Source organism: Macaca thibetana, chromosome 2 (genome assembly GCF_024542745.1).
Source record: "Macaca thibetana thibetana isolate TM-01 chromosome 2, ASM2454274v1, whole genome shotgun sequence".
NCBI classification, from domain to species: Eukaryota; Metazoa; Chordata; class Mammalia; order Primates; family Cercopithecidae; genus Macaca; species Macaca thibetana.
Window position 1 is genome coordinate 173,753,069 of NC_065579.1, and position 1,153,433 is coordinate 174,906,501.

The following is a 1,153,433-nucleotide window of genomic DNA, read 5'->3' on the forward strand; positions in this document are numbered from 1 at the left end:
AGCTCACTGCAAGCTCCGCCCCCCAGCTGAAGCAATTCTAATGCCTCAGTCATCTGAGTAGCTGGGACTACAGGCATGCACCACCATGCCCAGCAACTTTTGTATTTTTTAGTAAAGACAGGGTTTTGCCATGTTGGCCAGGCTGGCTTCGAACTCCTGGCCTCCTGTGATCCACCCACCTCAGCCTCTCAAAGTGCTGGGATTACAGGTGTGAGCTACCCGTGCCCAGCCTTAAGCCAGTAGACTTTGAGTAAAGTGAATTACCCTCCGTAACGTGGGTGGGCCTCATCTGTATTGGGCCATTTTTGTGTTGCTATAAAGGAATATCTGAGGCTGGGTAACTGATAAAGAAAAGAGGTTTAATTGGCTCATGGTTCTGCAGGCTGTACAAGAAGCATGGTGCCAACATCTGCTCAGCTTCCGGTGAGGGCTCAGGAAGCTCACGATCATGACAGAAGACGCCAGGGAGCCAGCATGGCACATGGTGATAGCAGGAGCTAGAGAGACAGCAGGAGAGGTGATACCCTCTGAAACGAGATCTCACGCACTCAGAGAACTCACTATCACCAAGGGGATGGTGCTAAGCCATTCATGAGGGATCTGCTCCATGATCCAATACCTCCCTGTAGGCCCACTTCCAACTCTGGGCATCACATTTCAACATGAGATGTGAAGGGGTCACACATCTAAACCATATCATTATACAATCAGTTAAACGCCTTTTTTTTTTCTTTTTTTTCCCAGACAGGTTATCACTCAGTCACCCAGGCTGGAGTGCAGTGACACAATCATATCTCGTTACAGCTTCAATCGCCCAGGCTCAAGCAACCCTCCTGCCTTATAGCTGAGACTACAGGCACTGGCTAATTTTATTTATTTATTTATTTATTTTTATTTATTTATTTAGATACAGGCTGTCTATATTGCCGGGCTGGTCTCAAATTCCTGAGCTCAAGCAGTCCTTCCTTTTTACCTCTCAAAGTGTTGGGATTACAGGCGTGAGCCACCATGCCCAGCCCAGTTGAAGGCCTAAATAAAAAAGACTAACCTTTCATGAAGAAGAAGGAATTCCTTTGGAATTGAAATGTAACGTTAACTCTTCCCAGTCTGCTGTCTCAAATACATGCCTTATTTTGAATTCTAAAACACAAAGCTTAAAACTAATGTTAAAGTAATAAGCTTGTATTAGTTTGCTAAGGCTGCTGTAAGAAAGTAGCACAGGTCTGGAACTTGTCAAGCCTCCACAACCACTTATGCCGATTCCTTAAAATCCTCCTCCCAACCCTACATTTGTATATTGGTTCTGTTTCTCTGGAGAACTAATACAGGGGCCATTCTGCAATAAGCACCATGCATTTTACAGGATATGAAGGCCCATAATCCCCAGAAAGCTTAATAATAATGTACGATATTCAAGGATACTCAAGGAGTTTGCGATCTAGTTAGCAAGCGTATAAAACATTAGAAGACACCAAAGACAACGACGCAGAAGTCACTAGTTGATAAATGATTTACAAGTATAAACACTGCCTCCCAGAGGAATGTTGGAATGACAAAAATACTGGTTAAGGAAACTTGCCAGCCTGGTGAGCCCATAAAATAGTATAAATGTATAACTAAGCCAAGTTGTCAGTAAGCTTCTCAACAAAGATAATGCATTTTATGGCTGGTAATAAAACTTGGGGTAGATAATATCTTCATCCCTGGCATTCGCCGTATTGCCCTCAGTGTACCATTTTCCATGTTTTATTCTGAAGTCCAAAAACATTAAGCTTAAAACTAATGTAAAGTAACGGGGTTGTATGAGTTTGCTAAGGCTGCTATAAGAAAGTATCACAAATGGAGTAGCTTAAACAACAGAAGTTTGTCTCCCAGTTCTGGAGGCTAGAAATTCCAGATCAAGGCATTGTCAGGGCCATGCTCCCTTTGAAGGTGTTAGAGAGGGATCTGTTCCACGCCTCCCTCCTAGTTAGCTTCTCGTAGTTTGCTGCCAAACTTTGGCATTCCTTGACTTGCAGACACGTCACTCCAATCTCTGCCTTTATGTTCATATGGTGTTTTCCGTGTGTGTGTGTGTCCAAATTTCTATTTTTTTTTTTTTTTTTTTTTTTTTTTTTTTTGAGACGGAGTCTCGCTCTGTCGCCCAGGCTGGAGTGCAGTGGCCGGATCTCGGCTCACTGCAAGCTCTGCCTCCCGGGTTTACGCCATTCTCCTGCCTCAGCCTCCCGAGTAGCTGGGACTACAGGCGCCCGCCACCTCGCCCGGCTAGTTTTTTGTATTTTTTAGTAGAGACGGGGTTTCACCGTGTTAGCCAGGATGGTCTCGATCTCCTGACCTAGTGATCCACCCGTCTCGGCCTCCCAAAGTGCTGGGATTACAGGCTTGAGCCACCGCGCCCGGCCCAAATTTCTATTTTTTATAAAGACATAAGACCTATTAAATTGGAACCTACCCTACTTCAGTATGTCCTCATCTTAACTAATTTCATCTGGAATGATCATATTTCCATAGAAGATCACCTTCTAAGGTACTAGGGGTTAGGACTTCAACATATGAATTTTGTGGGGGACAGACACAATTTCACCCATAACAATGGATTAAAGTACTGATAAATTAAAACCTAAGATTTTTAAAAATAACTCAAATTCTATCTCTAACTATTTTTGTGGTCTGACTTGTTTGGGTTAAGGAAGCTTCTTTGAGGATGTGAACTTGGTGTTTGCTTATAAGTTGTGTTTCTACACTCTGCCACTAGAGGACAGCCTCATCGCTCTTGTTTTTTCCACTGTTCAGCCTATTCTGCAATATCTTCAGTCCTCAATCATCCTGCGTACTACATACACAATAGATACGGAATATATTTTAGACACATATCTTGAGGAGTGGGAAGTGGGGAAGGCATCTTATCCTGGGGAGACTCGTGTGCCCTGGCCATCACTGTCCTGGTGGTGATCCTCCCTTTCCTGAATCTCTGACCAGAATCAAACACCAGAGATATTTGAACAGAAACTGGCATCTCTTCTCTGAATAGGACACAGGAAGAGGGGTGGGGGTATGAAGACAGATGGTCCTTAGAATAAGGCAGGTCCATCTGAGAAGGAACTGAGCCATTCTCTATGCAATAGTCTAACCGCTAAAGTGGAAAGAGCCCTCATATCTGGTGCCTGGAGACTTACCTCTGATGATGGGCTTGGCCACTAACTGTGTACTCTTGGACAAGTCACTAACTCTCCAGTCTCAGGGTCTTCATCTACAGACAACATCTTAGGACATATTGATAATATCTTCCTTAGACTTTCTCTCTTCTTTCTGCACCTAGAGCTCCCTATTCAATACTACATGTTAAGAAAGATTCCTTAGGTGCTATAATAGAGACCAAAGAAACATGATTCTCTTTAGGGAATTATAATGCAGTGAGAAGAATTTATGGATAGGGATAATTAGAGGACTAAACAGCATATGATCCAATAATTCCCCAGGCTCTCCGCTATAGGAATTTATAGACAGAAGAGAGCAGTATGAAGTAGTAGGAGGGAAAGGTTTGGAATTTGGCCATAAAGAATCTTCAGAATTAAGCTGATAGGTTGAAGGACGAGAGGGTGTTTAATTCAACATAGATATGGGAATTGAAATAAAATTTTTGGGAGAACAGAAAACAAGTCAGCCTGATTGGTAAAAGCCTTACGTTGAGAACATAAGATGAGCACATAACTATACATTGAATCACATGCAATTGACATTATTTGATTTGATTTGATACCCAAATAGTCTAAGCTTTGAGAATAATGTTAATTAATTTAGACTTGGTATCAGAGGCAAAAGGAAGCTGCGTCAATTTCTGAGCAGATGAAAGAGGGTTGTTCCATTCTAAATTGCTAAGCCCCTTGATTACGTGGGTGAGCTTATTCCTGTATGTTTTAGAGGCTGTATGTATTTGGGCTTCAGGCACAGATCAACAAATCAGGTGTTATTCGGGCTACCCTTTCAGCTTTTTACTCGAAATCTTTAATCCTCCCTTAAGAAGATGTGAAAATAGGCAGAACAGCCCAAGATCATGAGAGGACTCAGATAAGGAGCACTTTTTCACCTCCAGTTGAACATTTCCTTAACCATCATAATTCTTCCCACAACTCATACAAGCAGTCAAGAAACATAGGCATCCCAGCTTTAAGGAATTAAAGGTTAAAGGCATTTAAAAATACTGTGTCCAATCTCAGAGCTGTTGGCTAAATTACTTTTGAAAGAGAACTAATCGAGACACAGAGCAGAATGATGGTTACCAGAGGCTGGAAAGGGTAGTAAGGTTGTGGGGTAGGATGAAGTGGGGATGGTTAATGAGTACAAAATACAAGTAGATAGAAGGAGTAAGATCTAGTGTTTGGTGGCACAATAGGGTAACTATAGTTAACAATAATTTATAGTATATTTTAAAATATCTAAAAGAGTGGAATTGGAATATTCCCAAAACAAAGAAATCATAAAAGTTTGAGGTGATGGATACCCCAGTTACCCAGATTTGATCATTATATATTATATGCCAGTATCAAAACATCACATGCACCCCATAAGTATGTGCAACTATTCTGCACTCGTAATAATTAAAAATTTTAAAAGCTTTAAAATTCTTAGCATAGGATTAAATTAGTATTATGATAATAATACTTAAGCATGTAAACATAATAGTTACGAAATTCTTATAGATTTCTAGAGCCATAAAAATAAAGTAATATATTATTTTACACATTGTATAAATCAAACACAAATAAAAGTAAAAGATATAAAAATTCTAGAATAAAATAATTAAAATAAAAGAGGGCGACCTAGAATTCGTTAGGTTATCGTCCTTAATAGCTATAAAAATTAAGTAGTCCTATGAGATAGGCAGCATATTTGGAAAAAGTGCAGGATTGCATCACATTCAGAAGGCTTTAGACTTAGAATAAAATCTGTTTAAATTTCTTAAAAGCTAAAGAATTGCAAAATATCTCATCAAGTGACATGACATCCTGGGTGGGAGTTGCAGATTTTCCGGAGTAGGCAGCAAAGACAGGTAATTATAACTCCAACTCAGGAAGGTGCACACCCTGTATATAGAAGGCTAGAACACAACCTATGCAAAGGGTTTGCTATGTGACTGTAATGAGATTCAGATGTGCCATGATGGTCACTGTCAAGAATCCTATCCCATTCAGTACCCCTGGGTCTAATACCTCACCAGCTGCCTAGGTATTCCCCAACAGTACCTGCCATAAACCAATCACTTTCTTAAAGCAAGGCTGTTTTAACAGAGAAAGACTTAGAATTAAATACAGATATGTTTAAGAGAATCAAGACCACAATGTTGATATTTTCTATTAAGGAATTGTGTATGTCTAGCATTTTAGGTATTTGTAATTTTCAAAATGATTTTTTTCTATTCAGATTAGTTTTATAAACCCAATTTATCAATGTGCAATTCAGTAACAAACTTAGGCCTGTGATTTTATAAAATCTCATTAAGTTTTTACACAGTATTTGAATATTTAAGAAAACCTAAGTTTCATCACACTTGTTTATAAGTTTAATAAATTAACTTTTAAGTTTAATAAATTACATTTCTAAGAATAACATAAGAACTTGGGAGGATTCATGAGTCAATTGAAGTACTTAAGAAGAATGTTAGAATATTTAATTCGTAAATACAATTTAAAATGCTTAAAGTGGAGACTGATTTGATAAATAAAACTCCGGTCTCCTGCACAGAGGGCTCTGTGTGAATTACTCTTTCTCTATTGCAATTACCCTGTCTTGATAAATCAGCTCTGTCTAGGCAGCAGGCAAGGTGAACCCACTGGGCAGTTACAAATTTGGGGGCTAGTCCGGCATTGCCCTTGTGGCAACCTGCCCATGGTTCAGTAGTCTGCCTCCTGCAATGGATCCAGAGGCCTCCTAGTTCTCTTGAACTAGGAACTGACTCTGATACTGTCTCTACTGGAGGGGTGCTGCTGACCCAAATGTGCATGGATTTAATTGCAATAGAGAAAGAGTCCTGGGGAAATATCCTGTAACTGTAGCTCTATCACAGGGTGTCTGCCTGTAGCTCCATGGTGGGGTGTCTGTAACTGTAGCCCTATTATAGGGTGTCCGTCTGTAGCTTGGTCATGGAGTATCTATAGCTATAGCCCCATTACAGGGTGTCTGAATTGGTAGATATCCTAGGTGCTGCCAACACCTCTTTCCTTCTCCCAGTTGGTTTGGCTCCTTCAAGGGTTTCAGTTTTTCTGTAGCCCCATAGTGGGATGTCTGTCTCTAGGTCCCTTGCTGGGTGTCTGTCTCGGTTCAGCTCCTTCAGGGTTCCTGGTTTGTCTGTAGCCCCATTGCAGGGTGTCTGTCTTTGTTCAGCTTCTGAGGAGTCTTAGTTAGCTCTCCCTAATTATTAGGAAGAGTCTTGGTTCAGGAGACTTCTTCTCAATCAGGAAGATTTTGGGGAGAGTTCTCAGATGGTGAATAGGAGGATAGTTTGGAAGGGATACTCCTGAAATTCTTGGTTAGGGATCTTGGTTTGGAAGACCTCTCTGTATTTTCTTTGCTGTGTGTTTGTTTGTATATATGGATGGGATCTCTGAAGGAATTGCTGATGAAAGTTCAGCACTTGGAAAGTCTGGTCACATTTAGTGAGTCCTGAAGAAAGTTCAACAGGCCTGACTTGGGGAGACTGTCCACCCTTTGTCTTGCCCAGAGACCACCCACTGAATTATGGTCAGAGGCCCTCTCCACCTGGAATGGATCAAAGACAACAGGGACCAATGGGAAAAAGTTTCAGCCTCGTCAGGTGGATATTGAGTGCTGAAAGAGGTGATTAGTGTCTGTTTTGCTGTGTGTATTTTGCTTCAGCTGGGATGGGAAATGTTAATTCAGTTTCTCATGCAGCCCATTGGGCAGCATTTTACAAAAGTAAGAAGATTTTGCCTGTGGTTCCATAAGAGATTTTTTAAAAATAATTTTTTTAAGGAACTTTATATGGTTTGGCTGTGTCCCCACCCAAATCTCATCTTGAATTCCCACAGGTTGTGGGAGGGATCTGGTGGGAGATAATTGAATCATGGGGGCAGTTTTCCCCATACTGTTCTTGTGGTAGTGAATAAATCTCGAGAGATCTGATGGTTTTATAGGAGGTTTCCACTCTCACTTCTCTCTCATTCTTTCTCTGCCTGCTACCATCCATGTAAGACAGGACTTGCTCCTCCTTGCCTTCCGCCGTGATTGTGAGGCCTCCCCAACCATGCAGAACTATAAGTCTGTTAAACCTGTTTCTTTTGTAAATTGCCCAATCTCTGGTATGTCTTTATCAGCAGTGTGAAAAGGAACTAATACAGAGCTCTGTGGGTAAAATCAGCTCATTAAAAGTGAATATCCAAGCTAAAAATATATTTAAAAGACGTTTATGATTTTTTCTCTTCTTGGATCTTATTTTTCTTCACAGCTGACTGAATTGTTTTTCTCCATTTTGTCTTCTTACCACTCTTGATGCCCACCTGAGAGAACCTAAGATAAATTCTAACAGCCTAGGACTGTTGAGGAAAAACAGAGGAGATGCCACAGACTCCATTCTGGGAAAAACTTGTTTTCCTCATGGAATCCCAGGAATTGAAAGAGAATAAATCCCTCTCAAAATCTAAGGCTCTGTTCTGTTTTACACTACATCACCTAACATTTTCTATTTTTTTGGGGGGGGGGGGGTGTCAAAAATTACACTGCATTATGGGAGAGCTTTTAGCCTTGGTGTGTAATAACCAGGTAGGAAATATACTTAAAGGGATAGCTAATAGCAGTTAGAAGGGATGCTTGGTTCTTTGATGTTTGTATTAGAGAAGCATGCTCTTGGCCACCTGGAAGGTATGAAAATATCTCCACCCTACACTAAGAGATGAGATTCCCATGGGGGATGGGCTGATTACAAAGTGGGCTTTGGGTTGCTTTGCAATGAAATGCACAGTAGAAGCATTGCACTATCTTCTCCTGTAGTATTTCCCTCTTTTGGGGGGATCCAGGATGTAGCATTAAAATGACACCCTTAATTTAGGGGATATATTTTTGCCTTCCATCTGTGCCTACTTATTAGGCCCTAAAAGCTGTGTGCTTTCCTGGCCTGTTCCTCCAAGGGCTCCACTTTGAAGCTAGTAATCCAACTAAGAAACTGGAAAATGAAAAATCTTACAACTACTGGATCTTCTGTCTGTCTGTCCGTGAATTTGTATATATAGGGTGTGTGATGTTTAAATAAAAGAGCTCTGACTAATTGGTTTAGAAAAATAAGCACTTAAATCAAATATTTTGTCAGAAAAAATAGAAACTTTTTAATGCCTTCTTCTTCACGTGACTTTGGTAATCTTTCAGAAATAAGGACAGTTTTAAATATTTTTGGTAAAATAAAAGTGTCTTCAAAATTTAAACATTTGGTCTAAATTAGGTCAGATATCAGGTTTGCTAAATACTTTAAGTTCATAAACGCTTCTTTGACTTTTGCAAATTGTTCAACTTATCTACTTTGGAGCCATTGGAGATTCTAGATAAGGCCTGGGGACATGTGGAATTAGCCATGCTCCCTAGCTATGCTGGGAAGAGTCGGGCCTTATCTGCACTTCTGTCTGATGTCCTAGGCTCCACATTTAGTACATAACTAAAACCGCTTACTTATCAGGTTTCATAAAAAATAAAAGTTGCTAGGAGTTAACATAGTTGAGATTACTGGAGAAACAGTTTTATGTAAAGGTAGGTAAGGAAAGTAGAAAGTATTTTTGGTAAAAGATAAAAGAAGACATGGGAATATGGTTTTTGTTAAAGGGAATGTAATTTTGTCTAGTTCAGAGGGTTTTAAAGATTGTCTTAACCTGTAAGAGTAACAGGACAAAACTGAAGGCTTAAGCAAGTTGAAAAGGGTTTATGATGGGTTGATCTTTTGCAGAAAGTTCTGTAGGCATGAGCAAGTTGGCTAGGATTTGAAGGGGATTATTTAATTTTTTTTCTGTAGGTTGAACATTAAAATAAAATACAGGGCCAGAGTTTGGGTCATGTGTCTGAATAGCAGGGTTTGTTTAGAAAATTAATCTGCTGTTTAACAGAAAATTATAAAGGGTTCTAAAAAGTTTATGAAAATCTTACTTTATGGTCAAACTAATTAAAACTGGATAGATTTATAAAATTTTATTTAAAGCCTAGCTTAAGCATTAAAGATGCACTAATGCAAACATGAAATGTGGTTTCCTCTTTTGAAAAATTTTTATATAGTATTGAGAGAAAATGAAAGATTTTTGTTTGCCTTTGGAGTAAACTACAAAAAAAAAAAAAGGGAGGGGAGAGAGAAGAGACAGATTCAGTTGGCTTCATGCTGTCTTCATTGGGTCTTGTTGTTTGGAAAGCTAAATCTCCTATCACAGTAAAGGTTTTTATTTTTAAAAATTTTGGAGTTACCATTTCAGTTAATGAATGACTTATGGTGACCTGGGATTCTATTTTGTGATATCCAGTGTTTCAAACCTTTGATATTTGACAAACTTTCCAAAACCAAATTATAAAGTATATCTTGTTCTGACATAATTAATCTTTTAGATATTATGTCTTTTAGATATTATGTGATATATTTGGCTTATTTGGTATAAAAATAATATAGTAGGCCGGGCACGGTGGCTCACGCCTGTAATCCCAGCACTTTGGGAGGCTGAGGCGGGCGGATCACGAGGTCAGGAGATCGAGACCATCCTGGCTAACACGGTGAAACCCTGTCTCTACTAAAAGTACAAAAAAATGCCAGGCGTGGTGGCGGGCGCCTGTAGTCTCAGCTACGTGGGAGGCTGAGGCAGGAGAATGGCGTGAACCCAGGAGGCGGAGGTTGCAGTGAGCCAAGATCGCGCCACTGCACTCCAGCCTGGGTGACAGAGTAAGACTCCACCTCAAAAAATAATAATAATAATAATAATACAGTAAGCATTGCCAAATAAGAAATGGTGTTTGGTTTTCTTTGGGTTATGTTTATGTAAATGTATTATTGGTATATGTTCCAAAATTATGTGAAACTCCTATAATTCTGATATGACTTAGTATATATTATCAGTAATAATTATAAGTGTTATATATATTATGTTAAATTATTGTGTGCCACAGAGGTAACACGTTTCCTTGTCAATTGTGTCTTTGACTGTGGCTACCCTAAGACTTTTTGTCATCTATAGACAACTATTATTTTGTTTTGTTCCTCTTTAAATGGTGATTTTATAATCAGCAATAAAGCTCTAACACCTGCTCTTAAATGCAGGTTTCTGATAACTTTGGAGATTGTGACATTAGGATAGAGGCAAAATTTTCAGAACTCTTATGGAGAGCTGAAATGTTCATGAATATGAAGCACAACAGAAGTTAACTGCATGGACTGAACTAATAGAAGACTGAAGTAATCTTTTTTGACTATTTGCTAAAAACATTGCTGATCCTTTTTGTTTCTCAGAGCCAAGAAAACTTTTCTTTTAAGCTATTTACAGCTTTTAACAATCGAGTAAAGTATACTCCTGTAAACAAAATTTGGAGCATATGTGTTTCTCTCTACCTGCTTTCTCTAGAATTTAGAAACTATTTGTGAGTATTCTTAACTTATGGCAATATAGTTATTTGCGTAAGTGCAGTAAGAATGTTTTCTTTTGCAACAGAATACCATGAGAAAAACTGGTTAGTTTACCAAAGCTTTGGCTGGAATGGTATGCTTTCTTTAAGGAATCAAATCTGACTTGTAGAGCCAATACAAGCCCCTTGGGAAAGCTGTCCTCATACCCTGTCTATGCAGCCCCTGTACAGGGTTTCTGACCTGTGGTAAGTAAAGAACATCACTTTCTAACAGACTCAAAACCCCCAAGTTATCTTAGGATCTCAAGAGGAGAGGAATTTATCCAACTAGTAAGTATTTGAGGATACAAATCCATGGCTAGGCTCAGCTTTAAAAAAGTCTTATCTGATAGTCCTTATGGAACAGAGTTCCATCAAAACCAATTTTAAAAGCCTATGTGGAAAATAAGTATTCTTGCTGCACTTCATGCAAATAATCAGGTCAAGTATAATAAGACTAAAGTTTATTTCATAAACACGTCAGTCCTATCATGATTTGTTTTTGTGTGTTTCTTGGTTTTTGGTTTTTGGTTTTATTTGAGACAGAGTCTCGCTCTGTCACCCAGGCTGGAGTGCAGTGATGCAATCTCAGCTCACTGCAACCTCCGCCTCCTGGGTTCAAGCGATTCTCCTGCCTCAGCCTGCCAAGTAGCTGGGATTACAGGTGTGTGCCACCATGCCTGGCTAATTTTTGTGTTTTTAGTAGAGATGGGGTTTCGCCATGTTGGCCAGGGTGGTCTTGAATTCCTGACCTCAGGTGATCTGCCCACCTCGGTCTCCCAAAGTGCTAGGATTATAGGCATGAGTCACTGCACCTAGCCCATGATTTGTTTTTAATAAAAACAGGGACTGGAGAGAGAAAACTTATGTTTCAAAAAACTATAGTACACCTGATGTTAGCTGTGCTTGACTTTTTCCAGCAGTTTGGCCTAAATTCTAAACTGTTGACAGGCTACAAGTTCCCAAACTAACGCTTTCAAATCTTTACTTTTAAAACTGGGAATTGCATTCCTTATTCTGGTACTCATTATTTACCTTATAGTATGCTGTTCTCTTAAATGTGGTACTAAAACTATAGTTGACAATAATAACACCTTTATCATGCAAGCCTTGTAATCTCAGCCAGGCCTGCATGAGTATGCTCTGACAGTTGCAAAGTGGTTCCACTCCTTTCACCTTGGGGTCAACACCTACCCCCACATGCCCCTGGTCAACAGGAAGAAGTTAGAATGGTCTTTGCCCTTTTTCTATCTTCATTAGCCAACACCTGAAGATGAGGCACTATAAAACCCAAAGGGTTTTTTGGGATTGAAATTGCCATTGCAAAATTATAACTGAGACAGTGAAAGAGAGCTGACATAACCAATTCCAACTTGCTTCTAACCTCCAAGCTGTCCTTGTTCATTCCTGGGTGCAGGCCCAACTAACTTTGGGAGGAACTTATAGTTTATAGGTTGAAACAAAGATGATAACAGCCCTTTCCCAAAACAGATCCCCTTCTTGCCTGGGGACTAGACTGATTTTATAGGACTAAGAAATTAGCCACAAAAGTATAAATCATGTTTTAGGAACCATGTAGCTAGAGGCTACAAAATTCTGACCCTCCCCGAATTGCTCCTGGGGGTAAAATCACTATTGTAAAGCCTAAGACCAGTGCTTGAGATATTTTGCAGACCCTGCACTTGATGGATCAGCTGGTACCACCCACATTGATAAACTGGCTCATCTGATCTTGTGGCCCCCAATCTGGGAACTGACTCAGCACAAGAAGACAGTTTCAACTCCCTATGATTTCACCTCTGACCTGACCAATCAGCACTCCTTGGTGGCTTCTCCTTGCCCACCAAGTTGTCTTTAAAAACTCTGATACCTGAATACTCAGGGAGACTGATATGAGTAATAATAAAACTCCAGTCTCCCACAAAATAAAATAAAATAAAATGCTTAAAGGGAAATCTAATTATTTAAGATTATGTTCAAACATTAAAGACTCCTTTAAAATGAGTGTTAAAATTTGCTAGACTTAGAATAACAAATTCACAAATTGAACCTAAAAATATAAGACAGGATTAAGCTTTTAAATTTTTATTACCAGAAATCCACTCTATCCACTGCAAATCTCTCGAAACACCCTTCCAAGCTTAAAGCAAACATCTCTCTTCCTTGCCATTAAGGGATATTCTCTTGTATTATTTCATGCCTATCCTCTATTCTCTCAATTTTCTCTACCTGGAATGCATATGAAACAGAATATAGAATTTCTAGATGTATTCTTCATGTGTATTAACTTTTCTTTCATACTTTTAATCTATCGTTTTCTTGTATTTTGGGAGAATTTCCCACTTCTCAGTGTTTATTTTTATTGTTCCCATAGCATACATTGACTTTTGCTTCACCTTATCAATCCACATCCAAGATACAATTAATACATCCTTTATTAGTGAGCTTCTCTAGAAACAAAATGATGAGGAGTGTACCACGACCAAGCCTCCCATTTCAACAATAAGCTGGAAGTTAGTGCAATCAGAGGTTGCAGCTTCCCAAGCAAAGGAGATTGGAGAATTACAGAAATCACTAAGGAGTTGGTATCACATCAATAGCCAAAGTTGATATTGCTTAATAATCAGTCCCCACCCTTCACTTGTCTGTGTATACAGCCGCAGAGGCTTTCCATCCACAGGGTTTTGTGTGCTTTATAAAACGTCCTTCAGTCTTTCCTACATTAACACCTGCACTAGAAATCAAACACTGATTTATGTAAAGGTTTTCTCCACTTTGGTTATGACAAATGAAGCACAGGATACTCCAAGAAAGTTTGGCAAAAGCTCAGGAATTGAGATCCTAGGTTTTTGGAAGAATGGAGACAAAATACAAATATAAAGTAAGGGAGTAAACCTCCATCCCCATCTCTTCTTTGATAAGGTTTTCCTTTCAGAGCTAAAGGCTTTGGAAATATATAAACACTATAATGCCTGATAATGATAGAGAGGGATGTGCAGACGGTCAGGGGCTATTTTCCCCAGGGCAGTCAGAGGAGCACCTCTGGGAAAGGACCACCCTCAGGAGAGTGGTGCTTTCCCCCATCTGTCTTAGCCTGTTGCGTTGCTATAAAGGAATACACGAGGCTGGGTAATTTATAAGAAAAGATGTTTATTTGGCTCACTGTTCAGCAGGCTGTATAGGAAGCATGGCACCAGCATCAGCTTCTGGTGAGGAGCTCCAGCTGCTTCTACTCACAGTGGAAGGGGAAGGGGGGCTGGCATGTGCAGAGATCACATGGTGAGACAGGAAGCAAGAGAGGAAAGGGAGGTGCCCAGTCCTTTTCAACACCAGCTCTCAGGAAAACTCTCTGGGGAACTGAAAGAGTGCAAACTAAGAGGATGGCACCATGCCATTCATGAGGATCCACCCCCATGGCCTAAACGCCTCCCACTAGGCCCCACCTCTAACACTGATGACCAAATTTCAACATGAGACTTGAAGGAGACAAACAAATCATACGTAAGCCACAAAAGCACCCCGCCATTCTTTATTCTCCTTCCCAGCTTTATTTTTCTTCATATAACTTGTTATTGCCTCAAATTATAAAACTTATTTGTTGACTTTGTTATTGACTGTCAATTACATCCCATGGGAATGTAAGCTTGATGAAGACTGGGACTTTGGCTTAAGTATTGCTATAGAGTACCACTGTATTCCCAGTTTATTGAACACTGCTTGGCACATGGTAATTGCTTAATAAATATTCACTGGATGGTTGATTCCATTAGTACCCAGGGGTTAAGTGTAGCCTGAAACTAATTTTTCTCATCCCATGATCTAGAGCTGAAAACCTTTCATATTTTTGTTATAAAATATTTTTCACGGTTTCAGAACATTTACTGAAACATACTTTTTTATAAACCAAAACCTTTACAAATTGTACTTATTGATCTAAGGCTTCCTAGCACGAGTGAAGAAAATATGACTGTCTCATTTTGGCTCAAGTTCACAGTTTGCTAATTTTTCATGTCATTCCATAAAAATGTGAGTCATAAACTACAAATCCAATAATGTAGCTATAAAGTTGTCATGATAGTGTTCCAATGTATGCTCATTAGAGGCAGATAGCCCTAGAGTATGGACGTAGCCCTGAACCAAATATTCCTCCTTTGAGAACTCGCTGAGTTGATTTTACTTGTAATCTCTGTGTGCAGACTACAGGAGTGGAAATTTCTGCTCTCTCACAAAGACTGTAGACTATTTGCACTTATAAGTTTTCAAATTTCCAGGCTTAATCTGGTTCATGTTAATTATTCCTGGTGTTTCTGCTCAGGCCTAGATACCAGTGATGCCAGCTTCACGTAACTGCTGCTGATCACTCGCTCACTCACGCCTTTGAAACCCAAGCTTGTCAAAATCATAGAATCTTGTGGGTCTAGCAAACAGCCCTGAGAGATAAGACATATATGGGACATAATGCCATGACTCCCAAGGACTGTGGCATGTGGGCGTTTTCATATGCCAGAAACATCCTAAGGTTCATGGCATTATTCAAGACAAACCTTTAGACACTCACATCTGCTCTTTTCAAACTTAAGTGACAAAATGAATGTGTCCAGTTCTGGGGCCTGAAGAATCTGCTCACCTGACTCTTCAATGTCACTGGGACACGTATGAGACTAGGCAGCCTTCTGGACTTGCCAGCGCTTCTGGGAAGCTAGGGAGACTTCAGAACTTAGTTGACCACACTTCAGCTCCAGCTGTGCACAAGGCTGCCTCCTTTCCTCCAGGTTTGGGTCATCCCTCAAGGATTCGTGCAATCCTCCTTCCTTTTCTCTCACAGCAAATATAGGTCTTTGTAACGAACATTGTACTAAATTATTAGGTTGACATTGAAGAAAAGACATTGCTTTTCAATGGCAATAACCACAATTACTTTTGCACCAACCTAACAGCTTTCCACATGTTTCCATTTCTAGATTCATAAAGTGTGACGACCAGAAGAGCTCCATGGTTCATTCAATTCAATTCCTTACTTTAGAGAAAAGTACATGGTGATTGCCAGAGATCTAAAGCCTGGTTAATGGTAGAGCCAGAATCAGAAACAAGATTTCTTGACTCTCCACTGGGGGGCTACTTAGGTCACAGACTAGGTAAGGGGTTCTGACTTTTTACCCAAGCATTCCATAAAGGCTTTTCCTTGTTTTAACCTTTCATCTATTGTAACAGAGGGGATGGCATGGTGGCCACGCTATGGTGCATGATGACTTTTTCCTCTTATGGACAACACCCCAGTCCTCCTTTCCCAGTCTCTCATGGCTTTGCAACCATGTGTCCTAGAGATCATGCCTTTTATCTTCTCTAAAAGATCACACACCCCAGGAAGACTTCTGGCCTACATTCCCTGTGGAGGACTTAGGTGCTATAGTGATATCTCACGAAAAAGAATTTCTGTGTCCTGCAGCTTCTTCTGCATGATATAAAGGAGGAGTATAGTAAATAACAAAAACAAAGATTTCAGGTGTCTGCACCAAAATACGTACATTCATTTATTTCTCATCGCAGCAACAAGATAAACAAGTATAATTCCATGGTCAAGGAGTTACAAATAGTAGTAAGCTCAGTAACCTTGAGCATATCTATAAGGCAAATAAAACAAAATTTTTTTTTTCATAGTGTGGGCATCCAACTTTAGATAATCTGGAAAAAAGTCACTCTAGCCCCTGAATACCATGATATGCATGATGTGCAAAATGAAAGTATCACCCAAAACATTTTCAAAGCTAAAAATAAAATATTTAAATTCAAATACTTCAACCAAATTGGAAATACAAACAGTACACTGAGAGTCATCCTTAGCCAGCTGTTCTCCAACTAAAAGATCAAGAAACAAAACCAAGAACAAAGACAATGTAAAAAAAGAAAAGGTTTCTCTAGAAAAACTGGAAGCTCATCAAAGTCACATTTCTTCTTCTGATTCTTGTTCTCGTTCAGCATTTTTCAGAAGTCCAACTTCTGAGGAGCAGAGCCTCTTAAGTCTAGATTTAACCAACCTGAGGAGAAAGAAAAGCATCTCAAGTGAGACAGTGTTTAAAATAGAAAGCCAGAGCAATATGCACCTATATACCACAATGTCTAGATTATTTGGGCAACTGGGGAAGGCAACCCAAAAAGGAAAATTACTTTTATTTGGCTTTGGAGTTGCCTGAACATTTTTGTAGATTAAAGCAGGGTATAAGTAAACAGATACAATGTGGCTTTCCAGTGTATTGCATCATTGTTTAATTAGGCATCAGAAGACAACTTTGATTATTCTTTTTCATTTTTTCTTTTTCTTTTCTTTTTTTTTTTTTTTTTTTTTTTTTTTAATGAGACAGAGTCTTGCTCTGTCATCCAGGCTGGAGGGCAGTGGCACAATCTTGGCTCACTGCAACCTCCGCCTCCCGGGTTCAAGCAATCCTCCTACCTCAGCCTCCTCAGTAGCTGGAATTAGAGGCATGTACCACCACACCCAGCTAATTTTTTTTTTTTTTTTGAGACAGATTTTTGTTGTGTCGCCCAGGCTGGAGGCTAGAGTGCAGTGGTGCGATCTCAGCTCACTGCAACCTCTCCCTCCCGGGTTCAAGCAATTCTCTGCCTCATAGTCTGATTAGCTGGGATTACAGGCACTCACCACCACGGCCAGCTAATTTTTTTTTTTTTTTTGTATTTTTAATAGATATGGGGTTTCACCATCTTGACCAGGCTGATCTTGAACTCCTGACCTCGTGATCCACCTGCCTTGGGCTCCCAAAGTGCTGGGATTACAGGCATGAGCCACCACGCCCGGCCAATTTTTTTATATTTTTAGTAGACAAGAGGTTTCACCATGTTGGTCAGGCTGGTCTCAAACTCCTGAACTCAAGTGATCTGCCTGCCTCAGCCTCCCAAAGTGCTCGGATCATAGGCATGAGCCACTGTGCCCAGCCAACTTTGATAATTTCTAAAACAATTAAGAGAATCGCTGGGCTGTGGCAACCCGGATGAAACCAAGCTCAGTTGAGTTTCTCCATTAAAGCCACATCTTACTGTGTGTTGCAAACAGGTGCTATATCATATAAAGGAAGTGCATGAAGCCCTCCTCTAGGGTTGGCAGCCCAAGTCAAGGCCCATGTCAAGTCTGGGCTAAATTTAGCCCCTACTTCCTACTACTGGCCCCTTCCAGGGGAATCTTTTGCGCAGGGGACAAGCTGTTCAGCTGCACATGATGCCTCTGCCGTGATGAATTAAGAAGCTCAAAGAAGTACCCTCCATCATGGTGACTGTTTTCATAGTTTAAGAGAATCTGGGCTGGGTGTGGTGGCTCACGCCTATAATCCCAGCACTTTGGGAGGCAAGGCGGACAGATCGCCTGAGGCCAAGAGTTTGAGAACAGCCTGGCCAACATGGCAAAACTCCATCTCTACTAAAAATACAAAATTAGCTGGCCATGGTGGCACATGCTTGTAATCCCAGCTACTCAGGAGGTTGAGGCAGGAGAATCTCCTGAGTCTGGGTGATGGAGGTGGCAGTGAGCTGAGATCATGCCACTGCACTCCAGTCTAGGCGACAGAGAGAGACTCCATCTCAAAAAAAAAATTAAAAAACAAAACAAAACAAAGAGAATCCATAGGCCTGGGGGAAGCAGGGATTATAATTTTTGACACTGGAAGATGTGACACTGATTAGCAGCTGAAGCTCAGCAGGCTCTCCACTTGTCTGATGTGAGAAAGAGTATGTCATAAGAACTAGGCAAAGCTTTTCCTATGCATCATTGTTATAAAGGCATTGTGCTGTGACCATATCAATAAAGCATAGTTAACTCCCAGAAATACATAGGAATATGCAAACACATTTGATAAGCCAAATCATCAATATCATTCTTCACAAATGAAAAACTTCACCAGTCTACCTGCATCTTTACCCTTGTTTTTTGCCACAGTTTTTCTGATGAAGGTCTGGCCTGCCTGTATCAATATGTAATGGCTTTTCTTGTGCTCTGAGAGGGATTTTTGAAATACTTCTGTGGAACTAACTTAAGCTATTGCTTAAGTTTTTATCAAAATATATCAGAAAATTTAACCCTTGGTCTTATCTTTTCAAGAGCAATATGAGAACAAAACTGAAAAGCATATAAAACATGATTTCAAAAAAAATGAAGCCTGTATTTAAATAGCTCTACAACATAGATCTATTACCTATTAAACAGCAAACAAGGGTTTACTGAGACTCTACTATGCGTTTGGCAGTGTGCCAGGAGGTGTGGGCACTACGGAAAGGGTCTCATACTCCAGGAGACACAATCTAGCCAGTAGATAAGACTAACCCACATGAGCTAATGGTGAACATCACAAGAGAGATCCCAATTGTTAAAATGCATGGTGGAGATGACGGGCTGTAAAAACTCTTCAGGGGAGATGAGCAAGAGCTAGAGTCATCACAGAAGGTTTCACAGAAGAGACGCGCATTTAATGTGAACATGCCAGGTGGAGGGAACTGCGTGGTCAGAAAGATTAGGATAATATGTGTTGGGGGTAGAGGGGAAGGTTGGAAAGTAAAAAATGGAGTGTCCGGTTTCCAGAGTACTATAAGTGGATAAGAGGCCCATTAGGGGTCTGAAGGTTTTTGAAACAGGAAGAGACAGTAGTCTTCTTTTGGCTCTGGAGGGGAGCTGACATGAGGAAGAGCATTTCCTTGGATGCTGGCACTGATCTTGAAGGCTTTCCAGCCCCTAAGGAGATGAGGCCCAGCAGTCAGCCTAGAACAACAGGGGAGAAGCCACGTTTCACTCAATGGCAGAGCCAGCCTTGACAAGGAGCACATGCACATGCTTTGGAGGAACTGAATGGGACTAATGAATGAGAAGGTGGAATTTCCTAGTACCCAAAGCACTTAGACCTCTAGAAGGAAGCAACTATAGATCAAAGTGGGCTGACCTGCAGCTGACCAGAGACAGCTGAGAGCTAGACAAAGGAATCATTTCTTCACTCAGTGCCTCAGCACGAGAGCTGCTTCGGCAATGACGCACAAAGAAGCACAGAGCAGGAGGGGTGACTTGGGGCCCATGTCTAAAGAGAAGAGTGGAAAGTTGGTTCTAACTGGGACCTCACTGGGCCTAGCAGTAGCTACTGCATTTTAGGAATCAGAGAACCTGCTAGATGTGTAGTGTCCAATACGGTAGCCACTATCCACACATAGATGGATATTTAAATTAATAAAATTAATGTGGCACGAGCCACATTTTAAGTGCTCAATAGCTAGTGACTACCATATTAGACATTGTAGATACAGAACATTTCAATCAGCACTGAAGTCTGAAGGATTAGGTGCTGGAGCCTTCATGCCTGGTCATTGAGATCAGCCAAACCAATTGTGGTTCGGCATTAACTACCTTAGAGAAAGGAACTGTGATCACCCCTTTCTATTCCTGCTCATTCTTCAAGCTGCAGCTTCACTGTCAATTGTAAAGAGGCCTCCCCTGAATTCCAAGAGTGCTTTGTTCTTCTACTACTTCTGTTTATTGCACTGTATTTTCGTTGTGCATCTCCCTAATTTAGTCCTAATTATAAGACTAAAAATTCCTCATGGGTAGGGTCCATATCACATTCATTTTTTTTTATACCAAAGAGGAATAAAGAAGAGGAGAAGGAGGAGAAGAATAACAAGAGAAAGAACAACAACACAATAATATTTATTGAGCTCTTATTATGTCCTAAGCTTAAATACTCGATCTCATTTAGGTCTTATTATTTCCCCATTTTACAAACAATAAAACTAGTACTTAATGTGGTTAAGTAATTGGCCCAAAGTCATACAGTTGATAAATAGTGGAGCTAAAAATATGTGTTCTTATAACTCTGTTCTACTGCTCCTTGCCCACTTACGAAACAGTATACTGGGGTTCTTATAAAAAATGTATTCAACTGAATCTGACTTTTAGAAATATTAGTCAATGTCAAATTAGGCAGACACCTACATTTAATGGAACAGACACAAGTTGGTCAAAAAAGGACTCGAAACTTAAGAAGTGCTATAATTGAAGTATCTACACATGGGTAAATGGAGGACTCACTATAGGCAGTGCAGGGTGAGGGAGACCATTCAGAAGAGAGAAGAGGAAATAGCATACATGGAGACATGGAGGCACAGAGGAGTGTGATGAAGGGTAATGCGAGCATCAGACGCACAGCCGAGGCACTATTGAGTGACTCCAACTTCAAACCAGCATTTATTCTTTTTACTGAGAATTTTTGTGTTTGCAGATAATATTCTGCTATGCTACCCTGTCTTATGGGATGATAAGGAATGAAATCCCCTTTTGAATTTTCAATTCAATACCACTGAGTCTTGATAATCACATACCAAGGAACAGAACTTCCATGAACAGAAATCGCTAACTTACCAGGTGATGAAAGCATAATTCATTCCAACGATGACAATGGTTATTGCATAATGCCAACAAAAGCATATGGTAAGAAACAAAATATTTTCATGATCCACCAGATCCCATGCAGGACCTCCACTGGGGGGATACAGGACAAATCCAATCTGTAATTTAGAACAAAAAGCACATATTAAAATAACCAACCACATTCCCAAAAATGGTGCATTTCAAAATGCTTGCTTCCAAGGTAAATAACTAAGTTAACTCCAATTATCTAAGATGTAATCGATAAAACATCAGGTTTTGCTACCTGTTTTAGTAATATAGAGAGTCTCTAATATGTCATATTTTCATAAAAATTTTAAAAGGACATTTAATGATCAGTTTTCAAAATATAAACAGTCATCTCGCTAGGAATGTCTGAACTTTAAGAGAATGTTTTCGGTTTCTACGTGGTGCAGTTTCATTCTGTTATTTCAAAATTGGGAGTACAAAAAGGTTCTAAAATAAATAAATGCCCACAGTTAACATTATATTTAATGCTAAAAGACTGAAATCTTTCCCCCTAATATCAGGAACGAGACGTTGATGTCTGCTTTCACACTTCTATTCAATGTTGTACTGAAAATCTAGCTAGAGCAACTAAGCTAAGATTTAGCTAGAGCAATTAAGCCATGAAGAAAAATAAAAGGCATCCACACTAGAAAGAAAGAGGCAAAAATATCTACATTCACAGATGACATGATCTTATATAGAGAAATTCCTAAAGAATCCACAAAAAAACTATTAGGGCTAATAAATGAGTTCAGCATAATAGCAGGATACAAAATCAGTATACAAAACAGTTGTATTTCTACACAAAAGCAATGAACTCAAAAATAAAATTAAGAACAGTTCTGGCCAGGCGTGGTGGCTCACGCCTGTAATTCCAGCACTTTGGGAGGCCGAGGTGAGCGGATCACGAGGTCAGGAGATCCAGACCATCCTGGCTAACACAGTGAAACCCCGTCTCCACTAAAAATACAACAAAAAATTAGCCAGGCTTGGTGGCGGGCGCCTGTAGTCCCAGCTACTCGGGAGGCTGAGGCAGAGGAATGGCGTGAACCCGGGAGGCGGAGCTTGCAGTGAGCTGAGATAGAGCACTGCACTCCAGCCTGGGTGACAGAGTGAGACTCCATCTAAAAAAGAAAGAAAGAAAACAGTTCCACCTACAATAGCATTAAAAAGAATAAAACACTTTAAGAATAAATTTGATCAAGGAGGTTTAAGACTTGTACACCAAAATCTGCATAACATTGTTGAAAGAAATCAAAGAAGACCCAAATAAATAGAAAGCTATCTCATATTCATAGACTGAAAGCTTAATATTTTTGAGATGGCAATACCACCCAAAGCAATCTACAGATTCAATGCAATTGCCATCAAAATTCCAATGTTCTTCTTCTTTTTTTTTTTTTTTTTTTGCAGAAATGGGAAAAGCTGATCCCATAATTCATATGGAATTGCAAGGGATCCAGAATAACCAAAACAACCTTAAAAAAGAAAGCTGGAGGACTTCAATACTACAGAACTACAGTAATCAAAACAACAGTGTGGTACTGGCATAGTGATAAACATTTAGATCAATGAAATAAAATTGAGAGTCCAGAAATAAACTCATATGCCTATGGTCAACTGGTTTTTGACAAGAGTGCCAAAGCCATTCAATGGGGAAAGAACAGTCTCTTCAACAAATGGTGCTGAGATAACTGGGTATTATATGCAAAAGAATGAATTTGGACCCTTACCTCATATATAAAATTAACTCATATATAAAATTAACTCAAAATGGGTTAAAGACCTAAATATGAGAGCTAAAACCACAAAATTCCTAGAAGAAAACAGGGAGAAAGCTTTATCACTTGCAATTTGTTGATTTTTTAAAGCTATGACACCAAAAGCACCATCAACCAAAGAAAAAACAGAAAAATTGGACTTCATCAAAATTAACTTTTGTGTTTCAAAGGACACTATTAAGAAAATGAAAAGACGACTCAGAATGAGAGAAAATATTTGCAAATCATATATCTGATAAGAGATTATATCAAGAATATAAAAAGAATTCCTAAAACTCAACAAAAAAAATTTTAAAGGGCAAAGGACTTCAAGAAACATTTCCCCAAAGAAAATATACGAATGATCAATAAGCACATGAATAGATTATTGATATCATTGTTTATCAGGGGAATGCAAATCAAAACCACAATGAGATACCATTTTTTATTCATTAGGCTGGCAATAATAATAATAATAACAAATATTGGTGAGGATATGGAGAAATTGAAATCCTTATATATTGCTGATGGAATATAAAATGGATAATCCTGATTATCTGGATAATGAGGATAATAAGACATTAAAATGAGGATAATAATATATCCTCAAAAAGGGCCATTGCAAGGAAATGCCTAAGCACTGTAACTGACACATAGCCAGTATATGGCAGACATTTGTAGGATTATCCATGATATTATCTTAGTTTTGAATTTCATGTAGTTTTAGAAACCTGAAATACATTCATCCATTTATCTATCTATCTAATTTTTCATTGGGATAAAATTCTGCAGCTACTGTGGTAACAGTTTTGCACTTCCTCAGGAAGTTAAATACAGAATTCCATATGACCTGTCAATTCCACTTCTACCCAAAAGAATTGAAAATAGGTATCCAAACAAAACTTGTATACGAATGTTCATAGCAGAACTATTAATAATAGTCAAAAGATGAAAACAACCCAAATATTCAAAAACTGATGATGGATAAGCAAAATGCGGTATACTCATACAATGCACTATCAATCAACCATAAAAGGAATGAAGTATAGGCAACAACATGGATGAAACTTGAAAAAAATTATACTAAGTAAAAAGAAGGCAGACACAAAAGTTCACATGTATTATGATTCTGATTACATAAAATATCTAGACTATCTACTGTCTGATAGATGGTGGTACCGCCATGTGCTTGTCATTTTATCCTCACTCATGTACATAAATGTCACAATAATTCTTAGTCCTTGAAACAACCTCAAGAAGAAGACATCATCATCCTTGTATGTCATAGGAAAAGATTGGAACTCAAGGACTTCAATAACTTCCCCCAGTATTATGAAATGGCTGAATGACTACGGTAGGGATCCAAACCAGTAGTTTCTGGCTCCAAAAACTCCATGTTCCTTCTCCCACTCCATACTCTTTTCACCATATAGCCTTTCCATATGGGGCAATATGAAGGACAGTGGCCTGGATAACAAGACCAGTTTGAGTCATCTCTGCAGTTCTGATATGGTTTGAACAATCAGTACTGAGATGGAAGGTGGTTCCATGAGGACATGGCACTATATTACCATTAAAACATAAATGACAGACCGTTGACCCTTGAGCTACATCTCTAATTCCCAGACACGCTTTGTCTGGCCTGCATATTTAAAACAATAATTTGTGGCCGGGTGTGGTGGCTCATGCCGGTAATCCCAGCACTTTGGGAGGCTAAGGCAGGTGGATCACCTAAAGTCAAGAGTTTGAGACCAGCCTGGGCAACACAGTGAAACCCTATTTCTACTAAGAATACAAAAAATTAGCTAGGCCTGGTGGCACATGCCTATAATCCCAGCCCTTGGGAGACTGAGGCAGGAGAATCGCTTGAACTTGGGAGGCGGAGGCAGCAGTGAGCTGAGATCACGCCACTGCACTCCTAGCCCACAGCCTGGGCCACAGAGTGAGAATTCGTCTCAATAATAATAATAATAATAATAATTTGCTTTAGTTCCCAATTAGGAAACATTACACAAAAGTTTGCATTCTCAGCATTTTTTTGTAAAAATAGATCTGGCAACATTAGGCCTGTATTCCTAAATGGCAAACATGAGTGGAAGCATGTAGTCTCCATTGATGTGTCATTCAGTTTACCTTCCTGACCAAGTGGAGCGATCCAACCAAGGTTTTCTATTTTTGTCCTGGCCCAATGCATTTCATTTGTCAACCAATGTCAGAGTCATACATTTTCCCAAAATATCTTATTAGTTGAAATTAGCAAGGTACTTTACAATAATTTCCTCTTTCCCTTCTTTATATCCCGGGAGACAGAATGCATTTATTGTCTATTTTATAGATAGGAAAATTAAGTAATGCACGCCCCTGCCCCTCCATCCCCAAACAGCTGCAAAAACGTTTGCGTCACTGCCTCTGTGCCTCACCCACCAAGGGCTGGGGCGTCTGCATTAGAACATGGATATATTCTAAAGGCAAGAGGTGTCAACATCTGTGGCAGAAGATACATCAGTCATTAAGTTAGAGGTATGAGCTCACAGTACTCAGAAACTGCAGGTGGAAAATGCCACCCTGCTGGTTGGACTGTTGCTTTGGACAGATCAGTGTTTTGCAATACCCCTTTTATATACTGCTAGGAAAGCTCACTGTGGGAGCCAAAGTGACCAGAGCCCAGGTCCCTGAAGCCCCTGGAAGAAAGCAAGAATTTCTAGGTCCTCTATGCTCACTGTTTGGAATGACAAGAGAAAAAAATCAAGTCACATGGTCAACTCCCAGTTCAAAGGCCCAGTTATCTAAACTGGGGTCTCATGCCTTCCTCTTATAACGAATTCATGGAAATTGAGAGAAAAATTCTGTGCAGAAAGGGGAATTTTAGGGAAGGTGAGTGTTAAGAGCTATGGACTAGCCCTCCAGATCCCACCCACAGTCCTGCCAACATTCCTCCAAGGCCATCCACATGAGCTGCCCACCCCAGGTTGGGAAGTGACCTGCTCCAGCTCCCAGAGAAAAGGGTCAGCATTTGTAGTGGGTTAAATTGTGTCCTCCAATATGTTGAAGTCCTAACTCCCAGTATCTCTGAACGTGATTGTATTTGGACACAGAGTCTTTGCAGATGTGATCTAGTTAAGGTGAAGTCATACTGGATTAGAGTTGGCTCTAAACCCAAAGACTGGCATCCTTATAAGAAGGCCATGTGAAGACATAGGAAAACAAAGAAATACAGGAAGAATATCTTGTGATAATAAAGGCAGAGAATGAAGTCTTGCTGCCACAAGCCAAGGAATGCCAAGGATGGCTGGCAGTTGGCTAGGAGATCAGCATGGGACTGATTCTCCCTCTGGACCCCAAGAGAAAACCAACTCTGCCAACACCTTAATTTCAGATTTCTGTTCTCCAGAAGAGTAAAAGAATAAATTTCTCTTATAAGTCACCCAATTTCTAGGGATCTGTTATTACAGCTCTAGGAAACTAATACAGCGGTTGACTTCAAATAAGCAAAAATATTACTTGCCCTAAACCTTAAGCCTAGACACATTGGTGACTCACTTCCATCTTTCATCTTCTTCTGGAAGCTTCCTCTGCTCCCCTTCCTCTGGAATTAGCAGTCCTCTCCTCAGGGCAGCATGCATTGTCAAGTTATAACATATATTTTTCCCAATAACCCCATGAGATATTATTAATATTTCCATTAATACAGAAACGGCACGGAACATATTATCTATGGTGATTCATGTAATTAGTGTGGTAAAGCTAGCATTCAGATTCAGGTTGGTCTAAACTGCGGGCCCAGGGACTTGTCACTACATGCGATATTCGTAATTGCTTTTTGGAGCTTCCAAAATAAAATCTCAAGTCACCTCCATTAGGCATCATTAATTCTACCAAACTTTTGGCTGTTTACATCAGGAGAAGAGAAACTTGGAGCCCCTCTCATCGCCAATCTCTTTAGCACCCTCAGAGCCTAATGCTGAAAGCTAAAGATTTGACTGAAGCCACTCAACAGAGTTAACTGATGTGACTACAGTGAAAGCCATAGAAACATCCCATAGTCATTCGAGGCCAAACACAAATAAATTAGGAAAGCCGAAACCCCAAACTAAAGCTAGAAACTGCCACAACTCATTAAATCCTCCTTTAAATACAGAAACTTCACTTTTATTTGTCGTCTTGTTTCCTTATATAAAATTCCAAAAAAACCTCAACCTGCAAAAAAAAGTTTTTCTTGCTACAACTTGTATGCCATTCCTGAACATCTGGTTTCGACTAGTTTAGACTAGTTTAAGCTTCATTGGTATCACATTTCAAGTGTAAATAATTATCTTCTCTAATAGGCAATAAGCCTGGGGCTGATTTCCTACAGCGAAGTCTGAATTTCCTGTTGTTATCTGATTATCCAATCATTTCTTTCAACACTAAAAGCCTAAGCAAATGTTTGATCTGCTGCCGCATCAGACCTCAAACCATTACTGCTTAGTTGGGCCTTTTTGTCATTTAAAAATGAACTTTTGTCCTTCATAAAGGCAAAACAAAGGCTGAGCTTTCATTTGGGCTCAGGATCTGTGCAGTCACGGGAGGAATCCCTGGGGGGATCAATGGAGCTGGGAGATGCAGTGGAAGCAACTGTCCAAAATAAGAAGAAGCAGGAGCACCTTCCTCATTCCCTGATTGTCCCCGCACCTGGGCGGTGAGGATGACTGGAGGGAGCTTGGGAATGAGAAGGTGCAAAACGAGCTTTTGAAATATTCTCCCACACAGACACACAGGGAAAACATGATTCATGGAATAAAGGGGCTTGCAGGACTTTTTTCTTTTTTCTTTTTTCTTTTTTAAAGTGCATGATGTGGCTAGGTTATTGAGAAAACATTTTTGACTGTGATGTGGTTCAGGAAAGAAAACGTTGCTAATAAGTTGGAAGGGAAATTCCCTCTCCATTTACGTATTACCCAATCATTTATATGTGTGTGATAAAAAAGTGGCCAGTCTGAGTATTTGTTTCCTTCAGTTCACATCTCCATACTTATGGTTCCAAGAGTCTAGGTGGGTGTTTTATCTAATCCCTCTATACACAGTTCATGCACGAGTATTAACATATTAACCATACATTAAGAAGTAGTGAGAAAAAAATATGGCAATATGGTGAAAAGCAAGTCATGACATAATATTGTTAGCTTAAGACAGCATTTTGCCGTAAACATTCATATACCACACTTATCAACTGGAAGCATAATAAATTCACCTAAGTTTCTAGACATTTTTGTTTCAGAGGAGTACAGTAGTGGGAGGGTCACTATGGCTAAACCTTCATTTCCTGCCAGTGTGTGTGTTTGCATTGGTATTAAATGTTCATTTTTCTTTAAGGCTGCAGACATTATTCAGGCTGACCACCAGGAAAAAAGGAAACAGTCTAGTCTAGACATATTGGTAGATGAAAAATTTTCTAAATAATCGTGGATTTATGCCCAAAGGCATTAATCTCTTCCTTAGAAAAGCTTTTGGGGGAAATATGAAAACATTTATCTGCCAAAAGGGGCAACACTAAGCCAACCTATTCCCAGTTGAGGTATAACCCACAGCTTCCTCCTTCAGATCCTAGACAGTAGTCATTATTAACTGAACACTAATTAATTTCATTCATTCTGCTCTTATGTTTATAATTCTGTTCTCTTTGGGTTTCCCCTCTTGTCCTGCCTTTCTTTATTTGAATGTTTAGCCTTTTAACAAACTTGATCTAGTAAATATATGAGGACTCCTAAACCAAACAAAGAGGATATACTTTCCTTTTGACTACCTGGATCATTTACAACCACTGACATCGGGCCATGTTCCAAAGGAAGTCTCAACACATTACAAAGAGAACACATTCCCTGACCATAAAACAATTACATTAGAAATAAATAATAAGAAAAAAAGAATATTTTTGGAACCTTAAAAGTATACTCCTAAATAACTCATAAATTAAAGAGAGAAGCACATGGAAATAACATTCAAAATTACCCAACAGTGAAAACTACATCAACACATTGAAAAACTACAAACTAACACATCAAATTTTACGGAAGGCAGCTCTAGCAGCGTGCAAATGTATTTGTTTAAATGCATTTATTTTAAACCAAGAAAGATCGAAAATAAATGAGATCAGCATCTAACTCAAAAAAAGACTAAAAAAAAAAGAGAGAGAGAAGCAGAAAACAGCCTTACAACAAAGCAAAAAATTAACATAAGAAGAAATGGACAAATCCAGACCTGTAATATAAAACTTCAACAGACTTCTATTAGAAAGTGAGAGATCAATCAGATGAAAAACCACTGGGAATATAGAATATATAAAAAACGCAATCAAAGAGTCCCAAAAGCCTGGTTTCATCCTCCACCTTGAAAGGAGTCCTTTTACTTTCTCTTAGTTTCACTGGAGCCAAAAAAACCAACCGTCACCGTGTGCTCTGGGCCTGCGGGCTCAGCTTGACTCTTGCTCTGCATCCAGCGCACAAGTTTCTTTGGCCTCTTTTTGTTTGTTTTGCTTCATTGCAGTTAGTGTTTTCTACTTTATTGTTTAAATTTCTTTTTAACATTTTCTTTCCAATTTTCTATTTTTTCTATTTCTATTTCTATTATTTTATTTATTTTATTTTACTTTATCTGTCATTGTTATGTGTCAGGAGCAGACAAGATACACAAGACACAGCAAGATATATAAAGTGTTTTATATAACATTTTACATAATTAAATTCACCAATTATCAGCTTCTTCACATTATAGAGTATTTGTTAGTTTTTTCTATGAAGTTTTCCATTAAAATAACCATTGGATCTAGTCCCTCTTTACTGGCCTTTGCTCCAACAGCCTCTCCACTTTCTTACATGCTTAAATAGTACATCTTTTCTATCCCATTTGACGACGATGTTTCTCTCCCGCTCCCCTACCAATGCTTTTTATCACTCCTCATGTGCAATACAAATCTCTAAAATAACCTTATTATCCCAAATCTCTGCTCCCTGGTGACTAAAAATCTCTTCTAAGAAGTCTCCCCTGATTAAATCAAAATTCATCTTCCATCCTAGACTTTATTTACAGATATGTATGCATGTTGGATTATGATTCCTCAGTCTCTATAAAATGTATGTTCACTGATTGGAATTCATGCTTTCAACAACACATCAAGGTTAAAGAGTTAACAGCTTAAAATGGAAAAAGCCTGGGGCCTCGGGTCAGACGAATCCAAATTTAGATCCTAGCTCCATTATTGTATGAGACTTGGTCTCTCTGAGTCTTCCTATCTGTAAATTGGTGATGATAATGCCTGAATTCCAGGCTGTTGCAAGGAAAAAATAAAACAATGTATATATAAAAGTTTGGTACTAACCAACATATAGTTATTTCTCAATAAATAATAGTTTGCTCTCTTTTCTGCCTTCTATATATTTCTTAAGCTTATTACACTATAAGCTGCTTTAGTGTCAGGAACTGCTTCTAACTAAAAGCATCAGCTCAGAGTTCCTACATAATGGATGTCCAGGTATGTGATGAAGATGTGCACGCACCACTTCCCAGCTGCTCTGACAATTCTCCCATCAAGGCTATTGGGACAGTCAAACATTACTTCTCAGAGGCCCATGATCTTACTGCAGGCTGTATGTTGGAGGGAAGTCTCTGGGGTCTAGAGCAAACTGCCTCATCAAATAAACAGAGAAGTTACAAGCAAAGGGTCCAGGTACATTAACTAGAGACCCCAACTCACCTGAAAGAACCAGCTCCCCTGAAGCAGAATGAGGCTTGACCGCAGTAGCTCTAGAAGTACATTGTTCCGAACAAGGAACTCTAGAAAGGCAACGAGGCCTGTCAGAAAGATGACCAAAACCAGCAGCTGGTGCACAAAGATGTCCAGTATTTCCCGGCCATGAGTGTGGTTGTAGAAGATAAAAGCTGATGGGGAAAAAACAGATTGTCTTCTTCAGTGGAACCAAGGGTCACCCACTGTTTCTCTCTCGCCCTCTCTCTGTAAACAGAATTTTACGCATACACACATTTGTCCAAAAGAGCAGGTGCCCACTGATTCCCACAGTACTGCATTTTTGGAGACATTACCACTTCATTAGAATAGAATCTTTGAAATCTACCCTCTTTTTGTTTTCCCTGACCTTTATTCTCTAACATATTGTGACATTTTCAATGAATGGATTCTCATTATCTCAGGGTGTTAACCATATTTTTGAATGAATATCTTTTCCTCTTTATCCAAACGAAAAGTATTAAGATGATGCTGGAATCTCCGTAAGATGAAAATATTTCAAAGCATCTTCTAAGCAGGACAAAGAACAGTAAGCACGGCAAGTGCAATAATTCAGATGAGCACCCAGATGAATAAATCAAAGCATTGCCTTAAGCAATTCAGTCCACTGGAGGAGGCAAATATATATAAATCATATGGGTGGATTTTGACAGGTATAACAACAGGCTCTGGAAGCTCCCAAGAAGTAGTAAATAACTGCATTTCTTCATCCTATGGACAGGTTTCAGCTTCATCTTTTTCATGAAGACAAAGAGAAAAGATGTTCGTTCAAAATATGGTAACACCCTGAGATAATGAGAACTGGGCTATTAGTTGTTGACATCCATCTTTTGTCCAGCCCTTGTTCCCAAGAGGTATGGGCAAAAGTTCTTATCTTCAGATGCCAGAGGTAAGGTGAGTAGGAAGTGACTGCCTCCTGATCAATTTGTGGTTATCTATTTCCATAATCAATCTATTTCTTACCTGTGTAATACATGAAAACAAATCATTAAATGCTTGTTTTCTTTTTTCTCCCTACAGTAACTGGGAGACCAGCTGAACAAAAAATATTGTTTTAATTAACTTTCCAAACTTAGGACCCCATATTTTTTATGTGACTGCATTTTTTGGACCCTACTTGTCATGAAATGGCAGAGTATTACTGTATCAATATGAAAAAGCCTATTAGTAGATAGTGAAAGCTGTTCTGCTGTGCGTGGCTGCCTCATTTCAGTGTATTCATGCTTTATTACTCTGGGATCAGTTTTCATTTGTTAAAAGTAAAAAAAAAAAAAAAAATGATAATCTTCAGAACAACCCAGAGAGGAGTAACCTTCATAAGTGGTCCTTTGAGACAGATGTGAAATGTGAACATAGCAATTGAACAATTGTGTTTGCCCAGTTCTACTAAATGAGTCAGTACAGCACGTAGATCTTTGGCACTCTGTCTAGGACACCCAAATATTTCATTATGGCCCAAATATATGGCCCTATCAATCAAGGCTGCAACAAGATGCCAGAGGTATATTAATATGAAGGGCTACACAAATGCCCACTAATAGAGAAAGGTACATGAAAATACTCATTAATACTTACCCTCCACAAATAAGGCATTTGACAACACTAACTTGGTTAAGGAAACAGGAAGTGAACTGATGGTGAAACATAATATGTTTGCCACACCAAACAGCCCAAAGAAGAAATACATGGTGAAATGATGCCAGCCTAGGAGTTGGTTCCAGTGGCCCTGTTTATAGTCATATAACATCAGATTGGGCCCTCCAGGAACAAACTGCTCCCCAGCCATGCCTGCAAAGAAACATATCACAGTTTTAGCAACTCTGCTTTACCTAGAATTCAAGAAGATGCAGGAGGATTAGCCCATTGCTTATTCCAATCTAATGTTCTCTTGTGACATTGATTCTTCTCTCTGAGGTGTTCCCTAACAGCTGAGTACTGGCACTTAAGGCTTGTTTTGGAGGTTCAGATGCTGGTTCAAATAAATAGTTTTAGTCAAAGATAGCCAATTGAATTAAACAGCTATTTCAGATCTTCAATGCCAATGATCTTAGTTCCACTGCCCATTCCAATCTAATGACTAAGATACATCCTGAATTATTTGGAGATTTGAATTTGGGAGACAACTCCTATGGAGATTGATTATTTCCTTCTTAAATACTACATCTTTCAGTAGCTGCCATAAAGTAGGGGGTTGTGCTTGGTACCAGATAAAAATGCTAAAGAGTTCAGCTTTTCTCGAATTATGATAACTGAGAAAGCCCAGACAGGACTGAGCACAGTGGCTCACACCTGTAATCCCAACACTTCCGGAGGCCGAGGCAGGCAGATCACTGGAGGTCAGGAGTTCGCACCCAGCCTGGCCAACATGGTGAAACCCCATCTCTACTAAACATACAAAAATTAGCCGGGTGTGGTGGCAGGTGCTTGTAATCCTACCTACTTGAGAGCTGAGGCACAATTGCTTGAACCCAAGAGGCAGAGGTTACAGTGAGCCAAGATAATGCCACTGCACTCCAGCCTGGCTGATAGACCAAGACTCCATCTCAAAAAAAAAGGAAAAAAGAAGCCCAGACAGATACAGCAGATGCAAACAGTTAAACTTTCTTACAGATACTGCCTTATTTGTTAATCTATAGAATTTGGCAAGGAAATTTCCCTCTTTGGAAATGTTACTGTGTAACTTGATGCCATAGCAAAGACCTGTTGCCATGAATAAAGCATGAAGAAATCTAATGGGAAAATCAGAAAATTTATCTTTTATAACAGAGAGGCTAGAGTGGAACTCTCAAGAACACAGAACATTTTCATTGAATCTTGAGATGGAAGATTCAGTGGAAAGGCCTTAGAAGTCATCTGGCCTAATCTCTTTCTCCAACTTAGGAACCAAGAAAAAAAGATGTGTGCAGAAAGCTAAAGTCTTCTACAGCCTATCAGAAATGATGTATTACTGAAGCCTTTCCATAATAACTTGATTAATTTCACATCATTTGCAAAATGGTTTTTGATAGGGTTTGTTCTTTCAGAGATCAGAACAATTGATATAAAATTATGTTAGGGCCGGGCACGGTGGCTCAAGCCTGTAATCCCAGCACTTTGGGAGGCCGAGACGGGTGGATCACGAGGTCAGAAGATCAAGACCATCCTGGCGAACATGGTGAAACCCCGTCTCTACTAAAAAATACAAAAAAACTAGCCGGGCGAGGTGGCGGCGCCTGTAGTCCCAGCTACTCGGGAGGCTGAGGCAGGAGAATGGCGTGAACCCGGGAGGCGGAGCTTGCAGTGAGCTGAGATCTGGCCACTGCAGTCCAGCCCGGGAGACAGAGCAAGACTCCGTCTCAAAAAAAAAAAAAAAAAAAAAAAATTATTTCAGAAGCTCCAACCAATTCTTTAAAAGAAACTCACTTTGACTGGGTAGGCAAGTTAACTACTATGACTAATTCATTAAGAAATAGCTTTTTGTATAAGTGTAAATTATTACCTTCCCAATGAATTGTATCTGATAGAAATTACAATTAGAATATGTGTTGAGATATTTTTTAATAAAAATTCCTTTTAGCAATTTCATGATTTTATATTGTTTCATATTTTACATATGAAAACACCCACAAGGTAAAAACAGAAAACAGATGGTCCACTCACCAGTTAAAGCCATGCCAACTATTGTAATTCCCTCCAAAATTTCCAATCGACAGAATAATGTTTTGGAACCAAGGTAGCAGGTTCGCTTTTGCTTTTTGAAGATATACTTCAGAGTACTCATTGTACACCACCAAAGACCCATAATAAAAAAGAAGGTTCCAGGGAGGGCATGACCTCTGAAATTCCCCATGATCTACAAATATAAGAATACACAGAAAATAAAAGACATTTTATTGCCAGAATCTGGACAAAACATCACTTGTTTCCATAAAGTACACTGTCTTCTGATTATGGATATATAGCACTGAGGATGATTCTGAGGATCCTACATTACTGTGCATAGTAGTAAATGCCACTACAGTATCAATAATATCAATAAAAACAAAATAAAAACTCACATTTGTTGAATACTTACCATGTACTCTGCACTGTGTCAAGTGTTTTATGTTCAGTCTTCAACCTAATTTATGCAGCATACCCCTGAATGAAGCACTGTTACCCCTTTTTCTTTAGGGATACTCATTTAGAGAAGTTAGACTACTTGCCCAAATCTCACAAACATTAAGCAAAAGTTCCATTATTTTTAACACAGAAATCAAAAGAATTTCTTTGCATCAACAGTATATACTTCTCCATACAGTGGCCCTTCAAGCCCCTCTGAAGGAAAGTGATATGAAACTTTTATCTTTATGTTTAAAACTTGAAATGATGTGAAATTGCCTACACATTTTTTTAGGTTGATAATTTCAAAATATCAAGCATTAAGTGTATGGAAAAAACAATTAGTGTTCATCAAATATCTGTGTGCTGCTCCCACTCTTTCCCAGCCTCTCCCTCCAGTTAGATTGGACCCATGTTTTTAGTTCTGGCTACTACACTGTAAGCTGAACTTGCACATGTCACTTTCCAAGCTGGGTCAGTTAGCAGTCTACATGACTCCTTTACCTCTCTCTTCTCCTGCCTGGGCAACCTTGGTGTAGCATACCTGCAACCCAGAAGGTGAACAACCAGCCTACTTCAGATTTTGTAAGAAACAATCCCTTATTGTGCTAAGGCAATGAAACTTTGAGATTTATTGTTAAAACACCTTAGCCCCACCTAGCCAGATATCAAGCCAAATCAAATTGCAAATTTTGTTTACATTATTGCCACATGGTGGAGTCGCTTCTGGTTAATAAACAGAAATACCCAGCCAGGCTAGGTGGCTCACATCTATAATCCCAGCACTTTGGGAGGCTAAGGCGGGCAGATCACAAGGTCAGGAGATTGAGACCATCCTGGCTAAAACGGTGAAACCCCGCCTCTACAAAAAATACAAAAACTTAGCCAGGCATGGGGGCGGGTGCCTGTAGTCCCAGCTACATAGGAGGCTGAGGCAGGAGAATGGCGTGAACCCAGGAGGCGGAGTTTGCAGTGAGCCGAGATCGCACCACTGCACTCCAGCCTGGGCGATAGAGCAAGACTCCATCTCAAAAATAAATAGATAAATAAAATAAAAAATAAATAAAGACAGAAATACCCTCCATTTTTGGTCACTGCTATTAAAAAAAAAAAAAACAGTCTTGAATTATGTGAGTTTTTAATTATGTGAGTAGCCCTTTGTTGACACATATCATAGCATCAACAGAATAATGAAAAGAGAGTCCAGAATCACCCTCGTGGATCTGACACTAGGCCAGGTCAAAGTAAACTCATGAAAGGAGATCTCAGGATTTCCCCTGGCCCAGCAGACTTTATCTCTAGGTGATAATGGGCTTCTCAGTTCAGGACAGACCCCTTTGGGTTACTTCCACCCCTCTGATACAACTGTGAAACTCGGGGAAACTTGGAAGCTAACCCAAACACTAAAAGTCTCTTATATCTCAGCGGCGACCCCAGGCAGTCATTTCAGGACACCCTGGAATCGTCCAAACCATCCAAGAGTCTCAGGCTCAATATAGCACATAGTGCTGTGTGCAGGTCCTTGTCCTAACTATGCCTGTAATGGCATGTTTGGGTCATGTTTCCTAACCTTTCTAAGCCTTGGTTCTTAATGAATAAAAGAAGGAGGAAGGCCTAGATGAAACCTGGAGTTCTTTCCTGCCCTAACAGTCTCTGATTTATTATCCTAACCACCACCTTTATCACAGTGTTGCTGAGTTCTGTTTCGGTTTAGGCAGTCATATGGGATTGAGAAAACTTCTATATGGGATTGAAAAGCATATACAGACTGCAAATTTTTTGAACTTTTCTGAAAATGAGTTGTATTTGGCTTAAGAAGTCTTAAACATTTTATATTTCTTAGTACAGGAAGCCCACTTGCAGGGATTTATCTGGAAAATATAAATGGAAATACAGGCACTAGGCGAATGTTAAATAAATTACGCAGCCACTGAAAATAAGGTTTTCAAATAACTTAAATGATAGGGGATATATTTCGTTAAAAAATAGGATTAAAAATTAGGGGAAGGGGCTTTGATTTTGGATTATCTAAGTCCAAATACCAACTTTATAATTTGTTAGTTACATAACTTTGGGAAAGTTACTTAACCCCTCAGTGCTACAGTTTTCTCTTCTGTAAAATGGGACAAATAACAGTACCTACATCATAAATTTAAAATTAATTACTCCAAAGCAAATAACCCATGGTACTGTTAAATAAGATCATGCTATTTTCAACCTACCTCTAACTACTAGAGTGAAACAAAAGTAAAACCAAATGCACGATTTTACTTAGATACTAAGATGGATATAGAAAATCAAGAAACATTGATACAATTCATTTGGCAATCACTGTTGTACCGCCCAAGACATTTCTCTTGCTGTTGTCTTAGAGGGTTACTGGGATAATCTGTGGTTACTGAACTCCTTGACTGCAATTAGAGAATAAACTCCTTGAAAGCAGAGGCCATATATCCATTCTTCTTTCAATTCCCCACTGGACTATCCACTGCCTTACATACTATGAGGTTCTGAATTTACAAGGAGTTACTAAGCTCTTCTTATAACACAAGATTATATATTTGCAAAACATCTCTACTCTGATGTCTCAAAAGCCTCTCACACTCAACATACCCAACACTGAACTAATCATCTTATCAACCCATCTACTGCCAGAAAATAGTTTTAGTTACCCTAAAAGAATCCCTGGTTACCTAGTTTGGTTAACAACACTGCCAATTCACCCCTTTGCCCAAACCCAAATTATGAGCATCATCCTTAGAGTTTGGCTCTTTCCTTAAAAAACAATTGGTAATTGAGATTTATCACCTCTGCTGCCTAACATTGATTCCCTCTAGGGGAAAGGGAAGAGGCCCCTTCAATTTCACCTGCTTGGAGAAATCCTTCCTGATGGCCCAAATAGGGGAGGGTCCCTATTACACCCTTTCAAGGCACCCAGTTCTCACATTAGTGACTTCTTTGCATGATTAGTTATTGAAGGTCTGTCCTCCTCAATAGCCTCTATGACCATTACCATGGTATGAAAGCCTGTGCAACTGACTATGGGGGCCCCTCAGAGTGTAGGTGCCTGGGCCTTCTCTCTTTTTTTTTTTTTTTTTTTTTTAGGCTCCTAGTATACTAAAAAAGAAAGAAAATGCCAAAACAGAGTCACAAGAAATTTGGTTGCTTTTAAATATTTAGAATTACCTAGTAAATACTTTTAATATACAAGCAAACATATTGCCTATGTCATAGATACAATGAAATTTTAAAAAGCAGGCCTTCCCTGAATGTACAGCTCTAGGCCAAATAGCCCTCTTGACCCACCCCCATGACAAGCTAAGAGGCTCCTGCTGCCTGCAAAGCTGAGAGGATCAATATATCTCAGCACACCCATCAGGATGTAATAAGGAGGTAATGGGGAATAGTGGAGGGTTTGTGAAGAAGAATATGAGCTGATCAAAGAAGGGAAAGAAAGGAGTCCTCCTTCCTACTTCAGTTATACAACTCCTGTGTCTTCAGCCTTTCAATCTGAAACAATCTGATTGTTCCAATCTTTCTGTTTAAAGATCCAGACAAAATGAAGTCAAAGTATAAGGGTTGTTATGTTTGCCTGGCTAAGGAACTCAACAGATGCAGTTACTCCTGGCAATAAAAACATAATTCATCTTACTTCACTTTCACTGTGAAGGAAAACATTGTCCATATCCTCAAACATCACTTCACTCTTATCTCCTAGAAACCATTATCTGTAAATCTCTTTTGTTCCCTGCTTTACTGTTGCCTTCAGGTACAACTTATTCCTTGTAAAAGCCGAGTAAAGTAGCACAGAGTTTGATCAGATTTAAACACAAAAGCAGACCTTCTCCTTTGAAGGAGAGCACGGGGCTTTCCTTGGCCACAAAAGAGAAGATGCAAACAGCCAGCAGAAACCCCCAGGAAAATCCCACGCAGGAAACATGAAGGCCCTTCCTCCGGACCTTCCTACCTGATCCCACCACTTACAACCTCCTAAGAAATGCAGTTCGGCTGGGCGCGGTGGCTCACGCCTGTAATCCCAGCACTTTGGGAGGGCGAGGCGTACGGATCACGAGGTCAGGAGATCAAGACCATCCTGGCTAACACAGTGAAACCCCGTCTCTACTAAAAATACAAAAAAGTCTCCAGGCGTGGTGGCGGGCGCCTGTAGTCCCAGCTACTCGGGAGGCTGAGGCAGGAGCCGAGATCAGGCCACTGCACTCCAGCCTGGGGGACAGAGTGAGGCTCCATCTCAAGAAAGAAAATAAAATAAAATAAAAGAGAAAAGCAGTTCACCCAGGCCTAAAAAAGCGAACTGCAAGATTTCATCATTGGCTTCTGTTAGGCAGGAATCTAGACCCAACATGGCGGTATCACGGGCATGGCAGGCCCTTTGTTAGGTCTTCCCGCCCTTCACTTCCTGCTAAGACTGTCAGCGGGCAGAAAAAGCCCGCGCCTGCCAAAGAACCCTGCGCTCTGCACAAGCTTCTGGACACATCATTCCCCAGAAATCGAAACCTAACTCAGGAAAACCGAGACCTACAAACCCCACCTACCTCCCCCTATAAAAGGCCCCCCATACCCGCCCCAAGCGCGACTTCCTCGGCCCTCCGACTAGAGGACCGTGAACCTCGCCTGCGAGCCCAATAAAGGCTACCTTTGTTCTCATCTGCCTCGTGTCTTCTTGCTCAGCTCCCCGTTTACATTACAGCTTCCAGTGTGATTCATCCTAAAAATTCTTCCTCCTCCCCCATCCAAAGAAGCCCTCCACTTCTAAGGATACCAAGCATTACCTCCTGGCATCCCCATTACCCTACTTTTTGCTGACCACCCCCTGGCATACACACAGACTCACTCACCACACAAAAGGGAAACATTTTAAAACTCTATCCCTTAAGAGATAATATTGGGCAGAGCCCAAGATCTAACTCAGGTGTGGGGAAAAGAAAGTGAGATCAGACTGTTACTGTGTCTATGTAGAAAGAAGTAGACATAAGAGACTCCATTTTGTTCTGTACTAAGAAAAATTCTTCTGCCTTGAGATGCCCTTAATCTGTAACCCTAGCCCCAACCCTGTCCTTGCAGAGATATGTGCTGTGTTTACTCAAGGTTTAATGGATTTAGGGCTATGCAGGAAGTGCTTCATAAAACAAGCGCTTGAAGGCAGTATGCTTGTTAAAAGCCATCACCATTCTCTAATCTCAAGTACCCAGGGACACAATACACTGTGGAAGGCCGCAGGGACCTCTGCCTAGGAAAGCCAGGTATTGTCCAAGGTTTCTCCCCATGTGATAGTCTGAGATAAGGCCTCGTGGGAAGGGAAAGACCTGACCGTTCCCCAGCCCGACACCTGTAAAGGGTCTGTGCTGAGGAGGGTTAGGAAAAGAGGAAGGCCTCTTTGCAGTTGAGATAAGAGGAAGGCATCTGTCTCCTGCTCCTCCCTGGGCAATGGAATGTCTCGGTGTAAAACCCGATTGCATGTTCTATTTAGTGAGATAGGAGAAAAGCGCCTTAGGGCTGGAGGTGAGTCGTGCTAGCAGCAATGCTGCTCTTTAATGCATGGAGATGTTCATGTATGTGCACATCAAAGCACAGCACCTTTTTCTTAATCTTGTTTATGACACAGAGACATTTGTTCACATGTTTTCCTGCTGACCCTCTCCCCACTATTACCCTATTGTCCTGCCACATCCCCCTCTCCGAGGTGGTAAAGATAACGATCAATAAATACTGAGGGAACTCAGAGACCGAGCCGGCGCAGGTCCTCTGTATGCTGAGCACTGGTCCCCTGGGCCCACTTTTCTTTCTCTATACTTTGTGTCTCTTTCTTTTCTCAAGTCTCTCATTCCACCTGATGAGAAACACCCACAGGTGTGGAGGGGCTGGCTCCCTTCACTCAGGTGCTAGGTGTTAATTCCCAGGTGTTAACAGCCACAAAAACCACAGACCAGGTCTATACACAGAAAGGGAAAACAACTCAAAATAACCCAGAAAAAGAGATGCAATGGTTTCATTGGTGGAATTCTAATCAAATAGCTAAATTCAGTATAAAATGAATATCATTATGAGAAAAAACTTAAAATTTCATCTTGCACCACCACCAAAATGAAGTATTCCTAAGTCTTCATTAGCGACTCATATTTCAAGATACATTTGTAAATTCCAATACACTAAACAAATCTGAACAGCTTTGCTCTATTTGCCTTAATTCTCAAATTATATCCACATACTATGTGGATACAAAAATATGTAGCTTTAAAATTTCATTCTCCATCATTCTGTACCAGCACTTTCTCCTCCAAATTTCATTTATTTTGAATGAGTCTTCTTAAAGTATCCTTACCTTCACAGTTTCCTCAATGTCAAGTCCAAATCAGTTCTTTTCTCTCAAGGATTTATAATGGCTCCAGACTCAAGACGGAAAAGCAGATGCTCAGTGGCCCTGAATCTAAAACTCCCGACTCTTCCTCCTTTGAGATTAAACCAATGTGCTCCTATCTTTCTAGCATGAGCAGATAAACCTTCAGACTAGGTTACAATGCACTTAAACCCAAAGAACACACCCTTTGGAACCTCCTGCCTCCCTGTCCAAACATTGTGCCAGAGGGCAGTTCTAGTTGCAACTCACCTTGCCATCCTACCTACCAGGCCACTAGCCTCAGTCGTGTGCCACCTGCTCTGAGAACCAAGGCCAGTGAAAGATATTGCCATCTTGCAGGCCATGGAGACAGAACACAAAGGGAATGGTTAGAGCAGCAATAACATAATAGATCGTGTTCTGTAAGGCCTAAGAACCCATTTTCGTTTTGGTTCTTTTCGTTTGTTTTTTGGATTTTTTGTTTGTTTGTTTGTTTGTGACAGGATCTCACTCTGTTGCCCAGACTGGAGTACAGTGGGGCCATCTCAGCTCACTGCAACCTCCACCTCCCGGGTTGAAGCGATTCTCCTGCCTCAGCCTCCTGAGTGGCTGGGATTACAGGCGCATGCCACCATACCTGGCTAATTTTTGTATTTTTAGTAGAGATGGGGTTTTACCATGTTGACCAGGCTGGTCTCGAACTCCTGACCTCAGGTGATCTGCCCACCTCGGCCTCCCAAAGTGCTGGGATTATAGGCATGAACCACCATGTCCGGCTGAAGATAACCCATTTTCTAACATGCAGTGCCTCAAGCAAGAGATCGCCACATGGTTGAAGTCATGGCCAAAACCAAAGTTATAGGAATAAGAAAAATGATGAAAGAAAACTGCTGTAGGTCAACAATGCAGTGCAAAGCATTTGGGATGCTCTTCTAATCATCACCTGCATCATACAGGGACACTTCAGGCGCTTGAGGCACCCACTGCAGAACAGACACAGGCCCTCCTCACAATAGAAAGCTTATAATACACTGAAGAAACCACAAAAGACAGAAATGCTAAAATATGTCCCTAAGGAACAAACTAATTACAAGTTCTATGGAGTTGTTAAGATGACTGGCATGCCTAAGATGGGGAGAGGACTCTGTCTAAGAAGATGCCTGGTGGAGGAGGTCATTCTAAAGCAGTGTTGTACAGGAGGAGCCCGCAGTGACCAGGGGACAGTGGTAAGGAAGCTTCTCAACAGGGGAGAGCAGTTAGGTGAAATCAAGAAAGAAGTGAGAGCTCTGGTCTGCAAGAGTGCTTCTCATTCACTCTCAGCCCAGCAAGCCCAGCCTTCCAAATAAGACGATGAGTGTCTCTTCTTTTTGCAAATGATAGTGCCAAGACACAGGAATGCTATTTGAATGAGCATGTGGAGACAAGTAGAGTAGCATCAAGATACTGAGATTTAAATCTGACTTCCCCATCTCTGTGCCCCAGAGGCCATTTGTCTCTTGTCAGTGTCATAAGCCCGGACGTGCTCACTCATATTAGGCTTAGCATGTGACCAGAGATGAGTGGCTCAGCAGCTGCTCCCAAAGCCAGAATGATAATAAAGCTCTGTCAGAAGAAAATAACCACTCTAGAGTGCTATGACCTTATTTATTTTATCTTATTTTGATCTCCTCCGTACCTCTGCCTATAGTTCCCACTACCAACCCCTCTCAATGTTTAAATAACTAAAACCATCCACTACACATCAGCTATTCTTAACCAAACATCTAAAATGACAAGAACCCTAAACTTGAAAATATAAGAAAGGATTAGGCAATCCAAAAACATATGTCTTTAAAAATAAAACCTAAAAACAAAAATTAAGAACAAACGTCATATGGCATCACCTGCTTGTAACCAACTCTTCAAAGTAAATAGAAGTCTGGAATTGTCTGTCAGTGGTGATGCACCTGTGACGGGAAGGAAGGCATTCATTGAACGCCTATTGTATACTAATAACTTTACATACATACATCTGTTTATTTTATCATTAAGACAACTCAAGGAAATACAGTTGACCCATGAACATATGGGCTTGAACTGGGTTGGTTCACTTACACATGGGTTTTCTTCTGCCTCTGCCACCCCCGAGACAGCAAGAAAGACCAACCCCTCCTTTTCCTCCTCCTCCTCAGCCTATTCAACATAAAGATGACAAGGATGAAGACCTTTATGATGATCCACTTCACTTAATGAATAGTAAATATATTGTATCTTCCCTATGATTTTCTTCATAACATTTTCTTTTCTTTAGCTTACTTTATTGTAAGAATACAGTACATAGGCCAGGTGTGGTGTCTCACATCTGTAATCCCAGCACTTTGGGAGGCCAAGGCAAGTGGATCACAAGGTCAGGAGTTTGAGACCAGTCTGACCAACATGCTGAAACCCCATCTCTACTAAAAATACAAAAATTAGCCCAGCGTGGTGACACGCACCCGTAATCCCAGCTACTCAGGAGGCTGAGACAGGAAAATCACTTGAACCTGGGAGGCAAAGGTTGCAGTGAGCCAAGATCATGCCACTTTACTCCAGCCTGAGAAACAGAGCAAGACTCTGTCTCAAAAAAAAAAAAAAAGAAGAATACAGTATGTAATGAAGCTGCATTTCATAACATATGAAACATGTGTTAACTGACTGTTTATAAAAGGCTTCCAGTCAAGTTTGGGGGAAGTAAAAATCTATACTTGGATTTTTTTACTGCAAGGGGTGGCCAGCACCCCAACCCCTGCATTGTTCAAGGGTCAACTGTATTATTATCTCTACCATAGGTATAAGAAAACCAAGGCTCCAAGGTATTTAGTAACCTACTCTACATCACAGAGTTAGCAAAGACCAGAGCCAGGATTTCAAAGTCCATGTATGTCTGACTCCAAATCCCTTACCTAAGAACAAAGACTAGAAAAGACTTTTCAATGGCCCCATCAAAGGGTCTCAGTCAAGTACCTTTGAGTAGGTTAAATACCACAGGGAAAAGGCATCTCCTTCTGTTCCTTTCTACCACTGAGCTGCCAGCACATGTTAAGGAGGTAAAGCTTTGCACAGAGCCAAGAGTGTTTATTTACCACCACTGTAGTCAAAGTCAGAGGGCGTTGGACTGCTAACAATAAGGAAAGATGGGCTTTGTCATTCATTCGTCATGGATTGACAAAGGTCTAGATGCTAGTGATAAGCATCAGACTGATCATCAGTGATGTAGTAACGTAAAGTTGCCATTCTGTAGTTCCAAGCTACATGTTGCTTCACAATTCAACTCAGTGAACAATGATTTATCACTTTGTATCTAAGGATCTGCTTCAAGTTACAGGGGACTCTATGGTGAGCAAATACATCAGTTTTCTATTGCTGCTGTAACAAATTACTACACAGTTAGTACATTGAAAGTACACACATTTATTATATTACCTTTCTATGGGTCAGAAATTCAACACTGATCTCACTGGGCTATCAAGGTGTCAGCAAAGCTGCCCCTACATGCCTATCACTAAAACCAAGGTGCCACCAAAGGGGCTGCTATGTCCCATTGAAGAGGCTGTAAGGGAGAATACATATCTTTCCCTTTTCCAGATCCTAGAAGCCACCTCTATTCCTTGGCTCATAGCCCCCCTCCCTCCATTTTCAAAACCACTAATGTTCCATCTCAGACCACTTCCTAACCATGGATTCCTCTGACTCTGAGTTTATCTGGTAAAGGTTCTAATTTTAAGAACTCATGTGATTAGACTGAGTCTACCAGCATAATCCAGGATAATCTCTTCACTGTATGTCATTAATTTAATCACATATGCAAAGTCCCTTTTGCCAAGTAAGGTAATATATTCACAAGTTCCAGGAATTAGGACATAGGCAGGTAGGAACACTGTTCTGCCTACCACAAAAACACGAAAGGGCTTACAGCCTGGCAGGACAAAGAAGACAGACACAGAAGTGACTATGATTCCAAAAAGATGGGCTAAGATTTTAGTAAAGGAATAAAATGCTATACGTGTGCCGAGCCCCTTCATTTAATTCAAGGGAGGGAGAGAGGCATATGACTGGATTTGGGAAGAACTTTAAAGGTCATCTGAGCTAGACCTTGAACAATGAATGGATTTCAAAAGGTGGAACTAAAAGGAGTCACCCTCGACATAAGGAAGAGCATGAATAAACTCACATTGGAAGGAACATAGAGGAGACATTGTAGTCACTGGGATAGGAGACAATGAAAAATACAGCTAGAAACTATACACATATGAGAAGCTGGTGAGTGATAGAAATGACAATATAAATTACCAATCCATGGAAAAATTATTAATGTTACTAGAACTGAGTTTCTATTCATGGATAAAAATTAAACTAGATTCCCTACTTACATCAGATTAAAAAATAAATTCTAGGTGTATTAAAGACCTAGTTATGAAATCCCAACTTTAAAACTTTTTAGAAGAAAATATTTGAAGACATCCTTATGACTTTGGGATAAGAAAAAAAAATTTAAACAAGATACATAAAGCAAAACAGTGAAGAAAATGACTGAGAGAGCTGACCATATCAAAACTTAAAACTTCTATATACAAATGGCAAACATGAAAAGATGTTCAAGATTGTTAGTCATTTGGGATATGCTAACTAAAATAATAAATACCAATACACACTCACTAGAATGGCTAAATTTTAAAAGACTGACAATTCCAAGTGTTGGTATGGATGTGGACCAGCTAGAACTCTTATACACTGCAGGTGGAAACACAAAAAGAATAGCCCCATGGGAAAGCAGCTTGTCACTTTTTATAACATTAAACATACACTTACCATTCGACCCAGCAATTTCACACTAGGTATTTACCCAAGAGAAATGAAAACGATGTCCACACAAAGACTTGTACATGGATCCTCACAGTAGCTTTATTTGTAATAACCCAAACCTGGAAATGACCCATTGACATGTGAATGAATGAAGAAACTATGATACATCTCCACAATAAAAAGGGACAAATTACTGATACATGCAAAAATCTGAATTAGTCTCAAAAGCATTATGCTACATGAAACAAAACAGACACCAAAGGGTACTTACTGCATAGTTCCATTTATATGAAATTCTAATATAGACAAAACTGTAGTGATAGAAAGCAGATCAGTGGTTGCCTCAGGGTAAAGGGAACAGAATTGACTGCAAAGGGCATTAGGGAACTTTTCAAGGTGATGGGAATATTCTATATATTGATCGTGACAATAATTACACAACTGTATAAATTTGCCCAAACTCATCAAATTATACTCTTAAAAGATGTGAACTTTATCGCATGTAAATTACACTTCAATAAAGCTGATTGAAAAGAGTGGAAGAAATATCACTTCTGCCCTTCTTTCTCTTGAAGGCTGGAACAGGATTATGCTGGTTAATGCTTTGGCAGTTATCTCAGATTATGCAGATAAGGCTCACATCTAGGGGAGAGGAGCAGTGCACCTAAAAGAGGCTTATTCCTGAAGACTGTGGATCCACCATTCCATCCCTGCATATCTTATTTTATGTGAGATGGAATCAAACTTTTATCATGTACAAAAGCAAAAAAATTAAATCTACCTTGTATAATAGCAAAAAAACTTCTATATGTCCCAACATTAGCTAGCAGTTATTGACTGCTTTCTGTGTACCACTTTTCATTTATGTAACTGCTCTTCATCTTAACTCCTTTAATCTTCAAAACAAACCCCATACTATCATCCCCATTTTCCAGATGAAGAAACTGAGATGCAGTTAGAGATTAACTAACATATCCAAGGTTGTGCTGGTGATAAGTAATGGAACCGGGATTCATACACATCCTTGGGCCTATGCCTCTCCCACAATGGCACCATAAATAAAGTTTTAAAATACATGACAGACAGAAAAAATATTTGAAATAAATGTCAATGACGAAGGACGAGTACTAGTGAATGTAATTTTTTAATTAGAAATCAATTTGAAAAAGAAAAACTGCTCCCCCATGGGTAAAAAATAAGAATAGACAATTCAACCCAAGGCAAAACCCTAATTGTCCAATAATCTTAAGAAAGGATCCTTGATTCACTAGAAAGCAAAGAAAACCAAATTAAAAACAGGTATTTTTCATCTATTTTACTGCAAAAATTTTTTTTTTTTTTTTTTTTTTTTTTTTGAGACGGAGTCTCGCTGTGTCGCCCAGGCTGGAGTGCAGTGGCCGGATCTCAGCTCACTGCAAGCTCTGCCTCCCGGGTTTTTACGCCATTCTCCTGCCTCAGCCTCCCGAGTAGCCGGGACTACAGGCGCCCGCCACCTCGCCCGGCTAGTTTTTTGTATTTTTTAGTAGAGACGGGGTTTCACCGTGTTAGCCAGGATGGTCTCGAACTCCTGACCTCGTGATCCGCCCGTCTCGGCCTCCCAAAGTGCTGGGATTACAGGCTTGAGCCACCGCGCCCGGCCTGCAAAATTTTTAAAAATCTATTATATCAAGTGTTGGTGAGGGCATGAGGAAACAAGAACACTCATACACTACTAAAAGTGCAAACTGGCATTACTATTACACTTTGCCAAGAATTTGGCAGTAGCTAGGAGAGCTGAAAATGCACATATGACACAATCCAGCCATTCAATGTGTAGTGTGTAATCCCCCAAAATTCCTATACACGCTCTCTTGTATATGTCAAAAAAAGTTTATTACCACAATTTGTTGTAGTAACATAAAATTGGAATAACACCAAAATGTGAACATCCATCAATAGAGAAAAGAATAAATAATATGACGTAATATGTATACAACACAATATAATACTACCAGTAAAAGATTTTTGAATAAAAGAAGTATATCTATATTTATAAACAGAAATTAATTTTGAAAGCATTGAGTGAGAAACGCAAATCGCAAAACAGTGGTAAACGTTAATGCAATGTATGTATTGTTTTTATTTTTCCATTTTTATTTTAGTGGATATATGATTCAGTGGATACATGTGGAGGTTTATTACCTGAGTATATTGCATCATGCTGAGGTGTGGGGTATGAATTATTCTATCACCCATGTACTAAGCATAGTACCCAACAGTAAGTTTTTCAACCCTTGTCCCCTCCCTCCCTTCCTCCTCTAGTAGTCCCCAGTGCCTATTATTGTCATCTGTATGCCCATGTATGCCTAATGTTTAGATCCCACTTATAAGTGACAACATGTGGTATTTGATTTATTGTACCTGTGTTAATTCACCTAGGATAATGGCTCCAGCTGCAACTATGTTGCTGCAAAGAACATGATTTTCATTCCCTTTTATGGTCGCACAGTATTCCATGATGTAAATGTACCACAAATTCTTTATCCAATCCAGTGAGCACCTCAGTGGGTTCCATGTCTCTGCTATTGTGAATGGTGCTGCAATGAACATGTGAGTGCATGTGTCTTTTCAGAGAACAATTTATTTTCTTTTGGATATAATACCCAGTAATGGGATTGCTGGGTCAAATGGTAGTTCAGAGTTCTTTGGGAAATCTCCAAATGCTTTCCACAAGAACTGAACTAATTTACATTCCCACCAACAGTGTACAAATGTTCCCTTTTCTATAAAGCCTTACCAGCATCAGTTTCTTTTTAGATTTTTCAGTAATAGCCCCTCTGACTGGTGTGAGATGGTGTCTCATTGTGGCTTTGATTTGGATGTCTGATGATTAGTGATGTGGAGCATTTTTTCATGTCTGTTGGCTACTTGTATGTCTTCTTTTGAGAAGTGTCTGTTCACTTCTTAATGGGTTTTTTTTTTTTTTCTCATTCAATTAAGTTCCTTGTAGATTCTGAGTGTTAGACCTTTGTTGACTGAATAGTTTGTGAAAATTTGCTCCCATTCTGTAGGTTGCCTGTTTACTCTGTTGATAGTTTATTTTGCTTTGCAGGAGATCTTTAGTTTAATTAGGTCCCACTTACTGATTTTTGTTTTTATTGAATTTCTTTTAGGGACTTAGTCATAAATCCTTTCCCAAGGCCAGTGTCCAGAATCGTGTTTTCTTCTACGATTCTTCTAGTATTCATATGTCTATGAAATCACGGATGACACAAACAAATGGAAAGACATTCCATGTTCGTAGATTGGAAGAATCAATATCATTAAAATGGCTATACTGCCCAAAGCAATCTATAGATTCAGTGCTATTCCTATCAAGCTACCAAGGTCATTTTTTACAGAATTAGAAAATACTATTCTGAAATTCATATGGAATCAAAAAAGAGCCCCAATAGCCAAAGCAATCCTAAGCAAAAAGAACAAAGCCAGAGGCATCACATTATCTGACTAACTTCGAACTTTACTATAAGGCTACAGTAACCAAAACAGCATGTGTTGGTATATATAAAAAAAGACATATAGACTAATGGAACAGAATAGAGAACACAGAAATAAAATCATGCATGTACAGGCATCTAATCTTGACAAAGTCAACGAAGATAAGCTAAGGGGAAAGGACTCCCAGTTCGACAAAGGTGCCAGGATAGCTGGCTAGCCATATGCAGAAGAATGAACCATGACCCCTACCTTTCACCATATACAAAAATTAACTCCACTTTGGGAGTCCTAGTGGGCAGATTGCTCGAGCCCAGGAGTTCAAGACCAGCCGGGGCAACATGGCAAAACTCCGTCTCTACTAAAAATATAAAAAGTTAGCTGGGCATGGTGGCACATGCCTATAGTCCCAGCTACCCAGGAAGCTGAAGTGGGAGGATCACCTGATCCTGGGAAGCTGAGGCTGCAGTGAGCCATGATCGTGCCATCACACTCCAGCCTGGGTGACAGGAGTGAGACCCTGTCTCAAAAAAAAAAAAAAAAAAAAAAAAGAAAAGAAAAAGAAGATGAAAACAACTCAAGATGGATTAAAGATTTAAATGTAAGACCTTAAACTATAAGAATCCTAGAAGAAAACCTAGGAAACACCATTCTGGACATTGGCCTTCATAAAGGATTTATGACTAAGTCCCCAAAAACAATGGCAACAAAAACAAAAATCAACGAGTGGGACCTAATTAAACTAAAGAGCTCCTACAGAGCAAAATAAACTATCAACAGAGTAAACAGGCAACCTACAGAATGGGAGCAAATTTTCACAAACTATTCAGTCAACAAAGGTCTAACACCCAGAATCTACAAAGAACTTAAACAATTGAATGAGCAAAAAGCAAATAATCCCATTAAAAAGTGGGCAAAAGACAAGAACAGACACTTCTCAAAAGAAGACATACAAGAGGCCAACATACATATGAAAAAATGCTCCACATCACTAATCATCAGAGATATCCATATCAAAACCATAATGAGATACCATTTCATACCAGTCAGAGGGGCTATTATTAAAAAGTCAAATAAACAACAGATGCTGGAAAGGCTTTGTAGAAAAGGGAATATTTGTACACTGTTGGTGGGAATGCAAATTAGTTCAGTTCTTATGGAAAGCATTTGGAGATTTCCTGAAGAACTTAGAACTACCATTTGACCCAGCAATCCCATTACTGGGTATATATCCAAAAGAAAATAAATTGTTCTCCAAAAAGACATATGGAAGGACATCTTTGTGCATCGTTGACAATTGTGAGTAAAGCTGCTATTCATATTTATGTGCAGGTTTTTATATGGACATTAGTTATCAAGTCATGAGTAAATATTAGGAGCACAATAGCACAATTCTGAATTGTATGGTGATATGTTTATCTTTGCAAGACACTGCCAAACTGTCTTCCAAACAAGTTGTACCATGTTGCATTTCCACTAGCAATGAATGAGCGTTCTTGTTTCTCCACAGTCTTATCAACATTTTGTGGTGTCAGTATTTTGGATTTTAGCATCCCTGATAGGTGTGTAGTAGTATCTCATTGTTGTTTTAATCTGCAATTCCCTGATGACATACGATGATGGGCATCTTTTAATATGCTGATTTACCATCTGTATGCCTTCTTTGATAAGATGTCTGTTCAGATCACTTTTTAATTGAGTTGTTTTCATGTCGTTGGATTTCAAGAGCTATTTATACTGTTTAGATACATGTCTTTTATCAGATTTATGTTTTGCAAATATATTCCCCAGTCTGTGGTTTGTCTTTTCATTCTCTTAATAATGTCTTTCACCATTAATATTCAAAAAATGAATCTAGACATAGACCTTTCTTTTTTCATAAAAATTAGCTCAAAATGGTGAAAGACACCATTAAGACAATGAAAAAACAGAAGTTTTAAATTTTAATGAAATCTAACTTTTATATTTTTTGTTTCATGGATTGTCCTCTTAATATATTATTTTAAAACCCTTTTCCACACCCAAGAGCAACTAGATTTTCCTCTGTTATCTTCTAGATGTTTTACAGTTTTGCATTTTACATTTAGGTATTTAATACATTTTGAGTTAATGTTTATGAAAAAGGTAAGGTCTATGTCTGATTCATTTTTTTGCATGTACATTTGGTGGTTAATTTTATGTGTCAATTTGACTGGGCTAAGAAATGCAGAGACAGCAGGTAAAACATTATTTCTGAGTGTGTCTGAGAGGGCATTTCCAGAAGAGATTGGCATTTGAATTGGTAGACTAAGTAAAGACGATTGCCTAGGTGGGCATCATTCAACCCATGGAGGGCCTGAATAGAACGAAAAGGTAGAATAAGGGTGAATTCACTGTCTGTTCTTGAGCTGAGGCATCCATCTTCTCCTTCCCTTGAACATAGGAGTGAGCCCCTGGTCCTCAGGGCTTTGGACTCTGCGGCTTACACCAGCGGACCTCCCAGTTCTCAGGCCTTCAGACTTAGGCCTCCATAATTGTGTGAGTTCATTCCCATAATGGATTCCCACATATACATATACATATACATATACATATACATATACATATACATATACATATCCTATTGGGTTCTGTTTCTCTGGAAAACCCTAACACAGTGGGTATACAGTTGTTCCAGCTCCATCTGTTAAAAAGACTATTTTTTCACTACTGAATTGGTCTTTGCCCCTTTGTCAAAAATCAGCCGATTATATTATGTGGGTAAATTTCTGGGCTATCTATTCTGTTCTCGTCACCTATTTGTCTATTCTTCCACCAACACCATGCTTTCTTGATCACTGCAGCTTTAAAATAAGTTTTGAAGTCAGGTAGTATCAGTACTACGATTCTGTTCTTCTCTTTCAATATCGTGTTGGCCTATTCTGGGTCCTTTGCCTGTCCATATAAATGTTAGAATTGGTTTAATATCCACAAAATAACTTGCTGGGATTTTGATTGGGATTGCATTGAATCTATAGATCAAGTTGGAAAGAAATGACATCTTAACAATATTGGGCCTTCCTCTTCATAAACAGAATAGAATATTTCTCCATTTATTTAGATCTTTGATTTTTTGCATAAGAGGTTTATGGTTTTCCTCATATAGATCTCATATACATTTTGTTAAATTTATATCTAAATCTTTTCTTTTTTGGTGCTAATGCAAATGATGTTGTATTTTTAATTTTGAATTCCAGTTGTTCATTGTTGGCATAAAGGAAAACATTTAACTTTTATATTTTTAAAATTTTATTTATTTGTGTTAACTTTTATATATTAATCTTGTCTCCTAAAACCTTGTTAAAATGACTTAGTTCCAGGAAGGGTTTTGCTGCTGTTGTTGATTCTTTGGAATTTTCTACATGAACAATTATGCCATCTGTGAACAAAGAGAGTTTTCTTTCTTCCTTCCCAGTCTGTATACTTTTTATTCCCTTTTATCATATTACTGCATTAGCTAAGACATCCAATAGGAAGTGGCATAGGAGTGATGACATGGGACATTTTGTGTTGTTCCCAATCTTAAGGGGAAAACACCTAGTCTCTCAGCACTAAAGTATGAAGTTGGCTGTAGGTTTTGTGTAGATATTCTGTATCAAGTTAAGAAAGTTCTCTATTCCTAGTTTGCTACTGTTTGTTTTGTTTTGTGTTTAACTTATCTTTTAAAAAAGAAAGACCTAGGAAAGGTTTAGAGCCAAATAACAGAAGACCCTGAATGCCAAGTTCAGAAATTTAAACTTTAACCTATGAACAATAAGAAGCAACAGAATATTTTTGAGCAAAGATGGGATATGACAGGGATATACATCTCTCTGCCTCCGAGAGCCCTTAAACCATCCCATAATGCAGGAATCTAGTTTCTATTTAAAGACATCCAGAAAGGCAAATTCCTCCAAGTGCTTTAGTAACCCATTCTGATGACAAACAAATCTCACTCTCTGTTGACCTTGCCTTATAGCCAACCTGAATCCCTTATAGGTCCCAGGAAAGATGCAGAACATTCTTCAGTGTTGATAAACTGCTTCAAAGACAGGACTCCCAAACCCAGTATTACTCTACCGGCTCCCAACCCAGAAGAGAAAGCTGTTCCTCTTTGGTTCAGGGCAGAGTCACAGGCACCCAGTGGGCCCGATGAGTTTACAAAACAATGTACAGTCAAAATGCAGTGACCACACCTGGATCAGCAGTGCTGACACATTCATTTGCATCACAGCTTCTAAAGGAGAGAGTTGCTATTGTCAAGAGCTGTGTGACAATAACACCTGGGTGAACGTTTGGCTATCTCCTGGGCCAATCTACAGAGAATGCCCTGTGGCCCTGTTCTCATGGCCTCACCTTCCTTGTCTCTTCTTTACTCCTCTTACTGCCATCCTGCTCTTCTCTCCCCTTTCTGTCTTCTGCCCAACACAACCAATTCTCAGGAGGACACTAGAGCACATTTTGGGTTCTGAGCAAATTCTCTGCAAGAGCACAGGGACCACCTTGGGAAGGAAAGCCACTCCTAGATAGGATTCCAAAGTCTGGCTTTGTTTGGATTTCCTTGTGTGCGGAAGGTGGAAGACAAGGGCAGTCAATGGAGGCCCAGAGAGCCAAAACAAGGAAAGGATTTGCCAACTGAGGTTAATAGATCTCTGAGTTCCCAAAGCTCACAGGTATACAAACGACACCAGCATCTGGTTCTCCCTGATGCCCACTAGAAGACGTCTTTTCCGCAGAGGCTACACCATGAAATTCATTCTAACCTGTTTTTCCTTCAAAAAGCTATTCTGGCCGGGCGTGATGGCTCACGCCTGTAATCCCAGCACTTTGGGAGGCCAAAGTGGACGCACCACAGGAGGTCAGGAGTTTGAGTCCAACCAAGCCAACGTGGTGAAACCCTGTACTAAAAATACAAAAATTAGCCAGGCATGGATGTGGGGTGCCCATAATTCCAGCTACTGAGGAGGCTGAGGCAGGAGAATCGCTTGATCCTGGGAGGCGGAGGTTGCAGTGAGCCGAGATCGCACCATTGCACTCCGGCCTGAACCACAACAGCAAAACTCCATCTCAAAGAAAATCCCCACTTCCTCCTTCCCCCTACTGCCAAAATACAAACAAATATGATTTCATCTAGGCCTTTCACCCTGGGACAGGCTGGGGTGTGGGGCCAGGGTTTGGGTCTCGCGTTTTTCCCACTAGTATCTGCCCAACCATCTATCCAGTGGACCTGCATCAGAAGGGACAGTGTGAGACATCAGAGAAAGGAGACCATTTTTAACCTGAGGAAGACTGCCATGCTCTGGGCAAAGCTTATGGCAAATTTCTGGCTTTGTTGACAGGAAATTCAGGTTTCTTAAAAGAATTAGTGCCTCTAAGGTTCTTCAGAGATATGTGTGGGAATAAGCAGTGCTTTTGCCTGTCTGCTTATTTATTCATTTTTTAATTCCTCCATGGATCCATTCATGCTTTTGACAAGTGTTTATTAAACAACTGTGATATGCCAGGTACAGTTCTAGCCACTGGGACAGGACATAGACGAGGTCTTTGCTCTTATGGAATGTATCTTTTGGTGTAAGAAGACAGATAAGAAACAAGAATTCTAGGACATTTAAACTCAAAGTGTGGTGCTCACACCAGCAGTGGCTGCACCAAGTGGGAGCTGGTTGGAAATACAGACGCTCACGTGCCACCTAGACCCACCAAATCACAGTCTTTTTTAACCAGATCCCCAAGTGACTCATATGCATATTAAAGTTTGAGAAACACTGATCCAGGACAGAATTTCTCAACAATGGCACTATTGACATCTAAGATAGGATAATTCTTTCTTTCTTTGGTGCAGGGGCAGGGTGAGGGGTTCTATACATTGTAGGATATTTAGTAGCGTCCTTGGCTTCTACCTACGATATGCTGGCAGTACCTTCCCCCTAGGTGTGACAACCAAAAATATCTATGGATATTGATAAATGTCCCCTGGGGGGCAAATTCACACTCCTTTCACTAATTAAGAAACATTGGTCTAGAAAATCCTTGATCAAATCCCCTTAACGTCAAGACTTTTTTTCCCCTTTTCTCTTAGGAAAAAGAATGCAACAAACTTAGCTGTTAACTGTTTTATCAACGTAAGTACAACCAAGATCATGTGCACTTTTTTCAAACGATAAGGTACAGCAACTAATAGAACAAACAGAACATCATTTGGAAAAAATGAAGTTTGCACAGCTCCCATGAGAAAACTTTCACACAAAAGTCATTCAAGTTTGCGGTTTAATATTACTACTACGGATAAAGAGACTTAGTATTAAATGTGCATATATGAGGCCAAGGACCTATGATTGGATGTCATCACTACCAATTAATTATATTTGCACTAGGTACAGTCATACAAAGGTCTAGAATATCTTCCCTTTTTGAAAGAGCTGGCCAATTAGACATAATGCCCCATGTCCACCCTCAAATACTGGAAGTAGGGCAGGGAGAAGTTTGTGAAAAGCAAATAAATCACATAAGCAGAGTCTGAAGCCAATGAGGTGATATCAAAACATTGTGCAATTTTGACTGGAGGAGAGGGGGGAAGCCAACAGAATAACTCTGGTCTTTCAGTCTCTTGGTGTTGGGAAATTTATAGTTCATTGTTTATTTTTAAATAATTTCTTTAAAAAATAGGCCCAGCCATTCAAGACCAGCCTGGCCAACATGGTAAAACACCGTCTCCACTGAAAATACAAAAATTAGCCAGTTGTGGTAGCTGTAATCCCAGCTACTCAGGAGGCTGAGACAGGAGAATCCTTTGAACCCGGGAAGCAGACGTTGCAGTGAACTGAGATTGTACCTCTGTGCTTCAGCCTGGGTGACAGAGTGAGACTCCATCTCAAAAAAAAAAAAAAAAAAAGACCCAGCCAAGGAAAAAGCGCCTGTGACAAGTTAACACACAAGATAATTTCAGCCAGTGATAGAATAACCCAGGGCAATGTGATAGAGAGCTCAGGCTCAGTTTGAGGGAGCAGGAACAGTGGTTCCTATTGGGAAGCGCAGAGCTGAGCTGAGCGGAAGAATCAAGGCTATGGCAGGGAGTGCATCTGTGAGGCGTGTGAGTTCATCAGCCCAGTCCTGCCCTCAAGGACATCTGGTTTCTTGGCTCTAATTCCCAGAAGAAACAGCTTATCTGAAAGACATCTGGTGGCTTGCCAGGGTTATTCACAGCCAGTGAATGGTAGAGTGCAGAAATGGCATCCAGTTCTCTGGGGTACTAGAGGACAGTGCACTTTCTACAGCACCAAATACCCCTGGTTTAATTTCCCACTGCTGGTCTAACAAATGACCACTAATTACAACTCCAGTTTATTATCTTACAGTTCTGGAGGTCAGAAGTCTGCAGTGGGTCTCACAGACGGAGAATCAAGGTGCTGGCAGGGCCACGTTCCTTCTCGGGGCTACAGGGGAGAATCCCTTTCCTTGCCTTTTCCAGCTTCTAGATGCCTCCTGAATTCCTGGGTTCCAGGCCTCTTCCTCCATCTTCAAGGCCAGCAGCATGGCATCTTCAAATCTCTCTCACTGACTCTGACCCCCTTCTCCTGTTGCCACAGTGCCTTCTTCTGAGTCTGATCCTCCTGCCTCCCTCCTTATGAGAACCATGGGGCCTACCTGAATAATCCAGGGTAATCTCCCCAGCCCCCAATCCTGAACTTTAATCATGTCTGTGAAATCCTTCTGACTATGTCAGGTAACATATTCTCCGTTTCCAGAAAATAAAATATGGACATCTCTGAAGGCCATCATTCAGCTTTTCACAACCTATTAGGAATGCCAGTCAGACCGAGGATCTCTAACAAGCATGAAAACAAAAAAATTTTTAAATCACCAACAGAAAAGGGGAAGAAGAGAACAGGAATAAAAGGAATCTCTATAGACTCAGGCTCCAAGTCAGCCTGGGAGACAGCAGAGCAAAATGTCCTCCAGGTCTCACATCTGGCTTAAACAGCTCATAAAAAATACCAGTATATAGGGCCCAATCTCTAGACATTCTCCTTCGATTAGTCTGAGTGGACCCAGATATCATCACTTTTTTAAGACCCCAGATTCCAGAATCAGACTACTCTAATACAAAGACCACTGTGCCCTTGACTTGGGCCATGTTATTTAACTTTGCCTCAATTTCTTCTATAAAATGAGAATGACAATAATCAATAAAACTACTTTATAAAGCTGAGGATAAGCAGACATAATACAAGTAAAGTTCTTGCCACACAGTAGGCACTGCCTCATGTCATAGGTTAGTTTCTCCTTCAAATGCCTCAGAGCTCTCCAGAGGGGTGTCTCCTTCTTCCTTGGGCAGGAGCCCAGAGGGATTTCTGTGTGTCTCCGTGTGAAGGGTGGGGCCGGGAGGCGTGCTGAGCTCTGGCTCCCCTGCCCTGCCTGGCTGTGATAGGTTCCAGAAGTGCTCACCCCGATGTACCAAGGGAAGGGCAGAGTTGCAGCCTCCTCATGGGAGTGCACAAAAACAGGAATGTGTAGGAAGAAACAATCAGAAAGGCGGGAGCTGGGAGTGGAAAAGTTGTGGTGTGGTGTGCTGTGCAGACGTGAGGAATGCTAAGAGCCATCTGATAGTGATCAAGGCTTAGCTTTCTACTAGAGCTGTGATTCTCAGCCCGGATGCCTATGCAAAATATCTGGGAGAACCATAAAAAATATGCACGGTATCTGATCCCCAACCCAGACCCTATTAAATCAGAGTCTCTTGGGGTGAGGCCTGGGAATCATTCTTTTTCTTTTGTAAGATTTCCAGATTATTCTAGTCAACTGAAATTGAAACCACGGGTCTCCTATCTCAAAGCTGTGCCTAAGCTTGGTTGACCTCACCAACTGCATCACTAAATGAAGGAAGGGAGGGAGAGAGAGGCCAGTAATGACTGGGCTCCCATTATGTACCAAGACATTTTACATGCACCCATTAATTTAATCATCATAATTATTATCCCCACTTTAAAGATAATGAGAAAGAGCTGCATTTCATAGGGATTATAATGCAATTCACAATAATGTCACAGAACCAAGATTGAGCCCCAAATCTATGTCCAAAAGGAACAAAGGAAGAAAAATGGCATTTATCAAATACCCATCTCTCTAGGAGCTGCATAGCATCCTCTTGATTTCATGAGGTAGTATTTTTCTCCCCATTTAACATTTGACAAGAAAGAGACTTAGAAAGCCTGAAAAACTTGCCCAGGTCAAACAGCTTATAAATGGCAAAGCTGGGATCTTAATTCAGGCCTGTCCATCTCTATACTCCCATCTTCTTTTTCATCATTTCCACCCATCTCCATGCCTCAAAAACTCACCGTAACAACCATAACAAGAACAATGAAAAATTATCAAATGCTGGCTCTGTATCAAACACTGTACTGACAGCTTTCTATGTATTATCCTAGGAAAATAAAATGATCGTGGCATAAAGACAAAGCAGTTGGTTGTTTAGACTCAGGTTACTCAATGAATGGCATATGGGCCAGCAGCATCACCTGAGAGAGTCAAAGCTCAGAATCTGCATTTCAAAAGACCCCTTAAGTACATTGAAGTTGGAAAAGCTTGCTGTAGATGACTTTTGTTCTGGTTTTTATCTTTCCAAAAAGTTGTTTTTGTAATGTGTAGGTATGACCTAAGACTCTCCAGTTATCAGGCCTTACAAGGAACCAGCAAAAGATACAGAAGGAGCCAAGTGCTTCTGTTCTCTGGTTTGAGATGATGTTGGGGAGGGCAGGAGGCACCAAAATACCCTTTCATAAATACAGCTCTTTTTCTCTGAGTGTTCCAGGGTGTTGATCTCTAGGCACACACCATTTGACTCCAAGTACTCTAAGCAGAGATCACTCCTTAACAGGACAAATTATGCTGAATGTGAGACTTGCTAATAGTCCTATGAAAGCAAGAATGGGATAAAGCAACACTTCTCAAACTTGAGTAATGTGAAGATCTTCTAAAAAGGAAAAAAATCATTCTTTCAAAGCCAGTATGTTGGCCCAAATCACTTATATTATAAACTTTCTTAAATAGTAGAAATATTTACATGGACAATTGTAAAAATGAAACAAATTTACAAATTCAACAAAACTACAAACCCAGCAAAAATCAAATAAACTAATGCATCTCAAATATGAAAAAAATGATTCTTGCTAAAATAAATCACCAGCATCATTATGGTACTGACAGCTACAACGTATCATCTTTCTGGTACAGAATATGTAATTACTGTACGCCCCAAATTGGGGCATAAATCTCTATTCAATTCTCTATTCAAGCTAATAGCTACTGAAAAGTTATTTGGTATATTAAGCCCATCTTCTTTCTTCCTTAATCCTTGATAATTAAAGCAGTGCTGCTTACTACCATCATGATAGCAATTCAATTGCTCTAGTTGATTCTGTATTCAAGCCAATAGCTACTGAAAAGTGACTTGGCATATTAAGCCCATCTTCTTTCTTCCTTAACCCTTGATAATTAAAGCAGTGCTGCTTACTACCATCATGATCCTAAATACAAATGCAAACTCCAGCCCTGAGTTCATTGATTTAACTTCAATAGATGATCATCTAGGTGATACAGATATACTTATAATGTTTCTCAATCATTATTGAGATAAAAATGCTGAGTCATATTATTATAATAGAAAGCTTGCAGACCATGCACACACACACACGCGCGCACACACACACTCACGCAGACACACACACACAAGAATATGTCAGCACATTTCCAGGAGTTTATCAATCCCAATTAGGGAAACGCTGAGATAAATAATTAGGAAAAACTGTACTGAAATAATTAATTAGGGCAAATTACTCTTTACAGAAATATTTCAACTAAAAAATGCAAGAAGAAATGGCAGAATTTAGAATTTTACATACCCTAATAAATTAATAGAGTCAAACAATGTTAATCAAAGACTGCTGACATCCAAAAGAGAGACAGCTCAACAAGATACACCCAATGGACTCTTGCAGGAAAAAAAAGCCTGGGTGTGATGTACACTATTTATATAATTACTAATTTATGGGACATACAGGGCCAAAGGAACATTTAAATTATATCATGGGAATGCAATCAGTAAAATCTAGATGATGCAAAATTCTACAGGACAAAATAGTTTCTGCAACAGATGAACTTAAAGAAAAACAAAAAAGAGATAAAGAACAAACCCACAGATCAAAAGAGACTTCTGAGTCATATCTGTAATTGCAATGTATAGGCTTTATTTGGATCCTAATTCAAACAAAAATAATTCAGGATGTTTAATTTCATATGGGTCCTAATAGTATTGCATATACATTTTTAAAGAATCTTTATTTTGTAAAGATATATACTAAAATATTATGGATCCAATAATGTGATGAGTCGGATTCGCTTCAAAATTGTGATGGTTAATTTTACGTGTCAATTTGGTTAAAACTCAGTTTTGGGTGAAAAACCAATCTAGATGTTACTGTGAATATATTTTTAGATATTATTAACATTTAAATCAGTAGACTTTAAGTAAAGCAGATTACCCTCTATACTGGTGAATGGAGGTTGGAGGGGCAGGAGTCATTCAATCAGTTGAAAGTCTTAAAAGACTGAGGTCTTCTCTAGGATGAATGAATTCTCCCAAGAAACTGCCTTTGGTTTTGAAATTGCAACATCAACTCCCCGCTGGGTTCCCACCTCCAGCCCAGCAGATTTCAGACTTGCCAGCCCCTGAAAATTGTATGAGCCAATTCCTAAATCTCCCTCTCCACATCCCACACACAACCTTTTGGTTATGTCTCTCTAGGGAACCCTAACTTATACAAATATTATCTGGGGGATGGGAGAAATGGATGGAAGAATAGATAAAGCAAAGTTGGCATGAGTTAGTAATTGTTGTTGAAACTGGGTAATCGGCATGTTATACTATTCTATTTTTATATATACTTGAAATTTTCCATTTAAAAAGTTGGGAAGGATAAAAAGAGATGGAAGAGCCAAGGAGCAGAGACACGATCTTTCTGTACAGGGTCTGTACAGGTAGACATGTTGTTCTGATAGAACAAAATATCAGAAATCAAGGTTAGCCTAGTGCGGTGGCTCACGCCCATAACCCCCAGCACTTTGGGAGGCCGAGGCAGGTGGATCACTTGAGCCCAGGAGTTCAAGACCAGCCTGGGCGACATAATGAAATCCCATATTTACAAAAAAAAAAAATACAAAAGTTAGCTAGGCATAATGGCACGTGCCTGTAGTCCCAGCTACTCAGGAGGCTGAGGTGGGAGAATCGCTTGAGCCTGGGAGGCAAAGGTTGCAGTGAGCTGAGATCACTCCACTGCACTCCATCCTGGGCGACAGAGTGAGACACTATCACAAAAATAAAAGTAAAAATAAAGACTGGCCTGAGAAATCTGAGGTTCTGACTCCAAGACTCACACGGGAGTGGTTACAACCAAAAGATCTAGTCTTGGAAGTGATTCTTCTCTTGATCTTGAACTTCCAGTCTGATTTAGGCTGTTCCCACTATGCCCCCACAGCACTTGCACGTCCCCTCGCTGCAGCATGGCCTCCCACACCATGCTGAGATGACCTCTTTGAGTCTCCATCTCTTCCCACTACCCAGGAGCTCCTTATTTATTCAAGCACCAAGCTTGCACTTTAAAATGTTAAATGACTGAATCAAAGCTATGCTGAGTGTGGGACTAGCTAATGCCCAGTGAAAGAAAGAATGAGGTAAAGCAGTGTTTCTCAAACTCATATGCTACTGCCTTCTAGCCCCTGGTTTTTTTCTGTTAATTGTTAAAGCCTACAACTAATTGCTGCATTTTTAATTTCTTCATGTTCTCTGATTTTAAATCCCCCTGCACAACCAAACACTTGAGGTCTTATGGGGGAAATGAGTGTTCGTGTGGAAACAATGGCATTCACCACCATACAACTTTATAAAATGAACTTTTAAAATTATTGTCCTTGGTAGAAGAGAAAAAGCCCATCCAACAAATAGGAGCTTCATTTGCAGTGCTTTCTTTCCAATCTCCTCTAAAACAAAAACTATCTGACCCTTAAGGCCTCTTATGAAAGTCACTTTTACATTGCTCTGCCCTTATGGGAACAGAATTTTAATGTGAATGTTCATTAAAATAAGCTGTTTATTTGGCTTTGTGATAGTATTCTGCATGCTTTTGGAATAAATTCATTGATTCTACAATCAGAATATAAAATCCTAGGATACCTCGTTTATAAATTAAATAAATGATTTAAAAAACTGTGCATTGCCAGCTTTTCTTTTAAACTTAGCTTATAGAGGGAGAAGGAAACTGCGTTAAAAAAAAGAGAGAGAGAGAGAAAGAGAGACAGAGCCGAGCATCTAAATTTCAGTCTCCTTTAAATTCAAATTTAGACAAGAAAAGGTGGAGAGTTTCTAGTCTGCCATGCTTTGTGGAAAATGTTCTAACTCCTGTACAGAAAAAAACAAGGGGTCCAAGTGAGTTGAAGTCTCCTTCCATCCTGCCTCCTCCTCTGTCCCTTGATTTCACCCTTAAAGTCATTACTTCAGCCCCAAGAAATCCCCACCTTCGATTCTGCCCTCACTTCACAAAAGGTCAGGTATACAAATTCATGACAAAACCTCAAAGTAAATGAAAAGGAACCAAGAGAATAAATCACACGTCCTCCTGGACTGCCACTGCCCAAGTTGGGTTGCACAACCCTGAGGGAGAGCAAGGATCCCTGAGAAAACCAAATACAGAGCCTTACAGCCTTAGAGATGCGAAAGGTTCCCAGAAAATGCATCAGTAATCTATGTTGACAGTCATGCTGGAATATAACCCATGTTTTTAGTTCCTGTCCTTCAACCCTTGGCACCACAGTGGATATCTGAAGGTAAAGTGACCAAGCTTAGCAACAACAAAAGCACAGAACACCCAGTGAAATTTAAATTTCACATGAACAACAAGTAGTTTTTGAGCACAAGTATGTTCCATATAGTGCATGTGTTGTTTATTCAAAATTCAAATTTCACTAAGCTTTCTGCATTTTATGTGGTGATCTGTGAAGGGATTTCCATTGGGTAATGAACATTGCAACAGTTCAGGGTGAAGCTTTCTCAAGTAACACCAGTCTTATATGGTGTCCTGAGTTGTCTTGGTTGTGACTTCCGGATATTTTCAAATCTCTATTTGAACATCCTATGCTTTTCTGAATTATACCCGGGCTATTCCTAAACCAAAAGTGGTCCTGTGCCTCATTAATACAATTAGAAATTTGGTCTAAAATGTTGGTGGTTCCATCTAGTGAACTGAAGATTCCTCGGCCAAAGTTGCACTGCAAGAGGTCATTATGAATTGGTATATCTTTCTTCTCTATCAACAGATACTAAAACTACACCCACAATAAAATGGCAGGACAGGATGGAGAGATATCTGGAAATCTTCAGATGTTAAAAATAGGTCTATTTCATGTTTCATAAGGTTGGAACCCCTGGTCAAGGAAGATTTCCAACGTTTCTCCCAACCTCTTCACAATTCCCAGAATTCTGTAACTACAGTCACTGAATCATTAGTTTTTTACTGGTTCTGAGCAAATAGAAAAAAAGGCCAAAGTCTTAGGCCCAAAGTAAGAAGCACTATCATGAGGGTAGCTGAGAATGATGGCACTATACTAACCTTGTTCCTCTGAACAGATTTTTAAAATATAGTATACAAGACATTTGAATTATTGTTGGAGTTTTCTTTTCTTGTCATCAAATACTGCAGTAATCTACAGACATTTCAGTCACCATAAAGGAGTTTTTGAAATACTTTTTTTATTGACCCTCATTTATTCTCACTTTACAAATATCTATTGTGCACTAACTCTGGACCAGGTGTCATAGTCCTCTATTGTTGACTAACTGCTACACACTAGATCTTCCAAAGAAATCAATAGAAAGAAAGGCGGTCTCTTGCTCAGTGATTCCTGATGTAGGTGGTGTCCCAAAAAGCATATATATTATAATTTAAAATTACATTTATGCATTTTAAATACCTATTTTAAAATACTGACATAAATAGAGGATATAAGATTTTTATGTCTTGGTCAAAAAATTCAGAAACATGATGATAGCCACATGGACTCACTTTTTGCCTGTGACTGCAAATATAAAAGCCAACCTTGAACTAGATTCTTCCTTCCACTTAAAGCTTCCTAATTTGCAAAGGACCTTGCTTAATTACTTAGGGGATTCTAAAACAGTCTGTCCTTTGTAGCTTGATTTGTTGGAGTCGTGACCAGTCTGTTGCAATCCAAAACTAATGGATTTCAAAAGAGAAAAGAAAATCTAGAATTTTTTTGGCAGATAATTTTTTTTTCATTTAAAATAACAAAGTTCTTTATGGCTAACTTGCCTTAAGTCTATCTGCAGTACTATCGAAAGAACCCAACCGCAAGGGGTACAAATTACTTTTAGCCTCATGGTGTCAACTGATGAGAAAACTAAGGCTTAGAAAAGATAAATGACTTCTTGAAAAGGTTCCCACAGCTAGCTTAATGGCAGAACTGGGATTTGAAGCTAGTTTGATGGACGCCAGAACCTGAGCTCTTGTTAATGCAGTGGACCTTAGCATTTAAAGAATGATGACTCAAGTATGCCTGGCCCAGAAGAAAATGCAAGGCAGGAGTAGAAATATGGGAAGATGGCTGAAGACGAGACTTTAAGAGCTCCTCAAGTTAAAGACACTGGCAGTAGAACATGCTTCTCTGCAAACAGCGTCATTGCCCATAGAAGGAAAAAGTAAAGGTGAAAAGTGAGAGACGTACAGAAGCACCCAGCACACTGCTCCTCTGCCAGCAGCAGCAGGGTGCTATCAGGGAAGTTACATGGGCTAAATGGTATTTCAGGAAGATTAATTTGGCAGCCTCACACAGAGTATATGAAAGGGAGAAAGAGGCTGGAGGCAAGGAAACTAGCTGAGTGGCTGCTACAGACGCTCATTTCCCAGATGATGAGTCTGAGTCAGAGCTGGGAACAGGGAATAAAGGGACAAACGTGAGTGTTATTCACTACCCACCACGAAGGAAGAACAGACCAACCCCGGGACCTCCAAGGTCAGGTCTGTGGTCAGTGATGCTTCTGAGGCAGAGAGAAGAAAGGAAGGAAAAGTGCTTCCAGAGCCAGTACTACTTGTCGCATCCCTGCAGCCTAGAGTACATGCCTGTCCTGCCTGTCTCCCCGTACCACAAGTGCTGAAAAGCCAGGGGACCCTTCATGGGTCTGTTTCTCCCCAATGCTGACTGCAAGTGTCTGGGAGTCTCAATAAATACTCAGCGGCAGGCTTTTTTCCTCTACCTGGAATGCTCTGTCTCCACTTTTGGCTGAAAACTGTGTAGGAAGAGCCTCCCTCAAGGCACAGCATGAATGTGCCTTCCTCAGAGAGGCCTCCCATGGGCCAGCTGAATGAAGTCAGGTCTTCTCATTTTCCTTTCCATAGAAACTTGTCTTCACAGTCCGCCTCACAAGGTGTAATTCTGTATTTGTTGTTTCTTAAATTTATTTTTAACATATCTTTCTGTTGCTGTTGTTGCTTTTCCACCTTCCCCCCACCAGTCATAAGCTCCACAAAGTGCTGCTCGCCAGAAACACAGTGCAAGACACATATGTAATTTTAATTTTTCAGTAGCCACATTTTTTAAAGTAAAAAGAAACCAGTGAAATGAAACTTAATAATATATTTTATTAACCAAATATATCCAAAATGTTGTCATTTAAATATGTGCTCAATAGAAAAAACTTATTAATAAGATCGTTGGCTTTCCTTTTTTTTTTTTTTTTTTCTTTTTCTTTTTTGTAGAGACAAGATCTCGCTTTGTTGCCCAGGTTGGAGAGCAGTGGCTCTCAAACTACTGAACTCAAGTGATCCTCCTGCCTCAGTCTCCTAAACAGCTAGGACTGCAGGCACACATCACCACACCCAGCTAACTTTTTTTATTTTTTAAAAGACAAGGTCTCACTATGTTGCCCAGACTGGTCTCCAACTCCTGGCCACAGCAATCCTCCTGCCTCTGCCTCCCAAAGTGCTGGGATTACAGGTGTGAGCCACAATGCCTAGCCTTTTTTTCTTTTGTGCTAAGTCAACATTTCCAGACTTGTGTGGAAATCAAGACCACATACTAGGAATTTAAAAGCAAGACTGTCATTTATAAAAATGTCATTGCAGGAAGGAAGGCAAGCTTACTGGTCAGCAATTGAAGACTACTTCAGAAACCCATCAAAGACTGGCTTCTTATAGGAAAAGCCTCCACAGGCTCAAAAAGCCTCTAGTCTCCTGCCCATAGGAAAGCATGCTCTGGAAATGGTGTGGGGACAAGGCAGAGTGTTAACTACCCCAACTTCTGTGTGTATTTCACACTTACGACACATCTCAGTTGGGACTAGTTACATTTCGATTGTTCAATAGCCACATGTGGCTCGTGGCTACCGTATTGGACAATGCAAATCTTGCAGGATGCCTGAAAAATATTACTTACCTAATAAAGACCTGATGTATGAAGGCAGGGGAAAGGGAAAAGAGAAGGAAAAGAGGAAGAGAAAAAAGATGGGAAGGAAAGAGAAACTAACATCTGTTGAGTAGTTACTATGTTAGATTCTTTCATACAACAATAAATGATGTCATTTAATTCTCATATCAACCCTGGTGAGAGAGGTATTATTAGAACCACCTTTATAAATGAGGACACTGGTTTGGAGATGTCATGTCACTTGCCCAAGATCATGCTGTCTTTTGAATGAAAGAAGTAGGACAGAGAATGCAGTCTCCCCTGCCATCCTCCCGCACTCACAGAAGTCATACATAACAAGTCTCTTCAAGCCAGCTTGCCATCTAGATTTCTTTCTCCTTCAATGGAAACTTTCCAGGGTTTCTATGAGTGAATCCCACAGACATTCTCCTTCCAAAAGTATGATCTGACCATTGCAGGCTGTTGTAAAGGTCTCCTCTCCCTCCTTAAGTGATCCTTATTTCATTAGCTGCTGTTGCCCATTAGAATTCTACTATGACCAAACAAAATTGTGGCACTTGAAGTACCACTCTCTAGCTCTATGCCATTCCCTTCCTTCCTTCATTCAATTAGCACACATCCCAGATAACTCTGTTTAAAGAGGAATAAGAAGGAGAAAGAGAAGAAAGAAAAAGAAGGAGAAGGAGGAGGAGGAGGAGAAGGAGGAGAAAGGAGGAGGAGGAGAAGGAGGAGAAAGGAGGAGGAGGAGGAGGGGGAGAAGGAGAAGGAGGAGAATGGAGGAGGAGGAGGAGAGGAGGAGAAGGAGGAAGAGAAGAAAAAATTCAAGCTAAAAGTTATCTCATCTCAGTCAGGGAACCTCCTCTGACCACTCTCCAAGTGCAAGAATCTTCCCCCTCTTCTGTGTTCCCATGGAACCCAGTGGAATTTCTCATGCATATCATCATTGTTTACTTCTTGGATCTCCCTCACTGCACTGTGAGCTCCTGAAAGGCAGAGACTATGACTTTAATCGTTATATTCCCAGTAGCCAGCATTTATTGAATAGAGTTGCTAAATGAGTAAATAAATGAATGAATGGATGGATGAGCCCATAGCTCTGTTTAAATGTAAGAACCACCACCTGGTACCACACAGTCATAAGGGCTAAAAGAGGACTAGTATGTACTCTTGCAGTAGCTGAATTCCACCCAGACCAGTTATCCAGGTGTGGTTCACGGCAACACAAACAGACAACATCAGCAGAACATCTATGACACCTCCAACCATTGCATAAGAAGTGATGTTCTAAGCTATGCAGAATATGTAGCAAAGCCGGGAGGTCAGGAACCTGTGGAAGTCATGTGAAATACCCCCAGAACGCAGTAGGATGGAAAGAAGCAGTGCTAAGCATTAGAGTTTGGCCACAGAGCCAAGGATCCTAGTCATGCTGGCCTGGAGGGGACAGGGAACATGCAGTGTTGGCATCCTTCTACCCTTCCTTCTAGAAGGACAAGTGGTGGCAGACTGCACCAAGCAATGGGTGCAACCACAGGAACTCAGTTCTCCCAAACTTACAATATCCTGGGAAAGTATGTGCACCCTCTAGGATCATCTTCAAAGATGTTTATGGACGAAACACTTTGTTGCAACTTGAGACTGTGGTCTATGCTAGGTCTTGGGCCAGAACTTCTAACCTTAGCTGTAGCATACTTGTGTGCCCCCAATGGGAACAGGTGTGCCAGAGGGAAACACAAATCACCTAAGCCCCAGGAACAGCCAGGTGAGGGTGAGGGGTCAAGGACTACAGTAGCCAGACCCCGATGGCCTACTGCCTAGGAATGAGCTCTCCCATCTACATAAATCATATCATGTCCATGTATACTGTGATGTGAAAAAAGGTTGGGAAGCACTGATTAGACTATAGCCCAGCACCAGAGAGTTGGGACTTTTAAGAAGAACTTCATTTTGACAGGCCAAGTAGATTGAAGTCTCTCAAATGTGAGTCCAAGCCAAGGCCAGTCTATTTGTGTGGATGTTTCTGTGAATTCAGAAGGAGGATGGAACACTGGGGCCTTGCACCATTGAAAATAAATAACAAAATGCACAAGAGTAAGTTCCAGACTGTCAACAAAGGTGCAATCCGGAAAAACAAACAAATCAAGGAAGTGATACTGCATCTCCCACACAGCTGTGACACACAGGTCAAGGGCCAGCGTCAGGCCCCAAACCACTGCCTGGCACCTCCACACCTCGCTTCCCAACAGGGTATGGTCCAGGGAAGAATTACTACTTAGAGTAGCTTCACAGACAACAAAGGAGGGGCGGCGAGGGGATTGTTATTGTCAGTGCAGCTGGGCCCACTATCCCCACCCCCAACATTTACTCTCCTGTTACTGTTCGTGTCTGTCTTTTCAGGTATAGATTGGAACTCAATATTGGACAGAGCTGGGCAGGTATATAACTGGAGAACCATAATGCTGCCTAAGAAGGACTTGGAGTGTTAGGAAATCCTGGCTTCTACAGAACTCTTATCACCTGAAACAACAAGCAAACGTATAAAAATAAATACTTCTCCTCATTACTACTAAGCGGGGCAGAAATACACTTCACAGTCATGGAGAGTGGCCCAGAGCTGTACTGGGGCCAGCCTAGAGGACGTGCGCAGGAGCTGAATGTGGCAAGGAGGCTCTGGCCACCTGAACAGACATCAGAACAGCCCCACCTGCCACAGCAGCTCTGGCTGACATCACTGTCTCTCTAGATCCTCAGTGAACAGAAAAAGGCCAACACAACTGGCACAGAATGATGTGGGGTGGATAGCTCCAGGGTGTGTGCGTACGTGCTGCAGCTGGCATGGCAATGCTATATTCCTAGCCAAGGAGAAGCCACCTCAGAGAGCCATATCAGAAAGGGGAAATGAGGCCAGGCGTGGTGGCTCACTCCTGTAATCCCAGCACTTTGGAAGGCCGAGGCAGGCAGATCACCTGAGGTTGGGAGTTCAAGACCAGCCTGACAAACATGGAGAAACCCCATCTCTACTAAAAATACAAAATTAGCCAGGAATGGTGGTACATGCCTGTAATCCCAGCTACTTGGGAGCTGAGGCAGGAGAATTGCTTGAACTCAGGAGGCAGAGGTTGTGGTGTGCCAAGATTATGCCATTGCACTCCAGCCTGGGCAATAAGAGCAAAACTTGGTAGAAAGAAAAAGAAGGAAAGAAGGAAGGAAGGAAGGAAGGAAGGAAGGAAGGAAGGAAGGAAGGAAGGAAGGAAGGAAGGAAGGAAGGAAGGAAGGGAGGGAGGGAGGGGGGAGGGAGGGAGGGAGGGAGGGAGGGAGGGAGGGAAAGAAGGAAGGAAGGAAGGAAAGAAGGAAAGAAAGAAAGAAAGAAAGAAAGAAAGAAAGAAAGAAAGAAAGAAAGAAAGAAAGAAAGAAAGAAAGAAAGAAAGAAAGAAAGAAAGAAAGAAGGAAGGAAGGAAGGAAGGAAGGAAGGAAGGAAGGAAGGAAGGAAGGAAGGAAGGAAGGAAGGAAGGAAGGAAGGAAAGAAAGAGAAAGAAAGAGAAATGAAAGCTAAACCCTACCATATCTCATCTCAGCTGGAAGTGCAGATGTTGCCCAGCCCACATCCATTCACATTGCCTTTGGGAAACTTAGGATGTATCAGAGGGAATTTAAGTTCTACTAAATCCCAAATTAAAAGGCATCCATGGCCTTCACAGAGCTTCACACACTAAACTTTGCTCCTAGCTTCTAAAGGGGTTCTTTAACATTTTGAAAACTACCAGAAAGCAGATATCACCTTTTATGAAAGCTAATGAACATTCACTGACTCGTGATCCATCATGGGCCAAAGAAGAATGGGTATCTTCTTGATGTGGATCCCATCCTCATACTGCAAAGGTTGTTCCGGGTCCCAGTGACACCATGATATGATTGGCTTATTTGCTCCTCTTTGTTCCCCTACCTCCTGGACCAAGACAGAGAAAGTGAGAGCCTTTTCTTGATGATGAGACACTCTCCTTTCACAATGTTGGGACAGGAAATGGTGAAGGCAGAGGTTGCTATTGTACAAAAGCATGAAGTTAGGTTGGCAATCCATGCCTGCTTGCTCCAAGAAACTAGAAGCAGAGGCCCAGCCCTACAAGGAGCCATACTTAGCTGCATAATCAGAGGTTTGTGTGGGGCGTACAAGAGGGACTAGAGAGGTTATGCAAAAAAAAAGCTCTGCAGGTAGGTACGCAATGTATAAGGAACCCAGGAAGGGCAGAAAAGAGGGCCCCACCAATGTATCCTTTAACTAGCATCTACTAACACCATAGCCCTAAAGGAAAACCCAAAAGTCATATTCTGTGCTCTCAAACAATTATTTTTTTTCATGGACCAAAAATGGTGAGGCCTCAGTGAATAAACAAGAGGAAGACAAGGCAATGAGCACTGGTGGCTGGTAATAACAAGAAGGCACTGTGTGTTCAGAGCTCTGCAGGGGAGCTCTTTCTCAATGAGACCTGCTCTCATCACCTTATTTAAAATTGCCTCAATACCCTACCCTCTTTTCCTGCTTTATTTTCCCTGTAACACATTCCCTTTTAATATACCCATAATTTACTGAATTATTTTGTTTATTGCATTCCTCCCTCACTAGAATGAAAGCTGCATGTATATAGGATTTTTTTTCTATGTTTCTTCACTGCTTAATCCTTAGCTGTTAGAACTATGCCTGGCATATAGTAAACAGTTTGGTACCTAAGTGTTGATAAATGGATGGATGGAAAGGACGGATAAAAAGAGTACCTGGTAGACCTAACGCTTCAGCTGCCAGATTCCTGAAGTTCCCAGAGGAAGAAAATGCTACAGAAATCAAGAGAAGCATTTAAGGCACATATCTTCAACATCAACTCTTCCTATCCAACCACAATGCTAGATCCCGACGTAAAATGAAATAAAATTTCCACAGAATCAGCACTAGGCTAGTATTAACTTTGCCTTGATCAGCTACAACCCACAAAAAGTTACTTGCACAATGTCATAAATACACAGTACAGTCAGATTCAAACAAGGTCTTTATAAATCAAAAGCTCTTGCTCTTTTCACTTTATCACACCAAAGGTTACTGCAGAAATGCCAAACTAACCTTTGGGTGTTTAAATCCCATTTTGCCTTCTGAGTCATTGATCATCCTCGGTCTCAGTAGATCAAGCACGTTAGAACTGTGGCAGAAGGGATAAGAATGAAGCAGCCAAAATTGAGCCTTTGTTTCTTAGGTAATGCTGAAAAGTTTCTGGAATAAAAAAATCAATAGGCTGAAACGTGACATCTTACAGTCAGTTTTACACACACGTACACACACACATACACACACAAACCTGTATGCATGTCAAAAGCAACTAGTAAGAAAACACAGTATTAAAACTTACCACACTTTTACCTCTGCCCAAGTTCCCCACAAATCATGAGTACTGAAGACGTGCCACTCAGTAACTAACAATCCTGGGAGATGCTGCTTAATGCTCAAGTCGATTTCACCAGCATACACATTGCAACAGCTCCAGAAAGCTCTCTCTTTTCTTCCTCCCACTCACATGCTTCCCCCTGGGCGTTGTACTCACTGCCAGTGGCCACCTCCACCCAACTTACAGAAACCTGGCCCATAGCACCCTGCAATTAATGTCATCAGACATGCAAATCTGATTGTCAACCCATGGAACATGCTCACAGCTCACCAGAAGATACTGTCCTTTACAATCAGGGAGGCACTACTGAGTCACCATTAGCAGATTTTTCTTTAATGGCTATATAGTAACTACACTCATTTATTCACATTTTTACCAAGTCTGCCTCTTGATTATTTGAGCAGCCAGCTTAGATGTTCAGTGTGTAAGCATGGAAAAGTAAAGCCTCCCACAGGGAACAGGGCCACCGATGACTTTGCTTCTCTCACCTGGGCCAACCTGCCAAGCCAACCATCTCACGCTCATCTAAACCCACAAAAGGGGAATAGACGAACACTCCAGTCTGCACCCCTCACCTGAGTCTGAACACAAATACAGCTCAGGAATGAATATTCACAGTCGTTAGTGCTAGTTTCAGCACTTGCACCTGCCAACCAATAAGGCTATTTCTCGTCTCCTGCTTAAGAAATAAGGCCTGCTGGAGTGAATGTAGAGTGCACGTATGAATTAAATAAGAAGGTGTATTGTCTTGTTACCATAAAACGAAGTAAACCAAGATTTTTTAAATGACTTCTTTTCAAAGGACAGAAGTATCACATACTGCCAAGACCTGAATCACCCTTTTAACTACAGACTGCAAGTTGTACTAGAAGAAGAAAAGAGACCTCTGTAAACTTTCTGTTAAAGGAAATTAAACATTAAATCAATTAAGACAAGGGTATGGACAGCAATTTCATACGGTGCACATGTGGATACAGAGACTTGGAAGAAAGTGATGAAATGGGCCCTTGATTCTCATTTCTCACTCCTGTTACACTTGAGCGACCTGAAAGCATAGAGGCAGAACCAGCTATGCAATCTGTGGGGCACAGAGCAAAATGAATCTTTCAGCAGACTTCCAACAAAATGTTTGAGAAGACTGGCTTCCTTTTTTCTCTTTCTGCTTCTTAACTAGCCTTCCACTTCATATTGTTCAGGGTCTCAGTGGAACTAACCAGCAGACCCTCCTAAACCCCATAACCACACCTAAGCAAAACCCACTTATCTCCTGTATCAAACAGTTCCTCTAATAAATTAATTTCAGGAACGTGGCTAACGATGGTGGATGGCTTGGGGGTGGAGGTAAGCCCAAAAGTGAGGCCCGTAGACAAGCCCGTTTAAACCACAGTCTTTCCTAAAAGGATGCCACTCAAGAACAGCTTTTTCCAATCACGACCATCACCGCCCTTTCAATAGGAGGAAGATGCTCAGCTAATCAAGCTAACTTGCTCATCATTTTTCCAGCTGCACAGAGAACACCAGACACAATATTCACTCACATTTATCCTCACTTTTTTATTCACCACAGACTCAGAGTTGCCCTCCAAGAATTGTTTCCCAAATCACACCCACAGTAATAAAGAATATCAGCTTAGATGCTCAAATATTTCTTTGACAATTAAGGAAAAATATGAAAGGCTGATCTTTGGCATGCAGACAGTGGGAAAGAGGGTATTTCTAAACGTCACTTGTTACCTAACTCACGGAAAAGGAAAGTAACGATGTGCCAAACCGTGAAGGAAAGATGATACACTTCAAGCCTGTGGCTTTTCCTGAAAATCTACTTTTTCAGACCTTGTCAAGTTCCTCGTTAGGAATATTTCATTCCTGGCCAGGTGTGGCTCATGCCTATAATCCCAGCACTTTGGGAGGCCAAGGCGGGTAGATCACCTGAGGTCAGGAGTTCAAGACCAGCCTGGCCAACATGGTGAAACCCCATCTCTACCAAAAATACAAAAAATTAGTCTGGTGTGTTGGCACATGCCTGTAATCCCAGCTACTTACGAGACTGAGGCAGAAGAATCGCTTCAGCCAAGGAGGCAGAGGTTGCAATGATCCCAGATCGTGCCACTGCACTCCAGCCTGGGTGACAGGGCAAACTCTGCCTTAAAAAAAAAGAAAAAAAATTTATTCCCACATCTAGCAAAATGCCTCATGATTCAACACTATCAATGATTGAGAATATATGCAAAGGAAAATTCAAAGGCTTAACCCAGCTCAATGTGAGAGCAGATGCTGTTCTCCATAAAATGTGGGCCCGGAGCTCTCTGGGAGCAGGGATGGGTGCGTTTCCAAAGATAGCCCCCATCTTTTCACTTCACAAGGACTCATCTCATGCCAGAGAGAGGATCCCTCAAAGTAAAAATCTCCTCTCAGTTGATCTCTTGCCATTCCCAACTTTTCAAAAACTATTTCCTTCAACACATTATGAAAAAAAAAAATGGGTTCTATTAATTTCAGAAAAATTGAAGAAGGATCCCCTATGGTAGTATATAAATTATATTTCCAGTCCAAATGTAAGATTCACAGAAACAAGGAGGAAAAATATCCCATCATAGTCTTTTCTGAATCTTTACAATTTCTGTGTTAATGAGAACCTGGAGAGAGTTGCTGACAGAAAGGAAATCATGAGTTTGGGGAGAAAAGGAAGGAGAATAAAGGGAAGAGAAAAAAGTGAGGACGTGGGAATAAGACTGCAATGGAGGCAAAGTAAACTTCTCTTGACTTTGCCTTCAGTGGTTTCACATTGGTAAGCTAATTCTCTTCCTGTAGAAAAATCAACTCCCATCTGAGAACCAATCAGAACACAGTCACTTATCAGGGCACAGAAGCAGTTTCATCAACTCACCCCACCTCTTTTACTCATTACCACCACAAAACATAAGTCATTATGCATGAAGCCAAAAGTAAAACCAACAACACTTATCACAATTAACATCAATTAGATTATATCCAGTTTCCAGTGCATTTCTCTCCAGGAGGCATAATCTGGCCCTTGATTGAGACTTCCTAGTATCATGTCCAGGAGTATGGAAGGCAATCCGGAGCTCATTAGATAAAAGCAGAGAGTTCTCACCTATGCTCTCTCTTTTTAACTTTCTTTATTGATGCATAATCATTTTACATATTTACAGAGCTCATATGCTATTTGAATACATGCATATAATGTGTAACGATCAAGTTAGAGTGTCTGGGATATATATCACCCTTGAAACATTTATCATTTCTTTGTACTGGGAGCATTTCAAACCTTCTCTTCCAGCTATTTTGAAATATATAATGTATTGTTATTAATGATAGTCATCCTACTGTGCTATCAAACACTAGAACTTACTCTTCTATATGAATGTATATTTGTACCCATTAACCAACCTCTCTTCATCCTCCTCCCACACCGTTCCCAGCCTCTGGTAACCACCATTCTACTCTCTACTTTCCTGACATCAACTTTTTTAGCTCTCACATATTAGTAAGAACATGTGATATTTGTCTTTCTGTGCCTGGCATGTTTCGCTTAACATAATGACCTGAAGTTCCATCCCTGTTGCTGCAAATGACAGGATTTCATTCTTTTTGTGGCTCAGTATTTCATTGTATATCTGTATACCACATTTTCTTTACCCATTCATTCATTGATAGACACTTACGTTCATTCCATACCTTGGCTATTGTGAACAGTGCTGCAATAAACATGGGGGTGCAGGTATCCCCTTGATATACTGATTTATTTCCCTTTGGATAAATATCCAGTAGTGAAATTTCTGGACTATATGGTAGTTCTACATTTATTTTTTTGAGAAACCCCCATATTGTTTTCCATAATGGCTTTACTAATTTACATTCCCACCAACGAGGTATATGAGTTCTCTTTTCTCCACATCCTTGCCAGCATTTATTACTTTTGGTCCTTTTCATAACAGCCGTTCTAACTGGGGTGAGATAATATCTCATTGTGGTTTTGATTTGCATTTCTTTAATGGTTAGTGATATTCAGCAGTTTTTCATATGCCTGTTGGTCATTTGTATGTCATCTTTTGAGAAATATCTGATGGGATTTTTTTTTTCTGTTAAGTTGATGGAGTTCCTTGTATATTCTGGATATTAGTCCCTTGTCGAATGAATAGTTGAAAAATACTTTCTTCCATTCGAAGTTTGTCTCTTCATTCTGTTGATTCCCTTGCTATACAGAAGCTTTCTAGTTTAATATAACCCCACTTGTTCTATTTTTGTTTTTGTTGTGTGTGCTTTTGAGGTCTTAATCATAATATCATTGCCTAGACCAATGTCCTGAAGTGTTTCCCCTATGTTGTCTTCCAATAGTTTTACAGTTTCAGGTCTTAAAACTTTTAATCCATTATGAACTGATTTTTTTTTAATATAGTGAGAGACAGCAGTCTATTCATTCAGATAGTTTCATTCTTCTGCACATGAATATCCAGTTTTCCCAGCATCACTTATTGAACAGGGTGTCCTTTCCCCAATATACGTTTTTGATGCCTTTGTTGAAAATCAGTTGACTATAAATATGTGGATTTATTTCTGAATTCTCTGTTCTGTTCCACTTCTGTACGTGTCTGTTTTTATACCAATGCCATGTTGTTTTGGTTACTATAGGTCTGTGGTATATTTTGAAGCCATGTAGTAGATGCCTCCAGCTTTGTTCTTTTTACTCACTATTGATTTGGCTATTTGGGTCCTTTTTTGGTTCCATACAATTTTTAGCATTGTTTTTTCTATTTCTGTGAAGAATGTCATTGGTATTTTGCAACCATCTATCTGAGTAGATGTAAGGGGATGTCAGTGGGGCTCCAGGGATATGGAGATTCATGGGCTATTGGTCTCCAGGGCAAGATGCAGTCTTGTCGGGCCTGAGCTCTCAAAAGGGCACCATGCTGCAGTTGCTTCAGTCTTGGGCTATATGTGTGACCCATGGCGAAATCCCTCTCTGAGACAATGCCATCATGTGGGCTCCAGGAAGTTTCTTATATTAGTCTCAGGGTCTGTGAGAGCCAAAGGGCACTCTGTAGCCAGGATTGCAGTAGTCCATTGCGGAAATGTGGAACGCATGGCTCTCTCCCTTCCCTTTTCCTTCACTGAGGAATCTCTCCTGGCTCCGATCTCAGCTGGGCCAGCTGCTTTGCTTTCCTCTCCTTCCATGCCTGAGAGGTTTCCTGTCACTTTCCTACTGAGTTCCTGTGTTCTCTCTGAAATACTCTCTTTGATGTCATGCTTATCTAGTTGCTGTTTTGGTCCTCCTTTGTGGAGGAGGTGAATAACAGGTGTCTCTAGTCAAACATCTTGAAGCCCCCTCCTATGCTCTCTTAATCTCTTCTGTATCTATTTCTCTCTCATTGGAACACACAGAGAGGGCAGAAGCTCCTCTAATCCATACTGATCTGAAAGAAACTAAAGTATAAACTTACTCCTTCTACTTTCTAGTGTTGTTGTTGTTGTCTTTGTCATTATTAAAAACTGTAAGTGAATTGTTCTGGCCATCCAGACCATCATGGTGGTCATGACAATAATGACTAGCATCCATTCTTCATCTCTACACCCCAACTCTAGTAATGGAATCCATGGTACAATAGCCATTGGGAGTGAAAATAAAGAGCTCCAATAACATTTATTAAAAATGCTTTCTAGGTGAAAACGTGATTTTAAGACCCCCCTCCTTTAAAAGACCAACTCAATTCCACTCTTCCCAAAGACTGATCCTTGAGTCCCATTCTCATCTCCCAGAGCAGGTGAAATTTCTATCAAATAACAGTTTTGTCACCATCTTCAAGTAGGAGCTTTCCCACAAATTCATTGGGCTATGATATTTTAAGAAACTTAGCATTTTCCAGCAGCCAAAAGGTTTGTAAGTTGTATGCAGAAAAGCCACATTTCTGTATAGGCAGAGTGGGAAAGAATGTCCAGGTACCAGCCAATCTGAAGAAAACGTGTCTGTTCTGGCAGCCAAGTGTCTAACTAGGGACATCCTAATGACAGAGTGTCAGGCTGAATTTGGGGGATGGGAGGGAATCAGAGAATAGGCCTGGAAACCAAATTTAAAACCTTTCAAATCTCAGAGGAAGAATATACATCCCAGGCTCAAATAGTGGCTCTCAATTATGAACCTCTAGAGCAGTAACTCCATGCATGATCCCAGAACACTCCTCTCTGACCCAGTCCCCAACCTCTGCCAATGAACAAGCTCTGATTCTTTAGCCTTGACCAAATCCTAATGAGACTTTACTCACTTCACTCTCCGTATGTTCCTGTGGGGGTTCTGGAACTTGGCTGAGCGAGCCCCCTCAGACCTGTCCAAGATCTTGGCCTGCCTGGTTTGGTCCTTACTGCTCTCTAAGGCTTTGAATCTAAGTCATACATTGACCTCAGAAAACTTGTCCCATCTCACCCACCCACCACCATTACCTACGACTCCTTACTCCAACCCCTTAGGATGCACAATGTAATTGGCCGATATCTCAGCTGAGTCCACCTTACCATAATCCAATGGCAAGGTTGAAGGCATCAAACACAGAAAAAATATTTTTTAAAACAGTCATAGACATGAAAGAGGAAGTGCTATCTCAGAAGCCAAGATAAATATCAACACAGACATGGTTTGGCAGTCTCTAGCTTGTTATGTATAAAATGTTACACTGAAAGCTTAAACTGCTGGGCTCTTTAAGGGTACAAAAATGTGCATGGAAGTTCACCTCCAGGACAATCAGGGAGAGTGGTGTGTTTCCATTTTAAACTATGTTACTATTTTGGGTTGTCAGACATTGTGAATTTTACCTTATTTGGCACTGGATATTTTTTTATTCCCATAAATTATCTTTTTGTTTGTTTTTTTGTTTATTGTACTTTATGTTCCAGGGTACATGTGCACAACTTGCAGGTTTGTTACATATGTATACATGTGCCATGTTGGTGTGCTGCACCCATTAACTTGTCATTTACATTAGGTATATCTCCTAATACTATCCCTCCCTCCTCCCCCGACCCCACAACAGGCCCCAGTGTGTGATGTTCCCCACCCTGTGTCCAAGTGCTCTCTTTGTTCAATTCCCACCTATGAGTGAGAAGATGTGGTGTTTGGTTTTCTGTTCTTGCGATAGTTTGCTGAGAATGATGGTTTCCAGCTGCAACTACGTCCCTACAAAGGACATGAACTCATCCTTTTTTTATGGCCGCATAGTATTCCATGGTGTATATGTGCCACATTTTCTTAATCCAGTCTATCATTCATGGGCATTTGGGTTGGTTCCAAGTCTTTGCTATTGTGAATAGTGCCACAATAAACATACGTGTGCATGTGTCTTTATAGCAGCATGATTTATAATCCTTTGGGTGTATACCCAGTAAATATTCCCATAAATATTCTTGAACTCTGTTCTAGAATGAGCCTAAGTAACTTAGATGCAGTTTAATACTTTTGCGAATTGCTTTTTCATGATTTATTAGGCAAATATGGAGCAGTGCTCTAGACTGCTAATTATTCTCCACTACTGAGGCAGGGCTCTCCTGACTGTTCTACCAGTACTCTGTGAATTATGGATTTTCCAGTCTGACTGGAAGGAACAGGCAATATTCCCAGCCTTTGGTGAGAGCCAGGCTCTGTTCTCTTCCCCCAACAAGCTTGGCCCCCAGTCCCCGGTAGTTTCCCCACATGCAGGTGCTGATCAGTACAATGCTGAATCCTTGAGGGCCCCTCTGCAGTTATTGGGGTCCTCTCTCTCCATGCATCTCTCTCGTTCCTGGTACTCTGTTCTACGAACTCTAACAGCCTTGGCTTCCCCAGCATCTTCACACCTTCTCCTCAAATCAGGAGTCTGAATTGCACATGCCTTCCTTTCCCTGCGTCTCAGCCTGGAAATTCTCTCCACTCAGTAAGCTGGAGCAGCCTGAGCATACACCTTTGTGTCTCCTATTTCTTAGAGATCACTGCTCTTCATCACCTGATGACTGGTGTTTCGAAAATCATTATTTCATGTATTTTATCTGACATTTTTGGTTGCGTCAGGCAAAAGGGTAAATCTGGCCCTGTTACTCCACCTTGGGCAGAAACAGAACTTCTTTAAAACACTTTGCACTCAATACCAGTATCATTACACAGAACAGACACTCCTAAAACCAGTGTTTTTCAAAGTAAGGTCCTTGGACCAGCTGTCGGAATCACCTGGGACGCTTGGCAAAGACGCACTTTGCTACATCACACTCTCAGATCTATTAAATATAAATTTCCTGCCACTAAAATGTGAGAATCGTTGCCGTTGCCATGGCAATTAATTAGCAAAAGACAATGAAATCTTCTTCTGAAAGTCCAAAAATCACTGGAATAGGCAATGGACTAAAAAGTCACTGGGAGTTGGGGGGATGTTAGGGAGAACGCTGGGAAGTCAGTTTCCTAGAAACCACGGCTCTCTGTTGCTAAATGAACTATTTTCCATGTAGCTGCTTCCTTCTCATTCATTGCCATGGGACAGCACATGGTGAGATGGGTGCCTCTCCTGGCTGCCTCCACACAAGAGGCTCTCTGGGCAGCAAGCACTAAACCAACCAGGAAATTGTTAAACCAAGATGTGTGTTTCCCCCTCAGTCATTAAATAACCAATACAGCAATAGTAGCCATGCTCCCCAGCAATGAGTTCACAATAGTAACAACAATCACACGGTCAACCTTTTGTTCTCCAATCCCAGGAGCATTTGGAATGACCCCTCCGTCATCTTGACTCACCACAGACCCATTTTCTGGGGGAGGAAACAAAGAGTCTAAAAAGCAGGTATGAGATTTCAACAGAATACAGGCATCTTCAGGCTGAGTCCACCAGAGAGGCAACAGGCTACACTACATAAGCACAATTGTGCACAAATCTTTTCTGAGACTTGGTTTTGATCATCTTGTTCATTCAGAAACTAGTGGCATGGCTCTCGCTGCTGGAGAGAAAGTGATAGAAGCACTCGTCCATGCTTGATCCAGTAGAGGAAAGGACAAAACAGAGTGTATCTCACATCCCAGATTATTCTGTGTTCCCTATTTGAACCAACTTTTACCCAAACCTACCTATGCTTCACTAGCGTTGGAGATATCCAGTGGGCAAGGAAGGAGATGAAAGCAGGTGGATACAGGCAGGGTCAGATTATCCAGGGACTTTTGGGCCGTTGGTAAATATCTGGATTTTATTTTAAATGCAATAGGAAGCTACTGGAGGGTGTAACCAGGGAAATGATGTGACTTCTAGTTGTATTTTCCAAGAACCACTCTGGCTGCTTTGTGGTGCATGGGTTACAGAGGGCAGGAGTCAAAGCCAGGAGACCCTTGCAGCAGTGCTATTCCAACCACACCCTGTGGACCAGAGATAGTCTGCAAGCTGTTACCATCTACAAGGACAGGAACTGAGATGAAGTGTTTAGAGGCTTTTAAATATCTTGAAGTAGTTTAACATTGTGGCAATATCCAAGCAAGATTTTTTTTTTTTTTTTTTTTTTTTTACAAAAATATAAGGCTACAGTGGACTCGGGGGCTGGGGTGGGAAGTGGTCCTTCACCACAGGTAATTTGAGAGCCCTTTGCAGTAATTCAGCGAAAGGGTGCTGGATGCTTGAACAAGAGGGGATCAGGCACAGAGAGACAGTGTTTCAGTCTCCCAGAATCACAAATGGACAGTAAGAGGAAGCTGGAAGTTCAGGATATGGAGGCTAGAGCACCCAGTGACACCTCCGCCTCTGCCCACCTGCATTAAACCTCAGCACTTGCCAATTCTCTGAAGAGGGGCAACCAATAACCTTGTTTCATTCCTGAAAATAATATTACACATGGCATACGTGTTAACAGTTCAGACACAAGGCCGGGCGCGGTGGCTCAAGCCTGTAATCCCAGCACTTTGGGAGGCCGAGGCGGGCGGATCACAAGGTCAGGAGATCGAGACCACAGTGAAACCCCGTCTCTACTAAAAATACAAAAAATTAGCCGGGCGCGGTGGCGGGCGCCTGTAGTCCCAGCTACTCAGGAGGCTGAGGCAGGAGAATGGCGGGAACCCGGGAGGCGGAGCTTGCAGTGAGCCCAGATCGCGCCACTGCACTCCAGCCTGGGCAACAGCGTGAGACTCCGTCTCAAAAAATAAATAAATAAATAAATAAATAAATAAATAAAATAAAATAAAATAAAATGTGAGGGTAGTTATATAAAATGTAGGCCTATTTGGATATGAAGAATGTATTCTGAATTTTGTGAAAGTAGTTAATAATCCCAACAGTTTGGTATTTTTTTGGAGGAATCTTTAAGGAACTAATATGTCTTGTTTTAAGAGATATTTGTCTGAAGTTCAGAAATTCCTTAAATTTCACTTTGGCTTCTTTTTCTTCTGTGAAATTTAAGATAAATTAAAAGTAATATTTTTTACTGAAATGTAATTAGTGGTCAACTCTGGGTCCGAGATAGACACAGTCTCTACTAAGAATTGGATCTATTTGGCAACCCTAGTTGTTGATTCAAGTAAGGAAATGGACTAATTATACGTTCAGGTCATTGAGAGGGAATTCAGATGTCTCCTAAACACCTATGTTACTACCACGAAATAACTGCGGCACTGAGGGAAGTTTGGCTCCCAAAAAAGTGAAGTTAATAGCAGCTCTACAAAAATTGGCGAGAAAGATTCCACCTTTCAGTTTAGTTAGATCCCAAAAAAGTGAAGTTAATAGCAGCTCTACAAAAATTGGCGAGAAAGATTCCACCTTTCAGTTTAGTTAGATAAGTGAGTTTTCATGGGAATGAGGCAACAGGATAAAAAAGTAACCTATGTAAACATCCCAAGAAGAAGGAGTTTCCATCCAATTTATTTGTTTTTAATTAGGACCTTAGGTAGAGCTTTCCTCCAACTGTGACTGCTTGAGGCCAGTTCTAAGCGTCATCAGGAATGAAGGACACCAGCCCACCTGTGAGGGTTTGGAACTTTAGCTGGGAAACTCCTCCCACTAGATCCATGGTTCTCAACCCAGGCCAACCATCAGATCTCTGGGGAGCTTTTCATAGATGCCTTGGCCTCACTCCACACCTTCTGAGAGAGGATCTCCAGGGGCAGGACAAGCATGGGTGTATGTTTTAAATATTCCACAGGCAATTCAGCTGCACATTGGTTAAGTACCACAGGACTAGTCTGTAGAATTCTCAAGGGCAACGTGCTGTCTTTTGGAGGCAATGGGAATGTTCAGTGAAAAGAGAACTAAAATCAGGGAAATTTTCATATTCTTTGCTTGCTATACAAGTAGTACAGTTTACCTTTCTAAACATCAATTTCCTTAAGCATATCATGTTTTTTAAAAATCAATTTTCTCATCTACTAAAAAGAATGTAATAAAATATTGTGTAGGTGTTTTTAAGCCTGTGGAATTTTACAAGTAGCACAGTTTACCTTTCTAAACATCAATTTCCTTAAGCATATCATATTTTTTAAAAATCTATTTTCTCATCCACTAAAAAGAATTTAATAAAATATTGTGTATGTGTTTTTAAGTCTGTGGTATTTCAGGAATTCTGGAGAAAGGTGCAGGCGTACCACCCGCTTCCTTGCCATGGAAAGCACCATCTTGCTGGTCACTTTTTTTTAATTTCTCTTGAAGGAGAAATAAACTAAGCCACAGAGTATAGCAATCTTTGCACAAAACAGCAGGAAGGAAGGAGGCATTTGCCTCTGGATCTGTTGCCACTTCAGGATTGTTGATGGCACCAGAGGGGCCCAAGCTGCTCAGAAGTGGTGATGGGTGGATGTGGGAAAGGATTTGTTGTCTTCCAAGCTTTCACTGAGACAGCCAAATGTGAGAGTCCTTGGCAAGGGCATTGAAAGTCATCCAGCCAACAGTCTATCTGATGGCTCACAGAGAGGAGCCAAGAGAGAGGGAACAGTGCAAACAGACCTGTTCAACAAATGAAACCCAATACCACTGTTACGTCTTATAGAAAAGGAACATTCTTTCACTTGAGTGCCATTGTCTGTTCTCCAGGATACAGTATGTTCATGAGATCTCTGGGTCTCAGAGGACAGATTGAGATGTGTGTATTTTTTACTGCTGAGACTTTTTTAAAAACAAGGTCAGAACAATGTATAAAATATGGTCCCATGTATATTTTAAAATAATATTTATGTTTAGATCTATATCTGTGAATGGACTCTTGGGGAAGGTCTAGAAAAATGTAGACCAGACTATTAATAAAGGTTAAATGTGGGGAGAGTAGTGGAAGGGAAGAAAATATGTAAATAGAAGGGGAACAATTACTTTTGACTCTGTACAATCTATTTCAATTTTTTTCAGCATGGGGATGTTGGTTTTTAAATTCTAAACACCACAAAAAGGTAAAAATAGTTAAAAAAAAAAAATAGCTATCAGCCACCAATGCCATTTGACCACAAGAATACTTTTTCTTCATTGGAAATACTAAAAGCTACAAAGTGTAGGGGTTTGTTTGTTTGTTTGTTTGTCTCATTCCACTACCCAGGCTGGAGTGGCAGTGGCGTAATCTCGGCTCACTGCAGCCTCTGCCTCCCAGGCTCAAACGATTCTCCTGCCTCAGATCCTAAGTAGCTGGGATTATGGGCACATGCCACCACATCCAGTTAATTTTTGTGTTTTTACTAGAGATGGGGTTTCACTATGTTGCTTAGGCTGGTCTCGAACTCCTGGCCTCAAGTGATCCACCCACCTCAGCCTCCCAAAGTGCTGGGATTACAAGCGTGAGCCACTGCACCTGATCCAAGTACAGAATTTTTGAGTAATTCTATAAGAAAAAATCAGTACTTTAGACATAATTAGAAAAATGATGTCAAGAATGAATTAATATTTTTATACTATGTCTATGCTAATGGTATCTACATAGAGACAAACATTATAATGGTTGATAAAAATTATTAATGAATTGCTTAACTATCCACATGCAAAAGAATGAAGGTGAACACTTACTACCTTAGGCCAGTTACAATATTAACTCAAAATGGAACAAAGACTTATACATATGAGCTAAAACTATAAAATTCTCAGAAGAAGACATATGGAAAAAGCTTCAGGACATTGAATTTAGCAATCGTATCTTAGATATGACACCAAAAGTGCAGGCAAAAGAGAAAAAAATAAAGAAATTAGACCGTCAACATTTTAAACTGTTATGCTCAAAAGACACTACCAACTCAGTGGAAAGGTAACCCAAAGAATGCAAGAAAATATCCACAAATAATATATCTGATAGAGAATTAATATCCAGAATATATAAAGAACTCCTACAACACACACACACACAAGTCCCTAATTTTAAAATGGGCAAAAGGTTTACAAATGGCCAATAAGCACATGAAATTATCTTCAACATCACTAATCATTAGAGAAATGCAAATCAAAACCACAAGATGCTTCACACACATTAGGATGTCTATCTTTTTTTTTTTTTTTTTTTTTTTTTTGAGACGGAGTCTGGCTCTGTCGCCAAGGCTGGGGTGCAGTAGCCAGATCTCAGCTCACTGCAAGCTCCTCCTCCCGGGTTTACGCCATTCTCCTGCCTCAGCCTCCCGAGTAGCCGGAACTACAGGCGCCCGCCACCTCGCCCGGCTAGTTTTTTGTATTTTTTAGTAGAGACGAGGTTTCACCGTGTTAGTCAGAATGGTCTCGATCTCCTGACCTCGTGATCCGCCCGTCTCGGCCTCCCAAAGTGCTGGGATTACAGGCTTGAGCCACCGCGCCCGGCGATGTCTATCATTTTTTAAATTAAATACAGAAAATAACAAGTGTTGGTAAGAATGTGGAGAAATTGGGACCCTTGTGTATTGCTGTGGGAATGTAAAATAAAATGGTGCAGCTGCTGTGAAAAAACAGTAGGATGGTTCTTCAGAATATTAAAAATATAATTACCATATGATCCAACAATTCCACTTCTGGTTGTATACCCAAAATAATTGAAAGCATGAACTTAAATAGATATTTGTACACCAATGTTTATAGCAGCATTATTCCCAGTAGCCAAAAGATGGTGTATTAATTACGGGCCTGGGTTCTGCCAAAAGATGGTGTATTAATTAGGGGCCTGGGTTCTCCAGAGAAACAAAACCAACAGGACGTACACACACACAAAAACACACATACACAGTAAGATTTATTTTGAGAATTGGGTCACACAGTTGTGGAGGCTAGCAAGTCCAAAACCTGCAGGGTAGGCTAGCAGACTGAAGGTGCAGGGAAGACTTGCTGTAGTCTCAAGTTCAAAGGCAGTCTGGAGGCAGAATTCTCTCTTCTTGAGTGGAATTCAGTCTTTTTCATTTGAGGCCTTCAATTGATCAGATGAAGCCTACCAACATTATGGCGGCCATGTTCAAAGTCTACTAATTTAAATGTTAACCTCATCTGTATTAGTCCATTTTCACACTGCTATAAAGAAATACCGGAGACTGGGTAATTCATAAAAGGAAGAGGTTTAATTGACTTACAATTCCACATGGCTGGGGAGGCCTCAGGAAACTTACAATCATGGCAGAAGGCAAAGGGGAAGCAAGGACCTTCTTCGCATGGTGGCAGGAAACCGAGAAAGCAAGAGGGGAAGATCCCCTTATAAAACCATCAGATCTCATGAGAACTCATTCAGTATCACGAGAACAGCATGGGGGAAACCCTCCCCATGACCCAATCACCTCCCACCAGGTCTCTCCCTCTCCAAGTGGGGATTATGGGGATTACAATTCAAGATGAGATTTGGGTGGGGACACAAAGCCAAACCATATCATCATCTAAAAAATACCTTCAAAGAAACATTTAGAATAATGTTTGGCCAAATAGCTCAGTACTGTGGCCTAGACAAGTTGATGCATAATTAACCGTCACAGGTGAAAACAACCTAAGTCCCTCTACCAACGAATAAATGGATAAACACAAGATGGTATATACATACAATGAAGTATTATTCCACCTTAAAAAGGAAGGATATTCTGGCACATACGACAACATGGATGATACTTGAAGACATTTTGCTAAATGAAATAAGCTAAACATAAAAGAATAAATATGATATAATTCCACTTATATGAGGTACCTAGAATAGTCAAATTCATAAAAATAGAAAGTAGAATATTGGTTCCAGAGGCTGATAAAGTAAGGGGTACAGAGATTTATTGTTTAATAAGTATGAAGTTTCAGTTTGGGAAGATGAAAAATGTCTGGAGATGGATGGTGGTGAGAGTTAAACAACAATGTGAATGTACTTAATGCCATTGAACTGTACACTTAAAAATGGTTAAGATGGTAAATTTTATGTTATTAAATATTTTACCACCATAAAAAAAGAATCGCTTACATGTACAGGCTTTACTGTGAGCCAGACAATATACTGAATGCTCTCCATGGATTTTCTCATGTAATGCGTACGCGTATCCCCATTTTACAGGTAATAAAACCGTCTAGAGGAAAGTGACTTGCCCGAGGCCACATTGGTAAGAATCAGATCTGGAATTCAAACCCTCACAGTCTGACTTCAAAGCCTGTGTGCTTAGTCACTATGCCATACTGAAAAGAGCAGCTACCTTAGATAAAGAGCAAACTAAAACATTTTTAGAATATTTTAAAGTTGATTCAATACACAAAATATTTGAGGAATGAATTCCCAAAAAGATAGATGCCAAATCCAGAATGGGTATGATTAATAACTATACACCTAAAATAGCCCTTCATTGATATTCACCATGAGAAGTTCTTAGCTCAAAACCACAGCATCTCCAGAAATAAAAAGAGAAAGGGGGAGGCCCCAAAAGCAGGAGTAGAATGTTTACCTGGCGTCTGCCTCATGTTCCCATGAGTCTTGAGAGACTGCATAGTTTCTCTATTTATTTTTTTAAATAAAAATAGTGCGGTCACAACTTCCTTTTTCAAAGGGGACAGTTATTCAACTGACATGTACTGAGCGTCTACTATACAACCAGGTGCTATGTGGGTTTTGTTCAAACAAGGTGAAAAGACAGAGTGCATGTCTGCAATGAGATCCAAATGTCTCCTGTTTCCATGTGGAGCACATTTCATAGACAAGATTCATGCTGATATTCTGGCCCCACCAGGCAAATTTTATCAACTAAGTATCTCCAAATATGCCCTTTCTCCAATGATCTTCCTACCATGTACTTCTGAACTATCACCACCACAAACAAGAAGAGCAGTCATAGCTGTATTATACCTAAGGTAGTATAGCCCATTGGTTAAGATTTGGGCTCCAAAGTTAGACTGGGTCTACACCTGCCACTTGTTCACTATGTAATCTTGGGCAAATTTCTTAAACTTCCTTTGCTCCTGTCTCCCCAACTAGAAAAACAGGATACAAATAGGTACCAACCCTCACAGGAGACTGTGAGGAGGACATGACCATTATTGGAACGTCCACCATGTATTAAGTGATCAGAAAATATTAGTCATAGATGTGTGAAATAGCCATATGTGAATAATGGACTGTTCCAGGGATCAGGGGAGAAGAATAAATGATCAACCGAGAGAAAAAGGGCCTTTAGAGATCATTTCACAGATGATGGCAAGGAGGACCACAAGGGTTCAATGTCTTGCCTGAGGTCACACTGGTGGTCAACAGCAGCGCCAGGCATACCTCTCTACCACAGAACAATGCTCTCAGGGAAGAGAAAGCAAGGGAACTCCAAGCTGATCCTTCACTTAGGTGCATATTACAGTTTTTATCTACTTCAATAGTGGTAAATTATGAAGTTATATGTGTTAAAATATGAGTAGATGATTCTATCAGCAGGATGAGAAAGAGCTACTCGGCACACACTATGGGTGTGTATGTGGATGGGGAGGGTTCCAACAACCACATCCATGTCAAAGACTTTAGGGCATGGCCTGTTAACAAAAAGCAGCCTGGGTAACTGCCCTGAGCACCAGACCACTTAAGCGGAGCTCCAAGACAGCCACCATGGAATGAGTCCAAAACGTAGGGCCCAGACTCACTGCCCAACCCTGCCCGCCCAACCTGCAGGACCTGGATGGATGCAGTGGAGCAGATGGGAACGGAATGCTGGGCAAGAGAGGAGACGGGACCCCAGAGATGGATTATTCCAGAAACATCTCTTCTATGTAACTGCTGACAGTTCGGCTTGCCATCTCCCCACCAATCTACCTCCCAAGCCTCTCTGTCCTTATCAGGTAATTCACGCCATCCCTTCCCACCTCTCCCACCTTTCCAAACTTTCCTCCAACTAACCTCCCACAGATTATCCCAATGTCCCAACATCCACAGGATAGCTCCTCACTTTCCAGTCATAGTGCCTTTGCCCCTGCAAAGGGTCTCCTTCCTCCTAAAATGTTCCTGCTCCTCTATAATCCCTTCCCTTCCTCCCATTCCCAAACCAAAACTGTTTGTCAAAACCCATTCCCAGAAACACAAGTCCTTCCGTGAAGCCATCTTACAACAGATGGCCTTTTCCTATCCCCTGCACTTCCAGAACCTTCTAGATCTTCCTAAGATCAATTCTACCTCACTCCTCATTCAAGACTCTCCTTATAGCCTCATACAATGCTGACTAGCAAGTGGTCAGCACTCAGTTAATACCCGTTGCTATAGCAGAAGTCAGAACGGCAGCTGGGGAAACTGATGTGCAACATCACAGGCTGGGAAGGAAGGTAACAAAGAGTGAGTACAACAGCAAAGACATACTGTGGGACTATGGGCCAGAACTATTCCAAGTATTTAATATATGCTAACTCAGTCCTCAGACAACCCCATGATGTAGGTGCCATTATTATTAGCACATTACAGAGGACGGAACTGAGAAGGAAACTCACCAGAGAAGAGGAAACTCTCCATGTTACAGAGGAGGAAGCTGAGGCACAGGGGGGCTGAGTAACTCACCCTAGGTAACTTACTGTGGGACTGTGAATTGAACCAGGCCGGCTGGCTCTTTACATTGCTTCTCTGCAACCCTGTTCCTTCTAAGCCTGCTTCCCTGCAAATCATTTGAGCTGTTCCATCCACTTTGTATGCATTGCCTTTCTGAATCAAAAACACACTCAGATTTGTTTTTTTTGTTTTTTGTTTTTTATTTTTTTTGAGACGGAGTCTCACTCTGTCACCAGAGCTGGAGATGGCTGGAGTGCAGTGGCGTGATCTTGGCTCACTGCAATCTCTGCCTCTTGGGTTCAAGTGATTCTCTTGCCTCAGCCTCCTGAGTTGCTGGGACTACAGGCATGCACCACCACACCCAGCTAATTTTTGTATTTTTAGCAGAGACAGTGTTTCACCATGTTGGCCAGGATGGTCTGGATCTCCTGACCTCATGATCAACCTGCCTTGGCCTTCCAAAGTGCTGGGATTACAGGCATGAGCCACCTCACCCAGCCTGCAACTTTTAATTATCGTACTAAATTCCCATCTACTGCTTTCTGAGCCAAAAATTAAAGATCCATTCTATCCAGCTCTCCCGTGACAGTAAATAACATAAGACAAAAGTCTCAAATCCAAAACATTGCTTAAACAGAGGGGATTATAGATGTTTCAGATGGAGTAGGTCTCAGGCTACTCACCTAACTCAATATTTTTCATCATTCTCTTTCTAAATCCTGAAATGTATACCAGAGCTATCTGCAAGCATGTACGTATAACAATTGCATATTATTTTAATAGAGTTATTGTTTTAATATACAATTATAAGGTCGAGTACAGTGGTTCACATCTGTAATCCCAGCACTTTGGGAGGCCAAGGCAGGCACATAACCTGAGATCAGGAGTTCAAGACCAGCCTGGCCAACATGGCGAAACCCCGTCTTTACTAAAAATACAAAAATTAGCTGGGCACAGTGGCGGGCATCTGTAACCCCAGCTATTTGGGAGGCTGAGTCAGGAGAATCGCTTGAACCCGGGAGGCAGAGGTTCCAGTGAGCCGAGATCGCGCCATTGCACTCCAGCCTTGGCGACAAGAGCAAGACTCTGTCTCAAAAACAAACAATAACAACAACAAAAAAAGTAGCATATATACAGTATATATACTATATCGCATACATAGTATAAATGTAGTATATATACTATACTATATAGTGTGTATATATACTATATAACATATATACGATTATAAGTTTATGAACACACAGGTGGTCTGTCACATGTTTGTTTGTTTTTTAACTTTTATAAAGGAATTCAGGTATCCCACTATGGATGGGAGAATACGGAAAATACACATATTTGACTTGCAACTACCTCCAGATTTAAGTGAAAAATCCAGCAACTACTTGCATAATCCAGGTTTTACATAATTTATATTAAACACCCTATTAACAGAAGCAAACGTGTTAATTCTGAATAGATCAGATGATTTTCTCAATCTCCCATCAAAACAGTCCCAGAGTCAGGGATAGAAAACGATTTTGGCTTTACAAATGTCCACAGTATTTTCACAGAAAGAAAATAGAGAAATAAATTTATCAATAGATTAAATTTTGGAGTTAGAGGTTTACAACAGGATATCAATCAAATTTCTGTTCCCAGTATATTTAAAACTAACGCACACACACACAAAAAAAATGAATAGCAAACCAAAAAAATTAAATTAGAATGTTAGTGAAACGGAAGAGAAGGGAGAGAAGGGTCCAGTTTGTCAGAGCAAGTGTTACTTTTCTCCCCTTGATAAAGAGAAAGCTGGTGAGAACAGCAAAAGACACAGGATAGAGATCACAGTAAGAGAAATATGATATCCAGCACGTATCCAAAACTTACCCAACTTGGTCTGTTTACTCAACGCTTTATTTTTCCCACTTTGCCAGTTTAAAGTCAGACAGCGGCTAGGCTTTTGTTGTTGCTGTTTCTGTTCTTTTGATCCCAGAGCCCCATGAAAATTGAACCGTGTGTTGGATGGGATCTGGCCACGTCTCGCATTAGGGATGGAAAAAGTTTTAAACTTGGGTTGCTTCTTTGGGAAAACGAATAAATAATAAGTGGCGAGAAGGAGAGGACGTGGGGGACGTGCTCGGCTGACGTCGGCCCGCAAGGGGGCCGCACAGCTTCTCAGCACAGCTGTCCAGATGTGCTTCATCTGTTCCGCCCGCGGGGCACGAGCCTCGGCGGCCGCGGCTGGCATAAGCCCCAGCTCATTGGTGGCCGCGGCTCCTCACTTGCCGCGGATTGGCCAGGCGACCCGCCACTCCTGAGGGCCTCGGGCGCGCCCCTCCCGCAGGCCCGCTGGTTGCATCCTAAGGGAACGTGGAAGTGCAGCGCCGTCGCTGATGTGGCACTCGGCGGCTGCACGCCCGGGACGGCTCGGGGCCGAGAGGGAGGTTGCCTACTCCCAGGTCTTTCCCCTGCCCCGAACCTGTTACGCCCCTCCTTTTAGACAGACCGCTTTGTTTAAACAGGATGATTTGTAGCCGTTTGGGGGCTGAAAACAAGGCGGATGATTTGTAGCCATTTGGGGGCTGTAAATAAGACGCGCCTGGTGCTTGGAGTGGAAGCGGCTGGGGCTCCGGGCTGCCCACGCCCCCAAAGGGCGTTCAGGCCACGCCTTGGGATTCCTCTCCCGTCACTTTCTCCAGGGAGCAAATAATAGGGCCCAATACCCTGGGGACGGTATTCTTTCTTTCGGTGGAGGGAAAACCTTAATGAACGCTTCATTGAAGTCCTTACTAACCAGAATTGAAGTTGTTCCTGCGGACATGACCAGGGCTGAGTATGAGAGTGGTTCGGCAGACCTGCTTGGTTTTTTGTGTTGAGTGATGGTCGTTGTAGGGAACCGAGAAATGCTGCTTTGTTATGTGAGAATTGAGAAAGGACTGCGCCAAACGTTGCTTTCAACTTGGGAAAGTTAGTTGGAGAGTTAACCAGTTTTTTGATTAGTAGGTCAGGAGGAGAGGAGGAAAGAAGAGATCTGCAAATCAATTGCCATTATAATTTGTGCATATTGACAGAAACGTGACCTCGTTGAAATATTAAGTTGGCAAGAGCCACACTCACTGGGCTGCATGCCAGGGAAGGCGCCAGACCCTGCATTAAACAGCTTTTACCTGCATTATCACATTTAATTCTTACAACTACCTTATAAAGTAGATATTAAAATAATCTCCAAGACCCAGCACCTATCCCAGCATGCCACAGATTTCTCCAAATATATGTTTGCAGTACTCTATCATGGTACATAAACTCATCTGCAATTTGCCATCCCTGCAGGGGTCAGAATTTATTATGAGTGTCTAAAGCTTTCACTACAATGATAATGTCTTGTTTGTTGGTGTATTTTTAATCTATTGCTGTGCAACAAATTACCACACACTTAGTGCTTTGCACAACACATGTATATCACTGCACAGTTTCTGAAGGTTAGAAGTCCAGGCATGGCCTAACTAGATCCTCTGCTTATGCTCTCATAAGCATGCAATCAAAGTGTCAGCCGGGCTGCATTGTCATCTGCAGTCTCTACTGGGGAAGAATCGTTTCCAAACTTTCTCAGGTCATTGACAGAATTCATTTCTTTGCAGCTCTAGGACTGACTCCCCAGTTTCTTTCTAGATGTGAGCTAGAGGCTGCCCTTGGCTCCAAAAGATGGCTCTTAGGCTCCCAATGGCCATCCACAGTTCTGAAAAGTCAGGAGGTAGAGATCACAGGGGCCACCTACAAGTGTGTCTGCCACAATTGGATAGTCAGACACCTCAATTTCAATGGATCTGACTGCAATGTTATCGTAACTCTGTAAGACCCCCAAAATGCAGGAGCCTGCTCACCAAATAAAGTGGCACTACATGAGTGGAACCACAACACTCCAATCCTTCTGGCAGTCAAGGAAACCCACAAAGGAGCAACCTTTGAATGTAGCCCTTGAAAGTAACGTGTCGTGTGTTCGCCTTTCTGAAGCATTTGTAATCTCACAATGCTGCACTTTTTATCACAGAAGCCACTCAACAATGGGCTGATAGTCAAGGTATTGATCAATCCTCCACACTCATTACCATCAACAGGCATCTGATATTGACCAAAAATCTACTAAAAAAAAAAAAAAAAGAATCCTCCTGCTTTTAGGAAGATAGAGTAGACATCAGTATTCCATTTCTCCTGCTAAGCACAACAAAAAATCCTGGACTTTATATATTTTCCAACATAAGAAACTCCAAGAGGTTGAGAGAAGAAGACAGATGAGAACCCAAGGAACGACATGATGCTGAGTTCCCTGGGCTTTCTTTCTGTTGTTTATTTGTCCCAAACTTGGAGCTGAAGAAGCCAGTAACCCAAAAATGACAATAGGCACAGACAGAAAAGTCTCAACGAACCCTGCTCTCTCTAGTCAAGGACCAGGAAATGAGAAGCCTAGAAAGACAAAAAAACCTTTTAGGCAGTAATGGCTCTACTTCAGCCAAACACCACAGGAGAAACCCTGGCCCCACTCACTCCTACATGGACAGAGGCTGAGTAGAAATCCTAGACTCCCGCCTTTTCCAGGCTGTAACAAGGTGAAGAAGCAGGAATCTTTAACAATGTATTGCCAAACAGAATTCAGCAGTATAGAAAAATAATTATACACCACAACACAGTGGAGGTTTTTCCAGCGATGCAAAATCAAAATTATAAAATCAATCAACCCAGGCGTGGTGCCTCATGCCTATAATCCCAGCACGTTGGGAGGCCGAGTCCAGTGAATCCTTTGAGCCCAGAAGTTTGAGACCAGCCTGGGCAACATGACACAACCCCATCTCTACGCAAAATATGAAAATTATCCCAGCATGGTGTCATGACCCTGTAGTCCCAGGTATAGGTGGGACTGAGGTGGGAAGATCACCTGAGCCTGGGAAGTTGGGGCTGCAGTTGCCACTGCACTCCAGCTGGGGCAACAGAGTGAAACCCTGTCTCACCAAAAAAAAAAAAAAAAAAAAAAAAAAAAAAAAAAAAAAGTCAATCAATGCAATTCCCGATATGAACAACTGAAAGAAAAGGAAAATCACATGAATATATCAATCAATGTAGAATAAGCCCTTGACAAAATTGAGCACCATAAAAAGACTCAGAAAAAGAAGAATAGAAGGGAATTTCCACACTTGGTAAAGAACACCTACCAAAGTACCTACAGCTGGCCTTATACTGAGTGTGAAAGACTGGATGCTTTCCATACATACTTTGTAATTCTATTTATGCAACATCCTTCAAGTTACAAAATTATACAAATGAAGAACAGATAAGTGGTTGCCAGGTATTAAGGCGATGGTAGAGTAGGAGGGACGTAGGCTTGGCTATGAAAGAACAACATGAGGGATCTTTGTGGTGATGGAAATGTTTATTAATAGCTTGGCTGTATCCATGAGATATTGTTGAGATATTGAGATATTGTAATTCTGCAGAATGTTACCACTGGAGGAAACTGGATAATGAGTACACAGGCTTTCTCTGTATTATTTCTTACAACTGGCATGTGCATCTACAATTAACTCAAAACCAAAAGTTTAATTAAAAAAAAAACATTTCTGACTCTATCTGCCTCATCTCCTCCTGACCCCCACAATTTACTAATGCAGTTTGGTCACTGGATGCAGCTCTCTCCAGAAAGGAATCATCTTGCTCAGCTGATTCCTGGGTCATGTTCTAGATCAAAAGAGCAGAGGGTTAGGAAAATTTGGGATCCTGACCTGACCATTCTTGGGCATGATGTTTCATTCTTTCTCTTAATGGTAACACTAGGCCAGCTGGGTTGGTGTACCCTTCAGAGTTAGGCTGGATAAAAGGCTAGGGGATTCAAACTTAATTCTGGTTCAGCCACCTGCAATCTCTTGTTGGACTGACCTTGTCTTAGATCATAAAGGTAATGAACACTTAAGAGTTGAGTTGAGTACACTGTTCACTGAGTCCTCCTATAGTATCCTGTGTGGGCCCAAGCAGTGAACATAAGGGATCTCCATAAACTTTATCAAAATGTACTATCATTCCTGTGCCTGACCCTCTGGACAGAAGGGCTTGGTATGAGTAGAGGATGACCGGGGTGAAAGGAAAGCAACAAGCCTGGCACGTGAGGAAGATACACCTTAGACCCTGTGATATACAGAGGAGAGAGGGAAATTAATGATACTTTGTCTTTCAGAACTGCCTTACAGCCTTCCTCCCCAGAGAAAATGCCTTAATGACACTCTCCCAAACTGTTGCAAGCACCTTAAATTTATGCCACCCTCTGTCAGATAATTCTCACCACAATTTGATAACCATTCCCTTAACCTTACCAAAAAGACTGTTGGCAACATCAAAGGATGACCCCAACTCCTACACTTCCCACACCAAGCACCTGTCAACACCTCTGAATGTCTCCATCACTCCCATTCTCAGTCACTCTGGGGGGTAAACAAACGCCACTCAGCCAGTGGCATGGACAGACAGGACAGATAGGATGGGTTCCCCTCACACAGTCTTTCCAAAAACAACTAGCTTCAATATTTCTAACTTAACTAAGAACCCCAAGACTTACCAACTAGCCAGGAAGCCACATTGAAAGAACTGCCATTTGTGCTCCTTCCCCCAACCCCACTGATGTGGGTTCCCCTGAGGGTCCCAGCAATTGTTGACAGTCCTGGTCTTTCTATGGGAACCATGTGCATCCCCAATACCATCCTTCTTGAGAAGCCTGGCATTAACTTGCCTCCCTCCCGGAAACATAGTGGGCCAGGCCTGGTGGCTCATGCCTATAATCCCTGCACTTTGGGGGGCTGAGGAGGGAGAATTGCTTGAAGCTAGGAGTTCAAAACCAGCCTGGGCAACATAACAAGATCCCATCCCTACAAAAAATTAAAAATTAGCCTGGCATGGTGGCATTCACCTATAGTCCCAACTCTTCCAGAGGCTGAGGCAGAAGGGTTGCTTGAGCCCAGGAGGTTAAGGCTACAGTGAGCTATGACAGCACCACTGCACTCCAGCTTGGGCAACAGAGTGAGACCCTGTCTGTTAAAACAACAACAACAAAAACCATAGTGAGTTGCATCTTAGGAGTTGTCAGAAGAGACCTACTAGCATTTAAACAAACACTAACATCAGATTATACAACTTTCAGATCACCAAGGAGATCTCTTTAAAAAATGAGACTACCCCAAGGCAGGAGAATCGCTTGAACCTGGGAGGCGAAGGTTGCAGTGAGCCGCGATCGCGCCACTGCACTCCAGCCTGGGCAACAGAGTAAGACACCATCTCAATAATAATAATAATAATAATAATAATAATAATAATAATAATAATAATAAAGTGAGACTATCTTGGTCACTTGGAGAAGCTTCCCAGAGGGCAAATAATGCATTACTTATGCACACCCTCCTGGGTATTGTATACAATGGAAGTTGTATAATTAGAAATGATGGGCCAGGTACAGTGGCTCTGGTCTGCAATTCCAGCACTTTGGGAGACTGCGGCAGGCAGATGGCTTGAGCTCAGGAGTTTGAGACCAGCCTGGGCAACATGGCAAAGCCCCATCTCTACAAAAAAAATACAAAAAGTTATCCAAGCATGGTGGCACACACCTGTAGTCTCAGCTACTTGGGAGGCTGAAGTGAGAGCCCAGGAAGCAGAAGTTGCAGTGAGCTGAGATCACCCGACTCTGCACTCCAGCCTGGGCAACAGAATAAGACACTGTTTCAAAAAAAAAGATGTAAGACTTACTCCTTACTTTAAATGATGTCATCAATGACACCACTTTGGTCCTTAACGGCATTCAGCTCAGTCTCAACTCACTAGTCAGGATTGTTATAGATGATAGACTTTCTCTTTACACACCAAGTCAGAGTCTGTAACATCACTCATACATCCTGCTGAATCTAGATTAATGCTTTTGTGGGCCAGGTGGAAACGTCAACACAGAAACCTAAAGAAAAAGCCATTTGGCTTTCAAAGATAGATTCTGATGGTTTGTGGCATTTGGTCAGCTGGTTTAATCCAGGAGCCTGGGCAGTAAGGGAGGTAGATTTGAAGCCAATGCTCTGGGACTCCTGATATTTAAAGTCCTGTTGATGGTAGCCTTAATTAAATGCTGTATGGGACAAATTAAAGAGATTTGGTCCCAGCCCCTATTGGTCAGGTAAATCAGATTGGCTGATGGAGTGGCATATTCATAGGAAAATTTGCCCTAAGTGAAGATAGTATTATAAAAACAAGGGTCAATATGGTTAGGAGACAATTCAATGATACTTCAGGTTTCTACATATCTTATGAACAGAGACACAGAGAACCTTTCTTTTAGACCATCAGCTCAAGAAGGTAGAGCAAACAGCCTTGGAAAATAAAGATAATGCCTCCTTCCAGAGGAGAGGGCATTTTTAAAAAAAATAAAGACAACGTCTTATTTCAGGGCAGAAGTTGGAAAGGTTTGCTTGCAAGCATTATAAAATATTGAAAGTTTCTAAGCTCAGAAATCTGCTGCATGTTTAGGCATCAACAGGCCCTCACCATGTCATCCTGTAGGATTTGGTGTTCTGGGAACCCGCGCAAATGCTGATAATCTGGCTACTGCTATGACTATGAATAATAAACCTCCTTTTGTCCCTGATGCAAGAGTCTCATGTCCTTTGTCATCATCCACAACACTGTGGTAGACTAGTCTGTTAGCTTCCATGTGGGGGAAAATCTCAGAACCTTCACAGTTCTTAACAGAAACACCATGGTCTATTAGCCATCACCACAGATCCCGGACAGCCAAGGCACTAAGGCTGGTACTCTGACCCTGCATCCCATTAAATAATTAAGTCCAGCTTATCCCCACCTGCACTCTCATATTCTGAAATCTTATCATTGCTTTTAGGGAGCCCAGCACTATGGCAGTATCTCCTACCATACCTTGGCCTATAGTGGATGGTCCCCAGTGCTCAAAAACACCAAGTGCGTTACCCCTTTACTAATGAATTTCTTATTATTACAATGGATTCAGTTTACTCTGGGTTCTCTTGGGCAACATAATCAAGGGATGAGGTCTCTAGTCTCATATAATAAATCTACATCCCCCAAGCCCTCTGATCCTCCCTCCCTCAATAATCTGCCAAGGCAGATCTGGCATTTCCACCTTTTTTTCCTTTGTATTTTTTTAGAGACAGGGTATTGCTCTGCCACCCAGGCTAGAGCACAGTGACACAATAACAGTGGCTCACAGCAGCATCGAACTCCTGGGCTCAAGTGATCCTCCCACCTCAGCCTCTCGAGTAGCTGGGACTACAAGTGCATACCACCTTGCCCAACTAAATTTTTTAAATTTTCTTGTAGATATGGAGTCTCATTATACTTTTCAGGCTGGTCTCAAACTCTTGACCTCAAGTAATCCTCCCAAAGTACTTGGATTGCAGGCATAAGCCACCACACCACCTCTTTTATTGTAAATCCTTATCATGCCCAAGCTTCAAGAAGTCATTCCAGCAGGCTTCTAGTACAGACCCCAAATGTCCTTTCCAGGTTACTAAATTCGGAGTCAGAAGAGAGTGCTACCATGTTGATAAATTCTTCCTTGTCTGGTCTTATATTTCACCACAAATACTCCAATATTCATATATGTTCTCCTGGTTCCTGCTGATTCATATTTGCTGGGTCCTCAAATTCTTTTGGAAAGCAAGATTTTTGATCTTGGTGAAGACTGTATTTCTCCTCTTAAGCTGTTGGTCTGTAGGCAGTGAGATATAGCATGAGCTAATCTCAAGAAGGGGGAACATCGCTCTGTGAAGCAGCCACCTGAGGGAGTTTTTCATGGTTACCAGGAAAATGAGACTAGTCTCCTCCAGAAGAGGGAAAGCAACTGCTTCTGCCAACCTTGAAGGGTTAGGGCACTTGCTCCTTTTGCCATCAGAGAAGTCCCTGGGGCTGAAAGTGAAAAATACATATAGAGTGTTGGAAATGAGACGCTGTTCACCTAAGGTAAAGCTGCCCTCAGAAGGAGCTGTCTACTACAGTCGCAGCAGAAATCTGAAGTAGAACAAGAGGATATGACGCAAGGTGTCAGCTACAGCCACCAAGCTAATAAAAGGGGGAAATGGAGTAGGCAAAAATACTACATTTAAAAGAAATTAATAAAGGAGAGAAAAGGGAACATATAACAAGTGAAGCAAATAGAAAGTACATAGTAATATGGTAAACTTAAACAACAATGTAGTAGTAATTACATTAAATGTAAATAAACCAAACACTTCAAATAAAAGACAGATTGTCAGAGTAGATAAAACACACACACATGCACACAAATGCATATACAGCTCTATGCTGTTTACCATAAAGGCACCTAAAATATGAAGATAAAGAAAGATTGTGTGTAAGTGGATGGAAAAATAAACACCATATGAACAGTAATCAGCAGAAGGCTAATATGGTTATATTTTAATACTAAACAAGATAGACTTTAATGCCAAAAACATTAATAGAAATAGAAATATTTCATAATGATTAAAAAGTTCAATGCACTAGGAAGATATGACAGCTCTAAGTTATATACACCTAATAAGTTATATACGTCTCAAACTATATGAAGCAAAAGTAGGCAGAAATACAAGAATAGCCAGGAGTGGTGGCTCAGGCCTGTAATCCCAGCACTTTGGGCAGCTGAGGTGGGCAGATCCCTTGAAGCCATGAATTTGAGACCAGCCTGGGCAACATGGGGGAAACCTTGTCTCTACAAAAAAAATACACAATTAGCCAGGCGTAGTGGCCCGCGTCTATGGTCCCAGCTACTCCGGAGGCTGAGGTGAGATGATCGCTTGAACCGGGGAGGTACAGGTTGCCATGAACCAAGACCGTGCCTCTGCACTTCAGCCTCAGGAACAGAGTGAGACCCTGCCTCAAAAAAGAAAGAGAAGAAAGAAAAAGAAGAAAGAAGAAAGAGAGAAAGAAAAAGAGAGAAAAAAGAAAGAAGAAGAAGGAAGGAAGGAAGGAAGGAAGGAAGGAAGGAAGGAAGGAAGGAAGGAAGGAAGGAAGGAAAGAAAGAAAGAAAGAAAGAAAGAAAGAAAGAAAGAAAGAAAGAAAGAAAGAAAGAAAGAAAGAAAGAAAGAAAGAGAAAGAAAGAAAATAAATTAATACAGTGACAGAAAGTAGATCAGTGGTTGTCTAGAGCAGGATGGGAGGAAGGAGCAAAAGGGAACGTTTCCAAAGGGTACATATGTCAAAATTTATCAAGTTGGTAAATTTTATGTTCTGTGTATTTAGCCACAATAAAAAAGAAAATTATCAAATTGTCACTTTAAATATGTGCAGTTTATTGTATACCAGTTATACCTTAATAAAGCAGTTCAGAATGGTGTATTTAAGTAAAATAATGTAAATGACACCATTACACAAAAATCTTTGATCCCACAATTATTATTTCTTAAGAATGGATTCCTATAAGGAAATGTACTGGGTGAAATAGTAATAATATTTGTAATATTCTTGAGATACAACTTACATTCAAGAAAGATTGAACAAATCTCATCTCACTCTCCCAAGTACTGAGAATTATAGGTTAAAAACATTTACCAATTTATCATTTTTAATGACCTCTTGTTTTCATTTACATTTTTATTAGTATGGACACCATATTTTAAAGAGAACATTTATGAGCTAGAGGGGTTAAAAGGAAGCCATTTAGGGCAATGTGGCTGTGGAACTTAGGTTTTCTAAAGAATGATGGATGATGCAGGGATGTTCACCTGAGGAGACTCCATGGGACCAGAGAAGTAGAGAAAGGCATGAGAGCTCTTAAAGGAATTGTAGTGACATTATTCAGGAGAGGATTAAGACTTTGCTTTGGGATACCAGAGGGAAATAAAAAGACCAAGTTCCATGTGGATGGAATCCTTCAAAGAAAATTTCAGCACAGGGTGAAAAAGGATGTTTGGGGGTCAAAGAGTGGAGAGGATTATAAAAATACCCACTACTGGAGCTTTAATGCAGTTAAATAATTAATAATAGCTATATTATTATTATACTATGAAGGTTAATATGCTTTCCTAGCCCTTAAACTAATCAAGAAAAGCTGGGGCAACTTGGCAGACACATTGCAGAGGGAGTGCCTGCCTCAAGTGGGAGTTTGAGCTAGATAGTCTTGAATCATGATCTTTAAAAGACCTCTGATTTGTTGTTCTCATTACCCCTCTTTCACTTTTTTTTCTATTTGCTCCTGTACTTCTCTGGGAATAGTGACTTATCCATCTCACTATGTTTGCAAATTGAAGGGTGAGAAATATAGCCACTTGTTTATAAGAACATACTGAGCAGACTTTAAACACAAATTCACTAATCACGGATGATGGAATTATTTCAGATATGACAAGAGAGATTCCTGGCAGAGTACCTGGTTGGCTCCTTAATCCTGTTAAAGTGGTTTATGACAAGTACAACAATATTATTACCCTGTTAATGAATGACTAGCCAGTGCCCATCCCAGCTGATGAGTCTAAACAGACACAATAGTCATTATGAAGATTTAATTTGTTTGCACCTATCACTCCACCAAAACACTTGAAGGCAGTTTACACAATAGCAATGAAAACATGTGCTATGAAGAAAGATACTGTATACAGTACACAGAACAATGAGAAGGGAGGAGAGCTGGAAGAAAGTAAGAGTTTGAAACAATGTCTTCCTTAATGGTTGAAAACCTGCTAGAATGGGTATTTGATGCCTTGCCCAAGGCTTTTTTGTTTACTTTTGTGAACAATAAGTAGCCAGTCAAGGTCTTCAAACTAGCAAGTGACACAATCTTTTTTTTTTTTTTAATGAGTTATCTTGGTGGAAATGATGTGTAGGGTGAAAGGAGGTAGGAAAAAAAAAACTAATGGTGGGAAGACAAGCTAGGAGACTGTTGAAATAATTGAGATAAGAAACAATGTTAACTAATCCGGTGGTTGTAACAATTGCCAAAATGCTTTGAAACTGCAAATTTAAATCATTTCACATTTGTTAGCGCAGGTCCCCAAGGTCCCTAATCTTCCCTTAAAACCTTTCCCTCCCACATTATCCTGGCCCACACTCCTCTTTTCTTATTTAAGGTTATGTAGAAAGATGAGGAAATTGCATTTACCAGAACTTCTCTTGGGGGATAAGATGTCATATGAATTTAAAAGAAATGCTTTAATAACTCACTTGATAGAGGGAGTGAAATCCCAAAGATTGTAACAATAGAAACTCACCAATTCCTTCCATTCCCTCATTATTTCCACAACTAAAGATTGACTGACTGCTGGGGGCCAGATACTGGAAATACAAAGATGGATAAGAAACACAAAGCTCCTAATTTACATTAACTTAAATTAGAATATCTATTATGGAAAACAGTACAGAAGTGCCTCCAAAAATTAAAAATACAATACCATATGATCCAGCAATCTCATTGCTGGCTATGTAGCCAAAGGAAATGAAATCAGTATGTCAAAAAGCACACCCATGTTCACTGCAGCTTTATTCACAACAGCCGAGATTTGGAATCAATCTAAGTGTCCATCAACGAATGAATAAGGAAAATGTGATATATACACACAAAATGGAATATTATTTATCCATAAAAAAGAAGGAAATCCTGTCATTTGGGAAGACATAGACATAGATGAACCTGGAGGACGTTGTGCTATGTGAAATAAGCCAGGAACAGAAAGACAAATACCACATGATCTCACTTATTTGTGGAACATGAAAGATTTGAATTCTTAGAAGTAGAAGTTACATGGTGACTATCAGGAGCTTGGTGAGGTGGTGGGTAGGGCACAGGGTCAGAAGGTTGGGGAGATGTTGGTCCAAGGATATGAGATTTCAGTTAGATAGAAGGAATAAATTAAAGGGATATATTGTATGGTGATTATGGTTAATTAGAATGTATTGTATTCAAAATTGCTAAGAGAGTAGATTTTAAGTGTTCTCACCACAGAAAATAATGATAAATATGTGAAGTAATGCATACATTAATTCACTCAATTTAACCATTCCACATGTATATATATTTCATAAGATAATATACATAATTATACATAATTTTAATTTATCAATTAAAAATAATGCTTTAAAAGAAGAAATACAGATTGAGAGTTGCTTCCAAGATGGTCAAATAGGAACAGCTCCAGTCTGCAGCTTCCAGCATGATCAATGCAGAAGATGGGTGATTTTTGCCTTTCCAACTGAGGTACCTGGTTCATCCCACTGGGACTGGTTGGACAGTGGGTGCAGCCCACGGAGGGTGAGCCAAAGCAGGGCAGGGCATTGCCTCACCCAGAAAGTGCAAGAGGTTGGGGTATTTCCCTTTCCTAGCCAAGGGAAGTTGTGACAGACTGTACCTGGAGGAACGGTACACTGTGCTTTTCCCATGGTCTTAGCAACCAGCAGACCAGGAGATTCCCCCCAGTGTCTGGCTCAGCAGGTCCCATATCCACAGAGCCTTGCTCACTGCAAGCGAAGCAGTCTGAGATCAATTTGTGATGCTCCAGCCTGGTGGGGGAGGGGCGTCCGCCATTGCTGAGGCTTGAGTAGGTAAACAAAGTGGCCGGTAAGTGCGAACTGGACAGAGCCCACCACAGCTTGGCAAGACCTACTGCCTCTTCTCTAGACTCCAACTCTGTGGGCAGGGCATAGCTGAACAAAATGCAGCAGATAACTCCTGCAGACTTAAACATCCCTGTCTGACAGCTCTGAAGAGAGCAGTGGTTCTCCCACCATGGCGTTTGACCTCTGAGAACTGACAGACTGCCTCCTCAAGTGGGTCCCTGAACCCTGTGTAGCCTGACTGGGAGACACCTCCCAGTAGGGGCCAAGAGACACCTCATACAGGCAGGTGCCTCTCTGGGAGGAAGCTTCCAGAGGAAGGATCACGCAGTTATATTTGCTATTCTACAATATTTGCTGTTCTGCAGTCTCTGCTGGTGATACTCAGGCAAACAGGGTCTGGAGTGGACCTCCAGCAAACTCCAACAGATCTGCAGCTGAGGGACCTGACTATTAGAAGGGAAAACTAGCAAACAGAAAGGAATAGCATCAACATCAACAAAAAGGTCATCTACACCAAAACCCCATCTGTAGGTCACCAACAGCAAAGACCAAAGGTAGATTAAAACCACAAAGATGGGGAGAAACCGAAGCAGAAAAGCTGAAAATTCTAAAAACCAGAGCGCCTCTTCTTCTCCAAAGGATTGCAGCTCTTCACCAGCAATGGAACAAAGCTGGATGGAGAATGACTTTGACGAGTTGGCAGAAGTAGGCTTCAGAAGATCGGTAATAACAAACTTCTCCAAGCTAAAGGAGCATGTTCTAACCCATCGCAAGGAAGTTAAAAACCTTGAAAAAAGGTTAGATGAATGACTAACTAGAATAAACAGTGTAGAGAAGATCTTAAATGACCTGATGGAGCTGAAAACTATGGCATGAGAACTTCCTAATGCATGCACAAGCTTCAATAGCCAATTCGATCAAGTAGAAGAAAACATATCAGTGATTGAAGATGAAATTAATGCAATAAAGTGAGAAGACAAGATTAGAGAAAAAAGAGTAAAAGGAAATAAACAAAGCCTCCAAGAAATATGGGACTATATGAAAAGACCAAATCTATGTTTCATTGGTGTACCTGAAAGTGATGGGGAGAATGGAACCAAGTTGGAAAAGACTCTTCAGCATATTATCCAGGAGAACTTCCCCAACCTAGCAAGGCAGGCCAACATTCAAATTCAGGAAATACAGAGAACACCACAAAGATACTCCTCAAGAAGAGTAACCCCACGACACATAATTGTCAGATTCACCAAGGTTGAAATGAAGGAAAAAAATATTAAGAACAGCCAGAGAGAAAGGTCGGGCTACCCACAAAGGGAAGCCCATCGTACTAACAGCGAATCTCTTGGCAGAAACCCTACAAGCCAGAAGAGAGCAAGGGCCAATATTCAACATTCTTAAAGAAAAGAATTTTCAACCAGAATTTCATATCCAGCCAAACTAAGCTTCATAAGTGAAGGAGAAATAAAATCCTTTACAAACAAGCAAACGCTAAGAGATATTGTCACCGCCAGGCCTGCCTTACAAGAGCTCCTGATGGAAGCACTAAACATGGAAAGGAACAACCAATACCAGCCACTGAAAATACATGCCAAATTGTAAAGACCATTGATGCTATGAAGAAACTACATCAATTAATGGGGAAAATAACCAGCTAACATCATAATGGCAGGATCCAATTCACATATAACAATGTTAACCTTAAATGTAAATAGACTAAATGCCCCAATTAAAAGACACAGACTGGCAAATTGGATAAAGAGTGAAGACCCATGAGTGTGCTCTATTCAAGAGACCCATGTCACGTGCAGAGACACACATAGGCTCAAAATAAAGGGATGGATGAAGATCTACCAAGAAAATGGAAAGAAAAAAAAAAAAAAAGCAGGGGTTGCAATCCTAGTCTCTGATAAAACAGACTTTAAACCAACGAAGATCAAAAGAAACAAAGAAGGTGATTACATAATGGTAAAGGGATCAATTCAACAAGAAGAGCTAACTGTCCTAAATATATATGCACCCAATACAGGAACACCCAGATTCATAAAGCAAGCCCTTCAAGACCTACAAAGAGACTTAGACTCCCACACAATAATAATGGGAGACTTTAACACCCTACTGTCAATATTAGATCAATGAGAGAGAAGATTAACAAGGATATCCAGGACTAGAACTCAGCTTGGCACCAAGCAGACTTAATAGACATCTACAGAACTCTCCACCCCAAATCAACAGAATATACATTCTTCTCGGCACTGTATCACATTTATTCTAAAATTCACACATAATTGGAGGTAAAGCACTCCTCAGCTAATGTAAAAGAACAGAAATCACAACAAACTGTCTCTCAGACCACAGTGCAATCAAATTAGAACTCAGGATTAAGAAACTCACTCAAAAATCACACACCTACATGCAAACTGAGCAACCTGCTCTTGAATGACTACTGGGTAAATAAGGAAATGAAGGCAGAGATAAAGATGTTCTTTGAAACCAATGAGAACAAAGACACAATGTGCCAGAATCTCTGGGACACATTTAAAGTAGTGTATAGAGGGAAATATATAGCACCAAATGCCCACAACAGAAAGCAGGAAAGACCTAAAATTGACACTCTAACATCACAATTAAAAGAACAGAGAAGCAAGAGCAAACACATTCAAAAGCTAGCAAAAGGCAAGAAATCACTAAGATCAGAGCAGAGCTGAAGGAAACAGAGACACAAAAAAACCTTCAAAAAATCAATGAATCCAGGAGGTGGTTTCTTTGAAAACATCAACAAAATAGATAGACCGCTAGCAAGACAAATAAAGAAGAAAAGAGAGAAGAATCAAACAGACACGATAAAAAAATCATAAAGGAGATATCACCACCAATCCCACAGAAATACAAACTACCATCAAATAATACTATAAACACCTCTATGCAAATAAACTAGAAAATACAGAAGAAATGGATAAATTCCTGGACACATACACCCTCCCAAGACTAAACCAGGAAGAAGATGAATCTCTGAATAGACCAAAAACAGGTTCTGAAATTGAGGCAATAATTAATAGCCTACCCCCCAAAAAAAGTCCAGGATCAGATGGATTCACAGCCGAATTCTACTGGAGGTACAAAGAAGAGCTGGTACCATTCCTTCTGAAACTATTCCAATCAATAGAAAAAGACAGAATCCTCCATAACTCATTTTATGAGGCCAGCATCATCCTGATACCAAAGCCTGGCAGAGACACAACAGAAAAAGGGAATTCTAGACCAATATCCCTGATGAACATCAATGCAAAAATCCTCAATAAAATACTGGCAAACCGAATCCAGCAGCACATCAAAAAGCTTATCCACCACGATCAAGTCGGCTTCATCCCTGGGATGCAAGGCTGGTTCAACATATGCAAATCAATAAACGTAATCCATCACATAAACAGAAGCAATGACAAAAACCACATGATTATCTCAATAGATGCAGAAACGGCCTTCAACAAAATTCAACAGTCCTTCATGCTAAAAACTGTCAATAAACTAGGTATTGATGGAACGTATCTCAAAACAATAAGAGCAATTTATGACAAACCCACAGCCAATATCATACTGAATGGGCAAAAACTGGAAGCATTCTCTTTGCAAACTGGCACAAGACAAGGATGCCCTCTCTCACCACTCCTATTCAACACCGTATTAGTTGGCCAGGGCAATCAGGCAAGAGAAAAAAATGAAGGGTATTCCAATATGAAGAGAGGAAGTCAAATTGTCCCTGTTTGCAGACAACAGGATTGTATATTTAGAAAATTCCATCGTCTCAGCCCAAAATCTCCTTTAGCTAATAAGTAACTTCAGCAAAGTCTCAGGATACAAAATCAATGTGCAAAAATCACAAGCATTCCTTATTCCAATAACAGACAAACAGAGAGCCAAATCATGAGTGAACTCCCATTCACAATTGCTACAAAAAGAATAAAATACCTAGGAATACAACTTAAAAGGGATGTGAAGGACCTCTTCAAGGAAAACTACAAAGCACTGCTCAAGAAAATAAAAGAGGACACAAACAAATGGAAGAATATTCCATGCTCATGGATAGGAAGAATCAATATCGTGAAAATGGCCATACTGCCCAAAGTAACTTGTAGATTCAATGCCATTCCCATCAAGCTACCAATGAGTTTCTCCACAGAATTGGAAAAAACTACTTTAATGTTCATATGGAACCAAAAAAGAGCCCACATAGCCAAGACAAACCTAAGCCAAAAGAACAAAGCTGGAGGCATCACGCTACCTGACTTCAAACTATACTACAAGGCTACAGTAACCAAATCACCATGGTACTGGTACAAAAACAGATATAAAGACCAATGGAACAGAACAGAGCCCTCAGAAATAATACCACACATCTACAACCATCTGATCTTTGACAAACCTGACAAAAACAAGAAATAGGGAAAGGATTCCCTATTTAATAAATGGTCCTTGGAAAACTGGCTAACCATATGTAGAAAGCTGAAACTGGATCCCTTCCTGACACCTTATACAAAAATTAATTGAAGGTGGATTAAAGACATAAATGTAAGACCTAAAACCATAAAAACCCTAGAAGAAAACCTAGGCAATACCATTCAGGACACAGGCATGGGCAAGGACTTCATGACTAAAACACCGAAAGCAATGGCAACAAAAGCCAAATTAGACAAACGGGATCTAATTAAACCAAAGAGCTTCTGCACAGCAAAAGAAACTATCATCAGAGTGAACAGGCAATGTAGAGATTGGGAGAAAATTTTTGCAACCTACCCATTTGACAAAGGGCTAATATCCAGAATCTACAAATAACTTAAACAGATTTACAAGAAAAAATCAAACAACCCCATCAAAAAGTGGGCAAAGGATATGAACAGACATTTCTCAAAAGAAGACATTTATGCAGCCAACAGACACATGAGAAAATGCTCGTCATCACTGGTCATCAGAGAAATGCGAATCAAAACCACAATGAGATACCATCTCACTCCAGTTAAAATGGCAATCATTAAAAAGTCAGGAAACAACACATGCTGGAGAGGATGTGGAGAAATAGGAACGCTTTTACACTGTTGGTGGAAATGTAAGTTAGTTCAAACCTTGTGGAAGACAGTGTGGCGATTCCTCAAGGATCTAGGACGAGAAGTACCATTTGACCCAGCATTCCCATTACTGGGTATATACCCAAAGGATTATAAATCATGCTACTATAAAGACACATGCACATGTATGTTTATTGCAGCACTATTTACAATAGCAAAGACTTGGAACCAACCCAAATGCCCATCAATGGTAGACTGGATTAAGAAAATGTGGCACATATACACCATGGAATACTATGCAGCCATAAAAAAGGATGAGTTCATGGCCTTTGCAGGGACATGGATGAAGCTGGAAACCATCATTCTCAGCAAACTATCACAAGGACAGAAAACCATACAGCACATATTCTCACTCATAGGTGGGAGTTGAACAATGAGAACACATGGACACAGGGCAGGGAACATCACACACTGGGGCCTGTCAGGGGGTGGAGGCTGGGGGTAGGGATAGCATTAAGAGAAATACCTAATGTAAATGTCGAATTGATGGGTACAGCAAACCAACATGGCACATGTATACCTATGTAACAAACCTGCACGTTGTGCACATGTATGCTAGAACTGAAAGTATAAAAAAAAGAGGGAAAGAAAGAAATACAAAGTTCCTGTTGACATGGATTATGCATTACAACCCTGTTTGTTTCAGGATCTTTTATTTTGCTGAGCGCTAAGATTAATAGAGTAAGCACGTATGAGGAGACAGAGAAATTGCCTTAAATAACACAAGAAAAGGAAATCAAGGTGGTAGATTGCTGTACAGAGAAAGACTAAAAAATGTATGTACATGAGCAGAATATATATGGAAAATAAAAACAAACTAAAAATGGTTTGGAGGTGAAGTGGGAACTTAGTAACCTATATGGGAAAAAGGATTGGTAGGGAAGTCATGTCAAATGGGATTTTCTTTAAAGTATAGTTCACTTAAAGGGAAAGTGATTAAAACTATCTTTTCTCTTGTCTCCATAAATTATTCAGTAATAGCTTTGCATTCACTAGTGCTTTGGTGCATGATTGAAATAGAAGAGATGCCAATTTTGCTCCTAGGTTAGCCCTGAAGAAAGCAAGATACAGACACAGAGGATGTTGGTAGAGGATGACGTGACATCTGACCTCAAGGTTTTTGTCCATAATAATGGTGATCTGCAACTTTAGCCATTTGTTAACACTGTCTTTATCCATTTGTCAACAGACAATTTTGTGCTACCATTTGAAGAATCCTGCAATTAACATAGGAATTCAAATGTCTTTCCAAGGTAGTGATTTCATTTTCTTTGAGTAGATACCCTGAAGAGAGATTGCTGGGTCATATGATAATTCTATTTTAAATTTCTTTAGGACCTCCATACTGTTTTCCACCATGGCTGCATCCATCTGCATTCCCACCAACAGTGTAAAGAGTTCCCTTTTCTCCAACCACTAATGTCTTTTGACTTTTGAATAATAGCTGTCCTAACAGGTGTGAGGTAATATCTCATAATAGTTTTGGTTTGCATTTTCCTAGAGATTAATGATGTTGAGTGCCTTTTCATATAATTGTTGGTCATTTTTATGTCTTTTTTGGAGAAATGTCTATTCAGGTCCTTTGCCCATTTTTTAGTTGGCTTCTTCATTTGTTTTTCTGCTGTTGAGTTGTATGAGAGCTTTATAAACTTTGAATATTAACCTCTTTTTTCAGTTTTTAAAATTATTTTATTTTCTTTTGTTTTGAGACAGGGTTTCCCTCTGTCACACAGGCTGGAGTGCAATGGCACAAGGATGGTTAACTGCAGCCTCAACCTCCTGGGTTCAAGTAATCCTCCCACCTCAGTCTCCTCAGTAGCTGGAACTACAGGTGCACACAACCACGCCTGGCTGTTTTTTAAAAAAATTTTGTACAGTGGGGGGGTCTCACTATGTTGCCAGACTGGTCTCAAATTCCTCAAGCGATCCTCTCACCTCAGCCTCCCAAAGTTCTGGAATTACAAGTATGAGTCACTGAATCCAGTCTTTTCTTTCAGTTTTAAACCACACACGTGTATTAGCTCACAAGTTCTGTGGTTCACAAATCCTGGCTTGCCTTAACTGGGTCCTCTGCTTCAATGTCTCTCACAATGATGCCAGATTTTTTGCTCCTTAGCTCAACTAGGTCTGAGTTCTTGTCTCACAACCAGGAAGAAGTGGAGACACTTGAAAAGTGAACAAGGGGGGAAGTTTTATTGAGTGATGAAACAGCTTTTAGTGGGGAGGGGACATGGGGGTGGTCCCCCTACCCAAAGGCAGGAGAGTTCTCAATATGGCTAAGCCTGTTACTTTTTATGGGCTCAGAATAGGGACTGTCTGCTGATTGGTTTGTGAATATGCAAAAAAGATTAAAACAAAGACACCACTCAAAGCTGGGCATGATAGTGTGGAAAAAAAATTAGGAAAGGATAGGTATATGTAAAATAGGTGATGGCTGGGATTCAATCAGAGGAAAGCATACCAAATGGAAAGGCGGGTTCTCAGTCCAGTTCAAGGATTTACCCAGGAATGTTTCTGACTCGAATGTTGGATTTCACCAGGTACCCACCTCTATCTGCTTAAACATTTGTCTGCCTCCTGCCTCTATCATTTCCCTCTCTGAAGAGGTGCCTCTAAATGCAGTTAGAATGGGCAGGAAGAGCAATCTTAACTGCTTCCTGTTGACAGGGTATGCTGTTTTGGGAAGATAGCAGTCAGATCTCCCTCAGAGGCCTATCTAAGGGTCCACAGTAAAAGGGAGCCATCATTCAAGACTCTGTTTCCACAACCATTTGGAGTTTGAAGGCCTAAAGGAGAGAAGAGACAAACTGGGTTGTTAGAAGATATATATCAAAGTAAAACAAGCAGTAAGGACAGCTAAAAAAATCTTGAGGCTGCTGACACACCCAGATAACTGGTGGCTATAGTTATGCCTACTAAGATTTGGGTGCATGGGGCTTGGCTTTGGTTAGCTTCCTTGGTCTTATTTTCTCAAAGAAACTTCTGGGTTATGGGCACCCTATGCCTTTGGCAGAATTTACAGGATAATTGCCTAGAACTATAATATTGTTCCAGATTTTTATATTACCCATCCCTTCTTGTTTCTTCTGAGCTGCAGCCAGAAATCAGTAGTTGATTCACAGAAATAAACAGGGTTAGTCTAAAATATAGGCCAAAAAAACTTAAAAACAACTAATAAGACTAGAATTTAATGACAAATGTGTAAGTTTTGAAACATAATTTATCTCTCTCCAGTCCTCATTTTTGTTAAAAACAAATTATGATAGGACTGAGTTGTTTGCAAAATAAACTCAGTCTTATACTTGGCTTGATTATTTGCATAAAGTGCAGCAAGAATAATTATTTTTCACATAGGCTTTTAAATTGGCTTTGATGAAACACTCTTCCACAAGGAATCTCAGATAAGACTTTTTAAAGCTGAGCGCAACCATGGGTTTGTACCCTTAAATACCTATGAGTTGGGTGAATTCCTCTCTTCTTGTGGTCCCAAGAATATGGGGTTTCTGGGCCTGTTAGAAAGTGGCATTCTTTACTTACCACAGGTTGGGAACCCTTATCTACACAGGGACTGACAGGGACTGTGTAGATAAGGTATGAGGCCAGTTTTTCCAAGGGGCTTTTTTTATTGGCTCTGCAAGTCAAGCTTGATTCCTTAAAGAGAAGCATACCCTTCCAGTCAAAGCCTTGGTAAAACACCCAGTTTCTCCAATTGCGTCCTGTTGCAAAAGAAAATGTATTCTTACTGTGCTGATGAAAATAACTATGTTGCCATAAGTGAGGAATACTCACAAATAGTTTCCAAATTCTGGAGAAGCCAGACAGAGAAAAACAAATATGCTCCAAATTTTGTTCACAGGAGTATACCTTCCTGAATTACTAAAGAATACAAATAGCTCAAAATAAAAGTTTCCTTGACTCTGAAAAACAAAACAAAGATCAGCAAAGTTTTAAGCAAAAAGGTTAAAAAGATTAGTTCAGTTTTATCTTAGTTCAGTCCATTCTGTTAACTCTTGTTCTGCTTGATATTCATGAACGTTTTAGCTCTTTGTTTACATTTTTCCTTTATTCCCATGTCACAGTCTCCAATGTTATCAGAAACCTGCACTTTATGCACCTGTCAAAGTCCTATAGCTGATTATAAACCATCTTTTGAAAAGGATCAAAGCAAGACAATTGTCGGTAAATGACAAAATATCCAGGGTAGTTACAGTCAGACACAATTAACAAAGAAATTTTGTTATCTCTGTGGTTTACAATAACTTAACATAAGAATCTTAATTATGATTGATAGCATACACTCAGACATTAGAGTTTTAGAAATCCTCTACAATTTTGGAACATGACCTAAAGATTGAACATCACTTTGGCAATCCCAAGTAACTAAACATGTTAAATAATCCTGTTTCCAAATAATCCAGGGGCCCTCTGTAGCGTCCAAAAGCTAGAGGTCAGGAAAGATTATTTTTGAAGCTGAAGTTTGATTTTGGGAAGCCTGTTTAATATGTTAGAGGTTCAAAGCACTTGATAATGATGAAATAGAATTCCAGATTACCATAAGCTATTTACCCAAAATGAGGACTCAAAAAATATTTTTTAAAGGCAAACAAGCTTTCATTATTCTTTACTATTACATGAAAATCTTATTCAAGAGAGAAAGCCAAATTTTACCCTTACATTAGTCTACTGTTAATGTCAACCCCATTTTCTAATGAAACCTTATAGACAATTCTATCCAATTTTACCAGTTTGACCATGAGGTGAGATTCTTATAAACCTCTAATAATTCTTTACAAACTTTACTAGAGAGCAGATTTGTGCCTTAAGAGAACTTTGTTGTGCTTTTATTTCAATGCACAATTTATGGAAAAACCATACAATACCCTTTTAAATTTATTTCACGCACAAAATTTATGTTCATGCACAAAATTTCTTTTGCAAGATTAATTTTTTAAAATCCTTCCACAACTTGTTTAAACCTTCAGCTCTATCTCATCTAATTCAAAACAATTCTTTAACCCTAGGCAAAAACTTACTTTCCAAGCCTTCTTATAATATTTTACTAAAAACACATTTTTTACTGTTCTTACACACCTTGTTTGTAAATCCATTTTCAGTTGTCTCAAATACATGTTATAATGGTAACTCTTAGCAATTTTTAACTTTAATGTAAAAACTGATAAGTTACTTTAATTATGCACTAGACACCAATTAACTCTGACTCCTTCCAGCATAATTAAGAGCACAGTTAATTTCATATGTCCCTAGGCCTTACCAAGTTGTAAAGCAGGCTAGTCGAACAATTCTCAAAGGCCAAAGAAGCAGTTTACAACCTTAAAACATTTAGCAAACCTAGCTAAAACCTGACCTGACCTACATGATTCAGCCCACATATTTACATTTTTATGACATTTGCTTTTTACTAATTACCTTCAAATTGCCTCTATTTCTCAAAGATTAAAGTCACATGAACTAAAAGGCATTACAGCTTTTAGTTTTCCTTCAAAAAATATTTGACCTAAAAACTTATTTTTCTTTAAACAAATTAATTAGAGCTCTTTTTTATATAAACATCACACATACAACACATATATGATTACACAGACAGACAGAAGAAGATCCAGTAGTTGTAACATTTTTCATCTGCCAATCTCCTAATCTGATTATTGGCTTCAGGGTGGAGCCCTTCAAGAAACAGAATAATCAGAATAATATGGTTTGGCTCTATGTCCCCACTCAAATCTCATCTTGTAGCTCCCATAAGTCTCATGTGTTGTGGAAGGGACCTAGTGGGAGATGATTGAATCATGGGTGTGGGTCTTTCCTACACTGTTTTCAGACAGTAAATTAGTCTCACAAGATCTGATGGTTTTTAAAACAGGAGTTTCCCTGTACAAGCTCTCCTTTGCCACCACCATGTAAGAAATGCCACTCGCCTTCTGCCATGATTGTAAGGCCTCCCCAGCCATGTGGAACTGTAAGTTCTTAAACCTCTTTTTCTTTATAATTTACTCAGTCTCAGGTATGTCTTTATCAGCAGCGTGGAACATGACTAATACAGTAAATTGGTACCAGTAGAGTGGGGTACTGCTGAAAAGATTCCGAAAAGTGTGGAAGCAACTTTGGAACTGGGTAATAGGCAGAGGTTGGAACAGTTTGGAGGGCTCAGAAGAAGACAGGAAAATGTGGGAAAGTTTGGAACTCCCTAGAGACTTGTTGAACGGCTTTGGTCAAAATGCTAATAGTGATGTGGACAATGAAATCCAGGCTGAGGTGGTCTCAGATAGAGATGGGTAATTTGTTGGGAACTGGAGCAAAGGTGACTCTTGCTATATTTTAGCAAAGATACTAGGGGCATTTTGCCTCTGCACTAGAGATGTGTGGAACTTTGAACTTAAGGGAGATGATTTAGGGTATCTGGTGGAAGAAATTTCTAAGCAGCAAAGCATTCAAGATGTGACTTGGGTGTTGTTAATGGCATTCAGTTTTAAAAGGAAAATAGAGCATAGAAGTTCAGAAAATTTGCAGCCCAATGATGTGATACAAAATAAAAACCCATTTTCTCAGGAGAAATTCAAACCAGTTACAGAAATTTGTGTAAGTAACAAGGAGCCAAATGTTAATCACCAAAATAATGGGGAAAATGTCTCCAGGGCATGTGAGAGATGTTTGTGGCAATTCCTCCCATCATAGGCCCAGAGTTGGAGGCATTGGAGGAAAATATGGTTTCATAGGCCAGGCCCAGGGTCCCCATGCTCTGTGCAGGATTGGACGTAGTGCTCTGCGTCCCAACTGCTCCAATCACAGCTGAAAGGGGCTGACATAGAGCTCAGGCCATGGCTTCAGAGGATGGAAGCCTCAAGCCTTGGCAGCTTCCACACGGTGTTGAGCCTGCGAGTGCATGGAAGTCAAGAATTAAGATTTGGGAACCTCTGCCTAGATTTCAAAAGATGTATGGAAATGCCTGGATGCCCAGGCAGAAGCTTGCTGCTGGAGCGGTGCTCTCATGGAGAACCTCTACTAGGGCAGTGAGGATGGGAAATGTGGGGTCGGAGCCCCTACACAGAGTCCCTATTGGGGCACCACCTAGTGGAGCTGTGAGAAGATGGCCGCCAGTCCAGATCCCTGAATGGTAGATTCACTGACAGCTTGCACTGTGTGCCTGGAAAAGCTGCAGACACTCAACACCAGCCTGTGAAAGCAGTTGGGAGGGAAGCTGTACCCTGAAAAGCCACAGGGGCAGAGCTGCCCAAAACCATGGAAACCCACCTGTTGCATCAGCGTGACCTGGACATGAGACATGGAGTCAAAGGAAGATCATTTTGGAGCTTTAAGATTTGACTGCCCTGCTGGATTTTGGACTTGCATGGGCCCTGTAGCCCTTTGTATTGGCCAACTTCTCCCATTTAGAATGGCTGAATTTACCCAATGCCTGTACCCATGTTGCATCTAAAATGCAACTAACTTGCTTCTGATTTTATAGGCTCATTGTTGGAAGGGACTTGCCTTGTTTCAGAGGAGATGTTGGACTGTGGACTTTCGAGTTAATGCTGAAATGAGTTGAGACTTTGAGGGACTGTTGGGAAGGCATGATTGGTTTTGAAATGTGAAAACATGAGATTTGGAAGGGACCAGAATAACATAGTTTGGCCCTTTGTCCCTGCCCAAATCTCATATTGTAGCTCCCATAATTCTCAAGTGTTGTGTGAGGGACCTGGTGGGAGATAATTGAATCATGGGGGTGGGTCTTTCCTGTTCTGTTCTCATGGCAGTGAATTAGTCTCATGAGATCTGATGGTTTTTTAAATGGAAATTTCTCTGTGCAAGCTCTCTCTCTTGCCACCACCATGTAAGAAATGCCTTTCACCTTCCACCATGATTATGAGGCTTCCCCAATCATGTGAAACTGTAAGTCCTTAAACGTCTTTTTCTTTATAATTTTCCCAGTCTTGGGTATGTCTTTAACAGCAGTGTAAAAACTGACTAATACACAGGGCTAGGAAAGCATGCAGTTTCTAGGGCCCAATAAACAGGCATAGCTGGAAGACAAAAACAGATTTTAAGAGGGATCTATCCACTTTCAATTCCTGGGGTTCTATGAGGAAAACAGAGGTTTCTTCCCAAAATGAGGTCAGTGGCACACTCTCTGTTTTTCCCAAGGAGTCTCATGTGCCCAGAAGTTATCTTAGGGCCTCTCATGTGTGCATTAAGAGTGGCAAGACAAAATGGAGAAAAGTAATTCAGTCAACTGAGAAAAAACCTTTTCCAGAAAAACAAGATCCAAGAAGAGAAAAACATAAAGGTCTCTTAAATATACCTATAGCTTCGATATCCACTTTTAATTAAGCTGAGCATTCTTTAAGAAAATCCTTTTAAATCCCTTGTTACCCAACCTTAGCCATGTGAAGCCACCAACATTTCTGGCTTTTGAACTTTACCAAAAGTAACCTCAAAGGTGAAACCAACAAGCTTCAATCAAGGTTATGACTTAACTGAATGTGCAAGGTATATTTTCAAAAAGGTGGGAAGCAGTTTTTACAAAATCTAGAACCTCTAAAGGTAACTCAGAGAATGGAAGCTAGAAGTTGTTCATGGGCGGGAAGAGAATCAGCAAATGGTAGAAGTCACAGAGCTGTTTACTTGAAAGTACTCATTCCCCAAGCCAGGATTGAATCCAGGTCACCATTGTAAAATGTCAGAGACTAAAATTAAGTACTGCCACGTGATTACATTTCAAGCTCCCAAGGACATAAAACAATATGGTGGCCTGCAGTAAAGTTTGTTACTGACCATTTGTTGGGCTAACTTGAACAGTGCACTTATGGGGTCCTAGGCCAAATTTCTATCCTAAGGTTCTTTCTGACAGAACTGTACAGAAAAACACACAAAGTACACCAGATTGACTACAGCTTAAGACAAACTTCATAAATCATTTTTAATTAATCAAAACTTTACAGATAATATAAGCAGTAAACCTTACCATTTTTTGTTATCAGTTTGCACAGGGAGAGAGGCCAAAAGACTTGGCCTAACATGGCCAAAAGTCTGACCGGTTAAAAAAAAACTTTTACCCTTTTGCTGGCAGGTCAGGCTTCTGGGTTCCCTTCCGCTGAGCTCAATTCTAAGCCAAGCAGTTTAAGGTTTGGTAAATTAGCTTTTCCTAGTTTAGAGGATGCATCTGAGAGGAGTGTCCTATGGTATGGGAATGCAATTACCCATCCATAAAGAGAGGACAGAGGAGGAAAGAGGAAAAAGAAGGCTTTTTTACCAAGGTACCCCCCTAGGACTCAGGATGCATTCAAGGGAGGTACGAACTAAAGATGAATGGTTCCCCATTCATGAATGGTTCTTTAGACAAAAGAACTGCCTCAGCAAGTGCATGGACTAAAACAGAGAGAGTGCCACTGACCCCATTTGGGGAAGATGAATGGTTACCCAACTGGGAAGAGGGGATAAGCCATCCCCAATTCCTTTTACTTCCCAGTGAATACCCAGGGTACATGAGGGAGAGAAAGAGTAGGCATCCCTTTTCTTTCTTATGTCCTTATATCCCTGAGTCCCAGCAACCTTGACAGGGTGCCACCCATGGGTGCCAATGTGGCTTTCATTCATATTAACAGAGCAGCCAAGGGGGTAGGAATATTTGCACACACCCACAGATGCCCTGCCCCTGCTTGTTGTCATAACCTTTGTGTTCCCTAGACCTCATTTATGCCATAGATACAGGCATGACCTCTATCCATGAAACAGGAGGCTTGGTTTAGTTGGCAAGAATTAGCCATGGTCACCAATGCTGTGCATTTTAACTTCCACTGTTGTCTGCCTCTGGACCCCTCATATTCAATTTTCTATCCTAAGTCTTCAACCCTAAGCTTGGAATTGAGTTTGAGACAAAAGAACTGCCTCAGCAGGTACATGGAATCATCAAGTCCCAGGTGTCTCTCGCCAGATTGCAGCCAGCAGCCAGGGGGACTGCTCTTCTGCGGCCTCCTTTCCATAAGCCAAATGCTAAGGTAAAGCTGAGGAGCTGGGTCCTCCTCAAACAAGGGTGCAAAAAAGGGTGTCCTGTGGCCTAACAAGATGCCTTCCAAAAGGAGAAAAAAACTCTTGCATAGAAAAGCTCCCTATATCGGCCAGGCACGGTGGCTCATGCCTGTAATCCCAGCACTTCGGGAGGCCGAGGCAGGCGGATCACGAGGTCAGGAGATCGAGACCATCCTGGCTAACATGGTGAAACCCTGTCTCTACTGAAAATACACACACACACACAAAATTAACTGGGTGTGGTGACAGGCACCTGTAGTCCCAGCCACTCGGGAGGCTGAGGCAGGAGAATGGTGTGAACTCGGGAGGCAGAGCTTGCAGTGAGCCGAAATCGTGCCACTGCACTCCAGCCTGGGCAACAGAGCGAGACTCCGTCTCAAAAAAAAAAAAAAAAAAAAAAAAAAAAAAGAAAAGGAAAGAAAAGAAAAGCTCCCTATATCTACAGGGCTGTGCTAACTGTTGACGGGGTGGAGAAAAGGAAGAAAAAAAAAAAAAAGCTTAAGTTCAGGGCTGGGAAGATGCCAGGGGTAGAAACCTCCTATTTATTCTTATGCAAGTGGGTTTCTTCAACAGGGAAAGAAACTTTTAATTGCTATCTCCTCCTTCTTGGCTCAGCAAGGGGAGGAAAGACTTCTTGGGCACCTAGCAGGAGGGGAGGGCAAGTGAGAACCGCTGGCCAGCCAGCCATGTGGGACCCCTGTGCTCTGTGCCCCAGCCAGGAGGGGAGCAGGGCAGGGAGCTTGACCATCTGTATGCCTGTGGCCATTGGGGTAGGGGTGGAACACTCCCACTATTGTAAAAGAAAAGATAGATGCCATTACAGTCCTGAAAAAAGAAGGAAAATGCCATAGAAAAGACTGGGTTGGACCAAGTCCAACATTCCTGACCCCTGAGAGCAACGTGGGGGCGAGGGGTGTGGGTTGCAGTATCCCCTGTCTTCAGAAAAAGTCTGAGGATGAGAAAGCTCAGAAACAAAAGTGAAAGAGATTGTTGGGTCCACATTTTACTCAATCTTCTGACAAATGCCAGACAAGCCTCCAAAATGATGCAGAATTTTTTGCTCCTTAGTTCAGCTTGGTCTGGGTTCTTGTCTCACAGCCAGGAAGAAGTAGATACGTGGACACTGGAAGAGTGAGCAAGGCAGGAAGTTTTATTGAGTGATGAAACAGCTTTTAGTGAGGAGGTTACACAGGGGTGGTTGCCCTGCCTGAAGGTAGGAGAGTTTCCAATATGGCTGAACCTAGGGCTTTTTATGGACTCAGAATAGGGAGTGTATGCTGATTGCTTGTGAGTATGCAAAAAAGCTTAAAGCAAAGACACCACTTAAAAATGGACACGATAGTGTAGGAAACCAATTAGGAAAGGGTAGGTATATGTAAAATAGGTGAAGGCTGAGGATCAATCAGAGGAAAGCACACCAAACGGGAGGGTGGGTTCTCAATCCAGTTCAAGGATTTACTCAAGACTATTTCTGGCTTGAAGGTTGAATTTAACCAGGGACCTGGCCGTATCTGCCTAGGTATTTATCAACAAGGCTGCAATCAAGTTGTCAGTCATGTGAAGCTCGATTAAAGAAGGATCCATTTCCAAGTTCATATGGCTGTTAGCAGGATTCAGTTCTTTGCAGGTTTTTGGAATGAGGGCCTCATTTCCTTGACAACTACTGGCAAGAGGTCACCCTCAATTCCTTCCCCATGGGCCTCTTCATATGGCAGCTTAAACCCCCTTATACATACATAGTTTGCAAATATTTCTTCCCAATCTGTAGGCTGCCATTCCTTTGCTATGCAGAAGCTTTTTAGTTTGATATAGTCCCATCTATTTATTTTTGCTTTTATAGCCTGAGCTTTTGGTATGATATCCAAAAAATTATTGCCACTGCCAGTGTTGAGAAACTTTTTCCCTTTGTTCTCTTTTAGGGAATTTATAGTTTCAGGTTTACATTTAGGTCTTTTATCCATTTTGCAAAACTCCTAGTTTTGGTACATAGCATCTATTACACTCAGTCCTCTGTATCTGTGGGTTCCACATCCATGGATTCAACCAACCATGAAAAAAATATTTGAGAAAAGATAAAATGGTTATGTCTGTCCTGAACATTCACAAACTTTTTTTCCTTTTTATTTTCTCCTAAATGATACAGTATAACAACTAGTTATATAGCATTTACATTGTATAAGGTATTATAAGCAACCTAGAAATGATTAAAAGTACAGTTATTCCTTGTTATATGTGGGGAATGTGTTCCAGGATGCCCAAGTACACCAAATGCCATACATACTCCGGGTCTTGAAGTCAGCCCTTTGGAACCCACATATAAGAAGAGTTGGTGCTCCATATACACTGGTTTGACATTCCTCAATAATGTATTTTCCATCTGTGTTTGGTTGAAACAATCTGCTTATAAGTGGACCTGCACGTTCAAGCTCTCATTGTTCAAAAGTCAACTGTATACAGAAGGATATGCATAGGTTACATGTCAATGCTGCACCATTTTATGTAAGAAACTTAATCATCCACAGATTTTGGTATCCACAGGGGGTCCTGCAATCAATCCCCTGTGGATATTGAAGGACAACTATGTATCTTGATGCCTCAGTCAAAATCTCAACATAAGCATTCTGTTTTGTATACATGTCTATTTTTCCAACTAAAATTGAAGTTCCTTGAAGGCAAGAACTGTGTCTCACTCACCTTGGTGTGCCCCACCTATTACACTGCAGTACATGCAGCCCTTAGTAAATATCGATGAATTAGCAAAGCAGAGAGGAAACTGTTTCAAGATGTTTATAATACTTAAGAAATGGCTTTGCTGGCTGGGCACAGTGGCTCATACATGTAATCCCAGAATTTTGGGAGGACAAGTTGGGCTGATCACTTGAGGCCAGGAGTTCGAGACCAGCCTGGACAACATGGCAAAACCCCATCTCTACCAAAAATAGAAAAATTAGCCAGGCATGGTGGGGCGTGCCTGTAATCCCAGCTACGAGGGTGGCTGAGGCAGGAGAATCACTTGAACCCGGAAGCAGAAGTTGTAGTGAGGAGTTTGTACCACTGCACTTCAGCCTAGATGACAGAGTAAGACTGTCTCAAAAAAAAAATGCCTTCACTGTTGTTTCATTCATTATTTCTTTCACTCATTCAACAAACCTATTCATGCACCGTGCTGTTTGCCAAGAGGATATTCTCAACTTAGAAGGAAAGTACCATAATTTTTTTCCCACTTCAAGAAACTCTTCCTTGTCTTCTAGCCACAGAGCTAACAATGACTAATGATGGAACTTTGGGGAAGCAGCATGGTAATGTATCTGAAGTGGCATAGCAATGTTGCCTCTGAGATGTATCCCTCCCTGAAATTGTCACACCATGTGATTCACTGAAAACCTTCCAGTAGCTTCCCACGACACTTAGAATAACAACTAGCTAGGTAACAGATTATCCACCCTTTGCATTTTCCAGCTTTGTTTTCCATTACGCACCTGTCATGCATTCCTTTCCAGGAATATCTTGCTATTTTTTAAAAAAGCCAAGCAAGCTCTTACCTTAGTGCCTTTACACTGATGTGCTGCTGCCTGAGACCCTTTTCCCTCATTTCGTTCATACCTGAGCTCAAATACCACCTCCTCAGACAGGCTTTTTTGGAAATACACTTAAAAAGCATTTCCATTGTCTCTATTTCCTAACTGTTTTTGATTCTTCATGACATTATGCTATATTTTTCTTTGATTTTTGTTTACCATTTGACATGGTTTGGCTCTGAATCCCCACTCAAATCTCATCTCAAATTGTAATCCCCACGTGTTGAGGGAGGGAACTGGTGGGAGGTGATTGGATCATGGGGGCAGTTTCCCCCATATTTTCTTGTGATAGTGAAGAAGTTCTCAAGAGATTTGATGCTTACACCCGTAATTCCAGCCCCTCAGGAAGCTGAGTGGGGGGATCCTTTGAGCCCAGGAGCTTGAGGCTGCAGTGAGCTATGATCACACCACTGTACTCCAGGCTGGGCGACAGAATCTAAAAAAAAAAAAAAAAAAAAAGTAACAGTAGTGATTTTCTCATTGGCCAAACACTGAGGCTTGGGTCCTGCACTACCTGTCCAAATGCTGGTTCAAGTCTGCCCCCTAGAGTGGAGTAACCAGAATGTCTTGACAGTAATAAAGAGCTGTGTTAAGGTCGTAATGACACTTGGCTTTTCCGGGAGGCTGTCATATTGTTTTCTGCGTTATTAGAAAATGTGTCAGCTATTACTTTTATAAGCAAAAAAAGGTTTCCATTTTATCAGGGAAAATATTAACTACAAATACAATTTTTCATTGTAAGAGAGTAATCTGTGACAGTGTTTTGCCTACAATAGGCAGAATTAATTCAAGTTTTAGGGTTCTGCTTGTTTAGATAGAGTCACACCCTCAAACTGCATATGGTTGTCCCTCAGGATACACAGGAGGTTGGTCTCAGGATCCTCACAGATACCAAAATCCGATGATGCTCAGGTCTCTTATATAAAATGACATAGTATTTGCATATAACCTATTCACATCCTCCTACATACTTTAAATCATCTCTAGATTACTTATAATACCTAACACAATGTAAATGCTATGCAAAAAGTTGCTATACTGTATTGTTTTTATTTGGATAGTTTTTTATTGTATTATTATTATTATTATTGGTTTTATTTTTGAATATTTTTGATCTGTGACTGGTCGAATCTGTTGATGTAGAACCTGTGCATATGGAAGGCCAGCTATATATTGAGATGCTACTATGTGATAGGTGCCTACTGAGTTTTGGGAATGGAAAGATGATTAAGATATGGTTTCTCTCACTAAGAGTTCACAGGCTAGAGAGGAAGACAGACATGTAAGGAAATAATTCCATTACATAGTGAAACCTACATGAGGTATACTATAGCACAAGAAAGAATATGAATAGACAGGGCACTTTTATTTGGAAAGGAAAGATGGAAAGAAGGAAGAATGGAAGAAAGACAGTTTAGGTATAACGAAATTTACTTAAACTGTTGTAACTAGTATTAGGCCAATTAACCCAAAATATCACCTTGGATTAATTAAATTTCAACACACTTTAAGCTCAGTTAAACTTAAAAATTAAAATTTTAGTAATATAAAAAGAGGCTTGAAAGTTAGCCAAGGTATAGATCAGTGCTATCTAATAGAAGTATAATATGAGACATATACGTAATTTTTAATTTTCTAGTAACCACATTTATATAAGGGAAAAAAGATAAAAATTAATGTTTGCAATATATCTGATTTAACCAAATATATCTGAAATATTATTATTTCTATTGTAAGAAACAAAGCAAGATATAAAGGGCCTGAAATCAGGTAGTAGCAATGAGAATGGAGGGAATTGGGTAGATCCAAGTGATATTCAGAGGCAAAATAGGCACAAGTTGATGATTAATTAGATGGAGAATGGGAGAAGTGGAGGAGTACAAGTGGCTTCAAACCCAGGCAAGTTCTTCTACGAGCAACTGTTAAATGATGCTACCAGTCACTGAGATAGGTAACACAGAAAGAGGGGCAGGAGAACACACAGGGCAAGAAAGAACAGTTTACTTTCAAAAGATGAGTTGAGATGTCTGTGAAACCTATAACTAATATGTCAAAGGGATGCTTTTATGTATAAGTGTGCTGCTCAGGAGAGAGTCTGCACCACAGGGACAGATTTGGGAGCCATCAGCACATAGGTGGCAGATACCCTGGACATGTTTGAGATTGCCCAGGGAAGATAAGGTGACTGAGACAAGTGCTTAGGCAGAGCGCTGAAGAAAATCCGTATTTAAGGTGTATAGATCTCTCACCAAAGCACCAAAGACAACCAGGAGTGATGGGAGAGGTACAAGGAAAACCACAAGAATATAAGTCTCAACAGCCAGCCAGAGAGGGGGCTTCAAGAGGGGGGGAGTAATCAGCAATGTCTGATGCTGCTAGAAAGTCAAGCAAAGTCGAGAGACGTTTTCACGGAATTTGACAGTAAAGGGCTCAAGGGTGACTTTGAAGAGAATGGTTTCCATAAAGGGTAAGGATAGAAGTCACATTGCAGCAGACTGAAAACTGAGGGAAAATGTAGATAACTCTTCAAGAAATTTTTTGTGAAAAGGAAGATAGCTAAGTTGGTTACTATTGGCTATCAAGAATGGTATCTCTTGGTATGTTATGAGGGAAAGTTTTTATGATAGACGTGACAGCTGGGCGCGGTGGCTTACGCCTGTAATCCCAGCACTTAGAGAGGCTGAGGTGGGCGTATGACGAGGTCAGGAGATCGAGAGCATCCTGGCTAACACAGCGAAACCCCGTCTCTACTAAAAAAGTCTAAAGAAATTAGCCGGGCGTGGTGGCGGGCGCCTATAGTCCCAGCTACTCCAGAGGCTGAGGCAGGCGAATGGCGTGAACCCAGGAGGCGGAGCTTGCAGTGAGCTGAGATCGCACCACTGCACTCCAGCCTGGGTGACAGAATGAAACTCCGTCTCAAAAAAAAAAAAAAAAAAAAAGTGACTTGACTCCACTTAAAGACTATTTAAAATTATGTAATAAACAATTTTATTGATTAAAGAGATGTTAATGATATATTCTTAACTGAAGATTATGACTGAAAAAGTGTTTAATGCGCACTTCTGTTCATGTACACATGTACACGTAAATAGCATTCTGGAAGTATATACACCAAGATATTAACCATATTTATCTCCAAGAAGGTAAACAAACATGTTTAAAATTTTTATTCTGTCAGGCTTGGGGGCTCACACCTGTAATCCCAGCACTTTGGAGAGGCCAAAGCAGGAAGATCTCTTGAGCCCAGGAGTTTCAGAACAACCTGGGCAACATGGGGAAACCTCTCCGCAACCCTTACAAGTAATTTTTTTAAAATTAGCTGGCTGTGGCAGTGTGTGCCTGTGGTCCCAGCTACTAGGGCAGCTAGGGTGGGAGGATCACGTGAGCCTGGGAGGTTGAGGCTGCAGTGAGCAGTGTTTGCATGCAGAAGATGATTGGATCATGGGAGAAGTTTTCCCCAGTGCTGTTCTCATGATAGTGAATGAGTTCTCACAAGATTTGATGGTTTTATAGAGCAATTTTCCCTGCTTTTGCAAGCGCTCTCTTTCCTGCCGCCATGTGAAGAAGGTCCTTGCTTCCCCTTGAGCTTCTGCCATGATTGTAAGTTTCTTGAACCCTCCCCAGCCATGTGGAACTGTGAGTTGATTAAACCTCTTTTCTATGTAAATTACCAAGTCTTAGGCAGTTCTTTTTTTTTTTTTTTTTTTTTTTTTTTTCCAGTGGAATCTTGCTCTGTCTCCCAGGCTGAAGTGCAGTGGTGCAATCTCAGCCCACTGCAACCTCCACCTCCCAGGTATAAGCAATTATCCTGACTCAGCCTCTCGAATAGCTGGGACTACAGCACCCACCACCATGCCTGGCTAATTTTTTGTATTTTTATTAGAGATGGAGTTTCACCTTGTTGGCCAGGCTGGTCTCAAACTCCTGACTTCAGGTGATCCACCTGCCTTGGCCTCCCAAAGTGCTGGGATTACAGGCATGAGCCACTGCATCTGGCCTCAGGCAGCTCTTTATAGCAGTGTGAGAATGAACGAATACAGGAAACTGGTACTGCAGAGTGGGGTACTGCGATACAGGTACCAGAAAATGTGGAAGTGACTTTGAAACTGGGTAACTGGCAGAGGTTGGAACAGTTTGGAGGGCTCAGAAGAAGACAGGAAAATGTGGGAAAGTTTGGAACTTAATAGAAACTTGTCAGATGGTTTTGACCAAAATGCTGTTAGTAATGTAGACAATGAAGTCCAGGCTGAGATGGTCTCAGAAGGAGATGCAGAACTTCTTGGAAATTGGAGCAAAGGTCACTTTTGCTATGCTTTAGCAGAGCAACTGGTGGCATTTTGCCCCTGCCCTAGACATCTGTGGAACTTTGAACTTGAGAGAGAGTATCTGAAATTGGAACTTATGTTTAAAAGGGAAGTAGAGCATAAACGTTTGGAAAATATGTAGCCTGACGATATGATAAAAAAGAAAAATCCATTTCCTGGGGAGAAATTCAAGTTGGCTAGAGAAATTTGCAAAAGTAACAAGGAACAGAATGTTAATTACCAAGACGATGGGGAAAACGTCTCCAAGGCATGTCAGAGACTTTCACAGCAGACCCTCCCATCACAGACCCAGAGGCCTAGGAGGGAAAAATGGTTTCCTGGGCCAGGTCCAGGGCTCCCCTGATGTGTGCAGCCTTGGATTCGGTGCCCTGTGTCCCGGCCGCTCCAGTCGTGGCTAAAAGGGACCAAGGTACAGCTCAGGCTGTTGCTTCAGAAGGTGCAAGCCCCAACTCTGGGCAGCTTCCATGTGGGATTGGTACTGCGGGTGCACAGAAGACAAGAATTGAGGTTTGGGAACCTCTGCCTAGATTTCAGAAGATGTATGGAAACACCTGGATGTGCAGGCAGAGGTGTGCTGTAGGGGTGAAGCCCTCATGGAGAACCTCTGCTAGGGCAGTGCAGAAGGGAAATGTGGGGTTGGAGCTGTTCTTATGATAATGAGTTCTCTTGCAATCTGATGGTTTTATAACGCAGTTTTTCCTGTTCCTGCTAGCTCTCTCCTTCCTAATACCATGTGAGGAAAGGTCTTTGCTTCCCCTTCACCTTCTGTCATGATTGTAAGTTTTCTGAGGCCTTCCCAGCCATGCAGAACTGTGAGTCAAACCTCTTTTCTTTATAAGTTACCCAGTCTTGGGCAGTTCTTCATAGCAGTATGAGAACGAACTAACACACCCCTTTTCCTTTTTATTTCTACTAAGTCAAAGTCAGTGCTTGCACAAGCAATCAATTACAGATTAGTTATGAGTAGTACTTTTGGGGGATTTTCCTCTTCACAAAACGGAGTATGTAGCTGCCCTTGGGCATTTGAAGGTCTAAGACAGATGAGGAATAAACAGAGAGAGCATTAGAGAACTCCAGTATCTTTGCTTTCAGGGGAAAACAATTACTCATAGAGTATGGTTCCACAAAGTTAAAACCCAGTGCATAAATCTGACCTCAGAGAATCAGTCTTCACCCAAGTAATCAAAACTGCAACCTACCCCGCTCCTGCTGTTCTTGCTCACATCCACTCATTCACATGCACATCACACACAGACTGTCTCAGAACCTGCTACTAGAGGAAAATGAACATCCTGCCTCACGTGAGAACCATAAGCTCTGGCATCAGAATGAACTCGTCTCTGGCCCTAACTCTGCCACCTAACTCTGCCAGCAAGCTACAGAACTCTCTAAAATTTGTTTCCTCATCTAGAAAGTGAAGAAAAAAATAGGTCTATGATGGTTAATGTTAGGTGCCAGCTTGACTTGATTAAGGGGCACCCAGACAGCTGGCAAAGCACTATTTCTTTCTGCACAGATATGTCTGTTAAAGTGATTCTGGAAAAGATGGGCATTTGAATCAGTGGACTGAATAAAGGAAGATCCTCCTCACCCAATGTGGGCAGGCACCATCCAATTGGTTGAAGACCTGGATAGACAAAAAAGGCAGAGGAAAGGAGAATTGTCTCTCTCTCTCTCTCCTCTCTCTCCCTCAAAGCTAGGATGCCCTTTTTTCCTGCCTTGGATATTAGAACTACAGGTTCTGTGTGGCCTTTGGAGTCAGGGACTTGCACCAGTGACTCTCCCCTACCCTACCTTCAATCTAGGACTGAAAGTGATATCATCAGCTTCCCTGGTTCTGAGGCTTTCAAACTTGGACTAAGCCACCCTACTGGCTTCCCCGGTTCTGAGGCTTTTGAACTTGAACTGAGCCACACTACTGGCTTCCTTGGTTCTCCAGCTTGGAGACAGTTTATGTTGGGATTTCTCTGCCTCCATAATCATGTAAGCCAATTCCCCTAATAAATCCCCTCTCATATATCTCTATTCCTATTTATCTCTACCTCTATCTCTATCTATCATCTCTCTATCTATATATCTATCCATCTATCTATCTATCTTTATCTCTATCCTATTGGTTCTTTCTCTCTGGAGAATCCTGACTAATACAAGGTCCCACCTCAGAGTAGTGAAGCTTATTTTACATAATGCATTAAAGCATCCAGCATAGTACTTGGCAGGTTAATTACCAGTTCTCCTTAAATGATGGCCATTAGACATACTTACATAATTACTTCTGACAAGAAAGTAAACTCAAGAGTCATACCAATGACTTTTATTTAAGATGATTTGTGAGTTGATGTGTAAGAAGGGTTGGTAAAGCTACGTGGGTGGCTCTTTAAATACCTTGTATTACGTTTTCAAATTTTTCTTTATTCTATTAAAATACCTTTTATTCTCTTTATTCCCATAAAAAGGCAACCAAGCAGAATATACTCTCAACTAAGATGCCAGCAGTAATTGGGGTATGATGCAAGTCATCTTGGAGCAGCTACCTACCCTGCCCACTGCAGTCACTCAGCATCTGCAGTTGCTTTTTATAGCTGTTTTTACCCCCAACCCCGCCCCCGTCCACATCCTGAAATGGTGAATTAGGGCTCAAAGAAAAAAACCAAAACTAGCATCTGATGTCATGAGGCGGAAGCAGAGTATTATTCAGGCCCTTTTTCAAACAGGGGAGCCATGTGTGCTTCTCCATGTTCTTCTTTCCTAGAGCTCCTTTCTTCCTCTACTTTCTTTCGGGATTTTATCTCCATCCTCAGGCATTCTCTTTCATTTCTCTCCTTTCTGCTTTCAGGTCCCTGAAAGGGAAAGAGCAGAAACAGGTAAAAATGCACAAACAGCTGACAACACTCCACATTTCTCTTAATAATCAGACACAGAGAAAGCCCTGATGGTTTAGCAGACTTCCACCTCTTGGTTTCCAGAAATACATTAGCATAAACCTAAGGATGTTGCTAAAGGTTTTGGTCACAAAGAAAAGAATAGAGGGGATTGGGCATCAGCAGATGGTCTGGGAAGGAAGTACAACCCGCACACACCTGTGACTCTTTGTCTCTGAACATACTGAGGGGCATGATTTCATGGCACGATGAAATTAACAATCCCCTGGTGCTTTTTGAAAAGGAAAGTGTCAAGTGAGATCACACATGGAATGATTCTTAGCGCTCTGTGTTCAGTCCCTTAAATTATATTAATAGTAGAGTTTTCACTAAATTTTAATGTGAGGACTATGGGAAGAATGAAGTGTTAAGGAATGACACCCAACCAGATTAACAACCCCCAACATGTGTCCCCAGGATTCCACATTATTCACTGATTAATTGAACATATACTGTTGTTGTCGGATCAGGAGATATAACACTAAATAGACCTACTTCCTAGATATTACACCTAGGTGGAGGGATACAGACAGTCATCAATAAGCCTAAAAGGAAGTGAAAAAATAATCCACAGTGATAAGTGCAATGATAACTGTAAACAGAGTGATAGGGACCTACTGGAGGGTGGGGGGTTGCTTCTTTAGTTTGTATGGCCAGAGGGTGCCTTTCAAGGAATTATCAAAACGATGGCATTAATAAATGTGGCCACGGTATCTATTTATGCTTCTATTTTAAAAAATAAACAAGCAAAACCATTACTCCTCTCCTATTCAAACTAGAAATGTTGGGAAACCCCTTAGTGTTTATCAGGTGAAGTTAAGCAGTGGTGAGTGGCGGTCACATGAGCAAGGTCATGCGTGCTCAGCCGTGCTGGCTGAGAGTTATTGAGGCATCTATCTGTTTAACACAGTGGTGTCAGCCACTCTACAGTGTTAATGCAGTCATTAAGGTCTCTTACCAAAATGGTATAAGAAAGAGAAAATACAGTGATGATTAAAGACCATCTGAGAAATGCTTGTAAATAACGCTCGGAAATACATTTTATCACACCACTTAGATGCTAAATTGTGAAAATTATCAAAATAAGCCGACTGAATTTTTAAATATCAAAATGAAAGAATTTAACATTGTTGGTCATGATCAGGACACAGAAACAGTTTCTGGTTCTTTTTGATGTCAAACTATGTAAAATTTAAATCTAGGTATTAGTATATATTTGGTCCCCAAACAAAAGACGATATAAATCATTTTTAAATTTGCTGAAAAATAACACTTTTTAATGTAGTTAGCCTTAGGAAAGCGTGTAGATTATCAAATAGGGAAAAGTTGAAGTGTATCTGTATATGTTCTGAATTTCTAATTTTGCATTAAGATTTTATAAAGTAATCTTTAAAAACTGATATAAAATAAAATATTTAAATTAAAATTAGTTATATAATGTACAAATTTTAAAAATTTTATAAATTCCTAACAGGTTTCTAGTTATTATATATAACCATGAAAAAGAGTTTCGATTTTAAAAAGTAGAAAATGCTTCCCTAAGTATCTTGGAACTCAAAAGGAAGAACGTGGAAAATGAATGCAACAAGCATATTTTATATTTTAGAGATAATACGATGAGGATCTTTTTAAGCAAAATGACTTTATACACTTCTAGGGATTATAATAATAATATTAGCTAATGTCATGAAAGACAAGGAAAGACTGAGAAAGTGCTCCAGGGTAAAATAGACCACAGAAACATGAACATCAGAAGCAACACATGATTTCAAATTTCACTATAAAGAATATTATTGGGACAACTGGCAAAAAATATAAATAAGGTTTATGAATTAGAGATAATAGTGTTATATCAGTATTAATTTCCTGAGTTTAATTATTGTATTGTGTTTATGTCAGAGAAAGTTCTTGTGCCTGTGTTTGGAGATGGGAAGAGGAGAGAGAGTGCAGGCAAATATGGACATGTTAACATTTGGAGGTAATCTAGGTGAAGGGTGTATGGGAATTCTTTGTCCTATTCTTGCAACATTTCTCTAAGCCTGAGACAATATGAAAACAAACAGTATTTTTTTAAAAAAGCAAAACAGCAATTCTTTTTTTTTTTTTCCTTGAGAGTCTTGCTCTGTTGCCTAGGCTGGAGTACAATGGCTCCAATCACAGCTGACTGCAGTCTCAAACTTGGGCACAAGGGATCCTCCCATCTCAGCCTCCCAAGCAGTCAGGAATACAGGTACAGGCCACCATGGCTGGCAGTTTTGTTGTTTTTTTTAATTTTCATAGAGACAGGATTTCACTATGTTGCCCAGGCTGGTCTCAAATTCCTGGCCTCAACCTTCCAAAGTGCTGGGATTATAAGAATTCTTAATAATAAGGTTTAGATACAGTAAAACGACAGCTGTCCACTATTCTCCCTTCCTTGTTCCTCTTCTGATCAGGTGGAGAAAGCAGCCTACAGAAGGGAAACCATATGGATACAGGGTCACTCTGAGCAAAAGTAAGGTGTCACCTGTAAGGCAAAGATGCACAGTGAGTCTCAACAGTTAATCTGCTAGATAGACAGCACCGTGCTCAGATGGACAATGAAACACAAAGCACTCAAGTATCTTCACCAGTGGACTCAGAGTCTAGCTCCAGAACCAGGAGTCATTACGCTTAGGTTCAGTTATTTGTTTTGTCTACTACACGGCAGCAACCTATTATTATTCCGGTTTTGCAAAATGAAACAAAAAACCAAAGACCTACAAAAAAGAAGCATTTTGCTCAAGGCCAGTCAGTGAGCATGCTGCAGAGTTGAAACATTAATTGATCTTTAGTTTATTACTTTATTTGATCTTTAGTTTATTACTTTATTTATCAAGTTTAGCATCATGAGTGGAGTTTCTATATTTCTATACTTCCCCCCATTTCATGTCTGTCTCTTCCTTTTACTTTACTGAGACTCCCATGACGTCACCGTGAGCACCTAGCCCACTCCTATTCCTGGATACTTACTAGACAGTGTTTGGTCGTTCTTGTGTTTTTTAACTATAGGAGAACAAAACACCATCATGGACTATTTGCTAGAGGATTAAATACGAAAGGAGAGAAGCCACGGGGGCAGTTTTTTTCCCCCAAATTGTAAAAGGAGAATGAGTTACAATTATTTATAATAAGGTTGATGAAAGTAGGCTCAAGAAACTAGGGGGCTGAGTGTGGTGACTCACACCTGGAATCCTAGCACTTTGGGAGGCTGAGGCAGGAGCACTGCTTGAGCCCAAAAGTTTGAAACCAGCCTGGGCAACATAACAAGACCCTGTCTCTAGAAAAAAAAAGTTTAAAATTTCGTCAGTCATGGTGGCACATGCCTGTAGTCCCAGCTACTCAAGAGGCTGAGGTGGGAGGAACACTTGAGACCAGGAATTCGAGGCTGCAGTGAGCCATGATCAGGCCACTGCACTCCAGCCTGGGCAACAGAGTGAGACCCTATCTCGAAAAAAAAAAAAAAGAAAAACTAGAAGACTTTGGTAAGAAAAATGTTTCGGGAACTCTTCCTATGCCAGATGTCTTCAATTATAAATAATAATTTTCAAAAATTCAATCTGGGTTGTGTTAAACTGAATGTCATTTTTCAAAGATCTTATTACTAAGCTGTAAATGAAGAAGTTACATTTGTTCCCCTCAATGTTAAAGAGGACAAAACCTTTGGGTTTCCTTTTCTAAAGTGGCTTAAATATTCAGTAGCTCTGCTACATACCAAAGAGGCAGAACGTTTGGTTCTAAAGCACAGCTGTCGTTCAAAGGACTCCGAAAATTTCTCAATTTTGGAATGGGATCTGCCTTTTGATTCCAGTGGCTCCTTGAATGACCCGTCCTCTGAGTATTCTCCGTAATCCCGCACGTGGCTACGGCATCGAAATTCTTGGTCCTCATGAGAATGCCTTCTAGGAAGACGGTCAGATGATCGGCATCGGAATTCCTGGTCCTCATGAGAATGCCTTCTAGGATGGCGGTCAGATGATGGAATTCTGGGAAGCACAGGAAGCTGAGAATACAGAATGAAAAAATTTACAATATAAAAGGACTGTGCAATGTTAGCACAGAGGCAGAATGTTTATAAACTACTAACTAAATGAATCTCACGTTGAATTGATATGTTTTCTTTGTGAAAGGAAAATAAAACTTGGGGCCCCCAAATCACTAAGCTAAAGGGAAAAGTCAAGCTGGGAACTGCTTAGGGCCAACCTGTCTCCTATTCTTTCAAAGTCACCCCTCTGCTCACTGAGATAAACGCATATCTGATTGCCTCCTTTGGAGAGGCTAATCCGAAACTCAAAAGAATGCAACCATTTGTCTCTTAACTACCCATGACCTAGAAGCCCCCTGCCCACTTTGGGTTTTCCCGAAACCCTTTGCTTTGAGTTGTCCTGCCTTTTCAAATCGAACCAATGTTCATCTTGCATATGTTGATTGATGTCTCATGTCTCCTTGAATGTATAAAACTAAACTGTGCTCTTACCACCTTCGGCACACGTCGTCAGGACCTCCTGAGGCTGTGTCATGGGCATGAATCCTCAGCCTTAGCAAAATAAACTTTCTAGATTAACTGAGACCTGCCTCAGATTTTGGGGGTTCACATTTTGGCAACCATGAAGGGATTCTGAGCGGAGATGCCCTTGACCTTTGACAAATCTCCTATTGGTGCTTGGTACCAGCATGAGCTAACTCTATGGCTCAAACCAATAGGACAATTTGCTGAGGTCTGAGAGCACCCCCTCCAGAGAGTCCCTGATCTCCCAAAATTTGGTCTCGATCTAAAGTTTATTTTGCTGTACAACTCCTCTCTCTCTCTCTCCTTTTTTTATTTTTATTTTTTTTTTTTTTTTTGGAGTTTAGTTTTACTTGCTTCCAACAAGGAAGGCAAGATTTCCTGTTTCCATGATGATGGAAGGCAGGTAACTTTTATGGAGTTTGAGCTTGCTTCCAACAGGGAAGATGAGGTGTTTGCTTTTTTCTTTTCCTGCTTGTTAGGATGGTAGAGAGCAGTCCACAGCCTGAGACCCATCCCTAGGTAAGGAACTGAATTAGCATTTGTCTTGGCTAAAGTTAAGATTGACATCCAGGCCAGGCATAGTGGCTCATGCCTGTAATCCCAGCACTTTGGGAGGCCAAGGCAGAGGGATCATCTGAAGTCAGGGGTTCGAGACCAGCCTGGACAACATGGTGAAACCCTGTCTCTACTAAAAAATAGCAAAAGATTAGCTGGGCGTGGTGGTGTGTGCCTATAGTCCCAGCCGGAAGGCTGAGGCAGGAGAATAGCTTGAACCCGGGAGGCAGAGGTTGCAGTGAGCTGAGATCGCGCTATTGCACTCCAGCCTGGGCAAGAAGTGCGAAACTACGTCTCAAAAAAAAAAAAAAAAATTAATACACAGTTCCAGCTGGCATTAATTTATCTTTGCCATTAGAGCACTCAGTGACCATATAAGTTGTGCCATCATTTGTTTTGTTTAACTGTTTTTTTATTGTTGTTTCTGTTTTTGTTATTGTTTCAGTCTTTTTCCCATTGGGTTTGATCAACTCTACCTGACTTGATCAAATCAAAAGGAAATTTCCAAAACTATGGGGAATAAGGCCTCTGAAGTGGCTATGTTCCCACCAAAAAAGTGGTATGGTAGGGGGAGAAAAACAGCCAGCAAAAGGAAAAATAAAAAAAGGAAAGATTTTTTTACTTTGACTACTTAAGAGTCTTTATTTACATAACAAGGCCATCTTTTTGCTATCCAGGCCAAACTGAAAGCAATGGCTGTCACCCCACACTGCAGTTTGATAGCTAAGGTCCTGCCTTCTTTTTTCCACCATGACAGCCTGGGTTTTGTTTCTTAAATAAAGCCCTTTCTGGTTTGATACTTGGTACTTCTGAAATAATTGTAATTTGTCCTAGCTAAAATATGGTAATAAGATTTAAAAAGTTTTTTTTTAAGGAGCTCAATGATTAAAGTAAGCTTAATTAAAAGCTAACATTGAAGATGTATGTGTATATGTGTATGTGTGTGTGTTTGTATTTAAAAGGCCTTCATGTTTTTGGTTGTTTTTTTGTTTTTCTTTTTGTATGTTTGTTTGTTTGTTTTGTCTCCTAGGACCTTGTCCTTTTTTAAGCAGAAGTTTTTTTCTTCACGGTTGACTGAATCCTGTTTTCTTCATTTACTTCTGCTGTCTCTCCTTTCTCTTGCACCCTCTGCTGCATGAAAGACCTAAAATAGTATATAATAGCCCAGGGTTCTTTAACGAAAACAGAGAAGGTGCCAGACTCCCTTTGGGGGAGAAACCTGTTTTTCCTTATGGAACCACAAGAGTGTAAACAGACAAGTTTGTCTCAGCTTTTAAACTGCTTGCTTTTGTATTCTGTCACCTGATTTATTGTCTAAAATAATTACTGCAACAGAGAATGCTCTTGGGTTTGTAAAGAAGAATGTATTTAGACACTTAGAAATGTCTTTATTGAAAAAAAAAAATTAAGTGCACTGTAAAAACATCACATGGGCTAGCCTCAGGATAATTCTCCATTTTTGGAAAGCCAAGATTCAGTGTGGGCTCTGCCCAAAGCTCAGACATCCAGTTGAAAGATAGGTAGTCCCTATGTAAATAAAATTAGTCTCCTTATACAATCCTATAATAGATTTTTATAATTTTATGTTTTATTTGACATCCATTGTTAATCTTCCTCTAGCATACCAGACTTTTATTCTCCATACCTTACAATGTAAGTTTTGCTACTAGATTTTTCACCTGAGTTGCTTCCTTTAATATGTAAACTTAAAGCTATTTAGCTGATAACTGCCTAGGGTTGTGAAACAGGTTATCAAGAATCTGAATGTCTAAGATAGGAAAAAAAAAACAACGGTTTTTATGAATCTATAAGATGTACTTCTTTCAGCATCCCTAATACCTCTATGTATTTATGTGTTGTGGACACAGTGTTTCACTACTGAAAATATATAAAAGAGCTCTAATTAATTGGTTTAAAGAAAAATAAAAGCACTTGAATCAATACTTTATCAGGACAAAAGAAAAGACTAGTCAAATGTGTTTTCAACTTTATGTAACTTAAGTAAAACCTTTAATAAGTAAGCTAACTTTAAAATTATTGGTAAAATAATACTAGAAATGTTTTAAGAATTGCCAGCATACATATTTGTTTGCATTTATTAATCAAGTAATTTTATGCTTATCCCTACCAAATACTATAAGGTGACAAAATTTGACATAGGGGTTACAGAACTATAAACCCAGCCAAAAACAGAATGATCTTTACTTGTGTAATATTTAATAATTTGACAATGATATTGGTTTAATAAAAACAGCTACATTGTGAATTTAGTAAGATTACCATAACTTCTCATCTTGTGACTTTAGGCAGTCTAGTCCACAGGCAGTGAGGTTTGTTTTGGCAAAGGACTGTTATTGTCTTTGTTTCAAAGCTAAATGATAAACTAAGTTCCTCCCAAAGTTAGTTCAGCCTATGCCCAGGAATAAACAAGGACAAACTTAAAAGGAGGTTAAAAGCAAGATGGAGTCAGTGAAGTTCAATCTTTTTCACTGTCTCAGCTATAATCTTACAATGGTGGTTCCATAACTTTAAATGATGATTATTACAGTTTTCATAAATAATCCAGGTAAACAATTAAAATAAAATGATTAGGTAAATGTAATGGGATAAATACTTGTAGACAAACCTGTCATAATTTAGAATCTAAAGTTAAATTAAACAATAGATATTTCATTATTTGGGTATTTTCCAACAAAAATATATTTGTAGGAAAACATTCTTTCTTAAAGAAAAGGTGTGTTATTTTAAAAGAGAAGAACAATTTTTGTCTAATTCAAAGCTTATTTAAAGGTCATATATAAAACAAGGTAACAGGAAACAAGAGAGATGTAAAAAAAAAGTTATAAAAATAAAGAGGGAGTTTCTTTGTAAGAAAGCTTGAAGAGAAATAATTTCATAGGAGAAAGACTCTTGTATGGTAAATTTAGTCCTAGAGTAAAATGACTGATTGTTTAAGAAAGAAGGATGCTCAGATCAAACCAGAAAATCCAAGCATGTCATGAATGGTCTGTGTAAGACATAACAAAAGGATTTTATTTTATTTTAATTATACTTTAAGTTCTAGGGTACATGTGCACAATGTGTAGGTTTGATACATAGGTATACATGTGTCATGTTGGTTTGTTGCACCCATCAACTCATCATTTACATTAGGTATTTCTCCTAATGCTATCCCTCCCCCAGGCCCCCATGCTCCATCAGGCCTCTGTGTGTGATGTTCCCCACCCTCTGTCCAAGTGATCTCATTGTTCAATTCCCACCTATGAGTGAGAGCATGCGGTGTTTGGTTTTCTGTCCTTGTGATAGTTTGCTGAGAATGACGGTTTCCAGCTTCATCTATGTCCCTGCAAAGGACACAAACTCATCCTTTTTTATGGCTGCATAGCATTCCATGGTGTATATGTGTTGCATTTTCTTAATCCAGTCTATCATTGATGGACATTTGAGTTGGTTCCAAGTCTTTGCTATTGTGAATACTGCCACGATAAATGTATGTGTCCATGTGTCTTTATAGTAGCATGATTTATAATCCTTCAGGTATATATACAATAAATATATGTGTGCATGTGTCTTATAGTAGCATGATTTATAATCCTTCGGGTATATGCCCAGTAATGGGATTGCTGGGTCAAATGGTATTTCTAGTTCTAGATCCTTGAGGAATCACCACAGTGTCTTCCACAATGGCTGAACTAATTTACACTCCCACCAACTGTGTAAAAGTGTTCCTATTTCCCCACATCCTCTCCAGCACCTGTTGTTTCCTGACTTTTTAATGATCACCATTCCAACTGACGCAAGATGGTATCTCATTGTGGTTTTGATTTGTATTTCTCTGATGACCAGTGATGATGAGCATTTTTTCATGTGTCTGTTGGCTGCACAGATGTCTTCTTTAGCGAAGTGTCTGTTCATATCCTTTGCCCACTTTTTGATGGGGTTGTTTGTTTTTTTCTTGTAAATTTGTTTGAGTTATTTGTAGATTCTGGGTAATAGCCCTTTGTCAGATGACTAGACTGCAAAAATTTTCTCCCATTCTGTAGGTTGCCTGTTCACTCTGATGGTAGTTTCTTTTGCTGTGCGGAAGCTCTTTAGTTTAATTAGATCCCATTTGTCTACTTTGGCTTTTGTTGCCATTGCTTTTGCTGTTTTAGTCATGAAATCCTTTCCCATTCCTATGTCCTGAATGGTATTGCCTAGGTTTTCTTCTAGAGTTTTTATGGTTTTAGGTCTAACATTTATGTCTTTAATCCATCTTGAATTAATTTTTGTATAAGGTGTCAGGAAGGGATCCAGTTTCAGCTTTCTACATGCAGCTAGCCAGTTTTTCCAGCACCATTTATTAAATAGGGAATCCTTTCCCTGTTGCTTGTTTTTGTCAGGTTTGTCAAAGATCAGATGGTTGCAGATGTGTGGTGTTGTTTCTGAGGCCTCTGTTCTGTTCCATTGGTCTATATATCTGTTTTGGTACCCGTACCATGCTGATTTGGTTACTGTAGCCTTGTAGTATAGTTTGAAGTCAGGTAGCGTGATGCCTCCAGCTTTGTTCTTTTGGTTTTGGATTGTCTTGGCAATGTGGACTCTTTTTTGGTTCCATATGAGCTTTAAAGTAGTTTTTTCCAATTCTGTGAAGAAAGTTATTGGTAACTTGATGGGGATGGCATTGAATCTATAAATCACTTTGAGCAGTATGGCCATTTTCACGATATTGATTCTTCCTAGTCATGAGCATGGAATATTCTTCCATTTGTTTGTGTCCTCTTTTATTTAATTGAGCAGTGGTTTGTAGTTCTCCTTGAAGAGGTCCTTCACATCCCTTGTAAGTTGGATTCCTAGGTATTTTATTCTCTTTGTAGCAATTGTGAATGGGAGTTCACCCATGATTTGGCTCTCTGTCTGTTAATGGCGTATAGCAATGCTTGTGATTTTTGCACACAGATTTTGTATCCTGAGACTTTGCTGAAGTTGCTTATCAGCTTAAGGAGATTTTGGGCTGAGATGATGGGGTTTTCTAAATATATTTTTTAAAATACCAAAAACTTTTATACGATCAAGTTGTCATAATATTATTAGGTTTTGGTTTGCTAAAAAAGAACTGAGATTAAAAATGTTTTTTATTTAAGGTTCTTAACATCGTGTATCTCTGTTTATGCACTTTTAAAGTACTTGTGTCACTGAGTTACAGGCTTTGACTCCTGGGTCTAAAAAGGAAACCAAGTCCTGTTAAATGTTAAACGCTGACAGCAACTAAAGCCCTATCTTCAGGCCCTGTAGAAAATGCCAATCAAAATAAACTGCATTCCTGAGACCCAGGGCCAGAAATTAAAGCTATTCAACTCCTCAAGGCCTGGGGACTATCAAGGAAGAGGTGGGTGTGTGAGATTGTAAGGGACAATTTTGAGAGAGAAAATAAGTTCAGTTTCTCTATAATTTTTTTTGAGAGAAAGTCTCGCTCTGTCTACCAGGCTGGAGTGCAGTGGTGCAAGCTCAGCCCACTGCAACCTCCGCTGCCTGGGCTCAAGCAATTCTCCTGCCTCAGCCTCTCAAGTAGCTGAGATTACAAGTGTCCACCACCATGCCTGGCTCATTTTTGTGTTTTAGTAGAGATGGGGTTTCACCATGTTGGTGAGGCTGGTCTCAAACTCCTGACCTCAAATGATCTGCCCACCTCGGCCTCCCAAAGTGCTGGGATTACAGGCATGAGCCACTGCACCTGGCCAGTTTCTCTATAAGTCAATAATCAGTGTCAAAGGCACACTGATGCAAGGCCAGCTTATGGGCCCCTATGTCAAATTAAAAGGATTTCTTGAAGCATTAGCCAACTCCTTAATGAAGGTTATAAAGGTTTTAAAAGGCTTATGGAAGTTATATCTTACAGTCAGGATTAAAATTTTATAGATTGTTTATAACATTTTGAAAAACAAATGTAATTGGCTTGATGCAGTTTTTATTAGGGCTTATTGTTTGGAAAATTAAGTCTCCTATTTCAAAGAATGAAGATTTCACTTTTTAAAAAAAATCCTTTATCACTTTAGTTAAATGAAATGACTTATTTTATAATGACCTGCGATCCTATTTTGTGATATCAAGTGTTTTAAACCTTTGATATTTGACGAACTTTCCAAATCAAATAATAAATTATGTCTTTTTCTGACCCAATCAGTCCTTTAAGATAATAGGTTCCCTAAAGTCCAAAAATGACATAATTGGCTCAGCTGGCATAACAATTATACAGGAAGCACTGTCAAATATAAAATGGTGTTTGGTTTTCTTAGGGCTGTATTTCTATAAATATGTTATTGGTATGTGTTCCAAAATTATGGGAAACTCCTATAATTCCAATATGACTTAATGGACATTATCAGTAATAATTATAATTGTTAGGTTAAATTATTGTGTGCCACAGAAGTAACAAATTTCCTTGTCAATTGTGTCTTTAACTATGGCTGCCCTAAAAGTTTTTTGTCATCCATGGACAATTGTTGTCTTGTTTTGGTCCTCTTTAGAAGGTGGTTTTATAATCAGCTATAAAACTCTAACAGGTGCTCTTGAATGCAGGTTTCTGATAACTTTGGAGACTGTGACATCAGAATAGAAGAAAGACGTCAGGACTCATGGAGAGCTGAAATGTGTATGACTATCAAGCAGACCAGGAATTAACTGCTAATAATAGAAGTCTGAAGTAATCTTTTTAACTTTTTTAACTTTTTGCTTAAAACTTTGCTGAGCCTTTGTTTTGTTTTTCAGAGTCAAGAAAACTTTTAAGCTATTTACAATAGGTTTTAATAATTGAGTTAAGTATACTCCCATGAACAAAATGTAGGGCATATTTGTTTTCTCTCTACCTGATTTCTCCGGAGTTTGGAAACTGTGAGTATTCTTAACTTACGGCAATACAGTTATTTGCCTAAGTGCAATAAGAATCTGTTTTCATTTATAGCAGGACACAGTTGGAGAAACTTGTTATTTTACCAAGGCTTTGACTGGAATGGTGTGCTTTCCTTTAGGGAATCAAACTTGACTTACAAAGCCAGTAAAAGTCCCTGGGGAAAACTGCCCTCAAACTTGTCTACACAATTCCTGTACAGGGTTCCTGACCTGTGGTAAGTAAAGAATGTAACCTTCTTACAGGCCTAAGAGCCCCAGGTTTTATCTTAGAACCTCAAGAGGAGAGGATCAACCAACTCAGCTCACCTTTAAAAAAAGTCTTATCTGAGATTCCTTCTATAGAACAAAGTTCCATCAAAGCCAACTTAAAAGCCTATGTAAAAAATAATTACTCTTGTTGAACTGTACACAAATGATTAGGCCAAGTATAATAAAGCAAAGCAGTCCTACCATGATTTGTCTTTGGTAAAAATGGGAAACTGGAGAGAGAAAAATTGTTTCAAAAACTATAGCATACCTGTTGTTAGATTTTAGACTTGCCTAATGTTTTCCAATTTTTGTTCTTTTCTACATTTTGGACCAAATTCTAAATTTTCTTGGCTACAAGTCTTCAAAACAATGTTTTCCATTTTTCCCTTCTTTTTTTTTCCATGTTTTTCTCATTTGGAGTCACCAAAATCCAGGCCATGCTTTCATAAAGCCCTGCAAGCCAAAGCTAGACAACTTAAACTTCAGAAGAAAATAACAGCAACCTATTTACATATATAAGCCACTTTCATACCTTCCTACTGATGTATGGACTTCAGAGTAATGTGACCAATATTGATATTCCAGAATTGTTCTTTTGTTTGTTGTTGTTTTTCTTCCTTCCTCCTCCTATTTTCTCTTCACAGGACATGAGACTTCACAACTTGCTAAGAATGAGCCTGCCTAACAACTTGGAACCTACCTGTCTAGGAATAAACCATTCTATCCATGAGAGAGCAGTGGAACCTACCTGTCTAGGAATAAACCATTCTATCCATGAGAGAGCAGTGGAACCTACCTGTCTAGGAATAAACCATTCTATCCATGAGACAGCAGTGGAACCTACCTGTCTAGGAATAAACCATTCTATCCATGAGAGAGCAGTGGAACCTACCTGTCTAGGAATAAACCATTCTATCCATGAGAGAGCAGTGGAACCTACCTGTCTAGGAATAAACAACCATTCTATCCATGAGAGAGCAGATGAAACCTGAGACCAGAGACTCATTTCCTTCTAAAATACTTATTCCAAAAAATTGTATTTAAAAAAAAGGAGGGAAATGTGAAAGAAAAATAATCTTGGGGCCCCAAATCACTAAGCTAAAGCAAAAAGTCAGGCTGGGAACTGCTGAGGGCCAATCTGCCTCCCATTCTTTCAAAGTCACCCCTCTGCTCACTGAGATAAATGTATATCTGATTGCCTCCTTTGGAAAGGCTAATCAGAAACTCAAAAGAATGCAACCATTTGTCTCTTATCTACCCATAACCTGGAAGCCCCCACAAGCTTTGAGTCTTCCTGCCTTGCTTTGAGTTGTCCTGCCTTTCCAGATAGAACCAATATTCATACTGCGTATGTTGATTGATGTCTCATGCCTCCCTAGAATGTTTAAAACCAAAGTGTGCTCTGACCACCTTGGGCACTTGTTGGGACCTCCTGAGGCTGTGTCACAGGTGCGCATCCTCGAGCTTGGCAAAATAAACTTTCTAAATTAACTGAGACCTGTCTCAGATTTTCAGGGTTCACATTTTCTTGATCAGTAAGACTTTTCTCCTACAGTGAGGCAGCAGAGTCAATTGGTTAAAACGTTAAGTAGAACATCCTGAGACTAGCTTTGTTGCTTACTACTCCATCATTAGAACACTAAAACAAAAGATGCCAATCCTTAAGTTGATATGTAAAAATATATCCCCAAATTATTTTTTAAATGTTTTAATGGAGCCATAAATGTTTAAGGAATATAAAAGTAAATATTCATGTAATTTTTACATGGAGAAACAATTTCTAAGTAAAAGAGTAATGGAAGAAGTCATAAGTAAAAAAATCAACTTTACTATATAAAAATATAAAGCTAGGCCAGGCACTGTGGCTCATGCCTGTAATCCCAGCACTTTGGGAGGCCGAGGTGAGTGGATCACCTGATGTCAGGAGTTTGAGACCAGCCTGGCTAGCATAGTAAAACCCTGTCTTTACTAAAAATACAAAAAAATTAGCTGGGTGTGGTGGTAGGCACCTGTAATCCTAGCTACTTGGGAGGCTGAGGCACAAGAATCACTTGAACCCGCGAGGAGGAGGTTGCAGTGAGCTGAGATTGCGCCACTGCACTCCAGCCTGGGCAACAGAGCGAGACTCTGTCTCCAAAAAGTAAAAATAAAATAAAATATATATATATATAAAGCTAATATGTATTAAAAGCAACATAAACAAATTTAAACTACAGGTGAAAAAATGAACTTTAAAAAATGTGCTATATATTGCTAATGTTTAATAAATATCCTAGAGATACATCAGTACATCTCACACACATAAAAAGAGATCATATAATATAATGACATCAATCATTAACATCACAATTGGAAAATGGGCAAAGGACAGACAGTTTAGACAAGTCAAACTTTTTGAAATAATTATGACACTTGCTCTCTCAATTTCTAGGACTCACTCAACTCACTCCAGTCCAGCTTCCTCACCCACAGCTAATTTTGATCAGGATGTTGGTCTTCATGTTGCCAAATTCTGTGCACTTTTTGCTCTTCATCTTAGTCATTCAGTAGCATTCAACTCTGTTATCCACAGGAGCCTTTTGAAAAAACACTGTTTCCTTGCTTGCTACCACCGCACCCTCCTGCTTTCCCTTTGATCTGGCTGCCACTGTGATTTAGACACGTGCTCACTTCTTCCTTCTGTCAGCTCATAGCTGTTGGGGCTCCCCAAGGTTCTAGACTAGTCTTCCTTTTCTACCTTTCCTTTCTCACTGGTCTTTGATCTTTTTCTTGAGCTCACCTGCTCCTGTGTAGTGCAGGCACTGGCACAGGCTCCTCCCTGCCAGTGACCTCATCCACGACCCTACTCCCTCATCTTTCTAATGGCTAATCATCCTTCAGTCACAGCAAAAACTGCATTTCCTCAGAAAGTCTTTTCTACGTCTCTGATTGGTTCAGGTTCCTGCCAGATGCTCTCTTGGGTTCCAGTACTTCTCCTCTGGGAAACTTATCACAACTGTGATTAATAATTTGGGTAGTTTTGTTCAGTACCTCTCTTCTCCACTAGATTGTGTGCTGCATCGTATCAAGGGCTATGCTTTACTCTCTGCTAGTACCCAGCACCTTGCCTTGTTCATGGCATGGGTTCATTAAATATATATTGAATGTACAGTATAAAGAATAAAAGAAAAGGAAATACCAAATGGTTATGAATGTTAATATTTAATTAGCAGTCAAAGATTCTGTAAAATAAAATAACAATATTTTACCTTTCAGGTTAGCAAAAAAAAAAAATGTGTTTTAACAATGCCAACACTGGCAAGAGTACAGGGAGACAGGAACTATCATCCCTTACTGATGGGATTATAAATGTGTGCAGCCTTCTTAGGAAGCCTTGAGAAATATGTGCTAAGAAGCTTAAACTATTGGTGTCCAAGAAGATGTAAAAAAGAAAAAATAATAAGCTTAAAATATTCCCCTCCTTAGATCCAGCCATTGTATGTTGTTCTGGGTTGAACTATATCTCTCCAAAAATCATAGGTTGAAACCCTAACCCCCAACAGCTCTGAATGTTACTGCATTTAGCTATAGGGCTTTAAAGAGGTGATTAAGTAAAATGAGGCCATTAGGGTGAGCCCTAATCCAATCTGACGGGTGTCTTACAAGAAGAGGAAATTTGAGCACATAGAGAGACAACAGAGTTGCTCACTCACAGAAGACAGACCATGGAAAATCACAGTGAGAAGGCAGCCATCAGCAATCAAACAAGCGAGGCCCCAAAAGAAGCCTTAATCTTGGACTACCTAGCCTCCAGAACTGTAAGAAAATAAATTTCTCCCGTTTAAGCCACCCGGTGTGTGGTATTTTGTTATGGCAGCACTGGCAAACATATGCATATCTTTCTAGATATGCATACCTAGAAACTTATTCTCAAATAATCAGAAATATGGTTAAAGATGTGTAAAGCTGCTAAGATACCTAAGATAAATCTGTATATATTAGTCCATTTACTAAATAGGTCAGTCATGGTAGTAGGTGCTGTGGATAGGATGGGGAGCAAAACAGTCTCTTAGAGATTGCATCTGCACAGGAGATAGATGTTTAACAAATAGGGCATGTGTCTGTGTCCTTGGATAAATGCTATAAAGGGGAGTTCAAGGTGCAATGAGAAGGTAGAATGGGGTAAACCTATATATATTGGGGTGGGTCTTAGGGGGGTAAGGAAGAAGGATCCAGAGAGAATTCTGTGAATGTGTGACGATTGAACTACAAGCTGAAGGATGAGCAAGGGTTAGAGGATAAGGACTGCTTTCTGCCTGGAGATGAGCACCACATGGGCAGATCCACTGCCATGGAAGAAGCTTGCTGGCATAGTGGTTCTGGGGAGCACAGTGGACCAACAGGAGCCAAGAGAGCTGGAATAAGGAGACATTGAGGGATTTCAAGTAGGGCAATATCCCATGATTGGTAATGTGAAAACATATCAAACTCTTACCAAAGGTTTTCTCTGTGGTGTGCTATTGTTTTCTTCCTTTTCCTTTTTTTTTTTTTTTTTTTAAGTATTTTTCACAGTTATATCTGGGTAGCATGTATTATATTGTCAGGAAAAAAAATACATTAAAGTTTTGCAACTGGGAGTGAAATGGAAGTTTGTACAAATGTCTTTTTCCGTTAAGGAGCCTAAAAAGAATGGCAAGAGTTTGATCACAACATAAAGTGTGTACTTAAAACTCCCTACAGCAGATAGGTTTTCCAGTTTGTCTCTTTGCTTTGGCATATGACTTTGTGGAACATGAGCCTAAAAGAGAACTGTAATTAGGACATGGAGAAACTCTTCCTCTTTAAAAATGTTTACTTGCTATGCGAGTTCTATTTTTGGAATTTTATATGACCTCCTAAGGTAATTTAAAATAGCCTCACCTATCTATCCCTTACTTTGTGAATCATGCTGTAGAACCTGGGTTGCTATCTTCTCACACTCTGAGCTCACCCTGGGCTCCTGGGCTACCGCATTGCAGCAGGCACTGACTGAGGGACATGACTGCCCTGTACACCGACTCTCCTAATTAGAGTGCTCCAAACAGCATGACTCTTTCCCCTGTGGTCCCAGAACAACGATCTCCATCAAAGAAAATCCCATGCACTCTCTATCCCCAAGTCATTGGTTCTCATTTAAAAAGAAGTTGGTTTTTAGGACAGTGAAACTATTCCGTGTGCCACTATAATGGTAGGTGCGTGCCATGATACATTTGTACAAACCCATAAAATGTACAACAGCAAGAGTGAATCCTAACGTGTAAACTATGGACTCTGGGTGATAATGATGTGTCAGTGTGGGTTCATCAACTGGAACAAATGTACCGCTCTAGTCAGGAAGGTTAATCATGGGAGAGGTATGCATATCTGGGAGTATGACGGCTATGGAAAACTCTGTACCTTCTGCTCAATATTGCTTTGAGCCTAAAACAGATCTAAAAAAAGAAAGTGTGTGTGTGTGTGTGTGTGTGTGTTTTTAAGTGCCAATAAACCTAAAAGGAAAGGTGGGGAGAGGGAGATTGGTTATGTAATATATTCACCTCAAGAGCTTAACTACTTGATGTTATTTATTTTGGCTTTAATTGCAATCACCCTTCATTTTTATCCCTCCAACCCTGTAGTCAATGGTTAACAGCATAATGAGACATAATGAGAAAGATCCAGGTGCTGGGATAATAAGACCCATACTGAGTCCCAGTGCACAGTATGTGCCTGGCACTCTGGGGCCATGTCCTTGATAGCTAACTTCAGAATAAAGTCTGCAAGGAGTGATTCTTCCCCTTTTACAGATGAGGAAAATGCATCTTAGTGAGGCTAAGTCTTGCCTAAGACTTATGTGACTAGTGACTTTATTAGAGAGATAAAGTGACATGCCTAAGCATGTGACATCTGGTTCCTGGCTTAGCAGTACTAAATCCTTTATCTTTAACAACAGCAACAGCTTTATTCTATTTCCATGTGAAACTGCCTGTAAATGTGACTTTTAACCATGTGCCAATTTAAACAGAATTCTATTATAAAGTTAGTAATAATAATCTATAGGTCTTTAGGAATTCATCTAAAAGAATTTTATATGAGGAGTATTTTATAACGTAGTCTAATGCTATCATCAGAGCCAGAGGACTACAAATGAGTAGACTAGCTATACATGGAAACACTATCAGGGAAAACATTCAAATGTTCAACTGGTAAAATGATAGTTCTTTTAGAAATAATAAAGATAAGCTTAGTAGCCATGTACTATACATCCTTCAGGGAAGTCAAACAATGTTTTAAACTAATCAGTAAAATAACTTTGTTTAATTAGGGAAATGAACAGACCCTGCTTGGTCACACTATTACACATTAAATCAATGCAAAACTGTCATCAACACCCTATCACAAGTTATACAGTGGCTAGAGGAGAGCTATAAGAAGAAACTCCTGTGAGCTTATAACACTTCACACCTCAGGCACTTGGAATCTTTTCCTAAAGCAAAATTCAAGGACTTGTCTTACTCATCCCAAAGCTGCAGTAGCCAAACTAAGCCCATCTAAACCATATGCCTCTGAGATCATAACCCCAAACGACATTAAATTAGGTCATGTATAATAATGTTTTCCCTACTAGCTCTCCACTCTCTAGTGATGATGCTTGTTATGAAAATGTATTAGTCACCTTGGGCTGCCATTAACAAAATACCATAACCTGAGTAGCTTATGCAACAGAAATTTGTTTCTCACAGTTCTGGAGGGTAGGAAGTCCCAGATCTAGGCTCTGGCTAATTCAGTTCCTGGTGAGGGCTCTCTTCCTGGCTTGCAGATGGCTGCCTTCTCACTGCACCCTCACATGTCTGCTTTTTTTTTTATGCACACATTGGGAGACAGAGAGGAAGAATAAGCTCTCTGATGTCTCTTCTTATAAGGGTATAATCCCATTAGGCCAGGACCCCACCCTCATGAACTCATCTAACCCTAATTATCTCTCAAAGGATCCATTTCCAAATACCATCACATTGGAGATTAGGGCTTCAACATATGAATGGGCAAGGGGAAGCACAAACATTCAGTCCATAACAGAACATATGCTACCTGCCAGTGTTCAATATAAAATTACCAATGATCTTCCCATTGTAATATAAAAGAGAAACATGAAAGACAATGAAGTAAACGGAAAATGAAAAACTCTAGAATTTTGTGCAGTAATTAACTGAAGGCATCTGGAAAAAAATTTCCAAGTGTCAACACCTCTGACAGAGGAGGAGGAGGAGGTGCAGAGGGAGGAGATGGAAAGAGAGAAAGCATCTTATTAGGTATGTAAACTAAAAATAAAATCCTAAGCCCCCCATCAACTGAACAGACCCCCTCTTGGCCAAGGGGATTCCATAAAAACCTTAAAAACTTAGTTCCGAGCCATGACAGGACAGGAGCTCAGATGCGCCTCGTTGTACCCTGTCATGTATGGTTTAGACACAACAATTGACCAGCATTAATGTTAAAATAGAGATCACAACACTGACAGAACAAAGTCTTTGTGGCAATAAGATACCTAATTATAAACAGAACCTAAGGCCATGCTAGGCAAGGGTTAAGTCGTGCACCCCTACACTTAAAGAATAAACCATGTTCTGACTGCCACAAGGTTTTTACTTTCCTCTAGCAGCTAAACAAGCACCAGCTCTGACACATGCAGCATTAAAACAATTTGTAGCTCCATCACATGCTGACTAGCTGATTCTCTTGTTCCACCAGCCATTACTACAGTTTTGATTGGACAAGAGACTGATTTCAATAACTTTCTCCTGACAAGACTACCAACCATGGACTGGTCCTAGCCGGTTTATGGGGGCTGCACACTCACTCACCTTCCTGCCCTGAGAAGATCTTTTCAGGAATAGGGCCTAATTGTAATATATTTAAATGTTAAGTCTCCATCCCAAAGTGAGCATGGGTCATACATGCTACATGCATGTTTGTTCAAAATTCCTGTGTCCACAGAACTGTGTCAGGATCACCTTCAAGAATATTCATAGCTCCTCCTATCAGCTGTTGCATATGGATGTTTAGCCAACCTGTTCAGCATAAAGCTCCTACCCCTTACCCCTCCTCCTCTGAAGTGTCTGTCTCCAGTCTTTCTGGAGGCTATGCTTCCCAGGCTGTGGGATGGCCACCTTGCAGGCTATAAGCTTTACAGGAAATAAAGTCCCCTCTCCTTTTCTAAATGTATACACTGTATACATTTAGCGTTAAAAAAAAACTTACTATTTTAATAAATAAGTTAATAGGTACTAGGCACTTTCCAAAGCACTATATATATACATTACTTATTGAATATTCATAGCACCTTTATGAGATCTGTACTATGATCACCAATCCCATTTACATGTAGGGAACTGGAGGCAAAGAGAGTTCAAGCAGCTTGCTCAGAGTTATGCTGCTAGTAAATGAAGGACACAGGAGGCCAGCTCCAGAGCACTTGCTCCTGACCACTCCTCTCCGCTGCCTTTCTACAACTCCTCCACCTTAGCACCTAGAAGAAGACAGAAAAGTCCACGGAACATTATGCTAAAAGCTCCCTATACAGTTGTCACTGGTACCTGAAATTCTATCATTAGTTTCATTTCCTTGGATTAAGGAATTGCCTCCTATGAAAATTAAATTCAAATATAAGCTGAAATACAAGAAGCCACTGCCAATCATGACACTTGATAGTATGTGTCCAGGTTTGTGAGAACTCCCCTAAGAGGGCCATGCCCCACCTGCCCTGTAGAGAGATACTATAAGAATGAGAGTGTAGCCAACTGAAAGTAGATCAACGATAAAAACTAAAATTACAAATACCTTTCATCATTTTAAAGTGAGAGCATGGAGAGAGAATATACAATGGAGAAAGGTAATTTTATTAAAAAAAAAAAAAAAAAAAAAAGCCGAGTGCAGTGGCTCACACCTGTAATCTCAGCACTTTGGGAGGCCAAGGCGGGCAGATCACCTGAGGTCAGGGGTTCAAGACCAGCCAGGCTAACATGGTGAAATTTCATCTCTACTAAAAATGCAAAAATTAGCCAGGTGTGGTGGTGCATGCCTGTAGTCTTGGCTACTCAGGAGGCTGAGGCGGGACAATTGCTTGAACCCCAGAGGCAGAGGTTGTAGTGAGCCGAGATCTCACCACTGCACTCCAGCCTGGGCAATAGAATGAGACTTCATCTCGAAAAAAAAAAGAAGAAAGAAAGAAAAAATAAAAAGAAAAAAGAAGAAAAAAAAGGAGGCATCATGCTACCTGACTTCGAACTATACTATAAGGCTGCAGTAACCAAAATAGCATGGTAACAGGTAACAGGTACCAAAACAGACACATAGAGCAGTGGAACAGAATAAAGAAGTCAGAAATAAGACCACAGTTATATAACCATCTGATCTTTGGCAAATCTGACAGAAACAAGCAATGGGGAAAGGATTCCCTATTTAATAAATGGTGCTGGGAAAATTGGCCAGCCATATGCAGAAAACTGAAACTGGATCCCTTCCTTATACCTTTTACAAAAATTAACTCAAGATGGATTAAAGACTTAAATGTAAATCCCAAAACCATAACAACCCTAGAAGAAAACCTAGGCAGTACCATTCAGGACATAGGCGTGGGCAAATACTTCATGATGAAAACACCAACAGCAATTGCAATAAAAGCCAAAATTGACAAATGGAATCTAATTAAACTAAAGAGCTTCTGCACAGCAAAAGAAACTATCATCAGAGTGAACAGACAACCTACAGAATGGGGGAAAATGTTTGCAATCTACTCATCTAACAAAAGTCTAATATCCAGAATCTACAATGAACTTAAACAAATTTACAAGAAACAAACAAACAAACCCATCGAAAAGTGGGCAAAGGATATGAACAGACACTTCTCAAAAGAAGACACTAATGCGGCCAAACAAACATATGAAAAAAGCTCAACATCACTGATCATTAGAGAAATGCAAAATCAAAACCACAATGAGACACCATCTCACACCAGTCAGAATAGCGATTATTAAAAAGTCAAGAAACAATAGATGCTGGCAAGGCTGTGGAGAAATAGGAATGCTTTTACACTGTTGGGGGGAATGTAAATTAGTTCAATCATTGTGGAAGACAGTGTGGTGATTCCTCAAGGATCTAGAACAAGAAATACCATTTGATCCAGCAATCCCATTACTGGGCATATACCCAAAGGAATATAAATCATTCTACTATAAAGACACATGCACACGTATGTTTGCTGCAGCACTATTTACAATAGCAAAGACATGGGACCAACACAAATGCCCATCACTGATAGAGTGGATAAAGAAAATGTGGTGCATATATACCATGAAATACTATGCAACCATAAAAAGAATAAGATCATGTCCTTCGCAGGGACATAGATGAAGCTGGAAGCCATCATTCTCAGCAAACTAACACAGGAACAGAAAACCAAATACCACATGTTCTCACTCACAAGTGGGAGTCGAACAATGAGAACACATGGATCCAGGGAGGAGAACAACTCACACACTGGGGCCTATCAGAGGGTTGAGGGCCAGGGGAGGGAGAGCATTAGGATAAATACCTAATGCATGCAGGGCTTAAAACCTAGATGACAGGTTGATAGGTGCAGCAAACCACCATGGCACATGTATACCTACGTGACAAACCTGCACGTTCTGCAAATTCCACTTTATTTTTTTTTTTTTATTTTTTTTATTTTTTTTTTTTTTTTGGCACATCTGTAGGCTAGTGCAGTACGTGACAAACCTGCACGTTCTGCATAGCAGTGGGATTCCAGAACTTTTTTTGTAAAGCTGGGAAAAAACCGCGCCCGGCATTCCAGAAAAAAGAAAAAGTCTTGGGTGTACATCGGTAGAGACTTATTCTATATCCTTCAAACTATATCATGTGGGCAAGTACATATGGTGCCTTCCCTGGAGCACAGAAGAAGCACTGTGAAGGCCCATCTGGAGTTACAAAAGCCCTGGGCCAATAAACGCAGTTTCTTCTCCCAAAGATCTTTCATTTAGCACAATCTTCCCTTCCACGAGGCCCAGACTACACAGAACAATGTTAAGAGAACCATGTTAAGCTGAAGGAGATGATGACTAGAAAGCTAAACAGACTAAACATATTAAAAATGCACTTCCACAGAATAAATACATGACAGGGAAACTGTTTTACTTCAGTTTTGTATTCATGTGATGTTGGAGAGAGAAGGCAAGTCAGTTTAATAACAAGAGAAACTTCATATTACGTTCCTTTCACTAAGGACAACAGAACAATAACGTTGGATTTCTTTATTCACTTTAATTCAGCAAACACAGGTTCTAATGAGTCTGGAGAAAAAGTAGCATTCTATAAAAAGGCCTAAGCTTTACCCTTTGTTGTACCTCATTCTTTCTGCCAAATTTGTATTTTCTACTAGACTGACAGTTCCACAAGTGTGGGGTCTGGACATGTCTTGTTTCACCCTGTGATACTCGGACAATGTTTGGCTCACAGTAGGTGTTCAATAAATATGTGAAATAAATTAACGTTGATCATTGTGGTTTTGTGTGAATCATGAGACTGATGAAGATGTATTAGAAACTACATTCAAGGAGAAGTGGGGAAAAAAAGAAACCACATTCAAAGTAGGCAAGGGCGAAAGTTCTTCTCCTCCTATGCATATAATACTGAATGTAATATTGATGGTTATAGAGTATTAAAAGGTTGAGAGAGGGAAGGGCCTTAGAGCAGTCGGGAGAGAAGAAAAAAAGTAAGGATAAGAGTAAGCTTTTCTCTTTAAGGTATTTTCATTAGCTCAAAGCAGACGAAAAATTGAAAACCAAACTGTTCCTTAAAATAAGAATATATATATATATATATATATATATATATATTTTAGACAAGGTCTCATTCTGTTACCCATGTTGGAAAGCAGTGGCATGACCACCATTCACTGCAGCCTCGACCTCTTGGGCTCAAGTGATCTTCCCACCTCAGCCTTCCAAGTAGCTGGGACTATGGGAGCACCACCACACCCTGCTATTTTTTTTTTTGGAGAGACGGAGTCTCACTATGTTGCCCAGGCTGGTCTCAAACTCCTTAGTTCAAGTGATCCTCCCACCTTGGCACCCCAGAGTGCTGGGATTCTAGGTGTGAACCACGGCACCGCACCAAAAGTAAGAATATTTGATTACATTTTAGAGATAGAAAGAGTTAAGTATTCAAGTATAGATTCACTTATACACATACAGCATTACGTACATAAAGAATGAACTATTAGACTCCCCAACTACTTTCCAGGACTCTGCCCACTGACCTCTGGTTCCTCTGATTTGTGCTCTGTGCTTACTGTTTCTCCATTCTATTCAGTCATATTTTTAACTTTTTTAATCCAGCAATTTTTATTCTGCATGTTAGTCTAATAATTATGGAATTCATTGCTGACTCAGAGAATCTAAACAGATTAATTCAGGCAAATGCCTGAAGCAGGGATGAGCAGATAAAGATGTCATAAGGACACAGTTTACAAATGTTATACATAATAGATGCTGTGATTCCATAGACTAAGGCAAACAACATTGCAACCTAAAAGTGAATTATATAAATAGGGTAACCATCTCCGTTTTAAAAGCCCTATAGACGCTAAAGTTTATTCAAGGAACTAGTAAATCATATTTCTTTCTTTGTTTTCATATTTCCTGTGGCTCCAAGGGGCCATTGTAATAAATAGTAAATTATGGTTTTTGTTTTTGTTTATCCCTGTTCTCACATCTGGAAACTGGAAAGTAATCATACTCCTGGTTCACACAGCCTGGATACTTCACTTATTGTGGAACATAGATTAAAATGAGAGGCAATAAGTAGGTGTTTATTTTATAACAGAACATGGAAGGTCAGAGGTAGAAGGGTTCTTAGCGATCACTCAGTCCAACACCCCCATCTTTTTCACTTTAGCAACCTGAAGCTGAAAGAAGGGTTGAAGATTGCCCTTTGTCCCTGAGTATGCATTTGGCAAGGGATCTATTTTGAAATATTTGTGTCTCAAAGAATTCTCATTCCTCAAACTTGCTGATCACCAGGAGTAACAGAGGTTGCCTTATACACTTTCATATGTCTTATAGACATTATGTGTCTGGGAAGCCTGAAGTTAAAAATAAAATAATATTACCCCAAACAAAACTTACTTGGTTCTGGGGTTGGCAACAGCAGGGGATTGGGAAACTATCCTCTGGTAGCTGACATTTCACGTGACTTACATAAAAGAAAAGCTGTATTATTGCTGTGTAACTGTGAAGCGGAGGACACACATGTCTACTGTGGAGCCTTCTAGCATCACAGGAGAGCAGAGAGAATAGCCACCCGTACCTGCCACTGAGTCCACAGCTGACCAAGCCCAGCCATTCCCCTCTTGGGAGCTTTTCTGCATCTTGTTCCCCAGATACCAGGTGCTCTGCCTAGCCATAACAAAACAGTGCCGAGGGCAGGAGAATTTTAGCTCCCTCTCCCATCTAGAGACCAAATGGCCTCCCAGAAAGAAAAACAAGTATGTCAAATGTCTCAAAGGTAGTGACTTGTTATGTGGGATCCCCAGTTCCTTAGAAGGTCTACCAAAGAGTGGAACAATTTTCAGTATTTCAGATGGAAATCACACATTGAGCCACAAGGCTACACAGACTAAGTAGAGCATCAAGTTTCTTTCCTTTGGCTTAAGTTCTGTCACTCGGTGGGATTATCTCAGGCTTATCAGGAGCTCTGGAGAGTGGTTAAAGATCTCTCAGAAAACTGAAAATGAAGAAATCATTACCCATTAGATGAAAATCAGGTCCCTTGAAAGACAAGATGGAATAATAAGAGAGATTTCTGTGGGTATGAGAAAGACTCGGAAGTACTGGTTTTAAACCAAAGAAAACTTTAAATCCAAAGACTCCTCAAAAAATTATTTAAGAGAAACCCCCTCCCCTATTCCAGCTCTCCCCTCCGGTTCCATGACAATCACTCACTGGGCAGGGCAGTGAGGTCTTCCTGTGACTGGTGGCTTGTGGTCGGTGGCGTTCCCGGAGTCCTCTCTGATCCTCCTCTCTCCAGCTGTGGCCCCAGAAGCTGCTCATCCATTTGGCAAAAGACACATCATCATCATCATCATCTTTGTGCTCCATGTAAAGGTGATGCCAAATATTGAAGGCCTGCCCCTAAATCCGACAGAGGGAAATATCACCCAACAGGGCTGACAATGAAACCCAGATCTCCCCCAAAAGACAAAATGAAACTGGTCTTTTTAAAATGGTCTCCGATACTGGCATCCTTAAAGGAGAAAGATTTACTAAACAACCACTTCATCATCAGGCAGCCTTGGGCAATGTCTATTTATAAATTGTGCAGCCCACATTCCCCTCCCCTTGTCTTTTTAAATTGAGAGGCTTTCTAATCCTTCCATTGCTGGGGCTTGTGCCTCACAGCCTAAGGGTGGGAAGCAGAGTCCACTGCCTGGTTTTCCCTGTGCTTTGCTGCCAATGACATGTGATGGCATCTCCAGCTGTCAATGATGATGGAGCATGACCCTCACAATATGCCCGTCAGCTCCAGGCAAGCTCTGAAATGGGGCCACATACAAGGAACACACTGACCACAGCTTGCCAGGTAGCCAGCTGTTGCCATGTCATATCTAGAGCTAGATACTCTCCTAATAAAATGATATTGATATAAAATCCAGCTCCTGGATCAAAACGAGTAGCTTTTAAAATTGATGTACAGGCCGGGCGCGGTGGCTCAAGCCTGTAATCCCAGCACTTTGGGAGGCTGAGACGGGCGGATCAGGAGGTCAGGAGATCGAGACCATCCTGGCTAAAACGGTGAAACCCTGTCTCTACTAAAAAATACAAAAAACTAGCCGGGCGAGGTGGCGGGCGCCTGTAGTCCCAGCTACTCGGGAGGCTGAGGCAGGAGAATGGCGTAAACCCGGGAGGCGGAGCTTGCAGTGAGCTGAGATCCGGCCACTGCACTCCAGCCTGGGCGACTGAGCAAGACTCTGTCTCAAAAAAAAAAAAAAAAAAAAAAAATTGATGTACAAATGTAAATAATATACAAGTACATGTAAAATGTACAAATCATAAGTGCACAGCTTGATGGATTTTTATATACGTATACCCCTGTGTTACCACCACCATGCAGGTAAAGACATAGAACACTGCCAGCACCCCAACTGGCTCCATGTATCCCCCTTCCAATCCATACTCCCTTCAAAAGTTTACCATTAATGATCTGTGTCACCATAGATTAATTTGCTTGTTTTTGAACTTACTTTCAATGCATTATACAGTATGCATTATCCTATGTTATTCAACATTATGTCAGTGAGATATATCCATGTTTTTGCAGTAATAGTAGTTGATGCTGTGTGTAGTATTGCATTGCATCAACATGCCACAATTTTTAAAAATTCAGTCTACCAGTGATGGTCATTTTAGGCTGTCATTTAGATTTTTTCTAGTTGGGGCTTTTGTAAATAAAGTTTATATAAATTTTACAGTCCCTGTCTTTTAGTGGGCATTTTTTTCAAGGTAAAGAGAATATTACGTTTATGGAACTCCTACTTTGCATCAAGTATGGAGCCACCAAGTACTCCATATTGCTCATTTTCTTTTTTCTTTTTTTTTGAGATGCAGTCTGGTCCTGTGGCCCAGGCTAGAGGGCAATGGCACGATATCGGCTCACTGCAACCCCCGCCTCCCGGGCTCAAACGATTCTCCTGCCTCAGCCTCCCGAGTAGCTGGGATTATGGGTGCCCACCACTACGTCCAGCTAATTTTTGTATTATTAAAAAACCCCGTAGAGACGGGGTTTCACCACGTTGGCCAGGCTTGTCTCAAACTCCCGACGTCATGATCCGCCTGTCTCGGCCTCCCAATGTGCTGGGATTACATGCATGAGCCACCACGCTGGACCCCATATATGCTAATTTTCTTATAACAACCCTGTGACTGGGAGATTTGTATGACATTTTATTGATAAGGAAGTTGAGATGCAAATAGATCACCCCTTGCCAAAGTGAACTTAATACTAAGTGGCAAAACCAAGTTTGAAGTGGGGAATAGAAAAACAAAGTCCAGGCTCTTTCCACCATCCTGTCAGTATTTCAAGAGAACTTGGAGAAGTCTTGCATTTTCAATCAGGAATTCTTGGCCATTTGCCATACGAAAATCCTTCCTTGAGCTGCAAAAAGATAAGCTTGGTAACTATGACCAATGTTTGTAGAGCATGGTATCACAACTTTTATGTTACTAAGGAAAAGTAGCCAAAGCTTAACATATCTTGTAACATTTTTATTTTTTGCAAATGGCCAAGACTTCCTGTGTTATCACAACTCATTGCTGGAGGAATTAAGCACATCCTGTGGGACTGCACTGGAACAGGACTTTTTGGAAGAGTGTGCCTAATTTCCTCCAGACTGCACCCCATATGCCTTTTCTATTTTCTTTCTCAGTTTTACTTTGTATCCTTTCAACATAATAAATCGTATCCATGAGTACGACTATATATGCTGAGTTCTAGCAAATCCCCAAACTGGGGATGACAGCTACTATCACAAGTGGGATTTGCTAAAAAAAAAAAACAACCCAAATCACTGAACTATGGCTAAAGCAGGGTTTGGGAAAAGGGAGGATGAAGAGGACACGATGGTGAACCTTCAATGCCCAGTGGCTACCTAGCCATCTGTAGAATGAATCAGCTGTTGAGATGATGTCTGTTGTGAGAGGTAAAAGTTACCTACAGAATTCAAAATAACGGACTCAACCCCAGGACAATTGGTTCATTAGATTCCCTGGATACTTTTGGCCATGGGTAGCTAAAATGAAGGGATTAAAAAGTGCAGCCTGGCTGATGCCTTTGGGTTTTGTTCTCTCCTCTAGACGAGAAGAGAAAGGGTCCAAACATTCCCAAAACACATTTTGCATGGGCCACAAATGTTAAAAGTTTGCATTGCTTTCTCTTTCAAGTGGGAAGGAAGAGAAAGCAATGCAAACTTCTACCATTTTTGTTAAGTCAGTTCCAAGAGCTAGAACAAGGCTTTAGATAAACCAGCAAGAAAGGGGAGTGGGGGAAATAATACCCCATCGCCTGGTACAGCAGCCCTTTACATTCCAACTAGAAATCTCTCAGCAGGTATAATGTAAGTCATATATGCTGAATTTACCACTTTACTACTAGGAGTTTGAGAAAACCTGCAATGAAAAAAAAAAGAGATTTTAAAAAAATGGCTTCTATTCTGTGGCTATTGTACCTGAATGAATATGACAAAAACTGATGTAAAATATTATATGCTTATAATTTTGTAAATGCTTGAGGGATTGCCCTAGTTAGGGAAAGTGACTCTGTAAGAAATATTAGGAGAATATGCACCTCTTGATTTTTGTTGCTAGTAGACACATTACAATGTAAACTCTGAGTATTTAAATACTGAAATCTCCATAACTGATTATTTTGCTATAATTTTTGCCTGTTGGAGCCTATGGGAAAAGGTAGACAACAGAAGGATAGCTCATCTCCACTGGAAAAAACACCTTTTGAGTTTTAAAAAGCGGTTTTTAGTTTGCTAATAAGTTCTTATAAAATCGGGTGTCTGTCTGACCCTCAGAGGCTAATGATTTTCCAGCCTAATGTGCTTATTTTGGAGTGGGTCGATTGGACTCTAAACCTGACAATATAAAAAGGGCTTAGAAAACATTTCTTGTCAATTGCACTTGGAACACAGTTGTTTGGCCCTGTATCTTCTTGGCTTTGCTGCTGCTAAAGAAGAAAAGTTGCTAGCTAGTTTGGAATCCTGAATTCACAGATCCTAACTGCCTGGAGCTTATGCTAAGCTGAAACTTGATACTGTCTGTGAGGGACGGTTCCAATCTCTGAAGACAGGCATAGGCTCAAGGAACAGAACTCAGTCTCTGGAACTATTGCAGGTTTGTTTACAACACTCCTCTGTGGGGCCATAAACTATGCTATCACATGGCTCACTTGCAGATGCCTGCGGGAAAGCGCTTGTTCTTTGATAGGACCATTTGAAACCGAACTAGTTGCACCAGAAATGATTGATCCCAAGAACCCTGTCAAAAGCTGCAAGCTTGGGGAGAGCACATCGCAGAGAGTGGGACCCCTCCATCCATTCCTGACAGATAGGGCTCTTGACCCCTTCTGGGGATAGCTTACTGCTATTAATTTGTGTTCAGCTTGCCAGAGTATTTTGAAATTTGCAATGATGGATTGATAGTCTGACTCTTCTTTGCTCGCCTCTCTTCTTAGGTAAGCAGTTTGATTGCTAAATGCAGCTGCTCCTAGACAGAAATTGATATTTTCTAGGCTGCTTCCTGAATAAATAATCAGGACAAAAGGGATAAGTAATGTAAACACAGTCTGAAAATTTTTGAAAATTCAGGATTTTGTCCTAGCCCATTCTGAAACATGATGTTGTTTTTCTGGTTGTTACATGAAACAGTGATTTTCTATGTAAATCATTTTGTCCCTCTAACACCCAACCCTTCCTACCCTTCCTCATAAAAGGTCTAGATAAGAATGAACAATGGCTGGGGAAGTTATGATTTCTGAATGAATCACACTGTTGTGTAATAGCAAAGAAGGAAAAAACCCGGCACCTGGAGCAGGAGAAAGAGGGCATTAACGATTTGTTTTTTGGAACTGCTCCTGAACACCAGTGCTGCCTTTGCAGGATGCTGTGAGGGCTTGAATTCAAACTGACTGCTGAGCCTATGATCACACCCAACAGTACTGACTATGAGAGAGCAGCAACTGGCCCCAGCTCCTCTAGCTTCCAAGAACACCTCCAGATACTGTCCACACTTATGAGCAAAACTGACAGAAACAAACTGCCTTCAGGCAGTCCTTCTAAAACAAAGAACTTAGCTGAATTATTTAGACTGGACAGGGAAACTGTGGGCCGAAGTCCCCACAGTGGGAAGCCATACTGGGGGCTCTGCTAACCTGACTAACGCATGTTTTCACTGGGGTAATTGAACTTGAATTCTTTGTTTCTAAGAATGCTCCCTGGGATTGTACTTCCTGTGTAAATATCTTGACTATCATGGCCTGCCTCAGCCCAAGAAGGCAAGCAGGTCAGTTTCAATTTACTACCCAGAGATGTGCTGTGCTTGAATTGATGCCTCGGGCTAGGTTAAAAAAGGTTAATACAAAAACTTAAGGAGAAAGCCACTGGCTTCCTAAGATTAACCTTTATAGCTAATGGGATTTGTTTTAATTGGCTAAATCCAAGACCTCCGGATTTTAAGTAAAGTCAATATTCAGGTTAGTTTCATACTGTGTCGTGGGACACTACTGATAATAATTTTGCTATAAAATGCCTTGACCAAGGAGATCAGCTACACAGAAAATGGTTAACATAGCAGGCCTGAAACTGCTGATCCTTAGAAGGACCGGCTTGCAAGATTAGCCCTTAGCTGGCTTCTGGGAACTTGGCTGGTAAACAGTTCTTGCAGTAACATAACATTTTCCTTAAATTATAAGAGTGGTCTAAACTGTTTGCCCGACCAATGTGGTTTATGCTGAACAACTGACTTTCTTCTGCAAATCTGGAGTTTGTGTATGTGGTAGGCAGTGTGCCTACCTGACCAACACCCAGGAAATATCTGGGGTACCGAGTCTCTATTGAGCCTCCCTAGTAAACACTTGCCTTGCACATGTGCCACAACTCGTTGCTGGAGGAATTAGGTGTGCACTTTGTAACTCCACTGGGAGAGGACTCTTGGAAGCTTCAGCCAGATTTCCTCCAGACTTTCCCTATGCAACTTTTCTCTTTACTTGTTTCGCTTTGTATCCTTGCACTATAATAAATCTTAGCCATAAGTACAACTATATGCTGAGCCTTGTCAGTCGTTTTCAGCAAGTCAAGAACCTAAGAGTGGTCCTGGGGAAACTCCTAATACTGGAATGAAAGGGAACTCTTCAAATCTTTTACCAAAAATTATCCCAAAACAACAAGATGTAAATATACCCCAGAAAGAAAAAAAGATTTGAACTACATTATAGAAAACGAGACTTCCAACTCCATTATTTTCCCTAGTTAAGCCTATTTCTTCTTTAAAAATATGAGGAAAAGAGGCCGGGCGCGGTGGCTCAAGCCTGTAATCCCAGCACTTTGGGAGGCCGAGACGGGTGGATCACGAGGTCAGGAGATCGAGACCATCCTGGCTAACACGGTGAAACCCCGTCTCTACTAAGAAATACAAAAAACTAGCCGGGCGAGGTGGCGGGCGCCTGTAGTCCCAGCTACTCGGGAGGCTGAGGCCGGAGAATGGCGTGAACCCGGGAGGTGGAGCTTGCAGTGAGCTGAGATCTGGCCACTGCACTCCAGCCTGGGCTACAGAGCGAGACTCCGTCTCAAAAAAAAAAAAAAAAAAAAAATATGAGGAAAAGATAGCTCCCTACTCTGCCTATGCTAAGGTTCTTAAAAACAAACATGGGGCAGCAAAAAAGCAACAGCAGAAAGTGTCAAGTCTTTCAGCACTGGGAGAGATGCTCTTCTGGGCTTTCTTGGGAGCCCTGGCCTGAGGGGAGGCTTCAGCCCACCCTTGAAGCCCAGACACCTGCTTCCCTAGCAAGGGCCCTGGGCACCTGCCTTGAGGAGATGCTGCTGGGGACACGTACCAAAGGGAGCTGCCCTTTTGACCCTGCACCTTTTTGAGCCTGCAGGATGTATGCAAAAGCTGCCGACAGTTGCAGCTTCTGAGCTGAGAGTTTGAGTAGGCATTTTCTTATCATGCTGAATGTGAAAAAAATACCTTCTCTTAAGAGAATAGGAAGTTTGTGGTGTGTGTATTCTCATAAAGTGACCAGACATCGTGGGTGCCCAGGTAATCAGTGAAAATGATCCTTGGGCTGTCAAGTGGCTTCTCAGTGCCCTCTCTCTTAGGAGACTATACAATGATGAGAAAACAATTTTCCCTTTATTTATTTTATTTATTTATTTATTTATTTTTATAGAGATGAGGTTTCACTATGTTGCCCAGGCTGGTCTCGAACTCCTGGGCTCAAGCAATCCTCCAACCTCAGCCTCCCAAAGTGTTGAGATTATAGGAGTGAACCACCACGCCCACCCGATTTTCCTTTTATTTATTTCATTTTCCCAGTGCCATGCCTCTGTGGCAGCAGTAACTTATTTTTTTTATTTCATTTTTTTTTTTCCTTAACAGTTAAGGGAAAGCATCATTGTTCATACTGATTTCAAGCTTGACTGAACTGGTCTCATTCTAGAAAGGAAATGCTATGTCCAGAAGAGCTAAACTGCTACATCTTCTTTTTTTTATTTTTAATGGTCAAAATACATCAATGGTTTTGAGTCAGTTTTTACTTCCCAGAAAGCAGTGCTTAAATACTTGAAACTGTGTGCTATGTTCTATTCAATGACCCGATTGCCTTGTTTAGTGGCAATGTGTCATAGTATAATCATCCATTTCCATGTATGTTATCAAGTTACACTGTGAAGTTTGCCACTCTTTTGAGGTGGTCATCAGAGACACACCTTTTTTAACCAAGTGTCCTGAAGCATGTCTCTAAGGGTATATCACCATTATTTTTTACTCTAAAAAGCCATGAAGCATGTATTATAAGAACTGTTTTTAGACTATACCACCTAGTGGTGTAAAAAAAAAAAAAAAAAAAAAAAAAAAAAAGGAGACAAAGAAAAGTATGTTTTCAGAGATTTGCCTACAAAATATTGGTTATATAAATATCCAGTTACCTTGGCATTAAGCATCATTAAATTCTTCAGGATTTTGGTTAATGGTGGGCTTCATAATAGTTGTTAGACACTGGAAGAGGTTTTGAAGAGCCAATAAATCATCTCTTCCACAAGAAACCTTCAAACACCGCCCTTATTCTCATCTGCCAAAGATGAAATCTGTGCAGCTTTGCCTCCAGAAATGTTATTAGTTGGTTGACCTCTCAAGGTCTCTTCAATCCCTAGGCACCAATTATCCTAAAACAGATGAGCTACTACTGTTAAAATGTACTACTATGTAAAAAACTTTTTGGGAGGCCAAGGCAGGCAGATCATGAGGTCAGGAGATCGAGACCATCCTGGCTAACATGGTGAAACCCCGTCTCTACTAAAAATACAAAAAAATTAGCCGGGTGTGGTGGCGGGCACCTGTAGTCCCAGCTACCTGGGAGGCTGAGGCAGGAGAATGGCATGAACCCGGGAGGCAGAGCTTGCAGTGAGCCGAGATCGCGTCACCGCACTCCAGCCTGGATGACAGAGCAAGACTCTGTCTCAAAAGAAAAAAACCACTTTATCAATCCAGTTCATCAGTGTGCTATACTTCAGAAAAGGCTTCCTTTCAGTTATTAACTGCAATGTCACAGAATCTAAAGGTAATATCTCAGCACTTCTGTTGAGTCTACAAGCCTCTCCATAAGAAGTGATCCAAACAAGAACTGGGGGAATTCAGAGTCCTGGGTACCTCATATTTGAGAGGGACAAAATGTTGCAATTTAGAATAAAGAAGAGGATCATCATACACATAAAGAAAACTGACAGAAGACAACATTTAGGAAAATAAATTGCAAAAACTAAAGTTTGAGTCAAAAAATAATGTGAAGTTTTCAGACTATTAAAATAAAAAAAATGAAGCTCCATAACAATCTTTTCTGAGGATGAAATGTCATATGTTATTAGTAGGAATAAGGTCTTTATGGAAAGGTATATGGCAACATGCATTTAAAAGCTTTAAAAAAAATTTGCATCCTTTGACCCAGAAATTTCTCTATTTTTTACAAGTAGATACTAAACATACAAGGATGTTTGTTCATATAACATTATTTAAAATGGCAAAAACTTGTAAGATGTGGCAACATCTTAAAAGTACAACAACTGGAGATCAGGCTAATACATTATATTTTTACAATAGAATTCTATGCAATTATCAAAAATCATAGGATTTAATGACACAGGAAACTTCTCAAAATAAAATAGGTGACAAAATAAAATACAATACAGGGTGATAATTAATTTTATGTGTCAGCTTGCTGGTCTATGGTGCCCAGATATTTGGTCAAACATTAATTCTGGATGTTTCTGTGAGGATGTTTTTGATGAGATTTATATTTAAATAGGTGGAATTTGAGTAAAGCAGATTTCCCAATTAGTTGAAGGCCTGAATAGAATACAGATTAACTGCCCCAGCAAGATAATCAAGAAATAGACCCACATGTATTTCTAGCTGAATTTTGGAAAGAGTACAAAAGCAATTTAATGGAGGAAGGATAGCCTTTTCAACAAATGGTGTTGGAGCAATTGAACATCCACAGTTTAAAAAATGCTTCAGCCTGGTGCAGTGGTTCATGCCTGTAATCTCAGCACTTTGGGAGGCCAAGGCAAGAGGATCACTAGAGCTCAGAGACTGAGGTTCCAGCGAGCCATGATTATGCCAAATGTAAAGACTTTTAGAAAAAAAAAAGCAAGATTCTATCTCAAAAAAGAAAACAAAATATAACATACAAATGAAAAAAATGGATCAATTAGACATTAAAATAAAAATTTTGTATGAAAGACTTTTTAAGAAAAAAAAGATAAACATAGGAGAAAATCTTTATCAAGAGCTAGGCAAGTAGCTGACTTACACTTGTAACCAAAATATATATATTTTTATAAAAATTAAAAATTGATAAATTCCATTAGAAAACAAAGGCCAAGCATGGTGGCTCAAAAACTTTGGGAGGCTCTAAGAAAGAGGATCGCTTGAAGCCCAGGAGTTTGAAAAAGCCTAGATAAACACTGGGAGATAAATGTTTTTTACAAACTAGCCATGTATGGTGACATGGACTAGTAACTAGCTATCAGGATATAGGTTTTTAATTGAGCTCAAAAGGTTAAACAGTAAAAGTGATCAAACAATTTATTTATTTAGAAAATTTTTTTGAAACTCTCGGCTCCCACTCTACTCGCTGTCTCCCAGCATGGTGCAGTGGCCATCTGTAATCCCAGCAAGCTCTGGGAGGCCAAGATAACGCCATTCTCTTGAGCCTCAGCCTTTGAGACAAGCTAGTCAACACAGGGACCGCCATTGCTGTCTTTATAAATTTTTTTTTTTAAAAAACTAGCCAGGCATGGTGGCATGCATCTGTAGTCCAGGATGGTACTCAGAGGCTGAGGTTGTGATCCGCCCGGCTTGAGCTCCCAAAGTGCTGGGATTAGGCTACAGTGACCACTGTGATCATGCCACTTTATTCCAGCCTGAGTGACAGTAAAGATCCCATCTCAATAAGAAGGAAGGAAGGGAGAGAAGAAGGGAGGAAAGAAGGAAGGAAGGAGAGAAGAAGGAAAGGAGGGAAGGAGGAAAGGAGGGAAGGAGGGAGGCAGGAAGGCAGGCGGGCAGTCAGGTAAAGAAAAGAAAACAAGAAAACAAGCCAATGACATCAAAGACATTTCACCGAGAAGGATATACAAATGGTGTCTATGGCCATAACACCTTGAATGTACCCAATGTCATCTGATTTCAGAAGATATACAAATGGCAAATAAGTCCATGAAAAGATGTTCAACATCATTAGCCATTAGATAAAGACAAACTAAAATCACAATGCAGTATTACTACATACCTATCAGAATGTGTAAAATTTAAAAAGAGTATTAACACCAAATGTTGAAGAGGAAGCAGAGAAGCTAGATCATTCATACATTGCTGATGAGAATAAAAAATGGTACAGCCACTTTGAAAAATAGTTTGCCTATCTCTTCTAAAACTAAAAATACATCTACCATGTGACCCAGTGATTGTACTCTTGGGCAATTATCCTAGAGAAATTAAAACCTACCTTCATGCAAGAGCCTGCACATGAATGTATAGGCTTAAAACACACAACTTGACATATTCAAGAGAACTATGTTGAGTAAAAAAGTTCAATCTCAAAAGGAATTTTATAATTGTATAAATAAAAATATAATCCTATATAAATACAAATAATTTTTATATAGCATTCTTCAAATAACGCAATCATAGATGAAGAACAGATTAGTGGTTCCCATGGGTTAGAGATTGGGGAAGTGGCTATCAGAGTTTAGTTTGAGGAAGCTTTCTGATGATAGACCAGTTCTGTACTTTGATTGTGACAATTACACAAAGCTATGGATGTGATAAAATTGCACAGAACTACATACACACACACACACACACAAATGAGTATGTGCATAGCTAGTGAAATTTGAGTAAGTTATATGGATTACACCAATGTCAATTTCCTGGTTTTGACATTATACTATACTTATACAAGATGTCAACATTAGAAGAGTAGGTGGAGGATGCATGCGACTTCCGTGTATATTTATTTGCAACTTCTTGTCATTATTTCATAACAAAAAGTAAAAAAGAAAAATGACATATCAAGAAAAAGAAACTTCTCTAAATGGGTAGCTACAGGATCAAAATGCCGTGGAGTTAGAGGTACTCTGGGAAAAAAGCAACAATGACAACATAAGTTTTTAATCTCTTTGAATCCCCACATGAAAACTAATAGAGCAACTGTAGCAGAAAAAAGAAAAAAACCTATGGCCAGCTCTACAACAAAACTAAGTGACAAGCTGAACCCCAAGATGTCCTCTACTCCCAAGTGCAGGTTGTGAGGTCAAACCACCAATATAGCTATAGACCTGGTATGGTTGTCCATGCAGGAGGAAGAGGAAAGAAGCAACAGGGCATCCTCCAGACCTGAGAACAGGAGAACCACAAAATAGCCAATAGTTTGGAAAGCACAGGGAACCAACTGGAGAATAGTAGCTGAAACTGGGAAGGATTTGTTCTCTCCGATACTGAGTGAGTACAAAAAGCCTGTGGTAAGAAGGATTGAAAGGGCTGAACTGTCCAGCCACCATAAACTCTCAAATCTGATCTTCTAGGACAAAGCCTCACACTGAGGAGAAACTGGGAAGAGTGGAATCAAAACTGCAGTAGACAGGCACAACAGAGATAAAGAAAAGAGTGGGTCTAAAACAAAATGGGATGGGGAACACAGCCAGCACATCTTAGAAAGCAAGCTGCCATATTTGTGAACACTACACGAACACAACAGAAGAGGAAGCTCTGTGGAATTTCAAAAACTTACCTGCACCCTATGTCATTCTAAGAGTTCCAGAATTGTACATAAAAATGAGGGGCAGAAAATATCAAGGTAGAATCTCACACAGCATTTCTGTTTTAAAAATCAGACTATAGACCTACAGACAATGAAAGCATGCCAAAAAAAAAAAAAAAACCTACAAAACAGATCAATATTGTTAGCCACTATTTCAAAATGAACTAAATGATAGTTACAAAGTGATGTGAACAGATCAATGTTGTTAGCCACTATTTCAAAATGAACTAAATGATAGTTACAAAGTGATGTGAAGTGAGGCACGGTGGCTCATGCCTGTAATCCTAGCACTTTGGGAGGCCGAGGCAGGTGGATCACTTGGGGTCAGGAGTTCAAAACCAGCCTGGCCAACATTGTGAAACCCCATCTCTACTAAAAATACAAAAAAAAAAAAAAAAAAAAATTAGCCGGGTGTGGTGGCAGGTGCCTGTAATCCCAGCTACTCGGGAGGCTGAGGCAGTGATTTGCTTGCACCCGGGAGGCAGAGGCTGTACTGAGCTGAGATCGCACCACTGCACTCCAGCCAGGGTGACAGAGTGAGATTCCATCTACAAAAATAAATAAATAAATAAATAAATAAATAGTATGAGACATGAAAGAACAAAACAGAATTAGAATAACATACAAATGATATGATAAAACTCAGGAAATACTCAGAAATAAAGAGAAAAAAATCATGTCAGAAAAGGTTAAGCTAGAAGGAATGAGTAAAAAATGCAACCAATAATGTCTCCAAATAAATAGAAGATAAAAAATATTTTTTTAATAAATGAAGAAAGAAATCAGAAGAATTCAAGACTAACCATTACAAAGATATGCAAAGGAGAGTGACATTATAGATAATGAACTCCCCGAAAAAGAAGAGAAAAGCAAAGGAACAGAGCAAATACTGTAACTCAAAAAAACGCTCTCCTGAAAAGAAAAAAAGATTTAAAACTACATATTGAAAAAGTATACTGGCAGGGAGAGGTGGCTCATGCCTGTAATCCCAGCACTTTGGGAGGCTGAGGTGGGTGGATCATTTGAGGTCAGGAGTTCAAGACTGGCCTGGCTAAAATGGTGAAACCTCGTCTCTACTAAAAACATAAAAAAATTAGCCGGGAATGGTCGCGTGGGCCTGTAATCCCAGTTACTCAGGAGGCTGAGGCAGGAGAAGTGCTTAGCCTAGGAGGCGGAGGTTGCAGTGAGCCAAGATCATGCCAGTGCACTGCAGTCTGGGTGTCAGAGTGAGATCCTCTCTCAAAAAAAGAAAGAAAGAAAGAGAAAGAAAAAGTATACTATATATTTGAAAATATCAACCCCATACAACCAACACCAGGACATATCATAGTACGTTTGCTATATTTTAAAAGAGAAAGAAAGATTCCTTAAGGGAACCTGGGCAGAGATGGGGAGAGGGAGGTAATAGAGAGCATGAGTTATAAGGAAAAGACAATTAGATTATCTGCAGACCTTTTGCCAGCAATATTTTATGGCCAAGGAAAATATATGAACTTAAGATACCAAGGAAACATTGCTTTGGAAGTATGGTTTCCAAAAAGCATACTGTCAGCACAATTAGAATAAAAAATATGCACAGACGCAAAAAGATAAACAAAGAAAGAAAGAAGGTATGAGCTAGGAATTTTATACCTAGCAAAATCAACTGTGGCAGACATGAACTTGAATGGGACATGTCAAGATGAACTCAAGGGGAACAACATACACCTGGGCCTGTTACTGGGTTAGGGGCAAGGGGATGGAGAGCATTAGGACAAATACCTAATGCATGCAGGGCTTAAAACCTAGATGATGGGTTGACAGGTGCAATAAAGCACCATGGCACATGTATACCTATGTAACAAACCTGCATATTCTGCACATGTAACCTGGAACTTAATGTAAAAAAAAAAAGTAAACAAACAAACAAAAAAAAGTACTTATATATTTAACCAAAATATTTTTTTACAATAAGGACAGACTAAAAACACCAAAAAAAAAAAAAAAAAAAAAAAAAGATGTACTCAAGGTATTAATATGCTGACTCTGTCCATAGAAAAGGCCTAGAAGCAAGGGCCAACCCAAATGCAGTGAAAACCCAGACTGTGGTCTTGAAATGCCAATTCTCATTAAACAACAACAGCAGCAGCAGCAACAAAAGATTTAAAAATAAATGAAGACAAAGAAAACAAAACAAAACAGGGCTTCTTGAAGAAATGGCTGACTCCTGGTCTGTTGCAGGAAATAAACAAAATGACCTTGGAACCTCTTGACATAATATAGAACAAGGAAACTATGAATGACTACTCGGGTTTTTTTGTTTGTTTGTTTTTCAAAAAGACTCAAAGCCTCAGATGGAACAGTCTGAATTTCAATTTCCCCTTATAAAAATATCAACTAATAAATGAAAATGAGAGAAGAGAAAGAATTAGAATATTGCCATTTTGTGATCACCATTGAATTAGTGAGCAGTAAGCATAAAGGGTTGCTAATATTACAGACAATCAGACATTATCTGCCTTCTGCCTTGCAAAGGAATCAAACCTTGGTCTAGTCCAGACTCTAGGTGCATCTACCAACATAGATTACAAGAAACTTAGAAAACATCAATTTTTGCTAATGGACAAGACTAAACCACAGCATCTGGGGTTGCACACTTGAGTGACAACACAACTTTTTTATTTTTTTTTTTAAAGCAAGTAAACTATTGTTGATAGTCAAGATAATGGTTACTTATAAGTGGTAGAAGAGGATTTGTGATTTGGATAACAGTCATAGAAGCAGCTTCTAAGGCGGTGGCACAGTTCTATTTCTTGGCTTGAATGGTGAAAGATAACATCAAGGGTGTTATCTTTACGATAATCCATCCATTCTTCTACTGGTAAGCTTTTATGTAATTTCCACTTTTTGCTATTACACACAATGGTGCCCTAAACAGGTTTTTTGTGTGTGCAGTGTGTTTTCTATCTAGAGGTGAAATCTCTGGATTGGAGGTATCTGAATCTTCCATTTTATTAAACACTAACAGTTGAGAAAAGGAACCCACAAAAAATATTCACAACGGTTGGCTCTCTAAAGTAGTTAAATCAATTTACAATTCCATTTTTTGACATTCTTGCCTCACTGGTACTGCTGGATTTAAAAACTGTTGCCAATATTGTAGATGCAAAATGAAATTTCATTGTTGTCTTAATTTGTATTCCCCTATTTATTGGTGAGATTAAGGATGTTTTCATATGTATATTTTCCATTTGCACTTCTTTTACAAGTAGCTTGTTTATATCCTTTGCTCATTTTTCTTCAGAGTTGTCTTTCTCTTATTGATCTATAGGAGTTCTACATGTATTCTGTATATTAACCTTCTATAAGTTTTATACATCACAAATACCTTTTCCCAGTATGTCTTATCTTCCGACCCTTTGTAGTATATGTTTTCTGTAAGTTAAAATCTTTTAATGTACCCAAACTGATCTTTTTCTTCATAAGCTTATCCTTTACCCTATCACAAAGTCATCAAGATATTCTCTCATATTTTCTCCTAAAAGTTTAAAGTTTTAGTTTTCTGGGATTTTAATCTATTTGCCATTTTGTGTATGGTATGGGGTAGAATTCTCCTTTAATTTTTGTTATTTAGGTATCTTTATTAGTTTTCTTTGGCTGTATTTCAAATTACCACAAACTTAACAGCTTAAAACCACACAAATGTATTATCTTACAGTCTCCAAGACTTAGAAGTCTGAACACAGGTTAGCTGAGTCCTCTATTAAGGGTCTCATTAGACTGAAATCAAGGTATTTGAGACTCATGTGTCTTCCAAGTCCACCCATTATTGGAAGAATTCAGTTTCCTGGCTGTTGGCCAGGGATCACTCTAAGGTCCTAGAGTTCCTTTCTATGTGACCCCTCCATAGGCAGTTTGCTTCTTCACAGCCAGCAGGAAAAATCTCTTTCACTTCCAATCTCTTTGACCTCTTCAAAGGGCTCTCTTGATTAGATCAGGTATACTCAGGATCATCTGCCCTTTGATTAACTTTTTTTTTGTTTTAAGACTGAGTCTAGCTGTATTGCCCAGGCTGGAGTGCAGTGGTGTGATCTCGGCTCACTGCAACCTCTGCTTCCCAGGTTCAAGCGATTCTCCTGCCTCAGTCTTCCAAGTAGCTGGGATTACAGGTGTCTGCCACCATGCCTGGCTAATTTTTGTATTTTTAGTAGAGACAGGGTTTCACGATGTTGTCCAGGCTGGTCTCAACCTCCTGACCTCAAGTGATCCGCCCACCTCGGCCTCCCAAAGTGCTTGGATTACAGGTGTGAGCCACCGCACCTGGCCCCTTTCATTAACCTTGATTAAACCATCTTGAACCTTCAGACCCACCCATTCAGCAGCTGAATAACACGGAGTAATCTCTGTTGATATTACCAGAGGAGCCATGTCCAAATTCCTGAGTAACAAAATTATGATATGTAATAAAACAATGTTTCAAGACACTGAGTTTTGGGGTAGTTTGTGAAGCAGCAACAGATAGTCAGAACATAGTTACAGAAACAATTTTTTTTTTTTTTGCAGTTTTTAATGTTTCTCAAAATTTGACAAAATTGGGTCTTTTCTTCATTGTTGAAGTTAAGGCTATTTTCCACTGGTTGGGAAAAAATGGCAGAAAGATGGAAAAGCATGGACTAGAGGCTCTCAGGTTCAGTGCTAGAGCAATGCTAAGATCAGCACTGCATAACCATGGCTACTAGTCTGAATGCCTTTTATGAGTGAATACTGTAGGCCCATCACTTAGTAATGGACCAGCATTTTCATGCAAATCATAAAAAGAAGCACCCTTCTCCAGGCAGACGAAGTCTGACATAAGGCTGTGCTGAGCTAAGTGCAGGCTGGACCTCAACCCCCACTTACCCCAGCATCCTTGTGTAGGGCACCATGAGCATAATCTGTATGTAATAGCTTTATAAATTAAAGTGCAGGGCAACAATTCTGCATTTACAAATGACACAAATTGTTGTGGGTGGCAATGAACTAAATTGATGAAGATGGAAAGATCTTATAAATTCATGTGAGTGGGAAGAAAGGTGGCAAATGAGCGCATAAAATATACATATGAGCCATCAGTCACAGCTAAGGAGAGGAAACTAGTGTTACTACAGATTGTTCCCTGAAGATAAATGCAGATGCTCCTTCTGACAGCAAAAAGGGCAACCACTTGATTGAATCATAAAGTGACATTCCCTCTGAGAAGTGAAGCAGTACCACCCACTCAACTGATGCTTTACTGGAAGTTGAATAATGCAGAAACCATCAGGATTGGGAAAAAAAATAACGGCATAAGGGCTCAAAAGAAACAGGCTTCTATATATCATAAATGAGCTACAAAGCACAAACCAATCAGGTCTTCCAGGAAGCAGCTTCAGTAGTGGAGGTGGTAGCAGTGACCACAGCATGCTGGGGACTGGGATCTAGCTAGAGGCTACAGAGGTGGTAGAAGTAGACTATTTCTGGTGCTGGCAGCTGCAGCAGCAGGAGCATTGGTGTCCCAGCTGACACCAGTGGTACTGGACAGCAATGGTGGCGCCAGGCTGCTAATATTGACAACAATATCAGTTAGAAACTTGTTCAACAAACACTTCATCAACTTTTTATTTGGCATTGACCATGTTTCAGGTATTGTGTTGGGTGGATAAATAAAGTTAACAGGCACCCATCATATGCCCAACCCTCTTATAGATACAGGAGTACACAGATGACTAGAACATGGTCCCTGCCCTTCAGGGACTCAGAATTGAGCACAGGCAGCAGATATGAGAATGAATAATTATGGCAATATAGTAATTGTGAGGAAGAAATAGAAACTGAGGTATGATCTAATACAAAAAGAGAAAACATATTACTTTGCTCTGACATACAGAATTAGAGAAGGCACTGTAGATTTTGTACAGGATACAAAATAAATCAGACACAGCTTCCAATGTTGAGATACTTATAATCCAGTGGATGAGTTAGGACAAACATAATACTATAAAACAAGGCAGAAAAGTAATAAGTTTTGAGAAAGTCCCAGAAAAACTATTTTGGGAGTTTAGGTGAAGCAAGTCTATATAGAAAGAAGGAGACATAAGAGACTCCATTTTGTTCTGTATTTGAGATGCTGTTAATCTGTGACCCTACCCCCAACCCTGTCCTTGCAAGAGACATGTGCTATGGTGACTCAAGGTTTAAAGGATTTTGGGCTGTGCAGGGTGTGCTTTGTTAAACAAGTGCCTGAAGGCAGCCTGCTAGTTAAAAGTCATCACCATTCTCTTAATCTCAAGTACCCAGGGACACATACACTGCGGAAGGTTGCAGGGACCTCGGCCTAGGAAAGCTAAGTATTGTCCAAGGTTTCTCCCCATGTGATAGTCTGAAATATGGCCTCGTGGGAAGGGAAAGACCTAATCTTCCCCCCCACCTGACACCCGTGAAGGGTCTGTGCTGAGGAGGACTAGTACAAGAGGAAAGAAGGTCTCTTGGCAGTTGAGAGAGAGAAAAGCATCTGTCTCCTGCCCGCCCCTGGGCAATGGAACATCTCGGTGTAAATACCCAATTGTATGTTCTATTTACTGAGATGGGAGAAAACGTCTTACGGCTGAAGTTTTGCTGCTCTTTATGCACTGAAAAGGTTTATGGAGATGTTTACATATGCATATCAAGGCACAGCACTTTTCCTTAAACTTATTCAAGTCACAGAGATCTTTATTCATATGTCTTACTGCTGACCTTCTCCCTACTATGATCCTATTATCCTGCCACTTCCCTTTTCTAAGATGGTAAAGATAATGATCAATAAATACTGAGGGAACTGAGAGACCAGGCCAGCGCGGGTCCTCTGTATGCTGAGCGCCGGTCCCCTGGGTCCACTTTTTCTTTCTCTATACTTTGTCTCTGTGTCTCATTGCTTTTCTCAAGTCTCTCGTTCCACCTAATGAGAAACGCCCACAGTTGCGGAGGGGCAGGCCACCCCTTTATACACTAAAATTAAAAATCAGCCAGATGCAGTGGCTCATGCCTGTAATCCCAGCACTTTGGGAGGCCAAGGCAGGCGGATCACGACGTCAGGAGTTCAAGACCAGCATGGCCAACATGACGAAACCCCATCTCCACTAAAAATACAAAAATTAGCCAGGCGTGGTGGCGGGCGCCTGTAATTCCACCTACTTGGGAGGCTGAGGCAGGAGAATCGCTTGAACCTGGGATGGGGAGGTTGCAGTGAGCTGAGATCATGCCATTGCACTCCAGCCTGGGCGACAAGAGCAAGACTCCGTCTCAAAAAATAAAAATAAAAAAATAAAAATCAAGGAATCAAAAGCACCACCACAGACACATTTATAACGTTTAATAACTATCTGGGTATCCCATGGCCCAGTCAAATTGACACATGAAATTACCCATCACACCACCTATGTTCTGGCTCTGGCTGTACAAAATGAGAGGTTTTTTTTTAGACAGAGTCTCGCTCTATTGGCAGGCTGGAGTGTAGTGGGGTGATCTCGGCTCACTGCAACCTCCGCCTCCTGGGTTCAAGCGATTCTCCTGCCTCAGTCTCCCGAGTAGCTGGGATTACAGGTGTGCGCTACCACACCTGGCTAATTTTTGTGTTTTTAGTAGAGACGGTTTCACCATGTTGGTCAGCCTGATCTTGAACTCTTGACCTCAGGTGATCTGCCCGCCTCAGCCTCCCAAAGTGTTGGGATTACAGGCACAAGCCACTGCACTCAGCCCACATAGGTAATTTCTAATAGTGCTAGGTGCTAATATCTTAGACCAAGGAAAGTGAAGAGGTGTATGAAGGGAGGCATGGGTGGGCAGAAACATCGAACCTTATAGTGAAAGTGAAGAGGATTTAAAAGTCTTTGTGCTCAAGAGTGAAATTACAGTTATGCTATAGGAAGAGCAATTTGATATCAAGGTGCAGGGTAACACATAGAAGAGAGGCACTAGAGGCAGAGAAGTTATCTGGGAAGCAAGCAAATATAGAATTTAGGGAAGATGAACGAAATGAATAAAAGAGAAAAAAGAAGGGAATGTGATAGTATTAGGTGTTGAGGCCTTTGGGAAGTGATTAGATTATGAGGGTAGAGCCCTTAAAAGCGGGATGAGTGCCTGAGTGCCCCTATAAAACAGATTCCAGAGAACTTTCTTGCCCCTTTCCACTATTTGAGGACACAAACCAAATTTGCAGTCGTCAACCCAGAAGAGGGCTCTTACAGAACTTGACCATGATGGCACACTGATCTCTAACTCCCATCCTCAGGAATTGTGAGAAATAAATTTCTAGAGTTTATTAGCTAAGTAGTTGTATGGTATTTTTGTTATAGCAGCCTGAACTGAGTAAGACGGGAAGAAACTATTTATAGAGCATCTGTTATGTGTTATACGTACTCTTAGGAGTTTCCATTTATACGAACTAAGAAGTGTCTGAAGATGTGAAAAGAAAACTGTAAGAAAGATACAACAAAGTTGAATTTGTTGAAGACTTAACAGCTGATTTTGTGTTTACGTGTGTATATAAATACAATAGCATAATCATTTGTGCTTGGGTAGGTAAGGTTGAAAAAGAGAGAGGTCTATAAAGGTCTATGGTTTCAAATACAAGTAACTGCTCAGGAAATAGTGGTATTATTAGAAAAAATGGATAACACAGGCTGGGCACAGTGGCTCATGCCTGTAATCGCAGCACTTTGAGAGGCCAAGGTGGGCGGATCACCAGGTCAGGAGATCAAGACCACCCTGGCTAACATGGTGAAACCCCATCTCTACTAAAAATACAAAAAATTAGCCGGGCCTGGTGGCGGGCGCCAGTAGTCCCAGCTACTCAGGAGGCTGAGACAGGAGAATCACTTGAACCCAGGAGGCAGAGGTTGCAGTGAGCCGAGATCACGCCACTGCACTCCAGCCTGGGCGACACAGCAAAACTCCGTCTTGGGAAAAAGAAAAAGAAAAAGAAGAAAGGATAACACAGAGAAAGAATGGGTGGGGGAAGATTATGAGTTATATCTTTGACAAAAGTCAGGAATCCAAGAAAAACTGCTGAGTAATTAGTAGGAAACATAGGGCTAGAGGTAAAAAGAGAAGCTATGCCAAAAGATATATAGACTGTGATTATCTGCACAGAAATGGTAACTGAAGCAATGAGATTTACTTTGGTTACTAATGGAGAGATTGAAAATAAAGAAGAAGACATATTCTAATAAATTCCTCACTTGAGGAATATCTAGAGCTGTGCTGTCCAATATGGTAGTCTTTAGCCACATGATACTACTTAAGTCAATTAAATAATGAAAACTGTAGTCCTTGTCTCACTACATTTCAAGTGCTCAATAGCCACATGTGGCTAGTGGCTACCATATTGGACATCATAAATATAAAACATTTCCAACATCATAGAAAGCTGTGACGGACAGCACTGATCTAGAGTTTGGTCAGGGTGTAGAAGAACCAGAAGAATCTATTCTCCTGAAAGCCAAGGGAAAAAACATTTCAAGGAGAGAATAATCAGTGGTATGAAGTAAAAGTGGGTGACAGCCAACCTCTCCCCCACAAAAAAAAAAAAATGAATTTTATGACTTCTAAAGCACTTTCAGACTAATTATAAAGTTGTAAACTAGATTACAACAGATGTTGGATGAAATGGGTGCCAAATAAGTAACAGATGTAGACAATTCTTTTCAGTAATTTTTCAGTAAGGAAAAATTGAATGAAAACATCAGACAGCTGAAAGAGAATAGAGTTGTTCTATATGTACGTGCTTAATATAAGCAGATTTGTGCACTGGCTGGAAGGCTTGGACGCCAGTCAACCAGCTATTTACCAACTCTAGCAATCTGAAAGGCTTTTCATGTAGTAATGACAATTGAAGGGACAGGATTGCATCATTTTAAGACAATAAGGAGCCTTAAAAATAATCTAATCCACCCCTCCTCACATTATAAAGAAAGCAGAGTTGCCCAGGGTCACACACACTACTCAGTGGTATTAAAATCTAGAATAAGAACTCAGGTCAGCAGGGCATGGTGGCTTATGCCTGTAATCCCAGCACTTTGGGAGGCTGAGGTGGGTAGATCACCTGAGTTCAGGAGTTCGAGACCAGCTTGGCCAGTACACAAAAAATTAGCCCAGCATGGTAGTAGCCTGTAATCCCAGCTACTCAGAGGCTGAGGCAGGAGAACTGCTTGAAGCCTGGAGGAGGAGGCTGCAGTGAGCCGAGATGGTGCCACTCACTCCAGCCTGGGCAACAAGAGAGAAACTCCATCTCAAAAAAAAATACAAAAAACAAAAAAATAACTCAGGTCTTCCACAACTTAGTCCATTAGACTATCTCATTCAACTGCCTCCTAAGATACAGATCAAAGGTGAAGAAAGCTTCTTCAGTTGAATTCCACTAATCTACCAAGAAAATGATAATGTCTATGTTCACATATACACAACTTCAATTTTTTAGAAATGAAATGCAGTCCATTACTTCTTGACTTTAAAATTTAGAAAAACTGAGAACTAAGCATCAAATATCTATTACTTTGTAACAAACATCAAAAGAACTTTAAATATTATCTAAGTAAATCTATGGCCTGAGAGGTAGATGTTTTCACCATTTCACAGATTAGAAAAACATGCAGCAGATCAGTAAGGTCCCAAAGCCAGTAAGCGACACTCTTAAGGTGCCTCTACACTACCATCAATCAGGAAATGGAGGAGAAAAGAAGAGAATAGAGCAGCACAGGCTAGGGAATGGAAATGAGATGTTTATCAAAGTATAAAAGTAACCAGAACAGATTTGTTTACTAATGCCAACCTTAAAAATAAAGCCAAACAAAATGAGGCCTTCAGATAAACATTTTTATGTTTCGAGAAAATAACACCGATTCCCTTTGGAGAGGGGAACTGTGCAGCGGGGGGACAGGGATTGAAGGAAGACTTTTCACAGTAAACTCTGTAACTTTTGGAGTTTAACCATAACAGTGTATTGCTTACTCCAATAAATAAGAAAAAGGGTTAAAAAAAAAAAACCTTTAAATATGTTTTAGTTCCTATCAAGTTTGTAATTGTTAGCATTCTACAATCCTCCAACAGGCCACAGAAAAACTGAAATTTCAGAAAACAAAAAATCCTAACTTCTGTTTTGAAAAAGGCAAGCCAGAGCTTATATTAAGGGGAAGAAATTTTGCCTTTGGGGATTGGGGGATCAGGAGGGGAGAGAAGCCGATTGCCTGCAAACGATCAACTCAATTCCATTCCTATTTTTAGCCCATTTTTTTAGTCTGTTGCTAAGAAACCCTGTTGCCCGAAGGCAATTTACTAATAGGAACTTACATGAAGCAGGAGAAACCGGTGATCCTGAAATTCTTTCAAATCAGGCCATTCTATTTTAATCAATCCATTTTGGTGCCACTTGATAAAATATCTCCTTTCAATCTTTTTGTAGCTCTACTGTGATGTTGTTGCACTTGAAAGCAAAACGATCATTTATGAAATTTTAATGTAAGGCTTCTGCAAACCAGTATACCAGAAATGGAGCGCCATAGTTCTGGACTCTGATTTTCTATTAATAGTTGTCTTTTCTTCATGAAAATACCGTGAATTCCAAACAATGCCTTGCAAGGTAATTTTATGTTTTAAGAGATCTGGGGCGGAGCATCGGAAAAAGAGTTGATAAAGCTATTACAGAAACGAAAGTTTATGAATTGAAATTACGATCTGGGAATGAGAGGAGAAGAGGGCTGAGACAGCTATTGCAAAACAACCCGGGGGTGTGCGGACCTGAGCGAGATGTGGGCTGGTGTGTCACGTAGAAATCAGCTCAAGATACAAACACGTCAAGAAAGGCTCGAAGCCGGCGGGAACCCTGACGCTTCGCATTTCTACCAACTCAGTTTAAGAAATACCTAACAACGTAGAAGTCATCGCTTTCGTAATTGGTGGCGACGATAAGCCACAGCGACCACGCTCAAACCGTTTCGACTGCAGCCAAACCTAGAAATGCCATTTCCACCTAGTCTTCTGCCATCGCTAACCTCCCCTATAACCTCAAATTCGTCCAAATTAAAATCTGGCTGTGTTAGTGGTAAGAAGTTCAGTGATGCAGCAGGCTTCCTCAGCAGTGAGCTCTTTCCTCATACATCTTTAAAAGTCCTTCCAATCCGTTGGTTTCCCGGGCACGCGGGCAGAAAACCGAGCTAACGGCCACAGAGGTTCAAGAGGTGCCAACGTGGCTATAACGGGAAAACTGGATCCGAAATCAACCAGTAAACTGGGTAGCTAGCTCTACGCCCCGCCCACCACCCTTGCCAGCCAATAGCCTTCACAACTCTTCTGCCACTCCCGCCCATTCCAGTGCTACGGCGCTGCTTTTTCCTCCGCTCTGATCTCTTGAGTGCCGCTAGCCAGGTGTATACGCGCCCCTCCTCGGCTTCAGTAGGCAAGAGGGCCATCTGCCCTTCTCTCCTGAAAGTAAAGGGGACAACACCAGCTACGACGGGACTCCAGAAGCCAATCTCTCGAAAAGCAGCGGGGCGAAAAGAAAGAAAAAGGGTTTCCGAGGACTTCCACTCACACCCACGCTTTGCCTTAACCCGGAAGTGATTTCCGCCCCTCCTCTCCCTCTACGGTTGAGACTGGAGGAGAAGGACGGCCAGGTCTGGCCCGGCATGCCCTGGGCTTCCGGTGACCTCTGGCCCTTTTCTGTCGTCCGCTCTCTCTGCCTAGCGTGCTCGCTCGCTCATTGCCTTCCTTCCCTCCCTCGGTCTTCCTTCGCACGCTGCTTGGTGATTGTGGCGCTCGCGACAGGCAGGGAGGCGGTGGCGGAGGACACTTGTCATGGCCGCCTCTAAGCCTGTGGAGGCGGCGGTGGTCGCAGCAGCTGCACCAAGCTCCGCGAGTGGGGTGGGCGGCGGCGGGACTGCGGGCCCGGGCACGGGGGGGCTGCCGCGATGGCAGCTGGCTCTGGCGGTCGGGGCACCCCTGCTGCTAGGCGCGGGTGCCATATACCTGTGGAGTCGGCAGCAACGGCGCCGGGAGTCCAGAGGCCGGGGCGACGCCAGCGGCCTGAAGCGCAACAGCGAACGGAAGACCCCGGAGGGCAGGGCCAGTCCGGCCCCCGGCAGCGGACACCCTGAAGGTCCCGGTGCTCACTTGGACATGGTGAGAAGTAGCCCCAGGCCGTAGAGGTGGAAACGCGGGTACACCTTTTCCTTGGCGGGCTGTCAGTGAGGGGGCTTCCCATCAGACGGAAGCTGCCAAGCGGCAGCGCAACACATGGGTTTAGGGAGACTCATTTCTGCCTGCCAGTGGAGGGCACAGGAGTAGCCCGATGACAGGTTACTGGCATTCTTTGACAATTTCCTTTTGGTTTCAGAAAAATCTTTTGCTTTTCTTCTCAGTGACACAGCATTTATTCATAGTGTTGTAGATGGGAGTGGGGCATTTGCAAATGTGATGATTGTGTTTAATAAGTGAAGGAAGCTAAATTCCATTAACAACTGGCGTATCGTGATACGAACTGTTTCTGTGATTCCCAAAGCCTACAACTTAATCGGTAAAAGCCTTTTAATAACGAGCCACTCCCCCTTTTAGAGTGTGTTTTTGCTGGGGGTAAGTGGGCAACTACAGTGACGGTTGTTGACAAAAGCAGAAAAAAAACCCCAAAAAACTGATTAGATGACTTTGTACATAGAAAAAGAAAGACTACACAGGTTCTAAAGAGTGAAATGGTGTTCAGTGGCATTTGTTCTACAGCCTCTGAACTGTAAGCAGAACTAGCAAGCTCCCAAGGCTCGTTCTCTCTCGGCCCGGAAGCCCCCTTGACTGCAAGCGCTCAGCGACCCGGGAACCTCCCCTGCCATGCCCCAGCCCGGAGGTGTCCTTTTACACTCCGGACCCCTTGGCCTTTCTCAGAAAACGCTCTGCACTGCACTGTCCCCTCTTGTTGCACAAGAGTAGCAGCCACAGCAATGCTCACCAGGCTTGGTTGCACACAGCCCTCTGCCCCAGGTCCAGGCCCTACACACACATACCAAAAAAATGGGAGTGACTTCTTAAACTTTTTGATTGGAAGCATCTTAAATTCAGTTTTTCCATTTCACCTGGAAATGTGCATGACCAAGCCTAATACGCATGACATAGTTTCTCTGATGTTAGTCCAAGCATTGGAGTATTTAGTGAACAGCTTTGTATGGTTTTGGTGAACTGACTGTTAAATCCTTTTGGTATCTGACAGCTGTGCAGAGAATTAGCCTGGCTGCATTTGACACTACTGGGATTGGGTGTGGTGGATTTTATCTGGGTCTGGAGTTGTTCAGTGGTAGTACCAGAGTAAGTCGAGGTCAGAGAAACGTTTGGTCAAATATCTCCCGGTTTTATAAATATGTATATACAGTTGGTCAAGTAACTTCCAGTTGTATCCAAGTGTATACACTTAAATACGTATGCAAGTCATTTCCATCTTATACTATTCATGTTGATTTTTTTTTTTTTTTGAGGCGGAGTCTCACTTTGTTGCCCAGGCTGGAGTGCAGTGGCTTGATCTCAGCTCACCACAACCTCCGCCTCCTGGGTTCAAGCAATTCTCGTACCTCAGCCTCTGGAATAGCTGGGACTACAGGTGTGCGTCACCATGCCCAGCTAATTTTTGTATGTTTAGTAGAGATGGGGTTTCACTATGTTGGCCAGGCTAGTCTTGAACTTCTGACCTCAGGTGATCTGCCCACCTCAGCCTCCCAAAGTGCTGGGGTTACAGGTGTGAGCCACCGTGCCCGGGCGAAGATATTTTTACTAGGATGTCAAATTAGCTTTAAAGGAAGTTTTGGTATAGGAATGAACAAACTATTATCTACAGTGTGTGAGGCATTGTGCTAGGACATGAGAAAACCATATGATCTTTCCTATGGGAGGGTGAAGCATTGCCTATTTTCTTAAAGGTTTATGACTGGGTAGTAGAAGAACCTATGGACTGTGAGAACTAGGATTTCTAAGCTTTATAGTGGGCTCTCCAGCATTGCTACTTTGGGAAAGTCATTTTATGTCCTTGACCTTAGCATCATCCCTGTAGAATAAGAAGATTAAAATAATAGATTTCTTCTGTTTCTTCTAGCACTAAAAATTGATGATTCTGGTTCTGATCATTTATAATAGCTCACTGCTGCTGTTAAAAGTAGTTATGAAGAGGCTTCTTTGAATTAATTATCACTTGTCTTACATCATTTTTGGATGTCTGAAATTCTCCAGTCATTTTCTATTTCGTTTGTTAATTTAGTTTTAATCATGGAAGAATAGTAGGTAAAATGAAAGATCCAAAACGTTTTCAGTTCTGTAAACATTAAAAATAAAGATAGTTTGTATACATGAAACTCGATTTTTTTTTTTTTGAGACGGAGTCTCACTCTGTCACCCAGCCTGGAGTGCAGTGGCGCAATCTTGGCTCACCGCAACCTCTGCCTCCTGGGTTCAAGCAATTCTCCTGCCTCAGCCTCCCGAGTAGCTGAGATTACAGGCATGTGCCACCATGCCTGGCTAATTTTTGTATTTTTAGTAGAGACGAGGTTTCGCCATGTTGGCCAGGCTGGTCTGAAACCCCTGACCTCAGGTGATCCACCCACCTTGGCCTCCCAAAGTGCTAGGAATTATAGGCACGAGCCACCTCACCGGCCGAAACTAGATTTTAACATTTCATTGTGGTTTCAGCCAACCCACCTCATCCCAGGGGTTCTGTACCATTGATGTTTAATAAAACCTAGCCGACTCCTTTTCAGATTTTAGATTTCCTTAATTCCTCTTTTCCACGTTGTCTGGATCAACACTGATGAATTTAAATTTCATGATATTTCAGAGTTTTTTAGTTTTACTTTACAAATAACTTTTTTTTTTTTTTTTTTTTTTTGAGACGGAGTCTCACTGTCACCCAGGCTGGAGTGCAATGGCGAGGTCTCGGCTCACTGAACCTGCCTCTGCAGGTTCGAGCGGTTCTCCTGCCTCAGCCTCCCGAGTAGCTGGGATTACAGGCACCCGCCACCACGCCCGGCTAATTTTTGTATTTTTAGTAGAGATGGGGTTTCACCATGTTCACCAGGCTGGTCTTGAACTCCTGACCTTGTGATTCGCCCGCCTTGGCTTCTCAAAGTGCTGGGATTACAGGCGTGAGCCACCGCCCCCGACCACAAATACCTTTTTATTCATCTGACTGCTGTTAAAAATTAGAATTTAAGATTGGACTCTTTGTGTTACTTAAACTGCTTTAAAATGATGTATTTTTGGCCCCAAATAAAACAGGGCAAAGAATTTGCATTTACCATTGTTCATCTTGTGGAATTTGTAGGCCTACACCTGGAATCTTTGAATTACTAGATTGTTCTTTGGTAAAGCAACAATAAGAAGGTCTTTGTGGTTTTTTTTTTATTTTTATTTTTTTTATTTTTTATTTTTTTAGACGGAGTCTCGCTCTGTCGCCCAGGCTGGAGTGCAGTGGCCGGATCTCAGCTCACTGCAAGCTCCGCCTCCCGGGTTTATGCCATTCTCCTGCCTCAGCCTCCCAAGTAACTGGGACTACAGGCGCCCGCCACCTCGCCCGGCTAGTGTTTTGTATTTTTTAGTAGAGACGGGGTTTCACCGGGTTAGCCAGGATGGTCTCGATCTCCTGACCTCGTAATCCGCCCATCTCGGCCTCCCAAAGTGCTGGGATTACAGGCTTGAGCCACCGCGCCTGGCCTGTGGTTTTTTTAAACGGAAATTTTTATCTTAACTGTTGGTGACCAGTAAATGTTGAAAGACTACTTTTGTCTTCTTTTAATAGTCTCGTCCTTAGAGTTATTATTAGACTATCTAAATATAATTGATCAGTAATTGTAATTGCTTATCTGTGGTTGGAGAAATTGCTATACATTTGAATAGCACCTCTAAATTGGCATCCTCTATGGGTTTCGCAACCAGAAGCATTTGCTTTCACTGATGGAAAACTGGCAGAATCCTGATGCCCTAACTGTCCTTTCTCCACCTAAGCAATAGCTACAGTTTTTAAGGGAATGAATAAATAGACAAATATTGTCTGTGTGGGGTTTGATATCAGCAAATAGAATGGAAAATCTGCATTTTTGTCTTTTGACTTATGTTTACCTTAATGTAAAATGATCTGATAGAATTACTGGGCTTCTGTCTATTGGGTTTGAGATTTTCCTTTACAATTAGAGTGTACAATTACTTTTTTTCTGGGATAGCAAAAACTTGTACAGGAAGTGCAAAGGATATTCATCGTTGTTTTAATTAATGGGAATATTGGGGTATCACTGAAGAAAAGCGTTTAGTCACAGTTGATAGTGTCTCAGACTGAGGTGCTTAAAGTGTTAGATCATATTCCATTTTGAACCATTATGAAATCTACCATGATGTGCCATTTTGCTTCAGTAATTTTTTTGGACTTAAAGAATTTTAAAAAATTTTTAAATTGCAAGACTTTTTAGAGGATGATATTATCCATAGTACTTCTCAATCTGTGGGCTTGAGTCATCACAAGGGACCACCACACATATATTCCAAGCATGGTATCCTGGCTGTACCAATGTCCTAGATACTTCTTTTTCAAACATTCTGTGATTCTTTAGAAAAATGCACTTATTTAAAAGCGTTATTGACTACATAGTAACTTTTTGTCCAATTGTTATTTAATCTGATGATAAAAAATGCAGTCATTCTTGTGTTCATATTTAACATTACACAGAGTTTAACCCACATAAAATGGTTAGGAACCAATAATCTAAGCCAGCCTACTACAGTAGGAAAGGAAAGATGTACCTACACATTTTAGTAAAGGGTCAAGGACTGCATAAACTGTTGTTATTAGTCATCTTGTTTGAAATGAAATTATTGTCTCCCCCAAATGATCTGTTTTGAGTTTTTTTTTTAAAATCAGGGACACCAGTGACATTCCTCTCTAAGTTTAGTTTACACTTTTCAATCTTTATCTTAATCCTTGGCAGTATTTCACATTGTGCGCTAAATGTCGTAACTTTTCCTGTTGCTTCTGAGGTACTAAATTTTCCTAATTAAAAAAACAAACAAACAAATACCAGCCTCACGGATTGTTACTCTCCTTATCACAACACAGAAGTCATTTCACCTTTTCTGAAACTTCTCGCTACCTAGGCACAACGCTATGTGATTTTGTAACACCCTGGACTTTTCCCTTTTATAGCACTTACCACGTGGTACTAGAATTACTCATTCCTGTTTCCTGCTATGCTTTTGAATCTGTGAAGGCTGAGACTGGCTCTGTCTTGTTCACCATTGTATTCCCAGAACCTGATACAGGTGCATAGCAAGTGTTGAATGAATGAAGTTTCATTTTTTGACTAATAATTAAGGGTTCCTTTGACAACCCTAAGCTTATATTATATATGTGTGTGTGTGTGTGTGTGTGTAAATCTCACAAGTGGTTTATTTTTTCACATTTTCCAGCTCTTCATTTTTGTTCTACCAGTTAATGCTGGATTCCGTGTAAATCTTTTTTTCTTTTTCTTTTTTTTTTTTTTGAGTTGGAGTTTTGCTTTGTCACCCAGGCTGGAGTGCAGTGGTGCAGTCTCCGCTCACTGCAACGTCCGCCTCCTAGGTCTAAGCGATTCTCCTGCCTCAGCCTCCCAAGTAGCTTGCCACCACACCTGGTGAATTTTTGTATTTTTAATAAGAGTTGGATTTCACCATGTTGGCTAGACTGGTCTTGAACTCTTAACCTCAAGCAGTCCACCCACCTCTGCCTCCCAAAGTGCTGGGGTTACAGGCATGAGCCACCGTGCCCGGCCCCGTGTAAGTCTTAAACCTCATTTGGGCATACTTTTTGTAAATGAGTTGATTATGTATGACCTGCAACCATAATCCTGCAGAAGCAGTCGTTATGCAAGTATATTCTTCCTAGGCAAAGAGTTACTATGATTTAGTAGGTGGGGTTGGTTGTAGATTTTTAAAATTTCAAGACATGAGATGGGAAAGGACTTTTTTATTGTCTTAGGTTTTATTCCTTACTAGGTTTGAATCCTTATTATCTTAGGTATTATTATCCTAGGTTTGATTCATATGAAAGTAACAATTGGTTGGCCAGCTACAGTGGCTCACATCTTTAATCCCAGCACTTTGGGAAGCTGAGGCAGGTGGGTCACCTGAGGGCAGGAGTTCAAGACTGACCTGGCCAACATGGTGAAACCCCATCTCTACAAAAATACAAAAATTACTTTGGGAGGCCGAGATGGGTGGATCACGAGGTCAGGAGATCGAGACCATCCTGGTGAACACAGTGAAACCCCGTCTCTACTAAAACTACAAAAAACTAGCCGGGCGAGGTGGCGGGCGCCTGTAGTCCCAGCTACTCGGGAGGCTGAGGCAGGAGAATGGCGTGAACCCGGGAGGCGGAGCTTGCAGTGAGCTGAGATCAGGCCACTGCACTCCTCAAAAAAAAAAAAAAAAAAAAAAAAAAAAAATACAAAAATTAGCCGGGCATGATGGCGGGTGCCTGTAATCCCAGCTACTGAGGAGGCCGAGGGGAGAGGATCGCTTGAACCCAGGAGGTTGAGGTTGCAGTGAGCTGAGATCCTGCCATTGCACTCCAGCCTGGGCGACAGAGCAAAACTCTGTCTCAGAAAAAGAAAGAAAGTAACAGTTGGTCAATAAGTATTGAAACATTGTTTCTCATACAGTAAGTGTTCCAGAGTTATTTAGGGTACAGTGAGCAGACATTGTGCCCCCTGGGCGACAGAGCAAAATGCTGTCTCAAAAAAAAAAAAAAAAAAAGAAAAGAAAGTAACAATTGGTCAATAAGTATTGAAACATTGTTTCTCATACAGCAAGTGTTCCAGAGTTATTTCCTAATTCTATAAAGCTGTGATTCAAGTATAATACATGCTTTTTGAGTTTGAGAAATTTAAAACAATAAAACCATTTTAAGAGAAACATCAAACCACCTCAGGTATATTTTACCTGGGTGTAAGTGTGTCATGATGACAAGTTAATACCCATTTTATTTTCTCACATGCAGATTAATGTACTTAATTCTAGCTCATTTTCATTTTTCTTTCTTTTTTTTTTTTTTTTTTGAGACGGAGTCTCGCTCTGCCGCCCAGGCTGGAGTGCAGTGGCCGGATCTCAGCTCACTGCAAGCTCCGCCTCCCGGGTTTACGCCATTCTCCTGCCTCAGCCTCCCGAGTAGTTGGGACTACAGGCGCCCGCCACCGCGCCCGGCTAGTTTTTTGTATTTTTTAGTAGAGACGGGGTTTCACCGTGTTAGCCAGGATGGTCTCGATCTCCTGACCTCGTGATCCGCCCGTCTCGGCCTCCCAAAGTGCTGGGATTACAGGCTTGAGCCACCGCGCCCGGCCTAGCTCATTTTCTTTTACAGTGACTATGCATGATCATCAGGTTAATATTTTATAAATGCTGAGAATTTACAATAGTTTTCTTATTGCCAGATACGTATCATTGACAGCTTTTTGCAATGTAGTCATGTAATCATGTCGCAGGACTTGTTTTTAGAGGCTGGTGCTTTTCTGATCTCCGGAGGTTCAGTACGTGGGCTAATCCTTTTAGGGTTGTTTTTCCTTCCTGGAGTACTTTCCTGTCTTTTGTTAGTCATTTTTATTTCAGAGCAGATTCTCATGAGTAGCCTTCACTGACTATCCTAAGCAAAACCTGATTTTCTTACTTTGTATTCCACTAGATTTACCTAGATTGTACCTTAATATTGTAGCTTTCATTTCAAAATGTAACCTGTTTTCTAGAGCAGATTTGGTGTCATGAAGAGCTGAGGGGCATGTTCCTAGGTTCTGCCTCATTTGACAAGTCTCAGTACACTGAAGAGAGAAAATATATATTTATTATTTTTTATTTCAATATCTTTTGGGGTACAAGTGGTTTTTGGTCACATGAATTGTATAGTAGTAAAGTCTGAGATTTTAGTGCACTCATCACCCAAGTGTACATAGTACCCAATCTGTAGTTTTTTATCACTCACATGCTCTGCCACCCTCCTCCTCTGAGTGTCCATAGTCCATTATATCACTCTGTATGCCTTTGTGTACCTGTAGTTTAGCTCCCACTTATAAGTGAGAGCATACCGTATTTTGTTCCCCATTTCTGAGTTATTTCACTTAGAATAATGGCCTTCAGCTCCATCTAAGTTGCTGCAAAACATCACTTCATTTTTGTTTTTTAATGGCTGAGTAGTATTCCATGATGTATATATACTACACTTCTATCAGTGGGCACTTAGGTTGGTTCCCTATCTTTTTTTTTTTTTTGAGATGGAGTTTCACTCCCGTTGCCCATGCTGGAGGGCAATGGCGCGATCTCAGCTCACTGCAACCTCCGCTGCCCAGGTTCAAGCAATTCTCCTGCCTTAGTCTCCTGAGTAGCTGAGATTACAGGCACGTGCCTCCATGCCCAGCTAATTTTGTATTTTTAATAGAGGCGGGGTGTCTCCATGTTAGCCAGGATGGTCTCGAACTCCTGACCTCAGGTGACCCACCCACCTTGGCCTCCCAAAGTGCTGGAATTACAAGCGTGAGCCACCGCGCCCGGCCTCTTTTTGTTTTTGGGATGCAGTCTCCCGCTGTTGCCCAGGCTGGAGTGCAGTGGCACGATTTTGGCTCACTACAACCTCCGCCTCCCAGGTTCAAGTGATTCTCCTGACTCAGCCCCCCAGTAGCTGGGATTACAGGTGCTCACCACCACACCTGGCTAATTGTTTTGTATTTTTAGTAGAGATGGTGTTTCACTGTGTTGGTCAGGCTGGTTTCTGACCTCAAATGATCCACCCACCTTGGCCTTCCAGAGTTTTGGGATTACAGGCATGAGCCACTGCACCCAGCCCCACAATATATGCTATGCTTTTATACATCTAGCAGTGTAGTAGGTTTGTTTACATCAGCAGCACCACAGACACATGAGGAGTGCATTACAATGGCTGTGACATCACTAGGCAATAGGAATTTTTCAGCTCTATTATAATCTTATGGGACCACCATTGTATATTCAGTCTGTCATTGACTAAAATATTGTTATGTTGCATATAACGGTACATTTTCATAATGGGATTTTAGTGTTTCTGTCAGTAGTAGTTCTTTTGCGAGATTGACAGTTGTTTGTTTCCTACACTGGTCTCCAGTATGGTCCTTCAGGATAAAGACTACACTGTTGGTTATTGTATAGTAGAATCACATCAACTAAAATTCAATTGTACTTGCTTGGCAAAAAGAAAAAAATGTAATTATACTGATTCTGTTTGTCTTTCAGTTTAATGACCTTTTGTCTTGGAGCCAGTGGTGCATGAGACAATGATACTTGAGTCTGTTTCCTTTGTTTCTTTTTTTTTAGATAGAGTCACATTCTGTCTCCCAGGCTGGAGTGCAGTGGTGTGATCTCGGCTCACTGCAACCTCTGCCTCCCGGGTTCAAGTGATTCTCCTGCCTCAGCCTCCTGAGTAGCTGGGACTACAGGTGCCCGCCACCATCCCAGCTGATTTTTCTATTTTTTTAGAGACGGGGTTTCACCATGTTGGCCAGGCTGGTCTTAAACTCCTGACCTGAGGTAATCCACCCGCCTCGGCCTCCCAAAGGCATGAGCCCCCGCGCCCAGCCGATTGAGTTTATTTTAAACCTTTATTAGATACCTGAAGATTCATGATTGTTGTGCCTTTTTGGCAGATTGAACCTTTTATCAGTAAAACTATCTGGACATCATCTGATGCTTTTGAATGGTATTTTGTCTATATTGCCTTTTTAAAATTTTTATTGTTTAGTATTCACCTTCCACAACTTTTTACATTCCTTTAAAAAAAAAATTGTTTGGCCTTAGTGTCATTTGGTTTTACATCATGCCTTATAGGCAGCAGGTAGTTAGTTTTGGTTTTAAACAATTCGAAAGTCTTTTAATGCAGGGATCTAAACTACTCACATTTATTGTTACTATTTACATGTTTAGCGATTACTGCCATGTTTACTCTGCTTTTTTGTTTCTTATTTTTCCTTTCTTTCTGCTTTTTGTTGTGTTGGTCATTTCCCTATTTGGGGTTTATTTTTAGTGGTAAGGAAGCTGTACATTTCTATTTCTGTTCTTGTGTTCAACCTTAAATGTTAGTTTAGCTAGGTGTAAGACTTTAGTTACAAAATAATCTTGCTTTAGAATTTTGAAATTGTTACTTAATTGGTTTTTGGTACCAAATGTTGGTGACAGTCTGGCACTGGATTGTTTTTCTTTTTAAATACTTTCAGGATTTTTGTTGTGAAATTTCACCATAATGTCTAAAAATGTGTGTCATTTTTCTTCAACTCCAAGAATTTCTCTGATTCCTTAGATTTTTTTTTTCTATGCCTTTCGTTTTATAACTCCAGGTAGGCAAATGATGGAACTTCTAGATTTATACTTCGTGTCATTTCATTTCTCCAAACTTCCCATCTCCCTATCCTCTCTTTCCATGGCATTCTGTCAGGTTTCCCCCATTCTCTACTTGTTAATTCGCTCCTCGGCTTTCTCCTTTAATATACAGCCAATCTGCTGAATTAATTTTAATAATCATTTTTCATTTTCAAAATTTCTAATCGGTGCTCTTTAAAAGCACCCTTTTTTAAATGATGGCAAGATAGCCTCTCATTTTTTTGAAACTAAATTTTTTGTTTGCTTGGCTTATCTTGTTTTCTCAGATACTGCTTTTCTATTTGAGTTGGGGGCCTCTTTTTGTATGGGTTGGTTTTCCCTTACTGTTAGCAATTCTTGATTGTGTGGTCTTTTTAAAAACAGAGGCAAGGTATGGTATGCCCTGTCACTGTCACTTGTCTCTTTGAAGAGGGTCTGGTCTCAATGTCTCAATATGTTGTTCAGGCTAATCTCAAACGCCTGGGCTCAAGCAATTCTCCTGCCTCAGCATCCCAAGTATCTGAAACTATAGGTGTGTGCCATGGTACTCAGCCACTTGTCTCTCGTGTAGAAGATCCTCACTCCTGAATGACACAGCCCTACTCTAATGTGATTTCTGCTTTCTCCAGTGGAGTGGGAGGATTGTTGAGGTTGTCTCAAATGCAAGTTTTCTAGCAATCACCCTGATGATTGCCCCCTAGAGCCTACAGCTACATAAGGGATTCCTAGTTTTGCTTTATTGTGGGTGTTTTGTGGGTGTTTCTCTGTCAGTCCTGTAGCAGTCTCTGTTAGTCCTGGCACGTATTCATAGTCCTGAAACATGATGTATCCTTGAAATTAAACTTATGTTTCAAAGCTTTTGGAAGATAATTAAGTCTACTGACAAATGGAAGATTTTAAGTTCATCTATTAATTTATATGTGCTTGTCTTGGTTCCTTTCATCCTCCCACATCAGTTTTAAAATATACATTCTGGTTGACACTAGCTAGCTTAAAGTAGCTATGTAATATTCTGAGCTTAGATACTTAGAGCTTCCTAGAAATCCTTTGCACACTTTAAATCCTTTAAAAACTTTAAAGTTCTACAGCCTTTTTGAAAAAGTCTGATTGTTTTTGAAATTAAAAACATATAAACCTCCAGCCTGGGCAACCTGGCAAAACCCCATCTCTACTGAAAAATAAAAAAATTAGCCAGGTGTGGTGGTGCGTGCTGGTAGCCAGGAGCAGCTGAGGCAGGAGAATCACTTGAACTTAGGAGGTGGAGGTTGCAGCGAGCCAAGATTGTGCCTCTGCACTCCAGCCTGGGTGACAGAGAGAGAGAAAAAAGTATGTATGTATATACCTCTGTGTATGTGTGTGTGTGTGTGTGTGTGTGTGTGTCTTTTAGCTAGGCATGGTAGTGTGCACCTATAATCCCATCTGCCTAGAACATGGAGGTAGGGCGATTGCTTGAGCCTAGCAATTTGAGACTAGCCTGGGCAATATAGCAGGGCACCTCTCATGCTTTTTTGCGGGGAGGGGTGGGTGGGCAGAGACAGAGGAGTCTCAGTCTGTCACCAAGGCTGGAGTGCAATGGTGTGATCTTGGCTCACTGTAGCCTCCACCTCCTGGGTTCAGGCATTTCTCATGCCTCAGCCACTTGAGTAGCTGGGACTGTAGGTGTGTGCCACCATACCCAGCTAGTTTTTGTATTTTTCGTAGAGACGGGGTTCTGCCACGTTGTCCAGGCCAGTCTCAAACTCCTAGCCTGAAGTGATCTGCCCGCCTCAGCCTCCCAAAGTGTTGGGATTGTAGGCATGAGCTACCATGCCTGGCCACAATATGCTTTTTGACTCAACAATCCTACTAGTTAGAATCTATTCCATGAAGATACTTGTATAAAGCAACTTACCTTATAAACAGCCATTCTGTCTTCCTGTTTTTATCAGTTTATTGTTTAATTACTGTGGTCTGAGTCTGTGAATGTCGATTAGTGTTTGATACATTGTTTCTTCTCATTTCAGAACTCTCTTGATAGAGCCCAAGCAGCCAAGAATAAAGGCAATAAATATTTTAAAGCAGGAAAATATGAACAAGCTATTCAGTGCTATACTGAGGCTATTAGCTTGTGTCCTACAGAGAAGAATGTCGACCTTTCTACATTTTATCAAAACAGAGCTGCTGCCTTTGAACAGTTGGTATGTACTCTAGGTTGTTTCTTCTGTTCCTTTTGTTTCTCTTTATTTGCTTAAAGTTTCAGTTAATGCTACTCAAATAAACCTAATATATTTTTTGAAGTTGTTTCAAAATTATGGGATGTTGTTTTTATTTCCATTAATTGCAAAACTTTTTAAAGAACAAATTCTATAGTTTTGCTGACTACAGATATACTCCAAAGTTAAGTATATTTCAGATTTTATAAAATTACATAGTATAGAAAGTTTCTGGTGACCCTATTCTCCTCAACAGTTTGAGGCTATTTCTTTAACTTTTTGATATGTGCTTTTGTAATGTATTGCAGATGTTAACTCTTTGTTTCTATTAGGACTACTTTTTTATTCTAGGACTTTTAATACTCAGCCTATTAAGTTTGAACTGATTTCTGTTGAACAGTACTTTCTTCAGTGTGACTTTTTTGGAATACTTTCAATTACAGCAAAAATGGAAAGAAGTGGCACAAGATTGTACAAAGGCTGTTGAACTTAATCCCAAATATGTGAAAGCTCTCTTTAGACGTGCAAAAGCCCATGAGAAGCTAGACAATAAGAAGGAATGTTTAGAAGGTGAGGGTCATTTTGTGTTTCCATATGAAAATTACTTAAGATTTTGTAGTCATTGGTAAATGTGTATGAAACTGTGCCTTGTGAGTGCAAGAATCAGTTGTTTTTAAAAGTTGGATTCCTTTGCAATTAAGACTGTGTCTTCTAGTTTAAATTAAGACTGCTGATACTTAAGTATTGTCTCTGTTCTCAACTATGGAATTAAATGAGTATTAAGATTACGAGTTTACTACACATTTTAAACTTAGCAGCTCATCAGCGTTAGTATAATTCTCTGAATAAGGAAATCAGAAAAGAGGTTTTAGCAAGTGATAGTGTTTCTAAGGTTCTACATATTTCGTTTAATAGGTGTAAATACAGCTTTGAGAGCTATGTTTATAATATGTATAAACATGAGCTATGTTTATAATATGTATAAACATAGCTTTGAGATGAATCATTAAAGAAAACATTGTGTTTTGCCCGCGGCATTTTCAAACATTATTTTATACCCAATTGGAAATTGTTTTATACCTAATTTACACCTAATTGGAATTGATGTAATTGGTACAAAGCATCAAAGTGAATTTGTCATTCTCAGTAAATGCCATAAATATTCTGTGATCTCTGATTGGTCATTTCGCTGCTTCCCAAGCTGCAATTACAGTATACCTCTGGCCTTTGAAGTACATTCTTCTAGGTGACATGAAGCAAAACCAAAGTATAATTTTCTACAGTCTAAAAGTTCTTTCCATTTCATATTTAAGTCTGCTTTAAAAGCATCAGTAAAAGGAAAAGGCCCCTTTCTGAAAAGAGAAGTATAGATTCCCAAATGAGGGTATTTTAGAGAACATTTCAGCAAAATTTGAGGTTCTGTGGTGGCACATACTTTGATAGTATGTGGAAAGAGTATTGTTTTAGAAAAGGGAATCCTGAGTTTTGAACCAGACCTTGAAGTTACTAACATAATAACTGGCAGAGAGGAGGGTGATTGAAGTGTCACGTAGAAGAAACAGGATGGGGAAAAAAAGACATTGACATTGGCTCTAGCCATGGTTATCAGGGGAATATAACAGCAGATTGACTTGTTTGGTGGAGCAAGGATGTGGAATTACAGGAAATTTAATTCAGAAAGAGAAGAGACGTCATTGTTTGAGTGCTTTGAATGAAAGACTGAGAGGTTAAGGAACGAATTATCTTTTGAATTTCAAACCTCTGCATGCATCTTGAGCTGTGACATAACCAGATGAAAAGGTATGGAGGCAGATTTATTTGAGAGCTCTGTGGCAAGATGGCTTTGGAGACAAGGAATAACTCAGGCCTATAAAAAACACCAGACATGAGAGAGCCACACTATGTTGATATGCCTGAGTTGCTAGCCAGAAGAGAATATTCCTGGATTTCTTGTTTTATTTTCTATATATAGAATGTTAGAGTGGTGAGAAACATCAGAAATCATGCAGCATAGCCCCTTTCATTTCACAGGTAAAGAAAGCAAACCCCAGAGAAGTGGAGTGACTTTCTGAGCTTTCAGTTTGGTCATAGAGGATATAAAGTTAGGTATTAAGAATCAATTAATTGGAAATGAAACAGTCCCATTTGGCCATGAATTTAGTTTGGCTTTCTGTAGTTACATTGTACCCATTTGTTGCTGCTGACCATCTTTGCAGTAATTTTATATTTACCCTTGTGTTTTTCATCATTTCTAGATGTCACTGCTGTGTGTATATTAGAAGGGTTCCAAAATCAACAAAGCATGCTTTTAGCCGATAAAGTTCTTAAACTCCTTGGAAAAGAGAAAGCCAAAGAAAAATATAAGGTAAATTTATCTGATTTGGGGAATAGAGGGAGTACTATGTACATTGTGAGGGGTATTTTCTAAGTTTATGCTGCTTAAGCTTAGGCATAGTGGTAATGGCAACAGCTGCAATTAGAACTGGGCTATATTTCTTCTTCCTGTTATCTTGGGCTTTTATGGCTTGTCCTTCTTCAGTAAGAATATATGCTCTATCCAGGACTCTACCTGGAGAATATTGGAATTCATCTCTGTTAGGGATTGCCACACTGTGGCCCATAGGCCAAATCCAGTCTGCTACCTGTTTTTATAAATGTTCAGTCACATGTTGTTTTCAGCTGCCTTTGAGATACAACAGCAGAGTTGAGTGGTTGTGACAGACTGTATAGACTCCAAAGCCTAAAATATTTACTATGTGGCCCTTTACAGAAAAATATTTTTCTATATTATTAGGTTTTTAAAGGTATACTGTGTAAGTTGGCATTAGTTTTAGGCTATTATTAACAGGTAGTTTAATTCAACAATCATTTATTAAACAAAGCTACATGTTTGGCATTTTGGAGGGATGGGTTCAAAGACATGGCCTTTGCCCTTACAGAATTAAAATTTAGTGAGAGAGACTGACTGTTACTATGTATAAAAGGCATGCTGTAGTTAACTGCCCAAGGTGAGATGTAAGTAAAGAGAGTACTTACATACTCTCTTTGCATCAATAAACATCACTGGAGATTCATTGTTAAATCCCAGTAATAGCGAGGTAATTGTTTCTTTTTCCTTTAATAATAACTTGCTTTTTTCTTGAATTGATTTTAGTAATCTGTATTTTTAATTTTACATCTCTGAATGTTAGCTGAGTGAAACAGTTAAAACAAGTTTCTTCACTGCAGGACTTTAATAATCTACTAAGGCGTGTCGTGAATCTCTTAAGAGGGGTATAGCTGAAGTGATTCCCAGTCTCTCTCTCTCTCTCTCTCTCTCTTTTTATTTTCTTTCTTTGTCGCCCAGGCTGGACTGCAGTTGTTATCTTGGCTCACTGCAACCTCTGCCTCCCAGGTGCAAGCAATTCTCATGCCTCAGCCTCCCGTGTAGCTGGACTACAGGCATGCACCACTACGCCTGGCTAATTTTTTGTACTTTAGTAGAGACAGGGTTTCACCATGTTACCCAGGCTGGTCTCAAACTCCTGAACTCAAGCAGTTCACCTTCCTCAGCCTCCCAAAGTGCTAGAATTACAGGCGTGAGCCACTGCGCCTGGCCCCAGTCTTTTTAAACTATGAATTTTTTTTTCTCTTGAGCATCTCATAAGACTAGTGTGTATCGAAATCACTTTGTAAAACACCATGGTAGAGTCCATAAATTCAACCTCAAAGGAACCTAGTTTCCTTATACATAGTGTGGAGTAATTAGACTGGTTGGATTGCAGGATGGTAAGAAAATGTAAAATAATGTATATTTACATAGGTTACAGATCAGTTTCCACATTTTCTAATCTGTTTGTCACTTTGTAAATCACAAAATACCTTCTATATTATTGTTTTGATTTTTTATAACAACCGTATAAGATAAATAAGGCAAGTATTTCTATTGCCATTTTAGAGATGAGAACACTGATACTAAAAGTTTAATGACGTACATCTAGAATTTGTATCGTGTTCCTTTGATACTTAAATCCCTTTCTTGTAACAGTTTATTTTCACTTTAAATTTATAACCCTATATAGAACGCAGGGAGGTGATAGCTGCTTTTCTAAGCTGAAATAGGAAACTAAAAAACATTAGTGATTTATCTAGCTTCAAGTAAGTGCTGTTTAAATTTCTATTTAAGCTTTTCCCCTAAAATGGTAAATGATTGCCACTACGTATTTCTTCTCAGAGTGTCTTTAGTATAAAGTCCTACAGTTAGGCATTTTTATCACTTGATAGGTGACCATTTGACTTAAAATATTTTATTATCCTAAATAAAAACAAATTGAATCTCTCCCCAGAGAGTGCCCACAGATCAATATGGGTTTTCTCTTAGGTTTCCTTTTTAGTTCTCTTTGGATCCCACATTGATCTATCCTAGATTAGATAATTTACTTACAAAGCCAATTCCTTTTTTTCTTCCTTCGAATATGAAGACATTACCAAAATAACAGTAATGATATTTGTTACACATACAATTTAAAATTCTGTGTTTCCATTAAACTGTTTGGGCTGAATTGTGTAGATAAAGGATTCAAAATACATTATGAGAGCCCTTTGGGTGTGTTGTTCCCACTTTATTTAAAACTTTATAATGATAATTGTGTTTTGGGAGGAAAAAAATTCTCCCATAATTGTGAATTAGGTTGCTATGTGTCAAATAAATAATCAAAACAGGAAATGTGATTTCAGTATGGTTTTCAGTGGCACTTACCTGTAATAAAGATCTTTAGATGAAAGCCCAAGGTAAATGGACTTAACATTTTCAGCACCTGTGTAAGATGTGATCTTACATCTTTGTAGAGGGAAAAGGCTCTCATTTAAAACCTGCTTTGACCAGCTGGGACTGGCAGCTTCACCTTTTCCACTGTCTTTTGTTCTGTGGCTTGGAGCTTAATTTTAGTTATTTGAAAAATGAAAATCCAATTTTTATGACAGTTATTCTTAGTGTTCTACAATGTACCTGCCTTTTTGGTTAGTATTTCCCATTCTGATGTCTTTGAACATGACTAAATTTCAGAATCGTGAACCTCTGATGCCATCTCCACAGTTTATCAAATCTTACTTCAGTTCTTTCACGGATGATATCATTTCCCAGCCCATGCTTAAAGGAGAGAAGTCTGATGAAGATAAAGACAAGGAAGGGGAGGCTTTAGAAGTGAAAGAAAAGTAAGTATGTCAAGCATAGTGTCTGCTTAGTGGTGTTCTGGCGGCTTTGAATATTCCTTAGGGCCCAGATGGGTTCTGAGCCATGTCACAGCAGCTGTCCATCTACAGATAGAGATAGACAGAAATATAATTTAAAATTATATAATATTATTATTATAAAAAGACTTTTCTTTCTAGCATATGTCTGTTACTTCTCTGGTGACTCAAGGTTTTACTGCCAGGATTCTGCCCTGCTTTTACTCAAGGTCCTATGTGATCTTCTCAAGAGGACTCCCATTGAATCCAGTGACTGACTGTGTTTGAATAGAGGCAATAACTTGAAAGTATAGCTCGACATGCAGATGTTCTAGTACAGGGAAGTTTTTAATTTGTAAACTGAGATACTTTTAGGGATGTCCAAAGAGTGAATTTTTTCAAGGTTTTTTCTGCTTGTCTAGGAAGATGCCTATTTGGAGGGCTTCTTGTTGGGGTCTGTAGAGAGCTGAAAAGTACAGGATACTATGTTTCTAGCTGGACCCTAGTGATATAATGTCATATAAGTCATCTAGCCTGCTTTATTCCATTCATATTTGTCAATACTTGTATTTTTCTGTCAAGGGTAGCTCTCCTCCCTGAGAGAAGGTACGATATTATCAACATGATATTTTTTAATGAGTTAGGAAGAAAAGGAAATACTGTTCTAGTAGCTGAGCATAACTGGGTTTTGCATCTGCAGCATATTGCAGGGTTTGAAGAAACAAATTGCTTTTGATTTTTATCTTCCAATTTTTCTACCATTGCTGGTGACCTTTTAAGAGAAGATACTATGCATAATTATACTGCAGTGTACAAATTTTAGTTCATTGATACACAATCTTTGAGAAGACTGTAGTTGGGAAGTAAGTGTTCAAGATGTCGTGTTAGCTCTTTGTGACTGTTATGCAAACAATTTCTTCTTCTGGTTAGGAAATAGTCCTTGTCCCAGAAAAGCTATAATGAATTTAATACCATTATTCTAAAAGCTTTATTGAGAGATGGTAGGATGTAGCTAGCTATCATCAGCACACTAACTGGAATTGGACCTAAGTTTTAAATGCCAGTTTACTGTGAGCCTTAGCTTTATCATCCTTTAAATGGAGCTAGTAATATTTACCTTACGAGGTTATTGCGAGGTGTAGAAATCATGCTTATAAATAACTAACACTTATGTTCTTCAGTAAGTTGACATTACTTCTAATCTGATTTAAATCATTGTGTTTTCTTTCTTTTCTCTCTCTTTTTTTTTATTTGATACGGAGTCTCTTTTGCCTAGGCTGGAGTGCAGTGGTGGCGCAGTCTTGGCTCACTGTAGCCTCTGCCTCCTGGGATCAAGCGATTCTCCCGCCTCAGCTTCCCTAGTATCTGGGATTACAGGCACACACCACGACGCCAACTAATTTTTGTATTTTTAGTGGAGACGGAGTTTCCCACGTTGGCCAGACTGGTCTCGAACTCCTGACCTCAGGTGATCTGCCCATCTCGGCCTCCCAAAGTGTTGGAATTACAGGTGTGAGCCACCGCGCCTGGCCTGTTTGTGTTTTCTTAGCCTGGTGAGCTGAGAAACAAAACTAGAATGTAGGCAACATTTGAATGTAATTTCAGGAGAGGTTAGGGTAGAGCTTATAAGATTTTTCACTGACATAACTTTTTTAATTTATTTTTTTATGATACGGGGTCAGGCCAGGCATGGTGGCTCATGCCTGTAATCCCAACACTTTGAGAGGCTGAGGTGGGCAGATTGCTTGAGTCTAGGAGTTTGAGACTAGCCTGGGCAACATGGAGAAGCCCTATCTCTACAGAAAACTAACAAAAATTAGCTTGGCATGGTGGTGTCCACCTATAGTCCCAGCAACTGGGGAGGCTGAGGTGGGAGGATGGCTTGAGTCCCAGAGGCAGAGGTTGAAGTGAGCTGAGATCATACCACTGTACTCCAGTCTGGGGAACAGAGCAAGACTCTGTCTCAAAAAACAAAAAGGAGAGAGAGGGGGTCACTCAGGCTGGAATACAGTGGTGCGATCATAGCTCACTGCAGCCTCCAACTCCTGGAATCAAGCTATCCTCTCGCCTCAACCTCTTAAGTAGCTGGGACTCTAGGTGCACACCACCATGGCTGGCCAATTTTTTTTGTTTTTAATTATGGAGATGGGGGTCTTGCCATGTTGCCCCGCCTGGTCTTGAACTCCTGGGCTCAGGTGATCCTCCCGCGTCAGCCTTCCAGACTACTGGGATTACAGGCATGAGCCACCGCGTCTGGCCTGACGTAACTTTTAAGTCATTTGCCAGTTTTTTCTATACACATATAACAACTGAAATAAGAAAATGTACTTTAATTTACAATGCCTTATGTTTGGAAGATATCTCATGTACCTCATGACACCTAGTACAAATTTCAGATACAAAGATTACTTCTACAAGCATCTCCATAAAAGTCATCATCTTAGAAGAATAATAAGAGATACTGTGTTCACTGCTCTTTAAAACATAGAGAAGGATGTTTTTTAAAGTATTAATTGATGGAAGAGTCGTACTTTGAATTCGCTTCTTTAATAAGTTCAGTTATTCTAGGTCTGCTCACACCTCTTGCCTTAGCTTCTGTGACTCTAAACTCACTTATTTCCTAGTTCCCTGTTCCTTCTGTTAACCGTTAAACACTGTTGAGTACCATTGATGTGCTTCAGATAGGAAGGTGAATAAGACAGGATCCTTACCCATATTGCAGATCAGTCTCTCTTTCATTAGCTCATCTTTTCAGTATCTAAATGTCTGAGCTGAGGTATTACCCAGGACTCTGCTGCTTCCTTTTTAAAACTCCTTGTCCAAGGTTTCAAGAAAATCCCCATCTACATCAAAAATCCTAATCTCTTTAACCACACCGCCCTTTCCCCACCCCAGCTCCATCCCACACTGGCTGATTATCTTGTTAAGGGCAAATAGACAATTGCTTAATTTACTCAGGTGTGCTAAATGTGGCATGTTTTAACATTTAATTTTTTCTTTCTTTTCTTTTCTTTCTTTTTTTTTATGAGATGGAGTCTCGCTCTGTCACCCAGGCTGGAATGCAGTGGCTCCATCTCGGCTCACTGCAACCAACGCCTCCCAGGTTCAAGCGATTCTCCTGCCTCAGCTCCTGAGTAGCTGGGACTACAGGCACACGCCACCATGCCCAGCTCATTTTTGTATTTTTAGTAGAAACAGGTTTCACCACGTTAGCCAGGCTGGTCTTGAACGCCTGACCTCAATGATCCGCCCACCTCAGCCTCCTAAAGTGCTGGGATTACAGGCGTGAGCCACTATACCCGGGCACATTTAATTTTTTCTTAGTAAATAATTTCCTATGTTTGTTTTTATTTTCAGTTCTGGATATTTAAAGGCCAAACAGTATATGGAAGAAGAAAACTACGATAAAATCATAAGTGAATGCTCAAAAGAAATAGATGCTGAAGGCAAATACATGGCAGAAGCATTACTACTACGAGCTACCTTCTACCTGCTTATTGGCAATGCCAATGCGGCCAAACCAGATTTAGATAAAGTCATCAGTTTGAAAGAAGCTAATGTGAAGGTACATTAAAAAATGTGTGTGAAGAAATTATTAAATAGAAGGTGATGCCTTTCATTATGTTTTGCCAGATTTTTAAAAGCATTTCAACTGCCATTCTTCGAAGGGCTGTTTTTGTTTTTGAAGAAACTACTCTTAATAATAACGTAATTGGTGCAGTGAATCTGAAAATATAAATATCAATGATATTTATCTTTATTTAGGAAAGGACTTTTTTTTCCCTGTAGCATCTGGTAGTTTCATCTTCTCCCTGTAGCCACTGCCTACTGTATTGGACTGTATTTGGGCAGTGGTAAAAGTGATATAGCAATTCTGTAGATAATGCTGTAAGTAACGTATAATTTGTAGCACCAGGTATAAAACACTTAATAAAAACACATTAATATATTCAGAAAGGTTTTATGTTACATGAAAAAAAGGTTCTAAAAATAGAATGTATAAATATGCCAAAAGTTTTGCAGTTGTACAGTTGGAACAGCCTAACATTTTCTAAGTATTCTTAATGTGCTGTGTATTATGCATTTCATAATTAAGATTCAGGGGTATCTGTTGAATTGTTACATTCTATTCAGTGTAACAAAACAGAATTTAACCACCAATTCACTATATTACTTATTAGTTTGTTAACATCTCTGACCTGTTTCCTCATTACATTACATGAACTCTGTAGCCTCTCTCGTCTGCTGTATTTGGGGGGATATAATAGTTGTTTTTAAGACCTAAATATTGTTGAAAGTTTCTTTCAAAATGAGATTTTCAAATTGAAGATACCCTCATAATATTATCTTTAATATTCTGCTGATTTTCCTGATGATTACAACTGTTATATGTTATATGTTTTTGTTACAATTATGGAGGATATTATTTGTTCTATATGTATGTACTATTGCTTTGAACAAAATTTTAAAGAAACGTATTGTTTTCATGATCACATGACTTTTAATGGCAAGTAGTAATGATGCTTACCATATGCCATGTACAAAAATTAACTTAAAATGGATTAGAGCCCTTAATGTTTAAGAGCTAAAACTATAAAACTCTTAGGATAAAATAGAGGACTAAATGTTTGTTACCTTAGATAAATAGTAGTTTCTTAGATATGGCACCAAAAGCACAAGCAACCAAAAAAAAAACAAACAAACAATAAATTGGACGTGATCAGACTTCTGTGCTTGGCTGGGGGTGGTGGCTCATGCCTGAAAATTAGCTGGGCATGACGGCATGTGCCTGTAGTCCCAGCTACTCAGGAGGCCGAGGTGGGAGGATCCCCTGAGCCTGGGAGGTCGAGTCTGCGGTGAGCCGTGATTGTGCCACTGTACTCCAGCCTGGGTGACAGAGATCCTGTCTCAAAACAACAAAACAAAACTTCTGTGTGAAAAGACACCATCAAGAAAGAGAAAACACATCACTCAACATGGGAAAAATATTCACAAATCATGTATTTGATTAGGAGCTTGTATCCAGAATAAAGAACTCTAAGAGCTCAACAATAAAAAGACAACCTAAGTTAAAAATGGGCAAAGGATCTGAATAGACATTTCTCCAAAAAATATATAAATGACAAGATGGCGTCATTAGCCATTAGGGAAATGCAAATCAAAACCACAGTGAGATGCCACTTCACACCTCCTAGGATGGCTATAATCAAAAAGACAATAAGGCTCTAATAAAAAACATGGTGGATAATAATAAGTGTTTTTGAAGATGTGGAAAATTGGAACCCTCATACATTGCTGGTGGAAATGTATTAATACAATGGGAAAGCCCTTTTGGAAATTAGTTTGGCAGTTCCTCAAAAAGTTACCGTATGATCTAGAAATTCCACTCCTAGGTATATACCCAAGAGAATTTAGTACATTCATTAACACAAAAACTTATACATGAGAGCTGGGTGTGGAGGCTCACACCTATAATCCCAGCACTTTGGGAACCCAGGAGTTCTAGTCTACCCTGGGCAACACAGCAAAATCTCATCCTTTGTTAAAAAACTTTTTAAAAAATCTTGTATATGAATGTTCATAGCAGCATTATTTATGGTAGCCAAAAAGTGAAAGAAGCTCAGATGTCCATCGGTTGATGAATGGATAAATAAAATGTGATACCTGTACAATGGAGTATTTTTCAGGCATAACAAAAGAATGAAAAACTGATACATGCTACAATATGGATGAACCTTGAAAACATGCTAAATCAAAGAAGCCAGACACAAAAGGCTATATATAATGTATGATTCCACTTATATGAAACATCCAGAATATACAAATCTGTAGAAATAGAAAATAGATTGGTGGTTTCTAGGGGCTGAAGAGTGTAGGAGGTGAGCGGGGATGGAGAGTGACTGCTTATTTGTATGGGATTTCTTTTAAGGGTGATGAAAATGTTCTGGAATTAGATAGTGGTAATCAATATACAACTTAGTGAATATACTAAAAACAGCTGACATGCATACTTTAAAAGGGTGACCTTTGTGATATGTGGATGATAGAAAAAAGCTGTTATTTAAAGAAACTAGATTGGAGGAAAAAAAAGTAATGCTGAACCTTTCCTCATTTGGGGTATATAGCTTCGAGCAAATGCTCTCATCAAAAGAGGCAGCATGTACATGCAACAGCAGCAGCCTTTGCTGTCCACTCAGGATTTTAACATGGCTGCTGACATCGACCCTCAGAATGCAGATGTTTATCACCACCGAGGACAGGTACGTCTGTTTTCTTACCTAGAGGTCTGACTTTTAGATTGAGTTATTTGATACCATTTTTGAGAATTTCTTGTATAATTTTCTTGATTTTTCTTATATAATTTCTGATAGTTGTGAACAAAGTACCACAGTGGTTTACAGTTTGAATTGGCCTTTGTTTAATTTTGGTATTTACTTACGAAAAAAGAGTAAAGGAAGGCAAAAACTATTGGCTTACCAGTTCAAGTTTGTTCTTCTGGTGTTTCTGGTTCATAGGTTTTCAATGAGTAAAACATTAATAACATTTAGTAAGCAATCTGAGTTAATTCTAGAATCAACAGGATGATTTTTGTGAGCTTCCTGCTATATAAGGAAATAGTCTGGACTGTCCAAATCGTAAAAATAAGTGTATTTATCTTTTCAAGTTTTGTAACAGGCATATTAGTTTTTTAGTGGAAATATATAGAGAAGAAACAGTTTCCAATTACTGTCTCAGGTGGGGAAAACATAGCTTTATACTGGGCTTAACATGGCTTCTTGGAATGCTTTATGGTAGAAAGTGTGGGCTATGCATGATAATAACAGAAGAGCTGAAGTTCTTTCTAGTGGAGAATTTTACCTAATAGCGTCATGTGTCCTGCCTGGGAAGTGCATTATTCGGTGATTTTGTTGTGCGGACATCATAGAGTGTACTTACACAAACCTAGATGGTATAGCCTACTACACACCTAAGCTGTATGTTGTAGCCTGTTGCTCCTAAGCTACAAACCTGTATAGCGTGTTACTGTACCAAATATTATATGCAGTTATAACACAATGGTAAGTATCTGTGTGTCTAAAACATATCTAAACATAGAAAAGGTACAGTAAAAATGCAGTATTACAATCTTGCGGTCTGTTGATTGAAATGTAATTATGCATGACTATTTCTTTCGGAAGGATGTTAAGCGTTGAGATAACCTCTTAAAATTCTTGACATTTTGATCTTTACTGGTAGCGTCTGAAGATTCATTTGAAAGGTAATTATCTGATGTCTAACCTGCTTTGATATTAGAATGTACAGGATGTTTAGTTTTCTAGAAGAAGGGGTTTCTTGCTTAATAGTGGTCAGAATTGCAGTGCAGAAATGGTTGGCTTGTAGTCCTTTCTAAAAGTTGGATACCATTTTTATGTTTTGGAATCTTGCCTTTTAAATTTCAAGATTTTTAAATTCACTGTTTCTAGAAAGTAATTATATATTGAATAATTACTGCATGCTCAGCATTATGCTGAGCTGTAATAATAGAGATGGGATACAGAACATACTTAACTGGTGGGCCTATTTGAATTACATTTATTTACATATTTTTTTCTTAGCTGAAAATACTCCTTGATCAAGTTGAAGAAGCAGTGGCAGATTTTGATGAGTGTATTAGGTTAAGACCTGAGTCTGCTCTGGCACAAGCACAGAAATGTTTTGCATTGGTAGGTACTACTATCTCTTCTATTTTCCTAAACATCACTTTTATTTTCCAGTGTCAACAAAAATGAGTATCTCATTGTCTACAAAGTCTTCTCTTTCTTTCTTTCCCAAAGGATAACTACTGAGGAAAAAAGGTGCTGGTTAATACCTAGCTCTTGTTTTTCTCTAGACATTTGTTTGGGTTCATCTTGATAGATGTTTGTCCCTGATTTTATACTTCCCTAAACAGAACTGGTCTCCCTGCTTCTCCACCATAAATCAATACAAAAAGAAAAACATTTTGAGGAAATACTCTGTAAACATGACATCATGTAACTTGCTCTCTCACCTGTGTTTCATAGAACTATTTCTTAATATTCAGAAACATAAAGCTCAAAAGGTTGCATTTTTTTTTAAGTGCATTTCTAGTAAAATAAGGTACTTCCAGTTAGCTGTATGGCTAGAGTCCTAAAAGAATTTTCCGTTTAAAGGAAGAAATTGTGTCACAAATATATATTATAAATGAAAAAAATGACAAAAATTTTACTAGATTTAAAATTCATTTATTGCAAAGTTCACTTCTTACAAATTAGTATGCCCTCTTCTACAGTATTGAACATCTTGAAATTGTATAGTGGCCATGGAGTTGTAGCTGTACGTAACCTTTGGCTCTCTGCTGCTGAGATACCTACTTGGAACCCTTTTGGATGCTGCAGATTATGTTAGCAAATCACCTGTTTTTTGGAAATATTTATGTAATTTTGTATGTTTATGATAACATTCCATGAGTTTTTGAGTTCTTGATTTGACAGGCCTGTTTTGATTTTTTTATAGTACCGCCAGGCATATACAGGAAACAACTCTTCACAAATCCAAGCAGCTATGAAAGGTTTTGAAGAGGTCATAAAGAAATTTCCAAGGTGTGCCGAAGGCTATGCACTATACGCCCAGGTAAATGTTTTTTTCAGATTTTTAAAAAATAACTGCATATATATGCTACATCTCAGTGTGGAAATCAGAAAACAGTGCTGTCATGGTTGCAGCTTCTTTGGAAGCAGGTGGCTTTGTTCCTAATTGATTCTCATGGCTCCTGGTTGGTCCTGAATCACCTCAGAAGAGGCTCCTTTGTTACACAATTTGGAAATGATGGCCCTAAACTCAATATGGGGAAGCTTAAGGTAAAAATTTCTGTCCTTTCTTCTTTTGGATTGGTTTTGCAAAAAGTAATTGCCTTAGGAAAATTTACTGTATGCAGTTGGTGGAGAAAATATCCACAGAAAGGCATTTCTTTCTGTTTGGTCACTGCCTTTTTATATGGCTAGGTTGTTGTAATAGTTTTTTTTATCTTTACTTTATCTAAAATTCTTGAAACTCTCTTGGTTTAGGATTGAAGGTATGAAAAGCAGGATTTAAATCTGAATTGTTTTAACTTTCTTATTGTAGTCTGAAATTCTTGAAAACTTCTTAGTTTTAAATCATCCATTTAAATGAAAATGATTAGCTTCTTGTAGGTCATGGTCATACATTTTCCCCTCAAATAAATGACCTCTGAATGACTCAGTTTTCTTTCTTAAAGCTGAAAATTGGTTTTGGTATCTTCATAAACTAGCCATCTCAACACTGTATCAGCGGTACAGCTGCTTTGAGGCCTCTTAGGAATGGGGCCGCCCAGCGGGTGAGCACTGGGCAAGCATTACTACCTGAGCTCCGCCTCCTGTCACTGTCAAATCAGCCGCAGCATTAGATTCTGGTGCCTGATGATCTGAGGTGGAACAGTTTCATCCCAAAACCATCCCTCCTCCTCCCAACCCCATCCATACAAAAATTGTCTTCCACAAAACCGGTCTGTGGTGCCAGAAGTGCTGGGAAAGTGTTGGGGACTGATGCTCTATATACTTTATTTTTCTTTTTAATTACAAAAGACATGTTGGGTTTTTCTCCACAGCATAGAAATAGGAAACAATAACAAATTACCCTCCCCTGGCTGGGTGTGGTGGCTCCTGCCTGCAATCCCAGCACTTTGAGAGGCTGAGGCAGGCGGATCACTTGAACCAGGAGTTTGAGACTAGCCTGGCCAGCATAGAGAAACCCCATCTCTACTAAAAATATACAAATTAGCTGGGTGTGGTTTGGTGCACACCCGTTATCCCAGCAACTGGGGAGGCTGAGGTAGGAGAATCACTTGAACCTGGGAGGCAGAGGTTGCAGTGAGCTGAGATTGCACCACTGCACTCCAGCATGGGCAACAGAGTGAGACTGTATTTCCAAAATATATATATATATGTATTACCATCCCTGGTTGACCCCTCTCCTTAAACCCTTCTTAAGGTTGCTTGCTTTGTTTCTAATTTCCTTCATGGTATCTCTAGGCAGGTTATAAGAACAATTTCACAAGGATTTTAAGGGTTTATTGAGGGTGGAACTATGAGAAAATTGGTTTGTGTTGGATCAGTTCTTTAGAGGTAGGTCTTATATATAACTGCATTGAAGTGTACATTTTAATCCTATGAATGGGTACACTTGAGTTTATGCCTTATAATTGGTAACAAACCGGGAAGTGACAGCAACATCCTCATCATTGTCATGGAATTCAGAAGGGCTTTTTTGGTGCAGATTTCTCTAAGCATCTAGAAGAGCAAAGGCCACCGAATAGCAACCGCTACTGGGGAACAACTCTTCTGCAGAACTTTCCCAATAGCATATTTCCCTATTACCGTTCTGCCTTCAAGATAGGTTTGGTTTGTATGAGCTGTCTTCTCATCAGCATTAGCATTATTACAGTCATTTTGCACTCAGATTTCTTTTCTTTGATCTGTTTTCTAATTTTAGCTTCACTATATGGTATATGTAACTTTATATATGCATACAGTACGTGTATGTATGTGTGTGTGTATATATACTTAGTGTAACTTTTTTGGCCCTCAAAGCTTTGGTTTAGATGCTGGCCAACTCGCAAAGTTACAGCTTGAGCATAGTCTGATATCCACAGAACTATGCCTTACATTTCAGCCGTGGGATTTGCCTTAAGATAGCTGATTATAGCTGCTTCTTTTGTTTTCAAAACAAGTGTTTATTACATTATTGTTAACTATGACAGACAATTGGGGAAAATCGTAAATGTTCAACAGAAGATTGAATTATGTTTGCAGAATTGTGGTACACTCACTTAATGGTATATTATGCAGCCATTAAAAGTTAAAAATACATTAAAGTTAACAAAGCAAGATATAGCACTGCCTGTTATTAAAGGGAAAATTGTATACTAAATGAACTAAACCATGTGAAAGAAAACGAATAGGGAGGTAAATAGAGATAGAGAAATATATCAGGAAGGCATATGCTCACAATGGTGGAAGCTATAAAAATATTTCTACTTTCTACATCTTTCTGATTTTTATTACAAAGAAGATGTGCTGACTATATTTCTTTGATATTTTTAAGAGATTTTTTTTTTTTTAGATTTGAATAATTTATTCTAACAAAAGTATAAAGTATGGAAAATTAGTGTCTATGAATCATTTCAGAGAGTAGAGCAAGTTTCACACTAGCAGATTTCAGATTTTAGCACCTTTGAAAAGAAATATTCAGAGTTAAGACACGTGGCAACGCAGGCTGCAGGTGACCTACAGGGATACTCATCTGACTTCGGTGCCGTTCACATCACAGTGTGGTCATTTGGTTTTTTCCTCTACATTGTGAGAATGCCACAAAACACTTAAAGAGAACAAGGAGAGAGTTCACTGAATTCATGGCTGGTGGTTAGAGGATGAACTAGAGACAAAAGGAGAAAGGCCATAGGCTGAACTGCAAGTCAGATAGACAGTCCGAAGGCGCTGACGATGCAGTACATGGTCTTATTCTCCCATCGCACAGTGCAGCTCCCGTCAGTAGAGCTGTCCCAGAAGCAGGAACTTGCCGTGTGTAATCCAGCCCCATTCTTCTGCATGATTACACAGGTCACGATGTATTTAAACGGTTTTCCCAGCTTAGTGAGTTGGCTTAAAGTTTGTTCTACTACATTTGTGGTCCACTGGTTCACTTTGCTGTGTTGATAAGCGTTACCACCAATTGCGCTTTCTATAGCCTCTTTTACAATGTTGCTCACTTCATCAACAACAAAAGCAGTCTCCTCCGCAGCCTGGTAGTCTTCCATCTTTCCTCCAAGAGATTTTTAAAACATTTAAGTTAGCTTATTTTAGATATGAAAAGACTAAGAGCCATACAGCCAAAAATAATGACTCACATAGTTCTTAAAAGTCATCTTATAAATAACTGGGGTTAACCGAATATGGGCTAGGTATTAGATAATATTAGGAAATTATTTTTGGAGATGTATTAGTTGAAGCAGTTATAGCTGCTTTTTAAAAAATCAGTAATTTCAAAGAAATAGCTCTGAAGACATTTAACACATACATCTTAATTTATACCTACAGATGAATATTGCCCTTAAGATAATTCCCTGGCTGGGTACGGTGGCTCACTCCTGTAATCCCAGAACTTTGGGAGGCCAAGGTGGGTGGATCACCTAAGGTCAGGAGTTCGAGTCCAACCTGGCCAACATAGTGAAACCCCATCTCTATTAAAAATACAAAAATTAGCCAAGCAAGGTGTTGCGTGCCTGTAGTCCCAGTTACTCAGGAGGCTGAGGCAGGAGGATCACTTGAACCTAAGAGGCGGAAGTTGCAGTGAGCAGAGATTGTGCCATTGCACCCCAGCCTGGGTAACAAGAATGAAACTCTGGCTCCAAAAAAAAAAAAAATTCCCTTGAGCTATATTATGATAAATCATGAATAAGTGATGTGACTGTACCTATGAGAATGTGATATTAGAGCTGTCACTAAGAATGGGATTATCTGTATTGAACAGTTTACCAGAGATTATCTGCTATGGCAGGTAACCACTTGCTGAAGAAAGAGGACAGTTAAGATTTTATATTTATACCAGTGCCACCTAAAAACTCCAACAATTAAGTTGTAAAATGTAAATCAGTCTGTATCCCCAAAACATGATAATTTTGTAATAATGAATAAATGAAGTAAATTTTTATAATGAATAATAAATACACTTTTAACTGCTTAGGTTGACAGTTACCTTAATATAACTGAAGTATCTCCTCACATAGGCATTAACAGATCAACAACAGTTTGGTAAAGCTGATGAAATGTATGATAAATGTATTGATTTGGAACCAGATAATGCCACAACATATGTTCATAAAGGGTATGTATTTTTGTGGTTGTTCCAATGAGATAATGAATTTCTTGCATAGTAATAAAATGTATTTATTTTGGCCACTGAGGAAGGGGACTGCGGTAGAGAAGTTAATTGACAAACTTCTTAATGCTCCTGGATGTCTTTTCATTCTTACAGAAGTTAGTTAAGGAGGCCAGGCGCAGTGGCTCACACCTGTAATCCTAGTACTTTGGGAGGCCAAGGCAGGCGGATCACCTGAGATTGGGAGTTCGAAACCTGCCTGGCCAACATGGTGAAACCCAGTGTCTACTAAAACTACAAAAAATTAGCCGGGTGTGGTGGCACATGCCTGATTCCCAGCTACTCAGGAGGCTAAGGAGTGAGAATCACTTGAACCCGGGAGGTGGAGGTTGCAGTGAGCCAAGATTGCACCACTGCATTCCAGCCTAGGCGGCAGAGTGAGGCTGTGTCTCAACAAAAAAAAAAAAAAAAAAAAGAAAGAAAAATTAATGTACTATTTTTGCTCTATGTTAAGGGTTTTAATTTTAAACTGAATATCCTGTCAGCTGTTGCTTATATCAAAATAGGAAGCATACACAAGTGTTCGTGGCCTTTGTGTACTTGAATTAGCCTAAGAAATTTCACTTAAATTTATATAAAGTGAAAAATAAGGGATGCAAGATAAGTTAGTAATAGAGCGTAGACCTTGAACCCTTTTTGTAATAAGGAACTTAGATTAGAAAACCAATATAAGTTGAGAAAAAAAACACAATTTGATGCTGATTATATATTGCTTTAGGTTTTGTTTTTCCTTGTAAGTTAACTTATAAGTTCATTGAAGGTAGAAATTGAGTCATATTAATACATGTGTATTTCTACTGATACTGGGCCATGGTCATATCTGACTATTTTTTTGCATTTGCAGTTTACTTCAACTTCAGTGGAAGCAAGATCTGGATAGAGGTTTGGAACTTATCAGCAAGGCTATTGAAATTGACAATAAATGTGATTTTGCCTATGAAACCATGGGAACTATTGAAGTACAAAGGTAACTTCTGGAGTCTGTTATTAGGAAACGTGTGGCAGCTCCATAGATATTTAGCTTTTTGTTCTTGTTACATACATGTTAAAGTCTGTTATGTTCTTTCCTTTTTATTCCTGTTGGGGGAAAAAAAATGCCTGTAATGTGCTTAGGCAGTGACAGAAGGATTGGTAGCCAAGTTGCCAGGAACTCTGGACCCTCTTACAAAGAAGCGTCTGCCAAATAACTGGGCAAGTTGCAACATCAACTCAGAGCCCCTGAATTTTCTCTAAAATCGGAGTTGGATAAGAATCTTTTTTGCGGCTCTGTCCTTAACCTCTTATTTTGTGTAAATGTTTATCCAGAATTGCTCTTAAGATCCACCATTAAAAGGTGACAACTATTTTATACATGGGATTTACTGTGTACCATCTTAATATTGGCATTGCCATTAGAGTTTCCTACTCTAGGCCAAGTACTGAACTTTAGATGTTTTCTAAGTACTCTTTCAATTAATCTTCACCCCCATCTTTAATAAAGGTGGAGATTATGTGATCCCTAGTTTAACTGATGCCCAGACTGCTTAGGTTTACAAGGTTGCACAGTAAGCCAACAGAGAAGACAGGGTTTGAGCTCTGATATCACTGATGCCAAAGTCACTGATCTTGACACTATCGCTTGTCAGGAAGCAGCATGAGTTTTCTTAATTCCCTATCATTCAGCCCCTCCTGTAGTCCTCTCCCTGCTCTACAATAGGCAGAATATATATAGGCTGGTAAAAAAAAAAAATTGTGTTTCTTTTGAACCATTCTGTACCCACAGTGGCATGTAAATACTAAGTGTTTTTTGTTTTTTTTTTTTTTCTCCTTTTTGTGAGATAAAGAGTCTCCAGCCCGGACTGGAGTACAGTGGTGCAATCTTGACTCTGCAATCTCTGCCTCCCAGGTTCAAGCAGTTCTTGTGCCTCAGCCACCCAAGTAGCTGGGACTACAGGAACGCACCACCATGCCCAGCTAACTTTTTGTATTTTTAACAGAGATGGGGTTTTGCCATGTTGGCCAGGCTGGTCTCAAACTCTTGGCCTCAAGTGATTTGCCCATCTCAGCCTCCTGAAGTGCTGGGATTACAGGTGTGAGCCACCACACCCAGCCTAAATTATTTCTTAATTGCTAATTTGTTAATGTGAATAAAATATTCTTGTACTAGAATAGGATAGGGTGGTAGTTCTTAATCTTTTTTGAGTAACGCTGTGGATTCTTCTTAGAATAATGCACACAAAAACACTTTGCTTTTAATTTAAGGCTTTCATAGATCCTGGGTTAATTAAAGACCTCTGATTTAGGGTTTGATGGAATTTTGTTCACATGTTAATTGAACTTTTAAAAAATCCATTCTGAACCTTACCTTTACAATTAGTGAATCTGAATAAATGAAATCGCAGATTATCCTAGGATTTTGCAGATCTGCTTGCTGTTGGCCTAATGCCAGAACATGAAATCTTGAAAAAAGTTTTTTTAAAAATAAGTCTATCACGTTGCCATATATTGTAATAGGGGATTAAATATAGTCACCCTAGTGGTACTTCTTACTGGCATATATAGAGTCTAGCTGGCACATATGCCAGTAAAATGTACCTTACTAACATGTATGCCAGTTAAACTATATATGCAGGTAGGGGTGTGTGTGTGTGTGTGTGTGTGTGTGTGTGTATAGTAGGGACTTAATATTCTTTGTAGGATTGCATATAGATGTAGCTAATACTAGTTACTTAAAACGGTTCTTAGATAGCTGTGGATTTGACCAGAATCAGGCAGAGGCCATAAATCTGAGTATTGTATGTAGGTATGAGTGTGCAGTACATCAAGGAACTCACATAGACTGCCTGAAGAGTAGAGGTGCTTGGGGTTGGGGACGTGCTGGTAAGAGATGAAGCGGAAAGAGGGGGGCCCACATCAGTCTGTGAAGGTGAGGCCTTTGCACGTCATTAGTGTCCTGAGATTATGTTACTGCTTTCCAAAGGAGTCTCATGTTAATGGTAGAAACATGCAGAATTTAGGAACCAGACGGAATTGTGATATTTAGATAAGCCAATTAATTTCCGTAGTCTCACTGTTCTTATCAGTAAATACAGAATACAAGAGATATAATGTAAACACATAATATTTGTAATAGTAGTTAACATTCATTGAGTGCTCTCAATGTGGTAGGTACTCTTGTTTATTATAAAAGAAGCATTTTACCAGACTCATAGTAGAAACTTAGTGGTGAGACTTCATGTAGCATCACTTACAACCTTCATTGAATATTGTGAAGTGCTTGTTGAATCTGAGACTTAAAAATTTTGTTCTTTTAGAGGAAACATGGAGAAAGCCATTGACATGTTCAACAAAGCTATTAACCTGGCCAAATCGGAAATGGAGATGGCCCATCTGTATTCACTTTGTGATGCCGCCCATGCCCAGACAGAAGTTGCAAAGAAATACGGATTAAAACCACCAACATTATAAAATAGGGGGAAAGCAGACTGACCCTCTTTTTAAAAGTTTACCCCCTCTTCAACTGAACCCTAAAGACACTGTCATGAACTGTGTTGAATGGTGGAAATTAGTATTTCTGTTTGTGGTGTTGTTATTTGTTACATCTGTTTCATGTCTAGGTGTTGTGGGTGTGGCTGTTGAAGGAAGTTTGCAGTCTTGCAGCTTTTATTCCCTGTGCAACAAAAGATTAGAACATGTTAAAGGGATATTTAAATAAAGTTGCAAAGAGTACAAATGATAATTGGCCATGCAAATAAAAACTGATTTGTTGATTTTTTTTTTTTGTAATGGGGGTTGGGAGTTGATTATGTTCTGGATGATTTCGTCTTTATATATATGTGTGAATAATGTATGTAAGTATTTTACAGCATGTTGATTTTTAAATTAACATAGTAAATGCTGTAAAATAGATTTATATTCAATTAACCGCTTTCAGTTGATTTTTTGAAAGAAACAAAGGTTCAATGGGGGATTAAAGTAAAATTGAGAGACCCTTTAAACCATTGTCAGCATGCACAATGCCTCTGATTCTGCAGAGTTTTAGAAACTCGGTGGCACTTACTAATCCTCTTGGCCCCTTTCCACTCTAATGGATAATGTACATTCTTCTTAAAGTCCACAACAGCAGATTTTCTTACAGTAAATTATGCAGATGCAAAATATTCTAATTGATATATATGCTGGAAGACTGAGTATTGATGGGGGAGTGGACCAGACAAAGAGGTAAGATGAAACAGAAGTGTGTTTATAATTGTCTGTAACTATTTTCTATAATAATTAGTACTATTTAATGGTGTGCTTTTAAAAGCGTAGGATAGAGGGTACAGTGGCATTGTATATACTATTTATAGTCTCAGCTACTTGGGAGGCTGAGGCAAGAGGCTTGAGACCAGAAGCTCAAGGCTGTAATGTGCCATGGTGATTGCACCTGCGAATAGCCACTGCACTCCACCCTGAGCAATATAGTGAGACCCCATCTCTTTAAAAAATTTTAGAACTTTTAAAAAATCAAAGTGCAGATTGCTTGTATGTATAACCCAAATAAAGGTAGAGTAAGTGTGATATATGGGAGTATTGAAATAGCTTAAAATTTCTAGTGAAGAAAATGTAGCTAAAGGGTCAAAAAGGATGTAAGACTTGGAGCCAGAGCATAGTATTTCCTGAAATAACAAGTTTAGTGCTTTAACTAAGGCTACATGTGCTTAAGGAATTTTGAGCCACTTATTTTTGAAGATGCTGAGGACATGTAGAGTGCTTTTTTTGTAGTGAGCTAACCTTCATCTCTAAGGACTAACTACCCACCCAGGTCCAGGTTTTCACTAGGGATACTGATAGCAGTGTTTTATCTTTACTCTGCCTCCTTACTTAGAAATCACTTTAAGATTTATTTCCAATTTCCACTTTTATAGACCATCCTTTTGCTTATATGCTAGATTTTTCTGGTGAGGGAAGGGTTGTGTTCTTCAGTGGTCTTTTGTTTTGAAATACTCAGGATGGGGAGAGGTTTATTTAAGAAGGAATTATAATTATGGTTTACACTGTTGGGAGTAAAGGAGCATTTTTACACCCCTTAAGGGTGCTTAATTCTGTTGAAACCAAAAAGATTTGTCTACAAATGCTATCTTTTTAAGAAACTATTAGAAATGACTCCCTTTCAAAGTCAATCTTTGGAAAATATTGGGGAGACCACTAATTAGTTGGTGCGGTTATTATAATTCAAGATGATTTGGATGATGGAAAGTTTGAGACCTCTGCATTTTGTTTTTAAATTATGCACCTTCTGATAGGCCCCGAATACAGAAATGTTCTACATCTCTGGATGATCTCTGACTTTAAGAAAGTTTTTATTTGCATGGCTGTATTTACATTAACACTGACATTTTCTTCTACTCTTCTCCCTTCTTTCACCTTGGGGTTGGGTAGAGAAACACAAAGGAAACTGAAGCATGTGCCATTCTATACTGTCATTCCAAATTCTCATGGACTATTGCCTGTTGTGAAAATATTTGAAACGCACTGAAAGCTGCATCTGTCTGTATCTTTCTTTTGTAAATGACCTCACATGTAAATTCACCAAATAAATATGACATTCAAGCTCTTCTATCTATTATTTAAATAGTAGGTAGTTTAGGCTGGGCACAGTGGCTCACGCCTGTAATCCCAGCACTTTGGCAGGCTGAGGTGGGCGGATCACGAGGTCAGGAGATCAAGACCATCCTGACTAACACAGTGAAATCCCTTCTCTACTAAAAATACAAAAAATTAGCCGGGTGTGGTGGTGGGCGCCTGTGGTCCCAGCTACTCAGGAGGCTGAGGCAGAAGAATCGCTTGAACCTGGGAGGCGGAGGTTGCAGTGAGCCGAGACCGCGCCACTGCACTCCAGCCTAGGTGACAGAGTGAGACTCTGTCTCAAGAAAAAAAAGGTAGTTTATTCATTTATTATGCTATTGGGTAAATTCACAGTGAATCTCTTGTCAACTCAAAATAACTTTGAAAATAGGAATATACTGGAAATGTTAGTATATGAAGCAAAATAAGTTTGTTGGTATGAATGGTGGAGTTTCTCGAGAGCATCCACCCCTCCTACTGTGAAACAAGGCTCCACAGAGAGCTGGTAGAGCCAACTTACTTCATTCTTTGCCTCTACCTTACCCATACATGCACAGCAGCCTGGAAGGTTGCCAATCAGACATGGACCCTGCGGATAAGTTTATTTCGAATCTGGTTTCACCAGTGGGATTGATCATAGTTGTCAACCACATGGAGTCTCAGAAAGCATACCTGAAATAATCATCCTTGAAAATTGTGGTGTAAGTAGAGAATATACATCCCAAAACAATAAAAAGCAACTTTGGCTGTAAAACAATTCAAACAGAACTTTCTGCCCTCTGGGAACTCAAATTGCAGTTTAAATAGCAGTTTGGACCTGTAGAAGTCAACTAATTGTTATCGTAAGACTATAAACAGGAGGGCAATATAATCTAACCAAACCAGGAAACTTATGAGTATAGAATAATAATTACCCAAGACTGTCCTGTATGGGATTTGTATTTATAAGGAAATAACTTAGGAGTTGTTGTGGGGATACGGGTTATAATTAGTCCTGTTCCCATCTTCTGCTAAATTGATTTGTGAACAAAGTGACAAAATTTTAATTTACTTGCAAGCTTTACCACGCTGATCGGATGCGTAATGATTCCCCAAAAGATAGCCACATCCTTATCCCTGCAACGTGTGAATGTTACTTTAGTTGGCAAAAAATGGGCTTTGCGGATGTGATGAAGGGTCTTGAGAAGGGGAGATTATCTTGCATGATCTGGTGACCTTAAAATGCAGTCACAAATGTCTACATAAGAGGAAGGTTTCAGACAGAAGAGGAAGTGGCAGTGTTGCCACAGAGGCAGAGCCTAGAGTGATGTGGCCACAAGCCAAATAATGTTGGCAACTACCAGAAACTGGAAAAGGCAAGAAACGGATCCTGGCCTAGAGCAGAGCACAGCTCTACCAACACCTTCATTTGGCCCCATGAATTTGGACTCCAAAAGTGTAAGAGAATAACTTTTTTTCAGCCACTAAATTTGTGATAGTTTATTACATCAGCCATAGAAAGGACTATTCCTTTGGCTATTGTGTACAAGCAGATAAATGGTTTAAAGGAATTCCTTTGAGTGTGCTAAAGTAGAATGACTTCATATACACATAAATTTTGGCCAAAGGTGGTTTAGGCAGTGAATGTACACTCACGCCACAGACTGAAGTTTGCATCAAGAGGTGGGGGTATTTGTGATTTAAAATATGAATGATTACACTATAATTATCAGACCAAAAAGCTGCCCTTCAGGTATAAAGTAAAAATTGAGATCCCTCTGCCAATACCCTACAAGAGGCATCAAAAAGAAGGCACTGTTTTCAAACTTAGCATGAAAATAACTAGTCTGATTTACTTCAAGGTGATAGTGTACAAATCATATTAGGAGCTGAGAGCTATAGTAGTCTCAGGTCCTTCTCAAAGGTCTTCATGCTGGAGGGCCTGCTGATCACTGGGGTAGAAGTAGCTGTGGTACCTGGCCAAGGCGAGGAAGCTGAACATGGCGTATGCTAGGGGCTAAGATGATTGCTGCCTTTCAGAGCCCAGGACACACGGCTCAAATTTCTCCATTTCTTTTGTTGGTGCTTAAAGATAAACGTGACTGTGCAAAAGTTGTCCTGGAAGGCTTTGAAACAGCTTACCTAGAGCAAATATAGGAAGACATGACTAACATTGGCTCTTGGGCATCGTTCTAGAGGGTGAAAGGTTTAAAGCAGGAATGCAGCATGGTAGGATTCTCTGCAGAGATGATCCGTGGCCTAAATTATGAACTGCTGTATTAAATAACTTTTACCTGATTGTATTTCTCAATATTGCTCTGTGTCAGCTGTAAAAGGCCTAAGATTTTGCCCTTCTTGAAAACTCGGTTTCCTGAACGCTGGCAGAAGACATGAGACTCCTGGGTCAGACAATAGACTTAATTATTTAGAACACAGCATGCAACATGAGCTTGAGCCCCAGATCCCATGGGAGCGACACGCAGTGATCTAGGTAGACACTGCACATGCAGTGGGTTTGCGCCACAGCCCACATCTAATGAGGCCACAAGCAAACTGGCCTGAGTTTTGCCTCAGAGGGAAACACTTTTTTAAATGTATTGGATAGTAAACAAACCCGTCCTATGCTCCAGAGGAAGACAGTCTCCATCTTCCAAAGCGGTCATTGTACGGACATTCTCGATTGGACAGTTTGGAACAAAACACCAACGCCTCTACTCACAAAATGTATGGAGAACTGACCTCCCATCTCTATGTGTTCTTTTGTGCATCTCAAGCTTAGTTTTTCACCAGTGTAGAGCATTACAGTGTCTGCTGTGGACAAGAGCATGGTGCAGGGAGAAATATAACTGGCCTGAGCATCAGGTGACCTTAGCTCTAAATCAACACTGCTTTTTTTTTTTTTTTTTTTTTTTTTTTTTTTTTGAGACACAGTTTAACTCCGTTGGCCAGGCTGGAGTACAGTGGTGTGATCTTGGCTCACTGTAACCTCCGCCTGCCTTGCCCTCCCAAGTAGCTGGGATTATAGGCATGCGCCACCACACCTGGCTAATTTTTGTATTTTTAGTAGAGATGGGGTTTTGCCATGTTGGCCAGGCTGGTCTTGAACTCCTGACCTTAAGTGATCTGCCCGTCTCGGCCTCCCAAAGTGCTGGGATTACAGGTGTGAGCCACCGTGCCCGGCCTCTGAATCAACACTGCTTTCTAACGGAGCTAAGATCTTAAGTAAATGAATATTCAGCTCTACAGCATATGAAGTTACATCACGTCCCAGGCTCTTCCCAGATCAGACTCCCTTAAGGTAAGGAAATCATTCCAGAATTATTTGGCCTGGAAACTTGGCGAGAGAACAAGTGCAACCTGTAGGAATAAATTCATTCCAACTCAACATTTACTAAGCACTCATGACGGTGAGGGTTGGCCATAAAAAGATGAACACAGAGGAGCTCAAAAACTGAGTTGTGGTGGGCTGGATAGTAAATGAACCTGCCATATGCTTCAGAGGAAGGTAGTCTCTAAAACAGAAGTACAATGTGCCATGCAAACAAGAGTAATACATTGTGCTAAGCATTAAGGAATAAATAGGATTTAGGTAAGGAGCTTTCCAGATTGTGGGGAAACAACCACAACAAATCTAAGTAAAGGCACAGCATGAGTGTGAGCGGAAAATGAGACACTCAAGGTGGAGTCCAGCAAAGTGAAGTTGTTCTTAAACGAGTGGGGAAAAGCCAGCAGGAGAGCTACGTGAATGAGAATTATCAGCATATATTTAAGACCATGCATGTAGCTGAGATGACTCAGGACAAAATGTAAAATGTAAAGGAGCTAAAAATAAAACTATTAATATAAGGACCTTTGACATCTAAGGGACGATGTTAAGTGGTCAGAGAGGCAGTATGAACGTCACATCCATGGTGTTGAGTTTGAGAGAGGCCACGTGGACAGGTCTACAAATTGGTCTTTAGTATAATCTGCCACAAGAGTGTCATTGGAAAGATGAGGGTAGAATCTGGCTGTGGGGGTCTGAAAAGCAAGTGAAAGAAACCAAGAAATTTGGTGAAAAAAATCAGAGTAGTTTAGAGGATGGCATGATCTTTGTTCTGAGGGAGAAACCTTGAGAATGAATCTACAAACAAAAGACTTAAAGCCTAGTTAGCACAACGGAGTATACTTGGAGGATTCAATATGCTTCAGGAAGAGCTAGGATGACATTTGGAATTCCTGGAGCCTGCCCTCCATGTTCTATTCTTGCAGATTCTTGTTCATTTGATTATGAATCAACTGTGAAGTAAATCATTGAACAAGAAGCACTATCTTTGTATGTATGTGTTTTGGTTATTTGTACATCAGGGGCTGAACTTATTAATGGGTGATTTTAACAAGACCATTTTATCCTAAAGTGCTTTCTCTTCCAACAGCTGGCTTTTTCTTAGTCTCCAAACTTCATTCGCAAGTAGAAATGAATGAAGGTCATTTGATAGGAAATGTGAAACTGTCACACAGGTGGTTAGGAGGCATAAGGAAGAGCCCCTACTTAGCCTGTAGCACACGCGTCATTTCCCTTTTTATCCCTCCTGGCTTCACTGTACCCACGCGCCACCAAAACTTACACAGCAATGCCTAAAAAGTAGCACGAAAGACTTAAAACCAGTGCCAACAGTAGATAGTAGATAGTGCTTCTTGTTCAATGATTTACTTCACAGTTGATTCATAATCAAATGAACAACATTTATGTTGAAACCTAAACTCTTGTCTGAACTTTTTTTTCACTTGGTATACTTTGCACAGACCTAACTTTTGGTATCAGGAAGGAGTCCTTCCCTAAATACCCAGTCGATGTCACAATCTACTCCTTGGTCATTTAAAACCCCATAATGTTATTTGTTTATTCATTTGCAACCAATGCAGCACTCATTATCTGTGAGCTCTCAGCTTCAGACAGCTAGGTCCAAGTCAGGTAGAACTGTCACCACAAACTGCACATCCTGGCCTGTTTAGCAGAGGTCATCATCCCTGTGAGGAATTCACTTAAATGTGAAGTCATTAAATGCTCTGCCTTTTACCTAAACTGCAAGAGATATTGGTTCACAACTTGTGATAGCATACTTCAAAATGTTATGCAAAAACAAAAATAAAACATCGTCTAATTCATTAGAAAGTCCGAGAGTACAGGGGTGTGGCAGTTAAAACTTATCCATGGCCTCAATTGCAATGTTCTTCCACTCCAAGTGGGAATCTAGTGTTCATTGTATTCAGATACCACTTTGCAAAGAGGTAAAATCCAGGGCCAGGGCACCACACATTTTCTAAGAATAAAATGCTACGTACTAATTACAGGAGATGCCTACTTCATTGGTTTCTTTTCATATTTTTCAAGAGTACCAGAAGGCAAGATCACCTGATATGCCACTAAAAGGACAATTCATTTAATGAAATACATAAAAACAAAAGGCTGCGTGCCGTGGCTCACGCCTGTAATCCCAACACTTTGGGAGGCCGAGGCTGGTGGATAACTTGAGGCCAGGAGTTCAAGATCAGACTGGCCAACATGGTGAAACCCCATTTCTACTAAAAATACAAAAATTAGGCCGGGCGCGGTGGCTCACGCCTGTAATCCTAGCATTTTGGGAGGCTAAGGCAGGTGGATCACTTGAGGTCAGGAGTTCAAGACAAGCCTGGCCAACATGGTGAAACCCCATCTCTACTAAAAACACAAAAATTAGCCAGGCATGGTGCACATGCCTGTAGTCTCAGCTACTCAGGAGGCTGAGGCCTGAGAATTGCTTGAACCCAGGAGGTAGAGGTTGCAGTGAACCGAGATCATGCCACTGCACTCCAGCCTGGGCAACAGCGTGACTCTCTCTCAAAAAAAAAGAGTTTTAGCATCCACCTGCCTTACCTGTTACAGGAATGCTACATCTCTGTACGGCGTCTTTGCTTCTGTAGCATCAAGACAGTTAGGATGGCTTGTCCACTGGTTTTCAAACTTCTGAGCAGCTCTTTGGAGGAAAGGAAGTTTTTTGGGGAGTAAGAGAAAATCCAAGAGAGGGTTCCTGGGTTCCACACATCCACATCAACCAGATCTTTCATTTTTTTATACAGATGGGGGCTTTACAGTAAGACTTTCTATTTAAAAAAGAAAATGTAATCTGTCATGAGACTAGAGTAAAATATGTAAAAATAAGGAAATACATTGTTTAAAAAGAAAATGATTTCACACTATTGCAAGGTTTAACTATTTCAGTGTGCCTGCTAGGATAGAGAGCAGTGGTACCATAGTCTAGGGTTACCTGAAAGCACCTTTAAAAGGATCTGTGAGGTTGCTTTTTTGCAACAGCCAAAATCTGGAAATAGCCCAAATCTCCAACAGCAGGTAAATGGATAAACAAATTGTGTACTACTCAGCAATAAAAAAGGAATGAATTATGAATTACTAATGCACACACCAGATGAATCTCCAAGTAATTTTGAGGTCTGATTGCTTCTGTCTAAAAATGAAAGAAGTAATTTTGAGTGAAAGTAAGTAATTTTGAGTGAAAGAAGACATACAGAGTATGTAATTTTGAGTGAAAGAATTTTGAGAGAAGACAGAGAAAAAGCACAAATGGCATGATTTCATTTTTATATAATTTTAGAAAATGCAAGCTAATCTATAGTAATAAAATTTATCAGTGATTGACAGAGGACTAGCCAGAGGGATTATAATAGAGCACATGGAAACTTTTGGGTGTGGTAAATATGTTATCTTGATTGGAGTGGTTTACAGCTGTATATGTCAAAGTTTACCAAATTGCACACTTATTTTTTTAAAGTAAAATTATGCATCAATTGTAAATTTAAAACTTAATTTTAAAAAGTCATTTGTCTGCCGGGCGCGGCGGCTCAAGCCTGTAATCCCAGCACTTTGGGAGGCCGAGACGGGTGGATCATGAGGTCAGGAGATCGAGACCATCCTGGCTAACCCGGTGAAATCCCATCTCTACTAAAAAAATACAAAAAAACTAGCCGGGCGAGGTGGCGGGCGCCTGTAGTCCCAGCTACTCGGGAGGCTGAGGCAGGAGATGGCGTGAACCCGGGAGGCGGAGCTTGCAGTGAGCTGAGATCTGGCCACTGCACTCCAGCCTGGGTGACAGAGCGAGACTCCGTCTCAAAAAAAAAAAAAAAAAAAAAGTCATTTGTCTTTCTCTTGTTCTCAGTACACAGTGTTGTTTTCCAGAAGTATATATATATATATTTCCATATATTTATATATATAGAGAGAGACACAGACAGAGACAGACAGAGAGAGAGTCAGTCTCTGGCTGACCTCAAACTTGTGGACTCAAGGGATCCTCCTGCCTCAGCCTCCAATGTAGCTAGGACTACAGGCACATGCTACTGCGCCTGGCTCAGTCCCTAATTTTTAACCACAAAAGGATTCTCAAACCAGACTGTCTAAGAACTACTAGGTTCAGTGATTGTTTATCTGTGGAGCTAGAAAGTGTTACTGGGGAAAAAGAAAAAAGAAAAATAATGGAACTTTCGGACACTCAACGCTATCAAAAAAATCTTTTGCAGAGATTCATACTAAATTGCCTTCACTAATGGCACCACTGCCATTCTCCCATGGGGCTCTTTGTTGACCCAGTCCTTCCTCCAAGACCCGGAGGGCCTGGGGTTGGATGAGCAGCTCCTTTTTAAATTTGAAGAGCCCAAAGGCTGGTAAGAGGCGTGGGGCTGCCAACTTCTCTGGCAAACACCAAAGATGTGTCACCTTGCGTCCTGTAGCTACTCATGAACCAAAAATGGAACTTCAAGGTACTGCTTGGAAAAGAATAGCACCAGACCACGTTTTCTACATGATGAAGATTCCAACTCCAGCAATGGGATAAGAGGTTCATGACATAAATATATTTATATTAGGTGACTCAATCACCAGGATACCAAGATCTGATACTTTCACAAACTGCTTGGAGGCAACTTAAGTATGGAAGAAGCTTCAGAACCAGCCCAGGTTTCTGCTCTCGGGCTCCAGGCTACATCCTTCTTAACGATTTAATGTGGTGTGGAAAATGTCAGCATAATGAGGCTTTGTCATCTCAATAGAGAACCTAGGAAGGACCAGGCTGAGTTTAAAAACAAAAACAAAAACCTTCATGAAAGAATTTAATAGGGAGTTGATTATGCTGTAGAATCATATCTTCCTGTTCTGACACATTAGAAACATAAACTTTAGGGCTTTTTCATCTCCACAGCATAGAGGTCTGATCGCTTCTGTCTAAAAACGGGCATTTGCTGGCGTATTTCAGCCAGCTTCTTCAGGTCTGCAAAAAACGGGAAAGTACACTATTAATAATTTGCAACTCCTCACTAACCAAGGGGATTTCTTCCCCACACTGTATAAACCACCAGAGTCTTAGTGAGTAACTTAGTAACATAGGTCTTATCTAGGGGCACAGATGGCCTGGCATCCTTTCAAATCAAACCAAGAAAACTCAAGCTGATATACTCCCCAGGGCTTGGCCAGAGAACCAGACCCTAGAATATCCTCAGAGATCAATGAGGAGGGGCATAAAGGAACCCCTACAAATGACAGGGACTTCCCAGCTACGGAGTCTGGCCTCAGAACAATGGGGACATCAGAGACCTAAACCATATCTGGGAAAATCTTACCTATGTCTGAATACACGATGGCTTCTTCTGTGCCAGCTTTGGCTAGGACCTCCCCCCTGAAAAAGATGCAGAAGAGAATGAGTGGATTCACTGATGTTTGGTGATATTCAAGGTCTGTTTTTTCCTCCCAAGCTCACAGGCCAAAGGGAAAAGCATGAGATTGAAAACAAGAAGGTAGTGGTACAGATTTCTGTCCTATCATTTAGGTAACTCTGTGACCTTATAGCAAGGTATTTTAAATCTCCATTTCCTAATCTATAAAGTGGAAATAAGCTCTGTGAGGGCTTAGTGATAAAATTGTGGATCATGTTTCATAAACTGCAAACCACTAGGAGATGGTGGTTATCTGACGGTTATAAAGATCTGGGAATAGAGCTACCTACAACCAACGGGAAGCTCCATCTCATGCCCTCATGAGTGCAATTCAGTGGACCCCTTTACAAGGGCAGTCCAGACCTGTCTTCATACCTGCCTGGGCTGCTACCCTACGTAAGCGTGATGAAGCTGGGCCTAGGCAGGGCCCCAGATCTGCTGGGGTCTGTGCCCTGGTGGCTGTGATGCCTGAACCCCTGTGTTAATGGGCTTCAGTTCAGATTTGAGGGAAAAGAGTTCAACCTCTGAAGACTGGGTAGAAGTGGTGTGGGGGATGGAGGATAACCTCGCACTGGCAGGAGCCCTGCACTAGAGAACAGCCACCCTCCTTCATAAATCCAGGGTAAGGCTGACCTGTAAAACTATCTCCAGGAAGGGTGCGGTGGCTCATGCCTATAACCCCAGCACTTTGGGAAGCCAAGGTGGGTGGATCGCTTGAGGTCAGGAGTTCGAGACCAGCCTGGCCAACAAAGCAAGACTCCATCAGTACTAAAAATACAAAAATTAGCTGGGCATGGTGGTGTGCACCTGTAATCCCAGCTACTCGGAGGCTGAGGCAGGAGAATGGCTCGAACCCGGGAGGCAGAGGTTGCAGCAGTGAGCTGAGATTGCACCACTGCGCTCCAGCCTGGGCGACAGAGTGAAACTCCATCTCAAAACAAAAGAAAGAAAGAAAGAAAGAAACTGGCTTCAGTGCTTAGTCTCTTGGCCCAGAGCAAGGGTTCAAACCCTTATCTAGAGAAATGAAGCTTCTCCAAAATAATCTGACATAACAACTGATTCTGTTTACCTGATAGCCACAAACAGACTTTTGGCACAAATGAGCTACAAGCACCACCATTTATGACATGTAACTGAATTATTTTCTGATTCTTCCCCATTTGCCCTGGCCTTCAAAGATCTCTGGACAGTGGAACTTGATGCAAGTTTAAGAAAATTTTCAAGGCAACTTAAGTCCTTCAATGTCCCTCCTCAAGCCTAATATGCAGGAGGCCAACTGGAATCTCACACAAGTCATACTTCCAAGGCCTCCCCACCACACACATTGAGCTGAGCCCTACCTATAAAGGCAGAAGAGAGAAGCTCTCAGAAACCCCACAGCAATATTTCACTCTTCTCAGTCTTGTTACTGGTATACTCATCCGGAAATGTAGACACACATACCAGTGTGTGTGCGTGCTTTCGAACAGAGAACTAGTGTGGAACACATCCAAGTTCTGAAGGCAGATGTCCTGGATTCAAACACTATTTCTAGCCACTTCAGCTCTGTAATTCTACCATCTATAAACTGGGCTTAATAAGAACAAGTTCCCGGGAGTTCAAGTTGAGACCATGTGTGTGAAAGTACGATGTAAACTGTACAAATGTAGACCATAAGGAATGTGTATGAGCGTATGTCTGTACCCGTGTCTGGGCAGGCTTACGTGCTGGCTCCACTGAGGAATCAAATGCTTCACCCTTTTGTAGGGGAGAGGGTCATAGTTTCACTTACTGAACCCATCCTTACTGCTCCTCTGGCCATTATACTGGGAGCAAAGTCCTCCCCCTGTAACTCATTCCTACCCTGGGACTAGCCAGCCAACTTAAATTTTAACCAAAAATGTCAGTCTCTTACTACAACCTGCCTGTCACTGCTGCCTTGCTTCCCCATGGGATCCAAGTATGACCGACAATGGAGGTCACCAGAAGCTCAGGAGAGGGCTGAGGCCAAGTGCTTGATCGTGAGAGCAGGGTGATTCCTTTCCACACGGTTTTCAAGTGGAAGCTCCTCACAGAGACAGACAGAACGCTGGCAGGATATGTGGGGAAATGGGAGTGAGAGGTGGGCGCCTGGCTGCTCAGGAACTGGAACACCCATCTGCCAATGAGCCACCTCTGAAGCTCCGACTGAGCCTGTTCTCACTTAGCCTCACTCACCAAGGGTTCACCACGGTGCTGTGTCCCCAGGCAACATAGGAGGCTTTGTCATCCCGGGCAGGAGAGGCTGTGGCCACATACACCTGATTATCAACAGCCCTGTAGTCAACAGACAGGGAAGAGGTAAATCATACATTATAAATCTGACATTTTTCTAACCCAAGTAGATAGATCCTTCTTTTAAAAAATAGGACAGTTCAGGCTAACTCAGATGTAGAAGGAAGCCAGAGCCATGGAACCTTCTCTTTAAAGTTACATTACTGCATAAGCCAGTGGTTCTCAAGAAGGAGCAATGTTGTCCACCAAATTTGACAATGTCTGGAGATCTTCCTGACTGTCATGACTAAGGAGATGCTACTGACATCGAGCAGGTAGAGACCAGGGATGCTGCAAACATCCTACCGTGCACAGGATAAGCCCCCAAAGAATTACACACCTAAATGTCAACAGTGCCGCTGCTGAGATACCCGCCGTAAGCTAACATAAGAGAGGAGCTTCTCTGGTTAAAGCAAGTCAAGGTGGCCGGAGAGAACGGGAGTGGCCTCATGAGAGCAATACACCTTGCAGGCCGCATGGTGCTTCCGTGCCCATGGTGGCAGTCCCACCACCTCAAATAGAACAAAAATGGCAGCTCGCAGTCCAGGTACATCAAACCACCTCACCTGGGAGCCCTCCAGACTTCATGGACCCATGTTGGGTCATGTCAGTATCCCAGAAACTTTTCTTTCTTTTGACAAAACTGTACCTTCATTAATACTCATGGCATCTTATACCCCTACCCCCATCTTCCACCATGCAAGCAGCTAAAACCTCTTTCCTTTCCATTACAAATTACCACCATCTCTAGAAGTGAGAAGAGCGGCTACCTCTAGGCAGAGGGAGGAGTATTGACTAGAAAGGGGCAGAAAAGGGAGCATCCTCGGGGGCCGGAAATGTTCTGTATGTTCATCTTGGTGGCAGGTGAACACACAAAACTTTACCAACCTATATGCTTAAAATTAGTACACTTTCTTGTATTACTTCAACTTTTAAAAATTCTAAAGAAAACCATCATCTCTGACCAGCATTTCATGGGCTGTAGAGCACTTGACAGACAGACACACTCACACACACAGTCACACTCATTTTCCCTTCCATCTTACGTCCACCTGTGCTACTTGCCCTTTACCACCTCTCAGCCTTAGAAGACTAAGGAAAGGCACCTGTGACCTGCCAAAGATGCTTGTGCAAAGCCCTGGAGTTACAGGTTAGAAGAACAAGAGCTTCTAGTGAGTTTCTTGGCACAGTACCGTCAGGACTAGTAGGACGGTGTGAAGGAGGGGGTAGGATAAGCATCCTGATCTGAATGGCATAGAATCAGCTGGGTACAGACCACAGATCTCTCCCTAGGTCAAGCTAAACTAATCCCTGCCTTTTCATTGGCTGCTGGGGCTCTGAAGACATAAGCTCCGTGGTTCTCAATTTCTCTGTAAAAGTTGCTGGAACTGACGTAAGAGGGAACAATCCACATCTAATCACAGAAAAATGAAATCACTACCCATCTAACACACTGAATATTGAAATGCCAAAACCACAGTTCCGGCAGGGCTTGGGGCTCACGCCTGTAATCCCAGCACTTTGAGAGGCTGAGGCGGGAAGATTACTTGAGGCCAGGAGACTGAGACCAGCTTGGTCAACAGAGTGAGGCTCTATCTCTACAAAAAATAAAAAATTAGCGAGGCATGGTGGCGCATGCTTGTAGTCCCAGCTACTCAGGAGGCTGAGGCAGGAGGATCTCTTGAGCCCAGGATTTCAAGGCTGTCATGAGCTATGATTATACCACTGCACTCCAGCCTGGGCAACGGTAAGACCCCGTCTCTTAAAAAAAAAAAAAAAGGACAGTTTCCAAAATCCATGAGGTTAGTACTGTGGCTTCTGAGGAGAAAGTGCCCAGGAGTAGAAGTCCTCCCTACAGCTTCATCCTTTCCAACCGCATTTGGATACAAGGGCATCCTAAGTCAGGGACAGAATCCACATCAGGAAGGCTGGCACCTCCACCCAACCGGAAATCTTTCCACAAAGAGGACATACCGAGAGGCTTGAATATATGGTTCCTTTCTTACCGGCTTCGCTGAAGCAACTCCCAGTGGGCTGGTCCAGTGGTCAGATTAAAAGCTCCTGGATATACCAACAGCTGGCAGCCTTGTGGAGAGAAAAGCCAAAGGACAGTGGATGCAGTGAGCACCCAGCACCACCAGTCCTCCCCACTGTTCCTTAGCCAGCAGACACTGAACTCAAACTTTCCCAAACACAAGAAGATGTCAGCCAAGTCAGACAGTGCCAGCAGCAATTAAGATATGGCTCTGAATTCCTTTAAAAGTCACACACATATGGACACACAAGAAAAGTGGTATTGATGACCAAAATCACATGTGACCTTGAGACAGAAATAATACAGGATGGTTGCAAGAGAACAGAAAATTCTAGGCAGCAGTTTCATATGACTAGCAAAAAGCAACTGTTGAAATGGCTGTATAAGCTAGGGGCTAAGACCCTGAGAAACCAGGGCTAAGACCCAGTGGACTCAATATGGTGCTGGATTTGACCTAGGTTTCACCTAGGACCTCATTATCCTCATTATAAGCTCATTAACATACTAAATCACACACCCAACAGTGCCATGATAGTTGCAATAAATCTCCATACTTTCACTATTTTCTGACTCATTCTTGAATTCCTTCTTGCAATAGTGTCAACAGCATGGACATGGCTGGGGTCAAGGTCCTACTGGTGTTTGGGGGCCTCCCCTAGCCCACCGGCATCAACTTCACTTAAAAAAAAGTACAGAAAGCCTGGGCAACACAGAGAGACCCCATCTCTACAAAAAATTTAAAAATTAGCCAGGTGTGGTGGCGTCCCAGCTACTTGGGAGGCTGAGGTAGGAGGATCACTTCAGCCAAGGAGACCAAGGCTTCAGTGAGCCAGGATCACGCCTGCACTCTAGCCTGGGTGACAGTGAGACCCTGCCTCAAAACAAACAAACAAAAATAAGGTAGAGAACTGTCATTCACATTTCTCTCAGCTCTGGCTGGGCGCAGTGGCTCATGCCTGTAATCCCAGCACTCTGGGAGGCCGAGGCGGGTATACACCTGAAGTCAGGAGTTCGAGACCAGTCTGGCCTCGAAATTATGGCCAGGCGGGTGCATCACCTGGGAGGCGGAGGTTGCAGTGAGTTGAGATCACACCATTGTACTCCAGCCTGGGTGAAAGAGCTAAACTCTGTCTCCCAAAAAAACCCAAAAACAAAACAGAAACAAAAAAACAAATTTCTCTCAGCTCCATATGTCAGCTCCACATGGCCAATGATCACTTTTTGTAATTCTTTTCAACTGAAATTAGGGGCAGAGTAGTTGCCCTAATGCTTATTGATATATGGCTCAACAGAGACTACTGACCCCAGAGCCCATGCACCTCCCCCTTCTGAGCAGGCAGTCAAACCATTTCCACCCACTTCACTTGGTTAAGTGACAGTCTATTTGGAAGTAGCTTCAAGCAGTCTAGTAAAGATGCTGGGATTTGTTGAGTACCACACGAGGGGCTTATAGGTTCTCTCTTCTTACTCCTCATATCATTCCTGTGACTAAACTGAGAACCACACTGCTCTAGAGGTTAAATCATTTCACCAAAGCACTGTGCCAATTAAAGGGAAGAGTTGGAACTAGAACCCACATCTTTTGAACTGGCTCTTCCCAGACACTGGCACATTTCTCCTCGTCTGGACCGAAATATCACAGACTACATTTCCACTCTACCCAGTGTCTAGGGGTACTGAGTGGTGAAATCCACTTCATTTCTACTGGGCTTCGAGTGACTCTCCGAACACAGTAACAAGAAGGACTCAAGGGTAGACCAGACCTTTATGAGCATAGCTCCTCCCTTACATGATGTGTTTAATCACAATCCCTGAAAAACCCTGTTATCCACACGCAGCAAAAGTCGGGGAAGCCTCAAGGGGGTGAAAGGGCTGGTGATGGAGAGATGAAAGAGCCCCCTCCCAGCTTTTATTGACTAAGGATCCCACCTAGACCAGCCTAGAACCAAGCCTCCAAGCACCCACGTAACACAGCTGCTGCAGTGCCTCACCTCTCTGTGCGTAGATTTGTGCGAGCTCTGCAAACCGCATGTCGTAGCAGATGCCCAGACCCACTCTGCAGTAAGCTGTTTCCAAACAGAAAACGCACACGTGGAAAGTTAACTCCCTACAGCGTGGTGTGGCAGAGGAGCCCCTCCATGACTTAATGATCACAAAACACTGACAGGGATAAATTAACACAGGACCTGAGGACAGAGACCATGGACGAGCTCATTCCTACTTGGACTTCATCTCATAAAGACATCATTTACATCAGCAGAGTAAAGATGAGAAATGCATTCTCACTGAATGCTTATTATCTAGATGGGAGGTACTCAACCATGGCCTAATAGGTATACTCTGGAAGCCATAACAGGAGGCTACAATCAACTCAAAGGGCAAAATCGTGTCAAATCCTTAGTTCTCAAATAAGGCCGAACTTTCTAGATCGGTGATAATTCTCTGCCTTTCTCACTTACGGTCTTTCAGTTAGGTTATGTGAAGAAATTGGAGAGAGACAAAAAAGAAATAAATACCTGATTGTCTTCTACTGAGATTGCTAAAGAGGCAAACTTATCTGGTACATACGAGTATCAAATGTGGAGAAACTATCACCCGGACTCAACGTTTCAGATTCTTGAAATGTAATTTTTCCAGGAACATCAATGTCAAACAGATGGATCTGCATCACAAATAATGGATTTGATTACCTCTTTTCCAGCACGTAAAATGGAATGGCAGTAACGACAATATCTTTCCCTGGGTGGATACAGAAGGTGCTCTAAGATCAACTATGCGAAGAGTACCCCCAGACTGCTCATAATCCACCCCACAAGCTGACTGACACCTTATCAAAATGAATTCTACCACAGGGAACTGGAAAAATGATGCTGTACCTTTTATAACCCCTATTTTATATGTGGTATGCAAATCAACCTCTAGGTTTCTCATGGCAGGTAACTAATGTGTTGCTTTTTAAAAATATAAACGCTAGGCCGGGTGCGGTGGCTCAAGCCTGTAATCCCAGCACTTTGGGAGGCCGAGACGGGCGGATCGCGAGGTCAGGAGATCGAGACCATCCTGGCTAACACGGTGAAACCCCGTCTCTACTAAAAATACAAAAAATTAGCCGGGCGTGGTTGCGGGCGCCTCTAGTCCCAACTACTCCGGAGGCTGAGGTGGGAGAATGGCGTGAACCCGGGAGGCGGAGCTTGCCGTGAGCCGAGATAGCGCCACTGCACTCCAGCCTGGGCAACAGAGTGAGACTCCGTCTCAAAAAAAAAAAAAAAAAAAAAAAAAAAAAAATATATATATATGCACTAAATAAAGACTTCTCAGAGTCAGGCTGGACATGGTGGCTCACGCCTGTAATCCCAGCACTTTGGGAGGCCAAGGTGGGTGGATCACCTGAGGTCAGGGGTTTGAGACCAGCCTGGCCAATGTGATGAAACCTTGTCTCTACTAAAAATAGAAGAAAAGTTAGCCGGGGGTGATTGTGCACGCCGATAGTCCCAGCTACTCAGGAGGCTGAGGCAGGAGAATTGCTCAAACCTGGGAGGTGGAGGTTGCAGTGAGCCGAGATCGCGCCATTGCACTCCAGCCTGGGTGACAGAGCAAGACTCTGTCTCAAAAAAAAAAAGACTTATCAGAATCAAACTGACAAATTGACAGGAGAGGTGGAAAGTGGGTGGGCATTTAAAAATAGGTAAAAATTCTGCAAACCAAATTCGGCAAAAGAATAATGCATCACTTCCAAATTGGATTTATTCAAAGAAAACAAATGCTGTTTAAGATTAGAAAATCAATCGATTTTACTAAAGTAACAAAATAAAGAAGAAAAAATCACATGATCATCTCAAAAGATGTATGAGCATTTGGTAAACTTCTAAGCCATTCCCGATTTAAAAAACAAAACAGAGGCCAGGCACAGTGGCTCACGCCTGTAATCCCAGCACTTTGGGAGGCCGAGACGGGCGGATCACGAGGTCAGGAGATCGAGACCATCCTGGCTAACATGGTGAAACCCCGTCTCTACTAAAAATACAAAAACTAGCCGGGCGTGGTGCTGAGCCCCTGTAGTCCCAGCTACTTGAGAGGCTGAGGCAGGAGAATGGCGTGAACCCGGGAGGCGGAGCTTGCAGTGAGCCGAGATCGCGCCACTGCACTCCAGCCTGGGCGACATAGAGAGACTCCGTCTCAAAAAAAAAAAAAAAAAAAAGAAAGAAAGAAAAAAAAACTTCTAGGAAGGGAACTTTATTAATCTGATCAAGACTATCTGCAAAACACCTAAACAAACATCATACTTGATGATGAAATACTGAAAACTCTCCCACTGAGATTGGGAACAAGACAAGGACACCTGCTTGGTACAGGTACCAGAGAGCCTAAACAGAGCAAGAAAGAAAAGAAAAGAAGTAAAAACTGTAACAACTGAAAAGAAAAAATGAAATCTGTCATTATTCTCAGATGATATAATTATGTACCTAGAAATTTTTTAAAATCTACAGACAAATTATTAGAATTAATGAGTGAGTTTAGCAAGGTTGCTGTAAGTTTTTTTCATTAAAAAAAATTTTTTTTTGAGACAGAGTCGTGCTCTGGCACCCAGGCTGGAGTGCAGTGGTATGATGTTGGCTCACTGCAGGCTTGTCCTCCCAGGCTCAAGCAATCCTCCCACCTCAGCCTCCTGAGTAGCTGGGACTACAGGCATACCCCACCCCCACCCCAGCTAATTTCTTTTGTAGTTTTTGTAGAGAAGAGGGTTTGCCATGTTACCCAGGCTGGTCTCCAACTCCTGAACTCAAGCAATCTGCCTGCCTCTACCTCGCAAAGTTCTGGGATTACAGCCAGGAGCCACCGTGCCTCACCACAGAGTCAATATTTTAAAACAGAAAATGGGCCGGGCATGGTGGCTCACGCCTGTAATCCCAGCACTTTGGGAGGCCAAGGCAGGCAGATCACCTGAGGTCAGGAGTTCAAGACCAGCCTGGACAACATGGTGAAACCCTGTCTCTACTAAAAGTACAAAAATTTTCCAGACATGGTGGTGTGTGCCTATAATCCCAGCCACTTGGGAAGCTGAAAGAAGAGAACGGCTTGAACCAGGGAGGTGGAGGTTGCAGTGAGCCGAGATCACACCACTGTACTCCAGCCTAAGCGACAGAGCAAGACTCCATCTCAAAAAAAAAAAAAAACAAAACAACAACAACAACAACAAAACAGAAAATGAAAAAGCATCTAAAAACACCAATGAGGAATAAATCTCACAAATGTTATACAAAATTATACCCAAAACACTATAAAAAGAAATTGAGAGAAAGTAAAGAAAGCGTAATAAATGTCAGGATATATACCACATTCATGGGATGGAAAACTTAATACTAAAAAGATGTATTTCAAAGAGTTGGGTTAATAGCCCAGTGCTGGCTGTCCTTCCAGCAGGTGCACAGTAGCTCCTATCAGACCAGCTCTCTTGTAGTTAACTATGAACTCTGGGCAAAATAAAAGGCACAACTACTTAAAGCACTGAAGAATGACCAAAACAAAGCAGGCAAAACCTGAAGAGAAGAACACAAACATGTGGAAGCAGGGAACAGCCCTGGATGAACTTCCCGGTTCTATTTACCACTGTTACCCTGAAGCAAGGTCTTAGCTGCTGTGATAAGTGGGGTGAAAATTACCCATAATCACACTGGCTTGAAAACCAGAGCTGGAACCAAGGGAGGAAATCCTGAAATGGAGAAAGCAAAGAGTCAAGAGCCCTAAATTCTACATATAAAATCTTTCTAAATCTCTGGCTGATCACTGAGTTAAACAGAAGTAGGGCAGAACAACCAGATAGAACAGAGCAGCTAAAGTTGCTGCCCACGTTACAAAGAAGATGCAAGTTTGGTGTTTGAGTGCGACCAAGTTAACCATCAGTTAAAACAAAATATTCAACACTTTTTGGAAGACTAAATAGAATCTTGAATCTCTACAACATATAATCCACTATACAATCTTAAATTAGTAGATACTCAAAGAAACAGAAGTGCGACTCAAACTGCAAAGAAAAGGCAATCAAATGAACACAGATCCTGCCATGACCCAGATGTTACAATTTTGTTGTTGTTTGTTTAGACATGAGTTTATTTACATCAAAGGCCTTTTAAAGGCCTAAGAGTCTCATTCTGTGGCACACAGATGTGATAATTATCAGACTTTAAAGCAGCTATAGAAACTGACTAAGCTCAAGAGTGTAAAGAAAAATATGCTTTTAATGAACCAACAGAAAATATAGAGTACTAAAAACTATAAAAAAGAAACAAAGGCCGGGCGTGGTGGCTCATGCCTGTAATCCCAGCACTTTGGGAGGCCGAGGTGGGCGGATCACAAGGTCAGGAGATCGAGACCATGGTGAAACCCCGTCTCTACTAAAAATAGAAAAAATTAGCCGAGCGCAGGGGCGGGCGCCTGTAGTCCCAGCTACTTGGGAGGCTGAGGCAGGAGAATGGCGGGAACCCGGGAGGCGGAGCTTGCAGTGAGCCGAGATTGCGCCACTGCACTCTAGCCTGGGCGACAGAGCGAGACTCCGTCTCAAAAAAAAAGAAAAAAAAAAGAAACAAAAGGGTATTTCAGAACTGAAAATTTTAATATCTGAATTTTTTTTTTTTTTTTTTTTTTTTTTTGAACGGAGTCTCGCTCACTGTGTTGGCTTACCTCCCGAGGAAAGGCGCCTTGAACAAGACAGAAGAAACAGTGAATAAGTCTGAAAGATCAACAGAAATTAATCTGTAGAAGAGAAGGAAAAAGTATTGGAAAAACAAAAACAGAAAAACAGAGCCTGGTGACCTGAAAAAATATTTAAAAATATAATGTATATATACTGGAGCTCCATAAGAAAAAGGAACAGAAAAATATTTAACACAATAGTGTCAAAAAAACTTCCCAAACACAGTGAAAGATTTAAGTTTACAGTTTCAAGAAGTACCAAGGAAGACAAAGACAAAGGAAACCACATCTGGGCATATCAAAGTCAAAATACTAAGAACTAAAGATTATGAAAACATCCTCAAAGGAGGGAGAGAAAAACAACACATTATGTCCCAGGGAACAATACAAATTACTACCCACTTCTCATCAGAGAAGGAAAAAAAAAAAAAAAAAAAACACTAGATAACAACTACTAGTGGGAAAAAAAAAACTATCAATCCAAAATTCTATTCCAGCAAAAATATCTTTCAAGAATGAAAACAATGTAAAGACATATTCGTAAAGAAAAACGAACAGAATTCCTAGCTAACAGATCCTCAGTACAAAAGTTCTAAACGAGGGCCTTCGGTCTGAAGGATATACCAGATGAAGAAGGATCTTCAGGAAGGAAAGAAAAACACCAGGAATGATAAATACTTGGATAAGCATAAAGATTGTTTTCTTCTTAATTTCTTTAAAATACATATGACTATTTAAATCAAGTATTACTGTTTTGTTGGATTTATAACATATATACATGGACTACAAATGACAACTATAGCATAAAGAATAAGGGCAGGGGCAGTGGGGTAGAAAAATGGACTTATACCATTATAAGGTTCTTAAAATTCACATAAAGTTATATCATATGAACTCTTAAGTAGCCTATGAAAAGTTAAGGATGCATATTATAATTCCCAGGGCAACAACTGGAAGAAAAAAAAAAAAAAAGCAAAGAGGTATAACTAAAAAAATAAATTAAAACAGAACTCTAAAAAATATTCAATTAATCCAAAATAATACAGAAAAGATGAACAAAGGGAAAAAAAGCAAAATGTCTGTATCCCTAAATTCAATCATATCAATAAGTGCATTAAATATAAATGGACTAACCACTTCAATTAAAAGACACAGATTGTCAGAATAAAGAAAAAATTAAGATACAATTATATGCTGTTGACAAGAGATCCACTTAAAATATGAAAACACATATAGCTTGAGAACAAAGAACTGGAAAAACCATGTACTAGCAAACAGTAGGCATAAGAAGCCTGGGGTGGTTACAGTGATAGCAGAGATAAAGCAGAATTCAAGACAAAAGGTATTACAAGAAAAAAAAGAGACATTTCATAATGATAAAAGGGTTAACTCATCAAGAAGACTTAATGATTCTAAATGTATGCATTTTTTTTTTTTTTTGAGACGGAGTCTCGCTCTGTCTTGCCCAGGCTGGAGTACAGTGGCACGATCTTGGCTCACTGCAGCCTCCACCTCCCAAGTTCAAGCGATTCTCCTGTCTCAGCTTCCCAAGTAGGTGGGACTACAGCCATGAGCCACCACACCCAGCCAATTTTATATATATTTTTTTAAATCTTTTTTTTTTGTTGAGATGGAGTCTCGCTCTGTCGCCCAGGCTGGAGTGCAGTGGCTGGATCTCAGCTCACTGCAAGCTCCGCCTCCCGGGTTTACGCCATTCTCCTGCCTCAGCCTCCCAAGTAGCTGGGACTACAGGCGTCTGCTACCACACCCAGCTAATTTTTTGTATTTTTAGCAGAGACGGGGTTTCACCATGCTGGCCAGGCTGGTCTTGAACTCCTGACCCCAGGTGATCCACCCACTTCGACCTCCCAAAGTGCTGGGATTACAGGCATGGGCCACTGCACCTGGCCATGTATATGCATTTAATACTAAAAAGATGGCAACTCTTCCCAAAGTGTTCTCTATATACTCAATGAAATACTAATAAAAATTACTATAGGTTGGCCGGGCGCGGTGGCTCATGCCTGTAATCCCAGCACTTTGGGAGGCCGAGGCAGGCAGATCACTTTGGGAGGCCGAGGCCGGAGATCAAGACCATTCTGGCTAACATGGTGAAACCACGTCTCTACTAAAAATACAAAAAATTAGCTGGGTGTGGTAGCAGACGCCTGTAGTCCCAGCTACTCGGGAGGCTGAGGCAGGAGAATGATGTGAACTGAGGAGGCGGAGCTTGCAGTGAGCCAAGATTGCGCCACTGCACTCCAGCCTGGGCCACAGAGCCAGACTCCGTCTAAAAATAAAACCAAAAAAACAACAAAAAAAATTACTATAGGTTGTTCCTTTGCAGAAATTGACAGGCTGTGTCTAAAATTTTTTTTTTTTTTTTTTTTTTTTTTTTTTTTTTTTTTTGAGACGGAGTCTCGCTCTGTCGCCCATATAAACTGCAAGCTGCAGATGCCTCAGCCTCCCGAGTAATACAGGCGCCCCACCTATTTTTAGTGCCAATCAGTTGTGAAAAAAGTGCCCTAATACCGCTGTGTCTAAAATTTATATAAAAATGCAGATGGCCGAGAATAACCACCTATGCCAATCAGTTAAAACCCTAATACATGTATGATATAATGAGAGGAACTAGGGGACTTCATAGCAAATTCTTTTTTTTTTCCACACATTGTTGCTGGCTTAAATATAACAAATTATTCTGCCACACTTCCTACTTACCTTTCTGTACTTTGCTAGTAAAGTTCCATCAGGCCCAAACACAGCACAGGTGTTATATAATTTCCCAGCATCCTCTTCAGGGATAGACCCTTTCATTGAGAGAAGAAATATACCATAAGAAAAAGAATAGAACAATTCTTGTGTGAGAAAGGGATAAAAGCCTGATAACTTGGTTCCAAAAATAAAGAACCCATCTTTTACGGTTTATTTATTCATTTTGTTTTTAGAATAAGGCAACACCTCATTCTACAATACAGAATAAGTATTCCCTTCTATGGGTTATTTAATCATGGTCTTTTTTTTTGGTCCTTCTTGAATATGATCTTTCAGAGATAAACTGCAGAGTGTAGCCGGGATATGATTAGGTTAGATGCCAAAGATAGGCTTAAAAAATAACCAAACTGTTCCTGAAATTCAGCCATGATCCTGAGCAACACTTAATCTCTAACATTAGGGCAAAATGAAAAATTTCCCATTGCTTAACTTGAATTCACCAGGTCCTGCAACAAAACTGTATCCCAAAAGATGAGAATGTGAAGTCAGAAGCCTCTCCATCACTGAATGCAGTTTCATCTCCAGGCTTCTTGCTTTGCCTTCATTTCTCATTCTTAATATATCATCGTACAGAAAACATTTTATTTGCTATATTTATAGAACTTTTTCTATGCTTATTTTTTATTTAAGCAAATAAAACCTTTAAACATTTATTCCAAAACCACAAAAATAAAGTTACCTTTATGTATGTGGCCTCTATGGAAAAAAATTTTTTTTCTCAATCCTCTATTAGTATAACAAAAAACATGCCTGGCATGATGGCTCACGCCTGTAATCCTAGCACTTTGGAAGGCCAAGGTGGGCAGACTGCGGGAGCCTAGGAGTTCAAAACCAGCCTGGGCAACATGGTGAAACCCCGTCTTTACAAAAAAATACAAAAATCAGCCAGGCATGGTGGCACACACCTGCAGTCCCAGCTACTCAGGAGGCTAAGAGGTGGGAGAATCACTTGAGCCTGGTAGGGTGAGGCTGCACTGAGCCATGATCACACCACTGCACTCCAGCATTGGTGACAAAGCAGGACCTCACCTCAAAAAAAAAAAAAAAAAAAGAAACTCTCTGCTTCAGCTTCCCAAACTGAAGCTTCCCAAGTAGGGAATCCAGGTGCACGCCACCACACCTGGTTCATTCAGATGTTTTTAATGTTTAGGCCATTATACCTTGTGGGTATGAAGTTACCTCCAATAAGATATATGCTGCATTCCTTTGCTACTTCAGAAAGCTTCTGTGTGGATTCACCAGGAATTTTCTCTGCATATTCAGGAAAATATTTCGTTCCATACGGAGAATTAAAGCATTCCTAGAAAAATATTGACAGAGAAAAAAAAAAAAAAAAGATCAAAACACCCATCCATTTTAAAGTTCTGCTGTAAGAGGCCATAGCTGCTGCTTCTAGCTCTGCTTTCAGTGGAAGGGTTAAAACACAGCTAATAAGAAAAACACTGACATCTCAAGGGTAAACAGCCTGTAGTCACAGGCAAGACTACAAAGCTAGCCTAGTGGGTTAGAAGAGACAAGTCACATGGGCTCTCCCAGAGTTCATTTAAAAAAAAAAAATGTTGGAGGCTCAGTGCTAAAACCAACATGGTCTGGTCCTATAAAGACTTAATTATATAAGGAACAAAGTGTCTAAGCACTGAGTATTTCAGTTTTCCGTATGTCCCTTGAAATACTAGGATTTTGGCTGCTTCATCTGAACAAAGAGGAAGATCCAAAAGCTAAAGACCTATGACCGTGTTGGCACATCCTACCTTACAAAGACCCTTGCTAAGGTCATCCTCCAGTTAAACACAAAACAATCTATGGGCTCCAAAGGACACTGCTCGACCCCAGGATACAAGAGGACCACCAGAGCTAGCAAACACTGTTCTGCTGGGTCTACAGAGCCCAGAACAGGATGGCTGCCCCCATACTGACCGGCAAAGAAACTATTTTGGCTCCTTGCGTTGCTGCCTCCCGGATAAAGCTACAAGCTCGAGTGACGTTATCTGATTTGATGGAAGAAATTTGAAGCTGGATGAGGGCCAGGCGGAAAGCTGAGGACAAAGACAAAAGAAAACAGCTGTCAGAAGCTTGAACTGCTGGATTCAGACAGAGCCATGGTTCTCAAATGGAAGGCAATTATGTCCCCTGGGGAACATCTGACAAAGTCTGAAGATACCTTTGATGCCACAACTGATGAGGTATGAGTGGCATCTAATGAATAGAGACCAAGGATACTGCCAAACTTCCTACAATGCCTAGGACAACCCCCTCCAGAACAAAGAATTATCCTGTCCAAAATGTCAATAGTGCTAAAGTCTATCTGGAGATAGAGCAATATGCATGGGTAAAGTCCCATGCCAAGCACAAGAATCTAGAGCGAACCAGCTTCTTACTATGCAGTGTAGGGAATGAAATGAGAATATGGCTAAAGTAAAAAGACTGGGTTTGAATATGGTCCTGTCCCTTACTATTTGTTCTTGGACCTCTCGCCTATCTCCAATCCATATACTGAGCATGTCCCAGCACAGAAAGTGCAATTCCTTGGAAGTTGCTCACGTGCTTCCCATGGGCAGCCCAGCTCGTGGGAAGGGAAGATGTCTGTCTCAGTTTCCCCACTACTGGCTGGGTCACAGCACATTGATCCGGCTGCTGGCAGAGGGAAGCCCTGGCAGCCCGTGAGCTGCACACATGCCTACTCACAGGACAGGGGTCCCAGGCACCTGTAAAAGTCTGCACTTACCCCATAAACATTCCTGTGTCCAAGAGAACATGACATTAAACAGCAAATAACACCATGAGAGGTTGAGAGAGAGACTGCAGGAGGAAAAGCTAACAGCACTTTTCCTTGCTCTCTGAACAAGGGGATTGGGCCCCACAAATGATGTAGCCAGCCCTGACAAGGTCTGTGCTCAGCCCTGGAGCAAGGAGGCTGGCGGCTCTTCCAAGCTTATTCCTTCCTGGAGGTGGTAGCTAGACATCTATTTGCTTTTCTTCTGTTTTTTAGAGTTCCCTTTTAGCTTTTATGAAAATCACTTTCCATGAGCTAATATTTTTAACTTTGAGGCAGGGTCTTGTTCTGTCACCTAGGCTGGAGTGCAGTGGCACAAACATGGTTTACTGCAGCCTCCACCTCCTGGGTTCAGGCAATCCTCATGTCTCAGCCTCTTATGTAGTTGGGACCACAGGTATGCACCACCATGCCTGGCTAATTTTTAAATTTTTTTGTAGAGACAGGATCTCACTTTGTTGCCCAGGCTGGTCTCGAACTCCTGGGCTCAAGCAATCCTCCTGCCTCAGCCTCTCAAACTGCTGGGATTACAAGCATGAGCCACCATGCCTGGCTAGATAATAATTTTTAATATAAAATTTTCTGCCGGGTGTGGTGGCTCACACCTGTAATCCCAGCACTTTGGGAGGCCAAGGCAGGTGGATCACCTGAGGTCAGGAGTTTCAGACCAGCCTGGCCAACACGGTGAAACCCCGTCTCTATTAAAAATACAATAATTAGCTGGGTGTGGTGGCAGGCACCTGTAATCCCAGCTACTCAGGAGGCTGAGGCAGGAGAATCACTTGAACCTGGGAGGTGGAGGTTGCGGTGAGCCAAGATCATGCCACTGCACTCCAGCCTGGACGACAGAGTTAGACTTAGTCTCTAAAATAAATAAATAAATAAATTTCCTTGTTCCAGTTACTAGTGTTGTCTCCACGTTCTGCCTGGACCCTGATGGATACATAGTTCCTGCTCACGGTCTGGTGGGACGCCGCAGTAAAGGATCCAAAGCACATCATAACCTCTGAAGCTCTGCGAAACTTCAGGAATTATTAGTAATGGCCTGCCCAAACTCCCCATCCCACCTCTGCTCCAGTCTGAAAATCCTACCATTAGAGAGCTATCTCTTTGGGTGTTTCCTGTAACAATGCAAATGTCTCCAGAAGCGGCAACGATGATAAACCTGGCCTCTGATGAGGGCCTGTTCGGCTCAGGGTTAACTAAAAGGAAAACTCAGATGTCCCATTCCTCCATCTATCCTAAATATAGTGAGAAGCACTAAATTTAACCCTGAAGGCAGCCTGCTACATAGTTACAGAATCTGAAGGAATACAAAGGAAACTTAAACAGGAAATAACAGCTGGGATTATTCTGGGGCAAACAGATATTTTGAGCTGCTACCAGCACAGCAGACAAATCCACTAAATGTCTCCCCTCCATTTCCCAGGGTTAAGCCATCCTCCCTCCTCAGCTTCCCAAGTAAGCTGGGACTACAGGGGCGTGCCACCACGCCGGGCTAATTTTGTATTTAATTTTAGTACAGACAGGTGTCGCCATGTTGCCCAGGCTGGTCTCTAACTCTGACTCCTGAACTCAAGCGATCCTCGTGCCTCAGCCTCCCAAAGTGTTACTATTACAGGCGTGAGCCACGTGCCTGGCCATGTCTCTTCTTCTGAGGGTGGGAAAGATAAAGCTCACCATGGCTATGCTGATGGCTTCCTCTCCCACACATCTCACCCACAAGGGCGGGGTCCTCAACTAAGCTTAGGACTGCCTGTCATTCTGCAAATGACCCCCTCTACAGGCGTGCTGCAGCAGGGAGACCCCGCCACTGGGCAGTTCCTCATGCTAAGGACGAGACGCCAGTCACTCCGTCTCATCTGTAAAGTGGAGACACAGTGACTTTTAAGGCTGCCCTAATATTCATCATAATCTAACAACGAAGGCCCAACAAAGGGGAGGAAAAAAAAGAATAAAACACTGTGAGCGAAGGAACCAACAAGGGAATAAAATTTAAAGCAATGTGCCAGGTCCTTCACACATAAACTTCTGTGAGGTATCATTAACATCATTTTACAGATAAAAAAACGGGGCTTGCAGGGAGAAAGCTGCACAAAGTCACTGAACAAAGTGACACAGCAAGAATCCAAGTCAAAATCTGGAGCTGGAAAGTGAGTGGGTAAAGGAAGAACCGCCTGGGCACCTTTGTGCAGGGGGTGCTGGAGGAGGTCGCGCAACTTGAAAACACCCAAGGGAGTCGGATCCTACCACCGCGGCCCACACCGTGGAGAAATACACGTCCATCAGCCTCTCTCAAGCAGGACGCGGCGGGTGCCGGCGCGGCCCGGGCGGCCTGCTGCTTTCTGGGCCTCGCCCGCCACCCCGGAAGCCTGGAATCCCGGGAGTGCGCCCGGCCGCCCCGCCGCGCGATCCCGGACCCACGCGAATGCCCGCATCAGGGAAGGCCGCGCACGGCGGGGACGCGGGGCAGGGGGCTGAGCCGGCCAAGCCACCGCCGGCGCCGCTCCAAAGCCTCCCCTCCGGCCCGAGCTCGAGCTGCAGCGCGCGGCCGCGCCACTTACTGGCCATGGCTCTCCCGACAAGCACCACCTGCGGCGCCGGCTGAGAGCTGGAGTCCGGGCGGACTTCGGCGACGCTACGGTGGGCGGGGCCCGCGTCAGAGGCCACGCCCCACCCCTCCTCCCGGGCCCGGCCCGGAGTAGAGGGGTCTGCGTTCATTCCAGTGCGCCTGGAACACCAGGACGGACCAACGAGAAATGGTTAATTACCACAGTCCGGAAAAAGCATGCCTCGAAAGGCAAAGGGCAAAAGGGAACAGCCTAAGTCGAGGTGGTGTGCTGGTGAATGTTTAACAACCGAACTTTTCAGGGACGAAAGCCCTGATTTGTAGCGTTTGCTGATTCTCCGCAAAAGGACTTTTAGCTGGTTGAATCAACTCTGTGGCCAGGGTAACATCGTATGCTGATAGGCTTGAGCTATTTGAACAAGTCGCTGTGACGGGGATGGAATGACCCTGGTTGGTTTAGGCACGCGAGACGTCTGTAGGATCTGACTACAAGCCTGCTAGACCAACGGGAAAGATGCTGAGGGTTCAACGCGAGGCTCTCAACGAGTCAGTCCCCGAATACACTGTCATCTCTTTGCTAATATTCTTTTTTGTTTTGTTTGTTTTAGACAGGGTCTCGCTCTGTCACCCAGTCAGGAGTGCAGTGCAGCACTCCTGCTCATTGCAGCCTCGACCTCCTGGGCTCAAGTGATCCTCCGTCCTCAGCCTCCCAAGCAGCTGGGACTACAGGCACATGCCACCGTGCCTGGCTATTTCTATTTCTTTCTTTCTTTCTTTCTTTCTTTCTTTCTTTCTTTCTTTCTTTCTTTCTTTCTTTCTTTCTTTCTTTCTTTCTTTCTTTCTTTCAAGTTTTTTACTTTTAGTAGTGATAGGGTCTTGCTATGTTGCCCAGCCTGGTCTCAAACTCCTGAGCTCAAGACCCTACTACCTTAGCCTCCCAAAGTGCTGGGATTTATAGGCGTGAGCCTCTGGGATTATGGGCATGAGCCGCTGAGCCCGGCCTATAGACTCTGATTTTTGCATTTTTTTTTATTAGATTGCTTTTTAATTTTCGTGTTTTGTGGTTTTGTGCCTTGTCAAACTTGTGGAACAAAATTCCAAAACTTACCACCTTTTGGAATGCCCCAGAATAGTTTATACTGAAACAGATCCTGGTTTGTAAAAGAACACTATAAAAACATTTTGGGGGCAACTAGGGAGATTTAACTATGAACGAGATATTCGATGCTTTATGAATTATTTTGTGTGCTATATGTTGTGATTGTGCCAATGTCTTTATTCTTAGAAAATGAGGAAGTATTTAGGGATGAACTGTCAGAATGTTTGACTTGAAAATCGTCAGCAAAAAGAAAATACATAAGATAAAGCAGATATGGCAAAATGTTAATTATTAAATCTAGGAGGAGGATACAGCTGTTCATGGTACTAGATTAAAACTTTGTAGAAGTTTAAAATTTTAAGCTTTCATAACAAAAAATTGGGGGGAAATATGTAGCAGTTATGGTCTTTCTGCAGCTTAAGAGACTATCTGGACTTGGCTTTGTAGCAGGAAGACCTTTAAAAACCTTTTAATTTCTGCTATGCTCATTAACCTATGAGGTTTCAGGGTCAACCTTTGGTCACGGACAACCTGTGAAAAAAAAAATTCATCTAGACTTCCAATTTTATTGGCATGACATTGTATCTAATAGTGGTCCTAAACCTGGCTGGACATGTTATTTGAAGTGCTTGTTCAAAATGCAAATTATTTCAATTTTTTAGAAATGGATTCTTACAATGTTGCCCAGGCTGGTCTCAAACTCCTGGGCTCCAGTGATCCTCCCACTTTGGTTTCCCAAAGTGCTGGCCTTTTAGGCATGAGCCGTGGCATCCAGGTGGAGATGCCCAGTAGGCAACTGGACCAAAGCCTCAAGCTCAGAAGATGTCTGGGCCGGAAATTGACTTAGGAGTCCTCAGCAGTTTTAACTGAGAGGAAGCTCTGAATTTGGATGAGAACACACAAGCGGAGTGTGAAAGGCACATGCGGAAGAAGAAGGGGCTGTGGAGCCTGGGAAGGAGCCATTAGAGAAGGACCAGGCTGAGTGCAGTGGCTCACGCCTATAATCCCAGCACTTCGGGAGGCCGAGGCAGGTGGATCACAAGGTCAGGAGTTCAAGAACAGCCTGACCAGCATGGTGAAACCCCGTCTCTACTAAAAATACAAAGATTAGCTGGGCGTGGTGGCACATGCCTGTAATCCCAGCTACTCAGGAGGCTGAGGCGGGAGAATCACTTGAACATGGGAGGCGGAGGTTGCAGTGAGCCGAGATCATGCCACTGCACTCCAGTCTGGGCGACAGAGTGAGACTCCATTTCAAAAAAAAAAAAAGAGAGAAGCAGGACCAGGAGAAGGCCATCAAGACCAAAAGCCTATGGGTACTGTCCCTCTGTCACATGCAGGGAAACTGCTGACTTGGGCACTATGGGTGTTCTGGGCACTAGGGGTGTTCCTAGAGAAGGAAAAGCTAAATGGAAGTGTGTTTTTTACACCTTTCTTTAGAACTTTCTGGGCATAATGGAAAAACTAGTCACTGGGTTCTGGTTCTGGTTCTGGCTCTGACACTGGGATGTTAATACCTAGGGCAAATCACCTCACCCTCAGGACCTTTTCCTCACCTATATGTAAAAGGATTTAGAGGTAATGGAAGAAGAATCTGGCTGAAGGGTGAAGTTTGTGCAGTCCTGCCCGCCACCACTCCCCTCACTGTCCCTTCTCTGCAGCAGCTCTGCCTTGTCTCCATGTTCCTGTTCATCTGACATATGAAAATAGGCCAAAAAACAAAACCACCAGGCCAAATGGATCTTGAAAGCCCAGCTAAAAATCTGGTGTGCCTTTTCAGTCTCTATTCTCATTTCTACCCATGTCTCACAGGCTTAATGACCATTTCCAGGCTGTTACTAGTCAGATTTTAATTTTTACTCCAGAGGACCTATTTCAACATCTCCAGCTGCCACCATCTCTACGTACATGTGTTAACATCAGTTCAAACTCAACTATGTGAAGCTAAGTGTATCACCTCCAAGAGCTTCTCCGCCCAGCACTTACAGGCACCACAATGTATGCCCAGTTTTCTAATTCTCCCTGCTTTCCAGCCCTCCAAGAAAATCTAAGTCACTTCAGTGACTTTCGAGTCTTTCATTCCCCGCCTCTGGTAAGGGACAGGGCTCTTCTTACTCTCCTGAAATGTCCCTGATTCCTCCTTTCAGTTCCCACCACCACCATCCACAGGTAGGCCTTGCTCACCTTGGGGAGACTGCTACAGGCACTTCCTAACTGGTCTCTCCTTTCCGTCAGCATTCCTCCAGCTGCCGCTTCATAGCATGAGTTGAGTCTGCGGGAACATGAGCTCAGTTTTTGGGAGAGAGGTGGATATGTGTTCCAGGAAAACTCTCCTTGTTTTTCCTCTGCTCTTACATCACCATCACAGCAATCATCAACACGGAAGAATTCCGTGACCAAATGTGAGGGGGTTCCTCCCTACCACCAAGCAGCGGACACCAGCTGGGTATCCTCCTCCTCAGTTCCAACACCGTCTACCTGAGGAAGACACACCAGGCACCAGCCATATGTCTTGGACTCCAGAACTTCTGACAACCACTTTCAAGTTGGGGTTGCTATGACCCCATCTCTGGGTTTGAATGATTTGCTGGAGCAGCTCACGGAACTCACGGAAACATGTTTCCTGGTTTATTATAAAGGATGTTGCAAAGGCTACAGATGAAGAGGTGTAGGGCAAGGTATGGGAGGAGGGGCACAAAGCCTCCAGGCCCTCCTGGGCACACCACCCTCCAGAACCTCCACGTGGTCAGCTATCCAGAAGCTCTCCAACCCCAGTTCTCTTGGGCTTCTATGGGAACTTCATGTCATCAGCATTCCTTCCTCCAAGGCATAGCGCAGGAGCTCTCAGGAGAGTTTTAAGACCCAGCGTCTGCAAGATTAGAGTCCTGCCTTGGGGCAGGTGAAAAGGAGAGCAGGAGAGGCGGAGAGATTCTGTTGCCTGGGGCCTGCCCCCGAGGCCTAACACACCTGGCATTCTAACAAAAGACTTAACAGGGCTGTAGGAGTCAGGGACTGTGCTTGAAAACGTGTGTATGTATGTGTGTGTATACCTTGTAACACCACAATATGCAAATGCTAACAGCAGTCAGAAATTAGGGGCTGAAAATCAGAACTGCAGTCATTTGCAGAGAATAAGAGAAGAAATCTATGAGTAGATGCAATCCGAGAAGGAAAGAGTATGATACTACAGAAAGCAAAGGATCAAACTTGGGAATTATCATATTGAGTTAGAACTGTGTACAGCGAGGAGTCAAATAGTGTGTATGCATCTAAATATACACATACATGCATAGATACATAGAATTTTTAAATTTCTGATGCAGTTCTCTGCAAATCAGGAGACCTGAGTTCAAAACAGTGCTGACACACCATGTAACTTTGGACAACTTGCTTAATGTTGGGAAACCAACTTAATATTCCCACGTGGGTTAGACAGGTACCTGTGCAGTAAAGCTGGCAACCTGAAGAGAAAAGCAAGTACTGAGAAGGCCACTAGCTCTGGCCTACTGTTTCCAGGACAGCAAACAGCAAAGAGGTGGCACAGTAGAGCAGTTATGACCATGAACTCTTCCACGTGGATGTTTAAGTCTTCATTTCCCTAGGGTAAATACCTAGGAGAGGGATTGCTGGGTTGTATAGTAAACGTATGTTTCTTTATAAGAAATTGCCAAACTGTTGTCTAGAGTGTCTGTACCACTTTGTACACCCACCAGCAATGTATGAATGTTCTAGTTGCTCCATATCCTCACCAGCACTCGGTATTGTCATTTTTTGTTTTTAATTTTAGCCAATCTAACTGGTGTGTAGTAGCATCTCATTGTGGTTTTTACTTTTCCCCAACAGCTAATGATGATCTTTTCACATGCCTATTTGCCACCCATGATTCTCTGAAGAAATGCTTCTTTTCCCCATTGTTTTGTTTTCTTATTGTTGTAGTGAAAATTTTTGTATATTCTGAACACAAATCCTTTGTTGGTATGTTTTGCAAGTACAGTATTTTCCCCCAGTATGTAGCTTGTCTTTCCCTTCTATTAAGTGTCTTTTGCAGAGCAAAAATTTTAAATTTATTTTTAATTAATTTTTTTTTTTTGAGATGGAGTCTCGCTCTGTCACCCAGGCTGGAGTGCAGTGGCGCGATCTCGGCTCACTGCCACCTCTGCCTCCCGGAGTCAAGCGATTCTCTTACCTCAGCCTCCCGAGTAGCTGGGATTACAGGCGCACACCCCCAAACTCGACTAATTTTTGTATTTTTAGTAGAGAGGGGGTTTCACCATGCAGGCCAGGCTGGTCTCTTAACTCCTGACCTCGTGATCTGCCCGCCTCAGCCTCCCAAAGTGGTGGGATTATAGACGTGATTCATTCTTATGGATTGTGCTTTTCATATGTCTAACAACTATGGCCTCACCCAAAATCATGAAAATTTTCTCCTGTTTTCTATTAGTTTTATAGGTTTACACTGCACATTTATCTGTATGATCCATTGAGTTAATTTTTGTGTAAGGTTTGAGATATAAAGGGTGAGGTTAATTTCTTTGTATGTGGGTATCTAGTTGTTCCAACACCATATGTTGAAAAGAGTACCCTTTCTCAATTGAATTGCCTTTGAAACTTTGCTCAAAACCACTGCCCATTATTTGTGGGAGTCTATTTTTTTTCATTTTATTTTAATTATTTCCATAGGTTATTGGGGAACAGGTGGTCTTTGGTGACATGAGTAAATTCTTTGGTGGTGATTTGTGAAATTTTGGTACACCCATCACCTGAGCAGTACATTCTGCACCCTATTTGTAGTATTTTATCCCTCACCCCCTTCCCACTCTTTCCCCGAATCCCCACATTCCATTGTCTCATTCTTATGCCTTTGCATCCTCATAGCTTAGCTCCCACTTATGAGCGAGAACGTATGATGTTTGGTTTTCCATTCCTGAGTTACTTCACTTAGAATAATAGTCTCCAATATTATCCAGGTCTCTGCGAATGCCATTCATTCATTTCTTTTTATGACTGAATAGTATTCCATCATATATATACATATATATATATATATATATATATATATCCACTTGTTGATTGATGGGCATTTGAGCTGGTTCCATATTTTTGCAATTGCAAATTGTGTTGCTATAAACATGCATGTGCAAGTTATCTTTTTCTTATAATGACTTTTTTTTTTGGAGATGGTATCTTGCTCTGTCACCCAGACTGGAGCGCAATGGCGTGATCTCAGCTCACTGCAACCTCCACCTCCTGCGGTCAAGCAATTCTCCTGCCTCAGCCTCTCAAATAGCTGGGATTACAGGCGCCCACCACCATGCCCAACTAATTTTTGCATTTTTAGTAGAGACAGGGTTTCACCTTTTTGGCCAGGCTGGTCTCAAACTCCTGACCTCAGATGATCCACCTGCCTCAGCCTCCCAAAGTGCTGAGATTACAGGTGTGAATCACCATGACCAGCCAATGACTTCTTTTCCTCTGGGGAGATAGCCGGCAGTGGGATTGCTGAATCAAATGGTAGTTCTACTTTTAATTCTTTAAGGAATCTCCAGTTTTCCACCGTGGTTGTACTAGTTTACATTCCCACCAGCAGCATAGACACATTCCCTGTTTACAGCATCCATGCCAATATCTATTATTTTTTAATTTTTTGATTATGGCCATTCTTGGAGGAGTAAGATGGTATCACATTGTGGTTTTGATTTGCGTTCCCCTAATCATTAGTGATGTTGAGCATTTTTTCATGTTTTTGGCCATTTGTATATCTTCTTTTGAGAATTGTTTATTCATGTCCTTAGCACACTTTCTTTTGTGGTAGAACACAATTTTACTTTTTATATGTCCTGAATTTTTTATTATTATACTTAAGAGCCCAAATATTAATATTATATTACATTCTAGGGTACATGTGCACAATGTGCAGATTTGTTACACATGTATACATGTGCCATGTTGGTGTAGGTATTTCTCCTGCTATCCCTCCCCCTCACCCCACCCCACGACAGGCCCCAGTGTGTGTTCCCCACCCTGTGTCCAAGTGTTCTAACTGTTCAATTCCCACCTGTGAGAACATGCGGTGTTTGGTTTTCTGTCCTTGTGACAGTTTGCTCAGAATGATGGTTTCCAGCTTCATCCATGTCCCTACAAAGGACATGAACTCATCCTTTTTTATGGCTGCATAGTATTCCATGGGCACACTTTTTGATGGGATTTTTTTCTTGCTAATTTGAGTTTGCTGTAGATTCTGGATATTAGTCCTTTGTCAGATGTGTAGATTGTGAAGATTTTCTCCCACTCTGTGGGTTGTTTACTCTGCTGATTGTTCCTTTTGCCATGAAAAAAGCTCTTTAGTTGAATTAAGTCCCAAATATTTATCTTTGTTTTTATTGCATTTGCTTTCGGGTTCTTGGTCATGAAATCCTTGCCTAAGCCAGTGTCTAGAAGGGTTTTTCTGATGTTATCTTCCAGAATTTTTATAATTTCAGATCTTAGATTTAAGTCCTTGATCCTTAAAAGTCCTCGGTAAAAAAAATATTTCTATTAAGCACTACATAACACACTGCATGCCACATAAAACTCTGCATAACATTCTCGCAGGGGTAAGTGACCATAGCTGAATTCTTTTCTCATCAATCAGGAAAATGAAAATGCTTCCTTAATCAATGTTCTCCAGTCTCTGACACATAATAACAACTCCAAAAATGTGCCTCTCTTTCCATCAAACTCCACTGATATGAAAAATGGGCAACCTGTTTTTCCTTGCCCAGTTAGTGAACTTGCGGGTGTACCCAGTGGCCACTCTAGGGATCGCTATAATCAACAAGACACAGTAACAAGTATTGGCAAGCAAGTGGAGAAATCACTCATATTGCCAGTGGGGAAGTAAAGTGGAATAGTTTGGAAGTTCCTCGAAAAGTTAAACATGGAATTAACATACAACTCAGTAATTCCACTCCTAGGTAAATATCCAAAAGAACTGAAAACGTATAACACAAAAATTTGTACACAAATGTTCACAGGGCATTATTCATAAAAGCCAAAAAGTGGAAGAAACCCAAATGTCCACCATCTGATGAATAAATGAGTTATATCTATACAATAAAATACTATTCAGCCACAAAAAATGAAATTCTGATACATGCTACAATGCAAATGAAGCTTTAAAATATTATGTTTTGAGGTTGGGCATGGTGGCTCATGACTGTAATCCTAGCACTTTGGGAGGCTGAGGCGGGCAGATCACTTGAGGTCACAAGTTCGAGACCAGCCTGGCCAACATGGCAAAACCCTGTCTCTGCTAAAAATACAAAAATTAGCCGGGTGTGGTGGCACACACCTGTAGTCCCAGTTACTCGTGAGGCTGAGGCAGGAGAATTGCTTGAACAGGGAAGGTGGAGGTTGCAGTGAGCCGAGATCTTACCACTCCACTCCAGCCTGGGCGCCACAGTGGGACTCCATTCACCGCCCCCCACCCAAAAAAAAAAATATGTATATATGTTTTGAAGAATTAGATGTGAATTAAAAATTAGAAAAACAAAATATGTATATTAAGTGAAAAAAGCTGGCAATGTATGATTCCTTTTATAATGAAATGTCCGGAATCCACAGAGACAGAAAGTAAAATGGTGCTTGGTAAGGGTTGGAGGGAAGAGGAAAGGAGAGTGACTATTAACAGGTATAGATTTGTTCTGTTTTTCTGAGGTGACGAAATGTTCTAGAACTAGAGTTGCACAACTCTGTGGATATTCCAATAACTACTGAAAAGGGGGAACTTTAAGGCATGTGAATACTTCAATAAGTATGTTAAGTTCAAGATGTTAATGTTCAAACTGAGATACTACATTCATTACTCATTCAACCTACAGGGTTGGGGTCCCCCACATCAAACTATCAATTTTAACTAGGACTGCCAAGTTACAGCTGGTTAGTCTAATGTCAGAGTATCATGCTAAGGAGTTAAAGGTCCTGTGTGAAACACAGTGACAAAAACGGCTGAGTATGTCAATACAAATTTATCATAATGACCAAGTTTTATTAATAATGGTGAGCAAATGGCATCAATCCTATACAGGAGAAATAATTGTATACCTTCATGGACAAAAATAATTTCCAGCGAGTGTGGAGATAAGAGGAATACTTTCTCTTTTCACTCAATTTCTTTGAGCCTTGGTTTCCTTCTCTTGAAAATACAAAAAATAACAACCTCCTAAAGTCGCAACCTGTGCAATCATGAAAGCCCATGAGAGGTGGCCACCCCAGAGTGATTCCCAGCTCTGTGGTCAGTGGGCCAGTGAAGGGAGGATGAGCTACACAAGTGCCTAGAACATTCAATGAAATGTATTTTCGTTTAATAGTCATAAATAATCCTGTAACTGTGTAGTTCAATTCTCTAATTTTGCGGTCTTAAGAGATTTGCAAATAGGGAAAAGAAAGAGAGAGACAGCGTCTTTAAGAAGAAAGTTCTGAGCAAACTGTATTAATTTATTTACAATTGTAATTTATAAACAGTAACACAAACATCTTTACAATAATATTATGAAAAATGTCCCATGGCTGAAATGGGTGAAAAATGAGACTTCAGCACATTTCTAAAGGGGTGCCAAGAAAAGGGAAAAAATGCAATACAACAGTTTTAGGGGAGAGTTATACCAAGTAATGCACCTAGGTGCAATTTCATGCAGATGTCTTCAACCACTCAAACTGTTTTTATTAGATATTAGAATAAGATTTCCTGAATTATGTTGCCTTCTCTTCACTTGATTTCCATAAGTAAATCAAAATGACTGGCTGTTAACCAGGTACATCTAAATATTTCTCCCATCAACCCCTTAGAGATAATCCATTACATTTTAGGACACGTCAGATTGTGGGTATTGCAACTTCCCAAATGGATTTTACAAAATATCATTCCATGGCCCTAAATGTGTTCCTGGATTTCTCTTACCAAATGTGTCTAATATGGACCACTATACATGAAATGAAGAACTCTGCAAAACCACAGCAGAGCAATTTTCAGTACATTAAGACAATGTGTCCAAAAATAAATTCAAACCACTGGAACTTCAATGAGAGGATAAAACCAAAAGAAGAGAAAGAAATTCAGAAAATGATGACAAAAACAATTGTACTTTATAAGCTCTCTGATTATTTGGCATTTATATAAGTGGATATTACTGTGGTTACAGACCATAATCCTCAATGAGGACAAATCAATGTGGCTTAAACACTTGTTTTAAAATATAAATCAAATAATCCACTTGTAATAAAAACCAACGACATTTTTACAGACACAATTCTGTCCCCAAAATGTTAATCTTAACAGCCTACCTACTTATTTTAATGCTTTCAACTGCTCTTTATAAATCGTTAGGATGAAGTTTCTTATCTTTGAAGCATTTAGTGTCCAAATAATTAGCTAATGGAGCAAAGGTGATTTAGAAAATGATGTTTCAACATTTTACTAGCTGTACTGTATTTTGAGTTGGCAGGAATCTTCAACCATTCCATTAAAAAGATTTCACTCTTCTTAAGAAGAACAGAAACAGTGAATGAATTATTTATGTTCTTAGTTTCTGATATTGCTCAGTGGGTAAAACAATCTAGCAATTAAGGAAGTCTCCTCAACTAATTCTATCTCTAATTTTCAGTGAAGACACTGCAGATATGTACATGTACAGCTGTTTTTGAACCCGAAAGTGATGCATGTTCCCTTAAAACAGCTCTTCAAAACAGAACTGCATTCTGTATCCTTACTTAGTCCATAAGGGCACAGGGTCAGTTACTTCAAAGTAATTTAATAACTGACCTTTATAATACATCATTTTATAAAACCAAAATGCAAAAGAAACACTTTTAAAAAGTTTACTGTCCACAGATTGATTATAATAATTTATGCTTTCTTAGACCTGCTATTTAAGCAGCCCCATGAGCAAATGAAAGGTCTCCAGTTAGTATTCACCAGGAAGTATATGTCCATGTTTCTCTTGGTTGTCTTAATTTCTTTTTATATAATTTTCTTTTATATTAACTTTCCAAAGCATCCAAAACTTTCATGATCTGCTGTTTTATGGCTTTAGTAGCATCCCCTGCATTTGGAATCAAATACCTAAGGGGAGGGAAAAAATACATATATATATATACACATATATATATTAATACAGTGCTTTCCCTTCAAGACTCAGCTGATAGGTCGCCTCCAATGGGAAGCTTTCCCTAACCCACAAAGCCAGCAGAAATGCCTCCTATGTACTCCCATAGCTTATTTGAACATAATCCAAAGCTTATTTTGAAAGAGAGAAAACCTAAATGCAAAGGCAGTGTCATTTTTCATACAGTGTAAAGCTAAAATTCTTTGAGCCATTATTAAATATAGGTAATAGCTAGATAAAACACAAGATTAAAAATGTAATATTCCACTCCCCAATACAGATGTACCTTCAATTAGCTACAGAAATCACATACAAATTGTTGGTATCCAATTCCAAAGACAATGACAATTCCAACACTTAATAGTTTGACTTTAAGCAAGTAATTTAAGTTCACCAAAACAGATTCCTACATAAAAAATAGGTGTAGTTATCCAAACTTTACAGAGGGTTATGTACATAATAAAATGGTGTTGTAAGGTCTGAAATATTTAAAAAAGACAAAGACATATGATAACTATTACAAAATATCGACACTATAGATTAAATGTCCATTTTCTTGGAGAATAAAAATAGTGGGTTTTTTTGTTTTTTTGTTTTTTTTTCCACAGCATTTTCTGTAAAACCTAACAATTCCACTGTATAAATCATCTGTAAGTGTTACATATGCAAGGCAGAATAGAAACCATAAATATCAATGAAGAAAGGCAGAGGGAGAATCTAGTTACTTTATCTTCCACTATTAAGACTATCTGCCACAACTCTGAATTAAAAAAAAGATGTTGATCTATATATAATAAACTTCAATTTATTTAGCAAAATTTATGGGAAAGCCTTTAAAACATAATTCTCAACTTTTACTATGCATGACAAAGTCATAATTCAAATATCCTTTGGTTAAAATTAATTTATCAGTAGATATTAAAATGTGTATACCTCAGAGACCCACTGAATCTACCTGCAGGAATTTATCCTGAGAAGATGAATTGGACAACTATGTAAATATAGATTTTTTTAAAGGCCCACTAGAAGATTAATAGTGAAACATATGAAATAATGTAAATGCCAATCAACATGAGGCTTGTTAAATCAATCTCCTGAGAAATCCTTATAACAGAATATCTACCATTAAAAAGTTAAGAATTTATATTTATTGGGCTGGGCACGGTGGCTCACGCCTGTAATCCCAGCACTTTTGGAGGCCGAGGCGGGTATATCACAAGGTCAGTCGATCGAGACCATCCTGGCTAACACGGTGAAACCCTGCCTCTACTAAAAATACAAAAAATTTGCCAGGTGTGGTGGTGGGCGCCTATAGTCCCCGCTACTTGGGAGGCTGAGGCAGAAAGAATGGCATGAACCCGGGAGGCAGAGCTTGCAGTGAGCCAAGATCGCACCACTGCACTCCAGCCTGAGCGACAGAGAGAGACTCTGTCTCAAAAAATAATAATAATAATTTATATTTATTAAAATGTAAATATATCACACTATACTGTTTTCTTAAAAAATCAGAACACAAAAACAAGCCTGTATCACATTTATCTAGTTTTTAATAAAGAAATAACATATGCATTAAAAAAATCTGAGATGATACTCATCAATGTGTTAACAGAGAATTAGAATGAAATATTCTTTATATTTCTATTAATTGAAAATATCACTATGTAAATATTTATTCTTACATAAAGCAACAAAGTGATTGTTTTTACAAATCGGGTATTATTTTCTTTTAACAAAGTACATAAAACAGTACAGATTCATGATGTTTGCTACCTGTCAGTACAAGATCAAAGAAACTGAATAATTTCCCCTTCCAATTGAAGTTGATTATTTAAAAGTGCTCCGATATGACCTTAAGCTTACTCTTTATCCAAGCACTCCTGTAAACAAGAAGTGTAATCCTAAATCTCAGGAGGGGAACAACTTGAACTGATGCAAGGTGGAATAAACCACAAGTCAGGAGTCAGAAAGGCTATATTTGGATCTGTCACAAACTAAGTGTCAGGATCTGAGAAGTCATTCAACTCCTCTGGGCTTCATATTTTTATCTATAGATTTAAAAATGGTTTAGTATCAATATCAGTGTGGTCCACAGCCCTTGGGCCAGTCTGTGAACTGTTAGTGACCACAATGAGATAAAGTGGGGGGCTTGTACCAGGGTGTAAATTACCTATATCACCCAGCACACTGCTTAGTTCACTGACAGTTTGTCAAAACAAGAATTTTTCTGTGAAGGAAAATAAAAATATTGACATACTCTAAAACAAGTTTCTTACTTCACTGCAAGCCAGCAATTAGTGCAGCACTGGTGTAGATTAACAACAAGGATCCTTGCGTCAGAAACTTTATGAAATTTGCTATGGCACTTACTCAAATCATGTGCTAATGGCTAAACCACATATGGCTAAGGACTGGGGAGGAAGAGATAATAAGAAACACTAAAAGTGGTTCACCTATCCTATTCCACCATCCATTCCCCAAAATAGAGAAACAAACTCTTTATAGTGAACTGCAGTAATTCAGATAATATCATCCTAAGGAAAATCTTACCTTTCAATTGCCAAGATTTCTATTCCTGAAGCACTGCTATTTCCATACTTGAAGGTAATGAGTTCAGGATGTTTTTTTTTGGATGTAATTTTAACTACAGAATTCAGCGCTTGTCGAGACTGTATATAAGCCAATCCTTTCCGTGAAACAATCTCCCTTAAACAATACATATGTGTTGCGGTAACCAACAGATGACTTGAGACAAAAAGAGCATTAAAAGAAAAAAAAATTTAAGTAAATGTAATTCAAAACAGGTGTTGTTTTGAAACAACCACCCCAATTATTAAAAATGTTCAACTCTAAATAAAATTATTTGAGTTAAAAGATACAAACAGAGGTTAATCTATAAACAAGTAAACTACACATTAAAGGCTTTTAATTGTATGCAAAATTAATATTTTATTAACAGATAATCCTGCAATGATTTAAAAGTAATATAATAAATGTAATACAAAGTTCCATACAACATAGAAATCATTACAATATATCTTTTATTGAAAAGGAGTATATTACTTTTCAGATTTTTAACACTATTACCTATATTCATAAACTATTCTCATTCAATGCACCATATCCTATATCTAATATCCAAGATCACTAGGCAATTGTTGGGTTTCCCTACATATTTTGTAATACTCTGTAACTGGATCCTGAAGGCAAAATGAGCATAGTATTATTAACACTCACCCACAACCCCTGTACCTCAGCTTCTTTTTAATACTTTCACATTTTTATGTACAGTAATACCATATGACAATTATCAGACAAGCCCAGAATGTGGAACATTCCGCAGGATGATTGACCTGGACTCAAAGGATTCATTCATCATGAAGAGAAAAGGGAAGTGAGGGAGTGGGGGGATGAGTTCTGCTGCACACAGGGTGAGACTAAAGGCACGTAACAGACAATGCAATGTGTGAACCATGAACTGGATCATGGATCAGAAAGAAAAAACACACTTCAAAAGATACTTTGGGAACACTGAAAAATTGGGGTATGATCTGTATGACAAATGATGGATTTACAAAAATTTTTAGGTGGGGTAATGGCATTGAAGTTGTGCAGGAGAATGCTCATATACTTGGGAGGTTTATGCTGAAGCATTTAGGGGTGAAGTGTCACATTTGTAGCCTTCTTTTGAAAGGTTTGACAAAAGTGTACATATACATGTATATGTACATATATACATACGAAATGGGGTGGTATTAAAAGGTGTTAACAGTTGATCAAAGAATCATAAGGGTGTTCAATGTACTATTCCTTCAACATTTTTGTATAAAATTTTTCAAAATAAAAATTATATAAGAAATACTGTTATAATTCAAGACCTATTATATAAGTAGACAGAAGGAAATTATAACTTATTGTACTAGGATAAACAAAGGTTCTTCTGTAGTTCAGTTTTGTATTAACTTCCCTAAATTCAATTTTACTTCTGATGAAGACATTTTTAAAAGTACCTGGGAAACATGTGTCCACTTTCTTTTACTTCTTTACAAGGAAAATGATGTTTGACATCTGGCTTGTTTATCCAAGTCTGAATGTTTACAACCTCTTTTCTATCATCATCTGACATTGAAGAACTGTCAATTTCATCTATAAAAAATATAAAGTGTTAAATATGGATATTACCAACTTTTAAAATGATACATTCTCTAACAGTCTAAAAAAATTTCAGTAGTATTTTGAAGATATGGATTAAAAAACAAACAGGGTGGGCGCAGTTGCTCACGCCTGTAATCACAGCACTTTGGGAGGCTAAGGCAGGCAGATCATCTGAGGGCAGGAGTTCGAGACCAGCCTGGACAACATGGTGAAACCTCGTCTCTACTAAAAAATACAAAACATTAGCTGGGCGTGGTGGTGCACACCTGTAATCTCAGCTACTTGGGAGGCTGAGGCATGAGAATCGTTTGAACCCAGGAGGTTGCAGTGAGCTGAGATTGTGCCACTGCACTCCAGCTTGGGTGACAGAGTGAGACTCTGTCTCAAAAAAAAAAGAAAAAAAAAAAAAAAAAAAAAAGAATAACACAACCAATTCTAATCCTGCTACTCTATTTCCTTATGCCACTGATATTAATATAGAAATATTATTATCAAACATCACTTTCATACAGTAACAAAGTCAAGTGTAAACATTAAGAATACATTTTTAAAGATTAAACTATTTGGGGAATTTCAATTGTTTTGATATGCATAACCTAACTATGATCTGACTAGTCTGTAAAGAGATGGCTGAATTGTTAAATACGCAGTATCTTGAGGGTAAAGATGGTAGATTTCTTTTTATCTTGCTGCTTTTTGATTTTAAAGAAAATAATCAATCCTGGGATAAATAAGTAAAAATCTAGGGTTATTTTCCCTAAGAGAAATATAAAATAATTATATTTTCTAATTATATTTATATATTAATATAATTAATTATATTTTCTAATTTAAGAAAGGGAAAATACAGTCTCTAAGGTAAATAATTATAGGTTCTGTCCTTTGCTTTTTAGCAAATACTGCTAAATATACAGACATAATGAAAAAGGAAATCGCACGTATCTACACTCCAGCTTACACAAAAGTGAACCTCTCATGTATCTCTTCCTACTCACATTCTCCTCCCTTCCCCACCAAGAAATACTATCTGAATTTGGTGTTATCAGTTCCATATATGTCTTTGCTTTAACATGTATGCATGTATGCATATCCCTAAATAATATACAGTAGTATTATACATACAGTAGTATACATGCTTTAACATGTATGTATATATGCAAATCCCATAACATGTATGCATATCCCTAAATAATATACAGTAGTATTCGACAAACCAAATGTATATAAAAAGTAGACTACTCAACTGCATTCTTCTGCAACTGCTACCCTACTCCCAACATCTGAAATTCATACATACTGATACACATAGTTCATTTTCTCACTTCCATTATGGTCCAATTTTCCATATTGTAAATATGTGTATGTAGATACACGATAAATGTAAATATGCCACAATTTATTCATCCATTTCCCTCTCCCCTTTGTTAATGGAAGAAGTTGAGATATTAAGGGAGAGACAGATAACAGAAAGAAGATGGCAATAGAGAGGGGAAAAAAGAAGAAAAGGAAACAATTAGAAATATCACATTTACCTCTGTGCAAGTTTTCTGGAAAGTGATTTCATGTATCTACTAAAATGTCACATGTGATTCCCCATAACTTAGCAATCTGACTGCTAAGAATTTACCCTCTGAATATACTTTCATCAAAAGCTAATCTGCATATATATCTTTATATAAAGATCCATTGCCATTTGAAACAAACAAAAACCCTGGGAAACCACCAGTGTCAACTGGAAGACGGACTAAATAAAGTACGGTATGTTTATATGATAGAAGGAGAATGAGGAGATACACGAGCTGAAATGGGAAATATGCAACAAGTTTTACTAACTGGAAAAAGCAAGGTGAGATTTGGGAGTCTTTTTTCCTCATTCTGCACATTTATATATTTTTTCCCTAACTCAATACACATAGTAACCAAAATTAGTTATGACTGCTTACCTAACACATATTAACCAATATTAGTTATGATTGCTCAATTAGGATGAACTGGGCAGTAGAATTATAAACCAAAGACTAAATTTTTTTCTTTTTTTTTTTGAGATAGTCTCGCTGTGTCGCTCAGGCTGGAATGCAGTAGCACGATCTTGGCTCACTGCAACCTCCGCCTCCTGGGTTCAAGCGATTCTCTTGCCTCAGCCACCCAATCAGCTGGGATTACGGGCATGCACCACCATGCCCAGCTAATTTTTGTACTTTTAGTAGAGAAAGGGTTTCACCATGTTGGTCAGGTTGGTCTTGAACTCCTGACCTCAAGTGATCTGCCTGCCTCGGCCTCCCAAAGTACTGGGATTACAGGCGTGAGCCACCGAGCCTGGTCTAAATTATTTTTAAAAAACATAACCACAGAGAAGACAACCTTCCCTGACACAATATCACCATCTTGTGGCCCTTTAGGATATTGCCTCCAGTTTCAAAAAACTTATCCCCAATTTTGTAATTTTCAGTGCTTTAGTCCCACAACTCTCAATCTCCTAGGTGATTGATCAAAGGAATTTCAATCCCATCACTTGGATTTAAATACTATTTCTACACTGATAGCCCTCAAATTATCATCAGTTTAGACCTCTCTCCTCAGCTGAAGGCACCTATAATCAATTGCCTCTACTTAACATTTCTGCTTGGATTTCTAATAGGTACAATTCAAGGTGTCTAAAACCAAACTCTTAATAGAAAGCCACAGATTCTCCAATTATTTCTACAGAATCTGTTTTTTAAAAAAGCAGTTGATTGGCTATTCCCAGAATGACTGCTGTAATCACTCCTGATGACTGAGCAAAGCCATCTGTAGCTAAGTGTATTACTACACCTGTGTCGTATTCTTCTTCATCCCCAATGCTGAAAACAGGCTTTACACCACGGTAAGGCTTGCCCACTCTGTCACTGCTGCTCACATGCCTATATTCAAAGAATTTTAGGGAAGAAATAATCATTTAAGAAGTTTTCAAAGATTTTTACCAAGCATCATTTGAATATTCACACAAAATGTAAATATTCCTTATCCCCCGCAAAACCCTGTGCACTAGCCATAGTTTTAGGAGAGCTATGTTAAGGAAATTAAAAGAAGATAAAGAAATTATGTTAGCAAAAGTGGCATAAGGCCTTGGTAGACTGAATGCTCTTAAATATGTAAAAATTAAATTTTAAACAATTTTAATATCCATATTAAAACTAATGTTTAGATCTGTTTGGCCTTGTGCAAGTTATTTAGATTTCTGTGCTTCTGATTCCTCCTCTGTAAAATAGTGCTAACAATATCTATCTGTCAGGGTTATCGTGAGAACTAAATCGGTTAATTTTATTGTAAAACTATTAGGACAACGCCTGGTACTACCTTCATGTCTGTTAGGTAAAATAAGTTACTGACACCAAGTATTCAAATTCCAACATGAGTGGTTAAGGTTTCTCATATAAGTGCAAGTGTCTTAAGGGTTATCTTCCCATTTTTTTTATTACTGTTACTTTTGTTTCAATAGAAATGAAGATTCTACTTTTGTTGTGCAAATATAAGCCATAAAAATGAATCTGCCTCCACCAGGCGCGGTGGCTCACTCCTGTAATCCTAGGACTTTGGAAGGCCGAGGAGGGTGGATCACCTGAGGTCGGAAGTTCAAGACTAGTCTGACCAACATGGAGAAACTCCGTCTCTACTAAAAATACAAAATTAGCTGGGCATGGTGGTACATGCCTGTAATTCCAGCTGCTTGGGAGGCTGAGGCAGGAGAACCGATTGAACCTGGGAGGCGGAGGTTGTGGTGAGCCGAGATCGCGCCATTGCACTCAAACCTGGGCAACAAGAGTGAAACTCCACCTCAAGGCAAAAAAAAGAATCTGCCTCTTTTTCAAAAGGCAGCAGCATGTAAACTCATGTAAACTCATGTCAACTCATGTCAACTCATGTCAACTCATGTAAACTCAAGCTTGATTCGGTCTACAGGAAGTGTGACCTCTCTTTTTAACATAAAAATTAATACCCTATTAATTTTCGGGTAATCCCAAATAAACTAAGAGGTAAAATTAAAATGTGTCAACAAAATACTACATGTGTTTCTGAGGGGAAAAGCATTGTTTTACTTGTAGGATAAGGATCAGCTAAAATTACCTACTACAAAGGAAGACTCTAGCTTTTTGGGGTGTGTGCATGTAATGTATGAAAACACTCAGAATCTTCTGTTTTCAAGAGATATTCCAATGTGAGAAAAAAAATCAAGTTACATGCCTTTAGTTATTATTATTATTATTTTAGAGCCAGGGTCTCGCTCTGTCACCCAGGCCGGAGTACAGTGGCACAATCTTAGCTCACTGCAGCCTCGAATTCTTGGGCTCATGCAATCTTTCTGCCTCAGTCTCCCATGAAGCTGGGACCACAGGGGTGCAGGACCACACGCCTAATTTTTTTATTTTTTCAGAGACAGGATCTTGCTATGCTGCCGATTGGTCTGAACTCTTGCACCCATGATCCTCTCACCTCAGCCTCCCAGTGCTGAGATTACAGGTGTGAATCACCACACTTGGCCTTTACTTAGGTTTAGAATTCAATTTTCCCAGAAGATAGAGATCAAATCCATACTTTAAATAATTTTAAATATACATCATCAATAAACATTTTTTTGTAGCCTAATTCTGTTGATTTACTTCTTCCAAAATAACATTCCTCAACATAATGAGAGTTTAGTGTATAACAAATATTCATTGGAAATTACAAGTTAGGTTAATCAATACATAGGCTTAAAGTCTGGTTAAACAAAAAGTGACATAATCATTTGGTTTTATGTTAAAATATATCTAATGTAAAACTGTCCTATAAATTACCAAACTATGCTCATGAGAGAGAGAGAGAAAATGATATAATTTGGATGCCTTTGAAACTCAGATTCAGCTTTCTTACAAAAGAAAGAGGTAAGAGCTTTCTCTAAAAATGTTTTGATGCCATCTAGATTGTAAAATTTTAGATAGATTAGATTATGAGTTCTCTAATATTAAAGCACAATTAAACTGCCATAACATAGAAAGTAACAAAGATAAATGTTTACAGCAAATAAGCATTTGCTACAACTAGATAACCAAGTAACCAGAAAGTATGAGTAAAGAGACAATCCTAAAAACCAAATTATTAATTGTTGATCAAGATTTATAATACAATGCAAAGTCTTTATAACCATGAATGCTAAGAATTATTGAGACATTTCTGGAAAGACTGGCTAAAAATGAATAAAATTCAACAGCTGGACTATTTTTTTAAAGCATAGTATCTATACTTTTTTGCCATGGTAATAACAGAAACATCTCTAGTATGGTTTGAGTAGGCTTTAATTTACTGAGCTTAGAAAGAAACCTACTTCATTCTAACTTCTCATGAGATTCTCTTTTCTAAACAAATACATCTAACTGTGGATCAGAGATGATTTAAGTTACAAAAATTAATAATTTGGGAACTTGGGAGTTAAAAAAATTAGACTAATTCAATGGTCCTATAACAGAATAAAATGGAAAGGATGATTCACAAATAGATTATAATTTTAAAAGGAGCAATTTCCTTTAAAGTAGTGCTAGGTAAAATTATTAGCAGAAGTCTTGTAATTGGCATTGTGTAGGAATAGTCACAATAAATCAAAACTCTTAGAACATAAGTTATTAGAGAGTGAAGTATTATTATTATTATTATTATTACTATTATTGAGACGGAGTCTTCTCTGTCGCCCAGGCTGGAGTGCAGTGGCACGCTCTTGGCTCACTGAAAGCAGCGCCTCCCGGGTTCACTCCATTCTCCTGCTTCAGCCTCCTGAGGAGCTCAGATTACAGGTGCCCGCCACCATGCCCAGCTAATTTTTTTGTATTTATTTATTTATTTTTTAGTAGAGACGGGGGTTTCACCGTGTAAGCCAGGGTTTCACCGTGTAAGCCAGGATGGTCTTGATCTCCTCACCTCGTGATCTGCCCGCCTCAGCCTCCCAAGTGCTGGGATTACAGGCGTGAGCCACCACGCCCGGCCAAAAGTATAGTCTTAGAGAATGAAGTATTATTTTTTAAAATGCTACTTCAAGTCACTGAGAATACTGAAGTGACCTGAGACAAATTCCATTCCATTATTCCAAAGCTTAGCTTACATTCAAAATATGACTAGAATTTCTTTTTTTTTTTTTCTGGCCCACTTAGGATTTACAGAATTTCTTTTTAAATGTTTGTAGGTGTTGCTGTAATTGATATTCTAAATTAAATTGCTGAAAAATTCTGTGAGTATAAGAACTGTAAAGTCACACAGAGTTAAGTTAGTAAAGTTCTTTTGTTATCCTAATTGAAGATCCAGTAGATTTTTAAACCTTAAACTTATTTTGTCTTTTAATGAGAGACACCTCATTTTATTTGGGTTAGAGAAGTGACATATTATACATTAAAGTAATCCACCACCTAGAAAAAAAAGTAATTGTTTTTTCAACAAAAACCAAAGGCAGAACCCTAGAACTGTAGTTCTTTAGATTTATATATGCTAACTCAACCTAAATACATACATCTTATTAAGAAAAATCTAAAAATATAAAATTACATAATGTACATTAATTAACAAAAATTTTGAACCATGAATGGTGCCTATTTTTAGGTGCTATAATTTTCTCTGCTGCTAGGCAGGAGATAGAAGCAAATGAGCACCAAAGCAAATAACCTGCCAACTCGTGACCACACACATGCTTTCTTTGTTTCACCTTTCCCTGTCTCAGAATAAAAACTGCAGGTTTTGAACAAACTTAATTTTCATCTGTGGAATGCGTGATACAAACAAGCATGCAGGAAAAGAAATTAAAATGATCAAGCAAAAAACAAAAGAAAAGTATATCAAACAATATGACACACTCCTAAAAGCAGAATGAGAAAAGTTTAGCATTTGAAATAGCTGCATGAAATTTGAGCCAAGACAGCATAAAGCTTATAGATGGCATGAGGCATATTAAAGAAAAAGGATGGTTCAAGAAAAATGCTCTCATTGGCTTACCGCTCTGTACATGATCTGTCTGGCCAAGGAAGATTGAAAGACATTCTATAGCAAATCAAGGCAGAGGACAGAACAAAATGATTATAAAAAAATGCAACAGCTTTAAAACAAAAAATATGGTACAGTTTAGTCAGTTTTTCTCACCCAAAGTGTACATTATAAAGATGTTTCCATCATCCCAAGTACAAAGGAGAACAAAGAAAAGCCAATTACAAGTAAATCAAGGCAGCAGTCTTTTTGACTTAGTTATCACCAGTCCATTTTAAAATAAAACAAATAAATTTTAAAATAAAATTGCAAATGTTCATGCTACAAAATGTAGCAATAACAGTCCTCCAACCTAGAAGCACCAACAAAAGGTAAAAGGGTTAGCTTTTGAGAACAGACATAACTTTACTGCATAAACAAGTCTTTCAGGCTTGATAAAACACCTTGGTAATTATCAGTTGACCACTTTGGATAAAGTACAATTTTTTGGATCAATGAAAATAATCTATTACCTTCTCAGCTATTAACTAAATGCAAAAAAATGTACTTTTGTATGCATATACACTATACTTAATAAAGGGACAGACAACAAAGCCCTGACATTCAGTTCTTAAAGTAAAATACGTCAGTTTTCCCAGGATACTGCAAGACATGAAAGTGAAACCAAATATTATAACACATTTCCAATATAAGGCTTCCTTAAAAACAAATTTTGTGTTGCAATTATAAGACTAGCTTTGAACTCTAGGAACAGGAAGGATCAAACAGACTCATACATGGAGAAAAATATGTATCCTCAGTTACAATAAGAAACAAGATACATAAAACAGATATTTTTAAACTTGTTTATCAGTTGTTAACCACGTCCCTCATTTGTAATTTACAAGGAAATGGGGTTTTGTAAACGAAATTCTATGAAAGTCTGATCTTAAACATCAGAAGGTGGGTTTCTGCTATATTTAGCATGACCAGATTTTCTAGGTTTTAAATTCTTGGAGCAGAGGAAGAAGTTCTTACTATGAGATCACTGAATTCAGCAGATGATTCTCCATCCATTTGACATTTGGGAAGCAGCTACTATATGAAAAGTAATACATACTGGGACATAAATTATTTTTAGTGAATGGCATGATGTGACAGATACATTATTTGCATCTCTGAGTAGTAAGAGAGAATAATTATGGATATAAAGCACATTCCTGCAATTCTAATGAAAACGATGAAATCATCTAATAGCAAATGTACTTTATAATCCTTTTCTGGAACACATTCAATTCAACTAACATTTACTTACTGTAAGACATTATTTCTTTAGTTTTAATTATTCATCATAAACTCATACTATATAAACAACTCACCGATCCACAGGAGTTGATGTATTCTCTATAAAACTGATAACTTTTTCCTTGACATTAACGGATTTTGTCTTCAAAGCCACGGTCATTTTATTTACTAGTGATTTCATTCCTCTATCATTTGAGCCATTAGGAGATTCACCCTAAAAAAAGAAGACAGATGGATTAACTGCTCTCTAAATGACTAGAAGACATACTACTGCTAACCGTTATCTACATGCTATAGACTGAATTGCAATCCCACCAAATTCATATGTTGAAGTCCTAACTCCCAGTATATCTCAGAACGTGACTGTATTTGGAGACAGGGCCTCTACAGGCATAATTAAGGTTAAATGAGGTCTTTATAGGTGGTCTCTAATCCAGTCTGACTGGTGTCCTTATAAGAGACAAAGACATGAGCATATGAAAACTGAGAAGAAGCCATGTGAGGACACAGAGGGCAAGGCAGCCATCTACACGCCAAGGAGAGAGGCCTCAGGATAAACTAAACCTGCCAATACTTTGATCTTCGACTTTTAGTCTCCAGAACAGTAAGACAATAAATTTACATTGGTCAAGCCACCAGTCTGTGGTATGATATTTTGTTGCGGCAGCTGCAAACTAATTCATTAGGTGAAATCATTTTAAGAATAGAAGGTAGAGGCCGGGCGCGGTGGCTCACACCTGTAATCCCAGCACTTTGGGAGGCCGAGGCGGGTGACCACGAGGTCAGGAGTTCAAGACCAGCCTGGCCAAAATGGTGAAACCCCATCTCTACTAAAAATACAAAAATTAGCCGGGCATGGTGATGGGCACTTGTAATCCCAGCTACTCGGGAGGCTGTGGCAGACAACTGCTTGAACCTGCGAGGTGCAGGTTGCAGTGAGCTGAGATTGTGCCACTGCACACCAGTCTGAGCGATAAAGTGAGACTCCGTGTCAAAAAAAAAAAAAAAAAAAAAGAAAAAGAAAAAGAATAGAAGGTAGAATACAAAATTAGGATATACTTGCACATATTTGTGTGTGGAGTCTGACATTACCTTCTTTATTATAAAAGAAATAGTTAAAACTACTGACCTTTCTTATCTCAGACTAGTTTACAAAAATAAGCAAAAGTATGATCAAACTACTATTTGCACATATGTGTGTGGAGTCTGAAATTACCTTATTTATTCAATAGGAAATAGTTAAAACTATTAACCTTTCTTAGACTAGTCTACAAAAATAAAGCAAAAGTATAATCAAACTACTATCCATGTAGCTAAACTTTTAAATATTTATCCCTTGTAAATGCTTGCTTTTTAAAGACACTGCCACTGAGGCCTTTATTTTCTGAAGAAAAGTTATCCTGATGTACCAAATGTAAGAGATGCGAGTACAATTCTTTTTTGTTTGTTCTTTGTTGTTGTTGTTTTGAGACAGTCTTGCTCTGTCACCCAAGCTGGAGAGTGGCACGATCTCGGCTCACTGTAACCTTAGCCTCTCGAGTAGCTGGGATTACAGGCACCTGCCACCACACCTGGCTAATTTTTGAACTCCTGACCTAAGGTGATTCACCTGTCTCGGGCTCCCATAGTGCTGGGATTACAAGCATGAGCCACTGTGCATAGCTGTGAGTATAATTCTTAAATTGTTTCATGGGATTGCTCACATATACCTTCCTAGAAGGAAATTCAGTGATGGGTGTCAAACATTTAAAAGTAATCCTCTTTTTTGCCAATTAATTCCTCTTTAGAATTAATGGGAAGGAAGTGCCCAGAAATTTGGGTACTATTTGATGGAAAATTACACAGCCATTACAAACTCATACTATTTTTAAATAGCATTTTAAAATGCTAGAAAATGCTCATATGTTTAGTGAAAAAGCAGAAAACAAAATTCTAGTTTGCTATGATCACTACTTTTAAAATAAAGAAACACATTCACTAAAAAGGGTTTGATGAAAATACTTTAAATATGAATGGCAAAATTATCTCTGGAACAGCTACAGGTGATTTTGTTTTCTTTATACTTTTCTTATTTATATATGATGCTACAATGAACATCTGTTACTTTTATTTTTAGAAGAAATGTCATTAACAACACAAAAAACTATGTTTCTATTTCTGTATCTAAATTCAAAGCCAAATTAAACTGCAAAACTTCTTTGGTACTTTGAAAAGAATGCGCTTTAAGATAATTTCTAAAATAGCCTCAATCAGCGTTTTTCAAATCTGAATATAAAAGCTTCAACAGAAAAACTATCCAGTGATGTGAACAGGAATATAAATTAGAATGTTTTTTGGAGAGCCATTTGATAATAATGCAGAAGTCTAAGGACTTTGGTAACATTTTAATCAAGTTATTCCACTTCCAGGACTAAATAATCATGGCATATGCAAATTTATCACTACAAAAATTAAACTGTTTGTAACAGAAAAAAACTGGAAACAATGTAAATATTGAATAATAGAGAACTGAATAAATTATAATATACCCAGACAATGAAATACTATTTAGTTATTTGTAAGTGAAAACAGCAAACATTTACTAAGTAAATGGTGATTTCACACAAAGAGCATCAAGTTAAAAATAAGTATCAAGTTAAAAATAAGATTCTCAGGCAAGCCTTATCTGCTGATGTGAAAATAATCTGATTTCGATTTGCATGGCCGAAGATAAACCTCAACTAACACAGGTAGTGAGTTACAATTTCATAATAACTACTATTAAATATTTGGTGACAGGTACTATACTTTCCATTTACTTCCACAGTTAATCCTCAAGTTATCCTTAGGAAGAAAGTTATGTTGTTAACATTTCTATTGCACAGGTGGAGAAATCACAGCTCAAAGACCTTGCTGGAGATCATGAAGAAAGTGAGTTGTAGATGAAATCTGAACCCAGGTATGTCAGACCTGTAGGCCCAAGCTACTAACCATGCCCTTGTACTGCAGTGTCCCTTCTATTTCTGTTTTAAAAAATAATCACTAGGTAGATGAGGACCATTATTTATGAAAATAATTTAATGACATCTAATTCAACTAACATGAAATACTGAAGTACTGGAAAAGCACAAAAGACCTATTACCCAAATATTTCCAAAGTAGAACAGAAAAACAGATTTATCCACTGTAGCAAAACCGGGTAGTAACACACATCTCAATAACTAAAAATCAAATAGGATTGGAAACTGGTTCTTGTCTTCCTCTGCCTGACCAATTCTCCAATGTGGATAGACTCAAGTTTACATCACTTAAGTCTGTGATGGGGATGGGTACAGATACAATGTGCACGAGATGATTATGAGCCCTAGTATTCTGGCAAAAACTAACTGGGAGATGCCTGGAATCAGCTTGCTTAAGAGTCCCAGCTATTTATAGGACCCAGATTTGTCCCCATCGATATTTAAGCTAGAGCATAAAACTGTCACTACGTGATACCAAACTACAGATGGACAGGGAGAAATTTGAAATCAGCAGCTGAACTTCAAGAGCTCCCACCTAGTTTAGCTGTGAAGGCTTGCTGTATCATGTCATTAATCTCACAATAAAGGCTTGCTGTATCATTTCATTAATCTCACAAAACTATGACTCTTCATGGCATGTGTTTAAAATGTTTTGACTCCATTTCTGTTATGGTGGGGGTTTAGTAGTTAATCACCTTTTCTGGGAACTTATCCAAATCCAGTAACGTACTCTCTACATACACTTACATCAACAGAATTGATACTGCTCCTTGAGCCTGAGGTACTAGCAATCCAATGGCCATATCCATTTTCTGGTCCATCCACATTAATGTCTGCCAGGTGCTGCTGCAGTGCTTAAGATAAATTAAAAACAACGACAACAACAAAACCTAAAATATCAACCCTCTTTGGAAAAATTCATTACCAACGAAATATAATAAACATGTCACAGCTGAGAAAAAAGGACCGAAGGAAATAATCACAGGTATTTCTTTCTGCACGTCTGTGATGGAGAAAAGGCCTCCAAGCTAGAGCAAACCTTCCTCTTCTTCCTTCTAAAACCCTCTGTACACGGACAACATTTCTTAAGTGACGCCAAAGGTGATGATAACTGTATAGGCTTTATGTTTTCTTCTTTGGAAGGAAATCTTTCAAGTATTAACAGATAATTTCTGCAACATTTTTATGACATAAAGGATTAATAGAAAACCGATTGTGACTTTTGTTATACCATAAGGAGACATCAATCAATCTCTCCCATAATAAAGAAGCATTGTTAGGCATTAACAGTTACAGAAAGAGATATTATTCTTGGTGAATAAATAATCCATGGTTTTAAAAACATTTCCAAAATCTGGGCTATACTATTAAAAAAATGCTTTTCAGACACTTTTGAGAATTACAAGCTTAATAATCAAGTTTTATATCATTACCAGGATTTCTAATAAATAACACTGAGCCTAGGGCCAATACATGTTTAACACTACTTATTAAAATAACCTTTTTTGTACATCATTCTGGGTATGAACCTCAAAAGTCGTTATCAGGTCATGATATATAGAAGATAATCATAATCCTTGTTAATATCAACAAAGACCAAGAGGAAATACATCCTAATGTTCCAAAAATCCTAAGTTACAGCCTAACTCCCACGATTAAAGCCTAAGATTCCATTACTCTCAACATATACTGATTTGATTTTTGGAGCTTCAGTTGCACAATTGGTTAGCATGTGATTCTTATATATTGATTTGATTTGATCATTGATTTTCCCCAGCATTTACAGCTCAGTATTTTTGTAATCTCTTTTTCTAATGTAAGACAGGCTCTTTTAAAATCTTATTACTCTGCCTGCAAAGTAAAATTCTCAATACTTGCCTGCAGAGATCTTGCCAATTATTTTACTTTCCTAGATTATCAAATATTAGTCTGCAGTTCTGAAAACATCAGTTTATTTTGTTCCACTTAGCTAACATTTTTTAAACAGAGAATACCTTCAAGTAGTTCAAAAATAAAATAATAAAACACCTAAAGAGTCCAAAAGGTATACTATCAAAAGTATTACTTGAATTCTTCCTTCCCCGTCCCATCATTTAATCCTCCTTCTCCACAGAGGCAATCACATGGACAGTTTTTCATTCATCTTTACAAAAATATTTTTTGGAAACAAATCTATTAAAATAGTCTTACATCAAATAGTCACTCATTTCAACTGCCTATTACGTTTGTCTGTTATCTGTAAGTCCTCCTGGCCTTGCCTTTTCTGAAAACATTGAATGAATGAAGAGAGTCTACCCATTAACTAATGTGATCACTCCAGATCAACTCTATTGATAATCAATACAATTTCTTCTGAAACACAGAGGAAAAAAACTAATAAATTAAAATCTTACCCATAAATCCTCCACTGGCAATACTCACATATTCTTTGTTTTTCTGTAATGGAAAAGAAAATTTAAATTCTTCCAAAAATGTGACTTTATTAAAACTTCAGCTAGTTCTAAAACACTGATAAATACAATATCAAGTTATATATTAAATTTCTGGGCTTTCTTATTTCCTTGACATTTTGGACTTTGGCACAGAGAGGTATATCCATTTACCTTATATATTGTAAGGGTCTGGTGCTTGGGTGGGAAGAAGGGGACAACTTCAAGGCTATTAACAAGTCTTGATTTTACTTGTATTATTGTTTCAATAGTGCAATGTTCAAACCAAAATTAAACAGTATTTTAGGATGTAATCAGAGTGATTTTTAAAAGCTTTCAAAATATTTGGGTCCTCTATTAAAAGATAATATAAAAAGAAACATTATGGCTAATTATGAAGAAGTAAGGGAATGTTACCATTTTGCAAACTACTAAAAACATAATGGATCTAAGTAATAAAAACAACAATAAAAAAGAGGAACACTAAAAAGATATCTAAATAGTATTTACCATCTAAAAGAGGCAGGCATCACCCCCTCAGGACCTCCTTCTCCTAAACAAAGAAGTCTGAACATCTCTAGATTTAGACTACTGGCTTACAGGAAATACCAGGGACAGAACATGATAAACGACACCATGTGAATGTAATCAGCAAAATCCAGAATGTGGGGAACTCTATAACACAAATTAACTGCTTTTCCCAACAAAAATATGCAAGGAAAACAATTTAAAAAAGGAACCTATAAACTAAAAGAAACTTAAAAGACATCAACCAAATGTCAACGTCTTGTTTTAGATCTTAGGAAAATCAGGGAAACTTGAACACTAAATTTTTTTTTAATAAAGTATGATAATGATGTGGTTATGTCTATATAATGAGTTTATGGCATTCAGTTCTCCCTACTTTTCCATTTCCTTGAAATTTTCCATAATAAAAATTGGGGGAAAAATTTATAAAACCACACAAAGAACTTGAATAATTTAAAAAAGTTCACAATATTCCAAACTCTTGCCCTATGACAGCCCTCACAATATACAGTATAGTTTACACTAAAGCGTTTTTATTTTATTTTGTTTTTGAGGATAGGGTCTCGCTCTGTCACCCAGGCTGGATGGAGTACAGTGGCATGAATACGGCTCACTGCAGCCTCAATCTCCCAGCTCATGCAATTATCCTGCCTCAGCCTCCCAAGCAGCTGGGACTACAGATGAACACATCCACACGCAGTTAATATTTTTATCTTTTGTAGAGACAGGGTCTCATTATGTTGCCCAGGGTGGTCTTGAACTCCTGGGCTCAAGTGATCCTCCCATCTCAGTCTACCAAAGTATTGGGATTATAGGTGTGAGCCACCCTGCCTGGCCTGAAGCATGTTTAGAATAGACCAGTTAAATTTATGAGTGAAACGAGTTTGGTTCCTTATTTTTGTTATTTCCTATGCTTCTAAACTCTTTCCTTTAATATAATTTAAAATTATCCTACAATCCCTCTCCCAAATATCCTCTTCTCTGATTTTGCTTTTCAAGGATTTCGTCTTTAATTTTTTCAAACCAGATTCTCAGTAAAATACAACATAAATAGAAATGAATCCAAATTGAGTGGCTTGTGTATTACCAGGCCTACCATCTTGCTGATTCCATAGCTCAGGACCATACAAAGTAAGGACTTCAACACATAAACTGCTAAAGAATACCTAGTAAGTAACTATTTTAATACAAAACAAGCCATCACTGAGCGACATTTTTAAAAAAGCAGAGAAGCAGGTTGCATAAAATCACTAATTCAAATTAGTTGTGTTGAAGACAATATTTAAACACAAAAAGGAAAGATGGCTAGGTGTTGTGAATGAATGTGTACATGCATTTATTCAGTTTCAAATGAAGATATTAAGATGAATTATATAGCTACTGTAAAAAGTACTAGGACATAAATACACATAAAGATCAATGTAACATAATAGGCCAGGCACGGTGGCTCACGCCTGTAATTCCAGCACTCTAGGAGGCCGAGGAGGGCGGATCACTTGAGGTCCGGAGTTCGAGACCAGCCTGGCCAACATAGTGAAACCCCGTCTCTACTACAAAAACAAAAACTAGTCAAGTGTGGTGGTGCATGCCTGTAGTCCAGCTACTCGAGAGGCGAAGGGAGAATTGTTTGAATCAGGGATGCGGAAGTTGCAGTGAGTCAAGATCACGCACTGCACTGCAGCGTAGGCGACAGAGGAAGACTCCAGCTCAAAAAAACAATAATAAACAGAAAACAATAAAAGATCAATGTAACATAATAATCCAGAAATAGATCTTGATGCATAGAGGAACTCAGTATATTAATAAGGTGGTATTTCAAATTGTACAATTTGTAAGCTATTTGGAGAAATTTTTAATTCCTACCTTACTTCTTACACAAAATAAATTCCAGATGGTTTGAGTTAAACATTAAAAAAAAATCATATAAGCATATGAGAAAAATCTGGAGAAGACCTTAACAAGTCACAAAACCAAGAAAAATACAGATAAATCTGACAAGCAAAAAGTTATCTATGCAAATTTTTTAAAGGTGATAACATTAACCAAACAAAACTGAAATAATTTATGTCAGCATACCTGTAAAAAGTGTGCCAGGACCATGTTCATATACATGTCTTCTTCCTCCCTGCCACTGCCCATAAAACAGAGGTGCTCCCCACCAGCTATGGAGCCAGACTCAATGGATTGCTTCTGCGCTTCCAGCAAGGATTTTACTGACTGTGCAAACTCAGATGGATTCTGGAGCATCTAGACAATTTTTTTAAAGTTAAAAACTTGACAAGCCTGTGTTTCACATATATTTGTAAATTTGAAATTTTTTTAGGAAAAACCCCAATATTTAAAGAGCCACAACGAAAATGAAGGGAAAAAAAGACTCATAAATAAAACCCCTGGGATAAGAGAAATATTTATAAATGTACCTATAATACAATAGAACAAAAATTGAACATTCACACAAAGATTGACGCAAAGAAAATACTTCTCTACTACAGAAAACCTGTTTTGTTCCTGTTTTTTCTTACATAACAAGTAGCAACTGTGTCCTTAGGTATCAAGACAGAAAGAGTATAAAACTATAGATCAAAACAAGCTCTATTTTTCAGTTTCCCCTTAGATGGTAAGCCATGTATTTCTTAGAGCATAGTCAGAAATAACAGAAGGCATTTGTTTATCGGCACTATTCCAGGTAATGGAGACACAAAGATGAAATATTCATTTCTTACCCTCAAGGAAACAAGTATGACAATGACTACAAAGATGTTTAAAAACTGTTTTAATGGAGATACACAAAAAGTATGGTGAAAAACAGAAAAATGGACAGACCACATAGAAAAGCAATTTGTAAAAAACAAAAGCAAATATAAACAGCACACTCACAAAAAATAATGTTCAACCTCATTGGTAATTACAACTATTTTTCACTCATCACTCTGGTAAGATGAGAAAAGACTGATAATGTCCAATAATACCAATGGCATTCTCATTTACAGTTCTGAAACATAAGAAGGTTTCACCTTTTTTTTTTTTTGAGACGGAGTCTCGCTCTGTCGCCCAGGCTGGAATGCAGTGGCCGGATCTCAGCTCACTGCAAGCTCTGCCTCCCGGGTTCACGCCATTCTCCTGCCTCAGCCTCCCGAGTAGCTGGGACTACAGGTGCCCGCCACCTCGCCCGGCTAGTTTTTTTGTATTTTTTTAGTAGAGACGGGGTTTTACCGTGTTAGCCAGGATGGTCTCGATCTCCTGACCTTGTGATCTGCCCATCTTGGCCTCCCAAAGTGCTGGGATTACAGGCTTGAGCCACCACGCCTGGCCGGTTCCATCTTTTTTTTTTTTTTTTTTTTTTTGAGACAGAATCTCCCTCAGTCACCCAGGCTGGAGTGCAGTGGCGCGATCTCAGCTCACCGCAACCTCTGCCTCCCAGGTTCAAGCAGTTCTCCTAACTCAGCCTCCAGAGTAGCTGGGTTCCACCCTTTTAAAGGGCAATATGGTGGTCTCTAGTAAAATGTATATATCCACACACCTCAACAAAACAATTTTAATTTTAAGAATCTATTTTACAGAAATATTTGCATAAGTACAAAATGTATAACTGCAGCATTATTACAAGAAAACAAAAAATAACCCACATATACATCAATCAGGCAATAAATTATAGTATACCTACACGTACCATGGACTATGCATCATTAGAAAGAATGTATTTATATCAAAAGATCTCTTAGAAACTGTTATGTTAAAAATCAAGTGGCAAAATAAGAAATATGTAAATAGATATTAAAAGTCTGCAAGATTAAGTAAGTTGATAATATTCTTTAAAATTTTTTAAAAATTCAAGCCTGGCATGGTGGCTCATGCCTGTAATCCCTGCACTTTGGGAGGCCGAGGTGGGCAGATTACTTGAAGCTGGGAGTTCGAGACCAGCCTGGCCAACATGAACCCCCTCCTCTACTAGAAACAAAAAAATTAGCCAGATGTGGTGGCACACACCTGCAGTCCCAGCTACTCGGGAGGCTGAGGCCGGAGAATCGCCAGAACCTGGGAGGCTGAGGTTGCAGTGAGCCAAGATCACACCACTGCACTCCAGCCTGAGTGGCAGAGTAGAAACTCTGTCTCAAAAAAAAAAAAAAAAAATTAATTTAAGTATTCATGAATCACCTGAGTAAACTGTTAAAATAGGAACGACAGAGGAATCAAGGGAAGAGAAGGGTACAGAGTTCAACTATAGAATATGGATGAGCTAAGATGGCCTTTCTCACAATATCCAAAACTCTGATTTCTTATGTTAGTTTTCTCTCAATATTACCTAGGCCCTTTCACACACCCTTTCAGTCTTAGCATTAAATTTTTAAGACAAGTTAGCAAGGGGAAAGGTAGACTTAATATTTAGCTAAGAGATTTCTCATCCCACTCCTGTGTTCCCCATCCCTGAGGCTTTAATGATCCCAGAATGGCTTAAATGACGTTAGCCTCAATTTTACCAACGGCTCTATACATCTCTGACAATTATTTACTTTACCATTCTTCAAATTAAATGACCTAGGATAGTAGTTTTAATAACTAAGTACTTATAAGCCAGATACTATCGTTATTAAATATTAGTTTATTATATGTATACTCATGATTAAAAATGGTTCACACTATAAAGCCTACAGAATTCTTACTCAATTACAGTGAGAGCTGATATCTGAAGAATCCTTAGTACGTGCAGTGCACTATGCTAAGTGCTCTACTATGTAGCTCAAACTAAATTCAGAATTTACTGACATAACAATGGTAAGCAATAGTAAGCCATAGTGAGCATTGTTTCAGCTACTCTTTATGATGCCAAAAGGGTATCTGGGCCGGACGTAGTGGCTCACGCCTATAATCCCAACACTTTGGGAGGCTCATGTGGGGGGGAGTCAGGAGTCTGAGGTCAGGAGTTTGAGACCAGACTGGCCAACATGGCGAAAGCCCCTCTCTACTACAAATACAAAAAATTAGCCGGGCGTGGTGGTGGGTGCCTGTAATCCCAGCTACTCAGGAGGGTGAGGCAGGAGAATAGCTTGAACCCAGGAAGCAGAGGTTGCAGTGAGCCGAGATCGCACCATTGTACTCCTGCCTGGGCAACAAGAGCGAAACAAACAAACAAACAAACAAACAAACAACACAAAAGCATATGTGGGTGAAAAGGAAACCTGACAGCAACACTTTTCTTGTAAGGGCAGAGACTGCCTTCTTAAACAGAAAGAAAAAATTCCCCAGTCTGGGACCTATACATTTATTTATGAACTAAAGGAAAAAAAGTTACTTTAAGAATAATTAATCAGCATTTATACTAACCAGATCTGAATCTAAGTGGAAAGCAGTTGCTAAATGCCCAGCATTATATTGCTCTGCAGGACGGCAATCCACCACAAAGAACCGGACTCCTTCCTAAAAGGGAAACAACATTTGATATATAGGAATTTCCCATGAGGTTCACATTGCACAATATAATATTCACAGCTAACCAAAGGAAGGGAATAAGTTTATGAAAACATGGATCTCACATGGAATTAGGAGGACCTAGTTAGTATAGAAAATAACCTGAAGGTCCTAAATACTTTTATTTGTTTTTAACAGTTAAAACATTTTTCTTTTTTAGATGTTGTTCTTTACTGGAAAGTCTTAAAATACATAGAAGGAGAATGCCTGTTTGAGCTATAAAACTAATTATACTGGAATTTGACAATGTACCATGTAAACACTACATAGTTATAAACATAACTTTAGATATGCTTTCCTTTTTTGCAAATAAATCTGCAAATTTATCAACAGCTCAATTCACATAAGAACTAAACATCTATTTCGTGTGGGTGGGATGAAGGGAGAATGTTCTGAAATACCAGCTTTAACTAGAGAAGTTCATGTGGGTCTCTTTAAACTGGATAACATGTTTTCATTTGTTTTTTAATATTAGTCTGAATAAGTAAAAAGCGAGATGCTTGTATTTTGAAAATTCTTAATAACCAGCACAGATACAGTAAGAAATCCAACTAAGAAAGATCTACCATAAAAGGATATCTTTCCACGTCCATTCCTTTCCTGCCCTCAATCTTGGAAATACACTACACCTTCCAAATACAACCACAGTTAACTGTTGCACTACTAGTAATAAAGACTATATATTAAAAACCATCATCAGTCAAACTGACTTACTAGATTTTCATGCAGAAAATTACATTTTCACAATTCTCGTTTGCTGTAAGTTGTATCGAACTAAACCATGTAATTCAATTAGCTGTAAACTACCAGAAACTGTTAAATGCTAAATTCACCCTTTTAAGTATTTTATACAATGCCACATTCAGTCGCTCTACTGAAATATGAAAAAAGATATGTCGATTTACAAAAACTGGTGTCAAGAATGTCAACAATAATTAATTGTAGACAATTAAAACAACACACAAGCTGACAAGTTTTAAAATGACCCTCTGAACATAACATTTAACACAATCATTCAAAAAGCCAAAAGAGCCACCTTGTTGCAGTAAATTGATTTTGTGGGAATCACTGAACAGGGAGGAAGTTGGTTCCTTGTATTTAAAATGAACAGTCCCCTAACAAACTGGGTTTCCTTTACTTACCCCTTGTAGCTGATTCGCTTGAAGGATCTCTGACACTGAGATGGCCAGACAAAGAGCCTGACTCAGATCTGCATCATCATCCTTAATTCCCAACAAAGTACTACCAAAGAGATGGTGATTATCCTGTTTGAGGGGAAATTTTTAAACATTATGAAAAAAAATCGAAATTTCTTCCTAAAAATATTCTAATTAAACCACAACAGGTAAAATTATAATATTCTTGAGTTGTGATTTTTAAAACCTAATACTAATCTCAAATTTTATATGCTAAGAACTGCAAAAAAGTCACATAAAGTCCCTGTTAGTGTTCACACAAAATGAAAGACTAAGAAAAAAAAACACATTCTAAATAGCTATTTTCTATACTACCACCTGTAGTTAATATTGAATTTTAAAAATAGTTACTTACAATTTTTCATATCTTAATAAAAGCAAATATGTGGCAGAAATCGACTGCATAAATGAGTTAAAATACTGATCCACAGCCTGCTCTAATTCACAACTGCTAGTGCACATTCACTATGTCTGAAGAATAAAAGGTGCAGCTCTTGAAAGAGAAAAAAAATAAGACGTCTTTTTCATTCAGTATTTTAAACTACTGTCCTACCATCTGACTTATCCAGCATTGTTAGGAACTGAAGAGTTCTATATAAGAAAATTATTAAAATAGTTGAAATTGGTCCCTAGAAATAAGTCTTTTAAAATTAGTTATTTTTAAGGGAAAATGATCATAAAAGGTTTCCTTTACCTGCTTTCTAAAACACAGTGTACTAAACATAATTTAACTTTATCTTGACACTTCAGTGACATGACGAGTACCAACTAGAAATTATTATGGCAGAATGCTTTAAAAAAAAAAGACAATAATGCTCTCATGGGCACCTGAAGTCACATACAAACCTGCTGGCTTTAAAAACTTGTGCCTCTTCCACTATTAGCTTTTGCTTCTTAGAGTTTCATTTTTCAGGAGTTCACATCACTCACACTTCTAATCTGGTGTCCTTTATTAAGCACCTGTCTGGTCTAAGGGTCTAAGTCTTTATGGGGCCTAAATGACCTTTCATTATAAGACAGCTCTGCATCACTAACACTGTACCAACCTGCACTCCAGAGAAAAGTGGCATAACTCTACCTCCTCCACTGGATTACTACTGTAATAGAATTTTTTGCTTTTTTTTTTTGAGACAGCGTCTTCGCTCTGTCACCCAGGCTGGAGTGCAATGGCGTGATCTCGGCTCACTGTAAGTTCCACCTTCCAGGTTCACGCCATTCTCCTGCCTTAGCCTCCCAAGTAGCTGGGACTACAGGCGCCTGCCACCACACCTGGCTAATTTTTTGTATTTTTAGTAAAGACAGGGTTTCACCGTGTTAGCCAGGATGGTCTCGATCTCCTGACCTTGTGATCCGGCTGCCTTGGCCTCCCAAAGTGCTGGGATTACAGGCGTGAGCCACCATGCCCAGCCCTGTAATATAATTTTTAAAGTCAAGAAAACACTAATTTAGCAAATATCTCACAGTCAATTTTCTTATGATCAGAAATAACAATAATCAGAAGAGAGGTAAGATGCTTTCTACTGTCTTTTTAACTAGTCTCTTCCTCCACTAGGGAGGGTCTTTATGGAGAGGAAAAAAAAAACCCACACAAAACTACAACACATAAAGAAACAGAAAAAATTGACAACCTAGAGTATTTTAACTAAAGTGAATACAAAGTAATTAAACAATGTACAAAATGTGAAATGCAAAATAGTTGATCATTTCTTGTCTCATACCTTCCTAAAAGAAGCTGGTGTTTTGCTGCAATAATACTGAGCCAGAGAGAAAAGGTCTTCTATATCTTCTATATTCAGACTGGATGGAGTATTTTGCAAGAACTCTGAAACATGATTATAGACATAATATTTAGTAGTTTGTGAAAAATGCAAACATTAAAATTGTTTATGTATCAGAGCTGAAATATCTTCATCATAAATACTATGCAAATAGAGTCTCAACAGTGGTGCTTTTACAATGTCTTGTGGAAAAGTGGATTTCTCCAAGTGAGCTGAAACTGTTAATGTAAATCTCTTGTTAGTGAAGGATGGTGTCAGGCAATCAAATCAAATTCATTAACCTTAATTAGAATTCTATGATTTATTTAACAAACATATATGAAGAAGTGCCAGGGCCCCTGAACATACAAAATATCTAAGAAATAGTTACTGACTTAAAAGAACTTTGTCTTGTATGAAAAAAATAAAAATAAATCATTATAATGTAATAAGATAAACATTACTATACAGATAGCACAAAGTGACAGGCAATATAGAGAGGAAGTAACTATCTCCATGTGGGGAATATGGTGGGGAGAACCCAAAAGGAGAACCAAAGTTTCACAATTGAAATATCATATAAACTGAGTATTGAAAGGTAAATTATGGATGGGTAGAGAGGAACAGAGGAGGGCGATCTATTTGAACAGTGAAACCAAAGGAATAGTATATGGAAAGCAATGAAAGAGTGAACAAATATGAAGGAATGAATGAAGATGGCAAAATAAAGGAAAATCGTCTTCAAGGTCTGTACCTGGAGAGTGTTTATATAATTTGAGAGTTGAATGGAGCCTCAGAGCTCTTCTAATCTCCTAAATTTATGAATGAGGAAACTGAGTAACTTACACAGATAAGGAGACCCAAAATGTTTTCGCTACATTAAATGATACTTACGGATAACTTCTTCTTTGCTGTCTGACTCTTGTGTTAAAATAACTTCTCTGTAAAAGGGAATCAAATCAATTTGAGTTAAATATTAACAGAGCACCCTGAGAAAAGGGGGGAAAAAAAAACAACTAACCAACCAGATACTTACTTTGCATTAACAAGGATAATTAACATTAAGAAATAAATAAAAAATGGATCTGCTTGTTGTAGATATCCATCCCATATTGCCTGAGTGACTTCAATGGAACAGTAACATGCAAAAAGACTTCCAAGCTGTAATCAGGAAATGAAATGAGAGACATAAACCACTGGAGGTGACTTGTTCTCTTAAAAGTATTAAAGCAAATGAATAAGAAACATTACATCAAATTATCTGCACCTGATATTTAATGCGTACCTTAATCTTAGTGTATGAAATCCAAAGGCAAAACATGTGAATTCAAGGGACAATGGAGCCACTTATTAACTGTGTGACTTAGGACATGTCAACCTCTTTAAAGCTTCCATTTTTACTTCTGTAAAAAAGAGGAATACTGCTACCCATCTTCTACTACTATTGTGAAAAGAATACCTAAAGTAACCAGCACATATCTTTGCCATAGCATAACTAACATAATTATGGTCTGAGCTCCATAAGAGTAACTAAAATAATTACAATATAATAACAGCACAGTATTTAAATTACAAGGTAATTGTGAGGATCAAACATGGTAATTTAAGAGCAGCTAATAAAACTCTAATCATAATATAAATATGAATTGCTCCCAAAGCTCACTTGTACATCACTTGAAAGAGATTAGGCTGGGCACAGTGGCTCACGCCTATAATCCCAGCATTTCAGGAGGGTGAGGTGGGTGGATGACCTGAGGTCAGGAATTTGAGACCAACCTGGCCAACATAGTGAAACCCCGTCTCTACTAAAAATACGAAAATTAGCCAGGCATGGTGGTGCGTGTTTGTAGTCCCAACTACTCGGGAGGCTGAGGCAGGAGAATCACTTGAACCTGGGAGGCAGAGGTTGCAGTGACACGAGATCTCACCACTGCACTCCAGCCTGGGTGACAGAGTGAGACTCTGTCTCAAAAAATAAATAAATAAAATAAACAACATTCATATCCTTCGATATATCTCAGGAGCTAAGAGTTGTTAATTTATAAGCATCTCTACAACCCAATTGTGTTTTAAGTTGCATGAAGTAATATTTTTAGATCATTCAACTTTCATTATATACAGAAATAATTCCTCTACAGGTTTAAATTTAAAACATTTTTAATGGCTAAAGAGAATTAATGGGAACACATATATTTAGTGCACTCTTTGTGCAATACTAAACTAATACTAAACTATTATCACATGTCATTAAAAATATCTCTTACTTAAATTCTCACAACAGGCCTGGAAAGTAAACACATTTCTTCCCATTTTGCAGGTGAGAAAGTAGATCTCAATTACTCGCCCGTTTTTTTCAGGTGAGGAACTTGGATTACTTTCTCAAGCTCACAGAGCTAGTGAGTGGTGCTGGGAATAGGAAAAAGCCTGAGACTCCACAGCCTATGTCATTGCCATCACACGTGACCACAAGCCTTTTAAAATACATAATGCTACTAATGTTTTTTTGTGGTTGCTTTAAAAATTACGATTACACACACAGATTAGAAGAGGTACATACAAACAGAATAGCAATATACAGTCATCTTTAAGCTCACTTAGCTCAACTAAAGCTACCACTGCATTGCTCACAGTGGTTTAGGAATTACTCTTTAATTGTTTCATCTCCTGATATTTAACAAATTCTATTTCATCGACATGATACTAGTAGCAAGAATAAACTATCTGGCATATCAGCTGAAGAGAAACCACTCAGTTCAAACTTCCAGCTACCAGCACTAATTCAGAGCTCTGGCATCAGAAATGGCATTTCCTAGGCAGAGAGACCACTATTAATGATTAAAATGCTTAAGAGAAATAGTTCACTTCTTAAACATAAAAGTAGATTCAGTGGCAACATATGAATCTCAGAGAAGCTACAGTTTTATAGGTATTTATTCATTTTAACTCAAAGTGGTAAGACTAGGCTTGGCTCACACCTGTAATCCCAGCACTTTGGGGCCTGGGCAGGAGGATTGCTTGAGCCCAGGAGATCGAGATCAGCTCAGGCAATACAGTGAGACCCTGTCTCTACAAAAAAATTAAAACATTAGCCAAGCATGGTGGCACATGCCTGTAGTCCCAGCTACTCAGGAGGCTGAGGTGGGAGAATCACTTGAGCCCGGGAGGTGGAGCTTGCAGTGAGCCAAGACTGTGCCACTGCACTGCAGACTGAGAGACCAGAGCAAGACCTCGTCTCAAAAAAAAAAAAAAAAAAAAAAAAAACAAAAAAAAAAAAGTGACAAGACTGTGGCCAAGAGGGAATTAAAGAACAGGCTACTGAGGTTTGAGATTTAATGAGCCCAGAAGTGAAACCAGTTAGAATTCTCCAATTACCCATTTCCTGATTGTTAACTCATCCTATCATCCTCTGAAGTAGGTACAGTACTATTATTATTTCCACTTTGCAGATGAGGAATTGAAGCTCAGAGGCTGTCTTAGATCACACAGTTAATAACCGGAAGAAATGGGATTCTTCCTGAAGAAAAGTTAAGCAATACATAATAAAACAATATGAATATATAGTCTCCTAGCACCCAATCATTGTTTTAGAAAGATCTTCAAGTTAACCAGAAGAGCAGTTCTCAAAGTGTGGTCTCGGGACCTCCTAGAAGTCCCCAGGATTCTTTACAAAGGATCTGTAAGGTCAAAACTATTGTTACAAAAATATGTAGAATTTACCTGCCTTTTTCATATTTATTCCCTCAAAAATGAACAATAGAATTTTCCAATGGCTACATGATATGTGATATTAACACAGATTGAATAAAGAAGCAGATATGGGCCAGGTGTGGTGGCCTCATGCCTGTAATCCCAGCACTTTGGGAGGCTGAAGCAAGCGGATCACCTGAGGTTAGGAGTTTGAGACCAGCCTGGCCATCATGGTGAAACCCTCTTTCTACTAAAATTACAAAAATTAGCCGGACATGATGGCGGGCACCTGTAATCCAAACTACTTGGGAGGCTGAGGCAGACGAATTGCTTGAACCCGGGAGGTGGAGGTTGCAGTGAGCCAAGATCGTGCCACTGCACTCCAGCCTGGGCGACAAGAGCAAAACTCCATCTCAAAAAAAAAAAAAAAAAAAAAAAAGCAGAAAAAAAAAAAAAAGCAGATATGATAATCCATCTTTGATGTAGCCAAACATTAATGAGATTTGCAAAAATATAAAACAATGCCACTACTCTATTTTCTTTTGGAAAATAGTTGTTTTTTATTTTTAAAAAGGCTATTTATATCAACATGTAATAAATTTATAATTACTTTTAAATAAATTAATAAACATTTAAAATTCCTTAAATTTTTTTTTTTTTTTTTTTTTTTTTTTTTGAGACAGAGTCTTACTCTTTTGCTCAAGCTAGAGTGCAATGGTACGATCTCGGCTCACTACAAGCTCCGCCTCCCGGATTCAAGTGATTCTCCTGCCTCAACCTCCCGAGTAGCTGGGAATACAGGCACACGCCACCACATCCGACTAATTTTTGTATTTTTAGTAGAGTTGGGGTTTCGCCATGTTGGCCAGGCTGGTCTCAAGCTTCTGAAGTCAAGTGACCGCCTTCCTTAGCCTCCCAAAGTGCTGGTATTACAGGCGTGAGCCACTGCGCCTAGTCTAGTTTTAACTTCTTCTCAACATAATCCATATGGATTATCAACAAATTTTAAGAGTGTAAAGGGTCCTGACACCAAAAGTTTTGAGGACCACTGACCTAAAGTAAGACTTCCCATTGAAAATACAAATACAGAATGATAGAGTGCTGAGTTATACTTTATATTCTTTTATATTAACCACTTGATAACCTTAAGTTATTTTCCTCGTGACTGTATACCAATTCTTATACACACCATCAACAATTTAAACAAAGTTCTCAATTGAATGGATATATGTATCATATATTACATGTATATATTCATATTTATTACATATATGTAAGTAGTTGTAATATTTACTTGTAATTAGTTGTAATATTAGTTACATTTACAAATACATGTAAAACAATAAAAGTAAACTTCATATCAAATAATCTGAACACAACTGAAGAGCAAAAAAAGTTATTTTTAAATGCCAATAATTTTACCCGTTTGGTTTAAAAATGATCTATAATTAGCACTTTTCTTTCTCTTCCTTGAAAAAAAAACCCACCTAAGTATAGCTTTATATAAATCTATTTTTCATTAAATGTTCCTACTTTCACTTTATTACCCAGTTGAGTGCATAGGAGTCTGGAGTAATTTTCTTTGTATCAAGATAAGAACAAAGCTCAGGCTCATGGTATTGGATGAGCAACCTGAAGAGATGAAATGGTCTCCCTTTCTGGGAACAATCCCTAGAAGACAAGAAGCAAAATTTTTTTGCATTAATAGATCAGAAATAATCACATCAGTAACCAGTCTTCCTGCTACACTCTCCACAGCATTCACTGGAAGCCCACCTGACAGCAGCAGGCAGAGGTCTCTTGCTAACACCTTTTTCAATGTCCCTGACTTGACAAAAGTTGTAGAAACAGTAGATCTAAAGCCACTCTAGGGAGATTCTCACAGAACCCAGGCAGCACTCAAGTGAGAGAACTACAGGGATCACTGAAAACAAATTTAGGTTATTCTGATAAGGCTGGGATCCCAAAAGGAGATCTGGAGAGTCCTTCCTTCTCCGCCAAAAGAGAGGAAATTCTAAAAACTAGGCTTCAGGTTAGCGCCACAGTTTATATACTCAATTAGAAATGTCCTTTAGCAAAGGTACAAGTCTGAAATGGGCAGGTGAACATTTTAGAAATAGTGGCCTTAAAAACTGTTGAAGTGGCCCAAGTACCAACTCCTCAGAGTAAATTCCAGAAGGTGCCAAAATACTCGTCTTGTTCAATAACTGTCCTACTTCAAAGGGTTATTGTGAGAGCAAAATGGAAAAAATGAATCTGAATGTTGTTTTAAAGTATAAGGCACCAAACATGTACATTAACATTTTTATCAAAAGCCTTTTTAAAAACAAATACCACATTTTCCTGCCAGAGACTTCAAAAGTAGAAAGAGTACTCTATTGCCTGGGTGGTAAAATAATCTGTACACCAGACCCCTGTAACACACAATTTACCTATATAACAAACCTGCACACGTACCCCTAAACCTAAAATAAAAGTTAGAAATAATCACAAAGCACCTACAGATGAATTTTGGGTCATGGATTTCCTAGTTTCTAGTCATCAGCTCAGGAAGCATTTCAGCCTGCTCAGCTCTAAGAAGACTCCTCTGCCACAGGTCACAGTAGCCACCCACAGCCTTGATCTGAAAAGTACTGTCCGTCTACCCAGGAACCCAAGCATCTGAGCCCAGAGATGACAAACCCTTGGAGCAGGTCCAGATGTGGTCCATGAACTAGGCTCACTCCTCAGGAAGCACAGTTACTTCCTCCTTCCATGCTCAGTCCCTGATCTCGAATTCAGAAGCCTTATCTTCTAACTCCCACATAAGTAGCACTCTTAGAAAATCTTTCAAGCCCAGAGGATTTGTTAAGATACTATTACACTCACATTAGTTCATTTTCTTGTGTCCATGTTTGTGATAACTCAAACAGAATACTTCATGGAAAAAATCTCTTAAAAGATACTAGATTTTTGGTAGTGCATCTTACTGGATATAGGGAGATAATTACATGTTTTTTGGGGGAGTTTTTTGTTTGTTTTTTTAAGAGAGGGTCTGGCTCTGTTGCTCAGGTTGGAGTGCAATGGCGTGATCTCGGCTCACTGCAACCTCTTTGCCTCCTGGGCTCAAACCACCCTCCCACCTCAGCCTCCCAAGCAGCTAGGACTACAGGTACATGCCAACATGCCCAGTTGATTTTTGTATTTTTGGTAGAGACAGGGTTTCTTCATGTTGCCCAGGCTGGTCTCGAACTCCTTGACTCAAGCGATCCTTCCTCCTTGGCCTCCCAAATTGCTGGGATTATAGGCATGAGCCACCATGCTAGGCCAGAGGTAGTTACTTTTTAACCCATACAGTTAAAAACAAAAAGCAATACTACAAACACAGTTACTTCCAGACAGTTTGGTTAAAGTATGGTGTTACTGTTAACAAGGTGCTGACTAACTCAATCTTCATTTAGACCAGTAGGCTTCACTAATTCCTCAGTTCTATAAATTTACTCCATTCAGCGTTTGTACTGAAATACATTCTACAATTTTTTTTTCTTTTTTTTTGAGACAGAGTCTCACTCTGTCGCCCAGGCTGGAGTGCAGTGGCGCAATCTCGGCTCACTGCAAGCTCCGCCTCCCAGGTTTACGCCATTCTCTTGCCTCAGCCTCCCGAGTAGTTGGGACTACAGGCGACCGCCACCTCGCCCGGCTAGTTTTTTTTTGTATTTTTTAGTAGAGACAGGGTTTCACCGTGTTAGCCAGGATGGTCTCGATCTCCTGACCTCGTGATCCACCCGTCTCGGCCTCCCAAACATTCTACTATTACAAGGGAAGGAGGCGAGAATGTATCTAATGAATCAGCAAAAACTTACAAACAGGTCAAAGCACAGGTCATCATAATAAAAGTCAACTATTTATTGAGGAAATACCATGTGCCAGACAATGTAATAAGCATTTTACAAAGTTATTTCATTTTATCTTACATTTTATAAACAAACCTATGAAATCTACACCCAATTTACAGATGAGAAAACTGAGGCTCAACTGAAGGTAAAATAGCTCACTTCAGCTCACTGAAGGTAAAATAGCTATGAAGTGATGGTGCTAAGACTTGTACACAGAAACTGGACATTAAGTCATTATGCTATACTGCCCCCTTCCATATCTAAGTTTATATTTCAACAAGTGGTATTTTTGTAGGGGTACCATCTCTAAAAAAGCAAACTGTAAAGAAAATGAAGTAAAAGGCCTCATGTAAAAAAGTCAATGAAATGAATGACACAGTTTTTAAAAATTTTTTTAATTTTTTTTTTTTTAAGACAGGGTCTCACTATTGCCCAGGCTGGAGTTCAGCGGCAGGATCATGGCTCACTTCAGCCTTGACCTCCCTGGGCTCAGGTGATCCTCCCACTTCAGCCTCCTGAGTAGCTGGGACTACAAGTGCACACCCCCATGCCTGGCTAATTAAAAAATTTTTTTGTAGAGTCAGGGTCTCACTATGTTGCCTCAGCTGGTCTCAAACTCCTGGGGTCAAGTGATCTGCCTGTCCTGGCCTCCAAAAGTGCTAGGATTACAGGTGTGAGTCACTGCACCTGGCCTCACAGTTTCAACATGACAGCATTAATAGTGTTTTTTTTTCTTTTTGGAGACAGAGTCTCGCTCTGTCGCCCAGGCTGGAGGGCAGTGGCCTCACAGTTTTAACATGACAGCATTAATAAGGAGTGTTTTCTTTTTTCTTTTTTTTCTTTTTTCTTTTCTTTTTTTTTTTTTTTTTTTTTTTGAGACGGAGTCTCGCTCTGTCGCCCAGGCTGAAGTGCAGTGGCCGGATCTCAGCTCACTGCAAGCTCCGCCTCCCGGGTTCACGCCATTCTCCTGCCTCAGCCTCCCGAGTAGCTAGGACTACAGGCGCCCGCCACCTCGCCTGGCTAGTTTTTTTTTTGTATTTTTAGTAGAGACGGGGTTTCACCGTGTTAGCCAGGATGGTCTCGATCTCCTGACCTCGTGATCCACCTGTCTCGGCCTCCCAAAGTGCTGGGATTACAGGCTTGAGCCACCGCGCCCAGCCTCTTTTTTTTCTTTTCTGAGACAGAGTCTTACTCTGTCATCCAGGCTGGAGTGCAGTGGCTTCACAGTTTTAACATGACAGTATTAATAAGGAGTGTTTTTTTTTCTTTTTTGAGACAGAGTCTCACTCTGTCGTCCAGGCTGGAGTGCAGTGGCCTCACAGTTTTAACATGACAGTATTAACAAGGAGTGTTTTTTGTTTGTTTTTTTTTTTGAGACAGAGTCTCACTCTGTCGTCCAGGCTGGAGTGCAGTGGCGTGATCTCAGCTCACTGAAAGCTTTGCCTCCCAGGTTCCCGCATTCTCCAGCTTCGGCCTCCCAAGTAGCTGGGACTACAGGTGCCCGCCACCACGTCTGGCTAATTTTTTGTATTTTTAGTAGAGATGGGGTTTCCCTGTGTTAGCCAGGATGGTTTCGATCTCCTGACCTCATGATCTGCCCGCCTCGGCCTCCCAAAGTGCTGGGATTACAGGCGTGAGCCACCGCGCCCGGCCAATAAGGAGTGTTTTAAGCAGGGCAGAGTGGCATGCATGTATAGTCCCAGCTACTCAGGAGGCTGAGGAGGGAAGATCACTTGAGACCAGGTTTTCAAGACCAGCCTGGACAACACAGGAAGATTTTGTATCAAAAAAGCAAAAACAAAAAAAAAAAAAAAAAAAAAAAAAACAGTCTTACAATGTAATTGAAAGGGAATAAAAAATAATTTCTAAAATCTAAGATGTGAGGTCAATGCCAAGATTTGCATGACTCTCAATCTATCACTTTCTGATACTGCAGGTGGAAGGAAGTTTTACAGACAAGGCCCCAGGCTGGCAATTCAGGTGCCCAGACACAGAACTAGATTCATACTGGCAAGATTACCTCCTCCTTAGTCTTAATACTTACCCTACTGTATAAATACAAGGCAAAAGAATGCTAAGGCAGAATACACAGTGAGTAGGGGCATACACTATAGAAACAATTGCCTAGTTCATGATCTTGTCTTCTGAAAAAGTGGGGCATCTCTGGGAGTCAGCCATTGCAACAGCATCTATTCATTTAACAGCTGTACACTGCAAAGCTGCTCTCAACTACAAGGCACTGTGCTTGACGGGATTCTGCCATCTTATATGTGAATCTGTTATAAGAAGATATGGTAGTGGTAAAACACACTCTCTACTAAAAATACAAAAATTAGCCAGGCGATAGTGGCATGCACCTGTAAACCCAGATACTTGGGAGGCTGAAGCAGAAGAACTGCTTGAGCCTAAGAGATGGAGGTTGCAGTGAGTTGAGATTGTGCTACTGCACTCCAGACTGGATGACAGAGTGAGACCCTGTCTCAAAAAAAGAAGGAAAAAAGGCCGGGTGCGGTGGCTCGCGCCTGTAATCTCAGCACTTTGGGAGGCTGAGGCGGGCAGATCACTTGAGGTCAGAAGTTTAAGACCAGTTTGGCAAATGGTAAAACCCCACCTCTACTAAAAACACAAAAATTAGTCAGGTGTGGTGGCACATGCCTGTGATTCCAACTACTTGAGGGCTGAAGCAGGGGAATCGCTTGAACCCGGGAGGCTGAGGTTGTGGTAAGTCAAGATCACGCCACTGCATGCCAGCCTGGCAACAGAGCGAGACTCCGTCTAAATAAATAAATAAATAAAGAGAAGAAGATATGTTAGGTCGGGAGGGGTGGCTCACGCCTGTAATCCCAGCACTTTGGGAGGCCGAGTTGGGCGGATCCCTTGAGGTCGGAAGTTCGAGACCAGCCTGGCCAATGGTGAAACCCCATCTCTACTAAAAACACAAAAATTAGCCGGGTATAGTGGCACACGCCTGTGATTCCAGCTACTCAGGAGGCTGAGGTATGAGAATCGCTTGAATCCAGAGGCAGAGATTGCAGTGGGCTCAGATTGTGCCACTGTGCTCTAGCTTGGACGACAAAGTGAGACTCTGTCTCAAAAAAAAAAAAAAAAAAAAAAAAAAGAAGAAGATATGTTAAAATGGAGTTCTAGCAGCATTGTGTGGGGCTCAGGGTTCTTTCCAGGGCTATTAATGCTGATCCTGGCTGGAGGGCTGTTCCATATGGAAGTCATAGAAGCAATAACTAGAGAACCTGACAACAGTATGTTACAAAGTACAATGCAAAAGTCTTTCCCCTCTAGTCCTAACTACCATCACCACCATTCTCTAGAGGCAAAGCTGGGACATCTTGTATCTTGCTGTTGCTAGCTCTGTTAGAGCAAGAGGTGGCCATGAGAAGTGCTAAAATATAGCCAGTTGAGAGACCTAGTACAACAGAATGATCCCTAAATAGGAATTCAAGTCTTGGCTCTGCCATGACCTTAGCCTTGTTTTCTGGTATCTTTAAGTCTGTTTTCCTTACATAAAGCAGTATGACTTCAAGTAGCACAGAGATTCTCCATCCTGGTACACATCAGAGTCACCTGGGGAGATTTAAAAATATCTATACCAACGCTCTTTGCAGTCCACTTATATTTGAAACTCTAAAGGCTTATTGGGGAAAAATAGAAGTGCAAAATATTTATTGGGGAAAACAAAAACAAAAACAAAAACAAAACTCTAGGGACCAGTATGTTTTAAAAGTACTTTGGGTGAAGAGTCATTTCTCCAAAGAAAAAATACAAATTGCCAATAAACACATAAAAAGATGCTCAGCATCATTAGCCATTAGGGAAATGCAAGTCAACAACCATAATGAGATATCACTTCACACTCACTAGGATGGGCTATAATGAAAAAGACAAATGTTCACGAGGATGTGGAGAAACTGGGATCTCCACTGACTGTTGGTGAGAACATATGATGCAGCTGCTATGGAAAAATCCGGCAATTCCAGAAAAGATTAAACATAATTACCATATGGTCCAGCAATTCCCCTTGTAAGCACACATCCCAGAAAAGTGAAAATACACGTCTACACAAAAACTTGTATGTGAATATTCACAGCTTCATACTCCTAACAGTAAAAAAGTGAAAACAATCCAAATATCCATCAACTGATGAACAGGTAAATAAAATGTGGTATATGCATACAATAAAAAATTATTTGGCAAAAAAAATGAAATATGATACAGTACAATATGAACCTAGAAAACATAATGCTAAACATTAAAGGCAGTTACAAAAAACATATAAGGTATGATTCCTTATATAGAGAATCATACCGATCATTCCCATTTTGGGGGAAAGTGGAAAGTTGACTACTAATGGGTATGGGCCTTCTTTCTGGGGTGATAAAATGTTCTAAAATTGGTTGTGGTTATGGCTGTACAACTCTGTGACTATAATTAAAACCAGTGAATTTTACATATTAAAATGGTGAATTTTAAGGAATGTAAATGATATCTCAATAAAGTAGTTATTTAAAAAAAGAAAAAGTGCCTCAGTTGATTTTAACAAGCAACCAGGGTAGAGAACCATACAAAACACTTATACCTCATACATTGTGATATCACATAGAAAGTAGTAAAAAATAAGAGTCAGTTAACTATCAAGGTCCAGATTAGTGGTTCTCTACCTTGGCTACATGCTGAAATTAGTTAGCTCTGAACAAACTGATGCCTAGGTCCCATCATCAAGAGATTTTGATTTAATTACTCATGTATGCAAATAGTCATTAGGATTTTTAAGAGCTCCCTCAATAGTTCTAATGTGCATTCAAGGTTGTACAGCCAAGCCACTAGTCTAGACTACGTCTAAAGTTTATTTTGGTACTAAAATTCTAACTATCTGATCTATTGCACTGGGAACTACAACAATTCTTTCTGGCCTCATGAGCCACCATGACCCCCACACTACAATCCCCATCACAATCACCTGCACATCTGTCTGGTCTCAACTTAAATGCTACTTACCATGGGAAAGTCACCCGTGACCTCCAGGGTAAGTTAGGTCACCCCCATTCCACATCCCCATAGCACTCTATATTTCACCTTTCTAACATTTAGCATACCTCAATTTACTTGTTCAATGCCTATATTTCTAGGATTTCCTTCCAAGCTCAATAAGGTAGCACCTCCAAAATTTTACTTTCCACTTGGACACTGTAATGTTTTTATTTTATAGGCAAATAAATTAAAATAGGAATACCACCAAATAAACTGGAAGAATTATATATATAAACTCTAAACATTTTTAATTTTTAAATTCTTTTTTAAAAGTAAATTTCTGTGCATAATACAGCATGTTATAAAAAACACATACATAGTAAATGGTTACTACTGTGGAACAAAATCATGTACCTATCATCTCACATTCCCACTTTCCCCTCTGTGGCAAAAGCAGCTATAATCTACTTATTTAGCAAAAATCTTCAATATAACACACTATTATTAACTGGAGTCCCCACATTGTATATTAGGTCTTTCAACTTGTTCATCACACCTATTTGCTATTTTGTATCCTTTTGACCTAGATCTCCCCACTTTCTCCCCAACTCCAACCCCAGTATAACCACTGTTTCAAAAGTATACATTTTTAACTAAAGAATCTTTTAAAAAACGTTTATAACCACAAAAATAAAATAATAATTATGGCTCAAACAACCTTCAAAATTATCTGAACCTTTTACTTTACCGCCAAAGTAAATGTAGCAACTTTAGCTCAAGGCAAACCAGACCTGTATTCACTTTAAAAAACTACAATAACTAAATCATATTTTACCTGGGAATGTACTTATTCATTATGGCATAAAAGCAGTTGTATAAATCGCTGCGTGGCAGTTGAAGATGCACCAATGGTTTGAGTAGATGTATCCAGCTAAGGGATGTGCTATATTTAATGTTACGTGATTTACAATAAAAGGTAATTACAGATTCAATATCCAAAAGTAATTCTGTTGCCTTCTCCTCTGGCACTGAAAGCTGGTCTAGAAAATAAATGTTAAAAATAAAGTTACCCAGGGCCTGTTAGAGGCTGTTATTGGACATAACACTTGTTTACAAATATATAATACTATGTTAGCGCATTTAGAGAAAGACAAAGTGAAACTACATGAAAGTATATTTTCCCTTACACTTAACAATCATTGGTTCACAGATCCAAAACCCAAGGAAAACACACAGTCGAAACTCTTTATAACAGCTCCCCCCACCCTTTTTTTTTTTTTTTGAGACAGAGTTTAGCTTGTCACCCAGGCTGAGTGCAATGGCACGATCTTGGCTCACTGCAACCTCCACCTCCGTTTCAAGTGATTCTCCTGCCTTAGCCTCCCAAGTAGCTGGGATTACAGGCAACCACCACCACACCCAGCTAATTTTTGTACTTTTAGTAGAGACAGGGTTTCACCATGTTGGCCAGGCTGGTCTCGAACTCCTGACCTCAGACATGAGCCACTGTGCCCGGCCTTCTAACAGTCTTTTAACTTTAAGACAGTTGTTTAAAGAAAATTAAGAATACAGTTTCACTTAAGCATGTTTTCTTTACCTAGTCCATTGAGAGAGAAGGGAAAGAAACAGAAGACTTCTATACATTCAGTATTTACTAAACACTAGCACTTAGTAATACCTGACCTATATATATGTCAAACATAAGAATGGCCAATCTGAATTAAAGGGATAGGCAAAGATAGGCATAGCCCGTGTTCCTGGGAAGCAAAACTGTTTTCTAAACAGATGATCACCTACCCCATGATGGGCAGCTGTTGCTATAACTCTGGCAAGAAGAGGGAAAGGAATTCATTCTCCACTACCAAATTCTCTTTCTTTTGTCCACACCACGAATAATGTTTCTGGTGTGCTTACCACACATAGGCCTATCAAGCCAATAATTTAACTAAAATATGATGGAAAGAGAAACAAAAATACAACAAAGCACTAGAGATGAATTTAAAAGAATAAGCTAAATTGATCTACATTGTGAATTGAAATAGATGTTGTGGGTGATTGGAAACCTATTCAATCACAATTTATAATACTTTCTCTACAGCAGACCACAAACTATGATTTATAGATAAACTTGTGCAACAAAGCTCCTCTTTAATTTGAGGGCTGTATACAATCATACAGATCTTTAACTATACAAAAATCAAAGTCAAGACTACAACAAACCCATAAATGTACACGAAAAATCTAACATATAATGCAAAAGAAACAGTAAAAACTAGGTTATTGTGTTTGTTTTTTTGAGACAGAGTCTCACTCTGTGCCTAGGATGGAGTGCAGTGGCACGATCTCAGCTCACTACAACCTTTGCCTGCTGTGTTCAAGCGATTCTCCTGCCTCAGCCTCCCAAGTAGCTGGGACTACAGGTGCCCACCACCACACCTGGCTAATTTTTGTATTTTTTAGTAGAGACAGGGTTTTGCCATGTTGGCCAGGCTGGCCTTGAACTCTTGACCTCAAATGATTTGTCCACCTTGGCCACCCAAAGTGCTGGGATTACAGGCGTGAGCCACTGCACCCAGTCAAAACTAGGCTCCCTTAAAATCAATAGACAGTATTTCATAAGAATTTCAAAAGAAAAGTTCTAAAGCTATTTACAAGCCTTTTTCATATTCTGAAATTATAAGAAAATAATTCTGAAGAGTGATTCCTCAACCCAAAAATTATTTCCAAAATTTAACTCTGCTTGAAAATGATTATTAAACTTACCAATAAACTGCAGGCAATCTTTGTGAATAGTGTTCTGTTCTGGCAAGTCTAAAACACCATCCCATGATGCCAAACTATCACCTTTTCCTGCAACATTCAGAGCAATCTGGAAGAAAGATTTAAAAAGCGACTAGTTCATATGTTATTCCTCATTCTTGGAAAATATGCTGTAATAATTAAAGGCCCGAATTTAAAAATAATAATAAAGATTACAATTAAGGTATCTATACTCCACCAAATGTTGAGTATTTAGCCATGTCACAACCAGCAGAATTATTTTAAATTCTCCTACATTAGATATTTCTTCATGTTGATTTAGGGAATACAATAAATTACCCAAAATATTTATATATTTAGATATGTAAATTTACACAAGCAATCATCTTTCCTGTTTTTTTAAAATGTAAAAACAACAGAATGTACAGGCAAAGAAAAAGTACATCTGTGCCATATATATTTTAAAATTATACAGAAGAATATTTAATAAATTGAGAAAATGTTTTTGCTGTTTTGTAAGGTTTTTTTAAAAATATAAAATAAACTGTGTTGATTTAAAGAATCTTAAGTGACATATCCAAATGCAACAGGTAGGCCTACTAGAATTCAAATTTAGACAAATCACCTATAAAAACACATGTATGAGACAACTAAAGAAATTATCTCATGATGTTAAGGAATTACCAGTCTTTTTTTTTTTGAGACTTAGCCTCACACTGTTGCTCAGGCTGGAGCATAGTGGCATGATCTCGGCTCACCACAACCTCTCTGCCTCCCGGGTTCAAGCGATTCTCCTGCCTCAGCCTCCAAAGTAGTTGGTACTACAGGCACCGGCCACCACACCCAGTTCATTGTTGTATTTTTAGTAGAGATGGGGATTCACCATGTTGGCCAGGCTGGTCTCAAACTCCTAACCTCAGGTGATCCACCCACCTCAGCCTCCCAAAGTGCCGGGATTACAGGCGTGAGCCACTGCACCTGGCCAGGAATTACCATTCTTTTAAATGTTTCAGACTTTTAGTATGCTAGCAAGGATTTGCTTTAAAACAGTCCAGTGAGTCAGATGTGGAGGAAAGGATGAGGATACTAATCAAACAACATTGGTTAAATGTTGATACCAGTTAAAGCTGGGTTATGGGCACATGGGAGTTCATTATACAAGTTCTACGCTTTTGCATGTACTTAAACTTCTATAATAAAATGTTCAGAATGCTATGTACAGTTTTAATTCCATTTCTGTTACGTATATGCATAGGGCAAAAAGGTAAAAAGGTAAGCACCAAGACCTTACGTGTTTTACCTATAGGTGGTAGATAACAGATTTTTATTTTATCCTTTGTGGTTGTTATGTCATATATGTTTCCACAAATACATGTATTTCTTTTATAATCATAACAACATCTTAATTCAAAATTAAAAAGAATAATAATACACACGCACTGGTGAATAGCTGAATAGAGGAAAACAAAGGGAAAATTTCCTATAACCCCAACAGCCAGAGGCATACTTTTTCTTTTTTTTTTTAACATTGCTATGATCTGTATCTGCAAATATACATCCTATTTTACTCACTGATTGTATCTTGTTTCACGAAACAATTTTCATAAATATCACTTCTTTTCGTTTGTTTTGAGATGGAGTCTCACTTTGTCACTCAGGCTGGAGTGCAATGGCGCTATCTCAGCTCACTGTAGCCTCACCTCCTGGATTCAAGCAATTCTCCTGTCTCAGCCTCTTTGTAGAGATGGGGTTTCACCATGTTGGCCAGGAGGGTCTTGAACTCCTGACCTCAGGGGATCCGCCCGCCTCAGCCTCCCAAAGTGTTGGGATTACAGCATGAGCCATTGTGCCTGGCCCCATAAACACCATTTCTAATGCCTACAAAAGCATATATTACACTCCAAAATCTAAACCATTATTGTTAAATATACCAAACACTACAGAAACACACATTTTAATAAGCTACTGTTTGATAAATCTTCTAGATGTGGCATGCTCATAAGATAATAAAGTTTTCTGCAACTAAGACAGCTGAAGCAACAAACTTTTAAAAATATTATTCTTCTGGCCGGGCGCGGTGGCTCAAGCCTGTAATCCCAGCACTTTGGGAGGCCGAGACGGGCGGATCACGAGGTCAGGAGATCGTCCTGGCTAACACGGTGAAACCCCGTCTCTACTAAAAAATACAAAAAACTAAAGTTGGCGGGCGCCTGTAGTCCCAGCTACTCGGGAGGCTGAGGCAGGAGAATGGTCTTGCAGTGAGCTGAGATCACTGCACCCCAGCTTTGTCTCAAAAAAAAAAAAAAAAAAAAAAAAAAAAATATTATTCTTCAGTGATTATATTTTATTCATTTTAGTTTCTAGTTACCTTCCAAACTTTGGCCCTCAGATCAGCAGGCAGTGGTCTTCCTTGAATTATATTTCTCAAAGTTTCAAGATCACAACCTCCTGCTTCCAGAGCTTCTTCAAGATCTTTTTCCCTAAAAAACAAGTCCTATTTATTAAAATAAACTTTACTTCATACTTTTTTCTTATTCAAGATTCATTTATAAGCATGGCCTATTAAAGGCTTGTCTAAGACACAAAAGTTCTCAGCAGCCAAAATGTAATGCCAAGGCATACACAACATGTTTTCTTGGTGGGAAATCTCAGGCTTCATATAGTCAATTTACTCTCATTTTACCCTTAGTTCTAACCAGTTTCGTTGTCTTTTCCTAGATTACTTTAAAGAGGAGATGGAGTAAGCTGGCTGACAGCACTGTGAAGTCATAGTAATAACAGTGTTCCTAGCAGTGGTAATGACTTTACATAGCAACTATGTGTGGGGCACTATTTCAAACACTTTATGTGTTCTTTTTAATCCTTATAACAATCCCTATGAGGTAGGTTACATTACCGGCCCCACATACAGATGCAAAAATGGAGGCAAAGAAGGGTTATAGATATTTAGGGGACAACTGAAGAAATAACTTTATTGGTATTAAAAAGTTACTATTCTTTCAAGGTGTTTACCAGTATTATGGTATATGGTCACATGTCATATTATGGTCACATGTCATATTAGCAGTAGAGCCAGCATTCAAATTTTAACAGTCTGGTTCCTGAATTCATGTTCTTAACATTATGCTCAATTCAGTCAAGAATTCAAAACACTGCAGCCTGAGACTATTTAGTAAATGACTATATCAATATCATGCCTAGAGCAGTGCCTAGCTTAAAATAAGTATTAAATAAATGTTAGAGGGGAAAAATGATCTATTGGTATATTAAAGAAAAAGAATAATATCACATCATCTACCGGGGAATCTGTCCCCAATATTTCAACATAGGTTCTTTCTATTTTCCATAAGTGTTGGCTGGCTGAGAAATAAAGAGAAAGAGTACAAAGAGAGGAATTTCACAGCTGGGCCACCAGGGGTGACATCACATATCAGTAGGACCGTGATGCCCACCAGAGTCTCAAAACCAGCAGGTTTTTATTAAGGATTTCAAAAGGGGAGGGGGTGTATGAACAGGGAGTAGGTCACAAAGATCACATGCTTCAAACGGCAAAAAGCAGAACAAAGATCACATGCTTCTGAAGGCAAAAGGCAGAACTCCTGATATCTATGTTCAGCGGTGCGCATATTGTCTTGATAAACATCTTAACAGAAGAAACAAGGTTCAAGAGCAGAGAACCAGTCTCACCAAAAATTTACCAGGATGGAGTTTCCCAATCCTAGTAAGCCTAAGGGTACTGCAGGAGACCAGGGTGTATCTCAGTCCTTATCTCAACCACACAGGACAGACATTCCCACAGCGGCCATTTATAGACCTCCCCCCAGGAATGAATTCCTTTCCCAGAGTATTAATATCAATATTCCTTGCTAGGAAAAGAATTTAGTGATATCTTCCCTATTTGCATGTCTGTTTATAGGTTCTCTGCAAGAAGAAAAATATGGCTCTTTTTGCCTGACCCCGCAGGCAGTCAGACCTTATGGTTGTCTTCCTTTTTTCCTAAAAATCGCTGTTATTCTGTTCTTTTTCAAGGTGCACTGATTTCATATTGTTCAAACACACATTTTACAATCAATTTGCACAGTTAACACAATTGTCATAGTGGTCCTGAGGTGATGTACATCCTCAGCTTATGAAGAAAACAGGATTAAGAGATTAAAGTAAGACAGGCAAAAGAAATTATAAAAGTATTATTTGGGAACTGATAAATGTCCATGAAATCTTCACAATTTATATTCCTCTGCTGTGGCTCCAGCAGGTCCCTCTGTTCGGGGTCCCTGACTTCCCGCAACAATCATCAAGTAAATTACCAAGCAGTTTTGTTCGGTCTACTATGTTTAGGAGAAAAGTATGAATTTAATTTCATTTGTATAAGGTAAAAATAACTAAAAGAATACTTTTACAAAGGTATATATTGTTTTCTAGCCAGAAAATAACCAGTTAAATTATCAATTCTGGCTGGGCCCAGTGGCTCACGCCAGTAATCCCAGCACTTTGGGAGCCCAAGGTGGGTGGATCACAAGGTCAGGAGTTCAAGACCAGCCTGGCCAAGAAGATGAAACCCCATCTCTACTAAAAACACAAAAAAGTAGCCGGGCGTGGTGGCAGGTGCCTGTAATCCCAGCTACTTGGCAGGCTGAGGCAGACAACTGCTTGAACCCGGGAGGCAGAGGCTGCAGTGAGCCGAGATGGCGCTACTGCATTCCAGCCTGGGTAACAGAGTGAGACCCCGTCTCAAAAAAAAAAGAAACAAAAAATCACTCAATTCCTTAGGAATTTTCAAAAACTGAGGTTTCAGTCACTGTTTACGATTTCGGCACACATTAAAAATCTGTACAAATTTTTAAGAGCTTCATGACCTGGACAACTTATAACATTCCTTGAAGCAGTCCAAAAGGCAGTTCATCTCACTAGGATCAGGAAAGCAGGATTTTTGTCCCATTTTTGTGGTTCTGAAGAAAATAAATTACTCCCACTCTTCATTTTTTTCAATAAGACAATGAAAACCTCCCCATTGATAGGCATCTAAGAATATTAGTTTAAATGTACATATTTCATAAAATGTTGCTCTCCTAAGGGAAAGGAATTACATGAAAATGTAATCACATAGGATCATACTCAACAGAAAAGTACTTGTTGAATTTGAAAGGTTCCTTGACAAAGCTACTACAAATTCATATGAACAGAAGATAACTAGTGACCACACAAGAAACACTTAGTTCTTTTGCTATATGGTCACCGAAGTGTTGGAAGGGAGAGGTAGAGAAAAATATTTCAAGTCTACTGTTGAGAGACAGTTCAGGTCTACAGCTGATAAACACTGGGGTTTATCTATTCTCTTCTGGCCAAAATGTACAAGGCAGGCTGTTAGTAACCATGAAACAAAGAAAATTTAATGGCATCTTTGGTGAAAAAATACTATATATTTAAACAGTCAAATGTATCAAATAATGAGGGACTAAAAACACTACTTACTGAAATGAAATTATTTTACTAGATGAAGAATTAGAATTGTTCACTGTTTAGTGCAAAATTCTTTTCTTTTTGAAATAATTTTGCCAAATCCCTTACTATTCCCAAGAACAAAGCTTGTATTTTGTTGCAAAATGCCCAATCCTCAAAGTACTTTTTAAATCATAACAATGTACAAGCACATCTCTGTTGATACAGCTGCTGTTGGATTCTTTGATGCTGTCCCCAGGGAACCACGAATGTGCTCTCCAGCAGTAGAACCATCAGCAAGGGCTCCTTCGAAGACCAGAAAATGCTACACCTTAATTAGTAAAAGATACTTCTTACAAACCTAAATAATTAAAAGTAACATGATTTTCTGAACAAGGCATCCAAAGGTACAGTTACTAGACCTTCGACAATATAAATGTGCTTATAAAAGTAGTAAAGAGCTGAAAATTGTTAAGGTAAATAATTCATAGAAGGATCAAGCAGAGATAAGAATTCTATGGCATTTAGCTCTCTCCTCTTCCCCTAAACCAAGTTTCTACTTTTAAACAAGTAATACAATTCTAACACACAAAAGCAAAATCCATATCTGGTGTGGTATGAGTAGGTGGACTGTGTTTTGTTCAGTCTTCTTAGACCTTACAGCAGCTTCTCACTGACCTTACAAATTAAAGGTTGGTACAGTTACACTGGACATCCAGACAAGGTTTTAAAACAGAAAAGTACAGGCCTTGTCCATTTATTCTAAGAAATACAAAAAATAAGCAAAATTATCTACTTTGCTCAGAAAGTTCAGGACAGACCAAATCCAATGCTTCTGAGGTTGGAAGGAAGGAGAAACTCACCTCCTCCTGACTCTGTGACTTTTAAACTATTAACATGTGTTGGTATAATACCATAGGTTCCTGTCATGATCTATCAATAGCATATTTTCAAAACCTAAATAAAACATAACAGAATATCCCCTCACCTGATGTTGTATGATAAAATCACCTACTCTAAGCATTGTAGCCCAAGTTGCTTCAGAATTACAATGAGCAAACAATGTCACTAGATTTACATGGAATTAGTTTAATGTTTATACTCAAGCTAGCAAATGAATTGGATTTTTCTTCTTCCACCAAATGGTGAATAACATATGGAAGCATTTGCACAATGTATGGGAGAAGGAAGCACGAATTTTCAAGCACTACCAAATTTAATATGCATTTCCAAATGCTTCTATAATTAACTAATTCATTATTAGAAATTTTGTAATTTTCTGAATAAACCATATTGAATCATACAAAAATTATGATTTTTAAAAGCAATTGGATTACATATATTTTGTTCCTAAAATTTAAAAAGTTACAGAAAATCTCCCACTAGCAAAAAATGACTATATATTAACATTTTTCTAAATTTGGTTTTCCTCCCAACCATGTTCTAAAAACTTATTTTTCCCATCATTTCAAAATTTATGAAAACTGTTTAAATGTACACACTCTCTCGCCAAACAGGGCACAAAAACAAGAAACAAAACTTAGTTCATCCCCTTTTTTTTTTAAACAAGTATCTTTCTTCACTTAAAGAAACCCCATACCCATTAGCAGTCACTCACTATTCCTCCCCACCAGCACCTCCTATCCTGCCCCCAGCCTCTACCAACCACTGATTTACTTTCTGTCTCTACATATTTACCTATTCTGGATATTTCATATAAATGGAATCATATAATGTGTGGCATTTATGCCTGGTTTCATTTAGCATAACATTTCAACATCTATCCATAATGTAGCATGTATCAGTACACGCTTTTCATTGCCAAATAGTCCACTGTATATGAATATACCATATTTTACTTATCCATCCATCACATAATGGGCTTTTGAGTTTTTTCAACTTTTTGGTTATTATAATTACCTTAATTTTGAACATAAGTATCAGTAGTTCAACTGGTTAAGTGTATGATACATATGTATTATTTATTAATTATTTATTCTTCAAGAGGTCTGAAAGAATTTAAAGATCAAGTCTATTAAAACCTCACTCAAAAACCAAACCCAAACCAGGCCAGGAGCAGTAGCTTACACCTGTAATCCCAGCACTTCTGGTTGGATGGCTTAAGCCCAGGAGTTTGAGACCAGCCTGGGCAACATGGAAAAAATCTGTTTCCACAAAAACTACAAAAAATATCAAGTTGTAGTGGTGTGCGGCTGTAGTCCCAAGTACTCAAGAGGCTGAGGCAGGAAGATCAATTGAGTTCAGGAGGCAGAGGCTGTAGTAAGGCCAAGATCACACCATTGCACTCCAGCCTGGGCTACAGAATGAGACCCTGTCTCAAAACACAGGCTACAGAACAAGACCTTGTCTCAAAAAGCAAACAAACAAAAAACAATAAAACCAAACCAAAGAACCCGTCACGCTCATTAGGATGACTACTACTTTCAAAAACATAAAATAACAAGTGTTGACAAAGCTGTGAACTCTTGTGTACAGTTAGTGGAAATGCAACATGATGCAGCCACTATGGAAAACAGTATGACAGTTCCACAAAGAATTAAAAATAAATGTCCCATACAATTCAGCAATTCCATATCCTGGAATGTCTGAAAGAACTGAAGGCAGAGTCTGAAAGAGACTTTTGTATACACATGTTCACAGCAGCATTATTCCCAGTAGCACAAAGGTGAACGCAACCCGAGTGTCCATTCACTGAGGAATGAATGAAGAAACAAAATGGGGGGGTGTACTTTATGTACAGCTATAACGGACTATTATTCAGCCTAAAAAGGAAGGAAATTCTGACACATGCTACGACATAGGTAAACCTTGACAACATTACGGTAAGTGAAATAAATCCGTCCCAAAAAGACAAATACTATACAATGCCACTTATATGAGGTACTTAGAGTAGTTAAATTCAGAGAGACAGAAAGTAGAATAGAGGTTACCAGGGCAGAGGGATGGCAGAATGCAGAGCTCTTTAACAGATACAAAGTTTCAGTTCTGCAAGATGAAAGGAGTTCTAGAGATTATATGCACAACAATGTAAATGTACTTAATTCTAATGCACACTGAAAAATGGTTAAGATGGTAAACTTCTTACATTATGTATACTTTACCACAATTAAAAAAATCAACTCTAATGTATTATAAAAATTCATAAATTTGAGCTTCAGTGTCAGATCCGGGTTTCAATTTTGGCCCTACAACAGCCATGTGACCTTATAAAAGGAAAAAGCACCACAGTGCTTACCTTATAGGGTCAGTTAATGCTTAAATAAGTTTCTGAACACAAAACATTCAGTGCAATGCTTGGCTACATAATTCTTTAATAAACAGAATCCATGAATACTATTACTTTTGTTATTATTACTGAACAACAGCTTACTTTCTTAAAATGACTTTTTAATAATCATTTTAGACAATTTTGCCAATGCGTTAAAAAAATTAAAAACCAACCACAATTCCATTACCATGAGATAATCACTTTTTGTTAATTACTTTTCAGTTTGTCACGTGTGTATTTACAGACATATATATTTATAGACATATATATTTATAATAAACTCAATTGTACTGAAAATATAATTTTGAATGGTATTCCCTGGGTTTTATTCTGGGGTTTTCAGTTTTTAGATTTCCATCTTGAGGTGAATTTTGTATACAGTGTAAAGGGGTCCAGTTTCAATTTTCTGCATATGGCTATCCGGTTATCCCAACACCATGTATTAAATAGGGAATCCTTTCCCCGTTGCTTGTGTCAGGTTTATTGAAGATTAGATAGTTGTAGGTGTGCAGTCTTATTTCTGGGTTCTCTATTCTGTTCCATTGGTCTATGTGTCTGTTCTTGTACCAGTATCATGCTGTTTTGGTTACCATAGCCCTGTAGTGTAGTTTGAAGTCAGGTAGCATGATGCCTCCAGTTTTGTTCTTTTTGCTGAGAACTGCCTAGGCTATTTGGGCTCTTTTTTGGTTCCATATGAATTTTAAAATAGTTTTCTTTAGTTCAGCGAAGAAAGTCAACGGTAGTTTAATGAGAACAGCACTGAATCTACAAATTGCTTTGGGTAGTATGGCCATTTTAACAATACTGATTCTTCCTATCCATGAGGATGGAATGTTTTCCCACTTGTTAGTGTCATCTCTGGAGGTCATTACCCCTAGCAATCTAAGGCAGGAAGGGAAAATGAAATACTGCATGTTCTCAAACATATTACTTCTTTGCTTAGCGTATTAAGTAACTGCTACTTAAGAAAGGATACTTTACAGAACCATTAAGTAGGAAACAACGTGGCATATGTGCTACTTTAAACTGTTTCATTCTAGCTCTCCAGTACTTAATATTGCAAGTATAAACAGGCTAAACAAGTTCAACTTACAGCTGACAACAAACTGTATTTTAAAAGTTTTCAGTATGATAAACTTGGAAGTAACATAAAAGATATAAAAATATGTGGCTCAATTTTTGAGTGGAGAAAATAATTAATTTGAGGGAGTAAGCATCCTCCCTACACTCTCTGTGGATGGAGACAAAGGTAAAGGATGGAAGGGTGGCATGGATTAGTTAGAAGAGTCTTCTTGTTACTTCACTTTATGTCCTCAGTCTTGATTCCATGGCCCAAAACTTAAAGCATATTCTTGACAACACTCTTGACTTCTTCACTCCTTGGTCTTTCTGTTACATTCAGAAAGTTGCAAATTCCTAACATTAGGTTAATCTAACCAGTCTGCCTTCTTTGTTCCTATACTCTACTCACTGTGGGCTTCTTGGGAAAATAAGACAACTCTATGATGCTATCATATAACAATAGTGCCTGGGAATCTCCTATTCACCACTTACTTCAGACTCCTTACCCGGCCACTTTACCTCACGTGACTTTACTTATGACTCCAAAGAGAAAATATAGGCCAGCAGGCTTCTCTTCCTTTGATCTCAGCCCCCCTCCAAAAACAAACAAATAAACATAAGCAACTCATTATTCCAGTCTATTTTCTACTGGCTCTTTCCTCCGAGACAATATGCTCAAAAATTGTCATTAGAAATAGCAATGTTCACCACAAAAATGTCCCCACACTTTCCCTTTCCATCCAGCTACCAAACTTTTGGTTGTTCCTTTCACAAATAATTCTTGACAATATATGTAACAACTTTTCCCTCATCTTAAATTTATCTCTTCCCTCTCTTGCTAACCCCCTTCCACTTCTCATCCCTCTTTGATCCTCACCACTCGATAGGGACCACTCTCTGTATCATCTCCACCTTCTTTCTTAACCAAAACTAAAACACTAAGATATTAATAGAATGTTTTCTGGGTTGGAAAAAAAAAATGTTTTAAATTCATGAAGCCTCTCAGTCTATCAACTAAGCTAAGTCAGCTTTACTAATCTTCAAAATTCTCAAAATTGAATCCTTTTCTGTAATTATAAAAATAATGAAGACTAGCAGTTTTAAAAGGACCAAGTAGGGCCTATAATATATGTAATCACTCTACACTTAACAGCAGAGTACAGAGAAATTACAAGGAAAATCCAGTTACCACATTAAAAAATTAATTTTGTGTCTTAAAGTGATCAAGGTCTAAGATTCATTATTGTTTTCTTAAAATAAAAAAACAAAAGCTACACTACTGGGAAATCAATAAAAGCCCAAAGCCTGACATGTAAACATCTTAAATATGTTATTTCTATCACATAGGATATTATTCAAACCTGTGAGTCTGCTAACAGTATTAAACAGAGCCAAGATAAAAAAAAAGAACTCAGAAATCTTCACTGAAAGTACTTCTAGCATTCAAAAATATAACCTGTGATTATCTCCTTTCCTTTAAAATTTTCACATTTACTTACTTGAAGGGTCCTATATATAAATATAACCTACTTCCCATCAAAAAGTCACCTCTCTCCTTCCCTTTACAGTTCAACTTCCTTGAAAACAGTAGTCTCGACTCAGCTAAATGCCCTCATTCACCCAAAACCTCCATCACTCTACTAAAGGTGCTCTCAGAAGTCATTAGTCATCTTTCTCAGCTCTCGTCCCCTTTACAAACACTGCAAAGTTTGACTGTCTCCTTAAAACACCCTCTTTTAGATTTTCCTCTGCTTTCCTAACCCACATTCTGAATTATTTCCTTCCCTGACATAAGTATTCTTTTATTCAAACCTTCAACACATACGTATTGAGCACCTACTACAGGCTACTCACTGTGTGAGGCACTGGGGATGCAGTACAGAAAAAAAAGTCAATGCTCTTATGTAGCTTACATGCCAGATGGCTATTCCAAGGTTCTAGTCCAAGTCCTATCATCTAAATCCTGTTGAACAGAGGTGTGAGAGCGCCTATGAGGTGCAGTTTATTCATATTTGTTTAGAATGTAAACCACTGTGAGCACAGATTAAACCTTGACAGCCCAGCTTGTCCATGTATATATCCTAATCAGGTATAAGCTTCTGACCAATTATTTAAAAATGTTCTAAAGTGAACAGCTAATTAGTCATAAGCACTAGCAAACTGTGGAACACTGAGCAAGCAGTGGCAAGCTGCATGTATTGAATTGTGGTTTCATGGCTTAATTTGTGCCACCACATTTCTGGGGGTTTCTTAATGCCCAGGTAATGAGACATCAGGACCAAAGCTTTGTCTGAACCTATTTTGCTACTATTGTTAGGACGCTGGTTACAAAGTACTACCATAACAAAACTCCTTAATTAGCTCTTGAATATTCTGTATGACATTTGGTAGAAATGAAAAGAGAATAACTTTGTTACATATTCACTTGTACAGTAGATGCGCATGGAGCTCAATGACCACAGTATGTCTTGTGCAACTTATTTTTAAACACCAACCTCAAACCATCAAAACTTTCCAAGTATTTCAATAGTATGATAGCACATTCAGAAAATAACTTGATAACTTAAAGTCTTGAGAGAACACAATTTGATACAATTTGACAATTGTGAAGTTATCTAGATTTGTGTCAGAATCAGACATGCTTGTTACAAGCATTTTAACAAGTTACAAATTTATATGCCAAGGGGAAAAACACCCATTCACCAGCTTTAAAAAAATTGTAAAACTTTGCATTAGGACCAGATCCACAAAAACAGCTTTGGGAGATTCCCTTATGAATAATGTAATCTTCCCTAGAATTTGTGTTTTAATCATGATCTTGGGCCAAGTAAAGAAGGTGCTAAATCTAGTCCTCTTGGCTTGACAAGCCAAACTTAACAGCTACAGTATTTCATCACTGTATGCAATAGACAAAAAGAGATAGAGATCACAGAAATGTTATTTTATAAGCTACTAAAATTAACTACAAATGGAACAGGTGTTTTAAATCTTAGATTTATTTTTGATCTACAATCCATGTAGATCAAATTACACCAACGGTACCAATGGTGCCCCTTTCTCTGCTAAGAAAAAAACTCAGTTGTTGCCTAAGTAAAAAATAAAAAGACAGACACAAAAAGGTTTCTCATAACTACATGTATAATGTTGCAATGCATTTGCTGTAAGATTTTGACTACAAAATTGGAGAGTAATTTCTCTAATGAGCAGTCAACTTCAGCGAGTACTCTAAATCCTTTCTTCTTCCATGCTTTCTCAAAACAAAAATCCTCAACACTGTTCCCTTCTATCTATATATATGGGGTGACTTTTCAGTATTTTTAAGGCACTATGAAATGCATCCTTGTTTTCTTACCCCCAGCATTTGGAAACTAAAAATAGAGTGTATCTTTTGCCTAAGACAGAGAGTGGTATGAAAACAGCAAGAAGTCAGAGAGAGATATTACCTACATCTATTACAAATTTCCACTTTATCCAAAGTGTAACGATAAAAGAAGTGTCACCAACATTCCTTGTCTTGAAACTATCACTTCAGAAACATAGTTGTTATAAAGAAACAACTATAGCAAATGAAGTGACAACACTTTGCAACATATGGACAATTCTCAAAGGTACTATGCCAATGGGGATCATAGTTCGACAAAGAAATACATATTGGGTTTTTTTTTTTAAGCTGGACTGAAACCATCAGAGAAGATTTTTTTTCATAAGAGGATTTCACTGAATTTTATGCTGATGGTTATTAATCTAAATGGAATTCACAAAATAAAGGATTTCTGGTATTCAAATTGCACACATACATGAGACGAAAAAATCTTTTGCATCACAAAGTGATGCACAGAGGCTTCAAAACAAAGGTTAGAAACTGTTTAAAGGAAAAATAACACACGTACATTATTATTATTATTATTATTATTATGAGACCGAGTCTCGCTCTGTCACCCAGGCTGGTGTGCAGTGGAGTGATCATAGCTCACTGCAGCCTAGATTTCCCCCGTTAAAGCAATTCTTCTGCCTCAACCTCCCAAGTAGCTGGGACTACAGGTGTGTGCCACCAAGCCTGGCTAATTTTTTTATTTTTAGTAGAGACGAGGCCTCACTATGTTGCCCAGGATGGTCTCGAACTTCTAAGCTCAAGCAATCCTCCCTTCTTGGCCTCCCCAAGTGATGGGATTACAGGCATGAGCCACCACGCCCAACGCATAACTATGCTTTCTCATAGAGCTGTTTTTAAGATCAAAATGAAACGTTTATATAAGCATTATATATAAAGAGTAATGCTCTATGTAAATGTATAGTATTTTCTTATATAGGTTGAGCATCCCAAATCCAAGAATCCCAACTCCAAAATGCTCCAAAATCTGAAACTCTGGAGCACCAACATGATACTCACAGGAATGTTCACTTAGGCATTATGGATTTCAGATTTTTGATTAAGGATGCTCAACTGGTTAAGTATAATACAAGCATTCCAAAGACATATTCAACCTGTATCTCCTTGCTAAAATTATTAAATACCACCATAACACTAGTTTAATGTAACAACTACTTTAAAAAAGAAGCAAACACTACAAGATTCCCACCCAACTATCAAATGCAATGTCAGCTGAAGGATAAGAAAAAACTCCTTTAAGCATCAAGAAAACAGATGAAGACTTGCAACAAATGATGTAATTAGACATTATTTTCTTAACTCGGGTTAAAAAGTTAGGCAGATCCTTAAAACAACTAGACAGTAAATTTCAGAAAATAGGTTTAAGTGGCTCTTATGTTCTTTATTTCTACAAGAAAGAATTTGATTTTATGAGCTCAGTGGAAGGTACTTACTTGCTTTCCATCTGTAATTCTCAATATCGAACTCATTTTAAGCCCTGCCCCTTTTCAAACTGTTTAATCCTATTCTTTTCTGCTAGAGCCTGTAATTTCCAAAATACCAGCATTTAGATATCTTCAGAAGTTATTTTCACACAGTATTCCTAGAGATAAAATGATGAAAAAATTAAAGTGTCCAAGGAAGGCACCACAACGCACATTCCTGGTCTTAAAACGGTTTCAAATTTTTTTCTAAAACCTTACACAGCAGCTGGAATATAACCACTATTCAGCGAATGTTTGCTGAACTGAGAATGTTTTTGCTAAACTCTATTTTGCTTTTGGACACATGAGAAAAGGCACTGTCTTTATACCAAAAAGAATCCACATTTCAGCACTATGCAGCAGAAATGCTTTGTCAAGCATATTTTCTCAATTCTGTCCAGAAGATTCTTCTGAAAAGTTGGCTGCATACTGCAGTATATTTAACTGGGTGCTCTGAATTGCTCACTATACTTACATAGGGAATGCACTTGTCCCCTCTCTGCAGTGAGTACAGAGAGATAAAAATGAATTAACTGAAATACATTTATTTAGCATGCAAAAAGCAATCGCTAACTCAAATTATGGATATTAAAACATCCACAGGAAACAAAATCCTAGAAGTGAATTATTACTTAAGAATTACCTTTAGGCTGGGCGTGGTGGCTCACGCCTATAGTCCCAACACTGTGGGGGGCAAGGAGGGTGGATCACCTGAGGTCAGGGGTTCGAGACCAGCCTGTCCAACATGGTGAAACCCCATCTCTACTAAAAATACAAAAATTAGCCGGGCATGGTGGTACATGCCTGTAATCCTAGCTACCTGAGAGACTGAGGCAGGAGAATCGTTTGGACCCAGGAGGCAGAGGTTGCAGTGAACCAAGATCATAAGCTCATGCCACTGCACTCCAGCCTGGGTGACAGAATGAGACTCCGTCTTAAAAAAAAAAAAATTATCTTTAAAAATTATAAAATTTACATTATAATTAAAGACTTTAATGTAAACAGTATGTCTTTTTCATTTCTTTGCCTGCCCTCTAATTATAGTTTACAAAATCAACTGTCAAATCACAACCCCAATTCAACAAATGAAGTTCATTTTCTCATTTCTTCTAAAGTAGTATCTAGCCTTCCCAATTTCACAAGTAGACAATGTTCTTCTTAAACAAAGTTACTTTTTCTTTTGTATTTAACATATTTCTTTATTGATTATATCATATTTGAAATTTCAAACACTTAGTTCTTAAATGATATTTAAATTTTTTCTCATATTTTAATGATTATTAAACAGGGACCACTGATAGTACTATTTACAGAGTACAGAAAACTTTGAAAAATAACTTCTTATTCTCAAACAATTGCTACTCACATCTCAGATTAACAACAATAGAAGATTCTTGTGGAATTGATATTTTTACAATTTTAAGAAAAGTTTAGCAATAATTTAAGAAGAGTTTAGCAATAAACACTAAAAGCTGAATATTAAGTAACACTTTTTAATTAAACAAACTCCCAATTTCAACAGTTATATAATTAACATCAAGACCAAAACAATTTTTAAGTTATGACTTTAGATCTTTAGACATTATTTCAGGAAGAAAGTCTTGGAAAATGAGAATATATGTTCAAATCCAGTGCTATTTTTCTTCAATACCAAGAAGGGTAATTACCAATCTTTTCACTGTAACAATTCAACATGTTTAATTTTACAAATCCAGATTCTCACAACTTATATTAATTTTTTTAAATTAAATTCAAATCACTTCAAACTAACTATAAGCATTTTTACAAAAATTTCAGCACACCCTTTGAGCTTACATGGCTGAATCCCAGAGAGCTTGAAAGCCGAGGCATTTTCTGATTACTCTGGCTTTCCATAAAGAATAAGCATTATACTAACAGACAATTCCACAGCTCACAAAAACACTGGAGTCAGGAAATTTGTATGAAATGACAGCTTAGTATGCTATTGCACATAATTATATGAAAGTCTTTATTCATTCATGCGTACATTCACTCAACAAACATTTACTGAGCCGCCTGCCTTTTATCAGCCACTGCCCTTGAGAAGTTCATTATCTAAAGAGCAACGATAAGTCATGTAATTACACGTATTTTAGTATAACCTGTAAGGTGATACAATGTGACATACACAAATTCCTCTGACCTACTCATTCTGATATACATATAATCTAGAACCCTGATAACTAAAGTGTGGTCCATAAACCACCATAATCGGCAACACCCAGAAGCTAGTCAGAAACAGAATCTCAAGTTCCACCTCAAAATCTACTGAATCACAACTACAATTACCTGGGTAGCATTTTAACAAGCTCCCCAGATAATTCCAATGCACATTTAAATTTTGAGAAGCACTGAACTAGAACATAACTGAAAATCAGCAAAAACAATGTCATAGAGTCCACATACTTTTAAGATCTTCAAGGTCCATCCTGAGCCTTTTTAAGAATGTATATACAATTTTAACAAGTTCAATGACTTAGTTTCACAGACTAGGAACAAATTAAGAGATACTACTGACAACAAAAAAAGAAAATAGGAAAAACTTACAAAAAGCAATCTCGAAAAGGGACTGCTGTGTCATTTAGCATAGCAACAATTTGTCTAGATAGGCCCCAAAAGTCTCACCATATTACAGTAACACAAAAGTAATCCACGTTCTCAAACACACCTCCTGTATCTAGACCATAAATTCCTTGAGGACAGACATGTAGTTTTATCCTTAAATTACATTTGTAAACTGAATGACTCAAGTCATTAAGATGAGTTTGAGCTAGGCAGTAAGATATACGATGTATTTTGGAAAAAATTCCATCTGACGGAGTTAAAAACATTTGCTTCAAAAAGAGAGAAAGAAAGCGAGGGAGGGAGAGGAAGGGAAGAGAAAGAGAGCGTAAAACACCTGGACGGATAGGGCACACCTGTAGTCTCCAGCTACTCAGGAGTATGAGGCCAGTTTGGGCACCATGGCGAGACCTCGTTTCTTAAAACAAAATAAAAAAAGAGTAAAGCATCCCCATTCTATAACCCATTCACCAAGCACTCTAAGAACACAGGCTTTACTGAATCTATGGCTCCCAATCCCAAAGTCTTCCTGACTCTATTCAAACCCTCTTCTGGGGGGGACGATGAGAGTGCTAGGAGAAAAAGGAGAAAGATTAGAAGAGGATGGAGGGAAAACAGAAATCACTGACCATGTCAGTGTTCCTCCATTCATGAAAATAAAACCAGCAAAAATACAAAGACACACCAAAGATACAGCAATCCCACAAGAGAACAAGTGCTGTCTCTAGTAAACATTCACTCCATGTCCTCTGCCCCTGCGAACCAGGAACATGCTCACAATCCCTCAAACCTAAGAACTCCCCAGAGGCACCTTAACTGTGGAAACATTTCCCCTCACGGCACTCAATGAGCTGGTGAAGGCCAGGTTATGATACAATTCACCGTTCCAAAACAGCAAACTTCAGGCTATAATCAACTAGGTCACTTTCTGAAAAGTGTTGTAATGTCTGTCACTGATAAAAGGTTCTTTTAATTAGTTAAAAACTTTTTTTACTATTTTTCCAGACCTATTTTTCTTTTTTCTCCTGCCATTCTTGCAGGATACCAGAAGCAAAAAGACGTATTTTTCTGCAACTTCTTTCCAACCAGGTAGTTCTCATTCTTACTCTCAAAACAAATTAGTTGCCTTGTCTACGCCCTGGCTTATGCTGTTACTCCATTCAGAGGCCTTTTCCATCTCTTAATCTGATTCTGCACTAATATGTTAGCCCCAAGCCATGTGTGGATATTTAATATCTGAAATGTGGCTAGACCAAACTGAAATATAAGGTAGATGTAAGATGCACATTGGATTTTGAAGACTTTGCACAAAAAAGATGTACAATTATATAATTTTTAAACTAATTACATGTTGAAGTATGTTAAATAGATTATTAAAACTGATTTCACCTGTTTCTTTTCAGTTTTTGTTTTTCTTTGTTTTGAGACGGAGTCTCACACTGTCGCCGGGCTGGAGTGCAGTGGCTCGATCTCCGCTCATTGTAACCTCTGCCTCCCGCGTTCTAGCGATTCTCCTGCCTCAGCATCCTGAGCAGCTGGGATTACGGGCACCCGCCACCACGCCACGCTAACTTTTGTATTTTTAGTAGAGACGTAGTTTCACCATATTGGTCAGGCTGGTCTTGAATTCCTGACCTCAAGTGATCCGCCCGCCTCGGCCTCCCAAAGTGCTGGGATTACAGGCGTGAGCCACCGCGCCCAGCTTCTTTTTAGTTTTTAATGCTGCTACTGGAGAATTTTAAATTACAATATGTGGCTTCTATCAGACAGCCCTGGGGTTTAAATCCTACTCATTCTTCAAAGCCTAATTGAAATGCTGCTGCTTTCATGAAGCTTTCCCCCAGTGACTCCAACTGCCCCAGCCCCCACTGCCAACCTCTCGTAATACTTTTAATCACGCTCACAAAGAATGAGATTAATTTTACCTTGTTATACCTCCCCAACTCCAACATAAGCAAGTTGAAGAACAAAAACTACATCTAGATCACCATGAAGTGTTCCTCTGACACCTTGGAGAGCCCAGCGCTAAGGAATGTTTGATGTCTGCTAATGGAGAGCTCAATTTCTTAATTACTAATTATCTATCCCTTTCAACGATTTCCATTTTTTTCCTCTGGGATTAAAGTCGAGGTCTATGAATGTCCTGTACTATTTTTAAAGTGCCCATGAGCTGTACACAAAGAATATAACGAACAAGTAAACCCAAAACTAATACATGTGGTTAATACATTTAGATCAACTGTAAAACTTAGACAAGCCTCTAAAGGTCCCTTTTTCAAAAGTGATGTTGTAGAACATAACAACGTACTGTGAGATCAACCATTTCAAAAGTAGAAGCCTTTCCCAAAGATTAACACTGGGTAAGCAATTTACCAAAAAATTATTGGCGGTCCTCCCCCACCATCCCGACTATAAATCAGGTAAGCATGCAAAAGCTTGGGTGCAGCAAAAGCAAAGTCCCACACTGCATCCAAAGCTCAGAAATCGAGCTGTGAGAAACGTGGTAGTAGGGGAAACGACGACTTGCGTGAAGGAGACGCATGATGAAAACTGTTGGAATGCAAAACGAGATAACAGCCGGAATAAAAAAAAAAAGTATACCAGCTACGTGGAAGGGATCCTCCTGGGGTCAACCTCTGAACCCTCAAGCAAAGTTCGCAGTGGTCATTTCAAAACGTCTTTTCTTCATATTGTATTTTAGTGCCTCAGATCTGCATCCAACAAACTTCCGTCTTCAGCCTACTCCAACTCCCACAGCCAGGGACTCCGGCCAAACCCAGCCCTGAAGCCACCCTCTCCAGCACACTTTGGAGACTGACGGACGACATGGGAGGACCGTTCTGAGGCCCAGCACCTGGATGACACCCCTCTCCTTGGGAGTCCCGCCCCAGTCCCTCGGGTAGAACCTGGCAGGCAGGGGGCACCCGGCAGGCAGAGGGGGCGGGGCAGGGCACCGGACTTCGCCTAGGACCGGCCTCTCCGTTCTATGCCGACGCCAGACGGCTCCTCGGGGACCGGCACGATGTTGAGAAGGAAGAATAAAGGGGCACTGGGAATTAGCCCCGGCTCTCACTCACCAGTTGTCGCCGCTCGACGTTGGCAGCGGCAGGACCTCTTCTCCTTCCGCCATTGCTGTTGACGTCCACGTCACTTTGCCGAAAAGTGGATCCCGCGCTGAGACCAACTCCGAGACCCAATGTCGTAAAAGGTCTTCGGAAGTCCAGCACTGAGCTTCCCCAGACGGGAAGAAAGAGGGAGGTGGCAAGGGACTGCAGGAACGCAGCGTCACGGCGTCCCGAGGCCGAAAGGCAGCGTCTTGGGGGAGGAGACTTGGTGGAGGCAGCTGCCCCTCCAAAGACTACATGTCCCAGGATGCCACGGTGCCGCGGACGGGGCGGGGTGGGCGGAGCTCGGTGGGAGCCGTCCCAGTTGGAGGCCTTGTGTGGTAACAGCGTCTCTTTTTGGCGTCCAGTTAGCGTCTTCATTCCAGCTTGGCGTCGAAATTAACAAAGTTAGAATTTAGAGTCCTAACTATTTGAGAAACCCAGGGAAATGGGAATTGACACAGGGAAGGCGGACGTAGGAGAAGAGCCACAGTTCAGTAATTTCCTGCTGTAGCAATTTAATTTGCAGAAAGAAGTGGGACGTAAGGAAAGGGGCAGGACCACCCCTATTTGTGAGGCCCCGTCAAAAGTATAAGTGAAGGCCCGCATACTTTTTGTCTGAATATTTAAAAGTTGTAAATCAAGCTAAATACTAAAGGAGATACGTTCTAGCCTCCTAACTTAAATATATCTTCCTAACAGTCTGAAAGATCAAGTCCGAATTTAGAATTCTAGGACTGGAATTCCAGGAAAGGAGAGCTGCCAAAATCCTTCTCTTCCCATTCCACTTCCCCTTCACACCACATGGGCGGACACTTGGCCACCACCGGGGCCTTGGGATGAGCACACACTCAGGAGGATGGACCTAAAGAAATGCTTTTGCAAGCCCTGAAAACAACAGTGATGAAGTAGTACTGCATGTAACAATATGGATACATCTGAAAAAATACGCTGTTAAATGAGCAAAACAGATTGCAGACGGATAGGTAAAGTATGGTATCATTTATATTTGGTGTTTAAAAGACAGTATATTAAAAATAGATCCATATGAGTTTAAAATGCAGGGGAATGATACATAGAAATCTCGGAATGGCAGTTACATTCAGGGAAAGGGAGGAGTTTGCATTAATTTTTTAATATTTTATTAAGGGCCCAAGGTGGCCACATAGGTGGCCAGTATTCTTTACAGAGTCTATACTTAGGTATGGAAAGTGTTTCATAATTTTAAAGCCTATTTTTTATTAAAATAAATACAAAACATAGTACAGCTATCTCATTTACAACCAAAAACATGTTCACTCTCTTCCCTAAAAGGCAATAATACAGATCTGCATGGTACTGCACCCACTTCCAAGGTCTGGATCTCTGTAATGTTCAGTCCTCTGTTAGGGAACATTTCTTTTAACATAGAATGAGACTTTAGATGCCTTCTATCAAAAAGAATAAAAGACGTGAATCTAGGTCACATTACCATTCTAATATTCAGGACCTCCGCTGGGTCCCTTCAATTGTTGCCAGTAGGTTTTCAGAAACTTTTCAAAAAATGGTTTTAAAACCTATTCAGTCATTGACATGAGAAGCAGTTGTTCACTGGTTAAGAAGATTCTAGTACTCAATTATGATTCATTTTGAGTATAATTAAATCAGCAACTGCTTTATAGTCTCTAGTGGAATATTTTCCCATTAAAAATATGTCACTTGACATTTTTAAACAGTTCTTTATTCTGTCAAAGTAAAGTGGAAAGTTCTGACTTCTGTGTTCTTTAATGGAGCCAGAGCCAGCTTCATGGACATGTAGTCTATGCAATAGCATGAGACCACATGCTTAGAAGAACTCTGTGCTTAATTTCACAGTCTAGTGTTGCCATCTTGAAATTCTTAATAATTTGGGAACAAGGAGCCACTGGTTTTAATTTTGTACTAGTCCTCACAAATTAGGGAGCCAGGTCTAGACAGGGTCAATATCTTAGTGATGTATAACCCATTGGGGACAAGATTTCAACCGAAATTGTTTAGCGATAGTATCTTCTGGGGATTTGTGTCTTTGGTTTTTTTGTTTGTTTTTGTTTGTTTGTTTGTTTGTTTGTTTTGAGACAGAGTCTCACTCTGTCACCCAGGCTGGAGTACAGTGGCATGATCTCAGCTCACTGCAACCTCTGCTTCCTAAGTTCAAGCAATTCTCTCGTCTCAGCCTCCCGAGTAACCAGGACCACAGGCGTGTGCTACCATGCCTGGCTAATTTTTGTATTTTTAGTAGAGTCGGGGTTTTGCCATGTTGGCCAGGTTGATCTCGAACTCCTGACCTCAGGTGATCCAGCCACCTTGGCCTTCCAAAGTGTTGGGATTACAGGTGTGAGGCAACATGCCCTGCCCATTTGCTCTTTATTCATCAACCTGTTGTAAGTTCTACTCAGTATTTGCTCCAAGGTCATGATATTCAAGACCTCGGACATCCTTTTTCCTCTAGTGATAACTCTAGAAATCTAGCTGAGAGGCCAAGTAGTACTTGAAACTTGGAAGGTCTTTGACTCCTTTTTCTTTGTTATTATTTTATTTTTATTTTTCTGAGACAGGTTTCACTCCCTCAAGTAGAATTTGTTAAATTTTCATAATGGACCTCTGCTTAAAACAAAACAAAACACTTTTCAAGAACTAGAGAGGATTTCATTATGAAATCTTAGGGTGTATCCCCTACCTGCATTTGTGCATCTAATTGTAGATCCCACATTCTAATGGGAAAGTGTATTATTTCATATTATCCTTGGATAAAATCAAATCAAAATGTATTTCTCATAACGATAAAATTAAAATGTCTTGGTTTTAAATGAAATTGTAGAGAACATAAAAAGATTTTGCATCTATTATTTGGTGTTCTGAGCCATATAATTATGTCATTTATACTGTATTACATGTACTTAATTTCTACCATGCCTATGACACAGTAGAATCTCCATAAATATTTGTAAAATGAACTAGGGAATTTTCTGAAGTACTTTTGTAATGGATTAAACCATTCACCTATATAGAAATGGCTGGTTGGGTTCAGGGACAGGTAAGGATTATGAACTCATCTGCATGGTCATAGTTGTTATGTGAGTAGAATTTAATTCAGTTTTCATTGAAATATTATTTTACCATTTGTTAAAAAGAGATGGAGAAATGATCATAGCTCTTGATCATTTATTCCATATTCGTGCAGCCTTTTCTTGACTTTTGTGCATTCTTAGGTGAAGACAAAGACCTGAGATGTTTTAATCTACTGCTACACAACAAATTACCCCAAAACTCAATGTCTTAAAGCAATAAATACTTAACTCACAATTTCTGTGCATTCAGGAATCTAGAAGCAGCTTAGCTAGATGTTCTGGCTTAGGGTCTCTTGAGGTTGGAGGCAAGATGTTGGCCAGGGTTGCAGTCATGCAGTCATCTAAAGGCTTCAGTGGGGCTGGAGGATCCAGTTCCATGGTGGCTCACTCACATGCCTGATGAGTTGGTGTTGACTGTTAGCAGGAGGCCTCAGATCCTCCCCAAATGAGCCTCTCCATGGGCTGCTGGAACATTCTCTTGACGTAGTGGCTGGCTTCCCGCAGAGTAAGAGTTCAACAGAGACCATGATTGAAGCAACAACATTTTTTTATTACCTACTCTCAGAAGTCGTAATTTCTGCAGTATCTTATTGGTCAGCTTTATTCAATGTGGGAAAGAACCACAACAAAGGCTTGAATACCCAAAGGCAAGAATCACTGGGGGCCATCTCAGAGGCTGGCTGCTACATGAAGTGATATTAAATCCTACACATTCTTCATTGTTCAGTGAAACTTGCCCCTGAGATTCCTGCTTATATCATCTCAACCCTTCTTACATTCTGTCGCCTCTCACCTAGTTTAGGACCATCAACAGGCACTCTCATCTGGGCACTGAATCATACAGCATCTTGTATTCTTTAACTCTGAGAATGGCAACTATTTTTAAGTTCCTCTGTAGCCTCCACTGCACCAAATGCAAGGCTGAACGCATAGATAGTGCCTAAGAGTTCTTGTTAAATAATAAAATATTGATTTTTGTTTTTGCAGCTATTGTGTGAGAGTTTCAGAATTCTAAACTTTCCCAAGAATTTCCCTTTGTACCTTACAAGGACAAATGTTTTCACAATTATGAAAATTAGTTCAGTTATTTGCCTTTTTAAAATCCCATCAGGACCTGCATTCCCAGGCTCTTTAAACTACTGAAGCTTAACATTTAATTGAATGATGAACAAAACCAAGTTAATTCCCATTCACAGATGACAAGTGAACAGTTGGCAGCAATTTCAACATCTGCTTTTAATTCGTTTTAAAATGTTGAGCAAACATAAAAAAAAAAAAAAAAAAAAAAGAGCTGGAAACTCTATTTCTCCATTATCCTTCTAGTAGTCGTCTTCGCTAATTGAAGTTGACTCTAAATAGGTTTTGTAGTTGGACCCAAAATAAACATTTGGATAGGGATTGACCCATTCTTAGGTTTGAGATGTTTGTGCTTTAATGTGGGAGTCTGTTTAACCCTTTGCTCATACCAATTTCGTTCCCAAATGTTCCAGGCAAAAGGCTTTTATTGGGGTTGAGTAATTCCTGGTTGGAAATAGGGATAGTAAACAACATGTTAGCTGGAACTAGCCTTAGTTTTTAAAACTGAACTTCCTGCTTTTTCATGAACTAACAGCTGTTAAGGACATACACACACACACACACACACACACACACACAGGCACAATCTGAAAACAGAATCCTTCAGACAATGGCAGTGCTATTCTTGATGTATAATTTATCTCTATTTGCCTTATACACTTGTATTCACCCTTCCTTTTTGGTATATCTATGTGTTGCCAAATAAAATCATTAGCAAGGAATCATCTAAGGTAACTGGATGGAATTATATGATATATGCTTTTGACAAAGTGTGTTAAAAATATAGGTATATGTTACAATTTATCTGAATATGTTATTTACAAGCTGATTTCTCTAATACCCTAGCTAAATTGTACAGCTTGTCATTGTCATTTTCACATCTCAAATTTACATAAGAAAAATACAAAAGTAAACAAAAAGAATTTTAGGATATCATGAACGTAAGAATGACTACAGATACAAAAGCATCCAGAAGTTTAAAGAATTTATTCTCTATAATTTTGCTCACACTTTTTTTCGGGACAATAATAAATTCTCTGTTGTTAATTCTCACCTATAATCTGGTAACTCCTGTATCTCCGTTTCCAACCCATTATTACTATAACAATAATGTTGCCATAAAAAACATTATTATTTTAAAAATTATTAATATTTTCAAAGCATTCTGTGATAATCTGTCAGCAGAGAGAAAGCCCATTTGTCTTCAGCCTATTTGTCTACCTTCAATTTAGATAGATATTCAAAAGAAATTTTTTTTTTTGGCACTCTGCATATATAAATCCAGCCATCTACTGGGAGCTTGCACTTGGACGACAGATATTCCGAACTCAACATTTGAAAACTAAACTCATTTTGTCTACCTACCTGACAATCTCTACCTGCCATTTCTTTTTGTTAATTTTTCTTTATTATTTACTTTTATTTTGTTAAATTTCAAAGACTGTGTGCACATCTACCTGCCAATTCTATAGAGTTGAATTTTTTCATTAAATCTCCAGTCATCTAGCCAGAAACTGGGAACTTAGTCTGACTTCTTTGTCTTTCTTCCCATCGGTCAGCATGGCCTATGATTTTTTCCCTTCCTAAATATTTTTAAGTTGGCTTCTTGTTCCCTTCTGCAGATTTTCTCTTGTTTTTGTCCTGGTTATATTTTACATGAAGGGGTTCCTTAATTAGTCTCTACTTCTTCTATGCTCTTCCCCATGCAGTCAGCACTTCCTCTACCCCAGAGGTTCAAACCAGCAATCCTGAGGCTGAATTTACTTAGCAGTTTTTATTTTGTTGTTGTTTTTAATAACTTCAGTGTCTTTATACACTTTTCATTGTGCTTCCCGCAAGACTTCCCATTACTTCAAACCAGACCCCTTTTGTTACTTGCTAGGTTCTCCAAGGTATTTGAATTTGTGCCTCTTGCTGCACATTTTCTAAAATGAAAATCTACCTAAATTGCTTCAATGACTCCCCACTCCCTGAAAGAATATCCAAATTTCTTATAACTGATACAGTATTCTCATAATCTGTCTCATTAAGTGCTTTCCCATCTTTCTTTTTGGTTTTTGTTTTTGTGAGACGGAGTCTTGCTCTGTCACCCAGGCTGGAGTGCAGTGGTGTGATCTCAGCTCACTGCAACCTCCACCTCCTGGGTTCAAGCCATTCTCCTGCTTCAGCCTCCCCCATAGCTGAGATTACAGGCACGCACCACCACAGCCAGCTAATTTTTTTTTTTTTTTTTTAAGTAGAGACGGAGTTTCACCATGTTGGCCAGGTTGGTCTTGAACTCATGACCTTGTGATCCACCCGCCTCAGCCTCCCAAAGTGCTAGGATTACAGGCGTGAGCCACCACGCCCAGCCCCCATCTTTCTTTATAAAATATACTTCAGCCACTCTGTATTCAAGGCTTAAAATATACCCTGCTGCTCCATGACTTTTGTCTTTTTAAAAACTATTTCCTCTGCTTTGTTAATTCTACTCAGTCCCTCAGCTGGTTGCTCCTAGCTACAAGCCTTGAGCATCGTTTCCTCTGTAACCCTCTCTCCCAAACAGAGTTATTCATTTCTGCCTTTTGCTGCTGCTGCCCCTTAAACATACCTCAATTATTGCCATTTGATTTACTTGAATTTGGATTTCATATTCATTCATTGATAATTTATAGGATTGTTGGGAGGATTAAATGAGTTAGTAGAAGTGCTTAAACAATGTCTGGCATGTAGTAAATGCTCTATAAGAGTTTGTACTTATATATGTGTGTATGTGTGTGTGTGTGTGTGTGTGTGTGTGTGTATAATCCATTCAATCATTTATTCCTACAGCAAATTACAGTTGTGTATCAGGTATAATGCCAGGCATTGGAAATGGAAAGGTATAACCTGGTCCCAAAGATCTCATATCTAGTGGAGAAAACAAACATGTGAAAACATAATGAAAATAAAGTTGGAAACAGGGTTATAGCCCAGGAAATGGATTGGGTCGAAGGACACGAATCATGGTAAATTTTGGTTTTGATTATTTATGTAAGATGAGAGATTACCAGTCAGAGACAGAGAATGGCAATAGGCACTCTCATATGCCATTTATGGGCGGTCAATTGATACAACACTTTTGGGTGGAAATTTTGAAATACTTACAATTAAAATATACATACCTTTTGAAACATGCTTTTCCAAGAACTTATAGAAATATTTATACAATCGAGTAAGAATATATACAAGGATGCTCACTGATGTTTTGTTTGGCTTGTAAATGTAAAAACGTGGAGTCAGCCTAATTGTCCGTTATTGAATGGTTCATCTCTATGATGAAATACCATGCTGATGCTAAAATAGAATAAGGTAAAACTGTGGATGCTAACACAGAAATATATTTATGATATATTAATTTGTAAAAGCAAGTTACAGAACGCTGTCTAGTATTATCACATTTTTTCTAAAAAATTGAGATGATATTTGAACATGCAAATAGAAATTAAATAATATATGTGGAATTGTTAATGGTGATCATTTTTAGTGGGTAGAATTTAGGGGGAACTTTTGTTTATGTGTTTATAAATTGTTAGAATTTTGTTTTCCAATGAGCATGTATTACATTTGTAATGTGAATACAAGTTTGGTGAGGCTAGGCATGGTGGCTCATGCCTATAATGCTAGCACTTTGGGAGGCCGAGGCAGGCAGATCACCTGAGGTGAGGAGTTTGAGACCAGCCTGGTCAACATATAGTGAAACCCCATCTCTACTAAAAAAAAAAAAAAAAAATTACAAAAATTAGCAGGGCGTGGTGGTGCACGCCTGTAGTCCCAGCTACTTGGGAAGCTGAGGCAGGAGAATCGCTTGAACCTGGGAGGCGGAGGTTGCAGTGAGCTGAGATCACACCAGCCTGGGTCACGGAGCAAGACTCTGTCTCTGAAAAAAAAACAAAAAACAAAAAAAAAAGTTTGGGCTAGGCACAGTGGCTCACACCTGTAATCCCAGCACTTTGGGAGGCCAAGGTGGGCGGATCTCTTGAGTCCAGGAGTTTGAGACCAGTGTGGGTGACAGAGAGAAACCCTGTCTCTACAAAAACCTACAAAAATTAGCCAGACGTGGTATCATGTACTTATTGTCCCAGCTACTTGGGAGGCTGAGGCAGAAGGATCGCTTGAGCCTGGGAGGCAGAGGTTGCAGTGAGCCAAGATCCTGCCTCTGCATTCCAGCTTAGGCAATGGAGTGAAACCTTGTCTCAAAAAAAAAAAAAAAAAAAAAAAAAAAGGAAAAGTAAAGAAAAAAGTGCTTGGAATTTTAGAAAAATCACTTAGAGATTTTCTTCAGGACGTTAGTCGGTCACTGATACTAAAGGTGAGATAGTAATAGCAGGTCAAAGCAAGGCAGAAAAACATGTGACAGGCTTAATTGTGAGAGGGAGTGGTACATGGTATGTATATATATGAAAGCAAATGGACAAGACCCTCCTGGACATTCTAGTCCCTTTCCACACCATGTTCTTCTTTCTCTTATACTGGTCTCCTCTGTGTTCCTTGAATAAGCCATACTCTTTCCCAACATGTGGCTTTTGCTGTCTCTTCTGTCTTGAAAGATCAGCCAGCCCTGCACACCCTTGGACTCCAACATATGTACACATAGCATCAAGTTACTTCCTACTCTTACTTCAGTGCTCAGCTCTGTTGTCTTTTCCTCAGAGAATGACAACAAAGCCTTTTGGAATGTAGCCAGTCCCTTTATCATACGTGCCCTTTATCACATCTCATACATGACATGTGAGTTGAATGGAGGAATCAAGAAATTAAAAACGGGAAAGGAGAAGGAAAGCAGAGAGTAATGTAGACTTGAATAGTGTTCAGGTTTTAAAACATTTCTTCTTGATCTATATGGACATGACTACCTGCTTCTCCTACTTTTAAGTTTACTTGTGGTTCTTTGTAAATGTTTCTTATATGAGGCCATAAAGAATCCTAAAATCATGAATAGATTGTGAACTCCTTCATTCTCATCGTAGCACCTCACATTGGACAAGTTTCAGCAATCATTTATTGAGCACTTGAGTATAGACCAAGTTCTGTTTCAGGATTTAGAGGGAATGGTCTTATCTACCTCCCACCTTTCCTACATTTATTTCTTTATTCTCTTTCTCAGCAGAAGCTCAGCCCAGCACTGTGTTTTTCAATCCTTGTAGCCTCAGAATAATCTAAGGAGCTTAAAAACACACGCACATAAAATGATAAGGGAACCTCACCCCCAGGAATTCTGATTCTGCTGGTTTAGGGTCAGACACAAGCACAGGTGAGTTTTAAAAGTTTCTTAGGCAGTGCTAATGTGCAGGCAGCATTGAGGACCACTGGCCTAGACTAATCTTGAAATAGAAACTCGAACTGGAGAACTGCAGAACATCTGACTTCTGGAAATCAAAACTTGACTGGTTCCAATGATACTTTTATTACAACTGATCTCTAAGATCGTGTTACACCCACAGAAGGTGCTAAAAAGGCTATAACTGATGCATTGCCCCTGAATTAAGGTTGATGACTTTGGACCAGAGCACTTGGTTGTAGGAAATAATGTGATTACTTGTACACCTGCTTCAGGGGCAGTCACTCATGGTGGAGGAAAGCAGACTGAATGCCTATGGGCACTTTTACCAACTTTTAGGTTCTGTTCTCTGACACTCATGTGTCTCAAAGACTTGAAACAAATATTATTTTATGAGTTTAGTGCCTGGGTAACCTGAGACCCTGAAAGGTTTAGGCTTTATTTTCTGGCACAGTCTAGTAGGCAGGACTCCGGACTCCCAAACTCCAGAGATTATCTCCAGTTGAGGAAACCGTGAAACGAGTCGCCTGATTTCTAGTCTTAGCCACTAGCCAGGTAGATGTGTGGCCCTGTTTAAGTTATCTCTGATATTGGGGCCTCAGTTTCCTCAGATGAGGTAAATTGAGCTAGATGGTCTATCCCGGCCCCCTTCAGCTTTAACAAGTGTCACTAGGTGGCACTCATGTAACTCCAGTGAGAAGCCATTGGAGCAAGTTGGCTGCCAAGCTCCTTCTGTCCCTTAAACGACCCTGGGACCTGTCAGGGGCAACTTAGAAAAGAATGCACTTTTAGGAAGACTATTCAGGAGTCTTTTTTTAAAATCAAGAATAGCTTTTGAATCTGCGGACACCTGTTGTATTTTACCAGCTGCTTTCAAGCATTATGTACTTCCGGTTTTATATTCCTATCCTTTTACCATCTCAAATTTTGAAATATTGTATAGAAAACGATTTCTGTGGCTTAGCTACATTTGTCACATTGTCCAGACATACTCGTTTGTGTGACGTAAACACATGAGGTATTCTCTTAGCAAGTACTGAACTCTGCCAGCCATAAGCCACTGCATCAGTAACTTTTAAGAGGAGAAAGATTCACTATCCCAACACTGGACTTCAAGCACATGGGATTTTGCCCTGGGATGTCTCCCCACTGGATGGAGTCAGTCAGATATGGTTCTTACTTAAAGACTTGCTCCCTAAACCTGGTTTGTCCTGGTGTCTGACATTGCTAGGGAGGTTTATTCTCACTCAGATTCATTTCAGAAATTCAGTCCTGCTCAATCTGGCTTCCAAATTCAACTCACAGGTAGAGGAATTGGGAGCCTCCATCTGCCCGGCCAATACAAACAACTTTTATCGTTTATAATCCTCCTCTTGATTGCTTTTCTCTACTATAGTGTTTTTACTTTCCAACCTCATGTCAGTTCTACAAAGCTTAACAGATACCCATTTGTGGCTTCCTTTCGCACTGTTGCTGTCACTCATTATTCCTTTTAACATCCCCCAGGTAAATAACTCTGTGGGCTCAGAAAAGATTTGGAGGAAGTTTGTGCCAGCTTTGGTACAAACTAGGTGTGTAAGCACAGTGAGGTTACTGAAGTGTTCTGGAGTTCTGATTTTCCATTTGTAAAGTGAAGCATGTATGTTCTTACCATCTCTATCACCTGGATTATTATAAGGATAAAATGAGATAATTGATATGGTTTGGCTCTGTGTCCTCACCCAAATCTCATGTGCAGTTTTAATCCCCACATGTCAGGGGAAGGATCTGGTGGGAAGTAACAGGATCGTGGGGGTGGATTTCCCCAATGCTGTTCTCATGATAGTGAGTTCTCATGAGATCTGATGGTTTAAAAGTATAGCACTTCCCCCTTTGCTCTCTCTCTCTCTCTCCTGCTGCCATGTAAGATGTGCCTTGCTTCCCTTTTACCTTCTGCCATGATTGTAAGTTTCCTGAGGCTTCCCCAGCCATGTGGAACTGTGAGTCCAACCTCTCTCCTTTATAAATTACTCAGTCTCAGTGTGAAAATGGACTAATAGAGAAAACTGGTACCAGCAGAATGGGGGCACTGCTATAAAGATACCTAAAAACGTGGAAGTGACTTTGAAACTGGGTAATGGGCAGAGGTTGGAACAGTTTAGAGGGCTCAGAAAATAGGAAGATGAGGGAAAGTTTGGAACTTCCTAGAGGCTTGTTGGTTTTAACCAAAATGCTGATAGTGATATGGGCAATGAAGTTCAGGCTGAGGTGGTCACCCATGGAGATGAGGAACTTATTGGCAACCGGAACAAAAGTCACTCTTGCTGCATTTTACCCCTTCCCTAGAGATCTGTGGAACTTTGAACTAGAGAGAGATGATTTAGGGTATCTGGTGGAAGAAACTTCAAAGTAGCAAAGCATTCAACAGGTTACCTGGCTATTTTTTTTTTTTTTTTTTGAGACAGAGTCTTGCCCTGTTGCCCAGGCTGGAGTACAATGGCATGATGTGGGCAACCTCCACCTCCTGGGTTCAAGCGATTATCCTGCGTCAGCCTTCTGAGTAGCTGGGATTACAGACACACGCTACCATGCCAGGCTAATTTTTTGTATCTTTAGTAGAGATGGAGTTTCACCATGTTGGCCAGGCTGGTCTCGAACTCCTGACCTCGTGATCTTCCTGCCTGGGCCTTCCAAAGTGCTGGGATTACAGGCGTGAGCCACCACACCCTGCCCAACCTATCTTTTTATAAAAATGTACACTCATATGCGTTCACAAAAAAAAATGACCTGAAATTGGAACTGGATCCTGCAGAGCCATGGAGGCAGAGCTGCCAAGGCCTGGGGAGCCTACTTCTTGCATTAGCATGTCCTGGATGTGAGACTTGGAGTCAGAGGAGATTATTTTAGAGCTTTAAGATTTAATTTCCTTGTTGGGTTTTGGACTTGCATGGGGCCTCTATGCCCTTTGTTTTGGCCAATTTCTCCCATTTGGAATGGGAGCATTTACCCAGTGCCTGTACCCCAATTGTATCTTGGAAGTAACTAACTTGTTTTTGATTTTACAGGCTCATAGGCAGAAGGGAACTTGCCTTGTCTTAGATGAGACTTTGGACTCAGATTTTTGAGTTAATGCTGGAGTGAGTTAAGACTTTGGGGTAATGTTGAGAAGGCGTGATTGTGATTTGAAATGTGAGAAGGACATGAGATTTGGGAGGGGCTTGGATGGAATGGTATGATTTGACTGTGCCCCCACCCAAATCTCATGTGGAATTTCTTTTTTTTTTAAGATGGAGTCTCGCTCTGTCTCCCAGGCTGGAGTGCAGGGGCGCGATCTCCATTCACTGCAAGCTCCGCCTCCCGGGTTCATGCCATTCTCCTGCCTCAGCCTCCCCAGTAGCTGGGACTACAGGTGCCCACCACCACGCCCGGCTAATTTTTTGTATTTTAGTAGAAATGGGGTTTCACTGTGTTAGCCAGGATGGTCTCCATCTCCTGACCTCGTGATCTGCCCGCCTCAGCCTCCCAAAGTGCTCATGTGGAATTTTAATCCCCATGTGTCAGGGGAGGGACCTGGTGAGAGGTGATTGGTCTATGGGGGCAGATTTCCCCATGCTGTTCTCATGATAGTGAGTTCTCACAAGATCTGACTGTTTACAAGTGTAGCACTTCCCCCTTTGCTCTGTCTCTCTCCTGCTGCCTTGTGAAGAAGGTTCCTTGCTTCCCCTTCACCTTCCACCATAATTGTAAGTTTCCTGAGGCCTCCTCAGCCATGCCTCCGATACAGCCTGTGGAACTGTGAGTCAATTAAACCTTTCTCCTTTATAAATTGCCCAGTTTCAAGTAGTTCTTTATAGCAGTGTGAAAATAGACATACAATAATGTATGTGACAGAACTAAAATTCTACAGGTGGGTTCTTTGGCAAGCAGATGGTGAGATGGAATTAGGAGTACCAGAGGTGTTTGGGGGAATTTACACCTGTAAAAGAAGAGAAATAGGCAGGACTGAGCAGGGAGTTGTCAGAATACAATGCTTTCTCTGCTAGTCCAGTAGGGAGCATCTCTGCAGAGGTGAACAGTTGTAGGAGTCCACAATGGGTGGGAATGGCTAGCTCCTTGTACCCACCGCCTTGTTCAGTTATTGATTGAGGATCACCCTACTAAGAGTACAACCTCAGCTCTAATGCAGAGTAGGTTTTAAGGAGCTAACAGCTGGAATCTGTCAGTTAACTAGACTTCTTAAAGTTGGGTAGCAAATCCTTCTTGAAAGGGGGAGCCTGAGTGGCACATCTCATGTTTTCCACAGCCAACCACTAATATGACTCTGCTCAGGGCCACTGAAGACATTTATCAGTTATATCTCAAGATCATGAATTCCCTTTTTCTGATTACAAACTTCTGCCCTTTGTTATTCTTCATTTTCCCTCTGAGCACTGAACATGCTCCTCCCTCCATCTGTGACCTCCTCCATCTGTCCCCCTTCCTCTTGACAGCTTGTCACCTTCTTCTGATTTCTCTTGCCTTTCTGTCAAGGTTCAGTAGTTTGGACTAAGGATCTAGCAGTTTAATCTTTCCCTCGCTTGCTCCTCTTAATCTTTTGAAAGTTTATCTGCCTGTCAGAGTAATTTCTAAGTCTGAGTTACCCCATAGCCTGCCTTCTTTCCTCTGAAATTTGCATGAGTGAGCTCTACTGGAGTAATTTATGTAAATCTTCTGAAGCATAAACTACACTTCTGTAACAGCCAGTTTCATCAAGTCTTTTACTGTTGCAATCTTTTTTATCTGGTTTTATTGTCTCCCTATTCTACTTACGTGGCACTTAACTCATAGATTATTGACATTTATCCTGTGCTATCTGTGCCAAAAATATCTAAATACTTAAAACGACTGCTTCCACTCTTCTCCCTCCAACTTTTGTATGGTAACTCTTGAGGGTTGGGCCGTAACTTAACTTGTTCAACCCCCAGCACAGTGGCATTAACTTATTTAGCACTGAAAAAAATTGTAATTGAATTTTTTAAAAAAGAAATGTGTTGCATGTATATTGCAGGCTAGATACAGTGTCAGGTTCTTTATATATGTCATCTCACTAATCCTTTTTTTTTTTTTTTTTTAGAGATGGAGTCTCACTCTGTAGCCCAACTTGGAGTGCAGTGGCGTGATCTTGGCTCACTGCAACCTCTGCCTCCCGGGCTCAAGCTATATCTTGTGCCTCAGCCTCCCGAGTAGTTGGGACTACAGGTGCACGCCACCACGCCCAGCTAATTTTTTGTATTTTAGTAGAGACGGGGTTGCACCATGTTGCCCAGGGTAGTCTTGAACTCCAGAGCTCCAGCAGTCCACCCACCTTGGTCTCCCAAAGTGCTGGAATTACAAGCATGAGCCACTGCACCTGGCCTCATCTTACTTAATCCTTAATCTTCACAGTACTCTCATTTTGTGGGTTTTTTTTTTTTTTTTTTTTTTTTTTTTTTTTTTGAGACGGAGTCTCACGCTGTTTCCCAGGCTGGAGTGCAGTGGCGCGATCTCGGCTCACTGCAAGCTCCGCCTCCCGGGTTCCCGCCATTCTCCTGCCTCAGCCTCCTGAGTAGCTGGGACTACAGGCGCCCGCCACCGCGCCCGGCTATTTTTTTTGTATTTTTAGTAGAGACGGGGTTTCACTGTGGTCTCGATCTCCTGACCTTGTGATCCGCCCGCCTCGGCCTCCCAAAGTGCTGGGATTACAGGCTTGAGCCACCGCGCCCGGCCCATTTTGTGGGTTTTAATAGTCCTACTTTATAGATTTATCTGTTGCTTGACTATGTCTACCACTAAATATAACTTCCTTAAGGGAAAATATTATGCCTGATTAATTTCTATAGCTTTCTAGCTCCACTTCTCAGACAATGCCTGACACATAGATGATGTGTCAGATGATGAGATAAAAATTAAATGAGGGATCAAATAAGTGACAGAACCAACACAGGCCCAGGTCTCTTCAATTCTAAAGCTTGTACACTTTGTGCCAAGCATTGTAGCTCTGTCTGAATTAAGTATTGTCAACTACCCAAGGGCTTATAACAATTTAGTGATCAAAGCTGAAGGAGAAGAAAATGATCTTCTATGCCATACTTCAATAAAAATAGGGACAGAAACTGTAGTTTTCACTTGCTTTATTTATTTACTTCTAAAGAATGTATCTAATATCATAGGGAAGACAATTAGTTCAGTAATTTTCTGTTTTCTCTTCAAACATTGGATTGTCATTGTTTAATTATTCTCTTACCTTGGTTTGAGGTCAGTGGCAACTTAATGAATAGTACTGTGGGCCAGGTGCAGTGGCTTACACCTGTAATCCCAACACTTTGGGAGGTCAAGGCAGGTGGTAGATTGCTTGAGCCCAGGAGTTCATGAGCAGCCTGGGCAATGTGATGAAACCCTGTCTCTACAAAAAATGAACCAGGCATGGTTGTGCATGCCTGTAGTCCCAGTTACATGGAAGGCTGATGTGGGACTATTGCTTGAGCCCGCAAGGTTGAGGCTGCAGTAAGCTGTGATCACACCACTGCACTCTAGCCTGGGTGACAGAGCAAGATGCTGTCTTGGAAAAAGGAAAAAAAAAATAATAAAGTAAGTAAATAGTACTGTGTTCGGGCATCACTCAGGAGGCCTGTGAATTCTATATGGCTTCTATTTCTCACCACAATAACAAAATTAGCTAATTTTGCATATGCTAAAACTGGTGATAAAATGATAAAGTATGAGTTAAATAAAATGCCATTTAACAGAAAATTATAATTAAGTGCTTAATTGATCTTCCTTTCTGCTAGAATTTGGCTTTTAGTCAACTGAAACCTTTTGTTAATAGTGTAATGATGTGGCAAACATCAGAAAGAAGACAGCTCACAGTTCCCAGCAGTAGGTGTGTGTTTAAAACATACGTTGAAAATTGAAAAACAATAGATTTGAGATTCCAGAATTTCCATTCCCACTACTACTTATTATGGAACTCAATAACCATGAATGCATTTTAGAAATAAATGAGGCCTTCATTCATGAAGCATTTTATGAATCTTTCCTTGTAAATGCCAAATACTTTTAAATCTTGTGATTGATTACATGATGAAATGTATTCATAAGCAAGCTGGACCACTCCATAATAGTTCTAATGGTTTCTCTATTTATGTACCTTTCAAAAATAGCCACAATATAGTGAAGGAGGACTAAAGAAACGTGTCTTTTTAAAATATATGGGTAGTAACCACATGGAAGCATATATTAAAAGTTTCTGCTCAAGCAATGAAACCAAAACAGTCTGTAAAACAAGGGAGTTGAACTAAATGATCTCTAAAGTTGTTCACTCATGGGGGGAAAAAACTATGGCTCTAGCTCTAAAAACATTTAGTCAATGTTAAAACCTAAGTACAATTCACATGCCCTGTTATTCATGACTTACATGATACATTCTTGTTTATGAAACTCAAATCTGGAGGGAAGTTAGCAAGTCTATGTAAATTTATTCATTTGTTTTTATTAACTCATCATTCCATCTCCATATTTAATAAAGTGGTCATAATACACCAAGAGATCCTGGTTGAAGGAAGAGGCATTTTCAGAATGTTTTTTTCTTTATTTCTTTTTGTAAAGGTAGTGACAGAATTTTTTTTCTTTTTTTTTGAGACGGAGTCTCGCTTTGTCGCCCAGGCTGGAGTGCAGTGGCATGATCTCGGCTCACTGCAAGCTCTGCCTCCCGGGTTCACACCATTCTCTTGGCTCAGCCTCCTGAGTAGCTGGGACTACAGGTGCCTGCCAACATGCCTGGCTAATTTTTTTTTGTATTTTTAGTAGAGACGGGATTTCACCATGTTAGCCAGGATGGTCTCGATCTCCTGACCTCGTGATCCACCCACCTCGGCCTCCCAAAGTGCTGGGATTACAGGCGTGAGCCACCGCGCCCGGCCGTGACAGAATTTTAAAACCCAGCTTTATATTCCATGGTTATAATTTTGTACCATATTTACATGAAAAAAAAGAACTGACTTTCGCAGTACCTCTCTTGATTGTAATAATATCTTACATTCATATCATACTTTACAGTTTAACAAATTATCTTTTTCAGTATTTAAACTTCCTATCATGTTCACCGCATTGGCTCTTCAAAACCTGCTTGTCACTCTTTAAGTAACTAGTCTCCTTGTTCCCTTATTCATCGCCTTTGATCCCCTCGGTGTCCCTGAGCTGAGTGCTTGGCAGGCATTGTCATTTGGAGATGAGCAAGCTGAAGCTCAGAAAAATGAAGAGACTCGCTGGTGGCTGGTGGTGACTCAGATTACAATTTAGATTGTGTCTGTACAGTTCATTTGAAAAAAAAGTTTCTCAATGAAAATAGATCATTTGGACAACCAAAAAATGCTGACATCATTTTAGGAAAGTTGATAACTGATAGACTCACATCAAGACTATTGGCCTGGCCGGGTGGGGTGTCTCACACCTGTAATCCTAGCAATTTAGGAGGCCAAGGCAGGAGGATTGTTTGAGACAACATAGTGAGACCCATCTTTACAAAAAATTTAAAAAGGTTAGCCAGGCAGGGTGGCACACGCCTATACTCCTAGCTACTCGGTATGCTGAACTGGGAGGATAGCTTGAGCCCAGGAGTTTGAGATCGCAGTGATCTATGAACATGCCACCGCACTTCAGCCTGGGCAACAGTCTGAGAGCCTTTCTCCAAAAAAATTTGTTTTGAAGACCATTGCCCCACCCACAAGCATCCTTAATGACTTTTAAACAGAACTTATCTCTGTACATGTATTCATCTTGCTAAAGACAGATCACACATATGAATTTGGATTTAGACCCTGCTGACTCCCTGTGTGGCAGGTCTGGGTAAATATAGTGCTTGGTATGTAGTAGGTGCTGAACAAGTATTTGTTGAATTAATAAATGGACTTCAGAATTTTCATATGGTCTCATTTCTTAAAAGCTATTTCTTTGGCACAATCCTCTTGCAAAACAATAAGTGCAATGTGTAGCAAGAACCACAAGAATGTGTGATACCCCTGGTTCCAGATATTCTACTCCAAAGAATTTTTCATAAGGAAATACAGTTGTTCCTCGGTATCCATGGGAGATTGGTTCCAGGACCTCCAGTGGATACCCAAATCTGCAGATGCTCAAGTCTCTTATATAAAATGGTGTCATATTTGCATATAACCTACACACACCCTCTCATATACTTCAGATCATCTCTAGATGACTTATAATGCCTAACACAATGTAAATGCTATTTAGTTTCTATACTATATTGTTTTATTTGCATTATTTTTTTGTTGTATTGTTGTTGTTTTGAGACAGTGTCTCATTCTGTTGCCCAAGCTGGAGTGCTCAATCTCAGCTCATTGCAACCTCTGCCTCCTGGGTTCAAGTGATTCTTGTGTCTCAGGCTCCCAAGTAGCTGGGATTACAGGCATGCACCATTACATCCGGCTAATTTTTGTAATTTTAGTGGAGACGGGGTTTCGCAATGTTGGCCAGGCTGGTCTCAAACTCGTGGCCTTAAGTGATCCACTCTCAGCCTCCCAAAGTGCTGGGATTACAGGCGTGAGACATCACAGCCAGCTGCCTTGCTGTGTTTTAATTTTTTCAAATATTTTTGATCCATGGTTGGTTGAATCTGTTGATGTGGAACCCACAGATACAGAGGGCATTGTAATCCCATAAGAGTAAGAGGAATAGCCGTAAAGATGTTCCCAGTGTTACCAGTCCCAGCCAAAATACTGAAACAATCTCAAAGTCCAGGATTTAGAATCTGTGAAAGGTACTGCTCAGCTGTTTCTTCCCTATCACTTCCTTTGCCCTTCCTAAATGTATGGGTAGGCACATGACCTGGGTGATCAATCAGTTTGTCCCATCTCCATAGCCCACAGTGATTGGTTTAAAGATGAGTCAGTGAAAGTCCTTTCCTTTGACTTTTCCTTTGGAATTGGTTAGGAAGACCTCCTCTTTCCTCTAGAGTCTAGAACTGGAAAAATATAACCCTGACATTCTCAGCCACATGCAGAAAGCCTGGCTGCAGTTAGACCAAATAAGGCCTACACACAAGCAGAGACAAGAGATGAAGAGTGACAGAGACTCAGCTGACACATTCCTGAAAACATCATCTGAACCTTGAATCTAGCCACATCTAACATCTCCCCTATGCTCACCCCAATTATATGAGTCAATAAGCCTCTGCTTTCCTTAAGCCAGTTTGAGTTCTGTCACTTACAATTAAGAGTCCTGATTACTGTATCCACAGAAAGGAATGATATGTAGCCTTTGAAATAGCAATTATATGAAAATGTGGAAAATGTTTATAACAACGTTAAATGGAAGTAAAACAAGACAAAATTATAGGTGTGTATGTATAAGTATACAAGGAAAAAGGTGGATGCGTTTATAGTGATTACTCTTTTTTTTTTTCTTTTTTGAGGCGGAGTCTCACTGTCGCCTAAGCTGGAGTACAGTGGTGTGATCTCAGCTTACAGCAACCTCCACCTCCCAGGTTCAAGGCATTCTCCTGCCTCAGCCTCCCAAGTAGGTGGGATTACAGGCATGTGCCACCAGGACCAGCTACTTTTTGTATTTTTAGTAGAGACGAGGTTTCACCGTGTTGGCCAGGCTAGTTTCGAACTCCTGACCTCAAATGATCCACCCACCTCAGTCTTCCAAAGTACTGGGATTACAGGTGTGAGCCACTGCATCTGGCCAACAGTGATTACTCTTGAATGGATGTGAAAGGTATAGTACTTTTCCTTTTACTTTATATACTTCTATTAAAAATATTTCAGCATGTATAATATTGCTATTTTCATTTAAAAATAAATAAAATGTCACCCAAAAAGTACCTATTTTAGGATTACCGTGACATAAACATACTAATTCACCTGGAATATAATATGAAAATAGTTACTGTGTTACTGTGAGTTTACAGTTTGTATTACGGTTCTCTAGAGGGACTGAACTAATAGAACTAATAGGCAGAACTAATAGAACTAATATACATATGAGAGTTTATTAAGTAGTATTAACTCACATGATCACAAGGTCCCACAATAGGCCATCTGTAAGCTGAGAAGCAAGGAAGCCAGTCCAAGTCCCAAAGCTGAAGAATTTGGAGTCCAGTGTTCAAGGGCAGGAAGCATCCAACAGGGGAGAAAGATGTAGGCTGCGAGGCTAAGCCAGTCTAGCCTTTTCATGGTTTTCCGCCCCCTTTATATTTGCTGGCAGTTGATTAGATGGTGTTCACCTAGATTAAGGGCAGGTCTGCCTTCCCCAGCCCACTGACTCGAATGTTAATCTCCGTTGGCAGCACCCTCACAGACACACCCAGGATCAATACTTTGTGTCCTTCAATCCAATCAAGTTGCCACTCAGTATTAACCATCACAAGTCCACCCCTTGTCAACTTGAACCTATACACAGCTCCTCCTACCTTTAAGCCAACAGGCTAAGAAGGGAGTTACAGTGTTAGCTGGGGTGATTTACCCGGTCTGTTAAGATGAAATCCGTCCACTACGCCACAATGGAGGTAAGGAAGAGTATGCATGGAATACAGGAGACCATTAGGGTGTCTCTTAGTATTACCATACCCTGTGATTAAGGTCAATGGGAAACTACAACAGCCCAATCCAGGCAGGACTACCCAGACCCTTTAGGAGTGAAGGTTTGGGTCACTCCATCAGGAAAAAAAACCATGGCCTGTTGAGGTGCTTGCTGAAGGCAAAGGGAATACAGAGTGGGTAGTAGAAGAAAGTAGTCATCAATACCAGTTACAACCATGTGACCAGCTGCAGAAACGAGGACTGTAACTGTCATGAGTATTTCCTCCTCCTTTTGTTAAAAACCTGTTTATGCATGTATACACTTGTACTAAGAAAATATCTTCATTTAATTTCCTTTTTCTTTATCGTGTGACATAAGATTTATAGACTTCATATCAGCATTTAAGTACTGCTAACTTTATGTAATAGTATTTGGATTGGGGATTGATGCATCTCCAGTTGTATGAAGGATAGTTGTATTATGTTAGGTGTAATTATGACCTTATTATTGTCTTTATTTGAAGATTATGTACAATCTCAGGAGCAAAAGTTTTGCTAGTGGATCACTAGGGGTGATGGTGAGTGGTGCCACTTCCACTTCTACCCCTTGATTCCTGGACCCGTGAAGCCTGGCTATGGGAGAAACAGTATTATGTATTGGATGCTGATTCCGAGCATACATGGCCTTCTGGAGAACTTTGCCCCAGCCCTGCAAGTATTGTCACCTAGTTGGCATTGTAATTGTGACTTCAAAAGGCCATTCCACCTTTCTATCAATCCAGCTGCTTCAGGATGATGGGGAACATGGTAAGAGCAGTGAATTTCATGAGCATGAGCCCACTACTTCATTTCTTTAGCCATAAAGTGATTGCCTTGGTCAGAGACAACGCTGTGTGGAATACCATGATGGTGGATAAGGCGTTCCCTGAGTCCATGGATGGTAGCCTTGGCAGAAGCATTGAGTGCAGGATAGGCAAACCCATATCTGGAGTAAGTGTTTATTCCAGTGAGGACAAACCTCTGCCATTTCCATGATGTAAGAGGTCCAATAAAATCAACCTGCCATCAGGTAGCTGGCTGATCACCCTGAGGATTGGTGCCATATCGAGGGCTCAGGGTTGGTCTCTGCTGCTGACAAACTGGGCACTCAGCAGTAGCCGTAGCCAGGTCAGCCTTGCTGAGTGGGAGTCCATGTTGCTGAGTCCATGTGTAACCTCCACCCTTGCCACCATGGTCACTTTGTTCATGGGCCCACTGGGCGAAGACAGGGGTGGCTGGGGATAGAGGCTGAGTGGTATCCACAGAACAGGTCATCCTATCCACTTGATTATTAAAATCCTCCTCTGCTGAGGTCATCTGTTGGTGAGCACTTACATGGGGTACAAATATCTTCATTGCTTTTGACCACTCAGAGAGGTCCATCCACATACCTCTTCCCCAAATTTCTTTGTTACCAATTTTCCAATCATGCTTCTTCCAAGTCCCTGACCATCCAGCCAAATCACTGGCCACAGCCCATGAATCAGTATATAATCACAAGTCTGGCCATTTCTCCTTCCATGCGAAGTACACAACCAGGTGTACTGCTAGAAGTTCTGCCCACTGGGAGGATTTCCCTTCAGCGCTGTCCTTCAGGGATGTCTTAGAAAGGGGCTGTAGTGCTGCAGCTGTCCACTTCCGGGTGGTGCCTGCATATCGTGCAGAAACATCTGTGAACCAGGCCCTAGTCTTCTCTTCCTTTGTCAACTGATCATAGGGAACTCCCCATGAGGCCGTCGGTGCAGGCAGGGTGGCAGGAGTGGAGACCATGGGCATTGGAGCCGCTTCCTCATGTAACTTACTTGTGCCTATGGGACCTGCTCGAGCCCGATCATGTGTATACCACTTCCATTTGATGATGGAATGCTGCTGTGCACGACCCACTTTATGGCTAGATGGGTCAGAAAGCACCCAGCTCCTGATAGCAGTTCAGGTTGCATGGTGACTTGATGACCCATAGTCAAACGTTCAGTTTCCACCAAAGCCCAGTAACACGTCAAGAGCTGTCTCTCCAAAGGAGAGTAGTTATCTGCAGAAGGTGGCAGGGCCTTGCTCCAAAATCCTAGAGGCCTCCACCGTGAGTCACCTATGGGGGCCTGCCAGGGGCTCCAAACAGCCTCCCTGTCTGCCACTGACAATTCAAGCAACATTGGATCTGCTGGGTCATATGGCTCAAGTAGCAGAGCAGCTTGCACAGCAGCCTGGACCTATTGCAGAGCCTTCTCCTGTTCTAGACCCCACTTGAAACTGGCAGCCTTTCAGGTCACTCAGTAAATGTGACACACCCAAAGGAGGAATGTGTTGCCTCCAAAATCCAAATAGGCCCACTAGGCATTGTGCCTCTTTCATGGTTGTAGGAGGGGCCAAATGCAGCAACTCATCCTTCACTTTGGAAGCAATATCTCAACAGGCCCCACACCACTGAACTCCTAGCAATTTTACTGAGGTAGAAGCTCCCTAAATTTTAGTCAGATTTATTTCCCATCCTCTGGCATGCAAATTTCTCACCAATAAGTCCAGCATGTTTGCTACTTCTTGCTCACCAGGTCTAATCAGCATAATGTCATCAGTGTAATAGACCAGTGTGATAGCTTGTGGAAGTCAAAAGTGATGAAGGTCTCTCCGAATAAGATTATGACACAAAGCCAGAGAGTTGATATACCCCTGAGGTAGGACAGTAAAGGTATATTGCTGGCCTTGCCAGCTGATGGCAAATTGCTTGTGGTGGGTTTTATGGACAGAAATGGAGAAAAAGGCATTTGCCAAGTCAGTGGCTGCACACCAGGTACAAGGAGATGTGTTAATTTGCTCAAGCAATGAAGCTACATCTGGTACAGCAGCTGCAGTTGGAATCACCACTTGGTTAAGCTTATGATAATCCACTGTCATTGTCCAAGATCCATCTGTCTTCTGCACAGGTCAAATAGGAGAGTTGAATGGGGATATGGTGGGAATCACCACCCTTATATCTTTCAAGTCCTTGATGGTAGCACTAATCTCCACAATCCCTCCAGGGATATGACATTGTTTTTAATTTACTATTTTTCTAGGTAGAGGCAGCTCTCATGGCTTCCATTTGGCCTTTCTCACCATAATAGCTCTCACTCTACCAGTCAGGGGGCCAATATGGGGGTCCTGCCAGCTGCTAAGTATGTCTATCCCAATTATGCATTCTGGCACTGGGGAAGTGACCACAGGATGAGTCCAGAGACCCACTGGCCCACCATAAGTTGAACCTGAGCTAAGACTCCATCAGTGACCTGACTTCCATAAGCCTCTACTTTAACTGGAGAACCACAATGACGTTTTGGGTCCCTTGGAATCAACATCACCTCAGCCAATGTCCAGTAGTCCGCGAAGTGTCTGATCATTTCCCTTTCCCCAATACATAGTTACCCTGGAAAAAGCCCAGAGGTCTCCTTGGGGAAGGATGGGAGAAAGATTAACAGCATAAATAGTCAGTAGTGTAGTGAGGTCCTTCTTCAAGGGGACCAGCCTCCCATTTATTCGAGAGGTTCTGGGCTTGTAAACTGCCTGAAGTCTGGAAATTGATTGAGGAGCCATGATTCGCTGTTTTCATAATTCAAATTAGTCTTTTGTCCATTCGACCTAGAAGTTTCCTGCTTATATAAATTAAGTAGGCATGCAGTAGGCTTCCTATCAATTTCACTTCTAGGAACACCATGACTAATCAGCCAATGCAGAGCTCTACATGAGTTAGACTATTCTGATTGCTGCTTTGCCTCTGCTGTTCATTACAGTAGCTATGCCCACCTTGCCTTTGACAGTTGAGTGCCACCATTTGGCCCCTGCCATCTTGGCATCCAATTATTTCCATTGTATTTAAATTTTGTAGTTGAGTGACTGAGGTTCCCATTGTTAGATCTGACATACAGAGAACAGCAATTACAGGGCTGTTCAGAAATGCAGGTGCTGCCCTCACAAATCTATTTTGCAAAGCACTGGTGAAGGGTATATCTTCACCAGTAATTAATATACTCCACCATCCCAATCTCCCTAAACCTTTGGATCCCTTCCTCTACATTAAAGTAAGGGAGATCAGGCATTTCCAGCTCGTTCACAGTGGGCCACCTTTTCATCCATATTTCAGCTAACCAAGCAAATAAACTGTTAGAACCTTTTTTAACTCCCCGAGCTGCAACATTAAATGCAGATATATACAATAGGATATAAAGGGGAGTTTATTAAGTAGTAGTAACTCGCATGATCATAAGGTCCCACCATAGCCTGTCTGCAAGCTGAGGAGGAAGGAAGCCAGGCCGAGTCCCAAATCTGAAGAACTTAGAGTCCGATGTTCAAGGGCAGGAAGCATCCGGCATGGGAGAAAGATGTAGGCTGCAAGGCTAAACCAGTCTAGCCTTTTCACAGTTTTCTGAACACTTTATATTTGCTGGCAGCAGATTAGATGGTGCTCACCCAGATTAAGAGTAGGTCTGCCTTCCCCAGCCCACTGACTCAAATGTTAATCTCCATTGGTAACACCCTCACAGACACACTCAGGATCAATACTTTACATCCTTCAATCCAGTCAAGTTGACACTCAGTGTTAACCATCACACAGTTGTTTAAAATTTTTAGAACTTTTTTTTTGAGACAGAGTCTTACTCTGTCACCCAGGCTGGATTGCAGTGGTATGATCATAGCTCACCTTAGGCTAGAACTCCTAGGCCCAAGGGATCCTCCTGCCTTAGCCTCCCTAGTAGGTGGGACTACTGATGTGTGTGTGCGACCATGCCTGGCTAATTTTTTATTTTTTTAATTTTATTTTTTCAGCTCTTTCTCTAAAGGGGATAAGACTCTGAATCAGGGCAATCTTAGAAGATTTGAGGCTCAGTATCTGCTTCTGAAGCCGGGAGTTAGAATCCCTGAGTTCGTCATTTTCTTTCATCACGAAAGTCTCACTATGTTGACCAGGCTGGTCTGGGACTCCTGGTCTGAAGCAATTCTTCTTCCTTGGCTTCCCAAGTGCTGGGATTATAGGCATGAGTTACTGCATCTGGCCCCAAAACATGATTTTACTTATTACTGGCTTTTCAGTGACAAAAGAGACATTTTAAAGACTAGAATGTTCAGGGCACGGTGGCTCATGCCTGTAATCCCAGCATGTTGAGAGGTCAAGGCAAGAGGATCTTTTGAAGCCGGGAGTTCAAGACAGTCTGGCAACAAAGCAAGACCCTGTCTCTACAAAAAATAAATAAATAAATAAATAAATAAAATGAGTCAGACATCATAGCACATAAACTCCAAGGTACTTGGGAGGCTGAGGTGGGAGGCTTATCTGAACCCAGGAGGTGAAGTGTATGAGATGTTAGTGTAATTAGTAATTTATTATTCTAAAGCACTGCTTGCTGCAAAGGGGGAGAAATGTACAATTAATACAAAGCATAACATTTCTTGATCTCAAGTGGATAAAGATCTGTTTTACAGCTGGACAACAATGTGAAAAATAAGTACTCTGAAATAGTCATTTATCTTGTGTTTACCTCACCGTTTTCTTGTATAAAATGGAGATATCATTGTAGCTTTCTTGACAACCTCCTAGGATTTGTGTAGCAACTGAGACTAAAACAAGATATCTTTGGCCTATACTTTAGAGAAAAGTATACACATCAGAAGTGACCAGCTTGATGAATTTTCAAAAATTGAACATGCCCATATAATGAAGGCATAGGACAAGAAAGAGAATGTTTCCGCATCCCAGAAACCTCCCTCATACCCCTTCAAATCACTAATCCCCTGCCAAAAGCGTATTCTGTATCCCAGTCTCTGCCACTATAGATCTTGTTGGTGTTTGAACTTTATATAATGGACTCACACAGTATGTACTCTTTTATACCTGACTTCTTTTGCTCAACATTATGTTTGTGAGATTAACCATATTGTTCTGTGCAGTTATAGATTGTTCCTTTTTCTTGCTGTATAGTATTCAATTTTATGAAAATACAATAATCGATTTTTCAGCTTCTCTGTTGATAGGCATTTAAATAGTTTTCCCTTCTGGCTTTATGAATTAAAAAATAAATATATGCCTTTTTTTGGATATATACCTATAAGTGGGATTGCATAATCATGGCTTGTACATATGTTTGGCTTTAGTAGATATCACCAAACAATTATTCAAAATAGATGGTCCAGTTAATACTCCCACAAGTAATGTATGAGATATCTGTTTGCTATGTACTTTGCCAACACTTGGTATTTTCTCTGTTGAGATTTAATATACACAAAATAATTTGGTAAACGAAAAATCTTCAAATGCACAGTATTTTCCAATTTTATTTTCCTAATGTCTTTGTCTTTTTCAAAGTAACTTAAGATGACAAAGTAACTTAAGATGACAAAAGCTTCACTACTTGCAGCTTTTCTTCAGATTGCTGTTACCCTCTGGGGTGGCCTTAACCAAACTATGCCTTTCTTAGTCTAAGTAAAAGTAAGCCTAATAAACAGGTCAAATTAAAATTTTCTAATGTTACTTAAGTGTTTTGCAGAAATATTAATTATGCTCTTTAGTTCTATAGACAACAGAAACAAAATTCTAATTCATAGAACCTGGAGAAGCTCTAACACAGGCCAGGAAAATTTAGCAAGCAGCATATATACTCACTTGAAATGCAAATCTCATTTCCTATGCAGTTAGTTACCTAAACACTTAGAACAGAATTCATCTGATTTCTTTTTATGTCTACTGCCTAACTTGTTTACACCTGACTGTATGGAATCTTTTAAGTAGTTCTACTCTAGATGGTGTGTTGGTTTGTTTGTTTTGGTGGGAAGGGGTGCGAATAAGATAAATGTTGGCTAGAAGACAGGAAGGGAAAAGTCTGTACTAAAAATGGCTGTGGTTATTAGCGGACCAAGTACAGTTCTGGATCTGTTCTGCTAATCAGACAAAAATGATGAAATGCTGGGAATTCTAATGACCACATGTCATTTTCCTCTTCACTCTCTGCAGCTGCTGACCCTAATCTTCCTTACTGCCTCAGTCTCCCCTTCCACTTGCTTTAAGTTGATGGGATTTTGCTCTGTTACCCTCATTTATAGAACCCTACTTCCATCAGAGAGTGTGACTCTGAGGTCTTGTTTAATTAATTAACAAAACATGTTCACAAAATACCTTTTATGTACCCGAGAAAGGGAACTCAGAGGTAAGTAAGAGCCAGTCTGCCTTTAAATAGTTCACAGGCTAGTGAAAGAGTCAGATATGTACATATCTGGCTATAAGTGCTAAAATAGCTCTAATAAAGCATTGTATAAACATAAAAGAACTTTGTTATACAAGTGGATATAGCACAATGAGGAGAAAGATACTTCATTCTCCCTCTCTCTGCAGTTTGATTTTATTTTGTTACCTCAGTCTCAGGTTACAATTATAGTTATTTAAGTGGAAAGAAAACCATAATCTGGAAAATATATGAGTGTAGTATCTATGATAGAAAATGCTCGTCTTTTATATTCTTGTTTCTTTGCTTTGGGTATTTGTTTTAGTTTTTAGAAAAAAAAATTTTTTGGCCTGTTTTCACAGTTCTTTCTGAAAATCACTGATGATTCCTATACTCAAAGCTCATGAGCTATCTCCTACTTGGGTTCACTTCTTTTCTGTTTGTTTGTTTGAGACAGGGTCTCACTCTGTCACCCAGACTGGAATGCAGTGGTGTGATTGAGCATAGCTCACTGCAGCTTTGGACTCCTGGGCTCAAGCAATCCTCCCACCTCAGCCTCCCAAAGGGCTGGGATTACAAGGGTGAGCCACCACACCTGGCCTCAGTCATTTCTGATACATTATTTCCATCAGGCTCAACTTTTGCCTTTTCAGGGTTTCTCCTTCAGGTTTTTCCCCTTGTTTCCTTTTTATCTTCCCTCCCTTCCTTCCTTCCTTCCTTCCTTCCTTCCTTCCTTCCTTCCTTCCTTTCTATTTTTTGGCATTCCTTACCTTTTTGGATTTGTTTATTTTGTTTTGCTTCTGCAGAGCAGCCTTCCTAAGAATCAGTTGAAATATTTCTTGTCACTTTTTCTCTGTCTTCAATCTAGATGACTTCTAACACCTTGCACTTATTTCTGAAAGACTTTCGTTCATATGGCTTTGTTTTCCAACTTAGTTAATGTTGTCTGATCTTCTGTATTGCTTAATTGCTGTTTCAAATGAACCTAGCTGTCACATGGTGTGGAGAGTGAATAGCTTACCTCTAGTTCTTGTCCTCCTTCTCCACTTAGGCTCAGAAGCTTCTCCAAGCCGGTTGTTTATCAGCCTGTGGTGTGTCCATCCTACTCTTTCCATCCTAAGCCCTCCTGTTCATATGCTTGTTGCGTGTATTTGAGAAGAATTTAGAGGACATTTTCTCTTTATTCCTCCATGTGTGCAAAAATAAAAGACTAACAGTTGAGCAGATTGGTAGAGTGTATACTAATGAGTCTCAAACCTTAACGTGCATAGGAATCACTGGGGTATTCTAAAGGCAGATTTCCAGGCCTTGTTCTTAGAGATTTTGATTCAGTAGCTCTGGCCCAGGGCCTAGGAATCTGCATTTAACAAGCAACTCAGTTGCTTCTGATAGATGTAGTTCTTGGACCTAATTTTGAGAAACTTCAATGTGCTGTAAACCCTCTAATGTATTCCCACTTAATGGCCACACATGTAATGTACAGCATTGAGAGGAGGCAAATCTGTCCCTGGCCCCTTTCTTCATGCAGACAGGCATTACCAGCAGCTTTTTTTCCTTTTAAAATTAATATACTTTATTTTTTAGAGAAGTTTTATATTTATAGAAAAATTGAATGGAAAATACAGAGGGTTCCTTGACTGCTTAAAAAATCTCCTATGCTGTACCTATTCATCTTTCTTCCCTCCCCCAAAGCCCTGGCAATCACTAATCTTTTTACTGTCTCCATAGTTTTGTCTTTTTCAGAATGTCACATAGTTGGAGTTATACAGGATGCAGCCTATTCAGATTGGCTTCTTACATTTAGCAATATGCATTTAAGTTTATTTTGTATCTTTTCATGGTTTGATAGCTCGTTTCTTTTTATTACTGAATTGGAATAAATGGAACGAGTAATATTCCATTGTATGAATGTGCCGCAGTTGATCAGTTCACCTATTGAAGGACATCTTGGTGTTTCCAAGTGTTGGCAATTATGGCTAAAGCAGCTATATACATTCATGTGCAGGTTTTTGTGTGGACATAAGTTTTCAACTCATTTAGGCAACCAAGGAGCACAACTGCCGGGTAGTATGGTGAGATTAGTTTTGTAGGAAACTGCCAAACTGTCTTCCAAAGGGGTTGTAACATTTTGCATTCTGACCAACAATGAATGAGAGTTCCTGTTGCTCCGCATGCTCTCCAGCATCTGGTTGCATAGTGCTTTTGGTTAGCCATTCTGAGTTATATAGTCACATCTCATTGTTGTTTTAATTTAAAATTCCCTGATGACATCTGATGTTGAGCATCCTTTTTTTTTTTTGAGATGGAGCTTCACCATGTTGCCCAGGCTGGTCTCGAACTCCTGAGCTAAAGTAATCCTCCCGCTTCAGCTGCATGTGCCACCATGCCTGGACAGCAGTTTTAGATTTTAATGAAGTCCAACTATCAATATTTTTTCATGGATCGTGATCTGATGTTGTGTCTAAAAATTTATCACCACTAAACCCAAGGTCACTTAGATTTTTTCCTATGCTATCTTACATGAGTTTTATAGTTTTCCATTTTACATTTAGGTCTACGATACATTTTGAGTTAATTTTTGTGAAGCTGTTCTTTTCAAAGTGAAATACTGAGTGAATTTAGCATTGCTGGCACCCTCTTCTCCTCCAACTTTTCCCTCCTACTTTTTATAATAGAAAATTTAAAACACATACAAAAATGGGGGAAAAATAGTATAATGAACCCCCAGGTAACAATAGTCCACCTTCAAAAAGTCTCAACATTTTGCCAATTGTATTTCATCAATTACCCTACCAGCATTTCTCTATTTGTTTGTTTTTTCTGAAATTTTTATTTATTTATTTTTTTGAGACGGAGTCTTGCTCTGTTGCCCAGGCTGGAGTGCAGTGGCACCATCCCGACTCACTGCAACTTCTGCTTCCTGGGTTTAAGCGATTCTCCTTCCTCAGCCTCTCAATTAGCTGGGATTATAGGCGCCTGTCACCACACCTGGCTAATTTTTGTACTTTTAGCAGAGACGGGGTTTCATTCACTATGTTGGTCAGGCTGGTCTCAAACTCCTGATCTCAAGTGATCCACCCTCCTCAGCCTCCCAAAGTGCTGGGATTACAGGCATGAGCCACGGCACCCGGCCTGCTGCAGTTTTGTAAAGCAAATTCTAAATGTCATCATTTCGCCATTAATATTTCAGTACAAGCACACCTCGGAAATAGTGCATATTTGGTTCCGGACCACTGCAATAAAGCAAATATCACAATAAAATGAGTCACACACCTTTTTTGGTTTCCCATTGCATACAAAAGTTATTTTTGTGCTATACTGTGATCTATAAGTATGCAACAGCACAATGTCTAAAAATGTATATACCTTAACTAAAAAATACTTGATTGCAAAAAAATGCTAACAATCATCTCACCCTTCAGCAAGTCATACTCTTTTCTGGTGGAGGGTCTTGCCTCCATGTCGGTGACTGAAGACTGATCAGGGTGGTGGTTGCTGAAGGTTGGGGTTGCTGTCACAATTTTTTTTTTTTTTTAGACAGAGTCTTGCTCTGTTGCCTAGGCTCAAGTGCAATGGCGTGATCTCAGCTCACTGCAACCTCTGCCTCCCAGGTTCAAGCGATTCTTCTGCCTCTGCCTCCCGAGTATCAGGGACTACAGGCATGTGCCACCATGCCAGGCTAGTTTTTGTATTTTTACTAGAGACAGGGTTTCACTATACAGGCCAGGCTGGTCTTGAACTCCTGACCTCGTGATCTGCCCGCCTCGACCTCCCACAGTGCTGGGATTACAGGCATGAGCCACCGCACCCAGCAGCTGTCACAATTTTTTAAAAGAAGATGACAAAGAAGTTTGCCGCATCAATGAACTCTTCCTTTCATGAAAAACATGTGATGCTGTTTGATACCATTTTACTCACAGTATAAGTTCTTTCAAAATTGGAGTCAGTCTTCTCAAATCCTGCTACTATTTTATCAACTAAGTGTAGGTAATATTCTAGCTCCTCTATTGTCATTTCAACAATGTTAACAGCACCTTCACCAGGGGTAGATTCCATCTCAAGAAACATTGTCTTTGCTCACCATAGGAAGCAATTCATCATCCATTCAAGTTTTATCATGAGACAGGAGCAATTCAGTTATGTCTTCAGATTCCACTTCTAATTATAGTTCTCTTGCTATTTCTACCACATCTTCCGTTACTTCCTCCACTGAAGTCGTCTGTGAAGGCTGGAATCAACTTCTTCCAAATTCCTGTTAAGGTTGATATTTTAATCTTCTCCCATGAATCATACATGTTCTTAATGGCATCTAGAATGGTAAATTCTTTCCAGAAGGATTTTGATTTACTTTGCCCATATCCATCAGAGGAATTGCTATCTATGATAGCTATAGCCTTACAAATTTTTTTTTTTTTTTTTTTTTTTTTTTTTTTTTGAGACAGGGTCTAACTCCTGTCATCCAGGCTGGAATGCAGTGGCACCATCATGGCTCACTGCAGCCTCGACCTCTGAGGTTCAGGTTATCCTCCCACCTCAGCCACCCAAATAGCTGCGACTACAGGTGCATGCAACCACACCAAGCTAGTTTTTGTATTTTTAGTAGAGACAGGATTTCACCACGTTGCCCAGGCTGGTCTTGAACTCCTGAGCTCAAACACTCTGCTCATATCAACCTTTCAAAGTGCTGGGATTACGGGCGTGAGCTACTGTGCCTGGTCACAAAATGTATTTCCTAAATAATAAGACTTGAAAGTCAAAATTACTCCTTGATTCATGGACTGCAGAATGTAGTTTGTGTTAGCAGGCATGAAAACAACATTAATCTCTGTACATGTCCATCAGAGCTCTTGGGTGATCAGCAGCATTGATCAATGAGCAATAACATTTTGAAAGTGATTTTTTTTTCTGAGTAGGTCTCAACAGTGGGCTTTAAAGATTCAGTAAACCATGCTGTAAACAGAGGTGCTGTCATGTAGGTCTTTTGTTTCATCTATACAGCACAGGCGGAATAGATTTGGGATAATTCTTAAAGGCACTAAAATTTTCAGAATGATAAGTGAATATTGGCTTCAACTTAAGCAGGTGGATCACCTGAGATCAGGGGTTCGAGACCAGCCTGGCCAATATGGCGAAACCCCATCTCTACTAAAAATACAAAAATTAGTTGGGTGTGGTGGCAGGCACCTATAATCCCCACTACTTGGGAGGCTGAGGGAGGAGAATCGCTTGAACCCAGGAGGCAGAGGTTGCAGTGAGCCGAGATCATGCCACTGCACTCCAGCCTGGACAAAAGAGTGAGACTCCATCTCAAAAACAAAAAAAAAAGTCATCAGCTGCATTAGCCCTTAACAAGAGAGCCAGCTAGTCCTTTGACACTTTGAACCTAGGTATTGATTTCTCTTGTCTACCTATGAAAGTCCTGGACAGTGTCTTCTTCTAATAGAAGGCTGTTTTATCTATGCTGAAAATTTGTTGTTTAGTGTAGCCACTTTCATCCATTATCTTAACTAGACCTTCTGGATAACTTGCTGCAGCTTCTACATCAGCACTTCCTGCTTCACCTTGCACTTTTATGTTCTGAACATGGCTCCTTTCTCCCTTCCCTTCCCTTCCCCCTTCCCTTCCTCTTTCCCTTCCCCCTTCCCTTCCCCCTTCCCTTCTCCCTTCCCTTTCCTTCCTTTCTCTCTCTTTCTCTCTCTCTTTCTTTCTCTCTCTCTTTCTCTCTTTCTTGCTTGCTTGCTTGCTTGCTTGTTTCTTTTCTTCTTTCTTTCACAAGTGTCAGGCTGTGTTACCCAGGCTGGAGTGCAGTGGCACAATCTTGGTTTACTGCAACCTCCACCTCCTGGGCTTAAGCCATCCTCCTACCTCAGCCTCTTGAGTAGTTGGAACTACAGGCATGTGCCAGCACATCCAGCTAATTTTTTATTTTTTTGTAGAGAAGAAGTCTCTCCATGTTGCTCAGACTGGTCTCAAACTCCTGAGCTCAAGCAATCCGCCTGCCTCAGCCTCCCAAAGTGCTGGGATTACAGGTGTGAGCCACCACGCCTGGCAGCTTCTTTCCTTAAACCTCATGAACCAACCTCTGCTAGCTTCAGGCTTTTCTTCTGCAGCTTCCTCACCTCTCTCAGCCTTCACAGAGTTGAAGAGAGTTGGGACCTTGCAGTGGATTAGGTTTTGGCTTAAGGGAATGTCCTGGCTGGTTTGATCTTCTATCAAAACCACTAAAACTTTCTCCCTGTCAGCAGTAAGACTATTACATTTTCTTATCAGTCATGTGTTCACCGGAGTAGCACTTTTAATTTCCTTCAAGAACTTTCCTTTGCATTCACAACTTGGCTAACTGGCACAAGAGGCCTAGTTTTCAGTGTATCTCTGCTTTCAATATGCCTTTCTCACTAGGCTTAATCATTTCTAGCTTTTGAGTTAAAGTGAGAATCATGTAACTCTCCCTTTTACTTGAACACTTAGAAGCCATTGTAGAGTTATTAATTGGCCTAACTTCATTATTGTTATGTCTCCGGGAATAGGGAGGCCTGAGAAGAGGGAGAGAGATGAGGGAATGGCCAACTGGGGGAGCAGATAGAACACACACAACGTTTATTCAATAAGTTCACTGTCACGTGGGCATGGTTTGTGTTGCCCCAAAGCAACTACAATAGTCACATCAAAAATGGCTGATCACAGATCATCATAACAGATACAATAATCATGAAAAACCTTGAAATATTGTGAGAATTACCAAAAGGTGACACAGAGACATGAAGGGAGTGCCTGCTGTTGGAAAAATGGCGCTGATAGACTTGCTCCATGCAGAATTGCCACAAACCTTCAATTTATAAAAAGCTCAATATCTGCTAATGTCAATAAAGTGGAATGCATTGAAACTAGTTATCCCTTTATCTATCGCTAATTAAAAACTATAAAAATACTACTATAACCACAATGCGATTATCACACCAAATTAACAATAATTGCTAATAGCATCTAACTCCTAGTCTATTTAAATATCTCTCTTGGTCTGATGTCTCATAATCCTTTCTAAATACATAATACTATTGGCTTCAGGGTGCCCCCAGTAGACGTCTTTTCCCTTACGTTCTCTTTATTCCTATACTTCATCGGGACTGAGGGACCAGGATTTTTCAAACAATATACCAGCTTCTCTAGAGGCTTTGACTTGGGCTGCTGACAGAGAAATCTTTATTAAATCCTCGAGAGTGATATTATTCAAGAGACACACAGGGGAGATGAGTGATGAGAAGAGGAGGTGCTATTAGGAAAGTGACCCCAGGACATCAGATTTATCACAGAATCCTTTCCATGAGGCAGTTAATCTTTTCCATTTTAGTTTCAGGGAGGATATTTAACCCCATGGAATTAGGAGTTCTTTCCTACTTTTGCCAAGCTGCTAAAACCAATGAATATTCAAGTGAAACCTTATCCAAATTTGGGGCTCTGGTGACCACTGAGGACCCTTTGTCTTGAGTTATTGCTCCTGAAATCTTCACACAGCTGTCTCTGGATGAGCTGCAGTCAGTTTTCCAAGGATATGGTTGATCCCAGAAAATACACAGCTAATTTATAAGACACTAGGAAGAAGGCAGCTGCCTTGAGAATAGCATATTGAAGATTCCAGAGGTCAAAAACTGACCTTAGTCCATATGGGAAACTCTCACTAGTGTGAGCCAAAGAAGCCTGCATGAAGCTATGGGCTGTCTAAAAATCCCTGACAATGCAAAAGAGGTCAAAGATGAACATCTTGAAATGCAGACTGTTTCTGTGTTGGCTGAGAGACTGATGGTATCTCATCTGGCTGGAAGGAAGTCAGGGAGTCAGGAACTCCTTCATTCTACTGGTACTAGTCCTGATCCTAGGATTTAACCATTATTTTCAGGTTAATAAATACATATATATGAAGTAAATTCTTATGGAAGAAGAAGATTGTTTCCATGGTCTTTGAGTCCATAGAAGCCAATAAACCATGTTAAACACAGCCTCAGATTATCCATCTTCCTTCTTCTTAGTGCCTCTGCAAGATCATGCATTATCTCATAGGATTGGTATGTGACAGATTCTATTTTGAGTCTTCCGATGATTCCTTCATTTAGTCTTTCTGAGAACCAGAGTTCAGAGGAATCTGTGCAACTGGGAGTTGCCCCCAGTTCATAGATCTTGCAGTCCTAATTTCAAAGAGGTCAGTGTCTTTTAAAGGGCCATGTGGAGGCTCCCATGTGTTTAGGAGAATGAATTCCTTGTGCTAAAAAGTTATCTACAGAGCATCCTTGACAGAGTTCTGTTCGGTGATGTAGTGACATAAGTTGTCTCTGGCTAAAGAACTTTTTGAGTGCTTAAATAATGGAACTATTTTAGTGAACCGAATAAACCCAAGTTAATAAAACTCTCCATTGATAGGGAGACGATTCATTTCCAGTGAAACTAGCAAGACAGGAACCTCACATAAACAAGCATGCTGTCCTAACTTTTTAGAAGATGCTGCCGCTTTCAGCTGCAGCCATCATCATGCCATCTTCTTTACTGATATTTGGCTTGTTCAAATGGTTAGTGCACATGTAATTACCCACTCAAAAAGGGTTTTTCATATCTGCCATTCCAAACTCCAGGCATGGCACATTGAACTTGAGTGTCTGTCGGAGGTTAAAGTACTAAACGGTTAAGCTCTACACATAAAAATGGTTTAAGTGGTAAGTATGTAAACTTCCCACGTTAACCATTTATTTTAAAGAAGTCATAAACAGCATTTATTATCTTGGTATATCATACTGGTCTTGTTGCTGTTCCTTCACATTTAAGTGGCTTTCCATCTTTCCTCCCTTCTCTCACAGTCCAGCTACACAGTGCATCCCTGAACTGTTAGGCCACAGCAGCAGTATGCTTATTCCATCCACATCCCTAACATCATGCATTCACAAAGTCAAAGTGCTGGTCCACAAACCCTTCCCTATAGGAAGTTCAATGGTTATGAAATAATTTGTAGTAAACCAGACCTCCCGGGATGGCGAGCAAAAGTAAGATGATGATGGAAAGCAACAGCTTGTTGGTTGTCACTTTTCTGGACATTGAACGGAGAATCTTTCGACTGTTGCTCAAGTTTTCACTTGTGTTTACCAGTCTACTCTTGGTGCATTCTAACTGGTCTCATTGTTCGCCCAGCTCTTCTGTGATTTCTGAGCCAAGCTGGTCAGTCTCCGTGGCAATCCGATGAGAACATTCAATACTGTGGGTGGCCTAGTTCAGACTTTCAGTGCCTTGAGGAAGCGTTGCCCTTTGAGACTGTAGCCGATTCATATGCTCATTCTCTACAGCATATATGCCATATTTCATGTCTCTTCGGCCTCCAGGTGTGGCTGTCAAAGGTGTGCTGCTCACCTCCCCATGGAGTTTGGCGAGGTCCTTCTGGTAGTTTTGAAACTTAGACATCATGGGGTTACAGAAAGACAGGTGCATAACGTAGCTCCTCCTCTATCTCTGCCAGCGTTTCATTTGCTTCCCGTTGCTTTTCATCAAAATCCCTGATTAACTTCTTCTCTCCGGTCCCTGCCGTTCCCAGCAGCCGCTCGGGCACCCCTTATAGGTCTTCGTGGAGGCCGTGGAAGATCTCCTACAGCTTCTTGAAATGCTCCGAGGAGGCGGCGGAGGTGGCCATGGTGCAGGCCGCGCTCCAGCAGTGGCCACTGAGATCTGGGGCACTGGGCCCTCTCCTAGCCCGGGGGTCAGCTGCCAAGTCCTGTGACCATCACGGCGACCACCGCGCCACCGCAGCCCAGGACCGCTTTCACCATTTTTACGTGTAGAGTTCAGTGGCATTAAGTATATTCACATGGTTGTACAACCATCACCATTGTCCACCTTCAAACTGTTTTCAGCTTGCAAAACTGAAACTTTACATCCGTTAAACAACTCTTCATTCTCCCCTTCCTCTGCCCCTGGTAATCATCTCTGTCCCACTTTCTTTCTCTATGAATTTTAGGGTACCTCATATAAGTGGCATTGTATAGCATTTGTTTTTATGTGACTGGCTTATTTCACTTAGCAAAATGTTCTTAAGGTTCATCCGTGCTGTTGTAGCATGTGTCAAAATTTACTTCCTTTTTAAGGCTGAATAATAGACCTTTGTATGTATATGCCCCATTTTGTTTATCCAGCCATCTCTCAGTGGATACTGGGGTTGTCTCTACCTTTTGGCTATTGTAAATAGCGCTGCTGTGAACATGAGCAGGTATATACATAGGGATGAAATTGTTGAATAATATGGTAGTTCCATTTTCAAGTTTTGGAGGAACTGTTATACTGTTCTCCCTAGTGGCGGCACCATTTTACATTCCTACCAGCAATGCACAAGGGTTCCAGTTACTCCACATCTTTGCCAAAAGTTGTTATTTTTGTTTTTTTAAATAACAGTCATCCTAATTGATGTGAAATTGCATTTAATAGCGATTTTGATGTGCATTTCTCTTATCATTAGATGCTGACCATCTTTTCAGGTGTTTATTGGCCAGTTTGTACTTCTTTGGAGATTTTTTTTCAAGTCCTTTTGCTCATTTTCAACTGGGTGTTTTGGTTTTTGTTGTTGAGTTGTAGGAATTTTAAAAAATATATTCTGGCTATTAATGTTTTATGAGATACATGGTTTGTGCACATTTTCTCCCGTTCTGTGAGTCGCGTTTTTACTCAGTTGATTGTGTCTTTTTTCCCCTACACCATTGGTCATATTTCAGAGGCAGAGGATTTATCTGAGTAGAAGTAGTCACGATATAGACCTGAACTTTACCATTAATAGGCAGCTAGATTTTTTTAAATTGTTGCTATTTTGCTATTTTATTTTCAAGGTCTCTTTCAGTCATGCAGGAGTCAGTTGAAGTATTGCTATAGCGACTGCTTTTATGATGAAGAATTACCAATTTACCTTGGGAAAAGCCTATGAAAATCTGTAAAATATTATGCCAGAGGCTGAGTTGTTTTAGTAATAATTCTGCTTTTGTGATGTGATTTTATTTAAAGAAAATCGAACTTCATATTTGTTTGTCATTATAGGATTAAATGTGGGCTTGACTAGCAATTGAAATTGTATGAGGCAATGGGATATGCAATGGATATCTCTAGTGCAATTTATAGGCAACATGGTTTACAAAAGGTCATGGAAAAGTATCCAGGTAAGTAATAATTGCTGGTATGTGTTGAGCCCTTTCTAGATGTCATTTACTCTGACACTAAGTGCTTCGGGTGCATTTCTCACCTTTCTAGCAATTCTATGAGACAGTTATCATAGTTCCCCTTCATCCATGGTTTTCAATTTCCATGGTTCCTGTTACCTGAGGTCAACTGTGGTCTGAAAATATTAATAGAAAATTCCAGAAATAATTCGTAAGTTTTAAATGCAGGCCATTTTAAGTAGTGTGACAAAATCTTAGGTCATCCTGCTCCATCCTGCTGGGGATGTGAACCATCCCTTTGTCCAGCATCTCCACGCTCTCCGTGCTACACACCCATTAGTGACAGTGACTTGGAGCCCTCTAGGTTATCAGATTGACTGTCGCAGTATCAACAGTGCTTGTGTTCAAGTAACCCTTATTTTACTTAATAATCACCTCAAAGTCCAAGAGTAGTGATGCTGGCAATTCGGATATGCCAAAGAGAAGCTGTAAAGTGTTTGCTTTAAATGAAAAGCTGAACATTCTCAACTAAATAAGGAAACGAAAAAAAATAGTATGCGGAGGTTGCTAAAATCCACAGTAAGAATTTTATCCATTTTTGTCAAGAGAAAAGAAAGAGAAATGTGTGTTAGTTTTGCTGTTGCACCTCAGACTGCAAAAGTTATGGCCACAGTATGTGATAAGTGCTTACCTAAGATGGAAAAGGCATTAAATTTGTGAGTGGAAGACATGAACTGAAACACGCTCCAAATGACAGCAGTTGGGTCCAGTACTATCTGTGGTCTCAGGCATCCACTGGGGGCTTTGGAACATGTGCCATGCAGATAAGGAGGACTATTGTACTGTGCTGTTGTTACCTTTTAAAACTGTGGTTTAGTGAGAAATAACTTCTTGAAGGTCACATAGTTTGTATAATAAATGGCAGGGCTGGGATTTGAACTTGGGCAGTCTGTGCTGAGAACCTACGGACTTAATAACTGTACTTTCCTACCTCATCCTGATTCCCCAAGGCAGGAGTATTTTTTTTCTTTTCTTTCTTTTCTTTTCTTTTCCTTTTCTTTTTTTCTTTTTCTCTTCTCTTCTCTTCTTTCTTTTTTTTTTTTTTGAGACCTCCACCTCCTGGATTTAAGCAATTCCCCTGCCTCAGCCTTCCGAGTAGCTGGGATTACTGGTGCGTGCTATCACTCCCAGCTAATTTTTTGTATTTTTAGTAGAGACAGGATTTCGCTATGTTGCCCAGGCTGGTCTTGAACTCTTGGCCTCAAGTGATCCGCCTGCCTTGGCCTTCCAAAGTGCTGGGATTACAGGTGTAAGCCACCGCATCTGGCTGGGAATATTTTTCAAAATTTAAATTGCCGAGGTTTAGCACTTGCCTCAACTTGACATTAACTGAATTTTGTCTGAAAATGCAGAGAGTTGATTCTGACAAATGGATACATTTGAATTATGTCATACAGAATTCCAGAATTTACCTCGAGAACTCTTTGCTATTGACCCCATCACCATTTCACAAGTATTGAAGGATGAGGGTCTCTACAAATGCAGGAAGTACATGTAAAATATTTTGTATCCTCTGGATATTTTATCTTGTCTCAGTAGCTGAAAAGTGCTTAAAGTTACCGTTTCTTTTATTTCTGTAGGAAGAATTTGTTTGACTGAATAATATAGAAATTTTGAATTCAAATCTGCTTTCAAGAAGAATGTAAATTCTTAAAAGCAAAAATCAGATTGTAGGGATTATTGAAAATTTAAGTAGCATAATCAATGTAATATTATTTTGTCCTCTAAGAAGTACTGCACATTTTATCTATTCATTGTTTGGGAAATCATTAATGGTTTTGTTGTTTGAGAGTTGCAGGTGATCATTATTTTGAAATTCTAGCACTTTGGGTTATAATGAAGGAAGTGCTTTTATAGCTGTTGCCCACAAGAAAATGACACCATCTTTCATGCTCACCACAGGGAGTCAGGCTCAGTGTACATCTTGTTTTGTTGAACCTGTACAATGGATGGAATCCACTTTTGTTGGGAGTGATGATAGTATCTTTTGATGCACAAGATTTGTAAATTATAATGATATCCAGTTTGTCTATTTTTTCTTTTTTTGCTTCTGCCTTTAGTGTTATATCCAAGAAATCATTGCCAAATCCAATGTAGTGAAGCTTTTACCAGAGTTTTCTAAGAGTTTCATCCTTTCACATCTGATGTTTAGGTACATTGTGAGATAATTTTTGTATTCGGTATAAGGTAAGGATCCAACTACTTCTTCTTCTTTTTTTTTTTTCTTGCATCTGGAGATCCAGTTTTCATGATGTTCATGATGTCATTTGTTGAAAGACTGTTCTTTCACCACTGAATGGTTTTGGCCCTTGTCACAAATTAATTTGATCATATATGCCAGAGTTTATTTATGGGTTCTGTATTCTATTCAATTGGTCTATATGTCTATCTTTATGCCAGTACCACACTGTTCTAATTACTATAGCTTTGTAGTAAGTTTTGAAATCAGGAATATGAGATTTCCAACTTTGTTCTTCTTTTTTTAGATTATTTTTGTTATTTGGGATAGATTATGAATTTTGGGATAGATTTTTCCATTTCTACAAAAATTAAAAAGCCATTGAGATGCTGATAGGCATTGCATTGAATCTGTAGATTGCTTTGGGTAGTATTAACATCTTAACAATATTAAGCCTTTCAGTCCATAACATGGAATTTCTTTCCATTTATTGATGTCTTCTTTAGTTTCTTTCAGCAACATTTTATAGTTTCCAATGTAAAAGTCTTTCCCCTTTTTTGTTAACTTTACTCAAAATTATTATTTATATATATATGTGTGTTTGTGTATATTAGATATGTGTCTATATTGTGTGTGTGTGTGTGTGTGTGTGTGTATATATATATATATATATATATATATATTTTGGTGGGGGGAAGGGATAGGATCTTGCTCTATTGCCCAGGCTGGAGTGCAGTGGCAGGATCATGGCTCACTGCAGATTCAACCTCCTGGGCTCAAGTGATCCTCTCACCTCAGTCTCCTGAATAGGTGGGACCACAGGAGTGTGCCACCACCAGCATGCCCAGTTAATTTTTTTTTCCTTTTTTTTTTAGACAGAGTCTCGCTCTGTTGCCCAGGCTGGAGTACAGTGGCACAATCTCAGCTCACTGCAACCTCCACCTCCCAGGCTCAAGCGATTCTTGTGCCTCAGCCTCCTGAGTAGCTGGGACTACAGGCATGCACCACCACACCTGGCTAATTTTTGTATTTTTAGTAGAGATGGAGTTTCACCATGTTGGCCAGGCTGGTCTCAAACTCCCGACCTCAAGGGATCCACCCACCTCAGCCTCCCAAAGTGCTGAGATTATAAGCGTGAGCCACTGTGCCCAGCCCTCCAGCTATTTTTTAAAATTTTTGTAGAGACAGGGTATCTCTATGTTGCCCAGGCTGATCTTGAACTCCCAGGCTTCAACTCCCAAAGGACTGGAATTATAGGTGTGAGTCACCACACCTGGGACCCCAATTGTTTTTTATGCTATTGTAAGTTGAATTGTTGTCTGAATATTCTTTTTGGATTGTTCATCCTTAGTGTAGAGAAACACAGCTGATTTCTGTGTATTGATTTTGTATTTTGCAACTTTGCTGAATTTATTAGTTTAAACAGTTTTTTTCAGTGAGTTCTTTAGGCTTTTCTACATATAAGATCTTGTCACCTGTGAACAGAGAGAGTTTTACCTCTTTTCCAATTCAGATGTTTTTCTTTTTCTTGCCTAATTGCTCTGGCTAGGACTTCTAGGATTAGAAGTGGTGAAAATGGATATCCTTTTCTTGTGCCTGATCGTAGAGGAAATACTTTTGGTCTTTCACTGTGGAGTATGATGTTAGCTGTGGGTTTTTAATATATGGTCTTTATTGTGTGGAGATAGTTTTCCTCTATTTCTAATTTGTTGTGTTGTTGTTGTTTTTAATCATGAAAGAGGCTGAATTTTGTCAAATGCTTTTTCTGCATCAGTTGAGATGATCACAAACCCTGAGCTTCTATAACCAGGAAATGGCTCTAATTCCCAACCCAAAAAGTTATTGGACGAGGCCCTAGCAATTTAAAAGTTACAGTTTTGTTTCATGAAACCCTATTCTCTTCCATGCCTATTGGTGAATCCAAACACTTGTCAATTGCAGCAATTGATATTGCTAGATATTTTCCTTCCCTGACCTGTCTACTGTGTTCTTAAGCCCAGCAGTAACTAACTATACTATTCCCTTCGTTCTTGCTAACAATTGAAGGAAAAAAATAAATCAATTTGGACTAATTAACAAATGCCTAGGAGCCAGGTTTTATGGAATGAATTTAGTTTTATTTTAAAAAATCTTACAATAGATTGACTTCTTTTTGGTATACAGTTCAAGGAATAAACATGCGTAGATTCACGTAACTGCTGCACAATCAGGATACAGTTCTATTACTCCCAAAAAACTCCTGCCTGCCATCTCTTTCTTGTCACATCCTCCTCCTACCTTGAGCCTCTGGCAACCACTAATCTTCTTCATTTGTCTTTTTGAAAATGTCATATAGTGTGTAATATATCTGTGACTAAAAGCTTAAATATGACTGATGATTTTGCTAAGAACCATTTTGAGCAACATCCTTCTTGTTCTGCAGAATTGTCCCGAACTGTGAACTTGATATCATAATCATCATGGTAGGAGGTCATAATCAAAGGTTCATATGTTAGACTGGCCTCACAGTACAAGCCTCTAAACTTCTATCTGTCTCTAACTTCTCAGTGGAGAAGGGTGTTGGCCACATTCTAAGGCTAGTGGTTGATGATTGGGATTAAGCTTTTAGCACCTATGCCACAAGAAATAATAGGAAATAAGGTTACCATCTGTGGTACATGGTCATTTCATGACCATCATGTGTTATCTATACATGAAGGACAGTGAGGACGAAATGTAGTAAGCTAAAAACTAAAGGACTGTACAGATATTATTTCAGAGAAATTATAAACCAACTGTCTTTTGCTTCTACTCTGGTGGTCAATGAATTAATTTTCTTGGTTTGTTGGATGAAACAAATTTAGTAAAATGGAAATAGTCATATTGTGTTAATTAGAATGCTTTTGAATGCAAGCAGTAGAATATCCAGCTAAAAGTGACTGAAATAATGAGGAGATTTATTATCTCACACAAAAAGACATCCAGAAGTAGATGGCTCTAGGGCTGAATCAGTGGTCTCAAGAATGTCATGAAGAATGAAGCTTTTTTGTTGTTGTTGAGACGGAGTCTCGCTCTGTCGCCCAGGCTGGAGTGAGTGGCGTGATCTCGGCTCACTGCAAGCTCCGCCTCCCGGGTTCACACCATTCTCCTGCCTCAGCCTCTGGAGTAGCTGGGACTACAGGCGCCGCCACCGCGCCCGGCTAATTTTTTGTGTTTTTAGTAGAGACGGGGTTTAACTGTGTTAGCCAGGATGGTCTCGATCTCCTGACCTCATGATCCACCCGCGTCGGCCTCCCAAAGTGCTGGGATTACAGGCGTGAGCCACCGCGCCCGGCCCGAATAAAGCTTTTTTTCATCCTCCATTCCACTGTCCTCACATGAAAACTTTTGGTGTCTTACTTGCAAGATGGGCTGCTACAGCTCCAAGTACTGGGTCCTTAGACAATTGCATTGCTATGTAGGGAGCCGGGAGCAGCTCAGGTGACAAGAGAGCTCTTCTCATGTGTGCTTGTTTTTTTTTTTTTTTGTCTTGAAGGAAAGCTTGTTTTCCAAATTCCCCCAACAGACTTAGTGTTATGTCCCATAGTCAGAACTGGGTCCCTTGGCCATTTGTTGACATGAAGGCCAAGTGGCTCTCTAGCAGTTAACTGTTATCATGTGACATGGGCTGGGACAGGAGGGATGGAAGGTGAGGACAGTGACTCCTGGAGAGGCAACAGATTTGCCTCACTCCCTTGTGAGGATTAAATGCAGTAATGTGGGTAAAGCACCTCTAATTGGGCTGGCTTATAAAGGGCTCAATCCTCATTAATTCTTTTTGTTTCATGTCTCCCTTCTCCCCTTCAGTTTTCTTACCTCATTTTTCACCTTTAGGAGAAATACGGAAATCCAAAAGTTTTGCTGACCTTCCCTAGATAAAGGCCCTGCTTGTCTCTCCCACCCTCGCCTACTTCTTGGAGTTCTGCAGCTTGAGTTTCCACAAACCAATTGGGATCTCCTGGACCTCTCGAAAGTCCCTCACCTTAGGCTGAGGAATACATTTTTATAGCTGGTCCATAGATGTCAATTATAGACATAAAACTGAGAAATCCTTATAAAGAAAAAAGAAAAAAGCCCATCAGAGTATGTTATTATTACAATGTTAGCCTCCACTAGAAAATCATCTATTTCGGTGGAGTGAAGCTCTTTCCATCCAAAAAAGGAGCAAAAGGCGCCCCTGTCTGTGCCTGTCTGTACTGATTGCTGGCTCTGAGCACCATAAGATGTTTCTTGCCATTAGAGCAATGATTTCAATTTTTCCATTCCAACTGTGGTGAAAATGAATAAGAAAACTGAGTCCTGCCTCTGGAAGCAGGATACAGGTTGCACACTAATCAAAAAAGGAAGATTCATTATTAGACAATATTTCACTCCCCAGACTTTGAAAGTTCCTACATTTGTCAGAGTAGCTCTGAATCACTTCACAGCCACCGCAGAATTAGAATGGGGGTATTGTACAAGCCTGACCCTTTGCAGTGAAGTTTAAGCTTTTTTCCCCTTCTAAATGAGCTGCTCTTGCTACTCTCTGAGTCACTGCAATCCAAATCTCATAATTTCATCTCCTTCTCTTCTAATCATTTTACCAGATAGCAGCTTTAAGGGGGGGCAGGCATGCAGATGTTTTTAAAGGGGCCATAACGCTCTAAAATACATTTAACTAAGAAGTTCTAATGAAATATCGACACTGTCACCAGGTAATGGAGAATGAAGTTTTCAGGAACTTGCTTAGTAGTGATAAATACTTCATATTTGCCAAACCAAAGCAGATTTAGCAATGGAATCATGAGACAGTCCTAATGAAGGTGACCCTGGGCTGAGTGCCTGAGTGATTTTCGGGCTCTGAGAAACCCCCTTCTCAGACATGGGCTTCCCTCTCTCTAACCCAGTGGAAAAGCCAGCAGAAATCTGCTGTGCAGCCCTTTCACTTCCGAACATCCAGAGACAACAATGTTGACAGCCACAGGCCACAGCACTGTGCAATTCTGTTGGACACGTTGCAAAGGAAAACCACCAGCAGCTGTCTGAAGCTGGTTTTCTCTTATTAAAATTTGGTTAATAAAGCCTGTTCCATGAAACACACCAGATGAAAAACCAGCCGTCCTCAAGAAGGGCTTATTGCAGGCTGGGAAAGATACTGTTTTGTCCATGTCAGAGGTTTCTATCCACTTGAACACCTCTGCATGGACTTCGTTGCTCTGGGATAATACAGAGGGAGTTGGAAGCCTGGTGCTACCCTGTGAGCGCATTCCCTTTTCTGTCTTTGGGAGTGGGAGCAGACTGACATACGGGAAACTGAGAGAAACCTGTGTGAGGAGGGTATGGAATCATGCACAACTGTGTGGGCTGAGTACGAGTGGATTCAAAAGGACACAAAGGTTGGTGTGAGATGATGAGTACCTTCCAAACAGGGGCCCAGGTGGCTCATTTTGGTATCCTTAACATAGTGCACTTGTCACACAAGGTAGGGATTTAGTAAGTACAATTCAAGTAAAGGTCAAGTCTACACTTTCATTCACCTGTAATTTCATCCTGCCCCATTTTATACCTTACTGCCTTTGCCCTTGCACTTAAAATATACACCAAAATAAAAGCACCTCAAAACCCCAATGAGTTTCTAACCAGTCACACGCTGACACACACACTTACACGTTCAGAATCTCTCACTGATTCTCGTTCTCTCTCAATCTCACACTCACTTTGTATCTCTTCATCTCCAGCATTGTTGCCGGAGTTGGAGAAAGGGTAGAATAGCACTTACTTTTTTGATTTTTCCAAATTTTCACCAACCAGTTCACAAAAGCACAAGGATGAAGAATTAGAAAAGTGGAGGGAGGACCTGGTGCAGTGGCTCACACCTGTAATTCTAACACTTTGGGAAGTTGAGGCAGAAGGATCGCTTGAGCCAAGGAGTTCAAGACCAGCCTGAACAACATAGAAAGACCCCATCTCTACCAAAAAAAAAAAAAAGAAGAAAAAATTGGCTGGGTGTGGTGGTGGATGCCCGTAGTCCCAGCTACTCAGGAGGCTGAGGTGGGAGGATTGTTTGAGCCTGGGAGGTCAAAGCTGCAGTGAGCGATGAACCCACCACTGCATTCTAACCTGGGTGACACAGTGAGACCCTGTCTCAGAAAAAAAAAAAAAAAAAAAAAAAAAAAAGGAAGGAGACAAGAGCAAGATGATGGGAGAGGGGAAGAGAAGAGAAAGAATAGGCGAGAAAGAAAACCAGAGAAGTTAAGCTTCCCATTGTAGGTAGGGAGTGAACTGTGAATGACAGTGCTTTTCCTCTATCAGGGTTAAGGAGGATGGCTCCCAGATTGCACAGCAGAGTGAGAGTCCTGCAAAGATAAACTGCTTTGGATGCACTGACTTGTGGAGAAGGAGAAAAAAGGAGTGGAACAATCTACATTCTGTCATAAATTCTGGCCATGCATTTTTCTTGAAGAGTTTAGCTTCTCATGGATATGACTTGTGTTTTTGTATAGCTCCTTTTCATTAAGCTGATTCTAGCATAAAGTTAAATGACAAATGCTTTGTTGGGAAAATGTTAGACCACTTGGTGGATGCAGATGCCTTCTTGGCAGCTGTGATGGTTAATTTTTTATGTCAACTTGGCTGGGCCATGGGGCGCCCCGATACTTGGTCAAACATTATTCTGGATGTTTCTGTGAAGGTATTTTTGGATAAGATTTGCACTTAAATCAGTGGACTTTGGGTATAGCAGATGGCCCTCCGTAATGTGGGTGGGCCTCATCCAATCTGCTGAAAGCCTAAATAGAACAAAAGGCTGACCTCAGAGCAAGAGGGAACTCCCCAGCAGACTGCCTGTAGACTTCATCTACATTGGCTCTTCCTGCTTGTCCAGCAGACTGCCTTGGATTTGGACTGCAAGTCTTTCCTGAGAGGCCTCTCCCATCAGATTTTGGACTTGCCAGCCTCCACAATATCTTAAAATCTATCTATCTATCTATCTATCTATCTATCTATCTATCTATCTATCTATCTATCATCTATCCTGTCCATACACCTGTCTGCACTTTATTGATTCTGCTTCTCTGTAGAACTCTGACTAATCCAGCATCCCCTAAGCTGACAAGCAAGGCTGAGAGGTAACAAATGTGCTCTTGCCTTTCCTAACCAGTACCATAACTGAGGAGTGTGGACTAAGAGGCCATGAGCCCAGGATCATAAGTCAGTGGGCCTAGGTGATGTGTGAGCCTTGTCCCTTCCTAGTGCTCTGCCCTGGATAGATTACCTAAGCTCCAGAAGCAATTACTCAGATGACTAAAGCATTGCCAGCCTCTGATGTGTTCATTTTCTATTGCCATTGTAACAAATTACCATACACTCCATGCTTGAAACAAGGTAAATTTATTCTCTTACATTTCTGCAGATCAGATCAAAGTGTCAGCAGGGCATCTGAAGGCTTCAGCGAACAATCTGCTTCTTGCTTTTTTCAGCTTCCGGAGGCCACTTACATTCTTTGGATCATGGCCGCTTCCTCACATCACTCCAACCTCCTGCTTCTGTTGTTGCGTCTCCTGCTACTCCTTTTATCTCCTGCCTCCCTCTTATAAGGCCCTTGTGATTGCAGTGGGCCCACCCCAGTCACCCAGGATCACCTCCTTCTGTCAGTGTCCTTATTCATATCTGCAAAGTATCTTTGGACATTTAATACAACATTTACACATTCCGGGGATTAGGACGTGGACATCATCGGTGGTGGGCAGGGGCGATTATTCTACCTACCATACCTGGTCAGAGGTAATTGGTTACAGATGGAAGGTGAGATAGGGGAAGGATTCTAAAATTTCGTAGTTGGTACCTAAAATTATTTTATATTTTAGAAAAGTGCTCGATTATGTGACAAATGCAGAAATTTGCAACAAAGAAATGCTTTCTTGGCTCCTAAAGAGGTGGACATGTGTTGGTACTATATTTTTATTTAACAATGACAATTCTGCTCCTAGAATCATCAGAGTAAATCTTCCCCCGTCTCTAAAAAATTAACATAAAAATGTCTTAAAAAGTATAATATTGTGGCCAGCTAGGTACACAAATATGTGGGATTTCATGTCCTGACAGATTCACTAAGCATTCCATCCAGTCTCCCATAAGGGACCTTTGGCAGGAATTAAAGCCTTTTAAGAGAGACCCTGAGAACCTTCCTCAAAATATTAATTCAAGTATCATAAATCTACACCATCATTTGTATTCTAGAACACGTCATCCCAACATAAGTTCTAGAATTGTTGTGCCTTCAACATGCTGAGTACAGTTTTGAGAATCAGTCACTTTCAATGCTTCCCTCTTGGCCAACTTTAGGAAAGTTTCTGGCCCTTCTTTTTGGTGCATGGCTGTATTTTGAGAGCTAAGCATATTGTCATAACCTTTGCTTGGTCTGTTCTTAGTGGAAAAAACAAGACTTAACTCTATAGAAAAGGGAGAGCATTAAAAAAATCAGTTTTCAAAAATCATCCTGATGCTCAATTTAGTTCAACAATTGTTGGGGTGGCTACAATAATTTCAGGCCGGGTGCGGTGGCTCACACCTGTAATCTCAGCACTTTGGAAGGCGGGTGGATCACTTGAGGTCAGGAGTTTGAGACCAGCCTGGCCAACATGGTGAAACCCTGACTCTACTAAAATTATAAAAATTAGGCCGGGCACGGTGGCTCAAGCCTGTAATCCCAGCACTTTGGGAGGGTGATGCGGGTGGATCACCTGAGGTCAGGAGTTCGAGACCAGCCTAGCCAACATGGTGAAAAACCCCGTCTTTACTAAAATGACAAAAATTAGCCAGGCGTGGTGGCATGCACCTGTAATCCCAGTTACTCGGGAGGCTGAGGCAGGAGAACTGCTTAAACCTGGGAGATAGAGGTTACAGTGAGCTGAGATCATGCCACTGCACTCCAGCATGGGTGACAGAGCAAGACTCTGTCTCAAACAAACAAATAAATAGATAAATAAAATAACAAAAATTAGCCGGGTATGGTGGCACACGCCTATAATCCTAGCTAATCAGGAGGCTGAGGCAGGAGGATCACTTGAGCCTGGGAGGCAGAAGTTGCAGTGAGCCAAGATTGTGCCACTGTACTCCAGCCTGGGTGACGGGGTTAGACTCCATCTCAAAAGAAAAAAAAAGAAAAAAGAAAATTTCAGATGGCCAGTGAAGACTCATGGTTTGAGCCTGATCTGATGGTTAGGACTCACCTAAACGTGGGCACCCCAGGTTGCTTGCTCTTTTCTGGTGATGGCACTCTCTTACGGAGTTCACCTGCCTTTAGGCTCAAGGACTTCAAATAAATACTGGAGAACTGGTCTAGAGCTCAAGAGTGATTTATTCTCCCCATACCAAGGACATTTTACTACATATAATTATGCCTCCCCTCTTCTTCCTCCTTCTTCTTTTTAACTCTAAAATTCTCTTCATTATCTATTTCAAATTGATTTTAGTTCAGTCAATCTAGTTCCCCTTGTTGAAACATTCCAGTCATTTCAAGCCTTTCAGACATCTTTGGTTCTGTTACTTCACTGTCCATTTTTGTTTCCTCCTTTTCTTTTTAAAGCTTGACTTTACTGATGGAAGAAGGACATTTGCTTGTTTTTCAGTGTGATGTGAATTGCCATCATGGCAAAGGAGGCCAACCATGTTATAGCTCCTGTCACTGTGTAGGCAAGACCTAAGAAAAGGCTATTACCCCCACACCATGTCAGGGTGGAGAGAACAACTGATTTTTCTCCTTGGAACCTGGTCACTGGGAAGTCTAAGAAGACCTGTTAAGGATCTGTCTCAACACTTCACATTTGTAGTATTGCGTATACTGAATATATTAGGTTGACGTATATAAAATTGCGCTTTTTTGTTGGTAAAAAATGGTGAAATATTTAATCTCATATGGTGCAACTTAATCTTTACCAAGCACTGCCCTGTATCTTGCTGGAATGAAAATGAAAACAAGCCTTCCCTCTACATAGTTGTAAGCTACAAAAGAGATTCTGACACAGATCTGAATGACTTACAGACAACTGAATAATGAACAAATATATTTAATTTCCTTTGGCAAACCCAAGGAAATTAAAAGAATACAAACGTAAATTTTTAAATATGAATCAGGAAACCCAGGCAGGCTATAGTCCTTTAATAGGCTAAGGTTTGAATTCCTACCTCAGGGAAAATTCTTTAAGGGGATTGAAGAACAAACAAACAAACAAAAAGATCACAAAACATTTTTGGTGGTCGAACTAAAGGTGGTACATTCATTTGGGTTTTGGCAAGGCCAGTATCCCCATGCTGGGGAGAAAGTGTTTGAAGTGGGTTTGCTATCGTTAGCATTCTAATGATGTCATTTTGATTATACATGTGGCCTGAGGTTTTAAAACATCTGGTGCCTTTTGTAAACCAAACTAATAAACAAAGAAAGGCTTCTCATAGCAACGGCACAGGACAGAGGCATTTCCCAGCAAAGCTATTAAAGAGCCTCAAATCACTTGGCAACGTGCTATTTAAAGGCACAAGGAAAAGTAGTAGGGAACTAGTTCTGTCTCTCCTTTTCCGTCAGAATTCCTCCTTGTCACCAGGTTCTTGGGTGCCACCTCAACCCATCTGCCTGTTTTCTCCCTCCCTCAGTTCTCTATGAGAGGGTCTTCTCCTCATACACAGAACATCTTTTTTCCCCTTAGAAGTGGTAGGCACTTTCTTAGTCTGGTTGGATGATACTCACACCAGAGCTCTACCCAGGTAGTGCAGGTATAGTCCTGAAGCTTAGCATTGAAGTTCTGCGTACACGGATTTTCATTTGAGAGGGATTAGCATGAAGACATGACTGTGAATGTAGTCACCCAGGGAGAGCATGTCCAGAGAGGAGAAACAGAATGTCTCTGTTATTGGGAACATGCCCCTCCCTCATCCTCCCAACCCCAAAGTCATCCTAACGCATTGTGGTATCGCAGTGCATGAAGTTTTCTTCCTGCTCCTTGAATGCACCCATAACTGCTTTAATGGTAAGGCAGCCCCCAAATTGACAGAATCAGAAGGCCTAACTTGAGAGACTAGTTTTAAGCAACTTTCAACCTCTGCTTAAATTTTTTTGAAGGAGGCCAGGCGCGGTGGCTCACGCCTGTAATCCCAGCATTTTGGGAGGTCGAGGCGGGTGGATCACAAGGTTGGGAGATCGAGACCACCCTGGCTAACACGGTGAAACCCCGTCTTTACTAAAAATACAAAAAAAATTAGCCGGTCGTGGTGGCGGCGCCTGTAGTCCCAGCTACTCAGGAGGAGGCAGGAAGGATGGCGTGAACCCGGGAAGCGGACCTTGCAGTGAGCCGAGATCTCGCCACTGCACTCCAGCCTGGGCCATAGGCGAGACTCCATCTCAAAAAAATAAATAAATAAAATAATAATAATAATAATTTTGAGGGAGAGAGGAGTTTGCTGAAATTCTTATTCAAAGAGTTTACTCTTTGATCTGTACCTATAATGCTCCACGAGAGGCAATTTGTGGCTTTCATTTTCATTTTCACAGAATTAGACACCCTGCTAAAGGAACTAACTGAAGGCATAGCTCCACCTGGTCAGTAAACAAAAGAAGACAAAAATTTGAGAGGCAGAGATGGCATCTCATCAGTGGGGGCCTTTCTGACTGAGAAATGCGCCCACTTCCCTGTCCGGATGGAGATGTCCACACACCTGTTCTAGGATGGAAAGGAATAAAAGTTGGAGCAGGGAACTGGAGCACATGCTGTCATTCCCTTCTCCCCAAGAATTTCTTATTCAGCCTCCCTGAAAGGTAAAGAAACTAAGGAGGTGGACAATTTTGTGTTAAAATTGACTCATTAGGGGTCCCATTGAACAACGAGCCAGGAGCCTGGGGAGGATGAACACAGCGGTGCTAACTGGGCTGCAATTTCAAAGTCATGTAAAAGCCCTGGAATGTGATTCCGCCTCCAGAGAATGCTACCTCAGGGAGAATCAGGAGGAGACTTTAAACTTCAATCTAAAGAACAGAGTTAGTGTAAATTGCATTTAAATATATAATTTCTTAAAGGTAGTGTTTGGTGCCATGCTAAAGTTAAGTTCTGTTTGTTTTCAAATCAAGAGCTACATTTGTATTTTTACATTAAGTGAAAAAATTCAGACTCATATTTAAGCATGTGTCAGCTTGGGCAGCAAGGGAGACACCATCTCTTAAAAAAAAAAAAAAAAAAGAGAGAGAGAGAGAATTAGCTGGGCACGGTGGTGAGTGCCTGTAGTCCAAGCTACTTGAGAGACTGAGGTGGGAAGATCACTCGAAGCCAGGAGGTCAATACTGCAATGAGATGTGACTGCACCACTGTACTCTGGCCTGGGCAACAGAGCAAGACCCTGTCTCAAAAGTAAATATGTAAATAAAAGTAAAAATAAGCATATGTCTCCTAAGTTGGACCTTATATCCCTAATCGTTAGGGCACCATCTCCCACATGCTGGCTTTGTGCCTAAGGGAGGGAGGAACATGGCGTCTTCAGTGTAGAGCCTGTCGCACACTTCACGTGGATTTGGATGAACTGGACCTGTCCCTTGAGTCCAGAGCTCCTGTGGTCTGTGATACTTTTCCCTAGAATAAAAGGTTCTGTAGGCTCAGTTTTAGTAATTTTTAGTCTATATTTACTTATCAAACTCCTATTTTCATAGTCTTCCATCTCCTCCCATCCTATCTGGCATGCTTCTCACAGTTTTTTTTAACAGATCTCTAGGCCTGGTATTATTTAATCTTTCTTTCTTTCTTTTTTTTTTTTTTGAGACAGTCTCAGTCTGTCACCCAGGCTGGACTGCAATGGTGCGACCTCGGCTCACTGCAACCTTCACCTCCCAGGTTCAAGCGATTCTCCTGCCTCATCCTCCTGAGTAGCTGGGATTACAAGCGTGTGCCACCATGCCTGGCAATTTTTTTTGTATTTTCAGTAGAGACCGGGTTTCACCATGTTGGTCAGGCTGGTCTCAAACTCCTGACCTCATGATCTGCCTGCCGCGGCCTCCCAGAGAGTCGAGACTGAGAGAATTCTACAAAAACAAAAACAAAAACAAAAGCAAAACCAAAACCAAAAACAAACAAACCAACAAACAAAGCCTTGCTAAACTAACCTTTATCTTCCTAGTTATGTTTCTACAATTGCCATTCTTTGTTCAGCCTAGCATATGAGCACTTAGACTTAGTCACTTCTTTTTTTAGTCTCCATTTTTCTTGTAAGGGCTCACATGTACGTGTAAAGGCATAACATTCATATGCTTTTCTGTTGTTAATCTGTCAGTCCCAGCTTTAACCCCTGGGAGGGAATAGGAGAATTTTATCCTCCCTTACACATGTTTGTTTTTTTTTTTTTTTTGGTATACAGATTTGATTGGAAAATAGAAAAGTATAGAATCTCAACAACCAGCAGCCAGGTTTTCTTTCATCTCCAGAAAGAAAAGTGGTATGAAAGGATACTATAGGTTATGTTGAAACTGTAATTACCAGCAGGCAAGCCTTCTATAAAATGGTGTGTTCGATTGAGTCGACCATACAGTTTTTTGAAAGTGGGAAAGGCAGCTGCCCGCATCCACACAATGAAGTCATCATTGAGGAAGCCGTTGTTTCTTGGATCCTTTTTATCCAAGTCATAGATAGGCTTGGGCCAGTTTGGAGGCTTTGTGGTTCCTGTGGGAAGAAAATAAGTGATATGATAGAGAAAAAAAATCATCTATTCTCTTCAGCTTTCTTTAGAATGTAGAGAATGAAAGAACTTCTGCATTCTTGAGGAAATAGAAATAGAAATTATACTTTTAAAAAAAGTGTGTATGTGTGTGTTAGCTACCTGAGTGTGCAACCATGAAAAATAATGGCTTTAAAGATTCTAAAGGAATGATCATGATATTTTCATTAAGTTAATAAAGAGCAGAATATTGGCTGGGTGTGGGGGCTCATGCCTGTAGTCCCAACACTTTGGGAGGCCCAGGTGGGTGAATCACTTGAGGTCAGGAGTTCAAGACCAGCCTGGCCAACATGGTGAAACCTATTTCTACTAAAAATACAAAAATTAGCTGGGGATGGTGGTGCACTCCTGTAATCTCAGCTACTTGGGAGGGTGAGGCAGGAGAATCGCTTGAACCTGGAAGGTGAAGATAGCAGTGAGCCGAGATCGCACCATTGCATTCCAACCTGGGCGACAGAGTGAGTAAGACTCTGTCTCAAAAAAGAAAAAAAAAAAAAAAAAAAGCGGACTATCAAATTATATGCATACTGTGTCTTCAACTACATTCAATACATATAAAGCATTTAAAAAAATAGAACAAAATGATCATGGTGGTTGCATTCAGTGATAAACATAGGAAATACCTCTTTAAAACTTTTATTGGGAAATATATTTTATTTAATTTTACTAGTAATCTAAGGAGTGCAAATTAAACCAAGATACCATTTTCATCTAAAAGTTGGTTAATATTTAACAACAAAAAAGTGACAACCATTGAAGAGGCAGTAGAAATGAGAACTCTTGTACAGAGCAGATAGGTGCACTAACTTCTTCGGCAATCTAGGAACATGCATTGAATGCTTTAATATTTTGCATACATTTTGGCCCAGAAATTCTGTTTCTAGGAATGTATTCTAAGGAAATAATCATGGCATGAAGACTGGGTTACATAGATGTTCACTGCAGCACTACATCTAAGAGCTAAAGCTGGAAGGAGAGAGGAGAAATTGGTAAGTGGGAGGAAGTGGAAAGCAAAGGCATTGTGAGCCTGTTCTCAAGCCAGGAAGCCTGGTAGGTTTGGGAGCTGCAGAACTGTTGGAAGCACAGGGTGGAGGGTGGTTCCAGGAGATGAGCCGTTGGGTTTACCGTCATTCTCACACTTCCCACTTTACAGCAGGAGGCATGTTTGTCTCTCCCACTCTATAGGAGATCTGAGAACAGTGTCATCCTCATCTGTGTTTTCATTAGCATTGAGTCTAGTGCCTGGCCCATAGTAGGTATTAAATACGTGCTTGATAAAGGGATGAAAGGTTCCAGTTAAATCTGATGACAAAAACCATTAAGAATTGTAAAGAGCTAGCCAGAAAGAGTAAATTGCTTAATGAAAATTGTACTCCCATAAAGCCAGTTCTACTATTTGTAGGATGCTAGAATGCTAAATAGGGAGTCACTCTTTCTCAACTCTGACTACTGACTAAACTATGTTCTAAAAGAAACCCAGACCTGTTTTCTAAGCTTGGGCTGTGATGCTTGTAAAAGTATATGTGGAGTGTTGTTGGGTTAATCTGCTGACATATGCTTCTACACTTATATTCCCTTGAGAAATAATCCTCTGCTGGAGCATCTTCTGCAAATATTGTACAGTCTACTTATTTTGGCTCTTCCCAAGACCTCAATCACTGATGCTAGAAGAATTTTGATCAAAATTGAAATTGCCTTTGGCACCTGCACCGTGGACTTCACCTTCTGTCTACTTTGGCCTGAGCTCACGACTGAAGGCAGTGTGTCCTATGAGCCACTGACATCAGAATCACCCAGGGGGCTTGTTAAAAATGCAGGTTCGGCCGGGCGCGGTGGCTCAAGCCTGTAATCCCAGCACTTTGGGAGGCCGAGACGGGCGGATCACGAGGTCAGGAGATCAAAACCATCCTGGCTAACACGGTGAAACCCCGTCTCTATTAAGAAATACAAAAAACTAGCCGGGCGAGGTGGCGGGCGCCTGTAGTCCCAGCTACTCGGGAGGCTGAGGCCGGAGAATGGCGTGAACCCGGGAGGCGGAGCTTGCAGTGAGCTGAGATCCGGCCACTGCACTCCAGCCTGGGTGACAGAGCGAGACTCCGTCTCAAAAAAAAAAAAAAAAAAATGCAGGTTCAAGCATGTCCTCCCCTACCAACTCCTACTTCTATGCCATCCCATGTCTTCAGAGAGTATGAAAAGTATGGTCTAAGAGACATCAACTTCATTTTCTAAGTTCATTCGGGTCCTTTGTATTGATCCATTTATTCATCTATAAGCATTTCTTTTTTTAATAAAATTATTTTTTTCTTGGGAGCATAGATTCAAGATGGCCTGAATCTATGTTCCTAAGCATGTCTTATACAAAACTGCAAAAGACCCAATCTCTTTCTTCTAGGATTACAGGCTGTGGGCATGACAGGTATATAAACAGATAATTAGAGTACAATGTGGTAACTCTTACAATAGAGGTAAGAACAAAGTGCAGCAGGAGATGAGAGAAAGCTAAGGACCCTTCGCGTATAGGCCTACGGTTATGTGGTAAGAACATGCTACAGAATGTGGCCAAGTCCCTTTTGAAAACAGTAATTCAATTATAGATACAGTGACCATATATATCAGTTTGCCTAGCACAGTCCCAGTTTATGTCTGTTGTTCATTATCTCATCTGATTTAGCTTGTATCCCATACAAGGTACATATAATTTCATCCTTCCAGCATCCAGCCATGATCTTAGCTAGTAATGTGTGAGATGTCCATGTGCAGTGAATGGAATGCTTACTTTTACATATGATTATACATGAAAGTCAACCAGAGACCCTTCCAGTCAAAACATAATAAAACATATCCCTGTAACCCATGCAAGCTGTTAAGCATTCCAGCCAGTTAGGCAATAGTTTCTTTCTGTGTTAGCCTATGAGATGTGCGAAGCTGCCAGGCTGCAAATCAATGGGGTCAGTGAGAAACGTGGAAAATTATGGGTTAGGTTATGGATACATGATGCATGTGTGGGAACTAGATACTGAGCAGTCCTGCTGAGAGTAGTTTGAACTCTCTTGCAACAGTGGTTCTGTTACTTTATTTTGTTTTATATTTATTTATTTTGAGATGAAGTTTTGCTCTTTCGTCCAGGCTGGGGTGAAGTTGGCTCACTCCAACCTCCGCCCTCCAGGTTCAAGCAATTCTCCTGCCTCAGCCTCCTGAGTAGTTGGGATTATAGGTGCCTGCCCCCATGCCTGGCTAATTTTTGTATTTTTAGTAGAGATGGGGTTTCACCACGTTGGCCAGGCTGGTCTCGAACTCTTGACCTCAGGTGATCCACCCACCTTGGCCTCCCAAAGTGCTAGGATTACAGGGGTGAGCCACTGCACCTGGCCTTGTTACTTACTATATGGTGTGACTATATAACTATTGTATTTGGTAACAGTTTCTTATTTGCTAATAATTCATTTTCACTGTGAAGAGCTAAAAAATGGAAAACACGTATTTCGTGTAAAGGTCAGTACAGTTTTTTAAGATGATTGAACGTTATACTTGCAATATTGGTTGATATTTACCCCCCACCATGGGCACCGTAGTGGTCTCAAATGACCATGTGAAAATCAAAAGATATACATCTGCCAAAGAACATTAGAATCTACTTCAAAAGTTTATGTTTATTTTTTAAAGATTGTGTCCAAAGACAACAATCTGTAGAAATTGCACTTATATGTCATTGTGTGAGCATGACTTTTCATTTAGATCAAATGAATTTCCTTCTAGTTTCACTTTTTTATGACATTTTGTTTTGTTTTGTTTGTTTAGAGATGGGGTGTTGCCATGTTGCCCAGGCTGGACTGGAACTCCTGGGTTCAAGCGACCCTCCTCCCCAACCTCCTTCTCGAGAGCAGGGATTGCAGGTGTGCACAGCTGTGCCTGGCTACAGGTTGTTGATGTTTTCTTGTTTTGTAATCAAAGAGCAGCTTTTAATGTGTTGGCTTAGTGCAAAAATAATTTGTAAATAGTTAAATGAGGTCAATTTTATATGAATGTATTCAGATACTTCAAATAGAAAAATCAAATGGGTTAATTATAATAACGATTTGATTTTTGGTTTGATTCCTCATGAAGTCAAAGCAAACCTTTTAGAAGTTCAATCTTTGATGATGAAAACTCTGACATTATTATAAACGTTACTATAAGTTCAGTTACAAAATTCAACAATTGGCCAGGTGTAGTGGCTCATGCCTATAATCCCAGCATTTTGGGAGGTCAGGGAGGGTGGGCCACTTGAGCCCAAGAGTTTGTTTGATACCAGGCTGGGCAATATGGTGAAATCCCATCTCTATAAAAAACAAACAAAAAACCCCCACACAAGTTAGCTGGGTGTGGTAGCACGCACCTCTAGTCCCAACTACTCAGGAGGCTGAGGTGGGAGGATAGCTTGAGCCAGGGAGGTGGTGGTTGCAGTGAGCTGAGATTGTGTCACTGCACTCTAGCCTGGGCAACAGACAGAGACTCTGCCTCAAAAAAACCCCAAAAACCAAAAACCAAAACCCCTTAAACAGAATTCAACAGTCAGGTTTAAATTGTTTGGTTCTGTAGAGACAACATAACTGCAAATTTGGTGGAGCACAACATCAGAGTAAAGATAATGCTGTTAGTAAATTGAGAAATTGACAGAGAAGAAATATACTTAAAATTAGTCATGGTACATACATAATTCACAATTGTATCCAAACAGGCTACAATATTTTGTTAATCAAAAGAAGAGCTGTAGTTGTACAAATTCAAGTATTTTTGTATATTAACAGTTAGAAAAACTGAATTTTTTTCTTTTTCTTTTTTTGTGATGGAGTCTCACTCTGTGGCCCAGGCTGGAGGGCAGTGGCGCAATCTTGGCTCACTGTAACCTCCGCCTCTCGGGTTCAAGCGATTCTCCTGCCTCAGCCTCCCAAGTAGCTGGGACTACAGGCACCCACCACCATGCCCGGCTAATTTTTATATTTTTAGTAGAGACGGGGTTTCACCATATTGTCCAGGCTGGTCTCGAACTCCTGACCTTGTGATCTGCCCCCCCCTCAGCCTCCCAAAGTGCTGGGATTACAGGCATGAGCCACCGCATCTGGCCAAAAAACTGAATTTTCCTTTGCAAAATTTTTATAATGACACATGTTAAATTAAACAAATACTTCAATGTGGTATTATATGTGGTCTCTCATTGTTGGGCATCATCAACCAGACAGAATTTTAGAAGGGTTTGAACCTCTAAATAACTTTTTTCTGTATCAAACCATGTGTCCTACCACAACCCTGAGATTTTTCTGTAAATAAGCCCTCTAACTTTGGTTGCATTTTGTTCAAAGTAGTTGAAAATCTTTAAACAAAGTATCTGAAATATGGAATACCAAAAACTCTAGTTTTAGAAGATTTAGAGAATTGTAATTATTGAAAACCACACTTGCAAACAAGAAGGCATTGAAATTTACCCCTAAAAGAGCAAGGGAATCATTGAATATACTACATAATGGGAGTTCAAAATATGTATAAGATTTAATTTTAAAATTCTGTAATTATGCTTTGGAATATCTCGACGTATGTGAAGACTCTTTTGATAGTGCTCTTATTTATTTATTGTTTTTATAGAAACAGGATCTTACAGCGTTTCCCAGGCCAGTATCAAACTTCTGGCTTCAAGCAATCTTCCTGCCTTTGCCTCCCAAAGTGTTGGGATTACAGACACAAGCCCCTGCACTTGGCTATACTTCCAATTGGACAAAATTTTCTGTGTCAGAATGATATTATATTGAGAAGGTGCAGGATTTTATCTACATTTCATGGTGCACTCCAAAGAACCAAAATGAGAAAAAAAACTTACGGGAAGTCAAAAAGACAGTGCTTATGTCAATATTTGGGTTAAAATAGTAACATACTTCCATAAAAAAATTAGAATTGAGAATATCCTCCATTTAGTAAAATTGGCCATAAACATTTCTCAATAAAGGAAGTTAGGGTCAAAGGAAAAGAATCAGCTAAAGATGTAAACAATTTCCAATTGATTAACCATTAAATGAGACTTTAAAAAAGATTACAGGCAAGGCATGGGGGCTCATGACTGTAATCCCAGCACTTTGAGAGACTGAGTCAGGAGGATTGCTTATTTATTTATTTATTTATTTATTACATTCAAATCCTTGTCTCAGGAGCATTATTTGAGGCCAGGAGTTCAAGACCAGCCTTGGCAACATAGTGAGACCCTGTCTCTACACAAAATTTAAAAATTAGCTGGGTGGGGGCTGGGTGTGGTGGCTCACGCCTGTAATCCCAGCACTTTGGGAGGCAGAGGTGGGTGCCTGAGGTCAGGTGTTCGAGACCAGCCTGATCAAATGGTGAAACCTTGTTTCTACTAAAAATACAAAAATTAGCCAGGTGTGGTGGTGGCATGCGGTGGTGGCATGTGCCTGTACTCCCAGCTACTTAGGAGGCTGAGACAGGAGAATTGCTTGAACCCGGGAGGTGGAGGTTGCAGTGAGCCAAGATCCCGCCACTGCACTCCAGCCTGGGCGATGGAGCAAGACTCTGTCTGGAAAAAAAAAATTAGCTGGATGTGGCAGCATGTTCCTGTAGTCCCGGCGACTTGGGGTGGCTGCTGAGTGGGAGGAAGCTTGAGCTTAGAAGGTCAAAGCTGCAGTGAGTGGTCATTGAGCCACTGCACTTTAGCCTGGGCAACCAAGTGAGACCCTGTCTCAAAAAAAAAAAAAAAAGTTACAATTTTGTGAAAAAATTAACAACGCCTTGGTAAAAATATATAAATTCATTAGAAAAATACACAGGTACGTAATGAAGACAGATATGGCCAATAAACTCATTAAAGCATGTGAGTATGTATGAATAATAATTATTCTGCTTGTTATCCCTTTTTTAGATTTACTTTTATTTTTTAAATTTGTAAAAATTCACCTTTTTCTGTGTAAGAGCTGGTAACTAAAAATAAAAAATAAAAATAAGATTTACATTTTACTTATTTGTTTTTGATATATTTGTACATATTTATGAGGTGCATGTGAAATTTTGTTACATGCATAGAATGTGTAATGATCATCGTGTATTTTTTTTTTTGATGTGCCACTGGATTTGATTTGCTAGTATTTTGTTGAGGATTTTTGCATTCGTGTTCATCAGGGATATTGGCCGATAGTTTCCATTTATTTTGTTGGATCCTTGTCTGGTTTTGGTATCAGAGTAATAATGCTAGTCTTGCAGAATTAGGGAGTTATAGAAAGTTCCCTCATCTTCAGTTTTTTGGAATAGTTTGAGGAGGATTGGTATTAGTTATTCTTTATACATTTGGTAGGATATTGCAGTAAATCCATCCAATCCTGGCTCTTTCTTTGTTGGAAGATTTTTTATTACTGACTCAATCTTGCTCCTCATTATTTGTCTGCTCAGGTTTTCTATTTTTTCCTAATTCAACTTAGTTCAAACTTGAACAAGTTTGAATCTTTATTGAAACTTAGTTCAAACAAGGTTGTATGTTTCCAGGAATTCATTTCCTCTAGGTTTTCCAGTTTGTTAGCATAAAAGTTTGTTAGCTGTTCGTAATAGTCTCAGATGATCTTTTCTTTCCTTGTGGTATCAGTTGTAATGTCTCCTTTTGCATTTCTGATTTCGCTTATTTGGAGCATCTCTCTTCTTTTCTTGGTTAGTCCAGCTAGTGATTTATCAATTGTTTTTGTCTCTTCCACACAACAAATCTCAATAAACGTTTAAAAACTGAAATCATACCAGGTATCTTCCTGGACCACAGTGGAATAAGACTAGAAATCAGTTCCAAGAGGAACTCTTGAAACTGTACAAATTAACATACTCCCGAACACATTTCTTTTTGATTGGGATCTGTTGCTGGAGAATTATTGTGTTTCTTTGGAGGTATCCTATTTCCTTGGTTTTTCATGTTTTCTGTATCCTTCCATTGATATCTGTGCATTTGATATAACAGTCACGTCTTCCAATTTTTAAATTTTGCTTTTATGGGGGAGGATTTTTTTAAAAGATATGTCTATGGTGTTGGTTGGGTAGGGCACTTTGGCGTTGATTCTGGGTGCATGCAGTAGGATAGTTTTGAAACCTCCTTTGCAAAATTATAACAGTAAGAGAAATCTGACATGGCTGACTCTATCTTGCCTCTAGCCCCACAGGTTGGCTGCCCCAGCTCATTCCTGGGCGTAGGCCAAGTTAACTTTGGGAGAAGTTTATAGTTTGAGTGATAATAGTCCTTTCTCAAAATTAAACTGTACTTACAAAACTAATGAAAGACTGCCAAGTTAGGAGGATGAGAGGGGCTTGAATTCTAAATAATTACCAGCCATTATTTGGAAGTCATAAGATTTGCAACTTCCCCAGTTACTTGCAGATAACATCACTGTTGTGGAACCTGAGGTTGGCCTTTTGAGATGTCTTTTCAGGTTTTTGCATTTCTGACAACTGGATGGCCGCACCTGGACCTGCCACACCGTCCTGTGGCCCTCATCCCGGAACTGACCCAGCACAAGAGGGCAGCTTTGATTCCCTATGGTTTTATCTCTGACCCAACCAATCAGTATGTCCCCTACCCTACCTACCCCTACCAAACCATCTAACCCCTAACCTCCGAGCCTTCATGGAGATTGAGTTGAGTAATAACTCCATTTCCCGTGCGGTGTGGCCGGCCTCAGATCAACTAAAATCTTGCTTTACTGCAATGACATGGTCTCAGTGAGTCAATTTTGTTTATGGAAGGGCAGGAAGACCCTTTGGGCAGTTAGTGTTTGATTTCTTTGGCTTTAAACAGCATCCATGGTATCAGTGATTTCTTCTGTGGCTCAGAGTGTGGTTGTTAGTGGAGGCTGTGGTGAAGTTTTGCTGGGAACTAGGGCACCAGGTAGGCCAGTGTTTGGGCCCCAGTGGTGGCAGCAGTGAACTGAGCATGGGGGTCCTTGGACCCCATGATGTACACTGTGACTAGTATTAGGAAGCCCGGCAGGCTGCTGCTTGGGTCTCCAGAAGGCTTGCTCGGGTGCCAGGAATGGCAGTGGTGGGCCAGGTGGATTGATGGGTTCTTGAGTGTCTAGGCAGTGGATGTGATGTGGACAATGGCAGTAGCAGTGGTGGGACAACCCTCTGGGACCCCAGTGGTCCTTGCTGGTGTTGGTGGTAGCTAGCATGGGTTGGGCAAGTCAGTTGCCAGAGGTGTAGGTGGCATATGTGGGTGGGTGCCAGCTGTGGTGCTAGCAACAGGTTGTGTGGGCCTAACCTCAGATGCTGGGAGGAGTACTCATGTGCCACTGGTGGTGGGCTGGGCTCTGCGGTTCCCAGGCTCCTGGATGATGTGCTCAGGTATTGCAGGGGTTGTAGCCAGGCTGGGCAATGCCCTCAGGTTCCCCAGTGGTACAGGCAGATGCTGACTGCAGTGGGCCAGAGTGGAGTGACCCCAAGGCCATATGTTGGGCTGTAGCCTTTCTAGTGATGAAGGCAGAGTTGTTTTTTTCTGTTTTGTTTGTTTTTTGAGATGAAGTCTCACTCTGCCCAAGCTGGAGTGCAGTGGTGTGATCTTGGCTCACTGCAACCTCTACCTCCCGGGTTCAAACGATTCTCCTGCCTCAGCCTCCCGAGTACCTGGGATTACATGCATCCGCCACCATGCCCGGCTACTTTTTATATTTTTAGTAGAGGTGGGGTTTCACTATATTGGCCAGGCTGGTCTTGAACTCCTGACCTTGTGATACACCCACCTCAGCCTCCCAAAGTGCTGGGATTACAGGCATGAGCCACTGCACCTGGCCTGTTTTTCTTTGTCATCCAGGCTTTGAAAGCACATGGCTGCCCCTCTGCTGGGGCAGATTGCTACCTGTGGCTCCTGTTGCTGTCCAGGCAGCAGGCTCAGGCAGCTGCCCAGGATGCAGTCTGGTATGGGCTGAGCTCTCAAAATGGTGCTGTGCTGCAGCTGCTTAGGACATTGGAGTTGGTGGGACCCAGCATGAGTTCTCTTTCTGGGGTAATGCCTTCACGTGGTTTCCAGGGAGCTCCCTGTGTTAGTCTCATGGCCGTGAAGGTCAAGGGACTCTCCCATGGCTAGGGTTGTAGGAGTCAGCAGTGGGAATATGAACTGCTGGAGATCTCCCAGTTACTCTTTTCCCTCACTAGGAGGCCTCCCCAGACTTTCAACTGATCCCAGCCAAACAGGTGGCCTTTCTTTCTCTCCTTCCTTGCTTTTGGTGCATCTGTTAGAGTAGGTAGTTAGGCAGGCAAGGGCAGGGCAGGAAAGGCACCCAACCCAGGAATGTCAGGTGACCGTCAGGTGATAGTCAGGTGGTTGTTAAACTGTCTCTGTAAAATAATAATCGGTTGCAGCTGGCGCCAGGGACCAGCAGGCTCCTAGTAGACAACACCTGAAGCTGGTGATCATCAGCTTCTCAATAAAATCTCAGGAGTTGGGTGAGCAGGCTCAAGCATGTGCACTAAGAGGCAAAATGGAGGCGTTTAACTGATACCTGATTTTCCTCTGGGAACATTTGACTGGTAAGGGAAAAAAAGCCTCAAATGAGCATATGCACAACTTTAGTAAACCCATGGTGCGTGTGCCCCCACCCCGCCGTCTAACCCCGCCAAATGCTGGCAGGCCATTGTGCGTGCAGACAGCTCACCCCAAGGGAAAATCAAGGGAGGAGAGATGCAAATTCCAGAACCACACCAATGTATATATACCCCAAGTCAAAGGCTGAATAGGGCACTTGGATCTCTTGAGTCGCGTGCTTGGCCCTTTTTCAAGGGTACTTTACTTCCTTTCATTCCTGCACTAAAACTTTTTAATAAACGTTCACTCCTGCTCTAAAACTTGCCGCCTTGGTCTCTCCCTCTGCCTTATGCCCCTTGGCCAAATTCTTTCCTTAGAGGAGGCAACAATCAAGTTGCTGCAGACCCCTGTAGATTCACCACTGGTAACGCCTCCCATCACTTCTCTGTTGAATTCTAGTATTCTCTTGTAAGTTCCAAGAGTGATTACCTACTCACTCTCTGTGGTTCCTGTCTGTGGAAGAAGCAAGTACCAGACACATCTAGTCAGCCATCTTGAAGCCCCCCCACCAGGACTCAGCTTATGTTATCTTTTAATGTTAAGATAATAACTGGAGTAGTTTTTTTTCAAGTGGGTTTAATGTATATGCTATTTTGATTTTTGAATTTTTTTTTTTTTTGTAAGAGTCTTACTCTGTCACCCAGGCTGGAATGCAGTGGCACAATCCTGGCTTGCTGCAACCTCCACCTCTCAGATTCAAGCAATTCTCCAGCCTCATCCTCTCAAGTAGCTGGGACTACAGGCATGCACCACCACACCCGGCTAATTTTTTGTATTTTTAGTAGAGACAGAGTTTCACAGTCTTGGCCAGGCTAATCTCTTTTTTTTTTTTTTTTTGAGACGGAGTCTCACGCTGTTGCCCAGGCTGGAGTGCAGTAGCGCGATCTCGGCTCACTGCAAGCTCCGCCTCCCGGGTTCCCGCCATTCTCCTGCCTCAGCCTCCTGAGTAGCTGGGACTACAGGCGCCCGCCACCGCGCCCGGCTAATTTTTTGTATTTTTAGTAGAGACGGGGTTTCACTGTGGTCTCGATCTCCTGATCTTGTGATCCGCCCGCCTCGGCCTCCCAAAGTGCTGGGATTACACGCTTGAGCCACCGCGCCCGGCCGGCCAGGCTAATCTCAAACTCTTGACCTCAGGTGATCTGCCTATCTTGGCCTCCTAAGAAAATAGTTTTTAATTGGATTATAAGTCCATCAATATTATGTCAATTTATTGATTGAGATATAAAAATTTTAAGTAAGTATATAGCTATTCAAGTGCCCCCTTTCACTCTCTAAAGGGTACCAGTTTGGACAACAAATTACATGTTCATCCTTATTATAGCTGAAGCAGTAAGTGTCTTAAACCATTGTCTATTCCCTAATGAAAACTGGAAGAAACCAGGGCATCAATCTTTTCATGTTTTTGATAGGTGTGCATTAGAGATGTTCGTGGTAGGGAGAGTTAGAACAAAAAGGAGTCAACAAGGAGATAAAGAAGGAGGATTCATAAACATTTCTCCACATGTAAGAAACAAAGTTTTCATTAAGAGATAAGTATATTGAGCTACTGTATGGATCTTACCTCTAAATTCATCAGCAAGATTCTTGGAACTTGGATTCTGAAATTTGACATACTTATCTGTCCACCACGTAAGTCCACTCTTTAGCATTGGCACTTTGATTTGTACAGATGAATTAATGTTGTGTGAAAGAATTATGGTGTCTGTAAGGAAATTAAAAATTATGTTAGAGATGCAGTCTAGCAATTTTGCCACCCTTTGAAATGCAGAACCAGACACAGCTGACAAATCAGGGATTTTGCAGACTCTCAACACGCCTACATGCCATGGATGCTGGAATCACAAGACCATTCTTTTTCCTGCCAAAATTGAGTCAATTATTGAAAAATACCCTTAAGCTCCATTTAACTCATGTTCCTTGACTATTCCTTCAGATGTTTGGCAAGAGAGGAATTATTTGCAAATGACATACTGTAAGTCAGTGCTCTGACTTAGTCCAGATGATGTTTACCGAATTAAAATGGAACAAAACAAAAAGCTGCCAGTTAGCTTCAGAGGTGAATTTCTGGACATTTAGGTTGTTACACACTCATGAAAGGGTACACCATGGAGATAGGAAAAGTCACCTACCATTGAACATGCTGTTGGCAATAGCACCACAAGGAACGATGGGGGTCTTATTGTCGGACATTTTAAATGGGGCACAGTCCTCAACAGCCTGGATGCAAGAGGATACAGCAATGAGACATGCTTTTGGTAAACTCTCTTAGAATGTTAAAAGTGAGAACATTGGCAATGTAAATCACCCCCCCAATGACTTATTGGCAGTGACTAAGATTACAGACTGCTGCCTGGTTTTCCTAGGCTTCTGGTTTACTTAGACTGGGAAATTTTTGTGTTTTGGAGATACGTATGTGTGTGGATGTGTGTCTCTGTGTTTTTTCCTCATTAATAATACATAGCATACCTAAAATGTCTGCAAGAAGGAACTTTACCTTACTGGCTGTGCTATATATCATGCTAAACCTATAATGAAGTACACTTTAAAAACCTCTTTTTATTGACATGTAGCTTATTTTATTTTAGTGGTTAAAACAGTAACAACTTACTTTTCACTTGTATCACTATCTAATGGGGTTGTGGAGGTGGGGGGGACTTTGTTCCACACAATCACTCAGGGCCTCGGCAATATTGAAGTATTACATTCAGAAAAGTATAAAAATCATGAGTCTACAACTAGATGACTTATCACAGGGAATCCATCCACACAACTACCAAATACATTTTTAAAAGAGTGGTTGCTAAAAATCACTTTAGTATAATAATGTTGCTATGGAAAAAAATTTCATTCTAGCTTTTCTTACGCACGCTGAGTATCATCTACCAAGAGTAAAAATGTATAATCATAGGTTTTAAAAGGTATTCGATTAAAGCAAAAGGCTTTTACTCAATCGAATAGAGACTAATTTCCTTAAAGTAGGCTGGATTGAAGGCCCCAATGACAGGAAGGACAATGGTAGTTAGGCTCAGCCACGCTGAGACTAACTACTCAAGGTTGCTATCAACATGGTGCATGAAAGGATCACCATTCAGTTGGACAAGATTCACATCACTGCTCTAAAGAGGGAAAGTGCTACTTTTCAATAACAGTTATCCTGAATACCCAGTCCCTTCAGTTTACACAAGAATGAAATCAGCATTTCTGTTTTGTAGCATTTGAGTTTATCTTCCGTCTCTTCTTTTAGACTGAAAAATCCACTTGGTTTAAAAAAAAGAAAGAATATTATACCAGATTAAATCAAGCCTTACTTTTACATCTTTGCCCACCAGTTGTCTATTACTTCTGGATCGAACATATCGATACAGGTTCTGATAGAAGCCATACAATTTGTAGTACATATAAACATTACCCTGTGTGGAAGAAAAGAAGTAAGAGGAGAGTAAGAAAAATTAACTGGAATATTAATAAACATGGACAGGAAATTTTAAAATAAAAGCACAGAAAAAAATTGATAGAAACTCAAAGCCTATTTATGGGAAATAGAAACCCAATAAATCATTAAAAAAAAATCAATTTTGGGACTGGGCACAGTGGCTCACGCCTGTAATCCCTGTGCTTTGGGAGGCCAAGGCAGGAGAATCACTTGAGGCCAGGGGTTTGAGACCAGGCTGGGCAATGTAGCAAAACCCTGTCTCTATAGTAAAAGAAAAGAAGAAAAATTAGGCCGGTGTGGCATGTGCCTGTAGTTCCAGCTACTCCAGAGGCTGAGGAGAGGATCCTTTGAGCCCAGAAATTCAAAGTTACAGTGAGCTATGATCGTGTCATTGCACTCTAGCCTGGGTGACAGACTGAGACCCTATCTCAAAAAAAAAAAAAAAAGAAAAAAATTACAGTGGGAAATCCTGGTCTATACAGAATTGTTGGAATAACTAAATAACTATTTTTGCATGTTTTTTTAAGGGCTGCTACATTCTTTTCTTTGAAAAATTTTTATAATCAAGCATATTTTCAATACATAAAATTTGGTTTTATAAATGTCATCATTTCCCAGAAATATGAGGAAAAATGCTTTGCTTAGAGGTTGTGGTTGACAGCAAAAATCACGTGATTTTACAGCAAATCCATGAAAAAGAATTTAAAATTCAAGCCATTGAGCTTGATGTACAGGTGCATCTGTACACTGCGCCTGTGAAAGGCATGAGACTGGAAGCTCCTTGCAGTCCCACTCTAGGAATTTATTTATTTATTTATTTATTTTTAATTTATTTTTTTTTGAGATGGAGTCTCGCTCTGTCGCCCAGGCTGGAGTGCAGTGGCGCCATCTCGGCTCACTGCAAGCTCTGCCTCCTGGGTTCATGCTATTCTCCTGCCTCAGCCTCCCAAGCAGCTGGGACCACAGGTACCCGCCACCGTACCCTGCTAATTTTTTGTATTTTTAGTAGAAACGAGGTTTCACCGCCTTAGCCAGGATGGTCTCCATCTCCTGATCTCGTGATCCACCAGCCTCAGCCTCCCAAAGTGCTGGGATTATAGGCTTGAGTCACCACGCCCGGCCTAGAATTTTTGTTTTTTTAAATCTCTAGGATCTAATGCAGTACCTGGCACATAATACTTGCTTAAGAAATGGTGAACTATTTGTTATAGAGAAAAAGATGGAATAATTCACTGATCCAAAAGAAAGGTGATTTTCACCCTAGCAATAAGTAGCCTTGTTGTCAGGAGAGAGGTGTCTTTCACGTATGCTGCCATGTAAGTAAGGCTGCCCAGCCACTACCTACCACCATGGTTCTACCTTTATGGTAATATATTAAGGCCCTGGAAATTCTCCAGACAGACTTGATACAGATTTTATTAATAGCACATATGGAAATATCCATATGGATTTAACATATTCATAGATTTTACTAACAGCACATATAGAAATGTCCCATGTAGCTGTTTAAAATGAATACACTCCATACCTCCAAAATAATGAAGACCTGAATCCAAAAATATAAAAGCCTAACTTTAATTAAGTGCTTCCCATGTGTTAGGTGCTATATTCAGTGCTAGAAGTACAAAAGCATTTCTTTATAAGTCCCTGAGTCCATTGATTCTTTTACCCTGTGCAAAAACAGTATTTTGGAAAGGCTTTGGCCTTATTTCCTAAGGACCTTAAGAGCATCTTCTTTAAGATGAGTATGGAAAATGGGAGGTGGTACCCATGGTAAATAGGGAAGGAAAGTCATGGTAAATGTGGCCAGCTTTAGAATGCAAGAAAGGCTGAAGAGCTCAGTCACTTGTAAGAGAATAATTTCTGGAACACTGAAAAAGGAGATGCTGGGCCATGGCGAAGAAGCAGGCTGCATCGTAGTCAACAGGGAGTGTTGGCATGAAGGCAAGCAAGCCAGGCTTAGTGGGAAGGACCCATTACGTTTCCTCATCCAAAGCAGGAACCTCTATTGTTGACCCATGACGATAGAAAATATGAAATCCACAGAATGGAACTTACCATACATTTTCTTGGAAGCTAAAAAGAGAATTCTACTTAATCAGAGTTATATGTTCACGTAAATGACAAAATAAACAGGCACAGAATACTCGGCACACTAGGGACTGGGGCGTTTCCATAACCTCTTTTCAGTGATTCTTTGTCCAAGATTTAGCTGAACGAGGCCTCCAAGATCATCTTCTTGATGGTCCCTGGAGGCACAATTCACTTTATGGTGTTTCTTCTCTTTAAATTCAGTGGCACTTGGTGCAGGGTTTCTTTGCTTATTTTAAGACAGAGTGTGCGTGGATTCATTGCTGTGGTTCCCCAGTGTCATGCATGGTAGCTGCCGAGCTGAAGGCCCTGTGATTGCTCTAAGTAGTTTAGTTGGGTTTTTATGAGAAGGCTCTGCCTGAAGGGAATGGTTAGCAGCTGGTAACACTTCATTTGCTGTTTTAGTTTTGAAGGACACTGACAGATGGGAATTGAAGCCCTTTTGGATTTTTTTTTTTTCCAAAAACTTTAGCATTCTGAGCCCTCAAGACAAAAGGAGAGAGGAAAGAAGAAAGGAAGGAAGGAGGGTAGTGAGAGAGGGTGAAGAGAGTGAGGGAGGAAGGGCCAAGACGGCAATGCATTCTTAAAGTTTCAGCAAGGCTGACAGGAAATCCCCAAAGACATCCATCAGAAGAGTCCCCACTCCCAGGAAAGAACCTACCTCGATGACCCTGCTGTGCTCAGCCACTGGCTGAGGTGGCCGTGGAAGCATGACCTTGGTGCAAACACACGGTGATTTCAGAGCACAGCAGCTGGTGATATCCCTCAATTACACTCCCTGCAGTAGATCTGAGAGGAGTCTTTTCATGGCCTTCACAGTCTTACTTGTTAGTCAAGACTTAATCAAATGAAAAATTTGATTTCCTTCAACTCTTCAAATGTACTTTAAGGTCCTGTTCTGTTTCTGGACTCTGCACCTTTCCCCCTGCAGCATCCTCCACACAGACCTGGTCCCCCATCCTTCCCCTTCATAAGTGACTCTACATGGGCTGAATCTAGGTACAGGGTGGCCTTCTCTTGAGCTGCTCACTGAGCATTCTACCTCAAGCCCTGCTCCCACCTCAAATTCAGCTGGTTCCAAACCAGACTCATCACCTCCTGAAAAATATTCCTCACTTCCCTCCTCCTCTCCCTCCTTCCTTCTCTCTTCCCCTCCCCTCCCCTTTCTAAGGATCAGTGCTCTCCCAACCTCCTCCTGCTCCTTCCCCATTTCCCCTCAGAGGCTTTGCCCAGTAAATCTCTCGGATGTCTAACCCTGTCTTGGCATCTGCTTCTCAGAGGACTTGACTAACATGAGACCTAAATCAACCCGTGAGTGGGGACTTTTCTCAGTATTTCTTTGGTATTTCTCACAGTGCCTGACAGCCAGACTGTCCCCTTGGGAATTAGGTAATTGCACATGTGGAATGACTTGGGGAGACCCAGGGAAGGTTTCCCCAAGTGTGTGACCCCTGACACCAACCTACTGTGTGACCTTAGCCAAGTTACTTCACCTCTTAGCCCATTAATTTTCTCACTATAAAATTTGTGGTTCAATTCAATGTAAATTCACACACAGTCCCTGTGCTGATATTTAGAGTAAAACCTGTTTGGTAGATAAGATTTATGTTACAAAGTTGGAAAGGTAAAGAATTGTGCAACTTAGAAACAAAGAAACAAAGGAGGAGAATAATACTCAAAAAGGAGGGAGGGGATATGAACTCAACACTCTTTCGGATTCACCACCACCATCCTGCTTTATTTTTTATATTTTCAGTTTTGGAAAGCATTTCATGGAAATTGTGAACTTACTTCTAAGTGTTACATAGGAATAGATCAGTGTAAAGTCAACTGAAGTTTCTTGAATTTCACCTACCATCATTTTTCCTGAAAGGTAAAAGGGAATAGAGCAGGTGCATTCTTTGTCAAAATTAGAGGCATTTTCCCGCAGTTTTGCACAATTTGCACATATTCTTGTGTAATTAATCTGTCAGGCAAGGAAAAAAATGATTAATTAAAAAGTTACATGGGTACATATCTTAAAATTCAAATCTGGAGTCCACCCAAGTCTCCGCCTGTCTGGGTCAGGCGCATAGTCTGGGACATGAATGCGGCAGCCCATGTGTAGGGCCGGTGTTTCTGGGGATGTTCAGGAGGTGTGGGCCTTCCCACAGTCTTTTATCTGGGGACTGGCAGCATTTTGCCACTGGCCCAGAGTTCAGTGTTTCTGTTGCATATTTATATAACCTGTTGTGATGAAGCTTTACCCCCGATCATAAAGAGGTGTCAGTTGCTAGGAAGGTATTAGTCAATGACTCATGAGAACTAGGCTTACAGCCTGAGTCTAATCAACTTTATGGGGAAGTCACTTCACTGTTTTTCCATTCTATTGTATGGAAAATATTTATACTAGTGAATTATTCTACATGGCATCCAGAGGAAGTTATTAAAAATGACCAAACAGAAAAAGAAGTGTTTCCAAAATGTAAGATTATTGACATATGTTGAATTATTCTGGTCCTAAAATGCTGTTGCATTCTGTTTTTTAAAAGTAAAATTCTGTGAAAAATAGTTTAATGGACTCTCTAAAAAAAGGAAAAAAAAAAAAATAGGGTAGTATGTCCCAAATGGGTGGCTCCTGTGAGCTCTGGCTGAGGCACTGAGTTCTGTGAAGATGCAGCTAGAAGAGTAAGGAGGAGAGGCTCCGGAGGGTGTGCACGGGGCTGTACTTCTGCCTGATCTGCAAGAATGTCCATCTCAGGGGCCCTGGGGCTGTCCTGGGTGCTGCAGTGGGCTGCTTCTGCCTTGCCCTCACTGTGTTGAGGAGTGATTAGACGATTATGGGAGTGTGAGGAGCAGGGAAGCAAGGGAGTAGCTTTCTCCTTGGTAAGGTGCTAGTAGAAGTTAGGATTCCTTTGAAGGGAAGACAAGGAAGAAAGAAGGAATTTTGCATACTTGTAAAGCTACTAAGGGTTTTGAAGCCCAAAGGTGAAGTGTGAACACTAAATTGAAGATTAGTGAAAATGCTACACTTCATTGTACTTAGATGCTTATATGTAGCTAAATCATTCTTTAAATACACAGCAAGACTTGAACTATTATTTTGAAAATATTTATGCCATTTCTGTTGGTGGACTACATTTCAATTTATAAAAAGCATTAAAGAACAGGGCCGTATCCCAATGGAGAGACAGCACACTGAATGGTGTCTGAGGAAACTGGGGTTCTAGTTCAGCCAATCTCTGACCTTGAGTTAAGTGCTTAACCTCTAGGGCCCACATTTTGCCCATCAACATCATTTCATGCAGCAATTAATTGATCTGTGAGGTCACTGTAGTAGTATACATGCTACTTCATGAATTCCTCTTGTGAGTTCTGTCCATGTAGTACTCAAGAAAATATTTCATGATCAAATAATTTTTGAGTAGTTGATATCCATGGTGCTTTTTTGCCTAAAAAATATCCCTTATCTATTGTCTATGCAATGACAGTATCCTCAGTTTGCTGCTTGAGTGGACTTGTACATGAATAGCTATGAGATGGAGCAATGATCAGTCTGCTTCTCATAGAATTTTGGAGAGGCAGAAATTATTCTTGTTTAAAGTGAACTGCAGAGAGAGAACATCCTTGTGCCCCAGGGCTAAGTGAGAAGAAAGGCTCAGAAGTCTTTTCTATGATGTCTGTGCCTGATCACATTGGCCTGGAGTGTGTACTCTATATTATCACCCAATAAAATGAAACACTGGTTTTTGAGTATAAAAGTGAAGTGTCAGAAGCAGTCCTATCTGAAGCAACTAAAGAAACAAAGTTAGTTGGAAAATGCCTGTAGATTTCATGAGATAAAAGCATTCTGTTTGCGGAGTGGCCATGGCCAATAGTTGGTATGGAATGAGGTCACCTTCTCATGCATGGGTACCTCTTAGTGAAGGCTGCACTCCACAATGGGTCGGTGGGGGGCAGGGTTGCAAGGGAGGAAGAAAGAATGACATGGGAAGGAAGAACCAGAATGAAAGGGATTGGTGAGGAAGAAAGTAGAAAAGTAAATTGCATGAACTCTGTGGAAATGGACATCAACGTTGTAAGCCCATTCCTTTGCTATCCCCTTCAGCAAGGTAAGGTTCATCTCCTCCTGCCATTTTGCCTTTGCCACATGGTGGAGGCTGGTGGGGGTTTACATGTAACACTGGAGGTCTGGCTGTCATTTAATTCCCAGGGAGATAAGCTCTGGGAGCTGGAAGTGGGGAGGAAAAAATGTTAAGTAGAGAGGCAACAGAGCAGTGTGCTTTGGGAGGAGGAGTAGAGCCTGAAAAGACTTTTTCCTCTTTGGGTTCTGCACTATCTGCCCTAATCCATTCTTTCAATAAGTGTGTGCCTATCACATACTGGGCAATGTGCAAGGAAGCGGGTGGTGATGCAGTAAACAGCCAGCCATAGCTAAGCTCTCTGTTCTTACTACATACTATTTTACCTATTCTGTTCTCAGCTCATTGAGGGCACGAATCCATTCTTCCTCATCTTACTCTTCTGCATAGTCAACAGAACCCTTAGGCACCTTCAGATACTCATAAATTTTATTTTATTTTGAGATGGAGTCTCGCTGTGTCACCCAGGCTGGAGTGCGGAGGTGCAATCTTTGTTCACTGCAACCTCTGCCTCCCAGGTTCAAGTGATTCTCCTGCCTCAGCCTCCTGAGTAGCTGGAATTACAGGCATGCACCACCACGCTTGGCTAATTTTTGTATTTTTAGTAGAGACAGGATTTCACCATGTTGGCCAGACTGGTCTTGATCTCCTGACCTCAGGTGATCCACCCGCCTTAGCCTTCCAAAGTGCTGGGATTACAGGCATGAGCCACCGCACCCAGCTGACACTCAAAAATTGTAAACTAATGTTGGTAGACTTGGCCTTCATCTTAATTTTGCCAGTAGCCATGTGGGGAGAGGGAATAGATCAGCTTTCCATGGTTACTTCTTTCAGAGTGGAGCTCATGTGGTCTGGGATGTCCAGAAATCTGCCTGGAGTTGATATGGATGAAACATATACTTAATTCATTAGATTGAATATGGGCATGGCCAATCAAGCCTTAGACTAGCTCTTGTCTTCCCTCTCTAGACCAGCTTCGGGGATTCTCATCCTCAAACAGCTTGTTAAATTGGCAAAAGGCTTGTTCCTGAGAGGTCTGCCCTCAGCATCAGCTTTTCTCACTCTGAGTAGAGCTTAGTTTTGCTAAATATCCTTAAGATGCCAGAAAGACTTGGGCTTTTGTCTTTCCTGGATCTCAGAGGGAGTTCATCTGCAAAGGGAAAGACACAATGCTTGAAAATGAGGCATTATTGAAGATCTGTATCTTGGACACTGCTCTTTTTATCAATATGACTCATGGGTCTCTGGCAGTCATGTGGCCTTGACTCTCCTTCTGCCTCTATTAGTCACTTGCTCTCTTCCCTGCCAGCATAAGAAAAAAGCTTCAGCCAGGCGCGGTGGCTCACGCCTGTAATCCCAGCACTTCAGGAGACCGAGGTAGGTGGATCGTGAGGTCAGGAGTTCAAGACCAGCCTGGCCAACATGGTGAAATCCCATCTCTAATAAAAATACAAAAAAATTAGCCAGGTGTGGTGGCAGGTGCCTGTAATCCCAGCTACTAGGGAGGCTGAGGCAGTAGAATTGCTTGAACACGGGAGGTGGAGGTTGCAGTGAGCCAAGGTTGTGCCACTGCACGGCAACCTGGGTAACAGAGCAAGACTCCATCTCAAAAAAAAAGAAAAAAAAAAAAGCTTCTAATTTTGTCAGTCCCTTGTACACAAATATGTCTGAGCTCACTGGCATGAGAGTAACTGCCCTCAAGAGGGAGCAGGGATGAACGAAGCCACTCTACACGGACTCTGTCACCATCTGTGACTGCCAGCAGAAAGAGGGATGTTCCCGTCTTATACAGACGCTCTTGAGTACTGACCATACTCACGTATGGTGCCAAAGCTGAACATTCTCAGAAACTGCATTCAGAACGTAAGATGGGACAAACCTCTATTTCCTGAGTGCTCCTTGCAGACAATATAAGGATGATGCCCATACAAAGGCAGAATATTCCTGTTGTGAAAAAGACGAAGAGGACTCTCCTGGCCGTGAAATACAGCCGGTGGGCGGGTAACTCCTGCTGCTTCAGGGCAGAGTTGTCTGGCAATCTGGACAGGCAATGCTGTGGTGTCTCCTCCATTTCGGTCCTGCAGGTGACTCAGATACTTTTGGGACATTTAGAACATTTTTACTCATAGTCATACCACATAATGGTAATGTGAAATGAATTATGTGAACCCTTCCTTTGAAGTTGCAAAGTCTTTCTGCTTCCTGGATTATTCCTTAACCAGACCTGGTATTTAACGGGAGCTCAGTTCTCTCCAACCAGCCATTACTGAGTATAACTGACTTAGGCTTAAAAAGGTTCTTGTGCTAAATGTCATGCCTAGGATGGATAGTCCCCGGCAAGGTCTGCAGAAACCAACATCTGGTGACACTAGGAAGCAATCACGATGGGCTATTTCTGGGATTTGGTGAGTAATTCAAGGCAAGCCCTTCCTGAGAGGTGGAAATGGATTTATCTTTAGGAACTTGCCTAGATCCTTGGAGATTAATACAAAAAAATAAAAGTTAGGGCTGTCAGCTTTTCTCCAAATGTGGCTGTGGCTTAACATGAATATAAACTAAATTGGAAAAATGCTCTCAGATCATAGCTAACTTTGCTATTTGTGATAATGAGGAAGAGAGCAGCAAACAGGGAATTGTAGAACACAGATGTCTCATTTCAGCAGCTTCCAATTTTTTTTTCATCCATAAAAAAGACTCTAGTAGAAAATGCAGATTAAAAACATCTCCTCCTAACCTCTCTTAAGTGCATGCTTTGGAGTAGCCTGAATGAGGCAAGAGAAAGGAAGAGGAAGATAATCAGTGAGATGTTCAACATTGAAGTACAGTATTAGGTCTGGTTTTGGGTTTTTTCCCTTGTTAGAAATCCACTAACATTATTTTCCTTAGGCCATTAGTAATTAATAATTACTTTTTTTAAAACTGGCATTTAAGATTTAGAATTAGAATTTTTAAAATTAGGGAGCAGGTGAATTTCTAATCTAATCTTCCCTTTTAATTTACATTAGACAGAGAAGCCATCCTGGACTATTTTTGTATCAAAGAAAGTAATGACTTTGGCAAATGTACCTGGTTTGAAAGAATACAAAATTGATGCAAATGCTTACATTAGGAAGTTTCCAATTCAGAGTTAAACCTTTCCACTTACAAACTGTGTAAAGAGCAAAATACCAATGGGAAATTTTCAGCATGACATTTGAATCTAATTTGGAGGTGGCAACTAGTACGGTTGTTGGTGTCAGACAGCCTTGTGTGAGAAGATGGCAGTGAACACTTCTCGTTAACATTTACCATTTGTTTTACTAAATAAACATGGTCAAGAGCTTGGGTTTAAAAGGCAGTAAAAAGCTATGAGATTAGATTATAAGAACAGGGTTGACCTACACAACATTGGGGTATGTTTGTGATTCAAATACTTATTCCAACATTGGATTGGATGGGATTATATTACATAATGCCTAGCAAGAGGGTAATTACAGCAAAAAACCAATGAGAATAGTATTTCTTAGACAGTTTATAAAACAACAAAACCAACTAACCCAAATCCCAGACTAAAAGGAGCTTCACAGGTGGTGTAGTACTCAGGGTTCACCACAGAAACAGAACCAGTAGGAGATTATATGACCGTATGTGTATATTATAAGGAATTGGCTCACATGATTATGGAGGCTGACAACCCCAAAATCTGCAGAGCTGATGTCCCAATGCAAGTCTGAAGGCCACCAGGCTGCCATAGAGCCAGGAAGAGCCAATGTTTCAGTTAGAAGGCAGTCAGGTAGAATTCTCTTGGGGGGTTGGGGAGAGTCAGTCTTTTGTTCTATTCAGGCCTTCAACTGACAGGACGAGGCCCTCTCACATTATGAAGGGCAATCCTCTTTGCTCAGGTCTACCAATTTAAATGTTAATCTCATGCAAATATACCATCACAGAACACCCAGAATAATGTTTAACCAACTATCTGGGTATCCTATGGCCTAGCCAAGTTGCCACATTAAAATTAGCCATCACAGGTAATAAGTACAAATATTTCTGGGACAATATTCTTGAGAGACAGCTAGATATACATTCTCCAGGTACTTTTATATTCATCTATTTCCCTCTTCTAAATAAATCTACTTTCAATGTGCAAATATACCTTATATGCATTGCCTTTCGATATTTCCAGAACAGGGTTCTTTTTCTCAGCACTACTGACATCTTGGGCCAGATGTTTCTTTGTTGTGAAGGCTGTCCTGTAAGATTGTAAAATGTTTAGTTGCATCCCTGGCCTCTGTTGCCCATGTTTGAGAATCACTGTTCTAGATTGATACCAATACAGCAATTTGTTAACAGCAGTTATACTGTGGTATCACTAGAAATGTCAAAGTCTAGGTGCAGTGGCTCATGCCTGTAATCCCAGCACTTTGGGAGGCTGAGGTGGGAGGATCACTTGAGCCCAGGAGTTTGAGGCTGCAGTGACCTATGATGGCACCATTGCACTTCAGCTTGGGAGACAGAGCAAGATCCCATCTTTTTTTTTAAAAAAAAAGGAAAAAAAGGAAAATTTTGAAGTGATTTCTAACTTGTCTTCATTTAAATAGCCTTCTCAGGCATTAGCAGACATTTGCATATTTGGGGTTGCCTTATATTTCATTGTCTTTCCTATTAACTGCTGGGATGAAAATATATATGCTAAATATAAAAATATATATTAAATATACACATACATTATATGGATATACACATGTAATATTCACGATAGTCTCATGTTTTGGTGAATTCATAGCAGCTTGGCAGATTGGTCTGAATTCTGACAGCACAGACTGCAGTGTCTTAATTTGCAGATCTCTCTTCTGATAATAATCATACCTGATGGCTTTTTTTCCCCATATTAATCTAGGACATGTCACTTGACAGGAAGTTAAATGCCTCTATTGAGAAGGTATGTGGTCCATTTTCTTTCTTACCATCGCCCAAGAATATCTCACTTCTTAGGGCTAAAGGGATGAAAATGATAGAGTTAAGTTTAGCGATAGCTTAAATGTTCATTCTGTAGTAGTTGTTTTTCTTATAACTTACTGGGCTCTAGTGGGAATCCTGCAGAATGGAACCTACTCCTCTTTCCTCTGAGTCCCTCTCAGTATTCTGGCTTTTGGACCACAGAGGTGCAAAGTGCATGAGCAACAAGTTGTTGGCGTGCAGGCCTGTGTGATTTCCTGGACTTTGACTTGCTAGCCTGTTAGGCTCATTTACAATTTCACAAAATTTGAATTTTATATATCAGTACTGGCATCTGTTTGCTTTCTTATCTCTTGTTTGCTGTATACGCTTCAGTCTCCAGATAAGTTGGGTGTCTTGAAGTGGATATGGGAGACCTGGGTCTGACTTCTGGTTCTGCTACTTAAACTAGTATATGTCCCTTCTCAGATTTAGTTTCATTGTCTATACAATGTGACTTATAACACTTTTTCCTTTGGGACTATTTCAGTGATTAAACATAACAGCTTATATATAAATGAAAGTTGTAAACACAGTGCTTGGCACAGAGTGGGTAACCAATCAACATTATTTAAATGAGTAAGAAAAGTAAGTGAATTTGAGCAACAAATAAAAAACAATACTATTACCTTATAACTCATAGAATAAAATGAGTATCAACGAGTCCATACTGATGTAAATAAATAATTGAACAAACAAGTAAATGGGGGAAAAGAGATAATTATTTCTTAAAGAGGAATTCTGTAATAAATGTAACACATGTTGAAGGAATGAGAAAAATAGAAAAACCATTACAGTAATGGCTGTCGCAGGCAAGAAATACCAATGTTTGCTAGAATTAGCAGGCAAAAGTTTGAGGAAAAACAGATGTTTGTATAGCCTCAAAGTATTGCCCCTAAAATGGATATTAATTACAAAGGGAAAATAATAACTTTATAGTAGAAAAAACTGGCAGATACCACCTTAGCCAGGTGATCAAGGCTGACATCACTGGTAATAAGACATATTAACATTATGTACCCCTGATATAATAAATCCAGAAGGACATACTCGCTTCTGTAGTATTCTGGTCAAAAAATGTGTAACTTCAATCAAATCATGAGAACATTACAGACAAATACAAATTGAGGGACATTCTACAAAATACACGATGGATACTCTTCAAAAAAGTATGAAGGTCATGAAAAGACAGGGAAATACTGAGGAACTGTCAGTGGTCTCAAGAAACCAAAGAGACACAACAACTAAGTAAGTGCAATGTGGGATCCTAAAATGAATCCTGGAATAGAACAAGGACATCAGTTTATTTGGAGAAATCCAAATAAACTCTGTAGTTTAGTTAATTATACAGTACCAGTGATGACTTCTTAGTTTTGATAACTCTATTATGGTTATACAAGAAGTTAACACTGGGAAAGCTCAGGGAAGGGGATATGGGAATTCTCCATTTTTAAAACTTTTCTATTAAGCCTGAAGTTTCAAAATAGAAAATTAAAAAAAAAATAATGAGTAAGATAACTGTGATTATATTGTTGTCTTTTTATATGTTTACAAAGTGCCAAATTCACCTGATGCTCTTTCTACCACTATCCTGCTGATGTGGTTTGGCTGTGTGTCCCCACCCAAATTTCATGTGGAACTGTAATTCCCAGTGTTGGGGGAGGGACCAGGTGGGAGGTGATTGGATCATGGGGACGGATTTCCCCCTTGCTGTTCTCAGATAGTGAGTTCTCAGATAGTGAGTTCTCAGATAGTGAGATCTCAGATAGTAAGATCTGGTTGTTTAAAAGTGTGTAGCACTTCCCCCTTCACTCTCTCACTGTCTTGTTGCCACGTGAAGATGTGCTTGCTTCCCTTTCATCTTCTGCCATGATTTTAAGTTTCCTGAGGCCTCCCCAGCCATCCTCCTTTACAGCCTGTGGAACTGGAAGTCATTTAAACCTCTTTTCATTATAAACTACCCAGTCTCAGGTAGTTCATCATAGCCATGTAAAAATGGAGGAATACAGAAAATTGGTACCAGAGAAGTGGGACATTGCTATAAAGATACCTAAAAATGTGGAAGCAACTTTGAAACTGGGTAATGGGCAGAAGTTGCAACAGTTTGGAGGGATCAGAAGAAGTCAGGAATATGAGGGAATGTTTGGAAACTCCTAGAGACTTGAACAATTTTGACCAAAATGCTGATAGTGATATGGACAATGAAGTCCTGGCTGAGGTGTTCTCAGATGGAGATGAGGAACTTATTGGGAACTGGAGCAAAGGTCACTCTTGCTGTGCTTTAGCAAAGAGACTGGTGGCATTGTGCCCCTGCTTTAGGGATCTGTGTAACTTTGAACTTGGGAGAGATGACTTAGGGTATCTGGCAGAAGAAATTTCTAAGCAGCAAAGTGTTCAAGAGGTGATGTGGCTGCTTCTAAAAGCCTATGCTCATTTGCATAAGGAAAGAGAACTTATATTTAAAAGCAAAGCAGAGCACAAAAGTTTGAAAATTTGCAGCCTGGCCATGTGGTAGAAAAGAAAAACCCAATTTCTGAGGAGAAATTCAAGCTAGCTGCAGAAGTTTGCACAAGAGGAGCTGAATATTAATAGCCAAAACAATGGAGAAAATGCCTCCAGGGCACTTCAGAGACCTTCATGGCAGCATCCCCCTGCCACACAGGCTCAGAGGCCTAGGAGGGAAAAATGGTTTCGTGGGCTAGGCCCTGGGCCCAGCTGCTCTGTGTAGCCTTAGGACATGGCACCCTACTTCCCAGCTGCCCAGTTCCAGCTGTGGCTAAAAGGGGCCAAGGTACAGCCTGAACCATTGCTTCAGAGGGTGCAAGCCCCAAGCCTTGGCAGCTTCCACGTGCTATTGGGCTTATGGGTGTGCAGAAGGCAAGAGTTGAGGTTTGGGAGCTTCTACCTCAATTTCAGAGGATGTATGGAAATGCCTTGATGTCCAGGCAAAAGTCTGCTACAGGGGTGAAGCCCTCATGGAGAGCCTCTATAGGGCAGTGCAGAGGGGAAATGCGGGGTTGGAGCCCCTACACAGTCCCCACTGGGGCACCGCCTAGTGGAGCTGTAAAAAGAGGGCCACCATCCTCCAGACCCCAGAATGGTAGATCCACTGACAGCTTACACTGTGTACCTGGATATGCTTAGGCACTCAACACTAGCCTGTGAAAGTAACCATGGGGACTGTACCCTGCAGAGCCACAGAGGTAGAGCTGCCTAAGGCCTTGGGAGCCCATTCCTTGCATCAGTGTGGCCTGGATATGAGACATGGAGTCAAAGATTATTTTGGAGCTTTAAGATTCAATGAGTGCCCTGCTGGGTTTTGGACTTGCATGGGGCCTTTAGCTCCTTTGTTTGGACCAGTTTCTCCCACTTGGAATGGGAGCATTTACCCAATGCCTGTACCTCCATTGTATCTTGGAAGTAACTAACTTGTTTTTTATTTTACAGGCTCATAGGTGGAAGGAACTTGCCTTGTCTCAGATCAGACTTTGGAGTTGGACTTTTGAGTTAATGCTGGAATGAGTTAAGACTTTGGGGGACTGTTGGGAAGGTATGATTGTGTTTTGAAATGTGAGAAGGAAATGAAATTTGGAAGAGGCCAGGGTGGAATGATATGGTTTGGGTTTGTGTCTCCACCCAAATCTTATGTTGAATTATAATTCCCATTGTTGGGGGAGGGACCTGGTGGAAGGTGATTGGATCATGGGGGCAGATTTCCCCCTTGCTCTTAAGCTGTTCTCATGATACGGAGTGAGTTCTCACAAGATCTAGTTGTTTAAAAGTGTGTAGCATTTCCCCCTTCACTCTCTTGCTCTCTTGTCACCATGTGAAGATGTGCTTGTTTCCCCTTCACCTTCTGCTGTGATTGTAAGTTTCTTGAGGCCTCTCAGCCATGCCTCCTATACAGCCTGTGAAACTGTGAGTCAAACCTCTTTTCTTTATAATCTACCCAGTCTCAGGTAGTTACTTATAGCAATGTGAGAATGGACTAATATACTTGCCACCCTTTTTGCTGGGACCATGCCTCAGAGTTTACAAATCTGCTCCCCATGTACCATCTCCTGGAACCCTCAACACTGCTGTGAGACATTCCCACTTTGAGCTGATGAGATGGGGCTCAGAGAGGTAAGGGGCTTGCCTGAGGTCACCCAGCTGCTCTTTCCTTTCTCCTGAACAGTTACATCAGAAGCCAGTTGGTGACAGAAAAACTCGGTCTGCTCAACAAGGATCACACACAAGCCGGTGATACTTTATTAAATAAGAGAGTTGTCAAAAGGACAGATTCATTCCTGTTTCAGAATCCCCACATTCCAGCGATCTATCTGCTGACACAGTTAACATAAACTATTTGCTGATATTTACTGAGTGCTTGCAATATATCAGAGTCATTAAATAAGATGCAACTTCTACTGTGAAGACTGGAATCTTCATTAAGACACAGACTTAGAAAAGGCCCAGTTTCAAAGATTCTGACTTGCACAGACTGAGCACTCCCATTTCCAGAAGTTCGAATACCTCCTTTCTTATCTAAATGAGAGAAAAAGAAAAAAAAAAAAGATTAAGATCAAGCAAAAATGGTCTTGGTGAATAAATTCAACCATCAGGACTCCCTGGTATTTACCCAGCTGTTATGGCCAGAATCAGAGAGGGCAAAAGTCCTAACACACATTTGATTTCGAGTTGAAATTTTAAAAATTATTATTATTATTTTGAGACAGAGTCCCATTCTGTTGCCCATGCTGGAGTGCAGTGGCGTGATCTTGGCTAACTGCTATCTCTGCCTCCCGGGTTCAAGTGATTCTCATGCTTCAGCCTTCTGAGTAGCTTGGATTAGAAGCATGTGCCATGATACCTAGCTAACTTTTGTATTTTTAGTAGAGACAGGGTTTTGCCATATTGGCCAGTCTGGTCTTGAGCTCTTGGCCTCAAGTGATCTGCCTGCCTTGGCCTCCCAAAGTGCTGGGATTACTGGTGTGAGTCACTGCGCCTGGCCTATTATTATTATTGTTTTGTAGAGACAGGGTCTTGCTTTGTTGCCCAGGCTGGTCTCGAACTCCTGGCTTCAAGTAATCCTCCCACCTCAGCCTCCCAAAGGGCTAGGATTACAGGTGTGTGTCGCCATGCCTGGCAGAATTAAAATATTTATATAAATGAAAGAAGAGGTACTATATAAATGAAGGAAGAGGTACTATATAAAACATTAGGTTCATTAAAGTGCAGCCATTCAAAATAAAATGCTATATAAAGGTGTTTCAAGGACTCCACAGTGTGCTTTCTGTAAACAATATTATATACGATAGTTCAGTATAGGATTTTATTGCCTTAGGATAACTGCTAAGAATGACAGCAACAGAATAAAAATAACTATGGGTGAAAAGATGTTTTTGGATATTTCTCATTATTAGAATTAGAAACTTAGTAGATTAGTCAGTTTAATATTATAACTGAAATAATCAACTGTGGCCTCATGCCTGATATCAAAGTTGTTAAACCAGTTTTAAGAAACCAGTCAATTCAGGGGACAAAATGCACAACTGTGTATGTGTGTGTGCGTGTGTGTGTGTGTGTGTAACTGAGCAAACTGTTTTTTAACCTGAACTGATGTCTGAAATAACTCACTGATGAATTATAATCAGGTTTGGTCAACTGGAGATACAGTTTTATGTGATAAATTAATTCATTCAGCATGTTTGGAAGAGTATTTCCAAGCCTCTTTGATAGTTACTGCCATGATTTGTTCTTGGTTGGTGACTGGTAACCATTTTTTTTTTCTAACAGCTACTGTGAAGCATCAGGCTAGATTGAAAAATTAGCCCCATGACAGCATGGTAGGTGGCAAGGTCAATTTTTCACATTATGATGATAATGGATTGCTTTTAAAAATATATAATGAGCTAATACTGTGCCCATAAAGGCATTCAATCATTCAATTGTAATCCACTGAGACATCAAAAAATTTCCCCACCCCATGAAATCAAAATATCTTTCTAAATTAAGTAAGTGGGTTATTGGGGATGTGGAGATGCTGGCAAAGAGGCAAGTTTGTACCCCTGCTTCCCCAACCCGAGCCAAAAGTGCACATAGAAGAATGAAAGACAAAGACGAGTGTGTCTACAAAGAAAGGCACAGGAAAAGTGCAGGTCCTTCAGATCTTCTTGTTTCTCAAAATGGTCCCTAGTGAGGAGAGGCCATTGGTCATTTAAGGAGCAACAGAGCCGATTCCCATGAAACACATGGAAAGGATACAGTTATGTGTAAGGGGAGGAGGTGGCCTCTATAATTATAGTTAGCTCAGAGTTAGAAAAGATAGAAATCATTTCAAAATCTAAAATGTGCTGGCTCCTCATGTCAAAGACTTTATTACTGTGTTTGAACTCAAGTTCAAATAGAGAAAAAATGATTAAAAGCAACTGCTGGTTACGTGGTACCTCGGGAATGTCCATCATTCTCCTCAACTTCTGATCTCTCCAGTTCCAGTCAAAAACCAGAAATTTTAAGGGGTTCAAATTAAAGCCACCTGAAGGAGACAGGGAGAGAGTTGCTGCAGTAAAGACCTCATGACATAAGCTTATTAAAATGATTTTTTATTCTCCGGGTTACTTTTTGTCCCATATGCTGTCCTCTCCCCCAGTAACTCATCTCTGCACATTAAGTGCTGCCCTTCCCTGATGGAAACAAACGCAGCACTCTGAGACGTGCTCTTCTTATCAACTCATCACTGCTTCTGAGGAAAGCAGACAAGCTGCTCTTGCTAAGCTCCTCAAATGCTCACATGCTGGCCAAGCCTCCATTTCATGAAGACCCAGAGGCTGTAGTCTCATTCCTGACAGGCATTTGCTAAGCTAAATCCTGCAGTTTTGGGTAGTTGCCTTTCAGAGGAGTTGAGTCCACGGAGTCTGCATGGCTCTGAGGAGGTGAGTGGGGAGAAAGATGAGGACAGGGCTGGGTGGTTCATTTTAGGCAGAAAAGGAAGTTGAGATGAATAGGCTCTATTCATCTATCCTTTGATGAGGTTGGTAAATCACTTAATTACTCCATTCACTGTTTTCCTGTCTGTCTACAAGACAATTATGGACTGTGAGGGCTGCAGGGGACCTCAGGGATTGTCTGGTCCTCAGATGTCTCACAGTTGGGCATACAGTCAGTTCTTGCCTCTGCTCCAAGCTGTTCCACGTCTCTCGTGTTAACAGTACCTTAGGCCGGGCGCGGTGGCTCAAGCCTGTAATCCCAGCACTTTGGGAGGCCGAGACGGGCGGATCACGAGGTCGGGAGATCGAGACCATCCTGGCTAACACGGTGAAACCCCGTCTCTACTAAAAAATACAAAAAACTAGCCGGGCGAGGTGGCGGGCGCCTGTAGTCCCAGCTACTGGGGAGGCTGAGGCAGGAGAATGGCGTAAACCCGGGAGGCGGAGCTTGCAGTGAGCTGAGATCCGGCCACTGCACTCCAGCCTGGGCGGCAGAGCGAGACTCCGTCTCAAAAAAAAAAAAAAAAAAAAAAAAAAAAAAAAAAAAAAAAAAAAAAACAGTACCTACAGCCTTCCTCTCCCGTGGCACTTCCCCTCAGCTTTTCCTCATGGTATTTAAATATTTTCCTCTTTGCCCCTAATACTTGTTCATGCTGTTTATAATTCAAATGCCTGTTATTAAAAACATTCTGCAAAATTAAAATAAAAATGGTGAACTGGAAAAGACAATGAGTTGATCATCAGTCTTCCCTTAATATAACTGCTGGCAGGAAAGCAATAGGTACAGCCTCTCTGGAATGAAACTGAGCATAATATAACAGCTTCAAAATGCTTTTATTTGATCTCGAATTCCTGACCTCAAGTGATCTGCCCATCTCAGCATCCCAAAGTGCCGGGATTATAGGCGTGAGCCACGGTGCCTGGCCAAAATGCTTGTATTTGATAAAATAAATTTCCTTCTATGACCAATCCCAATGAAGCATCAGAAACATAAACATAGCTACTTGCAAAAATGATCATTGCCATATTATTTATAATAGCCAAAATTTAGAAACAACCCAAAGTCTACCATAATAGAATTGCAAAAAAATAAATTTACAATAGAATATTGTAAATAGCGTAGCTATACAAATGAAAAATTAAACGTGCTTCATGACAAGGAAAGTAAGTCCTCATGAGATATAGCAAGTGAAAAAGGTAGGTTATAAAGTTATGAAATGCAGTATAATCAATCTCTGCTATATAAAAATAAACATACAAATGTATAGAAAAAAGACTGAAAGGAAATATATTCATTATTAACAAGAGATTGCCTCTAAAGTGACTTGTTTTCTTCTCTGTACATTTTTGCATTTTCCAAAGGCTCCTACAGTCAGAAAATCCCCTTCATTACTAAATTAAAACAATACAATTGTCTGTAATTGTATACATACCAATGTCATGGGATATTGTTCAATGTCTGAAAACTCTCCTTATATATAAACATATAAACATCTTATTAAGTCATAAACAGCTACATATGTGCTACTGGTGTCACTCTGTTAGATTTCCCATTTTTAGGGTGCTGGGACTATTCTCTTTAAACACTTTGTATGTAGCCAAAGACCTGTGGTTAATGAATATTAAACCATTCATCCAATTAGAATCAGAAGTAAAAATTATTTTCATTAATATTGTAAAAATACATCGCCCTTTAAATGATTTTTCCACCTGAAATAAGCCTGCATATTGAGGTCTCACAACTCTGTAGAGATCTGATTTCAATAGTCTGGAGAGCTTTGCTTTTTCTCTTCCTCTCTTTCTTTTAAATACAGAGAAGAGTAATCCTGTTGCATGGGGTGGGGGTTGGGGAAGTCTGGTGACACATAAAAAAATCTGGATGCCAGCAGGGACTGGTGGTGAATCTTTAGCTAAAAGCTGCTAGGGAGACAGGAACCAACCTGAGAGTCCATCCTTAGCTTCTCCTGATACCCAGTCAATCACTCCCAAATCTGTGTCTCATAGAAGGCCTTGGTGCCTCTTAACTTTCAAATGCCATAGGATGTCCACAAGACAAAAATCCAAACTCCTTGGCTTACTGTTCAAGGGCTTTCCTCAAATTTCTTTCCAATTGCATCAACTGCTACTATAGCCCACAAAGTCTCCAAGCAAGAAAGTTGGTCTCTTTAATAAATAACTAATATTTGCTAAGTGTTTAGGGTGTGACAGTGTGCTGAGCTCTTTATTGGCATTTTGTTTTTATAACAAACCTTAAAGTAGCTACTATTACAATCCCGGTCATTCGTACAAAGAAACAGGCTGAGAAGGGTTAAGTAACTTGCCAAGGTTACAGAGCTGGTAAGTTGCTAGATCTAAGATTTGAATCTGGAGGTCTGAGTCCATCACAGGGGCTCTTAACTGCAACACTGTTTTGCCTCCTCCTAATTCCTTGTGATATAACATGTGTATGTGCCTGCTTTCTGAGAATCTCACTGGGCTGTTCTCCCATTCATGGATGCTTCCCCTGACCCTCCCGGCCTATTTCAATCCTCTCCACATTTCAAAGATCAGTTAAAGACCCTGCTCTGCAGATTCAGGCCAGCATAACTATCTCTTTCTCATTTCAACTCCTGTACCACTTAGAAGTGCTCATTTGGCTCTTGGCATTTACTGCCTCATGCTATCGATCTCAGTCTATGTACATTTGGTTCTTCAGCTGGATCAGGAGCTCCCTGAGGAGAAAAGGCTGTAGAACCAGGAAAGCTGGGAGTGATAGACCTTGGGGAGGGTGACATAACCCTCTGAGCTTCAGTTCTCTCTCATAAGAAATAAAATGGCTGGCCTGTAAGGATGCTGTGAGTGCTAAATGAGATAACATATGTAAGGGTGTCAAGCATAGCACTGCGTACAAGTAGGAACTCAAAAGTGTTGTTTCCCTTCCTTGTCAGGGGCAGCCAAATTTGTTACTTGTTGGTATTTGTACAAAACTCTGCATATAGTGGGTTCAAGTAACCCTGGATGATTTTCATCTGGAGAGAAACAATAGTAGTTTTAGCTTTTGGTTGCTCCCTGGCAAATGACCATCTCTATAATGAGTTACTACACTGATGAGCACATTACTTTTAGGTATATAAAATAATCTGAGAATAGCTCCAGACAGTTATTTAAAAAAAACCTCTATTAGATAATACATAAGTAATTTGGAAATAAGTATTGAAAAGAAATCATTGAATGTGCCTGGTAGGTAGAAGAGGTAATAAGATAATTGGCAGGTTAGCAGGTTCTCAGGTTACTGGCTTTGAGAAAGTCGGCAAACTAGAAAAACTCACCAGTGGATATTGTCTAGAATACTTTCTGTAAAGCACTCAAAGAGAAACACATTTGGGAAGAACAATTATGGAATGTCCGCATTACATTCACGGAAACTACGTTTTGTTTTAGTATGTTTTATATACCAGCCCTCAAAATGGGAGTCTCCCCGAGACTCTGTGGAGTGAGCGGGAATACTCAACTGAAGCAGTGGCCGCGCACTGGTGGAATGAAGGCCATGTGACCCACTAACCTGCTTGTAGCAGCTGGAATTGGACTCTGTTTAGGTGGGCACATGTACTTCAGTTTGCCACAGCCCTTATCATTCCCTAATGTGCTATACTTGCTGGTTGGCTTCAGAGATTAAAGGCTGAATTTCCACTTCCTGAATTAACACAGAGGTCTGGTTTCTGTATATCCTGAATTTAGTTTCTGAGACTCACATGTGGGTAAGGCAGACTCCCAGCCCTGGGCAAGAGTATCGCTGCCCTCTTGTCATACCTTGTTTAACAAGTTCTTTAATTCTCCCTGGAGTTCCTACACCCAGGTGCACCACACGCTTCTCCAGCAGCTTTACCTGCTCCTGGACCTGTTCCAAGAGGAAAGAGAAGAAAAGGAAGTCATTAAGAAAGTGCAATTTTACACCAATTTCTTAACTTTATCTCAAAGTTAAATCTTCAAGGAATCAAAGGGTCAAGCCTCAGGGATGGAGCATGGCAGAAGCAACTGCTGTAGGGGGGAGGTAGATATGTGGAGGCATAGAATTTAAAAAACTAGAAAAGTGGTTAAATGTTACATAAGGAAGGAACTCAATAAAATACTTGCTAAGGAGATTAGGAGAAGAGGTTGAAAGGAAAAAGCTGAGGTCTGGGAGAGGCCTTTAGGGATCACAGGCCCTTGCTTACCTTTATGTGCTTTGCAAATAATTTTATAACTTTGCTGTCTCCTCTGAATGCTGTCATCGACCTAATGAAAAGAAGTAGGTGAATGCTTAAGAAAACCAACTCATTCTAGGCCACTATGACTACTTAAGTATTATGTCTTGCTTTATTCAAAGGATGTGTGCATATGTGTGTATATATGCACATATGTACACACAAATTCTGAGATTTGCAGGTTAGCCAGCATTTGCAATGAGAGTGGGGTAGCCTTTTATTCAGGTACTTATCTGTGTTGGCTTCACACTGCCATACACAAGGTCAACCTTACTTAGGTTTCCTTGATTACTGAAACACATGATCTGCCTTTCACTTGTAATACAGAATTCCAGTATTTCAGGTCCCTGGCAGAAAATTCATTTCCAACCGTGCAGTGCAGTTCTCATACAAAATTCGGTTGCAAGAGATATCTTAGAGCGGTGATGTCAGCCCATTCTCTGTGGAGCCAAGGGCATCTACAAAGGTCTGCCTGTGGTGGCCATGAGGAAAGCCGGGGGATGAGATGGAAAGGGGGAAGAAGGCGGGTTTCTATCCTTCTGTCAGAGCTGTCCTTTCTTATCTACTTTGTAGACTAAACTTCTCTATAAAATTTTATAGGTGGAAATGGAGCTTCAGCCAAAAGAAAGAAAAGAAGGAAGGAAAGAAGGGAAAGAGGAAGCAAAGAAGGAAGGAAAAAAAGTAAGAAGAAACCACTGACACAAAGGACTGGCGGAATTAAAGCTATGAGGGCAGGGGTTATTGTAAATGAGGTGATCTGGGAGGTGGGTGTGAGGACTGAGGGGCACTCGAGAGTGATGCCCCCCGTACAGGGGTCAACTAGTGCTCAGCTCTGCCAGTTATGAGGATGTGAGATTATGGGCCTAAGATCCTCTGATTTTTAGAGAAGCCAGAAATTTAGATTTTTATATGTGCAATCTGATTTTAAATATGGGCAAGTCATTCAAAAATTTTTTAGGTGCCAAATACTTGTGGGGTAAACTTAGCCTTTGAGTTGTCGCTTTACAGTCTCTGGCTTACACCAGCAGGACAGGCAGTCCACTTAGTTTCTAGGTAGTCAAGAAGCTAGATCTATCCACATCAATCCAGACCACCAGCTCTGAAGGTGGAGACGACGCTGGTGGCACCTGACATGCCTGCCTTTCTACCTCTACTGTGGCATCAGGTCCTCAGCTGGCACCAACAGCTGTTCTATAAACAGCCACATAACATTATCTGTCCAGGATTCTTGTTGTACAGATGACACTGAGAATGCTGCTATCACTATGTCACAGAGGGAAAAACTGTATTTCTCAGGGAACTTTTTTTTTTCTTCTTAAACCCACAGAATGCCATCAATCTGACAACTGATAGTATTTCCCAACAGATCCTGGCTGTTGGAAAGTGCAGGCCCCCAGTTGGGGCCACTGTTGCAACTGAACAGGGCTTTATGGACGTGAGTTTGAGCACCATTTCTAGCTGGCTTCACCTAATTTTCTGTTCTTTACTTTTTCCTTGCTTCTGTTTTCACAACCTGTTTTTCATTTGTTGAACGTATTTCTATATATCACCTATATTTGAGGATGATCTAACATGGGTTTACTAGTTTCCTTCATATATCGTTATTATATTTTGAGAAATATTGACCAGTAAAAACATATGAGTTTGCAAAATAGTGAATCATGCTCCACAAGTTCTGTTGCCTCAAGTTTTTACTTACACATAAGCTTTCTCCATGGCAAGGTTAACCAGGAAGACAATTTAAAGTAAGTCATGGCTCTCAGTAGAACAGATGTTCTCACAAAAGTTCGAATTCTTAAATGTTAGTCTTTATGAGTAGGGCTTGTTGTGCCTACTCAGAAATCACCTTCTGCAAATCACCTAACCTTGAAATGGATCACAGTATTACTGGGGACACAAAAAAATATTGCAAATTGGTAAATGAAGTGTGACAACATAGTACTTTTATGTCCTCAGTAAGGAATTTATGTACAACAAAAGCTCGAATCAATTTGATAGCTTTATTTTAAGAGTCCACCTCCAGGCCAAACTCTTTGCCCTTAGCATCTGAAGCTGAAATGAGGTAGTTTTTAAAGCACTGAAAAGTCAATGTGAATTCCCATGATTTTAGGACTGGTAATACAGCTGCCCGGAAGCAGTTGGAATCTTCAAGATCAATTATGTTTAGAGCAGAAAAAATGGAAAGAAACACAAGTGTTTCACTGGGAGATTATATGCTACAAGTTAATGTATGTGCACAATGTGATACAATTTAATGTGTGTCTCCACTTCAGTGGAGAAAGGAGGGTTTGAAGGACTATTAAAGTTTAACAACTACTTTTCTAAATTCGTGATTACATTAGTTCATTTAGAAAAAACAGATGTAAATAACTATTGAGTGTCTAGATTTGCACCTTAGTCTATTTGACCAAGTTCCTCTTTCTTCATGACTTGGATTTTCCTTTGTTTTGTCTCTTGTCAAAGCCTGACCCAGAGCCAGGCTCTCAGAGAGAGCTGGTCCTAGCAAATCCCGTCTGACTCTCACGGCTCTTCTCTGAAAGCTGAATGTTACCACTGACCAGTGGAAGCCTTTTTGTTTATTCTACAAAAACTACAGTAAATGAAAAAGTACATGAAAGCACTTAGTAAAGCACTGACAAATTATCTTTAAAACATAATCTTTTTTTTTTTTTTGAGAGGGAGGCTCGCTCTGTCACCCAGGCTGGAGTGAGTGGTGTGATCTCAGCTCACTGCAAGCTCCGCCTCCTGGGTTCACGCCATTCTCCTGCCTCAGCCTCCCGAGTAGCTGGGACTACAGGCGCCTGCCACCGTGCCCAGCAATTTTTTTTGTATTTTTAGTAGAGATGGGGTTTCACTGTGTTAGCCAGGATGGTCTCGATCTCCTGACCTCATGATCCGCCCGCCTTCGTCTCCCAAAGTGCTGGGATTACAGGTGTGAGCCACCGCGCCCGGCCTAAAACATAATGTTTACCTTTAAATTTTTGTTCCATTTGGAATTTATCTTGTTATAAGCAGTGAGATATGAATCCAACTTTGCTTTTCCAGATGGCTACTCAGTTGTTCAACACCGTTTATTAAACAATCCATCTTTCCCTACTGATTTCTGATTTGTCACCTTAGGCATGTGCTACATTTTCATATGCATTTGGGTCTGTTCCTGAACTTTCAATTCTATTCCACTCGTCTGATCTGTCATGCATGTGCCAGTTCCATACTGTTAATTATTGAGACTTCAGAGAGTGTGTGTGTATATATATATGTATATATAATTTGTAATCTCTAGTGATATAATCCTCTCATTAGTATTATTTTTCAGAATTTCTTTGCCTATTTTTAGTTGTATATTATCCCATAAGAATTCAGAACTCGTTTAACCAGTTAAAAAAAAAAAAAAACAACTCTATTGGAGTTTAACTAGGAATGTGTGAAATCTGTAGGCTATCCTAAGTAAAACAGACATGCTTACAATATTGAGTTTTCCTATTCAAGAATATGGTATACATTTTTGTTTGTTCAAGTTTTCTGCATCCCTTAGATGATACTGTCTGTACATAAGTTTTGATAAGTGTATTCCGTGGTATTCTATCTTTTTTCTTTCTTTCTTTTCTTTTCTTCTTCTTTTTTTTAAAATTTATAATGGAGATGGGGTCTTATTATGTTGCCCAGGCTGGTCTCAAACTCCAGGGCTCAAGGAGTCCTCCCATCTCAGCCTCCCAAAGTGACAGGATTGTAGGCATGAGCTGCTGTGCCTGGCTTCTGTCTTTTCTTGTTACTATTTTAAGTCAGATATTTTCTTCTAACTGGTTGTTTGGGGTATGATCTCCTTGCTTTACCTGTGCTCTCTATAATGTGTGCTCTCCACACAGCAGCCAAAGGGAACCTTTAAAATGATGATTCAGATCAAGTAACTCCTCAAAATCCTACAATGGCATCCTATCTTTGGGGTCTTTTGTGCTTACTCTCCCCTCTACCTGGAATGCTTTTCTTCCGATAGCTGCTGGGCTTTCTTCTTCACTTTGTTCAAGTCTCTGATCAAATTGTCATCTCCTTAGAGAAGCTTTCTGTGACCACCCTTTTAAAAGTAGTCCTGATCTACTTATATCCCTTTGCCATGCTTGATTTTTTCCTTACATATAGGTCTACCTGATGTTATGATGTATCTTCACTTGTTTATTATCTGTCTCCCCCACTGAAATATAAATTCCATGAGGGCAGGGACTCTGTTTTGTTTATTGCTACATCTCCAGCACATAGAACGTAATAGTTTGGCATATATCAGTTATTCAGAAAACATTTATGATACGGAATAGGTGAACCTTCCAACCTAATGAGCTCCAGGGCTCGGATGGCTGAGCTGCAGATGATCAGCATCAGGACCGATTTCTTCTCACTGTGGTTTTTCCTAAGTTTTACCCACTTAGGACAGACTGGAAAAAAGACCACAAAACAATTATTTGAAAAATGGCAAAACAGGGCCCACCTCCCAAGTTGAGTATTTCTTCTTTGTTGAGTGTTTAAGCAAAATAAAATACAGTGAGCATGGTTCATTATAATTACAATTATAATTCAATTTTCTGGTTATTGTAAATATTAGATTAAAATGAAGTATCATTAATTTATAACACAAAACAAACATGCCAAGTCCCTAAATGTGACTAATTTTAAAATTAAGTTAAAAAATTTGGAATATTACATTTTTGATATTTTAATTTATGTTTGATACTTCACAATGTTGATTAAATAGGAAATGAATTCTGATTCAGTCATGTTAAATTTTAAAGGGAAATTCAACATAAGATATAAAATGGAACAAACATTTAAAAACAGCAAACACTTACTAAATACTGACATGGTGCTAAGCACTTTACATAGATTTTCTTTTTAGTTCTCATAATCTAGTGAGGTTGATTCTATTATTACCTAGATTTACATTTTCTGAATTTGACGCTAAGAAAGGTTTATGAACTCAAGTTTAGTGTCATCAGAATTGCTTGTAGTTTGAAAGAAGAATGGAAACTCTCTATATCTAAACTGTTTCATTGCTGGCCATAAATAAATGACCAGTTGATATGAATAATTTAGTTATTGCTGGCTACATATAATACATATTGAAGGGCCAGACACAGTAGCTCACGCCTGTAATCTCAGCACTTTGGGAGGCAGAGGGCGGAGGATCTCTTGAGCCCAGGAGTTTGAGACCAGCCTGGGCAACATAGGAAGACTCTGTCTCTACCAAAAATAATCAAAAAAAAAAAAAAAAAAAAATTAGCTGCTTGTGGTGACATACAACTGTAGTCCCAGCTACTTGGGAGGCTGAGACAGGAGGATCGTCAGAACCCAGGAGGTTGAGGCTCCACTGAGCTATGACCAGACCACTGCACTCCAGCCTGGGAGACAGAATGAGACCCTGTCCTTCTCCAGTCTCCCAAAAAATACATTTTGAAAATATAGAATTAGATTGGCTTCACTATAGCCATGGTCTGAGTTCTAAACATGCAAATAGAATTTCAGAATCTCACAGATGGAACACATATCACATAGTCCATCTTCCCTATTTTTCAGATAACAAATTAAGTCCAGGGGAGTACTCAGTGACTCATCTCAAGTCAAACAGCAAATTGGTGGGGGACCTGGGACTAGAACACCATTCTTTGGATTCCTGGAGCAACAGTGGCCTAATGTATTATAAAACAAAAACGAGACCAAAACCTAAATTTCCAAAGCCAGAGCAAAATAAGGATAAATTTAAATAGATTAAAATCAGAGTTTACTTACTTTCTTTTAGGTATGAGGAAAGACTGTGAGTCAAATCATTGGCCTTGAGGAAACAGGAGTCTAGAAATATGATAAACATGGTATACAGAGAATTTTGTAAATGCACACACACAATCAAAATAGATTATATGTGAGTTATGAGTGATGTATAAGGTTGTAAAATATTAGTGAATTGGGGCCCATTATATATCTTAAAGTGTTGCCTATATTTAAAATAACAGCAGCAGCAACAAGTAAACTTTTAACCTGTAATGGAGCTGCCCATAATTTCTTAGAGCAGTGAAATAGGAGCTTCTTATATCACTCAGCAGATTAATGAAGCACCTTTATTTTCCAAATCCATAAAATGGGGACTACACAAATGCAAAATGAAGTGGCTAACAAATCTATGTAAAGATGTTCAAACTCACTAGTTATCAGAGCAGTGCATGTTAATATAATGAGATCACACTTTACACACTCATTAGAATGGCAACTATTAGCAAGATGTATAATACCAAGTGTTGTTGAGAATGCAAAGTGATGGAAACTCTTGTGAACTGTAAGTGGAAGTGTAAACTGGTATAGATATTCTGGAAAGTAATAATGTTAATATGTATATACCCTATAATTCTATCACTTCAACTCAAAGTAAATAATAGAAAGAAATTCTTGCGTGGTCTATTAAGGTACACACACAAGGATATGCATCTTGGCATTATTTGTGATACCAGGGTGCTTGAGGCAACCTAAGTGTCCATACCTGGGAAAATGGATGAGTATATGTGACAGATGGAAACGCTGGAATATTATGTTGCATTTAGAAGCAATGAACTAGACATGCATAAAACTACAGAGTCCTATCTGGAAAAAGTGTCAAATGAAGAAAGAAACAGAATGAAAGCATTAGCACAGAGCCATTTGAGATACACTTTAATATGTATATACATACACAGGATGACATATTTTATAAGAATATATATATATATATTTTAAAATGCCTATCATATGAAAATAGAGTTTGGATTAGGGAAGAATGGTAATAATGTCTCAAAATACAACACGACATAACAATACAATAAAAAACAATATAACACATTAAAATAAAACAGGGGCTGGACTGACCAAAATGAAATTTATGTTGTGACCCAGCACATATAACTCATTAAGTGAGTAATTCAAAGCTGTTTTCTCCTGTATTGTTGTGGAGCCTTTGGTGGTCTTTATAATGTCCCAAGTCTGGATATGATCAGACTCACCTGGAGAACTGAAGGTACAGATTCCTGGGATGGAGTCTCTTTTGCATAGTGAATTAGAATCTCTTGAGGATGGGCCTGGGGATCTGATGTTTAAGTTCCTGGGTGATTCAGTTGCAGCTAGCCTATAGGCATTTAGGAATCACTAATCTAAACCACACTGCAGCTCTCAGGAGACAGCAGAGAGGTTAATTAGCTCCGGGTGACTCCAGCCTTGAAATCCTAATTCAGTGCCCGTGTGTGTGACATTAACAATGTACAGTGTACAATATTAATTGAAAAGACATGTTCGTGCCCTACAGACACAAACAACCTCAAATCAAAACCAAGTTAGAAGCTCGACAAACTAAATAGGAACAATATGTTATTATTTATATCTACTTTATATGTGTATATATAAGGGTATTTATGTCCCTCCTTGAGCCTATTCTAAATAACCCACTGTATCTCCTTCCCCACATCTAGCTTAAATCTCCTCTCTGTTCTTGGTCTCATCAGTGTAGTGACCAGTGCCTGTTCTCCCAAACCTTCCTCTGATGTCTCAGTTTATTGTGTCTTAAATGGCCTAATTTTTTAAACTAAAAATAAAAACCTGTCCTTTTTGGTTATAACATTATTTCAAACATATTTTCTTTCCTCCCCAACCAACCCATGACCACACATTCTTGCCTAACTATATTACTGAACTCTAATAAAACAATAATATCAAACAAATTCACTATGGAACTCAAATGACTCCTTAAAAGTTTCTTCTGAGCTTTGACTCCCTATAACTCTAGAGAGGAGCAAGGTTTATGATGTTCCATGAGGTTACAGAACAGCAGTGGTCCCACTGCTCACAAATCCTTCGTAAGTTCAGTTGCTCTAACAAAGAACTAGAATGGAAAACTGACCATTGAGTCACAGTAAAAATCAAACTTCAGTTAAAGCTTCAAAAGTGGTTTTGTTAGAATAGTTCCTGTGATAGTGCAGTCAGGACACAGTTTTCACAGCAGAGGCAGTGGTGTGCTCAGAAGAGTGGATTCTAACTGCTGTTGGAACTGTCTGGGCTTAGTAAGTCTAAAAGTCCAGATCCTGCTCATGTGCAAATGCACTCCTTCAATTCCCTAAAGGGTAATCTCCTTGGAAAACAAACAGACAGGGCACTCATGTCTCCAGGCCCAATGTGTGTTTTTAAAAAAGGATATCACAAAAGAATTATAAAAATTCAGGGAACAGATTGTTTTTCAGCTTCTCAAGCTTCTAGAAAGCATAAAATTGTAATGGAAAAAGGAAATCAAGCCACCCTCTACTTTTTCCAAAAGCAATATTAGATATCCCTAGTAGTCTATAAATAGCTCATCTGAAGCAGTTGTACCCAAACTTTTTATGGTTTGATTTTATGACAACATCTATTTCTCCCATGCCTGCCTAAAAGAGTTAAAGGATGCATCATAATTTTGAAATTAATTAAAAGTAGTTGTTTACGCTGGGTGTGGTGGCACATGGCTATATTCCCAGCTACTCAGGAGGCTGAGGTGAGAGGATCCACTTAAGCCCAGGAGTTCGAGGCTGCAGTGAACTACGAGGGTGCCACTGCACTCCAACCTGGACGAGACAACAAGACACTGTCTCTAAAATAAATACATATTTTTTTAAAATTAGCTGTTTACATCTTGCAGTATCTTTTAGCTTAATTATAAATACACCAAGGCAGAGGATCTAAAACTCTAGTAGGCTGAAGAATCCCTTGAGGCAAAGTGTCAGCCTTGCAAAACATGCAGAATTTTGTTCCTACCTTTTGATAGTTTGCTTGAAAGAGTCTGGCCTGCAACCCAAAATACTATTCTAAAAACCATGACTAGAAATCCATGATAAGAGCAACAACAAAACTAAATTACTTATTAAGGCTAAAGCTCTTGTCTATAAGAGTTGAGTAAATCAGTGTTTCACAACTATACTTTTAAATGTGTACTTTAACTTCTATCCTCATGACGAATTCCTACTCATTGAATAGTCTGTTAAAAAAAATGCACACCCAACAATTAGCCTTTTGAAAAAAAAAATACTATCACAAATCTTAGTATTAGATTTGAAAAATACTGTTTAGCATCCAGTAAGGATATAATCTATCAGCTAAAACTATTTGATATAATCTATCAGTTAAAACTATTAGATTGAGGAAAGAAGTATTATGTTTTTTTTTTGAGATGGAGTCTCACTCTGTTCCCCAGGCTGGAGTGCAATGGTGCGATCTTGGCTCACTGTAACCTCGGCCTCCCGGGTTCAAGTGATTCTTCTGCGTCAGCCTCCCAAGTAGGTGGGATTACAGGTGTGTGCTACCACGCCCAGCTAATTTTTGTATTTTAAGTAGAGATGGGTTTCACTATGTTAGCCAGGCTGGTCTCGAACTCTTGACCTCAAGTGATCCACCCGCCTCAGCCTCCCAGAGTGCTCAGATTATAGGCGTGAGCCACTATGCCCAGCCTGAAAATATGTCTCTTTAAACAATTATTATTATTATTATTTTTAATAGCGATGACTTCTCACTATATTGCCCAGGCTGGTTTCAAACACCCAGGCTCAAGCGATCCTCTAGCCTCGGCCTCCCAAAGTGCCGGGATTACAGGCATGAGCCACCACACCTGCCAGAAAATATGTTAATTGACTGCTTGAGACACCTAACCATAATAGACAGTTATGTTTTGCTCCTTGTCATTAGGAAAATTGAAGCTTGGCTATACCTGGCAGGTTCAGTTCTTCTAATTCAATCACTGAGCGTCTGCTGCTATAATAGTCCTTCATCAGCTTCTGTAGGTCTTCAGGTAACCCTGGTTTTGGTTCTGATTTTGCAAGAACATCAGTAATTTTCTTCTAAGATATGAGAAGGAAGAAAAATGGGAGGACATACTTTAAAATGGCATTTGGTTGGAATAGGTTAATTCCTCTGGCATTTAAACTGCACATAGCTTTTGATGTTAGCCAAGTGTGAATGTGGGTGTTAATAAATACATCTGAGAAAATTCACTAAATACTTCTTGGATATAACTATTGCTTTGAAAAATGAAAAAAATGATCTAGAAAGCTTCCTGCAACTCTTGGTCTGTGACTTCCAGGAGAACTACGTTTTTGCAGGCGTCTCCATACTAGGGTATTATTTTCTGTTAAAAGTAAAGAAATCTCATTGCTATGGCAAGCTCTCTTTTAGCCCTAGATGATTTATATTCCTGTAGGATTAGAATTTTAAGAATTTCTTGCCTAACCTGCTTTGTGAGGTGCTGAGTCTTAGTTTGGATTTCTGGCATTAGTGTAAAACCTACAGTAGGAATCTGAGCATAGGAGCCTACTGAGGAGGGGACTTAACACCCTTGATTCTCAGGTCTTGGATAGGTGACAGTATTAAAGTGGCCCTATGGAAAGTAGAAAAAAATATTACAGGATATACTTTCCAACATCAATTTTGATTTGGATTCATTTGTGTAGCATGTATTGAATGCCTGCAGTGTAGTAGAAACCCACAATCATTCATTTATTTCCATCATAAGCTTCCCTTCTCACTTTCTTCTAATGTTCCATCAAAGATCCAGAAGGAGTGTTCCCCACCCCTGATCCCAACTTTTTCCCCTCCTTCTACAATATCCTCGTTTCTATACACTTGTCAAGAATGGTCAAGGCTCTGTCAAAGGAATTAACTTTTAAAAATATGTCATCAGTGAGCACATTTTAGCGTGACCTCAGTCAAGGATAAACTATCTAGCTAGAGTTTTGACCTTAAGCCACCAAGAACTTAACACTCCTGAAGGCCATTAGTGTACAAATTATCAAAGAGAAGTTAAAGTCACTTCTTTAAGGACTTGCCAAACCTCAGCCAATTTGGCATCTCCCATCTTGCTATTTGACCATTTGTAAGAAAAGAAAACATATGTACACACACTCTTAGTTTTCTAAAAGCTTGCTGTTAAGTAATTGGTTTGAGTCCATCTTCTTTCCTCTAATCCTAATCGTATTTCCTCGGCTGACTTCAGGAGTAGACCCCTCTTGGCAGGGAGAGAATTACACCGCTGTTTTCACAACTGTGGGAGAAGGTCATAGCTAACCATACTTTCTCCAAGGCTGAGCCATAAAAAAGTTTGTATAGGAGAAAGTCTTTCCTATGCTCACTGGCAAATATCAAAATGCAAGAGGAGGGGAGCTTTTTTGACTTAATTTATGGTTCCAAATTAGTCAGAAGTGCCTCATACTACCTTCATCTGCTTACTATTTTCTTTTTAGTCATACTTTAAGGTATAAGGTCTTCAAATCTGGAATGAGTACAAAAAGGAGGTTGGTATATTTTTTTTCATGGACACAGCCAGAAGGGCTGGGGGAGGATAGCTCTGGACTCCTTCTAGAATTAGAAACCTATGTCTGACATCTGACCACACTGAAAACATAGGGTGGGTAACAAAGATATTTGGCACTCCACAAGACCGAAATAGGAGTCAGAAGAATTTATTCTTAGCTCCAACAGAAACACTTATTAGTAGTGACCTTCGGAAAGTCACCAAACCTCAAGGAATCTTACAATGTCTGCATCTCTTAGGTGGGGATTACAATAGTTGCCTCATGGAAGTATGACATATAAAAATGTGATGGAAACCATGTGGGGCCATACAAATTTAAGAAATTATTAATATTACCTTTCTCCTCTTCCTGGTCTTGGTGGTATTCTCTTTTCTTTCCTTTGGTTGTATCAAAAAACATTCTTTAGGCTATTAAGAAATACAAATGAGAACATTTTAATCTTTTCATGATAAAGTGTCAATTAGTGGTATGAACCCCAAAGTACTTTCTGCCATGCATGTATTCTTCAGAGTATCTTGGTAATATTCTACAGAAAGAGAGATGCTGGAAGATCTACTGTAGGTTACTATGCAGCGGCTGGGGTGAGAGAATTTGAGAAAGTCAAAGTGCAGATGACTTAAGACTGGAAAATCTTTGAACAAAGATATATGTGTGAGTGAGTATATATGTGTGCTTGGTGTGGAAGTGCAGGGTATTGGAGATTGAAGACAGTGACTGAGCTTGTATAATACAGCAGAAATCGATGTGATTACAATTAAGATGTGGTAAGACAGTCTTTGACTAGAGTGACTAGGGTTTTCCATGAACTAGCTGTGTGTGAGCCTATATTTCCAAGTCACTGGTTTATTGGTTTGTATTATTCATTCCTTTCCTCTTTTCAATAAGCACAGAAAATCCAAAGTGGGATATATTAACTTACGTTTTTATAAACCAGCTGCATCAAATGCCTTTACTATAATGACGACAAAATGAATGTCTTTGCTACTAGTCTGATAACAGTCTCAGCACCATAGTATCTACAGTAATCTGTTCTGCCTGTTGCCTTGACCCCTGAGTACCCGATACAGTTTAGTGCTATTTTTACCCTGAGGGTTTTTTCTAATGTAGAAAAACAGGAAATTTGGACTAAGACCTTGATTTATAAAATAGAATGCCCCAGATTCCATATTTATTAATCATAAGCAGGAGTATAAAATGTTTCCTGTGCTGGATCTTTTATGCAACATTGTCAAACAAGTTGCCAAGTAAGATATAAAATGTAAGTGAAAACTTATTCTGAGTTTTCCTTGATTAACTTTCCATTCCAACCACAGAATATGCAGTTTAAACTGATAAGCTACTAACTGAAGCAATCCTGTCTCCACTGGCTCTGTTAAAATGATTACAGATGAATCTTTCTATGAAAGCTTGCAGACAGCCTGCAGATTGAGAATGTCTATGGCCTGAAGTCAGAGAGAAAGATATAATACTACATAATTTCTTCAAGACATGGGGCCAAAGACCAGCAGTTTCAAGATTCGCTTTTAGTTATTACAGAAATAGATTTAAAAAGTTCAGGATTAAAGTGACATGGGAAATCTTGAAATTTTAGTTTCCTTTCAGATGAAACAAAAAAACCTGCAAAGAGCAATTGCATCATAGCTAAAGAAAAGAGAGATATGGCTTCTTTTATTTAGAAAGTTAAACTGTCTTGTGGATGTTGATACATGCCAATTTGATGCTGGTACATGCCAATTAGAAACTGTGCCAAGGCCACTAATATGTCACAGAAGCTGCCAGATGGCCATAAGAGTACAATTACAAACCAGGCCAGTGCTCAGCTCATGTTCCTAAGGCAAAGGCCGGGATATGATTAGCAGATCCCTTAAACTCTACTGTATTATCTCCACCAGTATCAAGGTTTTTGGGAAGCGTATTTAGAAACCTGTTTCATCTTCTTATTTAGCGTATGGAGGTGTTCTCGAGGAACCCAGTTTAGTGTACTGGTTGTATTTGTGCTAGGTTTACAAAGCCAATGAACTAAAACATGACATAAATCTAGAAATAAGCTCAATTTTAAGAATATGGACTCTTTAATTCTGGGAGAAAAAACAAAAATGTAATTCTGAATCATGCAAAGGAAAAACAAACATGCTCGATGAACTGCTTTAGCCATGATATTGCTTCAGGTAAATGACAGGTTCAAATTCTTACATCATCCTAAAGGAAATGCAAAATAATCTTTGGTTTTGGAGACTAGTTACTTTAGCTGGCTGTGGTAGGGTGCCAGTGAAGAGGCCAATTTTATGGGGTCAATTTCCATAGAGGTAAGATGACTTTATGGAGAAATTCAAATCCACAGTATTGAAAATTCTTACATTTAGTTAACTGCCTTATGAATGCTGCTGTTTACCTCAGGGAGGCTGGGTAGGAAGAATCCAGCCAAGCCACTAAGCATTTCTGGAAATCAATTCCAAAACTGTGTGACTTTGACAGTTGATAAGCAATGTCATTTCTTTATATGAAATGTAGCAATTTTAAATACACAGTCTGAAGAATCACACTCCCCTAAAAAAAATGTGGCTTTTAAGGGAAGCAACTAGAGCATATTTTCAATTCCTTAAATTATCAAAAATTACTTTAAGAATGATTCTCCTGGTTAAACATGGCAAATGAACCTCAAAATGCCAGTAAACTGAAAATAAAGGGCATTGAAAAGGACCTGTTGAGCAGGATCTATGTAAAACCCAAGAAACCAGGAGAAAGAACAACAGTAATGGAGAGATTTCAACAACTTTTTGGAAAATGGAAAGTGGCTGGAGCTGGAGAAAAGTGACTTGGCACAGAGGGAAAGCTAGCATCTGGGTTTCAGAAGGGGTAGAAGCTAACAATAAGTGAGTCTTTGACTCGCTGAACTCTGAGAAGGTCCAGTATTTGGAGGCACAAAGTACTACAGAGAGTGAAGAGTTAAAAAGAAAGAGATTGGCTGAAAGTTTATATTTAGAATGATTAGCTACCCCCGTCCCCTACTAGGTGGTATCTCCTACCCTGGTAGCCAAGCAACTATCCCATTACTGCTTCCTTTCACCTTGCCTGTCCTGCCAGCCAACTGGAGATCTATTCTCTTAAGAGATCAAGAGGATCAAGGCTGGGCCAGGGGAGAAAGGGCAGAGGCAGAGGCTTGTCTCCATTTCCTGCCCCTATTCCATGCTTATATATTGCAGGCAGGAGACTACTGAATGCCTCTTCGGAAAAATGTAATGGCCTAAAAGAAATACCATCAGAGAGTGACATTTGGGAGTTCCATAGTAAAAAATCCATCTTGTTATCCTATCATCCTACCATGAATACACTAATTGACAAACCCCACTCATCAATGTTTCAGTGTATCTCTCTTCAATAAGAATGGATAGCTAAGATTCATCAGTCATCTAAGGAAAGTCTCCAACACAAGAGCAAATAAATAACAAAAAGAAAAATGAACCTAGAGAAAAGTGGGATGGTACCTCAAAATAATGATAATTAATATCCTCAGAGAGATAAGGGAAGATTTTGCAACTATGAAACAAGAACAAGATGCTGTAAAAATGGGAAAGACAGTTAAGCATTAAAACAAATAAGAAAGGTGGGATAAAAATATACGAGGAGTCGGGTGTGGTGGCTCAAGCCTGTAATCCCAGCACTTTGGGAGGCCGAGACGGGTGGATCACGAGGTCAGGAGATCGAGACCATCCTGGCTAACACGGTGAAACCCCGTCTCTACTAAAAAATACAAAAAAAAAAAAACCAGCCGGGCGAGGTGGCGGGCCCCTGTAGTTCCAGCTACTCGGGAGGCTGAGGCAGGAGAATGGCGTGAACCTGGGAGGCGGAGCTTGCAGTGAGCTGAGATCCGGCCACTGCACTCCAGCCTGGGCCACAGAGCAAGACTCCGTCTCAAAAAAAAAAAAAAAAAAAAAAAAAAATTATATATATATATATATATGAGGAAGGCATGAAGATAAAGTAGAGGCAATCTCCCAGAAAGCGATGAAAAATGAAAAGAAAAAAGTGGTGAGAAAATCAGAGAACCACCCCAAGAGATTCAATTTTCCAATAAATAGTATTATAGAAAAAGAGGTGACATAAAACAGCAGGGGGCTTGGCATGGTGTCTCATGCCTGTAAACCTAGTGCTTTGTGGGGCCAAGGTGGGAGGACTGCTTGAGGCCAGGAGTTTGAGACCAGCCCTGGTTACATAGCGAGACCGTCTCACCAAAAAAACAAAAAACAAACAAACAAAAAGGCTGGGCATGGTGGCTCACGCCTGTAATCCCAGCACTTTGGGAGGCTGAGGAGAGCGGATCACGAGGTCAGGAGTACAAGACCAGCCTGACTGGAGATCGAGACCATCCTGACTAACATGGTGAAACCCCGTCTCTACTAAAAATACAAAAATTAGCCGGGCGCGGTGGCGGGCGCCTGTAGTCCCAGCTACTCGGGAGGCTGAGGCAGGAGAATGGCGTGAACCCGGGAGGCGGAGCTTGCAGTGAGTGGAGATCGCGCCACTGCACTTCAGCCTGGGTGACAGAGCGAGACTCCGTCTCAAAAAAAAAAAAAAAAAAAAAAAGACCAGCCTGACCAACATGGTGAAACCCCTTCTCTACTAAAAATACAAAAATTAGCTCGGCATGGTGGTGCACACCTGCAATCCCAGCTACTTAGGGGGCTGAGGCAGGAGAATCACTTGAACCCGGGAAGCAGAGGTTGCAGTGAGCCAATATTGTGTCGCTGCACTCCAGCCTGGGTGACAGAGTGGGACTCCGCCTCACATACACAAAAAATTAGCTTGTGTGGTGGTGCATACCTGTGCTCCTAGCTACGTGGAAGACTGAGGCAGGAGGACCTCTTGAGCCCAGGAATTCAATGTTGCAGTGAGCTATGATTGCACCACTGCACTCCAGCATGAGTGACTAAGTAAGACCCTTGTCTCTAAAAAGGAGTCATCAAGGAAATAACACATGACAAAATAAAATTAAAAAAAAAAAAAAGATGTAATATGTGACAAACTTGTGCTGCCTAAAGGAAATTTTGAACATGAAACTCCAAATTGAAAGCCCATTAGGTATAGGGTACAATGAATATGAAAAATACCCATTCCAAGGAGCATCACTATAAAATTTCAGAAAATTATGGGCAAAGAAGATTCTAAAATATTCCCCTCCAAAATATAACATACAAACTACAAAGGATCAGAAAAAAGAATAGTGCCAAGATCTCTAAAAAGCAATAATGGATATTAGAACTTAATGGAATGATGCTTTCAAAATTATGAAGAAAGTTTATTTGCAAATTAAACTTTTATACCCAGCCAAAGTATCAATCAAGTGTAAGAGTAGAATAAAGACATATTCAGATATATGAAGTCTCAAAAAATTTACATCCTACCTGCAGATACTGAAGGCTGTATTTCAGAATACAAAGGGTGAAACCAAACAAAAGCAAGCTATGGGATTTAGCTAAAAAGGAGTCCAGCCCAGGAGGGCGCTGAAGGGGCATCCTAGGATGACAGTTAAGAGGTCTCAATTGTTTAGTGGGCCTGGAGAATAACCAATTTGGAGTGAAATAGAAATATGGAGTTTTGCAGGAAAACAAAACAAAACAAAATGACTGGCCTATTTGAACATATGGAAAATATTATTCATGGGCATGTGGAAGAGATGTTGGAACATATGAAAACAATTAACAATAGGAACACAGAAAGCCATGCAAATAAAGAAATGAAGCAACTATTAATGCCATGAAAATAAAGAGTTGTATAAGAAAGGAGGGATGGTTATAGCTTCTTTCTCTCAGCATTGAACAATATTTCCATCATCATAATGATGTAATAGTGACAACTGTTTTGACCAAAATGTGGTATCTTGTTGGCAGGGGAGGTAGCAGTTGGTGAGGGAATAGGAAGTATAACAGATGGGAGAACTATGTCCTCATATGCTAAGTCAGGATGTCAGTAGATTACATCAGACATTGCTAAGTCAAGAAATACCAGTGTAAACTATAAGGCAGAAAAGTAAGGAAAAAAGCTAGAGAAGCTGAATTTTTCTCTTAGTAAATAAGTAATATTGTTTGATTTTTAAATTTTTAAAATTTTTATTTTTGAGACTGCCTAGGCTGGAGTACAGTGGCATGATCTCAGCTCACTGTAACCTCCGCCTCCCGGGTTCAAGTGATTCTCCTGCCTCAACCTCCTGAGTAGCTGGGATTACAGGCGTGTGCCTCCATGCCTAGCTAATTTTTGTATTTTTTGTAGAGACAGGGTTTCACCACATTGGCCAGGCTTGTCTTGAATTCCTGACCTCAAGTGATCTGCCCGCCTCAGCCTCCCAAAGTGCTGGGATTAGAGGCATGAGCCACCATGCCCAGCTGGTATTTTTAAAAAAGATATGTATGATTATTAGGTTGGTAAGAATAAAAAAATTTACATTGCCATTTTATAACAAAACAAGCATGTTCATTATTAAGATAAAAACAACTTAGAAGTGGCTTTTAGTTTCTTTTGGACATGGTAAAAGTTATTCAATACACACTTACCAAAATGTCCAAAATTAAAAGGCCAATAACTCCAAATGTTGACAAGAATATACAGCAACCAAAACTCTCACACACTGATGGTGGGGGTGCAAAATGGTACAATCATTTAGGAAAAAGATCTGGCAGTTTTTTTTATGAAACTGAAGATGACTCAGCAACTGTCATGTATTTACTAAAGAGAAATAAAAATTTATGTTCTGCCCTGATGTGAACACTATACAGACATCACTGTGTACCCCAGAAATATGCAGAATTATTACGTGTCAATTAAACATGTAAAATACAATAAAAAGCTTAAAAACTATTCCCCAAGAAACTTATGTGAATATTCGTGGTGGATTTATTCATAATAGTCCCAAACAAGAAATAGCTCTAGGCTGGGGGGGCTCACGCCTGTAATCCCAGCACTTTGGGAGGCCCAGGTGGATGGATCACCTGAGGTCAGGAGTTCAAGACCAGCCTCGCCAACATGGTGAAATCCCATCTCTACAAAAATACAAAAATTGGCCGGGCCTGATGGCGAATGCCTGTAATCCCAGCTAGTCGGGTGGCTGAGGTGGGAGAATCGCTCGAATTCAGGAGGCAGAGGCTGCAGTGAGCCGGGAATCGCATCACTGCACTCCAGCTTGGGCGACATAGCAAGACTCCATCTTGAAAAAAAAAAAGAAAGAAAGAAAAAAAAAAAAAGAAATAGCCTCAGGTGTCCATCAATAGAAGAATGGATAAACAAAATGGTACATTTGCATAAGTGACTACTACTCAGTGTTCTAAACTGAATTGTGTTGCCTAGAAAGTCATATGTTAAAACCCTAACCTCCAATGTGACTATATTTGGATATAGGGCCTTTAAAGAGGCAACTAAGGTTAAATGAGGTGTCATAAGGGTAGAGCCTCAATTCAATGTGACTGGTGTCTTGATAAGAAGAAGAGACAGCAGGGATATGCATAGACAGAGAAAAGACCATGTGAAGACACAGTGAGACAGCAGGGATATGCGTAGATAGAGAAAAGACCATGTGAAGACACAGTGAGACAGCAGGGATATGTGTAGATAGAGAGAAGACCATGTGAAGACACAGTGATGTGTAGATAGAGAGACACAGTGAGACAGCAGGGATATGTGTAGATAGAGAAAAGACCATGTGAAGACACAGTGAAACAGCAGGGATATGTGTAGATAGAGAGAAGACCATGTGAAGACACAGTGAGACAGCAGGGATATGCATAGACAGAGAAAAGACCATGTGAAGACACAGTGAGACAGCAGAGATATGTGTAGATAGAGAGAAGACCATGTGAAGACACAGTGAGATAGCAGGGATATGTGTAGATAGAGAGAAGACCATGTGAAGACACAGTGAGATAGCAGGGATATGTGTAGATAGAGAGAAGACCATGTGAAGACACAGTGAGACAGCAGGGATATGTGTAGATAGAGAGAAGACCATGTGAAGACACAGTGAATACAGGGATATGTGAGAGAAGACCATGTGAAGACACAGTGAAACAGCAGGGATATGCATAGACAGAGAAAAGACCATGTGAAGACACAGTGAAACAGCAGAGATATGTGTAGATAGAGAGAAGACCATGTGAAGACACAGTGAGATAGCAGGGATATGTGTAGATAGAGAAAAGACCATGTGAAGACACAGTGAGACAGCAGGGATATGCGTAGATAGAGAGAAGACCATGTGAAGACACAGTGAGATAGCAGGGATATGTGTAGATAGAGAAAAGACCATGTGAAGACACAGTGAGACAGCAGGGATATGCATAGACAGAGAAAAGACCATGTGAAGACACAGTGAGACTATGTGTAGATAGAGAAGAGACCATGTGAAGACACAGTGAGACAGCAGGGATATGCGCAGACAGAGAAAAGACCACGTGAAGACACAGTGAGACAGCAGGGATATGCGTAGACATAGAGAAAAGACCACGTGAAGACACAGTGAGACAGCAGGGATATGCGCAGACAGCCACGGAAGACACAGTGAGACAGCAGGGATATGCGCAGACAGAGAAAAGACCACGTGAAGACACAGTGAAACAGCAGGGATATGCGTAGACATAGAGAAAAGACCACGTGAAGACACAGTGAGACAGCAGGGATATGCGTAGACATAGAGAAAAGACCACGTGAAGACACAGTGAGACAGCAGGGATATGCGCAGACAGAGAAAAGACCACGTGAAGACACAGTGAGACAGCAGGGATATGCGCAGACAGAGAAAAGACCACGTGAAGACACAGTGAGACAGCAGGGATATGGATAGACGGAGAAAAGACCACGTGAAGACACAGTGAGACAGCAGGGATATGCGTAGACAGAGAAAAGACCACGTGAAGACACAGTGAGACAGCAGGGATATGGATAGACGGAGAAAAGACCATGTGAAGACACAGTGAGACAGCAGGGATATGGATAGACAGAGAAAAGACCACGTGAAGACACAGTGAGACAGCAGGGATATGCATAGACGGAGAAAAGACCATGTGAAGACACAGTGAGACAGCAGGGATATGGATAGACAGAGAAAAGACCATGTGAAGACACAGTGAGAAGGCCATGTGCAAGTGAAGGGAGAGGCCTCAGGAGAAACCACACCTGTAGACCTCTTGATTATGGAGTTCCAGCTTTCAGAACTGTTGTTTCAGCCACCCAGTCTGTGGTATTTTGTTATGGCAGCCCTAGCAGACTTAATGTGCTCAGCAATAAAAAGGAATGAAATACTATACACTGACATGGAGGAATCTAAATAATACTGTGTTGAATGAAAGAAGCCTTAAACAAAAGAGCATGTAACTGTATGATTCCATTTCTATGACATTTTACAACAGGCAAAATTAATTTTTTAGAAAAAAAATCGGAACAGTTGTTGACGCTGGGGCAAGGAATTTAGCATGGTGATTGACCCAGGTGGCATGAAAGGATTCTGGGGGTGATGATCCTGGTTTTTTTTAATCCAGATTGGGCTTTGGGTTACACAGTTGTATTTATTTGTCAAAATTCATTGAATCGTATATTTGACATTTGTACATTTATTGTATATTAACTTTACCTCAAAAGAAAATACACAAACTTTAAGACAAATATTAAACATTAGTCATTGATAGGCATGCTGAAGTATCTGGGGTGAGTGTACTGATTTTGCAAACTACTCTGAAATGTGTCAAAAGTAAAGTGATTGATGAAGAATGTGCTTGAACAACACTTTATGAAATTTTGGACTTTGAAGACATGGAAGGTGAGGGCTTGAAGAAAGAATCTTACTGAAAACTGAAGGAAAGGGACTCTTTGTTATGCAGTGGTAGAAAGTTTAGCAATACAGTTCTCTGAAATTATATGGAAAATGTGTCTACTGGCATGGGGAATCTAGGTAAGGAGATTTTCAAATAGTGTTGAAGGGGACACCTGATTTCTTCTTGGCTCTTACAGTAGAATGAAAAAGGAAGGAGTTAAATTGAGAGGACTATTAAAGATGAAATCAAGGGTGCGACTTAAAACCATTTGTTAAGACCTCAGAAGAAACAAAGATGGTGCCTCAGAATACTATTCAGTCACACAGGAGCACTTTAAAGAAATTAGGGGTGTGCTCACAGATTTTCTCAAACAAGATGCCTCTAGGAAGCTTAAGGGATATTGCCTCATATTCTCTCAGCAAGGGCCCAAGGTAGAGAAGAGATTACGGGTATGACTTCTGCCTAATGGAGTAAACACCCAGAAGCATCACAGGTGACACCCACAGTTTTTAAAGGAGGTATATATGTAGAAATACCACTAGTTTGGGCTGAGAGAGTCAGAGAACAATGAGAGCAGAGGCCTTTGGACATGGAGAATTCTGTCAAGAAGCAGGCTGCATTAGATGCTCAGTTGCAAACACATGCTGCTTTTCATAGAAAAAGAAGAAAAAGAAGGATAATTAAAAGGGCAGAGCCAAGAACCACGGAGAATTACTCTTAGGCCTCGACCCTTAATAAATAAACTGATACTTGCTTGGATGGCCTTCAGAATGCTGTGTACCAATGACTCCATGTGCCTCCTATTTGCCGCCTTTTGAATAGAAATGTCAATAAAGGTTATCCTACACTTGTCCCACCACTGTGTGTTGAGCATGTGGGAGAGGTAACTTGTCTCTTTAGTTTCATAGGTTGAGAAGAAATGTACTCAAAGCGCTGTACTTAAGGAATTAAAACTGAGGAGCCCCAACTGCACCTGGACCTGATTTAGATGACGAGATTTTGGATATTTAGCTCACACTGCAATGGGATGAGACTTTGCAATCCTTGGAGGGGTGAGGATATTCTGCACATTGAAGGGATGTAAGTCATTGAGGGGCCAGACGAAGAGTGTGGTAGCCAGATTCCAGGATAGCTCCTCAAGATCTCGATCTCTTGGTAATCTCTTTGTAATCTCTTCCCCATGAATGTGGCCTGGATTTACTAACTTGCTTAATATGGCAGAAGTGACGAGGTGTTAACTCAGAATAAACTATAAAAAGATTGTGGTTTCTGTCTTGGGTGCTTTTGCTGGTTCCCTCTTGGATCACTCGGCCTGGGGAAAGGCAACTGCAATGCTGTGAGGCAACCCTGTGGAGAGGCTCAAATGGTGAGAGATTGAGACGTGCCAATAACTACACAAGCGAGCTGCAAGGTAAACTCTCCCCATGAGCCTCCAGCCCCAGCCCACAACTTGGCTGGTACCTGATAAGAGATGCTAAATGTTTTTGTTTTATTTTAAGCTGCTAAGTTTTGGGCAATTTGTCAATGAAACAATAGATTAATACAAAGAACAGAACTGAGAAAACATAATGAAAAGGAAAAAGGTGAATCAGAGAATGAATAGGACATAGTCCTGTTTTCTTTCAACAATAGATAAGCATAATCTTGGAGATAAAGAGTGGAAGAAATATGAAATGACCAATGCTCAAATAAAGCAGTAGCAAGAAAATACAACAGTAGAGAAAGGAAAGTAAGAAGGGAAAGGGAGAAACACTCTTGCTGAAGATTCCTTTATGATTAAAGGAGATAAACAAAAGGACAGCGAAGAAAAAAGAAGTCCACTGTGGTCTCTGAGCAGGAGAAGATGGGTCATGGAACCACTGAAATGCTACTGACATCATGGAAGCATCAAGGAAAAGTCACAAAATCCTTTGTAAGGGTTTATATTCTGGGAACCATAATTACAAAGTCACTAGGGCTGGCTCTGAAATGACTGATGTTGAAGAGGGAAGAGGGTGATGCAATCTCTAGGAGTAGGGAACTCATCATTTATTTTGGAAGTGATTACTAGGGAAAAAAGAACTGTTGGCAGATCTTTATACTCACATTATTAAGCAGGCCAAGGATGATTATTTAGATGTGAAATGGTTGCTAGAGATGAGGTAGTTGCATGGATTTAAAAACTTTAAAGTTATAAATCTGCTGCCTAAAATATGAACAAACTAGAGGCAATAATGTATTCAGTGACACAAATGTGAGGCCCAGCTACGGCAAAGGAGGGAACATCATCTATCTTGACAGATGCTCTTGCCTGGTGATATTAAAGCCTAAATGTGTATTACAGCTGACAGCATCATGCCAAGTGGTTCCTGTACAAGCATAAAGACAAACTGAAAGAACAGCACAGTCTTAAACAAATCTGAAACAAATCTAAAATTTAAATACAGCATAAAATTTTTAAAAAATTGATCCAGAAAAAATGCAGTTATATTTAGAAAACACACATCTGGCCATATCTGCCAAATAAGAGCCCCAAACTGTGTTAGGTACTATAGTGGACACAAAAGAAACCCTGGCCCAAGGGACTTATGAACCAGCTGGAGACTCAAGTTCTGAGTGTAAACAATTAGAGAAGGACTCCTGAAAGGACAGACAGTATGCCTGACAAGTAAGTCATCCTTGGGGTGGTGGGATAAGTTCCAGAGGGAGAAGAGCAGTGGCAGAGAGAGGACGAAGGAGGCCACAGGGGAGCTGGGTGACTGTGTGGGCAGGCAGGGATGGAGAGGACAGACTCCAGCCCTGAATGTCAAGGTGGAGGAGCCTTTCAAGGAGGGAATTGTTTTGGGAAATCAGGGATGTGGCTGGAGGAGGGATAGGGCATCACAAGGCCCCAAAAGACCTCTGCAGGCAGCTGTGTCAGGGAGCTGATGGCTCACAAGCTGGACAAAGGGCTGAGATGGGAAGAGTCATGAGAAAACTGGGATACCGGTATGGTCATTCATTCCTTCATTCACAAATAATGAGTGCCAATTAAGGGCAAAGTTCCATGCCAGGCGCTCTGGAGACGCACAGATAAAATCTGTCCTTGAGGTGAGCCTTCTGGGGATAAGCAGGGACCAAGATGGGCAACACTCATATGAAGCAGAGGGGCACACGCAGATTCTCATGTCAATTCAGAGAAAAAGGATATTTCTCTGGCCAGGGAAATTAGGATAGGGTTGGAGAAAGGGGTTAGGGCATTTTGCTTACCAAGGACTTGGACTCTTCAAAGCAATTTGGTGGTGAAAGAAATTAAAGCAAGAGAAAGGTGATTAAAATGGGCAGTAACAGCTTAAGATTTTGTAATTATTTTTTTGCTTGGCAGAAAATAGCAATGGCATGTGACCAACAAAACACATTAGAACATAGTTAATCCAATTTTCCTCAGCTGAAAGAGAAAGGACAGGTAAAAAGGGAAGTGAAAGCAACAGTATCCTCGTAGCCTGGCTCACAGCCAACCAGATGGGCTGTGACCCCCAGAACCTGTCTCTCTTGTAATCCTAGGGATGATGTCAGGATTATATGGTACAGTGTGCTTTATACAGTGACAGTATTAACTGCTCAATAAAAGGTCTTTTTTTGTTTTACCAATGGGTCCAGAAAGAGCAAGGAACAAACAAGAAGAAAATCAAGGGGAAACCAAGAAAAAACGAAAGCCAATGGAGTATAAAGAAGAATACGTGCAAATAAGTCCTGTAGGCAGACATTGATTAGAGGCAAAAGTCAAAGAGGGCATGGCTATGGTATGATTAGTGGGATAAGCTACGGAAAAATTAAACCCCACCTTGAGGAAATAAACTGAAAAGCTAAGGATGTGTTACCCTGTAGGTTTCCAGAAGAATGATTAAAATTAAAACCAGTATAGGGCCTTTGAGCAAAATATTTAATGGTTGGAGAAAAAAACCAAGATGATTATATATTAAACACGTATACCTTTCTGCATATCCCTTCCCAGGAAGAAAAAATAATGGGCAAAATAAAAAAGATTATAATTATTAACTATAACTATAATAATTAGCACTTCAGTGATTCTCTTTGATAACCAGTTTGAAGTGCTTATCAAATACCAACTCATTTAATCATCATTACAACTCTGTGAGGAAGACATAATTATTACCATTTACCATTGACTGAGTCACAGAGAAATTTAACTTGCCCACTTGGGTGGGCAAGTTAAGCAACACTACACTAAATTGCTTCTTACAGTTATCCTGAGCTGGGTCACAAACTTTGGGTAGAATAACACTCTGGTGTAATGAGTTTAAAGCACCTACAATAAGAATAAGACCCCAAATTGTTGCAATGAAAAATACAGTAACTTTGGACTGGTAGTAGACAGTCCTTTAAAAATTCACACATAAGCCAGGCACTGTGGCTCATGCCTGTAATCCCAGCACTTTAGGAGGCCAAGGGAAAGAGGATCACTTGAGCCCAGAAGTTCGAGACCAGCCTGGGTAACATAGTGAGACCTCATCTCTACAAAAAAATAAAGAAATTAGCTAGTGTGGTCCCAGCTGCTCAGGAGACTGAGGTGGGAGGATCACTTGAGTTTGGGAGGTTGAGCTTGCAGTAAGCCATGATTGTGCCACTGTCCCCTAGCCTGGGCAACAGAGCAAGACTCTATCTCAAAAACAAACAAACAAACAAAACCCCAAAAAGCCCAAATCACACAGATTTATTAGGTTGGTGCAAAAGTAATTTTTTAAAATTAAAAGTAATGGCAAAAACCACAATTACTTTTGCACCAAACTAAATACCAATCAGGTTTGATGGAAACCCAAGGAGAAAAAGCTACAAATGGATGTGAGTAGCATTACTCACATCAGTAGGAAGATTTAAAAGGCAGTAAAAGGTCACAGGTTTAGGAAAAAAGATTATCCAAATGGCCAATTCTGATAATGCAAAGACCACAGATCCCCTGTTAAGAATGCATATGACAGACCATAATGCTGGGTAGAAATAAGGTCCCAGGAGCCTGCTGGCAGCATGGCCTGGTGCTGTAATCATGCACTCGAGTGTGTGATAATCTTCTCTATCTATGCTATTTGTCTCCTTTTAGGAATTGTACCCAAAAGCATAAGGCTGAATTTTTGGCAAAAATGTGATGTAAGAATCTAAGATATCATTATTGTGAAATACATTTATATAGTTAAAAAACATTAGGAACCAGGAGCAGTGGCTCACACCTGTAATCCCAGCACTTTGGGAGGCCAAGGCAAGTAGATTGCTTGAGCTCAGGAGTTTGAGACCAGCCTGGGCAACACGGAGAAACCTCATCTCTACAAAACAAAAAAATTAGCTGGGTGTGGTGGCGCATGCCTGTGGTGTCCCAGCTACTTGGGAGGCTGAGGTGGGAGGATTGCTTGAGCCCAGAAGGTCAAGGTTGCAGTGAGCCATGATTGTGCCACTGTACTACAGCCCAGGTGATAAAGCAAGTTCCTGTCTCAAAAAAAAAAAAAAAAAAAAAAAAAAAGGGGGGGAGGAAAAAGAATTAGAGCAAAAAACAGACCTTGCTGGTTTACAATGAAGGAAGCATGGCCCATGGCCTTTTCAAACGGAAAGAAAGTAAAAGGCTCTCTTAAATTCCACCAACCACCGATATTAGGACACGGGGAGTTCAACAACAGAGAGGAGGAAAAGGCTGATTTCAGAATTTAACAGCGGTGGCTCTCCCACAGTGACCCCTCACCTGTTTGGTTTCCTCTGAGGGTACAGGAACTGGAACTGTCTCCTGCTGCATCACTTCTGTGTCTCCTCCTCCTTCACCATCTGATGCTTCTAGAAAACATAAAGTTTGAAAATCAGAAAAGTCTCTCTCTCTCTCTCATTGCTAGTGCAATCTTGGTACCACCTTTCTAGAAGGTTCTATCTCTTCACTTTTTAATTCTGCCTCAAAGAAGCTGCACTTAAGGAAATGATCCAAAGTGAAACAGATATTTAAGCACCAAGATGGCAATCTCATTTATAAAACTGGAAAATTAAAGATTACTTAGATGTGTCACCTTAGGAGGGAATGTTTTATTATAGAATACTCATACAAGAGGACGTTTTGCAGCCTTTAAAAAATGGTATTTATTAAGAGTTTACAATGACAAAAGGCTGTCTTATGATGATAATAAGAAGTGGTCAGGGCGAGAATTATTGAGTGGCTACTACATGTTTAACACTACGCTTCATAGACGTTATTTTATTTAATTCTTACAGTATAACTACTGATTACAGATATGAAATCCCTCTATTCTTAGATAAAAAGACTGCTGTTTAGAGAGGTAAAGCCATTTACCCAAGGTCACACGCCTGGGAACTAAAGTCTATTTGAGTCCGAAGCTATCCCCAGCAAGTGATGCCTGCACCCAGAACCAGCCAGGCCTTGACATTAGATGCTGGCCCCAGGGGGACATGTTAAGATTGTGACAAAGGGATTACAGGTCATGAGAAATTCCTAGTTACAATTTTTTAACCTTTCCACAATAGAAAAAATAAATTCTTACCCTAAGAATCAGGAAAAATAAAAGTTTTAACAGTTTTCCTGTTTATAAAGCTCTCCTGAAGAAACACGGTGACCAGAAGGTTCTTATTTCTCCTAATATCACACTGCCTTTCAGGTTTTAGTGTTTGCTTCCTTTAAACAAATTTTTGATCTATCAAAGACTTTACTCATTCCCTTGAGTTTCTCTGTATATCTCAAAGTGAGCCTCAAATGTGAATTTGTGAACATGTTCTGTCAGAGTTCATATTTAGGTCCAACTTAACCAGTTTGGTAGGCCCGAGCTTTTAAATGTTTGCATACTGTGATGGTAAATCTTATATGTCAACTTGACTGGGCCATGGGGTGCCCTAATATTTGGTCATACATTCTGGGTGTTGCTGTGAGGGTGTTTTTAGAGAGATTAACTTTTAAATTGATAGACTGAATAGAGCAGATTAATTTCCATAGTGTGAGTGGGCCTCATCCAAGTGGTTGAAATAAAAGCACTGACCCATCCTTGAATAAGGGAGAATTATTCCTGCCTTTCGACTTGAACTGAAACATCAGCTCTTCCTGGATCTCAGGCCTATCATGTTTAGACTAAAACTGTATCATCTTCTCTAGTTCTAAGGCCTTTGGACTAGCACTAAACTATCAGCTCTCCTGGATCTCCAGTTTGCCAACTCGCCATGAAGATCTTAGGGCTGGGCTGGCTAGCCTCCATAATCACATGAGCCAATTCCTTAGACTAAATCTCTTTCTTTATATAATCCTGTTGGTTCTGTTTCTCTGGAGAACCCTGACTAATATGTGTACTTTTTTTTTTTTTTTTTTGAGACGGAGTCTCTCTCTGTTGCCCAGGCTGGAGTGCAATGGTACAATCTCAGCTCACTGCAACCTCCACCTCCCAGGTTCAAGCAATTCTCCTGCTTCAGCCTCCTGAGTAGGTGGGATCACAAGCACCCACCACCATGCCTGCCTACTTTTTGTATTTTTAGTAGAGATGGGGATTTGCCATGTTGGCCAGGCTGGTTTTGAACTCCTGACCTCAGGTGATCCACCTGCCTCGGCCTCCCAAGGTGCTAGGATTACAGGCGTGAGCCACGGCACCCAGCCTAATATGTATACTTTTAAGTGTGCAGCATGAGGAAAAAAGCCTACCCAATGGGGTACTGAAAAATAGCAGGCAGATTAACAGGGCCTTTGAAAATGAACAATTAAATTGTCATTAATTAAATAATATTTATAGGATCTTTGCTTCTAGGAAGATAGCTGTAGTAGTTACACTGTTCCCTCTCCCTCTGGCGAAGTACAGTGAAAAATCCTAGACATTACGTATTTTGAAAAATAGAAAGACTCTGACAGGTGGAGAGAAGATAGCAGACCAGCTAGGGATTTTAGGGACCAAGAATAATTCCATGGCAAACTCCCTGGGTTATCTCTTTGCCCCATTATCCCAGACTAAGAGCTGAAGAAGGCAGCTACCTGGAAATGCCAATGGAAGCAGACCAAAAAAGCCCCAATAAAAGTCTGCTCTCTCTACCAAAATGACCAAGAAAGAGGAAGCCTAGTAAGACTAAAACCTTTCAGACAATAACCACTTGACTGCAGCCACCACCACAGAAAAAACTATGACCTCATCCTTACCACCAAAGACAGAATGGGGAGCCTAGACTTCTACCCTTGACAGAGTGTAATGAGGCATCTCATGATGGACCCCTCAAGGCTCCATCTCCTACCAGGGTGATGTCAGAGACAAACTGGGAGCTGGGATTTTTATCCCCAGAGGGTGGTAATGAGCCCTCATCCATCCCCCACTGCCACCACCACCACCACCACCACTGCAGTATCAGTGGTGACCACATGAGAAGCCTGGACTTCCATCCCCTCCTGGCTGTAATGAATTATATCTTTCCCACTGGGATGGTGTCAGAGGAGGCTTAGTGGAGAGTTAGGACTTTCTGCATCACCCAGCAGTAATGAGGCCAAATCCACACTAATAGTTTCAGTAACCATTAAAAAGGCCATATAGAGAGATGTACTCAAAAACACCAAGATAAATCAAAGTGGGATTCTACAATATGTTCAAGTAATCCATAGGAAGATAGAGGACCAAACCCTGCTCCTCCCCTGCACAGAGCTGCAAAAATTAGTGAACAAAAAAAAAAACACATACACAGATTTAAACCCCCAACGTATCAATGAATATATTAAATGTAAATAGCCCAAACATACCAATTTAAAGACAGAGATTGACAGAATGAATTTAAAAATATGGCCGAACTATATGCTGTTATAAGAAACTTACTTCAAATATAATGACACAGGCAAATTGAAAGCAAAGGGATGAAAAAAGACATAATATGAAAATATTGGTCAATGGAAAGCAGGAGTGGCTATATTAATTTCAGGGAAAGCAGACTTCAGAGCAAAGACAATTACCAGAGAATGAGAAAGACATTATATAATGATAAAGGGTAATCTGTCAAGAAGACATAGCAATCCTAAATGTGTATGCACCAAACAGCAGGCTCTACACGCTTTGTAGAACTACAAAGCATGTGAAGCAAAAACTGGTAGAAATAAAATGAGAAATAGATAAATCCACAATTGACTTGTAAACTTTAACAGTCGTCTCTTAAAAATTGAGAGAATGACTAGATAGAAAATCGGCAAAGATATAGAACTGAGTGGCACTATCAAGCAATAGGATATAATCAACATTTATAGAACAATCCAATCAACAACGGCAGAATACATACTCTTTTCAAGTGTCACAGAAGGTATACCAAGGCAGACTATATTCTAGGTCATAAAACGTCAACAAATTTTAAAAGAATTGAAATTGATAAACAGCATGTAAAAAAGCTTTCAGCAACATTATGGCTAATAATGAAAGGCCAAAGCTTTGCTCCTGGTTGGGAACAAGGCAAAGATGTCAGGTCTTACCAGTCTTATTTGACACAGTGCTAGAACTTTTAACCAGTGCAATATCATAAGAAAAGGAAATAAAAGGCATATACATTAGAAAGGAAGATAGCAAACTGCCTCCATTTGCAGACAACATGATTGTGTACATAAAAAATCCCAAGAAATCTAAAGGCTACCCCTAGTTCTGTGAAAATTCTTATATTGGCTTCTATCAATGGGGGCTCCTTTCTCTCAATATTCTCCAACCCATCTTCATCTGGGATCCTTACGGGAAACTATGTCTCTCCTTCTTCCTTTTGCCTCTGTACTTCTTTCTACATTGTTGGTAGCCTGTACCTTGTAAATAGGCACATAATTTTACCTTGTCTTACAATGTGTACTGGTGTTGCATAAACGTTAGGTTTTCTCTCCATCTGAACTGTAAACTCTCTGAGAGTACATATGAGTACCCAAAGTACTTGACCCAGTGTTGACTAAAAATAAAAAGGACTCCCCAAACCTATTGCTTTATTTACATTTTTATTATGAAGTAACATATATTCTCTATGTAAAGCATTTAATCCAAATTTCCTCATATCCTCATAAAAATCCTTTGAAGTACAGAGAATGACCTACAAATAAATAATTGCCAGGATCAGCTCCATAAATGTTTAAAAATCAATGAATTATCTTAAAAAAATATAAACTCTGTTTTCCTCCATTCCTCAGAATCTGCTAGCTGAAGAACACAGTCTATATTTAAGCAATCTAGTTGAAAATAAATACAGTAGTCCCTTGGTATCTGAGGGGACTGGTTCCAGGACCTGTTTCACCTACCAAAATCCACAGATGCTCAAGTTCCTGATATAAAATGATGTAGTATTTGCATACAACCTATGTACATTCTCCCGTATACTTTAAATTATCTCTAGATTACTTATAATACCTAATACAATATAAATGCTATGTATAGAGTTGCTATACTGTATTGTTTAGGGAATAATGACAAGAGAAAAAAGTCTGTACATACTCTGTACAAAAAACTCTGTACATACTGTAAAGACACATTTTTTTTTTCAAATATTTTTGATCTGTGGTTGGTGAAATCTACATATGTGGAGCTCCTGGATATGGAGGGCTGACTGTAACATAGTTTTAAAGGTATGTGACACTTATGCAACAAAAACTACGAGAAAGATTAAAATACCTTGCTAATAAAATGCTCTAAATCTGAGTTACTTCTTGTTCCAAAAAGTTACTTTATCTGATACCTTTTAACATATTAAATGAGATCATCTTATATCACTGTGAATTGGATAATGTAGTTGTTTCCTTAGTCTGTGATGTTTTTTGATTCCAAAAGAGAAAACTGCTTTTCTGAAGGAAGGAGGCTAGTTCTGTGATTTCCATTAAGAGAATACTGAAAGAAAAGTATGGGGACCCAATCTAGCCAGGTTGGCTCCAGTACTCAGGTTCCTCCAGGACTGCTGGGATTTGAGGAGGCTAAGCTGGGCCTGTGCCACTCAGTCCCAGTGGTTGATTCAGCCAGTTAAGTGGAGTCACTAAGACTGCATTGCCTCTTCCCCAACTCCTTGAAGAGTCTACTTAAAAAAAAGACACTGCCAGATGGGACTGGTTAAGTTATTCCAAAAGAAGAGTCATCAAGTACACTGTCCTTTTTCAACCCCTGGCAACGACAGCAAATGAAAATAGAAGGCTGCACATCTTCTCTTTCCCTCAATCCCTACCTTCATCTCCTTTTTGGTTAAGTATCTGAAATCCAGTTTCCCATCATTTTCCTTAGGTTTTTAGGTACTTGCTTGCATAAACCCTTGAAGACCCTGGGAGGGGCCCTGGCAATGGGATCATACAGTCAATTGTTCTTTAAAATGTGCAAGAGTATGTGAAGACCGCTGTCTTCACCACAATATGTTAAGACCATTGTCTGTTTCCACTCAGAATTCTCCTGCCACATATCTCCCAGGGAGTAGTGCTGGATGGCTGGGAGCATTTTTGGGGATCCATTTAGAGGAAGCTAGTTGCACATACATTTAGTTCGAATTTAATGGGAGTTTTATGTGCTTTGCAATCACTTTTGTCTATGATCAAATGATTGCTAGCTGTTCTAGTGCTGGCTTCCTGCACTAGATACCCTGTGCTAACTCACCAGACATTCTGACATAAAGTGGGCAAGGCCAGAGGGTGTAGATCATGACACAGATGTGCCTAGAGCATCAGTCCCTAGAACCATGTGGGAAGTGGAGGAGGAACCAGGTTTGGAATATAGGAAACCTGAAACTAGTCAGTGGAAGATTCTTCTAATCATAAAAAATATAAAACTGTAAGCAGAGAATTAGGTTCTCATTTTTGCCTATTTGAAATTGAACGTCTCTCCTGTAGGATACATATAGTAGATGGTGCACTGTATGTGACTGAAAAGAAACCATATGTTTTTTATTTATTTGATGAGGATGAGTAAAATACAAATTTTCAGAATTGCTGTGGTTGGGGCAGCATTGTTTGTTTGTTTTTTTTCTTATTTAAAATAACTTGTTTCATACCTAATTTTTAAATTTTGTTTTTTTTCTTTTTCTTTTATACTTAATTTTGTATCAGGAATTTTGCATTCTTTTTCTAAGACAGGGCCCATGACATTGCATAAGCTCAGGCCTCAGAAAAACCTATATCTGCCCTGGCGAACAACCTTGCTCCTCTGTCTTTATTAGTTCTCATAGTTAGGAAAAGAACAACAGGTTAGGGGTTGTGGCTCATGCCTATAATCCCAGTGCTCAGGGAGGCTGAGGCGGGAGAATCCCTTGAAGCCGCGAGTTCAAGACCAGCCTGGGCAACATAGTGAGACTGCATTTCTAAAAAAGAAAGAAAAAGAACAGAAAACATAATATGGATGAATTTCAACAGCATGATGCTAAGCAAAAGAAGTCAGGCCCAAGAAGTTATGTAATGCATGATTTTATATATTTTGACATTCTAGAAAGGGCAAAACTATAGAGGCAGAAAAAGGATCAGTAGTGACCAGAGACTGGAAGTGGGGGACTTCTGGGGGGTGATTTAAAAATAAAAGCATCAAAGAGACCTCTTAGCAAAACAACAGAGGAAGAGAAGGAAATTTCATGAAGCTGAAAGCAGCTTCTTTTGAAGCAAGGATAGTGTGGGGGATTATGGATTGTGGGATTAAAATATCTGGGGTTCAAATCTCAGCTTCAGCAATTATTAGTTGTGTGATGTTGGGCAAGTGTTACAAATTAATGGAAGTTGGCTTCAATCATTATTTTTTAAAGTAAGGTTTATTGAGGAATATTTTACATATACTAAAAATAACTTACTGAACAGTTCTATGGATTATGCATACAGTTGTGTAACTGCACCCAGTGGGATCAGCATACTTTTAAGGTAAAGGACACAGGATAAGTAGGTGTTGGGTTTGCAGAGTAATATGAACATTACTGATAACTACTCAACTCTGCTGTTCTAGTTATACACTGCCCTAGGCAGTGTATAACAAATGGAAATGGCAGTGTTCTGATGAACTTTATTTATAGAAACTTGTCCTGGCTGGATTTCTTTCTTTTTTTTTTTTTTTTTTGAGATGGAGCTTCACTCTTGTCGCCCAGACTGGAGTGCAATGGCGCGATCTCAGCTAACCTCCAGCTCCTGGGTTCAAGCGATTCTCCTGCCTTAGCCTCCTGAGTAGCTGGGATTACAGGTGCCCACCACCATGCCCGGCTAATATATGTGTGTGTGTGTGTGTATACCTATATATGTGTGTATATATACACGTATATGTATACACACATATATGTATGCATAAATACATATGTATATATACACACACATGTGTGTGTGTGTGTGTGTGTGTGTGTATATATATATATATATTTTTTTTTTAGTAGAGACGGGGTTTCACCATGTTGACCAGGCTGGTCTCAAACTCCTGACCTCAGGTGATCCACTCACTTCAGCCTCCCAAAGTGCTGGGATTATAGGTGTGAGCCACTGTGTCTAGTCTCTTGGCTGGATTTTTAATCAATTAAAAAAAATGTTTCAAGGGTTTTTTTTAAGAGTTTAAACTTTTCATTTTATTTTATTTTACTTCAAGTTCCAGGATCCATGTGCAGAATGTGCAGGTTTGTTACATAGGTATACATGTGCCATGGTGGTTTGCTGCATCTATTGACCCATCCCCTAAATTCCCTCCCCTCACCCCTCACCCAACAACAGGCCTTGGTGTGTGATGTTCCCCTCCCTGTGTCCATGTGTTCTCATTGTTCAACTCCCACTTATGAGTGAGAACATGTGATGTTTGGTTTTCTGTTCCTGGGTTAGTTTGCTGAGGATGATGGCTTCCAGCTTCATCCATGTCCCTCCAAAGGACATGATCTCATTCATTTTGTGGCTGTGTAGTATTCCATGGTATATATATACCACATTCTCTTCATGCAGTCTATCATCGATGGGCTTTTGGGTTGGTTCCATGACTTTGCTATTGTAAATAGTGCTGCAATAAACATGTGTGCATGCGTCTTCAGAGTAGAATGATTTATATTTCTTTGGGTATATACCCAGTGATGGGACTGCTGGGTCAAATGGTATTTCTGGTTCTAGATCCTTGAGGAATTTCCATACTGTCTCCCACAATGGCTGAACTAATTTACATTCCCACCAACAGTGTAAAAGCGTTTTTATTTCTCGACAGTCTTGCCAGCATCTGTTGTTTCTTGACTTTTTAATAATTGCCATTCTGACTGGCGTGAGATGGTATCTCATTGTGGTTTTGATTTGCATTTCTCTAATGATCAGTGAGTTGAGCTTTTTTTCATATGTCTGTTGGTCACATAAATGTCTTCTTTTGAGAAGTGTCTGTTCATATCCTTCGCCCACTTTTTGATGGGGTTGTTTTTTTCTTGTAAATTTGTTTAAGTTCCTTGTAAATTCTGGATATTAGGCCTTTGTCAGATGGGTAGATTGCAAAATTTTTCTCCCAATCTATAGGTTGTCTGTTCACTCTGATGATAGTTTCTTTTGCTATGTATAAGCTCTTCAGTTTAATTAGATCTATTTTGTCAATTGTGGCTTGTGTTGGAATTGCTTTTGGAATTTTAATCATGAAGTCTTTGCCCGTGCCTGTGTCCTGAGTGGTACTGCCTAGGTTTTCTTCTAGGGTGTTTATGGTTTTGGGTTTTACATTTAAGACATTAATCTATCTTGAGTAAATCTTTGTATAATTGTAAGGAAGGGGTCCAGTTTCAGTTTTCTGCATATGGCTAGCCAGTTTTCCCAGCACCATTTATGGAGATCATTTCCCCATTGCTTGTTTTTGTCAGGTTTGTCGAAGATCAGATGGTTGTAGGTGTGTGGTTGTATTTCTGAGGTCGCTGTTCTGTCCCATTGGTCTATATGTCTGTGTTTGTACCAGTACCATGCTGTTTTGATTACTGTAGCCTGTTTCTGAGTATATAGTTTCTAATTGTTAGGTACAGATGTCTATGTGTGATCATAAACTTGTGTTTTAAAAAATGTTACATGCTGGCTGGGCATGGTGGCTCAGCCTGTAATCCCAAGACTTTGGAAGGCTGAGGCGAGCAGAACACGAGGTCAGGAAATCGAGACCATCCTGGCTAACGTGGTGAAATCCCGTCTCTACAACAACAGTGTGGTGGCGGGCACCTGTAGTCTCAGCTACTTGGGAGGCTGGGGCAGGAGAATGGCATGAACCCAGGAGGCAGAGCTTGCAGTGAGCCGAGATCATGCCACTGCACTCCAACCTGGGCAACAAAGCAAGACTCTGTCTCAAAAAAAAAAAAAAAAAAAAGTTACATGCTTATGAATTTTAATCTGTTTTATCTATCAATTATTGGGGTGTGTATTAACATCTGCCCCTCTCATTTTGAGCTTGTCAATGTTTTATAGTAATTCTACCAATTTTTATTTACATATTTCATAGCTGTCTTAGGCGCATGCAAGTTTAGAATTGTTATGACTTCCTGTAGAACTGTTCCTTTTATCATCATGTTGTGGCTCTATTTTTAAAAATCCATTTTATTTAGTTCGGTATCATTTTGTGGGGGAAGTTCTATATTTCTAGAGGTCATCAGCTGTTCTCTGGGAAAGCTACATTATACACACTGAAAAGTAATGCTGGATACACAGCTGTACTTAAACAGTCTAAAGTGTTTTGCTAAAATTACTCAATCCCTAGGAGCCAGAATGTTTTATTTGGCCAGGGCTGGGAACTACTCTTCAAGAACCATGTTCCCAGCTCATTAAGAGACTCCCACCAGCATCACTGAGAAAGAACACAATTCCCATATCCAAAGAACAGGACCCTGAGACTGAACTCTGTGAAGGCCGTGAGGCCATGCCAGCAACACAGATCACAGGGAAGGGAAGAGGAGGAAAAGGCAGTGAAGGCAGTGAGCAGCCTGGCCAAGGAGGAAGAGGCTCTCAATTCTGAATCCACCTATACTCACAGAGGTTGTGTAACCTCTGTATTACACAATGAAAGGTCAATCTTTTATTGCTTCTGCACATTTTTCAAAATAATTACTACAGATATGCTATGACTAGAAAAGAAGGGTTTATAGTCAATTAGGCCACATGATCAAATAATCATATGGCCTGTAAGTGTATCTCATTTACTCTAATGATTCAGAATGTCTGTTCTCACTCTATCCTTGTCTTCTTTCCTTTTCCATCAAAACCTCACCCCTACCCTTTAAACTTCAGTTCAGGTTTTCCCTCCTCTGTAAAGATCTTCTGAAGGCAGAAACAAGAAACAAGACTGTCTTAGGGGATAATGTAGCAAGCAGTTACAACTTTCACTAGGAAAGGAAAATGGGGCAGATCCTGTATGAAATTGAGGAATTCACTGAAGGAGAGTGCAGGAGGAGCAGCAAACCCAAGACAGGCTTGTCATGCCCACTGCAGGGCATCCGGTTGCTTCGAGGGAGCTGCTTGGAGGAGCTCAGGTAGGTTCGGCCCTCAGCCTCCTGGCTTCTTCAAGTCCTGCAGTCCTGGGGTCCAGGTGCCGGGACACAGGACCACTCAAAGCTGTGGGCATGTGGTGCTTCATCAGGCTTTCTATTGGCATCAGTCCAGTTTTGTTTGTTTTTTTCCAGTTATCATCTCTTCCTTTTTGCCTTTTTGCTGTCTAACATATGGCAAAAAACCGGGCATGATCTATCTTCTCCATTTCTCAAGCTCCTTAAGATCTCGTCTTCTCTCCAAAAGATTTGACAAAACAAATGCTTCTGGATATAAGCCCCTGTGATTTGGTTCTCTCTATCAGAAGTTTTCTTGTCACTCTGAACTGGAAAGAGGAGTGGGTGATCCTTTTTCTCCTTTCATTTTGCCATTTTTAGTGGCAACAGCTATAGCCTGATGTACATTAAAATAATGCTCCTATTTTCCTAACTAAGGCAACAGATCTCGAGTTTGTTTATAAAATATGTCACCTGTACCCACAGAAAACTTTAAAGCTAGAAAATTTGGACTAGGAGTTACTTCATGGGTCCTGATACTCTGATGGAAGGCAAAGTACTAAGAACAAAAAGATCATTTGAAAAACACAACTAAAGAAAAATGCCTCAACTTTTTATGGGATGCTTAAATGCTACAAAATTTCTGTTGCTAGCTACAAGTCAGCAGAACTTAATGGTTATTTTCTAAAAATTTGACTGTTCCAGGTTAGTAATGCTGTATTCATTTATTTTTAAATATGCACACAGGAAGTGAGGTGCAGTGGTATGCATCTGAGTCCCAACAACTTGGAAGGCTGAGGCAGGAGGATGACTTGAGCTGAGGAGTTCAAAGATACAGTGAGCTGTGATGATGCCACTGCACTCCAGCCTGGGTGACAGAGCAAGACCCTGTCTCTTAAACACAAACACGCACACACACGCACGCGCACACACACACACACACACACACACAGAGGAAAGGCTCCTCAGGAATCATCAGTCTACATCAGGGGCTAGGTGACATGACCTGAACTTCAGGCAAGTATTAAAGCTCCCAATCCTTCCTCCTTTCTAGTTTGTTTGAAATGTTTGAACATTTATATATTTGGGGGCAGTTTTCAAGCTATGAGCAATTTCAATTCAATCTTTTCTACCCAACTTTTACAGTTAAATGAATAGAGCCATGGATGCTGGTGGTGGCATTTTGGGTCTGAATACTTGTACATTTGGAAGCATTACTATATAAATTCTTCACTCTTGGAATAGAAACCAATTCTAATGATAACAGCTCTTATATAACCCTTATTCTGTACAAGGCACTGTTCTAAATGCTCTTTGTAAATAACTCATGTAATTCCCATATCAATCTTATGAGATGGGTACTGTTGTTATAATCTGTTTTACAGAGGTAGAAATGGAGGCACCTGCTCAACATTAATAAGAAAAGAGAGCCAGGATTTGGACCTACACAATATTGATTCAAAGTCTGCTCTTTACAATATTGGCCCTCAAACTTAGAAGGCAAATCAAGTAGCTTGCTGGTGGCACTGGTCTTTAAGCAGGTTATTAGAATCCACTGGGCTTTATGGGTAGAGCCCAGTTTCATATAATAATGTATGTTCTATTTAACTAACATTCATCTACATGTGGCAGGCAGCCTCCCTCCTCCAAAAAAACCCAAACCTAACTGAGTTCAGATATCTGTCAGTAACTCTCTACCACTCCCTCCACCCCCATCCTATCTTTTAGCTAGGGAGAAAATATATCCTGGTTCGCCTTGGCTAGTCCTGGTTTATACTTGTTTTCCCTATATCTCATCTATTTTGTTAATATTATCTGTCTTATTGCAGAGATTCTTTAATATATTAATATGGATTACTACAGTCCAAGTAAGGAAATGGAGATGAGGCCATCCTCGAATTTATTTGATCCCCAAACCCCTCACTGCAGAACACCTGTTAACAGCTCCCAGAACAGTGATAGAGAGGCCTACATTTTAGCTTTAATTTTTGTGATCTTGAGCAAACCACTTTATGCCACAGTTTTCTTAATTGTGGATTGATGATGTCATACTGCTGTGATTTATGATTCTCTTCTGGTTCGGGCCAACTTCTGTTAAGAACGCTATATATCTCAAAAAAAAAAAAAAAAAAAAAAAAAAAAAAAAAAGAACGCTATATACCCTGGATATGTCAAAATTTCCAGACTGAGGTGGAATGCTGAAGTACAGAGGAATAGGGTAACATTAAAAAAATATAGGTGAATGTGGCCCACATGTGGGTATGTGAGTTACATAATTTCCCCTGAACAGAAATTTCATAAGAAAAAAGCCTATGAGGCGACATCTAGACCTGCTATCCACTCACCCTTGTTATAGAGTGGAACCCCAAGGAAGAGAAGTGTTACAATGGAAAAACACAGTATTTCTGTTAACAGTACCCTCTGGCATTCACAGAGACTTCAACTACCTATTATACTATTAATACATAATGTATCCCTGAGTGTAAATCATTCAAGGTAAGTATAATGCTCACCTGCCCTGCCTCAGAATGCTTAATTTTCTCACCCAGCTTCTCAAGGGAAAAAGCCTTTTCTTACAGCGTTTTTTGGTATAGCTTAGGACAAGGTCCTTCATTGCTTCATCCTTCAAATTTCTTATTGATAAACTGGGCTTAAGGAATTAGTCTATCAACTTACTACCAACTATACGAAAAATATTCACATAATGATTTGTGTTTGGATTGATCTTTGAGAACCACAACCCTAAAGTCTTACATGATGGGGTGAGATAACGCTGAGATGTAAGTCTAATGGAGTAAACAAACAGGAGAGAGTAAAATAAGACTTGGTTTATCAATACCATACTACAGATTTGATAGCATCATAATTTTTAAAAACCTTTTTTTACCCTTTTCCTTCATATAAAAATGGTACATATTCATTGTGGAGATTTTAGAAAATGCAGAAAAGTAAACAAACAAACAAAAAAATTTGGTTCCACTATAAAAAGACAATCGTACTGTAAAAGATATCCAGCATTCCAATTTTGGTATTTACTTTTGTCTGTCTCTGTGTGTATATGAGTAAGACTATGTATATATACACATAGCTTTACATGTCTGGAATTATGTATCGTATGCAAATGTTTTATCCTTTAATATTATCAGTATTTCCCCATGTCATTAGTCTTGAAAAACATTTTTAGTGGCTGTATAGTAAACCATGGTTTGTCTACAATATATTTCTTTGTTCTTCTATCATTATTTAGATTATTTCAAAAATTTGGCTTTGCAAATATAGTATAATAAACATCATTATATGTAACATTTTATATATTTCTGTTTAGATTTCCAGAAGAGAAATAGCATTGTAAAAAGGTATACATGTTTTTAAAAGGTCTTAACAGCTTCTAAACTCTATTCTGCAAGCGTTTGGGTCAATTTATAAGTCATCAACACTGTATAACACTGTGTATGTTTTATCACACCCCAGCAAACACTGAATAGTACCTTTCTAATATTGTAAATAGGTAAAAAATAATATAGCATTTTACTAATTTGCAATCATTTGATGAGACTAAATATTTTACTTTTTATTTTCTTATATGCATAGAATGTTCTTAACTGTTCATTTGTCAAGGAAAGTTTTAATGTTTTCCTTATCATCTTGTATGGCTCTATTGATTTTAAGGTTAATCTTAACAAATTATTTATGTATTCATTTTTAGAGACAGGCTCTCATTCTGTTGCCCAGGCTGCAGTGCCATGGTGCCATCATAGATCACTATAGTCTTGAACTGCTGGGCTCAAGTTATCCGCCTGCCTCAGCCTCTTGAGTTGCCAGAACTACAGCTACATGCCACTATGTCTGGCTAATTTTTTAAACTTTTTTAGAGATGGGGTCTTGCTTTGTTGCTCAGGCTGGTCTTGAGCTCCTGGCCTCAAGCAATCTGCCTTGGCCTCCCAAAGCACTGTGATTACAGGCGTGAGTCACCATACCCAGCCAAGATTAATTTTTAATGCTGCCTAATCTTTTAATTTTTATAATTACTTTTGATTTACAGATGTTTTAAATTATAATGAGATCAAATATATCATTTTCTCATTGCAGTTATGCTTAGAAAAATTATCTCTATTTCAAAGTACATAATCTAGTGTTTAAAATAATTTAATCTTTAAAAAAAGCATGTAACTTAAATCCATATGGAATAGATTTTGTTAAGTATAATGTGAGGCCCTAACTCTGTTACCTTTTAAAATATATAATCAGTTGTCCCAATGTCTTGCCAAATGAGTCTTCCCTTCCTCACTTTGTCATGACTCTTTTAATCAAAACACAAATTATACATATGCTATGGTATAATTCCATTGCTCTGCCTATGAGTTTTCTATTGCTACTACACCTTAATGTTATTAAAAAACACACTGAGCTTTCTTCTTTTTTATTTTCCTAAATGGCTATCACATTGGGGTGCAGGGAGTAGAAAGGAAGTGAGAACCAGATTTAGGCCAAAATCTCCAAGAGAACTGGGACAGGCCTGAGGCTGGATGGGGGTCAGTAGAGATGTAGGTAGGGCGGTTAGGCTGAGGCAGGTACCAAGCTGTGTCCTTCCAGAATGCCCTGGTTCACATCACACCTCTGCCACTTAATAGCTGGCTTTGGGCAAGTTAGTTCCTCTTTGTGTGCTTTGGTTTCCTAAAATATAAAGTGAAGTTGTTGAGAGGATTAAATGAGATAGGGAGAAACACTCAGAATAGTGTATTGCCCGTGGTAGACATCATTATCACTCATTGGAAGCTATCTTCCACTGCCATCCTGCCACTGTAAATTACTATAGCATGGGGATTAAAATTATAAGCTCCCTAGAATCAGGATGCCTAGACTGGAACCTTACCTCTGTCATTTATGAGCTGTGTGAGCTTGGAAAAATTAGTTGCTTTTTTTGTGCCTTAGTTCCTCATCTATAAAACTATATAATAGTACCTACTTCACAGGGTTGTTACATGGAGTCCTGATATAATGAATGTAAGTTGCTTAACACACATTCTGGCACACAAGTAAATTCTCACAAAATGGTCATCATAACCATTACGTCACTTGATTACCCTGGGGCATTTGGTACTGATGTTAACTCTCAACTTTTTGACACTGTCCTCCTTTGTCTTCTGGAACACTGTGATTTGGTTCCCAACCCATCACTTCATGTACTTTCTTCTTTCACCTACCCCTTAAAATGCTGTCATCCTCCAGGATGTCCTCTACTATCCTATTCTTTGGTGACCAACCATACACTTTCTTGATGGTCCTTCTTCTAAGCTAGGAGATGGCAATTTTTTAAGTTCAAGAACCAGATAAATATTTTAAGCTTGTGGGCCATATGATCTCTATCACAACTACACATTGTATAACATGTAAGCCATTGAGAATATGTAAAGGAGTATGCATAGCTATATTACAACAAAACAAGCCATACAAAAACAGGCAGCTGGCCCACATGCCATAGTCTGCTGGTTCCTACTCTAGGTGGTTGTTTCAGCTCAGGTATTCGAAAACTCATCACATTGCATCTGTCCTCCCTACTGGGCTGTGGGCTACCTTAGGGCAATGTGTCCTTTCATCCTAGGATGTTCTGGAGGCAGCATAGAATCCAGCAGATATATACAATCAACTTCTGCTAAAATACTCAATGACATGGCCACATAATATGAGTGTTTACAGCTTAAAAGTCTGTTGTGCTACAGGGAAGAAATGAGCCCTTCAGTAGCTACCAAAACAAACTTTTAGAGAAGACCTCATGGCCTGCGTAGTGCACTGAAACATCCAGTAGAATTAATTTTTCTTTCCCAAATGTGAGCGGGAAATTCAGGTCCAGGAAACTCACAATTTCAAGGACCAAGTAATATTGCAGACATCAAAATAGAGCTGTTCAGGGTTATCTATAAAACAGGACACACTTTATAGGAATGGAACAGCTGTTTCCCCATTTCTGTTTTAAAAGGGGAAATAGGCTATAGGGCTCTGGGGTATATGCTAAGCATATGGAGAAAATTTATTTGCTTAAAGAAAATGTGACATGGAGTTGGCAAAGGGCTCGGTTTGTAAGAGATAATATCCTGGTGGGTGAAATTAAGAGGATAAGAAGAATATATACCAAGTCATTTCAGCATTGTGATTAATGAAAAAGGAAACAGTAATAAACACTGAAAGGAAGAAAAGAAAAGTAAAGTTGAAGCTGAAAAGAACTGAATATGCTCTAGGGAAGACACTATAAGAACCAAGTATCACTTATAGTAATAATGACTTTAGAAAAACAAATTTTAGATAAAGATGACACTGGTTTAGGGAAAAATAAGAAAACCAAAACCTCAGTCAAAAGTAACAGTGTGAGTATTCAGTTTCTCTAAATACAGTGTAAAGGATCTTTATAGAGCTAGGGGTAGCTGAAAAATATGTTAAAGACTCTGGGGGAGAATTTTAGGCTTCTGGAACATAGCTAGAAACAGGTAATAGACAAAGAAGCATGTTTAAATTTTTCCTTTTTAATTTTCAAGCCCAAACTTAATCAGCAGTAATATTTTTAGTATAAATATTTGCTGAACTCCTTTTACGGAGAGATTACTATTTTGTGTCACTTAACATATCCTCTCAAGTAGCAATTACCAGAGAGTACTCTTTAAAATTTCTTAAAATCATAAAATCATTATTGCTGTGAAAAAAGAACCTAAATTTTTCTTTAAAAGAGCAAAGGTAATGTTGGTTTCCTTCAACCTTCTTCTTCCCCTTCCCTACTAGAAATTATGAAAGGATTCATTATGTGGTCACATGGACATTCATTCATTTATCCCTCAAAAATCTAATGAGCACCTACTATGTACTAGGCACTGTGCTAAGCCCTGAGGAGGAAAGATGAAGAAGATGTGGTTCTTACTCTGAGAAGCTGACAATATAGGGGGAAAGACAGACACGTGTCTAAGCAATTAAAATGCAATGTGATACTACAGTGATGGAGAACAGGTGTGAGGTAGGGGCTAGGGGTGGTAGGGGGTACTATAAAGGGAAGCACCAGGGAGTTATTTCATGGGACTGTCTGCATACTGATTGTGGTGGCACCCACACAAATCTGTACATGTATTAAAATTCATAGTTGTATGCCAAAAGAAAAAAAGGCCAATTTTACTCTATGATACTTAAAAGTTAAAATAAAAAAATTCTGATAGATGCCTATCAACAAGAGAGAATGGATAAACAATGGCATATTCATACAGTAGACACTACTGAGTAATAAAAGGATTAGATTGCTGACAAATGCAACAACATGGATTAATCTCAAAAGCATTACTGGGTGAAAGGAGCACATAGGATGAAGTACATTCTGTATGATTTCATTTATAGGAACTTCTAGAGTAGGCAACATTAACATATGCTGATAGAAATCAGATCAGTTGTTGCTTCTGTGTGTATGAGTAGCGGGGTGGGGTGGGGTTGATTGGGAAGGGATCTTAGGGAACTTTTAGGTGTGATGAAAGTGTTCTAGGTCTGGGTCAAAACTGATTGAACAGTACACTTAAGATGTGAGTACCTCAATAAATGTAAATTCTAACTAAATTAAAAATATGCATTTAGCTATTGGCTTGTCTTTCACAGCATAACATTTCTAATGGTGTTTAAAATTGCAAAAAACATTAACAATCTCTCTACCATATGTTATCAGTTTATTTTTAGGATCAATTTGATTTTTTTGGTGTCTTAATGAAGTAAATATAATATCTAATAATAAATCTTATGACAAAGATAATTAATAATTAAAATGTGCAGAGAAGGATAGAACTCTACATTCTGCTGGGGTGAGGATCTGTTGCTGTATTTTAGGAAAGGCAAGAAAGAGGCAAGTCTCAAGAGGATGTTGAAGGGTAGAACTTCAGTGCACAGACCAGGAAAAGAACATTCCAGAACAACATGTGCAAAGTCACAGATGTGAGAAGGGCTGGCATTGTGCTATGCACTTTGCCTGGACAGTTTAATCCTCATTATTATCTCCATGTTTCATAGCCCAGGCTTGACAAGGCACGGGGCCTGGTCCAGGTTCCTCGGCTGTCATGCAGGCAGAGCAAGCATTCTCACACAGATAGTGCAGACTCTCATTCTTGTCTTCCTTCATGTGCTATCTCCTGTCATGCTGGGGTGTCTGGCTTTAATCATGGCACTGATGGGACCTAAGAGAGGCTTCTACCTGATCAGAATCTACTTTAAGAAGATAGCTAGACTGACAATAATGGATCATTTGGCTGTACTTACCAGTCTTTCTTCCTGCTTCCCTTCACCTGAAAGCAGAACTATTTCTAACAAGATCACTAGTAACAGCAGCTGAACAGTGATCACCAAGGTCTGTCTCTACACCCTCCACTCCACAGACTCCTTTGTCAAGAGGTTCTAATTGTGGGATTAGGTAAGCAGTGAGATGATGGCCCTTTAAGTTTCTAAGTGGGAGATGGGATGCTCTTGGGGTCCCCAAATCCCAGTGGGAACTATATATGGGGTGGAAGGTCCCTGACTGGGGAATTTTGTGCAGATGTCCTCTGAGGTAAACAGGATTTGCTGGCTAGCTATTTTGCAGCTAGATAATTAGATTTCCTAGCCCTGGAACAGCTAAGGTACAGAACTCTGTCAGGCTCGGAGGTTTTAGAGCCATCCTGGGAGAGACGACATTGTCTCTACGTGCTGTAAGGATTTTGGTTCTTGGCTGGACCCATGGAAAGCTCTCAGAAGAGCGTGGGCCCTGCTCTCTAGGGAAGTGCTTTCCACTGGACAGAGATGAATGAGGATTAGGCCAAGGGTTTGGCAATGGAGAATTGCCTCAATTGAAAATGGCTTTAAAATAATCACAACAAAGCTACACAGAGCTCTATTATAAAGTGTGTTCATGTTCATTATTTAAAAATGACTGTGAGTCCCACAAATATGCTGGATGTCAGCAATTTACAGATTTGAAACTGAGACTTAGGAAGGTTAAGTGACTGAGACATGCATAGCTGCCTGCCTGTCTGCTTTCCTTCCTTAGTTCTCTCTCTGCCCAACTTTCTTCTTTCATGTTTTCAATATCTAGCTCTTAGTTAACTATACATCATTTTATTCTAGAAAAAAATTTAAGGCAGCTTACAAGGTTACAAAAAAAAAAAAAAAAAAAAAAAAAGAAGACTGTATAAATTAAAAGTGGGAGTGAATATGAAAGAAAAATAAGAATTGGACCTGAAATGAATCCAAGACTTCTGATAAAGATATAATGGCCTAGACATTTGCTACTGATGGGGCACAAATTTGATTCTACATTTGTAGGAACCCATGTGAAAAAGGAAACCTGGTCACTATTCATAGTATGCATAAGCTAAAATGACAATGACAAAACAATCAGTTACTCAAGAGAAGTACAACTATTTTAGGTTCATAATAATTACAACTTGGCATAATGCACACTAGCTTCCTTTGATTATTAAACAAAACTAGGTCTTCAAAGGTGATTTTGGTTTTCAACTGTCTTTTCAGTATACAAGATAATTCACTGTGAATTTTAAAAAAACATGAAAAGCATACCATCTCTCTGAACTCATGTAGCAAATTCCATTACGGAAGTCAAAGCAGGTGAGACCCCAGTGAGCCCACTAGTTGTAGGAACTGTTCTTGGACTCAGGGATGTGGGTAGAGTGACAATTTCCACATGTACTACAGGGGAAGAGATAAAGCCACTCACTGTGGCACAGGAATACACAGCTCATCATTCAGATGTTATATCTTATTTTGTAAATTTTTTTAACTTGGTGGCAAATATTAACATGATCCATTATACCACAAGTTCCTTATAATGGCTGTTGTTAATATAGAAAAGCATTATTCCAGAGCACCATTTTCTCTGTTGTACATCTTGCTGCATTCATGCCCTAGGGCTAGAGTTTATTTACACTGGCTAGTTTATACCTTCCTCACTCAACCCTCCAGTTTCCCTTACTTTTATGCCAAAAAAAGGACACAGAGTTTTCCTTTTTGTAATTTACATATGTAGAAAATATGTCCAAGTCAGGATGTCCCTTTCATCCACAGAAGAGTCTGGGGCCACCTGACTCATCAACATGACAAATCCAGAAATAGAAAATGCAATCTAGCTAAAAGAGAGAGACAAGTGGAAACTTTTAAGCCAGCACACAGCTAAGGTGTTATGTCATATGAAATTAATTCTCTGAGGTCAGCGATTAGAGTTAGGTTACAGCCCAAACATAATTCTGCCTGCTGATTACTTGACCTACTACAACATTTATTTCACTGAGAGATGCTCAGCTATGACTTCCAAGGGTGGGCTTGGGATAGATGGAAGGAAGCAGACAGCCAGAGAAACAGCAACTCCTTCCTTTTGCAAACAGATGTGTCTCCCAGGCCCCTAACTAAAATGATTATTTCCTGCTTTTCTGAGTGAGGGATCAGATGTGTCCCCCTCTTCCCTTTCCAACAAAACGAAGCACCTGAGATCACAGACTCTTCAGTGAAGTGCAAAAGATGACTGAAGAAATTGAGTTACGTTCTGTCATGAGAAGCACTAGAGTAACATGATAATAAAACCACCTTCCCTATGGGAAAGAGGAGGAAGCCAGGGAATAAATGGTGTGGCTAGAATGATGCATTTATATATTTCTTTCACTTCCAAAGACTGACCTCTCCCAGTAAAGAGATTTGGAGCGGCACTAAGAAGAAATGGCAATTGCCGAATGGAGATATTGGAATAACGCAAGTTCTGTGAACAGGGGCAGCTCTAAAATACAGAGAATAAACAGCCCTTCCTTAAAGGGCAGCATCAAGCAGTGCCTGAGGGGTTGTGCAGGAGTGGCTGGTGGGGATGAGGTACAGAGTGAAAACAGGGGGATCTGAGAGTTAGCACCTGACATGTGAACACATATACATCTAATCAATTTACAAACCATTGACATCAATAATAAAAAGAGCAGCAGCAGCAGCAGCTGCTGCTACTAGACAGCACACAGTGCCAGGTCCTGTCCCTAGAGCCTTGTGTCTACTACCTCGCTGAGGAGTGCTGTCCCCTTTCTTCTCACATGGGTCCATGTGGCCTTTTGCCATTTGGGGATGTGTTTCCTCTTCTAGGATGTCCTTGATGTTCAAGCAAGGCTATTGGTGCTGGGTGGTGAGGACTGTGAGGACAGGGAGGGAACCAGGACCTACCCTGTGACTGGTTTGCTGCAGGCTCCTAATCACATGAGGCTGCTAAGAAGGTCAGGGTCACCAGCTGTGACCTTGGGGCCAGTGGAAAGGCCTGTACTCCCCAGCCTCTTGCTTTCTCTCATCATTCTCATTTCTGCCCCTAAATCTACTCACTGTGAAAGAAAAGAAGGGAAAGACTGATGCCTGTAGCTGAAGTGTGCAGTTAAATGGTCAGAAACTAGACTTCTCCCATGTAATTGAATCATCATAGTGCTGGTGACAGAGTTAAGACAGTTGAAGAAATGGTTGCTAGTCCAACTTCCAATTTTCAAGTTATTGTTGGGGTTGAAATATTTCTCACCTCAGAATTTTTATTTTGGAAACTCTCCAAAGCACACTTTTAGCCACATTCGAGTAACTGAAACAGGAAAAAAAAAAAGCAGTATTTTCAGCCACATTAAACTCTAACCAGATGCTCTTAGAAAACTTTTTGTATGTACACAGCACCTTTTATTCTAGCGGAGAGTCATGTTGTTCAGTTCTGAACTGTATCCGCCATAGACTGAAAATACTAATACTTCAAGAGCCATGGTAACCACCTGACAAATACATCCTCTCCACATAGGAGGTAAAGAGGAGCCCAGTGCTATCTCTAATTCTCCCTCTCTACCCAGACCACTGGAAATCCAAGTGAAATTAATGTAATGAATATTTACTGAATACCTTCTTTGTACCAGGAACAAAGGTGAAGAACACTGGGAAGTTGGCATAAATTTAACCAGCCTGCAAAGTGGAAATGATAGCAGGTTTAGGACATCCGTACAAAGTGTTAGGGCCAGGACCTACCTTACTGGCCCATCTGAAAGACAGCATTTCTGACACTTTTTCTTCTGTTAACCATCAGGCAGAGAGAAGTACTTTTGGCCTTTAGAGGAAGAGCCGTGTGAAGGAAAATTAATGATAGGCTGCCTACAGTCCATGAATTCCCAGGTCACTATCCTTGGGACCACCCAGAGCACAGCCTGGGAGTAGCCTGTTCAGGCAGTACTTAGACCCCCAGCAACCACTTGGACCCTTCCATTCTCCACATGAGGGCCAAAAAGATCTTTCCCAAAGGTAAATAGGATCATGTAACCATCCAGGTTAAAACTCCACAGCAGTTTGCTTTTATACTTAAAATAACATCCATACTCCCTAGTACCACCCCCAGGGCTCCCCCAACCGGGACCCTACTTCCTCCTTCAATCCCACTGCCTCCTCTTTGGCCCACAATACCCCAACCATGCTGACCTCCTGGAGTGCTAGAACATGCAAACTCCTTTCTTGCCCCAGAGCCTTCACGCTTATTGTTCTCAGACCTGAATGCTTCCTCCTCTAGCTCCTTCACATCACTCCCATCTCAGGTTAAATGGCGCCTCTTCAGAGAGAGGTCTCCTCTGACATCTGAGGTTCGCTCCCTCCCCCAATTCTCTGCCACGATTTTCTCTTCCTTTCTGTTGCAGCACTATCACAAGATGTACTTATTATCTGATTTGTTACCTTGTTTTTATTTGATCCTTCCCATAGACTTTACATTCCAAGATAGGACGGACCAATAACATCTGCTTTTTAAATATCATCTCCCCAGTATTCAAGATATGCCTGGACATAGTGGACATGTAATAAATAATTGTTGAATAGATGAATGAAATGAATATAATTGCAAATAATAAATGTTTTATAAAGAAGGGCATCTTTATATTTTATGTTTTTACTACCATAAATACTATTGTACTACCATAAATCCGGATTACTATTAGAGGTTTTTCATGTATTCATTTTAACCAGGACCACCCTGACTGGACTTGAGAAGCTGAGAGAATGGAGAGCTGATGTATAGCTGCAATTAGAACGTTTCAAAACGATTGCTTTAAAACACTAGGTTTGGCACACAATGCATTTTGAATAAGGGGGAGAGGGGTTAGTCCTTCTAATTTAAAGCTATTTGTGGTTGAGAGCAGAGTTCCTATTATGTACGTGGCATGATGTTCCTTAACTCAAGAAAAATTACAAAGAAACTTAACATGAAGCACCAGCACACTAAGAATGAATAGCATAGTATATTCCTGGGGAGCTATTGTGAAGCTGGCCTAAGGGGGAATACCCTTGTCACTTTGCCATTTGGCTCTGGCCTAGGCTGCCAAATCATGGAGTTGTTGGAAACTAAGAAGTACCCTGGGTGCCAGTCTTGTGTTTCCAACTATGCCCAGTGGCTAAAATGGAAGATCTTGAGTCTTCACACTGTGTCCTGTGTGGTTCTTCAGCCAGCAAAACCAAATCTTGTAGGTTACCAGAAGCCCACCCACACGAGAAAGGGAGGTCTAGAATTGTCTTACTGCCTAGGGAAGATCTCTAGAAGCCCTGCAGTGGGTCCTGGGTACTTGTACACAGCATGAACAGCAGTCTTTCTCCAGTCACCTCCTGATTTGCTCAAGGGATAGGCCCAAACTTTTCCTTGGTTTCCTCCATGCATTTAATTTCTCTGTTAGGAATATAGCTCCGCTCATCACCTAGTTTATTTGCATGGGGTTCTGCTTCCTTGCATAATTCTTATCTTTCCATATCTCTTGCTATCTGCTGCTTGGGATCAGGTCCCAACCCAGGTAGCACACCTGGAATTGTGCTGCAGCCACCTGCCGAGATTCTCCTTGCAGTGTTGAAATATCTCACTTGTAACATATGCTACTGGTTCTGCTTCTGAGAGCAGCCTCACCTATTTCTAGCCCCTCCGGGAGGCCAGCCTCTGAGGTCCCAGCATCCTTCATCAACAAACATGCATTGAGGTGACACCAGGGGCCCCCTCAGAGCACCAGGATAAGTTTGCTTGAGGTGGGAGTGTAAATTAGTTCAACCATTGTGGAAGACAGTGTGGTGATTCCTCAAGGATCTAGAACTAGAAATACCATTTGACCCATCAATCCCATTACTGGACATATACCCAAAAGATTGTAAATCATTCTATGATAAAGATACATGCACACGTATGTTTAATGCAGCACTATTCACAATAGCATCATGTGTACACATATGTTTATTGTGGCACTATTCACAATAGCAAAGACTTGGAACCAACCCAAATGTCCATCAATGATAGACTGGATTAAGAAAATGTGGCACATATACACAATAGAATACTATGCAGCCATAAAAAAGGATGAGTTCATGTCCTTTGCAGGGACATGGATGAAGCTGGAACAAACTATCACAAGATCAGAAAACCAAACACCACATGTTCTTACTCATAAGTGGGAGTTGAACAATGAGAACACACGGACACAGGGAGGGGAACATCACACATGGGGGCCTGTTGGGGGTGGGGGGCTAGGGGAGGGATAACATTAGGAGAAATACCTAATGTAGGTGATGGGTTGATGGGTGCATCTAACCACCATGACACGTGTATACCTATGTAACAAAACAGAACGTTCTGCACATGTAGCCCAGAACTTAAAGTATTAAAAGAAAAAAAAAAAGTTTGCTTGAATTCAGGGATCACTTTGGGGAAGCTGTGACTGAAGTGGTTTATCTAAGGCTTTATATCAAATACAGGGCACGCAGGAGTATCAAAGTTAAAGCTGAGCCACACAATTTTCATGAGTACAAAGCTGGATGCCATAGCCCTGTCCTTGAGGCACAGGGGCAGCTGCCAGGGCTGAAGCCATCCTGCGCTTTCCTGCCAGGGTGCCTGGGTTGACTCTGTGTCCTCTGCCTGGGATGCCCTCCTTCTTACTCTTTTCCTGCCAGAAACCTACTGCTCCTTGCCCAAGGTGTCCAGTTCAAACAGGTGCATCCCCACCCCTACCCCGTGAGGCCTCCCTGACCTCCACCTCAGGAAGACTCAGAAAACAGGCTACTCAGCCCTACGTTAGAACACCCAGCCTATTAAAATGAGAATTTCATACTGCTTCTCCTATTAGACTATGAGTTCCTGAGTGACAGAGACGGGACAACATTTTATTTTGTCTTTAAAGGACCAAGGCCTAGCACAGTGCTAGGTGCCACACCTAGCATGGTTGGTGTAATACCTCTTTATAAGATGTACAATTAATACAGAAAACAGAATTAGAATGAAATAACATTTTTAGACAGAAGGAGGCTGAGAGGGGGAAAAAGACTTCAAACTCGTGTATTTTCCTGTTCAAAAGGAGCAGTCTTTGGACATTGGTCCAATTTGAGATGTTGCTAGAATTATCCCTTCCCTCTCTTTTTCTCTACATTTCAGAGAACCAGTGTCTATTTGGAAAAGTAATATGGGCACACAAGGAAGAAAGCGATGCAGTGATATATATCAACAAGGCTACTGAACGATGATAGCTATGCCAAAGAAAAGCATTACATAATGACATCAAACTAGGACACTCGAGGAATGTCTTAGAGCTAAAACAGCTGTCACCTGGTATTTTGGCATTATTGAGGAACATGAAGAGATAGTCCCTGGAAACTGGAGAGTACAGATTATTTGCAACAACAATTTTCAGAGGTCAAGAACATGTTTTCCTCATTTTTAAAAAAAGTTAACCTCTTATTATCATTTTCACTGGAGAAAACTATGATGCTCTAAAATGTCTAATACCTAAACACTGCCTATAGGTAGGCATCAAAGGAAGAGAGAAGCTCCCCTCATTATACCAGTTCCTAAATAAACCTGTAAACTTGGAGATATTTCTCTATTTTATAGATTATCCAGACCTTTCACTTTTACATATAAATAATCCCACTCTTAAGGAACATTAAGAACAGGATAATACGTGAAATTCTAACTGTCAATTTTGCTGTTAGTAAAATGTCTGTTAGGTTTACAACCCTGGAATTGAAAAATGACTAATTGGTTTAATATGTGTAATTTTCTTATTTTTTTACCTTCTAGCTCAGTGAGATGCTGTTCTGAAGTTGCTTTCCTCTAGGGCTGCTACTGTCATCTTTTGTTCACTTGGCTAAAGAGGTCAGATGCTTCATCCATTCAAAGATGCATCAATTCTATGATGTGTTGTGTATTGACTATGTGCCAGAGGCTGCAACTGCAAAGGTGGAAGGTGCACTCTGCACTCCAAGAACTTCCCATTAGTGGGGGAGAGACAAGTATGCTTGGCAATTGCAGTAACATGGGATTGAGGGTAAAGTGTGGTTAAACTCTGAGTGCCTTGGGAGCACTATGGAGGATTACATGATCCACCCAGCATACAGAGGGGACAGTGGGAAGGATGGGATTTGGGATGTGAATCAAGAAAAAGTAGGCATGCCTGGGGGAAACTGATGTCCTGTGATCTAGCTCTGCTACAAGAATTCACTTTTCCTTTATAATTCATAGAAACAAAATAAATAGACAAATTAATTTATACCTCATATTTTCTAGAATTAGCAATATATATCTGTCAACACCTTGCAGGTATGTGCAGTAATAATTGTTTGTAAAATCTAGCAAAAAGCACAGTATTAGGCTTTCCTGAATCATTTTAAAGTCATTAATTCACAGACTCACATAATGTTAGTACTAAAATAGAACCAAGACATCTTTTTCAGTGCAATACCTACACAGAGGAGGAAACTGAAGCTCAGAGAGTCAACAAAAAACAAAACAAAACAAAGCAAAGCAAGCAAACAAACAAACAACAACAACACAATCACCAAAAGATTAGAAATGTTTTTCTTGATATTTCCCTTCTTTGCTTGGTTGCTTGGTCACCTTTGAGCGGGTGGGACTAAGACATCTTTAGAGAATGTGTTCTGCTTATGGACTCACAATTCTTTCAGTTATCTATAGGACGATACCTACAAGTCAGTCCAATACAGTCCCTCATTTCCTCCCCATACAGATACCGATTTTGGGTAGATGCTGTGACAGAAAGGCCACAGGAAGGGGAAAGAGCATCTGTCCTAGGGTCAACTTTTGAAAGTTAACTGATAACTAATATCAATCCATAGACCCAAGGAAGCTTAAACAGATGGAATTTTAAGATAATTGTATTTTAGGATCTACATAGGCTGAGACAATTATGTTAGTGCTTGAACAGAGGCTGCATGGATACTCTGCAACTGGAAAATGAACTATTAAAACAACAAATGGCTAGTGTTTCATAAAGTTCATTTCAAAAGTCTATGTCACTAATACAACTGTAAGTGAAAAGCTGTCCTGTAACTCTTTCAAAGCTGACTGATCAGAGGTGAAAAGTCTAATTTAGGATCATTTAATATCTCAAAGGCTCTTAAATATGCCATGTGAAAAGGGAAGAGTTTAAGAAATAACTAATTTTTCTATATTAATAATACAATACTATAGCAATGCTATCTAATAGAGATATAAGCCGTGTATGTTAGGTTAAATTTTCTAGAAATGGTAATACCAATTTTTAAAAATCATAGTAAATATACAGAACATATTACCATTTTAACCCTTTTCATGTGTGCAATTCAGTGAAATAAAGTACAACTACACTGGTATGCAACCATCACTACTATCTATTTCCAGAACTTTCCCATCATCCCCAAATGAAATTCTATACCCATTAAACAATTCTCCCCATCATTCCTTCCCACCAGCTGTTGATAACCCTATTCTACTTTCTATTTCTATGAATTCGACAATCTGGGTACTTTATATAAGTGGAATCATAACAGTATCTGTCCTTTTGTGCCTAATTTATTTCACTTAACATGTCTTCATGGTTCATCCATATTGTAGGATGTATCAGAATTTCAATCTTTTTTAAGCCTGGCTAATACTCCATTGTGTATATATATATATACTGCAGTTTATCTATCCATTGATGGACATTTGGGTTGTTTCCACCTTTTGGCTATTGTGAAGGTAGAAAAAAAAATAGTGTATCTGTTTTACCCAATATATCCAAAGTATTATCATTTCAACCTGTAATCAATATACAAATTATTACTGAGATATTTTACATTAGTTGTTTTCTAATGTCTTTGAGATCTGCTGTGTATTTCATAATTACAGCATATATCCATTTGAATTAGCCACACTTTAGGCTCTTAATAACCATATGTGGTTAGTAGTTAATGTACTGGATAGCACAGTTCTATAGGAGAGTTTGCATTCAAGATTTTATAAATCATGATTCCTTCTGGATGCCACCATGATGAATAATTTCACCTTCTTTTTTTCTCACATAGCCCTAGTGTTTAGAGTTGGGCCTTGGAAGTCAGACTAAACTGAATGCAGATCCCAGTCTCTTACTAATTAGCTCAGTGATGTTGGAAGGATTACTTAATCTTTCAAAACCTCAGTTCTGTTTTTTGTAAAGTTGGAAAAAAAGACTATTTCTCCCATAGGGTTCTGTCTGAATTAAAATCAAATAACATAAAGTGCTTAATGTACTTAATGTAGTGTTGCCAAAGTGTGACATAATAAATAGCAACTATAATAAAAATAATCCACTAGATTATAGGTTCACATGGGCAAGGGCTATGTCTGTCTTTCAGTGTGCCTGACACATGGCAATTATTTATTTATGTGAATAAATAATTGAACTCTTCCCTCAGTCTTTATATTAAACTTTCGTTTCCATGACATCTTTACACCTTCACAGAGATTGCATGATGATTTCTAATACCTACCTTGCCATGAAGACAGATAATTTATGGTATAGAAAGAACATGAAACTCTTACTCTCATCATTTCCTTTTCTTTTTTATTCAAAAAATTTTGACTACTTCCTTTCCTTTTCCTTGAGAAATCAGGGATGATAGGGCCAAAAAGACTAAGGGCCAAAGGGGCCCTTACCCACAGGGGCAATAAGCAAATATATAAGTAGTCTGAGGATAACAGATAACAGAAACCACCTTATTCTCACTGTTGGGGAAGGGAGTTACAAATATGGAAAGGGTTAAAAGCTAGATTGCCTCTATGGTGTTAGATTGGAAATAGAGCAATCAGTGTGATCTCATAGTCTTTAATATAAATAGAGCAATAGATATAGGTGTGTGTGTGTGTGTGTGCGCGCATGTGTGTGTATGTGTGTGTGTTTCCTAGCCTATTACCTGAAAGGGCCTGGAAGCAATGAGCTCACACAATCCCCAGATCTTGGTTTCTAAATACCATTTTCCATAATGGATGGAGGTCTTCTTGAAGATATGGCTAATTCCAGAGTTGGGCAGAGAAAGTACAACATGCTTATGGAACATTTTATTACCAGAAGGTAAGAAAGTACTCAGGAAAACATGAGGGCCACATCTGACATCATTTGAGCATTAAAATAAATAATGATATTAGTGAGTTATAACTCATTCAATAAAACAGCAATTTATGAGCTCATGTTGATAGAAACAAAAAAATAAGCGGGGAGAAGGGAATGCTCTTCTTCACACTAAGAATGTTTACCTAGTCTCCAAGTATCTTCCCACAAAATATTTATTAACTGCAAAAGGAAAAACTATAATTTTACAGTGACTAAATGTAACAGATATCACCTTAAGCAAGTGGGTTTGGTTACAAGACTAACTCCATTTATGTGACTCCTGATATGATTAAGAAGAATACAGCATTGTTTCTGTAGTATTCCTGCCACAAAAATACACAATTTCAATCTTACAATGAGGAAACATCACACAAATCTAAACTGAGAAACATTCTACAAAATGTACTCTTCAAAAATGTGAAGGTCACACACAAAAAAAGGAAAACTACAGAACTGTTCAAGATTGAAGGAAAGCAGAGACAAGACAACTAAATGCAACACATAATCGTGGGCCAAAAGAAAAAAACATTTTTTTTCTATAAAGGATATTATTGAGACATTTGGTGAAAAGCTGAATGGGATCTATGGATTAGAAAGTAAAGTTGATTTACTGAATGTAATTGTTATACTGTGGTTATGGAGAAGAGTATACTTATATTTTTAAGATAATCACACTAAAGTATATAAATTAATTCAGAAAAATATATACACACACCAAAATAAACTCACAGGGGTAGAAAGGAGGATGAGAGAGAGAGAGGGAGAGAGAGAGAGAGAGAGAGAGAGAGAGAGAGAGAGAGAGAGACAGAGAGACAGAGAGACACAGAGAGAGAGAGAGAGACAGAAAGACAGAGAGAGAGAGAGAATACAACCAGTGTAAAATGTTAAACATTGGAGAACCTGAGTGAAGAGCATATGGAAATTCTTTGTTATTCTTGTATCTTTTCTATAAGTCTGAAATTATTTTGAGGTTAAAAATTAAAAATAAAGAGCATGGGCTTTGGAGTAACTCAGATTCCATTTTGAATTCTCAGTCTTCTATCTATCATCTGTGAGACCCTAGGAAGTTATGAAATTATTCTGATCTTTGGTTTTCTCATTTGATCACCAGGAGTAGGACTAATTTAAAGGGATGCTGTGAGGATTAAATTAGATAATGCATGACTTGAGCACTGGGCAGGTGGTAGGCATGTCTGGTAGATAATCTGATACATAAGGGATGCCAAAATAGACATTTGTTGAATAAATGAACAAACTCCTCCCTTCTCTCCAACCCCTCAATCTGAACAAGTGATGCTACTTAAAGAAGAAAATTAGATGCTTCAAATTTTAGCAATCCAAAGCATGAAGTTTTTCTTAACACTTGAATAATATAAAACAAAATGTCAAATAATAATAAAAAATAATAAACATACCACCATGCATTCTGATGTTGCTCTAGAGTTTCCTCAGCACTTTGCCCTCATGTCTCCGTGACACTAAATGGAACAGGCAGGCATTCCAGTTTGAGTCCAACACAGTGTTAATAATAGCGAATGTTTACAGTGCCTTGAGTTATGGGTGTCAAAGAAGGGGTCATGCCCTTGTTACTTAAATCTCAAACAAGGCTTCCATCGGTTCATGGCTGCAGGGTACAAAATGAGGTGCAATTTAATGTCCATCTGGGCATCTGTTCCTCAGGTGCTAGCACTGCTGTCTGTGGTTCACGGTATATCTGGGGTAGCAACACAGCAAAGAAAGGGACCCAAGTTGTGCCTGGGAAGTTTCTACTCTCAGCCAAGATGTGCACACGAATTTAAAATTACCCAAGAGGGTGTTTCAGAGTTGCTGGCCAAAGAGTGGTGTCTTCTAATCTGGAGAGCAGCTGCTGGGCACAAACATGCAAACACACACACACACACACAGACACACACACACACACAGACGTGCTCACGCAGCCTGTGCGTGTCTCTACTTGTCTGCTCTGGGCAGATGGTTCCTGGCTTTTGGGTCACCTCATCCTGCAGCCCAGTCCAGTTAGACCCTTTCTTCCACAGAGACTGGCAAGCTGTGGGGTAAGGGTTTTGGTAAGGCTGCCTGTCTTCAGAGCATGAAGGACACTGCCCGGAGAGGAAAGAGGGCAATATTTAGTGTTTGGGCCCACTTGTTGTTGGGCTCTCCACTGCCTCTCCTTTGCAGAGCTATCACTGGCCCCCGGGTGCAAACTCTCGGTGGCTTTCAAGCCTACAAAACAAAAACTGAGAGGGTGTCCAAAAAGAGAAGAAGAAAACGCTGTTGTTGGTCCTGGGTTCCACTGTTGGATTTTGGCGGGGATGAGAAGAAGGAATTACCAGGCGTGATCAACAACGGTACCTGCACGGTAAGCTAAGTGTCCCCATCCTTGCTGAGAAGATGGGATGTTTCTGTGTTCTTCAACAGCTAGGAGTGGCCAACACCACTCTCCAGAAGTAGGATCTTGTGAATATTATGCAAGGGAATGTAGTATGATTAAGAGCTCATGACAGATGATGACTTTTAGGCTAAAATGACTAAGAGTTGCTTGCAAAATAGAGGAACTATCCTGACAGTAGGTAAGTTTTACTAAAGTGATACACATGAAAGGAAGCCAAAATGAAACTTTAAATTGTTATCCTGTTAAGAGTAAGATGAATAGTCAAAGATTAAAGGAAAAGTATGTTTGGATAAATGCTTTCCTTCTTAATAGCCTGATTTTGTAAGCCGATGTGAATGATCAATATGCCATGTCAAAATCATCACAATGTGTTGAAAATGGAGAAGTATACTGAATAGGTTAAATTGCAGAGGAAGAATTCTCTTTTCATGGAAAGATTAGCGGAAGAAACTAACATCTTCAAATGGCAACTAGATTGTATCTTTCTTCTTTTGTTTGTTTACCTTCTGTTGATGTTAAGATTTAATGAATGAGAGCCAGAGAACAGAAGCAGGTTTCTGAGGTAAGGTTTTTGAGAGATCTTGGGAGATACCTATCAAGAGCTTGTTCTGTAACACCCCACAGAAGATGACTGGATATCCATGGGCACATCACATCCAGATACAAATGGGAAATGACACTAGGCTGCTGCCAAATGATATCACAGAAAATTCTGCTCACTGTACTCCTCGATGGGAGGATTATTCAATGTTTAGGGTGGCTGCACAGTTGTGTATATAGGAGCTCCATTGAAGAGGGTATGTGTTCAGTTAAAATGGTTGTGACATATTCAGTTATTCTTTTTTCTTTCCATACCAATTAATGATTACATCTCTTTATTCATTATCTGTTCATATCTCAGGAAGGAATAGAAGAGGTGCAACAAATACACTGTTTACACTACCATATTCCACGTGTGTATTAGATTTGCATAAAGGAGAACATGGTGTAGTTAATACTAGAGAATGCATTGAAATTACGGCAATGTTCCTTTAGCTACAGTTAAACATGTTTTTCCTGTGATGACATTTTCTGATTTATCAATCTGCTATCTCCCAAAGCCAAATATTCCAAGTAAACATTTCTCTATGTTTATCAGTTGACACTATTATGAAACTCTCATTATGCTTAATTAAAAATCAGCATAAATACTGTAAGAGCTGTTTGTTAATAAAAATTTCTAAAGGCAGCAATAATATTCATGGGCTCTTTCCATCTGGGTAATTAAAGTCTACTCTAATGAGAATTTTCTAAGTAATTTCCCAAAGCAATGTGGGGTTTGGGTTCTTAAACTAACCAATACAAAGATACTCTGTAAAAGTTCTGCAGCAAAGAAAAGCATTCATTATTTAAAAAGTGAGTGACAATTTATTTTTAGAGTTTACCTTCTATTAAAGTTCATGTGTAATTGTCTTTTTTGCTTAAACTTTATTTAAGCAATAAATTAGCAATAAATTTAAGTAATAAATTTAGTCAAGACTTGGTCTTAGGTAGTGGCGCTGGCAATAGAGATGAAGATATTTTATTGTGCCATCGAAATGATGGTGCCTTTAATAGAGCATTATTGTAGGAGACTGCCATTGCAACTTGCCAAAAGTTAGGCAGGTCAAAGGATGCAACAAACCTAAAAGTAAGGGGCTCTATCTTCTTTTCTTCCGGTTACAGACCATATTATTCTATGTCCTAACCTAAAGCAAAATTTTCATTACCAATGTAATAATACCCGCTTCACCTTTCTAATATGTTACTTTAAAAAACATTTAAAGAAAAAGTGCTAGTAGCTTTTATTTTCCTTAGGGTAGAACTAGTGCCTACCAGCAACACACAATAAGTTTGTTTAGTTATATTAGGGGAACACTTTTATAGTAATAGCTTAGTTTGTTTGCTCATTTGTTCATGCATCCATCAACTATTTAGAATGCCTACTCTGTGCTAGGCCCTGTTCTGATTACTGGGACTATAACAGTGAATGAGGCAAACATGGTCTCCAGATGCCCTGAGTGTAGGAATCTGCACAGAGAGTCTGATTACTAGTGATCTGAATCTGTATATTGTACATGTTGTTCAACATAGATATGGAGACAATTTTAGATACCATCTCAGCATCAAATAATTGAATTGGAAAACACATTTGAGTGTAAATATTTGAGCCTTCTTTGAGGGATTTGACATTTCAGTGCAAGCTATAGATGTCAGACAAAAAACTCACATACTAATACCGTCTGCTTCTTCAGAATTGGGTCGGACAGGAAGTCTAAAGAAGACAGAAGAAAATTTGTATTATAGCCTCTTAGAAGTCTAGGGTTCAAATCTGACAGTAGTTCAAGATTTTCTGTTTAATCTGACAGTCAATCACTGGGGCCCACACTGAAAAAGCAGGCCTATTGTGCTTCTCATCTTGGTTGAGGAGACTTTTATTACAACGTCATTTTATACCTACAAGGTGTTTTATACTGTGTATGAAACTCGCATTGTCAATTACTCATTTGACCCTATGTTGTAGGAAAGGCAGGTATTACTGTTCCCTGTTCAGCAGATGGACAAACTAAGTTTTAGATATTTAAGGGACTAGCCCAGCTAATGTTTTCTCTAATGCACAGCCTCATGGGGTAATCTCTTAAATAAAGGACTAGAAAAATTCTGTGTTTTCAACATGAGTACTCATAGCCCTGACCTATTGTTTGAAAGTGGTATTAGCAAACAGGAAACCATGTAGATAGAGGAACGTTTCATGCCTCCCCCCACCACCCTCTTCCTGCCTCCATTGCCTTTCTAGGTCCTTACCCTAGAGTTTTTCCTTCTGGCCCTTCAAAAATCAGTTTAGTTGCTTAAAGAGATATAAGCTGCTACCTTTTTCTTCTTCTTTTTGGGTGGAATGATGAAGTAGAATATGGCAAACTGGGCTGTAAAGCTCTGAACTGACTCCTAATATTATTGTAATGAAATAAAAAATTATTCTGAGTGATAAGATTTTAAACAGTTTGTGACTGCTTAGGACAGGAACAGTATAGTATATTAGTATATCCACCTACATGCAAAATGCAAATGGAATTTTACATTGCTATTAGTGCCACCAGCCTGGCAACATAAAACACTTGTCACATCAGATCAGACCATTGTCCACCCAGTCCAGATCCTGCTTCTGGTGCAAGCATAAGTAGGCTGTTGTGAAGAAGCAGTTTATCGTGGGTAAGAGGAAAAATTCACAAGAAAAAATACTCTACATGGAAAAATGGTAAGCACAGGAAATGGAGAGTTATACAGAGCTGAGCAGAGCAGTGAACAGAGAAGGTTTTTCTGATGGATTTTGAGAGTTAAGCCACATAGCTAGTACTGTCTATTATTAGCTATGACCAAGCAAATACACGACTTTCTTTTTTTTTACATTCTTCCTGGAACTTCCTGTACATGTATTTAAAGTTTGTTGTAATTCCTTGGAGGCTTTTAGCTACTTTTTTCTCTATTTGTGGCTTGAAATGGATGACATGTATCTTCATGATGGATCTAGGGACAATCACTTGACCAGGAAACTGGAATTCAGGGGAGGATAGCAAGCTAGATAAAGCTGCTTCTGTGCTTCTCCTTAGAGTTGCTGGCCCTGAAACAAAAAAATACAGAGGCAGATGCTTCTGAGCCATGATATTAAACGGACAGGTTGTGACTAGGGACACCAGCTCCTTGTTTCAGCTGCTACTAACATTTTTAAATGAAGCTATTTTAAGAACCTTTGCATTTGATCAGGGAGCATGTGGGGTTAAGCTTTATGTTTTCCACTTCAGTTTTAGATTCTAAGCAGGTACAGTTAGTAGTTCAAATTTTAAAACTTATTACTGCATTTCCTTCCAATCAATGTAAAAATATTATATTCCCAAAGCCACCAGGGGTGTATTAGTGACTTGATTTATCTTGGGGCTGGTTCTATCTCAGATGACATCTCCTAATCTTTCTTCTTCAAACAATAACAAAAATGGTTGCCAACAGTTTGAAGAGTGGGTATGGGTAGAGAAGTTACTAAGGATTCTTTGGGGGGGGCACTGGGGGGGTCATAAAAGAAACATTTGCAGATGCAGATTGCAGTGCCTATCTCTTCCCTCAGTGATTCCTGAGTTTGATGCTTTTTAATCTACTTTAGCAGCTAACTTATATATCATTAACCTTAGAATGTTAGGTAACAATATTTACAGTGGCTTCATTCATAATTGCAAAAACCTGGAAGCAACTCCAGTGCCGTTCAATTGGTGAATGAATAATCAAAGTATAGTATATCAACACTATGAATTACTCAGCAATACCAATGAAACACACAACAATATGGATGAACTCAATTGCATTATGCTAACTGAAAGAACCCAGACTCAAAAAGCTACATCCTGAATGACTTCATTTATACAACATTGTGGGAAAAAACCCCAAAAACTATAGGGACAGAAAACACATCAGTGTTTGTCAACAGCTGACACTGAGGGGAGGAACCGACTCCAATAGCGTGAGCAGGAACATCTTGGGTGATGGAACTGCTTTATGTCTTGACTATAACGGTGGTTACATAATTGCATGAGCTTGTCAAAATCTGCAGAATTGTACATTATATAAGAGGTAATTTTACGATACGTAAAGCATACCTTATTGTGTGGCTCTATATATTGAGAGAATCCCACTTCAAACTTCAACCAGCGTATTCTGCTTTGGTGTTGGATGGAATTCTTGCAGATTTTCATTGAAAAAAATTTTTTTAGGATATTGAAACACACAAAAGAAAAAGAACCCTTAAAAAATGACTAATAGAGTCCAACCATCTTGATTTACAGATGAAGAATTGAGGCCTGAGAAAGTTAGTGGCAGAGAAATAGGTGTTTTTTTTTTTTTTTTTTTTTCTTTAAGAGACAGTTAAAAATGATCATCCTGTAGAACCCAGAAAACTCAACTCTGTTCTTGTATAACACTGACTGTCAAACTGCATTGAAAAAGCCATGGGACCAAAAACTACCCAATCAACTCCAAGTACCTGCCTTCCAAATGTCATGTTGCGAAACTGGCCAGAAGCTGCTGGCTTCTGACAGATATACAGTTACAAGGGAATATGATCTGATTTTAGTATTCGGATAGACATTATAGCAAGCCTACTATTTGTCAAAAACAACAGCCACCACAACCACACACTGTGCTGAGCATGCGGTGTATCACAAAAGAAGACCCAAGCCATGTTTGGAAGAGGCATACATTTGTTCATTTGCTTACTTAGTTATGTAACAAACAAACGAGTGCCAGACACTGTCGTGGGTCCTATAATCCAATGCTGATCTCGGAATTGTAACACAGTAGCATCTAGATACAGAGCAATGCCCAACCACTAGAATACAGTGAGGACTGTTTGAATTGAATACGTGAATATCAAACAAAATCAGAGTCAAAACCAGAATGTACCACAATGCATTTAATGCCTAAGGGCACAGATTTTCCCAGATGGCATAACTGGCTTCTAATTCCATTTCTGTGTGTTCCTCAACAAGTTACCCTCTAAAGCCTCATGTTTCCTCAGCCATAAAATGCAGATAAGAATTGTACCTGCCTTGATAAGTAATAAGCACAGTTAGTGGCACATAAGTGGTCAATAATGAGAGGCTGTTATTATCATTATCGTTAATATAGAAAACTCCCACCATGGTGCCATACACTGGGTCTAAAAAAAAAAAAAATCAGCCTTGACAATGTGGTCAGTTCCTTCTGAAAGGCTGATAAATGCTATAAGACCTATTTAGATTGCACACAAACACAAAACTTTGGATTCCCTGGACCAAATTAAGAAGCCACGGGCTAGAAACGTCATCTAGAAATAAAAGGAACTGGCATTTGAATCATGTATTTTCTTTGGGCCCCTAAGTTAAGAACCAATGCTCTAGATTACACATCCATGGACAGGTATGAATTTAAAATGCCTCATTTCATGATTTTGGAATTAAGAAAAATCCCAGAAAATTGATTATTAATGTAAACCAGAAATTTTCTTGACCGATGTTAAAAAGGTAGAAACGTCCTTTTCCCTTCCCTGAGGTTTCCTGGCCCTAAGCAAGTAATTTTTTTTTTTTTTTTTTTAATTCTCTTGCTCTCTTCTACCATAACATTTAAATCATGTAATGAAAGTTCCATAATCAAAAAAGTTAATTTCTGGCCTCACAGTCCACAGGATTCTGAGGAGACAATGAAATTTCTAAACGTGCAAATTATTCCAGAATGGGAAATGACTCTTCCTGTCTAGCAGTAGTTATTTATGTAATAGTACCTTGGGAGAATGTTAACAGCAGAGCATTAAATTACTCCTTTTAAAACAAGGAATTTCCAACAGGGTTTTATTTGTTTTTTCCTAATTTAAAAAGACAGCATTTATACTCACAAGACTGCAAGTTTTACTAGCCTATCGTTAAGTGGTTAGGTCAGTTTCAGAAAGACTGTACTGATGCATTACATACCTGCCAAATGTGCGGAAGGAAAGCTCCAATCCAAATCATGACACACCCGTGGATTCACCACTCTCAAAGTAAACAAAGTGTTCAGAAATTCTACCAACAAAGTGTCAAAAGAGGCTATAATGCTCACTGAAGGGAGAAAAACTTTAGTTTACTTAAAACCCACATGCACTTCGTTATTTTCCCAGATGGCATCATAAAACTGCAATCATGACCTAAATAACCTAGTTTCTTCAGCACAGAATTCTATTCTATTCCCATCTACATCTGGATAGTTCCTCTCTAAAAGGCAATTTCAGTTGTAAAGAAAATCAAAAGGTCCAGCTAGGTCTAGTGGAATTAATCTGTATGTGAAACAAGGATTTTTTTTTTTTTAACTGTATCGAAGAATATAAAGATTTTCACCTGCACCTGCAGCACTAAGCATTTTGAACTGGTAGCTCCAAATTTATATCTCTTGGCTGTGTAACAAAATCCACAAGTATTTATTCTTTGAGACTTAGATCAGATACACACTGGTGGCAAAATGCCAGTCACCACTGTAGTGGGGCTCCCTTCATCTACTGACCAGAAAACATTTTTCTCAGAGTTTCCCTTAGCATACTTCTGTTATCTCATTAACTTTCTGCATATTTTTAAAAAGCAGCAATATAACCTCTGGCATCTTAAATTTTCCAGACGTATGAAAACATACTACAGGGATCAGAGCGTTAGGTTAGGAGTAGTACAACCACCAGTCAGACACCATTTGAGTGAATCAGATGGGGTATAACTCATCTAAAGCATTCAAAAGGAAGCTTACATTTACAGCAGGAAGGTGGGCAACATGCTTTAGGCCAGGTAAGCATGCACATGCTTCTGGATCCTACAGCCCTTACCAGGGACACACAGTTAGAGAAATGATGCCCATACATGAAGGCAGATCTTTTTCAACTAAGAAATCATTCTCCAGCTCTCAACCTTTCTTTGGGTAAAGAGTCAAAGTGGGGTTTCTTGGTGCAGGTTCCAGATGGGTGGCTCCAGATCATCTGCCACCATTACCCCCATTTCTGCTGGAGTCCTTCTTGCCCCTGAGGCCAAAATATATCTTGTATAATCCTGAGATTAATAAATCTGGCTAGATGCGGGGGTGGGGGGGTCCTTGGAACAGATCCAGATTAGGTTACATGTAGAATCAGTCATGCCTAGGCTGGTCTGGAAGAGGACCCAGCTTTCAGTCTGACATTATCATCTGCAAGCGTAAATCCCTGGAGAGTATTCCACAGCTGGAAGCTTGTACCTCCGCTTATAATGGTATCCTGACTGTACTGACTTGTTGCTGTGTCCATTTGATAAGTCAACCTCTTCTGATTTACTATGTGGTATCTGTATCTGATTGTTCCATCAATCCTAGTCTACTATTGACAGTCATTTCATATTTTCTCCATATGCTATACACAGCACATATGGATATTTTATCTAATTGAAACCCCTAGGAGGTATAATCTGACTGCCTTGACTTCCAGACTCCCAGGCACAACTTTCTGTCCACACTGTCTGATGGTGAGAAGCTACGTGATTTGAATGACTTCCATGATGATGTTTCTAAGTTTGAAGTGAGAAAAGAAAGTTCGTTGATTAAAAAAAAAATTTTTGTTTGATAAAAGGAGAACTTACAAGCTCCTTTCAAAAAACTACTTGCATCCCAGGAGGTTAACAGCCTGAGTATGAAGTATGCCATGTGGAGAAGGAGAGTGACAACAGTAATAAGCATGGGCTTCTGAAAAGGGTACTGGTCTTCTGAAATGTCTCCTGGGATTGCATCAGCTTGACCGACCAGTTGTTTTTCATTTCTACTTTCCAGACTACCTTTGTGTAAGGATTAATGACCTTCCCTCAGCCTATTAACTCAGACAGTCATTAATCTCTAGGAAATACCTTGTCAATTCTGCTTAAAGGGTACATGAGAAGTGCTATGTTTTTGGTTAATCTTATAGCCCTTTAACCAACCTGTTCAATGATTACTGAACCTTCCTGGAAGTCCCTTTTGCCCCAGAATTAGTTAACATTTTAATAATAGTCTTACTTGTAAGCTATGAAATTGTTAGATATGAATTGTAGTCGATCCAAAAGAAATGTCTTCCAGGGAGCTAAACTGAGTTGTGAGAAACATGTGTCTAAAAAGATATTACTAGTCTAAATTCCTATTTCTCATGTCTTTCCTGAGTACTTACGAACCAAATGTTGCCACTCCCAAATCAGTATTATAGGTTATTTCAACTTTAAGCTCTGGTAGGAGAATACATTATCTACTAAATCAGCCTTGTCAACAGGCCAGAAAAATCTATATAGGCATAAATGTTTGTATGCTCTTAGAGGAAAGTGTATGAGACTTAAACAATGCTTACTTGTGAACACCCTTTCCAAGACTAGGCCAAGAGAACAATAGCTACACCTAAGTATAGTAAAAGAAACAATCTGTAAATGAAGACTCTTATATACATAAATCATGCCATGAGCAGAAAGTTAAATAAAGGCAGATACTTTTACAGAAAGATTACAGTTAAAGCATAGGTGAGGTTTTGGCTGTTAGAGGGAGAATAAACTATAGAGGTAGAAAAACATGGAAGTGAAGAAACAAGGATGGCAATAGCTAGATATTGAGCTAGCTAAGCTATAAATGGTGATTCTCAGCCAGTTTTGGGGGTAAGGGAAAATAACAGGGGTGATTGTTTTCATCCCTGCTTTCTCTGAGTTTCTCTTGATGAAAGTTTTTCTTGATGAAAGCTAACAAGCTGAGAACATCAATGCAAATCACCAAAGCAATGGGGTCAAATTCACTGCTACTCCTGCAAAACAGGAAAAGGCCCTAGAGCTGAACTTTTAGATTCCTGGGCATGCAAAGCAGGCCTTGGTCAGCCGGATCTGTACTGGGCTCTTCTCTGCCTTGGTCACTGGCCTCTGGGTCTTGGGAACACAGGCCTATGTTCCAAGCCATTGTTCTTTAAACAAAGTTGTGAACTGCTAACAGTTTTATTTAAAAGTTTATAAAACGGTAACCACATTGCTACATCTTTCTGGAGTATCCCAAACAAAGTATGGTTCACATTTCTTGTTAAAAAAAAAGTGTAGCTCAGAGTTATTGAATAAATAAAGACAATTGATGTAGTTAACAGGCTTTGTGTGACCACAGCTATGTCATCTTGGTCTTGATTCCAGCTTCGGGCAGAGGTCAGGGTGAGCCATCCAGCAAAGGGACCTCCTACCAGTCAGCCCATCTAGTTGCTTTGCCTGAGCAAGCTTCTTTGCAGCCCCTACCCTGTAACTTGGCATGACTGGCAATGGCGGTGGGGGTGAGAGAGGGCCACTCTCATTGTAGAATGTTGGAGATGCAAATGTGTTGGAGAGGACACTTATCTGTGCTCTCCAACCCAAACACATACAGACAGCGGTTGTCTTCACTTCAGAGAAATGAAAACCATCTCTCCTCAGTGGATGGCTAGAGGCCCCAATTTGGTGACATGGCCCCGGGCCTTTAAGCAAATAAGGCGTGTTAGAGGACGCTTCTAATAACTGAAAACCTCTGAGTTAGTGAGGCTGATTAAGCAAGCTGTCATGAACCTTGGCAGACCCGTGCTCACGATTCTTATTAATAAGGCTGATATTTACATAAATATCAGCTGTTCACTGATAATCCTGCCAACACACAGGACATAGACTCTTTTCTTTAGGACAACACAGACAGATCTATCTTAATGCAACAATTTGTTATTTGAACAAACATGTTTATTGCAAGGCCAGTGAAGAGAAACCCAAAGGTTTTCTTGTTTGAATTTCCTGGGGGCAGTTTGTAATAGCTGCTGGAAAGGACCATTCTATGGCTTCTAATACAGCGCAGTGCTGCCAACCAATATTCTCTCCTCCATGTCAACTTTGGCCCTTAACTGCCCACACCTCCTTTTTGCTCAACATGAAGAACGGTTGTTGTTACCTGCCTAATCCGTGCTTCCAACTTGCCTAGAAAAAACCTGATTCAAGTTTTGAGGAACAAACTCCTAAAGACTCTAGATCTTCAGTCACATAAAGGAACTCACACCTAGAGTAGATTTTGCAAATATTAAAACAGCTATCCCATCACTGGTTTGCTTTCATGCCAATACTTGTGTGGCAGCCCCCAGTGGGGCCATAATAACCTTTAGAATGGAGCAGCTTTGCCCAACTTCCTGCTGTGCTCAAGACTTCGGGTTCTGCATGTGTGCGTCTGGCTGACTCTCGCTGTCCCATAGCTCTTGCTGCCATTGTGAGCTGCTGCCTTCTCCACGGTCTGAGTAGGCTCCTTTCAAAAAGCTGCTTGGTCTGCTTATGTGGGGAGACTTCAAATCACCAGTTTCCTATTAAAGACCCCTGGCCTACAGTCAAAGGGTGCACAGAAATATACAAAAGGCAGGGAAGGTCTTTCACAAAGACTAGATCTCTGCCCCCATAGTCGGTCTGCTTCATTTTTACAGCACTCAGCCTTCCAAGCCTCAACCTCACACTTTTTTCCTCCACTGGCACCTATAATGCCATGAGCAGAGGGCATTACATTGCTTTTTCCTTTGACCTGCTCTTGCCAATCTGCTCCGCCCTGGCAGAACTTGGTGGTAGATGGAAAGGCTATTTTTGATGCGAGGGCTTAGCAACATTCCCTAAACAGAAAACCGCTCTCCTATATACTTACAGCACTGCAAAATACTTTTAAAATAATTTAGTCGCTGACCTCAGAAAAAGGAGAAAGTTGGCTTTGCAAATTATTGTCTTTCATAGCCAAGTAAATGAACAAACCCAGAGGAAGCACAGTGTCCCTGGGGTCATGAATTTAGTCAAACACGGAGTAGCTGCTGAATGCAAAGCATGGCGGAGGACACAGAATGCAGCCTGGCATCATCCTTGCCTTCAAAGAATTATCAATTTAGTAATGGAAGTAGGAAAAACACAAAAAATATAAAACAATATGGAATATGAAAAGTGTCACAACAGAGGTACAGATAAAGTACTGGAGTGATTTGAAGAAAAGAGAGATTTCACACCTGTGGAGAAGCAGAAATCACACTGATGAGGATCCAATTTCTTCTGTGAACATCTTAGGCTACTTTCACTTCTCTTTCCTTATTATCCCCTTTCCAAGGATATTTAGCTATCCTCTTAACACCCCAACCCCTCCTGTGTTGGACTGGATCAGACAGTGCATGTGTCACTTTGAAGGGTATATTTATTTCGACCACAATCAAGAATTCCAGTGGAAGTACTTCACTGAAAGCAAGGTTGTGAGAGTCTCTTCGGTTGTCTTTGCTTCTTCTAACCCGATCTACTTTACCTGAGGTCACTGTTACCTGCCTGCAGAGCTGGACTGCTCCTCCCACCAAATATCGAAGCTTCTTCCCAAAAAAGTCTCTGGTCCTGGTCTGTGTCCTCGGTCAGTGAAGTCAATGCACTCCTCCTCATAGCTCATAGGCAGTGGGGAGCTGTCGTTTTAGCTGTAGTATTAACTGTCCCTCAGTAAAGGAAAGTAGGACATTACCTGTGCCTGGGATTCTTTCTCAGCCTTAGTATAATGCTGTCTCAGAAAGTAACTGGTTACCACCACTCAGGAGAGGCTAATACATATGTTTATTTTTCACTATAGTCTAATGACAATTCCAGTATGTAACACCCAGCTCCAGAGGCCTCCAAGTACAAAAGTGGTCAAGGTATTCAAAATCTGTTGGCTGCTATCCTACATGCATGCAAGTGAGATGCCAGTGTCATCACACACTTTCTTCTCTGTTCTCTATATACCTGGGATAAAAAACTGACCCATAACACACAAGGAAGCTAAATCTTGGTCAACCACTCCACCAGGAATGGAAGAATCAGGAAAAGCTGATCTTCCTCATGAACTGCCTCAAAGAATTCTCTTCAAAAGACACCAGGACACCTTCTCCACAGCACTTCACCTGAATATACAGCAAGTGGATACTAACCTTGCGAGGTCTCACACTCCACCAGATATCTCAGTGATGCTATTTCTCATTATCTTGCTATTCTCAGCTACCAGCAAAAATGGAAGCCTCAAGCGTCAATAGTCCCCTCACTTACTGTATTTTCACTCCTGTATAATTTTGCATTCTTCCCTCTGATTCTTCCCTTCCTCTCTGACTTGCCTCCAAATCCTTCCCATGGTGTGCTCTGAATCTCTCTGAAGACACGTGGAACCATGCAAAAGCACAGCTTTTTGGCCAGGCAGAACTGGATTTAATGATTCAAATGTGGACTTGCTGTGTACCTTAAATGCATATGGCCTCACTGTGCTTTATGACCTAATCTATAAAATCCAGATGATAGTAATTACTTTGCAGGGTCTGGTAATATTATAATGCATAAGACAGTCAAGTACAGTACATGGTACATTATACGTGTTCAACAAATGACAAATATTGCTATTTTGGGACTCTTACATTTACCCTTTTCACAGACTGCTCATTCTAAGTCCTGTTCTATTTCTTGTCCAACCCTTTCCGCAGGATGTACAACCCTTGAGCATCTCAAGAGAAGGCTACTTGTGCCTCAAGAGCCCACACACCAAAATCTGAGTGGCAGCACTGTCCTAGCCCACCATGCGGCTTCCAGGCAATTCCTTTCCATTCTCTTGTTATCAAAATACCTCTGCTCTCACGGCTCACGCCACACTTGCCCACTCCTCAGTTCTGCCACCTACTGGCCTCTCCTCATCATTGCACTTTCTTTAATAAGGACTTCGACAACTGGGTCAAACTTTTTTCCCTCCTAATTCCCTCCCAGTTGTGGTTTGTCTCAACTTGAACATGGATGATCTTTACAACACTGTGGCTTCAGAATTCAACTCCAAAACCCTCTGCCCACTCTCAGCAACTCAGTTCCATAACCACACCTGGAATGTTCTACCTCTGCATACTTATGACACTTTACCATACTTAAGTGGTTCAAATGTCTGGCTCTCCTTGGTGGCCCGTTAGGTTCCCACTGCTACAGAACATATCTTATGAGAGGTTTTAACCTTATCCCTAGGACAGGGTCTGGTACACAGTGGGTATTTAATAAATATTTACAGAATGAATAACATGGTACATTTATATAGTTTTCTAGAGGTAATCTTATTTGCTCATCACCTTAGGAAGACAGAAACATTATTATAATTCCCCTGTGTAAATAGGGAAATGAGGCTCAGAAAAGTTAAATGACTTAGTTAAGGATACATAATTAGACCTCAATAAATACTTACATTTTATATCACCTAGAGGCTGGCAGGGGCTTCTCCTACCATCCTAACTACAAGACCAGCTCTCTTCTTCCTCTACCTTCCTTACCCTTGTATGCTTGTTTCTTACAAAATCTTATCAAAAAATGTGGAAAGATGATAGCTTACCTTTTAATGCACATATGAATAATTCTGATAGGATTATGCATCTCTGTGCTTTAAAGGGTGTACCGATAAGAGACTCTTGGTATCTTTTCAAAGGAACTATGTAATGTTATATTTGATTGCTCCTAGTGTGTGTACTAAGATGATAAAAGTTCAGTCTTTTACCCACATTAAATCAATTTCAAAACTAAGAAATCCAGAAATCCAATATTGTATCCTCTGATTAATTCAATCCTGCATATAAGCTTCCTGAAAAAGCCTGCAGAATGACAGTTCAAAATTCCTCTGGGTTACAAATGAAAAATGATCATTGGCAGAAATTTGAAAACTCCCTTTTAATATATAAAGAAGAGTCCTGCAATTGGGAAAGCAAAAACCTGCTTCCTGAACCACTCTACTCCACATCCCATGCATGGCTGAATCCAACACCATCTGAACTGGAATTATTTATAATCCCAAATTGAGAAGTATCTAGTTCCAGGCAATGAATGAAAAGTCTTTCTTATCAGTTGGAATCTTTAAAAATGTTTTCCTACTTTAAGGAAGCCATTTGAGATCCCTGAAATGTTTTCCTAGTTTAAGGAAGGCATTTTTAAAAACAGATTCTTGCTAATGGTTTGTTTTCATGGTGAGTTCCCACCTCTGTATATGGCAATGACATTCAACATTCTTTGGAAGGCACGGATATGCTACACACTGAGGCATGTAAAGTTTTCAGGGTTGTAGGTAATTATACTCCAGTAGGGAAGAAATATATGCACAAAAATAACTTCATTGCATGTACTGGTATTGATTAGCAAAAAGCCAAAGGTCAATTATGAATAATACAAATAAAGCTTATAGAGTCAGTTAACTATAGCTAACAATTCTTGAGTGCTTGCTATCTGCCGGGTACCCATGCTGAATACTTTAATATACTAACTTATTTAATTCCAAGAATCCTGTGAGGTAGGCATTCTAGCTGTCATGTTACAGATGAGAAAGTTTAGCCTGAAAGAAGTTCAGTAACTGGCCTAAGGTCAAAGAGCTGGTTAAATGGTGGAAATGGCATTCAAATACAGGGTTTTTCACTCTAAAACACAGTGCTTGTTCCTTTACATCTCGTTGCCTCCTTCTACTGAAGCTTATCATCACCAACACAGGTACCGTGTAGTTTGTTTTTTTATCTGTCATAAAATGTGAATCTGCTAACTGGTGAGGGAATCACAGGGACGCTTTCAGCCGGCTGTGTTGCAAGCAGTACAGACTCCAGTGGGTTGGCAATAACAAATTACAGCACAGCCAAGAGTCAAAGTAGTCCCTGACCTAAGGTCTTGTTGCTATTCTTGTTTTACTAGATTTTTCAAACAGCAATGTGGCACGTATCATTACTATGCCTAGCTAAACATTAAAAATCACTATTACCTTGCCAGATATGCCACTGTTGATAAAATTTTAAAAAACCAATGAAATAAATGATAAGAGTTTCTGCTGAGTAAAAATATTACACAAAGCTATTCAGAAAAAGTGCAACAAAGGCATTGCAAGTTAGAAGGTAGCAAGTATCCTAGCTGAGTATTTTGTTGAAACGGAGGCCTAATCCTGGGCTGGGAAAAATTTAATAACCAAGTAGTCTTTGTGATATTTGCTGAATAATGAAGAATATTCAAATCCAGAACTAATTATTAGAGTCTATTAATGGTGCTGAAAGTAACCTAATAGTTTAGAAAATATTCATGATGTACATGTTCACAAATACGTAGCTTTAAAAACAGAGTGCAATCTCACTTTTAGACATAAATCCAACAAAACGTGTATATATATAGACTTGTATACTGAAAACTACAAAGTGCTCATGAAAGACATCAAATATCTAAAAATCGAGAGAGACACTGTGTTCATGGATTGGAACCCTGGGTTGTCCCTCCGTATCCACAGAAGACTGGTCCCAGGACTCCCTTTCAGATACCAAAATCTGAGGATGTTCAAGTCAGTGATATAAAATAGTACAATATTTGCATATAATCCATGCAGATCCTCCTTTAAAAATGTCCTTTAAAAAATGTCTAGATTACTTACAGTGTCTAATACAACAGCGGTTCCCAACCTTTTAGGCACCAGGGACTGGTTTTGTGGAAGACAATTTTTCCACGGATGGGGTGGTTGGTGGTTTGGGGATGAAACGGTTCATCGCAGGGCATCTGGAATTAGAGTCTTTCTCATAAGGAGCATGTAACCTAGTTCCCTCGCATGTGCAGTTCTGCAGTTCACAATAGGTTCCGTGCTCTTATGATAATCTAATGCTGCTGATCTGACAGGAAGCGGAGCAATGACAGTAATGCTGGCTTGCCTGCTGCTCACCTCCTGCTTTGTGGCCCGGTTCCTAACAGGCCACAGACTGGTATGATCTGTGGCCCAGGGATTGGGAGCCCCTGTGATGCAATATAAATGCTATGTAAATAGCTGTTATACTGCATTGGCTTTCATTAAAAATTTTTTTATTTTTTACTTTCTGTGGGTACAGAGTAGGTGTATGTATTTATGGGGTATGAGAGATATTTGGATACAGGAAAGCAATGTATAATAATCACATCATGGGAAATAAGGTATCCATTCCCTCAAGAATTTTTCATTTGTGTTATAAACAATCCAATTATGCTTTTTTAGTTATTTAGAAATGTACAATTAAATTATTTTGACTATAGTCACTCTGTTGTGTTATCAAATACTAGGTGTTATTCATTCTTTCTATTTTTTTTTTTTTTTTGTATTCCTTAACTACCCCCATCTCCTCCCCACCCCCTACGACTCTTCCCAGACTCTGGTAACCATCCTTCAACCCTCCATCAACATGTGTTCAATTATTTTGATTTCTACATCCTACAAATAAGTAAGAACATGTGATGTTTGTCTTTTTGTGCCTGGCTTATTTCACTTAACATAATGACCCCTAGTTCCATCCATGTTGTTGTAAATGATAGGATCTCATTATTTTTTATGGCTGAATAGTATCCATTTTGTGTAAGTACCACATTTTCTTTATCTATTCATCTGTTGATGGACCTTAGGTTGCTTCCAAATCTTGGCTATTGTGAACAGTGCTGCAATGAACATGGGAGTGTAGATCTCTCTTTGCTATACTGATTTCATTTCTTTTGGGTATGTACCTAGTAGTGGGATTGCTGGATCATATGGTAGTCCTAATTTTAGTTATCTGAGGAACCTCCAAACTGTTGTCCACAGTGGCTGTACCAATTTTCATTCCCACCAGCAGTGTATGAGAGTTCCCTTTTCTCCACATCCTTTCCAGCCTGTCTTTTGGATAAGTCATTTTAACTGGGGTAAGATGATATCTCACTACAGTTTTGATGTGCAGTTTTCTGATGATCAATGATTTTGAGCACCTTTTCATATGCCTGTTTGTCATCTGTATGTCTTCTTTTGAAGACATACAAATCTTATGCCTATTTTTAAAATTGGATTATTCAACTTTTTCTTATGTAGTTGTTTGAGCTCCTTATATACTGTGGTTATTAATCCATTGTCAGATGGGTAGTTTGCAAATATTTTCTCCCATTCTATGGGTTTATCTTCACTTTGTTGATTGTTTCCTTTGCTGTGCAGAAGCTTTTCAAGTTGATGTGATCCCATTTGTCCATTTTTGCTTTGGTTGCCTGTGCTGGGGGGGTATTGCTCAATAAATTTTTGCCCAGACCAATGTCATGAAAAGTTTCTCCAATGTTTTCCTGTTTCAGTTTCATAGTCTGAAGTCTTATATTTAAGTCTTTAATCCATTTTGGTTTAATTTTTGTATTAGGTAAGAGATAGGGATCAAGTTTCATTCTTCTGCATATAAATGTCCAGTTTTCCTAGCACCATTTATTGGAGAGACTGTCCTTTCTTCAATGCATGTTCTTGGTATGTTTGTCAAAAATGAGTTCACTGTAGTATATTGGTTTTAAATATGTATTATTTTTAATTTTTTTAATAGTATTTTAAAAAATATTCTTGATACGTAGTTGGTTGAATTCACGGATACAGAACCCAAGGGTACGAAGGGCCAACTGTGCTTAACACAGCAAATACATCGATTTATCCCTAATTGATATATAGTGTTAATGGAATTCCAACTAAAACCTCCGCAAGATTTTTGTAGATATAGGCAAGATGATCCTAAAATGTATATGGAAAGGGAAAGGTAAATGGAATAACTAAAACAGTGTTGAAAAAGAAGAGAAAGTGGGAGGAATCAGTGTACCTATTTCAAGACTAACTATAGTAATCGAGACTGTATGTACTGGTAAAGGGATAGATAAGTCACATAGATCAATGAAAAAGAACAGAGAATCTATGAACAGACCATGCACATATGCCTGCCTGGTTTTTGACAACAGTGCAAAAGCAACTCAACCAACAAAAGATAGCTTTTGGCCAGGTGCGGTGGCTCACGCTTGTAATCCCAGCACTTTGGGAGGCCGAGGTGGACAGATCATGAGGTCAGGAGATCAAGACGATCCTGGATAATACGATAAAACCCCGTCTCTACTAAAAAAACACACACACACAAAATTGCCAGGTGTGGTGGTGGGGGCATGTAGTCCCAGCTACCCAGGAGGCTGAGGCAGGAGAAGGGTGTGAACCTGGGAGGCAGAACTTGCAGTGAACCGAGATCGCGCCACTGCACTCCAGCTTGGGTGACAGAGAGAGACTCTGTCTCAAAAGAAAAAAAAAAAAAAAAAAGACAGCTTTTTCAACAAATGGTGCTGGAGAAATTGGACATCCGTAGGAAAAAAATGAATCCGAACTCAAGTCTACCACCTTAAACAAAAATGAATTCAAAATGGATCATGAAGCTAAATGTAAAATGTAAAATTAAAACTCTTAGAAAATAAGAGAAAATCTTTGGGATCTTAGCCTGGACAAAGAGGTTTTTATACTTAACACCAAAAGTATAATCCATAAAAAAAATTGGTAAGTTAGACTGTATCAAAACAAAAGACTTTTGCCCCATGAAAGACCCTGTTAAGGGAATGAAAATAATATCTTGATACTGGGAGAAAATATACCAAACTACATATGTGAGAAAGGATAACCATTTAAAAAATATAAAGAACTCTTAAAACTTAACAATAAAGAACAATCTAATCAATTCAATTAGAAAATGGGCAAAAGACATGAGCCAGCATTTCATCCAAGTGGATATACAGATGACAAGTGATGAAAAGATGTCCCACATCATTAACTGCTAGGGAAATGCAAATGAAAATCAAAATGAAATATCACTACACATCTATCAGAATTGCTAAAATAAAAAAAATAGTGATGACACCAGATGTTGGCATGGATGCAGGGAAATTAGATCACTCATACATTGCTGGTAGGAATGTAAGTTGGTATAGTCACTCTATAAAACTACCGTATGAACCCAGCAACTGCACTCCTGGGCATTCATCCCAGGGAAATGAAAACTTATGTTCACACAACAACCTGTACACAAATCTTTATGGTGGTTTTATTTGTAATAGCCAAAAACTAGAAAAAACTCAGATGTCCTAGATAAATCTTCAGAAAATTGTGCTAAGTGATAAGTGAAAAGAAAGTTAATCCTAAAAGGTTACATGCTGTATGATTCTATTTATATACTGTTTTCGAAGTGACAAAATTATATAAACGGAGAACAGAGTAGTGATTGCCAGGGTTTCAGGAGAGAGTAGGGGGTGGGAGTAAAACGGTTGTAGCTATAAAAGGTGAACATGAGGGATCCTTGTGGTGACAGAAATGTTTTCTAAGCTGTATCAATGTCAATATACTGGTTGTGACATTCCACTATAGTCCTGTAAGCTGTTACCACTGGAGGAAACTGGTTGAAGAGTATGTGGAATCACTCTGCATTATTCCTTACAAATGCATGTGAATCACAATTATCTCAAAGTAAAAAGTTTACTTAAAAAATTAAAAGCATATATTTTTTGTTTAAGAAAAATAACAAGAAGATATGTATCAAAATCTTTATCCCTAGGTGGTAGTAAATCAGTGATTTTCATTTTCTCCTTCGGGATTATCTGACTTTTTCTAAAATGAACATACATTGTTTTGGTAACTAAAAAGTTACAGAAGACATCAGCTATAAAAACACAGAACTAATATCTAATGACATAAGCTGCTCAACTCAGCATATCTGGTAATATGTTAGGCCAGGGGTCCCTGTTTTGATTTTGAGATTTCTAAGTGTCTGATGACCAGTGCATAGAGTATGTTTAAAATGAGCTACCCTTTTCTTTCAAAATTTTACACTTCAATTTTTTCCATTCTGTATTCTATTTCTGCAGTTATCCAGTAACCTCTACTCCTTCAAAATATTTATGAAACTCCATAAATTCTCAATTTATGGAACCTTTAGCATCAGGTTGGATCCATAGGTAGTGAAAGTTATGTGTATCCAGGAGAATGTCATATTTATAGATAGCCAAACTGAATGGAATTTGACCAGAAAGTCCCTGCTGTTAACTCCTGGAATGAGTTTGTCTTGTGAGAAGAATAGAACCATGATCCTAATACAGAGGTAATAGATTCTTCTGATTCTTAGTCACTTAATTCTAAAGGATGCTGAATGCAGGGAGATAAGACATGAGGACAAGGTAGGGCCTCAGAGTAAGTATGAATATTTTTTTTCTAAAGAGAGAACCTAAAATAATAATAGCAATAATGTATGTTTGCTTAGTGCATACTACATACCAGGCATTATTCTAGGAGCTTAACATGCATTGACTCATTTAACCCTCATAACTAGTGGCTTTCCAACTGGGGTAAGCATACTGGGCATGCAAATACAAGATATGCACATGCAAGGGTATTTTAAGGATATTTGTCTTTAGACCTTAACTTCCACTTGTACTTTATTTTTTAGCTGCCTGAGAATCCAACTACATTCATACCGGCTTTTTCATGTTAAAAAAAAAAAAAGCCAAACTTTTCACCCATAACAAATCTTATTATAGTTCATTGTCTTGTATACCATTGTCTTTGGGGTAAACAGACTCCTGGAATCCAAAATATGCCAAAATATGCTATGACGGGAAATACAACTGGTTTCAGGGACACGTGCTTTAATCAGGATATCTTTAGCCAGCATGCCAACTATTTTCAATCACAATAAATTCTTATTTAATAATGGTATAGAATATTTACTCTTTTCTACCTCCTACTAACAAAAATAAACTTTGAAAACCATGATAAAAAGTTTTAGATCCAGCTTAAAAATGTGTGAGGAAGTATGCATTTTTTCTAAGTTCTTTACAGAGTACATTTTTGAGGGCCACTGCTCATAATAGCCCTATGAAATAGATATTAATATCTGCAACCCCATTTTACAGATGTGGCACAAATAGGTCCAGAGAGATCAAGCAACTTGCTGGTAAAGACCAGCATTAAGATTCTAACCTGAGAAATCTGACCCTAGAACCTGAGTTCTTAACTACCATGCTATATACTGCCTTTACAGTTTCAATTAATATTTACTCAGGCCCAACACGGAATCAAAACAATGTACCTGCGAATCACGAGAGGAGACACTGAGGAAATAATCCTGTCTTAAGGAAAATACTGGAAATATGTCTAGAAAAAGGATTTCACTTCTGCCTAATGATACTGGTAGAAAACGGTTAGTTTTCCAATATTATTTTTGTTCTTGTCAGATATGGCAGAAACAGGAATTTGGGATACTCAAGTGGCTTCAGACACAAAGATTATGTGGGAAATTGAGGAGCTAGTATGCTTTTGTAATATAAGTCAGGCACATAAGTTAGAACATGGCTACACTTCTGATGACAGAGTAACTCATGATGCTTATGGCTGGGGACAGGGTAGAAGACTTGTGCTGCAAAGCATTTATCAGCATATTTAAAACTGGCTGCTCTTGTTACCTAATTTCTTACACTGCTTCTTCCCTTACAAAACATGAATCTTTCCAATCAAATTCCACCAAGTTCATTTATTAAAACATTTTGTTTTAGAAGAAGAAGGTGAACATGGACACACATACATACATGCACACCCCTTAAAGGTACGGTTTCAAGAGTGACATTTTCCAAATGACCTTGGGTTAAAATTACTTGTAATCCCAAGCTACTTTGAAATGTTTAACCTCTGCACTCATTTCAAGTTTTCTTAAAATACACTTTAGACTACATGGGATGGAATGAAGCAGGCAAGCTCTAGGGAGAACAGGAGATACCACATTCCTGAGGCCAGTCAGCCTGTCAGCACTGGCATACCTGCAGAGAGCTCCTAGGACAGTGGTGATGAGACAAGTTGTGCAGTTCTGATGGAGAGGTTTTCTTGAGCATTTGGGTGTCCTAATTACAGCCTTATTTCATGAGAGCAGTGACTCAGGGTCAAAGGCAATGGGAAATGCTACAGAGAACATGACTGCAACCCCAGGATGGTCTGTCTGGCTTTGGAAAGGCGGAGGCTAGTGTTGCAGAGGAAGAGCCCAGGCAGGGGATCGCAGAACAGTTTCATAACCTACCACTGGGAGGTCCTGGGCAAGTCACGCATCTCTGTGGCCTAGTCTTGCTCTCAAACACTATGACTAAGAAAATCTGAGGTGGAATTGCTTTCTCTAAATTTCTTAGAAAATGTTATAAGGTAGAGGAATAATCTCTTCCCTGAAAAATCACGACCAGTGTGATTGAATCCCATGCTTGCACTCCCAGCTGCACTTTTCCAAAAGGTGTTTTCAATTATTTTCAGTGAGCTAATGTTCCCTTGACTATCTTAAAGACTTAGAAGATTGGGACAGTTAAATTTGAATCTTGAAGAAAACAATAGCAAACAGCTGCACAATGGACCCACGTGGACAAAGATGCCTGGGGCCTTACCAGAAGGGGCATTCACAGAGTGCTTCATAGTTCAGGGAGGGACTGCTCTTGGAACAAGCCCTCCACGGAAGGAGCTCAAAAGGGGCAGCCGCAGACAGTGGAGCAATGAGCTTTGAGAAAATGTCAGTGAAGCTACTCCTATCAGGAGAAAAGCTAGCTGGCTTTGGGGCGGGGCTGGAGTAGGGAAGATGAGTGTATTATTTCCTCCCTCAATTTTGTTCAGTACTAGAGGAGGTCTTAGAGATCATCTGAGTCAATTCCTACATTTCGCAGCCTGGGAAACAGAAGACAAGACTTGCTCCAGGTCACTGAACTAGTAGGTGGCAAAAATGGAGACTAGAATCCAGTTGTTCCTAGTATGACATGCTACTTAAAAAGCCTGGCTAAATCTTCCTCAGTTAGCCACAGGTGTCTTCTTTTCCAGATTATTAACAAGCAATGAATTCTGACTTCATACACATGCCTATGAAATTTTTATTTATATTATACTACCTTTTCACTCAAAGATAAGACATCAGTAAAGTGATTCAGTTATCAAATATCATGTAAAGAACCATAATGGGAAATGCGTAGTTCTAGTCTGTTAAACTAAATTGTTCAGTTTTAGAAATATTTCTGCTTCCTATCCTTTTTGCTTGACATGAGGCTTTGACTTATAGGTGGATGCAGAAAAATCTTCATATCTTCATCTCCATCTGCTCTTTAGGGCTTTAAATTCAGTTAATCCATTACTTGCATAAAGTTAGTAAAACCAAAGAAAATATTTAATTTCGAAGAGTATTAGCTAGCATTATTAAGTAGGAAAGAGCAGGAAAACCAAGTAAATCTCTGGATGGTTTCGCGTGTGGATATGCATGTAGTAATATTTGAAAATGCAACTGAACTCTAATTAATAAAATACTTCCTGTAGGGCAAATACAGCCAGAAAAATTGGAAAGCAGATCAATAAGATTACTACATTTCTTTAAGCCGCTGAAAACGAGACCTAGACGTTGGAATGTATTAGCAAAGTAGCTATGTCTAGACACTTCATGTTAACTATATTATATAACTTTTACTCCTGGATACTTCACTGGTAGGGAAATGGATAGAATGATCCTTACTGATGCTTTCTAATACTGGCGCTTTACAGAGCAGAGGTGGGAAATGTCCTCATTTCATCAAAGGATACTTTCTCTCTGGAGAGTGTAAACCATGAGTGATTCAAATACATGCAAACAGTGACTTACTTAGTGCTTCTAAAAAATTTCTGAGTCAGAAGGACAAAAAAAAAAAAAAAAAAAAAAAAAAAAAAAAACATTTAAATCACAAAAAGGACAAAAAGAGCTCACTAAATAAATACTACCCAGAGAAAGAAACTGGTTTCATATTGTAGTGAGTTAAAAGATACAAAAAAGTGGGGCAGATAGAGACGAGAGAGGAAAATATGAAGAAAAAGAAATTACAAGGCACAAGGACGAGAAGATATAAGTCAGGATTAGCAAGAAAAATGGGAGACTCAAGGGAGTGATGAGGAGAAAAAGAAGAGAGAAAACTGCAGAGAAGCAGAGAAAGGAAAGAGCAAGAACTTGACGTCTGTGTAAGACTGAGGAAAATGGTGTGCTTTGACACTTTTGAAAATGTAATCGTTTTCTCAGCAATTTATTATGAATTATCAATGTGCAGAATATTCGTTTTCTACAAATATAAAGATTTTGAAATGATTTAGGTTTTAAAAGTTAATTTCAATCAGAAAATGAATTATTTAGTTATCCATATATTAGCTATGTCTTGATATATATCCTCTGACAATAATAACTTACTTTTTTGCCTTATTTTTAGTTTTGGGGGATCTAGGTATCTTTATTCCATAATGTCTGAGTGTTACACTGAAAACCTGTATTAACTTCTGAAATGAAACTTTTTTTTTCTGTATCAATTTAAGCTTTTGGTTTAGGCAAGGAATGTCTAAGGGACACATATGAGAACTTTTCTCTTTCATTGCCTTTTCCATCCTAGCAAGCTCCCAAATTTCACTTTAAAAACCTACAAAAGTAGTTTAAAAAATTATAGTTGGGGCCAGGTGCAGTGGCTCATGCCTGTAATCCCAGCACTTTGGGAGGCTGAGGCAGGCAGATCACTTCAGGTCAGGAGTTCCTGACCAGCCTGGCCAACATGATGAAACCACATATCTACTACAAATACAAAAATTAGCCAGGCATGGTGGCAGGCACCTGTAATCCCAGCTACTCGAGAGGCTGAAGCAGGAGAATCGCTTGAACCCCGGAGGTGGAGGTTGCAGTGAGTCGAGATCTCGCCACTGTACTCCAGCATGGGTGACACAACGAGACTCAAAAAAAAAAAAAAACCAAAAACCAAAAAAAAAAAAAAAAAACTATAGTTGAAACAATAGGAGAAAATCTTTGTGAGTTTGTGTTAGGGAAAGATTCCTTAGGTACAACACCAGAAGCAGAGTCCGTAAGAGAACACTGATAAATTGGACTTCTTCAAAAACTTTTCCTTTGTGAAAGACATTATTAATATAATGAAATGGCAAACCAAAGACTGGGGGAAAAAACTGCAAGTCATATATCTGAAAAAGTCTTGTATTCAGAATACATAAATAAATCTCAAAACTCAATAACAAGAAAACAATAAAACAAAAAAAAGGCAAAAGGTTTTAAAAGATACCTCACTAAAGACTATACTTGGATGCAAAATAGGTCTATGAAAAGATGCTCAACACCATTAGTCATTGTGGAAATACAAATTAAAACCACAAGGAGATACCACTATTAGAATGACGAAAAAACAAACAAACAAACAAACAAAAAAACCAACCAAACAAAAGAAAACAAAACCCCATCAACCAAAAACAAAACCAAACTAAGCCACTGACAATACCAATTTCTGGTGAGGTTGCTGAGCAACTGCAATTTCTCATACACTGTTGGGGGGAATACAAAACAGTACAATCACTTTGGAAAACAGTTTGGCAGTTCTTTGTAAAATGCTAAACATTCATTTACAACAAAGCCCAGTAATTCCACTCTAGAGAAACACTCACAAGAAAGCTACATTCACTTAAAACCTGTACGTGAACATTAATAGTGGCTTTATTCATAATTGCTCCAAACAGAAAATAACCCAAATGTCCTTCAACTGGTAAATGGATTAGCAAACTATGGTACGGCTGTATGATAGCATATTAAACAGCAGCAAAAAGGAACAAACTAGTGGTACACATGACAATTTGGATATTATCTCAAGTACATTCTGCTAAGTGAAAGAAACCAGATTCAAAGTTCTATGATTCCATTTATATGACATTCAGGAAAAGGTGAAATTAGAGGAATAGAAAAAAAAAATCAGCGGTTGCTACAGGTTGAGAATAGAGAGAAGGACTGATTAAAAAGGGAGCCTGAAGGATTTTTGGGGGTGATGGAAGTGTTTTGTATTTTGATTATGGTGGTGATCACACTACTGTATGCATTTGTCTGAATTACAGACCTGTCCTAGACACAAAAGTGAATTTTACCATATGTAAATTTTAAAAAGTGAAAAAATGGGTTAGCCATTGCTCCCAACTCTCCAATGATTTTTACCAAAAATTTTAAGAGGCTCTACACTAAATTGCTGCAATGATTTATAGGAAGACACATATTTTGGACTTTAGCCTGGTGGGTAATAAATATCACTTTAATTTTTCTTAAAAAGGTATTTGATCTGGGTACACAGCTTAGGGCTAAAAAAAATTTGTAAAAAAAGTATTTGAGTATCAACTAGGAGTTAGGTACTGTTATAAGTGATAAAGCACAGGTAAGAGTAGAACCTGGATTTTTTTTTCCTTTATGGTATTAGAACTAGAGGGGGTCAGCTGATTCCAAGACATTTCTCAGTAGTAATACTTGGAATGATATACTCAATGATCTTGATGTCCAAACAAGTACAACTAACTTCGTGGCTTTTCTGTCCCTTTCTTCTGCGGTACTGAATGACTTCGAGTTGTTTTCTAATCAGCTCAGCAGGTTAACTACCTGAGACTGAATAAAATAAAGCAGCCCATGGCAGGTCAAAGACTCTCTACCACTGCCAGAAAGGAAATGCAACTGTGCTATGCTCTTTATGCAGGTTCGCTGCAGAAAGGTACATGTTTATTTCATTAAAAGCTATTTTATTACCTGGAGGAAACCAAACGTCAAGTTTAGCTCTCTAACACGAATCATATTTTATTCAAATGCAGATGTACTTTTGAACTACAGCAGCCATTTGATTGACTTGTCCAATGACTAAACTCATGGTCCTCTATATTAAAAGTGGTGACCTTTATGCCGAAGAATCTAACCCAGAGCTAAGTTATCCATTAAAATGCAACGTGGGAGTATATTACTCTTCATGAAAACGTAACCACCTCTTTTCCTGCTAGTGGAGGTCTCCAGAGAAACACAGTGAATAAAAGACATATGTAACTTCTTTTATTTGGCCACTTAGGAGGGGGTCATCATCCACATGCATACCTCTGATTCCCAGGTGACAGACAAAAATGACAGAACACTGCAGTGGCTGAAGAGTACTTCAGAAACATTTCAGTTGGAGGAAAGGCACTTCGTTCCCTCATGAGAGATGGAAAGCCTGTAAGTGTGAGGATGTTATTTGCCTGCATCTTATAGCTGTGCTGAGATGAAGGATGAAAGAGGAACACAGAGGGGCCTTGGTTGATAAGAGAGGAAGAAATGGGGATATTTTTGCTTCTGAGACAAAAGAGGAAAGAAACTTTGGATTAATGTATGGTTTTGAGAAATTACAAGTACTTAGAGAAAGCATAGTCCCAAATGGGCAACATTTGTATAAAAAGACCCTGCTATTAAAGTAAAAGTCAGTCATTTTTCCCTACGTGAGGAAGCAGAAAGAAATGAATTCTTTAAGGAGAAGGGAAGATATGAAACATCAGTCCTCTTGGTGTGAAACATTTTAACTAGTTTATAATCACACTATCTACCATAATAAGCTGCTCTAAAATATTAATGTTCTCTTCTGGCAAACTTCAGGTTATCAACTCTGGTTATACAGCAGAATCACCTTAGATACTTTTAAAACAATTCCATATTCCAGGGATTCTAATTCAACTGATCAGGACTGTTTCTCTTGTGATTCTATTGAGCAGCCTGGGCTGGAAACCATCACTTTAGGGGATATGGCTTAGTTTAGGAGATTCAGCAGAGATCTGCACCATAAATACATATTTAAAAGTGGGCCACAATTCAACAAATGACAGAAAAATCTGAAGCTAACGACATCGACAGGGAATGAGTTTCTGCATTATGAGATAACTCTTGGATTCATTACATTACCTTTACATAGTGGCTACTTCATTTATAATTCCCTAACTTGATGCGAGGCTGGGACTGATTGGGGATAGGTATTTTAGCAGCCAAATTCCACCTAGGCAAGTGAAAAAGAAGCTACAGCTCTGAGATGATAATATGAACCAAGTGAAAACTATGATGCGATTTATAAATATTCAGTTTTAGGAACACAAATAAGTGGAAAAAGTGAGGTTGATCTGTAATATCCATATGCTCATGCTTATACGTAAGTGGCGATTTCTCTAACTTAGGGCTTTACAGTCAAATCCCTTGCATAGACATAGTAAAACCACATCAGTTCCTCTTCATAAAGCTCCGTTTAAGAGACATGGCTATCATAAGGTTCTTACTTCCCATAATACTGTATTGTTTTCCCGTTTTTAGTGGCTATTCCTTCTAAACAAATCTTCAAAGCATTGAAAGGCTTTATTCATTTTCTTTGAGTTTTTCCATATATCTGAAATCTGAAAGTGAGCCCAAAATGTGAATTTGCAAGCAGCCTTGATCAAGATTCATATTTAGGTACAAATTAACTAGTTTGGTGAACCTAAGCTTATAAATGTTTGCATATTTTTATGTGGGTAGCATGAAAAACCCCTCTACTCAATGGGCTAGTGAAAAATAGCCGGTAGGAGATAAAAGGGACTTTTAAAATGAGCCATTCCAAAGGCTGCCATTAAAGTTATTTACACGTGTACATGAAATAACAATATGGAGCTTTTGGTTACCTGGGGCACAAATGCAGAATCTAGAAGCCTGGACATGCAGCAAATGACATGGGTCTCGCGGCTGAGGCTTTACTTTACAAATCGGAGCTCCTTTCTGCTGGCATGAGGGTAGCAGAATAGCCAGATTTTAATACAAGCATTATTATTATTTTATGAAAGGAAGAAATAACACAAATTAACTACAATGGAGAAATGCTCTTTGTAATTCAGCTGTCAACTTCAGCTTACATAAATTTTATTTTGATAATTATGCTCACAACCTTAGTACTTTTGACCAAAAGCTACCATGGAACTTCTAATGGCAAGAATCAGGCCGGGCACAGTGGCTCATGCCTTAATACTAGCACTTTGGGAGGCCAAGGTGGGAGGACTGCTTGAGCCCAGAAATTTGAAACTCACCTGGGCAACATAGGGAGACCCCCTTCTCTAAACAAACAAACAAACAAAGAAATGGTGATGTTAAAAAAATTTTTATGAAGTTGAAAACACAATTCAGTTAAGACTGATTAACACTTTAAAAAATGTGACACTAAATGTAGGCCTCATATTTCAAACAAGATAAAGAAGCATGCACTAAACAACTAGTATTCGTTTCTAAGCAAAAATCATTTGCTTTTCATGGCATCAGAGACAAGAGGGGAAAATGTCACAATGCTTATGATCTGAAAAAATGGTTCTCAAATCTTGCTGTGCATTAGAATTAGCTGGAGAGCTTGCTAAAATACAGATCACTGGGCTCCACCCCTAGAGTTTCTGATTCAGTAGGCCTGGGGTTGGATCTAGGAAGTTCATTTCTTGCAAGTTCCCAGGTAATGTTGATGCCGCCGTTCCACACAACATACTTTAAGGGCTACTTATCTAAAATAATCCTTTGGCAATTAACTAGTTGGTCGAGATAAAAACAAACAAACAGTTACAGGTGCAAGCAAGCCTGAGATAAAGTAAAACTATTTAGTTAATTCTCATGTTGAATATTTTGGAGAGTCCTATGTTGAATATCCTGAGGCATTAAGTAAAAAAACTCTCACTGTGACCCCGTCAGGTACTGACTGCCAACATGTCTGACCCTAAACAATAAAATCCATACACGATTTTATTTAGAGCTGGAAATTGCTGCAAAATAATTGTAATTTCATAAATATAGCCAGTAGAATATATACATCCCAAAGTACTAGATTAAACCTGAAGTTTTCTAAACATTAAATAAAACCACAAGGGCAAGAGTTCTCAATTTGTTCTTTTTTCAAAACCACAGGAGAGCTAATTCTACAGATTGTGGAATGTACAATAGGCCATTCTCACAAAATGAACCCAAGGGGTGAATTATATCTCTTCAAACTAGGTGCTGTCTTAAGTCGACAAAGGTGTCTTTGACTACCATGCTGACAAACAGATTTTGTGACATGCATGGACCTCACAGAAACAGAAACAGGTAATAGTACATTTAAGTAAGGGTATAAAAAATGGGTGTGTTTGTGTGGCATCTATAAAGTCTTCCTAAATAAAATTTGTTGGCGCTCAACTATAACCAAAAAATAGTTACCCCGTGGGACCCCGTTTCCCAGAGCTGCATTCTTCTGACCAGAAATATGAATGCCACACTGCTGTTTAGGGTCTTCAAAGCTGGCTCATTCCTCATTCAGATATTACGGGCTGTCTTCTCCAAGAGATTCCTGGAAATGAATAATTTCTCACTGATAGAAGAAAATAGAAACCATTAACTAACTACCAGTCTTAAAGCTGTAAGTTATGATAACAGTGAATTTTCTTATCTGTGATGACAAAAAATTTTGACTTTCCTCCCCAGCAGTACAGAGGAGTTCCTTTTAAGTTTTTGTTATACTGTATTTGTAAATTCTTGCCTATGGAGTTATATGAGTAATAAGTAGTATTTACTTTTTACACGTGCAGCTTAGGTCAGTATGTTAAATAGATTCTATTCTAGGAATTCTATGCAGCACACTTTATGATATATGACTTTTTAGCAACGATGTTCTTGGTTTGTTATAAACAACATAATGGGAAAATAAAGAGTTGTTTGTATTTTGCAATTCCATTTTAAAGACTGAATTGAACTAAAAATGTCTAGGAACATGCCAATATTTTCAGAGGCTCATGTAGCACTTTTAGGAAGATGGGGAAGGAATACCATAAGATACTGGAACAGTTTTTCCTCAGATAGCCTAAAGTCTAACTACACCGTGCCTCCTACTCTAAAACAGTTAGCGATTGAAGGCAATGTTGTCTTGGGAAGACATCTGACAGTGTCTGGAGACATTTTTGATTGTCACAACTCAGAGGGTGCTACTGGCATGGTAGAGGCCAAGGATGCTGTTAAACATCCTGCAATGCACAGGACAGCCCTCTGCAACTAAGACTTACCCAGAACAGAATGAGAAACCCGGCTCTAAAACAACTAAGAAAAGACATTAATAATAAAAATAATAAAAGATGTGATGTATCATTGTAACATTTATTATTTGCCTGTATTGATGGATATATTTTTAAAAATCCCTTCCTAGAGAACTTTTTATGATTGTTACACTCTCATAAAATCACACTATACTGGCATGCAGACTTCAAGGTGGCAACAATTAGGGTGCAGAGGCCAAACTACAAGATGTTATTCCCAACCAAAGAATCTTCATGAGTCGTTAATCCCTAAGCTATCCACAGAGAGATCTTTCTACACATGAGTATACATGGAAGATAAGGGTTGTCAAGTATAATCAGATTCCTCAAAGAGACTAGCATTGACAAACAAGATTAAAGTTTGCTTAAGAGTATGACAGTGGGATTTCAAAGAATTCTGCTGGGTTTCCAAAAGCATAAACTGACCATCAGGGTATCTGCGAGATAATAATAAACCATGGTATACAATTTGTTTTACATGAAAGGTGATTTGTTCTCCATCTTTATTGCTGGAAAAAAAAAAAAAAAAGAGAGAGAGAGAGAGATAAAAGATGATTTATCTCTTGAAAATGTTAAGATTAGAAGGACTCTTGGGTGGTTTAGGTGAAGTCCTGTCTTGAGAGAGGATTATGAACCATGGAGGTGGTCTGAAGTCCTGCAATTCTTTTCAAAAATTAAGGCTCATCAAATAAGGGGCTAGAAATATCAGCAAGACTAATGGATATAACACTGGCTGTTGAGAGTGTCTAAAATAACACCTTCATTATACAAGATGCTCAACAGATATTTCTTAAATAAATAATGACATAAATATGTGACTCCTTTTTATCTTCTGCAAACACAGACCTAAAACCAATTAATATTCTCAACTCATCCTTTAGGACAGCACCATGGGCTGGTTTCAGAGGGATTGCTTTGGTAACCATGGCAGGAAAAGTGTACACATCCATCCTAAAATAGGACTATGCAAGAAAAGGCAGTCCTTGCCTTATTCGGGTAATAACTAACTGGTGAAGCATTCCATATCTGTTCTCACAAGCCTTCCAGTTCCAATGCAAATAAAGAATTAGCTGATATGACCAAGAAATGACATCGATTCTAATCATCTGATGAACCCACATAAGTCTTTCTGCCATCCTCACTGCCTCTTGCTGTGAGGAGAAGAGAAAAAGGCATCACTCCTTCATATCTAACCACTTTCAGCCTTTCTGAGACTGGCAGGAGGAAATCTAAGCTGGATTTCTCAAAATGTGGTCCACAGATCACCTATATCTGCATCGCCCCACGTACTAAATTCAGATCCTGGGCCCCATCTCTTACTATAAAATTGAAATTGTCCAGGGTATGCCCCCAAATCTACATTTTAACATGTTCCCTGGGTGATTTTTATGCTCACTAAAGTTTGAGAAACCCTCTGTAAAGGGATAGTTTGTTCAGGGGAAGTCAGAACCCTAGAGTTATTAAATTTTTTTTCCCTCCTCTTAGCTAGGTTATGAGAGCTTTAAGAAAAATGATGGCCGGGCACAGTGGTTCATGCTTGTAATCCCAGCACTTTGGGAGGCCGAGGCAGGTGGATGGTTTAGCTCAGGAGTTTGAGGCCAGCCTGGGCAATATAGTGAGATCCCTGTCTCTATTAAAAAAATAGAAATTTTTAATTTTTTTTTAATTGAAAAAAGAAAAGAAAAATAGCTAGCTTATTTCAGCAGAGGGATGGAGTAAAAGTTAAAAGAGTCTGCAGAAGACCCAATGTTACACTGTTAATTTTGTGAAGCATTTAATTTCTCATATGGTGAATTCTGAGTTGCTTGATCTAGCCACTCCAAACCACTGTTTCTCAACATGCCATGAAAACCTTTGTTAGAGATTACATTACCCATATATGAATTATTTAAACTTTAAGAAAAAGAAAAAATCCCAACATCTATGTTTATTTTATGTGAGTTCTTTTTTAAATAATACAGATATCAAACCTTGATTTTTTTTTTTTTTTTTTTTTTTTGGTTATCATGAGAGTAATTGAGGCATAGAAATTGTAAAATGGCAGTAACTCCCCAAACCTGGGATTTGCTGTGGGATTAATTTTTGTTCTAAAGTGTGAATACAGGTATGTAATGTTTGGAGCATTCATATAATCTCATAAAATAATGAAACCTCACAATGAATTGAAAATCAGAAGGATCTGAAAGAGGGCTCTGATTCCACACCCTTACAAAGATTTTTAATAACCAAAAGTGACACTGGCTGTATCTATCCAAAAATAAAAAATCTACTTTTTTGCTGACATGATAAAATAACTCTTGATTTTTCATGAACTGTGAAGCAAACTCTTCTACAAAATAATAACATAAACATCACTTCAGTGCAACCAAGGACATAAAGAAGTTCAAATGCAATATTCATACTATCAGTCAACAAATATTTACCAAGCAACTATATGGAAATTAAAGATGGTTACAAATTCTTTGCCATTCATCCTGTCAAGAGGTGAAGGCTATATCCTCTACCTTGAATCTAGGCTGGCTTTTCGAATACTTTGACCGACAGAAAGCACCGATAATAACCCTTTACCACTTTGGGGTGTAAACAAGCCTCAAAATGGCCTGGCGACTCTCACCTCTGCATTCTCGTAAACCAGTAACCATGCTGTAAAGGAGTCTGTACTAGACTGCTAATGCTGAGAGGACTGGGGAGAGAGGCCCCGGATCATGAGGGGTCGTTTTGTGCATTTCAGCTTCAGCTGAATGCTACCGCAGAGGTCTTGGCCACCTCATTTGGAAAAGAGAGCCATCTAGTTGAACCTAGTCCAAGCTTGTCCAACGTGGGCCACATGTGGCCCAGGACAGCTCTGAATGTGGCCCAACACAAATTAGTAAGCTTTCTTAAAATATTATGAGATTTTTTGCAATATTTTTTCTGTTTTTTTTTTTTTTTTTTTTTTTTTTTTTGAGATGGAGTCTCACTCTGTTGCTTAGGCTGGAGTGCAGTGGTGTGATGTCGGTTCACTGCAGCCTCCACCTCCCAGGTTCAAGTGATTTTCTGGCCTTAGCCTCCTGAGTAGCTTGGATTATAGGCACCCGCTACCATGCTCAGCTAATTTTTGTATTTTTAGTAGCGATGGGATTTCGCCATGTTGGCTAGGCTGGTCTTGAACTCCTGACTTCAAGTGATCTGCCTGCCTCGGCCTCCCAAAGTGCTGGGATTACAGGTGTGAGCCACTATGCCAGGCCAATTTTTTTTTCTTTAGCTCATCAGCTATCATTAGTGTTAGTGTATTTTATGTGTGGCCCAAGACAATTTTTCTTGCAATGTGGCCCAGGGAAGCCAAAGATTGGACACCCTTGACCTAGTCAATAAAAAATAAATTGTTGCTGTTTTAAACAACTACATTTTGGAGTGGTTTGTTATGCAGCAATAGATAATTAAGACAACCATTATGTTTTATATTACGTATGTGTTATGTCATTGTTCTACATGTAAGAACTGTAACAGAAAAAAACTAGGCAAAGTTCTACATTTTCTCTGGATTTATCAATTATTGGTTAAAATGCAAGTAGGTTGGTAGTAAAGGTTCTATTTCTAGAGGGTGTTTCATTTCAATAACTACTGTTACTTTCCCTCCTATATATTTCAAGACTTTGAAAAGTTAATTTACTTTTCTTTAGTTGTTCTAACTGAGTGGGGCTAAATATATTAGCACCGATGTGATGTTTGTATACGAAAATACTGACATGAAATTGTTATCAAACCAGAATGTATTGTTATCATTTTTTTTTAAAAGCAAGCCCAATTCTAACTTATAAATAGGATAACTCAATATTGTTAGTACAATAATGTTTTAGCTGGCTGTTAAACTATTGACATTCCATTTTAGAGTCTGAGTAAGTGAAACTGGGTGTCCTAAATTTCTATTTTAATAATTCCTTATTATTCTTATTTTTTTTTGAGACAGGGTCTTATTCTGTCACCCACGTTGGAGTGTAGTGATGCGAACACAGCTCACTGTAGCCTCTACCTCCTGGGCTCAAGCGATCCTCTAGTCTCAGCCTCCCAGTAGCGGGACTACAGACATGCACGGCCATGCTTGGCTAATTTTTCTATTTCTTGTAGAGACAGGGTCTTGCCATGCTGCCAGGCTGGTCTTGAACTACTAGGCTCAATTCATTGTCCCGCCTCACTGGGATTATAGGTGTGAGCCACTGGGCACAGCCAATTCCTTATTATTTTTACTGAATTTATCTAATTCTGTACTGTTTTACTTTCTATGTTAATTCTTGTGGGGATGAAGGCTATCTTGTAATTCCACTCTCTGGAATGTTACTCTTCTCCCCTCTACATTTCCTTAAATCCTCCTTATCTTAAATACACACTGCCATGCATTAACTTTTTGTACTATAAATTCCTTGAAGGCTAAATCCAGCCATGGCTTAACAGCTAACCACCTTTTTCGTGTGTAACTACTCTTATTTTTAAATCTGGTTGCTGTCCTGAAACACTCTCAGTGAAGTACAAACATACTTGCTTCTCAGATTGTAAGAGAAAGAAATGACTTTGGTTGTTCCCTGAGTCTACTTCTTAAGAACACCATGCATCACTGATTGGGAGCTCACAGGATAACGGCAGATAGAGAGTTTCTGCATGATGGTGTGTTGCCATTTGCTTGGAACCTATGAGCAACATGTGAAAGTATGCAGTCCCTAAGTTCTCTGCATGTCAAGTATAAGCTATCCAAGCATCCACTCTTCTTTCAAAGGACGCTAAATGCAAAACACAGCTGTCTGTGACCTTGGGAGACCTAACTGGAATCTGCAAACAAGCTTATGTAAGCGTACCCTGGCCAGCCTTGTTCCGAAAGCCCTCTCTAATTAAATGAGAGTTTTGATTTCTTATGTGGAACAGTAAAGGGTCTTCTGGGAAGAGACATCTCTTGCAGGAACTGTAATTTGAAAAGTAATCTTTCTCTCTATTGCATCCTTAACTGTACAGGACATAATAGTGGGCAAGAAATGATAGCAGAGCTGTAAAAACTGAGTAAGTCTGAATAATTCCCAGGCTGCATAAAAAGGTCTTATTAAACAACTTTATTAATGACCTGGAAATCTGAGAAGTTACATTAATAAGTTCCTCAGATGGCAGTAAAGGTGGAGATGGTAGAAGAAACAGAGGTGAGGTCAAACAATATTCATGGATCCCTGGAGATTAGAAAAATGAACAGTAAAGTACACCGTTAGTTCAGTCTGGCAAAATACAATGAAGTACAAGTATCCAGGAAAAAATAACTCAGAAGACTGACATTCAGTGGGGATGAAACCTCGAAAGCATGTCAAAAGCAACTGGATAGATATTGTAACCCACAGATTAGATAGGATTTTGCAATATAACAGAAATAGCAAAGCATAAAGTAGATGTGAAGCTGGCGATCAGAGGGGCTCAGCACATGCTGACAATGATAAAAGAAAAAGAAGGGTGGTGGGGGGGCGGTGAGTAAAAACAGCTCAGTTATTAAGTCCAAAAGTGTAAGCACCTGGACTTTGGCTTTAAACATTCTTTCAGAAAGATGAAAAGCATCTGAGAGGCCTTTAGAGAGGAAAAATATATTTACAGAGATAAGCATATGATGAGAGATTAAAGGAATGAAACAGACAAGCCTCCACTGAGCAGTGACAAAAAGAGGTACTTAACTCTGATCAAAATTATTGTTTACATTTTTAAGGGTTTTCCGGGCAAGATAACGAACAAATATATTTCTTAATTATACATATGGCAGATGAAACAGTGAATTTCCAGGAAGCATCAGGCCTGCCCAAAGCCATGTAGTTGAAAGAAGACTCAGAATCACAGAATTTTAGGCAGGAAAGGATCTTAGAGATTATATAGTTTTGTGTCTTCAGAGTGAGGTCTGAGGGCCTATTGGCTGGAGAGCTTATCAGAAATGAAGATTTCTAGGCTCCAACTCAGCTCTCCCGAACTGAATCTTAATACCCAAGAAGGATTAGCTCAAGAAGCTTGCAGAGTTTAAGATAAGTTTATAGATAAGGAAAGTCAGAGGCTCAGAGATAAATTGCCCCAGGTCAGTCATCAATAGGTCCTGGTTTCAGGTCCAACGATGTTGCTATCACTGTGGGATGAAATTCTCCCTAAATCTACAAATTGCCTTTATAATTAGTTGTTATCATGTTGTGTAATTTTTCCAAGAATTTATATTATAGACACTGCTTCATTTAATTCTTGTGTATTAAGGAAAAGAGGATAAAAGAAAACAGAGTCTGCCATCAGCGGGTATAGGAGACAGTTAAAAAAAAAAAAAAAAAAAAAAGAAGACAAAGATTGGGATAGGAAGTAAAAAGCAAAAACCCGAAGCTTCGAAGGTAAGAGAACTTATAAAAATGCAACAGATGTTTAAAGAACAAATTACGGTCTTCCTAACTCCTAAGCTTCCTAAAAAAAAAGTGAAATCTCTGCTCATTATCATAAGCCCTTCTCTCCTGTAAGGTAAAGGACACAAGGATGAGAACCAGACTGTGGGTTGTCTCTGTATCCGTTTCTGTGGCAGCAACTAGCACGCTCTAGATTGTTCTCTTGTGTCATTAGATGTCCATTATTTGAAAGGTAATCATATTGCATCGATATATCTTCTTTTAGCAAAAGCTGACCAGGAAGTATTTCAGGTTGATCATTTCTGGTTTTGGCGATCTCTATCTAATGTAATCCTTGTAAGGAGAATCTGGGTTTGACCCCAGGATAAACCAAAACAAAGGGAACTAACATAGACAAAATAAATCCTAAAAAAATAAGCAATTAAAATAGCTTTATACAAACATAGCTTTATAAAAAATCATTATTATAAAAGAAAATCAGGCCAGGTGTGTTGGCCCATGCCTATAATCCCAGCACTTTGGGAGGACGAGGCCAGTGGATCACTTCAGGTCAGGAGTTCGAGACCAGCCTGGCCAACACGGCGAAACCCTGTCTCTATTAAAAAGACAAAAATTAGCCAGGCGTGGTCATGCGCGCCTGGAATCCCAGCTACTCTGGAGGCTGAGGCAAGAAAACCGCTTGAACCCAGGAGGCAGAGGTTGCAGTGAGCCGAAATCGTGGCATTGTACTCTAGCCTGGATGACAGAGCGAGACTTTGTCTCAAAAAAAAAAAAAAAAAAAAAAAAAAGTCAAATGTTGCACATGAATAGAAAATAAGATTAAAAAAAATTGGGAACGAAACTTCGACAGAAAGATGTATTTCTAAAGCATAGTTTTTACTAGTTTTTAGACAAATAAGAAAGCTTATTTTATTATAATTTTGCCAAACATACTGGCTATAGAATAAATTTGCAAAATGATTTCTGGAACATGATAAGAGATCCACAGAGAAAAAAGTAGCATAAAGATAGGTATTGAAGTTACAGTTTAGAGTAGAAAAGCCCTCTGGAAAACAGATTTCAAAGAACAAGTTAATACAAGGGAAGAAAGCCCCTGATTTTTAATAAAGCCACAACATTTGACATCTTGTCTGTTCCCAGAGTGTAGGGATTCAGCAACAGAAACCTTTGCCTTGCATTTCGGAGCTGGCCTGGGAAAGCAATGAAGAGCTCTCCACAGTCTGCCTGGAGGGCCCAGGGGGGCTGTCAGATTTACAGCTCTGGTACTCACTGCAGGATAAACAGCTTGGGATTCTTCTTTAATGACAACAGTGTATCAGCTCTTTTTGAGGTTACAGCATACATAAACAGGATCTGCCTCATATTTTCCAGTTGTGGAGGAGGGAAGGGAAAAAAAAGGCCCCCACAAACCTTTTCCCGCAGTTAACAGTAGAAGACAACTTGCTTTTACTTGCATGCAAGACTGAAAAAAGGGAAGGAGAACCATGGCGTGCAAAATGGCCCCACGGAAAGGAAACAGGAAAACCATTACTTCTTCTGTGAAAACTTCAGTGGGCAATCAAAGGGAAGAAAGGTAATGAATGTTGAACTCTGGTGTTTTAAAAGGAAAGGGACATAAGCTTAAAAAGAGTTACTGGAAAGGTTCTTAATAAAGCCCTCCTGGTGCCAAGACCCACAGAGGAATCAAACAGGTCTTGCCCAGTACGCACCCTGCTCTTTATTTGAATGTAGAGTGAACACTGGCTGTCATGTTAGAAGACAGATCAGTAGGTTATTTCCTAGGCTCCCTCAAGATTTATTACTGGCATGGAAAACTTCCTGGCCTTCTTTGAGGAGCACTAACAAAATGTGCTAAATGAAGATATTTACTCATAGAATTCCTTCTCTTGCTTCCTGGACCCAAGTTCCTTATTTGATTTTGGATCTGAAGAGAAAACCTCAAGATTTCTGTTTTCTTGACCTAAGCCTAAAAGTCCCCACAATCTCCTCTACCCCAATCTTTTCTAGGAAGCTGTAGACAACATTTACCCCGTTTGTATTTAAATGTATACTTTCATGACAGGATAGCTTGCTTCATTTTGCTGTCCTGGGCCAGCAAACTTTTTTTGTGAAGGACTTGATAGTAAATATTTCAACCTCTGTAGGCCATGCAATCTCTATCACAAGAACTCAACTTTCCTGTTGTAGGATGAAAATAGTCAGATAACACACAAATAAATGAGTATGGTGGAGTTCCAATAAAACTTTATTTATAAAAACAGGTGGCAGACCAGATTTGGCCCACAGGCTATAATTTGTGACTCCTGGTACTAGTTCTCCCCTGTTCTATAATATAACAGCATACTTAAAAAGTGGTGGGCAGATGAAAGAAACATGATGGTTTCCATTTTATTATGAACATACACATAAACTAATTATGTTTTGCCTCTGATATTAATCAAGATATATGTTAAGGAAGTGGACATAAAAAAAACTTTTAAAAGTGCTCTTCAAACATATGCTATCATCATTTATTCTCACTACCCTGTGACAAAAGCAGCCTCAATATTCACTCCTCTGGCGAGGTTTTCAGTGACAAGTTAGAGGAAGTGGGTAGTTTATGGTGGAAGCAGAGGATTATTTCTCATATTGAAGTGATTCATGAGTCCCTAGAATTTGAGAACCTCTGTTCTTTAGCAAGCTGTCCAAAATAAATAACAATACATTATCAAGTGAGATCAGGTGATAAGTCCTCATCACCTCTGTCCAGTACATATTCTGTATTTTGGCTGTGTTCAAGCAAGCCCATAGTTTTGGAAGGCAACCCAGATTTCCTAATTGTTGCAAAGAAGACTGTACCAGCTGGGGGTTGGAAGTGGGGTGTGATGGTCGGTTGACAGTTAAAATGCTGCAACTGGACGCCAGAGAAGGAGTCACAACTTTACAAAGCAATGCAAGATATTGCACCATTGAAATGCCTCAGTTGATGAAATCAGTCATAAGAGAAAATCAGACACCATTAAGGGCCATCTAGAAAGGGGGGAATCCAGGAAGTCAGCCAGAGACAACTGTTTCTTGAGCTCCAAGCCTGAATCAAGGAGAGCTCTCAGAGTCATGTTCAAGTTTGAGCTCAGATTTGGAAATGCACAGAATGAACCAGGGCAGGAGGCCAATGAGAAAATAATCCCCTGTCAATTTTACATACATTCCATTTCTGCGCGAATAATCCTTGGGTCTGGGCTTGGGGAGATAGAGCTGAAAGATTTTGGCACATGAGATTAGAGTGGCCAAGATCAGTAGACCTTTAGTTCACAGCTTATTGCCTAGTGTTTGGTCTTAAAATGAGGTCCATGTCACACTAAAGTGGGTGATGAGTCCATCTTTCTCTTCTGGAAGAATGACAGTTTTAAGTCCATCAAAGATGACAGTTTTATCCTAACATGTGCTAATTAGTTTGCCACAGAGACAAATGGTCCTCTGAACTGCTGCAGATGAGAGTTCATTATACTTCAGTTTCAGTCTGCCGAACAAGACACCAAATTGTAAAAATGTAATTAGGTGATATGGCAAAGTCTCCCTGAAGACACCTGGTTGATGGGCCACTGGTTCACACTTGGGAAATAATGAAGTTGGGTGCCCAATAAGTGTAAGCCTTGAGAGCTGACAGGAAAAGGGACCAGGGCAGGAAGAAGAGAGTAAGAGGTGAAAAGTTAGGAGGGAGCGCCAGACAAGGATCATCTGGGGAGGAGCAGTCTTGGCCAGGAAAGAGCAATTTTGGAGCAGAATAAAAGAAAGACCGGAGAATGGACCAAGGAAGATCTGTCCAGGATAAAGATGTGTCCACAAGTTGACTTCCAACACTCACCCAAGGACATCAAAAATGGGGCTTGGCTCTGACTGGAACCAGGAGGAGAAGACCCACACCTTGGGCTTTTCTGAACTCTGCCCCCCACTCTTCTCCCATGTAAATTTTAGTGAATGCTTTGAAATCCAGGCAGGCTCAGGAAGAGGAAACAGTATCTACTTTGACTGTCTTTCTCAGGTGAAGGCCAGGCTACAGTAAGATGGGGAGGATGGCAGTCTCGGCAGGAACTGAGCATTACTGAGGCAGTTCTTCCCCACAGAACACAGGAGGTCACAGTCCCTGTCCCTTACTGTCTTCTTGACGTACAAGTTTCTCCATCTTACCCAGCAAGTTATGTAGCAAATGCAGCTCTCAGGAGATGAAGTGAGTAAGAGAAAATCAGGATAAAATCTAACTTCTTTTCTCTACTTCCCCAGCATAGATTGATAGTGATATGTCTGAAATGGGGGTAATTACAAAAACTTAAAAAGAAAGTTTGGAAATGCTAATCCATCCAAAAAAAAAGAGAGTATCTTAAAAACAAACAAACAAACCCCTTTCTTTTAGAAAAAGGACTTGGCTTTATGTATGGCCTTCTTTGTCTCTTTTGATCTTTGATCGTTTAAAGTCTGTTTTATCAGAGACTAGGATTGCAACCCCTGCCTTTGTTTGTTTTCCATTTGCTTGGTAGATCTTCCTCCATCCCTTTATTTTACAAGAAGAGCTATCTTAAATATATATGCACCCAATACAGGAGCACCCAGATTCATAAAGGGAGTCCTCAGAGACTTAGAGACTTAGACTCCCACACAATAATAATGGGAGACTTCAACACCCCACTGTCAACATTAGACAGATCATTGAGACAGATAGTTAACAAGGATATCCAGGAATTGAATTCAGTTCTGCACCAAGTGGACCTAATAGACATCTACAGAACCCTCCACTCCAAATCAACAGAATATACATTCGCCTCAGCACCACATTGCACTTATTCCAAAATTGATCACACAGTTGGAAGTAAAGCATTCCCCAGCAAATGTAAAATAACGGAAATTATAACAAACTGTCTCTCAGACCACAGTGCAATCAATCTAGAACTCAGGACTAAGAAACTGACTCAAAACCACTCAACTACATGGAAACTGAACAATCTGCTCCTGAATGACTACTGGGTACATAATGAAATAAAGGCAGAAATAAAGATGTTCTTTGAAACCAATGAGAACAAAGACACAACATACCAGAATCTCTGGGACACATTTAAAGCAGTGTGTAGAGGGAAATTTATAGCACTAAATGCCCACAAGAGAAAGCAGGAAAGATCTAAAATTGACAACCTAACATCACAATTAAAAGAACTAGAGAAGCAAGAGCAAACACATTCAAAAGCTAGCAGAAGGCAAGAAATAACTAAGATCAGAGCAGAACTGAAGGAGATAGAGACACAAAAAACCCATCAAAAAATCAATGAATCCAGGAGCTGGTTTTTTGAAAAGATCAACAAAATTGATAGACCACTAGCAAGACTAATAAAGAAGAAAAGATAGAAGAATCAAATAGATGCAACAAAAAATGATAAGGGGGATATCACCACCGATCCCATGGGAATACAAACTACCATCAGAGAATACTATAAACACCTCTATGCAATAAACTAGAAAATCTAGAAGAAATGGATAAATTCCTGGACACATACACAGGCGGGTGCCTGTAATCCCAGTTACGTGGGAGGGCTCCCAAGACTAAACCAGGAAGAAGTTGAATCCCTGCATAGACCAATAACAGATTCTGAAATTGAGGAAATAATTAATAGCATACCAACCAAAAAAAGTCCAGGACCAGATGGATTCACAGCCGAATTCTACCAGAGGTACAAGGAGGAGCTGGTACCATTCCTTCTGAAACTATTCCAATCAATAGAAAAAGACGGAATCCTCCCTAACTCATTTTATGAGGCCAGCATCATCCTGATACCAAAGCCTTGCAGAGACACAACAAAAAAAGAAAATTTCAGGCCAATATCCCTGATGAACATCGATGCAAACATCCTCACTAAAATACTGGCAAACCGAATCCAGCAGCACATCAAAAAGCTTATCCATCATGATCAAGTGGGTTTCATTCCGGGGATGCAAGGCTGCTTCCACATATGCAAATCAATAAACATAATCCAGCATATAAACAGAACCAAAGACAAAAACCACATGATTATCTCCGTAGATGCAGAAAAGGCCTTTGACAAAATTCAACAGCGCTTCATGCTAAAAACTCTCAATAAATTAGGTATTGATGGGACGTATCTTAAAATAATAAGAGCTATTTATGACAAACCCACAGCCAATATCATACTGAATGGGCAAAAACTGGAAGCATTCCCTTTGAAAACTGGCACAAGACAGGGATGCCCTCTCTCACCACTCCTATTCAACACAGTGTTGGAAGTTCCGGCCAGGGCAATCAGGCAGGAAAAAGAAATAAAGGGTATTCAATTAGGAAAAGAGAAAGTCAAATTGTCCCTGTTTGCAGATGACATGTCTATATATTTATAAAACTCCATTGTCTCAGCCCAAAATCTCCTTAAGCTGATAAGCAACTTCAGCAAAGTCTCAGGATACAAAATCAATGTGCAAAAATCACAAGCATTGTTATACACCAATAACAAACAGAGAGCCAAATCATGAGTGAACTCCCATTCACAATTGCTTCAAAAAGAATAAAATACCTAGGAATACAACTTACAAGGGATGTGAAGGACCTCTTCAAGGAGAACTACAAACCATGCTCAACGAAATAAAAGAGGACACAAACAAATGGAAGAACATTCCACGCTCATGGATAGGAAGAATCAATATCATGAAAATGGCCATACTGCCCAAGGTAATTTATAGATTCAATGCCATCCCCATCAAGCTACCAATGAGTTTCTTCACAAAATTGGAAAAAACTATTTTAAAGTTCACATGGAACCAAAAAAGAGCCCACGTTGCCAAGACAATCCTAAGCCAAAAGAACAAAGCTGGAGGCATCACACTACCTGACTTCAAAGTATACTACAAGGCTACAGTAACCAAAACAACATGGTACTGGTACCAAAACAGAGATATAGACCAATGGAACAGAATAGAGCCCTCAGAAATAATACCACACATCTACAACCGTCTGATCTTTGACAAACCTGACACAAACAAGAAATGGGGAAAGGATTCCCTATTTAGTAAATGGTGCTGGGAAAACTGGCTAGCCATAAGTAGAAAGCTGAAACTGGATCCCTTCCTTACACCTTATACAAAAATTAATTCAAGATGGATTAAAGACTTAAATGTTAGACCTAAAACCATAAAAACCCTAGAAGAAAACCTAGGCAATACCATTCGGGACATAGGCATGGGCAAGGGTTTCATGTCTAAAACACCAAAAGCAATGGCAACAAAAGCCAAAATTGACAAATGGGATCTAATTAAATTAAAGAGCTTCTGCACAGCAAAAGAAACTACCATCAGAGTGAACAGGCAACCTACAGAATGGGAGAAAATTTTTGCAATCTACTCATTTGACAAAGGGCTAATATCCAAAATCTACAAAGAACTCAAAGAAATTTACAAGAAAAGAACAAACAACCCCATCAAAAAGTGGGTAAAGGATATGAACAGACACTTCTCAAAAGAAGACATTTATACAGCCAACAGACACATGAAAAAATGCTCATCATCTGGCCATCAGAGAAATGCAAATCAAAACCACAATGAGATACCATCTCACACCAGTTAGAATGGTGATCATTAAAAAGTCAGGAAACAACAGGTGCTGGAGAGGATGTGGAGAAACAGGAACACTTTTACACTGTTGGTGGGACTGTAAACTAGTTCAACCATTGTGGAAGACAGTGTGGCGACTCCTCAAGGATCTAGAACTAGAAATACCATTTGACCCAGCCATCCCATTACTGGGGATATACCCAAAGGATTATAAATCATGCTGCTATAAAGACACATGCACACGTATGTTTATTGCGGCACTATTCACAATAGCAAAGACTTGGAACCAACCCAAATGTCCATCAATGATAGACTGGATTAAGAAAATGTGGCACATATACACCATGGAATACTATGCAGCCATGAAAAAGGATGAGTTCATGTCCTTTGTAGAGACATGGATGAAGCTGGAAACCATCATTCTCAGCAAACTATTGGAAGGACAAAAAAACCAAACACCGCATGTTCCCACTCACAGGTGGGAACTGAACAATGAGAACACTTGGACACAGGAAGGGGAACATCACACATTGGGGCCTGTTGTGGGGTCGGGGGAGTGGAGAGGGATAGCATTAGGAGATAGACTTAATGTAAATGACGAGTTAATGAGTGCAGCACACCAACATGGCACATGTATACATATGTAACAAACCTGCACGTTGTGCACATGTACCTTAGAACTTAAATAAAAAAAAAAAACAGAAAAAGAACTTGGCTTAATTTTTTCTGTATAACTGAACAGCTTTAAAGCAAAACAAAAAAAGGGCATCACATAGTAGGAATTTAATAAGGAAAATCATACACAAAGAAAACCACAGGCCAGGTGTGGTGGCTCATGCCTATAATCCCAGCACTTTGGGAGACCAAGGCGGGCAGATCACCTGAAGTCAGGAGTTCATGACTATCTGGCCAGCATGGTAAGACCCGGTCTCTACTAAAAATATAAAATTAGCCAGGCGTGGTGGCGGGCACCTGTAATCCCAGCTACTTGGGAGGCTGAGGCAGGAGAATTGCTTGAACCTGGGAGGCGGAGGTTGCAGTGAGCCGAGATCGCACCACTGCACTCCAGCCTGGGCCAAAGGAGCGAAACTCCGTCTCAAAAAAAGAAAAAAAAAAAAAGAAACCCAAAACTCACAATGATATGAAGTCTTTATTCACAGACAACTTTTGATGGGGATGGGCAGTATCTTATTACAACCCCATACATCCACTTAAATTGGCACAAGGTTTATCTGTAAGTTTTATACCTTAAAATGTACTTGAGTTGAAAACTAAACTGATGGGGAGAATAAATCAACATTATTTAATACTCAAGTCCTAAGTAAAAGCAGAATACTCAAAATTGGCACTAGTATAAAATTTTCTTTAAAATTTCATTGGTTAGAAGAGATCAAACAATCATTTCAGATATCTCTATTAGTTTTACTCTAATCACACTCTTTTTCAAGTATTATGGTGATCAATTTTCCCTGCAAACTTGCAAGGCAGAAACAACTGACCTCCCCTCAAAATCTAACTTCAGTTAACAAGGGATGATACTCAGTGTTTCTCACATTTAAGGAATTCAGAATCATGCTCTGGCTGTAACAGGAGTGAGCATAGAGAACTTCATGTTAGCTGTTTGGTATCACTGTCGAAATCCACGGCTTCTTTCTGCATACCTTATGACAGTGCCACGTGTACATCCTTAATCAAATACTGTTAATTTTTAATGCATGAGTTTTTTATTTGAGGATCAAACAAGTTAAGAATTATGTTTGAAATAAGAAGGAAAAAAAAGAAAAATATCTTAATGTACTATAGATTTGAATTACCCTATGAAACCAGATTTTTTTTTTAAAGTTTCCAACAAAATGAACTGGATAGTGTGAGTCTTCTGTTTCTCACATCCAGCGGTAGATATCAGCTCCCTCTCGTAAGGCAAATATTTCTGCTTATGCCCTCACAAATGGACTGGTCCTCCACTCTGCCACCTCCTCTTACCACAAATTCTGAAATTTCTGGCAGAAAAGAGATCTGTCAAAACAGGTTACTTGTATTTTTATTGGTTCCTCCAGACCATGACGACATTTCCTGATAGGCAGTGCCAGGAAACTATTAATGTCTGTGAGAAGCAGTGAAAGTTCTTATGAGTATAAACTGTCTGGTGTCCCAGGAGACTAAAGCCTGAAGGAACCACTAGTTTTTAGACTGTGACATTGATTCCACTGGCTGCTGTATCAGAAATCCAAAACACCACTATCAGAGAAGAAGAAAAAGTGTCTTTCCAAAAAGAAAGGCCTGGAACACACAACCAGCGATTTCCTTTCTCTTAACCACTTGCCTGCTTAGAACACAGCAGCTGAGCATTATGTGGGCAGCTAATGGCTGGCTCAGTTAACGCTGGCTGCACAAATTAGGTAATTTATTCAAGAAGTTAATAGATCTTTTCCCAAGCAGGAGGGGTAATAATGCCTACACCAGGATGAGGAGAGTGTGGCTTTCCCTACAAATGATAGAAAGAATGCAGCTAACATCCACGTGCAGAAATAGAATTGCACCTTTTTGAAGGACCTAGGTGGTCCTGCTGATGCTGGAAGAGCACCGTGCTAATGCTCACTATGTGAGCACTTGACGCTGCTGAGCCTTAAAGGAAGCAGGAGCTTACAGAATACATGAAAATAAATGAACAAAACTTGTTTGAGGCACTAGACTTGTATGAGGCTTTCAAGTATGTCAACTGATCTATTATGAAGTGCCCAAATCATGTGGGTACTTGCTAACATTCTATCTGGGTTTGTGGAGCAGAACGGCAGCTCCCTGCACTGTCACGTCCCTCTATTTCACAGTGCCACCTGCTGGGCGAGGGTGAGAGCAAGCTGAAGTTTCTTGGGAGTGGTACCTGTGAATTCACAAAATAACCTCTGAAATCACAAAGAGAAGAAACATCTTCAAGACCAGCCTGGTCAACATGGTGGAACTCCGTCTCTACTAAAAATACAAAAATTAGCCAGCCATGGTGGTGGGTGCCTGTAATCCCAGCTACTTGGGAGGCTGAGGCAGGAGAATTGCTTGAACCTGGGAGATGGAGGTTGCAGTGAGCCGAGATGGTGCAACTGCATTCCAGCCTGGGCAACAGAGCAAGACTCAGTCTCAAAAAAACAAAAAACTATTGTTTCAGAATTTTTCATGTTTTAGAAAAGTAAACTGATACATATACTATGTATGATATGAAACTTGCAGTGGGTTATTTGGCAGTACCCACTAATCCAACATTAATATTCCTGTCTCAAGATATATGAATATTTAAACTGTTAAAGAATCTAGATAGACTTGTGTGTTAGTTCAGATGATGTTTTGTAGTTAAATGTGTTTACTGAGTCAAAAGATACTATATCTGTCTCTCTGACACACACACACACACACAGACACACACACACACACACAGACACACACACACAGACACACACACACACACACAGACACACACACACAGACACACACACACACAGACACACACACACAGACACACACACACACACAGACACACACACACACACACAGACACACACACACACACAGACACACACACACACAGACACACACAGACACACACACACACACACACAGAGAGGCTCTTTCATCATTCATGTTTATCTCACTATGCCTCCATCCAGGTTTATAATAACATGGCAAAACTGCCTTAAAGGCCATTTACACATCTACTAGCAGTGTGCAAGTACACCTCCTCATTCACTGTATCTTTGTCAATACCAGGTATCACCATTAAAAAATTTGCCAGTTTGACACGCAAAAAAAATGGTACTTCTTTGATTAAACGTGCATTTCTCTGATTGCCTTGGAGTTTTACATATGCTCCATGTAATCTTTCACAATTTTATGAAGTAGTTATTCCTAAATTCCCATCATTAATGGTGGATTCAGGTTGGCTTGACTTTAAAGCGTATGCTGTGGAGGCACTTAAAAAGGTTCTTGGAGGTGCCTTGGGTCTTTGGGACACAGACTGACACAAGGACATGAATGACTTGCCCGGGTGGTAGAGTAGGGACAGTTTTGATTGCATCTGTTTACTAATATTGTGCTTCTCTACTGTGCTTCTCTATTGCACTATACCCAGAGTCCTCCTGGGTGGCCATTAAAGCCTCTATGAAATGTCAGCCTACTTCACTCAAGGGTTGGATAGAGACCACAGAGACTATTTCAAAGTCGTGTGGTATATATTTAGCACCTACTCAGTGTGCAGTACAGTTTTTAAGCTAGTTAATCATTAATCAGTTTATTATCAAACCAGTATACTACTGAAAATTGAATCATCTAGATAATCTTGTGAATTCTAGTTGCTCTTCCTTCCCCCTAAGGGCTTATATTTACATTAAATAAACTTGTATCTGAATCAAATCTGCAAAATTCAGATGATTTGACAGCATTTTAGATGATGTGAATTTACCTGAAAATCACTCACTATCCTCAATCATGTATACTAATGGAGGAATGGGAAGAATCAGAGCCAGGGATTCAACAGACATTCCAAAAGCCTCCACCTTTCTTATATATACAACCTTCACCAGGGTGCTTAGTTACCTGCTTTCCAAGGTATGAGTTTCTAGACTTTCACCTGCACCACAGGGAGGCCAGAATAACTTGTATAAATGCCAAGAAAGGCAAGAAGAGAGAAAGGGTCATGATAATTCAGTTTGAATAGGGATATCTTAGTTTAGTTCAACTGTGAAGCTAAAATTTCCCTATTTAAAACCAACCAACCAACCAACCAACCAACCAACCAACCAACCAACAAACAAGATCAGAAACGTAGCCAGGGCTTCAGAGTTGCAAAGCTCCTGTATTCTAGGTGACTGGTGCCCTGGGAATATGCATCTCAGTGGCCCTGTGACAGTTAACCTAATCACAGTCCATGTTTGCCCTTCTGTATACAAAGCACACTTGACTGAGGAATCTCACTCAATATGTGTATGGGACACACATTTTTATGTGTCTTCTGAAGAAGACAAATATTCTTTTGAGACAGAGTATCCTGTGAGAAAACAAGTAATGACTGGCTATAAATATGGTATGGTCATGTAAAAATCTTTAAACTATGACCCAGGATTTCAGGAGTTGGTCTGGTCCCTGGGTGGTTTAAGAAGTACAGCCTTCCACATTATCCTTGCTTTAATCACCACTATCCATGACATCACCATCCAAACCATTTATTTAGTCTGTTTTCAAGATCACCACATGGCAAATGACTGCCTACACAAACAAAACAATTCAGTTCCATAAGAATTCTTTGCAAATGAGACCCCTGGAGAAATAAAAAAGTGTAATTGTCAACTGAAACACACTTTAATTTCTGTAAGAGGTTTTATAAATGAGTGACTCTCATTAAAATAATAACAAGAAAAGATCCCACAAAGAGCTGCAGGAGGCATTTCTGAATCTAGCAGACATGGTAAAACAAAATCATTATATCGCTGTCAGCTCTTAGCTATCAGAAATTCCAGTTTGAATTCAGACACTGACAGGTGGGCAAGGGAAAATAGATGGTAATCTCTTGAAGAGTAAAGACCATGTCTCTAACTTCTCTTAGCCATTATAGCAGTGGCTCTCAAACTTTAATGTGCATTAGAATAATCTGGAAGGGTTTTAAAAGTACATATTGCTGGGCCACATTCCCAGAGTTTCTGATTCAGAAGGTCCAGTGTGGGGCCCAATACTTTACATATCTAAAAAGTCCCGAGGTGATACTGTTGATCCAGGGGCCACATTTGAGCACCACTACCTTACAGCATAGAACACAGTATTAGGTAAATGATACCGGGCAATAAACATTTACTGATGGAATTGAATTCATATTGAAATATAACATTTTATTCTTCACCTTGAATCTGAATATGAACTGAGAGGCTGTTGGACTAATTAGATACAAGAATACAGCTGGTGATATCGACTGACTGGTGATGACATAGCAAGGAAAACAAATCAAGTGTCATTGGCACCTCAGCTTTATAATGGTGACAACTATGGGGCACTGTGGCAGTGGTAAAATGGTTAAAGTGAATACTTTTTTCATTAGGCAGAAAGAGTAAGATGAAAAGTGGAAGACCAAGAACGAAATCTTAGAAAAATGGCTTATATGTGGTTGACAGTAGTTTCTAGGATGAGGCAGCCAGGGGTAGATGGAGGATGCAGACAATATGTGGTTCAATAGAACTGGGATTGGATCTAGACTGCCATAATGTTAGCAGGATGATATTAGGCAAAGTTACTTAATCCCTCTGACTCTCCATTTCCTTACCTGTGAGTTGGATAATAATGCCTATCATGAAGGTTAGACTGGCCTGAGAATTGCAATTTAGAGCAACGGTTCTCAAACTATAGCAGGAAAAAGAATTATCTGGATATTCTTGTTAAAACATAGGAGCTTATTAAAACATGGATTGCTGGATTGTACTCCCAGAGATTCAGATTCAGTGAGTCTGGAGTGGGGCCTGGGAACCCGCATTGTTACATTACACTAAGTAGATTGCCCAGTGTATATATTAATTATATATACATTTCATACTCTGTCTTATAATTCAGGCATTTAGGCTCGTAGTTTACAATCTTATGAGACTGACCCTAAAGCAAGAACTGTGTCTTGATCCTCATCTCACACATAATGCCTCGCAGTGTTTTGCTATGCACACGTGTATGTGTGTGTGTGTTTAACGTATGTTGGTAGATATACATTGCATAGACAGCAACAGGATTACATGTTTGTTAGTCCCCCTGTCCCACCACCCTGCCCCCAGGCCCCCAGCCAAATCTCTGCCCTCTACTGATCTTTTTACTGTGTGGAAATCCAACTGCTGAATTCCTTAAAAAAATTAGCTGTTTGTCAAATTGACTCTCATGTAGTAGACAGCAACACGGAACTTATTAGAGTGTTCTTACAGATAAGTATGATTTGCCAACATGCCCTTAATGAATCTGAAGCTAAAGAAAATCAGCAAGTGGAAATCAAAAGTTCCAACAGGTCTGTAGGCATCTTTCAAGCCCTTTTGCCAGTCTCCCTTCCTCTGCTCCAGGGCCTTCTATCCTCTGGAGAGCCAAAGGATCTTTAAGTTCTCTGCATATAATAGTGGGTGGCATTTGTCAAAACATAAAGCATGAAAACCAGCTACCCCATAAATTAAGCCAAAAAGTCACAGCACACTTAATGCAGTAAGGTGCTGGCAAACACAAACACTGTTGCACATTGAATGAGTGGCTTTAATGTTAAAAAAAAAAAAAAATGGTGTTGCGGGAGGGGGAGTCAGGATTAGCTGAAAAAAGAGAGGCCGTGGGACTGGGGAGCTGGTGGCAAATTTGTCCTTTAGGATACACAGGAAATGGTCAGAAGTTTTGTCTATTAGTAAGTTAAACTGCAAAACAGAAGCTCATGAAATGTTTACTTTGATACATCCTCCCCTTTCCCAAACCACCACACATCTTAAATACATTCCCAGAAGACAACCCCACAATCCTAACAGGAAAGAGCCCTTGAAGGTTTACAGCAGACCTCAAATTCACTTTCAAAATCTCCATTCTTCTGGGTTCTCTGAAACCAGAAGCAACAAAACAAAGACCGAACAAAACAAGAACTCTTCCACCTGCTTCTAGAGGTCCAGAAAGTTGAGGTTTGAAAGGAGAACTAGAAGCAACTTTTCCAACCTGAAGTGTGAACATTCAATACTGGCACCAATGGGTTTGGCTGACAGTATGTATTCCTGACAGTCTTGGGGGTAAACATGTGGCGAGATTTTAACATTTAATTAGGTTTTTCTCTATACTTCAAAGAACAAGTCAGTTTATTTCTTTAATGGAATCCTCTTTACAGAGAGAAGAAATTAGATGCTTTAAAAATTAGTTTTCCTCTGTACACTGAAGTCCAGAGTTCTGATGAAATTTTATTCAGGTTGACTTTTTTTCTTGCAACCTTGCATACTAGAAAAAAAACTAACACACACAATTCACTAACCAGTTAAAAAGTGGTATTTAATGAAAAGTCAAGTCCCCAGATTAAAATAATCCTTAAAATAACTTTTAAAAGACTATCAAACTCTGGATGAGAAAGTATTCAGATCTGCACATTAGTTGCTAATTATGCAGGGTGGGAGAGAAGCTTAGGAGTCTTTAAATTTGATTTATAAAGTTTCTTTTTCTTTCTTTTTTTTTTTTAAGTAAATTCACCTGGAGAAAATTAAGGCCATCATTCTTTGAGTTACAGTAAAAAGCTATTCAGATAATACTACTATAATAATAATTACACTAAGAAAATACAATAATTCAGATACATAGTAATAAGTCATTCAGACCCTTCAATGGTTGGTTGAGATCATTATAATACTGAATGTGGAACCAATTTTTAAATTTTCTGTTAAAATTTTATTTTTAAACTGAGGAGAAAGGGAAAAATGAGAAGCAGTACCAGGGCTCATCTGGGAACAAGTGAGCCAGAGGTGAAGTTCTGGGGCAAGCAGATTTTAAATGGACAACAAGTAGTGGGTGAAGGTACTGATACCTCAGCAGTAAAAACGAAACAAAACAAAACAGGGTGCCAAGTGGTAAAATAATGACAAAGAGGCATTTAATATAGTTCAAAGTTCTTCTGACTTTGGCCTCAATGAACTCCAAATGCCATCTTGAGGATGCCTGAGAACTCCTAGAAATTTTGCCTTTATGTGTCATTTCTATCCTCCTTTCATGCTGAACAAAAGGTCTGCTGGCTCAGAGAGATTAAGCAAGCTGCTCAAGGTTATAGGACTAGAACCAGGTCTCCTGATGTCCACTTTGTACAAGCAACTGAGAGTTGGGGGACTAGTTATCACAGTAATCCAGGCTGGAGGGGAGGAGGCTTGGGCCAGACCGGTATAGGGCGAATGCTGAGGAACCAGAACAAAGCTTTTTCACAATGACATCTCAGCCTGGAGGAAGAGTTTATTTCTTTAAGCCTAAGATATATGGCTTTTAAATTTCTTTTATGGTTTTGAGATTTTTGAAATTAGTATGCAGCTTAGAATCAATGTTAAAAGGGAAGCAGCAGAGGTGATGTAGCTCTAATTGCCCACACATGTGTCAACACACAGCTCTTTTGGAAAAGACTGAAGCACTTCAGAGCCTGGAGAGGTTGGTGTGACTGACCCCGGTATGGGGGACTGGCTGCAAGGCATGCAAAACACAGGGGACTAATGGAGAAGTAACGAAGCTAAGGCTTAAAGGGCTCAAAATCTTCTGTTAAAAGAAGACAGGATAACCACAAGTGGATATTTCCAGATCTCTAAGTATTACTGGGGAAGTAATATAGAGTGGTGGTTAAGAATAAAGGCTATCAATTTGGGAAGATGAAAAAGTGTGTGGAGATGAGTAGTAGTCTTGGTTGCATAACAATGTGAATGTTCTTAATGCTATTAAACTGAACAGTTAGCAACAGTTAAAATGACAGATTTTGTATTATATATATTTTACCACAATAAATGAATAAATGAAAAAAAAAAGTGAAGTCTCTGGAATCAGTCTTCTTGGCTTCAAATCTTGCCTCTGATATTTCCTAGCTGTGAGTTGGGTATTGCACTAACTTCTCTGTGCTTCAGTTTTCTCACCTCAGAATGGGAGGATAACGGCACGTACATACCTCGGATGTAGTGAGGATTAAATGAATTCATACGCGTAAAGCACTTAGAACAGCACCTAGAACGCAATAAAGGCCCAAGAATGCTAGTGGTTGTGAATGGTGTTGCAATTATTAGTACTGCTCTTATTATGAGGTAAAGCAATTTTTTTAAAAAGTTCCAGCTTCTTTCTCTTCTTCTTCTCCTTCTCTGCAGGAGGTTTTGATAAGAAAAAAAATAGTGAAAATGTGGGTAGAAGGAGGAAGAAAGTAAAACAAGGGCCTGGGAAAATTAACACTGTGGAATAACCAAGAATTGCCTACGTCGGCCAAACATTTAAGTTTTAATCTCGAAGCAAAACTGTGTAGGGTCTTCAATCACCTGTGAAGATTCTGGAAAGTCACGTGTTTGGCCCCAACTTGGACTCACCGCATCTGGCTGTCTAGAGATGAGGAGTCTCTCATTGCACAAACATACTCACTGTGTACAGAGGATCACTTGTTTTTGGTATTTTAGGTTTATTTGGAAGATAGTATAGTTTTTAAAATCCAAAAATTGTATACTTCCTTCCTATTTTTAAATTTTTTTTTTTTTAAATTTTAACAGTGCCTTTCTGCCTTGATTAGAATGAAAGGTCACCTTCTATGTGCACATCTACTGGCCACGTAAGAGAGAAAGCCCTGCTAATAAATCTTGGGGCAAAGCGTGTGGTTTCTGGGTGTGGCTATTGCTATGCTGCATCTCATCACCTCGTGTGGTTAATGAGGACGTGGTTCTGCAGCTTGCACCTCCATTTCAAAGGCATACAGGCCACTGATAGATCTGCATGGCTCAAGCAGATGCCCTATTTCTTTTTTATTTTTTCAAGACAAGATCTGGCTCTATTGCCCAGGATGGAGTGCAGTGGTGTGTGATCTTGGCTCACTGCAACCTCCGCCTCCCAGGCTCAAGCTATCCTCCCACCTCAGCTTCCAGAGTAGCTGGGACTACAGGCACACACCCTATGCCTGGCTAAATCTTGTATTTTTTGTGGAGACGGGGTTTCACTATATTGCCCAGGCTGGTCTCAAATTTGTGAGCTCAAGCTATCTGTCTCCTTCAGCTTCCCAAAGTGCTGGGATTACAGGTGTGAGCCACTGCGCCGAGCCCCTATTTGCTTCTTAGGTGGTGGTTTTTACTCAGTGAGACGTGGTAGCTAAGAGTTTTTATGTATTTTTTTTTTCCTTGGGTGGAGATGCTATTCTATTGTGCTCTGATTTCATTTTCTTGTTTTCGTTCAGGGCATTGGCATACTTTAAAGCTACCTTGCTAGGCCAGGGAGCCGCCTTCTCTTAGAAGGGCATCAGGAAGACAGGTTTTGGATGTGGTGTAAAGGGATGGAAAGAGGTGGAGTGGGAAACAGTTGAACTGCTAAGGCAAGAGTTTCCTCATGGTTTCTCCTTGCATGGTATTTCACTCCTTTACCTTGCAATAGATTTTATTTTCTCAAATAGTAGATCAAAAAACCTTTAGTGGCTCTTCATGACATAGAAATTAAATCTCAACATCTTCAGTCTGGCACCGGAGCCCACCCACCATGAGACACACACCTCCAGTTTCCTCAAATCCCTTTACCATGCCTGGCACAGCTGAGGGCACATGTACCTGGAGCCCATCTTCCCCCCATTTCCCCAGCCCTCCTCCTCCTCCTTTCCCACACTCCTCCAGCAGGAAAACTGCCTGGGCGACCCTTAGTCATATGGGCTACATTTTAAATTAATCGTTTCATACATGTGTGATTTACCTCACTAACCAGGCCAGAACTCCCCAAGCTGGAGGCTCAGAGGTTGAATCCAGTCCACATGCATGTTTTGTTTGGCCTACATGATGTTTTTGAAGAATACGAATTAGTTGTCAGCATGTTTTAAAAATCGAGAGATGACACATACACACAGAAATCTGGATTTCTGATTTCTCTTGACAAACTGGAAGCTCTGACAATTCTAGGCCGGCACATACGGATGGTTCCAATCAGATGGAGTTGTGTAAAGACTGAGTTCTTCCGGCATGACGGGTCCTTTTCATTACTGTACAGTCCCAATCACTACTCTGTCCTGCACCTGGCCCCCTCCTGCTCGCTCATAAACCTTCCTGGCTCTTAACGCTGTTTGAATTTTCAGCCTCCGAACTGCACCCTCTACCCTGGGAGGGCAGAGCCTTTGTCTTCATCTCCTCACCTCCTCAGGGCCTAGCACACCATTATTTACTAACAGGGGCTAAAAAAAAAATGCTTCCTGAATGAATGGAAGAAAGGCTAGAATGAAGAAGCAGATGAAAGCAGATGATCACGAAGATGAGGCTAAAAGAAAACCATAGACAAGGACACCGGCGTGAAGCATTTTTTATTGTCTCAAAAAAGATGTCACAGGGAAGGCTTGTCCCATTACAGCCTCAAATGTCAGAGATTTATAAAGCCCTTTAAGGAAAAAGAGAAAATTAAGAGGCATTGTATTTTTAAAATGATAGCTTCCCAGAAACTGGACAGAAACAAACGAGAGTATCTAATGAAGCTCTTCAACTCCAAGTATATGTTTTTGCGTCAACAGTGAAGTGAGTCAATCTGTTCTTTCTTTTAAGGAAAACCATGAAACTTTAAGCTTTACTTTGTAGTGCGGACCAGGTAAAAGAGAAATTACCCTAAAGACAGCCTTCATTTCAAGTCTATCTACAAAATCTAAAAAGAAAAACACTAGAAGAGATGGATGTTACCAAGGACCCTTTCCTGAGTTTGCACCAAATGCCTTGTCCATGCTGTCCAAACCGCCCCTTTGCGCTCAAATGCAAGTTAGAAGATCAGAAAGAAAAGGGTTCTAGAATACTAAACACATCACTCAACTACTAAACTTTATTTTAAACTTCACATATGAAACTGGCTCCAGAAGAGAAGCCATGGCTTAACTCAATGTTCTAACAAAGGACGTTATACAGCATCCTCCTTCTACTGAAAAGCCTCTGAGTGGGACAGTCAGGAAAAACGGGCCCTGTGGTCTGTTGATGCTTCTGGGTTTGAGGGTGTAAAATGAAGTCAGTTTGTGGTGAGGTGCTTGGGAATTCAGAGGAGAAAAAAAGTGGAGAGAAACTTCTCAGTTTGTCCACCAAGGGATTTGTGTTTGAAATGAAAGTTGGAGGAGCAAAAGCTGAGCAAAGCTTTAGATTGGGGATGTGAGTATCTCAAGCTGCCGGGACAGAGAGTTCATCATCAACGGGAAGCTGGGAGAAGCATCCAAGAACAGACATGTGCCTCACTTGACTATGTGTCAAGTTTTCTCTGCCTGCCTTCAGAGGTGACCTCATTTTTCATTCCAAAGAATAACAATGGAAAATCATACCCATTTATAAGCATCTGATTGTACAAAGTTTCATTCCGTAAGTTGGAGCTCATCACAGTTTCTAAAATCCCCAATTCTGTTCAGTGCCTTGAACACAGAACACCATTCAGATGCCTCTTAATTTTCTGCCTGAGAGAGGCAGCAGGGTATAGACAGTAATAGCATGGGCTCTAGAGTCAGATAGATAGGGGTCTCAGTCTTGGTTCTGCCAGTCAGTAAATGTGGAGCCCTAGAAATGTTAGGTAACTTCCCTAGCCAGTTTCCTCAACTGCAAAAAGAAAATTAAAAACTGTACATATTGCCTGGGATTACTCTGAGGCATGAGTGGGAGAATGGACACAAAACACTTAGCATAGTACCTCACAGAGAGTCAGCCTCTAATAACTAGCTATTGTCATCAGACTCTCACAATGTCGAAAGATTTAGATGGTCAGTTGGGTTAAAGGTCATCAGGATCTTTGAGGAATGCATAGAAGTTGGCCCGGCATTGTGCTCACAGTTGTTAATTCTAAACAAGGATGAGGGCAGTGACCCTGTTAAAAAAACGTCGGGTTTGAGTGATTTTTCCAGGAGCAGGGATAGGTTATGCTGAGCCAGCCATGCTCACATCTATACCTTCTGTGACCAAATGCATGCATTTATGAAACACCTGGGCAAGCAGGGGGCTTCTCTGCATGAAACCAACTGTCCCATATGGGGCCTGATCCCACAGCCTTGGATTTCAACCAACTGAACTAACTGGTGACAGATAACCAACTGGACATTCCCTGTTGGCAGGAGGTGAGCAGACTTTTACAGAGACATATCACGAGACCTTTAATGAGATGCAGAACACAAAATGCATTTTAGTGTTACTCGAGAACATGTAATGTTTCAGAGTTTAGAGAAACCGCAGCTACTCTGTCCATTCCAATTTATGAGCAGATTCTATAGCTTGAGAGGTCTGGGCTTTTATTAGCCTTTTTCCTTGATGATGTAATGAGTATTTGAAGCTGACATGCCTAAGGCTGGGCAAGAAGCTTGGCCTAGAGATCATGCTATCTTTCCTTAAAGTAACATCTCACTGCATTTCTGGTTTCCTGTAGAAAGATTAGACACTTGGAGAACATAGTCACAGAATATTAGAATGGGAAGGGTCTTTAGTCACCTAGTCCATTGGAGGGGCAGAGAAGCCACGTGGCAGGCAAAGATTATATAGCTAAATCCTGGCTCTGTCAGCACCAGAGCTTCTCAGACTCCAGGTCCAGGGCTTTCCACTAAAATCTGCTGCCCTAGCCAGCCAATCATTAGTTCTCTTACAGAGCTACCCCAAAGCTGTGGGAAAAATCACTTGCCCATTTTTCTTTTTTTTTGTTTTTGTTTTCTTTTCTGAGACAGAGTCTCGCTGGAGTGCAGTAGCGCGATCCCAGCTCACTACAAGCCCTCCTGAGTTCGCGCCATTCTTCTGCCTCAGCCACCCGAGTAGTTGGGACTATAGGAGCCCGCCATGACGCCCAGCTAATTTTTTTTGTGTGTGTGTTTTTAGTAGAGACCGTGTTTTAGTTTCACCGTGTTAGCCAGGATGGTCTCGATCTCCTGACCTCGTGATCCGCCCGCCTCGGCCTCCCAAAGTGCTGGGATTATAGGAGTGAGCCATCACGCCTGGCCCCATTTTTTTTTTTTTTTTAATAGTCTGGAGCTGCTACCTGGTTGTTTCAGCTTCCTAGAAACTTAACATTAGCTGTGTTAATTATATTATGACAAACTTGTTAATCACAAGCAGATAAAGCCAGTAAGTGCTGGAAGCATTTCTGACCTAGAGGCTAAAATGTTAATGATATCTCTATTTAGCTCAATAAGAGCAGATTATAAACTTTTGTTATCTTTGTATCACCAGGTAGTAAGCATTCAGCCACTGAAATTTATTTTAATATGAAATAACTTTTGTTTAAAATAAATATTTCTGGGCTATAAGTTTCTAAAAAGCCTCCCATAAAAATTTAAAAAGTAGATGGGAGGTCTGGAATATGTAACAATGTTTATGGAAGGATGCATTGGAGACTTGTCAGTTTATCAGCTGGAAATGTGGGGGAATCCCAGAGCTGAGAGTCAGACTTGATTCCTAGCCAGAGTCTTGCCACACCCTCAGCTGGTAATAATATTCGGTATCCCACCATTTTTGTAATGTAAAATGCACCTACGTAGCTTTCTTCTCTACTCCCTGCCTTCTCCTCCCTTCAAGCCCCAGCTTAAGACCTTGGTATACCATAGCTCGCACTTTCATGCTACTTTGAGCAAATATGAATCTTCTTTTATCTGTGTCTTATTTCCCCAACCAGATCAAGTAGGCTATCCTTCTCCAAATGCCTAAGACTAAGCTTGGACTCCACACACTTGTGTGGTCCACAATACAATCTATCCTATGAGAAAAATGAGGGTACTATACAGATAATCTTTGGACTCCTTGAAGGTAGTTATAAAAAACTTCCTATCTACCCTTCATATTGTAGAAGGGTAATTTAATATAAACAAGAAAGAATATGTATAATATTAAAAACATTCTGAAATTTAAGGCTAAATTTAAGAGTAATCACAAAAATTACTCTTCTCTCAAGAATGTTTGACTACTAAAGAACAGGGAGAGGAAGAGATTAAAATATAAATGTGAAAATGCACATATCAAAATGCTGGCTGTTGTTTTTAATCTAGGTGGTATAGCAATGGGTAATTTATATTTTTATCTTTGCATCTTTGTATATTTTCCACATTCAATGAACATGGGCTACTCTTATAAACTCTAAAATAAAGGTAAAGACAGTCTTTAGTATTTACAAATATATACGGAGAGATAAATCAGTTTTTTTCTAGCGTTAGATAGTGATTGTCACAATGTGATAACATGTCCTAGGAATTCCCGAGAACAGCATATGGCCACATGGATCATACAGTCAACATGATTTTCTATTGCCTGGATGGATTGAGTGTGCCCGTGATGTTGGGGATAACAGAACTAAGAGGTGTTCAGTAATGCTAAAGATACTAAGGAAAGCAACAGAGATGTTGTTCAGGATCCTCAGTGCTTGAGATGATAGTCCTGTACTGGAAACCCTATGCATACAAGAAGAAATTGATAAGAGCAGGACAAGGAGAACTGGGAGACCTGAATTGGGATAGGAGCTGCTGAGAATGTTCTGAAGGGCAGGCCATGAGGACTTTGGTAAGAGTCTGAGGCAGGAGACTTCCAGAAAGACAACTGTGACCTGACAACAAAATACTATGGGCCAGGAGGTAAAGGGTAAAGCATGGAAGCAGAGATGATCAGCAAGAAGGCCCAAAAGAGGCTCTGCAAGCTGGGAAAGGGCATTCAGAAGTTTCTGGAAGGGACTATGTTGTGATTAATGAAATCCAAGCTTAACAGAATAACATGAGACTGAATTTGAAATGACCTCATACTTCTGAACATTTCAGTTTTTGCATCTGAACTCAACTGTGACACCAGTGACGGTGACAGAAAGGGGGCAAGGTTATGGGATCCAGAGGCATGGTGATAGAAGGTATGCATCTCATCCCAAGGCTTGAGGTTATTGGTAGGAACTGCTAAAAGACAGTGCAGCCTAGAGGGAAGGGAAATCAGTGATCTGCCCTCCTTTGATCCAACTGTCCAGCATGGTTTCTCTGAGCCACATCTGCAAGATTATTCACGCTGTATTCCCAAGTCCTGGGCCAGGAGTGGATAGCTCAAATGCCAACAGGGGCAGGCAGGTAACATAACATAACATAACATAACATAACATAACATAACATAACATAACATAACATAACATAACGTAATGAACAAAGCAGGTCAAACTGGCTCATGGTGCAGGCAAGAATACATGCTCTGCCTGATGGGACGGCCACTACCAGCTCTGGCCAGCTGCAAGAATGTGGGACTGGGTTTTCCAGATCTGAGCTTTCAAGAAAAGTCAGATATCTCAATTTCTTTGTGAAATTTGCTATTATTACGAACTCATGTTCTTTCAAAAAACCATCATGCAAGTCAAAGAGAACATATCAAGAGGAAAGGGGGAATGTGATGTCTGGGTTAGTTTGTGACCTCTGCTCTGAACCTCCTTCACACTACAATGGCAACATTGGTTAAGGTTAAAGTTAAGGTTAAACACTACTTGCTATCTTGAAAGCACACAAATGTTTGAGACCCTTGGCCAGCTTTTACAATACTAGGGAAGCCCAAGTGGTAAAAGATTTGGAAATAATGTAGCTCTTCAAAGCCTTGAGGAAAATATTACATACTTTTAAGTAAACCTAATGTCCGGATATACAAAGAACAAAGTATAGAATTTGGGAAGAAGTTAATTGTGGGCCAGAGTCAATGCTTGGAAACACTTGGATGCAATTTAATTTGATTCTAGTAGGAAGTTGCACACGAATAATGGAGAACAAAATCTGGCCCCAAGAGGCAGTTTTATAAAATAATACAGACTCAGCATGTGTTGTGGCAGTCACTAAAGAATTGATTAGTTAGGGTTTCCGTGGCTTTGGATAGATTTCCAGGTAAGAAAGATAACGCAGTGAAAACAAATAGAATGCTCCAGTGTAGACCCCTAAATGCTCAGGGAAATGAGAGAGTGTAGTAAGATTCTTACTGCCTGTACCAGGTTGAATACCCATTTTCCCCACTCCCCAAAATTTATGCACCTGGCAAAACCTGTGAATGTGACTGTATTTGGAAATAGGGTCTTGGCAGATGTAATCAAGTTAAGATGAGATCAAATTGGATTAGGGTGGGCCCCAATCCAATGACTGGTATCCTTATGAGAAGAGAGAAATTTGGATACAGACACAATGAGGGAAGACAACTATGTAAAGACAGCGGCAGATTTGGGAGTTATGCTGCCACAAGCCAAGGAATGCCAAGGACTGCTGGCAAGCACCAGAAGCTAGAAAAAGCAAGAAAGTATTCTTCTCTACAGCCTTTGAAGGAAGCATAGCCCTGCTGACACTTTGATTTCAAACTTCTAGCCTCGAGAACTGTGAGAGTATATATTCTTGTTACTATAAATCATCCAATTTGTGGTAATCTGTTATGGCAGTCCTAGGAAACTGTGTCTTTTCAAGACACTTCTGGGGCAGAAGGCTTGCTATGGTGAACTATACAATGACTTACAACTATGCCCCAAATTGGAGTAATATATAGGCTCTAAGAGATAAAGGCACAGGAAGCATACTGTCAACAGAGTAGGAGCACCCTTGTTTCAGGAGAGAATGGAAATAAGAAATAATGACTGGTAACCAAAGGGAGAGCAGGAGAACAACTCCACAGATATATATATAGCATTTATCCCAGGGATGAACTAAATTTCATTTTACTTAGGGGAAATTATATATTACAGGTTTTAAAAATTCCTGTGAAAAAACAAATCCTAGAAAATAATAACAAGGCATTTAAGGATATTTACATATTTAAAATATGAATTTATTTATAACTGTATCTCGTATCACATCCAGAAAGTTTAAACCTTATACAGTATATACTTAAACAACTGATTTACATGAGGTTGGGGAAGGTACTTTCCATTTTGCCTTTGTAAAATTTTAGAATGTAATTATTTTAAAATTTGGTTATAGAAAGAAACACTGCATTAACTTACCCATGGATTCTCAGTGTTAATACTTGCTCCTTGGTTATCTTCATGTCTCAGGCCCTCCTCTTTCCTATACTAGCCTCGAATTGCTAATCTATGCCCAAGAAAATGGAGGAGAGCCTTCATCAGTTTCACTTAGAAGTTCACTTAATAAACTCCAATGGAGTGTATTAGTATAGCCCACATATGCCATAGTCAATTACATGTCAAGAAAAGCTTGAACACATTTGCCTATTATAAGTGTGCATCATGGGGTCCTAGTCAGTTCTGAAGGAACTGAACTCTCAGACCACAAATTATGCCCATTAGTAGCCTAAATAACATGTGACAAATAACACATATGACATAACAATATAGATCATTTAAGGGTGAGTTGGTAAATTGCATGTGTTTCCTGCTTGACATATTTTATATTTATCACATTTATATTTATGTATAAATACATAAAATATTTTATAATATACTTCATATTATAAATATATATATTTAATAACACATATTAATAAATATGACATATAAAATATATTACATTAAATTACATACTTATACTATATAAAATATATATAATAAAATGTATGTTTTTAGAAACATAAGCCATTGGTTTATATTATTAAATTTTGAAATAAAATTATTTACTCTCCTTTCTTAATCTTCTGGATTAATCTAATTGCATAGCATATATTGAGGTGGGTGTCCAAATAAGTTTTAAAAACCTGTAACAAAACAGAATGTGGGAAAAAATAAGAAGCTATACTGACAGAGAAGAATTGTGATCTATTTAAATTTCTGACTTATGGAAAGGGTTTCACTGATTTCAACAACTGTCTTTATAATAAATATATATTATTCAAATGATGGTTTAAAAATAAATTTACACTAATAAAATATCACTTTTATGTGATTTCTCTATTGAGGGTTGGCATAAGATTGTTTGCAAGAAGAAACCGCTACCTAAACATTTGAAAATAAGTTTGGTAGAGGCCATTATAGAGCTCACTTTTGGATCAAATTCTTGAAGACTCTTCCACAAGGAGTCACTTCCATGCTCCCAAAGAATGTGTCTCACAGAGTTATCTTCTAAAGTTAAAGCGGCTCATTTAACAAAACCTGGGGGAGACTGGGTGCGGTGGTTCATGCCTGTAATCCCACCACTTTGGGAGGTCAAGGTGGGTGGATCACTTGAAGTCAGGAGTTTGAGACCAGCCTGGCCAACATGGAGAAAACCCTGTCTGTACTAAAAATACAAAAACTAGCCAGGCGAGGTGGTGCACACCTGTAATCTCAGCTACTCAGGAGGCTGAGGCAGGAGAATCGCTGGAACCTGGGAGGCGGAGGTTGTAGAGAGCTGAGATTGCACCACTGCATTCCCGCCTGGGTGATAGAATGAGACTCTGTCTCAAAGCAAACAAACAAACAAACAAATTGTGAGAATTTACAGAGACTTCTCTAAAAAAACAGAAAATAATGAAAATGACTATGATCTAATTTGGATCTTACCATAATCAGATAAGCATTATATTTTAGCATTAAAACATGTTTATAATCAATTTTAAGAGATTTTAAATTTTCATACTGAGCATGTCACATAAATCTAAAAAAGATATGCCTTTCTCTGGATATTGCTCCAACTGTCTCTCAGTATAAGTTCCTGACTCATTAGAGGGCACATTTAAAAATCACTCGGAGTTATAAGGGAGGTTAATATGGCACCAGAGTGTCATATTTTTAAGAGGGATTCTTCTTTTTATTTATTCATCTATGAAACAGAACTGGTAAATAAACAAATTTTAAATATGCTGGTAAATAAACAAATTTTAAAAATTTGCCCCAAACACTTCCCCATGATGCCCTTAATAGATTCATTCCACAGGTGAGTCTGTGTGGTTAAAAAAGCATGTTCCTTTTCACTTAGGCCACTACGAAGCTTAGAGCTAAATTGTGATTTACTTCTAATAACAGTAAAGAATCACATAGTATATGGTCCTTTGAACAACTCAGAAGTTAGGGTCACTGACCCTCTGTGCAGTTGAAAATTGCATATAACTTTTGACTCCCCTCAAACTTAACTACTAATAGCTTACTGTTGACCAGAAGCCTTACTGATAACATAAAAAGTCAATTAACAACTATTTTGTATGTTGTATATATATTATAAACTATAGTCTTACAAAAAAGTGAGCCAGACAAAAGAAAACGTTAGAAGACAATCATAAGGAAGAGAAAGTATATTTACTATTTGTTAAGAAAATATATTTACTATGCATTATTCTTCAAGTAGGCTGAGAACAGGGAGGAAGAAGGGACTCTTGCTGTCTCAGGAATGGCAGAGGTCGACAGAGTTCCAACCCATGTTGTTCAAAGGTCAACTTATTCCTGTTTCTCACTATTATCTCTGGCTTTATATTTTAATCATTTTTATTACCTCAATGAATTATTTTAATTTTCTATACTGCATATATTTTGGAAGTGAGGTATAAATAGATTAATCAATAAAAAGAAGACTCTCTCTTAAAACTGTGACACTCTAGTGCCATATTAACCTCCCTTATAACGCTGAGCGATTTTTTAAAAAGCTCTCCCCAAATTAATCCTTCATCCTTTGGTAAGTTCGGTAAGACTCTAGGGTTTCATAACAAGTTAGAAGAGCAATAGCCTAACCTCTAATCTTTGTTGAGTGTGCTCAAACCTCAAAAAGAGATGATAAATGAAACAATAGTTTGTTACCATGATTTATAGTTGCCACTTTTCTATAACATAGAGAAGCTATGTGTTCCCAAAGGTATAACTTCAAATAGTAAGGAGAGAAGGTAAAAGAAAAAACAAGGAAAGAAAAGTGTTTGCAATTGTCAGACACACATTTCTACAGTTTTTTTCTAGTTACATTCAGACATCGACTTTGTTTTCGGCATAAAAAATTTATGCCCCTTTTTTTTTGCTATACTCTTTTATTCATATAAGATGTAATCCATTAGGTTTGAAAATAGACTATTGTGTGTGTGGCAACTTTAATTCCATGACACAAACAAAAGTGCTTTTCCATAACTGTCCAAGCCCATATTTAAGCAATTAGTCTAGGCCATCATATCAACCTTATATAATTCTGCACAACAGATTTTTTTTCTTAAGGAGTAAAATACAATTTCAGAAGCAGAAAGAAAATGTACTGGAGAAAAACCTAGGGCTAGTCAGGAAAATCTGGAATTCCAGTCTTTGTCCATGTACAGGGGCTGGGAAACATAAAACCCACCCGGACTTGATTGCTTCCTTTAGTGAGATGTCAGCAGAGTGGAAATGATTCCTGATTTGGCTTTTATTTTCCCTCTCTAAATAGCAGTCCAAAAAAGTGGTGCAAGAATCACCTGGCACCTCAATGACCATGCTCAGTTTCTCCCCTGACACTGCGTGGTGCGATGTGTCACAATAACTTTGCACCCACAGATATGGCTTCAGGGTGGGCCCTGACTGAGATGGAGTGAGCTCCCGTGTCGCAGCTTGCCTCGGTTAGCCACAGCTGCAGGGAAGAGCTGGCTCTACTCTTCCTCCTCTTGCCCCAACCCACCCCAAACAAATGCTTCAAGCAGCTGCCATACTTGAGGGCTGGCAGTGCCGAAGGCTCTGAAGGTCTGGAAAGGGGAGAAATGAGGGGGCTCTGGGACTAAAGCATAACCAAATTAAGGGATTAAACAAGTGATCTAACTTTAACTCTATTGCTAGTTTTCCCAGTAAAATAAAGACAATGGAAGGATGTTGTCTGGACCTCTCTCTCCCCTTCCCTGAGGGCTGTTTACCAGAGCTTTGGACCTGGTTATCTGTGGGGCAAACAGGGCCAGAATGCAGGAAGACAATGCAAGCACAAGTGGACTTGGATTGTGGCTGGTTGGTCGCTATATGCCAGCTTGCCTGGGACAGCACCTTACTATTAATTGTGAACCCTTTCACTTTCACAAGCTATGGTCCAGCGTTTCTTGGAGGGTATATTTACACTATAGGGGGTACAGTTCGTTCTTTCGTGAGTATGCTCAGCTCACCATAGAAAATTTGCCTACTAAGTGCCAGAAGCTACCTCCATCCTATCATTTTTTGCCCACCCTGTCGTTTTGACAACCAAAAATGTCTTCCTTTTTTTTTTTTTTTTTTTTCAAATGCCTCCTGGGGAGAGCAGTGAGGCCCAGATGCACAGCCACTGAATGCTCTCTCAGTTAAGAAAAGAGGAAGCAGAGGCTAAGAGAGGTGAAATGAATTGATTGAGGCTATAGCTAGACAGTGGCAGGGGCATTGTTTTTTGACTTCATGTACAGTGAGACTTCCAGAAGGACAAAACTCTGCTGTCTCTTGACAGACACCTGCAGTTGAATCACTGTTTGTGGAGGCACAAACTGCAGGGGAAGAATTTACATGTGGTAATACCAGTCTTTTATTTGTGGCCACTTAATCATTTGCAGTCAGTAGCTTTATGACCCTCGCTGGTTTCAGAGGTTATGAATAATAATGGTATTCTTTAAGGAGGACAAGATACTTTAGTTTTTTAAAACCCACAGAATTTGGAGTTAAGTCATAAAAGTTTTCCAGAAAGGAAGAGAGAGTTGTCATTAATTTTTAAATACATGAAGCTTAAAGAGGGATTTACAATAATAGCATCAATAAATATGCTTTGGAAGCACCTTTTTTTCAAGGAATTCAAAACCATTTTTTTCTTCTAAAAATGTTTAAAGATATATTGTTCTCAAAAGAAGCCAATAACAACACTTACCTCTGATAGTTCTTACTAGTTTCACTTCCTTAAAAACATTTAATCCTGAAAATAACTCTAGAAAGGTAGGCAGAGAAAGTATTATACCCATTTTACCAACAAGGAAATTAAGGTTAAAAACTTTAATGGCTAAACATTTAGCAGTTTTGGACTTTCAAAACCTGAGGACAGTACCCTTTACATTATATCTTGAAAACTCAAGTCGGGAGCACTGTTGATAGTCAACTATTACATTTACTTAAATAACAGCCTCTTTCTCCAGGATTTAGGAGGAAATATTTTTTTCCCTCCAGCTAATTACTCATGGTCATTTGTTCTGGCTACCAACAGTAGTCCTAAACCATGGAAAATGGGAAAACTGGGTTACTTGGCCACTCACTACTCACTGAGCACTTACTATGCATCAGGCCCTGGCTGAAGCATTGAAGATTCGAAGGCTAATCAGACCTGGCCTTATCAGGTTTGAAGGGTTCAAAACCATCCTGAGAGCATTTCGAGTATTTTTCTCAATTCTGTCAGCATTGACTTACCTGGAGCTGAGGTGGCCAAGTGGTTAGTTGTGATTGTGCCCAGGCCAGGTCATTCCCTGTAATGCCAACGGGACCCATCTTTTGCTACCCTCTCTCCTCACAAAAACATCAACAACAACCAATTGTAACCACAAGCCCAAATCCTGGGGGGAGTTGGGGAATTCTAGATTTAAAATCTCTGTATATACAAGCTCTAGAGATAAAACTATGGTCTACTAGTTAGGCTACTATTAGGAAATTAAAAAAAAAAAAGGTTGTTTACCTTCAGTGACAACTTTGAGAAATCGATGAACAACCTGATAGTTTTAACTACATTGCCAAATATAAAAATAATTCTGAAAATTCTGAATTTACCTTTTTAAGACATATCTAAGGCATAAGGAGGAGTGGACTATCTAGAATTAGGAATTTTCATAACTGTAAAGATCTAAACAGCTGGAATATCCTGGCTCTGATCAGTTTCAAGTATTCAAGATTAGATTCATAGGGTTATCAGTGCCCTGGGAAATTTGATGAGCCCGTTACTGAGAATACAGATAGCTGTGCAGCCTTGGGGGAAAACCAAGCCTTCATCATGTTACAATTCCTCACTATTCTCTTGCCTCTCCATATCCTTTCCTTAAAAAAAAAATAAACAAAGCAAGCATGTGGCAAACATGTTTCCATTTTTCCACCAAGAATGCAGATGTGACAGCTTCTTCCCCTTCTCTTCTCTCATCTACCCCAGCTCCATCTCCTCCCCCTTCCCCAATGACCTCATCCCTGCGCAGAAAGGACACCAGCTGCAGGGAGGGTCAGCCTCCACCAAGTGGGATCATTATCATCATTAGGAATGCCAAGAAGCCCAGAAGGCCTTGCTGACATGTGCAATGTGTTACAGCTTTCTGTGGTTTCCCCACATTCACAGCAAAGCTGCTGTCTGGAAATGTAAAGGCTTTGCTTTCCTAAAAATAATGTTACCAGAAGAATATTTAGACAGATATTTCTCAACAAATCAATCAGTCACTGCAGCAGCAGTGATGAGAACCCACCAAGATGAAGAACCTGGTGGCAGCCTCAGAAATCATTTGGGTCCAAATGTCCCATTTAAGATAAATGAAGTCCCCTGATTTTTCAGGGGGAGAATTATAGGAGGTGTTTGTGAGAGGAGGGATGCCTGGGAATTAAAAATTAGAAAAAAAAAATTCTAACACAGCAGCACAATGAAAGCTAATGGTTTTATCTTGATTTTATACACATATTTTCACAGATTTATGTTCATTCCTTTATTCACTCTTTTCCACTCTCCTCTTTGTCATTTAGTGCCAACTCAAGAGAACAAAGCTGTGAGATTTTTCTAGACATAATAACAATGGCAATTACCATATACTGAGTGCTTACTATTAGCTAGATACCGCACTGTGTGCTGTAAGCATCCTTTTCGACCTCTTTGCACAGCTAGATCATTACTTCCAAGTTATAGACGCAACAACTAAGGCTTAGAGAGGTCATATTCACAGCTTTAAATATAATCTATAAACTGTTACCCAATTTATATTTCTAGCCTACATCTCTTGTGAGCTCCAGATCTGTTTTTACAATTACCTGCATACCATCTCCCCTTGGACATACCACAAGCATCTCAGATCAAACATGTTCCAAACTGAGCTTAGGATCTAGTCCTCTCCACGCCCAGGCTAGGCTCTCCTCTAAACATTCTTAACTTCAGTAAACAGCACCTCACATCAGAAAAATGGAAGTCATCAAAGACACTCCTATTCTGCAATGTCACCAAAGCAGAGCCACTAAGTCCTGCCAGCTCTACCTCCTAAATCTGTTTTGGAACCATTGAACTCCATTGAGTGCCACTATCATCTCTCACCTGAAAAAGGGCACCAGCCTTTTTCACATTGGTTTCCTTCTCTCATCTACTGTGTGATGAAGTACAATAATCAGAGTGATTTAAATACAAATCAAGTTTTTACCTCATTAAAAAAATCTTTCAATGGCTACTCATTGCTCTTAGAAAAGACCAAGATTCTTGCCAGTGCCTATAAGGCCCTGTATAATCTGGCTTTACTACTGTAGCTCTGTATCTTTTTACTTCCCTCTCTTTCACTGGGCTCTAGTCTAGCTTGCCTTTTTTCAGTTCCTCTTTTGTTTCAAGTTCCTTCCTTACTTGGGGTCTTGCAGCAGGCTGTCCTTTAGCCTGTGGTGCTCTTATATACTCTCTGTTTGGCTAACTCTACTCATTATTTGAGCCTCAGCTTACCTATTGTTTCAAAAATAGTTTTCACTGCCCCTCTTGATAGATTACCCCTGTGTTACTTCTTCTTTATACTATGATGTAAATGCTTATTTAAATATTTATTTTTCATTGGTTTCCCTAACTAGAATATAAACTTCTTTAGGGCAAAGACCATGTCAGTCTTGTAAACAACTGCATCTCTTGTGCCCATCACAATGCCTGGCATATAGAAGATGCTCAATCAAAATTTGTTAAATGAATAAATGAGGCAAGTAACTGGCTCAAGGTCACAGGATTTGAACCCAAATCTCAACGAGTCTTGTTCTAAAGCACATTGCCTTTTAAAATCTTGCAAAGCAGGACTGAGTTTATCATAGAAATTTGGTATATACACACAATGAACTACTAGCTACCCTTCAAACAGAAGGAAATTCTGTCCTTCCAACAACATGGATGGAACTGGAGGACATCATGCTAAGTGAAATGAAGCTAGGCACAGAAAGACAAGTATGTATGATCTCATTTATATGTAGAATTTAAAAAGCTGATCTCTATTGCACTGCATAATGACTACAGTTATTCAAAATAATACACTGCATATTTCATAATTGCTAAAAGAATAGATTTTTAATGTTCTTGTCACAATAAAATAAGTTGGTGAAGTGACGGATATAACTAGCTTGATTGACTCTTTCTATAATGTATACATAGATTAAAATATCACATTGTACCCCCTAAATATACACAATTTTTTGTCATCTTGTAAAAAAAGTTTTAAAAAATAAATTCAACATATCATAATCACCTTCCAGGGATGTAAATTTCTCAAGTCTCCAAGTCCTTACTGACTCAAATGGATGGCTAGTTAGATGGTTAAAAGGAATAAAATCTGGGAGTATGGTAGGATGGGGTGGAGCCTGTCTCCCACAGCAAATGAGACATAATGAATACCCACTGGCCTGCAAAAGTTGTCAAAAATAGAGAAGTCACAGTATGGATGAGGGAAAAGAGAACTTAGAGACTGCTGAGCTGCTATAAGCCTCAAGAAAATGAGATTCAAGAATGAAGGAAACAAATATTTAATACAGCTGAAAAGAACAGAGGCAGAGAGACTTTGAAAAGACAAAATATAATCTTTCAAAGGGGAAGAAAACCTATTGGACATGATTTTCTGCATATATTTTCTCTTTTCCTTACTTGTATGTACAGAGTGCAGAAGAGGCACAACACAGTAAAGAATGAAATACTGGATATGCCTGAAGAAAGCCTCTCTGGGCTTTGAGGACTGGGGATTAATTTTTGTCAATTTGAGACACACGATACTTGTCTCCATCATTGTAATTCAAAAAACATTCCCTGCTGGGGGTGGGGGAGGGGAGTCCGTCACTGACCTTCACATTGAGGTAAAGAGAGATGAGCAAAGAAGGCTGTGACCAGCACAGGTTATGTTAGCCCATTATCACTCTTGTTCTGCAAATGCAGTCATTTTCTTCCACAAACATGCAGGACTTTACATTTTTCCATGATGAATGTGGATTTGTTACATTTGCCCTAGTTGTCAAGGTCTGGGAACTTTGGTTCTACTCCTCTCCTTCAATCCATTTCTTTTCTTGAACTGTCTCAGGTTCACATAAGTAGTACTCGATTGTTAGGAACTTTAAAATGTTTATTTCTCATGTCATTGTCCCTTTGTGTGGAAGAAACGGTTATAGCAACTGGGTTATCAGCTATGTGGCAAAAGAAAAGAAAAAAAACCTGTTCTCTATTCCTCCCTCATGTTCTCCATAAAAGGCAATAAAATTCTTCAGTAAATATAGTATCATCCGGCATGGCTGGAATTGTTCTGATTAATTATGTACTCTGGTTAACAATGTCTGAACCATACATGGATTACCAATTTCCAGAGAATTAAAATAAAATATACTCAGTAATAAAATAATCCAAGAGCCTGATATGATTTGTCTTTGATTAGTCAAAAGGTGCACAAAGATCTTGTAGCACCATGAATCACAGTTTAGAGAATTTTATTACAAGATGGTGCTCACAGGCTAGCTAACGAAACATCAGATAACAGATTTCACTGTATCTGGTATTGGTTGGTCATAGAGCCAATGTTTTTTGTTACTGGCTCGTCTTCTTATTAGAATACAAAAAAAATCAGTTTATATTGAGTTTGACTTTTACAGCACTAAGCTCTGTGATTGGATCATTCTGTTTAAGAGGAATCTTATGAGCTTGAGGACTTAAAAAAATTTCAGTGGCTATTGTTTTCATCTAGTGCCACAATTTTTGCCCTTTGTAGATCCTTTAATATGTAACAATGACTATATTTAAAGGGCAAATTCCAGCATTTCTATTAATATTACAATGTTTTAGGGAGGGACCACGACCGAGAGCTTATGGCAAAATAAAGAGAAAGGGAGCAGAAGGGGACCTACATGAAATAAAAAGGGACTTAGATCATATAGTTGAGGAAAGAGGAAGGAATGGCCATGGTCCCTGTTCTCACTGTTCCTGAGGTGCAGCCTGTGCCTTTCTATCCTAGTTTTCAGCTGGCATTATTTTTTTAAATAAAATTGTAGTTGGGGTCAGCATGTGATATACTTTCATGTTGAAAGAAGAAAAAGGTGAGATAAATCAAGGCACAACGTGAGTTATTCTTTCTCCTGAATTTTACTGTTTAAAAGATCTCTGGTAGGTCTAAAACCATGCTACGTAGACATAAAACACCTCCATTTCACCCACAGCCAGGCTATCTACACTCATCCCCCTTCCCCAAACCAAATACATACAAGTAATTATATTCTCTTGGTAAGGCAATTGTTGATTAATGAATCATCTTTCCTGTAATTTTTATTACTTTTTTTTTTGTAGCCTTAGTTTGGCTAAGTTCCCTGGCATTCCTGTTGAAGTATGTAATGGAAAATTTGACCTCACATTCTTTGCTTTTTTGTAACATCACAAAACACTGATATAACAGGGCTACTAAAAAGTAGATTGGAGATGAAGGGATGTACATAAAGAAAAAGCTCAGTGTGGAAAGGTACAAAGATGCAGTAAATCATGTGGAAGGTAAACATTTAGTTTCACAGACCTGAAGTTACATTCATCTTCAAGTGCTTACAGCTTAGGATGTCATAGAATTTCCATCATAATTTAGACTTTCTAAAGAGATTGCAAACCAGCCATAAAAAGCCATTCTCAAAATTAACTTGGAACGCAGGCAGGCCATTTTGTAGATCCCATAGCTTGTTTGAAAAATGGTGATTTAGGGTGGGACAGGCAGAAGAAAGGTGTCAGGAAGTGATTTCTTGCATTTAGCTATATCTGAGCTGAAATAAAACTCTGGCAACCACCCTTCTGTGATCACATCCGACTGTCTAAGGAAAATGTAACAGGTCATACAGTCAACTTTGCTTAACTGTAAAGCGTGGGATTTGGCAGCAAAGACACACTTCAGGACAGAGTTTTCAGCAAAATTCATAGTGGAATAAATGAACTCGTTATAAAAACTTTTTTTCTTTTTAAAATGAGACTCTCTTCCCTAAGGCAAAGAAATCATTTTTTCAAATGCATAATCCAGACTCAAGGGACATCTACCCAGCCACTGACTCAAAGTTTCTCCCTCTGCAGCCCTAATGATCCTACGACCTGAGAAAATATTAACTTGGCTGTGATGGGAAAAGAGTCCCACATGGCTCCCAGCACCACCCTCTCAAAATGTCACAACCTCTTGGCATAGGACATCCTGTTCAGCCTGTAATAGTCATTCAAATGAAGTGTTTCATGATAACAACATTGGCTTATGTGTGTATTGTCAACCAAGATTGTCCTAATGGCTCTAAGAATGCATATATAAGCGACTGTTCAGTCTATTAATCATCTAGATGTGCTGAAAAAAGGAAGGGGGTAAAGAGCGGATGCAGAGAAGTCTGTACAAATCACTACTAGTTACTCAGGCTGCTGGGAAAACGTGCAGATGTTTCTTGATGCTACCTAAACTGTTTCTAAAACCATCGTCACATCTGTGTACTCATCTATAATAAAATGGAACGCTATTATCTGGAACTATATAAATAATTCTCAGGGAGAGAACTTTAATATACTGTTTATGGCCTGGATAAATAGTATTTATTTGAATAATCAATACTTTTTAAAGAGGGAGTTAGATGAGAATTATGCAAATAAGCCACAAGAGAGAACTCTTTGTTTAATCTTACGTTGTAAGTGATAAGAGATGGTTACCTGTTCCAGAGATTGTCTTAGGTTCCTACTTCTCACTGACTTTTGTGGGTGCAGAAAGAAAAAGAAATATTTAGACAGGTTGGATTAATTCATGTATCCAATTATAAAATGAAGGTAGATTGATCAAGAAAGTTGTTAACTATGAGGCCGGACGTGGTGGCTCAGGCCTGTAATCCCAAAACTTTGGAAGGCCGAGGTGGGCAGATCATGAGGTCAGGAGATTGAGACCATCCTGCCTAACACAGTGAAACCCTGTCTCTACTAAAAATACAAAAAAAAAAAAAAAAAAAAAAAAAAAAAAAATTAGCCGGGCATGGTGGCGGCCGCCTGTAGTCCCAGTTACTGAGGAGGCTGAGGCAGGAGAATGGCGTAAACCCGGGAGGCGGAGCTTGCAGTGAGCCGAGACCGCGCCACTGCACTCCAGCCTGGGCAACAGAGCGAGACTCTGTCTCAAAAAAAAAAAAAAAAAGAAAAGAAAAAAAAGAGACAGTTGTTAACTATGAAGAAAATCATTGGGGGGAAATTACAACATGCCATTTAATATCTAATTTAAGGGAAGCATTGGGATCGTGAATGCAAAATGATTTGGTGATATATTAAAATATCAACTCCAGGGACGATGCTCTTCTAGACTGTTTTGGATTCCTAAAAATTTCCTAGATCTTATTTGGTATCTGGCTTTTCCAAGGTACTCCTGGTATCCCGCATATTGTAAGACTGAATCTTACACTATCTAATTTGAAATAAATATTACTCTTTTCCTTTCAATTAGGTATTAAACCAAGTTGGTATTTTGGTAGAACTCCACTGAAATCTTTATACTGTGAATCTTTATACTGTGAAATACAATCATAGATTATATTTCATCTGCTCTTTGATATTCCTGTAGCAGGTGAGTCTTGGCTGTACTTCTTATGTACTTCACCGGCTGTACTACTGTGACCAAGACCACTTAGAAAAGTTGCTCAGTTTTTTGAGGTCAAGTTAATAAGTAAAGCAGACTAACTGAATTAGATAAAATGCATAATGGTTTTCACTACTACAGTGAAAGGTCTGGGAATGTCTCTATGTTTGATGAACTATTATTAGATGATGATAATTTCAATACCAGTACAACACTGGTGAAAAGCAGAATTTCCCATTCTTTTTATAAATAAGCATTAAATTTAGGAGTTTTCCCAACATCTGTTATTGCTGAATTAACGCAAAATTATTGTCTCCCAACACAAAATTCTTATTAGGCAAGCAATATTGTGTGTGCATTTTTCAAAGACATTTTATACATATGCAGGCAAACATGCACATTCATTCTTTCCTCTTTTTATTACATGCAAATGGTAGCATACAATATAGACAATACGTTCTGTACTGTGCTTTTTGGACTCAACAATACACCTGGGAGATCTTTCTCTATTAGTATATAAGGAGCAGCTGGGCACCGTGGCTTGGCACCTGTAATCTCAGCTACTTGGGGGGCTGAGGTGGGAGGATAGCTTGAGCCCAGGAGTTAGAGGCTACTATGGAGGACATGGACTGAGATCATGTCCTTTAAAAAGAAACAAACCAACAAAACTGATAAATAGCTTTCCAGTTTTTTTTATGGAAGCATAGTATTGGATAAATGGATAATCCTATTTACTTCCAGTCCTACAGAAGTACATTTAGGTTATTTCCAATCTTTTGCAATTACAATGTTTGTTAATTTTGAAATTAAACCAAACAGTCAGTAAGACACTACAACTGATTGACTAGTATTGCCTGTTTGCATTCCCTACTCGAATTCTCTATAAGCAAAAAAAATGGTGAAAAAAGAATTTGGCTAATCAGCGTTCGGATAATTCAATAATTTATTTTTCTACCTGTTGTCAGTTAAGTAATTTTTTTTTGGATAGGCTCAAAATAATAGACTCATTACTTCATTACTTTTCTTCTTATTATTAAGAGTTATATTTTAATGAAAAGAAAAGAGAGGCCGGGCATGGTGGTTCACGCCTGTAATCACAGCAGTTTGGGAGGCCAGGGCGGGTGGATCACCTGAAGTCAGGAGTTCAAGACCAGCCTGGCCAATATGGTGAAACCCTGTCTCTACTAAATATACAAAAATTAGCCAGGCATGGTGGCAGGTGCCTGTAATCCCAGCTACTCAGGAGGCTGAGGCAAGGAGAATTGCTTGAACCTGGGAGGTGGAGGTTGCAGTGAGCCAAGATTGTGCTACTGCACTCCAGCCTGGGCGACAGAGCAAGATTCGAGACCCTGTTTCCAAAAAAAAAGAAAAAAAGAAAGAAAAGAAACGCAATTAAAAAGGAAAACCTAGAGATTCACAGCCAGTTAGTGTGGCTGTAAAGCTACTCAGGTAATTGTGAGGAATAAATTAGTAGAGCTTTAGTTTTTTAAAGGTCTTAATCTGTACCGGGGGTCAAGTTATCATCACTGTCATTTTCTTCAAAAGCATTTAAACATTCACTTATACACAGCTTTATGCAATGAGCTTCCCAAAGTAAGCAAGATGCATAGAGAAACTTACCAGGACAGAGCTAAAACAAATGCAGGTGTGCCTCAATTTACAGAAGGGGATTTGGGACACTATTTCTATGTTATTTATAAATTTTATGATTTGAACATAAAGACTGCTAAAAGGATTTCTGTAGCAACTTTGTTGGGAGACAAAAATTTTGTATTCCTCAGTTTGTCTTAGGGTATGATTTTCAGATTTCTACATGTTGCGTTGGCTTTAAAGTGAAGACAACAATGTGTGTGTGTGTCTGTTTGCTTTGTTTTAATCTTTTGTTAAATTTTAAAATAACTTCAAACTTAAGAGAAAAGTTGCAAGAATACTACAAAAAATCTTTTACCCTTCACCCATATTCACCAGTTGTTAAAATTTTTACCACTTTTGCATTTTATTATCTTTCTACATACACACACATTTGTTTTTCTAAACCATCTGAGTAAGTTGCAGACATCATGTCCCTTTGCCTCTAAATATTACAACGTATTTTCCTAAGAATAAAGAAATTCACTCACCTAGTGACAATACAATGATCAAAATCAGGTAATGTATGTAAGCACAATATTATGTTTCATCCCCACATTTTATTCAGATTTTACCAATTGTCCCAATACTGTTCTGTTTGCATTTCCTCCTCTTGACAGGATCCAACCGGAAGAACCCACTCATTTAGTTTTTATGTCTCTTTGGTTTCTTTTAATCTGAAATCGCTCAGCTTTATTTATGTGTTTCAGGATACTAATATTTTTGAAGAGTATCTTTTAGTTTAGGTTTTTCTGATATTTCCTTAACATTAAATTAATTATGCATATTTGGGGCAGGAATACCATAGAAGTAATGTATCTTTCTCACTGCATAACATCAAGAAGCACAAGATGTCAATTTGTTCCACTATTGATGATAGTAACTTTCATCACTTGGTTAAAGTGTCACTACCAGGCTTCTCTACTCCAAAACTACTATTTCCCATGATTATTAATAAGTACTTTGTGGAAAATTCTTTGAGATATGTAAATATCCTGTTCCTCACTGAACTTTTAAAAAATGGTTTCAGCAGCCATTGATACTTCCTGCCTGAATCAGGTAACTATTCAGGTAACTATTTGCAACTATGATGGTTGCAAAATGGTGGTTTTCTAATCTATATTTCTTCTACATTTATTAGTCGGCATTCTACCGTAAAGAACAACTTTTCTTTCTTACACATGTAGTATCTACCTATTATCACCATGAACAAATTCATGAATTCTTATTTTATTCAAGGGGTCACCTTCCATTTTATAATCATTTTGCTGTTCAGGTTGTTTCAGATTAGGCCAGTGGGAGTCCTTTCAAGCTAACTCTGGTGTCCTTCTGACATGTCCTCATCATTTTTTGAGACTTCCTAACATCCTGGCATGAAAAGATGTTCCAGGCTCATCATTTTTTTCCTCCAACAGCCCTGCAGTCAGCTACTTCTCCAAGAGGCCTCTGTTCCTCTTAGTGGGAAATGAGATGTAGAAGCTTTATGTGTTGCATGTGTTCATTGCTACAAGGTGTCATTGATTCTAGACCCTTTTAGTTGACAGAGCTAGGAAATTTTTCATGCCTTAAAAGGCCTTCATAAAACTGAATTTAGGAACTCATATTATACCATAATTCCTTTTATATTAAGTTTATGCAATGTGTAGAGATGGTACAAGGGTTTTTAGTTTTTGGTTCTATGTTACAATGGACTTATAATTACATTGGCTACTAAACATTATTATCCCAGATGAATCTGATGAGATCCCTGAGAACAAGGACTATGTCTCATTCATCTTTTTATCCTCAGAGCCCAACAAAGTTCATATCACATAATAGACAATCCATAGAAATTACATGTATGTGATGTGCTTCCAAAGAATCCAATGTAGGGGGAAAGGAATAAAGATGTAACAAAGTTGGCCATGAGTCAATGACTGCTATAGCTCGTGATGAGCACATGGGGGTTCTTTTTTTTTCTACTTCTCTCTACATTTGAATTTTTCTATTATAATAAAATAAATTTAAAGGTAATCAAGAAACACCCGCATATCAGAATGATAAAAGTTTCTGCCTCTTCTATGGTTCAATTTATTTAATAGTTTGGTGGGGTGAAAAAGGTCAAAGTATTTGATTACCAGGAACCAGAGGGCATTAAAAAATTCAAGTAGATAATTTGGCTCCGTGCAGTGGCTCACATCGCAGCACTTCAGGAGGCTGAGGCGGGTGGATCAGGAGTTTGAGACCAGCCTGGCCAACATGGTGAAACCCTGTCTCTACTAAAAATACAAAATTAGCTGGGTGTGGTGGTATGCGCATGTAGTCCCAGCTACTCCAGAGGCTGAGGCAGGAGAATTGCTTGAACCCAAGAGGCAGGGGTTGCGGTGAGCCAAGATTGCGCCATTGCACTCCAGCCTGGGTGACAGAGTGAGACTCTTGTCTCAAATAATAATAATAATAATAATAATAATAATAATAATTTAAGGAGGAATATGATCATAGTCTGGTCATTCATTTATGAATTTAATTGTTTAAAATAGATTTGATTTAAGGGACTTGAAAATGTAGATGGCTTTCATCATCAAATTGCTAATCATCCTAGAAAGCACAAACTTGAAACACATACAATTTGGATAACAATTTTGAATATATATTTATGATATCAGATCAACCCCTAAAAAATAACATAAGATAAACAGGTCTTCAAGCTATCTGGAGAAAACCCCCTAGCATTTTGCTGACTACATGGAGATAGCAAAACGGCTTTTCCTTGACATCCCAAGTTGTTTTTTGATACTGAAACAACTGATAGTCAAACATTAAAATAGGAAAGTGGACCACTGCAGTGATTGAGATATTCTACTGGGAAAAAAATACCACAAATATATTCATATGTATATACTGTTTACTGAGCACAGTGGATATTCTCTTGCGGTTGCATATTTCATAGAAAGTCTGGGTTTAAAGCATGCCCCTCCTTCCCATTAGGAAAACTGACTCTAATATTCTTTATCAACATTATTTCAAGCAAGTGCTCTTTGAACTCTTGAGGGTTTCCTATCATAAATCTAAACTCACTGTCTTACCTAAATACTAGACATTTCCTATTAAATTTTTTAAAAAATGTGTCTACTCAGTTTGACTGATAAGAAAGCATGTTTAAGTGACCAAAAGCAGTCAATTCAGATGGTATTTGAGGCCCCTAATAATTTCCTCTATTATTTAGGCAACACAAAGAACCTTTTGGATCACTGGAACGAAATGGCTACCTTTTAACCAATGTTGATTCAAAAAGTGTATTCCTTACTAAAGCCAGTGTGAAAATGCTAGTGAATTCTTTCCATTACATCTGGCCATAATCAGAATGCTAACATTCTGCAGCCTGCACATTGTAAATAAATACAGACCAAATAACTTCTTACTGCTGCCATGAGTGTACATTTTCTCCAGACAGTAAGTGGTACATTAGCACATATTTGTCTCCTGGCTGCAGCTTTTCCCCCACTTCTGAGTTCCTGGATATACTTTTGAGACAGTCTAGAAAAACCAATCTTGTGCTACACAGAGATCAGGAACTTTTCCCCCAATGGAATTTAGTGTCCATAATCACCAGCATCCAGTCTTGTCAATTTCAATGGATGATGATGCAAACTACTTATTTTCTTAAGTGTATTAATGGGTCACTAACGTAAGCAAAATAACGCATAGTGGGGTGAATAATAGCGTCCACGTTTCTTCAATCAAATAACCATATTGTGTGTCTGGTTGTGGTTTCAAATAAATCTGGATTAAATAATATGATTCATATATAAAAAGGCTGGCTAAGAACGGGATTTTGGTACTGCTCAGTTATACATAAAACAGCTACTTTGGTACTAGATGTTCACTTAGGAAAATAATATTGTTTCCTCTGAGACAGGTATACTGGATACTTGACCTCTAAATCCTAAAAACAATTCATGGAAAGAATAAAATTTACAGGAACAAGAACAGGGCTGAGTCACCACATATTCTCAATATATCAGGTTTTTTGTTTTTTTTTTTAAATTCAATTCTGAATTGTCAAATAGGCACTCTCTGAAACGAATTAAGCTTTCTAATTTCCTACTGACCATTTAAAAAGCCCCCATCCTAATATCTGCTTTTCAGGCTACTTTCCAGGGTAAGAATTTAAGATAGTGCAGTTGAGGGGCAGTAAATGATTTGGTGCCTGCAACTTAACACAGAGTCCAAGTTCAGGAATCCTGGTCTTGAAGACAGTGTTTGCTTAAGTTTTACAATGTTACAAACATTAGTCAAGACCTTCAAGAAGATAACACAAAGCTCTAGGAGCTGTGATTTTCAAAGGGGATTTGGGAATGAGGGTTTGATGGAAGCCTTCCAGAGCTGCAGCTGCCGAGCTTGTGGGTTTTTCATTGGCTGCCACTCCATAGAGGTGAGGCAGGAGGAAGAATTCTTTGAGGGCAAGTTCAGACAGTGAATAGTTCAAGGATGCAGCCTGCCTGGAAATTGCAAACAGTCAATGGACACACAAACCACAAATGTTATAAGGCACGATTAGTTTGATTTTTTTCTAAGGTTTTAAGGGGCCAAAATAATTCCATTACCATACAGTAATCATAGAGTAAAATTAATATTTATAAAGTAATGCTATCCAGCAATATAGTTGAAGACAGTTTTCCTAAATTCTTTTTTTTTTTTTTTGGTTACCATGTCTCATCAATCGTAATAGTAAGAGTGGAAACCACATGAACTTTCATGTCAGGGGGATATGGACTGCAATTTGGCCCTGGTACTTTGTGTTTGTGTGACTGAACTTCAGCATCATTTTCAACAGGAGAATAATACCTACCTTGCAGGCTTGTTGCAGGGAATAAATGTACTAATGTATGTTAGGTGGCAGCAAATAGTAGCAGCTCAAAAAATAGTTAATTATGTTATCATTGTCATCAGTGTCATAATTAATGGTCCTTTGTTACAGACAACTGCATTACCATTTATGCAATAGTTGTAAGTGAGTTACCTGCAAAGCAACAAAAGCTGTATTCAACTGCCCATAAATGATTCATATATTTTTAAAAATGTTTCTTTATGGTTTTATGTTTACAGGTTCTTTTTATTTTAAAGTTTGTCGGTATAGCCTGTATGTCAAAAAATAGAGATTTTTATGTGTTCTTGTGATATAAAATGCATTTTCTGTGAGCTTTACAATGTTATGAATCGTTTTTGCTAAAGGGGAATTCGGCTAGCTGTCTCCTCTCTGCCTCAGACAGACTTCACAATGATTCACAGATAACAGAAACCACCAGCTGCCATTTCGAATAAAATGTTCTGTTGGCTCTGCATACCTTATGGCAAGCTCTAAGTCACATGTCCTCTTCTTATTTCCACTTTTCTTCTCTAAAGCCAGCTATAACCTGCCTTTCATAAATCTTAAGAGAGTAAATCAAAATAATCAATCTGGAATTTGACCTAGTACCAACTAAGATTACCTAAAACAGAATCAAGGACCAAGGCAACCATCTGCTCTCCCTGAAAGAGGCATACATATCAGTAATTTCCCTTACCACATTTAAATAATTGTCCTTCAAGTATCATATTTTTCTCCATGTTTTAACACCTACAATCTTCCTCACATTTCATTATTTATTCCCACAGGGCAGGGGTTAGCAAACTGTGGCTAATGGGCTAGATCTGGTCTGTAGCCTGTCTTTATAAAACCTGTAAGCATGATTTTTACATTTTTAAATGGCTGAAAAAATTAAAAATTAGAATAATTTTTCGTGATGCAAAAAAAATACATAAAATTCAAATTTAACTGTCCAAAATATAGTTTTATCGAAACATGGCCATGCTCATTAATTTATGTATTGTCTTTGGCTGATTCTGATCTAGTTTAGTAGTTGCTACACAGACCACATGGCCAGCAAGGCCTAAAATATTTACTATTTTTACTTTAATAAAGAAAGTTTGTTGACACTGCCCTAGTGGGATGTTTCCCTTGGGAGAAAGTGAGGCAAATACATGTAAGATACAATGTCCTCCCTCCCTGTCTTTGCCTTCTTGTCCTAGATCCTCAGACTTAGAAGGAAAATTGGCTTAACTTGACTTTTCCTTAAGGGGAGAGAATAGGTTAGTTAAAAAAAAAAAAAAAAAAAAAAAAAAAAAATAGGAGGAGCCAAGGGATGCGGGTCTCAGGTCATGTTTGGGTGTTGGGTTTTAGTGCTAGGTCTGGACAATTACTTTTCTAGTTCTGTAACATGGCTTCTTTCTTGTTGGGCTCTAGATCACCATGATAATAACATGAACCCTACCACCAACTCCTTCCTCACCCCACTTCCCAAATCAATCCAGGATCAGTGGAAACAAGGGTAATAGGAATTTTGGAAACATTTCTATTGGACTGCTGGATGAAAATTTAAAACCTATTGTTTTAAACCTATGGAGACAGGCCTCCATTGTGACCACATAACTAATACAATGAATAACTCTTCCTGCTTTCCACTGGAGAATGGGGTACTTTAGGCATATGAGACTGAATCACTTGTGTTCTGGAAATTCCCTATTATAAATATGACATTTAAGTACATAGTCTAAAAATGTTGATGCCTGGGAAAATACATTCTAAAACACAGCAGAAAAGAATAGAACCTGAGAGCGGGACAAAGGGATGCAGGCAAATGGGCAAAGATCATTTTATATTAGGAAGAGGGTAACAGAGATGTTTATATTCACACAGATATTATCAGGTGGTAAATATAGTTCTAATCAGACTTCATATCTCATAGAGTTTATCTTGTAATGCAAATCTATACATTTTTAATTCCTAAGCCAAGAATAGCTATATAGTTGCACAGTAAAGAACATTTTACCACAGTGTACTTTAAAAACCATTTATACCTTATTAGGTTATAAATTGACCAAAGCTTTTACCATACCACATCCTTGCTGCAGGGAGGGAAAATGGATTGATTTCACTGTACCAGTCTCCCTTTTGCTAACTATATAGCTGATTTGTATTTATATGGTAGAGGAAAAGCAGCAGTTATTGAATACTGGTTTAATATACAAGGTTAAATTAGTTGTGGGGACAATGATTACTCATGATTCCAAATGGTGAACAGAGCTTGGAGTCTTAGCCTGCTTTTTTAGTCACACTGCCTTACTAAGCAACTTTGGAACAGGTGCTCTCAACAGGAAAACAGGTTCTGAGAAAAGACTAGAGTAGATGAGACATGCATGAATGAGAATGAGCAATAATGCCTTAAGGAGGGAGGACGAATCATTACCCTATTACACATATGATAAAAATTATCAATACTTATTACAATTAGAGTTGGAAAAGCTCTTAGAGGACAATGAGTCCATGTCCTCTTTCATGGAAAACCAACATGCATGTCTGGGAGCCACTGTCTAGCTTTGGCCTAATCACTGACTTCTGGTGGCAGAGATCCTTTTCTCACCCAAGCCAGCTCTTTTCATTTTGGTACAACTCGAATGACTATACAGTAAAAATGCCCCAAAAGAGTAGAGAAAATAATATTAAACTAGAAAATAGGAGTTCTAAATTCCAATTTCAGTCCGATCGTTAACTCTAGTTGTGTGACTTTATGCAAGTGTTTGGTGCTTGTTGGGCCTCCATTTCCTTATCTGTAAAACAAGGGTTCTGAGGTCCTTTCCAGTTCTGAATTTCTCCATTTCTATAGTTTCCATTCCACACTAGAGAAATGTGACACAGTTGTGAGAAAGTTACAAACAGCTGTGAAGTTTTTCTTCTTAGAGTCCTCACTCATGTCACACCTGGGCTGCTTCTAAATGTTCCAAGATCCCTTGGTCTTTATCTCAGCTTTCCAGATGACATATAGTTTGATTTTATTTTGACTGTTGACATCTCCTGGAATGTTATCATGACTCAGAACCTGCCCTTTTGGTCACTTAGCCTAGTGACAGGCTAAGCTACAAAAGCCCTCTTAGTATCAGTTTGTCTAGCAGAATTTTGAATTTTCATTTTGGTACAACTTGAAGTTGTACCAAAACTTCAAGTTTTGAAGTTGCTGTTTTTTATTTTAAAAAAGAAACCATCAGAAATGTTGTAGTGCTCTCACACACTGAGTCTTATTCTATCTTCTAAGGAATGTCAGTAAACTGCTCAGTATTTGCTTTTTTATTTTAATGATTAGACTATTTAGGGTGGAATAAACCTTGAGCTCAAATAAAAGCTATGTCTTTCATAAACTCCAATTAATACACACTGGTATGGTCTATGTATATATAGGCTATATTTTTAGAAACAAAACCACTATTTAATGTGATAGTAACTTGGCAAAGGTTGCAAATGCAACAGTAAAATGAATGACTATTTAGCTTTTTATTTATGTAACTAAAGTGGATACAATTAAGAAGACCGTGCCTAGGGGACTTTATTGAACAATTATCATAACCAAAATCAATAGTGTTATGTGACTAAAACAACGCTTTTCTGTACAAATAAATAAATTTATTTTTTGTAATATATTTTAAAATTAATTTTAATATTTTATTTATACATGTGAAAATAAAAAATATTTCTTTTTAGACAAATAAGTCTGAAAAAATTTTTAAGTTTTTATTTACTTATTTTTTAAAGACAAGCTCTTGCTATGTTGCCCAGGCTGGCCTGGAACTCCTGAGCTCAAGCAATCCTCCTGCCTCAGCCCCCAGGGTAGCTTGGGACAATAGGCATGCACCACCACTCCGGGCTCAAAAAAATTTTTTTTAAAGAAAAATAACTGAATTGAGTTTAGGTGCTCAAGTAACTGCTAACAATGGACTGATGTGCTGGCAAAACATCAACAGGATATATATCTGTATGTATATGTTTATATGTGCAGGTGTCTTTGTGTGTGTTATACATCTCAGTAAAAAGGCATATTGAAACAAATCACCACTGAATAGTTCACAGTAATGAGTCTGGAATCTAGTACAGTTGGTATGACAGCTTACCAGAGTCAACTCTTCTTAAGAAAATAAGAACTGACTCCTAGAAATGTGCTGTTATCATTGACAAGGAACTAGAGATTATTTTCTAACTGGATAAATTATAAATATTTCCATCAATGGGAATAAATGCTATTCCATCATTGTCTCTTTTAGCCTGATATTTTATAATTTAGATTTATTTATTAAGTGCCTACTAGGTAAATGCACAGTATTTTAAAAAACATTCAATGAAACATTTTATAATTAGTAATAAAATGTATTACCTCAGTCTTTGCTAAGGCCTATTATCCAACATGAATTAAATCATACTCCATCTGTAAGAATGAATATTAAACTTATAAGGAACGATAGAAAAACCACCTTAGCAGAAAGGCCAAGCAACCACCAGCTGTTGCCTGGAATATAGCAATAACCTCCTAAATGCTCATTTTGAATCCAGGATTGGAAGAAGAGTCAAAGAAGTAAAGGTTAAGGGCTAAGTAAGAGCAAAGGCAGAAAAATGACAGCCTGGGTTCGATAGGTTAGCTCTGTGACTTCAGGCAAATTACTTAGCTTCAGTGTATCTCAGTTTCCTCATCTGCAAAACTGGGATAATAATATCATTTAACTCAATAGAATGATGTAAGAATTAACTAAAATAATCTGTATAAAGCAATTAGAATGCTGCCTGGCATCAGTGTTTAATAAATGTTAGTTGCATTTGCTTTGTCATTATTATTATTGGTCTCCTAAATTCCCAGAATAGCCAGAGTAAAATTTAATCAATATAAATCCAACCCCATCATTTCAATACTTAGAAATTCTTTAACAGCTTCCCATTGGATGTAACAATAGCGTTCAAACTCCTTACCATGGTCTGCAAGTGGCCCTGTCTACTCTTCAACATCTTTTCTAACCACTTTCCCTCTCACTCCCCACTCTAGTTTCACTTGTTCTCTTCCTAAGCATCATGGGTATTTTTACACTTGTCTTTACACATGCTTTTCCCTCTGCGACAGTCTTCCTCTCACTTATTGCTTGCCCAGTCCTAAACTCTGTGTTGCCGAAAGTAAGTCAAACTGTTCAAATGTGTGCTACCTTCAGAGATTTGAAAGTGCACTCAGGAGGCTGAAATAATTCACACAACATTTTCCACATTCTAAACAGCAATGCCTTGGGAAAAACAATGTTGAGCCACAAAACAATAAGCATGTATTGAAGTTGAGCAGTGTGGAAGTAGGAGGGTACATGTGGGAATGCAAGGGAAGAACTCATCTGTGGTTTCCTGAGCAGGGCAGGCATCATGATGCATTCATAAAGTCTGTTCCCAAGCTACAAGGAGCTGCTGGAGAAGCACTCATCCTTCTTTTTGACTCTAGGCCAAAAGAAGTACAGCCCAGGTTTGGCCTATTGAAGAGTTTTATTTGGCCCAAAGTTAAAAAAAATTGTTTTTAAGATTCATTCATTCATCAAACATTTATTGAACACCTACCATGTGTGAGGTTCATTTCCAGATGTAAACAGCAGTGAACAAACACAAAATCATATAAAGTACCTATCCATGTGGAATCTACATTCTAGTGCAGAAAACAGGTAATAAAAGAGAAACTGATGGAGTATACTAGACCATGATATGTGGTAGGGAGGAAAACAAAGCAGAGAAGGAGAGGAAGGATGTGTGTATTTGTGTATGTAAGTTTAGATAGTGTGTCCAAGGCAGGTCTCACTGAGAAGATGACATTTAAGCAAAGGGATGCAGGGGATGAATGGGCCATAGAGATACCTGGAAAAATAAGGAACAGCAAGGACAAAGGTCACAAGGAAATGAGCTGGTATATGTGAGGAACAGACAGGAGGCCAATGTAGCTGCAGAGATGAGGTCAGAGAGTCTAATGGGTTATTGGGGGGATCTTGGCTTTCACGCTGAGTAAGATGAGGAGACTTTGGAGGATTGTGGGCAGAGGGGCAATGTGATCTGACTTAATACTTCTGGCTGCAGGAGAGAAAGAATGGAAGCAGTGAGACCAGTTAGGAGGCTACTGCAACAATCTTGGAGAGCGACAGTGGTGGTTTGGACCACAGTAGTGCAATAGAGATCCGTAAGAAGTGATCAGATTCTGAATATATTTTGAGGGTAGAGCCAACAGGATTTCCTGATGAGTTAGATGTGGGTTTTGAAAGGAAGACAGGAGTCAAGGACAACTCCAAGGTTTCTGCCTTGAACAAGTGGAAGAAAAGAGTTGCCAACATTTAAAATCAGGAGATTTTATTTAATAATCCAGACTTCCAGCTCCTCTCAAAATACTGGAAGATCTGCTCGTCCACATACCTGCATTTTTCACATGATAAAAAATGAACAGGAGCTGAGAAGCAGTTGCCCCATTGAGACAGGACACTGGCCCTTTGGTTCACTATAGACCTTGCTCCTTGTTTTATGTCTGGCCTTCTGAATAATAAATAGCTGTCTATGCCTGTCTGTCTCCTGCAGACAGCTTGAGTTTAGGACCCCTGCCCAAAGTTCTACCATATACTCATGGCAGCAAAAATATAACATAAATTTGCCCACAATTTTGACTAAACGAAGGGCATTTTTGACAAAGTATTTTAAAACAGGCCATAAAAAGGACACCTGCTATGGCCTACTCTTCTAGATTTCTCCTCCATGGCAATTTGACAGCATCCTGATACAGAGGTCCAGCCTTGTGGTAAAAAGAAAAGCTTCTTGAAAAAAACTCCTCTTTCACATATTCTGATTTCATTAAGTCTAAATCCCAAGACTCATGTCATAGTCTGTGTCCATACTGCCTGGGAGCGAGGTAAGGTACTTGACCACACCAGCGCTAATATGGCATCTCACTACACCTGTGCTTTCTAAACAAAGGAGCTCTGAGGCCCAGGCTGGTACCAAGACAAACTGGCTCTAAGCCTGTGTTATGATTGCCAAGCCTGGTAACCGGCAAATTATTTGTCTTCCCTGGGCTTATCAACAAAAAATGGAGGTGGACTACAGCAGAGCTTCTCAAACTCTAATGTATATATGAATCCCCTATTATAAATGATTATTTAGCTTCACTTACATGAAAATCACTGGCTTAGAATAAAGTGCCTGGTAACAATGTCTCTGTGGACGACCTGATATGTTTCTTCTCAGCAAATAGAAATAACATGAACCCAAAGACTTGTTTCACTTTGTCTACCAGGAAGCTCAGAGCCAAATGCATTGTTCAATATAACAGCAAAGCCATACCTCAGGGAGTCGAGTATAACATCTTTCCCCGTTCCTTCATATTCATCCTAATGGTTTTGATTTTGTTTATCTATTTTAACCCTAGGCAACATCAAATCCTTTCTGAAAGCGGGTGGAGAAGGAAGAAAACACTGGAAGGAAGGAAGAGAAGAAGGAAAGTGATTTAAAAAAAATCTTCCCAAGTTGGTGTTAGGAAAGTCAGCAAATATGGGTTGTGAACGTGATCAAATAAATACAAACCTAATAATCTGGCTCAAACCCAAAAGCAGTTTTGTTTCAGAGGCCTGTGCCCTTTAGAGCAACAAAAATAGCCACAAACAGTATGGGGCTGTGTAGTGGCAAGAAGGACAAGCCCTACTATAGGCATAGGAAAATTCTTCCACTCAGCCTTTCTGTCTTTTAGCTAAATATGGTCATTGACAGAATTGGGAAATCTTATGGCCTTGATTAACTCCCTGTAACAACAAAGAGTCTGTTTTACTATCAGGAAGAATTCAAAGAAAAATGCGTGTTAATTAGTAACACAAAAACTATGGGTAAAGTAAGCATCAAGACAGATATTTTGTGGTAATAAATAAAACTCGATAAACTTGCATTTTTTACCTTTGGCAGCAGTCAGACAAGCATATTAAAAGCCCAGGATATCAGTCCTGCTCTGGTGCCCTGAGAAAACCCTGTCTTGAAAGTCAGGATACCCTGCTTGGCTACAAATTTGTTTCTGACCTTGGGCAAGCCTTGTAACCACCCTGGACCCCCTCCATAAAATGAAGGCAGCGTGGAGAGCACAGATTCAGAAGCCTCCATAACTGAGCTCCACTTAACCAATTCTATCCCTGTGTTTCAACCAGGACTGAGCCCACACATGCTGAAAAAGAGGCTACAAGGTCATTCGCTAGTATATCCCATGCATTTCTTCAAACTGCTTAGAGTTGTATTTGTTCCCAAACCTGCTTGTGCCTATTGGATTTGTTACTATAATTACATAATTTAATTAAATATGATGTAAACTGGTGAAATATAATCATGAAAGAAAAGAGTTGCTTTCTTTGAAAAGTACATTGAATAGTCTAAGAAGACCTGATAAAGGCAGGTGACTTAAACTGACTATCAGGGCAGATGTAAATGAGACAATTGTGGAAGACAGGAAAACAATTTGTAAAAATCTAGAGGGATTCCTTCTACAGCCTACTCTATAGGAGTCAAAATTTAACAAAATTGAAATGGGAAATCATAGAAAATGCAATCACTAAGGTATAATTAATGTGAGAAAAATGTTAGGAAATTGTAATTGGCAGACCTATAATCAAAGAAAAGGCCTTGGCCCTACACCAAGGTTTCTACTGCAATGGGAAAGGGAGTAAGAACCATGTTGAAATGTTACAGAGGCCCCATGGCTCTTATTTAAAACCAGATGAAACACGCGACCATGACACTGAAAGACCTTTCCGGGAAGGAGCTGGAGAGGGAGTGTGGAAGAGTTGTGGGAGGAAGGCACACACAGACACTACTCTCGATAGTCTGGCATATCCTCACCAATCTGTAAGCTGAAGAGGGACTGAACCCACTTCTACTGAGAAACATAGGCTGGTATCTACTAGGTTCCCAGGAAGTAAAGATTTCTTTAACTTCTAGTGTTTTTCTTCTACTCCTCCCTCCTAAGTGTTTAGTGTTTTTCTTCTACTCCTCCCTCCTAAGTGTTTAAAATGTTTGATACAATTATTTGATGAGTAATACTATATGTTGAGTTTACCTGGGCAATGTGCACTGTGAAGGAGAACATAGAATGCTTTGCTTTCCTGAGAGTAAGACATGCAGAGCAAGAGTAGTTCTAGGTAGAAATACTAGTTGTCAATGGCGAGACCAGGCCTGTAATTTTCTGCAGCATACCATGACATCATGGTTTATATGAGGCCAACTCCATAAATCAAGCCTTACCTAATTAGAGATTCTTCTGGAGATCTACATTATTAGAGCAAATAATTAAAACAGCCCAAGCAAAAATAAAAGCCAGATCTGTTTACAAAAATGTTCTTTCCCCCGAAAAAACTATTTTAGTCTCATACCACTTACAGTTCTTTCACATTTAGTAAACTATAGACTCGGAGCATTTCTTTTAGTCTGACTTCACTTTCAAGGAATTCTTCAATTAACTTTACGTTGCTTTAAGCTGTTCATCCAACAAGAAAACAATCTGTGGTTTCTGACTCCTCTGTGTGCCAATGGCTGCCATCCATGTTTGACTTTCAGACACACTGTCTCTTGAGAGCCAGGCTCTGTTTGCATAAAACCAGTCAGTTGTCATAGCATTTTGACAAGCACTATAGAAAAACAAAGAACAATACTTCGTGGTGGCTAAACTGGGAGAATTATCTCTGTAAGGGTTACTGCATTGGGGATACACAAAACGTCCATCCACACCCAGTCACCTGGCCTGGGCCAGAGGGTAGCACATACTCCACTTTCATCTGTGATCTTTCCATTCTCAGGCACCATCTCTTTACTACTGATTCGTTTCTTTCTCCCTTCCTTCTTTTTCCTAAATGGTTAAACACCTGAAACTCATGGAGAGGTGTGGTTACTCTAACAGCAAGCAAAAATGTCAGTGGAAATCTAAAAAGCAAGAGATTGCATGGCCTTTGCGATGGTTATGGTGCATCTAGTGTTAGATCTTCAGCCAAATGTAGTGCAATAAAAAAGCATGAGCTCAGAGGTGATACCTCAGTCCAAAACTTTGAATATTCTGACTCTAGTGTAGGACCTCAATTCTCTTTGCCTCTTGAGGCCCATGCACTGATGTTTTAAAAGAAGTGCAAATAACAACTGGGCAGCGGAAAATAACCATGGGAACAAATGATGGAAACATATGATGACTGCTGAAGAAAAAGATCCTTAGGTTTTCTACCTATCCCGGCTGAGTCAGGCAGAATGGAATCTCCCTCACTTTCTTTTCCCCTGTGCCTGGCCAGTTTCTGGGTATCCCTCATCTATGTCCATTCCATGAATGTACGTGTGAAGCCAAGAGAATAATAAACCAAAGGTGTCTGAAACTGTCTTGAATACTCAGGTCCAATAGAAGATGCATGTGTGATTTTTCCAAAATCATGCTCAATGCTGTTTCTGTAATGGGATGTGCAATTGTTGAACTGCAGGTCTTTTCAAAGAAATGGAATGAATACTCTAGCAGAGTTGTGCCGTAACAAGCATGAAGGCAGAGATGGTGGAACTAGAATGAATGCACAGGCCAGGTGAAGCCCAAGGGCTGATATTGGACTTGGCATTGGCTCAACTTGGGGTGGCAGTGGAGTGGAGCGCCAATGGAAGGTCTGCTGCTTTTCTTCAGGATAGAACTGTGTTTGACGTTTGACTTCTCTCTTAATGCTACTGCAATTGCATCTGAAGCAAAAGACTTGTAGGATTCCCAAGAGACTCAACGTTATTCTAATACCATTTCTTTTCTATAGGTTTCACTCTATTTTTATTTAAAAATTTAAAAATCCCTATGTCAATTTTATAATGTGTGCTGGTTACAAGCTACTGCAAATGCTTTGTGGAAAAAGGAGATGGGTATAACTATGTCTGTCTTGGTGCCCCCTTCATCTCTCTCTCTCTCTTTCTCTCTCTCTCTCTCTCTCTCTCTCACACACACACACACACACACACACAGAAACACAAAGGGACCTAGCATCCCAGCTCTTCTAAGAACAGTTTCATAAAGTATCAGCTATTCTTCATTTAATCAGCAAATCACTGTTCTATTGAATTATAATCTATTCTTTAATCATTTAGGGAATATCTAAAGCCCCCAGAAGTTCCTAGAATGCAAGGAAAGGGTAGGCTGAGGAAGGGGAGGTTCCCTTTACAAAGCTTTCACTGGCATCTGAATTTAGATCTTTTGAGATTTAAAAAATATAAGCAACCAAGACACTTGATTTAAAATTCACTGATTTGTTCAAAGTAGTGCTCTATGGAGGGCCAGTGATCTTCTAAAATGGGGTCACAGTACAGATTTTGCTTCAAATTCAAGAGCTCACGATAGCTCCTTTCTCGACTCTTTTGTTCTTTCTGGCACTCAGATTTTGGAAGTAAAAGAAAACATTACAGGAATTTTCTCTACAAGGGGACAGTTCTGAAATTCTGGGAAGGGGTCCTCCTCTCCCAAAGCATCTTGCTTAATGCTGTGCATCATAAGCTTATTTCTTGAAGTAAAAATGCTGAAGATGCTGAACTTGGAAGGTAGCAATAAAGCAAGGGGGATAAAGTTGAGGGCACAAAAACTTGAGCCTCACTTTTTAACAACTCCAAAGAAGAATAAACTTATTATGTATAAGGAGAGCTCTACAGGGTGTCATTAGAAATTCAACTACCTCCAATGGTTTTGCTTGATGCCTGGAAAAGCAGTGACATCGGTACAAGTGTGTTCTACGTGAGAGCAGTAAGCTGGGGAATTTTGCATCAGGATTTGAGGTCTTAGACAATTGACGGGCCTTGAAAAGTACAGCACACTGGCACTAAGAAAATTCAAAATTAGGCTGGGTGCAGTGGCTCATGCCTGTAATCCCAACACTTTGGGAGGCTGAGGCAGGTGGATCACGAGGTCAAGAGATCAAGACCATCTGGCCAAGATGGTGAAACCCCGTCTCTACTAAAAATACAAAAATTAGCTGGGGGTGGTGGTGCATGCCTGTAGTCCCAGCTACTTGGGAGGCTGAGGCAGGAGAATCACTTGAACCTGGGGGGCGGAGGTTACAGTGAGCTGAGATCGTGGCACTGCATTCCAGCCTGGCAACAGAGCGAGACTCTGTTTCAAAAAAAAAAAAAAAAGAAAAAAAAGAAAAATTATTCATTACTTTCTAATAAAATAGTTCTTAGTTAATAGTAACATGTATACTCGCTTTGCAATTTTTAAATTACATCACTAAAAGTCAACACTAAAAGTCAACACTTTTAAGAACTTTAAGACTATTTTTAAAATGTTATCAATTATTATTCATTTTCAATCTGCTGCTGTTCCTTTTGGTAACAGTAAGGTGAGAGAGGTTACTATCCTGTCAATTCATGTTTTTGTCTTTTAGCTTATGGCAAAAGATATAACCCAATTGTAGTCCTCAAAAGAGAATGGCCAAAGCAATGCTAAGTCTCGCATGCCCTACCTATCTGAGGCCTTCAAAATGATTAGAGCCTAAATGAATCAATTCTATCTAGGCTGACAGCATCTATTTTCTTTTGGAAGTTCAGTGACTACAGAGGGAATATTTTGGCTTTCTAGTGCAAACATGTACAGATTTTGAACTTGGGGAACTTGCAACTTCCGGTTGTAAAGTTGTATTCTATTAAGAAACCACGGCACCAAGTCCTAAATGCGAGAATCCAGTTTTTAGAAAATCTGCAAACGATTTATTTGCAGAATAGTGAAGTGAATTGCAAAGAATTACGTGAAACAGAAAGAGGGCGTGGGAGCAATAAAATAAATGAAGATACAAGGCTTTTAAAAGGTTACATGGGGAAATTAAGACATTAAATGCCACTTAATTTTAGAAAATAAAATTACAAGGTATATGATATGCTAGCAAAGTTCTGGATTATAGTAAGGCTTTCCAGGGAACAAGAAAACTTGTATGGCTACTACCCAGGGTAATTACTGAATCAGTGATATTACTCAGAAAATAAAATTGCACATAATACATAGAGCTTTCAAGCCAGTTTCCTTGTGCCACATTCCCCCCTGCCCTCAATCTCATTCTAGCCACTTCCTTTATGTGAAAAAAAGGAGTCACTGTAGCTTTCTGGAATTTTCTGCTATACATTCCAAGTACATTAAAAAAAGAAAATAAGTCATGAAGTTGGATGACAATAAGATGAAAAATTATCTTACTCCTTAATTTTGATATAATAGTTTGAAAGATGATAGTTCTGTAGAACGTGAATCACAGTTTTACACAAACATACATCAGCTTACATTCATACTGCTTAAAAACAGAAGAATTTTAAGTAGAAAAGGAATGGAAAGATAGTCAACAGCAATAGTCAAGATATCTAGAAATAATTTTAGAGGAAAAAAGTATCTACTACTGTCTTTAAGTACATGAAAATACAACAATTTTACTTATTTACTTTTCTCTCTTTTAGAAAATTACTTTAAAAATCTTTCTAGAAATTAAATCACTAAAAGTATACTTTTAAAGAACTTAAAGACTATTTTTTAAATGTCATCAGTTATAATTAATTTTCAATCTCCTGCTATTCCTTTTGGTAAGGGTAAGATTTGAGAGGTTACTCTCCTGTCAGTTCATATTTTTATGACTTTTAGCCCTTGGCTGTGTTACCCAGGCTGGAGTGCAATGGCATGATCATAGCTTACTGTAGCCTCAGTCTCCTGGGCTGAAGAGATCCTCCTGCCTCAGCCTCCTTAGCAGCTGAAACTATAGACATGTGCCACCATACCAGGCGAATTTTTGTTTTGACACTGATTTTCTTTTGGATATATGCCCAGAAGTGGAATTGATGGATAGTAAGGTAGATCTATTTTTATTTTTTGAGGAACCTCCATAGTGTTCTCCATAATGTTGTATTAATTTGCATTCCCTTGAACAATGTACAAGTGTTCTCTTTTCCTCACACTTTGCCAACACTTATCTTTGATCTTTTTGATAACAGTCATTCTAACAGCTGTGAGTGATGTTTCACTGTGGTTTTGATTAATATTTCCTTGATTATTAGTGAGGTTCAACACCTTTTTATATACCTTTTGGCTCTTTATCTTCTTCTGAGAGATGTCTATTTAGGGCCTTTGACGATTTTTTAATGAGCTTATTTGTTTTTTTGTTATTGAGCTGTAGGACAGTCTTATATATTAACCCCTTACCTGATATATGGTTTGCAAATATACTCTTCCATTTCATAGATTGCCTTTTCGCTCTGTTGATTTTTTGTTTTTGCTATGCAGAAACTTTTAAGTTTGATGTAATTTCATTCATCTATTCTTGCTTTTGTCGCCTGTGCTTTGATATCATATCCAAAAAATCCCTACATAGACTCATGTCAAGAAACATTTCTTTTTGTTTTCTATTAGCAGTTTTATGATTTCAGCCTTAAGTTTTAGTCTCTAATTCATTTCAAGTTGATTTTTGTATATGGAGTGAGACAAAGGTCAAATTTCATTCTTCTGCATGTGGCTATCCATTTTTGACAACACAAATGAGCCTTATCTGACTTTGAAGGGCCCTCTCAACTCCAGAGCACCTACAAAATATGCTGACGCTTTGTGGCCACAACGCTGCATTTTAATTTCTCACACTTTAATTCTGCTTGCTTCACCTTTCTTTCTTTTTTTCTGTTTTGAGACAGAGTTTCGCTCTTGTCCCCTAGGCTGCAGTGCAATGGCACGATCTCAGCTCACTGTAATCTCTGCCTTCTGGGTTCAAGCAATTTTCCTGTCTCAGCCTCCCGAGTAGCTGGGATTATAGGCACATGCCACCACACCTGGCTAATTTTTGTATTTTTAGTAGAGACGGGGTTTCACCATGTTGGCCAGGATGGTCTCGATCTCTTGACCTCGTGATCTGCCCACCTTGGCCTCCCAAAGTGCTGAGATTACAGGCATGAGCCCCCACGCCCAGCCTTCACCTTTCATACATATTGGTCACTGTGCACAACTTAAAAATCCTCCTGAATACATTTCTCAGAGTTTCAAAGTCTTTGCCTGGGAAACTCAAGGCAATTATGGTGGCTGAGAAGTTCCACAATCTGCAATTTGCAAGCTACAGATCCAGGAAAATTGATGATGTAGTTATGGGCTTGAGAAATAGAGAGCTGATGGTAGAGATTCCAGTCTGGATCTGAAGACCTGAAAACCAGGAGCACCGACGGCTGGAGAAGATCAATGTTTCTTTTGTTTTCGTATTTTTTTTTAAGAGACAGGGTCTCGCTTTGCTGCCTTGGCTGATTTTGAACTCTTGGGCTCAAGGGATCCTCCCTGCTGCTCGTCCCAAAGTGCTGGGGCTACAGGTGCATGCCACCACATCTGGCTCACAACTTTACATGTCAGATAATCCAAGGACACTCAAATTTCATTAACTGACTTTTCAGCAAAGATCTCAGGATACATGTTGCCGACAGCACAAAGCATATATACAAGAATTTTACTCTTTGGTTACTATGGTGCTTACTCTTATTTGGTAGGTGGGTGCCAGGTAGGTCTGAGTACATAAATAGGACAGAGGATTAAAGAGGATAAAGTGGTGCTGAAGAAATGTGATGAGCTAACAGTTACTCCTAATGGGAGAGTTAACTGTGGTAGTGGAGTGGTCAGCATGGTCATCGGGAGGTGCTACAAGTCTCTTCTAACTTCACTGCTCCAATCTACATTGGAGCCCCAAAAACTTTGCTGATGTAACATGTTAGTGCTTTCCACGCTGTATAATGGACCAACTGGATGGGACTCTTCTCCAGCACTCAATTCATTTTCAGCTTAATTGATAATCAGATACAGACATACAATTGATCACATATTTTATAAATACTGATTTTTGATGATAAACATTTTCAGGAAATATCATTTTGACAAGGGAAATATCAAAACGAGGCTGCAATAAAAGTCTTTATGAAGAATTATACACACATATGAGAAACTGGGGAATTTGAACAACTAACAAAAACCCATTTAAAAGTCTCCATTACTGTTCAACAAAATTAAAGCAAATCTTATGTAAATATAAAATGATTCATAAGGAAGCTGTGAACTATAATTAGATGGAAATATTCTGATTGATATTTTGGACACAACTAATTCTTGCTTCGCCATTAGATAACATAGACTAAGGAGTCATGAAATCTGCATCTGTTCCTGGAAGCACTATTAGAAGAGATAAAGGAAATGTCTGCTTTATAAGTTTATAGCAACTTTGCGCATATCTAAAATGTTACAACAACTCAGATTCAAGAAATAAGCGAAAGGATAAAAAGGATTCAAGAGCAGCCAATTTATGAATTGCACAGACTTTACATGTGAAAGAGCTTCCTAGTGTACTCTTATTTTATATGCATATTCATATGGCAAAGCATTTTAGTTTCAAGGTCACAGAAGATTAGGAGCATTCACATCAGGGAGGAAGGTTCGGGAAGGCACCTCACAGAAGTCTGCCAGTCTTCACAGCCAAGAAATCAGAAAAGCTACAAAAAGCTGACCCAGCTGTGTGCGGTGGCTCACGCCTCTAATCCCAGCACTTTGGGGGGCCAAGGTGGGTGGATCACCTGAGGTTGGGAGTTTGAGACCAGCCTGACCAACATGGAGAAACCCTGTCTTTACTAAAAATACAAAATTAGCTGGGTGTGGTGGCGGGTGCCTGTAATCCCAGCTACTAGGGAGGCTGAGGCAGGAGAATTGCTTGAACCCAGGAGGCGGAGGTTGCAGTGAGCCGAGATCACGCCACTGCACTCCAGCCTGGGCAACAAGAGCAAAACTGCATCTCAAAAAAAAAAAAAAAAAAAAAAAAAGCTGACTCAATAGCCCCAATGCTCAGCATTCAGAAACTGTCGAGGAGAGTGGTAAAGAGACCTCTAAATCCACAAAAGGGCCTGCAAGGATGATCACACTTGCTGAAATGAAGTGTTGTGAATAATAATCTTGGGTTATCCGAAAAAGGTTAAATTATGGTCAGCACATGTTCTTTTAACATAAAAGCAATGAAAATATTTTAGCAAATAAAAAAAAATAAGGCAATCTGTCTTTTTGTGAATTTGATTAGCATGAATCAGGTTTTTAAAAAAACAATTTTTGAGCAAGTATTTTTGGGTTCTCCACGCATATACAACACCTCATTCATTATTCCCTACAATGATCATATGTGATAGAGATTATTTTACATTCAGTAGTCCCTCCTCTCATTTATCAGATATTCAATGAATGCCTCCTGTGTACCAGGCCATGTGACAAGTGCTATAGGTATAAAAATGGGCAAAAGCAGAGACACAGTCCCTAACTTCAAGGAACTTGCAGCTCGATGAAAGCAAAAAAGATGAAGACACTGAGGCACAGAAAACTTAAGAACAAGTTTCTCTTCTGTAATTTCAGTCGTAGCTGTAGCAACTTTTACTCAATAATCTTAGCATTCGGTTTCAAGGACCATCAGAATTCTAGAAGCAATGAACTTGAAACCAAGAATCTGTAAAAAGTATTATCCCACAAATAAATGGAAAGATATCCTGTGTTCATGAATCAGAAAAATTAATACTGTTAAAATTTCCATACCACCCACAGCAATTTATAGGTTCAATGCAATACCTATAAAAATTCCAATGAGATTTTTCACAGAAATAGAAAAAACAGTCCTAAAATTCTTATGAAACCACCTCAAATACTTCAATCTTGAGCAAAAAGAATAAAGATTGAAGCATCATACTACTTGATTTAAAAATATACTATAAAGCTATAGTAATCAAAACAGCATGGTACTGTCATGAAAACAAACATATAGTGCAAGGGAACATAACAGAGAGCCCAGAAATTAATCCACATCTTTAGGGTCAACTGAGCTTCAACAAAGGTGCCAAAAATGCACAACAGGGAAAGGACAGTGTCTTTAATAAATGGTACAGGGAAAACTGGATACTTACATACAGAAGAAAGAAATTAGACCCTTATCTCATACCATACACAAAATTCAACTCAAGATAGATTAAGGCCTTAAACGTAAAACCTGAAACTATAAAACCATTAGATGAAAAAACATGGGGAAAAAGCTTCTTGATATTAGTCTGGGAAATAATTTTTGGATATGACCCCCAAAACACAAGCAACAGGAACAAAAAGAGAAAAAAAAAGGAAGAAAAAAGGAAAAGACAAATGGGGTTGCATCAGATAAAAAGTTTTGACACAGCAAAGAAAACAATAGAATGAAGAGGCAACCTATGGAATGAGAGAAAACGTTTGTGAACCAATAATCTGATAAAGGGTTAATATCCAATATCCAAAACACATAGGGAACTCAAAGAACTCAATAGCAAGAAAATAAATAACCCAATTGAAAATGGGCAAGGAACCTGAAAAGTCATTTCTCAAAAGAAGACATCCAAATGGCCAACAGGTATATGAAAAAATGTTTAACATCGCTAGACATCAGGAAAATGCAATTTAAAACCACAATATCACCTCACATCTGTTAGAATGGTTATTATCAAACAGACAAAAGAAAAGTGTTGGTGAGGATGTGGAGAAAGGGAACTCTTGTACACTGTTGGTGGGAATGTAAATTAGAATAGCGAATATAGAAAATAAGTATGCAGGTTTCTAAAAAAAGATAAAAAATAGAACTACCATATGATGCAACAATCCCATTTTTGGGTATATAGCCAAAAGAAATGAAATAAGTATCTTGAAAAGATATCTACATTCTCATGTTCATTGCAGCATTATTCATAACAGTCAAGATGTGGAATCAAGTGTCCATTGACAGATGAATGGATAAAGAAAATGTGATATATATATACACATATACAGTGTAATACTACTATTCAGGGTTTACAAAGAAAGAAATCCTATCATTTTCAACAATGTAGATGAACCTGGAGGACCTTATGTTATAAGCCAGGGACAGAAAAGACAAATATTGTATTATCTCACTTATATGTGGAACCTTAAAAAATCAAACTCATAGCAGCAAACAGTAGAGTGGCAGTTGCCAGGAGCAAGGGGCAGTGGGGAGGGGGCAGGACAGAGGAACATGGGGAGATGTTATTCAAAGGGTACACAGTTTCAGTTAGACAGGAATTCTGTTGATCTATTGTGAAGCATAGTGACTATAGTTAATAATAACAACATACTGTACACTTGAAAATTGCTAAAATAGCAGATTTTAAATTTTCTCACCACAAAATATGTGAGATGATGAATATGTTTATTCGTTGGATTTTATCATTTCACAAGGTATATATACATCAAACATCACATTGTACACGGTCAATGTACACAATTTTTATTTGCCAACTAAACCTTAATAAAACTAGGAAAAAATATCGTTTCACTGTTTAGAAAGAGCTTATTTTACAAAGAAAACAAATGAATATGGTCATTCCATTTTCTGCTAAATATAATTTCAAACATTCTCTACATACTTTCTATCTAATAAAACTTACTGGCCGGCCAGGTGTGATGGCTCACGCCTTTAATCCCAGCACTTTGGGAGGCCGAGGTGGGCGGACCACCTGAGGTCAGGAGTTCGAGACCAGTCTGACCAACATGGTGAAACCCCGTCTCTACTAAAAATACAAAAATTAATTGGGCGTGGTGGTATGTGCCTGTAATCCCAGCTACTCAGAAGGCCAAGGCAGGAGAATCACTTGAACCTGGGAAGTGGAGGATTCAGTGAGCTGAGATCGCACCACTGCACTCCAGCCTGGGTGACAAGAGCAAGACTCCATCTCAAACACCACCACCACCACCACCACCACCACGACCACCACGACCTCATTGGCCTTGAAATGGTCTGCTGTTAGAATACGCAGTTGGGCACAGTAGCTCACGCCAATAATCCCAGCACTTTAGGAGGCCAAGGTGGGTGGACTGCTGGAGCCCAGGAGTTCAAGATCAGACCTGACAACATGACAAAACCCTGTCTCTCCCCCCGCAAAAAAAAATTTGGCTGGGTGTGGTGGCACAGTCTGTAATCCTAGCTACTCAGGAGACTGAGATGGGAGGACTGCTTGAGCCCAGGAGGTGGAAGCTGCAGTGAGCTAAGATCATGCTATTGCACTCCAGTCTTGGCAAGAGAGAGAGAACCTGCCTCAAAAAAAAAAAAAAAAAAAAAAAAAAAAATAATAATAATAATAATAATAAAATAAAGAATATGCTTCCTGGATCCAGCAATCAATCCATTACTAGTGATTTAATCTGGAAAACTTGATGTTAACTGATTTTATAATTGGGGCAACCATGTATGTCTGCCTTTTATCACGGTAGTTTAGCTGAACTGAGTCTATGAAATAATTAGGCCCACGGTGGGGGAATCTGAAATCCTCCTGAAGCACTAGAACCTTTCCCAGCCTTCCCAATATTAGAGAAAATTCTTATTCCCAGAAGTTTCCACCCTTTACAAGGCTCCCGATTTCCCCCAAAGTTCGAAAATACTACACTAGAAAGCTGGAGTTTCCCCTGGATGATCAATTTCTTGAAAAATACAAAGAATATTTTGTTTGGTTTTGGGCTTTTAATGATATGATGAGAAAATTAGAGATTCTCAGGAAAGAAAATGGGAAAACAGCACTGAAATTATTTTTATACATCTCATATCTGGCAGGCCTTCTGATTGGTTGACAAAATAATAATCCTACCAATCTCCTTTCTAGTGTAAAGATATAAAAGAAGAAATAATTTTAGATATTTTATCCTTTTGGAATATAAAAGACAGATAAAGACATTATAAATCCCACTCAAGTTTAGAATTAAACAATATTTCATTTTACATTTTTAAGGTTGCTTTTTGAATACTTTGAGCTCAGTGATGATATTCATCCCTTGCTTCCCACATACCATCTCCCTCACAAAGGTTTTCAAAAGAAATCTAATTCAGGTAAATGATAATTGATATGGGAATTATCAGAATCAAAATACGAGAAAGCAGCTACATAATCTCTTATACTGCCAAACAAGATAACTGTGACTAAAAGTGGAAGTTCTCCGTTTTTAAAAGTTTTTAATATTATGATACTAAAACTTGAATTTTAATAGTCTGATAAGAGTATCTATGTATTAAACAATTCAGCCACTCATCATTCTATTCATTCATTCAACCAAAACACAGTGTTTTACAGAGCAGAGCTATTCCCTACCTGATGGGCTCTTGGACCCGTTAAGTGGAGCCTATGGGTAGAGATGGGACAGTCTTCTATCCAAGAAGGAACTTTGGTTTAATATATGAACTTTTTTGGCAGAACATCAATGACATCCTATCCACTGCTTCATCCAATATTCAAGATTTTTGAGTCTTCCCTCAATCAGCCACAATAAATGCCAACATTCGATGATCTCAACAGGCTTTACAGATATAAATGGTCAGGTATTTAGTTTATAAAATTAAAAATGGAGGGAAGGAAGAGAAAATGGAGTCCAACTCCATTTTGGAGGAATATGGCATCCAACTATTCCTCTGGGTATTTTAAATTATATCTTTTTATTAAGTTAGTCTCTTTTAAAGAAAACATACAATGCAAGTACTACTCAAGAAACATGCTGGGCATGGTACGATGCTGGGAGGAGGTTTTTAGGTTTTGGTTGCTTGTTACTCAATAGATCAACATGTGTTGAGTTCTACAGAAAAAGAAACATTTCCCTGAGGAAAACAGAATTCCTAGATTCATAACCTACCTCACTTTTACAGAAAGTATATCAAATACAGACATCCTTCTTGCTAATGAAAGATCCAGAACCATTAGGGAAAAGTAATTTGCTGTCATGAAGTGTCTCCTTTGTCTCCGTCATGCTCAGTATCAGAAGCTTCAATCTTCTATTACCACAGACCACAAGCCCTGGTACCATCCTTGCACCACAGAATCCTGGGTTTGTACTTCCTAAATTGTGTATTTTTCTATTTCTTCTATTAAATAACTGTGTTTTAAAAGGGGCAATTATTTGTAGACTTAAACTATGATGCAAAAGAAAAACTCTCAGATGATATAGAATGCTTTAGCCAACATGTATAGCAACATGTTGAGGAATGCCAGATTGTCACCAAACACAGCTGGAAGTCGCTGCTCTTAGTTGGATTCTCTGAAGTAAGCATGGCCCTTTCTAAATACCATTAAAAGTAATAACTTCTCTACTTCTTGGAGCTCTAAAAGGCAAAATTGAGGACAATAGCTATAAAGAGGCAGGTTTCTTTCACAAGTGTTTTTCGACACGTAAATATACTCAGTTATATGCCTTTTCTCTTGTTTCCAAATCTCCCTGCTCCCCAACTGATTTTTCTTCCTTCCATACAGAACACAGTATACTACTAAGGACAATGTTGTGGGAAAAAAACATACTGACAAATCACAAAAACGACAGTTTACATCATTTGATAAGAATAGCAATACTTTACCAAATGGAAAATTCCATCAAATGAAATGTGGCTCCAATCAGATGACTTACCTAAAAATAAGAGAGACAGAAAGAAAAAAGTGAGAACTTGGTGTGGTACTCAACCCTCAATATACCAGTTTCTAAAACATATGGTAGATATCTTAACAACTGATGGACAATCCAAAACAAACAGAAACTACACCAGATCAGGAAACACCAATTCCTTTAGAAACAGTTACTGATGTTAGAAAGGAAATGGTAAACATGGAGCAAAAGCAATGGTGAAAGAAAGTGGTATTTACTTTCAAACCACTTGGCTCTCATACGTATTTTAAGGGGTCAGTTTTGAAAATGTGGACACGTATACATATCAGGGCTACAGCTAAACCATGCATTGCACCCTCTTTCTCAAGACCTCTGGTTACGAAGAGACGGTCAAAGCTGCAGACTTTCAAATATCTTTGCCTCCTATGACTCAAGTAAAAGGTGCCAGTGTATCATGTGCTACTGTAATTTCCTCTGTTGATTTTCTTTCCCCTTAACACTTAGATGTTTTGGCTGTTTGCGTTTTTATTTTCCAAAGTGAACACTGATGTTCATGAAAGGTGCCAGATTAACAACCTGGGGAAATTAAGAGCTTGGTCTATCAAGTGAAAAGGCTAGTGTAGTGGAGGTGATGAAAGTTTCCCCTACACTGTGCTTGCCTATGTACATTAGCTCTGACCCACAGTCACCACAGCCATCCAGTCTTCATGGTCCATTAATGTCTTTGACTGCTCAGGTTGCTAACAGGAGCAGACAATCTTGTTTCTGCCTTTAATGCTATCATTATTATTACTACTACTGCGAACTCTAACTCCTTCAGTGAAATTATGGGGAAATTTATATTGGCTGCCATTTGTTTTAGGACAACAGGAAAATAAATTGAACTGAAGATAGATCTTATATTCTTGGTAATACTGTAGGTTAAAATCCAAGAATTTCTTCAAACAGGAGGCAAAGCTTTGAGTGATCAAATTGAAACAGGCCTCAGTAAGTTCAGTCACCTGCACTCAATTTGAATTCTCATTTGGGAATATTCTAATATTTAAAGGCCAAAGAGGTTTTATTTTTTCTTTTGAGTCTACTGCAAACCAGTCATTTTTATTATTCATTAACAACTATGATAAAGGTTTGAGTGGATGTTGAGGCTAAAACTATCATTACAAATGAAATCTGAAAATCAATGTCAAACAGAAAAAATTTCTTTCCTATATTTATAGGTGTTCCAAGTTTCTGAACTATGTAGGCACTTTGTAATTATTAATGAATCCCACCCATGCCCAGGAATAAAATCACTTTGCTGCATCTAGTCAGATAACCAACAACTGTCTATTGATCACATTATGTTATTTCTCCATGCAAAATACAAGGGCCAGAGCAAGACAATACTCTTCCTAGTCTAGAGTTTATAACAGTAAGAGAAGCAAGGCCAGCAAACATATGCAAAACGTTAATGGAACAATGAAGTACAATGCTGAATGCTGCTGTGTAATAGACTTATAATTATTTAGTAATTATTTGGAAAGATTATAGTATTAACCCCACCATTGTTCCCTGTCTTTGCTATTGTCCTTCTTTTTGTCAAAGACTATATTCTTCGCAGCTAGAGTAGATGTGCGTCTTGACATCACCAGCACTTCCTCTAAATTCTAATCTCTAGAAGTCCCGGAGAATGAGAATTGCAGGATACCAATGACTACAGCAAACACATGGTAACACTTAGATGAAGGGTACCCTGGCTGCAACTCATATGAAAATCCTGGAAAATTTTAGTTTGGGAAACTTTGGCTGTTTTTTTTCTTTGCCATGCATAGCCTTTATCAAGCAAGTCCTTATGGTATTAAAACATCTGGCACTGGTTCAAGTCTATGCTATTGCTGGCAGGGAATCTAATTGGGAAGGAGGGGTGGAGTAGTTACCTTTATCAGGAATGACCTTAAAGTTATGGAAAGGCTCCTTCCTTCCCACTGCTTAGCAGCCTTACTGAAAGCTTTAAACCCAGATGTGAGAAAAGAGAATGTCTCCAAGAGCAGCGGCAATTTATTGTAATTATGTTAGTACAAACATCAGGAAGGTGGAAAATGTTACGGCAACTTAGTGGAGGAGGGAAACACTTTGTGTATAGGTCCCAGGCAAGGTTGGGCTGGGGAAAACAACCATAACCTATAATTCCCAGGGAGCCCTCAGTTTCCAAATTTGCAAGAAAATTAGAAGTTAACTATTTCAAAAACTAATAACTATATGCAATGCAGTACCCAGTGGGTGAGAGACTGTAAGAATCTGTTCACTAGCAGACACCAGTAGCCACCTCAGTGGCTGGCAGTGGCCAATTCCCTGTTGCCACTAGATAACTAATATATTTTTTCTATCAGTACTACATCACAATTCCTAACAGTGGCAGTCAAAGCAACAAGGCCCATTTTGCCTACACAATACTCTAGCTTCCATCAGTGACACTTTTTTGGTTTAAGGCACTTTAAAGGTTGAACTTCAAATGCAATTAGAGCAAAATCTGTATACTTTTTGGGCCAGTTCTGGGCCTCTCTGTGCCTCAGCCACCTAACTGAGAGTTGGTTTTGTCCCTGACTCTCTTCTTCATTACATAATGGATCTCCTACTGGTTTCTCCTGACTAGACTTTTGCATCTTTCATGATTTGATTTCTCTCATTTCATCTTCACTTTTTTTTTTTTTTGTGGTGGGAGATACACAAGCAAGGATTTCCAGAATTTGGTATTTCACACAAAATGCATTAGTGAGCCATGGCAAAAATCAGTTTTGTGGGCAGACACATCACCAAAGCTCTCCTCTACATGGACTAGCTTTCTAGTCAAATTAAAAATTTCAGGAAATAAGATATTTTCATCTCAAAAAATAAAAGATAAAAAGGGTATGTCTGAGAGACTCAAATAATTGACTCTCATGGTCATGAAGAGAAAACAGTAAAAGTAATAAAAGCCTTAAGAGCAGAAAATGACAGGTGATTTCTCCTTTTCTTCCCATTTCAAGCATTTACCAATAGGCTAATGAATGCCAAGGATGCAAGAAAAAGCGAGTCAGAAAACTGCAGGCCACAAGATGGTGTAAACCTCATGTGGAAAATACCAGCTAAGGCACTAAGAAAGCCAGTAAGTAATGAAAGATTTATAAAGATGAATATGCTCTAGTTTTGGACAAAGAGTACACAGAACAAGATCAAACAAAAATACTTTTTAAAACAAGTTATTTTTTATCCTTCTCAATGCACATTAGAGATAGTTCAATTTTAAAAGCTTGCAGTGGTTTAGTAATCAAATAGCTTAAGACAATGCATGGTTCTACCCATCAAGAATGCTTGTTTACTTTGGCTGACATGCCGCAATTATTAATTTAATTATCTGATTCAAAACAGAGTAAGATCTTAGTTTTAATTTCTTAACTTAAGTAGCAAACTCTGGGAGTCACTATGCTAAGGGCTGAGTGCAACCCAAGCTGAATTTTTTTTTTTTTTGGAAAGAAAAGATGTAAGATAAATGAGCTGAATTCTCATCATTCCAAAGCTGAGTTTTAATAGCACTAAACAAAAAGGGTAAAACTACAACTTCTGCGATTTGAATGATAGCCTTCATGACTATATAGAAAAAATACTTTTTTTCAAAAGAGACTCTGGGGCAGAAAATTTTAGATGATAACCTCATGAAAAGGAGTGAAAAATCGGAACCAAATATATCCATTTGTGGGTAGTAGTTATGATAATTATGGGGAAGGAGGAAAAAAGGGTGTTGGCAAAGTATTCAAAAGAAGTACCTAACTATTCCAGTCATGAAGAAATCTGGGGATTATTTAGGGAAATAGTTGTACAAAGGAAACAATTCAAAGACAACAAAAACAAAATTTAAATAAGAGTCAAAGATCAGATGAGGGCTGGGGAAAAGAGTTTGGGTTAGTTTCTGAGCTTATCTTAATGGGGTCAGCCTGTCTTACTGCCCCAACCCCCAGAAACCACCAGTATACCTACCTGTATCCCACACAGTTTTATAACTACAACAAACTTGACCCAGAGGTCTACGGCTAAGGGCTTTCTGGTCTAATGCTTTAGGGCTTTCCAGAAACCTCTTTTCTATAAAACTTCTATTCTACTTCCTATCAAACTGCCTTTCCCTTCTCTACCATTCTCCATTCTGGTTCTGGCATGTGTGGATTGAAAAAGCAACAGTGGAGGTGGGAATGAATGGGGACACAGCTGGTCTGTGGCAAAGAGATGGTGGGTAGGAAGCAGCTGCATTTTGGAGGATTAGGATCTTGGAAGCCAAGGAAAGCTTCTTCCAAGTTCTCTCCTTTCAGTCCTTTCCTCTCTTGGGCAATAATAGAAATTCCACAAAACACACAAACCTTCTGAATTCACAACACTCTTCCTCATAACCAAGTGTGTTTATTATGACTGCTTACATTTTCTGTGTGCCTTGCATTTAGATTTTTCTAAGAGTTTCAAAGAGCCTTAAAAATTTTCATTAAAACACATATTTCTGGCTATATTTTATAAATACAATTTAACTTTAGAATGATTGGAATTCAATTTGTTAAAAGGTTATTCTTCTAAAATTTGGTTTATTATACTACACTCACATTTCCTAAACCAGGGTTCTTAAAATCTAGACTTCATAAGAATCCTCAGGGATGCTATAAATACTATAAATATGGATTCATATTTAGTAGGTCTTAGGTGGAACCCTGGAGTCTACATTTTTAATAAGCACCCAAGGAGATGCCTATATGGTGGAGGTAGAGGGACCCCATTTTGAGATCCCATTCTAATCTGAGCCCCCTAACCTCTCAGCTTCACCTTTTTCAAGACAGCCTGTTTGAGTGACAGTAGTCAAGCAGTCACACTGAATATTGAGCCAAAAACACCAAGTGAGCAATCTGAGAAAAAGAAAATTATCACCAACAACCTTAAACAATACAAGGTGCTATACAAATACAGGAAAGAAAGGGAGGTTTCCTGGTTGTAACTCCACTTCCTTGAATAAGACAAGGTTTGGTATTATGAATGAATTAGTTGGCTTTCCTATTCATAAGAGTTGAACCTTTACTGGCTTTCTGGTTATGTCCTGCTGCATTTTGGCACCCCCTTTCCCAGCATGATGATAGCCTTGTAGAGCCAGCCTTGATTTCTCAAATTGCAAGCAAATTAGAACCTAACTACTTAGAAAAGTAATAAAAGTGAAATCTAATATCTAATGGGTATGAGGCTATGAGAATCTGCTTGCCAACAGACACCAATAATTCTCCTGCCTCTAATCTCTCAGTGGCTAGATTTTCCCCACCTGCCCCATAGGGGGAAACTCAAACATTAAGAATCTCAGTCAAGCTCAGAAGCCAGAATTCATTTTGATGACATTACGTGCTTCCACTTTTAAACCCATCAATCCTATCTGTTAGGTACTATCAGTACCCAGTCTCAGTTCTCAGTCCTCAACCCCCACCTATGGTGCTCTCTCTTCATGTAGCCCTCCTCTTTTGGTTGGCTACTCTGTTCTGATGATGATGATTTTTCTTAATTCCTTGTATCTTGCTTTTGACCTTATAACTGACTACAACTATTCTTTCAAACATCACCTGTAGCTAAATTTTATGGGATTTTCTTATTCCTTTTTCTCTACCACTCTGATGGGTGACCTCATTGGATTTTTCCTTCTGTTGGTTCTCCTCCCTTGGTTTCAGTGGTAACACAGTTCTCTTATGAACACAAGGAATATTTGATCTGCTCAGTATTAATCCTTCCAATCTGGCATAATACACAGAGAATACAAGATATGTTCAGCTACCATTATACACAATGTTCTTGAGCCCAAGACAGTTTCAGTTCACTCTAAAGAAAAATCCCCTCCTTGATTATATGCAACCCAGTATCATCCTTCGGAAGCTGCATTTTACTTGGGGTTTAGGTTTCTTGGAGAATATGTGATGGGGAAAAACCCTCAATTTATGTCAAAATTACCTTGCAAATAAATCCCCTAGGAAGTCATCATACAGGAAGCCAATATACTGTCTCTCAGTAGGCCCAATCAAGGTGGATTTTGCCTCCAGTTTTGGTAATCATCTGAGTAAGGCAAGATGCTTACCCTGAGAGAGGCATGTGGGACCAGACATGTACAGAAAAATCAATATACACCTTCCATTTCAGGTTCATTCCCAGGCATAGACTCACTGAATACAACCTGAGAAGACTTGTTTGCACAATGCAAATTTTTATGCCTTCTCTCTTTATATTCATTTGCTGAGCAGGTGTAGTTGAATTCATGCAAAGTTAGTGTTTGTATGATACAACTTCAATGTAGAACTTAATGGTTATTGTTCAATAAATAAACATATGTCTATGCTGTTGACTTTTAGCATCTGAAGGGCAAACGAACAACAGAGGCAGACACTAGATCAAGTATGAAGATCATAGATCAAGTATGAAGATGACCTTAAGAAAACTGTTAGTTTTCTTGCAAAAACTTCTTGAGTACACAAATCAAAGATACTTGTGAGGCACCGGAAGAAACACTGTACTTAGTGTCAAGGGACTGAGATTCTAATTCCAATTCTCACACACATTAGTTAAGTCACTTACGCCATCTACAAAATGGATACAGAGAGTAACTGCTTCACAGGGTTGTTTTGTTTTCAAAAGAAAAAATGCATGTGAATGCATCTATCATAGTCACTTGCACATGGTAGGCACTTGCTACAGGTTTATTCTATGTGAATCTGTTAAACTGAAGCTGAGAAGACAAAACAACCACGTAAGGGAAGAAAACACTGACAGTGCTGGGCATATGGCAGGTGCTATGTAAGTATTTACTGAACTACATTGAGACAGACATCAAGCTGGTTTGACTGAGTCAATATGTAACTTGCCAGTTCTAACATTCTTTTATTTTCTCCACATGGTCATTGGTACGAAGTCCACTTATGGCTTCATAAACATGGGCTTACAACAAAAGTACTTCTAATCAGATTTGGCAGGAAAAGGAGAGAAACATAGAGTGAGGTAAGTGTGAGGCTACAGTGCTGAATAACAGGGATGGCAGTACCTCAGTATGTGAGTCACACAGACATCAAGCAGTACATAGCTAGAGATAATTCGCAGGTAAATGCTGCACAATCTATTACGTCATCCCTCCTCTGCCCTTTCTTCATCAGTCTTGTCGCCTGGACTCTGATGCAACCCAGCAAGAATGTCTGATTTGCAAACAGCAGAGAGAGCTTCAGAACACACACATACTCATCAGAGAAGGCAATATGAACCCAAACTGAAGTTCCTGCTATTTCCTTTTGTTTAAATCATGCTTTAGAGGGGAAGTCGTAGGGGTGGGATGTATAACTAGAGATCAAGCCACCTGGTCTAAGGCCTAAGGGATTAGGCTTCATCATTTTGGACAAGTCACTCCAGGTCCACCGGCTCCATTTCCACATGTACAATTAGATGAGCTTCAAGGTCTTTTTCAGCTGTGTAATTTCATCATTACAAATTCAGGTCAATCACACCCATATGATGGACAGATATGCATTCGGTTTTAAAAGCTAGGCACAAAATCAGCTTTAGTTTTTCTCAGTTATCTAGGTCACTCAAATTTTAGGCTACTTCCATCCTACTCTGAATTACTAGAAGTGTTTACCTATGTACAAATCTTGCAAAAGTAAGTAAGCAGTGGCAGGCAGAAACTGGTGGTTCTAGGCAATGTGAATATTCACACCTGAGATTATAGAGATACTCCAGTCTAAGCCACAGAAGCTTAAAAGCCAATGTGTATCATGGGATATAATGTATTAAGACCTATCTTCTGTATGGACAATGTTTTGAACAACAAGAAGTTTTGAAGGTACAAAAAATTGATCATTCATAACTTAAAAGAGATGATCTGACCCTAACTCTAAACCAAAATCATGATCAGTCTGTGCATGACTTACCCAGCAGCTTTTGAGTACAACACTATCAGCTCCAAAGAAAGAATTCATTAGAGACACAGGCCTGTACAGGAGGTGGTCAGTCCCAGTGAGCTTTGGGCATGTTTTCCACTTGCAGTGGCACCGCACCTTTCCAGACACACATCACCGGCAGATTTGTGATGGAATCTCCAGAGAGGGGCATTTCCAACAAAGCTTTAGAATGGCGGGGGGGGTGGGGGGTGGGGGGAATGGACAAGCCCATTAGAGATGAAAACCAAATATCTCGTTGTGCTTCCCTCATAGCCGACACCGTGTAGGGTCCCCGACCTTCCATGCTGAGCAGCTCAGGGGAGGGTAAGTTGCCTCACCACACCTGGTGCAGCATTCAACAAGACACCCAGCCCTTTAATTATTCAGCCAAATGATTTATGAGGTTTGGCAGCAAAGACACGACAGACTGGTTTAAATTCAAAGGATCCAACCTACAGGTATTTTGAAAACCTTGGCCACATCTGCAATGTGTACTGCTTCTTTTGGGAGGGGAAAGAAGAGAAAGGGAGAAGATGTGACCTGCCTGACAGGAAGACAAGACCCAACTAGATGGAACACGTCTCCCCACTCCCTCCCCACCCTGTCATTTAACAATGTTCTGGCTGACTTTCTCCCTACGAAAAGCAATCAGACCCAGAGTTTTAAATACGTAAAATCCCAGAACCACCAATACATTCTCATACACTGGGCTCAGTTGGTTTGTTCTGATTGGTTATTGATGGTATAATCTTTTTGATCAACTAGGGCAGTGGTCAGCCAACTTTTTCCCTAAAAAGTCAGATAGTAATATTTCAGATTTTGTGGGCTATGTGGTCTCTGTTGCAGCTACTCACCTCTGACATTGCATCACAGAAGCAGCGATAGATAATATGTAAATAAAGGAGTATAGCTATGTCCCAATAAAACTTTACTTACAAAAACAGATTAAGGGTCTGATTTGATCTACTGGCCATAGTATGCTATCAAATAGGTGAACTGAGATAAAGTGAGAGGGTACGGCTAGTACTACCAAATTTATCACCACTTAACCCTATTTAAATCTAAGTCAATTCTGGGAGGATGGCTAACCTCTAAAATAACTAAACTGCATTAATAAGTAGGCACAATAAGATATTTTTGGGAAGAGTGTGTGTGTGTGTGTGAAATATAGAATAATTCAAAGGAAACTGAACAGTTTTAAAAAGTCTATCACCCAGTAACTAGGCTATCTTATGGCAAACATAGCTGGCATTAAATCAAGGAGCTACTCTTACAAGTGTCTTGCCATAGGGCAACTACAGGCTGTGACTACACATTTATATACAACATAGTTACTGAGTAACACATTTGTTAAAGTGTTCAATTATTTGTAAACCAATCTGTATGTTATTTGTGTACACATTTCAATATGCTTCAAATGATAAACACCAAACTGTAAACAGTGGTTACTCCTGGGGAATGGGGGTTAGAGTGTTTATTAATTTTTTTTTAAGAGACAGAGTCTTGCGCTATCGCCTAGGATGGAGTGCAATAGCACAATCATAGCTCGCTGTGGCCTTGAACTCCTGGACCCAAGCAATCCTCCTGCCTTGGCCTCCCAAAGTGCTGGAATTACAGTCATAAGCTACTGTGTCTGGTCAGAATGTTCACTTTTAGGAGTATTGTCTGAATTTTCATTTCCCATCAAATTTTTACCTGTTTTTACTGTTTTTTCCAGCTCCTTCTCCCCTTCCTTGATTTGGCCTAGCAGCAGTCACACATATTACTAGATCTACAGCTGACAATATTCACGCAACAGCAGCTGCCAATAAATATATGATATTCCTCACTTACTAGGAGGGATGCATAACAAACAAGAAAACAAATAAATACACAAGTTATTTTCAGGTTGCAGTAAATACTTTGAGGGACAAGGTGATAGAGCAGCCCCTCTGGATGACTTTCTTCCTACAAAAAGCAAGGTCACCGGACAATATTACTGAGGAGGTGATAATTAGATAGAGACCTGAAGGATCAGAAGAAGGCAGGAAGAAATTTTTGTGGAACAAATTCCAGGCTAATTGTAAAGTTTTCTGGTCTTGACTCTAGGCCAGTGTTTCTAGTCCTGATTATACATTAGAATCAACTTGGGCACTTCTAAAAAATAGAGATGCTTGGGCCCCATTGCAAGCAAATAATACTCTGGAGGTGGAGTCTGGTATTTCTTTTCTTTTTGTTTTTAAGTCAGGACTGAGAATCACTGTTCTAGAGTCTAGAGATATCTTTATATCAACACAAACAGAGGCCCATAGTCTAATATGGAGGGAATTGGACTATGTGTGAAACTGAACTATTAAATTTTAGCATGGCATTTTTTTCTTTTTTAATCTAGCAGATTAACTGGTTGCACTGTGATGAAGCCCTGAGGACTCTCCCCTTGCCATTGAGCAAGAGACCATGAGATACAACCCAGAGCTTTTAATTGGGACCTTTTGCCTGAACCTCTGGCAAATCATAAAGCAATGAACCATCAAGTGACAGACTTCTTTGATGTGTTTAGCAAAGGGCTGACTGAAAAGCCTACACCCTGAGATCCTCTCTAACAGATTCCAGACTAACAGATTAAAGACTCACTGAACCACAAGGAGAAGTTCCCAAGGCAAGGATTTAGCCTATCCAGTGTAAGGATATATATGTTCCCATATTCATGCACCTCCCTTACCCAACTCTAAATAAAGTCTGTTGATAATCTTCTAAACAATTTTAGGCAGTTGTTGCAATTTCCTTCCATCCACTCATCCACCTATCCATCCATCCAACATATGACTACTATTGCACACTCACTCTATACTTACAACTACGATGCAGGGAATATACACACCTTCCATTCCAGTGGGAGAGAAACACAGTAATAATCACAAAAGAATGTGATATGTGCTATGAGACAGTGCCCCTCTTTTTCCTCCCTGCCACAGTGACAGCTTATCACACTGTCTAAAATTTGCTTAAATATGCTTCCTTACCTAGAGATCCTTAAAAAATAAAGACTGCTTTACTCAGTATCTTCAAAACTACATACAATTCATGGCATAAAACTGGCATTCAACAACTGTAAATTGAATCAGTAACTGAGATATATATGAAGGATATACGTAAACAGTACAAGTGCCTATGGGAGGCACAGAAGGCTTCATAGAGTAGCAATGTCGAAGCTAAGTCTTAAAGAATAACCCAAAAATCTTGTGGTGGAGGTTTTCTCTGGGTATGTGCTTGAGCTTTATGCCAAAGGAAGTGGAGAACTACTGAAAGTTTCTAGTTGGGGGAAGAGATTAGGTTACAGTTTAAGAACTGTGGCAGGGCGCCGTGGCTCACATCTGTAATCCCAGCACTTTGGGAGGCCGAGGCAGGTGGATCACGAGGTCAGGAGATCGTGACCATCACGGCTAACACGGTGAAACCCCGTCTCTACTAAAAGTACAAAAACAAAAAATTAGCTGGGGCGTGGTGGCATGTGCCTGTAGTTCCAGCTACTGGGGAGGCTAAGGCAGGAGAATGGCGTGAACTCCGGAGGTGGAGCTTGCAGTGAGCCGAGATCGCGCCACTGCACTCCAGCCTGGGCAACAGAGCCAGACTCTGTCTCAAAAAAAAAAAAAAAAAAAAAAAAAAAGATTCATCTCTCTGGAAGCACTGTGGAAAGTGAATGATGTGAGTGTGGGGAAAAGTAAGTAAGCTAGGACATGTAGACTAAGATACTACAGCTGCTAGCGAAGGTGGACTCAGAGTTCATTTATTCTTCTTGAACTTATTTCTCCTGTACTCAGATCCCCTCCTTTACTGTCACTGTGAGAGAAATTATTCTGTCCTGTTCCATTATGTGTATTGTTAAGATAACAAATCTTCTGTGAAACAAGGTGGAGACATATACATACCAGTCAATTAGATACAGTGGGAGAGGGAGAGAGAAATTTTAGCTTTCTGCAAGAATGACAGGAGGGGCCATTAGCCAAACCATAGACTAGTGCAGGAGAGGGCTGCTTAGGCAGAAGATAATGAGTTCAATTTAGGCATTCAAGAGGAGCTTGTTAGGAATCAGCTGGAAATAATGAATAGAGCTCAGAAAATGTGAAACACAAGTTGAGGAACTGGAGACATATATGTCATTGATGAGGCTAGTGGTGTGCCCTTAAACTAGCACTCAGAAAAAAATGAATAAATACATAACTAAGGCTCTAATATACAGCTTTTGTTGATTTCCATGGTGTAAATACTCCCACCTTGGTCAGTTTCAAGCTACTGACACAAGGACCATTGAAGAAATAGTTGAGAAGAGATATGCACAACTGGTTTTTAGGAGCTGGCTCCAACACACTGCTGACTGAAACCAAGGGTGAACAAAATTATCCAGCAACAAAATGAAAAGTAAAGAGAACTGGGAACAAAATCCAGGGAAGTATGGACATTTAAGAGATGGAAACGAGGTGAGCCAGCAAAGGGAGCTTGAGAAACAACAGTCATAAGAATAGAGAAAAAACAGAAACAAAAGGGGTCATAGAAGCCTACAAGGAATTAATTTCAAGATGGATAAACTGGCCTCTGGTGTTAAATGCTGTTGAAAGGTGGAATGAGATAAATGAAAGTAGAAAAGTGTCCATGGAGTGACTATGAGGATGTTGGAGGTAACCTTTGTGATGGCGATGAACTTCCATCCATTCACCCACCCACTCATCCATCCATCCATCCATCCATCCATCCATCCATCCATCCAACATACAACTACTATTGCACACCTTCTCTATACTTACAACTACGATGCAGGGAATACACATGCCTCCCATTCCAGTGGGAAAGAAACACAGTAATAATCACAAAAGAATGTGGAGTGGTGGGAGGCCAAGCATGGGTGAGGAATTAATGGGCAGTGGACAGGGAACAGATCCCATTGGAGGAATGAAAGGGAAGATACAGGGAAATGGCTAGCAGGGAAATTGAATGGAGGCAGAGGGGTGATGAGGGCGCTCCCCTCTCACCTACCCTTGTCAAAGTGGGAAATCTGAGCATGTTTTTAGATTGAGGGGGAGATGGTGAAGAGAAAAGGGGAGACTGAATATACATAGTATAGAGGGCCCACTTACAGATGTCTGTTCTAGAGGAAATCAGCAGTCATGGAATTAAGATGGATTACAGATGAAGTAAATTCACCCTAGGAAGGAGAAGGAACTCTTCTTTCTCTGGAAATGGGACACCAAGTGGTTATTAGAAAGACTAAGTTTTGAGTTTTGTCTTTCTTTAATTAGCTCCAAAATACCTGTATTTTTCTCCTATGAAAGTGGCACAACCCACAAGTCCTACTTCCCTTGGTAACTGTGTTTGGTAAAAATCTAATCTCAAAAATGTACATTCTTTGAGTACTTATAGTTTACCCCACTCAAAGAATGTGTTGGTATACAAACATTTAAACACATGCAAAATGGGTTGCTACACCAAACATTTAAACTCACTCTACTTAAAGATGTTTCCAATGGGCTACCCTGTAGTTAGAAAATATTCCAAGAAAGACACTTTCAGATCTAAATTAGGGATATTTAGGATAGATTTATCCTTTACAAATAGTTACTAATTTATAGAACTAAGTATTAGGTGGGTGCAAAAGTAATTGCAGTTTTTGCCATTAATAACTTTTCAGATGATAACAGATCTTGCTGGGATTAAAAACTTTTTCAGAAGGCCGGGGGCGGTGGCTCACGCCTGTAATCCCAGCACTTTGGGAGGCCCAGGCGGGTGTATCACGAGGTCAGGAGATCGAGACCATCCTGGCTAACACGGTGAAACCCCGTCTCTACTAAGAAATACAAAAAATAGCCGGGCGAGGTGGCAGCGCCTGTAGTCCCAGCTACTCGGGAGGCTGAGGCCGGAGAATGGCGTGAACCCGGGAGGCGGAGCTTGCAGTGAGCTGAGATCCGACCACTGCACTCCAGCCTGGGCTACAGAGCGAGACTCCGTCTCAAAAAAAAAAAAAAAAAAAAAAAAAATTAGGCGGGTGTGGTGGTGGGCGCCTGTAGTCCCAGCTACTCAGGAGGCTGAGGCAGGAGAATGGCGTGAACCCAGGAGGCGGAGCTTGCAGTGAGCCAGATAGCGCCACTGCACTCCAGCCTGGGTGACAGAGCGAGACTCCATCTCAAAAAACAAAACAACAACAACAAAAAACCTTTCAGTAGTACACTATGATTCTGAATTTCCACACCAGTTAACTAGTTTTAACTCACAAGTTAAACTAAACACTAGTTAACTTGCATTTCCACAAGTTTTCCATACCAGTTAACTGGTTTTAGCTCTATGCTCTAGCAAGAACCTGAAATGACTCTTCTGGATAATTTTATTCAATTTAATCTTGATTCTTGATGTAGAAATCCTGAGCTTATATTTTTAAAGCAGATTATCTTCAAAATGCATTATACTTTAGTTTACATTTTTTTAAGGTTTGTGTAATAAGACAGTGACTTACAAGTTAAATTGCCAGATATTTGGTATTTGAGGGAAATCAAAACTCTATTACTTCATGCTATTCTTATTTTATCTTTTCATAATATTCTTTATTTTCATAGCTCTGTGTACAAAGTTTTAAACTACTAATAAATCTGCTCAATTATTCACTTCAGAGGAAGTAACAGTATAGATCACTGAAATATTCTTCTTACTTTTTTCTGGAAGCACTTTTGTTGGTTTCTCTGCTATCCTCCCCACCCCGCCCCCACCATCTATTGTGAATATTACTGGTGAGTCAGGCTCTGGCAAAATTGAAAAAGCTTCCTACGTATTCTAATGTGTAGCCAAGATTGAGAACCAGTGGGGTATCAGAAAGAACAGTGGACTTGGAAGACTTAGGCTCAAAGTCTGGATTTGTCACTTAATGGTGACATGTGACTCATTTTCTCAATAATACAATTGTGAGGATTAAAAAGATAACATGCAGCCATTTCCTCTACGTTTTCCAGTTTGTGAGCGTATAGTTGTTCATAATAGTCTCTGGTGATCTTTTATATTTCTTGGTATCAGTTGTAAAAAATGCCTCCTTTTATCATTTGATTTTTATTTGGACTTTCTTCTTGGTTAGTCTAGCAAGCAGTTTATCAATTTTGTTTATCCTTTCAAAGAACCAACTTTTCATTTTGTCCATCTTTGTACTGTTTTTCTTGTTTCTATTCCATTTAGTTCTGCTCTGATCTTTGCTGTTTCTTTTCTTCTGCTAACTTTGGGTTTGGTTTATTCTTTTTCTAGTATCTTGAGGTGTGATGTTAGGTTGTTAATTTCAGATCTTTTATTTTATTGATGTATGCATTTAATGCTATAAACTTTCCACTTAGCACTGCTTGTGATGTATCTCACAGGTTAAAGCATGTTGTGTTTTCATTTTCATTTGTCTCGAAAAAATTTCAAACGTCCATTGTAATTTCTTCATTGACCCAGTGATATGGTTTGGCTTTGTCCCCACCCAAATCTCATCTTGAATTGTACTCCCATAATTCCCATGTGTTGCGGGAGGGACCTGGTGGGAGATAATTTAAATCATGGGGACGGTTCTCCCCATACTGTTGTCATGGTAGTGAATAAGTCTCACGAGATCTGATGGTTTTATCAGGGGTTTCTGCTTTTGCATCTTCCTCATTTTCTCTTGCCACCCCCATGTAAGAAGCACCTTTTGCCTCCCACCATGATTCTGAGGCTTCCCCCAACATATGGAAGTGTAAGTCAAATTAAACCTCTTTTTCTTCCCAGTCTTGGGTGTATCTTTATCAGCAGCATGAAAACTGACTAATACAGTCAATTGGTATCAATAGAGTGGAGTGTTGCTGAAAAGATACCCAAAAATGGGGAAGAGGCTTTGGAACTGGGTAACAGGCAGAGGTTGGAACAGTTTGGAGGGCTCAGAAGAAGACAGGAAAATGTGGGAAAGTTGGAACTTCCTAGAGACTTGCTGAATGGCTTTGACCAAAGGCCTGTGAGTGATATGGACAATAAGGTCCAGGCTGAGGTAGTCTCAGATGGAAATGAGGAACCTGTTGGTAACTGGAGCAAAGGTGACTCTTGTTATGTTTTAGCAAAGATATTGGTGGCATTTTGCCCTGCCCTAGAGATGTGTGGAACTTTGAACTTGAGAGAGATAATTTAGGGTATCTGGTGAAGAAATTTCTAAGTGGCAAAGCATTCAAGAGGTGACTTGGGTGCTGTCATAGGCATTCAGTTTTATAAGGGAAGCAGAGCATAAAATTTTGGAAATTTTGCAGCCTGACAATGTGATAGAAAAGAAGAACCCATTTTCTGAGAAGAAATTCAAGCTGGCTGCATAAATTTACATAAGTAACGAGGAGCTGAATGTTAATCCCCAAGACAATGGGGAAAATGTCTCAAGGGCATGTCAGAGGTCTTCACAGAAGCCCCTCCCCTCACCAGCCCAGAGGCCTAGGAGAAAATGGTTTCCTGGGCTGGGCCCAAGATCCCCATGCTGTGTACAGCCCAGGGACTTGGTGCCCTGTGTCCTAGTCACTCTGGCTACGGCTGAAAGGGGCCAACGTAGAGCTTGGGCCGTGGCTTCAGAGGGTACAAGACCCATGCCTTTGCAGCTTCCACATGGTATTGAGTCTGTGAGTGCACAGAAGTCAAGAATTGGGGTTTGGGAACCTCTGCCTAGATGTCAGAAGATGTATGGAAATGCCTGGATGCCCAGGGAGAAGTTTGCTGCAGGGGAAGGGCGCTCATACAGAACCACTGCTAGGGTAGTGTGGAAGGGAAATGTGCGGTTGGAGACCCCAGAGTCCCTACTTGGGCATTGCCTAGTGGAGCTGTGAGAAGAGGGTCACCACCCTCCAGGTCCCAGAATGGAAGATCCACCCACAGCTTGCACCATGTTCCTGGAAAAGTGGCAGACACTCAAGGCCAGCCCATGAAAGCAGCTGGGAGGGAGGTTGTAGCTCGCAAAGCCACAGGGGTGGAGCTGCCCAAGACCATGGGAACCCACCTCTTTTATCAGTGTGACCTGGATGTGAGACCTGGGGTTAAAGGAGATCATTTTGGAGCTCTAACATTTGACTGCCCCACTGAATTTCAGACTTGCATGGGCTCTGTAGCCCCTTTGTGTTGGCCAATTTCTCCCATTTGGAACAGCTGTATTTACCCAATACCTGTACTCCCATTGTATCTAGGAAGTAACTAGCTTGCTTTTGATTTTACTGGCTCAAAGATGGAAGGGACTTGCCTTGTCTCAGATGAGACTTTGGACTGTGGACTTTTGGGTTAATGCTGAAATGAGTTAAGACTTTGGGGGACTGTTGGGAAGGTGTGATTGGTTTTGAAATGTGAGGACATGAGATTTGGAGGTGCCAGGGGCGGAATGATATGGTTTGGCTGTGTCCCCACCCAAATCTCATCTTGAATTGTATTCCCATAATTCCCATGTGTTGTGGGAGGGACCCAGTGGCAGATAATTTGAATCATGAGGGCAGTTTCTCCCACACTGTTCTCATGGCAGTGAATAAGTCTCACGAGATGTGATGGTTTTATCAGGGGTTTCTGCTTTTGCATCTTCCTCATTTTCTCTTGCCACCCCCATGTAAGAAGTGCCTTTTGCCTCCCACCATGATTCTGAGGCCTCCTCAGCCACTTGGAACTGTAAGTCGAATCACACCTCTTTTTCTTTCCAGTCTCAGGTATGTCTTTATCAGCAGTGTGAAATGGACTGATACACCCAGTGATTGTTCAGGAATGTGCTGTTTAATTTCCATGTATTTGTATAGGTTCCAAAGTTCCTCTTGTATTGATTTCTAGCCTTTTTCCACTGTGTGCTGAGGAGATATTTGATATAATTTTGATTTTTAAAAATTTGCTAAGACTTGCTTTGTGGCCTAACATGTGATTGACCTCAGAGAATTTTCTATTTGCTGATGAAAATAATATAATTCTGTAGTTATTGGGAAGAATTTGTTGTAAATGTCTGTTAAGTTCATTTGATTTAAAGTCCAATTTAAGTCCAATATTTCTTTGTTAATTTTCTGACTTGATGATCTGTCTAGTGCTGTGAGTGGCAAAATAAAGTCCGCTACTATTATTGTATTGCCATCTATCTCTTTCTTTAAGTCTAGTAATCTTTGTTTTCTGAATCTGAATGCTGGAAACACAAAACCTACTAAGACTGAGCCAGGAAGAAATAGTACTCCTGAACAGACCAATAATGAGTAGCAACATTGAATCAGTAATAAAAAATCTCCCCCAAAAAACAACAACAAAAAGCACAAGATCAAATGGATTCACAGCTGAATTCTACCAAATACACAAAGAGCAAAATCCAATATTCCTGAAATTGTCCAAAAAATCAAGGTGGAAGGAATTCTCCCTAACTTATTCTATGAGGCCAGTATCACCCTGATGCCAAAATCAGACAAGGACACACACTGAAAACTATAAACCAATATCCCTGATTAACACAGACACAAAAATAATCAACAAAATACTAGTAAATCAAATCAAAGAATACATCAGAAAGATAATATATCACGATCAAGTAGGATTTATCCCAGGGATGCAAGGATGGTTCAACACACATAAATCAATAAACATGGTATGTCACATCAACAGAATTAAGGACAAAAACCATATTATCTCAATAGATGCAGAAAAAGCATTTGAAAAATTCGGCATCCCTTTATGATAAAAATCCTCAACAAACTAGGCAGAGAAGGAACATACATTAACATAATAAAGACCATATATGACAAACCCACACCCAATATCATACTTAATGAGGAAAAGTTGAAAGCATTCCCTCTAAGAACTGGAACAAGACAAGGATGCCCACTTTTACCACCCCTATTCAACATAGTATCAAAGTCCTCATCAGAGCAGTCAGGTAAGAGAAAGAAGTAAGAGGCATTCAAATTGGAAAAGAGGAAAACAAATTTTTCCTGTTAGCTGCTGATATGATCTTATATCTAGAAAACCCTAAAGACTCCACCAAAAAACTCTTAGATTTAACAAATGAACTAGTAAAGTTCCAAGCTACAAAACTGAAATAAGTTGTAGATGATATAAACAAATGGAAAAACATTCCATGCTCATGGATTGAAGAATCAATATTATTAAAATGACTACACTGCCCAAAGCAGTCTATAGATTCAATGTAATCTCTATCAGATCACCAATGTCATTTTTCACCAAAGTAGAAAAAAAATCCTAAAATTCACATGGAATCCAAAAAGAGCTCAAATAGCCAAAGAAATCCTAAGCAAAAAGAACAAAGCTGGAGGTATCACATTACCTTACTCAAATTATACAAGACTATAGTAACCAAAATAACATGGCAATGGTATAAAAATAGTTATACAGATCAATGGAACAGAAGAGAGAGCTCAGAAATAAGGCCACATACCTACAACCAAGTGATCTTTGACAAGGTCAGCAAAAATGTATATTGGGAAATGACAACCTGTTCAATAAATGGTGCTGGGAAAATTGGATAGTCACATGCAAAAGAATGAAACTGGGTTCATACTTCTTACCATATACAAAAATTAACCCAAGATGGATTAAAGATCTAAATGTAGTAAAGATCTAAACCCAGTAGTTTTTCAACCCTCACCACCTGCCACCCTCCCACCTTTTGTAGTCTCCAGTGTCTGTTATTCTACTCTGTATGTCCATGTGTATCCATTGGGTAGCTCCCACTTATAAGTCAGAACATGCTGTATTGACTGTTTCTGTGTTATTTCACTGAGGATAATGGCCTCCATTTCTATCTATGTTGCTGCAAAAAGACATTTCATTCTTTTTTTATAGCCAGTAAATAGTATTCCATGGTGTATATATACATATATACACACACATATATATACACATATACACACATATATATACACCATATACATATATACAGGTATATATGTACACATATATACGTATATATACACATATACATGTGTTTATATGTATACACACATATAAGTGGGATTTAATGTATACACACATATAAGTGGTGTATATATACGTATATATATACATATACATGTATGTATATGTATACACACTTACTACTTTTTCTTTACATAGTCCTCCATTAATGGACACTTAGGTTAATTCCATAGCTTTGCTATTGTGAATTGTGCTGTGATAAAAATACAAGTGCAGGTATCTTTTTGATATAATGATTTCTTTCCCTTTGGATATATATCCCAGTGGTGAAATTGCTGAATCAAATGGTAGTTCTATTTTTAGCTATTTGAGAAACCTCCACACTGTTTTTCATAAAGGTTATACTAATTTACATTCCCATCAACAGTATATAAGTGTTTCCTTTTTTCTACATCCTTGCCAACATCTGTTGTTTTTAGACTTTTTGATAATAGCCATTCTGACTGATACAAGGGAGTATCTCATTATGGTTTTAATTTGCATTTCTCTGATAATTAGTAATGTTGAGACTTTTTTCATGTTTGTTGACTGCCTGTATGTCTTCTTTTGAAAAATGTCTATGTTTTTTGCCTACTTTTAAATGGAGTTTTTTGGTTTTTTTCTTGTTTCTTGTAGATTCTGGATATTAGCCCTTTGTCAGCTGCATAGTTTGCAAATATTTTTTCCCATTCTATAGATGGTCTGTTTACTTCGTTGATTGTTTCTTTTGGTGTACACAAGCTTTTTAGTTTAATTAAATCCAATTTGTCTAGTTTTGTTTTTGTTGCATTTGCTTTTGAGGACTTGGTCATAAATTATTTGCCCAGGCCAATGTCTACAAGAGTTTTTCTTAGGTTTTGTTCTAAGATTTTTATGGTTTCTGATCATAGGAAATGGGTTTTCAACTTTGGCTGCATATCAGAATTATACCAGGAGGCTTTGGAATGATACTGATGCCAGATATCATCTCTAAGATTCTGATTTAATTGGTTTTAAGTGAAGCACAAGAAATGGTATTATTTAAAGGCTCTCCAGTAATTCTAATTGTGGCCATGACTGAAAACCACCATTGGAACACATAACAGATATTCATTGAACACACATTTGTTAGTTTGACTTTAAGTTGAGAGGAGGTGTAATCAGGGCTGGGGGCTGAACATGTAGTGTTCACTTTGTTATGTCCTCAGCACTCAGCAAGTACCCAAGGGCATAAGGCTCTCAATGTAAGCTGTGAATAGATAGATGAATGGATTAACATTAAGTTCTCTGATGGCTGGGTGCCATTGTGCAGTTGGCAATCTGTGGCTTCTGGTTCAAGTCCTGATATAGAAACAGAATATCTATCTCTTTCTGTCTATCTTTGCCTCTCTCTCCTCTTTTGACTACCACCCAATGACAATCCTGTTAGGACTAGCCTTTCTGTTTTGTTCATTATTTTATTTCTAGAGCTTAGGCAATATCTGGCACACAATAGCTGCTGGGTAAACATAAGTTCAATATATTTCTCTTTCTCAAACAAACAGAGGCAAATAGAGAATTGCAAAAATAGTCATTTTATGGGATTTAAAGACTCATACTTCTTAATATTACAGTCAGAAATAAACCACTGGCATTATTGCTTTTGGTGGGTATAATTCTGTCTTGCACTCTTAAGCACATACCGGGTGTTTTGGAACTAAGGAAAGAACTACTCCAGTTTTAAAATCCTCTTGAAATCTTAACATTGACTACCTTTTTCAGTAATGAGATTTTATGAAACTGATTTGAGTAAAAATTTATTTCTATTTTCCTTTATATCAAATCAACGTCTAACTGTTTTTTTTTTTTTTTTTTTTTTTTTTTTGAGACGGAGTCTCGCTCTGTCGCCCAGGCTGGAGTGCAGTGGCGCGATCTCGGCTCACTGCAAGCTCCGCCTCCCGGGTTCAGGTCATTCTCCTGCCACAGCCTCCCGAGTACCTGGGATTACAGGCACCAGCCACCATGCCCGGCTAATTTTTTGTATTTTTAGTAAAGACGGGTTTTCACCGTGTTAGCGAGGATGGTCTCAATCTCCTGACCTCGTGATCCACCCGCCTCGGCCTCCCAAAGTGCTGGGATTACAGGCGTGAGTCACCTCGCCCGGCCCAATGTCTAACTTTTAATATTAACATGTCAATAACATATTAGCATACTAAATAGGATTACCTTAGGTATTTGTTCCTTAGGTATTTTTCTGCAAAAAAAAAATATATATATATAATATATATATTTAGTATATATAATATATATATATAAAGATACTAAATTGAGTATTTTGAAAAAATTGCTTTGAATGTAACGCTTCCACTATCTGAAAATATTTCAAAATAAAGGCAGAGTAGCTTGCAAGAGCAGTGAAACTGCAGGAACAGGAGGACTAAGATAGCAATGTCACAGCTCCAATAAGGAAATGGAGTGAAGGGTTGGAGTCCACTGAGGAAAACATCCAGACATAGTGCTGTAGTGTTGGGTCTCCAGAAAATGTGGGGGACACAGTAACTGGGTTATTAGATACTAGAATGGAAAGTGATAGTCTTCTTGTCTGGGGGATTTTCCTGTTTCCTGCCTCTTACCTCACCCCCACCTCTACATTTAGTACCTAGAATCCTATGCAGTCAAGAGCCCCTGAGAAGGTACAGCAGAACAGACCAGAGCAGATAAAGCAGGAATCAGAACAGAGGTTGGCTTTGTGAACTTTGCAGTCATAAGCCTCACTAAACTTACACTTAATTTATCTCCAAGAAAATTATAATAATACCCACGTCATACAGTTGTTGCTAGGTCCAAATAAGATAATGTCTATGAAAGCACCCTATGAACTGTGAGTGAATCACAAGACAAATGCTAAATAAGTTTATGAGATGGAAGAATTTGTTGAGAAAAATAATTTCTAATTTTTCCCTTGCAGTCCATAAAAAATGTACCTGCTCTAAAGGTATAGACACAGTCACACTACACTTCTAATAATTCCATACAGAAATTTGAAAACAGAAAGTTTCCAATTACTCTGAATGCTGAAAGAAGCTTTAATAGAAATCAAGGCAGAAGCCAGGCGAATGAAGGCATCTGCCAGATTTGGAATAAAAATTACCAATGAAAGAACAGCCCAAGAACAATGGGCCAATGGTGGAAGTTTAAGTGTTATTATATGTTTCTGTAAAAATTATAGAGGCAATCCAGACAATGCTTTTTTTTTTTTTTTTATGTTTAAAGGAAACAGAAAGGGTTAATTTCTTTTTTGTTTGCACCATCTAACTGCCAGTTCAGAATCAAACCAAGAAAATACAATTGGACTTTCGAAATGGCCTTTAAAACAAAGCTTTTCTTATAAGAGAAACCTATAGAATTGAAGATAAATTTTAGACTTTCTTTTTTTTTTTTTTGTTTGAGATGGAGTCTCGCTCTGTCACCCAGGCTGAAGTGCAGTGGCGTGATCTCGGCTCACTGCAAACTCTGTCTCCCGCGTTCAAGCGATTCTCCTGTCTCAGCCTCCTGAGTAGCTGGGACTACAGGCACGTGCCACCCCACGCCCAGCTAATTTTTTTTTTTTCTTGGTATTTTTTAGTAGAGGTGGGGTTTTGCCATGTTAGCCAGGATGGTCTCCATCTCTCAACCTTGTGATCTGCCTGCCTAGGCCTCCCAAAGTGCTGGGATTACAGGTGTGAGGCACTGTGCCCAGCCAAATTTCAGATTTTCTAAAAAGAATGTATGGGTTGAATTAAAATAAAGACAAAAGATCCTACAATTCTTTTAGTTTTTGTTCACTTATAGAGAAAAAATTATCGAAACTGAAGAATATAAAAACAAGATTCTTAAGAAGTATGTATTGACAAGCAATGAAATTACAGCTTATCCTTATATTTTGGTGTACCAGCTTCTTTTTTACTTTCATTTGATTAGAAAAAAAGAAAGAGCTATTCTTAAGAAACAGAATGATGGCCTGGAAGACACTATCCTCAACATCTTTCAGGAATTCAACACGATGAGACTGGCAGCTCTGTTCTAGAACTATATGCATTATTGTTTGCCAGATCAAGTTAATGAAATGTTTACTGCTAGAATGTTATAGTTAATAAAAACATTTCTTTTTGCTGATTTGCTCATTGGACATATGCATGCAATTTAAAATGGAATTTCAAAAAAGTTTCATTACATGCACCTATGAAGAAAATAACTGCGGTCTTGGGACTGTGCTAAACTAATTCTGACTTTGCGTCATGTTAATAACAGAATTCTTAGTCTTGTCAGACATGTGGCTTTCTATTTTAATAAGATTAAGGCCAGAGGGTTCAAACTTCCTTAGTTTAAATAATCTCTTGCACTTAAATATTCTTAAATATATATATATATTTTTTGAGACAGAATCTCACTCTGTCACCCAGGCTGGAGTGCAGTGGCACAATCTCGGCTCACTGCAACCTCTGCCTCCCAGGTTCAAGAGATTCTCCTGTCTCAGCCTCCCGAGTAGCTGGGATAACAGGTGTATGCCATCAGGCCCGGCTAATTTTTGTATTTTTAGTAGAGGCAGGGTTTCACCATCTTGCCCAGGCTGGTCTCGAAATCCTGACCTCAAATGATCCACCCACCTCAGTCTCCCAAAATGCTGGGATTACAGGAGTGAGCTACTGTGCCTCGCCTTTTTTTTTTCTTAAGAGACAGGGTCTTGCTCTGTCCCCCAGGCCAGAGTGCAGTGGCATGGCCTTGGCTCACTGCAGCCTCAACTTCCTGGGCTTAAGTGATCCTCCTGCCTCAGCCTCCTGAGTAGGTGGGACTGCAGGTGCATGCCACCACGGTTGACTAATTTTTGTATTTTTTTGTAGTGATGGGGTGTCACTGTGTTGCCCAGGCTGGTCTTGAACTCCTGGGCTCAAGCAGTCCTCCTACCTCAGCCTCCCAAAGGGCTGAGATTATAGGCATGAGCCACGGTCCCTGGCCTAAATATTTCTTTGTATACTCTCCTAATATTTTCTTGTCCTAACTAGATCAGGGTTTCTCTACCTTGGCACTATAGACATTTTGGTCTGAATAATTCTTTGCTGTAGAGGGTTGTCCTGTGCACTGCAGATATTTAGCAGAATCCCTGGCTTCTACTCACTAGATGCCATAGTATTTCCTACCATCCCCTGGGGGTGGGGCAAAAGAATCCCCTGCTTAGGGCCACTAGACTAGAGGAAGAACCATTGTCCTCCTTCTGCTTGAGTTCTTAGGCCCACACCCATCACCACCTCATGTAATCTTCGTCAATTTCTTCTCTCCATGTGCAGTTGGTAATTCTCTTTGACAAACAAGTATCTTAATTCTCCCCATTAAAAAAATAAAAATACACCTACCAACCTCATATAAGCCCTGTAACTCCTGTTCTATTTCTTTCACTACCAACTTTCAGAAAAACTAATTGTCACTAGTATGTCTAAAACTGTGTTGTTAAAAATAATGTATGCCAGTGATATAGTTTTTCTTTATTTAAAATATATTCTAAGCCCCCTGAAGCACATATACTATTCTGTTTATTTTACAATGATATGTCTTTATGGCAGTGGAGTTGAGGGCATATCGAATGCCACAAGCTTCATGAAAGAACACCTGTTCCTGGGACACATCCCATTCAATTTACAGATTGATGCAGAGCAACATCTACCAACCATTCTATTGATGTAAGCTATCTTTACATCTTATAATTTGAACATATTTGAAATATCTGGTTCTTATTAAAATAAAAACAATTTAGATTTTCTATCTTTTGTCCTCATAACAATTAAAACACAAGTGAAATACATTTTAATATCTTATAGACATTAATTCATCTGTGAATAAACTTCTTGCTATTGACTTGGGTCCATGTGCAAACTGTATCTTATGAAGTCCTATTAGTATCAAAGTATTGTGATACAAATGTGTTCTGTGGTCATACCGACTTTAACCTCCAATGTGTTTTATGGATATATCCAACAGAACTTTAAAAAGCTTTTCTCAGGCCCAGCGTGGTGGCTCACACCTGTAATCTCAGTACTTTGGGAGGCCGAGGTGGGTGGGTCACCTGAGGTCAGGAGTTCGAGAACAGCCTGGCCAACGTGGGGAAACCCCATCTCTACCAAAAATACAAAAACTAGCTGGGCATGGTAGCAGGTGCTTGTGATCCCATCTACTTAGGATGCTGAGGCAGGAGAATTGCCTGAACCTGGGAGACAGAGGTTGCAGTGAGCCGAGATCATGCCATTGCACTCCAGCCTGGGCAACAGAGCAAGACTCCATCTCAAAAAAAAAAAAAAAAAAAAAAAAAAAAAAAAAGCTTTTCTCATGATTACAAAAGAAATTCACAAGATCGAAGAGAAATTATCAGACTTTAACTTTAAAAGTACGGGTTGGCAAGTTCACCTTGGCTTTTTGAGACAGGGTCTTGCTGTCACCCAGGATGAAGTGTAGTGGTATGATCTTCGCTCAAGCAATCCTCCCACCTCAACCTCCCTAGTACCACAGGCGTGCACCACCATGCCCGGCTAATTTTTCTATTTGTTGTAGAGATGAGGTTTTGCCATGTTGCCCGGGCTGGTCTTGAACTTCTGGGCTCATGCAATCTGCCCACCTCAGCCTACCAAAGTGCTGGAATTACAGACGTGAGCCACCATGATGGGCCCTAGCTCACTTTCTTGAGACTAATTTTAGAGAACCAACTGCAGTTTTCTCAACCTTTTAAAACAGCCTTTGACCCCCTAGGATGATTTTTCGTTCAATCTTCTCTTTACTCCAATTAACTTCTGAACTTTATTTCTAGTAGTCTGTGTTTTAAATTAAAAAAGGACAGGTAGAATATGCAACTTCTAACCATACATACCTTGTACCCCACCCCTTATACCTTCCTCATGGCAACCCCTTTAAGTATTTATTTTTAACACAAGTTATCTCATTTCCACTAAATCTTTTCTTCTAAGAGCAATATCCTCAGTTTATTTAACCTGGGAATTCCAGTTGTCCAAATTCCTTACTAACGTAATCTTGCATTTGTTAATATCTATATACTGTGCTTTGGGGCTGATGTTTAGCAACAAAGAATGTACTCAATAAATATTAGCTGAATATGATCCTTGATTTTATCATACAGTTATCTTACCTTCTCAACCAGGCAGAATGCTGAGTAAAACATAGATCTTTCTATTCATACTACACATCTTCCTACATGCTAGGATTCCCTCCCCCACAGTAGCCAAAGTAATTGGCCAGAGAGGAAGCTTGGTAGATTTGGCAAAGGTGTTCATTGTTTCTAAAAAGCACTTGAAGGGGGAAAGTTTGGGCAAAGATCTTCTAAGGGTAGATGCCTCATGGCAGTGTGCAGAATGAGCTTCAGTGACCAGGGGCTACAGAACCACTGACCACATCAGAAATTTATCAGAAAGTTAATGCAAATGATAGAATTTCATAAATCTTTAGAGTTCACAAAAAAGTTATCCAGGCTCATGAGCTAATGCAGACTAACTGGTGCCTCCTGTTTCTGCTCTGTCATTATCTATCAGTAATAAATGGTTTAATCCTAAAAATATATTATGTGGTTTCCATTCTTGGCTCTAGATTACATGTGGAGAAGACAAAATATAGCCTTTAATTTGGTTTGACAGGACACTCTACATAATAAATAAATGAATGGCTACTAGTAAAATTATACTCAAAGAATGCAGTTTTGGCTCTCAAACAATCACATTCCAATTTCACTTTTTAAAAATTCTGCTTCAGTCAATTTGTGATGTATTTCCAGAACTATGGATCAATTATTTCAAACCTGAGCACCTGATATTCTTTTACCTTTGTAGCTGAACACACATACACACACACATACATACACATCCTTTTTTCATGCTAATTAACATATCACAGAAGTTAGGAGATTAATCAATAAAACAAAACAATGAAAATCTATTAGTTAACTGATTTATATCTTGTGGTATAGGACGTTTTCCTCTCTTGGCCTTTCTCTAGCCCGTTTTGCAACCAAATCTGTGCTGTTACTTCTTTTGGCAAGTTATTCCACATTATGAGATTATTTCATCAGATGGTCCATTCTCCTTTGCTTTCATCCTCTCATTTTACTTTTCTTGTCAGCTACAGGTAGAGTTACATGGAATATTGGGGTCTGAACAGTTGGAAACAGAGATTTTAGGTAAATAATGTGGTACTTCCCATTTCTTTTTTTTTGAGACTGATTGTTGCTCAGTTGCTCAGGCTGAAGTGCAGTGGCGTGATCTCAGCTCAAGGCAACCTCCACCTCTTGGGTTCAAGCAATTCTCTTGCCTCAACTTCGCAAGTAGCTGGGATTACAGGCACCTGCCACCACACTCGTGTAATTTTTTGTGTTTTTTTTTGTTTTAGTAGAGACAGGGTTTCACCATGTTGGCCAGGCTGGTCTTAAACTCCTGACCTCAGGTGATCCGCCTGCCTCGGCCTCCCAAAGTGTTAGGGTTACAGGCATGAGTCACTGCGCCCAGCTGGTACTTCTATTTCTTTTTTTTTTTTTTTTTTTTTTTGAGACGGAGTCTCGCTCTGCCGCCCAGGCTGGAGTGCAGTGGCCGGATCTCAGCTCACTGCAAGCTCCGCCTCCCGGGTTCACGCCATTCTCCTGCCTCAGCCTCCCGAGTAGCTGGGACTACAGGCGCCGCCACCTCGCCCGGCTAGTTTTTTGTATTTTTTAAAGTAGAGACGGGGTTTCACCGTGTCAGCCAGGATGGTCTCGATCTCCTGACCTCGTGATCCGCCCGTCTCGGCCTCCCAAAGTGCTGGGATTACAGGCTTGAGCCACCACGCCCGGCCACTTCTATTTCTTTATATCAGTGCTAGAGAGGTTTCTTGGCTACTTCAATAATTCAAAGAAGTTAGAGAACAATGTCCCTGAGAAATTTTTTCAAATGGCGCTGAAGGCAAGTGAGATAATAGCTGTAAAAAGACTCTGCACCATCTCAAAGAAAGGCAGTTTTAATATTTCCATCATTGCATGTATTATTCCTGATAGCCACAGAACAATGACTTCCCTCATATTCACCCAGTGGGTACAAAAGCACCGCTAATATGTGGGCACCTCAAAGACATCCACCCTACACATTTTCATACAGCACTGTATGTATTACTTTGATGTAAGAGACTAAAAAACATGTTGTTAACACAGCTGTCTTCAGTTGCAAGCCTACATTATATGAATTTATTTATTTTTTATTGCTGCATAAATTACCATTTCTTTCATAGGGTTGGGCTGTTCAATTGTCATCACAAATTTTATAAGCACATTTTTGAAAAATGAAGAAGGATCATTCTATGAAATACTACATATGGAATTAACAGAATCATGCAAATGAATGGTGGTCTCGTTACTTCCACGATTAAGCACTTCAGTGATTCAAAAATACTTTAAAAAATTAGCTGAATGGGCCAGGCACAGTGGTTCATGCCTGTAATCCCGGCACTTCGGGAGGCTGAGGCAGGCGGAATGCTTGAGCCCAGGGGTGCAAGACCAGCCTGGGCAACAGAGTGAAGAGATTCTTATTCTATAAAAAAAATTAAAAAATTAGCTGGGCATGGTGGCATGTGCCTGTAGTCCCAGCCACTCAGGAGGCTGAGGTGGGAGGATCGCTTGAGCCCAGGAGGCTGACGGTGTGTTTGAGCCATGAATGCGCCACTACACACTAGCCTGGTTGAAAGAGTGAGACCCTGTCTCCAAAACAAAAAAAAGAAAAATTGCCTAATGCTGAATGAAAGTTTGCTCTTCACTCGTAAATACACAGCCCCAGATTAAACTGGTGGATGCAAAATGTATAAGCATGACAGGCATAAAAAAAGATATGATACAAAGAGATGAAGAAATGCATGCATACAGACAATACTATTGAAAAACATATACTAAAGTACATATATCAAAATATATACCATTTATATTGTTCTAGTTTTTTTAAACTAATGATAACATTATACAAAAACAAGACTAACAACTGTCACAAAAGTATAAACTTCTATTTATGTATATTTATAAACAACTAAAAGAGCATATGTTTATCAGAAAAATAAAATACAAAAATGATTATGCTTGGCTTTTATTTGTTGTTTAATTTTTTGTAGAGGCAGGATCTCATGTTACCCAGGCTGGTCGTGGTACCCAGGCTGCTCATGTTACCAAGCTGATCGCTCAAGCGATCCTCCCGCCTTGCTGGGATTACAGGTGTGAGCCACCATACCTGGCCATGCTTGGCTCTGCAATGTTGTCTCACGAACCTTCACCAATATTTACATATATGCATGTGTGAATAAACACCTATACACATTTCTTCCTCTTTTGGGTAAAGATGAGAAAATAGAATGCAATTTGGAATCAGGCAGACCTTGTTTAAACACCAATTCCAACTAATTTTTTCAAATGGTGCTGAAGGCACAATGTTAGACAAGTTATTGAAACTCTCAATTTTCCACTTGTAAAACAGGGATTCATACATACACTAAATCTGCATTAAATACCATATTTGTATATAGGTATATAGATATACACTGTATAATGATCAAATCAGGGTAATCACCTCAAACATTTGTCATGTATCATTGTATCATTTATCATGAATTATCGTGAGTGCTAGGAATACTAATAAGAGTGGCCAGGGAAACAGGACATGCAAATAAGGAACTATAGCAAAGTGTTGGATGCTGTGACAGACATGGATCCCACAGAAGCCAGAGGGGTGGAGGGCCTGACTCTTCCTAAGTCATTTCAGGAAGGCTTCGCTTAAGATGTGACATCAGAGCTTAGTCCTGAGGATTAAGTAGGAGTTTGCCAGGAGGTCAGGGACAAGTTTAGCATTGGGGCAGTGGAAACAGCACAGTTAAAAGTTGGAAGGTATAAAATAACAAAAGTCAGGTGTCAAAGAACATTGGCATCACATCCCAGCACAGGGTGTTTGTGAGGCTCAGTGGCACAATGTTTAGACAGAGTGGGAGTATGTAATCCCACATGAACGTGAGAGGTCCTTTGTTTCCAAAACCTTTGCCTCTTCCCTCACTCCCACATTTCACTAGCAAGCCCAATTGTCTCTTTATTGTCATTCTACCAAAGCTCACATCTTCACTGTGCCTTATTTGGTTAAATGAGTCCCAATTGTCCAGCAAACATGGTACGTAGCCAGTATTGAAGGGTTTCAACTACCCGACTCTAACTTAGCATAATGTTAAAGGAAGCAGCACTGGCCTAGGAGGCTCCTGTCCTGTTCTGCTGCTGAATAGCTAGAACACGTCACTCACTCTCTCTCTCTGGCTCGTTTCAAACAAGTCACACCTGTAACTAATAATAATGCACAAAGGGTAATAGTGAGAACTTACCAAGTGCTAGGCAGGGTGCAAGCTCTGCAAATACGCTGTCCCATTTGATTCTCACAACAATCTTATAAAAATGATACTACTCTAAGTCCTCAATTCCTTATTCACAATTCTGGAATCTAAAAACTGCTGAAAGCCAGCAATTTTTCTTAAGTTTGTAATAAACTCATTTGGATAAAACCTGAACTGAATGTATAAAAAAGTGTGTATCATGTTTATTCTACTTATTGTAAATTCCCATACGGTTTCTGTGGAAATAAAAATATGCTGGTTATGAGGAACTGCCTCAGACCTTGGTGGGGCCGTTATCTAACATATCTGATGTACTATACAATATTCCTTTCCCCAAACTGAAAAATTCTGAATTTCAAAACATCTGATGCAAGACTTCAGAGATTATGGGTGAGCAAACTGAGATACAGAGACGTTAAGTAACTTGTCCAAAGTCACAGAGGTAAGATTAATAGATCCAGGTCTCAAACCCAGGTCAGTTTGGCACCAGCTCCTAGACTCTTAACCATTTAGCTAAACTTGCTCCGAGTGTCCAATAAACTACTCCAAAGAGAGCTTACGGTACTACTGCATGTCTCGCTATATAGTCCTTACTGTACTGCCCTGAATTAGGCTTCTCATCATTTCTAAGACACACCCTCTACTTTCCAACTTCTAAGTAAACTTTGCTTAGAATTCTTTCCCCGCAGTGCTGCTTTAATAATTTCTGTCCATCTTTTAAAGCTCAACTTACATACCACCTCCTTCAAAATAATGTTCTTAATGTCCTTAACCACAAATTATTCTCCTACCTCACCCTTCACAGCACTTTGTCTCGCTCTCTAAGACAATACACAAAATTCAACTTCATATTATAGCTATGTGTGAACTCATCTTGTCTCCCAACTAAATTGTGCCCTCTGTAAGAATTGGGAGGGACCCTGTCCCATTCCTCTTTATATCCTTACAATTCTAGAGCAATGCCACGAATATTATCATTGTTCCATAAATGTTGGTGTAAGAATAAAAAGCTAATGATATTTTAATTAATGATTTTTGTATTGACATATAGAGGTAATATTTAACACTCATGTAATAACAGGTTTCATTTTTTCTTTAAAAAACATTTTCTAGTCGAATTTTCATAAAGGAGTTTTACCCTGTTTCTCATTAGACCAAGTCTTAAAAAAAAATCTGGGAAAGAAAAATAAACCATTTCTACGTATGAACAACCTGACTCCAATGCTGGTTTATCATCTTCAAAATTTAGCTCCCACACAGAAATTGCTTCATTAGAAAAGTGAACATACGTTTGGTTAACATCTCTTAACTCTGAGCCATATATATAGACAAGCTTTTTATCTTTTTAGTGTTGCCCAGAAGAAGGCCACAAAGAGAGAACATAATAAAATTTTAGGTAGAGTCTCATTTTAAAAAATATTGTTTTTTGAAAAATTTATTTATTTAAAACTGATAGATAACTGTATATATTTATGGGGTACAGTGTGATATTCTGATATAGGTATACAGTGTGTAATGATCAAATCAGGGTAATCACCTCAAACATTTATCATTTCTTTGTGTTGGGAATGTTAGAAATCTTATCTTCTAGCTGTTTGAAAATATACAATAAATTGTTAAGTACACCCTCTAGTTGCCCTACAGTGCTACAGACACTAGAACTTATTCCCTCTATCTAGCTGTAATTTTCTATCTGTTAACCAACCTCTCCATATCCACCTCCCTTTCCTCCCAGCCTCCAGTAACCACTGTTCTACTCCCGACTTCTGTTTTTTTTTGTTGTTGTTTTTTAGACAAAAGTCTTGCTCTGTCACCCAGGTTGGAGTGCAGTGGTGCAATCTCGGCTCACTGTAGCCTCCGCCTCCTGGGTTCAAGTGACCCTCGTGTCTCAGCCTCCCAAGTAGCTAGGATGACAGGCCTGCATGGTTAATTTTTCTATTTTTAGAATAGGCAGGGTTTCGCCATGTTAGCCAGGTTGGTATTGATCTCCTGGCCTCATGTGATTCACCCACTTTGGCGTCCCAAAGTCCTGGGATTACAGGGGAGAGCCCTGGTGTCCAGTCTCTACTCCCTACTTCTATGAGATAAACTTTTTTAGCTTCCACATATGAATGAGAATATGTGGTGTTCATCCTTCTCTGCCTGGCTTATTTAACTTAAGGCTCATCCATGTGGCCTCAAATGACAAGATTTCATTCTTTTTTATGGCTGACTAGTATTCCATTGTGTAGATATACCACATTTTCTTTATCCATTCATCTACTGATGAATACTTAGGTTGATTCCATATTTTGGCTATTGTGAATAGTGCTGCAATAAGCCTGGGAGTGTAGATGTCTCTTTGGCATATTGATTTCTTTTCCCTTGGATACATATCCAGTAGTGGGATTGCTAGATTCATTTTTTAAAAAACTTAAATGGTTTTTTGGAGATGGTTGGATTTGAAATTTTTTGCTTCCATGAGGGAATCACTGAAGATGACATTTTATTTTTATATACTATTCTTAGTCTATAAATTCTAAATGCTTTACTATTAAAATTTTATTTATAATACTTTCCAGAGGTAGAGCTTTAAAAATGTTTTCTTTTGAAATCTTCATTTCTTGTTTTATGTAAAGAATGACTTCAGGTGGAATTATGAGGAACTTCAAAACAGAATATTAATCTTAAAGAGGACCATCTGGCATAATAATTTGCACATGGAAATTTGGGCCTGTTTCTATTTTTCCTGCAGTTTTTTCTTTTAGGTTAATGATGTATATATGCATATTATGTGCTTTGAACTAGCTTCCTAGTAATGGTAACAGATTTTTCTTATTGGATCCATACTTGTAAACGACTGCCTAGGTTTAGGCCATCAGACAAAGTAAGTTAACTAGTTTATGAAGGAACTGATCCAGTAGTCCTGATCTCAGCAGTGTCATGCTGCATCCAAATGATTCCATTCTCTTATTTTTCTGATAAAATTTAGAATTTAAATAACCTTGGTTAAGATATTATACTGTTTGTGCTACACATTTTAGGGCCTGTATGCTAAAAAAAATCAACTAATTTTTTGTTGTTGAAATTTATTTCATGGAGACACTAAAATAATTTTATTCTTTTTGGAGGTAATTACTTGCTTACATTCCCAGGAAAACAAGTAATTTAGGTATAATGGCTATCTTCCTTGACATCTCTCATGGCTACTCTATCCAACTCTGACTCTACTTCTATTGCCCATAGGCCCCCAGCATACCTTTCTGAACCACAGAAATACCCTTACTTTGTTTCCCTGCTTCAGATCTCTCTATTCTCCTAATTTGTTCTTCATTCGGCTACCAGATCAAACTTTCTAAGCTGTTAATGTTCTTTCCTGGTCTAAGTCTCTTTTCTGGCTTCCCCGTTGCTCCTGGAATGAGGCATCAGCTCCATTGTGATACAGCCTTTCTTTCCAGGCTGTGCTGCCTGCCTGTTCCTCCAGCCTTATGCCTCTTACAAGGGAATTGTGTATAGTGCATGCCAGGTTGCTTCATCCCTCCATGACAATGTTCGTGCTGTTCTATCCAAAAGACAAGAAAAAGCAGCAAATCCTAACATACAGATACTAGGTGCTATTAGTAGTTAAGAAGGATTCCCCTATGTATCTAAGTACTTGCTAAAGGGTGATCATAGGCTAGAATAAGAGGATAGAACTCCTGCGAGGTGCACTCACACAGGGAGTTTCAAACTCACTCACAGACTCTTCTCCTTGGACCTACATCAGGCACTCATTAGAAAGACTGGTGGCAAGGTAGGAAGCCAGAGAAAATTACTGAGCAGGAGGAAAGAACAGAAGAAATATTTGAAGAGATAATGGTCAAACATCTGCTAAAAAATAATCAAAGACATCAAACCACAGGTCCGAGAAACCCAAAGAACTCTGAGTAGGGTAAGTAACAACAATAAAATAAGATAATAAAATCATATCATATTCAAACTACTGAAAATTAAAAATAAAGAATAAATCTTGAAGGTAGCCAGTTTTTTTTTTTTTAAAAAGATGCATATGCAGAGGAAAAAAGATAAAAATTATGGCAAACTTCTTGCTGCAAATCATGCAAGTCACGAGAAAATGAAGTGGTATCTTTACCATGGTGAAAGAAAAACCACTGGACTAGACTGCTAGTTACTGGAGTAACATGCAGGTCCACCATGGGTCCTACTAGTAGTAGTTTGGCTGCAGTTCTCTTGGGGGGTTAGTTTCCAAGTTCATGATATTTATGAATTTCTTTTGGACATAGTTTAATAACTTACCTACAACATCCAATAAAAATAGACATCCTTATCCAATTTAATTCTTTATGTATGAATTCTGTATAATTATTTGGTTATAAGCAATAATGCATAGTATATAGCCCACAGTATCTTTTTACTCTCCTCAAGTAGAGTAATATACTATACAGCCTTACTATGTTCCACTTACTAAGTGCTTTATATCTATTAAAACAGACACTGGGCCAGGCGCGGTGGCTCATGGGTACTTTGGGAGGCTGAGGCGGGCGAATCACCTGAGGTCAAAAGTTCAAGACCAGCCTGGAAAACAAGGAGAAACCTTGTCTCTACTAAAAATACAAAAATTAGCTGGGCATAGTGGCATGCGCCTGTAGTCCCAAATACTCGAGAGGCTGAGGCAGGAGAATCGCTGGGACACGGGAGGCGGAGGTTGCAGTGAGCCAAGATGGTGCCACTGCACTCCAGCCTGGACAACAGAGCGTGACTTTGTCTAATAACAACAACAAAAAGAGACATTTTATTACTGTTTGCTTGCTAGCCCAAAGAAAATATGCAATAATGGATGCTGTTGATTTTTCTAAACTTTCCTTCTACAACTCAATATATATATGACTTCTCAATTTGAGTAAGAATGTCACTATTAGAATGACCTAGATATGAGTATATACTCAGGACTCTGCTGAGATGTCCCTTTCCTAGACCACTCTAAAACAGAATCCTCTCTTCCTGTATGTTTCTCAGTTCTGTTGTTTACCCTAGTTTCTCTTTTTCATAGCACTTATTTCCACATGAAGTATCCTTTTGTTTTTGAGACGGAGTCTCACTCTGCTGTCCAGGCTGGAGTACAATGGCACGATCTCGGCTCACTACAACCTCTGCCTCCTGGGTTCAAGCAATTCTCCTGCCTCAGCCTCCCGAGTAGCTGGGATTACAGGCGCCCGCCACCATGTCTGGCTAATTTTTGTATTTTTAGTAGAGATGGGGTTTCACCATGTTGGTCATGCTGGTCTTGAACTCCTGACCTCAGGTGATCCACCCATCTCAGCCTTCCAAAGTGATGGGATTATAGGCATGAGCCACTGTACCCAGCCTGAAGTATCATATTACATATTCAATGCCTGTCTGTTGTCAGTCTCCTGTACTAGAACATTTGACCATTGGAACTGTGTCTCTCCTGGTCATTGCTATATCCACAGCACTTAACAACAGTTCCTGGAACTAGAAGGAATTTAGTATGTATTTGTTGAATGGATGCATGAATGAAGGACAAAGTAATATGTCAACAAACAGAAATTCCTTTCACCTGAGGAATCTGGTAGATTGGAGTGGGGAGGAACAGAAGCAGGCGGAAGCTGAATTCCTGCTAGGTGAAAGGTACTTCACTGGGCTTAATCTAGATAATCTAAGATGCTCAGTACGGTCCCTGGAACATTAGCAGACACTCAGAATTACTGATTGTAATTAATGACTGTTGCTCTTTTGTCATAAATGTGTCTTAATGAACTTGTGAAAATGGTATTATTTTCTGGCTTTGCACATTCAAAAAGGTCAAATAACACCCCCAGGTTTACAGAGTTTGGAGTGATCCACCTAGGTATGGCAAACACAAGAGCCCATGCCACGGGGTGGGAAAGAGAATATAGAAATGTTCATCTCCTGAGGACTAAATTATTATCTTTATATGAATACAAGTAAATTAATTTTAACTACATGTCATAAAACAACAGGTTTTTTCCCCTCCAAACATAAGTTTTTGTGTTTTTTTGTTTGTTTTTTTTTTTTTTTTTTTGGTTTTGTTTTTTTTTTTGAGACAGAGTTTCAATCTTGTTGCCCAGGCTAGAGTGCAACGGCATGACCTTGGCTCACCACAACCTCCGCCTCCTGGGTTCAAGCGATTCTCCTGCCTCAGCCTCCCTAGTAGCTGGGATTACAGGCACCCGCCACCACACCCAGCTAATTTTGTATTTTTAGTAAAGACAGGGTTTCTCCATGTTGGTCAGGTTGGTCTCGAACTCTTGACCTCAGCTGATCCACCCGCCTCGGCCTCCCAGAGTGCTGTGATTACAGGCGTGAGCCACTGCACCCGGCCCAAATATGAGTTTTTATTCCTGCTAAGTTGTTTGACCTGATAGTGACAGTCAACAAGGTAAGAAATGGGCTTTACTAAATTTAAAAAGAAAAATCCTGTTTGTGATCCCTTCTAAAAACTGCAGGTCCAAACCATAATAAATCAACCTGTGCTTGAAAGCACGAACTGTATATACTGGCACCCCATTCAGCTAAGATAAAAACAACAAGTCCTTCAATGATAAATTGTCCTTTCCATGTTATCCAATGGAAATACTCATATTGTCCAATACCTACAAGCAATTAGAAGGATTTAGTTTAACTTTCAAATTAAAAGACCATTAAAAAGAAACAGTTCCCCAGTCTGCCTCTGAAAAATATTCAGAAAACCTTCTTGTTCTTAAACTTGGAAGGAATTGGTACATAGTCTCAGATTTCCTTTTATCACACAGCAATTGAGCCAGCTATTTGGTACTGTGGGTTACAGGAAACAGTGGAATAAAATAGAAAACAATGCAAGATCTTTGAAAAGTTACTTATCAATTATATATTGTCTATCAAGAACACCTAAAACTTAGAGCAACCATCCCTCCACCTGCCACCAACAACGAACACTAGGCCTAAGAATAGAGGTATTTAACATGTAACATGATACCTGCATCCCAATCTCTGCCTTCATTATAAAGCTACCCAAACTGGGGAAAAAGTGAGCTTAAACAGGTTTTTGAGTGCAGATCCATTTATTTTTCATCATGTTTGAAGTGTATTTATTATTCTTCTTACAGAAGTGGTTTTCCTCCTCAATCTATTTACTTACCTATAGGATGTGAGTATAAATTCTATAAGAGCTGAAGGGAGGATGTTGATAAGTTTCATGAAGTAAAGCAACATTAGATTTCTACCAATAAAACCTGGCAATAAAGCTTAAACTTTCAAAATAAGGGAAAAAAAGAAGAATTTTCATATGTATTTATAACTGCATATTTTAGATTTCTACTTTATATGAATATGTGGTTTAATATTTAGAAGAAGACTGAATTAACAATCATGAGACAAGATTCACAGAATTAAGGCATTAAAACATACCAGTTTTTGCAATTTTGCACACACACAGAAAATCAGTGTTCTTATAACATGTATTCTCAAATGAGTATTTAACATTTTTTAACATCCACTAATGAGATCGCAGGAAGAGAGAGAAAAAAACATTTTTATTCATTTTGTTTATGATGTTTCCATATAATGCTCCTAGTTTTTCAGAGAATTCACTGACTTTTAAAGCAGATCATAAAATCTAAACCTTGGCTTTTATTATTTAGGTGGCCTCATTTTGCCCTTCATCTTTCTTAATAATTGTCATTCTATCCATTATTCCTATAGTTCTGCACCTAATTTTGTGAATAGATAAAAGGAGAGCTTTTAGTGGTTTCTGTCCCAAATTCTCTGGCCTATTTCTGCTCTCAGCTTTTATTGCCAAAGGCGTGAAGATCAAAAGATGCTCTCTGCTGACGTGTTTACCTCCTTATAACAAACCGTCTCACAACAAAGGAGTTCATTATTTACATCTAACATGAAAGAAAAAGTTCCAAAGCAAAAGGCCTGCATCAGACAGATGCAAGTGATGGAATTTTCTTGCCTCACACTTATGGAAGTTCACATCATTAACACCCAGTTAATCTAAATGTCTTCAAGAGCAAAAAACATATCTTAGGGTAGGGGTAAAGCTCTGGCTTTCCCATGCAGTTCCTTGGCTTTGCCCATACCTTCAATCTTTCCCAACAGGGTGGTGACATGGGCACATTTCATAAGCATAGAAAGCTCTCGCGACAGCCTGTGGAAACATGAACCGTTATTTACTCTGGAAAGAATGACTGGGAGCAGCTGTGCCCAGCAGTAGACAGCACTAGAGGCAGAAAACGAGACTGTGTCGCCAATGTGTTATTATTATAATAACTAATGGAGAGAAATAAAATGGATTACCAGCACTTACTCAAATGCGGAGGTTTCCGATGCTGCTGTAAGACAGAGGCTTCTCGCAGTTTATGATATCATCAGACTTCTTAATGAATTTACAGTCTAGTAATCCTGCCATGGAATTCGTTTCTAATTTCTAATCTAAGTCAATTCGGCAAATGAACAAAACTAGGGTACTCTATTGGGTCAAGTTTATTTCAACCTAAGGGAAAGAGATGACTAGCTGTCTTCCTATTCCCTTATCAAATTTATTAAGCCCATAAAAAGACTGGTTGAATGACATCTTTCTCCACACTTTGCATATTAGTCTCTATTTTTATATGTCTGCAATATCACTACCCTCTATCTGTCAGAACCAGGTTCCTCTCACTAATATTCGTACCGATTCACTTACTGCTTAGTCAAACTATATATGGTTAATCTTACCCATTTGCTGACTATACTCCATGTCAGTGTGCTAATTTTATGACTAATCCATATTTCCCATCAAGACTACATATATCCAGGTCAGCAACCAGGTTTACATAATCTTACCTGTACCAAATCCTACCAAAAGAGTGTATAGGTGCTTTTTAGAATGATCTATATCCAGAGGCCCCAACGTGATTATTCATTCATTAATTCATGCTAGGAACCAATTCTGTTCTCTTTTATGGGAATGGTGTTGCAGGGAGAGGACTCCTTTCAAAAGTTTGAGGGTCAGTGTGTATCCTAGACCCCACCATACAGACTCCTGTGATTCCACAGTGTGAGGTCCTGATGAAAGCAGGTCTAAAGCCACAGTTCACCCAGGTCTCTGTCCCTATACTCTAGTACCAACTTAGATTAGGGAGTGGCTGCAAGACAGAAGCTGATGGGGGAAGTGGGAATTTTGAAGTGAGGCTCAGAGAGGTTAAGCGATACTAATATATTTTCATCTGCATCTCCTGTGAGACCTCATTCCTGAGTCCCATACCAGTATTTCTACCCGGATTCTACAGACATCTCATATTCAACATGTAGAAAAGAGGACTCCTCATCTCTCCTTTCAAACGGACTTCTTTCCTTGTGCGGTGGTCTCATTTATGGGTTCCAGCATCCCATATTCTCTTAAGAGACACCAAAACTTGCCAATCCTTGCTGTCAAATATCTTGTGAATACAGCCCCTCCTCTTCAATCACACAGGTAGGAGCACTGCCAAACCCTATTCCTTCACATGAATGACGGCAACAGCTTCCTAACCCATCTTCCCACCTCTAGTCTTTTTCCCTCACAACATTTGCTTCTTAAAATCTTTCCATGGCTAGCTGTAGCAGATAGTATAATGTTTAAGGTATTTAAAATGGTAAAAAAAATCCTTTGAGGTCTATCCTAGCACTCTCTCTTAAGTACTCTACCTCTCTCCCAGCCCAGTTCACATCCCATATACAGAATGTCTTGTCATTTACTGAATGAATTGTTTTCCTTGCTCTTTTTAAACTCTTGTGACCCTGTACATGCAATGTCTAGAACTGTTTCCTACTTATCTACTAGTGAACTACAAGAAAAGCAGGGATATGCTAAGTTTCAGTTAGGCAAAATGTAGAGAAAGTGTTCTGCAATTAGGTAGAAGTTTTGGAGTGAAAGCGAACACAGATGGGGTGGGGAAGCACAGAGTATGTGAGATGAGACTTCAAAACTGACTAGTGAACCTTTACATTTACTTTACATTCATTTCCTTTACAGCATTTATCTCAGTTTATTACATGCTTAAGAGGAGTTCGGTCTCATCCACCTCACACACCATAAGGCCTGAAGGGCAGTGCGGGGAAGGTGGGCACTCCCTATTCAGAGAGCGATTGTAGTCTCTAAAGCCAGACCGCCTGGGTCTGAAACTGAGCTCAAAAACTTATCAGATGACTTTGGGCAAATTACTTATTATTTCTGTGCCTCCACTTTCTCAGCTGCAAAATGATAAACCATTTCAGAAGGTAGTTGTGAGAATGAATGATTTAATGCACACAAAGTATGAGGTCGAACCACATGAAATTACTATTTTTATATGTCAAAATACTCCAATATCAACAAGTTTATATGGCTCAACCAAATTTTAAGACAATGCCTAACTGATTATTCCTTTTTATAATGCTTCTAAACCATTACTCCCTAATGCCTCTGATGTAACAGACTCATTTGTTGCATTTCATGTTATCCAATTATCTTTTCTCATTGATGTCCCCTTACTAATATCTTGGTCCCTCCACAACACTTATTCATGACTAGGGCACTTGGCAACAACCTTTAACATATCCTTTGTCCTCTCACTATCCTGAGTGACTTCAGTATCCATCTAGACAAGCCATCCAACAATCTATAAATTCCTCACCTCCTTCATCTCCATGGTCATGGATTTCCAAGGTCATACCCTGCAACTAATCATCTAGTGGGGCTGCCTCCTATCCATTATGTGAAGATGACCACAATCTCTGATCCTTCCAGGCCCCCCATGCCTTTGCTCTCACTACCTCTGCTCTCCAATCTCTGGAAAACCATAGTTCCTTGACCTCTTTCCTGGCCTCACTGCTTTACCCATTTGGGATAGCATGGCTCATTACTGAAACCATTCTTTCACTAATATCTTTATAATCAATTCAAACACAGACTTCTATATTTCTGTGACCAAGCTGCTGAGCTCAGCTGGAAGAAAAAGTCAGCTTTCAGACTGACGCAACTATATAAATCTGCATTCCTCAGTCACAAATAGGCCATCAACTTGGCTCAACCTCCTACTCATTCTTGCTTAGCTTGCTCTTATTTTACTAAGCAATGTTTCCAAACTGTCATATTGCTCAAGACCCCAAACAAGGCTACATCCTTCTCTGCAGATGACATCATTTTTCTACTTCAATAAGACAATTATACATACATTATCCCAATATTGTTCCCCTCCCCTTTTTAGATATGCCTGGACCTGTCCTTGTGCACTTTCTTTCAATTAGAGGATGAGGTATTCTTACTCCAGGTCAAGATCCTGCCCTCCACACATGGCCCCCCTTTTCAGCACTCCCAGGACCAAGCTCCATTAATTATCCCCTTTACTTCCTAAATCTTTAAATTCTCAGTGCCTATTTACTCTTTCCTCTAAACCCAGAAGCCCATTTAAATCTTTTATCAAATGAATTTTTTTCTTTTTGCTTCTTGAACTTGGGTTGCACCCCACAAACCATACTCTTCCTTCTCTTCTAAGCCAAGTGACTTGAAAGAGAGGTCTGTGCTAACTCTTCTCAACTTTCTCACTCTATCCATTTACCTTAAAGCAAGACACAATGTCAATTCTGCCCTGGCCACTGCACTGAAACGTCTCTGATGAGACACCAGTGAACTCCATAATGCCATACCTGAAGAACATGTATCAATTCTCTCATTTTTTCTTATTTCTCTGTTTTTTCCTTTCCAGTTTCCCCATGGGTTCTTCTTCTTTTGTTTGCTTCTTAAACGTCTATATTACTCAAGGCTTCACTCTTGGTAATTTGTTCATTCTGTACATTCTCCTTGTGCAATTTCATTTGCTCTTGATTTTAAATGCCACTGATATGGGGTGACTCCCAAATCTGTATTTCCAGCCCTGATTACCTGCCATCACCTTCCATGTTTATTTGCCTGGATAGCCTGGCTGCAAGGACTTAAAGCCAACATATCATTCAGTTTTTTTTGTTTTTGTTTTTTTTTTCAAAAACATTTTTTTTTCAGGACCTACTTCGTACTACTATTCAACAGTAAACAATACAGCAAAACAGCTCCTTTATCTTAATCCCTGTTTCTCACTCATAACCCTAAGTACAATTTAGGCTATAATAAGACCAAACTGTCTGTAGTTTGCCATTTTTTGTTCAAAGAAGGCTAAACACTGAGGGCCTATGAACATACTACTCTCCTAGCCTGGAATTCCCTTCCCATGTTCTTTTCAATTCTTAAGACTTTAGGAGAAGTCTCATCCTCCAAGGTACCTTCCCTAAATTGCCATGTAAGGCTAGGTGCCCTTGATCACTGCCTTTACTAGAATGTGCTAAAACTATCTCTTTGCACATGTTTTCCCCAAGGATCCCTAAGTCAGAGATTATACCTCTCTGTGAAGAGCATACTGCTTGGTACATGAGTAATACATGTTTGAGATTGCCCAAGTAGATGTACTGAAGTACTGTGATGCTTTTCTGACACTCCCGCATACTGCTGCACTGAACTATTTGTAAATCTTACTCCTTCTCCTTGCTAATACCAGGTTAACTTTCCTGAGCATGCTGTGTCTCTTTCATTCTCCACATCCCTCAAAATCATGTATATAAAAGGCACTCAAGGAATATTGGTTGAATTGAGGTGAAATAAATAGATAAAACACTCCATATCTACATTTTTATTTCTGGGATCCATTAGTGTCTTTCTGTAGCTCTGAGCTAAGATTTCCCAGGTGCCTTTCAGTTACTACCAAGGCCCAAAGAACGTTATCAAAAAATGTCCAGACTGTTCTTCAATCTCTGCATGTGTCATGAGAGACCATTCTAATTGCATATGTGGGATCTCCCATCCAGGTGTATGGACTCACCATATTTCCTCAATTCATAAAATAAGGAGGCAGGATGGGAATCTTCGTGGAATAAAAAATTCATTTGGCCCACTGGATCACTATGTACCATATTTCTTCCTGCAATGCATTAAATTCGGGCTCTTATGGCCTAAGTTCATTTCCAGAAAGTGAACACTTCTATTCACTCCTCACAAGAAGCTTCACTCTCAATGTATGTAAAGTGCTTTGAGCTCTCTGTGAAAGGAATAATGTAAACACAAGACATTATTACCAACACTATCCTCTAGATAACCTCATGAGGTAAGTATTAATGTCAGAGGGATTATTATTTTATAGACAGAGAAGTCAGCTGATTTGCTCAAAGTCAGAGGTGGGGCTAAGAGCCAAGAATACACTCCAAGAGTCCTTTGCTTATATCCATTGCCAGACCTAATCCAAGCTTTTCAGAAAGTTCTTCTTAGAGTCTGAAGAGAGTCTGAGAACTTTATCCTTTTTTTTTTCAGACTGTTCTTGCCCCATCTCCTTTCCCTCTCTTATCATTTCTTCTCAATAGGGATCCAAAAGAGAATGCAATGATCACCTAACAGCCATCCAGTCCCCCACCTGTGTAGCATGTGGGGCAGTACAGAGGTTCAGTCAGGCATACTCCATCTATTTTCATCCAGGCTTTACAATCAACACTGCTCAGAGTTCTGCCAGGTTGAGTTAGTTCAGTTCGAGTAAATCTCTGTGTCGTTCAAGTACGGCATACTCTGTTGAATTAATTTTCTTCAGTTACGTCTTGTACACATGGCCCATATAACTTCACAGAGATCCTGCTCACCAAATGATTTTTCACATCTGTCACACTACATTTACTAGAATGATTCTATTCTCATCCACCTAGTTTTAAAATCTGCTAGAGTGAAGGTTGAAAATGCCATGTAAATGTGGCATCTTAAATCAAATTGTAGATACAGAGCGAAGGGTTCTGAGTAACAGTAATAACAGTTGTCCTACTTGTTGAATGTTTATAAAGTTAATTGTTAGTGATGAGTGAACTCAGTCTAAGTCTCCATACTATTGTGATGGGGCTCTGCACAAAAACAATCATTTCTGGGGAAGGAGAAATATGCTAGACTGAATTATATCTAGTTCTAAGCTCTAAAACTGTATACAGCCAAAAAAAAAAAAAAAAAAAATCTACCCATCAATTTTCTGGAAGGGTGCGGGCTTCAGATAGAGCAGTGGGGCTATGAAAGGAACAGAAAGGAAGGGCTACTGGTGGCAGAAGCTGCTTCACCCCAGGAGATCTGCCTGGAGTTGACCATTTCAACTTCCAGCCATTCATTACAAGCTCCTACGTCCAGCCTCTGCAGCCTGCTTAGGTCCCTTCCCAAACTCCTCCCAAGTTAAGAAACAATTTATCTAAGGAATTATTCACCTACAAGTTGTGAACATTTTATTTACCTTTCCTAAGAGATATTGTGAGATGTATCCCTGTAAATATCACTTTCTCTGTTAAAACACTGTTGTGCTGAACCCCTATTAACCTCAGAAGGGAAGGCACTAGGTTAGAGAGGCTGAAGAAAAGACCCAGAGGCAGCAAATGAGACAGGGGTTTACTAGGGGCTTACGTACGGGGAGAGAGTGGAGACGTGGTGGCAGGCTGGACAGGAGAACCGCCTTATGTATAGAAATGGTCCAGTGGCAGCAGGCTGGACAATATAATTGCATGGCCCAGTGGCTGCGGGCTGGGCAGGAAAACCACAACTGCTTGTAAAGAGCATGCAGTTTATAGAGAATTTTCATTTAACACCCTCCCCCTAATGACCTCCATCTGGCAACCTTCATTTAACCTAAAACTCAGGGCCGCAATTCCCAATAAGCCCATGTTCCACAGGATGAGCAGGGGGCTCAGATATTTATTATAGTAAGGAACGAATCTCCGGGTTGGCCATTCCTGGATTCCCTACCTTGGAACACACATTCAGGTGCACTGGCCATACAGGGTCATTCTAAAGGTATGCTTAAATTGCTGCTATCAGGTATGTTTACCCTACAAACAAACAAATGAAGAAAAGTATCTGGAAGACATTCAGAGACAGCTACAAATTTAATATTTATCTCAATTCCAAAGGTCTGGAAAATCAGTCACGACCCTGAAGAACATGCTGGTACATCCACAGAGTACACTATGCCAGAAGCAGCACATGCCACAGCACCTGACTGGGCAACAGAGAGAAATGTGACAGCCTGCACCAGTAAGAACATAGGACAACCTTTCATTTTGATAAAAAATTATAGAACTCCCACATATACAAAGAACAGGAAAGGAAGTCATAAACCACTTAGACTCAAAGGAAAAATACCTGACTCATATATTTGTTTCACAATTTAAGCACATATCCCTCATTTCACAGTGGGGACTAAGTGATATGTTTGGCTAGCAGGATTAACATTGCTTCAGAAAACATTTTCCTGGGCCAATGGAATCTTTCAAGGTAATTACTAGAAAATAACATTTGTAAATTTCCTTTAAAAATTTATAAGGTATCATAATTTATTTACAGATACAGCAGTATCTAAGTATATCAGGTACTTCAAGAAATACAATGAAAAGGATCATGTTTCTTTTTGGTTTGAAGAACAATTTTTATACAGTCTTAAAGCCTGGGAAACTATTGTATCTGTGCACTATGGGACTGATGTTCAAGTGATCTAATATTAACTTAGAAAGAGTTTTCTAACAGTTACAGGGAGCATAGTGGATAAGAGGTTTGTGAAGGTATGATCCCCCTGGGGTAGCCTGGAGGTTTCTGGGCATTAGTGTCCTAGGGGACCTCTTTCTTCAGCTGCCTTCCGAAGCCTCCTTTGTTCACCATACTGTTCTAGACAAATATCCCCAATTTCTCTGTGAGTCATACTGAGAAACAGGTTGGGAAGCTCTAGCTTAGGGCACATATTTCCTTTTGGCCCTAGACACACACAGAGAATATCACTATAAGAACTTGATTCAATGTCAAAGTGATATGGTACAAAGAACAGAGTGAGGAATGAGATTTGGGTTCTGGCACAGGCTCTGAGCCCTGAGCAGATCACTCACCTGTCAGGACCTTGACTGCCTCACTCTAATATAAATGGTTTGGCCTTGATCTTGTTTAAGGACCCATCCTAAACATCACCTAGCCCAGTACAAGGCATATGGTACCCCTAAGTCTCTGAGTACCATATGCCTTGTACTGGGCTAGGTAACATGGGAGAAACTAGACACAGACACTGTCCCTATTCTCATGGAACCTGTAAGCTAGCTAGAGGTAAGATCATTAATCAAGATAAATATTGATAAGTAAAAATTAAATCTAACTGAAGCATAATGGATTTTGAAGATAGAATTATCACTACTTATAATAACTCAATGTACTTCCTACTAAGCATATAAATCTATAGGGTAAATTTGCACCACAGAATGAGTCTACGACCTCTGTTTTTATTTAATCACACAACAATCATTATGTTCAAATATTCAAACATGGGCTTGAAGATTATTAAGTCATGTGAAATCAGCTTCACCTTGGTTGTACCTGGGAGCTCCAGCCTGGCCTATTGAACATTTTTGCTACGATACATTTTAATTAAATCATTAACAAATGGATGAGGGCGCGGTGGCTCACGCCTGTAATCCCAGCACTTTGGGAGGCTGAGGTGGGTGGATCATGAGGTAAGGAGTTCAGGACCAGCTTGGCCAACATGGTGAAATCCCATCTCTACTAAAAATACAAAAATTAGCTGAGCATGGTGGCGTGTGCCTGTAATCCCCAGCTATTCAGGAAGCTGAGACAGGAGGACTGCTTGAACCAGGACCCAGGAGGTGGAGGTTGCAGTGAGCCGAGATCACGTCACTGCACTCCAGCCTGGGCTACAGAGCGAGAATCTGTCTCAAAAAAAAATAATAATAATAAAGGATACATATTCAGGCAACACTAAGGCAAGGAGTAGTGCTAAAAGTCTTCTCTGATACAAAATGTAAATATCCTGCTCACTCAACATTCTTTGCTGTCCTTCTAATACTTTCAAGCAGTTGCTCCCACTTCACTTCTTTTTGGACCCACAGAGACCCTCATCCCCTTACTTCTGTGCTATATCCTTATATCACAGCCCACTCTTATTTTTACTTTTTTTCCTATATAGCACAGGCTCCACGGATCATCACTTCAAACTTTCTCTTATTTATCTTCATCCCTTCTGTTCCCAAGACTTACCTACATATATCCACCACATGGGATCAGTCAACGCTAGGGCAAAATCACTGCTAGTGGAAAACCACACACTGTTCTGGGGCAACTATACCTTCATGGTTGCTAGCATTAAGTGGCTTGATCTGGAAAGGTCTCCCTAAGAGTAAGAGCATTTTGAATTTTCTCTGGTGCACTGTTATCCTAATTATTTTACCCTCCGTAGGCAGGCTAAATCCTCTTTGACAGTGGCAGGAGGCAGGGAGAGAAACTAAGGCTGCAAGCAACCTCAACTGCTGGTAAAACCCAGGCTAGCTCCTAAAAGCCATCAAGAGAGCAGTCTCTTCCATGTAGCAATGTGTGTGAGTAAAATGTGAAATACGGATGAATACTTGCTTTATTTATCTCGGTCATGAACATTCCAGTGAGTATGTAGTTCTGACCATAAACAGCAGGCTAGAGCCATGTCTTAAGGCATCCTCAGAGTACTTCATCTATGACTTAAATCTTTCCCCATTTGTTCTTAGGGGCTGCAGCCAAATCCTAGCTCTCCCACTTAGCTTTCTAACTTTGGGTAAGTTATTTAAACTAACTGTATCTGGGGACAATACCTCCCTCATAGAGTTAATGTGGACATTATATTTCTTACTGTAACAGGACCAGGCCTATAGTGCTATATGTGTTTGTTGCTGTTGTTGTTATTATTAATTATAATCTTGTGTATTGAAGCCACCAAACTTTCTCACAGTCATAAGAATGTTAAAACAATATTATCTCTTCCTCTTCTTTCTCCAAACATATTGTTGCTGGAGAAATGGTCATGCTACTGAAACAGCTGTATCTGTCTAACCCTAATGACTGAATACATCCTTTCTCTAAAAACAAAAGATAATATACAAAATATTCCTAAACCTAAATGACCTCATGCAGAACCTTTTATGTTGCCCATAGTAATTATGTACCCAAGAGAACAATAAATATCCTTCCTGATGAGGACTGCCCATCATCTTCCACGCTCCCCTCACATGTGACCTCATCTCCCCACTGTTAGCCCTGGTTTCTGCTCTAGCATTTCTGCATGTTTTCCCTACTCCTCATCTCCCACTTAGTGCCTCAACCACAATGAACCACCCTCACTTCCCTGAACTCACCATGCATCCCCTCACCTTCAGCCTTTCCAGCAAGCCAGTCCTTCCTGGAATACCTTCCTCTCCTCATTGATGTCGCTTCCTCGGGTAACTCATAGTACTCTCTCTTCAGGACTTCACTTGTGTGATGTGTCCTGCAGAAAAATTTCCTGGACATCCCTAACCCCCAATCACCAAGTCTAAATTTGGGGCCCCTATAATAGCCCTTGCCACTCTGCTATTAATAGATCAGAAGTTCCTGAAGGGCGGAATCACAGCCTAATTGGTCCTCAGTGCTTCCCTAGTTTCTAGCTGTGTCAATATATACATGGGTTGTGCTCTACAAATGTACAAATGAGCTATGACATAAGAAAATAGGTTGGCAGACCTAAAGATGTTTGGCATCTAGAAAGGGGGAAAGGCAAGATCACTGCCATTATCTTTAAATATCTACAAATGTCTTGGAAGGAGACAAATATTCTTAAACAAATGTTTTAGACTAAATCACTTATAAGAGAATATTCTATGTAGCTTCAAAAAGAGACACCAGGGCCAAAGGTATAGGAGCCTTTCCAGCTCCCCAAAATAATATGGCAAAGAATGTCCTAAAATGTAAAACATGGGATACTTTGACTGGTATTTGGCTGCACAGCACTGGATGGGTTCAAATATGGGCTGGCAAAATGAACTACATAATGCCTGTCTCCTTGCAAAGTTAAGATTCTGATGAATTGAATTATGCTTCTGGGCTCCTGGGTATGCATATACAGCGTAAGAGTCATTCTAGATACATAAAAGGATGATCAAAGGTTACATTTTAAGGTATACATATCTATAAGCTTGCCACCCCATGGAGTGTTGGGGTTAAAAAATACTCAGAGGATTTCAAACAAAACAAAACAAAATAATCCAACCCACAAACCCAGCATTCCAACACAGGGGATAACACCCGCAAGAGGCAAGTCCGGATCCCCTCGGGCATTCTCCGCACCACCTCCCTCATCCTGGAAGAGGCAATTTAACTTTACAACTTTCAAGAAACTTCCCATTAGAAGTGGTTTCCAACTTTAGATTTATTGCATTTTCCAAGGTTACGTCATTTGGGCTGTGCATAATCCAGAGGGACTCAAGGGGCACACTGTAAACTGTGACAATAAATAGTAACGAATATGTTCCTGATAAAACCTGCGATCTGCACACACGCACGCACACACCCACACGAAAAGGGCCTTTTCACCTTATATGGTGACTTTTAAAAATAGACTCTTTGTACATTTCACTTTGTTGGTCTGCCAAACACACAGAGTACATTTACTTTAGAAACACCAATTAAAAATATTAACAACACAAAAATATATAACCAGAGGTTTAGAGCCAAAGGGCACATAAATTAACAGTATTCAATTCAGACAGTAAGTAAATGTAAAATGAATAACAGAAAATACTACTTCATCCAAAGGGAAGCAAGAACAATAGCCCTGAAAGTGAAAGTGTTCCTCCCCTCAATCCCAGTACCAGGACTCCGGACTCCCCTACTTCTCCCCTACCTTGACATGTCAATCTAATGATTAGGAAGCAGGCAAAAAGACTGTAGGAGGGAGGGATAGAAGAAGAGGCTAAATAACGATTTCGGCAAGACCTACAGGAGGTGAGGAGGGAGATTATTTGACTTCATGCTGTAATCTTTTATATTCCTAATCGGAATGTTGCTTCTACTAGTGCTCGCAATCTTTGATTTTTCCCCTGTGGGTAGGGACAAACACCTGGGCTGCCTAATTGAGGCGCAGTTGTGGCAAGAGGGCTGGGCTGGAAGTTACAGTCTTTGACCTGACATCCAGGTTCTGCCACTTAACTTTTCCGAGCCCTCGTTTGCCTCATCTGTAAAATGGGGATCCTAAAACCTACCTCAGAGTGTTGTTGAGAGGAATAACTAAAACTAGGTGTGTAAAGGTGGCTACTCTAACTAGAAAAACACACAGAAACCGCCACTGATTTGTCTGTTTGGACAGAAAAGAACTACTTCTCTCTGGTACTTGGCAGGTTGTGAGCTACCACTAATTTTTCAATGTTAAACTTAGCCCAGGTTGCGATGGAGCCAATCATTATAACTATTGGGAGGCATAATGCTATACACACTTCAGACAATTTATAAATGAAGGAGGCAGGAAAGGAGGAAAGGTGAAAGGAACAGCTAGGCCTAACTCACACCTTTTTTTTTCTGCAAGTGACAGATGTTAGCCATCTGAATGCATTCTGAACACAACTCCTTTGTACAATGGGAGTGGTCTGAGTTTTAGTCCTCCTACACTGAGTGGGCTGGGGGCTCAGTCAAGAACCATGCTCATAATCTTACTGTTGGGTAATTCTAAAAAAATTACATTAGTACAATCCCTTCCTTTAATTGTTTTCTATACAATTATCCCATGTCCTCTGGGAGCTAATGTGAATGGAGACTCATTATCGTTCTATTTATTGGAGTCTGTTAGAAAATAAACATTTTTATAACAACTAATTTTGTTCCATCTCTAAAAGGCTATAGCATTTTGGTCTACAGATTACTAAATTCAATTTATCCGACTGCAAAAGAAATTACACACATGAAAAATTAAGGCTCAGAAAAGTCCAGAAAATGGATACAAACCATGTAATGAATTAGAGTTACAGACAAATTAAATGACTTAATTCCTCTTCTTTTTAATATTTATATAGAAAATAAAATATTTAAAATTTGAGGAAAATGGCCAGGCCCGGTGGCTCACACCTGTAATCCCAGCACTTTGGGAGTCTGAGTGAGGCAGATCACAAGAGGCCGGGAGTTCAAGACCAGCGTGGCCAACATGGCGAAACCCTGCCACTGCTAAAAATACAAAAATTGCTGGGCACAGTGGTGCACGTCTGTAATCCCAGCTACTCAGGAGGCTGAGGCATAAGAATCGCTTGTAAGCTGGGAGCTGGAGGTTGCAGTGAGCCGAGGTTGTGCTGCTATACTCTAACCTGGGCAAGAGAGTGAGATTCTGACTCAAAAAATAAGATAAAATAAAATAAAATAAAATAAACAAATAAAGTTTGGGGAAAATGGAAACTACTTGAACATTTATGCAATGAATTTTTTTAAAATTACCATCATATCCTGATGTGCTTTCAAATTCTGTTACATTTATAACCTATTTCAATTATCAGATTAAAAAAATGAAGGAACAAATAGTTACCAAGGGATGACAATTTGCTATGTTTTTACACACAAGAATCCAGTGGTACAGAGCTCATTATTTCCATTTTACAGATAAGAAAACTTGCTTAGAAACAACTAATAGCTTCCCACTGCCTAAGTGTAAAGCCAAAATTCTTTAAGATGCCAAACTAGTACAGCTATCTCCAGTTCATTTTGACATCTCCTCTGGTCCCTTCTCTGCCTCTTCTACTCCATCATGAGCCTCCCCACAACCTCAGGCTCTAGCCTCATGATCTACACTGCTGTTCCCTGAACAAGCCCTGCTGGCTCATGCCTCTATGCCTCACACTGCCTGCTCTGCCCCCAGCTCTCTTCTTCTCTTGCAAGAGTACCAAGATTCAAACCAAGCTTCACTGGAAGTGTATGGTGAAATGTTGTCTAATTCTACTAACTGTAGACCCATGTGACCATTTACCCGTGGAATTCCTCCTACCCTTCTGTGGCACATACATGTTATAATTCCTGTTGGCTCTTAAATGTCTCCTTTCTTTGCAAGGCCCTTGAAAGGTGGGCCTGAGTGCTATGTAAGCACTTTCCTGCTAGGCTCAGTCACACATTGCCACTGTAGCAGCTTTTTCATGGCTGGCATTAACAGGCCCTAGTTCTCTCTCTTCATGGCTTTGCTCAAGCCGTGGCAGTTAAAAATAGACCCTGGGTGGCTGGTTTTTTCCCTTTCTGTTACTGTTCTCTTAAATTCAAACTGAACCTCCATCTTACCTTCAAATAATGATAATAATAATAAAAATAATAATGCATGCAGGGCTTAATACCTAGGTGATGGGTTGATAGGTGCAGCAAACCACCACAGCCCAGGTTTACCTATGTAACAAACCTGCACGTCCTGCACATGTATCCTGGAAATTAAAATTAAATTAAATTGAAAACAAAAAAAGAAGTGACATATTCATATTTATATAAAGGCTCAATGGGCTCAGATATCCAGCCCTAATAAATAAAAAGAGGCTATCTTGGAAAATGCTTTGTGATGTGCTGTTTTATATCACTGAATGAAACCTGTGTTTTCATTAAACAGCTTCAAAACACACATTTTGTTGAATCTAAAAAATGACATTTCAGCAGTTATTAGGCCTATATTAAGAACACACAAATATCCAGGCCTAAGAACTAAAAACAAGCTATGTGTGAAAAAGCTTTGTGATGTGCTGTTTTATATCACTGAATGGAACCTGTGTTTTCATTAAACAGGTTCCAAACAAACACACACACCAAAAAAAAAAAAAAAAAAAAAAAAAAAAAAAAAAAAAGAAACAAAGAAAAAAGAAAAGGGGGAGGGGGAGTGTCAAGCAAGTAACTACTGATTAGCTTAATTTCCAGTCTGAGGGCTGAACTACTCTGCAGAGTATGAAAATTCCAACTATTTATGGTATTAAAGAAGTGATTTAATGGCCAAACTGCCCAAGGTAATTTATAGATTCAATGCCATCCCCATCAAGCTACCAATGAGTTTCTTCACAGAACTGGAAAAAACTGCTTTAAAGTTCATATGGAACCAAAAAACAGCCTGCATTGCCAAGACATTCCTAAGTCAAAAGAACAAAGCTGGAGGCATCATGCTACCTGACTTCAAACTATACTACAAGGCTACAGTAACCAAAACAGCATGGTACTGGTACCAAAACAGAGATATAGACCAATGGAACAGAACAGAGTCCTCAGAAATAATACTACACATCTACAGCCATCTGATCTTTGACAAACCTGACAAAAACAAGAAATGGGGAAAGGATTCCCTATTTAATAAATGGTGCTGGGAAAATTGGCTAGCCATAAGTAGAAAGCTGAAACTGGATCCTTTCCTTACTCCTTATATGAAAATTAATTCAAGATGGATTAGAGACTTAAATTTCAGACCTAATACCATAAAAAACCCTAGAAGAAAACCTAGGTAATACCATTTAGGACATAGGCATGGGCAAGGACTTCATGTCTAAAACACCAAGAGCAATGGCAACAAAAGCCAAAATTGACAAATGGGATCTCATTAAACTAAAGAACTTCTGCACAGCAAAAGAAACTACCATCAGAGTGAACAGACAGCCTACAGAATGGGAGAAAATTTTTGCAATCTACTCATCTGACAAAGGGCTAATATCCAGAACCTACAAAGAACTCAAACAAATTTACAAGAAAAAAACAAACAACCCCATCAAAAAGTGGGCAAAGGATATGAACAGACACTTCTCAAAAGAAGACATTCATGTAGCCAACACACACATGAAAAAATGCTCCTCATCACTGGCCATCAGAGAAATGCAAATCAAAACCACAATGAGATACCATCTCACACCAGTTAGAATGGCGATCATTAAAAAGTCAGGAAACAACAGGTGCTGGAGAGGATGTGGAGAAATAGGAACACTTTTACACTGTTGGTGGGATTGTAAACTAGTTCAACCATTATGGAAAACAGTATGGCGATTCCTCAAGGATCTAGAACTAGAAGTACCATATGACCCAGCCATCCCATTACTGGGTATATACCCAAAGGATTATAAATCATGCTGCTATAAAGACACATGCACACGTATGTTCACTGCAGCACTATTCACAATAGCAAAGACTTGGAATCAACCCAAATGTCCATCAGTGACAGACTGGATTAAGAAAATACGGCACATATACACCATGGAATACTATGTAGCCATAAAAAAAGATGAGTTTATGTCCTTTGTAGGGACATGGATGCAGCTGGAAACCATCATTGTCAGCAAACTATCGCAAGAACAGAAAACCAAACACCGCATGTTCTCACTCATAGGTGGGAACTGAACAATAAGATCACTTGGACTTGGGAAGGGGAACATCACACACCAGGGCCTATTATGGGGAGGGCGTGGAGGGGGGTTGCATTGGGAGTTATACCTGATGTAAATGACTGGTTGATGGGTGCTGATGAGTTGATGGGTGCAGCACACCAACATGGCACAAGTATACATATGTAACAAACCTGCACGTTATGCACATGTACCCTAGAACTTAAAGTATAATAATAATAATTAAAAAAAGAAGACATGAAAAAAAAAAAAGAAGTGATTAAGAGCATTGTTTTGTTCCTTAAAAGATGTCTGATGATATTACCACATAGAAACCTAATGAGGATCTTTCATGTCTCTCTATATATAGACACACATATATGTGTAGATACATAATTTTGTGTTAGCATTTAAAAATATCACAACTATTTGTGAAAAAAACAACATTCTGGCTTCAAGTCTTGGTTGGGTTGGCTTTCTTCAACTAAATACTTTCTTTTTTTCTTTTTTTTTGAGACGGAGTCTCGCTCTGTCGCCCATGCTGGAGTGCAGTGGTGCGATCTCCACTCACTGCAAGCTCCGCCTCCCAGGTTCACGCCATTCTCCTGCCTCAGCCTCCAGTGTAGCTGGGACTACAGGCGCCCACCACCGCGCCCGGCTAATTTTTGTATTTTTAGTAGAGACGGGGTTTCACCATGTTAGCCAGGGTGGTCTCGATCTCCTGACCTCGTGATCCGCCCGTCTCAGCCTCCCAAAGTGCTGGGATTACAGGCATGAGCCACCGCGCCTGGCCCAGCTAAATACCTTCTGTTAGTGCTTAGAATATGTGGAAATCAGAATTCTTAATAGCTGCTATGCATACAATGCATGTGGTTCATTCACTGCTTTTACTACTTTCCATGCTTTATCACCAGCTTGGCCCTTTCACTGCCAAAGCAGATCACCCTGATGAATGTTTCATCACTCCTCTACTTCATACAGTATTTTTTTGCTGTATACCAAATAAAAAATAAATGTACAAACATAAACACAAGTATTTTTATTCTTACAGAATGTTAAGCAGGGTTAAGAGGAGGTAGAAAATAGCGCCAAGATTTCTAGCCTGGGCAGCTGGGAAAAAGACAGCATTATTAAATCCAGCTAGAGTCCTGGACAGAAATAGGTAGGAAGACCTCTTTAAGAAGATGTTCCTGGATTTGGAAATTAGGAAGCCATTGGTGAGGGCCGAATCTGGACTGTAAGTTGGGGGTGGGAAGTTAGGAGATGAGTACAATGAATTCAGGCAATGTGAAGATGGAAGAGAAATTGGCAGAGTGGGAAGCAGGGAAAGTGGAGATTTTATTAGAAAGTGGGATCACTGGGCATGTTACAAAGTTGTGGAAAAAGAACCAACAGTGAGAAAGAAATTAGGCTACAGAAGGGAAGGGGGTATTTGATGGGCAAGATTTAAGAGGCGATGCTTATGATCCAAAGCTTACATGGAAGTGGCTGGGCGTGGTGGCTCACGCCTGTAATCCCAGCACTTTGGAAGGCTGAGGCAGGTGGATCACCTGAGGTCAGGAATTCGAGAACAGTCTGGCCAAAATGAGCCGAATGTGGTAGTAGGCTCCTGTAAACCCAGCTACTAGAGAAGTTGAGACACAAGAATCACTTGAACCCAGGAGGCAGAGTTTGCAGTGAGCCAAGATCATGCCAGGGCACTCCAGCCTAGGTGACAGAGCAAGACTCCATCTCACAAAAACAAACAAACTTAGATGGAGGGGACAGAATTGGAAACCAAGAGCAATACTTCTAAAGACAGGAAAAGGAGAACATGTGTAAAGATGTGAAGAGGTGTTGGGGGCAGAGGAAGGAAAGCAACAAAGAAGAAGGGTAAGGAAGGTGAAGGTGTTTGTGAAGGGTGAGAGTGGTTAGGGAATAAGTGGAAGAAAGGGCATGAAAAGAGTGTTAAAGCTTTGGAATCATGGTTTAGCAATGAGACAGAGGCAATAAGGAATGAATAAATCTGTTATTGACAGTAAGGGCCCGTTTGAAGCTGAAAACTTAAAAACGTGTCAGTCAGTCAGTCAGTGAACACTTACTGAATAACTCTGAAGTGCCAGGCACCTTACAACCTAGCCAAGGACTCCAAGGTCAAGTCTGGGAGTTAGGCAAGTAAATATGTCATAACAGTGTGGTACGTGCTACGTTAGAAGTCTACATAGGCTATATGGGAGAACAGAGATGACGTGTTTAATTCGAAGGTGGGATGGGATGTACTTTCCTGGAGGGGGAGTTTCTGAAGCCTATCTGTAGTCTGCAAAAATGGAGAATGGGCCACTTGAAATTCCATCTTATTTCCTTCCAGGATACACTAATATGGAAGGTATATAACCATACTCTATGTAAAATCAAGCAATTCAGTACATTGGCACTGAAGGATCTTAATCATCAATTCTCCAGGATGTAATTTTATTATCATGAAAGAGTTTGATAGGCAGGACTAACGGAGCTCCAGGAAAATATGATTAATGTTTTTTCACAGTCTTTCACAAGTAAAAAAGTGTCTGGCTTTGGCTGTATATCTTGTTAGAGTCCTCAAGCATTGCTGGGAACTGTTTTGAGGAACTGGCTTCCTGATTCAACTTGGGCCACTAAATTCCGGTTTAATAATTACTTCTATTATCTCCCAGAGCCAAGCACAAAGCAAATATTTTCTTAAATGCCTTTGCTGAAAAAAAAAAAAAATCAATGATCTAGCCTTTGTTTTCACCTTTTAAAAATGTTGTAGGTATCTTATCTTTCCATGAGAAACAAATATTCCGTAGGTCTCTGTTTATACTCCTCGTCATTTACAACTGTGAAAATCAAAGTCTTTACTAAGTTTTGATAATGGGCTCTGTTCCATCCTCTGTGTGAGCATGCCACTTTATTACTACAGAGAAGACGTGAGTTCTGACCTGCAATTTCTTAATAGGAAAAACAGCACCCCATTGCTAGAATGATATAGCCACAGAACTGAAAGGGGCCTTGAAACCACTTGTGTAATCACTTAGGTGATGAAGGACAAATTACCCAGCACTTGATCTAATTTTCTGTTTTAAGTGAGAGAAGATACCCTTTCATTTACCATTATATAATGGAATCTTTGTAAGAGTCAAAACAGATGAGAGGAGAATGGCAGGATTTTTCTATTCAAAGTGATTTTGCCTTTGCTAACATTTATTGTGGGCTTATTTTATGCCAGACATGGTGCTTAGCACTTCACAAAAATTATTTCATTTTGTCCTAACAATAATCTTAATAGTCGGTTTTTTTTTTTTTTTTTTTTTTAATGAGACAGAGTCTTGCTCTGTGGCTCAGGCTGGAGTGCAGTGGTGCGATCTCGGCTCACCGCAACCTCCGCCTCCCAGGTTCAAGCGATTCTCCTTCCTCAGTCTCCCAAGCAGCTGGGATTACAGGTGGGCACCACCATGTTTGGCTAATTTTTGTATTTTTAGTAGAGATGGGGTTTCACCATGTTGGCCAGGCTGGTCTCGAACTCGTGACCTTAAGTAATCCACCCACCTCCACCTCCCAAAGTGCTGGGATTACAGGCGTGAGCCACCGTGCCCAGCCCAATTATTCTTATTTTATAATGAGGAAATTGAGGCTTAGAGAAACTGAGAGTCAGAGGTTGAGTTCTTTTTCAGGTTTTGCCATTAAATGATGAGTGACTGTCATCAAGTTTCCTAATGTCCCTTGTTTGTGTGTAAACTGGGAGCCACTATGATACCTATCTCACAGTGTGGTTGGATTATTATGTGAGATACTGGCCCAAAGTATGTCTAGCATGAATATGCTATTACCCTCTTGGCAGCAGGATGGGGTATTAGAGAGAACCTGGGCTGTGGAATTAGATGACCTGGGCTCAAAGTCCAGCTCTACTACTTCTTAGCTATGTGATGTTGGGCATGGACTTCAGCTTTCTCATCTTCGAGTTCATCACCGGTGAAATATGAAGACCAGTATTTGTACCTCACAGTTACTGAAGGGTTAAGTGAGATGAGCCCTCATACAGCTTGCTTAGTCTAAGGCTGCTACAAACTGAGATACTACCTCCTTCTTCTCCTTGAGGGTCACATGTACAACAAGGTAACTCTCTTAAGGGTGCAACAAAAATAGAGAATGCAACTTCTAAGAAGACTGCAGGGGAGTTTTAAGAGACTTACAATGTGGGAAGGGAGGCACTGGTCAACCACAGAGCAGGTCAGTGTGGGAGGTATGCCTTGGTGCCTTCTGCCTCCAGCATGGGCAGACTATTTATGCATCAAGGAAGACAGGATTCCCCATGAAAGGGCACAACTGAATAAGCTGGCTAATTGCCTATGTGGACTCTTTGGGCAGTTCTCTGTCAGTATAGACTGAGTTTTAGGTGAGGCCATCACTGTGGTTTCATTAGCTATGAAAAGCACATTCCAGTGGAAATGACAAGAAATCAATGTTTCAAACATATTTATAGCATCTTTCTATGAGCAAGACAATAGGAACAGCCCTCACAAAGTCATCTTAGAGTCATCTTAGAAAAGATTGGTTGGATTTTATTGAGTTTTTTAAAAATGCAAGGATTTAGGACCCCATTCAAAGGTAAAATGGTCCACTGTGGCATGAAATAGAGACAGATCAACTGCCACCTTCCTAGGACATAATCATTATACAACTCCAATCCAGACAAAATGACATAAAGCCATCTGTACCTCAAACTGCACCCTCAGAACCTCTGAAGTACTTCACTTCCTTAGAATCTCATTGGTTATGTGATCTCTCAGTCTATGGTAGATTAGAAGCAAAAACTACACATAGGGTAGAAAGTGAGAGGAACAAAGAAATGATTGGTTATAGCTTAACCAGTAACTTAACCAATATAAATAAATGATTGGTGACAACACAGAGGAGGTAGAAAATGAAATACAAAAAGATATTATTTAATACTTCAAATGCTGTTCATATACATAGCATTGACCTTTAAGTATGCAGCTAAGTATGAATTACTTTAAAATATATTTTTATCAAGATGACAAATTTTTAAAAAGCTCTGGCACTTCCGAGTAAAGGACAGTCATTAGAAAATCCACCTTCACAGACCACTCAGTTCAGTGACAAAAACCAAATCAATGAGAGGCTATTCTGGGTTATTTCCAAAACTATCTACAATCCATTGCCCATTTTGGGGGTATACCTCTATAGTATTCTTTTTTTCATTATGCAGAAAAACAATCCAACATATACATTTGAAATTATCCTTAACTAATTCAAATAAAATCTGTAAGACAAGTTTTCTTGTGTTTTTTCTTAGGAATATTCATGAGCAATTTAATAATAACTGTTTCTCTTTTTTTCCCTTCACTCAAAACTAGTAAACTATAGATATTATTTAAAAATATAGGGTAGAAAGAGGGAATTCATGCTTCTAGAACAGCTCTCTTTCTCTCTGTGTGTATGTGTTTAAAAGCCGTGTATCTATGCCTATAAGAACCATTTGCCTATAAGAACCAAAGCACAGTGTTTTCTAGCACCAGAAGTTTAATGTACTGAGAACGTAAATGATCCATTCCTTGTGGCTTCTATTCCACAATGACTAAGCCAACCATGAATGAACGCCACACAGATCCTGAATTCTTTACAGTGGTTCTCAGAGTTGGAATTTTTTGGGATGAGGTAAGATCAGCCAGAACATTATTCTGTTTCCTCAACTTGAACAGACAAAATGACTGGCAGAAGAACAGCTGAGGAAAATGTTTGAATTGTATAGTGATAATTTGCTCATTATGAAAATACTTCAGATGTCTAGCTTAAGCCAAAATAATCCCATTGAAACTGCCCTAATTTGATTTAGGAAACAAATTTTGTGATCAGAGAGTATATCAGATCTCAAATAGAAATTGACCCTTATTAAGTCAAAACACACACACACACACACACATCTATAAGAGACTGTGGTCTATGTGACTCTTATAACCTCTGGTGATGCCTGTGCCAAATCTATATATTCTCAGCTTCAGAGTTGGCCCTAGGTCATATGTGCAGTTACATATGGTCTGCTGGAACAAACAGTAATTTTTTGAATAAATTTCAACTAAGGGTGTAGGGGCAAGTATTCTTTCAGATTGACTTACTTATGGTCAGGCAGCAATGGTAGTACAAAAACACTTGCTTCATCACTATTTCTCATCTTTCTTAGTCTATTATCTCACAGAGTTGCAAATATATAAGCTCTACCAGGTCAAGTCCATGTGATTTTTACCAGGGAGACTGAACTAAAACAAAATCTAGTCATTTGATGACTTTCAAGACAACCTCATTCATTCATTCATTCATTCATTCATTCATTCATTCATTTGACAGAGTACATACTATGCACAAGGTATCAGTGAGCAAACAGACAACGTCTTGTGCCCACAGGACTAAGGGGTCAGTGGGGAAGGTTGAAATTCTTTAGGTAATAATATAGATGTAAGTAAAACAGCTACTGTAATTACTGTTATAAAAAGGAGGTCGTAGTGCTACTAGAGTGTATAATGTGGTTATGAAGTCAGGGAGGGCTTCTCCAGGAAGTATCACTAAAGCTGAGGGCTGAGGGCTAAGTGGGAGTAAGCTGGGTGACCAGCTGAGGGAAGAGGCCGAAGCAGTGAGCACAGCACAGGCAGAGGCCTAGAAGTGAGAGAGAAAATGGTAAGTGTAAGTGACTTAACTCAAGGCCAGCACGTTAGGTGCAGAAAGAGTGACGAAGGGAGGGGCATGAGGTGAAACTGTGGGCCAAACCAAGCAGGGCTTGGATCCCTTTTAACAAGTTTTGAGTTATTCCAAGGGCAGTCAAACCCAATAATCCCTGGGTGACAGCCTTCCCCTCCCTCCAGCTACTACTGTCTCCGTGATCAGTTTTTCTCTTTTTCCCTCTCCTTCCTTCCTTCCTTCCTTCCTTCCTTCCTTCCTTCCTTCCTTCCTTCCTTCCTTCCTTCCTTCCTTCCTTCCTTCCTTCCTTCCTTCCTTCCTTCCTTCTTTCCTTCCTTCCTTCCTCCCTTCCTTCCTTCCTTCCCTCCCTCTCTCCCTCCCTCCCTCTTTCCCTCTTTCTTTCTCTTTTTCCTTTTCTTTTCTTTCTCCTCTCCTTTTACTCCTGGGGCAAATACATAGCTCTGTTTTGAATATTTACCTAAATCTCCAGCATCATATTCAATGAGCACAAAGCAAAAAGGAAAACATAACAAAGAATTTAACACACAGCTTTTTCTGAACATATGAAACATTTCAAGAGAATCATGTGGGCTGCCTCTCTTCCTCTTTCTGTCTGGGGAGGCAAATACTGGAAATGGTGAGTGGGGAGGAATATTCATATAGCCATGGGCCGCTTCCTGCTAGGAATAGCACATTTTAAAACTTCAATTATACTATCTGATAAATGAAATTTTGTAGCTGAAAAAAAAAAGGAAGGTCACCAGGGGAGACTAGTGAAAACAGAAAATAATATAAATAAGTGAAAAAATCTCAGGAATAGGACATGTGCATCATGACCCTGCCACTTACTAACTTTGTGGCTTTGGGCAACTTACTTAACTTTTCTAAGTTCTGATTTCCCTACCTATAGAACTGAGAATAATCAGGCATCCACCACAGAATTGTTAGGATTAAATGAGATGCTGTAAAAATTTATAACATTTAGTAGGAGCTCTGGTATAACTGTCTTCCTTTTCCAGTAATATAGTCTATTTCCGATGCATAGCATGGACAGAGAAACCAGAGCAAGTAGCAAGAGAAAATATAGATAAGGAAGTAAATGAGAAAAAAGTCTTATCTACAGTTATAATAGGTGGCTCCTTGTGCTTTGTAAACTTTAACTACTTTTGTTCTCTAACCTAATGGTTCCAAGAGACTAAGTGACACCTTAAAATGAACTTATCCCCAATTCTCCTTAGCAGGTAGCAAAAAATATATATAAAGTTGAAGGTAGAAGCATACCTTTGATTATGAAAGTAAAGGTTATTCTGGGAAATACACATCATTAATTAAGAATATGCATAAATCAGCAACGGAACAACTCAGCCTGATACCTCCCTAACATGCACACACAGCTGATTAAGAATGTCCTTGGTAATAATTGTGATTGATTTTAAGGAAAATATGAACAAATCAAAGGAAAGAATTATTCTAACATAAGTCTCATTCTGATTCTCAGAACTTAGAAGACCAAAAAGTAAAAATTCTACTTTAGATACATAATGGCTAAAAGAACCACACAAATGTTTCATTGTGCAACTATAATCACTTTTTAAGTGTTGTTGTACCTTTCTGATTAGGAAATTATAATGTAAGCACCATGTACTTCTTTGTCTCTCTTAGGAAAATATTAAGTACTTTGAAATACAGCCATGTTAGTGCCCTGAGAAAGATTCCAAGGTTGCTATAGAGTTGTTTGTTTTTCCTTCTTTCAATTGATAAAAGGTACTGAGAGTAAAATTGCCTGTTGAAGGTGGGACTATATGTCGAAGCACAGAGAGTTATGCATTCCTGACTTCCCCAAGTAAAGAACTGCTATACAACTGACTTTTTAGACAGAGCTGAAGAACAAAAATCCTAAGTATATTTAAATATTTAAGCAAGAAGCCAGTTGCCAACTATGAAGGGTTTTACTTAAATTTATCTATTAAAAACAAACAAACTGAATCACACAACTATGTCAAAATAAAAATTGAGGAAACCAGCCTAAAGTTTTTTTGTAGGCCTAGACTCAGCATTTTTCGAACCAGGAGGTTACAAGGCAAGTTTTTCTTTAGTTATAGTCTTAACAATAAATCACTCTGGTCACTTGCTCGCAGGTTTTTGGGAATTTTATCCTGCTTTCACATTTAGGAAATCTTCCTCCCAATGTTTTTGGAATTTACTCACCAAAATTTATGTCAGGTGGCATTCAACTAACAGCCGTGTGCTAGGAAATAAAATGGCTAAAGGATTCTGGATATATCTTGAAAGAATTGGCCACATTTTTAAGACCACACAGTTATGCAAAAAGACCCCTCATAGTATGGATGTGTGCTGGTTACAGGGTGCAGTTTACAATGAGGGTGTCCAGTCTCTAAGTCCTGCTGAGAGGGAGTGGGGCAAATCCATCTCCAGATCCTTCCAACCCTAATGATGTCTTATGATTCTGAGGCTCTCTTCTTTCTTTTCTTTCCTTCTTTCTTTTCTTCCTTTCTCTCTTTTTCTTTCCTTCTTCCTTTCCTTTTCCTCTTTTTTCCTTTCCTTCCCTTCCACTTCCCTTTGCCTTCCCCTTCTGTCTCTTTCTCTCTCCTTCCTCCTCTTCCTTCTTCTCTCTCTCTCCCTTCCCTTGCCCTCTCTCTCTCCTTCCTCCTCCTCCTTCTTCTTCTTCTCTCTCTCTTCCCCTCCCCTCTTCTTCCTCTTCTTCCCCTTCCCCTTCCCGTTCCCCTTCTTCTTCTCCCCATCTCCTTCCCCCTGCCCCGCCACAGGCTGAAGTGCAGTGATGATACAATCATAGCTCACTATAGCCTCCAACTCTTGGACTCAGGTTATCCCGATCCTTCTGCCTCAGCCTCATAAGTAGATGGGACTACAGGCATGCATCACCCTGCCCAGCTAATTTTATTTTCTTTCTTTTTAAATTTTTATTTATTTATTTATTTATTTTTATTTTTATTTTTTGGAGAGACAGTCTCACTATGTTGCTAAGGCTGATCTCAAACTCCTGGACTCAAGCGGTCAGATGTGAGATACCATGCCTGGCCCGAGACTCTCTTTTCTAAACAAACTTTGGTTCTTCTCTCCATGTCCTATACCATGCAATGTTTTAGTTTTGGTATACTGTTTGGTAACCATGTTTCTAATGCACTATTGTTAAGTACTTATTTTTTGGACATAAGACAGCATTAAAATGATGACATACTCACTCTATAAATCAGAAACGGAATGTTATATAGCTTTAGAATAAAAAATATTTATTATCTTACCACCACCATTGTCTACACAGTTCTGCTTTTAATTTTGTTTGAAATATACTCTCCAGGTCTGATTCTCATATTTTTTATTCAATTCTATATGATGAGGTAATCTGTAAATATAGTAACAACTTCCTCCATGAAGGGAAAAAATGTGCAAATAAATGCCCTTCTATTGTTAAAAATGAATTATTTGGACAGATATTCTAAATTCTTATTTCATTTTCAAATTCTCAACTTTCAGGGCCTAGAAAGGTAGTATAGTGGTCTACCCCAGCAGTATCTATGCCTTCTATTTTTCTTTTTACCTTATTAAAAGTATTCAAAACAATGTTATATTTTTATTTGGTAAGGGAAAAAGAATTTAGAGGGGAGGTAGAATAATGATTATGAGTTGTGATTAAATCCTGCAGACACTGTAATCATGACTTTAAAACAACAAACAGATATTTTTCTGAGCCAAGGACAATTTTCATGGACTCCTGCCAGTTTTGTAAAGTCCAGACAAGGTCAAAGTTTCTTTTTAGCTTTGGGTCCCTTCTGGATCCATAGGGTAAAGGCCACTAAGGTGAAAGGGTGGGGCAGGAAGGATTGCAGAGTGGTTAACTAAATATCCAATAATAGGAGAATGGTTACATAAATAATGGCACGTCCATACAATGAAATACTATGCAGCTATCAAATATCATGGTATGGAAGATTTATGACAATAGCTAATGTTCCCTAAGCAATATGCATAGTATAACAGATACAAAGAGAAGAAAGTCTATGGGAAACTATACAAAAGGTCAAGGGTATAAATTTCTGCATGACTGAATTAAAGGTAAATTTTAAAAATTCTTTGTGCTTGCTTCCCCATTTTCAGTGCTGAATATATTATTACTTTTTTTTTTTTTTTTTTTTTTTTTTTGAGACAGAGTCTTGCTCTGTCACCCAGGCTGGAGTGCAGTGGTGCAATCTCGGCTCATTGCAACCTCTACCTCCCAGTTTCAAGTGATTCTCCCTGCCTCAGCCTCCAGAGTATCTGGGATTACAGGCACCTGCCCCCACGCCGTGCTAATTTTTGTATTTTTTTTAGTAGAGAGTGGGTTTCGCCATGTTGGTCAGGCTGGTCTTGAACTCTGGACCTCAGGTGATCTGCCCGCCTCTGTTAGCATCTGTGCAACAAATGACTGTATCCCTGATGGAGCAAGTGCCTATTGGTGGTGATTTGGTCCTTTGTAGTATAGAGCCAGCAAATCTCTACTTTAAATACTGTAGCCAACATACTGGAAGAAGCAGTCCCTATTAAAGGCTAAAAATAAGAATACTTTGGATTCAGGCCTCCAGATGTAGCCACCACCATGTTAAACTACAATCATCTCTCAAATACCTGCAAGTAATTATGATGTGCATGGTAACTTGTACTGAAGAGAGTGGGTTAGATGCATAAAGTCTTTAATAACATTAAAAAAAAAAAAAAAAAAAAAAAAACTACATCGTTTACTTTTTCCAGATTAACAGTCTGTAAGACCAAATGCCTTCAGCCCATTCTTTAGCTGCAGCTACATCAACAGGGCAGTTCTGATACAGACATGAAATCATTTGCGTCAGAAAACACCATCAAAATTTCAATAATAAGAAAGGAGTCTTTTGTTTAGCAGCCACACAGAAAAGACCTTTGGATACTGCTTACACACCCTTTCTAGGATGAAAACTCCTTTTCTGTAACAAAAAATTTCCAAATTCTCCATTGATAGTTGTAGCTTTTTCTATTCATTGGCTGAGTGAAGACATAGTCATAAAAGCCTAAAACAAATTCAGAAAACTTTAAAGCAGCTTATAAGCTATCAATCACAATAGTATCCAGGGCTATTCTGAAGACATAATAGACATACTCATTTCTCACAATGCTTTTGCTATATGGATTGCAGGGCCCCTTTTGTCAACTCTGAAAGCTCCCAGGAGTTCTGGGCTTACAGGTTGAGAACAACTATGATAAAGCATATATTATGTGATGAACCAAACCATAATCTCAAGAACTTATCTTTTCATTGGTTATTACTAGAAATACATCTACCAACTGTCTGCATGCACACACTCACAAATGAGCTGCTAGGAAGAGGATATGAAAACAGCTATGAATGAGTTGCACGCTGTGGGCATCAAAGCGTGTGTGGCACTTCTGAGCCCAAAGGCTTCTCCCACTGGCTCTGTGACAAGAGGTTTAGCATAAGAGGTGGGAATGTGAGAACCCTGACAGGATTTCTCTTTTTTAAAAAATTGGGGTTAAAGTTGACTTCTCTTTCCTTATGAAGGCTTCCTGTGTCAACAGGCTGCCATCCCCCACCCCTAGCAAAAACAGTGGCGGCTCCTAAATGCCAAAAGAATAATTGTCTGGGTTTTGCATGCTGAAATTGACTTGGCAGGCTCTCTACCTTGCAAGGAACACAAAGAGCTTAGTTTAGTCTGTGTGTAAACGCTTCATAATCATTGCTAAAACATCCAAAGCAACATGCTTAAGGGAGAGTAATGATTCTTTGTTTCCCCCCTTAATTGTAAGCTTCTGACATCCACTTATTTACTTATAGTTCCTAGCAGCAGCCACCCTCCTTAGTCAACACACACTCTTGGCTGCCCTGGGTACTTTCTAACAAAGGGCTGTATGGAACCATATACAGTGGGTAGAACCCCCAAGCTCAATCTATCCCCATTCCCACAGACCTCAGAGAGTCTGAGGTCCAGATCTATGCAACAAGCCTGGGAAGTACTCTGGGTGAGCCAACCTCACCTCATGAGGGAGCATGGGGAAAGCACTCCTTCGTAGCGATGAGTGGGACTTTGGAAAGGGTGGAGATGGCCCTTCTTAGAGGCAGACATGAGAAGAAACCTTTTATCAGTTTGAAGAACCCAGGACTTAACCCAAATTCATAGGGTCTAGTCACAGTCACATTACCACCAAAAAGCATCAAGAAAAGCACAGCAGGGTGACTGTTTGCTCTATGTATTTTCCTTGATGCTTTTTGATGATTCTTGATGATTTTTGACTTAAGCAGAGTCTAAAATCTGTTATAAGCTCCTGCTTTATAATAACTCCCTCCCTACTGCCTAGAATGAGCTGAATAATGAACAGTAATGAAGAAGCTTGAATTTAATTCACTCTGTGCCTTAATCGCAGATTTGAGCAAAGCCAGGCTTTTTTCCTTCTCCCTGGTGATCTATGTTTTTTTCTCTTCTCACCACTTCGTGATGCAGGTCTTTGGTGCAAGACACTGGCTGCTTCAATTTTACTGATATAGTCAATGGTGTACCATAATTGCTGAGATGTCTCTCCCAACTTTACACGGATCATTCTTCCTGAAGAGAAGGAATTCAGGCATTAGAAAGTAGGCTTGCAAAGACTGGGTGGGCTCTGAAGCCAGTGTGAATTCCTGTTCTGCCACTTGCCAGCTCTGTGGCTTGGGGCAGATTAACTTAACCTCTTTAGGTTTAGGTTACTTTAACCCATGAAGTGCAGATGAATCACAGTATCTACCTTACAGGGTTGTTTGCAGTGCCTAACGATTGAGTGTACACAAAGTGCCTGAGCATTGTGCCTGCAGACAGTAACTTTTGTGTTGCTGTTGTGTTAGAGAAGGATTAAAACAGTCTTGCTTGGTGGAAGAGACAGACCAGTGACAGCCTGGGTGAGTATCCCCCTCTGAATCAGTAGCCTTCGTCATCTTTGTTGGAACAGCTGTAGCCAGCTTGGACCAAGCAGTCATTTCATGTTAAGTCCCTCCAAACTAGCAGGATCATAGTTCCCTATCACCTCTCTACTAAACAACAAGCACCGGTTCTTGGTCAAATCCCAATTTCTTCAGCTTGCCAATCTCCATCTCAGTTAGGCACAAAATAACACACGCTCTTAAAATACTTGTTTAGCACTGACTAGAAGAACTCCCTTCCTTTGGTGAGGTAGGGCCTGAGTAATGTACTCCCCTTGTGATGCTAAAACTCCACTAGTTATTTTCTTATCTCATTCGATGTTCCAAGAGGGAAGGCATGTCTGCTGAACCAGGAGATAAAGTTGTATCATTATGACATCTCCATCAGGATAAGTTATGAGTTCCTATCCTGTTCGAGGTACCAGGCACAGCATCTTACATGTGTCATCTCTAATCCTCCCAATAACCTGTAAAACACTGAATCCTGAAGAAATGAAGTAGTTTGACCCAATTTGGACAGCAGAAGTTGTGAGGGAAGCAAGATTATAGCTCGGCCAGGCTGACTCCAGAGCCTGTGCTCTTTCCCCTGCTGTCCACCATGCTGTTTCTTACTGCTTTGCTTATTTGGATTATAGAAAATAGACTGAAGCTCCAAGACACCAAAGATGTAACTTTTTTTTGAGATGGAGTCTCACTCTGTTGCCCAGGCTGGAGTTCAGTGGCGTGATCTTGGCTCACTGTAAGCTCCACCTCCTAGGTTCAAGCGATCCTCCTGCCTCAGCCTCCTGAGCAGGACTACAGGCACATGCCACCACGCCTGGCTAAGTTTTGTCATTTTAGTAGAGAAGAGGTTTCACCATATTTGTCAGGCTGGTCTCAAACTCCTGACCTCAGATGATCCACCAGCCTCGGCCTCCCAAAGTGTTGGGATTACAGGCATGAGCCACCACACCCAGCAAGATTTAACATTTAACCAAAGTAGATGGAATATGAAAAACAAAAGCCCTGAGTTATTAATCCAAATGTGTAATGTTATCAAAGGTTTTATCTTATGAAGCTTATTCTGAAAAAGTGTCAGGGCTGACATATTTTGGAAATGTCTTCAAACCTCCTTTGAAGGTCACACATAAAAGCCAGTCCCGTTATTTTAAGGTCACAATTGGTTCTTTTGACCAAAATAGGCATGAGCTGACCACTAGATTCACTAGATTTGGTTTTAAGGAACCTGTTCTTATTGTCAGAAATTGAGTTCGCCTTTAAAGAACCAGGCTTTGTCCCAGCTGAGGGATATTTCAAAGCAGATGACTCCAAAAGTGGAGTTCCAAAGTTGTTCTAAGCAGTGGTAATGTTGTTAAAATGAGGTCACAGCAGTTCTATGCTCCTTGAAATAATTCTCTCTTGGCTCCTGGGACATAGTTTACTCTCCTGCTTCTCTGTGTATGCCTGATATCCAAGCTTGGTGCCTTCCTTCTTTTCTCCCCTTTCCCCCATGGCACTTTGTTTTTCTTCTTTTTAAGAAAACCACGTCTTGTTTCTTTTTTTTTTTTTTGAGACAGAGTCTCACTCTGTTGCCGAGGCTGGAGTGCAGTGGCACTGTGTCGGCTCACTGCAACCTCCGTCTCCTGGGTTCAAGCAATTCTCCTGCCTCAGCCTCCCGAGTAGCTGGGATTACAGGCGTCCACCACCATGCGGCTAATTTTTTTGTATTTTTAGTAGAGACAGGGTTTCACCATCTTGGCCAGGCTGGTCTTGAACTCCTGACCTCAGGTGATCCACCTGCCTCGGCCTCCCAAAGTGCTGGGATTACAGGAGTGAGCCACCACGCCCGGCCAAGAAAACCACTTCTTAAAATGTTTATGTAGCCAATACTACGTGTCTAGTGCTTTCTTTTAAATCTTTTATTATGAATATTTCCAAATATACAAAAAGTAGAAAGAAGAATAAAACCCATGTACTCTTTACCCATCTTCAGCAATCCTCAATATTTTGCCATACTTATTTCACCTCTATCACCTGCCATTATTTTTTTCTGGGGTATTTAAAAGTAAATCCCAGGAGAACATGTCATTTCACATTTAAATACTTCATTATGCATCTGGAAAAATAAAAAGCACATTCTTCACATAAACACAATGCCATTAACACATCTAATAAGATTAACAATAACTTCTTAATATCATCTAATTTATAGTCTACATTCCAATTTCCTTAGTCTTCTTTTCTCACCTCATGGATAATCAAACCAGCTGCTATCAAGGCAACATGCTATTGCATTGTTGATAAATTTCAAGGTTTTATTTCATTCATCCCCTTTTCTCTTCTGAAAAATACCTCACAAATGTGAAAACAACGTAATAGATAAATTTTTTTCCCAAATTTTAAAACTTATTACAAATTATGAATATTTTCCTACATTATTAAATATTCCTTGAAAACTTGACTTTTACTGGCTGCTTCACTGGCTACAGAATATGTGCACAGATATTCTAAGATCCATTTAATTATTCCCCACTATTTGCTGGATACATGGTTGTTTCATCTCACTTATTATAAACAGCCCTGTGATACATACTACCCACAGTTGACCTTTCTGCCCTCACCTTTCATCACTGAATACCTCCTGTGCTTCAGCAAAGGGACAATTTGATATTCCTCACTTACTGTGTTTTTCATCCACCTGCTACCTACTCATATGGTCTGGGCACCCTTTTTCATTCTCCAAGATAAAGCTTATCTCTGAGATGGCTGTGCTAAGGCCCTTGGGCAGAATTAGTCATTCTTTCTCAAATCCTCCCAAAACACTTTGTGCATTGAACATTATTTACAGTATTTTCTAATGTTTTGTATTTATTTGTGAACCTGTATTTCTACTATTAATATAATAAGCTGTGAGCTTTACAATACTTCAGTTTTTTCACTGGTAGAATGAAGAGAATAATATCAACTCCATGTGTCTTAAAAAAAAGACGTAAGGAATAGGAAGCATGAATCATGTTATTTGGCACAAAACAGAAGCTTTACAAAAGTTAGTTTCCCTCTCTTCCCCTAAAAAGAGAAAGTGTAAATGTTTCAGACTAAACTTATATGCTTCAGAGGCAAGAAGTTATTAAACTTTCTGCCAGTTATAGGAAGATAAATGGAGTATACCTGAGATGCTGGGAAAGGGGAGCCAAATGGCTTAGAAGTCGGGGTTTGCCCAAGGCACTTTAAGGGTTGCAACGTCTTCTCTACAACAACCCATCTCTATTCTAGTCACAGTTCCTTAGATGAAAGAAAGGAAAGACCTCATATTGGAATGTAAAGATGAAAACGCTTGAGCTCCTCTGAATCAACTGTTTACCGCAAGGTCCTTATTATGCTGGGTTGGCCTAGGCAAGAGGAGGCCAAAAGGCACTCAGGGTGACCTATTGTTACCCAAAAGCTGAAGACGATGGTTCACAAAAATAAAAATTTGTAGGAAACTTCAGGTGCTCTGAAAGGTGTATTTTTATCTTTTAGGATTCACATCTTCTTAGAGCTGGAGGAAACAGGGGTTGGCCTATGAACAAGAAGTGATGCAATGGAAAGAGCAACAGAGATGTAGGCAAGAGACCTGCCTTCTGGTGTTGGCTCAGGGCATGACCATAGGCACATCAGTTAACCTTGCTGGGATTTGGTTACAGTATAAGGGGACTGGACAAAACTGGCTCTAAGGTCCAAATGGACAAAAATTCAAAGAAAATAGAAAGGTTAAGTGACTGGCTCAATATCACTGTACTTCTAAGAAAAACCAGAGCATGGAGTTGGAAGAAACAGGGAAAGTGATGTAGTTTGAAAACTGTTAAAAGAATCATATGACTTTCAAGAGCTCTGATCTAGGGTTGGAAGTGTGGCATTTAAAAATGCATTTAAACCTAACTTGGACTACATAAAAATAATTTCCTTTTTCTGCTGTATTCCACAAAGATCTGGAAAACATTCTCAGTCCTGTTTCAACCTTAAATGAGAAAAGAATCTTTAAAGAGTCACTGATTTGTAATGGAAAACTTGGATAAATCACTATTTATACTTGAAGATTTTTATATTTCTTTTTGTCCTTTCTTCACAACACACAGCTAAGAAAAGCCATGATGTAAGTCTGCCCTACTGGACCTCATCAGCGGCTGTTTATTCTGTATCTACAGCGCAGCAGCTTCTCTGACTGCAGCACTTAGAAAACAAGAAACCAAAGAACACTTCCAAACCAAAAAGAGTGTAAATGTCAATTAATTTAGCATGAGCATAGAGAAAAAAAAAGTCAGAATACCTAGCGTTTTATCTCTAGTCCATTGTTTATAAGGTAAAGTTATTGAAGATTCCTGAATCTTGCAGATGAGGACGCTGCAAACTGGGGAAATAATATCCTGTCTCCTGACGTATCAAGAAACACACAAGTGAAAGATATCATTACAAGCATTCACCTGATAATGTAAACTGCAAGAAGTTTTCATTAAACACCTACTATCAAATTTTTGGATCCATACTTAAAATTCCAACAGAACCACTATCAGAAAAGCTGCTAAGATCTTCCCTGAGTATATACTTTCACCAATTCACTGCTTTAGTTGTGTTTAATATCTGGGAAATTATACCCAATTCCACTCATATCTTTTTTGTATTATTTACTCATTTGTTTTAAAATGCATTATATAACAACACCAGGCTAATCTTGAAAAAAAGTTAAAGGAGAAACATAATTCAGTTTATTCAAATATCAACTGACTTCAGTTTTCCATCTTTCCTTGCCTTTATATACACATATGTACATTTTATATAGTTAAAATCATAATGTACAGGCAATTTGGATCATGTTTTCCTCAGTTAGTACTATATCATTCATATTTTCCCACAATATTGTCGACGCTTTATAGTAATTACTTCAATGGCTTCTTAATTCTCTCTCTTTTTTTTTATTATACTTTAAGTTCTAGGGTACATGTGCACAACGTGCAGGTTTGTTATATCCCGCATGTATACATGCGCCATGTTGGTGTGCTGCACCCATTAACTCTTCATTGACATTAGGTATTCCTCCTAATGCTATCCCTGCCCCATCCCCCCACCTCACAACAGGCCTCGGTGTGTGATGTTCCCTTTCCTGTGTCCAAGTGTTCTCATTATTCAATTCCCATCTATGAGTGAGAACATGCAGTGTTTGGTTTTCTGTTCTTGTGATAGTTTGCTGAGAATGATGGTTTCCAGCTGCATCCATGTCCCTACAAAGGACATGAACCCATCCTTTTTATGGCTGCATAGTATTCCATGGTGTATATGTGCCATATTTTCTTAATCCAGTCTGTCATTGATGGACATTTGGATTGGTTCCAAGTCTTTGCTATTGTGAATAGTGCAGCAATAAACATACGTGTGCATGTGTCTTTATAGCAGCATGACTTATAATCCTTTGGGTATATACCCAGTAATGGGATGGCTGGGTCAAATGGTATTTCTAGTTCTAGATCCTTGAGGAATCGCCACACTGTCTTCCACAATGGTTGAACTAGTTTACAATCCCACCAACAGTGTAAAAGTGTTCCTATTTCTCCACATCCTCTCCAGCACCTGTTGTTTCCTGACTTTTTAATGATCGTCATTCTAACTGGTGTGAGATGGTATCTCATTGTGGTTTTGATTTGTATTTCTCTGATGGCCAGTGATGAGGAGCATTTTTTCATGTGTGTGTTGGCTGCATGAATGTCTTCTTTTGGGAAGTGTCTGTTCATATTGTTTGCCCACTTTTTGATGAAGTTGTTTGATTTTTTTCTTGTAAATTTGTTTGAGTTCTTTGTAGGTTCTGGATATTAGCCCTTTGTCAGATGAGTAGATTGCAAAAATTTTCTCCCATTCTGTAGGTTGCCTGTTCACTCTGACGGTAGTTTCTTTTGCTGTGCAGAAGCTCTTTAGTTTAATTAGATCCCATTTGTCGATTTTGGCTTTTGTTGCCATTACTTTTGGTGTTTTAGACATGAAGTCCCTGCCCATGCCTATGTCCTGAATGGCATTGCCTAGGTTTTCTTTTAGGGTTTTTATGGTTTTAGGTCTAACATTTAAGTCTTTAATCCACCTTGAATTAATTTTTGTATAAGGTGTAAGGAAGGGATCCAGTTTCAGTTTTCTACTTATAGCTAGTCAGTTTTCCCAGCACCATTTATTAAATAGGGAATCCTCTCCTCATTTCTTGTTTGTGTCAGGTTTGTCAAAGATCAGAGGGTTGTAGATGTGTGGTATTATTTCTGAGGGCTCTGTTCTGTTCCATTGGTCTATATCTCTGTTTTGGTACCAGTACCATGTTGTTTTGGTTACTGTAGCCTTGTAGTATAGTTTGAAGTCAGGTAGTGTGATGCCTCCAGCTTTGTTCTTTTGGCTTAGGATTGTCTTGGCAATGCGGGCTGTTTTTTGGTTCCATATGAACTTTAAAGTAGTTTTTTTCCAATTCTGTGAAGAAAGTCATTGGTAGCTTAATGGGGATGGCATTGAATCTATAAATCACCTTGGGTAGTATGGCCAGTTTCACGATATTGATTCTTCTTATCCTTGAGCATGGAATGTTCTTCCATTTGTTTGTGTCCTCTTTTATTTCACTGAGCAGTGGTTTGTAGTTCTCCTTGAAGAGGAACTTCAGATCCCCAGCCTCGCTGCCGCCTTGCAGTTAGATTTCAGACTGCTGTGCTAGCACTGAGGGAGGCTCCGTGGGCGTGGGACCCTCTGAGCCAGGCACAGGATATAATCTCCTAGTGTGACATTTGCTAAGACCCTTGGTAAAGTGCAGTATTAGGGTGGGAGTGACCCGATTTTCCAGGTATTGTGTGTCACGGTTTCCCTTGGCTAGGAAAGGGAATTCCCTTCCCCTTTGTGCTTCCCAGGTGAGGCGATGCCTCGCCCTGCTTAGGCTCTCGCTCGGTGGGCTGCACCCACAGTCCTGCAGCCACTGTCCAACACACCCCAGTGAGATGAACCTGGTACCTCAGTTGGAAATGTAGAAATCACCCGTCTTCTGTGTCACTCATGCTGGGAGCTGGAGGCTGGAGCTGTTCCTACTCGGCCATCTTGGAACCGCCCCCACGCATATCTTTAAGAAAGACCCTGGGCTGAAGGGGCACAATCAAAACGTGTTTGTGAGTTGTGGGTGGAGGAGACTGAAACTAGGTGGTATAAGAAATGGATAAAGAAACTGAGTGTTTCATTTGGAATAAAGAAGAATAGAGTCCTTTTGGTTAAAGGACTACACTGTGGCAAGAAGGGTAGCTTGGCTTGCTTTAGCTCCGGAGGTAGAACCAGGATACATGAACCAAAGTTCCTGGGAGCTGGATTTCAGCTAACAACAAGGAAGCACTTTGGGACACTCCCAGGTATATAACAAGTGAGCAGGTGATGATGGAAAATACTGAGTGCCTGATACTCTGGGTGATGGATGAGATGACTACTGCACCACCTTCTGAAGCTCTTGATTTTCTCTCTGTGGCTTTGACTTTCTCTTAGGACTCAGAATCCTTGGGAATATGAACCTGAATCATACATCCCCACTTTCCAATCCCTTGTCTAAAGAATTGTCTATGCCTTACAACGAAAAATATCACTAAGAAAATGTTTCAATGATTTTTACTGAAAATGGGAGAAAAAAGATCAAGGAGGCCTATTGCTAAATTAGGTTATCTTGTTGTCAATTTGTCTTTTTTTAGCCATCAGATAGCTTTACTGCAGCTGGCTGAGTTTAGTGTCTTCAAATGTGGGTGACTAGGGCAATAAAAGGAAACTTTTTTTTTTTTTGAAAGACCACATAAAATACCCAACAGGATTTTTTCCCCTAATCTGGCCATGTGAGCACAACCTGGCTGTTCTGCAACTGAGCACTATTAACATCTATTTATAGCCACTATTTTCATAGATGAATCACATTTACCATACGTCAGTTAATATTAAAGGGGCCAACCAGCTCTGCTGAGAACCCCATAATCTTAATACATCTCTTTCCATTCTCCTTTCAGGGAACTAAATCTTAGCTTAAAGGTTCTGTGTAAAGATAGGGGGAAATGCAAGTGCAAATGTAAAGACAACAGACAGTCTGCCCTCTAAACTCAGCAAAGTATGGGGTGTTAAATATATTCAAACTTAAAGCTTTGGATCACTCCCAGCTTTGTTCCTTGGCCATGAGTGTCCTACAGTTAGCACAGACTCACTCTGTGTTACGCAGTCTTCTTGCCATCAAAACAAACAATTTATGTCTAAAATTTCCCCCTACACCAAGTTTAAACGACACTGCCTTAATAAAGTGTTACATGCTTAAAAACAGAACTAATGATGGTTAATGGTGCTGTCAATTTAAAAAAAAAGTAGTATAGTGCATACTCAGTTCATTTCATGCATGTGAGGGTGTCTGTGAGAGGGCTGGGGGTGAGGGATAGCAGATCAGGGTATTTATGATCAAAAGTTTACAAAATTCAGTGAAATTGAATGGAGATTTCCAGTAAGTTACGTGGATCTAACATTTCTTCCCCACCCAGCATGAGTGTGCGTGTGCACACACTCACACTCACACACACACTTCCTGAGATTTTTATAGCCACCAGTGCTGCCCTGAAATTGATATTAATTCATTTGTCTTTGCTATCTCTTATGAGAGTCTCCACGCTTAATTCACCTTTACCAACCCTCTTCCTACAGGGTTTTTTTTTTTTTTTTCATTTACTTCAGGCTAAAATTCTTTAAGATAAATAAGATAAATGAACTGAAGCGCTTAAAACAGTGTCTGGCATGTGGTAAGAGGTCTATACACAGCTACTTCAGTAGGTTCTCAGTACCCTTTTTCTAAATTTCTAGCCAGTGGTTCACAAATGAATCATCTTTACCATGAGGCAGCTCCTATTCAGAGCCAACCAGCTCTGCTGAGGACTGCACGATTCAATCACTCAAAAAATCCCTGCTGAGGTCCAACTCTGTAGGACATGGGGATACAGACATGAACAACAGGGGCCCTGTGCTCACCAAATATTAATAATAAACCCATTAGCAAGTACCATTATCTCCATTTTACATTTAAAGGCTCACAGACGCCCAATGTTGGAGCTGTGATTTAAGAACAGTTTTATTTGATTCCACAATCTCATAGTCTTTCTATTAAGACATGTCTCCTGCCACTTCAAGATGATAGCAGTGGTTGAGAAAAGCACATGAAAACTTAAAAATAACTACGAATTCAAATATATAGGTTTTGCACATAAACAATATATGAAAACAGAGTAACTTTACTGAATAGACTCAAAGGCTAGGGGTTTGTGAATTTACGTTACTCACATTTTTGTGCAATTCTGGATACTCAGAATTCAACAAATTGGAGATTGGTCCAGATATGAAAATAAGGTAGGCCGGGCACGGTGGCTCATACCTGTAATCCCAGCACTTTGGGAGGCTGAGGTGGGTGGATCACCTGTGGTCAGGAGTTCGAGACCAGCCTGGCCAAGATGGTGAAACCCTGTCTCTACTAAAAATACAAAAAAATTAGCCGTATGGTGGCAGGTGCCTGTAATCCCAGCTACTTGGGAGGCTGAGGCAGGAAAATTGCTTGAACCCTGGAGACAGAGGGTGCAGTGAGCCAAGATCATGCCATTGCACTACAGCCTGGGTAACAAGAGCAAAAGTGAAGAAAGAAAAGAAAGAAAAGAAAGAAAAGAGAAAAGAAAGAAAGAAAGAAAGAAAGAAAGAAAGAAAGAAGAAAGAAAGAAAGGAAGGAAGGAAGGAAAGAAAGGACGGAGGGAGGGAGGGAGGGAGGGAGGAAGGAAGGAAGGAAGGAAGGAAGGAAGGAAGGAAGGAAAGGAAAAGAAAAGAAAAGAAAAGAAAAGAAAAGAAGAGCTAGTTAAAACAAAATTGTCTAGCACAGTACTTGACATAGTAGGGGCTTCATTTCATAAATGTTTGTTGAATAAATTAATGTTAAACCAGGATTTTTCCTTTACTACGTATACCTTTTTATAAGACCTAAGTAGATACAGCATAGTGATTTAGTAGGCTCTGAAGCCAGACTGCCTAAATTATGGCCTGACTCTGACTCTGCCACTTTTTAGCAGTATGACCTTTGGCAAGTTATTTAAAAAGGCTTCAAGCGGGCCGAGCGCAGGTGGCTCATGCCTGTAATCCCAGCACATTGGGAGGCCGAGGCAGGCGGATCATGAGGTCGAGATCGAGACCCTCCTGGCCAACACCGTGAAACCCTGCCTCTAGTAAAAATATAAAAATTAGCTGGGTGTGGTGGCATGCGCCTGTAGTCCCAGCTACTCAGGAGGCTGAAGCAGGAGAATCCCTTGAACCTGGGAGGCGGAGGTTGCAGTGACATGAGATCGTACCACTGCATTCCAGCCTGGGCGACAGTGTGGGATCTGTCCCCCGCCCCCCAAAAAAAGGCTTCAAGCTTCAATATCTTCCTCTGCAAAATGAGGTAATAAGAAATGTTTTTTGAGAGGATTAAATGAGTTAATCAAAGGAAGGCATTTAGGATGGGCTTGTATATGATCAGGAATGAATACATGCTAGCTATCATTATTATTATTATTTTCTTTCTCTAAATTGGAGTAGTTTTGCTTGGCTACCTCAATATCATATTAAATGACCAAGACCAAAAATGATTTCTTTTATTGAGGCTTTTCAATTACTTGATACAAGCAAAAATATCCTCTAGTCACATCCACAATTCTAAAACAAAAATGAGTAGGAAAATGAAGATTAAAAAGTATGTCTAAATAGCACCTAACTATGTAGAGTAATTTTTAATATACAACATTAATAAAGAATGATTTTTAAAATTTAACTTTTATAATAAGGAATTGGCTGGGGGGGCTGCTGGAGGAAGGTGATGAGTAGAATAGACCTCTATTTACATTTGGCCATTTCCTGTAAATAAATTAAGTAAATAATTACAAACTCTCTTCTAGTCCTCTTGTATGGACACATCCTTACCAAGATCCACCATGATTTCAACTAACTTAAGCCCAAGTAAAACTGACTAAAGGAACTACATAGGAAAACAAAGCAGGATCTACTTCTTACTGCCAACTGCACTGTATTTGTATCCATAGATACAAGACAACAGAGAATCCCAGAATTCTAAAGCGGGAAATCCCGGGACTTCAAAGATCTTCTAGTCTCAGGTCCTAACCCTGCTGTCAGGGGAATCCATTAGCGGGTGAGGAACAGGGTGGAGGTCAAGGGAAACAATCCTTGGTCCTTGTTCCAGCCTGAATGACCTCATGGGGCCAACCTATCCCAATATTCTCATTTTATAAGCAACAACACAGACCCTGGCTAATTAAAGGCAGAGCTGGGATCAGAGGCTGGGTTTCCTGATTCCCAGGCTACACTCCTGAAGGTCATCATTCTATGGTTATGACAGTCACAGATAACAACACATTAGGCTGTGTTAAACTGACAACTAAGCAGGTTTTCTTCCCTTGCAAACTCACCAGGTACTATGTCAGCACTTTCTAAAGAATAAAGCATCATTATTTGGTATACACAAAAGCAACTTTCCTTTTTTTTTTTTTTTTGGTACCCTGAAAATCCCAAACCACTGTTGCTATTACAAAATTTTTCTTTACACTACTATGCACCCCTGGGCCAAGCACAGATGCATTAAAAATTTGCCAAGAGAAACAATGAAGTCACTGATAATACAAAGCATGAGAGTATCATGAAATTCATGTCTTTGTTTGCTTCCTCTAGATACTTAATTACTTCTCATTACTGATCATTTTGCGGTTACTGGCAGAGGGGCAAGGAAACTCCACCACTGTAAACATGAAGAGACATATGCTCCTCAGTAGACCAGAGGTCTGCACATGATGGGTCTGTTCACAAATCCAGTGTGAGCACCACTTCATTAATCAGTGAGAATGTTGATGCTACTATCCCCAGCCTCCAAAGAGAATTGGTGGTCTCAGTAAAACTCTAATCTCTTTAAAAGAATAACAAACACAGTATAAAAATGTTTCAGGTCATTCCTTTTTTTACTACTTATGAATATCATCACTGGCAAATGATCTATGCTCTCCTGTCAGATTTCATCTAACCCACTTTAAGAGTGAGATGAGGAAGCTAGAATGTATATAGAGCTCCATTCAGTCTTCTGTTGTAGCTCAGGGCTGCCTTAAGCTAAAAGGGCACTACTTATGAACAATGTTCAGCAAATTACCCTGCTAAATAAAAGCTTACATTATCTTGGTATTCTGGAAGGGATATCCTAGATTAAGGTGATGAGGGCAGAGAAATTCTCATTGATTAGCAGCAGGATACAAGTTGATTCTTATCAGTAGGCTATTGTTCCACACAGGACTGTGTGGGCAAGAGGAAAGCATAGGAATTCATCATGTAAAAATGAAAAAACAAAAATCAAACCCTGTGTACTTTCAGGAAATGAAAAGAAGTAAAGAACCAAATATATTTCGCTCCTCTTTTAAACTAGGCTTTTATTAGATTTTCACAGAAATCTGAATCTGTGGGTGTGGCGAACTTTTTCAAAGATGGCTGCAGTTAATTCCTTCCATTCCTTTGCAATGTGGCCTTTTATCTTCTTCCATGTAGAGGTGGAATTTATTTCCTCAATCTTGAATCTGGGCTGACATTGTGACATTCTTTCACAAATGAGACGTTGGAGTTTCAACTCTCATGTTCTTGGAATGTTGTCCTGAGACCACCATGTGGGGAGGATGAGAGTCCACATACGGCTGAGATGAGAGGACCCAGCTGAGGCTCTCCTAGTCCAACTAACCAACAGTCAGATACGTGGGAGCCCATCTTAGACCATCCATGCCCAGAATTGCTGTAAGAAAGCTGAAGCTGTGGAGTAACCCACAGAATTCTGAGCCATTGTTATTTAGCTTCCATCCAAGTTTTGGGGTTATTTGTTAAACACTAAAATGTACCTGAGACAGTTGGGCACAAAGTAAAAGAAGCAAGCCAGTCACCCTAACGCATGCCCTTTATGTGTGGAGCACCAGGTCAGATACACCATGGGAGATGTGAATGAAGAATACATTTGTCTTAAAAATATAAGACAAAGGACATAGATGACCCTATCATTCATGTGTGAATATATCTATAAATAAAGCAGAATGTAATATTTACCTATATTAAATATATTTATGTAACAACCTTCCATTATTTCTATAGCCCAGAGTAAGGATATTCCTAGGTGTTCAAGAAAATACAATGGGGGTGGGGAAAGATCATTAGAAATCCTATTTATGTATAATTTTTCATTTTTTTCTTTTTTTGAATGCTTTTATAGAGCACATAATATACTGTGGTAGTACATGAATATTTTTATAAATAAATAAATATACACACAATGAGGTTTCTCCCAATCTTATCTCTTACACATCCCCAACTTCCCATTCCTACACAAAAATATCCCTTCTATGCCTTTGCTTTTCTCCAATAAATGAGCCCTTCCCTGGCTACCTAGGGAAGAGCCAGTGACAACTACTGTCACACATCATTGTCCATCCATACTGTATTTGTAAAGAGTCTCTTCAGTAAGGCTATAGGCATTTTTCGGACAAGGTGTTTAGACCAGTGTATATATGCATTTGTCTTAGGCAATACAGCATAATGGCATTACGGCATGATTTTTAAGAGTGTGAGTCCCTAAGCCAGGTTTCCTAGACTCAGATCCCAGTTTTGTCACTTACTAGCTATGCAACCTTCAGTAAGTTTCTCGTGTTTCCATTTGTTCATTGTAAAATGGAGATAGTAATATTCCTTACCTTACAGTGTTGTTGTGAGACTTGAATGAGCTAATACATGGAAAATGCTGAGAAGAATGCTTAGCACACATAATAAGTGCTCCCTTACTTCCAGATCAGGTCATTGGACCTAAAGAGGGTCAATGTCTTTTTTTTTTTTTTTGAGACAGAGTCTTACTCTGTCACCCAGGCTGGAGTGAAGGGCGCGATCCTGGCTCAATGCAACCTCCGCCTCCTGCATTGAAGTGATTCCTGGGCCTCAGCCTCCTGAGTAGCTGGGATTACAGGCGTGTGCCACCACACTCAGCTAATTTTTTGTATTTTTAGTAGAGATGGGATTTCGCCACGTTGGCCAGGCTGGTCTTGAACTCCTGACCTCGGGTAATCTGCCCGCCTCAGTCTCCCAAAATGCTGGGATTACAGGCATGAGCCATTGTGCCTGGCAATGGGTCAGTGTCTTAATTAAGTTCCACAGCTGATTTGTGACGGAATTCTTATCACCTAACACAAGGGGAAAAAATGTGCAAGAATGTTTGAAATAGCATTTTTTTGAATACTGAAAAAAAAAGTATTCAAAAACAGTAAAATGAACAAGTAAATGATGTACTATATAATGAAATACTCTTACAGCAATCAAAATACATAAACTACAGTAAAATGGAACAAGGAAGAATCTCAAAAATATAATCTAGGATGAAAAAGCAAGTTTTAGAAAGATACATTCAATATGCTGTTTACAAATAAGGTTTGAAAACATGCAATACTATACATTGTTCAGTAATATATACACGCTTTTAAAAAGTATGAAACATGCAGGGGGATGATAAATACCAAATTCAAGAGTACATGGTTACTTCTGGAGTGGGAAGGGAGGAGAATGGGTTTCAGAAGAGATACATACGTTATAATACATCTATAATACAGTACTTAAAAACTGTTTTCTAATATATAGTAAATTATTAAAATTTTATAAATTTGTGTGGTAGCATGTAGCAGTTCGTTATAGTTCTACACTTTTCTGGACACTTGAGTTTTTCGGATTTTTAAAGAAATACTACAAACTAAAAGGAAGGTACTGGCGATGGTGAAAGTTTCATGATTTGTAAGGACAAAGAGTAAAATTAATAATCTGCTTATATGCCACGGAGTCAATTATAAGTTCAACTGATATTTTCTCTTCTAGTTAGAAACCTCAACAGTGGAAGAATTTTTCTTCCTATTATAAATTCATTTGGATGATTATATAATCAGATGCGGAGCTAATGTGTCCTTTAAATATTAATTTATTTTATATTGTTTCCAGAATGGCCAACTACATTAGGTAGCAGTGTCTCTGCTTTGAAGATGAGGGTCCTAAATATAAGCCCTTAGCTTACCCAAGGATAGATCTAGAATTTTAGAAGAATGTCAGGAATACAGGAATACAGCCAGGGACCAAGCCTTCATTCCTTTAATACTAGACTTGGCCTTCAAAACAAAGTAACGCAGTAATTCTGTAGCAGTAATCCTGCCATTTCTGTCCTAATGCACTTTTAAAGGCTAACAAATTTTAAAAACAAAACAAAAAACCCCATAAAAACCCCCAACAATTTTTAAAGGAAATACTATAAAGTAAATCTGAAGAAAGTCAGAAGAATTAGCAAAGTCACCATTTTACAATATTATAATTATGTTAAGTACATCTTAAGCAAGCACTTAGGCCATGGTTGGAGGTCTGACCTGGGTTCCGGAGGTGGAATGCTCGGGGGATGAAGTTCAAACACGGCCTGTTTACCCACAGACATAAGTGGCCTTAATCAAAGCAGAACACATTTTTTAAAATGTTTGCTTTAAAAGCAAAAGTGTAAATAAGACTGTGATTTATGAATCTGCTAATACCCTTCTCTGCTGTAGACATCAAAAAAATTGAGTTTGGGGCTGTGGTAAATATAACAAGAATGCAGACTTGTTAAAGCAGTAATAGGTACTCTTATTAAAACTCCATTTCCATTAAGCGTTACAAATTGTCTTCCCTCCTTCCAGGCTTTACAGAATGCGTTCCAGAGGCAGTGACACCGAGGGCTCAACCCACAAGAAATTTCCAAGACATACTAAAGGCCACAGTTTCCAAGGGCCTCAAAACATGAAGCACAGACAGCAAGACAAAGACCCCCCCAGTGAGTCGGATGTAATAGTTCCATGTCCCAAGGCAGAGAAGCCACACAGTGGTAATGGCCACCAAGCAGAAGACCTATCAAGAGATGACCTGTTATTTCTCCTCAGCATTCTGGAGGGAGAACTGCAGGTCAGCTGGGTTGTAGTTATCCCCATCATGCTTCAAACAGAAGGCTGCTTGTGAATTTGGTGTTCCTGCTGCCTCAGAAATAGATATCTGTGGTTCATCTGTGGTTCATACGTGTGTGTACACAAAAGCAAAGCATAAGTACATATACAAATAATTCTCCTCTGCCAACTCAAAGTGCAGTTAATCCCATCTAAAGGGGCTGTCACGATGACATGTGATTGGCGTACAGGTTGTGAAAGGTCACGCCCTCTGCCCATGCTGCTCAGAAGCTTCAGTGCACGTGCATGCATCAACAGCAACAATGCCAGATGACTTCGGGATTGGTTTAAGCAATAGGTGCTTTCGTACCCCAAGTGAACTGGCTCCTAGACTTGCCCTGGCATTATTAACCTACATGAAAATCTAAAAACAGCTGATACACATATAGGAGAATTTTACTTCCTACCCCCTGAAAATCCAAATGCTAGTACATTGACGGATATCATGATAGCTGCATCAAACACAATAAAAAAATGTAGTCCTCCAATGTTGTATAATAATCACTTTTTAAAACATTGTGTTATTAGACTACAAGAAGGATGAAGGGATATAGTTTTGATACTTTTTACAGAAGTGTCAAAATGAAATATGATTCATTTATATTTGAAAGAGAAGAGAAAGCACTGCCAGCTATCACAAAAATCACTTGCTGAGACCGCTAGTAGAGACAGCAGGCTTTCTGAAATACTTTTTGTTCCTACAGGCTCGAGATGAGGTCATAGGCATTTTAAAGGCTGAAAAAATGGACCTGGCTTTGCTGGAAGCTCAGTATGGGTTTGTCACTCCAAAAAAGGTGTTAGAGGCTCTCCAGAGAGATGCTTTTCAAGCGAAATCTGCCCCTTGGCAGGAGGACATCTATGAGAAACCAATGAATGAGGTATGTACCACATCAGGGGTGTGTACCTGGGAGGCAGCCAAGCACTAGCCCTGCAGATGAGCACGATCTGTAACTCCTCTTTGATTCCTTACAGTTTTACTTTCTAACGCACTTAAAGCCTACACGAAATAGAGAAATACAACAAGTTCAACAGGAAAGTTGAAAAGAATGAATCATAGACAGGATGCATTCACTAGGTTTGTTTCTTGAATTCAACAAAAATCTACCAAATGCCAGAGAATGCTCCCCCCTTCACGTGCATGTGCAGACACACACACACACACACACACACAACCACACACATGCACACACATACATGTGCACACACAAACAGACACACACACCTTCTGGGAACTTGCAGGGTACCCAGGCTGTAATAAAAAACAGATAAAGTTCAACCATAGAGGTTAATTTTTTGAAAACGCTGAGGTATTATGTCATAGAAATTTTGAGCATGAATGGAAATAATCTGAAGAACTGTCCAAGAAATAGAGGTTTTAAAAACATATATTTTAGATGAGTGCATACCTTCTTTTTCCTTCAAAGTTTAATGACAGCAAAGACCTTTCCCCCACCAAGTGTGCCTAGCAATTACAATCGCAAAGGTGGGCAGTCCCAACACGGCCACCACTGGGGAAAAGGCAGTACTGCTTGCTCTTTCACTTGCTGACATTCTGAAACCCTTTGGAATTATTATTTTATTCTTCTATTTTCCTCTGAGAACTATGGAAAATTTCATAATTTTTCATTTTTATAGAAAAGAAAGAACTAGGAACATGAGTTGAGGCTGGAGAGTGAAAGCAAGTTTCAGACAAATTTCCCTCAAATAAACTCAAATAAACTGGCAACCTACCTCAGGACTGACCTCTAATGTCCTTGCTATTCTCGTCTTTGGTGTCTCATGAGAGAAGAGACTACTGTCTTGCCAAATAGTGAAGGAGTTTGGTCATATGGATCTGCTTCTCTAAGGGGTAAGGATGAGACCACCCAAAGTCTGTTGACTTGCACTTTAATCCAAATTTTAAACAAAAGGAACCAGAGCTGCATTCAAGTGAATACTGTTAAAACTGTAAACTGGCTCCCAACATATTAACTATGAAACAGTGTCAGGCACAAATTCCCCAGCCCCTGTGAGCTCAAATGCAAATTAATGATCTCTGAACATAACCCTAACAAAACTCTATAAATGGCATAACCCCTCAACACTTAAGTGTGAAATGAAACAGTTTGATTCCAAACTTATGTTGAAATCAGTGGAAAAAACTTTAATTACAAAATAATTCTATTGTGCACATGCAAAACTGGAAATATCCCCTTTCTACAAATGCTTGCAATCCTAGCTCTGTAATGTGCCCCTGAAAATGACCCATAATCTGGCCCTGCTTTACAAGTCCAACCTTTTTTGATTACTCCTCCAACAGACAGCCCTATACACATACATCTCTCACATTCCCACCTCCATAATTTGTCAATTTTCCTCTCTTTCCTCTACTTCCCCCTTATGGATTTCTCTTTCCTCAGCTATCAGTTTATGCAATTCCTTGAAGCCAAAATAACTCCACACACACAACTCAGTTGTCTATCCTTTTCCTCGGTCTAGGAAGTACTAGGTGAGAGGGGAATGCCTAGAAAATAAACAGTAAAGGGGAATTCTGCCTAGGATTTTCCTAGATAGGGCGGAAGAAAATAAAGGGAGAGAGGGCAGTGTTCCCGCTGAGACCAGCTGTGACTGTACCCTAATTACATCAGAATAAGCATCTTGCATGCTAAAGTTATTCTTCTTTTGCATTCCCCCATCTTGAAGTGTTAACAGCCCCTTCACCGTTTTATTTTCCTCATAATGTTCTTTTTGAAAAATCTAAAAAATCTCAATCATGTCTAGGGTAAACTAGAGGTGATTTATCTAATTCTTAAGGCAAAATAATTTAGAAGAACAAACTGCTCTTAGTTACATGACACTACAGGAACACTGACTTAAGATGAAAAACTGGTGGAAGCCTGTGAGCTGGAACATGGCTGGGGCTGGGGCTAGGAGCAGAGGTGTGGTCAAGAGGGAGGGAAGAGTCAAGGACTCAGTCCACAAGAGTTTCGACTTCCTATTCCTTTCCAGCCTAGGGTTCTATAACAGAATTTACCTTAAAAAAATTAATAGCCTAAGGTATTCTTAGTTCTTCCAAAAAATATGTTACAGAAAATATGGGCCAGGCACGTGGCTCAGGCCTGTAATCCCAGCACTTTGGGAGGCTGAGGCAGGTGGATCACCTGTGGTTGGGAATTTGAGATCAGCCTGACCAACATGAAGAAAGCCCGTTTCTACTAAAAATACAAAATTATCCAGGCGTGGTGGCACATGCCTGGAATCCCAGCTACTTGGGAGGCTGAGGCAGGAGAATCACTTGAACCCAGGAGGCGGAGATTGCGACGAGCCGAGATCACGCCACTGCACTTCAGCCTGGACAACAAGAGTGAAATTCCGTCTCAAAAAAAAAAAAAAAAAAAAAAAAAATATATATATATATATATATATATATATATATAAACAACATTTTGGATTTACCAAGGCACTATAATAAAAGAGTCTCAGTATTACTAGCATAACCTAGGGCAAATCTTAAAATACTTACTTTAAGCAATGGTATAATTAAACTTTTAAGTTTAATTTCATTCATCTAGTTAGTTAATATGCATTGAAAAGCTCATGTATAGGAAAAGTTTTGGTGAAAGAGGAAAAAAGGTTTCCAGGTCTTGGCATTGAAAAAGCAGTCTTGAAGCACCATGGTGAGTTCTAAGAATTGCCTGAAGTCCAGTGTGGCTGAAAGTTGGGTAGGATCGGTGGGAAGATATGGAGTGAAGACGGGGCCAAGGTGGCAGGAGGTTCAGATGGTGAAGGGTCTTTTGGCCTTGAACAGGAGAGTGAAGTCCCACTGGTGAAAAATCATGCTGTCAGTGATGAGGACAGACTGCAAGGAGGTGAGGCTAGAGGAAGGGAGACCACTTAAGGGGTCACAGAATAAATGAAGGGCACTGATTCCTTCTAGCCTTCCTTCCCATTCCCTTCAAACAACCACCAACATATACAGGGAAAAAAAAAACACAATGGAAAGCAAGAGTGGGTTAAATAAACCTTCTATTTTCTCTCTTTGGTTTGAATAAAGTTTAATATACATATCTTGACAATTACAACAAGCTTTCCAAGGAAATACTGTTTTTGGATTTAGAAAAGCCTCTTTTAGTAATTCATTTATGCTTTACTGAATACCTACTATAATTATTCATATATTAATTCTAAGGTCAATCTTGTGACAAATTAAATTGAATGTATTTTCTAAGTCAACTAATAACTTCCCTAAAGTAAAGCTGATCCTATCACTATTTCACTCTCAAATTGCAAAAGGAGTTGATTTGAATTTTCCTTACAATGGACTCTAATGTTTGGGCAACTGAAGATAAAATTTTCAGAGGGCTGCAGTGGTTGGAGACACACTTCCATGACAATCAATACAAGAGCCCCCCTCTCAGAAGATGCCTCTGCCAGCAGGCAATACAACATAGCAGTGTCAGCTTTCACAAAAGGACTGGCTACATTTATTAAAAATCATCAACAGTAGTGTGGCATAATCACGTATTTTGTGAATTTAAGCATTTAGAAGTCAGAGAGAAACGATTGGGTCCTATATGCTGGGACACCTCAGTTGTATTCTTTTTCTGAAATTAGGTCATTTTGTGCCCCAGATTTCTAGTCAAGTACATTTCTAGTCAAACACATGCTCTTTAGGATACACAACTTAAATTGGTTTTAAATTCACACTGAGTCACACATTCTAAATCTTTTATGACAAATGCAAACTGTAAAAATCAATCAACATTATCAGTTACTGCATCTATATTAATCTAGAAAGTCGGGTGTTTTCAAAACCAAGTTCTTAATAGATCTTAATTTATCACTAGCAAAAGATCCTGAGTTAGCTCTTGCCAACATGTTTTTCTGGTGGCAGCTTACCCTGTGCCAGACAAAAATGGAGCTCAAGGCCAGGAGCTGATAAACCAGCCCAATGAGCCTGGCTGTCTAACTCCATCTGACTGTGATGCTTTTGGCCGCTGGCATGTTCTTTACTGCCTGGTTCTTCATTTATGAGGTCACCTCCATCTCCACCAAGCGCACCTGGGATATCTGCCACGCGCTCCTCATGTCCTCGGTGGTCTCACTCTTCCTGGTTATGGAGTCCTGTGCACCTGGGATATCTGCCACGCGCTCCTCATGTCCTTGGGGGTCTCACTCTTCCTAGGCTATGGAGTCCTGTCCTGCTGCTGTGGCTAAGTATCCATGGATAAGCTCCTAAGGGTATCAACTGGACAGCTTCTCTGAATCCCTACTTTTGCTAATCAAAAAAAAATTTTTTAAACTACTGCTGGAAGTGTCCCACATGCTGCTCACAATAAAGGCAGATGCATAACAAAAATAAATAAATAAATAAATAAATAAATCTCAGTTTCCTTGCTTGCTTGTTTTGTTTTCAATCTGTAAACGGGGCACCTCTTATAAGCAAGGCACTCTGTTAGACACCAAGGATTAAAAATAAAATAAATAAATAAAAAGGATGTAGGCCCTGCTTTCAGGGAGTTCACAGTCTAGCAGGGGAGACAAACACGTGTATCAGGCACAGAGGCACAGGTTGATCATTTTGTAAAAAAGATGTAAGTATGGTGCTGTGAAAATCAGAAAGGACTTAGTGCTTACATTTGGTGACATTCACACTACACCAACGCATAACAGATTATCTATCCATATATCTATTTTAATGGAAATACTTTGATGTATAAAAAAATGAAAATCATGAGCATGTCCTGGCAGAGCGATACAAGAGGCATATACTGGTAGAGAGAACTATAGGGTGGGCTGGGGCAGAAAGATCAGCTGGGGCAGCTGCGAATCCAACACTGTGCAAGGATTCTCTAACTTCCTGTCATTCCTTTAATGTAGCTCCTTGGGACAGAGACATAAGAGTGCCAGAAAGAGGTTATGTGGAAATTGTTGATACCCACAGGGACACAGATTATTCTCTCAAGAAAAATTTGATTACAATAAAAAGACTACATTTATGTTGAAATGCACCCAAAAGTATCAATTAAAAGAGAATAAACACTAAACAAGGAGATAAAAAACCCATTGCTGGCCAGGCGCTGTGGCTCCCATGGCTCACGCCTGTAATCCCAACACTTTGGGAGGCCGAAGCAGGCAGATCACCTGAGGTCACGAGTTCAAGACCAGCCTGACCAATGTGGAGAAACCCTGTCTCTACTAAAAATACAAAAAAAAATTAGCTGGGCATGGTGGTGCATGGCTGTAATCCCAGCTACTTGGGAGGCTGAGGCAGAAGGATCGCCTAAACTCGGGAGGCGGAGGTTGCAGTGAGTCAAGATCGCACCATTGCACTCCAGCCTGGGCAACAAGAGTGAAACTGTTTCAAAACAAACAAACGAAAAAACAGAAAAACCCATTGCTGAATTAATCAAAACAGGGACATTTCTAAAAGACTGAAAGATGGCTGTATATAAACAATTTGTTAACAGGCTATAAATGTGTTTTCTTTCGTAGTTGGACAAAGTTGTGGAAAAACATAAAGAATCTTACAGACGAATCCTGGGACAGCTTTTAGTGGTAGAAAAATCCCATAGGCAAACCATATTGGAGTTGGAGGAAGAAAAGAGAAAACATAAAGAATATATGGAGAAGAGTGATGAATTCATATGCTTACTAGAACAGGAATGTGAAAGGTAAGGCTGCTTTGGACAAAACAATGTCCCATTCTGCAATCTATGAGCTGGCCACTGTACCAGGTGTCAGGGATACAAAGGTAAATATGATACAGTCTCTGTTCTCAAAGATCTCATAGTCCAGGGTGAGGAAAAGGATATGTTTGAAGACATTATCAGTACAACGTATGGGTAACCAGATGTGTGATAAGGACTGTGGAACCATAAATGTTGGGCCCCTAACTCTTGAAGGGAGTGCCCTGTGAAGGCTGCAAAGACCATGCGATAGGGATCTAGTCCCTAGGCAAACAAGAATGGAAACTATATTCATGGGAAGGGGTGAAATAAGTATGTTAGTATAGAAGTGGGAAAAGAACCTGCATTTTGAGGGAACTCAAGCTTTTCACATGGCTACAGCAAAGGGCATGATTGTAGGATGAGAAAAGGAAAGGCTTGCCTTGAGCAGCTGGACTTTATACTGTTGGCCTGAAGGAGCAAATGGAAAATTGTGAAAGGGAAAATAAGAGATCAGTTATGCTTTCCTAAAGAACAGTTAAGGGAACATGGAGGAACAACTGGAGGAGCTTTAGACTGGGCACAGGAAACTCACATAGGAGGCAAATATCCAGATGAGAAAGACAAGGGGATGTGTTCCAATGGCCATGAGGTTAGGAGGGGGTGTGCGCAGAACTACTTATGATGTTTAGTCAATATGAATTAGTGACTGGTTAGACTGGAGAGAAGAGCAAGGGAAACAAGGAGCTACTGAGACGCACTCCTGGCTATTCAGGAACATATGAAATACAGGAATGGGGCACAGTTTTCTGTATTGCAGGATTTTGATCAGGCAGGATGGTTTATACTTGGTGAGTGGGTAGGAGATGAGTCCTGGTTTAGTCCTTGAGTGTAAGGTACCTTGGTATATTACAGTATCTGGTGTAAAGAATAATATGTATAAAGTCAATCCATGGTCAGAAATAAAAGGTCTGTAAAAGGATGGGCTGGTGATATGGATCCGCAGTAGGTGATAGGTGAAACTGTGGGTGTTGATGTGGTGAGAAGAGAGAATGTTGAAAGGGAACCTTAGAATACCTCAAGGCTTGGCAGTTTTCTGGAAGAAAAAGGGGTTGAAAATGGAAGCTGAAAAAAAAAATGGTGGAAGCTTAGAAGAACCAGAAGACTAAAGAAGGCAATGAAATGAAGCAAGCAAAGACTTTAAAAAGAGAGTGAACAGTCAAATAGCACCACATAATGCAGAAAAGAATGAAATGTCCCAGGATTTGGCAATGAAGAAGATACTGAGGAACTTAATGAGCCATTTCAATAAAGCGGTAAGGGCAGAAGCCAAATTGCAATGCTTTGAAAAACAAAATAAGAAACAAGAATGTAGAAACTTAAAATGTGAACTAGTATTTTGAGAAGTACGGCTGAAAAAAAGGAGAGTTTGGTTGGTAAGTATTTTCTAATCATATGTAGGGTAGATTATTTTGTTCTACTTTGACCCTCTATTCTGAACCACTGTAGACAGTATAAGCATCCATATGAAATTCAAAGGACAATTAACCCTCTCTATTGATACTGAAAAGATGGAAAGTAACCAATCTCAAATGGCTTATTCAACTACTTCCAATTCATACTTCAGCTAGGGAACTTAAGTTAGTTACCTCAATATCCAGGCTAATAGCAAACTTTCATTTATTTTCCACATACTTTATGGTAGACATTTGTTCAGAGTGCCAGAGAAACCATGGCACTTATACTCACTCTATTTTTTCCAGGAGGTTTATTTTTCACTACATGGCAGAGAGGGGGCAGGGGAAAGGTCTTACTAACTTGCTCCTCATGAACTCTGAAATATCTACAGGGGCAGATTAAAGGAGCACAAGAAATCTGACACCAAAGGAAGATTTGACTCAGACATTACAATATAAGATTTGTTATTCAATGAGACAATGTTATATTAAACGTTATTTTGAACCTCTGTGGTTTGGCACTAGTGGCCTCATTTGGCCGCCATACTTATTTGGCACTAACTTGCTGAACACAGATACTTTCTTTCATCTTTCATTATTATGAACATTTACTGACCACGGTCAGAGTGTTGCCTGGCATAGAACAAAGAGGTACAGGCTGTCCCTGCCCAGGGGGCTTACCACATTAATGAAAAGGCAAGATGATACAGATTTATGGTGGGAATGTGAAGGGCTATTGGAGGAGAGTTCTGATATTCACTGTGTATCTCTACTATCTTCTGGAGGAAGGCTGGGAGGGGGCTATCCTGAAGTTATACTGGAATGTTGGGAGGCAGATGGCAAAGATTATTTAAACCACGAGAGCAAGGAGGAACAACACTGATAAATGGGAACAAAAGATCTGTGGGAATAAAGGCCATGGGCTGGAGGAAAAGAAAAATTGTGGGAAAAATGTAAAGTGTATACCACTGAATCGATATATGAAGAATATATTTCTAAATATATAAAATGAATTTAAGAGAAAGAATTTAAGAGATTTGCTTTATAGGATATAAAGTTTCCTTTATAGGATTCTTTGCCTTGAAGAATAATTAAAATGAACATGCAATTAACAAGAAGTAGGAAAAAGTGTCTATCACTCTCTGTTTAGCCATTCCAGAAGATATGAGAATATTCATCTGTTTCTATATGCCAAGGAACAGCTTCCAGATGGAATTCTTTGAATGTGACAATATTAAACTTATTCTCAACTCACTTGATGCAAATGTGACTTCCCTTGCTTTGCCTGAACAACATCACAATTCCCGTATCTTGGTACTGTGGGCCCATTCACACCCACCCTTCCTGCTCTCCTGCCTTCTGCTGGGAGACTGCAGGCCTCATAAGGCATAACTGACTTCTACCTGCTTTAAAGCCATGTGCATCAAAGTAGTATTAAATGAATACTATCTAACGAAACAGGAAGTGGGAGAAACTAATGACTTCAGGTAAATAAATGCTCAGAGGAGGTGCTTACACACAAGACTGTGAAATACCTGTAGCGTGCCTTGCTTTCAAGTGACATGGCAAAACACACCATGATTGAGTCCTTCCAACTTCACTGAGAGTGCTTTCTCTCAAGCACACAGCTGCCTAGCACAAAAGTGAGGCTAACTTATCCTGAAGGGTCAAAAAACAATGTTTACTTCCTTCCTCAAACAAAGTGTTGTAAACCACTCCCAAAGTAGCAACCCTCCCAGCAGTGAAACAAAGATATCATAACCCCAGTAAAAGGGAGGTTGGTTGAAAACAGATACAAAGGGCTATCTGGTTGAAACTCTGAAATAAACACGGTAAAGGTTTTGTGCTCACATTCTGTTGGTTTGTATCTACCTGGAAATAATACAAAAATTAAGAAATACATGATTGAGGTAGTTAATGAGACCTCAGAGGATGTAATAATGGATTTCAAATTAAGGTTCAATTTCTGTGTTTTCTTTGGAGAATTTGTTTTATGTGGAAAACCCTAAAGGAGACTGATGTCACACATTGAGCTCAGGCCAAAATGTTTGCCAAGTGATGTCGCTGTCGTAATCAGTAAGCAATTGGCTTTCCCACTGAGGGTGGGTGGGGGCAGGGATCCGCTCAGGAAAGCCTGTTCCCAAGCATGTTAATGCAAAGTTTCCTTAGCTATAATCTGTGCGGTTTGGTCTGTCCATATGGTAATATTCTATCCACGTTTCATGACAACTTTCACTGACCAGCTCCAACATGTGGATACATGTGTCACCAATGACCTGAATTATGTACTTGGCTGAATTACAGGTGGAGTCTATGTAAAAGGTTTTTTACACAAAAGCAATGCCAATAATTTTTGGCCTTTCTGTATGGCTTCACAGGAAAGCCAAAACAAAAGTCACTTTTAGTCAATGTAATTTTGCAAAATTTTCCCATAAGTGAAATGCCAATTTTGCCTGTACTTTCAAAAAAGCTTGCATATTTTTTTTTCTTTTTCAGTTTCAATGGAGGAAAAGGCTCTGAAGGAAAAAAAAAAAAAAAAAGTTGTTTTTTTTTAAAACCATGCATTCTTTCTTAGAATACTAAAACAAACTATGTATGCTACCCATATATGTTGCTGCATTTCTGGTCTTGAAACAACAACTAAAGCAGGAAACAAATATTGTTATGACAGCTCTGTATAAAACTGTGGCTTCAACCATGGATTTTGTTAAAGCCTTAAATCACTTTTCATAAAATCTTGGCCAAGTAGGTTAGCACTGATAGTTCAACTTTGTAAATCAGAAGTTCAAATGGTAGCTTCTCAAAAGCCACAAAGAAAGGAGTCAAGGTAGAATTAATCTATTGTTCCTTTTTCTGTCCAAGTTTGACTGGATTGACCAGTGGTGCAGAGGCCTTAGAGCCCTTTAGAGGAAAGTCACCAGGGGTCCAGCTTCAAGTGTTGTTGCCTTGACCACACCCTGGGAAGTTCTTTGCTGTTAAGTTTTAATGAAGAACAAAGCACTTCCATCTCTCCCTTTGTCTGAAACAACTTTATAAACAAGTATTTTCACCATCAATCCTTTTCTATTATGACAGGCCTATTTTTCCAGACTGCCATCAGACAAGGTGACTAAAACACTGCTTGAACCATATTTGACCCTACTGTTAACTGAGTAAATCAGACCACTTTTAAAGGCTTCTCTCAAAAACATCAAATTTTCTTTCTAGAGGATTTGGATACTCCTTTGAAATACGTAAATGAATGAGTTAATTTCTCCAATTTTTAGGTTAAACTCATTAGTTTGGAGCTAGTGCTACTTGCCATTCATTAACTGAAACAAAATAAAACAAAACAAAAACAATAATTGATTAAATATATATGTCTACTGCAAGCCAGGTCCCATACTAGATACTGGGCGAATAAGGTAGATATAGTCCTCACCTACATACAATCCTGAATATTTGCTCATTATGTAAAACAAAGACACCACTGCAGGCTTTAAGACCTGATACTGATTCTTCTAAGGCATTACGAGTTCATGACGGGTAGAAAAAAAGGCACCACTATGGTAAACTAATGTAATAACATTAATGCTCATGAAGACAGAACATTCAGGAGAAATCAATAAACACATTAAACTAAAGTACTTTACTAGAGAATTCAATATCGTGCCATTAAGATTTTCAGCTTCTTGGGTCTTAAATCTCAGCTTTTAAGGATATCCCACAAAGCAATACACAGTGGGTACAAAGCTTTAAAAAAAATAAAGTCTACTTAAAAAAATATTTTGAAAGCCAGCAGTTTTAAATTTTCATACACACTAAACTATTGTTGTAGAATACATTGTACTCAAATGCAATCATTTCCTTTCGGTTTTTTTGGCAAGGAGTTATTTGTATTACATATTCTCAAGACTATGTCTTGCAAGCATTGAAATGGATGCCAGATCTCCACTTGACCTTTGTCATGGGTATCTAGTTCTTTACCAGAACAAAATGGAGATCCACCACAAACACATATTTTGTTATTGTAATTCTATACAGAATTACAACACGATCAGCCTTGTGGGATACATGCTAGACCTAACACAGGATCTAAAAAGGGATGCAGAGAGATTAATTACCTCATGTGGGTACTAAAAAACCATTTAGGATGGTACATGATGACTTAACTTTCAACAGATGTCACAAAACCATACTCTTAAAACTGCACAATTCAGCGGTTTCCATACAATGCCTTTTAATTTCAGAGGTCAAAATTCACATAGAGTGACAATACTACCTGATTGCTTTTCCTACCCAGAAATTTAGTTTTTTGAACTAAATTTTACAAATAATTTTGAATGTGTATTTGAATGTACATGATAGTGAATTTATTGCTTACAAAAGAATACTATGAACGCTAAAAAGAAAACACTAACAAGCCTAGTGAGGGATGAACCGAGAGCTTAGAGATAGCGGGAGTCTGGTCTGCAGACCTGATCTGCAGCTATGTATAACTTTTGGCAAATTCCATTCCTAAAATCTTTAGTTTTCTTGTATATAAAACAAGGGGCCGGGCGCGGTGGCTCACGTCTGTAATCCCAGCACTTTGGGAGGCCAAGGCGGGGACATAATGGGGTCAGGAGTTCGAGACCAGCCTGGCCGAAATGGTGAAACCCTGTCTCTACTAAAACTACAAAAATTAGCTGGGTGTGGTGCCGCGCGCCTGTAATCCCAGCTACTCAGGAGGTTGAGGCAGGAGAATAACTTGAACCCGGGAGGCTGAGGTTGCAGTGAGCCGAGATCGCACCACTGCACTCCAGCCTGGGCAACAGAGCAAGACTCTGTCTCAAAACAAAACAAAACAACAAAAAAAACAAGGGCAGGCTATATGATTTCTGTGTCTCTTTCACACCTAAAAATTTGTGATTATGTGACTGTCATGAACAAGTACCTTTTACCTCAAGTCTAGGATTCTAACTCCACTACCAAAAGAGGTCAGTGAGAATGACAGTGACTACCACCAAAACTTTAAATCCAAATCTGTGTGTCCATTCTTAAAGGACATCTAGATTTTGGTATACCCTACTGCTTCCACATATTTGGAACTGAACCTAATATCACCTTTGCACATCGAAGTCTACTCACAACCTTTTTATTCCTGTTAATACAACCACCATGAATCAATCTATCAGATAACTATAAAAAATTATAGAAATCTCAGAAGTCAATAATTTAAGCTAGAAAAGACCTAGCAATGTAGACCAGTGCTTTGATTTTTTGAATTGAGAAAAGTGAGGCCTATCAAGTCCAAGATAAAAAAAGTCACCAAATCTTCCAGCGAAATAGTTGCAGAGCCAGACCAGAAGCCAGTTCTCCTGACAATATATTTGACGCTATTCTCCCTAGAATCATTCCTAGGTACTCAAACCATGTGCTTGGTGTTACGGGAGGTCCAAGATAAATCTAATACACAACTAAAATACAGTTGAAAAGACAAGACGCTCAAAATAATCTGCAGATAATTTAGGAAGAATGCAGGTGTCCGTTCTGTGGCACAGACACCACTGTTGCAACACTGTGGAAGATCAGGCAAAAAGGAGATTAAAGACAGCAATTATCCAACAGCCCGCACAGCCCTAGGAGAATGCAGGACATACAGTAAATACTCTATAAATACATCTACTAACTGGCTGGTGGTTACTAGTTTAACAACCCTATAAAACAGGTAGCCAAAAACTGAATGTGGAAAGGCAACCTCAAACTTCTGTTCCATCTGGACTAAAAAATATAAAGAGGAAAAAGAGCCATTAAATCATATCAAAATGGAAATTTTTGCCTCATAAGTGAAAATCAAGGTGGGATATTAGAATTAAACTGTATCCTGAATTTGCAACTCACAGGTAAGCTTTCCTGGCAAGTGTATTAATTCCTCAGATGAGAAGATGAAGCCAAACAGCCTTGGCCAGCCATGAAGATGATGGCTGGCACAAGTGATGAGTGAATATCACTGAACAGAAAGGCCTTATGGAAGAGCATAGGGTATCAGAGTTAAAAGCATAGACTCGAGTTACAACAACAAACATGGAGCATGGACCATAAAGCATGGTCCCATCCTCTCATCTGATCCTACTGGCTATTTGACCTTGGGCAAAGCCTTTAATCTTGTTAAGTCTCCAATTCACCATCTGTTTAAAAAATGATGGAGATCTCATAGGTTCTTGTGATTACTAATCATATAATGCACAGCAAGTGCTAAGTATGGTGTCTAGCACATACAAAGCACTCAGTGAGCATTAGCACTGTATTTGTCAGGGTCCCCCAGAGAAACAGAATGTGTGTGTGTGTGTGTGTGTGTGTATAAACCATTATTATAAAGTATTGGCTCACATGATCCTGAAGGCTGGGCAGTCCCATGAGCTGCTGTCTACAAACTGGAGACTCAAGAAAGCCAGTCATGTAGCCGAAAGACCTGAAAGCTAGAAAGTCAATGGTATAGATTCTATTCCCAATCTAAAGCCCTAAGAATCAGTAGTGGCAAGGACAGAAGATTGATGTTCCAGCGCAATTAATCCAGTCAGTTAATTCAACCTGCCTTCAGTTTTCTGTTCCATTCTGGCTCTCAACAGATTGCAGGATGTCTACTCACACTGGGGAGGGCAGTCTACCAACTAAAATGCTAACCTCTTTGGAAACACTCTCACAGATACACCTCAAAATAATGTTTAACCAGCTATTCAGACATCCCATGGCCCAGTCAAGTTGACACATAAAATTAACCATTATACGTATCTTTCTTCAAATTTGCCTTTCTTCAAAGTAGTTTACTTACGTACTCTGCATGATACCAATGGGCACATTTTTTTGAATTGCCAAGAAAGCATTTAAGTAGACCCTATACTGGGTTCTAATAATGTGACAATTAATAAGAGCTTTCAAGGGGCATATTGTTTAGTGTAGGGGAGATAGACACAAAATCAAGTAAGTGCAATGCAAAGTTGTAGGCTAATGACAACAAAGGATACAGAGGAGGCACAAATAAGGGCTCATACCCAAGGCATGGTTGTATCCTATTTTCTTTAGTGTAGGAGAATTACTGAATGTCCTAATGATCTAACACTGTATAACACTGAGCTGGGCAAGACAGTGCTCTGTGAATTTTTTTTTTTTTTTAACCATTAAGACTCATTTCTTCTTTTTGGTAAATCAATCTACTTAGAGAAACAGAAATGTTAGTTTGGTGGTTATTATGAAAAACGTAGCCTTCCAAATATGCGAAATCAAGACTGAACCAAAGTGAGGGTTTTTAAGTACATCCAAAGACTCCAGTGCTCCTCTGACTTGCCACTGTCAAAAATCCTCACACTAATTGCATCTTCTTGTCTAAAGTTATTGTGAAAAATCAAATATTCCCCACTCTAAGGCAAGTGGGCTTACTTTTGATATATTTTGTTACACAGCCCCTTCCACGGGACCAAGAACATGGGAGAGGTAAAACAAATATTTTTTTGAATGAGTGAATGAAATGTAGGAAAAGTTGGCTACATTTTAATCTATTATTTTCCATTAATCTCTCATCATGAATTAGCTTCTGGATTCATTCCCTTTGGTTAGCATGGTCATGGGAGAATGGGATACAAGACAAGCCCATTTTGATGAGGAAAGCAGAATGAGCTTGAGAGCTACCCCCAAAAAGGCAGAAGTAAGAGTGTATGGTGCTCTTACCATGGAGCTAGAATAAAAAAATGATCCTAAAAGGGGATTTTAAGATTAAACACATCAGAGACAATAACTCATCACTAAAAGCAACTCAGTCAATTCATACTTTGTAGTTTTTATATTCAATATTTTTTCACTAACAAAAACATCATGACCATTTTTCCAAATCACCAACTACTCTACATCACAATTAAAGTAGATGAATACTACTGTATCACACAGATGCATCACAACTTATTTAACAAATTCTCTATTGTGGGCATTTATATTCCTCCTTTGTCACTATTATAAAGAACACTATCCTGAATGGCCTCATATTCCAATTAATTTTTATGCCTTTCTGATTATTGTTTTAGAATTCTTTTTTTTTTTTTTTTTGAGACGGAGCATCGCTCTGTCACCCAGGATGGAGTGCAGTGGCATGATCTCTGCTCACTGCAAGCTCCGCCTCCCAGGTTCACGCCATTCTTCTGCCTCAGCCTCCCAGGTAGCTGGGACTACAGGCGCCGCCACCACGCCCGGCTAATTTTTGTATTTTTAGTAGAGACGGGGTTTCACTGTGTTAGCCAGGATGGTCTCGATCTCCTGACCTCGTGATCCGCCTGCGTCAGCCTCCCAAAGTGCTGGGATTACAGGCATGAGCCACTGTGCCTGGCCCTGTTTTAGAATTCTTATATATGAAATTGCTAAGTCAAAAGTTATGAACCTATTTAAGGATTATAAAACCTATAGCTAAACTGCCTGTTGTAAAAGATATTTATACCATTACTAACAATGAAGAAGAGAGCCAATTTCTTACTTTATAACTCTACCTGAGACTAATCTTGAATCTGACCTCAATTTAAACATGATATGATGTTATAAAGAGTATAAAGTGAATGTTAATGACATGAATCAGACTTTCCCACTGACTTGGGCTTTGTTTAGAGATGTGTTGCTTCTGGAAAAAAAAATCTTAACATATCAAAAAAAACACTTAAAGATTACAACACTTTATTGAAAGAGTTTTTTCACCTTGTCAATATAATTTCAGTATATTTCCTTTTCTCTTTCAAATTCAGGTTCTCATAGCCTAGCATCACTGGTCTTCCAAAAATAAAAAATTTCCGTTGCTCATTCTCTGAAATGTCTGAGGCTTCCTCCTTCATATATCCTATATCAAGCCTTAAAGTCCAAATCCACGATCCTGGCTCACCTTTCTCACCACATGACATATTTGGCAACAGTTCACAACACTTAGTACTGGCCCTACATGGTCCTGAAAAGTCTGATTTGTTGAAAATAGTGGGATCTAAGGCCCACTTTACCAAATTCTCTCTCTAATTTAAATTCAGTTAGTTTGGAGTGTTTGAGAATTCTACATTAGTTTCCTATTTAACTTAATTTCTACTTGCCAATCCTCACTTCTTTGTATTTCCTCCCTACTTATCATACACATACACTCCATTTATTTCCATGATTTTCTCAATAACACTCTGAAATATCCAAGATACCTGACAAACAGGTAACTTGAAGCTTCAGAAGATGTTTCAGAAGAAATGCATTAGCAAGATTCATAAGACTGAATATGTGTTTTCTATGTTTTTTCTTTTCTTAAAAATAAGTAATTTCCAATTCAAGCTTTTTCACTCTATATCTTGCATATATGTTTCAGGGTCCCACATATAGCCCTCCTCTCACTTCCTACTCCTCAAAGATAATCCACCGTGAATGGTTTCTTGTATTTATGTTTAAAAAGATTATTACAAGCATACATCAGCAATTCATGAAGATCATACAATACTTTTCCTATTCTTTTTTTAAGTGGTTCCATATTATTCAAATTTATAGATGCAAGTCATTTAGCCAGGCCACCTTATGAGCTTTAGATTGTATTATTTTTATTTCCTATTCAACATTCTTTGGTTAACTGACTCTTAATAACTTCAAATGCCTCTTACTTTCTATTTTCCTTTAGAAATGGGTTAATCACTGGTAACAAAGAGATACCACTTCATATCCACTAGGATAACTTTAATCAAAAAGATAATAACAAGTATTGACAAGGATGTGAAACTGGAACCCTCATATGCTGCTGTGTAGTAATGTAAAATGGTGCACTGGAAAATAGTCTAGCAGTTCCTCAAAAAGTTAAGTGTAGAATTATTGCCTTAGTCAGCTGGGGCTATGAAGACAAAATACCAGAGACTGGGTGGCTTGTAAACAACAGAAGTTTATTTCTCACAGTTCTGGAAGGTGGAAATTGGAGATGAGGGTGCTAGCAGTATTCTGGTAAGGTCCCTCTTCTGGGGTTGTAGACTGCTGTCTTCTCCTTGTTTCTTCATATGGTGGAAAGTGGGTGAGAAAGTTCTTACAAGGGCCACTAATCCCATTCATGAATGCTCCTCTACCCTCAAAACCTAATTATCTCCCAAAGGCTCCACTTCCTAATACCATCACACTGATGATTTCAACATAAGAGTTTGGGGGGACACAAATATGCAATCCATTGCAGTTACCATACAACTCAGCAATTCTATTCTTAGGTATAGAGCTAAGAAGATGAAAACACATGTCCACAAAAATCTGTACACAAATATTCACAGCAGCATTATTCATGATAGTCAAGAAGTAAAAACAACCGAAATGTCCATCAACTGAGGCATGGATAAACAAAACTGTGGTATATCCATGTAACGGAATACTACTTGTCAATTAAAAAGAAGCTCTGTGGGCCAGGTGCGGTGGCTCATGCCTGTAATCCCAGCACTTTGGGAGGCTGAGGCAGGTGGACTGCTTGAGCCCAGGAGTTTGAGAGCAGCCTGGGCAACATGGCAAAGCCTCATCTCTACAAAAAGTACAAAATTTAGCTGGGTGTAGTGGCATGCACCTGCAGTCCCAGCTACTCGGGTGGCTGAGGTAGGAGGATCACCTGAGTCCAGGGAGGTCAAGGCTGCAGGAAGCCGAGATCACGCCATTATACTCCAGCCTGGGAAACAAAACAAGACCCTGTCTCAAAAGAAAAAAAGAAAAAAGAAGCAGCAGTCCTGTGCCCATTAAGCAGTGACACTACAGCCACTAGAAACCACTGATCTCCTTTCTGTTGCTATGGTTTTGCCTATTCTGGACATTTCATATAAATGGAATCATACAAGATGTCGCTATTTGTCCCTGGTTTCTTTCACTTAAAATAATGTTTTCAGGGTTCAGACATGTTGTAACATGTATCAGTACACTTTATTCCTTTTTATGGCTGAATAAAACCAAAAAAGTCAGGATGGATGTGTAACTTGGTTGATTTAAATGACCAAGATAGATAATAAAACTATTAATGATAATGTAGATTGGGCATGAGATAAAGTTTCGCTGTGTTCTTAACACTTTTTTTTTTTTTTTTTTTTTTTTTTGAGACGGAGTCTCACTCTGTCACCCAGGCTGGAGTGCAGTGGCGCGATCTCGGCTCACTGCAAGCTCCGCCTCCCGGGTTCACGCCATTCTCCTGCCTCAGCCTCCTAGTAGTTGGGACTACAGGCGCCCGCCACCTCGCCCGGCTAGTTTTTTGTATTTTTAGTAGAGACAGGGTTTCACCATGTTAGCCAGGATGGTCACGATCTCCTGACCTCGTGATCCACCTGCCTCGGTCTCCCAAAGTGCTGGGATTACAGGTTTGAGCCACCGCGCCCGGCCTCTTAACACTTTAAAAGTTAAAACTTTTAATGTTATTAAGAAGCAAAGAATAAAGACTTGGAAAAAGGTAAATGAAGATATACCAAAAAGAAATAACGTAAAGAAAATGATTATTTGCTGGAAAAAAAAAAAAAAAAAAAGAACGAACATTTAGGTTATATATGAAAAGAGAGAAAATGGGGATATTTATTATCCATTCATTCATTTAACTTAACACTATGCTTGGAACTAGGAACTAGGGGAAAAAAATGAAGACATGGATCCTGTCTTTGAGGCCCAGGTGGAAACGTAAGTAGTATGAGGTAATTAATTGTGAGCTGTAACAAAGGCACATACAAGAGTGCTCAAGGATCTGATTAGAAAGATGGATTAGTTCTGCATGGAGGGAATGTGAAGGTTTCCCAGCAGGCAGCAATTAGCTTCAAGGCTGAGTAGACTTAGCAGGCAGAGAAATGCACTCACAGGTACATTAAAAAGATAAATTTGTGGAGCTAAGCCTCTGTTGAAGATGAGTATGTTACAGCCAGGGCATACAGACCCTGTATGCCACAACTTTGGATTTCCCCTTTATCCTGAGACCATGAGACATTCGTCATGCAGAAAAATCTCAACCCACCACTGGCAATTTGTTAGTGTATACAGGCCTTGTGTTAGGTGTGTCTAGAGTCAAATTTGGAAACAACTTAATAATAACAATTATTATGTTATAATAATATATAATATATACGTTATTATATAATATATAACAATAACAAAAACAACAACAACCAGAAAACTCTTATGAGCAAAACACCCAAGAGAAATGGATTTCACATTATCCATTATTGTACAACTTCCTGATAAAAACTTACTTTACAGCCAAATAGGATTGAAGAAATACATTTCCATTCGGATGAAGCAAATGGAAAAATAAATCTCATTTCATCCTAAATCCCAGAAAGGGAGATGTGGGTGTGTAATGCGCTACCTAATCCCTTTGCCTAGCCTAAAATTGGCTAATTACAGCAACATGTGAATGAACAAACGGCAATGAGATATAACCAACTGGAAAAGAGAAAGAAACAGGAGTGTCTATTTATTTTAACTGTACCCTGAGCTCTGCCAAGAAGACAGTCCAGTCTCCATCTCTTCATCCTTGAAAAGAGTTGCTCAGCTAACCTTACTTAGAGAATATAACTGTCTTGGGCCATTATTTGAGTTTGGGCCCAAGTTGGTTGGGCAACATTAAGAAAAATAACACTAGTTGTGTGTTGATGTTTCCATCTACAAAATGGGTAAAAATATTCTAGTTATCTACTTTTTTGCATGAGGGTCCTGAGAAGAGTATAGGTAATTATTTGGGCAAAGAATTTGACATCTATAGGCCAAAGGGAAAATATAAACCCCATAAAATGTTTATTTACATATGGAGATAATAGTTAGAATTATAGGGTATTACTTTTTGTCAATCTAAGGGCTAAAACATAATAATACTCCCCAGGTCACCTATAAAAATTGTTTCCTTGGAAAGTGGCAAGGGGTACTGGATATGACAATATGCATCTGCCACTTCACCCAGCACCTAACAACTGTGAAGACATGTGTTTGTTTACTTTAAAAGCTCTTAGTGATAGGAAGATTTATTGAAGAAATGAAACATTTCACCTCTAAAAGCTCCCAGAACCCTGTTTTTGTTACATTAGTCTTGCCAGGAGAATTCTGAATGTGTTTGCATTCTATCAGTCGACAGTGTGAGTCAGTGTGTCCCAAACCAGTTTTCTAACCAGAAAACTGAGAAGGTTGATGACACATTTAGGTAAACATACTCACTGGATGAAGTTATTTAAATTTTTATAGCCTTTTAATCCTCTCTAAGCCTTTGAAATCCATATAGGTTTTTAGACAAGATTTAAGTTCTTATAAGTCAAACCAATGTATAAACCAACTCTATTAAGAATTTCACAGGTTCTGGACATCTAAGAATACCTAATATTGTACTTGAATGTGCAATAAGGGTGAGCTGACCCCACACTGAAGCCCTTCACTGTTAACCAATCAGCCTTATACTTAATCAAAATTTCAGCTCTGAATATGCGTTTTGCCCCAAGAACTGAAATTTCTCATTTGTTCTGGTCAGATGACAACAGCTCTTGTTGACAATGATAAATGAACTCTGAATATGAAGGGTTCACTCAAGTGAAAGAACAGGAAAGGGGTTGCAGACTACGACTCTCATCACCTACTCTCCATGCAATTTGAGAATTCAATAGGCAGTTGAATGGAAATGGAATAAAAATGTGGCAAAATATACACTGAGGTTATCTAAATTAACTAGAACTGATAGCAACTTTAAGTTATTATGAGTTAAAATTAGCAGTGTGATGGACTTTTTAATCTATACAGATGAAAAACATGACATACTTCATACCCCATTATTAGCCATATTATTTCTTTATGCAAAGAAGATTTTTCAAATAAATTTACTCATTCTCTTACTCTAGAGAGTTTCTGCTTCACCTAAAAGAAATCTTGCCCTGCCATGAATAAGTATTTCTGCATGAAAATCTGACTTTCCATTATTCACTGTGTGACTCTTGGGAGTAAGTTTGTTAACAAGTAGCTATTGTACCAGGGGTGGCTCTAAATCCTTTTGATACCATGACTCCACCCACACCCCAGCCCCCCTCACCTGACCCAAGGCTTCCACATCATTCCTCCATGGATACATGAAACATACACAAGCACATGGTACAGTGTATACATACAATCAAAATTCAATTTATTTTGCAGGTAGCACCACCAAACCCTAGCTCAGAGTACCTCTGCTCCATTTTCTGTTTGATACTGGATCAGAGAAAAAATTAATTTTATGAGAAGAGGCCAGAACTCGAAATAGGTGTCTCCCTGCATGTCTTTCACCCACAGCCTCAACTTGTAGCTCCTAAATTATGACACTTTAGCCATCTACTTGTTCAAGAAATGCTGCACTAGAACATCTGGTCTTACATTTTCCGGGTAAGCATTCCTTTGATAGCCTGTGCACGCACGCGCGCGCACACACACACACGCACACACAGACACACATGCACACACACATACACACTAAAGTTCTCCAATAATTTTTTTAAGTATAGAGTTGCTAACTGGCAAATTATTCATGAAGAGTAAATGGGGTCAGAGTAATCTCACATAGAATTTTAACTAAACCCCTGAAGCTAAATTAAGATTCCCATTAAAAGAAAGAACAGACACACACACACACACACACACAATAGGAATTGTTTTTGTAGATGTTAGATTCTACTTTGTATATTCTATACAAAAAATACAAAGAAAGGTCTCTTGTAAAGAACTTGGTAATTAGTGATAATAATAACAATTACATTTAATTAAATATTTACTGTCAAACACTGTGTTAAGTGCAGTAGATTATCTCATTTAATCCTAACAACCTTTTAAAGGAGGTAATATTATTGTCCACATAATATTCAGATAATGATCCTGAAGAAGCTCAAAGACAGTAACTTTCCCAAGATCACATTGCTAGTAACTAGAGAGGAGAATTAGGACTCAAGGACTCTCATATCTGAGCTCTTAACCCTTCTCTGCCAGTGGTTCCCAAATCTAAGTGATCATCATTGTTGTCTGGGGAGATACTTAAAAGTATGGATTCCTGGGCCCAACCCCAAACATACCGAATGAGAATCTCCAACAGTGGAACTTGCAGATAGGAACATAATGGTATTTCAAATATGGCTCAAATGTTCTGTTAAGATGCCAAGAGAACACGAGTGAAGCCAGTTGTCACACAGTTCTCTAAGTCAAATCATCTGCCTTGAATAGAAAATAGCATCTCTTTTTCCACGTACATGTCTTCTCACTTTATAATAGAAAAGTCTTATTTGCTAAAAGGTCAAATGAGGTCATGGTCATACTATGTCAGTAATTTGTACTGACTTACCCGGCTGCATGGGCTATGTTATGGAAGATGAAAGTGATACAGCACAGAAATTCTGCTGATTCAGAACTGCCGAGTCAGAACTTCACTGATAGAGAAGACACAAAACCAACTGGACAGTTTAAAAATCCTTGGCCATACTCATTGCATAGCCAGATCAATATTTACAAATATTCAACACACAGTTTCAGTACCTGAAAAATTCACTTATCATCTAGTTCATTTATTCATTCATTTCAAAATGCTTACTGAGTTCCTTCCATGTGCCAGGCACTGGATCACACATATGACCCTTGACCTCAGGAGGAGAAAAGCATTCAGGTGGTGGAAAAAGAAGTGATCGCTGATTAGGGGATGAGGAATGGCTTGATCCCCTAATGGGTCAAGGTAGCATTAGAGTTGCATATTAAAAGATAGACATAGTTCAGACAAGGAGAAAAAGAGAAGGGAAAACAAAAATCATTATAGGTGGACTTAATAGCATAAGGGAAGGAGATTAGGGCAAAAAGAGCAATCAAATTCAGGAAAAAGCAAGGAGCATGGTTTGGCTTAAGTACACATAATGTGAAAAAACAGTGGAAGCTATGGGTGCAACGTTAGGTTCAGCAAACGAAGAGCTGCAGATGTCAAATTAAAGGGGTATGCCAGGCGCGGTGGCTCACTCCTGTAATTCTAGCACTTTGGGAGGCCGAGGCAGACTGATCATGAGGTCAGGAGATCGAGACCATCCTGGCTAACACAGTGTAACCCCGTCTCTACTAAAAATACAAAAAATTAGTCGGGTGTGGTAGGCGCCTGTAGTCCCAGCTACTGGGGAGGCTGAGGCAGGAGAATGACATAAACCCAGGGGGCGGAGCTTGCAGTGAGCTGAGACTGCGCCACTGCCCTCCAGCCTGGGTGACAGAGCAAGACTCTGTCTCAAAATAAATAAATAAATAAATAAATAAATAGATAAATAAATAGGTAATAGGTACTTAACTATTCCATCAGCATTATGATAATATGACAAAGTATTAAGAGTACAAGAAGCTGAAGATCTGAGTTGAAGGGCTGCTTCCACTATACGCTAACCAACTGTATATTTGTTAAGTCTAAATAACAGTAAGAGTCCCCAAAATGTGTTTATTTAGGCTTAAATATACTCTAATTATTCAAACAAGTTTTAAATTATCTAAACATTATTTAAATAACCTTAAATATTATCTAAATAAAGTTAAAAATCTTTCCGCTCCATGAGACCATTCAGCGTTGTCTTCATCCACATGATCAATACTGAAACTCTACCATATCTCTGTTATAGTGCATGGTAGGGAGTTAGGGGGTGGGTGGGGAAAATGGCAAAATACATGAAAAGTGTCTTGCTTTCAAGTTAGGGATGACCATGTCTTCTATTTATATTTCACTGATGCAATCCAAACTCACATAGCCACTTCTCAGTACTGGAAAAGCTAGAAATGTCTGGTTGGGCATCCATATACCCAGGAAGATGGGGACAATTAAAGTTTTGAGGACAACTCAGTCTGCCACAATCTTAGTGCAAACCACTTAACCTTTCTGTGTTTCAGTTTTATCTTCATGACCTTGAAGAAGGTAAAAATTTCTTGAAAAGAACACAAAAGTCACCAACCATAAAAGGTTAAAAAATTAAGACTTTATTGAAGTAAATAAGTTATGTTAATCAAAATACACAATGGGATGAAAAGGCAAGTTACGGGTTGGGAGAAGATATTTGCTTACGTATAACCAAGCAATACATACAGAATACATGAAGAACTCCTACAAAGCAATAATTAAATAAAAAATAAGACTGACAACCCAATATAAAAGAAACAGACTTCAAGGGGCCTTAAAGAGAATATGCAAATGAGCATGTGAAAGGGAGTTTCAACATTATAAATCATCAGGGAAATACAAATTAAATTTACAATGAGGGAGTACTACAGCCCTACCAGAAAGGCTAATATTTATTTATTTATTTAGAGACAAGGTCTTGGCCTTGTCACCCACTCTGGATGGAGTACTATGGTATGATCTTCACTCACTGCCATCTCTGCCTCCTGGGCTCAAGTGATTCTCCCACCTCAGCCCCCCAGGTAGTTGGGACCACAGGCATGCACCACCACGCCCAGCTAATGTTTGTATTTTTTGTAGAGACAGGGTTTTTCCATGTTGTCTAGGCGGGCCTTGAACTTCTAAGTTCAAGTGATTCGCCCGCCTCGGCCTCCCAAAGGTGCTGGGATTATAGGCGTGAGCCACTGTGCCTGGCCAGAAAGGCTAAATTAAAAAGACATTACCAAATGTTAAAGAAGTGAAGCAACTAGAGTTTGCATACATTTCTGATGGCAATGTAAATTCTATTTATATGAAGTTGCATTTCCATTAATATGAGAGTCCACATGCATGCAGTCCAAAACAGACAGAATTAATCTACAGTAATAGACATCAAATGGTGGTAACCTCTCAGTAAGAAAGTGGATATCAACTGGAATGTGGCACAAAGCAGGCCAGTGGCAGAGTTGGAAATCTATAACTTGATCTGGATAGAGATTATATAGATATATACATATGTAAAATGTATCAATCTGTATGCTTAATATTTGTGCACATTTAGTAAAAATAAATTACACCTCAATAAATGAGAAAAATGAAGAAATAATGATTATGCTATAAGATGTAAAGTGGAGTATGTTACATGTTCTAAAGATGCAAGACATACAATGACTAGACCAGCAATTGTTGTGGGCCCTGATGACAAGAAGATTAGTCCTAATAAGAGCAATCAGAAGACTGGTAGAGGACAAGAGAGTTTGGCTTTGGAATCCTGTGCTTGAGGATCTGGTGAGATATCTAGGAGTAAGCGCATACATGGGACTAGATGGAACTCAGGCCAGCATTGGCTAAAGGTAAAAATTTGGGAGTTTCAGCAAAGAAGGGAAGTTGAAACAGTAGTAGATGAAAGTCCCAGTGGAGAAATAGTGTGGAAAGCAAGGAGTTGGCCTGTCCTGGCAAATGTCTACATTCAAAGGGGGATAAGCTATCTAGCAAGGTAGACAAGAAGCAGTCTATCAAACAGAAAGAGAACTTGGAAAGACCAGTGTCTTAGAAGCCAAAAACAGAATTTGAGGGAGTCACCAGGCAGTCAAGTACGTTAACTGGCATGAAGCAGTGGCAGAGGATGAAGTCAGAGTGAAGGCTTTTGGGTCTGAGGATGTCACCAATGACCTCTGAAAGAACAATTTCTTCAGAATGGTAGACACTGAAACCAGACTTCAAGGACCCAAAGAGGGTGGTAAGGACGTAGACGTAAAGAGTGTAATAATACTCCTTCAAGAGGTTTGCCAAGGACTGGAAGAAAAGAGAGAGGCTGGTCACTTGCAGAAACAGTGAGATTAGGGGGAAAAGCCAACTGAGATTGAAGATTCTAGAGCAAAAGAGGATGGATAGAACAAAGTCTCACAGAAGAGAAGTGGGTGTGGGAGGCAAGGAGGAGGTAGTTGCTACAGTGATGAGGGGGTACAATTAGCATGAATCTAAGGTTGACTGGAAGGCAACAAGCATCCATACAGAAAAGTAAAAACAAACAAACAAACGAGAAAAGTACAGAAACCTCAAGGCTATGTTTGAAATAAAAAGATGTCAAAATAATGAAAATTCATGTTTGGAAGCTCTTTGACCTCATTTTAACAGAATATCCTATGCTAAAGGAGCATGGTAAATATATATTTAAAAAGCTCTATTTTAATTTGATAGTTCAAAAATGCCAGTGCTAAAAACACTGCCTTCATAGAAACCAAATAATTTTTTACCAGGCAGATTCTACTACTTAAAATCGTTACAAATACTTGATTGGAAAGCAATGTTTTCTCTCCCTACTGAAAGATCTCTTCCAAAATTAGGAACAAAAATACTAGCAAATGATGAAAATAAAATAAGCACATTCTAATGGTGAAACAGTCTGGTCTATGGCCCTTATAGACCTTTGTTTATTGTAATGAAAGCCATATACTTATTATTAAGAGCAATAATAACCAAAACATTCATCACACTCACTATTGCCAGAAATGTAAACTACGTGTCTGAAAATTGGGCAGCTTAAACCAGGTAAGCAGATTAAGGTCCAACCAGATTCTGAAGTAGGAGCATTTGCTTAGAAAAACAAGATGCATATCTCAACAGTTACTCTTCCTGGCCAGAGATCTTGCTTAACTCAGTTAGCTTGGGCTTGTTTCTATTACTTGAAGCCATATTTTTCTATTACCAAATGAAGAGTTTTTTATTTAGGACAATTTAGTACCATTAAATGAAGCAGCAGGGGATGATAGCTCTATTATTATTTCCGCCTCAAAAATAAGAAAAAAGCATTGTGTAGTTTTCTATATGAAGCATCTCAGTAAAAAGAGAAACATACTTTTTTGGGGGCCACGTCTGATCCAACCAGCCCAGGGTCTCAGTTTCTCATGGTGGCTACAAGGATGTTGTGTAGGGTACTGTGAAGATGCAAGCCTAAAAGATGAATTACTCCTAATAGCCAATTTTTGGAATCACCCATAAATCAATCAAAATTCTTCTAAATCTACTTTTTTTTGGTCCACCTAACCAATATGGAAAATTCTTTAAAACATGCATATGTCTATATATGTACATATATGTATGAATATACACAGACTTATGATGTGCCAGCTACTGTTTTAAGTGCTTCTTTCTTAAACTTTAATCCTTATAACAACCCTATGAGAGAGTTACTATTATAAGCAGCATTTTGCAGATGAAGAAACTGAGGCCTGAGATGATAAATAAGGTACCTAGGGACACAGAACTATAAATGGGCAGGAAAGGAATCAAACCCAGCAGTTTGACCATGTGTTTACATCCTTTATCATCAAACCTCTGAATCTAATAGTTTTAGGTTTAGGTGAATAGAGTATTTGTCCTGCCATACTGCTTATGATTTTATAGATTTTAGTTGCTTTAAGTAAATCACTTTCATAGATTTTTTTTCTCTTTAATCTATCAATTTATCATCTAAATTTCAGACTATCTTCACATTGAAGTTACCCCATTACCATTCTGTCTGTGTAGCCTCCAAATTCTGTTAAACCTTTTCCATGACAGGGAACTAGAATAGTAGAAAGCATAACATGGATATGCCCCATTTTTAATAAAAAATAAGATCACACTATTGATTTAGTGTGAATCTCTTCCTGACAAACATTTTGTTGACTTGTTAATCTTTTTGGTTGTCCAGTGTCTACTGGTAACAATGAACTATAATCCAAAGTTTCTTCCCTGGACCAAAACTGTAGTTTTCAGAAATATTTTGAATTACTACCCTTCACACCATTTTCTTAGAATGGGCTAACAGCTAGATACCCTTATATATCAAGATAACTTCCTATTACCGTGCCATAGAATCAGAAGGTATTTCATTTTCACTACCTTTTTCCACATCCTCTATGGAAATGCATCTGAGAAACTGTTTCTTGTAAAATATAAGCAAATGAGAATGAGTTAAATATCTGTTCAATTCAGTTCATTTCAACAGGTATTCAGCTCTTTCTCAGGTGCTGGGTGTAACAGAAACTGTTATAAGTAACCTCATACTTTTGGTTGTCAAGAGACTATGCCCCAAATTCCAACTCAAAAAAATGTCACATGGTACTAAGAATGTCTTGAATACTAAGAGTCAGTTACACTAATTTTATTGTCTTCTACAAATATCTAATATAACATCATAAATATTTCTATTACTTAGGAGGTCAGTGAAAGCAAGCCAATCATTTAAATATTTTGTCCCTAAAAAATAAAACATAGTTGACTTAACACTGATTCTTATAACACCTCATATATTACTGGCAGACAGATTATAGGAAATTAATGAAAAAAACACTTTGTGTTTTGTTTTGTTTATTGGCATCATTATCAGCAACACATATTTTGTGTACCTACTACACATAAAACATTATGCTGAGCTCTACTAGGGACAAGACAGGTGGTACCACTCACAAAAAAAACAAATGTATAAATCTTAAAAATGTGTGTGTATGTGTGTGTGTGACTCTCTTCCTAAGCTAGCTGGAATCTGTGCTATTTATCAACAAGATAATGCAGACAAAAATACCTTACCCATTAGGTACATCCCGTCCAGAGTTAACAAAGGAAAAATCACTTGGCTGAGAGCAGAGTTACACAACTTGATTATGCAAAGAGACTGAACTGTGTTTGACTATTTAGCTTTAGAATACACATCACTGATATTTAAGCAGTGTAAACTGTGTAATATTATTGTCAGCACAAATCATAGGCTTTGATGTACAGTGAGCTTTCCCGACGAACATCTGGCTAATAGCCAAGCAAAAGTACATAATTTGAAACACTCAATCAGTTTCATTCTGAGGCATTTTGTTTAGTGTTTAATAGCTTCTCCAGGGACAGGAAAATTACAAAAGCGCATTGTTTTGACATGAGCTAAAATGAGTCATCGCTCGTCACTACATTTTTGAGCATTTGGCATTAATCTTCTGAGACAATAAACCATAAACATTAGAAATAAATATCAATTTTCCTAAACAGTTTAGTAAAGGGAGACTACTCTTCTCATTGGAGCAATTAAGTTGGCATCTCTAAAGGAAGGCACTATCCTATTTCAACGTGTAGCCATTTTGTTTTTCTAAACAACACTTTCCTTAAGATTTGTAATGATCATCTAAGACCCAGTCCTTAAAGCAATACTAAAGCTTACTTGATTTGTATTAAATAACAAGTTAAAAGAATGTTGTATACATTTTAATCCTTTGGTAAATTCTACACCAAATGTTATCCAGTATTTCCACCCAGTATTCCCTGCCTGCTTTCATAATTATCAATAAGAAGCAAAGGAAACTGACTTGAGTTTCAACTCCTGGATTCTCCAGGGTCCAGATCCTACCACCATCATGCCCCTTCCCCTCAGGCACACTCTAGGGCCTAGGCCAATTTCATTTTCCTTTAGATCAGTGCTTCTAACACTTTGCTACATATAAGAATCACCAGAGAAGCTTTTAAAAAACTTGATACCTGGGGCACATCAATTAGGTCAGAATCTCTGAGGTCGAAGCATCAACTGTGCTGAAAGCTCACACCAGGTAGTTCCAATGTGCAGCTCAGTTTGAGTATCAGCATTTTAGACTTGCATGGAAGAGAAGAAAGAGGGAAGATTACACAATGATCAGCCCATTTGGTACTTTATGGAAGTTCTGATGAATATTAAGTGTGTTAAGAAATGGTTGTAACAAATAACTTCTATGAAATTACACCTTAGTTATAACATAGGGCTAAAGGTATGGCATCTGGGGCTAAACTTCTTGGGTTTGAAATCTTGTCTATGGCCACACCACCCTGAATGCGCTCTATCTCGTCTGAAATCTGGTTACTTATGACCTCTTAGAGACTCAGTTTCTTCATCTATTCAATGGGGATAACCCTTATAGGGTTGATGTAAAGATTAAATGAGTTAATTTCTATCAATATAAAGGGTTAAAAATAGTGTTTAACATACAGGAAGCACCAGGTATGTGTTAGTTGTTATTAATATCCTCATTATCACCATCTTTGTTTTTTGTATCTCATCAGCGTAGATGAGTTGAATATTCTGTCTTAAACTCAAGGAGGTTGAGTGGTTTTGACTTCCATCCTGTAGTCATAAATTTTACGAATGATATCACCATTATACATGTATAATATTTTTAATTTTTAAATTAATTCATCCAATACATATTTACTGAATACTACTATGCGTGAAATACTGTTCTAGATATGTTACATACTAACTTTTCAAAAAGCTTTCACATACATTTATATATATTTCATCCTAAAATCCTGACAAGTTGCTTCTGACCTCAGAATTATATGGTTTCAAAGATCCAGTACAACCAGAACACCACATTTAGCACCTTAGGAATGTACTAATAACAGCTAAGTAGTTGAATACTTACTATGTGTAAGCCCTACTCTAAGCTCTTAAAGGTTACAACTCATTTATATACAACAACCCTATGAGGAAGGTACTCTCACCATCCCCATTTTACAGATGAGAAAACAGTGGCACAGAGAAGTTATGCAATTCAAACTCAGGGAGACTGGTTCATCACCCTGGGAATTAACGTGTGTTAAGAAAAGATGCCCTGAAGGTGGACCATAATGGAAACATAATCAAGGAGGTGGGAGTAAAGCATCTATCATAACAATTTCAGGAACAGTGTACTTTATGTGAGATTCCTAGTACTTTGTCCTAGAAATAGTTTGTTGAAGAATGCAATAGGGGTTAGGAAACTGCTAGAAAAAAGCAACAACAGCAATCACAACAGCTACCATTTAGATCTCACAAAAAAACTAAATCCTTTATATACAATAACTTGTTTAATTGTGTAATTAATATAATTCATGGAAAACTTTGTAAAAAGATTTAGGTAGAAGATGTCCAATATGACCTTAAAATATGTGATTTCTACTTTTAACTCTAGTGCATTAGTAATGCTCATGAAGGCTAAAGGAATGCATCATTATAAGAAATGACCAAAACACCCATAAAGTGTAATAACTTGGTATTGGAAACCAAAAATCTGCTTTTGAAAATTATAACCAAATGTCCTGTTCAAAATAAAACTGAGCAGGCTCTTTATATGATGCAAAATAAAGATCAACAAACATCAGAAACTACATTCTTCTAAAAGATATTTTCAGATAAAAAGAAATGAGTTCCCAGTGTAAGTCTCTAAATAAATGCACACATAAAATCTCCATCTAATATAACCAAAGCACATTCACTGTAGCTGTTTTTGAGGTCCTAGCAAGAAGGAATAACCACATGTTTTTAAAGTATGTGTGTTCCGGCCTTCTCAGGTGATGAAACTAGCAATAGAAATTTGATTGGTATTAATAAGTATCTAATAAGAGAGCAACTTGAAATAAAATTAAACTTCCATTAGAGCTTCAGACTCAGTGTTCATACAATATATCTCATTGAATTTTACCTTCCTGTGATATTCATATATAACAGTTCAAACCTTATTAAAACAAAGCAAAAACAAAACTACTAGGATGATGTGAAAAATGCACTTTTTTTTTTTTAGACGGAGTCTAGCTCTGTTGCTGAGGTTGGAGTGCAATGGCATGATCTTGGCTCACTGTAACCTCCGCCTCCTGGGTTCAAGTGATTCTCCTGCCTCAGCGTCCTGAGTGGCTGGGATTACAGGCACCCGCCATCGTGCCCAGCTAATTTTTGTATTTTTGTAGAGACAGGGTTTCACCACGTTGGCCAGGCTGGTCTTGAACTCCTGACCTCAGATGATCCACCTGCCTTGGCCTCCCAAAGTGCTGGGATTATAGGCGTGAGTCAACGTGCCTGACTTGCACATACATTTTTAATGTGTGAGTGGGTGCATGTCATAATTCCAGATGGAAATCTGTCACCATGAAATGTAATTTTTATTTAGCTGATCTTTCTGGGTTTCTATTTATAATGGAAGAGATTGGATAGGATGAAGTTGGGCATAAAGAATCAAGGCAAACACAGGCCCTGGTCATTGTGCAATTCCATATAGTATAATTTGTTTGCAATCTTTCATTCCATATACCTACAATACAGCTCTAAAAATAATGCCACCTACAATATAAAGATATACCTTTTTTCCTAATAAACTTCAAAAAATGTCAAAATATGCAACAAAAATATAGTATCATACCTAAACCCTCAAATAAGCTACATTTAAATCAAGCCTACCCGCTTTTGAAAGTTTCCTTGAGAGTCTAATAACTTAGATAAGCCTATTGAGAAATAAATACATTTTGATGACTAACTGGAGAAAAAAACCAATGTGAGAAAATTAAATGTAACATTAGTATGAGGAATCAGAAATGGAGGTAGGATATCTTTTCTTAATAGAGTTGGTTCTCAATTATTCATGGTGATTAGAAACAAGGAAAACTTCATTTAACCAAGAACAATGGACATATTCATGGTCATTTGTTTTCCCACCTGTATTTAAGCAGAAAGCTTTGACACATTATAGGGGGTTCTCTGTAGTGGAGTTCTCTTACAGAACCCTCTATGACCACCATCACCCATCCTGGACATCCCCATCTGGTCAAGGTAAAATATGAGATAGTGGTATGACAAAAAATATAATAAACTAACCAGCTCAGAACCTCATTGCTTCCCAAATCTCAAAAACACAATTTTGGTTTTCTACTTTCAGTATTCTGGATTTCTCCTCAAATACACCACAATACCCCAGCACTCCATCATAAGGCATCCCATTGTCTTGGCAATAATATTAAGCCTTAGAGAATATAGACTACTCAAGATCTAAAATGTAACTAGTAAAGAAAATTCAAAATTTGGTGTCAGGCAAATTAACACAAATTAGTTGAGATATATAATGGAAACTTTCAGTTTTTCTTTGCTTTGTTTTGAACTCTATTTACTGTCAAAGGTATAGAACAAGTCAGCCAACTTTTTTTTTTCTTTTTTTGAGACGAAGTCTCACTCTTGTCCCCCAGGCTGGAGTGCAATGACGCAATCTTGGCTCACTGCAACCTCCTCCCAAGGAGGCCTCCTGGGTTTCAGCGATTCTCCTGCCTCAGCCTCCCAAGTAGCTGGTGTGCATCACAACACCGTTTAATTTTTGTATTTTTGGTAGAGATTGGGTTTCACTATGTTGGTCAGGCTGGTCTCGAACTTCTGGCCTCAAGTGATCCACTCGCCTCTGCCTCCCAAAGTGCTGAGATTATAGGCATGAGCCACCATGCCCGGCCAAAAGTTGATAATATTCTTAATCACACTCATTTCTAAGCAAATAAAGAAAAAAAATTTGTTCTGAGAAACAAATCATGTTTCTCTCTAGCACTTTTCTCCAATTGGCCATAATTAAATTTTGCGACTTAAAACACAATTTTTATTTATTAGCCATGTATATGACAGGTAAGTGGAAATGGACTTCAGCACCTGTTGTATACAGTGATTTGTTATGAAAATTATTTTTTCAAAGAAAATCACTGTGCTTTCAACTGATTATTAGGTAACATTGCTTATGAATATATTGTGGAACAAAAACCGTTAAACCCTAGTCCTTTGGAACCTTGTAGAATCTCAAAACTCTACAGAACAAAGGTTCAGTTGCTATGGCAACAAATGAATCATTAACACTATCATTGTAGAATTATAATTTAAATGAAGAGCACTCCAGAAGATAGTAATTTGGTGCCTGTTCCTTTGTTCTTGGCCCATCAAAATAGTTGGTGTTAACTACTTCCTCTCTTTTTGTTCTTACTACTTTAATAAAGGGTCTCACTTCCTGACTAGGTTCTCTTTTGGGAACCTTTCTCTCAAGGATTCTGTATGAAGCCTCAGTAGCTTAAGGTGACTACCATTCATGAAAAAAACCAAAATCCCCAAAGCCTAGAAAATATACACATTTCACACACAGAAATGCTGTACTAATGGGGCATGCAGACGGTTTAAAATGAAACAGCCCCTCTATAGAAAAGCATACCAATTATGTGGCTAACATTAGGGCAACAAATTTTCCCTTGCCTTCCTTTTGCATATGCCTGTCATTTTCCTCCTATAGTTTCCATTCACTGTTTCAAACATATGTTGCCACTTACTTGCCAGGAAAGGAATCTCTGACCTACTCCCTTTATGTATCATGAAATAGCAGACGGAATGGAGCCAGTGAGAGCACCATTAGCAGTTATTCACACTTCTGTTTTCCCTTAACTTCCTTTTTTTTTTCTAAAAGTTTATTCCGCATATGTTAAGGATGTGTAATCACAAAGACCTCCATGACTCATGCTTTATAATATGGAACTGTGGCAATTCCCTGCAGAAGCGAATGGTTCCCTCCTCCAGTGAGCCACATGTCTCCTCTACAGAAGACTATCTTTACAGCTTACAGCTTGACCAAACATAGGTGATGGGTTACTTTGTCCAATCCTCACCAAACATTAACATTGTTTTATTTTCTAGCAATCACTGCTAGAGTTTAGCCAACATTTAACCCACAGTCTTTTAAGGAGGCACCTGTTCTATGGGTGCAGGCTGCTAGGGTATTGTCCTGAGTCAAGAGAAAACATGATGGAGAGTACTTAAAAGGAAGAGGTTTTTCATCAAAGATGAAGGAGATTAAGGAAGACAACATGTGGAAGTGTGGTGTTACATGTACAACAATAAGAAATGAATGTTTATTTTGATCTGCATTGATCATCCCCTTTTGGTTTACGAAAACCAATCTATAGGTTAAAAAAAATTACCATGGTTCATAGTTATGCTATTATGAACTAAGTTCCTAAACTAAATCCAGCAAACACCACCAGGAACTTGGCCTCTTCTGCAAAAGGAGATCAGCCAAAAAATAAGCTCTTGTCCATGAGCAGAAGGAAATATAGTACCTTGAATAACCCACAAACATTACCATTCATATGTTGTGGGATACATAGTAAAAAAAAAAAAAAAAAAAAAAAGTCCTGCTGACTGAAAGCTCGCTACATATATGAGACCAACTACAGAGCTAGTTGGATTATGATTCATTCTTTAAAGGGGGATATTTTCCACTTTTCCAGCAGTGAACATGAGTGACTGCAAGTTGCCTAAAACAACATGCTATCATGCTTGAACCTGAGACAGCTAAGAATAAAATACAGTTAAGTTTAACCATCCTGGCCACATAATATATATATAAGCATTCTCTGAGTTATGAACACCTGACTAGTGAACATTCTCTCTATTTAAAAAGCCAGCCTACATCCTGCTCGAAGGATGGCACCTGGAGGGCAAGAGTATTTCCAGAGCTACTGAATTTTCTTCAGGTTAGTTGGCCTGAGGCTGCCACGAATGTGACAGGGAGGTATTCACCTAGAATCCAAAGTGGGAACCTGGAACACATTTGCTAATTAAATATCATGTTTCATGTAACACATAGGCTCCCAGCTAGTCCACAAAAAGCTAGCTGACCCAAATATAGCTTGAAGTCTATACATTTGCAAGAATATTGTTCTCTACTCCATACTGTAATAATAAGAGTACATATAAACCTTATGAATGGTGCTATTATAGTGCTATAAAATCACCATATTATCAGTTACCTAAATGTAGGTTTTCAGCTTTATTATGGGTTGAGTAAGCCTCCTTGTGCTAGTCTGGGAATCAACTCCCTGATTAATAATATCATTTTTATGAGGAAATATCTTACAAATGAACCTTTGAAATAGTCTTTCTGCAAGATGGTAAACTTCCGACATTTAAAAAATTAAAGTAATCACTTTCCTCCTTGCTATAAGAAAGCAGATTGCCCTAAGATCTATATTCAGAGTAAATTCAGCATTATCCTATGTTGAGCAAAAGAAATCATAAGCAACACAGACTTTAAAAGTATCAAAAAACAAACTCAAAACAAAAAGGTGATAACTAAAAGTGGAAACAAGAAAATAGCACACCAGCACACAAAACTAACGGGGCCAGTGAATCCACCTCTGGCCAGACCCGGCACCTGACTAGCTCCTGTTAGGCATCCACAACAGATGAGCAAATGGGGCAGACCTTCACCTGAACTGCTAAGTGCCACCTTCTCTTACACCTTTTCAGATACAGATCTTCTCCCTCAGCAATGAAAGAGTACTTTATTTATGTATCTTGTGGAATCTACTTAGTTTTTAACCATCCTATTTCCTTTTCTATTAATACCTCTCCAACCAACTCCTAGCTGTAATTGTCCTAAAGCAGGAGATTTGTCTTCCTTTCTGCAACATCACAAAAAAGCTTTGAGTATCATAGCAAAGAGGAAAGAAAATTTACTGAAGCTTATTATATGCTGGTTCCATGTTAACTGGCTTTCCTCCTCCAAAATGTATCTCACTTAACATAGCAGGTCCTTAACAAATGAATACTGAATACCTTGACACCCAGCTTCAAAAAGAAGAAAACTGTAGAGCAACTCACAGAAATATTTATGGATTTGGCAAAGGGGTAGCCAGATTTTTTACCTTCAAAATGTCTTGGGTTGGGATGGAGAGAAGTATAACCTAAAGATATTTTTAAGTATCTATATATTTGATAAAGGGATGCTGGCAAACAAAAATCATTCTCAATCAGCATGAAACTCTATTTCTGTTCATCACAGAAAAATAAATTATCTGTAGAGCATAAATGATTGGAGATTAAAGCAATTGAAGGTTACTTTAAAATAGCTAACTTTGATAACTTTAAAGGAATTAGCTATCTGCATTTGTCAAACAAATGACATAATTCTTAGATATCTACATGACAGCAAAAAGATCCATAAAACCTCATACTTTAAAAAACCAAAATCTAGTCTTAGATTGAGAAGACTTCAAATTCTATAAAATGAACAATAATATTTTTCACTGTTACTAAATGCCTATTAAAAAATGTCTAGATGCCAATTTTGTTACTGGAAATAGATACCTGAAAGCAGAAAGATGTCTTCTAAAAATCCCCAGATTTCCTCCCAGTAACACCTGAGAGAACAGACACACAGAGCATCTTGCTTTCATCTTAGCAAGACATTGCCACTCCTCCTCCAGTCACTGTCCTGATCATTTCTAATTCAGCTCTGTTTTGGGGGCTCAGCACCAACAGGGGCCTCATCTTCTTTGTGAAGAAAAATACAGGCCAATAGTATAATTAGAATTTATGTAAAAGATAACAGAATAATCAGTTGAGCCCACATGATTGACATGAACTAGACCCATGGTTAGATCAGGGATAAAATCGGATTGATATATAAGCTAGTTATGTTACTCTCTTTCCCTTTGGCAGTTCCAGACAATAAGGCATAAGGACAAGTCTTTGAGGGTGGATGAGATGGAGTAGGGAATTGGGGGAGAGCTTATGGGAAAGGCTTCCTGGCTCCTAAAGAGACACCAGAAGAGATGGTACCTTCTCCACCTCTGGGTGTTGCAGGTTTGGATGAGATGCCTGGAACTACCAAGGTCGTCTTGCTATCAGTGTGACAATGAAGCCATCAAAGGGAAGAGATCAAAGCCACAAGAACCAGGGAGTCAGAGGCAACATGGTATGTCTAGAACCTGCCGCAAGGCTGGATTTTTTACTGTGTGGTGATTGATATATTTCACTATTGTTTGAGCCAATGGGAGTTCAGGTTTTTGGATGATTATAGTTGGACACTTCCTAGCCAAAGTATAATTTTTTGGTTACTCACCTTCCAGACCACTTGGAGAAGCCAGGGCACCATTTTCATGACAGTTCTCAGTGAAGGCCAATGGTGGGAATTCTTCAAAGATGTGAAGCCCTCACATTACATGGTTCTCTATACAAAACTGGAGACTTGCCTAGTGCACTATGAAAAACTTCTTAATTCAAGATGCAGTTCTCAAAGTGGCATCATTCACATGAGAACAGTTTCCCTTTGAAGTACCTGGAATGAGACTCCAGTGATATTCTATTTTTCACAGAGGTTTGGTAAAAGCATAGCAGAAGCTCTCAGACCATTGCTCTTTACATCAGGCTCTGACTAATGTGTCTGCCTGAACTGAGAAGTAACAACTGTGAAAAATCAGAAAAATTATTATATTTAATATAAATTTAGCTAATAAGTATTAGTGAATCATAGCTATTCTAGATAGCAGACTGATTCTTCTATTAATATGTAGACCTAAGAAAGACTAGAACCTAAAAAGTGTAGTTTTGTTAATAATTGGACCTTATATTGGACACAATGTTTATATAATTAGGCAACTGAAAAATCACTGGTGGCTTATTAGTAAGCTGAGCAATGAATGGAAATGCTGTGATGTAAATCTTTACCGGGTTAAGCTAAAACTCCACTTCTTAATTTGATATATTTCCTTTTAGACAGTTTTCAGGCTGATTTTCAGTATGAGATTATTATTGTTCTAATGTCCATTGCTGATGGTGAAATGGATTAGCTACCCTAAGCTATTGTATCACCAACAAAACAAAACAAACAAACAAAAAACCCAACACATATTAAAAAGCAAAATAAAATATATACAATATTTTAAAAAATACATCCATAAGATGGCAAGTAATATTAGGAATATTTAAGGCCAAAGACTGAATAAAAGTGAAAACCTGGAAAGGTAAGCAAAGCACCAAAGCTGGTTTTTGCTTTGAGAATGTTTTGTTAAACTCTATAAACTTAAATTTTAGTTTTCATGACATCATAGGGCATGTAGACAGAGTACAAAGCCCAGGGTCCTCCCAGCCCCACATAAAGCTGAGACTTCAAAGAGCTAACCTGTCAGAATGCCCAGATGGAAGTACCCACATTACCCAGATGAAAGGGTAATTTAGAAACAAAATCAACCTCTACAGGACTGCAAGGAAAACTGCTTTCCATGAACTATGGCATTGGGAGTTAGAGGGAAATAAACTCCACTGAGAAGATATACCAGCAAGCTAGCCCACATGAGAATTTGCAGATTCATACTAACTGGGTGGTCTGAAAAAAACAAAAACAAAACAAAAGAAAAAAATCCCAAAGATCCCAGGTCAAAAAATTTAGTTTAAAAAGATTTTAGGCTGAAAATACCCCTTGGCATCTGGCACAAATGGAAATCCTCTCTAGAGGAAACTACCTTAAACTCAGGGTTCAAAGAATTCCTACATATAAAATTCTAAATACGTGAGTTCATATAAAAAAATCTGAAACCATAGAGAAAATAATATACAATTACTGAAAGCCAGTGAGTGACATAAAATGGCAGAATCAGAGCTGCAAAGACCTCAGATATTTAAATAATCACACAGCATGTAAGACATATTTAATATGTTAGAAAAAAAAAACAAACGGGGGATTGATATTTCTAGTTTAAAAAGTAAAAGACTATAGAAAATGGTTAAACTAGAAAAACAGAGAAACTTTGGGAAATGAAATAGGTAACAACTGCAGATCAAGGAATGACAATTAGTAAACTGGAAGAAAAATTCAAAGAAATTATACAGAATATAGTCTGGAAAGCCAAACAGATGGAATAACTGAAGACTAGTTAAGGGATGTGAAGACAGAGAAAGTCTAACTTGTGTCTAATCTAGGTTATAAGAGATTAAGGAGAGAAAAAACTGTTCAGAAGCCATATTTGAAATATTAATATAAATTAAGAATTTTCTAGAACTGAAGAAAGACACTAATCTACAGACTCAGGAATCTCAATGAAACCTGGGAAGGACAAAATAAAAGAAATCTGCACTTAAGTATATACAAATGAAATAGTATAATATCAAAGACAAAGGGAAGATCATAAAAACAGCCAGAGAAAAAAGGAATGACAATTAGATAGATGATTTTTCAACAGTAAAATGGGAAACCAGAAGTTGGTGGAATAATATCTTCAATGTACTGACAGAAAACAAGTCTCAACCAAGCATTCTATATCCAGTAAAAATCCTCAAGAATGATGGTGAAATAAAGACAGATTCAAATAGAGTGTGCAAAGAGCAGACTTCCACTAACAGAACGTCAAAAGGATGCATTTAGATTGAAGGAAAGTGGTCCCAGAGAGAAGTTTGGAATAAAAGAAGAAATAAGAGGCAAGGAAAGTGTTAAATATATTGGTATATCTAAACCAATAATTGACTAATAGAACAATAATAGATTATAATGTCCTATGGAATTAAAGATAGAACTAAAATATATAATAACAATAATATGAAAACTGGGAGGGTATGCTCAGAATTAAAAGTGTTTTGAGTCCTCAGATTTTTTTTGGAGGAGGATTAAGACACTGAGTAGCTTTCGACTTTGAGAATTTAACTTGCGAGATGGAATTCATAGGGTTATTAATCCCTAATAGAACAGGAATACAGTGTGTATTACAAGGTAGAGAGAGAGAAAATGGATAAAAACAAAATTCAAAAGAAGCCAAGAAGTGAGATAAAAGCAACAAAAAGGTGGTACGGGAATTATCAAATAAGATAGCAAATAATTACAATATAGACAAAATGATCCTGTTAAAAGACAAAAATCATAAAACTAGATTAAAGCAATTTTAACAATTATAATTCCTGCTATACGTTATTTATGAGACTCACCAGAACATAAGGGTATGGTAAAGCTGAAAGTAAAAGGTCAGAAAAGACATTAGTAACTACTAATTAAAAGAAAGATTGTGTAGCTATGTTTTTTGTTTTTTTTTTTTTTTTGAGACGGAGTGTCGCTCTGTCGCCCAGGCTGGAGTGCAGTGGCCGCATCTCAGCTCACTGCAAGCTCCGCCTCCCGGGTTTACGCCATTCTCCTGCCTCAGCCTCCCGAGTAGCTGGGACTACAGGCGCCCGCCACCTCACCCGGCTAGTTTTTTGTAGTTTTTAGTAGAGACGGGGTTTCACCGTATTAGCCAGGCTGGTCTCGATCTCCTGACCTTGTGATCCGCCCGTCTCGGCCTCCCAAAGTGCTGGGATTACAGGCTTGAGCCACCGTGCCCAGCCTGTGTAGCTATGTTAATATCAAACAAAGTGAACTTTAAAGTTAAAAACATCTATAAAGGGTTATTATATAATGTGAAGAGATTCCATTTCCTAGGAACAGTTTGAATTTGTGTGCATCTAAAAATATGTAAAGCAACAATTGCCAGAAACACAAGGACAAACTAATCCACCATCACAGTGGAAGATTATAGCACATCCTTGTTAGTTATTAATAAACCAAGCAGACAAAAACCAGTAAAGTTACAGAAGATCTTAACAACACAATTAACAAGCTTTATTTATATAGACAAAACTGTTAAGTTTCACAAAACATAAATTCTCTTCAAGCAGATAGAGAACCTGAGCAAAAAGTCACCATGTAGTGGGGCCATGAAACAAACGTTAATGTCAAAGGATAGATAACATACTGATCATATTCTCTGAATAGAACATAATCAATGACAAAAAAGATGTTCTTTCTCTACCTAAAAATATGTGTTTAAAAATTGGCCGGGCATTGTGGCTCACGCCTGTAATCCCAGCACTTTGGGAGGCCGAGACCGGCGGATCACGAGGTCAGGAAATCAAGACCATCCTGGCTAACACGGTGAAACCCCGTCTCTACTAAAAATACAAAACAAAAATCAGCCGGGCGTGGTGGTAGGCACCTGTAGTCCCAGCTACACGGGAGGCTGAGGCAGGAGAATGGCGTGAACCCGGGGGGCGAAGCTTGCAGTGAGCAGAGACCGTGCCACTGCACTCCAGCCTGGGCGACAGAGCGAGACTCCGTCTCAAAAAAAAAAAAAAAAAAAATTAAGAAGCACAATTCTAAGTAACTAAGTAAAGAGATGAAAGCCCAATAAGATCATGGAGAGAAAAGAGACAATCTAAAGTTCTTAGCAGAGTTATTTTTTTGCAATGAAATTTATGAAACATCAAAATGAATCAACAAAGATGGTTACAGAATTTCTTTCACTGGAAGAGAGAAAAACAAAGATAAAGTGTTTATATCTCCACAAAAAGCAGTCTAAGAAGATTCTTTTCTCTGCTTTACCTTCCACAGCCAGTATATAAAATTGTTCACAGGAAGGAGTTAAGAGGGTATACCTAAAACATGAAGAGCCTCTCTCTATTTTCAGTGATGGATCAAACAGGCACCTCTACAAAACCAACCAACGAACCAATTCATTAATATTCGGAGGTGCTTTTGTTTTGTTTTGTTTCTTGTAGTCTGGGAGATCTTTACCCAGCCACCAACTTTTCTCTGGGAAGAACCTTTGGTAAATCATAATTATTTATCAAGTAAAGGGTCTCACTTCGTTGCCCAGGCTGAAGTGCAGTGGCATGATCATGGCTCCCTGTAGCTTCAAACTTCCAAGTTCAAGTGAGCCTCCCACCTCAGCCTCCCAAGTAGCAACAGGTGCACAACATAGTGCCTGGCCCTCTGGCAGCTATTCTAATATTTAATAAGTCTAAAATAAAGTCTCCTATTGAATTACAATGTCATAGACCCATTTTATTTTTATTCTCAGAGCAGACGTTTAAAATTTTTCAATAGATGCTGCTCCACATCACCGCTTGTCTGAAGATGGTACCTAAGACAAGCATTAATACACAATAGGAGGCCAGGCATGGTGGCTCATGCCTGTAATCCCAGTACTTTGGGAGGCCGAGGTGGGTGGATTGCTTGAATCTTCCCAGGTGTTCAAGATGAGCCTAGGCAAGATGGCAAAACCCCATCTTTACGGGGGAAAAAAATAATTAGCCAGATGTGGTAGTGCACACCAGTAGTCCCAGCTACTTGAGAGGCTGAGCTGGGAGTAGGGAGTATGAATTGAGCCCAAGAGGTCAAGGTTGCAGTGACCCGTGATTGTGCCACTGCACTCTAGCCTGGGTGACAGAATGAGGCCGTCTCAACATCTACGTGTATATCCATATCTATAGTATATATATATATCTGGGTATTCCCATTTCCATTTCATATGAATATATTGCACTTATATAAGCAATTGAAAAAGAATTTTCTAACAATGCCATGATTCATTGAAAACTGCTTTCAATATGTTATTCAACTGCTTAAAAGCTGCTGATGGCACCCGACTGTCTATAACATGAAGTTAAAGCCCAGACCCCACTACTTGAATTTTAAGATCTATTCGTAGCCTGGACCCATCTTATGTGATCTCTCAGCCATGGCTGTGATATCCACCACATGCACAACTGCCTGTAGAGGCCCAGTTCTGCTCCATGAGAGCCAACCAATGACTATAGTAAATCCATGGTTCGCTTGTTCTGCCATTCTCCTTCCTGGAATGCCCTACTCACCCTTCAAGGTCCAAATGAACTTTAACTTCTGATGAAGATCTACCAGATATTTTGAGGCCTGATACTTTTTTTTTGATACGGAGTTTTGCTGTTGTTACCCAGGCTGGAGTGCAATGGCTTGATCTCGGCTAACTGCAACCTCCACCTCCTGGATTCAAGTGATTCTCCTGTTAGCCTCTTGAGTAGCTGGGATTACAGGCATGCCACCATTCCCGGCTAATTTTGTATTTTTAGTAGAGATGGGGTTTCTCCATGTTGGTCAGGCTGGTCTCAAACTCCCAATCTCAGGCGATTCGCCCACCTCGGCCTCCCAAAGTGCTGGGATTACAGGCATGAACCACCATGCCTGGCCGATACTTTTTTTTTTTTTTTTTGAGATGGAATCTCCCTCTGCTGCCCAGGCTGGAGTGCAGTTGCATGATCTTGGCTCACTGCAACCTTTGCATCCCAGGTTCAAGCGATTCTCTGCCTCAGCCTCCTGTGTAGCTGGGATTACAGGTGCCCGCCACCGTGCCTGGCTAATTTTTGTATTTTTAGTAGACACTGGTTTCTAGTAGAGACAGGTTTCACCATGTTGGCCAAGCTGGTCTCGAACTCCTGACCTCAAGTGATCTGCCCACCTCAGCCTCCCAAAGTGCTAGGATTAAAGGCACGAGCCACCACACTGGCCGCCTGATACTTTAAAAATATTCTTACTTCACCCAACTCAATATCTTAATTTAATGTTAACTTTTTGTTTGTTTTTTTTTTTTTTGGTCTTTGTTCATTTGTTTGTTCTATCCACCTCTGCAAAATCTGGGCAGGAATATGCTATACACCAAACTTGTCCAAGTTGTAGTCCATGCATTGCAGGTGGCCCAAGATAGCTTTGAATGTAGCCCCACACAAATTCATAAACTTTCTTAAAACGTGAGATTTTTTTTCCGATTTTTTTTTTTCTCATCAGGTATCATTAGTGTTTGTGTATTTTATGTGTGGTACAAGAGAATTCTTCTTCCAGTGTGGCCCAGGGAAGGCAAAAGATTGGACACTCCTGCTTTACACTCATTCCCCTCTCACCAGGAACTCAGCATAGTGATAGACACACAGAAGGTATTCAACAAATAGTTGCTGAATACCTCTTAAAATAATACAGTAGGACTAACTCTTATATATCTATAAATCATCTCTCACTCACGTCCATGTGCATGTGTGCACACATACAGAGCGTTCTGTTTGAATAGTCCACCTTCCTTGATTTAGAAAGGAAAATGTAATACCTCTTTTATCCACTCAATTCCTTTACAGTGAACAAACATTATCAATAAAGGTGGATTTTTAATCAGAAACAAACTCATGCACAAAGAGTGCTACTAGTTGTTGGAGGCTACCATGACTCAGTGAAAAGATATTGCATACAGCCTTTGGGAAGTAGATTCCCCATTCTAGACCTACAGAGTTGAGTTGTATTGTTCTTCATTTCTTCTTGTTGTAGTTGGTAAATGTACACAAAAGCCTTCAAGTCTCTGTGTGTACGTGTGTGTGTGTGTATGTGTGTCTGTTTTGGGCAGAGAGGAGGGAAGAAGAAGGGAGAAAGATATTTGTTCCACAAAGTTTCAACACATAATAGCCACAAATAGATGACAGAGATATAGACAGACAAATATTGTTTTTAACTAAAAGTTAGTCAGCACCTTTCAGAGGTCAAGTGAGCCCTAAGCCACTTTTATATTTTGAGTCTACTAATGTATTTTTAAAAAGGAAGTGAAGAAGTATCAGAGTAAGTTTACGAACTTGTGCAAATTTTAAATCCTTGAGTTTAACAAAGAAATTTTATTTGCCAAAAAAGTGCACAATAAAATATAACTGGGCTAGTCATGAAGTAATTACAACTCTAAGGGGCATAGTCTAATAATGGGACAAATTAGCAATAATAAGATAAGCTTGTGCTTCTATAAATCTTAGAATGCATCAGCATTTGGAGATAAATCTGAGTCAAAGTGGAAGTTGCTGAGAGTCAACACCAGGTCTCCATGAAATAGCCCTACAAGCATCCAATATAAATAAGTGGGCTGAAAGGGTCTCTTTGGTATTACTAGGGCAATAGCCTTAATGGTAACTGAAGGCTGCTTCTGTGTGTTTCCAAACTCAGCTGGAACAGTTTCCATTAGAATTGATTGTTTAAAAAGAAATCAGCACTATTTTAACTTAGGTTTTGTCGAGAAGTGACTGAGCCTACAGTTGACTGCTGAAAGGAACTCTGCTCCTGCAGTTTTTATTCCTACAGGCTGTGAGAGCAGTATCATAGCACAATTTTCCCTACTTGCATGGTTAAATACCACTCCAAAGAAGAAATTTCCTTAGCAAATAATATTTGTGGTCAAGGAAGTAAAGAAACCTGATTAAATGAAGGAAAAAAATAGTTTCTGGACCCAAGCCTTATCAGTATTCAGCTGCTTCAAAAGTAAAAGAACCAAAATCTCTAACTGTAAACAGCATTCCATGGTATCCTGTATACACATTTGCCTCAATGGTTAAATTGTACAAAAATGAACTGAAAGCTAACAGTCAATCGGCAATAGGTGGGAGTAGTTCGCACATGATTGTTACCTCTTTCTTCTGCTGAATTCAAAGCACTTCCTTTCATTCATTTCCTCATTCTTTACGGTTGCAGAATGCTCACTTTGTGCAGGGTATTGTGCTGGTCCTCCTACAGAATCCCATAAAGTGGGAAGGAAGTTTGAGACATCAGAGACAGCAGGTAGGCAGAGTGATTGACATACAGTAGGCTCTTAATAAATGATAGCGATTCCTTTCCCTTCCCTTATCACTCCGGGAACTTCTTTATAGAGGTCCCATATTTGAGCTATGAAACTTACTTTAACACTAACAGCACCATAAATAAAAATGGAGAGAAGACAAGGAGAAAGAAGGGGAAAAAGACAGAGAGGATATTATATGAAGCAGAAACATTTTAGAATTCTTCAGTAAAAAAGCACTCCGTTCTGGCTTGAGCTCTTCCCATCTGCATATCCCTGAACAGGCTACTGCACAGCCTGGGTCTTAGTTCCATGAAGTATAAGGGTTGCTAACTAGATAATCTCCAAAATTCATTCTCACTCTCCTAGTCCATAGTTCAAGTCCAATGAATTAAATGGCAGATGAGAGAAGAACAAAGTTCTGTAACTCTCTGTTAGTACTGTTTACCCCCTAAATCCAAATCTTACTACAAAACACTGAGTGTGATTTTCCCCATAAGTTGCTGGAGTCAGTATGCAGTTCAAACTCTGGTGCCATCATTCCCTAGCTCTGTGATCTTAGACAAATTACCTAACTTCTCTGTCCCTCAGTTATCTATCTATCCCATAGGGTTATTATGTGGATCTAAGTTGTTATTATTTGTAAAGCGTGTAGTGTCTGACATCTATTAAACATTAAATGTGTCACCTATTATTGTTTTTGTTATTATTATAACAATGCAGTCACACAAACAAAATCAGTATAGAAGTGATTATCCTAGATTATCATACAAGCAGTACATGACGACAATATTTAGGTGTGTGGTTATTCATTAGAAGACTGATGATCAGTAAGCTCTTTGACTCAACAGTGTGATATGGTTGTCTAAAATGGTAAGAAAATCTGTTTACACAACCCCCCACCCACACACATTCACATAGCCTATAAAAGGGGAGGATAACTCTGATAATGCTAAAATAATCATGATGAAATAATTTGTTCATTCGAAGCACCAACCATTTGGACACAGGGTGTGAAAAGACTAAAATGATATAATATAGGAATAACTGAAGATTCAAGACAAACTTTTCAAATATTTAAAAGGCTTTTATGTCAAAGCAATGCATTTGTTCAACATGGCGTCATGGAAAGATGAAGAACAATAAATGGAAGTTAGAAGCAGCCAGTCTTCAGTTTGGAATGGAATGGACTTGTTGGGGAAGTGAAAAATCTCTGGAGCTGTTTGGCACTGATTAATGACAACTAGACTGTGCATGTACCAATTCTTGGACAAAACACTGAAGTTCTGAGAGAGAATTCAATCTAAGGGTAGACACAAGATTTTTGACATATCTTCCAAATCTACAATTTATGATGTAGACTGGATGCTTAGTGACATAAATTATAATAGAATTTCTCATGTACAGAACCACCAATTGGCAAGCATGCAAAATAATGGTGTTCCTTGATAACACAGAAATTTATATTAAAAGTTCAGACATCTCCATTAGGTTTTTGACATGTGGCCAATCTTGGTGGCCTGAGATGATAAGCAGCAACCTATAAATCTCCAATTTAAAACAAATGCAACAAAAGATAACATTTCTAATCCATAAAGTAGATAACTAGCTCATTAATGTTCTAAATTAGTTTTGCAGTTAGTATAAGCTAGGTAAATTACTCGATTATTAATTGGGATTTCAGATACTAATCATACTGTTTATGCCATTTTTTCATGTTTCCCAAAAGAAACATTCAGTCCCAGAAAACACAGTGACTGGGTCACCAATTTACTGTGTGACCTTGGGGCAAGTCCCTTAACCTCTCTGAGCTCCAGTTATCTCATTTATTTAAAAATTGGGAACAGAGAGTGGCAATAAGAAGATCAGATGTTTTCTAAGGCCTTTTATACTCTAAAATACGATTTTATGAAAGGATCATTCTTCTTAATAAAACTCTAAGCACATTTTTTACTCTTAATTTGTTCATTTTTCTCAGTGAAGACATTTCCAGCCATTACATGAGGAAGTGGAAGATTTAGTCTTACCACCACCACTGACTGCTTCTATGAGACAGTTTTATTCTGTCCTTCTAGAGTCTAGAAGAAGTTGCTGGACAAAATAAAGGATTTTACAATTAGAAGCCACCTTCATATCAATCAATTGACTATGTAAATAATGGAAAAAGCAGAATTTGGAACAGAAAGGGATATTATAAAATGTAATTTTTATAAAAATTATCTTAGAATAGGTTTACTCTTACTTTTTTACTTCCTGGATGCTTTATTTTCTCAGGTTTTCTAAGCCCATTTCAATGAGTCTAGAAGTTTATAATTAAAATTTATGCTCAGGAATTGCTCTATTTGAGTTCCAAAGATAAAAGAAAACATATAAATCCAATTTACCCAACTGTTCTACTCTTAGTTGGTCAACTATTCCAAAGACATCCTAAACTATTCCAATGACTTCCAACTAATAAAACTTGTTCAACTGTACTTTGAATCTACAGGTCTTTCTCTGCAAGTATTTACCCTGAAATCAAGCTCCACATCTACATGGGAAAATCTGTCAGTGGTTTCTTTAAAAATGTATTACTTAAAAAAGAGATGGGCCAGGTGTGGTGGCTCGCGCCTGTAATCCCAGCGCTTTGGAAGGCCGAGGCGGGCAGATCATCTGAAGTCTGGAGTTCGAGACCAGCCTGGCCAACATGGTGAAACCCCGTCTTTACTAAAAATACAAAAATCAGCCAGGCTTGGTAGCACACATGTATAATCCCAGCTACTAGGGAGGCTGAGGCAGGAGAATTGCTTGAACCCAGGGGGTGGAGGTTGCAATGAGCCAAGATTGCACCACTGTACTCCAATCTGGGCAACACAGTGAGACTGTGTCTCAAGAAAAAAAAAAAAGAGATGGGCTACAAATTATATGACAAGGGCCCTTTAAAAAATGGACTGAACAAAGCACTGAGAACAATCTGTACTGGCAAGGGACAGGGAAGATGACCTAATAGGTCTTTTCCATCTCTAATTTCTGTGATTTGAGGGTTTTTTTCACTTCTGCAGTAATACTTGTGAGTTCAACATTTTCTCAAAACTATTATTAGTTACCAAGGAAACACAAAATGTTTGTAGGAATAAATAAGCAAATGGACTGGACCTAAATAACAGACTTTTCCTGCTTCCCATTTAATAATCTTATGGTGGCGTCACATTATCAATTCTTCATTCTCTCTAAGTCATTCTACTCACCTACTAGTATGCTCACTAGAGTACATAGCCAACTTATGGTATTCCCTGTAAACCAAGGGTAGGAAGTCTCTTGCAACAGATGATTCCTTACTAAACAGACTTCCTTGCTTTGTTTGATGAGGAACAAGACCGTGGCAATGTTAGGGGGCCAACAGGCAGTGGTTGGCTTTGTGAACACCAATGCTAGGGAGAATATGTAAATATGTGCTTTTAAATAACCCAGTGTCTACAGAAAAGCCACTAACATGATTCAGAAATATATAATAAAGGCAAAAAGAAACATAATATATACACACACATATACATACATATACAGGGTTCATCCACACTATGAAAATGATGCTTTACAAATGCTCAGAAAAAGACTATAAGAAACACCGTACATTGAATTATTAATAGTTGGCAGTATTCGTGTGGTAGGACTACATGTAAAATTTTTTACTTTTATGCATATTCCAAATTATGAAGGGTGCCTATTAATTTTAAAATAAAAAAATTTTGGCTGGGTGCGGTGGCTCAAGCCTGTAATCCCAGCACTTTGGGAGGCCGAGGCAGGTGGATCACGAAGTCAGGAGATCGAGACCATTCTGGCTAACATGGTGAAACCCCGTCTCTACTAAAAATACAAAAAAAAAAAAAAAAAAGAAATTAGCCGGGCGTGGTGGCAGGCGCCTGTAGTCCCAGCTACTCCAGAGGCTGAGGCGGGAGAATGGCGTGAACCTGGGAAGCGGAGCTTGCTGTCAGCCGAGATTGTGCCACTGGGGGCGACAGAGCAAGACTCCGTCTCAAAAAAATAAATAAATAAATAAAATAAAAAAAAAAAAATAAAAAATTTTAAAATTAATTTTAAAACCACAAAATATCATCATTTTAATGTTGTAATAATAAAGGACTTTCCATACCCTAGCATCACATGGACACTACTGCTGTAATCAGTTCTCAAGGGTCACTATTCTAGAGTCATAGTCAGCTGAAGTGTGAGCAGAATAATTGCAAGGGTTCTGGAGACTTTGCGGACTATAGGCCTGGGACCAGAGATTCAGGCTACAGATAAAAGTAAAGACAGTCTATATATATAGACCTGCAGTTCATATGTATATTCAGTTACTGCAGTTCGTATGTATATTAAGATTTAACCAGTTAACTGCTGGTTAAAGGCTCTTAAAATACAGTTTAAGTGCGGAGATGTGATGTATTTCATGTGGGTATCTACATGTACAGAGTCAGATAGGTGGCACCCAAAGAACTGAAAGAGTGAAGAAATGAGGTTGATTAGAAAAACGACTGTCTAGGGTATGGAGAGAAGGTGCTTTTACTGCAGACATTCCCGTTGGCTCCACATTCACAGTTGCCTACATATCCCTTCAGCCTTCATCCTAAGTTGTGCAGCAGCAGAGGAGAAGGGACAAGCACACGATCGGATCTACGGCAAGGTTATCCAGTGCTCAGTGGCAAAGCTGCTTTGCAAGAAGGCTGTGGGTAAGGTAGTAGAAGGTAGCGTGGGGTGGAATAAACACCGAAAGCTCATATTCTGGCCAATCCAACTGTAGTCTGAAGCAGTGCAGGACCATGGAGCTATATCTTTCCTTATGCAATCCTGGGTCTGTTCCCACTCTGTTCAGCTTCTCATACAGGACCAGGTCCATAATAATTGCTGTTTTTCTTTGTACATGACAGTGTTTCCACATATACTATCTCACAGAGGCAAAGAAGCAACATGTCATATACAAAGTTAGCATTACCATCTCATAGCTCAAAGCAGAGCTCCTAGGGAGCAGAGCACACCACTGCTTAACTGATCAAAGAACCAGCAGTGAAAATTGTGGGCAGCTGCAAGAAACATCCCATTAATTATTGCTTCTTCTTTGGCACTTACTATATTTGGACGACTGAAAGACTTGACCAGTCAAAAGAAGAAACAAAGGTAGGGAGAGAAGACATGAAAGAAAATAAGAGCAGTTACTTCAAAAAGAGGAACTGACTTGATGTGATTAGCAGTACATTAACGGTATTTTTAAAAAGTTAAATAATGATGATGTTGTAATTATGGTCAGTAGCAATTGACTTCACTAATAACACCTGTTACTGTGGTCATTGTAATGGCCTCCTGACAATTAGCCTGAACCAGGGAAACTGGTGATATTAAGCTGTTTTTGACATAATATAATATGGCTAAATCTAGTTGATACCTCCTTGTTTCTAGTCTTGTTACCTACAAACCCCTTCTCCCACATTAGAAAGCAATGAATTTGCTAGAAAAATTTCTTTGTATCATTTCTAAATAACAGCTTAAAGCTAGTAATTTGATTTAGATCATAAATTCAGATTACTAATTGTAGAAAGGACCTTAGTGTCTAAGTATGCTTATTTGTAGGAAATTCTTGATTATGAAATGAAAAGAAAGTCACACAGTAATTGGACAGAACAAGGTTAGGAAGTAAAACTCTCTCAGCCAATTTTGAGGCGCAGTGATCATAACTCTACTATTTTCACAAATAGAAACTAAGAGAATTTCACAAATGAAGAGAATTTCAGAAACCAAGAGAATAAAAATTACATCTCAGAAAGAATTTTGGTTGAAAGAGGGAAGGAAATAAGTCTACTCATCTACTTATGTGGTCAATGGCGCACAATGCCAACAGCTGGTTGGAGTTTGCAATACACCACCCAGGGTACTCTTGTATCAGATAAAGGTCCTGCTCCCTCAAAACCCTTGACGTTCGTTTGAAGTGAAATGGTCATGATATTCTAATTTTACTAGAACAAGATACGTTGCTGCCACCTTCCAGAAAACTGTCAGTAAATCCACAAATCCACAAAAAAATAGGATGACTCTTGGCTTTCCCAGTTCAAGATTCAGTCTAGAAAATAGAGAGAAACTTCTCAGTTAAATCTGAACACTCCTTTACCAAATACACCTCTGAGAGATTCTGAGCAAACCATTAAGAGAAGACTATATATGTACAAGAAGGCTATATATGTAAACATTGCTTTAAATCCCTGCATCATTACTTTAGTAGCAGTGTGACCTTGGTCAAGCCACTTTAGCTTTCTAAACGTCTTTATCTGAAAAGCATGGATCATATCACATCAAAATGTGTTGTGAAGATTAAATGATGAAATGCTTGTAGATCACTAACTATGGTGGTAGGTATGATCTAAAAGCTCAACAAATGAGGGCTATTAATATTGGTTCCTGAAGACAGTGGTCACATAACTATGACCTCACTTGGAAAGCTGAGTCATAGCTGGGTCAAGAGACCGATGTTTCAGGAGTAACACATTAGTAATGTAACCAGGCAAGTAGTGTACCAGGCAAGGGCATACAAGGAGTAGAAGCCCTAATCCTCTTTTCTCTATTCTTCAGAATAGAGCTAAAGAAAAGGAGGAAATAAAACTAACATATTTCATGGGGAACCAGCAAGTCAAAAGAGTGAAAATAAATGCAATACTTGAGGATGGACATGTGAGAAAGAAACAAATGGCAGTGTTAAATGTTAGGAAACGTATTTGCCTATCAAAGGGAAAAAGATGCAAAACAAGCTACAAAACTGTTAGCTCTGGGGTAAAAGTATGCTATCAGTTTGGGACTGAAATTCAGGTGTTTATGCATCATACAACTTTCATAAAAGTCATTTAATCTCATTTGTAATAAAAAATGTAGCACAAAAATCTCAAAAAGGATGTTTAATAAGTATGAGGTAGGCACAGGAGACTAAAAAGATTACAATGCAATTCACAAATATAGGGCAGAAGAGTTAAAACTAACAAAACTAACAAACTCAACATCCAAAATGTTAGTACACAACTGCAAATATTAAATTTTAAGTTCAGCTGAAGAGTATGTGTAACTCACTTCTCTTAAAATACCACAATGTATATGAAAGGCAAGAGTGAGTTTACTTTAGGTTTCTCAGTACGTACTCAGAGTGATCTAGAATAATGATAAAGTGAACTCCCAATTTAGCGAAGAGGACATACATTTAATGTTGTGCCCTGCATCTTTATTCCACACCATTTCCACTAACAACTCTGCAAACATCCTTTCTCCACTCCACACTAAGAAAATGAAGCAAGCAGACTATTTTCATCGTTCCTGTTTGACAAAACATATGGAAACAATAATTCTACAGACATATGTACATCATAATAGGAAGCAATCCTATTTTAATGTAATTTTAAAAGAGGTTTTAAAAGGACTGAAGCTACTAAAATTACTCATCTGAAGCTTGCAAACAAGAATGCCACGTCCCTAATTTATTTAGCAGATTCATATAGTTGGGCTAGAACTTTAGGTATGACTTCTCTTATAATTCAGAGGTGAATTCTCATTCACAAGAAATAGGATTTGTACAAGTGAATCTACCCCAGACTAGAGGATAATATGCTTAATTCAATCATATTTGGCTAATTTCTTTTTTCTTCACATGGTTATTTTTGTCTTTATTTTGTTTGCCCGTAGAAGAGAACAAACATTAAAACTGGCTCTAAAGTTATAATTTTATACATTGTGTTGAAAGTACAGCACAAAACATTTAATTTCTTTAAATTTTTTTCCCTGCCAAAAAATGATTAGTTTTAACTGCTTTCGTTAAAACACAGGCATGCAGAAATGGGGAAAGAGGAGGTTCTTTCAGGAAAAACACTGAAAAAAAAATAAGATTTCATCTGGCCTTCCCATCATCACTTGAAGAATTGTTTGGTAGTTAGATCATCAGGAAATAAAACAGTATCCTCTGAGGACCCCTACTCATTACAAAGAGGAAAGAGACGGTTTGAAGTCTAAATTACCCCCAGAGATGTCTCCACAAAACCCCACACTTCTCCTTTCCCTCTCCCGCCTACCCCCAGCAACCAAAAAAAAAGTATAATGAATTTACAAAAGTTTACATAAGAATAACAGGATGTGTATTGAAGTCCCTGGAGCAGTAACAGCTTTAGGGACCCAGAGGGAGAAAAGTTACAAGCAGATCGACCCTGCCTCCCAATGACTTGGTTAGCACTACAGGCGGGCGCCGGCGTCCCGGCCCACCGCTCATTCCGGCCCACCGCTCATTCCCTCCGGTGGGAGCCGGGAACCACGGTCCATTCACACGGCCGGAACGTCCGCAGGAGTCGGGGCGCGTTGCTGCGCTGCGGCGGCCGCGGGTCTCGCGGTCACCGGCGCCCCCGCCGACCGCACCGCACACGCGGAGCGCCTTATAAGGCGGAGCAGTGACGTAAGGCCCATAGGCCGGGCGCGCACTGCGCCCCGCTCGCATTGTTCGGGCGACTCCTGGAGCGCGCACAGCCGGCTCGCAGCGCGGCACCACAGCGGCCCGGCCAGGCCCCCGGCCGCCCCGGCGCAGGCAGCTCAGGTAAGCCCGGGAGAACAACTCCGCTCCACCAAGGGGCACTGCTGTCAGAGAGCCAGGTAGCAAGTCTGTGGGTGGCTGTTAAAGCTGTCTCAGCATCACAAACTGCAGACAGGTTTCACAAAGCGCATCCAATGAATTCGAGGTTCAAAACCATTTCCAACTCACACAAAACTTGAAAGTAAAAGTTTTCTCCGGCGGAGAAAACAGATTAGAGATTTAATTTTAAATGTTGAGAGGTGGGAGCTAACTGTATTACATACGCTTTCAAGTGAGCTACACATTGAATTCTGCCCATATTGAGAAATCTTTGGGGAAAGGGTGGGGGAGACTTATATTGTATGGCAGCAACCCTATCTCTTGATCCTCTTTCTCCCCCGGACTCAAACTCGCTTGTCTTACATGAGCAGAATGCGAAAATTTGTTAGTGCCAGGTTTTCCCCTCTTTTTGTAAATGTTAATATAAGTGACTAGAAAAACACGGTTAGGAATACATCTTGGAATTAAGACGAACCTAACTTAAAAAGTAAAATCTTTTTAAACTTCAAAAAATCGTATAAATGCTATTTTGTCTTAAAAGCATATGTCAATTTGTACAAGGAAGCAACTATCATAGTTTTGAGTTCCAACTTTCTGCTTCAAGTGCAGATACTGGAAAAATGACAAACCTCACAGTTATCATTTCTAGAGTAATATTTTGGATAGTAGTATATAGTAGTATATTATGTAAAAAATGCCAATTTAAAAGGTAAAACTTATAGAATAACTGTATTAATCAGTAGCATTTTAAACCATAATTAGTTACATCTAAATCCTGAAGAGGCTATTGCTACTAGTGAACTCTTACAGTATGGTAACTGAACACTTGGCAGAAAAATCTTCATAATATTTCACTTCATTTTTTCCAACTAAAAGTCAACAGAGGAATTAAAAATAAAAGGTTATGTCAACTTTAGAACACTGGAATAGGAGATGAAAAACTGATTCATCATTCAAACCTTATCTAGTCTAAACATATATTGTAAAATAAAATGTTAACAACTGTGTGACAGAATTGTCCCTTTTAAAACAGTCTCTATGTTTTATAAGTATATACAATTCAAACTCAGAATTCACAGGCTGCCATTTATATTTACTTCAAGATATAAAAATGCCGGCATTTTAGTTGGCACTAAAATGACCATATAAGATAACTAGAGATACAGTAAAAGTTTAACAGAGGAGCAGCACACTATAACCACTGAGGTGTATGTGTGTGTCACAAATTCGTGTTTTTAATATTTAATTGTCAGTGAGAAGAAAATGTCAGATCCCAGATTTATCACTGAAACACAGCATTAAAAAAAATACTCAAAATGTGGGTTATATCTGTATATTTCTAATAATTTCTATTGGAGGGTTTTTAAAAGTATATGACGTTGGTGCCTATCATTTTTGCCTCATAGGAGTTTTTTTGTTTTTGCTAATTTTGTGTGGAGCAATGCAAGACTTTGGTTTTCACATTTTAAAAGAAAAATTGTATGTTATTTGGCCTGAGGATAAGGCTACATAAACTGCAGGTTAGTACTGAGAAGTAGGATTTTCCACAAACTATTATTTCTAACCGAGGGAAGCCTACCATAATGAGAAGCGCGGGGCCAACACCCATGTCACCGTGGAGAAGTACAGAATATGCAGTGGAAGAGTTGTTTATTTGATATAAGCAGTAATTGGAAACTGAAAAATTCCTGCGTTGGAAAAAAGATATTTTGCTCTTCTGAATCTAACAGAGGAAAAGACAAACAGAAACCATCAATTATTGTTCCAGCTATACCCAGGGTACCATCTGTACCATAAACTATAACTCAACTGTTGAAAATCGTAACTTCCATCAAAACTCTTAACAGCTGTGTTTCCAGTGTCTGCCTTTTATTTTTTTAAAGCAGGCAAGCATCCATTTTTAAAAATTTTAAAATAACACTTTTTAATATTTCACACTTTTTCCCATTTATTAAAGCATGGTTCAAAGAACAATCGCATATTAAGACCTCTTTTAAAACTGAAAGCTAAGTATGATTTATCATGGATACATTATCTCACAGTGGGCTCTTTGGGTGAGCATTTCTTAGTCCTTGGGACAATCTGTATGATGGAAAAATGTTTTTGATAGAATGAATGTGAATTTCTACACTTCCAAATAAAGCACATAATAATTTTACGCTTAGTAAGTTCATTTGCCCTTTTGTGGTGTTTAACCTTAACTGTTAAGCCCCGGTATTTTTGTGCTACTTTCCTAATGCTGTGATGGAGACTATAGTAACAGCCAGTATGAAAACACAAATCAAGCCTTGACTTAACTTTCCAGTTCTCTTGCAGTTCCCATTAATTTGCCTTCTCAAAAGGCTGTAAATTTTGTTTAAGGGTTCTCTGCTGTACCTTCCCCTCCAAAAAAGTGCCTTTGGTAATAAATGCATTTTGAGATTTAAGAAAAAAAGTGAAAATGTAGGAGGAAGAATAAGATTCCAATAATTCTTCCTAGGTCATGTTCTGTCCATGTCTAGTGCTTCAGGGCAAAGTGAACATTTTACAAGGTGAATAGAAAAAAAAAAAAAAAAATACAGCCTCTCCTATTTAAAGGAAAAAGGAAGGGGGGCAAGAAGAGAACTGTTTATAAAAGACTGGATATTGTGGATGTAAAGCAATATTGGTCTCAACCTGCTTCAGGAACTGAAATGGCCCCATCTGTTGTTCACAGAGCCTGTCATCTTTGAAAAAATCTAATACACCCTACCTTATCTGTTGGACATATTAATTTTACATGATTTTTAGGGTCCATTTAATTTGTATTTGACTATGAATTCAGCTTCAATTTAAACTGATTGTTTAGTTTCTGTAAATTATATTTAAATAAGGATTTAAAGATGGAGAGACACCGCATATGCAGCCAGCATCACAAACCTTCAAAGCAGTATTTCTGTGGTTGCTGCTGTCATCACTACAGCATTTTCTAGCCACCGATCAAGTCACGTATGCTTAAAGTGTGCTGCAATGACTTTTAGAACCTCCTCTGGCTGGCTGATCATTTTCTACTTAAAATGAGGTGGGACATTCATGTTTTGAATCACTTTGTTAGGTGCACTAATTCCTAGCAGATTATCACCAACACTTATAAGCCCTTGCACATCCCTCTTTTTTTTTTTAAAAAAAAGAGTGAGATTCTCCTTGACCTTCATCTGCACTAACATCGTCTCTGCCTGGGAAAGCTGGGCAAAGAAAGATGGGAAGGCTCGCCAAGGAAAGTCCCTTGTTTCTTTTTCAGATATGAGAGAAACACTCCCTCTTCATGCTTGTTCTCTGAGATGCTTTAGCAGATTAAGATAGGACAGCAGCAGTTTTAAGTCTGAGCCCAAGAACGAGAACACATTAGCAGTATTCTTTTTTCCAGTCTGACCATCCTCACATTTCTATGCTCTACTGGCTCCAAAATGTGATTAATTGTTAAGTATAGATTTTTTTTTTTTTTAACAAGCTTAGGGAATGATGTGTTTGTGGGGGCAGGCGGGGGAGCAGTAGGGAGGCAAGTAGAGTAGATAGGAAAGTGTATGATTGGGACAAACAGGATGCAGACATACCTCAACTCCTGTGTCTGTTTATGATAACTACTTATTCTAGCCTAAAGGAGTTATTATCAGCAAAAGAGAGCATATATTACATCAAAACAGCAAACATTCAACTATGAATTTGAGAAGTACCTTGATAAGGTACTTTACTATATGGAAAATGGGATACCCCAGGCCCCAGAGTCACACACACACACACAGAGTCTTGGCACAGAATATACACAGAATTTTACAGCTGGAAGGGGCAATGGAGGTCATCTGATCCAAATGCCTCCCTTTACAGAAGAAACTGATGTCCACAGTGTGACTTGACCCAGAGACACAGCTATGCAGAAGTAGGGCCAGGGCTCCCTGCATTCTTGGGCTACAGCTCACCAGTAGTTTTTCCTTAATTAATGCTAGGAAGAGAGGAGAACAGAAGCCCCAGAAAAAGCCTCCGTACTGTAGGTGTTAATTTAGATATAAAATCCATTAAAAAAAGAAAGTAGAAAGGTTCAAAGTTCTTAAGTATAAGCAATAAAAAAGCAAAGGATAAGGAAGCATTGTGAAAATCAATACAATTTAATCAGGCTACAACAGAAGGGAGGTGATAAAGGGAGGAAAGAGAAAACAAAAAATAAGTGTATTTAAAGGTCCTCCGGCTGGCAAATCCCACTCTCTACTTGGAAGGTGAGAGGTGCCTTGGAAAGACTATGTACTCTGTGGTCAAAGACATTTAGGTCTGAACCACTAACTTGACAAATCACCTTCTATTACTATCTTACAGCTAAGCATTTTGCATTCCTCAGATGTCCCCAGTTAGCAGGATCCCTTTCAAAATTCAAAGTGACTCAGTGCCTTCAAAACAACCTCCCCAAAAACTGCAGAGGAAGTCACCTATAAAGGCTATAAGCTCCTGGTGATACCTACCCTGCTTTATTTTCCTTCAAACTGTGCACTGTGATGTGACATTAAATTACTCATTAATGATTTATTTGCTTATTTTCTGTCTCTTGGACTATAAACTCATTCAGGGTCAGTTTTACAACCAGCTTTACCTCCAGTGCCTAGGAAGGTACCCAGGTACAATTAGTAGGTGTGTTGCTGGGACAAAAAAGGTGTTGGATAAATATACGAACATATTACAACCTAGAAGCTGCTTATTTGATACCAAAAAAAAAAAAAAAAAAAAAAAAAAAGTGTTTCTGCAAACAATGGGCTGTGGAGGGCCCCTTCTTCTAGATTTTGTTTAGGAGCCGAAAACAAATCTCAGCCACTACTTAAAGCAACCATATGGAAGTGACTTACAGAAATCAGTTAGGCTCAGGTTAAGTCAAGGCAGTGACTTAACTAGAAACCAAGTTAGGCTCAGGTTAAGTCAGAAAAACCAGAAACCAAGTTAGGCTCAGATTAAGTCAAGGCAGTGAAATCTGCTCTGTACGGCAGTATGTGTTATATAGGTAGACTAAGTCAGATGCTTTTCTGCCCACCTTCATCTACCGCAGTTTAACTCCCTCCCCAATAAGATAAGACTTTGTATACGTGGTGAAGGAGTACCAGGTGAGTCACCCTGGGGCATGGAATGGCCTTCAAGCAAAATATGGAAGAACACAGTGCAGTGGTTAATGAAGGGTGGACTCTTCTGAATTTCTCTAATCTCTGTGCTTCAGGTGAAGATGCATTTATGGGGCACAAATGGCTTATCTTTGCCATGCAGCAGACTGCCTTTCCCAAGCATGTACCTAATTCCAAAGTTTCTGTGGGTAACCCAGTGTATCTCCCAGATTTTACAGAAGAGTGATTTTTCTTTAATTTCAAAGTTAGATTACTCCAGTGTCAACCTGTGAAGCTAGCCTAGGGCTTGTAATTCTCCTCAGCAGTAGCGAACATTTACTGAGCTAAGCACAAGGCATGACAACAGGCCCAGCAACTAAGTTCACCACACACCATACCGTGTCACTAACCCAGCTATAGCTACTAGCATGGACTGGTACCACATTAATGACAAGGACTAAGATCACTAGCAGCTCTTGGACAACAACTTCAATTATGGTCCCATCCCTGCTCTTTTTTAACGGACTGGTAATGCAATGTGGGTAAGAGAGATCAGCTACACATAAAAACTAAGTAAAGATAAACAGTGTGGGAGAGTGCTTATAAAAACTTCAACAGAATATAGTCAATGGCCAACCTTGCTGAATAGTGACACTGAACTGACATGGATGAATGTTGGTGTCTCAATGGTGAGACTAAAAGAGTAAGAATAATGGGTCGATAAATCAGAGTTCTACTCTTCTTAGCTCTGCCATCCATTTAATGGGTGAGACTCCTGTTCCCTTGGTTTCTACAAACTACAAAAAAGGGAACAATGTCATCCACCCCAAGTATTTCTCAGTTCCCAATAAAGATTGAATAATGAGCAATAACCCCCATGGGAACTCTGATCAAGTAGAGAAGAGACAATATAAAAATACAAGCTACTGATTATATCACTACAGAGACAAATTAGCTGAAGAAAATGAGGGTAATTTGAGGAAAAGAGTCCACATGTAAATGGAGAAAAGATGAACATGGCTGTAGCACTTGGGCTTGTGAGAGCTCCAAATCACTGTATCTAGAGCAGCCTCAAAGATAAAGTCAGTCCTCTAAGATGGGCTCCCCTGACAGAAGCAAATCTGCCAGATTTATTGTGTCTCATGGCCCACCAGTCCTGGAACAAAAGTTTAAAGGTGAAATAAGTTTTTCTCTTTCCTTTTAAAATTCATTTTTATGTGAATCAAAACAAAAACAAATCTCTGAGCAGAGATCATAAGTGGAATGTAAAACATCACATTTGGGCTGGCAAGACTCAAGTGTCTGCCTGTTAAATTTGAAGAAAAGGAAGGAGTTGCTTGGTCTAGGAGCCTAGGGAGAGTTGCTGGTTTCTTGCTGAAGACAAACACCCATGCAGTGAGATACTGTGGAAGTCCCTTAGTCTTAACTTGTTAGTCTGTTAATTGGGCATGGCAGAAGAAGTGAATTATTCTGTGGAATTTTGTGAAAATGAATCCACTCCTGCTAAAAGGAAGATTATCTACTTTTCAAACACTCATGTTATTAAAATAAATACATTATGTTTGAAGTTGCATATTATTCTTGAGGCTTTCAAATAAAAGTGACAGTAACTTTGTCAAGTAATTTGGGGCTCCCCCAAATTCTGCCCCATAAGATTATTTTTACAGTTCAATAAAATTCATTAGGCTGAACACAGATGCAAAGAATCACAGGCAGAGTTAAGATTCTCTGGCCAGTTTCCCCCATCTGGACTTTAATTAAATTTGTCTCCAAGTGAATTCTTCACTTCACCAAATGGTTCTCCTTCCAGAAGTGACAAGAACAAGAGGAACAAAACTCTACTTGTCCATCTTCCATTCTAATAACAAGTAATTCTGAGAACTTTAGGTACTACTCAGCCTAAGGGATGGTTCTACTCCCCTAGGAAGTGGTTCTTTTTACCTCTCAATCATTTGGTTAAGTATGTACAGAGTTCAAACCCATATGAGGGATACAGAGATATCATTCCTTTAAGGAGTTTACAGTTGGCTTAACGGCAAAAGTAATGTACTAAAACAAATTAGAAAGCAGTACAAAATAACATAGACTATTTAGGTAATAAAGCTGTAAGGGCTGTGGGGACTTAGAAAAGGAAAATCAGCCAGGGTTAGACAAGTTCAGAAACACTCATGGAAAAGATGGGAACTGAAATGTAAATGGAGATGACTGAATGCAGCATTTCAAAAAAGATGGCAGACTTATTCTTCAGAAGTCTACTATGAAAGGACAACCTGAGGCTAAAAGAGAAATAAGGTTTGTGCCAAGATCAGAATACCCAGCCCATTATTTAGCCTTCAGAACAACCTGGACTTACACAGAAAGGAAGGCAGCTTAAGGTAACATCAATTTAACCTGAAGTTTAAATGTGATGAAGCAGTTGGTACAGTGCCAGACCCATAGCAGATACTGTTACTCTTCTAGTTATGCCAGTCTATCCTTAGGGATGATGCTCCTTCATCATCTGGTGCCGCCAGACTGACATAGGGACTGTCTCAGGCCAAAGAGGAGGTGCTTTGTAGGATGCAGTCATGAAGAATTCCTGTTCTCAGACACCCAGCTGTGAAGTGGAGTAAAGGATTAAGCTTGTTGAAGATCTGTCTCTAGAGTGCCTAACCTTAGCCACTCTTTACAGAGAGGTTACCCTTTACCTTGATTTCCCTGCTTACAAGGCAGTCCCCCCTATCAGAAACCCACAAGAACTTTCCTAAAAATGTCTTACTCATCTGAAGTAAGAAACAACTTCCTGAACAGGTAAAGGACCAAAGAGAGCTGGTGACTACAAAAGGCTTAAAAGCTAGTTTGGAATCTCCCTGTTTTACCATGCACCCACAAAAAACAAATCTGTAAGACAAATCTTACAATTTGGGCTAAATGGCTTATATCAGATCCTAGCCACAAACAATAGAGTCCCTTTTGAAATTAACAATGTAAATACTTTTTGTCCAGGTGTTAATTTTTCAGTTTAATTGTCCTTTCAGTTTAGTATAACATTTTAAGTACTTATTTGCTTTTACAGCATACTTACAACTTGTGAACTACAACCGATGCAAATAAACTTGAATCCCATGGAATTCCAATTACAGTTTTCCATTCTTTTGAACCATTGAGACTTGATGAGCCATAAAATCTCTTGACATGTGAATCTGTATACGGTGTTATATAGGAAAGAAGGGAGGAAAGGACTTTAAAAGTTGTTGGGAGTATTTATTTTGTGGAACTGAGATTTGAAGATTGCCAAAGGCTTTGTAGACCTTAGAGTCAAAATTGCACTGCTCTCCCCATGTTGCAGCTAAGGTGACAAGCAGATGAGGCACGGTCAGATAGTTAAGTCACTAGCAGATTTTGGTCCAAGATTTCCTGGCCATCAGATATGTGGCTTTTCAAATGTTTAACACCTGAGGTTCTGCTTTCTTTGTTTGTAGCTGTGAATTAGTAAACTTTAAAAAGTGATGAATAGTGAAGCCAGAGATTTTTTCAAAAACCCTTTTTTTTTCCAGCTACTCAAACCTGAGATAGTTTGCCTTCTCTTAAAATTCAAATCACAAGGTAAGATATGGTCAGGGCAATCATGGATGGTATTCAAATAGCACACACATGAGGTATACTATAGTCATTTCTTTAACTGCCACAAACAACATTTCTCACATAAACTAAATGTAGGAAACTCCTGCTTAGGGACAGCATAAGCAGCAGACCCAGGGCCAAGAGAAGTGGGGTATAAAGTCATTGCTCTCACCTCTAGCAGATATGCTGTTGACCACTGTCATTATTTTGATGGAATTACTCCTTGCTATGCAAGCTTAATATCCTCTAAAACACGTTCATCTTAAAAGAACCCAACTTACAGGAAAGGAAGTACGATCAGACTGTTTATGCATTCTGTCTTTTCAGTATTCAGAACTTGCTGAAAAGGAAAACATAACCCAAATGCTCTGGACTTACAGTCAAGGGAAAATTAAACAAGGCTCAGATAACCAAAATAATTTTAATTTGTACAAAGCATGCAAGAGGACAAGCAAAACAGAGACCACAAGAAAAATGGTCATTCATGTTCCAGCAGATTACAGAATAAAAACTTTTCCACCTGTCTGTAATTAGAGATTGCATAGGGCCCAAACTCCAGCTTTAAAAATATCATGGATGAGATTTAAACCAATCATCCGCAGGAACTAGGAAGAGTAGGTAAAGGTAGAAGTAGGATGCTCACTGTGGCTCATGATCTAATTGTTTGCTCAGCAGGAAGTCAAGCCACACATTAACCCTCATCCTCTAACTGCCTGAACCTCTAAGTACTCTTAAATGTATTAAATTTCCCTATTTTCCTTGTTCCTTGTTTACTGACTTATGACAGCAAAACTGGAGGACCCAAAAAAGTCCTCTAGGGATCAAAATGTTTCACATCTTATACTCTTCAGACTGCTATCTATCCTGTTTCTATGGCAAACTGTGACTTCAGTAGTCACAGTAAAACACAGGCATCTGTTGTTGTGGTTTCTAAATTTCTGAAGTTTGAATTTCCCACTAACAAGTTAGGAAACGTTTGGTTTCCCAAGCATACCACTTTAGCCACTGCCTCTGTGTAGGCAGCCAGAGTACAAGGAGGTGAAAACCAGTGAACTTATCCATTCTGGCACATGACTGGTCCCTCTTTTGGCTTTTTATTAAATATGGTGAACTCAACAACAATTAAGGTAAGAAAGCCACGTAAAAAAGGAAAGCCCTTTTTAAAAAAACAACAACAAAACAGAAGCTTAAAAAAGTTTTAACTTTTTGTTCAGAATAAGTTCTCGAAAAGGATACACGCTTTGTAATCTACTTTTTAAAAAGGAGAGAATAAAGGAAAGAAAAGCAGCCCACTGAAGAGTAAGGATTAAGAGAAGGAATCATACTAAATCCTCCAAAATACCCATATGCAATATCTGAATGAAAATAACCTGTGACCTGGGAAGAGAAAAAAGGGACTAATGGAGGTTAAAAACAAAATTTAACAGCTACATTGGAATGATTTTCTAAAGAATCATTCCTGGATTCTTTAATCTGCTAAAATACAAAAGGATCATTGAAATATAAATGGATTGTGAGCAATAAAAAAATATATTCTTAATAAAATACATACACACATATTTCTAAGGAGATATATATATACAGTATTATGCCCTTGAAGTCTGTCTGAGAAATGGCTGCCTGTTAAAAATATTTTCCAAGAACTTTAGGTTCCTTGAAATGTTCTATAGAAATAGTATTTATGACAAACCCACCTCCTCTGGGGAACATGAGATGTTATTACTGGCAAAGTCACAATTTTTTAAACCATCCAAAAATAATTATGAATTTATGCCAAATGACGAAACTTGCTATATTATTATAATGACTAAGAGAATATTTGCTAATGTCTCAAGATCAAGGCTCAAAGTAGCCATAAACCTACAGGAAATACTGTGACACAATACTGGATTGCTAGTGGTGGTGATTTGGGATCTTTGACAGGCAGAATATTACAACACACAAATTTCACTGGAGAGGATGGCTCATGAGATATAATGTATGAGATAGGAAGTGTGAATGTACATGTAATGGGGTGAGAAACAGGATTTGGAGTAAAATCTACACTGGCATTCTGGCTGTGCCAATTACTACCAGGACCTGTGGCAAATTAACTTTTTTGAGCCTCAGTTCTTATTTGTAAAATAAGAAGACAGTAATACCTGCCTCCTATGACTGTTTCCAGGACTAACATGGTATATGGCATATAAAAATTGTTCAACCAGCTGTTATTCGTAGACTATAGAGAGGAGGGCCTACTATATGTCTATTGCTTAGTTATACCCATACTTTCAAATATGGTACCTATTTCAAAAATAGAAGAAGTATTTTTTCAAATATTTATTGAACCCCAATTAAGTACCAGGTACTGCTCCCTACCAGAAATATAGTATTGAATAAAACAGACCAATGATTGACTAATCATTGAATAAGATGCGTGTGTGCACACATACACACACCGCTACCTGCATGAAGTTTATATTCTAGTAGGAGAGACAGTCAGTAATCAATAAATACATAAAATATAGTATGCCAGATGGTACTAATGAGGTGAGGGGAGTCCAGTGCTCCTGGGGAGACAGCGAGCACAAAAGCACACCATGCTGCGTTCTGTTTGAGGAACAGCAAGGAAGCTGGTGAGTGGGCAGAGGAGCAGAGTGAGCAAAGAGGAGAATAGTGGAAGGGGTCAGGGAGTCAAGTGGGTGGAGCAGAAAGCATGGGAATGAACAAATGAACACCAAAAACATGGTATGGGATAAGAGGGAACTCTTCTGAGGTCAACATTGTTTTGTCTGGGGTTTCTAGCATATAACCTTGTGGTTAGGTAGAAAGAACACAGACTTTGCAGCCAGTGAATTTTTATTCTGGTCTGTTACCTGTACTGTTTGGAAAATTATTTAACCTCTATAAATTTTAGTTGTTTGGTTTCTCCTCCATGTGCAAAATGAGAATAGTAATACTTACCTTATAAAGTTGCTATAAGTATTAAGTGAGATCTAGTGGCACAGAATAGCCCTTCAATATGCTTACTTCCTTCTCTTTATAAGCCAAGTCTCACACTGGGAATTGGAGTCTACACTCTAGTTCCAGTTCCGGGGCCACCATAATGATGGCCTTGCTTGGTATTTAATCTGCCTGGGCCTCAGTTTTTCAACTAAGAAAATAAATGCAGGTGCTATACACAGACATTATAAAGATAGAAAATAATCTTACTGTTACAATCTATCTTAATAATTTCAAAACAGCAAAAGTATATGTCTCCCATACCTCCTACATATTAATTCCATTAAAAATAGATCCTACAAAGTTTAATTTCTTTAGCATGAAGTTGTAAATATGTATTTAGCAATCACGTTTATTTTTATTCCCTTTTCCTGCCCCTGCTTAAGAACACTGATCTAATGGAAAGATCTCCAACAAATGTTTGGCTGCAAAAAACAAGATGCTGAGGAACAGTGTTTGTAAGCTACTTTTGTGTAAAAAGGGGAGAGCATAAGAATCTTTATTTATATTTGCTTATTTACTCATAAAGAAACTCTACAAGTACATAAGAGAAACTAATATCAGTGGTTACAGTTGGGGAGATAAATGATGTGGTAAGAGGAAGACTGTTCCTAGTATATCTTTTAATACACACATTTTGAAATATGTATCAAATATTTAGGAATACTAATTTAATCTAAAAATCCACAATTGAAATTTAAAGAGTTAAAAGTACACAAAATAAACTGCAAAATTAATTATCCAACAATATGAAAACCCCAAATGACCTATTTCTCAGACAACTAGGGTATCTTTCAATCTGTTGCTTTGTATTTTCTTCTGAAGAGCTCAAAAAAGCATTATAAAATATCCTTCATAGTCTTCCTGACATTTTTGGCTATGGAAACCAAGCTCAGGAATAGTATATACAGTGTACTAACCCAGTCAACCCAGCCTGACTTTGAGTCCCCAAGTACAGGAGTCCCCAACCCTAGGGCCAAAGACCAGTATACCAGTCTGAGGCCTATTATTGGGTCACATAGCAGGAGGTGAGCAGCAGGATGAGGCAGCATTACTGCCTGAACTTTGCCTCCTGTCAGATCAGCAGCAGCATTAGGTTCTCATAGGAGTGTGAACCCTATTGTTAACTGCACAGGTGAGGAATCTAGGTTGCATGCTCCGTATGAGAATCTAATGCCTGATGATCTAAAGTGGGACAATTTCATCCCCAAACCATCCACCACCACCCTCCCCCAAGTCCATGGAAAAACTGTGTTTGACAAAACTGGTCCCTGGTGCCAAAAAGGTTGAGGGACTGCTGCCCAAGTAGACCATGTCTGTGAGTATCTAAATCCAGCAGACAAAGTACATATTCACATCCAAAAAATGAAGAGCAGGAGTAAGATGAGCAGAGCATCAGTGAGGCTTTGGGAAGGTCAACTATTAGCATCCATTTTGATATGCTGGCATTTCATTGGATATTGAACATTCACAGCATCGTTCTCTTCCAGGAAGGGAGAAGAGCTGTGGAGTAGATCTATGAGCAAAAGAGAAATGGAAGACAGTGGCTGATCCCAAATACATTTGAGTAGCAGATAATTAAGAGTTATACAGGCCAGAGACAATGAATACAAAGAATCTTAAGTCTACCCAAAAATTATCCCCTGAAATAGTGACTTCTCAAACAGACTCAATTTCTTCACAATATCTGGAGACATTCAGTAGTTGTCACAACTGAGTTGGAGATACTATGTTACTCCTGGCATTTGGTAGGTAGAGACCAGGGATGCTGCTAAACATCCTACAGTGCACAGGACAGCCCCCACAACAAAGAATTAACCAAAATGTCACCAATGCTAAGGCTGAAAAACCCTGACTTAAAATGACAATCATTATGACTAACCATGTGCATAGCTGAAAAGATCCACGAAAAGCCTTAAAATAGATCGCAATAAACATTATGTAGTCATATCTTTCATTCCAATGTGATTTGTGCTATTTTCCCCCAGCTGACCCCTACTTTAGGCCAGCACATTGTGACCGATGTGCTCATCTGTGTTGTCTCACTGTCCTACTTTTTTTTCCAATATGGCAAGCAAGTAGCACTTTTATTTTAAAAAAGTTTTATTTGATTTTTTAAATGAAAATTAGAACTATATTTAGGGCCTTCAACATGATGTTTTTATATATCTAGACATCATGGAATGGCTAAATCAAGCTAATTAACGTATTTGTTACCTTACATACTTATCATTTTTTTGTGGTGAGAACATCTAAAACCTACTCTTTTAGTACTCACCATCCTACTCCTAATGAGAACTGACATGTATTGTGCCAGGCAGTATGATAAGGACTTTTTGTATGGATTGTTTTTTATTAATCCTCAGAACAACCCTATTGTGAGGGAGGCTCTAATATTATCCCCATTCTACAGATGAAGAAAATGAGACTTGTAGGGAGGTTAAATTGCTTGCTCAAGTCACACTAGATAGAAGTTGGAAAGCCAGGATTCAACTGCAAAAACTGAACTCCAGAGTCTGAATTTCTTGCTCTGTACTGCCCTGCCCTGCCTCTCATAGTTTTCTACTGTCTCACTCCTATTGGTGCTTCAGTGCTGGAGAGTGTACATGCTGTCAGTCATTCCACCTGCCCTCTGCCACCTGTACTGTTTACTGCAATCTCTTGCTGGGGTAATAGGGAACAGGCAGTAGGGAAGACATCAGTCCTGCCTTAAAGAAGGCTACCTTGGGCAAACAGACGAGATACAGAAGAATGTAGATCACAGAGTACAAAATCAACTGCAGAGAGAGGGAAGAAGGAATGGAGACAATGAGACATAATGAAAGTGTTAGGAACCTGAGGACAAGCCCAGGAGCACCATCACCACGTTACATGTAAAGGCAGCTCTGCATGCCATGAACCAGGAGGCACTTTTAGGAATATACATACATCTGTGATAATACAAGGCATCACTTGCTGAGTGGCTTTTTGAATACTTCTCCCTAGAGGGACAGGGCAGCCAGAGGAAGGCATCATGGCTGTAGAAGGCCCAGGTAGGCTTTGGAGGATTAAGGGACATCTACCTGAAACTGTTAGTCTGACAAAGACCTAAAGTCTTAGTCTGTTGGAAGACAGGCATTTTTTTTTTGGGAGGGTGGGGGGTGTATTAGCAATCAAAATGGAAAGTATGCAAAACAAGAAACTTTGATTTAAGGAAGCTTTTCTAAATACGCAAGAACCCCAATTCAGAGTGGTGGTGGGAGCGGGCGGAGGGGGGGAACAAAAAGAAAAGTGAGAAAAATGAGTGGGCTTTCTATTTAGCACAGCAGTGTATTCACAGTAATTAACTTTTTAAAAGTTCCTTCTTGATAGATATCATCTGAGTAAATGGCATAAAGAAAAATTCATTTGAGTAGGTATTTTTAATAAGAAAAATTAAAAGAGTGATAGGAGAGGCACAATATTCATGGTATTAAATGAACATCCATTGTCCAAAGGCTCTTACTAGAAAGCTCCCTAACAATACAGTATTGCAGAAGTCAAAACACATTATTTAGGTGATAATTACCCTGGTACAGATTTACATGTGCTGTACTTGTTGTCACTCCCCTGTCAGTTCAATTTCTTCTTCCAGGCCTAGCCTGAGCACCTTTTCAAGTCTCTACCTGGCCCTTTCACAGGGGCATGGACAGTGTCTTTTCTAGCCCAGATTCATGGGCACCTCCTTTGTTCTCAAGATGAAAATATTCTCCTTTTAGCTGCCTAACTACCCAAGCTCTGTGCCTATGGACTCCCAGACTGGCCTTTTATTGGTTCTGGAACCTCACCTTTCGGAGACCCTTTTTCTCAGTTACTTTGCTCCTTTTTCTGCTCTTAAAAGAGTGAGACTTGCCCCAATTCCAGTCCTTGGGCTCAATTTGAGGATTTCAGTAACTCTTTTTTTAGAATCCTGCTTCTCTGCTAAAAGCTCCCAAGCTCCTTATAAGTAATGGGTCATTTGACTATTTGCATCTTATTTCACTTCTCCTGACCTCTGGGGAGCCTAGTAAGATTAATAGTTCAGGTGATGAAGAGTCCTGACTAACAGTGTCCCATTTTTACCATATATTCCTCTGACACCAAGCTAAAGCTTCCTCTGTAACTTCATGCCCTAATTCTTCTTTCACAATGAAGGAAAATAGTATTAACCCAAATTGCTGGGTCTGGACCCATTTATAGTGTCTCTAAAGGATCTCAATGATGATGACAGGATCTTCAGTAACAAGGACATAAAGCAGACACAGATGTACACTCATTCAACTAGCAGATGCCAAAAAAAGTGTTACTGTTCTACTGATCTTGCTGACCAAGTCAAATGAATTGTACATTACATTATGGCTATGGTATGCTGTAGCTGTAATTTTTAGAAAACCTTTGACTTGTGAGAGAAATAAAAGGAAGCAGCATACACAGAATAAAAAAGACTGGTCATAGCTATTTTTATGAGTGCTCCTAAAATTTAGACTAAACAGTGAAAAGTCCCATTGAAAAAGCAGGGAGGAAAGCAAGGAAACATAAATTATAGGCCTAATTACCAAAATCTATCTCAAATAAAGAAGCTTTCCAATAAATTCCATGTAATTACTCTACAAACTGCTAGAAATTCATGGTTATTTGACCATGAACACAGCTGCTATCAATGCAACACAATTAAAATTATGTATTAGACAAGAATTGCTAAAAGATAAAATGGGATATAATCATAACCAGGCTATCAAAGTCTAGCTGTGAGAGCAGATATAAAAATAAATAAAGGAGTGTGATGTATGTAGTTTTCTGTTTAGTAATCAACATATAAATCAGGAAGAAAAAGTAATGTATTCAACTAGCTCTGGAATAATGAGAACAAATACAGGAATTTAAGCCCATCAAAATGAAGTTACATACTTAGGACTAGGGTGACTGTTACACTGTTTCAAACATCTTAAGACCAAACCAGCTTTGGTTGTTACTGGGAGAATACTGTAAGTTATGATCAGGTTGATCTGTGCAAGAATACAGGCAAGTTTGGGGGAAAAAAGAACTGACAACAAGTACGGTGCCTAGAACATAGTAGCTGTCACTGTATTTGTCTCATCAAGGTCTGAAATGAATTAAATGTCAGCTGACCTGCATAGCACTATGGATGGAACCATTTATAAAAACCAGGCAACTTAGTGGTTTCCATACCCTTATTTCAAATTGGGGTTTCAAACAAAATACAATGTCTTATGAAAACGGTTTTGTCATTTAGGACTTTTCTATGGACTGAGAGAAAATTTGAAGGCAGAGAATCTCCCATCTATGTTTGATGGTTAGCAAATGACTGGCTTTATTAATGATGGAAACATCAAAGCAGTGACTAAGCCAGTGAATTTGGGGGCTTCATCAGGATGAAGCAAAAGGCTGACCAGCCTGAAGAAGCACATGGTGACAGCCCAAACCAGATGCTTTTCCAGAGAAAGACAAATTTGCCACTGATGTTACAACTGTCTATCCTCTGGAGTAATGGTTCTTAAAGTGTGGCCCCCTATGAGAGTGAAAAAGATATCTTCACAATAACACAACCTTTTTCTGTCTCATTCTCTCAGAAGTGTATATGGAGTTTTCCAGAGGCTCCATGATGTATGATGATATTTCTCTGACAGCTAATGGAATGTGTGAAACAGATCTGAGCCAGACATTAGTTGCAAAAAATGTAAAACAATGCAACTCTTCTCACTAAATAATTTTGTTTGTAAAAGTATTTTTTCATAAAAATATGTTATTTAAATTAACAGATGATGGATTTATTATTTATTATTTTTAACAAATGATTTTTTTTAAAATTTTATTTTTGAGACAGAGTCTCGCTCTGTCGCCCAGGCTGGAGTGCAATGGTGTGATCTCAGCTCACTGCAACCTCTGCCTCCTGGGTTCAAGCGATTCTCCTGCCTCAGCCTCCCAAGTAGCTAGGACTACAGGCATGTGCCACCATGCCTGGCTAATTTTTTGTATTTTTAGTAGAGACGGGATTTCACCATGTTAGTAGCCAGGATGGTCTTGATCTCCTGACCTTGTGATCCACCTTCCTCGGCCTCCCAAAGTGCTGGGACTACAAGCGTGAGCACAAATGAGTATTTTTTAAATCTTAGTTCAAATTTCTAATACAGTAAAGAGATAGATAAAGCCCATACACTCAAAAGCTCTTTAGGGTCCTCAAAATTTTTTGAGTGTAAAGAGGTCATGAGACCTAAAAGGTTGAGAACTATTGCTCTGAAGCCTTTACTGAATTGTCCTGGAACTGTCTCCTCATTCTTTCCTAATAGCCTATAAACACTTTGAAAACAGGATCTTGTATCCCCTGTTCATCTCAGGATAGCCTTAGTATTAATGATAGTCTTTGTTGTTTGTAAATTAAATGGACAAAAGTCTTGCCATATTCATAACATCAAAAACATTAAATTCAAGATTTACATAGTGAATACAGTGAAAAATTGGTTTCCTTAAAGTGATAGATGAGAAGCTAAGCTGACTCTGAAGTTATTCTCTATTTACAGGCTGATTTCTGGAACTAATAGAAACAATACAGTACCATTAATGGCTTGTGGAATTGGTTTTATTGCTTGATGATCACCCTAAGTTTATTTCTATGGACCAAGCATCTGAAAAACTGCAAAACGATCTGCGAAAACAGAAACATAATTGATGTTTTAGGGTGGTCAGATTATAGATATTTCTTTTCCACTGTCACTGCTGTTGATATAATGTTGCTTATGTAATAAACAAACATATTCGTCCAGTAGATCTCTGGACTCTGAGGAAGACATAAAATAGTCACTCCTTTGTTAGCAGAGTTGATACAGCCAAAGGAGACTGATGGGCTAGGATGTGGACATCCTAGCCAGGGTTAGTTTACCACCTAACCCTGTTCTCCTCAAACAAACAAGCACATACAGTTCTAATGCAGGGATCTGAAGAAAGGAGAAAAGGACCTGTTCCAACAGTCTTGATTCTTTCTAGAGGCTCTGTAGCTATGAAATAGAGAAAATAATGTTCTTGGAGAACACTGATGGGAAACCCACTCATACCTCATTTTCTTAAACGCCTAAAAACATGTACATGGTAAATATTAGAGCATTTTCTTAAAAAATGAACAAAACTACTTAGGACAGTGCTACAGTATTTTTCATAAAAGGGAGTATTTGTTCATTCTTTAATTTATTCAAAAGATATTCATGTGGCTCCCTCTACATGTAAGGGCTTTGTGGTAGACACTGTAGGATGCACAAATGAATCACTGATACTCATCCTGTTCTCAAGAAGTCTGTATTTTAGTAGGGTTGACTGTAATGTACAAAAATAACAAAATCAAAAACGGTAAGAATTATAATATAAATTATTATGGGTATGACTGGTGTTATAGCATTTAGACATACCATGTGTTTCATATGTGTATTATATGCTGCATTATTACTGACACTCAGTGTCTCACAGAGGAGATAAAGTGTAGGTGCACATCTGTGCTGACATATGTGTCTGCAAATAAAAACTGAAAAAACCCTCTGAGTGTATCATTTGTAACGAAGAACCAGAATTATGGTTAGTACCAAAGAATACTGAAGATGACAGATGTGATGTTTCTGAAAAAACAAGGAACTGGTATTGCACATAATAATAGTGATAAACCACAGTAAGTTATAACAATTCTGAGCCATAATAAAAACTCTAACGAAAAGCTGTAATAAGATACTGCTTTAAGCCAGTTTGGATTTAATTACCTCACTTTTGTGTCCATAAAACCAGCTTCCAAAACCCGTTTTTATTGGCGAGGATTCAATGAATGTTCCTATAATGCTGTGGTGTCAGTACTAGAACATGAATATGAGTACTCCAAGACAGTAGTCTTTTAAACTGGGGTACATGTACCCCTGAGGGTACATAAAGACTTCCTATGGGTACAGGCATGGAGAGATTTAAGGGATCAACGTCTGTGTCCACCATTCATACATATACTCTTTGTGTTCTATGAGTTCTCCTTTTCTAACAACATTTTCAAAACAAACTTCTTAGCAAACTCTTATCAAGTGGCTCTTCCTGGGTTGGAAACCCCTCTGGGGCATCAGACAAAGGGATGACTATAGAAAGCTTTAATCCTGAGAGTCCTATGAGAAAAGAGCAGAGCAGAGCAGCAAGAGCAGCAGCAGCAACAGGTTTAGAACCAAACAATGGATGAAGCAGTGCCTTGTTTCTTCATCTGGGGACAATGCAGGGCAAGTCCTCATGCCTTATCTTTTAGAAATGAGATGGGTACCAGAGGGATGTGTATTTACACATTTCGTTAGGTTGAAAAATGAAGTCAGACTTTTCCTGAATGACTGGTTTGGCTGTCCAATTTGTTAATGAGGACTTTCAGATTAGATGGCAAATGTTAAAATATATCCTTTTACAACTATTTAAACATTGAATGAAAAAATCTAGATGCTAGTTAAAAAATGTGAAAAGAAGTACTTAGTTCTTCAACATTCTTTTAGCAGATACAAGAACAAACATTTAAAAACCCCTGCTCTGAGAGATACACACTTTTTAAAAAGAATACAAACGCAATGATAAGTAAGATTTTTTAAGCTGATAGTTCTCCATTCAGAGTGTTCTTGATAAAAATCCTTGTGTGTGGACCAGCCCTATGCAATGGTTTGTGTTCTTTGCAATGTAATGTGGGGAAATAGCACAGTAGCACAGCCTTGCTCCTTCTTGACCTTTCTGAGCCTCAATTTTCACAGCTGTAAAATGGAGATAATCCCAAACCCTGTAAATTTATCATGAGAATTAGAACCGACAGATGTACAGACTCAGCTCAGTGCTTGGCAACACATCACTGGCACTAAGTAAAGAATGGCAGCTATTATATAGTCTCCTATATTTTAGTCTTTGTGCTTGTGAGAAAAAACACAAATTGGAGCTAAAATCATTTAGTGCTCTTTTTGCATGAAAATGTAGCTACTGACCCACCAACTATGGTATGCATTTCGAGTCATTTTGTTCCCCAGAAATGTGGGGAACAGATTTTAGTTAATTTAGTCATATTCTCTCACCTGATACCTTCTTTGAAAAAAGTGGGTGGTCATGTAGGTCAGGAATACAGCCTGTGGTACTGCAGATTGGGTATAAATCAATAACAAACAACAATTGGCAGAGTTAATACTCCAGGAAACATCTGACATGTAAATGGTAAAGCCTTGTTACCCACAGTCAGTCTGAGGGCCAGCAGACTTGGCATCATCTGAGAGTTTGTTATAATGCCAATTGTGAGGCCCACCCCAGACCTACTGAATTGGAGTCTGCAGTTTAACAAGATTCCTATGTGATTCAAATGCACTTTACACTGTGAGAAGCACTGGTAAAGAATAGGCCACTAGCAGGGAAGATCAAATCACCAGTGTACGTGTAATTTAGGTGGGAGCTCTCTGTTGCACCTGTTTAATTAAAGCTGAGTAAGGCAAAATGATGGAGTCCAGCTTCTACTGACAGACTGACATACACACATGCCACAAACATACACATGCACAGATCAGTAGTTCTCAATTGGAGGTGACTGCCCCCTAGGAGACATCTGGCAATGTCTGGAAACATTCTTAATTCACAACAAAGGGATGCCGCTAAACATCCTGTAGTGCACAAGAAGACCTCCACAATGAAAAAATTATCTGGCCCCAAATATCAATAATGCTGAAGATGGAGAAACCCTAACATAGGTTATTCCTGCATAAAGGCACCTAAACTGTAACTATTAATGGAAAAAGGAGTCATAATTTGACTACACAGCTTTTAGGGAATGAATTTTAGATCTGCAGAGTTCTGCACCTCAAGATCTATGCTATTTTGAAGATTATAAAAACCCTGGTTAAAAGCAATCAAAATCATTTATCTGCTTTGGCTAGCAAACCTAGAGTTCATGATAACCTGCATTAGCATATAATGCAAGTATCAATGCTAAATCCTGTTAATATGCAAAGAAAAATAATGCAGACAGAAAATTAAGTGACTGTGTTGTCTAAAGTCCATTCCTACTCAAAGTAGGAAGCCGGCTTAGGAGGCTCAACTCCACACCCTCCTCACCCTATACTTTCTTCAAGACTAAAAACTAGCCTCAAACTTCAACCTTCAAATGCTCCTGGATATCAGGCAAGAAATAATGATTTAGAGTGGCCCATTCATCACTATCAGAAGTGCTAATTCCTTCAAACTCAGTAGCATAACCAGCTCTCTTTCCCTCTCTCACACACATGTACACGACCACACAACGTGTAACAGCATTACACGCATCCAACTGGGCCTGAAACAATTCCATCAGGGCCTCCTGCTCACAGTTCTCACTGGATCCTTGTCCTGCGCTCCCAGGTTGATGGCTATGGGTACAGTTTTTTCTGCAAATAAATTCCTGTTTACCTCCCCGACAGGCTTTACCAGACTAGACAGCTGACTGTCTTATGGTACGCTCATGAGAGTGGCCCAAGGAAACAGCAGGTTATTGGAAAACAAGTAGTAAGGAAATGCTTAGAGAAAATGCATTCAAATAATCAGACAGAGCTTGGGGAACAGATGGGGATGCAACCAAATTACAAAAACCATGAAAAAGATGCTTATGTTTGCATCATGCTGAAAAATATGCATCATGCCCCAGGCTGAAAAATATGCATCATGTCTGCTCCAAAAACACTGAACAAAATGGAAGCAACTGAATTTTCTTCTAAACCTTTTTTGCAGGTTACTGCACTGCACTCACTAATCACCATTCCCTTTTAATACTCTTTTAATTATACTGTGAAACAGTCTTCCCTCCCTCATATCCTAAGAAAACACACCCCCTTCTCATGAAACTGAAATAGCACATGCTATAATTTAATAAACTGAAAATAAATACTTAAAAGTTTTTGTGAAACTGCTCTCTAATAAAACTGTAAGAACTGTGGTGTAGAGAGGGGAAAAATATTTCACTGTAATTATGCTCAAGGCATTGTCAAAACCATTAAATCGAATGAATTCTAATGCTAAGGCAGGAGGAAGAAGCACTTTGCCAAAGTTCTTTTTAACTATTTCACCACCAAAGCAGTTTACCCGTGGACGCTGCCACTGGGTTGAGAAGTCCCATGACCATTCGAGAAGAAGCTGCCATGCTTATCTTTTCAGGCTCTCACGTGTCTCAAATAGGGATGGGGCATGGCCAGAAACCATGGGCAAGCCTTTTGCCAAGACCTTGGATGAGATCATCATCAACCACACCCCAGCATCCCGCCGAGCATCTTCTGAATTTTACAAGCCACAGCCCTTGGGCCAGCCTCCTGTTAAGTCCTCAAAACAGAAAAAACTAAAAGTGGATTCCCACAAAAAAGATGGCGAATTCTTATATGATTATTTTAAACATGTTCCTCCTGTGTAATGTAATTACAGAAAATTACAGAAAAGAGCAGATTAGAATCTCAAAAAGAAGGACTCAATTTCCAAGAAGATGACCCTAAATTAGTTTCCTTTTAAAGTGTTCTCTCAGCCGGCACAGTGGCTCACACCTGTAATCCCAGCGCTTTGGGAGGCCAAGGCGGGCGGATCACGAGATCAGGAGATTGAGACCATCCTGGCCAACATGGTGAAACCCTGTCTCTACTAAAAATACAAAAATTAGCTGGGCGTGGTGGCACATGCCTATAATCCCAGCTACTAGGGAGGCTGAGACAGGAGAATCGCTTGAACCAGGCAGTCAGAGGTTGCAGCCAAGATCGCCCCACTGCACTCCAGCCTGGTGACAGTGAGACTCCGTTTCAAAAAATAAATTAAATTAAAATAAAATAAATAATAAGTTCTCTCAAATCCTTACACAACTTTCAAAAAGTAAGTTCTATGATAAGGATGATAGACATGCATTTGATAGTTAACTCATCCCTAAGAGAAAAGATACATTAAAGTATTATGAATTATCTATACCTATCAGAATGTAAATATTCATAACTTCATCCATGACAAGTCCTTTAGTTCAATTCCTCAGGGATTCCATTCTATTTTAGCTTCTGTTTAACTGCAAAGCTGTAATTACATCCTCTATAATCAGCCCATTCACAATGTAACTGAGAGTGCCACAAATTTAAAGCTTTGACTTCACTACTGAGGTGGAAGAGACAGTTTATACTACATGTAAAATATCCTCCTGTTATGCAGACAAATTTAAAACATAAAAGAAGAAAACAGCATGTCACAGTAGTCGTCATTTAAGAGGGAATTATTATGTTCCTGATAACAGAGTTTCTCTTCCATCATGTCTAGCATCAGACTCTCATCAATAAGCACTTTCCTACCAAACCCCAAGCTCTTCTCAAATGTTATGAAAACACCAAACCCAAACAGATGCCTCTCAATTCTCCTCACTTAACTGTTGTCCACTATGAGGATAAGGTATATGTGAAGTGGTTCTCAGAATAATGTTGTGCCAGTGCAAACCAAGTTTTAATTGGCACAGATGTCTATCAGTGAAGTGCATAACTTCTAAGCAATGGGAATACAATTTTTCTTAACTAAGAATGAAGGAGTTGAACATCAAACATTAATGCACCACATACTTTGGTTCAAGCAAACTATTTGATAAATATAATAACCCTATTAATAAAAAAAGAACAGCAGCAAGAACTAATACCAAATGCTTGCCATGTGTCAGGACAATGAGAATCTTAGATGAATCATCTCATTTAATTTTCATAAAAAGCCCCTGAAGTAAATATAATTATTGCCCCCATTTTTCATATGAGGAAATTGAGGTTCAGAGATGTTAAATAACTGCCCAGATCAATTAGTTGGTAAGATTAGGGTCAGTCTTGCAGCCAGGTCTAACTGCATCATCTCAAGCTTGTGCCTATTTTCATAGTCTTCAGGCCAGACTGCCTAATAATTATATGTTACCCAAGCAATTTAAACTAAATATTCTTGCCTTTACTCTTTTACTAAGGCTCCTGGTGAAATGCAGCTGTTACTGATCAATAGTAGTCAAGTAAAAAGCAAGATAACTGTTTATCAAGATTTTCCTCTGTCATCAAATTCAGGAACTCTTTTGCATATTGTATATGAACTGACACAGTTCATACAATTACATAATTTCTAAATTACATATATATTTAATTACAGTCGATGAGTTACTAAAGCATCAATCACAAAATGCACTTTACATTTTTCAGATTAAAGAAGCTAATTGATCAAGAAATCAAGTCTCAGGAGGAGAAGGAGCAAGAAAAGGAGAAAAGGGTCACCACCCTGAAAGAGGAGCTGACCAAGCTGAAGTCTTTTGCTTTGATGGTGGTGGATGAACAACAAAGGCTGACGGCACAGCTCACCCTTCAAAGACAGAAAATCCAAGAGCTGACCACAAATGCAAAGGAAACACATACCAAACTAGCCCTTGCTGAAGCCAGAGTTCAGGAGGAAGAGCAGAAGGCAACCAGACTAGAGAAGGAACTGCAAACACAGACCACAAAGTTTCACCAGGACCAACACACAATTATGGCGAAGCTCACCAATGAGGACAGTCAAAATCGCCAGCTTCAACAAAAGCTGGCAGCACTCAGCCGGCAGATTGATGAGTTAGAAGAGACAAACAGGTCTTTACGAAAAGCAGAAGAGGAGCTGCAGGATATAAAAGAAAAAATCAGTAAGGGAGAATATGGAAACGCTGGTATCATGGCTGAAGTGGAAGAGCTCAGGAAACGTGTGCTAGATATGGAAGGGAAAGATGAAGAGCTCATAAAAATGGAAGAGCAGTGCAGAGATCTCAATAAGAGGCTTGAAAAGGAGACGTTACAGAGTAAAGACTTTAAACTAGAGGTTGAAAAACTCAGTAAAAGAATTATGGCTCTGGAAAAGTTAGAAGACGCTTTCAACAAAAGCAAACAAGAATGCTACTCTCTGAAATGCAATTTAGAAAAAGAAAGGATGACCACAAAACAGTTGTCTCAAGAACTGGAGAGTTTAAAAGGAAGGATTAAGGAGCTAGAAGCCATTGAAAGTCGGCTAGAAAAGACAGAATTCACTCTAAAAGAGGATTTAACTAAACTGAAAACATTAACTGTGATGTTTGTAGATGAACGCAAAACAATGAGTGAAAAATTAAAGAAAACTGAAGATAAATTACAAGCTGCTTCTTCTCAGCTTCAAGTGGAGCAAAATAAAGTAACAACAGTTACTGAGAAGTTAATTGAGGAAACTAAAAGGGCGCTCAAGTCCAAAACCGATGTAGAAGAAAAGATGTACAGCGTAACCAAGGAGAGAGATGATTTAAAAAACAAATTGAAAGCGGAAGAAGAGAAAGGAAATGATCTCCTGTCAAGAGTTAATATGTTGAAAAATAGGCTTCAATCACTGGAAGCAATTGAGAAAGATTTCCCAAAAAACAAATTAAATCAAGACTCTGGGAAATCCACAACAGCATTACACCAAGAAAACAATAAGATTAAGGAGCTCTCTCAAGAAGTGGAAAGACTGAAACTGAAGCTAAAGGACATGAAAGCCATTGAGGATGACCTCATGAAAACAGAAGATGAATATGAGACTCTAGAACGAAGGTACGCTAATGAAAGAGACAAAGCTCAATTTTTATCTAAAGAGCTGGAGCATGTTAAAATGGAACTTACTAAGTACAAATTAGCAGAAAAGACAGAGACCAGCCATGAACAATGGCTTTTCAAAAGGCTTCAAGAAGAAGAAGCTAAGTCAGGGCACCTCTCAAGAGAAGTGGATGCATTAAAAGAGAAAATTCATGAATACATGGCAACTGAAGACCTAATATGTCACCTCCAGGGAGATCACTCAGTCCTGCAAAAAAAACTAAATCAACAAGAAAACAGGAACAGAGATTTAGGAAGAGAGATTGAAAACCTCACTAAGGAGTTAGAGAGGTACCGGCATTTCAGTAAGAGCGTCAGGCCTAGTCTCAATGGAAGAAGAATTTCTGATACTCAAGTATTTTCTAAAGAAGTTCAGACAGAAGCAGTAGACAATGAACCACCTGATTACAAGAGCCTCATTCCTCTGGAACGTGCAGTCATCAATGGTCAGTTATATGAGGAGAGTGAGGATCAAGACGAGGACCCTAATGATGAGGGATCTGTGCTGTCCTTCAAATGCAGCCAGTCTACTCCATGTCCTGTTAACAGAAAGCTATGGATTCCCTGGATGAAATCCAAGGAGGGCCATCCTCAGAATGGAAAAATACAAGCTAAACCCAATGCCAACTTTGTGCAACCTGGAGATCTAGTCCTAAGCCACACACCTGGGCAGCCACTTCATATAAAGGTTACTCCAGACCATGTACAAAACACAGCCACTCTTGAAATCACAAGCCCGACTACAGAGAGTCCTCACTCTTACACGAGTACTGCAGTGATACCGAACTGTGGCACGCCAAAGCAAAGGATAACCATCCTCCAAAATGCCTCCATAACACCAGTAAAATCCAAAACCTCTACCGAAGACCTCATGAATTTAGAACAAGGCATGTCCCCAATTACCATGGCAACTTTTGCCAGAGCACAGACCCCAGAGTCTTGTGGTTCTTTAACTCCAGAAAGGACAATGTCCCCTATTCAGGTTTTGGCTGTGACTGGTTCAGCTAGCTCTCCTGAGCAGGGACGCTCTCCAGAACCAATAGAAATCAGTGCCAAGCATGCGATATTCAGAGTCTCCCCAGACCGGCAGTCATCATGGCAGTTTCAGCGTTCAAACAGTAATAGTTCAAGTGTGATAACTACTGAGGATAATAAAATCCACATTCACTTAGGAAGTCCTTACATGCAAGCTGTAGCCAGCCCTGTGAGACCTGCCAGCCCTTCAGCACCACTGCAGGATAACCGAACTCAAGGCTTAATTAACGGGGCACTAAACAAAACAACCAATAAAGTCACCAGCAGTATTACTATCACACCAACAGCCACACCTCTTCCTCGACAATCACAAATTACAGTAAGTAATATATATAACTGACCACGCTCACCCTCATCCAGTCCATACTGATATTTTTGCAAGGAACTCAATCCTTTTTTAATCATCCCTCCATATCCCCCAAGACTGACTGAACTCGTACTTTGGGAAGGTTTGTGCATGAACTATACAAGAGTATCTGAAACTAACTGTTGCCTGCATAGTCATATCGAGTGTGCACTTACTGTGTATCTTTTCATTTACAAACTTGTATGGAAAATATATTTAGTCTGCACTTGTATAAATACATCTTTATGTATTTCATTTTCCATAACTCACTTTAATTTGACTGCAACTTGTCTTGGCAAAATACTTTAACATTATAAAACAGTAAATAATTTGTTATTTTTACCATTGCTTGCTGAATTTTCTTTTGGTCATTCTGTGTTATATTTCTGCATGTACAATAGAATTTTGTCTTTTGCTTATAGTCTCTATTAATTCTTCCTTAAAAACAAACAGGACCTATGTCTCATTTACGGTCAACTTCTAATCACATATTAGAAGAGGGAAAAGTGGTTCAAATAAATAAAAATTACATCTCTTTGATTTCAAAGTGAACTATAAGATCTTTCAGAAGCAAACATAACTTCATGCTTGGGATGTATCTCAGTATCTCTAGAGCCCAACACAGTGCTTAGACTACATTAGGAACTTAAATGTTTATGATAATAATGAAATAAAATACTACTGAATAATTTTGGTTTTCATGAGCACATATAAGCAGATGGTAAAATTTAAAAGCTCTGACATGTGATAGAAAGCCAGAGAAAGTACATTTGGAAATGTAGTTAACCTTGACAATCAAGAGTCGACTGTATTTCTACCAGAGATCAAAACTCCCACAGAACACATATGTCTGCAACCAAATCTGGAACCAGCCACTGTGACATAAACTCCTGAACACTCTGCTTCAAAGCAAAAGAAAAAAAAGAAAATGTCATTCTTGTTTCTTACCTATGTGGTTCCCAAAATAGTCTGAATTACTTAATGTAGGTGCTACCTACCCTGCTCATAAAGGGCCTGTATTCAGAAGCTTATAGGTTTTTTTTTTTTTTAACTTTTACAGTTTTTTTTTAAACAAGCACATAAAAGCCAAAGATAGTTATGACATAAGTTATAGAAAAGGCATATTTAAAAAAAAATACAGTATATTAGTTGAAAGAAGTAATATAGTGTGAATTTCTTCTGTGATTATTATGCCATTTATAATATAGATGAGAAAAACTCAGCCAAATCATCCTAGAAATTCTGATATCTGCTTCACGGGACTCCCTGGGGATAATCTATACTTCTGAGCAGAGAACAATAGCTTTCAGGGAACATTTTAACTTACAAGTGTGGTCTCCAAGTCACATTCCAAAAAGACGATTTCAGACCAAGTAGCTTATTGCCATTTCCCTTTTTCTAACCTCATAACTGTTAATTTAGTGTGGTTAATTTTATTGCCAGTTATTGATTTTAAATACAATTCATTTAGACATCCAGGCAAACTGTGAAGATCTTTAAGAGTAGAAGAAAGCTTTCCCAATCATCCTCCTTTCCCCTGCAAAATCAATTTCATGATGGTAAAGCAAGGATTTGTTGACAGAAACACTTCCATGGTGACGAACTGCAACACCAACGCTATGGGCTTGCATCATCATTAAATAAATTTGGATGAAAGCTGAGGTTGCTGATGAATGAGAAAGCTTCTGTTTAAACACATTTATCTTAGGAATCAGCAGTGACCCAACTGTATTACAAAATACAAGATGGTCTAAATGTTTATTAAAACTATTTTTAAGTCACCTTGGGCCAGAACTCTAGAAGGAATGGCCAACTTAATTTTAGCTCTTTCAAAACAGACAATGATAATGCTGCTGCTTCATGAGATCTTTTTCTAGTTACTGAGAGCGGGTACATGTAATATTTTGGAAGGCATCAATCAACTAGTCATAAAATTATGAACAATGGAAATCACAAAGAATTTAAGAACAAAGTCTTCCCAACTTTGTCACATAATGGCATAAACAAAACACATGCTTGGGTGGCACTGGGGGAAACAGATAAAGAGGCAGAGATAACCAGCCAAGGGATTCCCATCACCCCAGGTTCCTCTTGGCTGCTCCAAGTGCTGGTGGGGGATGAGAGGAGGGTAGAAATCCATTCTTGGCACACTTGTAACTAATAGAGTTTGGGAGCCAAATTTGGGCTATTCATCAGCCCACCCATTTTGAAAGGGTTCAATTTCTTATGTGAGCCACAGCAATTCTCTATAATAAAGTTAACACCGTAAGTCCTGTGTTCTATTATTATAATGCACAAATTCTCATTTAATCATTTGTTCCAGATTTTAACTATATAGAGGCTTCCTAAGTAGTTAATCTAACATAACTGGAGATTCACCAAACCTTCAAGGAACACCTCTTTTTCAGAAGTACCTCTACTGGGAGGATTCCTTTAGTATAATAATTTGTATCAGCATCAAAATAAATTTTAGAAGACAGATTAATAACGTGTACATTATTATGTGTTACTAATTAAAGATCATCATAACAGCAGCATAATTTCTGCAAAACATCTTTTTTTCTATAGAATTTCACCTAAAATGACACACTGTAGATATCTGGCCTTTAATTTTAAAAAGGTTTCTTATATTTTTTTGTGTGCGTGTGAGAGAAGAGAGAGAGAGAGAAGAGATTGGAAGATTACAGAACTTCCTTTTTCATTAACATATAATCATAGAACTCCCCCAAAAACCAGGAAGGAAACAGGAAGTGACACTGGAAAATCTTCAGAAATCTTCACATGAAATATGTGGGGGTGGAGGGTTGTATTCTTTGGTCCATGAGTGCTCACAGAAGACAGACTCTTTTTTCGTCTCTCTGAAAAACTCATACCAACCTTTCATTAGTCTAAGTCCTGGCTTCAGAACTAAGTTTCATTTTACTCACATTCCCACTAACTCTTTAACTCTTTAAATGGTAGAATCCTATCACAGATTTGAATGATTTTATCATGTTTTTTCTATTTAAAAGTAATGGCAAAAGTTTCCCTGAGAGGATGCCACTGCTCTCTAGGGGCACTGACAAAAATAAAATTGTCATCCCTACTAGAAGGACATTGTGCATTACTACACTTGAATCTTTACTCTTTACACATAAGAAAGAATTGCAATACTTGTTCAATCAAGATCATGATAAAATTACATACACTCTTTGTAAGGTCTCCACAACTATATTTTACAATGCTAAGACATTAGGCTTGGGGTCTTCATGACATCCATTTTTATTAGTCCATTTTTATACTGCTATAAAGAATACCTGAGACTGGGTAATTTATCAAGAAGAAAAGTTTTATTGACTCATAGTTCCTCATGGCTGGGGGAGGCCTCGGGAAACTTACAATCATGGCAGGAGGCAAAGCAAAGCCAAGACACATCTTACCAGGCAGCAAGAGAGCCAGAGACTGCACAGGGGAAACTGCCACTTTTAAACCATCAGGTCTCATGTGAACTCCCTTAGTATCACAAGAACAGCACGGGAACAGCAGGGGAAACCGCCCCACGATCCAATCACCTCCTACCAGGTCCTTCCCTTGACACATGGGGATTACAGATAGGAGATTTGAGTGAGGACACAGAGCCAAACCACATAACCCATAAAGGATAAAATTAGGGGAGCTGTGAGATGGTCATAGAAGGGATATTTTATCAAAAATGTTTAGAGATTTGTAGTCTAAGCATGGTCTTTACTGGTTGAAGTAAAACTCCCAATAAAAACGTTTTAGTAGTTTCTTTGATTCTGAATATTTACAAAGTAAGTCTCTTTTAAAATACGTTAAACAAAGGCAGGGAAAGACCTTTAAATTAACCAACACTCTAGCTTTTTCCTATACCCTGGTTTCTGTTATTGTTCAGATTTTTTTCCTCCAGATAATCATTTTGCTTTGTAATCCCAAGAGAAAAGATAGTCAGGAAAAAATGCATGCCCCAAAACTCTTACAGATCAGCGTGTCTCAAAGTAAAATCCAAGATATCTGTATGAGAATCCCTTGATATTAAGTTCTACTCAGAGCTATCAAATCAGAACCTCTGGGGGCAGAGGCCCAGAAAGCTGCATTTTAACAAACTCTTCTGCTGGTTAGTTGTACCCTAAAACTGTACTTCAAATTTTGATCTTTTTCTGGGCTAGCAATATGCTGTAAGATACTCTCTCCCAGTGCTGGGTAGTGGCAGGGAGCTACAGCTCCCAGTCAGCCACACAATCATGGGGGTAAACAACCGATACTGTACAGCAGTAGTTCCCAATTTGGCACAAGGGACTGTTTTCATGGAAGATAATTTTTCCATGGCCGGGGGGTTGGGTGGAAGGTTTCAGGATGAAACTGTCCACTCAGATCATTAGGCATTAGCTAGATTCTCATAAGGAGTGCTCAGCCTAGATCCCTCGCATGTGCAGTTCACAATAGGGTTCGTGCTCCTATGAGAATCTAATGCCACACTGGTTCTGACAGGAGGCAGAGGTCAGGCAATAATGCTCGCTTGCCTGCCACTCACCTTCTGCGTGCCACTCGGCTCCTAATGGGCCACGGACTGGTAGCAGTCCATGGCTTGTTTTTTAGGGGCCCCTGTTCTACAGTGTGCTGTGCTGCTGGACGATTCTGGCCAATTGTAGATTTATGAAAGTGTTCTCTGAGCATGTTTAAGGTGGGCTAGGCTAAGCTATGATATTCAGTAGGTTAGGTGTATTAAACATATTTTCAACTTTTAATATTTTCAACTCACAGTGGGTTTATGTGGTTTTAACCCTATCATAAGTCAAAAAGCATCTGTATTGACAAGCACTGGCAAATGTGTTCTGACCACAGTCCCTCTGTTTAAATTACACCTGTCCTAGCAAGTGTGGCTATTCTACCCTCTAGTGGCTGGCATGACAAACAGAAGGCTTATTCTCCACGTTTTCTTTTTATTTAAAAGGAAAGCTCAATAAAAACTCCCATTTTATTGGGTGGGAAGATTCCCAGTTTTATAACTGTAGCAAAGCATAGATGCCTAAATCTTTGGCTGAGCTGCAGCAGGCTGTCTGACACCTACAAGGTCTGTTTCTCTCTCAGATCCCAGGCCCTCAACTTAACTCTGTAGCATTTTTTGGGAAGGGTCCAGAACACACATTAAATACGGCAGTTAGATGAACCAAAACAAAGGACTCCATTCAACTTATGGCACAGTGAAGCAAATACAAGAAAGAGCAAGGAAGACAAGTAGTTTGCTAAGGTTCTCAAACCTTAAACCCCACTTAAATTCATTTTACTTAAACTCCAAGCCCTTTCCTTTCCAGCAGATGGACCCTTTCCATTCCTCAAGGTACATCAAGAAGGGTAAAGCTTTTGGGCAGTCAATACATCAGAGCAGGCATCCCTCAAAGGCAACACTGTAGGTTAAGGAATCTTGAGGGAGTATAGCGAGTTAACTGGCCAACACCTCTAAGTACTTCATAATTTGATAATGAATTAACACCATTTACATGGGAGCACTTACAAATCTGTCAACATTCCATCAGGTACCAGGTTTTACACTTAGAATGCTGCCATAAAAATGTATTCAGGAATAACCTTTGGCATTGCAGTCAGCCATCCCAGGGATAATCACTTGTGACATCATTTAAAATTTCATTGTCAAAGCTGTTGATCAAGATAAATAAAACTTATCTTATTATTTGAGGCAATCTGTTTTGAAAAACTGAAACTAGTTTTCTTATTTTAGTGAGTTATTCTTTCTCCCCACAGCCAAACGGTCCTGGTATGATATCTAAGGGGCTACCTGAGACCATCTTTTTTTTTTTTTTTTTTTGCCTCTGTTTTTATTTATTTATTTCGATAGCTTTTGGGGGAACAAGTGGTGATTGGTTACATGAGTAAGTTCTTTAGTTGTGATTTCTGAGATTCTGGTACAACCATCACTTGCACTGTACCCAATGTGTAGTCTTTTATCCCTCACACCCCTCCCACTCTTTCCCCTGAGTCCCCAAAGTTCACTGTCTCATTCTTACGCCTCTGTGTCCTCATAGCTTAGCTCCCGCTTATGAGTGAGAATATACAATGTTTGGTTTTCCATTCCTGAGTTACTTCACTTAGAACAATGGTCTCCAGTTCCATCCAAGTTGCTACGAATGCCATTATTTCATTCCTTTTCATGGCTGAGTAGTATTCCACCATGTATATATACCACATTTTCTATAGCCACTCATTGATTGATGGGCATTTGAGCTTGTTCCATATTTTTGCAATTGCGAATTGTGCTGCCATAAACATGCATGTGCAAATACCTTTTTCATATAATGACTTCTTTTCCTCTGGGTAGATACCCAGGAATGGGATTGCTGGATCAAATGATAGATCTACTTTTAGTTCTTTATGGAATCTCCACAGTTTTCCATACTGGATGTACTAATAGTTTACATTCTCACCAACAGTGTAGAAGTGTTCCCCTTTCACCACATCCACGCCAACATCTATTATTTTTTAATTTTTTGATTATGACCATTCTTGCAGGAGTAAGGTGGTATCGCACTGTGGTTTTGATTTGCATTTTCCTGGTAATTAGTGATGTTGAGCATTTTTTTATATATGTTTGCTATTTGTATATCTTCTTTTGAGAATTGTCTATTCATGTCCTTAGTCCGTTTTTATGATAGGATTGTGCCTCTGTTTAGCTCTTTAAAGGCTAGCCATGTTTGGACAACTACGATATACAAATATAAACCCTAGAGACCTACAAAGCCTACACCTCGTCCTCAGCCATTCCTGAGGTTTTCGGATAGGTGGAGGGTAGGTTACTAATGAACATTCATGTCTGTGGTGGTTACAAGCTAAGACATAGGGAATTGAGACTTCTCAGAAAGGATCTTTTAGAAAGGTCTGTAGAGGGAGTTATCTGCTGTTCTGGCAAAAGGTAAAGGTGGTTGGTTGTCTAGACTCTTTTTCTGCCACAGACATAGTAGAAATGGAAAGCTCCAGTTTATCTGAAAACTCTAGTTTATAATAGGATATCTTTGAAAGAGACAAAGGTACAAGATATTAACACAAATATAAATGTTCAAATGTGCACATGCTCTGGACCAATCTGTCAATCAAGTGAGTAGAAATGATCCTTATGCAACAAAACTTGTGTCTCAGTGACATGCACAGCATCTTAGTGTGCAATATGTTTTCTTCAAAGCATCAAATGTACACAATCAATCAATCCACTGATCATGACACACTAAACTGTGTACCTCTTACTTGCCACTGGGGCAGATATTATGGAGATGAAAGATTCACTGCCCTTGAAGAGCTTATTAACCTGGGCAAGAAATGAAACAAGAAACAAGAGTATCAGACAACATTTAATCAAGTGAGAAACTGTCAATCTCTACCAATAAACTGGAGATTAAGGAAGGCTACAGTAGATTAGAAAGCTTCACAGAGGAAGACTCAGTTAAGTGAAGTGGTTAGGTGAAGAAGCACTGGAGGCAGGCAAATAGATCAGGCTCTGGTTTATGCCTTTTCTAGTCAGTTGTGAGGCCCTGGACAAGTCATTTAACCTTTATGAATTGAAATAAGTGAATTGAACTTGGTGATCTTTAAGATCACATTTGGTTCTAACTTCCAGTGACTTCTGAATTTGAAATCTTGCCACCCTCCTTAAATCATTTAAAATTCCTTTTGGGAAATAAGGTCGGGGCATAAATAAGCCAACAACCTACATGAGTTTTTTTCCTCCAGAAATTAAACTTCTTCCTCATTTTTTCACTTATAGGTGTCAAAACTAGTAGATGTTTCTTTCTCTAAGATTCTATGAATTGGCTGGGCATGGTGGCTCATGCCTGTAATCCCAGCACTTTGGGAGGCCAAGGCGGACAGATCACGAGGTGAGGAGTTCAAGACCAGTCTGGCCAACATGGTAAAACCCCGTTTCTACTAAAAATACAAAAATTAGCCAGGCATGGTGGCGGGCACCTGTAATCCCAGCTACTTGGGAGGCTGAGGCAGGAGAATCACTTCAACCTGGGAGGCAGAGGTTGCAGTAAGCCAAGATTGTGCCACTGCGCTCCAGTCTGGGCAACAGAGCTTCACAGCTCTGTTGAGATTCTGTCTCAAAAAAAAAAAACCAGATTCTACAAATTAATTTTTTACCCCTAATCATATCAGCTTTTTCTCCCCATTAGAGCATTTTTTCAACTTCAGGACTATTAATGGTTTCAGCCCAGGAACTCTTTGTTGTGGGGAAGCAGGAGGTGTTTATGCACGGTATGATGTTTAGGAACACTCCTGGCTTCTACTTACACAACATGTAGCATCCCCCAACTGTGATAATAATGTCTCCAGACATGGCTAAATGTTCCCTGGAGGGCAAAATTGCCCTCTGGTTAAAAATCACCACATTAAAGAGATGGACCAAGTGACTCTATAAGCCAGTTCCACTCTTACATAACTTACTGTGGGAAAAATTTGACAACTCATATGAAAACTCATGTCTGGTGTCTAGAGATGAGAACCTTGAATCTGACTAAACATAAGCCTCAAAGCAACTTTAAAAACCTATACTGAAGAGTTTTGTTGCATAATTGTTTCCACTTACTTGACAGACTGGCCCAAGAGCATGTTCATACTTGAACATTTATTACAGTATTTTGTACTTCTGTCTCTTTCAAAGATACCTGAATTCTAAACTAGAATTTTCAGTTCAACTAGAGCTTTCCATTTCTCATGTGCCCTTGGGAGAAATAAGAGTCTAGAAATCAACCACCCCGGCTTTAAATGGAGTTGGGGGAGAAGGGAATTAGTTTTCAGCAGGAATCCCAAGAACTGAAGAGATAACTCTCTACTGTTTAGACCGTTCTAAAAGGTCCTCTCTGAGAAGCTGAAATTCCCTCTGTATTATTACTTATAACCACTACAGGCATTAACGTCTTCTATTAGGATAAAGGCTTCCTTCATTCCTCAACCATTCACCTACAAGAATGAACCAACAAACATTTATGAAGCACGCAATACTGCTCGTTGTTGTGCTAGGCAGCTATGCAGACATTCAAGTTTGGAATAAAAGGCAGGAGTTAAGGGGTAGCTTAAAAGGTAACTAAGAGCTCAACACAGAGAAGGAACTGTATAGACAGTAAGTACTACAGGAATTTAGAGGAAGAGCAGGTTACTCTCAGGTGGGATTTGGGGATCAGGCTTCAGAAACAGAGGAGGATTGAGCAGGGGATGGAGGATGGGGAGGACTAGGATACAGAGAAGAAAGAAAGGTGCTCCAAAGAGGTGCCCACAAGGTAAAGGTGTGGGGGCAGGCAGGAGGGCAGATAATCAACATTCAAGGAACAGTGAGCAGTGCAATATGGATGAAGTTGAGATGGTTGGGGCAGGGTAAGGCTTAAAGGGCACAGACCGGTTAGATTGTGAAGAACCATGAATACAGCACTAGGGAGTCTCTGTCTTCACAGAAGGCTTCTGCGTAGTGAGGTAACATTAAAAAAGAGAGGGCAAAAAACAAATCCATTATATAACATTATTTTATTATACAACAACCTTAGAAAGTGGGTATTATGACAACTTTAGAGATAAGTAGATTAAAACTCTGACACATAAGGAAAGCTGTTCCAGGTCATTCTGTTAGTACGTCACAAAACTGAGGAGTGAAAACAGGTCTGATTCTGTTGCCCCATTCTCTTTCCATGGCAACACACTGAGTTGCAAGGGGTTTTAAATTCATTATAAGTTGAATTTGATCCTTTCCACTCTCTGTGGTGATAGACAGGTTGTCTAATGTTGCCTCCTTGTGCTACACCTCACAAATCTGCCACTTCAGCCAGAACACTCAGAATGTCCCTAAACATATGCAGGGCTTTCCCCTTTCTCCTCCCCACTTCTCTACATGGACACAATTTTCATCTCTTGTCAAGTGAAATAAGACCCACACTGAAAGGTCTGTATCAATGCTCGCCTCTTCTGAAACCTTCCATGATCACCATAGCCAATAGTGATTTGCCTCTCCTTCCAACTCCACCTGCCTCCCTGAAGCCACTGTTAGGGTGACAAGAGATAATGAATGTGAGAAGCCAAGCCCCACACAAATGGGCAGGCACGGAGAAGACTGACCTGGTGATGGCACTTGGGATAGGAGATGTGAGAAAGCAAGTCCAAAGAGAAGCTCATGTTCTCATTAGGACACTGTTCTCAGAACACAAAAGGTGCAGTCAGTGTTCACTCTATCCTAAGGCAAGATTCTGTAAGCAAAGGGCACAAATGCCAAGCATGAAGAACATCAATATGTGCAGAGCAGGAGGTACCTGATCAGCCTCAGAGATGATGGGAGAGAAAAGCATCAGAAGTGAGTGAAAATGACTCATGGAAGGAGCATCACAACCATTGCACACCTAAGCTCATAAGCAGGTGGCTGCCTTGACAATCCTGATAATGACCCAAGACTTTCAGAAAAGGCAATCAAGGGGTCAAGGTCCAGCCATTATAAAGACTAGCACCACCAACTTAGGCCACATTTGGTGTGATTCTGCCGTTGCAGAAACAGAAAATTTTCCCAGATGGTACACTCTAAATCTGGATTTCTATTTCTCAAGGAACACTGTAACTTAATAAGGAAAGACTGGCACTCTCAGAATCATTTTTTAGAAATAATCACTATGTATCTTCCCAGGTCAGAAGGAGAAGTGTTAGGGTTCAACCTTGTCAGTCTCCAAATTCAGGAGTACAAAATTGCAAACCAAGGAAGCATCCCAAGTAAAAACTGCCATGGCAAAGGAAAGTTGTCAAGTTGGCTCCTATGTCTCCCCTCACCATACAAGAATCTGCATCAACACAGACACTCTTCGAACAACTCAAAGTAATTCCTTAAAAATGCATTACTATCCTTACAATTAGTGGTTTGGCTGTTTTGTTCTGTTTTTATTTCCTCTCTTCTCTTTAACAAGAAAAAGCTATTCTTTTTCTATTCTTATGCCTTTTCATGGTGTTCTTGCCTGAATTCACTATGCCTGAGATCAGTCATTTTTTAAGCCTTAGAAAACCACTGTTTTATATAAACAGGAGCTAACTAAAAACTGCAAGAGGTCCTCAAAAGTTCCATAACACAAGAGACAGACAGTTATTCCTTTAGGACAACAGGGAGGAAATCAGTGAGTAGGGATCATCCTGAGAACAGCTCTCATAGTAATTTACATAAGCAGCCCATTTATTTCATATGAAATTTTCTGATTATAAGAGTATATATTAATTACAGAAACTGAAAAATATAAATGCTTCTGAGGCTGCTGATTATAGCTTCTAAGGACAATGAGAAGACTAGGGAGAACAACGGACAATTACTATTTTTTTAGGCCAAACTTATCAAATATGGTCCTATTCCAGGTTTTTCTCAGACTGCCAATGAGGAAGTAAATATGCTTTGGGGAGGCTATCCTGTCCTTACTGCATGGCTCTGTGCCACAAAGTGGCAAACCCTTCTGAGAGTACAAGTTTAGGTAATCTGTCTGCTTGGATCAGACACAATGGCCGAGGGGCCAGCCAGGTTACTGGAAGAGAGGTGCAGGATTTCCTTTCCCCTAGCAAGCCAATCAGTGCCTGGATAATGCTTCAATCACCATGCACTGTTCAAGTAGTGGGAAGAAATGCCTCCTTAGGTGGCTGTTCTCAGAACTAGTTACATTCTTATCAGTAAGATAAAGTGGCCTTGTGCAGAGGATGTGGGCACATGGGAGGATCCCACAAAATTCATCTCAGGCTCTGGGAAAGGGATGTAGAAGTACCTATGGTGGGAGAAGAAAAGAGCGGCAGTTGAGTGGGAATTACATTTCTCTCTCTGGCTGTCTCAGACACTTGAATAGTATCAACAATTTCTCTATCATGATCCTCAAAGCAACATCTTCAATATTTCAACTCTACCAAACAGTTCCACACGGAAGGCCCAACTATACACTTCAAACTTAGCAGATGCCCATAACCCAATCTACTATCTTTCTTGAACTGTTTTTTGTCTCACCTCTAATGATGGTCCATCACCTTCCCCACTGCTCAGGTTCAACATCTGGGAACTATTCCCCACTTCTCTGCTTATCCTCCTCTCTGTCATATTCTTTCCTTCTCTGTCCTCCCCGCTTATTTGTACTACTACTCCCCAAGTTCAGACTTTAGGACAGATGGTACTATAAGATAGTTAATCTACTACATTTAAATCCTCACCTCTATAATCCAGCCTTAAATACCATTCTGATCCTGGCAATTCTCCAGCCTCCCAGAAAATAGTACATAAAATTGCTTAGTACCCAAAGTCCAAACCTTCTATCATGGCCTTCATCTTTCGTTTGATCTCCCTTTGAAACTCTAGACATATCCCCACACCTTCACCAGGACAACATACTAACTATCCTCCCACATACTACTGGGCTTTCTTACCTTTGATCATGCTGGTTGTAGGGCTGAAATACTCTTCTTCCTTTGTTCCTCATACTAAAATCCTACTCATCCCTCATGTGTCACTTCCTATGGAAAATCTTCCTTACTTTTTAGTTTTCCACTGAGTTTCCAAAACTGCTGTCTGTAATTCTATTATTGCACATCATTCTGCCTCATAATTATTTGTTACCCCTCCTACACTATCATCTCAAAAGCAAGAATTAGTTATCATTTATTTTTTAACTCCTTATATCAGTGTTTCTTAAAATGCAGTCATTGACCACCTTCATTAGAAACACATATGACTTTGCAGAGTTTCACATTCCCAGACCTATTAATTCCCACTGCAGGGATTCTGCATCCTAACAGGCTCTCTGGGCATATAAAATTTAAGACAGTCCTATACTATCCAGGACTTAAATAGTGCTCATAGTAGGTGCTCAACAAAGGCTCATATGGCTAATAAGGCACCTGGTAGCCATAGCTGGCCTGCATTTGTTCTTTTCACAGAATCACAGAATGTCAAGGCCAAAGGACTTTATAGGTGATCTAATAGAACTACTGCATTTTTCAAACAAAAGACATGAAAACAGGAAAGAACAGATAATGTCTCTAGGTGAACTCTAAAAAAGAAAGATTCACAAGGACCAGACAAAGTAGCATAAGGAGAGTAAAGGACATGTGAGGGGGCCATTTCTGGGTCAAAGGTGGTTAGAAGTACAGCCCAGCAATCAGTGCTGCTTATTCAGCTGCCTTAATTTCTACCCTTAGTAACATATTGCCCATAAATAATTAGAGAGAGGATAGTTAAGAGATAAAGCAGGAAAACAAGAAAGGTAAAAACCATCAAAGAAGTTAGGATTATGACCAAGAAATAGGCATCTTAAGAAGTGATATAAGGAAAAAGACAAAGATGATGACGATGATGATCACAACAGGAACGACTAACACTTACCCGAAACTTTAGATGGGCCAGGGACTTTACTACACAATGTCTCTACTCCCCAAAGAAAACTTACAAGTAGGTATTTTAATCCCCAGATGAAGATTACAGATGAGGAAACTGAGGTTTACATGGGTAAAGTGTTTGCTCAAAGAGACACAGCAAGTTAGTGCCAAAACTAGAATGAAGACCCAAGACTGGCTCCACTGCTTGTGCTGTAGATACTACCCAAAGGCTGTTATAAGATGTAACCCTGATAATGATTAAAACAATTAAATCGGTGCAAATGAAGAAATGAGGAAGTAATAGGAGAGGGGAGGGAGGAAAGGATACAAAAAAAGAAAAGCTGAGGTAAAAGGAAAAAAGTTCACAGATGGATAAAAAGAGGACAAATGAGGAAGACAAGTATTAAAGGTTAGTATATTTTATTTTAACAAAGTATTGCTACATCTGATGCTTGGTCTGACACAAAGTGGGGGCAACGGGGTTTGGAGGGATTTTGAAAACTTTATTTCAATGTTTATTCTTGGATTGCCCCCACTGCCGAATGAATAATTTCCACAGAAAGAGAGATTGGGAGGTGACTAGGTACAACCACAAATCATGATACATTATAGAATAAAGGCACCTATTTACTCTAACCTTTGCATCAGATACTGGACAACTCTTTAATATAAACCACAGCAGTAGAACACTATTTAAAACCAAATGATCTCTCATAAGAGGTTAACGAGAATGAGCTAATCAAATCAAAGGGCTTCCCTTTGAAAGACCCTTTCCTGTATAAAGTGTAAAACTTGTACTGATAAGTTTTATTGTTTAATGGGGGAGCTCTGAGAAAATCAAGAGAAAAAAGCCAAAGCATCATTATGAAATTTTGGGCTAGCTGCCAGATTATCTCTTATTTCCATTCCACCACTCCCCATAAATTAGCAGTGATTTGTCAAATAATATAAAAGACAAAAGAAAAGAAGGCAATCATATTTCAAATATATTTTTCTTCAGTTTAGCACTTCCTCCTTTTCATCACCATATCCATCATCATTACTTATATACTTTCCCATTAAACACTGAGATAAAAACAAAACTACAAAAACACTGTCAATTCTGATAACACACGGCCTTGGCCAAGCATTCCATAGCTGAGTCCCCGAGGGAGTAAGCAGCCCTGAATCCAACCACCGTCCCACGCCACCTGAATTACCACATATCAAAATGACCAGAGGTCTCTGGGAGTCTTCAACTTCTCAACCTCTAGAGCTAAAGTGTGATGCAGTCCCTGGAGTCAGGACCACTCCTGAGAAAACACTGCTTTCTACACAACATGTTGCCAATACAGTTCAAAAAGTTCAAAGCACTTACAAAATTAATTTCATTTACAGAAAATGAAACATCCTGACTCCAGCTGTCTGAGATCTGATAGTTTCTCCATAAACGTTGATTTTGTTCTGGTACATTTGCGCTCCATGATAATGTGAAAGAACAAAAGAGTCATGTAGAAATTGGGCTATCGATCTGAGACTTTGAATACAACTGAAAACACTTCACCTTTCCATACTTCTTTTGATCATTATGACTCAATGCCTCCTAATGACTCTCTATAAACAGGGAGTCTTCTAGATTGCTAAGTCTTTTTCCTTCTTCCCTTCATCCCTTCCTCTTTTCTTTTCTCCTCTGTTTTTCTTTTCTTTTTTCATATGGAATCTTGCTCTGTCACCCAGGCTGGAGTGCAGTGGCCTGATCTCTGCTCACTGCAAGCTCCGCCTCCCAGGTTCCCGCTGTTCTCCTGCCTCAGCCTCCCAAGGAGCTGGGACTACAGGCGCCGCCACCACGCCCGGCTAAATTTTTGCATTTTTAGTAGAGACGGGGTTTCACCGTGTTAGCCAGGATGGTCTCCATCTCCTGACCTCGTGATCCGCCCGCCTCGGCCTCCCAAAGTGCTGGGATTACAGGCGTGAGCCACCGAGCCCGGCCGATTGCTAGTTTTCTTTTGAGAATCTATGGATAAAACAAACTAGCACCTTTGAAATTTAATATATTCCACAAATATACTCCTCTTCTTTCTACTGCTCCCTAGGTGGAACCACTTCTTCTGCCTCATTGAACTCAACATCCTTCAGACTTTTAATCCATTCCAAATCCCAGTCTTCATGTTGAACTGGGTTAAGCGTTTTTTAAAAAACCGTTTTCTTCTATGAATGAGTTTTCCAACTTGCTTAATCTCCTCCAGGACATCTGCTTTCTGATGAAACCCAGGAGCCTCCAACTCTGAGTAGAACATTCACTGTGTGGTCTTTTTAAAAGAGCTAGATGCATGGAGTTCTCTTGTAATATGCATTCCAAATTTGGACAAAACTTTCTTGGAGCTATTTGACATAATGCTGTATAAAAATGATCCAAGAGATGACACATTTTAATGCTCCATACCTCATTTACTGAAACATGTCCAAGAAAAAAAAAAAAAACACTTTTTTTTTTTTTTTTTGGAGACAGAGTCTGGCTCCGTGGCCCAGGCTGGAGTGCAATGCTGCAATCTCGGCTCACTGCAACCTCCGCCTTGCGGGTTCAAGTGATTCTCCTGCCTCAGCCTCCCAAGTAGCTGGGATTACAGGAGCACGCCATGACGCCCGGCTGTTTTGTATTTTCAGTAGGGACAGGGTTTCACTATGTTGCCCAGGCTGGTCTTAAACAACCAACCTCAAGTGATTCGCCCACCTCGGCCTTGCAAAGTGCTGGGCTTACAGGCAAGAGCCACTGCCCTAGGCTCATTTTTTTTTTTTTTTTAAAGATTTGGTAATGACAATTTGGGGTGTTCTGATAAAATAACAAGCCTTTGCTGCCATCTAGAGGTAAAAACTATGTAATGAAATTAAGTTACCTAAAAAACAAAAGCTTGCACATCAATGGTGTGGAAACAAGTAGTAGCCCAGTAACTTTCAGTCAGCTGGGCCTGAAAGTTATCAGTGACCACCGTTCCAAGACACATTTTCTTCACCAACACATATCAGTGTTGCTCAAAAAAACCGAGATCCACCAATACTGTGTGTCATACCAATCTGTCCTGGCCTTTCACAGTATTGAACTATGCATACCCAGGTAGGCCAGAGTTTCAGGTGAAGAAAACATAAAGCTTACATTTAAAGGAAGTTCAATTATGGCAGTACTTTTCCAAGTGTGGTAGGCCGACCACCTGAGTCAAAGAAATCACTCTGAGAGTTTATTAAAAATGTGCATTCCTGGACCTATCCACAAACCAGTGAATTACAACGTATAGGGTAAGATTCAGAAATCTACAATTTAAAAAGGATCCCAACATACATTTTTGTACACTAAATTGGAGAACCAATCTAAATCTTGATAAAGTTACAGGACATCACAGAAACCTATCTTGGGAAGGCTATTATTAATGCTACAGTCACAATATTAGCAGACTTGATTAGTCCGTCACTGACTTCAACTGCACCTTCTACTGCTCATGGCTTGGATAATACAGTTGTTCACAGAAATGTCCTGATCTCTGAGTTGTTTCCTTCCTTTCTTATCTCTTAAAACAATTTAGTGTTGCTTTTTCTCATAGCATATTTACTATAAAATATGTGGAGAACACAGAAAATGTAAGAAAAATAAAAAGTCCACTAATCAGGGTTAACCACCAATAGCATGGGTGCATTTTCTTTTGGCATTTTCTTTTCGTGTGTAAATAATTAAAGCATGTATACAGTTTTAAATTCTACTTTTAACATTTCTAAGTAAACATTCTCCTGATGCTTTGGCCTCATTAACATAGCATATTGTCAAAATTATACTATAATTCATTTAACACATACTATCCATTTAGCTGTCCATTTTTCATCGTTATAAACAATGCTAAAATCAAATATCCTTGCCTGCCTCTCTACATCCTAGAAAAGATTCATAAGGTTCTTGATACATACTACCAAGCTGTTCCCCTAATCATCATTGGAGCTGCCCATCCCAGCAAAATCATACTGCGAAAACTTCTAAAAGTCTAAAGGCCCAAGTCAAATGCTATATTCTTCATGAAGCACTCTTAAAGACAATCTCATTTGAAATTAACCTTGCTCTGGCAATCTCATGGCTCTTTGCTGAGATTAATTTGGGACACTACTCTTTTTTATGTCTCACTACACTGTGATTGCCAAATATCTATTAATCTCCGTATCTACCACTATCTTTATCAAGAACTGTGCACACAGCACATATTCAACACACACCAGATTACTTCCTGACATTGTTTTCTTCAACCTGACAATCTTTAATCTGATATATCCTCAGAAACTGGTACTTTCAAAGCCAAATCCTCCAAACTGACTCCATGTCCTAAACAATGGAGTCTAAGGAGGCTGGAAGTGACTGCTTCTCCACCAACTGTACCATTAATTACCTTTTGTTCTCTTGTTTAATTCAAGATCAAGGAGGTATGCAAGCAGAGAATCCCAACACGGATCCCTAAACCAAAACCTACAGGCATCACCAAGATTTCCACTAAAGCCCCCACAGTGCCTATGGATAAGCCTATTTACAAAAATGGCCTTGAGAAGCTACACATCGTAAGAACTGTCACCTCCAACACTTTCCTCCACATGGGAGGGAGAAGGTAACTCACATCAATGCACTGCCTGGATACATTCATCTACAGAAATATGTGGAAAGCTAAAATTACCACTATGAAAGGTCAAAGGACCATCTCTCCAGGAAACGGTGAGGCAGCTTGGTGGACCTGATGAAGATCATCCCAAAAAAAGCAGCACATCTACAATTATTTTACTTCTATATGTATATATGCACATACACACGCTCACAGGCCTAAACCCAAATCTACCCATTTCCTCGTCCGACATATATCTCATATATCTAACCCAAAGATGGACTATCTACAGTCAATCTGATATAGGACTAAATTCACTAGAACAATTCAAGAGTTTTCTGATGAACACAGACGTAATTATTCATTCTATAGAACTTTGCTAATTAATCATATTTTGCTAAGAAAAGGTGATAGCAAAAATTCCTAATCTGAGTCAAGAAAATCAGATTATTTCCGTCAAGGTGACAGGACAATTAAAATCACACTTTAAGGTCTAAAACTATGATTTCTTTATGACCAGGAGGAAAAAAACAAAGTGATAATTCTTAGTTACAAGGAGGAAAAGCATAACAAAAGTGAGTAACAGCCGAATATGTCCTTTGTGTAGAGTATCTGACAATCACCAGTGTAGTGAGCATACCTTACAACTGACACTTAGTCTCCTATCCCATTTTTCCAGTATGTTTCCGCTTCTGTGTAAACCAGGCCTCAGAATCATATTGCTAGGCTTGTAAAACTAACAAAAATTTTAGATTGGTATTGTTGCTTTCAGTAGCAATAAGGACATATCTGAATCAAAGGTAACATTGAGATCTTTTAGGGAGAGATGAATCAATGTTCCAGGTGCTCGAAAAAATACACAATTTATCATCTCATAGGACACTGTTTATTCATCTCTCTTCCCTGAATAAACACTATACAAAATCAGTTGATTCAACAAAAGCTTGGGGTTAGGAGACTCAAATTCCAATCCTAGATTTTCACTCATGTGACACCGAGCTTTGCATTCATCAATCTAAGCCTTGAGTTTCCATATGTAAAACAGGAAAGTGAAATAATTCCTCAGGTCCCTTCCAGTTCCGATAAGCTATGAGCATGCCCAACTATTGAGACAAAATGTTGAATTCTATAAGGTCAGACAGAGCCCCTGGCAGAAAGCTAAAGTAATTCTTTTCATCACACTGAAAACTCTCTCATTGAATTGAGAGAAAGGTGAGCCTGTAATTCAGTGTGGACAGAGTAATACAGGACATTTTAAGACAAGGCATGTTTGACACAAAAGGCCATTCAAAAAACATTTCAAAAAGCTTCAATCGAGGGGGGAAAAAAATCAATGGAACGACACTAAATATTTTTTGTGATCCTTCACTAAAAACTGGAAGCATGACCCCAGAAGAAATCTTCATGGTTAAGGACTGCTTTAGCCAGGTGTCCTGGGTTGGAGCCAGCAGAGCAAGAGCAAAGAAACTGCCATTCCCCATACTTATCTAACTAAGTCTGCCTCATTGCACTAACGCCACTGTACAAACACCCCCAGGCCCCTGCAATTTCAAGGAGGAGGAGGAGCTAGAGGCCTGGGTAGCATTGAGAGGGATGATGGGCAGCATTGAGAAGGATGATGGGCAGCATTGAGAGGGATGATAGGCAGCATTGAGAGGGATGATGGGCAGCATTGAGAGGGATGATGGGCAGCATTGAGAGGGATGATGGGCAGCATTGAGGGGATGATGGGCAGCATTGACAGGGATGATGGGTGCATTGAGAGGGATGATAGGCAGCATTGACAGGGATGATGGGTGCATTGAGAGGGATGATAGGCAGCATTGAGAGGGATGATGGGCGCATTGAGAGGGATGATGGACAGCATTGACAGGGATGATGGGTGCATTGACAGGGATGATAGGCAGCATTGAGAGGGATGATGGGCAGCATTGAGAGGGATGATGGGCAGCATTGAGGGGATGATGGGCAGCATTGACAGGGATGATGGGCAGCATTGACAGGGATGATGGGTGCATTGAGAGGGATGATGGGCAGCATTGACAGGGATGATGGGCGCATTGACAGGGATGATGGGTGCATTGAGAGGGATGATAGGCAGCATTGAGAGGGATGATGGGCGCATTGAGAGGGATGATGGACAGCATTGAGAGGGATGATGGCAGCATTGAGAGGGATGATGGGCACATTGAGAGGGATGATGGGCAGCATTAAGAGGGATGATGGGCAGCAGTCCCAGCAGGCAAGTGGCAGACGGCAGTAGGGGGAGGTCAAATTAATTAAAAGCCTGAAGTGGAAAAGTCTAAGTGAAAGGAAAGCAGGAAGAGAACAGCAGAAGGGGATGGACTGCAAAAGAAGGTGAAGACTGGGCATGATGGCTCACACCAGTAACCCCAGCACTTTGGGAGGCTGAGGTGAGAGGACTGCTTGAGGTCAGGAGCTCAAGACCCGTCTTGGCAAGACTTTGTCTCTCCAAAAAGAAAGAAAAAGCCAGGTGTGGTGGTGCACACCTGTAGTCCTAGCTACTTAGGAGGCAGAGGCAAGAGGACTGTTTGAGCCCACAAGTCCGAGGCTCCAGTGAGCATGATCACACCACTGCACTCCAGTCTGACTGACAGAGCAACATCTTGTTTGTTTAAAAAAAAAAAAAAAAAAAAAAAAAGTGGGGGGGTGATGAAGCTCTGACATTTAAAAAAAAAAAAATGTATGTACAGAGTGTTTAGTACTGTGCCTGACATACAGCAGGTATTTGATAAATCTTGAGTGAATAGAGAATGAGTAAATGAAGAAGAGAAGGTCATTCAGTCAAGACATTTTCTCACTTGAGAAAATACACTAAGAGATAGCAATAGTGTATGACAGGATTAGGAAAAGTAGTTATGCCCAGGTGACATTCAACATTGGTAATTATGCTAATAGAAAAAAACTCATTGGAATCCCTATAGTGAAAACCAAACAGGTTGAAAAGAAGCATAAACAGGAAAAACAACATGCACTAACAATAGTCCCAGAAAAAAACAAAATATCTTGGGAGAAATTTTACTCAGAAAAGAAGCACAAAACATGTTGTATATTGAAGATTTCAAAATTGTTTTCTCCCATGTCAGGAGACTCCCTAAAGTACATTTTTATCCAAGCTGGCCTAAGTTTAAGAGGAAGCACAAAAAGAGGGACAACATAGTAAACAAACTACTAAAAATTTGGGTGGAAGCCAGGCGTGGTGGCTCACGCCTGTAATTCCAGCACTTTGGGAGGCCAAGGCGGGTGGATTACCTGAGGTCAGGAGTTTGAGACCAGCTCGACCAACACAGAGAAACCTCGTCTCTACTAAAAACGCAAAATTAGCCGGGCATGGTGGCACAGGCCTCTAATCCCAGCTACTCGGGAGGCTGAAGCAGGAGAATCTGCTTGAACCCAGGAGGTGGAGGTTGCAGTGAGCTGAGATCACGCCATTGCACTCCAGCCTGGGCAACAAGAGCAAAACTCCGTCCCCCCCCAAAAAAAATTGGGTAGAAAAATGTCGACACTTCTATGGGAACCAGCAGAAACTCATCTTTCAGTGGTAAAGCAGTTCTAATCCCATTAAGACAAAAGTCTTCAAAGTAAAGTTATATTGGCCAGCTGTGGTGACTAACACCTGTAATCCCAGCACTTTGGGAGGCCAAGGTGGGCAGATCACATGAGGCCAGGAGTTTGAGGCCAGTCTGGTCAACATGGCAAAACTCCATCTCTATTAAATACACAAAAATTAGCTGGGCTTGGTGGTGCATGACTGTAATCCCAGCTACTCGGGAGGCTGAGGCATGAGAATCACTTGAGTCTGGGAGGCGGAGGGTGCAGTGGGCCAAGATCACGCCACTGCACTCTAGCCTTGGTGACAGAGTGAGACTCTGTCTCAAAATAATAATAATAAAGTTATATTTTAACAAAAGGATTAACAACCAAAAACCATGCTTATTTCAAGCAATATGTAATAATAATATAATAAAAATGCAAATACAACTAAAGAGTGAGAATACTATTTGGAGTTCAAAACAGTAATGTCTGACCTATATGTAACACAACTGACACATAAAGAATATTGCCTCCTGAGCATCCTGTTTCCGCAAAAGTGTGGCCTCTGACGAACAATGAAAATAGAAGCTGACCTAATAATTCTAGAGTGATTTCACTTGATGAAATGTTTTAAAGTAAGCAGATAAAAATCCAAGTGAGTGAAAACAAATCCAATTTGTAACAAAAATGTCAACAACCTGATACTTTCAAGCTGAAGTATTTTCCTGGTCCTTCACTTACTTACCTTCAAGGTTTCTGAACTAATCTTGAGATTTTTTAGAATCAAATATCTGATTTTAACAGACATGTGACTGGTCTAATGCATGGCTGATAATTACTAAGTAATAGAGTAACACAATTCTCTCTGGATTTGTTTCAAATGTCTTCTCCTGAAGACAGGTGACATACAATTCAGGATGTGACTGAGTTTGGGGCAGGGTTTGCAAACTGTGGTTCACAGGCCAGATTTGACCCACTGTGAATGTTGAAAAACAATCAAAATAAGACTATTTTGTGATGTGAAAATTACATATAATTCAAATGTTGTTGTCCATAAATAAAGTTTTACTGGAACACAGCCATACTCATTCGTTTACATATTTATTTTCTATGACTGCTTTTACACTGCAACAGCAGAGTTATGACAGTGATGACTGGGCCTGCAAAACCTAAAATATTTATTATCTGGATTTATATGAAAAAAGTTTGCTGACCTCTGGTCTAGTATGAACTAGAACAAGGAACTCAGAAATAAGAATTTAAGAGCTTCATCAACTAATTTTTATAAGCAATATTAGCCATTTAAAAATCAATTAAGAACTCTATGAAATCTTATAAAAATGGGGAAACTATATTTCAAGCTGTGATATATTTAGTAAAATGTATAATTTTATGAATGCATCTGAAGTGTTCAACTAAAGAACATCAGATGAACAACAGATAAAAGATTTGTGTCAGGCTGGGCTCTGTGGCTCACACCTGTAATCCTAGCAATTTGGGAGGCCGAGGCAGGCGAATCATGAGGACAGGAGATCGAGACCATCCTGCCTAACACAGTGAAACCCCCTCACTACTAAAAATTAAAAAATTAGCCAGGCATGGTGGCACGTGCCTGTAGTCCCAATTACTTGGGAGGCTGAGGCAGGAGAATCGCTTGAACCCAGAAGGTAGAGGTTGCAGTGTGCCAAGACTGCGCCATTGCACTCCAGCCTGGGGGACAAGAGCAAAACTCTGTCTCAAAAAAAAAAAAAAAAAAAAAAAAAAAAGATTTGTGCCACAAAATAACGTATTATTATTGAATCTGATGGAAGAAATAGAAGTTATGTATAGGCTTTCCACATTTATCAGTAGTATTTTTCAAGAGATTCATGAACATTTAGCAAAATTACAGCAGGAACTACCTGACATGCAATTTAGGGAAATATGCATAAATCTCCAACTTTAAATGTTCATAATTGTTGTCAAGAACCACTCATTTAATCATTTGCAAGATTGCAGAAATTATATGCAGTAAATTAAACCAGACCATGAAGGTTATCTAAGGGTCCATCTGTTACAGCCTTCAAGTATAGAACAATGACAAATAACATAGTCATTTTTCTCCCTCCTCTTTCTTCTTTCCTTCCCCTTGCCTTTTAAATTCATCTTGCCCCTGTGTTTTGCCCTTGAATATCTGTCAATACTACCTGCATTTTGACTGAACCACATCAATGTGTAAATCCTATAATATAAGCTGATTATGTTTTTCCCTCTAATTCTGGTACAGTGTCTAAAACAAGGCTAAGCACGAGAGCTTGACAAATGATTTTGAAAACAACATGCCCAGAAGTCGATCCTCTTTTGTGTTTTATTAACATCGCCTATAAATATTCCAAGTCTGAATTTTATATGTAGAGACAATGCCTTACAACATCTACAATGCGTGACTGTCTATATGTAAAACTAATACTGTAAAGGTTTAACTTCAGTGTGAAAAAAGAAAAAACACAAAACAAAAAAAAGCCTGGGTATTTGGGTTTAAAGAAAAGATCCAAGGTGCTCCCCTACTCCATTTCCAGAAGGAATTCAGCATGGATAAAGCAATATAATTTGAAGAATATACCATAAAATGATATTACAACGAAAATATTTACAAAGCTCATTTCAGCAATCTCAAAAAGAATAAGCACATAGATTCTAGGTGACAAAAGTTGTCACCAGTAAACATTACAGGCTTATTTACAAAGAGTCTGTTGTCCTCTTTCCAAAGGTAATTTATATAATTAAATCCAAATATGGTTACAATAAAATGTTAGTAAGACACAGTTTTACAAGGACTACTAATGTAATTTTGAAAAGAGAAAAGTGGCATTTGCCAAATCTGTCAAAAGCCTGGACAGGAGTTTGACAACTCTGCTAGCAGATAGAGGTCCTTCTGATAAAGATCTCCTAGGTTGAGGTCTTCAAGGTGTGACTATGAAATATTAAGAACTAATTAGTTAACTAACAAATACTTAATGAGTGCCTACTCTGTACCCAGATACTACTCTAGGCCCTGAAGCTAAGGCAAACAAGACAAACAAAATATCCACTCACATGGAGCTCTTACAGTCTAGTGTTGGGAAAAAGTAATAATTTAACAAGGAAAAATAGTAGTTGGTGCTAAGGGCTCTGCTGAGGATTACAATAACATAATAATTTAATAGATATTGTGATAATGTAACAGAGCACCTAGTTACTCTAGACTGCCTGATCAGGAAGTGCCGCTCTGAGTAGGTGATGTTTGAATTGAGTACTTAATGTTAAGACAGAGCCAGCTGGCCAGGCCTGGTGGCTCATGCCTATAATCCCAGCACTTTGGGAGGCTGAGGCGGGCGGATCAAGAGGTCAGGAGTTTGAGACCAGACTGGCCAACATGGTGAAACCACATCTCTACTAAATATACAAAAATTAGTTGGGCGTGGTGGCAGGCGCCTATAATCCCAGCTACTTGGAAGGCTGAGGCAGGAGAATCATTTGAACCCAGGAGCTGAGATCACGCCATTGCACTCCAGCCTGGGCGACAGGGCGAGACTCCATTTCAAAAAAAAAGAAAACCAGCCAATCAGAAGGACAGGACAGAAAGGAAAAGAAACAGCTAAGGCAAAGGGCTAGGACAGAATGAGTGTGGCCTACTGAGGAACAGAATGAAGGCTGGAGTGGGTGGGACAGCATAAACTATAGGGGAGTAAATAGTAGAAGACCTGGTGGCCACCAGCCATGGTAAGTAATCTGAATTTCATTCTATGTGCCAGGGAAAAAGCTATTGGAGGGTTTAAGCAGGAGAGTGGCCTGACTTCTTTTAAAAAGACCCTTAGCTGGTGAGTGGGGGACAAGGTAGAAACTCTGAGCCCTGTTAGAAGCTTACTGCAGTGGCTAAGGCAACGTATACTCCAATGGAGGCAAAGAGAAGAAAAATGCAAAGAAAGATTCAGGATACGTTTTGGAGGTAGTGACAACAGGACTTGATGGATGAGATATAGGGGTGAAAAAAATAAATAAATCAGAATACTGCTAGGCCTTTGTGAAATTAGGTGGTTGGTGGTTTAATTTATGGAGACAGGAAAGTCTGGAGAAAAAGCATGTTTGGAGAGTAATTCAGTAGCTGGGTCTTGTCTATATTTGACATCCCTATTAAATAACTAAAGATCTAAAGAAGGCAGCCATATATGTTAAGCCTTGAGCTCCAGGATCAGGTTTGAGTTACTGGCAGAAATGGTTCTCAAAGCCCAAATGGAAAAGCTGCTTATTTGTAGCTCCAAGTAACCAGTGTTCTTTAAAAGAGTAAACTTTGGAAGACTAACAGACACAATTTGATAATGATATATAAACAAAAGAGTTTCTAAATTATGAGTCTCTTTAAACCGACAACAGATTATTCCTTTAGAGATGAGATTCTTACCACTGATAATTAGAATGCGAAATATAAGCACACAGGCTCTGGTTTCAGACTGCCTGCATATGAATCACAGCTCCCCCATTTACCAATTAAATAGATAGTATTGGGTAAAGTAAAGTAAATAGTATTAGGTAAATCACTTAATTTCTCAGTGTCTCAAATTCCTCATCAGCAAAGATAACAACAGTAACTACCCCCGGTGTACTTATGAAGATTAAATTAACTAGAATGTGTAAAGCAATGAAAACAGTATCTGGCAGGTAGTAAGTGCTCAACAAATGCCAGCTGGTATATTATTATTATTATTATTTTTTTTTGAGACGGAGTTTTGCTCATTGCCTAGGCTGGAGTGCAGTGGCATGATCTCGGCTCACTGCAACCTCCACCTCCTGGGTTCAAGCAATTCTCCTGCCTCAGCCTCCTGAGTAGCTGGGATTATAGGCGCGTGCCACCAAGCCCAGCTAATTTTTTGCATTTTTAGTAAAGACAGGGTTTCATCACGTTGGCCAGGCTTGTCTTGAACTCCTGACCTCAGGTGATCCACCTGCCTCGGCCTCCCAAAGTGTAGGAATTACAGGTGTGAGCCACTGCGCCCGGCCGCAAGCTGGTATTACCACCTGTAGTCTCCTGGCATTGTACACAGAAATGTCTTAACACTTCAGTTTTCTAGTTAGATGCTTGGGAAGAGATGGTATCAAAGATTCAGAATGAGGTGGGGAAGCATATGAAAGACCCTCCTTAAAAGACATGGAGGCTCAATGTTACAGACTGCTAAGAACATGCTCTTTAAAAATAAGCTATCTGTATGCCAGTTATTCCTAAATCTGCATCTCAGCCTGGATCTGGCCCTGGAGCTCCAGACTCACATACTTAGCTGCCTACTGGGTACTCGACTTGGTAATTTAATAGGTATATCATTGAAATAAAAAGGGAAAGCAATCAGTATTCTCTTCATCTTCTGTAAGGAGATGATCCAGTAACATTTTCTTTTTTCTTTTCTTTCTTTTTTTTTTTTTGAGACAGAGTGTCACTCTGTAGCACAGGCTGGAGTGCAGTGGTGCGATCTTGGCTTGCTGCAAGCTCTGCCTCCTGGGTTCAAGTGATTCTCCTGCCTCAGCCTCCTGAGTAGCTGGGACTACAAGTGCCTACTACTACACCTGGCTAATTTTTGTCTTTTTAGTAGAGACAGGTTTTCTCCATGTTGGCCAGGTTGGTCTCGAATTCCTGGACTCAGGTGATCTGCCCGCCTCGGCCTCCCAAAGTGCTGGGATGACGGGCCCTCAAGTGACATTTTGAACTGCAGAATCTCTCGACTCCCTTCCATAAGTCACAAAATCCATGCTATAATTGACATTCTCTCAGTTTTCACCTTCACACTGAGAAAGTACCCAGACTGGTCAACTACATTAAAATCTCAGGCATTGTATCTACTCATTTCAGCATTAATATTTTCAAATCATTATTCTACTGAATGTATTACTTACTATAAGTCACTTCAAACAGTTTCTGAAGGTTTACAGGGAATAAGGAAATAAATCAAATATAAGATGTCATTAGATGATTCCTGGGATCTTATGCCTAAGGCATCCTGGGCTGCACACTCAGCACTGCGACTCCCAGCTGCCTTATGTTGGGTCATGACTCCAGTTGCCACCAATGGAGTGACTAGACATCCCCTAAGGACCAGGAGAGTCCCTGCAAAATTCTAAATTCATAGCCTTCCACTCACAAAAGTTTCTAGATTGGATGAGAAATTATATGTCTACCTACATACTCTGTAGCAGGTAACATGCATACACACACACATTTATTCTGCTAACATACACCAAACACCGATTAAGTGCCAGGACCCATGGTGAGCTCCAGTGCAATGCAGGACTCTAGCACAAAAATGACAGGTTTTAAAGAGCCATAAAAACTTTGTGTTACATACCACATCTAAGAAGACAAGAGAACAGCCAAAAAATAGTACAGTTCCTTAGACAGACAACAAACAGACAGCTACATTAGATGTTATAAACCATGTATAACCAACAAGTATTTGTAAGTGACTGAAATGCTCCACTGCCTTGCTACCATGGATGTGAAGTGGGAACACGTGATAGCGAAAGATGTTTTTTTTTTTATAGGCAAGTAGCATAATCCACAATAGGAATAAAAGCACCAATACAACTATCTTTCCTTTCTGTGATTTAACGTATTATTTCTCCTTTGACTTTTGAAACAAAACATAATTCACATATTTTAGGCTGAAATAACAATTGAATACATCTGACATCCCTGTCAAATAACTTAAGACTTCAAGAAGGCAGCCAGGTAAATAAGCCTTGTGCTCTAGGATCAAGGCTAGATCCCATCAACATAAGAAGAATCAGGAAATCTGAAATGGTTCAGCTGTGATTCCTTTTGAATTAGAAACAGTGTACAGATTACAGTTACGCAAATTACCAGTGAATACTCAAGGAGATTTCAAACAAATGCATATATTTACTTTGCTTAGGAGCAGCGAACAAAGCAAAGGCCTATGATAAATTTAATGTCAGCAATTTTCAAAGCTTACTCTTGGCCGGGTGCGGTGGTTCACACCTGTAACCCCAGCAATCTGGGAGGCCAATGCGGGCAGATCACTTCAGGTCAGGAGTTCGAGACCAGCCTGGCCAACATGGTGAAACCCCGTCTCTACTAAAAACAAAAATTAGCCAGGCGTGATGGCAGACTCCTGTAATCCCAGCTACTCGGGAGGCTGAGGCAGGAGAATTGCATGAACCCGGGAGGTGGAGGTTGCAGTGAGCTGAGATCGCGCCATTGCACTCCAGCCTGGGGGACAAGAGCGAGACTGTGCTTCAAAAAAAAAAAAAAAAAAAAAAAAGCTTAGTCTTATGGCTAGAAGGAATTTAAGAAGTAGAGTAATCTTAGGCACTCCAACACATTGTCTTCATGGGAATTCTGGCAACTTAGATGAAGGAGGCTGTAGCAATTTAAAGTTTTACTAGATTCAGTGTTTAAAACTGTTGGTTGGTAAAACCCTAAAAAAGATGATCTTTAAGGGCTCTTTACAGATTATGATACAAAAGCCCAGAGAAGTCACATAGTAGTAGTGGGAAAAGTATGACTTTCAAAATCAATCACACTTAACTCTTCCCAGACCTCTTCTTCAATGTGTGTTCCTAAGAACACGACTTAACTTTTTTCTGTTTCTCCACCTATACAAACGAAGAGAATACTTACCTTTTAGGGATGTTATGAAGGCTAAATCAATTCATATTTATGACGACATTTGTCACATAATAGATACTCAAAACATGTTGATTGCCTTTCTTTCAAGGGATGAATAACTTGAAAGTCACACAGCTAGTGAGGACTAGAACCAAGAGATCCCCTTTACCACTCAAACAGAATTCAACTATTTCTTAAATGGCCACTATTCGTCTTCAGTCATATCATAAAATAGAGCTTTTTAACACCTGAGTTGGTAGGGGTAGTTATTAAAGTAAATGTGGAACACCACAGGGCTGCAAAAGAGTCAGGAAGTTTAATCAAGGAAATATTGTATTGGCTACCTTTCTAAAAATGACATCTGCTTAGTTTGTACCTGAAGGCTTGTCCTTCTGGAAACAATGCAACAACTAAAGTTGGTTATTTTTAATGGATATTTCACAACTAATATTTCAAGACTGTTTGCAGCAAATAGGTATCAAGTGTCTAACATGTGCAGGGCCCTGTAGATGACAGAAGTATGAATCCAACTTTGGACCTGTCTTCTCTAGTAGAGAAGAGAGACAGACCTTGAGGAGTGATAAAAACCAACCAACCAACCAATAATTGCATGGTAGGTGTGATGGAACTTAAAAAGTTCAAGGCCAGCCTGACATGGGGGGTTACTTAATGCTACTCTACTTGGGGATAAAATGCCCGTCAGGAGTTGGTAAACATAGCAAAGCATAGCAGAAACTATTCAAATTGTGTTAATTGAATTCTAGTATTGTTTCTCAAAGGAGTTAGCTTTGTGAACTTGTCAAGTAACTTGACATCTTTAGGTTACGTTTCTCATCTGTAAAATAAGTGAGTTCAAAGGATGATCTCTATTTAAGCCTCCTTCCAGTTCTAATATTCCAAATTACATGATAAGGATCATGACCACAAGAAATACAGTAACTTATATTTACCGCATATCTATTATATGTCAAGCACCATGCTAAAGTGCATTATTGTACTGTCTTCACAACTTTATGAAGTAGACATTATTGTTATCATTATTTTACATGAGAAAAAAGAGGCTAAACAGTATTAGAATACTGCAGTCGTGATTTGAATGGAAGCAGTCTGAATCAGTAACCCCTGCTTCTGACCTCAGTCTGAAGGGTAACCCTGAATTGAAGCAGTTCATGGGTCACCCTTACCCATCACACAAAGTTGCTTCTCGTCACAAAAACTGTCTTATCCATTCTCAAGAAATAATGAAAAGAGAAAGCTTGGGAAAGGATCCTTCCTGGCTGGCAGACAGATCTGAGTTAATGTCACGTTGTCTGTTTCACGTGTTAAAAAGTCTCTTGCACCACTTTCCCCGAGATGCTTGCGCGCTCCCACGGCTGTGCGCGCCCCTGTCGGGCTGACACCGCGACCGCCAGAAGCGATCACGGCTGAGGCGCACGGAAGGGCTCCGGGAGAGGCCCCGTAGGAGCGCGGGTACAGAGTGGGTACCTGGGCTGCTGTCTGCTCCAGTTGGCTGGTTCTCCCACCACTCGTCTCCGAGATCGTCTGCCATCTCAGCTCAGGATTCGGCGTGGGCTGAACACCACGGGGAGGCGGCCAGCTGCGGAGAATCACGCTGTCTCAAAGCCAGTTCTGTCGGCGTAGGTACACGCGGAGCCCCGGCTAGATACTGTCGCCTCCGCCCCGCGGCGATGACGTCACACCTCCGCCCCGCCTCTCCGGCAGCTACTTCCAGACTCGTCGCAGTTTTCACACAGGCGCCGACAGGCAGAAGCAGTTTGGAAATGGAAAATAAATCTTTCCAAAGCTTAAAGACAAAAAGGAACATAAGACGAAAGGAATTGTCATCGTTTTTGAAAAATGTATTTAAAAAATTTTTGTTTAGGTGTTCTGTTTCCCGATAAGATTGTGTCGAAAGTGTGAGACGCGATGCGAAGACGATTTTTCTCCGCTCAGTTTCAAAGAACTTGGGCCGCGGGAGAAGACACAAACACGTGCGTGTGTTTTCGCTTGTGCGTCAATGTTTCAGAGTTTATGTGTTTGTACAGTTTGCTCTTAGAATAACATGCACAAGGATCCATGACCATGAATGTCTGGCCTTTGTAGTAAATGTAGTTCTGCTATTTATGCAATATGAGTAAAGAAAATGTAATTGGTCTGGAAAGGCTCGCCCACAGTAAGACGCAAGTGGCCAAAGACCTGAAAGTTGTTTTGCCCGTACTCCCTCGGTTGTGTATCCCACCCCCTATTTGGGAAACGAAGTAATAAGGGAGCCCGTTGCTTCGTAACTATAGGTAAGAGACCCACAGTGCCTCTTGTCCCATTCCCAACGTGAAGTGGCAGGGAGGGACTAGGAAAACGCGCTGGGCACCAAGTGTTGGGGCTACCTGTGAAGTAATTGTGGACGGTATTTTTCAGGACGTCAAACACAGAGGTAAAAAGTATACAAAATGTATTAAAAGCACGCAACGTGCCTGGTACTATGCATGGAATAGTAAGATGAGTCCATTCAGATGTCACCCTACAGTAGTGGAAGTGTAATGTGTAAGAATAAAGGGCTAGGCTTCTAATAGGATACATCCTCAGAAATGACAAGACAGGGAACCTTAATCTGATGAGGACGGGATTAGCCATATGTGGAAAATTACCCCGTGTGCACCCAGCTCATAGGTGTTTTATAAATGCATTGCTGCCTAGACTTTGTCAGCACACTCTAAATGCCCCAAAAGGGAAGATATTATGTATAAATATGGCAAATGTAAAATAATCTATAAAGGTCAAAAACAATGTGACTTTTGTGAAGAAATGTAGATGACAGGAGATTTTCGTGATTAATAGATTATTGAAAAAGAAAGGTAAGAAATGCCAGTGTGGAGGAGGAAGTGCTATGGCTAATAAATATGAAAATATGTTCAGTCTGATTATTAATCTGGGAAATACAAAAAACACCACAGCGAGACGGTTTTTCAGGCAATAAATCACAAAATTAAGAGGTATGGACCGGGCGCGGTGGCTCACGCCTGTAATTCCAACACTTTGGGAGGCCGAGGTGAGTGGATCACCTGAGGTCAGGAGTTCCAGACCAGCCTGGCCAAAATGGCGAAACCCATCTCTATTGAAAATACAAAAATTAGCCGGGCGTGGTGGCGGGTGCCTGTAATCCCAGCTACTTGAGAGGCTGAGGCAGGAGAATCTCTTAAAACCCGAGAAGTGGAGGTTGCAGTGAGCCGAGATGGTGCCATTGCACTCCAGCCTGGCTGACAAAAGGGAAACTCCATCTCAAAAAAAAAAAAAAAAGGAAGAAGAAGTCTGGCAATACTAAATTATGGAACGTTTATGCATCAATGGGCACTGATGCCTGTTTAGTACCATGAACTATGAATGGTCTTACATTATATTCCACCTCGCCTCAGCCTCCCGAGTAGCTGGGACTACAGGCACGTGCCACCATGCTTAGTTATTTTGTTGTTCTTTTTCGGTTTTTTTTGTAGAGACTGTGTTTCATTTTGCTGCCCAGGCTGGTCTTAAACACCTGGCTTCAAGCAGTCCTCCCACTCCAGCCTCCCAAAGTGTTGGTACTGGAGGCCTAAGCCACTGTGTTCAGCCATTTTTTACATTTTTAAAGCATTGTAAGAAACAGAACAAAACAACCAAAAAAAAAAAAAAAAAAGGTAAAGAAAGATATGCAGCAGACTGTAGCCCTCATGTATATACTATTTATTATTTATTCCCTCATGTATTTGCTCTAACTTTACAGAAATAAGTTTACTGACCCCAGATTATATTGAATAGCCAACCTAAGTTGTAGCATTCATTTCTGTTCTATTTGTTATTAGTGAATTGGTTATTAGTGAATAGGCATCCTGGTTTATAAATCAGTGTATTGTTAAACCATACTCTCCAGTATCTGATCGTATCATCTAACACAGGGAAGCTCAGGCTGAAATAACTATTAGGTCTTTTTCTGCTCCCTCTTACTGTTCAGTATCTGAATGAGTATTATCAGAGTTTAAAGGAGGAAACATTCATTTCCCAGTGGGGTGAACTGGGAGGTAGCACTTGACCATGGATGTCTGTGGGCAAAAATGGATAGGGTAAATAATAGTTCCTTGGCAGAAAGATTGGAATGTTGCTTTGAATAGGTTATTAAACTTTACTGGGCCTTTATTTGTGAGTCTGTAAAATAAAGGGGAGAGATTTCATGATTCCTGTGGTCTCTTCCAACTCCATGTCTTGATCTTGAGTATCAGACTAAGAATTCTGGATTTTTATCATTGTTATTAGAGGCAAAGGACATTCTAGAAGTATTGTTTTAGGAAAGCTAGATTGGTATTACTGTGCAGGATGGATAATGGATTTGAGCAGAGCTTCCCACCTGGCGTGGGTGGGCCGGAGACCGACCCCGCAGCCTTTGGAGGAAGCAGTGACCTTGGGGCAGTTGCCTCAGGTTGAGGGGACCATCATCTTCACTCTAGTGTTGTACAAATATCACCATTTTCTATGGATGCCATGATGTGAAAGGTTGGCAAGAACTGAATTAGTAAGAGAGCGATAAAGTTTGAAGGCTGTTTTGCGAATGTTCACCACACAATGAAAAGGTCTTAATCAGTGCAGAGGTTCTTAGTCAATAAGCCCAGCCTGTAAGTGTACTTCATAATGTATTCAAACTTTTGCATCATGTAGACAATAATGGTAGTAACAATATCAACAATAGCATGTTCTAGGTACCTCTCTATGCCTTTTATATCGTAATTCATCTAATCATAACTCCATGAGATGCTGTGCTGGGACTAGGGTGAGGCAAGCAGAGACCTAGGACACCAGATTTAAGGAGGCAGTCACTCTCAGGCTGACACTGACACCAACCTGAAAATGCTTGTCTCACTTGAGTACTGATGCTGGTCCCTTTACTGAAGGCCACAGCTCTAGTTCAGCAGCTCTCCTCAATTCTTTCTTCTGAGTCTAGTAACTACTTATTGCCTTTGCCTCTTCAGACTTAGGAGTGGTAAGTGCTCCCCACCATTACTAGTCCTGGGGTTCTACACCATGTTTCATTTCCCTAACCCTACCTCATGTTCAGAAATACTCCCCTTACTAAATTCTTTTTAGTTTTCCAACTTAAATGGGTCATCTTTTGCATGGTAGGACCCCAACTGATAAAATCACTGCCTACTTAGGATTCCCCTCAAAGCAGAGCCTGTGACAAAGGCTTGGGTGCAAGTAGTTTATTTGGGAGGTGATCCCTGGATGCAGGAATAAAGGCAGAGAGAGTGAGACAAGGAAGGAGGATTGATATTAAACTGGTTTTGATATAGACAATAGCTGGCTCTTTATCCTGTTGGAGACCCTCTGAAAAAAATAAGATATACCCCGGAATTAGCCTCACAAAGTGATACAGGAGTTAAGAAGAAATTACTTAGATAGATAGTAAGGGTATGGGAGTCCTCAGTAAGGCTTTTCTTTTTAATGAAAAGCAGCCCCAAATCATTTTCTAACAAAGAGCAGCCTGCAAGCTGGGAGCCTGCACGAATGAATGCTGGCAGGAACTAAGGACTAGACATGTTCAAATGGCACCTCCATCTTCCCGTCTCTGCCAGCCACGTGTACTGCAAGGAGCAGACAAGATGGCACTGATCAACTGGAAAGTCCATTTGCATAATAAGATTAGGGTGGAGTGACCGGCCTTCCCCGTGTGCTATGTAAACATCATAGCTGGTCGAACCAATCTATGAGCCCTATGTAAATCAGACACCGCCTCCTCAAACTGGACTAGAAAATTCGGCACATTTGCCACCAGCCAGTCTTTTCCGCAGGGAGACCCCTTTCTCTATATAAAGAAGAGACCTCTTTCTCTTCTCTTCTGCCTGTTTAATGTATGCTCCTAAACTCCTCGTGTGTGCCCAGGTCCTAAATTTTTCTGGTGCACATCAATGAACCCCAGGGTATACACCCCAGACAACATAGCATCTTCAAAAGGACAGAAGGCTAGGACACTTACCACTGACTGTCATCCACCATTGAGTGAGGGTTGTTGCCAGGGATATGAATTGGCAGATATTCCCAGGCTGTTGGAGAAAGCCCTGAGGCAGAAGAGTAGAGCGGTCACACTTCAGCTCACTTGAGGTGGGATGATGACAGTGTGCCCAGAGCTTTCCTCCGTGGCTGAGCCAATTTGAAAGTGAGCAAAGGGGCATAGAAAGCATCTGCTCCAGGTTTATACCGTTTTTCTTTCCATTTTGTAGATGATGAAACTAAGGCACAGAGAATTAAGTAACTTGCTGAGTTACTAGTAAGTGATTTCCCGTCTGCCCCATGACCTTCACAGCACTCTCAATGTGGTCTGTGTCCCCAAAATGACCCACACTCACTGGACTAGGGTAACAATAGTATAGAAAAAAAGGAAGAGCCAAAGTGAGGAGCATTACCACCAATTTGTGCTAATGTTTTGGAAATAGGATGGTGAGGAAAACAGAAGTCAAAAAAATCTATAGGTTCATATCTGAAAAACTAAAAAAATAAAATAAAATAACATCATAGATGGGAGTAGTAAAAGGAGGAAGGAACAGTTTAGGGGATAAAATGATGAGGTAGGCGTTAGACAAGGACAAAACAGGCCATAAACAATAAGGACAAAATAGACAAAAAACAAGTAAATGAATAAATAAATTCAGATAAAAATGATAAGTTCAGCTAAAAGATAAAAGTGCTATAAAGGAACTACATAGCAATTGTGACCTAGGTGGGAGGGTTAGTGGAGGACTGTGGCAAGAGATGAGGATGGAGAAGTACATGGGGGCCATACCTGAAAGAGCCTCTCAGCAATCATAAGGATTTCAAGCAGGAAACCATTGGGCAATTTTTAGGCTGTGAGATCTGCTTATGTTTTTTAAACTGGGTGATGTGTAGGAATAGTACAAACAGAAAGACTGGGTTGGAGGCTCTTGCAGTCATCAAAGCGAGATAGCAGTGTCTTGGAATTTGATAGTAGAAATGGAAATGAAGAGAAGTGGGACTGGATGAGATTACTTAGGGAGATAGTGTAGAGAGCAGAAAAGAGTTCCTGGGCTTCCACTATTTAGATGTCAGGTGGAGGAGGAGAGGCCAAAGAGCCAGGAGAAAATAGTCAGAGGGAAGAGGAGAGCGAGGCAAATATGATCCCTTCAAATCAAGAGAGAAGAGTAGTCCAGAGACAAGGGTGCACTGCTGAGAGTCAAGGAAAGGGGGATAATTGCAAGAGTCAGGTTCTTGCAAAGGGGAAACAGATGGAAATTCAGAGACACATGCAGGAGATGCCATCTGATAGAAGCAGGGTCACTTCATTTTAAGAAGATTCCTGAGATGGCAGGACGATGAAGCTATTCCTGTCTTGTGACTTCTATTTTCTCTATGAATTTTGAAACCCAATAATTTAGGACAATGGTTCTCAATTCTGGTTGCTTGGTGGAATTTCCTGGAAAGATTTGTATGTGTATGTAAAGATTTACATGTATTTGTATGTATGTAAAGATTTGGATTCTGTTAAAATCCTCTTTTTTTTAATACCACCCTCTTCTTTCATTATGACTTTGAAGCAATACTGTTGATAACCTGCTCCATTTTCCTTTGACCCGTGTCTGAGCTCCTCTGCAGCTGTGATTGACCATTTCCATCATGCTGATAGCTTCCGTCTCTGAGCACCTCACAAACATGATGCTTTTGTTGTCTTAAGATCTGCTTTCACCTCTCTAAATTTCCTCTTCACCAAGAACTAGCGTTAAATCTCAGCATAGATGGAGTGGAAAATATAGTGCTTACTACAGGAGAAAATTACTTATTCATGAGAAAAGCTATAGGTTTTCTCTATGTCAGCAAGAACCAACAATTTTGTGAGGTAACTTGAAGCTTAGGCACAGTGGTGATGTATGGTAAATGAGATGGAGACGTCAGAACTGCCTTGGCAAGTTATTAGGGAAAGAGTCAGAAGGCTCAGAGCCCTGGACTTTTTTTTAGAATGTATTTGTTTTTTAAGACCAAAGAACCTGTCAGCTCACTGTGTCCCCTGGGAGGGCCAGAGGACAATCTTTCTGCTAAAGCAATAAGATTGCAGTAGTGATTGAGCACCAAGTTGGCTGAGAGTCTTAATGGCGACTGTCCTGTGCAGGCTAGGAATGATAGCAGGAGATGCTCTAGTATCAATAGGTACCATAGAATCCTAGAATAGCAAAGGCATTTGGCAGCGCGGAATCATCAGAAGCAAAATGGATGTAATTACAGTCAGAGGTCCTTGATATTCAGGATATCTGTGGTGTTCCATAGACTATGATATTTTTAGGGGCAAGATAGGTAGAAAGCTAATGAAAGTGTTGATTGAATTATATAACAGCAATAACAGTGAACTTGAGCTGGTGAACAGAAGGCACATGTCAACTGCCAAAATGGAATAGTATGATCTCTGGACGGGTTTCCAGATGTGAGCCAGTTTGGAAACTCAGAGCTCATCAATTAAAAAGAATCTGGATCCCCCTGAGGAAGACCCCCTGCAACACCACAAATATATATGGTATTTACCCATACTTTTTCCACAGGAACCTATGGGCATTTTTTCAGAGGAACCATACACTGGAGAAATTGGGAATTCCTAGCTCTTTCAAGGGCTGTCAGATACAGGGTGAACTACATCAATACCAGGAAATCTAAGGTGCACCATAAACCCCTTTTAGAATGGGGCATGCGGTGGCTGGGTGATAGGATACGTTTTCTAATCTGTTTCACACTGGCTGTCATGGGTCCATAAACTTATGGTCATTCCCCAGTTGCCATGTGCATAATTGTGATAGCAGCTAATAAAACCATTACATTGGTCCTCTGACCAATCAAGTATGAACCATTATGGTAGGAAGGGCCTAGTGGAAGTCCCTGAAACTGTATCCCTCTCCCTTACTCCTTGGCAAAGATAATAAATCAGAGGCCATACCTCATTCCAGTGGAATTGCAGAGATTAATGCCAACTTGAAAGACTAATGGTGACTAAGGAGTTCAGTTAACCAATATGATCCCTTCGAAGCCAGGTGGACCATGGCAAATAATAGTAGACTACTGTAAACTGAATGAAATGGTATCCCCAATCAGAGAAGCTATAACAGATAATGTATTTTTGGTTGAATCGATTAACACCGCCGCTAGCACTTCATATGTGATTTTGATCTAGCAAATATGTTCAGTTCAATCTGTGAGGAAAGAAGATCAAAAGCAATTGTATTCACCTGGGCAGATTGAGTTCAGATTAACTCAAGGCTGTGGATATTTTTCTGTTAACATTCTCAGGGCTGGTTAACTCTCCTGCTCTCCATCATCATATAGTTCAAAAAGACTCTGTTTTTTCCTCGAAACAAAACATTGATCCATTGTATTGATGACATAGTGTTAATTGGATCTAGACAGCAGGTAATGGCAAGTATTCTGGATGCCCTAGTAAATACATGCGTGCCAAAGGGTGAGAGAAATTACAAATGTTCAGGCACCTGGAACAATGATTATATTTTTAGGAGTTGGGTGATCTGAGGCATACCTGGGAACCCCCTTCAATGTAAAGGAAAATTTTTTGTATCTCTCATCTTCCACTAAGAGAAACAGTATTTTGTGCAGATAGCCTATGCCACATTTGGAAATAATGTTCTTACTCATTTATCGGGTGACTCAAAAGGCTGCCATTTTTGCGTAGGGTCAAGAGAAGGGAGTGCTCAGCAGCAAGTCTAGGCTATGACACAAGCAGCCCTGCCACTCAGGCCATAATGACATGGCAGATCCAAAGGTGCTGGGTGATAGATAATGATGCTGTATGGAATCTCTGGCAGATCCTAAAGAGAGAATCATGGTGCCTGCCTCAAGGGTTTTCTAGTACAGCTTTGCCGCCTTCAGCCAAACCATTTGAAAAGCAGCTGTGAGCAAAATGTTGAGTCCTAGCAGAAACAGGCACTTGACTATGGACTATCAAATGATTTTATGACCAGAACTGCCCTTCAGGAACTGGCTATTGTAAGGTTGGGTGCTCACAGCAACAATCCACTGAACAACAGAAATGGTATACATGGGAGCACATCTAAGCAAGTCCAAAAGTCGCAAGATACATGAACAGATGGCCCAGAGCTCCTTGCCTTTTGTGTTTCTCAGCTCACACCTATGTCCTCTGGGTTATTCTCTATGACTAGCTGATAATGTTGGAGGAAAATACTCAAAACTGGTTAAGCTTGGTATGTTGGTAGAACTGAAAATGGATTGCTACTGCACTGTGGTCCCACTCAGGGAGGAACCCTAAAGGACAGAAATGAACAGAATCCTGGTGGGCAGAGCTTCAATACATGCATTCATCTCCTTTGAATGGAGAAAATAGTCTGAGGTCAGTATAAACGTAGGGGCTTGAGCAACAGTGAATAGTATAGTTGATTGGGTGAAAGGTCTCTAAGGTAGAATATTTGAAGTTCAGTAATAAAGAGACCTGAGGAAGAGGCCTGTGAGGGACCTAAAGGAGTGGGCACAAAGTGTGTGTATCTTTGTGGCACATGTGTGTTTCCGCCAGAGAGTATCCACTACAAGTGAAGCACTGACCAACCAGGTAGACAATGCAGTAGATTGTATTTTTCAAAGATGGCCGCCAATATCCTCCATCTCACATACTCTTCTTGCAATCTGACCTTGACCATTCTCCCACTGAGTGGTGGGATCTGTGTTCCCTTTCCTTGAACCTGGGCAGAACTTTATCATGTCAACCAAGAGAACGTGGTAGAAATGATGTTGTGTGACTTCTGAAGCTAGATCCCAAAAATTCTGCGCATTTCCACCTTGCTCCCTTGGGATGCTCGCTTGGAACCCAGGCATCACTCTGTGAGAAAGCTCAAAGTAGCCCACACAGAGAAACCCTGTGGAAAGAACACGTGTAGGTGTTCTGGCCCACACCTCAGCTAAGGTCCCTGCTGACGGGCAGCACCTACAGCCAGACCTATAAATAAAGATTCCTCCAGGTGATTCCAGTCATCAGCTGTTGATTGATCCCAAGCTGTGGTCCAAGACTTCATGAAGCAGAGGCACTATGACCTCTCTGAAGGCCTGACATAACAGAATTCCTGTGAGAAAAAATTTGGCTGAAACCTGCTTGTTGAACTGCTGTTTCTATCATGGCCACGAGAGGGAGACCTTGTTTCTTAGGGACCTGCAAGCTGCCAAAACCATATTCCTTTATTGGTCCCTGCCTAGATTGGCAGTGGATTTTCCTTCCTTCTCCAGACCGGGCCTGCTGAGGTCAGATGGCTGAATTAAAGTTTCCTTTTTCTAATCTTATATCTTGAGTATGTATGGGCCCTGTAAAGATCTTCTCATTTAGGTGAAGAAAAACCTGATGATTAACTTTGCTTGTGTAATGAGAGAATTGGCATGCAGATTGCATGTTTGGGTCTGAGGAAAAAGAAATCCAGTCATCTGGGTTTGTACTTCGAAGTTAATGGGTGAAGGCAGAGCATCTGCATCCAGCAGCCAGGTCTTAAGGTCTCTACGAGGTAATATCCACTGAAGTAGAGGAGGCACATAAAGTGAGAGTTTCCATAATGGTCTGCAGAAGCTTTCCTGGGAGAGCTGGGACTTGTGGTTTTTGGACCACCAAAATGCTGCTGCTTAGGCCCCTGGTGCATTTGGTGACAAGTGCAGTGAACTTGGAGGTAAGGGAGGCTGCTAGAAGTCATTTCCAATTGCTTCCTATGGTTTATTCCTATTGACAAATAGTTCACCTTTAGTTTAACTTTTTGACATCATTTTTTGAAATTGTAAATGATACATAATATAAAATGTATTATCTTAACCATTTTTAAGTATATTAAGTACAGTTTAGTTCAGTGGCATTAAGTACATTCACATTGTTGTGCAACCATCACCAGCATTCATCCTCAGAACTCTTTTTATCTTGCAAAACTGAAACTCTGTGCCCATTATACAAAAACTCCCCTCACTCCAGCCACTGGCAACCACCATTCTACTTGTTGCCTCTATGAATTTGACTAATCTGGGTACTGCATATAAGTACAGTCATACAATATTTGTTCTTTTGTGACTGGCGTGATGTCCTCAAGATTCGTCCATGTTATAGCATGTGTCAAAATTTTCTTCCTTTTTAAGGCTGAACAATAGTCCTTTGCATTATAAGACACATTTTGTTTATTCATTCATCTATTAGTGGCCACTTGGGTTAATTCCACCTTTTAGATATTGTGAATAATGCTGCTATGAACATGAATATACACATGTATGTCTGAGTTCAGGCTTTCAATTTTTCTGGGTATATACCCAAAAGTAGAAATGCTTATCATATAGTAACTCGATTTTTAATTTTTTTGAGAAACTACCATACTGTTTCACAGTGGTCCAGTTTTACATTCCCTGGCAGCAGTGCACAAGGGTTCCAGTTTCTCCACATCCTTGCCAACACTTGTTATTATCTGGTTTTTGTTTGTTTTGATACTAGTCTTCCTAATAAGTGTGAGGTAGGTCCCTTTCCTTTTCAAAGCCTGCTGCCTTTATATATTCTAAGGCATGGGAATGTCACCGTAACATCTGCCATAGTCTTTTTGCAACTGACTATTTCTGTTGTCTCTGGTAAGCATAATAATCAAGAAACAACTGAGAGCCCTGTCATTTCCTGAACCCTCACTGGCAGTTGTTTGCTTCTTAGATAGCTAAGAACGTTTGTCTCCTTCCTTGAGGAGGCAATCTGGCATAATACCTGAGAGTGTGGACTATGAAGCCGGATATATGCATTAAAATCCTGGCATTGTCATTTATTAGATCTTGGACAAGTTACTATATCACTGTTTCTTTTCTTTTCTCTTCTTTTCTTTTCTGTTCTTTTCTTCTCTCTCTCTCTCTCTGTCTCCCTCTCTCCCTCTCTCTGTCTCTCTCTTTCTTTTTTTTTCTTTTTCCAAGGTCTCACTCTGTCACCTAGGCTTGAGTGCAGGCACAATCATAGCTCACTAAAGGCTTGAACTCCCGCCCCAGCCTCCTAAGTAGCTGGTACTACAGGTGCGCACCACCACACTGGCTAATTTTTAAATATATTTTTGTAGAGACAGGATCTCACTGTGTTACCCACGCTGGTCTCAAACTCCAGGGCTCAGGTGATCCTTATGCCTTGGTAACCTCCCAAAGTGCTAAGATTACCAGTGTGAGCCACCATGCCCAGTGCCTTCATTTCTTTAGCTGTAAAATGGAGCTAATAATAGAGTTATTATGAGGAGTAACTAAGTCAATACATAAAAACTTTTAAAGCAGTTTGTGGCACATGGTTGGCAGTCACTAAATGGTAGCAATTGTTACCCCTCTGGGAGATCCCTGAGGCCTTCCCAGAAGCTGATGCCCTAATGCTTCTGTACAGCCTGCAGAACTGTGAATCAATTAAATCTCTTTTCTTTGTAGATTACCCAGTCTCAGGTATTTCTTGATAGCAGTGCAAGAACAGACTAATTCAGAAAATTGGTACTGAAGAGTAGGGCATTGCTATAAAGACACCTGAAAATGTGGAGTCGGCTTTGGAACTGGGTAGCAGGCAGAGGTTTGGACAATTTGGTGGGCTCAGAAGAAGACAGGAAGATGAGGGAAAATTTGGAACTTCCCGGAGACTTGTTAAACTGTTATGACCAAAATGCTGTTAATGATATGGACAATGAGGTCCAGGGTAACAAGATCTCAGATGAAAGTGAGAAACTTATTGGGAACTGGAGCAAAGGTTATTTTTGTTATGTGTTAGCAAAGAACCTGGTGGTATTTTACCCCTGCCCTAGGGATCTGTGGAACTTTGAACTTGAGAGTGATGATTTAGGGTATCGGTAGAAGAAATTTCTAAGCAGCAAAGTGTTGAAGATGTGGCCTGGCTGCTTCTAACAACCAATGCTAATAATGTGTGAGCAAAGCAAGGACATAAAACTACAACTTACATTTAAGGGGAAGCAGAACATAAACATTTGAAAAATTTGCAACCCAGTCATGTGGTAGAAAAGAAAAGCCCATTTGCAGGGGAACAATTCAGGCTGGCTGCAGAAATTTGTATAACTAAAAGGAAAGCACATGCTGATAGTCATGACAATGGGGAAAATGCCTCCAAGGCATTTCAGAGATCTTTGTGGCAGCCCCTCCCATCACAGGCCTGGAGGCCTAGGAGGACAGAATAGTTTTGTGGGCCACACTCAGAGCCCCACTACCCTGTGCAGGCTTGGGACACTGCTCCCTGCATCCCAGCCATTCCAGCTCCAGCCCTGGCTCAAAGAGGTCCAGGTACAGCTTGGGCCACTGCTTCAGAAGGTGCAAACCATAAGCCTTGGTGGTTTCCATATGCTGTTAAGCCTGTGGGTATGCAGAGTGCAAGAGTTGAGGCTTGGGATCCTCCACCTGAGTTTCAGAGGATGTATGGAAAAGCCTGGATGTTCAGACAGAAGCCTGCTGAAGGGGCAGAGTCCTCATGGAGAACCCCTACTATGGCAATGCAGAGGGGAAATGCAGGACTGTAGCTCCCACACAGAGTCTCCACTGGAGCATTGCCTAGTGAAGCTGTGAGAAGAGGGCCACTGTCCTCCAGGGTCTGGAATGGTAGATACGCTAACAGCTTGCACTTGTTACCCGGAAGAGCCACAAGCACTCAACATCGGCCTTTGAGAGCAGCTCTGGGAGCCGAACCCTGCAAAGCTGTAGGGGTGGAACTGCCCAAGATCTTGGGAGCCCACCCCTTGCATCAGTGTGCCCTGGATGTGAGACATGGAGTCAAAGAAGATTGTTTTGGAGCTTTAAGATTTCAGGACTGCCCTACTGAGTTTCAGACTTGCATGGGGCCTCTAGTCCATTTATTTTGACGAATTTCTCCCTTTTGGAATGGGAGTATTTACCCAATGCCTATACCTCCATTGTATCTTGGAAGTAACTAACTTGTTTTTTATTTTATAGGCTCATAGGTGGAAGGGGCTAGCTTTGTCTCAGATGAGACTTTGGGCTTTAGACTTTCAAGTTAACGCTGGAATGAGTTAAGACTTTGGGGAGGTGTTGGGAAGGCATGATTGGATTTTGCAATGTGAGAAGGACATGAGATTTGGGAGGGGCCAAGGGTGGAATGATAGGATTCGGATCTCTGTCCCCACCCAAATCTTATGTCAAAATGTAGCACCAGTGTGGGAGGTGGGGTGTGGGAGGTGATTGGATCATGGAGGCCGTTTTTCATAAATGTTTTAGCACTGTCCCCATGCAGTGGTTCTCATGATAGTGAATGAGTGAGTTCTCATGAGATCTGGTTGTTTTAAAGTGTGTAGCACCTCCCCACTTTCTCTCTTCCTCCTGCTCCAGCCATGAGAAGATACCTGCTCTGACGTTTGCCTTCCACCATGAGTAAAAGCTTCCTGAGGCCTCCCCAGAAGCGAATGCTGCCATGCTTCCTATACAGCCTGTGGAACTGTGAGTCAATTAAACTTTTGTTTATAAATTACCCAGTCTCTAGCCAGGCATGATGGTATGTGCCTGTAGTCCCAGCTACTTGGGAGGCTGAGGCAGGAGGATTGCTTGAGCCCAGGAGTTCGAGGCTGCAGTGAGTTATAATTGCACTACTGTACTTCAGCCAGGGCAACAGAGTGAGACCCTGTCTCAAAAATAAATAAATAAATACATAAATACATAATAAATTACCCAGTCACAGGTATTTCTTTGTAGCAGTGAGAGAATGGACTAATACACTCTCCATACCACACCCTAGTACTTCACCTCCCTTTCCAACTATTGTAGAAGATACTCAGTGTTATCATTTACTATCTTATAAATGCAAAAATTGAAGTTTAAAGAGGTTAAGTAATTGGCTTAAGGTATCATAGCTGGTGAACAGAGGCGCTGAGATTTGTTCTCCTTTGGTTTGACCATAGAACCCTCTCCTAACATTTTTTTTTTTTTTTCGAGTCTTGTTTGGCAGAATAAATAGCAAAGACAGCATCATCTTTGCTGAGGAAAGATGACTATTATTAGTAGTATGCAAGGGGAGAGTCGTCAGTGTTACATCAGCTTTTCCCCTGTGTCTCTCATCCCACGAATGAAGAGCAGATGTGAAAATTGCTGCCAGCCACTCACTTGTCAGATGAGAACTGACTTGGCTGTGCTTATTACAAAATTAATTTTTAGGTTGTGATGGTTTTAATAAGCCATGTGAAATGTAGATGTCCTCAAGATTTATAAACTTTAATTTAGAAGTGTCTTTGATTCTAATACAAATCTATTTTTACTTACAGTAAGATAGCAAAGCAAAAAGTTTCTGAAAAGGTTCTGGATGTGTCTAAGGAAAATTTGATTAGATGGTCCAGTGTTTCAGTAACACACACAAGAAGCTTCTGAATAACTTGTAAAAATGAGATGATATGTCCCACTTTGATTTCAATTCCATTACATGTATCCTTAGGAATTAGCAAAAAAAATTTTTTTTCTAATAATAAGACACATTATTAGATGATTTTGACTCAGAAAGAATAAGTTGTTTGAGAATGAAATTTGTCTAGACACAAGTATTGGTTCTGTAAAATGAAAGAAAATATCCAAAATTCTGTGCAACTCTCTGTTAAAAGATAATCCTAAGGCTACTTCAGAGATATTTTTGTTATTCAGGATATGGAATGAGCATGAACATTTGCATTTTAATGGTCACAAGAACCATTAAGGGGAGAAACTCCCAAAATATAATAAGACATGATTTGTTTCAACTCTATATTGGCTCTGTATGTTTGGAATGCCTTGTAATTTCATGTATTTGGATGATGTTTATCTTTGCTGTGTCTTTGATGAAATGATGTGTTAAACTAACTTCTTGTAGTACATAAAGGAGGAAATTGTAAAGCAATTTATTTTGTTCTGCAAATGGTGTTACTAATTACAGGTTAGTCTTTTTTCTCCCTCTTATTACAAGAGGCCACGAGACCTCTCCCCAGGCTCACAGTTCTACCTTTCATCTTCCTGCCAAAAACACATCTTTGGAGCACAGGCATCTTCCACTGTTACTGACTGAATTGTGTCCCCCAGAATGCACATGTTGAAGTCCTAATCTGCAGGACCTCAGGACCTCAGAATGTGACGTATATGGAAATAGGGCCTTTAAGTAATTAAGTTAAGAGGAGGTCACAAAGGTAAACCCTAATCCAGTATGATGTCTTTATAAAAAGCAGAAATTAGGACACAGATAGGGGGAAGATTATGTGAAGACATAGATAAATGATGACCATCTGCGAGCCAAAGAGAGAGGCCTCAGAAGAAACCAACCCTGCTGACACCTTGATCTTGAACTTCTAGCCCCAGGACTGTGATAAAGTATGTTATTTAAGCCTACGCAGTGTGTGGCACTTCATGAATGGTGGCCCTAGCAAACTAAAAAACCCAGCATCAGGTCAGATTCAACAAGTCTATAAGCAAACTGGGTGTCGTCCCCTGTATCCTGCCTGGCATGGGTTCTACTAATGGCCTACCCACTTCTGTTGATGGCACCATCCCTATTTTCCAAGTTTGTCAATGGGAGGAAACTGCCATTTGGGGCCAAGTTTCCTTCTTTTGGGGCCAAACTTCCTTCTATCTTATAAGGCCATCTAGTATTGTCCCCAAGTTCAATTCAGTCTTTCAGCTAGCTCTTCAGTTTTTCCATTCTTCATCATCCCAGTTCTGAGGCCCTGAAACAGCTTCATTGTCCTGCAGCCCTTAAACCCTGACACCTGAACCTACCTTCTTCTACCTCCTCCCTTGCAAGGTCTATTTAGGGTCCTTCGCCATCACCCAATATTTCATTTCTACATAAAAGATGGTCTGGTCTCATAATTGGTTTTAATACGTGTAACCTGCCTTCTTCAGTGTCAGCTTCATAGCATCATCAAAATAATTTTTCTAAAATACGTATTTTTATACCATTTTCCCACTTAAAGACCTACTGTGTCTTATTGCATATTAAAAATAGAAATGTCTCTTCCCTGTATGTGAAGCGCTGTGTCACTTGACTGACCTTCCTTTAGTTATTAAATTAATTTCCTTTACTAGTCCTTGGGTAGATGCTCTGATCTAGTCAGACCATTTCCCTGAGCTCAACTTCCTTTCTGCCTGCCACTCAAGACACATACACATACACACTTAGTTTTCTCCTCTCGATTAGAGGAGGAGAAGCTGTTTCTCTTGGGATATTTTCATGATCCCTCCCTCCAAATTCTACATATCTTTAAAAATCACCTCTCCAACAATCTGAAATTTTTATCCCACAGTTAGCTTCTACATAATCTTGAATACGTGAGCTAGAAGAGAGTTTCCTGCCATTTGGTCTAAACTCACATCCAGTTTAGGACTCCCTGCCCCCACCCCTCACCCCACAGCATTCTTCAGGGATTCGTTCTTTCCTCATCCTGGTATTAGACCACTACTCGATGATGGGCTGTGGATGAAAAAATGAAAGAACTAGCCTGCTCACAGAAGCTTATACTGTAATAGGGAAGATGACAAGTGGTTCAGTTACAAAGCAGAAAAAGTGAAGGGACAGAGGCATGTGTGAGGCAGGTTGGTGATGTGGGGGAGAAAATGACCCTGAAGGGTGAGGAGTTTACCCAGCAGACAGGTCAGAGAAGGTATTCCCAGGAAGAGGGAGGCATGGAACTGTCTTTCTCTTTCTGAATTTCTCTAGCACGTATGAATCCAGTCAACAACACCTGCTCTGTGCAGGCTCCGCTCTTGGAAAATCAATTTTCTGTTTAACAAACATCTTGATATCCTCCAAGCAGAAGATAATTTTTTTTTTTTTTTTTTAACACGGTCTTGCTCTGGTGCCAGGCTGGAGTGCAGTGGATTGATCTCGGCTCACTGCAACCTCTGCCTCCTGGGTTCAAGCGATTCTCCTGCCTCAGTCTCCTGAGTAACTGGGATTACAGGCGCGTGCCACCACCCCCAGCTAATTTTTGTATTTTTAGTAGAGACAGGGTTTCACCAGGTTGGCCAGGATGGTCTCGATCTCTTGACCTCGTGATCTGCCCGCCTCAGCCTCCTAAAGTGCTGGGATTACAGGTGTGAGCCACCACACCTGGCCCAGAAGATGATTTTTTAAGGAGAAGAGTTATGTTTTCTGTCCTTTTGTATGCCTCACATTGCTTAGTAGTATCAGGCACCAAGTAGGGGCTACTTTATTTGTGTTCTGTTTTAATATAAAGGGGTACTATACACCCATTATAAGATATATATTTTGATTTCCTTTATTTAGTAACAGTGATGATAGATTTGCCCTGCTGTTCAGCATTACAAATTCTAACCATTTATTCTTTCCTGCCTCTATTTCCTCTATCTATTCTTCCATTCACTTTTGTGACAACACTCTATGCCAATAAGATGACTGTGAGGGAAGTGTATTTGGCTATGAAATAAAACCAAACTAACTGGGCTATATGGGAATGGAAGTTGTAGCCTGATGGTTTAAACAAGTAAGTTAACCAGCCATAGACTGGTGGTACATACTTGCTTATTGAATGATTTGAATAATCCCTTTGTAATATTTTAGACGTGGTAAGTTATGATCATTCTGGGATTGGTAAGTCATCACAAAATAATTCTTCTCAGGGTCTTACTAAGACCCTTAGGCTCTTCAAACAGGTCTGCTTCTTCCCTTTAGCTCCACTCACCACTATCTCCCCTCAAAATATTTGGCTTATTTTTGTGGCAGAGTGAAATAGAATGGAGTATTTGAAGATTGGTCTCTTACGGGAAAAGAGAAGTCCATGGCCATTTTTTCTTTTGTAATGGAAGTGGCAGATGCAGCAGCTAATTATTCCCTAATATGGATTCTCTCTTCTCCCATACTACTAAAAATAGAACCCCTGATTTTTAGCTGGGCATATGGTTACATAGACTATTCAATTTCCCACACTTCCTTACAGCCTCTTGTGGTCATGTGACTAAATTTGGAGCCAAGGGATATGGGAGAGAGTGATCCAAGCAGCTACTAGGTTGAGTTCTTTAAAGCAAAAAGCGTATCCTGTCCTTCCTGCTTTGTTCATCCTCCCTGGGGATAGAATGTGACTGATGGTTAGTATCCTGGACCATGGAGATGAGGGCAACAGCCTTGAGGTAGAAGAGCAATAAGATAGAAGGAGCCTGGGGCCCTGATTGGAACTACCATGTGAGTCCTAGACTGCTTATCCTAGGAGCTCTTATGTCAAAGAGGAATAAATTGTTCCATGTAAGCTATGCTTATTTTAGGTCTCTATTTCAGCAGCTAATTCATAAGAGTAGGAATTTAAAAATGCTTGTGAGGTTCAGCGTCAACTGAATGATATGAGCAAGATGAGAAACACACTTTTAAAGATATTTAATGATGGTTTTGAAATCAGTACAAAAATTTAAATACAGAAATGATTTGCTATTGACAAGTCTCAAATCTGTCATGGAAACTCAAACAAGTTACCAGTCTGTTCACCGTTCATTGTATTCTGTAAAATATTTGATACCAGTCACCCACTACAGACATTCTTCTCCCCTGTGGGATGTCATACTGCATTAAAACTCTGTATTTACATAACAATAATATGAGTTTGGTCCATTTCACATGGAAGAATCCTGGTTAATTTTGAACTAAATAGGGATTATAGCAAAATCCCTAGACTTCAGAACATGTGGTTGTTTCATCTGCTTTTATACTAATATGTTTACATGTTGTGCAGCACTCAAAAGGGAAATACAGGCACATAGATAATTATTTAAAACTCTTTTTTAAATTAAATGGAGTATCATTTAGGTCTGAGATTAGCACCATTGTAGAATGCACAGTATTTGGCATAGATGTTGCTCCTCTTCTGTCTAAAAGTTAGAAACCTATGTCTGATAATACACATACACACACATGCACATGCATACACACACACACACACACACACACACATATATATAGGCAATTGAGTAACAACCAATAAATAAGTTGGAAGATATTTTGAAAAGTGAAATTTGGTTTTAACTAAAAAGATAATTTCTCTCTTGCTTGGTGGGAATTAAAAGCCCATACATGTACAGATAAATACAGTTTTACAAATCACCTCATCTGACTTGCTTTTAAACCATTTCAATGTGGCTGTTTAGCAGAAGGAGCCCAGTGGATCCATGTTTCCCCCATAGTCATCAGCCCAAAACCAGTATCCTCAAGAACAACCCAAAGGATATTTGGCCACATAAATGCTGTCTGCTTTGAAAACAAAGGTTGTGGAGGTCATCTTTTGTTGGGAAAAGATTGTTGTATAATTAGTAGTGACTAAGAACCCCTGTGGTAATGGACTAATTTCTCTTCTTAAAAATTGAGAAGAAATGGTGCTTGTATACTGTATAGGGAAATGAGATATTGGCCAAGAGAAGGATTTTTGTGATGGTAATAATGATTCAGATTTGACAAAGACACATTTCTATGTGTTTTCATACCGTATTTATTTGTGTATTTTTCCATCTATATCTATCCCCTTAACTCACGGTTTTATTTTTGACAAAAAGATATAAGATTCCACCACCATAACCCCACATTATTGCTCCAAGTGACTAATAGAGTCAGCAGCAGGCTAATAGCAAGCTCAAAATGGGTTTTCGGTGTTTTGAGATCAGATTAGGATGCCCAAAGCAGTTAGTATGTGCCCAAGCAAAAACCTGGAAAAATATTTATTTCTCCTTTTTAGACTTGTATTGGCCTTTGATTTGTGCCGAGTACAGGATGACATTAAAAATACAGGCTCTTGTTGCCCTTTGACATTCTACATTGCCCTTCTACAGTCCGCTTCTAAAGAAACAGTTCTTTTCCTATAATTTTACTTCCTATACCCGGAAGTAGCACATCCGTTTTTAAATTCGAAATTTCAGAATTAATTTTTTTCAAACATTAATTTTTCTGTGTAATTCTGAAACTCCCCCCTCACCAATAAAGTATGGCTTGGATTTTGAAAATTGACTTTGACTGGGTGCGGTGGCTCACGCCTGCAATCCCAGCACTTTGGAAGGCTGAGGCAGGTGAATCACTTGAGGCCAGGAGTTCGAGACCAGCCTGGCCAACATGGCGAAAACCCAGCTTTACTAAATATGCAAAAATTAGCCAGGCATGGTGGCGCAAGACTGTAGTCCCAGTACTCGGGAGGCTGAGACAGGACAATTGCTTGAACCCAGGAGGTGGAGGTTGCGGTAAGCCAATATCGTGCTACTGTACTCCAGCCTGGGTGACAGAGTGAATCTCAAAAAAAAAAAAAAAAAAAAAAAAAAAATTGACTTTGGAACCTCAGATTATACATCAATTTGCATACATACTAAACAGAGATATGTCTTCAAAATTCACAGTTACTAAAAATTACTGATATCTCCATGATTAGAACCACACTGTGGTTGTGTGTGTGGTCAAAGGAGGAGAATTTTTAATGCTATATAAGCATAACTGATAACAGCTATTACAAATAAATATTCCACAAATTTGGAAAGTTCAATTGGAGGAAGAGTTTTTTTCCTTGTAATTTCCAGGTGTTTATATTAGTTAGGCCATAGTGAAAATTACATGGAGGAAAGAAAATAGAAAAATAAGTCACAGAAAAAAAAAAAAAGATGAAATAGAAACTCTGTTTAATTTAATTAATTTAATTAATTTAATTACTGCTCATGTCTCCCGTCTGGTTCTCTAGCTCCTTGAGGGTTACTGTCTAATGCTCCACGAAAGTGTTTTACCCAGTGCTAGGTACAGAGAAGGCACTGAGTAAATTCACAATGGCCGATTGGTTCACCCATTCTTTTAGAGACAACAGACACACAATTCTGATGAGGACTGCTGTTACTAAAAGACACAGCCTCTGATATGAGAGAGATATCCCTTTGACTAAAGCATTACCAGGGTCCCCAGGGCCCCCTCCCACTGGGGCGGTAACACTACAGGTCTCCCCACCATACATTCCATGTCAAGGTATCTACACAAATACAGAGGAAATTAAGCAAGTAAATACGGTATGTAATTGTTATCGTTGATATTTCTTTAAGGCATATTTATAAATATTTTAAAGTAAACAATATGAGTGAGTGCCTTTCATTAGCTATGATCTTTCATACTGATATATTTTGACTGATCTGAATAAGCAGGTTATTGTGGAAGCATATAACATATAACAGCTAATATGATTCCAGTGGGTACAACCAAGTGTCAGTACTTGATACATAAATCTATTCCGTCATTCTCAATTACAGGCTGCTGTGTGGAGTATTAAACATGCATCTTAGTTTTTATTTGTACACGATGGTCCAGATTTTCACTTAAATATAACTTTCCAACTATATAAATGTTTTGAAGCAATTACGTTTTTCATTTGGATTTTTTGGTGCATCATTTTCTTTTCTTCTATAAAATCTCTTTCTTTTCTTTTCTTTTCTTTTTTTTTACATGGGATACAATAAATATCCTGAAAAGGAGGAGTGGACATACTGCCCGGCATACAGTCCTGCAGCCTGTTCTGAGGGCATCTGGAGGAACACCCGGTCTCCGGGCCTGAGCAGCAGCACTGCACTCCCAGACGCCTGGTCCAGGAAGCCCTTTTTGTACTCGTCATACGTGTACATCACGGGCTCGTTGTTCTTGAATAGAGCAACCCACACGTTGCCCCCCTTGCAGTGAACGTGGTATGCAAAGTAGTAGACACCAGGGACCTCACAGGTGAAGATGCCCGTCTGCGGGTTGTAGTTCTGTCTGCCGTTATAGAGCAGTTTGTCAAACTTCACTGGGGCCCCCACCGGTGGGAAAGGTGCGGTTAGCTCGGCGGTAAATGCAGGCATCTCGTAGGCTGGCCCTCCGTTCTTGCCTTTCTTAGCCCCGTAGGCATGGGGGGGTTTCACGCCATCAATTCCCAGCCCCATATCTGGCAGATACTCTCCCTGGGGTGGTGGTGTAGGGGGCATCAAGGCTGGGGGTCCTGGGGGTCCTGGAGGGCCTGGGGGTCCTGGAAGGCCAGGCTGGCCTTGAGGACCAAGAGCACCAGGCTTCCCTGGGGGGCCATGAAGTCCTGCCACTCCGGGTTTCCCTACACCAGGGAACCCAGGGGGCCCTGGGAGGCCAGGCTCCCCTTTGGGGCCTGGAATCCCAGGTGGTCCAATGGGGCCACTAGGGCCCCCAATCCCTGGGATACCTGGGGGGCCCTGTAAACCCTGATCCCCTGGGATTCCTGGCTCTCCCTTAGGTCCGAGAAGCCCTGGAACACCAGGGAGTCCTGGCACACCTTTGAGCCCAGCTTCCCCCTTGGGCCCTATGGGACCTGGCAAACCCCTCATGCCAGGAGGCCCTACTTCGCCAAGGAAACCTGGCTTTCCTGGGAAGCCTTGAAGCCCTGGCTCACCCTTGGGACCTGGTGGCCCCTGTGGCCCTACAATCCCACCTTCTCCTTTGAGTCCAGGAAAACCAATAGCACCTGGAGGGCCCATAGGACCTGGGATTCCAGGCAGGCCTGGCTCGCCTGGAGGACCCCCTATTCCTGGGGCACCTATTGGTCCTTTCTCCCCTCTTGGTCCAAGAGCCCCAGGAACACCTCCCATGCCCCGGTCACCTTTGGGTCCTGGGAAGCCTGGTTTCCCAATCCCTGGAAGGCCTGGAGGTCCTGGTAACCCTGGCAGTCCTTGCTCCCCTTTGCCACCTGGAAATCCTGGCTGGCCCGGGATCCCATCCTGGCCTGGCTTTCCAACTCCAGGTATCCCAGGAGGTCCTTGAACCCCTGGTACCCCAATAGGGCCTTGTGGCCCAGGTTCTCCTGGAGCCCCTGGCTTTCCCAGGGGGCCCTGGGGTCCAGGGAAGCCTGTCACTCCTGGTTTGCCCACTCCTGGCAGTCCAACAGGGCCGGGAGGGCCATGCATCCCTGGAGGGCCCTTTACACCTGGTGCACCTGGCATCCCGAAGCCCTTGTCTCCTTTAGGACCCCGAAGGCCTTGAGGTCCTGGTAGTCCTTTGGGTCCTCGATCACCCTTTGGTCCTGGTTGCCCTGGTAACCCTGGCCCACCTGGCTTCCCAATGCCAGGAAGTCCGTGAGGCCCTGGAGGTCCTTGTGGTCCTGGGATCCCCATAGGCCCAATTTCCCCTTTCTGTCCAATTTCTCCTTTTGCCCCAGGCATGCCCATGGCTCCTGGCTTCCCTGGCATTCCAGGCATACCTGGCTTTCCAACTCCTGGATATCCCTGTGGCCCTGGTTTTCCTTTAATTCCAGGTATCCCATGACCTGGCAAACCAGGGGGCCCAGGTGGTCCTCTTGGGCCAGGCTCTCCACGGGGACCTTGTTCCCCTCGTAAACTGGCTAATGGTATTTCTACTGGGAAGAGAAGAGAGAGAAGGGGTATGGGAGGAGAGAGAGAGATTGATTAGTAGATTGTCTCTCGCATCAATGAAGTACTGACAACCATTATTTATTTCTGACACATTTGCCTAATACTTATCAAGAGGAAAGACTAGGAATAATATGCTCATCTTCTAGAACTTAAAAATCAGTCTGGGTATGGTGGCTCATGCCTGTAATCCTATAGCTTTGGGAGGCCCAGGCAGGTGCATCACCTGAAGTCAGGAGTTCGAGACCAGCTTGGCCAACATGGCAAAACCCCATCTCTACTAAAAATACAAAAATTAGCTGGGTGTGGTGACATGTGCCTGTAGTCCTAGCTACTTGGGAGGCTGAGGCAGGAGAATCACTTGAACCCAGGAGGCAGAGGTTGCAGTGAGCCGAGATTGCACCACTGCAGTCCAGCCTAGGTGAAAAAGCGAAACTCCGTCTCCAAAAAGAAAAAAATAAATAAGAAAGAAAAATCAAGCTGACAATTTTTTTTTATGTATTTGAGGTATTTTTTGATAACTGATACGTGAAGCTGCTTGTATCAGCATTGGTTAAGTAAAGAAGCTAAAAAGTAATGAGGAAACATTTTTCCAAGTATAAAACTTGGAGATACTATGGTGTGTTTATTATAGTGAATTTGGAAGATTCAAAGATGTATAAAGAAAAATCAAATTTGCCTATAAGCCCACTACTCAGAGATAACCACTTAACATGTATATATATTTTCATCTCATTTGTTCTGTGTGTGTGTGTGTGTGTGTGTATTTTAAACAACATTGGAGTCATTATCCAAATTATAGTTGTATTTTATTTATGGGGTGATACTATGTGATATATAGTATCACAAAGTGATACTATGAGTCATGAATACAATGTGGAGTAATTAAATCAAGCTAAATATATCTATCACTTCAAATACTTATTTTTATCTGGTGAGAAATTTGAAATTTACTCTGTCAGTGATTTTGAAGGGTGTAATACATTATTATTAACTATACTCACTATGCTATGCAATAGATATCCAAAAAACAACTTATTTCTCCTGCCTAACTGAGGCTTTAAACCTTTCATCATCATCTCTCCATTCTCTCCCTCCTACCCTACCCCAAGGCCTCTGGTAACCACCGTTCTCCTCTGGGTTTCTATGAGTTCGATTGTTTTAGATTCCACATTTAAGTGAGAATATGCAGGATTTTTCTTTCTGTGCCTGGCAAAGTTTTTAAATATAATAATTTATGGTCAAAATATTTCCTCTTATGCTTAAATACAGTATGATGTGGAATATAAAAGGAAATAATAGAGTTATTTTATTTTGTGTGTGGTTCAGTAACATCTTACCTTTAGAATCAGTAGATTTGCTTAATTTCTTCAATGTGCTATGGGATTTCCTAAGCCTCAAATATTAGTTCATTAATTTAACAAATATTTTCTCATATGCAAATCTGGCTTTTAAGTAGGAGAGCTAAGATATTTTAGAATGATAAAACAGTATGGATGAAGTCGAGAGCTTGGTTTAGGAGCAAGAAGCTCTGCTTATCTTTCTGGTCTTGGCGTGAGATTGTGACTGGGTCCCTTAAGCCATGAGCATCTCTGCTTGCCTGTCTACACACAAGAATAAGAATAAGATAGCCACACTACAAGATTAAATGTGAAAGGTGTCACTGTTTCTCAAATTGTTATTGAAATACACAGCACATGCCGTTAGAATGAACATGCTGTGCCTTTCAGAGAAACACAACTCTGGATCTCCCATGTTGCTGGGACTAATGGATAACATGGAGAAATGAAATGTATGGTCCCAGTATCTTCTTGGCATAATGCTTATGTCACTAGTAGCACCTTAATCCTGACCATTGTACTTTTCACTGACTTACTGTCCGGGAATAAAATACAAACAGAGAATTCATATTCTTTTAAAATATGAGTACCCATCAGAGTAAGTACAAGAAGTGCCAAAGGCCAGGCAAGCCATTCAATAAAGGAAGGAAAAGAAATGTCTGAGATAATCTTCTAAGTATAGTACGAGCTCCTAAAGAGTAGAAAGTCAGTAATACTTTCTTTATGTGAATAGATATGATTATAGTACTATTCAGGCATGCTATTTCTAACCAGTGAATTGTGTAGTTAACTGTATTGAGTTATTTGGGGAAGAGTAGGAGAGATGAATCAGGAATCCCTGGTGTCTAGCACAGTGCCTGGAACACACTCTGTTCTTACTGAGGATTTGTTGAATGAGCAGTTGTAGTAACTCCAGTTTCCTATGGTGCTTTAGCATTTACTCAGCACTTTGCTTAGCATGTATGTCACTGATTGTATCAACAATCTTATTTTACAAATGAAGAAAAATAGGCTCAGAAAGGTCAAATGAATAGGTCTCTTTCATTTCTAGCATCCAGGCATCTAGGCCTCTAAGTTCCAAATCCAGTAGTTCTCCAGAGGTGGAGCTTCCTGCCATTGTAGGGACTAGTGGGACTGGCTCCACTTCCTCAAAGGTAATTGCTCCTCTGATGCAGCAAATGCTAGGTTTCTGAGAACTCCAGACAAACGAAATGAATTTATTGTCCAGTGTCTATCACACTGAGGGGCATTTTGTAGGTGCTAAATAAATATGTCAAGAAAGCAACAGGAGAGATTTTCAGGTGTCATCCCTAGATGCAGTCTGTACTCTTAGTTTCCTTCTGTTGATCTATTGATTGACATATGTAATTAGAGTAGTATTAAAAACACTTGCACTTATCTAATATTTTGTTCGCAAAATGCTTTCATGTGACTTTTAACACAGCAGGTCCTTACAACATTGTTCTCTTAGTTCAGAAGACTGACTTGTCACCTTTCTTTGTTTTCACTGCTTTAGCTCCCAGCATCTGGCCCAGAGCCTGACACAAATAGGTGCTCCCTATAGAAAGTTGCTGAATGTTTGAATAAATAAATAATAAGAGGATAGACTATTTGTGATTTAACATATTTTATTTCATCTGATGCTATTTAAAATAATAAAGCAAAACATAAATGGTAATCTTATCTGTATCTTTAAGGTTTGAACTTTTCAAGAATATGGTTTAGAACACAGTAGGCGTTTTAAAAATGCCAATAACAAATTCTAAAACTAAAGTTTCTCAAATAGATCTTCCCCCTCTGATCCCATAATTTAGAGGTTGGGAAAGCTGTTGTTTTATAACAGCCTGGGAGTGTGATATTACCTTTGCCTTTCTTGGGTACTGCTTCCTTGCCCATTCTTGGCGCCGGTTGAATCTCCTTCATATATTGGGGTAGGTGCGGATACTCTTTGCCATACTGCAAGTGGGGCATCTCCTTGCCCATGGCAAGGCCATCTTTGGCCAAAGGTATGTGAGGTACTTGTTGACCCAGGGGCTGGTATTGTGGAATTTGTGGTGGCATCTGAGGAGGAATTTGAGGTGGCAGCGGCTTGATCCCATAGTAGGCACCAGCCTGAATGAGCCTGATGGAGCTCAGGGAAATGGTAAGCAGCACTCCCAGCAGCTGCAGAGGGCCAGGCAGCACAGCCATCACCTGTGGGAGGAACCAATGCACCAACTTGGTGAAACTCTGCAAGGCCAGGTGACTTAAGTTTATTTAGAGATAGAAGCGGGGAATAAAAGGGAAACAGTCTTTAACATCAGAACTTCATGATAGAAGGCAAATGAAAAGGAAAATGCTACCTTTCTATAGAAAACAAACAAATGAAAAATAGAGAAGAGTGGAATCTGTCAAACAAAGGCAATTGGTGGGAACACAGACTATGGGAGAGACTACTGGTTGTCCCTCATATCGATTCTGCCTTTCTTCCCCTGTTTTCCCGTCTTCACCTGGGAGTTGAGCAGCCCAGAATGAAGACATTTCAGCCAGGCAGGGCCATTTCAGCCATTCTGGCCAATTGTGTGTAGTTGTCATGGGTGTACCTTCCAGGAAGAATCCTAAAAAGGAGTGGGCATGTCTTCCCCTTCCTCCTTCCTTCTTGCTGGATTGCTGATATATTGCTGGAAGCAGACCACACATCTTGGACCATGAGGTGAATGCAGTGCATGGAGGATGACAAAATAAGCTAGAAGAAACCTCAGTCCTGGTTGAATACAAGATGCCATACCAATCCTTAAATCTGGACTTTGTTTACCCAAGAGAGAAGTGAAGTTCTATCTTCTTTAAGCCACTGTTAGTTTGGGCAGTCTACATTTGCATGAAATCTAATCCTAACAGAATACATTCTGATAAAAGGAGGCAAAACTGGTGGCAAGTTAGGCTTTGTTAGTAAGTGCCAAAATTAAATTCTAAATGGAAACAGTTAATAATTTATAGGCTTTATGCTACAGTAGAGAGTTTTCATCTGCCAGATGAGGGCTGCTTTGATGTAGTCTCAAACAAATGTAAATGTAAAGAGCAAACTGCAACAAAGACTGCGGAAGTCTTCTGAATTGAAGAGAAAAATGCTTCTTCATGTGACAGTATGAAATATTTTAAAAATCACTATCATAATTATGCACCTTTATTTCTTGTATTTAAATACTATGAATTCATTGGTTTAGAAATTGGTTAATTGGACCATTAAAGTCTATCTTTGTCCTTTTATGAAAGAAAGGAGTTTACGAAGCAAATTAGTTGTATAAATACGAGGGAGATGTTTAACTATTGATAAGAATATGCTGTTTCTAAGCCCATTAATAGCACTCTTTACAAATTGGCAGTAAACAGAATTAATATAAATGGGGCTTATCTGTTTATAAAAACCAGCTTGAAAAGACCTCTGTTTGGAAACGCCCTAGGCCTAAAACCAGCCAGCCAGATAAGTGCATTGTTGGCAAACGCACACTAGAGGGCCAGTGTGGTACACACTTAGGTCTGTTCAATATTCTGCCTGCCCAGCCCCGTCCCCTGTAGTACTAACACTGGGCATACACCCATTACATGCTCACACTTTATTAAGGGACTTAATGAAAATTTGAATCTTAAGGGGCATGTCATCATAATGCTAGAGAGAGAGAGAAGTGGCAAGTTTCTCACAATTTTTAATGTAAGTGTCTTCTGGAAAACTTTGAAAAAACTTCTGTCTATAAATAATTCAATTTCCATTCTCACAGGAGTTGTTTTCTTTGCGTTTGTCTTACTTAATTCTGGATCATAGTTTTCCACTTCTTAGAAAATGTGCGTTGATTTTGCAATATCCTATTCAAGGGTAATGCCAAGAGTGTAAACAGCCCACAAAAAGATTGGTTAATAAAAAGCACCTAAGAAAATACTTAAAATGAATCCCTATCACAAAGTTCAATGCTTTACAATTTTTCTAAATATACTAACTAATCATTTTTCCTCTGAAAAAATGAAGAAACAGTTGCTAGGCCCATTTGGGAATACTAAGATGAATATAATATGGTCAGTGGGCCTTACCAACAAGGAGCTTGTACTCTTAGTAGGGGTGACAGATGTGTAAGCTGTTATTGAGTGGCAAAGGATATCTAGCAAAAAGTAAATTTTCCTCCTACTTCTGTTATCCAGTATCTAAAATCCCTTATATTTGAAGCAACAATTTTTCCTCATATTTTTCAGATAGTCTGTGGATATGCACATATAATATACATCCCTTTCAAACATAAGTTGCAGTATACTATACACACTTCTATTTTTTGCTTTTTTCACTCAAAGATCAGTACTTATTTCTTGTCTGGTTATGTGTATCTAAACAGATTTCTTTAAGTTCTTCATTTATTAAAATAAGACTTGGAGGTTCTCTTAAGTCTTGTTTAGCTCTAACATTCAATGTCTGCAAGACAGTTACTAGAGATCTGAAAGTGTTAGTCCATACCAGAAATGTGTGGTAATATCTGGTAATGTATAAGCTGGTGCTTAATTCTACTTTTGGGGATGAATGAATTTGGTTATTGAACCCCAGACTTGTGGTAAAGTCTGTAATAATAAGCTAGCATGTTTGGCCCTTCACCCTTCCATCAATTCAGTGGATGTGTTGGATTATACTTAACAATCTTTAAACCAGGACAATCTAATGAAATACTGGAAAACTGGAAGGAGATGAAATGCCTGGAAGAATACCAGTTGAATTATTTCCTCTCATAGGCTTGGCCTTTCTCTCCTCTAAACCAGCTCCTTAGGTCTGCCATCTGCCATTTCTCTGGCTCTTTATCTAAATAAACTTTGTTCAGTTTTAACTTGAATATTTATGTAAGGGCCCTAGTTAGAATTTACCGCTTTACTTATTCCTACTAATTTTTCTCCTGTCCCTGAGGATATTTTTGGTGGTCAAAGTGGTGTGATGGTTCTCCCAAATCACTAAAAAGAACATCAAATTTGGGTAACTTTATACAAACACCTGGCGAGAAAGAAGGAACCTGCAAATTTTTGCTGGGAAGAAATTGTGATAGTGGGTTTTCATGCCTCTCTTTCTGGGAATGTGGAGCACAATAATATTGTGAGTTCTCCTTAATATTTTCTTTGATTTGTATTTGTTTGACAGCTGGGTGTGTGTGTGTGTTTGTGTTCTTGAACATAAGCATATCTAAACATATGTAAACATTGAATCTTTGCCAGCCAGGCTGGCTTAGTGATGGGTGTCATGTCATATGACAAAAGCACTGTCAAATAAGTCAAAAGACTTGTATTTAAGTTTTGACTCTGCCATTCTTCATGCCTATGACCTTGGACAAGTCCCTTATCTTAACTAAGCCTCAATTTTCTTACCTATAAAATAGAAATTATAATCTCTGTCTATCCCTCAAAGCTGTTCAGAGGTACAAATGATAATATGAATTCTTTGTAAGCTGAAAAGGACTATTCATATTTAAGTTATTATTAATGGAGTGTGACCAGAAAGACAAATCAAAACCAACTAAAATGTCAAACATTTTCAGAGAAGGATAGTAGCAAAGTAGATGTGAGGTTAACTGCAATAATGATAACCTAACATGAATAAAACAGTAATGGCCATTAAATGTACTTGTTAAAAATGATTTAGAAAAAGAACAGCTGAACCGAGGCAGTCATTCATTCATGTGTCGAGAATTACCAATCTTAGACATCTTGAATAGCGCTAAATGGCTTCCTACATTTGGGCAGGGCTTCAGAGAGTTTCAGATTCCTCATATGACCTGTAATGTATATAACAGAATAATGTGATATATATATTAACAGAATAATGTGATAGATATATTATTTTGGATGCTCCTCAGCATTCTATTTGTACATTTATCCTTATGATATTTTGGCTTACTATACAGAAGAATGTTTAAACATTTAATCTGTTGGTCCTTGCCTTGAATACAACTTTCCCTTTCACATAGGCTAACACAGCATGTCTTTGTGTATGTGTGTGTGTGTCTGTTTGTTGTTTTTGATTTTGTTTTTTTGAGACAGAGTCTCGCTCTGTCGCCCAGGCTGGAGTGCAGTGGAGCGATCTCCGCTCACTGCAAGCTCTGCCTCACAGGTTCACGCCATTCTCCTGCCTCAGCCTCCCATAGCTGGGACTACAGGCGCCCACCACCACGCCCAGCTAATTTTTTGTATTTTTAGTAGAGATGGGGTTTCACCGTGTTAGCCAGGATGGTCTCCATCTCCTGACCTCGTGATCCACCTGCCTCGGCCTCCCAAAATGCTGGGATTACAGGTGTGAGCCACTGCACCCAGCCTATGTGTGTCTCTGTTGTGTGTGGTGTGTACAAGCCTCTCTAATCAGCTCCTGGGCTGGTCCTCTGTGCCTCCTACTTGTACAAGATTTGTAGTCTCTCAAGAGCCTCAGATTTGCCACCCTAAAGGAAGGGAAGGTCAGGCAGAATCCTCTTCCAGTGTTCACCAGAATTGCCTTCCTGTTTTTTCCATGCCTCTCAAAGAAAATTCTCTCTTGATTGTATTTCTCAGGGCAATCCATTCATTAGCTATACCTATTGAACACTTACAAATTGTTAGGAAATGTTCTGAGTATTAGAGATACAGTGGTGAATTAGAGAGTGAAGGTCTTACCTTATTGAACTCACATTCTAGTGTGGACAGATAGGTGATAAACGTTAAAAATAAATTTTATAATTTCAGATTTGAGTGCTGTGAAAAAGCAATTGTGGGTGTCTTAGTTATTAGGGCTGCTATAGCAAAAATACTGTAGGCTTATAAAGAACAGCAATTTCTTAGGGTTCATGAGTCTAGGAAGTTCAAGATCAAGGTGCCAGCAGATTGGGTGTCTAGTGAGAACCCACTTTCTGGTTCATAGATGACACCGTTTTGCTGTGTCCTTATGTGATAAAAGGGGCAAGGGAACTCTCTGGAGTGTCTTTTATAAAAGCACAAATTCTATTCATGAGGACTTTGCACTCATGATCTAATCATCTCCCATAGGCCCCACCTCCTAATATCGTCACTTTGTGGGGGTCATATTTTAACATATGAATTTGGGGACATAAACATTCAGTGTATAGCAGCAGGGTAAAGGGATCAAGAATGATGGAGTGGAAGCACTCCAGTGTTTTGGAAAGAATGGTAGGGAACGACATCTGAGGAAGTAAATTTTGGATACATATGTGAAGGCTGAGAAATTTATCTCTCTTAAAACAACGTATGGGGAAAAAAGGAGGGTCCTATTTACTACAATGTTAGTTGAAGGTACCTTTCACTAATATAGACTCATTTCAAAAGTATGTTCTTCATCCATGCCTGACCTCATTTTGAATTCTTTCTTTACCATATTCTTTTTTCCTGGAAGATAATTATTTTCCTTTTATTTCTCTGTAGATTTCAGTCCTACCATTAGTTTTCTATGGTTGTCATAACAAAGTATCTCAGACTGGGTGGCTCAATAGAAATTAATTTTCTCACAGTTCTACAGACATTGAAGTTCAAGGTCAAAATATTGGCAGAGTTGGATTCTGCTGGAGCCTCTCTCCTTGGCTTGTAGACGGCAGTCACCTCCCTGCGTCTTCACAGTCTTTTCTCCATATGTCTCTGTCCTACTTGCCTCTTCTTATTTACCAGCCACACTGGTCATCCTAGTGACCTCATTTTAACTTAATTTCCTCTTTAAAGGCCCTATTTTCAAGTACGCTTACATTCTGAGGTACTTGGGGTTCAACATATGCATTCTGGGGGACACAACTTAGCCTATCACACCTTCTTTCCTTCAGACCAACTCTATTCCTGCCTCTTCTGTGAAAGCTTCCCAACTTCTCCATCATCATTATTCTCCTAAAGTTAAATACAAAGTCAGATGTGATTATAACCAGGCTTACTTTTTTTTCTTGTTGTTTTTTGTCCATTAGACTAAACATGATTGTAAGCTTTCTGAGGCCAAGAAGAATTTGACTTCTCAGTATTTACTGATGGATCCTCACAATACAGATTCTTAGTGTGTTGATAGGGGTGCTTTCAAAAGTATCGAATTCAGCTTTACTCCCCATTTAAAATTCTGCCTACAGAGGTTGTTGATAGAAAGTCCTTCTGTTTTTAACTTGGATATTAATAATGATGGGAACATTTAAAAAGCAGCTCATTATCTTGTACAGTTTTGTTGCTTTTTAAATTGTCTAAGCAACTTTTAGAGAGACTTACCTTTTTTGATTCATATATGGAGGCGCACATGTAGCTTACTATAAGTGGTGGAGGAAAGGAGGGCATGTTGAGAAAATGAATCCCAAAACTTGGCCATAAGATAAAAGATGGGCACATGACCTTTTATTATCGTGCTAAGATCATTTTCAAATAAGCCCACGTTAGGGTCATCTGATAAAGGATATGTACCTTTGTTGTAAAACTGATTAGTATTAGAGATATTAACAACTCTTTAACTATATTGATCAATCACCCTCAGGTAAGTAACTCAGCATTATCTCAACATTGTTTTTTTATTTACTGAAAAAAAGTCCCAGGTACTATATAATCATGAGGTGCATAATGACGCTTAAGTCAGCAAAGGACACTATTTATGCCAGTGGCCCCATAAGAATATAATGGAGCTGAAAAATTCCTGTCGCCTAGTGAGGTCTTAGCTATCATACTGTCTGTGGTGCAATGCATTATCTTTTCTATGTTTAGATATATTTAGATACACAAATGCTTACCATTGTGTTACAGTTGCCTACAGTATTCAGTACAGTAACATGCTATATAGGTTTGTAGCCTAGGAGTAATAGGCTATGCCACATAGCCTAGGTATGTAGCAAGTGGTACCATCTAGGTTTGTGTAAGTACACTCCATGATGTTTGTACAATGACAAAATCAGTTAATGGTGCATCTCTCAGAACATATTCCCATTGTTAAATGACACATAACTGTACTTCAAATACATTATGTCATTAATCCCATATCCATTTCTTAGGTCTTTTTTGACATTTCAGTTTCTAACTGATAATGTCCCCATCCTGTATTTATATGATTGATTATTTTACTGAAATTCAAGACTGTATACAGTTATTCCTGTTACATTCCAAGTCAAAAATTGAAAACTGTTATTTAATTACTTGTAGGAGCTGCCATCCAATATATTAGCTGACAAAGTTCCAGCTTTGTTTTACAAGGTACAGATCCATCTAACTGTACTGTCAGTTTTCTCCATCTTGTCCTCCAAATATCAAGGCCCTCTTTTTGCGTGAAATAAGGAATTCTTCTGTTACATAAGACAAGCTCTTAGGCTTCCTTACTCTTTGCTTTTCTGACTAGGAATACAAGCTTAAAATGTTAATTAAGTCACAAAGCCACTGGCAAGGTAAATATGCTGAGATGGAGCCTGATAGGGTTTGGCTCTGTGGCCCCACCCAAATCTCATCTCAAATTGTAATCCCCACATGTCAAAGGAGGAACCTAGTGGGAGGTGATTGGATCATGGGAGTGGTTTACCCTGTGCTATTCTCTTGATGGTGAGTTCTCATGAGATCTGATGGTTTAAAAGTGTTTGGCAGTTCCCCCCAACCCCCACACCTTGGGAGCACGCTCTCTCTCTCTCTCTCCTGCTACCTTGTGAAGAAAGTTCTTGCTTCTCCTTCTCCTTCCATCATGATTATAAGTTTCTTGAGGCCTCCCCAGTCATGCGGAACTGTGAGTCAATTAAACCCCCTTTCTTTATTACCCAGTCTCAGGTAGTTCTTTATAGCAGTGTGAAAATGGACTAATAGAGAGCCCAAATAAATAAGCCTGTCAGATTCTGGTCAATCAATCACATGGAGGCAGTGGGCAAGACCATCAAATAAACATTCACTGGTTTTGGTCATTCTGCTCATTTACATCTACCAGGATGGCTATAAATGTAAAACAGCCTAAATTATATGCTTCACTAACAAATCCTGAATACTGTAATTGAGAGTAGCCAATTACCCCCATGTACTAGCTATAGTCAGATAATGACCTCATGGGACCAACAAAACTTGAGAAGTCAATTAGGTTGTGCCCCCAGCTCTAGAAAGGAGCCACACACATAATGCCTCTGAAATGAATGGCCAACCACCACATTCCAAAGGTTCTCCAGAGGAGATTTTACAATATTCCCTAGTAACCAATTGTAGGATTTCACATTAGATTTCCTAATATCTAATCTGAATCTCTTCTGCTGAACTGTAAGCTCATTGCCTTTTTTCCATTCTCAAAGGAGTTGGGAAACATCTGGAGAATATTTTTCTTAAAATAATAGCTCACATATTTGAAGTTTGCAGTTAATTTTTTTGTTTCTCTAACTGGAATAATGTTGGCTGCTAAATAGTTTATAAAACACTTGAGAAAATCCCTAAAAAAGAAATTCTGAAGTAGAATATATAGTTTTTTCTTTCCATAATATGAAAGCATCATTGTTTTCAGAGCAGAAAATACCTAAGTTTTAGTTCTGACCCAAGTAAGTCACCTATCCTGACTGGGCATCAATTCCCTCATTTGCAGAATGAGAACATTGGCTATATGACTTTGAGGTCCCTTCTACTTCTAAAGTTTTCTTGTAACTGTGAATGTGAAGAACATATCCACACTTTACAAATAAATAATTTTAGGGGCTGAGCACAGTGGCTCATGCCTGTAATCCTAGCACTTTGGGAGACCAAGGCGGGCGGATCACCTGAGGTCAGGAGTTCGAGATCAACCAGGCCAACATGGCAAAACCCCGTCTCTACTAAAAATACAAAAATTAGCCAGGCATGGTGGCGCATGCCTGTAATCCCAGCTACTCGGGAGGCTGAGGCAGGAGAATTGCTTGAACCCAGGAGGTGGAGGTTGCAGTGAGCGGAGATTGCACCACTGCACTCTAGCCTGGGCGACAGAGCAAGACCCCACCTCCAACTTAGGCACTCAAGCCTTTGTATGTCAGAAAGTTAGATCAATCTCATACTTACAGTTACTTTTCAATATTGCACTCTTTCTTCTTACAGTTGGGTATGGAATAAGAATGGAGAGTTTGTACACCCCCTATCCCCCATAAATATTCCTCTGGTCAAATAAGCTATTTGTCCAGAAACCAAAGGGGAAAATAAGAAACACGATTTAGGGACAATAATAATAATAATACATGACTTTTTTTTTCTTACCACATTCAAAGGTTCAATACAAATGTGGAACTTACTGAGAAACCTTTAAAAAGTGGCTATGAAAGATAAAAACTTCCTACAATGTGTGTGCTCAAAAATTCCTGCAGTCATTCAGCAAATATTGATGTAGGCTTCCAGTCATAAGAATGACAAATACAAAGTATGCATATCGGAAAGGGGAAATGGGTAGTTAATGAGTGTGACATAGTCATGCTTTAGGAGTAACAAAAATTTTGTAAGAAAAATGGAAGATCTAACATCCAGAGGCAGCTCTACAGTAAAGTAGGGGATTGTGAGGGCTCTGCAAGAATAAGGTTCTTGCCATTCCATGGACCTGGCGATACACGGCAAGGTGAGTTCCTTCTTGGTATGGCTCTAGAAAGACTGCGGAACACTGTTATTTACATGGACAGCTTTCTGCTTTCTCTGCACTAGTACAGTTTGTGTAACCAACACAATATAAAATAAGTGTTTTCAGGCCTTTTGCAAGGGAGAGATGTGTGGGGAAATTTCATCTAATGTAATCCATTAAACTGGACATCGTAAAAATATTTATTTAGAGCAAACAACTATAATGTGTTATATAAAATATAAATTTTATAATACATTTCTTGGGGGTCATATTGTTGAAGTTTTATTTAGCTAGGGTTATTTTGAATCATATAACCCTGAATGACTTGATATTAAAAGTTAAGCCATAAGATTTCTATCTTACATGGGGAGAACATTAAATCATATCAATAGGACTTGGAAAATAAAAATAATTATTCAATGTTTTCTAAAATTGGTTCCTCCTACCCCATCACCTACCACCACACACAAAGACACCATTCAGTCAGAATGGCAGTCCTACTAAAGTTGCAATAATTTAGTCCACAATTTCTGAATTATAAAAGAGCTAAAAAATCTTGACAATTTCTTGGTCAGTGAAAATGCGGATTTGTTCTTTCCTTGTTGCATGGTTCAAGAGTAGCAGAAATCATTCCACAGGACTGCTCCCAACAATGAATTTAAATTGAAAAAAATTTAGTTCTAAACCTGGGGCTAAGCCTAAAATATTCAATTGTGATAAATCATCATCCACAGAGAGGGCAGTCTCTAAAATCCACTACTTTTCAACCACAGCTCCATCTAGATAATTAGCCTGCGTGGTAACATCCTGCCCTTTGAACAAAGGCAAAGCTTGGAGAGCAACCAAACCACAGCTATCTTGGTATTGGAAGTTCCATTTATTTAAGGGGTGGAATTTATTTTGAGGGATAGAGAGATGGATGTGGTGTCTGGGAGGAAAAATCATAAGGTTTTCACAGTTAATCCACTGAACATTTTTCAAAGAAAAATGGAAGTGTAGAAAGGAAAGGGCAGAGTATTATGTAACAGATGCCAGGTCTTCAGGATATATTAGTTAAGGACGCTGAGAGTGTAAAGGACTTTTCTTTTTATGAGCAAAACTCATTACAAGGCACCAGAACTTACAAGAACATATGGAATTTCATTGATAAACATGGATCACAAATGTTATTTCTTAAGACTTAGAGTGTGAGTAGAGCACTGAGCTGGATATGGGAGACTTGGAGTCTTCTCTGTAAACTTCTCTGTCATGATATCCTTGTAAACCTTTCAGGGCCTCCTTTTACTAAACTGTAAAATGAAGGGAGTGAATTAGATGGGGAGTGGGGGGTTGTAGAAGCCCAGTGCCTAGAGGAAGTAGCGAGGGGCATGAATGAGTCCAGTTGGCTGACTAGAGTTTGCAACGAAGTTAGCAAGAGCAGAAAGTTTGAGCTAAACTGCCTGAATTAAATCCTGATTCCATCACTTATTAGCTGTGTAATCTTAAGCAAGTTACTTAACCTGTCTGTGCCTTGGTTTCTTTTTGATAAATTGCTGCTGATGATAACATTACCTGTCTTATGAGGTTGTTGAGAAGATTAAGGAAATTAATACAAGTAAAGTGCTTACAACAGTGTCTAATATAGTAAGCACTTTATAAGTGTTAGCTATTATTTAAATTAAGAAAAAGAAAACAGTGGTGGTGGTGGAGGAGGATCAGTGGTAATAACAGATGGGATCTTGAGCACACGTTCCATGACACTTTGCTTCACTGCGGTATCATCTTGAAGAATTTGTAAGGTAATAGTTTTTGTTTTTACATTGTTTCAGACCTGTTTGGAAAACTAGGCTGACCGATTGTCCCCTGGCTCAATGTTCTTGAGATCAATGATAACTTTTACTCATTTTCAGGATGCTTTTAAGATTCTATTTATATCTATGTTAAAGGTCTTAGGCTTAGCTTGAGCTGAATGACAGGATCGTGGAGGCATTTTTCTAAATCCCCAGTCTGAGTATGCAATTTAAGACTTCCCATTGCAAGGAAAAATCTCTGAAGTTCTCTTTGTCTGAAGAAAGGCAAGGTAAAGATAGTTTCTAATAAGTAAGTAACAAATATTGTGTCAGCTTGCCCATTTCAGTGCAGTGTGTCTCCCACCTGTTTGCCACATGCAAACACAAGTTGAAAGGCTGGATCTCTTCTTACTCCCTTTCCCCCAGAAAAACTGGTCACTCTGGGGAGCCTTCTTTGTATTAACTGCAAAGGGCTTTGGCTTTGAAATTCAGAGAACTGAAGACATTTCTGCCAGGTGATAGCAGCAGGTTGCCTTTGTGGGAGTGACTACAGAATGTAGGCTATCTTTTACTGCTGAAGGAAGTAAAATCCACAAGTAATATATATATAAACCTTTAGGTCAGCAAAATCATCAGCTTACAATCACTTTTCTAGCTTTATCTTTCCACACTGTTTTGGGGGACTTCAATAATAATATTGCTACAACAAACATTTATTTATTGTTTACCATATTTAAAGAGTTATGTCTAAAAGATTCATTCCTTACTCATAGACCTTTACATAATTTTGTGTATGAAAAAACACAGACTCAATTCAGTATATACTTCTTTTTATACACAGTGAAAAGTAGTATCCTCACGTCCAAAATGCCAAATAAATCTCAAACAATATTTAGCCATAGGCATTTGTTGAAATACAGAAGGTTAATTTCCCCCTAAGTGAAGCAAATCTGTAATGCATTTTATTTTGAAAAACCAATTCTTGGTGATAAATTCTAGAAGCTGGTTTGGGGAAAGACATGCCATGTAACAGCTCACTCAAGTGTCTGGGGGAACAGAGTCAAACCTTTATCTTTGGGAATTCTCTTTGCACTTAGTTCATAACTGTGCACAAAGTAGTCTTGACAAATCCTTGTCAAATGGCACCATTTTCATCCTGCCTACCCCTTTTCTAAATGTTGAAGTACCATCTTCATAGTGTGATGGCTGAGAGAGCACCTGAACACTGGATCAATGTTACTCTTCCCCCTGCTTACTGTTTTCATTTTCACTCTCCTGATTTTATGTCCTGAGGTCTCCTGCCAGCTTACAAGAATGGAAAATCCTACATTATAGCCATTCTTTCTTAGAAATTAATAAAGAATGCTATTTTTTTTTTTATTTTAAAAGCCCTGTAAAGAATGATGAAGGGTTGACCGATGGTAAAATATTCTTGAGATCAGTGATAACTTTTACTCATTTTCAGGATACTTGTAAGATTCTCTTTATACCTATGATAAATGTCTTAGGCTTAGCTTGAGCTGAATGACAGGATCATAGAGGCATTTTTCTAAATCTCCAGTCTGAATATGCAGTTTAAGACTTCTCATTGCAAGGAAAAACCTCTGAAGTTCTCTTTCTCTCTACAAAAGTAACCTCTAAGACCCATTTCCTTGTTTGTAAAACCAAGATTGTTAGACTAACTGACCCCAATGTTACTTTTAGGTCTAAAACCTCACTGTCGTTGGTCCTGCCTATCTTAGTTATTTTTGTTGTTGTTGTCTTTAATCATGCCAGGGATTGGACATAGTCAGGCAGTAGGTTGGAGTCGAGTATTAACATGAAATGGGATGGGTATTGATAAAAAGGAGAGGAGATGAGCATTTTATTATTTCATATTCAAGTGAACTCTTCAACAGCATTTTGCAAAGTTTCATAATTCTTTTCTCTGTGATGGTCTGTTTTGTGGGCCACATCCTTGCCATGAATTTCTGTCTCCTTGCTGTGGAAACCAGCCAAGGATACATTATTGACCACCTGCTCACTTTCTTACACAAGATGTCTCCCCAGACTTATTTTCTTTGCTTTCCACTCCTGCTGGTTTATAGCTTTCCCTTATGTAGCAATAAAACTCTTTGAGAGTTCTCTTAAGGATGAATTAATGCCACTTAAGTATATTTCCGTTAGCTGCCCTTTGATGGTTCTGTTTAAAAATAAAGGGAGAATCGGGGCAGCTTGGTTCTTATTGAAATTTTCCTTCCTTTTGCTTTAAAGTTACCACTCCTCAGAAATAGTGACACTCCAAGAGAGCTTTGTTAACACTAGAAAAACGTCTGGGAAATATTGTCAGAAGACAAACTTACCATCTTTCAGTAATTTTTTTTCCCATTGGAAAGATATTTACACTATAAAGAGACCCAGCTCAGCCTGTGTGAGCTTTCCTTGTATTCCTTTAAATATCAGAAAGTGTGTCTGAATTCCAGAGGAACAGAATGCAATCTTGTTCTCCACCCTAATAGCAAACAGATTAAGGATTGGTTGTCATGATTCCATTCCAACTTTGTGCAGTCTGCAATTTATTTTACTTTCCCCGTCTTTTATATTTTGTTCATTCATCTGAATCTCACAGTTCTAATTCTGAGAGCTGGGAAATGTGGTGTCTGTCCTGAGCTCGCCACCAGCCTCTGTGATTCAGCTTCTGTAGGTTTGTGGCTTCTCTGCTCTAAGACAGTAATAGAATCTGGGTATTGAGGAAAAGATTCCAGCAGGACAAGCATTACTCTCTAATGGAGTATTTTTCTCAAAGGCGTTCAAACCAGAGCAACTCCATCTTGAATAGGGGCTGGGTAAAATAAGGCTGAGACCTACTGGGCTGCATTCCCAGGAGGTTAAGGCATTCTTAGTCAAAGAATGAGATAGGAGGCTGGCACAAGATACAGGTCACAAAGACCTTGCTGATAAAACAAGTTGTGATGAAGAAGCTGGTCAAAATCCACTAAAACCAAGATGGTGACGAAAGTGCCCTCTGGCCCTCCTCTCTGCTTGTTGTATGCTAGTTATAATGCATTAGCATGATAGAGGACACTCCCACAAGCACCATGACAGTTTACAAATGCCATGGCAATTTCAGAAAGTTACACTATATGGTCTAAAAGAGGGAGGAACCCTCAGTTCTGGAAATTGCCCACCCCTTCCCCAGAAAACTCACAAATCCACCCCTTGTTTAGCATAGAATCAAGAAATAATTGTAAGTATTCTTAGTGCAGCAGCCCAAGCTGCTGCTCTGCCTATGGAGTAGCCATTCTTTTATTCCTTTACTTTCTTAATAAACTTGATTTCACTTTATGGGTTTTCCTCAAATTCTTTCTTGTGTGAGATCCAAGAAACCTCTCCTGGGATCTGGATTGGTACCCCTTTCTGGTAACATTTTCATTTATTCCTTATTTTATTTGCTTACAAAGTGAAACTAACCAGGGGACATTCAGTGAAGTTTGGGGCAGTGTTCATGACCCATTCCCCTGAGCTCATGACCACACACCACTTTAGATTTCTTGTTTGTCCCATTCAACAGACATTTTGAACTGCCATGCTAGGAGCTGTAGAGGATTCAGGCACAACTTAAAGGTCACTTCTGCCTCAATGTCAATCCAAGGCAAAGACAGACGTGAAAAAAAAAATACAAAGAAACCAGTCCTTCTTCCTTTCCTTATCAGACTTTCTATTTTTTCCCCCTTTCTCTTTTTCCTGTGGCTTCCCTGATTCTTTGCCCTTTCCCAGGTTTCTGAGTCCCATCTGGTGCCTACAATCTCTTCAGATCACTTTGAACTTGAAGCACAGTAAAGACTAATGTCCTTCAGAGGCCACAGTGGGACACTGAATCAAAATCATCTTCCTTCTCACTGGTTCAGGGACCAACTTCTTGTAAAGCAAGAAGGAAATGCCAATGTGATATAAGTAGGGTGGCATTAAAACTCAAAATACCTCCTCCATAGGTCTGCTGTGTGCCTGAAATTTCTATTAAAGTTCCAGAATGTATTAAAGTTCCAGAATTGTAAGCAAACAAAATAAGGAATAAATGAAAATAGTCCACTAGACGGTAGTGCCTCTTTTGGAGGGCTCTTTTCCTCAATAGCCAGATTTTATGACTATCTTGCAGCAGAAACGCCAGAAGCCTACAGAAGCTAAGTGACTTACCCACAGTCCAAAGATTTATATGACAGACGATTGATCTATAATGGAGAACATGGCCCAAGGAACTGGGACTCAGGAAATTTATAAGTATTGGGCCTGGGACAGTCTGGGAGGTATAGGTGGATTACCCTTGCTGGGAATGGGTAGAGAATAACATGGAGGTACAATGTAACAGGAACCCTAGAGAAGCCTAGCCTCATCACAAAGCCTCTCTCACAGTTTCTGGGAAGAGAGGGTGGCCATCATGGCATGTTTAATTTGTGTCTATCACATCACCACTTAGAGACAAGAGTTAATGTATTCAAGAGGAATCTCCTGCAGCCTGGCCTCCCAGGAAAGGAATTGTCCTCCACCAAAGCTCCATGGAAACTGGTTACAGTTTACACAGAAGACGAACAGTCCTGGTCATTGGCAAGGCTTGGACCCCAGCCCTCTTTTCCCACATCATGCCAGAGGAGGGTCTTGTGCTTCCCAAACATGCACATGGATGGGGCAAATCCTGCCACGTTAGATAGCTAGAGTTATAAGACTTGGTTCTCATATGCCAGGTGAGAGAACACCAGACAGCTTGGTGCTTTCTTTAGCCATGATTGATGAGTGGCCAGGAGAGACTGGAGTCCAGGTTCTGCTATGTCATATCAGTAGTTTATTCCTGATCACATCAGGGGAAGGGCTGATGCTTCTCTAATCATATAGTTTAAATGCTTTACAATCCACGGGGCAGGAGCCTTCTCGTGGCGTCTGACTTTCAGGCCTGCTGGATCGTTGGGTATGACCCTAGCCAGGAATGTGCCAACGTAACAAGGGATCCTCACACCCACTACTGTTTCTTCCTCCATATATGTTCCCTAATAAACATTGCTTGGCCATTTACTTTGGTTTGCTCAACAACCTCCAGATCCATTCCAGTGCTTGACTTGAAGATTGGAGGTCTCAGACTAGAGGAATGCAGAGAAATGCTTTCACTCATTAATTAATTCATTGATCACCTTTTTCAGTACTTAGCAAGTGCTGAGACACAACAAGTGCTGGAGACTCACTAATGAGTGGAGAATGAGGCTCCTGTCCTGGAATGACTCACAGTCTAGAGGGTTTGCCTGGCTGAGGAGTTCACTGCTCAGACTCCTTCCCTGTGTCAGTTTCAATCTCTGTGAAATGAGTAACAGGGAAACATTTAACTGTTCACGTGTGTTGGGCTGGATATGAACAGCCCAACACACATGTTGGGCTTAGGTAATAGTTGCCAACATTTTTACAATCTCGTGCTGGCTCCTCTCCATCTCCCAGCATGTGATCAGGCTTTTTCTGCTCTCCAATCCTTGATGTGTATCCATAAAAAACAAACTTATTTTAACATCAGTCTGAACAAGACTTGCAAAGAATGCAAATGGAAGACATTGCATAGCAAACATAAATAGCTTTTGAATGATCTCTATGAGTACCTGGCCTTATACAGGTGCACACTGAAAAAAATGATGAGTTATTCATAAGAACTCTGAGGCAGGCTAAGAATTACTAAATATACATATTTTTTGGCATATAATGATATTCTGGATTTTTTTTAGAGGAACCATACTAGAGTCTTACTGTTGGATTCTACTTGTTCTGGCTTCTAACACAATCAAATAGCACCATAACCTGTGAATAAAATTCATTTTACAAAAATATATGTCTATCGGGTCTGGCATGGTGGCTCATGCCTGTAATCCCAGCACTTTGGGAGGCCAAGGAAGGTGGATTGCGTGAGGTCAGGGCTTCGAGACCAGCCTGGCCAACATGGCAAACCCCCATCTCTACTAAAAATACAAAAATTAGCGGGGCGTGGTGGTGGGCACTTGTAATCCCAGCTACTTGGGAGGCTGAGGCAGGAGAATCGCTTGAACTTGGTAGGTGGAAGTTGCAGTGGGCCAAGATTGTGTCACTGTATTCAAGCCTGGGCAACAGAGTGAAACTCCATCTCAAAAATATATTTTTATAAAAATATTTATATATATTTTGTATATATTTATATATATTTATATATTTTTATATATATTTAATATATATATATAATCTGTCATCTACTTACCTATCTATTCATTTTCTAACCTATCATTTCTCTCCCCTGCATAGTTATCAAAGCAGGCATAGTGGTACAGAAACACAAGGTAGCTGCATAGGGTAAGCCATGCATGATCCTGAGTTCACACGGTAAGCTATGCACGATCCTGAGTTCTGATTTGATATAGAAATAAACATTCCAGCATTCGTTAAAGTACCTTTTGGATTAAACACATAAAATGCAATTATATATTATAATTTACCTAAAGCTTTTCCTTCAAAGACCTCAAACTGATACAAAGTTACTTTTAAAATAAAGATCCCCACAATAAAGATTCTACATGAATAGAAATAGTAGCAGCTGAAGTCTGTATTTTATCTTGTCCTATTTGTGAAACATACAGGTGTAGATCACAATCAGAGGCGAAACTTCATACTAAAATGCAGTGATATTCGGTTAGAGGAGGGTTTGGCTCACTCTTGGCTGCCATTCCCCTTAAAAACCCAGAAAAGCCTGCTCGCTGTGACATGGAAGCCAGGCATTAAACATGGCCTACTTGAAGTCTTGTTATTATTAATAAATCAAACAACACATATTTTGTGAGGGCTTAGACTGTTTCAAACACTACTACGTTCTACTAATAATGACTATATTCAGTCACATCACAAACTTTGAATGAAGGTTTACCAAGTTCTGACACTGCACTAGATGCTTTACATAAATTATCCCATTTAATACAATCCCAGTAACCCTGGGAGGCAGTGACTATTATTGTAATCATTTTGAAGACAAGGAATCGAGGGCCCAAAAAGGTTAAACCACTTGCCTGAGGTCATCACCCAGCTAACAGGTAGCGTAGTAGGATTTGAATCTGCTGGTCTATCTCCAAAGGCCACACTCTTCAGGACTACTCTGGATTCAAGACACCGGAAGACTACATGGCATCAATGCCTCATTGTTACGTATGAGTTATTTGTTCCCATTGGTAAAGACATCTTCAGGCTTGAAACATCGTCTCCAGGAGGCCACGAAACACACTCCCTACAAGTTCTGGCCATTGTTCGGTGAGCCCTGGATCCTTTGGCATCCCCATCATGCTGCCTGGGATTACTCCTTGAGATCTTCCACATAAACCTGCTCCCCATTTTTAATAAGATCTAATTTTATTTCATTCTGCCGTGTATCACTTAATTTCTAAAAACTGACTTTATTTTTTAGAGCAGTTTTAGGTTTACAGGACTATATGGGGGAGTACAAAGTTCCCGTATATTCCTCCTACCCCCACACTGGCACAATCTCCCCCATTATGAACATCTTGCTCCACAATGTTGCATTTATTACAAATGATGAACCTACACTGAAACGTCATTATCACCCAAAGTCCATTTTACATTAGCGTTCACTCTTGTTGTTGTACATTCTATGAGTTTTGACAAATGCATAATGACATGTATTGTACTGAGTAGTTTCACCACTCCAAGAATCCTTTGTGCTCTGCCTGTTCTTTCCTCTCTACCCACCCTCCCCAACCCCTGAAAATTTCCCATCTTTTTACCGTCTCCATAGTTTTGCCTTTTCCAGAATTATACAGTATGTAGTTTTCTCAGATTAGCTTCTTTATTTAGTAATATGCACTTAAGATTCCTACATGTCTTTCATGGCTTGATAGCTCCTTTGATCTTAGCACTGAATAATATTCTGTTGTCTGGATGTACTATTACTTATTTATGAATGTGATCTTAAAGCCACATTGTGGGCTTCCCGGAATTCTCCTCTGACTTAAGAAAAAATGCATATGGACTTTGCTAGGCAGTAACTGGATACTTTAACAGACCAACATTGGAAGGTATTCATGACTGACAATGGTATCACTGGATTACTCCTTCAGGATAAAACAGTTGTCTTTTACTAGAGTTCTGGTCACCCAAGGAGGAATGTATGATGGGGAAGCCAGGAGTCTGAGGCTCACTCAGAGGACCTTTGAGGGAAGGTGGCTTCTTAATGTCCCCATATGACACCATATGGACACCTCATCCTACAGAGGGGGTGAGCTAAGATCCCTTGAAAACCCAGCCATGCCTAGTATTACACTTTGGGTCCGTTAGCATCTTCACAGTTAACATCCTGGGATTTTCATGAAAGCAAAACACAGAAGAGCCGTTGGCTTATTCTCAGCTGCACAGAATTTTAAAATCACAAAACTAGCTTGATGAGCTAGAAAGGCTCCCGCTCAAGCATGACTGTTTTGCAGAAAGCACACTAGGCTGAGGGGCATTAATTTCAAGTGGAGTTTACATTGCCTGGCATCTTCTTGGCCAGAATTTATTAAAAGATACCTTTTTGCCTCACACCTAATAAATGATGATCATTATAGACCTCAAGGTCACTGAAATATCCTCAAATGACTTCTCAATCATTACATTTAACCCAGTGATGTTAAAATTAAACTTCTAGCTAGAATTAGTATATTTTAAGTTACAATTATTCAAAAATGGTCATCAGTCTATGTATAATATAAAATAATTATTCATGAATGCATTTAACTTTGTTAGAGTGTGATTATATGAATACTCTCTCTTATTTAACAAATGTAAATCAGGTCATAGCATTCTTTTAAAAACCCTCCAATACATTCCTATTATTCATTGAATCCAGACTCCCTTCTGTGACTTACAGATCCCTATCTTGTCTGATTCTTTCCTGTCCCTAATTCCATTTCCACTTGTTGAATAAATATCGGCCACACTGACCTTCTCTCTGTTCTTTGGATTCACCAGTTTGGTTCTGCCAGGGCCTTTGGACAAGCTGTTTTTCTGCCCAAAAGGTCTTTTTCCAGCTCTGCACGTGAATGGCCCCTTTTCATGTCGTGCAGATCTTGGTGAAATGCTGTCCCCTCAGAGGTCACTTCCTTGACCACTCTGGCGAAGGCGGTGCACAAACCCAGTCACTCTCTATCACATTGCCTCATTCATAGCATTCTCAATAGCTGAAATTATCCTGCTTATTTAATTTATTCATTGCCTATCTCCTCTGCCATATATTTAAACTCTGCAAGAGACAGGGACCTGGCCTGTCTTTTCACTGTTCTGTTTTCCCAGTGGCTGGCAAATAGTAGGTGCTCCAAAAAATGTGGAAAAAAATGACTCAATTGATGACACCATGGATGCTAATCACTGTCCTTTGAGTATGATTCTGTGTCTTGTGAGTATATCTGTATATAAATATATGTGTGTACCTCTTGGTAGAACAACTCTTTTCTGTTCTCTCTTTTATTGTCACCTGTGCTCTTAGGAAACCTAGTTCACTGGCTGTCATTTATCTCTGCAGTCTTAAGTGCTTAGCACAACATTTGACACATGGTAGTTGATGAATACATGTTTTTGAGTGAAAGAATAAATTTGTAGGCAATGCTGATGAATCTCTTTAAAAAGCGGACTATGCCATTTTGGTGTTGATATCGGGAAGGACACACTATCCTACAATATGATACCTTAGCATACTGAGTGTTTTAAGGTGAAGGTAATTGAGAAAACCTCAGAAGCAAGAAGGTCATGCTTTGACCTTCTTCTGCCTTTCTCTCCTGAAGTGAGCCTGAAAAGAATTATCTGACCTATTTCTCCAGAAAGCAGGTCATACAACCCTCATTCCAAACATGTCCTGCCCTATACCGAGAGGCCATGAAGAATCTGAACAAACAGGCCTTGCTAAGTTCCCATTTACCCCCAGTTAATTACCACTAGACCATACCCTTTTGTTCTCTAATCTTACTTCTGCACAGCTGTTCATAAAAAAGTTTGTCCTGGGTCTTTGGGTCTTCATTTCTGAAGGCTCCCATGTCACATATAACTTATATTAAACAAATTTGTCTGTGGAAGCTTGAATCAAAACAAGAAATTGTATGATTTTCTCTTGTCAATCTGTCTTTTGTAATTTTTTTTTTTTGGAGAGAGTCTAACTCTGTCGCCCGGGTTGGAGTACGATGGCGCCATTTTGGCTCACTGCAACCTCCGCCTCCCGGGTTTAAGCAATTCTCCTGCCTCAGCCTCCCGAGTAGCTGAGACTACAGGTGCCTACCCCTACACTCAGCTAATTTTTCTATTTTTAGTAGAGACAGGGTTTCACCATGTTGGCCAGGCTGGTCTCGATCTCCTGACCTCATGATCCACCTGCCTTGGCCTCCCAAAGTGCTGGGATTACAGGTGTGAGCCATCGCACCTGGCCCAATCTGTCTTTTGTTACAGGGGTCCCAGTGAAACTTACAATGGGTAAGGAAAAGATAGTACTTTGTCTCTTTTATAGCATATAGCAACATGATGCTAATATTGTGAGTGCCAATCTCTAGTGAAGCTTTAGTGACAGGACACTGTCTCACCAGCCCTCTGAGGTCCCTGCTTTTTGGAAAAGTTTCCTTTTCCAAGGAGCACATGAATAGTTGGCAGGCTACCAAGGAGGCAGATAGCAGAATGTCTGCCCTTATCAACAACTAGAAACCTTCTTAATCCAATATTCCTGGTAAAATGATGGCCCTTGTCCTTCGGGAAATGGTTGGAGGATAGGATAAGGACTGACATTTATTAGATGCCCTTCATATGCCAGGCAGTGTCTTTGGTGCCAGACATACATCATCTTATTTAATTGTGACAACACTCCTATGAAGAGTTGTCAACTTAAAAACAAGGTGAGGAACCAGAGATTCAGAATATTGAGTTACTTGCACAATTTTACATACCTGATATTGACAGAGCTAGGATTTCAGTTTCTTTCTGACTCCAAATGCTGTGCTCTTTATACCACAGGCACCACAAAAGCAACCAAATAACAACAAAATCCTTTCTTGTATGATTCATTTGGGTTAACAAAACCCTCTTCTGAAATACAAGTACTCTCTGATAGAGTTATCCTACGAAGTCATTCACACACATGAATAACTTAGAATTCACATGCGTGTGAATAACTTTGATAAGATTAACCTTTACCTATTCTCTAATGGAGATCATTGTCCCAATAAGAAGGTACCAATTGGAATGAAGGGCTGGCCAGATGGAGAGTTTTTGAGAGTATAGCCTCTCAGGGAGGAAGACCTCTGGTAGAGTTAGAGACTGGGGACAATAAGAAGGGTGAGGGTGGTGTCCAAGGACTGCACCAACCTGACTCTGCACTAACATTTTCTATCAGGTACTCAGAAAGCTGTTTACTGAGAATTCTGACTGGTAAGACGGCAAGTGTATGAGAGCCAGCATAGCAGGAAAGTTATGTGTATGAGATCTAAAGCAGATCCTTAAGCTTCAGGTCTGCCCCTTATGGTCTATGTGACCTTGGTCAAGTCACTTACTCCATGTTCTTCACCTATAAAATGGTGACATCTAGTAATACATATTACACTTGGGTGCTGTTAAGGGTAAATGAAATTTCTCCATATACAGTGCTCTGAAAAGTATCTGGTAGCTAGTGATTCATAAATGTCAGCTCTTAGTGTGCAATAGCCCATACCATCTGACGGTCCTATTTGGTCATCAGCAGATTACAGACTGTGAGTCCCATGTGATCCTTCTAGTACATGTACAATCAGACCAGATGATTTGGAGCTTAATTGTAGGAACAACTGTGCAAAAAAGAAAATGTCTTTCAGTATTCCTTAACTTGCAAGAGTTTGAGTTAATGGGAGTCCCTTATCCAGGAATGTAGGCCCCTTCTGACTAAAAGGAATGTTTATTTTGCCCTGACAACTCTGCTAATAATTTGCCTTAATGTCACCAATTTTGATTTTATTTTGGATTTGAAATGGGATTAGTTATGTATTGATCTCAATCAAATGTTACTTTTATGCAGACAAGCTTCCATTGTGTTTTACTGTTTGTGACAATCTCCTTATACCACATTCAACAGGAGAATGGGGCAATATTCTTGTTCCAGGCCCAAGAAATTGATATAAATTTCTAGTATTAGTTTCTCATGCCAACTCATTCTGAAAAATATGACTTTATTGTCATTAGTATTATCTTTACTTCTCAGTTCTTTATTTTGGGGCATTTGCTTTGTCTTTTATAGTATCTTACACCTCTATACCTTGCTGCATGTTAAGACTCAGAAGTTCAGTGGCAGGATGCCTTATAGGTTGATCCACTTTTCGGTAATCAACTGAAAGGCTGATGGGCTACAATATAGTTGGGTTGCAGCAAAACATTCATCCTAATGAAATGTGACTTTATGAAAGAAATGCTCCTAATCCTCTCAAGGACTGAGCCAGGTCATCACGGGTAAATGAAAGGTATTTGAGGTTTCTTTCTTTTTCCAAAAAAACATGTTGGGTCCACCAGCTGTTACCCAGCATATTAATAAAAATCTTGTCAGCTTAGAGTTATTGCTGTTCCTGAAGAAAAGATAAATGTATGTATTTTTAAATCTGGACATATGAGGTTTTAAAAATATTATTGTAGAGTTCTCCTGGCTACATTTCCTTAGCTCTTTTCCAAGCCTTGGGCTGGAGAAACTTAAAAATGTCTCTGTGCCAAAGTTACAAATTAAATGAAAACCTTGTGTCTGAGGAGCTCTAAGATTAATAAATGGTGGCAAAATAGGTGAGATCCCAAATCATCAGAGAAAGCAAGCTGTAAAATGAATGAAGTTGTATTGTAAAAAGTGTCACCTTCTGAGCTGCAGAATCAAACCCACAGGGAAAAGATGAACCACAGAGTATTTCAGGCTTGGAGGAGGCACCATCTCTTTGAAGGTGTTACGGTACTACACTTATTATTGTTAAGGTAGAATGCAAAAACATATCTGAAGCAACCGAAAAGAGTTAATGCTTTACACAAATTTGTGATGCAATATCATAAGAGAGTCCCCCTCCTCTGGAGGACATAATTTTTTTTTTTTTTTTGAGATGGAGTTTTGCTCTTGTTGCCCAGGCTGGAGTGCAATGGCACAATCTTGGCTCACTGTAACCTCTGCCTCATGAGTTCAAGCAATTCTGCCTCAGACTCCCAAGTAGCTGAGATTACAGGTGCCTGCCACCACATTTGGCTAATTTTGCATTTTTAGTAGAGATGGGGTTTCTCCATGTTGGTAAGGCTGGTCTCGAATTCCTGACCTCAGGTGATGCACTGGCCTCGGCCTCTCAAAGTGCTGGGATTACAAGCGTGAGCCACTGCACCGGCCAGGACATCAACTTTAACTGTCAGTAGTACTGGCTTCTGAGAGTCAAGTCCAATTATTATGGTGAATATTAATTTTAATAGTGTCATATTTTCCCTTGAGGTCTATTATATTCTTTCTCAAAGAAAACACTAGGGGAAAATGAAGTATTGTTAAAGGATTATATTAATGAGGCAGGAATATAAAAGTTTACTTTTCCTTTCCCAGATAATTGTAGTGATAATTTGCTTCCCAACCTTAAGCATGGATTGAGTGAGCTGTTAAGTCTCAGTTCTTCTTTCCCAAGTATGCCTCAGTGATTGGGGAACATGTGCTGTAAGGTGGCCTGCAAGGTAGAAAGAGCCTATGGGCTGCAGAATCCTAGCCACCTGGATTTGGATTCTGGTTTTGCCACTGATCAGCTGTGTAATCTTAGGGAATACACAGCCATATCTTAGCATGAAAAATTGGAATAATAATCCCTATGGGGATCATATTTGGTAACAAATGCTGAGGCCTGACCATTAGCAGAAACTCAACAAAGGGTAGCTTGACTAATATACAGTATATAGCCTTTGTATTCTTGCCATTACTGTGGTTCCAGGATCCAATAGGATATTCATATTCTTTTTACCAGCCAGCTCTTTTTAGGCACATCTATGAACAAAATTGTCTTTAAAAGAAGTAATATCTCTTGGGTTTGTTGAGCTAACATTTGATATATAAATACTACATATTAGCCTAAGAAAGAAAATACCTGTGGTCACAACCACTTTGTGTTGCATTGAATGGTGTTTAGAACACTTTTCTGAAATTGGAATGTAATTTAAATAATTTTGATTAGGTATCAGAAGAGAAATCTGTTGTGTTAGAGAAGAGAATGGTATTAAAAACATCTAGCAACCATGAAATGTTAACATTCTTAGGTTGGGTGCCAAGAACATAGATTTGACCAAAAGGAGTTCAAGGACCAATGGAGGATTACTCTGGTTACAGGGATCCGTGACTTATGCAAATGATATTGAGAAAATACCACATCCTAATGATGCAAACTAAAACTAGATGTAGTATAAGTTGTTCCAAGCTTTACCTTGAAGAAGGCCTGGGGACGAATTTGGGAGGGGTTTGTACAGCAAATGTTAATATCACAAAAGAAGGAATTTGGCCTCCAAAAAGGATTAGACTGGTGCATATGCTTTGAAACATCTTGGATACAGCAGTCTTGCTGTAATTCCCTCTGGCTTCATTGTAGAGAGTGTAAACAAAAAACGACATGATTGTGGATTTTCATTGTATTCCCTGTTCTACTAGATACCCTTAGCTGAATGGATGGGATGTTGGCTGGGGATTGTGAAGTTCATTCTCTTGCTGTTGGTTGGTGTGAGTTTGAGCAGTTGTACCAGACTGGAGCTAAGATTGAAGTCTGTGCTTCCTGTTATTCTGAGAAGGGTGAAGCTTCCTCTAAGACAGAGCAGAATACTGAATCAGCTGTTAATTTTGATAGCCAAGACCATGTCTCTGTGAGCCATTTCATAATGTAACTTGTTGCATTGCCTACACTTGGTGGCCAATGCAGCATGTATTATATTCTGTTATTCCTTGTATCCTCTTTGTTATGTTTTTTTCTGTTAACTATTATTAACTGTTCTCTTAATAACCATAAGGAGAAAGTATGGTTAACTACTTCATTAATTCCCTTAAAAAATGCAACTATTTTATGTGTTGAATGGTACCATATTTATATTTGAATTATGGGATGGTTTGACATGATAGCTAACATTTATGGAGAACTTACTATTGGCCAGACACTGTTAAAAGCGCTTTACATTGCTTAATTGATTTAAGCACCTATATTATGTCACACTTAATTCTTAGAAAAATCTGCCTGACTGCAGAGGTTGCAGTGAGCCAAGATCTCACCACTGCACTCCAGCCTGGGCGACAGAGGGAGACTCCGTCTCAAGAAAAAAGAAAAATCTGCCTGACTGAAAGCTACTACTATAATTATTCTTACTTATCTATGTGGAATTCGAGGCACAGAGGTTTTAAATAGCATGTCAAAAGTCCTACAGTCAGTAAGTAACAGGACCGGAATTTGAGCGCAAGGAATCTACCCCCAGGTTCTAAGCACTTAACTACTAACAACATATTACCTGTTTGAATGGAAACTTTGAATATTGAATAGATCATGATGTACACGCACACACATGTATGTACAGGGGCACGTACATACTTTTTCATATTCATGCAACTCACAATTGAATTTGCAATTTTATACAAATGTTGTTCTACTCTTTATATTCATTGAGCTGCCAGATTAAAATTCAGACTTATTGAAGAACAAGAAGAACTTTATTTATTAAAAAATCTCTGGATACCTCTTACATGCAGAGAACTCTAGTATAAATTGGAAATAAAAATAAGCACAATCTCTAATGTTTTGTGAACCTTAAGACAAGAAGATAAGAAAATTCTCATGCACAAAGCTTCTATTTAAAAAGTTCAGTTAGGTGTTGACAGAATTTGGGGGTGATATGGTTTTCCAGGCTTCTGGTGGGTGATGGTCCCTGGGCCTGAGAAGGTGGAGGCTGTTCTTACCACAGAGAAAGCAAGAAATCCTAGGTCAGCCAAAGAGACAGTTCTTCTAGGTCAAGCCTCCAATTACTGGAGTCAAATGCATGGTTACTTGGGGAAGCCTGGCAGAGTAGATAGTGACCAATTGACTGAGCTGGCTGGTCCTTAGGTGGTAGATCACCCCATATGAAAGCAAGATATCCCAGGTCAGCCAGAGAGACAGTTTTCCTAGGTGAGGCCTCTAACTACTGGGGTCAAATGCATGGTTACTTGGGGAATCACTGCAGAGTAGATGGTGACCAACTGGCTGAGCTGGCTAGTCCTTGGGTGGTAGACCACCTCAAGAAGTAAAACATGATCCTGGGTGGATGGATTCTAGAGCCACACTGCCTGGGTTAAAATCCCAGCCCTGAACCCTATTACCTACGTGACTTCAGGTAAAGTTTGTTTTTTTTTCCAAAAATGTTTTTGTGCCTCATTTTCCTTTTCTAGAAAATGAGGATAATAATAGTACCTACCTCACAGGACTTTAATGCAGATTAAATAAGTATATGCATGTAAAGTGTTTAGAATGATGTCTGGCATGAAGTAAGTGCGATGTAGGTATTCACCGTTATTATTATTGCTATCATTACTGGTAGAGGCAGGAGTGGATTCAGAGGTTCAGACAGGCAGGGGGTGCACAGCCTATCTTACTTAGAACAAATGTAAACCCAAGGAACCCATCTCTCCCTCTCATCTCCCAGAGTACATTTCTTTGACTTCTGCTTATTTTGTCTTCTAAAGAAATTTATGACACTGAAATATGTGCTTGTATTCTCTTAATTAAAGTTATTTCTATGTTAGATAATAATTCATTGTTACGATGTCTCCTTTGGAATATGTAACAGGTTCTGCTTCTTCGTTGGCTTTGGACCATTGGAAACTGGGGTAGGAAATCAGATGATTGCAGTTGCAATTCAAAGAGCAAGTTGCGTAATCCTCAGTGATACCAAGGTGCAGATAATTTGCCTTATGAAGCTAGGGATCTTGAATTTCTAGTTACAAATCTCTTTTGAAATACCTTTCTCTGCCACCTAGAAGGTATGAATGAAAAGTGTGCAGTTAAAGAGGTTGATTCCCACTTATCCATGACAACAAAGGGGACATTAACTCCAAGTACTACCCAGGTTGGGCCAAGAGGGGCCTTTGGTCTGACTGTCCTCCAGCCATGTCTGCCTCAGCTGCCATGGGGTGAGAAGCCAAAGGATTGTGTTATGCAGAGCCCACGCTCCTAGACCATGCTCTGGATGCCCAGGATCCTGGATTCTCTGTGCAGATGATCTCAAGCCCTTTCCAGTGTCTGCACAGGCTTTTGTTCAGGGTCCTGCCTCTTGACATACACTGTATCACTGGGATGCAAGCCTAGGACCAACATGGGGCTAGGGATCAGCTGTTTGCTGGAAGTTGTGGATAGAGTTTTGCTGTGTGAATAGAGTTTTGCCGTGAAATCTGTTGTGGTCCATAGCAGAGTTGAGGGTGGGAACAAAAGAACCCAGCAGCAGGCTGGTCTCCCTGCATCTTCGCATTTAGAACTCCAAAGAGTCTGAAAATTTGAACTTTACCTCCCAGCTTGATATGAAGGTATATTGCCAAGGCAGAAGGATAGAACATTTTTTTAGCAGTTTGTTAACTCAACTGATAACTTTTAAGTATTTGAGTATGGTATCTGGACCTTTATTTGTACTTTCGCCCAAAGCATGACAAATGTCAGGAGTGGGCCGGATTAACATAGATACACATTAAAAATCCCACGCTAAAATGTGTGTGATTTTCTTTGCTGGTATCAAAGTGCTCAAGAAACAGAGCAGTCAGTTCCAATGCAAGAGCAGAGGAGAGCCAACGAAATACCAGCGATGACTATCTATTACCATTTTTATTATTTCCTTATCTCAAAAATGAGATTTCTGAGAAGGGAAAATATGATCGTATTAATAAAAACCAATAACGGGACAGTTTCACTAGAAGAAAAAGCAGAAGAAAGCAGAGAGAAAAATCCCTAGAGGTCAGTTGTACCAAACATGGTATGTATCGCCTCTCTGTCAGCCAAAGCTGTGGTGTCTAAAATTTATTGCTGGAATAGCTGGAATTCTTAATAAAAATTCCACGAAACCTGGGGGCTTCTGAGCAGCATATGTGAAATTAAGAGAAAATAAATATTTCATCTTCTGTGAAAGTCACAAGTACAAAGAACAAGGTGTTAACAAGATAACAACTAGGTATGAGAGGGTGTCTGTTTTCTTCTTTTCAAGTTCCACATGTTTTCTCTATATATCTAAAGCCAGAGAGTATTGGAGAGAGGGGACTCCATTTTTGTCCCCTTATTGTTCCTGGGGAAATTTGTGCATAGGCTGCTCCTGCTTGGCGAGGTAGCGAACCTGACATGCACACAACTGCCTGACTACTCCTGACCTAGTAGTTACAGCTTCAACACAGGCTGCCAATTTATTCCTGTACCATGTGCAAGGAGGTGCAAACTAGCAATAGCCAGTAGAGAAGAAACTTAGTCTTAGAAATCTGATTCTTTCCATTTCCATTTCAACTCCGAGAATCAGCTGGGGACTCCTTTGAGGAGTCAATCTCAGTCTCTTCATTTACAATCATTGTGTCCTCTGCCAAGTTACAGAATCACCATAAACCTCAGTTTCTTTAGGTGTACCATGAAAATAATAACTAACCTCTGAGGTTTGCAAAAATTGCCAACACAGTGCCAGGTCCACAATAGATGCTAAGTGTTTTGGAACTCCTTCAGAATCAGTGTAGTACTTTAAGAGAAATTTGGTATATATTTATATCAGACATATAGTGTTTCCTTTTTTATTTCAATAAGAAAAATTCTACCCTTCCCTAAGTTTATTCAATCATTGTTTCTATATACGTGTCATGTGGGTATAGTTCTGGAGAGTAAGTCTGTTGGGAGAGCAAATGTGAAATAGAAGATGTTCTTTGACCATTTTCTACCTCTCTTCCAAGGAACTCCTGAGTTAAAAATTCATCTGGCTCCCATTTTCTGCAGAATTTTGCTTATTTGAAATGTTCAAGAAATCAATTGATCTGACTTCAAACAGACAAGGCTTTGCTGGCTGTGTAAAAGCCCTGTTTGTGTCACTCCCAAGTCTGGACTTTACAAGCAGCCAATTCCCTTCATACCTTAGTAGAGGACTTCTTTTTGGCTGCCTGCCCTCTGTGCTGAGCCAAATGTCAGGCTGGGAATGGAGGCAATAAATCTCTGTGAGTCTTCATAGTTAGAATTTCTCCTGTTGCCTCTGATAAGGAAATGACAAAGTCTGTCAGGTCTACACATGAATGTCAGAGAAATTTATAATCCAAATCATGCTTAGCTCAGAAAATGGTAAGCAAAACGTGCTAAACCTGGCTTTGAGTTAACTCAAATGGTTTTGAGGGTTTGGGTTGTGAATGTAGAATTTATGTTCTTTCTTGACTAGATTGCCCTTGGACATTTTTAGAATAAAAAAATTCCTATCTTTTAAAATATTCTGACTAAATATTTAATATTTTTCTGTGGGAGAGGGGGCAGCAAAATTCTTTCTAGCTGAAGTTCTTTGCAAAGAAAGGATCTTTTCTTTGCCTGGTAGAGCCACCTCACTGTTTGTATCCCTGCCTCTGCCTCTTTTTCTCCATTTATTTTGGTACTTTCAAGTTTTATGCTAAGTCTCAATGACTGACTGAAATGAACTCAATTGGAAACCAGGAATTCCTCAAAGATGGAAAGATTTTTCCATGATCTATTCACATGCTCTGAGATGACTAATGAAGCCAACCCAGGTCTGGCCAACTCCCTACATGAGCACAGTGAAAAGACTTTCTCAAAATAAAACAAGGAAAACTTTTTTTTTGAGTCTCTATTTGATTTTGAGTGTTTTCTCTCCAGCAACATCACTGACAACATTCGCTGTCTAACATTTTAGTAGAAGTGGTAAAAATTGCTTCATACAGTAGCAATTCCTAGGCCTTACTTTCATTTGCCTGAGACTCAACAACATATATAAAGAAGAGGAAGAGAGTGATGTGATTGTCTATGGTAGAAATACTACAGGGGTTTGGTTAGCCAAGTGGCCCCTTTTAAAGGAACCATGATCATACTGTAGGAGAAACCCATTTAAAATGTTCTCTCCCAAGCCTACAGCCAGTCAGCTCCTGACGATGATTTTGTTGGCACAAAGCAATACAATCAACTAGTTTGGCACAGTCACCATTTGAAGTGAATTGTTCTATGTATTCTTTTTACGGTTGAAACAACTGGTTTGGGTTTTATTGATTTAACTAGCTCTTTTGGTGTCATGTAGATACAGCTTTTCAAACTAGTAAAGCACAGTCGTGTGGCTAAAAAAAAACATTGGTTAATCTGAAAATCATGTACATTTGATCTTGGAATGTGTTTTTTACTTATGTTTGAACACGGATGTGTCTGACATCCTGAGAGTTCATTTCAAGCAAAATATTGAATCACAGAATGAAAAATCTACCCAGATATTTTAGCCCTTATGTAGTTTTCCCTTTTTCTCATGTTTATGCTATGACTTGGGACAGGGTAGATTAGGAAATCATTTTGAGGATATTTCTAGGATAGAAGTCTTTCTGTCACTTTTACCCTTATCATACATTTTAGAAGCTCTGAGAGAACTGATAAATTACATAGCAAATACAACTCCCTTGCTTTTCATTTGTTATGTGTTTGCTAAATGCATTAATTTAACAAATATTTTCTTCCTGTCCATGGTGATTCAGGCACTGTACTTCTAGACAGTGACAAATAAGACTGGTGAGATTCCTGCTCTCGTGGAGCTTGTTTTTTAGTGAAGGGAGCAAGACAATAAACCAAACAACATCATTTCAGATAGAGGTAACTGCTTAAAAAAGAAACAAAAGGAACAGGATCTTGTGATGGGTTGGGAGTAGCATCGATGCAACTTTAGATGGGCTGTCAAGAAGGGTTTTGCTGAGGAGGTGGCAGCTGAAAGAAGCCAGCCACATGACTCTCTGGACAGTGTGCAGGCAGAGTGTTCAGCAAGTGTCAAGGCCAATAATAGTCCTTTATTATGAGGACTAAATGAGCTAGTATGTGTAGGGTGCTTAGAACAGTGCCTGGCATCTATAAGTGCTAATTGTTTTGAATTCACTAAATATTCATTGAGTATCTATCAGGTTCCACTCTCAGTGGTAGGCGCAGGGAATTAAGGTTTACAAAGAGAGAGACCTGACTTCGAGGAGCTCAAGCCAGACTTCAGTGAAATATTTCTCAATGTGTGGTTTACAGATCACTTGTATCTTCCTCACTGGCCTTCCTGGTTCCCAGTCTCCTCTACATGGAACCTGAATAGAAAGGCTTGGGGAGAGGACCAGAAATCTACATTTTCTACAAGTATTCTCTGGTTAATTTTTATGTCCCATAAAGATTGAGAACCACAGTCCTAATGAATAGGTTGTGATTAAACTGTGGTTCTTTTCAATACAGTATCTGTTACAGCATCCAGTATAACCAATTGCCCGTACTGCAAAGAACACCTCATAATACTCAAGAGGAGCTCTGCCCAGTTTATACAGCCATAAATATAATGGAATTATGTTTCACAATTAACATCCTGAAATCCTTAGGGCTAACTTTGTCATTGATCTTGAGCTGCTGGGGAAGTTGGATTAAGCTGCTTTTGGCTATGGTTTGGAAGGTTTCACTCTCCAGTGTCATTTAAAACCTGCCAAAGGAAAAAAAGGTTTTTACCTTTTAGAAAGAATGTGCTAACTAATGTTTGCCAAAAGCTCTTGAATCCTGGAAGACATTCTACTTGTAAGTAGATTAGCCTAATTGAAATTCCTCCTTTGGGCTCCTCCTCATACCTATTTTTCAAGTGTGATGTCACCAAAAGGCGAGATGAGAAAGATTTATTTTATCTCTCTGTGACGTTCTACTATTAGCTTGATGCAAAAGTAAGTTTTTGCCATTGAAAGTAGTGGCAAAAACCATGATTACTTTGGTACCAACCTAATAGAATGTATTCTATTCTATTTATTTTCTCACTTTAGAATAACTTATACAAACTTTAAAATGTTTTAGATTCAGAGATCTCAAGGAACACTTGATACAGGATAGATTCATGCTGATCAGGCTGAGTCACAGTAGCCTCTAAAGTCCAGTCTAGATTCTATGCTGTAAAAGCGTGAGGCTTCTGTTTTCTCATTAAATACTTTCTGAAAAGGGCCTTAGTTTGGGAACAGCTGTATCCCATTCAATTCCTTCTTCATTTCTCATTTTTATCTCTTTACTAGTTTTCATCCATAGGTACTCAATAGCTATGACAGATAAAAAGATGGTGATGGAAAAAAGGCCAGCCCTGAGCATGAGGTCAAAACTGATAAAGGTAAATGAACTGATACAAGTTTAAGTCAGGCTAGAATCTTAGACGTGGATCTTAGAAAATTAGACAGAATTGACAAGGCAGTCAAAAGAAGTCATCTTTTGGGGCTACCAGCCTGTCAATTATTTTGGTTTTTTGTTTGTTTGTTTAACTTTTCAGGTTGGCAGTGCTCCCCAACAAAGGGTTTGAAGAATGGGTGAGAAATGTAGACCCCATAAAATCTGTAGGAATCTAAGATAAAAATCTGTTAATGCTTAGTCAGTGTAATGAATGATCAACAAGAACTTAACTGTGACACCAGAGAAAGAGTGTATTAGACAAGAGTTGCACCCCCAGGAAGAAAATCTTCTCCCAACATTTTTATTAGGTTTCACCTGGCAACGTGAATTTTGATGTAAAAACAAGTAGAAAGAAAAGATTCCTTTCTACTTTATTTTTCCCCTTTAAATTCAGCAATTTATTCAAGCTTTTCTTTATTCATTTCTTTATTCAACAAAGATTTGCTGAATGCCAACCATTTGCCAGGTACCGTCCTAATTGCTGGGGATACAGCAAGAAGACAGAAAGTGCCTGTCTTTCTAGAGTTTATATGCCTTTAGAATTTCATTTCTTCTTCATCTACAAAAATGATCATAGCCAATTCAGATCCCTCAGAGAAGCTAAAATATTTAAAAGGAGCATTCTCTGTAAAAAGTAGGGACTGACAAAGAAACCACGTTTCCTTGGAATTTGGTGATCCTTCAGTTTTCTCTGCATATGAATCAGTTTCTGTGCCTGTCTTTACATTACTGTTTACACAGTTTTGGCTCTGTGCTGGATTTACTGGTGATTTTGGCTAAGACGTTTGTATCCCCAAAATGATTGTTTTCTTGATCATGCATAGGTGATGTGATGGTACTGTCCCCAAATCTTTTGAGTCCAAGTTCGGCACAGCATAGCTGCCTGGAAATTGAAGACGCTGGTTCCCATAAAAGAACCACTGGCTCAGAGACCGAGCACATTTCTTTCCATTTCTACTGTAACATTTATTTCTCAAGAGTATATACATATTTATTTATATTCACATTTGTCATCTCTTCTCCAACTAGAGAGAATGTATGCTTTAAGGGTAGAATGGCATTTTTGGCCTCATTCACTGCTAAACTCCCCAATCTAAAACAGTGCCAGCCACAAGGCAGATTCTCAACACATGTTGGTTAAGTGAATTAATAGAGTTTTTACTATCCTTGAAGTCTAATTAGTCATTTACTTCTACTGTATTTGTATAAAGAACTTTTAAAAAACTCAACTATCAGAGGGAGTCATCTTGTATCAGGATTTGATTATTACACTATAATTGTGGGGCCAAGCACAGGCCTAGTAACTAGGATATATGAACCCTCACTTATTTTTTCAAGTTGTTTAAAGTTTCTTTGCTTCAGTTTCCTTTGTTTTTCTTTATATTTCTCTGTGTCAATATCTTTATTTCTCAAATGGTGTTAATAATAAACTTATCTAGCCTAATTTTAGGGTTGCTTTGGTGACTAAATATGTGCAAATACTTGAAACGACATCAAGAAATCTACTAAAGTGAGGTACCGATAGTTTACCCTACTATATTTTAATTGTTACCCATTATTTCTCTGACTCTGTCTATGTTTATTTTCCTTCATTATCATGAATTTGATGCCAGCAAGTCTTAGCATGTTATACATATACAGGTGCAAAGAAACCTAATACTCTAGTACTTTGGTTTGATAACTCTGGTTTGGTCTATTGAGATAAGAAATTATTTGGTAACTGAGCTGTTTTAGATAAGAAAGGATTATCAGGGACCTGGTTTTTAAATACAAGAAAGTCTCTGATAAAAGAAGGTTGGAGTGAGGGCAGGGGGAGGGGGGCGTTGGACCTCAATCCACTGGCAAATATGTGATCTTTCTGTAGGAGTTCTTTGGTGAGGACCCTTGGGAGGCAGAGAACAGGCAGGGATGCAGAGCGCAGGTGCACAGGCCAAGTACAGTACTCAGAAAAATAAAGGAAATGTGTATCTTTCTGATTGAGCTCTGTAATTCTCCCACAAACACTATGAGTGTTATTGTTTACTGCTAGCACTTATGGACAATAGACCAGGAGATCAAATCTTCTGTCCTGGCTTCTTTCACACATGAGAGACAATTTGAAAAAAACAGTATAGTTATTATCCATGATCTCCCTCTTTGCTCTTGTGATCGCATTCAGTGGATAACTTGAGCAGCTACTCTAAAATTTAATCTGACTTTACAGAACCCCCAAACCACATCTTTGGGAATTACAGAACTATGTAAACTACGGTTTTATTTTTTTCTATTTCATAGATGAAAAAGTGGATCTAAGTGACTTGTCTAAGATTGTATAGCAGGTAGAAAAATGATTCCAAATCTTAATCCAAGTTGGTGCTCATTTTGTTGCATTTGGCTTCCTGTAGGTAGAAACCTTTCTTTAATTATTGCACATGAGCTGATTTCATTTGGAAGGATCAGAAAAAATTTATTTATTCAGTGTATACTTAATCAAATTTTGCAGACCCATATCTGTAACTGACAACTGTTTACAAGTACTAATTGTTTCAGCAACTATGTTTTAAATTGATGTAAGAGAGACTGGTTAGTGTAGTATCTTCCCAATAGCTGTCTAGGTTCAATCCAAGCTCTACCATTTTACCAACTGGGCAACCTCAGGCAAGTCTTTTCATTGCTTTGTACATTTGTAGTTTTATTTTTCTCCAAAATGGGAAAATTTGTATTAGCTCATTGGTTTGCTGTGAATAATTGAACATATATAAAGCATAGAACCATGCCTCGCACATAGTAAATACTATATATGTGTCTATTTTCATAGTACTGAGATACAAATGTAGATAAGACCAGAGCACATTAGAGTTTATCCTTAAGGGTTCTCATTTTGAACATAGTTTTGTGTAAAAAAAAAAAAAAAAAAAAAAAAGAAAGAAAGAAAGAAAGAAAAAAAGAAAAAAGCAGTTTCTAAATGAAAAAGCAGCATTTCATTCTGTAGTCTCTTGATGCAGTAATTCAAAGTCATCACTAGATGGCAATTGTGATCCATGCGACTTCAGCTGCAGCAGGTACTAACTGATGGGTCCAACCCTGGCGTCAGTGTTTTCTATACCCTACAGCATTGAGAAGTCAGGCACTTTCTTTCCCACAAAGTGAGCCTTTAACAAAACTCCAGTCAGCAAAACTTTCATTCTGTGGTCACCCTTGGGGCTCACCCATAGGCACCTAGTCCTTCTGATGACAGCCTCACAGAAGGGTGGGTTTACCTGCCTGCATCTTATTATACATTTTCATATCAGGAGTTCCTTTCACCAGATAGCAACAGGACAATGTCAGGATCCTGGGTCAAGAAGATCCGTTAGTGGTTCTTAAAGTGTGGTCCCCCTGCCAGCAGCCTCACCATCATCTAGCAATTTGTTAAAAATGCAAGTTTTTGGGCCCCATCAGATCTGCTGACCACTATTTTAATAAGCCTTCCAGATGATTCTGATGTCTGCTGAAGTCTGAGAACCACTGAGATAAACCAGTGCATAGCATCATATATAAAGGTTGGTGCTGGAAGGGTCCTCAGAGAACATTTTGCCCAGTCCTCCCATTTTTCTGAGAAGGAAAACAGGTCCAGAGAAGTTAAATGACTTACTACAAGTCATAGCAGTAGGCATGTGGCAAAGCCGGGCTCCAGGCTGGTGAGTGGCATGTCCCACCTTTCCTCATGTGCCCCTCTCCCCTTCTTGCCATCTAAACTGAGGCCACTAGGTGCACATTCTAGCCTGATACCTACTCATGAAATGAAAAAGTCATTTATTCATGCAGGAGTTTGTTCATTTCAATAGACATTTCTATGGCGATACAAAATTGAGTATGATGAATTCACTACAGTCCAGAGTGTGTGCATATGTGTACATGCATGTGTATGTGTGTGTGGCATGTAGGGAGGCATGAGGGAGGATCAAGTAAAAGTCATCATCTCAATTGATAGGAGAGGGATATATGCAGAGTGCCATGGGAAATAGGTGAGTGCAGCGAGGGATTAGGTAACACAGGTAAGAGGAAGAAACTTTGGAGCTGACCTTGGGTGATAAGTAGGAGTTCAGCAGCTGTAGAAGTCAGGATAGGGCATTTGGGGAGAGGGATCAGAATATACAAGCACATGGAGCCATGAAATAGTGTAGGGGGATCACAAGAGTTTTGTTTGAAGGGAAGGGTGTGGTGGAAGAGTGATCATGTTGTAAATAATAATAACATTACTACCACTAATACTAATAGCAGGGACTTATTAAATGTTAACTGTGAGGCAAGCCCTGTACTAAACATTTTATATCTATTATTGATTTAATTCTTAAACGATTTTGCAAGAGTCTACTCTTATTTCCACTTTACAGATGACAACGAACATGCCTACACTGTGCTAGCTTCCTTAAAACCAAGTGTTACTTTTTTCCATTTCTTAGACCAACATTGAACTTAGAAAAAGAGCTTTCATGTTTACTTCTTCCAGGATGTCCATAATTGCAAAGTAAGTATCTATTTGCAGGAGAGGAGGAGTATATTCTTAATATATATAATTTTATTATAAGCACATTTTCATAAATGCATTAAATCAGGAAAATTTTGGCAATAATTTGGATATTTTAACTCAAAGAATGAAGGTCCCATTATTCTTCAGCATATCAGCAACTTTAGAAGTAGCCAATTTTTCATGATAACAGAAGAATTGTATCTTAAAAGTGGCTAAGAAAGCTCATTTCAATTGCTTGACTCACTAAAGAAAGGAAGCTGAGTAATGAATGAATAACCTGGTCTGAAATCATTGGTCTGTTTTATTTTTGGTTTTGACTATATAAGTGTTCATTGTGAATGTGCTTTCCACAGTCACTGTTAGTGTCTTTCCTTCATTGCGTAGGACTGCCCACAACAAAACTAAAAATTCGAGTTATAATTAAAGTTCTAGTAGGATTCAAAATCTTACCTCAATTTTCCCAGGTAAGATTCAAGATGTTTCTGGATTCTTTAAGATATTTTTGATTGATTTTACTTTTTTCTGAGAAGATACATTTTCTTTTCTTTTTTTCAAAGTCTCGCTCTGTCGCCCAAGCTGGAGTGCAGTGGTGCGATCTCAGCTCACTGCAACCTCCACTTGCCAGGTTCAAGCGATTCTCCCTGCCTCAGCCTCCCAAGTAGCTGGGAATACAGGCACCCACCACCACGCCTGGCTCATTTTTGTATTTGTAGTAGAGGCAGGGTTTCGCCATGTTGGCCAGGCTGGTCTCGAACTCCTGACCTCAGGTGATCTGCCCGCCTTGGCCTCCTATAGTGCTGGGATTACAGGTGTGAGCCACCATGATCAGCCCTGAGAAAATAAATGTTCTGTTCCTACTTTCTCATCTGTAAAATATCGGCATTGGAGGAGATAATCTAGAAGGCCCCTTCCAGCTCTAATGGTCTGTGGATTTATGATTTAATGATTAAATGGCACAAATAACCCATTTCTTTGTTTTCTTTGTAGTAAAATTTTAGTATTCATGAAAGAAATTATAAGACCAAATCTCTCTCCATAAATTTTTAAATGGCATCTCTAAAATAGCTCTAGATTTCACTTTTTAGGATCACCGAGACTCTATCCAGCTCAAAGACGTGTTTATGTATTTCCACCTGACATTTTACACATTTTAGGAGCCAATAATAAGGCCATTTTTAAGTAGATGCCATTAGAAATGATTGATAGCCAGTTTATGTTTTAAGGTGAAAGAGGTACACTTTAATGATGCTCTGCTTTTCTGATTGCTACGATAACAACTTTCAGCTTTACCAGCCCACATTACAACTTTGATCTTTACACTCATGTTCATAGCTGAAGGTGAAATGCTTTCTCAAGAAAATCTAGAAAATTCAATCCAATTTTTAACCTTTCTTGTCTAGAGAAGTTGAATAGCCTACAGGTTGCTTTATCTTGAATCAAAGAAAGGGAAATAACACCTGCAAGGAAGAACCTATTACGTTTATTATTATTTTTTAAAAATTTTGTGATTGAGAGCAAAATTTGCATTTTACTTCCCCTGGACATTTTGTCTTTATCACCTGTCGATTTTGGAGTCAATTACAGTATTTTTTCTGTTTACCAATTATAAAAGCAATATATGTTTATTTTGAAAAATTTGCAGAAGAGTATACATAGGGGCACAAAACTGTCTAAAATTCTGCCACCCAGAGTTAGCTATTAATATTTTATTTTTATTTAATTCTAGATAAACATGAACATTAGGAAACTGGGGCCAGGTGTAGTGGCTCACACCTGTAATCCCAGCACTTTGGGAGGCTGAGGTGGGCGGATCCCTGGAGTTCAGGAGTTCGAGACTAGCCTGGCCAACACGGCGAAATCCTGTCTCTACTAAAAATACAAAAATTAGCCTGGTGTGGTGGTGTGAACCTGTAGTCCAAGCTACTCAGGAGGCTGAGGCAGGAGAATTGCTTGAACCCAGGAGGTGGAGGTTGCAGTGAGCCGAGATCATGCCACTGCACTCCAGCCTTGGCAACAGAGCAAGACTGTGTCTCAAAAAAAAAATAAATAAAGAGAGAAAAAATCAAGAAAAAAGAAAAAAGAAAAAGAAATTGGCAACAAGTTATACATTATATTTTGAAATATTCTTTAAAAAATTAATAGTTAACTCATATGCATAATGAGTTAAATCTCTATCTTCAAAGATAACTTATTATTATTGTATAAAAGGTTATAAAACTCTTTAGTTTTCATTATTTTGTGATTTTTTAAGAGTCATTTTGACTTAGGTTCATTTTGTTTGTTTGCTTTCATCTCTCCTTGTTCTAGAAAACATTTAAGGTAATTTCAGCACCTCTTCTTCCAAGTGAGTATAATGGAGGAAAGCAAACCTCTGAAATTCAAACTACATAGTTTTTTAGTTTTTTATTTTTTAATTTTTTTTTTACATAAGACCTTTGCTTTATGAACAATAGGTAAATTTTAACAAACTGAGGAATAGCACTATAAAGATTTCTATTGGAACATAAAGAAGCCCTTTAGAACATGAGTAGTGACTCCCCTTTTATTTCGTCATAAGTATGCATTTTTCAAAAGCATGTTCATAAACCTACCAATCAGTGTTCTCTTTGAGGGTAGAGCTCTGGTTTTATTGCTCAATATTCCCTCAGTGTCTAGAACTGTTCCTGGTCCATTGTATTTGCTAGGTAGATGCTCGTGGAGTTTAAATGAATCAAATCAAATCAATTCCAAATATTCTTATACTGTCATGATAGGTGGAGTTATGATTTTAAATTGCTTCGAAATAAGAAGCAGTAGTGGTTAAGACCTTTGGTTCTGCTCCCTCTTGCTGATTTTCAAAGCCCTGTAAAGATGAAGTGAGAGAACCTTGGTGTAACTCTTAGCGTGGTACTTGAGCCCACATAATAACTGCCAAATGGATGCTAGATTTTAGTGATCTGTGCTATTTTTTACTATACATATTTTTTCTTCTAAATAAGAACTTATTTTTCCTGAGGACTTTCAGTTAGATTGTTCCATAACAGGTATAAGCTCTTTATTTAGGGATTGTATGTAAAATATCTTAAAGACTTTGTAGGTAGAATAAAACATACTGTACAACAAAGTTATATATAATTATTATTTTACATAGTATATATCAGCCTAACAGTTTAATGTCTCATTCATTGATAATGTTTAATGGGAACGTATTTGAAAATAAAGAGTGCTATAGAGCCATAAATGTAATTTATAGTTCTTGCCATAGCACTTTTACTTCTAAGTCTCTCAAGGATTCAACAGGTATAAAATGGACCCTTTTGATGAATGAGCAATTTGGGGCAGCAACTAATGAAACCAGACTTTTTTCCTGTATGTGGAAGCTGTGCAAGAATGCCCAGATCATTGCTGCTAATCTACCTTGCGTCTGTTTGACAGCATCTCAGGGAATTGTGTCAGCCACATCAAGCCAGGCACATAAACAAGTCCAGTACTGTGAAATTAGCATGTGGGCTCTGAACAATGGAATTCTCTGGTCAGTGCTGTCCCACAGGGACAATGTGAGTCACATATCAACTTTATGTTTTCTATTATCCATATTAATAAGTAAAAAGAAACAGGTGGAATTAATGTTATTAAACCATATTTGGTAATATTTATTAATATATTTATTTATATTTATTACTATTATTTAACTCAAAATATTAAAAATATCATCATTTCAACATGCAATCAATATATAAAGTATTAATGAGACATTTTACATTCTGTTTTTCAAATTTCATTAGAAATTTGGTGTATATTTCACACTCACAGCACATCTCAGTTGGGACTAGCCACATTTCACATGCTCAATATCAGAATGTGGTTAGTGGCTATCATATTGAACAGTGCAGCTATAGTCATTCCTGCTTTGCCACCATTGGAGGTGCCAGAGGGTGGCAATGTGGTGTAGAGGAAAGAGAAAGACCAGCCCGGAATCTTAGACTATGACTGTTCCTGACTCAAAAAAATGATTTAGTTTCTTTCACTGGGTCTCAAATTCCTACTCTTTATAATGCGGGTTGTTAATAACTGCCATACTCTTTTCAGGAAGCTGTGGGGAAGATTAAATAAGATATTGTATGTGAAAGTGCTCTGTTAGATCATAAAACACCACACACATGTAAGGCATTATTAGCTCTTTTATTGTAGATTTACTCTCATGACTTGCCCAAGGCCACATTCCAAGTTGGTAGGAGAATGAAGGATAGAATCTGGGGCTCCTGACTTCCAGCCATCTGCTTCAGCTAAAGGCTGTTCATACCAAGCTAGTTTTAAAATTTCTTTTTATTTTTAAAAGTCTTTTTATTTTAAAAAGTTGAGGAAGGAAGACAGTGGCAGTAAGAAGTAAGTTCCATATTGAACAGTAAGGGTCTTCTTGGCCACAGTCATAATGTTCTGCAGTAAAATTATACATACAGAATATTTATATACTTATGTACTCAGAATTACAGCCATCAAAAACTGGAGTTTATTGCTGTCATATAATATAAAACCTCATGTTCTTCAAAGTTTCAAACAACTTTTAAAATGAACTGTGGTTTCCCCACTCTATTTATTTCCAAAGTATAGTACAACCACAAGAAAGCCCTTCCGTAGTGGGCTTGATTAATAAAACAGATATGGATCAATTCAACAGGTTTTCCATGGATATTTTTGGTTACAGATGTAGCTCATTAATTCCCATGTGTGGGACACCACCTCTCTAGTGTAAATCCAAGAGACACATTAACATCTGAAGAGAAAATGGGAATAATTCAGTTCAACCCATATTATTTAGTACATACTATGTGTAAGGCATATTAGGTATCTTAATGAGCAAAAAGCTTGTTTTTATGATTATTGTCACTTAGAGGTATATGTTATTTAACTTGAGGAAAATATAGAATCTGTCTACCAAAATATCTATGTTCTATGATTCAGGAATCTATATTTTTGGAGGGTAAAAGGGTCAGAAAGAAAACTCCAGATTATTAAAAAATAATTTAAAAAGTTACCTTCTGTGCTTTTGGAGGGCATGCAAAAGATTAGTTATCATGATCTATTTCCATTTTCTTAATTGTATGCCTATAATGGTGTTCATATTTAAACTTTTTTGATCATTATCTACATTTGTTTCAAATACACTTCTCCACAGAACTTAATAAACTACATAAAACATTAAGAGTTTTATACTATGTCAAGTTAAACCAAGTCCATTTTCATTGAGAAAAAGGTGTACATTCAAAAAATTCTTTATATTTTTTCAATCGAAATTCATTTAAAAAATACTTTCAGCTGGTTATTTTCACTCAAAAACTTATAATTTGTAAGCTTCAGGCCTGCCTGAATTGATGACCATGTTGAATAAATGTAATTTTTATTTTTACTTGCTGAATCATTGCTGTTGACCTTTGAATGAAATAGTTTATTGAATAGCCTTTACATTTTATTGCTTTTGCACCCTAGTTTAAAAACAAAGAGCTTAATTTCTTAAAAGTTCAATAAAATGTATTTTTGATATTTCCACCCGAACTTTACAAGCAATTTCTCTCCTCTGCCCTTTAATAAACACCTTCTGTATTTTTATGATTTAGTTTAACATTATTATTATACTTTTTTTACTGGGAGAGCTCATCAATGCCCTTGGCAGTAAGATTTTGTTACAAGAAAGCCAGAAGCTGAGCCTGTCATTGGTTGCAACAATTATAAAGTACCTCTGGGTTGAGTTCAGAGCTTTACTCTGACATTATGACTGTTACCCACATCATGCCTCTTTCTCCAGTTTTTCTACTATCCACAAGTCCTACAATCTGCTGCTTCGATGAGCATGTATTTTTTATTCACTGGGTTTGCATTATAAAGATTTCATTTGGAGAACATCTGGCTTTGATGGAATCCAGTCAAAATAATTAGTGGTACCTATATTAAAAATGTAATGCCTTAGTAAAATCATTAATGTATTTGCATTTCTCTAGAAACTCTAAATGGATTCATTCTAGACAGGATGCAGTCAATGAGGGATTAACGATAAGGCTAAATGCTGTACTTTTCCTTTTGTTCAGGTATCCACCCCGCCCCAACAAGAACACGAAAAATCTGGGTAATCTTAGCAATTCATTCTTTTAATTATGAAATAAAATTAAATAGACTATAAAAACCATTGTACTATTATATATTAGGAAATATTGAGTCGTGTGTCCAAAAGTCACACTTAAGACCAGGCAATAGTAATAAGCATAGGATGGCTGTGGATACTATGAGATAATGTCTACTTGTCAGAAATGGATGGTATGTTGTGTGTTTTTTTTTTTTTTTTTCCGTCAAAGTTTGAAAGTTAATGAGGTACTCTATGTTTTTATTGCTTCTACTGAGAGATCAATTAAGGAATAAAAGGGATTCTGGCGTGCTGTTATTATTATTTTTCACTGTGAGTATATTCAATACCACATACAAAGAAAGCCATTTCTGTCATATCATGCTCTGTTTCATTCATCCTAGATTGTTTTTAGGAAAATTTAGTACATATCACTTCAGTCATCTGAAAAGAATCATTTCTTCATTACAGCTCATAACTTAAAACTATAAAATATCAGCCAGAAAAAAAATTGGCCCAATTAAGAGAAATATGATAATGGTAGAAAAACACATATAGACATGACAGAGATGATAAGATTATTTTAATTTTCCCATTTGCACTGGAATTATTTATGTTACAAATCTCCAGATCTTTTATTACTTAAAACCCTCTGCTGAATCATGAAAAGAAGCTTAAGTTAGCAATTTTCCTCCGCAAAATCTAACTCCTAGCATCTGGTGAACATTTGGATACCTATTCAAGATCTATGGAAATGATTATTTTAAGACTGTATTCAACATGCCTAGACTTAAAAATCAGCTAGGATCACACTCTGCACATGTATTTTACTATAGGGGATTTGAAAACCTAATATAGTAGCGATGGTCTCAAGGCTTTTGCAACGATGGAAATGGGGATGGGAGACAGGACATGCAGGCAGGCTAGACACTGAGCGTCTGCCAGGGGCCCTTGTGCTCCTGGACAGCGATCTGCATCTTTACCTGTGGACCACCCAGACCACTGCCCTGCCCTCTGTTGCTCCTCACACTTACATTTATACTTGACAGGACTGTTGAATCAAAGACCAATGTCCTTGCTGGTGCCTTCCTGTAACACCCCTGGGACTGGTTTCTGTCTCTTCAGCAGATGCTGCTCAGCTTCCACAGCAACTTCTAAAGTAGAAAAAAGAGGATACTTTTACTCAGGGCAATTAGAAGTGGATTATCAAAGTGTATTATTCTGGATCATACGAGAAATTGCATAATAGGAATGTATAAATACGTAAAATGCTATTAGTTTATTTTTCTGCATATGCTATATGTAGTTTTTGTCCAAATAAACAACAAATTGTATATCTTTATTGCTTTTCATGGTTGTATTATGTGATAAGTTCTCACCAGTTTAATTTCCATTAATACAGATTGGAGATAATTGGAAAGAATTTGGGCGTTTGCCATAGAGAATACAAATTTATGAAGAAATATTAATAATACCTCAGGGAAAAAAGTTAATTTTATTTAAGAAAAATGAACTTTTTAAACAATACATTTCCCATCAATTTACATATGGCAGTATTTGAGTTATAAATTATTCTTGATTATTTATCAAATCAGGTGTGATGGGGCTTTAATATGGTGACACTTTTATGTTTTCATTTGAATTTTTGGCACAATTTAACTAGTTGAATAAACTTTGTAAGTTATCTATAACCTAGACTCTTTAGAAATCATATGGGACTTGTCTCCAATTAAAATGAATTTCAGAAATTTAACTCTGTTTTGGGTAATAGATACTCTCTATTTTGTTTTCGTGTGTTTCACAAGAACTGGTTTAAGAAATATCTACATTTGCTGTTCAACAAATATTTTAACAGGAACAACTTCAGTCATTCAGATAAATACATCAGTTTGAAAGCCAGCATTTGTTATAAGCGCAGAATTGGATATCAAATTTAGTAAGTTTGAAATGTGATTTAAGTGGTATATTCTAGAGTAGTACTGTCCAATAAAACTTTCTGTAACTATGAAAATTTTTCATCTTTACACTATTCAGTATGGTAGCTACCAGTCATGTGTAGCTACTGAGCACTTGAAATATGGCTAGTGTGATGGAGGAACTTAATTTTTAGTTTTACTTAATTTTAATTAATTTGAGTTAATTAAGCTACCTGTGGATAGTGACTCTAGTATTAGAGAGTATAGTTCTAGAATTTCTGTGTATTTAGCACTCAACACAAAATGAAGTACTTGAATGTCTTCTATCTGCAAAATGATTCTAAAAAAGCAGTAGTGTTCCTAAAGCACAAGGCCCAGCCTCTGGCATGTGGCTTTCCCTACAGAGGCTACACAATGTGTGTTCAGGCCCGAAGGATGGATACAGCAGCATCTTGCACTTTGGCTCAACTTGTGGATATTTAGACATAAACTTTGGTTTAGCCATAGGTGATTCGAGAACCTTTGCCTCTGGAAAGCCATGGGATTTCAAATTATCTTTAGCAATAAAGTTTAGTGATAGTAAATGGACTCAAGAGCTTGACTTTCCAGTTCACTCTCATGTAGTATGACTTCTTGCAGAAGACTGGCAGGAAATACAGACATATATGAAAGGAGATATACCACCAACATAGTTGCCTCCATGAAAAAAACTCTCCAGATTCAGACTGGATATCAGGAAGAGGCTTATAAGTAATTTTTGTGCCTCTTTTATATCATTCTTCAATACATATTTATTGAGTATGTACTATGTGCAAAGTATAATGCTTAGTGTTGGAGATACAATGTTGAAGAAATAAATTAGATACCGCCCTTCCCTCATGCTGCTGAACTGCATTAGACAGTAAGATTTTTTTCATTTTTTCTTCTTCTTCTAAAAAATCATTTTTTTCTTTCTGGTTATGGTGAAAATAAAACAAGAAGAAGATACATAGCATAATACAAACGCTGAAGATCACTGTTATGTACATGTCATGTATCTTATTCAGTTTACTTCTCTCTGAACAACTTTCCCAGACCCGCACCTTGGTAGCTGATGAAACTGCTTTTTGAAATGCAATAGTGGAAGCAGAGAAAAAACACTGAAGACACCTCAATTGCCATTTTTCGACCCTCAGACTAAGGGTCATTTAACACTGAGTGTTTACCACATATTATTTAAAGAGGCTCTTTTCTCTCTATGATGCAGAAGAATGTCCTTTAAAATAATTGCTAGTTAAAAGACATTTTTGTTGCTGTTAATGTGATGACACTTTTTTACTTTGTTATTCATAACACTGTGAGAAAGAGTGCTACAATTACTGTTTATGAAATTAATCAAATTATTCAATATTCAAGCACCATTGTAGGAGCTAAAGGGAACCGTTAGCTACACAGGCAATCTGTACCTCATTGTATTTCAGTTAATTTTTGAAGAATGAGCCACAAATTTGGCACAGTACTAAGCAAGAATTATTTAGTTAGATTTGTTTTTTCTTCTCCACACAGCAGCTGCATAATTAAATATATGGTCTGACCTGCATTTATAAAGTGAATTTTCAAATACGTCACTGATGGAAATCTAAGGATGAAAAGAATTAAGAATTAAATTAAATTAATGCAACTACAATACTTAGTATTTAAAGTATTTTAAGACCAAAAAGTAATTGTTCTAAATATATTAATTGGTAATATCCTCGAGGTTGTGGACAGACGCTTAAAAATAATTTTAAAAAATGAATTATGAAGCAATGAAAGAAACCAAAAGATAGATAAACATACATAAATACTTAAAAACCAGTCGCAGGTGAAATTTTCGTGAACAAAATTAAAAGGTGAAGGGGAGTTTGCTTTATTCCTTAAAAATGTTATACCTTATGGAGGTTTTAAAACATAGCCAGATTCTTTGATTCTCCTCTGTGTTCTCTCCCATTGAATCTGGGAGAGCTTATGAACTGACCAATTGAGCACAGTGGAGCAGGCATTATGTAACTTCTGCAGCAGAATCACAAAAGGCCATGAGGCTGACCTTGATTGCTGGAACATTGTCTTTTGGAGCCCTGAGTCTCCAAGTGAGAAGTCTGACTACCTAGAGACCACCACGCAAGAGAAGCCACATGTAGGCACTCCTGTTGACAATGCCAGCAAATCTCAGTCTTCCTTTTATCACTGCCAGGGTACTAAATATGTGAGCAAAACCATGTTGGGCCCTTCAGTCAACCAGTTGCCAGATGAGTAAGTCATAAGAGCAGAAAAGCTTCTAGACCTACCTCAATTCCTGACTTCTAAAATTGTGATATAAAATGTTTATTGTTTTATGCTGCTAAACTCTGATTTTTATTATGCAGCAAAGATAGCAGGAGCATACCCTCTTATATTTATGATATTTTTACAACAGAAAGTTGGAAAACTGAATGTGGAATACACTCTGGGAAAAGTTGTTTGCAAGAATTAAAAGGCAGTCTTAGTATCTTTCCAATAGAAAGAGCTCCTACAAATCACCAAGAAAAAAATACTCACACCATATAGGAAAATAGGCAATTAAATTTACAAAAGAAGATAATAAAAAGCTAATAAATATGTTAGAAAGCCTTCAATCTCATTAGTAATGAAAGGAAATGCAAATTAATCTATGAAATTAACCTTTCAGTTATCAAATCAGCCAAGATGAAAATATATTTAATGTTGGTTGGGCTAAGTGAGCGTATAAATGGCACAGACTTACTGGAAAATAAATTGACATTATATACCCAGAGTTTTAAAAATATTTATATTCTTTGATGCTTCTAGGAATTCAGATAAAGAAGTAATCAGAAATAAGGTAAAATAATACAGAAAATGTTTATACAGTTCTATTTATAGGAATAAAAGTATAGAAACAAGCTAAAAATCAATACAGTTAAGTAAATTATGTATTTTATATTATAGAATATTGTTTTATTATTTAGAATGGAATTTTCAATATTTTTCCTTTGTTAATTCTGATCTGGGCACACCATAGCAGAACAGAAAAATCTTAGTATGGACACATAGACTGAGCTTTGAATCCTAGATTTGCCATTTACTTTTCCTGGTGATATGGTTTGGCCTCACCCAAATCTCATCTTGAATTGTAGTTCCCATAATCCCCACATGTTATGGGAGGGACCCAGTGGGAAGTAAGTGAATCATGGGGGCGGTTACCCTCATGCTGTTTTTGTGACAGTGAGTGAGTTCTCACAGGATCTAATGGTTTTGTAAGAGACTTCTCCCTGCTTCACTTATATTTTTCCCTGCTGCCACCATGTGAAGAAAGACATGTTTGCTTCCCCTTCTGCCATGATTGTAAGTTTTCTGAGGCCTCTCCACCCATGCTGAACTGTGAGTCAATTAAACCTCTTTCCTTTATAAATTACCCAGCCTCGGGTATGTCTTATTAGCAGTGTGAGAACAGACTAATACAGTAAGTTGGTACTGGTACTGGGGTGCTGCTATGAAGATACCCTAAAATGTGGAAGTGACTTTGGAATTGGGAAACAGGCAGAGGTGGGAACAGTTTGGAGGGCTCAGAAGACAGGAAAATGTGGGAAAGCTTGGAACTTCCTAGAGACTTGCTGAGCAGCTTTGACCAAAATGCTGATAGTGATATGGATAATGAAGTCCAGGCTGAGGTGGTCTCAGATGGAGATCAGGAACTTTTTGGAAACTGTAATAAAGGTCACTCTTGCTATGTTTCAGCAAAGAGACTGGCACATTTTGCCCCTGCCCTAGAGATCTGTGGAAATTTGAACTTGAGAGAGATGATTTAGGGTGTCTGGTGGAAGAAATTTCTAAGTGGCAAAGTGTTCAAGAGGAAGCAGATCATAAAAGTTTGGAAAATTTGCAGCTTCATGATGCAATAGAAAAGAAAAACCAAATTTTCTGGGGAGAAATTCAAGCCTGCTGCAGAAATTTGCATAAGTAATGAGGAGCCAGATGTTAATACCAAGACAATGGGGAAAATATCTCCAGAGTATGTCAGAGACCTTCATGGCAGCCTCTCCCATCACAGGCCCAGAGGCCTAGGAAGAAAAAATGGTTTTGTGGGCTGGCTGTGTGCATCCTAGGGACTTGGTGCCCTGTGTTCCAGCCTCTCCAGCTGTGGCTGAAAGGGACCAAGGTACAGCTTGGTCCGTGACTTCAGAGGGTGCAAACCCCAAACTTTGGCAGCTTCCATGTGGTGTTGAGCCTGTAGGTACACAGCAGTCAATAATTGAGGTTAGGGAACTTCTGCCTAGATTTTGGAGGATGAATGGAAATGCCTGGATATCCAGGCAGAAGCCTGCTACAGGGGTGAGGCCCTCATGGAGAACCTCTGCTGGGGCAGTGCAGAAGGAAATTGTGGGCTTGGAGCCCCCACAAATAGTCCCCACTAGGGCACTGCCTGGTGGAGCTGTGAGAAGAGGGCCACTGTCCTCCAGACCCCAGAATGGTAGGTCCACTGACAGCTTGCATTGTGCACCTGGAAAAGCCACAGACAATGCCAGCCATGAAAGAAGCTCGGAGAGAGGCTGTACCCTGCAAAGCCACAGAAGTAGAGTTGCCCAAGGCCTTGGGAGCTGACATTTTGCATTGGCATGACCCAGATGTGAGACATTGAGACAAAGGAGATCATTCTGGAGCTTTAAGATTGGGCTACCCTGCTGTATTTTTGACTCGCACGGGGCCTATAGTCCCTTCGTTTTGGCCAATTTCTGCCATTTGGAATGGGTGTATTTACCCAATGCCTGTACCTCCATTGTATCTTGAAAGTAACTTGCTTTTGATTTTGCAGGCTCATAGGTGGAAGGGACTTGCCTTGTCTCAGATGACACTTTGGACTTGGACTTTTGAGTTAATGCTGGAATGAGTTAAGGCTTTGGGAGACTGTTGGGAAGGCATGATTGTGTTTTCAAATGTGAGGACATGAGACTTGGGAGGGACCAGGGGCAGAATGATATGGTTTGGCTGTGTCCCCACCCAAATCTCATCTTGAATTGTAGTTCCTGTAATCCCCATGTGTCATGGGAGGGACCCAAGGGAAGGTAATTTAATCATGAGGGTGGTTACCCTCCAGCTGTTCTCAGGATAGTGAGTTCTTATGAGATCTGATGGTTTTATAAGGGGCTTTCCCCCCTTTTGCTTGGCATCTCCTTGCTGCTGCCATGTGAAGAAGGACGTGTTTGCTTCCCGTTTCACCATGATTGTAGAAAGTTTCCTTAGGCCTCCTCAGCCATGCTGAACTGTGAATCAATTAAATCTCTCCTTTACAAATTACCAAGTCTTGGGTATGTCTTTATTAGCAGCATGAGACGGGACTAATACACCTGGATATTTGGAAACCTGATTTACCACTTTGGCTTGGATTTTTCATATAAGGAAAATGAGCTGAGTACCTATTCCATTGAATATGGTGATGATTAAAATAATTTATGTAAGAAATAACAATGCATAATTGTTTTATTTATTTATCTATTTATTTATTAGTTTTTGCCTTAAAACAACAAAAATGTATTCTCTGCAAGTCTGGAGTCTGGAAGTCTGAAATCAAGATATTGGCAGGGCCATGCCCCCTCTGAGGGTTCTAGAAAATAATTCTTCCACCCCTTCCAGCTCTGATGTTTGTTAACAGGCCTTGCTGTCTCTCAGCTTGTAGAGGCATCACTCCCATTTTGTTATGTGGCCTTAACAGTTTTATACTTATATTTGTGTGTTTATAAATAATAAGCATAATAATTGTTCATGAGTGTTGTCTCTTCTTGTAACCCAAGGACACCATCTGATCTCCATATCTGAATTCATATCACTTTCCAAATCTACTGAACGTTCTTTCACTCTGGCTCCTTTGATACCTCCATTTCTACCATAGCCCAGTTTCTATACCATAGTCAGATCTTGAGAACAAAAACCAAAACCAATGAGTCAGTTTTCTTGCTTACATCCCTTCAATGGTTCCAACTGCCTTAAACACACCTCTACTCTTGCTCCACTCTCCACACAGCAGATGAGGTGCACTTTGAAAAATGTAGATCAGATCATGTCATTCTCCTGCTTCTATACCCCAGTCCCCGTACCCAATAGCTCCCCATGGCACTGAGAATGAATCTAAACTTATTTCCTGGCTGCTATGCCCCACATTATTCCCTCTCTGCCTTCTTTCCAACCTTGACCCCTACCTTCTTATCCTCCACCCCTGGCCACGCGGGTCTTCAACTTATGAAAAACAGAGAGCTGATCCTTACTCCTAGGGCTTTGCCATTTCTCTGTCTATAATGCTCTTCCTCTAGAACACTGCATGGCTGTCTGGATGCTTCACCATTTCATGTCTCCACTTGAATATCACTTCCTCAAAAAGGTTTTTCTTGAACATCCAATCTAAAGTTAAGCACTCATTTTTATATATCTTTAATTCTCTTTAATTCTGTAGTAGCAGTGATAGCTTCCTTACTTAATTATACATTTTGTTTGTTTTCAGTATGTCTCAACACCCATCCTTCTTCTCTCCCCAACTACTCCAAAGCAGGAAACTTGCTTTGTGTGCTGTAACATCTTTTGCAACCAGAACCAGGCCTGGCACATGGTAGGCATTCCATAAATATTTACTGGACTCCTTACAAATAAATATTATTTGTACTTTTGAAACACAGAACTTAGCACTACAAAAGAAACGTCATGACATTATTTTTTAAAAAGAATAGAAATTGTAAACTATATGGGCATTTTAAAAGGCTTTGATGGTTCTGATTAGAGTTAAGTACATAGCTTCAATTTTGAAAAAAGAAAAGCCCACAAACAAAATTACAAAAGCATAAAATTATTTCATGAGTTTAATGAGAGCTGTCTTGTCAAATCAATGCTTTAAAAATTGTATCACCACTCAACAGGCTCCTTGCTTTGAAATGAATAATGTTCACTTCTCACCAATATTTTTATTGCTGCTGAATATGTGATTTATTTACTGGGTTAGGAACAAGTCTTAATAAAAAGACTTCCCTTTCAGCACCAAAAGTGTTGGAAAAAGTATTTCATTTTTGGAGGCTGGTTTAATACAAGCCTCCAGAATGAGATATCTTAACGACTGCATTGAGTGCATGGGAGTTCAAGCTGTTTCTCTGCCATTCACTCTGGGGTGCAGGAAACGTGGTGACTGGGCCTCAGTGGCCAGGTATGATAACAAGACTCAAAATCTGAATTGCTATTTACAGATATGCCATAACATTTCAAAAAGTATATAGTATTCTCTCAGATGATCAGGCAGTTTTGATATGCATTTCAACATAGCCTATCTTCACCAGTTTTGAATTTCCTTCACAAAATTCATATGGTTGTTGTCAAACATTCTTATGGTTCCTGAAGGAAGAGGAAACACATATTTGTTAAACGTGTCCTTTGAACCAGTCTCCTTCCTAATTACATTATCTGCACAGTCTCATTTAATCCTTACAACTGTGCAGTAAATGAATAAAGGCAACGGAAAGAAAGATTCTATTCTTTCATGCAATGTTGAAGGAGAAGATTGGTGAATGAGGAATCAGGAAAAGAAATGAACTGTCTATTCTTATCCCATTGACATCATCCCAGAGTTTGGTTTCAAGTTTTTTAAGGGATACTGTATTTTATTTTACTAATTCATGGCAGTTGTCTGGAGCATGACAAATGTTCATTGATCAACAATGCTATTAAATTAGGCACAAGGTTTCCATAGCAACTGCACATTTGTGTTGTATAAAAGTGCCAGGATTTAGAAAAAGACAATTGGGTGAGGCATCTTGAGGTTCCTTTAAGCTATTCTTACCTCCTCATAGAGTAGTACATCTGATTTGGCTTCGTGCTTCTTATACTGCTTGGAGAGCTAGAGGAGGGGGTGGGGAGGGCTCATTTCCCTTTCTGTATCCATCTGAAGGAACTCTTTAAGCCTTTGGCTGATTTTTACAAAAACTCAAGGTTGCATAGTCTCATAAAACTCTAGGATCGTGACATCCATTTCTACAGAAATAGGATCAATTCTGAACTAACAACTAATCATGATAAATTAGAAGAGAGGAAAACATTCCCTAAGGTTGTACTAAGGTACCGTTGAGAGTCGGGATTGGTAGATCACTGGCTTTCTTTTGAGTACATTGTGGATAGAGAGATGTTAATTTTCCTTTTTTTTTTTTTTTTTTTTTTTTTTTTTTTTTTTATAAAAGCCATGCAATGGTCTCATGACCATATTTAATGGTTACAAAGTTCAAAGAAGCCAAACCTAAATAATCTGGTAAAGGAAAACACTGAAAAGATCTAAATAACTAAAGTGTATATGAAATCTTTGGATTGTATTAGTTTGAAATAAAGAAGGTAGGTGTGAGAAATTAACACTTCAATACATAAGTAAATCTGAGAAATAGCAACATTAGCTTAGAGAGCTGGAGAACAGAAGCTTCCATAGTTGGAAGCTAAAATTAGGCCCTCATGCTATAATTTAAGTGGCAATGTTTTATAGAAGATACCTACAAGATTTTCATTCTAGCACATCCTTCTGATACTTTTGCAATAGATGGAAAATATATCAAATGTTTCCCAGAATTCCTCATTCTTGTTGAGGAAATATGGAAGGTGAAATTCTAGCTTTTTTTTGAATGAAACAACTGAATGAACCTTCAGTCAGGATAAAATATTGAGAATATAATGGTGATGCAGGACATGGTCAGAGGTCTTCTAAATAACAAAGGTCAGGAAAAGACTGAGGCTTTTCCTAATGGTAAATATTAAAGAAGAACATGGCAGGAAGTCTTCTTTTACTTATCCAGATATTTGAGAGTATAGAGCAAATCGTAAATTGAACCAAAAAGAGTGAAGTAGGTGGATTCCTTTGCTTGGGCTAATAATATTACGACATCCTTGTATTCAATTATCTTGACATTTACATGATGATCAATTTATATATTTAACCATAAAATTAATTGAATAATTTATTAAGTAAATACGATAGCTTAGCTAAGACGCCAGTGAAGCCATTTGTATTGGGCAAGTTTAAAAAAGAAATCTATTGGATGACTACAATTTGACTTAGTTTTTCCTGAGGTTAAAAGTTGATTTATTCCTGCTTAAGATTAATTGTTGATATGGATTCAGTAAGAGCTAAATCATTAAAATGATGCTCTATAAAATCATTTTATGTACCTTTAAAATAAATATGAAAAACTTCAAGTGTATTTTGGTAGCCACTTGCCCTGCAGAACAACCATAATCTAGACCACGGTAGGAGGAAGCAGGAATGAGAAAAATATGTGCTGTGTGTGTGTTTGGGATATGATCCAGGTTCTGAAACGCTCTAGAATCTTGGTAGAATGAGCTCTGTGCCAAAACACTTTATGATGTGCTGCTTCTTACAGGAAATGTAACATCTTTGCAGTAAGAAAAGTTTTCAAACAGACATTTAAAAGAAGCTAAGAGAAGAACTTTCTTATGGCAGTGGGTGAGCTCAGCAATGTTCTGCTGTCCAGAGAGAGTCTGGTGAGAATCCAGCTCTTGGATGATTCCTCTTCTTCCCATAACAATCAAAATACCTTTAATCCAAGGTAAAATTTGATTTCCGGAGAGAGCACTCCCCCCAAAATTGCTCTAAATTAAGCCTCGTTCAGTAATAGTAACAGCTGTTGTTTATTGAGGATGTCTTACATGCCAGGCTCTGTGTTACGTATAATTTGACTATATTATACGTCATTTAATCCTCACCACAATCCAAAATAAAGCAATCTTATTATATTTAAGATCATGTAATAAAATCTTAAATTGACTATTACACACACATCACACCTCCAAATATATTATATGAAACCAGAGTCTATGTTTTGTTCCCTTTTCTTTCCCCAATACACAGTGAGTGACTCATAATTGGTGCCTAGAAAATATCTGTTGAATTAAATGAAATGTCATTTCCTGTGCTTTCTGTGAGAAGCAGATTTTCATCAATCATTTTGTTCTCTGAAATCCTAACTTTGAAGACCCTAGGGATGAAAAAGCATTGGAATTTTTTAACCTAAGAAATGTGGATTGACTTATCTCTGTCTTCTTGGGTTAGTGAGGAAGACTGATGTAAAGGAAGGTTGGAAAGCGTTGTGTGGGAATTGGTGGGAAAGAAGAAATATTAATCTTTGTAAAAATGACTTCTGTTCCCTCTAGACTATAAACACAAAGAAATAGGAAAAACAAGATACTGTGAACTTGATAGTCTTCCAGGGTGTGTCTGAGATTTAACAGCCTGGTATGGCAGTGGTCACTGGCAGACAATGCTCTGAGCTGAGAACTCCAGCAAGACTGGATTTATGCACAAGAGAAGGAAGGGTCATGGTGGAAGGAAAGCATGCGAATAAATGCAGTTTTGATTTCTGTGCATTTTAGGGTAGGCTTAGATTTTCTAGCTGCTGATTGGGTCCTTTTCCGCACTGTTCTCTGCCCTGATGACTCCTGACAGACAATGATCACCTTGGTATGTGACATATAGGAGGACCAACCAATGACACAGATTCTGCAAACTAAGTCCTGTCTTTCCAACTTTAGCTAATCCATGGGATTATTTTTTGAGCATCCAGTCATGTCAGAAACCATTATTGTCAAGGACAGTCACATGGTGTCCACCTGCATGTACACACAGGGTCGTGCAAAGCAAGTTAAACAGACTCCATCCTTCACCTTCAGGAGCTTGCAGTAAAAACCAGACAATAGTTGTGGCAAACACAATGGGGTAAACAGACACACAGCTGTATGAGCAGAGAAGTACAGCAAATTAGTGAATTTTGGTATGAACCGTTAGTGCATGTGCTGTTTTTTGGGTTGGAAATGAGAAGAAATTCTGCAAGATGAAGAGAATTTGTGTGGACTCTGTGAAGGTAAGGAAGAAGAGGGCTGATGGTGGTGGGATAATCATCCTGCTCCTTTCAATTAGGAGAGAAAGTTTTCCTTTGGAGTCAAGGGAGAGGGTATTTCCTTCAGAGGAATCTACTCAGAGGGTACATGTATTGCTACTTAGGTTTAGGTTTTTCTAAGAGATTTGGTTGTAACCAACAGAGAGAAGGGAAATAAAAATTGTATTAAACATGGCATAGCCTGCCAGAGAAATTTCATAAGGCTTCTTTCCACTGGAAACTAGACTAAAAAGAAAATAAAACAAGAATGTATTATAATTGAACATTTCACTTATAACCAACTACCATATGCCAATTGGCTTTCCAAGGAAATTATTACTTTGGTGAGTTTTGTTTTTGTTTTTGTTTTAAGGGGCAATATCGCTTGCCACTGTCTAGCATTTATGGTCTTTGACATCCTGAGCATTGTCAGGAACTAATCTGGACTTGCAGAGAATTCAGCTGAAAGCAAATTCCAGGCAGGTCTCTACTTCAACCACCCTTAGCTGATAGGTATCTCCCTTCTTTTAACTACATTCAGACAGAGAATTTGAAAACCTCTCCAGGAATCTTTTCCAGGGTTTATAAAATCTTCACTGCCAATAAGATCTTTCCATCTAACTTAAATTCCTTTGGTTCTAATTTAAATTCATTTCCTCTTTTTTCCTTGTTAGAGAGCAGAATACTACTCACCAATAGGCGTTTCTTAAAATACATCTCCTAAACACACATCTTAGGCTTCCTTCCTGAACATATATGACTTCATTTCAGAAGTCATCTATTTATTACACACACACACACACACACACACACACACACAGAGCTTTGGTCTCTGTTTTTTTCTCAAGATGAGATAACCTGCTACAGATCCCTTAAAATTGTGAGTTTCCATAACTAATTTCATGAGGTTAATTCTCCAGATATTGACATGTAAATCTGTTCTATTTCTCTAGTTCCAATCAGACTTTTTAATTAAATCATAATAGTCTATAAGAATGTTGGAATTTATAGTTTATGCTTCCTTGGAATGGGTGAAGTGAATGATAGTCTCAAGATAGTGATGGTCACTTCCTAGCTCTTAACATTTTGGGCAAGAACATTACCTCTAGATATCATGATGAGAGGAATGCCTTGTTTTGCAACTATAAAATGAAGACATGGACAAAAAATGTTAAGGTTTTATTTACCTTTAATACTCAACAATTCTATGAATATGTTCTAAGTATTCCTTTGGCCAAAAAGAGCAGCTGTTTTCTTTTAACTATCATTAATTTTACTCACAGTGGTCAATGTGTGTCACATTATCACTAATTTTTCAAGCAAGAACTTCTAAATTAAATTTTTAATTGTTTTACTGAGGCATAACTTACATATTTTAATGTAAGTCTTGTCAGGTACCTACTCCTGCTTATATGACAGATTAATGTCAAAGGGTGTAAGTTTACAGCTTGATGGGTTTCTGCACATGCTAAATCATTTTGCAGTTTATTATTGCCTAAATGGCTTTGCAAGGCCATTGATATCATATATAAGAGTTTTTATTAAAGAGCTTTTACGCCACTAGAAAGGAGTCTGTAATTCTCTATCTCTTTTATTCACATGACTGTGTTTCCTGTCTTTCATGTGCTGGAATCTCTTAAAGCACATGGTAACAAAATGAGCCTTTTGAGAATATGGTGACACATGGAATTCCCTTTAGAAGGTAATTCCTTTATTTCAAAAACTTAAGTACTAGGGAATAAAAAAAAATTACATGAGGAAAAGAATCCTCAAAAGTAGGGCATTGAAAAAAGTCCATAGCAACTATGTGTTGATCTTTTTCTCCTGTGATTATCTATTGAGTATCAATTTTCACTTCATTTCCTTTTAAACTTTTGCCGAACTTTGAATTAAGCAGAAAAGGGCACATCAGAGTTAGCCACATCGAAAACCCACTGCCGCCATCTTCTCAGGGGTTTTATAATAAAGGTGGATAGTCTCTTCCGTCCTTTTGTCTTTTCACATATCAGCCTGACTTTCCCCTGCCCTTTCACTTGCACACATACCTTTCTTTAAAGTCATTTTCTGCTTGCCTTGAAAATGTACTTCATCAAACCTAATGGCTAATTAAACAAAGGAAGTCTGAATTTAATTATACTCCAGATATCAAAATAGGATGAATAATTGTTATAAAATTTAAGCCATTCTTCTTCTATTACAACCTTATCAGCATTTTATTTTCTGCCTCAAACAACAAATCTGCCTGGGTTTCCAGCCATTTCCTTTGGCCTCCTGTGGGCATCCCCAGGGCCCCTGTCTCCTCTCTCTCTCAGCCTTGACCATCCAGGCTATGCAGTTGCTTCCTTCCCTTCCTTCCTTCCCTCCTTCCTTCCCTCCTTCCTTCCCTCCTTCCTTCCTTCCTTCCTACTTTCCTTCCTTCCTTTCTCTTTTTTCCTTCTTTTTCCCTTCCTTCCTTCCTTCCTTCCTTCCTTCCTTCCTTCCTTCCTTCCTTCCTTCCTTCCTTCCTTCCTTCCTTCCTTCCTTCCTTCCTTCTCTCTCTCTCTCTCTCTCTTTCTTCTTTTTTTTTTTTTTTTTTTTTTTTTGTGTCTAAATTGTGGCTTCTGTGCCACTGAGTGCAAGCAGGTGTTCTACTCTCTGGCTGCCTGATGGGTCTGCTGAGCCATCCGCTGACATTTTAAATGTCTTTTCATGTTTTTGACCCATATTACATTACACAGCTCACATTAATTGTTCCCTGAGTAACATTTGCACTTTTTGACCACTGGGAGTGCCTGCCTTGCAGTCCCCCAACTTGGTGCTGGACTTGGCAGTGAGCAAAGGGGATGCATATTTGCTTTTTTGTGCTTCACTATCTGTAGTGGTACTCCTCAAGTTCTGAGTGGCTTGGAGAATGCTCTCCATCAGCCCTTTTATCTTTTCATCGCCTTCTTTCCTTTGGCTCACCTGTCTTCTTCTGCCCATTCTCCGTTTCTACTCACCACACTGAAATCAACAAAGCACTGAGGGAAAAGTGAGGGTAAGGGGATCACTATGAAGGTCTTTCCTCCCACTCACTTCAGTTCTCAGAAACTCCTCGCCATCCTTCTAAAATCTTGCTTTAAATTAATTCTTCCCCACTTTTGATTCCAAAACCAAAGATTTTCTTTTCTTAAACTCTAATCCAGTACTTGGTCCTGGTTTTTGAATACATGACAGTTCTTTCATTTCCTCAATGCACTGACCACTAAGAAGCTCATTTTGCTATGATGAGCCAATTCACACAGAGCTCAGAGCAACACAAAAGATTGTTTTAATTTAGGTTCTCTTAGGTATTTATGTCAGCTTGCATGATATATTTATATGAAAGGCTGCCTTTTGGCAAATGTAATTCCCTTGAAATATCCTTTTGAGGATCTATAACTATTATTTTTATAATGTTATCGCCTGGAATTCTGAGAAAGAAAAATTCAGATTAGCAGAATTCTAACCATATAGGAAGCTACCCATGGTAATATATTGTTATTTAATATACATTAAATATTGATATCAATAACACATTAAATGAAAGGTCTATAGGAAAATGGAGCTTTTTTTGTTCCATGTCTATCTTACAACCTACCTCCTTCCCTGAAAATTTTCCATCTGTCACTCAATATTAGAAAATAATATAAAATGTTCTGAGGCTGGGTCAGCCAATGCACAAAAAGTTAATTCGCCTTCTTTGCTCTAACCTTAGCAAAGAGAGATCTACTAGTTCAATCATAATATGGTATTGGGAAGGTAGCCAAGTGAGAAAATCTGAGAAATTCTATGACACAATTAACAGATCTAATTGGATCTATTCTTGATAACAACTGCCTGCCCACAGAGTATGGGTTCATAAGGTTCGGGATAGTTTTGGTCTTAGAGACCACTGCCGCAGAGACGGGTCTGGGTCTCAAAACCATACACGATTATAATTCTAGTCATGTGGACTAAAAAATTTACCAACATGCAAATGAATACCAAAGTTGATCTAGCTCAAGGCAAGTGTTAGAATTCTGAGAGTCCATTGAAATGGAAGAAATGACCAGAGTGATCATTCCGAAGCCCATGTCACTCACTCACTTAAATAATTTAAATTGCCCTACTGATGTTAGAGTCTAAGTCTGGGTTCCCAGTACTGCACTCAGCCCTATTGACCTCTACAGCTTCCTTTCTCCTCTCTGCACCTCTCACTTCATCTATACAGAACTGTATTCATTTAAATGAAGTCACCATACTTTCTTACCTTCTGGATTTGCCATACCTTGTTACCTCTGATTTGCCTGGCTCACGCTTACTCATGCTTCATGTTTCAGCCTGGATGTCATTTCCTCCAGAAAATCTTACCTGTTTCCTTGAGTTTGGATTAAGTGTTCCTCATATCTGCTCCCAAAAGCCTTGTACTACCTTAGCAGAGCAATCACTCTGGCCAGGAATTGCCTGTTGATTTGCCACACCAGACCTGAAAATTAGGACTCTGTCTTGCTCACTGTTATATTCTGAGTGCTTGCCACATTTTAAGGCTGTTGTGAGGAGTAAATGAAATTTCTTATTCATTCAACAATTGTTGAGAGGGCAGGGAAGGACAGAAGATAGGCTACTTCAGTCAACAATTCATTCCTGAGTGTCTACTATGGGCTAGGAACTCCATTTGGTTGAAATATATTAGTGAACACATACAAACTGTAAAAAAAAATTTGTATCTGCTAAAAATATGTATATGTAAGTTACCCAACACAGAGCCTGAAATATGGAGAGTCTTTTTAAGTCTTTAATGATAATAAAAATAGTATTGATGAAAAGCTAATATTACTGAGCATCTACTATGTGCTAGATACTTATTTAAATATTTTTTCACATATTTCTCAGTTTAATCCTTACAACAAATCTCTAATCCAGTGCTATTAATATCTCTACTTAGTAGGCAAGGAAAGTCAGACACAGGAATGGTAAGTAACTTGCCCACACAGAGTTATAGAATCAGAATGCAAACCCAGAGTGTTTAACATTTGAACCTGGACTCAATGTTTTTATTATTTTTGTTTAATATTTAATATTCTATTATTATCATCTTCATGATTGTTACTGTCATGAGGCACTCAATAAATTCATGCTAAATAAGATGAAGCTGGAATATGAAATCTTTTCCTAAGATGTTCCCAATGCCACTTCCTTGTATAATGATGCTGTGGCATTCTGGTACATGTAAGTGTGCAACTGAACTTTTTTTTTTTTACTAATTTTGGCTCATAACATTCCATATCATTTATCTTTCATCACATGGGTTCAATAAAGTTTTTCTTACTCCAGAAAAAAGGTTAACTTCTAAGGACAGGACTTAGTGCCAGAAATCAATGCTGCAGAAGTAGAAATCTCATTTAGAAACAACTATCAGTCACTTGGGTAGTTTCAAGTGGATTTCCCCTACGTTTCAAAGAAAGGATTGTAGGATGGGATTAGAAGTAGCCTATCTTCTGTCCTTCCCTGCCCTCTCTAATTAGTTCTAATTAGTTCAAAACCTTAATCAAACTTGCCAGTTTTCAGTTTTTGTATTAGCATTGAGGATTCCCAGAACTTAACCAAGAATGGTTGGAGAAACAAGAAAATGTTTGTTCTCCTCTCTGGCCCCACTGCCTAATCAACTGAGTATTACTTGAATACCTACTCTGAGCTCATTCATCACAATGTTCTGCTCCACAACAATTTGGTAAGCCTAAGTCATGGTACTTGTCTGCAAGGGGCCATCATCTAATTGAGAAGATAAGATGTGCACAAGAAATAATAGGGATAACATCATACACAGTGGATTACTGTGTTCTCAGTTGTGTGGACTAGTCTTGGGGACTATAGGTGCTCAGAAGACAGGGAATTTGATTAAGGCCAGAAAAGTGAGGGAAGATATTATGGAGGAGATGGGAAGCTGGGTCTTGCAGTGTGAATGGGAACTGGATAAACAGAGGGAGATTATTGTGCATTTGGGGAAAAATTTGGCAATGGAATGGATGTTTGTGAGATTGCAAAGACCCTGGTCTGTTTAGAAGAGAAAAAACATTTTAGAGACTGATGAACAATATGTGTCCATGTAAGGGGTAACCTTGAATAACAAGAAGAACAATAATAAAATATTTAGCGCTGGATGAGCCCTTAGAGAGTATCTGAATCGAGCAATTCCACAACAACAAATAATGTAGCTCCAACTTTATCTACAGCCCTAGTTTGGGCAAGCCAAGCTCTCTGAAAGATCATCATTAGTTAAAAAAATAAGAGCCATTACCAGAGTAAGAGAGGTTTTAAGTTATATACCTAATTGGGGTTTGGGCTCCTGATGTTAGCTCATTACTAAGTTGCATGACCATGTAAAAGCTACTTAATTTGGTGAGGGCTCAGTTTTCACATCTAGAAATAATAAGTTTCAATCATTTTATTTCTAGTGGCACTCTGAGCAGTTAAGATTTGTGATTTAATGATTTATTTTGCATTTTAGAACCTATGTAATATTTTATCATGTACCTAGAATAGATTTTCAGACTAAACTCAGCTAACAGCCTAGATTCTCTTAGATTGTTCTAAGTGGTGTATTAGATGTGTCGTGCCTCTGAGGGGCCATGAACAGTCCAATCATCAGATCAAAGATTTTTAAGGCTAAAATAAGCCCTACCAAGCATAGGCTGAAATGGAAAATAGTGCTTTGTTAGTTACTTTACATAAATGCAGTGGTGTTGCTGATGATATAATGAGTAATATTTGTTATTTACTAAATGCCTATTTTGTGCCAATAATTTTACATAAAATATATTTATATAATTTATATAATAACCCCTCATATAAATATTATCTTATATGTATAGCACAAAACAGAGATATTATGACTTTCTTAAATTCACTTAACTTTTCAGTGGCAAGACTGAGATTCAGTTCCAGGACTGCCGATACACAAACCTATGCACTTTTCGATAGGAAGCATTGGTCTCCATGCTCAGTGAAGAATTCAGAGGTATAACATTGCTAACATTTAACACAGGTCTTGATTCCATATGAATCTGGGAAAATTCAAAGTAAATGCTGAAGAATTAGACCCCTTGGAAATAATTAGGATTTTGAGTTCCCTATTATGTTTAGGCCAGAGAGTCAAATGCCATGGCTGGAATTTAAAAGGGACTGAACAATCTTATGACTAATAATAGCATTTGTAGTCATGAGGATTGAAACAAAAAAGGAGAAAACAGCAAGCTTTAGGGTCAAATATGCAGCACCAAGGGGTTAGAAAAGTACTTCTTGGCCGGGCGCGGTGGCTCAAGCCTGTAATCCCAGCACTTTGGGAGGCCGAGACGGGCGGATCACAAGGTCAGGAGATCGAGACCATCCTGGCTAACACGGCGAAACCCCGTCTCTACTAAAAACACAAAAAATTAGCCAGGCGAGGTGGCGGCGCCTGTGGTCCCAGCTACTCGGGAGGCTGAGGCAGGAGAATGGCGTGAACCCGGGAGGCGGAGCTTGCAGTGAGCTGAGATCTGGCCACTGCACTCCAGCCTGGGCGACAGAGCGAGACTCCGTCTCAAAAAAAAAAAAAAAAAAAAAAAGTACTTCTTGCTCAGTTCAAATGTCATGCAAAGAAGTGCTGAGGGTTGACTGTAATTGTGACTTGTGTCACTAATAGGGCTTTCAAGGAGGGGGATCATGAGTCATCTGATGTGACAGGAAGGCCACCTACTACATTTTCTGTCTGGGTTTTGATTTTGTTTGGAATTGTTGAAAAACTATGCTGATTGAAATTCTTATTATTTAATAAGCTTTCTTTTTGTAGCACATTTTAGAACATGCATATAAAAATTTCACTGTCAATATTATTAAATGAATCTACGTATTATCTTCAGGGAGTCAATGAATTTACATTTTGGTGCTAATCATTCTGACGGAATGTTTGTGTTACAAGTATTTTTTTTCAGTGCAACTTCCTCGGTGTTTAAGATGCTGGTCTGATGGGTGAGCTTTCACAGGCTGTAAGAATTCAGATAAAAAAGGTGCTACCCCACCAACATGAGAATTAGAATGCTCAAGATAGTCTTTTGCATGATGTTCATGCATCAACCAGTTTTAGCATATAATTCTAAAAGAACTGTTACTCTGTACTCTCCTAGGTTAATTCTGGCCCTGTAATTACCCACTTATGTATGACAGAGTATGACAAACTGAGATGTGGCACACCAAGTTTTAATTTGGACTCAAATGTGTATCACATGGCAATCAGTTTGCTGATTGTAAATTCTTCTACCTTTGGACAAAAAGGGTTATACCACTGTAAAATGTAATTATTTTAATAAGGGCAATCTGAGAAATATCCCAGAGTGAAGGCATAAGACCTTTTAATTCTCTGTCACAGACTCCGTGAAATAGGGAAATGCAATAGAGTGTTCAGAGCCATCTCCAGGAGTCCACTAGTCTTTGCAGAATGATCTAGAGAGTAAACACTTCAAGCTCTTACCCCAACTCCACTTTAGTATTCCCACGTACTAGTGATGCAATAAAATCATTCATTTCAAGGGGAGGACTACAGAATAAAAAGCCATGTATTTGCTTGTTCTCTCATGTTTTTATATTCTAGAAAAGATTATTCTTTCTTTGCTGACAGCTTATGTAGCTCTGGCTCCAACAAATTTTTGCTTGTTCTGAGATAAATGTAGAAAAAAGCATTGGGAGGTTGGGAACTGTCATTACAGATACAAGTTCTGATACATAAATAACCTCCTGCTTCTCAGGACAACATGGACAAGATGGGGAACAGTTAACTCATTCTACTTCTCTAGATTAGGGTTTTTCACAGGGAGTCAGTCTCAGGAAAGAGCACTACCACCTACCCAAGGGCAAAAGCCCAGTACTTCAAATCATTTTTCATTCTCCTCTTTCCCTTATTTCTCACATCTGAACGATCTGTAAGACCTGTCAGCTCTATCTTTAAAACAAATCCCTAATATAGTCACCTCTTACTGTCTCCAGTAATAGTCCAAGCCACCATCATTTCTCATTTGTTTACTGCAACAGTCTCTTAAATGTTCTTCCTGTGATCACTCTCGTATCCTGCATCCCTCCTGCCCTCTCACTCTCCACCCAGCAGCCATATAGATTCATTACAATTATACATCAGATCATGTCACCTCTCTTACCCAAATCTTTCAATGATGTTTTGGTGCTTTTGCAATGACACACAAAATTCTCTTAGGCTAGAAGTCCTATGTGAATCTCCAACTCCATCATAACCTGACTATACCATGCTTGTTTTCCTACAGCCACAAAGACCTTGCTATTCTTGAAACACACCAAGCTTATTGCTCCCTAAGGACTTGGCATTTACAGTGCCTTTGGTCTAGAATATTATTCTTTCAATTTTTAAAATTATTCCTAAATAAAATAGCTAAAATGTTATTTCCTCAGAGGGGCCTTCCCTATGTAAAGTGGTTCCTTCTCCCTCTGTGGCACACCTCTGTTTATTCTTTATGGCACTCGTCATCTGAAAAATTTTATTTATTTATTTTCTTATTCAATATCTGTCTTTCCACTAGAGTGTGAGCCCTTTTAGATAAGGAATTTTGCCTGCCTTATTCTTTACTCCCAGAACCTGAGATCATGGCTTAAATATTTGTTGAATGAATAAAGAATGGATGGATAAATGAATGATGGATAAATGGATGGAAACAGGTCCCTGGGACTATTGTCAACAAAAATAAAGGGAGCTGCTCACAGGTGGCCAATAAGATGCGTAGTATATTTAAGTTGTAATAGCCCCAGAACAAAGGTCAGTTCCTCAGATAGATTCCATTTCATCATTACTTTTGTTAACATTTTGGAAGCACAAGCTACATAAATCAAGAGCTCCAAGAGTCACTTGTTTCCTTGAGAATCTGGGAATTTTATGGGATAGGCTTTAGAAATTTCTTCCTTCCAGCCAGCCTGTCCAAATGCTTATGCTTTTCTTTCATAGTGGAGGGCACCCTTGGGGAAAATAGAATGTAATCCCTGGTCATGACGTTGAGGTAGGTCAAGTTTTAGGAAGTCCAGTACAGCACTAAGTTGAAAACAGATGGTCTGAATACAAAAAAGATAGAGCTACTTGCATTACAGTCACAACTGTGTGGTGGTGGTCTCTGGCCCACTAATCATAAATACATGTGTTTTTAGACACATCCAGGGAGAGCTATGTCAGGGGCTCTCATTTAAAACATGGAAGTCTGAATTTGTCATCCAAGTGCATCTATGGTTAAACTCCCGGGTTGGTTGTGTTTTTCATTTGCCTTGATTTTAAGTGTTAACATGGACATATATCCATAATGTCTTTTTCTCCTCCCCTCTCATCAGAGCCACAGGCTTCTGGCATTCTGTTTTTATATAGGAAACCAGATTAAGTAAAACAGTTTCTTCCCATAAGATAAATCCTCCAGTGGCCAGTCTGGGGCAAGTCAGCTCCTCTTGTGCAACTACATACTCAATAGAACACTGTTAAAATTTCTTTTAATTGTACTTTTTTTCACAAATCCATTCCCAGAGCTTATAATACTCTTAAACGGTAAGCCAAGCAATTACAGTGGCAACTTTATTGAAACAATACCACTGCTCCTTCAGAGAAGGATTAAACAGGGCTCACGACAGCCGTCTGGCAAGGTGCTTAGCTTACAAGAGGTTGCCCAATGCCCAGGATCAACAGCTGAAAGAATGCTTTAGAGGGAAGGCACTGAACATCTTACTGATGCAGGTTTCAAGTAACCTTGCTGTAAGGGTTTGTAGCTTTATTCCATAGAAGCTCATGGATTCTGTTTTAGGAGGTGCTAAACCAATTGCCATTTAACAAGTGTGAGCTTTACTGGTTTCCCTTTTTCTTAGTCTGTTACTTGAGGGAGCATCTGGCATCTAGCAAGTTCTTGGGGTAGCAAAAATAAGACTATGTCCTGTTCTAATTCCATCTTAAAATTTAACGAGGCTGCATGTGGGGCATGAGAAGACTTAGTGGTGGAAGGTTGAAGGAGTTGTTCTTGGTTAAGTTCAGTGTACTTCATGACATTAATTCTGGCTTTATCTTTACTGCTTGTGTGAACTTGGGCAAGTTACTTGAATTTCTCTGTTCCTCAGCCTCCTTATCTGTAAACTGGGGACAATAAGAAGAAGTAACTCTCAGGACTGTAATAAGGATTAACTGAGATAATGTTTTTAAAACACACAGCAGAGGCCTGACACAAATCAAGGACTACCTGAATATTAGCTACTTTATCAGAATGTTTGTTACTCTTCTGCCTTGCTCACGTTGCACAAGTTGTTCTCAACTTTGTGAAAACCTTCCTTTCTCTACATTTGAGTCTATAAATGATGAGTTAATGGGTGTAGCACACCAACATGGCACATGTATACCCATGTAACAAACCTGCACGTTGTGCACATGTACCCTAGAACTTAAAGTATAATTAAAAAAAAAAAAAAAGAAAACCTCAAAAAAAAAAAAAAAAAAAAGACTTGAGATGCCTTTGTGGCTCAAATGTAGAGAAAGAGAGAAACGTAGAGAAAGAAAGGCATCTCAAGTCTGTTACAGACTGCAGTTGCCTTTGTGGCTCAGTTTTCCCAGTTTGCCTGAAACTGAGGGGTTTCCAGGGATGCAAGGCATTCAGCAATAAAACAAGGAGAGACCTGGGCAAGCCAGGGTGATAAGTCACTCCACTTTTGGAAAGCTTCCATGTCTGTCTAATTCCCAGTTCTGGGATTTCTTCCTTAGACTAAGTAATCTTTCAAAAAACGGCCACTTCTGAGGCTTTTTCAAATTCACCTTGTTTCTGGAAAATCTTTAGCTCTTTCCCTTTATGCCATCATCTCTGCAGGTATGGGGCAGAAAAGGAAGTGTTGTGTTTCATACGCCAAGAGAAAGTCACATTTGTTAGGCATCCTCAGCTGCTTGGTTTTCAATTCAGGGCCTATAAATCATGAGCCCGGATGTCCGACAGGCTGGGAGGTGGACTGTGGAAAAGAATCACGATAAACTGAAATGACTTTTTGCCATTGGCTTGGCCAACACACCTTGCCAAGCGGTTTTCCCCTCAATTTTAAACAAATCAGTATTATAAAGGGAAATGTACTCCATATGTTGCTGATGCCTTTATCCTCAATTCACAAAAATGCCATCTTCTTAGAGAGGTAGAGTTTCCAGGAATTGTTTGGAATCTTTTTCCTCAAAGAAAGGACCACTTGAACAGTCACAAATAACTAAGTTTCTTTTCATGGTTGTTGGTGAGGATAAAAACATCTGATTTTGGTTTTTGCTACAAATGGCCCCAAATGCATTCTCTTCTAACCTTTTAAAACCTTTCATTCCAAAGTATGACTTTATTGCTTTCCAAGGACTACAGGTTTTCTGTTTTGCTCACTTCCAAGTTTACCTGAATTTAATAGAGGTCAACAAAACCCTGAAAGGCTGAAGTATTTTTATTAGTGGAAAGAAAGTCACAAACCAAGAGTATTACTTCTATTTACCGATAGAATCAAAATGCTTTTTTCCCCCACCAGCCTTGGTTTGGTAGACGTAAATCATCATTAGGAAGATAGAGAGGTAGGAAATATTATCCCTATGTTGCTGACTATTTTTCTAAAATCATTCTGTTAAAAAGAATAAAACTACTTAGTTTGACCTTATAATTCTCTGTATCCCACATTCTCTCTCTCTCTACTCTCAAAGTAAAATTCACCTTTTTCCTATGATTGCATCAATTTGCTGCTAAGTTGTGATGTGATTCTGTTTGTCAATGGTCTGAGGACCAGATAGGTCTGAAATCCTTTGCTATTTATCAGTCGGGGCTCCACTCCCACATCCCCCAGGTATTAGGTCACCTCCATTTGTTTGTCTGGTGAGAACTGGCTTCCTTTTCCAAGGCTGGAGGCCAGATTGGTTCAACACCAGAATAGGAACCTGGAACTGACATTGGTTTTGCAGATGTGCAAAAGAATCCCAGGAGTTTTGAAAAAAGAAAGGCAAGAAAGGGTTTTGAGAAGAGAAAAGAAAGGGTTTTCAGAAGGCTGAAAACAAAACAATTAATCATATGGTGACTATTACATTTGTTTCTATTAGTGACTTACTTTCCTTGTGTTTTCAGACTCTAGTTCAATTTCCTTTTTATGTAACTACTGAATAACGATCACATTTTGGGGGGCTTTCTCTTGTTTGCTGTTTCTTCAAGTCTGAAGCTTTCAAATGGTCTCCTTACTTCTAAACCAGAAAAGGAAGTGATTTCGTATGTGAGATAATGAGGTGAAAAAGCAGGACTGACCACTGTGAAGATTTGCAATTGAAAAAATAATTTAGAAAATAGTCTTGGAATTGTCACAATAAGTTGCCTATAGTGATAATTTTTTCAAGCCCTCCCCTCCACCATTTATAGTTTGAGAACATATTTGCCTTTTGGTACCCATTAAGAGTTCCAAAATGGTGGATTTCATCACCTTTGGGTAAGACCCTGGAGTGGAGCCAGAAATTCCATCAAGAAAATAAAATATATATTTTTTCTACCTCACATTTACCTACTTCTTCAAGATATTATGACTTAAAGCAGAAGTTTCCAGATTCTTAATAGTGCAGGGAGCATTGACCCTAGACTCATAGAATCTGATTTTGGATATTAACTTTACCACTTAGCCATTTATGTGAATGTGGGCTAGTTATTTAATGTCTCTAACCCTGTCTCACCTATAAAATAGGAATAATGATAATAATATTAATAACACACATGCCTGGTCCACATGTTAGCACACCTGTGCCTGGCACAAACATTATTGTTAACAGCCAACAGACTGGCTGCTCTTCCTGACAGTAGCTGACCAAGTGGATTAAACTCATGGAAGGTTTGTGAAAAACCTCTTTCTTTATGCTTGAATTTCCGCAGCTTCAGTTCATTAAATGCTATTTGGAATTTTGCTTATGGGCCACTGACAACTTAGCTTAGTTTAACAATGTCCCTTTTATTTGGACATAACTGACATTCCTTAAAATATACATAACTTTATTATGTTTCTGTATTAAATCCTCCTATTGGTGCTTGGAGGGAATGGAGATAGTGGAGTGGGCTTATTTTCTATGCCCTGTGGTTCCTGCTCAGTCACAACCTGTTCCTCTGCATGATGCCATTTCCTTTGTGGGCAGGGCAAAGAGAATATCTGGTGAGTAGCCCAGGCAAAAGTCTGGGAAATATCCCAGTTCCCTGGATGACAGTGTTGCTGCTTTGCTCTGGGATTCCCAGGCCATCTTTTTCTAGTTTAACATATAACCCAGAATTTTGTTTCAGTGATACAGCCTTTTTAGTGTTAAATGTGTGTGCACATGCACACATACATGCATGCATACTCTTGACGAAACGCAGAGTTAAATGGCATTTGAATGAGTGTATGGTTTAAAAAATTTATACTGGCTATTTAAATAGCAAGTATAGTTCTGAGATTCCCCTGTCCCCTCCAAAAAGTAAAAAGGCTGATAGCTAGGTTCTCCTCACACATGAGAAGAAGGGAGTTGGCTCTTAAAAGGAATTTCCTTATGCGTCACTATCTCTCTTTAACTGTGTCTTGATAGGAAAATTCTTTGCATCTAAGCTTTGTTCTTAAAAACATTTAGAAAAACATTACACTAAAACACTCATCTTCTGGGCAGAAATTAATTTTAATCACTGATAATGCCTCTGTTGCTATTCACAACACTGATGTGATCACACAGGTCAAACCAAATAGATATGGGGTCAGATTCAATGTGGAGAGGCATATGACATTCTGTGGATACTAGTTTTTGGCTAAATTCCTCATAGAAACATCTTTTGATTGCTTTATTGCCTTCTTTAAAAAGTGGAGTGAGATTAATTCCTGAAAACCAGGATTTCTTTTAGAAAATAGCTCTGCAAAATTTATTTGCTGTAATTTGAGTCAATAAATATTTATTGAGCACCAACTGTAAGCCAGAGACTGCCAAGCTTTGGAAACCCAATTATGTCCCTGTACTGAGAGAGTTTATGTTCTGATGTAGAAGACAGACATTAAACAGGTCATTACCAGTATGATGCGGGGTTGGACAGGGACTATGGAAGGGTGGAGTGTGAGACTGAACTCAATATAGAGCAGATGTCCTCCAACTTTCATGTGTATGTGAATCTCACGAGAGTTTGTTAAAATTCAGGTCCCTAGGCCCTGGGTAATTCTGATGTGGGTGGTCCACAGGCCACATTTGGGGAACACTGATATAGTGGGTCAGGGAAGGCTGCCTTGAGAGTGAACCAAGGTTGAAAGGATGAAAAGGAATTGTGTTTCTAACTGGTGGCTGGAGAACGAGCCATCTAGGCAGACAGAAAGAACGAAAAGGCCAAGGAGGCCAGAAGGGTAGGCTGCATTCTTTGGTCAGGGCAGGGGCGGGGATGCTCAGCCTGCTTATCCAGGGGCAGAGCCTTGGTGGTGTCGCTTCTATGGGTTAGTCTAAGGAAGGTAACATTTAGGGTTGCATTCTCAGGTGAGCATTTGGAAAGCAAGGCCTAGTTTTCCAGGAAATACTTCCTAATACCAAAAAGGAAAGAAAAAAAATGGAAAGAAAGAAAAAGAAAGTATGCACCCCGGGTCTAATTTCACCCTCAGACTATTCCCACTACTGGAAGTGAAGTGGTTGGAAAATGCCTTTATAAGCAAAATTTGGTGTTATAATTAGAAAATTATCTCTCCCTAGAACATTTTGTGAAATTCTGCCGTGAGGTGTCAACAGGTCCTTGTGCGGCCCTATCCAGCAGAGATCAACTAACATGTAAAATACAGCAGGCTTCCAAGAAAGCCACTGTAAAATCCCAAGTATGTGAAGGAGTGTGGTGTGCTTGCCAGTATGGTTTTTCCGAAAAAGAAAAATTCTTCAGGGATCAAAGAAGGGTGGAGGAAGTGGGCTCCAGCCTCGGGTGGAAGGTTTTATCATCAGAATAATTCAAGCTGGTGATCTTCTGGCAAGGCAAGTCAATGGGCCAAGTTAGAGAAGTGAGTGTCTTAGCTTTTGATGTGGGGCAAAGAGGAATGGAGACCCAGCAATGAAGGAGAAATGAGGAATTAGGGACAGGCGCTCCCCCTGAGTTATGTCTCTGACCACAGTCTGTCTTGAGGCATCTGGCATCTTCTTCAGTTTCCAGTTCTAGGACAGAACTCACTCAGTGCATGCACCCTTGGATGCCTGCTCACCACATAAGCAGTGACGTCTTTGAGAAGTGGTTGAGGATGATGTAGCGGTAGCACCATTAACACTCTGTGATTTTCCCTTATTATTATTATTCTTTAATGGAGTGGAAATCACACTAAACCAAAGGAAAAAAGAAATCAGACACAGTAGTCTCTGGAATGTGTGCTGTTGAACGGTGAACGATGAGGCAAAGAAGGTGCTGGGTGGAGTTCACAGCTAAGAGGGTAGCTCTGGAGTAAGACTTTTAGGCCCAAATCCTAACTGTCCCACTTAGTGGCTGTGTGATTTTGAAGTGGTCACCTAACCTCTCCCTGCCTCAGTTTCTACATCTGCCAAAAAAAAAAAAAAAAGAGTAACAGTATCTGTCTCATGGGGTTGTTGGTGGGATTACTGCACATAGTAAGTGCTCAATTAAGGTTAACTATTATTTTATTAAACATATATACATGGACAGAGACTAGCAGGTTTTTAATCTTATTAATTTTCTTACTTGTTTTATTTATTTTATGTGTTTCTTACTAGATGGCACTTTCTCCAGTTTTGTCTCTGGAAGTGTCCCAAGTTCGACAGGGCATGGGCGCAATCATGTGATCCTCTGTCTTCCCTAAACTCTTCCCTAGCAAGCAGGGACCAAAATTAAAAGGAAGCAAGGGACAGCCCAGTGACTTTTTCCTAAACACACCTGCCACGCTCGTCAGGGAGAGTTGAACACCTACACTTCCTAAGGAGTGATGGCTAGTTATAGGCAGAAGCAAGGAGGACAATGGTTAGCTAACTGAGGCTTTGAAGCTCCTTGGTTTTACCACTAATATGAAGCAGACAGCTCCTTAGTTGGATGTGAAGTCAAACCAACACCTGGTGCCCTCTGAGGGCTTGAGAGCCTGGTTATTCAGCCCTGAAAGTGCTGTACCGTACCTTTCCTCAGACCAGTGCAGCTCTGCCCTCTTAGTGTGTCAGCAGTGGTAGTGAGAAGTGGGTTAATTTACTGTGTGTGTTTTGATAACTGAACATGTTTCCCTTATCACAGGGCCTGCTAGAGAGACCAGGGCCTTAGATGTGGCCTCCGTCTCACAACTGTACAGCATGTCTTCATACATATTCAGTGTATTCTCTTCACTATACTGCATTTCTCTTTTCTGTCCTTAGTTCCCATTTAACTCATCTTCTTCACTTACTTTCATCTATTTTATCTTACTATGTTATTTGTGTCATTGTAAGTTGATCCAGATCCTTTCGGAACAAGGAAGGTTAAACATTTGAAAACACATATATAGATCAATCCAAGGCACTGATTGTCAAACTAGATTGGTGTAGCTCCTTGACTTACATTTAGCTCTCCTCCTGGGCGCTCTATGAGAATGTTCCTTTTGCAGTGATTTCAAGAAAACCCAATATTACTCATGAACAGTAAAGTTTATAAACCTTTCTTAAGTAGTTACTAAAATCTACCATTGCAGAGCTGTAAAGGACAGAGCTGAGTTATTTATTTAGAAATGATATGAAAATTTGCACATCAAGTGACTGAATTGATGTCGTTTATGTTTTATAGTGAAGGCAGCTGACAAACTCTGGACTTGCCAGTCCTAACAAGCCAAGGAGTCAGAACTGTTTATTATGATCAAAGATAAAGGGCATTTGGTAACAACACAAGGCTATCAGTCTGAAAACATGTTTAAGGTTTTGGAATTCTAGTGCTGGAACTCTTTTTAGGGTTTGGCAGTGTTTCTCTATTTTTCCTTAGGAGAATGACTACATCAGATATGGTTAGCACCTTCTGTTTCAGAAAATGACTGAACATCCAGTTCTCCTGAGCTGGGTTCTAGGTAAGGAATAAATAATAGAAAAAAACCACCCTGGGAACAAAGCTGGTTTTCATTGAGAAAATTTCCTCTGCTTTTAAAAATAAGATTATGTTAGGAAAATAGAAGACCTGAACCAGAGATTAACAGCCTCTCCTACTGTCAAAAGTTCACACTGTCACAATTTTTCCAGTACTGAGGAGGGCAGGCAGAAACACAAACCTGTGTGGTCTTTTTTGCGGGGTGTACGGTGGAGTGGGGTGAAGTTGTACAGAAGGTGAGATGCTGTCGCCCTTTCCTTTTCCAAAGTGTGTATACAGGCTACATATTTTTCCTAACAGTAATTTATTTGCCTGTCACTCAGTTCACTGTGGTTATCCTTAAGGACCATACAACTTGGATCTTTTTCTAAAAATACCTAAGATATTTGTGAAAGTGTAGAATAGAAAGAGATACAAAAATGTAATGTATGTTAAGAAAAAAACTGACATTGAAAAATAGGTATTATTAATTATTTATCATCATATTTGTTCTATGCTGGGAAAATGTTAAACTTGGATGAACTAAATTAATAACATAATTATTTATCTTTTATTGTGTTCATTATGAGTCCCCCAAAAAATATCGTACCTGGGGGCAGGAGTTTATTCATCCTCAAAACAGGAGCAAAGTCTCCCTGCTTCTTATAAATAAGTGAACTTTTGAGATCTTCTCATTTTAGGAACATGAATCATTGTCTTTTTGTGCTGACTGTTATGTAAATCAAGTTATCCATCATGTATTAGAGTTTTATCAGCCAGTATTATGATAGATATCTCTCTTGGAACCTTTAGAAAAATTGTACCATGAGGCTTTCTCAGCATGCAAATAATTCAAGTACAAAGAAAGGGAGAGAAATAAATAAAATCAAGGGGTTTGCTGTCCCTTCTTCTGGATTCCAGTGCTCTCTTTACATTAAGGTGAAGGCAGCATGTAAGTTCTAATAGAGAAAGAATACAAATAACCTTTCTATTTGCCACTGGGACGAGTTCCCAATGGCATAAATCAGTAGTTAGAAGCTCAGAACATAGATTGCCTATAGAAACGGGGGAAGTTGGACATTAGGCTGGCCCTCAGAGGCCTACTTAATTCATAACAGAGGCTCCATAAATTTGTTAAATGAATAAATTAACTTTTACATGATTCACTAACCTGGATGTACATCAAAACTACCTGGGGATTCTAATGGGAAACTGGGTTTTTGAATTAAATAACTCCACCATTACCTTGTTTTGTGGGGGCTGGAAGAAGAATAACATATAGGCCAGAAGAAAAAAAAGTCTAGAGAAAGATGTCTTCTATTTCGGAGGTACAGAGTCACACCTGTCAAATTTGAAAGGTACATTTCTTGCCGGGCTCCTCTCCTCCTTGCAATATGTTCTTCCCCAAACTCCTGGACATCTAGTCCCTTCCTGCTGCCCTAAGCTGCCTGCTGGGTACTTCCCCTAGGACTGCCACCCTGTTCATGGGATCCATGTTCAAAATTGCCTGGCTCAGCCTCTCCTCTCTCCAATCAATTAAAACTCCTGCTTTATCAGTGACTCTCCAAGTGGGTGAAAGAAAGAAAAGCCCTCAGCACTCCTAGAGGTGCACTTTATAAGACTCAGATTGGTACTCTGGAAGTGTAGTAATGCAGAGCAACCCAGATTGTTCAGAGTCTGCAGGGCTTGGAGAATGGACCACACCTGACAGCAGGAAGGAGTGAGGGCTCAGTGGGCCAGCGCTGGCAGGAAGCTGACCCTAAGACTGCTCCAAGGAGCAGGGACTGCTGCTCTGTGTAATCTGACCCTGCTATTAACTACTATCGCTGCATATTTTTTCTTTTTGATATAAAATATATAAGCCTTGTCCTTCTGACAAGGCTGTAAAATCTTTGAGTGTAGGAAAATCCTACATGTAGTACCGCTTTTGCTTTCCCTTTAAAGTGTTAAGGCACTAAATAGATTCTCTTTGAGCTGAATTGGGTTCTTGGTTATCTGGTGGGATTAATTTTATTCAGTCAATTTTTAGACAATCTTTAAAAAAAGTGAATGAGAAAAAATCATTCTTAAAGTATAATTTTTTGTACATAATTATGTATCTGTAGTTACATTTTACCTAATTATATATGTAAACATTTTACATAATTGTGTAAAAACTACAGGTTTTTATTAACATTACACATCTAATTTTAATGGTTCTAAAATTCTGGCACATCATGAAAGAAGCAAATTTAGTTATGATTCTTTTTGTTTTAAGATAATGTTGAAAACATTTAATGACAACTTTCTCTTAGAACTTTTGGCAACCAGGCATTTAATTAAAAAGTAGATGAGAAGTGAGTAAAAAATATATCCACTGTGGAGAATTTCTTTATAAGTTTTAAATAATTAGAGAAACACAGGTTGTCTAGGAGTGAGGGTTGAGAATCTTGAATGGGTCATTTCAACAGAGAGATCACTGAAAGCAAACTTTGGTGCTTTCCACATGCCTCTTAACTTTTGCTGGGCAGGCCTGACAAAGAAACGTGCAGGGCCCTGTTTCAGTATTGCAGTTGACAGTTCTGGTAACCAAGACAAAGTCAATATTAAATTCTACTAATAACTCCTGTATTACTGCCTTGTAATAGACTTTCTCCTTTTTAACAATGTGACACAGTCAAGTATTTCGGACTTATTGTCTGCAAAGTGCAATATGGTCTGTGAAATAACGGCAATAGAATGAGGAAAAATGATGTTTCTTCTCCCAATTAGGACAACCCCTAGTGGTCTCAATCCAGTGATATTTGCATTAGTTTTCCTTGCCTCTGCATTTAACATCTTTCTTGTGGAGGGGTAGAGTGTAGAGGTTAATAGCATGACCTCCAGAGCCAGCTGCCGGGGCTGTTCTCCTGGCTCTGCAATTTACCGTCTGTGTGACTTCTCTGTTTCAGTTTTGTTGTCTGTAAAATGGGAAACAGCGCAAATCTCATAGCTTGTGAGACATAAATCAGTTAATACAGCACCTGCATATGCTTCCTTAGAGTCTAAACAGAGCAGCCAGACTGATTCTCTTAAAATATGACTCAGATCACATCACTTTTCTGCTCAACACCCTCACTAGTTCCTTATCATCATTAGCATGAAAATCAAGGTCTTGCTGATGCATTATGAGATCCTGCATATTGAGGATTCCTGTTTGACTTCAGCTTCTACCATTCTTCCCCCTTGCTTACTAAGCCCTAGCCTCACCAGCTTCCTTGCTTCAAACACACCAAACATGCTCCCCGTTCAGGATATTTGCATGGGCTTTTCTCTCCTCTTGAAATCTTTATAGCTCACTTCCTCATTTCCTTTAGGTCTTACCCTGAAGCCTTCCTTGACGATGTCTGTAAAAAAGCAACTCCACCTAACAATGCTTTCTATATTTTTCTCCACAGCCCTTTACACCGTCAGATACATTCTGCATATACTTATTTGCTTGCTATCTCTGACTCCTTACTAGAATGTGAGTTTCATGAAGGCTCAGCAACTGAAACAATGCCTCAGGCATAGGAGGTACTGAATAAGCATATGTTAGATAAATGAATGAATTGATAAATGAATGAATAAAAGTACTTAGAATAGTACCTGACACACCTGACATTAGCTGTCATTGTCATCATGATCATCATCACTCATAGGAATTGAAATCTCCCCTGTATTGCCCCTGGAATATTAGTAGTCAAAAACATGTTGATTCAATTGGAAATGATAACTTATCTTTATTTATGTTCTCTTTGGACACTAGTCAGTCCTTAGCTACAGTTACTAGAGGCAACTAGACTCCAGGTGAATTTTGCTGCTTATATTTTATTGCATGACAATGATGGTTAAGACCTGGCTTAAGCAAAAGTGTGATGCACGTTAAGTTCAGCATACTTCATCTCTCTTTCTGCACTTTTCTTCTTTTTGTGGGCTTTCTGATACTCAGACCAAGGCTCTGTTTCTCCCATTATGGGGAGAAGTATCTTACAGACAAACTCAGAGTTGTTTGTTAATGACTTTAAGTATCATATCTCAGGAAGGTATAAATTTCATGACAGGGCACTAGAGAGGGTAACGCTTAGCGCGAAGTTTAGAATATCTAAGAGTGGATGCTGTTGATGTGTGGTAGGGCTGGGAGACAGTTAGCAGAAGTCTTTCTATTGCCTTTTAAATAACATGATGAAGGAGACAACGTCTTAGGTTCATGCATAGTTAGTGGCTTATATTACCTCATTCTTCATCACAGTCTCCTTCTGAACAACAAAAATGTGAGAGGGCAGAGGAAAATAATGGGTCCCAGTAATATCAAAGTGCTTTCTAATTTTTTCATTCTTTCATGTAAAACTTGAAATAGTTTTCCATATTATAACTATAGTGAAAAGAACATGGGATTGTGAATTAGAAGTCCTGGCCCTGTCTCCAATTAAGAAATATTAATATTTCCCTGAAAAGGCCTCAGTGAGGCATGCATGGAGGATGATCTTCCAGATCTAAAATTAATGGTTTCTAGAGTTATATAACTCCAGAAGTTGGAAGTTGATAGCTGAGAGATTCAGAAACAGACTGGAAAAAGACTCCACAATTCAAGAAAATAATTAAACTACTTTCAAGAGGACAAAATTAGGAGGATAACACCTCTTACTCAGTGAAAGCTCTGCTTACTCTAAGTTCCTTTTTTGTACTACAGACTCTGGGGCTCCAAGAAGTGGACGAGAATGCAGGTCCCTGAGGGCACGTGTTGTGTCTCATTGATAACAAAACACTCCATTGCCAAACGACATGCCTCTCTTTCTCTATTAAGGAAAAATCTCACCCATTATGTGTAGGGGTAAAGCTTTCTAAGGGAAAGTTTGTACTGTGACCACCCATATTTTGTTTGGCTCTGGTTAGCACCATTATTTTTCTCCTTTTATGTTTTAAATGGGGTGAAATTTGCAAGCAGAAAGGAAAACACAAACCCAAGATCTTTGACTATATATGTGTTTTGTGAAAAGTAAATTGAAACCAAATGAATTCAAGACTGACCTTTTTCTTAATAGACTAAACTAAAAATGAGTGTGTTTCCCAGTTCCCTCAGTTGGGGCCTTGCTATGATTTTAGATGCTCTCTCAGTGAGCTGTGAGTGACCTCTGGTCCTTACAAGAGGAAAAGAAATTCATGCTATTGTCTGGATATTCCTCTTGTTTTGCTTTTCATGGTTTAAACAAGTCCTTCTGATGTTAGGAGCCTGACGCAAAATCATGAAGCTATGGGGGGAAGAGTGGGAAGGCCTATACATGGGAAGCTACTAGAACTTTCCAAGTGTAAGTCAGACAGCCCACATGTAGAGATGGAACTTCCAGAAAATAACAAGAATGTGGTCCAAATGTCCAGCATACACACGGCCAGGGTGTGTGTATGTGTGCAAACACATGCGTGCACACAACACAACTTAAAGGATGACTCAGCCATGTTTTGGTAGTGACAGCATGTCTAAGTCTGGGCCTTTCAGATTTCATAATCAGCTGATTTAAGAAATTTCAAAAACAGTCATCTTTTCTCTTGAGATTTTGGTAAAGGTGGTAAAAATGGAGAAAAGGCAGCCAAATGGGTTTGGCAGAATTAGGAGTATTCTTTCTGATTCTCAGCTTTGGTGGTTTGGAGGTTAAGCCCACTGAGACAAGTAAGTAACAAAGATGATATTTGAAGACTTCTCTCCTCTCACAGTAGAAGGTGGTGAGAAACTTGCTGCTCATCTAAAAGGTGACTTCGCGTACCAAGTGGGCCCAGTGAGGGTGCATGTCTATGCGGTGAGAGAGTGGGCCTGTGACTGTCTGTCTGTCTGTGCTTGTCCCTCTTCTGTGAGCACCACCTATGGAGCCTGGAGCACACCATTTCATGCTAGTTCTTTCTTTTTTTCCTTCTGAAAAAAAAAAAGCAACAGGATACATGTGCAGAACGTACAGGCTTGTTACATAGGTATATGTGCATTTCATGCTATTTCGTGCTCTGCATCTATAAAAATGAGGGAGTTTCCGCGAGAATCTCTGAGCTTCCCTGTGCCCTCGTACCTTGTCGTTAGCATCTTGGTTCTCAGAGCAGCAGTTTTGATATCACTTGGGAGTTAGTTAGAAATGCAGAGTCTCAGGTCTCAGTCCAGACAGACTGCGTTGGAGTCTGCCTTTCATGACATCCCTAGATGACTCATGGGCACATTAGCACAGGGGAGGCACTGCTCTCTAATCTTGTTTTTCATTCATCTAATTATTTCATCAACAGTCAGGAATTTCAGCACACATTATGAGCAGAACTCTGTTTTAATTATGACTAGACTGTTTAATCTGTACTTATGTTAAAAAAGACTGTATGTGTAAGAGTGTGTGTGTGTGTGTGTGTGTGTGTGTGTATGTGAGGTGGAGGGGACAGAGAGAGGTTAGCAATAGTTATTCAGAATGGAGAATTTACTTGATTCTTAACATTTTGTGATTAAAAGTTTTTAGCTCGGTTTTTTTCCCCCTTAGAATGGAAAATTAACTATATTTTTGGTTAGAATGGAGAAAGCCCTGTGCTCAGAGTGCAAATGTATTTGAGAAAGTAAAATAAAGCCTAAGAAAGAAATATCTCTAAAAGTTCTTTGAGTTGAAGCTCTTGGATAATTTCTCATAGTATTATCTGGTGTTAATTATATCCATGTAAAATAACCTTTCATCACCTGTCTATCCAAAGCGCAATGCTAGGTTCTGCAGAGGACAGAAACATAATAGGATTCTGTGATGTGAAAGCAGGAAGAGGAATGTGGACAGATTTAGTCCCTCTAAGCTCCTTACCGTACCGTACAGATGAGAAGACTAAGGCAGAGACAGGCTATGATTTACAAGTCCAGTGTCTTCCTTTAGATAACCTAAAGGCAGAGCTAGGCCTAGAAATCATGTCTTGGAAGGTAGATTAGGGGCACTGAGGATCAGTTCAGAGACTGTTGCAATAGTTCAGGTAAATGTTAATGAGGGCTTGCTTAAATGTGGATGGTGTGAGTGGAGGAGAGCATATAGATGAGAGAGAAATTGCTGGAGTAGAGTCTCTAGAACTCGGACAATTCTTGGCTGTTGGGTAGTAGCAAAGTAGAGAAGTGGCTCTAGAGTTTGGATACATATGATGGAGAGAATGGTATTTTAATGAACACATGCAGTGTATGGTGAGAGGAAGTTTTAGTTTTGAATTTATCACATGGAGAAACCCAGGAGCTAGCCTATAACTAGTCTACCAGTGGCACTTGTTTCTGCTTTTCACATCCTCCCTCATTTTGGTGGTCCTTCTCTACTTCTTCAAATTTGACTTATCTTCCCCTCTTCTATGGAGCATTCCTTGACTATAAAACTTCACTGTACTCCTCCTCTAATGCTTGGAGCTCATGTTATTGGCATCACTTTTGAGTACCTAATGTTAAAAGCTGCAGGTGATCTATTTTATTCATCATTAACACTGACATTCGTCATTCAACAGTCTCAGTCATGGAGCATACATTCTAATAGGAAAGACACATCATAAATAATAAATATACATACAGTACATACACAGAGCAACTTCAGATGGTGACAAGTGCTATAGAGAAAATCAAATACAATGATGTGATGGAGCCTGGGGGCTAGTATTGTATTAATCTTTTAATGGAGTGGTTTAGCTTCTAATTGTGTATGTTTTCTCTCTCCAACTAGAATGTAAGGAAATTGAGGGCAGAGATCCAGCTTTCTGTTACTTTGGCATCCTTCATAATTTCCTTTTGAATCAGTGAGTGACTTGAACACTTACTCTAGATCCTTCTCTGACATGAATTCTGCTATTTCCCTTACACAAATATTTGTATTCTGAGCTGGCCAGGTAGCACTAGTGCTATCAGTAAGAAGAAAAATACACATTGTGGAAGACAGTGTGGCGATTCCTCAAGGATCTAGAACTAGAAATACCATTTGATCCAGAGATCCCGTTACTGGGTATATACCCAAAGGATTATAAATCATGCTACTATAAAGACACATGCACACGTGTGTTTATTGTGGCACTATTCACAATAGCTAAGACTTGGAACCAACCCAAATGTCCATCAATGACAGACTGGATTAAGAAAATGTGGCACATGTATACCATGAAATACTAAGCAGCCATAACAAATGATGAGTTCCTGTCCTTTGCAGGGACATGGATGAAGCTGGAAACCATCATTCTGAGCAAACTGTCACAAGGACAGAAAACCAAACACCGCATGTTCTCACCCATAGGTGGGAACTGAACAATGAGAGCACATAGACACAGGGCGAGGAACATCACACACCGGTTCCTATTGTGGGGAGGGGGAGGGGGAAGGATAGCATTAGCAGAAATACCTAATGTAAATGACAAGTTGATGGGTGCAGCAAGCCAATATGGCACATGTATACCTATGTAACAAACCTGCACATTGTGCATATGTACCTCAGAACTTAAAGTATAATTTAAAAAAAAGAAGAACAATACAATTTGGTATGAACTGGGTTATAAATTAGAAATGAAGAAGAAATGCCCAGATGTGTATCCACAAATATTTCCAAAGGAATTGGTCTTCCGAGATGTAAGCAGGTGCACTGAATCTTGAGTATCTCATGTCTTTTAAGACTTTGGTCGGTGAGAATTTGTAGCCCTCGTTGTTAGAATTGTTTATTTTTCAAGCTAGAGTCACTCCGAGGTGCTGGAAGAGTCTGAAATCACCTTTCTAGTGCCAAAGCATTTTCAGTTAACTCCCCAAAACATGCTTTTATCTCAGCTTCCCCCATCTCTTTAGGCAATTCCAGCATTTTAAACAATTTGGTTGTTTCCCTTTTAACTTCTTAGTCTGACTAATTTAATTCTGAGTCATAAACTTACAAAGTTTATTAGCAGATCTAATCATGTCAAAGGTTTCTTTGTAGCAGCTACTCCTTTAATGTCTCCTGTAGTTAACAGGAAACATTTGATAGCTCAAATAGACACTCAAGTTCTTTGTGCTATTTGAAATTTTGTGTATATTTCAGGTGGGGATTATAGCAAACAGACTCAATTACAACATGTTATTTTTGTTAAACGTGAAAACTCAAGAAAAAAGTGGGTTTCAGAGGTTGATTGTGAAAGTATAACAAGGTAGATCTGAATCAGTTATACCTAAATCTGTCTCATGAATTACAAACTAATGCCTCTATTTCTGAAACTTTGGTTACGACCTTAAACTCTGGTAGTCATAATCTGGTGTGCGCATGGCTGGTTTTCGTTTCTGTTATGATGGTGCATTAACCGCGTAACACTGGGGACTGATGAGTGGCTGCCCAGTGTCTCTGTGCCGGAGCCCTGGTAGATGGAATCCCCCACCAGCGGCGGCCATATGCAAACAGGCCTCCAACATCTTTGGTTCTGTGCTGTCTGCCTGTCCCCTCGAGGGATGTTCCCTCCAATCTGCTCTTCCATCTTTGGTTTCCCTCTTTGGCCCTGTTTCAAGCTCTGTTTCTACCTTAGATGTTGTTGGTTGCTATGGGTGAAAATATCCCAACTGTCAGACTTGTCCTTCTTGGTCCTGGCTTCTCCTGGTAGGGGCCCCTAGCAGATTCTTCCTACCCTTGAGTAGGGACCTGGAGAAGCTCTAAATCCTGTTAATCTTGAGAGTATTTGAAAGAAGAAGTTTTTCTTAAATATCCAGGAATGGAAAGTGCTACAAAAGTTGAAAGTTCTGATAGCTTCACTCTTTCTGTTTAGTCTATCAGATGTTAGGATAAACAATATTTAGAATTCTAGAATTCTAGAGTTTTTAATGAAAAAATGATTTACCTTTATACTCACCTAGCTCATACTCCTTACTTTGTTTTTTAATTTTTTTTTTTTTTAATTTTGCTTTTTGAGATTTTACTCTGTCGCCCAGGCTGGAGTGCAGTTGTGCAATCTTGGCTCACTGCAATCTCTGCCTCCCGGGTTCAAGCAATTCTCCTGCTTCAGCCTCCTGAGTAGCTGGGATTACAGGCACCTGCCACCATGCCTGGCTAATTTTTGTATTTTTAGTAGAGACAGGGTTTCACCATTTTGACCAGGCTGGTCTCAAATGCCTGACTCAAGTGATCTGCCCACCCAGCCTCCCAGATTGCTGGGATTCCAGGTGTGAGCCACTGCTCCCAGCCTGTTTTTTAATTCTTTAACAAATTTTCAGTGATTCTTATGTGCCATGCTGGGGGGCAAGTATTCTAGATATAACAATGAACAAAATCTTTGGTTCCTGCTCTACAGAGACTATATTTTGTGCAATACATATTAAAAAGAAGGAAACCAACAAATAAATGAATGATTAAAAATTGTGGCAATGCTATGATAGAAACAAAAGTAGGAGGGAGAGAGGACCGGGAAAGCAGGAAAAAGGAAGGAGGGAAAGAGGGAGAGAGAGAGAGAGAGTAAGAGAAAAAGTAGGGAAGGAGAAGAGAGAACATACAGTACAGCTGGTCTTCTGATATTTAATTATTTTTATTTTTTATGGAGAAACCTGACCACTAACTGCAAATCTCACCCATGGTGGGAAAAAAATTCTTCAGTTTTCTCTTGGAATTTTTTGATACAAAAAACAAGAGACCATGAAAATTGAATTATCTTAAGGCTTATGCTGGTTTATTACCCCAAAATGGCTTTTTAATTGTTTAAAAATCATTTATTCTTTCTCTTAAATTTTAACCATTTTCTTCTGATCTCTTAAGATTAACATGCTTTGTGGGGACCACTATGACTAATAGAAAATACCTCTTGAGTAATTTTTATTTTGATTACATGTTGAAATAATATTTCAGAACTATTGGCTAAATAAAATATATTATTGAAATTAATTTTACCTGTTTTATTTTACTTTTTAAATGTGACTGCCAGATAATTTATAATTATATATGTGGCTCTCATATTTCCATTAAGTAGTACTGCTATAGGATCTTGCTATGAAAATTTATTATTTGGTTGGATTGTGGTTTAAGATGAGTACTCTTAACAACTATTACTAAACAAAAGAAAATATTTGGTTGCAGAGGATGTTAATTATATTCCCTAACATCTGTCTTTTATAAGAGTTTACTGCAGCTTTTACTCCTGCCAGTAGCAAAAAATTTCTTGAGAACCAAGCAAGTATGCATTTTGCTCAGTTCTTAGCTTCCTTTCATGCTAGACATTTTTTATTTTTTGGCTAAACTTTGTAAATCACCTAATCTTGTCACACTGAAGAATGCTGATCTATCAATAAAGCCCTGCAATCTTATATAAGATGAAGAGGTTAAGCACAAAGAATCTCTCAAAGGCACAAAGATTTGCAGGTAGCAAAGAATTGAAGAATGAGGAAGATAATTGATAATTTAGATTTATCAGGCATAAAACAAATACTGAAATTAACTTTTGATTTGACACATTTAGCTGGACAATTCTCTGATGTGATGATCATGTTAAATGCTATGAGGGAGAAGAAAAAGATCATATTCAAAGCGTGTACATGGCACCATGCAGTTCTTTTTTTCTTTTTTCTTTTTTTGAGATGGAGTCTCACTTTGTTGCCCAGACTGGAGTGGAGTAGTGCGATCTCGGCTCTCTGCAACCTCTGCCTCCCAGTTTCAAGTGATTCTCTTGCTTCAGCCTCCTTAATAACTGGGACTACAGGTACCATGACCAGCTAATTTTTATATTTTTAGTAGAGATGGGGTTTCATCATGTTGGTCAGGCTGGTCTCGAACTCCTGACCTCAAATGATCTGCCTGCCTCAGCCTCCTAAAGTGCTGGGATTACGGGTGTAAGCCACTGCACCCAGTCACTTTTTCTTTGTTATAAGTACAATTTTCTGTCACATGATAGTGATATGTTTTGAGAAATGCGTCATCAGGCAATTTTGTCACTGTATGAACATCATAGAGTGTACTTACACAAACCTAGATGGCAGAGCCTACGACACACCTAGGCTCTAGGTATAGCCTATTCCTCCTAGGTTACAAACTTGTACAGCAAGTTTCTGTGCTGAATACTGTTGGCAACTGTAACACAGTCGTAACTATTTGTGTATCTAAACATAGAAAAGGTACCGTAAAAATACAGTATAAAAGTTTAAAAATAGTATACCTGAATAGGGCACTTTACATGAATGGAGCCTGCAGGACCTGAAGGTGCTCTGGGTGCGTCAGTGAGTGGTGAGTGAATGTGAACACCCAGGACATTACTGCACATTACTGTAGACTTTATAAACATTGTATACTTTGGCTTCACTACATTTATAAACATTATTTTTCTTCAATAATAAATTAACCTTAGCTTATTGTAACATTTCTTCCTTTTAATTTTTTAACTTTTTGAATCTTTTTAAATAACACTTAGCTTAAAACATTGTACAGCACTACGAAAATGTTTCTTTCTTTATATCCTTATAAGCTTTTTTCTATTTTGAAATTCTTTTATCTTTTTACTTTTTAGACTTTTCTTTTGTTAAAAACACAAACACACACATTAGCCTAGGCCTACACAGGGTCAGGATCATCAATACCACTGTTTTCCACACCCACATCTTCACATCTTGTCCCACTGGAAGAACTTCAGGGACGGTAATACACGTGGAACTGTCATATCCTTTGCCTTCTTTTGGAAAACCTGCCTGAGGCTGTTTCACAGTTAACTTATTTTTATATATTTAGAAGGAGTACACTCTAAAATAAGGATAAAAATGATCTGCCTGCCTCAGCCTCCTAAAGTGCTGGGATTACGGGTGTGAGCCACTGCACCCAGCCACTTTTTCTTTGTATAGTAAATACATAAATAATAGCATAGCCATTTACCATCATCGAATTTTATGAACTGTACATAATTACATGTGCTATACTTTTGTTTTTGTTTTTGTTTTTTTAGAGGGAATCTCGCTCTGTTTCCCAGGCTGGAGTGTGGTGGCACAATCCTGGCTCACTGCAACCTCCACCTCCTGGGTTCAAATGATTCTCCTGTCTTAGCCTCTCAAGTAGCTGGGATTGCAAACATGTGCCCCCATGCCTGGCTAATTTTTATATTTTGAGTAGAGACAGGGTTTCTATTCAGGTTGGTCAGGTTTGTCTCGAACTTCTGACCTCAAATGATCCGCCTGCCTTGGCCTCCCAAAGTGTTGGGATTACAGGCATGAGCCACTGCGCCCCGCCATGTGCAATACTTTTATACCGCTGGCAGTGCAGTAGGTTTGTTTATACCAGCATTGCCACAAACACCTGATTAATATGTTGTGTTATGATGTTACAATGGCTGCAACTTCACTAGGCTACAAACTTCAGCTCTGTGGTGATGTTATGGTACTACTGTAATATATGCGGTCTGTGGTTGACCAAAGGTCTTTATATAGCTCATGACTGTATAGTACCTGGGACTTTTTCCCAGGCAAAACCTAGAATAGTCTTGAGGCAAACTGAAGAACACATTTGACCTGCTAAGGCAAAATGCAGTGTGATCAGTTGTTCATTCAAATGGTTTTGTTACTGTTCCTGATTTTGATAGTAAATGAAAAAAGGAGCGGGAACAAAATGGAAAAGAAAAGATTGCCCCAAGGCAAAAGAGACTTGTTACCAGGGAATATACAAATGTCCATTAAACTCAATATTGGTTTAGATATGGCCATAATATTATTTTCTCAGCCTACTATCTATTTTTCTGTGGCTGTTTGAGATATCCTTGGTTGTTGAGCTACAGAAGGTTTCATTTGTTTTAGACAAGATAAATGCTGGTTGTTGAGGAGTTATTGATTAAAACTGGGCTTGCGAGCATCCTGTACCATGGAGGCATGTAGTTTCTGCCAGTTTTCATAATTGAATTACACTTGGTGGTGGTGGTGGTTGTGGCTGGTGTGTGTGAGTAGGGGTTGGTGGTAGAGAGGGAGGAAAGAGGAGAGTAAACATCTGGCCCAAGTACTGAGGCTTTCCTATCACCTGGAAGAGGAATGAGACACTTTGTAACTCAATTCTTCTCTAAGTACCTCCAGGAATAACTTAATTTCATTAACAACTAGTCATTTTTAGGCTTTAAAAGGGCTTTTCTGCAAGAAGAAAGCATTGCTATTCATTTGTTGTAACATTAACACTTGGCAATTTAATCCCATCCCTTTGGTAACATTCTCTTGAAACGTTATAATAAAGCACACTGGAAAACTAATAACAAAATCTGGGTTCTGTTCCTAATTAGCTGTTTGGTTTCAGGAAATCAACTTTACCTCTCTGAGCCTGTTACCTTACCTGTGGAAAGAGAGGGCTTGGATTACTAGAGGCTTTTTTTTTTTTTTTAAAGCTCGTTGCTAATTCTTCCCTTTGAATGAGGCCCCATGAGGGTGGCTGGGTGGCAGTGAGGTAGGTAGAGAGTGGTCTGAGGTGCCAGGAACAGAGTTAGCAATCCTGTGTACTGGCCCACCTGGGGGTCTTATAAAAAGGCAAATTCTTGGGTGAAGCCTGAGTCTCTACATTTCTTCTAAGAAGATCCCAGGTGATGCTGATGCTGCTGGTCCGTGGACCACACTTTGAGTAGCAAGATGCTAAATGACTTTTTCCCCAACTTTCTCATTCGATAGATGAAACTGGATCCTAGAAAAGGAAAGTGATTTACCCAAGCTCACACAACAGTTGGGTAGTACACCCCATATAAGAATTCATGGTATCATGACTATCAGTTTGATGACAATATCACTTGCTACATCTCTCATATGGCTTCTGCTGCTAAAAGCCATTTGATGATGACCTTTTGTGGTTCACTTGTCTTAGGAGGCATTCTGGGTTCAGTGTTTTGGCCACATTATCTCATTCTCTTTCATGATTTCATGTCTAACCATATGCAGTACAGTCATCCCTTGGTATACCCAGGGGATTGGTTCTAGAAATTTGTGCATGCTCAAGCCCGCCATCAGCCCTGCAGAACTTGCATACAGAAAATGTCGGCCTTTTGGTATCCTGTGAATACTGAATTTTCAAGCTGTGCTTGGTTGAAAAAAATTCATGCATAAGTGGACCCTTGCAATTCAAATCCACATTGTTCAAGGGTCAACTGTAGTTGTTAGGAAAATTAAATTTGTTACATTAAGTAATTTCATGGCTTTAATCTCCATTTAGAATTCCCCTTGCAGGTTTGTGCATTGTGCACAGAGAGGAAGTAAAAGTCCTCCAGGGAAAATATCCTGTTTGCTGATTCCATGAATTTTAAAAGCTGTCCATTTATGCTCCTCAGGTGATATCAGCTACAACAAAGATGGTTTTTAGATTACTAGGGCCCACATTCTGTGGAACATTATAGGTTAAGATAAAATGAAAGTTAATTACTTCTCAAAGCAAAGAGGTAGCCAATACAAACCATGCTACCACCAGTAAAATAACTGCCACAATGTCTTTCATGTTCCTCATCCACATCCAATAATATTTGTTGAGTCCCTCGGGGTGCAAGGCAGTGATTAACAAAATTAATCAAGAGAAGACAGCCTGTGCCTGTAGGGACTTTAAAAACTAAGATAGAATGCATTTTAAAATATCCATTGCCCTAGAATTTGTTCCCACCTTCGTCTGAGGAAAATAAAATTTTTTCTAATCTAGATAGATCAGGATTTCCCAAAATACATTCCTTAGAATATTAGTCTCATGAAATGCTCTTCGAGAAAAAAATGTTTTTATCACATAAATTTAAGACTGACTGATTAATATATATTTTCCTTTAAGTTTCACAAAGCACAGTAGAATACTAAAGTATCAGGAGTTTTATAATAAATGAGTCATTTTAACTTTGTTTAATAACATTTCCTAATCCTATTTGACCACAGATCTTACCCCTATTCTCTACCCACTCTTCCTCATGTAATGCCTATTAAGATCCTGTAGAAATAACAAACAGTGGCATACACTTTGGGAAACGCTGGTCTAGATTATTTTCCCTAATTTTTCCCTTTGTTTTGTCTGTAGTTATCTGGCTGATGTCTTATGTTGAATGTGTCAGTACAAATTGTTTGGAAATGCTGTTTTTTTAAGGGCATGCATTTTAACTGTCATATATTAAAGAAAAATAAAAAGGAAGATTTTTAGGTAAAGTGTATAAACAGTAGCCCGAGTTTTTCTTTCTGGTTGTGAGAGCTTTCAGCATTTCTCCATGAGCAGTTTGGTTCGCTATACTTTGCTGTTTCCTCGTCTGTGAGGAAACTAAATAGATGAGAAGACATTTTTAGAATTCAAAGTTAAAAATTCAGGCTTTTGCTGATGTTGGTTGCATCCAGGGCAGTGTTTTCCAAAGTATCATATATGCATCTAATAGTGAGAAACTTTTAGATGGCACATGGATGAATGTTAAATATTTTATAGCCATATATTTAATTTAAGTGTTTTAGAAGAATTACATATTGCTAAAATAGTATTTATGTTTAAAAAAAGTAAGTCAATTTAAAGATAAATACCAAATAAATAATGGCAAAAATTATGAAAAGAAGTGTACAAATGACTAAAGCTTGGGAATTAATGCCTAGGGGATTAAGCAAGAAGTGGGTTCCAGGGCATGATTGGTATCTTTTTAGAGACGCTATCACCTTTGTGCCTGAGAACAATCACAGTATAATGGAAATAATGCTGGGTTAAGATTGAGGAGATTATGGTCTATGGAAACAAAGACAGTATGACTTGATTCCTGCCACTAAGGGCTCACAGCTTTTGGAGATGTTTCCTACTAAGTTTCTACTCTTTGCCTGCTATCCAAAGAATTAAATGCCTCATGTGTAACCCCACACTTGAACATGCCATGTAGATGAGTTAGTTCAATGAATAAAACTAAACTCTGACTTCCTTGTTCTTTGGACAAATAAAATTACTAGTAAATTTAGCCAAAAATGCTGAGATAAGTAAGTCATTTGCCCTTTTAAATTAGTGATTAATTAATATCAGTGGAACTTTTGCTTTCTAAGAGTTATTGCCTTAAAGAGGCCATTACAATAATTTGGCTGCTTTCTGTGTAGAATAGTGGTTCTCTACTGAGGGTGATTTTTTTCCATCTATGAGACATTTGGCTATGTGTGGAGACACTTTTGATTGTCACAGTTGGGGAGGGGAGAATGTCTATGGGCCTCTAGTAAAAGTCCAGAGATGTTTCTAAAACTCACAATGCAGAGGTCAGCCTCCTACAGCAAACAAATATGTGGTCCAAATTTCAATAGTGCTGAGGGTGAGAAATCCTGAGTTGGACTGACTTAGGCAGGAAGAATTGAACACAATGATTATGGAGCTCAATCACACGGGCTCATTGGGCATATTTGAACGTAATTTTTAAAGCCGCCAACACATTATTTTCCTTCAGAGATGAAGTAATAATAATACAGTGAACTAGCTGTGGTATGCTGAATAATGAACCTCCCAAAATGTTCATGTCTCAATCCCCAGAGTCTTATGAACATATTGTTTTCCATGGCAAAGGGGACTTTGCAGTTGTGATTAAGTTAAGGATCTTGAGATCTTGAGATCAGGTGACTATCCTGGATTGCTTGGGTGGGCCCAATCTGATCACCAGGGTTCTTATAAGAGGGAGGGTAAAAGTCAGAAAGGGAGATGTGATGACGAAAGCAGAGGTTGGAGCTATGTGCTCTGAAGTTGGAAGAAGAGTCCACAAAATAAGAAATGAAGGCAGCTTTAGAAGCTAGAAAGACAAGGAAACATTTGCCCCAGGAGCCACCAGAAGGAATGCAGCCTTATTAACACCTTGGTTTTAGCTCTGTAAAGCTTTTTTTGGATTTCTGATCTCCAGAATGGTAAGATACCAAATTTGCATTGTTCGATGACACTAAATTTGTGGTGGTTTGTTACAACAGTAAGCAAGAAATACACTATCATTTGGCATAATTTGAGAGTAGATATGTGTTTCCATATATAACATAAATATGTTTAATATTTTCATTGTATTAAAAACCACAAAATACAGTTAAACCTATAGCTATTTGGAACATTTTATTCCTCTAAAGGTTTGGGAGGCATTTTGGGATTTTGCATGAATATTGATGATCATACGGGTGAAGTGCTGGTGGGTGTAACAGCTGGTTGATAGAATCCTAAATAAGCCAACTATCTTGTGCTGCCTTCTTTTACAGGCACTTTATGGGGATAATAATCCATCAAGTACGTTGGAAGATGCAGAGTACAAGGAACTATTGTGACAGTAGCTGAACAACTATTTGCAAAATTGCCAAAATGATAAATATTTGTTATGCTCTTGCTTTAATGGTTTCATTAATTTTTACAACTATGTTAAGTTGGTTGTTGTTATAATGTTATTAGTATAATAAATTTCTCACCAAATCCTCACTGAAATGCTGCTTTTCAGTTTGAACCCTGAATAAAGATGATGTCAGTTTTCCCTGCTTCATATTAGCTACGTGTGGAAGCAATTGGATGATATTAAGAGCAGAGCAGAGTCTTATACTGCCAGCACCTAGTGTATATATTCCTAGGTGCTCTGGTGTGTACATCCGCAGCCTCCTGCCCAGGCATAGCTCCCCACTCTCAACCTCATCACATGGAGTGCAATTCTGTCATCTACCCCTCTCCATTTGTGACATGTGAAAGTTTTAGACACACACACATGAACAGATAAGGATAACTAACATTTGCATGATGCCTAACAGCACACAAAGTGCATTTTGCCTCCATTATCTTACACTCCTTAGCACAAACACTGTTATTATCAATATTTTGCAGATTAGAAAATATAGGCTAAAAGAGTTTCAGTGACTTGTTTAATGTCAAAAAGGCAGTAGGTAGTTGAGGAAAGACTTGAATTTTAATTCTTTGACCTGGAAACCACTGGTTGGTCTGCTGCTAGGTGGCTCCACATTGCCTTTGGATTTTCAGAGATGAACAGTTACAGGCCGGGTGCGGTGGCTCGCACCTGTAATCCCAGCACTTTGGGAGACTAAGGTGGAAGGATCACTTGAGTGCAGGAGTTCAAGACCAGCCTGGGCAACATAGCGAAACTACTTACTCTATAAAAAACAAAAAAAATTGGCCAGGTGCGATGGCTCATGTCTGTAATCCCAGCTCTTTGAGAAGGAGGCAGAGGTTGCAGTGAGTCAAGATCGCATCACTGCTCTCCAGCCTGGGTGACAAGAGTGAGACTCTGTCCCCAAAACAGACAAACCCCCTAAACATAAACAAACAAAAACTTAGCTGGGCATGGTGGCATGTGCCTGTAGTGCCACCTACTTGGGAGGCTGAGATGGGAGGATCACCTGAGTCTAGGGAGGCTGAGGCCACAGTGAGCTGTGATCACGCCACTGGTCGACAGAGTGAGGCCCTGTCTCCAAAAAAAAAAAAAAAAAAAGAGACATGAGCAGTTATAGAGCTCAGCCAAAGTCGTTGTGATGATCACACTGAGCACTTACAGCTGGAGTGCCCACTGTGTGGTCCAGTCCTCTTGCTCCTAATATTCTCTTGCTCTAAAGACTTCATTTCCCTGCCTCTGGGCCTTGAGTGACCTCCTATTGAACCTTCACTGTTCTTCTTCTTAGGGTAGGATAAGGAAGGCTTTTCTCTGACTTCTGGTTTTCATAAGACCCTCTCCCCAGGGTCTTTCCTCCTTTGTGAATTCAATCCTTCTCTGAATTTACTCTCTGAAACCTATTAAATAAAGCAACTTGGAGTGAAATAAATGATCAGCTACTTTATTGTTCCCTTTTCTTCGTTTTCATACATTGTAACAAGGTTTATTCTAAATTGAAATGTATCATTAATATCACATAGTGTATTATAGTAAATTATATTAAAAGATATCTGTGGGTCTTTGGTAAAAACTGTAACTCATGATTCTATTATTATTTTGAGAATGCAACATGTTGTTCAAATTTACTATACATTGTCTGGGAAATTTTAGGACCTATTTAGGGCTATGTGATTAGTTCTGATGAAGTGAGGTTGATGCTTGGTTACAATTGATTACAATCATTTTGGTTTTGTGTGGATTTTTCAAAACTAGGTACCTCTGGGAGATTTTTGTCCTACTATCTGACAAGGGAGATAATATTAAGATTTATTAGGGCCAAAAGTATTTTACGTATACTGAAAACAACAAAGATAAAAATAAAACCTCTCACATGGTTAAAAAGGTTGCCAAATCCCTTGCTATGCACCTCACATGGGTAAGGCAGTCTAACTATTATACATATTTATTTAATCACGGAGAACTGCCATGGTGAATAAACTATCACTCTTATCAGGAACTTTTCCTATTTATTACCATATTATAGACTTAAATAAATAAAATCAACATGATTTGGCCATAGGCTTTTAGTATCCAGGGGAAAGTTCTATATGTATGGGTTGAAAACAAAATCATTTACACTATGTGGAAAGGTATCAGAAGAAAAATTCTAAATGGAAAACCAACATAGGAGAATTAATAAAAAGACTCTACAATTCCATAACATGAGACATAGAGAAAAGGTAGAAAAAATACCTATTGAGAAAGGGCATAGTATAGACTGTGCAGGGATGGGTGAGTCTCACTTCTTAACTTCACGTTGACACGTTTATATTTGGCAAATTTCTAAGATCATGCAGAAACTAAAAAAGACAGAAGATTAGCAAGGATAAAAATAATATATTTACTATCCAGTATAATGTGACTAAAATAATATTATTTCATGATTCTACATATAAAATTAAAAGTAGAAGACTGAAATGCATGACATTTGGAAGATATTAAGATTTGGGGCACACCAAAAGTATGTAAATTCTTATTCCTTCTCATTGCTTTTGATGATGGTAAAAGTGTTAAGAAGTATTCCTTTCCATTAGTTTCCAATGCTGCATTTTGCATCATCTGCATTTGTTTTCTTAGAGTCTGAGCTTTCATTTTAGTTGGTTGATGTCATTTTTTCTGAGTCTTTATTACATTAAGAATAAATTTATTCCTCAGAATGAGGCACTAAAATGGTGTATTAACATTTTTAAAGATGGTAAAATTTGCAAACTACTCAGGAAGACTTACTTTATGAATAGCATGGTTCAGTTTTAAGTACACTGGAGGAAGTGGGTAGAAAAGCGATGCCTTTCATTCTCCCCTTCCAGCTGCAATTACACCAGCAAATAGGATGATAATTCAGTCATGCTAATCCAGTCCAAAAATATTTCCATTTCTTTTAAGAGTGAGACCTTGAGGTCCACTTGAATTCTTGTACTGCCTCTTCCCAGTGCCTTTTTAAATTTTGGCAACTTTTTGCAATTAGGTAATGGAAGCACAATTCCCGTTCAGAAAAGTACGCTACAAGGAGCCAAATTCAGACATTATAAAGTAAACATAACAACTCTACCTTAAGAAATGATTCCATCATTAAAATAAATACTGACAATTCGCAAATAGCAATGGGAAATGGGTTATTGAGATCTGAATATTGTCCATTTCAGTAGGAAAAATATGTACAACTGGGTTGAAGTAAGTGATAAACTCTTACTAAAGATTAACAATTGCTCATTCAATATGCCTTATGTATACTGTTCTATCTTTTTGCAGCTTTCAGGATCAAATGCCAATAAATGATACCAGTACCCCAACCTTCCTGCTCTAAGAAGGCAAGCAGGGAGATACATTTGAGTCTGAATCCTGACTCTAACCTGGTAGCTAGACAGATAGCCTTGGGAAATTTGTCCCATTTAAAATAGAAATAATGACCCTTGCCTTCCAAGATTGTTTTTAGGGATATAGAGAATATATGTAAAATGTCTAGTATAGTGCTAGGCACCCAGGAGGAGCTCATTACACAGTGATTAAACTTGAGAAGAGAGCCCTTCTTGTAAATTCGTGCTCTAAATTTGGTTTGGTGGCATGCTGGACTTCCATCACCTGCTACATGACAGGCCTGAACAAGTGCAGAACATCATGGGATTTCAGACCTGATAGCACCGAAGTAGTGTCCAAGAACCTGAACCTGTTTGACTACTCTAAACAGTGTACATAGTCAATTCACTTAAAAAAAAAAAAAAACCCAAAAAACAAAAACTTCATTTCAGTTTTTGATACCTAAACCTAATTTCATGAAATGTTGATTTTTTTTTTTTTTTTAAAGCTTATTGTTTTGGTCTTATAGAGACAAAGTCCAGTCACAGCACTACTGTTGGGCTGCAAGCATGCACTTAGGTAAACACAGAATGTTTGCAATATGACAATATTGGGTTAAATATTTGGGCTATTCTTTTAATGTGAGCTTTTTCGTGGCACAGTCAGGGTAACTGGAAAGAGTCATTTGATTGAGAGGATTCCTGAGGGTTCATTTAGAATTATTGAGTCACTGAAGTTCAGGCTGGAAGAAATCTTGTGGTCCTATCCACCTGCTTCCCAGAACGACAACCCACTCCTTTGAAAAAAACCTAAAATGTATCCTGTCCCTCAAGAGCTGCCAAAAAGAGAGTTCTGAAGTTTTAAACAATCATGAGGGATGCTTACATATTGTGCCTAATTATAGGTCTTCCCACATCTAAATGAAGCAAAAACTTATTTCCATTTTCAATCAAAAGTCTTATTTTCAATGAAATTAAGTCTTAGTTTGTGAAATAAGTTCCAGTTTTATTTTATCTCCTGTTATTTTCTTTTTCTTCTTTTCCAGCTGAGAACTATCATTTATTTATTTTTTTATTCAATCATTCTTTAACAAATATTTCATTGGTAGCTACTATGTGCCAAGCCCTGGCTGAGTAAAATTTTGGTAAATATGGAGAGCAGCAAAGGACAGACTTTGACTTGTAGAATATAGAGTCTTATGGGGGAGAAAGGCATGTAAAAATAATTAAAATATAAGTACTATAATAAAGCTATGAAAAAAATCTATAAGAACTCTACAACTCCAAACCACTTAAGGCACTTCTTTTTAAAAAATTTCACATTCATGTTATTTAATTCTGAACATACAAAGGAGAAAGCAAACAATGACATTCCTGGTGATGTTTCTCTCTGGACTTTCAAAAAGTTCATACAGAAGATAACGATTCTCTCTTCTTTTCTACACTTCAAGGTATATTTCACACTTAATGTCAGTGAGTTCTTCCCTCTGCAACCTAAATCCCTTATTCAGAAGGGAAAGTAGGGAGGGAGCTCATGCTCACTGAGTGCTAAACACTGTCACCCAGGCTGGAGTGCAGTGGCACAATCTTGGCTTACTGCAGCCTTGACCACCCAGGGCTCAAGTCATTCTGCCACCTCAGTCTCCCGAGTAGCTGGGATTACAGGCATGCACCACCAGGCCCGGCTAATTCTTTTTGTTTTTTAGTAGAGACAAGGTTTCACCATATTGCCCAAGGTGGTCTTGAACTCCTGCCTTCAAGTGATCCTCCTGCCTTGGCCTCCGAAAGTGCTGGGATTACAGCATGACCCACCAAACCTAGCTGGCATTTCTAATTATTTCACAGTTGGTGGAGATGGAGAACTTCGGAGTTGTATAAAAGGCCTTCGTACATTTGAAAGTTAAATTCAATAGTTTCCCTTTCTTATTCCAAAGAAAACTGCAACTAATTATGTGAGACTCAATCCATCTCAGCGAGGCAGCAGAGCCTCATGGTGAAGAGAGCTGGCTCTGGAGTCCAACCCCCTGGTTGCATATCACACTTTGCTGCTTGCTAGTCATGTGATGACTCTTAGTCTTCTCATCTCCAAAATGAGAATAGTGATAACACTTCTTTCACAGGCTGTTGTGAAATGAAAGGTGATAACAAATGTACTATACTTAGCACAAGCCTTAATATAGAAGCCCTTCACACACATGAGCTAATACTAGCCTCGTATCTGTCCTTAGTCTTAAGATATCTCCGAGAAGTGGTGAAAATCTCCCTTAGTGACTTGTTTCAGGGACCCAACCAGGAAATTATCTGGGTCTAACCCAAAGCACCACCTGCTTTGGTAATTGAAGACAGTCTTCCTGGGTTTCAGTCTTTGAGGAAATAGAGAGCAGCTGGTCTTTCATATTCTTATGACTTTTATTAAGCCACACTTCATAGTTTTTGTTTCTAGACTAAATACACTCCCCACTCAAACTCTTTCTATCTCCTTTAAACTTTCTTCATAAATCTTTTTTTTTTAAATCCCTCCCTCCAAAATCTTTCAGTGTTTTTTGGACCCTATGGAACAAGGCCACTGGTGTGAAAATTTTACGGATGGAAAATACAAGAGCTTTTTCTTAGAAAATAAGTAGGGTCCATACTTGCTGACCTAGAATTACTGGAAAATCTCAACCGAGATGGTTGAAGTAACAGTTGCTAATGAAGTAACTCAGGAATGGAAGTTTTTGTGTATATTAAAAATACACCCCAATCCATATTTATGTATCTTTCAGCTGCAGTAATTAATCTTGTTAATGTGTTTTTCTCACTCTCCCAAATAGAGATTCTGACTTGGTCACTGCCATGCCAGAAACAGATTGAACCTTTTCTACAAATATAAACCAGTTTGCAAAAAGAGTAGAAGAGTTCTGATAATGCCTGTGGAGATAATTTATCTCATCTCTTTCGTTTGACAGATGAGGCAAGCAAACTTAGAGAGGTTAAATGACTTGTTCAAGGTCATACACCAAGTTAGTGAAAGACTGAAGTATTTTGACTTCCATTGCAAGACTCTTTATTTGATATTAAGAACTGTCTCTCCTGTTGATGATTTCAATAGGCCACTATTGATGAATGAAATGCAATTGTCTAACAATGACTGGAAACTCTATTATAGAAGGACAGAGGGAGACTTCTCACAACTTATTGAATAGATACACTTTTTCCATTTTCTGGGGATTATAAAGAGTAAACAGTAATAAGACCCTATAAAGAGAACATAGGTGTGAAGGGTTTTGCTTCCTTGTTCTCTGTTCTTTTCTTTGCTACTATACAAATGCCACTTCTCATGTGTCCAGCTTCCATCTGGATTGAGCACAAAAAGAGAAGTCAGTAGTAATATTATTTCATATTCTTAAACTGATCTTCCTAGGCTTTGACAATTACCTAATGAGTATTTTCAAGCACATCTTGGACTTGGAAGATTGCAACCTTGGCTCAGAAAGAAACAATCTTATTCTTCAGGCTATTTTTCTCAAGCTCCGAAAGCTTTAGTGAAATAATGCACATATGGTGCTCATCTCAGATGACTGCTAGAAGTTGCCGAGTTCTTTATCCATAAGAGATAGCTATGTGGATAGAGTGAGTATGTGTGTCAATATTTGTATGGATAATGATCTGTGCTTTTCATCCCTCAATATATAAGACAATTTAATTTCTAGTGGGAGAAAGAAAAATCTGAACATATTTTTAAGTATAAGATAATAAAATGAATCCTAAGAAGTTGGTTTTTGAATAAATTGTCTTATATTCCCAATGTGAAAAATACTAATACATTTTTGCTATTTTACTACTATCTTTCCCAATGACTTCACCTCAGCAACATTAGTAACTATTTTTGTAACTATTAGTAACACCTCAACAACAATAGTAACTATTTTTGTGGAGAATAAACCATTCTGTCATGGATTTTTTTTTTTATAGCACACATAAGGGAGTCTTGAGAGGCATCATAGTGCAGAAAATGACAACAACAACAACAAATGACAACAACAACAAGCAACCCAGAAAAATGCAGATCTATGCTACCATCTGGGAGAACTTCTAGATGCCCAATGTGCTCACATTTCTTGGCCTCAAACCTTCTCTTCAGCTGAGCACAATGCTGGCAACATATCCTTCTGGTGAATTCACCTCCCCTTCCATATTCACCATTGTCTTTCCTTTCTAAAGGTCTCCCCTGGGCCAAGGAGGAAAATATCCCAGGCGCTTTTATTACATGTTGTATTGTGTCCAAGTCAGCATGGCCAAGCAGTGGTTGAGAAACAAACCAGCAGTTGTTTGAGAATAATCGTTGGCCAATGACTCAGTCCCCAACATTTCAGACAAGTTGTTTTGGGAATTGTACGGCCTCAAGCAGGGAAAAGGCAGACTTGCTCACCCACATGTTAAAGGGTCGAAAGCAAGGAAGATGGTAATTTGTTCCCCTGTTTAAATGTGTTCCACCCACTCACAGCCACAAGTGGGAGTGAAGGATGGGCTTTTGACCTAAAGGTGGAGCCATACTGGTCCCCCTCATTTCCTTGTAGGGATGTTGGGGAGACCAGTGAGATCATGTCTATAAAGTGGATTGACTGGAATGTGCTCATGTTGTCCAATGTGAATTATGCTAGTAAGATTTTCTTTAATTTTTCTTTTCTTTTCTCACAGTCACAAACCATTGGCAACCTGTGTTGATTTTCCCATGTCCTTACATTCAAGTCCCTCTGCCAGCACACTCTGGGTAATTCATTTTTGGTTTTGTGTAAATGGCCAAGTCCTAGCTCTTTGTCCTGTGAAGCCTTCCCATAGACAGATGAAGCTGTTCTGAGTGAGGAACTGTATGGAAAAGTCTGGAGGAGTAAAAAGAGGATTTCAAGTTGGCCCTGAAGTCTAGCAAATTCATCATAAATTCACACATTATTTGACTTTCCACCTTGCCTGACATAGTATTCAGAAGTTCTCTATTAGTTCAAAATTGCTTCCCTAAACACTTTGTATATTTTCGCTATAAGATGTTCTGCATTAAGAAGCTATCTGATTTCATGGAAAATTATCCCTTTAACAGACTTTGGACTATCATGTATTAATTTATCCTTATTTTGTACTCTCCCTGTAAATAAAATCAATTTAAAACCAGGCTTCTGTGGAAAGTTTCCTGAAGGCCATTCCTATTATCTGGTGTTAGGTAATGACTGGTGAATTTTCAAATAGTTGTGATATTTTGCATTTGAGAAATCTAGAAGCTAACAGATGAGAGCAAGAATAAGAAAGATTTGGACATTGGTTACTAAATGATTATTAAAAATGAGTTATACTTATTGATTTTGGTTGTATTTTCAAGCACCTGTCACATCAAATTGTAACTCTTAAAACAGTCTTTTCTTGATGTTCATTCTTTAAATTCCTTTGCATACACCTGCTAAAATTGATGTGTTTATATATATAATTGATGTGTTTATATATAATTATATATATATAGGTTACATATATATAATTTCTTTCTCTCTCTCTCTTTCTCTCTCTCTTTCTTTTTGTACAGACAGGGTTTTGCCATGTTGCCCAGGTTGGTCTCAAACTCTTGGGCTTAAGAGTTTGAGCCCAAACCTTGCCTTGGCCTCCCAAAGTGGTGGCATTACAGGTGTGAGCCACTGCACCCAGCCTAAAATTGATGTTTTAATTGCTATTTTAAATGGTATCTTTCAAAAAGTTTCATTTTTCTATTTGTTTATTGCTTATATAGAGAAGTTAATGGATTTTTGAATATTGATCTTATATCCAATGGGCTAGATAAATGCAGTTATTAATTCTAACAATAAATAATGAAAATTATATTTTTCCTTTCCAATTCCAATTTCTTATGCCTTTTATTTCTCTTTCTTACCTTAATATACATAATAGGACCTCTAGTAAAATTTGAATAACAGTGGTGATAGTGGGCATTCTTGTCTTCTTCCAAAAGTTATAATTAACTATAATGTTTGCTGCAGAACTTTTGTATTCACTCTGTCATATTTAGGAAGTCTCCTTGGTTTGCTAGGCACTTTTTGTCATGAATGTGTATTAAATGTTATCAAACAATTTTTCTGAATCTATTGAATTTATTTTGTGATTTTCTCTTTTTTATTAATGTGGTAAATTACATTGGTTGATTTTTGAATCATAAACCATTCTTGTAGTCCTGGAAAAAAGCCTAGCTGATCATTTTGCAACCATGAATCTGCTATTTTCCTTTCTTGTAATGTTCTTGCCAGGTTTTGGGATCAAGATTATGCTGTGCTAATAAATAAGAGGAAAACACCTGTTATCACTTTTTATTATTATTTGGGAATGTTGTGTGAAATTGGTGTTTTTTCATCTTTAAATTCACTGGTGAAACTATCTGGATGTGGAATTTTCTTTATAAGAAGGTTTATAAAAATATATTTAATTTTTAAAAATAATATAGGACTATTCATATTTTCCATTTCTTTCTGTGTAGTTTGCTGATAATTTCACACAAATTGTCATATTTATAGGCATAAAGTGTTTTATAATATATTTTAATGATCTTTTAAATGTCAGATGATAGTTTACAATGCTATTAATATTATTCCTGTATGCAATGATAATACTGAATATGATTATTCACTCTTTTAAGTTCACCAAGACATTTCAAATAGATTATCACTTTTACTTATGCCATTGAAGAGATGAAATAACGCTGATATGAATCACACACTCTTTTTTATCTCTATGACTTCAAATGCTCACACTAATGTGTGAGTATTTATTCAGCCTTAGACGGGGTCAAAATTCTACTTACGTTTGTGTTTAAAGGCTTATGGGTTGGGTGAACTGAGGCACACCACCAATATCTAATTAAAATTTGAAATATTACTTTTCAGTTGTCTTTCATTTTTGAGATGATTTCAAGGGTGAGTTGGTGAATGTGTGAACTCTCTGGATCAAGAGCATGATGTTCAGTGGAGATAGTAAGGGAAGTTAAAAACTAAAAAATATCTGGTGTCAGACATTTTAACTTCAAGCAGTGTAGCTTAGTAATTCTGTCACAAAATTGAGTATCTTTGGCTTCATTAGCAATCTGCTGGATGATTTTTGCAAGTAACCAAATTAACTTATAGTGCATTTTTCCAGTAGATGAAGTAGAGTTAATATGGTTTTCCCTTTATTGCATCACTGGCGCTCATAACAAATAACAAAATATTGTATATAGTGCTTTATGCCTCAGAAAACATCCAGAAAGAAGGTCCTAACTTATAAAATTGTTAGAGGCACTCCTAATCTTCTATAACAATTTTTCTCATGGCCAAAAATAAGGCAGGAAAGATAGCCATTGGAAGAGATCTCTGAGGGAGCTTCAAAATATTAGTTTATTATGGCTCTAGCTTTCTATGTCATACCCACCAAGACAGTCATGCCAACCCAATGTGAAGCTTCACATGGAGCTATGTGAGAAACTGATGCTAGAAGCACACAGTTTCTCAGATTATGGATGAAATGAGAAAATCAGAAATAACCAAACCAGAGGGCTTATCTCTAGTTATTCCTAGACTGCCTTAGTTAGACATAGTGAATTTCAAGTTGGAAGGAACTGCAGAGGTCATTGAATCTCGTTCCCTAGTATCCGCCGAAAGAAAACTGAGCACCCAAAGATTAGATGATACGTTTAGTGGAGAAACTAATGCTATGGGTGTGTCTTGCTTTAAGGAAAACTAGATTTCAAAATTCTAATTGTGAAAAATAGATAAAAAGTATCACGATTACTTTATCATTATTCAATAAATCAATCTCTGTAGCATTCATTAAGTAGCAAATTCCCAATACACTTAATACATGATCCAACTTCAAACATTTGATTTTCATGCAGAGTTTCAGCAACACAGTTGTTTAGGAAAGCACTGTATGCTGATATTCTTTCTGTGCCTGGCCATTGTGAGCTCAATTACATTCCTGGGTGTTTGCCAGGGACAATTTCTAGCATTTTTTCCAGGTGGTGAGGTATGTGAGTGTTGTTGCTTTTACTGAACAAAATGTAGAGCCTGAGCTGCATAGCCAGAATAGAGAGTCAAGTCATGATCTGGGGCTGGAAGACTTTTCATGTGTGAGGCAGTGGCAGGATATTGCTTTCCTTCTTGTCAGCCACACCTTCAAGGCTCTTTTTTTTTTTTTTTAAAGGAGACAATACACTTTATCTCAAAGGTATATTAAAAATGGAGCAGAAGTTGGGTGGAGTAGAAATACCACAATCCAAAACCTTTACCTCCTAGTTGACAGGGTGGAGTGAGCAAGGCATTCCTTGCCAAGCATGTTTATCTTGGCCCATAGGTCCACCAGGGAGGTATGAAGGCACACTCTGGCCACAAAGCTGAAAGGTTCTTATGTTACCTCAACTCCCTCCATTCCGGAGAGATTTCCTATAAATAGTCTCAACAACGGTATTGATTGAAAAAAGGAAGGGTTTTTGGATTCATAATTTTCAAAGCACCCATTCATGAAAAAGCAAGAGATCATAAAAGTTGAGAGCATAGGATTGTTTCTTTCCACATGCCTTGAAAATTTCCCGTAATTGATGAAATAATTGGGCTAGGTTATGGAGATGTCTGTGCAAAAAGACCTCATGAAAATTTGAAATATAATAATATGTAACATGTGTTGGGAACTATTCTAAATGCGTTATGTGTAATAACTTATTTAGCCCTTTTTATAACCTTATGTGGTAGGCACTATTATTAACATCATCATCATTATTGTTCAGATATGAAAACTGGGGTACACCGAGGTTAAAAACCTTCCCCATGTCACATAATCAGTAATAAGTGGCTGAATTCAAATCCAGGCAGTCTGACTCCAGAACTGGGAATCGAATCTTAATACCTATGCTCTGCTACCTCTATTAAAATGGCACATAAAATGATATTTTAAAAGAAATCCCCCAAAACTAATAATTATCTTAGAATCAGAGTGAAAGGCAGGAAAATAAAATAATAAAAAACAAGAAAAAGAATTTCCTCCCCAAAATATTGTTCTTCAAAATTTACTTTTATATAAATGTTAAAGACTAATACTGTTTAATGCAGTGAATAACACAATCATATTATTCACATCAAAGGCAAGAAACTGTTTTAATATATAAAGAGGTAGAAAATGATTTAGACAAACTCATGAGTGGTAGTCCCATAATGGATTTTGAAAGGAAGCACAATGTTCCTAATATCTGAGTCTGAAAAGTCTTTTGAGTCTTTTTAGCCAGAAAATTCAAGGACTTTTACTCTTGATCAAGGAGGACAACCAAGCCCCTCTCCCTCACATTTTGGCATCAAAGTAAGTGATACTGAGGTAGGTGTTGCCCATTCACTAATCACATGTATTGATTTTGATAAAATTATGACCTTGTATCAGTTTTACTTACAAAGCATTTCTTAATTGTTAAAAAAAATGTCCACAAAAATGAGAGTCAACATGTCTAAATCATATATCTAAAGTTCTTTGTACACTTGTGGTATATATTTGGAAATAGTCTGTCCAATTCATGAAGGGAGCTAGAAAATCTGGTTCGGAGACAGTGCTGGGATATAGCATGGGGATATGGATTGGAAACAGATGATCTTCCCTGGGCCATGGGTGGAGAGACCCTTGCAGAAATTGAAAGTCTAAATCTGAGCTGCTCATGAGATCTTAATCATAACCCAAGCAGTGCACGAACACAAGTCTAAGGTAAAAATTGTCTGGAACTGGTGAAATGTATAGAACTCCACAAAAGAAAATGGAAAACTACTCCAAAAGGATACTCCAAAACTATTCCAAAAGGAATCTCCACATCTTACGGAATAATCAGCATACAAGTGGGAAGCAACTCTCTGAAGATGAGCTCATAGACCAAAATTATAAACTATTAGCAGAGACTCTCTGCTTAAGGAAGTTAGTTAATGCAACAAATGGAAGAATTCTATTAGATAAATTAAATTATTGATAGCATAATTATCTTTAAAAGACTTAAAATAAGTGTAAAAATGATCAATGATAATAGAATGAATAAAGTTTATGAGAAAACAAGGGCACACTGAAAAAAGGATTTTTTTAAAAAAAAGAACCAATATAAATTCTAGAAATAAAATATACTTATTAAAAAGAAAATGTGTTATTAAAATTTTTTTAAAACCTCAAGAGTTGAATTAAAGGACTAGATAAGCTCACTACATAAGGAAAGCACTCAGAATGTAATCCAATGAGATAAAAAGATGGAAAATACTAAAGAAGTTAGAAAAATATGGAAGATAGCTATGAGTAGTTCAAATTGATACGGAAGTACCAAAGTATGAATCAAAGCAATAGTTTTTTTTTTCTTATAAGAAATTAAAGAGAACAGGTGTTCTCTCTCTCTCTCTCTCTCTCTCTCTTTCTTTCTTCTTTTTTTGAGGCGGAGTCTTGCTCTGTCTCCCAGGCTGGAGTGAGTGGCGCGGTCTCCGCTCACTGCAAGCTCCGCCTCCCGAGTTCCCGCCATTCTCCCGCCTCAGCCTCCGGTGTAGCTGGGACCACAGGCGCCGCCACCGCGCCCGGCTGATTTTTTGCGGTTTTAGTAGAGACGGGGCTTCACCGTGTTAGCCAGGATGGTCTCCATCTCCTGACCTCGTGATCCGCCCGCCTCAGCCTGCCAAAGTGCTGGGATTACAGGCGTGAGCCACCGCGCCCGGCCAGGTATTCTACCTCTCTTTTCGATAGCTTTTCTGAAAACAAGGACGTTAATTAATTCTTACTGCTCTGAGCTGTGGAAACTTCCTATGGATGAGTTTTGTGTTTGCCTCTATGGAGCCCTTCAGGTTTCACCAGTTCTAGATTTCTTGTGTCTGTTCTCTGTTAAAAGCTCTCAGGCTCTCAAGTGGTTAACTCAACATAATTCAATTAGTGTGTTCTATAGAAGACAAAAAAATTGAATAAAGTTTCCAAACACTTGCTTTTTTCTCTTGTAGCAGGTTGGGTATATTCTAGATAATTGAATACTCGCTTCTCTCAAAATTTGATGTCTAGTTTGAGTTATTCTATAATGAACATGGGGGTGCAGATATCTTGACATACTGATCTCATTCTCGTTGGATATATACACCCAGTGGTAGATTACTAGGTCATATGGTAGGTCTATTTTAATTATGTGAAGAACCTTCTTACTGTTTCCCGTAATGGTTGTACCAATTTACATTCCCACCAACAATGTACAGTGGCTCCCTTTTCTCCACATCCTTCGCAACACTTGTTATGTGGAGTATAAAAAAGTCAAACTCATACAAACAGAGTAAAATAGTGGTTTATGGGGTAGGCGGTGGGGGACCGGGAAGATGTTGGTGAAAAGACACACCATTTCAGTTAGACAGGAGAAATAAGTACAAGGGATCTATTGTACATCATAATGACTACAGTTAACGTATTGTATGCTTGAAGATTACTGAGAGTAGATTTTAAGTGTTCTCCACAAAGAATATGAGGTAATGTATATGTTAAGTAGCTTGATTTGGTTATTCCACAATGTATGTTAATATGAAAACATCATGTTGGAAACCACAAATATATATAACTTTTTGTCAGTTAAGAAAAACTGATGTACACATCGAGTTTTAAGTTTTCTACCTTAGAACATCCTCTCATCAAAGACATTAAAAAATGCTTTTGAGCCTTACCACATCTGAAGAATGATCTTCTCTACAATCCTCTCAATGTTTTGAAATCACATAATCTTAATTATTACTTGTATTTTTCATATTTGTTTTAATAATTTTATTCCTATTCCTTTGAGATCATCTTCCTTCCCATTAGTTCATGCTCCATATTCTTTTAAAAAATTTTTTCCTTGAGGATTTTGATGCTCTTGTAGATTTATAGAGAATTTGCAGAAAGGAATTATACCTTTAAATGCCACCCCCCCACACACGCGCGCGTGCGCGCGCGCGCGCGCACACACACACACACACACACACACACACACACACACACACATACACACACCTCCCCCCAGATGAGCCTGAATGTGCTACAACTGGGGAAGGAAAGAAGGCAAACAATCCACCATCTCAAAAGGCAGTGAATGGGGGTACCTTAAACCGGCCACAGGTATATATGTGGAATCTAAAAAAGTTGAACTCAGACTAGAATAATAGTTAGCAGGGGCTGAGGGTATGGGGAGGGAGGAAATGAGTGCTTGTTGATCAAAGGGCACAAAATATCAGACAGGAGGAAGAGGTTTTGAGAGTAACTGTACAGCAGGGTGACTATTTTCAATAACAATGTGTTGTATAGTTCAAAATAACTAAGAGAGCAAAGTTCACATATCTCACCACAAAAAATGACAACTAAATGAAGTGATGGGTATGTTAATTATTTTGATTTAATCATTGCACGTTGTATACATATATCAAAAAATCACATTGTACCCCATAAATGTTTACAATTATGACTTATCAATCAAAACTAATATTAATAATAAGAAAAATAGTATCTTTACAGACTCAAAGACTCACCAGCTTTCTCTCCAAAAAACTGGTTCCAAGTGTGTTTACTCATCAACCTAGCAAAGGATGACTAAATTTGACTATTATTAGGTCTGACTTCACATGAATGGAAGAATCATGAATGTACAGTTCTATTCAATGTATTTCATGCAAACATACTTGAGATGAAAAAAGAGATATGGCCGTTACTACTCAAATTCATTTTTGGCTAAAAAACTTCCCATAATGGTTCTTACTTAAAAATATTTTTCTTTTTAGTGATTACTGCTCGTGTCAGTTTGATGTTACCTTGTTTTTACCTCATTGCAAAGTAAACTCTTCAGCTAAATACAAGAATATGTATATATTTCACACCAAGGCAAAAATGTGGAATTAGATGTGAATCTATGAATATATAAACCATCTCTTCCTTGAGTCCTGGAGGTGATGTATTACATGTTTTTGAGTCAGAAATTGTACAGAATTTTGGAGCTCAAGAAGGCTCTGGAAAACATTTTTTCCACTGGAATGAAGTGAGAGAACTAGTTGTAAAAATTTCATCATTACTCTGTGTGTCTATAAAGCACTTTCTCACCTCTGAGCCCACCCCTCAAAAAGCAGGGATCACACCATGGCAATTAGATATTAGAATTGAAATATAAACTTTGTTTCTTTTCCATCAGGTTCTGGTTGTAACACAGCTTCCCTCTGTCTATCTCTTTAGCAGTTGTAACGTTGTCTCTCCTATCTTTCTTAAAGAGCTAGAGGTTGTCCTAAATGGTTATTATGTGGGATATGGAAGTGGAATTCCATTTCTAGTACTACAAAGGCATTTCATTCATTCATTAATTCATTTATTCATCATTTATGGAAGATATATCATTTGCCAGACCTATTAGCTCTGAGCCTTGGTTTCTCCCTTTATAGTCTTCAACCCTAAAATTTGCTGATTCTAAGCAAACATAATTCTTCTCAATTATCTCAGTTAATGGATATTATGCCATTCCAATTTAACTACAGACATTAACAATGCTGTGCTTTTTAATGACTCAATGCATTTACAGACTCTGCTCCTGTCTGGAATGACCTTCCTTTTTTCACTGATCTGATGAGTTTTCATTCTTTAAAATTCAACTCAAATGACAGCCTCCTCAGTCTGGTTTAGAGCGTATCTCCTGTCTTTCTACTGCTCCTGTGCTTTTATCTTTCACAGCATTTATCATGTTTTACTATAAAATTGTGTGGCAGATAAATTCTAACATATCCCCCAACTGTCCCTTTGTCCCTGCCTATATATATATATACTGTTGTTGTTTTTGTTTTGTTTTGAGATGGGGTCTTACTCTGTTGCTCAGACTGGAGTGTAGTGTCATGGTCTTAGCTCACTGCAGCCTTGACCTCTTGGGCTCAAGCAATCCTCCCACCTCAGCCTCCTGAGTAGCTGGGACCACAGGTGCAGTCCACCACACTTGCTAATTTTTAAATTTTTGGTAGGTATTCGGTCTCATTTATTGCCCAGGCTCATCTCAAACTCCTGGCCTCAAGTAATCCTCCTACTTCAGCCTACCAAAATGCTGGGATTTCAGGTATGAGCCACCAGCCTCCGTCTTGTTAGAAGATTCTCTCTGTTGCCATTTTGACTTGCATGCTTTGATGAAGAAAGCAGCCATACTGGGGAGGCCCATGTGGCAAGCAATCCAGGGTGGCCTTCAGACAACAACCAGGAAGAAACTGAGGACCTCAGTCCCACAGACCACAAAGAACTGAATCCTACCAACAACCATATGGGCTTGAAGGTGAATCTTTCTCCAGTTGAACTTTCAGATGGTACCTCAGCTTCAGTAACACCTTGGATTGCAGCCTTGTGAGGGACCCTGAAGCAGAGGATCCAGTTAAGCTATGCCCAACTCCTGACCTGCTAAAGCTGTGATAAAATAAATGTGTATTGTTTTATGCTGTTAAGTTTGTAAGTAATGTGTTATGCAGTAATTTGCTTGTCAATTTGTTTATTTTACTCTCCCTTAGGTTCTAACTTCTTTAGACCTGACACCCTGTCTTATTCATCATCAACAGAAACTAATACTGTGCCTGGCATATTACTATACAGCTGCTTATTAAATGTTTTCTGAACAGTATGGTAGTAAAGTAAGTTCACTGGATTTGCAGAAAGGAAATCATCTGCCACCAACTTCATAAACTTCTTTTCATTCAAGTTCTGAGCCTCAGGTTTTTTATGTGAAAAATTAGAGTTACACTTAATTAGAGCTCACCTCAGCTCTAGTAGTTTCCATATCTCAGTTTTTCTCCTTAAAAGTAAATATTAATGATATATGTGAAATGGTATTATGTTTTAGTAGATGACTTGATCTTTGATATGTTTCTATGTTCTTTTTAAGTCTGGTATATTTTTAAATCTGATGTGTAAAAAGTAGTTATGGCAAGAATAGTTTATTTTTTGACTTGTAAAAATGATGACTTTACTTAAAAGAAATCCCCAAAGGATTAAATAATGAAAACACAAAAGTTGGAATAAACTTATTAAAAATTGAAATCATTTTTAAAAAGAGCATTTGATGACATGTAGCATGACATTTAACAGCTTTCCTAATTAAATGGACTGAAAACCTGATAACACAGTTTTAGTCAGGAATTTCTCTTTCCACACTGACAGGAAACATTTGTTTTGTTTTAGCCAGACAGTTTTTAAAAATGCTATTTATAATAGCATTGCCAAAGTTTAAAAAAAAATCTCATTTCTACTTTTTTAAAATTTGCTGTGTTATCATTTCAAATATTTCTTCCCTTTTACTGAATGCTTAGCTGATAGGAAAATCATTATTAACTCAAATACTGATGGACATTTTTCACATTCTGGTCCAGCACATATGGAGAAAATAGTTCTTAAGATTATTAGATACTTTTTAATGAAATCAGTGTATTTATCAGTTGGAGCTAATTTCTTATGCATTATTTCTCCAAGGAGATAAAAACCTAGGCAGAGATGATACTGAACATTTGTTATTTAAAAGAAGAGTAGATGAGGAAGTGCACTTGTTTTTCTTTAATGTAAGACTTGAGCTACCTATCTGCCCATTTATGGACATTTTATTTCTTCTATTTTTAATCTGTGAAAACAGACAACCACTGAAACACTAATTACAAGAAGGAATTAACATTCTTCGTGCTGTCTCAACACAATACTTCTGTATCTTCCCTTAAGCGCATCCTGTCCTATTATGTCCTGTCTTAGGAAAGGAATAGGAAAAAATGATCAAATTCACTCTAAAGTACTGACAATACATTAGAATAGAAGAGAGCCACATCAGACAGAGAAAAATTCTTCCTCCTAATAGTAAGCTATAGATGATCTTCTAAGGAAAACTGTACAATTTGTATCTGAGGGAATCTCTAACATACCCAACAACAACAAAAAACCCACTTGTTTAGGTAGAGTATTTTTGAGTCCTAAGGCCAAAGAAGATAAATCTTCCTGATATTTCTTTTCTCTCCATCACTCACAACACAAAAGTGCTGCGAAGATTAAGGTATACTATTTTTTATTATGTATGGAACTAGCAATCAAAAATGCTTAATGATGCCTCTTACAAGAAAATAAAATAGTTCCATGGCTCAAAACAAGGAACCCAAAGGAACAGTTTAGGAGGCTTAGAGCTCATCTGATAGGAAATTGCAGGAGTTAAGAACTAGGGTTTGGAACTAAATAAATGAGGGTTTGGATTCAGGTTCTGTCATTGACTAGCCAAACCACATGCCGTGCAAGCCTTCCTGAATCTGTTTCTTCCTGTACAAAATGCAGATTATGATTCTTTTCATATGTATATATATATACACACACACACACATAAAATTAATACAAAATAAAATAATAACATATAATAAATGCTCTCCACAGAACATGCTACAGAATAAATAATAAATGGATAATAAATTATCCTGGTCCTGCATTGATAGAAAAGTAAAATAAAGACTAGAGTTTAAGGCTCGCCAAATGTCATGTATTTAGTTTGAGAACTTGTAGTGGAGCAAAGAGAATGTCTTCCATAAACTTGAAAGTTCATTATACAAATATTTTTCTACTTAGTTCCTATAGCATTTCTTTGAGAAAAGTAGATATTACCCCTTAATACTGAGGGAACAAAGGAAGGACAGAGAGGGAAGTGGGTTGTATAAGCATATGAGAAAAATTTCAACAGAAAGTGGAAACCAACAAAATTAGATTAATCCACTCTCCACCACCTTAACTTTCCACACTAGTCTAAATTTTTGTTCCCTGAATGTATATTACAGATACATGTGTCTAATGTGTTTGAGGAGGATCCAAAAAAGTTGGTGAAACTGTGAATGTGAAAGCAAAACCATATCAACTATCCCACTGTATCTGAGTGTGGCAGAAAGACAAATCAGTGACAAGGCCCATGATATGAATCAAATCTCAAGAAGGAGGATTATGCAACATATGTTCTGCTTCGGTATTCTGATGGCATTCGATGCCAGGAGCTAATGAGACATTTTGAAGCTCAAGGAGTTCAAGGGACTTGCAGCAAGCAGAGATGAAACACTGTCTCATTATCAAATAGTTTCATTTTTAATTTCCTTCTAAGTATGGATTTGATTTTTAAAATATTGCCCCTGTTATTACCTCACATGGGGGATTTTTTGATGATTAGAGCACCTGGAAAGCCATCCAGCCAAGAACCTTGTGAAGGTTCAGAGTGGGGTTTAGATATTCATGCAGTGGTCTGAAGTCTCCAAGATTTCATCAGGATTCAGGACATGACACCTACAAGTTTCTTCCAGAAGATTTCAGATGGAAGCCTGGAATTTCTGATCAACATCTCAGGCACCAACTGCTCTATCAAGAATTAATTCAGGCTGGGCGCAGTGGCTCACCCCTGTAATCCCAGCACTTTGGGAGGCCGAGGCAGGCAGATCACTTGAGGTCAGGAGTTCGAGACCAGCCTGGCCAACATGGCGAAAACCCATCTCTATTTAAAAAAAAAAAATTAGCTAAGCGTGGCAGTGGGCACCTGTAATCCCAGCTACTTGGGAGGCTGAGGCAGGAGAATTGCTTGAGTCTGGGAAGTGGAGGTTGCAGTGAGCCGAGATTGTGCCATTGCACTCCAGCCTGGGCAAAAAGAGCGAAACTCTGTCTCAAAAAAAAAAAAAAAAAAAAAAATTAATTCAACAAGTATTTATTAACTGTCTCCCTCACTGCTTCCAAAACAAGGCACTATGCTAACCCCTGAGAGAGGTGTGAATCTATAAGGCAATATTTTATGTGGCATAAGTAACTGGATGCTGATGGGACGTTTCCTGTTGCACTGAAATTGGTGTGTATGGTCCTAGTTGAAAACAGAAAGGTGCTCAAGTCTAAAAACATTCACCAATCGCTCCTCACACCCAAAGGTAGATGTACTAAGAGACCTCAGAAGAACCAGCCCTATGGCAAAGAAACCTAACACTTTCGCTCTCCTCCATGTTATCTGAGAAAGGACATTAAAATGGGGGAAAGTTGGAGACTAAAACCATCTGCCTGTAGAGAAGTCAGCGGTCATGGTAGAAGCTTTTCTGTGAGCGGGAGGAGATGGTGAGTGCTTTCTATTTCCCAAGCCAAGTGAGAGGCTGGGAGTAGAGAGGCAAGCAGCTCCAAGAAGCTCTCTTGTGAGAGTTGAGAATACATGCAAGAAGGAGAGAGCCTGGCACCTGCTCCTTGGACTTCCAGTCTGAGAAATGGCAACACAGAAGAGGATGAGGGAGCATGGAGAAGCTCATACCCTACTTTTGGATGTGACAAGGATGTGTGAGTTTATTCGGAGTCAAGTGGACTTTAGAGATGGTAGCTGGACTGAAATTTCCAGGAGAGAGCAAGAAGCTGCAGGTAGACCCTGGCATCCGAAGAAGGGTGGAAGCTAAGTGTCTGCTTCAAGGAAAAATGCAGTGGAGGGGCGCGCTCCTCCCCTTCATTCCCTCCAGCATTCTCCAAAGAACTCCCACTTATGTCCCAGAGAGAAGCAGCACTGGGGCTGGATGGCCATGCATAAATATTTGACAGCCAGTTGATACTACGCAATGAAGATGCTTCAGTCAATGGAAAAAGCAGGTTGAAGATAGCGGGTTGAATACAATTTTTAAAAAGCTCATGCATTTCTTCTCTCTCATCCCATCCCCAAACCCTTGAGGACCTAGGTGTCCACACAGGGAAGTGGGAAGAGGGATGTCAGAGTTGGGACATGCCCAGCATCCACAACAGAGCACTGAGCTGGGAGGAGGAGTAAAAGAGCAGGGTACAAATATAGCTGTTGGTGGGAGAGAAGAAAGATTTGCACTGAATCTGAGGTTGAAGTTTTAAACAAGATTGAACCTTTAATTGCTGAAAGTGACCACGAAGTTATGGAATCTATCTAAGATGTCACTAAAGGACAGCAAAAGATGGCTTAATAGAGCCAGTCTGAAAGCTGTGATTGGAGAAAAATATCTTGTTGCATTAATTCATTCAACAAATAGTAGTTGAGGGCCTAAGTTGTGCCTGGCATTGCTCCAGGCCTTGGGGAATCAGCAAGCAGGGAAAGAAAACGAAGTCCCTGCTCTTGAGAGCTTATATTCGAGTGAGGAAAGACCAACACTGAACAACAAACAGTTGTATCGTTGCACAGTGGATTCTGTGTAACCACATCCTTTCTATGATGGGAGAATGTACTTAGAAATTCTACTTTGGTCCCATGGATAGACTCAATGCTAACGTTGCTGTTATACACACTGAGTATTTGGTAATTAGGGGTAGGCCTTTTATGTTGGAACTCCTTCCCAATCCCCAAATCGATGAATTGTGAGGGAGTGTCCATTGTGTGCAGGAAACTGTGGTAGGGGAGTTTATAGAATTGGGACAGGACATAGTTTGATAGAACTCGTAGTTTAAATCAAAGATGGTATGTGTTAAAAAAACAACCTACATTAATCATTTTTCTTAGATGTGTGGAGAAGTTTTACAAAAATTTAGGATTAAAAATATTCTCCCCAAAAAACAAAACCTGGTTTCAATAAGGATCCAGATTTCTCTTCTCCATGGGAAAAATTTCACCATCTTCACTACTTTCTTTCACAGTTTGTTTCCTCTAGTGTGGATTTCTCATAATTTCAGAAATCGATTAAAGAGGGAAAATGACAGTAAGCACTGCTGGAAAATATGATTTAAAAGTCAAAGAGTCAGACATCAGTTTGCATTGGAATTTGGTAAATTTATAGAGCTTACTGCAGCGAAAAGACAAAACAAAGCACTGCCACTACCGCTTGAATTAGAGTTCCTTAAAAAAAAATTCCCCAAACAACTGATATTTGCTTGAATGTTGCAAGCCCAACATTAGCAAAACATAGAGCAGGAAACGAGAAGTTTGAGAGGCCTTAGAGCAAACAGCAAAGGGAGTGAGCCCTGTTCCGGCACACGGTTAGTAAAAGTGAGGAGTGAACCGGGCTTGGTGACCTGCCCCTGTAGTTTCAGCTGCTGGGGAGGCTGAGGTGAGAGTACTGCTTGAGCCTTGGAGTCTGAGGCTGCAGTGAGCTCTGACTGCACCACTGCACTTTAGCCTGGGTGACAGAGTGAGACCTCATCTCTCAAAAAACAATAAAACAAAATTTAAAAACATTATTTTTTTTTAAGTAAGGAGTGGGCTATGATAGGTGCTGACTCTGTTGAGGAATACTTAGTCATTCTGTATTAGCATTCGTGATTATTCTCAGGACTTGTGATCAAATATCTGAAATCCTTTTACACCTGGATTTGTCAGAGTGGAGTTATCTACCGGGAGTGAAAACGTGACACCTTTGAGAAAGTCGAAAGAATGCATCCCGTCAGAGATACCATTGTTCTTCTTCCTTAAGCAGTCCCTACTCCAATATGATTGGGTTCCTTATAGAAAGGGGACATTTGGGGACAGAGACAAATATGCACACAGGGAGAACTCCATGTGAAGACGAAGGCAGAGATTGGGGTGATGCATTATCTACCAGCCACAGAGCACTAAAGATTGCCAGCAAACCATCAGAAGCTAGTAGAGGCATGGAACAGATATTTCCTCCCACCCCTCCACAGAACCTAACCCTTCCGGCCTGTTGGTCTTGAACTTCTGGCCTCCAGAACGGTTGCAAGTCACCCAGTTTGTTGTATTTTGTCATGCTAGCCCTAGCAAACTGATAGTCATTATAAGTACGTTGTTAGGAAAATTGCTTTTCAAGTCAAAAGATAGATCAAATATATTCTTCCAAGTTAATACATGCATATATATAGCATCTTTTCAGTGACTGCATGGGATTCTATACAATGACTATTTTCTCATTTGAAGGACTTGCATGTTTTCTCTCCTTTCACTATTACTGTAATTAACATTATTCTTTTTGTTTTGTTTTGTTTTGTTTTTGAGACAGAGTCTTACCCTGTCACCCAGGCTGGAGTGCAGTGACATAATCTCGGCTCAGGGCAACCTCTGTCTCTTCAGTTCAAGTGATTCTCCTGCCTCAGCCTCCCCAGTAGCTGGGATTATAGGCTCCCACCACCATGCCTGGCTAATTTAAAAAATATTTTTGGTAGAGAGCGGGGTTTCACCATGTTGGCCAGGCTGGTCTCTCACTCCTGACCTCAAGTGATCCTCCCGCCTCGGCCTCCCAGAGTGCTGGGATTATAGGCAAAAGCCAGCATGCTCAGCCCATATTAACCATTTTTAAGTGTACAGTTCAATGGTGATAAATACATTAATGTAGTTGTGCAGCCAAGCTCCAGAACTCTTCATCTGGCAAAATTAAAACTCTATACCCATTTAAAAATAACTCCCCATTTCCTCCTTCCCCCATCCCCTGGCACATCATTCTATTTTCTCTGTCCGTAAATTTGACTACTCTAGGTATCTCATATAAATGGAATCATATAGTATTTGCCATTTTGTGACTGGCCTATTTCACTTAGCATAATGTCCTCAAGGTTCATCCATGTTGTAGTATGTGTTAGAATTTTCTTCCTTTTTTTGGATGAATAATATTTAATAGAATATATATATGCCATATTTTGTTTATCCATTCATCTATCAGTGGATATTTGGGTTGCTTCTACCTTTTGGCTACTGTGAATAACCCTGCCGTGAACATGGATTGTAAAAATATCTCTTGGAGACCTTGCTTTCAATTCTTTGGAGCATATAACCAAAATGAAATTGATGGATAATATGCTAATTCTATTTTTAATTTTGTAAGGAACTGCCATAATGTCTTTCATAGCAGCTGTACCATTTTATATTCTCATCAACAGTGCACAAGGTTTCAATTTCTCCACATCCTCACTAACAATTGTCATTTTCTGGTTTTTGTTTTTTGTTTTGCTACTAGTCATCCTAGTTGGTGTGAGGTAGCATCTCATGGCAGCTTTGATTTACATTTTCCCTAATGATTAGTGATGTTGAACATCTTTTCATGTGCTTTTTGACAATTTGTATATCTTCTTTGGAGAAATAATCTATTTAAGTCTTTAGTTCATTTTGAATTGTGTTTCTTTTTGTCATTGTTGTTGAGTTGTAGGAGTTTTTTAAAAATATTCTGGATATTAACTCTTCATCAAATATATGTTTTGTAAGAATTTTCTCCCATTCTATTGTCTGTCTTGTTGCTGTGTGGATTGTATCTTTGATGAACACCATTATTTTTATTTTTTTTTATATCCTAAGACATACATATTCATCTTTGCACATTTATCTTACATGTAAGAAGGATAGCTTCTTAGGGTGGAATTACTAATTCACCCTCTAAGAGCCATACCAATTTAGCCTCTTACCAATAGTATGTGATCATTACCCCATCTCCATTCCCTTGCCAGCACTGCATGAGGTGTATTTTAAAAATTGACATAGACATTGAAAATGATGTTTTTATACATGCCACTCTGTTTTTCAAACAGTAAAAGCCTGTTACATTATGGTTAGCTATCAAACAAATTTGGGCCAAATCATGTTCCCTGGAGTTTAACATGTACATAAAGTAAAAACCTATAATTCAGAAATTAGTTCTGCCCCCAGCCGTAGGGTAAAAAGCTCTTACTTTATTTCTATTAAAAGCTTTCTAATCAGTTCTTATACCTCAAGTGATTTACTTTAATGATTAATGAATGGTGCCATTTTATAAATGAGTAAATAAGTCCACCCCAATTCATAGCTAGAGAAATTACAGGAGAAGCCCATATGCCAGAACAATTCAGTGTATGCCAAGGATTCAGTCTCAGCCCAGAATCCTTCTACCCATTGCCAGCCCCATTGCACCACCACAGACTTCCGGTTTTAGGGGCTGGAAAGGCTAGGCTGGCTGCAAGGATGTAGTAACAACAATGGTGGGAGATGATGTCCCACTGATTTGGTGGGAGTTATGTCACTGCAATTGAGAAAAAGGACCTGTCTCAGGAGGATATTTCTTTTATGGTTATATTTTAAAAATAATAGTTATAGGAAGATAATCATGCTTTGAGATCTTGGGACCAGATGAAGAAAAAGACATGCTTTCCCCCTTCAATCACACCACCTGTATAAAGGCATATGAGGTCCCTACACTGACTTTGGAGAGCTTATGCAAAGCCACAGTGCCCTTAGGAATTTCCTCTTCTTTCCCTGCTGGAACTTTCTGTACAGAGCACTTGTGACGCAGCACACTCACTTGTCCTGCGTGATTCCGGGTTGGAATGTAAATGTCTTCCTGTTCCTAAGGTTCTCTACTGCAGTTTATTAAAAACCAGAGAAACTGGGCTTGGTGCTTCCACACAGCTTTTCTAGTTTATTGGCTCTATTTGCCTGTAAAAATATGTTTTCAATTACACCTAAAAGGTTTGATTCCAACTACTCTGGGAAAAGCAATATGTATTGTTTTTCCTGCCCAAATCACATATATTCTGGTTCATCGGGAATTTAAGGTGCAGTGCGCTAACATCAAATGGCCAGCAATAGAACAGAGTCTTGGGAGGAAGGTAAAGGATAACCATAAGGTATAAATAATAGCAGAGAAACAGAAATCAAGTGTTTATTCTGGACTCATTGTGAGCATGGCAGATTATGGACACGATCATAAAGGACAAAAATATGTATCAAACCCAGAAGAAAAAAAGAGACTGCTTGGAACACATGATCAAAACAAGGAATGCTAATTTCAGGTAAACCTCTTTTTCTCCCATCAAACTTTCTAGATGCTTTTGTGAGCCAGCCATATCTACTTATTTTTCTTTGACAATAATACAAATTAGGGCTTTAAAACCAGTCTCAGTGGGGCTAAAGGGGACATTTTTGTTTTCTTCAGAGGCGTATTCCCTTAGAATGATGTGATAGTTATTATTATTAGCACTTTATCCAGGTCCTAGACAAGGGAATATTTATTCACTGCTGATTAAATATTCATTTGCCCAGAGAGAATGCACAGATGGATTATATTGGGCTATGCCCCAAACAGGGAAGGGGAGGCAGCCGTGAGAAGTTAAGTGGGAGTTGTGACTAATGTGCGGTGAAAACGCCGCTCCTCCACGTACACACGACCCTTGTTGAAACTTCTAAGGTCCAACCACCAGCCAGCTAGGCGTAGCTCATCATAGATGAATCAGGGTGGGTGTGGCCTTATCCATGAGTCACATACTGCACGTGGAGCAACTGGGGGCTCACAGTGCTGAGCTAACCACCATCAGGGAAAGGTATCTGCTTTCTGGTCTTGTTGTACCTGTTCAACCAGCTATTGCTTTTGTCTCCAGTTCCAGCCTGAAGACCTTAGGATGCATAAGAATCACCTAGAATGCTGGCTTGAAATGCAGATTTCTGGCCTCAACCCATGAGACTGATTCAGCAGAGCTAATGGGGATGTGGAATCATGACGCAGGTAGTCCTTGGACCACACTTTAAAACACTCTGGGGAACTCTGCCCACAGTCAGAATGAGAGTGACTGATTGAGTGCTGTGATTATCAAGTTTGTTTACCATTATTGCCAAGGGCCTGTCTTAGGTCTTTTCTTCCTGCCTTGCACTGTTGGTTGCTAAAGACGTCTTGTTTTCTGACTTTGATTAGACTTTTGACCACTCACTTTTCCTAGACCCTTGGTTGACCTTTGTATCTGCCAGTTTGTCTCTGATATCTGCTTCTCTGAATATCATTTGTTATCCTTCCTTCATTCTTTCATTAACAGTACTGAGTACCTGCCCTTGGTTTCAGGCTCTGTGCTGGGGACACACTGCTTGGTAAGGCAGACTCAAATCAGGCTGTAACTGGGTTTACAGGCTAGCTGTGGAGATAGTTAGTTAAACAGAAACAGTGAGAGTATTAGATGCCACAGAGGGATGCTGGCAATGTGAGAGCACAGGGCAGGGCCACTTTATCTAGGCCAGAAGGTCAAAGGAGCCTTCTGGGAATGCTTGGGGAGTTAAGAGCTGATGAGAAGGCAGGGTGTTCTGGGCAGAGAGAACAAAACAATGTAAATAAAAGCCCTAAAAATTAAGAGGTCTGACAATTTCAAAGAGAGCTGTGACTATAGTGTAGGGTGGGGCTGGTGACAGCAGATGGTGTAGCAAGGAATGGGATTGAGAAGACGGGCAGGCCCAGATGATGAAGGCCTGAGATGATGTCAGGACTCCAGTGGAAGGCTATGAAATATCTTTGAAAGGTGGGTTTTTGTTTGTTTGTTTGTTTGTTTGTTTTGAGACAGAGTCTCGCTCTGCGGTGCAGTGGTGCGATCGTGGCTCACTGCAGCCTCTGCCTCCTGGGTTCAAGTGATTCTCCTGCCTCAGCCTCCTGAGTAACTGGGATTACAGGAGCACGCCATCACACCTGTCTAATTTTTATATTTTTAGTAGAGACGTGGTTTCACTATGTTGGTCAGGCTGCACTCGAACTCCTGACCTCGTGATCCGCCCGCCTTGGCCTCCCAAAGTGCTGGGATTACAAGTGTGAGCCACTGCGCCTGGCCCTCTGAAAGGTTTTAAACTGGGGTGAGTCACAATCCGGTGTGTACTGAGAAAGAACACTATGTGTGGCAGATGGTGCAAACAATTAAGAGTGAAGTCTCCAGAAGGTAGGAGGTGTGGGATGAGGGGCACTTAGAGAAGAGGTGAGGGAAAATGAATGAAGAGAAATAGCTCCTCCACTGTATCAGGAGGGAAGGCGCAAAAGACAGAATGGCCTGAAGTTAAGATGCATTAAGTTGAGGGTGTTTCATCCTCCTGAGGAGAAAAGAGTAAAGACGCTTTTGAGACGTTCCTGAGAGCATTTGAGGTAATGAGATTTTAGTACTGAAATAAATTCTTCAACTGGGTGATATGCAGGCTATACCAGCTACTCAGTCTTATCAGCTAAAAGATGACACTAGTCATTTAGAAATGTGTTAATAGTATTATTTTTCAGACTGTCAGTGTCTTTGAAAATTAAAATCAAAACAAGAAACAACTGTAAAATAATTAAGAAGTCAGGTGCATGCTAGGTCTAATAAATGAGTTAACACCCATGAAAGCCCTTAGCACACTAGAGTCACATGACTATGTTAGATTGTGACAACATCTAAGAAAACAAAAGGCATGACATCTGATCAAGCTTGGGATGTGATCATCAATTTTACTGTAGGAAATGCCTTAGTGAAGATTCTCAGTACGTCTTTGGCTTTCTGAAGCATATAAGTCTTTTCCTCCCATAAAAGGATGAAGTCAGTTTTTTAGGTACAAAGCTATACCATTTTCCTATTTGTCCTAAAAGCAAGTTCAAGCTGAGAAACCATCTTAAGGTTCGAATGAGGAAGGTCTGATAAAAAAAAAAAGTACAGAAGAACCAACTCGAAATTCCACTGAAAGGCAATGTTCAGCCATTTCTTTGTCAAGACAGTTCTGACAACACAAAGGGACTTCAATGGGGATGGCATGCCCAAGTGGACTTCTCTCACAAATGCGTAACACTGGACAGATTTGGAATGTGCTGTTGTTCTTTCTGCTAAAGACATTTTTCCACTCTTGGCCTTCCAAAACCCAGAGTTCAAAGCTTAACTACTAGTTTTTTATGCAGGAGCAAATTGACCACAACACTCTTAGAAAAAGACGTGAGTCAGTGTGTTTGGCTCTTTGTTTCTTTATTGTGTTCTTTGGAAAAGAAAGATTGTAAGGAAAGAAAAGCAGGGAAAGACTGACTGCCTTTGCATCTTTTCCTTGAGGGGTGTTTGCTTAAAAAATAATAACCCCAAACTGAGCTATTATTGAGATTTATATTAAGCAGTTTCAAGTTTTGAAATAGTAACAAAGTCCAACAGACCCGTGTGAGGCAAGCTTTTTTTTTTTTTTTCTCCTCATTATACAAATAGATAAATTGAGTTACTGACCAGTGAAGTAACTTCCCTGGTCTTGGTTGCACTCAGTGAAAAGAAAGCACAAACTTCAGGTTTGGGATTTTAGATAACCAGTTTGATCATGTCAAGCTGACAACCAAAAAGTTAATCATCTGTTCTACTGTATGTTAGGGAGATGAGATTTTCTAGCTTAACAGGAATTCTATTTCATATAATTTATATGTATTTATGCATATGTGTTTGCATAGACACATGCACATTAGAATAATATCAACTTTCCACAATCTTTAGGAAATGAGACAGTTTGGATAATTAAAATTTTCCCAATATTTTATACCTTTAAGGATCGAAATATGCTTGTTTTGATATATACTTAAAATACATAATGTTTTTCATTTTAAAAGATGCTACCAAATATGTCAATAAATTTGTAGTTAGCTGTGATTCAGTGATTCTTTTAAAGATGTCCTAAAACCGTACAACTATTTGTGTCCACAGTGAATGCCATTTTGCTTTCTAATTTCTTGTGTTTGTATAGCTTCTTTTTTTCTTACTTTCTTGTTAGGCCTCCATACTTTTCTTTCTTCCTTCTGTCAGTGCACTTACTTGTTGCAACTCCTCTCCTTTTTCTAGGTCGGTGCTTCAAGTCGGTTATGTTCTGAGAACTCAGAGAACCATGTGTGTTAACATTATTCATGAAGTAAAAGTAAATAGGCTCAAACGGAAGACTCCACATGACTGCTTACGAATACAAACCTTAATGACCATTGTCTTTTATTCTCTGAGCACTTTTGATTTACTTTTTGTCCTCAGTTGTGTACTATGAAGTTGAAATTGTCAAAAGTTAGAATTTTAGATTCATGAAATATCACTTTAAATGTATTTTGCTTCTAAAACTCAACTTGCAATAATTTAGTTTTTCTCTAGCGATTCAGATGCTATTTACCCAATGAGCATTTATTGAATGCCGAGTGCCTCTCTCTGCTGCAGGGCCTCAGGACCTCACAGTATTTCAGGGTCATCCCTGGGACCACCAGTATTCATTGTATAGTACCTTGATGGCAACAAATTTAAGATCTTATAACCATTTTAGTTGAAAGACTACCATATAAAGACAGTTTCCTGTTTTGTATATTTTAAATCTACGTGTGTTGAATGTCTCAAAAGACACCTATTAGGTAGCTGACTTGCTAGCTTTTTGGCACCTAGTGGATGGGATGGGTCTTGAATTAATTGTCCTTGACAGTCCTTGAGTGACAGCCTTCTGCTGGGTAGCGATAGGTACGATGTGAGAGGACACTTGCCCCAGGGAGGGCTCAGAGAAATGCACAAAAAGTGGCCTCTCTTCCATAGTAAAAGGAAGAAAGGGGTTTTCACATTCCCCATGCATTGGTTCTCCAAATGGCTTTTTACTGGTTTCTCTGCCTTTCAACTGCATCCTATGGGTGCAGTAGAAACAGTCCTTGATGGCATCTAGCACAGGGCTTGGCACATGGTGGGTCTCAATAACTATTGAATGAATAAATGAGATTGACGTGGAAGTCCTAACCAAACAAAACAGATAATAGAACTTGAGAGGAAAAGTCTTAAAAAAAAACCTCTTATGGTCCTTCTTCCTTTGTTTTTATGAACTAAAATCTCTTCCACTATAGCTTGTAATTTCCTTTATTCTCATATTATGCTTTTTTTTTTTTTTTTTTTTTTGAGACAGGGTCTTACTCTGTTGCCCAGGCTGGAGTACAGTGGCACAATTACAGCTCACTGCAGGCCCTACCTCCCAGGCTCAAGTGATCCTCCCACCTCAGCCTCTTGAGTGGCTGGGACTATAGGCATGTGCCACCACACCCAGCTAGTTTTTGTATATTTTGTAGAGATGGAGTTTCGCCATGTTCCCCGGGCTGGTCTCAAACTCCTGGGCTCAAGTGATCTACCTGTCTTCATCTCCCCAAGTACTGGGATTACAAGCGTGAGCCAATGTTCCCAGCCACTTTGGGCTTCTTAGAGCCATTTTCTTAAGATAACCTGGACTGAGAGATTTCTTGGTAATTAAGACACAGGGGTAAAAAAGTCAGAACATTTCTGACAGAAAAATCGAAATCATGTAAGGTAGAATTGTGATAGTTAATATTGAGTGTCAACTTGATTGGATTGAAGGATGCAAAGTATTGTTCCTGGGTGTGTCTGTGAGGGTGTTGCCAAAGGAGGTTAACATTTGAGTCACTGGACTGGGAAAGGCAGACTCACCCTCAATCTGGGTGGGCACCATCTAGTCAACTGCCAGCACAGCTAGAATAAAGCAAGCAGAAGAAGGTGGAAAGAGCAGACTTGTTGAGTCTGCCGGTCTTCATTTTTCTCCTGTGCTGGATGCTTTCTGCTCTCAAACATTGGACTTCAAGTTCTTCAGCGTTTGGAGTCCTGGGCTTATACCAGTGGTTGCCAGGGGCTCTCAGGCCCTCGGCCACAGACTGAAGGCTGCGCTGTCGGCCTTCCTACTTTTGAGGTTTTGGGACTAGGACTGGCTTCCTTGCTCCCCAGCTTGCAGACAGTCTATTGTGGGACTTCACCTTGTGATGGTGTGAGCCAGTAACCTTAACAAACTCCCTTTCATAAATACATCTATCCCATTAGCTCTGTCCCTCTAGAGAACCCTGACTAATACAAGGACTCTGGTACACTGACATTAAACATTGTAGGGAATATGCACAGGGCTTAAGGAGATTTATCGGTGCATAAATTGCAGGGGCCAGGATGCATCTGGGATGCTGGCAGCCTCAAGGAGAATGTTGTAGAGCACAGCAGCACAAAACTCCAGAAACTCATGGGATGAGGTAAGATCTTAGAGGAGACATTCAGAACAGCCAGATTTTTCCTGATGATGCCACAGCTGCCCACCACACACACACAAACACACACACACACACACAACCCACACGTGGACTCTATATATACTGTGCATTGACATGGTGAAGGGAGAGAGGTGCCGTGAACTGGACAGGCATTGTGCAACCAGGAAAATTTCCTTTCTGGGGAACTGGTGGGGAGATTGAACTCTTGCCGTTTAGTGCAAACAAATCATTAGACAAAAAACAACCCCCCACCCAAACCAAACCAAAATCAAAAACAGACCAAAAATATAAATCAACCCATAAATAGTTTACACTGCCACCATGACCAATGCATAGCAGGACTCTGGCAAAGTAAAGAGTTCATTAAATGAGCGACAAGGCACAGAGATCCTTAGTGTCCTTATTTGCAACATGTAGACAGCGACACTTGAAGCTGCTACTCACCTAAATGACCGCTGTGCTGGCACTTAAGTAAACATTCAATAATTGGTTTTCATTAGTATTAAATAAACTTGTATTGACCACCTTCTGAGTAGCAGACACTTTCTTATATGTTATCTTATTTAACTTTCACATCCATCCTGAGAGGTAAGTTTATTTTAGAGCAGAGAGGCAAAGACTTGGCAAGACTTACTATCTTGCCCAGGATGGCTGCATTGTTCAGTGGTAAAAGTGGGACTTTATCTCAGGGCTTCTTATGCTAACTTCAGTGCTTTTTATTCAGGACACGGTAGTAGCTTCCCATAGATAACTTAAGGTACTTTATTTTGTCCACATAAATGACACACATTTGGGCATTAAATAAAAAGGGGGATTTAAAACTATCATTTAAAAATTTACAGACAGGTATAAAATGGGTGTCCTTTAAAATCATAAACTATAGAGAAGATAACCTACAAAACTATTCCTGCTGACTAGCCCGTCAAGACATGTTAGCTGCTATATTATTGAGGAGAGTTTGGGTTCTCTTCTTGAAAAGCACATTCTCAATCACGTTTCCCTAAGCAAACCTTGCAGGTCAGTCTGCTTTCTTTTGCCGCACTTTCTCTGTTTTCTACCAGGATGCTCCAAACCATTTCTGGATGTGATTTTGTTAAGATTCAGCCCAGATTAGTAGAAAGAAGAGGGAGGACTTCAGGTATGGGATGATCCACATTTATATTCCAGCCCTAACACTCACTATATTAACGATAAAAAGAAATTGACTTAATCTTTGTAAGCTTCTACTGCCTTATGTGTAAATTGTAGATAAAACCCCTCCCTACCAAATTCAAATGAAGGAATGTACATAAAATAAATGTTGTAAACTGTAAGTTTCTCCACAAAAGTTATTATCATCATTATTTATAGATTATTTTCATGTTTCAAAGTTCCCAAATTAAGATCCTTGCTAACACTCCTTTGCTGATGTGGTGACAATGAATTCTATTTCATAAATACGAGAAGCTTAAACATCTCCAGTGTACTTTTCTGTGGAAAAGGAGTCATGGATTCTTCCTTTAGTCACTGGCTCATGTCTGCAGATGAGAATTTTATTTATATGTATTCAAATGTGATTGAAACACATGGTGATTCTTTTATGGTTAGATATAAAAAATTTACAAGTTAAATGTTATTGCTATCTTTACCATTCACTCTAGAGCTTTCTTATGATACAATTTGTAAACATTTTACAAGGCAGGGGAAAATACACACCCATAATTATTTCTCGATGTTGTCTGGCTCATGACAGCAGGATAAAGTCTTTTATTATTTTAGAAAGAGTTTTCATTGAAGGTTTTTCCAGTCATTCCAAATAAACTTAGCTGTGAATGGAAAAGATACAGCTGATTGCCCTGGCTTCTGGAGTGGCTCTCCTGCCCTTGTCCTCCTCTGTGCTGAGTCAGAAGGAAAGCATGTAGGGTGGCCGACCTCTGAAATCATTAAACATCTCTGTAAACTATTGCTGTTAGAGATTCACTCTGGCTTATTTTCTGAAGGCTTATTAATAGTTTAGAATCTAATCTGCAGCCAGAATGTTTGATCACTTTGCCCATGGCTTTGCCAGGTACAGGATTTTATTGCATGGTTGGCCTGTTGGCACGATGATTCCTGAAGGGCTGTGTCGGTAAGCCAGTAAGTGCCGGGGGCACATCATTGTCAAATTCCAAGACATGCTACCTCCCCTGACCTGCTGGCGGAGAGCTTAGCCTTCTTCACAGTGTTTCAGGTTGTCCACTGCAGAACACAGAAATAGAGACAAAAATGCTCTGGGAAAATCTATGATAAAGAACTACTTTTCTTTAAAAGGTGGTGAGGTTTCAGGAGGAAAGAAAAGCAAAAATCTGTGAGCTGAATTTGTTTCAGATACCCAGGGATAGTCTGTCTCTGTAGAAATGGTCATATTGAAGACTGAAGCGATTGTATGTCTCAGCAGGTATTTAAACCATGCTTTTTCCCCAAGGGAAAAGAAATGAGATGGTAATGAATAATGGAGCTTTTTCAGAGGTTCAGTTTAAACCATTCCTCATCCCATTTTGTTTGTATAGTGATAAAGAATCCAGGCATTGATAGGGTGTCATTCTGAGGGATTTTAAGCCATTAAAATAAAGGAAAAAAAGGAGGCAAACACCATTTGTTCAATATTATTAAAATTACAGATACAGGGAAGAAGTCTTCTTTAAAATAACATAGCAGTTGGCAAAAGACCATGTAGTCAGGCAATGCATTGAAAACGATATTTAATGAACACTACTGCAGTTATAGCATTCACTGGGGATAGAAAAAAGCATATCTTATTCAATTTTTTCAGTAGTTTATATGCTCACCAAGGGACCTAAACCATAGCACATAAAAAGTTAAATAGTTTGTTGTCCAATACAGTATCCATTAGCCACATGTGGTTATTTAATTTTAAATTTAAAGAGATTAAAGTAAAATTTAAAAAATTCACTACCTCAGTTGTTCCAGCCACATTTACAGTGCTTAGTAGTCCTAGCACTTTGGGAGGCCAAGGTGGGCAGATCACCTGAGCTCAGGAGTTTGAGACCATCCTGGGCAACATGGTGAAACCCTGTCTCTACTAAAATACAAAAATTAGCTGGGTGTGGTGGCGTGCGCACCTGTAGTCCCAGCTACTTGGGAGGCTGAGGCACGAGAATCGCTTGAACCTGGGAGGTGGAGGTCACAGTGAGCCAAGATCACGCCACTGCATTCCAGCTTGGGCTATAGAGTGAGACTGTCTCAAAATAAATAAATAAATAAATAAATAAATAAATAAATAAAAAGTGCTTAGTAGCCATACGTGGCTAGTGGCTATCATATTGGACAGCGCAGCTGTAGAAAGTAGAATGATTCCTTCATTGCAGAAAGTTCTATTGGACAGCCCTGACTATTTCAATACAGTGTATAGGTGACATATTACTGACATTTAGAGTAACTGCTTGCTAGTCGAGAATAGGGAAGGATCAATGCTTGTTATAATACTGATGAAGGCTTTAATAGGATCTTGAAATTATGGTTCTTCTGACAGGTTGAAAGGAGAATGGGGGACATTTTCAGTAAAGAAAGGAAAAAGGAATGTTTGGGGGAGTAGTAGCCCATCAGGTTGAATTCCTGTTTATAGATTTCAGGGAGGTGAAGGTGAAAAGAAGCTTTGGGGTGAGATAGGTTGTGAGACTCGACTGTCAAGCTGAAGTGTTTGTTCTACATTTCATAATGCCATTAAATCCTTTTGAGCAGGGTACTAACAATCCTGGGACAATGGTCACATGGAAAATAATTTTTCTTTGTGTAACCTGGTATATGGAGCACCAATACTAACATTAGAATACCATTAGGCATTCATCTTATGCTGCATGGTTAGCTGCAGAGTTGAGTCAAAGCCCAGTAACACTGTGTGTGTGTGTGAGAGAGAGAGAGAGAGCGAGAGTGAGCAAGAGAGAGCACATATTTATGCTATGAGATGGGGAGGAAAGGGAGATGTGGAATGTGGAAGCTCAGTTCTTGGTTCTCTCAGAAAACCACAGGGAAGACTGGGGTAGTGTTGGTCATTTCATGAAGTCCTAAAGAAATCAGGATATTCTAAATTTTATTCAGAACTTTTATTCTTTCTAAGATGTTCATTTTCATCAAGGAATATTTCAGAATGGAAAGGAGTTTCTACCATATCTGGATATACCCCAATTATATCAAGGCTTCAAGAATGAACTTAGGCCAAATTGTCCCTTCTTAGAACAATTTATGGGGACAGAGAATAGCACAATTAAAATCTTCTTTATTCACCATCACCTCATTTTATTCCCCCATCCCTATTTCTTTTCTTTTCACATTTATTAAGCCCTTATTATGTGCCAAGCACTGAGGGTGCAGAGGTAAATAAGACACAAATCTTCCTGCAGGGAGCTCACAGTCTTTACGGAGATGGATACCCAAATTAAACCCATGCCATTATAGAATGGAGACAATGGTGGCAGGGCCTGTACAGAGTTCTAGGGAGTCTGTCAGAGATCCATGAGGCAGCTTGGGTCAGGCTGGTTTCAGGCATGTTCTCACAGAGGGGAAGATACTTACTTAATCTGACTCTTGGAAGAGGAGTATAAATGAATCTAGTAGATTAAGTGAGAAATACTACAAGCAGAGAGGGAAGATCAAGAACAAAAGCCAAAAAGCATAGCAGAATGTGAGCATGGGGAAAAAGCTAGGCTTTGTTTCCATTTTTGTCTTTGGCACAGGATAAAGGAAGGGCTTGAGGTATATTTGTTTCTTTTTTTTTTTTCCTTTTCTTAAAACAATTTTTATTATACTTTAAGTTCTAGGGTACATGTGCCCAACGTGCGGGTTTGTTACATATGTATACATGTGCCATGTTGGTGTGCTGCACCCATTAACTCGTTGTTTACCTCAGGCATATCTCCCAATGCTATCCCTCCCTGCTCCCTCCACCCCACAACAGAGGTATATTTATTTCTATATACACTTTCATGCAGGCTAAGCAGCAGGTGTAGACAACATAGACATTTTCCTAGGTGACTCTTATGGCTTGGGGGAAACATTTAAGTCATCTTTACTGTCATCATCTGGCTATGGTTTATGGTAAAAGTCGTGCCAAAGAGAATAATCTGGGGAGCTAGATACAAGTTCATTTAATGTGTGGAGGTGCCTTTGCTCTAGTGTTTCTCATAGATTCATGGAAACGTCTATTGCCTTAAGAATGACATGCTAGACTGTCACTCTTTTTACTGGATTTTTGCCAAGCAACTTGTCTTCATTTGGGGAGAGTTTATGGACTAACTTTTAGCTCTTAAAAATTACCCCAGGGAGAAATGATGTTTTTTTGTTTTGTTGTTTGTTTGTTTGTTTTTTGCTTTTCTAATTACACAGTCCTTACTTTTTTGGCTCTGAAATGACAGCATGCTTTTAGAAAAAAAATACAGAAAAGAAAAAGAAATTAAAATCACTGTATTAAAACAAGAAAGAGAGCCAGTTAGAAGTGTCTAGGAACAGAGCCACTAGAATTTCTCACTTTCTTTATGAGTCAGAGGCGTTGTCATAGGAAGTTTATTTTTATTTTTTTCCTGTTATGATAGGACAAGACATCATGAGAGGCAGCACAGGCGGGCAGGAAGACCGTGGACTTTGGCATGTGACCTGGATGGAAGTACCTGCTCTGCCTCTTCCTAGCTGTGTGGCCCTAGGCAAGTTGTTTAAGGAGTGGAAGCTTAGTTTTTCTCATTGTTAAATTGGGAATAATAATATCCTCCTTGTAGGGTTGACATGGGGAATATAGATAATGGGACTAGCACAATGTCTGGTCCTGTTAAATAACAAATAGCTTTTTTTATTATAACCACTAATGATGTGTTTGAATTTCTCCCTTCTCCTTTAGATGACTATGAGCTACTTATTTTCTTAAAGGAGAGGGTGCTCAACTGTGCCACTTATGGAATACTGACCTCCAGGCACTAACTTTGTGAAGTGGGAAGATAATTCCCAGAGTAATGTCCTAAGAGAAATAGTAAATTGTATGGAGTGGGAGGTCTGAGTATCACAGATAAACTAAATAATTCCTCATGCAGTAAATTACACCAGAATATCAGTGTGTTCTTCCTACAGAAATTAGCTCCCTATTGATGGTGAGAAAGCAAATGCTCAAAGAAAATATTTGGCCAATGATCTTGGTTAGTTAATGATAGTAAAGATAAAGCAGGGAATTAACAGCTCAGAGACTGATGAGCTAGTTCAAAGAATTATCTAGGCTCCTCGTTTATTGAACTTATTGCTCATTCTTGGCCACTTTTCTCTACACAGTATTCAGAGAGTGAGACGGGAATGAAAAGACAACTTCAGTTTATCCAGTGTTCTAAAGATTTTTTGGGTAGAAGTGGAGGTTGAAGATATGAGAGAGAGAGAAAGAGAAAGAGAGAGAGAGTGAGAGAGAGAGACAGGCTTGAATAATTCTGACATTCCTGCTATTATTGTAATAAAGCATTGAGCCATAGAACAAAGGCATATTATCTACTTCTTTTGTTCCTTTTTTACCTGGGTTTTAGAAATCTCTCTACATATCTTATAGTGACATTCAGTATGTATTACTTAACAACTAGCAAGACTGAAAATACCATGTTCTGAGTGATCTTGAAATAATGCTGCAGGAAGTGATTCTTAAACTATTCTTAAGCTGTTCCGTAGAATATCAATCCCAGGAGATGTGCTCAGGCAGGGTAGATCTGTCGTCAAATGTTTAAGGAACACTTGATTGTAATGTCTTTGGAGGATGAAAAAATATATAGCATATAAAAATTTCTGTAAAGTCATGCAGTGAATAAAAATGTTTAATATTGTTTCATTGAGTGTTTCTAAAACTTATTTGACCACAGAACCTTTTCTGGTATAAACATCGATCAATCCCAGGTAGTCGTGTTTTGAAACGCACTTTGGAAAATATTGAAGCAAGGGATGTAGATATTTTATACAAAAGTCATTATTAAACAGTTATCTTTCTCCAGTTAAAATAGAGTTTTTACATCAGAAACCCTGTATTGTATGTGAGAAATTCCCCTTTGGCTGGTCTCAAAATATAGATTGGTAAGAATATAGGCCTTTTAAGACTCTTTAAGCCATTTTCTAATTATTGTTTGTTTTTTTACTTTCCACTTACCCTTGATCTTGTTTGGCCTTTTGAGATATGTGGGATTGACCTCTGTATTCTAAGAAACAAAAATACTCTTGCTGTATCTTGGAAGGTTATCTGGCTATTTGACATTTTATCACATTTTGACTGATTTTGTATAAATACTTTGAGCCCTTCCTAGGTATTGTAAGTATAATCCATGTACCATACTAAATGAATAACCATAAAATGCATGCTTAATTAGTATCTTTCTGAAAAATACTTGACAAGACCTCACATGTCTCTAAGTGGCAAAGAAGGTAGTTATTTAAAAATTGTTCTGCTTAAGATAAATAAATAAAGGCACAGAGATGATCAGTGATATGCTCCTTACCCCAGAGACAGTCAAGGTGTTTTTGAAATTAAAACACTGAAGATTTTCTGGTGATTTGCAAGTCACATGCACACCAACTCCATAGCTTCATCTCTATGGACACAAAAAATGATCTTAGAGGATTGCTGTTTTGCTGTGAATGTCATAATTTTTACTAAGCAAGCAGCTCTCCTCTGGTGTGCCAAGGATTCTTTTTTTTATGGTCCTAATTGATCTCTATCCCCCAAAGGGTTCTGAATTATGCAAGTATCTCAAGTCTTAACAAGCCATCCCTACACAGCTGTGCAATGGAAATGTTCAACAGAAAGGTATTCACTTCAGTCTAGGCAAGACCCTGACTGCTCCCTGGAGAGACCCAGATTTAGGGGAGCAGGTTCTGGGCCATCTGGGCTGGAGAAGCCTGTTTGGCCCATTTCTGTCTTTTTTCTCCCAGCTCCCTTCCCATTACTCTGCTGACAGGGAGGGTCTAGTCACCGCAGGCTTCCTCAGACTTAGCGCTTGTCTCTCACTGACCCCCAGCTGCCAGGCTTTGTTTATTACTGAACTGAGCATTTAGATTCAGTCTTGGCTGGTGGTAGCCTTGGAAAGAACATTTTCTAAGATTGTTTTAGTTTTCTTTCAAATAAACTTCCACAAGCCTGGACATTTCAGGCATTGCTAATGCCAGAAATGTGGGTGATTTATTCTTAGAGGCTTAAATTAGGATTTTTTTTTTAAAGAAAACTAACAATGTGATGTATTACTATGGTATACATTTTAGCCATTGGTTGTAAAGGACACTTTGCTCTGCCTTCGATCTGAAAAATTTAAATCTAAAGTACCCTTCTGGGAACAGATCTGTTTCTATTGAGACACCCAGCCCCTGGCTCCCTCTACTGGTGAACAACCTCCCTCTCCATTTGGGCAGCTGGGGATTGTAATTAGCTGGGGGCTGGAAAAGGGACTAGACATGCCCTTAAATTAGGAACTGTGGATCCGATAGCATATTTTCGCCACAGATCCCCTTTCTTTCCTCATTCTTCCAACCTCAACAATCTTGGCTACCTAACTCACAAATTCTTAGCTCCCCCTAGTGCCTCCCTTCATGTACTTTTTGGCTTTAATCTTACATCTGCCATTTAACAAGAAGCCGCTTGTTTGGATTGAGAGCACTGATCAACACCATGACTCCTGGACTTTAAGGCTGGGCAATCGCTAAGTGGATCTTTAAAGAAATACAATAATGTACAATCATCACTGAATTTATGAATGAAGTTTAGGCTTATCGTCAGAGTGTAGACAGCATGCTAGTTGGAGGAAGATCCTCAATGGGATGATTGCTTGAAAATGCCTCCCACCTGCCCCATTGCAGTGCTCTTTAGTCAGCTGGTAATATTTGAAATCCTCCTACTGAACTGATGGCAGCTGCAACTTAACCCCTCTGCTGCCATAAACTAGCTATAATTGCCTTAGAACATGAAGCCTCAATTATGGAGGCCATTGGCCCAGACTTCCAAAAAGCAGCTGTTTTATCTAGCTAACAGAGGGGACTAGAGAAGCTCCCCAATAGGCTAGATGCATGTTATTTCCTAGAGAGGTTGACAGCTGACACCCACACCCAGGCCTGTTTAGTTAGCGTTGGAAAAGTAGCACGTGAAGTGATTAATTGTCTTCAGTCTCAGCACATCAAATGATCCAACGCCTAAATATCCTGTGGTGTAAACACATCAATTGGAAGCTTAAGAGAGACAGTCTTCAAAAAAGACTTACTTAAAAGAATGTTTTCACAATCATGCTTAGCCATAGACTGTGTTAAATTTAACATATAATAAATCAATTTTAGAAACACACTATTTCGGAGATATGGAAACAATTGTCAGGCATGCTTCAGAGGAAAGTGAAGAAGCATCTGGGCTAACATCTGTCCGCTTATTCAGGGTAAATTGTTTACAGAAACAATACAAGAATATTCTTTCCTGCCTTCATCACTTTCTATGGTGGAGTGACTTTATGTGTTACCAGTAATTGTGCTGTTATTTTAGCAGTGAACATTTCAATGACTTGACTTCCATGGAGTTATTATCCTGGGTCAGAGTCAAGTCTAAAAGGAGGTGAAATGAGGTCCCATTTCACCTTTTCCCACTTGAGGTCCCATCAAAGGATAAGAAGTTTTAATAAATATAGTAAAGCTTTCACACCTCTGTGATCCAGGCTTCAATTAGTATTGTATTTAAAGAACCCTGACTCAAACAGAAAGTCATCTCTCAAGCATTTGAGAGGGTCTGGTTTTAGACAATCCTATTAAAATCTCTTGTAGTACTTCAAAACTCTTGGAGATTCTCCCTCTTCTGTTTCAGAGGAATCAACTCTCTTAGCTTCACTGTTCTGTCTCTATACTCTTGGTCCCTTGATCACCTGTCCCCTCTGTTACAACAAATCTCATACCTACACATTCTGACCGATGTGTCCCTTAATGTTTTTCCTGATTATCCATTATGGGTATTTTGCTCTTTCTCTCATTAAAGGCGGAGGAAGGTACAAAATGGTTAAATTGGCAACACATTGTCTGTTGGGTGGAAGAGGAGAATTACGCTGTAAATGATCACATTCTAATACATTTGTTCCTCAAATGAATATTAGAACTAGATCTTAAGCCTCCTGTAAAAAATAATATAGTTTCTAGAACTCAGGTAAATGTGGGAAGAACTAGTGAGAACACTAAAGACAGGAAAATAGCTTAGCCATTGCTAAGGTTAAAATGAACTCTCCTATATTTCCCAAAGCAAGGGAGAATCTTAAACTCAATACATTTGAGACCTGAGTCACTATATGTCTATATAGACTCTATTTTCTACAAAGTAAAATTTACTTTGTAAATCCCTTACTTTGTAGAAAGTAGTTTTATGGACTATATTTTCTACAAGTAAGAAAGGAGTTTAGGAAAATGGATATTTTATACTTAGCTTTTTTCCCCATTCACTCACCCACTCAACGCAGATTTACTGAGCAGCTACTATGTACCATATCCTGGGCTGGTAAAAAACATACCATCCATGTGATGGTGATGACCACTGACTTCACTCTTTACAAGAATTTATATCAATGTGTCCTAGACATTTGGTAGTGGAGGTATAGCTGTAGTCCAAACTTCTACCAAGCTATGGTTTCTGAGAGCCCTGTATGTTAAGTGCCTACAGAATGCTCAGCATAGTCAAAGACACCTTAGATTCACATTATACAAGGAGCCACACTGTAGTTATTCAAGATTAAGCATGGGTTGGAGACTTTGGCTGTATGAACTCCAGCCTTGGGTGTGCTATACTCATCTGGGTGGCCTCGGGAAAGACATTAACCTTTCTGATTTTTTGCACCTGTAAAATTAACTTTTAGTTACAATTAACTCCAAGGTCTTTTCCAGTATTTTACCTTTTGTGATTCTCTAAGGTTTTTTTTTTTAATTTCCAAGTAGTTGTAATAGGTACTGGATAAGTAAAACGGCTTATCTTGAAACCTCATCTCAGATCCTCTGTTGGAGGCAAGTAGCAATTTTAAATTACTTTCTTCTAGGTATGTGAATTAAAGTTTAGAAAAATGTGAAACTTTTACATTTGATAGGGTGGAAATTTATATCCTATTTAAGAGAAGTATGAGGAAATTTTTGATAATGAGAGAAACCACAAGTATGAGTGGTTCTTTAGAAACTTGTTCTATGAGAATTAAAAAGAGATTTCTTCCAGTGAAAGAACAAAGGAGATGTCACATATGACTGCATCTGCATATCCTGAAAGATTTGCTGAAGGCGAGAAGGGTCAGTTTTTGTTGTCCAGGAGGGACAATGAAAGTGAGCACCAAATAAATACAGGACACTGAAGGTGAATTGTCAGGTGTGTGTTCATATTTTACATAGTCAGCTAAAGTTGTTGCTTTTGCTCTTATTCTACATTTAGAAGTTAGAATTCATTATTTTTATTTTAATTGATTATGATCCGTTTTGGTGAACACTTTTTGTTTCATTCACTCCAGTTTGATCTGATGCAATTTCAATGGCTTCATGGATTTGAGTACACAGGGCTCCAGGCTTACAGACATTCTAACCTTGTGTGACTCCCTTTAACCCCATTCCTGCAAATCTGCTTGAGGAAAAACTATGAAGAACGTTCTTCCTCAAACAACAAACAGTTACTAAAGTGATAGAGGGATCTCTGATTAGCAGCTTTGCTCTGTTGGTGTTGAAATGTGGTTCATGCTCATACTTCTCACTCCTTATCTCTCTAGAAAGGGGGAGTTTAGTAGAGCTATAATTTAGTACTGCGGGGTGTAACCAGGTCTGCCAGGTCACTGGAAGATCTTCATTATATTCTTAGCATTTTGTGACAACTTATGAACAGGTTCTTTAAAAAAAATGTGTATTCCTTTAGGGATTGAGAGATCCTTTTCACACAATGCTAAAAAGAAAGATTCTCTAAATTCCTAAGGGCATTCATTCTCCCCTTAATTCTCCTCTCCTCTCCTTTCGGTTTTCTTTTCACTCAATAGTTAGAATAGTGCACCATTCACAAGAATACACTCAAGTTTCACGATCTGTACCTTCTTTAACTTATGTACATGTATGTTTATAGGGGTCTGGTTGAAGAGAAGCAGGTCAAAGCAGAAACACCTAGCTCCCAGAGGGTTACTTGGAGGACCAGAGGTTTTAGGAAATACAGTGTGTCTCAATCTCTCTGCAAGTTTCCACACCAAAGTGAGTAACCATGGATAAGGAGTAAATTGCTGTTTGTAACTTTTAGCTTGCAAATAAGCACTCAACATTACGCTTTTCAGGAGACTGAGGGTTGGTTTTGTAGACATGACCCATCCATTAGTTAAAAACATGTTTTAAGGATTTTTTTTTTTTTTACTCATAGTATAGCTTTTAGAATTATGACTCGCAAATTACTGTGGGTTTTTAAATATGGGCAAACCTGAAATCATTTTCATCATTAGAACCAAGCTGTTCTTTTCTGTTAAAGAAGGAGGGCTAAGGAGAGGGGCAGAGTAAAGATGGATCTTATACTTTCATTGATTAAAAAACAACAAATAAAAAGACAAGAGCAGACATGGATTTTTACTCTTCCCCATCCCCTCATGTTCACATAAATGAGGGTTGGGGGAAGTTACATTTCGTAACAGAGCTCCTAATCTTGCTTTTCTCCTAGGGCACTTCTGTGATTCCTCCAGCTTCTCTTTCAAGTCCCTTTTCACCCCAATCCCTTCTCCTTGATTTTTGTTTCACAAATAGGAATAAAGTGGCATATGTTTTCTGATCATGAAAAGGATATCATTTTATAATTTTGACATTAGGAGAACATCTAAAATGCACGTTTCTGTAGGAACAGCAAGCCCTCAAAATCAGTAGAGTGCCCTTCTTGTGTCTCTAATGAAAGGGGCAGTTTCTCATCTTGTCTTTTCTGAGAAACATTAAGAAGTCCTCCCAAGCCCGCTGCAATGCATTGGTTGGGTATAGTCATGGACTTGATCAAGAGGCAGCTACATAATGGCAAAAAGAAGAGACTCACGTGAAGTATCCACATCCTATGCAGAAGGGGAGATTGGGGGGCAACTACATGAAACTTCAACATTGATTTTTCTAAAAGCTTAAGAAGAGTAGTGTCATCTTGCTTGGTATGTACCCTATGGAGAAAGGATAGCTTTGCCCCTGGGAACGTTAGATCATGAGCAAACTAAGATGATCTCACTCAGTTATTTAGGGGCTTGAACTTGATAGGACATAGGGAAGGCAGTTACTGCTAAAAGGTTCATAGCTGGTCCAGTGCACTAATTGCCAGAGAAAGCAGAAGCAAACCCTTGGAGAATACTTTTATCCCCAAACTTAGGAATAACTGGAAGCTCATTTAAACTGGGAGCATTTCCCCCTCCACCCCAAGGAAAGATAACTTCCCAAGGGGATCGGGAGAATGAAGCAGCGTATTTTCATCCTTGTGATAATGGATGTGAGTCAGGCACTATCATAAAAGAAGAATTAACTTGAATGTGCCACATACTTGCTTTGGCCTTGTCCCATACCTGTACTCTTGTCATGGTTGATTACCTATGTACATCAGATATAAAGCAAGCAGTCTGCATTGTGGCATGAGATAAAAGGTATGTTAATATGCTCAGGCCATATACTATCTTGGCCAATAGTAATTTTGTATCATTTGCTTAAAGGAAACTGCACTTCTTGCAATATTTTTTTCCAATGAAGAAAAATTTAACATGACTGAAAGTTTACATATAACTCTTGCATTTGAGTAACAGCACTGAATCCTCTCCATCTCAAACAGATCTTTTAAATATTTTTATTACTTTTGATATGCAAAAGCTAAGGAGAAACGGTTTGGAAGACCTAAGTTAAATTTCTAATGAGTCTTGTTTTGTTAATAGGGGAGAATTTTATACAGCTTCGATGAGTTTTTTCTTTCCACATGAGATAATATAAACAAACAAACAAAAAATAAAGAATTCATTTCTCTTCTTACTTTAAGAACCTTAAGGGCTAAAAGAGTGGTTTGGTTTCCTGACTGGCAGTTTTGGTTTGCCTTCTCTAAGTGGTCTTGTGCAATTCCCCAGAGGAAACATTTGAAGAGGTTTTTTCTCCCACATGAGAGAGTTTCATCCCACACAACCCACAGAATTTGATGGCAAACTTCATGGACCAAGTGTCTGGTTTTACAGAAGTGGCTGTGGTGTATGTTTTTCTTTTCACAGGTGCACATTTATTCTACCTTAGGAATAAGAAGAGATCATTTTATTTTAAAGCGGGTAGTTTAAACACTGATAATTGGATGCCAATCAGGTAGGTTTTAATTTACTAAATGAGGGGGAAAACGTGTGAAAAAAGGATTAAAACTTACAAAGCCTTTCTAGCTGATCTTTCTTTACAACCATCTGGTGTGCACAGAAGTATTGTATAATCTGGCCTGTATTATTCTCTTACTGTGAAACATATTGAAACGCTTTGTGTTTAGGTGTGTGTACAGAAATTCATGAAGTTCTTTTATACACTTTCTTAGTTCCATCACAATTCTCATTTTAGGATGTCGTGAAAAGATAGCCTGGTGAGAGAGTACATTCTACCCTGGCTTGTAAATTTGGATTTGTTCTTTCCTATCTACCAGCCACCTGATATACTGTCCCCGTGCAAAGGGCACCCGTTCACATCATTTTTTCCAAGCGCTAAAACCTGGAAAGATATTTTTTAAAGGACTACAGAAGCTGTCTTGGGGGTTTGGAAAACATCACAAAATTGTTAGCAGACCTTTTGACTGTGCTATTTTTAGGAAGTTAACTGTGTTCTTTCAAAGTACATTTTCAAATGACATTTTTGACGTTTGCCTTGCCCCCACTGATGTGTGAAATATGTACAATGAAAAACGTCAGTACAACACCCCAAACAGATACATTTTAACCTCAGCAACAGTCAGCAACAGGAGAAAAAGTGATTAAAAAGAGAAAGGTTTTCGCAATATTTATGCTGCTGTTTCTTCTCTAAAGGAGCTTTTATTTTACCATTCAAACAGAAGTTTGTTTTCAAACCAGTTGCTAGTTAAAGGAGCAGCGGATCGCGCATCCGTAAGAATCAGCTCTAACCAAACAGCAAACGCGTTGGCCAGACGGTGTCTTATTCCCCCACAGCAACCCCCGGTAGGTCAGCTGCCTGCAGAAGCGCTATCTTACCTTGAGCACGTAAGATCAGGGAGAGAGGCTCGCGGGCTCCCACGGAGAGGATCGGGGAAGGGCTGTGATCCGCTGCTGGTAACATGCACTTGGCTTTTATGGGCAGGTGGGAGGAGCTGCTCCTCATAGTAGGTGGGCAGGGAAGGAGCGGCGGGCGGGCAGCCTCTGGAGGAGCTGGACACTCTTCTCTGGGGAGGGGAGGAGAGGGCAGAGACGGGAGCCCGCGAGGCGGAGGAGAGACGACCGGGCGGGGGAGGGGGGGCGCGGTCACGACGGAGGAAGGAGTGGAAAAGGGAGAGAGGGAGAAGGGAAAAAAGAGAGGGAACGAGAAATAGAGAAAGGGATCTAGACCACAGATGGGGAAAGGTGGGGGAGAAAATGAATAGCAGAGAGACAGAGAGAGAGAGAGAGAGAGCGCGCGAGAGAGTCTGGGAGGAAAGGGGAATTGGAGTATTTTCCGTTTTTGCATGACATTTTTTGGCAGAGGGAGTTGTGGGTGATTGTGACTTTTGAAGGTGTTTTCTGGGAATTTGGGAATTTGAAAAGCTACATAGCGGTCCGGGAGAACTGAAGGGTTTCTAAGCGAGGCAAGGGAGGGGAAGCGGGGCGTCCGAGCAGCAGAGCCGAAGTGCAGGCTTGGACCCGAACCTGGAGCCGGAGGCACTGACACAGCCTGGAACCAGGCAGCCCCCAGCCCGCAGCCCCGTCCCACCGCCCGCAGGTGAAAACCGCCCCGTCCCTCTCCCTCCAGGCAAGGCTTATTTGACAAGAAAGTTCCTGCGCTCCCTGTCTTCTGAGCATCCAGAGGCCCCTCTTGAGACTTCGGCAGCATTAAAGTAAATCCAGCAACGGGGAGGATCCGCGAGGACTTGCTTGTGGAGAGAGGAACCTCAGAACCAGCCTGGGTCTTCCAGCATCTGCTTATGTAACATAGGATTTCAGAGCTCTCTGCCCTCTGGTTATTTTCGGTATTTAAAACACTCTCATTCCTAACAATCGGAAAACGTCTTGGTGCCACAGCGCTTTCTCGGTGTGTCTTAAACATTAAGAGAGGATTCAACCAACAAGTGGCTAAAGGATCAGTCTGAAATTACTAAGAAATGCATTCAGAGAAAGAAAAACAAGCTCCTTTCGCTGCTGAGTGGTGACTCACTTCCTAGCCCAAGCCTGATTTTTGCCACCAAAGGAATTAAAGCATTTTAAAAGAGATCCTGAGACTTGGGGTGGGAGATGCAGTACCGGGAGGGGGAAAAGGCAGGAATGGGAGGGGGGAGAGATGAGTAGGCTAGAAATAATAAAGGAATGAAATAATTGTACTGAATATGTATATGTACTTGATTCAGTGTTCACCGCAACCTTATGAGGTAGGTATGATTCATATAGCGCAGATTTTTTTTTTTTTTTTAATTTAAAGAAAGGCATCTCTAAGGGTTTAAATAACTGGCTCAAGCTAGCGAGATGGGGAACCACAGCTAGCCGGCTTGCAAACCTTAGGCACTCTTCAGTACATCAGGCTGCCACATAGAACACTTAGGTTGGTCTCAAGTTAGATCCTGATGTCTTTGGCTGGTACCAAGCTCCAAGAGAAGGAAACATGATGGTGAAGAGCAGAATTACTCAAACTTAGCACTACTGAAACTTTCTCGAGGATATTTCTTTGTTGTAGGGATCTTTCCTGTGCATTGTAGAATGTTAAGCAGTATCCCCGGTCTCTATCCACCAGATGCCAGTAGCAGTACCCATTCCGCACTCCCCACCCAGTTGTGAAAATAAAAAATGTCTCTAGATTTAGCCAATTGTCCCTGAGGGGCAAAATCCCCTCCTCTTCTTAAGAACTATTGGTCTAAAAAGGGTCCACAACCATAAAAAAGCATTTTAAAAGAATCTATTAAGAAAATACCCAATAGTGCCATTTGAGTAATAATAATACTTACATCCATATGTGCCGAGTTTACACTGGACTTAGTTTTTTACATACGTATTTCCATCTGTTAGCTTCAAGAGCTCAAAGCCTCAATTGCTTCCTTTGTAACTAAGCTCATTCTCAACTGGTTACACATGGGAGTCAATGAACTAAACTCCCATGTGCCTGGGATATGAAGCAAGAACAATCATATGAAATAAAAAATTTAAAATTTTTATTGTAAACACAAATTTGACATCAGAGTTTTCAAATTTATTCATGATGTTTTGCATTATTGATTATTTGCCTTAATTTTTATAATTTTTAATCTCTACGTTCCCTATTCAAATTATATTCAATAATTTTTTGGCTGCACAAAGTTATAGCTAGTGGCTTACTAGCTAGCAAAAAATAAGTGCTCAATAAATATAAATATATATAGTCTGGCTAATTGAATAAACAGCAGTATTGAGCACTGACAATAGAGATCGGTCAGCATTTGTTAGTTTAATGAATACTTAGAAAGCTAAAACTTTCACATCAACTTTTCTGCCCATTGGCTATTTGGTTTTACACTCTTCTTACCCTCCCTAACTCAGTTTTCCTCTTCCCAAGTAGTATGTCTTTTGAGGACATGGACAAATCTACTGAGTGAAGTCTGTCAAATGAGTAACACTTGTTACTCGACCTAGAAATAGGACTGCATTATTTATTCTTGGACCTAACCCTGAAATCAGATGTGATTTTACAAGCACGATAGCACTTTTGGAACTTTTTAATTTAGCAAAGAAATGTGTTCTGGGGAGACAAAATGGAACTCTTAGAGGAGAATCTGGGTGATAAAGCATGTTAGTAAATACCCTTATCGATTACAACAAATCATGTTTTCAATCCTAAGTTAATGCCTCTCAAACATTCCAGTTCCATCACATACGTATAAAAAAAAAAAAAAAACCCGAAAGGGAAGAAAAGCACATTTGAAGAAAAGACAATTGATGGCTGTAAGCTGTATTTCTCTTCTTATTTTTAATTCTTTCCTCCTTTCAAACCTGATTATCCAGCCAACATAACAAAAGCACTGCTTTCATTTTGTTTGGATGGCACTTATGATTAGTTCCTTTCTCCCGTTCACACTTGCCTGAATCTGATTCAGTAGCAGATCTGGACAACAAGTCAGGAATCCAGGAATGTGATCTCTTTGCTGACTCTTAGTGTGCCCTTCCTAGAATCAATCTGAAGGTGACTGAGGTTTGAAATGACCTAGTTTGGTCTTCTGTGGAAGGAAAGGAATCCAATGACAACATACTAGATGCTCTGAAGTTTCCATTGTGTGGCTATAACAGCTACAGATCATTACCTTACTTTTGAGAACTTTGCAAATGTAATCCTTTTTTGGAGTTTATTTTGAATTAATCAGTTAACAAATATTTATTAAAAATGGATATCAATGTGAGGTATTCAAAGCAGAAGAAAATAAGACATCTGTTCTCACAAAGGAAGAAAAGCATGAAATCTTGATAGTTGAATTTTAGTGAAGAGACTTCAGGGAGGAGGTGGCATTTGAGCTGAGCCATGGAAAGTAGCATTTGAATAGATGAGCGATGCACAGTAGTACATTCCAGGCAAGGGAGGGTATGTGTGCAACCAGGGAAATCACAGGAATATTCAGAAGGTGGTGAATTGGCCAGCATGACAGAATAGAAGGGTTTATGTAGTAGAACAATGAGGCTGAGAAATGGAGAGGCGGGATGAGGTCACCTCAGTAGTCTGAACTGTATTCTGTAAGCAATGCAGAATCGATGAAGATTTTTGAGCAATAGAATGGCATGGTGAAAATGGCATATTTTCAAGATTTCATTTTTCTTTGAATATTGGGTCTTTATTGTAACTTTGCAGATAAATGCTTGCCTGTACCTCTCGGACTGTTGGGAATAGAGAACACAGAGTGTTTGCATCCTGCAGACTTGGAGGCCTGAGCAAGGTGGCAGAAACAGTAGTGGTTCTAGCCCAGTTTCCCTGGAGTGCCCTGTGTGGTTGCAGGAAGGGAGTAGGAAGGCAGGATCCTCTCACGGTGTGGCCAGGATGACATATGGGATTCACATAAAGGGTGGTGTCTTCTCTGTGTGTCCGAGGAGCCCAGTCTCTTTCTCACCTGATGTAGCTTTACATTATCCCTAAATAATATACCTGATCCATGAGATCCTTGAGTTTTCAACGATTTCTGGATCAGAAAACAATGCGATCTGGCTTTAAAAACTTCACATTCACATCTATGTTCTCAAATAGTTAATTTTCAACTATTTGTTTGTGCTGCCCAGGCCAGATTTCAAGCTCTGATTCTTCCTTTCACTCCTTAGAGCTTTAAAATGCAAATGAATGTGGCTTTTGGCCTAAGCAAAAGTCACAGACAGGTGTGCTCACTTGAAGCAAATCTGACAATTTGAAATACGGTACAGAAATTTGCTCTCCATCTATCAAATGACTCATCCGTCAGTCAGTCTTAGTCCGTGCTAAGCATGACCATATATGATCGTAGTCCGTAAGGCACTTAAAATTGCCAACTCTCCTAGGGCATTTAAAATGGGATTTTATTTACAAAAATGGAAAACGCTTTATAGCACAGAAGACAGGCACACCTCTTACGCATTCCAAAGGACCATTGGATTTTGTGAGTCACTGTTTTCCTGTTGGCCCATAGGGTAGAGCTGACTGATGTGGGTGACCCCACAGATGACTGCCTCACAGCTCCTGCTGGCTTTGCAAAGAGCAGTGCATGGAGAGTCAGAAAATCTGGAGTTCAGTCCCAGTTCTGCCACTAACTATCCAAGTGAAAACTTGGGGTAGGTGTTTTATCCTTTTTGGACTCAGTGTTTGCATTTGTAAATGTGTTTGCATTTGTAAAATAAGGAGGCTTAACCAGACCCTCTCGAAAGTTCTTTCCACCTTCCAGATGCCTGCTCTGTGCCAGTTGGTGGGCACTCCACTTGCTCAACATCCCCATGAAGTCAACTCAACATACAATGCTACACATGCTCAATTTAGGTATGTGTCTTAGGGTTCTCAGGAGGAAGAGAACCAGTAGGAGATACACACACACACACACAACACACACACATACCAGTAGGATATATAGGAGTTTATCAGGGATAATTGAATCACATGGTTACAAGGTGAAGTGCCCTGCAAGCTGGGGAAAGAGAGAAGCCAGTAATGGCTCAAAATCTGAAAGCCTCAAAACCAGGGAAGCTGACAGTGCAGCACTCACTCAGTCTGAGGCTGAAGGCGCGAGAGCCCCTGGGGGGCTGCTGCTGCAAGTCTCAGAGTCCAAAGGCTGAAGAACCTGGAGTTTGATGTCCAAGGACAGGAGGAGGAGAAGCTGAGTTTCCAGCACCACATGGGAAGAGAGAAAGAGAAATCTGACTTAGAAAGCAAGCTATGTATCCCCCTTCTTCCACCTGCTTTGTTCTAGCTACCCTGACAGCTGATTGGATGGTGCCCACCTGCACTGAGGGTGGGTCTTCCTCTCCTAGTCCACTGATTCAAATGTCCATCTCCTCTGGCAACACCCTCACAGACCCACCCAGAAAGAATGCTTCATCAGCCATCTAGGTATCCCTCAATCCAGTTAAACTGATGTCTAATATTAACCATCACAGCATGGAAGAGCTCCTAATTCATTACTGGAGTGTTTGTTCCAAGGAGAGTACACCTTAATATTAAACCTTTTTTGTATCCTAGGTACAGAATCCCAAAAGGTGGGGCTTACCATTGTTCCTTAAGTAGCTCTTTACTGCAACCATTGCCTCTCTAAGTTTCAAGTCTTGGTAAGCATCTCCCAGACCCAGCCATCAGCCCTTTAACTCTATTCTTCTGAAGCAAGTAGTATTGTCCTTTTGATTGATGGAAATGTAACCACACCACACAGATCTCTGGTTTCTGAAAATTTTCCCTGTTGTGACAAATTTACTTGATGTCTGCATATATTAGCTTGATTTCCTAAGAAACTCTCTATTCCCACTGTAAATGGTTCCTTCTCCCCAGTGCTGTACCCCCTTTATTTAATTAGGAAAAATGTGGTCACCCTTTTTGCTATAAAGTAAATTATTGTAGCTCTTTCTAGTTCTCCAAACTATTAGACTTTTATTAAGGTCTCTGAACCTTTTTTTCAGCTTTCACTCTCCCTATTACCAATGTCAACTAAAGTCACCTCAACCTTTATTTATTCCTTAAGGAATTTAATTGTTGAGATTCTCTCATGGGGGCAGGGCAATGGAAGGAGAGCAATGTAGCCCAGGTATTTTTTTTTTTTTCCCACTCAAGGGTAGAAAACTAAAAAGCCTTCCAGGGGAGTAGAAATAGAATTCACTCCCACTATGTGCTATCTTAGACCCTAGCTACCATACGGGAATTGTCTTAATCCTAGACTTCCCTTATGAATAATTCCTTGTCTCTGCTTTATCGTCTATCTTCTGTTCCATCTACTCATGGTTTAGTCTCTTATGTTCTTATTAATATTTACCTCATGTTCAATTTTAGTAAATCCAGTATTTTCTGCTCAGTTATTATATCCTATACAGCCTAAGATTTTTCATGATTTGAAAACTCTGATTTGAAAGGCAAAAATGAAGATCTGGGATGAGAGATCTAACAGGTGTGCTGGCCTGAGACTGGCATGTCCTATTCCCAAACCACCTCCCATGCTGCCTCCAGAGCAATCACCGTAAACCCGGCAAAAATTATGTGATACCCTTGTTCAGACATTGTTGATGGCATCACACCATTTACAAAAACCCCTAAATTTGTGGTTGGCATTCAAAGCCCCTTTCCAAGGTTCAGGACCAGTCTTTATTTCCATTCTGATTTACATACCTTATGCTTCAGTCAGGGGAAACAATCTGCTTTTCAAAATGTTTGTTTGTCAACTTTTCAGATCCCGCATGGGGGCTAATGGAGCTCCTGCTGCTGGGTCCACCTACGGACACATGCTCAAATCCTTTATTACTTCCATGCCACCTTCAGGAAATGATTTCTGGTTAGTTTTATGAAGTGCCAAGGAAAATTGGTGCTTCTCTTATGCAATTTTTTACAGTCTACCTTGTCTTATACATATGTTAACCTCTTTTCTTTTCAACTTTACTGCTTTTTCCTTGAGAGCCTAACCCTTTTTCCTGACACTAAGCCTAGCATAGAGTAAGGTGGTCAATATGTATGTGTGAATTGTAGAGATTAAAAAATAAATACTCTCTTATCTTTCCCTATTCCCAGCCCCCTTTACCCCATTTGCCTCAAAACAAAACAAAAACAAACATTTAGAGTTTCCTGGTACATTTCTTGCAGGGTCATAGAAATGAGTTCTGAAGATCAATATGGCTTGCTTTCCATATTTGAGGATTTTAAATAGTCTTGTAGGGGAGAGAGGAAAATAAATAGATAATTTCCCTTCACTGAGGTAAATTCTATGGGCAAGGTAAGTACGGGGATCTATAGGAGATCTAATGGAGCCTCCTCATTGGAGGGAGCTTTGAGGTGGTTACTGAGAATGCCAGGTGTAAGACAGAGAATATCTTTAAGTAACACACAGAAAAGAAAAGCTTGGTTCATCTCTGTGCTTTTTGGGATGAAAAGACAATGATATGCTTTATATATTTTGGTTGAAGATCAGGAGGGTCTGGCTGCATGCTGGCCAGGAAACTAACTCTTCCTGCCAGGTGAGTCAGTCGAGGTGGGAGGGTTATTTGAACAGATGTATTTCAACATTGCTTTGAAATGTAAAGGGTCAGAATATGCCCTTTTGTAAATACCACTGCACACTAAGAGTTTTGCCTGACTGACTGAGCAAAAGTTGTACCTAATGCTGAGTGCACTTGAGAATGGGAGCACTTATTTTTGGACCCTCTATGATGGCTTGACACCCTCATGGTGCCTAGTTCCCATCTATTTCCTTTAATATCTATTTCTAGATATCTTTAGAGAGTCTCTGTGGCATTGAGGGGGACAATTTAGAGCCCCATATACCTTGGCTTTTATATTATTTATGAATGTATTGCCTAAATGTGGACATATAATGGTTGGCCCTTGTCATTTCTGCTTAGAACCACCATATGGTTTTGTGAGCACATTGAGCGTGCCAGTACCAGATCTCTTCATTTCTGGCAGCCGGTTTGTTTTCCTAGAAGGAAAGTCAAACTCTTGGAGTTTCATTTTATGCATAAGGAAATAGGTAAGTCTCTTTGCCAGAACATCACAGCTATTGCACATGACTAAATGAACTTTAGATCACTAGGTAAGGGAGTGGGAAGAGAAATGACCTGTTAAGAAATGAGACTTAAATTCTTGGGCAAAAAAAGTGGTCAGATCCCATGAAGCTCTGTAAGTTGTAACACATAGTTTTGGCCTTATTGGATTTTACAGAAGGAATTTGTGTCATTCTGTCTTGGTTTCATTTTATTTTTCTTAGTCTCATTTCTTCTATTTTTTAATTTCCTTATTCTCTTACATTTTCAATTTATCCTTTCTGCATTTTGCATTCTTTCCAGAACACTTCATTTTTATATTTTTATTAGACTTTCTGTGCTGTATTTATTATCATAGGGTATAGAGGGGTTTTTTTTTTTGTTTTTTTTTTGTTTTTTTTTTTAGACAGGGTCTCACTCTGTCAGCCAGGCTATAGTGCAGTGGTGCAATCTCGTCTCACCGTGACCTCCACCTCCTAGGCTCAGGCAGTCCTCACATCTCAGCCTCCCAAGTTGCTGGGACCACAGGCACATGCTACCACACTCAGCTATTTGTTTTTTGTTTTTGTATTTTTAGTAGAGATGGGGTTTCACTATGTTGCCCAGGCTAGGCTTGAATTCTTGGGATCAAGCAATCCTCCCAACTCGGCCTCCCAAAGTGTTGGGATTTCAGGCATGTGCCATCAAGCCTGACTTATAGAGTTTTAGAAGGGCATTGGGGTCTCATCTGGCCACATGGCAAAGGAAGGACACCTGTTCAGGATCAGATGGGCTTCTTCATTCCCCACTCTCTCTGTGGCTGGGCCAGGAGGGTTTCTCACAGCTGGTGACATTTATCAGGATAACTTATGTTTATATCTGAACAAATGCCTATTAGCTATTATTTTAAGTTTTGTTATCTTGTCCTTCCTTGTACCTTCTAGAACATATATTTCTCAAATAGAGGGGTCCAAAAGACTATTAGCTCCTTGAAAGCAGGAAATGCTGTGTTACTCAAAGCACTAGTATAGGGCTAACCATGCTAATAAACATTTATTGATTTATTTTCGTTTTCAGACGAGGGCTATATACATCTTTAAAATCCATGAATATATTTTCCTCTGATTTTTTCTCTTTGTGACAAAAATATTATAGGCATGTGTAAATAATCGGCATTTGGGATATTGTTTTTAAGTCCCAAACTTGGGTTTTAATTTTTGAAGAGGATGCCAGTGTCAGTGGCTTTCTCATAAATCAAGAATCCCACTTTGCATGCTGCTAGTATAGGCAAGAGTTTGGGGTTTCATGAGGGGAAGGAGTTGGCCTATTATGATAAGCATTTCATTCAGTTGAACATTTAATTCTATGTTCCTTCTAAATAATAATGATTCTCTTTGAAACTCTAATGCTTTGGAATATTAACAGATGTTATGTAGAAAAGAATATTTCAAATCCATTTTTATCTTAGAAATTCTGCATTATTAAAATTAAACATATTTCTTTATTGTAAGGCTATTCTAATCCTTGAAAGGCTAATGTCCTTCTCAAATTTCAAAAGTTAAATGTCATGTATAGTGTTTTCTGAGGTTATTTGACTGCAAAACCAACCCCACAATCTGCCTGCCCTCCAAGGGGCTTCTCACAGAACTAATGCTCTGTGGGCCCTAAATTAGGGTGACTGTAAAAAAATTGACTACATTGGGAGGCCAAGGCGGGCGGATCACGAGGTCAGCAGATTGAGACCATCCTGGGTAACACAGTGAAACCCCGTCTCTACTAAAAATACAAAAAATTAGCTGGGTGTGGTATGCCTGTAGTCCCAGCTACTCAGGAGGCTGGGGCAGGAGAATCACTTGAACCCGGGAGGCAGAGGTTGCAGTGAGCCGAGATTGTGTCATTGCACTCCAGACTGGTGACAAAGTGAGACTCTGTCTCAAAAAAAAAAAAAAAAAAAAAAAAAGGCTACACTTCCACCACTGGTAATACCAACATCACCACTCTCTCTTAAATACACATAGCCCTCGAGGCTTTTCAGAACAATTCCATATGTATCATCTCATTCCATTTTCATTGGCTATGATTAGTGTAGGGCAAGTAGTATTTTAAAACTTGGTAAATGCGAAATGAGACACACTATATCAATAGTTGTGCCTTAGTATGTCAAAAAATTTAATGAGTTCCAGTGATCTGTGTAAAGAGAACGCAGATCCGTGACAGAGTAATTCTTATATAGAGTTTTTCTCTGTTTTATATTTTGTAAACATTTTTCTCCTTTCAGCACTCTGCCCAGAGGAGGTGTTTCTAATGTGTGTAGTGATATCCTCATGATTTCAGATATTGTCCCATATGGGCAGAGATATGCTTCAGACTCAGCATTAACATGCCAAATGCATTTATTTGCCTGTGTAAAACAGATTAATTCAATGCTGAATCATAATGGAATTAGGAGAAAAAGAGTCCTTATTGAAATCCAGCCAAAACATCTCATTGATAGCAGATAATTTGGTACAGATTTATTAGAAATTCTGCATATAGGCAACTCATTTTGAATGGTCTGAAAACTTTCCTCTGCCCCCACTTTTTATATGGGAAAAGAGTGAGTGGTACCAAAGAGATTCATTTCCTGATGTCCTTGAATGACACAGATTTATACAAAGTCATTAGGTGCAGAAATAAAAATAACCAAAGTAAAAAAAAGGAAATAAGATATATAGAGATCTTCAACTGCAATACTGACCTTTAAGCAATTGCAGGCTGAGAGGCTTCAAGGGCGTTGTAGCATCTGCCCTGACACCAGGAAGAGACGGGACAGTGTGGTGGGAGGCTGAAGTGCCCCTGTAAGACAGAGGCTCTGACATTATACAGACATCCTCTTTCCCCCTGCTGGGGGATCAGTTTCAATGTGGCTGAGATGCCTCCCTAATGATTAATGCCAGCTTGTGGGCCAAGGAGTCATCTTGGAGCACTGAACTATTCAAGACTCAGGAGACATAGCTGGAGAAACCAGACTGAGACTTGATCTGTTAAGAAGAGCTGAGAGTCAAATATCAGTGTCTTTTCTCCACTACATCTTTAGTGCCTACCATGGTGCTTGGAACACAAAATTGTGTTCAATACATATGTGTGGAAAATATGGGTGATGAAAACAATGGCAGAGGTACTAAGTCTGATGCGGACAGGCAGGATGAAAATTGGGGTGTAGTGTTGAGTCAGCGAGAGCATCAAGGGTGAAGAGATAAAACCTCATGGTGCCAGGTTCTGGATTAAAAATGATATAGTGGTTGGAAACAGGAAAAGAAGAAAACCAAGAATGTGTAGAGTATGACTCAAGCTGTCCTTATTAAAGGAGAAGCAGGTTAGTAGTAAACTTAAGATGTACACCCTCACGGTTGTATGTCTTATGTATTGTATACTGGCAAATTCTTGTTAACTTTTTAATAGTATAGAATCAATTATTCTTGACCAGTCTTTATAAAAACCTGAATTGTGCAAAACTTTTAAAGAGTTGGCAAAGAAGTAGGAAGACTCAATGGGGATTTCAAATCTGGGTTCACCTCCCATCTGGAGAAACTAGGTAAGCACTACACTCATATACAGATACACAGTAAACAGGATGTATTGGGTGGCAGAGAGGGTCAGCATATGTTGTAAGTTTAACCAGAGACAATCTATATTAGCAGGATAATCAACATGGAGATGTGGAAGAACCCATATTTCAAGTGACAGTCTGAATGGATTTTTTCTGGTCCTTGTTTATCATTGTTTGTCAAGTCCCTAGAGTAAGCTTCAAGAAGCAAGAGGTTTAAGACTTGTATCGTTCTTATTAACTTTTACATTGCATTAGTAGTGGTTAAAGCTCTGGTTTCTATTTATGCCATGGGTCTGTTTTTAGCAAATTTGACTTGTGGCAGTTTGCCCATTATTGACATGTTGGTTTAATGCATATTGGCAATGGAGAATGAGTGGCTTGATTTTCAAGAGATGAGAATGTAAATGTAAATGTCTGAGTTATCATGGGACTGACCATGCACACACTTCACTTGTCACCATCTCATTATGTCAATTTCAAAAAAAAAAAAAAAAAAATGAATTGCCAGACGTCTTGGCGTGCATATCTATTGTCCATATATGGGAATCATTAGACTATGTAAATGTTGCCTTTTTGTACTCATCTGTGCTTCATGTTCACTGAGTGGAGTTATTCAGTAATATAAATATAAGTCACAGACAAAAGTCCTAGACAAAGAGTTCTTTGGGCTAGTGAATAGCATATGATTTTTAAAAACGTGTTTGTTGCTTCCATATGAGTTTTTGTTTATGTTCTGGATTATAGCCATTGCCACCATTGTGCAAAAGCCAGAAAGAAATTTAATCGGGTGTTGCTCATAGGAGTTGAGATTTATTACAGTTTTCAGTTTTCACTACATCTTACTGAGTCAATGAATCCAGAGGCAACATACCTCCACTGCAGAGGTGTAAGGTAGGCACTTTCAAAAAGGTTGTTTCATAGTTCTTTAAAATTATTTCAATCTCTTTGTTAAGTTTGTTTGACAGAATTCCGAATTCCTTGTCTGTGTTATCTTGAATTTCTTTGAGTTTCCTCAAAATGGCTATTTTGAATTCTCTGTTTGAAAGGTCACATTATCTCTGTTTCTCCAGGAGTGATCCCTGGTGCCTTACTTAGTTCATTCGGTGAAGTCATATTTCCCTGGATGCCCTTGATACTTGTAGATGATTCATCTGTGTCTGGGCATTGAAGACTTGGGTCTTTATTGTAGTCTTGTCAGTCTGGATTTGTTTGTGCCTGTCCTTCTTGGGAAGGCTTTCCAGATATTCAAAGGAACTTAGATGTTGTGATCTAAGCTGTATCTGCTTTAGTGGGCACCCCAAGTTCAGTGACACTGGTTCTTTCAGACCCATAAACGTACTTACCCTGACAGTCTTGGACATGATCTGGGAGAATTCTCTTGATCACCAGGAAGAGTCTTTTGTTCTCTTCCCCTACTTTCTCCCAAACAAACTGAGTCTGTCTGTTCTGAGCCACCTAGTGCTTGGGGGTGGAGTGACACAAGCATCCCTGTGGCCACCACCACTATGACTGCCTTGGGTCACACCATAAGCCCACACAGTGCTAGGCTTGCCTAAGGCCTTCTGTAACCACTTCCTAGCTACTGCCTATGTTTTCTCAAGGCTCAGGGGCTCTACAGTCAGCAAGTGGCAAAGCCAGCCATGCCTTTGGCCTTCACTCCAGGGTGAGGTCCTCCAGGCCCTGGGCAAGTCCAGAGGTGCTGTCTGGGAGCCAGGGACTAGAGTCAAAAACCTTAGAAGTCTACCTAGTGTTCTATTGTACTGCAGCTGAGTTGACACTCGAACCACAAAATGCAGTCCTTTCCACTCTCCCTCCCCTTTCTAAAGGCAGAGGAGCTGCCATCACAGGCCCACAGGGAGTACCGCCAGGCTACTGCCAATGTTTCCTTGAGGCCCAAGGGCTCTTCAGTCAACTTGTAGTGAATGCTGCCTGCCCTGGGACTCACCCATCAGGGCAGTGTGCTCCTCTCTGGCCCAGAGCAGGTCCAGAAATACTGTCCAAAAGCCAAGTCCTGGAATCAGGGACCCCAAGAACCTGCTTGATGCTGTACCCCACTGAGGCTGAGCTGGTGCCTAAGGTGCAAGACAAAGTCCCCTTTACTTTTTCCTCTGCTTTTCTTAAGTGGAAGGAGCCTTACCCTACAGCCACCATAGCTGGGAATGTGCTGAGTCTTACCTGAAACTATCAAGTCTCAGAGTCTTATCCAAAACTAGCAAGTCTTAGAGTCTTACCCAAAGTCCTGACGTAGTACCTGAGTTTCACTGCTGGTTATTCAGGGCCAAAGGGCACTTCAGTTAGCAGGTGACGAATCCTGCCAGGATTGGGTCCTTCCCTTCAAGGCAGCAGGTTCGCTTCTGGCCGGGGTGTGTCTAGAAATGTTGTCTGAAGCTAGGGCCTCATGACTCTGACTGGTGCCCTATCCTACTGTGGCTGAGCTAGTAACCAAGATGCAAGACAAAGTCCTCCCCGGTCTTCCCTCTCCTTTCCTCAAGAGGAAGGAAGGGGCCTCTTTTGGAGTCATGAGCTGTACAGATTGGGGTTGGGGAGGGATGATGCCAGCAGTTCCTTAGCCAGCCTGGCTGGTGTCTCAGTGGGACATGTCCCCCCGCTGCCCCACCACAACCCACCAGCCAGGTCCACTGACTCTGGGTCCAGTTCAGCACTAGGTTTTGTGTAGGAGTTGCAGTCCTTGTGGCCTAGATTACCTTTCAAGTTTAGGACTCCAGGCCACTGTAGCCCATATTGGCAAAGCTTGGCAGGAACTCAAGTTCCAACCACTGGGATCCATGATTCCCTTCTAGCTAGGGCTGGATTAAATGCTACTCCTGTGGGCAGTTGTCGGCTAAATTTGGTCCTGTTTTGTGTTTTGTTAAAATAAGGCAGCGGTGAGTTCAGTGCCTCACAGTTGCTGTGATCTCCCTCTCCCAGCGCACAGAAACACTTTCTGCACCAAACCACCACTGCCAGGTGTGGGAACAGAGGGATGGGTGTCAGCAATTTAAGACTGATTTTCCTACCTCTTCAGTGCCCTTGTCAGCAATATGAAGTTAAAACCAGGCACCTTGAGGGCTCACCTTATCTTTGGTTCTTATGAAGGCGCTTGTGTGTGTGTGTGTGTGTGTGTGTGTGTGTGTGTGTGTGTGTGTGTAGATAGTTGTTAAACTGGTGTCCTGGGTGGGGATGGGAACAATTTGTAGTGCCTTCTATTCCACTGTCTTGCTCCATCCCAAGTTCCCTGTTTCATAATTAAAACATGATTCTATCCATTCATATTTATTCACAGATGAAAATGTATTTAAAAATGATCTTACCCTCCTAATTAAGACTTCCCTCAATCCCTTTTTATGTGTAGTTTCCCTATGTCTAGTTTTTGGTTTCCTGAAAAACATCTGGCCAATTATCCTTTTCTAAAAGTATAATTCATACAATGTTTTTACATTTCTCTAGTTTATATCTATTTGCCAGTGTATTCACTTCATCTTTGCAAAAGAAATTAAATTCTGAAAAAATGTCACTTTCAGAGTTCAGTCAAGAAATTCCATCCTTTACTCTTCCATGGTTTTTTCAGTATCTAGCCTTGTACCTCTCCTAGCTGCTTCATTGATTGTTAAATTTTTAAAAAATCCTTTCCCCTTTTCTGCCTTCTGTATCCAAACTGCTGTTCAGTCCTGTTTATTTGATTGACATCTCACTCATCAATTCATTCATTCAGCTTGCACTTATTGAGGCAAAGGAATAGTCAGTCTCAGGGCACCATGGGCACTGCTGTCTGTAATATTCCATTCCCCATTACTGGCAGAGTTCAGGCCAGTGAATCACTTCTCATTTAGACCACTGAACTTGCCCTTTATGGGACTTAAGACAAGAGCCACTGTACACAGGTCTGACCCGCCATTGTTCAGAATACATTAGAACTGAGCATTCCCCTGCCCAGTACCATAATTTGTTTCTTGATATTTTGACCGTGTTCCTCATTCTTAATACCTGGCTATGATGGTAGGTAGAATAACGGCCTCCTAAGGATGGCCACATCCTAACCCTTAGATCCCATGATAAATATGTTACCTTTTGTGGCAAAGGGGCTCTGCAGATGAGATTGAGTTACAAGTCTTAAAGTGGGAGGTTATCTGGGATTCTCCAGATGGACACAGTCTCATCACCATGATGCCTTCAAAGTATCTCCACTCCATCCTGTTCCTAGCTGTAGTCAGAGAAGATGTCAAAAATGAAGAAGGGTCAGAGAGATTCTGCCTTACTGTCTTTAAAGATGGAGAAAGGGTTCCACGAGCCAAGTAATGCAGGTGGCCTCAAGAAACTAGAAGAAGCAAGGAAATGGATTACTCCCTAGAGTCTCCAGAAAGAAATACAGCCTTATTGATGCTTTCATTTGAGCCAGTGAGATGCATGTCAGACTGCTAATTTACAGCCCTGTAAAATAATGCTTCTGTTGTTATAAGCCACCAAGCTTGTAATCATTTGATATAGCAGCAATAGAAAACGAATACAACTTTCCTCCTAACCACGGGCTTTAAGCAGCTTCCTGATTGGGTTTGGCATTTCCTGCCTAGTGGCCTCTCTATTTTGACCTCACTATCTACTTCCAACCCTGTCTCTCAGATCTCAAAATGAAGACATCATCCATGCCTCGATATCTGATATTAACTGATAATTTTTTTGTTTTTTGTTTCTTTCCTGACACATTTCTTTGGACTTACCAATCTAATTATTTTTTTTCCATCTGTAGTACTTTCCTCCTGCAATATATCTTCTGGACTAGTCTAGATTTCAAGAGTTTATATTATCTGACCTCCAGTTCTCTTTCCGATTTTTATCTCCTCTAGATCCTCATGGCCAAGCATGTTCCAGTTAAATTGTACTGCTCACCATTTTCATATATAAGTTGTACTTTGGAGATCTGGATGTCAGGGAAGGCTAGGTTTTGGTGTAGAAACAGAAACAACAATATATCCTTGTGGGTCAATTGAGGACTCATGTACCTGATGAAGCAGCTACCATCTCAGCAGCTGCTGGTCACTATGCAGTGGAAAAGGGAGAATTGCCTGAAGTCAGCAATTATACTTGGCCCAGAAGTAACATCTGTCCCTTTGGTTCTCAACCCACTATTCAAAGCAAGTCATATGGCCCCACCCAAGAGGACTATGGAGTGTAAGTCTATCATTATGTGGAAGATACTGTTGCCATCAGTCTATAACCCGCTGTAAGAAGCATTGGGGAATAGCTTCACATCTACCAAGTCTGTCCACAAGTTTACTCTCTGTAAAGAGGCTTCTTAGGGTGTACCTGGTTATGAAACTGTAAAGTGGTTAATATTACTGTGTCTTCATCTTATGTGCCCTGTGGATAATGAGAATTTTAAGGGAGATAACATGTTTGTTCATTCAATCACCACAATCATGCATTGAAGTCCTACTGACTACAAAGCAGCTTTGAGTGCTTTGGAGACTATAATGACGGATCTGAACGCTGCAGGGTTACAGTGTCCTCTAGGCATAGGCAAGGGCTTTGGGAAAATGCTCTCCTCAACTTTGGCAGTCATGAAGGAGATGGTCAGGAAGGCAGGTGGGATGAATACAAAAGTATGTGGGCTTATCAATGTTGTCAAGCACTTGCATAGGCATTTGAAGATGTTTGTCTAGTTTACTTCACAACTTCTGAAGGAACTTGCAATAAACTAAGTTTTCTGGAATTTCATTCTAAGGAATATTGCTATTGCAATAAAAAATAAACTTGGTTTATTGGTTATTGCAATAAACCAAGTTTTATGGGAAACTCTCTAAGGAAGTATTTTGCAAGAGTGGAAAGAACACATGTTTTGGAATTAGGCATCTGAACTAGATTCCCAGATCTGTCTTAGATTACTGTGTGATTTGGGAAAATTACTTAACCTCTCTGACATTTGGTCTGCTTAGCTGTAAAATGAATAATAGATTTCTCAAAAGATTAATGAGAAAATACAGGAAATGCATTTATCCAGAGACCTACACTAGGCTCCAAGTAAACATTGGTTTCCCTCAATCTTCCTCATGGGACACATTAGGCACTAATATTTCATTTCACTTCATACCAGGTTCTCCACATAGCACTGTTTAAAAATTGTTCTATAGAGACATTATTTTGTATAAGTTTGACTGTTTTATGTAGATTTCTTTCTTTTATGGTACTTTTTATTGAGACGTAACTCACATACTGCAAAGTTCATGCTTTTGAAGTGCGCATTAAATGATTTTAGTATATTTGCAAAGTTGTACCAATTTTATAACATTTCATATCCATTAGCAACCACTCCCCTTCCCCTGGTTCCTGGCAACCATTAAACTACTTTCTATCTCTACGAATTTGCCTATTCTGAATATTTCACATAAATTGAATCATATAATATGTGGCCTTTTGTGACTGAATTCTTTCACTTACCATAATGTTTCCAAGGCTCACTCATGTTGTTACATGTATTTCATACATTTTTATTGCTGAATAATATTTCATTGCATGAGTATATGGACATTTCAGCTGTTTTCACTGTTTGGCTATTATGAATAATTCTACTTTGAATGTTCATGTACAGCTTTTATGTGGCCATATGTTTTCATTTCTCTTGGGTGTATCCTAGGAATGAAATATGGTATCTCTGTGCTAACTATCTGAGGAATTGCAATTGTTTCCCAAAGTGGTTGTGCCATTTATATTCCTACCAGCAATGTATGAGGGTTCCGTTTCTCCAAATCCTTGTCAACATGGGTTACTGCCCATATTTCTGATTATAGCCTTATTGCCTGTCTTTCTGATTATACCTCTCCTAGTGGGTATGAAATTGTACCTCGTTGTTGCTTTGATTTGCATTTCCTTGATGACTAATGGTGTTGAACATCTTTTCTTGTGCATCTTAGCCTTTTATATATTTTCTTGTCTTTGGAGAAATGTCTATTCAAATCCGTTTTCTTTCTTTTTACATGATTTCCTCTGTTTTAAAATTTCACTTCTTTTCTTTAACTTTTATTTTAAGTTCAGGGGTACAAGTGTAGGTTTGTTACATAGGTAAACTTGTGTCATGGGGGTTGTACAGATTATTTCATTACCTAGGTATTAAGCCTAGCACCCACAAGTGATTTTTCCTGATCCTCTTCCTCCTCCCACTCTCCACCCTACGAAAGGCCCCAGGGTATGTTGTTCCCCTCTATGTGTCCATGTGTTCTCATCATTTGGCTGCCTTTTGTAAGTGAGAACGTGTGATATTTGGTTTTCTGTTCCTGTGTTAGTTTGCTAAGGATAATGCCCTCCAGTTCCATCCGTGTCCCTGCAAAGGACATGATATTGTTCTTTTCATGGCTGCATAATATTTCATGGTGTATATGTACTATATTTTCTTTATATAGTCTATCATTGATGGGCCTTTAGGTTGATTCCATGTCTTTGCTATTGGGAACAGTGCTGCAATGAACAAACACATGCCTGTATCTTTATATTAGACGGATTTATATTCATTTGCATATATACCTAGTAATGGGATTGCTGGGCCAAATGGCATTTCTTTCTTTAGGTCTTTTTTTTTCAAGACAGGATCTCACTCTGTTGTCCAGGCTGGGGTGTAGTGATGTGATCACAGCTTGAACTCCTGGGCTGAAGTGACCCTCGTGCCTCAGCCTCCCAAGTAGCTGGGATTACCGACATCACGTTTGGCTAATATTATTTTTCTTTTTTTTTTTTTTTTGTAGAGATAGGTTCTCACTATGTTGCACAGGCTGATCTTGAACTCCTGGCATCAAGTAATCCTGCTACCCCAGCCTCCCAAAGTGTTGGAATTACACATATGAGCCACCATGCCTGGCCTGCTTCTTTGTTTATACTGCTGGGCTTTCTAATTACCTCAAGGGAACACACATTCGAAGTCTAAGCGAGGTACCAGCTCCTTAATTGCAAGCTATTCGAGGAAAGAACACTAAACTGTGAGCCTGAGATCTGGGACCCAGCCCTGGCTCTGTCACATCAGTCGGCCTGTGAGACCTTGGACAAGTAGCTACAAATCTTAGCCTCCTCATCCACTTTATCTAATTCAGTTAAGATGATCCATTGCCCACAAAAATGTAGTATTGAGCATCAGTTATTAATCAAATGTGGTGCAAATTCCTGGGAAAACATAAAGGAATAAGGCTTGGTTCCTCTGCTGAGGCCCCTTGATATCTAGACATATTTAAGTAGATATTACAACATAACGAGTTGCAGTTGCAAGGAAGAGAATCAAATCCTGTACACGCTCCAATAAGGTAGCAGCTTGCTGTCCCCAAAGGCATTTGAAGAGGTTTCGGGGAAGAAAGTCTCTGAAATGTCTTTCACATGAAAATTTCCTCAATCTATGACATACTGCTTCTTTGGTGAGTACATTTTGTTGTACTAAATGGAGATGTTATGTTGCTTATGAAGATACGAAGTCCTATCGTTAATTATGCTTGTTGAGATCACATTTATTGAGAGTACTAGAAAAACTCTGTCAAATAGAATGGTCCCTAGTTTTTGACTCTAAGGGGCAGGGGCAAGTTTTCTTTGTCTTTGCATCTCAGTCCCTAGTATATGTTGAATGAATGAGTGATTTTAGACAGAAGAGGAAGTTACAGAGTACATTTTAAAGGCCTCAGCTATAATGTTTTTTATCATACTTAAGCTCCAGTAAGAATATCTACCTTGAGAATACTTTAATCCTTAACAGGAAAAATTCAGTTTCCTTATGGAGAGTTCTGTAATGCTCTTGGTTAGGAGGCAATTATTGCTCCCTTTTTACCTTGTTCCAAAGTTCTTTACACAGTCAACCAAATTGAGTACACATCTGTTCCTTTCCCTCCAATATTAAATTAAAAGATTTGGAGAATTCTGTAGATGGAGAGGATATTTGGGGATCATTTAAAGTTTCAATCCTTTATTTTTTGAGACAGGAGTCTTTCTATGTTGTTCAGGCTGGACTTAAACTCCTGGAATCAAGCGATCCTCCATCCTCAGCCTCTCAAGTAACTGGGACTACAGGTGCACACTAACATACTTTGCAATCCTTTATTTTATGGAAGAACTTTGCATCAGTTATGTCCAATGATGTTGTTTAGTTCAAGTCCAGGATTCAGGCAGGCAGTCACCCTCTTTGTCAGTTTTCTTCCTCCTCTTCTTTCTGTTTTGTCTCTTAAAAAATATGAGTAAGTGATCTGAACAGATGAATCCACAACATCTTTTAAATTGTGGGCATGAAGTTGACGTAGGCAATAAAGTATTTTGAGCTCTGATAAAGTTTTTGATAGACTTTCAAAAAAAGTCTTCCTAAGACTGACTGTGTTAGTCAGTCCAGGCTGTCATCACAAAATACCATAGACTGGGTGGTTCAAACAGCAGAAATTTATTTTCTCATGGTCTGGAGGTTGGAAATCCAAGATTGGGCTGCCAGAATGGTTGAGATCTGTTGAGAGCCCTCTTCCTGGCTTGCAGATAGCCAGCTTCTCGCTGTGTCCTCATTTATTGGTTGGGCAGATGATGGTGGTAAATGCTCTAATAGATTGATTCTTCAGTTTAACCATTTCCTCCCTCCTTCCCGTCCTTCCTGCCTGACTCATAGGGAATATTAGGGTGAGGTATTTATAACATAATACTTTGGAAGAATTTATCTTTATTTGCCTGATTAATGTTATGTGTGTGTATGTAATAAGTGAAATACATAATACATGTTACTATTCCATAGCCAAACTTAAATATTGTTTTCAAATGCCCCTCAGAGCTTCTATTTGAACTGCAAACATGGAAAATACTGTAAAATTTACTAGTGAAGTAACTGAGAATTGGATCTGTTATTATTCAAAGTGTTCAAGCAGAATCTGGCTTGGGTAAATATCTGTTGGGGATAGGATAAAGAGATTCTAGCACTGAGTGGGAATTGGAATAGATAACACTGGAGATTACTTCCAATTTTAAGATTTTATGACCCTCATCAGGATATTACGTGGGCTTGAGATTTGCCTCCTCTTTTCTACTGAACACTCTTGACAGAGGCGATAACAAGCAATGAAATGCCCCTAAATGCAAGTGGCTGAAGGGTGCAAGGACCAAAGCCAGATTTCTGGAATCCACCATCAAAATTGAGAGCTGGCTGCATTATTAGTATGGGGAATGTGTTATAATGATTTTGGATTATTAATACACTAATGTTGAAAAGGGAAGATATTACCGTTACCCAAAGAGCATATGGTTAATACGGTGAGAATAACAGAGAAACAGCTACTCATGAAAGGGTGCTTTATATGAATAGGTATTCCTAGCAACATTCATTATATTTATTTAATATTTTGATGTAAAGAAAAATGCAAGGAACATTAACTACCATCTTGGAAACAAATACCATAACTTACTTTACCCAGTGGTGGGTGTCTGTTATTTCACAAATCTGTGAAGTCTTTGGGAAGGCAAATCATGCTGCAGAAATATTTCTGCTGCCAGCGTCTGACACAATGATTAGCACATAGGAGCCATGCAGGGGTTGTTGACTGAATGAATTAATGACTATATCTAGTGATATGGGTTACTTATTTCCTATATTTATTTTAAAATTTTCCTTTTATGTTTGTGTATTTTAAAGAGTATTGGTGGGAGTATAAATTAGTTCAGCCATTGTGGAAGACAGCATGGCAATTCTCCAAAGACCTAAAGACAGAACTACCATTCAACCCAGCAAATCCAATCACTGGGTATATACCCAAAGAAATATACATCATTCTATTATAAAGACATATGCACCTGTTTGCTCATTGCAGCACTATTCACAGTAGCAAAGACATGCAATCAATCTAAATGCCCATTGGTGACAGACTGGATACAGAAAATGTGGTACATCAATACCATCGAATACTAGGCAGCCATAAAAAAGAACAAGATCATGTCCTTTGCAGGGACATGGATGGAGCTGAAGGGCATTATCCTCAGCAAACTAACACAGGAACAGAAAACTAAATACCACATGTTCTCACTTATAAATGGGAGCTAAAGGATGAGAACATATGGACACATAGAGGGGAACAACATACACTGGGGCCTTTCAGAAGGTGGAGGGTGGGAGGAGGGAGAGGATCGGGAAGAATCACTAATGGGTACTAGGCTTAATACCTAGGAAATGAAATAATCTGTACAACAAACCCCTATGATTCAAGTTTACCTATCTAGGAAGCCCGCACTTGTACCCCTGAACCTAAAATAAAAGTTAAAAAATTAAAAATAAAATAACTTTGGTTTTGGTGGAAAAAAAAAGTGTGCTGTGAGTTATAATAGACTGTGATAACCTACATGTGTTTAAAGCATATAATTTGATAAGTTTAGAAAACATTGTCACAATCAAGATAGTGAACATAGACATCACCCCCAAAAGTTTCTCCATTCCCCCTTTTAATTACCTTTCCTGCCCATACCACATATCTTTCCCCTAAGAAACTACCATCTTTTTGTGACCATCAATGAGTTTTCATTTTCTAGAATTTTATATAGAAGGTATCATACAGTGTATACTCTTTTTTGTATTGCTTCTTTCAATTGGCGCAATTATTTTGAGATTGATTGATCTATGTTGTGTTGTTGCATGTATCAATAGTTCATTCCTTATTTTTGAAAGCTCATTAGTTGTTACTGAAGAGTAGTACTACATTGTATGGACATACCATAATTGTTTATTCATTCACTTATTGATGATTTGCATTTTTTTTCTAGCTTTTGTCTAGGATGTATAAAGCTGTCAAGAATACTCATATACAAGTCTCTATATGGACATATGCTTTATTTTTTCTTGGATAAATACATAGGAATAGAATGGCTAGATCATGTTGTTTGAGGTTGAAATATGGTATGTTTTAAAGTTTTTAAGAAACTGCCGAACTTTTTTGAAGAGTGACTGTACCATTTAAAAATTTCACTTGCAGTTTATGGGGATTCTAGTTCCTCATCTTCCTTACCAGCATTTGGTATGGACAGTCTTTTAATTTTAGCCATTCTAATGAGTATGTAGTGGTATCACATTGTGGTTTTAATTTTCACTTCTGTAATGACTAATTCTGTAGTGAACATTTTTTCATGTGTTTATTTGCCATGTATATATCTTCTTTGGTAAAGTAACCATTCAAATCTTTCACATATATCCATTATATACATAATATGTAATATATTTATGCATTTTAAAATAATAATATATTTTAAATATATATGATATTACATATATTATATTTAAGTTGAACTCCCTGTTTACTTATTACTGAGTTTTTATGTTTAAAAACATAAAACATACTTTTTTATTTTTTTGAGACAGGGTTTCACCCTATCTGCCAGGCTGGAGTGTAGTGGCATGATCACGGCTCACCGCAGCCTCGACCTCCCAGGCTCAGGTGATTCTCTCATTTCCGTGTCCTGAAGCAGCTGGGACTATAGGCATGTGCCATCATGCCCAGCTAATTTCTTTTGTGTTTCTTGTAGAGATGGGGTTTCTCCATGTTGCATAGGCTGGTCTCGGACTTCTGGGCTCAAGTGATCCACCTGCCTGGGCCTTCCAAGGTGTAGGGGTTACAGGCATGAGCCACTCTGCCCAACCCTTAAAAAGTATATTCTTGATTCAAGTCATGTATCAGATATACTTCTTATAAATATTTTTCTGTGCACTTTGATTTGTAAAGTTAGAAATATAGTCCTAAGCACTCTATGTTCTACATACTTTATGTATGTACAAATATATAAAACAGTACTTAGTTAATACTACTTCAAACCAAGCTTATAAAAATAACACAAATGATGATTGTGCTATTCTAAGCACAGGAAGCAATAACGGGGTCAAAGCAAGGTTTTCAGCTTCTCATTTGGATTACTTTTGTTTTTTTTTTTACTTGCTAAACACTTGGCTCACATGTTCCTTCTTAGCATGCCAAAAATGATCTGTCTTACCTATATAGAGAAGCTAGAGATGTGAAACACATTTTTGTTATTGCACACTATATTATTTCCTTAATTTAATGTTTAAAATTTTTATCAAGGTAATGCGTACCTATGGGTAGATAATATAATATTTATAGACAAGGCTTATAAAAAGTCAGTAATTCTCTGATATATCCCTCACTATGCTCAGATACCATCACTATCAACTCTGTTAGCTGCCTTTTCTGGAATTGCCTTCATTTTTCTAAATGATAGTCCTTTGTATGTGTATGTGTGTGTGTGTGTGTGTGTGTGTGTGTGGAAGTGGGGGCGGTGTCCATTTTACCTTATTTAATTTTTAATTTTTATTTTTATTTAAATAGTTTTTGGGATACAAGTGGTTGTTTAGTTACATGCATAAGTTCTTTAGTGGTGATTTCTGAGATTTTAGTGCATCCATCACCTAAGCAGTGCGTACTGTACCCAATATATAGTCTTTTATCCCTCACCCCCTTCCCAGCCTTCCCCCCGAGTCCCTGGGTTATCCATTTTAGACTTCATCTATTGACTTGCTTTTAGGATAGAGGAAAATTTAGATCTTCTAAATGTCTTTGTTTATATATCCTCCCAATGTTAGTTAAATCAATAGACAGTAGTCATAATAATAATAGTGCAAATAGTTCCACGTACAGCTACAATGTATTATGATTCCATTCTTTTCTTGTATATCTATTTTGCCTGGAGTTGATTATTTATTTCAATTTTATCTTGCACAATTTTCTTTGTACCTATTCTTACTATTTCCCATTTGCTCTATCAGACTGGTCATATACCCATAGTATATTTGTCTCACATGCTCAAGTGTTTTGGTTAACATATTAATTATTTTTTCCCTTGAGATCTTTCCTCTTGAATCTTGAAGTCCCTATTTTTCGGCTCCATTCCAAACACACTGCTCTTTGAGCCTTCTGCATAGCTGTTACCCTGGGATTAACATTCATATTTGTTTTCCTGTGTTAAATGTTCCAAACCCTGGATCTTGTCTTTTCCTCTTTGGCTGGAACACATACTTTAGCAGCTTCCCAATAAAGAACGCAAAGCAAACAACATTTCCTTTTCCCTCATCTTTGATTGACAGTTTAGCTAGATATGGAACTCTAGGTTGAAAATAATCTTCCTTCAGAACTTGAAACGAATTTCCCATTGTATTTTATCATCTAATGGTGCTCTTGAGAATTCTTTTTATTTTTATTTTTTTATACTTTAAGTTCTAGGGTACATGTGCACAATGTGCAGGATTGTTACATATGTATACATGTGCCATGTTGGTGTGCTGCACCCATTAACTCGTCACTTACACTAGGTATATCTCCTAATGCTATCCCTCCCCCTCCCCCCACCACAAAAGTACCCGGTGTGTGATGTTCCCCTTCCTGTGTCCAAGTGATCTCATCGTTCAATTCCCACCCATGCGTGAGAACATGTGGTATTTGGTTGTCTGTTCTTGCGATAGTTTGCTGAGAATGATGGTTTCCAGTTGCATCCATGTCCCTACAAAGGACACGAACTCATCCTTTTTTATGGCTACATAGTATTCCATGGTGTGTATGTGCCACATTTTCTTAATCCAGTCTGTCACTGATGGACATTTGGGTTGATTCCAAGTCTTTGCTATTGTGAATAGTGCCACAATAAACATACGTGTGCATGTGTCTTTATAGCAGCATGACTTATAATCCTTTGGGTATATCCCCAGTAATGGGATGGCTGGGTCAAATGGTATTTCTAGTTCTAGATCCTTGAGGAATTGCCACACTGTTTTCCACAATGGTTGAACTAGTTTACAGTCCCACCAGCAGTGTAAAAGTATTGCTATTTCTCCACATCCTCTCCAACACCTGTTGTTTCCTGATTTTTTAATGATTGCCATTCTAACTGATGTGAGATGGTATCTCATTGTGGTTTTGATTTGCATTTCTCTGATGGCAAGTGATGATGAGCATTTTTTCATGTGTTTGTTGGCTGTATGAATGTTTTCTTTTGAGAAGTGTCTGTTCATATCCTTTGCCCACTTTTTGATGGGGTTGTTTGTTTTTTTCTTGTAAACTTCATTGAATTCTTTATAGGTTCTGGATATTAGCCCTTTGTGAGATGAGTAGATTGCAAAAATTTTCTCCCATTCTGTAGGTTGCCTGTTCACTCTGATGGTAGTTTCTTTTGCTGTGCAGAAGCTCTTTAGTTTAATTAGGTCCCATTTGTCAATTTTGGCTTTTGTTGCCATTGCTTTTGGTGTTTTAGACAAGAAGTGCTTGCCCATGCCTATGTCCTGAATGGTATTAGCTAGATTTTCTTCTTGGGTTTTTATGGTTTTAGGTCTAACATTTAAGTCTCTAATCCATCTTGGATTAATTTTTGTGTAAGGAAGGGATCCAGTTTCAGCTTTCTACATACAGTTAGCCAGTTTTCCCAGTACCATTTATTAAATAGGGAATACTTTCCCCATTTCTTGTTTTTGTCAAGTTTGTCAAAGATCAGATGGCTGTAGATGTGTGGTATTATTTCTGAGGGCTCTGTTCTCTTCCATTGGTCTATATCTCTGTTTTGGTACTAGTATCATGCTGTTTTGGTTACTGTAGCCTTGTAGTATAGTTTGAAGTCAGGTAGTGTGATGCCCCCAGCTTTGTTCTTTTGGCTTAGGATTGTCTTGGCAATGAGGGGTCTTTTTTGGTTCCATATGAACTTTAAAGCAGTTTTTTCCAGTTCTGTGAAGAAAGTCGTTGGTAGCTTAATGGGGATGGCATTGAATCTATAAATTACCTTGGGCAGTATGGCCATTTTCACGATATTGATTCTTCCTATCCATGAGCATGGTATGTTCTTCCATTTCTTTGTGTCCTCTTTTATTTCACTGAGCAGTGGTTTGTAGTTCTCCTTGAAGAGGTCCTTTACATCCCTTGTAAGTTGGATTCCTAGGTATTTTATTCTCTTTGAAGCTATTGTGAATGTGAGTTCATTCATGATTTGGCTCTCTGTTTGTCTGTTACTGGTGTATAAGAATGCTTGGGATTTTTCGCACATTGATATTGTATCCTGAGACTTTGCTGAAGTTGTTTATCAGCTTAAGGAGATTTTGGACTGAGACAATGTGGTTTTCTAAATATACAATCATGTCATCTGCAACAGAGACAATGTGACTTCTTCTTTTCCTAACTGAATACCCTTGATTTCTTTCTCTTGCCTGATTGCTCTAGCCAGAACTTCCAACACTATGTTGAATAGGAATGGTGAGAAAGGGCACCCTGTCTTGTGCCAGTTTTCAAAGGGAATGCTTCCAGTTTTTGCCCATTCAGTATGATATTGACTGTGGGTTTGTCATAAATAGCTCTTATTATTTTGAGATACGTTCCATCAATATCGAATTTATTGAGAGTTTTTAGCATGAAGGGTTGTTGAATTTTTTCAAAGCCTTTTCTGCATCTATTGAGATAATCATGTGGTTTTTGTCTTTTTTTCTGTTTATATGCTGGATTACGTTTATTGATTTGCGTATGTTGAACCAGTCTTGCATCCCAGGGATGAAGCCCACTTGATCATGGTAGATAAGCTTTTTGATGTGCTGCTGGATTCAGTTTGCCAGTATTTTATTGAGTATTTTTGCATCACTGTTCATCAAGGATATTTGTCTAAAATTCTCTTTTTTTGTTGCATCTCTGTCAGGCTTTGATATCAGGAAGATGTTGGTCTCGTAAAATGAGTTAGGGAGGATTCACTCTTTTTCTATTGATTGGAATAGTTTCAGATCTAATTCTCTTGAATGCAACTTTTCCCTTTCTGGAAACTTGTGCACTCTGTATCTTGGTTGCTTATGGATATTTGTGATGATGTGTGTGCAATAGGTCTTTTCATTGTGTGAGCATTCAGTAGATCCTCTTAGTTTGTGGAGGCATGTCTTCATGGGGAAATTTTCTTGAGTAATTTAACTGATGATTTTCTTCCTACCATTTCTTCTGTTTCTAGAACTCCTGTCAAAGTTGAAATATTCTAAACTTATTATTCTCCCTCTCCTGTTTTTCAGTTTTTAAAATCTTTTAATTCTACTTTTGAGAGATAGCTTTATCTTTTAATCACTCCATTGAATTTTTTATTTTATCACATTTCTATTTTCTAAAAGTTCTTCATTATTTTTGGATTATTTCTTTATCAAAGCACCCTCTCTAGTACATCTATTTTGTAATGCTGTTTCTTTCTAATCTTTGTGAAAATTTAAACTTATTGATGTTTTTTGTTTCTGTTCCCTGTATTACCTGTATTCTGCAGAATTCTTAGCCTTTTTGGGTTCTGAAATATGAATCGGCTCAGTTTTCAATTCTGGTTGATCTTCCTGTAGCAGATGCTGTTAGTGTCCTGCCAGATTCTTTTTACTAGGCTGCTGCACACATTCCTCAGCTTCAGGGTATGGTGCTTGCTAGTAGCTTACATCTGCAGCCTTCTTTGGAAACTGCTGTCCTGATAGAGCATTGGAATGATCAGGTTCAGTGCTATTCCTATCAAATTCTCAATAACATTCTTCACAGAATTAGATACAACTATTTTAAAATTCATATGGAACCAAAAAAAAAGCCAGCAAAAGCCAAGGCAATGTTAAGCAAAAGAGCAAAGCTGGAGGCATCACTTATCCAACTTCAAACTATGCTATAGGGCTGCAGTAACCAAAACAGCATGGTATTGGCACAAAAACAGACACATAGACCAATTAAACAGGATAGACAAGCCAGAAATAATGCCATATGCCTACAACCATCTGATCTTTGACAAAGCTGACAAAAACAAGCCATGGGGAAAGGAATCCGCATTCAATAAATGGTGTTGAGATAACTGGTTAGCCATATGCAGAAGAATGAAACTGGACCCCTACCTTATACCATATACAAAGGTCAACTCAAGATGGGTTAAAGACTTAAATGTAAAACCTCAAACTACAAAAACTCTCTAAGATAACCTAGGAAATTCTATCTTGACTTAGGACTTGGCAAAGATTTTAGGATGAAGACATTGAAAACAATTGCAGCAAACACAAAAATTGACAGATGGGCTCTAATTAAACTAAAGAGCTTCTGCACATCAAAAGAAACTATTAACAGAGGAGGCAGACAACCTACAGAATGGGAGAAAATATTTGTAAACTGTGCATCCGACAAAGGTCTGATATCCAGCTTCTAAAAAGAACCTAAACAAATTTACAAGCTAAAATCAACTCCATTAAGAAGTGGGCAAAGGACATTAACAGACACTTTTCAAAAGAAGACATACACGCGGCTAACAAGCATATGAAAAAAGTTCAATATCACTGATCACTAGAGAAATGCAAATCAAAACCATAATGAGATGCCAGCTCACACTATTCAGAATAGCCATTAGAAAAAGGCCAAAAAATAACAGATGCTGGTGAGGTTGGGGAGAAAAGGGAACACTGATACATTGCTGGTGGGGGTTCAGCCTCTATGGGAAGCAGTGTGGCAATTCCTCAAAGAACTTAAAATAGAATTACCATTTGACCCAGTAATCCCATTGTTGGATATATACTCAAAGGAAAATAAATTGTTCTGCCGTAAAGACACACACAGGCATATATTCATTGCAGCACCGTTCATGATAGAAAATATGTAGAATCAACTTAAATGCCCATCAGTGGTAGACTGGATAAAGAAAATGTGGCCTGTATACACCATGGTATACTGTGCAGCCATAAAAATGAAGCAGATAATATCCTTTGCAGCAACATGGATAGAGCTGCAGGCCATCATCCTAAGCAAACTAACATAGGAACAGAAAACCAAATACAGCATATTCTAACTTATAAGTGGGAACTAAATAATGAGGACATAGAGGGATATTAGGAGGTGAACAGCAGACACTGGGGCCTACTTAAGGGTGGAGAGTGGGAGGAGAGAGAGGATCAAAAAAATACCTATCAGGTACTGTGTTTATTACTAGGGATGATGAAGTTATCTGTACATCAAACCACTGTGACATGCAGCTTACCTATACAACAAACCTGCATACATACCCCTGAACCTAAATAAAAGGTAATAATAAAAAGAGAAATTAAGGGATATAAGTAAGCATGATCCTATTCACATTGCTATGAAGCTCTAGGCTCTGTGAGTCTAGAGATCCTGGTTCCCACAAAGGAAATTCTTTCACCTGGGAACACAGGAAGCATTCAACCTAATTTAAAACTATGTCCCTGGTGACCTAGTGGCTAAGAAAAACCAAATAAAAACAAAACTACAGCTGACACCTGGCATTGTGGCCTACCATCAGGCAAAGAAAGGAATTGTCTATTGGGAGGGCTAATTTTGACCCTTTTCACCATTGAAGTGGTAAAGTTACTGCTATATGAAGAAGCAGGGAGGAATATGTTTGGCACTCAGATGATCCACTGGGCCACTGGGACATCTCTTGATATAGTCACACCCAGTCTCAATTGTAAACTGGCAAGTGAAACAATAAAGGCTTGCTAGCAAGGGGCTTTGACTACTCAAGGATGAAGGCCTGTGTCTTCCTAATAGGTAAGTCACCTAGATTATCAGAAGTGCTATCAGAAGGGAAGGAAATCTAGAAAGGATGGAAGAAGAGGAAGATGTTGTATATTAGTTAAGGTCTTGAAACCTGTTTCAGCAGGGAGACAGTAGCTCATCCCCAGTAACTCTCCTCCTATAAATTTTACTGGAAATTGCAACCAACCAGAACCCTGAAGAAGCAGTGACCAGATGGAGCACATTTAAAGTGAGAAGCAAGTGGACTAAGCTGTGTAAGTGATGGACTAGAGAAGATACTGTTGGTACCTTGCCTAGATTCCCTTTACTAAGGGTATACACTCAGCCTCCAGCTGTTGGAGATGCTGGCTGCTCTAGTGGCTCACACCTGTACACTTCTTTGAAAGATCATCCTTGGGGAAGGGGAGCCTGTTGGTCCAGGGACACATGGGAGATTACACCTCTCTCCCTCTGCCTGGGACAGACCTGTAACTGACTGATGCAGGGGTATAATAGCCCAGCATTCTTCTGTCTGGAAGGGATAACCTTTTGGTACTATTTATCCTCCAGCACTCTTTGAGGGATCAGGCTGAAGCTGGACTTCTCTGAAATCACATTTTTGCATTTTTGCCTAGCCTTTTCTTATTCTCTAGCCAACATCCCTCATTTTCCTATAAGTTACTCCTGAGGATATTCCATCAATACGTCATTTACGCAGGAATCTCCAATTCAGGCTCTGCTTCTAAGGAACCTGACCTAAGACCTTTCTAGGCACTTGAGATTATATTCCTCCATAAGCTAAGTTAGTTACCACCGCTCCATTAGTTTTCCAAAAATTTGCTGAAATTTCTCATACTCTGATGTTTTCTTTCTCATAATTTATTTTGTTTTTTAGAATTGATATATTTTTATTCCTCTATTGACATTGTAGCACATTTTTTGGAGAGAATAGTTATATGCATATGTGGTCAATCTCATAAGGAAGTTTAAGTGGTCTGTATACAAGAATTTAGGTTTATTCTGTATTTTCTACTAAATATGCCATTTCCACTAAAGGTATGAAGGACTCCATTAAAAACTTTTTCGATAAAAAGACAATGAAACAGTATTAAACAAGACTGTCAGAAATTCCAAGAATAGAATGTTGGGGTGAGGTCATCCATTTTGCTTTCAGTTTAGTGTTTTCAAAAACACATTTCATTTAATAGAGTGACATGTATGAAATGTCTACTTTGATCAGATTTACTAATCTCGAAAACACCAAATTCCAATACCTTTATTAATGGGGTAAAACTAGAGTTATAATTACAAACCTCACTAAATTTTCACCAACTTTGTTTAATTTGTTATTGTTTTCTTAAAACATTCAATTGCCATGATCATATTTCTTGGCTTGCAACCAGTGTGTATGTGTATAAATATCTTTAATGATTATGTGATATATGTCACAATGACTTGATGATGACCAGCCAAAAACCTACTTTGATTCTTAAAGAATGTTATCTCCATTATTTGTGGGCCCATCCCTACTGCATTGTGCTTTATCTATTTGTATGTGTCTTATTTCCCCTACAGAGTTGAAGGCAAGAGCTATACCTTATTCATCTTTCTATCTCCACACGTCTATTACTATTCTGATACATTGTAGATACTCAACTGGGTATTGGTTTAAAAGAAAACAAAACATAACAAAAAACAAAATACTCAGTAAATATTTCTGTTTTGGGAAATTTCTTATAGTCACCAATGACTTTCAAATTGGTTGTGGTATCTTTATTTTTAATCTCTTGCAGGCAAATAAATGTTTTCCCTTGGGTCTCCATACACATTCTTGTTGCAAATAAGACTGGATCAAGGATTGTGGCATAGCTGGTTTGAGAACCAGTTACCAACTCATAACTCAAGCGAAGTCATTCTTGGTGCAGCTGGCTGGCTCACAGTCATTCAGTTTCACTTTGCAGAGGGGCACACTATTTATGTTCTTCCTCCCACATCTGCAGAACTGCTTTTAGAGTCAATGAGAATTACAGGGTTTTAGCACACTGGAGAGGTTGTATAAGACTTTATTTTGTGCTTATGTTTTTTTTTTCTTTTATTGCCAGAGGACAGTATTAATATTTGGGTGATACACAAATAGTGCTATAGAATCCATATAATCAAATAACTTCACAGTTGGGAAGGACCTTAAAACTCACTTAGCTGAATGCTCATCACCTCTAGTTTAAGCCTAAGAGAGGTGATACTTAAAGACTTGAAGTTACTTGACTAGGTATGGCTACTGTTGAATGTAGGATTAGTGATGCTATCTCAATGCAGGTGTATTTTAGGAAACTGATGCTCAGTTGTTAGACATACTAAAGGCTATAATGGATTTCTATTGTATTCAATATTTTAAAATCTCGGTTTATTGGAATATTAGAAGTTAGTGTTGTTTAGTTAATTTTTGCTCTAATATTAAGGGACAAAACTTTTAGTATTGAAAATCATTCTAACATACATCAGTGTATGCTCCTACTTTGGTATCCATGAGGCTATGGGGGCCATTTTAATCCTTAATCAGTGAATAATAGACTATCCTTGGTTTAGGATTGTTAGTGTGAGATTCGAATACATAGAATCCAGATTCCAGGGTATACAGGAATACCTTTAGAGCAAATTCCTTATGTAAGTTGGTTTTAATGACTTTTAATTTTTTGGACAGAAAGTTGAGTGTGTTTTTAAAAAGTCTGGATTATTTGAAAGCTAGAGCTAAGTAAGTTCTGCTAATTTAAGAGTTGTTCTAAAAAAAAAACAACAAAACTTCTTTATTTAATTATTTATTTTAGAGATGAGGTCTCGCTCTGTTGCCCAGGCTGGAATATAGTGGTGTGCTGATAGTTCACTATGTTGCCCAGGCAGATCTCAAACTCCTGGCCTCAGCCTCCCAATAATCCAAGATTAAGATGCAAACCACCATGCCCAGTCACATCAGTCAGAATGGCTATTATTAAAAAGTCAAAAAATAACAGATGCTGGCGAGGTTGCAGAGCAAAGGGAATGTTTATACACTTCTTGTGGGAGTGTAAATTAGTTCAGGTATTGTGGAAAGCAGTTGGTGATTTCTGAAAGAACTCATAACAAAATTGCCCTTCCACATAGCAATCCCATCATTGTGTATATGCCCCCAAAATATAAATCATATGGTACTCCATAAAGACACACATATATCTATTGCAGCACTATTCACAGTAGCAAAGACAGGGAATCAACATAAATGTCCATCAATGGTAGACTGGACAAAGAAAATATGATACATATATACTGTAGAATATTACATAGCCATAAAAATGAATGAGATCATGTCCTTTGCAGCAACAAGGATGGCGCCAGAGGCCATTATCCTAACTGAACTAACACAGGAACAGAAAAACCAAATACCATATGTTCTCATTTACAAGTGTGAGCTCATCTTTGAGTACACATGGACACAAAGTGGGGAACAACAGATACCGGGGCCTACTTGAGGGTGGAGGGCGGGAGATCAGTGAGGACTGAAACATTACCTGTCAGGTGCTATGCTTATTACCTGGGTGATGAAATAATGTATACACCACCCCCCATGACACAAAATTTACCTATATCACAAACCTGTACATGCATCACTGAACCTAGAATAAAAGTTAAAAAAAAAAAAGTTACCACATTTCAATCTTACATACGGTTCTTCTCACAGGCTTCCTGACATATGCAATTCTGTATTCACTGAGGCCACTGCTGACTGTGAGTTACTTCATAACTCTTGCAGAATTGTTGATAGTGATTTTCTATGACCTGTGAGGTCAGTGAGAATTTGGATTAAAAAAAAATGGAAAGAACTCATTACCTTTCTATTTAGAGCTTGCTTTTGTGGAAAATCTTAGGAAGATGAGGCATTAACAAACATTTTCAAACAGGATAGATTTTTTTGACTGGAGGGGACCATAAAAGTGTATATGGCAATGTTTTTGGGTTATGATGTTCTGGAATTTGTCATTGCAACTAATTGAAAGACTTATGAACCTGTGAAAGTACAGGAGTTATGGTAAGAACTGTTTTCTTATTCCAGTCCCACCATGATATTATAGAATGACTTGAAAAAATATTTCTCTGGATCTCAGTTTCATTGTTGGGAGACATGAAAATTTTAGACTAAAGAGTTAGGGTCTTTTTCAGCTCTGTTCATGTTTATTTTTTGTTTCTCACACACAGTTTTGGCACATAATTGGTACTCATTCAAAAAATACTGACTGATCCTGGCCTTCACAAAACCATGTGGTTTTAAGAAAGAGAAGTGGTCCCACGGGTTGGGCAAACAAGCAGAGAAGGATATGGGTGAATAAACCTACAAATTGAGCGTCTCACTGAAGTGTATCGTAAAGAAGATCTGCTTGGCTCCAGACATTTGATAGCATGCCTAATTACTTTTGACAAGTAGAACTGCTGGTGATAAAAGTTATGTCAACATCTGAGTGAGTTGTAGAATAGCAGTACCTAACTTCTTAAGGAAGGCTTATAACTGAGACACAAGGAAAATAAGACCAATAGGAAGGGCATCCAAGTAAATTAGAATGAAGTCCAACCTACAGAATGTTCTCAGCTGAGGTGTAAAAGATTCAATTGTAATTGGCAGAGAAAGTATTTGCTTTCTGCATGAGAAGAGCTAGCGAGAACAATGGAAAGGACCCAGCAAATAAATGAGACATTCCAAAAAGATGGAGAGAATGATGTAGCTATGTAGCTCAAACTGACTCCCTCCTACTACTTTTTATATTATCTTACCTCTTCTTTTCTCAAAAACAGTTTCCTCTTTTTCTCTCCCTTGTGTCTTCCTGTCACTTCTTGAAAGACTTGTTATTTAGATTACAGCTTCTGTATACCAATGAAAACTTGTACTTGAACCATTAAGTTGAAGAATTCTTACTCAAAGGCCCCTGAGAGACTCTGACAACAGAACTGCTTCTGGGACTTGATAAATGACCAGTCTCTTTGATTTCCTAGGGGAAGCCACCACAACAAAGTCCTCAAGGTCAAAGCTCAGTTTTACACTGAACAAGAAATTGCAAATTTTGACTTTTTGGTGGGTTCACAGGGAGGTCACCAGGACTAGTTCCTACACACATTGCCAGTAACAACAGACTTGCCCACAATGAAAAAAAAAAAATCCTTGGAATATTGTTGCAAAGTCTCTGTGGATGGACTTAAAAATTTGATGAATACCGGGCCTGGTGGCTCACGCCTGTAATCCTGGCACTTTGGGAGGCTCAGACAGGCGGATTGCCTGAGTTCAGGAGTTCGAGACCAGCCTGGGCAACATGGCGAAACCCCGTCTCTACTAAAATACGAAAAATTAGCTGGGCATGGTGGCATGTACCTGTAGTCCCAGCTACTCAGGAGGCTGAGGCAGGAGAATTACTTGAACCCGGGAGGCGGAGATTGCAGTGAGCCGAGATTGCACCACTGCACTCCAGATAGTGGGTGACAGAGCGGGACTCTATCTCCAAAAACAAACAAACAACTTGATGAAATGATTGATCAACTGGATGTAAAATCTGATTAAGTGGATCAAAGAGCAAAGAGTGGCTTAGAGTGCAACTGTAAACACATAAACAGGTGTAGTAAGGCAAGATTTCTCATTTTTGTGACTTTTGCCATGTTAAACTTATAGTCTTGTTGCCTTTTCCAAGTCAAAGCACATTGTCTCAGGTTTCTCCCTGTGTCCCCTCTCCCCCCAAAAGTGATTTGATGTTCTTCTGCTCTCTTGAATCTCTATTCACTCTATTAACTCTTCTCTGATATTTCAGGCAATAGTCTCAACGAACCTTGGAAATCAGGTCTAAGCTTGCATAGGCAGACTGTCTGCAAAGCTAATAATGTTGCTGAAAATCCAGGTCATCATTGTTAAACATGAGGCTCTTTCTTGACCTGGCAAAGCATCACAGCTATGTCTGTGTTTGGAGAACCCAGGTTGTCTGAAAAGAAGCATTATTCATTTACAGCATTTTCTGCATTGTTCATTTAAAGGACCCTTTTGGGAAAGACTGTATCAGGGGTCTCTAGACCCTTTCCAATGATAACTCCTAGATAGGAGAGTGAAAGTTTTGTCCATAGGAAACTTGACATTTCAAGTTTCCTAGAAAAAATACTTTTCTTCTAAAAATTGGGGGGGCACATTTGAAACAAAAGAGACTTAATTCAAAGACAATTATAATTGTTTTATAGCAGTGACGAGAATGTACTAAGACAAAACTCAGTTGAAAGGTCTATCTTGGATTGGAAAGTGAACTGTGCATGAAAAACCGGGCTCTTGAAAAGCCTGATGCCAGTGGACAGAAAACCCTTCATACTGCCCAGTCACTTTAATGTGAGTTTTGGGGAGAAAGAATTTTTGCTTTTGATCTTAGTTTTCAGGCTTGTTGCTTTAATGTGTCATTGTTTTTAATGTAAACATTTCTAAAATGTTTAAATTCTGTTTGAGTCCCTGGAGCTGTAAGCTTCTTTTGCATTGATTAGGGGCTGACCATAGACTGAGTCCTTGGTTTTGTTTTTCCTCTAGGTAGAGTTGTAATAAATTTTTCCCCATAGTTTGGACTTTAGGAGTTGGCCCACTGATCTCAGTGGCTACTCTCCCCTTGCTTTCTCAGGAAGGACAGCAGATAGCACTGCTGTGGAATGCTGCTGAGAACTGCAGGACAGCCCGCTGAGAAAGCCCTTCTCAGGGTCAGTTTGGCAAGAGCCACAAGAAAAGAGGGTGAGGGTTAATGACTCCCTTCTTGCGGCTTGCTGGCAGCAGTACTTTACCTCAAATGGAAATTTCAGAAGTTTCGGTACTGCTCACAAGAGCATTCCTGGAGTCGAGTAGTAGAAAGCAAGGCCAAACATAATGTAGTGACTCTGCTGAACACAGCTCTGTCTCCAAGAACTCATCATCATCATCAAATAGCATTTATTAAAAGCCCACACGCATATGGTGCAGAACAAACCACATTAAACAAGCACAGTTGGGCTGCTCGTCCTCTGGAGGGCAACAATTTAAAACACTAAAATATCAACTCTGCTTCTGTTAGGCTTTGTTCTCACAACCCAAGAACATTGAGAAAGATCAGTTACATGTTGAAAAACAACACAAATAACAATTATTGTTACACTAAAAATAATATTAAATTAATATAGATAAAAGTTATTTAGTACTTTCTCGGAGCCAGTACTATGCTATTTGCTCATATTATTGCAAAACTCTGTGAAGTAGGCGGCATTGATATATGTATTTTATGTAAGAGGCAACTGAAGCTTAGAGAAGTTAATAATTTGCTTATGAAAACAAAGCTAGCAGGTAGCAGAGCCAGAACTTGAACCTGGGTTTATTGAAATCCCAAGATCATATGGGCTGTATTACCAGATCTCATTAGAGCTGACAATTGGCCTTGGGTTGCTTAGTAGAATAGTTATATTCACAATATAATAATTGATACACTTTTATAGCATAATAATTTATCTATGACTAAAGTTCATTAGCTCTTTATTTGAAATGGTGCTGATTCCTTCATTAATGAGATTAAGAATTTTCTTTGTCAGGGCAAACCAGTGGGTCTCAAGGGCCTTCAGTAGAATACTTTACACACTAAATAGAATGAGGAAGATTAATCTAGATAACTGGTCAGAATCACCTAGACCACAGAATTTTGAAATTCTTGCTTTCTACAATAATCTATGCTGATTAATAATCTTCATATTGGAGGTAGGAAGATTCAAGTAATTTCAACCTCTTCTCCTTACTATATATTTTTTCTAGTTAAAGCAGAGAGCTGACTGAACAGTAGTTAGTGGAACTGCATGAAATGAAATCTATTTTGGGAACCATGCCCTCTCTTCTTTACCACTGTTCCTTGCCTATGAGGCTGAGCATAATGAGCGGCAGCATGGAAGTTAGGCAGATAAAAATTTGTATGAACAAATTTTATAGACGGCACAGCAACTCAAAAGTGGAGAAAAATGCAGGAGTGGAGAGCATGTGCAACTTACAGAATGCACCTTGTGCTATAAAGAAAGCTTATTTCTTGGCCAAAGAGTTTGGTCCCTCCCTATTTTTATTTACTATTGGCTATATACTATTAACTTCTCTATATTATACATAATTATTATACTACCTGCTTATATACTGATGTTTATGAACATCTTCTCCAACTTTAGTATTCAAACTACACTTTTGCTTAAGCATATTGATTTACCTATTTAAAACATCATTTGTTCTCTTACCTGAACATTATGCTGACTTTTATGGACATGCCTTCGAACTATTAAGCTAAGTAATATTCAAACTATTTTTTGTTGCTGTTGAAGCATGTGGTGGATGCTGTGGCATGCCTTCTGCATTGCCCCTTCAGGTCTGAAGCATGCATTCCCACACCTGCGAGAAGTATTGGCTGTAGACTTTTCATGGCTGAGTACCACATTGCTCTAGAATAAAGGTACTCTATTCTAGTACCCTCTCACTGGAGTTAGCTCACATCAAAGAATTGGTCTATGCAGATGTTCAAAGACCTGGCCTTTTTTGTCTCAATTCTGGAAAACTTGGAAGAGTCATTCTAGCTCTGGGGGTCTTGAAGGACTGGCTAAGACCTGTTAGAATTGCACACTGACGTTCAACTTCCCCCTCTGTCCAGTTCTTATTTCTTATTCCTTTATAAGTATTGTTCCATCTTAGAATCTGTTTCCTAGGGAACCCAATTTAAACACCAGTTAGAGTGTCTGAGGAAGCAGACTCTAAAATGCAACTTTGAAGCTGGATTCCCTGCTGGCTGCAGGGAAATGAGAACCCTGCCACTGGTATTAGGTGGGGGAACTGATAGCCCCTGGCATGCTATAGCAGTGCAGTTGTTAGAATTTTTACAAGTTCTGAGCTGGAACAGGACGCCAGTGGAAGGGAATGCACTGGCAGGAGCAATATCTCAGGCATTTGAGAGGTTCTAGGGAAGTAGCAATTACCAGGTCAAGGGAGTCAAATTGCTTTTCCTAGGTACTAGCAATGCACTGAAGAAGAAAGACAAGGAAAGGTTAAGGGTGATTAATCCCCACTTTAAGGTAAAGTATGAAAGCCAGTGAGCTTTCTTGGTAGCATACAAAACGAATTTTATCTTCTATAAAAAGAAGAAAAAATCGAAGATCAATTCCAGGACTTAATTATGGGAATAGTGGAACTGCGGAGAAGGTTGCCATTTCAACCTCAGCAAGTCTGCTATACCAAGATCTGGGCCTAGGTAGGAAGCAGAAGGACTCTTGAGATTTGAAATGGGGACATTAGGTTAATTTCCTCAAAAATCTTGTACCTGCCTATTTCTTTGAATCCTCTGGGCCCACAGAAGTAGCCGACCCCACAATAAACCCTGTTTGAAGATGACACACAGGCTTTGAAAGACAACACACGCTCTTTTCAGGAACTCTCCTTACCTGCACTCCTGGACACCAGATAAAAAACTAGAGTTAATTTGCACTATAACCCAGCCAGAGATGTGCTGGGCTATATTATTTCAAATATCAAATTAGAAGAGGTTTACAAAAGGTAATAAAATCTGGTTAAGGCCAGATTTGTAGAGCTATAAGTTGGTGTAACATTTTTGAAAAGGTATTTTGTAAAATATATTAATAGACTTAAACATAATCTTATATTGATCCAGAAATTCTCCTTCTTGGAAACTATTCTGAAGAAATTATATATATAATATTACACACACACGCGCACACACACACACGTATATATAATATATAGAGACAAAAAATGCCAATGAAAGGGATTTTTATGACAGAATCCGTTTGAAAACAACCACATTTTCAATGATAGAAAAATGTCCAAGTAAATTATGACACATAGTAGAATGTATTATGCAGGTATATAGTGTTAATATGAAGCACTTTAAGGATAATTATGACATGAAAATATTCAAAGCTAAATATCATGTGATGTCAAAACACCAAGACAGACTATGACAAAATATTAAAAATGGTTTTCTCCCCCTGGTAAAGTAATAATACTTTATTTTCATTTTATCTTTATAAACGTATATTTCAATCCTTTCCAAGAGAGAATTTTTAAATTTTACAACATGGCAAATTTTTATTTTAGAAAGAAGACCTTGTGGTCTAATCTTTTACTTCTGATGCTGGGCTACAGAGGCAGAGGTGAAGGATGGATAAGTAGGGGAGGGTTCCTTTTCCTGCTTGTCCCCAGAAACACCTGGTCCTTTAAATGAATCATTTGGTTACTTTGACTAGTAGGAAGCAGAGTCAGTGTCCATTATTGGAAATCTCACCCAGTCTCACAATTTTCTCAAACTTTGTAAGAAATGAGGTTCATTTGGGAGGCTGAGGCAGGCGGATCATCTGAGATGAGGAATTGGAGACCAACGTTGCCAACATGGTGAAACCCTCTCTCTACTAAAAATACAAAAATTAACTGCGTGTGGTGGTGCATGCCTGTAGTCCCAGCTACTAGGGAGGCTAAGGCAGGAGAACCGCTTGAACCTGGGAGGCAGAGGTTGATGTGAGCCTCGATTGTACCACTGCACTCCAGCCTGGGTGACAGAGTGAGACTCCACCTCAGAAAAAGAAAAAAAAAAAAATTAGGTTCAGGGTGTGGGACTGAATTATCTTCTCTGAGGTTGTGAAAATATAAAATATCTTAAAATTATTAAAGCTGTTTGGGATGCAATCTGCCAGCATCTTAAAAAAATCCATTATTCTCTATCCTGGAAATCTAACTCATACGAATGAAAGCATTGGCATATAATGACACATATATAGTAAACACTGCTATAACACTTGACTTTTAAAATGTGAATTTGTTCCACTTAATTGATGTATTAGAGAACACATTGAACATAGTGTGGATTTTGTTTCTGCATTATTTTTTCTGTAAGAAATACTAGAGGATGTCAGGAAACTGCATCCGGCTGAACCAAGCTGCCTGGCAAAACACAAAACAGACACCTCAACTATCTCGTTACCTCAGTTCACTGTGTTATGAACTGCACCTATCTACATCTGGTATTCCAATGTTCCATCTGATTTCAGATGACCGTCCATCTACCACTTCACGATAACTCACAAATTGCAACCCTACTGCTGCCCAGTTCTTCATGCAAATTTCAGGTTTTCTTCACGGTTAAGTGCCACATTCATTATAGTATTTATGTATTTCTTAATGTGTATTTAACACATGTACTATCATTTTAAACCAGTTTTTAGGTTCCTATCTTTTTTTTTTTAATACTTTAAGGTCTAGGGTACATGTGCACAACGTGCAGGTTTGTTACATATGTATACATATGCCATGTTGGTGTGCTGCACCCATTAACTCGTCATTTACATTAGGTATATCTCCTAATGCTATCCCTCCCCCCTGTCCCCTCCCCACAATAGAACTTGGTGTGTGATGTTCCCCTTCCTGTGTCCAAGTGATCTAATTGTTCAATTCCCATCCATGAGTGAGAACATGTGGCATTTGGTTTTCTGTTCTTGCAACAGTTAGCTGAAATGATGGTTTCCAGCTGCATCCATGTCCCTATAAAGGACATGAACTCATTCTTTTTTATGGCTGCATAGTATTCCATGGTGTATATGTGCCACATTTTCTTAATCCAGTCTGTCACTGATAGACATTTGGGTTGATTCCAAGTCTTTGCTCTTGTGAATAGTGCCACAATAAACATACGTTTGCATGTGCCTTTATAGCAGCATGACTTATAATCCTTTGGGTATATCCCCAGTAATGGGATGGCTGGGTCAAATGGTATTTCTAGTTCAAGATCCTTGAGGAATCGCCACACTGTTTTCCACAATGGTTGAACTAGTTTACAGTCCCACCAACAGTATAGAAGTGTTCCTATTTCTCCACATCCTCTCCAGGACCTGTTGTTCCCTGACTTTTTAATGATTGCCATTCTAACTGGTGTGAGATGGTATCTCATTGTGGTTTTGATTTGCATTTCTCTGATGGCGAGTGATGATGAGCATTTTTTCATGTGTCTGTTGGCTGTATGTGTCTTCTTTTGAGAAGTGTCTGTTCATATCCTTTGCCCACTTTTTGATGGGGCTGTTTGTTTTTTTCTTGTAAATTTGATTGAGTTCTTTATAGGTTCTGGATATTAGCCCTTTGTGAGATGAGTAGATAGCGAAAATTTTCTCCCATTCTGTAGGTTGCCTGTTCACTCTGATGGTATTTCTTTTGCTGTGCAGAAGCTCTTTAGTTTAATTAGATCCCATTTGTCAATTTTGGCTTTTGTTGCCATTGCTTTTGGTGTTTTAGACAAGAAGTGCTTGCCATGCCTATGTCCTGAATGGTATTAGCCAGGTTTTCTTCTAGGGTTTTTATGGTTTTAGGTCTAACATTTAAGTCTCTAATCCATCTTGAATTAATTTTTGTATAAGGAGTAAGGAAAGGATCCAGTTTCAGCTTTCTACTTATGGCTTGCCAATTTTCCCAGTACCATTTATTAAATAGGGAATCCTTTCCCCATTTCTTGTTTTTGTCAAGTTTGTCAAAGATCAGATGGCTGTAGATGTGTGGTATTATTTCTGAGGACTCTGTTCTGTTCCATTGGTCTATATCTCTGTTTTGGTACCAGTACCATGCTGTTTTGGTTACTGTAGCCTTGTAGTATAGATTGAAGTCAGGTTGTGTGATGCCTCCAGCTTTGTTCTTTTGGCTTAGGATTGTCTTGGCAATGAGGGGTCTTTTTTGGTTCCATATGAACTTTAAAGCAGTTTTTTCCAATTCTGTGAAGAAAGTCATTGGTAACTTAATGGGGATGGCATTGAATCTATAAATTACCTTGGGCAGTATGGCCATTTTCACAATATTGATTCTTCCTACCCATGAGCATGGTATGTTCTTCCATTTGTTTGTATCTTCTTTTATTTCATTGAGCAGTGGTTTGTAGTTCTCCTTGAAGAGGTCCTTTACATCCCTTGTCAGTTGGATTCCTAGGTATTTTATTCTCTTTGAAGCAATTGTGAATGTGAGTTCATTCATAATTTGGCTCTCTGTTTGTCTGTTACTGGTGTATAAGAATGCTTGTGATTTTTGCACATTGATTTTGTATCCTGAGACTTTGCTGAAGTTGCTTATCAGCTTAAGGAGGTTTTGGGCTGAGATGATGGGATTTTCTAAATATGCAATCATGTCATCTGCAAAGAGGGACAATTTGACTTCTTCTTTTCCTAACTGAATACCCTTTATTTCTTTCTCTTACCTGACTGCCCTAACCAGAATTTTCAACACTATGTTGAATAGGAGTGGTGAGAGAGGGCACCCTGTCTTGTGTCAGTTTTCAAAGGGAATACTTCCAGTTTTTGCCCATTCAGTATGATATTGGCTGTGGGTTTGTCATAAATAGCTCTTATTATTTTGAGATACGTTCCATCAATACCGAATTTATTGAGAGTTTTTAGCATGAAGGGTTGTTGAATTTTGTCAAAGGCCTTTTCTGCATCTATTGAGATAATCATGTGGTTTTTGTCTTTTGTTCTGTTTATATGCAGGATTACATTTATTGATTTGGGTATGTTGAACCAGTCTTGCATCCCAGGGATGAAGCCCACTTGGTCATGGTGGATAAGCTTTTTGATGTGCTGCTGGATTCGGTTTGCCAGTATTTTATTGAGTATTTTTGCATCAATGTTCATCAGGGATATGTGTCTAAAATTCTCTTTTTTTGTTGTATCTCTGTCAGGCTTTGGTATCAGGATGATGTTGGTCTTGTAAAATGAGTTACGGAGGATTCCCTCTTTTTCTATTGATTGGAATAGTTTCAGAAGGAATGGTACCAACTCCTCCTTGTACCTCTGGTAGAATTGTGCTGTGAATCTGTCTGGTCCTGGACTTTTTTTGGTTGGTAGGCTATTAATTATTGCCTCAATTTCAGAACTTGCTATTGGTCTATTCAGGGATTCAATTTATTCCTGGTTTAGTCTTGGGAGAGTGTAAGTGTCCAGGAAATTATCCATTTCTTCTAAGTTTTCTAGTTTATTTGCATAGAGGTGTTTATAGTATTTTCTGATGGTAGTTTGTATTTCTGTGGGGTCGGTGGTAATATCCCCTTTATCATTTTTTATTGCATCTATTTGATTCTTCTCTCTTTCCTTCTTTATTAGTCTTGCTAGTGGTCTATCAATTTTGTTCATCTTTTCAAAAAACCAGCTCCTGGGTTCATTGATTTTTTGGAGGGTTTTTTATGTCTCTATCTCCTTCAGTTCTGCTCTGATCTTAGTTATTTCTTGCCTTCTGCTAGCTTTTTAATGTGTTTGCTCTTGCTCTGTAGTTCTTTTAATTGTGATGTTAGGGTGTCAATTTTAGATCTTTCTGCTTTCTCTTGTGGGCATTTAGTGCTATAAATTTCCCTCTACACACTGCTTTAAATGTGTCCCAGAGATTCTGGTATGTTGTATCTTTGTTCTCATTAGTTTCAAAGAACATCTTTATTTCTGCCTTCATTTCGTTATGTACCCAGTAGTCATTCAGGAGCAGGTTGTTCAGTTTCCATGTAGTTGAGCGGTTTTGATTGAGTTTCTTAGTCCTGAGTTCTAGTTTGATTGCACTGTGGTCTGAGAGACAGTTTGTTATAATTTCTGTTCTTTTGCATTTGCTGAGGGGTGCTTTACTTCCAACTATGTGGTCAATTTTGGAATAAGTGTGATGTGGTGCTGAGAAGAACGTATATTCTGTTGATTTGGGGTGGAGAGTTCTGTAGATGTCTATTAGGTCTGCTTGGTGCAGAGTTGAGTTCAATTCCTGGATATCCTTGTTAACTTTCTGTCTCGTTGATCAGTCTAATATTGACAGTGGGATGTGAAAGTCTTCCATTATTACTGTGTGGGATTCTAAGTCTCCTTGTAGGTCTCTAAGGACTTGCTTTATGAATCTGGGTGCTCCTGTATTGGGTGCATATATATTTAGTATAGTTAGCTTTTCTTGTTGAATTGATCCCTTTACCATTATGTAATGGCCTTCTTTGTCTCTTTTGATCTTGTTGGTTTACAGTTTGTTTTATCAGAGACTAGGATTGAAACCCCTGCTTTTTTTGCTTTCCATTTGCTTGGTAGATCTTCCTCCATTCCTTTATTTTGAGCCTATGTGTATCTTCGCAGGTGAGATGGTTCTTCTGAATACAGCACACTGATGCATCTTGACTCTTTATCCAATTTGCCAGTTTGTGTCCTTTAATTGGGGCATTTAGTCCATTTACATTTAGAGTTAATATTATTATGTGTGAATTTGGTCCTGTCATTATGATATTTGCTAGTTATTTTGCTCATTAGCTGATGCAGTTTCTTCCTAGCTTCGATGATCTTTACAATTTGGCATGTTTTTGCAGTTGGTGGTACCGGTTGTTTCTTTCCATGTTTAGTACTTCCTTCAGGAACTCTTGTAAGCCAGGTCTGGTGGTGACAAAATCTCCCAGCATTTGCTTGTCTGCAAAGGAGTTTATTTCTCCTTCACTTATGAAACTTAGTTTGGCTGGATATGAAATTCTGGGTTGAAAATTCTTTTCCTTAAGAATGTCGAATAGTGGCCCCTGCTCTCTTCTGGCTTGTAGGATTTTTGCCAAGAGATCTATGTTAGTCTGATCGGCTTCCCTTTGTGGGTAACTTGACCTTTTTCACTGGCTGCCCTAACATTTTTTCCTTCATTTCAACTTTGGTGAATCTGACAATTATGTGTCTTGTGGTTGCTCTTCTCAAGGAGTATCTTTGTGATGTTATTTGTATTTCCTGAATTTGAATGTTGGTGTGCCTTGTTAGGTTGGGGAAGTTCTCCTGGATAATATCGTGTAGAGTGTTTTCCAACTTGGTTCCATTCTCCCCATCACTTTCAGGTACACCAATCAAACGTCAATTTGGTCTTTTCACATAGTCCCATATTTCTTGGAGTGGAGTCTTTGTTCATTTCTTTGTACTCTTTTTTTCTCTAACCTTGTTTCCTCACTTTGTTTCATTAATTTGATCTTCCATCACTGATACCCTTTCTTCCACTTAATTGAATCTGCTACTGAAGCTTGTGCATGCTTCAGGAAGTTCTTGTGCCATGGTTTTCAGCTCCATCAGGTCATTTAAGGTCTACCCTACACTGTTTATTCTAATTATCCACTCATCTAACCTTTTTAAAAAGGTTTTTAGCTTCCTTACAATGGGTTTGAACATGCTCTTTTAGCTTGGATAAGTTTGTTATTACCGACCTCCTGAAGTCTACTTCTCTCAACTCGTCAAAGTCATTCTCCATCTAGCTTTGTTTTATTGCTGGCAAGGAGCTGCAATCCTTTGGAGAAGAGGCACTCTGATTTTTAGAATTTTCAGCTTTTCTGCTCTGGTTTCTCCCCATCTTTGTGGTTTTATCTAACTTTTATCTTTGTTGTTAGTGACCTACAGATGGGGTTTTGGTGTAGATGTCCTTTTTGTTGATGTTGATGCTATTTGTTTCTATTTGTTAGTTTTCCTTCTGTCAGGTCCCTCAGCTGCATGTCTGTTGGAGTTTGCTGGAGGTCCACTCCAGACCCTGTTTGCCTAGGTATGTATCACCAGTGGAGGCTGCAGAACAGCAAATATTGCTGCCTGATCCTTCCTCCGGAAGCTTTGTCCCAGAGGGGCACCCACATACATGTCTGTCAGCCCCTACTGGGGGGTGTCTCCCAGTTTGGCTACATAGGGGTCAGGGACCTGCTTGAGGAGGCATTCTGTCTCTTCTCGAATGCCGTGTTGGGAGAACCACTGCTCTCTTCAGAGCTGTCAGACAGGGACGTTTAAGTCTGCAGAAGTTGTCTGCTGCCTTTTGTTCAGCTAAGCCCTGCCCACAGAGGTGGAATCTAGAGGCAGTAGACCTTGCTGAGCTGTGGTGGGCTCCGCCCAGTTCGAGCTTCCTGGCTGCTTTGTTTACCTAGTCGAGTCTCAGCAATGGGGGACGCCCTTCCCCAAGCCAGGCTGCCACCTCACGGTTTGATCTCAGACTGCTGGGCTAGCAATGAGCAAGGCTCCATGGGCGTGGGACCCTCAAGCCAGTCATGGGAGAGAATCTCCTTGCCTGCCTGTTGCTAAGACCTTGGGAAAAGTGCAGTGCTTGGGTGGAGTGTCCCGTTTTCCCAGGTACAGTCTGTCACAGCTTCTCTTGGCTAGGAAAGGGAAATCCCCCGACCACTTTCACTTCCCAGGTGAGGTGACACGCCGCATGCAATGGGAGTTTTTAAGAACAAACAGGTAAACAAACATAAACCTAGAAAATTGGTGCTTTCCAATTTGTTGCAGGACCCAGATTCATAAATAATTCACTATAATACACGTTGAACTGTGAACCCAAAAGGTTGATGGGGTTTTCCAAAAGACAAATGTTACATTAATAATATAGCTGAGGGAGAAACACTGTTCTGACTTAAACTCTATGCATTTTAGACATGACGAATCAGGTAAAATATATATGTATCTATATATGCTAATGGATTTTTTAAAGATGCTGACAGATTGCATCCCAAACATGTGTATATATATATGTGTGTGTGTGTATATATATATATGAGTAAGATCAATGCAAGGAAGTATACAATAAATCAATGCTAAATAAGACGTATAAATTAGATATTCTAGGTTTGGAAGTCTCCCTTTCTGGTTAAAAGCTGCAGAAAATCATGGTAGAGATGGCATTCAATATATGCTTCAAATTATACAAGGAACTTTTATGTCCAATCTTAAAAGCAAGGTTATACAGTATAGGGGAACTAAATATGTATTTTAAACAGTAATAGTCTAGAGGGGTTGGAGTTTAGGTGTATTTATAAACATGTGAGTACCAACTTCATGTGATAGTTGAGTACCAACCAATATGCCTAGAGTAAATGTTTAGACCATATTTTGATTTCATTAAATACCACAATAAACCATTTCACTTATGTCAATTCATTGAATTAGTCTGTTGGTCAGAAGAACCACTAGAAAACTCCAGGAAACTGGCCTTTAAGGTTCAAGTTATGAACTTTACTTCATCATCTGTGAATTGAGCAAGTGACTTTACCTTTCTAGGCCTGAAATTTCCCATCTTTAAAATGTGGATGTTGAATAAGATGGTCCTGAGTTTTAGGCTTCTGCAGTTCCTTGACAGACAAGCTTCCATTTTATTTTCAAAGATTTGTGGGAATCATGCTATTTTATGTTTACCTTTTAACTTTCCTGAAATATGGGCTTTTATGAGCAGATTTATTTGGTATAAAGGAGCAGTTATCAAATGGAGTCTCTTATTTGGGTGAAGAATCCATGGCTGGCATGATCTAGCGTGCCAGCTTATGCTTATGAATTCTGTGCACTACCTCTGCAAGAAGAAGGCACAGCCAATGGGTATTATTTATAATACATAGACTATAACTACTCAGATTTTTTTTTTTTTTTGAGACAGAGTTTTTTTCTGTCGCCCAGGCTGGAGTACAGTGGTGTGATCTGGGCTCACTGCAACCTCTGCCTCCTGGGTTCAAGAGATTCTCCTGCCTCAGCCTCCCGAGTAGCTGGGATTACAGGCATGCACCACCATGCCCTGCTAATTTTTGTATTTTAGTAGAGATGTTGCTCAGGCTGGTCTCGAACTCCTGACCTCAGGTGATCCACCCACCTTGGCCTCCCAAAGTGCTGAGATTATAGGCATTAACCATTGTGGCTGGCCCAACCACTCAGAAATTTGATGACTTTTTTCCCCTTGAAATATCACAATGATTCCAACAGTGAACATTCATTACACACAGCCAGGAATATTAATCTTTGTTCTCTTCAAACACCACAAAGAGGCATCTACTTGTATTTCCTCTGTGCTCATGATAGTTCTTAAAAATACACACATCACACACAACTTTGAAAAACATTTTTAAGGTATAGGAATGTAGAAAAGAAGGTATAAAATTTTTAATTATAAAGAACTTGCTGTGTACATATGACTTCTGATATTTAAGGAGCAAGTTACAGGATGTCAAATCTGATTTCTTTTTTTTTCTTTTAGAGTTAATGAGAAAGGACAGGAATATGCCTTTAAATAGAGGAGCAAGATTCTGCAATAAGCTTTTTATAAGACATCAGCAACTTGCTAATAGATTTCTTTTCTCTTTGAAACTGTCAGGTTGAAGGCTGAGCGACCCAGTCTCATTTTCTACTGAAGGGATTGTAACATGTGGTTTCTCCACTTTGGCTTATCAGGTTTATGACCCTGTCATCTCTATCGACAGCTTTCTTTTTAAAAAAATCATACACTTGAAACAGATATAATGCAGGTATATACATAAACAGTCAATTTCTTTGAGTGGTTCTCAAGTTAGATTTGTCTTTGGGTTGTATAAAACTTATTTTTGCATATTTAACTTGCCAATAATTATTGAGTGATTCAAGAAACTTTTCTATTCAAAACATTTTCAAAATTACCCTTCAACTGAGGAAGAACTTGTCACAAAATACTAACAAGGCAAACATAAAATTGTACTTATGTGGTAACAAACATTGCTGAAAAGGAAGAAGAGTCTCTGAACTAGAAAGTTAGGATTTTTATTTCTATTGCTATTATTTTCACTGACTTACAACCAATCTCTGTGGCACTGTTATTTATATCTTTTTCTACTTCTCACCTCATATGATAATTGTTGAAGCAGAAACAGTTTCCCAAGTTTGGAATTAAAAAGAATTGCCGTTTGCTGAGTGCACATTGCTACCAATGTTGCTGTAAGAAATAAGTAACTTCTGAATCAAAACATAGGAATCTGTAGCAGTTGCCACAAACCAAAGAATCCTCAAAATTTAATATTTTCTTATTTTTGTTCCAACTTCTCATTCTGGGATAGAGGAATTCTGGGATATCCTATTTTCTGCCTATGATTTCTGTGGTCCTTTTTGTTTTAGTTTTGTGTTTTCTCAATAAGGAAAACGTCTGATTAAGTACTTTGTTGACTCATTCTCGTTTAAAGGGAGGTGGCGGCAACTTCCCACTGCGCTCTGTTCACTAGGCAGCAGCCTCCACCTCAGACCGGGTCAGGTAGTTAGAGCCCTGGCGGGAAAGCTAGAAGAGGGAGGGACATGATACCTGGGATTCTTTGCCCAATTTCAAAAAGAGGGTTTCTTCTCAATTATTTTATACTACAACTTTGTTATTTGCTTTATGCAGGCCAAGTTGAAAGCATCTCATGATTCTATTATTATTTTGATTTGTTTTGGCTTGAGACACATGTTGAAGCCTTTTTTTTTTTTTCCTGTTGAATGGCTGAATGTTTGCATTTCAGAATTTTACTGTTAGAATTGTCATGTAGCGTAAGCCAAGGTTCTTTGGTTCTACTAGATTTTGATTTCACTCATACCAATTAGAGGGAGTTCCAGCAGTCAATTTCTTGTCTTAAAAAGCAGTAAGTTGTTTGTCATAATTCTGGTCATACCAACAGCAAGGTCTTCTAAGGCAGCTCCAGAAAACTATTATAGGAAAAGGAATTTTGAAACATGATTTCTGCTGCTGGACTCAATCACTGAATATTCTAAATCAAGGTTTCCCCATTTCTGCCTCAATTTCTCCACCTGGAATATAGAAATGGGATCATATAGGGTATAATATAGAAATGATGTTTTATTGGGCCACAAATATAAGTAATTATAAGACTTTGACAAATTCTTCAAGACCCTTTTTAGAAGATGCACATTTGAAGCTACACTTAATTAAGCAAAAATTATTTAAGAGATTTGCCCCCAAAGCACTATTTGAATATATAAATCTATAACCATGCTTGAAAACATTATTCTTAAAAAGCCAACAGCAAACTGTGTAGAAAACATATTCAAGCATATTCAAGTATAATGCACATGAAGAATTCTCATCAGACCAGCTGAATTAAATGGCAGATGGATATGTAACATCTTGGTATGTGGGCAGATTTAAACTCTAAGTATTCACATTTATTTAGTCTAAGAAAAGTATAAATTTCCATTGATTTAAATCAGAGTAAACACATAATATCTACATTATTCTACTTTTCCAATGTTTCTAATAAGGAGATTTTTTTTCTCTGATATGAGCAGAAGTATATCAAGTTTAGGGCCAGAAATTTGGGCCTCTACATAAAAATCTTTTCAGGAGTCATGATACTCTTTTGGCTATTTCTTTTGCATATGCTTTGGTTTCATGAGCCTTCCTGCTTCTTGATCTGACCTTTTCAGTACCACATTAAACTGTCAATTTCTAGTGCTTATTTGGATTATTTTCAGACTGAGCATATGGATTTTATAGTAAGTCGTAACACCATTTTGACTCCTTAGTAACTTTTTCTCATCATAATAGTATTCGCATTATATGGAATCATGTGTATTTTGCTGGGCTAGGATAAGATGAGGGTGTAATATAGAGAATGTGTTTTAAAGCCATTTATGTAAAAATGAGAATCTGGATGAACACCATTGCCGTCCAGCTATTGACCTGCAGGATATATAATGTACACCACTGGCATGGAACACAATCTGAAGTGATTTAGTAGAAAGGATAAAACATCTTTACTAAGGCCTAAGGAGCAAATGAATACTTTTCATAATAGTTTCTAGAACTTAAGCAAAGAATATTAATATTTATGTACATTCTTGTGAAATACATATACCTTTGTTACATCATTTAATACAACCTCTCCAAAAGTAATGTAATAGAATACAGGAAACTGACAATGCAATTAGGATATATCTCTCAATTTTTATTTTTGAAAACAGCTCTGGAGTATTTATCAACAGAAGAGCTGTCAGGAACAAAGTGAACACAGATTTGACTTGGTTTCAATTCATTCATGCTCCATCTGATGCTGGATTTGGGCAATGGAAGGTCTGCCTGAGTGCTGGATGATGGTCAGGAGAGGACCACACAACTGTTAGTAGAACTTAGGCAAGGGTCATCAAAGGACACCCCACAACAGCGATCCTATTCAGTAACTCTTGCACAGTGCCTTGGATTTGTAAAATGCTTTCACATCTATTTCCCCTTTTTGAGCCTCACAAAAACCCTTTTGTCTAAGTAAGGTAGATAAAAATACTCCAGTTTTATAGATGGGAGAGCTCCAGTTTGGAGGGACTGAGAAACTTGCCCAAAGTTACAAAGTAGTAAGTGATAGATGGGGTTCAATTACCGCTCTTAGGACTAAAGTCCAGCGCTCAGCCTCTATAGGCTGCAAGTAAGATGAGACAGGAAATAAATTTATACATTGTGGAAAGCGCTTCTTTGATAGCCTGTGCTTAATAACAGACTGAAATGCTCTGAGCCATCTTAATTACTGAAATATCCAGATGCCGAAAATTCTCTTTAGTGTTAATTATTGATGTAACTACTTGTGTTTTTGTCTGAGGGTTTGAAAATTCTTTCAATATTCCAGGTCATTAATAACATCAGATGTGCCAGGAAAAGCACATGGTAGCTTTAAGTTATAGAGTGTGGTCCCTTCTCTCTTCCTCCGCGCTGCCTACGGAGGTGGCAGCCATCTCCTCCTCGGCATCATGGCCGCCCTCAGACCCCTTGTGAAGCCCAAGATCGTCAAAAAAAGAACCAAGAAGTTCATCTGGCACCAGTCAGACCGATATGTCAAAATTAAGCGTAACTGGCGGAAGAGGCATTGACAACAGGGTTCGTAGAAGATTCAAGGGCCAGATCTTGATGCCCAACATTGGTTATGGGAGCAACAAAAAAACAAAGCACATGCTGCCCAGTGGCTTCCGAAAGTTCCTGGTCCACAACGTCAAGGAGTTGGAAGTGCTGCTGATGTGCAACAAATCTTACTGTGCCGAGATTGCTCACAATGTTTCTTCCAAGAACCGCAAAGCCAGCGTGGAAAGAGCCGCCCAGCTGGCCATCAGAGTCACCAACCCCAATGCCAGGCTGCGCAGTGAAGAAAATGAGTAGACAGCTCATGTGCACGTTTTCTGTTTAAATAAATGTAAAAACTGCAAAAAAAAAAAAAAAAAAAAAAAAAAAAAAAAAAGTTATAGAGTGCAATTCCCAGGCAAAAGTAGCCCCTGTTGTATTTACCTTTAATAAGGATTATGGTTTGTTGCTTAATCAAGATAGCATCTAAGGAAGAGAAAAGCAGTCAGCATAGAAAGATTTCCTTAAACACCTTCCCTCTTCCTGTCCTGACTCACCTGTCACTCCTCTCCAAATATTCTGGCATGAAACGAAACAGGCAAATGCTGTTTGTGGAATGAGAATTGCTTCCCAGATGGTTCCTTAAATCTTGATCAGTTCTGCCTCAGATTTGGAATGATTTAACCTTACGACTATAATCTCGAGTTCTTCCAATGACAGTTCCGACTTAACCACCTCGAAAGGCCATTCCACATAATCTTGGGGAATGTCTCTTGAAGCTCAACTATTCCTCAAAGAACTCTTATCGCCACCCTTCCCGGTAAATTAACATTTTCCTCCAGTTGTTTGTCTCACAGAAGCCAGGAAATCCACAGCTTTTTGACCCAATCTGAAAGGGAAACTTCCCAGGAAGACTTAATGAAAGAAAGTAAGCCACAAAAGAGGAAGAAATAAAAAATGACTCAAAATGGCTTAGAGCAAAAGTAATCAGTTAATAATTCTGTGGTCACATAGATTTTTTGTCCCAGAAATCTAAAGACAAAGATTGTTCATTTTACATGGCTGTATATTTTTATAGTAAAGATCTTTTTGCATATTTGAACTCCTGTTTTAATACTTTGGTCATCAATCAGTTTTCTAGAAGGTGAAAGTAATTGATTATTTTTCTGGGGCATCTAATTCTTATTACCTATTTATTGGTCTTCTACTAAGTGCAACCTATTGTGTATGTTGCTGGGAGGGGTGGCTTAGGTACAGTGAGGAAATACGCTGATTCTTACCCTCAAGGAGCTACATTAAACTATTAAATAAATTTTCTAATTTTTGTGGGTACATAGTAGGTGAATATATTTATGGGGTATGTGAGATATTTTGATATAGGCAAGCAATGTGAAATAAGCACATCATGGAGAATGGGGTATCCATAACTTCAAGCATTTATCCTTTCAGTTACAAACAGTACAATTATACTTTTTAAGTTATTTTAGAATGTACTATTGAGTGATTATTGACTACAGTCACCCTATCATCCAATCAAATAGTAGGATTTATTTACTCTTTCTATTTTTTTGGTACCCATGAACCTTCCCAACCTTTCCCTGAGCCCCCCACTACCCTTCCTAGACTCTGGTAACCATCCTTCTACTCTTTATTCATGAGTTCAATTGTTTTGATTTTTAGGTCCTGCAAATGAGTGAGAACATGCAATATTTGTCTTTCTGTGCCTGGCTTATTTCACTTAACCTAATAATCTCCAGTTCCATCCATGTTGTTGCAAATGACTGGATTTCATTCTTTTCTTATGGCTGAATAGTACTCCATTGTGCATATGTGGCACATTTTCTTTATCTGTTAATCTGGTTGATGGACACTTAGGTTGGTTCCAAATCTTAGCTATTGTAAACAGTGCTGCAACAAACATAGGGGGTGCAGATATCTCTTCAATATGCTGATTTCCTATCTTTTGGGCATATACCCAACAGCGGAATTGCTGAATCATATGGTAGCTCAGTTTTTAGTTTTTTTAAGGAAACTCCAAACTGTTCTCTGTAATGGTTGTACTAAGTTACATTCTAACCAACAGCGTACAAGTGTTGCCTTTTCACATTGTTCACTGTTGGCATATAGAAATGCTACTGATTTTTGTATTCTGATTTTGCATCTTGCAATTCTATTGAGAATGTTTATCAGTTCTAAAAGTTTTCTTGTGAAGTCTTTAGGTTTTTCCAAATATAAGATCATATCATTGGCAAACAAGGGTAATTTGACTTTTTCCTTTCCAAATTGGATGCCCTTTATATCTCTCACTTGTCTGATTGCTCTAGCTGGGACTTCCAGTACTATGTTGAATAACAGTGGTGAAAGTGTGCACCCTTGTCAAGTTCCAAATCTTAGAGGAAAGGCTTTCAGTTTTTCCCTACTCAGTATGCTACTAGCTGTGGATCTATCATATATGACATTTATTATGTTGAGATACGTTCCTTCTATCTCCAATTTTCTGAGGGTGTTTATCCTGAAGAGATGTTGAATTTTATAATGTCAAATGCTTTTTCAGCATCAATTGAAACGATCATACGGTTTTTTTATCCTTTATTTTGTCGATGTGATGTATCACAATGATGGATTTGCATATGTTGAGTCATCCTTGCAGTCCAGGGATAAATCCTACTTAGTCATGATAAATGTTCTTTCTAATGAATTGTTGAATGTGGTTTGCTAGTACTTTGTTAAGAATTTTTGCATCAATATCCAAGGAGCTACATTAAAGGAAGATAAGAACAGCACATTTAAAATAAATTTAGTTAATTTTTATACCAAGACAGTGAAAATTTTAAAGTTACAGAGAAGGGACACATGACTCTGTAAAAAGGAGAGACTCTTCTGGAACCCTAATAAAGTTTATATAAAATTGACTAGAAATAGCTATTTCACTCATTTTATTGAGTCTTGGATACCTTCTTATTTTTCTTCTACTTTTTGTTAAGAGTTATTTTCAAATAAGAGCAATTATTTGTGAGTGTCTGAATGTAAGGTAGAGAGGATTCTGCCCCTCAGCTGCTTTAGTGTCCTGAATGATTTCTGGTGGGGATTTCTGCCAGGCAGTTGATGGAGGATGCCGTTAAGTCAAGCTTGGGGAGGAGATGACTTGGAATTGATGTTTTACTGAGTTCTTGTCAGAATACATGCTGGGATTCTCAGAGTCAGTGAGATGACATAAGTATAATAACTGAAGACATCTGGCCACAACATTTAGAGACCCTTAGAAAAGCAGAGACTTTCTCCATTAACCTCTTGCTTAAATTGTATGGACTAAGACCAGACATGGTGGCTCATGCCTGTAATCCCAAGACTTTGGGAGGCTGAGATGGGTGGATAACTTGAGCCCAGGAGTCCAGGAGTTTGAGATCTGCCTGTGCAACATGGCAAAACCCTATCTCTAAACAAACAAACAAACCAACAGACAAAAAAACAAGAAAACCCCAGAAAACAAAAAGCATAGACTGTTTTCAGCAAGCAGGGGCCTCCTGCTAGTTGGGAAAACATCTGAAAGCTTTGGAGGCTCCCTGTTTCCTTCAGGTGATAGTTTGATAAGGTTATTATTATGATTTTTTTCAATAACACACCAACACACCAAAGGTGATAAATCACTTGAATCACTCAGTAAACTAACTTAGCATAACTGGATTTCATGATCTATTTCTATACTTACTATGCTATCTCCTGAGTGATTATTTGCTATACATCCCATGCTTGTTAAAAAAATCATTGTTGTTGTTTTTTTTTAAGGGCTTCATGGCTTAACAAAAGTCCATAACTGCCTTAAGTGAGAAAATGGTAGAAAATTGGAATTGTCTTTCATTTCTTCATTCTTTAACTTGTACAAGATATGTTTCAAACTTGACAACAAAAATAACTAGAATTATTTCTATGTGTCTCTGTCTTTTTATATATTTCACATATACCTCAAAATTTATTATGAAGAAAGAAAATAAAGCTGGTCAAATATCTACATAAGAAAATTTTAGGAGACCCTTCTTTTTGGGAAGTGGAATGGGGTAGGGGGGCATACCATAGTAGTCTATTATATAAATTAAAAGAATGCTTTAGACCAGTGGCTTGGTTGCTAACTTCATCTGCCTCAGAGGAAAGGAAGACTTTCTGAGTGCAAACATATTTTGTGAAAAGGAGGGGGGTCTCTGTTGGGAAAAAAAAAAAAAACAGTGGAAAGAATGGGATGCTTGGAAAAAACATATTTTAAACAGTTGGACAAAGACAGCTGGTTCATTTTTTTTTCATCCTGCCAAGCCATTTCTACTTAGGATTAAAAAAAAAAAACCACAGTTTGATATTGAATTCAGAACCAAATTTTCAAAGAAATGCATTGCCAGGGAACATACATGGAATTCCCACTGATAATAGCATAAAATGTGAAAGGATACAGTCTGACCTCCCAGTGTGGTCTCTCCTTCTAGAACACCAGGTAACCAGCTAACAGTGTATCTTTGTACATACACAACTTGTTGCTAGATTGTAAGTGACTTGAATTTCAGTTCTTATTTGGTTTCTTTTTTTATAGCAACTTAATAAATAATAGATACTCAGTAATTGTCGATAGTACTACATTTAAGATTACAATTCAGTGAGACTGCTAGGATCTCTGTTAGTGGGGTCTGCCAAGAAGCAGGCACAGGCACCAAGACAAAATTAAATTTGCAAGAATATTTTAGGGGAAATTTCTGGGGAAAATGCCTGAGAGCAAAAACAGGGAAGGAACTGGGAGAGACATCAGTTTGTAAACACAGGTCTGACAGCAAATGAAGGAGAGAAGGAAGGAGGAAAATTTAGGTGGAAACATGTTTGACTGAAGTACAGTTCTAAGAAAAGGTTGACCTCCCCGCGGAAGAGTCCTTGGGCCAAAGTTGCCTATCAAAGGAATCTTGCATTTCCCAGGAAAAGGCCTGATTTAGTGTCCCTGTTGCACTTAATCACTGGCCTGGGAGTAGCTGGTGGAAAGTGGGACCTAGGAGCAAAGGCATTGATGAGATTTGAGAATGCCACCTCTCCAGTTGTTGTCAATAACCCGCCCTGCAGAGGGAGATCCAAGAGGCATATTCTCATGGCTAACATGTAGTCTTTGGTCAAATTTTGTGCTTTTCTCTAGCAACAAGGGGAGCTTTCTTTTGGAAACATCTACTCATGGCTGTGAAGATTAACTGAGATAATGTATATAAAGGGCTTATCACAGCAAATAGCATGCAGTGATAGTAAGAGACAGGTCTTTTCTTATTATTATTAATAGTATTACCTGCCTAGCTAGTATTTTCTAAACCTTGTTATGTACTAAGCATGATCATGGGCACTTTGTTTGCAGTGGGGCATACTAGGAGCACACTAGCTTTGATGGTAGACAGAATGGAGTTTTAAACCGGGATATGGCACTTACTAGCCATGTGATGACATTGGGCAAATTATTGGAAGTCTTTGAACCTCAGTTTCCACATCTGTAAGACAGAGAAAATATCCACCAGAGAGGGTGGTGGTAGCGATATCAAAGAAATAAAGTGCTAGTGACTAGTACATATGATAAATACTATACATGGTTTTTGTTATTATCGTTTCTAAGAGTTGCAAGAACTCACAAAAATTATTGGTTCTGAAAGGCTTTCCTGTGTGGACTACATCAACTGGGCTCTCCATGTCCTGAGGTTTTCTTCAGGATTTGGACAATGGAAAGATCTTGCAGGAGCCTGTGGCAGGGAAAGACAGTGAGGTCAAGGATGTAGTATCCCTTGGTCCCTTCCTTGTGACACTGGCTGTGTCACTTTACCAAATGTCATGATTCTTCTCAAGATAGTGGACTCCAACCAACTCTCACTCATTCTGGATTCTGCTAATTGCTTCCTCCTCTCTCTCTTTCAACTGGTGGTTAAAACAGCTGTCACTCTTTCTTGGTTACTGAACTAGCCTTTGTGGTTCCCCCAAACTCACACATCCCTCAGAAATACACCCTTTCTCTGAATTATTGTACTTTTGGGTATGCCTTCCTTTCCTATTAGGACCTCTTTTTTTCAACTCCACACTTTGTGGCCATGAAATTAATAAGCATTAGATGTTAAAAAATAATGACCTTTTAACTAGGGAACATGAAAGACAAAAAGGGTGATAAAATATTTGGGATCTAGCACCAAGATAATTGGTTTAATTTAAGAAAAACTCACAAGTTCTTTCAAAGAAAATGGTATTTGAAAACAACCATGCTAAGACCTAGGGAGAGAGTGTGGACAAGAAGCTCCACCTCTGACTGCTGAACCCCTGCATGATTTGGGGTGTGTCCCTTAACCTCTCTGACTCTTGAATCAGACCATTGGTGAATATGGGACTGAGATCTTTTTGACTGTAACAATACTGGCCACCAAAACATTGTTTATGGAGAGATATTTTATTTTTTGGTTCTTGGAGAGGTGCTTTGAAATTCTTGAGTAAAGGACAAATGTAACAGGGCAGATGATTTTCATCTTCTGTTTGTGTTGGATTCTGCTTGGAAGAATCTTCTGAAGTTGAGGACATTGACAGGAAAGACCACAGGGACTCCTGTTAGTGGGGGATGGACAGGCAGGGAAGATGATCCAAGGGAGGGTTCTCCTGTTTTTCTGGCCAGTATGAAGTCTAACATTCCTGAAGTAAAATAGTTTGAAATCAATAGTCCCAGGTAGAAACACATTATTAAAGGAAAAAATGGAAAATCAGACACCATCAGTGTGAACGTGAAAGCTCTAGCCAGCAGACAATTTCAAACAGATTTGCAAAAGATTTTTTTGAGAGCTACTCAAATGGGATTCTGTGTTTTCTTGGACCTCAGACACCAGACATAGGGCCCAGATGATACCTATAGATTTGAGACAGATGACCTGTTCTCACTCTCTGCTTTTTGGCGTTGAGAACGAGCAAGGAGGGCTTTCTCTTTGGGTGGGAGATGTTTTCTTAATGGCTACAGGAAAAGTTTTGGCTCTTGGTCCGGAAGTGGTCACACACCACCCTAATTAATTATGTTTAAAGGATACGAGCAAAGCTACATTATTGAAGATAAATTGGATTGGCTTTGCCTTCTTTTTGGGAGAGAAATGAAAGTGCTCAGTAGCTGAAACAATAGATGCCAGGAATTAGAGGAAAATAATAATAAAGCCTCTGAGAGCTCTGAATAGGGTAGGGTCTTTCTTATTTCTTCATATACCCCTAGCTGGCTGTCTTTTGCAGGTCTAAGTTAGGCACCCCTTGTGGTCTTACTTCATGCCGCCATTAACCTCTCTTTTGAAATGACTGGCAGTTCACAGAGCACACTTTCTCATCACCACAGTCCAGTCACTCTCCTTCGTCTCAGGTGCCAAGAACACCCAGCACAAGGAACACGAGGCCAAGTTGAGGGTGGGGTGTGACTCCCTGGCTAATATTTAGTCGCAGAAAAAATAGAAAATAAGAATCAGATGTTCTTGTTCAATACTTACTACTTTGACTATTTTGAGCAAGTCTCTACCTCACTCAGGCTCATCTGTAAAATGGGGCTGTTGTTAAAATCCAACTTGTATTATAGCTGTCTTTATATGTAGACATGCTATGTAAACTGGAATTTACTATGTAAAGGTAGCTGTAATTAACATGAAATATGTAGTAAAAACGCTATTTTTTTCAGTTTGTCTGTTTCCTTGTTGCCTTTTGATAGATAGTAAACACTTTGGGAAATTTACCTCTGTGCAATTGATCCATTTATATTTATTGAGCTTCTGCTTTGTGCAAAGCCTTATGCCATATGCTATGGAATATACAAAGGTGACTAGCACGTGGCCCTGGCTCTCAGATTACACAAACTAGTCAGAAATTTGAGACTCTCGAAAATAACTACTAGTGAAGTAGACTATCATGTTTATTTTTTTCCTGCCTTTCCCAACACAACCTTCTTTTCCACTCCATATGGCCCTAGTGGGGTTGTGACCATGGACCAGAGTTCTCAGTATCAAGAATGAGTTATCATGGTATTGGAATGAATGAGTAACAACCATTTACCCATCACTGGAACACTACTTAAATTCAAAGTCCAGGCAGCGGGGCTCTGATTAGACATCGCAAGAGAAAAGCCTTTTTTTTTTTCTTTCTTTCTTTCTTTTTTTTTTTTTTTTTTTGGTGGGTCACTAATCTGGAAATAAATAAAATTGGAACTAAAGAAAATTAGTCTGCCCTTGGGGAGAATAAGACCACATAGAGGGGAGCAGAGATGAAAGATTAAAAAGAGAGTCAGAGACCGAGATCTGAAAACGTCTTCAGGCATGACTGTATTCATAGTAAAGGTGCATCGCTCCTTTACTTCCCATTTACCTAATACATTCTCTTTTGACTCCCTTTTGGTGTAAACCACTTAGGGCAGTTTCATATCACTTGCAATTAAATGGGCTGTGGTAGGCAGAAATGTGGTTCCCTTGTGTTACTCCTATGAATACGTTATGTTAAATGGCACAAGGAACTTTGCAGGTATAATTGGGGTCACTTATCAACTGACCTTAAAATAGAGAGATCATCCTGGATTATCTGGGCAGGTCTAATCTAATAACATAAGCACTGAAAAGCTGAGGTATTTATTGGGCTAGTAACAGAAGGGGAAGTCAGGGAATTAAGGTACTATTGTTGGCTTGACGAAGGGGTCATGTGTGAAGGAAATGGAGGCCTTAGTTCTATAACCACAGAGAACTGAATATTACTCAGAAGCAGAATCTTCCCCAGAGCATCCAGATAATAGCCCATCCCAGCCAACATCTTGATTAATTCCTTATGATTCCCCAAGTAGAAGACCCAGTTAAGGCAGGCTGTACCTGGACTTTGGACGCACAAAACTGTGAGATAATAAGTGGGTGTTGTTTAAGTCATTAACTTTGTGTTTATTTGTTATGGCAGCAAGAGAAAACTAACGCATAAGTCAAATAAGTGGTATTTTTCCATTTAGTAAAGTTTATGGAGCCCCTGCATCATGTCCAATGTCTAGAGCCACGTGGACACAAACACTAAGTAAATACCAAAAATAATTACACAAAGTTCTTTCCAAAGGCTTTATGGCCTTTTTATAAAGAATACTTGGAAGAAAAGAGAATGCTGGGTACAGTGGCAAGGACAATGTCTTTTTTATCTCTCTGTCTCCTGACACCTTCCTGGCGCATAATAGGAGCTCAACTTCTATTTGTCCCACTAAACTGAATGGTTTTACAATACTGTTGATTCAACAGCACATGGTACTGGGGAGTCAAGAGCCAAAGACTTTGGTGTGGTTTGGAAGTTATGCTTTAGGGAATGTTTTCTGCTCTGGTCTTCAACTTATATGTGAAGAAGGAAAAACTTCTTTAAATGCTTAAGTTTACTTCTTTCTCTTTAAAATACACATCTGCGTGGTCTTCACAATGATTCATATTTTGATTCATTACTAAGATCAATTGTGATTATTTATGGCTTATGGTTTAAGTGGCCTCAACCATCAGCACATTTAAGTCTTAATGCCTGGAGCAGATTCAGGAATCAGCAAATTCAGCAATTATACTCGCATCTCAAAAATTTAGTGTGATTAGGCTTAGTTAGCGTTTTCTCCTTGGTGACTACCATCAGTGTCCAATCTAGTTACCAGTATTTGTCCCTTGTCATGGTTCCAGGTTGTGCAGGGTGCGCTGGCCCTCCCTTTGCATGTTGATACTCCAGGGTAAATTTCCTCTATACACCAGCCAGATGTCTGAATTCTGTCCCCCTCACTCCTTCGATCCCTGCCAGTCCCAGTTATTAGTTCCTCTCCCAGGGCTTGTTTGAGATTTGCAAACAACTTGTCCTCTACACTTTCCACTACCTCCATACTGCCTCCTTACTGGCTTACTTCCCCCTATTTTACTGCTTATCTCTTACTCAGGAATGGGGATGCATCTTATGTGACCCCACATTTACTTTCCTTATGATTCTGATACCTAACAGGAAATATCCACATACTCTTAAATTGTGATATCCTTCTGTAGGATAGCTAATGAATACTTTGCATTTCTGAGATGTGAGAATTTAGAGTTCCAGTAACTTTGATCCATAGAAAATATCTGGGCTAACTAAACAAATAAATAAAATATTCTATCATGATTGACTCTGTTCTACAGATGTGCTGTTCTTGAAGTTCTTGCTGCTGTCCTCAGAATCATGTCTTCACATCTGAAAGGAGGCAACAGCATTGAGCAACAATCTGGGACTCTATTTGATATCTTCCCCTGAGAAGTGTTAAATGTTGCCATAATCTTGACAGTTCAAAAGCTAGTTATGTGGTTGATATTTTACCAATGAGATGAATGTGGTGAGTATCACTTTTCCTTTAATTAGTTCTGTCAGTACAAACCTGGCAAGAGATAATAGTAAAGAGATATTGGCATTTAGACGTGTTCATACTCACTTTTATGATTTAGGATTATGACAGCTTTCATGGTCAGTATCCTAACAGCAACCCTGTCTGGTTTATAAATTCTGAAATTACAGTGTTTTACTTCTTTCCTGTTCCTGCAGACAGAAGCAGCAACACTCATCAGACACTGCAGTTTCATCAGATATGGCCATGTAGCCATGAAAACATTTTATTTTATATTAATCAGCTGATATTTATGATTCATGTGGAAAAATAGGTCTTTCCTTTTCTTTTTTTTCCGACAAAGTTTGCTGTATAATTTAATGTGTGTGTGAGTGCTTTCTTGTTTTTGTTTTTTTTTTCCAACTATTCACTGTGTTTTGCGTGATCAAAGTTATTGTCTTCTAAAAAAAGGAGCTGTTTGTCTTTTCCATATTATTATTACAGAGCCTTGGAACACATGTATGACCATGCTTTTTACTTTTCTGGTTTGAATTATTAGAATTCAGAACTTATTCTTGGCATTCTACTAATAGAAAAACAAATGAACAATTATTCCCTTGTTGATTAAAAAACTTATCATTTTTTTCCATGTATGACATTTTCATGAGGGAAAGAAGATAACAGACAGAAGCTGGTTAGGCTAGGAGAATAAACAATAATAATAATAATAGCTACAGTTTATTAAATGCCTAACCCATGCCTGATAATTTATATAAATAATATCACCTTCTATTTCTGATAATATGGTGGGACAGATACTCAGATAAACTTTCCCAGTGAAAACCATTAAAAAATGCTATCTAATAGTGCTTAAAAGGATTAATGAGCAGGCAATAAGGTAGATAACTATCTGGCTAAAATCTGGGTCGATAAAACAGAAGTCCAGACAGCTAAACTACTGCTAAATTTTACTTTATCCAGAGGACATTTACTGAACATAGTAGCCTTCAGATTCAATTTCCTCACAGAGTTATGAGACAAGAAACAGAGACCATGGGACACTGGGACAAAAACACTCTCCCTTCAATGGTGAGAGTGAACAACAGGGAGGGTGAAATATAAATTCCACATCCTCCACTAAGAGAGATAAATATTTGGAAAATATGAAAGAGCTTAAAAGTCACACAGGAGAGGGTGAGATATCTAATGTAAGTATAATTTGAGTTTCATTAAAAAATAATGAAGAGAATGGGAAAAGGTAATATCCAAAGAGATGATGGCTGAGGATTTCCCCAAATTATTGAAAGACATAAATCCTCAGATACATAAATTCCAATAAATCCAGAGCAGACATTAAAAAAGAAATCCTTACCAAAATACATGAGTAAGCTACAAAACACCAAAGACAAAGAAAATATCTTTAAAGCAATCAGAAGGAATAAACTGATCACCTACAGAGAAATGGTTGACAGCTGGTCTCTTGCAGCAACAATGAAAGCCAGAAGAAGAGAAATAGTATATTCCGTATGGTAAGAGACAATAATTGCTGATTATGAAGTTTTAACCGAGTGAAGCTATCTATAAATCAAAGGCAAAACGACAACATTTTCAGGCAAACATAAACTGAAACTCAACTGACTACCCAAAGATCATCATTAAAGTACTTTCTAAAGGATATCTTTCTTTTTATTTTTTATTTTTAAATTTACATCATAGTATTATATTTTCCCCCTGCCTTCCAACTTTGTTTTAGGTTCAGTGGGTACATGTGTAGGTTTGTTACCTGGGTAAACTGCATGTTGCTGAGATTTGGTGTACAGATTATTTTGTCCCCCAGGTAATAAGCATAGTACTAGGATAGTTACTTTTCCATCCTCACTCTCCATTCTCAAGTAGGCCCCAGTGTCCAACATTCCCTTCTTTGTGTCCATGTGTTCTCAGTGTTTAGCTCCCACTTATAATGATAAGATGTGGTGTTTGGTTTTCTGTTCCTGTATTAATTCACTTAGGAAAATGGCCTCCAGCTTCATCCATGCTGCTGTGAAGGACATGATCTTTTGCTTTTTTTATGGCTGCATAGTATTTCATGCTGTATATGTACCACATTTTCTTTATCAGTCAACCATTGATGAGCATCTATGTTGATTCTATGCCTTTCCTAATTATGAATAGTGCTTCTATGAACATATGTATGCATGTGTTTTTATGGTAGAATAATTTATTTTCCTTTGGTATGTACCCAGTAATGAGGGTTGCTGAGTCAATGGTAGTTTTGTTTTATTAATAAGTTATTTGAAAAATCTCCAAACTGCTTTCCACAGAGGCTGAACGAATTTACATTTCCACAAAAAATGTATAAGCATTCCCTTTTCTCCACAACCTCATCAACATCTGTTATTTTTAGTCCTTTTAGTAATAGCTATTCAGACTGGTGTGAGATGATAGCTCATTGTGGTTTTGATTTGCATTTCTTTAATCATTAGTGATGCTGAGCATTTTTTCATATACTGGTTGACCACAGGTATGCCTTTTTTTTTTTAAGAAGTGTCTGTTCATGTCCTTTGTCCATTTTTAGTGCAGTTGTTAATTTTTTGCTTGTTAATTTAAGTTTCTTGTATTAATAGATTCTGGATATGAGACCTATGTTGGATGCATAGTTTGCAGATATTTTCTCCCATTCTGTAGGTTGTCTGTATACTCCGTCAATAGTTTCTTTTGCTGTGCAGAAGCTCTTTAGTTTAATTAGGTCTCATTTGTCAATTTTTTTTGTTGCAATTGACTTTGGAGCTTTGTTGTAAAATCTTTCCCAAGGCTGACATCCAGAATGGCATTTCCTAGGTTTGTCTTATAGTTTTTTGTAGTTCGAGGTTTTATTTTTAAGTCTTTAATGCATTTTGAGTTTGTTTTTGTATATGCTGAAAGGAAGGGGTCCAGTTTCAATCTTTTGCATCTGGCTAACCTAACCAGTTATCCCAGCACCATTTATTGAATAAGGGGTTCTTTTTCCCATTGCTTGTTTTGTTGATTTTGTCAAAGATTAGATTATTGTAGGTGGGTGCCTTTATATATGATGTATCTAACTTGTTTCATTGGTCTACATGTCTGTTTTTGTACCTTAACTATGTTGTTTTGGTTATTGTAGCCTTGTAGTATAGTTTGAAGTTGAGTAGTGTGATGCCTCCAGCTTTGTTCTTTTTGTTTAGGATGACTTTGGATATTCTGGCGCTTTTTAAGTTCCATATGAATTTTACAATAGTGTTTTCTTTTTTCTACTTGTGTAAAAAATGTCATTGGTAGTTTGATAGAACAGCATTGAAATGGTCAATTGCTTTGAGCAGTAAGGCCATTTTAATGACTTTGAATTTTCCTGTCCATGAGCATGGAATGTTTTTCCATTTGTTTGTATCATCTTTGATTTCTTTCAGCAGTGTTTTGTACTTCTCATTGTAGAGATCTTTCACCTCCCTCGTTAGCTGTATTCCAAAGTATTTTGTTTTATTTTTCTGTGTGGCTATTGTGAATGGGATTGCATTCTTGATATGGCTCTCAGCTTGGATGTTGTTGTTATATAGAAATGCTATTGATTTTTGTACATTGATTTTATATCAAAGGATATATTTCTAAAGAATATATTTCAAGAAGGATTTAAATGATCCTAGATGGGAAATCTGAGATGTATTAAGAAATGCTGAGCAAATATAATGGTAAATTTAAATAAAGATGGCACTTTGGGAGGCCAAGGCAGGTGAATCACCTGAGATCAGGAGTTCAAGACCAGCCTGGGCAACATGATGAAACCCTGTCTCTACGAAAAATACAAGAATTAGCTGGGCATGGTGGTGTGCATCTGTAATCCCAGCTACTCAGGAGGCTGAGGTATGAGAATTGCTTGAACCCTGGAGGCAGAGGTTGCAGTAAGCCGAGATGACACTGTTGCACTTCAGCCTGGACAATAGAGAGAGACTCTGTCTCAAAAAAATGAAGAAAAGAAAGAAAGAAAGAAAGAAAGAAAGAAAGAAAGAAAGAAAGAAAGAAAGAAAGAAAGAAAGAAAGAAAGAAAGAAAGAGAGAGAGAGAGAGAGAGAGAGAGAGAGAGAGAGAAAAAGAAAGAAAGAAAGAAAGAAAGAAAGAAAGAAAGAAAGAAAGAAAGAAAGAAAGAAAGAAAGAAAGAAAAAGAGGCATGAGGAATAGGTCAAAACTAAAATACTGAAATAAAAGGCAGAACTAAAATACTGGAAAATAACAGCACTTAAATTGGGAAGGGAATGAATAAAGTTAAAATTGTGTTGTTCAATAAAGAAATGAAGATATTTTTATGGTATGCATGTTATAATTTCTAGGAAGACCATTAAATAGTAAAATGGTACATGTCTTTGAACCTAGTAGAGGAAAAAAGGTGATAAAAAATAACCAAGTTTATTTAAAAAGGCAAGAAATGAGAAAAAAGAAATCAGGAAAAGGCAAGATAAATAGAACCTAATAGCATATCTCAAAATTAATGAAACAAAAATTGACAGAAATTAAAGATAAATAAATTCTCAATTATAAAGAAGGTCTTAAGATATCTATCAGAAGACAAGTGATGGAGCAGATAAGGAATCAGTAAGAAAAATAAAGATTTAAACAATACAGTTTACCAACTATATCCTATTACACATGTTTAACATTGTACTCACACAATGCAGAATACAAATTCTGTACAAGAACACAAGGGACATTTGCAAAAATTGACCATATAGTGAGTCTCAATAATTTCCAAAGTTACCTGTCATTCTTTGAACACAATTCAGTTCAGCTAGAAATCAATAGCCAACAGATAACCAATAAAACTTCATGTATTGGGAAATTAAGAAATACATTTCTACATAAACCACAAGTCAAAGAAAATAATCATAGTAAAACCAGAAAATATTTAGAATGGAATGATGGTGAAAATACTACCATTAAAACTTATAAGATGCAGATAAAGCAGCAATTAGAATTCTAGCTTCTAATTATTATATTAAAACAAAAACAAAGATGAAAATTAATGACTGATACAGCCATCTTAAGAGGATAGGAAAAGAAAACTGAGGTAAACACAGAGAATCTGGGAGAAAGGAAATAATGAAGATATGGGCAGAAATTAATGTAATGGAAAATAAGCATAGAGTAGAAAGGATGAACAAAAACAAAAGTTGGTTGTTTGGAATGACTAATAAATTTGACAAATCTTTGATCACGAAAAAAAGAGCTATCCCAAGTAAATAATATGAGGAATATAAAAGAGAATATAACTGCCACTATTAAGGAGACAATAAAATGATAGTATGAATAATTTCATGCCAGTTACTTTGAAAATTTATATGAAATGGACAAATTCCTAGTAAAATGTTACAAAAATTGATTTTAAAAAATAGGACACATGAAAGGTCATAATCATTAAAGAAATTGAACAGGTAGTTAAATATCTTCCCACAGAGGGAAACTCCAGGCCTAGATAATTTACCATGCTGTCCAATCAAACATTCAAAGAACAAATAGTTTCAACGTCATAGAAATAATTTCAAAATAGAGTAAAAGAGGGAACATTTTAGAGTGAAAGAGAACTCATTTTATTTTATTTATTTATTTTTTGTGACAGAGTCTTATTCTGTTGTCCAGGCTGGTGTACAGTGTCACGATCACTGCTCCCTGCAGCCTCAACCTCCCGGGATCAATTGATGATCCTGCCTCTGCCTCCAGAGTAGCTGGGAATACAGGTGCATGCCACTGTGCCTGGCTAATTTTTGTATTTTTTGTAGAGATGAGTTTTTGCCATGTTGAGGCAGGTCTTGAACTCCTGGGTTCAGCTGAACGTCCCACTTCAGCCTCTCAAAGTGCTGGGATTAAAGCGTCAGCCACTGTGCCTGGCCATTCATTTTATGAGGCGATTGTAACCTTGATACAAAAAACCAAATGTGGACAGTACAAGAAAGGAAAATTCCAGGCAAATCTTATTTAGGAGCATAGATAAAAATAATCTTCAGCAAAGTATTCTCAAAGCCAACCCAGCAATATATGAAAAGAATAATGCATTATACTGAAGTTGTGTTTATTGCAGGAATGCAAAGTTTTTAAGAAACATTAGGAAAGTCAATATTATTCTCCATGTTGACAGATCAAAGCAAAAAGCAATATGTCAATAGATGCTGAAAATCATTTCATAAAACTCAAAATACATTCATGAAACAAATTCAGAACACTAGAAATAGAGAACTTGTTAACTTGAAAAAAAGCAACTAACAAAACCTTATTACAGAAATAAAACTTAATGGTGAAACTGAAAATTTCTCTTTCGATACCAGAAATAAAAGTTTGCCTATTTAATTGCATTAATTAACAAAAGAAAGGAAAAAATAATGCTAGCATAAAAAATATAAGCTATAATAAACTGGAAATAAATCTAGGAAGGGAAAAGCCTTTCTGGAGGAAATCATGTTACCTCTATCTAGCTTTTTTTTTTTTTGAGATGGAGTGTCGTTCTGTCACCCAGGCTGGAGTGCAGTCGTACCATCTCGACTCACTGCAAGCTCCGCCTCCCGGGTTCATGTCATTATCCTGCCTCAGTCTCTGAAGTGGCTGGAACTACAGGCGCCCACCACCACGCCCGGCTAATTTTTTGTAGTTTTAGTGGAGACGGGGTTTGACCTTGTTAGCTAGGATGGTCTCGATCTCCTGACCTCGTGATCTGCCTGCCTCCGCCTCCCAAAGTGCTGGGATTACAGGCGTGAGCCACCACGCCCGGCATATCTCTAGCTTTTATAGCAGCTCTGCAGGGGTGTTAGTATCATCCATCAAAGCAGTAAAGCAGCTTACACAGATATCACATACCTGGGAAGTACAGATGTGAGGATTTGAATGTAGGAGTGTTCAACTCCAAGATCTGTGCTTTTTCCCAAATAGTGGCCCTAATTTTGGGCCTCCCCACATGTGCTCAGCCCTACATGACTCCTGTGACTTAGATGCTTGTCCCTTTTCCTAGCTAGAGAACAGTGACAGGTTGCATCATTTCTAAGGTATTAAGCACTAGCTGTATGACTAGTACCTAATCTTAGGTTGTCTCAGCCTCCCTTGAGGGCAAAATCTGGCCATTGACATTGTTTCCAAGGGCAGGTGTTTCCAAGGTGAGCCTTGGCACAAGTCTCACCTTATTGGAGGAGACTCTGCCCAGAGGTACTAGTGGTGCAATCTAGAAATAGCCGGGAGAGGAGTTGATCTGGGATGAAGTTTAACCAATGAGAGACTGCAGATGAGAAGGAGCTAGTAGTCAATAGCTTGCCCTTCGTCATCCACCCTCTACAAAGGACTCTTCTAGGATGTAATGGTTCCATGTGGCCACACTGGAGATGTCCCTCCCTTGTGACTGAGCAATCGGCTGTTTGTTCTTATAAAGCTGTGGCCAGCTGAGTAATGCACCATCTTATATGTGATCTTCCTTTTCCCCTGACTCACTCTTCCTTTCACACTTGCTTTCCTGAGATAAAGCCCCCCAAACACTAAAACCTTACCATGGGGCCTGATTTCCAGGAAATCTGAACTTGGACATCTGTTAAGTTTCAACTTCTCCAAGGTTTAAACAGTATGTCACAGTCTGTTAGTAGTTTATGCAATCATTTTCAGTGCATCACCATCAGCATTTGAAAACATAATGAAATAGAACAGAAGCAAAATATCAGGGTATATCTTATATACTGAAGATAAGCACCATTTCCTAAAACTGTTGTTTCATGTATGTGTGTATGTTTGAGGGTGTGAGTATGGGCATACTGAGTTGTGATGTTAAATGTGTATTTTGCTGTGTGCCACGGTCAGAAATGTTTGAAAGTCACTTGTCTAGGCAGCAGCTACATGAGGTGATGAGTTCATGTTATAACTATGACATCTAGTTGTGCATTCACAATGTCCTATCAGTGGAAACTTTTGGTGCTCTAATTTCTTACTTTGAAAAGTATTAAAATGTCTTTAAAGCCCTCATATGATTTTCCTAAATGGAAACAGCTTACATTTGCTTAGCCATCATCTTAAAGGAAGAATCTTTTGAAGTATTATTTCTTTCCCTGGAAGCTAGATGGCATGCCTTATTTAGAAAAAAAAAGGGGGATTATCTAGTGAATGGGGTTTTATTTAATCATGTCTAAATGTGTTTATTTATTTATATGCCTTTGTGAGACTATGGTTGAATAAGCAGATACATTTTCTAGTAGCAGTCATTGATAATCCAGGCAACCAAAGTAATATGCATCTTACTTTTCCTTAATGGTGTTTATATTTTGAAAAATATGTTCACTTTTTCAAGTATGATGGCTTATTGATACTCCTTGAAACATCCTGATTTGGAGAATGCTAGGGGTTGGGAGAGGGAATACAAGTCTCAAAGCTGTGAATGCACTTGCTAACTTTAAAAACAAACATGCAGGGCAAGTTTTAGTTTATAGTGTGTGTACTGATTTAACCTGAAGATAATAACTAAGAACAGCTGCTGAGTTGCATGTGGTTAAATTTTCTGAGATAAAATACTCTGGCAAGACACTTGAACAACAAACAAGAAAGTTTGTGAAGACAGATGACAATCTTGAAAGTATGATCCAAAAATTAAATAAATGGCAAATGTTGTGTTAATCTCTCTGATTCTAAAAAATATTTTCACTATCACCAGGGAGGGTAATTTGAATGGATTAACACCCTGTTCCAAATGCAAGGACATAGTTAAGTTGCCAAAGCCTTACCGAATTCCTTTTAATGTTATAGTAATTCCTAAGTGGCAGACGGATGGACCTAGCTTTCTCACTTGATAGTCATAACACAATCTATAATTACTGCCAAGCCCACTGAGAATTTAATGCATTTGAAAATCTCTGAAGAGAAATTTTGAAGTTCATGCTATCTACACCCAGATGGTCAAATCATTAAAGCTTGGTAAAGACTATGAGAGGTTATCTCTTCACCATTAGTTATTATACAATAACTAGTGAGCACCACTCAGTGTCCAAATAATAAGGGATTTATAAACTCTTTTGAATATGCTTACTTATTCATAAGTATTAGTGATATGCTAAGCAAATTTAAAGAATAATGTTTAAGGGGAAGAATGATCATTCATTTCACTTTTGTAGAGCTATTTCAGAAGGTATGTATTGACCAGAGGAGATTTGATTCAATATCCATTATTCTTATTGTGGATTCAGTAATAACAAAGGCCACATAAAGGGAGCACACTTTGCAGAAGTAGCCTTGGCCTAAGATGACAGGTCTGCTGGTCATCTTCTTATCTGTACAGAAGTCCCATTATGGTCTGCTTGTTATTTGGTCTGCTTGTTGACCGCCTCTGTGGCAGATCACAATTGCATTCTTTCCCCTGTATTCATCTTCTTTGTCATGTGACTGTTCAGTTTCCCTCATTAAAAGGCTACAGTTTATTTCCTCACCCTTGACTTTGGGGATTGGTCACAAGGCTTGTTTTGGCCAATAGAATTAGATGCACGTCTAGGGTGCCAGTTCTGAACCTAGGCCCTAGAGACTTTGTGTGTATCGACTTGCTGTCTTGTGCTTCTGCAATCCATGAGAATAACATTCCCAGGCTAGTCTGCTAGTCTTAAGAGAAAGCTGAGAGACATATGGGGACGGGGGTAACTATTCAGCCAAGTCCAGCCTGGATTAGCTACCTCTAGTAGACCTGCACTGCATGAGCCAAATAAGTGCTTGTGTTGTTTGCCAATAATGTTTAGTGGATTCTGTTATGCAACATTATTGTAGCAATAATTGATTGACAAGTCCTCCAAATCCACATGTGATTTTCAGGAAATTTCTTGGCCCTATCAGATTTTAGAAGTTGATCTTTGTCTTGTGGATTAAATGAGGAATTAATTCGAGCTCTCCAGAAACAGAAAATTTAAAACTGCATGTTTTCACTTATAAGTGGGAGCTAAACAATGGGTATATATGGATAAGTGGAGTGGAATTATAAACATTGGAAACACCAAATGTTGAGAGATTGGAAGAGGGGTGAGAGATAAAATGTTGCCTGTGGGGTACAATGTACACTATCAGGATGATGGGTATACTAAAAGCCAGATTTTACAACTATGTAAGATATGCATATAACACAACTGCATTTGTACTCATAAGTCCAGAAAAATAAAAAATAAATAAAATGTGGCTTTTCAGAAGTATACACATTTGAGTTAAGAGATTAAAGCAATTTGCAGAACCAAAAAGAAAGAAAAAATGGATCCCTGGCTTTATTCTTGAGCTCTAGATCCATGTACTTACTCTTTCTGGGCTCACAAAAACATCAAACAGTGGTTAAGTTTGTCAGGATATCACTTGACCTCTACACACCACGTACTAAAATATACATATGTTCAGCTGCTCTGGCCAAGACCATCTCTGTAGTTAGTCAGGTTCAAAAATTACATCTCCACTGGTTCTTTTACTTTCCCTTCATGTGCAAGGTTATAGGAGGCTTCATGTTGGAACCCGACTGAGTTATGAAAGCATTCAAAGACACCATTACCTCAAGTAATTTTGATATAACGAGGAGTTATAACTGGGTACATTGAAAATGTTAAAATTATTAGTACAATCCTGCAGACTAAACTTCTTTCCCTAGGTGTTATTTCTGGAATGACCCAGGAGTTTATTGAGTAAAAAGTCCAGGATTACAATCACCGTGCTGTACAGTTCCTACCTTATAATAAGTTAATGGCTTCTTACAGAAAGAACTCATATGTGACTATGCCATATCTTATACAGCTGCAGATGTAACACTTCAGTAAAGATTTCTAAAGGAGGTCCTAGCCACAGCAATCAAGCAAGAGAAGGAAATAAAAGGCATTCAAATAGGAAAAAAAAAGAAGTTAAATTATCTCTCTTTACTGATGTTATAATTCTATACCTAGAAAACCCTAAAGACTCCACCAAAAAGTTCCTGGAACTAACACATGACTCAGTAAAGTCTCAGGATACAAAAATTAATGTACAAAAATCAGTAGCATTTCTACACACAAATAACATTCAATTTGAGAGCCAAATCAGGAAGACAATTCTATTTACAATAGTCACACATGAAAAATACTTGGAATATGTCTAACCAGGGAAGTGAAAGACTTCCACAAGGAGGACTATAAAATACTGCTGAAAGAAATCATAGATGATAAAAACCAATGGAAAAGCATCTCATGCTCATGGATTGGAAGAATCAATATCATTAAAATAACCATACTGCCCAAAGCAGTTTACAAACTAACAATGTCATTTTTCATATAATTAGAAATATCTAATTTAAAATTCATATAAAGCACAAACAGAGCCTAATTAGGCAAAGCAATCCTAGGCATCACACTACCTGATTTTAAACCATACTGCAAGGCTACAGTGACCAAAACAGTATGGTGCTGATATAAAAACACAAAGCAGTGTAACAGGATAGACAAACCAGGAATAAAACCACACACCTACAGGCATCTGATCTTCAACAACATTGATAATAACAAGCAAAGAGGAAAGGATTTTCCTTTTAATACGTGGTACTGTGATGACTGGCTAACCATATGCAGAAGAATGAAACTGGACCCCTACCTCTTATCATATACAAAAATTAACTCAAGATTCAGATATAAGACTTAAAACTATAAAAATCCTAGAAGAAAACCTAGGAAATACTCTTGTAGACATCTACCTTAGCAAAATATTTGTGATTAAGTCTCCAAAAGCAACTGCAACAAAAACAAAAATAGACAAGTGGGACATAATTGAACTAAAGAACTTCTACACAGGAAAAGAAGCTAACAGAATAAACAGACAACCTACAGAATGGAGGAAAATATTTGCAAGCTGTGCATCTAACAAAAGTCCAGTATTCATAATCAATAAGGAACTTAATTCAACAAGTAAAAAACAAAAAATTCAATTAAAATGGGCAAAGGACTAAACAGACACTTCTCAAAATAAGACATATGTGCGGCCAACAAATACACAAAAAACTGCTCAACATCACTAATCATCAGAGAAATGAAAATCAAAACCACAATGAGATGCCATCTCACATCCATCAGAATGGTTATTAATAAAAAGACAAAAAAAGAAAAAAACAAGAAAAAATAAACAGATGTTGGTAAGTGTGGAGAAAAGAGAACACTTGTACACTGTTGGTAGGAATGCAAGCTTGTTTTAAGTTTTTTGAGAAATCTCCAAACTTCCTCAGAGGCTGAGCAGTTTGGAGATTTCTCAAAAACTTAAAACAGAACTACATTTAAACCCAGTGATTCCATTACTGGCTATATACCAAAAGGAAAATAAATTGTTCTACCAAAAGACACATGCACTTGTATGTTCACTGGGGTACTATTCACAATAACAAAGACATCGAATCAACTGAGATGCCCATCAATGGTTGACTAGATAAAGAAAGTGTTATACATATGTATCATGAACCACTATATAGCCACAAAAAGAATGAAATCACGTCCTTTGCCACAACATGGGTGAAGCTGGAAGCCATTATCCTAAGTGAATTAGCACAGGATTAGCACAGGAACAGAAGCCCAAATACCACAGGTTCTCACTTATAACTGGGGGCTAAACATCGAGTACACATGGGCATAATATGGGAACAATAGACACTGAAGACCACCTGGGGTACGGGTAGGAGGGGAGTAAGGGTTGAAAACTACTTTTCAGGTACTATGCTCACTACCTGGGTGACAGGATCATTTATTTGTACACCAAACTCAGTGACACACAATTTACCCATATAGCAAACGTACCCCAGGAACCTAAAATAAAAGTTGAAAAAAAAATCAGGAAATTCAATTTCCATAGGAAAAAAAGTGCTTGAAAAGAGAGGTCCTTCTCATCTACTGGGATCTCTGTAGCTAAATTTCCTAGACATGTTTTGCCTCTGCTCTCTCATCAAGCAGAAGTGAGTGAGTTCAGCACTAGGGTAATGTGAGTCTTCTGGCATACACAGTCACAATGTCACCTCTTGAATACTTGTGAAACATCTATTACATTTCAGTTAATTTTGTTTGATATAATGAAGCCCAGACCAAGCTCTTATCACCAAACGAATGTGTACATATGAAACTAGCATAATATTATTATTATGAATGCCTAGAAATTCTAGATAAATTTTCCTGTGAGATTCAGGATGGTATAAGACACTATCACTTCCACCATCAAAATGACTGCCTTAAAGATGAAATGTTTAGAAAAATTCACATTTTCTACCTTTATTTGAAGCACTCCCTTCAACATAGATTCTCTAAGTATTTGATTGAGTTTGGATGCAGGCTTCTGGGTGTTCCCAGGGAACAAGGCTATTCTAGAGATGGCCCAAAGATAGCTAGCCAGTGCTCTGTATTTATTTCCTATGAAGACCAATGCAATTAGGCTTGTAGTTCCAGGACTAGGGACCAGCTCAGTCACATTTTTGGAGAGATTAGTTTAGTAGCTCTCAAACTACAAACCACTTTAAATTCACCTCATTGGAGGCTTGCTAGAAAGAAGTTCTAAAGCCCCACTCTAGGAGATCTATTGAATCAGAATCTTTGGGCAGAGGCCTGAGAATATTCAGTTTAACAAGCTCCTTGAATGATCTTAATACTCAGAAAGTATCCTCAGAAACAGGCCATACCTGGCTCTCATGAAGCCTTAAGCCTACTTTGGCCATATGTGTCAAGCTTATTGGACATTTTAATTGTGTTCTGGATTGCCTCACCAATCAGTCAACAAATATTCTTGAGCATTTTTTAGATGCCAGGTATGTTACAGGATCTAGTGATTCAATAGTAAACAACTGAGACAAAGGCCTTCCCTCAAGGAGTTGACATAGTTTCCTACAAAATGCCTTGATCTGCTAGCAGCGTTAACTCTTTCTAAAATCACATTTATGTAGGTCAGGATAATCCAGTGGCTCCTTAGAGTTCAAGAGTTTGATAAATGCATCTCCTACCTCAACTTAAAGATGGCCCACTCTTATAGCTACACTCATACCACTAGCAGCCCAGTGTCTTTGAGCCTATAACTACAAACTCATTTAGCTCTCTTGAGCTGAGGGACCCAGCTTCTCATTTTCTGAATTCCTTGAAACACGCTCACTGAACTTAAGAGCAAGTGTCAAGCTGCCTACTTAGAACTTTCTGGCATAGTCACAGCTGAACATATTGAATCTCAGAAAGCTATTTGTCATAGAAAGTTTTTTTTTTTTTTTTTTTTTAGCTTAGAAAGCCCACACCAACTGTTCTTTCTTATTTCTTCCTAGAAATATATGCAGAGGTGCTAGACCCCCACATGAGAAATATGAAAAGAATTCTCAAATGTTTTATTATTCCGATAACACATGGGAAAAATATGTGCTTGGAATTCCATTAAGATAGGCCATAAATTTCTCTGTGAGTTAGATCAGGTAGGTTGGAGAATACAGTGACTACTCTGTATAAATCAGTACTCTGTATTAGATCTGGAGGAACTTGCTTTCCCATACAAGAGTACCTTTTATGGCTTCCCTGAAGATACTTAATGGGCTGTATAAGTTTCTTCCAGGGCACACTGACTCCCCAAAATGTAACAGTCCTTGTCTCTGAACCACATTCCAACTCAGTCTCTGTGGATGTCTACAGAGAACATATGAACCTGAGTTGGGACTCCAAGGGATTGTCCAAAATATCCCAGAGCACATGGGGTATGTCATGAAATGTGCTAAAATTACACAAGAATTGCCACTTAAAGCTTGTTAGGTCTGTCTGAACAGTGCTGACACTTGTGAGAGCTTGTGGAGGCATCAACAGAACTTGCTGAGGCCCTAGAAGCAAAGAGGTGTTTCAGGAGCCCAGCCTAGCAAGTTCAACTCAGGCCAGGAGGGACCCTGAAATACTGATGCAGAGATTATTATTCCTCACCCATCCTCTCCATGGTTCCAAATGTACCCAAACATCCATCTGAGACTTGGCCCTTTACAAATGCCAATAGAGTCTAATTTGTGAATGCTGACTTGACTGGACTATGATCAAATAGTTTCCTGTGAGTCTTTGCTGTCTCCATGTATCTACCACTGGACCTTGAGAGCTATGAAAATATTGCAGCAGCTACACTTACTGCTTCAGCCAGACTCTGGTATTAAAAGCTACAATGAGGGTGGGCGATTGAAGAACCTCCTAGCCACAAATGTCAGTCTTGCAATAAAAACCACAATTGGGAACCTGACGGGGAAGCCCTAGGGAAAGGAGCTGTCCCTGGTGTTGGTGCTGATTGCTCACAGCTTGTTGGCCCTATCAGGAACAAGAAAAAGCGTGTGGGAATAGGCTGAAGGTCTTAGTGTGTCCCATCTGGAGAGGTGTGAGGAAGGGAGAGAAGAAAACAGGAGAAGAACAGGAAAGAAGAGAGGAAAGGAGAGGAAAGGAAAACAACATTGATATAAATACAAACTAGATAAAGATGTTCAGTTTGAAGGGCTGCTGTTTCTCTAGGCCCTTTGCAGGTAATGATGGAAGAATCTCAATACCTACTTTATGATATGAGGGAAACCAGATACAACCTAATCATAGGATTGTTTTGTCATATCTCCAGTAGTCCATTGTTGGAAATAAACTTTTGAGGGGTCAGAATTATAGCATAAGCAAGTTTAATTACAAATTTACAATATCAAGCTACTGCTCAGTTTAAGGAGAGGGCAGTTTAAGCAGAGGTTATGCAAAAGGGTGACAACCCTTAGAGTTCTAAAAAAGAAGCCTTTGACCAGCATAATCTTTTCTGTTTAATCTGGAACCATGAGTCATGATTCTGTTAAGCAAAATCAGCAAAGTGCATCCAGACTGACCTCCTAAGTCTATAACCATCATCAAGGGTCCATCAATAGGAAAAAATGTATAAAATACCCTGCTGATTATGAGAAAGGTCTCAACAAATCCATCCTACTTTATGGGTGGTGCCCTGGAAATAGATGGCACTTGTTCTTGCTTTTATTTTTCTTTCTTTATGGTCTGTGGTTGTCTTTCGTGCACCATGTTATTTACCTCACCAATTAAACTTAGAGTTTAGGGCAATAAAGGGGAGACCTGACACTTTATAGCCTGTAGTTGAAGCATTAGCTGCATCTCTATACTCTGCTTTGAAGCTTCACTCTATGAACACTAGACACCAGACAGAAGCTGGTCCCCTCCTACATTCTTCAGCTTTGCTGGTTCTTGGCCTACTGTCTGATATCTATCTTTCAATGGGCATATGAGACATAAGAGCAAGTTCTGCCTGTTTGGATCCTAATGCTAGATTTTGTCTGGCATCATTGTTGCTATGTCTTCCACTTTTCCATCTAGTGACTAATTTCAATCACTGTCTTAACTCTTATTTCAACAGACCTTTCAGAGCAAAGAACTGTGAAAGGCAGTGTTGTGTAGCAAACTAACCCAAGAACAGAAAAAACTGGATATTTTGTTTATCCATTCTATCTTTCCTGGTTAGGATGACAGATTCCAAAGCCAGATTGCCCGGCTTTAGATTTCATCTCTGGCCCTGACTGACTATATCCTCGAGCAAGTTACTCAAAGTCTCTGTGTTTTGGTTTCTTTATCTATAAAACAGAGATGGTTACAATGGAGCCTACCTCATGGGACTTTTTTGAGCATTCACTGAGATCTATTTCCTCTTCTATAAACTGAACCAATGAAAGCATAACTCATGCTTAATATGCTAGTTGCCTTAGGTCTTATCAGCTCTGTGCTCCTCTAACAAAATATCACAGACTGGGTAATTTATAATGAACAAAATTAATTTTCTCATAGTTCTGGAGGCTGAGAAGTCCAAGACTGAGGGACTGGCATTAGACAAGGGCCTTCTTGCCTTGTCACCCCATAGTGGAAGGTAGAAGAGCAAGAGAGGCCAAGAGGCACCAACTCCACCCATGAGAGTGAAGCCCTCATGGCCTTATCACCTCTTAATACTGTTACAGTGGCAATTAAATTGAAACATGAGTTTTGAAGGGGACAAACATTCCAACTGTATAGCACCTTACATCATCTTATCTTTTAATCCTTACAAGTCTTTGAGGTAGGGCCATTATTATCCCCATGGTATAGTTCAGGTCAGAGAAACTAAGTACCTTTTTAGAGACTAAACACCCACTAAATTGTGTGGTTAGATCTTAAATATAGGTCTAACTTCAAAGACTGAGCTTTTGACATTACATGACCTTAGACTGGCTAATTGTTCCAATCCAGGCCCTTTTCTGTAACTCCTAGGCTCCCAAGCCTTTATCTTACTTAGCCCTCGTGCTCAGCCCTCAGATTATGCAGTTACTTGGGTATAGAAACATAGATAGAAGGGACTGATTGTAGCAGGAATGAACACTGTAGAGCAAGGACCCTTTTGTCTTTCCTGTCTTCTGAGTTCAACTCATTCAAAAAAGTAGCCATCTAGCTGTGGTCTTGACTGATGGGGCCAGAGGGCTTCTGCTTCACACGAAGAAATCCAAATGGGCGTATGCAGGTGCCTCTTGTGTTCACAGTGACATTCTTCCAGAAACTCAATGTGAATGTAGCTAAGCAAAATATGTAAGAGGAGTTTATGAAAAAAATAAAGAAGAATGTTTTTGAAAGTCAGAAGGGTTTTAACTTAGAAGAATATGTTGAATGAATCACTTTGAAAATACTCTGTTCAACACCCAAATTAGCAAAATGCAAGATATTTCAAAAAGAAAGTTCATTTTAAATTCAAATAAAAACAAAAAAAATTAATTATGAGAACATTTCCTTGCAATGAAATCTAAACGCCATGCAAAGACTTTCCCTAAATCTGAGTTTGAAATAAAGCTGCGTGTGTGTGTGTGTATTTGTGTTATGTGCATGTTTTGTACATACTCTTTCCCAACAAAGTGACGCAAGAACCCAGTTTGAAAATCACAGTGTTATGATTCCTTTAACCCAAAGAAATTCCAAGCTTGCTAAGCTGTTTTTTTAATATTGCTTTTTTTTGATCTTTCATGTTGGAATTTATGTGCTTTAGAAGTGTTAAAGGAAAAAGGAAACCCTCAAACTACTCAAAGATTTGAATCTCACTGTTATCTAAAACTGTAATTAAGAGAAAGATTAATAAAATAGTAAAATGAATTAATTAAAACCTTCCATAAAAAGGAAGCAAGGATCTAAAAATAAAAACCACCATAGAGAATAAATAATAGAACTATTCAGATTAAATGAGTAAGTCTTTCCAATTATTACACTCTCAAGCACACTGAAGGAAAACATAATTCTGTAATTATCACTATTATTGTTCTTAGGTAATTAACTTACATTATTAATCTTTCCTGTACAGAATGCCTTACTGTGTAATTAAATGTCATAGTATTCATGGATCCTACTTTATGGATCCTTACAGAGTCAGTGTGATTGCTGACTCAGAGTGTGACTATATTTTTTCATTATGAGCTATTCAAATGAAAGAACTAATACTTTCAGGTGACAAATGTTTTCCTCCTTTATTCAGAAAAAAATATTTTATTACTTTTTAATATTTTCATATCCATAAAGAACAAGATTTATCTATTCCATCTTGAAGTTCTCTTTCTTTTTTTATAATTTCAATTTTTATTTATAGATTAAAGGATACATATACAGGTTTGTTACATAGTAAATTAAGTGATGTTGAGGTGTGGAGTCCCATTGATCCCCTCACCCAGGCAGTAAGCATAGTACCCAACAGGTGGTTCTTCAGTTTATACCTTCCTCCCTCCCTCCCCCATCTGGTGTCCCAGTATCTGTTGTTCCCCTCTTTACATTCATGTGTATTCAGAGTTTAGCTCCCATTTTTAAGTGACAATATGTGGTATTTGGTTTTCTGCTCCTGGGTTAGCTTGCTTAGGATAATGGCCTCCAACTCCATCCATATTGCTGCAAAGAACATGATTTCATTCTTTTTTATGGCTGCATAGTATTCCATGGTATATATGTACCATATTTTGTTTATCCAATCGATTGTTAATGGGCACTTAGGTTGATTCTGTGTCTTTGCTAGTGAATAGTGCTGCAATTAACATACACATATATGTGTCTTTTTGACAGGATGAATTATTTTCCTTTGGATATATACTCAGTAGTGGGATTGCTTGGCTGAATGCTAGTTCTGTTTTAAGTTCTTTGAGAAATCTCCAAATTGCTTTCCACAGGGACTAACTAGTTTACATTTCCACTAACAATTTGTAAGCATGTCCTTTTCTCCACAGCCTCACCAGCATTTGTTGTTTAATAATCACCGCTCCTGACTGGTGTGAGATGGTAGCTCATTGCGGTTTTGATTGGCATTTCTCTGATGATTAGTGATGTTGAGTAATTTTTCATGTTTACTGGCCACATATATGTCTTCTTTTGAGAAGTGTCTGTTCATGTCCTTTACCCATTTATTATTGGATTTTTTTGGTTTTGTTTGTGGATTTGTTTAAATGCCACATAGATTCTGGATATAAGAACTTTGTCAGATGCATAGTTTGTGAATATTTTCTCCCACTGTGTAGGCTGTCTGTTTACTCTGTTGGTAATATCTTTTGCTGTGCCAAAGCTGTTTAGTTTAATTAGGTCCCATTTGTCAATTTTTGTTTTTGTTGCAATTGTTTTTGGAGACAGTCATAAATTATTTGCCAAAACCTACGTCAAAAAGGATATTTCCTGGGCTTTCTTCTGGGATTTTTATAGTTTTAGGTTTTACATTTAAATCTTTAATACATCTTGAGTAATTTTTGTATATGGGGAGAGGTAGCAGTCCAGTTTCATTCTTCTGCATATGGCTAGCCTGTTATTCCAACACTATTTATTGAACAGGGGTCCTTTCCTCATTGGTTGCTTTTGTTGATTTTGTCAAAGATCAGATGGTTGTAGGTGTGCAGGTTTATTTCTGGGTTATCTATTCTGTTCCACTGGTCTATATGTCTTTTTTTTTCCTAGTACCATAGTGTCTTGATTACTGTAGCCTTGTAGTATAGTTTGAAGTCAGGCAATGTGATGCCTCAGACTTTGTTCTTTTTGCTTAGAATTGCTTTGGCTGTTTTCATTCCCAATTAATTTTAGAATATGTTTTTCTTATTTTGTGAAAAATGACATTGGTATTTTTATAGGGATTGTGTTGAATCTGCAAATTGCATTGGGCAATATGGCCATTTTAGTGGTATTAATTCTTCCAATCCACGAGCATGGAATATTTTTCCATTTTATTTGTGTCACCTCTGATTTCTTTCAGTAGTGTTTTGTAGTTCTCATTGTAGAGATCTTTCACCCCCTTTGTTAGATACATTCTTAGGTATTTAATTTTCTTTTTTTCTTCTTCACTTGTTGCTGAGGTTGGAGTGCAATGGCACGATCTTGGCTCACTGCAACCTCACTGGCTATAGACAGAGGCCAGGCAAAACTCAATAGTTTTGTTGACTATAGTAACAGTAATGATCTAAGTTTTTACCCTAGATGCAATGAAAAGCCACTAAAAGGGTGTAAGGTAGGATATAGCAAAATAAAATAACGGTTACACTTTTTTTTTTTCTCTTGAGATGAAGTCTCGCTCTGTCACCCAGGCTGGAGTGCAGTGGTGCAATCTCAGCTCATTGCAACCTCCACCTCCCGAGTTCAAGCGATTCTCCTCCCTCAGCTCCCTGAGTAGCTGGGATTACAGGCACCCACCACCACGCCTGGCTAATTTTTGCATTTTTAGTAGCGACAGGGTTTCACCATATTGGTCAGGCTGGTCTCGAACTCCTGACCTCAGGTGATCCACCCGCCTCAGCCTCCCAAAGTGCTAGGATAACAGGTGTAAGCCACTGCACCCGGCTGGTATTTAATTTTTTTTGTGGCTGTTGAAAATGGGATTGTGTTCTTGATTTGGTTCTCAGCTAGAACACTATTGACGTATAAAAATGTTACTGATTTTTGTACATTGATTTTGTATCCTGAAACTTTGTGTCATTTATCAGTTCCAGGAGCCTTTTGTTTGTGTCTTTAAGATTTTCTATGTATTGAATCATAAGATTGGCAAAAAGAGACAATTTGACTTCTTTTCCCTGATACCTTATTGCTCTGGCTAGGACTTCCTCTTTCTTTCTTTCTTTCTTTCTTTCTTTCTTTCTTTCTTTCTTTCTTTCTTTCTTTCTTTCTTTCTTTCTTTCTTTCCTTCCTTCCTTCCTTCCTTCCTTCCTTCCTTCCTTCCTTCCTTCCTTCCTTCCTTCCTTCCTTCCTTCCTTCCTTCCTTCCTTCCTTCCTTCCTTCTTTCTTTCTTTCTTTCTTTCTTTCTTTCTTTCTTTCTTTCTTCCTTTCTTTCTTTCTATTTTTTTAGATGGAGTGTTACTCTGTCACCTAGGTTGGAGTGCAGTGGCGCAATCTTGGCTTATTGCAACCTCCACCTCCTGGGTTCAAGCAATTCTCCTGCTTCAGCCTCCCGAGTAGCTGGGATTATGAGCACAAGCCACCATGCCCAGCTAATTTTTGTATTTTTAGTAGAGACGGGGTTTTGTCATGTTGGCCAGGCTGGACTCCTGACTTCAGGTGATCTGCCTACCTCTGCCTCCCAAAGTGCTGGGATTACAGGCATAAGCCACTGTACCCGGCCATGGCTAGGACTTCTATTACTATGTTGAATAGAAGTGGTGAGAGTGGACATTCTTGTCTTGTTCCAGTTCTCAAGGGGAAGATTCCAGCTTTTGCTCATTCAGCATGATGTTGGCTGTGGCTTTTTCAAAGATGGCTCTTAATATTTTGAGGTATGTTCCTTTGATGCCCAGTCTGTTGAGGGTTTTTATCATGAGGGATATTGGATTTTATTGAAGGCTTTTTCTGCACCTACTCTAATGATCATATGGTTTTTGGTTTCAATTCTTTGATGTGGTGAATCACATTTATTGATTTGCATATGTTGAACTGACCTTGCATCCCAGAAATAAAGCCTTCTTTATTAAGATGAATTCACTTTTTGATGTGCTGCTGAATTTTGTTTGCTAGTATTTTGTTAAGAATGTTTATGTCCATGTTCATCAAGGATATTGGCCTGAAGTTTTCTTGGTTCATTGCGTCTCTTCCAGATTTTGATATCAGGCTGATGGTGGCTTCATAGAATGAGTTAGGGACAAGCCCCTCCTCGATTTTTCAGTAGGATTGGTATCACTTGCTATTTCTATGTCCGGTAGAATTTGGCTGTGAATCCATCTGATTCAGGGATCTTTTTGGTTGATAGATTTCTTATTACTGATTCCATTTTTAAACTTATTATTGGTCTCTCTCCACTTTCCTCCTGATTCAATCTTGGGAGTTTGTGTATTTCCAGAAATTTATCAATTCCTCTAGGTTTTCTAATGTGTGTGCATAGAGATGTTTGTAATAGTCTCTGAGGATCTTTTATATTTCTGTGGGATCAGTTGTAATAGCATCTTTTTTATTTCTGGTTGTGCTTATTTGGATCATGTCTGTTAATCCAGCTAGTGCTCTATCAATTTTGCTTATTCTTTCAAAGAACCAACTCTTGATTTTATTGATCTTTTTAACAGACTTTTGGGTCTCAATTTCATTTAGTTCTTTTCTGATTTTAGTTATTTCCTTTCTTCTACAAGCTTTGCAGCTGGATTTGAAGTAGATAGAAATTGTCTAAAACAACTCCTGCCTCTTTTTTCTTTCTTTTTTTTTTTTTTCTTATTTGGAGCCAACTCTCCCCCTTATATGTGCACACCTGACTCCACAGAATGGTTGGTCACTTAATGACTGTGTGAAGTTCTTTGAAGAATTGTTAACAGGAGGTTGAAAATGGCTTCACTAATATGATCCTGAATACAAAGTACAATCAAAGCAATGGCTACTAAGCAGTGGAATTGGTTCCATCAAAGCAAAAATGGACCAGTCAAGAACCAAGGTCATGGAAACAGTTTTTTTGGGGGGATGCTTAAGATGTTTTGCTTGTTGACTTTCTGGAATGCCAAAGAATGATAACATTATTAGAGTGTTTTGAGAATATTAGTCAAAGCTTTGCAGAAAAATGCCTGGGAAAGCTTCACCAGAGAGTCCTTCTCCTCCATAGAGTGCTCCTGCTCATTCCTCTCATCAAACAATAACAGTTTCGGAATTTAAATGGGACATCATTACCATCCTAATTTGGCTCCTTCTAACTTCTTTTTGTTTCTTAGTCTTAAAAAATCTGTAGGGCCGGGCGCGGTGGCTCACGCCTGTAATCCCAGCACTTTGGGAGGCCAAGGCGGGGGGGATGACGAGGTTAGGAGATGGAGACCATCCTGGCTAACACGGTGAAACCCCGTCTCCACTAAAAATACACACACACACACACACACACACACACACACACACACAAGTAGCAGGCGCCTGTAGTCCCAGCAACTTGGGAGGCTGAGGCAGGAGAATGGCCTGAACCCGGGAGACAGAGCTTGCAGTGAGCCGAGATGGTACCACTGCGCTCCAGCCTGGGCGACAGAGCGAGACCCCGGACTCAAAACAAACAAACAAAACAAAAAACAAACAAACAAAAATCTGTAAAAGGCGCCCAGTTTTTTTTTTTTTTTTTTCCAGTGAATAGTGTAAAAAAGTCTCCAGTGACAAGGTTAAATTCCCAAGACCTTCAGTTCTTTAGTGATAGACCGATGGCTGATTTGATTGCTTACAAAAGTGTCTTGAACTTGATGGGGCTTATGGTAAGAAATACTTCATATTTTTTATCTTTCAATTCCATGTCCATGGGCTTTTTGAAGTTCCCTATCACTGGAGAAAAAGAAGCAAGTAGAAAAGGACTTTCTTTTCTACCACCAAATAATATCTGTACCAGTATATTGTACCTTTAGTCCCTTTCAGATGTACTGTGTCTACTCTTTTCTACTGTTAAGTCCTCCACTTGTGCGCTGGATCTTGTTTTCTGTTGTCTAACCTAGATTTTTCTCTTGCCTGTTTCTTTCCAACATGAATTCCTTCAGTTCTACTGGATCTTCCTATCAGCATATAAACATGCTGTAATGTCTTGCACTTAAAAAAAAAAAAAAGCCCATGAAACCCTCCTTTGATCTCCTTGTTATTTTCCAGCTGTTTCTCCATGTCTTTACTCCCTTTATATGAGGCAAAATTTCTGCAAAGTTTGCTTGCTATTGTTGTTTCCCCCTTTTTTTTCCTTTCATTTCCTCTTGAACTCGCTTAGTGAGGTTTGTCCTCATCATGCCATGAAAACTGAGTATCGGTGCTCTAGGTGTTCCCAAATTCTGTGGTCAATTCTCAGTCTTCATCTTGACCTTTTGGGAGCAACTAAAATTGTTTATCACTCCTTTTTAAAATGTACTTTCATCACTTGGCTTCTAGCACACCACAATTTTTGGTGTTTCTTTTTTTCAGGCTTCTTTATCTGTATCATTTTGTGTTAATCAAAAATCCTTTGTTGGTCCTTTCATTACTGACCTGTAAGTGTTGGAATGACAAGAGTTTCTTGGACTTTATGAATTTCCCATCACACTTATTCTTTGGGTTATCTTATTATGTTCAATGATTTTAAATACTATCCACTTATGTCTCCAATCTTAATCTCTCCTCTGAGCTCCAGACATTTTAATTCAATTTCTTACACGATATTTTCATTTTAAAGACCAGTATATAGCTCAAATGTAACATGATCAAGACAGAATTCTTAATTTCTCCCACTGACCTGAGAAGTCAATGCTATTCACCTGTTGGGCTTAGACCATAAATCTAGGAGTCAATCTTAAGTTCTTTCTTACAAAATATTCACCTTTAATCTTGAAACTGTTCTTGTCACTTCTACTTTCAAAACATACTTCCATCCAAAAATATCTTATTGTTTTTTCTGCTATTATCCTCGTCCAAGCCACTATCAACTTTCTCCTTAGCTCCACCTCTCAGGTTTCCATTTATTCAGCAAAGACTTAGAAGGTGTCAATAGTGTATCAGGCACTATTCTTGGTGCTAATTTTGCAACAATGAGTCAGTCAAATAAAAACCCCTTCTCTCAAATAACTTAAGTTCTGCTTTAAGGAGACGTTTCCTCATTGGCCTCTTGGATCTCCTCTTATTCTTTCCCCCATTCTCCGCATAACAGCCAGAATAATCTTATAAAAAGCTGAATAAGGTCATTGTTTCCCTGCTGAAAGCCCTCTAGTGGCCTCTCTGCCCTCCTCTTCACTCCTCCCTACCTTCATTTATTCCATGACAGCCATACAAAAACACTAAGCTCATTCCAGCTTCCTGGACTTTGCACATATTGTTCTCTCAGTGAGAAAGTTCTTCCCACATTGTTTGTGTGGCTTGCACCCTTACTTCATTCAGACTCTGCTTAAATATCACTTGGAGACAGTTCCTTTGATTAACCCCCACCTCTCTCTCTTTTTTTTAGACACAGAATCTTGTTCTGTCACCCAGGCTGGAGTACAGTGGAGTTATCATAGCTCATTGCAGCCTCAATTTCCCAGTTTTGAGTGATTCTCCCAGTTCAGCTTCCTGAGTAGCTGGCCCTACCGGTGCCTGCCACTCCATCTGCCTAATTTTTTATTTATAGAGATGGAGTCTTACTATGTTGGTCAGGCAGGTCTCAAACTTCTGGCCACAAGCAATTCTCCCACTTCAGTCTCCCAAAGTGTTGAGATTACAGACATGAGCCACCATGCCCAGGGTGATTAATCTCTTTTGTATAGCATCCCCTCATCATTCTCTATCTGTTGACCTTTATTTATTCTCCTTGTAGCATTTACTCACCTGACATGATATTATCTATTTGTTGATCTAAAATTTGTTCATCTCTTCTACAAGAATGTAAACTAATTGAAGCAGAACTTTTGTCTGTCTTGTTCCTTGTTCTTTGTCCAGAACTCAGAATACAGCTTGCCATATGGTGGACAATGAATTGATGAATGAAAAAAACATCAATGTCATAATGGGGAAAAAGCTTACTAAACTTGGAATCAAGAGGAATCAAGACAACTGGGTTCTAATCCTGGTTCCATCATTGACTAATTATGAATCATTTGACTTTCTTGGATCTCAGTTTCTGTACAACGAGAAGTTTGGACTGTGAACTTATTTTATTTTATTTTATTTTTGAGACGGAGTCTTGCTCTGTGGCCCAGGCTAGAGTGCAGTGGCGTGATCTCGGCTCGCTGCAAGCTCCACCTCCTGGGTTCATGCCGTTCTCCTCCCTCAGCCTCCCAAGTAGCTGGGACTACAGGCACCCGCCACCACGCCCAGCTAATTTTTTGTATTTTTAGTAGAGATGGGGTTTCACCGAGTTAGCCAGGATGGTCTCAATCTCCTGACCTTGTGATCTGCCTGCCTCAGCCTCCCAAAGTGCTGGGACTGTGAACTTTTAAGATCCCAATTCTACCATTCTCAAATTCTGTTTGTGTGGTGTTTTCACATTACAGACCATCTCTATGTCTCAACCCCAGGCCCAAACAGGACTTATGGCATTTTTTTTTTTTTTTCTAGAGCCCCTGGGAAATAAGCACAGGACTTTTCTTTCCTCTATATCCTGTCAAGGTTGAAATCCCCTACAGGAGGGAAGTCACAATATTTGCACCTGCACAAACATTTCGGTGGAGAATCTCCCCAACTTGCCTACTGAAAGGAAGAAGCCAGAGTTGTGAATTCCACATGGAAAGAGATTCAATTGTGCTTTGATCAGAAAGTCCATTACATTTGCTTCAGATTGCAATGCATATTCACTCAGGCCTGCAATCACTTACTCTGTGTTAGGCAGAAATCTTAGTGGGAAAAAATAGCATGTGTGTACAACTCCATCTGTGTGAGTGTCTGCCAGAAACATTTATGAATCACTTGTCTCCTGATAGACAACTTGCCTTCTTAGTTTGCAACCATATTTCCCACAGATGTTGCCTTTGAATTAGCCATTGTCTCATTTAGTTTTGAATGTTTTCTCTGATTTGAGACAGTAATATGGGCAAATCCTACCTACCATAAAAACTGGCGATACTTGCCTAATACTGAAGGAAGGAGACATTTAGAGCAAGTCAGGGAGCTGGAACACCGGATCAGGAATAGACACTTCTCCACAAGTGTAGAGTTTGGTATTTCTCAAGTCCTGGCCTGAGGGATGTTTACTCTCAGGTTATACAGAGTCCCAGCTTGGGTTCTGGAAAAACTGAATTGACAACTTTGCCTGAAAGGAGTTTCTCACTAATTCCTAGGTACATCTTGATTTTATTAGACCATGGCTATTGTTATGAGGTTTATTCAGAGCAATGAAGGTATCACTCACTGTGTCAAAGTCATACATATGGTGGCCTTTGTTGTCTGGCAACATGTATTCTGTTATACATCAAATCCATGTATATTCATATTATCTGAATCTCAGATGTTACTGAGAAATGTTGTAAGGTAAATAGATTGTTTTGGCAATATTTGGGACTTAGCACACTGTACTTAATAGAAATATATTTATTGTCTTCACTTTTAAGTTATTTTGCCACTTTGCCACTCAACCTCCATTGATTCTTTATTAATATCAATTAGATTTTTCCTTCTCTTTTCCTTTAGAGATAAAATTAAATGAAAACTTCTAAAGCAAACTCTGTTCCTTTATAAATACTGTCTAAATGTGCCAGTGGTGTGTCCAATTTTAGATACAAGAGCTTAAAGTTAAATGCAAATTTTAATTTTCTTTATAAAGGAGATGATGAAAATCTATTATGAAAAGGTTATGAGAAAAAAGCTTATCTTGTAATTGCAGCCAAGATTCAAGCCATTATTTAAGACGTGAAGCATTTGGCAACAAAAAGATTGTTGTCATTAAAAAGGAAGCCCAACGCATTATTCTTGGGCTGAGAAAAAATAATTTAGCTGTCATTGTTATTTAAGGAGTAACACAGGAAGATGGGAGACATTAAAATAAGCAGCTTTACCCCAAGAAGTATAACATCTTTTTTTCCCTCTAAGATGCAGAGGTAGTTAATAAACATTTGATGATTAATTTAAACATATTAGAGAGAGATTCACTTGTTAGTATTTATCATCCAGCTAAATTGAATTTTTAAAATGTATGCAACTGAGACGAAGCCAATAGAACTTAACCACAGTGGTTGTAAAGAGATAAGAAGTTATTCTTTCCTCATTATACCATCAGCAGACTGAGGTCTGTAACTTGACACTTACTTATGCAAAAGGTTACTAAATTGGTAGCTATTCTTATAAAATATACACTTTTGGAAAGAAGGTCAGAATGAGGCCACTGGAGTCATCTTGGCTTGGTTTCCTTAAGCCTGGGCAAAGAGGGAAAACGGCACTGGAGATTTGCATAGGTAAGTATTTAGAAGGCACTATTGTTTTTAAAGGCTACAGAAATGTTCAATGTGCTTATCTTCAACTCCTCCCAAATAGTTCCTCCAAATGCCCTATCCCTCAGGGGTTATTGTGAATCACTGTCCAAAATAGTTTGGCTGTCTCCTTTTTCACTTGCTTCTAATGTGGTGTTCTCTCTCTTCTTGGTATGAGAGGAAAACAATGGACATATCTCAAAGATGTTTTCAAATGGGTTTCTTAATCTAACATACTATCTCATAAATATACCTTTTCTTTGTCTATCATCATTGCCTTAACCTTGCATTGCACTTCTTTTTCCATTTTTTGGGGTGAGGAAAAAGATGGCACATTAAACCTAGGCCATTAAGGAGACATTAATGAAGGGCTGTTTTCAAGGGTGTGAGCAGCCTTAGTGGAAACCACCCAGGGATGGTGGAGTACATTAATCTCTTAAGTCTCTCATTTTCTTATCTCCTACTGGTGTTTCCCATTGACCACACTCAATTGAAAGCTCAGGGAGCTCCTTGATGCAGGTCAACCTTTGGAGCACAGAGCAGGGTGGAAAAGATTGATGTGTGTATACAGGTGGACAACTAGAGGTTATTCAGTGCATGGATTACTTCTGGGAAGCTATCAGTTTCTTCCTTTCCTAGCACTCAATGGGCTGCTTTCTTATTCTGTCAGTTGGTGTCCTTAGCAATCCAAAACAAATGTATAATTTTTAAAGTGAATTGGGAACTCACATTCAAAGGGAAGGGAAAATAATCAAGGATTCTACTGTATTTTTGCTTTCCATCCATAGTCTTAACCAACTGAAGCAGAACATAGGAAAGTGAATCTGCTCAAATATATAATCTTCCCTTGTAGTCCCAAGTGCAGTATAAATGAATATGGAATGATATGTTATGAATTATTCCAGCCACATGCAGGTAATTGAGAACTCATCATAGTAAAAATTTTATTTTTTCTTACTATAATTATATTTAACTTAGAGTATTCCTCCCTTTTCTCTATTTTTATTCCTTCTCCAATCAGTTTTTTCAATCTGTACTTTCTTGTCTTATGCGCTTTTAAATGCATACCCTACTTTTTTTCCCGGATGCTGATGAAACAATTATTCTAATTAGCTAAGACACCATCAGTAGTGTGTTGCTTTCACGCTCCTTCCAGAATAGGTAGTTATAAACTAGCTTCTTCACAGTGAGAATTCTTGACCAAGAAAGGAAACTATTTTAAAGATTGACTTTTTATATATTAATCTCTTCTCTTCCAAAACCTCTACCCTGTAGCAGGTTATGGAAACCTCCTTCATCTCATGGGGGATGCAAATTTTGCTTAAGTTTGTGAATGTCTCCTAGTCCTCATGCCATTTCTCCATTAGACTAACTAATGGCATTCCTTCAGGTTCCATCTGAATGCCATTTTTTTTTTCAGGGAAGCCTCCTGTAAGTCCCAAGACAAGGATGAATCTTCTGTTGTAAAACTACACTATAATTAATCTCGTATATGTGTCTTGGTCTCATTATAAGCTTCAAAAGAGCAGAAACAACAAGTGTTCTGTTTACTTCCACATCTCCTGACACCAGGCATATAGTAGACACTCATTAAAGACTTGCTGAGTGGAAATTGAATCTGACCTAGTTAAAGACAACCAAGCTGCAACTAGGCTGGTTTGGAAGCTCAAGAGCTTTATCAGTCATGGTAGGCTACACCACACTGTCAGTCTTTTTAACAAAGACTTTAAAAAAAAAAAGACATTGTTTGGTCAGTAGCAGAATTAAAAGTAGAATTTTGCATTTAGCTGCAAATATAGTGGAATTGCAAGTTTATTGCAATTTACAAAATTCCAAAAGATATGGCAAATATTTTTGTCTATTGCATTTTTGTAAGTATTTATTTTGGGAAGAGGCTGAAAATTTAACCTTCTTTTCATGGTCTCTTTCTTGTCTTATTTATGTCTAAAAGAAACTGATATGAAATGAACTGGAAACTTTAGGATTCTCTTTGTTCTTTTTAAACTCTGTTATTAAAACAATATGGACAGAACACTGAAATTGGACTCATAAGCTCCAGATTCCAGCTCCCAATCAACCATGTTTTCTCATCTATAAAACACAGACAATAATAATGCCAGTTGCATAGAATTGTTGTGAAGATTAAATGAGATGATTCACATAAGACATTTATTTAGTGCAGGGCCCAGCAAATAGTAAGTGCTCATTAAATGATGATGATGATAATGGTGATGGATGCTGAATTACTTAATATATCTGAATACTTCCTGTTTAATCTACATCACAGGATTGGCAAGTCATGTAAAAATGAGAAAAAATATATGAAAGCACTTTGGAAACTACTTAATTCTAACGTACAACATTAATAATAGTAATGATGGGAGTGGTAAGTAATGGTAAGCATAAATGTTTCATGTGGATTTAACTCCTAAGTTATGCAAGGAGCACTCAGTTCTATTCGGAACACACTGTGTTCTCTTTCTCTTTCTGTTTCCTTGCTTGGGAAATCAAGAGTTATGATTGGGAATGTAGTTTAAATGAGCCAGCAAAACACTCATCAAATGGTTTATTTTCCTAACCTTGGTGTATCAATTTCAAAAACTGAAAAGTTCATTTCATATTTCACAGGTTCTTTTACATATAGTGTCATAAATGCCAAGAAAGTTGTTGACTTAACTTTACATTTGTGAAAAGTAACCCTTAGTTGGCAAACAAATACTCCTGAACTGAAGGAGATAAGCTTCCTGTATACTTGCAAGTCACTGCTTTTTGTTTTGTTTCATTTTCAAAAAACAAAAGACTTTTGGTTACTTAAATTCTTATCACAAATAGCACAAATTTCCAGATTCTCAGCTGTGTTGAAGTCTCTAGCGGAAGTTCATTGTATTTTCTGCCAGCATTCTCCTTTAGAGGTGCTTTTACAATCAATCTTTAAGCTTGCTAAGGTTCAAATCACAGCTAACTCTTCCTGTTCAACGCCACTGAAGAAAGACATATTTCAGAGAATTTAAACATGTGGGAGAATTCTGTGCATAATCTCAGAACTTCAACTTTCTATCTCATCCAATTTGACTTAATAAAACTTCTTTTTCTCTCCTGTTTGATCAGCAATGTTAGTGAAAAATGAATACGTGGTAAGAAACAGAAGGAAAAGAGGTAAAAATAGAGTATGGAGTACTTAAAATGGATAACTAGCCTTTGAAACATTTTTATCTCATGTTATTCAGCAGATGCCTTCTGAAAAGTTTTCTGTTCATCAAAGTCATAAAATGTTAGTCCTAGATGGCGCCTTGAAGACCACAATGAGGTAACTTACTTCCTTTGCCAAGGAAGAAGCAATTACTTCAGCAGCTGGTGGGTATCCCTTATATACAAGTGTTATGCTCACTGTGTTTTTCTGCATCTCTCATGTTAGGTCTTGGTTATCACATAAACACTTGCCAGCAATCAGTATAATCAGTGTTGGCAAAACACAAATGTTAATGCCTTTTAATCAGCTGGGCTTTTAGAAAACTTGGGCTGAAAGCCCGGAATAATCCTACTTAGCGCTACAGATGAATGGTGCAGCAAGTTTTAAGAATTTTCATTCTAATTAATGATGGTGACAGAAATGGCAGTTGTGTTCACAGTGATAGAAGAAACCACATAGTCATGTGTTGTGTGGGCATGTGGGTGTGTGTGTCCTGACCTCACCACATGTTTCACATTCCCAACTTCCTTGTTACATTTCCTTCTAGCTTCTGTATTATTTAGCAATAAGCCTGGGGCAAGACACTGCCTCTGCTACCAAATGTTAGTGGAGTAAATACACCACCATTAATATTTATTTGGCGCGTGGAGAAGTGGGACATCTGTGCAGTTTGTCCTTCCCAGATATCCTCGTGTAGACCAAGTTGACCAATTTCTTTTCATAACTCAGGCCCTTTTGGCCATGGTCCTATCTCTGTTCCTTCCATTTCCTTTCACTGTTTCCTGATAAGAAGTGTAAGATTTGATGCCCTGAGTCAGAGGGCGAGGATATTTCTACGGCTAGCACATGCAGGTCAAAATCCGCTAGCACATCTGCGGGTTCCACATCCCTGGATTCAACCAAATGCAGATTGAAAATATTCGGAAAAATATTTGCATCTGTACTGAATATGTACAGACTTTTTTTCTTGTCATTATCCCCTAAGTAGTACAGTATAATAGCTACTTACCTAACATTTATGTTGTATTAATATTATAACTAATCTAGAGATGATTTAAAGATTATGAGAGAATGTACATAGGTTGTATGCAAATACTATGTCATTTTATATCAGGGACTTGAGCATCCTCGAATTTTGGTATCTGTGGGGAGTACTGAAACCAATCCCCCACTGATACCAAGAGAGGACTGAAAGCTTGGAACCTAGTAGTTGACACCTTAGAACCTAGGCATTTAATAAAAACAAAAAAAGTCATTTAGTCACTTAAGCTTGTGATTTTGGAACACATTTTTGACGAGTAATCAAGGTGAATAGTAAAGTTTACTTGATTAACGATAAGAAAAGAGCTGCATTTCAGGAACTATGTTCACCTAAAAAAATTCTCCATAATTAGAACCCTTTGGATTTAAAATCTTACGCTGAAGTACCAGTGATTGCCCTAAAATCCTTTCTATGGACAGTTACATGTCCTTGATGAAATGAGCACTATAGGGACACCACTGTCTATTTTCACCCTAATACTTCTGCTGAGGCTTTTCCTCCACACCTCCACAGCCTCTCTGCATGTCAAAAACTCTACTCTTTGGGAGGGGCTTAAAGTACCCTAAGCTATAGAACACAATGCGGGGTCTATGTAGTGTCTCTGGATGGAAGGCAGCATACTCCAGACATGAGTGAGCTTCATTTTGCTGGCATTTCCACTGTGGCTTGCCAGCAGCTGTTGATGCACGGTGTTTTCTGAGAGAGATGAGCAGGTAATGTGATCCTTTAGCATAAGCAGATGAGGAACTCAAACAAGGGACCTTGAGATGGGAGAGGAGGTGGGGATGGGCTGCAAAAAGTGGTTTTGCTTTGACTTCCAAGAGGATCCCTGTGCTGGACAGGCAGACTGTTTTCTAATACATCAGCTTCTTCTAGTCATCAGTCCCTCCCCCACATCAGGGTTCCCCTCCACCCAAAGTTGTTTGATTGGTATTCTTTGAGAAACACTTTTATTATCTGAGATTACGACCTTTCCTCATTTTTAAACTTAAAATGCCTTTTGTTCACAAAATGAGGGTGATGATAGATGGTATTTCTTGTTTTTGATGGGCCAACTTGGCAACATTGACACTTGGCAGTTTTCTGACAATTCTCTACATTTTATAAAAAATTTACTGGTTGTTGAATTCCCAAAGTTGGGAAACTAGGGTGTTCAGGTCTTCAGGAACAGGGGTGGCCAGGAAAGCTTGGAGGGGAAAAGGAAGATCTTGCAGACACTATAAATAAGGCAGACAAGGACACTGAGTGCCAGAGGAAGGGAGGAGCAGACAGGTACTAGACAGGAAATGGGTTAAGTCAGAGGAAGTGAGATTAAGCAGCAAGGAATGGGCCTTGCAAAATCGATAGAAAGGAATGTGAAAAAGAAGTGACCTCAGAGGCAGGGTTGCAGCACAGGTGCCTGCTGAGAGGACAGCAGAGCGCTTCCCTGGTGCATGTGGTAGTCTTGGAACTGGAATAAATGCCAGGTAAGTCAGACCTTGAAACCCCACTGCTACTTTGTCACAATGAAGGAGTAGAGGTTGCTAGAGGTTCTAATTCAGTAGAAAGGGAACTCAGATGTAATATCTTCCTTCAACTTAGAACACACATAGAGGGGCTAGCCATGGGATTTTCTGTGTTACAGAGTGAGGGAAATGTGATAACAGTGTCCCAGGCTGCCAGGACAAGGGGAGACAGACACCTCTCCAAAATCTCCTGAAAATAACAGGAAATAGGAAGATCAACATCTTCACCCAAAACAGATATTGTTAATGTTTTTAACGCTGACATCCAAATATAATGGATGATAAAACAGATAATAAATTGCTGTTTCAATTTGTGTTTTCCTGATTAATAGAGATTCAACAGCTTCTCTGACATTCAGAGTCATTTGTACTGCTTTTGAAATTGTCTGTTTGAAATTGACCATTTAGTTTTCTGGTTATTAGAATGTATTAAGGGATAGAATATGGTGTGGTTTTGTTTTTGATTTTTTTAGAGACATGGTTTCACTCTGTTGCCTAGGCTGGAGTGTAGTGGCAAGATCATAACACATTGCAGCCTTGAACTCCTGAGTTTTAAATTTTTTACCTACCTATTTACATATGAGATTAAGATCTTGGCCTTGGACTCAGAGAGCTTGGGTTCAACTCTTGGCTTTGCTTCTTATGTGTGATCTACTTCTTAGAGCTTCAAGTACATAATCAGTAATGAGGAAATTCTATGTAAAGGGCTTAGCACAAGATTTGGCACCTTACATGAATGGTTGTGATTGTATTTAATAAAAAAAAATTCAGATCACTAATAATAAAGACCAACTCCACTCATCCACTCTAGTCAGTTAATTCTACTTCTACCTCAGACTTAGGTTGGGGTTCACACTGGGGCTTCTATTCTGAGTTGTGCTGTTAACTGCTATTCCTGAGATACAGGATATATCCTATAGATATAGATATGGATGAGATATTGTTACATCTCATCTACTCGCTTTGTTGTGTATTAGTTACCTCATAAATAGTTTAGAAATTTGAAAATATGCTCTCACGTCAAAAGGTTTGGAAATTTTTGCTATGTGGGATCTTGACTGAGGCAAAGTACAGAATTAAGCAGACACAATCGTTATTGAGTTGTAAGTTATGATAGCAACAACTGAAGTGAATGATGCTTTGAGTATATGAAAAAGGAAATAAAGTTCCAGTTTTCTGCTAGAATATTTTGGAGAACTATCTGTCATTATTATCAACAATTATAATATGCAACTGATAATATAATTTAAAATATCCTTATACAATGGGTATAACTAAGGTCATTTCATAAAAATGGATAATGTATCTTAAAAATTCTATTAAGAGTATATGTGACTAAATAATTTTGAGAGAAAATATGAAATGTTTCTTCTTTTTCCTCTTATTACTGAATTATAATGTGTAAAGCTATAAAATGTTACATAAAGGACTTATAAATGTCACCCCAGTCTCTCTTACCAATAATTTTTATTTTATGAAACTGGAATTTCTATTAAAATGAAATAGGTAGAATTAGGAATTTACAGTAATAATCTTGATAGCTCTGTGCTTCAGAGACTTTTTCCCGTTGATCTCTACAAATTACATGGAACTTTTGAGAGGAAGCAGATGTTATGTCCTCTTGGTGGATATCAAATGCATGTGGTCATGAAGGGGCTTGTTGAGTGAAAGCATGCAAGAAACCAGGCTGGCATCACAATCTAAGTCTGTCAGTTCCCAAAAGTGGAGCCCTGGGACTCAAAGAAAGCCAAGGGTTGAGGCAATTAGGTTGACAATTACTTCAACTGCCCTGCTTCTTGCTTCTCTAAATGGTGCATCTATCAATTCTAGGAAATTGAACAATTATGAAACAGTGTTTGGATTTACTTCTAACTCAGGTGCCTTTCCTCATTATAATCATATAGGCTGTTGTGATTGTCTTAATGTCTATTCATCTCCAGGTTTTGCAGAATGAGAGAGATAAAGTAAACGGGACATAATTCTTTATTTTAGAAGGAATTTGTTTTCTAAATGAGAATGTAAATGGGATGATATATGTGAACATGGACATGACAGTATCAGGCCATCACTGAGAACAACCAAGCATCTGCTGGTAGCCTGTGTGATAAAACCTCAGCTGAATGGACAGAAATATCATCAGAAACAAAGTTTTTGTTGGTGGACTAACACCATCAGGATTGACTTTTCTGGCTTGGTGACTGATGGTTTAGTTGGGATTACAGGATTGGGTGCACCAAAGAAATCATCTCAAGTCTTTACAGGTTACTTGTCACACCAGAGTTTTGTCTTTCTGACTCTCATATGTGCTGCTCTATCATGGAATTTTCATGCTCCTTGAAAAATTAGATGTGATTTTTTTTTAAAGAGGATGAAGACAAGGGATTGAGAGAGATATTTCTTTTCAGACAATGGCAAATATAGTGAATTTTACTACTCAGAAAAAAAAACCTCTTAGATAAATTTCTTAGAGATTTCTATTACATAACAGCACAAAATATATGTGGCCATGATGTGTTTGATTCAGGCTGTCATGAGTGAATGACACAATTGAAAAGAAACTAAACTCCTGCACAACCAACAAAGTTCAGGCAATGGTGCTGATAACCACCATACACAGACTCAAGGGCATTAGGTGCCAGGTTCCAAGGGAGATGCATTGTATCTTCAAGTTAAAGCCAGTCACAGAACTATCACCAGAGGCTGAGTATGCCTTGCTACTGAGCAACATCTCCTGAGAGTGGCACAAGGCAGCATTGCAGCTGGACTGCATGGGACAATGAAACACATCTGGACTACAAATGGAACACCTGGGTCTTAGTCTCAGCTTTGTCCTTCAGTAACTGTGAGTTCATGGATAAATCATTGTACTTTTTACTATTCCCATTTATTTGTTCGTGAAACCAGAAGATAGGAATAGATTATTGTATTGGTCAGGGTTCTCTAGAAGGACAGAACTAATAGGAGATATATATATATGATATATATATATAAATCATATAGATGATATATATGATATATGTAATGATTCATATATTGTGTATATGACTCATATATGACTCATATATACGATATATATGACATATATATGAATCATCTATATGGTATATATGATATATATGACATATATATGAATCATATATATATATTTTATATATATATATATATATATATGGGAGTTATATTAAGTCACACGAACACAAGATCTCACAATAGGCTGACTGCAAGCTGAGGAGCAAGGAGAGCCAGTCTGAGTACCAAAACCAAAGAACTTGGAATCCAATGTTCAAGGGCAGCAAGCATCCAGCATGGGAGAAAGATGTAGGCTGGGAGCTAGGCCAGTCTAGTCTTTTAATGTTTTTCCTACCTGCTTTATATTCTGGCCACGCTGGTGGCTGATTAGATGGTACCCGCCTAGATAGAGGGCCGGTCTAACTTTCCCAGTCCGCTGACTCAAATGCTAATCTCCTTTGGCAGCACCCTCACAGATACACTCAGAATCAATACTTGGCATCCTTCAATCCAATCAAGTTGACATTCAGTATTAACCATCACAATTATTTTCAAGGTTCCTTTTTAGCTCTAAAATGTTAATGATTTGCCACTATAACCGGCAATCAATTGTCACCCTCTTTCTTTCCTTTGTTTTTCATTTTTAAAGTGAAGGGTTTAAACGTATACTCTTTTCTCTTGGTTTACGCATATGTACTTTCATTTCAGTGCATGGAGAAACACAATTGACATTGAAATTAAGGACTATTGCAAATATGGTATCCATCTTTCTTGAGGCTGTAGTTCTGTAGGAATAAAGAATATTCTTTGATAGCTGGGATGTCACCAAAATTCCACAGAAATAGGACAAAACAATGCTTACCCTAGTTGCCAGAAAGTTGGCTTTCATCAAATGCATAATTTTCTGGTGTTTTTGATCTCAAACTCCACCCTACTGCAAAACTGCAATTTGGGCCAAATACCATATCCAGGGATGAGGTAAATTTAATCTCCTTTTGTTCTGGATGAAATGCAACTGATATTTTTTTGTTTTTTTACTATTTTGGTACAGTCTTCAATAGAAATCATTATCCTATTTAATAGACTATACTTTTCAAAACTATGTTGGCAATAAAAATAGTATCATAAAAATTATATCCACCAAAGTCAATCTTTCTAATAAATAGTTGGCAGCTCTAAATTATAGTGAGAACCTCTAATTTATTTTGAGCCCCCAATTTATTAAAAATGCTTGAAAGAGATATCATCTATATTTTATTCAACCATTTTCCATGAAATGTGCAATTTTTCTCAGATTAATTTTAGTTAGATTTAGCAGATATTCCTTCTTCCTTTAAAAATGTAATGTTTACAGTCTAGTCTGCACTCATTTAGGTATTTCGTCAAGTATGATGTTTGTTTTCTGTCAACTCACAATTATGGAAAACCCTCTCCATAATAAAATAAAATAAAGCGTAAATATATGGCATGCATGTGACTCACATGGCAGAATTAACTCTTTTACTAAACAGCAACTGAATGTCTGCTGTAGTCAGATACTGTATTATACACTGGAGGTACAGCAATAAGCCCAAGAGACACAATTGCTAACTCACATAGCTTATTATCAACAGGGGAATGATCACTCCAATGGCACATTGACTTCTTTCTCACACAAGTGTAGGAAGTGCAGCAAGCACTGTTGCTGCCTGATGTGGCACTGCGATGCTGAGTCTACGAACCAGAAGGAACTCAAAGATGCCTTTTATGCATTTTGTGGAGTCCTGTGCACCCACCATGGACACCAGAAAGAGATACTAGGTATTTCTAGATTCCTGTGGGAGCAATTACCAGTACTTGAAGAGAAATTTCTGCCTCCAAACTGGATTTTCATTTTTCTGTTTGACTTTTTATGTTTTAGTAAGCATGAGAGGCAATATGACCTGATAGCTAAGAATCTGAGTTCTGGAACCAGGCTACATGGGTTCAAGTCCCAGCTCTGCTATTTTCTAGTTCTGGGACCTTAGACATGTGACATACCCCATTTCCCTCACCTGTGAGAAAAAGATAATACTACCCAGCTGATTTATTGTGGCTTATTGTGAGTACTACATGAATTAATAAATGTAAAATGCTTAGAGTAGTGCTTGGCATGTAGGAGGCACCCAGAAGATACTATTATACATAATACAAATCTCACCTAAAATATATATATTTGGGAATTATTTTCTGTATATGTTTGTTATAATACACTATTTTGGAGGTCATTTTTTTCCTTTTCGTTTTGAGAGAAACCTTTGTTAATGCCAAAAAAAAGAGCACATTTTGGTAAATATGAAGTTGCAGGCTACGTTTTAGGGGCTTCTCTCCCTGAAGCCTCTCCATGACTTGGTTCTGGTCCCCTCACTTTCATCCTGTGGGCTTCAGGTTCCCTATACAACAAAAACACAGACCAGATGTTATGAGGCTGAGCTAATGGCTGCCCATGGCACCAAGCTCTTCGACTGATGGGTTCAAAAGCTTTTCCTCAGCAATTCAAGAGTGCCAAGAATGAGTGGGCCAAGAAGGAGAGTTATGGCTCTTTGCAAACCCAGAAGGAGCAGTTCTCAGTCTGCATTTGACATGTCTGAGGCTTTAGAAGACCGTTTTGTGGTACAGTTGAATCCCCAGTGTGCTATGTTCCCAGGGAAGAAAACCAATAACAACAGATCCCACAACTCATACCATTTACTAAATGGGCTTCCTCGCAAGTGGGGCTCTGGGAGGAATCTCACAATTTCCTGCTGCTTTGTCTCTGAAGGGTAAGCAAGGAGAGTTGTTCCCATTTCAGTTGCTTTTGTTTCTTGAGACTGTGTGGAGAGCGTGGCTATGTATTTGATTTTCATTTTTGATTCCATTTTGATGCTTGCCTTTTTATCAGCTTTGCCTTTTATGCTGCTTGATAATTCTCAAATTTGAGATAAAATTTAAGTCAAACTTCTAATTTCACCTGTTTGGGGTTTTGGATTAGAAGAATTCTCATATCTATGTTTCAGTCTCATAGAAGACAGAAAGTGGAGGGAGCATGATGACAATACGAGGCAGGACATCTCAGACAGCTGAAGTGTTACAGAAACACCGCAGACTCACATGAGAGTCACACCAGAGTCTCCAAAGAGCCATTTGTTATCTGATTTAACTAACATTAACTCTTTTCACTTACATGTGCTTTCATGTAACTAAAATAAACAGAACTTAATAATTCCCTAGGGATCAGATTCCTGTTTCTGGCAGGATTTTGTAATCAAGTCCTTGAAACACATTCTGTCTGACAAACACTGACGTTCTAAATACCTAATTCACCACATTTTTGAAGTGCAGAATGATGCGGTTTCGTCCTTCAAAATGCAGAAATTCATATTGAATAGTCCTTGACCTTAATCAGCTGATCTTTGATGTTAGTTTTAATATTTTTGTGTCCCACTCACCATTTGAATGAATCCTTGTGGCTTGCTGGCTTACCCAGAAGGGAGCAGCGTGGAGACTGACAGACTTGAACTAATAAGTCTTAGTCATGAGAGTGCAATATCATGATTTGGGTGTCTTCATCTCTTGGGTACCTTATATTCTTTCCCTGAAGAGAAATGATTTGGCTGAAGTAAGATATGATTGAGTTGTCACTTCTAAGAAATCAGGACTCTAATACAATAACTAAATTAGGGAAATTCTTAATATTTACTACCAAATACCTGGAAAGAATTAGAGAAATGATCTTGAAAATTTCCCCTTTTGATAGGTGAGAAAACTGATTCAGAAGGGCTTTTATGATGGTCGCAATGATGTTTTTAAAATTTTTTAATATTAAATATATTTTTAGGGTTTTGAAATGACCTTTTAGTTTTAGTGAAGGATAAGAAGTGTTTGAAGAAAAGGTTGTTATAAAGAAAATAAGAAAACACAAGGATTTTAATAAATCCAGTGAAAGAGTAGTAGAATGGATAAAGGTAGGAAGGGGCCAGGGTTGCACGAGACTGTAATCAGTGGAGAGAAAAGTGGCAGGCATTTGGGTCTAGACTCTAAGGCACTGAAAGGTCTTGACACATGATGACATCAAATTAATCATTTAAAACTGAACCCAAGCTGAATAAGTTCTAGGTGTTTAACATATGTTTGCTTTATTCCTTTTGTTTCACTACCACCATATGCCAAAAACATATTTCTTGCTTCCTATACGTGCTCAGTAATGCTCAAACTGGAAGGAAAAAGAATGGGTAGAATTTGAATCGGCAGATTTGATTAAGAGGGTGTTGAGAATGGCATGAACACTGAATGTGGCAAAAACCAAGATATGCATGTGCAAGAGTAAATATGCCAGCAGGGTGGGAAAAATAGGAGATACAACTGGGAAAATCAGAGTTACTTTCTACATAAGTTCTAAAAAAAATCAGTTACTTTCTACATAAGTTCTAAAAAAGTCAAATCTGCTTTTTGGTTTCAGAAGCTGAGAAACGCTGGAATCTGGAGAGCTCTGTGGTTCTCTGACACTATGTTTTTTACTTATTTCCTGGGTGTATTTCCATTAACCACAATAAAGACATATAACACTCCAAGAAGTGAATTTAACTCCACCACTTTTATTTAGTTAGTTTTCATCCAAGATTTAGTGTTTTTTAAAATGCTGGATTGCTGGACTTCTGCTTATTTTAATATGATGTAAAGAAAGTATACTCTCGAGTGTCATCTTGCATGCTGGTGCTTTGAAGACTGAAATAGGAGAATGTTTGAGTCATTGCCATAGCCAGCGGTTATTTTCCAGTTCCCTCTCTGTTAACATGTGGTCATTAATATGTTGTGATAAAACATATGGTTCCATAGTTTAGCATAGTTTCTTGTTGTTAAAGAGGCCAGGGTGTCTGAGCATACCTCAAACTCCACGGCACATTCCAGCCCCACCCTACATTCCTGCCTGATCTCCTCCCATTGTGCGTACACAATTCTGTTCCAGAAATCATACTAAACTTTTCTCTTTTCTTTCCAAACATGCCTCAGTGCCTTTGTACTTGCTATTTTCTCTTCCTGGAATACATTTTCCCTCTTCTAAGACTGGTAATCTACATCTCATCCTTCAAAATTGATTTAAAATTTGGCTTCTTATGTAGAATATTTCCTGACTCTCCTGGGCTGACTTAATGAATCACTTTTTTGGGGATTGCCAATTCTATGTCCTCACAGTACTCTTTAACCTCTCTAGTTCAGTAATATGCTACTGAAACATAGCTCAGCTAATTTTTATAATTCCTCAATGCAGCTATTCATTTAATGTCAACTTTCCAAAGCATTGTATTTAATGTATAAATAATTTCTAAAGGAAGAGTAGCTTATTGTTAAAAGCAAATCGATTTACCACTTTTTTCAACATCCCAAAGTTGAGTCTGTACATTTTTAATATTGCTCGTCTGAAGACTTTTCAGGACCTTTGTCCTTTGGCAGTGGTGTTTGAAGACATGAGAACTCTTTGTTTTTCATAATCCATGCTGGAGATTTAGGCAGTTTCACTTTTAGAACTGATAAAATAATTCTAAGATGTGTTCAAGAACATCAGAGTTTTAAGTTCATTTCCTATTTGATGAAACTTTTGATTTTTTTTTCCCTTAACTGAATTACATGTTACTGAAAATTAAACAACTTCCTTACAAATTTTCTGAAAACTTTAAGTGGCCAAGTATTTAGAATTTGCCTGGTAGTAGTCTGTCAGGACCTGTGTGTTCCCACTAAACTCTTTTAACTTTAAAAATTCTATGATCTTTCCCCAAATTTGGAAACTTTTATTGCCTTAATTTCATGACTTGTCATGTTACAGTGGTTGACTGAGTATAGAACTTTCATTTTAAGGTTGCATCATAATTTATTCTCTTTGAAGACAGTAAAAGCAATAGCAGTCTGAATTTATGAGAATGTTCAACAGTTTCATTCTCTTACTCTCTCCAATATTTTATTCTTCTAATTTTCTTCCTTGGAGGAAACTTGTGGAAGCTCCAGAGCTTTAAAAGAATCAAGGGGAGAGTACAGGGATTACAGAGAAAGATCAATGTGAATTTTTTTTTTTTTTTTTTTTGAGACAGAGTCTTTCTCTTGTTGCCCAGGCTGGATTGCAGTGGTGCGATCTCTGCTCACTGCAACCTCCACCTCCCGGGTTCAAGCAATTCTTCTTCCTCAGCCTCCTGAGTAGCTGGGATTACAGGCGCCTGCCACTACGCCCAGCTAATTTTTGTACTTTTAGTAGAGACGTGGTTTCACCATGTTGGCCAGGCTGGTCTTGAACTTCTGACCTCAGATGATCTGCCCGCCTTAGCCTCCCAAAGTGCTGGGATTACAGGCATGAGCCACCACACCCGGCCCCAGTGTGAAAATTTTAAATTATTGGAGAATGGGCTGCAAGCTGTCCTCTCTTTAAAGGGAGGAGATTTTGTCCACTCTTTTTTTTTTTTTTTTTTTTTTTTTTGACAGAGTATGGCTCTGTCTCACAGGTTGGAGTGCAGTGGCGCTATCTTGGCTCACTGCAACTTCCACCTCCTGGGCTCAAGCTATCCTTCTATCTCAGCCTCCAAGTAACTGGGACTACAGGTGCATGCCACCATACTCGACTATTTTGTTTGTTTGTATTTTTTGTAGACACAGGGTTTCAACATGTTACCCAGGCTGGTCTTGAACTCCTGAGCTCAAGGTATTTGTCCGCCTCAGCCTCCTAAAGTGCTAGGATTATAAGCCTGAGCCACCATGCCCAGCCTGCTCTTTCTTTTCTCCTGAAAATGTGATAGTCAGAGCTAGGACAAGTAGAATTGTTGAATTTGTAAGAGCAGGATAGATTACGATGACACTTTCATTTTAATGAGGAATCTGAAGGCCACAGAGATTACGGCCTTGTCCAAGGTTACACAATTAAGCAATCTTAAAAACCCGAAAAATTTCAGAGGCAAGTGAATAGGCCTGGCTAAAACAGAGGGGATCAGGTTTTATTTAGTTTTGGGAGAATAAAAACATTGGTATGTGCAATTGCCTTGGGGGTAAAAATGCACATATTGGTTACATCTACATGTCCTTCCAAACATTCACAAACATATGGGAATGAATTATAAGTAACAATGAATATGACATAGCTCCATGCTTTAGTGACTTACTTTTAAATCCCATAGCCCACTTATGTTCTACTCTTAGCTGTATCGCCCCTGGCCCAACACATGCTAACCGGATTGTTTCAAATACCTGACATGTAAAGATACTAGCCAAATAATTTTAGCACTACTCCCTTACTTTTGTAATATCTTCTCTAGAATAAAAAAAACCTTGAAATGGCCTATTTATGCATCAAATGGAGACTTTTAAAAATAAATTATGACAAGGTTTCCAACATATATACCTAAGTGGAAAACAACAGAGATAGAATAATATGTGTTTAATGCTTGTGGACATTTAAAAATATTCATGTGTGTATATGGGAAATTTCAAGAAGCATACACAAAATAAGTAACAGTGGCTATGCTGTGTAGAGGGACTGGGGGTATGAAGGGAGAGATAAACTTGTTTTTTATTGTATATAATTTGTATACAATATATGTGGGTTTTCCCCTTCATATTTTAAAATAATTAAATAAACACATGCATTGCCCATAACACATTTCCTATCAAGGACCTTTAGGTGAAGTATGGGAGACAGAGCTAATTTTTCTCTCTCTTTTCTTCTTTTTGTTTTGCTTGCTGTGCCAATGGTCTTTTTTCTGTTTGCTTTCAATTCCGTCTCCCTCCCTTTCCCTGTAGGTTACAAGATAGACCACCACTTGAGCTGCATTCCCAGGCTCCCTTGCCTGGTGACTTTCATCTAAAGTTAGCCAGTAGGGGGCAGTGGGAAGATACTGGAGGGAAGGAGCTGGGAAGAAGGGAGGCTAGTTCTCCTGACTCCTCTGCTCCTGGTGGCAGCTCTGGTCCAGTCTCCTCTGTGCTTTAACTCCCTCTTTAGTCACAGCTTTCAAGAGGCAGTCCTGTCAGAGTTCCAGCATTTTTGGTGGGCCCAGTGCCTAGACCCTAGGAATATCGTCCTCTCCTTTTGTCCTTGCGGCTTAGGGATATTAGCAGCTTTCCACTGTGAATAATTTTTTGATGGCACCTTCCTTCATTTACTCTTTCAGCTATTCTAATACCTTTATAATTAGTTCCCACATTAAATTCTCTTATTTAATTATTATATGTCAGAACTCTGTATTGCTAGCTAGGCCCTGACTGAGAGTCACTATTGAAAGTGAAATGTTTCTAGCTCCTGTATTTTAAAAGTTCTTACTTGTGTATAGGAGAGCAATTACTTTTATGTAAGATTTTTATTATTTATAATCTTATGTATTCCCTTATTTTCTTTTTGAAGTTATTTTGAAAGGTTTAACCTGATGGCCTTGGCTGAAAATTAAAACCAAGGACCCTCAAGTCTTCAGCCTCCTAATATGGCTATTTCAGTTTGATTTCCTGTTTGACTTGAATTGTTTGAGAATGTTTCAGTTCTTGGTTTGTTGGCCTTAATTGTTATTGCAAATTTCTTATGTCTGGCATTATAATTAAAAACTATTATCTATGTATAGCTCTTAAGGAAAACCTTAATACATTTGCTAGTGCAAAATAGTATAGATGACAGACATTATTTAATTATAATACAAAATTTATGGAAATTTTCTTTATGGACTATTACCTGCCAGCTTTAACACATTTTCCAATGTGTCTTTAAAAGTTGCTTCATTTGATTTTATATGTGTGTGTATGTATATAACATCCATATTATTATGTTACTTAGTTTTTTTCTGTATTGGTACTTACTTTAAATCTATATCATTTGTCAAAGGCTGTGTGTTTGTTTTGTATTACTATCCATTTATGTCTACTTCTTCCAGTTTTTTGCATTATACGTTTTGATGATATATTATTTGGTGCATAGATATTAAGGATAGCTAGGTCTTCGTTATGGAGTATGTACTTCATCATTATCAAGTCCCATTCTTTGACTAATTTAATAATTTTTGCCTTGAAATTGTAACTTGTTTTTTTAATTTAAATGTGCTAGAATGTTTTTTTCTAATATATCTTTGAATTTGTTTCTAATTCATTTACTTCTCTTCATGGATGTGCGTATTGGATCTTATTTAATTGTCTTCCATATTAATTTTTATTTATCTTTAATTCTTCTTTCCAATGATTTCAAATTATTTTTCTCCTGTTCATTTTACTCAGTGTTCTCAAGTCTAAATTCCATAATCAATTCTGTATTTTTGGTGATATCCATTAAAAGATGTCTGCTTCTAAAGTGGATTTTATTTCTGAATGAGTCATATTTATTTCTTTTATTTCCTTGCTAAATTCTGCTAGCTTACTTTTATTATCCTTCTACTGGCTTCTCTTTTCTTCTTTGAGCCATTCTGTCTTGTTCCAAATACTTCTTCAAAAAGGCTTTATTTAAATTTTTTTCAATATCATTGAAAATTATTTGAGGAAATAATATATTTTTTCTATAATTGTTACATTTAATTTGTGTGCCTCTTTTGTATAATTTTTTCATTTTTTTCTTGTAGTATCTCTATATGTTGGTTTTATTCCAGCTTCTTTCTGATATTTTTCTCATCTTTAAATGGGGCCACTGTTTCTAGGGTAGCTAGCTATTTGCTAAACAATAGTCTGAAAAAGGGCTGGGGAAGTAAGTTGGGGCAGAATATAGCTTTATTATGGTTATGCTGTTTCAATTCTTTTTCCAAAGTTTCTGCCAGGGGACAGATTTTTGCTCACTTCTTTCACAGATGTGCCCTTTCTGTTTGCTTATCTTGCAATGGAGCAATGTGTTGGAATTCATATTTATTAATTTTACTTTAGCAATTTTGAACAGCAACTGTAAAACAGCAACGGTTACCCACCATCTCTCCTTGCCATATTGCCAGCCTAGTAGTTTGAAAGACGGGATGTCTGCCTCCTTCGTCATTTGGCCCCACATTGCCTGTCACTCTACAATTTGCTGTTTCAAATAAAAACTCCCTAGTCAGGCGCCTCAGGGCTGTGTCTCTTTCCTTTGTAGAATTCCGTGCTCTGCCTGAGGTCTGTTAAGGTATGCATCTATTATGCTCAAGTGAATCCAAATCTCACTGTATTCCTCGTAGTGTTTGGTTTGGTATTGTAGTAGCTAATATCATTTAAAATGGAATTTCCTTTTTTTTTTTTTTTTCTTGTTGTTATTTTCAGCTGATTTCAGAGAAGAGAATAGAGGTAGAAGCATCTTTACTTTGCAATCTGTAACTGTAAGTCTGTAGGCCAGTTGCTGTCAGAATGCTAACAAACATTGCTGGGTTCACTCCCAACAGTTTCTGATAAAGCAGGTCTCCGGAAGCGTCCTAGAATTTGCATTTCTACAAGTTCCCAGGTAATGCTGATGTTGATTGACTATGGGTCACACTTTGAGAACCCCAGCTTTAGGTTATTTGTATAATAGCAGCACCATCTCTAGGCTTACCTAGTAAGAGATAGATTTGAATCACAAGTCATAAATGTGCTAAAATTTGCATTTCTACAAGTTCCCAGATAATACTGATGCTGTTTGACTATGGATCATACTTTGAGAACCTCAGCTTTAGGTTATTTATATAATACAAGGACGATCTCTGGGCTTACCTAGTAGGAGATAGATTTAAATCACAAGTCATAAATGTCAGACGGAATTTTGCTGAATTCTTCATGTAAAATGGGAAATCACTATGTGTTTTATAAGACTGCTGTGTACAGACTTTCTTAAAGGTCAGTGAAAATGTCTATGGCTATTGACATGGTGGAAACAATTTTGTTCATTTTTTTTCCTCAAATGACCAATTTTACTCAAGATTGAGCTAACTCTTTCTCCAGCTGTTCTCAAGTTTTCTAAATGTAATTAATGCTCAGGCTTATGTGTTTAAAGTATATTTAAACAGGCACTTCTTTTCTCTGAACTTCTATCCATAGTTTTTAGCTTTGAACTACTCAGTAGATATCTGACATATTGAACAGAGCTCTACGCATGTATTCCACCTGAATGCTTTTCACTCTGGCCAATGTAGTTTCAGGTTTGACAATTTGATGACTTGCTCATCTCTATCTCAATTTTCCTATCTTTCCCAACATAGGACAGAGATTAGCCCAGTAAATGCCACATTTCAAGCAGCAGAAAGCCGGAACACACTTAAAACTCAATGATTCAGGTTAATCTAGAGAAAACTAGAGATTCGATAGAGGTGATGAATTTTCTGGCTATGTATTAATAATGAAACCTCTGTAGTTATAATAAGCTTTAATTGGGTGAAAGATTTACTTAAAACTTAAAAATTCAGAAGCTGCATCTGGGAAAACAATTTAATCTTTTGTTTGTGGTTCATGCTAACTTTTCTCAATGATGTCATTTCTGCTGCCCATAAATTGTAAGCTGCTCTACATACAGAGTTCAAACCTGAATCTATGCTGTGAGTTGAAGGATAATTCTGGCATTTGTTAATCTATACCAGAAATGCCGATCTGTAACAATGGGAAGCTTTGATGACTGGAAAGTACTATAATCTCCTTTTAAAAAAGTAATGCTGTCAATTAGAGGAAGGCAGAATGGATCCTTAATTTTAGCAGGGGTTCCAGAAACTTTTATTGAGTTTAAACCAAGTTCAGAGCCATGTGCCTGGGAAAACTATTTGAAGATATGCTCAGTTGTTAAAAGAACCAAAAGAGCAGGGGCATCATAGCATTTTCAAGTCTTTTACACTGTTTTTTTCTCTTTACAATCGCTGTCTAATAAACCCAGCCCGCAACTATATAGATAGCTATAAATAACTTACCTATTAAGATCAAGAAGAAAAATAATTAAGGATCAAGTAAGAGGGTTGCTTTAAAAATCAACCAGGATAAATTTAAAAAAGAAAAAGTTGGCTAAATAACAAAACGACAACTGTCAGGTCTCCTAAAATACTGTTGTTCTTTAGGGCCTGACCCCATGGTTTTGGATGTAGCCTGGAGTACGAGTGCTGCTGAGTGTTTCCTACTACAGACTTACTCCATACCCTGGCTAGCCACCACAGCCTCTGTCACTCACACGGGAAAGACCCTTTTTTATTTAGTGAAAGGCTGCTGTGGCACTCACTTGGTGAAACTGTATTAAAGCTGACGGTTATGTGATAGTTACCTTCTCTAACTTCCTGGCATGTCATTTCAACAGTGTGCCTCCCTCCAGGAAGGGCTATAGGCTTCTCAACACATGGCCGTAGAATTTCTGCTTGTGCCCAGGTGAAGCCCCCGGGCAGTGATATTTGTCCATTTTATATTCCCATGTGCATATTTTCTTTTCTCAGTTGTGCCATTATCTAATAGAAGTCTGTTTGTGTTTCTCACTGAAAACACACTATTAATATTAATAACAGCAGCAACTGCTTTACATACTGTTTGTCATCTCTAATTTCCATAACAATTTCAGTAGCACAGTTCTTACTATCTCCACTTCACAGAAAAGAAACTAAGGCTTTGAGATAAGATATTATAGCTAGTATCTGGTGTTACTAGCCTTCAAAAATTGCTTTGTCTTGCTTTATATTATATGGGAAAAGTAGAAACAGAAATTACTTTCCTTTGCATTTTTAATGCTATACTGTGGTCTATGGCCAGGAGGTTAGTGTAACAGAATGACTTGTTAATTTCCAGAAATCAAAGTGAAGAATGAGCTAACTTAGAGATTCAAAGTAGCCTTGGGATGATTTTTCAAACTCCCCAGTCCAAGAAGAATGACAGAGACTGGGCCCACATAAACCTGGCTGACAGAAAGCTGCCCACAGTGTAGGCGGTTCATTTTGTACAACCGAACTTAGAGCTTAGGATGGGAACATCTGACTCCAAAAAGGGGCTGACCAGTTGAAAAAGTCCACAGTCCTTACAAATCTCAGAGATTTGACCAGGAAAGTAGAAAGCGGATTTAGCTTGGCATGTGAAGCTGCCGATTGAAAACATTTCAAGTATGCAACCTAGACTTGTTTTTTCCCCCCTGAAAAGGACTAATATGGAAATCTCGGCTCATAGAGACCCCTCCGGAAGTTCTTCACATTACTGTGAGTGTCGTTCGTTCTCATAAGCTAAATGTACATGCAGCTAAGGAATAAAGCATTCTAGCTATGTATTTGTTAAAGATTAGGCCTGCACTGGAATTTTATAGCATCAATGAGAGAGAGAGAACAAGAAAAACCCAAAAAGATAACAATGAACTAAAGTGTAAGGTACTAGTCTGTGAGTACTAAGTCTCAAGATTAACTGACCAGTCAAAAACGAAGATCAACTTGCTTTACAAGGCCTGGATATCTAGGCTACTCTATCTAATCAACACAGCCCATGGTTATTTATAAATATTGATGCCTTTATTTAAAAAGTAGAGGGAAAAACTCACTAGGAAAAAAAGAAATCAGAGTATTTCATAAAAGCTTTGCAAAATACAATATAAGAATAATTATTAGGCCCATGAACTCAGAATTAACTTCTCTTTCCCAGCTCCTTCTTCTACTTTGTAGTACTTCTCACGGTAAGAAATTTTGGCAACAAGAGCATTTATTTACAGCAAGCAGAATTTTTTCACAGAACTCGGATTTTTATGAAAAATGAACAGAAGCAACAACAGCAATAAAAGCCCAAAGGGGGAAAGGAGAAAAATAAAAGAGTAATTGAATTCCTTTAATCCCTATTATCTCTGTGTCCTCCCTGAATTGATATGTTGAAATTCTAACCTCCAATGTGAGGGTATTAGGAGTAGGAGGTGGGGACTTTGGAAGATGATTAGGTCACGAGGGTGGAGCCCTCATGAATGAAATTAGTGCCTTTATAAAAGGGACTTCAGAGAGCTTTCTAGTCCTCTCTCTGCCATGTGAGGACACAAGGAGAAGCTGGCGGTGTGCAGTCAAGAAAGGGTTCTTACTGGCAATGACCATGCTGGCAACTTGATCTCACACTTCTAGTCTCCAAAACTGTGAGAAATAAAATTTTCTTACTTATAAGCCACCCAGTGTATGATACTGTGTAATGGCAACCTCAACTGACTAAGGTACTATCGCCAAAGTGAATGTGATTTTTGACCCCTGTGTTCTTGATCTGTTGGCTGCAGCAGGAGTGTGGACAGAGGCCTGTCTTTAATGCCTCCGAAGCAGGCGTGGCTTCTCTCTTCCATGTTGTCCCATGGCACTTTGTACATAGAGCGATATCACTCATATGTACGGACTCATTTTTCTCAGAATGCAGAAATATATGGAGGTCTCAGGTTGAATCTTATATAACTTCCTAAAGAAGGTCTGTCCTTCTTTATAGTTGCTTTATTCATTACTGCTAAGGAACTTTTTACATTTCTTGATATCCCCCATCATATTTGTTTTGTTTTGGTGTTGGGGGAAAGCAGATGTAGGATTGAACAAAGGAGGGGGGAAGCAAGAAGATGAGGATGGCCACTCTCATTTGCTTAAGTGGACTGTTTTCAATTCCTATTGTTAGAGAAGTGAGTGTCAAAGAACTGGCTATTCAAGAGAGTATTGGAGATTCTGGCCTGCAGAGATTCTTTGGAGACCAGGTGGAAAGTGAAGTGCGGAGTCAGGGAGAAATGCTCATGCCTTCTGCAGACCGTAAGTTTTGGGAGCTTCTGGAGGCAACTACCTTGGCAGGCATGTTGGAGTTCTCAGGGCCAGCAGTGCCAGAAGTGAGGCTTCTCAGGCCCGAGTCTGTGTGTCATAGGATATCATGCTGCTGCTTTAAGCAACTGAACTTCTTGAATTTTTTGAGGAGTCCTTAGCAACTCCAGGCTCTTGCTTCTCCATGAAAAGGGTGGAGAGCAGAGGTATCTTCTGACTTAGGACCTCAGATGGATCAGTCAGCCATGGACTGTTCCCATCTTTGCTGTGAGAAGTGGATTCTGGTGGGGATTGTGTTGAGTGTTGGATTGTTCTGATTACAAGAAGAGCAAAGAGACTCTGCAGAGGGGTGGAGAATGTTATAGCCAATATTTTTCAAATCTATTCCATTTCTAGGTAAATGGGGAAGAAACAAAAAGACCCAGGTAGTAATCTCCACAGAGAACCACACTGAACCTTTGTAGGCATGTGGGAAGAGAGTTCTTTCCCCTTCCCTTTCCTCCTCCCTTCTTCTCCCCCGCTTCCTTTTTCTCTTCCATTCTCTCCTCTCTTTTCTTCACCTCTTCTCGCCTTTCTTTTCCTACTTTCTCTCACAGTTTATGTTTCTAAGAAGCAAATGTTAAGAGTAACAGAAAACAGTGAGTTATAATCCTTGTCAGCTTTGATTGAAACTGTATTAGTCAGTTTCCAAGGAGGAACACAGGAAATACCCTAAGTATGTAAAATAATGGAAGCTTAATAGAAGGACTTGATTATATGCATGATGAGAGATCTGAGAAACGGAACAGCAGATAGAGAGGCAACCCAGAGATTAGCAACAAAGAAAACCATGCCAAGAGAGACTAAGGGAGGGGCATTTTTATGGGATCCTAGGGATTGAGGGTCATGCAGTGGAATCTGAAACTATGGCTGGCCTTTCCTGCCATGAAACCATGCTGGAGACACAGCCTGAGGAAAACAGAGAGGTAGAAATATCAAGTATTTCCTTTTTTCCTGCTCTCCAATTTTCCCACAAGTTGCCTCTCCTTAGCAAATGCCACAGGCCCACTGGGAACTTGGGGAATGCAGCCTGCAGGAGTCAGCACATCCTCGTTACAGAGCAAAATATGGTGCCAGGGAAGAAAAGATTTGAGAACAAACACACAAAGGAGCAGCCTGCTCTACTTTATAGGAGGAGGCTTCTAGGTAATGTGATGGAAGGTGTGTTTGTGTGTGTGTGTGTGTGTGTGTGTGTGCGCACGCGCATGTGTTATGAGTGGTGGTGGTGGTGGGGTGGGAGTTTCTCAAATTGAGATAAATTTATAACTTTACTGCTAGAAGAGTTTATGCTGGCTTGATACTCAACTTTCAGACCAAGAGATCATATTCAAAGTGAATTCATTTCACAGACTTCAATAAACAGTTGAATCAAATGATGCTTGGTCTTTACACTGAAATGGTAATGCTCATTTCTCTTTATAGTAATCGTGGAAGAATTAAACTTAGAGGAAGCAGATGTGTTTAATGTATTCATGATGTTGTCACCAAGGATAGCAAATTCGTTTGGATAAAATACAAATTTGCTTAAAGGTTAACATAAAAATCAACTATTTAAGAGCTGAAAATGTTTAATTAACTTTTTTTTTCTTTTTCATTTTGATGTGTCTCTTGCTTTTTCTGTTTTCAGCCAAGAGAGACAGTACTGAAATGTCATTTTAAAAACGTTGATTTTGCAGTATTTCTCTGCCCTTGGGAACAGGAAATACCTAGAATTCTGCTAGTAAGATGGTTCTTATGAAATTTCTAGTGTAATTTTTATAATGAGGGGGATTAAATATGTTTGGATGAGTATCCAACTTTGAGAACTTTGTCACCCTGATGCTTCAGACCCATTGACGTTTTCCCAAAATGTTCCTTCTTCCATATGTTAGGGAATTACATTTAAGATCAAGTAATAAGGATAATTGAGTCTATGCTGGTTTTGGATTTTATACTCTTGATGAATGTGAAATAGATTAAATAAAGGACACTTGAGCAGTAATGAATTCCAAAAATAATATCAATTGTTGTACCAAAAAGCTGAGCAAGTGACTTTTCTACAACATTAAAGTGGTGTTGACCTTTTCTCTTCAGAAAAAAGAAGTTGGGGCTGGGTAGGAAGGAACAGTCAGCTGTTTAAAGGCCTCTCAGGCTACCTAGACAGCATTTTGGCTTGCGTAGTGATCCGGTCATCTGAGCCATCAAACTGATTTAGCAATAAATTCATAAAACAATGTTACATAAAGGCCAAAATTGAAAAAAATTACGCTGGTCTCCTGTCTTTCTTGTATCATGGAAAAGAATTTTCTATCTTTTTTGTATTTAGTTACTTGAGATCCATTCCTTATGCTTATACTTACTCTTCCTATAGATGATTTGATTGGCTTAGTCAACATTTGAGAGGGGAAAAAAGCAAACTAATGGTCATTGTGCCCACAATGTTCTAGTCACTATGTGAGGTGCTTGGTAATGCTTAAGATACAGAAAAGGCATTATGATATTGGCAAATGGATAGCTTGGTTTTGTCATAGCTACAGGTTACACTCAGTTAACACTATTGGATGTAAATGATGGAGTGTAGGCGACATAGCTTAATGAGGTTAACGTGAGCTTTGGAATCCAGTGAGCCTTTGCCTGTTTATTCTCAAGTTCCTTTGCTTGTATCCCTCTCTGTATTGGAGAGAAGCTATTCTTGTGAACTAGTTCCAAGACTTCCTTGCTAATTAACTTCTCCCTAGAAGTCGCGTTGCAGGTCACTGGTAGGAGATAGGAGGAGTGGAGGAAGCGATAACCTAGGGTACTTGCCTCCATGTCTCTTTGCTTTTCCTAGTGACTGTGTGTCTTGTGAAGCTTCAGCTCCTGCCACGCAGCTTGTTCTTCCATGGCCCCAACTCCCACTGTCTGAGCCTGTTTCGTTTCAGCTTCTACTGCATCTACCTCCTGAGCTTTAGTAACGTTGTCGCTTCCTTTGTTCATCCGAGTCTGGGGATGATAGGAGCCTCCAGTTGAAAATTCTTGGTTGCTTCCCCTTCCAATGTTTGCTCTTTGGGATCTTCTAACACCTTTGTGAATAATACCCCATGGTAAACTCTCTCTTGAATTTCTGAGTTAAAAAACGCAGGCATTATGTTCTTGGCTTCACCATGAATGATGCAGTCTGATAGATTCAAGTTAAAATCTGTGTTTGACCTGTGATGAGCAACGCATTTGGACAAGTTATTTAAACTGTCCAAGGCTGTTTTCTCATCTGTAGAGTGGGGTTAATACTGACCACCAAAAATTGTAATGGAGCTTAAATGAGATTTTTATCATGGTACCTGGCACATTGCAGCATCCAATAAATCTTAGTTCTTAATCCTATAATTAAAAAACTGGGGCACTGTTCTCTAAACTATCTAATACAGAGAATCATAGGGAAACAAGAAAAGCATCATGATTGTATGAGTAAAACATCCATTTAAGAGGGTGTGTGGGTTGTTGGAAAGGTCATGGAATACAAATTGGAGTTGTTTGGACATGCTGTCTATGGAGAAGAGCAGATTGTCTGGGAGAAAAAGATGAGACAAGGGTGTATTCCAGGGAAAGGGTCAACTGGGAGGCAAAAGTAAATGTTGGCTAAAAGACCTTAAGGCGTGCCTGTGGAATAAGAAGAGTGGGTAGCAAGTAGTTACAAAAACTGAGGGCACATAAGGATAGCTTCTCGCTGTGGGAACCATGAGAAGATTAATGTAAATCCAAAGTATCAGGGGAGAGTATTCCCTTATGTAAAAGAAAGTAATGCTGTTTATACAGTTTTGATAATGTATTTGCAACATGACATCAGAACTCTCCTATGGCATATTTAGTAATTGGAAATGGGAAGCTATTTAAGCAGAAAAAGCTTATAAGTTTACCCCAAAACTATAGAACCATATTCAAGGAAAACCTTTGATAGTTGTCCAAATCTTAATTGTATTAGATATGTTCTTAACCTCCTTTCTTCTACTAGAATCATCATGTAGAGTAGTATAGTTTATTCATGTGACAGACATGGGGTTTACGACATGTTCCATTTGTCTGAGGCTGCAATGGAAGAACATTTGTAAATATGTTTACAGGGTGACATGAGCTTGAGAGGTAGTAGGTGCTTAATTAATGATGGTTTAATTTAATTAGATGTGTATTAAATAAAATCATTGGCAACATGACACATTTTTCGAAAATTTAACAAGAGAATTACACAGAAACTGCACCTGCATTATGAAATAATGAACTTGAGACTACAAAATTTGATACAAATGTAAGATATTGTTGTTATTTGAAAAATAGCTTGAGTAACATGATAAGAGTTCTTGGCATTAAATAATAATTATAATTTCGATCTTGTAGACAAGGGAGTGTAAGGTGTTTGTATCTTTGAGGTCAGTAAACCGTGGTACAAGTGTAGTGGGCCTGGAAAATACAAATCGAAAGCAGACTTGAGTCTGCTTTTGATGATCCAACATTTGGGTGGAATGCAAACATTTCAGTTCAAGTTATGTAATAGACTGTAATAGCAACACAATAAAATATACACATTAGGTCTTTCTCTCTACAGGGCTTGTCGTTTTCCTGGCTGCAGGGAACAAGAGGATTATCCTGGCCCTCCCCTAAACTGGCTCACATTATCTTCATCCTCAGGCTAAATCTGATACCAAGGAGACTGCATATACAGTTGCTTTGGGTCCACTGCTTGACAAAGGAAGCCCCATTCTTTGTATGTAGAGACATGTAGTACTTACTTCTGTTAGCTACCATGAGGGACGCCTGTTGTCTTTGCTATTTGGGAAAACTAGAAATAACTTCTCACTCATAAGGTTGTACTCTTCAAGAGTATTGGGAATACTTAGGAATATATATTTGGGGACAAAGACATGGAAACTTAAAGCCAGAAGAAAAATTCTGGTGACTCAGCCTTATTTACACAGGGATGGAAGTTAATATGTTTAGTTAACCTATAATAAACTGTATAACTTATATAATCTTCATGAAATTTTCCTTTTTATGAACTTATACTTTTTCATAGGATTCTTTTGCTGATGCTCCTCCCTTATCTTTTTCAATATTTCAAATCAACTCTCCCTGATAATTTTGTATGTTGCCTAGACACAGCTGTTGTTTTATTCTGGAGAAAACAACACAGAAAGTCCTAAATGAAAACAGAATGCAGCTTCTTTCAAATGTAGCAATATGCTGAGATTTTTATCTTTATTTCAGCAATATACTGAAAAATAAATAAAGTTTCAAATAGCCACTCTGAGAATCCTAAAATGCACAAAGGCATTTTGGTACCATCAATAGAAAATTAATCTGTGGTTTATTCAAATTATGCTACATGAGTTGAAAATAGCTCAGTAAACAAGTGGAAACCCATTTCTTAATGTTTCTCATTTGCCAATTGTTTTCCAAAGAAATAAATTAAAATGCTCAAATAGAAAGTCCATAAAAGTATACAAAACATGCTTATGGCCACAGACTTCCTCTCATGCTTTCATAGCTTTACATTTTATTTTTGAACCCATTGCATACATTGCTGCTTAACATTATCTACATTAACAAAACACAATAGTCACCCATTTCCAATTGTTTTCCCCTTCTCCTACTCTTTCTTCTTATATCCCCCCCATACCCCTCCTCCTTTTCCTCCTCTTTCTTCTACCCTCCTCCTCTGCCTTCCCCTTTTCAACAAAAGAATCTTTGTTAAGCATTTTCTGGGCATAGGATACTGTGGGCTCAAAGGTGGGCTGTAAAGAGTTCACTGAAAGAATAAAGGGGGTTTCAGAAATCAGAGTTCATTGTGGAGAGTCTTTGAGGAGGATAGATAGTGGAGGAATGTTCAAGAAACAATGAATCCATGTCTGACTGGGGAGAAAAGAAGTAGAGGAAGTAATGAGAGGAAGGTAAGTGTTGGCCAGATTATAAAAGCCCTTGAATGCTGTTTGTATTTTGTTCTGTAGGCAACAGAGAACTGTCAATGGTATCTAAATGTCAACATATGTTAAAGAGCGATTAGGGAAGATAAACGTATTAAAGGTTCAGCTGGTCTAACAGAAACCATCAGTAAGAGTGGCTTAAACAAGATAAAAGTTTATTTTTCAGTTTATTAACTATCTAGACTTAAGCAGTCCAGGCTGGCAGATTGGCTCCACAGAGTAAGGGCTTTGGTATCTTTCCATCTTATTGCTTCACCATCCCTAGGGCTCATTCTTGTTCACATGGTCCATGACAGCTTGCTTCTGTTTCCATATGACTGCTACAGGAAAGCAGGATGGAGAGGGCAGGTGTCTAGCTAAAATACAGAGGTTCTATTCATGTAAAAATACTAAGAAACAAGGGTCAAACATAATTAACCTGGCAGGCAGCAGTACGCAGAATACACTGGGACAGGGAGTCTGTCTTTGTCCCTTTCAGTCCCATAACTATCCTAGAACCAGTTTACAATATATAGGGTTCTGAATCATATGTTTCCTGGCTCCTTGGGGAAAATTAAACTAGTTCATGGATATATTTGGTTACAAGGAGATGCAGAATGATGCACTGGAAGAAGTAGCAGACTGATTGTTAAGTGAGTTGGGGTTAAGTCTCAACTTAGAACTTCAGTGACCTTGGGCAGGTTACCCAAAATTTCAATCTTAATTTACTGTCTATGTATAAGGTTATAAATACTTTTTCCTTCTTGTCACAGTATTTGAAGAAGAGAAAGGTACTATCATTCTTTGCTGTTAGTATATAATATAGATGTAAATATATATCTATGTATAAGTATGTGTCTGTATTTGATAGATTTTTAAAGGAATAACAGAATAATATAATCAGGAACAAGCATTAAAACAGCTAGGATCATGACTTTGATTTTTATTTATTTCTTTATCCTCAGTGCCTGGCATATGATAGGCCCAAGACATTTTGGTTGAGTTTATTTATTGCTAAATAGCAAGTTTTACCTTAAAACATCACATCCAGATGTTTTTAGGGAAATTATTTCTCTGTATTTATAGTTTGTCAAGCCTTTTTCCATTTTATTTCTCTTTATTAACTCTTTATAGTAGGCTACATGGTAGAAAATAAAGGCGTGGTTTAATACAAAATTTCTGCTGTTTTTTAATATTATCAGAAATCTAAAAAGGTATCAATTAAAAAAATACTTATCAGTTACATTTTTCACTCTCTCTTTTTTTTTTTTTTTTTTTTTTTTTTTTTTTGAGACAGCGTTTCGCTCTTGTTGCCCAGGCTGGACTGCAGTGATGCTATCTCGGCTCACTTCAACCTCTGCCTCCCGGTTTCAAGTGATTCTCTTGCCTCAACCTCCCGAGTAGCTGGGATTACAAGCACCCACCACCACATTTGGCTATTTTTTTTGTATTTTTAGTAGAGATAGGGCTTCAGCATGTTGGCCAGGTTCGTCTCGAACCCCTGACCTCAAGTGATCCACCTGCCTCGGCCTCCCAAAGTGCAGGGATTACAGGAGTGAGCCACTGTGCCTGATCTCATTCTGTCTTAAATCATCTTTTCCTTTATGCTTCCTGTCGTTAAGACTAAGCCAAGGCATGGTGGCTCACACCTGTAATCCTAGCACTTTGGGATGCTGAGGCAGACGGATCGCTTAAGGTCAGGAGTTGGAGACCAGCCTGGACAACATGGTGAAACCCCATCTCTATCAAAAAATGCAAAAATTAGCCGAGCATAGTGGCGTGCACCTGTAGTCCTAGCTACTTGGGGAGGCTGAGGTGAGAGGGTTACTTGAACCTGGGGACAGAGGTTGCAGTGAGTCGAGATCGTGCCACTGTACTCCAGCCTGGACAACAGAATGAGACCCTGTTTAAAAAAAAAAAAAAAAAAGACAAGAAGGTTTTTGCCTTGAAAATGAGTCTCAAAGATGAGTTTTTGAGTCCATAGTATTAGAATGGTTTTGGTATCTTTGAGAAAGAAAAGAATTTATTAACTTTCTAACTCTCTCCCACAATAAATATCAAAAACCAAGCCTGGCAGACTTCCTTCAGAAAGTTTTGTTATAAGCCATTGTATAGAAATATTGGAGTCTGTTTTAAGGAAAGTTCTCATCAAGGTACTTAGGTTTTTGTTTTTATTTTTTTTTTCCCATAAAGAGAAAAAGGCAAGAGGAAGAGAAACAAGAAATCAGATGTTATTGTCCTACTTTTCCTCTCTTGGCCAAAACCCTAAGGAGTGGGAGTGAAAGGCAGAAATACCCAGATAGTTTTGGGAAACTCCCAGCACAGGGAGGCTTGCTCCTCACTTTTCAAACAGGGAATATTGAAGTCAGCCCTTTACAGAATTTGTTTCTTTCCATGTGTGTTGGAGTCTTTTGATGGCAGCCAGGTTAGATAGGCCACACGTGATGTGCTGGTAACCTGTAGTCTGAGTGTGGCCTTTAGGGGTTCTAAATATTTCTGTATCCCTTGGCAAGTAGACACCTAAGCACTAAATCTCAGGACAAGGAAATGGCAGAAGCTATTGCCAGGCACTGGTTTCATTTCAACAAATACCAAGGAAGGATTCCTAAGGGCAAGACCAGATCGACTACTGTGTGGTAGACAGGGAAGAAAACAGCCATGGAGGATATGCAGAGTCTTCCCACTATGTAGATGCCATCTTTGGAAGATGGAGCAGAAGGGAGAAACCCCTAAATAAGTGAGACACTTATAGTTGACTGGATTAACTCAAAGGAAGTAATTCTAATTTGAAAGAGAACGGTTTTGTTTTCCCTCCTGCCTAAAAAGACGTTCTAGAGAAAGAAAAGTTATAGACAATGGCAAAAACAAGTGTAGGATATATCTGAATTGTTGTATATACTACAAGTTTCAGTCCTACTACATTTCAGTCCTACTACTAGTCCTTAAAGTATCTAGTACCATCCCAAAGTGAACACTGACGTTTGCTGACACTTAATGTATATACTATTTTAATCAGAGATTGCATAGTAAGATATTCTTTTTTATATAAAAAAAAGAAGTCATTGATTCCAGAAGCTTAATGATTTCTGAATTTCTTCATGACTAGGTGGTAGGGTGGAGAAATTTAAACCCTTTAAGAGAAATCCAGTTGGCCATGATGAGCATTTGCCAAAGAACTTGGAAGCTCCATGAGAGGTTACTGAGCATCCTGTGGAAGGCGCAGGGTGGAGAGGTAGAAAATGCTTATTGCCACAGCTAGGGCCTGGAGGCAGAGCCAAGGCCCCAGCTCGATTTACTTTTGGGCCTGCTGTTTGTCTTGGCAGAAGCAGACTCTTTTGCAGGAGGGAAATGATTTTTACATTGGTCTGTCGACTAAGAGGATATAGACTCAAAAGAAAGGAGGATTGAGTTGTTCTGACTAACTAGATTTGGGACCTCCCCAAACACATTGATGATTTTGTAAGAATTAAATGAAGGCAGTGATGGCAAAGAAGACATTTTAATTGATGCCTGAATTTCTAGTTAATGTAATATCTCCTTGCTAATGCTTCTGAAATGGTTCTGTGAAGGAAAATCCCAAAGAAGTCATCTAATTCATTTTCCTGGTGGTACAGGATCACTACCTACTATTTATCAAAGGTTAGGTAATTACATCTGACCTAAAAGAGATACTTTGGAAGAAGCATCACTGCTGAACAGGCCTGTCCTATAATTAAGGGTATATGCCAAGGAGCTCATAGTCAAGGAGACAGTCAACACACATTTACAGTGTAACAAGTATTTTGGTAGTTGATCATTCATGTGTCACACTGTTGTTAAACACCATCCTTGTGCCAGGTTCTGGGCTAGGTTCTGGGTACATCAAAGAGATTATTATCTAACTGGAGTGGTAAGTTTAAATGATTCAATACGTTGAAAAAAGTTAGAAGGGAAGGGCTAGCAGAGCCCTCAAGTAGCATGAAAAGTGATGATTGGGGATCTGGGTTGGGGAATCAGAGAAAGCTTAATGGAGGAGGTGACATTTGTGAGAATTTTTTATAGGTTGCCACCTATAAAAAATTACCTCTATAATACAACAGGTGCATTGATAAATACGCCATTTTGGTGTTGTTCTTAAAAAACAAGTAAGCCTGGGTGTGGTGGCTTGCTCCTGTAATCCTAACAGTTTGAGAGGCCAATGAGGGAGCATTGCTTGAGGTCAGGAGTTCAAGACTAGCCTGGGCAACATAGTGAGACCTTGTCTTTACAAAAATTAAGAAAAAAAAATAGCTGGCTGGCTGCACTGGCATGCACCTGTAGTCCCAGCTGCTTGGGAGTCTGAGGTAAGAAAAGTACTAGAGCCTGGAAGGTCAAGGCTGCAGTGAGCCTAAATGACAGAGTGAGACCATGTCTAAAAAAAAAAAAAAAAAGAGAGTGAGAATAAAAGTGAATTGATCAACAGGAGGAATTGTCTTTAGAATGCATTTTAAAGTTAACCTGAAATGAAAAGATTAAACATTTTTCATAGCTTGGTTTATTTTGATTATTGCTAAGGTAAAACCAGCTCTATCATGTTGCATTGTGCTTGATGACTTGGGGAATGACCATTACGAAGGTCAGAATCCGCTGGAGCAAAGGTTTGAAGGGAAGTGAGGTTTGTCAGAGGTATTTTCTACTTACTTCATCTTCTCTCGTCCTTTTTCTCTTAGACCCTTGTTTCCCTTGACAGTTGTGATGTAAAACTGGGGTTCACTCATTCTTCTCTCTCTTTGCTGGTTAGGAAAAAATTGATAATCGAATTGGCATTTAGCTTTTAGAACTTAATGAGTTAACCCTACTGTAGGAACTTTGATTTTCAAAGAGTTTTATAGGAGGAAGACAACGCTTAGTTTTAAAAGAATGATAAAATTTCTGATATGAAGACATTTAGATGGTAAAGAATATACTTTTACCAAGTGTCTTTCCAAATTCGTGGAAGAAATGCTTCCTCCTTTGCTTAGGTGACTACCTTGATTTACAGCCCTCCCTGAGTATTCCCCTGAAGGATTTTTAGATTTAGTTAAGCTATAATGACAGAACCCATAAGACTGTAAACTCCTAATGTAGTTATGATATATTTACACTTTATAAACTCATGAATGAATTCCGTGATTTAAGGCTTACTTATATATATGCAAGATCTACATTTTTATTCCCAGTGTAGACTTGAGTGGTGTGGGTAAAGAAAAAAGAATTGGCAGAAAAAAGTATGTATATGTGTTTACATAGAGCCCTATACATACATGTATGTGTATGTATTTGTGTGTGTATGTGTATATGTATACGTGCATGATATATCACACAGCATGTCATTGTACTACATGATGTTGATTGTGGCACCAAGAATCACAAGGTCTGGGAAATTATAATTCAGTTCTTTTTGTGTCTGGCACTCTCATTTGCCACCTGCAGGGCAAGTGAACTTTTCAGCTTGTGAATTGATTGCTTATTTTTAGCTGTTTAACCAGTTGGGCTCTATCAGTCCAGAGCAATCTGATTCTGGGATGATTTCCTGGCAATACTGAGTGCTGATCCTTTTTAGAGAAGGTGTGCAATCCATTGTTATTGACAAGATTTTGATGGTTTTCAGTTTCCTTACCATGTAGTTCTAGACACGTTTTTGTATCAATGTACATTTCCTTTGTTATTTTAGTTTATTATCTTGTTTTATATGCTATTACACTATTTAAGGTGATTTTTTCCATCTTAATTTTCCAAAATAATCAGTGAAGAATTCTCAGTGATTTTCCACTGATTATTCTGGAGAATTGTCAATATGTTGATCAGTATTGAGCCCAAATGCCAGTACACTCTCTTTTTTCCCCCTTCCAAATTTTAATTTATTTTCTCTTCCTAAATTTCAACAAAATTCTAAAGCTCCCACTATGTCTAATGAGAAATTCTCACTGTATTTAACGTTGTATTTGTTTATTACTTTCATTTCAATTGCTTATCATTTCTTATGAATGTCAAGTGGAAGAAACAATGTAAAAAATTTAATATCCCTGCAACTTATAAAATCATAACATCTTATCTTCAGTTTGATGCAAAATTAAAAAACAACTCAAATTGTTCAAATGTAAATTCTTGGAAGCACTTCCAAATTGATTCCAAATATTCTTTTGTAGCTATGGGTCTTATTTCCCTCTACATATTTGTTAATTTTCCTCCTCCTATCCCAAGTTTCAGAGAAATGAGAGTTCAAACAAGTACCATATGATCATGGAATCACATAGTGATTAGGTTACATAAGACTTTCATGGTTATTTTATTCATCTATTCATTGTGTTTTTAAATCTCCTTTATATACAGACATCCCCTCTGAGAGATAATCTGGCTTATTCTTGAATTCCTCTTAAGAGAATTATTAACTTTCAAAACAATGTAGCTTATATTTGAACAACTATGTCAGAAATATTCTCCTTTCAGGAACTTTCTGCTCCTAGCCTTAGTTCTAGAGTTCTCTTAGAGTTATAACCTTTTTGGAGTTATCTGGAACAAGTCTGATTCTTCAATACCATGCAAACCTTAAACTGTTGTATGTCAACAACTATGGGTCCCAAAGTCTTTTTCTCTTTCCTCACATGTCTATCATTTCCTGTTTCCTTGCTCACTGCTTACATCATATGGCAGACTGTTGTTCTCAGCACATGTTCAGTTTATAGGCTTCCTAGAGTGTAGTGCCCTAAATTGGACACAAAACTCTGGGTTTGACCAAATAGAACTATCATCCTTCTTCACTCTAAAATGATAAACATTCATCAACATATCCCAACATTGCATATTAGGAATTTTGGACATTATATTTCACTGTTGACTTACCTCAGGCTTGCTGTTGATTTAAACCATAAGTCATGTTTTCACCTGTCATGCTGAGCCCTGTGTCCTTCACCACCCAGAACTCAAACTGTTTTTAGACTTCAGTGAAGTATTTTAAATTCATCTCCTTTAAATTTCATCTCATTGTATTCAGCCTGGCTTGAGAAGATGTTTTTGGTCTTTATTTGGTCATAAATCATTCATAATAATTTCCAGCTTTCTACCATCTACAAATTTGGGATACCTATCTTTCACATTTTTATATGAATTATTGATAAAATTATGTGTTATGATATAATTAAGAACAATTCTCTCTAGGTTGCCACTGATACACAGATGAATGACTATTGCATAGTGTACAGTTATTCAAAAATTACAAATGCAACTAGTCAAATGGTCATCTCCCTTGTTTTCCCATATTATCAACTAAACTATTTAGAGAGACTTTGTAAAATGCAGACATCACATGTTCCATAGCTATTACATGTGGCCTTTTGGCCTGCCTAATAGGAAAAATAGGTTAATCTCTTGTGGCCTATTAATGAACTCATGCTAACTACTAGTAGAAACTGTTAACTGTGTCTTCACCATGTTTCCCTCTTCTGAGTGAGGGTAGCTCACTGTCCTTTGGTGTGTGCAATTTCCATCTATCTCTCTGTTTTGGAATGAGAAAAACATTTGGTGGGTCTGCAATATTCCTGATCCTCTATTGGTTTTCCCATTTCCTCATGGGCACACATCACGTTTGCATTTCTCTCAACCACAGGGGTTAAAATTCTCCCTGATAGAAATATAGAACTTGTTTAGAGAATGTAGATGGTCTCTTGGCACTTATGTAAATTTTAATACATTTATTAAGCTTAATCCGATCCTACTGTGTTTGTAGCACAATATCCATTCTGAAGAACATTCTCCACAGAGAAGACAGAGATCAAAAGAGAGATATGGGCTTTCACTGTCTCTCCATTTTCTATCAACTCTCAAAAGTGGGCTTCAAAGTGGACTATAGGTCTTAAACATTCATTGTTAGAGGAATAAAAAGATAAGCTGGAGAAAATACTTTCAAATCACATATCTGATAAGAGACTTATGTCCAGAATACAAAAGAACATTTGAAAGGCAATAGTCAAATAACCCAGTAAAAAGTAGGCAAAAGATCTGAGTAGACACTTTACCAAAGAAATAAATGGATGGAAATAAGCATATGAAATGATGCTCAACATCATTAATTAGCAAGGAAAGGCAAATTAGAGCCACATGAGATGTCAATGCACACTTATTAGAAAAGCTTAAAGAGAAACCTGTTCATACCAAGTGTGGGTGACGATGGAGAAGAACTTGACCTCTTACATTGTGGGTGGGAACGCCAATGGTTTGGTCACTTTAGGAAATAATTTGGCAGTTTCTTATAAAGTTAAACATACACTTAGCATACAAACCTAGAAATCTCACTCCCTAAGTATTTACCATAGACAAATGAAAACTTACATTCCCATAAAAACCTGTATGGGGATGTTCACAGTGGCTTTATTTGTAATTGTCAACAACAGGAAATAGCCCAGATGTTTCCCAAATGTGATAAAGTCATACAATAGGATAATACACAGCTACAAAAAGGACAAACTATTGATATATGCAACAACATGGATGAATCTCAGAGGTATTATGCTAATGAACACACCAGGCCTAAAAGGCTGGATACTATCCCATGTAAATTACATTCTTTCAAAGGAAAACTGTGGGACATAGAACAGGTAGGTGGCTGCCAGGGGCCAGCATGGGGAGCTTTTTTGGATGGTGGAACTGTTCTTTGTCTTGATCTTGGTGCTAGTTACACATGATCATATGTGTTTGTCAACCCACAGAACTGTATACTAAGAAGGGTGAATTTTGCTGGATCTAAGCTAAACCTCAATTTAAAAAATGAGTATGTAGTTTTTTGTTCTTGTTATCTAAATATATTTTGTTTTTGCAAACAAAACCATTTTAGTTTTTCTAACATATTGTTAGCTCAGTCAAAAGATCTTTAATAATAGCTGGACATAACTTCAAGCCTGTCTTGGTCTGTTCAGGCTGCCATAGCAAAATACTCCTGTAATTGGTGGCTTATAAACAATAGGAATTTATTTCTCCCAGTTCTGGAGCCTGGGAAGTCTAAGACTAAGGTGCTGACAGATTCTTACTTCTCCATAGATGTGCCTTCTCCGTGTAACTTCACGTAGTGGAAGGAGTGAGGAACCTCTCTGAGGTCTCTTTTATAAGAGGACTAATCCCATTCATAAGGTATCTGTCCTCATAACCTAATCATCTCCCAAAGGCCCCACCTCCTACCATCACCTTGGTGGTTAGGATTTCAACATATGAATAGGGCAGGTGAATACACATTTAGTTCATTGCAAACACTGACCATTCAGATCTCCCTTTCCAAACCCTTCCCTCAAGGATTTTTTTTTCTCATCATAGAGTTCTTTAGTGTATATCTGATTATAGCCCTCAGGATCACAGCCCCCTAAGAATCTTTGCTGTTTTTCCCATAGATTAATATAGCACAAACCTAAAAGCCAGATGAAAAAAAAATTTTTTTTCAAATACCCTTGAACCCTAGCCCCAGTTTAACATTTGAGAAGGGCTCTGCAATGATGAAATACACACAAATTAAATATGTCTGGTATGACCACATTTTCCTGGTGCTTTATAGAATCGTGAGGTTTTAAAAACCACCACCAGTCCAGATCAGATTTTCCTTGTTTGTCAATGAATATGGAATGTGGAGTGGAAGCATAGAATCACAGAATGTTCAAGCTGGAAGACTCTTAGAGTTCATCTCGTCCAATTCTCTGTTTTACAGAATCAAAAGCTTCATTGCCTATTGGCCATTATCTGGTAACTTCAGGCATTCTCTGATCTTGCATTCCTTGGGCTCCATCCAGACCCAGGTCCAAGATATGCTGTGCTCCTAGAGAAATGCATTCCACTTGGATAAAGCAAAACAAAACAAAAGCCCAGCCACCTATTCTACTAGCAGACAAGAGTATAAATATGCAATTCTGAGGGTGCATCAGCGATCAGCTATGCTGTGGTTTGGTAAAATGAGGCTTCTTTAAGTGGCCCTTGGGTTTCCTCTAAGGTTATACATTTTGGGTTCCTTTAAGGTTTCTGGTGGTCTAATAGTAAGGACTTTAGATGATATATTTTATGTATTTATTTATTGAAATTTAACTGCAGTTCAGGCTGAATATCATTCTGGATGTTCAGAAGTCTGTTCTTTCTTTCTTTCTTTTTTTTTTTAAACCACCTACCTCCAAGCCTGCTCTACATTGTTTAGTAAATTTCTGAGAAGGAAGTCCAAGGCTCTCTCAAAAAGGAAAACATAAAGCTAGGTTTTCTGCTGCTCTTGGCTTCTCAAGAATAAAGTTTGTGGCAAAAGTACAGAACCACTAAGGTTGGAAGTTCTCACTGCTGAGGATGGATGGGTGATATTTGAGGAGATAGTCTCAGTGGGAGGAAAACAAGGCTACCCAGCTCAGTTGTTTATTTCTCTTTCTTTCAACCAATTTACTAGGAGAAGCGTCTGGATCCTCAGTTTATTTGTCCTGTTCATTATTTTCCTTACAATTATATTTCCAAAACATGATACTGTCACTTTTAATTTTCACCTCTCTCTTACCAGAGCCCTTCCACTCTCTTCTGGGCACCAGCAAAGTCACTATCTCTGGGCCATACATTTCTCCTTGAATTGAATTGGCAACAGTTCAGGTGTATGGAACCTCTGGTTGTTGAGAAAATGTATGCTTTTGTGTCACTCTCTCTCTAAAATCTTGTCCTTCTTGTGTCTAGGGTACATGGAAGAGCTAAATTGTTAGTGACTTAGGTTTGCTGTTTTCCCTTTTTGTTTTCTTGCTTGAGTGTGTGCATATTGTTTGGACTAGAAAAACTCATTAGAGCTTGATTTGGGGGCTGGGCAGGACTTGCTGGGGAAGCACTTATTTCCCTGTGAAGCTGGCCACCTTCCTTTTCAGAGTTCCCTTTTGGGATTTTTCTTTGACATACTCCTCTAACTTCTTCACTCCTACTCTGGTTGGCAAAGCCCCAGGAAATGTGAATATCCTATGAGCTGCCCTTGTGTCTGGTCCTCGCCACTCTCTGCCACCCAGGTCCTGTCAGGATCCAATCTCATGCCCCATAATAACGCTCCTTAGATGTGGTCTCATTTTCTTAGTTCTTCTGAAAGGACCGTTAAGTCTGATAAGTAAATGGAAGGTAAGAAACTCTTGTAGATTTTTAACAGCAGCCATCCAGAGACAGAGAATCTGCTAGTGTTCTCTAAACTAGCAGAGTATCTCCAAGAGGAAAGTGGGGAGAGCTGGGGAGGGCGTCCCACATCGAGGGAGCCTCCTTTGCCCACTCTGGCCTTGGGACGGCCCATAGCAGTTCCAGAGCAGTGAAATTGAGACCTGCTCTTGGGCTGCGTGTGGCTTTTTGTGTTCACTCGGGCCTCTAATGTCTGTATTTCACATCCCATTATCCTGAGCCTTACAAGCATCCGCAGTTCTGTGGCTCTTCTGGTGAATGCTGCTTGTGAATAAGCCTCTCGAGTCACAAAATGGGATAAACTTTCACTAAGGGAAAAAGCATGGCCAGTATTTAGCCAATTCCCAAAGCCACTTGGAATATATGTTGATTTATCCTTGGGAAAAACAAGAGTAGAACAAGAGGTTGTTTATTAAACATTAAAATTATTTAAAAAGTTAATGAATAGCTGTTTATTAACATGCTTACCTCCCTCTTCACTTCTCCAAAAAGAAAGGAGCAGTATTTATACCCCAGCAGGACTCGCTTGAATGCAAGCAACGCCATCTAATGAAAATCCCATGCTGCAGGCTGAGCTGGAGGGAGCATCGTGAGTGGCTCAGACCCAGGCCTTCAAGGCAAGGGACAGACACCGTCTTGCTTGGTTTGCGGTGGAATATCTGGAAAAAGCATTGGTTACATTTTTTGTAACCCTCGGCTAATGAGTCCCAGTCGGTGGAGGCTGAGTTAAACACCACACAGGCAGCAGACCATCAGCTCGCTTCTCATGAATGCAAAGATGTCATGGAATCAGGTCTTGTCTTTTCATGTAACCTGGCAGCTAATTTCTCCCTTAATTAGTTACAACACCGTTTATGCAAAACAAAGGGTTTTCTTATTTCCTTAAACAAAAATTGTGCTGGAATTCTAGAATTTATTTTCTAAGTATGTAATTAAGCACGTTAAAAAAAAAAAGACATAATTGCTGGTCAGAGATTTTCTAGTGGAGACTGTTACCCATGTTCTCAGGGTGTTGACAGGAGGATATGCTTCATCTCCCTCGTCCTGCCCCCATGTTATAATAGCTAACAGTTATTTGGTATTTTGAAGTTTGCAAAGAGTTTGGATATGCAGAATCTCAAGTGGAGCTCCTTTTTAGGATTAGAGTGGGAAAAAAGGATCATAGAGTAAAATTTTAGAATATTACTGCTTGGGAGGCCTTTGGGAATCATTTAGACTAGCATTCTACTGGAATACGAGTTCTAAAAAATGATATTTGGAAATAGAGCTCCAGCTGGGCGCGGTGGCTCACGCCTGTAATCCTAGCACTTTGAGAGGCCATCGTGGGTGGATAACGAGGTCAGGAGTTCAAGATCAGCCTGGCCAACATGGTGAAACCCCGTCTCTACTAAAAATACAAAAATTAGCTGGGCATGGTGGCACACGCCTGTAGTTCCAGCTACTCAGGAGGCTGAGGCAGGAGAATCTCTGGAACCTGGGAGGCTGAGGTTGCAGTGAGATCCTGCCACTGCACTCCAGCCTGGGTGACAGAGTGAGATTTCATCTCAAAAAAAAAAAAAAAAGAAAGAAACTAGGGTTCCAAAATCAAATGGGGTTGGGAAACACGGGACACTGTTTCCCCTCCTGGAGATTTGCAGTTCATATTAACATATTATAGGCTTGGGGAGTCCCAAAATGAAAAAAAGAAGCATTAGTTTCTTTTAATGCAGCATTTCCTACTTTTATTTGATTATGCAATATCTCCCCTCCCCTCCTTTTTTTTTTTTTTTTGTTTAGCATTTAAGGAAACCAAAGCCTTACAGTTACAGGGTTAATGGTGACAAATCCTCAATTTCACAATTCTCAGGCTCCAGATTATTGCATCACTTGCTAAGGTCTGTGAAGTACTCTGACTGTGACTCACAACCGAGGACTTGTGGAATAGTGACTGGGCCACGCGACTGCACTCTCTAAGCTTTTGCTTTGCCAAGTCATTCTGAATCTAATGATCTTCGGGTGATTCCCCAGACTGAGGAGGAAGCAACAGCAGCTGTGCGTTGGACTTACAGAAAGAATGGTTGAAGATTGCAGTGTATTTTGAGTTTCTGCTTTGGAGGGGAGAGTTGGTCCTGATGCCCGCAGACAAATGACCGCCTGGTTGCAGTTAAAGGTCAGCCCAAGGCAAGTCAGTGAAGAGGTGAAATGTGACTTCAGAAAAACTCTGCTCTCTTTTCATTTTACTTTATAATCCTTGATATAAGTGTAACTACACCTTCGCATCCTCAGTGCTTTTGATAAAAATTCTGCTCTGAGAGCTTTTATTCATATTAAATTATAAGTGATTGATAACTACAGTTAAAGTGTTTCCTATCCCACAGGGATTTCCATTCCACCCTAAACACCGTGCTAAAAAAATACAGCTCTAAGGGCGGGTCTCAAGGCAAGTGATTGAGGGAGAATATTTTCCCCTACATGGGGTCATAGACTCTGAAAACCACATTGGATAGGCACATATCCATTTCATGTTTGAATAAAAAATATACATTTCTGGTCCAACCCAATTTAATACACATGTCTTGACATTTTATTTTAATATTTCTAGTGAGATTTTTTTTTGCAAGATGAAGTAGCCTTATTGAGTCCCTAGGGTACAATGTGACTTGATTCATCACGCATGAAGAATGTGGTTTCATTTTCTCAGTTCTCTGGTAAGTAAATGTAAGGGTTCTCTCTCTTCTTTAAGGACATAGGAGAACATGCTCAGTGCTGCATAGTACTAGACACTCATTAAGTCCTTGACAGTGAATAGCTGTCAGATTCCAGATCTGAGGAAAGAGAGACACCTAAGTCATGGCTTTTGTCCTCAAAGAGATTACCTTCAAGAGGAAGCATTCACAAATTTATATAAACAGATAATAATAATTTGATAATTTCTATAATGGAGATCTATCCCAGGAATGTGGGAATAAATCTTCATGTCAAAATGTTTTGAGTTCTTTGACAAAGTCAATTCTGTCTGAAAAGTACTTTAATAGAACACAAATTTTATGCTATTTTTCAGGCCTCAAATCTAGACCAAAGTCATGGGTAGTGCTTAAAACATAGGTAAGTTTCCTGTATGATGTGTGTGTGAGGTGAAAACCTTTCCACCCTTACCCCACTCCCCACACTGCCATCATAAATGGTACAAGCTTTTAAGGTGACATTTGTGTTTAGTGTGGTCTGAAGGCTTTTTTTATTGGAGAGAGGCAGCACACTAAGTTAGGGAAAACCGTGGATTTAAAAAATGTTAAGAATCACTTGGACAGCCAGCAACTTCCTTAATAACTAGCAATAGAAAAGAAAGGCTTTCTCTGATGGCCAGTGATGATGAGCATTTTTTTTTTTTTTTTTCATGTGTCTGTTGGCTGTATGAATGTCTTCTTTTGAGAAATGTCTGTTCATGTCCTTTGCCCACTTTTTGATGGGGTTGTTTGTTTTTTTCTTGTAAATTTGTTTGAGTTCTTTGTAGGTTCTGGATATTAGCCCTTTGTCAGATGTGTAGATTGCAAAAATTTTCTCCCATTCTGTAGGTTGCCTGTTCACTCTGATGGTAGTGTCTTTTGCTGTGCAGAAGCTCTTTAGTTTAATGAGATCCCATTTGTCAATTTTGGCTTTTGCTGCCGTTGCTTTTGGTGTTTTAGACATGAAATCTTTGCCCATGCCTATGTCCTGAATGGTACTACCTAGGTTTTCCTCTAGGATTTTTATGGTATTAGGTCTAACATTTAAGTCTCTGGCCATCAGAGAAATGCAAATCAAAACCACAATGAGATACCATCTCACACCAGTTAGAATGGCGATCATTAAAAAGTCAGGAAACAACAGGTGCTGGAGAGGATGTGGAGAAATAGGAACACTTCTACACTGTTGGTGGGATTGTAAACTAGTTCAACCATTATGGAAAACAGTATGGCGATTCCTCAAGGATCTAGAACTAGATGTACCATATGACCCAGCCATCCCATTACTGGGTATATATACCCAAAGGATTATAAATTATGCTGCTATAAAGACACATGCACACGTATGTTTATTGCAGCACTATTCACAATAGCAAAGACTTGGAATCAACCCAAATGTCCATCAGTGACAGATTGGATTAAGAAAATGTGGCACATATACACCATGGAATACTATGCAGCCATAAAAAAGGATGAGTTTGAGTCCTTTGTAGGGACTTGGATGCAGCTGGAATCCATCATTCTTAGCAAACTATCACAAGAACAGAAAACCAAGCACCGCATGTTCTCACTCATAGGTGGGAACTGAACAATGAGATCACTCGGACTCAGGAAGGGGAACATCACACACTGGGGCCTATCATGGGGAGGGGGGAGGGTGGAGGGATTGCATTGGGAGTTATACCTGATGTAAATGACGAGTTGATGGGTGCAGCACAGCAACATGGCACAAGTATACATATGTAACAAACCTGCACGTTATGCACATGTACCCTACAACTTAAAGTATAATAATAATAAATAAATTAAAAAAAAAAAAAAAAAAAAAAAAAAAAAAAAAAAAGAAAAGAAAGGCTTAAAAAAAAAAAAAAAAGGAAAATGTGGTCATTAGGCCCTGACATCTCAATTAGCTTTTTCTAAAGCTAATCCATACAACTAAGTTTACAACATATTGATTAGGCACATCATCAAGAATTGAGATGGCAGGAATCATCTAAACTTGCTTCATCAGGGCCTTGTTGAATATCCCAGCAATGCAAAACCCCAGATGGTGGATACAGGTGGTAACCAGTGTCCTTAGGAGTCGTGCAATGTGGAGACAGTATCCTGTCTATGAATGTCTTGGTTTACTCTGTGTCCCTCTTTTCTTACATCTGCCGCAAGTGAACTCATATGGCATAAGTTCAAACAATTGAATTCCAGAGCTATAAATGATGTGGATTCCCTCTGGGAAGCAGTGTTGGAACAGTTTAACACCCAGTTTTTGAAACTGACATGTTTGGGTTTAAACCATGGCTCTGCCCTTTACTAGCTTGCGTGACCTATGAAATGGGGAGATTTATAACACTAACATGTAATGAGATCATTTGGGCTAACCACTTAGCACCTGGCACAGTATAAATATACAAATACATGTTAATTGTTATTATAACATTATCTCCTATCCCTCCATTTAAAAAGCAGCTTGGGACTCAGTATTGTGAAAAGATTTGTCTTATGTCTTGTGTGGCTAGTCAGTAACAGAATTAATTTAGTGTTGGCCTTAATTGAACCTTGTGATTCGCTCAATAGAATTTTATGTTTTAAGCCACCTTTGAACAACCATATAGTAAGGCTCCACTTGATCTTTCTCCTTCGACTACTTTTCACACTTACAGCATGACATTCTTTTGCAAACATTTCAGTAGTTTTGGTATTGGGCTTTGAATTGATAGCCTTAATATTCTGTTTTTCAAAGTCTGTTGTCTGTAAAGCTAAACCCACAGTGGACTGTGCTATTACTCTGCCCAGATTCCCTCAAATCCCTTTTACTGTTTATGTCTGTGAGCTTCCCCTCTTTTGTTTGTTTGATTTTCTCCTGACAGTCTTCACTTGCAACTCTTCTGGAGTTGTGCAGACAGCCAGAAGAGTCCGGGATTTTGTGTTCCCCGATCACTCCACTCCACTCCCCTGAGCCCTGAGCCCATGAGTGTATCTTCAGGAATATGAAAGCCCGGCCCCTGTGCTACTGGTCAGGACAAACTCTGAAGTGTGGCTTATATTCCAGACTCCTTTTGGGGATCAGGCTGAAGCTAGGACTTTGCCTGCAATCCCACCTTTGCTTGGCTACTTTTCCCTCCCTGTCCTAATTTCCTGGTTGGGAGTGAATCACTCCCACGTTTGTTCACATTTTATCTCTTTATTTATTTATTTATTTTTTTGTTGAGTCAGAGTCTGAGTCTGCTTCTGGAACCCAAACCTAAGGGACTCAGCTATGTTTGTGTTGACCTACTATGAATTAAGAAGATCCTTATTTAAGAATAGGCCACATTCTGTTTTACACATGCACTTTCTCACCCTAGAAATTGTTCAGAAGGTGGAATGTTTTGCTGTTTCAATGAGATCACATGTGTAAAGTCTCTTTGTACACCGCAGGAGCTATAGAAATGTGAGTTATGATTGCTCAGATTTCATTCCCTTTGCTCTAATTTTGAGTTAGGGGAGAGAAAGCTGGCCCATAAAGTACATATCACAGTTTCTCTTTCTCAGCTTTCAACTGCATGGGAGTTTGTATTTCTATTTCTAATACTCCAGTTCCTCTACTGATACCTTGCCAGGGAGGTGAACGTATCAGGTCAGGAAGTAGACTTCTCAGAATAAAGGATGCCGAACTGGAATGTTTAGTGCACACAAGGTTAGGTGTAGAGTGTGTCATATGAAAGTAATAGGTATACTTTTTCCATAGCATTTAATATGCCTTTATCCTTAAATTTTAACAGGTTTTGATATACAAAAGTATATAAAAGTATACATTTTATTATAATTGTCAACTGTATTTATGTAGTTTTCTCCTGTCAGGTTTCGGAGAGGGGAGAATTTAGCCCTTACTTTGAAAACAAATACACAAGGAAGAAACAAGCTTATTACAAACAAGAAAGTTCCTCTATTACATGTACTGACCCAAAACTTTAGTCTAGTTACTCCTCCTGACGCTCATGTTTAATAATTGGAATAGAAAATACTTTTCTATTAAAAAATCCAAAAGAAATTAAGATGTTGATTTTTCCCCATAAGATCTCTGTTGTTACTGCAGTGACCATAATATCTTCTGTCGTTGCATTTGTAATGGCTTCATCAAGAATGAGATTGCCTCCCAAAGGGTAGACTAGAAGTTCCCCATCTGCAGGCATAGCTTGGCCAGCATCTATCCTCTATTTCCACAACCCACCATGTTTTTTGGAATAATAAGGGTGCTCTTAGTAGCCCACGCAAGGGTGGCTGGTGAAACTCTGACCTGGTCGTTTTGCTTCTGTATGATGTTGATTCTATAACTTGCAACCAGTGGCAGAGCTCAAGGGAGGACTCTCCACCTTCCATCCACCCTGCTCTTTTCTGGCCACAGCCAAGAGCTCCAGATTACAGAGATTCTGACTGGTGAATTTGGAAGTAATCACTTCATTTCCCAGGAGGTCCAATTCAGGATATACCTCTGGTTTAGAGTTGGTTGCGAGAGTTATGCAAACCAGCAACGAAGCTGGGAGACAGCAACCAGACGCCATTGCCCTGAAGGCCTTGGGCACAGCCCCAGGAGTGCCTGGCTATGTGGACTTGGAGCTGAGGGCCCTGGGACTGCATGTGACACCACTCCTCAACACACAAGAGACTCCCAGCTTAGCGCAAAATAGGTTTTTGTTTGATTCCTTCCCAGTGTTTACCTAATTTTAAACTCTGTACTCTAATTTGAACAGCTGTTATGTTTGCTCTCAGTAAATCAAAATGAGATGTTCTGAATAATCCATTTGGTACCAATGGAAAAAAAAAACCCACTGTTGAAATGTATGATTGTTATTTTGGTGAAAACATGAAGAATAAAATTATTCTATTTGTGACAACCCTGGTTCTGGTTCTCTTTTCTCTCATTTCAAGCTTATAATTCTGGCTTTAAAATTCCAGATGAGTTTCCTGCCAAAACGTACAGTCTCTGTTTGTGCCTGAATAGCTCAGAATATTTTTTTCGTATAAAGGAGAATTCCCTTATTCCATCCAAAGGATTATAAGACCTCAGTGTGTATCTTGCTGCTGAGCTCAAGATCCTTAAAAGCCAGTTTTGGTTTGCTGCGACGTATCTGAGGTTTTTCACTACGTCCAACTCCACCCTTATTTTGTACATATTCTCAGAAGTGAATGCTTTAGAAGAGTGCAAATGCCATGAACACTACTTGGATGGGGTTGTCTCTCAGCCCCTGGGCATCCTGAAATACTCAAGACTGTTTTTGCTTGCGTGAGCAGGTTTTATTGAATTAGGTTCTGATTTCTTGATGAAGGACCTCATCTGTATTGTATTTGCCATAAGCAATGCAATTGATACCCTTTGGACACATCCACAGACTGTAGGCCATGTGATATTGGCCTTTAGGTAAGTCAGAATTGAAATATTACATTTTCCCACCAAGGCGTACCTGACTCTGAGCTCTTGGCACAGAGCTCAACTTATCAATTAGAGAGAAAGGTGGTGATCAGGGACGTCCAATCACTTGTGGACCATTGTGGGCAACATGAAGCCAGGAATCAAAATGCAGCCATTTCGTCTTTGTTCACGCTTTATCATACATGTTTACAGGAAATTTGTAAGATGATTTATCTAATGCTCCAAAACCACATACACTTGCCTCTTCCGCTGGATGGGATGGGAGTCAGAGAAGGGAGGGACTTGCACACTTCTGGCTTCATCTTCTTCTCTATAGTTTTATCATAGATCTGGATAAGAAAGCCAGCTGTCAGTAAGCCTTTCTTCATACTTAGCAACACCATTGTATCTAACAGTGCAGCATCGCTAACACAGCACAGCACAGCTAACAACACCAGTGTAGCTTCAACAGCACAGCACACTGTTTCTCTGCTTAGTGAGGTGTTGAGGGCAGCAGAGAATAAAGATAAAAACGTGTCCTTGGAGACAGGAAACTTACTATGTAGTTGGAGCAAGTCCTCATGTGACCTCCCGGCACTGGAGTTTCCCTTGAGTAAAATGAGAGTATTGGACACCCTCATGCAGGAGGCAGGATGGAGAGTGGAGAAAGATAGACTCACTTGGGTTCACATTCTGGTTCTAATGTTTGTTTCCAGCTCTTAGACCTCGGGCCACTTTCCCAGTTTCTCTAAAATTAGGCAAATAATATGTAACTTATAAAGATATTAGGATCAGAGGTAGTATATACAGAACATCGAACGTTTCTTAGGCACTTAATAAGCAGTAGCTATTATTATCATTACCTATTTCAGTGTATGTGTTAGAAACTTTGTGCCTCCAAAGAGCATCATCTACTCATTCTCTGGGTGCCTATCTTTTGATTAACTTATGTTTCTTTTCCATCAATATCTCCTATTATCTTTAGGGAGATGTGCAGGCAAAAACGAACCTAAATGCAATTGTTTTGCCTCACTATTATTTGGAGTTTAGTTCTGCCTATATTTTTTGAACTTAAGTTATGCTTATTAAGTCTATTTTGTGCCAGGCAGTGTGTGCCATGTGCTGGGAATACAAGAATGACTGGGCGTCTCTGTCTGCCAAGCGCTGTTAATTCTGGTGAAAGAGAAGAGAGAGAAAGAAACAGAATATTTCAATGCAATTTGATCAGTGTTATGCACAGGGTGTGGCAGACACTGTTGGTTTCCTCCCCAGTAGTAGTTCTGTCTTCTTTGTAGTTGATAGAACTCTGATTTTGTTCTGACTGACAGGGTGTCCAGTTAGGTTCTCATATCCCTAGGCTCCATTTATGCTAGGTGTGGCTGTGTGATGGAGATCTGACCAGTAGAGCACATGCAGAGGTCTGATGGAGATTCTGATGGAGTTGTAGTCCTGATAATTTGGGATTAACACAGGGGACTGTGCCCTTCTACTTTTTTCCTATCTTGAATGTGAACATAATGCCCAATGATACAGCAGCCATCTTGTGACTATGAGAGAGACAAGTCTGAGGGAAAGTGTGAGAGAATTCCAGAGATACTAGCCCTGATGCCACTGAACAACTGAACCAATGCCAGCTGCTATCTAGATTCAAAATCTTGTTATGTGAGAAAAATACACTTGCATTTGTTTGAGCGGCTGTGAAGCAAGTTTTCTGCTGCTTGCAATCAAAGACATCCCTAAATGTCTACAGCCTTAAAGAAGAAAAAGTCCTATTTTTTGTATAATACAAAGTAGCTTGGAGGAAGCAGCCACTTTAGCCAGAACATCTGCCCTCTGGTGGATGCAGAGTGCTGGGCAAATGCCCTCTCCTTTGGCAATGAGGAATTTCTTATCCATCGTGTACAGTTTAAAACACTTCTCAAACTGCAATTGAGAGAGACAAACAAACAAACAAACAAACAAACTTGTATGAACCTGCCTCCTGAGAGACTTCTGTCTAATTGGAGACATGTTCCTGTACAATCTTCAATGCAATTAGTCACAATATCACCTGAGTGACCCCTTGTGCCGAGGGACCTCACAGTTCCCTCTGACTTAGATCACGCCAGAGCCATCCACAGTCCACGTTTCAGGTTAAACCCTTCCTGCATTTTCCAGAAGTAGGGCCTTGGAAACCCTGACCGTGGCCAGATTCACAGATATGCAGCTGCCAAGACTAACAGACTGGTAGACAGTCTTTTCGCTGCCCTCACAAACTCCCAAAGAGATACCTGTTTTTTCCAGTAATTCACTTTTTTTTTCTCTCTCTCTCTGTCTCGCCCTTTTCTTTTTCAGGCACAAGTTGAGAGTCTCACAGATGGCTTTGGGGAAAATAACTGCTTGTTCTCAAACATGCTGTTGGGAGACACATTCCTCTCTCTCCTTCCCTCCCTCCTGCACAGTTCCTGGCCTGCCTCGGTCCTGTCTCCAGGAGATCATGACGCTGCAGCCTCATTCTGCAAGTCCCCATACCTTCCAGCAGTCCTGCTGGCGGTCTGGGCTGCTGGCATTTACATTTTTCTTCTAAGTAGCTTGGCAGATAGGAGCCTTTGCCTCTCTGTTTTGAGCTTGGCTTTTAATTGTTGGGCTGAAGGGAACATTTAGCTTTGTGCCCACAAACACACAGACCTTCCATCTCTTCCTCCCATGCCTACCTGTAATCACTGAGGTGTGGCTCAGGGTGCAAAACAAACAACCACAGAGTGAGCTGGTTTGAATGAGAGCCTCATTTGTGGGGAGGTGAGACAGGATCAGCTGGGCGTCCATAGGTTGTGAGTTGGCATTGAGGGCTGGAAAAGAAGCCTTAGGGGACCCATGAGAATGCCGTAGATGTGATCCAAAGTAAGGACAAGCACAGTGTGAGTTCCCAGGTTTAGTTTTGGTGAATTCCGCGCAGGTGAGGAGACCAGGAACTATAAGCAAACACTTAGAGAAAGTGAATTCAGATGTTACCAGTGAAAATAACCATTGGCATAAAAGGCAAGTGGCAGCTGACATTTAGAAGAGACAAGGTATGTGTTAAAGTATGGTCTTGTCTGGGTTTTCAAAGGCCCTGAAATAAGTAAAACTGCCCCTAACTAACACTCATTCCTGCCTTTGCCTTAAACTTTCTTTATGTAACCTACTGAGTCTTGGTTTCTTCACTGGTAACTTAGGTGAAGCATATAAGTTCTTCTCACAGGATTGTTTTGAAACTAACGTAAATCGACATCTTCAAAAGAACTTTATAATCTGTATTATTCCTCACAAGTTAAATTTTTTATTTCTTTTATAATTCTTAATGATTTTTATTAAGGAATAGTTGACAAATAAAAATTGTATATATTTACAATATACAACATGATGTTTTGATCTATATATACATTGTGAAATGATTAGCTTATTAACATATCTGTAACCTCGTATGCTTATCATTTTTGTTGTGAGAACATTTATCTACTCTCTTAGCAATATTCAAGTCTACAATGCATTATTATCAACTACAGTCATCATGCTCTATAATACATCTCTAGAAATTATTTATCCTGCTTAGCTGAAGCTTTGTATTCTTTGACCAACATCTCTCCATCCCTCTACCTTCTTCCCTCTGAAAAATCACCATTCTACTGTCTGCATTAATAAATTTACAACCTTTTTAGATTCTATGTGTAAGTGAGCTCATGCAGTATTTGTCTTTCTGTTCCTGGCTTATTCTACTTAGCATAATGCCTTTAAGTTTATCTGTGTATTTCCTGCTTTTTAAAGGCTCAATAGTATTCCATTGTGTGTGTGTGTGTGTTTGTGTGTGTGTGTGTATCACATTTTCTTTCTCCATTCATCTGTAGATTAACACATACGGGTTGATTCCATGTCTTGGCAATTGTGTGTGTGTGTGTGTGTGTGTGTATCACATTTTCTTTATCCATTCATCTGCAGATTAACACGCATGGGTCGATTCCATTTCTTGGCCATTGTGTGTGTGTGTGTGTTTGTGTGTGTATCACATTTTTTTTAATCCATTCATCTGTAGATTAACACACATAGTTTGATTCCATGTCTTCGTTATTGGGAAAATATGTACACATACCCAATAGTGGGGTTGCTGAATCACATGGTAGTTCAGTTTTTATTTTTTTGAGGAATGTTAATACTGTTTTCCGTAATGACTTAATTTACATTCCCACCAACAGTGCACAAGGGTTCCCCTATCTTCACATCCTTGTTAATCTTTATATTTTGTCTTTTTTGGTAGCAGCCATTCTAATAGGCGTGAGGTGATATCTCACTGTACTTTTGATTAGTGATGTTGAGGATTTTAAAAATATAATTGTTGGCCATTTCTATGTCTCCTTTTGAGGGATGTTTATTCAAGTCCTTTGCCTATTTTTTAACCTTACCTTTTTCTTGCTATTGAATTGTTTGAGTTACTTACATATCTTGGAAATTAATCCCTGATCAGAAGAATGCTGTGCAAATATTTTCTTCCATTCCATGGGCTGCCTTTTCACTCTGTAGATTGTCTCCTTTGCTGTAAAGGTTTTTAGTTGAATAAAATCCCATTTGTCTATTTTTGCTTTTGCTGCCTGAGCTTTTGAAGTCATACCCAAAAATATCATTGCCCAGACCAATGTCATGGTGATTTTCCCCTATGTTGTCTTCTAATAGTTTCACAGTTTCAGGTCTTATATTTAAGTCTTTAGTCCATTTCGAGTTGATTTTTGTACATGACACAAGATGAGGGTCCAATTTCATTTTTTTTTTTTTGCTTGTGGATATTTAGTGTTCCCAACACCATTTATTGAAGAGATTGTTCTTTCTTCATTGTATGTTCTTGGCACCTTGTCAAAGATCAGTTACTGTAATTGTGTAGATTTTTTTCGGGCTTTGTCATTTAATTAAATTTGTTTTACGTACCTGTTTTTATGCCAGTACCATGCTGTTTTGATTATTATAGCTTTGTAGTATTTTTAAAAATCAGTTAGTGTGATGTCTCCAGGTTTGCTCTTTTTGCTCCAGACTGCCTTGGTTATGCAGAATCTCTTGTGATTCCATACAAAGGATTGTTTTCTATTTCTGTGAAAAATGTCATTGCAATTTTGATTGCATTGAATCTGGATCACTTTGGGTAGTATGAACATTTGAACAATATAAATTCCTCCAATTCATGAATTTGGGATACCTTTCCATTTCTTTTTGTCTTCAATTTTGTTTATCAATGTTTTGTGATCTTCAGTGTACAGGTATTTTACCTCTATTGCTATATATTTTACACATATTTTAAAGCTATTGTAAATGGGATTGTTTTCTGAAATTTTTTGCAAATGGTTTCTTGTTAATGTATACAAATACTACTTTTGTATGTACAAAAGTACAACATACAAAATGACAAAATGACAAAAGTCATTTGTATGTTGATTTAGTATCCTTCACCTTTACTGAATTTATCGGTTCTGAAAGTTTTTGGATGGAGTCTTTGGAATTTTCCATATATAAGATTACATCATCTGCAAACAGAGGCAATTTTACTTTTTCTTGTCCAGTTTGGATGCCTTGTATTTATTTTTTTAATGTAATTGTGGTAACTAGCACTACCATACTATATTGAATAGAAATGATGAGAGTGGGCATTCATCTTGTTCCTAATTTTAGAATAAAAGTTTTCTGCTTTTCACCACTTAGTGTAACGTTAACTGTGGGCTTGTTATAAATGGCTCTTATTATGTGGAGGTATGTTCCTTCTATACTTAATTTGTTGAAGAGTTTTTATTGTGAAAAGATGTTGAATTTTATCAAATGCTTTTTCTACATCTCTTGGGATGATCATATGATTTTTGTCATTCATTTTATCAATGTAGTGTATTACATTTATTGAGTTGCATATGTTGAACTATCTTTGCATCCCCCCCAAATAAAATATAAATCTCATTTAATCATGGTATGTAATCTTTTTATGAGCTATTAAATTCAGTTTGCCAGTGTTTTTTTAAGGAATTTTGCATATATCTTTATCTGAAACATTGACCTGTAATTTTCTTTTCTTATAATGTATTTGTCTGGCTTTGATATCAGAGTAATGCTCGACTTGTAAGATGAGTTTGGAACTGTTCTCACCACTTCAATATTTTAGAAGAGTTTGAGAAGGATTGGGATGAATTCTTTTTAAAATGTTTGGTAGAAATTACCAGGGAACCCATCAATCGCTGAACTTTTCGTTGGGAGGTTTTTGATTACTGATTTAGTCTCTTTACTTGTCATTGGTCAGTTCAGATTTTCTATTTCTTTATGACTCAGTCTTAGTGGGTTGTATGTTTCTAGGAATTTACTCATTTTTCTGGGTTATCCAATTTGTTGATGTATAATTTTTCAGAATAGTCTCTTAAAATGTTTTTTGTTTTGTAGCATCAGTTGTAATGTATCCTAATTTATACATAATTTTAATTATATGTGTCTTCTCTCTTTTTTCTTAGGTTTGTCAGTTTTGTTTATTTTGCCAAAATATTAACACTTCAGTTTCATTGATATTTTTTATTGTTTTCCTAGTCTCTGCTTTTGCTTTAGTTTTTATTATTTCCATTTTTCTGATGACTTTGGGCTTAGATTTTTTTCTTGTTCTAGTTCCTTGAGGTATAAAGTTAGGTTGTTTATTTGAGATCTTTATTCTTTCTTAATGTAGGAACTTATGGCTATACATTTCCCTCTTAAAAGTGATTTTTGTTGTATCTCCAAAGTCTTGGTATATTGTGTTTCCATTTTTCTTTGTCTCACCATGTCTTTTGATTTCTGTTTTGATTTCTTCTTTAACCCATTGGATGTTTCAAAGTGTGTTGTTTAATTTCCACATATTTGTGAATTTCTAATTTTCTTTGTTACATATTTCTAATTTTCTTTCTGTTACTTATTTCTAATTTAATAGCATTGTGGTCAGAAAAGATACTTGCTATGATTTGAATCTTCTTGAATTTGTTAAGACTTCTTTTGTGGCCTAAAATAATCTATGCTAGAGAATGTTCTGAGTGCACTTGAAAAGAATGTATATTGTACTGCTCTTAAAAGGAATGTTCTGTATACATCTTTCTTTTTTAAATTTTTAAAATTTTTGTGGGTACATAGTAGGTATGTGTATTTACAGGGTACATGAGATGTTTTGATACCGGCAAGTAATATGAAATAAGCACATCATGAAGAATGGTTATCCATTCCCTTAAGCATTTATCCACTGAGTTGCAAACAATCCAATTAGTCACTTTAAGTTATTTTAAAGTGTATAGTTATTATTGACTATAGTCACTCTGTTGTGCTATCAAATTCATTCATTCTTATTCAGTCTCATTCATTCTTTCTACTTTTTTGTACCCATTAACCATCCCTACCTCTTGTGCAGCCCCCCAAAACCTTTCATAGCCTTTAGTAACCATTCTTCTACTCTACGTGTTCATGAGTTCAATTTTTTTGATTTTTGGATCCCACAAATAAGTGAGAACATGCAATGTTTGTCTTTCTGTGCTTGGCTTATTTCTCTAAACATAATGAGCTCCAGTTCCATCTATGTTGCAAATGACTGCGTCTCATTCTTTCTTATGGCTGAATCGTACTTCATTGTATATATGTACCACATTTTCTTTAACTATTTACCTGTTAATGGACACTTAGGTTGCTTCCAAATCTTAGCTATTGTAAACAAACATAGGAATGCAGACATCTCTTTGATATACTGATTTCTTATCTTTTGGTTATACACCCAGCAGCGTGATTGTTGAATCATATGGTAGCTCAATTTTCAGTGTTTTAAGAAGCCTCCAAACTCTTCTCCACAATCGTTGTACTAATTTACATTCCCACCAACAGTGTACAAGGTTTCCCTCTTCTCCACATCCTCCCCAGCATTTGTCATTGCCTGTGTTTTGAATAGAAGCTATTTTAACTGGCTAAGATGATATCCCATCGTAGCTTTGAATTTCATTTCTCTGATGGTCAGTGATGTTGAGCACCTTTTCATAAGCGTGTTTTCCATTTTTTTTTGAAAAATGTCTATTCAGTTTTTTCCATTTTTTGATCGAATTTTTAGATATTTTCCTGCAGAGATGTTTGATCTCCTTATATATTCTGGTTATTAATCCCTTATCAAATGAGTAGTTTCCAAATATTTTCTCCAAATCTTGGATTGCCTCTTCACTTTGTTGATTGTATCCTGTGCTGTGCAGCAGCTTTTTAATTTGACATGATCCCATTTGTCCACATTTGCTTTGGTTTCCTGTGCTTGTGGGGTATTGCTCAAGAAATTTTCACCCAGACCAATGTCCTGGAGATTTTTCTCCATCAGTTTCTTGTAGGAATTTCATGGTTTGATGCCTTAGACTTAAATCTTTAGTCCATTTTGATTTGATTTTTGTATATGGCAAGAGATAGCGCTCTGGTTTCATTCTTCTGTATATGGATATTCAGTTTTCCCAGCATCATTTTTTGAATATATTTTCTTTTCCCCAGTATATGTTCTTGATACTTTGTCAAAAATGAGTTCACTGTAGGTGTGTGGATTTGATTCTGGTTTCTCTGTTCTGTTCCATTGGTCTATGTGTCTGTTTTTGTGCCAGTACCATGCTGTTGGGTTACTGTAGCTCTGTAGTATAAATTGAAGTCAGTGATATAGTTTGCCTGTGTCCCCACCCAAATCTCATCTTAAATTGTAGTTCCCATAATCCCCATGTGTCATGGGAGGGACCTGGTGGAGGTAATTGAATCATGGGGGCAGTTACCCTCATGCTGTTCTTGTGGCACTGAGTGAGTTCTCATGAGATCTGATGGTTTTTTAAGGGACATTTCCCCCCTTGGCTTATAATTCTCCTTGCTGCTGCCATGTGAAGAAGGCCATGTTTGCTTCCCCTTCTGCAGTGATTGTAGAATCATTGCAGGCCTCCCCAGCATGTCGGTGGGGCCTCCCCAGCCATGGTGAACTGTGAGTCAATTAAACCTCTTTCCTTTATAAATTACCCAGTCTTGAATATGTCTTTACTAGCAGTGTGAGCACGGATTGATACAGTCAGGTAATGTGTTTCCTCCAGTTTCGTTCTTTTTGCTTAGGATAGCCTTGGCTATTCTGGGTCTTTTGTGGTTCCATATAAATTTTAGGTTTTTTTTTTTATTTCTATGAAGAATGTCATTGGTATTTTGATAGAGATTCCTTAGGATAGTATGGGCATTATAACAATATTGATTCTTCCAATCCATGAATATGGAATACTTTCCCATTTTTGGGTCCTCTTCAATTTCTTTCAACAGTGTTTTATAGTTTTCATTATAGATATCTTTTATTTCTTTGGTTAGGTTAATTTCTAGGTATTTCATTTCATTTGTGGCTATTGTAAATGGAATTACCTTTTTATGTCTTTTTCACATTGTTGACTGTTGGCATGAGAAATGCTACTGATTTTTATGTTGATTTGTGTTCTGCAACTTTACTGAATTTAGTTATCTGTTCAAATGGTTTTCTTGTGGAGTCTTTAGGTTTTCCCAAATATAAGATTATATCATTGGCAAACAAGGATAATATGAATTATTCCTTTCCAATTTGGGCGTCTTTATATTTTTCTCTACTCTGATTGCCCTATCTGGGGCTTCCAGTACTATGCTAAGTAACAGTGGTGACAATGGGCAACCTTGTCATGTTCCTGATGTTAGAGAAAAAGCTTTCAGTTTTTCTCCATTCAGTATGATACTAACTATGGGTCTGTCATATATGGCCTTTATTATGTTGATGTATGTTATTCGATTCCAAGCTTTTTTAGGGTTTTTAAAATGAAGGGATGTTAAATCTTATCAAATGCTTTTTAGCATCAACTGAAATGATCATATGGTTTTTATCATTCTTTCTGTGGATATGAGGCATCACATTGATTGATTTGCTTATGTTGAATCATCCTTACATCCCAGGGATATATCTCACTTGGTTGTGATGAATACTCTTTCTAACGTATTGCTCAATTCAGTTTGCTAGTATTTTGTTGAGGATTTTTTGCATCAATATTAATCAGAAATATTGACCCATAGTTGTCCTTTTTGATGTGTCTTTGTCTCGTTTTGGTATCAGGGTAAAACTGCCATCATAGGATGAGTTCAGAAGTATCCCTTCTCCTCTGTTTTTCACAATAGTTTGAGTATAATTGGTATGAGTTCTTCTTTAAATGTTTAGTGGAATTCATCAGTGAAATCATCAGGTCCCGGGTTTTTCTTTACTAGAAGACTTTTTATTACAGCTTCAATCTCATTACTTGTCATTGGTCTGTTCAGGTTTTGGATTTTTTTTCCTGGTTCAAGCTTGTTATATTGCATATATCTAGGAATTCAAACTTTTTTTTCTAGATTTCTCAATTTATTGACATATAGTTGCTCATAGCAGTCACTAATGATCATTTGAATTACTGTAGTATCTGTTGTAATGTTTCCTTTTTCATCTGTGATTTTATTTATTTGGATCTTCTCCCTTTTTTCTTAGTCTGGCTAAAGTTTGTCAATTATGTTTACCTTTTCAAAAATCCGACTTTTTGTTTCATTGATCTTTTGTATTTTTAATTTCAGTTTCATTTATTTCTGCTTTATTATTATTATTTTTCTTCTACTAATTTTAGGTGTGGTTTGCTCTTTCTTTTCTAGTTTTATATGATATGTTGTTAGACTGTTTATTTGAAATGTTTCTTCTTTTTTATGTAAACACTTATAGCTATAATATTTCCTCTTAGTACTGTTTTTGCTCTATCCCATAGGTTTTTGTATGTTGTGTTTCCATTATCATATGTTTAAAAATATTTTTCAATTTCTTTCTTAATTTCTTTATTGACTCACTGGTCATTCAGAAGCATATTGTTTAATTTCCATGTATTTGTATAGCTTCCAAAATTGTTGTTATTAATTATTAGTTTTATTTCATTTTGGTCAGATAAGATGCTTGATATTATGTCAATTTTTTCTTTTTTTTTTTTTTTTTTTTTTTTGAGACGGAGTCTCGCTCTGTCGCCCAGGATGGAGTGCAGTGGCGCGATCTCGGCTCACTGCAAGCTCCGCCTCCCGGGTTCACGCCATTCTCCTGCCTCAGCCTCCCGAGTAGCTGGGACTACAGGCGCCCACAACCGCGCCCGGCTAATTTTTTGTATTTTTAGTAGAGACGGGGTTTCACCGTGGTCTCGATCTCCTGACCTTGTGATCCGCCTGCCTCGGCCTCCCAAAGTGCTGGGATTACAGGCGTGAGCCACCGCGCCCGGCCTATGTCAATTTTTTCAATGTTTTCAAACTTGTTTTATGACCTAATGTGTGATCTTTCCATACGCTAGGGAAAATAATGTATTCTGCAGGTCTTGGATGAAATATTCTGTAAACATCTATTAGATTCATTTGGTCTAAAGTGCAGATTAAGCCTGATGTTCCTTTGTTGATTTTCTATCTAGAAGATCTGTCCAATGCTGAAAGTGGAGTATTGAAGTCTCCAGCTATTATAGAGTTGAAGTCTATCTCTCTCTTTAGTTCTAATATTTCCTTTATATATCTGGGTGCTCCATTGTTGGGTGCATTTATATTTAACATTGTTATATCGCCTTGCTGAATTGACCCCTTTATTATTATATAGCAACACTTTTTGTATGTTCCTATAGTTTTTGTCTTGAAATCTATTTCCTCTGGTATAAGTACAGCTGAATTTGGTCTGGCTTTCTTTTCTGTTCTAACAGAACGGCACTGAGGTCCATGCCTCACAGTTGCTCTGTTCTTCCTCCTCAGAATCCAGAGATACTCTCTGAACCACACCACCACTGTTGGGGGTTAGGGAGGAGTGGTATTGGTGATTCAGGGCAGTTTTTTCTATCTTTTCAGTGCCTCTTTCAGCAATATGAAGTTCAAACCAGGTACTATGAGTGCTCACTCGACTTTTGGTTCTTATGAAGCTGTTTTTTTTGTGTGTGTAGATTGTTGTTAACTTTGTGTCCTTGCAGGGCAGGTGGGAGATGGAAGGGGCAATCATTGGAGCTTTCTATTCCACCATCTTGCTCTGCATCTCTTCCTGTGTATGTCTTATATGTCCATTGGTCACCCGTTATTCAAGTTTGCTGTTTCCTTATTGATTTTCTGTCTGGATGATCTATCCATTGTTGAATGTGGGATATTAAAGCTCCCTACCATTATTGTATTTCTGTCTATTCCTTCTTTTAATTCTGTCAATATTTACTTTATATATTTAGGGGCTCTAATTTTGGGTGCATATATATTTACATTTGTTATATCCTCTTGTTGAATTGACCCTTTTATCATTATATGATAACCTTCTTTGTTTTGTTTTACACTTTTTGACTTAATGTCTATTTTTTTCTGGTATGAGAATAGCTACCTTTGCTCTTTTTAAGTTTCTATTTTCATGGATTATTATTTTCCATCTCTTACCTTTTAGTAGATGTGTGAAAGCTGAAGTGAGCCTCTTGTACATAGCATATAGTTAGATCTTCTTTCTGTATCCATTCAATCATGGTATGTCTTTTGATTGGAAAATTTAATACATTTACAATTAGTGTGATCATTGATAGCTAAGGACTTAGTATGCCATTTTGTTGTTTTCTGATTGTTTTATGATTTTATTGTTCTTCCTTTCTTGCTATCTTCTTTTGTGATTTAATGATTTTCTGAAGTAGGGAGTTTTGATATCTTGTGAACCTAGTATAGAACTTTTCTTGGTGGTTACCATGAGGCTATCATTTTATAACATCCAATTTTAAGCAGATAATAACTTAACTTTTATCCCATACAAAACACTGCACTTTTACTTCTTATCCCCACATTTTATGTTATTAATATCAACATGTACATATTTTATATATTGTGTATCCATTAAGAAAGTATCATCATCATTATTATTTTAATACTGTCTTTTAACTTTTATTCTAGAGTCAGAAGTGATTTATGCACCATCATTAAAGTATTCTGAATTTTACCATATTCTTGCCTTTACAATGAGTTTTCTAGTTTCATATGTTTTCATGTTTCTAGTCAGCATACTTTCATGTCAACTCAAAGAACTTCCTTTAGCATTCTTGTAAGACAGTTTTAGCAGTGATATACTCCCACAGCTTTTGTTTGTCTGGGAAAGTCCTTATCTTTCCTTCATTTCTGAAGGATGCTCTTGCCAGGCATATTATTCTTGATTGGCAGATTTCTCCTTCAGAATTTTAAATTTATTATCCCACTCTCTCCTGTACTGCAAGATTGCTGCTGAAAAATCTGCTGTTTGTCTTCAAGTGGTTCTATTTTACGTTTCAAGCTGCTTTTCCTTGTTGCTTTCACAATTTTTTTTTTGTCTTTGACCTTCAAAAATTTTATTATAATGTGTCTTGGTCAAGATCTCTTTATATTTAATCTATTTGGTGCTCTGAGAGCTTATGAATTTGAGTGTTCATTTTCTTCTCCAGGTTTGGAAAGCTTTCTCTGATTACGTCTTTAAATAAACTTTCTACTCTTGTTTCTTCCTTTATCTGTTTCTTCTTGGATTCTCATATTGCATAAATTGGTTAACTTGATGGTGTCCCATAGTTCTTATAAACTTTAGTCACTCATTTACATTGATTTTTCTTATTGTTCCTGTCAGTGGGTAATTTTGAATGGCCTGTCTTAAGCTTGTTGATTATTTCTTCTGCTTGATTGAGTCTGCTGTTGAATCTCTCTATGAAGTTTTTAAAGTTAGTCATTGTGTTCTTTAGCTCAAACCAGAATTCCTTCTTTTTTTAAAAAAATTTTTTTTATCTATTTGTTGAACTGCTCAGTTTATTTATGTATTGTCCATGATTTCAATTAATTGTCCTCTTGTAGCTCATTGAACTTCTTTAAAATGATTATTTTGAATTCTTTGTCAGACAGTTAATATTGATTTAATTAGGGCTGGCCACTGGTGCTTTATTTTATTTCTTTGATGGTGTCATATTTCCCTGATTGTTCATAATCCTTGTGGCCCTGCATTGCTGTCTGTGCATTTGAAGAATTAGGAATTTATTGCAGTCTTTAAAGACTGGATTTGGCAGAAAAAGCTCTTCACTAAACAGTCTATCCAGAGATTCTGGGCAGGCTTTCTAGCATGGTCCCCAGGAGGGCTTTCTGTTGTAGTCCTTGGCCAGGCTGTCCTGATGCCTGGGTCAGCGAGTGGGTGGTCCTGGCCCCCGGATATGTGGGATTAAGCCTGGGTTCTGGGTCCACAGGGGTCTGGCCCTAGGATGATCCACCAGAGTGAACTTGTTGACTGGGTTCACAGGGTTGAGCCTAGAGTCTAGGTCCATAAAGGTGATCCTGAAGCCTGAGTCTATGGGGCAAGCTTGGGTCCTGGATCTTCATGGGACAGTGTGACACTAGAGTCCATTGGAGTGGACTTGTTAACTGGGTCCCAAGAGGGGTCCTAGATCTTGGGTCCACAGCTGTGGGCCTGGATCTTGTATCAGCAGGAACTAACCTGGAGCCTGAATCTTCAGGGGCTGGGCTGGCAGTGAGATTGGCCTGAAGCCTGAGTCCATCAGGGATGGCCTGTTGGGTGGGGGAGTGGGGAGTGGGCCTGGAGCCTGAATCTGTGGGGACAAGCCTAAGTTCTGGGTTCACAGTGGTGTTGGCCTGGGCTATGGAGGCTGGCCTGATATTCAGGTGGACTGGGTTCTTTGTCAGTAGGGGCTAGTGTGGAGCTAGGGTTATGGGTACTAGCATAATGTTAGGAAGGGTCTAAAGACTGGGTTGGTGAGTCCTTGCCTGGAGTCTGAAGCTAAGGGGGAAGTCTACAGCTGGGTAGATAGGGGCTGGCCTGGTGCTGGGGGGTGGTTTTGAGCCTGGGGCTGTTGGAGCCAGCCTTTTGGTAGGGTGGGCCTATGGTCCTGAGAAGGTCAACAGCCTGAGTTTTCAGGAGCTGGCCTAGGACCTGGTGCCACTGGGACTAGCCTAATGGTGGGTCAGGCTCTGAGACTGAGTCTGAGGGGGCTGAACTGGTACTGGAGTGGGCTTGAGACTGAGTCTGTGGGCTGGAGACTGGAGCCCACTGGCCGGGAGTGGGACTGACCTGGAGATGGGTTGTGGTGTTCTGACTGGTGCTGGGTCCTACTGGGGTGTGCCCCTTGCTGGAGTCTGAGGCAATGTTCCATGCTCACATCACTCTTCTCCCCCCGATTCAAAGGGTATCTCTCTCTGCTCTATGGGAGGGTTGACACAGATAATGCAAAATTCTCCTTTCTACTGTTTTCAATGATTTTGTTATTTCTGTGCTATATCCAAGTCCTGTAATCTATCACCTGGCTTCCTTAGCTTTGGAAAACTGGAAAGCTGAGGCTACATGGAGCTAGAACTTAATTCAGAGGATAAGGGCTGTAAATATCTAGTTCTCCTCCACTTCCAGATATACAGGGACTGTGATTCCTCTGTTCCTTGAGGTCAGGCATTGCCGAAAAGTGAATAGAGATGGCCAGTGAAATGCAAGCAGGAATGACATATCCCCATTAGTCCCCATCACTGGCATGGGATTTCCTGCTCTCTCCCACTGCCACACCTTCCAAAGGGGCCATGTGCTTCAGATCGTGCAGTGTGTTGGGGGGTGGTGGGGATAGGAGTAGAGGTCTAGGCAACCTCTGCAAGCCTGGGTTTGGGACTGGGTTTAGGGGCGGTTGCCCTGGAAAGTATCCTGAACTGCAGAGGATGTTTGTGTGAATGAGAAGTAAACCTTTATGGTACTGGGTGGGGTAGTACAACAGCATAAACCAGCCCATGCTTAACATTACAGATATATGGAGATGAGACTTTTGCTGTTCTCTTGGTGATTTTCCTTGTGCTTTGCCTACATCTAAGCAGCCAAACCACTGCAGAGTTTCCCACTTCTCTTTTGTTCTTACTCTATCCAAAACCTGGAATAAGAGATGTGTGAAGGATTTCAGCTATTGGAACTGAAGGGAGGAAATGGTTGCTCCTTTTCTTTTCAAAATTAGTCTTGTCAAACTGGTGGTCTCCACAGATGCCAGGTCTGTGTTCTCAGGTACTTCTCCCATTCCACATACGGCCAATCCCAACTTTATCCCAATGCTTCAATTCTCTGAGCAGAAAGTGGAAAAAGAGAAAGTGGCGTCCACAGGAGCCAGGGACCCCCCACAGAGGCAGGAAGCATTGCGACACTTTAGGGGGTCCAGGTTCCTCTTTGGAAACAAACAGACCTGATGTGTGCCACCCACAAATCCAGCTATTGAGGAAGGAAGGGATGTAGCCACAAACAAAAAATCTGCAGAACTATTTCCTGGCAAGAAATAATGAATGTGGTTTGGTGTTCCCTTGAGCTCCCCCGGGACGCCAAGGGTATGAAAACAGTATATCTCAAGTGACCTAGAAAGGAAGTGTGTCTGAAATGTACTTTAAATTATTCTTGTGGACTTGTGTGCCATCATGTCTTCATTCTACAGTTTTTTCCAAGTATACTTTCTTCCTGAAGCTTTTGGAATTTGCATCCCAAAATCCATATGCACATTATTTTCATTTTTATTTAATTAGATGTAAACATAGATTAATATAATTTTCCATAGCATTTACTAAAGAAACTATTGCCACATTTAAAAAAATACTGTAAAATGTAATGGTTACGTTTTGCACACTGATTAAAAGTTGTTAGTATTTAAAACAAATATGTCCAAATCGAAAAATGGAACTTTTACAATATGCTACCAAAAAATACCTTCCCAGGAACGTTCTGGCCCTTTATTTCTTTTGCTTTAACTGTGCAATAGGGATAATGACAAGAAATCTTGGAGTATGCCACTATATCTAAACCGTTGGTGTTAAGAAGTATCGATGATCATTATATTAGTTTAATACCGTCAGGAAGTAAACAGGGACCTATTGAAATCACCTTCAATTTTGTGATTTTTATTAATTCAACAGATGAAAAAATTTGGTTAGCTTTGTTTTATCTGAACTCACTCCATTTAACAAAGTTTAAAGAGTGTTCTTCCCTCCTATTAACTAAATCACACTTCTTAATTTCTAGTACAAAATCCTAACTTCACATTTCTGAACTAGGGGGAGAAAATCTAACTAGAAGTCAAAGGATGGGAACATTCTAAACTCAAATTGAGTCCAATTAAGTTTTCTGTTACATGTGATAATCCAGCATTGATTGTGGTGAGAAGCATAACCACTGTGGTAGGATTTGGGCAGATCTTGCTTTCTGTTGAACTGAGAGAGATAAATGCACATCTCTGTGTTCAACTTTTGTTTACTCAGATCTCATCTTGGGATACTCATTTCTGACCCTTTAGGGTCAATTCCAGATGAAAATTATAACACAGATATCAAGTTAAAACACAGATTTTGGGCAAACCCTATCCTTAGCTGTACTCATACAGTCCTTAAGGCCTTGATAGGGAACCTTGCAGGCACACCTGTCGACAAGGTTTGGCCTGGGGTGGCGAGATCTGAATGACTGTCATGCACAGAATTAGAAATTGTTGGGTTCATTATGAGTTCTCAAATTATTCATTGTGGGCATCTTTTTGCTGGAGCTGCCAGCTGAGACTAAAAAAGTCAAAAGGAACTCTTTAATCTGTTAAATGATTTTAAGCTTCAGGAGAAGCATCAAACTTCTTAAGTTGGATGCGAATCTAGTTGCAAAAACAGAGTGTGTCTCAACCTATGTCTATTCTTAGAGTCTGCTAAGATTAGCACTTGTCTGAAGTCTCTAAAGGAAGGATTGTCAGATTTGTCTAAATAAAAAGAATTGTTCCTGAAACTATGACCTTTGGAGGCAATTGAAGCTGAGGGAGGAGAAAAAAATGAGCTTCTCATAAACACAGCCATTCCTAGTCTTCTTAGATCCCCACACACAGATGGCTATCCATGAAATTGTTTCTTCCACTGGTTTATTTTTCAGTGTTATAGACTAAAACACTTGTTCAAAAAGGATTTTAGCAAGTATCTGCCAATGGGCCTCTGAATGTTTAAACAATAGTGTAAGGAAGAAAAAGCAACATCTTTTTTTTTTCACACGTCACAAGGTTCATGGGTGAATAAAATACAGATGAACAAAAGTCAATCTTTTGTTTTATGTGATGTGGAGCCTTCAGAAATGAAGACCCAGAGAAACCAAGAAACCTGTGTATTTTTATGCTTAGGTTTGATGAAGAGTGGGCAGTCATGGGGAAGTCTGATTGAACAGAGGGTTTATGACCTAATGGTAATAAATGGGTTGGAGAATTTAGCAAGGCCTGTTCATAATTTTCTTTGTGATCCTGTGTCTTCAAAGATAAAAACATTCCTATCTTCCAAGTATTGGCTGGGCACCTTTCAAATAAGGTGCATGAAACTTTCTTCTATTTTAGAGGAAGGTTGAAGAACTCTTTCATGACCTTCTTTAGGGGAAAAGGGTAGGAGCATGTGAGAGAGACTTTCCAGCTTCAGCTGTTTTCTCAAAATGCAAGGTGCCACATTTTGGGATAGTATGTCCTAAAACCCATCAATATTCTTCAAGAGAATTATTAATTAAGAGCAGTCTGCACTAACATTTTATAGATTCCAAAACGTTTCCATTGACCTATTCCCTTGGGCATTACTACCGGATTGAAATAATATATTAAGGTAAGGGCACCAGTTAAGATAGTCTAAGTAATGCTTGATAAAAAAACAAACAAAAAAACAACTAAAATTGTAAAGGTTTAAAACATTTGCTAGTGTTTCATGTCCCTGGTGGGTTGGCTTGTGGGGGTGGGAGGGTGGGAAAGAAGGATGTGTTCTACATTGTCTTTTGTCAAGAACCCTGATAGGAGAAACTAAATGTCCGCACTGCCAGAATGTCAAGTCAAAAAAAAAAAAAAAAAAAAAAAAAGTCAGGGTGAGAGGAAATGATGCAGAGCAGAAGGGAAGAAAGCAAATGACATAATGATTCATAAAGCTTCCTCTCAGAAGTGACACACATCACTTCTGCTCACATATCATTGGCCAAAGATATTTATATGGCCACACCTAACTTCGAGGGGCAGGGAAGTGTAACCATGTCAATCTCTAAGAAAGAAAACGAAGTACTTTGGTGAACAATATTAATGACTACCGGATGAACTTTAATTCATGTGAACCCCACTAAATGCTTAAGTGTATTTAATTAAGAGTTTATCTGTCAAGTCCCTTACAAAGACAGCTAGAGGCAGCTAGTCTTACACCTCTACTTCTGGCAAATTGTCCTCTTCATACCATGGAAATGAGCTTCAATGTAGCAGCAAAGCTTAAAGGAGCAGGTGAGTAGTTAGCTAGGAGTATGCCACCATATCTAAGCCATTGGTTGTAGAGTATCATCTTTTGTGGGTCGTGCATACAAGGGACCAGGGAATGAGCAAGTACAAGAAAACACCCTAGTATAGTAAAAAATAAGACAGGAGTTGAAGTCAGAAGACCAGTTTTGGTCTCTAACTTTGCAATTTACTGCATGAGTGATTATGTGTCCATTGTTTGTCCTCTAGGAGTCCCCACATGAAAGATAATCAGATGGATGTTACATGCAAAATATTTTGTGACTCATAAGCACTATGTAACCATCACAGAACAGAAGAATACATTATTCTGAACCCTGGACTTGTCTGAACTGTGCACAGATTTTAATGAATCTCTGATTCTATCTCAGAAAATAGAATTACTATTTGGCATGGCACCACTCCATTTCTTTCTTTTTTTGAGACAGTCTCACTCCGTCACCCAGGCTGGAGTGCAGTGGCGCAATCTTGGCTCACTGCAATCTCTGCCTCCTGGGTTCAAGCAATTCTCTTGCCTCAGCATCCCGAGTAGCTGGGACTACAGGCACATATCACCATGCTCGGCTAATTTTTTGTATTTTTAGTAGAGAGGGGGTTTCACCGTATTAGCCAGGATGGTCTCAATCTCCTGACCTCATGGTCTGCCCGCCTTGGCCTCCCAAAGTGCTGGGATTACAGGCATGCCCAGCCTCCATTTCATTTTTCTGTAAGTCAGCAACTCTAAGTTTAAAAGTGCAAAATGTAATACTAATAAAATGATGTTTTATAATACTTTCCAGAATTATTTCATACCACAACACCCAAAACCCATATCAACTGCCATCATCAAACAGAGAAAAAGACCCTAAGAAGCTTGGTGAGTGATAACATAACAGAACAGAAAACAAATTTCCTGAACACAGAAAATGAAGTCTCCCTGAAGGAAGGCAAAAGACAAAAAAGAGAGACTAAAATGTAAGTTGTTATATCTTTATGCCTGATGTTATAACATTGGAAGCCTATACATTATGTGCAACCACCTGCCTTTATTATATCACACATTTTGAGTATTCAGGAGCTCTTAGATCATTCAATAAATATTATTGTGAGCTTGGCAATTGTAAATTTAGGTTTTGGAAATATTTTCGGTCATTTTAAAAGCTTCAAGTCTCTCTTTCTTTCCTTCCTCCTTTCTCTCCCTCCCCTTCTTAGTTATGTGTACATGTATTAACTATAGAGCTGCTTTGTGTCATGTGGAGTGCTGCTCTTAAGGATATCAATGTGCTTAGAGTATTTTCCCTGCCCTAGAAGGATGCAGAAGCTAGAGATGGTAATGAGGTAGAGGCTGTAATAGATGTATAAATAGGATGTTATAGGGGCAAGAAAAAGAAAGTAACGGTGTTTAGGGAGGTCAGGAAAGGATTCACAGAAAAGGTGGCATTTGAGTTGAGTTTACTGTGTGTGAAAGGTAGGGTAAGAACTTCTATGTAGAGAAAATAGCTTGTGCTAAAGCACAAAGACGAGAAATAGCCTCATGCATCTTGAACCTCAAATGATTCAAAGTAGCTCATACAGAGGATATTTGTGGCAAGGTGAGATTACATAGATAGGCAAGAGCCTGACCATGGTGGTCTTTACAGGCAATAGCCAAGGAGTTTGTGGGGTGTTCTAAGTGGACTTTAAATAGGCAGATTTTAGAAAGAAGACAAACATTGTTATTTACTAAAAACTCCCATATTACCCATAAGTGAGAAAAATACTGTTTACTCTCAAGTTTATAAATTTGTGAATTACTATATTAATCTAAGTGTTGATATCTAAAATAACCTTTTACTTTGGCTCAACAACATTATCAAGATTACCTTCATAAAGCAGGAAATATCCTGTCCTGATCTCCTTCAAATAATTTCATTAAAAATATTGGTCTCTTTCAGGGAACCTAATCTACATACCCAGTATTTTAATTCCAAAGCATTTGAGTGTGATTCGTTTATTGGAGTTGTGCTTGACTTTAGTGTAATCATTACAAACACAGACACAGGGAATGTCCTTGAGATTTTTCCATTGTGTAACTCAGTGCTAAAAGCTTTCAAACAAATAAAGCTGGCATGCAATTTCTTTCTCTTTCTCATGCCATCTCAGTTGTGCCAACAACCCTAAGTGCTTAACAAGCTAATTTTTGATAGTCAAATAACCAAAAGTAATAGTTCTATGGTCTTAATTTTTCACAGTGAGTTAACTTTGTTGCATGTTGTGACAATAAAGAACTTTGGACAAAAGTAAGCATAAACTAATGACCATGATTCAGATACATTAGCAAGCTGGAAACATTTTGGTCATTGTAGCTGGATGCCTTAAAGGAAAACACAGCAATACATGTTCTGTTTTCTGTAAGTGTAACATTTATGCATTTATATCAGACTTATAGATTAGAAAATGTTTATAGTAGATTTAAATTGAATATAAGCTATGGTATTGGGATATTTTGTTTGAGTATGCAACCAAAAATCTTGATTATCTGTATGACTACGATTGTAACATGCACTCTATTTTTAAAATAAAAATGGATAAGACCAATAAGATGGGTAATATTTTCCGAGCAAAACATCAAATGATTGTCCTTGGATTCTGACATCACTAGGACACTATACCTGGTTTTATGGAATGGTGTATAAAAAGCAAAATCTGATTTAGTGAGTAGAGAAAGAACACTTGAAAGCAAAGGTGAGTCGAATATGGGCAGAGACAGATCATAATGCTGTACCAGGATGACATAAGCTTAACCTAACTTTTTCTTATCTCTGTAAGGCCTTTGTTTACTTCACCCTTACCCTGTTCACATTAAATGTTGGTCTCTTGGCCACAGCTAAAATGCAAAATGGTTAATTGTCAGCACTTAAAATTCTAAGGGCTGGAATTCTGGTTTACATAATAGATTGGAAAAATACTTAGCTAGTCAGTTCACTAATGGCGTTACTTGTGCCCCCCTCCTCCCTGCCAGCCATGGGGAAAACAGATGAAGGCTCTACGATGGGGAATAACACTTCTGAGGTGAGGAGAAATGTTTCCTGAGGACATTTGCTGAATCCTGGATATTTGTCCTCTGGAAAATATAGCTAATTAAAGGCACAGCCTGCAGATTGGACTTGGTTTAGACATTGAGCCACTTCCAGGGAGAAAGAAAAACCAGCAAAGTTTTTGTTGGTTTGTTTGTTTTAGCCATTGTAGGAGGCTGGTAAGGGAAACTGGAAATTTTAGGGGCTTCTTCAAATGCTAATTTATCCCATATGACCTTGGCAAAATTATGGATACCTGCAGCCACACTGGAGGTTGAGAAAGTCATCTAAAATCTTCAAAAAGACATACTGGGGGAGTACCTTAGACGCTCCATTAGTCTCTAAATAAGACATGTGCTAGACTCTTAAGGTGTCTGAAGTGACAGGCTAAAGAACTGGGCTGGAAACTTACGAACGATAGAGCTGGAAATTCTGAAGTCTTTCAGAACTGCAGAGAAAGAAATGGATTAGGCTTTTAATTAAAACTTGAGATGGTCATTTTCAACAAGATGACTGAAACAGATATATACTGGGACTTACATAATCTATAGTCCAGCTCAAACCTATATCAATTCCTGACTCTGCAAAATGATCAGCTGCTTAACTGAGTGGCTTAACAGAAGAAAGGGGAAACCCTGTCTGGTGAAAGATAACATTATTTGGACCCTCTTTATTTCTTTTATACTTAATGTCTGACATACAATAAAATATTACTATACATGCAAAAAGACAGGAAAATTTTTATTAATAATGAAGAAGAAAAGGATAGAAATAGTAACAACTAATAAGTGATCCAGATATCAGAGTTACCAATCAAGACCTTTGTAATAACAACAATTAATATATTAAATAAATTAGAAAAAAAGATAAAAAGAATGGATGAAAGTGTGGAGATTTTCTTCAGAGAATTATATTCTGTTAAATAAAAAGAAATAGATAATATACAATTGAAAAATACAATATCTACAATTAAGAACTCAGTAGATGGATTTAACAGTAGATTAGAAACAGAAGTATACAGGACAAGTGAATTAAAATATAAGTCAATAAAAACACACACAATTAAGAACATGGAAAAAATCAGAAGAAAAAATGAATAGAGATGTATAGGATGATCCGAAGGTCAAACACACTAGGTATCACAGAAGTAAGAAGAGAAAATTGATGGAATCACTATTTATATTTTCCAAACTGATGAAAGATTACAACTGAGAGATTCAAAAAGCTTTGAGAACCCCAACTTGAAGATAAACAAAGCAAACTACACCACGGTGTATAAAAGAATCTTCTGAAAACCAAATATAAAGAGAAAAGCTTAAAGTTTTTGCTTTAAAAAGAGAAACACTAAGACTAAAATCTAACTTCTTAACCGAAATGATGGAAACTAGAAAACAATGAAATGACATCTTAAAAATGTTAAAATAACTGCTAACCTATAATTTCATACACAATATTTTTATATCCTTCAAAAAATGAAGATAAACGTAGTTTTAGTCAAATAAAAGATAAGAGACTTTGTCACTAGAAGGCCCACCGTTGTAAAATTAAATGAACTTCTCTCAAGTAGAAAAACGATTCCAGACAACCTACAAAATGGGAGAAAATTTTTGCAATCTATCCATCTGACAAAGGGCTAATATCCAGAATCTACAAGGAACTTAAATAAATTTACCAGAAAAAAACAAACAACCCCATCCAAAAGTAAGTGAAGGATATGAACAGACACTTCTCAAAAGAAGATGTTTATGTGGCCAACAAAAATGTGAAAAAAAGCTAATTGTCATTGGTCATTAAAGAAATGCAAATCAAAACCACAATGAGATACCATCTCATACCAGTTAGAATGGCAGTCATTAAAAAGTCAGGAAACAATAGATGCTGGAGAGGATGTGGAGAAATAGGAATGCTTTTACACTGTTGGTGGGAGTGTAAATTAGTTCAACCATTGTAGAAGACAGTGTGAATATTCCTCAAGGATCTAGAACCAGAAATACCATTTGACCCAGCTAGTCTTTACTATTACTGTGTATATACCCAAAGGATTATAAATCATTCTACTATAAAGACACAGGCACACGTATGTTGATTGCAGCACTATTCACAATAGCAAGGACATGGAACCAACGCAAATGTCCATCAATGATAGACTGGATAAAGAAAATGTGGCACATATACACCATGGAATACTATGCAGCCATAAAAAAGCATGAGTTCATGTGCTTTGCAGGGACATGGGTGAAGCTGGAAACTATCATTCTCAGCAAACTAACACAGGAAGAGAAAAACAAACATTGCATGCTCTCACTCATAAGTGCGAGTTGAACAATGAGAACACATGAACACGGGGACGGGAACATCACAAACTGGGGCCTGTTGGGGGGTGGGGAACTAGGGGAGGGATAGCATTAGGAGAAATACCTAATGTAGATGATGGGTTGATGGGTGCAGCAAACCACCATGGCATGTGTATACCTATATAACAAACTTGCCCATTCTGCACATGTATCCCAGAAATTAAAGTATAGTAAAAATAAATAAATGAAAATAAAAAATTAAAAAAAAGAAAAATGATTCCAGATGCAACATGAAAATATAGGAGAAAATTTCAAACTTCAGGAGAGTAAATATGTGAATAAATACAAATGACTGGTGCCTGTATGTATGAAACAAGAATTGTAATGTCATATATATTTGTATATAGTATATATGAAAAAACCTGAATTACAATGGAAACATATTATTATATTGCTGCAGGTAATGCAGTGCTTAGAAACTGTAGCACTACAATTTTGATTTGGCATGTTTCTATTTTATTTTAGTTCAAAATGTTTTCTAATTACTAGCTTAATTCTCTTGTAGTCAGAGAATATGCTACATATATTAGACAAGAAGAAAGACTGAAAATCAATTATTTAAACTTACAACTCAAGAAGCTAGACAGTAAAAAGCACATCAAAACTAAAGAAAACCTAAGGAAAGAAATAAAAAGAACAGAAATAAACAATGAAAAGGAGAAAAATTAACAAACCTGAGGCTTGAGACTTAGATAAAGTTGATAAAGTTTTAATAGGATTGATCAAGAAAAAATAAAGAATCCATAAGTTTTCAGAATTGAAAACATACAGATCACAATACATTCAGTGAGATAATATTATGAACACTTTCTCCAATAAAATTACTGATTTGGATGAAATGGATTCATGACGCAAAAAACTCAACAACTTACTAATTTTGCCATGAGAAGAAATAGAAAATGTAAACAATCAGACATATGTGTTTAAAAAATGGATTCTTAATCAAAAATTTTTTCATATTCAAATTCTTAGGCCCACGTAATTTCACTGGTGATTCTTTCAAACATTTAAGAAAGATATAATAGCAATATTATACAAATTCCTCCAGAAAAAGGAAAAAGAGGAAACACTTTCTAATTCTTTTAAAGAGGCACCATAATATGGATTATAAAATTGACAAAGGCAGAATAACAAAGGGACATTATACACCAAGTTTTCTGATGAACATTGACGCAAAATTCTTAAGAAAACGTTAACAAACTCAAGTGAGCAATACATAAAAAATGATGATACATCACCATTAAGAGGAGTTTGAGTATGCAAAAGTAGTTTAACATCAGAAATCACTCAATGTAATTCATTACACTAATTATAGGAAAGGAATAAGAATTTATAAGTAGATTTAGCAACATCACTGAATACAAGATTAATCTGCATAATTTAGTGAGTCTTTCTAATAATCTAATAATCTGCATAATTTAAAAAGTCAGAAACACTTGAAAAAATAAATTTAAAACATTATCACTTACCAAAGTATCAAAAATTATATACCTAGTGTGTTAGTCCATTTTGTGTTGCTGTAACAGAATATTTGAGACTGGGTAAATTATAAAGACTAGAGTTTATTTAGCTACAGTTATGCCAGATGGCAAGTATGGGAAGCATAGCACTGGCATCTGCTCCACTTCTGCTGAGGGCCACATGCCAAGTCAAACTATGGCAGAGAGGGTCAAAGGGGATGTAAACACATGGGAAGAGATACCAACAGTAAGGAGGAACTTCGCTTTATAGCAACCCCTTCTTGCAGAAACAAATCCATTCCTGAGGAATAAATCTAGTCTCAGTAAAGCAAGAACTTATTACCATGAGAAAGGTGCCAGGCCATTCACGAGGAAACTGCTGCCATTACCCAACACTTCTCCCACTAGGCCCCATCTCCCAATACTGCCACACTGGGAATCAAACCTCAACATGAGTTTTGGTGGGGACAAACAAGATTTCAATCATAGCACATAGGAACTAATACAATGAAACATGGGCAAACACGTCTGCAGTCAAATTACAAAACATTATTGAGAAAAATGAAAGAGGATCTAAACAAATGGTGAAATATTCCATGTTCATAGATGGAAGACTCAATGCTGTTAAGCTATTAATTCTGCCTCAATTCGTCTACATATTTAGTGTAATTCTAATTTTTAAAGCCAGCATACTTTTTATTAAATGAAAATTGGAACTGCAAAAGGCCAAGGATATCCAAGGTGTTATTGGAGAAAAACACAGCTAGAGGACTTTTTTGACCAGATACCAAAATTTATTATAAAATTATAGTAGTCAAGATAGATATCAAAATTTATTATAAAATTATAGTAGTCAGGACACTGTAGTGTTTGTAGGACAGAAAAACTGACCATTGGGACAGAGTCCAGAGCCATATTAACATAGTCACTGGACTTGTGACACACAGTAGAAGAAGTTGCAATGCAGTGCAGCAAAGAGATAATAGTCTTTTCAATAAATGATGCTGAGTCCTACTAAATAGAAAATAGTCAAATTCAGATGGATTATAGATTCAAATGTAATAGACAAAATGATAAGGCTTTTAGAGGAAAAGTTTGTTGATCATCTTTATGATCTTGGAGCAGGCAAAGACTTTAAAATGGGACACCAAAAGAACTATTTCTAAAACAAAAAGAATGATAATTCAGTTTATATCAAAATTAATAACTGCTTTAAGAACCTCAAGGTACATGTATCCAGAATACATAAAGAACTAAAAATCAATAAGAAAAAGGCATATAACCAGTAGAGAAATAAACAAGGCTGAAGTAGACAGTGTAATAGAGAATATTCAATCTCATTAGTTATCAGGAAAAGACAAACAAAAAAACCCCAGTATACAACAATACCGTACCTTCACTAGGATGGCTAAAACAGAAAGGGCAGAGAATCCTGAGTGTTAGTAAGGATGTGAAGCCACAGAAATTGTTGGCTGAGTCACTGCTGGTAGGAGTCTAAATTGGTACAACTACATTGGCAAACAGTTTGGCACTATCTTCTAAACCATGTGATGCCCAGGTATATAACTCAACAGAAATGTGAGCATAGGTTTATCAAAAGACATGTCCTAGTAGATCTTAGTAGGACTATTTATAAAATACAAAACTGAAAATTGCTTGAGTGCCTGTCAAGGGTAGAATGGATTAATGAATCGTGCCATCATCACAAAGTGAAACACTGTACAGCTCCATACTGTGGACAAATATTTTCCTCAGAACTCATCATTCAGAACTGCGTAACTGCTTCCAGAGTGCCTCTAATATTATTGGAACAGACATTTCAGAATGAAACAAGAGGCCAAATGGGGTTAACTCCATGGAGGGCTCCATGAGCCTCTGGTGAGAGGTTTGGCCTATGAGAGGCAACGTTTCTATCATTTGCGATTCAGCCCTCATTATTCCCTGTGGCTCAGCAGTATCTGAGCAGCCTGAGTTGGTGAAGGCATCCCTTAGGATGCACAGTTATAGTGTGACTAAAAGTGATCAGTCCTTTCAACCACTTTGATGGCATTTGCCCAGTGGGATAGAGCTAAAGTATGTTTAGATCTTGAAAGTCATCTTCTTTTTTTGCTGGTAGTTTTTTGACGGGGAGACAGAGCTGGAAAATATACCCACAGGTGTTTGACAAAAGTACTGTCATGTGAGGAGTCTTGCATGACAAATCTGTCCCTGAGGCTGAACTTGCTCTTCTGGTATGTTTTCATATGACATCTAATGTGCAGTGAGAAGAAAAAACAAGTGGAAGGTTGGTCGTCTTTTCCTGACGATGAATAAGACAGAAACCCTTGATGGTTAAATTCATTTGCTGTCAAACTAAGTTTTGCAGTGTCTTTTTAAGAGCCAGGCAATTCTACCACCAAATAAAATATATATTTTTTAATCCACATTACTATACTACTGACAAGTCTTTACTTCAGAACTCATCATTCAGAAATGTGTAGCTGCTTCCAGAGTGTGTCTAATACTGCTGGAACAGGCGTTTCAGAAAGAAACGAGAGGCTCAGTCTCAGTAACCCCATGGAGGGTGCCGAGCTCCTCTGTTGAGGGTTTGGCCTGTGAGAGGCAATGTTCCTATCATTTGCCAATTTGGCCTTTGTTATTCCCACGTGGCTCACCAATAGCTGAGGAGAGTTTGGCCTCCTGTCAGCTGGGCACTTAGGCAGTATGTCCTTCGAGTCACAGAGTGACTAAAAGTGATCAGTTCCTCTAATCACTTTAATGATGTTTTGGTACTAAAAGAAAAAAAAAACCAATTTTCAAGAACATTAATCATATTAACTCTTTTATATTATTTTTAATTTTATTTTTACATTCCCTGGACTGAAATGGAAATGTCACTACTGGGCATCAGCCATCACAGACTTGGCTAGTTAAGCAAAGCTGGGAGAAAACAGAGCTGGTGGCCAAGTGAGTTGCCCGAATCATTAAGAGTTGGAGTGAGTCCGGATACAGTCAGCGTTCTGCTCTTGCTACTCACCACTGTTCCTGGCAACATCGATCGTTGTGGCTGCGCCGTGGGCCTCCGCGACTCAGGAATCTGAGCCTGTGATGGAAGAAGGGAAGTCCAAGTCCTCCCAGAAAGGAGAAGCCTCAGAGTAACCTCATGTGGCCTACATGTGCCTGGCCTCTGTGCCAGTCTGCACTCGGCTGGAGTACCAGATAATCCTTCCTGAGCCTGTATGGAGTCCCTTGGCCTCCACGGGGAAGGCACATTCAGGACATTGGGGCTATTTCTCATGGTTTCAGAGCAGGCTCAGCTGTCTTCACTTCCCACTTATTATGTAACTCCCACAGAAGCAAGAAGATAGTTTCTATCTAAGAAGATAGAGGGTGTGAGGAAGTGGGGAGAGAACATAAGAGAAATAGAGCTATTTCCAGGTAGAATATTCTTGGCAGAAAAACATGGGCGGTCAAAGAATTTTAGAGATGGAGAGAGACCTTGGATGTAAACTTATCTAAATCCTTTGGTTTACATAAAGCTTCAAACAAGTCAAGTGACTTATCCAAGGTCATAGATATATAGAGAGCAACGTCAAGATTAAAACTTTGTTTTTCAAGGGTTGAGATTCCTGTCTTTCTTTCACTTTCTACCTAGCTGTAATTACACACCCTCACATATACCTTTCTGTTTAAGAAAATCATTTTTTTAAAAATCTCCATTGTGTACTCATACTCCTGAAGTTATATAATATTGAGTAACCTTTTTTCCCACACTTATTTGTTAGGTCCAAGGATGGTTTCCTTTTGGCAATAGCAAATTCATCGTTCTCTAGTTTCTCTACCTTAAAAATTAAGGGGTTTTCTTCTCCTTCCCTCCGTTTGTCTGGCAACATCCTCAACGAAAAACAAACAAGCTGTGAATGGGTTAAAAAGGGGTGGGGGGTGAGGGAGTCTTTAGAAATTGTGTGTAGCCCCATTTGGCCTTAGGCAAACATAAGAATTGGTGATCAAGTACATTCAGCAGGATGGCTGCCTTTCAAGGGAAACAATATCTGGATATTTCTATGTCTAGACCACAGAGGAAAAATGTTTCCTTGGTAATTAACCCACTGAAAGCAGAATAGGCCCGTGTGGCTCTAAGAAATAGAGATAGAGAGGAGTTAGACAGATGAAGTTACTGAAGATTCATCCCACAGATGGCATTGTTGGTGATACATTTATAAAAGCTTGTTCACAAGTCTGTATGTCAGCATTTTAAATCCAGAGTCTCCACAGAGTGAAAAGTAAATAGGGGGTGGCAAGAAGTTATTTGTTTTCTTAACCAGCCAATGGTATTTTTTCATTTTACTGTTTTCACTTCACTCTCTGTTGGCATGCTACCGGTGAGGGTCTTGTGAGAAACCTCCCTTCCACTGGAGTGTGAAGCAGGGGTCATATAACTAAGACCTTCAAGACATTTTTTTTTTATTGGGAATCAAGACGTTAAAAGGTTGCTTAGACAAGCAGTTTGTCTGGGTTCTGGAGATGAAATCTGTCTGAATCTAGGTAGAATTATGAATCTCATTTGATTTGATAATCACAGTCTTTGGGTCTTGCTTTGTCATTTACAAAAGCTAAATGTAAGTTGATACGTATTGTTATCTAACTAAATAATGTATTAAAAAATTCTCTGCAGGGATAGGCCATGAAATAACACAGATTGCAGTGAAATATTTTGAACCTTTTAGGTGGATACTATACATTAGCAATCATAGAAAAGGGATAGGTTTCCTTTACAGTGAAGTTTCCTAAGTATGACTGCATTTTCCTTCCACAACCATTTATAAAATGCTACTGCAGGCTTACCGAGATATTTAAAATCATCGGGATCTGAATTGACACAATACACACGATCTATTTGAGAAATGCAGTCTATAAAGGGAAGTAAAATAAATACAAAAACAAGTGTACATATAATTAATATTACATAAATGATATCACAGTGCCGAAAAATACACAGTACAAGCAAGGCCACTGTGTGTGGTGAAGACAGGGGAGGAATTTTACAAGCCTCAGTTAATTGATGAAATAATGTTACAAGGGATATTTAAATAGCTATGAAGGAAATAAAAAATAAAATACCTCAAACTAATCTCTTAGATTGATTTTTTTTTTCCCACATTCCCTTCTAAGCCTTTTCTGTATGCAGGCATAATTTTAGGAATCTCCAATGGAGCATGAGTCCAGTCCTTTGCCTTCCTTCCCAGCTCCTCCATGCCTGCTCCATCTCTCCTGCTTTCCTTTTGTGAAAGCTCCCCCTCCCTCCACCAGGCTGCTCATCGCTGTAGGACCTTTCTCCTTCGCCTGGAATCATCTTTTTCAACACGATCCCTCATCACTCCTCCTTTCACCTATCAGACTTCTGTTCACACCTCGAAGCACTGGCATTGCGTTTTCCAAGAATTCTTCCTAGTAGGTTTCCTACTCCTCCACTCACCTGTTTTTCTACCTGTTTTAAAGCCTCACCTCCCTTTCCCTGCAGATTATATTAGATGCTCCTCCTCTGTGAGCTTATAAGAATGCTTTGCAATTTTTATCAATGTATTTACCGTATTAGATTTTAATGATTTATTCCTTCAACTATGATGTGAGCACTTTGAGAGGAGGAATTGTATCTTATTGAGGCTGTATTCTTAGTGCCTGTGTTAGTGTCTACCACACAGAAATGGTTCCATAAACTTGACTGAATGAATGGACTAGGGGCCTGATATCCAGTGCTGAATGAATAATACAGAGCCCCTTCCGTCAAGAAGTGTACAATCTGGAGACAGACAGACGCCACACACGCACACAGACACCCCCCTCCCTGATGTCCCCCACCCAATATAAGTTTTGCTAATACAATAAAGGAAACAAAAAGTGTTTTATGATAGAGAATAATAGACTAAATATGCCTTAGATGGGAGATTATAAATGTTAGGTTGTAGGTCCAAACAACGGAATCCACTGTGGTTTGTTCTAGCAGAAAATTAATTTGTCAACATATAAAAGGTGACTCACAGGGTCTCTGAGAAGACTGGGGAACCAGGAACAATGTCCACACATAATTCAGGGTCTGCTCCAACAAAAGCAGCATAGCCACCACCACTTGGCTCTGAAACTACAACTTCCACAAATCCCCAACCCCACCAGTGAGGCTCAGGGTGGGCTGTCAGAATCTCCACCCTTACTGCCCAGAATAGCTTGTCATCTCCACCACCTGCTTTCTGAAAAGTGAGTACTAGTAAGACTTGCTCTTCATGTTAGCCCCTTCTCAGTGGAAGGCTAACTCTGGTGCAGCTGACTGGCCGATCATGGATCACAGACCTGTACTCCAGCTGCAGTGGAGCAATGGAGCTGGGAAGTTGAGTTCTGGTATTTACTCTGGGGAAGCAGGATTCACAATGCAAGAATTACTACATTCTTGGAATTTCTATTAGTATAAAAGAATATTAAAGAGATGCTAGCCAGCCACAAAAGAAGGTCACTGTAGCTTATGAAGAAGCTCTCTGAGAAGGTAACATCAACATTGATATCTGAAGGATGATAAAGAACTTGCCAGGCAAAAACTAGTGGCTTGACAAAAATGGTGAATGTTTTCTTTATGGCAGGGAAATGCTTAGCAGCTTCCAGGAACTGAAAAAATTCCACCATGGCTAAGGAGTGATGAGTGATAGAGAGAGGGCCTGTGCTGAGACTGGAGATGGTACCAATTATTCAAAGCCTTGTAGGAGATGTGAAGGTGTTTGTATTTAATTTGAAATGTAGCGAGAATCCCTTAAGGGTTTGAAGCCAGGAGGGTTGAGGAGATTTAATTTATATTTCACAAATTTTATAATGACTGGTATGGAAAATAGATTGGAAAAAAGCAAGAGAGAGAACAGAGCGATGAGCAAGGAGACTACAGAGTTTTCCAGATGAGATAATTGTAGCTTAGACAGGGGTGGTGGGTGGCTGTGGTGACAAATCGGCGAAATATGAAATATAAGTTGGAGAACAAGTGGCTGGACTTAACACTTGTCTATATTGTGAGTGCCTGGTTAAAATAAAAAAGAGATATTAGGAAGGACTTCTAGATTTCTAATTTTAAAACTGGTGGGTAGATTCCTGAACTGGAGAAGACTGGAGAAGGGTCATATTTAGGGGTGGAGGGTGTTGGTTAATTTTAAGAGTTTGGTTTGGGACATGTAGTGGATACTAAGACTCACCAGGCAGATCTGAGTATTGCCCAGACAACAGAAGTCACAGAAATGTAAGTTATACTTACCTATGAACCTGACTCCTCAAGGAAGATGTCAGACATGCAGAACTTATTGCCCCAGCTATGAGAGTGCTGTTAGCAGACAGGCTTCAGCTGTCAACCCCACCAGGAATGCCCTCAGCAAGCCACTTCACACAATGTCATGCTGCCTCCAGGGGTGGGAAATGGGCAAGTCCAATGACTGATAAAGGCCTGGCCATCTTGTTCCAACAGACAGTCTTAACGGTGTACTGGTTCCAGAGCTCCTCATGGCTACGCCAACACTGTTGTTGGTCCTATTTCTCCCTCTGCTCACTTCTGCTTTCTACACATACTGAGTTCAAGTATACACTTTAGTAAACATCTAAACCCTGTCTTAGGATCTGTTTTCCAGGAAACCCAACCTATAAAGTTGATACCAAGAGTGGTTTAAGAAAACAAGTGCTAAAATGGAGTTCTGGAGTCAGATTACCTGCCACTTGGCCAACAATGAAGACACCATTCCTGGTAGTAGATGAAGCACAGAGAGCCCTGGTACAACCATCCAGTTGTCAAAGGTTTTGCTGGTGGTACATCGGGATGGTATAGCAGTATAAGGGAATCCACTAGTTGGTTTCATATATCAGGCATTTGAGGAATATGGGTGAAACAGAATCAAAACAATAAAAAATTCTGTGTCTTTAGGAAGTTAGCATCAGAATTGAATTAAATTGTAGGACACCCAGCTAGTGTACAGAGAGTTGGAGAATTGATTGTGGGAGGAAAACCTCCTTGCCGACTTGGTGTCAGAAGTAGGCCAGATGTGGTAGCTCACGTCCATAATCTCAGTGCTTTAAGAGGCTGAGGCAGGGGAATCACTCAAGGCCAGGAGTTTGAGAAAAGCCTGGGTAATATAGCAAGACCCTATTTCTAAAAAATATACTTTTTTTAATTAGCTGGGCAAGGTGGCATGAACCTGCTATCCTGTCTACTCAGGAGGCTGAGGTGGGAGGGCAGCTTGAGCCCAGGAGTTCAAGGCTGCAGGGAGCTGTGATCACATCACTGCATTCCAACTTCAGCCTGGGAGATCTCATATCTAAAAAAAGAAGTGTTCTATAGGTAGAAACAGATCATAGTTGTCAATATGTTTGGCACAGAGGTAAACTACTTGGCTACCTGTTGGTAGTCCCTTGCCAACAACTGAAGGTAAATGAATGAATGCAGCACCCTAGTCTCAGAAGGACATGAAGGCCATGGACCCAGATCTCTTAAGGCTGAAGTCTGGATCACGTCATGGGTCAAGCTATCAAGAACAGGATAGTTGCTAGCTGAAGGTAAGGAGAATTGAGAATCGATAGTAAAGAATGAGATAAGAAGTGCCATTTGCAACCTGGAGACCAGCAGTAGTGTAGAGGCTGTCATTCATCTAAGTAATCTTCTAGGTTTGCCCAAGAGAGCTCTACCAAAATCTTGAAAAAGCTGCTTCAAGAACATGCAAGAAAAAGTAGATATGAGAAGCTCACAGGGTAGACTCCTCTTTTTGTGAAATTTCAATTACACTTGGTTAGACCTTTTTGCTTGTACCATAACACCAAGATGTTCTGTCACTCCCCTACCTTTCTTAAAAATTCTCTTTTAAAATTGTGTTTAGTTTGGGTAAATTTTATTGATCTGTCAAGATCACTGATTCTATAGTTGTGTCAAGTTGATTGATGAGACTTTTGAAGGCATTCTTATAGTGATAATGCAGATGTTTAATAAACAGCTGCATTGAATGTAATATTTTCTCTACTGATATATTAAACATGAGATTACTCTATGACTTTCTTTTATTGTACTGTCCCAACTGGGTGTTGACATTAAAGTCTTCTAGCCTCATAAAATACGTTTGTAGTTTTTCCTCCTTATTCAATGAATTAGTTTTTATTATACTGAGATTACTTATTGTATATGCTTTTTTAAATGTTTCTTGTAAAGTTAACTTTTTCTGGTGTTTCTATGGGGAAGATTCCTCTTTTTTTGAGGTGAAAGCCATATAACATACTACTAACCATTTTAAAGTACAATTTAATAGTATTTAGGGTACAATTTCGTAGTATTTAGGGTACAATTCAGGGTACAATTCTAGTTCTCTAAAGAGAACTAGAACAACAACTAGTTCTCTTTAGCTTAAAAACTTTTTATTGTCCCATAAAACACCCCATATCCATTAAATAATTATTCCCCATTTCCCTCTCCCTAAATCCCCTGGTAACCTCTAATATGCTTTCTGTTTTTATGGATTTCCCTATAATGGATAGATCATATAAAAGGAATCATATAGTATGTGACCTTTTGTGTCTGGATTTTTTCACTTAGCATAATGTTTTAGAAGTTTATCCAAGTTGTAGCATGTGAGTGTACTTTATTCCTTTTTATGATTAAGTAATGTTTCATTCTTTGTAATATACCCCAATTTGTTTAGCCATTTATTCATTGATGGGCATTTGGGCTTTGCTATTTTCAGGCTATTATGGATAATGGTGTTACAAGTTTCTGTATGGACATATATTTTCTTTGTCTCTTTTTCTTTTTTAAAGAGTGACGGGGTCTTGTTCTGTCACCCAAGCTGGAGCACAGTGGCATGAACATAAGTCACTGCAGCCTCAAACTTCTGGGCTCAAGTGATCCTCCTGCCTCAGCCTCTTGAGTAGTTAGGACTATGAATGAATACTGTGTGTACATATGTTTTCATTTCTCTTGTGCATATACTTAGGAGTAGAATTGCTGGGTCATATGGTAATTGTATGTTTTACTTTTTCAGGAACAGCCAATATGTTATCCACAGCAATGACATCCTTATATTATATGTTACTATCAGCCAAGTATAAAGGTTTCAATTTTTCCAAATCCTTGCCAACACTTGTTATTTTCCTTTTTCTTGATTAAAGCCATCCTAGTGAGTGTGAAGTAGTATCACATCTTGGTTTTGATTTGCATTTCTTTAATGGAGGATGATGCTCAACATCTTTTCATGTTCTTGTTAGCTATTTGTATATCATTTTTGGATAAATATTAAAGGAATCTTTAGTCCATTTTAAAATTAGGTTGTTTGTCTTTGTTGTTGAGTTATAAGAGTTCTTTATATATTCTGGATATCAAACCATTATCAGATATATGACTTGCAAATATCTTCCTCCATTCTATAGGTTATTGAGAAGACTTTTGATTAATTAACGATTATTTTCTTTAGTGCTATATACTTTTCAAGTTCTCTGTATCTTCTTCAGTCAATTTCATATTTTCATAATAGTACCAACTTTATTTATAAAACATTTCTGTAAGGTTTATACTATTCTATGCATATAGCTTTAATGTCTGTTCTATCTGTTTCAATGACCTTTTAATATTCCTAATATACACATTTTTTCAGACAGAGTCTCACTCTACTTCCCAGGCTGGAGTGCAGTGGCATGATCTCAGCTCACTGAAGTCTCCAACTCCTGGATTCAAGCGATTCTCCTGCCTCCCAAGTAGCTAGGATTACAGGCCCCCACCACCATGCCTGGCTAATTTTTTTATATTTTTGGTAGGGATGGGGTTTCACCATGTTGGCCGGGCTGGTCTCAAACTCCTGACCTCAAGCGATCCACCCTCCTTGGCCTCCCAAAATGCTGGGATTATAGGTGTGAGCCTGGCCAATATTCCTAATATTTTATTTGTCTATTTTTTATTGGGTAACACATTCTTGGTTTATAAATCTTCTCTCTTGTGCCTTTGTTTTCTATTTTATTATTCTCTACACTTAGTTATATAATTTCTTTCATTTTACTTCCTTTAAGTACTCTTTGTTTTTATTTCAGTCTCTTAATTTGAATATCTAATCCATTATTTTCAAACACTCTTGTTTTATGGTAGAAATATTTCAAGGCTTAAGGTTTCTCTATATGTACTGCTTTGGCAACATTCTAAAACTTTTAAATGTTGTGCTTTTATTTTCCAAGTCTAAATATTTTGTCACTTCCAATGTGATTTCCTCTTTATCCCATTAATTACTTAAAACTATAGTTCTTAATGCACAAACATAAATTTAAAGAACTATTTAAAAATCATTGGGAACTGTTTTATTTTTACTTTTAACAATGTTTTAATTTTTAACTTTTGTGGTACCTAGTAGGTATATATATTTATGTACTACATGAAATATTTTGGTGCAGGCATTTAGTGTATAATAATTACATCATGAAAAATTGGGTATCCATTCCCTCAAGCATTTTTTCTTTGTGTTACAAACCAATTTTACTCTTTATTTTAAAATGTACAATTAAATTAATATTGACTTATTATAGTCTCTGTTGTGCTATCAAATACTAGGTCTTATGCATTCTTTTTACTTTTTTGTACCCATTAATTCTTCCCACTCTCCCACAGTCCCCCATTACCTTTCCTAGCCTCTGGTAACCATTCTCCTATTTATTCTCTATCTCTATGAGTTCAATTGTTTTTATACTTATTTTTTAATTTTAATTTAATTTTTTAAAAATATAGATGGGGTTTCACCATGTTGCCCAGGCTAGTCTCTAACTCCTTGGCTCAAGCAACCCATCCACCTCGGCATCCCAAAGTGCTGGGTCTACAGATATGAGCCACCACACCCAGACCTGTTTTGATTTTTATATCCTACAAATAATTAAGAACATCTTTTAACTGGGTTTAGAGAACGTTGTTCATATAATATCATTTCTTTGATAGGTGTTGATTCTTGTTGACCTAGACAATTTTAGAAAACATTCAATGTTGAAAAGACTACATATTCCCTGTTGGATGCAGAGTATTTTAGTTGATCAATTATATTTGACATTCAACAATTCTGTAATTTTAATAATTTTTAATGTGCTTGGTATATTAATTTCTGACAAGTGTTCAAAAATATGCCACCATGATTTGGGATTCGTAAGATTTATTTTTAATTCTGAGTTTTCGTTTAATGAAATTTCAGGCCTTTTTATAGGTTAATATTTGTATTAGTTCATTCTCATACTGCTAAAAATAATTACCTTAGACTGGGTAATTTATGAAAAACAGAGGTTTAATTGACTCAGTTTCACAGGCTTAACAGGAAGTATGACTAGAGGCCTCAGGAAACTTACAATCATGGTGGAAGGTGAAGAAGGAAGAACCTTCTTCACATGGCATCAGGAGAGAGCACGAGTGAGGGGGGAAGTGCTACACACTTTTAAACCATCAGATCTCCTGAGAACTCACTATCACCAGAACAGCATGGGGAAAATAGCCCCCATGATCCAATCACCTCCAACCAGGTTTCTCCCTCAACATTGGGAATTACAAGTCAACATGGGATTTGGGTGGAGATACAGAGAAAAACCACATCAATATTAAATGCTTGTTTTATCGTCCTGTTAGATTATTCCTTTCATTATATAGTACTTATCTTAATTTCCCGTGATGTTTGTGCATTTAATTCAATTATATTTGATGATGAGTTGTTATACCAGCTTTATTTTGATCAATAAATATCTGAAATATCTTTTTTGTACTTTTATTTTCTGTGTGACTTTATCATGTGTCACTTTTAGTAGCTTACAGCAGTATTATTTTTTTCTTAGATCCCAATCAGATCATCTCTGTTATTTAATAGATGGGATTACTTCATTTACATTTATTACTATTAATATTTTAGACTATTTTAAATCTAATTTTATTTTCACTTTTGTTTTTAAAAAATCTTTATTTTTGTCTCTCTACATTTTTCTGCTGCTTTGTTAACTCTTTTCCTAATTTGTTATGAATTGATAACATTAAATGTTTTTCTTTTCCCTGATGTTTTTTGTTTTCAAGTAATATCTTTCTATATTTTTAATGGTTAGCCTTATATTTTAAACTTTCATGTTTAACTAGAACACTGAAAAGTAAATCTATAGTTATTTAACATTCATATCCTCTTCCTGAATACAACAATCTTATTTATCCTTTACTACCTATTATATGCTATGCCTCTAGATCTTGTTATTTTTCCTTAGGATGCAGGCTTTAATTTATTTTTAAACCAAAAAAGTTAATATTATATGTATTCGTTTATTAAGTTTATCAGAATATTTTATTATTGTCTGTGCTCCCCGCTGTTTATTTTAACCTTTGCTTTCCTTACAGATTTAATTTTCTGATTGCTTAATTACATCCTAATGTAATATCCTAATTCAGTTAGGAGCAGAGTAGGAATAAACACTCTTACTCTTTGTATTTCTGAAGTTGTCTTTGTTTTGCTCTCACAATTGAAGGTACAATGGAAGCTTATATCAATCTAAATACCATATTTCTGGAGGTTCAATTAGGAATGTGCTCAAGTCTTTCAATCTCTCTTTACATATTTTAACAACTCTTTCATATTTTTAAGTTTTCTCTCTGTAGTACAGGCTGAATGAATTCCTCAGAGCAATCCATCGTTTTTCTAATTTTCACTTTCACTGTATTCAGTCTACATTCTACTCTATTTGCTGAAATTAAAAACTAAATAGTTTAAAATTTTATTTTAAAGGTGTCTAGTTTATCTTTTCCAAACTCCTTAGTTTTGGTCAGATTGCTTAGTAACATTATTTTATCCAAAGGGAATTTATATTAATTTTTTTTGCCTATCTTTCTTTGCATTAAAATTGTTCAAGTGTTTTGCTTTGCAGGCCCTTTTTGAATGAGACGTTTTCCTTTTTGCTCTTTCTAATAGTTTGTAATTTTCTCCACCTGGAGTTTTGGACCATTTGTTCAGAACTAAGTCTTATAATGGCACTTTGGAGTTCGTTTTCTGTGGTTAGAATTGCAATATAATTTACAATTTTGTTGTTGTGTCTATGACCTCAGTAATTCATAGACCTGAAACTTCATTTAAGTTGTAGCTTTAGGCTGCCTTTGAACAACTTTATTTCCAGCCTCCTTTTACAAATACAGCAGCCCCTCCCGAGTTCTTGGCTTCAAGTAGTAAACCTGGCTCAGGTTCTCTACAATTTTGTGTGGAACACATTTTGTTTCTGTATCTTGCAGGGCCAGATGCTTCATTCCCAGAGCTTACTTCCATAACCAAATCCAACAGGCCTTTGGCTTGAACCCCTCTCTGCTTTACAGGGGGGTTCTGTTTCTGATCAGCAGAGATGTTTACGTATACATACACACATATAATATTAAAAATACATATATATAAAACACTGTATATAGATGCAAGTATGCAGTTACATATACATGTGAGATGTATAGTTATATATTTTAAATAAACCAATACATATTTTTAAAATATCTCACTTAATGTATTTAGAATAATAGGATTTTATAAAGCATTAGCTTACATCTTAAATTAAATTTCATTCAATATCAGTGATTCGGTTAGAGTTTAAACATGTGGAGAAACAAAATTAAATTACACTAATGACTTAACCCCTAAATGTTATCATATTTTTCTCCCAATTTTTAAAAGTAAGTACTACAGATGAAGCTAATATTTGCTTAAACTACGGCCCCAGGTTTATGTATTTTCTTTTGCTCTAAATATAGCCACTCTCACGTCTTCGTGTGTGCCCATCCATTCCATATGTATATGCATTCATAAACACGGTTTTACATTCTGTTTTTAAATGTGCTTAAATAGTACTACACTGTTGATTTGCATCTGTGTCTCTAAGATTTATCCTTACTGATTCTTATCAGAATCGATACCTTTAAATTTTTTATATGATTTCACTATATTGATAAAATATATTTTTCTCTAACTTACAATAAGTCTGTTTTAATTTTTTATTGTTATAACACAAGTACAATTAATATTCTTATATGCGTCTCCTTGCGCAGATATGTGTAGCTTTTCTAGGGCATGCACCTTGAAGTAGTATATCTGGATTGTAGAATATGCACACTTGTAATCTTATCATGAATGGTCCTCTCCAAATGATAATTAAAATGTGCCCTCTCACCAGTGGTATATAAGTGTATCATATTCTCAATATTTTCCCCAATACAGTATTGTCAGCCTTTTAAAATGTTGCCAATGTTATCATAAAAAAATCATTGCTTCTTTTAGTTTGCATTTCCCTAATTATAATAGAAATTAACATTTTTTCAAATATTTATTGCCATTTAGATTTCCTCTTCTGTGAATGTTCCACTGATAGTCTTCACCCAAATTTCATTATATATCTTTTTTAATTCAGGAAGTGACAGATGGATGGTCTTAGTAAGATACGGGTCCAGACAAGAAAGAAAACAAATGAGACACAGGCCGGGCGCGGTGGCTCACGCCTGTAATCCCAGCACTTTGGGAGGCCGAGGGGGGTAGATCACAAGGTCAGGAGATCGAGACCATCCTGGCTAACACAATGAAACCCCGTCTCTACTAAACATACAAAAAAATTAGCCGGGCGTGGTGGCGGCGCCTGTAGGCAGCTTCTCGGGAGGCTGAGGCAGGAGAATGGTGTGAACCCGGGAGGTGGAGCTTGCAGTGAGCGGAGATAGCGCCACTGCACTCCAGCCTGGGCATCAGAGGGAGACTCTGTCTCCAAGAAAAAAAAAACAAAAAACAAATGAGACACAGAGGAACCAGTAAAGAGATTATTCACCAATTTAGGCATGGACTGATGAAGTTAGGCCTATGGGTGGTGAAAAAAAGGGTCAAATTTTGAAGTACTGCAGAGAAAGAATTATCAACCGTGGAAAATGAAGACATTAAGTATATTTTAAAATTTATGTTTTAGGGGCTGGCATCTGTGGAGGTGGAGCAAGATGGTGGACTAGAAAGCTCCACCACTCACCCCTCCTCCTCTCCCCTGCAGGGAGTTTTTGACACCAAGTCAACAACTATCTACACAGAAAAACACAGCTTCATAACAACAAGAAATCAAATAAACACTCATAGTACATGATTTTAACTTCATATCACTGAAAGAGGAACTGAAGACATAGAAAACACAATCCTGAATCACTGCTGCTGGTCTCACTCGTCTCCAGCAGCAACAGTGTGGTCCTGAGAGCATCTCTGGGGGCTGCCGGAGGAGAACACAGCAACTGTGAGGCACTGAGCTCAGTGCTGTCTTGTTAGAGCAGGAAGGAAAACCAGACCAAACTCAGTGGATGCCCGCCCACAGAGGGAGCATTTAAACCAGCCCTAGCCAGAGAGGAATTGCCAATCCCAGTGGTCTGGACATGAGTGCCTGCAAACCCGTTGCCAAAGTGCTTTGGGTCTCTAAGTAAACTTAACAGGCAATCTAGGAGAGTCCTAGGGCTGAACAAGGCCCAGAGACAGTGGATTGGGGAAGCATGCAACACACTGAGACATCAGCTGGGGAAGCCAAGGGAGTGCTGGCATCACCCCTCCTGTAACCCCAGGCTGCACATCTAGTGGCTAGTGGTAGAGCCTTGGGGCCTTGACCAGAAAGGTCTGACCCAGCAAGGTCCTAGTGCTGGTGGCCACAGGGATAATTGTGTCACTCCACCCCCAGCTTTAGGTGGCTCAGAACAGAGAAAGAGAGACTGTGTATGTTTGGGAGAAAGTAAAAGAAGAGAACAAGATTCTCTGCCTGGTAATCCAGAGAATTCTCCTGGATTTTTTTCCAAGGCCATCAAGGTGGTACCTCTACAAGTCTGCAAGAACCAGTGTTACTGTGGGTGGGGTGACCCCTAAAAATGAAACAGCTTAGATCAGGACCCAAGTCCTTTCAAATGTCTGGAAAGCCTTTCCAAGAAGGACGGCTACAAATTAGCCCAGACAGTGAAGACTGCACTAAATGCCTAACTCTTCAATGCCAGACTAAGAATAAAAGAGAGAAGATCAAAATAAATACAATCAGAAATGAGAAAGGGGAGGCATTACAACTGATACTACAGAAACTCAAAGGATCATTAGTGGCTGCTTGAGCAACCATCTGCCAAGAAATTGGAAAATCTAAAAGAAATGGACAAATTCCTAGATACATACAACATAACAATATTGAGCCAGGAATAAATCCAAAGCCTGAATAGACCAATAACAAGTAACAAGATTGAAGCCATAGTAAAAATTCTTCCAGTAAAGAAAAGCCCGGGACCTGATGGCTTCACTGCTGAATTCTACCAAACATTTAAAGAAGAACTAATGCCAGTCTTACACAATCTATTCCAAAAAATAGACAAGGGAATACATCCAAACTTATTTTACAAGGCCAGTATTACCCTGATACCCAAACCAGACAAAAACAGAAAAAAAAAACCCTACAGGCTAATATCTCTGATGAATATTGATGCAAAAATTCTCAACAAAATAATAGCAAACAGAATTGAACAATATATCAGAAAGATCATTCATTATGATCAAATAGGACTTATCCCTGGGATGCAAAAATGGGTCAATATACTCAAATCAATCAATGTGATGCATCACAACAACAGAATGAAGGATGAATGTAGAGGACTATGTGCTCGCAAACGAGATGTTCCCGATAAGTCCTGCTCTTGCAAACAAAGCAGGACGTTTCTTCTCTGCAAACAGGAAGAACAAGAGAGTCAGCCGCAAACAGCAGACTCTGGGAACTGGTTAATGTTTAAGCATCTTGAGAAATCAGAAAGTTAGGGAAAGGTCAGAAAAACAACTCATGACATAAAAACAACTTGTGTCATAAAAACAACTCGTGTCTTGTGACGTAGTAAAATTCCACAAGCATGTATAAAATAAAGCAGAGCGTGCTGCTCGGGGTGGCCGCCATGTTTGTCTTGTCCTGTGTTGTCTTGTGTGTTCATTCCTTTGTTTAGGAAACACGCAGACCCCAACAATGAAAGCTATATAATAATTTCAATGGATGCTGAAAAAGCATTTTTAAAAATTCAACATCGTTTTATGATAGTAACTCTAAAAAACTGGGGATAGAAGGAACATACCTCAAGGTAATAAAAACTATATATGACACACCCACAGCTAGTATCAGACTGATTGGAAAAAAACTGAAAACCTTTCCTCTAACATTGAGAACACAACAAGGATGCCCACTGTTGCCACTGTTAGTCAGCATAGCACCGGAGGTCCTAGCTAGAGCAATAAGAGAAGAGAAAGATATAAAGAGCATCTAAATTGGAAAGGAAGAAGTGAAGTTTTTCTTATTTGCAGATATGATCTTATATTTGAAAAAAACTAAATACTCCACAAGAAAACTATTAGAAGTGATAAACAAATTCAGTAGAGTTGCAGGATACAAAATCTACATACAAAAGCAGTAGCATTTCTATATGTTAACAGTGAACAATGTGAAAAAGAAATAAAAAAGTGATCCCACTTACAGGAGTCAAAAATAAAATTAAATACCTAGGAGTTAACTTACCCAAAGAAGTGAAAGATCTCCATAATGAAAATTATAAAACACTGATGAATGAAATTGAAGAGGACCCCAGAAAAAAAAAAAAAAAAGAAGGAACATATTCCATGTTTATGGATTGGAAGAATCAATATTGTTAAAATGTTTATACTACCCAAAACAATCTACAGATTCAATGCAGTCCCTCTCAAAATACCAATGAAATTAATAAGAGAAGAAAAGAAATTGTAAAATTTATATGGAACCACAAGAGACCCAGAATAGGCAAAACTATGCCAAGCAAAAACAATAAAAGAACTGGAGGAATCACTTTACCTGACTTCAATTTATACTACAGAGCTTTAGTAACCAAAACACTGCAGTACTGGCATAAAAACAGACACAAAACCAATGGAACAGAACAGAGGACACAGAAACAAATACATACAGCTATAGTAAAAGCATTTTTGACAGAGGCATCAAGAACTTACACTGCGGAAAAGACAGTCTCCTCAACAAATTGTGCTGGGAAAATTGGATATTCATGTGTAGAGGAATGAAACTAGAGCCCTATCTCTCAACATATAAAAAATCAAATCAAAATGGATTAAAGATCTAAATCTAAGACCTCAAATTATGAAACTACTACAAGAAAGCATTGGAGAAACGCTCCGGGGGAGGGAGAGCTTCAGCAAAAATGGCTAATGCATGCTGGGCTTAATACTTAGGTGATGGGTTGATAGGTGCAGCAAACCACTATGGCGCATAATTGCCTATGTGACAAACTTGCACATCCTGCACATGTACCCTGGAACTTAAAATAAAATAAAACAAAAAGTAGGTTAAGGATATGAATAGACAATTCTTAAAGAAGATATACAAATGTTCAAAAAATATATGAAAAAATGCTCAACATCACTAGTTATCAGTGAAATGCAAAGTCAAAACCACAATGCAACAACACCTTATTCCTGAAAGAATGGCCATAATAATAATAATTAAAAAAAGATATTGTTGTGGATGTGGTAAAAAGGGAATGCTTTTCTGCTGTTGATAGGAATGTAAAGTAATACAACCACTATGGAAATCAGTGTGGTGATTCCTTAAAGAACTAAGAGTAGATCTATCATTTGATACAGCAATCCCACTCCTGGGTATCAACCCAGAGGAAAAGAAGTCATTATATGAAAAAGATACATGCACACACATGTTTATGGCAGCACAATTCACAATTGCAGAAATATGAAACCAGCCCAAATGTCCATTAACCACCAAGTGGATAAAGAAAATGTGATATATATGTATATACACACCATGGACTACTACTCAGCCATGCAAAGGAATGAAATAATGGCATGCACAGCAGCCTGGATGGAATTTGAGACCATTATTCTAAGTGAAGTAACTCAGGAATGAAAAACCAAACATCATATGTTGTCACTCATAATTGGGAGCTAAGCTATGAGGATGCAAAGGCATAAGAATGATACAATGGGCTTTGGAGACTCAGGGGAAAGGGTGGAAGAGGGCGAGGTATAAAAAACTGCATGTTGGATACAACATATTGCTCAGTTGATGGGTGTACCAAAATCTTACCAATCACCACTAAAGAACTTATTCGTGTAACCAAACACCACCTGTTCCCCTAAAAACTATCAAAATAAAAAAATTGATAAAAAAGAGAGTTATCATTAAAAATTTGTGTTAGAATACACACTCACAGGTTGGTAGATGATATGGAGAAGTACATGATACTAATAAAAGAGAAAGAAAAGAAGGAATTTGTAGTCTCAGAAAATGAAATAAGGATAGAATGTCTGTGTTTCAGATGTAAGAAACTAGGAAAACAGTGGATTAATTAAGCTCCAACAGCACCCTGTGCTCATTTCTTCCTGTGCCTAGTTCTTAGTATCTTCTCTCGCTGTGCTTAACTTTTGCTGTACTCTAGTGAAATGACACTAGTGAACCTATAATTGTCTCCTCCTTAACAAAAACATGAAAACCAGAACACTAATAAAACCTTGACAAACATTGGTGGAACATAAAAAAGGGGAAAAAGGGAGGAAAGAGGGAGAGTTTAATAGTGCCAAATGGCTTTATTTAATTTTAGGGTTTATATAGTACCTTGTTTCAGAAATAATTTAGAGTAACATAGAGTTGATTATTAGAATGGCTGAAGAGGATGGTGAAGGGGGAGCAATAAATTAAGAGACCACAATTCTTTATAGATGTCCAGGTAAAATTTATGGTTTTAAAAGGGGAGGGATTTAGAATATGAGAATATATGTACATTATACAACCCTTGGAAGGAATGCATTCACAAAAATTATTGCATTTTTATTTAAATAGACTATCACCACCATGAACAATAAATACTCTATTGGAAACCAAGATATTTAGATTGTGGTTTTTGGGTTGTAACAAACTGTACACTGGAGCAAGAGACTAGCCTTTCTATTGTCAGAGTTATTTTTTATGAAATAAGGAGTTTGGAATATAGAATTTTGAATATTGCTTACTGCTATGAAATTGTATGATTCTGACTGCATGTATGGACTGATTTAAAGCCTGATTATAGTAAGTGTTCTTTGAAGCTCTTTTTAAAAAATAATGTATCCATATAAAGCCAATATAATATAGTGACAAGCATTTTCTGCCATTTTCTTTTAGGGGCTACTGAATCTCTGCCACTTATTTGCTCAGTTGTTTCCTCCTATTCCCCTCATTAGATATTCTCCCACTTTTTATCTCCCCTTTGCAGCAAACTTTTTGAAAGATTCTTTGATTTTCAGTGTCTCCAATGTCTTCAAATTTCCACCTCTTCGTTCTCTCTTAAACTCATGCCAGTCAAACTTACACTGCCCCTAATCCTCTAAAGTTGCTCTTGCCAACATCACCAATGATCTCTGACTGTTAAATGCTGAGGTCAACTTCCAGTTTTATCTTTAGTAACCTATCACAGTGATCACTCATCACTCCTTTTTTTTTTTTCTTTTGAGACAGAGCCTCGTACTGTCGCCCAGGCTGGAGTGCAGTGGCATGATCTCGGCTCACTGCAACCTCTGCCTCCTGGGTTCACGCCATTCTCCTGCCTCAGCCTCCCAAGTAGCTGGGACTACAGGTGCCAGCCACCACACCCAGCTAATTTTTTGTATATTTAGTAGAGACAGCGTTTCACCGTGTTAGCCAGGATGGTCTCAATCTCCTGACCTCATGATCCACCCGCCTTGGCCTCCCAAAGTGCTGGGATTACAGATCACTCCTTCTTAATATACTTTCTTCACTTAGCTTCCAGTTCCCAACATAGTCTTGGATTTTTTTCTATGTCACTGATTGCTCCTTCAAAGATTCCATCGCAGTTTTTCCTCTTCTTCCTATCGCTTAGTGCTGGAGCACTTCAGTGTATCTCTTTGGTCCTCTTCTTTTCTCCATTTACATTGACTTTTTATGTAGTATTATACAGTTCTGTTAGAAAATACCATTGGTATGCTGAAAACCCCTAAATTTTTATCTCCAGGCCAAATTTCACTCTAGAATACCAGATTTATATACACATTTGCCTACCTGGCATCTCAAGTTGTATGTCTGATGGACATCTGTATTAGTTTGTTTTCATGCTGCTGAAAAAGACATACCCAAGACTGGATAGTTTATAAAGAAAAAGAGGTTTATTGAACTCACAGTTCCACGTGGCTTGAGAGAACTCACAATCATGGTAGAAGGTGAAAGACACATCTTACATGGTGGCAGGTAAGAGACAATGATGATCAAGCAAAAGGAGAAATCTGATATAAAACCATCAGATCTTGTGAGACTTATTCTCTACCATGAGAACAGTATGGGGGAAACCATTCCCATGATTCAATTATCTCCTACGGGGTCTCTCTCACAACATGTGGGAATTATGGGAGCTACAATTCTAGATGAGATTTGGGTGGGGACACAGCCAAACCATATCATTTTGCCCTGGCCCTTCCCAAATCTCATGTCCTCACATTTCCATATCAATCATGCCTTCCCAATAGCCCACCAAAGTCTTAACTCATTTCAGCATTAACTCAAAAGTCCACACTCCAAAGTCTCATCTGAGACAAGGCAAGTCCCTTTGGCCTATGAGCCTGCAAAATCAAAAGCAAGTTAGTCACTTCCTAGATACAATGGGGGGTACAGGCATTGGATAAATGCAGCTATTCCAAATGGGAGAAATTGGTTAAAACAAAAGGGCTACAGCAAGGCATTCAAATCTTAAAGCTCCATAATTATCTCTTTTGATTCCATTTCTCACATTCAGGTCATGCTGATGCAAGAGTTGGGTTCCTGTGGTTTTGGACAGCTCTTCTTCTGTGACTTTGCAGGGTATAGCCTCCCTCCTGGTTGCTTTCACAGGCTGGTGTTGAGTGTCTGTGGAAAGCCACATAGTGCAAGCTGTCGGTGAATCTACCATTCCAGGGTTTGGAGGACAATGGCACTCTTCTCATAGCTCCACTAAGCAGTCCCCCAGTAGGGATTCTTTGAGGGGGCTTTGACCCCACATTTCCCTTCCACGCTGCCCTAGCAGAGGTTCTCCATGAGGGCTACACCCCTGTAGCAAACTTCTGCCTGGACATCCAAGTGTTTCCATACAGCCTCTGAAATCTAGGTGGAGGTTCCCAAATCTCAATTCTTGATTTCTCTGTACCCACAGGCTCAAAACTAAGTGGAAGCTGCCAAGGCTTGGTGCTTGCACCCTCTGAAGCCATGGCCTGAGCTATACCACAGCCCCTTTTAGCCATGGTACTTGGCTCTGAATTCTAAGCCCATCTTTTCACCTTTGCACTCCTGATACCCCTTCTAGCCTTTAGCTTGGCCCCCAGAGCAGCTGGGAGGCAGGGCACCAAGTCCATAGGCTGCACACAGCAGGGGTGTCCTGGGCCTGCCCCAGGAAACCATTTTTTCCTCCTAGGCTCTGGGCCTGTGATGGGAAAAACTGCTGCAAAGATCTCTGACATGCCCTCTGACATGTCTCCAGGAGACATTTTCCCCATTGTCTTGGAGTTTAATATTTGGCTCCTGGTTACTTATAAAATTTCTGCAGCTGGCTTGAATTTCTCCTCAGAAAATTGATTTTTCTTTTGTATTACATAGTCAAGCTGTAAATTTTTCAAACTTTTATGCTCTATTTTCCTTTCAAAATTGAATGCTTTAAACGGCACCCAACTTACCTCTTGAATGCTTTGCTGCTTAGAAATTTCTTCTGCCAGATACCCTAAATCATCTCCCTCAAGTTCGAAGTTCCACAAATCTCCAGGGCAGGGGCAAAATGCTGTCAGTCTCTTTGCTAAAACATAGCAAGAATTGCCTTTACTCCAGTTTCCAACAAGTTCCTCATCTTGATCTGAGACCTCCTCAGCCTGGACCTTATTGTCCATATTACTATCATTATTTTGGTCAAAGCCATTCAACAGGTCTCTAGGATGTTCCAGACTTTTGCACATCTTCCTATCTTCTGAGCCCTCCAAGTCTCTAGGAAGTTTCAAACTTTTCCATATTTTCCTGTCTTCTTCTGAGCCCTCCAAACTGTTCCAACCTCTGCTTGTTAACCAGTTTCAAAGTTGCTTCCACGTTTTTAGGTATCTTTACAGCAGTGCCCCCACTCTACCAGTACCATTTTACTGTATTAGTGTGTTTTAACGCTGCTGAATAGTGCTTTCACACTGCTGATAAAGACATAACTGAGACTCGGTAATTTATATAGAAAAAGAAGTTTAATAGACTTACAGTTCCATTCGACTTGGGAGGCCTCACAATCGTGGCAGAAGGTGAACGGCATGTCTTACATGGCAACAGACAAGAGAGAATGAGGACCAAGCAAAAAGGGGTTTCCCCTTATAAAACCATCAGATTTCATGAGACTTACTCACTATCTCGGGAACAGTTTGGGGGAAACCACCCCCATGATTCAATTATCTTTCACTGGGTCCCTCCCACAACACGTGAAAATTATGGGAGCTACAATTCAAGATGAGATTTGGGTGGGAACCATCCAAACGATATCAACATCTGACACCCAACGTGTCTAAAAATGAACTTTTGTTTCTTCCCTTCATATTTGTTCTATTGACAGCCTTCCTTATGTTGGTTGATAGCATCTTTCAAGCTGCTTAGACTAGAACCTTAGCACCATCCTTGAACCCTCCCCTTCTCTCATACTCTATAGCCATTTCTCAGGAAATTCTATTGGGACAAGCCTCAAAACATGTGTAATATAACCACTTTATACCACTTCCTTTTCTATTTCAATGGTCTCAGCTATCATCATCTTTAACCTGGATAATTACAATGCCGTCCCAACTGCATTTCTTGCTTCCATCTTTGTCCCTCTACAGTCATGACTGATATAATTTGAAAGAGTAAGGCAAGTAAAAAAAGTAACTTTTTGCTCAAAATCCTCTCATAGATCTCCATTTCACTCAGACAAAGTCAAACTTATTAAAAGTCCTACAAAACACTATATGAGCAGATTCTCCATTATTTCTTCAACCTTATCATCTACTCTGTTTGCCACTGGTCATTCTGCCACAGTTATACTGGCCCTCATAATTTTCTTCTAGTTTATTACCATGTTCCTACCTTTGGAACTCTACCATAGTCTAAAATACTTTCTCCCCAATAACTGTGTAGCTAACATTCACCACTTTGAATATCACCTTCACAATGAGGCTCACCTTAATGATTCTAAGCCCACATTTTCACTCTTGTGCTCCTGATACCCCTTAACATGGTTTGCGTTTTCTTTTTCCTTGCATAACATTTATTGCTTTCTAAACTACTACATAATTTACTTAGTGCCTTATAACTTAATCCATAATTTGTATACTACATATTTGTTATGCTTATTGTCTGTTTTCTTCCTCTAGAATGCAAGGGCCTGGTATAAATATTTGTTGAATAAATAAATAATGTATAAAATGGATATGATGATTTCTAATGTATAAACTAAAGATTTGGAAAGCAAAATAGAATTTTCATAAAGATATTTAAAACTTGTCTTAAAGACTTTCCCTTAAGACATGTGATTCTCTTTGAAAGAGAAATTAATGTTAATGCATTAATACAGATTACTTAATTTTCATTTTATGATGTTATATTTTGCAAGTTGATATCTTGTATTATTTTACATCTTTGTAGTGACAGTCAAGAATATGTATTTTTTACTGCTTGTCTGTTTTCTGTGACCTCATTCATGTTATTCCTTTCTTCCCTATTTTATTTCATAAATACATGAGCACCAATTATGCACTGACCATGGACTAAGCACAGTGCTAGGCTCAGGGAACACTGGTAGGTCCTGGAATATTGATAAACATCTGGGCAAAACATTCCTTTTCATAAATTCAGCAGGCTGGCAATAAATTTCCCCAGTAAGTGCTTGTGTAAAGAGAATCCCTGAAAGAAGTGACAACTGCATATCTGGGGGATCAGTGATACTTTAGACAAGATACATAAGATTTAGGTATTCTATGTTGCACAATTGCTTTAATGCTTTACCAAGCTACAGATGGTAAACTGTGCAAGAATGTTTTCTAAATAACTCTCATACCTCTGTATATATAGTTGAATGTAGGCAAACACACACAGAGAAGAAATCATAATTACCAATGCACTATGTTCAGATCTGGGTCCAGGAATGGACTAACTATAACTGCAAAAAAAAAAAAAAAAACCAAAGAGAGCAAAAAAATATAAGAAATACTTTCTTTAACGTTGCCCTCTGTTTTGGCCAGAGGAAGTAAATTAATAGATAAATCCAAAATGTATTTTTATTAATATAAAATTAGTTTTTCTTTGCTCCTGTAAATGAATGAACAAGAAACATCATAAAACTATAGTTTTGAATTGGCACTGGGATAGGGAGAATAATTGCCCAAATATGTTCACATCCTAATTTCCAGAATCTGTGAATATGTTACATTACATGGCAAATGGGACTTTGTAGATGTTATTAATGTTACAGAATACAAAATAAGGAGATTATCCTATATCATCTAGCTAGCCTCTCAATCTAATCAGATAAGTCCTTAAAATGGAGAAGGTTGTCTGGCTAGAAGGAAAAGAAAAGTGCAGCACAAGAGGAAGAAAACAAATGGCAGAAGTAAAAATCATAAGAGATCCCAAGTGTGAGAAGGATTTAACATGCTTTGCTGGTCTGAGATTCAGAGACCACATGCAAGGCCCAGAGTGAGATTTCTAAAAGCTAACAGTAATCTCCAGCTGACAGCCAGCAAGGGAACAAGGACATCAGTCCCAATCTGAAAGGAGCTGACTTATACCAGCAACCTAAATGAGCTTTGAATGGGACTACTTATTTCTCTATTTCCCTGATAATAGCTCACCTAGCCAACATCTTGATTTAAACCTTGTGAAACATGGAGCAAAGAAACTAGTTACTTGTGTTGTTACATTTGTGTTGTTTTAAGCTGCTAATATAGACACCAATTAATTAACGTTTCGGAGGCACCCAGCTTGGTTGAATTCTGGAAATTCAATTTTATATCAGTTTCTGGGGTCCTATAATCAATTTACCATAGAGATACAGGCTTATTGGATGTCTGTTATCTCCAGATGTGCTCATAAAGCTTCAGTTTAACCTACAGCATGGCTTAAGTAGAGCATTTATATTTTAACCATGCCTATCCAACTTGTATACCATGATTTCTGTCAATAAATTTATCCCAGCTTCTAATACATCTGTTTTTACTCTGAAGAGCAACAGTTTTCCTGAAAGAGGCATTGGCGAGAAGGCGCTCCATTACTAGTATGCTGGGGTAGTAATTCCTGGTTACAAAAAGGATCTCTTGAGAAAATATACCTTCTTGGCATTCTAAATGTCCAATTAAGAATTAAATGTCCAATAAACAAGACAATTACTTTTGCACAAGAGGTATATTCCTTTGATGATTCATTAATCTTGTATTCATTAACTTTCTATTATATGTTTGGAATTATTTTAGGAATTGAGGGGACAAAGATATAACAATAATCCTGTTCTGCCTGTACATTGTTACTGCCTTCACAGAGGTTACAGCCTGGGTGAAAGAGATGAAAGAGTTTATGAGCCCCTTGGGGGTGCTTATGGAAGGCTTCTCAGAGGAGGTGGCTATTGAACTCAGACTTGAAGAGTGATGAGGCTATGACCCATGAGAAGAGGATTTAGGTTTGTTCTAGCTAAGGTGTGGATCACGTTCAAAGGCAAACAGAAGAGAGGTGTTACAAGCAGCTCAGTGTTTCTGTAGTGTGAAGTATGAAGAGGGAAGGGGTGGAAAAGAGAGCGCATAAGTAGGCAGATGCCAGATCATGAAGAGTCTTGTATGTTATGCAAAGGGCTTGGTAGAAGTTTTGAAATTTAGAGGCTGAGTTCTCACAAGTTGAAGATTCTCTGTGTCTTTGTGTATGCACATATACACATCTGTATATAATCACGTATGTGTTAATGTGCAGACTTGATGCTCAATACATTTTTGAAAGATTGACTGGGAACAAAAATAAGATGAAGTCCCAAAGCAGAGAGGAAAAATGAAAAAGAAAAAGTTAAGACTGGATTTGAAAGGAAAATAAAGTGCCTGATTCAGAGAAACAATACAGGGAGAAATGGGATCAGAAGAAGACTGATTAAATAGACACAATACAAACCAAAAGAGAAAAGATTGCAAAAGCAAATCATGAGAACTGGCTGTATATTTATCTTTTCCTGACATAGGGACAATAATGTGTGTGTGTGTGTGTATGAATTAATATGTAGTTCATATTAGACTCATTTAGTTTTGCTTTTTGGAATTTGACATTAATGTAAATACTTTTCTACAGGAAACAATAGACAAGGTCAATACTAAGTCTTTTCAAGCTGTTCATTTTCAAATATGTAGAGTTTTATGACTTTGTTTCAATGTAAAACTTGGCTCCAATTTATTTTAACACTTAGATTTAGTATGCCAGAAAATCACACTGTAGCTGAACAACATTAAACTGTCTGAATATGATGATTTATACCATCTGACCTAAAAGAGCAAACTAAAAACAAAAATTACAGCCAGTCAGGACAGATACACTTATGCAAGAGTAACTAACTTCCTTTCTTATCATTCTAAAAGCAATTATTTCTTGGTGGAAAATCTGCCATTTTCTCTCTTAGGGAAGGTTCCATAAATGTAGTGTATTACTTCAGCATCCCATTCCCTGGAAAACAAAGGAGCTTTTTGTTTTCTGAACCAAAACCTGTTTACCTCTCTTGTGAATCAAGTCCTAAAACAGCTATAATTGAGACAATGGGAAGAGCAGACACAAATGACCTTGTTTCACCAGACGTATATATTAAGCTTTGGAAGACAGTATATAAAAAGGGTTTTTGTTGTTAAAAAAAATATATTGATTTTCTTTCCCATTATGGCCTTTGGAACAGAGACTGTCTTTTCTTAGTGTCTTTACATGGTCTTTCCTCTGTACCTGTACATTCCTATGTCCTAATTTCCTCTTCTTTTAAGTACATCAGTTATATTGAATCTTTACCTGCTGTCACTTCCACATTTCCTAAAGCTTCTGAGACAACTCTTACAGTTTGCTCTTAGTTTAATTTATGTCATTTGGGGTGGGCACTCACAAAAATGGGTAACTAGGTTTCCTTGGGTTTGGCTACCCAAAGCCATCCCATGTAAGTCTCCCTTTTTCATAAGTAAGTGATTTTAAAAATGTATATGTTTCTAAATTTGGAATGTAGGGAAAATCAGCGGAAGGAAAGAACAAGTAGGAGGAAGAGTCAGAGGGGTTTAGTTGGTTGACAAAATTACATCATTCAAAGAAGTGGGACTATCAGCCATCCTCTCTGTGAGGCCATTTTTCTGATATCCTGATACTAAGATGTCTTTAAAAATTCGTAATTTTTTTTTTTTAAAGAAAACCTTTCTTTATTTTCTTTTTCTTTATTTATTTTATGTATTTATTTATTTTGAATTGGGTCTCACTTTGTTGTTCATGCTGGTTTCAAATTCCTGGCTTCAGTTACTGCCTTGGCCCTCCAAAATGTTGGGACTACAGGCATGAGCCACCACATCAGCCAAATTCTGCCTTTCTAATCACCATGACCCTGGAAGTGACATGGACTTTCCTCCCGAGTTTTCAACAATGCTCTATTTCTAGAATTGGGTACTTGGATTTCTTTTCACTGATTGAACTTGGAGTTTCATGTCTCTGAGCCTTCAATTCTTTAATTGAAAAATGAGTTAAGAAAAGGGAAATGCCTCATATCTTTTCCAACTCTGTGAGTTTTTGTCTAATTAAAATCCTTAAAACTGAGATCTTCAGGTACTGAAAAAAGTTCTTGAGAGGAAACTTTATACTGCCCTACTTTCCTTTTTTCCTTATTTCCCTCCCTCCTTCCCTGCCTCCCTCCCTCCCTCCTTCTTTATTCTGCTTTAAATTTTATGCCACAAGTATTCATTTGCTAGGGCTGCTAAACAAAGTACTGCAGACTAACAGAAATTTATTTTCTTACTGTTATGGAGGCTAAAAGTCTAAGATCAAGGGGTTGGCAGAGTTTGTTTCTTCTGAGGCCTCTCTGCTTGGGTTGCAGATGGCTGTCTTTTCCTAGTGTCTTTACATGATCTTGAGAGGTGACAACGTGATAGCAGCCCTTGCTCTCGGTGCCTCCTCGGCCTTGGCGTCCACTCTGGTGGCACTTGAGGAGCCCTTCAGCCCTCCACTACACTGTGGGAGCCCCTCTCTGGGTTGGTGGAGGCCAGAGGCAGGGAGGTATGGAGGGAGAGGTGCAGGCAGGAACCAAGGCTGCACAAGGTACTCATGGGCCAGTGCGTGTTCCGGGTGGGCATGGGCTTGGTGGGACCTGTTCTCAATTGTCCAATGAGAAACAAGCTGCCCCCTTGTCCATGTACACTATGCCAAGGCAATCACTGGAAGGTGCACTGCCCCAGAGGATGAAGGTTCTCTGGGTCAGAAGCCCCCAACCAGATGATCCAACACCAGGACTGAGGGTGCCTGGGGCAAGTGCCAGCTCATGTCATCACCCTCACTGAGCCCCGGCTACATTTAACCATTGAGGGCCAGGAAACTGACTTCCTCCTGGACACTGGCATGGCCTTCTCAGTGTTAGTCTCCTGTCCTGGATGACTGTCCTCAAGGTCTGTTACCATCCAAGGAATCCTAGGACAGCCTGTAACCAGGTATTTCTCCCAGCTCCTCAGATGTAATTGGAAGACTTTGCTCTTTTCACATGCCTTTCTTGTTATGCCTGAAAGTCCCACACCCTTATTAGGGAGGGACATATTAACCAAAGCTAGAGCTATTATCTACATGAATATGGGAAACAAGTTACCCATTTGTTGTCCCCTACTTGAAGAGGGAATCAACCCTGAAGTCTGGGCATTGGAAGGACAATTTGGAAAGGCAAAAAATGCCCATCCAGTCCAAATCAAGATAAAAGACCCCACCACTTTTCCTTATCAAAGGCAATGTACCTTAAGGTCTGAAGCTCATAAAGGATTACAGGATATTGTTAAACATTTAGAAGCTCAAGTCTTAGTAAGGAAATACAGCAGTCCTTGCAACACCCCAATTCTAGGAGTACAAAAACCGAATGGTCAGTGGAGACTAGTGCAAGATCTTAGACTCATCAATGAGGCAGTAATTTCTCTATATCCAGTTGTACCCATCCCCTATACCCTGCTCTCTCAAATACCAGAGGAAGCAGAATGGTTCATGGTTCTAGACCTCAAGGATGCCTTCTTCTATATTCCCCTGCACTCTCACTCCCAGTTTCTCTTTGCCTTTGAGGATCCCACAGACCACACTTCTCAACTTATGTGGACGGTCTTGCCCCAAGGGTTTAGGGATAACCCTCACCTGTTTGGTCAGGCACTGGTCCAAGATCTAGGCCACTTCTCAAGTCTAGGCACTCTGGTCCTTCAGTATGTGGATGATTTACTTTTGGCTACCAGTTCAGAAGCCTTGTGCCAGCAGGCTACTCTAGATCTCTTGAACTTTCTAGCTAATCAAGGGTACAAAGTGCCTAGGTCGAAGGCCCAGCTTTGCCTACAGCAATTCAAATATCTAGGCCTAATCTTAGCCAGAGGAACCAGGGCCCTCAGCAAGGAAGGAATACGTCCTATACTGACTTATCCTTGCCCTAAGACATTAAAACAGATGCGTAGGTTCCTTGGAATTACCGACTTTTGCCGACTATGGATCCCCAGATACAGCAAGATAGCCAGGCTCCTCTATACTCTAATCAAGAAAACCCAAAGGGCAAATACTCATCTAGTAGAATGGGAACCAGAGGCAGAAACAGCCTTCAAAACCTTAAAGCAGGCCCTTGTACAAGCTCCAGCTTTAAGCCTTCTGACAGGACAAAACTTCTCTTTATACATCACAGAGAGAGCAGGGATAGCTCTTGGAGTCCTTACTCAGTCTTGTGGGAGAACCCCACAACCAGTGGCATACCTAAGAAAGGAAATTGATGTAGTAGCAAAAGGCTGGCCTCACTGTTTATGGGTAGTTGTGGCAGTGGCCGTCTTAGTGTCAGACTATCAAAATAATACAAGGAAAGGATCTCACTGTCTGGACTACTTATGATGTAAATGGCATACTAGGTGCCAAAGGAAGTTTATGGCTATCAGACAACCACCTACTTAGATACCAGGTGCTATTCCTTGAGGGACCGGTGCTTCAAATACATATGTGCATGTCCCTCAACCCTGCCACTTTTCTCCCAGAGAATGGAGAACCAATCGAACATGACTGCCAACAAATTATAGTCCAGATTTATGCCACCTGAGATGATCTCTTAGAAGTCCCCTTAGCTAATCTTGACCTTAACCTATATACCAATGGAAGTTCATTTGTGGAGAATGGTATACAAAGGGCAGGTTATGCTATAGTTAGTGATGTAACCATACTTGAAAGTAAGCCCCTTCCCCCAGGGACCAGCACCCAGTTAGCAAAACTAGTGGCATTTACCTGAGCCATAGAACTGGGAAAGGGAAAAAGAATAAATGTGTATACAGATAGCAAGTATGCTTATCTAATCCTACATGCCCATGCTGCAATATGGAAAAGAAGGGAGTTCCTAAACTTCGGGGCAACCCCCATTAAATGCCACAAGGAAATTATGGAGTTAATGCATGCAGTGCAAAAACTCAAGGAGGTGGCAGTCTTACACTGCCAAAGCCATCAAAATGGGAAGGAGAGGGGAGAACAGCAGCATGAGCAGCTGACAAAGGCAGCAGAAAGGAAAGAGACAGAAAGTCAGAGAAAGAGAGAGAGCGAGGAAGAAACAGAGATAAAAAGAAGGAGACAGAGAGGAAGAGCCAGAGGGACAAAAAGTCAAAGAAAGAAGGAAGGAAAGGAAAAGAAAGACAAAGGAGAAGTCGAACAGAAAGAAAGAGAGATGAAAGTAGTAAAGAAAAAACAGCATACCCTATTCCTTTAAAAGCCAGGGTAAATTTCTGTCTACCCAGACAGGGTTAGGAATTCCTACTGCCACAGGAACTTGAATAGCCAGTTTATCTACTTCATTATTCTACTATCACATACTCTCAAAGAATTTCTCAGACAGTTTGCAAGAAATAACAGAATCTATCCTTACTCTACAATCCCAAATAGACACTTTAGCAGCAGTGACTCTCCAAAAACATTGAGGCCTAGACCTCCTCACTACTGAGAAAGGAGGACTGTGCACCTTCTTAGGGGAAGTGTATTGTTTTTACACTAACCAGTCAGGGATAGTATGAGATGCCACCAAGCATTTACAAGAAAAGGCTTCTGAAATCAGACAACACCTTTCAAATTCTTATACCAACCTCTGGAGTTGGGCAGCATGGTTTCTCCCTTTTCTAGGTCCCATGGCAGCCATCTTGCTGTTACTTGCCTTTGAAATCTGTATTTTTAAACTTCTTGTCAAATTGTTTCCCCTAGAATCGAGGCCATCAAGCTACAGATGGTCTTACAAATGGAACCCCAAATGAGTTCAATAACAACTTCTACTGAGGACACCTGGACTGACCTGCTGGCACTTTCCCTGGCCTAGAGAGCTCCCCTCTGGAGGCCACTACAACTGCAGGGCCTCTTCATTGCCCCTATCCAGCAGGAAGTAGCTAAAGTGGTCATTGGCCAAATTCCCGACAGCAGTTGGGGTGTCTTGTTTAGAAGGGGAATTGAGAGGTGACAGCGTGCTAGCAGCCTTTCCTCTGGGCACCTTCTAGGTCTTGGCGTCCACTCTGGCAGTGCTTGAGGAGCCCTTCAGCCCACCACTGCACTGTGGGAGCCCCTCTCTAGGCTGGCCGAGGCGGGAGTCGGCTCCCTCTGCTTGTGGGGAGGTGTGGAGGGAGAGGCGTGGGCGGGAACCCAGGCTGCACAAGGCAGTCCTGGGCCAGCACAAGTTCTGGGTGGGCACGGGCTTGGCGGGCCCCACACTCAGAGTGACCAGCCAGCACCACTGGCTCCAGGCAATGAGGGGCTTAACACCTTGGCCAGCAGCTGCAGAGGGTACGCCAGGTCCCCCAGCACTGCTGGCCCTCCCATGCCACGTTCCAATTCTCACCAGGCCTCAGCTGCCTCCCTGAGGACTCGGGACCTGCAGCCCACCATGCCCAATCCCCCTCCCCCACCATGAGCTCCCATGAGGCCCGAGCCTCCCCTGCTCTGGGTGCCTGGTTCCATCAACTGCCCAAGGGCTGAGGAGTGTGGGCACGTGGTGCGGGACTGGCAGGCAGCTCCCCCCCCCACCCGCCATGGCCCTGGTGTGGGATCCATTAGGCAAAGCCAGCTGGGCTCCTGAGTCAGGTGGGGATTTGGAGAACTTTAATGTCTGGCTAAAGGATTGTAAATGCACCAATAAACACTCTGTATCTAGCTCAAGGTTTGTAAATGCACCAATCAGTGCTCTGTGTCTAGCTAATGTAGTGGGGACTTAGAGAACTTTTGTGTCTAGCTAAAGGATTGTAAATGCACCAATCAGCACTCTGCGTCTAGCTCAGGGATTGTAAATACACCAATCAGCACTCTGTAAAATGGACCAATCAGCTCTCTGTAAAATGGACCAATCAGTTCTCTGTAAAATGGAACAATTAGTAGGATGTGGGTTGGGTCAGATAAGGGAATAAAAGCAGGCTGCCCAAGCCAGCAGTGGCAACCTGCTCACAATAAATCTTGCTGCTGCTCACTCCTTGGGTCTGCGCCACCTTTATGAGCCATAACACTCACCATGAAGGTCTGCAGCTTCACTCCTGAAGCCTGCAAGACCACAAACCCACCAGAAGGAAGAAACTCTGGACACATCTGAACATCTAAAGGAACAAACTCCAGGCACACCATCTTTAAGAACTGTAACACTCACCACAAGGGTCCACAGCTTCTTTCTTGAAGTCAGCGAGACCAAGAACCCACAAATTCTGGAGACAGTCTTAACTATGCACACATACATGTCTGTGTCCTAATTTCCTCTTCTTTTAAGGACATCAGTTACATTGGATTAGAGGCCACCATAATTACCTTATTTAACTAAGAGTTAGGACTTCAACATATGAATTTGGGAGTGGGGACACAATTCAGCCCACAAAACCACACATTGATTCTATACCTTGTCTCCTTTTTTGTATATAAACATGTCTTAGCTGAGTCTAATTTGAAGACTATGATTGAGTTGTGAACTCCTGAGAATTTGCTTGAATATAATGTGCCTAGGAACTTTTGCAGATGTTGCTGACAAAGAAAGTGTTTGTGTACAGGAGTGTCTGAGAAGAAGAAAGGTGAATATGAAAGTAATAAAAGGGGAAAACATAAAACTTTCCTTTACCCTATCTTGAATTCTGATCAAGTATTTTCGAACCCATAATAAGAGAGAGAGTTTCATGCTAAACTGTATAAGCCTTTGTATTAGTTCGTTTTTAGGCTGCTGATAAAGACCTACCTGAGACTGGGCAATTTACAAAAGAAAGATGTTTATTGGACTTACAGTTCCACATGGCTGAGGAGGCCTCACAATCATGGTGGAAGGCGAAAGGCACATCTCACATGGTGGCAGGAGCTTGTGCAGGAAAACTCTCCCTTATAATAACTGTCAGATCTCATTAGATTTACTCACTATCACGAGAACAGAATGGGAAAGACCTTCCCCATGATTCAACTACCTACCACCTGGCCCCTCCCACTACACATGGGAATTCAAGATGAGATTTGGGCAGTGACACAGCCAAACCATATTCTGCCCTGGCCCCTCCCAAATGTCATGTTCTCACCTTTCAAATCCAATCATGCCTTCCCAACAGTCCCCCAAAGTCTTAACTCATTTCAGCATTAACTCAAAAGTCCACAGTCCAAAGTCACATCCGAGACAAAGCAAGTCCCTTCTGCCTATGAGCCTGTAAAGTCAAAAGCAAGTTAGCTACTTCCTTTTAGATAAATTGTTAGATACAATGACGGTACAGGCATTGGATAAATACAACAGTTCCAAATGGGAGAGATTGGCTAAAACAAAGGGGCTACAGGCCCCATGCAAGTTCAAAATCCAGCAGGGCAGTCAAATCTTAAGGCTTCAAAATGATCTTCCTTGACTCCATATCGCTTGTTCAAGTCACATTAATGCAAGAGATGGGTTCCCATGCTCTTGAGCAGCTCTGCCCCTGTGGCTCTGCAGGGCATAGCTCTCCTCCTGGCTGCTTTCATGGGTTGGCATTGAGTGTCTGTGGCTTTTCCAGGGGCATGGTGCAAGCTATTGGTGGATCTACTATTCCAGGGTCTAGAGGACAATAGCCCTCTTCTTATAGCTCCACTAAGTGGTGCCCCAGTGGGACTTTGTGTGGGGGCTCTGACCCCAAATTTCACTTCTGCACTGCCCTAGTAGAGGTTCTCCATGAGGGCCCCACCCCTGCAGCAAACTTTTGCCTGTGCATCCAGGCATTTCCATACATCCACTGAAATCTAGATGGAGGTTCCCAAATCTCAGTTCTTGAGTTCTGTGCACCCACAGGCTCAACACCATGTGCAAGCTGCCAAGGCTTGGGACTTCCACCCTCTGAAGCAACAGCCTGAGGCTGGAGTGGCTTGGATGCAGGACACCAAGTCCCTAGACTGCACACAGCATGAGGATGCTGGGCCTGACCCATGAAACCATTTTCTCCTAGGCCTCTGGGCCTGTGATGGGAGAGGCTACCATGAAGACCTCTGACATGCCCTGGAGCAATTTTCCCCATGGTATTGGGGATTAACATTTGGTTCCTGGTTACTTATGCAAATTTCTTCAGCTGACTTGAATTTCTCCTCAGAAAATGGGTTTTTCTTTTCTATCACATTGTTAGGCTGCAAATTTTCATGCTCTGCTTTCCTTATAAAACTGAATGCCTTTAACAGCACCCAAGTCACATCTTGAATGCTTTACTGCTTAGAAATTTCTTCTGCCAGATAACCTAAATCATCTCTCTCAAGTTAAAAGTTTCACAAATCTCTAGGACAGGGGCAAAATGCTGCCAGTCTCTTTGCTAAAACGTAACAAGAGTCACCTTTGCTCCAGTTCCCAACAAGTTTCTCATCTCCATCTGAGACCACCTCAGCCTGGACCTTATTGTCCATATCACTATCAGGCTTTTGGTCAAAGCCATTCAATAAGTCTCTAGAAAGTTTCAAACTTCCCCACATTTTCCTGTCTTCTTCTCAGCCCTCCAAACTGTTCCAACCTCTGCCTGTTACCCAGTTCCAAAGTTGCTTCCATATTTATGGTATCCTTTCAGCAATGCCGCACTCTATGGGTACGAATTTACTCTATTAGTCTGTTTTCATGCCGCTGATAAAAACATACCAAAGACTGGGCAATTTACAAAAGAAAGAGGTTTATTTGAGTTATAGTCCCTTGTGGCTGGGGAAGCTTCACAATCATGGAGGAAAGTGAAAGGCACATCTCACATGGCAGCAGATAAGAGAAGACAGGTTGTGCAGGAAAACTCCCCCTTATAATAACCATCAGGTCTCATGAGACTTACTATCACAAGAATGTCATGGGAAAGACCTGCTCCCATGATTCAGTTACCTCCCATCTGGTTCCTCTCACCACATGTGGGAATTCAAGATGAGATTTGGGTGGGGACACAGCCAAACCATATCAGACATAGATAAATTTATCTTCTTTTGAAGGCAAGAAGACAAAAATGCAACATACTCTTGGAGGAATAGTGTTTATTCTTCTTAACACTTCCCCACCCACAATCAGACTACTCTGACACAGATGATAGGACAGCTTTGGTAGACTAGGAGTTTAGTATAGCATAGCCACTGTCTTAGTTCATTTTATGTTGCTATGAAGGAATACCTGAGATTGAGCAATTTATAAAGAAAGAAGGTTTATTTGGCTCACGTTTCTGATGTCTGGAAAAGCTCAGGATTAGTCATTTGGTGAGGGTCTCAGACTGTTTCCACTCATGGAAGAAGGGGAAGGGAAGCTGATTTGTGCAGAGATCACATAGGGATAGAGGAAGCAAGAGAGAGAGAGAGAGCAGAGGTGCATGCTCCAAAAGGATGTCATGGAAACTAATAAAGTAAGAACTCACACATTAACAGGAGGGAAGATGTCACCCAGACATTTATAAAATCTGTCCCCATGAACCAAATACCTCCTGTTAGGCCCTAACTCCAACACTGAGATCAAATTTCAACATGAGGTTGGACAGTCACATATTCAAATGATAGCTGCCATCAATAGAAAATATCTATGCAACATTGTGATTGATAGGGGAAGACAATTAAAGCAGAGGCAGTATCAAGGCTGCTGAATGGGAGACCACAGTGAAAAAAAATGGAAACAACCTGAAACCTCAGGTGGCCTATTAAGGGATGGTGTTGAAGTCATTAATTAGAAAGTTCTGGAGTCTACTCAGAATTGTGAAGAGCTGGGTATTTATGTAAATGAAATATCATTTATATCTACCAACTGGTAAAGCTGTGGTCTCTTGGGTTGCATTTGTTAATAATCTTCTGTATAAATCACTTTTACTCCTTTTCCCCCCTCACAGTGAATATTAGGTGGAGAATCTGTCATCTTTAAATGCCATCATGGACCTACTAACAAGCCGGAATCACCTTTGAATAATTTAAGTTATGCATTTATTTAATGTGCTTTTTACCCAGTCATTCACTACATGATAAGAAATTGACATCCTACTATGTGGTAGACCCTATGCTTCCTAGTTTTCAAAACTTACAGATATTTTTTAATGCTAGTAGTTTTCTCTAGAAAGGGAATAGATATTTACATATTTAAGAATTTTTATAACCTGTTTCTCAGTTAATTAGATCAAAGAAAAGGGTCTAAGTTTTTTCACTTCTAGAAACTCAAAATCAAAAGGTAAGAGACATAAATCAAAAAATATTTTTTAATATCTTAAATGTCAACTAAAAAGCTTAAGACACAGGCTTCTGTGCTGGATTTCATGGCTAGTAATTACCTTATGATGTAACAGACACATTTTTAGCGCATATAAAAGTATTAAAATTTGGAGTCAGATAGTTTAGATAAAGAAGACTTGAGGGAAATAAATTCTACTCAATCATTGTGATAAATATTCTAGAATAACCTCAAATGACTGTGACGAAGAATGTCTTCTCTTCCATCTTCTTTAGTGGTAGGGTGCTATGGTTTAAATGGACATCCCCATCCAACACAGCATAAGGCATGTGTTGGAAACCTAATCCTCAATGCAATAGTGTTGAGAAGTAGGACCTAGTCAGAGCTTATTAGACTATGAAGAATATGCCCTCATGAATGAATTAATGATGCTATTACAATAGTAAGCTTGTTATCAAGGGAGTAGTTTCCTTATAAAGAGACATGTTTGGCCCTCTTATGTGTATGTGTCTCTCTCTCTCTTTGCCCACACACCATGGAATGATACTGTAAGTAAGCCCTTGCCATATGCTGGCTGCTTGATCTTGGACTTCCCAGCCTCTAGAAACAGGAGACAATAAATTTCTGTTCACTATAAATTACCCACACTATGGTATTCTGTTATAGCAGCAGAAAACCGACTAAGACATAGGGTTTTTAGTGCTTACCTGATACCAATAGAAAGTAAATGAAAGCAGCTAAGTTTGAAATACAGAGGTTGTGAGCTACAGTTTTTCATGTTACAAATGCATTATTGAGTAGTATAACTGTAAAAATATGATGTGGGAAGAGGTTTTATACAAAAGACAATGTCTCTGCTGTTGTAGATATTACTGAAAGCCAAATTTTTTTAAATAATAAGAAAAAATACAGAGTCAATTCCTTTGCACCTATTTTTCAGTAATCTGAATATACAGTCAATTTAAAAAAAATTCAGAACCTTCTCAAGAAATGAAATTTTTAAGAAAGTGAATGATTTCAGAAGTCAAAATCTGATGAGGTTGGGAGCTGTAAGAATTTCTCAAGCTTGAATACGAATCCATGGAATTAGGATGTTTTAAAATTTGGCAACTAATGTATGTTAGAATGAGTTATGGGTGCCAGACCCAACTAAGCGACTAGATATTAATGTTTGTTCTGAGCAGGATTCAGCACATTGGACAGGGAGACCAGTACTCTCTGGAAATAGACAATTTCAAATTATGGAATAAGAGCTAGAAGTGTTGAAGCATTAGGATAAATTAAGAAATCATAGTCAGTGAAGAAAATTATTTCAGGTAAAAGAAGTTGCTGAGAATAGTTATAATTTCACTGAGAACAGTATTTTTTGACCAGTATATACAGACACTTTCATTGTCTAGGAAATAATGGAGTACTACATGCACTAGATTTTTTTCTGGATGGAGTTTTTTTTTTTTTTTTTTTCCACACATTCATTGTGCTGAGCATTATTAAGCTCTTTAATCTATGGTTTTATATCCTTTAATGATAGATGTTTTTCTTCTATTATTTCTTTGATAATTTACTTCCTTTTTGTTTGTTTGTTTTTCTTTAATGGAGTTTCACTCTGTCACCCAGGCTGGAGTGCAGTGGCACGATCTCAGCTCACTGCAACCTCCGCCTCCTGGGTTTAAGCTATTCTCCTGCCTCAGCCTCCTGAGTAGCTAGGACTACAGGTGTGCACCACCATGCCTGGCTAATTTTTGTATTTTTAATAGAGACGGGGTTTCACCATGTTGGCCAGAGTGGTCTCGATCTCCTGACCTCGTGATCCATCCACCTCGACCTCCCAAAGTGCTGGGATTACAGGCACGAGTTTTTCACTCAATTCCTACTAGTTGTATACTGATGTTCCCATTTTCATATCTGTTTTATTTCAATATTCCTTCTCTTTGCTTTTTAAGACTGTTTTCTGGGTCATCATCTTGATCTTATCTTTTAAATATTCTAGGAATTTTATTTAAAATTTCAGCTGTTTTACACCAAGGCATACAGAGTGATACAATGGACTTTGGAGCTCAGAAGGAGAAGGTTGGGAGTAAAGTGAGGGATAAAAAAACTATGTACTGAATACAGTATACACTATTTGGTTGATGGGTGGACTAAAACCTCAGACTTAATCACTATTCAATTCATCCATGTAATCCATGTAACCAAAAACCACTTGTACCCCAAAAGCTATTGAAATAGAAACTATTTTTAAAAATAAAACTCAGCTGTTTTAACTTCAATTTATATTTATTTTTATTTTTTTACTTTTTCTGTTTTTATCACATCTTTATTTCAAGGTTACAACACCTTCTTAATTAACTGAAAGCATTAAGTGTTAAGGTACTTAAATTTTTTTTCTCTGCATTATCTCTGTTTCCTCCAAGTTCCTTTTATTAGATTTGTTGTACTTTGACCTTTCTCTTCTACAGTGGTGGATTTCCTTCAATATGTGTTAATCTTTGTCTTCTGCAAGAGTCAGGAACCAAAAAAGCTGATTGGAGTTCTGTGTGCATAGATATGGCATGCCAGTCAGTGAGCTTTCTTAAAAGCAATTGGATTAAAAAACTGGTATTTTGCTTTCAGGTGTTACAAATGTCAATACCTATATACCAATTTTATGTCTCCTCTAACCTTTCTCCTGGAGGCTTCTCACTGCTAATGTTCAGCTGGTGGGTCTGAGAAGAATTTAGGGTTTCACTAGTTACTGTGTAGACTTACACATAATATCTTCATTTTCAATCCATTGCCTCATGGCTGCCCTCCTGTGTGCTTGGTGCTTCAGCATCTGGAACCTTGCTGATGCCTCCAGAGTGTAGAAGGGAGGCCGCCACCTGATGCTGCATTAGGGTGGGCACCTGGGTCCTAACAACTCCACAAATGGGCTTTCAAATCTCTATTTTCAGCCACCTGCCTAACTTACACCTTTTGCAGTTCTTCATGCTCCTAATTGTTGAGCCTTTCTTGAAATCCTATGTGGTGAATTGGTTTACTTTTTATCAGTTATCTCCACTTTCTCCACCATACGCAGGTACTTGAATTTGATCTTTTCTTCTTTTTTTCCTGCTAAGATCTTCGTGATTCCTCCATCTGTTTTCTTTCTTTAAATGTTATAATTTAGGATTGTAGATGTCTTTGTGTTTGATTAAGCATGGGGTTTATGTTGCTGTTTCTTTAACTCTTTGATTTTTCGTTGTAACTTTCAACAGAAAAGGGGGATGGAAAGATCTCTACTGCCCTGTCTCAGCATTGGAAATCTAATGCAATACTTTATAACTTTGAAGGT

General features: G+C 39.2%; 11 protein-coding genes, 1 long non-coding RNA gene, 1 other non-coding gene and 2 pseudogenes across 26 annotated transcripts; 6 read left to right on the forward strand and 9 right to left on the reverse strand.

The window, feature by feature from the left end:
• Positions 1 to 16,138: 16,138 nt before the first annotated feature.
• On the reverse strand, positions 16,139 to 92,345 carry TMEM45A (transmembrane protein 45A). Its single transcript, XM_050782096.1, has 7 exons — positions 92,015 to 92,345; positions 71,935 to 72,081; positions 34,250 to 34,442; positions 32,186 to 32,398; positions 30,560 to 30,744; positions 21,035 to 21,180; positions 16,139 to 16,667 (listed from the first exon to the last, which is right to left on the reverse strand). The coding sequence occupies exons 2-7, from the start codon at positions 71,977 to 71,979 to the stop codon at positions 16,574 to 16,576; spliced, it is 876 nt and encodes a 291-aa protein (XP_050638053.1). The 5' UTR covers positions 71,980 to 72,081; positions 92,015 to 92,345; the 3' UTR covers positions 16,139 to 16,573.
• Positions 92,346 to 130,079: 37,734 nt separating this feature from the next.
• Positions 130,080 to 180,475, reverse strand: LNP1 (leukemia NUP98 fusion partner 1). 2 transcript variants are annotated; one of them, XM_050782104.1, is made up of 4 exons: positions 180,389 to 180,475; positions 156,919 to 157,107; positions 134,435 to 134,722; positions 130,080 to 130,620 (listed from the first exon to the last, which is right to left on the reverse strand). In XM_050782104.1, the coding sequence occupies exons 2-4, from the start codon at positions 157,072 to 157,074 to the stop codon at positions 130,471 to 130,473; spliced, it is 594 nt and encodes a 197-aa protein (XP_050638061.1). In that variant the 5' UTR covers positions 157,075 to 157,107; positions 180,389 to 180,475; the 3' UTR covers positions 130,080 to 130,470. The 2 variants fall into 2 exon arrangements, with proteins under 2 accessions (XP_050638061.1, XP_050638062.1); XM_050782105.1 differs by lacking the exon at positions 180,389 to 180,475 and adding an exon at positions 169,037 to 169,126.
• A 1,178-nt stretch (positions 180,476 to 181,653) lies between these two features.
• Positions 181,654 to 218,379, forward strand: TOMM70 (translocase of outer mitochondrial membrane 70). The gene is made up of 12 exons (XM_050782058.1): positions 181,654 to 182,215; positions 194,458 to 194,631; positions 195,090 to 195,216; positions 196,902 to 197,011; positions 199,691 to 199,839; positions 203,212 to 203,419; positions 205,980 to 206,114; positions 207,450 to 207,557; positions 208,369 to 208,485; positions 212,657 to 212,754; positions 213,653 to 213,775; positions 216,102 to 218,379. The coding sequence occupies exons 1-12, from the start codon at positions 181,892 to 181,894 to the stop codon at positions 216,253 to 216,255; spliced, it is 1,827 nt and encodes a 608-aa protein (XP_050638015.1). The 5' UTR covers positions 181,654 to 181,891; the 3' UTR covers positions 216,256 to 218,379.
• On the reverse strand, positions 210,979 to 211,696 carry LOC126949325 (dynein light chain Tctex-type 1). Its single transcript, XM_050782106.1, has one exon. It carries the CDS (start codon positions 211,685 to 211,687, stop codon positions 211,346 to 211,348), a length of 342 nt encoding a protein of 113 aa, XP_050638063.1. The 5' UTR covers positions 211,688 to 211,696; the 3' UTR covers positions 210,979 to 211,345.
• An 8,122-nt stretch (positions 218,380 to 226,501) lies between the features above and the next one.
• Positions 226,502 to 246,428, reverse strand: NIT2 (nitrilase family member 2). Its single transcript, XM_050782088.1, has 10 exons — positions 246,245 to 246,428; positions 242,825 to 242,943; positions 242,087 to 242,207; positions 240,854 to 240,942; positions 234,011 to 234,104; positions 233,434 to 233,508; positions 231,414 to 231,492; positions 229,312 to 229,410; positions 227,023 to 227,078; positions 226,502 to 226,673 (listed from the first exon to the last, which is right to left on the reverse strand). Exons 1-10 carry the CDS (start codon positions 246,399 to 246,401, stop codon positions 226,582 to 226,584), a joined length of 981 nt encoding a protein of 326 aa, XP_050638045.1. The 5' UTR covers positions 246,402 to 246,428; the 3' UTR covers positions 226,502 to 226,581.
• A 9,380-nt stretch (positions 246,429 to 255,808) lies between these two features.
• On the reverse strand, positions 255,809 to 320,137 carry TBC1D23 (TBC1 domain family member 23). 3 transcript variants are annotated; one of them, XM_050782054.1, is made up of 19 exons: positions 319,889 to 320,137; positions 301,953 to 302,064; positions 299,588 to 299,693; positions 297,660 to 297,864; positions 289,514 to 289,637; positions 285,316 to 285,440; positions 285,174 to 285,220; positions 284,241 to 284,344; positions 282,469 to 282,591; positions 281,183 to 281,275; positions 277,937 to 278,107; positions 275,297 to 275,339; positions 273,651 to 273,757; positions 269,979 to 270,118; positions 268,633 to 268,677; positions 264,454 to 264,542; positions 261,498 to 261,633; positions 260,038 to 260,232; positions 255,809 to 257,447 (listed from the first exon to the last, which is right to left on the reverse strand). In XM_050782054.1, the coding sequence occupies exons 1-19, from the start codon at positions 319,939 to 319,941 to the stop codon at positions 257,366 to 257,368; spliced, it is 2,100 nt and encodes a 699-aa protein (XP_050638011.1). In that variant the 5' UTR covers positions 319,942 to 320,137; the 3' UTR covers positions 255,809 to 257,365. The 3 variants fall into 3 exon arrangements, with proteins under 3 accessions (XP_050638011.1, XP_050638012.1, XP_050638013.1); XM_050782055.1 differs by lacking the exon at positions 268,633 to 268,677 and having other exon boundaries at positions 319,889 to 320,078; XM_050782056.1 differs by lacking the exons at positions 297,660 to 297,864; positions 319,889 to 320,137 and having other exon boundaries at positions 301,953 to 302,049.
• A 36,967-nt stretch (positions 320,138 to 357,104) lies between these two features.
• Positions 357,105 to 357,798, reverse strand: LOC126949319 (vesicle transport through interaction with t-SNAREs homolog 1B-like; annotated as a pseudogene).
• Positions 357,797 to 361,964, forward strand: DUSP12 (dual specificity phosphatase 12). Its single transcript, XM_050781424.1, is given in 5 exon segments — positions 357,797 to 357,940; positions 358,982 to 359,106; positions 359,187 to 359,305; positions 360,763 to 360,853; positions 361,158 to 361,964. Coding segments are annotated over 5 exon segments (678 nt in total). The 3' UTR covers positions 361,357 to 361,964.
• LOC126949508 (small nucleolar RNA SNORD61) lies at positions 361,036 to 361,107 on the forward strand. The gene has a single exon (XR_007723787.1). It is a non-coding gene; the product is annotated as a small nucleolar RNA SNORD61 (small nucleolar RNA).
• Positions 361,965 to 370,907: 8,943 nt separating the features above from the next.
• LOC126949306 (cell cycle control protein 50C) lies at positions 370,908 to 399,262 on the reverse strand. The gene is made up of 8 exons (XM_050782085.1): positions 399,174 to 399,262; positions 397,400 to 397,616; positions 393,255 to 393,365; positions 389,184 to 389,285; positions 388,005 to 388,092; positions 387,437 to 387,577; positions 375,023 to 375,232; positions 370,908 to 371,325 (listed from the first exon to the last, which is right to left on the reverse strand). The coding sequence occupies exons 2-8, from the start codon at positions 397,589 to 397,591 to the stop codon at positions 371,135 to 371,137; spliced, it is 1,035 nt and encodes a 344-aa protein (XP_050638042.1). The 5' UTR covers positions 397,592 to 397,616; positions 399,174 to 399,262; the 3' UTR covers positions 370,908 to 371,134.
• A 5,460-nt stretch (positions 399,263 to 404,722) lies between these two features.
• On the reverse strand, positions 404,723 to 775,571 carry CMSS1 (cms1 ribosomal small subunit homolog). 2 transcript variants are annotated; one of them, XM_050782097.1, is made up of 10 exons: positions 775,348 to 775,571; positions 438,520 to 438,608; positions 423,354 to 423,425; positions 421,419 to 421,548; positions 417,461 to 417,520; positions 416,010 to 416,112; positions 411,656 to 411,716; positions 411,252 to 411,339; positions 406,923 to 407,011; positions 404,723 to 405,021 (listed from the first exon to the last, which is right to left on the reverse strand). In XM_050782097.1, exons 1-10 carry the CDS (start codon positions 775,409 to 775,411, stop codon positions 404,938 to 404,940), a joined length of 840 nt encoding a protein of 279 aa, XP_050638054.1. In that variant the 5' UTR covers positions 775,412 to 775,571; the 3' UTR covers positions 404,723 to 404,937. The 2 variants fall into 2 exon arrangements, with proteins under 2 accessions (XP_050638054.1, XP_050638055.1); XM_050782098.1 differs by lacking the exon at positions 775,348 to 775,571 and adding an exon at positions 470,035 to 470,144.
• On the forward strand, positions 470,501 to 767,307 carry FILIP1L (filamin A interacting protein 1 like). Of its 8 annotated transcripts, none has more exons than XM_050782042.1 (8): positions 470,534 to 470,978; positions 661,220 to 661,481; positions 662,224 to 662,397; positions 667,994 to 668,172; positions 741,900 to 744,675; positions 762,496 to 764,252; positions 764,319 to 764,686; positions 764,772 to 767,307. In XM_050782042.1, the coding sequence occupies exons 2-6, from the start codon at positions 661,230 to 661,232 to the stop codon at positions 762,685 to 762,687; spliced, it is 3,573 nt and encodes a 1,190-aa protein (XP_050637999.1). In that variant the 5' UTR covers positions 470,534 to 470,978; positions 661,220 to 661,229; the 3' UTR covers positions 762,688 to 764,252; positions 764,319 to 764,686; positions 764,772 to 767,307. The 8 variants fall into 8 exon arrangements, with proteins under 8 accessions (XP_050638006.1, XP_050637999.1, XP_050638002.1 ...); XM_050782045.1 differs by having other exon boundaries at positions 764,492 to 764,686; XM_050782044.1 differs by having other exon boundaries at positions 764,578 to 764,686.
• Positions 775,572 to 775,829: 258 nt separating the features above from the next.
• On the forward strand, positions 775,830 to 843,311 carry LOC126949330 (uncharacterized). The gene is made up of 4 exons (XR_007723661.1): positions 775,830 to 775,871; positions 789,205 to 789,312; positions 840,652 to 840,716; positions 843,027 to 843,311. It is a non-coding gene; the product is annotated as an uncharacterized LOC126949330 (long non-coding RNA).
• Positions 794,199 to 942,703, reverse strand: COL8A1 (collagen type VIII alpha 1 chain). Of its 2 annotated transcripts, XM_050782052.1 has the most exons (5): positions 936,403 to 942,703; positions 847,848 to 847,967; positions 825,538 to 825,649; positions 802,409 to 802,739; positions 794,199 to 799,193 (listed from the first exon to the last, which is right to left on the reverse strand). In XM_050782052.1, exons 3-5 carry the CDS (start codon positions 825,538 to 825,540, stop codon positions 797,284 to 797,286), a joined length of 2,244 nt encoding a protein of 747 aa, XP_050638009.1. In that variant the 5' UTR covers positions 825,541 to 825,649; positions 847,848 to 847,967; positions 936,403 to 942,703; the 3' UTR covers positions 794,199 to 797,283. The 2 variants fall into 2 exon arrangements, with proteins under 2 accessions (XP_050638009.1, XP_050638010.1); XM_050782053.1 differs by lacking the exons at positions 847,848 to 847,967; positions 936,403 to 942,703 and having other exon boundaries at positions 794,199 to 799,190; positions 825,538 to 825,607.
• Positions 942,704 to 997,722: 55,019 nt separating this feature from the next.
• Positions 997,723 to 998,273, forward strand: LOC126949324 (60S ribosomal protein L32-like; annotated as a pseudogene). Its single transcript, XR_007723659.1, has one exon. The product of XR_007723659.1 is annotated as a 60S ribosomal protein L32-like (transcript).
• Positions 998,274 to 1,153,433: the final 155,160 nt, after the last annotated feature.

Bases quoted from the DNA above. Each gene is read 5' to 3' on its own strand.
- TMEM45A (XM_050782096.1), bottom strand. From the start codon at position 71,979: ATGATCAATGACTCAGAAGGCAAAATGGGATTTAAACACCCAAAG. The intron at 32,399-34,249 runs GTGAGTGGACCA...GTTTCTTTGCAG, and splicing joins AGTTGGCATGGCTTTAACTG to GCATGGCTGGGGAGCAGTTT. The intron at 30,745-32,185 runs GTAAGTATTAAT...TTTCCCCATCAG, and splicing joins AAATGCCTTATTTGTGGAGG to CTTTTATCTTCTACAACCAC.
- LNP1 (XM_050782104.1), bottom strand. From the start codon at position 157,074: ATGGAGCACAAAGATGATGATGATGATGATGTGTCTTTTGCCAAATGG. The intron at 134,723-156,918 runs GTGAGTGATTGT...CTGTATTCTCAG, and splicing joins AGACCTCACTGCCCTGCCCA to CTTCCTGTGCTTCCCAGAAT. The intron at 130,621-134,434 runs GTATGTAGCAGA...TTTCCCTTTCAG, and splicing joins CCAAACGTTCTGCCTCTTTG to GGACCTGAAAGCAGAAAGGA.
- TOMM70 (XM_050782058.1), top strand. From the start codon at position 181,892: ATGGCCGCCTCTAAGCCTGTGGAGGCGGCGGTGGTCGCAGCAGCTGCA. The intron at 197,012-199,690 runs GTAAATTTATCT...ACTAAATTTCAG, and splicing joins AAGCCAAAGAAAAATATAAG to AATCGTGAACCTCTGATGCC. The intron at 206,115-207,449 runs GTACGTCTGTTT...TTTTTTTCTTAG, and splicing joins TTTATCACCACCGAGGACAG to CTGAAAATACTCCTTGATCA.
- LOC126949325 (XM_050782106.1), bottom strand. From the start codon at position 211,687: ATGGAAGACTACCAGGCTGCGGAGGAGACTGCTTTTGTTGTTGATGAA.
- NIT2 (XM_050782088.1), bottom strand. From the start codon at position 246,401: ATGAACGCAGACCCCTCTACTCCGGGCCGGGCCCGGGAGGAGGGGTGG. The intron at 242,944-246,244 runs GTAAGTGGCGCG...CTTTGTCCTCAG, and splicing joins TGTCGGGAGAGCCATGGCCA to CTTTCCGCCTGGCCCTCATC. The intron at 231,493-233,433 runs GTGAGGCACTGC...TCTCTCCACAAG, and splicing joins ACAAATCTACGCACAGAGAG to GCTGCCAGCTGTTGGTATAT.
- TBC1D23 (XM_050782054.1), bottom strand. From the start codon at position 319,941: ATGGCGGAAGGAGAAGAGGTCCTGCCGCTGCCAACGTCGAGCGGCGAC. The intron at 261,634-264,453 runs GTGTAGTAATAC...TATTTTTTATAG, and splicing joins TGAAGAAGAATACGACACAG to ATGAAATTGACAGTTCTTCA. The intron at 260,233-261,497 runs GTACTTTTAAAA...TTTTGTCTCAAG, and splicing joins AGTGGACACATGTTTCCCAG to TCATCTGTTGGTTACCGCAA.
- LOC126949306 (XM_050782085.1), bottom strand. From the start codon at position 397,591: ATGGAGGAGACACCACAGCATTGCCTGTCCAGATTGCCAGACAACTCT. The intron at 387,578-388,004 runs GTAGGTGACTTT...ATTTCCTTACAG, and splicing joins TGCCAACAGCATGTTCAATG to ACACCATAATTCTTTCACAC. The intron at 375,233-387,436 runs GTAAGATCCATA...TTCTTCCCACAG, and splicing joins TCTTGCTGATGAATTTAGAG to GAACCACAAAGCCTCCAAAC.
- FILIP1L (XM_050782041.1), top strand. From the start codon at position 661,230: ATGCGTTCCAGAGGCAGTGACACCGAGGGCTCAACCCACAAGAAATTT. The intron at 668,173-741,899 runs GTAAGGCTGCTT...TACATTTTTCAG, and splicing joins CTAGAACAGGAATGTGAAAG to ATTAAAGAAGCTAATTGATC. The intron at 744,676-762,495 runs GTAAGTAATATA...GTTTAATTCAAG, and splicing joins CTCGACAATCACAAATTACA to ATCAAGGAGGTATGCAAGCA.
- CMSS1 (XM_050782097.1), bottom strand. From the start codon at position 775,411: ATGGCAGACGATCTCGGAGACGAGTGGTGGGAGAACCAGCCAACTGGA. The intron at 423,426-438,519 runs GTGAGGGGTCAC...ATTTCTTAATAG, and splicing joins CCTCAGAGGAAACCAAACAG to CCTAAAGAATGTTTTTTGAT. The intron at 405,022-406,922 runs GTACCACGTAAC...TCTCTCATTTAG, and splicing joins GAATGATGGACATTCCCGAG to ATAAGAAAGGAGGTATTCGA.
- COL8A1 (XM_050782052.1), bottom strand. The intron at 799,194-802,408 runs GTAATATCACAC...TTCTCTTCCCAG, and splicing joins AGTACCCAAGAAAGGCAAAG to TAGAAATACCATTAGCCAGT.